Consider the following 1,024,930-nt stretch of genomic DNA (forward strand, 5'->3'; position numbering starts at 1 on the left):
GTAAGAGCACTACTAACAAGAAAAAGAAAAAGTTATGTGTAATTGGAAGAGAAGATGTTCCATTTCCCTTCCAAAATCAAATGCAAACTGCTCATGTGACTGATTTAGTATTGAACAAGAGAGGAAAAATTGCTTCTTGGCATTTAAATGGAAATGTTTCTTGTTCCGAAATTTTGGAAGCTTGCATACTGTATGATTTTTGAAAGGCTTATACAATTACTATTGAATTTGGCTGAGGACTATTCCTAACAATATATATATTTCTCAGTTAAACTTTTTCCTTCCAGAGACGTAAATTACCTTTGTCTAGAGTCTAGATTCCTGATGTGGAATATATTCTAGAGGTAATAAGGCCAATGCAAATATATTTCATTTTTAATATGTATGACTGAAAAAAACAGTGAACAGCAGCAGCTATTTTGCAAAGCAGACCTTTATGTCGAGGACTCTGCTGTTTTAAGACGATGTTCTGATTTGCTGTGTGCCTTTTTACTCTGATTTCTGGGTTTGGAAAAAAACCACATATCTTACCTCTTGCTTTCCACAAAGGCTAGAAATTTTAGGACAGGAGAAAAAGGCAGAACATAGCAGACTTGTACCTGGCTGATTTAAAGGTATGCCATGAAGAGGATGATTCCCATGTAGCTCAAAGCACTACATGAAGTACTGCAGTCCAGTATGTTCAGCACTCCTCTTATAATGCCGTTTTAGGGCTCAGTCCAATGTCCCTCCAAGATTTGTGATGTCAACACAAGCCATGTAGAGGCTGCTGCTGGAAAGTTTTGTAAGAGTAAACTTCGAGGAGGGACTTGAAAGAGAAAAATGTGATTATTTGGTGAATGAGAAAATGATAGGCTGAGTGTAAATGGCAATGGGTGATATATCCTGACAGGAATAATTTATAGAGGACTTGCCCAAGGTCAGGCAGTGAAGCAGTAGCAGGACCTGACACTTAGCAACACCACAACCCTTTCTTTCTTCACGCCATGTTGAACAGTAGCATTAAATAGCCCTAATTTCTTGTCACTACTGTTAAAATAATTAAAGAACAGATAAAACCAAAACTACCCCCCTCCCCCCCAAAATATCTAAAAGGAAGAAACTGGTAGCATTGATCTTCCTCCTCAAGAAGAACTAACCTTAAATCTTGCAGGCCTTCTTTCTTAGAATTTGATTTTAATTATCAAACAGCAAAATTATGTAAAAAGACATATTAAAATAGTAATAGCAATTGATAGTGATGTAATCTCCTGACACCATTGTGGATGATGCCCCCTGACCCCAAAAGCAAGACATTATGCAAGCTGCCTGACTAGAGGCGTAGGAGGAACAGAGGTTTCCTGTTCCTCATGATGTGTTCTGAAACTAGAGCCCACCTGACCCCAAGAAGAGAGAGAGGTTCACCAGGCCAGGACAGGAAGGCACCACCTGAGGCAGATATCCATTCTCTTCTTGCCTCCATCCTGATCCCCATTCCAATCTCATGCTAAAGCCAATGCCATTCCAACTCATCCCCATACCTATTCCATGCCCAAGGCCAGCCCATGCCTACGGTGCCCAAGCACATCCTCTCCTGTCCCTATTACCTTCTAACTCTAATGGCCACACTTGATCCATCTCATCACCATGCCCATATACCTGTCCATGCCCACGTCATGCCCATCCCCTCCTCATAGCCCTGTCCATCCCCTCTCCATGCCACATGCATGCCCAAATGCCCTTCATACCCATGCCATACCTGTGCCCTTCTCCCAATGCCCATGCCATGACTATGTCTGTGTCCTCCCCTGATCCATGCCTATGCCAGGACTGCATCATGCCCACGCCTGTGCCTGTTCCCATCTCATGCCAGTGTCTGTGTTCTCCCCATGCCCATGCCATGCCCGTGTCTGTGTACATCCCTGGCCCATGTCTGTTCTGTGATCATGTCCTGACCATGCCCATGTCTATGTTTTCCTCAGCCCCATGTCCCTGCCGTGCCTGTGTCTGTGTCCTCCCTTGCCGTGCCTGTGCCATGTCCATGCCCATGCCCATGCCACCCCATGCCCGTTCCCACCCCATGCCCCTCTCCGCGCATCCGTAGGCCATGTCCGAGCTGTTCCCACGCCGCTGTGGTGGGCAGCCGCCAGCCGCATGTGCGCCTGTCATTCCAGCCGGGAGCGCCGGCTCCTGCCTCCCATTCATGTAACCTGTGTGTGTCTCTCTTTCTCTCTGTGTGTAACAGCGAGAGGGAGAGAGCGAGCGAGGCACGGAGAGAGGGAGGAGGAGGGGGGAAGCTTTAAATAAAGCCTTTGGATTGCAGCTGCTTATTTTGGGCAGTCCCACCAGGACGATTCCTGTCAGGAAAGAAGCTGGACCAGACGCTGTTCTTTTTTTTTTTTTTTTTTTTTTTTTTTTTTTAATTTATTTTGATTTTGATTTTTGGGGGTGGCAGCGGTGTATCTCTGAGCTGCCTGCGGAGATGAGCTCCGGTGCCTGCCTGTAGTTTCCACTTTGGGATCGCTGGACACAGAAGTGGCATTTCCGTGGGGGGAAGCTGCAGACATGGTAAGCTTCGCTTTTTCCTCTGAAAAGTGTATTTGTGCCATAGACTCTCTTCAATTTTCCCTTCCCCCTTCCCTCTTCCCACCAAACAGCCAGGCACACAGGCTGGGGCTGGGGAGAAGCTCCCTGAATCCCTGGTTTTCCAGCATCCATCCTTCCCTCCTGCCCAGCTCCCTGCCCTCCCCTCGCACAGTTTGCAGCAGAGGGAGGCAAAGATGCTGCAGGAAGCTCCGGGCTGGGGCGGGGGGGGATCAGGCACCCCCAGACTGCCAAAACCTTGCTTCAGGGTATGTTTGGAGTGGATTCTCCCGTCCAACCTTCCCCCTCCCCGACCCTTCCCTCTGCACCCCGAGCGGTGCGGCTGTGCTGGGGGAAGGCAGCAGCGCAGATTGGGAGGCACTGGAGCAAGGATGAAGCTTTAGGATCAATCGGTGTTATTTATGTAATAGTAAAAGCAGGGAGGAGAGGAGAGAGAAAAAAAATAGAATAAGAAAGAAGTGCCTTGGTATTTCTCAGCTCACAAGGCTCCTTTGGCTCTGTCTGAACCCCCCATGCTCATGTCCTGCTGCAGGGTGGTGCGTGGTGGCAGTGTGTGTGTGTGTGTGTGTATGTTTACATTTGGATCTGTGCTAGAATCGGGCGTGAGGATGGGGTCTCCCATTTTCCAGGGAAAGGTGGGTTTGCCTCCACCAAAAAGCAGAAAAAAGAAATGCGCTTGACTGCAAGTTGAGTGACAAGTCTGTTTCTTAGGCATTAAATGTTAAAGCCCTGCTTCCAGCCATGCCCTGCCAGGATTAAAAGCTTGCCCAAATAGTGTGGTGTTGGAGAAAAGATGCTGGAGTGCCTGGAAGAAATGCAGTGGTTCAGACTCCTGCTAGTATTCTCAGCAATTTGCATTCTCAAATACAAATTTGGGTTGTTGAACCTAAAACCAGGCTGCTACCAAAGGGCATTTATTTCCTGGGAGTTGTTTTGATTGGAAATACAGTGTAAAATATATGTGATATTTTACTTCAAAAGAAGTGGTAGTTAAGGAATGACAAATCTTTAGCCCCCCCAAACTCTAAAAGTATTCACAAGGCAGTATTTATTTACTTTCTTATCATGACCATGCTTAGAAATTCACAGTGGTTACAACCATGTAAGCACATGATTTGAAAACAAAAAAACAAAAAAAAAAACCAAAACAAAACAAAAAAACCAACCAAAAAAACCCATATTTATGCCATTGCCTTGTTTTATGGGATACACAGTCCAAAATACATTTTTCATACAGCCAAAACAGAGATGACTAAATGTTCATTGAATAGACAGGCAAGATCTTTCTGCATCTTGAATGCATTTGTTCATGGTTTTTCCTGGAAAGTGCAATTTTTTTTAATCATTTAAAAATAATAAATAAATACAACGAAACACCAAACTCGTGAAGCAAACTAAAATTTAGTCTCTCTGCCTCAACCCTATCTTCCTCCTTAACTTTTTGCAGTGAAGCCTCACCTTGAATTTACAGCTGCATCTTTTTTCTTTTTTTTTTTTTTTTTTCTTTTTCCCTGAGAAAAGTCTCCGGTGAAAGGAGGGCCATAAAATGAGAAAATGAGAGCAAATCTTTGAAGCTGGAAGTTGTCTGTCTGTTTTTTATAGGTAAACTTCTGCTGTAGCCTGGCAAGTTGTTAGTGTGCTGCTCCCTGCTCTGGGGGGCTGGAGTTGGGCAGGGGAACTTGGCAGCTCCCAGCCTATCCCAATCCCATTTCTTTCTGCTTCGCTGACCCTAATAAAATTGCCTACTAGTAGGGTAGCCCCTCCCCTCCTATGGAAAGTGCTCTGCTCACAACATGTGCACCATATGTGCCTGCAACACCCAAGGCTTAACATATATACACCTATATTGTGCCAGCAGTCCGCATATGCCACCCGCACTCCGGCTCTGGCAGGAGCTGGGGATTGGCCATTGGGAACCCCAACCTCTCCCCTGGTAGCTGGGGGAGGCTGGGGCTGAGCCAGTGATTTGTATTTAATTTATTTCATTGGCCTCTTCAGAGCCAGGCGCCTCCCACTTAGTGCCTGTGCCTGTAGCACTTTTATAGGCTTGGGTGGAAAAAACAAGGAGTATGTGTACATATACGTGTATTTATATTTAGTACGGTGTGGGGGGAGCATAAACGGAGGAAGACGCATCTCTTGCACTGTTTTGCAGCGAGGCAAGACTTCACAGCAGCTCGCTCGGCTCTGCCTGCGTTACAAGGCTGTAGGAATTTGCTCGTTTGTGGCCATTGCGAGCTGCCCTTCCTTGTGAAATTCCCAGACTCTGCCACGCTGCTGGATCAGTCCTTGCTGCAATGGGCTAGTTTGTGGCCAGGAGAATTCTTTGCTGCCATGATCCCTTGGGAATGCAATCCCCAAGTCAGTGCATGGCCAAAGAAAATTAGGGTCTGTGCTAGTTTGCAGCAGGTCTGGGGACTGGGAGGGGGCCTTGAGGTCACGGTGTGTGGCCGGGCATCTCCCAGGCACTTGAAAATGTAACCTGGTTTGTTCTTGCCTTGAGAGCAGGACCACTGCTCTGCACCCACCGTCCTGAGAAGGGGGTCTGCACACACAACTGGGGCAGGGGAGAAGGGGAGGTGCCTTTGCAGATAACCTATTTCACTTTTTTCTCCTTTTTCCCCCTCAAAAAAAAAAAAATCACCGAGATTGGGAATTACTGCCACTGCACTGAGATGCACTATATCTTTTCAGGGACTCTGTGTCTCACCCTCCTTTTTCGAATGTGTACACATCTTCACAAGGGGAGATTTGCAATTCATCTGTTATTTATGTGCGTGATCTGGAGAAGAAATGTCATGTTTCGGGGAAGAAAGAGGGTCATTAACATGGAAAAAGGTTCTCAGGTTGTTCTTTGGCAAGAAAAGGGGTAAAAGGCAAAAGAAGATGCAGAAGTTAACTTTGTAGTTTCCTTTTCTTATTACCAAGGGGTCCTGGTTTAGAAAGGCTTTTCTGAGGAGAATTTGCCTTCTGTAATTTTAAAGGACAGGGAAAATTTATGGAGAGATGAGGGTAAAGCTGCTCATCTGGTTTTGGTTGGGGTGGGGAGATAGTTCCCCCTCCCCCTGATTTATTTTACTACATGGATGGAAAAAGAGAGACATCTCTCTAATTTCAGTGGGACTGGGGAAGGAGTGAGATTTGGGCTGAGAAGACTCTGCAACTTTAAGTTCATGTAGCTTAATTATTTTCCTTGACTCATTTAAAATAGATGCTTCCCTTTTGTTTTGGTGAGCAGATAGTATGCTGGCAAGGGAAAATGTTCTTTTTGTTTTACAAAGTGAATTTTTATTTTATTTTATTTTATTGGTTTCCTGGAGTGCATAATAACTAAATGTTATTTCATTCTGTCTACAACATGCACACTATTCCAATTAAGAGCCTACTCTGATTATTTTTAACCTGGTAGTTTGCCATTTCTCTGCTCAGGAGAATAAAACATTGAGTTCTTGCACTTTAAAATAGCTGAGATGCTTAAGCGGAACTACCTTTTCCCTGGGAAAGTCATTTCCAGTTCTGTTGAGTTCCCGCTTCAGTGGTTCATTTTCTGACAGAATCACATCTTTGCAAGAAGCAGAACTATGATCTTATGTAACTTGATGTTTCCAGATCAAAAGTTACAAATATTGCAGTAATACCACGAAGAGAGAGACTTGACAGGAGGAATGTTGCATGGCATATTTATTATTAGGATTTCAAATCAAGGCGGTTTTAAAAATTTATGGAGGGGAAAAGAATTAGAAAAGATGAATAAACAAAAACTTGCTAGTTTGATACCTTTAACATCACTTTTCCCTTTCATCTTAGCTCTGAGATTTTATTTCTTCTTTTTTTAAAGCAAACTCTTCTGTGTTTAAGAAATGTGTAATTTCAAGAGGTGAAGTAGCTTGAAACTCGCTCTCTCTCAGATTTGATTCAGAGAAATGAAACTTTGTAAATCAATGTCAATTCGGATTTAAAGACTGGCTGTTACCTGCCCTGTTACAAGGTCTATCAGCATAGCTTATTGTAACTAAAAGCTAAAATAACTCTGTTTCTGCTTTGAACTGACAGACTGGCGTTGCTGGGTACTTTGACAGAGTAACTCGCACCACTTGCCAGTGAATTGGGTATTCACGGATCCTTGACCGATACGTTTCAGAGAAAAAAGTCTTATAATGTAAGATTTTTTAAAAGCATATGTGTGTATTTCCTCTTTGCTCTAAATTAAAAGGAAGAAGAATCATGGAGAAATTTATATCTTAACTATGTCAGCATAACGTAAGGAGTGGTGCTGTAGTGTGGCTATAGGACTGATAGTAGTCAGGAATAAATGTACCATTTTCATTCTTCTGTGCTGTTTCACCCTTGCTTCACTTCAGATAAATAATTTTGTTAGTTTTTTGTTTTGTTTTGGTTTGGTTTTTTTTGCCAGTTGTTCCACATTGCTCTCCCTGGATCATCTGTAGAGGCAGAGTTGAAACGTGAAAAGGAGGGCACGTTTCCTTGTCTGTGTGCAATGACAAACCTTCCTTACAGAAAGTTCAAATTTTGGAAAGTTTGAACCTTACTCACAAAAATCCTTTGTCTTTTTACCAAATTTCTGGGAATTAAGCTGTTTGTGCTGTAGGGGGATTCAAAATTCATCACATGTTGTCCTGCTGGGTATCAGCAGAGGTGATCTTTTGAATGTGAAGACGTCCATGAAAGTAGGCACAGATTTCTCTGTTCTTCCAGTGTGTTGGCAGCCAGAAGGAGGAAAGAGCATTATGAAATGGAATAGGGCTGACAGATAAGTTTCCTTTTCCAAGTAGGAGTTGCTTTCTAGGATGTGACACAATCCTTGTTCTTTTTTTAAGTGGGGGGAAGAAGGAAAGAGAAGAGAGGAGTTGCTGATGGTCGATTTAGGCGGAGGAGCTCACTGAACTGCATTTATCAGTTCGTTTAAATGGGGATGGCTCAGTGAGATTTCACAGATAGCTCCACATGTTTTAGTGAAGTAGCACTTGCTACGGTCTAGGATAACCACTGCAGTCCAGAATGCTGCTGCACTGCCGTAATCGCTGCTAAGGCAGCGGTGGCAGATGTGCTACTCCAGCAGGAACAGCAAACATGAAAGCAGGAGATGTCTCGCTGCCCACTGATTTAGGTTTTAGGTGACTATTCAGTGCAGTTTTCTCTTTAAACACTGAGCAGAAGCTGTATGACTTGCCTGCACGTGTGTTTGCACACACTGAGTCTTCAAAGTATTCTGGAGATTGATTAGTTATACAGACAAAAATTAAAAAACAGAAGATCAAGTCCTGTTTTACTGTTTTAGTCCAACCCTGCATCATGTATGCAACAAGGGCTCACAGGCTTTGTCGTCTCCTCCTCAAACTCCAATAAGTGTACTGAAAATCTTAAAATTGCTTTACAAAATCCAGTCTAGGCCTGTTCCTCCTGGGAGTATTGGGTCTATTCATAAAAGCAATCTTGGTCTTCTATATCAGGAGTTGGACCCACTGAACCTTATGGATTCCTTCCAACTCAGGATATTCTATGATTCTACGATATCATGCTGTATGGAGGATAAGAGAAGCCAAGATTCATTTCCTGGGCAGGAGAATTTTCAAATACTGTCTGTTCACATAAGAGCAGAGTCCTGGAGGCAAGAAATTCATAAACCATTTCTTCCACTGGGTCACCTGGCCTTAAATGGCCCAATCTTATAAATGAACTGAACTCACATATTTTTTTATTGGAAAGTTTTCAGTATTCTGCTAATTCCTTTTTAACTGCCTGTGTGTCTTTGGATGCTGAAACCCATTTCATCCTTACCTCTGTAACGTAAAGAAGAACAGGAAGGGAGAGTTTGGTTAATCAAAAAACTTGTAGAAATGACTGCCACAAGTGGTTGGAAAAACTGACAGAGCATGAGAGACACTGGAATTTGCTTTCTGCCTGTTGATACAGACAGCATTAGGTGGTTGGGCTGTGGGCAGCATGGATCCTGTCAGTCCAGATCAAGCAAATGCTGCTATTTCTAGAAAATTACCCTTTGTGCAGCTGGGTTTAAGGTGTGATCAGCTTTTAAGTACAGATTCTTGTTCTAGAAAGCAGTGAACAATCTCAAGAGCCAACTGGCTGATGTGTTCCTGCAGACAGAGCTGTGATCGAGGTTTACTTACGATGTTTCCTTACGGTGGTGCTAAAACAATGCAAAGTTCATACAGCCTTTAATTGCTGCTGTGGGTGTTTGACATTTTAGCAGATCAGACTCTGAGCTGTCAAGATGGTCATCCAGAGGCTGCAACACACTCTGACACAATTATGAAATGCTGGGTTGAAGGGACTTGCCCAGCATTGCCCACAGTCTTGGGGCATCATTTGGCTGCCTTAATCTGAAACACGTTTGCCCTCATTCCATAATCCTTTGCTCAGTCACTACAAACCTTCCAGCTCTGCAACAGGTGAGACAGGGATTGTAAACCTCCTCTTCTACTCCTCATTTTCATTGCTTCATCTCCAGACTGGCTTGGGTAAAACACTGTCCTGTGAATAATGACAGTTTTGTTACTCAGACACTTGATTAAGGCAACTTTCATTGTGTTTTTTACTTAAATTATGAGTCTCCAATATATACTTTTAAATCATATTATTGGTCTGTTAGACTCATTTTTGTTGATTTCTTTTGGTTTTATTGAGTCTTCCAAGAGCTAGTAGCTTTGTGACACTGCCTCATTTCGGTCTCTCTCTGTGTGTCAATGGCTTAGTTTAACAGAGCACTCTGCTCCTCTAAACAGATCCTTCAGTCCATCCCTCTCAGCCTGGTCCTCTCCTCATGCCCTGCCTCATCCATCTCCTTTCTGCAATCCCATTTTCATCCCTCTAACCCCTGCTCTCCAAGTCTCTCATCCCAAATTCATTCAGCTCCTACCAGCTTGAGATCATGCCAAGAACCAGAGAGCATCTCTGATGGCAGTTCTGATACTTGGATGCAGACCTGGCACTTCCCATAGCATAAAACATCTTGTTTAGTCATACACAGGTAGAAATGTAAGTAGTGGAAGCTGGCAAATATATACAAATGCACTCAGGAACATGTAGCAACAGTGTTTTTATCAAAGATGTCTAAACCTGGCTTAATTCACACAGATACACACAAAATTCATTAGAAGAAAAACAGTTCTCTCCGAGACAAATTTCAAGTCCTTCCTCTAAAGTCCTAAAAATCCCAGAGGAGGCTTTAGAAAGAAAGCTAAAGGCTTTTTTTTTTTTTTTTTCTAACCTGAGTAAAATAACATATTTTTCTCTAGCCTTGTTCTCAGAATCTGCTGAACTGTTTTGACTGAAATTTTCTAAAAAACTTCAGCCTGAGGCAGACAGCTGGCATGGAAATTTTCAGGCCAAACAATTTGCTTAGTATAGTTATAAGAAACTGTGAATGCTGTTTTATTATTAAAGATGCCTCGCTCTTCCCATAACTGACAGCACTACCAACTTTGCCTTTCCCTAATAACCAGAGAACTGGAGATAGTGTTACAAACTAATTTCATATTTGTGTGTTTTATAGATATTTTTTTATATTGGAAATTTATTATAAAACTGACACATGCATTTCAGCATATGTTAGCAGATGATGAAACTTCAAGCTTCCTGGAAACCAAAGTGAATACAAGTAATGAGAATCCCACAAAGTCACATCAAAGTTATACAGCATTGCAGGATTTGTAGGACGGGATTAAATCCAAAGAAATCTCAGGAGATCTTGCACTGACAGAGCAATCACACAAGTTCCCACGTGTCCCACCCTCAGGTTCAGTGTCCTACTGACAGAGGAATTCTTATTTAGTATAGCAACATTCTAATGTAACAGCAACTGTTATCACAAATCAGAGCCAAAGAAACAAGGGGAAAAAAAACCAAATGGGAACCCAGAAAACCGAAAGAACAGATAATTGCATTTTGATATGACCAGCTTTTTCCTTTTGTTACCATCATCACAGGTGACCTCTCAGGCTTCAGTTTCACATCAGAGCCAATCTCTGGACCCATTGGCATGGAAGGAGGGGTGTCCTGCTCTCCCCTTCTCCCCCCATCCCAATATCCTCTCTCCCTAGCTCCTGTCCTTTGACTCCTTCAGAATATGTCTGATTATTTTATGCCTTTTTGACAAGGGCATGTAGTGGTAGGACTAGGGGTAATGGTTTAAGATAAGAGATGGCAGATTTGGATTAGATATTAGGAAGAAGTTCTTTGCTGTGGGGATGGTGAGGCACTGGCACAGGTTGCCCAGAGAAGCTGTGGATGCCCCATCTCTGGAAGTGTTCAAGGCCAGGCTGGATGGGGCTCTGGGCAACCTGGTCTGGTGGGAGGTGTCTCTGCACATGGCAGAGAGGGCTGGGACTAGATGATCTTTAAGGTGCCTTCCAACACAACCCATTCTGTGATTCTACAATTGTACAATTTAATTGATCAACCCAGGAGAAAACAAGCTCCATCTTTTCCTTGGGGTTTTGTTTTTTTCTGATGACTTAGTGACTTACATTGAGTCAATGTGGTGGAAGCATTTGCCATGGAGAAGAGAGAAAGAAGGGGGTACAAACAGCTTTGTGGAGGTGATGAGGGTTTAGGCTAGTCCCATGACTAGGAGTTTTTTCTACATTGCCAACAATTTACAGCAGTTTTATTGTACTGATATGAAGTCTAATTTTATTCATGTTAAAATACAGAGTGCACTTTTTCATTACAGTCTTCTATCTTCAGGACAATCTTTTGAACCATCCTGATTAGTAGGCCTTGAAGCAGTTGTCTTCTAATAGTTTGCTGGATTCTTTTTGAACCCAGCATATAGTTGTGATTGCCACAAGAAAAAGTTTCATAATTTAAAATCATGCAATGAGTGAATAAGCCTTCCTGTTTTTCTGCTTTACCTCTCAATTTGGTAATTTCATTAGATGACTCCTACTTTGTGGGTTATACAGCAAGATATATTCCTTCTATTCTTTGGTTTTGTTTTTGTATTCCACACTGAAAATCCCCATCCTACTTTATCTATTCTGCAAGTCTTTCCATATTCCTGATAATCTTTGCAGTCTTTTCCTCTGTCTTTGTTAATTCTCTGTAGTTTAGAGATGGGTAGACCCAAAATGCATGCAGCATTAAGAGAAATGCATGTTGCCTTATAAAACATCATCCCATATTATATTTAGTCTGAAGAAAAGGAGGCTCTGGGGGAACCTTATTGCTTCCTACAACTGCCTGAAAGGAGGGTGTAGCCTGGTGGGGGTCAGTCTCCTTGTCCCCAGGCTACAAGTGACAAGACAGAGGAAATAACCTCAAGTGGCACCAGGGAAAGTTTAGATCAGATACTAGGAAAAATTTCTTCACTGAAAGAGGGATCAGGCATTGGAACAGGCTGCCAAGGAAGTAGTGGATTCACCATGCCTGAAAGTGTTCAATAAGTGTGTGGATGGGGTGCTTAGGGACATGGTTTAGTGGTGGGCCTGGCAGTGCTGGGTTAATGGTTAGGCTCAATGATCTCACAGGTCTTTTCCAACATAAATGATTCTATGATTTTTCTACTTTCATTGTCTATTTTTTCCCTAATGTATTTCCAAATTTTCCCTGCGCATTTAACTGGCATGAGCAGAGAGCCAGTATTTGTAGAGGACATCCCATGGAGATTCTTCAGCCAGCTTTCTGTGTGGCACCAGTTAATTTAGAGCCCACATTGTGTATGCATTGTTAGAATTGTTTTTTCCTTTATGCATTACTTTGCTTTTATTGATACTGAATTTCATCTGATGTTTTTATCACCCAGCTTGTTACTCAGTACTGTGAAAGTAGGTTGTAGTGTAATGGTTGGAGGCTTCGTGAGAGAATCAGAAAACCCAGAAATGAAACAGGCTCTCATTTTGACTTTTATTCTTGTCCTGGGGATAATCTGAACAAAAATATAACCAACAAAATACCTTTTTTATAAAGTAAGAACAACCAGCCTGCCTGTCTTGTGACAGGCATATGACTGTGAAGTTTTCTGTTGCTCAAATGTTTTTACTTCTCATCGTCAGCATCTAACAGAGTCTTTTTTCTTATACTTCTTTCTAGCCAGTGTTTGCTCTTCCCCAAAACAGCAAATTGTGCCCTTGTTTCCTCTGTACTGGAGCACCAGAATCCTGATACCAAGGGACAACTTAATGATCATCTTCTCACAGCCTGACATGTTTCCCCTGTACCTCCATCTCCTTTCTATCCTAAAATCCCTCTTGCGTTCATGATGCCCTGAAAAGACACCTGGGATTTGGAAACTTGCTACTCTCTTGGTTTTGCTTTTATCTCACAAAAAAGAGTGAGCAGACAAAGCCACCTGCCTGTCACTTAGAGCCCTGCTTGCTGGCAAGCACTTGGTCTACCTGAACAGGGCTTTCTTTAGGGCTTAGCTTTTATGGCTTATTATAGTTGCTGCTGTTCGCAATCTTATTTGGGATTGGAGGGATGCACAAATGACTCGTATAGGAGCTACAAACCATTGCTTGCAGCCCTGCATACCCCCCATATGCTTTAAAATGTCATCTGTTTGTGGCTTTCTGTGCCAAACGCTGCTGATCACGGGCTCTGGAGAGCAACGTTATTGTACACCTGCATCACTTTGGTTTGTATCCTTTTATACCTTCTGCATAATTAATGTTTTGTTGAATTTTATGTATTTATTTATTTTGGCTGATGTCTTCTCCAGAGATTATTAGACACATCAAGGATCTAGTTGAGAATATGGTAACAGAGAAGAAGGGGATATCAGAAGCTGATATTAGGGAAGAAAAGTGTATCTTTTAGGGGGTGAGAAAATGGGGGAACACCAGGAGGAGAGGGACCTCTACCAACTCTTTCATTAGAGCTGGATTCCTGCAGCCGATGCTCTATTGTGCTCTCTGCACTGAAGACTCTTTTGATTCTTTTTTTCCTTTGGTTTTTTTTTCCCGCCCTCCATTTCAGAGCATGAAAGACTAAAAAGTCTGTAACATCTCTGCTGTGCATGACATACACAAATCAATAAAATCAGGATACCCAGCCCCAGCAAAGCTGCCCAATCGAATGTGAGCATGTGGGGGCATATATTCTTCATATGTCAATACTCCTGTTTGTTTCTTTCTCCTTCCCTCTGCTCAAATGAAAACACCTTGAGTTAATTTAACACAGACTATGCAGTAGCTCACCTTGCCATCATGTTTCCTTATTAAGGAATTTCATTAAGGCATTTTTTTGGAATGTGCACTGCCTTGGCAGACTGAATGTTTGGAAGTGGATACTCCCAGCAACAAAAATTTTTTGGAGATAACAAAAGCCAATCACATTCAATCTTGTTTGAATCCCCAAAGCACCACAATGCTTTAACCTAACCCAGGGCCAGATCCAAGAATCATTACTGTTAATTCAAAGGCTCCTGTTGGTTTTAATGGTCTCTGGATCAGGCTTTTTCACTCCTGCTGTGGAATAGTGCTGGCTCCCCCAGTGCAGAAGCACAAAATGGCCATGAAAATTGAAGGCTGGTTTGGAAATGGATGTCATTTCCACTGCCGGACTAATTGAGAGTGTGAGGCTGGGAGTGGCATAGGTTTGAGGTTTTCTTGATGTTTCCAAGTAAGTCAAAGTTCCTATAATGAAAACATATAGAGTGGTGTTTTGTAACTATTTTTATACCTACATCAGACTTGATATTAGTGGCTTTGAATTATTTAATGTTTTTCTTCCTCAGCTGTCATCTCCAGTGAGTCCCCATTGCAGGGCCGCGGGAGTTGTTGTGTAAGGAACAATGCAGGAGCCTGGCATTGGCTGCTGGGGGGGCTGATGTTGCCTGGTTTTGTTTTGTTTCATGTCTTTAATCCTATTTTATCCTTTTTCTTGCTGGTGAGAGGGACATCAGGCCAAGGTATTAAATCATACTGACCGGCGTGGGCTGAAAATGAAGTACATGCCAGCTAAAGATGCAAACAGGGAGTTTTCTGCTTAAACCACCGAGCGCTAATGTCTGTCACATAGGAAGAGCCAACTATTTAACATTCAGTCTATTCAAAAAACATTATTATGTCCCAATGGTAATTTAAAACCACATCTGTTAGAACCATATGTGGGGAAAGTTTACCTTATTTTTTTTAGCCTTTTTTTTTAAGTCCCAAGTTACCCTGTTTATAGGGTTACCTTCAATGTGGGCCTCTTTCAAAAATTCAGACTGACAGCCATGAAATGCCAGGAAGAAAAGAACTAAATGAATTGAACTATTTATCTTTTTTCCTTTGTAATTAATGTGTGTGCTGTTAGTGGATATCTGCAAGTAAACGTCCAGCTTTGATAGGAAACCTATTTATTGGGATCATGCCTCATACTTCTGTTGTCTATAACCTGATATTTGTTTTTTCATCTGAGTTATTGGATACTTCACAAGTTTTTTCCTCACTGTTATTCAAGCTTTCTATTAACAATGCATGTGACCTTTGAATACAGCTCTTCTGGGCAGTCAGACCCTCTAATTTTTACTTTGTGGAATTGCCATTGGATTATTGTGTCCTTACAAATAGAAGATATAGATTTGTTTTCAAAGCATCCCATCATTGTTATCTGACCAGCACTCACTGGCATAAGCTTGAGATCTTAAACCTAAGCTGCGCTAATAGCATATCTGACATGGTGAAGTTGGCTCCATGCAGCACTCAGGTCAAAATATCTGCTACAGGTCCCTCATTATGGGATGGAGAAAAGGCTCTGTCACCTCTACATCAAGTGCAACTTTGCCACATCTTTGTGTTCCTGTTCATCCCAGCTAAAGGCAAGTGCCTGAGTGAATTGCTTTGACAGATGGTAGCTGGGGGCAAACAGACAGCCACAGAAGTTAAAGGAGCTCTTCATTCCTTCACCCTGTTACCTGCTCCCTCTGCTTGAGAAGAGTCTTCAATAAAACCTGGACAAAACTGAATTCCCAAGTGGTTTGCAAGCACTGACTCTCTCTCTGTGCTTGGTGAGACCACGCATTGTGTTGTGGTAGGGAACATTTCCATTATGCTGTCCCACTTCGCTGAATTCCAGTTTTGGATGGTGTTAGCAGGAAGAGCTGTGCTTTGGTTATGGTGGTCAGGCTGGAACACCAAATACTGGTGCTCAAGCTGTGATCCCCTGTGAGTAACTAAAATTGTGTGTGTTATGTGATGAATTTAGAACACTCCAGGCCTCAAGCTACCATTCCAAATATCCCCTCATAATAAACAACAAATAATTGCTCTTCTGAGGCTTTTATATATGTGTCAAAAGCTTAGCCTTTTGGAGAATCCCACAGAAATCTCAGCCCTTCCTTGAAGTAATGGATTTTCCCATTAAGTGCATCCACATCTGTTAGCAGCATCAAGCTTTCTACAGTTTGTCCTTCACAAACAGGCCTAGTACATCAACGAGAAATAATCAAAAAGTAAATAGATAAGCGTGTAAGTCATAATAAAACCACTGTTCATGAGTTACATCTTTCCAGTGGCATTCACAGCATGGCATATTGTGCATGCCCCTCCAGCTGTGTCTTAAGCACTGAACAATGAATTTCTCAGGTAAACAGGATGTTAGTGATCCTGATGTACAGAGCACCTGACGACCCAAGAGTTAAATATGCAGCTATAAATAGCATGCCTGCTTTGATGGGATGCATTGTATTGTAATTTTAGCACTAATTAAAGTTGGGTTGTGGGCATGAAATATCTCAGTCTTTCAGAAACATGTAAATATCTGAAATTAAGCTGGTTTTTGTTGTCCGAATGTTTTGGCAGAGTTGTGCCATTGCATATGAAGTTTTATGAGTAACAATATAATAAAGATGGGTTTGCATGTCAATGAGCAGCATTTTTGATTCATTTTGGGTTAATCAAGTGCTGGAGTTAAATTAGAATGCGTTAATTTGTTCTTGGTTTAAAATGAGACTCCGCTGTGTCCTGTAGCGAGTTTGATGCTCAAAAGGTTTTGTGGGGTTGATTGCTTCCAGATAAGTGGGAAAGTAGCTATGCTGAAAAAAACCACTTTAATTTGAATGATGTGCATGGAAAATGTGGGGGGGAAAAATGAAGAAAGCTACAAGAGAAACAACACATTTTTATGTTTTTGGCAAAGCTTACTTCATATTCCTACTCCCTGTCCTTGTGTGATCCCTGAGCACTTGATGGATGAGAAAGATAATTGTTGATCATTTCATGAAGCTCTGCCAGTAACACATACCAAATATAATTAAACCTTCAATTTTATGCTTTTAAATACATTTTCTCACCAAATATAGCAATTAACCACTTTCTGTCAGAGCAGGAGGAGGTAGGGTGTTTTGGGTCCTATTTCCTAGCTCCCTTTAGTGTGAAATGTGGGGGTTTCATTTTCAAAACAATTCCACATTTCTGTTAGATTATTTCACCTTTGAGGTTCCATGAGAGTCATTCTGGAACTTCAGGAAAATTGCCACAAATGATGCTTTTTCTTGTTAAGCTGCTTTGCATGGTCGAGTTGGACCGGTTCCAGTAATTCCTTGTCTTACTAGGTAAATCACTGCAAGACTCTTGCAGCTGGGACAACAAAAAAGGGAAGTTTAATGTAATTCATCTCTGTCATTCATCTATTCCTATGGTATAGATTTCAGGCTAATTTCTTGAAGAAAGTATCTTTAAAATTTCTGTTGTCAAGCTGATCCACTTCATCCAAGGTTATTGTTCTTTTGTCTATAATATAGACAAAATATTTGATTATGATCAACTTGGATGCAGCCATGATCCTCTTCAAAAGAAGGATAGATGTTGTCCTTTTCTCTAAGTGAGAATACCCAAGAAAGCATCATTTTGGAATGACAGATCTCAAACAGATGAATCACGTTTAAGGGAAAACAAGGGAAATGGCAGATTGTTAATACCTGGTGGAGACTTAGAGCATAGCCTGTCCATGGCAGTGGGTCTCCGACTGTCCAAAGCCCAATTCCACTGGGACAACGGACAAAATGCAGCACAATGCATTTTGCTCACTCCTTGAGCATGAGGGCATGCTCCATTAGCTGACACTTGTTTTCACAGCATATGTGCCAGACAGCTTGGGCAGGAGCTGAACAAGCCCCAGTCTCGCAGATCGTGTCCCACAGGGCAAGTTAGATGATTCCCTTTTCTGTTACTGTTTCTTGGTCGTTATAGAGACATTATTTAAAGGACATATTCCCCAGGCCACCTTTTCCAGTTCCTGGGGGAACTTTAAATTTGAAACATAAATATTCCAGATGTCCTGATCTAGTTACACTGACTAGTTATTGAGAAGACACCCTGACCATAGTAAGTGGTTTAAAGGAGGGGACATGGGGACTTCTGATCTGTTTGCAGCTCTCTTTTGTGACCCAGAAGAACTCATTTGTATTTTTGTCTCAATTAATCTGTCCATAGAAAAAGTTTTCTAGTAACTTCCTAGTTATTTCCTCGTTGCCATATCATTTTGGAGTCTTGGAAGCTCTGTCTCATTCTCCCTTCCCTTAATATATCATTGCAGTGTCCTGGCAGCATTCATTTTAGGCTACAGAAATTCAGTCCATCATTCTTTTCATGAAATTATTGAATGGGAATCACATTTAAAGTCAAAATGGGAAGTAGAAAGTTAGTTGACCTGTCTTTTGGGACATTTGGTTTTATTAGGTTCCTACATGTGTTTACTTTGATCCCCTCAATGTTATCCTAGAAGATGATTCCAGGCCAGATTGTAAAAATGTCAGTTTCTTCAAACATGTGAACAAAATCCTTTCTAAATTTGTCAGATCTTTTGAATTACAGGTCTAGTGTTCTGTATGAGACAGAATTGTTACTTTCACTTTGGAAAGATTAGCAATTTAGCTGTCAGGAGCCCACAGGATCCAGCACCATCTATAACAGGCTGTGTTCGGAATAGGTACATGCACTCTCAAACCTACATTGTCCCAAATATCGTATCTAGAAATTATCTGAATTCTGAATCATACCAAAAGAGCTGAATCCTGTGTCACTCTTGCAATAAGTATGTATTTCCTTTCTGCAGATCCCATATTCATGAGATTGACAATTTCAGAGCATGCACTTCAGCTAGAGAGTGTCTTGTCCTTACCCCATCTGGAGTCCCACATTCATCTCTGGGCCTTCAGCACAGGAAGGACATGGACTTGTTGGAGCAGGTCCAACAAAATGAGGGCCACAAAAATGCTCAAAGGGCTGGAGCACCTCTTCTCTGAAGACAGGCTAAGAGAAATGGTGTTGCTCAGCCTGGGGAAGACAAGGCTTAGGGTTGCCTTAGCACAACATTTCAATATGTAAAAGGAGCTTGTAAGAAAGATGAGGACAGACTTTTTAATTGGGCCTCTAGCAATAGGACAAGGAGTAATGAATAGTTTTAAGCTAAAAGAGATTTAGATAAGAAGCAAGGAAGAAATTTTTTTACAATGAAGGTGGTGAAACGCTGGCACAGGTTGTCCAGAGGAGTCATAGATGCCCTATCCCTGAAAACATTCAAGGTCAGGCTGGATGGGGCTCTGAACAACCTGTTCTAGTTGAAGATGTCCCTGCTCATTGCAGGGGAGCTGGTCTAGATAAGAGTTAAAGGTCCCCTTTGATCCAAACCATTCTATGATTCTATGACTGTCTTCTAGGAAAGAGGGAAAAAAAGGTTAAGGGGGAAAGAGGGATGAAAAGCAGACCTGGGTACAAAATCACTCCAAGTTACCGCCCTTGGTGATTGAATTTTCTACTTTCTCATCCCAAGCATAGTTTTAAAAGTGGAATAATGTGTCAAAACTATCTCAGATGCAGCATTAGCGGAGTGTTGGATGACAACCCCATTAAATCAGTTTAGATATAGTCCCCTCATATAGGAAGCTGATAGGTGGTAACAATATAGTTAAGTTTCCTGCTTGTTTTATCAGCAATGACTCAGTGTTTTCTACCCTGAAAACTGGGGTGGAGACAGAAAATGCCAAGGGAAGCAGACTAGTTGGCAAGCAAATAGAGAAAAGATCTGCATTCCTGGATGAAAGCAAGCTCCTTTGTTGCCTTAATTTTTCCTCATTAGTTTTACAAAAGAACCATGTAAAGAGCAAAATCAAAACATACAGTTATCTCAACAATTTGGTCAAGTACCACTTATGTCCAGGCTACTTTTTGCCTCTCTGAATGAAGGTGTTGGGAGAAGTATGTGACTGGGAGGTGGAGAAGCCTTCTCTAAGTCTAGAAGATGTCTCTAACTTGTGACTGGTTGGAACAACAGACGTACTTAAGCTACACAAATCAGAAACCTTATAAAAGGGCCATAAAGGATGAGTCAGATTAATACATATAAAAAGATCAGATCTTCAAACTGAAACAGATAGAAACATCAGGAAAGGCAGATCCAAAATAAGCTGATGAAGCCTAAATATTTTCAAACCTTCATAACAATTATGGGAGTTTAGACATTATTTTGAGGGGCCATCCAGAGGAGAGAAAAAGAGTAGGAAAATATTTTTTAGGAAGACTAACACAAGAAACCTCCATCTTCTCTTACAAGCTGCAGTGGGAGATATGATGAAGACAGATAACAAAACTCTGAGGCAAAGATGCCAAATTTTTTTCCAGTATCTGTCCAGTTAAAGCATCTATTTAGTGAGCCTATCCAAAGCAGATGCTGCTTTTCTCTTTGATAAAGGACAGTGCAGGATCTCTGGGTAGTAACTTACCTTGTGGTCTCTAAAGAGCTGCTTGGTAATAGAAATTAAAGTAGCCACCACCACAGCTCAACTGGTCTCAAATCTGTTTTCTCCTCTCCTATTAGCTTACAGTGAACATGGTGAGGAAAGGTTCCTTGCCAAGACCCATTGTGCTAAGAGTCAGAAAATCCTGTGGGTTAGGTCCCTTTCTTCTTCAGATCTCCTTGGCAGGAATCTGCATTGGCCAAGGCCCAGGGAATTCTAGCTAATAAATTATTATGTTGGAGGGACTGCTCACCCTGTAGCCATGCTAATTAGGTTCTTACCAGCAAATCAGGTCAGTTTATATTCTTGATTTTAATGTAGGACAGGCATATGGGACCACGTGTTGTAGGGGGTTTTTATTTGCAAAACTAGGCAGAGTCATAATTTGTAAGAAAGCCCCTCTCAAATTCTAGGTTTTTCTAAGTCTCTTTGAGGTAAAACTGGTATGCCAGTTACTCCCTGTCATTTCTTGTTATTGGCTCTGTATTTTGATGGTCCTAATTAGAAATTCTTTATGACTGATAAGACAGCTAGCACCTAGGTAAGAAGGTATCAGAATGACACAGATGTCCTTGGTATATATTCTTCACACCCCAACTACTCTTTGAAAAAGTTCCATACGATTATTAATAACTCCAACTTGAGAAACAGTGACTTATAGAGATAAAGACAGAGGCATTGTGAAATTATATATTGCAGGAGGATATTGAGTATATTTCAAAAAAGAAAAAAAACTCCACAAAAATGTTTTATGGTAAAGGGTTTAGTTTTTGGAATCACAACAGGATCTAGTATTGCCAAGGACTTATGATGACAGAAGAGCTGCTTTAGTAATCAAACTATGTAAGAAGAAAGCCCAGAGGTTAAAGGCCCCTCTGTGAGGTGAGTAAGTGTATAATGGTTTAAGTATTCCTATTACTTGTCTGTAGTTATCTGCAGGTGTCAGCTGACTCTTAATAACCCCAATACATTAATTCAAAATGGTTTTTATCCTTCATAAAGTATATTGGATACAGCAACACAGATTAACTAATCCCTGTCTGTGTAAGAAGAGCTATTTCTGTCTGAAGTTTTATTCATAAAGGGAATTGTTCAGGTACAGTGTGTGAGTCTCTCTCCATAAGTTATTATTGATATTTTTAGTTTCTTATGTGTCTTTCCAATTAACTTTTTACAAGATTATAGACTCCATTTCCTAGATTTATGTTGCTGCCCATGTTTATCAGTGACTTGGGATAAAAAATATGGTCATTGCCAATGGTTTGCAGGTGATCTAAAAAGTTGGGGGAGTTAGTAATGGAAGAGTAGGAGATCCTGACAGAGATCTGTGTTTCTTGGTGAGCTGTGTACAGACAAGTGATCTCATCTCTAATGTAATGGAACATAAACCCTTATTTATTGCAAAGAAAAGTAAAAGCAATGCTTTTCATAGGGGATCTCTTTATCCAGGCACTCCAAAACTGAGAAACACTTCTCTGGCATTAAAAATAAATAGGCAAAGGAGGAGCTTTTGGTTTAATGTGAAACTTTACTCAAGTACATGAACAGAGAAGTCTCATGTAGTCATAGTGAAACCATCTCACTATGTGGCATGGGTTAACTTCTGTTGAAATACTTCTTTAGTTGGGTACCAGTGGGAAAGACAAGGATGTTTATAAACTAGAGAAAATTTAGAGAAGAGATATGAGAATAATTAAAGGCTTGGTAAGAGATCACACAGTGAACAACAGGGAAAACACCAGTTGTTTAGCTCCTCAAAGTGCGAGTTAAGGACTGATGGGATCATTTTGCCTACTTGCAGAGGCAACAGAAATTCACTGGCAGGGGGCTCTGCTGGACAGATGCAGCAAAGAGGTATCAGTAAAAAATATCAGGAAACTGACTCTAGAAAAAGTCATCTGAAGCAAAATGCATATTATTTACTACGAAGGGCACAGCCTGAGGAGGAATGTAACCATTCTCTATAGAGGAGGAATATTTTTGGGGTTTTGTACTTTTTAGTAAATACTTTTGCTCAAGCTTGAATTACCTACATCCTGCACTATGTGTTGCATGAAGAATCTTCCTAGTGGTCTCTGTCATCTGTATAACTTCTGAATACACAATATACATCTATTTTGATATTCAGGACCTCATTCTTGCAATCTCCCACGTGGATAGTGGTGATCTTTGCCCTGTGCATGTTTAGATATAGTGACAACTACATTTCCTGAGCACAGCTTTGATTTCCAGAACTGTTCAGAGGTTTTTTGTTGAGTATTTTTTGCCTGTCAAGAGCTTGCTCAGAGGTACTCACTTGTCCTAAATCTGAATAAAAGAAAACTGAACATGTAAGAAAGCAGGTTTTCTTTTAATCATCTGGATTGATTGCCATTCTTCATATTTTGCACTAATCTGCATATGTACAAAATGAATGCAAATCACTTATAATTTGATAGCAGTTTACATCCCTGTATACCCCATATGTGACAAGAGATAGAGAATGTGAAGCAGCAGAAATTCAAGTGTCTGCTACTGGGTCTAGATTGAACTGGAATTTATGAATAGATACAGAAGTGAAATAAATCTTCTAAAAATGGTCGACTCTGGAAAGAGAAAATGGTTCTTTTCTGATTTTGAGGGGTTTGAAGTGGAGAAAGCATGGATATGAATATATAGTACTTATATAATCTGAAATTTGTTATCTGTTGCTCATCCAGAGAGATCTCAGTACAAGCAGATGGGTCCCATTATGCACCACATTTGTTTTTTTGCAGTCTCAAGTTCCCTCTTAGTTTTCTGGTTTGGCCCAGCCTGCAACACTACTTTCCCATCACACAGAGTTCTGTTTTCTTTTAAGAAGAACACAACAAGAAATCCATTAATCTTGTTAGCAAGCAAAGAAAAAAGTAAGGAAAAAGGAAAACTATGTTCTCTCCTTTCTTCAGTGTTACTGAAATAGAAGCTGAAACTCTGACCTGCTCCTAGCATCATTCTCTATTGCCTACGTATGTACTTCTTAGTAACTCTGTGACTGCATGGAAGTTGAGATATAAGCACTTGGGAATGGCTGTGAACAAACATGAACAGGTCTGGAGGCAGAGGTGGCTGCTGGCTTCTTAAAACTACTGTGCCTTGCTTGGAGTTGTTCATTTATACATTCCCTCAAACTGAAACCAAATTAAGACAACTTAAATCCACCAACAAATTTCACTAACTTGGGTGTTTTCAAACACCTGTAAACTTGATTATTGTGGCCTCTGGATGGAGAAAACAACAGAGTGGTTTGGGTTAGAAGGGACATTAAAGACTGGCTCATTCCAGCCCGCCTGCCATGGGCAGGGACACCTTCCACTATCCCAGGTTGCTCAGAGGTCCATCCAACCTGGCCTTGAACACTTCCAGGGATGGGACATCCATGGCTTCTCTGGGCAATCTGTGCCAGAGTCATAGTCACCACCCTCATAGTGAATAATTGTTCCCTAACAGCTAAACTAAACCTACTCACTTTTAGGCTGAAGCCATTCCCCTTTGTCCTATCATTCCCTGTCCCTGTCAAAAATCCCTCTCTAACTCTCTTGTAGCCCCTTTGGGTACTGGAAAGTGCTCTAAGGTCTCCCTGGAGTCTTTTCTTCTCCAGAGTGAGCAATCCCAACTCTTATCCTGTCTTCATAGCAGAGGTGTTCCAGTCCTCCAAGCATCTTTTTTGCCTTCCTTGTTCTCAATTGGCCTTGCATTTTGCAGCTAGCTACACCAGTGCAAGATAAATCTCACAAGAGAATACTTGGGCTAAGTCACTTCATAAAATTCTGGACTACATGGACTAAGACACCTTTTAGTACATAAGATTTAATAAAGAGCAAGCTAAATGAGAAGATTGTGGATGGTGGCATCCATTTGTCCCTTGGTGATTTTGGCCCATGGCTGTTCATACTTTACAGTCAAACAAGAAGAAGAGCCAATCCCAAAAGTCTGGACTATAAAGAAAGAAATACTCCTGTCCAGTTTGTATTTCCAGGTATTCTCATTTTAGTCATCCCAATTAGAGCAGAGATCAGCAATATCTCATCTGCTGTCAGAAGTGGGGAGAAAATGGGACAAGGACTTTGGCTTTATGGCAATGGACAGGCTTTTTGGGAATGGGGATGGAAGAGGCAAACTCAGCATTACAAAACCACATTATTTGGCTTCCAGATAACTTGTTGGACTCTACAAAATTTAGCAGACCATAGGTTCATCAGCATGGCTACAGGTAATGGCAGCTTGTAAAGGCAACAGTGTTCAAGGCCTTATTCCTTTTATTTTAATTTAGTGTTTTGTTTGTCAAACAATAGCTTTTATTGCAGCTTAAAACCCCTGACAACTGATTATTGAACCAATAATTGTGACAATGTAAAATACCTACTCCTTGCATGAAGTCTTGCTTATCACAATTCATGCTTTGCTGACATGGGGCCAATTTAATGTACTTACATTCTTTTAGTTTTTCTTCACTGCATTCCTGTTTTAACTGATAATACCCAGAGCACTTAAGGAAGTGAAGAATTAATGAAGAATGATATGAAAGTTTCCACCTTTTCTAAGGGACTTTCTCAAACTGGGACCTGAAATGCTTAATATATTGATTTTAGAAACACCCTATTTTTTATAACAGAGGTCCACTGGCAATTTAAAAAGGGGATGGTTAATCTGAAAAGCAATTGTTTCTCTGTGATTCCTTTAGCCATATTTGTCATTGCTTTTATCTTTGTCATCTTCTGTTGTCCCAAGAATTGATTCTTCTACATGAAATTTAGCCTATCCTCCATGTAAAATTTCCCATGAGTAAAACTAACAGTAAAGGCTACTACACAACATAGTACCCAAGGCTGAGGTAGCTATGCTGACTGTCTATTTTTATTTAATGCTATATATTTATTTATCTTTATCCCTGGGATGGGTTTTCATTCCCATTAATTTAATTATAGGCTGGTATGACTCAACTGGCACCACTGGGATATGTTCACAATCAGTGGTTTTATCGAGTGGTGAATCCCTATACCCTGGAAATTTGGTTTTGATCCATAGACTCATCCATGTTAAACAATGCAATATAGTCTCTCCCATAGTTATTTATGAGTCTGCTGCAGCAAATGAGAAACAGGCTTCAGATTATAGGTGCTCTTTTCATTTCTCCAAGATGATTGAAATGAGAGTTTCATCAAGCACATGTTATCAAGTCACTGACCATCACTGCTCACTGCAGTCTCTGTCCCTTGTTTATAGGCAGATTTGTGAGAAGCAGTTTCTTTGCAGAGTGGCCCTGCCTCATAGAGATAGAAGACCATTTAGTGCACGTGGTATTTATGTTTGGTTAAAGGTAGTCCTTTGATTAGCTCAAAATTTGTACTATAATGACTATAAGGGTTAAGGTAAGCAATGTTCTGCTGTATGTGGTAGGTCTGTAGGGCCTACTTAAACAGGAAAAGTAATTTTATCTATCAAGCTGTTGTGTGTTGACTCCAGACAGCAGCTAACACCCCCCCCCAGCTATTCACTCACTGCCTCACAGTGGGACAGGGAAGAGAATCAGAAGAGTAAAAGTGAGAAAACTCATGGATTGAGATAAAGACAATTCAATAGGTAAAGAAAAAGCTGTGTACACAAGCAAAGCAAGTCAAGGAATTCGTTCACCACTTCCCATGGGCTGGCAGGTGTCCAGCCACATGCAGGAGAGCAGGGCTCCATCACGTTTAATGGTGACTTGGAAAGAAACGTCATCACTCTAAACATCCCTCCTTTCTTCTTCACCCAGCTTTATTTCTAAGCACAACATTATACAGTCTGGGATATCCCTTGGGTCGGTTGGGGTCAGCCGTCCTGACTATGTCCCCTCCCAACTCCTTGTGCACCCCCAGCATCTTCACTGGTGGGGCAAGGTGAGGAACAGAAAAACCTTTGACTCTGTGTAAGCTGACACTGAAATTAACAGGGTTTCACCCAGTTTGTGGCAAGCAGAGTATGTCCAAAAATGTTTGACATATTCAGCTCATTTCCAAAATCTCTCAAATATAATGTTGGATCCTCAGAGAAAAGTGCTGGGGCTTGTACCCTTCTTAAGGACCACTGCACATCAAAGAACTGCAAGCAGGAGCCATTGATGCAGAAGCTTGTGCAATATATGTGTGTTTGTGTCACATCAACAGCAGAAGGTCACATTTAATTTTCTCCCAGAAGATCACCCTCTGAGCTGACACATGGAGATAAAGATACTACTCATTATAGCAGTTGTGATTTTTCTACCCAAATAGCTTGTGTGGGAAGGAGATCAGCCTCCAGTCCCTTGAGTACAAACCAATCTATACAGCAGCCCCTCAGCTTGCTGAGCCAGCAGAGCAGCTCCTGTTTGCTGTCTAATTTCAGATAAGAGTTAAACATAAATAATAATAATACCAAAAAGTCTGATTATCTTGCAAAAAAAGGTTTAAGTGCTGCTTATAATCTTTGGGGGAAAACATAACTGTAAAAAGACAAAGAGAAAAAAACAAAGACAAAACAAAAACTAGATAAAACTCCAAACTGAGTATTTAGCTCCTTGGTACTAAAGTATCCAGAATTCAGTTCTCTTTACATGTAAATTAAAGATGTAAAACGCAAACCAGGGCATTTTGAAAATATGTTGGACAATATCTTTTTAGATATATTCTGCTTTTCTATCTGAAGGACAGATCCTGAAGTGGCAGATCCTTGATTATCTTCTGAAAGAAATTATATATTTTTATACCAGTTGAGGATCTCACCTCATTAGAAATCTCTTGACTTTCCTAAATGAGTCGTGCAGTTGTCTCATGGTTTGTCATTAGGACTTCCCCAATGTCTGCTCATTAAGGGCACTTTCCCTTTGTCTGCAAGCTTGGCAATAAATAATTACCTATCAGATTCCCAGCATGAATTCTGGAAGGGTTTTGAAAAGGGAATATAGGTAGGAAGAAGAGAAGAGGGAGTAATTAAATGGGATTATTGTGGAAAAGAAAGACAGTGGATAGAGAAAAATAGGCAAGAGAACCAAAAAAAAAGAAGTTAGGAGAGATGCTTCCATAATCAGGGAACAAATTAGGAGAACTCCAGGATGGGAATAATATTTCCTTTATAAGCAGCAGAATCTGGGGGAGAAGAGGTAAGAAGATGGGGAGTGAAAGAGGAGGAGAAGAGACAGATTCCTGGAGGCAGTGAGGAAAACACTCACCACGCAGGGAAAGTGACAGAAAGACAGCTGAGTAGAAAGACAGGGATCCAAAACCAGTGGGGATGGACTGAAGATTGCTCTTCTAAGAAAGTTGTTGTATTCTTGCCTCTGTTCCCTTTCAAACTGAACTGTTTTAATTTGTTTGCTTATTTTTTAATGGTTTTTCAAGGTGCAGTTTAATTTGAGTTATATGGATGCTATGCTTGTGATACCAATCACCTGCTTTGAATTTGCACATTTGGTATAAATAGTTCTGTGTCTACTTTCTGTTTGCACATAATAAAAATAGTGCTTAAAATAATAAAGTCAATAGATTTGCACTTAGGAAACTTCAGGAAATGAAAGCACAATAATGCAGAATAATTCTACTTTAATCTGTTCTCTGTAGCCTGATATCCTATGGTCTAGGATTGACTATCATGTTCATATGTGATTATGATTGTGATATGTTCATATGTATGAGTGATTAAACAAGAAGCAGTGAAGCCTGGAAAATAAGGAAAACCAAAGTAAGAAAGATTTAATTTGTGTATGTGTGTGTATCTGTGAAAGTCCACAGCAATGGGGAGAGGAGAATTTTTTCAAGACAAGATGTTTCTCAGAGTTTTTTCAGCTCTTGAAAACACAAGGACTGGGAAGAAGAACATTAGTTCAAGAGATAAGAAGACTGGAAAGTGAGAAGGATCAAATCAAAACCACCTTCAGTTTATCTCTCAAGATCATGGAGAGAAGAGATGCTTGTCTAAAAGACAGAAACAGTATTACTAAGCATGAAGAAAAAAACAGCAGAAAACCATCTTTATGGTTTTTTATTTTCCAAGATAGAGCAAATACATGTTGTCTTCCTATTGCAAAAGAGCAATTGAAAGGTATTATCTCCATTTTAATAAGTAGTAATTCCTTGATTCTGAACACATAATATTTAGGAAAAAGAACAAGTAGAGCGAGTCCAAGAAGGGGGAGAACACACTTTTTCATTGTGATTAATATCCTACTGTTGCTTACATATGGTCCATATTGAGTGAATGGACAAAGTACTCAGCCTTGAAACCAGTATGCAAATGTAGACTTAATTAGGTGGTTGGAAGGTCCAATTTGCCTGGCACCTTTTTTTTTTTTTCCTGGTTGAACCTTCCTATAAAGTCAAGGGATAATACTAGTAGTGTCATGTATTTATGCTACATAAATAAATTTTGTCTCTGGTTTTTAACCAGAAAGCAAATAGAGGAACCCAAAGCATATCAGATGATGTCTCAACTGGTTTACTTTGTAATGGTTATAATGTCTTATTTCTGTGAAACAAAGGAAGGTAGTCCTTATTGGTACATGCTGCCCACAGAATATCTGAAGTCCCTCTCTGTTGCTCCTTATTAGCTCTCTTCACAGAAGGAATTCCATAAGGAATGATTCTAAAAGCCCAGGGGTAGGTACTGGGGCAGGGGGGCAATATTTGACAGTGTCACCAGCCTACTTGAAAGAAAAATGTATCATCTGCATGTCTGCAGGGTACAGATGGGATTTAAGTGTGTCTGGTTTGTGTGCACCTCATGTTTATCATAAATCCTAATGCTTCCCTTCATCAGTGAGCTCTGCTAACCCCAGAGACACTTACCTATGTTTAAGGGTCTCATTGTAGCTCTTTTTCTCATCTTTCTTTCCAAGCTCTGTATCCACACATGTGGGGAGGACACCCATAATTTATTTCTCTTCTCTTCTCTTCTCTCTCTCCTTGTATGTTAAAAAAATGAGGGCTAAGGAAAGAACTTGAAAAGGAGGGGAAAAGGAATATATTCCTTCAATTAAATCCATGGTGAAAATGAAATCAGACATGCATGTGTGATTCATTCAGACATATTTTTGCTCTGTCTGAATCCTCCTGTTTTCCTCATTTATGGGCAGAAGAATTATTCCTTACAGTTCCCAATACTTTTCAAACAGTAAGACTGTAAGTATTGCTTTTCCTTGTTAGCTAGTGTATCTTCTGTAAGGCTTGTTGTTTGACTAATTTTGGTAAAATGAAGAAACAACTCAGAATGTCCTTCTTTTAGGAATGAGGATAGTTTTTTCAAACCTTGTATCATGCTCTTATCTTGTGTTTTTGCACAATAGTGGACAGAATGCACAGAGTTATACCATCCACTCTTTAAAAAACAATAACTAATAATAAGATAAAATAAATAATAAAGCAAAACATTCGTAACAAAATAATAATAATATGGATACATTTTTTTTAAATAGCTTAAAAATTAATAATAAAATAGAAAAGCAAAAGTTAACTCTCACCCATTGACTTCAGACTTTGAGTAACCTACTAGTCTGATTCTGTCTTCTGCAGAGCATCTTCTCTGCAGCGCAGTGATGTAAAATAAATTACTCGCCTAAAGAATTTGAGATCACCAGAGAAAAAGCACCACATGAATGTGTCATATCGTGAGACAGGAGAATAATCACGAACAGTCATAATAGCTCAAATAAATCAGTATGGAAAAATAATCCTTTGAGCAGCTAGTCCAGCAAAAAAATAGCTCCAATGACTTGGTGCCTCTTTCATCTTGAGTGATGGAAATTTATAAAGACACAATGAAACATAAAACATTCACCCCATGGCTTTTTTTCTTTGAAGAACAATGACTTTTTGATGCAATTAAAGTCAGAGGCCTGGAAATTTTGTACGGTGTTTTCATGGAGTTTTGTGTCTCTAGTATATCTCCCTCTGCTTAATGAAGTATTCTTTAAAAATATTGTAAAACTGCCTTTTGCATTTTTAAGTAGTCACTAAAAATTGCTAATATTAGTTCCCTTCTAATCACGAGTATTGCAAGGCAAAGCCTGAAAGAAGGTTGAAACATGATATAAAATGTGCTAATTTGATAATGAACAGCAATGCACAATATGTCTTCAGTGCATTTTTCTCATATAATTCCTCTTGATCCCTTGGCATATCAAATGCCAAATGAAGCAGCTGAGTTAATTTTAATTCCCCTCTCTCCTTTTCTTGTGCTATTTTTCCTTCGGTTTTCTCAAAAATTTTAGCTGTGTCTGGTTTTGATTCTGTAACAGCAAATGTTTCCTAGTGTCAGGTGTGGATCAGAACAGAAAGAGTGTCTGCATGCACTGTCCAGCCCATCACAAGAAATTTTGGGCCCTGGAGCTTTCAGTGGTGTTTGAGCAAATCATGTAGACTATGTACCCCAGGAGGCAACATTTCCACTTTATTCAACTTCACAAGTATAAGATGAAGGTGGCTGTCAAATGGGGTACTGAAATTCAGTGTCTCCGGCAAATCACCCCTGTACGTCTTAGAGGCAGAGAATGCTCTGTCCTGCTTTTTCTGTCACTATCTGGCTTCCGGCAATCTGTCAGCACTACCCACATTTGGGCACAATTTGGAGTCTGTAGAATAGCTAAAACTCTATAGTAACCAGCTGCAATGAAGTGTAAGTGGAGGCAATCACAGGAAACGTTTTTCTCCACTGCATTTAAGGCTTTACGTTCCTTTCCAGGTTACTTGCATCCCTAGAAATGACTAGCATGGAAGAGTCTCCAAAAATGCAGATGGCCTCAAGGCTCTGCCTTGTGGAGGGATCTTGAAATAAAAAGTATCAAAAATATGATGGATATAAGCCTTAATGTGGCAAGTTCTTCTTGGGGCAGCTTCTGTCATAGCATGAGAGCTACTTCATCATTGTGCAAATATCATGTGATACCTCTAGTCTCTGACCACTTGTCCCTGAGTACACAGTGGCAATTACTTCTACCATCACTTGGGAGTATGACCTTAAATTCAGTGGAAAAGCATGTCCCTTAGACCAGACTCTTCATCTCATCACCCTGCAAAGTAGATAAAGTCTTTCAGACTGGTGATAGGAATGTGAATACCACACTGTTTCCCTGTGGTCCCATGTGCTCATAATGCATTATTGGGAGTTTGTCAGTGAATGTGTGGGAAATTTTTTAGCATGTATAACAGGCAACCTTATTTTCTCTGGAAAAATACTTGATTTCACATAAGACTTCACAGAATTTAGAATTACTTGGAAAGGTGATAAGTTCTTCATTGTTAGAATAACAGAAATATGGCACTGTAATTCTTCACCCAAGAATATGCCTCAGAACCATCATCAGGGCATTGTGGATCTTGGAAAGATCAAATCAGCGGCACAGAACTCAGGCGTGTGAACTTATGGATGTTTTATTCAAGCCTGTCAATGGGTTCCTATAAAAGTTCACTAGTTCTCTCTGTGAGGGCAATCTTTCTAGTACACACATTGTAACTGACAAATGGCAAATAAAAGAAGGGCCAACACGGAGAAGGATTTGTGGTGTGGTCTGAGGAGTTGGCAGCAAAAAGTGGGAAGTACCATCCTTTGTTCCCAATTGCACTTCTTAGTTGTGTAGCAAAGCAGCTGTAATGAAAATTCTTGCAAAACAGGCTTGGCAGCAAATTTAATCATTGAGTTTCCGTTCCAAGGAACGAAACTTCAGGACATCCCAAAACCACTAAACATATATAACAGTCAATGCAAAGGAAAGGATCATAGCAATGTTATTTTGTACAGCTGGTACCATTTGGTGATGTATGTAAGCTGTATTTTCTCCCTAAATGTCAAACATATTACAATTTGTTAAAATCTTGGCCTCAGCAGAATCAGACCAAGCTCCCTTTACCCTCAAGAATGCCTACAAATGTTTCCCAAGAAGAAGCAAAACTTGAGGAGTCAAGTGCAAACACTGAAAAAGCAATCAGAATGTGGCCCCAATGCAAAATGAGCAACATTTTTTGTCTGTTATGGAAAAAAGTTGACACCTCTAGTAACCATGGCCTCTGCTAAACAAGTACTGTCCAAACTTCATTACAACCCATCCAAATATTTCAACTTCATATTCTGGTACATCTGGCAGCTTCTCCTATTACCCATTTCACATAAAAAGAAGACTAATGACAGGCCTGAAGACACAAGGGCCAGTGTGCATCAGTGTAGTATATATGCTTTGATGATAAGGATGACAACACAAAGGTTTCATCATTCCCTTTAAAACAGATGTGTAAAGTATGCTAACTTGGTTCAAAACCAACTATAAACCAAAATTATTTGTGTAGGGTAGAAAGGAAAGCACTGAGTGACATTCTGCAGAATCTATCCCTCCGTGGTTATTCAAAAGGTAGAGGCAAAGGGAAAACATGGTCTGACCGAGCCCACTTTTCACCTTACACTTTATTCTTTACACGAGAAAGAATAGATTCACAGAGTGTAATTCTGACTAGTCTGACATCCTTCCCCATAGCTTGTTTCTTTGTTGCATCTTTTCCAAAGTTTCTTTTCCAAAGTTTCATTTTAAATGCGAAATATTTTGTCTTGTGTCTAGATTGCCCTATATTTCAGTAACTACAGATTTTCACTTAGCTTTTTAGCTCTTAGGTCTCCCAGAGTGCTTTACCTAAAATGTTTCTGCTGAAGATTTCCTATAATTAGAGGATCGTGTAGGTTGGAAGGGACCTCAGAAGGTCTCTAGCCCTGCTCACAGCTGGGTCAACATTGAATTGAGAACAGATTATTTAGAGCTTCCTCTAGTTCGGCCTTCAAAATCTCAATGGATGGAGGTCCCACAATTTATTTGGGCTTAAATATCTCATGCTGGATTTTTTTCCCTTTAATCCAGATGGATCATTCCCTGTCATGCATCTCAACTTGGCTCTGTCTTCTTAAACTTGCTCAGAAGTGCTGTAAGGCAGCTATGAAATCCCTGCTGAGTATCTAGGCTGAACAAACCCAGCTCTCTCAGCCTTTCCTCATACACCATGTGCTCCAGCCTCCTCCAACCTCCTGATCACCTTGGTGGCCTATGCTGGACTCCCTGAAGTTTTTCAACAGCTTTCTTTTGTTGGGGGCCCAGCTGGATGCAGTATTCCAGATGTAGATGGATGAGCGCTGAGAAAAGGGAAAAAAGTACATCTCCTGAAATATTCTTTTTCCCCTTATTCCAATAACATTTTTTCCCCTGGCTTCAAATCTGGTTGGGTTTTTGTTTTGTTTTGTTTTGTTTTGTTTTGTTTTGTTTTGTTTTTAAATATCTCCCCAGACAATGCAGTAGACATTTGCCCTACTATGCATGTTTGCTACTATTTACTTTATTTGCTTTTTGCATCAATCCTCTCTGATTTCTCTTGCCATTATTTTTCTTCCCTTTTGAATTTTGCATTTTCTTCCACTCTTTGTCAGAGATTTTCTTCTGGGTTTTGTATTTTTATTATTACTATTATGTTTCCAGGGCTTTTCTGTATCAACCTTTGTATCTCTAAAATAGCAAACTTTGGAGTAGTTACATGAACCATCCTCTGCCTTCCAACAGCAGTATTTATTTCTAAGTATTTACCCTCTAAGTTTAAATATCCTCAGCATTCTCCAACAAGAAGCCTCCAACCCACAGCATTCTCAATATGTTGAGAATATAAACTTGTATTTTCCTCTTCATATCCCTGGATCTCAAATAGTACCTTGTGGAAGGAGTTTCATGTGGAGCTGGCTATGGAAAATGTCAAGTTTCTTGATGAAAGCAGGAGGCTGTCCAGTTAAGGAGGGAGAATTCCAGCTTTCTACTCAGCAGAAGGCTTGGGGACTGCAGTTCCTCAGTAGACATGGGGGTTTGAAGTACTACAATTTCTCCCCACCAAAACACTGCCGAAGCAGGCGGGAAAGTAATTAGGCCTAGCGTGCTTTAATTACTTTTTCCAATTTTTAATTTTTTTAAACTTCAGGGGTGCTGGCAGCCAGTGTAATAAAAGGAAGTGTCTTTTTCAGCAACAGATCTTCTTCCATGTGTGCCCGCATGGTAAACAGATGAGGCGGTAGCCAAATACTTGCTGGGATACTACTCATTATTTTGTTCTTAGCTAAATTAAACACATAATATATTTCCAAAGTTTAGATTAAGGGGTTGTGAATGGCCTCAGGGTCAGAAGAATATCCCAGTAAACAAGAAGATTCTTGTATCTGTTATTGTCTTTATAGATATATTTTTAGAATTGCAGCTTGCTAGTAAATGAGACATCTGCAGATAAGAGATGCTTTTGGTGGCCAAACTGAGTTTTAACCTCTCTATCCCATGATTTGTTTGATCTTAGCTTGACAGGAGTAAGTGGGAACACATTGGGTAGCAAAATGGCAAAACCCAGTGCTGAATTTTATGTTTTCCAAACTTTACTTTTGCACATTAGCTTTGAGAGAAGGAGGCTGAAGACCATTGCACTAGCTACTTTCTGGTCATGAAATCATGGTCAGTATCTATTATTATAGTACTGAATCTACGATTGTTAATTGCCTTTGGGTTCGAAGAAGGACAGAGCCCGGAAGGAGGCTGTTTGCCCATTCATTATTCTATCACCATGTGTTCTCAAATTCCCTGTCTCTTTCTTTCCCATTTGGAAAACAATGATAAAAACCTTGCCAATTCTTGAGATCTGCAGCTGAAAATCTCTGAATATTGGTTTGATTTTGCCTATCACATCCTGCTGCCAAGGGAATGATCTAAGAAGAGAAGCAGCACCTTTGCATATTCTCTGAACATGTTTTGCTTGAAAAGATTCCTGGTTACTAGTAGTTCATCCCTCTGCCATTTTGTCTCATCTTCCACCATCTTGTCTCACAAAAGGCAATATTAGGAAAGAGAGTACTGGAGGACAGAAATGTAGAAAGGGAAAGCAAAAAGGTTAATTAACAAGTTAGAAAAGTGAGTGGATGTTTTTGTTGCCTTTTCTCTTTCAAAGTAGGGCACCTGTTGAGCTGTGAAGCTTAACAAGGAGCAAGCAGGGGAAAAAAAACAACAGCTCTGTTCCTTTGTACTGGTTCTTTCAGTATTCTGCTTGAAATTCGAGTGGCTGCTGGAAAGAAGCACTTCACTCCGTTCTTCCCTATTTCTTTGTGCCTCTGTTTGTCATCATCAGGGGAAGGGAGAATAAAGACTGAAAGAAAGGATGAAGAGCAATTGGAGATCACAGGGATGAAACCCTCAGACTACACCTGCAGGACCAGATTGTGAGCACTGGTTTCATCTTCCTCACCAGTTTGGGATAACAAAACACATACACAGAGATGGAGTACCGTTATGTGCCTGCAAACCCTTTGATTAAGTTTCTAGTATTTCCTAGCTTAAAAACTGGTTCTTCCCCTTTCTTCCTGCAGTTTCAGCACCTCTGGTTCTAGGTAATTAAAACTGCTGCCAACATGCCGGTATTTTACTTTTTCTGAAAAAATTTGCCGGTGAAGAACTTCCTGATATATCCTGAAGAAAGGAGCTTGGCAGGGATTACAAAAAAAATGAGCAAAAGAAATGAAAGCATTGGTAAAGACATGTCCTGGAAAAAATGTTTTGCAAAGCCTTTTATTGATAGCAAGGGCAATAAACACCTTGAGTCTCAGGCACATGTGGGAACAGGGGCTGTGCATTCATTTCTCCCTGGCCTTCTTCCCCTCCACTTGTCCAGCTCCTTACATACACATTATCAATTTTTCCTATGTCTGCAGGAGAATAACACACAGCTGAATTTTCAGGATCTGAACATAGTGCTTTTTCCTTGCAGAAGCCATAGAAATTCTTTTTCACCTCCATTATACCTTATTAGGGAAAGAGACTCAGCCATTACCAATATTAATGCCACACAAAAGCCTCTGGGAACCTGTGAAGTAAAGAAATACAAGATCCCGCCAAAAAGCAGGTCAGTGTCAGCACAAATTACTTTTTTTGCAAAGGCTTCAGGAAGAAAGGATCCTCCTAACAAACAAACTGTATTCATTTCATTCCTCTTCTGTAATTGCGCTCTCTTTTTATAGTCTGTCCCAAGCCTTTCAACCAGACAGGTCAGATAATAGTTCAGATTGTTACAAAATTGCCTGTTTTCTTTGCAAACTGTTTCACCCACCTGTTTTTCCAAAGTTTTAGCTCTACTGAGTTATTGACAAAACATCAAACTCAACCCAAATTCTTCTGTAAACTTGGAGAGTGTGTGTAGTAAATTATTCGGCACACTTCTGTTTTCAAGCTGTTCCACTCATGAAGGAGCTGACCATCCTTTTATTCTCTGATTAACAGATGCCTATTTGGAAGATTGTGTTATGTGCTGCAGTTAAAACCACAGAATCATTAGGGTTGGAAAAGACCTCTAAGATCACCCAGTCCAACAATTAACCTAACACTAAATGTGTCATCCCCCACTAAACCATGTCCCTGAGCACCACATCTACATGTCTTTTAAACCTCTCCAAGGCTGGGGAATCAACCACTTCCCTGGGCAGTCTGTGCCAGTATATTAGTATTTAGCTCTGCTCCGTTAGAAACAAACAAACAAACCCTAATAAAACAGTTTAGCCCCACTCTTTGCAAATACTCTGTGTCAGATTCCTGTTGGAATGCAATCTGTAGTAGAGAAGGGCTGTATATTGAAGGCGCTTGGACTGAGTGTTTTAAAGACAGAACTATGAGAATCAAGGGCCCTCTTGTCTTTCCCCACCAGTTTTACATCACTGAAATGTCACTCATTTTGGTGGAACTCTTCATAATTTATGTCACTTAATTAAGAAAAGGATGAGGCCAGTAATTTCTAGTTCTGCACAAGGGTAGGGGCTTCAATGAAGTGTCCTGAATAGCAAAATAAGGTATAGATAGGTATTTCTAGAAGGATGAAATATAGACAGATGCCATTATGCTTCCTTATAACTAATAAAAGCCTGATACTTCTGGTAAAATATGCAAATAGCCATTTCCCTCTGAGAAAAGCTTAGTTAAGAAAAATGATCCCTCTTAGCCCCTTGGTCAGATCATCTGGTAGCCCCTGAAGTTCTTGTGATAAGGACATGATTCAGAGAGACACACCTGCCTGTTCTTTTCAGCAGTCATTTCAGCAGAATTGCTAAGTAGCTCAACTGCTTTGCTGGCTGGAGCAAGATAAATCAAACCATCAGGTGAGAGATTCTGCTAAATCTAAATGTTCAGGACTGCATAATATTTTCAGGAGATAAAAAAGATATTGCTGCAGCTCAGTTTCAGTTTGAAACTGTCTGTAGCTTTGCATTTAGTGGAGTTAATTTCTAGTTTTCTTTGGTGTAGAGGACCCATGAGGACAGGAAATCTTGCTGACTGTGTCCCATGTAGCCCAGTCTTAAACCACAGACATAAGTGGCAATAAAAGATGTTTAGTGGGAAGGTGTGAGTGAAGCAACTGTAACAGTCTCAGGTTTGCTGATATCTGTATACGGCCTAAAGAGTATGTTATACTGACTCCATAAATATAATTGCACTCCTCAAGCCTTGAAAAAGGCTTAAAACTTCTATGTGATTAAATTATTATTTCTGCTTTAAAGATGATGCATATAGACTAATTGATTTGTCCAGCAGAGAGGAACACAACCCAGGTGGACCACCTCCATATTCCTGTACTTCAACTACAAGGACACTACATACCTTGCAATTAGATTAGACGATATGCAAAATAGACCCCTTCACAATCTTCTTCAGCTATGTTAGCTTCTTTATGCTGCCATGCCAAACTGTTGGGGTTGCTTATTTCCCAGTCACTAAAAGGGAAAAAAAAAACAAAAACAAAAAAACACTGACACAGTTTTAATATTCAAAATAAATCATGAGTTTCTGTCATGTGGAAACAAAAAACTAATGATACAGTGAAAGGCTACATTTCCATAACTCTTACTTGCATCTACATATTTCCCATTTGAAAGTCAATGGGAACCGTGTGGCTAAGTGCTATGCGACTCTGAGAAACACAAAGGCAGCCTGCCTCCTCCTTGGCAGCCACAGCTCTGTCCTCCTGCTGAGGAATCACCTATGTGATTTGCATCTGATTTCCTTGCTAACCTGCAAGAGAACTGGAGCCAAACAGGAGGAGATGCACCAACAGGACCTGAATATTTAGCAGCATGAGAAGGAGGAGTAATTGATTCCCATTTTGGGCATGCTGGTGTAGCTCCTTTTTGCACAGTCAGGAGGGAAATGGAGTTGAGTTAAGCTAATATATTCATCAGCTGTGGGCTTCTCCAGAGGAGACTTTTAACCCTGTAAATATCTTAGAATCATATAATCATAAAATGTTTAGGTTGGAAAAAACCTCTAACACCATCAAGTCCAGACATTAACCTGACACTGCTGAGTCTACCACTAAACCATGTCCTAAAATGCCACATCTGCCAGTCTTAAAAATCTCCAGGGATGGTGACTGCACCACTTCTCTGGGCAGCCTGTTCCAGTGCTTGAAAACCCTTCCGAAAAAGAAATTTTTCCTAATAATTACGATCTAATTCTGACGAGCTTCAGGTAAACCCTTAATATATGGAAATCTACTTTTGCATCTATATTAGGCTGACCAAAAGTACAATTCAACAGTGGGGTGATATTCTCTAATAGTAGATGATTAAATAATAACATGGCTGCTTGGATGCTTTTCTAGTGCGTATAGCTGGCTTGGTGGCACTGGAGTTCCTTCATCTCTGTGAGGCAGAATAAGAAGATGACCAAATACTCAATGTATAGACAAGCAAACTAATGCCAGAATTTGGTTCTACTCTCTGCAATATCATTTCAAGTAATGTCAAGCTGGTTCTTTGGAGGTGCACTCTCAACTTGTTTATTTTTTCATTCATTAAAGTAAAATCAGTTTCTAACTGCGCATGCTTTGTCCTGATTTCTTTAGTACCATTTGATTAAGAAAAAGAGCAAAAGTGTTTAAAGCTTATTTCAGTTCTTTTGAAAGCTCTGAACAGTAAGGGAGAAATACATTAAATCCCTGCTGTTCCAGGGAAGTCTAACCAGTCACAGGCTTTCCCAATCACTAGAGTCCTCTGCCAAGGACCACACTAGTCTTATAGTCTATCTGGTTGCACCAGGAAAAAATAATAAAAAAAAAAATTACTAAGATTTGTGCAATACACTGATAAAAAACCAAAAAAATCTGGGCTTAGGTTTCTTTTTCAAAAATTAGGTTCATGTAATCTCACTGTTCTCACATGAGTAATGTGGCACTCGTGGACATGGTTTACTAGTGGACTTGGCAGTGTGGGGTTAATGGTTCGACTTGATGATCTTAGAAATCTTTTCCAACCTAAATGACTCCATGATTCTCTTTCTCTTTTTGTCAATGCCCCTGCTAGCACTTCTCAGTTAAATAACAGTCTCAAAGGTTGTTTGGGTCCTGCAGTGAAGGTGACCCTCTGGACAATCTAAGCCAGGGGGGCTCAGGAAGAGCTCACCACTTGCAAGAGAGAAGTGTGGAATCTCAGGAGAGGCTGAAAGTGTGACTCCAGCTGGAGTCTGCTCATTTCTACACACACCAATAACTAATTACAGGACACAGCCCCATGGAAAAATATGTGTCTGTCAATTTCTATTAAAATCAGCTTTCCTGGCCTTAATGCTGCAGTGGACCTTGAGGCGGGATACACACAAGCCATTGAGTTTGTTAAGGCTGTGGTTTTAACTTCTGTGAAACACAAACATCTGATTGCTTCCTAGGGTGTTCTGAGTGATGAGAAATTAATTTTTTGTAAATGTTTTGCAATCCCAGGAGTTACACAGATGGGAAACCTTCTCATTCATAATGTAGGGCCCCTTGACACAGAAAACTCTTCTGCCATTCTTAATCCATTTGCTAATTCAGCACCATTACAATTTCAAAATCAACATGCATTTATAAAATAACTTGAGTGACAATCAGGACTGCTATGGACCTTCAGGTTAGCAATTAAGGAACTATTAGCAATGTGGATTTAGTAATTTGTTTGTGGTTAGTGTTGGTTTCATTGGGGGTTTTTCTGTGTTTTAATTCAGCAGATGTAAAACCAACAAGTGTTTAGCCATGAAAAAGAGAATTTGAGGTTCCTGCTTGAAAATGTAACATAGTGGCTTCAGGTCTTACTGACTGATTAAGGTCAGCTGCTGGAGGAGGCTGGATTATCATGTCACAGGGCTGCCTCTTCTAAGGCTCCTTGTAGGGCCACAAAAGATTAAAAGAAAGCTGAGGAGAGGGCAATTTCACTGCATTTAAACCAGTCTGCTTTATTTGTTATTCAAGCGGCTGTGTTGTCTGTGAAATTTTCAAGTAGTGATTTCCTGGGGAAAAAAACATCATTCTGTTTAGCTTTTCTAGCTTATATTTCATTTTAACCTTCTATCCTTATTTCCCTTGATTTTAAAGCATAAATACATGCTTCCTTGCTTCTTTGGGAGTGAAGTGCGCCTTACTCTGAAACACTCCTTTAGTACATTTACAAGTGATCAGTTTTACCCTAATGCTTCTACTGCTGAAAGGGTCCCTGTCCATGGCCGGGAGGTTGCAAATAGATGGTCTTTAAGGTCCCTTCCAATGTGAACCATTCTGTGATTCTGATTTTATTAATTTTATTTCATCATCAAAGCTCGCTGCTGGTGAACAAGGGATGTTAAGGAATCAAGGAAGCTTGCCTTGAGGAGCAGGGGACCTGTCTTCTGAGCCAAGGAGAGAGTCTCCAGAGCAGCAAGGACAATATAAATTGCAGCCTTGGGATCTGGATTGGCATAGGTTGGTGGCCTTTGTGACAAGCAATTCATTATTAATTAAAGTGCTATTGTCTATGAAGGTCCTGTGCTACACTCAGACCCTGCCATGGGACAGAATACCCGGCACCAGTGAGAAAGATGTTTGGGGTTGGTTCCCTTGTACACACATGGGGTTCTGTAAGATTTGTCATTGCAGGAATGCCACTCACATAAGGGTTTGGCAGCAAAGGGAAGGCTTTTGCCTTTTACTGGTGCGTTCAGAGGACCAGAGAATTCATCTTTCTGATTATTGCACCATCAAAATGTCCTCTTGAGGCTCAAGGGAGAAGGTACACCATGAGCTACAGGCATGTCTGCCTCTCACACTCCCTTTGAGCTCTGACAGCTCATTTTACTTCTCTCTGGACTAGCAGCAGGCAGTGAGAAGAGGCTGACTCCCCCTATCACCTTTTTCTTTGATTAATTCCTTTCAGCCTTGAAAGACTTCACCTTTGGGTGAAATGACCAGTGAAAGCATGGAAATATATTTCCATGCTCAGCCTTCATTAGAGTCCAGCAGCTCATCTGTGCATTAAATGAAATTGAATCTGAGCTTAACATTTATAAGCAAAAAGAAATTGTTGGAGGAAAAGCTACAGGAACACCATTTATTCAGAAGTCCATGACATTCTATAGACTTTATATAAAGAAATGGCAAAGGTGGTTCGCTGATGCATGGATTTGAGTTCCATGGAGGTGGAGATGCTTGTGGAAGGTTTCTGAGGGGAGGCTCCCCATGAGCCCTGATGCCTCCACATCCTCTGTATAGAGGGAAAACTGGGAGAGCAGAAATCACTGCAAACTCATAGCATTTCCATACTGGGTGATCTCTCATCCTGCTCAAAGTTAGTACTAACACACACAGATTGCTGCCAAAATCTCAAGAAAAGACGGTGAGATAATGGGAAAGCACAGCCTGAGGTCTGTAAGGACTGTAGACTTTCTGAAAGCTTCAACTGGGCTGTTGGGCCCACTTCAGAAGTAATGCATAGGCACATGTTTAAATGTGGGCTGGAATCCTGTGGATATCTTTAAAACCTTAAAGATGCCCCAATATCGAGAGATTTACTTTGAAATCACCATGACCATTTCTTTCTTGCCAAATCAGGACTCAAGCACTTTCTTGTATGCAAGTCTAAAGCAGCAAGGGCAAACGCCACCATTTGTACTTTCCTATTAGAAGTCAGACATTTAAGGGAGAATACTTACTAAGGAAAACCAAAATATTAAGTTGACTCTAAAGTGCTTCATAGACTTGCCTTGATTTGTGTCACTCATGCATTTTCTGGTTTTGCAAATCTCAGGAAACACATGGCAATGCTTACACCCCTCCCATCCTCGGGCTGCAGGTCTAATGAGGGAGGTTTTATTTATACCCCCCACTTTTCTTGATATATGCAACCTGCCATAGTAGAAAATACAACTTTGGCTATGGCAATGCTTTATTTAGCATTTGATTATGGGAAGCATTTTTTTAAAATTTAGAGTATTCCCTTCTTTGCACTGGCAACCACAGGGTTTTATCACCAATCTCTTTAGACAGTCCAGGAGCTATGTATCTAGAGAGTAACCTTAAGAGTGTACGTCTGCCTTCAACCCATGATCTCCAGAGGTTCTCTCAAGCTCATGAGATGGCTTCCAGACCATGAAATGAAGGGAGAAAATATCACAGAGGGTGATTATTTTATTTCATTTTTAAAAATTTATATTATATATGATGCATATAACATACTATATATGGTATATTACATGTTATATATTATATTCTGAACACAGATGCAGATAGGCCATTATTCCAGCTGTTTTTGAAGGAGCACAGCCAACTAAAATTACACTGAAAGCAAGAATTTTTAAAACCTAACTGTAAAAATGCCAGTTGAAACGTTTACTTTCTTTGGTTTTGAGTGAACTTGGAAAAGAAAGAAGAAATAAGTAAAAAAAGCAATTAGAGAACCCTTTTTTTTGTGCTTCATAGTCAACTTATTTTTCAGATTTCTAGAAGTGAGAAACCTGACTTTCTTATATTCCAGGCAAGGACTGCTTAAATAACATCTGTGTATATATTTCTGGGAGCTTTTGTTCTTTTTCTATTTGAATAATTTATTAATATTACTAAATATGTCAATAAAGCTTTATTGAAACTGAAATTTTCCATTTAGCAGCCCTTCAGAGCAGGGTAGAACTACACAGAACAGACTGTGTCTAACAGCGTCTCCTCTCTTCTCTTTCCCATTTCACAGAGTTCCCTGTTACAGAAAATTGAAATGAAATTTTGTTATATATAATTTCTTTCAGTGTAGGCATGTTGTAAGATACAAGCAGAAATATGTTCCTTGCTATCTTATTCCCCAGATCTTGTTTACAAGATGGAAACAAAATAATTAGGTGATGAGTCTATTGGTAATCTTTGAAGGGAGAAAATAGAAAAGGTATAAAACCTCTCAGCAATTCTGTGGTTTGGAAAAAACCCAACAATAATAACACACAAACAACGCTAAAGTTAAATTCCTTTTAAATCTTCAAAGATATCCTGAGCAGTGTTTCAGACTACAGCCAGAAATGCTGCAGACCAAATCTTCATTGGGCTCGTCTTCATAAAACTTGAGATTGAATACAATTCCCTGAGAAGCTCTGGAGACAACGGCAAAGCAATTCAACAGCAGCACATACATTTTTAGGAGCTTTTTACAGCCCTGGCCATTCTGACCTCTGCAATGGTCTTGCTGTTGTTTAGGAGAGAAGAGGTTTCTTTTTTATTTTCCCTGCCTCACATAGTTGTTTACGCAACATGCTGTTTCCCTCTGCTCTGAATCATCTTGTTCAAAAGGATTTCCTTGGCCCTGCAGAAACTGGGGGGCTGTGAAGGAAAAAAGCTTGGAAAAATCAAGTACAGACACTTTCACAGGTCAGTTAAGTGGGTACCTTCAGCTCACACAGTGCAGAGGACTCCACACAATTCTTTTGAGGACACAGAAATACTCACTGCTATTATTTCTCCTAGAGTTTTTCCAGGTCAGATTCCAGCCAATGCCAGAGTCTCCAAGAAAAACTCCTTTGCGCATGGATAATGGAAGAGTTTCCTGTTCTCAACACTTTGTGATCTAATAGAGAAAAATGGCACAGGGCTGAAATGACCTGGCAGAGGCTCTACTGGACATCAGTGGCAGAGCATGAAATAAATCCTGCACCTCAAGGCACAGGCTGCTCAGCACTTTTCCTGCTACCTCTGGTGATGGTCACTGCAAGGGGGATGATAATGTTCATTAGACTAGCCCAGCTCTTCCTAAAACTTCCAGCTGCACATTGTGACCTGAGACTTGCCATAACCACTCTGCCTTCCTTGACTTATCTTCACCACTTAAGGATAAACATCTAACAGTAGGTGCAAATGCCTGGAGGCAGAAACCTGTTGTTTTGTGTGGTTAGACTTTAAAGTAGCCTGCATACTTTGGGGTATGATAGCTGAGGCTTTGAGAGATGCCTGTGGCAATTAGTCATCCAGATGCCATTGAAAGTCAATGAGAACTGGGTAAAATCCTAAGAATGGGTGAGCAGCCAAATGCTACCATATGGTCATAAGCTTTTCCTCAGTCTAGCACAGTGATCGGTATAAAAAGCAGGGAAGTGAGGCTTCAGACTGTGAATAGCAATTGAGATAAGCATAATAAGTACAAAAGCAAGAGCCTTGCTGCCTTGCTCTAACTGATGTGTAGCAGACACTATGACATTAACAGGCTAATTCACTCCTGAAAGTTGTGAGTTAACCCATACAATGGAGCACAGGAATTTCCTGCATTATTTTTTCCTTGTTTTTGTGGCATTAAAAAAAAAAAAAAAAGACCGAGGTGGCCATATAAGAACACGGATTGTGCTTCATCTTCTTTCTTCTTGGGATCAAGAACCAAATCAAAGCAGAACAATTAATTTCTCTCCTTTTGTGCTTCGGGGCAAAATTTGCCTTCTATTCAGATGATCCTAGCATTAATTTTGTTATACACGTAAAAGCACTGAAAATGAAACCATATGAAATGTTCAAGGCCAGGTTGGATGGCACAGTCTGATCTAATGGGTGGCATTTGTGCCAACAGCAGGGGGGTTGGAACTGGATGATCTTTAAGCTACCTTCCAACCCAAGCCTTTCTATGATTCTATAGGAAAAAAAAAAAGGTAACTTGTGCAATTTCCATGTGTATAAAACATAATTCTTCCTGCCCTGTTTATTCAGAGACCACTTCAGAAAAACCCAGATGGGTATAAGATGAAGAGGGACTAGAGGAGATCTTCTCCTTGCACATATGTCCCACAGCAGGGGAGGGATGCTTCAGTGCTCCATAAACACGTTGGCTTTGTCTTGCACTGCTCCTGTGAGGAGTCACATCATGCCTTGTAAAAGCAATACCACTGGAATTGTGTTGTGCAAGAACAAGAGAAAACAGAAACACAACCCCAAGCTTTAACTGCACGTGTCTGACAGCAGCTTATTAAACCCAGAGCAGTCATCAGAAAAGTGAGAGCAAGCACAGGGATGAAAAAAAAGTTGTTTCTCACAGCATGAAGAAAAAATGTTTTCTACTAAGTGAAAGAAAACAAGGCAGGAAAAACAATTCCTGGGTTGGGGAAGGTTCTTTTTTATGCAGCTCTAGTTTGGGATGTCAGTTGTTAATGTGGTCTCTACAATTTAAATCTCCATCACGATCATCAGCCCAAACATTTGCACATGCTAATTTGTTCAACTGAGGCCCCTTGATCTGTCATATTCCTTGTTTTCTCTTGGCTCATTCTTTGGGACAGCTTGCCTCCTTTTGGATTTGTTATTAAAAGATAATATTGACTTAGTTTCCTTTACGCTGAGCAACAACCTTTTCTCCTAAAGCCTGCCTTGACTTGTGGCTGAGTGCGTGTGTGTATGTCTGTGTGTGAGACAAGCTGCTCTCAAAGACTCATTTCCTGCTGCTCTTAATAACAGGAATAATTAACATCATCTTCCCCGGACTACTCAAAGTCCTGTGTCCCACTGGCACGTCCTGTCTGCCAAGATTTCAGCCTAGACTGGAGCGTCTGCATGAGCTTTAGGGTCTCAATTTCCTTGTATTTCGTCTTCTTCATACCAGGTTCTGCTGAATGCCAGTGAGGGTACCAGGACCTTCAGTGCTAAACCTCATTGCACCACGCACCCTCAGCAGGGCAAACAACATGAATCCCCATGAATCCAGCAAGCCTCTGCCTGCAAGGGTCTGCCTCTGTATCCACCTGTTCCCAGAAACCACAGGTCTGGGGAATGGTACGCCTACCTCTCCTTGACTGCACTCAGCTCTCGTGCTGAAAAATCTCTCCCTGGCTGCCAGAATTGCTGCTGGCTGCTCACTGCCCTTCACAGATCCAATGCTGAGTGCTGCTGCTCTGAACTGTACAAGGCAGCTGTACAAGGGTAGCACCCCAAGAACTGAGCAGCAGGAACTTTCCCTGTCCTTCTCCCATCATCTGCATACCCAGCGCTGGGCAGTCACGGAAGGTCATGCCTTAGCTGAGGAGCAGCAGTCTGCTGCTGCTGCCTGTGCTGAGCTCCCACCCTCCCAGACCTCGAAGGCTGTAAATCTGAAGACTGATGAGTAATGACTACTCTGAGGGTTTTTTTTCCATTTCTACCCTTGTGCTGGTGCACTTAGCACTCTCACTGAGATTTCTTTGCCTTGTGGTGGAAAGCATTGTAGAGGAGTCAGGATTGCCTCCCCCTCTGGAACTGTGATGATGGATGGCAAGCTTTCCCTCTTTATAAAACACAGGCATACACAGCATACTCCTCTCTACTAGTCCCTGTTGTTGCTGCTTCATTCTTGGTAATGGGACCCACAGAACCCAGAGAGGGGCAGATAAGGATGTTGGGAGCTTGAGGTATGATAACAAGATTCCTATTTACCTTTATTTTAAATTTCTTCACTTGCTTTACCAATGACTTTAGATAATGTAATCTTTGTTGTGAATTTTTGTGATCTGTTGTAATGTCTAACACTTTTAAAAATTTCATTTCAGCTACTTGGAGCCAAGTTAATTTCAATTCTATTTCTTACTGCCTGTTGCTTACGTATGGGAAAATGAAGTCAAATTCTCATCTAGACAATACTATGTGGAACTCTTTTTCTTTCATGTAGGTATGAGGAGGTGGGATGTTTTTCTATTTTTTTTTTTCCTGTAATCTTCTTCTGGGACACTGAGGAAAGAACTTAGTTATTTTAGAGAATAGTCTCAGCCTCCATATAACCACACAGAGGACTTCAGTTGTCTGATAGGCTCAACCCTCCCTTCACACTCTCCCTCCTCCTGGGGAAACCAGTTGTGTTGTTCATTGACTTAAAAGACTATTCAAAGGAATTGCACAACTTTATTTATTTATCAAAGCAATGCAATGAAGTTCACGCTCCCTTCTCCTCTAAAGCACAAACCCTGAAATTAAGTTGATTGGTCTATGTAGGAGTGAATTTCATTAAGTAAAACAGTACAGAAATACTTAATAAAAATCAGACCTAGTCACTTTAGCTAAAACCCACAAATTCAGACAGACAGCTCAGAGACGTCATATTTACATCTTTTTCTGGGATACTGAAATGTGTTTCCCAGTTTGTAGAGATCATCCCCATTCTTCAGCTCTTTTTCCCCTACTCCCAGACTCCGACAGAAAACCAGCCCACAAAACAACAGTACAATCGCTGTGCTTCATTGGATGCAGAAAATAAATGTCTCCTGCACCCATTACTTATCCTTGCTGTGTGTTTTTAGCCTACCTCCTATAAAAAGAAGGAGCTAATTTATAATCATGTTGTTTGTCAGAAGTGTTTGTTCACATCTGTCTGTCGGCAAGTTTTATAAATCAATTAGCCCCAGACAGACACACTCTGTAGCTTTCTGTGTTCTCACAGATGTCACTCTCCCATCAGCAGAAATAACAGTAGCCTTCGCTGGCTCCTAATTTGGGTGCACAGGAAAAACAATTAAGTATGTCTTCTGCACATGTGTATCAGAAGTGTTCCAGTTACCTGGCAACCAACCAAAAAACTGTGCTGGAAAACCAAACACCTGAGTACAATACTGTGGCCATTTGCATACATGTGCATATGTAAGCCTGTAAAGATATATGTGGAGTTATTTTAGTATTAAAGAGTAAGGACTTGGGGATTTTATTAAAATAACTGAGTTAGTTTATTACCATTTCTGCAAATGTGAACTTAGGAGTAAGGTGGAGAAAAATAAAGCTGTGTCTGAGATGGGGAGGAATTTTGGGAAGCCACAGTGGTATGCTGCAGTCAAGGGGATTTATGGGAAGCACTGAAGAGCCAGGTAAAGTTTACAAGCACGGCACAGGAGATAATTGCACTCAGCTGGTGCTTTACCAGCCTACTAACTCCTCTAGTTTGCTAGAAGATTCGTAGCAATATATTCTGTTATTGCTCAGTACATATTGTCTCAAATCCACAGAGAAAAAAAACCAGTCATAGAATATCCTGGAAGGGACCCACAAGGATCATTGAGTCCAGCTCTTGGCCCTGCACAGGACAGCCCCAAGAAGCACACCTTGTGCTTGAGAGCATTGTCCAAATGCTTCTTGAACTCTTGAACACCAGGCTTGGTGTTGTGACCACTTCTCTGGGGAGCTTGTTCCAGTGCCCAGCTACTCTCTGGGAGAAGAAGCTTTTCCTAACATCTAACTTAAACTTGCCCCAACACACCTTCACGAGGATTGATCTCTCTTTGGTTGCAAAGCACTTGCTATTAAGAGATTAGGCTGGTCAGTCCTTCAGCTTCATCTTCTGCTGGACACAATAGAACAGCAGTGAACAATGTACTGACAGAGATCTCCATCTCTGCTAAGCATACAGGGAGGATGACTGGATCAAAACAATTTTTCTTGAATGTGAACAAGTGTGTAATTTGAGAGAATGGCAAAGAGTGGGATGTGTGATGAAGAGGAGGATGGGGAGAAGGTGAGATAGAACTGAGAGGAGGTACAAAGAGGTGTGGCAGAGAGAGAGGAAGAGGGACGTGGGGACATGAAGAGAGGAGAGGCTGGACACCAGTAGGTGTGCACCTTCATCTTCTGCAACTCTTGCACTCAGACAGGGTTAAAGAAGAGGAAACAATGTGGGGTGAGTACAGGAAGAGATCTCCAGACCAGGCAATACAACCAGGCTGTGAGCCTTGGGCAACTACAGCACATTGTGTGATCAAACAAAACAGATGTAGTGGACATTGCTATGCACTCTTTTTTCTGGTTCTGTAAACCTTCTATTTCCTCACCTTCACTTTACTTTCTTTCCTATAGAACAGAGGAGGGGTTAATCTCTAATACCTTCCAGTAATAAAACTGTTTTAATTAGCATTAGTTTGGAATGACAAGACTACAAGTAATTAAGTTACACTGGGATCTAGTTGGAATGAAATTGATACCAGGGGATAGCATAAACATAAATCAGCATTTAAATAAACTGAAATCAGATTGCTGTAATTAGAAGAAAAATCCATTGGCGCTAAGACATAAAAGTAACAGATACAGATTTAATAAACATAGCGAAGGAGAGCAAGAGAGCCTGGAAAAACGTAAATTGTTCCTTCCCACATACACACTGTCAAAAAAAAAGGGAAGAAGATAAGAGATCACTGTTTGGTTAGTATTAAGGAAATACAATTACATTGGCATGGGAGAGAAGTTAGAGAAGATTATGAGTGCCTGTACAGAATGCCATTAACCTGATGCATTGCAAGTGAGTTCTAGTTATAAAAGTAATTACTGGCTACCAAACCCATCTGGAATCTGTAATCAAAGGACAAAGACAGAGGAATGAGTCGAGGAGAAAGTGATTACCTCTCCAAAGTTAAGACTGGCATGTGCAGTCAGGAGCCAGCAGCAGGCTGATGCATTTTTTTCACGCTACAGAAAGAGCAAGCCAGCATATGCCTACCAACTTCTCCTGGGTTTTTAGTCTGCTTACCACCATAGGACATGACATTTTTGTATGATTAAAAATGATTCATTAGCCTCTTGAATTAAGGGAATAATGTATCTCCTTTAAATGTTATGGCAATTAAGATATACTAGATGAAATGCCCTATTTTTTTAAATTTTTTTTTTTTTTTTGCAAGACAATAATCTCCTTTCAGGCAAGATAAAGGATTTGGAGGAATTGATGCAGGAAGGAAGATTAAAAGAACTCTGTGTGAAGTGATTCCAGTTCTGTTGGGGCCTCTCAGGTAAGAAAACCCTAAGCTGGGAGCAATTCACCAAGGGCACTCAGGCAGATCACAGGGACAGTCACAACATAGTAAACTTTGCTTTATGCTCTGGGTCTTCAGCTCTTCTACAGACAGGTCTTACCTCTGATGGCAGGGTCACCTAAGATGAAGTTGTAAAGGCCAGTGTGGATCAATGAAGACAGGGAATAGAAGCACAACATTATTTATGCACTATGCTACAGAAAGTGTCAGGCAAGCTTTATAGACAGAGCAAGAGATGTGGCTGTGTTTAGAGCTGTGCTGACTAATGTGAAAGTTTTCTCACGGCTGAACTTTCTCTCTGGGGTACTTTTCATCTGTGCAGGCTTGCTTAGGCCTGCACACATGGAAACTCAACCCAACCCACCCATTTCAGAATTGCTGGTCATACCTGGTGGATATGAAAACAGGTTGAGAGAGTTAGGGTTGTTCAGCCTGAAGAAGAGAAGGCTCCAGGAAGACCTGGATTATCATCCAGTACCTAAAGGGACTGTGAGAGTGCTGGAGAGGGACTTGTGAACAAGGGCATGAAGTGACAGCACAGAGGGGAAAGGCTTCAAACTGACAGAGGGCAGGATGACATTTGATATTAGGAAAAAATTCTTTCCTGTGAGGGTGGTGAGACACTGGCACAGGTTGCCCAAAGAAGTTGTGGCTGCCCCATCCCTGGAAGAGTTCAAGGCCAGGAAGGTGTACCTCCCCATGGGCAAGGAGGCTGGAATTATATAGTCTCTAAGACCCCTTCCAACCAAAATATTCCATGATTCTATGCTATAGGAAATCCATGTGTTATAGGACTGAAGTATTAGGGAGCCTTGAGATCTACCACACCAGTGCTGATGTGTAGATTTGTCAAGTAAGTCTAATATCTACGGTATGCATTAGACTTACTGTTAACATGTGGGTTGTCCAAAGTATATAAGGAATGGTAGGGACATCCCAGCTGAGTTGTGCACCTTGTGCATTCAGCAGTGTCAACCTGCACTTGTGCAGGAGACATTCAGTTGGGATTTCCAAATATTTTATAGTCACAGAACAGCTTGACTAGAAAGGGATCTGTGGAGGTGTTTTTCCCCCAAAATTTTTTCTAATTAGACCTTTTTTTCAGTCAAAAATTTGGCTATTTTGAGTCCCAAATATACATCTTTGAATTACATATCTTAAAAAAAGATTGGTTGGAAAGAAAAGGCATCTGTCTTTAAATTGTTGAGATTAAGATGAAGAGATTTATTTAAATGGATGTAAAAGCATGAGTGCATGCTCTTATTCTGGGTCAGTACTAGCTTTATTTATTTATTGTATTTGAAACAGTATCATGTCAAGGAAGCAGGTGCAATTTCTGACCCAATCTAAGAATCTGAGGCAAAGTTTGTGTTGCTTAAGTAACATGGTACATGTCTGTTGAGCAGCATGGCTCAATGATGGTAAGATGGAGTGACAAAGACAGAAATCTGATTCTTAAAACTGAAGACAGAAAAGACAAAAATTGTAGAAAAGAGTAAATATGGTCTTTGGCAGTGGCACACTGACATTTCTTTTGGCTTACTCACATGTAAAAAATTGTGAAATTAGTGGATTTTTATAAAAAGTGAACACTGCTCATCCCATTGTAGTTACTGGGAGTTCTGCCATTAACTTAATGGGACTGAAGTTCCAGTTCCTGTATTTAATCATTGGAAATATATTTCTATTGAGTAGTAACAGAGCACTATTATACCACGTATTAGATGTTACTTGCACACATCAAAGCTCTTCCTTCCGCAGTGATCCCATTACTTAGCCTAGGATAATTAACATTAATAACAGTGTTGTCATTTGCAGGGAAAGAATCAGGATCAACCAAAATAATTACCAGAATAACTTTTTGACGTAAGTCAAGCAGGCACTATTTGACCTTACTTGACCTCTCATTCACCTCAGACTAAATTAGTACTTTTAATACACACCTGCCAGTTTAATATCAGAGCATTAGGCCTAAATTGCTCTCTGGAGGTCAGTAGATTTTTCTAGATACCCCTGGATAGATGGGCACAAAGGACTAGTTTGATGAGGGTCTTCTACTTGTTTTTAAAATGACAACCCATGGAGCCACCATCTGGCACATTCAAGTAGGATGGGGAACTGACTGATCGTACCCTGGTTATGATGACTGTCATCTCGCAGCTGCACAAGCCTGTCTGGAACCTGTTTTACAGACAGTGCTGGTTGTAAATGTATCCTGTACCCTCTGTAGTGTCTTCATCCTATGGGTGAAACTCAGCACCTGTCTTGACAGCATCCTACCTCGTTACATGAGAAATCCGGGGACAGAGTAAGAAATTCTCCTACCAAGTGACAATACAGGGAGAACTTATTTAGGTCAGCTGTAACTGTCAAGTCTAACAGGACAGCTAAATGAATATTGTACTTTCACCTGGACTACAGCATATGTGTCCCGAGTCCTCAGCACATGAAGGACATGGAACTGTTAGAGCAGGTTCAGAGGAGGCCACAAAGATAATCAGAGGGTTGGAGCAACTCTTCTACAAAGACAGACTGAGAGAATTGGGGCAGTGCAGCCTGTAAAACAGAAGGCTCCAGGGACACCTTAGAGAGTTTTCCAGTGCCTAAAGGTGCTACATGAGAGCTGGAGAGGGACTTTTGACAAGGGCATGTAGGGATAGGAGAAAGGAGAATGGCTTTAACCTGAAAGAGAGCAGGTTTAGATTAGGGATTAGGAAAAAATTATTTACTGTGAGGGTGGTGAGATACCAGTGCAGAGAAGCTGTGGATGCCCCATCCCTGGAAGTGTTCAAGGCCAGGTTGGACGGGCATCTAAGCAACCTGATCTAATAGGTTGTATCCCTGACTCTGGTTGGGGGGGTTGAAACTAGATGATCTTTAATGTTGCTACCAACCCAAACCATTGCTTATTTATGACATGAAAAAATGTCCATCAGAAGGACCAAAAATGACATAGGACAGGTCCTCAATTTCTTGTTTCACCTTCTGTTCCTTACTCATCCCATGTGAACTAAGGCATTAACTCCTGCATATTCCTCATAGACATCCCTGTTCTTATATAAATCCTTTGTTAAACCAACCATTGTTTTCTTGGGGGTTTTCAGAGAATCATGTCTTGCAATGATAAAGTTGCAAAATTAATGGAGTTATCTTTGCTGTGTTTTTCTAGAACTGAAAAAAACACATGAAAGTTTTCTGCTAGGCTACTCCTCCACAAGAGCATCAGACAGATATTTGCTGCAGCACTGTCATCTTGTCTGGACAGAGCTTCTATCTTCCTCCTTGTGTCAGGAGTTAGTAGCACAATTTTATCACTCTTTAGAAGAAGAAGTTGAAGGGAAAAGGCAAGAAGCCAGATTTCATAGCAGAAGCCCCTAGAAAGCTGGAGACCCAGTTACTTGCTGATGCTGCTTTTTTCACAGTTATCAACTCGCCATTCACCATGTGTCTCTTGCTGTTCATTTTTTAAAAAATTCATCTTTAGTCTATCAAAAATATAGAACAAAGCTACCTTCTGAAATCACTTACATTGACAAAGTGTCAGCAATCCTGAAATAGTGTTTTCATCCCCTACTGTGCCAAACAACGGAGTATGTCTAAATACACTGGCAGATCCTGAAGTACACCCTGATGGATAGCAAGGACTTGTTGCATGGAAAAAATAATTTTTTGCTAAAATTGAGACTTACTCATATGAGAGTGCCCTGCCTTACAATAAATCTAGAAGTTATCAGCAAATCATAACTTTTCAGCAATACTAAAATTAGGCAAGTGATCTTGTTTGTCACTGTAGCACAGTCTGTAATTCTAGGCAACATGAAATATGCGTCAAAAATCTGCCTATGGTTTATCTCGACAGATACATAAAATATTGCAAAGGAAGGTGATCATTAGGCTTCAGGTTCAGATGAAGTTTCTGGGCAAATTTTGGGTTTAGGGCTAAAATGAGTACAATGAAGGAATTTAGTCTGAAGGACAGAGAAGATAAAAATCTTCACAGAAGGAATAACACCAACAAGAAACATAGTAGAGTCAGTTGGCAGTTGGGTAAAACTGGAGAAGAGTAGATGGGATTTGCTATGTTAGATAAAAGCAACATGTTTGTGCTTTTTCAGAACGTCCAACTTGCTTTCTTCTTACTCGAGCTTCTTCAGTGAGATGGGCAACCCTTCCTCATTCCCCATTCTCCATTCTCAGCCTGAGGAATGAATACCCCATCCAAGTCTAGTGAAATAAAAAATGGTGTCTCATTGCATTGCATCCCGTGTCTTCAGATAACTCTGTATGTGCTGTGGAATGAGCAAGAGGACCTCCAAGTATCCCTTGTGTCTCACACATATGCTGTGAATAAAAGCATTGCAAAAAATATGCAGTTGTTGTTGCCAACAAGGTGATGTGGTGATTTCTGAGTGGGATGTTTTTCTTCATATGCTGTCTGTTCCACAGGGTTTTGCCACTGCTGCATGATCTTGCTGAAGTCACTTCACTCCAGCATGAACCAGCTGATCAATATTTAATATGGTGCTAACCATACTTAGAAACCTTCTTAAGGTCCCTGACATTCATGGAAGACAAGTGCAATAGGCAGGCTGGGTATTACTCAGCTGTGGTATTATGGTTTCTTATCTCAGGATGATGCATGCATAAACTATGTTATAGCTCCTGGTTGCCTCCATTGCCTCTTGTAAATGTGATTGGCACTGGGGTACAGCCCCTGGAATCTTCCTGGGGGTGGCAGAGTTGGATCTGTTGTCATAGAGTTTTGCTGGAAGATTACCACAGCTTTTGGAGAAATCCATGACAAGGAAACACCATTCTCCCTCCTTCCTTCTGTCTTGCCAAATGCATGAGTTTAACCACAGAGAACAATTTTTTCTTGCATCTTGCAGATGTATGTGTCCCAATCTGCATAAGTGTCTTAAGATGCGAACACAAGGGGGGAGAGTGGGGGAGGATGGCTGTGAACATCCAGAGAGATTAGACACAAACGAGGTCAAATGTTGGCAATAAAAATGATAATTCACTTCTATTGACCATCAAAGAAAAGAGCAAGGAATAACACAGAAAAATAGGAAAAAAGTAAAGAATTACAGAAAGCAAGGAATGTAATCACCACCAAGAATCTGTCCCGCAAAGATCGCTCTCCTTCCCTCTCGCAGAGAGCTGAGCGCTGCCGGGGCCCGCCGCGCGCTCCTGCTTATATAGCGGCTGAGCGGCGCTTTACGGCAGTGACTCGGCAGTTTCACGCCGGCCTAGGTACCATGGCAACCGCAACGGTCGCCACGTGGGCACCGGGGCGTCGGTGTCCGCGCGCGGTCCGTGGCACGCGCAGCTCCGCGCTGAGGGTCGCTCACCTGCGATGGCGGCCGGGCGGGCAGGGCTTCGCCGCCCTCATTACGGGCCGTCATGGCCCATTATCGGTACAGAGCTTATCAAAGGAGCCGGGCAATGGTGAAACAAGCCACTCTCCAACAGTTCTTTACAGTGTGAGAAGTTCCTGCGTCAGTAAGAAAATGGCCAAGCAAGTGCCGATGGCCCGCGCGCAGGAAAACAGGTTCGGTCTCTGTTGTAGAGATAGTACGTGCCAGGGAGAGAGGGAAAAGGGGACTTCGCCCCTTTTGGGTAATCAGCTTAAGATTGGATTGAAATATTGAGCTGTTCAAGGAACAGTCTGATTTGGGGGGTGGGAGAAGAGATTCTGGGAGGGATGGAGGGCAAGAATGAGTGAGAATTAAGAAATGATGTGTCAGAAAAGCCATTTCAGTCAAGTCGCAGAGTTCCTTTGCCGGGTTGGAAAAATATGAAACCTAGCCTTGCTCTGCTCTTGTCAATATCTGGCTGTGGAGGCTCTGGTGGAGGATGAAGTGTTGTGCAATGCCAGCTCAGAGTTGAATCAGTTTCTTCAGTGGACTTTTATGCCCAGTAATGTGAAATTGAAAGATTATTTCTTTCAGATTTTGCTTTTCTGGTCCCTTCTCTCAGAATTACTTACAAAACCTAGCACTGCCTCCATGTCCCTTAGCAAGTCCCACCATCAGGTGGATCTGGCTCTGTGCCCAGCTCTCAAGAAGTAAATCTCCCCAGTCAGACCTGCTGACGAGCTCTTGGTTTCTTTTTTCCATGTTGTTGTTTGCTTGTTGATCCGTTCCGTGGGACAGAGCACAATTAAATGAAGAAAAATGAAAACATGCTGCTATGCCAGACAGTTTTGCTGCTGTCTTGCTGATTATGAAAGATGAGTGTGTTTCTGGGCAATAAGACAAGAATGGATAATGCTGTGTCCTTGATGTACTCTACCTCAGGCAGCATCTTTGGAGCTCTGGTCCTTCCTCAGGACTTGAATGCCAGCACTGATGTAAACAGAAGCTGCCCTTGTCCCTGGGCTTGTTTCTTGTAAAGCTTTCACCACCTAAAGAGCATGATTGTTTGGTATTCCTGGACAAGCATGATTTTGAGGTATATATTTTTGTACAGATAGGATAAGGAATAATGGCTTAAAACAGAAAGAAGGTACGTTCAGATTAGATATTAGAAAGAAATTCTTCTCTATGAAGGTGGTGAGGCACTGGCACAGGTTCCCCATGGAAGTTGTGACTGCCCTGCCCCTGGAAGTGTTCAAGGTCAGCTTGAATGGGAACCTGAGCAACCTGGTCTAGTGGAAAGTGTTCTTGGCAAGAGGGTTGGAATGGAATGATCTTTAAGATCCCTTCCAATACCAACCATTCTGTGGTTCTATGATATCTTTGTATAGGATGTAAATGTAGTCTGTGCTGAAAAGGCCTTCTGTTACTTTGTACACAAACTTTCCCACCTTAAACCTGCCCATTTTCTTCTACTGAGCCTGAAGTTTGTTATTCCCTCAGCAAACACACATGCTCTTACATAACATCTGAGTGCTATTATTATCCGTTACTGTTTGCACGTTTGCTTAAAATTTATTCCCACACCTTTCATTCTTCAAGGTCTCTGTTTTCCCACCATGTAAATTTAGAGGCTCTACTGCCTCTTTATTTCCCAAACGCTACCACTAGTACACCTTGTGAGATCACTTCATTCAGCAGCTGTTTTTCTCTGGAAGTTCATTCTTCTGGCTCCCTGTTCTTTCATAGCTACATTACATCCCTGATTTTCCATTCTGAGCCCATCACCCATGCACCACGTACCCAGGTTCTGACCTCCTGCTTGCCTGGACTTCTGTTCCCTGCTGCCCTGAAACCAATATCACTTACTTTTCATCCTGTCTTTGACCCCCATCTTCTTCTGGATGGTTCATTAAGGATAATGACCACAAGATAATAAATATCTAGTGTAGTTGTTCCTGACTGAATGGTGTCCTCCTGACATCATTCAAGACAGAGGACTCTGTGGTGAAGCAAGGTTCTGGCAGATCTGCCCTTCCAGAAATATTTGATGCAATGCTTAGCACCTTATTATTACAGGGGAGACTTTTTACAGACCAGACTGGAAAGACTCTTTGGACATGATGTTATCTCTTGGGGGTTGAATGTGACCAGTGGACTGTGTGCAACACTCAAAGATCTTGGATGTAGAGTACTATCAGATTTAAAACTAGGTTTGCTGGATACTGTGGTAGGATCTCCAGTTTGTTATTGGGAGATCAAGTCCTTTACATCCTTGAAATACATTAATTCCTTTGCTGCAATGGTTAAAAACCATAAGGTATCTGGATAGGGTTATTGCTTCCGCCAGTTTTCGAATACCTGTACTGTTTTATTAATTTTAAGATAACACTTGGAAGCTGACCTTTCCTTCTAGAAGCCTAAATTCTTTAACTCTGAAAATTATTTAACTCCGAACTCATTTCCTGTGTTCTCAGAGATAGAGAACTGAGAATGCTCATATTATATCAAAGGGAGCCCATGTTATGCTGGTACTAAAATTGGAATAGGACCTTGGATACTTGTCCTAGAATACTGTCTCAATCCAGAATGTCATTCCTGTCCTTGTAACCCAGAAAAGCCCAGCTCCAACAGCAAACTTCATCCTGCATATGATTTTCAGCCCAAGGAGTCATTTCAGCCAGATGTTTCTCATGCTTTTGCTGTTGATCTCTGTGCTGGTTTGAGGTCTCAGCAGATTAAGAGCCCATCCTTGTCATCTTCCCGGAGTGTTCACCTGAAATTTTCATGGAGGCAGATTGTTTACTGAGAATGAGAATAAAGTGCTCATTTTCCTCCTTTCTTGAGATGGTAATTTTTGACTAATTTTGCTTTGCGGTCTTGGTGTTTCATTGTAGCCTATGACCTGAGAGGTTTTTTGTACCAGAAGGCTCTATAGAAATGACTGCATCCTAAATTATGTTAGAGAAGAACTTACAAATTCCATTTCCAGCTACAGATTTAGTCTGAAATAAAGAAAACACTGGTGGAGAACCATGTGTGGAGCAGCTTTCTTGTTCGCACTGATAGCAACACTTGCAAAATGCAGTCAGCCATGAGCAGGATGCCACACACATCCAGCACCTGCTGGGCCTAAGTCTGCTGGAAATACACCCAGAGCAGTCAGTTTTCATTTTTTCACAAGAGAGGAGAGAGATGGATTTCCTTAGTCCTGGGGGGACTAAATGCCCAGTTGAGTTGACTCGATAACAGGGAGGGAACAGGGTCAAAACAACGACTTCAGTTTTCAAGTGATGGGTTTGTCTGCATTGACACAAACAAATTCCCCATTGTATTCACCACAAGCAGACTTTTCTTCCCATATCAGCTTGCAAGAGTTTTTTGTTCCAAGGGGTTTTTTACCTACGATAGAACAAACATATTTGTTGTCAACACTGCACAAAATCCCCCCACTTTCCTTATATCTGAGTTCCCATGTGTCTCTCTTACACTATCCCAGGGCATTAATAGACTGTAGGATCTTGTTCCAGGCCCTTATCTGGTTTTCATTTCAGTAGTCCTTTTTGAGACTACTCCTATACAGCAACTTACCCGTGTATCTGTCTGACCTTCTGCACCAAAAGCCACTCTGTCTTTTAAGCCCTGAAATAGATTTTCCTTCTTTCATCATCCTGGCAGGCGAAGCCCCAGTATTTGCCCCTAGCCCCACTCCTGCAGAGTTTATATCAACATTGCCAGAAATGGATGTTGAGGCAATGGCTTTCCAGGTCTCAGCAGTGATATTATCAGACCATTAACCTGAGGAAGCTGTATCTCTCTACCTGTGTATTTTGACACCTCTGAGGTACTTTGCACTCTCCTGCTGCAGACAGCTGCTTCTTTGTAGCACTAGTTCCACATTTGCCTTTTAGGATGTATAAAGCTTATCTGCTTCTCCTGTGCATGTATTTTATATTTTCCTATTTTTTTCTTTTTTTTTGCCCTCAAAGTCAGTTTTTCACTTGGTGTAAATACAGACAGAGAACTACAGTGAAGTTTACAGTAACCAGCTTTACAGCTCCAGTTTGAAGATCTGTTAACCATTTGCTATTCTTGGGAAACAATTAAGTATTCCAGGTAAAATGCAATAGCATAACACTTAGGGCAAACCATGCATTTAACAGAATGCATTCCTAGTAATGGGTGAATTTTAATAGGATTAAGAAAAAACATTTCTTTACGTGTCTGGGCATTTTAATTGCTGTTTTTAGGTAGGTGAGAATATTGTCCCTATGTCTGAGACACTGCATGCAACTGATTTCCTGTGTGTCTCTAGCTTAACCACTGGAGTCTATTATATGTAGACAGGCTGAGAGAGTTGAGGCTGTTCAGCCTGGAGAAAAGAAGGCTTCACAGAGACCTTATACCACATTCCAGTACATGAAGGGGCTGCAAGGGAGCTAGAGAGGGTCCTTTGACACGGGCATGGAGTGACAGTAAAAGGGATATTGGTTTTAAGCTTAAGGAGGGTAGGTTTAGATTAGATATTAGGAAGAAATTCTTTATTGACAGGGTGGTGAGGCACTGGCAAAGGTTGCGCAGTGAACCTCTGGCAACCGCATCTCTGGATGTGTTCAAGGTCAGGTTGAGTGGGGCTTTGAGCAACCTGGTCTAGTGGAAGTGCCCCTGCCCATGACTGTGGGTTGGAACCAGATGTTCTTTAATGTTCTTTCCACCCCAAACCATTCTATGATTCTATGATATTTGATTCTAATACATAGAGAATTTAATACGTTTTTCCAAATGGGCTGACTTTTTTAAAGATGACCCATATGAAACAGCATTTAAGAGTGGTGTGGCTAGCTGTTGCATTTAGTTCTGGTTTTGGATTTTTTTTTATAGCTTAAACAGGAATATACTAATTCTTGCTCACAAATCAAGAAGTCATTTAAAATAATTTAAACTTTACTCACTGCAATGAGATCAGAGAGCTTACTATCCATGTTGAATTTGTATGTCACTGTTTCTTTTCTTTGTTCAGCGGATAGGATGAGTTGGGATTTAGATACCTTGAGTAGAAATAATCTGAATTGCTCACTGCTGAGACACCATAGCACTCATAAGAGAGTGGTTTAGAGTAGTTGCTGTATGGACTTTGGCCTCAGTTTTACACACTGAGAAGAACATGAAACTGTCCTCTGTACTGGACAATGTAGGCTCATTAATGGGCAGCTTATGTCTTGGTAGGCATTTGTGGAGTGTGGAGCTGGAGGGTTCCCCATGGGCTGCTGGATTGCAGAAATGTTAGCACATAGTGAGGAGGTGTCATCTTTCACCTCCTGCTGGATGAATGCAAATCCCTCATCATTAGAGTCACGAGTCATTTCTGTCATAGCAGCAGTGTCTCTGGATATATGATGTTACATCTGAAAGGTGACTCTGCTGTTTGATCTCAGCAGGTACATGGTCGATCTGAAAAAGCAGGCTCCTTGCTCAGACAGGCGTCACTCATCATCTGATGATCAAAAGAGGAGAGTTGCTCATTCACCAAGTTAAATTGCAGAGAGCTGCAGGATTATTACAGGGGGATATCTTGCTGCAACCTAGCATCTTCATTACTGATGCAATGCTGTGTAGAAAACATTGCAGCACATATCATGATCAGAAAATCATGGAATCTTGAGGCTTGGAAAAGACTTCTAAGATCACCAAGTCCAAGCATTAACCCAGCACTGCCAAGTCTATCACTAAACCATGTCCCTAAACCATGTCCCACATCTTCATGCTTGTGTTTCCATCACTTCCCTGAGCAGCCTGTTCCAATGCTTGACCACCATTTTGGTGAAAAGAGCTTTCCTAATATCCAATCTCTCTTCATTTTTGATCATTGTGTAGTTCCAGTACCCTTGTGTTACAAGGCATCTCTTCTTGCAGCTGCAAGGATGCAGGGTAGGATCATGCCCATCACCACTAGCTGATGAACACAACTAAACCAGCTGCTGAGCTGTTTGGTCTAGCAATTATTCTTTTTCCCTGCCAGTGCTTAAACTTTATGGGGTTGCAATACTTCATATACCCTAAAGCTAGGCACTTTCTTTTTAATGTCACTAAATGTTTAAAAACATGTTGATTGAATTCACAAAGGTTGTGTTTCCTAGCCATGGAACAACCGTATTCTTTTATATCAGGCAGAATTTGCTTATATAAAATCAGTTACAACTGCTACAATTCTGGCATATGACTTCTGTAGCACGAAATAATTCTTTAAAAACAGAAAGGCATATTTTCTCCTGCATCCAATTGCAGGTACAGGTTGGAACAGTCTGTGATTTTTTTAACCATGTGCCCATTCATTGTGACATTCACACTGGACAGATGAAAGCAGCATTTCCAGCCAACCTGTACTCTGAATTTATGAGCTATATCAGCCAGGCTGCTGCTTGAACATCTGGGAGGGTGGCATCACAACTTTCTGTAGCATTTCATTGTGGCCCAAGTGCAGTAGAGAATATCTGAAATAGAATCCAAACCCTTGGATACTGAAAAAGTATCTGTGAAGGTCTCTCTGTATTGATCCCAAATATGAGGTGTGGTCTGGTTCTCAAGTGGCTTTTGAAAGTGATTTGAATATTGTTGATGTGATGCTAATGGTAAAACTCCCTAAAAGAACATCTGTGATAGCCACTTCATAGTACATTTAAAATTTCTTATACAATTATACTGGACAGCTAAAAACCAATTCTATGTAAAAACTGCATTTTTGCCAGTCCACAGGGAATATCCTCAAGCTAAATTTTACTCCTCACTGCATGCTGCAGCAGTCCAGATGTTTTGTCTCAGACAGATGTTGCTTTGCCCAACATCAGTCATCGTCACTCCTGAGCTACTATTTTGTATGTACACAGCATCTGTTCCTGGAGCTGCAAAAGCTGCACGTCAGTGATTTTTTCCTCTCATTTTTTTGTCACTTATACCTCCTGCACTCTTCAAATAAGCAGTTGGTTTCCTATTTCAGAAGCACAGTAGTTAAATAATGAGATTTTAAAAAAAATTTCTGGAGGATGGAAGTCTTAGACAACAAATGCTCCTTATTTCATTTTATCAGCTTCTGAGTTCCACTGCATAACTACACACAGTGCAGCATGGGTGTGTTCTCATGCTTTGACCCCAGGACACGCATGTACACAAATCCCTTCCCTTTGATTCAGCTGGCCACCTGGCTTCATTTGCTGTTAGCCAACTCTGTTACTGAAAGGGACCATGAAAACATCCAGGCTGTCATAGTCTCTCTGATCTGCCTCTGGCAAACTGAAGAACCTCAGTCTATTTAGTTGTTCTTAATGAGCAAGCTTACCTATACTTTTGTGTCCTTAAAATTTTTAGTTTTCACATATTTTTGTAATAAAAAGTTCTGCTGTTTGTTAATCTGCATTTTATATGCAAGAATTAGACATACTGGGACTTTATTCAATGATACAATAATACTTCGATTTCTGTTCTCTGTTTATTCCTTAATTTCCCTGATGTTCTTTGGCTTTTGCCATGTGAATAGCCACAGGGTGATAGAAATAGTCATTAAAACTCTCAGGCATTTTTTACAAGTTCAAGGCCATCCTTGTATACATGAAGAGGAGTTCTTCACAGGACAGCTCATATCCTGGTCCAATTTGCCCTCTTGAGGGGTTATTTTTTTCCATAGATTTTTGTCCACAAAAGATCCAAGATGGATCTTTGTGTTATATAGGAAGAATCTGGACTACACAGTATAGGCAAACTGAATTTTTGAAATTAGTAAGGTGTAATGCTTAAATGTAATGGCTTGTGACATACATGCAGTCACACAAAATGATCTCACATTCTCTTCTGGCTTTAAATGATGAGTATATGTGATTGCCAGGGTAATTTTTAGACTATGTTTTCAGACCCTGCTTCTGAAAGTGTAGGCTGATATCTAAACCAGCTAGCGTCAGTGAAAAGAGCAGTGCCTGAATCGGTGCCAGTCAAAACATGTACTCAGTAGCCACTCTTGGATAACAAAGGCTTTCTCAGAGAATAAAACTAAAGGGACTGAAAATACTATCAAGAATTTGACAGTCTCCCCTGTCAAGTCAGTACATGACTGTGGGTGTCCTTGAGGGGGTATAAAATTTTCATCCAAAAAAGTTACAGGATTGGTTTACAAATCTACTGCACCAGCTGCTAGAAGGAAATAAATTAAAGATACAGGGAACTTACAAACATAAAGTTCCATGCCAGGAAATAGTGTACACACCTGTCTTATACTTCTCAGGTGAAAGATGCAGAGCTGTGTTGAGTTGTTGTCACAAAGGGGATCAATCCTCATGAACAAAACTTTGTCTCTAAGAAATATTTAAAGGAACATTAACATGGTCACATAATAGGAACAGCAGTACTGTTTGGAAAATATAAGGAATATAAATACTTCCTTTTTCTTATTAGACTTATACATATGTAAAATTTTAATGATTGCTTCCAGTTAACAAAGACTCTTTTCAGTAAATAACAACACAAAAAAATCCTTGAGGAACATTTATATAGCAATGGCATGTAACTCTTCAGTTTCTAATTCTGTTAGTCACCAATTTTCCAATCCTTAGAGTGACAAGTTCTTTAATTCTAGGGTGTCTTTAGTCTTCTTTTAAATAGTGTAGTAGAAATATTCCCTACAATATTTATGTAAGTAATAATTGTGAAAATTTTACTCTGTAGAAAAGAAGTATCTATTGATATAAAGAAGCCACAAGAACAGAATGGTAGAATCTTTATTAATAATATCACTCCAGCATTTTTGAGTCCTTTTTCATAATATATTTGTTTTTTTCTGTGGCTCAAAATTTTAAAAATCTTGAGTTAATGAATGGTTCCTTTTCTCAGATCCTCTTTGATCTTCAGGTCTGTTTCCAAGAGCTAGAAGTCTAAGTGGAGGGTTAGCTGTCATATAAAAAGGAAAAAAAAATATGGATTTGGTCTTTCACTGAACACATCCAGTGCTGTTTTGAAATGAAAGATTAACAGCTTAATAAAAAATTTAAATATATTAGAAGAATGAAAATGGTTGTTATGTAGTGATATTAGGCAAGGACTTGACTGACTGTGCAAAAGTCATCAAAACAGAAAATGACAAATAAACTTCAAACATATGTATAATGCATTAAAAAGTGAAAGTTTAAAAAAAAAGTATGAAATGCATAGTTTTTTTGAAGAACCTTAAATTCATAGAAATTACAAAAGAATAAAAGTCCATTAGGAATCCATAATATCCACTCGAGCTCCTGGAAACCTTCTAATAACAAATTACCAGGAGTGGGAAGCTCAAACATTGACTTGTGTAAATCTTCTTAGTAACCTCTGGTGCCGCAAATATTTCAAATCTTCTAACACTCCATTGAGCAGGAAAGACTGCCTGACTCCCTCTTGGAAGCCAGTAGATTATCATTCTCTTAACCATTAGCATTAATTAATCCAGGCAATAAAACACTGCAAACATCTTAGCAGACCAGCTCTCTGCTTGCATGCAGCTACTAATTTACACTGAACCAGTATGGCTTGATTCCAAGCCTGAGCCACAGATTCTTGTCTTTTGTAAACATTAAGTATCATTCATCATGTTGGTGAAGCAGCCTTTTCCTACTATTTATTTATAGCTATACATATAAGTATACATAAAAGTGTATGTGTACATAAACATATACAAAAGCACATAGATTCAAAGAGGGGTTTGGAATTCTGTTTTGAAGATAGCCATTTCAGGCTGTGATTTCCAACAAACTGTTTAACAGTTTATAAAGTGTATTTCTTTGAGCAACTTCTGATCAAATATTTTCACATTAAGGATTGATACAGCACATTTTCGGTTACCTTTTAAATTTTTTCCAGTTTTCTTACAGATCCATAATTCCTTGTACCTTTCCAAGAACTAGAGCTGTGAGATCACAGTTCACAGCCAGAAATGGAATACTGCATCTGCTGCAAATAAAAAGGAGAAATGGCATTCACTTAGGAAAGGTGTGAACATATAGGAGGAGGCTAAGAGGAAGGTCGCAAAAATTATTGGAGGGCTGCAGCACCTCTCCTGTGAGGAAAGGCTGAAAGAGTTGAGGTTATTCAACCTGGAGAACAGAATGCTTCAGGGAGACTTTATTCCAACCTTTCAGTATTTAGAAGGAACTTATAACAAAGATGGGGACAGACTTTTTATAAGGCCTGTAGCAATAGGACGAGGGGTAACAGTTTTTAACTAAAAGAGGGTAGATTCCAACTAGATATAAGGAAGAAGTTTTTTACAATGAGCATGGAGAAACACTGACACAGGTTGCCCACAGAAGTGGTGGATGCCCCATCCCTGGAAACATTCTAGACCAGGTTGAATGGAGCTTTGAGTAACATGGTCTGGTGGAAGGTGTCCCTGCCCATAGCAGGAGGGTTGAACTAGGTAAGGTTTAAAGGTCCCTTCCAACCCAAACCATTCTGTGATTCCTACAGATCTCAGCTTCTGGGACTCTGTTGTCCATACGAACTACTCGATGGAAGTCAAGAGGCAGTAAAGACTGATGGCAAGCATTGTGTCCTTATTTCACACAAGTGACGGCTTAGGCAGGCTTCATTTTCTTAGTGCTGGACATTTAAAAGTTTAGCTTTGCAAGTTATTGTTGGTTAGATTGTGCCATCTTTTACTTTTCTTCTGCTCTTGTCCTACAGGTTATGATGTTGGCCACATTCCAGTGAGTGTCCCTTTCTTTATCCCTCAGGCATTAATAATGACCACGACACTTCCTCTTGGAAGTCTAATTTGTTCTTAATTTTTCTCTCTTGTTGCTTAAATCAAAGGACCTACTCAAAGGTGTTACTTCAGATTACTTGCAAAATTTAAGAATTTATCTCTAAAGTCTCTTTTCCTTCAGACAGAGTTGAACATTTGCACACACCCTCTCAGAATGTTCTCTTGCCCATACAAGCTAAATATTCTCCAAACTAATTTTTAAGTGCTGGATCGAAACTCTGCCAGGGACTATATCACATATTTTACAGTAGGAACAATCACTAATGCTCTTACTTTCGGCACTCTTCAATTTATCCAGAGTTACTCTTTCTGATGACCAAGTTTACAAAGCTACTATCTCAATATAGTTTTGCTGACTTAGATAAAATCCTCTCTGTTAAGTGATCACCTTATGCACCAGAGTTGTGTACAGTGAGATACCAGTATGTGTGCCACCTTCGGCCTTTTGAATCAGAAATAGATCTTCATCTTACAATGACTCTGAGAAATAAACTGATCAGTCATCTAGCTCAGTTGCATCACACAACAGTCAGGTTTTCAGCCTTGTTTGCAAATCCTTTGCCAAAAACCATTCCTGATTTTTGTAGGAATATTGCATCTATTCCCACTTACTCATTTATAATAATGTTTGACGTAAAAGGTCAGATCCCAGACATTACTCTGTTTCTTTTGTTCTCATTCATTTGCTTCTTCAATGGCAGGTATTCCCGAGACTATGCGCTGGAATTATGGAATTGGCCAGGAGAGAATACACCATCCTTTTAATAGCGACTCTCTTCGACTAGTAAAAGAATGCAGTCAGTACATGCATTGTCAGAATAGAAAATTTCCTCAGGAACAATCATAAGCTGTTTTTTTATTCTAGGTACTTACAGCTCATTGTTTAGAAAAAAACTATTACCTTTGTTTATGCATAAAGCAAGACTGTAGAAGCCAATTTTGTGGATACCAAAGGTTAAAAAAATGAGCTTTCATCACCATATGAGCTGCATTTCTCTCTGGAGTTACCTGGACCTCTGCACTTCTCATTCAGATGTTTCATGCCAGTGCTTACAATCCACAGTGAGTCTGTGGCTTGTCTGTCTTGTCCAAGCATGCGGAAAATAAACAGATCAGGGGATCATCACGGAGTTGCTGAAGTGCTTAAAAGAGCAACATTCTGATCCCCGGACCATCTTTGACATGTGATTTCCTCCGTAGAAGTTCATTAGGAGATTGGGGCAGCTCGTCACTCACAGACACAGCTGACCCAGAAAGTACCACAGGTGCACGTTATGTTTTGGTAACTGGGGTAGGGGAATAGTTCTGATTACCAGTCTTTTGTGATTGTAGAATCCTCAAGGTTGAAGAAGACCCATGAGATCACCAAGTCCAACCTTTGACTGAATACTACCATGCCCAAGAAACCAGCTTGCAAAGTGCCACGTCTACTCTTTCTTAACACTTCTAGGGATAGTGACTCCACCACTTCCCTGGAGAGCATCTTCCAATGCTTAGCTACTCTTTCAATGAGGAAATTTTTCCTAATATCCAACAAGAACCTCCTTTGGCTCAACTTGAGGCCTTTCCCCTTGTCCTATTGCTAGTTGCCTGGGAGAGGAGACCGACCCAAACCAGACTACAGCCTCTCTTCAGGGAGTTGCAGAGATTGGTAAAGTCTCTCCTGAGCCTTCTTTTCTCCAGGCTAGACACCCCCAGATCACTCAGCTGCTCCTCAAAAGACCTCCAGACCCTTCACAAGCTTTATTGCCCTTCTCTGGACAGACACTGTTAATATCAGAAAAATGGAACACTTCTGGGTACACAATATACTTCTCCCTGATAATCTGCATTTTTTTTATTTGCCATTCTATTCCTGGTGTTTTGCTATTTCAGCATTTTAAAGTCCACTATGCAGCCTGCTTTTCCTCTTTTATTCTGCCAGTTTGAGCAGTAAAGCACAGTGAGGAAAACCTGCTTTGCAGACATTGTATTCTGTAGGTGATTAAACAACTTTGATGTGCACTGCACCTTTCCTGCTCCTCTTTTTACTTGTCACAAATTGTGAATTTATCACTACTACCTGCAACTAAGGAGAGTCATCAAATGCAAACAAATTACAAGCTTTTTTCTTCACCAGACGGGTTTCAAGTTTCCTGAGGGCTCTGAGTATTTGTTTGTTCCCCAGAAAGAATGAGACGGTTAATTCCCCAGCATTTCTTGCTGGTCTTTTACATCAGCTTCTTTGAAAAATCATCTGGGACATCACATAATCAAGTGTTGCCATAAAACATTTATACAGATCTATAAACTAGATTACATTGTGTGGGAAGTCATTAACCTCCTCTGCTTGAATTGTGCTGTTTGTACTAAAAAGGTGCAGATGAGCGTACATACAGAACACTGGCTTTCACATTTATCCTCTGGTTCAAGAGTTAAACACACTCAACAGCATCATCAGAGACAACAGCTGGAAAGAAACACCTGGTGACTCCAAATTCTCTCTTCATTTTGCTAGTGGTGGTGGGGTTTTAATCTCATTTTTCTCTGCCAAGCCCTTGTCTTTTCTCTGTGACAATGGCAGAGTGGTTCTGAATAATTAAAACATTGTGCATTACGGTTTGGCAACTACTTTAATATTCCCAGGCCTTCCTGCACTGGCATAGTCAGGGCATATACTGAATAATTTTCCCTCTACAGTAGATGTTAGAGCTCATCTCACAGATGAGAATATGAAGACTATATCCAAGAAGTAAATTAAACAGTGTCTGGGAACAGTCCTAGGCACAACAATACAGTAATTTCTGCTCTTGCACTGTCAGAAGCATCTGTGATATGGTGTTTGCCTGTGTCAGCTGGTGCTCTCCCAAGTAATACTTCAGTCTGGATCAGGAACTAGAAAAAAAACCCAGAGCTCATTTCCACCAGTCTCTTTTTATGCATCTGTGTTGTTTTGGAGACTAAGAAAGGTTGCTGGCATAGGCACCCACTGCTCTGTGACAGTTGGCCTCAGTGTTTGTGGATGGTTTTTGTGTATTTAAGTTACCTCTCTAGGTGAAGATGAATTTAGCCTAGCCCTTGTGAGAACATCATCCTTGGGATGAGTCCTCACAAATGTGATAAGCTCAGATGTCACCCTTCTCTATCAGTACAGACGGGGCAAAACCTTGGGCATATCTTCCCAGCCTCATAGCATAGTTAACATCACACAGGGAAACAAACAGGGGTTAGGTTCAACCCTATTTTACACCTGTTTTGCAGCCGTTTCTGGTGGACTGCTTTGCAGTGTGTTCATCTAATTTATTTGATGAATAACGTCTCCATCCTTTGGTTTTACACTGCTATTGATAACTGTAACAATTTCTCCATCATACCAATGCAAAGTCTTGACTGATGGAAAACTACAGTTGCGTGAGTCTTATAAATGTCTAGTGCACACTCTCAAAAAAATCCTTCCAACATAACATGAAGTTTGCTCAGAACACAGGCATGGCCTCTACCCCTCACTTCACTGACTTCAGTAAATCAAATAACAGCAAAATAAAATCAGTTACACAGAAAAATCAATCAACCATCAAAACCACAAATCAAAGCAGGAGCAAAAATGGAAAACTCTCCCTTCTAAAACCTAAGAATTATTACCAAAGAGAAAAGCCATAGCAGCACCAAGAAGTCCCAGAACTTTTCTATTGCTCTCAGTCACTCATGAAATATTATATGGTTTGGTTCTTTTTCAGATGCTGTGGTGATGGAGAATAGCATAATGTTTTAAAAAAAGACAGATTATTGCTATGTTGAATCAAACCATTAATATTTATGTTCTTCATGAATAATTTCATCTAGTTGTTCGAAAACTTTACAAACATTCACCACCCTGTGGAAGAAACAGCTGGTTTCCTCATTTAATAGCAGGGAAATGGGGAGAAAGACTGTGCCTTTCTCTTTGTCTCAAGTTTAGAGTGGAAGGGGCTGTCTCCCAGTTCTGCATGCTGAAAGGCACTGGTTGAGCTTCTTGATATAGATGACAGAATAACAGTGTAGCACAGCACCCCTTTTGATGTCAGATCTGTATGGAAATACTGGCCCATAGAAAGTGAAACATGATTTTGTTTATATAATAAAATATTTCACAGGTGTGACATATGGGTAAGTGCAGAGCAAGGCTGACAATTTATGTCCATGTGTGGAATATAAAGATAGGATTGTACATTCATAACCGCAAACAACTGCTCCTGGAATTGTGTTTCCAAGTAGATTGGTTGTTTATCCCCATTCCTGTGCAACTTGCATTGGGAAAACGTCATTCTTTCTCTTGTAGGTTGTCCTGCAGCCAGTCTCTCTGCAACACCTAACATAGAAAGCTCTCAAATTTTTGAGTATAATTTTTCCATATATATTTTAATAGAGATCTGAAATTTAAATAAAAACCTGTCAGCTATTTATTTGAATTATCATTTCTTAATAAAAAAGGAAAATACAAAAGTCAGTTGTTCCTTCACAAAGAACTCCTGGGCTGCTGTCGACAAAATATCATCAGCACCATTATCTGCTCCCTTAGATCATGTGGCTTTTGTGGAACTGGGAAATTATTAATCTGAACATTCAGTTCATTTTTACTACTGAGTATTTTCACTTTTTAAAAAGTAGGATTTTTTGTGTCTGCTTTTCTGATTTCATGATTATGGCATGAGGTAGATTAGGTGGGGGTACTAAACTTGCATAAGATGTTTTCAGAAGCACAGTGGCTGATATCCTAGAGGAAATCCTGTCTTGCAAGAGAAAGAATCAGATTGCCTTCTGCTTAATTTTTGAGTGGTATCTGTGTCAATTATGTTAAAAGCTGAGTTGTTGTGGATTGTCTTTTTAGCCAGCGAACAGAAGCACCTTTATCTATCAATAAATTATTTCCATTCCACAAAAGCATAATACTTTTACTTTAGCAGGTCAGTTAACTGTTTGAAGTCAGGGTGAGAGGAATCTGTCCCCCTAAATCTTCCAGTGCTAAGCTTTAGCTGGATGTTGAGTTACTCATTTTGGTAAATCACGTGGAACCACCTGGAAGGGTCTTCAAGTGTGCAGAAAGCCTCTGAAGTACGTTAACCTCATCCCTGACATGGAAGAGCTCCACAGCTTGTGAGTTTATTATGATTTTCCTGCTCAGCTGATGTAGACTGTGCAGGCTGGAACATTTTCAGGGGGTGGAACAGAACGTTTGTGTACCAACATATACAGAATCATAGAATCACTTAGGTTGGAAAACACTGCAGAGATCATCAAATCAAACTGGTAATCCAGCACTGTTAAGTCAACCACTAAACCATGCCCCTCCAACATAAGTGAATCTGCTGCAGTGGGTCATAAAGTGTGATGGCATTCCTCACCTGGAAGATGCTTGGTCATTTCCAATGGAATGCGGGCACCGCTGTGTTCCTGGGATTTCTCAATGCAAGTTTGTCCCCTCATGCTTGACTGTAATAGGGCTATTTCTCATTCTACCCAAAGTACAAGTTTTCCCAGTAATGATGCCTTCACTGTTCTTTCCCTTTTACACACAGACATTTGCTGTTCATGGAGTATGGGAAGGAGTGGATGAGAACCCATAATGCCACCATCCATCCAGGCTTTCAAGGGTGATTATATTGTCCACAGGGCATAAGGCTCTTGCCGTTTTCAGTGTCTGAGTTGTCAGCAGGGTAAATAGTCACCTTTCTTCATAAATAAGTAGTGGCTTTGTATCAGACCTCAGTCCTGCCATAGACCAGTAAAGCTCTAAATAACAGTGGAACAGAACAATTGTGCGAATGTAAGAAGCTCGTGCAATTTCTTCTGATTAGGTTTCACTTTGACATTGTTTACCCATCCTTAAACACAAACAGGGAAGATCTATTATTTGATCAGACCTGACTCTCAAACAGAGATCTCATTATAGTGGCTTTCAACAGCAAAATTTTGTTTTCAAGCTTTGAGCGGGTGCAGCAGCTCTTCATTATTACTAAAATGGGGGGGAGAGAAAGAAATGGATGTTCATTTCTCTAACAGCAGAACCCCCTTTTTTCATGAATTTCATGGAATTAATAAAGAGGGAGGGCATCTGGCACTGTAGTGAGCCAAAAATCTAAAGTAACAAACACCACTAATATTTCCCTGGTACTGCCTTAATTTTGTAATCCATCATATATAAATTCTCCCCCCACAGACAAAATCTTTCTTTCTTTTTCACTCTTTTTTCTTTTCCTCCATTCCTAGTTCACCTTTGCAGATGAGATTGGGGTCTTTGGGAATAGAATCTCATTTGAATTCCGAAACTAACTTTTAAGACTAACTCAGTACATCTAGTGAGACAACATCTGATCTGTCCAATCTCTAATCGATTTAACAGGGGTAAGGGCATGGGCAGGCAGGACTTAGGATTTTCCTTCTTATTTCCACAGAGTCCTTCTGGGTATTTCAAAAAGCTGCTAAAGTTCACATTCCAGGACAAGGTAAAATGTCTTTGAGGCATCAAGTAGCACACATTTAATGAAGATAGAAAGCCAATCACTTAACATCAGATGAAGAACAGCAATTTCCTTCAGTCTGGCACTTTGTGTATTGAACAAAATTGCATGAGAGCTTTGAGCACTAGGAGAGCTGTCAAGCGGCCGTTTGTCTGGGAGCTGGAGCAGTCCCCTTGGAAACAGCTTAAACCTTTTAAATGAAAGCATTACAAAATGTACATCTGTGTGTAATATATTGGCCATAGCCTCAACAGTCAGGGGTCAGGCAACACAATGTTGATATATATTTTTGCCTGATAGTAATTGTCATGCTTTCACATGTAAACACAGCCTCCTTTAAGATTGTAGAGTACTTGGCTGCTTGATCAGCAAGCATCATATGAAATGTTTTCCTTAAAACTGGTTCAGCTGGATTATCTGACCACATAACATTTAACTCAAAGTTTTTGATACTGTCTGGACCTCTCTATAGCAAATACATTGAGACTTCTTGTTAGATAAGGCAAAATGAGAAATTTGACAGTTACTACATTGAGACAAGAATTGCAGGTTTGGGTGGAACACATGCTAATAAACATACTTGTTGCCATATGTCATCACCTATATATAATATTAATCCAAATTCTGAACTTAGTTATTATACCATCATAAGAGATCTGTGAATGTGATCTCTGAGGAAATGTTTATTTTATTCCTTTTTTTATTATTATGAAGCAATATATTTGCTCATATTTTTTTTCTGGAAATGAAAAAAAAAGAAAATGGCTAAAACAAAGTGCTAGATAAAAGAATACATGGATGGTATGTATTATAAAATGCATTCCCTGGGAACGCAATTGGCCTTGTGATCATACACTACTGAAAATGTGGGGCAAGTTGTTCTGAAATCAGCTGAGTTTTAACATGTAAAACTGCTTCAAGTGAGAGGAAAATCAAGCCTGCATTTTCCTAGTCCTCTTTCACTCTAAGATTTCCTTGATCCTCTCCCTGCTCATCTTCTGCTCCAAAGCCTGCTTGCAACTTGTACTCCCAGTAGCCACTTTCTTTAATGAAAGGTAATGCTGAGCACTGAGCAGATTCCACTTCAGCTCTGACACTGGGAAGTGGATTTAAGCTGTCTGACAGAACTGGGAACTAGAGCTGATTGGGCATTTTGGCAGTTTAAAACTATTGCTTTTCTTTTTTTTTTTTTTTTTTTTTTGCCTTTGGCATCTGACTTTTTTCCTCCTCACTACTCCCATCTATTACTTTTAGTCTCCACAGTATGCCTTATCCTCTTGATTAGGTCACCAGCTTCCCCCAGGAATATTCAGTAACAGGTATTCTTGGTCTTCAACACTGAGACCCTCTCCATGCCCTACTTAGAGTCCATCCCACCAAGCATGAATTTGGCCAAAGGGATTCTAAGTCAACAACACCACAAGATCAGCTTCAGCCTTCATGATATGGTTTAGTTGGTATAGGGTATTTGTTGAAAGTTGGACACCTTGGAGGTCTTTTCCAACCCTGAGGATCCTATGATTCTATTTACAAATGAGAAAACCAGTTGAGAAGCATCTTATTAAACAGAGTACAACGGAGAGCTCATCTTCTGTTGTAAGCACAAGGACATGTTTTCTATTGATTTGTGTTGAACTCATGTGAAATAATACAGGGAAAAAAGAAGTTCCTTAAAGAAAATTCCATTCTAGCTCTCTTCTCCCAGAATAATAATAGGAAATGCATGTAAGAGATTAAAGTTGTGATCTCCATCATGAAATTTTGAGTACTCTTGTGACTAAAAAACCAACCCTCCTCTCATTATCCAGGAAGGCTTTCCAATTGTTTTTTTCTATGATCAGTGGGAAAGTGATGCTGAATTTGGGGGAAAGTACAATGAGGATTGGTCCAGAAGTTCACAGAAGGACAGAAGAGGTGTACTGCTGTTTTCCAAGAAGTTTTGTGATGATATATGGGATTGTGGTTCCTGTTTCGAAGATATTACTCATGCCGTGACAGTGATCCATTATGATCAAAATAAACCCAAAGCAATAAAATAAACAAGCATAAAACAGTCCTATTGTAAGGGAGCGTGAGAGAAAATAGTAGTTATATGGCAACTGGGTAGATTTTAGAAGTTGAAAATTTGGAAAGACTCCAGCCCATTATTTAAAAGACAGCTACTGCGTAGAATGGGAATTCATAGATAGCAGAACAAGCTATCAATTCTCAATAAAATACTAAGAGTAGTTTAATGTGATCAACCTCCTGGCAGATGTGGTAGGCCAAGTCCAGAGGTGCAGTTGGAACAGAGTCCTGGCTCCAAGCCACACCTGGGAAGTATGGTTATTTGCTGGTAGAAAGGAACCCTTTTCATCCCTCTTATCCCTCAATTCCTCCTCCAGCCTTAAATTTTCATAGAATTATAGGATATTTTGTGTTGGAAGAGACTTTAAGGTCATCTAGTTCCAATCCCCTGCTATGGGAAGGGACTCTTTCCACTAGACCAGGTTGTTCAAAACCCCATCCAGTCTGGTCTTGAACACTTCCAGGGATGGGACATCCACAACATCTCTGGGCCGTGATTCTCAGATATTCTGCTTTCCCTGCAAGTAATCTGACTGCTTGATTCAGTCTCCCCCAGGTAGATACCCCAGCCTCCTTAATAGTGTCCAGGCTGACAGTCATGGCTTTCTTCTCCTACAGCAAAAAAGAAGGGGCAGTACAGTGCCATGAGAAGTAAAAATAAAAATTTCTGCAAAACAGCAGTAAAATCCAGGGTTTACAGACTGATCTGCTTCTTTAGTAACTATAGACACCTGCAGATTACTTACCTAGCTGGTTGTGCATGTTTCAAACAACTTCATGGAGAAACATCCTTTGAAAGCAATTATTCATAGCATTTCTATTTCTGACTGAAGACCTCCTGAGTCACAATGTACTGGGGTCTGGGAGAATATTCAGCAGACATAGCTCTCAATATTCTTATCTGTTCTTGGAGAGTTTCCACAAAAGTCCGTGTTGCTCACTTGAGTTGATGAGTCACTGGTGCAACCCAGTATAGTCATTCCTAGAGGAATTATCTAGACATCTTGGTATCATTATTGGAGAGAAAGAAAAATATTTTCTGGAGGTGGTTCTCAATGCTCAAGTATAGAAGCAGGCCAGTGACTAACAGCACAAGAACATCTATCTCTGAGAAAGTTATGTCTGTCCCTGTCATGAAAAAGAGGTGTTAAGTGGAGAACCTCTTCAGATGTTGGGTGCTGGCAGCTGATGAAGGACTAGAGTAAAAGAGATTAGGAATGAGTTTCTGAGAGCTGTGATCATTTCACTTGTAGATTGTAAAGTCTTTTTAACATAAAGTTTTCCAGAGGTGTAAGTTTGTAAATTTTCAAGCAAGTGATTGGGTTCTTTTAGATCCTGCCACAATAGAATGGGGGAAAAAAAAGCTAATAGAATGTGGCATGAGATTAAGAGTGTGAGCATTTCTTTATTATTTGCATTGTAGCGACAATAACATTGCATTGCAGGGATGAGAAGCCCCAGTTAGAGTTAGACCTCACTTGGAGAGATTTAAGACTCTGCAAGAGACTCAAGAGAAAGTGAAATTGCTGAGGTGATCCAAAAAAGATTACAAAGGAATTCAGTGGCAGAACTGGGAAAACAGCTTCTGACTCCCAGGCCACTGCTTACGGCAAGAGACGTTGTGCTATCAACAAAGACCATGATTTATTCTTTCTGTGCAGGACCATTTATTATTGAACAGCTGTTGTCAGTCCTTTAGTCTATTTGAAAAAATCTGAAGAAAGGAAAGATCTATTCTTCCCTGAGAAATGTTTTACAGTTTTCTGGATATGACTACTTTAACTGCTTATACTTTTTCCTTTTCTAATTTCACTCCATCACATTTAATTCTCTATCTTCAGAAACGTTAAATAATTCCTACATGAACTACTGTTCAGTAATCTAAAAAGACAGTAAAGTGTGCCTTGACATCCTAACCAAGATAGTAAATATTTAATATAATGCACTTTATGACAAGCAAAGTGCAATTAAATGAAAAGTCAGATAAAATGAGCTTAAATGCAATAAATACCAGTTACTATTCAGTGCCGAGAAGTTGCATGTGTATTTGTTTCCTCTCAGTTAGCACTATTGGCAGCCTACTTTTTGTGGTTTTGAAATGGCAACAGACACCCACTTGCAAGCCTGCTTCATCATATCTCCTAAAATAATTATTGATATTATTTGCTTTATTGTTTGGCATCCCATTTTTTTTCAACAGCAAAAATCTGTGTTGCTGGATTAATGTTTTTTTTTTCCACTTTTGGCATTGCCTGAAGAAAAGCCATAGAAAATTTGCAATAAATATTGAAAAAATTGCTCATTTTTATAAAATAGATTTGGGAAAAAAAATGCAGATTTGATCCAATACTACTTTTAGCCTGCAAGGTGGAAGAATTCAAACAGAAGCAAAAACTGTTCTTATGCTTTCATGTCCACTTTGAACTGGTTATAGTATTCTTTCTTTATTGTCCCATACTTTTATGTTCTCACCAAATGCTGTGCTCCCTCCAGAACTACCTATGCTTTTCCACCTCATTTAGGGATAATGGATTCTTTTTTGTCTATTTATCATCTAAAAGCTGAGAAACCATTGCTTGGAAGAATAAATTTTTTTATAGTGTATGGAGAGGCAATGCTAGTTAAGATCCGAATTAATCCAAGTTAAGGATGTCTTCAAAGCTTCCTAAACAACTCATGAAGATTACTGCAAGCTTGTAGTCTTGAGTTTTCTAGAATTTTTGCTGATCTTGACTATGCAAGATCAAATGTATTTAGAATTTGTACTTGAGGGAAAAATATTGTCTACAGATACATGCATTTTTTAACCAGAATTTACAAATCGTGAGTGTGTCTTGCTGTCCAATAAAAGAATGCAAGTAGAATCATAGAACTGTGGAATGGTTTGTGTTAAAAGGGACTTTAAAGATCATCTTGTTCCACCTCCCCTGCCATGGGCAGGGACACCTTTCATTAAAACAGCCCTGTGCAACCTGGCCTTGAACGGGAACGGGAAAGTTCCAGTTTTCCCAGGAACGGGAAAGTACATTAAGTGCGCTAGTTAGTTAGAAGCACTGAAACATTCCCACCTTTTGTTCTGAAACAGTTGCTTGAAAACTGTTAGCTTCTTGTATCAGAAATTTAATCCAAATTGTGTTTTTCTGTGGGATGACGTAGTATCATAGAATCATTAAGGTTGGGAAAGATCTCCAACATGACCAAATCCAACCTTTGACGAAATACTGCTTTCCATGTCTAACTATAGCGCAAAGTGCCATATCTACTCAGTTTTGTGAATGCTTTTGGGGATGGTGATTCTACTACTTCCCTGGGGAGCCTGTTCCTGATATCTCACACATCACGCTTGTGATGTTTGGAGTTTCAATTGCACAAGAGCAGGTTATAAACACACTCCCTGGTGTGTATGCTTTTCATGGATCCAGACTGTTTCTTAGTTCTGGGAGACATGATAGGCCTTATTTCACTCTCCAGTGATGATGGATCCTTGTGAAAAACCCAAAATTTGGAAAAACTTGTCCCTTTAATAAAATTCTCATATGGCTGGCTGACTGATCTCAGCATGAACCAGCAGAGCGACCAAGTGGCCAAGAAGCTCAGTGCCATCCTGGCCTTATCAGCAATAGTGTGGCCAGCAGGACCAGGGCAGTGATTGTCCCCCTGTACTCAGCAGTGGTGAGGCAACACCTCAAATCCTGCGTTCAGTTCTGGGTCCCTCAGTACAAGAAAGACACTGAGGTGATAGAGTGTGTCCAGAGAAGGGCAATGGGTCTGGGAAGGGCTGGAGCACAGGTCTGGTGAGGAGAAGCTGAGGGAGCTGGAGGTGTTTAGCCTGGAGGAAAGGAGGCTCAGGGACAAACTTATCACTATACAACTTCCTGAAAGGAGGATGTAACCAGTGGGGTGTCATTCTCTTCTCCTGGTAACAAGTGATAGGACAAGAGGAGATGGCCTCAGGCTGTGCCAGGGGAGGTTTAGATTGAATATTAGGAAAAAATATTTCACAGAATATCCACTTTCTATGGAGACACCCTCGTCCCTGGAAGTGTTAAAGAAAGACATGGATATATGTCTGTCCATGCATGGGACATGGCTCTATGGTGTACATGGCAGTGGTGCTAGGATGGGGATTGGACTTGATGAGCTTAAAGGTCTTTTCCAACCTTAATGACTCTATGATTCTATTCTATGGCTGCCCATACCATCCAAAATACACCGTTAATGCTGATATTCTGGAATTCGCTCTCACACAGAGTATTTTAAACTCTTACTTTCATACAAAGTGGTCATTTCTAGTAATAAAATCACCATTCCTAAGATGCCATCAGTATTTATACTGTTAATTAATTCGAGGAGATGTGCTGACCTGCAACCAGATGCCATGGTCTGTCATTGAAATTGCTTTGTAGTTACAATTAAATACACAGAATGGACATTGCTGCTTTCACTTAGTTCTGCACCCTTCATTTTGAAAGTCATTCTGTCGTAGTCATACAGTGGCCTGTATCAGGGTTTTATTTTTCAAACCTGACAAGGTGTCTCACAGTCAAACAGGATTCTTCTGACATTTCTGAATGAGATATGCTTTAAAAGAATAATTTTTTCCCCTGATTATCTTCCTCTTGAAATGATGTACTCATCAATAGATATTCAACCCCTGTACTGCAGACTGGTGCATAATAAACTTGGAGTGCAATAAAGAGTTATTTTGAGGAGGTACATAGAGGAATGGAGTTTTCTTTGCATTCATGTTGGAACTGCAGGGACAGCTTTACAATAAAGGTTACAACTGAAATCAATAGGAACATGGTGAAAGAGGAGGGAATAAACATGCTGAATAAGGCATTGTTACTGCATAGTCATCGTTCATTGTAGCACCACATATTAATAAGTTATTTGTTGCTATCACTGCAACAAATAACTGTTTTTGTTTTCTACAAAAACATTTCAGGTATTACAAAGATACACAGCTTATGTCATAAGCATAAATTTTTGAGACTAGTAAGAAAACAGGAGCTCACTGGCTTATAAAGCTACTTCATACATTGAATTTGACTCATTCTAAAAAGTGGGGGAAATAGCAATGAATAGCAGAAGACCCCTTCTAGGAACAGAAAAAAAAAGTGTTTAATATGCTATTCCAATGAATTCCCTGGAGGATTAGGTAGAGGAGTGTAATTAAGGTTTCAGATCTTTATGGAATGTTCCATGTTGTTAAAAAAACAGTAAAATTCATAGTTATTCCTGTAATAAAACTTAAAGAGATTTCCCTTGTTGAAATAAACTTAATGTACAGTATCATATGGGGGGCAAGTATCTTCATATTTGGTAGGTTTAATGGGTTTCAGGGACTATGTCATGGGAGGGCTTGAGAAGCCAGGTTATAATCAGAATTTCACCTTCAACTCTTCAGTTTGTAATAGATCAATGAAGTTAAAAAATTGTGGGACTGTTGGCTGCTGCAGTTACAGTTTGGTAAACTATCTGAACTTTTCCTAGTGAAATGATGCAAGAAACACTTGAAGTTTCTTCTGTGTGCCATCGAGAGAAATACATCCTACGTAAGTTTTTAAGGCAGTAAATGTATGAGAGGGGTGGTTTGTTTTTTGTACTACTTCATTTATTTTTTTATATTACCACTATACACTGAAATAATGAATATCATATTTGTAACAGCACTGAGATACAATTTGATAATGAATAGCAGAAAGTGGAATACTTCAAATTAAATTACAAAGGATGAAAGACATCACTAGGTATTGAGGCCTTGAAATGAAAAAAAATCTTGAGAGCAATTATTCAAAAACTGGATAAAGGATATAGTATTCAAGTACTACTTTAACTGCCTATAAATCTGCTGGGTAAAACTCACTGTTAAACATGGATCATCAAAAATGCTCCTAAGTTACACAGATGAAAAAATTTATGATGTGGAAAAACAAGAACTAAATCTAAAGTTTTTGCACTTTTATATTTTAGTTGATAGAAAAAAATGAAAGAGTAAATCACAAAGCCAATCAAAGATGTCTACAATGATCTGCAGTTTTCTGTTGCTGTTACGTATCTACAGCCAGGTCTACTGGACTCGCCCCATGTCTACTGAAATGAAACAAACATTTCCAGGGTGCAGCTTGTTAAACTTGGTTCTGATGCATATTTAGAAGGGAGACTAGTTGTAACCTGAACATGTCCATTTTTTATTCCTTTGACTGTGGAAGAACTTAGACTTGTTCAGGAGTGAATTGTCTACAATTAGCAAGATGGTAGCATTTTTCTTTCTGAATAGCATGCAAGGATAAGAGAGAGCTCCAGGGCTGCCTTTTGGCACTCTACAGTCAGTCACACTGACAAGCAAGTGTCCCAATAGTGAACATGGGTGTAGCGCCCAAATGAATCAGTGCAAGCATAAAAGGACTGAAATACTCAAATCCTACCCAAATATTAATAAGGATCTTCCAACTTCTGCCTCAAAATAACAAACTATGTTTAATTATTAGGAAACCGTGCAAGGAGAATGAGACATGGCATAAATATGTGCTTCAATTAAGAGAATGAGATCTGACCTAGAAAAATGTAGGCTAATAAATCTGAGAGGGAAATAATCTAAGCACAGTTATTAAGTCAGACAAAGATACCTGGAAATCAGAAATGTCAAAGGAGACCTTGGGGTTTTAGCAGACAGCAAATTATATATCTGCATGCTGCAATGCTAGAGGATTACAAAAGGGATGTTGTGACTTCAGTCTGTACGTGCAACGTCATCATTCCTTTGTCCATAGGGAGGTGATTTTCTTGCTATACGCAGTGATGGGTTTGCACCTTGAATATAGTGATGGATGTTGACAAATTGAAGGGAATTCCAAGAACAGCAGCAAAAATCATTAAGGGGCTGAACAACCTGACTTGGTAGGAAACAGAAAGTCATGCTGTCAGAGGATAAAGGGAAAAGATTGTTTTTCTTATCCCAAGGTGACAAAGACAGGCATGATGGGATTATGTTAAACAAAAGAAAATTTGAGCTGCAAAGCAGGAAGAAATTCTTGCTGCAGTGTGACTTTAAGAATTTTCTCAAGTACATGACGGAAGACATTTACACTAATAGGAAGAGATGTCAGCAGAAAAAGTTAATCAGAACTTAATTTGTTCTGGCATTTGTACAAATGCCTTTTTAAAATTAAAATTAAATTAAATAAAATACAGTAACCTGTGTTTTCAAACTGTGCATTTTGTGCATCTGATGACCTGAGATATCCTGCAAGTGTCATTGGTTTATTGCTGGTTGTATTACACTTATAATTATGACTTTGCATGAAGTTATTTTTCTGAACTTCTCTGGGGAATAAACATTAACATTAACACCTTGTCATTTTCTGCCACCTTCTACTACTGGTGGTTCAACACAGAGGTTTTTGAATTGACTTCAGCCTTTTAGTTGATAGGGTACATGTGTAGACTCTTTTCGGCAGAATAAGTTAATGTTTCCATTGTACAGGCTTTTTCACTGATACCCTGTTATATTGTCGATAACATGGTGGTATTGCAGTCTTCCAAAAAAAATGTCGTTTAATATGCAAAATGCTTTGTGAATACCAGAACTTCTAGTGCAGGCCAGGTTGAATGGGGCTTTGAGGAACCTGGTCTAGTGGATGGTAGTAGAAGGTGGCAGGAGGGTTGGAACTAGCTGATCTTTATGGTCCCTTCCAACCCAAACCAATCTAGGACTTCATGATTTCTTGAGACATCAAGATCAAGGCAGAAATTGCTGATTTAGACTGCTCACCTGTGTGGATCTTTCAGACACCAAAATTCTATAAATACATAATGAGAAAAGTATTCAACATGCCTAAGTTGGATATTGCAAGACGGTGGCATTTATTGAACAAAACAGCATCAATGTTAAAAATTGGAAGGAAGCGGTGAGCTATTTGCATTGAAAAGGAGTTGTCATCTCTGTCACTTGCACTGAGCTCAAATGCATTTCTAATGCATAATGTATTTCTGATTGTGTAGGGATGTATAGCATAAAGTACTTAAAGACTACTTGCTAGGGGTTTCACTAAAAAACAATTTAGTCAATTAACAACAGAAAATTTTAAATCGCTGAATCACTTTTAAACCTTTTGAGTAGGAAACTTCATCAGATGGTCTGTAGAAGAGAGGAAATTGCAGTGGCAAGTGCATGGATTAGTAAGTCTTTCCTAGCCATAATTTCAATTAATCTTGTGATGAGACTTTTTCACCACGTTCCATTCACAATGGACTCCCTTCACAACTAGAGTGTATGGCAAATAATAGAGGAATCTCATTTCTTTTGCTATTTAGCTATGAAAAATTAATGGCAATTAACTGAAAATTAGTTGACAGGAAATAGAACCTTAATGCTATTAGAACCTTAAACTATGGAATATTCATTCCCTTTTTTATCTCATAATCTGTTAATCTGCTTTAATATTTATGGATAATAATAGTTATTATTTTCTCATTATTTTCACTGCCTCCCTCCTTCCTCTTGTCAACTGAATCAGTTTCTTAAAGAATAAATAAACTCATTTCTGTAGGCATTTCTCAAATCCTCCTACACCTTGTAGTAAATCTGCTCCTTTATAGAGAGATCTCATAGTGAAAGGACTGTGATTCACAGAATCACAGTATAAACTGAGTTGGAAGGGGCCCACAGGAATCATCAAGTCCATCTCCTGGCCCTGCACAGCACTATCCCCAAGAGTCACACACTGTGCCTGAGAGCATTATCCAAACACTTCTTGAACTCTGTCAGGCTGGTGCTGTGACCACTTCCCTGGGGAGCCTGTCCCAGTGCCCAACCACCCTCTGGGTGAAGAACCTGTATCTTACATCCAACCTACACCTGCTCTGACACAGCTTCAGGCCATTCTCTTGGGTCTTGTCACTGGTCACCAGAGAGAGGAGATCAGTGTCTGCCCCTCCTCTTTCCCTCACAAGGAAGTTGTAGACTGCAGTGAGTCAAATTCATCAAGTTCTATCAGTCTTCATGTAAATCTCGTCTGTAGTTTCCAGTGTACTGTCATTATTTACTGGATGATTTACTGCAAAAAAAAAGGGGTTTCTGAAATTCATTAGCTTGTATTTTAGCTGAAAAGATTTTACTTGTTCTAAGAGAGGGAACAAGAGGCTGTGCATAGAATGTGCAAAGGGGTTCTGCAGCCAAGCTGACTAGGACAAATTTAGTGGACCTCTTTCATTAGCTGTGAAGGTCATATCCCATTGACTTCTGTGGCACTGCACCAACATAATTCAAAGCACAGTTTGTTCCAGTAAAGTTGGATTTGATCTCCTGTTGCAGTCGTTCTGGCTTTTAAACCACTTAGTAGTGTGAAGGAGTGTCAAACTTTTGCTGGTGTGATTGGTTGTGATTTAAGATTCTTTGTGCATTTACTTTCTGGTTCATAAATGACTATTCAAGGAAGGCAACAGAGGAAAGGTTCTTTGATTTCATTCATTTGATTATGGCTTGATTCCATGCCATGGTAATTTCTGAAGAAATGTTCTCACACATTCTACATGTCTCAAAATATTTAACTTAAAATAATTTCCTCCATTTTGCAGTTTGAAAGGTATTTTTCACTTGATAATCTTGGAGGTCTTTTTCCACCTAAATGATTCTATGAATCTACATCTAGGCTCCCTCTGGGTGCTGGTTAGACTTAACTCCAAAGTTACATTTCGCATGGAAGACAAATATCTTCAGGTGGAATACAGGAGCAATATGGCTTTGCATAGATTTGGCCCAGTTGATTTAATTTTAGATAATTCTATCAAACTACATTTTGCTCTACAAAAAGTGAAGATAGTTCTTTCACCAGAAAAGGCCAGTTTATGCAGTTGGATGGGTTCTTCTGACAAGAAGAGGGTAGTTTGGTGCTCTGGGTTCCTGTCTCCCTGGCCATATCTCAGCCCCATATCTCTTTACTGTAGAATTGTAGAAATTCCAGCACCTTTTATACTCATAGTCAAATACCATATGGGACTTCCTAATATTAATTGAAAAGCTAATTAATAGATTTTTTTTTACGACACATGAATTCATCTGAATTGTCTTTTTCTAGTCACTGCTGAAGAACTGTAAGTCTTGAAGCACACTAAGTAGCCTTAAAAGATCTAGTCACTGTAAGTTCAAAACACTTTGTTTTTATCCAGTGCCAGAAAAGCAGTGCTGCCTGTTATGTTCAGATACAGACAGATTGAACTCTTGTAGCTGAACCAATACCACGTGGTTTGGTTCCCTAGTTGAAGAGGTAGACCAGCTCCTGTTTTTGTTGTCATTGCAACATTAACCTCCAGGAGGTTTTGTTTTATTGCTGGCCTATTCCCCAGATGACTGTTTTCAAGTGGAAGGGGAGGTAAATCTGACAAGAAAGCAATAATTCATAGAGAAAATGACAGCGATAATGAAATGCTGCAGTGGTGGAAAGATTTCCCCAGCAGAAATGTGCAGCCTGGCTCACCTGCTGGAAGTTCATTGTCTTCAGTGTGTCTCCTCCAGACTTGACTTTGGCCCAATGCATTTTCTTAAGCAGAAGAACACTTTGCTGTTTCAAAGCTCTCAATTATTGGTAACATTGACCTGAATCTAAACAATTGTTATGTGAATCAAATCGTAATATCTAATGACCCAAGTGCTGCAATATGAATGTGCTGCCTGAGGAATTGCATTGTATAGTGCTGGTTTGCATGGGCTGGTCTTTTGGCAAAGTCACAGAAGAGTGAGAAGAACATTTCCATAACAAGGACCAAGGACTTAAGAAAACTTGGTTTTCCCTGTCAGGTCATTCACTCTGAGGAAAGAGGTAGAGGGCAATAATTCTTCCATGAAACCAGGTAACAACCTTTTAATAAGCATCATTAAGTCTTTAGGTTGAAATAAGAGGCTATCTACCCTTTTATCCCATATTATATTGCCCAAATTCCTCTTTGCCATCCTCACTGTGGTTAGATGAAAGCCCCCTGTTTTATTATCGATCACTAAAAGCACTTTCCCCTCGTACCAGTTCACTGCATCGCTTCTAAATGCAGTTCATCTGATCTCTTTTACTTTGGCTGCTGCTCATTCAGGGCTACAAAAACTGTAGTTTCAGGCAGGTCTTGGAACCAAATGATCATATTTCTTACCTCATTCCAAGGGACAACATTAGGATCTTTGTTTAGGTGGGATTCAGAGTAAGCTTAAAGCTCACTTTGCTTTCCCATGCATGCCCACACACGTGCACACCCATATATATATATATATACACCACTCTTTCTCCACAAGGGTTATTTGAACCCAGAACAGTAGACATCTGTGTATGTTTGTGCTTATTTCTTTTCAATAACACACTTTCCAAACGCTAGCTGCTGGGGAAGTGTAACTGCACTGAAGTGTTAACCCATGTACAACCTAAGCTCTGCAGGGCTGGAGATTGAATGGTTCTTGGAGTTATTCTTTCTCACTGGCAAAGAAAAAGTTCTCTTTGACAAGGAAGTTATTCAGGCAATGAAGTTTTTGGCTTAGGAGTTACGAAGAATTTACTTGTAAACAGCTCTAAGCTTATGTTGCACTGTTTCCCTTCAGTAACTTGCATGTGGCTGTAGATCTTCTTTCCCTTGCAATTTTTATATGCGTGGAATTTTACAGGCATGAGGCTCTGGAGCATTTCCATGTCTGTTTTATCTTCTTCTCTTTTATCCCTTCCAGACCTGCACAAAAAAATCCATACTCTAGCTTGAAGGAAAACCATCCACAATGATAAGAACTACCCTCACATGCCAGATAGATTGGAAAATCAGGCTAACATTTTAGGGGACTGTTCGTGCACTAAAGTGAAATGACAGGCATAGACCCACACAGCAGGCTGGATTTTATGAACACATATCAGCATGGTATCTGCTGGGTTCAAAGCAGTCTGCAAGCTGCAAGGTAAAAATAAACCAAAACCAAACACACAGAAAAATTGTTTTTTAAATAATATGACCTTTCCATAGTCCAAGTCTTGCCAGTTGTAAGCAGTGATTTTCCCCATCTTGTTTACATTAATATTCCCCACTTTAGTGTTCCCCAACGTCATTTTATGGTGACACAGGCAACACTTTCTCTCCTCTGTTCCTTGGGGGCAAGCGAATTTTTGTGTTTGTCGGATACCTTGGATTGCATTGTCAGTAAATGAGAACACTAACTCCTGGCCAGGCTTCACCCTCCCTTCCCTTCCCTTCCTGCTAGATTTAATTGATCAGTTTCATCATATGCAGCTTAACCTTATGCAAGAACATGAAATAGCATATGGTTTTCATCCCAGAAAGATAATTAACCCCCAGGTGATTTCAGTCAAATGGCAAGAAAAAAAAATATATTGGGGTTGTTTTTGGAAGGGACAAGAGAGGAGGAAGCAGGGAAATGATGTCACCTCTGGTGGCTTTTTGAACTTTGAGCCCTGAAATCTCAGTTTTGATGAATGCACTCAATTCACTCATTATGAGAAAACTGAAGCATGTCTCAGGGTCTCCTGATGATGAAATTGATGCCCTAGGCCATCAGTGTGCACACTGCTTCCTACACCAGCAAGCCCAGTTGCTTATTCAGCAAAAGAACTCTCTTGCTGGTAGATCACAGGAGCACCAACTCTCCCAAACAGTGTTTGCATTTAGAGAGATAGTATTGTTCCTGTCTTCCCTTCATTCCTCTAGGGAGACTAACTCTGTGGTATTCTGTTGGACCTTCACTATAAATTGTTTTAGTTGGTCTCCTCTTCCCCACTGGCAAGTTATAAACTAGTTTATATGTTTGTTCCCTCTACTTTAGGCTTTTCTTTCTGTGACATTGCATCTGTGCTACACTGGCTGATATATGATAGGAGAAGGGCTGTTACATTTGTACATCAAATTGTATATCCGTAGTTTGCTCTGCACAGTCAGAAAATATTTGTAGGCTTTGCATCTGATAAAGGTCATCTTCTGAAATGCAGAGGTGCAGAAGAATCTTCTTGAGTCTGAAGACAGATTAGCTGCAATGATCTTTGCTATGGTTCATTTCTTTTGTAGAAGGAAGAAGCTCCACATATTTGGGACACGTTTACCCTTGCTTAACAAGAACTGTGAATCATGTCAGTACGTTGTAGCTCCAGCATGGGAAATTTTGAGCAGGAGCTGGGGTACTGGAAAATTTTCAAGGAAGACGATTTAAGAAATAAATGAATAGTGTGAAACAAACACCTAAATGCTTCCTCCTTAGTCTACCTCCAACTTCAGGAAGGAAAGATGCAGAAACCCCCCACATTTTTCTTTAGCAAGTTGAAATGGGAGACAGAACTCCAGGTATGTCACTTGCCTGCTAGAGGCAGGATGACATGAAATATGAAGCTGTCAAGCAGAGAGCAGAACTGATCCAAATTTGACAAGTCTAACATATTGAGCTCAACAATTCTGACCTTCTCCTCCCCATCAGCCAGGCTACAACTCAAGTGTTTATGCAGCACTGAACAATCAGCAGCCACCCCTCTCCTGTAAAATGGTCCCTGCCAAATGCTCGGTAGCACATCTTTTTGAGCCATTACTTCATTCAACATCATACATTCTCATTACTCCCACTTAGTCTCACTGGCTGTCCTGCTGGAGGGGACAATTCCTCCTTCTGGAGACCTGGAAGGGACAATTTTGTATAAGTCAGTCCTCCAGCTACCAAAAAGTCACAGAGACAAGGTGGTAGATTCTGTCCTACACCAGGTGATTGCCCTTACATCTCTTTGTAAGAACATTCCACATGCATTTGCCAGATTTATTTCCATCTTGGAGACTAAACACTTTTGAATGAGTGAATCCTGGCAAACATTTCAAGCACCTGCCTTGCTTCTGGCTGAATGCTGAGCAATGCTATGGTTGGGCTGTTGCACGGTGTCTTTCAGGCTCTGAAATCTTGGATCTGTTGAGATGGTTCTTCTACAGCTCCATGGGATGCTCCTTTTGTCACCAACCATCTGCCAGTGCCTTTGGCTACGCAGGTATAGAGTGTGCATGCCAGCCTGACTGGTGTCAGCGCTGAAAATTCCCCAGTACTGTGTGCAAACAAAAGGCTCCGTTCCAAGTGTAGGGAAAATATTGTATCATTCTGGGGAAAAACTCCCCAAGTCCCTTGGGGAGAAAGAAAAAGGCAATTCTCCTTCTTGTCAAGATCAAAAGGTGATAAAAGGATGGGGAAAATGTCATTTATGATAGGGTGAACAAATAGTTAGCTAACAAGCTATATGAAGAGGGGTGTTGATAACATCAAAATCTGTGTATATCAAGTACAGGCAAGGTAGCAATATGTGACCACAAGGTAGAAATTGTGTTGGCAAGTTGGACTTGACCCAGAGGGTCGTTTTTGAGTCCCATGAAATACTACAGTTTTTCTTTTGAGTTCTTCCTTCCATGTAATGGGTCACAGAACCATTTATTGGCAACTCAAGTAGAAGTAGGTAAAAGCCACCCTTGAAAGAAACACTTTGCTTCTACTACTTGTAACATGTGGTCAATATTCCAGTAAAATTATAAATGTTTTACTTTCTCCAGCCTCATGCAGAGCTATTGGACTGTATCACTGTTTCTGTACTATCCATGGTGACAAAGACGACACACAAACAGCGTGCCTGGAATCAGACAAAATGTTTGCATAGCAACTGTGCCAAATAGGGTTAAATAGCTCCTGTTTTGCAGACAAATTCACTTAACTGCAGGGAGTTCTGCAGGTACCATACCAAACAGTGACCACTGGTTACTTTTTCACACGCTCAGCTGCATGCAAGAAAATTGGCATCAGGGGTCCTAGGATTAGATTCCACTTTACATGGTGAAACAGCTGGAAGCAGTAGCCAATTATGAGAATTTTGGCTTTTGTGTGAGTACATGGAAGAGCCAGGAACAGAAACCAGGGAATCCACTTCTGTTGCTTCATGTCATGGTCTCAGAACTATGGAATGTCACAGAGGCTGGAAGGGACCTTGGAGATCATCTAGTCCAACACACACCGCTCAAAGCAGTGTCAGCCACAAGAGCCCAGGGATGTGTCCCGTCAGGTTTTGAATATTGCCAAGGATGGAGTCTCCGCAGCCTTTCTGGGCAAACTGCTCCAATGTTCAAGTACTCTCCGCCAGTCCAGAAGATTTACAGGACTAATGTGTTTTCATTTCTCTGTTGTTGATTCTTTAATACAGAAGACACAAATGTGCAGAATAGTCATGTTTAGTCAGTCGACCAAAAAGCTCTCTCTGCAAGGCTTGGTAACCTGTCAGGTTACCAAGCCTGAGTCAGGGAAGTATTCATAAATAATTGAGCTTTCTCAGATGGAGCAGTGCGACCCTTGGCCTCAGTATTATTTATCTTATTTAATAAAGGATGTTCTGGGGGTGCATTCAGGATCAAGAAGTTTTGTTAATACTGAAGGATGGTACTGGTATCATAGCCAATTAATGTGCCTGTTCCTACTGATGATAAATGGATCTGTCGTCTGTTCATCTGGCATTGAGTCTCCAGCCTTACATAATCATTTGTGGGTATACCCAAGGGTTTTGATAGTTAACATTTCAGCTTTTACAGGTCACCAGAATTTTTCAAGAAAGATAGATTTGGTAAATAGTAGTCTGCAGCAGAAAACTGGAGGTGAAAACAAAATAGTATTCAGAGGATGATAAGGTCTGTAAAATGGACCAAAACTTGTCTGAGGGAGAATCTTTTCAGTTCTATTTCAAAGTTCAGGGAGAGGAGAAAAGAAAGACGTGCGAAAAGAAAAGTGCATCAAAGGAACTCTGGTGAATCCAGGCTGGCTTAGCCTTCATGGGTTAATAGATCATTTGAAACTGCTGTTTTCAGTGGCTCTGAAATTGCAGGAAGTGGTCTGAGGCCAAGAGGGAATAATGACTCCAGGAGACATAATTTCTAGGGAGGAACTGAGGTCCTGCTTTGGAGGAAACACAAGCCACAGAATGAAATTCCTTGCAGTTTCAAGATTAGCAGAGAAGCTGATGGCTGGGAGAGAGAAATCTGTGGAGGGAGGCAGAAAATATGAAATGATCTCTGTGTGTCTATGTGTGTGCAGTGTTGTGCCACATCACCAAGCCTTTTGTCCTTTAGCCAAGAATCTGAGCTGAAAACCACTTTTGCAAAGCCCTTCCAAGATGCACCACAGCTCTCCAATTCTGAGTATTCATGTTAATTCAACATGGAAATGTTGGGATCTGGGTTTTGAAATGTTTTAATGATTGCTGTCCTCAGATAGATAATGGACAGGCAGAAGAGGGAGGGAGGGAGGAAGAGGCTGTGCTCATCTTGACATTTCACCAGATGAAAAGACAGTGATGGCCATGCACAACTTGCACCACTCTTGTTGCTACTTCTGGTGGTTTTCTATCAATAGACTCACATCTGAGAATCATGGACAAAGGGAAAAACACGTCTTTACTGATTGATCCCACCAAAGCGGCAGAGGCACAAGAGTTAGCTCAGTCTAAATTTAATCAGCCAGTCTCCCTGGAGTCAGTGGAGAGAGGCACCTTCACAGGGCAATTCAGGGAAGGAATCTGACTGCAAGGGCAGCATTAACCTTTATGACTATTCTGCTTTTGCCAAGAGTCAATGGGATCAATTCATAGCTGAGTGGGGAAGACTTATACTGGCTAAGAAGCAGTCCCAGTATCAATAAAACTACCACAGTGTGTTCTCTGTATCACAAAACTGCCATATGTCTCCACTTATGGGGATTGGGCATGGGGACTGTGGAGGGAATTGCTTTTCTGGGCAGGTTAATGTAACAAAAAGCGAGCCGCTCTGCAGCCATTAATCTCCTAAAGCCCATAGTTTCAGTCCTCCCGCACTGTACTCTGTGCTATGCTTCATTATGGAGTCTTTAAACACCTCAGCTAAGGACAGAGAAAGTAATTTAAAAAGAAAACAGAGTTTTGGCTCCTTTAGTTGGATTTTTGGAGAAGTAAGGTTCCCCTTGGGTTAAACTTCTCAGACTTTTCTGCTTTTGTTTACATTGTATTTAAAAGGCCAAGTACTATTGAGGACACCCAGAAAGAATGCCCAACATTAGAATATTTATTAAATCAAGATAAATTAACGTATTTAAAATTGTGAGTTTTAAGTATTAGAGCATTTTTGTTCTTTTGTTCTTCCCAAATCCAGAATTCCTATTTCCAATTTAGTAATAAAATCTGATGGTCTTGCTCTTATTTTTAATAATAATCTAACTTACAGTACTTTAGGAACTATAACTTCAAGAAGAAAGTGTAAATGAATGCTTATAGTATAAAAACCACTTTTATTTAATACCTTGGAGGTTTGGGGGAGGGTTGTTTGGGTCTTTTTTAATCATCAAGAGGTATCCAATAACAATTTTCTGTATTTTAATTATGTCTGGAATATACTGCTCATTGTAAACAAAACACGTTGTTATTTAACATGCATATTTTAGCTCAGGGATTTGAAGCAGTTTACTGGGCTAGGACACATGCTCCACATTTGCATTTATTTGCTCATAGAAGTTTGTCAGGAATTCTGAGATACCTTTGAATAATCTCAACTATCTGGTGTCATTTTTCTTTTCCTTATCGAAATAATATTATAAATGCGTTTGTGGAACTCTCGGTGGAGAAAAGATTTACTGTTTCTGATAGTTGCTTCACTGCTGTAAATCAGCATAGTGCTACTTACATCAGCCAGGCTACTATTTACCCCAGCTGAATGTTTCCTCCTTCAGTTCTAATATTAACTCAGTTAAAAATAGTGGGTTTATATTTAAGCCTCTGCTTCCTGAAGTGACAGTAGGTGGGCCAACTTGTAACATGATCAACATTTACAGCATTATTTCTACTGGAATACATTTATGACAGCTCCTAACAATCAAAACATAATGATGGTTTTGGAATTCCCATTGCTTTAATTTTTACAGAAAGGCATTATTAATTAAAGAATCAGAAGTGTGAGCCCTGATATAGCATGCATACATGTGCATAAGTAGCATACAACACAAAATTGTTGGCATCTTGTTTGCAGCCCATTCCCTGAAGCAGTACTTGTGGAAAGGGGTGACGTGCTGGTGCTGTATATGCAGAGTAGCAATAGTGAGGTGGGGATCACAGAGTCCTGTTATCAGTGCATAACTTGTGATTTCGTACAAAGTTTAGTTTTGTAGTAAATTTAGAGACATTTGAAATGCCCAGAGCTATTTTAGATGCCTAAGCCTATTTAAGAGACTGGCAGAGAAGATGCAGGATTTGCAGGAAACCCACGTCTTTCTGGACAGCAGCTGAAGGACAACCAGAGTAACTAGGGCATCTCTAGTTGCACTGGACAGTTCTATGTGGACAGCTGAGCTGGCTGCATCTTGCATCTGCAGACACAACTTTTCAAGCTATTTTTTCATAACACTGAGGGGCATGCTAATTGTGAACTATCAGAAGCTGTTGGCTCTTAGCTACATCATGTACTGGCTCATTTTCTCTGCTGTGCCACACGTTATATTAGTGAGTGTTGTCACTAAACAGAGTGACATTGCCCAGTGTGTCTCATGGTAAATAGAGATTCAAGTACCTCTAAAACTGAGAGTTGTCTTCAAGTGCCCATTAAATATAGAGCCGCTAAAAAAGGTGCCCAGGACGTTACTAAGTTAAGGTGTCTGAACGATACGCAGTATGGAACTGAGGTGGTAATTTTGTTGATGTATGTGGACACAACCAGGTGTCAAACACAGGAGTGTCTCTCCTAGATTTCTTCAAAAAAACCAGTATAAGTCTGTAAAACCTACAATATTTTAGTGATATTTTAAATAAGTAAATATGCTTTATTACCAACATGAAGCATAAAATATAGACAGAAAACAAACAAAAAAATGTAGTTAGAAGGTTTGTCCTAGGTTTAAGCATGTGTGCATATTAATTTAGGTCCAGTTTCATTCCATTCAGCTTGAAGCACCTCACATTCGATGTACTCCTTATCCAGCCTTTGAGACCACATCTGATGCATGAAGCCACCAGTGGGTAGTGGCACACTGTGTATATCCTGGGTAGGAGCAAGCCTGGAACATGCCATAACTCTGTTCCTGGGGAAATCAAAGCGTGCAAAGGCAGCGTGGATGGGGCTGTCCTGTAGATACAGAGGTAGATATCCATTCCTCCATATCAATACAGGCATAAAAGACAGGTACCAAACACTGTCTGATGTGATGATAGCCTGGCTTCTGATGGAGGTACTCTGGTAGATGGAGGGAATCTGGGTCTTAGAATCCTTACAGCTGCCATGCAAACAACCTTTTCAAATCCATGCCCATCCTGTCTGACACTCAACACCTGGCTCCTTTTCTGTAGTGAGAATGGCTGGACCATTGCAGTGGCGCACTGATTTTTGTGGATGGTGAACACAAAAAGGGAATTGAGAAGAGGCCACCCGAGTTATCCTGACACATGACTTCAGTGCTTTCTATTCTTAGACAGATGAGGATCTGAAATATGTAAGTACACTATAATTGTTTTTTAGATTTATTTGTAAAGATGAGTCAAAGAAGTAAAACTCTTAATCTGTCATGGGTCTGGTATTTAGACATCTATAATTTTCTTTGATGTGTGTTTATATTTAAGTGAAGTTGATAAATCAAGATTTTCCTCATGATATTTTAAGCACCGTTATTTATCTCCATCCTTTTTTTTTTTAAAGAAATGAGAAGAGCAAAACCCATGAAATTATATTTGCAATGTCATTTTAAATTTATTGTCTAATAAATAGTGATCACTTGGAAAATCCATTTTTTTTTCTGTGTTGTTAACAAGAGGTTTAACCAAAGTGATTGAATCAAGATGAGAAATGATCCCGGGTTCCTGAAGCTTGAATAAATGCTATTGTCAATGTTAATGCTCTGGTCTGGAAGTTTATTTAAAGTATCAGAAATAACCTAAATATAATTTCATGGCAGCTCGTATGCTACTTAGCATTATTATTCCTTACCACAGAACCTCCATTGCCCGTGTTTTACCAGCATTTCCAACTCACCAAATACCTACCAACACTCAGCTGTTTACTCCTGCACACTCCCAGTAAAAGTAAAGATAACACTTCTTTATTTCCCACCACATAAACTGTATATTGACTTCCAGCTTTATCTTTTCTGCCACCAACACTTTTGCTGAATGAGAGCAACCAAAATATCATGTGAATATACTACTTCTGACTCATCTAATGATGCTGCATAAGATGGCTTTTAGAACTTTGTTATCCCCTATAAAAAATATTTGTGTGCAACAGTTAATAAATAGATCTTGTCAGCTGCAGAATGCTTTACCTCAGTTTTACAAATGAGTGTCCATCCCAAGGTATTGCAAAGAGAACAAAAGAAATTTGAAATGTTCCTACAGTTCTACATACACCAAGACTTTAACTAGCCATAGACAAAGACTTAGAAACACAGGTGAGTTTATTTCTACAACTTGAAGCCAGGAACACTATACTTCAAAGTACAGAAACCAAACAAGATCTGTAATGGACTTGTAAAGATGAGGCTGAGTTGTATGACATTTCTGGTTTTGAAATTTGTCACAGGAGAATGTTTTTACTTAGGGTTCAAAGTATAGCTTTATGTTTCAGGAATGTACTAATTCTCCTTTGGTTTTAAGCAATAAGCATATGCTTGTATATGTTTTCTTCCCCCGGTCCAGGTTATAAAACATATTTCAGACTATTTTGTTTGTATAGTAATGAGACTACCCTGAATTCCTGCAGCTTTGGGCAAGTTCTTGAAAATACACATTGTACCTGTGACAGGCAGATTGTTCATGTTATGTCTGAATTAAAATAAGTGTATCTTAAGGAATATTTAGATTCCTGACTGTAGCTGGCTGATTTGGTAGAGATTGGTGTAACAGCAGTGCCATTATATCAAGGCTCTTGTTCATCTGGAGATTCCCAGAGGTACTGCAATAAAACAAACCATAGCCTAGGCATCTTCACTGTATTAGAGGGAGAAAACCTCTATTTTTCAGGTTTTTCAGGACAAATAAAAAGTGGTGAGGCAATAGTAGAGCTCTGGAATTTCTTTTCAGAAAAGAAAATAAAAGAAAATAAATAAAAGAAAATAAGGAAAAAGCTTCTGAGTGGAAAAGTGAAACTGTTGGACGTTTTTGAAGCTATGCAGATATGTAAAGGGTGCTGATGCTGTCATGAAGTATCTGCATATCTCCAGATAGGAGCTTTTGTATCATAATTTTTTCAGCAACTATCAAAATATCTTATTCCTGAAAGAAAAAGCCCGCATAAGTATCAAGACTTTCTTAAAAGGAAGAATAAAAGACTCAATTGCCACAAATTGTACATTTTGAGACCTATCAACCTAACCTAGACTTTTTGACAGCTATGGAAACAAGCCAAGGTTATATTAAAAAGTGGTATTGTGCAAGGGGTAACCATGCCCTGTCAGATGTATTGCATATACCCTGCTGTGTACGTGGATATTTATGGATATGCCTATACAACATATCAAATCAAGGGGAAAAAAACAACTTACGGGAAGGTGCGCTAATATCTGGTTGTCCATGGCTAAAAGATACAGCATGAATGCATTGTCCTGGCAAATAAAAGTGAAGGACATAAATGAAAGGTTATTCCCATAGTAACTCAGTAGTTCAAGGACATTTATCAGTACTACATATCTGCTGGAAAAGAGTGGGTGGGGGATTCATTCATCTTAGTTCCCTGTGGTTGCTATCTGCTTGGAAATCGCATCCATTGCTACCTGTATAGGGAACCCTGACAGCTGGGGACAATTTGAGTTATTTGAATCATGCATCTCTCCACATGTCACCAGGATGGGGATTTACATTTGAAATTGGAATTGGTTTATAACCTTGCAGAAATGCACAAGAGTAATACATGGATCTTATCAGTGTGTCTGGCCAGCTTTGAGTTCCTGCAGAAATGTTGCCACATAAGGTTCTCTTCTGAGGTACTCAGATATCAGTGTGATTAGCCTGGCAGACAGACCTCTGTATTGGGAAAGCAAGGTCAGTGCTCCTGGGACAATAGGAGACATAAAGATTCGATAACAATACCTTATTATTCTATCAAATGATATCTGCAGAGCACTTTAAAATCATTATGTGAAGGACAAAGGATGCTGTATGTACAGAGGGGTAAAGGCTGACATTTCTACAGTGCATGTAATTAACAGAATTCTGTGCAAGTCTGGCCTTTGGAAGAAAAATAATCTTTGGTTGCATACGGGGCATGTTGAGCTTCCATAATAATCACACAGGGAACCACTGTAAGGCATCTACAGAATCAAGGCTATTGTTTTACTGGTGCCATGTCCTCAAACCTTTGAACCCTGAGGTTCAAAGACCTTTTACTACAAGTTGAGGGGTTCATGGGGACGAGAAACAGCTGCAGTAGTTTATCATTTTTATTTTTGGGGCTTTTCAAGCTCTTGGGCCTCTTGACCTAGCTGAATTTTGGTGAGAAGATAGAATATGTCTAAATAGGAATGTCTTCCCTGAGTTGATGGGAAGTGCTGGGGTTCCTCTTGTTAAGGGGTAGTCAAAGGGACACTAGTTAGCATGGGTTTTATGGGTTTCTGCTAAGAAATTGACATTTTCTTCTGACACTTCTGACAGTCCTTCAAGTTACAAGACTGCAAATTAATACAGTACAAAATAAAGCACTTTTTGCTCCATGTCAGGGTTCATCTCTATTGTTATGCAAAAGAGACTCAGGAGATGATCAGAAATAGTCACCTGACCATGCCCTTATTTCACACATTGTACCCCACATGGTTTGTTCTCTCTATGATCACATTTCGGTTTTGGGTCCTGCTCTGCAGTCAAAAGTTAAGGGCAGTGGTGCGGCCTACTGTGGAGAACACAGGGCTGAGCTATGGTAATCTTACATCTACTCTGGATTTTCAAGGGTTTGATAGATTATACTAGTCTATCCCACTCATTTTTGCAATGAAATTAATGAGATTGCCTGACATTCATAAAGGACATTGAGATAAATAGAACAAAAATACCCCTTAGCAGTTGCATGGTTTTATTATATATTTTTTCCCTTAATGATGCACGCTTTCCAGAAAATGGGCCCAGGATGGGAATAGGTGATATACGCAGACCCTTGCAGCCTCCGCTATGCAAATTAATTTCCAGTACCCTGGAATATAGAAGTACAGTACCTGTTTCATTAGACATGGATCATTTCTATAATGAGTGGTTGGCATTGCTGCACAATAATTTATCAGGATTTGGGAAAGGCATAGAATGCCAGAAAACTGACAATAAAGCTGATTTTATTTTTAGAGGTGGGGCAAGAGAAAGCATATTTGCTGATGTGCACAGTAATTTTTACCACAGACATAAACCTGTTGGGAGAACTGCGGTATGTGAAGTGAGGCACAGAACTCCCCTAGAAACAAAAACATCTTTAGAAATGGAATATTTATAAAGTAATTTAAAGACTGACACTGTGGTAGCTTCAGGTTTGAAGTCACTATCAGTGACTTCAGTCTCTGAGAGAAAAAAATGTATAATAGGTGCAAAGTGGTTAAAAAAGGAAAAAGGACAAACAAATTTTTTGAAGATTTTCTACATGGAGGTAATCAGATGTTTGAACAGGTTGACCAGGAAAGTTGGGTAATGTCTACACATGATGACTCTCAAACAGTGGGACAAGATCTTGAACCACCTAATATATTTGGACCTGCTTTGGAGATGGAGGTTTGACTACAGATCTCCAGAAGTGCTGGTCAAACTTGAATTATTTTGTGATTCTAGGAAGGAAGGCTATCAAAGCCAAGAGTTCAAATTAAAGTCTGGAAAGATCATCTTTTTCATTATCCAAAGGCATCTCTGTGCTTTTGGATGTCTTAGTGGCACAGGGTGTTTTTCTGTTTATCTGCTTCAAAGAGGGAAGGACAAGGCCACCTTCTCTGACAGCCCTTTGAAACAGTGTGAGAAGAGGTCAGCTGAATTTGCTGACACTCATATTTAGCTTCAGCCAAACATTAGCTGACATTCCCATTCTCCAAGTTGTTACTTTTATAGTGGGGATTTAGCACTGTCTTTTCTGCACTAGGGATACTCATGTAAAGTAGTGGGATGAGGTTCCTGGCTGGAGACTTTCCCATCCTTGCAAGATCCCTTCAATGTGTAATGTCATTGCACTTGCTGTACATGAACAGTGAAGGGAGCTGTTATCAGTCACTTCAGAATATCCCTGTTAAGAAGGAGGTTAATCCTTCTGGGTCCTCAACTCAGGCTGTTCATAACAGAAATATGATGGACACAGCAGAGAAATCCAAACTGCCTGAGGAGTCAAGATATGGGCCAATTGGCTTCTCCCATTTTTTTAAATTTTCCTCCCAAAAAACACTTTGATTTGCTTCAACATGAAGCAAGACAGCCAGCCAACAGATAGGTCACACAGAAAACACTTACATACTCTGGAATTCTCCTACCATCTGCTCCCAGCTTTCTCATTTCCACTCAGTTCCATCCTTTTATCCTTGCTTCCTTTTCCTACCTGTGACATGAGGGGGGGGGGAAGCATGTTTTTCTGCTTGTCTCCTTGTTTCTGCACTAAAAGAAGGCAGGATTGTAGGTGGGAGGTCACCAGTGTGTGTGTGTATCAGGACTGAGGTTTGCAAAGAAGGCTCCATAATATCCATTATATCTATCCTGTTCTCACGGATAACTCTGCATTGAGCCAGAATAGCAGCTTCAGGCTCATCAGCCCTCACAAAGTAGGATTTCTAAATTGTGTATTTTTCTCAGGTTTTCCTGAAGTTGGATCTAGGTAGTCAAGCTGTTCTTCTCTTGGCCACTGCTCTGTTGCACACTGATTTTTTCTCCCTCTATCTGAACTGTGCCATTTTTGGTGGCTCCAGCTGCTATTGCTGAGTGAGATGCCCATTGAAAGGTTTTCTCCTGCCTCTCCAAATTCACACCTGCTGTATGCGTCCTAGTTCACCATATTTTAGTAAAACATCCACAAATATGGGGTGAAGGGTGTTTGTGGCAAAGGATTGTCTGAGCCACAATCTTCTGCTGTGTCAACTTCCACTGCACTTTGGTGGCCTTCAGCTGATAGGAAAGATTTGAAGTTTCATGTCATAAGAATAGTTAAGGAGGTTTTCACGGGGAGAAGAATTACTGTGAAGCTTGCAAAATAGATCTTTAAAGCAGTTTCCTGAGTATTTTTTTGCAACACCTGTGTGGCTAGATAGCACAATCCTCAGTATATCAGCAGGTAAAGCAATTTTGTATTTTAAGTTGGTTCTTAAAAATGCACCCAGCCCTGTAAAAATACCTTTATCCTTTGCAGATAATGAGGGTGCAAGACCTTTTCACCTTCTTCTTATCTTCCTATTGCAGATAGGGCAGGTGAGAAGGAGGCCTTCTGCCACAAGAAGGTGAACTCTCAATTTGGTACGTGATCTGCAGGACAAAACCAGTTAATTCCTCTGAATGCATTCTTTTCAGTAGAGATGGCTTTTGAAAACAGAATTTAATGAAATCCAGTGTCCCTTTCATAAAATATTTGAGGGAAATCTTGTATGATAGCACTTGTCAATCAATCCTGTGCTATTGTTGCTTTTTTTTTCCCCCTTTTCACTCTTTTTTTCCGTTTAATTGACATCTGTCTGGAAGGACACAAACAAATCACAAGCTGGTATCTTAACTAGGATATTGTGGAACTCTTCTCTTTCAATCCTTGAATTTATTTGCTGATAAAGATAGATTGCAAAGTCTATATTAATAGGTGCAAGGGGCAAGAACATGAGAAAAGCTTCAAAAAGCATATGCAGAACAGATCCTGGAGTATATTGACAGAGTGCTTTTTTTAGTCATATTTACCCTATTACTAATAAGTTTTAAAAACAGATGCAAGATACTGCAAACTCTAAAATCATCAGACAATTAATTTGCCTTTATGATAAGTGAGACTCAGAATAAGGATATACTTAACCTTTGGACATTTGATGTTCCATTTCTGTTAAACAGTGATGATATTTCTAGCAGTTCCCAATGTTTTAGCTGAAATTTTTAATGCTTTAATTATAAGTCCAGTACTTTTCAAAAATCAAGTTTAGGACATGTATAAAGGTCTGTAGTAATATTTCCTAATGACTTTGCCATTCATTTCCATTTCACTGTGGAGTGAAATATTAAGCTATTTTACATTTGCTGATGTTCATGTAATCAGTTGTACTGCACTTATCTAGTACCTATCATACTTTATTCCCCATCCCTTGAAATGTTCAAGGCCATGTTGAACAGGACTTAGAACAACCTGGTATAGTGGAATGTATCCCTGCCCGTGGCAGGGGTGTTGGAACTAGATGGTCTTTAAGGTCCCTCCCCAACCTATATCATTCTATCATTCTATGGTTTATCATACTCACTTAACCTCACGCTGCTTCACACCTGGCTTTAGTTGCTATTTCAAACCATTGGCACACAAACAGGAATTCATAAAGATCCAGCTTAAGTACTTCACGCAGGTTGTGTAACAATAGGTGAAAGTATGAGTAGGTCAAAGGATTGCTGAGCATCTTTAGCAGAAGAATTATTATGCACAGAGAAACAATTGTCTTTCCAACCTGTGCAATAGTATCTCGATGATGCCATTTTCTATCAATAGTCATATGAGGTAGCAGGATTCATTTTAAATTCAAACATTATAGCCCACCATATTAATAAACAACATTTGTGAAATAATAATAACTCCCTGAATGTGTTTTTTAGCCCAGGAGATTGGACACTGATATTGAACAGGTGTCTTTTTTCAGGATCTGGTGGTGATATATGGTACACTTTTTGCTGGGATATTGATGTACAGGGAGCCGGACTGACGGATGGGTTCAGCACACATAAAACCTGCATATTCCTACTGCAGTGTAGAGTTGTATAACAGAGCATGGACAGATATTTTGCTGGGAGGTTCTTAAGTTCTGAGATTTGTGTTCTCTCTTTTCTTTGCTCATGAGTGGAGATGTGAATAAATGTGAAGGCTTCAGAAGGTCTTTAAAAACATACACAGAAAAATAAAAATAAAAAAAAATCAAGAACACAGAAAGACTTAAAATTTCATCAGGTTTAAGTATCAGCAAGGTTAGTTAACTGGACACTGTCTGCTCTGTTTTGCTCAAGACGCTCTAAAAGGCAGAAATTTCCAAGGGAAGAGGTCTGGCTTGAGTCAAACGTTGCAACAAAATAGCTAGAAACTGCTGTTTGGTTTTAGAGTGAAAACTAGTACACCTTTTTTTGTCCTCCACTTGTCACTCACATGTTCAACTTTTCAGTACCAACATGGAACTGAGTGTGTGTTCATTGTATGTTCAAATGACCCTGCCATTTTCTGCTGATTTTCAGGCTTTACTGTAAAATAAATGGACAATTCTTTCATGGTTTGACTGGGAGAAGTCTAGGCAAGAGTCATGGTTAGTGCATTTTGACTGAGGGCTTCTCTGCCCTCCATAGGTGTGGTGTTTCTATCATACAACTTTAAGTGAAGACAAGCATCTCTTCCCAGTGGGAATAATTGATTACCAGCACAAATATGGTTTATGCCACTGCTACTGTTCTTCCCCTGTTTTAAGGGAAATAAGATACACAGAGTTATGACACTTACAAATTAGTTAATTTGAAAACTGAGTTCCATAAAACTATAGCCATACAGGTAACTAACTGCCCTCAAAATTGACCGAGGCATGTAGGTAAAGAAATATGATCTTGGCTTTTTAAAGCCTGAAATAATGGCTCTGCACAGCTCAGGAAAGAAGACAATGATGGTATGACACAGCCCTGTCATCTCATCAGGCAGCTTTAGCTCCACATCCATTTTATAATTATTTAAAACTGGAGCTGTATAATTGTTTCTCAAAAAAAAAAAAAAATTAAAAAGGTAGTTCTTTCAGGATTCAGGATGAATATTTGAGCCACATTGGAGCACCATGGTCTCTAGAGAGAGACTAAGATGCTTTTAGCAAGGCAACGTATATTTTGCTGTGGAAATACATAGAGCCACATGCCTGTTCTGCTGTTGTTAAGGAGAGCACTAAATAACTATGTAAAGGACAAAGTAGTATTGGGATTTGATTGGTTGCAAACCATCAAAAACTGAATCTGAATAAGTATTTAATTGTATCAAACCACTGCCTGGCCAGGCCTGTCAGCAGGTTTGGTTTTATTTCATTAAGCTTCATACCTTAGTGCTGCTGACAGGCAGGGAACAAAGTGAAAGGCACGAGATCCGTAGCACTGCTGGCCATCAAAAAACGATAAAGGCAGACCTGAGAGAGTTTAATTTGCAAAATAAAAGACGAAAAATGCATCTGAGCAGGAGGGACAGCACAGAAAAGAGGGGTAAGGGTGAAGGCAAACAAAGGAAACAGCAAGTAGAGCAAGACTAGTGCTGAAATGAAGAGATGGTGAGGAGATGGTAGGAACTGTGAGAGCGTGATTGTGGAGGCTGAAGGAAAAGAGCAGCTGAATTTCTACCCATCTTCAGAAGCTGCTTTTCAATAAATGAGTGCATGGATTACACCAAGATTAAGCAATGGAATGCCTGCTTTCACCTTCTCCTTTTGAGAGACAGACTCCTTTTGAATTAAACCTGTGTTTAAGCCTGGCAGCTCATGTCCTCAACCTTTTCTCCTGGTCACTGTCTAATCACCACTCCTTGGAGCCAACACTTTGTTCCTTTAATTGCCCACAGACCTTCCTTTAGGAAGGTGTGAAAGAAGTACAGGCACTGGTGATAGAAACTGATCCCTGAGGAAGTACCATTACAACTGTGGGAAAGGTGTTCAGGCTGATCGCTGAGCTGCAGAGACACATGCATCAGCCTGGGCACTCTTGGTTTATAGTAATGACTCTTTGTTCCAAAGAAAGAGCAATTTTGTTGATCTTCTCTAATCTTCTGTTTTGTATGTGTACTAAAATGAGCAACAGACTAGTGCAAGAAGGGAATATTGACAAATCAGATGCTACTCCGTCATAGAGCAATACCAAGCTGACTCTATACTTGTTATTCTAATCACGCCTTCAATTCAGAGTGACAAGTCAATTCTCAAAGGGGAACTGGCCTGGACAATCATGCAAATTGGGGTGATTAGGACCATGTTTGACTTAAAAGGCTGTTTGATGGGATGGACTAAAACACTGGTCCTGCACAGGAAAACCGTAAGAATCACACAATGGATTTAACATTGTCCAAAAGCTTCTTGAAATCTGGAAGGCTTAGAGATGTGTCCACTTCCCTGGAGAACTCAGTATCTAAGTCTTTATTTCACAGGCTGCTCTTACTTTTATTTAAGAGGACAAGCTTATTTACAACAGGTTTGCTCTAATGTTTCAGTAGATTATTTATGAATATTATCTCATATTCAGTCTCTCTGAGATTCCTTAAAAATTTGGTTTAGCTTATTTTTTTCTTTGTTGTTAAGAAACATCTGTCCTAAAACCTGAATGTTAAAGAAATTTGAATCACTGTATTCACTGGGTTACGGCAGCAGGCATATAGCTGCAGGAGTGTTCCACGTTTCCTTCATCTGCAAAATGCTTGGTTACCAAACAAGCACAAATAATTTTGCTGGATGTATTGCAGAGAAGGAATTTAGCTTTAAAAAGACAAGTAAAATTAAACTTACAGCTCTGGGAAGAATGCCAACCTTTAGTATTAATAATTAATTCCATTGTTTTTAATTCACTTATAATTACATAAGTTGATTTTTCTTTATTGCTAATTAACAAATATTTAATTGCTTTAGCAATTCACTAATGTTCTTGATGACAAAATATTTAAAAGAGGATGCAGTGTAGAGAATGACTTTAAGGGATTTTGAAGGGGCTTTTTCAAACTGTTGTTGCTTAATGCCAACCATCACTTACAATCAGCAAAACTCCATTGTTTATAGAGAAGCTGTGTCTCGAAAAATAACTGAAGGTTAATTATTGTATCTATCCCAAGTACAGTAAGTCATATATTAAATTAAAAGCCTGTATAAAATCCCCACAACTCCAAATGACCCAGACAGTTAGATCAGTAACCTAATTTAATGGTTTCATAATTTCAAAGATTTTTGAGGTCACAGAAACCATTAGCTCTTCCACCTTGACCTCCCATTTAATGGAGGTGATGGAATTTCATTCATTCCCAGCTGGAGCGTAGCAACTTCTGTGGACAACTCTTACCTTCTGAAGATGCCCTGAGCACATTAAGAGACTGAGATCCCACCGCACAACTGTGCTTAAGTGGTTAAGAGCATTCACTGTTAATATCTAATTCACACTTTTACCTAGTGTGAATGTGTTTAGCTTTACCTTTCAATCCTTGATTTCTGCCTTTCAGTATTAAATAGAGTGTACTTCGATGTCTGTCTTCTTCTCTTGGATTTATTTGTGCACCCAAAGTTTTTCTCTTCATGTCTTTTTCAGTACTTTCACTTTTCTTAGCATTTCATTTACTTGGGACAGAGGAAGGTAATTGATCAACTCCTCTATTGATTTCAGGCTGTTTCTGTTTTCTGACAAATGCCTGGCAAATCCTGAGGACTTAATTTTTTTTCAACTTTTTTCTTAATTCTAACACGGGAAAATAATTTCAGTTTCTCCCACCACTCCTCTTTTCTTTACTAAGAGCTGTTACTTAATTTTGAATTCCTGGAAAATATCTATAAATTAAAACAAGACCCTTCATTGTCACAGAGTCCCAAACAAAAGCCTGTCAGTTAAAAAATACATATTTATGGGTCACCTGCTCTGCTCCTATAACTGCTGATAGCAAGCAGACGGGAAGGAGCTTACTTTAGCCAACTTTTACCTTTCAGTCCAAGTGTTTCCCATTATTGTGTAGCTACTGATCCTATGTGAAAAGAATTCTTTTCTGGTATTTCTGTGTTAGAACCATAAGAGCCATGATTTAATAGATGTGCTTATAGCACATTATACATTACAGGCATCTTTTCAAAGTTTTCAAAGCCACATCTTGACAGTTTCATTTTTTTTAAAAGGTGCCTTTAATAACCATTTCTTGCTGACTTAAGAAATGAGGGAAGAAAGTGTAACTTCAAAGTGTTGGCAAAATAATGTGAATTATACAAATGTAGTTGTAAAGTTGTTTCCAGTTACAGTAGTAGTAACTCGAGACTGATAGCTGGTTTCCTCTTTTGCATGTGTTTCCAATTTAAAATGTATCTTTTGGAGTGGTTCCAGGCTATGTTGCTATTCTAGAACAAACCAGTTTATTCATCTGTATTTTCTAAAAATATTGGAAGCAAAACAAGAAACAATACAAAAAATATAAGAAGTATAGTAAGTAGTTAAGATACTTCCAGTTCTTTCAGCTAAAGTGCTGAAAGACATAATTAACACAAGTGGAATTAAAGAGATCTGTAAAAATTAAAATCTGAACATCAGGACTCATGTGTCTCTCAATACAGGGTTGATAAATCTACCAGCAACTTTTACATATATACTATTATAGGCAGAGATTATGGTTTTGCCTGCTATGCAGCATGGCAAAGTAAAAGAAAGCAATGAAAGATATTAATATTTAAGTAGTTAATCATACATTATTAATAGCATTTTAAGTGGCATTAATTAAGACCCTTTCATACCTTTTCCCATCACTTCTCTATGTTGCTGATCAGACTAATCATGTAACCTTACTGTACCATTGTCCTTTGACCAGATGCATAATTATTATTAATTATTATTCTTACTGCTGGCACTGGGACCACTAGACTTCCCCTTCAGCACTGCTTTCACAGTTGCAAAATTTTGAACTATTGCAAATCAACCCATGGCCCCCTATAGGTTTTTTTTCTTTTATTCCCCTTTTTCCCCCTTAAATCTTAATTTTTTTTCCCTGCTTGTACGTTTCCCTGCTGTTGATCTTTCCTTCATATTGTCTTCCAACAGCAAAGGTGGATTTTTAACACTGGGAAGGGAAGATTTTTAGTGATGAGGATGAGGACACTTAAGACCAAGCACAGATTATCTGCAGTGATTGTGGAGTTTCCATCATTCTGAGAGCAAGTTAAACAAACATCTGTCAGACATGACCTCCCTGTAGTTAAGCCTGCCTTGGGGCACGGGGGTGAACTAGATGACCTCTATAGATGTTTTATGGCCCTAGGTTTCTGTGAGGGGAATAAAGGAGGTTAGGCTCACCCCCATTCATGATTATGAGCTAATCTGTCCCATGCTCGTGTACCTTGCAGTGCTGTAGAAGTCCAGGGAGAATCCTGACCTTGGCTGAAATATGGTACATATCTGACTGTAGATATGTGCTGTAACACAGAACACTTGTTGATGTGGTGCTTGGGGACGTGGTTTTCGGGGACTTGGTAGTGCTGGGTTAATGGTTGGACTCAGTCATCTTTCCAAACCTAAATGATTCTATGATTCTACAACTTCTCCCCCTTTAGTCCTGGAAATATATTGACAAAAAGACCTAACAATGATTTTAAGTGATATTACGAGATCACTTTTCAACATGTTTATTTTTCATCTTGGTCATCTGCAGTAGAATTCATAAAGAGAAGTGGTTTGCTGGCAGTCAAAATAGAAGCACACCAATCTCTTTACAGTGTTGTCAAGATTAAAAAGATGAGTTCCTACTAATGATGCAAGATGTGCATAATCCTATGCCCAGAAAAGGATTATATGCTCTGACAAGGCCCATTTCTTAGTATTTTTGGGTTAGCAAATACTTTATGTATTGAAACCAGTCCCCTTCCATTCTCCAACAGCAACACTTGGTCCGGTTGCACAATTTGAGAATTTGTGTCTTCCTCATCTGTACACACTCTGTGATTGGTCATAGCCCTGACAAGTAATGAACATAAAATCACAGTGGATTCACTGTTAAAAAGTGATTTTTCCTTTACTCCCCCCTTTCTCTGCTTTCATCCCCTGCCCTACAGGAAACCTTAATGAAGAGACCGAAAAACAGGTAAAGCTCAACTCCCCATCTCCATCCCCCATCTCACAACAGAGGCAGGTGTTGCATTATGCAGGTGGAGTGTTTTCTTCAGTAATATTATCCTGGGAATTATCTTAGAGAGATTGACCTGTGAATAATAGCCAGGCCTCAGGGTTAGCCTCACAGTAATTATCTGCTAGACATTTTCACTATCCGTATCCTTTCAGGTCAAGAGGCAAGCATGAGGACTCACATCCATACTTCACGGCAAATTATTATTCAATTACAGTGACTTTTGAACCTCACCAAATGTAAATTGAATTGTCCTTCCTTTAAGATGTTTATTTGTAAGAAAAAATCCAGGGAATTGAAAATGCAAGATGCCTAAGCAGCCCAGAGTATTCAGAGTCTGGGACTGTAATGAAATACTTGTGAAGTTTTCCATCCACGCAGTTTTGGAGGGATCTGTACTTCAAGACTGTGTCTTTATAGCAGTTTGAGCTATTCAGTGTCAGGCATTCTTCAGCAAGCCAGTTCATGACAAAGAAGTCACCTCAGTACAAGCAACTTTGTGCACAAAGAGCATGTATTAGAAGAACAAGACAGTCACGATGCAGCGACTCATGAGCTGTATTAGCCTGGCTCTATGCTAAGATGCGCTCCCAGGCTGGGGTTCATCCCAGCTGGAAGGAGCTAGTAGTAGATCAGCAATCAGAGGATTTGTGCATGGCTAGCTCATGTGAAGGTGTACTCAATATCTGAAGTTTAATGAGAGATAAATCTTACCCTACGCATATTCACAGTAAGTGTCTCCTTGTATATCTCTGACCTACCCTCAATTTTTGCCGAATCTTGCTTGGTTAAACCCTAATTGTGAGTCAACTCTTAGAGCCAGAGTTCTGATGTGGTGCAGTACCATAGCTCAGTAAGCTGGAAAAGTGTATACAAAGCTCAGGGGGAAGGGGTTAGATGTTGGAATAAGAGTACAAGCCCCATGGTAGCTCCTTTTCTGTGAGGGAAAACATTTTACCTTTATAATACACAGGCAATAGAGAACTGTACGTGGTTAACAGCTTTTGGATAATGTAAATTCCTTTATTCTATCAAGGTCATCATAATGAAAACCTATTGAAATGAATCCTTAAATGGACGTAATCCACTTCAAATCATAACTTGCAGGGATCTATCTTAATCTGACTTATTGCAGGAATGCCTTAGACCATGGAGAGGGAATTAATTTGAAAATGCACTTGACTTGTTGTTAGTTATTGATATTCTGTGTTTGATTTGGTTTTGCATGGGGCTTAGCTTGCATGGGGAAAAATCAATAAAATCTGTTTCAGTTTTGTTTATAGTCTGTTTCTCCCTCTGGCTGCCCAAACAGTGGTGGTTACATATCAGGGTCTGTTCTAGGACATGAATGTCTGAAAACAGGCTGATTTAATTTTTTTTTTTTTTTACCCTGGGTTTTATAAAGGTTTTGTTTTGAGATAGTATGAAAGAGATTTCTTAACAAAATGCAAGTTTATTTTGGAAAGGAAGTTGACAGAAACACAGCCTGGATTAGGTACATCTGATCAAATGTAAATATTCACAGCTGACACAGTCATCACAGACTGTTTTTTTAGTCAGTGGAGAGAAACAAGCACATTCAGGTTGAAAGACTTTTCATTTCAAAAGACACACCTAAAATATAAACACATAATATATGCCTAAAATTCTCTGCTTCTCTCTGGGGAATAAAAAGCAGCCCAGGGTGACAAGTTTAGACAGAGAGTGGAGATGACAAAAATATGATTTTCCTTCCTATCTGCATGGGATCTCTCTCTATCACTCTTGCTGAAATTGCTCCCCTGTGCAGAAAAGACACCTTTCCTCGAATGAAGAATCAGGGCTAGAGATCAGTCTCCTAACAACTCGGCTACATGGTGATGATCCCATTCTTGCTGGTAGCTTGTCTGCCTGGCGTTCTTGCCTGCAAAGGGGAAAAACTTCAATAAGGGAGGAAAGAGAGCATTGCCTTCCAAACAGCCTTTAAACTGGTTCTGAGATCAGTCAATAGGGAAGGGATAAGGTCCTGTGTTAGCAGAAACCCTTTCTCACCTCTTTTTGCAGAGCAAGTTTTGAACCTAAATCTATTTCTTTTGTGAAAGTTTAGGTCAGTATGTTTCTGAGTAAAAGGGTAAGGAACAGTGCAGGGTACCATTGTCCATGTCTTGGAAGAACAAAGAGAGAGTTATTGAAGGGTTATAGATACTCAAGTTGAGAAGGACTGGCCAGCCTAGGAACCTTAAGTTGAGATGAACCAAATCATTGCAGTTTTTAAGCCATGAATGTGGGCGGAGTCAAAGGGACATACTCTCTTTAGTGACATCCTCTGCTCTCTTGCTGGAGACAACTGTGACTGAATTTTATGCATGGTTTCAACAGGTAGCAAAGAAAAAACAAAAATATATATTTACTAAACTTTTAGACATGACACAGGAGGCCTTGCTGCAGTGGAAAATCCATAAGAGAGGTCGCAGAAAGTAAAGCTTGGCAGTGACTGTATAGAGGAAGTGTCAGAAGACAATTCTTACAGTAAGTTCATCCTTTCTCTGCCAGATAGAACAAATTTGGACTGAGTGTGTGTGAGCCTCAATTCCTTGCTGATGATATGCTCTGATCTTATGGTTAATGGCCATAAAAACATACAGTATTTCAGATTTGTTTGTTTGTTGTATAGTGAGTTGTGACATCCATGTATTTTAGCAGCACTCTTCCCCAGAGAAGAAAAAATGAAAACTAGAAAAACGTTGACGTGAAATATTTCAGTGGCTTGTTAGAAATGGTTGGTTTAAGCCTGTTGGCCTAAAGAAATAAAAATGCAAGGGAACCAAGGAAAAATCCAACCTCCACAAAGGAAAACATGATGTATCTGTCCAAGCAAAATCTTTCAGTTGATCCTGTTCTGTGGTTTGGCTTTTTTTTCTTTCCTGTTCAGCTTTGTGGCTGCTTTTCTAGTGAAAGTGAAAACAGTAAGCAAGCTCACTCAAGTCAGTCCAAGATACAGTTACTCCTTTTTGATTTTTTGGGATTCAGCCTGGGAATCAAAAAGGGAAACAAAGCCAGAGTCTTGCAAAACCCCTTCAGCAGCATAAACCAATGGCTGCAGTATGCATTACTGATAATGATAGTGGGTGATATTTTTATTTTACAGTGAAGTATGGTATTACTTTATTTTAAACTTGAGGTAAAGTTTATCCTCATGACAAACTTGTGCTGGTTGGAGTGACCTCAGGAATGAAGTCCTCTGTATGGGAATGCTGCCCTGAAAATATATAGGAAAAACTGGAAAATCAAAAGATAAGGAAGACAGTAATGACAAAAAGATAGCAGAGCAGCAGTCAATAAGGTGTTGGCTGGGGCATAAAGTTCAGTTATTAAATTTAACTATGTGGTTATTTTATATAATATATAGTACTATATATAATATAATATATGGTATAATATATATATAATATGTTGTACAGATATATAATACTATATCTTCTTACACATGGATAAGGAGAGTGCTTAATGCAGCAGAGTTGAAGTAGTAATAATACTAATTTCCATGAGGAATTTTATATTCTACTATAGTATTAATATTTTCTCTTAATAATAACAGTAAAAAAAAGCAGCCATCACACATATATCCTAACTAGATTAGATTTTAATCGGATGCCCATTGGAGTGATGTGGAATTGAGCTTTTGAATCAAAATTTACCATAATGATGTAAAAGACATTTAAAATTTTTTTTTGCTTTTCAAAGAAAATGAAATATTTATATTTTTTAGCCTTTAGGTAACTTGATTGTTTCTTTTAGTTTCTATGCCTTAATTGGTAAATAATAAAAAAAAATCTATTTTGACTAGTTCAATGAGGAAAAAAGTAAATGAAAGGTTAAACCTTACAAAGTAGTATGTGAAATTTAAAAGGGGGGAAGCAGGCCTGACAGCTCAGAGGCTAAAAAACCCCCTCACTGTAATCTTCACTGGTTAAAAAAAAATGGAATATTTGTAATTCTTTGGCTGTGTTATCAGACAAGGCTTATGTTAATTCTCACAGAAGGTAGATGATATAAAGGTATTTAATGTATTCATGAAAGTTGTGCAGAGTATTGGCAGAATTCAGAGCCCGGATTGGCGAGTTCCATGTGAGGGTTGCTGAGCCAGAGCCCCCGTTGACTTATAAATCCACTGAGCAGAAAGCCAGCACCTGTGCTAGGCAACTGCGCTATGTACATCAACACATGTCAAAACCGGGCCTCTCATTAGTTCCCACCTCAGGCTGTGTTGGATACACAGGAAATGCATGTCCAAAAGTTGGACATGACTCACAAGGAAACAGGTGAAAAACCTGATGCTGTCACTGCCAAGCCAAGGAGCAACTTTATTCTGCTTGACATTTCTTGTGACTGGACTCAGACTCCTTTTGCCCTCTGCAGCAGAGCGAAGGTAACTCCTCCACCCCACCATGTCATTACAGCCAACCTTGCAGCAAAATAAGAAAAGATTGCCTAGATTAGTTAGTGAACAGACTGGCATCTGTTTCTGTTTCTCTGCTGACAAGCTTTTTGCCTTTTGGCCTTTGCTGTGTACAGGAGGAATGGGACTCTGCATCCAGAGGGCAGGACCCTAGGTTGAGCATCAGGAGACAGAAGAACTGGTTTTCTTGATCAGGTCGTTCCAATCCCATGACTTGTTTGACACCCAGCAGTCCCTGATTATTCAAAGGCTCTGAGAAGTTAAATATTTGACCTTACTCTGATGTCTAAATTGCTCTTTAATTGCTTTATTTGTAAGCCAAGAAGCTGTATACCTCTTCCACATTCTCAACGAGTAGCTAATTAGAGAAGATGTGAGGTTTTCCAGGCAGGAGTTTATCGAGATGACTGTGCCAAGATCCATAACTGAGATACAAGTAAACATTCCTTCTTCCATTGATACTGAGAGTGGTGAAGCTGATGCAAACCAGCTGGGCCTGGTCTTACAGTTTATTTAACAGTAAACTATCTAAAAATATTGATTTGCACTGTCTGTGCTTCTGCTCTCTGCCTCTGACCCGTGGCCTCCTCTTGTGTAAACACACATTCTTTGGTTGGTGAGAGACATAATGATGGTCTGGTTCCATAAGCTGAAGTCAGGTTTGTTTAAAAAGCCTCTCTAAGGACACTTCACCCACTGATGGTCCTTATAAATCTGACATTAATAACAGCATTGTGACCTGCATGGCAATGTGGTAGTACTGACCCAAAAAGGCACAGGATCAAACAACATGAAGATAATTTTAACACGTTACCATTCATACACCAAGAGATTTCAAAGTTTAAATTGCAATGTAGAAAAACTTCTTTCATGCCATGGACCTGCAGTGGAAGTTGCTGGCTCAGTATGGCAGACCAACTAGCACTTGGCTTGGCCATGCTCTGTCTCCTGCAGTGATGTTTCTGTGGCAAAGAGGAAAGGATGTTGGTTGAATTTTGAGGGACATGTTCCTCTTCATCTAAAAATTCAGGACCTGAGTGCTCCGGTGGAGTGACTGTCCCTTTAGCACCTGTTATGCAGTCCTGCCAAGAAACACCGATCAGGCCAGGGTAACTGAGGGCCATATGGGGAATATGGGGAATGACATAATGTATGTCCTGGGGTACAGATATTTGGGAATATTTAGGAAGTATTTATTTGCTGCAAAGATGAATTTATGTCTCAATGGGAGTGTGCATGTGCAATGCACTAAGGTTGGAGTTGGGGGCACTCATTGCTGATAGGTGGTAGGAGGGAGGAGGAAGATCCTTAGGCACAGAAGGGCAACTTGTATGCTCAAATGAGCCTTTTCCAGGTAATTCTGTCCAAAACTTCCATTCCTTTTTCTTTCTAGTAAAAAAGTGGTACTTGCTTTTTTGGACAAGGCCAGAGGGCCATTACTGGATGGGTGAGGACCAGACTGTGATATGATGATTATCTCTTACCCTTCACCCTGGTATCTGTGTGGAAAGGATGTAAATCATTTCAGTCCTGCTAGTTGCATTTCAAAGCAGGCTGTACTTGCAGAAATAATCAATCCCTCCAGATGATATTAACAAAGGACTGTATATAAACCTGCTGCTGGAGCTGATTATCACAGGCTGCATGTCTCCTTCTAACTGTGAACCTGAATCTGCAGTGGGTTGTCAGAGGCACTCCGCAGTCTTTGGATCAAGCTACATAGAGCCTAACACATTGGGTAGGAGTCACTGCACAACCCCGGGCACTGGGAGGAGATGCATCTTAAAACAGATGAGATCAGTTTCATACATTCGAATAGGCTGCCCAGGTAAGTGGTGGAATCATCATACCTGGAAGTATTCAAAAGACATGTAGATGTAACACTTGGGGATATGGGTTAGTGGTTGACTTAGCAGTGCTGGCCTAAAGAGTGGACTCGATGACCTTAGAGATCTTTTCCAGCCTTAGCCATTCCGTGATTCTAATTCCCCTCCATGACCTGTTCTACTGAGTTGCCTTCTGGAGATACTTGCTTCTACTGGGTTCAAAGAAAATCTGAGGGAGACTTGCCTATACACAAACGTCCAATGTAAATTGATCACCAGCCTATTCAAAAAACCTGTATGAGTATATACTGTGTTGTATTCATACCTTATTTTTTGAAGTCATGTGTTTGAAGTTTAATGCCCAAATGGGTTGTTATCTTTCTGGAAAGATGAGATGAATTAAAACACAAGTGAAAGCAATATGTATAATTTCTGGCATTGAAGCAAGTCGAAGGGAAATTTCCACTGAGATACATTTTTGGTATTAGGAAAGCAGTGAAATTTTGCAACTCTGGATGCAAGTACACAGGTGGTTTCATATGTGAATTTTAAACTGACCAGTGAAAAGTAGATTTAAAATTCTTGTAGCCTGCTACAGAGACACTGAGATCCTTGTCACTTATTAAAGTTTTATTTCGTTCCCCCACAAACAAGGCAATTAATTATTTAGAAAACCAATCAATCAGGGGTTAGATGTACTAATCAAACACATTTCAGCTGCTAAGTATTGCTCACTTAAGACATTGATCAGCTGTAGGATGCTCTGTAGACCATTTAGATGAGTATTTTCTGACAATGTGCTTTAAACCCCCTTGAGGTCAAATCTTTGACACCGTCTGCTGGACCATGTGGAAGGTTGAATGCCAGACTGTCTGACAGACTGTAATTATTTTCTGTCCTGTTGCCCTTTCTGCAGTCATTAGGGGATCAGATTTCTGAGAAAGCCAGAAAAGTTCCTTGTACGGCAAGCAGCTAATAGCCTGAAAATGAGCCTCTTTTGTTATGTTGATGATTTGCCACTGGATGTTGTTTGAAGCTGAAGATCGATTATTTAAGGCTAACTCCACTGGTATCATGTATTCTTGGTCTTGTGCAGCTCTGTGCTTTCTTGCCATTTCCCTCATGCTGACAGATGTGTGGTCTGTATTGAAGTGCACTTAGTCTGCTGGTGGTACCCTCAGCTGCTCTGATAAGGACAGATGCCAATGGGGACCCCCACAGGAGTGCTGATCCAGGACTCTCCAGCTAGGTGCTGAATGAGCATGAGGAAGTCTAGATTTTCTGCCTTTCAGGACAATGCCCTGACTGTTTGCAGAAGTAGCTAAGCGAAATTAAGATGACATTTCCCAATAAATAATTGAAGAATGAGACACGTTGTTTGCAGTCCTAACATGACTGCAAATTTAGGCTATTGCCTAGCAAGTTACTATATGAATTCCCCTTACACTGACCCCTGTGGTAATTGGAATTTCAATTATTCATTTTCAATTACAAGCATAGCATGATGATCACAAATGTCATTAAGTATTAAATTACATCTAATGATGGATGGATGGAAGGATAGATAGATGCCTCTCCAGATCCTTTCTTTATTTAATGCTGGCAAAACAAGCTCAGCGTTTTTACGGAAGTTTTTTTTTTTTTAAATACTAAAAGGATGGTAAAGTGCCATTTATTTGCAGCAGATAAAACCTTGTCAATGCACATTACCTGAGCTTGGTGTTAAGTTTTCATCGTCTGTGTCATTAAGACGAGTGGTCCTCAGTGTGTGTGTACACAAAGGCGGGTACCTTGGCCTGCGAAGAGTGGCAAGGCAGAGGGAGGCCATTTGCATCCTGCCTTATTAGAAATGATATCTTGGTGCTCATAATTGGGATCTTAGTTTAGTAGCCTGCTCAGTGCCTTTCCATCATGCATTTGCATGTAGAGCAAGCTTAGTCACACACTGTATTTTAGCAGCCTGGAATCACAGAATGGCAGAGTGACTGGGGTTGGAAGGGACATTAGAGATCATCTAGTTTCAATGCCCCTGGCATGGGCAAGGACACCTTCCACTACATCAGATTGCTCCAAGCACCATCCAACCTGACCTTGAACAGTGTCAGGGATGGGATATTAACAACTTCTCTGAGTGACCTGTGACCATGCCTCACCACCCTCATAGTAAAGAATTTCTTCCTAATATCTGATCTTAATCTCTCTTAGTTTAAAGCCATTCCCCCCTGTCCTGTCATTCCATACCCTTGTCAAAAGTCCCTTTCCAATTCTCTTAGGAACCCACTTAGGAACTAGAAGAAGCTCTAAGATCTTCCTGAAGCCCTCTCTAAACTGAGCAACCTCATCTCAGACTGTCTTTGTCACAGGAGTAGGGTTCCATCCCTCCAACCATTTTTGTTGGCTTTCTCTGAACTCTCTCCAACAGGTCTATGGAAGTCTTGGGGAAATTATTAGGATGAGTCAATGGCAGAAATATGCTTAACCTGTGTTAGATGACCTGCCTTCACTTGTGTTAATTTCCATGGGCAATTTTTATTTCCATGAGCAAGAAAGAGGTTGAGGACAGGGTTTTTAGGCCAGGTTTGGCCCTGAAACAGCTCTAAAGCTGCGGGGTGTGGTGGGAGGCAGAAAACCACAGGAGTGTTCTTGCTTTGAAGCACATGCAAAGGGACACTTACCTCCTGCTTTAGCTATAGTTTGCTGTTCTGCCTGTGGTATTCAGTCCACCACAGCAGGAAAAATCTTCAAAAATACTCTGAGCAGATAAGAGAGCTCAAAACTACCCACAGAAGAGCCAGGATCCTGGTTGCAGCAAGGAAGAGTTCGTTTTGGCTCTCAAGTAAATGGGGACACGAAGTGCTGGCTTTTGGGGTCACTGAGCCTAGTGAGCTCTGGGAGCCCTGAGTAGAGGCTTGCTGTGGAAATCCAAGCTAGTTTAGCTTCTGCAGGAGGCAATGGGTGTTGACAGTGCTAAGAAAGAAGCATTGTCAGACTACGATCTATTTAATTAGACCTCCAGAAGTTCCTGTTTTACATTCTTAGCATTTTTTGAAGTAGTGCAGGAATCCCACTTTAGGGAAATCCTGTTTCCACACTATTGCAATGAATTGGTGAACAGTCAGGCACCCACTCTGAAATAAGAGCCTTGAACTATTTATTTTAACATGTGCATGGATGCCAAACTTCTGATCTTACATTTCTTGCGCCTTACTTTCCCTATTTCCAAAACTGATAATGATAAAATTTATTCGAGTGCTGTTGTGATACTTAATTATCCCATAACTGCAAGGTACTTTCAAAATTGTGTCTGGGCATAAATAATATCTATAAACTGGTTGGTATTCCTGTCTCAGTTATCTTTTAAGCAAAACAGACACAAGACTCAGAGTTTTACAATAGCTTGCTCACAGCTTCATATTGGCAGAGGCATTGTCAGAGTCAAAAGAAAACGTAGAGCTTTTTCTTAAGCATCCCTTTTCTACCAAACCTTAGTTTCTCATTGTCCTATGGGAATGAGACTATTCTTACCAAGTCTACATATCTAGAATTTGCATTTACCACTTCTACTGTTAACCTGTGACCTTTGTGCAGGGCTATCTTTTTTCATGAACACCACTCTTTCTACTGTCCAGGTTGGTTTTTTCCCCATTTCTACTGCCATCATAATCTTTTCTGTCTTCCCTCTTTGTCCCTTTCTCTTTTTCACATATATATCTATACATGCCATGACTTGGAAGCATTCTTTTGCCAGTTAGGACGTGTAGCCCCACTTGGTCATCAGTCTTCCAACTGTCTTCCTCAGGTTTTATTTATATATTTATCCACTGTCTCCTTTTTTCATCCTGCCTTTGCAAAACCCTGCTTGCAGTGCTGTAGCAGCAGTTGGAGAATCATCCACCACTGTGACCACAGGTTGCTGCTGCAAGGCACAGCATTTGCAGTTCAGCCACAGTGTCGTGAAGCTGATTAGAGTTGCAGGGCCCCAGTCAGGTTTGTATTGCTGTCAGCATGTCCCAAGAACTGCTACCTTGCAGATTTTGCAGATGTGATCTCATCTGAACTGATGAATAACTCTTCAGGGACAGTTCTTTTTTTCATTCCCCCCTGCTTCTTGTTCTGGTGATAAAACACTAGAAGGGTCCTCCACTTCTTATGCAAAAACCCACCTTCTTCTGACCTTAAAGAACGATAGAATCACAGAGTAGTTTGGGTTGCATGAGACCTTTAAAGGTCACCCAATTCCAAACCCCCTGCCATGGGCAGGGACACCTTCCACTAGACCATGTTGCCAGGGTTCCATCCCACCTAACCTTGAACATTTCCAGGGATGGGGCATCTACCATTTTTCTGGACAACCTGTGTCCATCCCTTACCACCCTTACAGTAAAGAATTTCATCTTGATATCTAATACAAATCTCTCTTCTTCTGATTTAAAACCATTCACCTTTGTCCCATCATTCTGTGCCATGTGTTGTCTCATGGAGCCCACTGGAAGGAGCTCCCCAGAGTCTTTCCCAGATGGAACACCCCCAGCTCTCAGCTTGTCTTTACAGGAGAGGTGCTCTGATCAGCTTTGTTGCCTCCTCTGGACTTGCCCCAACAGGTCCATGTCCTTTCTGTGCTGAGGATCCCAGAGCTGGATGCAGTACTCCTGGTGGGGTCTCACCAAAGTGGAGTAGAGGGGCAACACATACCAAGACTCATGCTAGGATGCATTATTTCTACAGCTCTGCTGCCACTTGGTTTCACAATTTTATTTTCAACCAAGGCTGATCTTCAATGCTCTTTAACAACCTTAATCTGAGAAAGCTGATTACATTTTTTCCAGATTTTCCTGATATATTACCTGATTGTTGAGTGTCTGAAAACCTGCACCCCCAGTAAAGGGAAAAAGAAAAAAAAGGTTGATTGTGCTTAGACAAAATTCACTAGAAGTTTCTCTAGTAATGAATTAATGGTAGTCAAAAAGGCAAGAAAATATTATATTGCATGTTACTATGCTATAAATGTAACGTTTTAAATATTGTGAAATAATGGTATCATTTGGCATGTGTTCAGTATTAACTTCAGAGAGATGCAACACAAGTAGCAGAGAAATTATGAAATTGGCTCTAGTTGAGGAGAGAATCTCTACGTAAGAGGAAGAAGATTGAAACAGTAATTCAGACAGAAAAGATGTACGATTAGTTAAAATTATGTAGAAAAAGTTTTGTACTTTGTACACAGTTTCCATTTAACCTGTCAGGAACCCAGCTTTAAAAACAAGACCAAGAAGTTACCCAATGAGAGTGTGTGGCAGTGAATTTAGGCTGGATAAATACTTTTTAAAAAAACCCCATACAATATAACAATTACTCTGTGGATCTTAGGGAGGGGGTAAAAAAGCATGTACAGTTAAAATCTGACAAAGAGGTAGTTAAAATTCAGAAATTTCTGTGCAGACCATATCATCTGCTCTAAAATAGACAAAATTGTGTGGTTCTACTGGAAAAGAGCTGGCCCTGATGAATATTGGATGGAGACAGAGGGGAGTTGTTAAGACAGCAGGTGAAACCCAACAGCCAAGCTTAGTTCTCATTCTGCATGCTGTAGGTCAAATGCTCCCATAGCCGCATGATCAAGCAGGGCACCAAGCCCGGGGTGCCCTGCAGTCATCCTGTCCTGTCTCTCCTCCACTGAGTTGAAGAGCAACTAAGGAAAGCTTCAGAGAATTGCAGGGGAGTCCAAAAACAAGATCCAGGGAGACAGCCTATGTGATAAGGAGGTTACGGAGTTCACCGTTTGCTGTTCATCAATGTGCAAATTGACAAGGTCTTGGCTCCCGTATGCAGGCACCAATGCCCAGATAAACTTTTAGACAGGGAGGTCTTTTTGGTCTTGCAAACTAAGGCATAACATGATTCATTGGCTGGAAGACAAAGTTAAACAAATTCCACCTTGAAGGAATGTGCAATTCTCTGGCAGTGAGGGGTAATTAAGCATCGCAGCACCTTACCAGGAGAGGTGGTAGACCCATCATCATTCTGGTTCTTTAAAACAAGATTAGCTATCTTTCAAAAGGCTTAATCCACCTCTTGGGAATAGCTGTTTTTTTCTGTGTGTTGTGAAGGGCTGGAGACAGATCCCTCTGGCCCTATAGCCTGTGTATCTCTGAATCATTTTGCAGATGATGAGTTTAGGCACCAAGGATGAAATTCACCCTGCTGCAGAGTGATATGATTACACCTGTGTTCTGCTTAAATCCTTTTCTGTCTTCAGACTGGAAGCACTCATGGGATGTAGGCATCCTGCTCAGTGTAAGTACAAGTGATGTTTAAATCCTAAGTGTCTGCCCTGCCCCTGGAGGCTGCTTGAACGGCAGATCCCAGAGGGGCTATATGTTACTCCTTAGTATGCAAAATTGGTAGCAGGTTGTTTTAATAAGCTAAGCAATAAACAGAAGTCATTCGAACAGTGCTTTATATGGGTTTTTTGTTTTTCCTACTAATGAAGCTGTGGCCACTGAGGGAGAAGTCATAGCCTGGGACAGTTTGGCTCCCAAACTTACTGACTTGGTGCATATGCAGTGCATCTTTCCACACATCTTTCTGGACAGGCCACTCTTACGTGGCTTTCATTCACAAAAAATATGATTCATCTGCTTCAACTTCAAAGTCTCCATCTAAGCTAAGCACCTTGGTCTATATTTAGGCTTGGTGTTAAGGAAGAGGCACTGTTAAAAGAGGCATTGTCCACAACTATTGCAGATGTGATGAATTATGCCCCAGCAGTGCCTCTGTTTCTCCGAAGGTTAAAGAGGGAATCTGAAGTATAAGCTTCAGATTGGTGGTCTTAATTTGGTCATGTGAAGCTATCAATAGTATCTCACCACCTCTGGAAATTTAACCTTTACTTTGTGTTTGGTTAGCTAGTTATTATAGATTAACGATAATAATCAACCGTGACCCACATTATTTATTCATTCTCCTGCTATGCTGCCTGCAAACTAATTCCTGTCTGAAAATGAAGCATTTGGATGCTTTAGATTCTCTGCAAATACTTTGGTTTGGCTTTTTAGAAGGGTCTTAGTGAGAGGTACAACTGTGCCAAAAATAAGTATTAATCTTGTCTGTCTCTATATTTTGTGTCATGTGGCATTGTTTTCATCCAGTTATTTCCAGAACTTTAAAGGGAATCTGTCATTCATTGTTACCAATTAGCTGCTTTACAATATGACCTGGAAACTGTTTTCCCGACAACTTGGTGTTATTAATAACATGCATTACAGCTGGGGTGTGCCAGCAGTTCAGGAGTCACAGAGCAGCATGACAGTTTAATTTGGTACCTTGATGAGATTTCTGCCTGCAAAGTTGCACAGAATATAAAAGACCCTGCCAGTACAACATTGGTGGGAGCATTTTAAGGGATTTCCAGACTGTCTTATTTGAAAGCATTTACATTCAGTGATTTGAAAAAGCATGTATTCTAGCTTAGAAAACTGAAAGGGACAGTTCTGATCACCCTAATAATTAAAAACATGATTAAAGTTTTTCAGTTACCACACAGACTTCTGTTGACCAGTCAAAACAGTTCCATCAAGACAAGTAAGAACCATTATTTCTTCTGGTTAAATGCCATGCATCCCAGCACTGATGGAGTCCTCTCCATGAAGTTGTAGACCTACAGGCATGTCTTCAGCTTATCAAGTCTAGTATGCAGAGCTGAAGAGCTGTAGCCATATCAAAGCACTGGATAAAGTGCATCACTGGAGCAAAAGATGTTTCAAGTACTATTATAAGTCACTATATACAACATGTCCTAAATTTGGCAGATAAATCACAGGTTTGCTCTTGCCACTCCAGACTGTCTGTTGCTCTGGTGCCAGTCTATATTAATCTGACAGCAATCAGTGGCTTTGCTGTGGAGAGCCTTATGGCTGGGATCTTTACTGTGGTTGTACTCTGGGACTGCAGTCCCACTGTGATGAAGATTGAGCAAGGCAGAAAGCAAATCTCTGCTTTATCTTAGTCATTTGGCAGCTTTCTAAATCTACACAAAAAAAAAACCAAAACAGGTACACATATCTCCAAACACTGCCATTGGCATAGTGAAATATCATTCCAATCCAGTTAATGACAAAATGAAACAATGTCTGTCCTGAACCATTTATGAAGAAACTGGGGAAAGCTGGACCTTCTCCAGATTTTTGTTTAACCATTCATTAGAGAATATAATTTAACAGTGTCTCTGTGTCTGTGCAAGTCTGCAAGAAACTCTGGAAGACTGTAAGTGGCTCTCACTTTATTGCAATCTATGCCAAAATGGAAAAACTAATTCAGCACCAGATTTTTTCACAAGCTTAAGGAGATAGAGGTGCCCACTCCATACATCCATCTTATTAACTGTATCACTATTAGGTAGAGTAGCAGGAATACCTTTATGCAAAGACTATCTCTCTGAATGCTACTTAGACTTTTCCTAAACCATAACAAGGTGGCCAAGCAACCTAAGAGCTTACAAAGGTGTCAGGGAAAATACTATTGGTAAAGTGTCATTGTGTATTGGCATAGAAAGTTTTCTGAAAGTTTGCAGCTTACGCTACCTCGGAGTTAACACAGGAAATGAGTGAACAAATGAATCAATGGGCAGATGAGCTCTCCTTTCCCCTCTTTTCTGAATGAAAGTAACTACTGTACTTACTTTCCAGCTGAGAAGTGAAATTAAATTGTCTGGGTACTTGATGGCCTACTGTTTTTAGAAAGCTATTAAGATGCTGCTATCAAGAGGAGGACAGCTTTCTTGACCCTCTTTAGCTGGCTTATCTAGTGGCCACCTGACGACTTCATCACTGCGCAGAAGGCGTATCTCCAGTGGTGACCACGTTTAGCTGTGTCTTCCTCTAAGTGCCAATTTAGCAAGCGAGGCAACACACGGAACCAACTCCTCAGTTGGGCGGGGGCAACCCTAGGGATGAAGGGAACATTCTGTGCCTTTTATCTTGTCTCTAAGGACAGCAGTGGTACGACAGCTTTCCTGTTACTTCAGCTCATAACTTTTTTGCTGGGACTGTGAATTAGAAGCACTTGTGCTAAAGATGAAGAGTCTGTTTGGGATCAGAATAAGCAGAAAGGTCCAACTCTTTCTTTTAGAGGTTCTGTAGCGAAAACATGGGTTTATGTAATATCAGCTCTTCATGAAATGTCCAGCTCCTAGCTCATCGTTCTTAGCTGATCCCTGAAATTTGATGGTGGACAAAACCTGATTTTGCTAGTGAGATCAGTCACTTGGGCAGGTTAACACCAAGTCCTGCTCACTTTGCTTGTCACTTTATTAGCCTTCACTCAAGAGAAACCAAACTGATTTTTTTTTTTGACTGAGAGAGAACCTTAGACATTAATAACAAAGCAGATTTCATGCTCAAAGCCTTTTTGTTTTTTAATCACATATTTGGCAATGGCTTTTTGACCTTAGCTCACTCCAAGATCCCTGTGGTCTGAGCCTCCCACATCCATGTTAACTTTCTGTCACGGGTAGTGTTTTCCATTTAGGTGTTTGAGTAAGGGAGGGTAGACAGGTGGGCAAGGGGCACAGGCAGTACCTTACTTTCTGGGTCAGCAGCCCAGATACTCAGATGTGATATGAGGGCTCTGCTTACACAAAAACCTGGTATACAGAGATAGCTGTTTGCTCACAAATTCATCCCTGCTAAGGCAGCGACTGTTTTGGCACCTTCCTCCACAGGTTGGTCAGGCAGAGGTTAAATGTGATGCTTCAGGGGTGTTTAGGGCAAAGTCTTGTGTTTTCAATAACTAACCAGCGAAGGAGACCCAGGTTTGCTCTCCTGGATTTCTAACACTTCCTGACAGAGGTATTTTCTCTCTTCCTTCTTCTCTTTTAGTCCCTGATCTTTAGTCAATGCTGTTTAAAGGGCATAAAGTTTCACCTAACGGGGAGTGGTGGCAGATAGCAATCATTCATCAAAAAGAAACCATTTCAGAGACAGAGGGAAGCACAAAACACAAATGGCAAAAAGACCCTCTAGGCAAATTTCTGGTTAAATGCTTCTGGGGGCCCAAGTTCAGACACTTGCTCCAGGAGCATGCAGCCTTTCTCTCATCCTGGCTTTCAGTTGTTCACAAGCCACATAGGTGCCTGAATTTTGTGATCGCGAAATGGATGAATGATTGTCTGCTCCATCCAGCTCTGAACCTTTCACTCAGGATTTCTGAACCGCTCTTGGCAAAGAGCAAAGCTGCCCATCAGACAATGTCAGCAAATGAACCAAAAGGAGAACTGGTTTCACTCTGAAGTGAACCTATTGTGTGGGCACTTTAGAGTGTGGTGACAGCAGCTTAAGATGCTCCTTTATTTTTCTTTCTGCAGATTGTTCTTTTTAGAAAGCTAACCCTGAATCCGATTATTTTTTATGATCTAAGAAAAGGGTATGGCAACTGTTTATCTTTCTATGTTTATATAAGTTCTCTAATCTAAATCTAATCACTCATCCATTCAAAAGCAAAAGAGACTTCTATGGTATTCTGAGAGAGATCCTCTACTTGTAAATCAGCATATCACCACTGAATTTCAATTAATTTCACCCTTGGCTAAGTAGACTACAAGGGATCTGCGTAGCTGAGCAATCTGGCCTTTTGGTTTAGTGGATTGTAAAGTACAAACTTGTAGGAAATAAAAGAATGGGTATAATTATAGGGCTTTACTCTGGGATAACAACTGTATATTTTATTTGGGCTCACCAAATTGCTCCACAGTACAAATTCTTTCTTACTTTTCCTCTTTTCTTTTTTGTGATAGAAGTCATTACAGATCCAACTTAAAGAAAGTAATGAAAATGAAGAAGAAGAAAATTCTTTCCCTATAATTTTATAGGAATGCAGCCTTCAGAGCAGAAGTATTCTTCAAACTTAGATGACTGGCATGCATTGACATGAGTTGCTGTCACAGCAGAAATATTCTTCAAATGCTTGGCCACAAAAGAAAACTATCAACTTGTTGAAATCATTCCTCCTTGTTGTTGCACAAAATCTAACCATGTACTCATTTAATTTAATTACCCAGAAGTAAAGTGGTGAGTCTTCTTAATACAGCATTCAAGTTCGGTTTCCCGTCTTGCTTGAATCTCCATCTATGAATTGGTTGTAGGACCAGGTTTGAGAATCTGTGAGCTGTGCAACTGAGTAAAAAAGAAATCATAATAAGAGTGGGAAAAGACTAAGAAAAATGGTTAAAAAAATCTTGGTCCTATTTGTCAAGGATGCATGCAAGGATGTAATGTATTTGCAGGATACACTGACTTTAGATTATTGACATTACATTTGGAGGAACTTCTCTTTCTAGAGGTGAGTGCCCTTTGCCCTCTGTCATGGTCCTTATACCTGCTGTCCTAGTTACCCAATCGAAGCACCTGTGTGAAAGATCATGGCTTATTCACTAAGGTTTCCACTGAAAAGAATCCTGTGGACTCTCTGATGTGATGTGGCACTCACCCCTGTTCAAAACCTACCCTGCAATTCTCTCTTGGGTAGAACCAACTTTTCTCTCATTTCTCCTTTGCAGAAATTAGGGCAAGGTGAAAAATGTAACATTATAACTAAAGCCAAATTGCCATTCCATGCCATACAATATCCACACATCCCTAGGTGCATTAGTCATACTCTACTTCTAAAAATTAATAGCAATAATAGTTAACAACAACAATAATAATATGCAAGTGAGTTGATCACATTGAGCTGAAAACTGAGTAGTTTCCATGGCAGTTAATTGTGTTTTGTGTGGCTCATCATTCAGTCTCAAGTTCAACTTTGAAAGAAGAACAACAAGAAAGAAAACAAAAGGAGACAATGCTTTAAGACAGTGTATACTGAGAGGATCTCAGAACTGGTCTTTCATCACCCCTGACCACAAAAGCATAAGTCCACCTGCAGTTGTCAGTACCAGAATCATTTTCTAATAAATTCACAAATGTGTCAGTAATTCGAAGTAGCTCCTACCACACATTCCCATCTCACTGGGGTCAGCCTACAGCCCAACATTGCAACCCAATTGCAGTATAGCAGAAATTTCACCATGACTTAAGAGAAACCAAGATTTTTCCTTGGTCTTTTGACTCCATCCTGGATGTGACACATTTGTGGCCAGCAGAGACCAGCCTCCTGGCCAAGTCCAGGACTAAACTTGCTGAGGTCAGGATGCCTGTGAGCAGTTCCCAGTTATACTTTCTCCACCTAAATATAATTTTCCAGCAGTCTGGAGTCTGCTATTACTGTATTAGAGAAGTTCTATTTCCTATGTACATCCACCTTGTTATCTTCTGGAAAAAGAGATCGAGTATAGCAAACTATTTAATCAGTTTTAAAACTCTTTTCTAACTCTACGTCCACTCTGTTTTTCCCAGGAAGCCTCCTAGACTATTCCTTGCTAACCCTTCTCCATTACTTTATTTACATTCAGGCCCGCAATTTATAATTTTCTCCTCAGTTGTTTTTTTTTTTTTTGGTCAGATGTCCAAAGACCTTTTCAGTGGTTTTGCTGCCTTGCAAGTGCTGCCAGGGCCAAGAGAAACAAAAGCACAAGCAGAAAAGCTGGGATGGGAACTTGAGATATGGGGATTTCAGATCAATTTTTTGCTCCATACTTTTCCGCTGTAACTTTAAACAGATCCTCGTTTTTCTCAACACCCCTGTTTTACTGATTCAAAGGAAAAAATGCCAGTGACTGCTCTGTACACTGGACTTCAGAAACAGCTAGCTTATCTAGGAGCAGGGAAGAGAGAAAATGAGACATGTTTACATCCTATCACATTTGATAAGGTAAATCATACTTTTGCTGCTACGGTAGGATGAAATGCTATGCATTCCTGTTTTGTAATGAATAATCGAAGCCATTTCACTTGGAATTTCTAACTCTTGCAGCAATGTCACAGTGGATTTTTAATGACCCAGAGAGGAGGACAAGAGCCAGAAGTGCAGGTTGGGAGCACAGCCTTATTGTCTTTTTTGTTTCAGACTCCTTAAATTCACCTCCCCCCCTTTTTTTTTCTTATTTTAAGCCTTTGTTCTCTGCCTTTCAACAGACAGTTCTGTTGTATGGTTTTAAATAACTTTACAGGCTGTTTTTACTAACACACGCACACACTACATTCTGCTTAGTGAATAGCAACACTGAAATCAAGAACCATGCTTCTCCAACCCCAAACAAAGGCACTGCTACTTCTCGGCAGCACCAAGATTTGACCTGGGGGTCCTCTGGAGCAGGGACTACAAAAGATTAACATTTCAGTCTGCTGAGCCCACCAGTGCAGTTTTGCCTTATCTCATAAGCTCTGCCAGAGGAATGAATTACCCTAGTTCATTAAGACTCGTTTTGAATTGTGGTGAGAGGTCACCACATAAGTCACCTCCAGTCTATTTTGCGAATAATATGGATTATGATAAAAGCTGGCTGGGAGGTTGAAGCTGAAGGATTTTGTTTTCTTTATCCTTCAAGGTGGGTAGAATACAGGGTGGGGAAGCCCTGATCTGGACATTTCCTAGCACTGCATAGTAGATTATAGAAAAGTCCTTTTTGTTCTTTTTTTTCTTTTTGTTTTAACCCATGAATGGGTGACCTCTTGATCTCTCTGACCCCTTTATTTTTGCCATGAAAGAACTAAAACTATCTGTGCCCATACAAAACCTTCTTTCACTTCAGTTTTCTCATGATTAAATTCCCTGCTGTGTTTTTGTTTAAGTGCTGTGATGCTGCTCTTTGGAATTGAACAGATGTTTGACTCTTTGCAATGGTGCTTTTTTTTAAATTTAGTAGCGAGCTGCAGTTAAGGCATGTTTGTCCACATCAGGAATAAATGAGAAATGTTTCTACAGTGGCATCCATGTCTCACCCTCTAAAAGTACTTTGCAGGTGATACACTGGGATACAGCAATTGATAATTTGCATCTAAACTTACCTCAATGCACAGAATGCTGTACAAAATAAAACAAAGACTGCCTCCATGTTGAGTGATGACTGGGAATATATTAATTACAGTTGTAATTAACTCTTCAGAACTAACCATATCAAATATAGGTAATGGAGGGTAAGGTTGCAGGCAGATAGCATATGATCTATTTTAATAACTTCGGTGGAATTAAGTGGGAGCCAACCATTGGGGAAAAGATGTGAAAATAATGTTGAATAAAATGGATGTGCTTCAAATATCAGTTAGTGCTGTACACGCATAATCCCACTAGCTTTGTGGGAACTATGTTAATTCATTACTGTTGAAAGCATGGTCTTTAGCAGAGGGAAGGTAAACTTGGATAATGTTTAGACCTGGTGTTGGAAAAAGAGTTTTATCAGGATTCAACTAAATCCAGATCCTCTTTACCTCACCCTTTCTCAGGCCTCTGTAGACTGTGGTTATTAAAGATGAGCGTTCATATAACATTAGCAACTAATTGAGATCAAGGCATCGTTTTGCTACTTGCTATACAAATAAACTAAATTTTGTCCCAAAGGAAAGATAAGCTTGAAATTTACCAGAAGTCAGTAATACACCAGCTGACCTAATGATTCAATATTCAAATTTTGCAATGCTGGACTTAGATTTGCTCTAAAAAGATATATGAAGTGAATTCCACTAGATCTGGGCAAAACTTCCTGTATTCCTCATAGAAGTAAACCAAGCCCCATGGCATCCATCTCTTGGCTGCATTCCAGAGGTGCTCTGCGTCATGCTACTGAACGTGACATCCAGATGCAGCTCCTGGCTGGATTTGGGGGTCCAGGGTGGATACGCCTTTTCCCCATCTTTCTCCCCCCCTGTGAGCAATCCAAGTACATAACTTCAGATAATGCCTATTACCCCATCTACTTTCTATTCTATGCAGTCCAGTATAAACTAAACAAACCTGAAAGAAATAATATACAATATATTAAATAGACTTGTACTGGCAACCAACTTGCACTAAAGGCCACCCCCCCATTGGGGAAGTCCGGTTTAATTGTCCACTTGAAAATGTGTCTAAGGTTTTGAGCACAATTTTTTCAACCTTTATTTAAAAAATAAATTCCACCAGAGGACTGATCTTGTTCTGATTCATCTGGAGGGTGCTTAGGATAGATTTCAAAATACAAATATAGACCAAATATTTTAACCAAGAGAAAGGAGATTTCACATTAAAAAAAATCTCTCTCAAGCTCTAGTCTTGGAATGTCTTGCATTCAGGCTCATCTTTCCATGAGATGCCATTCGTGTAAGCAAAGTGAAGCACACAAGGAGGGTTCAGATTTCAGTGGACAAGGCCCAGACAGCTTCTGTTCACCTTATACCTGGAAAATAGTTTCAGTGGGATGTGGCTGTGGGTGAGTTAAACAGATCTGTAGTCTCCTTCCTTCCCATACTTCTCAAGAAAAAAGATCATTGTCCTTTCCCCAGCCCTGGTTTACAGAAGGATGGATATGAGGAAGGGAGAGTGAGAGAGATTTAAAAATGTGTCAGCTTTATCCTGGGAATTGCTATGCTGAAGTAAATTATTGCCTAGCAGTGAATTATCATTTTTGTGAGATCTTAAAAACCAACAGCTGTGAAATTGACTTCTAACTGATTTTAATTGAGATGGACCAAAACTTAAAATACCAGAAATAAAAATCCTGGATGCTGTATTGGGTCTGGCTGGGATGGAGTTACTTTTCCCCCTAGAAGCCCTTAGAGTGCTGTGCCTTGGTATCTGGGAAGGTATTGATAACCAGTGCCAGTGCTTTGACTAGTGCTGGCTGTACTTGACAGCATCCAGGCTATGTCTCCAATATTCCCCCCTCACCAGTAGGCTGGGGGTGGGCAAGGTCTTGGGAGGGGACACAGCTGGGACGGCTGATCCAAACCAGCCAAAGTGATATTCCATATCACATGAGCTCTGCTCAACAATAAAAGCCAAGATAAAGGAGGAGGACGGGGGGACAAAGTCTCTGTCTTTCTTATAAGGCTCTTTAAGTACTGAAGGGCTGCAATGAGATCTCTCCCAGAGCACACTCTTCTGAAGAGAGTTGGCTGAACAACCCCACCTCTCTCAGCCTGTGTTCATAAGAGATTTGTTCCATCCCTCAGATATTTCTGTGACCCTCCCCTGCACCTGATCTAACAGGTCCATGGCTGTCTTGCACTGGAGGCCCCAGAACTCACAGGGCAAAAAGATCAAAACACAGGCTATTTCCCAAAACCAAACTCTTGAAAGATTACAGAGATGTTATGAAGAAAATCACTGATTGTGAGCTATGTTAGGTAACTGTGGTCTCTCAGAGCCTTGCAGGGGACCACTGATGATGGTGGACATCACTGGGGCTTTGGCAGTTGATGCAATCCCAGCAGGAGATTATTATATCTCTGCTTCCTTGTAGGGAGAATTATTTTCAGACCCAAGAGGGTTAAAGGATGAATTATCTTTATTAACATCCTCAGTAAAGCTCTTTTTTGATCACAGGATTGTGAATATAAAAGCATACTTTTTTTTCTGAAATCTGTAGTATTTTAGAGCACAGAGTTAATCTTAGCAACGTTGTTGCGACACCTCTGTGGTACAAGAAGGATAAAAGCAGGGTAGCAAGTATAACAGGTTAGCGACACAATGTGACTTCTTTAAGAAAATATATTCTAATGACTTTGTTTAATATTGTCTCTTCAGAAGACTTTGTTTTAAAAATCAGTTTTTCCTAAAATTATAAGGTTTTTATTTTCTTTTTAATCTCTTTTTCAACACTGCTGCAAACCCCACACTAACTCAGAAGCACACAAAGCTGATTGTGCACAAAGACACCTTGTTGGATGGCATTGCTTAGGAGTTAGTAAATTGAACCTAAGTTTGGATGGCATCCTCCATGGAGCTGTAGGCTTCTGTGCAGTCACTTTAGGTTTGTCATTGCATTCAGACTGAGTTGGCCATTCTTTCTGCCAAAACAGCTCCCCCAGGGATCCAGATGGCTACTGCCACTCTCTGTGAGACACTTTCTGGTTTGGTCTCATTATCAGAACAAATGATGAGAGCGTAATAGAACACAGACGGCAATTCAGAAATTATGAGCAATCTATTAATCTTTGGGGACTAATATCACAAAGTAAGGAGTGTAACACTACTCCCAGTTTAATTGAAAACTCTCTGCATAAAGGACAATTAATGAGAAATGAACAATTTTGTGTTTCAGGAGAGCTGAAGTGATGGAACCTCAGGGTATATCAAAGATTTAAGCATTGTATTTGACTCTCTCCTGTGACAGGTGTGAAATTACTTAGTCAAAAAGACGTGCAAATGTCTTATACTCTGTGGTGCTATTCTGGCAAAGAGGCCAGACTTTGCCCACTTCTTGCTCTCTTTCTCACACCTCCTCAGCACACACTGATGTCAGTGGAAAAACAACAAGGTTGTTAAAACCATTGGAACTGATGCCATGAAGAAAGTTGTGTTTTGCAAGTTGATTATTTGAGCTGACAGTGTCATTGCTGTTGTGTTACAACCCACCAGGTTTAATAGGCTCCATCTCATGCCAAAAGGGGTATATATGACTTCCTTCATAAAAGTACCTTGGAAGAAATAGAGCACAAAAGTGATTGGCTGGAGAAAGTTTTTTTGTTTTTTAGTGATTTGAATGCAGGTTTGTCTTCAGGAGCTCTCCTTCTCTCAATTACTACATTTGTTCTCAGTCTGTGTAACAATAGTATGGGGCTCATAGGAACTACTTCTACCTGAACAAGGAGGTGTGGGGATTTATTATTTAGCTTTGATTGTTACACAGAGTTTGGCACATCTCAGGAATTTAAGTGTATAAATAAATAATATATAAATAAATAAAATGACCAGTTTGGGGTCAAATTTTGGCCCTTTCTGTCTTCTGTAAAAATGCTGGTTTTGATTCCACATAATCAATAACAAAATGCACTGGCCTGGAGACTTTAGAGAAATAAACAATTTAATTGAGCATAATGTTTCCTTGTTATCACTTTGTTCAAGGACAGAATAAGGTTTTATGAAAAATAAAGACAATTTCCATTCATTTCCTCCTGATGTACTGTTTTAGAGGAGGTCAAGCAATCTGTTTGGACATAATATGCTCTCACTTGAGATTTTTCTGATTCAAGGTGAGGAAAGATGAAAAGCTATGAGTGCAGGTTATTTTGAATAATATCTGTTTTGCAGCAGTTGCTGCTTTTGTTTTTTACAAAGAGATTTCTTTGGAAAAGAAAAAAAGACAACTGAATAAAATAACCCTTAACATACAACAAAAAGGGTTTAGATTGTTGTAAGGTGGGTTTTATTGATTGTGTTACATGTTTGCTACAAATTTTGGAGAGGTACTTGTATTTCAGTGCTCCACTTTCATTGCACTGGCCTTGGTTTACTATCTCAGATCTGTATATCTGTAAGTATGCATGGGAGGAATTTCATTAAAGTATGATAAGCTGGAAGATGAGTATGAAGGAGAGACTGAGCATTATCAGAATGAGGGGAATATAGAAATGTGTGAAATGTTTTTCAGTTTGAGAAAAATGTATTGCTTATTATCTTCCTGAAAATCTGCAGTTGCACAGCAATCAAGGTAGTGTGCAGTTTTGGCTGCCTTGTAATATTGACAGAGGCACTTGTAATATCACAGTGATAATGCTGGTTTAGGTAAACTGTAGAATCCTAGAATGGTTTGTGTTGGAAGAAACCTTAAAGACCATCTTGTTCCAAACCCCCTGCCTTAGGCAGGGACACCTTCACTTGACCAGGCTGCTCAAAGCCCCATCCAACCTGACCTTGAACAACTCCAGGGATGAGGCAGCCACAATTTCTCTGGACAACCTTTTCCAATGCCTCATGAACCTCATAGTGAAGAGGCATTCACTAATATCTAATCTAAACCTACTCTAAACCTGCCCTCAGTAAATTTAAATCCATTAGCTGCTGTTCTGTCCCTCCATGCCTTTGTCAAAAGTCCCTCTCCATCTTCCTTGTAGCCCCTTTAGGTACTGGAAGGTGCTGTTATGGTCTCAGATATGCTGTGCCTGAGCTGTTTCACTGCTTCATCTTAATACACACATACACATGACCTGGTAATTGCCGCATGAAAATAAATAAAGATATAAAAAAATAAGCATTGGGCAGGATTTATCTGCGCATTCAACCTGATGAATTTTAGTGTCTTATGACTCGAATTGTGAGCTAGATGGCAAAGTTCCTTTTAAACTTGATCTATTCAATGCAGACAATGAAGCCTAGAGAGCTATTTATCTGACCCTGAGATAGACACCTGCATTTGACCAGCCAAATGGCTTTCTAGACTCCACTGGCTGTGCTGATTAGGTCTCCTCTGACTGTAATTGAAGTGTAGAAAGACACCTGCCTCTCCTGCAGAGGTCTAATTTCTGGTGTCTGAATCTGGCCCTTCATCCACCCTTCCTCTACCAGAGCTGAAATAAAAGCTACACACTTCAGAAGAAAACAAAATGATTTATATTTCACCATGGCTCCTGCTAGTTTTTTTTTCTGACTTTACCTCGTGGTCAGTGTCCCACTCAAATCATGAAGATTGGTGATTTTTAGCACTATTCTAGTTGCTGACTTATCTGAAAATGTACCTTTGATGCTGTTAACCATTCCTTGCTGCCTTTGCTCACATTCAGGTTACCTGAGATGTACCAGCCTTCTCTACAGCATCAGCAGATTTGGCAATAGGATTAGAGTACAAGCTGGAACTGGTCCAGCTATTAGCAGCTAAAATGTATGATGAGACTTTGATCACTGCCAGTGATTGCCATAGCTCTCCCAGTGGCAGCTTTACAACAGACCCAAACATTTTCATCATTTCTTCCTGTTTGTTTGTGTGCATTTGTGCACGTATATATTTGCTGTCATCATTATCCATGTTTTTACATGATGGGCAGAAGAGAATGTGAACCGTTAGGCTGTTTTTTGAAACCTTACCTCTTTCTCCTATACTTTTTACTTGCAATCTCAAACCCTATCTACAACTTACTATGTTAAGCAAAAATGTTAGTGTATGTTGTTTTTGCAGTGCATCTGTTCTCTTCATCATTAATCCTGGATTTGCACAGGAAGACAATTGACATTTTTCTTTTGGTAGGATAGAGTTACTAAAAGACAAGAAACATGGAAATGATACAGACAACAGGGTTTTAGAAAGCTGTTACTTTTAAGCCAGTGTAGAGTTGTTATTTGCATTTCTCGCTTGACAGCTGCAGTTGGGAGCTTTCTAAAATGTGGCTGCTAATACAGACTGCATATTGTTTTACAAAAAAAAAAAAAAAAAAGTATTTTTTCCATACCCTTCTGCAAGTCGTTTCTCAGATTGGATGATTTCTTATGTTAGAGTGGGAAGGATATGTCAGACTACAAAAAAGTATCTACTGGGCTGACCTAGGCTCCTCCTGATAGCACCTTAGAAAGGTTTGGGTTGGAAAGGACCTTAAAGATCCCAAATTCATTTCACTCATCTTGAGCCACTTTAAAACATAATATTACCATGTTGGACTCATGATTTTTGTATCCACAAATCCCCATGTCAAAACACGGTTAAAAATTAGGTCATCTAATTAACTGAAACTAAGAAGGTGTTGACTAGTGCCTTTCGCCCACCCCAATACACTGCAACAAACTTGGGAAATGACACGTAAGGCTTCATAACAGGTATTGAGTTCCTTTTGCTCTGGCAGGCAGGCAGATGGATGTTCTTGCAGCCAGTCTCCAAACCCTTCCAAATGCAAAATGGGAGTTTGCATCCCAGAAGATACAAGAACACTTTATCTTCTTAGCATGATTACTTGTGTTCAGCTAACTGAGCAGTTGGATGGAGACAGGAAATTTAGAATAGCTGTCTTGGAATGAATCCATTTAAAGAGCTATTCCAGAGAGTAAGCCCCCTTCTTCACACATATACAGGTTTTTCTGAGTGCTGTATTTATTGGATAGTCATCTACTGGATATTGATGTCATCAGATGTGACTTATGTGCTTAAAAAAGGGGGTGGAAGTGCTCACATGAGCTGCATGATGCTGTGGGTTGAAGCTTGTTGTAGTCTGTTGTTGTCTGTACTGGGTGCTACTGAGCTGTCAGCAAAGCTTGCAGCAGGATTCAGGTTATTTGCATGTACTCCTTAACAAAGTTGAGCCTGTTAGCTCCAAGTAAGCTCTCATTACTTCAAATGGATTCTTGGTCATCAAGAGCCTTCCCCTTTTAGGAATCATAACGTATAAAAGTTAACCAAATGCGACGCACTCTTGGCTGTGAATACTAGTGTATAAAGCTTTTAGCTGTAACCTGATTCACATCTGCTCTCAGCACTTAAGCTGATGAAAAGTGACAAGCCTGAACCACTGCCACTGACCCAGGCTCTTTCTGTCTTTTTGTTAGGTAAATGGCATAAAAACCCATACTAATTATTGATAACAATCTGTAATTTCCCAACCCTTTGCAGCATTATGCAGACCATTTTCTGTGTGTTTCTAAGCACAAAGTACTGGCTTCAAGGGTCACAGTCCAGTTAGTCAATAAAAACCACCAGGATTTGTTATGAGGATGCATGCCAGTTCAGAGAAAGTCGTATTTGTTCTCTCCTGGCAGCCTAAAAAAGCCAAAAATGACCCCTAACCTTCTGCTTATGCTTGAGATCGTTATCTGTATAATTTACTAACTGATCTTTGAAGAAGTTTGGATAACTTGAAATGTGCACGCAAACAGCCTTGCAACTGCACGGATAAAAATCTTGCAATGAAATTAGTGCATTCTGCAGCCAACACATGTGCTCAGTGTTCAGGGATGTGCCAGCTGGACGCGCTGCCATGTAGCACCCTTTAAACCCCACAGCAAGGGGATAAACACAAACATATTCCTCTGGACTGTGAAGCTGCAAAATCCTTCTTGCTTTTGCACTTCTCTTAGTGTTTTTTCTCGAATTTCTTTGATTTTAGAAACAGTTCTTATTCTCCTTTCCAAAGGGATGAGTACCCATCATTGTGTGTTATCTTGTGCTTCCTGGTGTTCCCTGTATGCAGAAGAGATAACTCCTTTACTGCCATTTGGGAAGCACAAAGCTTCCAGATACACTTTAGTGACAGTTCCAGTCACAGGTGGAGAAGGCAGTAATTCTCTGCATTATGGAATGCTGTGGTGTGTGCTACTGGGGCCTCCATTTCCAAGCCAAGCAGCAAGCAGCATTACCACGTAGCCTGTGGCCAAACTCATAGTAATAGGCTCAGTATTAGCAGGATATAAGAGCTCAGACTTGTAACCTTGTTAACACAGTCACACTTTTTGACCTGGAGCTGAGCTGAGTCCTGTAGACACAGCAGTGTCATACCTGCTCACAAGATATTGCCCAGACCTATAAACACTGAGTGACTGAAAGGTGAAAAAGAATCTTCTGTTATCTGCATCCTCACTTTCCCACGTATGTGAAAAAATTTTAAAAAACCCAAAACATGCTACTGGAGAATATCAAGGAGCGATTTCAAAAGGTGATCCATTTAACTATCCTGACTCTAAAAGTGAAAAGCACAGGATGCTTCACGGGAAACCCAAATTAACCAGCTGTCATGACTTAAATAGCTACAAATCAGAGGGCAGAATTTAGATTAGGTATTAAGAAATTCTTTACTGCGAGGGTGGAGAGACATTGGTGCAGTGCCCAGAAAAGTGTGGCTACCCCATACCTGGAAGTGTTCAAGGCCAGGCTGACTCTGAGCTGCCTGGTCTAGTGCAAGATGTCTCTGCCCATGGGGGAGTTGGAACTAGATGGTCTTTAAGGTCCCTTCCAACCCAAGCCATTCTATGATTCCATGAAATTCATTGTCACTGTCAGTTCTAATAGAGACTGAATATGCTACTGGGATTGAGTTCAGTTGAAATTCTCGAAAATCCATATTAAAAACAAAGATTTTCAAGCCACTTGGGATATTTCAGGACCTTTTTCATGCTTTTTAGATGATCAGACTTCAGAGGGTGGTGGTATTTTGTTAGCAACCAGTTTCATTTAAGTCAACAAAAGCTGCCAACATTTTTAGCATACTCCGTTTGAAGTCTTTTGGACTTCTGCAGCAGTGAGCTCCACTAGGAATTCAAGGCTCCTGGATACAAATGATATTTGAGATGAAGACTGGAAATTATTCTGATGCTCTTTGCTTTGCTGCTAGGTCTTATCTTTCTAATACCCCTACTAACTAAAGCTAACAGGATGGGAAAAGTAGGAATGTTTTCTTATGGAGTCTGTGACATACCTTAGCATTTGCAAGGGAGTGTTTAACTACTGCCCTATGGGTGTGCATCCAGCTCTCTGTGAGCATAGGCAGCAAATAAATATGAACAAAAGTGGAGGGAAAAACAGAAAATCTTTGTGAACCCACTTGGATGCCATAGCTGAATGACATTCTTCATGTGTTAATGCTAGAAAGGCAAACTGCCCTGACAAAGACAACTTTCTATTCTAATTAAATGTACCCTGAGCAGTTGAATCTACTGACAAGGTACCTTTTTTGGATAAACCATTTTATCATCAGTATTTTGATGTCTTCCCTAATAATCCTAGTATTTCCATTTCTTAAATCTGTCCCCATGCTCCAAGTGTTTTGTACCATTTTAAATGGCTTACTCATCTGCAAGATGCTGACATCTCCCAAAGTTTCTGTGTTCTTTAGACACCTTCTTTGTCATCATATAACTGTATTTTGTATGTTTATAGTCCTCATTAGTGAATCCTTCTACATTCCTGTGAACAAAGTGCTGTGACAGTGACCACATTTAATGAACCCCTGCTGTTTTGACATATCTTAGACTTGATGAGACTTGTGACTGTGAATGCAGCAATAGTCCCAGAAAGCTGTGCTCCTCATGATCTTGTGTGGATCATCAGAGCAGGACTGAAAATGGACAATGAAACTTTTGACAAACATGGTCTTGGGAGAAGAGACTTCCTTCTTGTGGAAAATCTTTGGCGTTTTTCTTCCCTTACTCATTCAGATGTCAAGGATGAATGAATTCCTGCCATAGCTTGAACCAATTATTCACTGATCCAGAAGACAAAGATGCACAACCAGTAAAATATCATACTGATAGTTTAAAAGTTATTGCAATTTAATCTTCAACAAGGAGCATTTTCAGGGTAATTCCGACAGTTTTACCATTCCAATTAAAAAATAAGGGCAACTTTTGTCATGGTTAGGGTTTTCCAAATAATCCTTTTATTATTGTTGTTATTTCTTAAGCTTTTCTCATTAGCAGAGGTTCTAATAGACAGAGATTTCCATTGTGATCTGCCCTGCATCCTGCAGTTCTCAGGTCTCTGTGGCACAGAGTCTTCTGCACAGCCAGCACCAGCGAAGCTGTGAGAGGAACATCTGCAGCAGAAAGGCATGCTGCAGAAATCAAAGTGGGGAGGAGAGGTGTGCAGTGAAAACACATTTCACAAAAAATAATACTGCATCAAACCCAAGAATAGTACAAAGAACTTGTATTTCCCTATCTCTGTGATTGAGTTTTTTGTGTTGTTCCATACATCTCTTACACTCAGACTGTATATAAGTAAAGGGTCTCAAAGTGCTTTTTATATGAATAAGGAATAGTAGTCCATTTTATATGATAGGAAAGAGGTGATGGTAAGGTAAAATAATTAGGTAGGTGAGTGGCAGAGAATGCACAGCCAAGCTCTGCATAAAACCTTTTCCTTCAACACTTGAAATATATTTTTGGATCATGTAAAGGTGGCTTGGGAGGAGGAATAAAACCCTGTCACTTTTCATAAAAGATATGTTTGTATTTTTTTTCTTCATTCTCACTGCAGTTGTGGTAGGAAAAATGTTGACTTTGTAATGGTGAATGCTCACATGAATTTTTGTGATATTTGAGGTTGAATTATTTTCTCTTAGTGGCTACACCAGCCAGGAAATAGAAGTTTTGATTTTCCTCATAAATGCAGGACAGAAAATATCCAATTTTTTACTCTATTTAAAATAAAAGTCCTAAAAAATTTGAATTTCGTGATAACTTGCCCACAGGACCTTCAAGTCAGATATACAGAAAGCATTGCTAAATATATATGGTTAGAAAAGGTGTGTTCTGGTTGTTTCCATCTGCCTTTGGATAAGTCTTTGGACTCAGTTTTTTGGATCAGTCATGGTGGATTATTATACATTTCTTTCTCCAAGCAGCCATGCTGATTGCTCCCAAGCACTGTAGCCTGCCTATTAAATGCTTCCTTTGGCTTCTTGCCTTTATAAATACATGACACTCCCTGGCTGAATGAGGCCCATGACTGTATGGCAAATGTCATTCTCCTGCAAGTGCAGAATAGCTTCAGATTTATTTGACTTTGCAGCATTAGTGCCAGTCTTACAACACTGTAACAAACAAGATCCAAGTCCATAATAAGTCCCAAGGGAAGGTGTTGTCAAGAGCAGCAACACTTTTGCAATGTAATCCAGCTTTTAGATCGGAGTCAGTCATACCTTTCTTTCTCTACAGGCACAATTGTGTGGGCCTGCATCTTCATTTATGTTTGTATTTTAAACATCTATGTGTAGACATAATAATAATTTATTTTTAAAGGGAATATAATAATTGATTTTTAAAGGGAAATAAGGTTTCATGGGAGAGAAAATCAAGGTGCTTGGGGTGTACAGTACAGTGTCACAGGAGATCTCTCCCTATGAGATCTCCTAGAAAACAGAGCTCCAGCTAACCCATCATTAGTTGAAAATAGGAATTAAATGTCTCTAATGTTATTGTTTTTTCCATAGTAAGTGGATAAAACATTTTTACATAGTAAGTGTGATGTAGAACAAAGATTAATTTTGAGACAGGAGCTTCTTTTCAGAGGAATTATTTCAGTGTTGGTAATACTAGCAATATTATTGCTAGTCAAACCATATTTGGGATTCTTCAACTTTTGGAGTCAGATAATTAGACAAAAATCTCACCCTTCATTTAAAAAGGAAAAGATTCTCAGATTTTTCCAGTCAGAAGGAACTAGCTTGGAAGCATGTTCTAATTTTGCAATGAATTGTTAAGATCCAGGAGGAAAACTTTTACCCTTTCTCTTTGCTTTACGCCCCCACGCCTTTTTAATGAAACTACTATTGGTATATAAATATGTATGGACATAGGGAGACTGTGATGTGTAAGAAAAGACAACATTTTTTTGGCCAATAATTGGGGTTAGGGAAATGTGTCAGCTGTATTGGATGGCAACACCACCACAAATGGTCTCTTCATGCACTCCTTGGGTTTTGTCACCCTGTATTCTCAGCTCCCCTGTCCGTTTTTCTAAGAAGATTACAGCAGGTTATCCTTAATGGATAACAACAAAGTATTGCCTGCTGGATTTCAAACTGGCATTGCAGCCTTGCTTCTTTGCTGCCTGTTCGGCAAGTTACTTCCCTTCTCTCCAGTTTTGTTTCTTCACCTGTAAAATGGCTTCCTTCCTAAAACACTTTTGAGTTCCAAAGGTAGCTGAAAAAGCTGAACATGAAGCATGGAGCTGACATGTTAGAAAGGGAGGGCAGCCACTTTGGCAAGTTAAAAAGGGGAAGCAGGGAGTTCTTATCTATAACACAAAAAAAAAAAATAGAGTGAGCAATAAGCTGGGAAAGGAGGGAAGCTGAAAGCAAAGAAAATGGATGAATGTGAGAGATCCACTTAATGTGGGGGCTTTTAGAGGATAGTAGCTAAGTAACAGAGGAACCTGCATTTCTCAGCTCTGAGGCTACAGAGGAATCATAGGATCGTAAGTCTGAAAGGGATTCAAAAAACCCCAGGGCAGGATCAACTGTATCTCTGTCATTTCTAGTGCATGTTTCTGTAATTTGTTTTGAAGACTTCTTTTGATGGAGACTCCACAAACTTCTTAGACCATTTATCGCTGTGTTTACCTTACCCTTAGGAAGTTCCTCTCATGGAAATACTCATGTAGGGAGAAAATGAATGTCATTTAGAACTGAAGGAATTTAAACACTCTGGTGCCCTTCATATTGACATATGATAGGTCAGGGAGCAGAGTCAACACATATCTTTAAAATGGACTTCTAGAAAAAAAAAATCAATCTTTCTTTCTTTCTTTCTTTCTTTCTTTCTTTCTTTCTTTCTTTCTTTCTTTCTTTCTTTCTTTCTTTCTTTCTTTCTTTCTTTCTTTCTTTCTTTCTTTCTTCCTTCCTTCCTTCCTTCCTTCCTTCCTTCCTTCCTTCCTTCCTTCCTTCCTTCCTTCCTTCCTTCCTTCCTTCCTTCCTTCCTTCCTTCCTTCCTTCCTTCCTTCCTTCCTTCCTTCCTTCCTTCCTTCCTTCCTTCCTTCCTTTCTTTCTTCCTTTCTTCCTTTTTCTTTTCTTTCTTTCTTTCTTTCTTTCTTTCTTTCTTTCTTTCTTTCTTTCTTTCTTTCTTTCTTTCTTTCTTTCTTTCTTTCTTTCTTTCTTTCTTTCTTTCTTTCTTTCTTTCTTTCTTTTCTTTTCTTTTCTTTTCTTTTCTTTTCTTTTCTTTTCTTTTCTTTTCTTTTCTTTTCTTTTCTTTTCTTTTCTTTTCTTTTCTCTTTTCTTTTCTTTTCTTTTCTTTTCTTTTCTTTTCTTTTCTTTTCTTTTCTTTTCTTTTCTTTTCTTTTCTTTTCTTTTCTTTTCTTTTCTTTTCTTTTCTTTTCTTTTCTTTTCTTTTCTTTTCTTTTCTTTTCTTTTCTTTTCTTTTCTTTTCTTTTCTTTTCTTTTCTTTTCTTTTCTTTTCTTTTCTTTTTCTCCTCTCTCTTCCTTTCCTTTCCCTTCCTTTTCCTTCCCTTCCCCTCTTTTTGGACTTCATGAGCTCTGTATAAGAAAAAAAGGGCAAGCTATTATGGTACCTTATACTTTTATGATGATTATGCAGGACTGAGCAAAACCCTCAAGAGCAGTCATGTCCAGAGGAGACCAATTCATCTATCCTGCTCATACACCCCTTTGTTTTTCCAGCCACTGAATCGTGATGATTAAAGGCATCAATACAAAACAAATGCCATTCACACCAGCATCTACTGCAGAGCAATCTCACCTGCACTCACTGTGGCTTTAAAGTAAGTACTGCATGCTTCATGCTAGCAGGCTCTAACCACAAAGGACCAGTAAAAAAGCTCTTTCTGTCCAACATGAATTAGGACGCTCAGTTAAAAATTCATAGGAAGATTACATAAAACCATATGCTGCCTTTATTTTTCTCCTTTTGCATTAAAAATGTACAGCTGCTCTGCATTAGACATTCCATTAGCCTGTGAGTCTCACAATCTGGACTTTGTAGTTAATGATGGGGGGAGGACTGACTGAGACGGGAGAAGGGGGAGAATGGAAGTGGTTTAGGCACAATATTCAAGGCTTCCTTAGAAAATATAGCATATTTAAGCTGGATGGAGAGTTTAAGTGTGGAAGTAGAAGGCTTGCTGAAGAGGAACTGCATAAAGGAAGAGACCTGTTTTCGGAATTATTGGCTTGCTCTCAGAACCCCTGAGCAGCATCAGCAATAATTAAAATGATATAACCTGTTTCCTGTGGTCATTTGGGAAGAAAATAAAAAATCTATATTCCAAATGGAGTCAGGAAATGTTTAGACTCCTCTAACAGTGTTAAGTCGCAGAGAGTTTTATGGCCACTCAGTTTCTTCTGCAAGAGACCCTTTAATTTAGTTGGAAGTCTTGAAGGGTCCAGGTTTATTATTAGATAATTGACTGTGTTGGTCAGTTAATTGCCTGGGATTGAATATATGGCCACTTAATGTACTAACAAAGTGAATCATTTAGCAGTAACCTTTCTATACTTTGGAATAAGATGCATTCTAAAGAGTCTTCTTGATGATGTTGAGTCAGTAAGTGTCCTATAAGGCTCTATAGGGAAGCTTGTAGAGATGCTGGTGGGTATAAGTGTACCCAGTGTGATGATGACAGGCTCAGCAGCAAGCAAGCAAGCTGCAGAATAGTCCACTTACACAAACCAGGCCTCAGTCTGTCTTTGCTCATGGAGCAGAAGTGGAGAGAAAAAAGAAGCGATGGGTCTTTATTTACATTTTGGACTCAGCTATGTGTGTTCAGTCATTCCAGCTGGCATGTGCCACTTCCATACAAAAAAAGCCCAAAGCCAAACACATCCTGTAATCCAAACAGTATTTAAAATATCTTCAGCAGACAAAGAAAATAAATACTTTGTTCATCATTTATGAATTGTGAAGGGGTTGTTTCATTTCCAACCTAGGCATATTTCAACTTTATTTATTTATTTGTTTGTTTGTTTATTTTATATTTAAATACAATAATGAGACAGAGCACCAGAGTCTGTTCTCTCCCTATATGGCTGATCCCCAAAGAGTCATCTTGTATATTTGTGCATATGTTTATTTCTTCTTGGTCTTACCCAGTATTAAAAATCATAAACATTGCACCTTCTTAGATTGATTATGGTTCTTCGCACTTACATAATATGACAAAACAGAGCAAATAATTTTTGGGGGGTTGAGTCACAAATAAAATTTTAATACAAACCATTGTGAAATGTATGGTGCAGTCACCATTGTTAAGCTGCATGTTTAATTAACCGTTGCCTGAATGCAGGTACTAAGCAACAAGAACACAGGAGCACATTAAAGTGTCTTAATTAAATTATATGCTGTATGGTCATATTTAATTGTGCACAGAACATGCTTTCTCCCTGCATTTATTCCTCGCTGTCTTTTGTTTCTACATCATCAAATAGATGGAGTACATTCAAGGTACACTTTATTCACAAGAAAGTAAGGAGGTTTTCCACACATTTTTGGAGGGGATGAATAAGATTTCTTGGCAGTTTTTTTCTTTAAGCATGACACAGGATGAGCATCTGATAAGGACCATCACAGCGAGTAGCAGGAATGAATCCTCAGTTCAGACCATACTCTCTTGAAATTTTAAATGTGTATCATGCATCAAACACAGCTCTCTGCATTGTCTTCTTGGTCTAGGAAATAATTTTGTATGCAAATGTATGTAATGCCTATGAATTTGTAGCTGATGACCAGTTCTTTTGGAATATTACACAGACTGATTGGTTCCTAATAGTTTAAGCAAGTATATATTTTTTTTTAATTGGAAGTGCTGGAATCAAGCACTGAAATAAACACTGTGGATAAAACAAATATCAATATAGCACATATTTCAAAGCTTGCCCTAATAAAAGAGCAAAATGAAAGAACCAATTTGGAAAGCTGAGACCTTGGTTACAACCCAGAGCAGATGTCATGGCCAGACATAATCTCTGCTCTCCTAGGGAGCACAGCTGATGTGCTGCAAAACCTACAGCTACAAGAGATGTGAAAATTGACTTGTTTCTGCAGGTTTTAGGGAAGAACCTTGACTGTTGTATCTCAGGAACACAGCTTTATGTGACTGTGAATCTCCTTGAGCAAGTTATTGTGTGCCAGAGAGACGCAGCACAGCCACAGTTCTCCAGGTCACTGCACTGAGTGGGAGAAATGCTGATGTCAATTTTGGATGAATTAAACTGAGGCGTTGCAGTAGTGCCAAGCTTGAACTTGGCCACAGTCTTAAAACTGAGTCTGATGCAGCTGGATTTGGTAATACTATTTTTAGCCAAATTTTCCCTTTATGCTACAGGGAACCCTTTGCTCTTCTGCCAAAGCTGGTTCCTCTCAATGAGGATATCATAGTCTACACCTCAGCCTTGTCTTTGTAATAGCATCTTAGTCCCTTAGTAGTGACAGAAAAGATTTTAAAAAATTAAATTCATTCTCCACTGCAAATACCACTTTGAATGTTGATCAGAGGGCTTCTTAGAAGCCCTTCCAGCAGTGTGATCTCAGAAATAGGATGTTTTAGGCCTTCCCTGTGCTATATCAGATTTAGCTTCTCTCCAGCTAACCTCTCCCATGCTGGTGCTTGGCTTGGCTAATAATGGCTTGACTAGTCTTCAGAGGCAAAACATCCCCAGCAGTTCTGGGCTGGAGGCTTCTCTTCACTGGTGACTTCACATACAACTAGGTTGCAGCTCATGCTCTTGCCAGAAATTTGGGGTATAGGAAGTGGGAAAGAGGACAGCATGGTGAGTCACAGATGCCTGCAGTCAAAATATTGGGACAGCGATGGAAGCCTGTGAGGTGGTATCAGATCAACATCATTCTCAGTGCATGAAATTTCACATGCTGCTGAACTTCTCCTCATACAGACTTTCTCAGGATGGGGTTCTGGGGCAGAATGCTGCCCTTTTAAACTCTGCAAGCAGAGAAGATGCAAAATAGTAATTATTGTAAGGGGAACTTCACCCATAGAGGCCTCTGTCTCTGTCATGGCCTCGAGATGTTAAAATGGGCATGAAACCCTCAATCCTTACAATGTTTAAAGAAATGTAACATTGTACCAATGCTTCAAAAAGAGTGAATGGAACAACCCCGGTAATTACAGTCATGTCAGATTGACATTGATCCCAGGCAAAATAATGGCATGGCTGAAACAGCTCTCAAATAGTAAAGACCTACAGGAGGGTAATGCAATTAATGCCAATCAATGTAGTTTTCTGAAAAAAACTATATTTCTTGTCAAATAATCCTGATGTCTTTTTTATGAGATTACAAGTTTGGCATAGAAAGGTACTAGTTTTGATGTAATAGACTTCTATAACACTTGACTTCGTGCTGCATGGCATGTCAATTAGGAAACCAGGATGATACAAGCTCAAACCAGAACTTATTAAAATGATAAAAGCTGAATGAATATTAGGTGTTAAAATGTGTTCCTGAATGGGAACATCAAGCTGGGCTGTTTGTAGTGGACCAAGCACATATGATTTGCTGAGTTTCAGCTGTTTGATGATTCTAGGAACAACATGGAAGAAGATGTACTCATTACCGATAAAGTTTTGAGATTTCACATTTTGAGGGAGTGATAAACCATGAATAGGACTGATCAGTGATACAGAACAATCTGGATGCTTGATAGCAGGGTATGAGACAAAAGTAAAGTCAAATGTGTGGGAATAAAGGCCAGAGATTGATTCTATTTTTTGAGTCAGTGATTCAGAGATATGCTGGGGTCCTAGTTTATCACTCACTGAACATTGATGCCAAAAATATGTGACATAGGTTTTGGGGACCTTGAGTAAAATTAACTGTATAACCTTTGTGATTTGTGCTGATGAGACTGTTACCAGGATATTGCATGTGGCTTTACAGGGATGTTAAAAAACTGGGGATGATTCAGGCAAAATTCCCAAGAATGATTAAGCAATTGAGAGTCATGCACATAATGGAAGATTTCGGAATACCATAAATACAGTTTGAGTTAAAGAAGCAGAAAGAAGCTTGATTAGGTTCTTACACATACTTTTGCAGAAAATAAACATTGCAAATGGCTCTTCAATCTGTTGAAATGAGCTGAGAGGATCTTGATGCAGCCTGAACCTTGACAACCTTAACCTTGAAATTAGGCACCAGTTTCTCAAGGGTTGTATTTAATCCTGTAAATAACTGGGGATTTTAGAATCAAGATAGGATATCTTCTTAAAAGATAAGATCTAGTTCAAAGTGATTATGCAGGATTGAATAATGGTGATTTTGAAGGTCCTTGAAAATACATGAATCTCTGAGTGTCGGTATAACAACTGTGTGTATTCTTGTCAGAGTCTGTGGCAGAGTTTGGATTAGCTTCATGGGTGAAAGATCCATGCCCTCCTTATGTTAGCTCATCCCACTCCTGACACCGAGATCTCTTCTGTGACCACCTATGCAGTAACACATCATTGCCTCCTTTTCTACTGGGGAAAAATTGACCTATTCAAGAAGGGTAGGTCTTTGAAAAAGCTCATTTTCCAGAAAGACTGGGACATATAAAGCATTAAATAAAAGCACTGTTGGATGCTTTTTGCTCTGGGCAGGAGCCTTGCCTTTGGTTGTTGGCACTTCATTCTAGCCCCTAGTGGCTCTCCCTTTGGACCCTCTCTTGTTCCTTCCTTTATGGCCCAAATTCCATCACATTTAAGCTGAACTCCCAGTTTCTGACTGTACCATATAGAAAACAGTAGAATAAGAAGTGATCAGAGCTAGAGTCTTTTGCCAGTATTTACCAGTGTTTCTTTAACTGTCTACCAAAGACTGCTCTTCAGAGAACACAGAGATAGAAAACCCTAACTGCTCATAGTGATGTCTGCACCTAAATAATTGGTTAAATATATGCATTCCCCTGTGGGCTGTTTTGGAGAAGATTGCAGCTCATGTTGTATCCCTAAACCTTGAGAGATACGGGGGATTTAGAAGGAAGCCTCTTAACCTAGAGGAAAACAATCACTTGGCTACTGGGAAAGAGCTCCAGAATTAATTACACTGAGTGTTTTTCTACAAGAGCGTACTTTGCTTCCCACCCTTGATGTTTCTCTTTCTGGGGAACCTTTGCCCTTATGTATGAATCTGAGTTCAGTAATATTATTTAGCTCTCATGACATCAAGAATTGCACACTTAATCTCCAAAGCACTTTCTGAGCATTAATTAATTAGGTCTCTCCTTCCTGACATGCGATAAGGATTTGTGATCATCACCTTCTCACTCAGAAAGCACAGAAAATTTGTGATTTGCCAAGGATCTCCTCAGTAGCCAGTGTCAGAGACATAATTAATGTTGTGTCTCCCAGTTCACAGTCCTTTGCTCTGATCCTTTAATGTCTCAATAGTGTCATTCAGGAAAAGGAGTTTAGAAAAAATAAGTATCAAGGTAATTTGTTGGTGATAAGAAAGCAAAGCCAAACTCTCTGTAGTCTACTGTGCATTTTGTCATCTCACATTATTACTGGCTCTATTTGCCTGGTTCATATATCCCCCAAAATATGCCTGGGCTTTGTCTAAGAGATTGATTATTATTATTATGGACCAAACCCAAACCAGAGAGAGTGCTGAAATTAAACAATGTGGTCAGTCACACTTGAGTTCTCTAGCCCAAAACCTGTCCCTGTTTAAATTGGTGGAATAGTTGTAGCTTTTATGTCTGAGTTGACCATTTATTAACCTGAGGAATATTTTAGGCCCCATGTGATTTGATACCATAAGAAAACAAGGATCATGATACTAAATGTGCTGGATGGGGAATATAAGAAAGGATGTGTTTTTCTTTCTTTTTTTTTTTTTTTTTTTGCCTGCATCTGATCTTACAAACCGCATTGTCCCTCCTTGGTGCCACAGTGCTTGCCCCTGTTATGACTTTGAGGCTGGATAGCAGCAGTGTGCATGATAATATCAAAGCCCAGGGACAGGTCTGGTAATTTGAGACTCATTTTCCTTCATCTGTGAACAGGAGCAGACAATTATCAGCTTGATCCAGGGCTGTCTGTGTGCACCATGCTGCCCATCAGCAGCAGGAGGGGATTCCATGTGGATATTTCCCTTCATTTCTGGTTTGAATATCACAAGCACTTGTTTTGGGTGCTGGTCATCCTTGAAAAGAGCAAAGCTGCCTTTGCTAACACTGATCCCACAGGGCTTCGCTAAGCAAGAAGGTCATGACTCAGATTTCCTTTTAGGCTATCTTTCTGCAGACAGGGAAGTCTGGAAAAGGGAGAGGAACATTTCTAATTCTGGTCCTTTTGTCTCTTTCCTGTTGCTAGAGATGATACAGCAGATTCAATGACCTTTTTCATGAAAGAGAAGCTGAGGCTGATAGCAAGTGACATGGGCTGATGGAGCCCGTTTGCTTCTTCCCTGCAAAGGTGGATGTGAACAGCTGTCCCACTGACTCTGCCATATCTCTTTATCTTTACCAAAGCTGCACAAAATGAGGTAGTTCAGTACCTCAACGTTTAGCTCTCACTGTTGTTATCACTGCTTTTGTCCCCAAGGTTCAAGCTCCTGCCCCTCCCATATTGCTGCTATATTTCCTTGGTAGCAGAGTGTGGTCTGTAGGGCCAAGGAGAAGTGGCAGCATTATGCAGCCAGTGAAAAGCTCATTGTGTGTCCAGACACTTTCACAAGCTCTTTGTGGCCTTTGAGTTGGGTCGTTGTTCTTAAATCTGCTTGTATCCAGGAGATTGCAAATGGGCTAAAAGTGAAACAAGCAGTCGATAAAGATCTCTTCCATTGTCTGGGAGGTCTAAAGGTCATTATCTCGACTGAAGGCTTGACTTTTGTGCTCAAAGATACAAAATGTGGTTTCTTCTGGACAGCAAGTGATCTTTATGCAAAGAAAAGTGTATATACATCTATACCCATACGAGGGGTGTACGATAGATGTATCTGAGCACCTGAACTTGGACTGAGACCATCAATCCATATCTCAGGCAGCAGAGAGTGGGAAGTAACTAATAAAACCGTGATCCTGGAATGGATTTGACCTTTGCATCATGTTATAAAGCCCAGACTATCATGGTTCCCTCCTGCAGTTATTCTAATGAGCTGAAAAAATGGTTTTGGACATACTTTTAGAGTGTTGTTGAGACATAAATACACTCTAAGTGAAGACTACATAATGTTTTCCTGTTTGTGCATTAAATATAATGGAGCAGTAAGCCAGTGACCCAGAGGTGAAAGCCTGTGCATTCCATATTGCCAATTTTTACACATACAAAATGTAAGCATATAACTTAATTCCAGTGCAATTATAGAGCTTCGTTGTGATTCCTCTAATCTGTTTTCCAGTAATTTAGATTCTAAGCACTCCCTGTTCAGGTTGGTAGTCTGCCATAGAACAGCCACCCCTGCTTCTTACTATTGCTGGGAACTTCTTGCTTTATAGTCACTGTTGAACAGTCATTCCCACCTCTGTGTCCCAGCAGACAGGATGTAATCAACCTGCCCTGTTGGTTGGCCACTCCAGGGATGTTTCTGCAGACCTGGATCACATATATTGTGACTGAAGTCAAATTCCTAGAGTTTGATGTTCTGGGTCCTTGAGCTATTCTTACGGGCATCAGTCATCACTTTTAAGGGCCAGGTGGAAATCCATCAGCGGCTTAGTTTTATTTGCATCAGGGAGTAAAGGAAAGCAGAAATTGAGCTGCAGTATTTTTTTCTGCCTTTGTCCAGGCAGGAATGTCTGTACATGGCTGTAAAGCACACATGCAATAAGACAAGTACTTCCTGAACACCTTGGACTTGCAGTGCACACACTGAATAGCTTCCCATGTGACTCCTGTGTGTTCCCTGGGGTTTGCAGCAAGAATTAGGAATAGGGCTTTTGCAGACAGAAGTTATGGAACATGTGTAAGTCTGGCATTTCCAGAGGGAAATATTTGCTTTCCATTCCTGCACCACAGAGCTGGTATGTTCAAGAAAAATGGAATTGTCTGTAATTTCCAGACCTGAGGCTGGCAACTGGATCCCACATCTGACCAAGGCTACACACATCAGAAATCTAGGAGAAATGTAAAAATCCTTAAACTTTTCTCCAGAAAATAATCCAGCTTACTCTAGACAGACTTTATCTCCAGCAGTGACAGCATTTAGGAGACCATGGCCTTTACTTTTGCTCCCAATCAGCAACATGTTTTTGCTGTGACCCTGGGCATAGGAGGCCATGCAGCTTTCTCTAAGCCACTAGTCATTGCTTTTCATTCTCTGGCAAATTTGTCCCACTGCAGAGTAGGAAACATACACTTGGTGGTACTGTAAGTAAAACTGCTGCAGGCTTTGGACCGAGGCAAATTTGCCTTCAGGGCTTAGGAAAGAGCATCGAAGATGGACTTGGGGGTGGGTTCACTGGACTAACTGAGAACTAGGTCACCTTGCAGGGAGGCAAGATATCAGATTTAACACACCAGTATGTAAACACCAGTCTGTTTGCATATGACAACTAACTTCTGTTCTTGAACTACAGTAGTAGAACCAAGTAAATATCTCTGCTAAGAGTACCAGCTCAAGAAAAAAAAATCCCCAAAAACCTGTGGTTTGGTAGGTAGTTCAAACATGCCGCGTCTCCAGCATAAATGCTGCATTTATTTATATGAATTCCATTGCATTTCCAACTTTTGGAACCCTATCTTCCTTGAAAGATTGAAGCACAATAGAAGAGGCAAGAAAGCAAATCTCTCCTGAATTAGCTGCTAGTTTCTTCTGTGTGGATTTGCAAGCGGTGCTCCTCAATCAAAGAGCCCCCTGGGCAATTTTTTGCTGTGGTTGGTGCAACATTAGCATGTGTACCTCAGTGAAAATGATGGCTCCTTGATTTTGAGATTTTGGTTTTATATGGTCCAAGCACTGTTGCTGTAAACAGCATTACTTAAGTTGCTGTTAATAAAACACTCTAATGTAATCATTACTTACCTGTTCCGTGTCCTCCCAGCAGCCGGTCTGGGTAGACATGTCTATACAATTAGAGTTAATGCAAACCACTTAAAACTTGAATGCCTAGTTTATTTCGAATGGGAAGGTCAGCATCATTATGCTTGGTGGATTCAATTACCAAATCTTGCATAATCACAGACCATGCTTCCTGTCTGCTAATCACGACTTGCTCTGCATATATTATGTGCAAATATAACCAAAACAAGAGATGGCATTTCCATATGTTTTGTGCCTGTAATTACTTCTTACAGGTTGTATTTAATTTTCTTAGTATAATGTAAAATCCTTTTATTGGCTTTGTTTTTTTTTAAAAAAAACACAAAAGAATAATAAAAAACAGTGGCAGGCAGAAATAGGAAAGCATCTGTGTGCAATTAATCCTTCTACTTCATTTAGACCCCACAGAATCTGTGAACATAAGTCACAGCAGTAGAACAAAGTTGTTAGAGACGTTGCATTTGGAAACTCCTCTCATGAAGAGCAGTATGTGTAATTAGTGGCTTTAGAATCACTTTGTTGGGCTTGGGTTAGTTTTGCTTAAGGAACAGAATTCTAATAAACTTGTATTCAGCATTTTTTTATTATTAAAGCATTTACTGCTACTGCAAACATTTATCCTAATGACAAGAACAGGGACGACTAATACATAATAAAAAATACAGTTACTTAATTAAATGTAAACATCCTCTAATGAGAGAAGTTGCATTGTTGGATGGTAAGCTTGATCTATAATCAGTGTGAAATCAACAGGTGTCTTTCCCAGAGCTCAGTCACTTTTGAGTCAGTTGTTAAATAGTTGTCTTCTCTGTGCAATATTTAGTGCTTTGGAGGATTGGAAACTGGTAATTTTTTATATTCTTGAAAATATCATTTTCCTGGTGCCTTTTTTGGATATCGGTGTGTATGTCCATGCCCACACATGCAGAGGTACATTTTGTTCAGCTTGGGACTCTGAAGTATAGAAGTTTGCTTCATTTTCTGCTATAGATTTTGTTCCTCTGACATCTTCAGGGCACATGAACATCCTCCCTTATGTAACGCTGTGGTAATATGCCATCTGGATAGAAAAAAATCATGTATTAATATGAGGGAACAGAAGATCTCTAGTTCCTATCTTACCACAACAAATATTGTGAAGCTGCTATCACACCTGGTTCTAATTCTTCCCATGATGTGTGGAAGACTTATCACCCCACAACTCCTGTGTTTGAGTAGCATGGAGAGGTGCTGCATTTGCACAGTCCAGTGGTTCTCTCTCCCCAAAAAGTCCCTCTCTTCTGAGGACTGCTCCGAAGCCACCCGAGAAATGAGTCTCCATCTGTGGGTGATGCAGCACCACAAGCCTGGTCCCAGCACTGCCACTGCCACCACAGCAGTCCCCACATGCCATCCAGCACAGGAGGGCAAACAGGTTTTTGATCTTCCTGCAAGAAGTACAGCCACTGTCATGAATGCACAGCAGCCACACATTGGGAAGATGGGTGGGCTGAGCAACAGGCTGTGCTCAGAGTTCCTCTTTGGATTGAACACCAGAAAACCCTGGTGCAAGGACTGAATGCACAACCAGAGAGCTTGGAAATGCTCTTATGGAGTTGCATCATGGAAGAGCAAGGAAATGTGGTGGTTCACTCTAGGCAATGCAGCTGTACGTGCAATAACAACTTCAAGAATTCTTATAAATTTATTTAGATTTTTTTACCTTTTAAAATGCTTTGGAAGCTTTTGCTCTGAGGCAAAAGTTCAACCCCACTAAAAGAACAGAAACTCCTCAAACAAAAAAGACATAGGATTTTTAACTAAAAGTATTTTGACACACGTTTAAGTATTTGCATGCGCTTAAGTTTTGTTAAAATCTCTCTCTGCATTTACCTAAATATTTTTCTTTATCTTTTCCTGGGATGAGGTTGTGCGTATAAGCTAACAACAATTGGATCTCTTTTGTCAAGAGAATTTTGCTAGAGGGGAACTGGGTATGTTTTAAATGTACAAGAGGTAGAGGGTAACCAGTCACAATTAGTATAATTAAATGAATATCAGAATGTCATTTTATAGAACTTCACTTCTGCATGTCATCAATATTTGAGCTATTTTGAGAGCTGAATATAGGGAAAAATTAGAAATCAATGTGGAACAGACTATACCTGATTCTGGCTTTGCTTTATCTCGGATTTAGACCAATATAATTGGATATAATTGAATTTTGGTGGTGCCCTTCCTCATTGCATTAGGGTAATTTAGATGAGAATCCAACTCATTAGCTATGGGATTTTGCATATTGGAGAGTGGGACCATGTTTAGCAACAAGCAACAGATCATGTTCCTTTTTCATTTAAACAGCAGTTGTGTGGAACTCCCACCAGGTAGTACCACTACAGTGTGCAAAGACTTTCTGTGAAACTGAGTTTCCAATATGTCAATAACTTTTCAAGCCTACAGTAAAAGACCCCCTAAAGCTTTGCAGTCTAAATAACTCCTTGCCTCAAAGAGTTTCAGTGAAGTGCTTTGACATCTCTTGGGAGAGATATTCTAGGGTGGGATTTACCTCCTCCAGTTTCAGACATTCCAGTGTAATTTTCTGCATGTGAGCTCCTGAACTAAACTCCTGCAGTCAATGGAGGGGCAAAATAGACACTCTTCAGGTGTGATTTCTCTGACTGTTTTAGATGTCTACCTTGGGATGGGATGGAATTCCACCCCAGAAGGACCTTTCTTTGCTCTAAAGTGAGTACCAAAGGACCAGATCAGACATGAAGTTGTGTTTTGTAGATGCCTAAAGATAGGCAAGAATAATCTTGTCAAAACCCAGAAAGCTCGTAGTCTTCAGAACACTGCAATAGAAATGAGATGGATAATGTGCTTTAAAACCTACTCTTTGAAATTGACAGAAACCCCCTTTAGGAGGGTGGTGTGAGTTCCTGTAGCAAATGAAAAAAAAATAAAGCTTTGCTGCTCTGCTGATGCTGAGCTGTGATTTTACAAGCTGGAGTAATACAGAATCATGGAATGCTTTGGGTCGGAAGGGACATTAAAGATCATTCAGTTCCAACCCTCCTGCCATGGGCAGGGACACCTTCCACTAGACCAGGTTGCTCAGAGTCCCACCTGACCTGGCCTTGAACACTTCCAGGGATGAGACATCCACAGCTTCTCTGGGCAACCTGTGCCAGTGCTTCACCACCCTCACAGGAAAGAATTTCATTCTAATGTCTCATCTGCATCTCTCCTCTTTTAGTTTAAAATCCTTCCGCTTGTCCCATCACTACATGCCCTTGTCGAAAGTCCCTGTCCAGCTCTCTTGGAGCCCACTTAGGTGCTGGAAGGTTCTCTAAGGTCTTCCTGGAGCCTTCTCTTGTCCAGGCTGACCACTTGCAGCTTTCTCAGACTGTGTTCATAGCAGAGGTGCTTCAGTCCTCTGAGCATCTTCATGACCTGCTCTGGACTTGCTCCAACAGGTCCATGTCCTAGTTATGTTGGGGACCCCAGAACTGGACACAGCACTCTGAGATGGGTCTCACCAGAGTGGAGTAGAGGGGAACAATCACCTTCCTTGACTGCCAGCTACTCCCTTCGTTACTTTCACACTGGTTCCTGATGGGACCACCTAATTCAGTCATGACCGAGGAGCCGCTGTAATAAATTCAGTGACAAACAGATGTTGGAACAGTGCCTCAAGAAGGTGAAAAATTCCCTGCAGTTACTCCATGGTAAGATCAGCAAAGCCCTCCTTCTTCTGCTCCCTCCAGCCCTCGGTGCTCAATGTGGTGTTGGGAATCCATCTGACCATACTCATCTCTCTTTCACAGTGGGGTCAGCCTATTTCTTCTCAGCAGGACGTTACTCTTGATCCTACACTGTTGTGAAAGGCAGGCAGGATGGGGCTTGCTTACAACACAATGTGTTTTTCTACCAGTAACCAGAAGTCTAAAGAGAATGAGATTGTTGTGGGAAGGTCAGATCACACAACTTCCCACAGTGGGGTAAAAAAAGAGTAATTCAGCTGCTTTTACAAAGTATCTTATGAATTAATTACAAGTCATATTTTGGATTGTAAGTAATACTGCATATAAAGTTTTGTCCTATATAAATCCAAGAATCAGTCTTCCTCTGCAGATTTCAGGTACCTACCTGTTACCCTTGCCTTACTAAGGGCACTTCTAGTTAGTGACTAAGCTTCAACTCCAGGTTTTCTGGTTGTGAATAGTTCAATGATATATGTCCCTTCACTACAGAAATCTCGAGGTACTAACCCTCCATTTCTATATATCTCTTTGCAAGCTGCCTTACATCTGTGACCCATCTCTTTAAATAAAGGTTTGCACATCATTTTCTTTTAAGATGCAAAATTTAGTGAATGCTGAATATTGATATGCAACTACAAAATAGGCCGGTGATCAGATCATACTGAAAATTCAGAGTTAATTTCTGACCCGCTACCAACTTTACATTCCAGCAAGAACATGTATTTAAATATGCTCCACCAATCTAATGTCCTAGAGAACTATGTTGATTGGTTCTTGCCACCTAAATTAGGGAGATTGTTTCTGCATGGATTAATTGGCCTGTGGGTTTTAGTTGTTTCTCTGACTTTAAAATCAGGGGCCCTTATGATTCATTTTAAGCTACACAGAGCACAGAGGAATCATTCTGGCAAAAATGCACCAGTACCAGAGCATCTGTTCAATCTACTCATAACCTCTTTTATGCCAGGCAGGAGCTTAGTCTTAGTGCTGATCATACACATTATCAGAAACATTCAAGAGTTTGGGTTTTGAAGTCTTCTGAGAGACTGTGTATTCATCAGTAGTGTCCACAAAGATTGTGCTTGGATATTTGCTTCTGTTTCACTAAGAAGGAAAGTTGCTACCAGCTAGATAAACCTGCTGTCAAAAACCTGGGGGCAGACTTTTTAGTAGGGCCTGTGATAGGTCAAGGGGTAAGGGTTTTAAACTAAATGATGGTTTATATAGAGATGATATAAGTAAGAATTTTATTGCAATAAGGATAGTGAAGCACTGACACAGGTTGCCCAGAGAGGTGTCCTGTACCTGGAAATGTCCAAGGCCAGGTTGGATGGGGCTTTGAGCAATATTATCTAGTTGAAGACGTCCCTGCTCATTGCAGGGGAGTTGGACTAGATGTGCTTTAAAGGTCCCTTTCAACCCAAACCATTCTATGACTTTATGGAAATGCAGGAGGTTTCCTTTCAAGGCTTTGCTTCTGCCATTTCTTGGGATACCAAGTGTTTTTTTCCTCTTTTTCCTGACAATAAATTCCAGAGTTTAAGTTGTTTTCTTGACATACATTCCTGGGATAAGCAGAACAGAAGCATTGATTAGTTTTGCTTCATTTGGTTTTTGACTTGTATACAACATTCTTATTTTTGTAATTGAGCCATCTTTACTGGTTCTGCTGCTCTCACGACACTACAGGGAAGCTGCTGAGTTCCCTTAACATTAATTTGCTTGTACAAGGCAAAAAAAGCAAAAAGATTCCTTCTTTTTTAATGCAAACTGTGCTGTCTTTCTGGTCTGCACCAATAGGAAAGCATTTGCAAATGTTCCTGTCTCGGTTGCTGAAAACTGCCTCCCCATATGTTTTCCTGATTAAGAAATTCAGTCCACCAAATGGCAGAGTTTGCTCAGCTGGAGTTTACTGTTTGGTTGGGATTAATAAGCAGTTCTCCTCTTCCCATGCATCTTCCTGTTTAGCATAAAAGAAAACAAATTACTTAGGGGCTTTCCTGCTTATTTGTACTTACACAAGAAGTGTATTCTGGGAGCTTTTACAGTGTGTTGGCCTCCTCAAAATGCAGCACGAGGCTGTCTCTGTCAGCCACTGATGCCTAACACGGTCTGTGCCTGGGCAGTGTGAGAGCCAGCTGGTTAAGCCGTGAATGCTGAGGGAGAGAGAAATAACTGACTGATCTGGGTTACACAAACTCTTATGGGGATTTATTGGTAGATTTTCTTTAACAAAGACAAGAAGCGGCAAATTTAGTGCTTGGATTGATTGCTCAGGTAGCTGAAAATCCTCTGAGGAGAGGACAAACACTGCCCAGGCCAAGCAGAACCATCATTTCTCATGCTGTCTTATATGCGTGCCTGTTTCTTTTTTAACTTTCCCCTTATGGCAGCTCCATTGTGGAGTCCAAAATCTGTTGTTCTGCTTCTATTCAACTTTGAAAATGTCACCGAGCTTGTCAAAAGGGTCACACGAGTTTCTAAAAGAGCAGTAAGAGCTAAAGATTCTAAAAGAGCCAGGTGCTGATACCTGCATTTGGTCATTAAAAGATCTTACAGCTCTCCCAAATCCAACCTAAACTCAAGAGGCTTTGGGTGCCTAACACTAATAGGCCTCCTGTCAGGTTATGAACTTCCTAAAATTCTGTCTTTTGGGACCACTGATCTGACCAAGTACACACCAGACAGTGGCACATAATGACTTAGGGTGGTACATTGATAGGTATTTCTGATCTTTTCTTCCACTGCTTTAGAATGAAGTTCCTCCTTTTCAACTTTATACATTGATCATTTAATTTTCTGAGTAACTTTGACATGTTATTACATATATGTATGTATGTACATGGGCAAATATATAAGCCATGTTTTTCTGTTACATTTTGTGTTACAGGTGCTGCTCCTTTGCAATTCCTTACTTTTTCCTGCTGGTAAATTTTCTGAAAAGATCATTGCATCAGATGAAGCTTTCTGATGTTCTGGTCAAATGTGGAGTTTTTCACTGCAAGGTTGGAAAGCAAATTCTTTTCAGGCTTTTTCTCACATGTGGAAGAGCAAGTAAAAGAAATAGTGTTCTGTTGCCTAAATAATGTAGTTTTTTTTCATTTCCTTTCGTTTTCTGAACAGACTACAGGGACTTGGCTAAATGCTTGATTGAATGTGGGCTTTGAGATGGGAGCTGAGCCCTGAATCCTTACAGCAAAATAGATGGGTAACTTGTAAACAGAGGATGACCTGAAAGAGATTTCTCTTCCTGACATCCAAATACCTTTGCACTTTAAAAGATTTATTTTAGGATCTGAGTTTTTCAGTGGAATACAGCCTATGGCTGTCTAACCATGTTTGATGGGGATTTATTGTGGTACAAGAGACAGCAGCCTGTCTGTAAACCCTTGCAAAGGGTAAATTTCACTGCATGTGAAGGTATCTTTTCCTGAAAGCCCCTTTAATTGGCCCAACTCATTCAGGAAAGCATCTTTGGGAATCATGTGTTGAATGAAATGTTACAAAGTGCTCATTTAACAGCAGAGCTTACAAAGGGCTTTACTGGGTGAGGACAGAAGTTGCCGTTCATGGTACTGGATGTCTGTCCTATGGAGATGTGGGTGCGAGATGGACACATGGCACAGTTCCCCCAGAGCACTTCCCAGCAATCTGCTGTCCTGGGATTACTTGAGCCAGAGGTGGTATCTTCAGATTTAACAGCCCTTGATGGATTTCTCAGCAGCTGTCTGCTCTTACCTTTGGCATGTATTTATGTGAAAGAACAGCCACAGAAAGCAGTTGTAGTGTCTCCTTACACACCAGGAGAAACAGAAAATAGGTCTCAACCTCCAAAGTTAGAATGTTTCCAGATTTTCCATTTCCAATTCCCATTATAATTCTAGCATTTAACCAGCCACTTCAGAGCACTCATAGTCTTTGCCAAGCAGCCATGCAAAGTTGCCAGGTTTCATTCTTTTGTCTTGAGAAAAAGGTTTTTTGTGCCTCTTTATTGAAGGTAGTGTTACATGGGTGTTTCCTAATATCAGCTGCGTTCGGGAATCTCTGTTGTACAATCAAAGGATAATTTCCCTCTAAGTGTTACACTGGTCCTTTGAAAGGCTATAGTATTTCCTGTTTCATCTGTCTGTAGCCTGTGGCATTCTACAGGGGGAGGAAAAGCAGCAGCAGCAGAGCCTGGTAAACTCTGATACATGGGCTGTTTGGCAGACAGCATGGGCTTCATGCTGTTACCCATATGCAGAAGTGAGCAGCAAAACCCTGCTGATGTGCTGGTGAATGACCTGGAACTGTCTTGTGAAGGATATTTTGATACAGGACACAACTGAACAGTAGGAATGTTTTCAGTGAAGTGCAATACAATCCTTAAACTAGTGCCTTGGATGACTAAGTGAATGGCTGTTTCTCTTCCATTGAGGCAAACCACCTCTTTTGAACAGAAGCTCCCTCTGCTCCAAAACTACCAGCAGTATTTTTTTTGCCTCAGATTTTCTAACTGAGTAACACAGATTAATTAAACTTACATGTGTAATAACTTTGGCATTAAAGCCACTTAAAAAATTCTTATCCCTATCTTTTTGCTTCTTTTGCAGAGTCTGATCTTACAGTCACTCAAACAATTCACATTTAAAGAAGGGAAACAACACCTTTAAATCAGCATTGTTTAATACAGTTATTTAAATTTCAGTGATGCAGATGGTGGTGTTGCCCCAACTCAGTGAATGGAGAGTAGTGGGGATCCAGCAGGACTGAGTGCCTGGGAGTATGAAGTCTTGCACCAAAGACAAAAGTTTTTCTGCCAAAGTGTTGTAGGATGACAAATTTGGATTAAATATTTTCAGTTTTGATTTAGCTTGGATTTTTCTGCTTCAAGCCTGAGCATGTGCATAAACTCTTATTCATTTTCTTCAAGCTAATCTGTTGGGCTAATAACAGATAAAATCTCTTCTCAAAAATGTTGCCTCTTTCAAAGCAAACTTTCACTTGAGTTCAGTGTTTGTTGTTTTTCTCATAATAAGTAGAAAAACCTGAAGGCAAAATGACTGTGAACTATTCAAGAGTGGAGTCTTAAGAGCCAGTACTGAGCACCATTAGCATTGGATGAAGATTAATTTGTGGAAATCTAAACTGAAGTTGCTTTAGAAGTGTAAGATCTTCATTCCTGATGTCAGAAGTGACTAACTCGAGGCAGACTTGAATCCTGTTTCATGCCAATGAATGCTTTGCATTATCAACCCCCTTTGGAAGCATCTCAGCTGGAGCAGCTAAACCCTGAGGGCCTATAAACAGCCAAACACTTTTGCAAATCTTGGATTTCCTTTGGATCCTTTCTCATGACAGCTTTTTCCTTTCTGCTCGATTCTATACCACAGATGCATCTTCTCCCTATTTCTACTCGCCTTCAGGGTAAACATTGTCTTTTATCTGGGTTTGTATGGTGGGTACCAATAATGCTGTTTAGAGTCTCTAGACACTACTGGAATGTGCATAAATGAAATCAGGAACTACAGACTTACAAAACAAAACCATTTCAAGAATGAAACAAATTGTGGAAAGCGGGAGATTTTAAAAATCACCTGTAAAAGCGTAAGTAAGTGCCTTTCCAAGGTCTTTAGAGCACTGTTTACTTCTGTAGTTAGAATCTCCGCTGCTGTTTCTTCTCAGGACTATTTTTTTCTTGCCCTGGAGTTAGAAATAGAAGTTGAAAGGCCTGTGTAAAAATCCCAGCATTTATATGTTTTGCCTAACTTGTAAATATGCTCATAGCAGTGCAGCAAGCATCTCCATGCTTTTTCTCTCTGCTGACAGGCATGCTTGGAGGAGACTTTGCCCCTTAATACAAGTACAGCTGCACCACAGTCCTACCTGAGATAGCTCTAGAAACCATCCTTCACTGGGTGGCTGAAGAATTGTGCTAGGGTTTCATCATTTTCTTGTGCTCTGCCTTCTCCTCTTTCTGTTCATGATCTACAGGGTGACATCCCTCCCCACGGTGGGTGGGTTGGAAATAGATGACATGTAAGGTCTCTTCCAACATAAACCTTTCTCTGATTCTGTGATTTTTATGATTCCCACCTCTTGAATTACAATTTGTCAGTGGTAGTGGCATTGTCACTGGAAGGGATTCTCATCTTTGCAGATGTACCACGTGGGACACAGGTACGTTAAGGTGCATCTGCTGCCTTCGTAGAAGTCCAGCATTGTCTCAGCTTTCCACCTTAGAACAATAGTTTTGATGTGAAATCTGTGAAACATCCACCACCAGCTGGCAGATGGAAGCTAAGCAGGATGGTATATAAGTAACTAAAATCCACCTGCGTGTCCTACCTGGGACCCTAAGAACATTAGTGATATAAGTAATAGGTAATAATCATGTCAGGGGAATATTGGTAAGGTGCTTTCTTTCTATTTCCATATAGGTTTTTGGCAGATCCATCATATGTATCATTGCACTTGCTTCTTTCTCTACACAAAGTTGTAGTCTCTGGAGCAATATTTTTGTTTATAGCAGTTATTACACTTGGATAGGTGATTCCAGACATTTAGACTTGCCCAAGGGGCATGAAGTCTCAAAGAAAGTGTTCTTGTCTTCTGTTTGACTCAACAGCTATGACTTTCTTCTTAAATTACTTGGCTCTGTGTGACGTCTGACAAGAGAATGGAGCACTGTGTGATGCTCTGTAGGGAGAGGTGACCTGAGCAAAAGTCTCAGAGGCAAATATGTCTAAGCATTGGGAGGAATTCCATGTGGGATCTGTATTTTCCATGGATGCAGGGTAGTCTCTCCAGCAATTCAAATTTGGACAAAGGACTGCCAGTATTACAGCTCTCAGGCTCACAAGGGGAGTTTGTGGAGAAAACAAAACAAAACAAAAGCCAAGTTTTTGGGGTTAGTGTTTGGATGTTTTGTTTTTGTTTGGGTTGTTTTTTTTTGACTGGTTGGGTTTTTTGTTGGTTTTTTTTGTTTGTTTTATGTGTGGGTTTTCTAAAAAAGGCTTGGGAACAGATGGGGAAGGTGAAGGCAATTCAGATGAATGCAAAATGGATCCTACCATCAGAGCAGCTGCATAGCAGAAGATACAGTTTCCAGCTCCGCTCCCAGCTCAGCAGCCACTGGGTACATTGATTCAATTTACAGTGGAAAATGATGCAATTGTTTTACTAGTTCCACAAAGATAAATGTCTGTATTTCATCAGAACAAGCACATAAATGAGAAGCAGCTCTATAATCTATCCTTCTTGATGACACTGGCACTGAGCACATTTGGCTCTGAAATTATCAGCTTAGCTATGCTGGCAAGTCTCTTGCTTGAACAGAAACAACTTTGAGAAGGAAAGTTTAATAAGCCAATGAAAAGTTTCACATTCTTTTTCTGTCTCCCCCTATTATCCTAAATCTTATACATATTCACTCCATTTGGCTTTGTGGAGCATGTTGCATTTCTGTAGGTTAAGGATGAGCATTGCAAGCCTCCTTGGGGCCAAACTCATCTGCATGAGTTGTCTTTCAGATGGTTCTTGGTCATGAGGCAGTTCCAGATGTTGCCATTCCCTCTGTTTACAGTGTGGTGTGCACTCCCTGCAGAAGATGTATCTTTGGTGGCTAGTTTTTTTATGCTACTTTGTCATAGGCTGTAGTGGTTTAGGAAACTGAGGTTGGTTTATAAAAGTGATATGTCTAAGTACATGACATAAAGAGGAGTGGGCATTAATATTATTCATGCAATACTTGTCGAAAGCTTGTCATCAAATAAAAACAATCAGTGTCTTATCTTTGCAAAATGAGGAAACTTTCAGCAGGATGACTACCACGCTTCTTTGTATGGTCCAAAATCCCCACCAAGGTGACGTTGTGGCAGAGAAACAACTCCAAGGAAGTCAGAGCTTGCAGGAAAAATTTTGAGCAAGTACTTCTCTTGTGCTTCTTCAAGAAACGTGGATATTGAAGAGGACAGTTTATCAACAGAAAGTTAGATGATTGCAGAGCAGCAAAGGAAAAAGAAGGGCAAGACAGATCTTCCCTTCTGAGAACCAGGCAAAGCTTTTGGAGGTCTGCAGTCCCTACTGCTCCCCAGATAAGTCTGCCGATTTTGTCTGCTCAGCATGTCTTTGTAATTTGTGTGTATACTGAATGACAACAGATTTTATCAAACTAGGCTTGCAGGAGAAACAGAGGCTGTATTTTACTTTCTTATTGCTGCCACTTTTATTCAAGTCTTCAGACTATGGCTGTGTCTCTGGCTGTGTGGGCAGCTGCCTTGCTTCTCTGACATGCTGTGTCATTTGCAGAAGAGAACTAGTGTTAAAATAAGAGCCAATTATCTCTGTTAGATATGTACATGTAGCAATTAGGGCACCACAAATGAGTTCACTGTGCTTTGAGACAGAACTCCTCAAACTATACTTCTGAAATTGTTGGTAAGCTGATTATTTACAACAGCAGTGGTATATTTAAAGACAGGCAACAATGCACTGAGGCAGAATTTCTCCATTAAACAACATGATTTTCCCAGGAATGAAAGTGGTGGGGATAGCTGAGGCAGTGGGAGCAAGGAGGGATTACTCGCAAAGCTTCCTTAGGGAAAATATACAAGGGCAAGCTCTGAGGAGACAACTTCTCTGGGCAGTGCCATCAGCTCTGCACAATGCAGAAACCCCGGCTCATGCCGGGTGTCTGCTTTGTCACTAATCTTAGCGGAAAAGCCAAGGACTTTGTGAAACATGGTGCTTCCCTGGAGCTATATTTTGAAGCATTCAGCTCCCCTTGAATTCTGAATCAATCCCACATCAGCACCTAAATAGAAACACACTGACCATCATGTTCAAAGTCACTGATTTGCAGTGTGACTTCATCACAAGACTTTCAAAGGAGTTAAAGAGCAGAGGGAATTTTTGGCCTGTATTTGTTGGTGTATAGTAGCATGTAGGTTTAATCTTAAGAGATATCAAGTTTGTTTGAAAATCTTTTTCCAAGTGGGTGCACTGTTTTAGGATGGAATTTTCAAAAATAAAAAAAAAAAAAAGAAAATAAGAAAAAAGACTAAGAACTGATCAGCTGAATTGTGTGAGCACCCACAGAAATGTCTTTAAATGCAGGAGTTTTAAATGCAGGAAGTGCTGGGGAAGCTCCAGCCTGCAGCACCTCCATCCTCATCCATGCTGTAGATAAGCAGAAGCCGTCCTTCCCCAAACCTTTCACACTCCAGTCCTTCACTTAGTTTTTCTTCCATGTGGGATGAAGGGCAGGCTGTCATTTCCAATCCTTTCAGATGCCGTCTCGCATGGCATGGCCTGCAGACAGCGCAGTGGTGTGGGTGCCAGTCACCAAAACACTCCAGGAGAAATGGATGGAGAGAGTAGAGAGGACAGCATAAAGGGTAAACCTCAGTCCAGCAGTTAAGGTTAATTATTGGGGCCATCTTGGTAAATCTGTGTAAGCCCCAGTAGTTACTTATTAAATGAATACGTAATGTTTCCTTCTTTTGTAAGATGGGATGGAGGTCTTTTTACTCTGGAGATCTGGAAGACGCCTGTCTTGACCTTAACTGACAGCATCTGGATCTGTTTTGACTGTATTGATGAATAAGACAAAGCAATGTGATGGTGTGGAGAGCCCTGGGGAATATTTATAAGGCACATTAGTATGGCAATGCAAACTAAAACAGCTATTGACAAGCATGAAGTTCAGAAGCTGTGATTTTGCCTGTAGCCATGATTGCTCCCCCCCGCCTTGAAAACCCTTGTCAAGACCGATCATTACAACGTAAGGAGGCAAGAACAAGGTGCCATTTCCATGAAGCAAACCCAGAGGTATAGAGAAGGACAGAATAGGGCTTTGGTAACCTTAATGCTAATTCATTGGGGATGAAGGCAGCAGGGAAGAGAGGTTTCATGTCTGGATCCCTTCTCATGGAAGAGATTAGGAAAAAGGTCCCCTTGAGTTTTGGCAATCCATCACATCTGGGAGATTTCAGTTGAATAGGATGTTACTTGCTTTCTCTGCTGTGACTTTTGCAGTTTATACTAAAGGTTTTTCTCGAGTAAATAGAGAGCAAGATCTCATGTATAGAATCTTACGTGATGTTTTAAAAAGTACTGTATTATGGATTTCTTCATTAAATAGTGGCCAGCATAATTTCTATAGAAATGAAATCACACTTCAGTCGACTTTCAATATGGGAATATTAGACTTTTAATCAAGACAAAAGTACTACCATTGGTCCTTTCTTTTAGGACTCTTTTGTCCAACATACAACAGTCACACATCCTACTGAAAAATAGTCCAGGGCACAAAGCTAAAGGAAAATAATTAAGTAGGTTTTCTTTCTAGATTTAAAGATCACCATTTTTTTCCTTGAATAGGGGTTAACATTTAATTTTTCTATTCCTCAGTTTCCTCTGTAAAATGAAGATAACACTCAAGCACACCACAAGGATATATTCTCAGTCACATTTAATTACTTGTTCATTGATTAATATGAAATTTTATTTTGTTGAAGCAAAAACCCCTGAGTGAGAACCACCACAGCACATTAGAGTAAATCTTTATTTGTGTCTTACAAAGTGTGCAAGTTAGCAAGTGATCACATAGGCCTAAAAGAGTCCCTCTGCTTTGCAAAATGTAGAGTGTCAATTGTTTTGGCAAGCATGACTGACTTTTAGTTGTTTAGGGTAATTCCCCATTGGCTGTTTGTATATTTTCTCTGGTATTTTTTTAAGAAAGAGGATCTCGTATTATAAAGAAAAAGACTGAGGATAAGGCATTTGAATTCACCACCAAGTTCCCTATGTAACTCTAGCTAAATCACTTAATCTTTGCATTTTCTCCCTGTATTTAAAAAAAAAAAAAAAAAATAGTATTGTTATTTTTAGTCCCCGGGATACAACTTGCATGTTAGAAACTTATTAACTCCAAAGCAACAGAAATTAGGTCTGTCCTTTACCTTCCACTTGTAATTTCACTTCTGGCCTTTCAGATTTAAGGTACCAACTACAGTTTTCAATGTGACAACCATCATAGCACAGAGATTTTCATGCTTGTTAGTAACATCTTTTCACATTAATGAAAGGAAAAGTAAATTGAAGCTCATTGTGCCAGGTAATTTTCTCATTTTGTGTTCTCACTCCCTCATTTTCACCCTTCTTCTTCTGTGTTTATTTAATCTCTTCTCAGATCCAGACAGTACATATTGTTTGCAGAATATTTTCTTGAAATATTTGCCTGTCCAGAATATAGAGTAGAAAACCTTGATTCCCGATTGCTCTTCCTGGCAGCGACTGGAAGATGTGGAATAAGAAATAACAACAAATAAATCTTAGAATCTGAAAAAAATGAGCAAGGATAACTTTTAAAACTTCATACAAGAACCACTATCTAAAAATGGAGGAAAACAGTTTAGAAAAGGAAAGAAATCTTACCAAGCTATAAGTCCTCATAGAATTTTTACTGCTCTCTAACCAAAAAAAATGGTGTATTTGAGGGCCAGCTTTGTCATTCTTACAATATAGTATGAGACCCATTAATCCTCTAGAAGCCAACAAGCATCCCAGCCTGCCCATTTCTCTGGAACTCTGTTTGGCAGGAATCAGATGTATTTTTACTCCATATTCGAATTCTGTCTGTGCATTGTGGCCATAAATTCATGTCTTTTTGAGTCAAATTCCCTTTGGCTTCAGTAGGAACTTATTGGGCCACAAGTGAGGAAGGATTAACAAAGGATTTGTTAGAGATTAGTAATAGATCAGTCCATGTTGACTAGAGGTTTTGAAAGGTTTAAGTTAGCAAGAATGGGGGAGGATGGTGGAGAGTGACACTGAGAACATGGGCAGCATGCTGTCTGAGCATATCCACAGTAGCAGATAGTGTAATCTCATTTGCTGCATTAACTAACACAGGGAAAGTTGCTGAGAGATATATCTGAGAAGAGGAACAGGAAAACAAAACAGTGTTACAAATGGAGTCCACTGGAATTGCAGTGATACTTTCTCCCACACAGGAGCACATCTCTGAGGTGTGGAGTCATACACAGACACAGTGTCCTCAGAAGAGTCCGCAGCCTAAGGCAGGTTAAGAGATGGAAGAGAGCAGACACAAAAAGGTCGTCTCAAGGTCTAACAAACAGTGAGAGTGAACAGGAGCTCTCTGCATTGTAGACTTGAACAAGTTAAAGGACTCATAGTCAAGAAAGCCAGAATAGCCACAACGCTGGCATTTATTTCATCACAAGGACTGCAGCATTCCCCTGAGCAGTGCCCTTTCTGAGTTGCAACCTACTAAGCATTTGTGTGGTTGGGAATTTCTCAATCAATGACAAAATATGGTATATTGGTCACTCTACTGGAGCTTTTGGCAAGTTTATGACTATTCTCACTGTTCTATGAGTTTAAATATTTTTAGTCTGAATTTAATTAGCTTCTGCTTTCAGACAGTAAATTTTGCTGTCACTTCCTTTGATAGTTCCTCTGCTAGCAGTCATATTTCACTTAGTGCCATGGGTATTTCTTTGAGGTGTAGGTTAACCCCGTAATGAAGGAACAGACCTTGTTGAAACTGGAACAGGAGCTCTTTATCAAGGACTCTTCCAGTGCTTATCTTTTTTTCTTTGATACTGAGAGAAATTTGTTGATTTAGGAGTGTCTGAGGACATGACAAAGAATAAGGTCTTCTTCAGCCTGTTGGTTGCAGTTTCTTCAGTAATTCAGACAGCCATACCTGCTGCTTCCTGAGAGAGTCAATGGGTCCAGATTCTTCCAAACTAACGTGAAGTTAATTTTCTGTATCTGATGTTCATTTTGGCTAAGTCTCCCAGTGGACGTAGCTAATAACTGTATATTATGCTGGATGCCAGTTTGGGTCCAAGAATTTACATGTTAAGTCACAAATACAATTCTCAAAATGTGATTATGGAAGATGCAGAAGATGGAGTTTGTTCAGCATGGTCCAAACCTTAATCCTATTTTGTCCTTCCTTGTTCAAGTTCTTTCATCTAAGTTGAATCCTATTAAAGTACCTTCAGTTTAGTAAACTGCATTGGGAACTTTTGGTAAAACATGCCAAACCGTCCGCTCTCTCATCTTGTGGTTCTTTAGCTGGTGAAAGTCTGTGGACTCTGCCCAAATGAAAACAAAGAGATTGATTTAGTGCATTTGGACACCTAGAAGAATTTGCCTTTCCTAGGGGTGATTTACATTTGCATTTGTTTTTCTTCTCAGACCTATGGAACATGTTTGACAGACTTTATGTGAAGCCCCTAAGAAATTTTTTGGTTTGGCTATTATGATGCTTAATCCTTCCCACATTGGGAGTCTGTGAATTCTCTACTAGAGGGTATATGTTCAAGTTTTTTGTATTCTGTCAGGATAATGCAAGCTGACAAGTAAGCAGGGACATGATAAATCTAGACTTGAGGTCTTTTTCATGGTAGGTGAAGAATGAGCTAGAACTGTTTTTGTGGAGAGGAGTAAATCTCAGTGGTAATTTGTTCAAGCAAAGCATCAGACAGAGTTGCAGTCATGTGGTTGCCCTGAAAAACAGTATAAAAGGGTCATGTGCCTAATAACTCCTACACTATAGCTCTTCAAAAATGTACCTGTAGTTCAGTGGTCTAACAATATGGGTTTCTAGAAAATGAAAAGGCTTAGGCCTTGCATTTCCTACAGTTGTGCTAATTTCAATGTTTAAGGGGAATTCAGACGATCCAGAGGCATGCAAGTAAGGTCTTAGGGCAAAATCCCAACAAAAGGGTATTGTCAAAGTTTCATTCAGCCAGATGCTCAGAATTAGTTTCTTGTCAGCTTGATAATCGTACAAAAGTTGCCATGAAGCTTCTCTATCTCTTTTCTTGATTGCAGTAACCTCTTTCCTGCCATATCATTTCCCTGTCTTCTCTGCCTGCTCTAGAAATTTTTCTTTAGTGTTGTTTGGCTGTAAAACATCTCTTTCCCATTCTCCTTCATCCACCTTTCATGTCTTTTGACAGCTCTCTTTCACATCATCTTATGTTCAAACCTCTTGTGGTGTTCAAAGCCTCTGCCCTCCTCCCTCAAATACCTCAAATATCAGTCCTTCTCCAACCTCTCCCTGAAAACCCACTTCTATCACTGTGCCCATAAGAAATGGATTGAGATCAGCTGTGAGATGGCAAATAGGACCTGCTGATATTTCTGAAGCTGAAGTGACTGGCATGCAGAGATTTAGCTTAGATAAACCCCTGCTTTTATGACTCTGACCTTCTCCACAAAGCTCCCTTGTATTATCTGCTTGAAAAAGTTATGATTCTGTTTTTCTGTGCAAAAAAAATGTCTCTGAAACTGAGACACAGTCTGCTTTAAATTTTTCTACTCTGGAAGCAAAAACTTATTTTACCTCACCAGAATGTGTCCCTGTGAATATTTGAAGCTGAAGAATTTCAGTTTGGAGGCTTAACTTCTCCTTCTGGCTGTGACACCAAACAAAGAACTTTGCTATATATGAACTATATATATATATATATATATATATATGTTGTAGTGTGCTGTCATTCATTGTATCAGCCTCAAAAGCCACTGATTTTTTCCTTTTACATTTCCTTTCTGTGTACTGTGACCCCAACCACAGCATGCTTGCAGAGCCACACTCTGGTGACTCCAGCAGCTATTGTGTTTTCACATCACCAAGAGTAGAGCTCCCATTGATACAATGGGAGTTTGGTGTGGCATTCCAGCAGAGGATGCACAGGAGGAGAGATAAGAAGACATTTGATAAGAGTTCACATGCCTGATAAGAGTTCTGCAGCATAGACAGGGGAGCAGCATTTTCACCTTAATTATCAGTCACCTTTTTTTGTGGCTCAATGAAGGATGCTCCATTTAAATAGAACATCAACACAGGCACCTAGGAACTGCCTGAAGTCCCACAGAAAATGGCAGTGATACCATCTTTAAAGTACGCATCTCCCCTCTGCTGTGAATTTTAAATAAAGCACTCAGCAAGCAAGGGAATATTGAAAAACATAATGATCAAACACAGTCCTTGGTGATAATCTTCAGCAAACTAGTTCAGTGCTGAGCAAGAAACCAAGAAGAATCTTTGGAAAGGATTTGCTTTTTTAGTATGTGCCTTAAAAATGAATTGCAGTATTTCAGTTTGTATGACAGAAACGTGGAGGTTTTTTCGAAAGGCAATGGTGATAACAATAGGCTTATTAATACTAAAACCCAAGCTATATAATTATAATAAAACCGTTGAGTCTCACTTCTTTTATATAGATGGCAGTATGCAAATAGGGAGCCATCCGCCTTGATAGCTGCAGAAGCTATGAAATCCTTATTTGAAGAATTTCAATCCATTTTTCCTATAGCATTCAGTGCTCAGAGTCAGAAAAGAAGCTTCCTCCCTCCTCCCCTCTTCTTTCTCAATGTAACAATGCATTTTAAACTGCTCCAAAATTGCAAAGCTATTTCACAGTTTCACAGAGAGAAAATGGCTTGAGGGAACCATTTGCTTTTTTATGCCTGGAACATCAAAATAAAATACCAAATGGGAAAATGAATTCTGTTGTATAAAGGATGGGAGCAAGTCAGAAAGGGCTTTGTGGTAGAGGGTGAGTTGTCTCAGGAGCCTGAGTAGGATTGCAGAGCCTAGCAAGGGACCTCAGAGGTAGGCATAGAGAAAATGAGGCTGCCTGAGCGGGGCAGAAGACCTTACAGAAACCCACAGATCCTTGTTCCCTGTTTGTTTAGGGACATGTCCTTCACGGACCCCGTCACAAGAGAAAGGAAGGCTATGTAGGATAGTAGAGATCTCAGTGATGGAAAAATCAGTAGATTTTTTTGGTATCTCTGCTTGTAAAATAGAGGATCCTAGAGAAATTCATTCTCTTTATGGATTTGTTACCCCTTCAGGCTTTTTGTAAGTGATGATCTCTGGTTAGTTGTCTTAGCAACAAACCATCAAGAAATGCCAAACTTTGTTGAGAGCTTTAAGAGGTTTATTGCTCCAAATTACAGGGTAGCTACTAAGCTTTCCTCTCAGTGTCTTCAGTGGAAATCAGGATATGTTTAAAGGTCTCAAGAATGGGTACATTCTCAGGAAAGTGGAAATGAAATCAAAGCAGAAATTATTTCAGGATTAAGGAAAAGTTTGACAAAGCATTCACTGATGACCTGTTAATCATGCAATAACCAGTGGGGAAGGCTCTGAGCTTGGCTGCATCTTTGAATTCAACTGCTCTACGTTGGCCAGGCTGAGATCTGTTCTTGTAGTCTCTTGCTTAGCCAGAGGCTTCTTCAGTGAAATTTGAATGCAGTTATTCTCCAAGGTACAGCACATGTAGTTCAGCACTCTAATTTTCAGTATCAACCTGTAGAGTGACCTTGGGCGAAGTACTTTGTCTGTCTACTTTTCCTTGCTCTTCTGTGCAGGTTGCAGAAGAACCTGAGGAGTGTAGTTCAAGGGCACTACATAACATTGAGTACCATGGACAACATGTAAATGTCCTCTTCTCTGACAGCTGAAGAGAGTTGTTCAAAGGCTTACAGCATTTTCCTGGTGATCTTCACCTCTTGATAGCCAAAGCCATCCTGGACAAGGGAAAGAAGTGTTCCCACTAAGGCACAGCACCTCTTTACCTGCAGGGTTTTTTGCTACACTTCCAAAAGTCTTGAAATGCCTTTCCCTGGGTGCATGATTTACCCTAAGGGACAAGGCTGATTTACTTTATCATAAATTCATGGTGCTTTGGGAATGCAAGATAGAATTTTAGAACTGAAATCTTAATGATGACCGAAGAGAAAGGGAATTGGTTATGTACAACCTTAAGTAGCTCTGAAAAGCTGTGACTGCATTATTTCTATAGGGAAAGAAATTACACTTGTACCTGAAAAAAATTTAGAGGCATCCATAGGGCTTGTTTTTCTTTTGAGAGCATAAACCTGGTCTACACAGGGACAGATTGTCTGGTGTAGTTTTACCTAGAGGCCTGGTTTATGAAGACTTATGTTTGCACTGGCAAGATTTTGGCCATTCATTTAGCATTAGCTCCCTGAATGCTGGTTTTTTATGCTAGTGACAAAAGTGGTTTGAGGTGTTTTAACCAGATCATGGCAACAGATCTTGGTGGTATAGATGAATAACATCAAATCATGCTCTGTATCTACACATGAATACATATTTCCATTCAAGCATATTTTTGTATATTGACAACTGCTTGCACATGTGGTAGTATATATAAAACTTTTTATGCATTTCATTCTATATGTGTGAATACATATTTATATAAATCTATGCCAACATGCATTAGAGAGTGACATACCCAGTGTTCAGTGCTATCCCTTGCCATTAGAACTCCCTACTCAATATCCATATTTTATAAAAAAGTCCAGTTAGAAATAAAATGGCTTTTTCACTCATGCAACCAGAAATTTCCTTTAGATATGCTTGAATTTAGGCCACCAGATCTTCAAAAGCACCAGACAGGAGCACTGTGTCCCAGAACAAAATGATTGTCACAGTTTGGTTCCCCTAAACAGAACAGACCTTCTCATACCACGTAGCTGTAGAAGGTGAAAGACACATGAAAACAGGCAAATTGTAACTGTTTCCCTGCTGCAAGTGACATCTTGTCGAAAGAAGTGGTTTGTTCCCTTAAGGAGAAAACACATAATTAAAAGAAACCTAAAAAAACCCAAACCAAACTAAAACAAAACAACAACAACAAAAACACAAAACAAATAGAACAACAAAAACCCAAACAACCAATCAAAAAACCCCCAAAAAACCAAACAAACAAAAAATCAAAATAAACCTCCCCCCCCCCCCCCCCCCAAAACCCCAGAAGAAATCAAAACCAAAACTAAATAAAACCCCAACAACCAACCCTACCAAGAAATACATTTCAGTTAAATAGATATTGGTTTAACAAGTTGCATAATGTAATGTCATTTAAGCTTCCTGTGAATTATTTTTTGGACTACAAGTGAACAGGACAAAAAATATCTGAAAGTCTATCAGTTGTCTTATTTTTTCCCAGCGAGCTCTAGCTCTCATAAGAAAGTCCAAATTAGGTTTAGTGACTCCTCTTATTGATTTATTGGGGAACCTATCGTCATAAACCCTGACTTAGTTTGTATTTTTCAATACAAAAACACATCAATGCTTGAAAACACTGAGGTAAGTATATCGAGTAGTTAATACAAACCTTTGGATTCTGCAGGTAAAAGTTTATCTTCCTAATTTTGGACTGCAGAAGTCTGAAGTCTGCAGGAGTCAGAAGTAATCATTCCAACTGTTGGATTGAACCTGAATTCTTGGAAAACTTGAAGAGTTCTGGCAGAAATGCTACTAAACGCTGTGTTTTGAGTGGGGGAATTTCTGAGTTTAAAAGAAAAGGGACTAAGAAGAGAAACAGATAAAGGGAGACAGGTCATTTTCAAGGGGGAAGAGATCAAGGGAGAAAGGGGTTGAGTTTCAGGGCTGTGGTATCTGATTTGATTGGAAAAAAGGAAATCACAAAGATATAGCTCATACATATTTTACTCCAGATACATGAGGAAAAAGAGAAACAAAAGACTAGCACTGCAACATGCATCCTGGCTCCACACTGCCAGTGGGAGACTGACCTTGAAAGCTGCTACTGCATGGTAAAGGGGCTCAATATTGATTATTGCATTCAAGGTGACAGGATACTTTTCAGTTTGGTATCAGGATTTCAAAGAGCTGCAGTTCTTCACAAGCATTTAGGAGTACCTAACACAAAGAAAACATATGATGGAGTCAAATAAAAGATCATATCCCACTTCTAGATACTTTTCAATTTTTTTTTCTCCGTTGCATACAGGTATTCCTGTGCAGTCCTTCTAAACTATACTCTGATGCTCAAGCTGAGCTGTCTCCCAAAAGTGAATTTCTACATTCACAAGTATTTTACAGATACATTTTCACTGTTTTACAGAAGACATGATTGTTATTTATAATTTCATGGTCTAGTTCAGAACTGAGCCTGGTTGAAGACATTTTTAAAGCCAGCAGCTTGCTTTGGTGAAATTCGGCTTAGCAATAGCAAATGAGTATAACAAAATTTACTGCTTGGGGATTCATCACATGTTCAATATCCCAAATGAGTTACCAGGAAAGAGTCAGTCTTAGTTCATTATTTAGTTAAAGCAACCAAAGAGAAATGAGGAAAAAAATGGGTCCATATATCTACTGCAATGTAGCATTTTTTAATGTAGATTTTGTGAAATCTTCCCATTCCTTTTCTTTGCTCTTTCGCTTTCTGCCCTCCAAAAGAAAACACATCTACTTGCCTGAGGAAGAGATTGTGTATCAAATTTACAAAATAAACCAGAGACTAATTTCCTGTGGGGTATGGCTTGGGAAACTCTATTGAAAACCTGATACCATCACAACTTTAAAGTCTGTATCCAAAATATACACACTAAGGCAGGTGAGGATTACAGTGCAAATGAGGAATCACAGGTGGGACATCTTTCATCAAGGCAGCAATGGAGCATAAAGCCAAGGATTTGTCTGTTCTTGCATTTCTTAAACTGAGTAATGCCACTGGCTCATGTTCCTCCACTGGTGGTACCTTTCTCCAGGCTAGAAGGGAACAGTACAGAAATTCCCAGCTGTATTTTGTCTTCTCAGCCTACTACAGTGCTTCTCCTTCCCTGCTTAGAGCTCTGCATGTATAGAGGAGCAGCCAGCAGACTGTGCTGCTATCAGCAGTGCTGCCTTAAAGGCTGTCTCATCCCACCAAGGTGAATATCAAACTCCACAAGTGGGATGCAACAGGAATACATATGTGAACACATCCCTGCTTGCTCTGAGCAGGTACATGCTGTTCACCTCATTATGCCTGCTAAGCAGGCTGGCTTCTGCAGCTAGTCCTGCCTCTCTGAAATGTCAAATGTGGAGGAGCAGCAGTGCCAGCAGCCCAGGCACTGTCTTTGTCACTACTCCTGCCGCAGTCTGGAAGAAATTCCTTCTTAAAGAAAGCACACACAAGTCTTAGGAGACTCTGAGAGTCTGCAGAGGTGGGAGGAGGAGGAGGAGGAAGAGACCTGTCTGGATGAACTGTAGCAGTTCTGGGTTGCAACCCCTGGGTTCTGCTCTGCTTGGCTCTTGACCTGGCTCTGGCTAAATCACTTGAGGCCTTAGTGCATGGATTTTCTCTTGCTGCTCTTAACACTCACATCAGGCACATCAAAGGTCCACCTCATCTCCTGTCTGTCTCTGACAGTAGCCACGTGTCAGCACTTAGGGAGGTGTTTGAGAACAGGGCACAAATGCCATGGTGTTTCCCAAATACTCTTCCAGCCCTTTGCTGGTCAGATTATAAATTCTTTAGGATAGAGATAATCTTACCCTGTGCTTCAACAACAGGATCACAGTCAATTTTGAGGCCAGATAGTGTTTGTATCATATAAAAAAATAATTATTAGTGGCCTGTGACTGGCAATTGGAGCTGAGTTCACGGAAACACGTTTGTTGCTGCTGCTGCTTTCAGACAGGCTGGGAGAGTCATTCCCACGCTCTGAACAGTTTACTGCTCCATCCCCAATGCAGGGATTAACACAGACACTGCTAGCAAGGACCCACTGAGGGTCTAAAAGTGTTACAGATGATAAGTGTATAACAGGAAAGTCAATTATCAGCTAGTAGATCCCAGTGTTACCTTCCAAGGCACTGAATTATAGCCTGCCACTTGCCTTTTGCAGGTCACCTTTCACAGTGTTACAGACCCACATTAAAATGACTTGTGACTAACAACAGAGCAGGGCTTAGTGCCTCTTTATCACTCTGCAGTGAAAGGAAGGTCTACCCTTTAATATTGCAGAAAAACCTTTGTGACTGAGACTTCAGACTGGCTACAGAAGATTTGCATCACTAAAAAGAATTGCTTGGTTTATGTTTTGACACAATTCAGCTCACTGTCTGCATTATTTACAAGCCTGACAAAATCTGTTTTTTATAAAAATCTTTTGTATGGCTTTGTTTTGTTTTTTTTTGTTTTAAACACACTATGGTAAATGCTTGCTCTGGTCTGGTACCTGCTCAGACTACCCTTTGCAGTATAAATGCTGTTATTAAAACATCTGAAGAAGTAGGGATTTCTAAAATGCATTTTAAAAAGTAGGTCAGTGGTGCAGCTTCCAGAGGATATACATTGTAAAAAAGGTAAAGAAAAAAAAAAAAAAATATGGACAAAAAAAAAAAAAAAAAAGACACTGAGAATTGCATGTTTAGGGAAATTTCCCTTGGAAGTAGTTGGGATCTCGACAGCTGTGTTTATGCTGTTTAAAAAAAAGCCCCAAACAAAACAAAACCAAAAACATAGAGAAATAAAGAGTTCTAGGGACTTAATTATCACCTAAAAGACAAGTATCTATAGCCTAAAGGACAGAACCAAGAAGCTCACATCCTCATTCCTACCTTCTCCAAAGCTGATTTGTTTTGGTGAGATCTAGCAGGAGTGGTCAAAACCAAACCTGTGGAACACCAACAGCCAAACAATGTCAGCAACTGGGGAGTCAGCTGGAGCTCAGCCCGTGGTGCTGGTAGTGTAAGAGGGTTGGTGTGTCCTGTGATACCTAGGACAAGACTTGCATTCACCTGGAATAGAGAGTCTGGGACATGCTCCATCTTAGAATCACAGAATTGTTTAGATTGGAAAAAGCCTTTAAGATCATCAAGTCCATCCATTAACATAACACTGCCAGTTCCACCACTAAACCACGTCCCCAAGTGCCACATTTACATGTCTTTAAAATACCTCCAGGGATAGTGACTCCACCACTTCCTTGGGCAGCCTGTTCCAGTGCTTGACAACTCTTTTGGTCAAAATATTTTTCTTAATATTCAATCTAAACTTCCCCTGGCACAACTGGAGGCCATTTCCTCTTGTCCTGTCACTTTTTGTCTGGGAGAAAAGATCTATTCCCACCTGTCTAAAACCTCCTTTCAAGTAGTTGTAGTTAGTACAACAACAGCAGTAGAGTGAGAAGGTGTCCCTGAGCCTCCTTTTCTCCAGGCTAAATACCCCCAGCTCCTTTAGCTTCTTCTTATCAGACTTGTGCTCCAGAATTTTCACCAGCTCCCTTGCCCTTCTCTGGACTCGCTCCAGCACCTCAATGTCTTTCTTGTAGTGAGGGACCCAAAACTCAACACAGGATTCAAGGTGCAGCCTCACCAGTGATGAGTATGGGGGAAAAGTCAGGTGCAAGTCATCATCCCCCACTGACTCTCTGACTCAGTGGAATTGTACAGACATTCACCAAATGTGAAAGCATCACTCAGTTTAGTGCACAGCCTTCAGCAAGGGCTGCACACCATGAGTCAGTTACAGCAGCCCTGAAGAAGCCAAGAAGTACTACAAAGCGTTCCTCTCTGAGTCACAATTTCCTCCATGCCTGGCTCTTTCCTACAGCTAAAGCTGTGTTATTTGGTAATAATCCACATCTCGTGTTCCACATGTACATATCAAGAAATGTTGCAGGAGAGCTCAGGCTCTGCTCAGGCATGCTCCCCTCAGCCTGAAGCAAGTAGGAATGAAGCTGTCCAGCTGTGAAATAAGATTGGGATTCACCTAAGATTCCAAAAAATAGAGGGCAAAAATACTGTGTCAAGCAGAGCTAAAGCAGACATACAAACAGCTGCTCAAGGGAGAAAAAACCAAAACAAATGCATGTACTTCAGGTCAGTTAAAATGCCTCAGTTCTTTTAGAGTTTCTTAATTTTTTTGAAAAATATTAGTATGAATAACCTAGAGCAAATTTATAATCTAAGACTTCCTTTGCAAGGAAAACTTGAAATCATTTTGTCTATAATGAATAACCAACTTATAGACCTGGTGACCATATACCAGCAGATTTGGTTGCTGCTTTTTTATTTACCAATTACAAAGTTAAGGATCACAACCGAAACTGAATTTTTGAAGAAAATTGACCAAGTTGTAAAGATTTGGCAAATCCACAAAAATTTATAAAGAGCAATGATTTTTTATCTGCTGAGGAACTGAAAATTGCCTCATTGGACAAACTGAATATTTCATCTATCATTTATACATTAAAACATTGAATTAATTTTGAGACAGTGGGTGGTTTTGACTCACAGAAATTATTAAATAGGCCTTTTTCATAGGATTCACTGTCCTGCTGCTAAGTGTTCACACAGAGTTGCTCAAGTTACTCAGTATCACACTTCTCCACAAATTTTAATTTGCAAAGATCTTCAGGATTTTCTAAAAGTAAAGGTCCTGCAGTTATGTAAAATGTTAGTATCATTGCATTCACTAGACTGTGTCCTTAAACTGTTTAATGGTGTTCTTTCAATCCATTGGAAGAATTACTCATGTTCCCCAACTACGTATCAATTTAAGAACGTTCTCCTTGTCTTTTTTTTTTTTTTTTCTGGAATGTGGTTATAGTTTTATATCATCTTGGAAGATGGAAAGAAAATAAAACCACAAACAGTGCCAATCCAAATCAATTGCCTGGTGCCCCATTTATAGTCTGGCCTTAACTCTGATCAATATTGGCAATAGATTATTTGGGAAGTACTTTCTGGATTTACCAGCCTGGGGTATTAAATTTGAAAATCTTATCAGTGGCCATGTAGCATGAAGAAAAGTGTATCCATAACAGAACTGAATGCATGCATATAATCTGTCTACAATCTGTAGGTATTTTATTTATGTGCCTGCTCTTAAATGTCTAATTGATGAGTCTCTAGTGATCGAGATTACTGTAACTCATGTCCAGCATGTAATTTATAGAGCAATCCCGTCCTGCTTAATAGTTCCCAACCCACGAAGGTATCTTCCCCTTCTACCAGCTTGGTAGGCAAAACCTTGATCTGGGAAACATAGCTTTCCGTTTCTCATTATAATGCTCTGTTGGCATGAACTGCCTTCTGATTTAGGAAAAAAAAAGTCATCATTAGCAATTAAGCTTACTAGCAATGGATTGGTAATGAATTTAATCAATGTGATGGTCTTCCCTTCCCTTCCCTTCCCTTCCCTTCCCTTCCCTTCCCTTCCCTTCCCTTCCCTTCCCTTCCCTTCCCTTCCCTTCCCTTCCCTTCCCTTCCCTTCCCTTCCCTTCCCTTCCCTTCCCTTCCCTTCCCTTCCCTTCCCTTCCCTTCCCTTCCCTTCCCTTCCCTTCCCTTCCCTTCCCTTCCCTTCCCTTCCCTTCCCTTCCCTTCCCTTCCCTTCCCTTCCCTTCCCTTCCCTTCCCTTCCCTTCCCTCCATTTTACCCAATGAAATGCCAGCATGAAGTGGACCCTCCAGTTACGAGTAAGCAGTGGATGGCGACCTCCCTTCCTTATCCCTGGAAGACACATCCAGCTCTGACCATCCCTGAAGTGAATGGTCAGAATGGTTTATGACTGAATGAGGAAGCATCTTTAAAATTAGTCCAAAGTCACTTGTCTTGTGTGCCATTTTTCTTTGCATCTTGTATCAGACAAATATCTCTCTAGACTTCAGGAAGAACAGATGGATCTATCTGACTGCATCTTCTTTTCCTCAAGGTAGCACATTTGCAACCATTTACATCCTAGCCTAATTGGATTTGATTGATAAGACTAGCTCTGGTTAATGCCCAAGCTCCCCACCTGGAGGACTGCATTGAGTTCTGGGGTCCCCAGCAAAAGACAGAGATGGACCTGTTGGACCAGGGAGGAGGCCATGAAAATGCTCAGAGGCCTGAAGCACCTCTGCTACAGAGACAGGCTGAGAGAGTTGTGGTTGTTCAGTCTGGAGAAGGGAAGGCTCCAGGAAGACCTTAGAGCACTTTCCAGTGCTCCAAGAGAACAGGAGAGGGATTACTGACAAGGACATAGAGTGACAGGACAAGGAGTAATGGCACTTCTAGATTAGATATTGGAAAGCAACTCTTTCCTGTGAGGGTGGTGAGGCACTGGCACAGGTTGCCCAAAGAAATTGTGGCTGCCCCGTCCCTGGGCAGGTTGGATGCAGATCTGAGCAATCTGGTCTAGTGGAAAGTGTCCCTGCCCATGGCACGGGGTTTGGAACTGAATGGATCACAAGGGTGTGGAAGCAAGCAGTTATTTCTGCTTCTGTCTCTCTCACACTCAGGAGAGGGAGGAAGATCGTTTGTCATAGTTTGAAGGAAGGTGAGTGAGACTTCCACTCAGGAATAACAGAAATTTGAAGAGGGTTTTCGGGAATAGAAGTGGGCCCAGTCATCTAGAGTACTGACTTAAGGACCTAAGGAAGCAAAGAGGGCAGAGAACTGCATTCTGGTATGAGCAAATTCTGCCAGGGGCTGCAGTCTGTTCTGCTGTGGAGATGACATGACTAAATGGAAAGAGAAGTTGTTCTGTAATTTCTTGTGAAAGCAGTTGGGCCACCTTTAGGAAAATCCCATGGAAAAAACAGGAGACGTTTACACTGAATGCTTTTCTGTTTTCCTTACTGCTTTCTGAGGCTGTCAGTTTGCACTTGTGCAACATAGCCAAAGTGTCATGTCCATCAGACCTGTCCTTCTGCACTGCAAGTTGGCCAAAGACAGAAAAACAGTGTCAAGTAGCCTTCACTGTTTTTCCAGCCCTATTACAGTCATTCTTTTGTGCAATGTGCAAAATAAACAGTCTATATTACTCTTTACCATCTTTACATGGGTCATATGGCAGCTTCCTTCTCCCTAGAAAGCACTCCTTGGTAAGTGGTAAGCCCTCATAATGATAAAAACCAAACAAGTCTTCTCATATGCATTGAGACTTCCATTGCGGAGAATCAGGAGAGTCAATTTGCCTTCAGTCATTTATTACCATAACTCATTGCAGTGCACAAGGGGGTCATCTAATGTTATCACTGAGCATTGTGATGGGGAGGAAAGTTAGTGCTGCCCTTGTGTCCCAAAGGCTTTTAGGACACAAAAGCAAATCCGCTAAAGAAATAAAATAATATGCTGATGAAATTTTCTTTTTTTAGCTGAGGGTCACTACATCTGGCAGATATTGTGAGGGCTTTGTTTTTTCTTTTTCTTCAGCAGTACAGTGAATTTTGCTTGGAAGAAGCCAAGTGAATCCAGGTCAACTTGATTATAACAAATGAAATAGGCTTTGGGTATGATGGAAAAGAAATTTACCCCAGTCCTTAGTTGCAAAGACCACAAAATCTCACAAGCTTGTGCAGGTTAAAGCCTGAAGAGTAAGGCTACAGCCACTTCCAAGTTATTTAAATACCCCACATTATTTACAGTTATTTTGATTTCTGTTTCCATGGTAGAATTCTGAATCCTTCACTGGAATCCCTCATATTCACAGCAGCATAACAGGGATGCATAGCCTGTCGTGTTTGCAGCATGACAGGATGTAAAACACCATTGCCTGTCCAGATCAAACAAGGTCATATTATTAAAATACAAATCAATCTGTTATTGTTTAATGTGCTGCTCACTGTGACTCACATACGTGACTGACCGAGAGAAGCACATCATGTCGTGTGCAAGTCATTTTAGGTAAAGATGGCTCATCAGGGATCAGATGGTTAAGGGTCTGCACAATTTTGGGAGGATGGCAGAAAGAAAATGCAGTTGACCTTACTGGGAAGAATTGAAGTCAAAAATATAACAAAGTAATGAGGTATTTATTAAAAATACTCCTTCGCACTTTCATAGGTCTGCTCATATGACAGATGACAGCCAGCTAATCCTCCTATGCACTTTGCAAAATGGTTATGTAAGTGCTGTCCCCGTTTTGTAGGTAGGGAAAGAAAGGGAGGAAAAACCCCCCAATCATTCTCATAGCAACAGAGGGAATTCATGCAAGAACTGGAGTCTGCAGGAGTTTCACTTTTCCCTTTGTGTTACTCTTATATGTACACGATGTTCCCTTAGTGGTGACTTCTGAGTTCTGTTTTTGTCTCATTCTTTCTTCTCTCTGTCTTAAGTGACCTGATTTTATCTTTTTTAAACGTGAAGAGAGGCTCAGCAGCATCTCTTGTTTGTGTGCATACAGAGGCTTAGAGAAGCACTTGAAATGTGGGGCATCTGTTGTTGTAACCCTTCCCTGGCCATGATGCCCTCTTCTAAAAAATGCCCAGCTTCGTTTGCCTGGAAAATCATCAAAGGGAGTCTGTAAGAAAGGGAAAACACAAAGCTGAGCAAACTGTTCATGTATAAGCTCATCCTGTACTGGGGGTTTTCTTAAAGGCTTGGAGGTTCTGCAATTTCTCAAAAATTAACCCCATAAGTTCAAGAAAAACCATAGTATCTTTTTCTATCATATCTGCAGTCACCTGCTTGCTCTGTCCCCCTTCATGTGATTATTTCACTCTGAAGAAGATTTTTGTGATCAGACTCCTGCTGCTCACTGCTCCTTATAAAAAGATGTAAACATCATGCTGGCATCTTTAAAGATTTTGGGAGTCTTTATTCTGTACGTGTGAGGAATGAGGCAGAGCAAAGGAGGCTGTTACACACTGCTGTCCTGGTGCAAATGAGGAATTCTCACCCAGCCTACATGCATTTGATTCTCCATCACAACGTACAGAGAGGGCTTGTGCTTTGTGCAGGGATTCACTTACCTCTTTAAATAAGGCTTCACCACCTTTTAAGATCCCAACTTCACATACGGGATCATCCAGTTTGATGAACTGTAAGCTCAAAGGAGTTTTCTAGGCATAACATGCCTTATCAGCCAGTTCATTTTTGCCACATTCCTTCACAAATCCCCTTTTGTTTTACCAAATCCTATCATAGACTGTGGTTTAGCTTAGGAACCTGTTTGGTGAGGCATCATGTATAGGGAAGGTGTCAGATACACATTCCCTGCCAAAGTGTTTTTGAACTTATCTGTCCTGTGTAGCTAATGGGACAGAGCTCTGGGTTGCTTCACTTTTAAAGATAAAGACTGGCTCTGTTTTCTTAGAATAAGCATATGAGGTGCTTGGGAGGTTGCCATGAGTTCCACCAAGCCTGGGAGTCAAGTGGCTCCCAGGTGGCTGCACTTGGAGCTGGATATGTAAAAAAGTTCTGAGCAAAACCTGCCTGCCCACCTTCAAGAAAAGCGCACAAGCCTCATTTTTTTCCCATATGTGTTAGTTTGGTGTTGAAAGAGAAATATGAAACAGATAGCTTGGGGTTGCTCTGTCTTAATCAAGGATTTGGATGAATCTTCAAACATTCCAATTCTTGTGAGTGCGTCTCTGCAGCTTGATCTAATGCTTGCAATGAAATTAGGTTGAGCTGGTGCCCCAGTGCTGCAAATGTGGAAGCTAACACTGTCATGCAGGTGTAGAATTGGTATTAGAGCAGAACTCAGTGAGCTTTATATGAGGCATTAGGCAAATCCCTATTTAACCGGTTACAATTTTGAATTTTCAGCCTACAAATAAGAAAAATGTTTAAGACCTGACATCCAGACCTAAGAGTTTTTCTTCTGACGCTTGCTGTTTAAAGGCTTTATCTGCTCCCCATGCTGCCAGCCAGAGAGGAAATGAGCTCTATGCTGTTCACATGCTTTTGTCCTACCTCTGCAGTGTTTTGTTCTCCGAGGACTAATTGCCAGTATGAGCCAAGCAAGAAAAGAAAACTTTCTGCAAACTCTGCTATCTCATCACAAACTAGCCTTGGGGTGAAACTGTATCCCGGAATAGACTGAAGAGCAGCTCAGGTACCTGACACAGGCATTCACTGCTATATGAGATGCCACAAGGTATTCCAAAAGGTGGACATGAGATGGGCAACAACCTGTGGGATACCCCAGGAGATCTCAAACAGAACTAGAAGCCCCTACTTAGGCAAGTGAGTAACTCCTTTGGAGTTTTGCTGTTGAACTCATAAAAGCTAAGATTTTTTTTTCCCTCTGGATGTGGATTCCGTAAATATATGGCATAAAGTATAAATATAAATACATGGCATAAAATCTGACTTTCAGATAGAAGCAGATTTATTTTAGAGTCTTTATAGTTTTGGAATAATTTCCTCATTATCCTCAGCCACTGTGGGAAAGGCAGGGTGGGGTCTGAGTGCATGGAGAGATGGTTTTGTGAAGCTGATGGAGGGTGTTGAGTTAATACCCCCAGTCCCCCCAGACTGCTGTCTGGCACCTCATTCATCTGAAGACCTCTGAGCATATAAGGTCTGTGATAAACAAAGGGAGTCTGTCTTGTGCCTCTGGGTTTCCAGTGGCTTATTAAAGATTGGATTGTTTAATGTTATCCTTTAACAGAGAGATATTTCTGTGGATAGGGAGACTCCTGTGTCACTGGAAAGGAAAGAACAAGGCTTTCATGTTCCTTGTTTAAACCATTAAGCAGTGGTGTTTTGCTGTTTGACATGCCATTCCTCCTTGCACTTTCTAAGCAGTCCCATTCCTTCATTCCTTGTGGTTAATTATTGCTCTCATTCTCTTTCCGGCACGTTTTCTGCTCTGTTACTGGATCCATAGGGGAAAAGTGACTGAGGGAAATAAGCACAGGACCAAGGAGCAGAGAATTAACTGTCCCCATGGGAAGCTTGAGTTACTAGCTGCCACACATGCACATTTTCATTGCTAACAGTGAAGGAAAAGTTGACAAAGAGCATGTCACCAAGAGCAGAATACAGAGGAGCAGGAAGAATTTCTGCAAGTCATTTGTATTGCCTGCCCATGACAGCCTAGTGCATGCAGTTCACATTCAATTATTACTTTTTATTATTCATTATTTCCATTGCAGTAACAGCCAAAGGTACCAGCCAGGATTGCAGCAGCATTGTGAGAGATTCTACTCCAGCACAGACTGGAAGTTTTTAGCGGTATGTCTTCTGAGAATATAAATATTCTGCTAAAATAACTGTACTGTTACAAACCATGGGACTGCATCACAGCAGACCTGCCTTTCAGTCTTGCAGCTTATTCCCTTTCCCACACAGAAAAGATAGTATGCAGATGTAGACATTTTGCTGTTGTTTTGAGTATTTATATTTGAATACAGCCCCAGCAGTTTGATGCTGCTGTAGTTTCATCCAACATCAGTCCACAGTTAAAGGCATGTAGGACAGACCCTCTCCCAGAAGTCATCCCATCTCAGTAGACAAGTGGAAAAGGAATTGGAGGTGTGGATGAGTCATAATTCTGTTGAATGGTGGCAGTGGACAAGATGCAGGTATCATCCCTGAATCTGGACAGGCATTTGCCTGCTGCAGTAAGAGACAAGCTACTCTTCACACTGATTCCATGTCAGTGTCAATGCATCTCTACTGAAGTTAATGAAAAGCAGGGGTAATTCTAGCTAGCCCCCACCTGTCTAAAGGTCTGGCTTGTTGTTTGCAGCTCTGGGGAGTAAGTGTGCCATGGGCTTCTCAAAGAGGAGCTGGCTGGAATCTTAGTTTGGCAGCCTGAAAGAACACTTCTAGTCTGATCCTTCTTGTAGAGTGTCTTGAGTATCTTCTTCCTAATCACTAAATAAAACAGAAATAAGAAGGAATACAGGTCCTGTTACAGTTTGATACAGTTTCTGACACATTTGGCAAGTTGGCTTCAACTCATGACCAGAGATATTCAAATAATTGTGAGAATAAATGTACCTCCAGAAATTTTTTAAAGGCTAAATGTGACAAATACTAAAGCAGACAACTTCTGATGACTCTCCAGATCATAGTGCAGTGGCTCTCAGATCAGCTGATGGGCAGCTCGGGAGCTTGTTGCTCCTGCAACTGGGAAGGCAACTTTTTTGTAGAGGAAATTATTACTCAAGACTGGTATCATGGTTTGTGCAGCATGTAGGCTTTGTTAATGCTTTATATATCAACAAAGCTCTGTGCTTGAGATAAATTCTGTTACTATCCATGTTCTCAGAATATACTTTTAGGTTGGCACCAGTGGCATAGCGCTTGTTTGTAGGAGGTGTAGAAACAGAAAAAGACTGAACAAAGCAAATAATCCCATCAATTCCCAGCAAATAAGCTAGGTTGGAGCAGCAATCTAAATGTTGTTGAATTTTTAGGGTGTTTTGTTCAAATACAGTCATGAAAGCAGCAAATGCCAATTTATAAACTTTTGGTGACTATATGGAATATTTCTATGCATCTGTATGTTTTAAACACTCTGTCTGTACATAAAAATGCATCAAAGCATATGAATGATATTTTTTTATCACTTCTTGATTGATTGTGATCTCCTCAGTCCTAACCAATACACTCTGTAGATTTAAGAAGCTCTCTGATCCGAATTGTAGCCCTAAGTAGAGATATACATGTCAGAGCTGAAGTGATGTGTTGACTTGGTAGCTGGCAGTGAGTGACAAATATAAGTGAGAAAATTGTTGGTATGGATTCAAAGCTGGGAAAACAATGGGTTAACTACTAGGGCATGGCATGACATGGCATGGCATGGCATTGAGCTAAACTGCTCCTCTGGTGAGATGCTTGCATGTGCTGCTTTAAAATATGTCAGGTATGCATGATGAAGACGTGCTGAGTATAAGCAGTTAAAGGACCAAAGGAAGGCAAATCATCAGCAGGAGAACAATTGTCATCATGTCACAAAAACAAACAAATGATTGCATTTGGGATCACAACCTTCAAGCTGAACTGCTGGAATGCTAGAAACCTCCTGAGATGCCAGTATGCCAGTGCTGCTCAGTATTGTAGCTAGGGAAAGGAAATGTTATTCAAAAACATTTCATAAGCATCAGCTTCATCACAAAACTGTCCCTGCTCATGGGAAAAAGAGAGAAGTGCTGGAACAATTACTTGTGACTAGTAGATGGTCAACAGCATCCTTTATTAGCTGAACTGGAGAGTCAGAAAAGGACTGGAAACCTGTGGGCTAATGTCCCTGGAAATATTAATGTATGGAGCTCATTCCATATCAACAGGAAACAAATCCATGTATCCTGCTTCCCAGTTAGTGCTGTCTCTAGGCAAGACTGACTCATTGCCTCCTTGTTTTGTCAGCAAAGTGGACAATTACTGGGCTATCCATGCCACCTCTTAGTTAAATACTAATTTTAAATGTTACTTTATCAGGAAATTTCTGCACTAGCTAGCAGAGGATTTAGGCTCCTGATTTTAGGTGCTTTATGTTGCTTGTAAATAGGCGCCTAAAATACTCTCAAGTGTTTTACATGAATTCTCACTTACTGTGTTTGTTGCTTCATTTTCTGCATATGGTCCTCTAGCCAGGAAAAAGTTGCCTGAAATCTCCACTTACTAGGCATTAAATGGCCTTGTTATGCTGTGAGTAGCTTCTAGTCTGCTTGCAAAGGTTCTTGGTTGGTGTTTCTTACTGTTCTGATAACCATCTTACTTGGTTACTTACTGATAACCATCTTACTTACTTGGTTGGTGTTTCTTACTGTTCTGATAACCATCAGATATAAAGATAGATAGATTACAAATATATATATATATTGTCTTCATCCTGGCTTCCCATTTACTTCCCTAAGCTCTGTGGCCTGTGGTGGAACCACAAGCAGTTGTCTATCTCTCTTTTTCAGATTATATAATATGACACTGTCAGTAGGAAAGCACAAAACTTGTTACCCAAGTCTAAATCCTTTCAAAGGATGTATATCCTCAGCTCCTATAAAAAGGGAAGAGGGTGAAAAGGACTGGAGATGGGCCCCTGGTGTGTTGAGCAGAAGACAGTAACCAGTCACTTTACAAAGTTTCCCCTGTATTTGGCACCATCTATTGAGTCTGCACTTTACAAAACTGAGTTTTGAACTGTCTACTGACTAGTCTGTCTGTAATCACTGGATGTGAGAGCCCAAGCCTCGTTTCAAGTATCAGGGTGCTAGATGAAAGAACTTCTTACTTCCAATTTAGTTCTAAAGTTAGTAGTAATTATGCTATATTTCTGTTCCATGGATAGTCTGGGCTGTACTACAGGTCAGAGCTTATTTTCCTTGCATGCTGGTTTAACTCAGAAGGTTTCTGCAGGATTAGGTGAGGTACAATGATGCATATGGGAGGAGAGGTCCTGTATCTGTAAGTCCTGTGGTTAAGAAATATTTCTGGATTTCAGACTCATTTGGGGGCTGCTTAATTTCCAAAATAAGCTTCTCTGATTCTCCATACATAATCTGCATATTCTGCAGGCAGACAGGGATCAGCTATTTACTCCACAGCCTGAAATGCCTGAGGCTCTTGTCTCTGCTTATATCCATTAGAGGTAAACCAAGGCTGATTATAGGGAGCACTGTACTTCTGATCATGTCAATGAGCATAGCTAGCAAGTGTTCTGGGGGCAGATTCTCATCTCATTTGCATTGGTGCAAATCAAGAGTAATTGACTTATTCCAGATTCAGAGCAGGCGAACTGCCTTAATAGGATTTTCTGTCTCAATAAAGATATTATTGAATTCAGCCAGTGACTCTGTTTTGACACTGTTTTCCTTTGATTTTATGCTGATATACAGTGATTAGCATCGGTTCAGAGCAAAGTCTACATTGTGTAGACAAGGACACTTGGGAAGAAAGTACATATGAGTCGCAGTTCTTTGACTGGGACCACTTATTTGCTGAACAGGGTGTTCAGCAGTTACTCCTAAAAGAGGCTGTTTTCAGCAAGTCACGTACCTGCCTGCTGGCCCCAATCAAGCCCAAGCTCCGAGGAAACCACTAGCCTCCTGCGCCACGATCACTCACTGCAGAAATGGGTGAAGAGAAAGGCATCCCATGCAGCAGAATGACATTAAGCTGAGAGATAAAAGGCACTCTTAAAAAAAAAAAAAAAGAGTAGCTTGAAAGATGATTTAAAAACAGAAAATTCTTCACATGACCCTTTAAGACAACATAAGCCTCTTTTTGTTTCCTGCCTGTTTCAGCCTGTTCCTGGTCAAGAACGCCACAGCTAATAATTGTGTCAGAAAACCTTCCTGTCTGAAAATGATCTCTTCCTAATGGATAGATGATTCCATATGGTTTCATATGTCATAGATGGAGAGAGAACATATTGGACGACTGGCCACAGCTGGCAATTCATGTTAGTGCCATATGGATAAATGAGCAAGCTCTCCTGCATTGTGTATTTCAAGTAAACCATTTATCTAAACAGGTGCTGACCCACTGGGAATGCATTTTTATGGTCAAGCTTGCAGCATGCAGGGACACGAGCAGCTCTGTTCGCCCGTCCTATGTCTGCAGTGCAAACCCATGACGTTTATGTATCATTTGCCTCCATTCTGTGTAACTCCAATGTCCATAAAAGCACACCTGGGCAGACTCTTTGTAAATGAGACTGAATCTGGCTCACTGAACTGTGTGGATATTATAAGACCAGTCTCCTAAATCCTCTTTGGGAATTTGTCTGTGATACTCACTTCTAATAGATATTGCTATATCATATGCAGGGGATTAAAATCACCCCATTTATGAGGCTATATAAATAAAGAATCAGACTTTCCACCTCCTTGAGCTACTGTGCTCCATCCCTGATTCCAGATGAAATTTTTACACTCCTTTCCTCTCCATGCCATAATTGCCTCTTTGTCTAAACATGCTTCATTTTGGAATTCCTCTTGCTTACATTCCTAATATGTGCAGTTCAAGGTACTCGCTGATTGATTTATACTGGGCTTGTGTGTCTCCCTTGGAAATGGAGCAGAACACATTCCATCCACCTGCGTAATAAAACCAGCTGGTGCAGGGTGGGAGCACTTAAACTGCAGCAGAAGCAAAATTCACCTAAGTTTTGACTCAGTTATCTGTCTCTCTATCAACTCCTCTGATTGTCTGTGGTATTAAAATCATGCCTAGGGAGCAAGCCCTTGTGAAAAAAAGTCTCTAATTATTCTGTTTATTCTGTTATTTCTGTGTCACTGCCAACACCACATACTGGGTGAAGGAAAATGCTTTGTCTGCATATATGAGTAAGTATTTTGATAAGAGCCCTTTTAATATGGTCCTAACATCCAGAAAGTTTTAATATCAGTTAAACTCTCTGGGCTCGTTCTGGAATCATTGAATCACAGAATGGTTTGGGTTGGAAGGGACCTTTAAAGGTCATCTAATTCTATCCCCCTGCCATGGGCAGGGACACCTTCCACTAGACCAGGTTGGTCAGTGTCCTGTCATCCTGACTTTGAATGCTTCCAGGGATGGGGCATCCACCATCTATGTGGCAACCTATGCCAGTGTCTCACCACCCTCATTGTAAAAACTCCTTCTTTCTACCTACTTTAAATCTACCCTCTTTCAATTTAGATCCATTACCCCTTGTTCTATCAATATAGGCCATACTAAAGTCTGTCCCCATCTTTCTTATAAGCCACCCTTAAGTACTGAAAGGCTGCAATAAGGTTTGTTCTTTGCCTCTTTCCATCAGCTTTACAAGTAGTGTAAATCTTGTTTTTATCACAGGAGGTAACATTTTATATGTGAGTAAATTTAGTCAGTTTGGTGATGAATCAATCTACAGTCCAAAGCTCAGATAAGTAATTTCATTAATGAGATCTTATTTGGATTCCCCACTCACAGTTGTACCACCCCTATGGTGGGCAAAGAGGCAAAGAGTTAGTTTGGGTAAGAAAATCAGGAATTCTGCAGTGGTTGGAAGAATAAGCCTGACAGTCACCCCGTGCTTTTCCCTGCTCAGCAGCTTCACATCACTGATAGTTCACTTATGGTTCCTTGAGAAGTGAGAAAACAGAATAAACCTCAACCTGTCACTGGTTCTTATCTCCCATCATCTACTCTGCTGTACCCACATCTGAGGTGCTTGTTCCCTTGCCTTAGTTCATTTGTGCTCATCTATTCCAAACAGGAGTTAAGCTTTCGTAGCGTAACAGTAATAAGGCAGCTTAAATAGCAAGTTTTCAGCTGTGTTTGGTGCACACTGTGCTGTGGGAGATTAAAAAGAAAATCAGAAGGTGTGTGATGGAGATTAAGATGGTTCTGAATTGCTGTGTAGAAGACTGAGTTCCCTTTGTGCCTCTTATCTGCCGTTTGAAGTACCATTACTTAAGCTCGATGTTAGGGGGAATGAAAAAAAGTCTTCCTGAGAGGATGTGAGAAGCCATTTCAAAAGACTGTGCCTCTCCAGTAAATAAAGCACAAATGTTTCAGGTCAGCACTGAAATGGTGGATGAGATGGAGTTTCACCCAAAAGAAAACTTGTTCAACCAGGAGGCTTTCAAATCTCCTGGCTGAGATAAAGAAGATCAAAGTGTTTTAAACACGTTTATCCACTACTGAGGAAAATTTAGTGCTAGCAACAGACAGCAGCTGCAGTGTAGCTGGCGTGTCTAAACTCACAGCAGGGGACTAATTGCTCCTATGGATATAGGTTTGCTTTGCAAAACCTGGTCTGAAGGATGGTCATTCTCATTCAGAGTGGTGGAGATCTGGTGATAAGATGTAAAATGCCAATCTACACTATGAAGCAGCAGGAGGGGTGTAGTCCTGGGAGCTGAGCAAGAGGGATGCATGAGGATCCTCTGCTTTTATTCAGCTTCTATTGTGCAGGGAAAGATCCCATCAATTTACTCAAGATGATAACATTAGCTCGACACCCTCCTTGCTAATTAAATGAGGAAGAGTAGCTCAAGTCAAAACTTAATGTCATTTATACAACATATTGTCCTGAGAGCTAGCCTGGATGGGGGGCTGTTGCCATTAGAGAATTCCAAATTTTCTATAGAGGCAGAAATGTTATTTTTATACCAATTATTAACTAGGCAGGGATGAGAGGGTAGTAAGGCTGATTATAAAAAGTAATTCAGTGAACTACTCCTGAATTCAGTGAATTTTTCCTGATACAAACACCGCTGCAAAGATACTTGTGGAGGGGTGGAGGGGCTGTTATGGCATCTCATTAAACAGGTTCCTTCTTGCAGCCCCAGCACGTGACAGAATATGTATTCCTGTTTTATTAAGGGACTAAACAGAAAGAAGGTCTGAAATGAGGGTTAGTGATGGGGCTTTTCTCATGACATAGAAGTTGTTTCTGACAGAGTTAGGAACTGAGTGGGATTTTTGCATTTGGGTGTGAATATTGTCAGGTTTGACTTCTGAATACCCATTTTTAAATTTATTCTAAGGGAAATTAAGAAAAATGCTGCAATTCTTATCCACAGCATCTTCCTTACAAAGCATCATCCTAGGTGCTCCGTAAAAAACAAAGGCAGCTCAGGCCCCCCAGTCTTTCCAGTTGAGAAGGAGAGACATCTTGGCTCTGAGAGGAAATTAAATACTCTTGTGCTGAGTCAGTACAGTACAGTACAATATACCAATCTAGCTCCAGCTGTTCAGCTCTCATGTGCTATTTGTAGTTCTTTTGATAACCGAAAATTTCTCTACATGCATATATATATATATGTGTGTGTATGTATATATATGTAGGTACATTTTTGTGCATGTGTGTATGCCCAGACACATAAATAAATCTGAATGCTTTGACCTTTTCTAATACCACCTCATTCTTGGAATTTTCCAGAAATATCTAAATTATTCACTCTGGATTTTTAGAGTAAGCAAAGCAGGGAGAGAAGGGCATTCAGAGGCAACAGACCTCTCCTGTCATCACAAATGGAAACCTTTCCATGGCTCTAACCTTGATTGCTTCTTTGCAGTGGGGACCCTCGTTAAAGCCATTCAAATGTCAGTACGTTGCCTAAATGCAGGAGGTAAATTCTTCCATGGTTTCCAGAGAGGACATCACAGTATGCCTACATTTGCCTCAGCATGAGGGCCAACAGAACAGGTTATCAGGCATGCAGCAATGGGGAGACATAACATGTCATGGGCTGCAGAGATAGGATACAGTTATGAATGTATTCTCTGATGAATTAAAGGTTTGATTCACTTGGGATGTCCCAGGACATCCAACCCAGCCTTACTTAGCTGATTTGGAAAGGTGCAGGTCTTTTTTAAGTGTCAGACCCACCAGCCCAGAAGATGCCTGACATAGGTGGTGACGTCTCTCAGGGTCAGAAGCATCCTTGGTTAGACCCAGGTAAACCACAGCTGGTACCTCTTTGGGCCTGTTGAGTCTTGGGGTGTGATCGCATTGAGCTGGAGGCAGAGGTGATGGCAGAGGCACAGGAGAGGGAATAAGAAGTCCCTCCATGATCCACCTTGAGTGTACCCCTTTCTCAGCACCCTCCCCAGCAATGTTACACCACCAGCAAGTGAAGAGCAAATGGTGAGGAGCACATCCTCCCAACACAGAAGCAGACAGATTCAGGAACAGTGTCCTTGCCCCTCTGTTCGTACAGTACTGATCTTATCAATGCAACAACCAGTTTATTTACCCCAGTAACTCAATTACAAATTAAGGAGTGGGTTCAGAAGAACATTCCAGGCCCCCAAGTAGTGCAGAACTATCTAACCCAGTCTACCTGTTGGTCCACTCCAGCAGCTACATAACTTCTTAATTTCTGAGAAAAGAGCTTTTAAAAATATGTTCAAAGATTATTTAATATCCATTTCAGGTACCATTAATATGCTGCAATGGTTATACTGGGCACTTTCGCTTTGTATAACTTGTTAATCGTTGGTGTATTCTACTCTTCAGAATTTTGTAATTTTGTATTCTACTCTTCAGAAATTTGCCAAGACAGATGTTTCAGTGGAGTTTATGTGGAGAAAGTACTATCAGTGGCAAGCGGCATAAAAACTTTGCAAGGAAGTCTCAATTCTCTTCAACATTTCCAAGCCAGAGTATGTCAAAGTTCAGATGTACAAATAACTTGCAAAATGACCAGATTGGATCTGTAAGGTGAGATGCAGGAGTATTCATAGTTTACAAAGAAACGTGGGGTCCATACAGCTTAGTCCTCAATTTCCTGCTGTTATTAGGGTCAAGTTTTCCATCCTTGAGCTCAATAGCTGTGCTCCTCTAAACTTCTCAATGTCAACTTACCTTCCCACTGGCAAAAAAATAGGGGCAGCAATTACCCATCCTTTTAAAGCTTTGGAAGGGTTTTGGATTATAGATCAGCAACAGATAAAAGGAAAGACTATTCCTTCCATTTAACAGCTTTAACGAAAAGTGTATTGATGGTCAGATTACGTTTTATTGCTGGTCAAGGCTGTGCTAAAAGACCTGAAGCCACTACAGAATCAAGCAACAATTACAGAAACATCTGTTGTGAACTGGGGAACATGCTACGATACTTTTCTAGGCAATACAGAAATTCTTTCTTTTACAATGACATTTTAAATATGCAGTACAAATAGGCCAGAAGAAATGGTTTTAGTTACTAAAAGAACTCAACAGAAAAAATATTTTTTCTCAGAGATAATGGAGTAGCTGAAAAAATGATCCAGAAGCCAAAGAAGGCCTTTTTTCCACAGTAGACCAGGAAAAATATTTCATTTGGTTATGCTATTGCACAAAAGGCATATTTTAATGCTTTGAATTTTGCTATATGGATTATGATCATGTCAAAGCAAATTTTGCAGTAAGATCCAGAGAAAGGTTTCACATGTGCAAGAGTGATGGCTTTCTAGAACGTTTTGCCAGCCTTGATCAGATGGGTATTGAATCCCAAAATGTTTTCGGTTGGAAGGAACCATAAAGATTGTCTAGTTCCAACCTCCCTGCCATGGGCAGGGACACCTTCCCCTAGACCAGGCTGCTCAGAGCCCCATCCAACTTGGCTTGGAACACTTCCAGGGAAGAGGAATCCACAACTTCTCTGGACAGCCTATTCCAGTGCCTCACTACCCTAGTAGTAGTGTGGGGTGTTAATTTTAAACTCTGCAAGGAGAGGACTGATTACTCTATGAGAGAGAAGTTGTTGCATTTTGATAAAATTTCTTTGACCGCCTGAAATCTAAGTTCAATGAGTGAAATTTCCACAACAGCAGCAGCTCAATTAAGGTTGCAACTTTTCAGGCAGATGGAAATGCCCTGTTTCTTTGTTTCAGTTGGCCAGAACTGGATATTTTGTCCTTGAGTTCTCCTGGCTTGATAAAGTAAGTTATTTACCAAAATTGTTATTGTGGTCTACTGCAATATTTTGAACAGTGTCATTACTGAAATGCTGCTCAGCCTTTGTCAATGCAACATTAAAATAGTGACTGGTGGAGTCGTTATTCATTTGCACTGAGAAAACATAGCTTGGGGTGAGACTCACTGACTGGTAACTCATGCAACTAAAACTAGACATCTAACTTAGTCTAGGCCAATAGCTCTTTAACTTCTATTATGCAGATGTCTGAAGTTAGCTGAGATAAATCTCTGATGACCAAAGCGTATGCAAGCAAATGGATTTCAATATGGCACAGTTAAAAGTAGAACATGACAGCTAATTTTTCGCACAAAACATATCTGGTGATCTTGCAACAAGTGAGAAAGAAGAGCTTGGTATGCAAAGAGCACAGGACTGCAATTCATTGATGAACATTAAAATGTAATTCTGCTGGGATGCATTCTACATCCTTTACTTGTGCCATCATTCCCTAGAAATCCAGTTTTTCGCTTTAAATTACTACACACTGAGAAAATTATCTTAATTCTGAGAAGCCTCCACTGTGCAACCTCTTTTCAACCTGCTCTATTAAGCCACTTAAAAAACAGCTTCACCCTTCTTAAAGGAAAAAAAACAAAACAAGCAAACAAAACCAAAGCAACAAAAAACCCAACCAAACAAAGCCAGAAAAACAAAAATACAGTGAAGTGGCCCTTACAGAACTGGAACAGACTGGGATGTGCAAAACACTTGCTCCACTGGGCACATTCTGGCTGATGAAGTTAAAAATTGCTCACTTCCCTGGGCAGCTTGTTCTAGTGCCTGACAACTCTTTCAGTGAAGAGATTTTCCCTAATACTCAGTCTAAACATCCCCTGGTGCAATTTGAGGCCATTTCCTCTTGTCCTGTTGCTTGTTACCTGGGAGAAGAGACCAATCCGCACCTTGCTAAAACCTCCTTTCAGGGAGTTGTAGAGAGTGAGAAGGTTATGGTGGTTGGGCTTCAGTACTGCAAAGCAAAATGCCATCTTACAGAAAGGTGTCCTTTGGCTCTGCATAACCCAAAGAGATTCTCTTCTGCTTTCATTTGCTGCCTTTTGGAACATGCCTATGATCTCCAAACACATCAGCCATGCCTTTCTGTTCTCCTTGGGGGAATAAAATAATGAGATGTTGTCCTGTGAGCAGGGCTTCATTTTGGAGGATGATTTTCAGTTCATTTCTGCGTGCGTTGTCTCCGCTTCCTGCCTTGCTCTGCTTAGTCGCCATGTCAGCATCATCACTTATAGCAGAGGATGATAACAGAAAAGGAGCTGGAAAGAAATGTGCAGACACAATCAGAAGCAGCAGTGACTGGTATATGTAGGCATATATGTATTTAATCCTGGTCCTAAGCGTCTCCAGCTCATTAGATTGTCCCCATTCAGCCACAGCCCTCTAAGGGCTTGAGTTGCCTTGACTTCAAGCACATGTTGAAGCTCTGCTGTCCCCAGTGAGACTTAAACTTGTGCTTAATGGCAAATGTCTGCTAAAAGATTATTTGCAGTTAGAACATATTTCCTACATTACAATGTATAACTGCTTTGTGGGGTCCTCCACTCAGGCCCAGAGATGGGGACTAAAGCATTCTTGACCAGAAATGCAAGTTAGTATGAATGTGCTTGGTGAAGGCATGTCCATGGTCTTTCCTCACTCTCCCACTGGCAGCCAGGCAGCCAGGCCATCAGTGACCTTTTCTCGTGTCTTTGAGGGTGACACTAATCACCAACTCAGGAAAGGCGTTTTCTTGCAAGGTGGACACTGTCATTAGGAACTCAGTTGATACCACAATAATTCAGGAACATCTCACCTATTGTGAGTTAATCAAGAACGGACCAAAGCAGGACACTATCTGGGAAAAGTTCTGCTTTTTCCAGCACTGAACACCGCTTAGACTTCTCAGTTGTATTTTGAATATGTGATACATTTGGAAATAACATGTCTGAAAAACCCCCAAGCAAGCAAACTCCAAAGCAAACGAGCAATCAAAAGTCTGGATCAAAGAGCACAGGTGGCAAGAAATTTTTCTTTCCTTGTGTGTGGTCCCTGATGCAGATGCCTTGTTTTCACAACACTTCTAATGAAAGCATTTTTATTTTTGGATGCTCTTTAGGGTACAATGTAATACATCAAAATAAATCATTGCATTGTATGCCTGTTACAGATGAAAGCTGATGCACCAAATGTCAGGGTTGCTTGCTTTGATGAATCAATGAATATTGACGGTTTTGCTAACTGTGGAGAAAAGAAATGGCAGTGAAGGGGAAATGTTGACTTGATACAAATATATAAATATATAAATAAAATTTCAATAAAACTGTGCAGATTTAGTGATTATATTGTTTCAAATAAGGCAAAATCTCTCCTTGTGCTTTAGTAGAGAAACTGTGTACAATTTCCCCTCCCATATTTTAACTTATTAAATTAATTCAGCAATCATCATCTTTGAAAAGGCTTTCATTTCAACTTTTGTGGAGAAAGCTTCTGATCAGACCAAGAACATTGGCTTCAAGGCCACTCTCCTTCCTGTGAGACAGGAAGTATCTGTGTGATAAAATAACGTGGGTGAATGCTAAGTCTTTAATGAGAAAAAACATGCTCTGTTGGATTCAACCTTTCATGTGAAAGCTGTTTGGGACCTTTCTGAAAAGAATGTGTTAATCAAGAGAAAAGCGTGATTACTGTCCTGTCAATAGATACAAGTGAAACAGCATGGTGAAAATAAGGTTGAAGTGAACTAAAAAAACAAAGCAAAAAAAGAGTTCTTCTGTGCTGTTTTCTGAGAGCTTGCTTTACACTGTGCAGTGATTTATGACAATTGGAATCTCACTATTTCTGCAATTAATATTACTGGATGCTTCCTATTCAGAGGAATGTTAATCATAATAATGCAAATGGAAGTATTATTGCAGCTATGCCTCAGAGTTCGTATTTCAAATTGAGCCAAAGGTTTAGTACTCAGCATCCTTCTCAATGGAGCATTCATTTTGTATGGATAGATGGATGTGCACCAAAGGTAAAATAACTGAATTAATATAAAGCAGAATAATATGCCTGGCATATAGTTCCCATTTTCCATTTTGCTGTAAGGATCTGATTTTCAGGCTTTTTAAACCAATAATAAATTATAGCAATGCACTGCTAATTACACCTTACAGAAGTGGTGTAGAGTATAAATTGCACTGGTGATGGACTTAGATTAAGTTTCTTATGCTTATTTTTAGCGAGTCAAAGGCAATTCATTTCCAACTGGGCCCTGTTTAAAAGTTTGGAGTGAAAAAACTGTGTAATTATTTCCTAATATGAGGAGAATATTGGTGACAATATTTTATCCTACATATCTTTTTTCACTAAATATATTAGTGGGAAAGGAAGAAGCAAGAACACATATTAATTTGGACATGTGTTTAAAAGATATAATGAGTATTTATAAATTTTGCTCTTGCAAATATTTTCTAAATTGTCTGCTTCATATTGTTACCTCCCTCTGCGCTCCCTTAGATAATTTCTTAGCTTGTGATTAGTTTCTTTATGATTGCTGATGCTTCTGGAAATAATTGGTCCCTTTCCTTTTTCATTCTTTTTCTTCCCTTCCTCTTTTTTTTTTTTTTTTTTTTTTTAATGGGGTGGTAGGGTGTTGTTTGTTTATTTTCTTCCCACAAGTTTTGATTTATGAAGAGGGTGGGAAGGAAGAAGCCATAATAGCAATGTTTTTAAAAATCCTGCTGGCTTTTATTAAAAACCACATGAACTTGAAGTTTTTGAGAATATTTCAGAGCTCATTCAGAAACATCAATTAATATTTCAGAAAATAAATAACTCACATAAATAAGTCCATGCCATAAATTCCCTTTGCTGTAGCAGAAAGGTGTTTTTAATTTTCATCCAAAAGGAATGTAACTACCACATTAAAACTGTTTGTCAGGAGGTGGCTGTGGAGGATGCTGTGCATGTAGTCAGTGGGACCCTACTTTTCGAGAACACAGAGCAGTGACTGGAGCTGAAATGTCTATCCCATGACATAATTATCCTCTTGATAGGAAAGGAGAGAAGTTCCTAGATGGGGACTACATCTTAGACTTTGCAGATCTGGATTCAAATCCAGTATACACATCCTGTTAAACTTAAGGAGAGCACTTTGGTGCAGGACTTCAGAAATATCTCAAAACCCAGCTGAGTGAGAAGGAGGGGCCCAAATAACTTTCAGGACCAGATCCAACAGATACCGCTCTCAGTCTTATTCTATGTCCCGTGGTCTGGGTTAAGCAGTTACGTGTTCTGCGTACCTGAGTAGTCTCACCTTTTCAAAATCACTTTACATTTTTTGGGCCTGTTCTTTCAAAATGACATTCAGGTCATGATATAAATATGGACGTACTGACATTTAGGGGTTTGGGTTGTTTTGTTTGGGTTGGGTTTGTTTGGTTGGTTGATTGGTTGATTGGGTTTTTTTTAAGAAGAGATGAAATCACTTTGATGGTGAATTTGATGGGTCATCTCAGAGATACACAGGCAGGCATGTCACAGTAACTTCCAGAAGACAGGTGTAAATTCAAGAGCAACCTTAAACCCTCAGTTTTTAGCCATGACTGCTAAAGGAGCAGAGCAGACCACCTCCTTATATTATCTGTGCTGGAGCTTATTCTCCAAAGTGGGAATAATAACACTTCTCTGCCTTGACAAACAGTTTAAAAATATGTATATTGAAAATCAGGAGGAGTATAGGTGTTATGATCACAGGGGATCCAAAGTCTACCAGAGTCCTGAGAGAAGAGAGTGAACAATTTATTCTTACTGCCCCCTCATTTCCAGGTGTCACAGAAGAGCATTCTGGTGAGTGATGGCCTCTCCTGCTTTTGTTTTCCGTCTGTTTGAAGTGAGCATCAGTAAGAGAGGAGACTCACAAAATTAATTCAGATTGGCTTAGATAAGGACCCTGTGATGTTGATTAAAAACCATCCACAGGGCCATTAGCAAAGTGAGATAATAAATGAAAATGTGTTGAATCACATGAGTTTTTCTAGTAGGGGAACATCAAGGAGCAGTCTTGAGTCCAGTCTTCTTTAAATATCTTCATTCATTAGCCAAAAGACAGGAAAAGAGTACATGTTAATTAAAATCACAAATGATCCAAATTGGGAGGCACTACATAAATCAGTGAAGATAGAGAGACTGGAAACCTTAGGCAGGAAATGACAAAATGAGATGCAGCTTTGAAAAATGCATGCGGAGGAGAAATAATCTGTACGAGGATTCTGTACAATCAGCAGCAAGGAGGGTTCTTCAAGAAGCAGAATTAATGGGAGGAAGACAAAGGATGTGGACCATGGAGTAAAGGGCAACACAGCAGAGCAGCCATTTAAAAGTGACCTTTGCTCCTTTTCAGTAGACAGCTTGGATTCAAAATTAATTTGCGGTTGGCAAGATTAAAAGGTCAATGTAGTTTTGGACCATATATGCAGAAACAAGTTGCCAAGGAGGGACATAGAATCCCACTTCTCTACCAGTACGTTACCACATCCTTCAGCCTTCTAATTTTTTTTTTCCAATTCTGCAAGACTTTGTGCACCAGAGTGAATGTAAAAAGGATGCATATCAAACAAAGTAGGCAGCCTGGGAGAGTTGATCAGTCTGGCAAATGCAGCTCTCAGAGAAACTACACACACCCTCTTGCTGTGTTCTCTCCTCCACCTTCCCAGTCTCGATGGGACTTTGTCTCCTTGAGACAAGGAAAGAGTTTGAGACAAGGAAAGAATTTAAGACAAGGAAAGGAGCTAAGAAAAGGGACTTGAGACTAATTAGCTAATGAGAGGCAGAAGATGAGCCCTGGTACTGTTATATACTTTCTTTGAACCTCCTGCTTGTAGTGTGGCACGTTTGTGACAGATGCATCATTGCTTTTAAACTGGGGCTCTTCGATGCCGCATGCAACTCAGATAGGACTGATAATTTACTGATGTGAGTGGAAACAGCAAGAGGCATCCCTGTAAGATCTCAGTCATTCCACTCTAACAAAGAAAGAAGACTAAAGAAAGGAGATATTTGGGATAACTATATAAATTTAAAAAAAAATTCTTTCACCTTCTGAAGCCTGCAAAATCACAGCAGAGGAAAGGAACAACTGCTGTGTTAACTGGAAACCCTTAAACCTACAATAAAGGAACTGATTAATTACTCTTTTGGCAAAGGGATGGATGTTTGCATAGTTGGTCAAGGACAGGCATTTAATTCTGAGTGCTGTATAGAAGCCCTTAGTTCATTTAACAAATGCATTTATTTCTGTGAGATGACTAAGCATACCCAAGTAGTGCTGATGCGATACTACAGCAAGAACCACAAATGTATAGTTGACTGCTTTAGGTACCCCGTATAACAGCAGTTGTTTTTAACTCATTTTGTATAGCAAATAAGTTGAAATCACTGAACAAAATGCTGATTTTTTTTTTGATGTCTGTGTATTTTTCAGGTAGACTGAGAATAACACATGTCTAGGTTAAAACAGTATCTTACAAGAAGCATTTGATGGATTGTTCCTAGATATTTCTAACAAGGCAACTGCAAAAAGTGAGTACCATTTCCAGTACCTGGGATGTTTTAATTATGTTTTATTGTTTAGAATAAAATTATGATAGTTGCAATGTTTCTTGAGCAGATTTCTCTGATTGGAGTCATGAGGAATTTCTCTAATTTCTCTAAAACATGTCTGCTATTGACTTGTGTATTTTTATTAGCTGACAAGGATAATTTGCATCACAATCTCAGTTATGGATTAATTTCTGCTGTGTCAGGCACTGTAGAAACATAGACATCCTCTGTTTCTACTAAGATGAAATGACTTATAACTTAGTAGAAATCAAGAAGCTGCAGATAGTGACAGACAGAGGAGGCACATGGATTTAGTAAGAAAGTGCTGGTCAGTATGACAGGCAATGCTAGTAACACACCTGCAACCTAGTTCTTGTCAGAGATTTTTAGATATTGCTACAGAGAAGGACTCTAGCATGGTAGTTTTATATGCATTTATGGAGAGCAGCATGAAAGAAAATACAGAAGCACTCATCTGAAAATCCAGTACATGGACTATGGAAAATGACTGCGTGGGTTGATTGGATGCAGACAGCCTAGTTTTAAAAGAAATGGATAAGGGAAATCAGTGCTGTATCTGGAAAAATGGCCTTTGTATCTAGGGAGTATAATCAGTGCAAATTTGCATTTGCGCTGAAAGTGACAGAAAGGGATTCTGCAATAATTGATACATTCAATTAAATACGTTCTTATCCTTGCAGATAAGAGATTTACCTAGATGGGTGGAGAGCAAGGGAAGGCATTATCTGAAGTATGGTACACAGAACATACTTTGAATGTGTCTGTAGCTTCGGTGTAACTGGGAAGTGGCATCTGGCAGAGGAGTACAACTTGAGGATGATATAAGGTTACGGGCATGTGACAGGATGGTGGCATTGCCCACCATGATCAAGAGGGAAGGTTGCTTGGAGATCATTGCTGGGAATCTCAAATGGAAGGAAAGCAAAGCTGGGACTGTTCAGTACACAGACAATTACAAGGAAATGGTAGAGAAGCAGAAGCATGAATCAAAGAATCATGGAATATTTGAGGTTGGCAGGGATCACTGGAGATTATCTAGTCACCTTTCTAATCAAAACATGTTTTCTTAGAGAATGTTGCTGAGGGATGATCTTTAAGAGCTTTTCACCTAGAAGTGAAGGGCTGGGGCACTTACGGCTCCTGCCATACAAAGAAGCAGGAAATGATCACCTCAGCCTGGGAAGTCTTGACACGAGTGATGAATGGAGAGAAAGAAATGTCTGTTAATGTTAAAATTACAGTAGGAGGAGTTCTAAAAGTCAAAGCCATGAATATAAAGTGATATTTAAATGAAATTGATGGAGAATAATGTGTACTTGCAAGATAGAATGAAAGTGATTAGCGAACACCAGTGCTTTAATCATCAGCACTACACAGATACTGGCATAAGAAAGAAGAGGCAGTTCCCAAAGCATGAAAATTCTGCCTGCGAGTTATGTCCTGGACTTAGTTCTTTACTTCTTAGGGAGAAACCACTTACTCTTATAAGGAATTAAATTGCTTTTTTTCCATAATTTTAGAATCATAGGAAGGTTTGGGATGGAAAGGACTGTAAATATAATTTAATTCCAACCCCCCTGCCATGGGCAGGGAAGTATTAGGGCTGGTGTGAGCTGAAATGTTGTGTCTGTAGCAAGAGTTCAAAAAGTTAACCTCTGCGAAAGATCTCCCTGCAAGATAAAGACTACTCATAAAAAAACAAAGAAAGAGAAAGAAAAAGAGGAAAAGGAAAAAAGAGAAAGTGTTTTCAAAGTCAAGGTTTCATAGTAAGTGGTAACAGTATAATGAGATGACAGAAAACTGAATGGAGTAAGGAAAAGAAGAGGAAATCTAAAATAAGACTTTTCAAATTGCTGGGAGTCGCTGCACATGGCAAGCTCTCTTTATTAAGAGACAGGAATTTCAGAGGACATGTCTAAATAGCTTTTTACTGAAGGTGAATTCTTATTTGTCAATGTAACCTGAAGACTGCTTTTCATTACAAAATGCTACTCATTGCAAAATTCAGTCAGTTTTTCACAACCATGATGCATTTGATAACCTTTTTGCTACCAGGAGATCTGAGTAGTGACAAAAGGTCAAAGAGTTGATAATAGTCTCCAAGTCGGTTATTTCCTGTGGAATCACAGAATTTTTCCCCAGTTACATTCAACTGGGCAGTGGAGTCAGTCATGCCAGCTATGAGGGAATCACATTTTCTCCTCAAGGGGTTTGTCCAGAGCTGCTTCCCAAGTATGCCATGCTGGCTGGTCCAACACTACCTGCGAAGTCTTAGAATTATAGAATGTTTGTGGCTGGGAAGGACCTCAAAGATCATCTAATTCCAACCCCTCTTCCATGGGCAGGGACACTTCTCCTTAGACCAGATGGCTCAGTGCTCCGTCCAACCTGGCCTTGAATGTTTCCAGCGATGAAGGAGCCATAGCTTCTCTGGGCGACTTGTGGCAGTGCCCCACCACCCTCACAGGAAATAATTTTTTGCTGATACCCAATTTAAACCTGACCTCTGTCAGTCTGAAGCCATTCCCCCTTGTCCTGTCCCTCCATGCCATTGTCAAAAGTCCCTCTTCCAGCTCTCTTGTAGCCCCCTTTAGGTTCTGGAAGGTGCTCTAAGGTCTTCCTGTAGCCTTCTTTTCTCCAGGCTGAACAAACCCATCTCTATCAGCCTGTCTCCATAGCAGAGGTGCTCCAGCCCTCTGATCACCTTTGTGCCCCTCTTCAATGCACACAGAAGATGAATATGAACAGTACAAATAATAGGGCCTGTTATTTTACTGTCTCATTAAAAGTAACAACATGCCCCAGGGTATATAGAGTATTTCTTAGGAGCAGCCAACACTGATGTGGAAACAGGATGATTTTTGGAGCTGCTGTCCTCTTGCTGCTCTCGGTGGAAACTGTGGCTCATTGCTGATCAGACTACTCTTACTCAGGTGAGAGAAGATGGCATTAGGTAGCTGGCATTTGGTACCCAGCTTAAGGACACTGATTGTTGTTGTTGGCTGTTATGCCATTCTGCTGCAACCTGTGCACTCTTTTCCTTTCTATTTTCCTGTTTAACACAATAAGGCAACTCCTATGTATTTGGGGACTTTTGCAAGAACTTTATATGAAAAAAAGTTTTGGGAATAAGTTTTTGTAAAAATCCCCTTTTCCCAACAAATTAGAAACTGCTAGACAACGTGTATGTCTTTTCAAATTTCCTTAAGTCCCCTGTTTCATTAGCCTTGATCAACCTGTCACCAGAACTGCATGGCATATCTTCTTGTTTACACTACAAATCCAAGATAAGCATCTTTAGCAGCTGTATATTTATACAGCATCTAACGCCTTGGGCTCATGATACACTCCAAGCCTCCAGGTGCTATAACTATAGAGATGTTACATAATACTAGGGAGCTTCTCATTCTTCCCACAAGGCATCTTGTTTCAGCCCACAATATAGAGAGACATCCTTCTAAAAGGTTCTATTTATTCAAATCAATGTCATGCAGTGTTAATTAAGCATTAATTGATACTTATGTCATATTCTCTGAGGTGCCAGATCATCACTTTTCTTGAGTAACCCTTGAAGTTTGGCTCAAGATACCGGAGGTATGATAGAATAGCTTTGTCTTGGAGACTACTAGATTCATTATTTAGTTAGTTAGTTAGTTATTCTTTTGCTTATTTATTTTTGCTGTCAAGTGCATCAGTTTCCATAATCCTTTCCCCTCCCATTATTTAACAGAGGAGGAAGTGGAAAACGACAGGAAGGCTGTAATTAGCATCTTGGCTGTGGAGTGTGCAGTGGGTGGGGGGCGGCTGTAGAAACCAGTACGAACTCAGGAGTTTATTACAAGAACTGTTTGTACATTGTCTGTCAATTGTTTTCTCCCTGTTTAGATTTGCAAGTGAATTGCAGATGTATTTCTTGGACACACCAGATTTTGCTTTTCTTTTGCTTTGCTGCAGAAAGCTATTTTCAGCCCAGTTTTATTGCTCCTGTTGTGACATGCAGGAGATGTGATCTCACACCCTCCAAAAAACTGATACACAACAGCAGTGCAGTAACAAAGATCCCATCATTACACTGTTTGGAAAAATAGGTAACTTCAAAGCAGTGGAACCGCCTTTATTTGCAGATATGGTGTATCTCAGAGAAATCTTCCCCATGGGATACTTATTGCTCATCTCCTTGTAGGTTTAACAAATACACCAAAATATCATAGTATCTTCGTTTGAAAACCACGTGTTATGTGGAGAGCATTAATGACATAGGCTTAACCCACAGCCTGCACAGCTGTTTAGCCATACCCCTCCCTCCATGAACAGGCTGAGCCATCCCAAAGCTCTGGCACGGTTTTGCTGGTTTTATGATCTTTCAGAGTTTCACTCAGGATTTCTTTATGTATCTCTGGAAGATCTCATAATGTACTTTATAGACCTATCTATCAGTGCCATGCATGAGGCCAACACAGCTTGTGTGTGCTGCAGTCACAGCCAGCGATGCTCAGTGGGAGCTGTGCATCCTCACTTCTCTCTCCATGCTTGTATATCTTCCCCCTTGCAGCAGGTGTGTAGCTCCTATAAGCCCTGTGGCATTGTCCTAGAGCAGGTCAGAACCCCACTGTGGCATGGCCAAAGCTCCTTGACACCCCTTACTTTGCAGCCCTGACTGAGCAGCACAGCCCGTGGTGCCACGCGCCACCCCTGGGGACTGTGTGCAAGCCCTTGTTGTCAGCCACAGCCATGGTAGAGAGCTGACTTACTGTGGACTCAAGGCAACTATGCATGCAGGGATTTTCATCCCAGTTTTCTTTTCATAAAACTGTAAATCCATAGACTAACAGAATGGTTTGGGTTGGAAGGTACCATGAAGATCACCTAGTCCCAACCCTGTGCCACAGGCAGGGACACCTTCCACTAGACCAAGTGGCTCAAAAGCCCCATCCAGCCTGGCCTTGAACACCTCCAGGGATGGAGGAGCCACATCTTCTCTAGACAGCCTCTGCCACTACTCTCATAGTGAAGAATTTCTCCCTGGTATCTAATCTCACCCTGCCCTCTGTCATAGTTTGAACCATTTCCCCCTGTCCTGTCCTCCACACCCATGTGAAAAGTCCCTCTCCAATTCTCTTGTAGCCCCTTTAGGTACTGAAAGATGATTTTGCTCACTCATGTTAGCTGAGGTAAACTCACTTTGTTCATGGTGAAACTTTCAAATGCTCTGGCTGTCCCAAGTTAAGCTTGTTTTAATTTACAGATTCTAGTTAGACATTGACTTTTAAGGTGAGGTGACAGTGGGGTGAGGGAGCAAAATTTGCTTTGGGGCACATAAGCATACTTTCCCTTTCGCAGGAGAGCATGAAATGTTTCTGTGTGAAAAAAGCAGAGCTTTTTCATCTCATTTCAATGCTAATTTTGCAACTGTGTCTGACTATCCTCAACTCTGCTGCTGCGGAGGTTTGTGTTTTGTGTGCTTTCTCACTGAGGTTGAGAAGCCCCTGCATGTCATCAGGCAAAACAAACAACAGGGTGAGTAGGGGCATTCATTTCTCATGCAACAGGATAACCCAAATAACAGAAGTATGGAAAAATAAATAAAAGTGAGTTATAGGATCTGTCTTCACCTGGTACAAGAAAGCACCCTTGAGTACTGTTGTTGCAAAACTGTTCAGCATGTGTTTAACTCCTGTGAGGAGTCCTGTTAAGCCCTAACTTGAAGGACAGGCTTAAATGCAGAAGACAATTTAAAATACACTTGAACATGTGAGAGTCTTCCCCAGTTCCATTTTGTAATAACAGCATAGTGTTACCAGTGATAATAATGGACAGTCATCAATTTGGTAACCTTTAGGTGCCTTAGAAGTAGAGCAGTCTCTTTTTTTGCTCTATGGCTAAATTTTTAAATAGTTTATTTTCTTGCGCTGGATGCCAAGCAGACACGGCTCTTACCTGGTCTAGGCAAAGAGGTCAGATCTTTATTTTATCACATTTAACCTGTTCACAGGAATAAACTAGTCTGACTAAGATGAAATTACTATCCTGAACACGTATAGTGCTAGTAATATTAGCAATATATATAAATAATACGTGTATAGATGACTCTTATACTGTTAGTATATTGCCAGTATATTCACCTAATGTGTCCTTATTGGTAAAGAGGAGTTTTAATAGAGATATCAGCACCTCTGAATTACAGGCCAGACAGACAAGTTCCATGTGACCATGTTCACAAGGATCTTCCAAATCTACCTGGACCAACAAATACAAGTGCTTATGAGAACAGCAGCCCAAGTACAGAGAATCCAAAGGCTGGAGAAATGTTTTTCTGAGCTGGACATTGGCTGAAGGAGGATTGTTCATTCCTGCATGATGAAAACAATTTGTTTTCTTCATGGATTGCTAAATGCAAGGTACTTATGGGGAGGGGAAGGTGTGTGCATGCCTGAGGCATGCACTTAGACCTACAGAGCATTCAGTCCATTTGGGGAAATAAAAATTAGCTTGGCCAACCTCATGCAGAGTTGCTGTCCTGTTTAAGGCGAACACACAATTCACCTGCAGTCCTCACTTCTTGCTATCTGTGCCAGGGAACTGGCACTTTCACGTGTAATTACCAGGCATTAAGGAATAATTCTTCTGGCTGTCCCATCAAGGACAGAACAGAAGAGGCTCCTCAAGGAGCTTCTCCAAGAGGCAAAGTCAGAGTAAGCTGTTTATATTTACAGGATCTTAATTCACCCATATTAGACTGTGTATAAATGATGCAGCTGTGCTGGGCAGTGCTCAGCTGCAGAATTTTCTCCAAGGGTTGTTCCCAGTTAGACTCAGCCACACCCCGAAAGATGTTGGCAAAATATCCTACTGTCCATAAAACATGTGCTCTGGAGTCACAGGTGATGGACCTGAAAGGACGTTTTAGCACTTCTCCTGCACACTTCCTAACAAAGAAGACTACCCTTGACCCTGAGAGCCTGAGGACTGAGTTTCAAGCTGCCATTTATCAGGACAGTGTTTTTGAATTTCACTTTATTTTCTTAATTCTACTGAGGATGGTTTTTTGCATTTTAATGGTGTGACATTTGCCAGGGAAAACATTTGCTGCAGTAAATCTCATCAAAATCTCCACCGAAATCTCATCTATTGCTTGACATTAATTTCAATCCTTTCCACTGCAGCTGTCTCCCTGCAGGTTTCATCTTTATGCTGGAAGACAGGGATTTGCTCATCCTGCTCCACTGCTCTCAGAGCAGCCTCTGGGTATTACGTGGTGGTAGGGCACAGGGGAAAGTTTTGTATTTTTGTAGCTAAATGCAGTGGCATAATTTTCACTTTGTTGCCTCTTGTTTGATCTTTTGATCTCTTTAACCAATTGCTTACCACTCCTGGTGATCTGTTAGCACACTTACCCAGCTATCAGAAGTTCCATTTAATCTGGGAATAAATCCACTGGCAGAATTGTTTTCCCTGTTTTCAATTGCCCTGCTTATGTGGAGAATCTACAGCAACCACCTCTGTTCCATTGGCTCTTGGAGAGGGACATTGTCTTTCTCCCTCCCACTACACTGGCCAGCCATTGTGAAAGCAAAAACCATGTGTGCCATGACAAAAGCAAACAGCACATGTGCACTGACACAGTTTTCTCTTTGGACAGGAGAGCTGTGTCGCTGCAGCATTGCACTCTCCAGGGAAGAAAGCAGGAGATCTGCTGTAGGAGGTCAAAGAGCTGATGGCAGCCTAAAATCCATACTCCCAGACATTATTCTGTTAATTGTTTGAGAAATTAAATCAATTTGCAAGCCCATGCAAGGAGTGTAAAACTGAAACTCTTAAAAAAATTTTAACATTGAGATTTGCTGGCAAGACCTTGGGGCAGCAACAGGCACCTCTGGGGTACCTCTAAGAGGAGATTTCTGCTTCCTGCCTGAGCATGCTGGATTCTTCTTCAACAAAATATGTGAGCTGGACCTGCTACATGTTCGAAATAGAGCAGAGAAATATTCCAAAGGAAAAAAAAAAACAAAACATAAGTCATCTTGTTTGTTTCTTTGCTCAGTATTTTAAAGCCTATAGTTGTCATCCAGGGGGAAAACTGGGGGAATCAACTGGGACAAGAATTGCTTTGTGATGGCATGACTTGCTGAAGTGATGAAATGCATGATGTTTCCTGACACATGCATATTCTTAGTAGCTGCTGATGAGACAGGATGAGTGGTAGTGCAAATGTTTGCTAACTCGGGGATGGCCTCTGATACAGAAGGTATGCAGAGCTATCTTGGAAGACTGTCACAGCCAGGCACATAAGTAACGGGGAACGGTGGTGGGTGTTCACTCTCCAAGGACGCCTGAAAGACTGTGTCCAAAAACCCATGAATCATGTCACTGGAACCCTTTCCAAGTCATGATCATCTTGGAGTGCTGACCATCCATGCTGGGGTTGCAGGAACTCATGTAGGCTGTAGCTTTGCAATATTAAGAAGCAGGATATGGATTTAAGAGTTGACTCTGGGCTCCAATTTGAAAAATGGTTGTTTGTTTTCCCCTGAGATGTTTTTCCATAGTCATACCAGAGGAATTGTCAATTTCATGACTTTCTGAGACAGCTTGGATTTTCTGGGAAGACACCTGTCTCTATTTTTCCTCTTGTTCTTTGGCCATGTCTTTTATTTTTTCAGGCTTGCCTCCAAACTCTATAAGTGCATTTTGAGTCTTAGGTCAGTCACTCCCTGGTGAAAATAAATGTATTTAGAAAATCATCTGGAAGTCCAGATCAAATATTTTAAAAAAAACACTGCCCTTCAGCTCACCAAAGCCCAGACCACTTGTGTCTCCTTTATTTTCTTTATGACCTTTACAAAAATTTTCATAAGAAAAGGTGGCTGCTCTTGGACTAACAATGCTTCTCCTATCTGTGTCTCTCTGTTGGTGGAGGATGATAATAGCAGAAGAGAGATAATTGTGCTTTAATTGGGTTCTGCTTGTTCAGAGAAGGAGGGGATAAGGGATGTTTTTTGGTTCCCATGGCCTTGTAGATAAGTTTCCATATAATGCCAATTAAGAGCAAAATAAGGAGTATGCAAAACAGATGACAACTGCTCTCACCAGGAATCGTTCTTTTGTGGCTAAACCAATGGGGCCTTCAACCAAGGGTGCGCTTTTGGCTGCTGGAGTTTCCCTTGATTTTTTTTATTGCATTTTGCATAAGCTTTGCTGCTGAATGGATCAAGTCTAGAAAAGTTTTAAGATGACTGTGACGGGGAGACTTGCAATTGTACATATATATATGTGAGCATGTGTGTACACTTGCCAAAAGGAGAAAGGAAAGTCAAATTAAGTTATTTTTTCCCCTATGAGTTATTTTTATTTTGTTTTTATTTCAAAGGGAGCTATTGTATCTGGGGAGAAGTCAAGGGGGAGTTTTCTTCTCTTTTTATGCATTTTTTTTTCTTTCTCCTTGTTTGTTAGTTTTAAGGGTAATTATTCACCGGGGCCTTTTCAACTGTCAAATGCAACAAAAGGTAATCCGGCCTCTTCTCGTCCCTGCCCCCACACTCGCCTTTTCCTCCAAACAAAAGCAGCCTTTGTTGGGAATGGTCATCATTTCACAGGGATTCTTCTTCATCCCACAAGTTAGGAACGCTCTTCTGCTTCATATCCAAGTGACCTCTTACAAACACAGGGAGACTCAGGATGTGGCAGCTGATGCTCTGCCCTGGATGATGTTGCCCATCAACACTTGCCATAGGTGCTCTGAGTACTTTCTTTTCCTTCAAGCAGGATTTCTAACTTACTACAAGAACTGTTTATCCATTTATCTACAATGCATAACCCATCATTAATCAGTCTCCATCTAAAGGGTCGTCCTTAACAACTGATTTGGGTTTGCAGCCGTGTTTGACTGGGGCGAGCCCTCTGACTTGCCAAATAGTGCTTTCTTTTTTCTTCATGACTTTCAGCTCCTTGCTGTTGAGGAAGCACATAGGGAAAAGAGCACTGCTCAATGCCGATGCATTTGCAGAAAGAATTATGGTCCTTATAAACGGATCAATATATGCCAATCTCCAGCTTCATATAAATATTTGCTTAGTTAGTAAATTGATCTTGTCCTTGATTTGCCATAATTTAAGTCTATGAAGCTATAATCAAGACTCCTTGATAATAAAAAGAACCCATCAGCAATTATACTCATTCACTTCCCCATATTCAAGGCTATTTCAGCATTTCACTGATAAACTCCTGTTTTCAATCAAATTTGCAACATAAAAATCAACACTGCGCACCAGTTAATGATGTTGGAGTATTTCGTGTGTGGCATTTTGAAGTTCTATCAGTGTGGAGATAAGAGTGATTTCTGAGGGACTTCTATCTGATACGGAGAAAAGATTTTTCTAAAAGTATACCTAAAACCTTCTGTCAAAACTCAAACTGAGTATCATTCTTGTGGATTTAAATGTCCTTTTATATTTCTGAAAGTTTCCAGTAGCCAAATTTCTTGGAAACAGGAGCATCTAGGGATACCTAGCATCTAGGGAGGCTTCTGTCATATATTTCTTACACCATGATCACTTAGGAAATTTTTATGTAACTATCAGGTAGTTTGAGTTACATCAGAGAGCTTTTGCACTAAATGCTTCCTATCCCCAAATATTTTTGTTCTGTGTAGAGGAAATGGACAGAAAAATGTGTCTGTTAAGAAATGTTATTTCTATTTTGCAAGCGGGGAGTGTGGTCTGAGGGAGATTTGTACTCTCGCAGTGTCACAGAGGAAGCATTTTAAAGAAATAAATTGAAGCATCGCAGGGTTTGTTCTGGTCCGCATTGTAATAGTTTGGACTCCTTCCTCTGAGCAGATATATATGTACATATATATATAATAAGAATCCAAAGGAAGGCATATTTTAGTAACCAATAATGGGAATAGACTTGTAGGCAGATGCTGGTAAGGACACTAGATGGCAAGTGTCATGGGTTATGCTCAGTGGAGGAAAGGGCTAAAATCCCTTCAGTTTGTCAGTGACTGTGTGCCTGGCTATAAGACAAAGTTCTGTGTCCTCATGGCTTTTCAAGGTTGACATTACTGTACTTTGAGTCATGGCATTTTCAAGGTTAACCCATTGTTGTCACCTATCATAGCCCTGGTAGGCAGCTAACCCTTACACAACCACTTGCTCACTTCCACACATGGGATAGAAGGGAGAATTGGAAGATTAGAACTCTAAAAGCTCATGAGTTCAGAGAAAGACAATTTAACAAGCAAGGCAAATGTCATGTACACAAGAAAAGCCAAATATAAAACCCATTCATTACTTTCATCAGATGTTTGGCCATCCCTGAGAAGTCAGGGTTCCATCACATATAATGGTTACTTGGGAAGACAAGCATAGCCCCATACCAGCTGCTGTGGACTAATTTAACCCTACCCTAGCCAAAAAATTTATCCATCTCCAAAACGCTGTCCATCACCAAAATTCTTTCTGGGCTAAACTTGGCTTCACTGTGGCATATCCTAGAATTGGAAACATCTATCCTCATCAATAACCATTAAACCAGCCTGAGAGTGCTATACAAATAGATGTGTTAACTTATCCTCTGAGTCCCTCCCAATACCTTTATCATGTATCGCTGCACTGGTTATTAAAATAGACCTATGCCAGGGGTGCTGGACAATGCATGCTGAAGAAAATCACTCTTTTAAGTGAAGAACTATATGTGCAAATAAAAGTTTGGGGTCAGTCAGAATATTACATAAATAATGAACAAATGTATAATTAAGTCAAGGGATGGCCTTCAGACTCTCATTCCCTTTAAAGACTCCTGGGGATTTTTATAACCAAATAAATTCTGGTTTGATTCCTCATTTGAAATTCTTTCAAACTCCACTATACCCTTATAGTCGTTGCTAATTCAGAAAAATATCTATTCAGGACTTCCTTTTCCTCTCTAAACTGGCATTAGCATCCTATATGGATGAGATGAATATTGTGTAGTGCAGAGTGCAGCTGTGCTCACTGCACTTCCACCACTGCTTGAGTAGTTCATATTTCCGAAGAAGCCCGGAGCATCCGAAAACATTAGCAACCCAAATGCATCATGCTCCCCTAGAGGAAGACAAATAGAATTAGACCTATTTTACAGATAAGAAAACTGAGGTCGTTTTCAAGCTAAGGTCTGAAGGTAAGCGCCTAAGCCGCTGCTTTCAGCTGCAAAATGATCTAAGCACTGATGGCCTATGGTGTTGCCTCTTTACGTCTGCTTTTGATACCCAAACCTTCAGCTCCTACCATCCCTTCCTCTGTTGCCCATGCTGGCTGTCACAATATTTCAGGTTTAATTGTTGGGAGAGCAGAGGACCCTTGTAATCCTCAAAACCTGGTAGATGTGCAGCACCTTCTGAGTCCATTTAATGCCTGGCTTTGCACATAAATTGAAGGTGACTTTTCTGTGGCTTGTCACCCAAATTTGCTGTGGACAAATGAGCTCTGACCAGAAAAATAAGAACTGCAGAGGGGTCTGGAAGCATTGACCTGCTTAGTTTCCAAAAGGCCTTGCAAACTGTTTTGTTGATAAAGTGAACAAATTGCTATATGGGGCCTGGACTCTAAATCAAAGAAAACACATGGGAAAGCACCTAATAAGCAGCACTCATTATCAGATTATCAATGGCTCCATATTCTTATATTCTCTTTCTTTTATCAGTCCCACCAATAGCTGGAGCCAACAATGGTATGTGGAGTTGTCCTTTGGGATTAATTGCCACCTTCTTATGGCTGATCATTAAAAACAAAAATAAAAGACTCTGACCGTGCATTTCCACAGGAAAAGCAAGTGAAATAATTTTGATGTCAGTTTCTATGCCAGCATACTGAATGCAGTCCAGAGCTGCGGACCATGGGGGAAATAACAAATTTTTCGCAGCAATTAACAACTGGGGATATCTTTACTGGTGCTGGAGAGACATGTGTGTGTCACATCACATCAGCACAGCCATCCTGCCCCATGCATGCCTGACCCCACTTCCTCTTGCTTGAGGGTCATCTCCCAGCAGCCGTGCTGGCACCAGAGATTAGAAACTCAGCTGCACAATAGCAGGTGGAAGGCTTTGTTTTCTACTGATGGTAAAAAAAAATTATATGTAATAAAGTCAGTTCCTTTCTGTGTTGCTCCTGACATGGTCAGCAGTTGTCAGGGTGGAAAGGTGGAAGTGATGAAGGATTGTCATCCCTGGCATGAATGGCGGTGTCTTCTTTCTTAGAGCAGCTGCATAGCCCTTGGGAACTAAACAAGAGGAGAGAGATGTGTCCAGAAGTAGGGATGTGAAACAAAGGAGAGCAGTGCAAGAGCAGTCCCTTCCAGCTAAACCATCCTGTTTCTTTTTTCTTTTTTTTTCCCCATAGAAATTTTGTAACCATTTTTCCATAGGATTTCACTAACTCCTCTCTGATTATAAGAAACAGTGAATTTCCATTTCTCACAATATAGTAAAATAATGAATAGATGAGCTACAGCCTGGGATCACCCTGCTTATCCCTATTTCAGGTAGCATTCATCTCACCTTAAAAAACCTTAAGTGTCTCCTTTAAACTTTGTAAAGAAAAGGCATTTTAAATGTCCAGTTCCTCTCACCTTCAGTGAACAAATAAAACAGGACAGCTTAACTGAGTACAAAAGTGTAACTTTTTTTTTTTTTCTGTGCATTAGGGGAGTCTAGAAAACTAGCAAGGGGTAGCTGTCTTGTGAGATTAATCCTATTTCCTACATCACCTGGATAGTCACATCCAGAGAAGATTCATAGATCTTAATGAGGAAACCACCCTCAGGAACTTTCATTCTGTCTGCACCCATTACTGGAAGAAAACCCATATCTTCTTACCTAGACACATCAGCCAGGCTGGGTGAGATGAAGCTGAACCCCATGTTGCCCAAAGGCAATGCAGGTGTGAACACTGCCTTGGTGTCTTCATAGAAGCATTTATGTCAGAAAAGACCCTTTAGATCATTGATTCCAACTGTTCTTTGCTTCCCTGAAGACAAGGTCCACCACCTTACCCTGTGCAGCTGCACAGCCAGAACTGCAGGAGTTCTCTTAGTTACCATATGGAAAAATCATTTTAAATTAACCTCAAGGCTTCTTGATGAGTGTTGTATGCTGACTGATTGAAAAAAAAACTAGAAGCAATGGCTAATGGGTGTATTAATCAAAGCAGGAAACACAACTTGAGAACATTAAGATAAAGGCCCTCTTTCAAATACAGAGAAGGCGAGGTCAAGGTTGACTTGTTCTTTCATGCTCAATGACTTTTAGGGGATATCTTGTGAAGGGTGATGAATTGGTGCAGCTCCTCACAGATTACCCTAAGAAGGAGACTACAATAAAATAAAAAGCACTAAAAATACCAGAATATAGTGATACGAAAACCTATGCTTTTCAAAGTATGCTCTTTAAAAATATGGAGGAATTAAACTTGGTTTTGAAGTCTTGTATTTCATACTTTGTGTGCTCATTCCAGGGAAACACATTATCTGGAGATGTTAAACTGAATATGTTTTTTCAGTTTAATAAACTAATAACTGGCATGTTGATCTTCCCAGATGTTGAATAACTCATGTGGGCTTGTTGGGTACTTAAAAGATCCATCAAAATTTTGGGAACTGAGAAATTAAGCAGATTTCAAAAAAAAAAACCACTTGGCAGTTCACAGAAGTTGAATTTGCCATGCCTTATTTTTTAGATTTCAGCAATGCAGACATCCACCTTTTGGCTAGTCACCCTGGACTTTATCTGCTGTCAATGAAGGGAAATGGCCTTCTGCAGAGCTCCTTAGCTGATATATTTTATATGTGTGCATTAGGATAAGATGAATTGCAGCTGTAAATCCCATGAAGATAGTGATACCACAGACATTTTAATGAGGGTGGAAAATTTGCCCCCTAAGTCTGATGTTATCGTGTCACACATTTGCAGACTCTGTCATCTACTTTTGCCATGTTGGTTACACATCTTCTAAACCAAATAAATACAAATGTCCATCTTTGATGTCCAGTTACACTGAAGAATAAAGTTTGTGCTTTTGTTCTTTATCTCAGCATTGTTCTTTAACCTCACAGGAGGCTCAATAGAAAAAATAATTAATCCTGTTCCCCATAAACTTAAGCCACAGTAACCCCTGCCTAAATGTGTGGGAGTTCAGGTCATTCTTTGCTTCCCATGAATGGGCTGCAGGGAAGGAAAGATCTCAAGGCGTTGGAGAGTTTGAGGGACTAACATTTTGATGGTCTGAATAAGAATTACTGAGAATATTACAGTAAACAACCTATTTCCTGAGGAGGTGGGAGAAAATTTCCCTGAATAGTTGTCACTTACAAACTATTTTCCTCTCCACAAGATTTAAAAAGAGGCATTTTTAAATAACATAGCACACCTCCTCTTCAGCTGGGAAGCTGAGGCGCAGTGTGGGTAAGTGGTGTTGAGAAAGCATTTTCCTGAATCGGTGTTGAAGCTGCAGATAGTACTGAAAAAGGATCTACCTCCCAGTAACAAAGTTGCTCTTTCTTTGGTGACTCTTGTGACCAGTCATAAAACAAACACACATTAAGATTTCAAAAAACTGTGTTAAAAAAAATATGCAACTAGCTAGGCTTCTGTAATTCCTTGTAAGTAGCGAAGATTGGATGTGAATTTAAATACCTAATTCAGGGTGTTAGACAGAAAGATGGATGTCAGAATGGCCGTGATGATCTGAACCGTGTAGTGTTATGGGTTCATGTTTAAAGGTTGGGCTGAATGTTGCATGCTGGGGACTGAATTCCAGCTTAAGGATCCCTCTCACAAGTTCAGTGTGGATGTGGTGGCTAGTCCTTCACACCTTGCTAAGAAGTGATTTAGGAAGAAGATTCCTCCATGGTCTTTACTACTGGACATCATGCATCTCCTCTGTGGCAACAGAGAAGAGAATTTGAGGCTACCCCATCCATGGAAGTATTCAAGGCTAGGTTGGATAGGGCTTGGAGCAAGCTGGTCTAGTAGATGGTATCCATGCTCCTGGCAGCAGCATTGGAACTGGATGATCTTTATGGTTCCTTCCAGTCCAAACCATCCTATGGTTCTATGGCAGCAGAAAACATGGCATACAAGACTTGATCCCAAGGGTCCAAACTCTAACCTATCTTGATCTAATATGCTATATCAATGTCCAGTCATGTTGTTTAACATTTACATATATGTATAAGGAGTAAAGTCTTAAAAATAGACACACATACACCAAAAAACACAAACCTTTTTGGTATTTATACAGATAAGGCCAATTTTATTGGCAAATATTTTGCTTGGCACCGATCCAGCATGTACTAATAGCTTAATTATTTTGGCAGACACACCAATGAAAAATGTTACTGAACCAGACCCAATTATGTGTGCAAAATGTAAACAGTTGTGTCTGCTGGGGATAACTGCAGTATGTTGTCAAGCCATGACTGTGAATTACATATGGTAGATTGGTCTAAATTTGTTTTTGACAAATGACCATCTGATGAAGTTGTTTCAGGGCCACACAACGGATGGAAGGACATTATCAGCAGAGTGCAATACCAGCATGGCTTTTGTTCCACCTCCCAGGCCAGCTTTCCAAAGTTTGGCAGTTCTGGTAGAAGTTTTGGGCTGGTTTTCTGCTGTTTGCTTTCAGTAGACCCTCCACAGTGTCCTCATACTGAAGTTATAATGAGTTAATTCTCGATCATTATTTCTTGTTCTCCATATTATACATCAGTGGAATAGCTATTTAGGTTACTTTTTACCCTTTAAAAATTCCTGTAACACTGGCAGAAGCTGAAGTTTTACACTGAAGCTTTGAAAGCACAACAAAGCCATTTCTTACCTCTTTTATACACCCATTTTGCTAAACTGGATATACATATGTCATCAAAGCTACCATTCAGCCCTCATAAATGAAAAGCAACTCTGGAACTGCATAAAAATTCTTTCAGGAAGAATTTGTGTTAAGCTTGGGCCGCAATTAAAGAATGGCCATGCCGAAGCAGAGGTAGGTGGGCATTGGGAAAAGAGGGGGTAAATAACGAAGCTTTTCAGAATATGGCTGTGAGGAGCCCCCTCCAGCCCAGCACCTGGTGAAGCCATTGAACATGCCCTCCCACCAGCTTAAATTAGACTAACAGTGCCACACAGCAGGCTCCTGCTAAAAGCAGGCAGAGAGGGAGAAGTCTTAAAAAGAGCCCATTCTGATGCATTCAGGTAGAAGAGTGTAAAGTAAATAATGAAGCCGAAGGGCAGCACACAAGAGCATGACTTTGCATTCCTTTCATGCCCGCTGCCACACAGCTCAAGGAGAGCACAGAAAATGAACTGCTGAAGGATGCCGAGTGCTCTGCTCCAGCTTTGCTGAAAGCCAGCATCAATGGGGAAAGGAAGTTTGAGTCATTTGGAGCCTGCCACCAATCTCTGTCCTTATCAGACTTTTCCAGAGAGCCTATAAACATGCACACTTTAGTAAATGGCACGTTGTAAATATGGGTGAGTAACAGCATTGCAGTGGAAGAGCAAACAGGCTGTTATTTATCACCATCTTTCTATGATCAGCATATTCTTGTAGAAGTAGGTAGTTATTAGGAGAGGTTATTGACAGCGCTTTGTCAGGCTTCATGTGAGTAAGCTTAATTTTTAAATAACAGTGCCTTATTTATTCAGGCATTCTGAAAATTACATTTTCACCAAAAATTCCCCAGCTTTGGAAGTCAATTTACTTCCTTAGCTCTGCAGCAACATTGCATTAATTGTTTTTTCAGGTATCCACTGACATAAATAGAGAAAACAAAGGAGAATTATTGGTATGATTAGCTGGAAAATGTGGGTTTGGTATTGATTCAATTAGATTTTTATTTGTGTAAAGTTATGCACATTGTAAAATACATCTATAACAAGGAATGAAAATTGAATGTGTAATAATAATTATGTGGCACAGAATATAAGGAAATGGCTCACTTTCTGCTGAGTTCAATGATTTTGAGCCAGATGATATAAGAAAAAATAAAGTTATGGGTTTGAGTAAGCACACTTTAACTTTTTGAGTGTTACTGATACAGAATGAGTAATTCTGATAGTGTATGATTAAATTTCAGGCAGATTGATTAGGGATGATAGGACCAAGACCAAAATTCTTTAAACATAGGAAGTTGCTTGTTGACTTTGGTGCAATCTTTCTCCTCCTCCATGAATTAATGTATAATGATTTCCAGTGTGTTTTAAATAAACATCTTCATTGCCTTGATGCACTTTCTCTTCTGAATTATGCCAATGGAAGGTGAAAAGTAATCCTACTATGGGACTTTCTTGTGGTCACACTGTCTGTTTGCTCTTTTGTCCCAAATCTTTACTACATTAGGAAAAAAATCAAGCCCAAATTATAAGTGCATTGGTCAGAAATTTTCTGTTTGCCTTCTTGGGAACCAGTGAGAACTCTCTCCTCATCCTCAGTGCTCAGTCAGTGTGTGGAGCAAGAAACTGGGCAGCATTTCCATCTGAAAAATAGGTCTCACAGGAATTCTTTCAAAGAGGGATGGAGAACTGCCTTGAGTCCGTATACAGAGTTAGCGCCCAAAGCAGGAATCTTGGAGAGTCACTCTCAGTGGGATTTCAATGAGGAAGAAAGACCAAGTCCATTTGCATTTGCCATCCTGTCATTTAGAGTTTTGCACCACTTTGCATCTTCCTTGTCCTTCAAAATTTATTACTTTAATTTCTCTTTCCCCAAAAGACAATTCCTGTCTATTTCCATTTGCCCAGACATCCTTGTCAGTACCAACTTACTCCAAATTTAGATCTCCCTTTCCATTGAGCAGACACTTTTCTTCCCTCATACTTGCATATGTTTATGTGGAGTTTTAGGTTCATGAGGGGGCATGAATAATAGATTTCAAAAGGACAAGAAAATGCTCGAAATGGAGATTAGAAACCTTGAGAGAGCTGTTTTAACACCAGAATATAAATCACATATTTCAATTTAACACATGTAAGGAATTTATACTCTGTTTTTGTTTTAAATTGTTGTGTAGGACTAGCAGGCTAGTTGCTTTAATCTGAAAAATAATGTTTATCTATGTATAGGTAGGTATAAAATACACATATTAAAAGGGTGGAAATCCAGTGGAGAAAGATATTGGAAGTAATATGCATTAGTCCTTCCTTGACAGTCAACTTAATCCATTTCTCTGGGCTGCATACACGATGCAGAGATCATTATAGAGCTTGTTATTTTCTGGTCTATGGTGGGAGAAAACTAAAATTGTACAAACTTATAAATTGCATTGCTTTCCCCCTCTACTATCACAGCAAATTCTGGTGGTTATAACCTGCTCACCTGAGCCATTTAAATAGAGAGCAGTGGCAAAGTCCATCAGAGGTTTGCAAACATGCAAGGAGCTTCTGATTGCACTGTGACCTGATAACACAGTGCAGACATCAACAGTCTGATCATCAGTAGGAATGATTTACTATAAGGCTTAATCCTGTCCCTTTGAAGAAGCTGATATGCTTGGCTAGGCCTACAGCCACACTGTTATCCTACACTTACTATACTGCTTTCTATTTCAAAAGATCTGTAAAAATTTTTCATATGAGCTGCTCGCATGTTGTTGACTGACCATCCTTTGGGGGTGAGCAGGTTTACAGATAAAAAATAAATAGTCAGAGGCAGAATTTTTATAAACATAGGAAAAAATATTTTTAACAGAAGAATGCTGATGGCTCTTTAAAGTTCACGAAAAACCCCCAAAACAGACAAATGTAGTGAGACTTTAATGCTCACCTGGGAAAAGGATAAAAACACTTGTCTAAGAAGCTGCATGCAACCAGGTTTGTATCAGAAAGACAGAAAGCACACTCTGGAAACAAAGACCTGAATACCTTCACCCATCATACACAAATTTAATCTCCTCTGATTATTAATTTTTAAAACTTAAGTCAGACTTTAGCTGCCTATTTCATGACAAAATTATTCATCTGCTGGAAGTTCTTGTTCCACTCTAAACAGAATCTGGAGTCTGAGCGTACCTCAAATATAAACACACAACTTCCTGATGTATAAACTTGGGGATCTGAATGCCACCCACTACCTGGAGATGAGGTACACTTAGAAGTTTTAAGTATTTTTATGACTTATATATGTTTGGAATTGCATTTGAGAAATACTCTTACATCAGTATTTGGTGACCTGCAGTAGGATCTGAGGTATTCCCCAACATCCTTTCTGTCTCCTTCAGATTTTACTAGGAACTACGAGGTCTTAAATAGCAATTTTGCAGCACAATTCCCTGCTGAAGTCACTGGGAATATTTACTGGAAAACCTGGCATATATACATTGCAGCGACACCAAAGCCTGGTTGTGCTCAGCACTGTGCAAGCTTATAGGAGGGTACATGTGTGGCCTTGAAGAATAATTTTAAAATGAATGGGAAAAGATTTGGCTTTCCCTGAAGGCTGCAGACAGCAGCACCTCAGGGAGAAAAGCTCTGAGCTCCCTGGTAACATCCTATCCTTAAGTTTGCGGTCATTAACTCAATTAACTATCGCTCATTAACTGGATTAACTGATTGACAGGAGAGTGTGTCTTTGACAGAGCAGGCTGTGCCAGGAACACCAAGAGTCTCCCAGTTCATGAAAGAATTTTCCCTGGGTGATATTAGCAGGAATGACAAAGCTTTTCTCGAAAAAAAATGGTGGGTGGTCCATTGAGGAATTTTCCCAAGATATTTCCCACCCTTGCAGGGGATTTACAACACTGACCATGCCCTTCATTTGCCCTGCTTTTTATTGGTGGCCCAGTGTAGATTTTACCTCTTGTGGTTATAGGTGCTGAAGGTCTTTCCATTGTTGCGCTGTCTAGAGGAGTGATTTACGGCTTGTGCTCGAGGTGTGTGAGTGGATGCTGTGTGGGCAAGGGCTTGGCTTTGTTGCTGAATAACTCAGTGTTTGCATTAGGAGCCTTCCTGCCAAATCAGGCATCTTCAGGGTGGGTTTGCCATGTCTGATGTGGGCTACGCTGATCCCTGGGGGAAAGACGGATCCATCAGAATGTCTTAATTTAGGTAGGTCTTAGAATTTGTTATAATTGCTTGTGACTGTAGGGGCCTGAACATGAAGGCATTCCCTTCTGGTACTCAAGGAGATAATGATGACCTATGAATGGTGCTGTAGCTCTTTTTTACCGATTTCTTTCTCTGTTTGCTAAAGAATAAAACAATAGAGTGTGGAGTTTCAGCTCTCTCTTGAGCTTAACCAATTACTGTTTTCCTTCAAGCTATATAAATTTTGTGCATTTAATATTTAGTTATCTCCAGACTGTTTACACTAATTTTCATTTATACAGTGCATCTAGTAACAGAGGTAGAGTGCAATTCTTTCTCTATTTCTCTTTTGAATGAGAGCCTTGAGGGAAGCCTGCAGTTTTTGATCATGCTCCACTTTGATGTAAGCAAATGTTTAAGTTATGCTCTGGCAGAATGTCTGAGATTCATGTTCATGAATGATGCAGGATTTGTCCTCCTTCCTTAGTGGCTCTATTTATAGCCACAACTGTTTTTATTTTCCATCATGCAGTCATGAGAGAGAAGGTGAGAAGGAAGCCACAACAAGTCCTTTATCTAAGCACAGCTAAGTTTGTTCTCATGCTTGGGTGTGCTTTTATATTCCTCCATGCTGCATTTCATCCGTCTGTCTATAGAATAAATAAAGGTCTTTTCTCAACCCTGGGCTCCAGAGACCCAAATCTCTACTGCTCTGTACTCCACAGGACCATGTAGTCTGCAGTGATGTGGCTGCAAAGAGCCACCAGAGGAAAACAATTTACCTATTTTTGTGTTCACAGCATCACAGAATGGGTCAGGTTGGAAGGGACCACAGTGGGCCATCCAGTCCAAGCCCCTGCTCAAACAGGGCCAGAGCAACTTGCACAGAACTGTGTTTGAATGGTTCTTGAATATCTCCAGTGAGGGAGACTCCACAGCCTCTCTGGGCAGCCTGTTCCAGTGCTTGGTCACCTGCACAGTGAAGAAGTTCTTCCTTATGTTCAAATGGAGCTTCCTGTACATCAGTTTCTGCCTCTTGTCTTATTGCTTGGCACCACTGAGAAGAGCCTGGCTCTATCCTCCTGACACCCTCGTTCAGATACTTATATGTGTTAGTGAGGTCCCCTCCAAGCTGTCTCATCTTGAGGCTGAACAGGACAAATTTCCTCAGCCTTTCCTCCTAACAGAGATGCTCCAGTCCTTTAATCATCTTTGTAGGCCTCCACTGGACCTGCTCCAGGAGCTCCATGTCCCTCGTGTACTGAGGGGCCCAGAACTGCACACAGCACTCCAGATGTGGCCTTACTGGGGCTGAGTGTAGGGGCAGGATCACCTCCCTCGTCTTCCTGGCAGTGCTTTTCCTAAGGCACCCCAGGATACCATTGGCCTTCTTGGCAACAGGGGCACTGCTGGCTCATGGGCAGCCTGTTGTCCACCAGGACCCCCAGGTTCTTCTCTGGAAGGAGCAGAGCTGCTTTCCAGCAGGTCAGCCCCCTGCCTGTGCTGCTGTGTGGGTTTATTCTTTCCCAGGTGCAACACCCTGCCTTTGCCTTTGTTGAATTTCAGGAGGTTCCACTCTGCCCATCTCTCCAACCTGTCAAGGCCCTTCTGAAGGGCTGCACAGCCCTCTGGGGTGTTGGCCACTCCTCCCAGCTTTGTGTCAGCAGTGAACTTGCTGCAGAGGCATCCGCCCCTTCATCCAAGTAATGGATGGATAAGTTACCCAATACTGGGCCCAGTATTGAACCTTGAGTTCCCTTAGAGTGCTTTCCTCTGACCTGAGCACTGCTTCTAGTTTTGCAACTTCAAACCAGCCTCCATCTATACACAGAAGAGACCAAATCACAAATTCTGTTTGGGTTCATTTACCAGCATGTGGGGGTTTTGTGTTTGCTCTTTTCCTTTCAGAGCTGCTCTTTGTCTTGTGAGACAGCAATCCAAGACTGTGCTTGGATCAGAATGGCTGGCTGTGTTAAGGGCTGGGATGTTGTGATAAGGCTGTCCAGGGTGCTAGGATTCGACAGTCATTCTCCAGTGGAGGATGTGCAGCTCTGAGCTGCTGCAGGCTAGAAGGAAAGGAAGCAGGATTTCTTCCAAAGGGCATGTCTTCAGTGCATTGTTTTTCCAGCATTCCATGGAAAGGATTGGGTTGGAATGGACCTTAATCACCCAGTTCCAGCTTCCATTTACCTCACAATGGGAATGAAAACTATCTATGCCTGGCAGAAACAATAAAATACAGTAAGATACCTGTAGGGAATCAGTGCAAATGCACCTGTGTCTTCATCAAATGAAATCCCTGCTTTTCCGTAACTTTTTGTGATTCAGGACTACTGTAGATATCAGAACTGATGGTATATTGAACCCTAGGAGTCTGGGATCTGACCAGGAAGTACCTTCAGAAAGGGTGATAAATAATGACAAGAAGGTTGTGCTCAGTTCACACTCAACAGTCAGTTCCCCTAATCAAGGCAGAAGAAGATGGAATTGGATACATCCACAACATAACGTTTTCTTTAGGACGACAACAGAAAAAAGTAGACTCGGGAGACAGAAGGTGATTTTAGGCACACAATAGCAAGATCCAAGAAAATGTGACAATCAGAGGCTTAATTAAAAACAAATTACTCAGAAATGCAAGTTAGAGGATAACCCAACAATTAATTTCTTTGTAGCAGAACAGAAGCTTAGCAAATGCTACAGTTTGCTTTGATAGGATTTTAGAATCATAGAATTCTAGGATGGTTTGGATTGGAAGGGACCATAAAGACCATCTAGCTCCAACTGCACTGCTAAGGGCAAGGACACCTTCCACTAGACCAGGTTGCTCAAAGCCGCATCCAACCTGGCCCTGAACACTTCCAGGATGTTGTCTTTTTCTCCTGCTTGATTCTGTGAGGGATCTGATCTGTGCCTGGAGGTTGTAAGTGGGTTTGTTTTCCAACTGCTTTGTATTTCATCATTTTCCCTGCTTTTTTGCTTTGGGAATCTGAGTTTCATTAAGGCCAGTGCTCACGTCGTACTCTGTGGCCAAGGAAACAGTATCTCGGATGGAGCAAACCTCAGTGTCTCACAAGGCTTGATGTTTCATGGCCAGTTTTAGAGAACCCTCAGCAGAGATCCAGCTGCTAAAAAGATATTTTGCTGTCTCCCATTTGGAAAGTTTGCTCCACTAAAAAGAGGGACACATTTCCCGAGCACATTGCATTCTAACTCTTCCCTTTGTTGGCTGTGTTTTAGTACTCTGCATGGTAGTTTGACATTTGAAGTCTCACAGTTGTATTTCTAAATAGAAACCTACAGTTTGATTTACTGTTTCCTAAACTTTTAAAAGTTGTCCTTCACCAAGTTGGGTGGAATTGTCAATCTACTGGAGGGCAGGAAGGCTCTGCAGGGGGATCTGGACAGGCTGTATTGATGGGCTGAGACCAGTGATACGGGGTTTAAAAAGAACAAATTCCAGGTCCTGCACTTGGATCACAATAACCTCAGGCAGCACCACAGGCTTGGGGCAGAATGGTTGGAAAGTGGCTCAAAGGAAAAGAGCCTGGGGATGCTGGTCAACACTGTCATGTGCCCAGGTGGCCAAAAGGCCAATACCTGGCCTGTATGAAGAATAGTGTGTAGCAGGACCAGGGAAGAGATCGTCCCCCTGTACTTGGCACCGCTGTGGCCACACCTTGAGTTCTGTGTCCAGTTCTGAGCCCCTCAGTTCAGGAGGGACATTGAGGTGCTGAAGCATGTCCAGAGAAAGGCAGTGAAGCTGCTGAAGGGTCTAGAGGGTAAGTCCTATGAAGAGACGGTGAGGGACTTGCTGTTGTTTAGCCTGGAGAAAAGGAGCCTCAGGAGTGCCCTCATCACTCTCTAAAACCACCTGAAAGGAAGTTGTAGCCAGGTGTCTTTTTTCACAGGCAACTACAGATGTGACAAGAGGACATAGTCTTAAGCTGTGCCAGGGGAGGTTTCGGTTGGACATCAGGAGGCATTTCTTCACAGAAAGGGTGATTAGACATTGGAATGGGCTGCCCAGGGAGTGGAAGTCACCATCCCTGAAAGTGTTTAAGGAAAGACTGGATGTGGCACTTAGTGCCATGGTCTTTTGACACGGTGGTGTCCAGTAATAGGGACTCAATGATCTCAGCGATCTTTTCCAACCTAATGGATTCTGTGATTCTGTGATTCATTAAAATGGAACCTCTGTTACAACTTTTTGAGACTAATTCTTGACTCTAATCTCTCTGGATTGTTTCCATACTTTTTAAAAATTATTATTAATTTAAAAAAATATTTTTACCTTTATTTTTATGCTGTTCCTCAAACTTGGAAAAGTTCTTGTCCACTTCATTATTTCTAGTTGGATATAGTTTACACAGACTATTCCTGTGTCAGTAAGCATAAGTTACAATGTCATTTATATAACATGCACTATTAAATATTGGCAGCTTTATAATGTTACCCATTCGCTTTTGACTTGTCCAAGGTCAAGCATGAGGGCAGTGGCAGAGTGCAATAGGTCACTTACCTGGGTGTCCCTGTCTCTGAAACCCTTTCCCAAAGCTCTAGCTGGACAAGCTAAATCAGATAACAAAAGAATATATAAAACACACAGTGAGTGTAGGGTTAGGGAAAGGATTTAAATAGGGCCTTTTTTAGGAAGAACTGATGACAGACTGTAAGGAAAGAATAGAGGCAAAGGACACAGAGGCAAATCTTAGGTTTCGAAAGGGAGTTGTTACTTTACAAAAGACTGGTGTTGTTGATGATAGTGACTTGCTTCCTTACTTAAAGAAATACCACAAAGAAGTTAGGGGACTTGCTATTTAAGATGCTGTACAGTAAACAAGCCCATTGGACAGCACAAAGATCAGACCTTTGTTTCCCATTCCTTCTTCTTTTCTCTTCCCAAAGGCAATACTGATGAATGCTGATCAAGAAATAATAGAGAGCAGAAGCCAAAAGGCCCAGGCTTCCCAGCAAGCCTTTGAGTCTTGACCACCTCTGAGATTTGTCTTGCCACATTGCAGATCTGTGAGAGTCAACAGCTGTGTTTTCCCTCCCCTCGAACTTGTAAAAAAATAAAATACAATAAGAAAAATGAGCAAAGGGAAGAAACCATGTGGAGAGAGAAAAGGAGAACATTACATGGGCACTAGAGACATCAAGGCTGTGTACATCTGTGAAACATTGTTCTCTAAGCCTCGTGATTGTAGCTGCAGCATCATGAGTGTACTCAACAGGGTTCTACTTGAGTTTCAGTTAATATAATTTTAGAAACACTTTAAAGTGCTGAAACCTATTGGAAATAATTCTGAAGTAACCCAGTGGACTGATTTTTCTTCCACCAGCTTCCACTTAAAAAATAATATACACAAACATCCTATAATAGGAGGCTAGATCCTGTTTCCATTTACACATGTGGAATGAATGGCACATGATTCCATCACTAAATAACATTAAAATATTCAGGAATCTCACTGAAAGAACTAAATAGCAAAATAAGTTTATTGTTTTTATTTTTTCTCATACATATTTGGATTTTTTAGCTTAGTGTTTCATTGCAGTAAAATGCAATGATGAAAGCAACATGAACACCAGATGAAATTATTTATGCTCACAACCTTCCCAAAGAAGCAAAATTTAGCTCCATAAACACAGGTCAAATGCAAAGAGGAATGAGGGTGCTCAATGTACTTTGTTTTCCAAATAGACTTCTGAGATATCACCAATCTTCAATTCTTCTATTAATTTCCATGTCTTGGCAATAACACCTGATTGTAAGACAATACAGAATTGTGATGATATTTTGTTAATGTTTTGAAGAAGGCACAGGGAGTTAGAGTTTATTTTTATATCAAATTTTGCAAGACTCATGTAACATGTGCTTATCTTTCATTTATTTCACATTAGCTGAATAAATTGCCACTCTCTCCAGTTTAATCAACTGCTATGGATCACACTATCAAGCTAGAAATAAATGAAGGTGGATTAATGAAATAGTCAAAGAACATGTCCAAACACTCAGCTGGTGATTTCGTTCTTTACTGTTTTTCTTTCTATATTGTTGAAAGAGTAGTGCTGTACCATTGGACTTCCACTGTAAAATATTATCAAATCTTTTTTGCCACTTTATCTCTCCTGTGTTCATTTATTTCTGTAAAATTAAGTAAAAATCTATCAAATGGGAATTGTGGGCAGTGGCTTCCATTTGCATTTGCTGTCACCAGTTACACGGCTTTGGTCTTCTCCCTGCCCTTCCTCTCCCAGATAGCTCCCTCTCAGTCCTTTCCAATGACCAGAGACATCTCAAATACACAATGAAACTAGTTTCATCATCAGTTTGACCTTTGCTGTCCTCTCTCTTTATCAGTTTAAAGGGAAAACTCTCTTGCATCCTTCAAATACTCTCCAGGCCTTCTCAGTAGCATGCTAGTGAGTTTGTCAAGGACACGGTGTCTTATTGTTCCCCCAAATCAGCTCATGTGAGATTTCCATGCCACATCTAAATTTTGTACACACAGCATGTTTTCCATATGCAGACTCCATGTGTAGCATCATTACTTAACTGGAAAGGGTTGTGAGTCTTTCTTCTAACTCACGTGCATCTAAGAAATTATGTTTTCAATTCATGTGGAAGAGGCATATACATCTGATGTTGAACTGGGCTTGTCTGTGACTGTCTCCAGTCTGCCATGACAGCTTTCATGCAGTTACAGAACCACTTTGAATACTGGATTCTGCATCCTTCTCCAGGAAACACAATATATAGTAATGATAATTTTAAATAATATCTTATTATACAGCAAATCATTACCAGATAAGAGCAATTGATTGCATCCCATTCTGGAAGAGCATATGTAACAAAAGCACAAAACAGAATATGAAGATCTGATTTTCAGCACTGTGTCCATTTCACTCACACCATCAGTGGAAGGATTGTTAGCACAGATGTAGGCCAGAGATGCCTAGAGATTCAACACTTCAAAAGATAGATGATAAAAAAGATAAATTTCAGCAGATTATATCCTGTGGTTATCTGGATAAGTTATAATAGAATCACAGAATTCTCTGAGTTGGAATGGACAATAAAGACCATCTAGTTCCAACCCTCCTGCCATGGGCAGGGACACCTTCCACTAGACCACATTGCTCAGAGCCCCACCTAACCTGGCCTTGAGCACTGCCAGGGATGGGGCGGGCACAGCTTCTCTTGGCAACCAGTGCCAGTGCCTTACCTCCCGCTTGAGAAAGAATTTCTTTCCAATATCTAATCTAAACTTACTGTCTTTCAGTCTGAAGGAATTGCCCCTTGTCCTATCACTACATTCCCTGTCAAAAGTTCCTCTCCAGCTCTCTTGTAGCCCTTTTAGGTACTGGAAGGGGGTCTGAGGTCTCTCTGAAGCCTTGTGTTCTTCAGGGTGAACAACCCCAACTCTTTCAGCTTGTCATTGCAAGAGACGCGCTCCAGCCCTCTGATCATCTTCATGGCCCAGAGTTGTCTCAGAGATGGGTTTATTTTAAAGAAAGCACTTGCAGCTGTGCAACACTGAAATCTACATGAGGGTGGAGTCCGCAGAGTATCAACTGAGGAATAAAACTACCTTAATTTTTCCTAACCAAAGATTGTAAAAAAACCAAATAAAATTACCAATCAAGAATAAATGTCTTCTCTTGCTAGGCTGGGAATAGTGTTGCAATACATTTGCACTCCCATACAAGAGATCAAATTTGGCCCTTCTAATTAATCCTGGGTCATAGTGAGACTTCACAATTCTTTACTCTGGAAAGCTTGAAATAACTTCAAAGAACATATTTTAATTGACAATTGTGTTCACTGACAGAGAGGGGTATAACAAGAAAGGGGGATTAACACCCAGCTGCGCTCTAGAAGAAATTTAAGGCACAGATATACTGTACATCAGATAAAGTCTGTGTTACTGCTCACAAATGTGGTATTTCATTGTCTCCACTAATGCTAAGCAGTTCACATCTGTCAGTTGAATGCCTCTCCATTCTGGTGTCCTCTCTGTAGTGGTAGGTCTGTTTGCCCTGACTCGCTGTTACTATTGAATTAGTGCAGTTAGAGTTGCACATCTTCAGAGCCAGCAGAGTATGCTTCCTCCCTGAGGGTGCTACAAAGCTGGAACAAGCTGACAGTTTCCAGATCTCCACTGTGTGTGCCTCACAAAAGTGAGAACACTGGGGTATTTTGAAGCTTAGTGATGTTACTCGGTGGCCCTGACTCTCCTCTCCATCAAAGCTGTGATGAGAAGCATCTCCTGCCCTCAGTCGAGCTATCAACCCGACCGCCCTCCTGGGCTGCCTTCCAACAGCTGTTGCCATAAGTTAAGGATTACTAAGGGCCTTTTACGAACTACTGGGAATTACTATTGAGTAAGAAATCTGGACCACACTCCATCCAAGTAACAAGCAGATGTTTGGATCAGGGAGAGATTTGTACAGCGGTTCTGCAGTTTTGGAGGTTTTCCTTACAGAGAATAGATGTACCAATTCTAAGGTTATGAATTCAGACTTGGTTTGGGTCAGTGAAGCTTTCTGGTTGTGTGGAGGGTACCTCAGCATTGTGATATGGATATGGATCCCCAGTAATTGGAAACAGCTTGTTTTCTTCTTCCATTAAAGTGGTTAGGAGCCAAAGTGGTTAGGAGCTTTTCTGCATCATTCCTGGTCTGGGCTACTGAGAAACAGAGACAGGCTTTTGCATTGGTACAGATTGATCTGGCTCTACTGTGAATGATACAGTATAGTAAACCTAAGACGTGCAAGAGAATCTACCAGGCTATTCCATCCCCAATCCAACATAAGACTGCTCATTTTTATACAACACTCTGTTTCCATAGTGCTTTGGGGAGTCACAGAATCACAGAATGGGTCAGGTTGGGAGGGAACTCTGGGTGGGTCATCTGGTCCAACCTCCCTGCTCAAGCAGGGTCATCCTGGAGCACATGGCACAGGATTGCATCGGGATGGTTTTTGAATATCTCCAGTGAGGGAGACTCCACAGCCTCTCTGGGCAGCCTGTTCCAGTGTTTGGTCACCTGCACAGTAAAGTTCTTTTTCATGTTCAGGTCACTTCAGGTTCAGATGTTTTATATTATTATTATTATTATTATTATTATTTATTTTATTTGACTTCCCTAAGGGATCTGATCATTAGGAAAATATTTCATTGTGTTAATCAGAAATTTCTTAATCAAATTCTCTTCTGAATTAAACAGTAGCACTGGTACCCATTCTTTTTTTTTGTCTTGAGCTTGAATCCTTCACATTCCTCTGGACTTTTATAACCCCTTTGCTTTTTACTGCTTGCCAATCTGCATACATTTATTGCAGATGTTTAATACAGCAGTTCTTCTTACTTACTCTCTTTAAGCTTTCCACAAGTATATCCACATGGATATACTTCTGGTAACCACCTAGGGATATGTGAAACACTTCAAGCCTGCTCTTAGCAGTCGTGGAGAGAGAGACAAACACTTCCCTGCGGTAGAAGGTAGCAAGCTGTAAAGAGTTAGTGATGACACCAATCTATGATTAAATAAAGGGGTCACTCTATCTTCCCCATCTGTCCTCCTAGGAACACTTTAAATCAAATGTAGAAAGCAACAGCACCACTCCTATGATTTTTCATGTTCTGCAGCTTGACTGTAGGAATAAACCCCATCACAGTTTATTTTTAATATATTGGGGAGTAGCAAAGCAGCTGGGACATCTGCTGAGATCAGCCCAACTTTGGTATTCTCTCCCCTTCAGCTTCAAGGGACTGGAAGGGACTTTAAAGATCATCTAGTTCCAACCCTCCTGCCCAGGGATGGGGCCACAACCTCATATCCATCCACAAGCAATAGCACTAGAATTATAGAGGTGTGATTGTCCTTGGGAGAGAGAAAGATGTGAAATAATTCTTGAAGAAAAAAGAATAACCATGGCCTATGCTCTGCACTGTGGAACACGTACACAGAAATGAACAATCCTTGTTTCTGGTCTGCCGATAAAATTGCCTCCTGTTTTACAGGTATGGAAGGTAAAAGCAGAATTTCAGACAGTCCTTTGCAGGTATTGAGCTATAGAGACATATGGAAGCCATTTTAATTGTATTAGTAATAGAGTCTGGATTTACATGCCCTGCACTGAGATCTTTGGGACTCAATTGAGCTGGACTACGTCCAACATTTACTGATTTGGGACAAGGCAACAAACTTTTCTGGATGGATCAAGCCAACTTCTCCTTACCTCAGAGCACCATGACAAACCCTGACAGTCTCCTTCACATTTTTCTTCTGTTCCCATAACAAATTATGGAATATGTGTATCCTCCCTCTGACCTTAAACTAACAGATAAAAACTAGATTTTGCTGCTGCTGTTACTGTTTTCAGGGAATAAAATGTATCTGTCATATTTCTGGTATAATTAAGAAAGAAATATTACATGAGTACCCTGCTATCACTCTGACATGCATTTCAGTGGTTCAGGTCATAATCTAAGGGAAGCTTGAGGAACATCCCACTGAAGCAGGCATAGCTGATTATCTTCACTGCATGGTTTTTTCCAGGCTTTTCTTCAAGGTACTATTTTTTATGTCCAGCAATGACTCATAGGACAGTGACACAAGCAGCATGGGCTACATGGACCTTCTACTCCACACCAGTCCCCCTCTCTTGTTTCATGGCCAGCATCCCCAGCCAAGCGTGACAGAATGCATCTGATTCATTTATCAGCCAGCTCACAAATGGTTATCAGGGCTTGCCAGCCTCAAGCTGCTAGAGCCTTTAAGAAACAAATGCTCCAGGTACACAGCTCACAGGTCTGCTGTGTGTTTCTTCCACCATGCCAGTCTCTTCCTAATTTGGGCAACCTTTACTGCCTTGTACAGCTCCTACATCAAAATTTTCTCCTGTTTACATTTCAGATCCTGGAGCACTCTTGTTTTTTTTAAGCTCCCATGCATGTTCAAATCCTCTTTTATCCTTTTATAGTACTGGAAGCTGGTTCTCTTGATTTGGGGAGGAGAACTCCGTGGTCGCTATAGGAAGGTGGCACCCATTGAAGGTTTCTTCTTAACTTCCCCTGGTGTGTGTCATCTTCTCCCTCTGTGGCTGCCAAATGAACAGGCTCTGCCAGCCTCTGCATAACCTCCTCTCCTGAGATGATATGAAAGTGTTTCCTTCTTAGACTTGAGCCCTGCAGGCAGGACCTCCAGACATTGTCCTGGGACCACAATGTCCAACCCAAGAGAACCACGAAACAGGATCGCACCTGGAAGATCCCTGTCACTCAGTCACCGTGTGCAGGTGCCTCTCTGAGACAAGCTTTGTCTTTGGATGGTCTCTCAAGCTGATCTGATCTGAAATAGCAAGTTACTTCACTCTGTGAATCAGGCTGCTTCTGACTGCAGAAGTTGCCCAGTCCTCTGCAGTCAAACTGGTATCTTTCTAGAGAAGTAAAACATATGTCTGACAGTTTGTCTTGAGTCTACAAATTAAATGAGGTCTGAAATGCAATACAGATAAAAAAAAGTCTGAAAATCCAGCCCTGTTTTATTTAAAAGACAGTTAAAGAAAATGGCTTACTAGATGTATTTAGGAGCACATGAAGTCACCATTGAAATATCCACTCCTGAGTTCATTGAAGTATCTGCATATTTGAATACACTTAACTAGGAAGGAAAAAAGCCAAGACAAGGCAAGGGAGGAAAAGAGGAGTTTTAGCTGTTAAGCCTGCAAGTTTGGGATGAAAACATGCTCTCCGGTGGATAATGCTTACTCAGCAGTGACAGAAAAGCATAAACATCTCAAAGTTGAAACTGGCCTAACTACAAGACTTAGGCTAGGTCTGGACTGGGAAACAGAAGATCTCTGTTCAGTCCCTGGTTCTGCTGCCAGCTGAGGCATCCAGTGTTTCACCACATGGGCATGTCTCTCACTTTTCTTCCTCTTTACCTCTGCTTCCCCAGCTGCAACTGGAGTTCTGCTCCACAGCACATCTGTGCTCATTTCATAGACTTGTTTAATGACTAAGACCATTTTATTCATCACAAACAGCTCAACAAGTAAATGTCTATTACTAATGAGTGCTTAGTCCTTTAATATTCTACCTTCCTGTTTGCCTTGGTGTGATATCCACATCTGAGAACCACAAAATTATTGAAAACAAATGGAAATAAGTAGAAAGGGCTTAGCCAGAAAACAAGCCAGTCCTTTTTATCGTGATGGATAGGCAGGAGTGTGGGTCATTGCTACAAATAGCACCACTTAGCTGCCTCTGCTTCAGCCAGGGCCAGGGCATTTGACCTACCTTGCCACATTTTCGATCATCTTGTGAGTCATAATTAATTCACGTGATGGATGGAGCTTTGCAGGTGTCAAGCAAAGTCACAGCCCTGGCCTTCAGAGAGACTCCACCTCTCTGTCAACCATCCTGAAGATAAACAGCAAGATAAATGCTGCTGGGGTAGGTAGCCTTGGTCTGGTTAGGGCTCTGATAAGTGTTTTTTCATAGAAAAATGTACAAAGAGCCCAGGCTTTGATACATTTGTTGGTATGCCACTCCAGTACTAGCTTACTCAGTTTCCATTGAAAAAATCATCGAAGCCTAGAATGGTTTAGTTTGGAAAGGATCTTTTAAAGGCCATATAGTCCAACCCCCCTGCCAAGATCAGGGACATCTTCAACTTGATCAGGTTGGTCAGACCCACACCAAACCTGTTTAATGTTTTCAGATATGGGGCGTCTGCCACCTCTCTGGGCAGCCTGTGCCAGTGTCTCACCACCCTCATTTTAAAAGACTTCTTACATATATCTAGTCTGAATTGACCCTCTTTTAAACCTCTTTTTAGTTTAAAATCATTAACCCTTTTCCTAGCTCAGAAAAACCTGCTAAGATGTCTGTCCGTTCTGTAATGTGTAATTCGTAGGTAGTTCAAGATAATGTTGGGAATTCAGCTCAGAGGCAGGCTTTCAGAATCAGGCCACCAAGGTGCTCTGAACAGTCATCACTCTGCATTTCTGTCCTGTGGCTCTGAGAGAAAGCTTTTCTTTCCTTGTGTGGTTTTTTTTCCTGGTGTGTTTTTTCTGAGAAGACTCATGTCTGACCAGTGTTGGCAAAAAGACCAATTCTCCAAATATGGCAGGATTAAAGTGGTCTGTCTCCTGCTGGATTCCACGTGCTCATGTGCTTCAAAATCATTTGTTCATAATGTACCTTATTAAGGTGAACACTTGAAGAGAGAGAGGGGAGAAGGGAGAGAGAGAAAGAGAGAAGACATCTGTTTCAGAGCGAAATGAAATCATAGCTGCAGGCAGGCATGGGAAAGATCAAGGGATGCTTTTAAAATATTAACAAAATTGCAAAGCAATCCCTAGGGGCGCTTTAGGAATATTTGATTTGACGACAATGCAGTTGCAATTCGTTCTTTGCCAAGAGCTGGGAAAGAGACCATTCACGTCCAGTAATCCCCCTGCAAATGGCATCTTTCTTTCTTAACCACACCTTCATTATTGTTCACATTGTTTGGTTATTTGCAGAGCTTCATGTAATAGCTAAAAATGAGAGATTAGAATTGGGAGGGCAAGCTGGCAGCATTTCCTCTCTGGCTGGTGTTGCCTTCACTCCCAGACAACCTGTTCTAAATGATACCTTCTCCATCAATGGTTTCTAATGAAAGATCAGTTTCATTTAATTTGCTTTTTTTCTCTTGAAAGAAAAAAAAAGGAAGAAAGAAAGAAATTATATTCAATGCTGAGAAAAATTACACTTCTCAACAATCTCTGGAGGAAGAGGAAGGAGCAGGGTTTTCCTTAAAAAAACAAACCCAGGGTCCCAATTATTGTTACACTTGAGCCTGCCAGCTGTGAGACTACCAACACACAGCTCTTTCAAGCTCTGAAATGCATGTAAGGCAATGCTAGAGTGGGTTTAAGAACAGGATATCACACTTACTTCAGGGCTTGCATAATTAACTTATAATCGTAAGAGGAAGAACATTTTCTTTTACAAAAGGATCTGAAAACTACTGTAAATACGGAGGTACCTATTTCATTACAGTTTGGCAAGATGCAGTTTTGTCTCTGCTTATGCTAGTAAATGAAACAATACCAAGGGGTTATTATTTATATTATTGAATAGCAGCTAAACAGAAATTAATAGAGGTTCCTAGCAAGGTTTTGACCTGGGCATACAATTTCTGAGCCCAGCTAAGGCATCAGCATAGGCCAGGAACCAGTCCCAAATGGCAGAAGACTACATCACCCTGGTTTGGATCCTAGGAGGGTTTTTTATATAGATGAAGGCTTCTCCATGCCAGTTGGCCTCACTTCCAGGGTATAGTCCCCAGACAGTTATTTACTGTAATAAAATATTTAATTTACTAGTGTAGATACCTCCTTTGTGTCTTGGATTTCAGATGAGCTGAGTTCTCAGAATAGATGGGTCAAAAATCTGGTTGAGGACCAATACATTATGAGCATTCCTGTTTGGCAGTAAATGTAACCATCAAAGACATTTACAGCTTTTGTTGCTGTCTGTTTGTTTGTTTGCTTGGGGGTTTGGGGGGGGGGGGGATTAATTTTAGATACATTTGTTTCCAAACTTACAAATTACTGAGACCATTTCTTATGTCTTAGTGTAATGATTTAATTTCAGCCTTAGCCTATATAAAACCCTGGGCCAACTGGAAATCTGTATACCAGTTTATAATAAACACAGGGCAGAAAAAGGGTGGGAGGTGTCAGCTAAGGAAGGGACAGAGAGAGATCTGTTAATAATATTGACATAATTAATGCACTGCTTAAGCACTCTCCCTGGAGCGCTTCTCTTTCTGCAGTCGCATGGGAGAAACCGTTGGGCTCAAGGTAGGGATCTCAGCCGCTGCCTCTGCCCCTTTCCCACTGCATTTACTTCTTTTCCAAAATTCTGGTGTCAGATACGTGATCTACACCTTCCCTCTTCCTTCCCCCATGGAACAGCTGCCCCCTCTGACACAGATAAGCTAATTTGAGCTGAAAAGCATGAAGTAAGAAAGCCACAGGCATGTTTGCCTTAGGCCAGGATCTTGACAGCGTCTGTCTGTGATCCTATCGCCCCTTCCCTGTACATTTATGCCGAGCCCTCATGTTGAGAGCAGCTCTGCACAGCAGCATAAAATCAGGAGCTTAAAATATGCTCAAGCCCAGCTGCTCTCCTGCCCTTGTCACAGCAGAAACAGTGGAATGGAAGGTGGAAGGAGGCTCATGCTTCCATCCTCATGCTAACCCAGTTTATGCAAAGTTAATAAATAGGTATGTAATGCTGGACTTTACACTAATGAGTCTCCAGGTTAGGTACATTTATTTGTTGCTTCTGCCCTTACAAGACTGTTAACCTCTAGAAGAAAGGGTGATGTGGAAAACTAGTCTGGGAGGGAAATACTCCATGTGACCACAAGTACAGCCAGATCACCTCTTGCCACACCCCTGGGCTCTGTTTTTGGCATCAATCATAGCGTGTGCTTTCAGAGCTGCAGCTGCCTGGTCCTCAGCAGGGCAAGATGAGTGCTTGATGCAACTTCTTGCTCCTGATTTACCATCCGAGGAAGTGCCAAAGCAGGCACTGACTGATATTAGAGTTGGCTGCAGACCACAGCCCCTAGACCACATGCTCCTACTATGAATGGTGCCCTTCCACTGTCACTTCTGCATGTGACTTTGGCATGTTCCTTCCCAGCTCTTCTTCAGAGGCAACTACTTAAGAAACAATCCTCTCCAAATCTAGGCCATAGGACCTATGCTTGTTTCCATTAAGCATATAATTACACAGACAATGTTGTTTGGCTCATTGGCTCTGGTCCAAGCCAATGTACAGGCAATAAACAATGCCAGGGTAGGAGGTAAAACACTTGTGAATAAGATTGCCACTTGCAGCTCCTTGCTTTGATGCTGTACTCATCCCTGCTTACACACATCCTTCCCCAAATTACCATTTGTAGCATAACACAAGCTCAGCTTAGCTGAGAAAGTTCAGCTATGGGCTTCTCCTCCACATTCCAGGAGTAGCTGAGGAGTGAGGGAGGGAAAAAGGCACTTAAGATCCTCCAGTTTGGCAAAAATCTTCATACCGTCTGTCCAGATGTTGCAACATCTGGGTATGCAGGGCAGACAGGAGTTATGGTGCAATCTTGAATAGGACAGCAGGATGACACAGACATGGGACCTGTCTTTACCCTAAACATGGCATTACTGTCTTTCATAAATCCTACCTCAGGCTGTAGCTTTGGCCAGCAGAGGATTTGGGCTGCCCTACACCCAGTCCCACCACGCAGCAGTGGAAACCAGATTGGATCCCTGGATCCCTGGTCTGCAAAAAAACCCCACTTTTGATTTATTTTCATTTCTGCAAGCATTTTATACCAGATGCGAGTCACACAGATGCTAGTATTATCTCAAGGAAGACGTGCATGGGTAAAAATGGCCAGCCAGGGTGAGATAGGGAAGAGGTCTTTGCCGTAATATTTTTGTCTGTGCAAACATTTGTCGGCCTTGGAAGACTGTGAGGTGCACAAGCCTTGTGGTGCTAAGGACTACTTCAAAGCAGTAACAGGAAAAGAAACTAAAATCTAGTTTCCCATTGCAGGGAAACTGGGAAAAACATATTTGAGAGAGGAAGGTCATAGAGATGGGAGAAAAAAATTTCTCTTGATTATATTTATTCCTTGACTAGAGCCCAATCAACTGACCTGCAGATTTGGCTTTTTATAAGATTGTCATCGCCATCACCTTCTAGCGGAAGGTGTCCCTGCCCATGGCAGCAGGGCTGGAACTGGATAATCTTCAAGGTCCCTTCCAGCCCAAACAATTCTATGGGTTTATGATATCTAAGTGTCTTAACATTATCCCTTTGCACAGGAGGTAGTTGAATGTTCTTCAGTTTATATCACAGCACCATTCCCCCAGCACATTTTAGACAGAGCAGCTGACGATACTGAGGCCACCCTCAGGTGGGAGAAGAAGCCAAGGAGCATGGATCATCCTCTGTATTTCCCTAAGAGCAAACCAGATTTTTAAAAGAATCACATATTTCACCTCCTTTCACTTTTAATTACTGTTTGCAGGGTGCAACTCCCAGCAGCGGGCCCTTGTGTCCATGCCAGCATAGAGGGGCAAGGGTCACATTTACAAAGCCAGATGCTCCAAGGAAGCTGCCACTGAAATATTTCCATCGGCACTAATGGCAGTTGAGTGAGCTGCAAAAAGCCTGGTGTGTGTTCCCCACCTTTAGCTTCATTGTGGGTGTTTGCCTCCAGCCTGCTGTGCCTATCAAGGATGGGGAGAGGCATTTTCTCTTTCGTTTCCATTCGCATTAATACAGTTGTATTTTGTGAGGTGTTTGTTTACATGAGCCTTCTCAGTTCTCTCCTCTCAGGGGAGCCATTAATTTATCTGCTTTGCTTTTCATCAACAGGAGTTGACAGAGGGAGTTATGGGTTAACTGCTCTGTTTAGAGCGAGTGGCAGGTGCTGGTATCACTCAAACTAAATGAAAATATAAATATCTCTTTACCTACCCAAGAAATCAGCTTAAAAACCCCAGTGTTTAGGTTCAACCTGTTTGTAAGCCTAATGACCCAACTCGGCACTAAACGTGTTTATTGACAGCTTGAAGGCTGGACTGCTCCAGACCCCAGCTATATATAATTATGGAAAGAAAATTTTTAAAATGACTTAATTATAAAAGTCACTATGCTTATTATGCCAGAAAGGAGCCTAATTTTGGAGAAAAACCTGCTCCATCAAACCCAGGCCCCCTCAAGGGTCCATGGGGGCAAGGTCACAGGTTACATCTGAAAAAATTGCCAATGTGCTTTCTTACATGTTTCTTCATAGTTTCATTTTGGCTCACCCTGAGAAGGAGATTTTCAAAAGACTCCAGTTTCTTAATTTCATTCTTTTTTGTCCTCAGCACTGACACTTTTGGAGACTGAAATATGATGCAGTGCTGCCCATACCATAAAAGTGAACGTTAAAAGGTTTTGTGCAGAGAGCTGAGCTTATAAAGCCCCATTTTACTCCCTGAGTGAAATGAATGGAAAATCCTTCCATGTAATTTAAAGGACTTTGGATCAGATGCACAGTTCACAGAAACCATGGTGGTGTAAAACTCAATGCCAGTCAGGAGATGACACAACATACTCACTCCTCATTGGTCAGAAATATGGGGAGAAAACTAGTGATTTGTGGAATATCTTGAGATATAGCTTATACACAGCATGATTTACAAAGCAAAAGCGACAAAGTAGTAAAAAAGTTTTGTTTTTTTTTTTTAACATTCATTTTTCCTACATGGGATACCAACAGTTGCTACAAATAAAAGGAGAGGAGAAATAAAGGGAAGAAAAGGAAAGAAAAACGAGGCAGTGAAGGGAGGAAAAAGATGCTGGCTGCATTTAAGTGGTTTTCTTACATCAGTTTTCTACTCCTCATGAAAAGTGTGGTAAAGACATGGCAGAGAGAATCAAGTCTCAAAAGAAATTCCAATTAAGGGCAGAGAAACTTTGCTCTGTAAGCAAGGGGGAGGAATGGATGAGGTGGGGGCGTGGAAAGGGGTTTCAGCAAGGCAGCTTCCATGAAGCAGCAGCAGCTCTCTTGTCAAGAAACAGAGCAATACCATGTCTCAGAGTCACAAAATGTACACCTGCCCATGGATGGTTGGGGCTAGAGCTGGAAAAGATGTACTAGAAGGGTTATTAGAAACCCCCAGTTCTGTTGCTTGAAAACTGGTTAGAAATACGGATTTTTTGGTCAGGCCAGTTATAGCATGCATGACCTGGAGTGGAAACAGCTCCATCTGCCAATGTAGATGATAGAAAAGAGTATCCCAATCTGTTTTCCTTTGCACCCCAGTGTATTGTCTCTTGGCTGAGCCCTGCATCTAATTGTGAAATGCCCCTATAAAACCAGATTGATATTAATCTAGCTCAATTAAAGTTGGGGTAGGCTACAAAAATAAAAAGGTAAGTATTTGGCAGATAAGGGCTCTTTTTCTTTTAATTTCCAGACAATTTTCCTGATCTGCTTATGGTGTGGTTTTATGAACAGCTGCATCAGTATCCCCAGGGAGGCAGGAAGCAGCAGGGTGGCTGAGCCCTAGCAGGAGGGAACATCTCAAGCAGGGTTTGTCATCAGAAACATTGAAACGGGGAACCATTCCTCTACTGAGGTTGACATTTTCAAACCCAGGAGCCTGAACTCTGGTGAAAACAAGCTTATGTTTAAAGGATTCTTGGCAATTGGATTTCCTGCAGATTTCTGCATCCAACAGATGCAAGCATTGATCCAGCTTCACTTGGGCAATGATATGTACAATGAGACATTTGGCTTCAGGAGTGTATGACTGAGGATGTTGCTGTCTCCTCTGTCTCCATCTGTACTGCTTCCTTTACAGACATAATTGCTAATAAATTAACATTTGTATACTGCCTTGAAAATCGTGAGCTTAAATATAGGTTTTTATTAGCTCATATCCTGGCAAAATATTTCTTTCATGCAAATTAATTTTTGTAATTGAATTATCCTTTGCAATTTTTAAAACTTACAAAATGGTTGGACCTCTGCTATTTATCATTCTTCTCTGAAAGAGTTTGCCAGGGTAGGAAGGAAATTGGTAGAAAATTTATTGCAAAAAAGTAGATAAGCATTTTACTTTAGGGTTCTTTTATGTCCACGATTCTAATGAGCCTAATAATCTTTGCAAATCATTAGCATGTTATAGCCCAGAATCCATCCTGAAACTGTATGATCTCACCTCATAAGTTTCTTTTTAGACTCTTAGACTCTCTTGAACATCTTCTTAATAGTGATATGTCTCATAAATTATTTATTGAAATGACATGCTTAAAAGCATCAAAAAAAAAGACCTTTTACTCGGCTGTGAAACAGCTGAGAATGGTTATATCTGTTTTTCATAAAATGGGCCCAAAAGGTTAAATGCCTTGTCCAGGATCACACAATAAATTAGTGGTGCAGCAGGGCATAAGAAAAGCTGGTGCTGTTTCCCAGAATCTTGCTTCTCAGCAGTAGACATGTCTCTTCATCTCAGGCACTGTTGCATGGCCCAAAATGAAGATGGTTTACTTGCTGCTGAAACATACGGCCTCCATCTCCTAAATTCTCTATTCTATTGACACTGGTGGAGCTGGAAACACTGGTGCTTTGGGTGGGCTTTTTTTTTTTTTTTTTATCATTTTCCAGAATATAGGCTTTACAGAGATAGGCAGTCATCTATGACTTCAAATGAAACACTCATGATTCAGAGATAGCCACTGAAAAAGACTCCATGTGTTTTCCCAAATGTGATCTGATAGGCCTCAGCCAAATGATGGAGCCTGTTACTGAGTTTGGCTTTATTGTCTTTTACTTCCTAAGGCATGTAAAAGATTGTGGGTTTTGCATCTATTTGAAACAAATAGTAATAATTAACATTTATATAGCACTTTCTGCTTTTTAAGCACTGTGCAAACACTAATTACTCTTGGTTTAGTGTAAACTAATGTAATCCCACTCTGTTTTGCAATCTATTTGCATCTTTTGTTGACTGAGAGCTGGTTCAATTACTTCTAATCTTTGGTCTAGCTAGTCATTAAAGGTATGACTAAGGAGAGCCATTTACATCTTCAATTGCTTTCTCCCCTCCCCATCTCCTTCATTTGCTTTTTCCTTTTCTTCCCACAGTGTCTTTTTGCTGAATATTCGTTAAGCTGGATTCCTAAGCATGGCAGCAAAGCTTTTCTTCAGCAAACAAGTGGGCCTTTCCCCTCATTTTGTTAAATGTTATAAAAACTTGTTCTTATAAGAAAGATTTAATAAGTCATTCTGTTTTGCCACAGAAAGTCAAATACAAGACATTTTCCTGTGGCAAACTAGAAGATTCTTCTCTTAGTCACTAAGCTAGTGATCTTAATACCAACAATGCAGAATTTATTTTTCAGTTTGGACTTGGATAAACGACTTAATCTCTTACCTACCATTTTATCAACTGAAAGATGATTGGATTTCATGAATACTGGCACAGAATCCAGGAACTCCAGTAACCAGACTTCTGAAGTGCAAACAGGAGCTGGGGTTTGTGTAGTCTGTGCCATTGACTTCCTGTATTATTCGGTCAGGTCACCTCCCTTCTGCCAATCTGTTCTGCCTGTAATGTAGGAGAGACAAAAATGTGCTTCCTTGAAGGCTAAATCAGTAAGAAATCTGAGTTTTTGCCATGTGTTAAAGAGAAAAAAGAAAAGTAAAAATAAGCCCTGCTGTTTCTCTGGTATCTTTGGACAAGTAGAAAAGCGGCATTTTGCAAGAATAGAATAAATGTAATGCTTGATATTTTCACCTGAGCAATAGTATCAGTTATCATTACCTTATTAAGATCCCTCCTTAATGCACCTTTCAGTCGAGTGCATTTGTACATCTGGAAGAGTTTATTGATGTCTGTTTTGGAAGGTCATTGAGTCATAGAATCATTGAAGGGTTTGGGTTGGAAGGGACCTTAAATATCATCTAATGACCAGGGACATCTTCCACTGAACCAGGTTCCTCAAAGCCCCAGCCTAGCCTTGAACACTGCCAGGGATGGGGCATGCATGGCTGCTCTGGCAATCCATGCCAGTGCCTCACCACCCTCAGAGGGAAGAATTTATCTCTAATATCTAATCTAATCCTACCCTCCGTCAGTCCGAAGTCATTCCCCCTTGTCCTGTCACTCCATGCCCTTCTCAAATTACCCTCTCCAGCTCTCTTGTAGCCCCTTTGAGCACTGGAAGATGCTGTAAGGTCTCCCTAGAACCTTTTCTCCATAACCCTGTACATGCAGTGCTAAGCTGCAACCCAGCAATCAGGTTTAAATCCTCTTGCATGTGCTTTAAATCTCTTCTTGGAGGTGATACCCCTCCTTGTTATTCCAGTGAAGGGGCCTTTTGTTTCGGAAAAAAACCCAGCACTTTCTCTTTCTAATTTACTATTTTTACCTCTCTATTTTTTTCCCCATAGGCATTTTACCTAAGAAAAATACACTTCCTACTGCATAAGCTTATTGTCATTGAAAGTGAAGCTCTGGACACAGTAGGGGTTACACTGATTAATCAATCCCTAGCATCTCTCAATGCACTCTGATTATCTTACAGAGAAGTCCTAAAATAAATAAATTCATGGGCCCTTGCAGTCTTTTTTTCAGATAATTCATATTTTAATAAACTTTGTTTGAAGTTCAACCCTCCAGGGAATTTTATCAGAACAGGAAAACAGGTTGGTTCCTCCCCCTGCTGAAGGAAGGCAAGGAGAGATTACCCAGTACCACAACATCTGTGACAAGAGCAGGGACATTTTTACACATGATATTGTAGTAAGACAAGGACAGGTTGGCCTTGCTAGTAATCCTTCAGGAGTTTTCTATGTTAGTTACTTGAATTCAAGTAACTGGATAAGGTAGTTGCCTTTGCCTGCAGAAGAGGGATGATAATATTTTTTTCCTGTGCTGGGAGTCCTGCCTGATTAGGTGAGAGCTACCCTCTGCTGCAGGAAGTTTTCCATAATATTTTTTTCTGTGGAGTGTCTATATAATTAGTCTTAATAAACAGACATATACAAAATAAAATCTGTCCCTAGCGATACTTTTTGAGCATAATTCTGAGTATATTCCTCCAAATTCAGTTGAGCCTATGGCATTCCCTGCTATTCAATGGCAGTATTGAAAGCCAGTGCTGGCCAAAACTATTATTCTATTGTTTTCACAGTCAAGCCAATGAGAGAAAGGAGGACAAATTCAGATCTTGCAAGTTTTGCACTACAGGTGTCCTTCAATTCAAGCTGTCACCCTGTGAGCTGCTCAGACCCCAGGCTGTATCTGAAAGGTGTGGAACAGAAGATGCTCTGAACTCTGTTTCAAACAGCAGGTGCACACAGACGTGATCTGTTTACTGAGGAATATGGATACAGGGTGGTGGCTGCAGGCAGAAAAGGCAGACATGCTTTCTTTCCTAAAAGAGTCCCAGCCTCCAGTCAGCTCTTTACAGAAATAATGTGTAATAGCAAAAAGATACATCTGAGAGTGAGTGTGAGTCCAAGGCCTCTTTTCTTATGGAAAAGGCTGAGGGCTCATGAATATTCCCATGGAAGACACAACTGTAGACAGTGACTTTAAATGAGACAAGCACTTCTACAATCACACTGGGGGACTGCATACAGGATGTTGCAAAGGCCCAAAGTATTTAAGAGTCAAATGGGATTAGGCAAGCTGTCAGAGGACAGGTTCATGAGGGACTGTCAAACCCAGTAGTCCTGCAAAGAAATTTGCTGAAGCGGACAGAAAGGAAGGACCAACCTTGATTCTTAAATTACCATTCACAACTACTGTCCACTTCTTCTCTTCCAAACTGACTGCATCCAATCCATACAGGGGTAATACAGATGGATAGTTTCCTTGTTCAATTTATTGACACCGAAGCAGGGATACAGAGCTAGTGTATTTAAGCATGGGACTTCACTTACCTAATTGTGGAATAAAAAGGTTGAGTGGCACAAGGTGTGCATGGAAATTGTCTCGGGATTCTTGCTACATTTTCATATGGGTCACACCATAATTACAAAAGCCTCCTGTAGACCACAACAGAACACTGACAATTAGACACAGAGCTTACCCAGGAGTGGGTACAAGGCTTAACACCCTGAAGTGAGCCCTGTAACAGCCTTTTCTTATTGTCTAAGAGATGAGACACTGGCACAGGGTGCCCAGGGGAACTATAGATGCCCCATCCCTGCAAGTGTTCACGGACAGTTTGGAAAGGGTTTTGAGCAACCTGGTCTAGTGAAAAGTGTCCCTGTCCATGGCAGGGAACAAAAACCAGGTGATCTTTAAGGTACCTTGCAATGCAAAGCCACCTTCTTTGTTGTCATAGAATCCATTCCACAGTTCTATGACTAGAAACCATCAAATAATTTTTTTTTTGTTTAAAAAAAAAAAAAGACAAGAAACGAAACAAGCAAAAACCAAAACCCAGGCTATGTTTTTCTTTTCTGGAAGAAAAAGGAAAAATTCTCTCAAATGGATTGAGAAAGGCTATGCCAAGAGCTTTCACCTAAGATGCTTGAGACACATTCAAAACTTCATCCTGTCTGACTTAGATTAAGGACACAAATTTTAGCCTCCTGTATCCCAGGTAAGAGCCCAAATTAGCAAAAGGCGGGTGATGGAGAAAGAATGGGAATGCTTTCAGTGACTACCTGCATTTTATGTCACCAGTTCTTTGTCACTCTGAGATTTGCTGATAAATGGGCTGGTTTCACATGGGGTTTGGATGTGTGGCACATCATACACCCAAACCTAGAGTCTGACAGAGAGAGTTAGGAAAAATTTGTAGGCTGAACGTAAAACAGTGTACATGGTCAGGCTGTCTCTTTTGGCATTTATTATTTAAATGCCTTTATGCATTGTCTATTAAATTGAGGTTCTGAGGAAAACCCACTTCATCCAAGAATAGCTAATAGACTCATAATGAGAATTTCAATATAAAGCTAAGATTTTTTTCCAAAGTAATTTCCATTTTGGCATAAGCCAGAGTAGTGTTCTGATGGCTGCAACTTCAAGCTACTTGTCAAAAATTATTCAAAAGAATTTTTTACTTCTGTCCCTAAAATCTTCTGCTAGTGCAGGTTAAAGGCTCCAGCCCATGACAGAAGACTTAGGGGGCTGCAAACCAGAAATAATTGAGATAATTGCATTCCAGCCTCCTTCATGTTTTCCTACCACTACTGTTTCAAGCTTTCCTAGGCCTCCAGCTAATGCAGTTTTAGATTTATTCATGAAAAGGTCACAAACCACATCTTTTGGACAAGGCATTACCAACTGCCTAGCAAGTCTCTTACCAATAAAAGAAAGGCTTAGTGGTTGAGACCAGAAAAGGGAGGTTTTGTTACTTTCTTTGAGTACTGGGTTGAAGCCAAGCAGTATTAATTCAACTCTTCATTCTCCTCTCTTGTGCCTGCTTCTTTCCTAAGTCTTTGCCAAAAATGTGAGAGGATGTTATACCTATAGCTTAATTTATTTCCTACAAAGACCACAAGGGATTTGAACCTCTGTTATAAATCTGAAGCTTAAAGTTTAATAAAAAACACAGGAATCCTTTATGTTATAGAAGAATCTCCCAGAAACGGTAAATGGCATCACACTGTTTAAGCCACAGTAGTGTATTTGCTAAGATCAGATCATTGCTGACTCTGATCACCAGGCAGTACAAATTTGATTTGAATAACCCCTGAGTACATGCCTAAGTATTTGCTGAATGCATCAGAACATTCACCACTGCATTTATGCCAGGTTTGTGCTTTAGATGAGATGGAATGGGAGGCAATATCTCAGACAATTCTTGACAAATGAAAATGACCAAATAAGATTTCTCAAGTTCAACATATTTTGTAAAGAAGGCCAGGTCTTTTCAAGGTCGTGCTGGATGGGGCTCTAAACAACCTGAACTAGTGCGTGGCATTCCTGCCTATGGCAGGGGGGTTGGAACTAGATGATCTTTAAAGTTGCCTCCAACCCAAGCCTTTCTGTGAGCCTATGAAAACAGAATAAGTAGCCTTGAACCAGGCATTTGCATCCTCATGGAAGTGTGATGGGACTGTCACAGTGGACTGCATTCTTTCAAATATGATGTAAAATACCAGGTGATGACTTAAATTGGTGTGGGATATTATTAACCACAGACACAAAGTCATTTATTCACCTGAACTCACAGCTTCTTTGTTTGCAGCTTAGGATCCTGAGTAGGAGCTAGTTTCCCAAATAACATTGCTGGTCTGTCCCCAGTATCTGTTAGTGTCTTTGAGAAGATTAATATACAAGGTGAAAATCTGTCTCCCTTTTGACTCTGAGTGGGGTTTTCATCATTCACCATGGGATTTCACTGGTCAGACACAACTGCAATTGTCCATGCTCCACAGTCCTTCTGGCTGAAGGACACTATCAAACATGAAAGAGCATCTTGTTAATAATACCTTAGGTTCTTGTTACTGTTCTCCAGCAAAGACATGCATTGGCCACAATTTTTAAAATTAATTATTCTACTATGCTTATGTGACTTGGTTCTCAAAAAAAGCCAGGACTCAGTATCAGACTCAGCCTTGGAGATCAAGCTGCTGCCCTCAGTTGTGTTGTTTTCTTCTTGTACCGCCTTAAGCAATTCACTTTGACTTCCTGTGGCTCATCTCTTCCTCTATAAAGTGAAGGAAAGGATACTTGCTCACTACTTACCAGCTTTAGGTCTTAGTTAATGATTCGATTTGTGGAGCCCAAAGGAGGGAATATAAAATTAAGCTTGCAGCTCAGCATCCTATGGCTGTGCTCATTCTACAAAGGGCAGCAGCAATAAAAAATAGGGAAAAATATTGCCCTAAGCAGTGAAATGAGGTCGAGTTCAAGAAGACAAAAAGCATGCCCTACCAAGTAAGATGATGCCATTTCTGCATAGGCAGTTTTGCAGAGGAAAACAAATGACCGTGAGTAGTCCTTTTTCTTCCTTCAGCACAAAGCTGGAGGTGGAATCAACCCACCAGAGCTCATGCTCATGTTTTCCTGCAGACAAGATATTTCACTCTTCCAGCTTTCTCATCACCCTGTTGCCATAAGTATATGGGAAGTACATAAAGCTATCTCTACTGTTTAAAACCTCACATTTTGACAGAAAATTGGATGATATGACATGCTGCCTCCCAGAACAGGCACTGTCTATCACCTTGCTGCTAATCTCTGTGATTAGTGACCTGCAACGTAAGTCAGCTATCAAAGACCACCTGTCCTTTTTGCTGTGAGCACCTCCTAGCATATCACTTTGTGGTGTCACACTCCCTTGTCTGGTTTTTGATTGATGCAAGTTTGTCTTTTGAGCAGTGACTCAGAAAATAAATGATCCCCCTTGCCATTCATTGAGTGCGATTCTGCAGCACAAAGCCGGTGTGGTTAATCAAAGCTCCAAAGAGCAACAAAAACCAACAGAACTGAGAATGAGGAGGAGAGGTATAAAGGGTAAAAAATCATAAAAAGGATTATTTGGGAGCCAACCAAAGCAAAAGCAAAATAAAAAGAGCTGCAAATAAGCATTGTGTTTGCTGTACTACTGCACCAGAACCAGAAAGCTGATTTTTTTGTTCTGCTCCCTGACATGTAGGCAAGGATGTGAGAAGAGTCCCACGCCTCTGAAAAATATAACTATATCAAAGAACCTGATTTTATAGGCTTTTATGAGTAATTAACCCTTTCTGGGCTCAGTGGGATTTTTCTGAGCAGAATAAGTAAAGACAGAAGGATGTTTCTGCTGTGAATTGTACTCCAGACCAGTTTGTGGTCCAGCTGGGATTGCATACACAGAGGACTGCCAAAAATAAGAATGGCTATTGCAACTAATTGGCCTCAAAATAAAAAAAAAGGTGAAATTTTATGTTATGCAGACAGCAGTATGATGAAAGAATCAAACAGAACTAGGAACAACGTTGCATTATAGGACAAGAAAGCCCTTTCCAAATATAAATGATTCAGAGCAAGGGGGTTTTGTGCTTTTATGGAGGGAAAAGGAACACAGAGATGGAAAGGTCCATTTTAGAAAGCTTGGTTTTTTACATCCGGTCCAGCAAGTTTATGGAAGCTTTTAAAATTACGAGGAGCAATAATGAGCTAAAGATGGAAAGAAACTGGTGGTTGAGTATGTAACTGAGATGAGTGTAATTCTTTGTATTCGTCATGTGCAAGAGAAGTCGGGAAGAATGTGAGGTGTTGATGGCACTGATGAAATCGTAGCAAAAGTAAAATCTAGACACAAGGAGTAGCAGATAAAAAATAATAATCTATCTCAGAAAAACTATGAGGCAAACTCTCTGACAACACAACTCCACTGAAAGTAAGGTATCTAAACCATCTGGGAATTGGGCCATAAAACTGAGATGACAAGAACTGCATGTCCATGGAGAGGTGCTGGAAACTTACTTAAGTCAGGTAAATGCAACAGTTCGGTCTTTAGAAATAACTCTTAAAAAAATCTTCATTATGTTTTATGGAGGTAACCTTTCTATTTGGAAAGTCAAGCCAAGTTGTGAAGGAGAGAGAAATAAAAAGTTGAGAAGAGTTAAATTTATAAAGACATGAATGAGTTGGGAATAGAAACACTGTTACAGAGGAATGTGCATATGGATACTGAAATTTACAGGGCTATTTTTGATGAACTGTAGGAGAATTTTCAGTTTTTCAGCACCTTTCCTTACAAAAAGAAAACCCTTCATCTGGTGGGAATTCAGTCAATTTCCTCATGTTTTTTTTGTCATTTCCTAAGTTGCAAGGTTACTAATGGTAATTACAGGCCCTGTTTGTACCTTGTGGCTCCAGCAGTACAGAAAGGTTTTCTTGGCACATGTGCCTCTCCCGCTAGAGCGTTTTAAATGACCAGCCCTAGGCAGGAATTGTTACAATGCTCAGGAGCAGATAGAAGCCACCTTTCTTCATTTCCCTCTTAGCGAGTAACCACTTCTCACTCACATTCTGCTATCTCCATCCACTATAACAATAAACCACAATTTCAGTGTTAGTTATAGCAGTTCTCAATACAGGGCTTTTGTGAAGGAGCCTGTTGTAAGGTGTTTTATTCAAAAGTATAACAAACCTGCTCCTTCTAATGTTTTCAAACAGAGACGCTATAAAGGAGGCAAACAGATTCAATAACAAGTGCAAAAAAAGTCACAATTTCTCAAGCCAAAAAAAGCTTTTTTTTAAAAAAAAAAGGGGAGATGACAGTGCACTGAAAGGCAATCAGATGCTCTATTTCTTTTATCTCTTTCCAGTGTGAAAGCACCAATATGTTTGATTCAATGCAAAAAAACCTATCTACCAGTATTTGGTAGATCTCTTACATGCTGCTGTTGTTCCTTAGCACAACACAATCTCCTTCACTATCGCTTCTATGTTCAGGCCTAGTTTTGTACTCTTACTCTGCAATACATTTAACATGTGTCAGTTTTGGCCGATGAGTAATCCCATTTGTATTCACTGTATTGCATTTACATTAATGAATTAAAGTCAGTGAGTTCAGTGGATTTAAAAACACGTTTAAAATCAAAGTGGGGCTCAAATCCCTGTGGATGACTTAGGTAAAACTCGTTATAAGACACTCCTCCTTTCCCCTCTCCCCATCCTCCCTTAGTGTTCAATAGTTTCTATGCATCCTGCTGACAAACAGAAAATATGAACTTTCTGGTCTGCCACCATCTCTGGAATAGACTGGGAGACAATGGATTTTTTTATTATTATTATAGTAGTATCTTAATTTCCAGGAAGAATGCAACAGAAACCATATAAGATGTTGGAACTGGGCTCTGTCATTGGAAGTTGGTTTTGGAAGTTAAAGGGACAAAACCCAGTGAGCAGTTTTAGCACAGTCAGAATTGCAGAAATATGAGTGTGTCATGGTTTAACCCCACAAGAGTCCCAAGAGTGTAATCCTGCTCTTCTTTGCCCAGCTGCCAGTTTATCTCACAGCCCTCCTGCAGTTCTTGCTTCCTCCTGCAGCCTCTCTTCCACTCCAGTACTTTTTAGTTGTGCTTGTGCCTCACAGCTTTTCAAGTAAGGAATTAATAATAAAATGTTGGCTTCCAGCTTCAGTATTAGTATTATGATTTGTAGGTTATCAGAACTTGTGCTGAGAGTCTTCCATCCTTCACACACTGAGTTTTATAACCCACAAATGCTGCGTTACATCACATCCCTTTAAACTGACCTACAAATCTCACGGCACATCCGTCCTCAACTACTGCACCACAGCTGTGTGAGGGCAGGTGTAGATTAGATATCTGGAATAAATTCTTTACTGTGAGGGTGGTGAGGCACTGGCAAAGGCTCCCCAGAGAAGCTGTGGATGCCCCATCCCTGGAAGTGTTCAAGGCCTGATTGGATGGGGCTTGGAGCAATCTGGTCTAGTGGAATGTGTCCCTACCCATGGCAGGGGATTGGAACTAGATGATCTTCAAGGTTCCTTCCAACCCCAACTATTCTAGCATTCTGTTACTCTCTGAAATCCAGGGCACAGCATCTGAAGCAAGGCTAGGGTCTGAGTCATGGAGGAGTAACATTTCATTAGTACATTCAGGGTTTAGCCTTTCAAGAAAGAAATGCCAACAGAATGTGATTCAGTCTCTGCCATACATTTCCATATGTATTTGCTATGAAAAAGACCAAGAACTGATAGGTTCTTTCTGAACCTTTTGCTTTCTGTTTTTTAAATGCTGATGATAAACAACAATATCCTGGGGTGGCATTTAGAGACTCAACTTCTGTTCTTTAGCAGTCAGGAGGACTCAGTTTCTGAGAAGCTCAGCCCACAATTACAGATTTTCCATATTTGGTTTGTGGATTTTATTATCTTTCCTACTAACCCAGTTTAGATATTAAAAAATATATTTTATCATCTCAATGCAGGCCATTGCCTTTATTTTTTCTGTGACTTCTGCCACATTTAATAAACTTGAAGTAAAAATACCATTTATTAATTATTTTGACAAAAATACTTTTAATACGTTTTATTCCTGATATCTGCTTTCTCTGTGTGCAGATGTATATGCTTGCATAGCAGTGCACATATACATTGGTTTTTCCACAGAAATAAATCCCAGGCCATGTTGTTACATGAAGCAGAACACTATCATTTATTTACAATTTCTCAGCTCTGCTTAAGTTCTAATATATTTCCAGCTGACTAAAGATGAGCCCTCTGAAAAGGAAGACATTTTTATTCCATTTCCATCCATATTTCACTCCTTCATTCTTCCTTTCTCCATCTCCCTTCCCACTTGCCTTCTTACACTGTCTCAGTCTTTTTTTCATATGTTCTAACCTCATGATCTATGAAAACACTTTTTAACCGCAGGACAGCATTTTTCCAAAGTCCTCCAGCTGCCCAAGCAGAAGCATTTCAGTGTTACCTGATGTCCCAGAGATTAGGTGAGTGATGAATACATGCCTCCTGGAGGTGTCTGAATCACTTCCCATGGAAAGAAGACCCACAATATCACAATCAGTTTCAAATTCTCAAGTGCATGCCCAGTCCAGACAGATGCAGGTTGCTGCGTGTATGTGTCCTGTTAGCAGTGGCAATTATTAAATGAGTCACATGTAATTGAGACTTGCTTTTTATTGGTAATTGTTCTAAGAGGGTTTTTCTGCAATCCATTAAGTAACATCCCTTTTCTTCAGTGCAGGAATGTACAAAGAAGGCTAATTAGCCGTTGAAGGACCAAAGGCATGAATTTTTTTATTCTCTCTTTCAGGTTATTGCAATCTGACCATCACACGGACGTCATTATTTTAATGTTGAGTACTCAGACAAGGGTGCCATGGATGTAAAAGAAAGGAAACCGTATCGATCTCTGACTCGGCGCCGCGACACTGAGCGCCGCTACACCAGCTCCTCAGCCGAGAGCGAGGACAGCAAGGCACCCCAGAAGTCCTACAGCTCCAGCGAGACCCTGAAGGCTTATGATCAAGACTCCAGGCTGACCTACAGCAATCGGGTCAAAGACATGGTGCACCAGGAGGCTGATGAGTTCTGCCGAGCAGGTGGGTGCTTTTCAGCAGATGTGGCTGTAAAGCAGCGTGAGGGAATCAGCTGAGAGCTGGAGCTGGGTGGGAGGCTACTGTTGAAAGACTCCAAGGCCAAAAGCAAGATTTAAAGAGAGCAGCAGGGATCATTTTCACTGTATTGCACAGACACTGTGTGCAGCCCAGTGTCCTTAAGTGGCATACCCATACCCCATGTTCATTAGCACTTACACATTTTCTATGTCTTAGTCATTCTGTCTCCAGCAGCACTTCGCCTGTTCCCACCATGAGACTAGACACTCTGTGCATGTGCTGTACAGTACTGACATGGCATGGAAAGTTCCTGCCTGCTCAGGAGACCTTTCACCATGCCACGTGTCTGCTCTGTCATGCTGAGGCAGAAGGCAATGAGGGGAGAGTGTCACTGTCCACACTATCCAGCTGGTCTCCAGCAAAACCCAAGAACCCTGGAAGAAAGGAGGCAACTGAGCTCCAGATGGGATGAAACCTCTTGGCATTGCACATGGCCTTTTGGTTTGCCTTGGGGACATGCTCCAATATTAGAGGAGTTAGGAACCACTTCAGGACTTAAAGGAGCACATTTAGTGAATCTGGGTCACAGTATCTGTGAAGATGAGGAATTTCAAGAGTCATCATGGACTCCACAGTTCTAACAGATTCCAGATATTCTCTTTTTTATTGCTACCCTGAAGTCAGCACAGTTATATTTTCACTGCTGTTGTTGCCTACATGAGATAGATTTCTGACCCCTACTAGAAAACTCATCTTCATTTTTTTGTTGAGATGTAGTCCAGATTCCAACTAGGACTTCACATAAATTGTTTTTAGAAGTCCTACAAGGAAAGTATAGAATGGCAAAGTGAGTCAAATAGAGTAGGCTGCATTCCAGAAAATGAACATAAATTAGCCAACCCAGCGTACTCTGAGCACATCCTCTGCAGTGTAGAGAAGCTGATTCCCCAAACCAAAGGCATATAATTGCACTCATTAAACTTGGGGGCTGCTTAATTTCACTCCTCAAAAATCATGCACTTGTGGTTTTGGTGCAAAACTCATCTTCAAGGCACACACAAGCAAAATGATTTGCAGAAGTATTTTTGTCCGTATGGCTTCGGTGTTTGAGTTTCAGGATAGCTGCAACAGGCAATAATCAACAAAAAGGCCAATAGTTGTTTAAGTAATGCTGTGACATCATAAAAGCAGTTTCCCTCTTAGCAGCTCTGAAGTACTTCATCCCCTCTAAGGAATGTATGACATTATAAAGAAAAGGAAACTTTTTAGGTCATTGCATTTGCTTACTTCATACAATATATTCACCATGCAGGATAGATGTGAATTAGTCCAGGTCAGCGGTTTTCAACTTGGAGGTCCATCAGGCCATGAAGGTCCACAGACTTCTAAGAAGCCCACAGAAGATTACTTTTCTTGAAAACCCAGTCTATTGACAGGGAGTGTAAATTTTCTATACACAAGTTCACACTTCCCTAGGAAAATTTTGGAGGGTACTAAGAAATAGTAAAAATGACTGGTCTAAGTTGCTGAAATTAATTGAGAAGTTAGGATTAACCATGTCAGAGCACCAGTCCTGATTCTGATATAACCATCACAGATGGCTTAATTTAAAGCTTTCTCCCACTTTATCCTGAGGGTCCCAAAACTGGCCTGAAGAGTGTTAACAAAAATCCCAGACTTTCTGTGCCACATTTTCCGCTGGCAGCAAGCCATGAATGGACCTCACTTTGTGATGCTGCTTGGCTTCAGGCCAACCGAAACCAAGCCTTATTAGCCTGCTTGACATCAACAAGGCAAAGTGAATTTCTCTCCTGCATTGGTTTGGAAGGCAGAGGAGGGAAACATTTCAAATTGACCAAATAAATTCAGTAAATAAACAAGTCAGCATTTAAATGGTTTTAGCTAGAGTGAGTGTCAGCAAATGTGCAAGTCAGCACAGGAGAAAATAGACCAGATCTGAATTAAAAAGTCTTGGATATTTATTATCTTCCTTTTATTGACTTGAGTTCTTCCAGCTTAAAAGGCAACAGTGAACATAGAATATGAAAATCAATGCATCTGCTGCTGTTTATTGCAAATAAATTTGATTTTCAGTTAATTGTTGCAGTCATTTTTCATAATTTATGAGCTGCTGTTACTGGAGAACATCGGTCATGCTGCACATTGATGTGCCTGATGATGCTGAGTGTGGCATGTTTCAGAGGAAGGTGGAATTCACCATCAGTGACTCAAACACGCAAGGAAAACCAAAAGATGTTTTTAAGTACTCCACAAGGGATGGTTTAAAAACCCATGGCCTTACACATAAGTCAAAACTAGAAGAGAAGAGCAAGGTCTCTGGGGAGATGCTGCTTCCTAGCATTTATAACTTACGACAATTTTATTTGCTTCCTCTTGCCATGAGACTGTAGAGGACAGTCTCTCATACCACTTTGCAGTCATGTTAAATGGATTACTTTGCCACAAGTGCGCATTGTGCTTCCCAAGCAAGGCCCTAGGGTTGGACAGAGGTGTGAGCCCCAAGCAATCTTTTCTGTCCAGTCTGTCTGAAAGCTTTAATCTTGTTTGGTCAATTAAAAAGGTGTGAAGTTCATGAATGCTTTATGTAGTTTGAGTGTTGTCAGCTGCAGATCCGTAAGCAGCTGAACCAGAGTTATTTTCTCCTGCCATCAAACAGTTTCTTCTCTGAGCTATACATGAAAATGTTGTCCGGTCCCATTATTCACCTTGCATTTGATTGTCTCCTCTCTGTTCACTATTGGCTGTAAAGTCAACTGAATGAAAAAAATGTAGTAAAATAGCATCTACTTTTGGCCAGCTGTCATCTGATGCATGTGTGTCTAATATGAGAGACCTTCCTCAAGCAGCAGGGCTCAAGGACAAGCTAGGGTGTTCCCACAGATGTGAAACCATACTCTGGAAAAGTAGAAATCTGACTATTTCTACTGGATATGCATTTTCCACCATGTGATATTCGACATCAACAAATAGAAATGTGAGAAGAACCATACGATTGTGGGGTCTTGAGAAAGGAGAAAATGATAATTCAGCTTTGGATACAACTTTGAGGTCCAGAGTTGATGAACAGATTTCAATAATGAGTAGATATGAATTTCAGTGTTCAAAGGAAGGTTTGTGCCTGGAATTTCCTGGAGATCTTGCGTTCAGATTTATCTTGTTGAAATATGCCTGAGCTGCAAACACTGCTCAGTTCCTTCATCCATTCAAGGCATAGCATAACAGAAGCAGGGGTGCATTGAGCTGTGTAAATGCACTGTGCAGCTAAAGGCACTCATGGGTGGCCAAAATCTTTTCAATTTAAAATATAAATATAAAATATATAAGAAATATATATGTAAGGAAAATAAATGCATACATTAATAAATAAAGGTGCAGTAAAATTGCTCTCCCCAGCCTCTTTGTGGAATTTTCCAAAGTGTGCTAATATTTGGAGCCATATTCACATCAATTCAGTCTGATTTTGAAGCTCTGCAGGCAACTAGACATGAAGTCAAGAGTCGCTTTTCAGGTTGTATTTTTAGTCAGCTAAACAATTGCATCTATTTGCAGCCAAATAACCTCTGCTGTGACTCTATCAGAATGAATAGCTAAACTGAGTCAAGGTGTGAGTGGTCAGCAAGGGGAAAGTGAAATCGCCAAAGGAAATTTAAATCCCCAGCATGTAATTTCCGGAATTTCAATGAGCAGAACTCTCTCAAATTGCCTGTTGTAGGGAAGTTGTCAGGTGTATGGTAGGACTTTTGATCATTGCACGCCTCATTTTGCTTTTCTCACATGAAGATTACTTTTTGCCTCTCCTAAAGAATTGCACCGTTTCTACATCCATTTTTTCTTTCAAATTTAATGATTTCACTGAACATGCCCCAAGTTTTTGTCAGGTTCCAGAAGCAGGATTCCAGCCACTTTTCAGTCTTGGCATATTTGAAAAGAGGCTGTTCTAAGGTGGGGACTAGTCTCTTCTCCCAAGTAGAAAGAAATGGGACAACAGGAAATGGCCTCAAGTGACACCAGGGGGCGTTGAGATTGGATATTAGGAAAAATTTCTTCACTGAAAGAGTGGTCAAAGTTTGGAACAGGCTGCCTACAGAAGTGGAGGAATCACCGTCTCTGGAATTGTTATGAAAAAAAGTGTAGATGAGGTTCTTAGAGACATTGTCTCATGGTGGACTTGGAAGTGCTGAGTAATGGTTGGACTCGAGGATCTTAAAACCTTAATGATTCTATGATTCTGTGGTCTCAGTCTCACACTGAGAAAGATCACAGAAGAGGGGTATCTTTGGTATGATGTTGCTGTGTGTTACAGTGACACTGCTGTGCCCCACATGAAAGGTAGAGGATGAACACTTCTGCTCTTGACTTGTGCTAGATGGCACTGTGCCCTATTAAAGAATAACCAGGCCAATGTGTTTTCTCACAGGAGCCAATTTCTCTTTGCGAGAACTGGGACTTGAAGATGTGACACCCACACACGGGACTTTGTACCGGACCAACATTGGGCTGCCTCACTGTGGCTACTCCATCAGTGCCGGCTCGGATGCCGACACGGAAGCAGACGTGGTCATGTCACCCGAGCACCCAGTGAGGCTCTGGGGACGCAACACCAAGTCCGGACGCAGCTCCTGCTTGTCAAGCCGAGCCAACTCCAACCTCACCCTCACCGACACGGAGCATGAGAATACTGAAACCGGTAAGTGGTGACAGCGCATGCATTGTCGGTCTCGAGCTCTACCAGGAATGACTCTTCTTACTACTCCACCTTAATCTTCCTTAGGTCTTGTGCTGGGGTTTTTTATCAGACTCCGTGAAAACACTCTTCTAACAGCCCCATGTAGTGGCCTTTTGTACTGTCCTACAGAGTGTTTGTTAATGAACTGCTGGAGAAGCTCCTACTTATTTATCACTGCGACAGAGATCATTAAATAGCTGTAATACTCTCCCTGCTTTTTGCAGCAACCTTTCAGAGGGAAGGCATTTAAATCTCCCCTCCCCTGGCCAATGCTGCTCTTATCTTTGCTCAGATTTTCTGGGCAGATAATTTTCTTCTCTTCCTTGCCGGTTCCTTGACAGGGGCCGTTTCATTTATGTAAATTGGCCGACTGCTCTCTGAAGGAAAACGATGGTGAAATATTTTTAGAAGCCTTTTTCTTTGTGCGAAATAAAAGCTGAAGGTCACAGATTTTTTTATCTCTGTAACTTTGTGTCCTCAGCTGCGGGGATTCCTGCATGCCTTTTGTAGGTCTGTGAACCTTTTGGTCAGCAGTTCTGCCAAGCAGTGTAGGAGAAGGAGAGGGGATTTTGATTCAATTGCAGCTTGACCCAGGAGTTCATCCAGTCTTATATGCCTTTGCACCTTTAATTCAATTATAGCACAGCCTGCTTCTTAATATAGCTGCTGTGTACAAGTCATTGGGCACTTGTGCTCAGCACAGAAAGCTCATGTGAAATGACTGCATCACTTGTTCTTTTCATGCTTTTTGCCACAGTATTATAGTGACAAATGATGATAAGTTTTCCTCTGGAAGCCATGACATAGTGACACATACACCACCCACATGATTTTATGTTTAACTCCAACAAAATTACAGTTGAAGCTTATTAAGTTTCTGCTCAGAGATAATGATACATTAAGCAGAGTTCAAAGATAAATGGCCTTCTGTTCAAAGGATATGCAGAAGAATCCTTTTGAGTTATCTTTACTGTACTATTTTTAAGATTCTTAGTGTAGTGTCTGATGAGCAGATACACAGTGTCAGGTTACATTGTTTTCCTTCTGATCCTTGTGTTTTGATGAAAAATCAGAGGGATCATCAGGGTCAACCGAAGTTTTGCGCACTCACAAGAAATCGCTAGAAAACAGCCAAAAGTAAGCACCTTGCACTTCCATACTGTTCTCCTCTCTCCAAAGCTCTCTTTTGTGCTTTCCATGGTGATGGATGAGCAGCTGTGATCCTATCCCATACATTTTTCTTTCCATGACTACTAAGAAAAGCAAAATACAGGATTTTAGTCTTTTTTTTTTCCTTTGTTCTTAAGAGAGAAGAATTGCGTTATCTGCTGTAGTCCTTTTCCCTGCTTTCTGTAATGTTATCTCTACACCTGCGAATGCAACTTTGTACCTACAGATCACTTACAAATGAAATTATTTTAGGAACAACATGTTAGCAACTTCACATGCCTTGAAAGGCTTTGCTGAAAGTAGTAGTACAGTAGTACAGAGGCAGTAGTACTCATGCCAGGGTGGAGACAACCTTCGATTCCTTTTCCCTTAAGGTTAATGACACACTAACCATTCTTTGAAACATCACTTCATAGCAACTAGAAAAAGGGAAATGAGAAGTGGAGAGCATACAGTGCTGTATAAATGTAGGAGTTTCTTTGGGGCCTTGGCATTTGCAGTCTTAGATGTTGGGTGTTTTTAATGAGAATGGCTGTATCATACTAAAAAAAAAAGTATGTAGCAGAAATGAAACCTAGATTATTGTGGTGTCCAGTATGTAATAGTACTGTCCATACTGACAAAAAGGAGGTGGTGGAAATTGAAAGAAAATATTAAGATCAAAGCTGTACTGGTGGTGAGCTTCATCTGATGCTTAGACTTCCCTGGGAAGATGTCATAAACATCAGGCAAGTTCAAGTCAGAAAAACTGGTCCAGAACTGAGAAAAAGGTCACTTTAATGTAGGGACTGCAGTTGAATTGGTGGTATAAATGTATCCAAACAAATGTTGCAAGGTAGAAAGAAAAGAAGGTTAGGGAAAAGTCTTATACGTATGCAGAATTTGAGCATTTTCTTTTTTTAATTGCTTGGCACAGATAAAGGTGTGAGAAACCTTTGTGCACAAACCCCCCACAGCCTGATACCTGCTATAGGAGCAAATGAAGCCTGAGATCCTCTCAGAAGCTTTGTCTGGCAAACACAAAGGCAGTTCCTCCCTCCTCACTCCACATAAGCAGCGTTTCTCTGGGCTGCTAGCTATCACACAGGCTATTTTGAGAAAACCCAGACTTACAGGAGAAACATTTTCAAGAAGACATGAAATTTTGCTAATGGCAACGTAAAGTAACATAATGCTATGACTCAGTTTACAGGATACCTTTATGAGTCAATATTAATTGTTGACAGTATTGATAGAAGTTATAGCCTTTAGCCGAAGTCAATATGGACTTTATGAACCTGCCATCAATAGAAGAGCTTATGGGGCCCATTAAACCAACTTTTCCAATGAAGGTCAAAGTCAGCAATTTTTGTGCTGTTCATTATTTATCCAAAATAAATAATCAGAATTTACTTCTGATGTTTGTAAATCCAAAGCTGTCGAAGCATGATTCTGCCAAGACATTTATTGTGTTCCTAGAAAAGGAGAGGTCTGGCTCCCTTGAAAAGTAGGTTTGTTTTTATTTCAGAAATGCTGATGCCTTGAAGGAACAGATATGCTGCTCAGAAAATGCAGTCACAATCCACCCCTGTCATTAAGGAAACCTGTGAAGTGCCATGGCATATTCCAGTCCATAGATCACTTGCACAGGTAGCTGGCATGGAAAGCCATGTGTAGCTTTATCTAAACTGTTCCCTGGCTTTCATAGAATCCCAGAATGGTTTGGCTTGGAAGGAACCTTAAAGATCATCTAGTTCCAAGCCCCTGCTGTGAGCAGGGACACCTTCCATTAGAAGGTTGAATGCTTCCAGGAGACTGAACACTTTTACTAAGTTAAGAGTTTGTTTTCACCAAAGAGTCGAGTTATAACTCTGGCATTGCCCTGAGCTCAGGTCCTGCACACTCAAAGAGCCACGATGGCTTCCCCCCCAGTGGACAGTGCATTTCATTGACCTGGAGGGTCACTTTGCAGAGGGAGAGGACAGAGGCACAGATCAAGTTGCTGCACCTTGTCTGGGGACAGTGCCATCATTCTGTGCTGCTGATGTAGCAGGCACTTTATATGGTTTAAGGGGTTTCTGCAGCATGATCATGATCTGAACTGGAACTGTGAACTCCCATTAACAGTTCAGAACCAAACACGGGGGGAGTCTGGTTGCTGGAAGTCTAGCAATGATGTTAGGAGAACTTCTTTCCAAAGCAGACTGCATTATTTCTCAGCAAGACTGATTCAAGCAAAAGAAGTTCCTGAAGTGGTCATTTGGACTGAAGCCTGGAGTTTCCTGGCGGTACCTTAGCTAACCTGGGCAGGATTTGTACTGAGCCAGCAATTGTTTACCATAGAGAAGAGCACACTGAAGAAGAACAAGGTAATAGTCTTCCAGAAAACGGCTTATTTTGCAGCAATTTAGTCACATACAAAGAAAAAACCCAACCGAAAAAACTTCTAGTCATAAGAACACCATCATAAAAATACAGTACCACAGGATAATTTATACTGCAAGGCATTGCTGAAAGCCTCTGGTCCCTCTCCTTCTTAAAGCAGGGCTAAGTTGGAGGTCAGACTGGGTCACTCAGGGCTTTTTTCAGTTATACTTTGAGTGTCTTATCAGAATGGAGAGGCCACAGCCTCTGTATCCTGGTTCTGCAGCTGAACACGTTTGCTGTGAACAACTCTTCTCCTAAGAGCTAGTATGGATTTCCACTGCGACTCCAGTGCTCCCACTGAGCATCTCCAAGAACAATCTGATTCCATCTTCTGAGCATCGCCTATAACAAAAACACTCAAAAGACAGCATCTAGAGTCTCCTCTCCTCATAAACAGTTTGAAAGCAGTTTGGCACTGGAGGAGATCAGAGGAGTCTGAGGAACTCCAGTGCTAAAAGCTTTTAAGTGTAAACTAGACAAATAACTGCTGAGAAAGGTCTAGACCAGATGCTGTCTCAGTCAGAGTGGCTTTCCATGCTGGCCTCTCAAGCATCCCTCTTTCTCCAATTTCAGTGCTTGCAGCATTGCTCATGCTTTCCTCCTCTGCGGCTGTGCAGGTTTGTTCAGGCTGGGCTTTTGTACTGCCTAAGGGACTCCTAACATAAGTGGACATGGACAGTGTTTGTGTGTGAGCACCTATGGAAGGGACTGTGACTATTTCCTTTGGGTCTGTATTGGAGATATTAGAGATATTAACCCAGATCCATCCAAAGTGTTATGAATCATGCTGGTAATCCCTGGACAGATTTGAATTTGAGAGATGGGCAGAAACAGTGTAGATATTCCAATACAAAATCCCTTCCCACAAAAAAAAAAACCACCAAAAACACAAACAAAAAAAACCCAAACAAACAAACAAAAAAAAACCAAACAAACAAAACAAACCCAACCAACCAACCAAAAAACCCCCCCACCACCAACAAAACCAAACCACTTTTTCCTCTACCTTTCATGTGATAAATGGGGCTACTGTTTTACTCAGTACAATCATTGCAGGGTTACTGTAGACCTGGGTCTACAACAGCATTTTTTAAATTTGTGTTTGTGAAAGTGGAGTTGCAGCCCTTTAAAAGTTTCTTTAAAAACAATCAAACAAGCAAGCAAACAAAAAACCAGTGCAGCTTAACTTTCAAGTCTTCCAAAGAAGCTAAGACAAACTAAGTATTTACTTTAGTTGTAATCTGGGCTCAGTGTTCATATCCACCAAGGCAAGTAGTTGGTTAAATATGAAAAGGAACAAGAGAGAAAGGTCAGCAGTGATTAATGCTGTGAGGAGTGGAGTGATGTTTCTCTCTGTCATCATCTCTTCCTTGGAAGAATGTGGGCAGTATCAAATGGCCAGAAGGATTTCACAGACAGGATGATCAAGATCAGATGGCTCAACTGAGTTGAAGATGCTCAACTGTGATCTATCATGTAAAGAAATTCTTGCAGCAGAAGTGTTGCTGAAGTGCGACTTTAGCACACTGAGAGATTAGTAGACATGAACTGAAATTCCAGATCTAACCACCCTGGAAGCCAAAATTCAAGCTGCAGGACCTTTTCTGTCAAACTGCACTGTGCAGCTTCTTTCCATCTTCACAATTCAAAACTATGTAGGAAATGTCATCCTGCAAAAACTTTTTCACACCTTCTGTGTTTGCAGAAGTGTTGACTACTGGACTCAGATCACCCATTTAATGATTAATTGGATACAGGTTTGATCACCCCAACACTTCCACCACACATCTGTTGCTCATCTCTCTTTAGGATGAACAGTTTCATCTCATGGTTCATTTATGTTTAGCTTCACCTCTGAAAGGACCAGTCAGTGCCAAAAGTGATATGGTGACTACGGTAATACAGACACTGGTGAAAAGATTAGGAGCACCAATTCATTTTGGACCCACATCCTACAAAGAGGAATAATTTCCTCTTCTGTCCCATCCCTGGAATTGCTCATGGCCAGCCTGGATGCGGATGTGAGCAACCTGGTCTAGTAGAAGGTGTCCCTGCCTTCCCAGGGCAACCCAGGGGTTGGAGCTAGATGGCATTTGAGGTTCCTTCCAACCCAAACCATGCTGTGATTTTTTTCCTTTAGTCACTACTGTTCTGGGATGCATTTAAATGAACTTTAAAACTGCCGAGCAAACAACCAGCTCAATATCCAAACATGCTCTCCGAGCCTTACCAACTTAACTAGAAAGGTAGTGGATATGTTACAGTTAACTTTTGCTTTCTCATCAAATAAATTGCCTTTCTGGAAAATTCTCATAGGCTTTTGTAAAACTAAAGCATAGTGACAATCAGGAGCTTTAAAGCTTACATGAAAGCTCTGCCTGCTCTACTATCACAGGCTCAACTCTTAGCCATTTTAATTGACATAATACATGATTTACACAGCATTTCTTGCAATAACCACCACATTCTGTGTTTCTACTGCTTAAGCCATCACTTTAGCTGGAAAGAGTGCTTAAGAAACTGCATAGGGTATTAGGACTCAATAGAACTGAATGCTTATAGAACATATTAGAAACACAGGGGTGCATTAAAGCGGGAAATAATTAAAGACAAGTATTTCAAACAAGGAACACCAAAGAAATTATATGATTTTATTTCTTCAAGGTAGTTAAAAAATATAACTGATGCTTTCATTTACTCAGTGGTGACTGATACAGAACTCACCAAAGCCTTTGAAGGCTCCTGCTGCCATCAGCAGTGTTACACCAGGTCCTAGGTGCATGGTGGCAACTGTCTTTTTTTTTGAAAACAACACACCCGAGTGGTATAAACCCTGATACTTTTGTTTAACTACGCCACAATATGCTGTTCACTGCTAGTTTTCTGATATCCATTTTGTCTTCTTAATAAATCAGAAAGCTGTCCCAATTATCAAGCCACATTTCATCAGCTTTTTCAAAGTATTTTCTCCTCAGAGCTGTTTTACAACAGCTAAGAGAGCTTTAGACAAACAGTAATTATTTCTGTGTGTTTTCCTTGTTCCCTTCAGTTGGTGAGAGCTCTTCTGCTAATGTTGTCTCTATTTTCTACCAGGTGCCTTGCAAGGTTCTCCTAAATAGCTCTGACTCTCTGCAGAGGAAGGATTTTTACTGTTTTCTTTACATTCACCTTTACATTCACCTTCCTGTTTCCCAAATCATGTTGACCCAAATCACTGGCCCAAAGTACAGTTCAATATATCAGTGCAATTAGCAGTGCCAGAATTACTGTATAATCTCAGCATTACAAATTATTTGTTAATACCCCAGTTGATAATCCGTGGTGACTTTTCTTTTTATTACCGTACTTTGCTGAGTAATTTCCTTTCAGGCTTCATCCACTCTATTGTTAATATTGTTACCGTGGTTGCAGCAACATCATCTCTTTCTTTTCTCCTTTGAATTAAACAGTGCATTATAAAGTACTTCCAGTAAATGAGTGTGTGCTTCAGAAATGCTTCTTCTGCAAACCATGTAGGCAAAAATGTAATACTCAGATTCTAAAGAATTCAGAAGGGAATTTTTTTTAAAAGACAAAACATTTTTCAGAATAAATAATAATTAAAAAGAATTTATTATGAGTTGAACTTTACTAAGTTTCCCTTATGACTTTTTAGTAAGAAAAACAAGAATAAATTAGAATTACCAAGACAAGATCAGACAACTGCTGGCTGTCATCTTTCACTTGTCTTCCATCAGTCGCAACCTTAACATTAACAAGATGTTTCAGCCTGAAATAAAAATTAGCCAGAACCCTTATCACTAAAGATCCATCATCAATTGCAGAAGTTAATGAAGAACTACATAAAGTAGTAGCCCATCTGGAAGGGAATTTTCACTAATACCCTTCCTTAGCTCAGCTTCTCAGAACTCTCACACTGCCCCTTTCCAGGTAGGATGTGCGAAAAAAATCCCCATTTTAATGGTATGTGGATATTGTTGGGATATTGTAATTTATGAATCCACCTTAAAGAGATATTCAGAGATTTGGTGATCCCTTGAAATGTGAAGGTCAGGAGAAGAAATGTGCCTTCAGGCTCTCCAACCGTAAAGATACTAATCTTCCTATGAAGAATATTAGTCCTAAAGAGGAGACTTTTAACTGTGTGACCATCAAATGCTACATTTTCCACTGAAAAATGGCTCCCTTGAAGGCTGTTACATCTTCCTTACTTGTGATCCAACTTTCTAATCACTGGCATTCTTGATGATGGATTCCTCATATTTTCTGTCCTCTTATCTTTTCTGTCCTTTTTAGATATTAGTCCTGAGATACTTCTTGAAAGTGAATAGGTGAGTCACCACCTCACTTCTTCACAAGAGTCTCAGAGAAATTTACCTGGATGGGACAGTAGATTGACTGGTTTAGGACAACAGACCCTTATCTCCCTCCTCATTCAACCAACTCCCTGCCCACTGGGTGTAAAACAGCCTTTGAAAATGAGGATATCACTGCCTCTCAGACAGGCTTCAACCCACTTGAGAGCCAATTGTCCCTTTGGCTACACTGCAAAGGGAACCAGCAGCATCTTTGCTCCCCATTTAAGAGGCAAAGGCACCTGAGATTAATCAGTTTAGTACTTTGAGTGCAGCATTAGTGATCAGTATCTTGATTTTGTTCCACAGTGAAGGAATTCCCACTGATTTCTAGGGCTAATTTATCTCACTGCTGGCCTCTTTGTCCCTAGAGGAAAAGAAGTCTTTCCATTTTCTTTTTTTTATTCCTGTATGGTGTGTCCCATAGAGAATGTACTTTCTGCATTACTGTAATCTGCATCTGAAAGGATGCTGACATTAAAGTCCTTCACAATGTTCTTCTGCTGTAACGAACTGCAGTTCAATATAGGTTTGTGTGTAGGTTTCACGTTGTTATTATTATTGTGATGATGGTGAAGCCATGAGGCAGGCAAAAAAGCTCCAAACTCTAAAAAGTCATTATTAGCCTGGATATTGGGGGAGAGGGCATGTAGAAACAACATTAACAGATAAAAATTTACTGTTCTTTGCAATTACACCATTCATTTTTGTCCTTTCCTTTGCCACTTTAAATTGCCTTGTCATGGAGATTTTTTTTAAGGAAAATAATTGCATTTATTAATATTGCAGGCAAGCTGCCAAGTATTCTGGAAGCAAATCTGTGCATTTTTTACACTGTTTCTGAGTGCTATAAATAATTTCTTTTGGTGTGATACACCCCAAGGGGAATAAACCTATGTTCAGCAGCATGAAACCTATTACTCTTTTGATAGCAGCACTTTGCTTCCAGCCTGGTTTTGGGGTGGGATTTGTGTGTCATTTCCAATTGGGAATGGCTAATGCCACAGACTGAGGATTATGCTGAGGACACTGAGGGCCATCAGAGCTGGCATAGCAGTGGACATCAGTACTGGAGTCAGGGTGGACCTGCAGCTCAGTGATCATGTGGAGCAGGATTTTGTTTTTAGGGCCAGACATTAACTCTGTTCTAGGCAAAGGATTGATCCCTCCTGGGATAGATGAAACAGAAGCAGCATGGAGAAAAGCAGAGAATTAGAGGAGACAATAAGTGTCCAATCAACAAAGATGGGGTGATGGCTGAGAACTCAAAATGGCTGGATATCCACATCTGTGGCCCACAGACTCCTGCCTCCAGACTTAACCAGCTGGTTAAGCACGGAACAGGGAGCCAAAGCTTGTTTCCCCTTTGCCTTTTCTCCATTTTTTTCCTTCATCCTGGATGTCTAGGGGTTACATCCAGCTGCAGTGGGCAGGACATTTCCATTCACCATCCCAGCCTTTCAAAGACATACAGCACTATTCCCTGGAGCTTAGAAGAAATTGGAAAGGAAGCCTGGTGCACCTGGCTTTCTATACCCACTATTCCCTCTTCAGGTTTTCTTCCCAATGGGGCATTTCCACATGCTCATGTCTGTATTTCTGAATTCCTATTTGGGCCACTGGATCTGCTTCTGCATTCAGCACACAGTGTTAGTCCACATCTGGTTCAGTCACCTACAATGCCCCTTGAGGTATCTGGCTTTGTTTCTTTCAGTGGTGTCTCCATCTATAAGCAGAACAAAGTGAGAGGAAAGAGCACGTTATTTTTGGTTTACCCATGCCCAGAGGTACACACTGAGCTCCAAATAAAGAAAAGCATCGCTTCTGCCATGAGAATTTATTCATTAAAATCTCATTGTTTTATTTCTCAGAGGATTTTGATTAACTTTTAGCAACTTTATTCAATCAAGAGCAGTGATTGAAAATGCATTACTGCCCTAATTCTTCAAAGTTTTCAGTGTTTCTTTGGACTGCCCCTAAAAACTCTTAATTATATGCTCTAGGGCAGGTTGTTGTTTAGTTTCCTCCACCACAGCTAAGATCTTCTTGAATCATGATTATAAAAAGAAAACAATAATTCCTAGCTTTTTACACAGGCAGGTGGTGACAGGAGAAGGGGGAATGGTTTTGAACTACCAGCCAAGTGATATAGATTAGATGATATACAGAAATTCTTTACTGTGGGGATGCTGAGGCACTGCCACAGGTTGCCCAGGGAAGTTCTGGATGACCCATCCCAGGAAGTGTTCAAGGCAAGGTTAGATGGGGTTCTGAAAAACTTAGTCCAGTAGGAAGTGTCTCTGCCCATGGCAGGAGCTGGAACTCAATGGTCTTCAAAGTCACTTCAAACTGAAATCATTCTGTGATTCTGTGATTACATCTGAGGGGACAACTTGGTTAAGAGGTTGCCACCCTGGATACTCATTCCCATGCCCTTTCGGGGGTTCTCCATCCCCATGGTCATGATAGCGCAACTGCTCATGGAGTCCAGATCTGACTTATCCCCCAAAACCATGTGTTGTAAAGCCTTTCTTCAAGGGTGCCAGCACACAGAGCTCTGATTTCATCGTTTCCACTCAGCTCCCATGCCACAGAGAGATCAGTTCAACAGAGTAGAGCAGCAGAAATCCCACCCAAGAGAAAATACTCCTGGTTCGGGTGAAATAAGGGCCAGTGACTGAGGGTGGCGTAACAAAAACACCTGGAGCTATTTAAACCTGCTCTGCCAGCAAGGAAGGAGCATTGCCAAGCTCTCTTGGAAATGCACCCCTGCCCCAGCTCTCCAGCAACAATGGTCACCGTCTTTGTTCTCACCAATGCATTTTCTGTGCAAGACTTATTTTCTTCTTGATCTCCTGTTGAAGTACCTTTATTACCCTTAGTTTGGGAAGAGGGGGTGAAATTACGACCATATTCCAGTTTCCATTTAAATGAAGTTTTGATGTGAATTTCAAATAAATGTAAAACAACAAAAAATACTAAAAAAGCCAGTAATCATCTACTGAATAAGAAATCTGTTGTTCACCATTTTCTCTTCGCAAAAAATGTAAAAAAGTCGGGATCTGGATAAATGCATGCTAAACTATATAATTGCTGTAATAAATATGTATAGATATAGGATACTTTTTGATTTAGCATAAAGAAGCAGCAAATTATACCAATCACTGAGAATCAACCAGTTTTAAAAGAAAATAACTGAAAAGCACACATGCAAAACAAGATTAAACCTGATTATTTAAATCAAGATTTTCTGCTTCCTCGTTTAAACCATGATTATAATTTAAATCAAGCCACCCTGCCACAAATAGTTTAGAGACAATGATTTCTCCCATTTTTATAATGTGCAGATTTTATAGCTGAGAGAGAGTCTTGTTGCTTGTATGGAACATTTATGTACAGAGCCTTCATCTCCAGCTACTTTCTTAGTTTGGTTCTAGTTTGGTTTAGGTGCTTGAAGAAGGCAAATGGTAATCCTCATCTGAAGGAGTGGGAACCTGGTATCCCACAAAAAAAATCAAGATGCTTTTTTTTGGGAGTTTTGCTTCTCTCTTAGAATGGAAATTAAAATGAGGCTCCACTCATTAAAATGAGGCTCCTCAGAGTCAGGCTAGGATGCTGACTCCCCAGTAACACAGGGACTGGAAAAGCAGCTGTAACCCCAGATTAGAGAATGAAGGGAAATGTCTCCCTCTCTCTGCTTTGGATAATTACATTCCACTTAACAAAATTCCCTTTGCTCCAGTGGTTGGATGGGATGTTTCTCCTTCATTAATTGCTCTGGCTTGCTGCTGTGCTCTACCAAGCAGCTGTTAATGTTCCACCCCAGAGGTGTCTGCAGTTCAGTGATGGGTGAAATGATTAAGGCTCGCAAAGCACTTGATCATTTGGAATGAAAGGTGCAACATAAACACACCCCATTAGTTTTATTAGTGCTCAACAAAGCAAACTTTACCTGTAGCTGGTTCTACTCCTCCTTAGCATTTAATACAAGGTGTTCCCTCTGGAACATGTGCAAATTGCTGGATGCATTCTTCAGCTGTCCTTAAAGAAGCCTGTTACCCAGACTGGTGATTTGACCCATCATATGTTGGGGGACTGCCATGAAATGAGTGCTGTGTTTGCAAAAGTTTGAAGAAGTGTTAATTCTGGCTCACTTCTCAGGAAAAGAAAGGTAATGACTTTGGATATTACAGAAAGAAAGGTAATGACTTTGGATTTATTCCTGGTGTCAGGAAAGTAGAAATTTTGGCATGGGATCAGTCTACAACCGAGAATAAGGAAAGCACTTAAAGGAATGCCACCTGATGGAGCTGTAGAGAAGCGAGCTAGAAGTTTGATTGATAAAGACAGTTTGGTTGGTAAAGGTTCACCCAAACATTCATGGAAATAGAATATAGATGTATGTTTTTGTAATTTATATGCCTAAACTAGACTTGCTGTGACACACAGCAGCAGGGGGAATATGCTCTCCTTGTCCCCTGTCAAGCCACAGTGTCCCTCAACCCCACCTGAATATCTTTGGCTGTTGACTCCATCAAGTGTGGTTCAGTCTGAGGGGAGTCCTTGCCATTCCATCTGCACAGGACTTCTTCCACTGGTATGCTGGCTGCTCTCAAATCAGGACAAATTAGCTTTCTTTGGTCATTTTCCTTCTGTGGATAGAGAAAGCAGAAAGCAGAGATCAACTCACAAAAACTCCACGGGTCCTAAGGCTGAATGGGATATTTTCATAGCTCCCTTCAATGGGGGTAATGTGTGTGAGCTGTTAGACCTTGTAATTTTTGTGAATTGAAGCAGAAACCTGGAGAAACATCAGTAGCCAGTCTTACCCCTTCAGTGCAAATGGATAAACCCAGTTCTTGTTTGGTTAAAAATTATCAAAGTTTTGACAGGAAAAAAAAAAGATATGTTAGTTGTTGCATTGTTGGATAGAGAGCTTCTGGGGCTAAAAGAGTAAATATTGAGACCATAAGTACTGGAACTCAGTATGATGCTTCTCAGCATTTTAGTGGATATCTAGAGGCAAACTTGAACAGAAGAGTTCAGACAACCTCTCTCTGTAAGCTGCATGACTAAGGAGAAGATCAGTTCCCAAAGAAATATTTTGGAAAGTAATAGTGCTTTTTCCTTGGGAGATATTTTGCCACCTTTGAACAGAAGATTTTATTGAAGACTTTTAGAAAGAGCTGCAGTCTGAACCCTGAAGCAAATGCAGCCCCCAATCATTTTCATTTCAGTCATCAGCATCAGTGTTTTGCATTGTCTGCATCAGATTATGGTTAGTTCCACACAAGCACAAAAAGTAAAAAATATTCAGGAAGGGTTCCCAAAGCCATCCTAGACCCAAACATCTATTATTGCCCATGAACAGTACTCCAGTAGATTCATTTCCCCATAGACAATGATGAACTGAGTCCTTAACCTTCTTTTAGTTCTTCTTCTGGAGTTTCTCACTGTAAGTAATGTTTTCCAAACCTTTAATGCTCTCATGAGCCATGCACTGTTTATCAATGTCCTCCCTGAATTGGATTTGGTTAATTCATTCTTGGCTTTGTCTAAAGTTCTTGCCAATACATTTGAGTCCTTCAAGAGAAGAATGTCCAGACCAGATTAGACATGGGGAGAGGTCAATACCCCTTCTCCCCAGCAGGCACAGAGAGCAGATAGATCCTGCAGAGGAATCACTCGTATGCTTTCCTAGAGAAACAACTAAAAAAATCTCTCCCAGAGCTGCTTCACAGATTGATGTCTTATCGATGGTGGCATGTGGGGGTTGAGAGGATAGGAAGGACAGATGGTCCATAAGGTTCCTTTGAGATACAGCCAGACTCAGAGAAGAAAAAGGAAGATTGGTGAATTTCTGGAAGAGCTTATTTCCTCCTTGGACTTGAACAGGGTGTTGAAATTCATCCAACAGACTCTGTAAAGCCTTTTGGATTCTAAGAAGACAACATAGATCTACAGCCTCATTATTGCCTATTCGGCTGTAAAACAAGGCTGTAAGGAAGGAGGGAGACAATAGGATTTGCTTCCTTCCTGTTTATACCAGCTCCTCTCCAATTGGAAATGTACTGATATGGCTTTTATGAAATAATTATTTCAGCATTGTTTCTTTTGGCACAAGTATCTGATCATTCTGATTCCACATAGAGAGTTACTTTGAAATTAGTAATTCCAAATCATTTTCCAAGAATAATTATATTAATACATTTTCAAGTCTAGATAAGCCTATGAATAGCATTCCAGACTAGGATGAAAAAAAAATTATCAGATTCTTTACTTGCATGTTTTTGGAAATATGCAGACATACCTTCCCTTGCAAAAATACTGTCTGAAAACTGGTTAGTGACTCTGGCTTCTAATATTTTACAGTAAGAGTGTTATAAATTACAGGGAATTCAGAAGGTCACTAGCAGGGAGTATTTTGAAAATATCACTGTGCTAGAAAAGTTGGTATGAGAAGAGCAGGAATTAGGATTTTTTGAGGTTCTGTGTATCCCTGCAGGGAGTTAGGAGGCAGGCAGTAATGCCCTTTATCATGATGTGCCATAAAATCTCTGAGATGCCACTCAAAACCATTTAGATCCCAGCCCATTTGGGCAAGAGGGAGAAGAACAGAAGAGCTGGTTTTGTCCATCTGTTGAAGACATGACCTTGCCCCAGGGTCATTTTTCCTATAACGATTGCATGAAAGGTTTCTGAGGTGGGTTGTTGCAGTGTCTGTTTTACACAGCTCGGGGGAAAAAAAAAATCTGTTGCATGACTCAGACTCATCTAGCTTCTTCTCAGCATTTACTATTTCTTCCACTCAGATTTTGCATTCAGCATCCTCACTCAAACAACTCCATTTCCTCCCTCCCTTTCTTCACCTTTATTTCTTCCTGATGAGCAATTCAAACAGCAAACTGTTCCTCTCCTTCATTCCCATCAGTGACTCCATTCAAAGTCCTGCCCATGTTCTTATTTTCTTGGCAGAGCTATATTCAGTGAACGCATTTGTTTCTTTAGCTAAAGAACAAAAATATCTGCAAGCAAGCTCATTTCCCTCCCAAACTGCTTAGGAAAGTAGTGCTGGGAAGGGGGGCAAAGTGCTTTGTCAAGTGTTAGAGGAACAAGAGAGACATCTTCTCCCCCCTGACATCCCTCTTTTATTATCATTTGGAAGACTCTCTTAGTCTCTCACTTCCTTGGGGACTAGAAACATCTTGAAAAGATCTTTCATGCAGGCAGATAACAAACTCACTGCAGAGCTGCATCAGAAAAGGAAAAATTACTTGCTAGTAATGATGTTTATCACAATCTTTCCTCCTTTCCCAATCCTACAAAGGAAGCTATCTCTCAAATAAAGGCCAAGTCTTGTCCCCCCCTTTTTTTTTTTTTTGGCAAACTACCCATTGTGAAAATTCAGTGCATGTAAGCTTGGCAATGGAAAGTGGAAGGAGATGACAGTGTGGGCTGATATGATTTATTTGAGATAGACCTGATCTGATAATACACAACATGAAAAAAGCCATGTTGCTTCCGCTTAATAAAGAGGCGCGAAGGCTGTTCCTGTGGCTGAACAACATCAGTAAAGCCTGGGCAGATGTTGGGAGACTCACACTCCCACTGGACTGAACTTATCAGCCGAGTCTGCTTGGCTTTTCATCGCACTAGGACAGGAAACACAGCTATGTGGCACTGTGGGTCATTGCTTTGAAAGAGACTTTGATTTCATCTGCTCTGCAGGGATGTTAAAAATCTCAGAGTGCTTTAATGGAAAGGGTGACCCAGGTTTTTGTGCTAAGGTGTCTTTCTCATCAGCATTGTGTAGTTAGCACTGGAACAACTGGCTACTATCCTCAACACTACAGGCATCCACATCCTGGACTAATTACTCCCTGTTGCTAAAAGTTAAAAGAAGTAAACCTCATGAAACTGCTGTAAAATGGCAATGTACAAGTCTGCAAATTGATGATGTGCAAGCCTGCAAAGTGTGTGTGTGCATGGGCAGCTACAAGGCAAGGTAGTTCCTTGGGATGTATTTCCGTCCATGTTAATTATATCTGCTTGATGTTGCATTCTCTGTCATTGGCAAGGCTGGGACTAGACCCCAGGACTCTGACACCCAGTCCCCTGAGTCTACCCAAAATGTTACTGAGATCTTCAGGGAATAAGAATTGTTCTGCCACTACTGACTCCAGCCCTCTGAAACACTCAAGAAATGATGGTATGCACCCCTAGCATGGTCAGTCCACTGAATTTATGGGACTAAAAAAAAAAGGTTTCTGGCCTTAGGAGATGGTATTATTTATTTAATTCAGGGGGAAAATATCCATATATCAATTGTCTTTTTCACAAAGGCAAAAATAAAATGTACTCCAAAGTGGCTATTAATTGCTTAATGCCCAAGTAAGCAACAGTCCACCTAGTAATATTTTACTTAATGTCTCATTATATGATGATTGAAATATCAAGGTCAGTCAAGTTTAAGATGTTGAAGACCATGTCAACATGGTAAGAATGAAATGCAGTTTTCCTGGAGATGTGCTCAAAACCAAATAAAATTATTTCGATATAGAATCATAGAATAGTTTGGGTTGGAAAAGCCCTCTAAGGTCATTGAGTCCAATCATTAATGGAGCACTGCCAAGTCCACCACTAGACCGTGTCACCAAGTGCCACATCTACACATCTTTTAAATCACTCCAGGGATGGTGACTCCACCACTGACTGCCCTGGGCAGCCTGTTCTAATGCCTGACAACCCTGTTGGTCAAGAAGCTTTTCCTAAAATCCAGTCTAAACCCTGCTGGTGCCACTTGAGACTGTTTCCTGTTGTCCTGTCTCTTGCTACCTGGAAGAACAGACTGACTCCAACCTTGCTACAACCTCCTTTCAGGCAGTCGTAGAGAGCAATATGTGAGGTGTATGCATATGAAAACAATCTAACCAGGTGCAGAGAACAAATTTCTGGAGGATCGCAAATCAGTCATTAGTATCCTCCTGTCTCAATTTCTTAATAAACATCTGTAAGAAGCTGTAAAGAAGGAGCAGGTACACAACTGAGGTACCAATTTGAAAAGGTCAACTTTTCTGTTTTTAACAGAGAGCTCTCTTTTTCAAGAGAAAGATGTTTCTGCTAGAAATGTACATAAATATACGACTTTTTAATAAGGGCATGTAGCTCATTACCCTCTGCAAATTAACCATATCTAATCATATATTTCCTAAAAAATAAAATAGCACATTGCATCTGTTAGTCTTCATTCAAATACAAACCAAATATGCATGAGTACTGTAGTATAAACTGTTCCATCTGTTTGCATGAATATATAGTCACGCTGGTCACCCCCCCACACACAACAGAAGGGTCTTTTGCTTTTGGCATCTGTCTTCACTGAAGAACTGTATTTCAACTGGAAGCAGTTGAGCTGGAGTAAGAGTAGTACTACTGTAAAGTACCTCATATCCTGGTGCCCATGCTGCCATGGTTATAATATAAGCATGGCTTCAGGATATACTGGGGGAAAATCTTTTGCATTTTATCACTTCCATGGAAGTGATCTTCACCCTAAATTCTTGAAGAAATGGTAGAAGAAATGTCTGTTCTTTCTGGGGATACAGAGGGAATTGAGGGAAGGTATGGGATGACAGGTGTTACCTGAGAGGCACAAGTGGACAATGTCAGAAGTTGGTCTGTAATGCTGCTCTGAGTTTCATCCCGTATATACTTCTGAGCACATCACTTCAAATTTAATGTATTGCCATGTTGGAATCAAGTGGTTTGGTGTGTGACCAAGAGGAGATTTACAAGCAAATCTGAAGCTGCAGTGCAGGTTAGTGTTGTGACAAGGGCAAGTTGCTGTTTTTAGAAAACATGAATTTGCCATTCAGTGTGTGGCAAGGTCGCCACCATTCTCACTTTCTCTCGCTCTTTCCCTTTGGCCTGCACATCTCAGCCACTTGCACCCCCATCAGTGCAGGATGCTAACAAGTGGCTCTCCAAGCTCAGTTCCTACTAATGGACCAGAAACCAGTCCAATATAGCCAATTCTTCTGCTGGAAGAGGAAATTACAGTCCGTGGAGACCATTGTGTCTATACTGGGGACTGTGCTGGTACAACCTCAGCACTGAAAAAAGCCGACCTTCTTCCTCATGCAGTTGCTCACTGTCATAATTTCACCTGAATTCCCCTTCTTGCTCATCAGGCTTCAGGATCTGTGTCCTAGCACAACAACTTGGGTTTTTGGGTTTGAGAAAATCAAAGATCTGCCTGGGTCTTTGGTCCTAGGCTAGAGAGCTGTTTCACCCAGTGCCCATGAGCTTACTCTGATGTCACCAGAGCCATTCAGTAGAATAGCACACAAGCAGTGCCCAGACCAGTTAGTTTTGCTTTAAAGATCTCAGATAACATCCCAGTAGGACACTGTGCTATATCGTGTGTGTGTGTGTTTTGGCCAAGTTCCCAGAGGTGTCCCAAGTTCAGCTGTGCTAAGCAAAGCAGATACATTCAGAGTGTCTGGCTACTTCTCGGAGTTAATATTTTACCCTCCAAAATCACATCTCTTTTGCTCTGGTTTCCATCTTCTTTTGCACTTCCAGTAAGATGTCTATCACCATATTTGTTGCCACATTTACAACTTATTTCTGGGCAAACAAAATCCTTTCTCTTATGACTTGGGCTTGATTTGCTGATAATACATCAGAGCAGACAGAGAAATGGCAACTTCATAAACACAGCCAAATTCCTAAGTTGTGTCCAGACAGATACCCTCAGTCATCATGAGACTAGAAAAATCATGTTCTGAATCAGCAGTGATGGTGGGTACACTTTGGGGCTCGTGACCAGCCTGGGAAGGTGGGGGGCTGATGAAGAAAGGTGGTTTGGAAAAAGATCTGTCCCAGCTGCTCACTGGTGCCAGTGCTGTCATTTTAATTAGCTGTGTGTATATATACACACTTATATAATGCACACTGTACCTCTTTATCAGCAGGATGGGTTCACTAAATATATGTCAACTGAAATTACTTTAGAAAGAGCCTCAGCACTCAGCTTTCCACCTGTTTCTCTACAACAGCTGCCCAGACTCTGCAAAGCACATCAGATGAAAGGCACTGTAGAGCTACAGCATGATACTATTATTACATCTAACAGATGAGCAATCAGATCTGAACTGACCGGGGACTGAACATATGAGGCAAGAGGAGAATCCTTTGGGGAGAGCGTTACCATGAAAGTAATACAATTCTGTATTTGTACCAGCGACTCTGAAATTCAACAGCAGTCAACCTAGTACTAGCATCCTTTTAAATATCATCTTTCATTTCTTAGCAAACAGCAATATCCTATAACAGCATTAGAGCAGGGAAAGGAGGGGAGCTGCACAGCAACCAAACACACACACAGGAGGCAAAATGGGCAGGCAGAAGCATGAAAAGTAAAGCATTGGTGAATTTGTGGATGTTCTGGAAAACAAAGTACAGGGACATACTTGTGTCCCTGAAGTGAATTTTAAGGGAAGGGCAAGAAACAGAGACCACCAATGAGATGGCTGGGGGAAGCAGCATTCAGACAGAGGTCACAGCCTTGCTGATACCACGAGCCCATGATGCTGTTTTCATTCCTGGGGCCCAGCAAGTTAAAAGACAGTCTAATAATATGCAGGGAACAAATCCAAATGGGTCAACTATCGGAATATATGTGCAGTGTGCATTTGTTTCTTCTTCAGGAGAAATGAAAAAAACAAAAGTAAGAGGAAAGAATGAAACCTGCTTTGACCATTAAGGACAGCTTTAGGGGAAAGACAGTGTAAAAATAAATTAAAACAGCTGCCCAAGGATTTGCAAAGCTTTGAATTGGCAGTGGGAAGGCACTGAAGTTCTCTTTTAAAAATTTATTTTATTCTATAAGGTTATCTTTTTGAAATGCACAAAGAGCAGCAGGCTATCAATGAACCTTATGTTGCATTGCACTGACTTCCTAGACAAGCTCAAAATCAATAACTGAAAATCTGGGAATAAATCAATAAATGTGGACAGCAGCAGACCTTAAGTGTAACCTTCACACTGCCTTTTTGGCAAAAGGGAAAAGCAAGGAAGATGATAATGAAAGCTCTGGTTTTAGCTCATACTAATATGCACAGACAGCAGACCCTTCTGGATAGATTTTCATTTCATGAGCAAATTGGATGAGACTTAGAAGATCACAGGGTGAGATGCTGGGTTTGAGAACCAAGTGTCTCACACCTTAATAGCCCTTTGCTATGATGGAGGTCTGCCATGAATAAAAGTATTTGAAGGTAGTGGGCTTGGCATCAGGAGACTCAAAATCTCCTCTTGCTTTAGTCATTTCTTGTGCCAACGTATTCAAATCTCTTTTTCTCTCTGGACTTTCATTTTCTTCACAGCAATACTGACTATAACATTTTCCCCCCCTCCCTCCTCCCACCCATATTCTGTTGAACATGTTCAAGAAAGAAGATTTTAAACTGCAACCAAAAAAATTGGCAGTTTGTGCGCCTACAGTGCAGGGAGGCTTGGGATTACTGCAAAGCCTATCTGGGTTTCATTTCTCACAGGAAGGGTTGGAGGAGGAGGGCAGGGAAATGATACAACTGCAGACTCTAAATACACCAGCCAGGTAAATACTAGGGAGGGAGCAGAGGTCTTTAAGCTAAAATATGATGTTGGCACAAGAACAGATGACTACAAATATGCCAAAAATAAATTTAGACAGGAAACTAGAAATTTTCTAACTGTTTAAAGAATGGGTTCTGTAATTTCTTCCAGATTAGAAGATTAGACAAGAAAATAACTAATTTTTAGACAGTCCTGAGCAGGCTTGCATGGGACAATGTCTCTTATATTTGAGGGATAGTGTTGGTGACCTTGAACATCCCTCTTAATCCCACATTTGTCTTTCATTCTGTGTCATCCAAAGCCTGCAGTGCTCTGTACAACATGGCAGAGAGAGCTCTGTCAGACAGGTCACTTCTAAATACCAGTAGCCCCTGTTTTAATGCACTGCCAGTTCCCAGGGCTGAGAGCCACGGCAATGGGAACAGATCACAGACAAGCCATATTTGAAGGCTTGCTTCCAATGCAGGAGAAAAGAGGGCTTTTTTAATTGCGAACTATCCCAGACAGAAAAGATACCTCTGCATTTACCACAGGAATACAGGAATTTTGAAAGTACCTTGAAATTAATCTACCCAAGCACTGTTATCCTTTCAGTTTGTGTATTTTTGCCTCACTGCAAATTCAAGCTATTCAACGAAAAGTCAGAGCCCTGCTGGGCAAAGTGCTGCTCATTTCGCATTAAGGAACAATCCTCGTCCTAAAGGAATTGCAACACTTGCCAGAGAAAGAGGTTATTGTCCCCACCTCACACATAGGGAAATGCAACAGGGGCTTCATTAGGGCTTTATATTTCTAAAAATGGCCTCAGCTTGAGCCCCTACAGGCTCAGTCTTACTTTGAACTCCTCTGAAAATAAGAGCAATTGAGGATGAAGCCTGACACCAGAACTGATAATTTTTTTTAATTTTTTTTTTTTTTAGTAAACTGCTGTTCTGCTTCTTACACCTTTTGACTCTTGGACCAAACTACCACCCCTGATGTGGTGTGTTTTTTCTTGTGTTTGATGGCTGTTAAAACCACTTTCAACCTACTCCAGTACTGAAGCAAGTAAAGGATTCTAATGTGCCTCCATGAGGCACAACTACCGAAAAGGAGGCTGTAGTGAGATGCAGGTTGGTCTCTTCTCCCAGATAACAAGTGATAGGACAGGAGGAAATGACATCAATTTGTGCCACGGGAGATTGAGATTAGATATCAGGAAAAATTTCTCCCCAGAAAAAAGGATTGTTAAATATTGGAACAGGCTGTCCAGGGAAGTGGTGGAGTCCCTGTCCCTGGAAGTGTTTAAAAGACATGGAGACACGGCACTTAAAGATGTGGTTTAGCGCTGGGCTTGGCAGTGCTGGGTTAATGGCTCGACTTGATGATCCTAGAGGTCTTTTTAAACCTCAATAATTCTGTGATTTTATGTACTTTAAGAACTGAGGCAAAAACATGGCTTAGTTTTCCTATTTAATAAGCATTTAAACTAAACACTTGCTATTGTGCATTTTTTTCTCTATTACTTCAGGCTATCCAGTCTCTATATTTTTGCCTTATCCCTTCATCCTTGATGCTCCCTGTTTAACAGAATTATCATCACCCCTAACGACCATTTTGTTCAGCAGTGATGGCTTAGTATTTATACCTTGCATTTGCCCTCAAAACTTTTGACATGGGATAAGAGAGCAAAACAATTGAAACATAATATTCTGCTACATGATGATAATTTTCCTTCATTGGTGAAGATTAGGAAATGGCATTATTGTAAAGATCCAATTACCTTTTTTATGAGCATTGTATATTTGGAAAGTAATAAAACAGAGTTATAAAACTCAGATGATTAGGAATCTCAGAGATGCTCTGCATTTTAAGAGGGGGGTGTGGAATATTCTTTTAATTGCATCTAAGCACAGCCCAACCAATGATTAGTTACTTTCAAAGCAATAAACATTACCTGGGAAGCAATAAAAGGAAATGCAGGAACGTTTTTTGATGGATGATTCCCAGAAGACATAAGGCAAGAGAAGGGAATGTGGTTTAGTGGTTAGAATAACAGCCGAGGAGTCAGGACTCCTGCCGTCTTATCCAAGCTGAGAAGCTGACTTATTAGATGTTCTGGAGTTCATTTTATTTTATTCAGTGTTAAATTTGGTCTAATAATACTCAAAGAATCGATGAGAAGCTAAATATGCAAGTGCTTATCAAGGCTTTGAAAAGCAGGATGAAAGACGTCGTTACAGAGTAAGAGTGCCTGAAAAACAACAAAGTATTTTGTTGAAGTCAGACTCTGTAAATGCTAACACAAGTGAAAATGGACTAAAGGAAGTTCCTATCATATATAGAGGCCAGAGGTAAGCTCCTTATTTTTATCAGGGAAAGCACAAATATATTTTATTTCAGTCCTTTGAGAGTTTAGTGGAATTTGATTTTATTTCCACAGTAATTTCCATAGTACCAGCTTTGACCCTACAGCCTAAACCTGTTTAGCACAATCCCATGCCCTCCATACCCCAGAAATACTGATTTCTCTGCTAAAATGTCAGGGTGTAGGCAGAACAAGAGAGCAGAGAGCACAAAAGAGGGATATGCACCACTTCCTAAGACAGAGCAAGCTTCCAGAGCATCCTAGAAATCTAAAATCAGAACAAGAACCACCCATGATTCATGACAGTCCACAAATTGCACTGCAATGATTTTCAGGTTCCAGTTAGAGCAATCAGAAAGAAAAACTTAAGAAAGAAAAGAAAATTCTGATGTTTTTCCACTCCTTTGAAAATTGTTCTGTTACCTTATCCTTCAAGGCTAAGAGACAATGCAACACAGTGGTTGTCACTTTATCAGTCATCTCCATTCCTAGAGCTGTTGGAAGCACTGGTGAGCAAAAATAGGGAAATGAGGATTTAGACACATTAATTGAGTGATAAAGATAAATCTACTGAGAAATTTGAAAGAGAGCAAGAGGTAGAAGCAGCCAGAGACTAGTCCATCCCTTATGCTGGATTCTCATGTTCTTGTCAAACTTCAAGTCTGTTTTTGCCAACAGCACTAGAAAAATGTGGCCTCTGGCTGCCCTTTTTGAGCACATGGAGACTGTTTAAAAGTGCAGAGCTGAGTTTCCGAGTCCCCCCAAGAATACATATCCAAAAAGAGGTATGTCTTATCATTCACTGAACACCAAAAAAAAAAAAAGGGCTTTAGGGGACTGGTTACTTTTTCATCTATACAAGTCCCTATGCAAACCTGGAAAAAACCCTAATTTTAGAGTCTTTGGAACAGATTGTCCCCATTTCCTCTGCCACAGCTAAGTTTTGGGTGCCTATCAGCCTTGGTGAGCATTATTTTTACTTTGCATAACTCATTTCACTGATACCAGAACTCACTTAGTGTATGAAAAACATGAGCTGCTTCAGATAGACTTTTCCCCGCCCAAGTTCCAGGCTGTGGTCTTCAGGGACAAATACTGTCCATAAACTAATTAGATCATTTCCTTCCACTGATACGAACAACCTGCCAGAAAATGAGATTGCATGCATGCTTGGGTTTCTGGTTTTTCTGTTTCTGTGCCAAAATCTTTCTTTTCCTTAATTACAAAGAATTTTGACCATGTTTATGCCAGATTTGTACAATCTCTTTGTATGTAGCTACCTGACACATACAGTGTTTTATTCTGTAATGCTGATGCAACTTTCCGAGTTCTTGATATATTGGTGTCTGTATGTGCTTTGGGATCTAATGCTTGTACAACAGCAGAGGGAGGAAAGTTTTTTTTAAGGACCCTGAGATGTTGTTTGAGATCATCTGGGTTTGTCCTTTTACTGTCATCATTCTTTATAAGTATTCTCACCATGTAAAGCACTTAAACAGTTTTAACCCAAAACAGAGAATATATCCAGGAGCTGCCTGTCCTTCTCCAGTGAGGCTGAGGACCACTGCTCATCTCTTCTCTGCTTCAGTGAGTGCCTCTAGTGAGATGGCATGAATCTGGAACAAAAACCTGTTGATGTCACTGGCTATAAGCAAGAGCTTAAAATTAAGCATAGCTGAAGCCCTCTGCAAGATCAGGACCTCAAAGCATAATGCTAAAAGGAGCCAAAAACCTTTATGGTTCATTTAATCATCAAGAGCATAAGATATTCAGCATTTTGCCAAGCTGGCCTCTCCAGCTGTATTATATTGGATTTGATTGCCTTTAGTTCACTCATGTTCATGCCCCGTTCAGTTTGATTTGAATGGAAACCAAGCCTCCAAAAGGACTCTGCTGAGAGCTCCACAACTTATCCAGTTCTGTCTGTAAAAGTGGCAGAATAATATGTTAGCTTCATTTTTAAAGGACAGAATCACAACTGTTCCTATTGAACCACTGTTTTTGCATGTGGGGCATTGATGGCACAAAACTTGAAGGGAAAGGAAGCACAGAAAATCAGGGAAAAGTCATTTGAATAAAGATAATGAGAAACTTAGGAACCAAGTGGAGGGGAGAGAAGAAAGCATATAGTCTGATGGTTTGCTCATTACAGTCAGTGATAAAAATCCTATTGACTTTAATGGCACATGATCAGGCTTCCCATGTGTAAAGTTAACATTGAATAGGAAGCAGCCTTGTTTCTGAAGGATTCTTCTGGTGCTATCAGCTGGAACCTAAAAAAAAAAAACATATAGGAGCAAACTTTTCATTGCCCTGTATTTTAACAAGCTGCATATTACTAAAAATCAGGTTCAGAATTGGTATTAGAAGTTCAGTTCAATATAAGAGCGTTCTTTTACAATTTTAGCTCACTTTGTACCAATATAAATTATTTCTCATGTTGCAAAAAACCAGAGAATCGAGTCTGAATGTTTTTATTTTTAACTCAACAGCTCTTGGGATACCTCATGTCCTGCCAAATTAGCTGAGGATCTGGCTCAAGTAGCACAGATTATGGGGGGGAAAAAAAGGGAGGATTTGTAAACTCAGACTTGTTTTGCAGACCTGGGGTGGAGTGGAAGGAAAAAGCATGTATCAGATCTGCAGTCACTCAGCTTCCATGAGGTTAAACTACCTTCTGTTGAAATAAGATGAAAACAGCCATTTGAATTGTTTGCCTCCATAGCCATAGACGCTGTGACTTAGTTCAGATTCCATCTGCATTCTTAAACCTCTGAGCAATTGTTGGCAAGCCCCATCCCAGTGGTGAGGTTGCAACTCAATGTTTTCACAAATTATCTGCCTGATAAACACCTTTTCTTGGGTTTTTTGGTGTGCATGAGGTTTTTAGAGTCAGAAATCTATTTTAAAAGCTTCAGAACAATAGGATTCAAGCCATGGCACTGTCCATAGGAGCTGCTATCTCTCATTGCTTAATTGCAAGGAGCATTTGAGTCTTGGACACCATCCCGGTTCATAATGTTGTTAAGTTGATAGGGGAACTGTAAACTAGGCTTATTATATCCACATTCTGCTATCCTCTGCATCTGACATTCTTGGAGACAACTCGTGAACAAACAATGCTGGATATTTCTTGTGTTCTGCAGCGAAGTCCAGATGACAATAGATGAATTAAGCTAAGTGAGAATGGAGATGACATTTCCCTACATCATTTCAGTGTTTCTTTATTTCCTTTCCACCGAACACAGACTGCTCTTGACTTTTGATTCTAATCTTGAGCACGACTTATTCTAGACGCTCTGTCCAACTCCAGAAGTAGTTGCATAGGTAACGATTTGTCTCTGAGACACTCCTATGTCACTTTAAAGAGGCCAGAGCATTCCATCATATGTGAAGAGATTTAATGATCCTGCCTTCAATCTGCACAGACTCCATCATGAGTCAGTAAATGGCAAGGAATGTAAAAAATTTGCTTCTGCAAAAGATGTAAAAGATTGTTAGAGTCAGTCAGTTAATGGAAATAATTTTCCTGTAGCTTCATGTATGTTATTCCAGTGAGCAACCATAAACAGAAGAGAGATTATTGCCAGTATGTGCCATAGGATCTGTCTACTTTCAAGATCATCGAGCAATAATGGTTATTATGAACAAGGTTATGAATTTTTATACACACACATACAGGCAAAGACTCAAAATCCTTCAAAAAGCTTGAATATTTCTAACTCATCAGAGGCTCTTCCCTCATTATTTAGAGTTTTCTGGACTGTTAATTTTAATTTTCTCATTCATTTTGTTTAAATTGTTCATTGTCTCACTGCCAGAGTGTGTTGAAGCTTGATGAAAGCACTCACTGTGAAGTTGTCTAACATCTGAGGCTTTGAAAAGTTTAAGGGACTTCCAAAACTATTAAGAATTACATTTTCTAAGTTATTTGACATGGCCAAGAAACTCACACCCCTCCCCATCCAAATACCATTGTGAAGATGACAAAGAAATACAGAGAAAAAGTACCTTCAGGTCTGTACCGGTTTCACATTGTTAGTAAATGCTGTGCTTCAAATGTCCCAGCATTTGCATAGCTCTATGCAACATGACAGATGAGTGAAGAAGAATTTATTTATGGCCTTTTTACATTATTACAGAGGAAAGTGATTTTCCTATGTCATTGAAAATGGATTTTTTTTTAAATTACAAAACTTGCCTCACCTAGAGCATATTGAAAATTCATCATATAAGCGTATGTAAACTGGTAAGTCTGCCAGGCATTTTTCAGTTGTGCTGGAGCAAGGTCCAGACAAGAACTGAAGATGGTTTCACACCCCAAGACAAGAAAAGAAAAGAAGATTTATTTTAAGTAAAAAAGTGTCACAGTTACAGCAAGATCAGTGTTTTCTGCTGAGCATACTTAGGTTGCCTCTGAAGGAGAGCAGAAACACACCATTCATTCCCAGCTCTCTGTTGATGCTGCAGAGCTGAGTCACCTCTGAAAATCCAGGCTCACACACATCCAAACCTCCCTCCTTGCCTCAGGACACACTTTGCTCCAGTTCCAGTTTCCAGTTTCCCCAGCCTACAGCAAACCTGGCTGCCCCTCAGGTAGGGAAATCCTACCTTGCTGTCCCAGCTCCAAAATCCTCAGTTCCTTTCGGAGGATTGCAAGGTGCCTCTAGTTTTAGTCTTGTTGTTCATTACCACACTGTTCAACAGCCCTTCTTGTGCAGTATCTTTCCTTCTCCCTATGTACAAAGAGGAATTTAGATCCCCTTTGCCCTTTCCCAGGAAGTAAGGGGATTTATACCTGGCTAGGTCATGAAAGACATATCAGGAATTCTCAGTTGTTTCCTTGCTTTGCTCCTGCATCATGGCATGACCCTGTAAAAATCACTTGCATCCAGATCTAGATGCACTAAAGCTGCGCACAGTGTGGATGAGGGGCTGCAGAGCTGCTTCCACCAGACATGACCTGCATGGCAATAGAAAAAGGAGAGGACTAAAGCAAAAGCAACTCTTAAATTTCTCCTTTTGCAGCAGATGCCTTCTGTGCATCTCTCCAGGGTTGGTACAAGAAGCCACATGCGAACAACACCAAAATTCTTTAAAATGGGCTTGCCCATGCAAATTGATCGGCTGTTAGTGGTCCCTGCACAGGGATATTTCCCTGTTCTGGCTCTTTGATCAATAATTTTCAGAGGAAAAAAGAGGGTAAAATGCAGTTCAGAGGAGAGAAAATAAATAACCTAGTTTTCTTTGTGCCCACACACAGTGAGGCAGGCTGGGCGATGGGTGCGCAAGGCAGGTCCTCGTGGCAAACAATCCCTGTGGCAGAGGGATCGCAGAGGGACAGTGGAGGCACTGAACACTGAAGCCTTTTAGCAGCACTGTGCCTCCAGGAAAATGGGGAAGGAGAAAGCAACACAGATCACGTCTCACATTGTTCAGGCCGGTTGGTGTTGGGATGGCTCCAGTATGGAAGGAGAACTGGTACATCAACAGACTTCTAAAATCTCGGGAAAAAATAAAAAGCAACATATTTAGGCATTTTTCTTTTACAAAGACATCAACTAGTTAGTGGCTGTTAATTAAGAAATTATCCCAGCAAAAGCTGCTGTCTAATAAATCATTCATTAACAGGCCATTTCAGTGGGGCTGTTGTTTCTAAGCACTGTATTTTGCTGTTTGAAGCAACCTTCCCATACTTCAGGGGAATAAAGCAGTTACGATTTGGTCATTACCTGATGGTTAATGATGCAGAGCTCTGTGAGCTGGGCTGGGAAGTGATGGTTGTGCTCTTAGTTTTTTTGCAGATCTGGATGGTTCCAAGGGAGTGTAAGGGGATTTGTGGGGTTACTATGATGATTGGTGCCCGATAAAACCACTGATGGATGATGGACGTGTGTTGCAAACACAGACATATAGACCTTGCTTCTCTCCATACTTTGATATCACTGGACTATCAATTAGGGTGAGATTGCCTCTTGTGCTGCTCCCCAGATCAACAGCCCTTGAAACGTAAATAGCTGAACGCTTTTCACTGCACAGTTACCCTGAACTGCTACTGGGTTTTTTTCCACTCTCCTTGTTTATTAGGGGCTTAGAAATGGCAACACACTGATTACAGATTTGTTGGACCTTTCTTATTCTTGCTTTTGCTCTTTCAGTTGCAGTTTTATTTTCTTGTTCAAAAGTCAGAGGCTGGATGCTGAGATTTTGGTTCAATGTTTTCAGCCTGTGGGATAGAGGGATCCTCTCCACTCTCATCGCAGGAAGAAGGAGTATCACTTTCTGCCCTAACAGTGGTGATGCGACTCTAAATGCCAATCCCTAATTTCCTTGTGTTAATTCCATTTCAAATTTAAATTTGAATCCCCATTTCAGCTGACATGGGAAGCTATTCCATGGATGCAGCATTTCCATTCTGTTTCAGAAAGCTATACCAAACGGATTATGAGTGTATGGACGGACGCATATGGATAGCCCACCTGTAGTCTGTAAATAATTCAAATGTTAATTGCTGTGTTTGGCACTTCACTGATGGCTTTTCCTTCAATAACACCTCAAACCCTCAAGCAGTTATCAGGATCCTGCTGTGCTGAGTCTGATACACTCAGTTAGAAAGGGCAGTCCACAGCCCAAAGAGTTTGCTCTCTAGTTACACAATCCAGTCTTCCAAGAAAATATTAAACAACCCAAAAAGTAGCAACATTCTTTTATTCCTGTTCGTCACGTCAACTAACTATGATCCACTTCTAATTAAAAGGTTTGCATTCTGTACATTGCTGGGCTGACAGAGAAGTGCCTAATGTATTGCACCACAGAGATAAAGTTCCAAAAATTCTCATATCATTAAAAATCTTGTGGCAAGTAAGAATTCTGTCTTTCCTGATGCTCCAGCTCACAGTATTTCTGGAAGAGCAAAGATCTGTCCAGGTCATATAGTGTTAAAAACCTATGAAGCTCACCTCAGCCTTGCTGCTGGTTTTAGGGTGGTTTTTTTTGTTTGTCTTTAGCCACTGATGTGATTAAACATCTTATAAAAATGTAGCATCTACAGTTATCTGTGGAAGGGGAAAAAATACAAGGTTTTAAAACGAAAACCCAGTACTACTGAAATGTATTTCTGGTTCTTCCTGAAAGAGATGGGATTGTTCAGCCTGGAGAAGAAAAGGCTCCAGGGAGACCTTAGAACAATTTCCAGTACTTCCAATAATTCCCATCTTTTTACATGGGCAGATATTGATAGGAAAGAGGGAATAGCTTTAAACTAGAGGAGGAGAGATTTAGATTATATATTAGGAAGAAATTCTTTACTCTGTGTGTTGAAGCAGAGCTTTCCCAGAGCAGTTGTGGATACCCCATCCCTGGAGGTGGTCAACACCAGGTTGGATGAGGCTTGGAACAACTTGGTCTAGTGGATGGTGTCCCTGCCCATGGCAGGGGTGTTGGAACTGGTGGATCTTTAAGGTCCCTTCCAACACAGACCATTCTGTGATTCTGCCAGTAGCTCCACGGCTGTCCCTCGCTGAAGCCTGTTAGCAGCACTGCCTTGGTTCCCTATCTGCATTACAAGGTCTGTGTGCAGGCTCTTGCCTACTGCAGGAGATGCTGCACAAGCACAATTATCCTGACAAAACTCATTAGATACCATGGGGATGAGTTCTTAGAGATCCTTCAATGTTAGAGCTTTTTCTTCTCTTTCAGTCAAGTCTAACATGAAGGTGAAAGAGCCACTGCTGTCCTTCACCGTATTTTCTTTGTTTACTCATCAGCCTTTCAAGGTCCTTGAAAAACACTGCTGGAATGTGCTTTCCTTTGTCTGGTGTGTGTGTGTGTGGCTCAGGAGCTCTTCTCATCTAACTTGTCTTTATTCCACGAGGCCAGATTTCCTGGGCTGTATTCTGGCATTTCTAACTAAAACATGTGGGTCTCTGCAGAGCATTTTACACTCTTTTCTAGCCTCACGAAACACATGCAGAGGTGCTTCCTTTTGTTAGCACCACTGTTACTACTGAAAAAATTTTTTCTGTTTATATATTTTTATATATATATATATGTATTTATATGTATCTGTACCACTCTCCCATCAACTTTACTGTGTAATACCACAGCCTTTCTCTACAACAGTGAATTATTTATATCTTGTTGTGGGGTGTGGGGTTTTTTTCATGCTGGACTGCACCGTGCTGTTTTCTTAACTCATGAGTGGTTTGCCACTCAAAAAAAGACTTAAAAGCATAGCACTGTTACAAAGAGAGGATCAAAGCCTTATCCCAGCATCCTGGTTGGTTTGTCCTTTTCAAAACACTTGAAAACAGAGACAAAATGCTGTCTGTGATTTGATCTTACCTACTCTGGGGCTTTGTGTACTTTTCTTGTTCACATATAATATTTCAATGATGCCAGCCCGGCATTTTATTTATAAAGCTATTCAATCACCTTTCTTTAAAAGGTGCATTTTAATAGGTGCCAGCATCAGACCAGCTGAGCCCAGGCAATCCTGTTGATGCCAATAAGTGTAGGAACAAATAAAAAAATAGATCTTGTTTTAAATATATATTAAATATATAAAATTTTATTATCTATTTAATACATTTATATATTCGGGTTTATCTCTATGATATATCAATGTATAACAATATGTATATATTTAATATATAAATATATTAAATCTTGAAAGTTCTGTATTAATATTAAGAGATGCTTTCCATCAACCTCAGAGAACCATTTTAGGGTCTTTGGGTCACAACATTTTCATCCCTGTTTCCACATGGAAGATATGTGGGAGGTTTGGCACAGAGAACTTACTTTCCTTAACAATGTGCAGACTTTTACAAACCATATGTTGCTAACTTTTCTGAGTCAGAAGAATTAATTTATATTCCACTTAGGAATATTTATTGCGCTTCCTAAATTACTTCAGAATCTGTAGATCAATGCCTGTGTGTATATATATATATACACATACATGCATAAGAATATATACATGTGTCTATGTGTGTATATATATTCACACACATACAATTGAGAATGCCTCATGGTTGAAAGGTTGCAGCAAGTTGCAGGGGAGGCCAGAAACATACAACACACAGTGACATAAAATATATTCAGCTTCTCTTTAGACCAGGAAGACCACAACTGGGAAAATTTCCCACTGATTTCCATTCTGTCCTGGTATTTTGAACCACCTTCTTGTGGAGGGCTTCTTATTGTTTTTTCCCTCCTCTTCCTCCCTCACATCCTTGGCCTTTTTATCCTTACCAGCCAAAATTCAGAGTTCGCCACCTGTGCACTGAGCAAGCAATCAAGTACTCAGCAGCACAAAGATGGATACCAGTACTGTGAGCCCATGGCTTTTTCTTTGCTTCTACAGATTCGTGATCAAGAGGGTGCTTCCATTTGGGTTCTCATTTAAATGGAAATCTTCTCTGTCAACATCAAAATCAGGCTTTAAATGGATGTTTGTCATTCAGGCTTGATTGTTGCAACAGCACAAGAGAAAAGTGGGTGAAAAGCTAGAAATCATCACTTAGCTGCTGGTTATTTAATAGCTCTGTGTGACCCAACAACCCATCCTGTGTCTGAAACCCCTGTTAGAGGCAGAACTTCCCAAATTCTGTGAACAATGTACTCTGAGCAGTCATTCTGTAGCAGAGAATTTTACCTCTGTAAGATAAAGAAATCTTAGTGAAATTCCCATTTAAAGATGTAAAGAGGAAAAAGGTGACCTCTAAAATCATCAGGTCCAACCACTAATGCAGCACTGCCAAGCCCACCACTAAACCATATCCCCCAAAGGGCCAGATCTACATGTCTTTTAAATACCTCCAGGGATGGTGACTCCATCACTTTCCTGGGCAGCTGGTTCCAAAACTCGACAACCCGTTCCATGAAGAAATTTCTCCTCATCTCCAATCTAAACTTCCCCTGGTACAAATTGAGGACATTTCCCCTTGTCCTATCAGACGTTACTTGTGAGAAAAGACCACCCTCCACCTGGCTACACCCTCCTTTCAGGCAGTTGTAGAGAGTGATATGGTCCCTCCTAAACCTCCTTTTCTCCAGGCTAAACACCCCCTGCTCCCTCAGCTGCTCCTCACCAGACCTGTGCTCCAGACCCTTCCCCAGCTCTGTTGTCCTTCTCTGGACACACTCCAGCTCCTCAATGTCTTTCCTGTAGTGAGGGGCCCAAAACTGAACACAGGATTTGAGATGCAGCCTCACCAGTGACCTGTACAGGGTGAATACCAAGGACGGAAGAACAGGTGACCACATCCTCATCTGATACTGGTCTCTGTGGCTACAGTAGCTTCTAGTGAGTCAAGAACAGTTTGTGCCACTGGAAAATCTGGTCCTCTGTCTTTGAAGAATAATTTGGCCACTTGAAAGAAAAGGCACATCACATCATTTTTGTTCTGGGCTTTGTTTCCAGGAGTCATTGCCAGCTGACCAGAGGAAGGTGACAAGAGCTGCTGAGGTCATTTGTCTCCCTCCTCCCTAGACAGCACATATGGCATCTTAAGGAGCTCAGCCCTTGGCTCTTGAGGAAAACAAACTGCAGGCTCAGAAGAAAACTACAGAAGAAAACTTCTTGGAGCATTGCAGAAAAATGAATCAAATAGTCCTACTAACCATGCAGGAGAAAACAAGTATACTTCTCTCAGTCTTCACTATATGATGTAACTGCCATACTACAACACACTTTCCTGGCATGCCAGATCACATAATGTACTTGATAGAGCTTTATGTTAAATTATGCACTGCAAAGGAAAAGGATCAGAGCACTGAAGATAGCAGTAGGCATTATTGGATTTACTTTATTGCCTATTGTATAGATTGGAAATAGCTTAGAAGCTCATAACTCCTCAAACAGAGGAAATTTTGCCACCCACAGGTTGAAAATTCTGGTGAGAATGTTGCTTTCACTTCACAAACAAGTGGTTAAAATGTCTGTTGTCTACATTGCCAAAGACCAGCAGGCAGAGATCTTAAGTAACCTGTAAAAAATAATGAAATTTACTTTGTAATAATGAGACTTGAACATAATGAGAATACAGATTTCTTCTTTCTCTTTACCTTTTGTTTTTGAGCTTGCCAAGCATATATTTTATGGCTTTCTTCTGTAAACCAATTAAAAACCCCTACAAAGTCAGGCAACTGAGGGAAGTGCCAAAGTTTTAAGAAATTTGCCTAGACCAAGATTTTCAACACAACTGCTAAGTTTACAGCACTGTCTCATCTCATGCATAGGGAGCTGGCCTGGAGCAGGGGGAGAGTGACAGGGACATAAAGGAGGGATGCATTAGCTGCCAAAAATTACTCCTCTCTGTTACTGCTGGTAAATATCAACATGGTGCTAGTTATAAGGCACTCAGCAGAAGCAGAGAAATTACTCCTTTTAATCCTGGACCACTAGGAAGATTATGGGAGGGGAAGGGGTAAGGTTTTCTCCCTACCCTAAATGTATGAGCTAAAGCCAGTGCAGGATACAAAATACTAAATAATTTTTAAAAGGTTGAATTCCCTCAGTAGGAAAGACATGTTCTTCTGTGTACACATGCAAGCACACTTTTTTTTTTTAAAAAAGTTGGTTGGAAAAGGTATATCTATTGATTTACATCAAGTGGATATTTGGCTCCATGGCTAGGATCACACACGCCCAGCTCTCCTCCATGGCAGATTGTCTGAATCCCAGTTGGACTTTTCAGTGATATTTCATATTTGAAATAATATAATATATATCATAATATTATAAATATCTATAAAATATATAATCTCAGCATTGTGAAGCCAAAATGACCAGTCCAGTATCATTTTCTTATTCTTACATACCAGGGCCTAATTCTACTTCTTACTGATGCCAGGAGGCTCAGAGCAGGACCCTGCTTGGTAGTGCTGTGCTTCTACTGTGCAGCTCACGCTGCCAGGGCATCACACAGTATTTATATTTACAGCTGAAGACAGATATGCAATTGTGCCTTGACATATACATGCAAAGCTTTGTTTCTGTTAGTTTTGAAGCTCACTGTTTGGATCATGTTCTTTTATTACAAGAAGTTTAGTCTCGCAGACAAGGTATTTACTCTATCCTTGACAGGGTGCATTAGCACCGCAGGTAGCTCACAGCTCAAGGAACTGCAAAGCCTTGAAGAGAAGACAACCCCACTGCCAAGCAGAGAGCCAAACTGCTGATGCTTTGTTCCTTATGATCAGATAACTTGCTTATCCATTTTATTTGACTCTGCAGATTTTGTGAAGAATGAAGAGAAGCAAATTGCATGTGTGGGCTTTGGTAAATTCCTGGCTTCACCATTACTACTCTGTCTGTTTGCTGCATGGCATTTTACTCCTTGGCCAATCTCAAACCAAGGCTGCAGAGAGGGGATAGAGGATAATAATATACCTTAATTCTTATAATTTTCAGGAACTTAGCTCTCCTTTACCTGATTGGTTGGTTGGCTTTTGCCTAGGAAAAGACACTGCTTTTTCCATTCTTTCAAGGTGAAATAAACCATAGAATCACAGAATGGTTCGTGTTGGAAAGCACCTTAAAGATCATCTCATTCCAGTGCTGCTGCCAGGAGTGGGGATACTCATAAGACCAGGTTGCTCAAAGTCCCATCCAGCCTGGCTTTAAACACTTCCAGGGATGGAGCATCCACAGCTTCTCTGGGCAGCCTGTACCAGTGCCTCACATCATCTCAAGTAAAGGATTTCTTTCTAATATCTAATCTAAATTTACTCTCTGTCAGTTTAAAGCCATTCCCCTTGTCCTGTCACTACATGCCCTTGTAAAAGTTCCTCCCCAGCTTTCCTGTAGGACCGCTTCAGGTACTGAAATATCAATCACATCCATGTAATTCCTGACCTGGACTGCAATGCACAGGCATAACCCAAGTGTCTGGTAATGACACACTGTGCATTAAGCCAGAACATAAAAACAAAACAACAAAAACCCCACCAGAAACTCTGCTCTACAGCTGAGACTTAGAGGCTCATGCTGGTTTTGCCATTTAATTTGCCACAGGATAATTAGAGTCTCCCTACGACGATTTTCACTTTGTGGAGAGGGAGATGCAGACCCTTCAGCACAGTCTCCCTCCATGCATAAGGCGTTTCTCTCCTGCACCTCTTTCTTTGCCAGCATGGGGTACAGGGGCTGGCAATTGACCACAGCTGATTGAGAGAGCATTTTTACTCATTTTTACTCATGGGTATAACAGTGTTTATGCCTTTTATTTTTTCATGTGAAATAAACTCATTAGTTTTGTTAGTACATTAGAAAAATACATTTGAAGTTGACGGAGAAGGGAGAGTTTATATTGTCTGTGGCCCTATAAGATTTCGTACCCATTGCAGTGAAGGCTTATTTTCTCCCATGGACTTCTGTAGGTCTTAAAATTAGCCCTGTGTGGGGCTAATTTTTCTGTGCGGTTATGACACCTCCCTGGAATGAAAATAAGCATACTTTCCCATTCTGTGACGTGTTTTAAAGATTTCTCTTTTTCCCTTGGGAATTTGTGTCTTTACTCTGGTGAATGGCAGTTTTCAATAAAAAAAAATATTTCTATGCAACGAAGGACATACATAGAGCTGATGGCCTAGACATGAATATAGACACGGACCAGAGCAATGCCACCAGCTTCTATGCCTTTGCACATAGAAGCATCTCTTTACAAGAAGGGTTAATTTTTGTAACCTGCTTTGTGTTGGACACAAGCAAGAGATGGCTAAACTGAAATCTGTGCATGCAGTATGCTGAAGGATCCTCAGCTTGTGGTTATTTTACTCTTTCCAATCCTATTTAATGTATTACATGAAATACTCATAATCACTTCTGGTAATGAACTGACTAACGTTATTATTTTCTAAGAAAGCCCTTAGATTTCATGAGCCCTACAGCTCTCTTCTCCAGTACTATTATACAATTTATATTGGACTTGATTTGCCCATCTCATGCTTGCCCATCTCATGCTTGCACTTACACTCTAAAATCTAAATTGCATTACCCAGCCTTGCAGCCACTACACATCTCACCTTGTGTATTACAACAAGCTAATTCTTCCTGGTGACTCTCAATTTCTCTATGGATGCAAATAAAAATAGTTTCAAAGAAATGCATTTAAATCCCAAAAGATACGTGAAGATGTTGCTTGCATTTTTCTGTCAGATAAACCTCTGCATTTTTCTGTAGCTTCCAATAAGTCTCAAATATTCCACGCTTATAAAGTGGAATAATCTCTGTGTGTGTTTTGGAGGTATGGCAATACAGAAAGTGTTACAGAGTTTTTAAGTCTATGCCACTAATGCATTAAATCCAGGTTTTATACTTTAATCTGAGGATTAGCTTTCCCTGTAAAACTTGGCACAGACATCTTATGACTTCTCAGAGGCGTGTTTTGGTCTAGTCATGGCATTTCCAAATTCTGACTCTGGCCAGATGTAGATAAAAGATTCTACGACCCCAGGTTCCTCACAACAAACTCAGGGGAGAAACCTGCACTATATTAGACACTGAGAAAGGAGCTTTCCTTTCAAATACCTCTTGGAAAGCAACTTCCTGGAAGGAAAAACAATTCCAGGCTACTTAACTTAAAAGGGACAGCCTGTGGATCTGATCTGAATCTGGGAGTGAAGAGAACAGAACGCTCTTAGAATCGTAGAATTATTTAGATTGGAAAAGACCTCTAAAATCATTGAGTCCAACCATTAATCCAGCACTGTCAAGCCCACCACTAAACCATGTCCCTAAGTGCCATATCTACACACCTTTTGAACTTCCAGGGATGGTGGTTCCACAACTTCTCTGATCAGACTGTTCTAGTGCTTGTCAACTCTGTAGTAGTGTACCTTGAGCTATCCCAGGTGTATTGAGCAGGGCGAGATTCATACTCCTGGTCAACCACGTGAGGATTCAAACACAATCCCTGGCAGTGCTGCTCAGACTTTTTAAGCCATTAAAGCAGTAAGAGTGAGACAAAATCATGACAAGACTCAGCTGGTAATGTGGCAGGCATGGCCAGGAGGTGCAAATGTGTGGGGTGGCTCTTCGTGAGCTGTGCATGGCTTCAGGTCTTCTTTAGGGTGGCCAAGCTGACTGTGCCAGATGAGCCCTAGAAGCCAAGGTATGGGCCAGTCAACAGCAGTATGGACTAGGAAATAGGCATCCCTCAGAGTGCAACAGCAAGACAGGCCAGTCACAGTGGAGTGTCAGCTGGAATAGGTCATAGAATCATAGAACGGTTTGGGTTGGAAGGCACCTTAAAGATCATCCAGTTCCAACTGCCCACCATGACCCCTTCCTCCAGAGCAGGTTTTTATAAGCCCCGTTGGACCCAGTCCTGAGCACTTACAACTTCTCTGGGCAACCTCTTCCAGTGCCTCACCACCCTCACAGTGAAGAATTTCTTCCTAATATCCAATATAACTGTACCCTCTGTCAGTTTAAAGCTGTTCCCCTTTGTTCCATCACTACACACCCTTGTTAAAAGTCCCTCTTTGTACCTCTTGTTATAGGTTATATTCTAATATAACCTATAACATTATATTAAATTACATTAAAATATTATATTATATTTTCTCAATATAGTTTTGCTCAGGAGTCCAGACATCCAAAATTCTGGATGCTGCCCCTGCCCCCCCAAAGTAGGAGCTGCAAGCTGTCTACATCTCTGTGAAGCTCATGTAACATGGACACCCATCCAGCCATCCAAAGGCTAGTGGTTAACAACTCTACCTCACCTGCTTGCCCCGTGCTTCCTGTTTAATTTTTATAACTAGAATTTACAGTTTCACCCTGCAGCACCCACAGAAGTGCACAAACACATCAGAAGGAATCACGTTCACCGCAGCAGTACTAACTCCAGTAAATGGAGACAACAACTGCCTTTCCTTCTCCAGTGTGTTCATCTCCTACAAGGGAAAGAAAGGACAACTCATAAAAAGAGACTGAAAAAGAAAGAGAAAGTCACATGAATCAACACAAATAGGAGCCTCTCACACAAAGAACAGACTCAGTCAGCTGGGCAAGGGACCTGGTGGGAGTGACATACCCACCACGCTGCCAATTACAATGGAGCCTGACTGCATTGTGATGGAAAAGACACTTTTTTCTTCTTCCTTATAGCTACTTTGGTAGTAGGCAATTTATCTTAATAACAGTGGAAAAGAAAATACTCTAGTGGAAGTGGTGTATAGCAACTAACTGTGAAGTAGGCAGAAAGAAATGCAGAAAAGAAATTTTTGCTGCAGCCTCCATCACTCTTGTGTACCATACAGTATTTCCTTAAAAATAAAAAGGGGGGGCTTTTTTATCTTCCTTTATGTCTGCTCTCCCCAGGGTCTAATACTACTGCCTGGGGACCTAATGCAGAAATTCAGGCAGCTGAATCTTACCCACAATTTTTATGCCTCCATTTGCAGCACCATGGCAGCACCTCCAAACTCAGCAGCACCCAGTAGGCCACTTCCATCTGCCTTGATCTGCCATTCTTCTGATGATTTCTATGTGCTGTTTTGCTCTGCAGTGGGATCCTCAGGTATACTCTGGCCTTAGAGAGTATTTTCATTATTTGAATTGCCTAATCAGAACCAGTTTTCAAACTCCACTTTTATTAACTTGGAAAAAAAAAGAGAGGTTTCAGACAAAGCTGATGGTAAACAGATGCTATTCAGCTAATAGTGCCTGGTTCTCTAGGTACTCAAACACAGGGATGGGTCTGAAAAGAACAAAACCTTCCCAGCACTTGTTTTAATGAGTAGGCTTTCTTGCATTTGATCATCTGTTTTCTCAGAGGAAAATGTTAAGAAGGCTTGTGATTAGCCAGAGGCAGTTCGCTACCCAATATAACACAGAGGTGGGGGAGTGAACTGCTGATGCTCCATGTCACACACAGTCCACTTCCCCCTCCCTCCCCATCCTCAGCTACCATTGCAGCTGAAGCCAAGCCACTGGATGTGCAGCCTGGAATCATAGGATCAAAAGAATTGTGAAACAATAACTTCTGTAGCTAAGCAAACCAAGGCAGCTTGCAGAGACTGTCAATCTCCACACTTACAAGCCACAATCTATTTTCACCACCATAGGCTGCCAGGTTAATTCAATGGGACTCCTCATGGTGTCAGGAAGGAAGTCAAGCAGCAAGTGTTTGTAGAAGCAGGCTTTAAAGAGAACAGCGCAGGAGAAAGGGAATAAATTTCCTAGGAATACATGCTTTTGTACATTTGCTGGGAAATGTAATATGCCTTGGCTGCAGTGGTGTCCTAGTTAGCCCCGGTGCAGTAATGCCTCTGTTCCTCACTTCTAGGGATGTTGGAACGAAGCCTCAGCTCAAAGTATTTTGTCATCAATGCTACTCCCTGACAAAAAGCCAGGTCCAGAAAGCTACTGAACACCTCCAGCTTCTATGTTTTCCAGGATAAGCCCTGAAAGTCTTCACGTTTTTCTCTTTTTTTCTCTCTTTTTTTTTTTACAGCCAGTGAGATAATGTTCCTGTGTTTCCTTCTCTTTTATGACTCATAAAACTCACTCTCCCTTTAATGTAGAAGCAGCAGTATCCTCCTTCTTTGTGCTGAAAAATGCATGATTACCACAATTAAGACAGTCATATAACATCTGACTGCTTTATTTTCACATTATGGTGTGAATGCTGCAGGAGTTTCCTAGGCTTGATAGCAGGACTATAAAAATGACCATTTTCAGGAGTTCCCATTTCCTTATCCAGTATCTCCTCACCTGGACTCCTTTAGGAATTTAAAGCACTAAAGTCTAAAAGTCACACAAGTAGTTGTCTATCACTATAAATCACATCAATTTTGTTAACTGTTCAGTGCAACTGTTAGCACTTACCAATGTTTTTTCATCCATGATATTCCATTGATGATATTCCCTCCAGATTAAGGTGCATCCGACCTTCCTTGACTGTTTTTTACACCAGGCTCATGCGATGAGAAAAAGGGGATGAATACAAGGTCATCTAGGATATACTTCAATTCACATCACCTGTTTTGTATATTTAACCCACAGAGCTATGTAAAAGGACTGTGGATTACCTGTGGAATCACTAAAGTAGCCCCGTAAGTTCAGAATGGTGATTGGGAAAGGGACCAGTTAGATTGTCAGACCAGAGTTTAAGCAGCGGGAGTGCTGAGGTGGAAGATAAATCTGCTAGCTGAATTGAGCAGATTAAGTGTGAATGAGCCTAAACCACTTCTGTTCTTCCTTAATACACAATAATTCTGGTGGACTTACTGTTGCCTGGAGAGACAGCATTGCATTGCAGAGCTGAACCTAACTTAATAAATCATGATTCCCACAATAACCTTTAATGGTCACTTGTCCATTCAGTAAAAAGTTTCTGAGGGCACATCTTAAAGAGCCATCTTGATTCTTAGCATGTTTTAAGTAGATTCCTTGTATCCTCCTGTAAATTCCATCTCTGACTTCCCTGGAACAATCTCTTTTCTGTATTATTATTTAGACTATTTTTCTGGGTATGAATATCCACTCTTTTCATTTATGTGCAGAAGCAGTTTTTATTACTAAACAGACTGTAAACAAAATCAATCCTTTATTCTCATATGGAAAAATAAAGAATTTAATGGAAAAAAATGGATAAATGGATTATCTATAGGTTTCTGAGAAGTCTTACTCAATTTAGAAGAGAAAAAGGCCTAATTCTCTGTCATGTTTTATGTGAGTTCAGAGTTATTCCTGTGAAACCCTTTGGCATAATTTTTTGTTCACCCATTTTACACTTTCCATAAGAGCTGTAAGACTGTATATGTTGAAGAAAGAAAACCTTGGCTGTTTTTAATGCTTCATTCCTTTCAAAATAAGTATAGAGCTCAACAAAAATTACTATCAGACCCCAAGTATCAATGACCATTCTTTATGCTAATCTTTCCATTTCCTGCTATTACCAGTTCCAGGGTCAACAGCTAAAAAAAATAATACTGAACTATTGTAAAATCATCTGTCATTTTATTTTCTCCCCCCAGTCTCTTAAAGAGTGTCTGCAATGAATTACCTCCATGTCTGAAATGAATTACTACTCCATCCCACACAAACACACCATCATTACCTGCCCCAAGCAAGGTCTGGAACTATATTGCTGTTGTATGTTAAACAATAGTCAGGCAATGGTGAGATGCAATTGATTATGTGAAACGTTAGAAAGCTTTAGTAAATCAGCTTCTCTGAAGTCATCTGGGCTTTAGGTGTAGCTGGTTTTGGTTTAAAAGGTTATTACACTTTCTTTTTTCTTTCCTTTTCTCTTTTCTCTCTTCTCTCTTCTCTCTTTTCTTTTCTTTTCTTTTCTTTTCTTTTCTTTTCTTTTCTTTTCTTTTCTTTTCTTTTCTTTTTTCTTTTCTTTTCTTTTCTTTTCTTTTCTTTTCTTTTCTTTTCTTTTCTTTTCTTTTCTTTTCTTTTCTTTTCTTTTCTTTTCTTTTCTTTTCTTTTCTTTTTTCTTTTCTTTTCTTTTCTTTTCTTTTCTTTTCTTTTCTTTTCTTTTCTTTTCTTTTCTTTTCTTTTCTTTTCTTTTCTTTTCTTTTCTTTTCTTTTCTTTTCTCTTTTCTTTTCTTTTCTTTTCTTTTCTTTTCTTTTCTTTTCTTCTCTGTTCTCTTACATTTTTCTTTCATTTTCTTTTGCTTGTTCCTTAGTTTTCTTTTAATTTCTTGTTTCTTTCTACTCCTTCCTTCCTTCCTTCCTTCCTTCCTTCCTTCCTTCCTTCCTTCCTTCCTTCCTTCCTTCCTTCCTTCCTTCCTTCCTTCCTTCCTTCCTTCCTTAATTCCTTCTTCTCCCCTCCATTATTCCCTTCTTTTTTTCTCTTTGAAAATTACCTTGATGCTGACACTGCAGAAAGCAAATTGTCCAAATCTTTGAGAACCATGCCCTGTCATTCCCAAAACCCTACTCCCTCATCAAATCCCAGCTCACACTATAGAAAGAGACAAACTTTTCATCTTGAAGCCAGATTGGTGCCTCACTCTGATCTCTTTTACTGGAAACAGCTACTTCATTCTTCAGATGTGTAGAAGTCTTCATCTCATTTTCAGTCTCAAATTATTCACACCATTTTATACTTCCTCAGTTTCTTTTCTTTCTTGCCAGTGTTTACCTGCTTGAAATATTGCATGTTGCATATTGCCTGCCTGAATTTGTTTTCATATTTTAGGCAAGACAAGTCAGCTTAACATGTAGTTCTCCTCCTTTGGTTTTCGTTTGTTTGTTTGTTTGTTTGTTTGTTTGTTTAGGAATGCCCTATTGTAATTTAATTTCATTTCTTCAGGGGCAAATTTTTCTAAATCTGAAGAAGCCACCTATTGCTGTTTGTCATTCAGGTAACACCACATTAATGAAACCGTAATCTAGAGGCAGCGCTCCCCCCTACATTACAATTAAAATCCTCCTAAACCACTAATTGCAATTGGAATACCATTTTCCTATAACAACAGGCAGCCTATTAAGTGTTAAGACAGAGTTTGAGAGGAAGACAAACCAACACATCTCTTCAATTTTTAGCACAAAACTGGCTTAAGTTTGTGTTCAGCTTTACATCCCATTTCAAACCAAACTTCAGTCCAACCAGATTGCCAGCACCGTCATATAAGCCGTAAACAACACCCATACATTTCCATTTTTTAATCAAAATCCGTGTATACTGATGTCAGTGCAAAGAGATACCACAGACGTAGTGTCTGTACCCTTTACAAAGATCACAGTGGAAACGGGGTTACTGTGAGATTCAGTTTTAATGCCACAGTGCCCAGACACTTGTTTCTCCCTGTTTCAACTCTTGGTTTCATTCCTCTGCTCAGGTGTTGCTTCTATTTAAAGGCATCGAGTTAGTTTGAGGAGAAAATATGCTGGAGTATATTTATAGTATGCCCAGTAAGAACGAGAACAATCTCTAGTAGAGCTGCTGCGTGATGCACATAAATCATGCCAAGAAGAGGTGCAGGCTGAACTGTGCTGGTGTTACTCCCACTCTGGTATCAGGCAAAAAATGCACGGAAATGAAAGGCAAACACGTGGCAGGGCAGTGGCTCGTGCTGCAGCACCTTTCTGGATGGCACAAATGAGAAAGTCAGTGGAGCTGCTGCACTGTGTCACTGTAATGGGGGTCAGGATCCAGAGCAGCAGCACTGTATCTATTATTGGGAAATAACAGATACACACAAAAGAATAATCAGGCAGTGTTTTGCCCTGCAGATCTCTTACTGGTTTTCATGCATATTGGGATCAAAGGCCAGAACCTCCTTTTCAAGTGGTGCGCTGGGGAATGTATTAGGTTAGAAATTTGGGTCTGATGTGCACTAAGATCTCTAGGATAGATTTTAAAAGCCTGTATGATGAGCACTGCAGGTATGGGGAATAAAAGGATTTGTAGTGTGGTCCCAAACATTCTAGTTGCATGTTTAGTGCAGATCAAAAAATTGCTCGCAGAGCTGTTGTTTGTGTCATCTGTTACTTGACCAGCTGAAATGCCGATAGGTGAAGATTCTGCCTCAAACATAAATCCATAATTATTTTGAATGCTTAAAAATTTTTCATGGGGTTTCTCCTCAGCCCACACTTGTAAGGAAAAGAAGTCATGGAATCACAGAATTGCAAAATGGTTTGGTTGGAAGGGACCTTAAAGATCAACCAATTCCAAACCCCCTGCCATGGGCAGGGACACCTTCCACTAGACCAGGTTGTTCAGAGCCCCATCCAACCTGGTCCTGAACACTTCCAGGGGTGGGGTAGCCACACCTCTAGACAACCTGCGTCAGTGCCTCACCACCTTCACAGTAAAGCATTTCTTCCTAAAATCTAATCTAAACCTCCCCTCTATCAGTTTAAAGTCATTCCCCCATGTCCTATAACTAGCCATCACCTTCTCCATATCTAAAACATACTGCCCAGTGACATGAGGGGGCTTGCCAAGATTTTGAACAGAAAAGGGTGAAAACTTACTGCTTTTGGGGCATTGCTTGAAGAAAAAATACAAAGAATCCCTGAAACATCCTAAGACAGCCAGCTATCCAGCATCCATCCACTCATCTATGCTATGCAGAGGAAATGGCACAGGCAGTGTCGAAAATACAAAATGTTCCTCTTAAAAGGGAGAATCTCATTGCTGAATTTAACTGCTTTACTGTATGCATAACAGAGCTGAGAGTTGGTAGAGGATGTGACAAGACTGGTTGGGCACGGCAGGAATGATGTACAGATCTTTTCCATGGTTAGCCAGGAACAATAATTATGCTTTAAGAACAAAAGCCTGAAACAAAGGCTGAGCAGTGCAGGGGTTTTGCAGTGGTTATCATATTGAGTATCTTCACTGGTGTATTTCTAAGCCAGAGGAAAGCCTTTTATACAGCTGTGGCTGAGCCCTCACTTTATAACTGAACTTTAGATTTCATCAGTGATTTATCAGTGACAAATCGAGTGTCTCACAGAAAGTTCTGTTAAACCACTAAGCACTAGGAATTGCATCAGATCAGCAAACATGAACAAGAAGCAGAGTCTGTCCACAGAGCGGTGAATTACTTGGCAAGGGCTCAATGGCTTGGGGTGATTCCACTGTTTTTAACAGCAGAGGAGCAGTGATGCTCCCGGCTTCCAGTCTGCACACCCCGTGTATGCTCAGCACCTTACCCTTTCTGATCAGCCCCAACACTGCTTCAGTGCCCTTCACCCAGCTACAACCTGCCTTCATTATTTACTGTTGGCAAGAGAAAAACAATTCTCTGTAAAATAGCCAGCGGGGAGTGGGAATTGTTATACCTGACTGCAGAAATTTTTTTAACACTCTTTATCATCCCTATTTATTGTCACCTCTTCACACCACTCTGGAGTCTGTCTGTTTGTCTCTCTGTTTACTTTAGGTATATTAATTGTGCACCAAATAAATGTGCATTTACCAAGGGATGAGTCACAAACCATCTTCCTTGGCTGGCATTTATGGTGGTCTGGCCCCTATCCAAAACATCCGTCCTGGCCCATTTACAGCATTGTGTGGCCAGCATTCAGATGCTCTGCAGGGCCCTTAATGCTGTTGGCCATGGCTCTCAGCAGCTCTCATCTCAATAATGCAGCCGAGCAGTGAGTCAAGAGGCCGCCGACACAGTCTGTGCCGATCCTGAGGTTTTTGGATGATGTGGGCACACAGTCAAACCTCACTGAATTGCTGTACTTCGATGAGTTTTGGTTGTGCAGCTGGGCCAGCATGTTCTGAGCTCCCTCTCTGCAAAACAGAAGAATTTAGCATAAGGAAAGAATAGCAAAGCTGTATTTTCCATCTCACAGTTAGGAACTGTGCCTCAGGACAGGAACATATTTCCAGGGATGTGGAGATCACGAGTGCATTTCTGTGCTTCTCAGCATCAGCCAGTGTAGAATGCACCTCTGCATCACACAACATTGTCCCCTCCAGATGCATGGGACCTGCACCCACCCTGTTGAGGTGATGGCATACTATTAGGCCTCCATAATTCAGCTGCATTTGTCTTTGCATCCTTTTCTAGAGAGAGAGAGAGTCCTACAGTCACTGTGGATTCATTCCCCAAAGCAGTAATTTTTTCTTTATGTCATTAGGGCTGCTGTCTCTCAAAGGGACTCTAGTCCTCATTCCCTCATGCAAACTTCTGACAGATGCTCAGGAGGGGAGCAGGGTGGTTCAGGAAGTCTTTAAGAAGGACAAAGTAGGGTTTGTACTTAGCAAATGCAAATATGGGGAAAAAAGGAGGAGTATCTCAGAAAAGGTGATTGGAAAGCTTCTTTCAAGTTCAGCAAACCACTCTCACTGGAGCAAAGGGCTGCAGTTGCTCCAAAGGCAGTTCCACAGATAATGAGCTTGGGCATCCTCACTAAATCTGCTTAAGAATACCATAAGGTGGTGGTACTTCCAATTGTTTTGTACAACAGCAATACCCTCAGAGATGTCTGCTGGTTCTGACTTAATCAATAGTGGCCATTCGAAGCTCACTTTTCTGCTAATACTACTCTGAGTACATCTTGTTGGGAGGGGTTTTTTTATGGCATTAAATGACACAGTGCATTGATTTCTTGTGAGAGATACAGCTTAGGGTTTTTGTCATCCCATCATATAACACAGTTTCCTTGCTACATTTCTAACTGCTGGAACTTAATATTCACTGCCAATGAAATACCTTACAAAGTTTTCAGTTTGTTTTTTTTTAAAGAGAAGTGAAAGCAAATGTCTTTAAAATATTTATATAGATATAGGTTCAGCTGGTATGAGACTGTCTCGTCACCTTATATATTTATATATATATATGTGTGTGTGTGTGTCTATATATACATATATATTTATATAGCAAATACCACCATGATGCAAGTATTGTTTTTTAAAGGAAGTGGGTCCTAAACATTCTCCTGAAAAGCATCCAACAGAGATTCCTGGAGTGAAGTTCTCTGACTGACTATATATTGCATGGTACTCTTAAAACCTTTGTCCTTCCACAGCAAGTTGGACAGCATTTCTGAGAGGATAAGTGCAGACCTCAGGACTAAAACAAACTATGCCAATGAGGCTTTAGGATCTGAAGCTGAGCTGGAAGGTCCTAAACATCTGTGTTTCTATTGTGGGGTTGACAAACTAGTCCACAAACCAGTGCAACATCCTTAGGCCATCCCAAACTGAGTTTACTTCAAAATCATGGAATGACGAAGTGGTTGATGCTGGAAGGGACCTCTGCAGATCACCTTGTCCAAGCCCCCTGCTCAAGCTGGACCACCTAAAGCCAGTTGCCCGGGACTGTGATCAGATGACTTTCTAATATCTCCAAGGATGGAGACTCCATAAACTGTGTGGGCAACATGTGACAGCACTTGGTCAACCTCCCAGTAAAAAAAAGGTTTATTTCTTAGTAGTTTCCATAGCGTACTGTCAGTCTGCTGAGCCCTGCAGCTCCTCATGCACTTAAAAACAGCAACAGAGTTGAATTTGAATGCCAGAGAAGACCATAAAAAATGCATTATGTTAAAGATTCTCAGGTCACTTAGAAAAGGATTCATCTCAGGCAGTTTTAGTCAGGCAGAACAGAGCCATTAGTTCCAAGCTGGTCCTCTAGGCAGTCGTGGTATTCAGCAGAAAGAGACCAGTATCTCTAGAGGGTGATGAATGCCACAAAACAAGTGCCTCAGGGAACAACTTGCACTCCAGAGGTGCTACAGTATTTCTATTCTCATCATTACAGAAAGTGCCCTGCTGCTGAAACAAGACTGCTGAAATCAAGTGCATTGGATGCCTCTCCTGGTTCAGAGGTGTTCGTTCTCTGGCTGCGCTGGTCACAGCTCTGGTGGTGGTCACAGAAAGGAAGGATACTAACTCAAGCTCAGGCAGTAGAGGGCTGAGCATCTTCTGCTTGCTTCTTTCAAAAGAACCTGTTGATGGGCCCGTGAAGAGTTTGCTAAAATGAAAAATAATGTTATAACACTGTTCAGTTACAAAGAAGCCATGTGTACCATATGTACACAATGGAGCAGACGTAAACATACTTTTTCCCTCTGCTAATCTTGTCCAGGCTACTTTGAGCTTGGTGCAACAGTGACAATTGATTGTATTTAACATGGACTTCAAATAAAGGTCTTTAGCAGAAGAGATTAAGGACAAGATGTACGATTGGAATATATTTAATGCACCCTTTTCTGACTTGAAAAAGCAGTGAAGAGGGAAGGGGCAACACTGGCAGATGACATAAAAGCAGTGGCAGGGCCAGAAGAGTCTAAAGAGGAAATCCAGGGCCACCTTCCAAAGCAAAGGAACAACTGAACCATTGTCTGGGAAAACACAGATGAGAAAAATCAGAGGTGAGAATACACAGATTGGAGGCTCCAGCACATTAATGGATTCTGAAGGGTTTTAGGACAGAATTGGTTGGTCCCTATGAACAACATTTCAGGGAAGTTATGCACTCAGTGCAAACTGTGTTTATGAAAATGTATACATTTGTAGAATATTAAAACTGGGTTTTAAGAATAATACGACAAATAGCCTAATGTCACATGGCTATGGTGGCAGAAGCTTGGTAAGAAAGCAGTAACTGGTTCAGGGAATTTCAAATCAGACCTTCAGAAATCAGATTTCAGTGCCAAAGTCATTGAAGTTTTTAAATTAAATAGAACATAATAATAGAAAAGAAAAGATCTAAATAAACAACTCATTTTATATTTAGAGAAATAGATGGATTTCAGAGTGGAAGATGTCTCGCACAGCACAGAAAATATTAGGAAGAATGCAAAGGTGAGAGAGAGAGGAACAGTTACTTTAAACAAAAGGCAAATAAAAAGGTGTTTCATGGAAGTATATTGCATCCTGAGTACTACAGAGACGGTAAATTGGCAGCCTTATTTACTCCCACTCATAAAATCAAAACAAGAGCCATCCATTACAACAGAAGGGCAGTAAGTTTTGAGGTGATAAAAGGCAGACTTCTAAAGATAATTTAACCTGAAAATTCACTGTGACACAATAATGTTAAGTTAAACTTAACCAAATTTGAAAAAGGAATGGATATTTATATTAATAGCAAATATAACCAGAGTCATGTTGGACAGGAACTAATAGAAATCCTTCAGAGTCTAAGCAAAAAAAGCTTTATTTTTTGCCAGAAGTTAGGATAAGCCTTCTTTCTATGGGAAAGTTGTTCCATAATTGGTCATGAAAGGTTTCTTACATTTTCCTGTTGTTTACCAAAACGTATAGTATTAGTCACTGTTGGAGAAAGACTACTGGATTATATGGACCATTGATCTGACCCAGCATGGCAATTTTTATGGTCCTGTGAGCAAAATCCAATGGATTTGCAAGGAAACTTTAACAGAATAACAGCTTCAGTTTGAATTTTTCTTACTGCTACAAAGGCCACAGAGAGAGCAACTAAATTCCTGGCAATGACATATCTCTGGAGGCAGGCGTGGTAGCAGTACAGGTATCTAATGCTTTTATGCCATTTGCTAAGGATTATACAGCAGTAATCTCTCCCATTAACACTTTGTCTCGTTCTCTGTTGAAGATCCCATAATCTTCTCTTTCCCTCCACCCTCTCAAAATGTATCAAAACAAAAAATAAATACTGTGTGTATGGACTAAAACTCGATAAAGGAGATTAATTATCAAAGCGCAGACCTACTGCTTAATAATCTCTCACAATTTATCAAATCAGCCTGTCCTCACAGAATTGTATCAATTGTGGTTTTCTTTCCTTTTCTTCTTCTCTCTTTCTTTCTTTCTTTCTTTCTTTCTTTCTTTCTTTCTTTCTTTCTTTCTTTCTTTTCTTTCTTTCTTTCTTTCTTTCTTTCTTTCTTTCTTTCTTTCTTTCTTTCTTTCTTTCTTTCTTTCTTTCTTTCTTTCTTTCTTTCTTTCTTTCTTTCTTTCTTTCTTTCTTTCTTTCTTTCTTTCTTTCTTTCTTTCTTCTTTCTTTCTTTCTTTCTTTCTTTCTTTCTTTCTTTCTTTCTTTCTTTCTTTCTTTCTTTCTTTCTTTCTTTCTTTCTTTTCTTTTCTTTTCTTTCTTTCTCTCTTTCTCTCTTTCACTCTCTTTCTCACTCTCTTTCTCGCTCTCTCTCGCTCTCTTTCTCTCTTTCTCTCTCTCTTTCTTTCTCTCTTTCTCTCTTTCTTTCTCTCCTTCTTTCTCTCCTTCTCTCTTTCTCTCTTCCTTCCTCTCTTCCTTCCTCCCTTCCTTCCTTCCTTGTGTTCCAATCGTTATTGATTATCTGCTCCAAGGTAATGCTTGTCTCTGTCACTTCCAAGTCCCCACCTTGCACTGCTGGTCAGTGACCATCTGTAGTGTTCATGGGGTGTGAGATGAGGTACTTATTAATCCATTTTCTTTCCATCTCAAGGAGACAGAGACAATTGTTTAGCAGAACAGCATTTCTGGATGCGTCCTGACAAAAAGCAATAGCCAGCAGCTTTTAATTTTTCCTCAGATTCTGAACTAAGCAAAACTGAGTTCTGTGCTCTATTCTTGGCACAAGGGCAATCAAGCAGTTTGGTGAAAATTCCACCAGGGATGGTGTACGCTTGCCTTTTGTTAACCAAGCAGTGCCTACCAACTTGCAGAACAATGCTGCCTATTAGCAGCTATAATGGGTCAGATCCAACTTAATTAGAAACATATGGGTACACACTGGGCATCAAGAAAGAAGCAAGGAAACCTCCTGGAAAGCTGCATGGATGAAGGAGGATAGATTTGGCCCCAGACATAGAGACGGGCTGACACGGTGGGGTCAAACCATGACCACTGTGAGCCCAGCAACATTAAGCAGGAAATTCACGTGAACTGGAGCTTGAGCCCTCTTTTATTTTCCGTGTGAGCACAGTCACAACGTGTTTATACTGCAACTTGGTAGAGATTCCTTCAAATTATAAGTACTAGAGGTGAAGTTAATCCAACCAATATATTGCTTGCAGCATTTCATTTTTCCTAAGTACCAGCTTTCCTTTTACAGGATCTCATAAAAACAAAACAGTATGTTGCTCTCTTATAGATAACCTACAAGCAGCAGTCAGTGAAGTAGTCCCAGTGTCCAGAGCTACATTATATCTTTGATGTCTGGTTCTGCAGCACAAATATTTCTGCAGAGCAAGACATAATGAAAGTTTATGAGCTTGTTAAGGAACTGACTATTACAAAGAACCATGCTCATTTTGACTCTATTAGAAACACAAGAAAAATAATTTGTCACTTTCCTGTGACTAGAGGGATCTCAGGGCGAATCTCAGATAAGACATCAACACTGTTGATGATTACTCAGCCTTTTTTCATTACAGTTTATAAAGCCCTGAATAAGAAACCCATTTATACTGGCATTCCAATCCTGAAAATGCAACTTTACAAGACCCAGCTGTGGAAAGGACATTTATTTCCACTTTAGAGATGAGGCAAGTGAATCATGGGTGACGGGTGACTTGCACATGTTCACGGTAAAGGGGTTTTGGTGCCCTGTGGATGACAACATAACAATACCAATAATAATTCTAGTAAATAGAAATCCTGGGTTTGCCTTCTGGGCTATAGCTTGGAGATTTCTCCTATTCTTTCTCAGCTGTTTCTATCTGATTTCTATTTTATTTTCCTAAACTGAACATAATGTAGGTAAAAAAAAATCTTCTTTCCTTGGAATCTAAAAGGTTTTCAGAAGTATACAGCTGCTGGATGATGTTCCTGTCTGACTGATACTTAATACATTTTTTCTGCTGTAATTGAGAACACGGTCATGCTGGAGGATAAATTCCAGCGATGACATTGCAACAGTTTGAGTGTTTTCTCCATTATGTGTCTTTACAACAGAGATAACCTTTTGCTTCTTGAAATATAATTGCACAGGGAGATAGTTGTTTTAAAAAAGAATTAACAATACTAGCAAACATTTTGCGGGGATTTTCCATAACCTGGTTTTATGTCAGCTTCTCTAGAGCACAACATCATTTATACTATAAAATTAATTGAAAATAGAAAACTGAACAACAGGAGATCTTTTCTTATAGCACATTCCTGGAATTATCTGCAGTATACAAACTCTATAGAAATGTCAGTGATTTCTTTGTCAGCAATTATCCCACATCAATATTAGGATTCTCTCACATTCCCCCCACTCCATATATTGATAGAGGAAGATATTGATATAGCTGTGATAACTGTGTATCAATAGATGTGGTGGTGTGCATTGACAGATATTCAGAATGATCATAATATAGGCAGGATGTGCCACTGCACATTGTTTTCAACCAATCCTCTCCCCAAGCATATTATTAAATTAAATGAATTATTAATATATTATTATTACACTGAAACAGTGGTGTAAACTTGTTTTACTTTACTACACTGGAGAGCAGATCATGGCCTTCCATGTTTCTCTTTTCCAAGGCAGTTTGCACTCTACTATTGCTAAGTTTCAGCAAAATTATATTCAGAGCTGGACATGAAGCACTTCTGATCCCTGAGGCTGCCCTCAGGAGTAAACCCGCGTGCTACACTGAGAGCAAATCTGCAAGCACAGCCACAGGCACAGTCACAGTATCCTTTTGGGTGTGCAGGATGCTGGCATGTGCGCTGACTTTAGTCTGCCAGCGGGAAAGTCTGGGACAGACACGCATTTGACTTGGGTATGCTGAAGGAGCCTCCCCACAGAGTGTAAGAATGGGGAACGGCATGATCCAAGGGAATGTTGTGGCTTTGTGGGGGAGAGGATGGCTGTCTGCACCCTCTTGCCTAGTGCAGTTCAGCTGTGATTGATAGGCAGATAGGCCAGTGCTGCTGATTGTACCATGGCATGACTGAGTTGTAACAGCACCCACAGGGTCCACTTCTGAGTTCCCCAAAAAGATCTGGTCCTGGTGTCTGACCTTCTAACAACTCATCCTTTCATGGAGAGACCCTCCAATTTCTAGCATGAGCTCTGTCATCATTTTTCTCTGGCCACCCTTTCAGTCAAGCTTCCAGCCACCATCCTCCTCATGAACCACTCCCCGTGCACTGTGTCCGGCCCCCTCTGCTCACTGTGGTGCTGCCAGTCCCAGTCTACCAGGCCAGCAGCAATTCCTCCTCTTCCTCCAGTGAGGAGCTTTAGCAAAGATTTCTTTGCTGACAGCAGCAATGCTGCTTATGAGTTCTGCTTGGTAGAAAAGACCCTAAGGGACAGGTGATAGTTAAATGGGGTTTTTTTGTTGTTTTTTGGGGGTTTTTTTTGTTGTTTCTTTTTTTTTAATGATTTGGAGCTGACCTATTTCAGTAATGCAGGGAATATCCCTATTCCACAGAGAGCATCTCTGCTGCAACCAGCAACCAGTGAACCAGAAACTCTTTACTGTGTGGGAGGTGAGGCACTGGCACAGGTTGCCCACAGAAGCTGTGGGTTTACCATCCCTGGGAGTGTTCAAGGCCACATTGGATGGGGCTTTGAACAACCTGGTCTATGGAAGGGGTCCCTGCCCATGGCAGCAGGGTTTGGAACTCGATGATCTTTAAGGTTCCTTCCAAACCAAGCCATTCTGTGGTTCTCTGATGCAGAAGCAGAACCCAGGGAGAGCTCGGCCATGCCTTGGCAAAGCCTCTTCTGCTGCCAAAACCGTACAGTGCAGCTTCACCTTCAGGCTGTTCACATGAGGCAGCAGTCATCACATGAGTAAGAGGCTTCTTACATGGCCACTGTTCAGTCTGCTCACTGAGGGTATTTGACAGGGATAGTCCCAATGTTTTGCAGTAGTAGTTTACTCTCCTGGTCTAACATTATTCAGGATTGGAGATTAGCTGTCAGGAGGCTGTTCTGGGAGTTTGTTTTCCTTTGAGTCAGGCATCACTAATCAGACATAGCACTTCCTCCCAGGCTTTATTAAACAGAAATCTCTAATCCAGAAAACATTTCGAATTTTAAGACTAATTAAGTGTCATAATGTCAGCTAGGGTAAATAAAGCACAAAAGGAAAGAAATAAACTCTGGGAGTGGAATGCACTTTATTGAATACACATCCGGTACTCCAGCCATTGCTGTCACTCAGGAAGACATCATCCAGTAAACCTGATCAAAAAAATCCCCACTGAACTGATAAGGCAGAGCAACTCTTCAGGCGGCTTAGCTGTCACTTGAAAACCACCTTGCAAGCCTGTGGGCTGACACTAGTGCTGGAAGGCAGTGAGGGTTTGAAGCTCACAGGTACAGTCTTCTCTGGACTTCACAGGGGTCTAGATCAGATCCTGAGAGCTCTCTGCTGCTCCCTTGTTTTCCCATGCAAAGGAAAAGAACTCTCTTCAGGTGTATTTCTTCACTTTTTAAAAGATTTGCAAAAAATTCAGGCATAGTGTGTGATTTCCATCCCAGGTATGGCTGTGTCATTTCAGTCACTGCAGAGCTGTAGTTCTAAAACTCTGCCAATACGAGATTAGAATTGTAGTGTGTGTAAGTATCCTGTTTATTAAATTTCTTTTTCTTTTGGCTACCTGTTTTGTCTTAAAAAGAGAAAAAAAATAACTTGCAAGAAGTAAATAGGTTGAGAAATGTTATTTAGTCATTCTTAGTTACAGAAACTACAGCTATATGTATCTTCAATCTGGCTTTTTCTGCCTTTCCTCATCTTAAAAATATCTTACATGGTACTATAAATAATGAGCAGAAGGGAAAGTGATGCTTCATGCAGGAGGGGAAAAGCAGAAGTTTAATCATGTTCAAACACAACACTGGAGAATGAATGAATGTTCCTCCATGCATTTCCAGGCTTGAACAGGATAGACTGAATCCATGGGGATTTGTGTTTCAGACCTTGGTGTCAGTATGCATTACTGTGGGCTTTGAAAGATGCTCTTAAAATGTTTCTAAATAACCAAATGGAGCAACCCTCTCCAGCGTGATAATCTGTGCTGTTACTACTGCAACTCCAGCAGCAGGGAAAGAGGGAAGGGAGCAGAACTCTCTTCCAGCTGTGCCCCAGAAATCCTTTGCCATAGGAAGCAATTAACATCAGGTTTAATCTTTCACAGTATCAGGAAGGTAGATGACGGTCTGACATCTGCACGTGGTTTAGACATGCAGTGCCTGCACTTCTTGCATCTAAAGAAGAGGGACAACTGCTTTTGGAAGTCAGTGGCCAAAACAAATGGCATTAAGGTATTGTGTAGGATTTCTCTGTGCCTGGATGACACAGTGGAACGAGTCCCTGACACAGCTCAGTAGCTAAAGAATATGCTCAGGCTTTGTTTTAAACAACACAGGAAGATGAGTTCACTTTTTCCTGTAATGAACATGAAGCGTTAGGCATGTGGCACTGGATTCTGCTGCTGTTATGCAAAAGGCACAGCCCTTGGAAGAAAAAATCACAAAGATACCACAAGAGGTACAATGTAAACTTCAATAAACTCTTCAGAAATCTCCATTTTTGCCTGCCTGCCTTCCAGTGACAGCATTTAAACTACTGTTCTAGGACCCTTTTATGCAAAAAAGCCTTATTCCTAGGATGGCTCTTGCAAAATTCATGGCTGGTACGATTCCATGCCCTTATGACATGACAGTAACATCCATTTGTATCTGTTTGGCACCATGTAAGTAGGTCACACGATTACGGTGAAGTTAAAATTAATTTTGCCTTTATTTCAATGGTAATGGAACAGTTACCAACTGATTAAGGAAAACATTAGCGAGTACCATTTTAATTGATTTGAATGCATGTGTGTTTTGTATTGGTTTAGTTTGAGGGCATTTTTAAACAAATAGCACTGTCATTGTGAGCCTTAATTAGATAATAAATTAATAGATAAATGGATTAGAAAGTTCAGTATGGCTTTCACAATTACTGCTAGCGGCATAAAAATGAGGTGCTTGGTATTAGCAATGCTAATAAATGGCCTAAGGAATGCACTTGGGAAGAATGATGATGTGGCAGCTGAGTGACATGTGAGGACCATGGTCTTTCTTTTGCCCACACCTATTTTGAAAACAAAGGTGCTCCTGTGCTTTCTTAGGAAAGATAACAGTGGTTCTGATCTAGAAGGGTAAATATGTCAGTTCCCTTAGTGCACCTCAAAGCCTGCAGATTTAATGTGGGATTCATGAAAAATTCACTAAGCACACAGGACATCTTCCAGGGGGCAGGCTGCACAGCGATCAGTTCAGAGATCTGACGAGGAAAAAGGCTCAGCATGTGCCAAGTATATTCAAGTATATATAAGGGGAAAACTGCTTAAGAGGGAGGGAAAACTGGATCAGTTGGGCTGGATACTAAGTTCATGAGAATCATTAAGATCTTTCTGAAAACTAGTGATTTGGTGGATGTTGTGCTGCTTATTTAATTCCATGAGGCAATAAATCAAGCCATATGGGTATTGGTGCTGTTCAAAGAGGTAGTGACAGTAACTCAGATAACAGACACAGAGTGCTGCAGGTTGGTAAGTGATGTAAATAATCACTGGCATTAATTCAGGCTGAGTGTCAAATACCTGAAATTAGAAATTTGGAAGACCACTTTGGTACGGATTGAATGTTATGCAGCTTGCCTGAAGACATAGGGTAACTTGGATTTGTTATTTTTGGGTTGATTGCCCCTCAGATATAACTGCCTACTTCAGGGGTGGCATTAGCCTGCAGCACTTGGTCACCATAATTAGAGCAAGTTTGCAGAAAGGGTTTGAAGCCTGAATTATATTAAAGTCACTTTTAGATTCTCAACAAAGTATCAAAAGAACAGCAACTTTCTGCAGTAATCTGTACCGGATGGCCAGTATGGCAGAAATGTGAATATTACTGAAATCTCTTCAGCATATAGAAAAAATACTTGGCAAGACTTTATTCCTTTCTTTTAATACTTTCAATGTAATCTCTTCTGCTGGTCACCTGATGCTTGACTTTTTGCACAGATGATTTTCAAGGCAAAGTAAACTTCTTCAGCAATCAGATCAACCTTTGATAGAAATTAACTTTGGTGACAAACATCTTTTGTTGTACATTTCAGGAGCATTCAGATAGATGCTTACTTTAATGGTAATATTAAGTACTTTGTGTAAAACATTCTGTTGCTTTTGTTAATGAGAATTACAGTTCCATCTCACTAAAGGCCATCTTGATAAAAAATGAGTGTTGTTGTAGCCCCTCAGCTACATCACTTTTCTTATCAGTCTACCTAGAATATAAATCTGCATTCAAAAAATACTGCAAAAACTCTACAGCATATTGCATGGTCTATAGACCTTATCATTTGAGTAATTTAAAGTCTATCAGAGTAAAGTACATGATAATATATGAGCACAGTGTCCCACTTGATCTTAGGAAGAGGTAAACAGGATGCAAATGGTCTTTTTCACCTCTAGTTTTCAATGCTGGAGACATTTGTCATCTGTTAGGTTGCTTAGCAAGTTTCTAATTAGTATCTTTTTCCAGTCTCTTTCCTATTCAAAGGGCTCCCATCCAAAGAAAATCTAAAGAGGTTCAGAGATAGTAAATACATTACACTGGGTTGCTGCATAAACTCACATAACCCCAGCTCTTTGCCAGCCCCTTGCACATCTTTTGTAAACCTTGAAGTCCTGCAGCCATGTACAGTAGTGCTGAGGCCAACCATTAAACCACAGGAAAAGGGCCCTTGACAGGACTGCTTCTGATGGGCTTGGTGCACGGGCAGACAAGCCCAGGTCTTACTGCAAAGGCTCCATCACTGTATTTATTGACATATTCATCCTGAGATTGCCAAAACAACAGGGAGAGTTCTCAGTCTTCGGACCCACTAGCAAAGCCAGTCTTTTTAGGAAGCAATGTGGGTTTAAACCAGGCTAAGAAAGAAAGAGAGCAGAGTCAGCAGGAAGAATGCAGTGGCCGTTATACATTCATGATCTGGAGAAATGTGGAAATCACAGAATCATAGAATGGATTGCATTGGAAGGAACCTTTAAAGCTCATGTAGTCCAACTCGATCAGGTTGCTCAGAGCCCCATCCAACCTGATGCTGAATGTTTCCAGGAATGGGGCATCCACCACCTCTCCAGGCAACCTGTACCAGTGTTTTAGCACCCTCAGTGCCAAAACTTTCTGTGTTCTGGTTTTGGATTTTATTTGATTTCTTTCTGTTTCAAGTGTGTAGCTGGGATGGTCATTCATTTAGGCCGACTCTCTTATCGTTGTACTTCTGCTCCTGCCTGGCACCCTTCACTTCTGACAATGTTGAAGTGCTGCCAGGCAAGGAGACTGTGGCTTGCCTTTCTGCAGGCTGCTGCAAACTTTTACATAAAGCAACTGAGCTGGAAGAAAGGGGACTTGTCAAAGAGGAGAAAAGCTGAGGAAAACTTTGATCAGAGGTTAGTTTCCAGAATCAAAATGACAGCAAGCTTCATGGGCTTTTTAAAAGGCAACAGAAACAACACTGGACCTCTTGTGAATAAATTGCTAGCACCGTTTCACATACAGCAATGGCTCTTGTGACTCCTCTTGAAATTTATCATTAGTTGGGCAAGTATGTTGCCTTGAACTGCCATAAGGAATATGTTGGGATAGGCATCGTTCTCTTGCCATGTTTCAGACCTGAGTTCTCTTGCAGGCTGTGTAAATCAGCACGTACAATATAGCCACATATTGAGCTTATGAGTGCCACACATGGCCACAAGCTGAAATTTTTCAGAAATTGTCTTCACATACTTCTGCAGTTCCTTCCTCCCTCCTCTCTATCCCTGATTCCAGAAGGATGACTTGGAGCAATTTCCTGTTCTTGTAAGATCTCACCTTTTTTTCTACATATCTCACTTTCTACCTCTAAAAACCATGTCCTGGGGGAAGGATTTGCACTTTGCATTCAGCTGGTAAAACAGCCAGTTTTGTTTAGCAGATTTTTGTCTGGTGTGAATCCCTACATTGTATGTACCTGTTTCAAACACTGTGGAAAGAAAATGTTTCCCTTTTGGAAAGGAATATTTGTTTGGCCTTGCAGACAGTTTAATGTATGCTGGTGTTCTTCAAAAAGAAAAAATAAAAGAGGGACGAGGAAGAGAAAACAAATAACAAACTAAAACCCCCTTCTGTTATTTAAATCCCTGTTCATGCTTTGCAGTTTAATATTCTTTCTACAAGAGATTGACTCAGGACCCTAAATCAAGTTGATTGTACAATACACATATTAAAATCTACATTTGGGTCAGAGAAGTCTGCATTCAGTTTGAAACACAGGACAGAGCACTGAAGCAGAATAATCATGGTTCACCCTGTAGGTCTTTTCCATTCCTAATGCCTCTGACTCTGTGAACCATCGACTAAGTATTCATGTCTGGGCCGTTCATACAGTTGTTGCTCTTTCAAACCTTCCCTCTTTGCTGCAGGGATCAACAACATTGTCCAATTCACTGATCTTAAAACACTTTTTGTGCTTCAGGACTTGACTTACACTTAAGTTCACATATTCCCCTCTGTGCCAACAGAGCAGCGTCCCCAGCACTGCCATTTCTCTACAAGAACCCACTCCTTCAGTGGGCCACCACTGTGTGTTTTGATAGGTTTTGCTGAAGATTGAAACATCATGCTCTGTGACATAATTTAATTGGAAAACACTGAGTGTCAGGAATAAATTGGTTTGAGATACCTGAATTGGTCCTTTCAGACTTGGAGACTTGATCTAAATTTTGGATGCATTAGGTGTATATATTCACATCCCTGTGAACTGTTTGGTACAAAAGTCAGAAAGAGAAACTTCAGAAGTGAGCATTCTCTTCAAGAAAGTAGAAAACTTTTTTGCTCCACATTTATAATAAGAAACCTAAATAAAAGCTTAAGAAAGTAATTGTTAAATTTGTGCCTAAACCTGGAAAAGCAGTTAAGTTCCCAGTACTCTTTATCCGTCTCTGTTACAATGCTTATTGGGAATCTGCACTCACTGAACCAGAACTATTGAAACATCTTCCTGCAAACATCCCATTCCCTCATTTATCCTTAACAGAAGACCTCACCTGTTTTGCAAATAAACACAGGTCTCCATTCTCTAAGGGAACCTTTACACCCAATATAGTCATTTGCCTCGTGGACATTTGGCTCAGGTTGGAATATGCTGGGTTTTGGAACAGAGGCATGATGGGTATTTTCTGTGCAGCAAACACAGGTCTGGGAACTGGTGCTGAGCTGACAGCTCTGAAAATTGATGATTCACCTAAATACACAAAATAGGACAGGTTTTGTCATGACATAGTGATGGACTAGGAGACACCATCCTAGTCTTTTGAGTCCCATGGAGAGGTGACAATTTCTGGTCATCCTCCCTAGACACAGACTTGCAGATGGGGATCAGGAGGGGTTCCGGTCATACCAGGCTGTTACCTTCCCCATCATGTTTTGCTCACATTCAATTGTCCCAACCAGCCAACCCAACCTCCTGTATGAAGGCCTGTACAAGAGTATGGGCACACAGCCCCCTGACTCCTCAAAAGAGCCCTGGGAATGTGGGTGTCCTGCCTGGCATGTGTCACATTGTGTCCTTCCAGAAGGATTAGTTGCTGTATTATTTTGGTAAATGAGGCAGACCAGGGTGATGGCATGGACTTTTTTGAGTTGAGATGTGGCTAGAAAGGGAAAAGATAAACTTGTAGCTCTTACGGATTAACTTCTGGTTTCTAAGAATAACATAGATAAGGCAGTCTCAATTAGATGGAGCTTAAAATCACATATAACGATTCTGAGACGGAAGAGATTGCTGTATCTGAAAGAGAAGTCGCCACTGTTCTTTAGATAAGCTCACAGATTTTCAGATGAGAAAACATAAATATTGCAAAAAAGGGTTTCCCTACTTAACCTTCCCAGCCAAACTCAAATTGCCTACCATCAAAAAAAAACAAGGCAGCCCAAGTACAGGGATAGTTTCACCACAAATCCTTCTGCTTATTCTCCTAGATGTTTTTTTTTTAAAAACCTGTGTTAAAAGGTTGCCCTTCTCCTTATATTTGGGACAGCTTTGGAATAGTTCCCAAAAAGGCAGAGATGTCTCACCCCAAACAGTCTGCACAAAAAGTATGTCTGCTTTTTATCTGTCATGGAAGCAGTTTATTTCTATAAATGCTAGAATTTACCCACAAAAATAAAGCAGGGCAGCATTTCATCATGGCTCTGTTTCCTCAAAAGTATTTCCTACAAGGTGTTGGATGCACTTTCTATATGATAAGCAGCTATGGCTGTGCAATTACCAGTGAGCAGGTACCAGTTCCAAAGGTCATGCTGACAGACTGCCTGTCCCTTGCACAGCTGCTTCTGTTTAACATCCCTAATAAAGGGAGGGAGACATTTGATTTTCATCAAGGTTTTAAGAAACACCATATCTACAGAGGCCGGACATTTTCTTTCACACTTCATCAGGAAACTGTTCGAGATGGAAATGCAGGACTGAGCAGTTTATCACTGAGATGACCTGATTTTGGCAAGCCTTGGAGAGGTCACAGGCTTCCCACTGCCACTACAGGAAAGTCTTTTATCCTCAAATACAGGAGAAGTCAGCTAGTATACATCTTGTGGGTTATATTTTGAGTCAGCTTTAGGGGTTTTTATTCTTTTCATAGTTGTTACTACAAGTTTAAGACATAAGTGTATATGTTTGTGAAGAAATGGCTTCTGGCTTCTTTCCTTTTATTTTTTTTTTTTTTAATTTAAACTGCTTCTTTATAAAGGTCACTCAAGTCCAGAGTAAAAGAGGATTAATTACTAACAGCCATAATTTAGAGACAAATTACCTTCTTGATATTTTGGCTGTCCAGGATACACCATGTAAAAGCTATCTATCTGATAGAATGACATAGGTGACTGCAACCTACAGCTGTGTTGAGCATTGCTGTGCTTCATCTCCCCTGAAGAATGATGAGGAGTTTAATATATTAATAAGAAAGGGTAAAAAAATAATGCTATACTTCTACGCAACTTCTCTCATTCAAAGAAGCCAGGTTGTTTTTCTCTTAATCCAACTGGTCAAAGATTTATTCTTCAGGGATACACACTGGTTTCAGTGGAGTTGTTCACAGAATAAATTCACCTCTGCATGAACATGTCCAACAGGATCTGAGATACTTTGGTTTCCAACCCCCCTTTCCCCGAGTCTCATTAAATAGTGCCTTACTCTATTAGTAATTCAGTTAAAATCAATAAGAATAATCCATGGGGAAAATGACCTTTGGTAATCAGCTCTGTCAAGGCATGATGCACATTTTGCTCAGATGCCCACACTTGTCAGTGCTAGACTTCAAACTAAGAATTGCAGAAATGTGCCTCCCTCCCAAGCCTTCATCCAGGAAAGTACAGAGGTACCTTGAAAGATCCAAATTTCAGCCCGGTTTGTACTTCTCTAGAGACCTGACAAACCTGAGGGCTTGTATGTGTCATGCAGCAGTGCCTCAGGGTTTTGTGATGGCTCTAGTCTGTACTGGCAAGCCTCTTTAGTCTTTGGCAATCCTAAAGAGGTTTTTTAAGGTCAGGGACACACCACAGAAAGGTGGTTGTGGGGAAGCAGCCCATTTGTATCTATGCAACTTCTTCATTTCCAGAGCTGACCTGTCTGAAGTCAGCTGTGTGTGTCTCCATCTCCTGAGAGTCTCACAGACAATTTCTAAGCCTACTCCATCAATCTGACATTGTAGCTACACATTTTTGTCATGTGGTTTATAAATACACATGGATTTCCTACAGTGGATGTTTCTACCTAGAAGTCTTTTTATAAAGACCATGTTTTTTGTAACACAGTTATCAGATAATATCTCTCTTCAGAGGTCAGTCATAAATATACTCATTCCACTTTATTATTCCTAGGGACTTCTGCTTGATTTCTGGTAAGTTCAGACTTGGGACAATCTCACATGCTCACTGTGCTATGGCTCCACTTTCCTGAGACCCCACCTGCCGTGCTGCATCCAGCTCTGGGCCCCTAAATATAAGAAGTACATGGACCTGTTGGAGCAGGTCCAGAAGAGGCCAGGAAGATGCTCAGAGGGTTGGACCACCTCTGCTATAGAGACAGGATGAGAAAGTTGTGTTTGTTCAGCCAGGAGAAGAGAAAACTCCAGGAGACCTTAGAGCACCTTCCAGTGCCTTAGAGCACCTTCCAGTGCCTAAAGGGGCTTGAAAAGAACTGGAGAGGGACTTTTGACAAGGACATGGAGTGATAGGACAAGGGGTAATGGCTTAAACTGACAGAGGGCAGCTTTAGACAACATATTAGGAAGCAATTCCTCACTGTGACAGTGGTGAGGCACTGGCACAGGTTGCCCAGAGAAGTTGTGGATGCCCCATCACAACTGGGAAGTGTTCAAGGCTAGGCTGGATGGGTCCCTGAGCAACCTGGTCTAGTGGAAGATGTCCCTGCCCATGGCAGGGGGTTTGGAACTTGGTGATCTGTAAGGTCCCTTCCAACCCAAACCATTCTCTGATTTTATGATTCTGTTGCCAAGTTGCAGTCTTTTAAGAAAGAACTAAAATAGCTGTTGGAAGAGTTCATAGGAGTCTTTTATGAAAAGGAAGAATAATGGGAAAAATTTGGATAGGAAAAGTTTGGGTATACAAAACACCTGGCTAGACATTAATCAATGTAGTGTCTTCTTTAAAACTTTCCATGCTTTCATTTGGGAATAATATACGATTCTGCTTGCTATTGCAAGACAGTGAAGTAGCATTCATAGATTTATAAATAGGACTTTACCGAGTAGCTGATAAACTGGTATTAGTGTTCATTTCACTCTATTTCTAGTCCCTTTTGAGATGAAGGCAGGTTTTATTAAAACAGACCTTTCACAAAACACATCTATTCATTGCAGATTTCTATTAAACACCAAGGTGTGAGGGGCAGATTGGATGAATTTTCTTTCTTTTCAGTCTTGATGCCACTTTTCTAAATAATACTAAAGTTTCTTAAGCAAATGGGATGATCAGGTGGATAGAGTCCTATGGTGGGAACCAAGGGAAGTGGTGTGCCCTTATCTGACACACTGGAAGATTTTGGCCTGGTAGCTTTATTGCTCATCTGTTTTTCTCCTCTAAGAAGCAAACTTGCTTCTGTCAATCAGTTTGTCAGATATATTGTGCTGCTGGACAGATTTGGAAATAGAGTTTGGATTTTTAGTTTCTTCCAGTGATTCCTAAGGCCTTGGTGAACAGGTGGCAGAAGAAGATGCTATTATTCAGAAACTGTTCTAATAAGTTCTAGAGATTTGCATAACGCAACAGGGATTTGCAAAAAAACCTCAGGCTCAAGGGCATGTGCTTATCACTTGCCAGGGATCTGAAGGGAGCAATTCCTGCCTACACAGCAATGTGCAATCTGCTGGATGTATCATTGCTATATGAATTTTAACACTAGCTGTGGTAAAAGAGACTGCTGAATTAATGAACAAATGAGATTGGGAAAATGGAATGGTTTGAAAAGCACCATTCCAAAAACTATAATCCCAGTTCCATCAGTCCAGTTTTCCATTACATGGTTTAACAACCACCTTTTACCATTGGGAAAGATAAAATGGGAAGTGTAAAGAAGACATTCATTATTCCATCTCTTGGCTGACTCCACAGCATCCCAGCAACAGCAAGTAAGAAAGAAGAATGGATCATAAAACCTCTGTTCCTCCAGCTGACCTTTGCCCACAACAAAAGCAGACCTTGAATTCTGTTTACTTATAGAAAAAAAGCAAGATTTTTTACAATGGCTGGCCATGGAATTTTGAAATTATTTTAAATATACCTATTTCTTGAGGAAACGCAGAAGTTAATGTCTTAAAGAGCTGTTTTCACAGTTAGGGAAAATCCATGCTTGTTTGGGCTTTAAACTAGTATTTGTGTATAATCAGACACAACTGCTTTCTCTACATAAAATACCCCTTCCATTTTCCACCTGGCATTAACAAAAGCAGCAGATATGCCTGTTGCTGTGGAGATTTTGAGCCACAGACCAATCTCAGTTCTTCTACCTGACTTGACTCACAAGTTACAGCAGCTGAAGGGTTTTTCCCATGAAACATTTTCTGAACATACATATGTTTTATTGAGTAAACCATGATGGAAAATCATTTGTACAGATATGCTTTCTCATCCTGTGGGTCCAATGGTCAAGTTCATCACCATTAGCTCATCAATTCTCTTTCTGTATATCTTATTTTGCAATGTCATACAAAACCCTCATGTCTCTCTCTTTTTTTGTCTCTTCCCCATATCCTGTAAGTGATCTGTTAGTTCCTGGAGGTCTTCCCCACTCTGGTCACAGCAGATTTAACTTCTTGTGACACTGTGCAATTTGTGTTTTCAGACTTCAGTTCCTCATTTATTCCAAGTAGCCCAAACAGCCTTTGCTCCTGTTGCCTATGTTTACATGCTCATGTGGATGGCATCAGTGACAGGGTACAGCAAAGCCCAGAAATTAAATCTACATACAAAGTATAGATCTGGACACATTCAGATTGCTGACCTTTTATTTTTATCTGTGCTGCTTGAGACCTGTGTTAGATTTTCTTACGTTTTAAATACTAGGTTTATTTCATGTAATTCACATCACATTTTCACACCATTGAATTGCTGGATATCAGTGTTCCCCACCAAAACTAGAACACTGTAGAGAAACTTGTTTGGTGCTCTACTACCAGAAGAGCTTTAAATGATTATGTTACCAATACAGTTACAAAACCCATGTTGTAGTAGAAAGCTATTTCTCAAAATAAGCCAGCAAACATCTGTATGCCATTTCAGACCTTGAAATATCAGCCTAGTGGCATATTTTCGTAGGTGTGAGAATCTGACGAATTAGTCAAGAAAGCACAGGCACAGGTAGAATATTTTATTAGAAGTGATATACTTGGAAAAAGTAGACAAGCTTTCTTCAAATCTGAAACAGAAGCAACAGACTTTTCAGCTAAGTGCAAGTTTAACGAAATTGATGAGAATTTAAAACAGATCTTGTATGAGTGTATATATTTTTGCAGGGTAAATGGCACAGAATATGGCTATCTGAACCCTTTTTCCTGTGTGTGTGCATGTGTGTGTGAGAGAGAACTTTTAATATTCACACCAGAATGACCATTTTGATTCTGAAGTAGCCTTACTGCTCCCTGATTCCAGAGACTCTTCTCTCATTGACTGGAATGCAGAAACACTCAAATAGCACCAGGTGCTGGTTAAGCTACCTTTGGGGACACACATAATAAAAGTCACAAGCATCTAACAAAAAGGAAATGTCATGCCTTTTCACATTTATCTTTGCATCAGCTTCAGCATATAAGAAAACATAAAGGAAAAAGAAAAGATAAAAAAGAAAAACCAGTAGACAGCATAGTTATTGTGGATCAGCAGACAGATCCAAGTAGAACTGCCTTTGAAACAGCCTTAGATAAGGAATGCCTTCAGGAACCTTCCGATGCAGAACAGTTTGTCAACAGCACCTTTACCTGTCCGTGGCTAGAATCCCAAACGTAAATGAGTTTTGCTGGAGCTTCTGTATAAATTGAGCTGTGACAGGGAGCAATGAGCTTTTGTTTTTCTTAAAGCATCTCCAAATGTGTGTTGCTTTCCCATGGGCGTGTGGTGGGTTAGTTTATGCCCAAAGGCACAGGGATAGACGGTAGCTTTTTTCAGCCAAGAACACTGAAAATACAACTCATCCTTTCTGTACAAAGTCTGTGTGCAGGTAACTCTTGATAGTTTAAGATATATTTAGAAATAATCTCCGTTTATGATTATGTCTGTTAACAATTTCAAGCACTGCCTCTTAGGCATACCTTTGTTTGATTAGAGAAACAAACACACCAAAATCCACTTACTGTCTTCACCATGATCTCAGGGTTCTCTGCATCTTTGAAAAAACCTCCACTCCAAAATAACAAAAAACCCTGATATGCTCTGTCAGGGCCTCTCACTTGATGACTTCAACATTTCAGTTTAAGAAAGGAAAGGTGAATTTTTGTTCTTTCCTCTATGGACTAAGGTCTGCAAATTGTGGCTTTTACGCATACTTAATCACACACAACTTAGGAGTCCAAGAAACCTAGTGAAATTTGGGAAGTCTGGTCCCAAACAGTTTGGGAGAAATCCAGTCTATACGCTCAAAGCCATACAAATTTTGCTTTTCATGTGTGGAAGTAGAAGTGGAAGAAGGTAGATGGCCTCAAAGATAAGCAGAGGAAGTTGTAATTAACCTGTGATATGGAATCCCTTCCCACCCGGAGAGGGCACAGGAAGTTTGAGTGTCTCCTATATGTTTTCCTACATTAATTTCTTTAAGTCTTCCAGTGCAACTAATAGGAAACACTTGAGTGCCAGTCTTTCAGGCCATCTTCTGATGATGTGTGATGATAACACTGATCTCTTCTAAAATAATTTAGGAATTGGAACCTTTCCCCAAGAAGTGGGAAGCCTTGATTCTAGGCTCCACTCAGTTTGAGAGGTATTAGTTACTTTTTGGCCTTTTGAGAATGTAACGGGGCTCTTTATCTCAGCAAGGTTGTGCAATAGACAGGTTTATGTCTCCAATAACACTCTTTTTAATGTTAAAAGTCAGGGAACCAGCTGGTTAAGTTGCAAGACACTTAGTGAGCACAAAAGCCTATAAACTGGGCAGCCCCTAGAAGTGATCAAGTTTACTGACCATCCAGGACTTCGGGAATCTCCCCAGAATCATTTACACTCATTTTGCTGTCTCCTTTGGTTTTTACACTTTATGAACGCAAGGCAACTGATCGTATATAGAATCAAAAAGTCATACATTTTGAAAAGCTTTTTCTACTTGTAGAATTCTCAAGGTTGGGGTTTTTTTTTTAATGTTTGTTCTTGTGTTGTCTTTTTGTAAATGAAAAGCACCACTTGAAAAATTGTCCAACAGAAAAAAGAGCCTCTTTCCTGTGCATCCAAAATTTAAAAGAATATGGGCAAAACATAACTCATATGAATGCATGCACAGATAGCCAAAAGGTAAAAATTAGGACAAAACTGAGGCCAGAGTGGCTCATAAAGGGTAGTGGAACTGCTGTAATTTCTGCAGAAGTGCCTCAAGCCCTGTTTAGTCAGAGCTTCTCCACTCGTAGGCATTTGGCTGACACACATGTGGACTGATGAAAGGCAGCTGGGTCTGCACGCTGCTTGCAGATCAGGGTCTTTAGTTCAAAAAGAATCATAAGAAAGAAAATAGCTGTATAAACTATTGAATAGTGTACAGAAGGTCAAGCCTGCCAAAGAGGTCAGGCAGGTAATCATCAAAATTAGAGATAAAAGGGACCGTGATGTTACGTAGTCTGCTCACCAGCCTACTGAGGAGTGTTCAGTGCAGTATAATAGAAGCATATCTGAGTGGGCATTGTTGGACCTCCAAAAGTCTAGATCAGGCTGGCCAGACTAATTGATCGGGAATTTAAAGTTAGACTTGTTATAGCAGGGATTCTATTCTATAATGAGTGAAATAACTACCTCAGAGATGGACAAAATAACCAATAAGAGCTGTTTGTCACCCAGAACATAAGGATTTTCTTCTCCCATTAGCATTTTACCATGATTAAAACCATTACACTTGGAAAAGCAGTGAATATTTCATCACTAGCATGCAAAGCTACCTGTTACACATTGGTTTTGGGGCAAATAGACTAAGGAAAATAACTACCATTGACTTGGAATACACATAGCACATACTGTTTCGACAGTCAGGGAAAAATAAGGTGTCTTAGCCATCTTGCTTCCTTGCCTAGCTTTGGTTACTATGCAGTATCAGAAAGAGTTTTCCCCCTATACCATTGGGTGTAATTAACTGTTTTATGGGAGCACTGCATGGCTGCAATTAGCCAGTGATGGGGAAGGGATAAGTAAGCAAGGCAGACCAGAAGTGTGTTCTCCTCTGGCAAAACCAGCAGCACATTTTCATGTGGGTTCAGGTGCCTTATTTTCAAGCTTTGAATTATTTTCTAATACTGCCCTCATCTTTTTAAAAGAGCTTTTTTCTTGAATATGAATTAATTCCTAAACTATCAATTCCTTTAACTATCACTCTGAAAAACAGACAGAGGTTGGGAGAAATGAGAGATAGACCATTCAGTGAATGAGACCAGGTATTCTTTTCTCTGTATTTAGCTTTACTGCTTATAGCCACTCTTCTCCGAAGTACTGGAATTTTTAAATAATTCTGATGTGTCTGCAATGTGTTTTGAATTATCATTACCTTCCCTCTATCCAGAAGACCCGTCATTTAGGTCCAATCTTTTTATAGTCACTTGAAAAATTTCATCTTTTTCACTGAGCAGGGAACTGAACAAAAGTCAAAGTAAAGTTTCTTATAGGGCAAAAGTCAGTAAAGCAATGACTGAGGTATTTAAATTGCAGCTTTAAAGGTATTAATCACTGCTTTGGAGAAAAAATAACAGTAACGTCAATGGTGTCTCAAACTTTCTGAAGTTTTGCTATTGCATTGCAAGTAGTTTTGTTGTCTGCTGAAATACATAAATTATTTTGGAGGAAAAAGGATTGTTTCCATATTTTGGGACTTGAAATGTCACTCAATAATCTGAAAATTTTTCTTGATCCATTTCTTTTCTTCTTGTGGGTGGCTGTTAGTGTTTAGTTTCTAAGTTGTTCTATGACTGAAGCAAATGTAAAGCAAATCACAACTTCTGGTCGAACACCATTTTTTCCTGTCTCAATATTGTCATATTCCTGCACTACCTTCTTGGGCAATACCATAAAATGGCAATCTTTCCCAGGAGAGAAGAGCATCCCCTACAGATGCATAGCCTCAGATACAGATATATTTGCCTCAGCAAAAATTCAGAAAGTTTTCTGGGAAAACAAAGCTGAAGTGCAAGTTTATAAGGTGAAGTTTTGAAATAGAGCAGTGAGGGGTGCACATCTTCCTAGCAGCTTTCTCAGTAAGTGTGTGATCTCCACTTGGACCTCCCTGGAAACGCAGCACTTGTACTATCTGCAGATTGTAGTGAAGGGACACTCTCAGCCTCTCTCTGCCTACAGAACATTGTGAACTGCTCTCTTCTACAGTAATTACAGCTACTTGAGCACAAACTACTCTACTCTTACAGCTTGCATTGCAAGAACACCCAATGGTCAAACACAAGATCAAAGTCCTGCAGTTTTGCATGCTTCACATGCACACAAAGAGAAGGAGTCCAAGTCTTGAAAAGCCTGCAGAATAAATAGACAAAAGTGATTGAAATTGCTGGAAGATGCAGGATAGGTCTGTTTTTTAATGAGCTGTGCTAGACACAGGGTATATGCAATCTTCAAATGCATTCCTGGGGGAGCATGAGATGGATGCCAAATGAGAGTCTGACACATAAGGATCAGATCAGACAGGTCTGAAGAGTTCTTCCCCAGGTTACAGAGTGGGGAGTTACTCTCAGAGTAAGCCAGAAAGGAATTACATCCACTGTCAACCTGGGTACAGACATCCAGCCATGGAGGTGCTGCAGGCTGCCCATGGCAGCACAGCACTGAGCACAAGTGTTAGCAGGGGTGCAACCCCATGAGCACAGCATGCTCCACTGCCGGTGTCTGAAGCACATGGACCAAGTCTCAGCATCATTCTGGAGCAGTCATCCTGCTTCCCCTTCTGCAGTAGCCTCACACTTTCCACTGTCTTCAAGTCCAGAGCCCCAGGGCTAGCTCACAGACAGTGTGATGGAAAATAACCTTTCTTCTTAACCAGATCCCTTTAAAAGTTGATCTAAGAAGAGTCTTTTAGCACAAATTGCCTTGATCTCTTTCTCAGCGGAAGAAAGAAAATGATGTTCTGAATCGTGACTCTTAGATGTTGCAGGGAGCCTGTTTGCTTTCTTTGAAATCATGCACTGCAAAAAAAAAGTCCTCCAAAAATAAGGGAGCTTGGCTAGAATGCAAGAATTAACAATGACTGGAAAACAGCTCCCATACAATTTTAAGGATGCAGGCATCCAATCCTCATGGGTATAAAGATTGGGATTGGGCAGAAATTGCCCCAGTAAGTGTAAGAGGCTGAGCAAGTTAATTCGTTTTCTGCAGTGCAAAAATCCAAAGTCAACAGTAATCTTAACAGTAATCAAAACAGATACAATCTCTTTATTCAGGCAACATTCCTGTCGCCCCAAATGTCCTTCCCAGAACACTTATTCATAGACAGGTAGGGGTCTCACTGCATTTTACCTTTATTACCCCTTTTCCAGACTCCCAAGACCGACAGCTATATGTTTTCTTTGGACTGTACTTACTTGGGCAGACTATGTTTTTTCCCAAGAGAAGCATAAAATATCCTTGCATCAGAGTTCTCCTTCACTGAAACTTTTATCTCCAGCTGCCTGTGTGTTCAATCTCCAATTCCATTGCTACTCTACAGAACCTTTGTCTATGACCTTGGAAGGGAAGTGGCAAGTCTGCACATAAGATGGGTCTATTATGGATTTCTATTATGGAGCAACCCAAACTGTCACTGCCAAAAGCATCTCAGTGAGATTGCCTTACCTTCAGGCATATTCTAGACATTAAGCCCCGGGTTCATGAGACTTTCACTTAAGCACAAGTAAGGATCACCAAAGCTCCCTGTATAGTCAGTGAAATGAGGCATTCCAACTCAAACTGGAGACAGAAAAAGTGGCCTCTGGAAGATAAAGGTTGTATTTAAGGAGACACTATGGTGACTATGGTGCACAATGTCACTTTATCCTTCTGTTTCCCCAAGCAAGTCCTGGATTTCTCTTAACAACTGCAACCTTCCCTTCTTTCAAGAGATCCTTATTTGATTGTCTTGTAAACAGGTGGACATACACAGTTTCTTCCTTAACAGCATAGTTTTCTTCATCATGTACTGTTTTACATATGTGTGTTAGAACCCATCCCCAGTGGCCAGGACAGCCACAGAGTGTATCAGTGATCATGAGCTGAACCTGGGGCTTTTTTGGTGCTTCGGCTGCAGGATGAATTTGTTTTGCTGCCTAGTAGGTGGGCTCTAACATCATGTGATTTTGGTTGGTTTCTAGCCCTTCATAATTTTGTCTCCTCTGGTATTACTTTAAAGTTAATTTTAGAAAATTACTGCCAACCACCCTGCAAGACATTTGTGTAAATTTTATTTGCTGGGGCAGGTGAAAAAGCCTTGCAGTGGCCCATGTATAATAACTCTTTCCTGCTGGGGTAACAGGAGCATGAACAAGTTCTTTGCCTTGACCAAACCTATCAGGAAGAGTTCTGCACGGCTAGTGTAAACCATTTTGTTAGCACTAAGCTTAGAGAAAGCCATTTCTATAAAGCCTACAGTTTGGTGATCAAATACAGGAAAATGGACCTTTTAGGAGATTTGCATGTAATCATTTGCAGAGAACTTCATACTTTATATTGGGTGTTTGGATCAGATAGAGCATTAGTGTCAGACTGAGAGAGGCCACTTCACGGGCAGCTCATCAGACTGCCTACTGATTACATGATTCTTTTACAAGTTGGGTTTGAGTAAAGCTGCAGAAGCTTTTGTAATGCTGAACCATAATTAGGGGCTCGAATTTGCCTTAAAACTTTAGATGATGTGGATTACTTGCATAAATATTTCACAAGGCATGATATAAATATTCTGTGGTGATTAGGATTGTTTATACCGTCTCTATCAGAATAAAGTCTTTCTTTCTTGATCCTTACTTCTTTGATTTTGAAAAAGATACAAGAAATCTCCCACATACTTGGAAATTACATTACCTGTTTGTGCTTTTAAATAGCAGCACAATTTAAGCCTTGGAGACGGATGTTGTAGAAAATCGTGTAGCTAACTTACACAATCTGTTTCTACTGTTGTGCCTACAAATGAGCAAGCTGAGTATCCGGCTCGGGCAATTGCCCGTGTAATTTTCTGAAAATCTGCCGTATTATTTTCTTCTGTTGGCAAAAAATTATAAGTGCTGCTGTGCTGCTCCAGAGCACCCCAAGCCCTGGAGGGACTGCACTTCGGAAGGGAACAATTTTCTCCCTGCTCCTCTCCATCTTGCTCAATGGATAATTGTTTTCTGCTGTTTTGGGTCAGGTTAGTAACCTCAGGAGCTGGGGAAAGGAGACCTGAGGTCTGCATTGTTTCTTGTCCCTTTCTACCTTCTGCTTCATTTGAGGAATAATTGCATAAGACCCAAACACTTGCTCCATGATCTGTGCTGGGACAGAGGCAGGTAACAGGTAACAGCTGTGATGCTTTTATGCATCCCAGTGTTTCATTCCTCACAGAGCTGCTGCCAATCTAGAGGTTTGCCACCCAGAGGAGGGTCTACCCAAGGCCTGCTCTGTACAAACAAGAATGTCTCTAAGCCCCTGCTGACAGTGACTTTTTGACTTCCTCAATAGAAAATGCACTGTCCTGGTAAATGGCTAAAGAAAATCATTGCCTATCTTCACAGCATAGTGGAGGGAAAAAGCACAGTTTGGAAGAGTAGCACAAATCACCCACAAGGCAGGTGAAGTCCATGTAACATGTGTTCTTCATACTCCACTTCAGCCCAGGTGAATTTATTCATTTCTTTTTAACCTCACATGGCCCTTTTTCCCCCAGTATGCCAGTCTTCATACAGAGCATGTGATTATTTCCCATTTTCTAGGCACAGCTACTCATTTCTTAATTTTAGTGACATGGCAGCTGCCCAGGTTTTTCTTGTTAAGATGATATTCATTTGTCCCCTTTGTTTCATTAATTTTCCCCTCTGGCTTTAAATCTATAAATCAAATACACAGAATTAAATTAAGTAAAATAAACATAAGTGCAGGTGGAAATTCAGGAAATATAAATAACTAAGACTGCTTTTCCAAGACTGCTTTTTTAATCAATTCTAAACGCAAGATATATATTGCCTGTTGAACTAAGAATGTTGTGACCACCTATTGTTAAAGAGCAGCAATAAATCTGCACAACAATTCCTTATTCCTATGATTCACTGACACATTTTGCCAGACAGATAGTTCAGCTGGCTTTTTTTCCAGAGGTGTATTATGCTGTCCACTGGAAAGGCGTGATATGCTGCCATGAGAAAAGGCATGAATGCTGTTTGTCCCTTAGGAAAATTCTTTCTTTCTCCATCTCTGAAGGAGTGAGGCTCCTGGATGCTAAACCAGACTTCTAGAATGTGATAATCAGGGCTTCATATACACTCCCCTTCACCTTGAAAAGCAAACTGGCAGATATTCTCCCACTCCCCTCCTCAATCCAGCAGGATTTCTGATGCCCTGAATACCAGTGGAGCAAATCACTGCCTTTTATATTCTGCAGGGGACCGAGCACTGCTGTGCAAGCAGGGCGCCATCCTTTCCACTTCATCCCATGTGTCAGCAATCCAGGGATATCCTGGTGCCCACCCTGCTCGCCACTTTGCATAGGATAGCTCTCACACAGGATCTCAGCCCTGCAGGACTGCTTCATGCTTGTGGGGTTTTAATCAATCAGATATGCTATGAGATGAAACTGCCTGAGTTTTAGACTTAATTATTAATTTATTTCTGCTATCAGACAGAGGTACCTAAGGGTTATTTAGGCAGGTCATGTTTTTCTCCAGCACAAGATTAGCTACAAATTAATATTGATCAATAAGATTTCATGTCAGCGTCTGTACAAGTCACTCAAAACTCCTGTGTAAAGTGAGGGGAAGACATAAAAAGAAGTTAATCTGTTTACACTCTCTTTCCTTTGACAGGATAATAAACCCAGCCAGCACACTACAGAATACACTCTGCTATCATTTACACAGCCTTCCTGTGAACCCACAAAGCAAAGCCTCGTTTTAAAGGCCAGAGCTGTACCATGATGTCTTTTGTTTGCAGTGGTGCTTAACATCATTGGTGCACCAGTTCTAACCTTGGTTAGAGACTTTCCTATTTTAAGGTGGTACAAAGGCATTGTCAGTGATAGGACTTAATGCAAAGAACTACTGCAATTGTTGTACTGAGGTAATTGCAATCACAGTACTTCTGGCCACGCCTGTTGTTCCTTTATGGTGAGAATTCTGCTAGTTTAAACTATTTTGAGTGTGACAAACAGCCCTTTAGACTGTTTCAGTGGCTAGAGATATGATGTGCAGGTACAGGAAATGACAGAATTTTGAATCAAATTATTACACATCTCTATGCCTCAGTTTCCTTATCTGTCAGAAGCATAAGTCTGCTCCCCAGAATGGTTTGGGCTATAAGGGACGTGAGAGATCATCGAGTTCCACACCCCCTGCCCTGGGCAGAGACACCTTCCAGTAGAACAGGTTGCTCAACCCTCTGTCCAGCCTGGCCTCAAACACTTCTGAGGATGGAGCATTCGGAGCTTCTCTGGACAGCCTGTGCCAGTGCCTCACCACTCTCACAGGGAAAAATTTCTTCCTAGCATCTAATCTAAATCTCTCCTCTTTTAGTTTAAGAGTCTTCCCTCTTGTCCTATCACTATGTGATAGGCCTGTGTAAAAAGTCGCTCTCCCTGTTTTTTACAAATTTCCTTTAAGCACTGGAAGGCTGCTGGAAGATCTCCCCAGAGTCTTCTTTTCTCCCTGCTTAACAACTCCAACTCTCTCTGCCTGTCTTCACAGCAGAAGTGTTCCAGCCCTCTGACCATTGTATCTGCCAATCTGATAACAGATCCCAACAGATCTGATAACAGTATTTCAAAGTTTACATACCCAATGCTTGTAAAGCCCTTAAAGGTTCTTGGATGAAGCTTGATAGAAGAAGTTACTAGGTGAAAAAAGCTGATACTACTTATTTATTGATAACAGATAATACCATTCTGGGTATATTGAACACTATTAAATCCTGTTGCCTTGTCATTTCAGCTCTGTGAGAAGTCAGCCTTTGTATATATCCACTCTTTTTCACCTCTTTTGGGACAAATTATAAACATATGAGTATAATCCAGTGAATATAGTCCATGAAACAATTTACTGACCTTCTTTAGAAGTATCTCTGTGAATGTTCTGTATTTCTGGCAGCCCTTCTATTCACACTAGCATGAATACACCCGTTTTAAATCAGCTCTTGATCTCTGAATGCCAAATCCTGTGAGAGATAAAGTAATTCTGAAATATTACAGCCAAATGTGCAGCATAAAATGAAGGCGTGTTTATTGTTTGTCTTACTTTCCCCTAACTATTTAGGGTCTACTCTGCTTGTCTCTTCCCTAAATATAAAGCAGTTGCCTGAATACTGGTTAAGCTGAGAAACAGATTCTTTGAACTAACTTATTTCCAAAGTTTGTGTTTCCTAAGTACTTTCATAAATCTACCAGAGACTGCAACATATCTTCCCCTGATTCTTTTTTTTTAAATTTTAATCTGAAATACTGGCACATAGATAAAATAGAAAGTTCTGTTCTGTTTTCCTCTGAATATGTGCAAGTATCACATCATTCATACAGAGACATTCAACGACTATTATTCCTGCCTCAAGTCCAAAGAACATAATTTTGACTGTTCACTGCAAGTGGATATATAAGATTGTTACAAATTGATGCCAAGGGGCCCATACTTGGAATCAGTTTTGTTTTTCTTTAAGTTCCAAATTGCAAGAGTGTGCATAATGAATGTGTTATCTGGTCCTTCTGTTTTGTATTTTTGAAGGAGAAACAGCACATACTGCAAAGTAAATTGCCTTACTTGCTCAGGTTCCATGGCAACCCAGTATTGCTGCAAATTCATTTTGCTCTAATCAATTAGAAATTTTGCTCTGGCAGCTGGAATGAAAGTTTACAGGCCAAATCCTGCTTGTTTTACTTGGACCTGCAGTTGCAGTAAATTCAATGAGATACTTGTCTGAGAAGGAAACAAACTTGTAGCTTTCGTCTCTCTCTTAGTTTAATTTTTGTGAAAAGGTCAGATTTAATTCTTGGTTTTCTGTCCAAGCAAGAAAAAAAGGAGGCAATTCTCTTAAAGGATGCACAGTTTAACACACAGTTGCCTTACAGCCTTGTTGACTTGTTAAAAAGGAAGGTATTGCTTTGCTTGCCATGCATTTTAATTGGAAGTTGTCAGCAGAGCTGCCTAGTGCACACCTTCAATCCAGCAGCTGGCAAAATCTCCTGTTGAATCCACCCTGTCATTCCTGCCCAAAAGGCAATTTTCCAGGGAGCATGGCGGTATGTGCCGGTGCCCTTCATAGCAGCACAGCCCTCAGTAACATGGTTAATATGCACAATTCCTAGGGAGTCTTCCCTTGTAAAGGTCAGCTCATGCACTGCTGGAAGTGCACATAATGACCATGAAAGCCCACGGGATCTTCTCATGTGCGCCCTGCAATGGTGGAGTTGATTAAAATCCACAGTTGCCATTAAAAAGGTTTTGGTTATATTTTTATTTACACTTTTTTCTTTTATCCTTGCCAAAACTGCAATACTGGGAGACGGGGAAAGCTCCTACCAAAAAAACCCCCAACAACTTGCAACCATGTGGAAATGGCAGAAGCTTTCTGATGTGAACTGACAAAAGCACTGACATTTTGCTTTTGGGGTTACAATTCCAAATTCAGCTCGTTCTGCTCCTGCTCTTTATGTCCAGACTACAGAATTCATGTATAGTTATGCCAAGCGTGCTGTCAGAGCAAAACACAGGAAGAGCTTTGGGGCTCTGCTGTAATTTACCATACATTTTTTGGTTTTCGGCTAGTCACACCATTAAGCTCCTTTTTATGCATTTTCACTGGTGTTTGTGTAAATGAATGAAAGGCTTGAAATAATTTTTTAATCTAGATTGTCTTTCTCAATGGCTGGAAAAATGTGTCTTCTCCTTTCAAAGTACACTGGAAAACTTTAGGGGTCTATAGGAAGACATTGACTTAACACTTCTTTTCCATTTCAGTCATCATCACACTAGAATTCAGCATCTGACTACATGGGATTAGAAATACATGTCACCCTGTTCTGTAATAAAAGCATAGCAAATCAAAGTCCTGATTTAAACTTTGTTACATGTCAGGGCTCATCAAATCTCTATTGCCACAAAGAAGATGATGCAGAGTAGACTTTGCTTCTCCAAAAGCAGATCAGAATTAGAGTTGAATCTGTTTTCATGTCAGGGACTGTGACAAGGAAAGCAATGCTCATCCACTTGCACATGCTCCTTTTTCTTCCTGTCTCTCTCCAGCTCCTACCAGTAGTTAGCACAATGGGAAGGTTACAGCCTTGGCATCATAAAAAGGGTCAGGGTGTGTGAAGTGAGCTGCAGATTCCTTATAAGCTGCATTCCTAAAGGAGGAACTTCTCTGTCTGGACGGTTGTCAGAAAGAAGGAGACCCAGACAACTCCACTGCTGATCATAACAAAACACACAGGGCTCTCCCAGTTTCGGCTCTCGCTCTACGTGCTGCACAGGCTGCTGCTCACACGAGGGAGTGTAGGCTCTCAGCCAACACTGGCTTTTCTCCTTCAGGTGACAAGTGTCTCTGAGCACAGGTACAGTCCTGTATTCTCCTTGGATCCCAGGGTTTGCTTCTGATGCCACAATTTCTTCTCTGATTATAATCAGCAATTTATATGACTGGCATATGCCAAGGAGGTGACATCCAAGAGTTTACGATGAGAAAAACTGATGACCAAGGTGGAAGGAAACATAGCAGAACCAGCTTGGGGGGATTTAAATGTTAAACCCACTTTATTGTTTTGGGTATGTGTCCTTTTCTAAGTGTTCATGTTGTGTTTAGTAAGAAATATTGTACACCTATGTTGTGAGCTATGCTATGTTCAAAATGTGTTTTTTTAGAAACAGATGATTTTTTAAGTTTGCTGGTTTTCTTGTGTTGACTGTTCTTTTATTTTGATGGATTTTGCATGATAAAATTTCAGTTTTTGGGAAAATGTGGGAGATTAATCATTATGACTTTCAGATCAAATGTAGCAAGGGGAAAAGCTCATGTTTAAATGCATTGTCCTGTATTATATGTCTGTGTTCATATTCCCCCTGTTTTTATTGATGTACTGCACATATCTGACCTCCACATTTGCCTGATAGTTTTTTCACCAGTCTGAGGCTTCTGACTTCCCGGTTTTGTTTAAAAATCTGATTGGAATAAGACCCTGATAACCATTAACTGCTTACAGTGTGGTTTTCCAATTGAATCTACTTAACCTACACGTACCTAATTTCAATTTCCTTGCCATTAGTAGAAGCTCTTCCTCAGTCAGGCACAGCTCTATGTAAAATATAATCTTAGAACCCGATTTGACATGTTTTTTATCATTTAATCAACGAAATGACGCTGGTCTGAGCTGTGCTTCTGCCCTATATCAGTGCGGTGGTTTGCTGAGGTGCTTCTGCCCCACATACAGACCTCTACCTCTTGCCTCCATGGTGGAGGTCTTGCGCTGTTTGCTTTATAAACTAGAGGGAAGGGAATTGTTAAACCAGTCCCCAAAAGGACTTTACACTTTTCACATGGAATCTGAAATAATTCGCCTCACAATACGTCGAGCAAAGCTTTCTCTTTAGTAAGACGCAGCGCGGCCGCATCAATAAGTACGATTCATTGACAGTGAGCGCCCATGTGGCACAAAGCGCACCTCCCACCAGGAGCTCTTGCCGATGTCAACATCTTAAAACCAAACCAAAACAAAAAACCCAACCAAAAAAAACTGACGGAGGCGAGTTTTAAAGGATGGATGTGAGGTGGGTAGGAGTTTTAAAGGACAGCAACAGCCCCAGGGGCAGCAGGTGATGGGGTCAGATACGTGCAGTCGGCCGCCCCTCAGGCAGGGCTGCCCCGCAGGGGCAGGCGGTGGGGTCGGGGGGGCGGCCTTCCCTCGTGCCCCGGCTCGACTTTTATTGTCTCTCTGTCCGTGTTTTGCCGTGGGTTTTTTGTTCATTTTATTTCTTTCTGTGTTTTTTCCCCCCTCCCTTCTCTGTGTGTGTGTGTCTGTGGCCCGCAGGTCCCCCCCTGCCCTGTTCGTCCGCCTCCTCCACCCCCCGCTCGCAGTCCCCCTCCCCTCTCCCCTCGCCGCCGGCCAATGAGGGCCCGGGGCGGTCGCTGGGCGACGGCGCGGCCCGGGCGGCCGCGGGCTCGGACTCTGAGGAAGAGTTTGTCCCTCAGTCATTCTTAGTTCAAAGTGGCTCTGGAAACCTCTGTGTCGCCGCCAACGGTGAGTGACTCGCTCGCTCTCTCTTTCTCTCTGTCTCTCTCTCTCTCTGCCCTTCTTGACAGCTGTGCGCGGGGATGTAGGTTGGTTGGGGGAGCGGGTGTGCTCGTTGGGTTGGTTTGGGGGGTTTTATATAAAAAGTTAAAAATCGCCCGGCAAAGGTTGGAAGATGGAGCGTCGGGCAGGTCCGCGCTGGGTGCGGTGCGCGCTGCTGTGCGGGACCCCATGTGGTACCCGGGCGGCGCTCACACACTTGGCGTGAGTTGAAGGCTGGAGCCCGCTCCCTTTTGCGGCGGTGGAATTTCGGGGGGGGTTTGGCTTTTTTTATTTCATTAACTCCCGGCTGAAAGACTGGACAAAGTGCCTTCCCCTTCTATGTGAGGGCGGCAAGGTGCAGCCTGAGGGCTGGCGGGGTCGGAGCCTGTCAGGAACCTGTCACCCAAGGGCAATGACGAAAACGCAGAGTCCCTTTGATAGTTGTGACAATGGCATCAGCACCATCTCAGAGGAGGGTGTCTGTGTCCAGTCTCCCTCCAAGGCTCTGAGAGATGCCCTCAGGGTAAGTATTTGAGGAACAGCAGCACAGCCACATCCTATCATGACTGCTCTGAGATGCTCTGAGACTCCCTGGGATGCTTTGAGATTCCCCAATGGGTTGCTGAGGGTGCTCAGCACCGCCGGATGGTCCGTGATGCTTAAGGAAATTACAAGGAGAGGAATGAAATTCACAGCTCTCTGCTGCAAAGACAGTGAGTCATAAATGGGGAGGTAACGCTCATTGGCAAAGAAATGTGAAATTTCATCAAGGGTAGTGTAACCTGACAAAGTGCAGATTACAGCAGTGGAATAGCAGTGGCCACTCAGGCTGCTGCCATCCGGCTTGAGTGATAATTGCTCACAGGTCTGATGTATGATGAAGGAGAAGGCATTCAAAGATATCTTGAAAGAGAGAAAGAAAGGTGAGAGAGAGGTTTACTGCAGCTGGCAACAGCTTAACTGCATTTATGTTAAGCTTCTAAGAAGGTTTCCTAGTATGCTGTTATCTTCAAGTAAGGAGAGAAAGTTTGACATTTAATTTGTCCGCCCTCCCACTTTCCCAGCTTCCCTCTTCTTTTGTTGCATTTGTTATGGTAAGAACAAACTTTCCCTTCAAGGTTTTTCAAAGGAGAAGGTTATCTCCTCTGAATTGTCATCCTAAGGAGAGTAGGGGGAAATACAGTGTTGTATTCATTTAGGAAACTGATTAAAATTCATATCCTCTGTTCTGCTTCCCCCTTCCCCTCCCACCCTATAACACACACACACACACACACACACACACACACACATCTGGCTGCTTGCAGTCATAAAACATGGAAATCTGAAATAATGTTGATATCCTCTTGTTGGAAATAAAACCAAACTCACACTCCACCTCATGTTTTCCACATCTTAATGTATATGTATGTACTTTCTCTTTGCTCATTTAGGAAATACATATGTACACATACATGCACACCCTCCAGGTAAAAATAGGGAAAAAAGAGTGAGTGAGATTAAAGACCTTAGTCTCTTCTTTTACTAATTAGCTGAAAAACAAAAAAAAGCATTGTTCAGAGTCCACAGTGGGTTGACCACATTATTGTATTATCAATGTGCTGGTGAGTTAGACTTCAGGCTTTTCAGCTGCCTGCTTATTTAGCCTCTTTTTTTTTTTCCTCAGTGCTTTTTGCATTGGTTTGTAGGCATACTCCATTCCCTGAGGCCTTCTTTGTGTGCAGGATTCAGTAGGTTGGTAATAAATATGTCCCACACAAAGGCAGGGCGTCTGGGGTCTCATTTGCCTGCTTATTCTAGTTGTTCAGTAGTCAGAAGTACAGGTAATGCCAGGACACTGGTGACCTGCTAGGATCAGCTCAGCATCACTCTGCTACCAAGAGGAAAACAAAGGTGACTTATTTTGCCACCTATCAACCCATAATCTGAAAGTTCACATGAATAAGAAGCACAGACCATAGAAGCCCATCATGTCTAAAACCCAGAGACTCTTCTGACCTCTGTAAATGGATTTAATTGCTTTAGTTCTTTAACGTTCTGTTTCTATGAGGCTTAGTCAGCTTAAACTTTAAATGACAAAGGCAGGTCTTTATGTTCCTTAAATGGTGAAAATTAGTAAAAGCTTATTTTGGTTAGGACTAAGTTTAATACAGTTAGAGCACTCATTCTCAGAGAATAGTAGCTGTCTCAACAGCAGGACAGCCTGAGAATGCTGTCCAAAGGATTTGTGTTGCACTTTTTAATTGATTGTGGCTAGGTTTTCCTACCACAGCTGTGTAAACTCAGCCTTAGAGAAGCCCATCCAAAGTAAGTAACACCCAGGGAGCAGCACCACTGTTACAAATCCCCATGTAAATTGCAAATATAATGCACATGGAACTTAAGAAACATGCTACTTTTTGAAGATACGGTAGGCTATTCTTTATCTAAGTTCCTTTCATTCCAGAAAGGTAATATTGTCTGTACTATTATTTTTCCAGTTCCAGAAAAATGTCCAACTAAACTCTCAAATGCAGGCTGAAACGAACTAATATGTATACAAATATGTGGGCATCTTTTAGGGCTTTTAGTTTTGTGTTAGATGCATTACAAGCCATTGCTTGATTTTCTTTATTTCTAAGTAATTTAGAACATTGAAAGCCCCAATTTTTATTTTATCTATAATATCAGCAGGTACATAATTGTAAGGAAAAAGAGACTTTTCAGACTTGGACCTTTTAATTTTTCTTTTTATGTATGTCAAGTCCAGAAGGCTTTTTACTTTACCTAAAATTACCCAAAGTAACTAAGGTGTGAATTTCATAGAATCCTGGAATGCTTTGGATTGGAAGGGACCTTAATCATCACCTTGTTCCAACCCCCAGCCATGGGCAGGGATACCTTCCACTAGAAAAGGTTGCTCAGAGCCCCATCCAACCTGGCCTTGAATACTTCCAGGGATGGGGCAGCCACCGCTTCTCCTGGGAACCTGTTTCAGTACTTCATCACTCTCATAAGTAATTCCTTCCTTGTATGAAATTTAAATCTCTCCTCTTTTAGTGAAAAACCATTACCCCTCGTCGTATCAGTACAAGCCCTTGTAAGAAGTCTCTCCATCTTCCTTATAATCCTCCTTTAAGCATCGAAAGGTCACATGCCTTCCCTTTTGCAGACTAAACAGCCCTGTCTCTCTAAAACATCTCAGGATGTTTCTGTTCAGAAACCTTAAGATTTCCTGAATTGAGGATTTCAGCACTATTTGAAAAGTAGGCTGACTTGGGGTATCTTGGTAGACATTAAGAAACACTAATTAGTTTTCCAGGTTTCTTATGTATACTGGTGTGTAGGTATGTATGTATAGGACTCGGGAGCAGCAGAACTGTCTGAAGGCATCCAGTCTTTAATCTGGTTGTTTTAAGAAACTAACAGCTGCTGTGCTGGATCAGAACATGCGGTCCCTGACAAGGGTATGGGAGAAGAAGTGTGAGCAAGTGGGACTGTAGGGAGAATATTGGCCAGCTGGGAAAGGTTGAGCACTAGCCAAGGAGGGCTGTAGATGTGGGTGCTTAGCTTGTCAGTGTCAGCTCTCTTCCATCTGAACCAGTAAATGGCATGAGGAATGCATTAAAAAAAATTGAGCATCTTTAGGGAATGGTGTTCAGGAGGAGCACATCAGGCTGACTATTGCTGCCCACTTCCCTCAACATCCACAGCCGTGGCACTGGGGACATTAGCAGGTACATCTCTGCCCAACACAGGGCTGATGTAGGGAAATGACTGTTGTCAGACTGACAAAGAACAGATTTGGAAAGGTATATGAAATCTGTGGAAAGCTGACATCAAAATTCCTTTGAGAACACTGACTGTGTTGCCTCATAGTCAAAGCCAAAATATGTGACTTCTTCCAGCTCTTCCATCAGTGAGTAGGCATTCCATGTGAAGTGTGCTTTTGTCATTTTGTGAGGTCTGGTGTGTTTCTCAAAGCTGATTGTATCAGGCAGACGGGAAGGCTATATGTAGTCACTTGAAATAGCCTCTGCACATGGGAGCCACAAAATCCCAAATCCCCTCTGGTCTGAATCATTTTAGTATTCTCAAACACGATTTCTGAGACCACGGCATGGATTTCATTTAATTCTAACAGAAGTAAGGCAATACCAGAAAATTGTAAGAATATCTAAAACTGACTCTCTAGTCCTAGAAATTACTTTACTTTGGTGACACTGGAGGTAACATCTACTAAAATCTCTTTAGGAAGGATCTAATACACTTTGGAGTCATATCACCCACTTCTGAATATATGTACCCCAGTTTCTTGTTTTCTCCCTCAGATACATCCCTGTTACAAAAACTTGTTGTTCACCACTGCTCAACCAGTTTGCACCTTTTCTATCAATAAGGGCATTTTTCACAGAAGAAGCGGCAGTGGAGGGTCATATTGCCAGTCACCCAATGTGACATTACTGCTGGAGAGAGAGGGAGAGGGGGAAGGCAGGCATGATTCGCAGTGTTATTACACTTTGAATTCTAAGAGGAGGGTTAAAAGTTGTGTAAAACATGGAGGATGCAGCCCTTACCTTGGCACAGGTTGCACTGGCAGTGGACAAGGAGGAAAATCCATTTACATACATAAATACTCTGAGGTTAGATCCTGGGAGATGAGTATGATTCTTTATGATCCATGATTTCAGTGGAAAATAGACCACATCAGAATCATTTTGCCCCCAGCAGCCACACCATGCTGCTTCCACATAGTGGGATCTGCATGAATGAGCTGCTTGACCAACAAAATCCATGGTCACGGAGTTAATCAAGATTCTTGTACTGCTTGTACCGCTTTTTCTTGTTTGGAGTACTGGACAATTTGAAGCAGTAAGTTCCCCTAAGGTCTTCATTTTCCTTTCTAACTAAATTGGACCGATCTAGACCTCCTGATTTGTGACCTATTTTCTGTTTTCTTTTTTTTTTTAAACCTTTAAAAAGCAGCCTTGAGCTGTTAAAGACAATCACTGTTTGTAATTTACCTCCCCTTCCGATCGTTCAGTAAGAGCTTTCCAGTTTTTTATTCAATGATTTGGCCCAAATTTGTGAAGAAAAATCCTTCATGAAAAGGCTGCTGAGGACTCCTATAACCTTATCTGGTTTTTGTCAAATAGTTTAATTCTATATAAATGGTGCATTTCTGGCAATTTACAGTGAGTAACTGACCAGATTATCTGCCGCTGCTGGTGCTATGGCTGGATCTCCTCAGGATCTAGAAGGAAGTCATCTAGAAACACAGGGCACTTTCTGCTCAAAGTTTTTAATGTCTCTGCGTGCTCAGTGCTTATTTCTTTTGTATCCTTGATGTGGTTGGTGCTGCAGAGTCTGCCACGCAGCAAGTGCTGTTTCAGACTCATTCAGCAGCCTGGTGTGACCAGCTGAAAGGCTGAACGTAGGTAGCATCAGCCCTCTTTGCATCAGGCAGCTCTCCTCCGATCCACAGGTCTAAATTCAGACACAGGAGTTGTCCTGTAGGAGTCCTGCTCAAGCACGGGGTTAGGTGTTTACAGCACCACGATGGAAAGTACAGAGAGATCAAACTGCAGCAGGGAGGACAAAAGGCACTGAATATGAAAGGATTTTGAGGAAGGAATAGTATCATGTAAGGCGTCTTAGAAGTGGAGAATTTTCAGGAATCCAACTGAGGAGAGCAAAGGAACCTTTGATAGTGTAATCTGAGTAACTGATATTTTCTCATCTGAAACTAACAATAAATTCCAATAAATTTCAATTTTCTTTTATGGAAGGCTTTCATTTTTCTTCCCAAAAAAGCTTGTGAACAGAGGGTCTGTTCTCTTGCTGTGTTTTGTCTTTGCCCAGTGCTTTCTATTGCTTCTTTTTTACTACTCAAGCAAGTGTGTTAAGTAAGAATAGCAATTAATCTCTGCATCCTTTATCAGAGATTTGCAGAGTCCATTAGCAGTCAGTGTTACTCATAATGGTAATTCATAATCACAAAAGGGAAACAGGAATTGGAAGATACAGCAAATCAATTTCCAAGTGTCTTTTAAAAAGTTTAAAATATTCTTTCTGTTACTGCATTTCCTATTAAAATTTTTTTAACATCATCCCCCCTCCTCCTCTCTCCCCCACACTACAGAAATTTACTAAAAAACATCCTAAGGAGAGGGAAGGTTTAAAAGATATTTAGTTTAGCAATACTTTTAAAAATATTCCTTAGTAGAAGAATATTTTTTTAGAACAGTAGTGATGATTAGGTGAGGTGCTTTGAAAAAAGCATTTTGAAAACCACTTTCACATAATTTTTCAATGGATTTAGCCTCTAATTTGGGAATGTGCTTAGAATTCAGCCTGAGAAACTGTAACCTAAATTTCTCTCTTAATTTTAGCCAGTGAACTAAACAAGAAATGTATTAACCATAAGCTTTCAATTTAGATAGAGACATTTCAAGCCACCAGGGTTTGAGTCATCCTGAGGAGATTTCTCTTTTTCTGCTCGTTGTGGATAGAGCTGTGTCTGACTGTGGGTCCACAGAAGCCTGAGAAGTTAGGGGGGATATGGCCATTTTGGCTTGATTTTCACAGCTGACATCTACTGGAACTCGCTGAAACTTCCAAAAATTCACTGATGTATTTGCAAATTTGTCCTCACATCATTCGTCTGAATTTATCTCTGATGTAAAGATGACAACAAGGTTCAGGTTTTGGGTTTCCAAGCATCAGCCATTGCCTCTTAGACCCTGAAGATCAAGTAAGAAGCTGTAAACTGGTGGCTGTGAGGAGGATCAGATCATGAATTATTCCTGTTCTTATTCACTGAGCAGTGGAGCCGTCCTGTTGAGGTTTTGTTCCTCCTATTTCACTCTTCCTTCTAGGAGGAAAGATCAGAGAGATTTCAGTGTGTGAGCTGCAGAGCTTTCACAGGACATGAGGCTCTAGAAGTGCCCACTTACCTTGCTGTCCCTTAAGCTCTTGCCTCATGAATTCACTTTGCATCCTGAGAATATTTGTTTAACCTGGCAGTTGTTTGGCTTCAGGATGAGCCAAAGGTGAGAAGCAAATCATTTGCTATAGGACTAGATTCTTATCGCTGGTATCGGTGGGAGGCATTTGGATTAGATTCCTAGCATAGCCAGGGTCAAATCCTGACCCAGCTCAAATCCTTTTGGCTCAAACAGAGGGACATTTGGTCAGGAGAGGATAATATGAATACACAGAGAGGCAGGTCGGGGGCTTTTGCAAGGTTTTTTTGCAAGGAGTAAATATCTTAGAAAGAATGAAGCAAAGTTATGATTGTCACATTCAGTGAAGGGCAGCAATGAAACAAGTCACCTTTCCAGGCCAGGGAACACACTGAATCAGTTAAAGCAGATTTATAGCTTTTTAGCTGTGATAAAACCGTATCAGTGTGTATATGAATTTACATAGGAGTAGGAGGTTTTTTTCTTTCTTTTAATGCAAGCCACATTGGAAAGTGTGCACAAAGGAGCCCCACTCCGAGAAAAGACAACTGGAACAAATTATATGCATTCAGACTTGTTAAACGGAATTGGCAGCAGAAATATTCCTGGTAACCTGAGCATTACAGCGGCGCTGGTATAGTTAAGGTTATGTCAGCATTTCTATTAGAAACCCCTACTTTCAGAGGTTTATATCTGCAGAAAAAATTCACTGTGGGTTGAAACTTGACAAGCTGTGCAAGGTCTCATCTGAGATGGATTTTTTTTTACCTTTTTACAAAATCGGGGAGAAAAAACTGTTTGAAGAGTCAAGCTACAAGAGCACAAACAAAAATAGCAGCATTCTGGCTTTGATCCTTTTGGATGTTAAAAACCCCTGTTTCTTTCTTTATAGTGTAACTATCAAATGTACAACAAAATCTTGCTCTGAAGAAGGAATTAATCATTACACTATTAAAGGAAATGAAACATTAATTTATGGCCCATTAGATGCTTTTTCACTGCAGGACTGCCAGTGTTTTGCTCTACCTCAGGTTATACTGAGAGATTTGTGACTAACATGAAACAAAGCCCCCAAAGCAGTAGATTCTGTTTGGAAAAAATGCTTTCTGGGCAGCTTTAGAAGAACAAAACATTGAAGGCAGAGCTGTCCAGAGATTGGAGTGAGTGCTAGGAATTCAGCCTTCTGGTTTCTGCCACAGGCTTCTCAGATACAAAACTTAAACCTCAGTTTTTTCAGTTCCAAGTGAGCGGTACAGCAAGCCTTAGGATTCGGTATCCCTCTGAACTGTTTCCTTATCTGTATGATATTACTGGAGCTAGCCATGGTTTATGCTATGGTAAACAAGCAGACAAAAAGGGACCTGTGCCCCCAAACTTGCAGACATCAGGTTTCAGAGAGTAAGCTAATCTTTTTTCTAAATCTTTTGAGATTTGTGGGTGCGCAACATTAAACTTTTTGTTTCTGGATATGTATTGTCTCTGAGCTGAGGCTTGTATGGCTGAGGGTCTGTGTATGTTCTCAGTTCTGCAGTGCCTTCTACGCTTTGAAAAGTCATAGCTGATGTTCATCACAACTTTTTCCATTCACCAGATAAAAGCTGCTGTGGAAGTGCAAGGTATTATAAAATACAGGAAGGAAGTCTGAAGCTCATGTACTCATGGCTGTGTTGTGTTATTACTGTGAAATGGATCTCTCAGTTGGGAATGAGCTCAAACTTTGGGAAGGCTTGTTCCATTAGCTGTTTGCAAGCCATATGTCTCCATTTTTAAATGAGGAACTGGGGGCTTTGAACTTTATTTATAAGCTGAAATTTGCTGGTCACTGTGAACAGGTGATTAATTTGTAAGGGAGAAGATGCCAGAAGTCTCACTCTGACCTGTGTGTTCTTTCAAACTAAACATCCAATAACTGCATAGCGTCAGACGATGTATCCCCCCACTTCCTTCTCCATCGTTTCTGTGCTTTGCATTATTCACTGTGTTTATTGTAACACACTATTAATCTCAACCACAGCTTTCAAACCATCATGTGACCCCAACAAGTTCTTCAGCTAAAGCAATGATAGCTTTGGGTAATTTGGGTGGAAGCTTTTGAGGTTCTGAGTAGAAGGGAAAGGATCAGGTAAAAAAAGGTTTGAGGCAGTAATTCGGAGGAAAGTGTTTTCTGTGGATCCAGTGTGATTTTTCTGAAAAACGATATTTGAAATATGACATGAGAGTATCATGCAGCTTCTTGCTCTGTGTGTATGAACCATGGTGTATCCTTTGAAGTTGCTTCCCATGTGCACCTGGGTGCAAAGCAGTAGGGTATTTGTTCAAGGAAAGGCAGTCCTTAACCATGTGTCTTAACAGCAGGACCAAGCCCTTAGTGCCCATGCTTGGCAGTAAAGCTGATGTGACGAGCAGTTATGGCACAGAAGAAACCTTTGATATGAAGAGCTTTATATGAAAGACTGTCACAGTTCTGTAAGAGTCAATTGGGTTAAGCCCTTAAGGACTACAAGCCCCAGTGTGCACACCCCACGTAAAAATACTTTTTGATGGCAGTTTGGAAAACACCAGAATTTGAAAGGTTAAAAGTTTTGTGGATAATCAGTAGAAACATGTTTTTAAGTCCTGCCATGTGAATTGAGAAAAAAGCCCCCAAATGAGATGGACTAGCTGGTATAGTGCTTTAAATGCATGATTAGCATTAGCTCAAAATCTACCACTACAAGTTCAGTATTTTGTAGTAAGTAGTGCCTGAAAATGGGAGTCAATTTGGAGTCAGCACCATTCAATGGGAATCAGCACCAGTCAAAAAGCTGGTGACTGGTGACAGTTGGTGACCTTGGCCAAGTGACCTAAATGATGCTGGTGCTTGACTCTTAAATTAATAAAATGGGGGATAATCATCATTGTTTGCTCCTTAGAAGCTTTGGAGATTTTCAGATTCTTCATTTCAGATTGAAAATGAAAAATGCTGTTGTTCCCTGTCCATTCAGCTGATAAATCCACAGTGTCTCAGGGCCTTACTGCTGGCTTTTAACACATGCTCTGTCTCTGGAGGTAAGGGATGATGATGCTGCAAAGTTTAGGCAGCCTTTTTGTAACACATCTTCACAGTCTGCTCTCACTTTTAACAGGGAGGATTTAATAGATGTTTTTTCTCTTTCCGTGTAATAGTTAGGTCTGTTAGTGGCAGCCTGGTAGTTTGGGCCTTTTCCATATAAAGCAGGGAAAGTGTAGCAAAAAGACAAAATGGTTCAAATCATAATAAGCTGATAAAATTCAGATGTAGTGTATGTTATTTCTGTTTACAAGAGGTCAGCTAATACTGACATGTCAAAGCAGCATGAAAATACGCAGCCACTGAAGATTACAATGGTGGGCCAGAAGACCAGTGACTCCATGTTATGTCATAGTATCAGAGAATCATTAAGGCTGGAAAAGACTCTAAGGTCACTGAGTCCAACCATTAACCCAGAACCATCATGTTCTCCACTAAACCATGTCCCCAGGTACCACATGCAGGTACCTTCTAAACACTTCCAGGGATGGTGATGCCAGAAAATCTCTGCCAAATGGCAGAGACCTCATACCTTAATCTACTGCTTTCTACCACTAAAACACAAGTGCATTTGGAAGACAATTGCTAACTGAATGATGGTTGATGGCATTTCTCCCCAGCTCACATGGCATTTAAAATTCTAAAACAATCAAAGCTACTGAGACCCAAATCTGCCCCTTTTGCTCATCAAGGATCTCAAAACACCAAGTAGCCTTATTAGTAAGAGTGGTCAAAATAAGAAAGCTGGACTGACCCTCACTAATTACCTCCTAATTGTTCCTATTCTTTCACATTTTAGGACATCAGCATTACTCAGAAATTAACCCTATAAAATATAGCAAGTGTGTTTGAGGTGCCTTTCAGGGTAACCTAAAAATTGCTGCTTTAACTTCTTGTCTTTCTTACTTTTTGTAACTGACGATGTCCTGGCAAGGCAGTAAATTTATAGAAATCATAAAATACCTGGAGTTGGAGGGGATTCATACCTGCAGGTCGTGAAATATATTGGTCCTTTCTGGAGGATCTGAGTCTTTTTCTGTTGTGTTCAATTTCTCTAGGTTTTTGGGGTATTTCTAGGTGTCCTGCCAATTTAGTCTCTTAATCATGGTGTCTTTCATTTTCTTTCAGTCTAAATAAGACCCCTATTGTAGAGATAAAAACTGGCTTCTCAGAATTATTGAGGTTAAGCAGGTTATAATTTCAGCATTTTGGACACCTCAGGATATTAGGTGTTTGGTAAGTACCAATGTGCTGCAAATAGGAAAAAGCATTGTGAAACCGTAAGTGTCCATATTTCTTTCAGCATTTGGGAGGGAAGGGGTGTTGTGATGGCCAGGCCAGTAAGATGAGAGCCTGTGTCATCGTATGCACTATCCAAAATCAGCCAGCCATGACGGCTCAGGAATTGGACTCTAGGTTCTCCCACATGAGGGGAGAATTGAGCTTTGTGACCTGCTTCAGAAAAATTAAAGTAGCGACACATGGCTCATTAGCATGACAGCTCTGGGAGTGGGCATGGGGTGTAATAAAGTGCTGCAGGACCTTGGAGTGCTCCGGCAGGAAAGCTGGCAAGTGTAAAATCGATGCTTTTGATACATTAGGTGGTAATGGAAGAAGCACAGCACAGAAGTGGTATGATCGGATGATTTAGTTAGAGCCATAAATCTAGTGGCAGTATCGTGGCAACGTGATAGGACACAGCATTTCATAAGGAGCACAGCATAAAGATTCATGCATTAGTCAAGTCTGGGGTTGAAGCACATGTGGGTGGGAGTTGCATTACTGATGTAAATGACAGAGTGGTTCATCCTTGCAAAGACACTGAGTAAAACAAGGGCACTTTGTAGTAAATGAGCACTTTAGACAGAGGTTCCAATATTTGCATTCTGTATGGATATTTCTGGTGTAAAATTATTCTGGTGAAATAGAAATCAGCATGGATTACTCCAGGTTAAAACTAACACTTTCACACTGGCCCCTTTCTTGCCTTGCCCTGGCCGGCAAGTGTGGAGATTTTGTAAAAATTCTCCAGGGTCACATTTCAGCAGTAAAATTACTGCTACTTGGTGATTGCTTGTGCTATGTTTTAGTGTAAATCATCTGTTTTCCTTGCTACTCAGTTTGCATAAATCCTGCCCAAATCACCTTAAACAGCTTCTCTCACTAAACTGAATGGCTACATGAAACTATCACAAGGATCTACATTTTACCTCAATTTAGGTATCTTGTTTTAAAATCAGTCTTCCTCTTAAATTACCATCATTTTTGCTGCTCCTCTTAGTATTGCAGTCGGGTTTTCTACACCTCCCTAATAGTGAGAGACAGCTGAGCTTGGTCTAGCTTCACATATGCAGTGAGTACCCAAAGACAGATCAGGTAAAACGAGAAAGGAGTGACATTGCTTCCTGCCATTAACATATGCTCGATTAGGAAAAATATCATTAGGACTAGTACAGAGGAGTAGCATGTCGGAGGAGATAAAACAGATTCGAGTGTTTTTGTAGCATGAATTACAGGAACCCTTACTGTTGCTGCCTGTAACTTTTCTGATACACCAATGAAACTTGAAACAAGAGGTCGTCTCAAAGGGTAATAGCTTCCAGCCAAAATGTGCTTCAATCTACCAGACCACCCATCCTTTCTTTATCAATGAGGTCAAAATAATAGCAGTACTTGACACTTTTACACAGATGGGTAAAATCTATTGTGTCACCAGTAGGTATTTCCAGAAACCTAACCCATGTAACTATATATTGTACCTTTCCCATGTATATCTCTAAACAATTAGGAAACAGTAGGTCTCCTGGTACCTCTTGGAATCAGATAAGCGTGATTATCTCCATTTTACAGAGGTCACAACTCACTAACCCAAGATCCCCCAGGCATTCTGCAGTACCACCACGGTGAGATTCACATCCCCTTACGCTCCCATTTTTGTAACAACCAGTACACAATGTTTTCTCCCCAAAGCAACACAGAGACACCTAACACAATTGGAATGAAAACTAAAGGATTTTTAAACATAGTGGTGGAATTTCTAAAGGCACCTTAAAATTAAGACCCAGTGTTCAGTAACATAAATTTCTGAACAGAGAATTTAGGCTCCTGCTGAATATTGTGGTAGCTTAAATTTAAAACAGTTTGCTTTGTCTTCCATTTCTTCTCTGTAAAAACTCTTGAGGGGTTTATATCAGTGTCAGTTCATGCAAGAAGTTCCTCCAGTCCATGCTGGGATAAAACACAAACACTTCTCCTCTGACTGAAGTGTGGGTTGGTTGCTGTCACGTGGAAAGCTGACTAAAGCCCTTTAATTTATGAAATGCTACATAGTCCTCAAGAGATTGCCTAAATATTTGACTGCATGTCACTTTTGTTGGAAACCAGAACCCATATTTGCTGTGCCATCCATTAAGTAGAACTTCTTCAAATTACTTCTGCTTCTAAATGGGAGTTTGTATGTGCTTTTATCTGAGAACTTCAGACATGTCTCAGGACTCCTGCATCTTTTTCACTACTTGTCTCCATCTTGCCTTAGCATAATATTTATGTGCAGAATTTAGAGGTGATCTTGAAGCTTTAATTTATTTCTTTTTCCAAATTGTTCTTTGCAGTGCAAAGAAGTAATATTTAAGATTCTTTCAAAGAATGTGGGTAACTTTTGTCTGCTGAGATGCTGAGAGTGTAGGATGTAGCATGGTAGCATGCTACAATGATTGATAAATTATTGTGTACAAGAGGTAATGATAATGTTTGAAGCTTTAAAAAATAATTTCCTTAGAAGGGTTTCAGCACAGTAGCCATGGAAAACTTACTTCATATAAACCAAGAAACAGAAGGAAAGATAAAGGCTCTTTAGAGATTGGCATAAGTGACTTGCGTGGCAGAAGGATAATCCCTGAACACACCTGTGCAGCACAAACACAACGTGTGGATTAGTTTTGTACTTAATCTGTCACTCTGGCATTCCCCCTGTGAACTGCCCGAGTGGTTTGTGCTCCCTGGCTCAAGTGTCACTGCAGCTTCAACAGCAGCCGTGTGAGCGTGGTGGGTTTGGATAGCGAACAATGCGTGTTTGTTTGTTCACTTTGAGTCTGGTGTCTGAGGTGGAATTTTAATGGTGTGAAAAACGAGAGGAGGAAAGAGAAAATAATAACCTGAGCACTGAAACACAGCACTCAATGTAGTTTCTCAACCTTTGCATTCACATCTTCTGCCCTTCTCATAAGCACCATCCCTTATCCCTGTAAAGTGGAATTCTGCTGTTGGTGTTACTCTGCCAGAGAGCAGAGCATAAGGGGAATCTAAAATGCCTAGTCCTGCACTTATAATCCTTCCAGCTTGCTTTTGCACCTGCTGAACTGAAGTTTCTCTTGTATTACAAGTTTTCTTGTTTTCCATTTTGCACTCTGAGAGTCCAGAGTCTTGCACTGGGCGACTGAATGTCTATAGAAAATGAGTTTTGTAATTTCAGGAAAATTCTTCTTGATTCTCATGGTGCTCCATTCAAAAGGAGGGAAGCAAGAAACAGAGAAAAGATTATAATGATCTGTCTGTGATTTCTGCCACTGCTGTGCATTTTGGAGGAAATGGCACACTTGGATGAAGTTATTTGTTGCAAAGGCCAAACTTCTGGCAGAAAAAAAGATCACTAAATTCCAACCTTTAAAGAGAGAAACATTAAATTCCAAACATTAAAGAGAGAAGGAAGAAGAGTGTAGAAAAAGACCTAAAAGGAAGAAAGCTTTGTTTCAAATATATTTGAGTTTCAGATTGCCTTGATGTACTTCCTGCAGTGTTGGAGTGCTGTAAATTGGAAGCGCTCAGGTTGGAAACAGGTCTGAAGCACTGATTTCTGAGCCCAAACAGAGTTGTGCTTACTGCCAGACTGGTTTATTCAGCTTTCTGGATGGGAGCCAGAGGAACTGACCGCCCTGTGAGCTGAAACCAGTGCCAGCCAGCCAAAGAATAACATTGCTTTGACTGAAATGGCAACTGTTTGTTTGTTCTTCCAGCAAAAGGGGAAAAAAGAAGCAGCTTTTAGTGCTGGTGGTGACAGAAAAGGTTAAAAATCAAAGAGGGGAAAAAAAATTCTTGTGAAAGAGGTTGAAGGGTTAGGGGCAAATTTTTCTCCTTGGTTACACTTCTCTAATTGCTTGGTCTTCACTGATTTGTAATTTAAAAAATGGCTTGCTCTTCATTAGTTTTAACGTACAGATTTTTTTCCTTCTTCTGCTGAACTATGGTTATTTTTATTATCTGATAAATTGCCCTTACTGGTAGTAGTTACAATGTACCAAAGGCACTATGCTGTCACAGTGAAGGCACTGTCTCTATGACTTTAGCAGGAGTTTAAGATGAGCAAAATATGCAAGCTCAGTTATTTTCAGGTCTCTTTGTTAAGTGCCTCATGGAAAGGCTGGCTTCCCTCCTCATGATGCTGTGGGCTGTGAGTTTGGGATGTTTCCCTTCTTGGTCTCAGTCTGTAGTGTACAGCAGCTCCCAAAATGCTGTGTCACAGAACCACTTGAGTGCTGAAAACTGCCTGGGCTGGAGGACTTGCTTGCTGCTGCCATTTCACACACGCTGTTTGAGTTGGTCTTCTGGTTTATGTGTCCTGAGAGCTTTCATACCATTTGGATGCTAAAAGCTGGCCCCATTGCACATGAGAGGCACTGGCAGAGAGCTGGCAGAGTTGTGCAGTGGGAATCGCTGCCTGCTGGATTGTAGCTGGTCTAAGGTCAGGCTGGCACCACCCCGCAAGCTTAGCTGGAGCCAAGTTACTGTCTGCTCCTTGTCTGTGCCACACTCATCCTCAGGGAGCATCCACCTCGTCTTTTTCTTGTTCCCATGGAACTGTCTAAACTGCTTTTTTCCCACCAGGCTGTTACTGTTTCTGGTAAGACAAACAGTACCAGTTAGGAGATATTACTGGTGACATTGGTAGCACTTTTTTCCTCCATGTGTCAGGGCAAATCCTACTTTTTTTTGCTGCCTCTAGAAATCATTGGTGTTTATTTTGGTATGCCAGTCCCATGAATTTTCCAATTACCCATTAACTTCAGTCCAACTAAAAGAAGAGTAAAAGATGGTTTCTATGCTCTTTATTTTATTTTAAAAGGTTTGTATATGGGACAGGTACAGAGAAAAAAAAAAAACAAAAAGAAAAAAATCCCAAGCATGCTATTAAAACAGATTTTAGTAATAATTTTAATAATGAAAACTCTTTAAATATTATCAAAATTAATTACCTTTTTAAACTTCAGGCATTTTTAAGAAGTCATGTCAGTCACATGTGTTTTGGGGGTCTGCCTCTTTTTTGAGAAAGTTTACCCAATGCTTTTGGGTTGGGTAGACAAGGTAGGAGACAAGAGCTGGTGAGGACAGGTCAGTTGTTCCCATTACTTGAATGAAAATGCAAAGAGGGACATGGAAGATGGTGTTTTTCATTTCCATTTTCCAGATACTGTTGGAGAGGAGCATCTTCTAATGCAGATATTCTGAAACTCAGTGGTTTCAGAAATGAGAGGTGCAGTAGAGAATCATGAAAGGAGACTGAGTCATCCTCTGGTTCTTTTTTGTCTTTAATGGTCCTGGAAGATCTCATCTGCCCTTTGTATTCCAGGAGTATCACCTGGGTGCAGTCCAAGTTGTTTGGTCCTTCCAGCTGTCAGCTTTCCGTGTTTCCCAGAGGGAATTTGGACCTACTCCCACTATGTGTGACACTCCAAGGTTAAATTCAGGTCACAGGTTGCCTGCTGGGAGGTGCTGTGGTTTGTCCCACTTCCTCCCTGGCAAGCATGAATGGGCTCCTGCAATGCCATGAACACCACACTCCACTAAGGGTTAAATCATACTTCTGTGCAGTGATGAATTCCAGCACAGTTCAGCTTTACTCCAGGTGAGTGGAAGGACAAAGATTTGGCCCATTGAATTTATACTGCTCCTTTTCAGCAATGTGCCAGAAGGAGAGATTCCTTCTTGCACCAGATGTGCTCTGCTTTGGAATTGCCATTCTGGGTATTTAGCGGGGAGGCAGACTGACAGGCTAAGCACCAGAATTGCTAATACCTCAAATAAATGTTTTTCTGATTAATTAAAATAAATTGGCATAACAAGAAACACAGTGTGCGTCCTCAAAAGTGCAAAGTTGTTTTCTAATGCAGCTTCCTGTTAGAGCAAGTACTTTAATTATCTCTGTTTGCGCTCAAAACCAAATTTGGATTTTGTTTTTTCTTAGAAATCAGCATTGCTTGATTCCCATTTCTGCTTAAAAGGCAGCAGTGTGAAAGGCGCTTGTCTTCAGCTATGAAATGTGTTTTCCCTTATGCACACAGACTGTTCCTTTCAGCCTCCCTTGGGAGTGACCTAAGCACGGCTCTAGGTAAAGAACTTTAATCTGTGTTTGTACAGAATCACTCTCTTGGTTTGCATTATTTTATTATTTAAACATAATAAGCTTTGGTAGTTCATGAACAGCACATTGAAAGACAAAGAGTTGTGATAGTAGAAAAAGCAGCAGATTTTCCTCATTCAATATAGAGCCTTAAAAAAGAATGAAATGGCTCACTGGACATGTCAGTCATAAAATAATCCCATCACTATCAGTAGGAAAGGGAAGAGTTGTGTTCTTGTGGTAGTTACTATAGGTATTGGCCAATTCCTTACACAAAATAAGACATTAATAGACAAATATGTTTCTTTATATTTCTAGATTTCAGATCAGGATGAAAATTAATTTGCTAATTGATTTTTCGTATGCAAAGTGTTAAGCAAATTCCTAAATGCTGCTTCTTCACCGTAAGCAGCAGTGTTTATGTGTTTGAGTTACACCAGGCTGTCCTAATAAACCAGTCATGTATTATCTTATGTGATGCTATCAGGTTTTGGACTGGATCCATCCTTGAATTGGAAACCTCCCAGGAACTCCTGCGGATGTTGCTTGAATTGTTGCTGGTACTTCCTGAATGATCAGTTTTTGTTAGCAGTCAGTGCTGGCAAGTACTGTGGCACCGTATTGAGTATTCTCTTAAACTGAGACACGAACCAAAACCTTGACCACTTCTTTGTGGTCCCCTAAAGGTCTCTTGTCATCTTTGTAGTACATGGATATTGACTTCTTTGTTCTAATTACATCCCAATCTCAGTAATTCTACTCCACCCCTCCAGATTTTCCCTGTCTTTGCAATTGGTTCAAGTAGGTTTGTTTTTTTGGGTTTGTTTTTTTTTTTGGTTTTTTTTTTTGGTTTACTGCTCAGTGGAGTGAAACATAGTGGACTGGGTTACCCAGGAGATGAGACTAGGAAGCCAGGTGGTCCTTTTTATATTGCAGTGCTGTATCTTCGGCATCTGCGATGGATTTCACTGCAGAGGCGCTCGAATTCTGGTGATGTGTCTCCAGTGTCTCTTTACCTTCTGCATAAAAGGGTGGGGAAGAGCAATTAATTCCATTGTCACGAAACACACTATTATCATCATCTCTAACCAAATGCAAAACAGTGTTATCTTAATGGTTGAAAAGCACCTGGCCACTGTGTGACAGTCACTGCCTTTCAGACAGCCTCAAACACCAGTCCCACTGCAGCTAAGCTGCCTTTAAAATCTTTGCCGATGTGCAGTAGAAGTTAGTGGTTATACTGTATATTGAAAGAACAAATGCCAGAATAGGAAAGTTTCATATAAAATAAAATTTTTGTAATGCTCTTGATTATGCATCCCAGCTGTCCTTGTTTTGCAAGTCCAATGATTTGAGTTTTTGTAAAAATGTTTGTTTATTGGTTTTTTCCTTCTCCCTGCCTTATACACACACCAGGAATTCTTTTTGTATGATAGCTCAGCTTTTATTTCCAGCAAAATAAAAGAAAACAAACCACAGCTAATTGGCTCTTTGTTCTCAATTTTTTGACAAGTGACAAACACTGAGATCAGACTGTAGTGCATATCCTGCAGCGGTCATATGGAGCCTGAGTTAAGGAATCACGAATTCTCCATAATAGACTCCCACTTGCCATCACACTGCCTGTGTTTGGCGTATTTGTGTTTATACGTGCTGTGCCCCAAATGCTTTCACTCACAGTTAAAGGGGTAACCTATGGCCTCCCCACATGAGGTGTAAAATAGCATTCAGCATTTAGACTTAGTTCCTATTTTATGACTTTTTTCTTTGCTTTATTTCATAGCTTTTGAGACATGAAGCATTTGAATCTAGTTGCTGGGAAATGGTGAGGGTTGGGGTAGTACTTCTAAGGCTTAACTCAGCCCAGAATACCCACCAATATATGACCTGCTGTTGTCTGAAACCAGTATGGGATTCCATCAGCGTTTTTCCAGTGCTTGCTGTTCTAGAGGGTCTGTTCTACTCAAGTTTATGTCAAAAGTAGTATTGTCTTCATTAAGAATGGACAAGGCCCAGACCTTGGGTAATCAGAGAAGAAAGACATTTCCCCCCATGAATTAGGGCAGTTATTGCTATAAATTGCCTCTGGCCAGCCATACTTTGTAAAAGTCAATGGAACGTTTTGCTGCTGGGGAGAACATTGCATCTGATAGACCATGTAATTAAGAAGTTACACATTACATTCTGTTTTTCTTCTCCTTTGTGCAGGACAACATGCCCCAGCTATGTTGTTAAAGTGGAAGCTCCAGTGGAAGCAGAGGTGAAATTCCACAAGGGTTTAGTTGAAGTCGTGCCCCGCCATGTTACCTACTTGATTATTTGTTTATCTTTACCATAAATAGTCTTCATCAGCAAAATGTATGTGTACTAAGATGACATAATTTTCTTCTTTTAATTTACAAATGACCAGCTTTCTGCCAGTGGGCAGTTTATGTAACCATGTGAATGAACAAGAGTGGATCATGTGAGTTTAATTTAGTGATCCTTCCCCCTCCACCCCAGAACCGGAGCCAGCACTGGCTATTCCATAAAAAACCATGATGATTATTTAAAATAATCATTTGTCTGCCTCTCTAGTTCTCTCTTGCTTGCTTGCTACTGTGTGTCAGTAGGCAGAGGGGAACCTCTGAGGGCTGAATGGCACTTTCTGGGCACAGCCAGCACTGGCTTTGCCAGCACATTCGCTTGCATATCTGTTTGTTTAGGTGGGTACCAGGGAAAGGAAGAGGAGGCTGGCATTTCTTTTGTTAGTTCTGAGCAAACATCATGCTGCAGTTTTAGACTGCAGCTCCTCTCGGGGGAGTTTTCTCGACCTCCACATTTGCTGCTTGAAGCCACAGTCAGAAACCCCACAAAGTGACCCAGGGACCAAGGAGGCCTTAACTGGGTACTTTTTCTTTTAAGGGAGACCTGATGGGGCACAAGAGAAGTTCTACTCCCCCCTGCTACCTACTCTGTTCTCTCTAAACTATGCAGAAACTGTAAATCTTCCTTTCCTGAAGAAATGGTAGGGATGGCCTGCTGATACGTAGTTGGCAAGTAGGAAGCAGAAAGCTTTCCCAGGTTGTTGAATATTAACATTTAATTTTCAGTGTTCACAACTTTATTCCTTTATTTCTAGTTAGATTTAGTGTAGAGACAACAGTCCTGTGTTCAAACAATTATAGTCTGAGATAAAGAGGGACAAGGTTTCTGGTCAGTTTATTGTGGCTGTAGAGGAATGGAAATCTCAGGAAGATTGAGTAACATGGGGAATTTCTGTGGGGGGAATGCCTGTACGAGAAAAATGCTGTCCCTGTAGTGCCTTTACTTCTCCAACTTAGAGCCCAGAAAAGAAAATCTGAAGACCTCCTTGGACACCACGAGTGACAGTTAGTGCTTGTGTCCTTATTTTCTGTCATCCATTGAACATGAAGAGAAATACAGTCACTGAAATTGGGAGAGCTATCAGCTGGCCAGGGTGTCTCCATTAGCAGAGCTATTTTCATCTTTGCAGGTCATCACCCAGCTGATCTGTCTGTGTCCTTTGCTTAAACACTTGTAGGTCAGATTGGGCTGTTGAGGCTGGTGGGCTGCGTTTGAGCTGGCATTGCTCCAGCCTGAGCAGTAATTAATTCCATATCAGTAATCACTGGGAGATTTGATTATCAGCGATTTATTGATACGCACACAGTGGCCTTGTGTGTGAGTTGTCCTGTTGCTTTTAAAGGACACTAGAGGACAAGGTGAGATTTATTTACACACATGAAAATGCAGGAAGATTCCCAAGGGATTTATAAAGAGTGCCTAGCAGGCAAGCAGCCTCACTCTTCTGACACTTAAAGAGAGTTACCTCGCTGCTACAGGCACTTTTATACATTTACTAAAGTTGTGCTCTTCAGAAGTGCCCAAGTGATGTATGAGCCTAAGTCACAGTAACTTTTGGGAACACTTAGACTCTAAAATGCATGGAGTACTTTTGAAAATGAAGCCTCACTTGGGCCTAAGGCTTTCTAGAAAATGCACCTCTGATGCTTTCAAAGGTATTGACCTTATCATTTCTCTTGCACTTTCACACACCTAAATATCCTTATAGACTTGCCCCCATGCCCCATCAAACCTTGTATTTTACCACTGTGACAGTAAGTAGCTTCAACACTTCGTACTCACAAACTACAAGGCACTGCTTTAAAGCAAATGAGGAAGAATGAGGAGCTGTGTCCCTACAAGTGTAGCTTATGTCACAAATCACAGTCCTAGGGGAGCTGATTGTTTTGGGCTGGTTTTGTCCATTCTGTAACACTGACTGTGTGCCTTTGAGAGGGAGGATTGGAGAGGTTTGCTTGAAGCTATCACAATGATGAAGTGAAATTTAAAATTACATTAGATGTTTGCTTAAGAAGCAGCAGATGAGGCCCTGCAGATTCTCAAATCCTCCTTGCTACACTGTAAAATGAAACCATAACCATTTGTTACTCTTTTAGTGGTGACAAGGAAGTCAAGGCAGGAAGGAGTGACCCTTTAATGCTACTTTCTGACTTTTTAAGGTTTTGAATCTGTTGCTTTTTTTCGTTCTGTCCAAGGTTCTGGTTGTAATATGAAGCTGCCTTTTCTTCTCTTGAGAGTTTGAAATATTTTTTTGTATTGCACCAATGAGGTTTTTAAAGGCATTTTAGTCCTCCTTCACAGATTTTGCATGAATGTATTGAGCCATTTGAGGTAATATGGTGAGAGCTTAATTTAAAGTCACTCAATGTAGCAAGGGAATTAGCAAATGAATTTGGAAAGAAGACCTCTGGTCTCTGAAACTCTTAACTGATGTGCTGAGCTAGTGGGCCTTCCTCTTTGAAGGGATATCCCTGTTTACATAGCTTACATTGGTAAGTATGAATTAAGGCTCTAAAGGAATGGTTTAAATACAGGTTTGCATTTACCCCAATGATTGCAGTATAGTTTTTCCCATCACCAGGATAATTTTAATTAGACTTGGAAATGTATACTTCCGAGTAAAATAGGAGGGCCTTTGTTTTCTCAGTGTTGTGACTAAAAATGGCACATTTTGCTTTAAGTTAATGTATAAAAAAGCTAGCATTTTCTAGGTTGTGAACTTCAGACACCAATGAGAATAATTCTGCCAAACAAAAATCTATTGCTGTTCAGATTCCTTGCATGGCTGTATTCATGCAAATGTTCCTCATAGTCCAACATGAAGTGGTGTATTATAAACCATTATAACACAGTCATCCTTTTTTCTCAGTTTCAAATCATTAGCATAGGTCCAACAGTATAGAGGACCAATTTCCATGATAAAGAAAGTCCTCTCCCATTTAATCACTTACCACCAAATGAACCATTTAATGCACATTCAGACATACTGTTTGAGGATTTCCCAAGGCTCCCCTTGATCCACTTACACTCCCTTATCTGTCTTTTGTCTCTTGTTAACCTGGTTGCTTTTTATATTGGGGGGGAGGGGGGTGGAGGAAAAATCAAATCCATTGCAAGAGGTCTGCAGCTGTTAACTTATTTTTTCCCCCTTGAAAAGTTGCTTGAGATTTCTTGGAGCTTCTTCTTAGCAATGCCTAATCACTGTAGTTTAACAGATTCTGTAATTACCTGCCTCACATGAAAATGGCTTGATTGCTGCCTCTTTGTCCAATCTAGTTCAACTTTAAATGACAGCTGAATTTATTCTAGATGAATAGCTTGTGCTGTGGGAGCCCGGCGGGGTGGTCTTGATTTATTTGCAGCCTTAAAAGCTTCTAAAACAAGAGCAAAACATAGTTCTAAATTCACAGAAGAGTGGAGGTGCAAGGCTTCTGTGTTTATATACTGAGAACCAGCCCCTCTAACCTTTGCTTTGAGCAGAGCATGTATGGCACTCGTTTGGGAGTACATGGGTAGGTAAATTCTATTCCACAAGAATAAAAAGCTGTGGAATATGCTTCAGAAGGTGTACAAAAACTACCGACCCTTTGAGTAATGGTTCCACACTCTGACAAATTCAGACAGTGTTGTATAAGCCAGGAAGTCGTGCATTTGCCTCCAGCTGTATTTAACTTAGCTCTGGCTGTGCCTAAATAGTGTTGTCTCTGTGCAAAGAGCCACAGTTGCCACGAGGATGTTCATGCAGCATTCTGCAGTGGTTCCAGTCTGGCTTTTTCTGTACTTGGAACTGAAGCCTTGGAGTCTTGGAACTTGGAGTCGTGGTGTCAGGGAACAACCCGCACCCATGCAGGTAAATCTGCTAGCCTAGAAAACAGTGTGGCTGCATGTGCACAGGCCATTGGGCCTGGCTCCTGGATTCTGGTGTCTCTTGAATCATGCGTGGCCAAAGCCATGGCAGGAAATGCTGGTGGTGTTGTCCAGCCCACTCACAGGAGCACTGTGCCAGTGGGTGTGCAGAGCCAGATCCCAGATTGGTTAAGGCTGGACTGGGTGAGGGGATTGTAATGTGTGCTCCTTTCAGTGAAGCTGAAAGAATAGGAAACGCTTTTGTGAATGCACAAGTGAGTAGAGCATTGTTTTCTCCATTGTATCTTAGGTGCATGTAAGGTAGGAATGGTGCAGCAGAGAATAAACTTTCGGGAAGGAAAGATGAACTGGAACGATCGGTCCCTTCAGCTTCCATTGCATGATTGCTTCCTGCAGTCCAATTTTATATACTTTCTACTCTTCTGTTTTTAATGTTCAAAGCAATGAAGTTTCCTTTAAATATAATGTGGAATTAGGTAACATTAAGAACACATCCAGAGATGCAGAAAAACGACAGTCCGTGCTTATAAACTAATGCATAAAATAATATTTATTTAAACGCTGTGCTCCCTAGGACAGCTTCATTTCCTAAGGGTCTCAAGAGGAGAGCAATCATACAGTGTAATCTCGTTAATTTAATATACGTCAGTGCAATGCAAACAATAAATACAGAACATTCAGACTAGAAATTGCAGTAACTATATTAAGCAACCACAATTTCAGTTTGTTATGCCCTGACAAGCTTCTTAAGATAAAGATATACTATTTTCTTTAATTCAAACAATATGTCAAATTTTTAGTAATAATAATATTTAGCAATCACATAGCATGATTCATCTTCAAAGCACTTAAAAAATAATAATGTTTTAATCCCAAAGACGTGAGTAGGTAAATATTATTAACCTATTGCACAGATGGAAAGATTTATATGGGTTAAATAGCTTGTCTTGGACTTCAAGGATAGTCACAATCAGTGGTGGGATGAGGACTCATGTTGCTCTGTTTTATGTTTAGAACTTTTTTGTTTGGTAAATTTCTTGAGGGGTCTCTGGAGATATTCAGCCCCTTCCACAATGTGTCCCCAAACTCTATACATTTCTGAAGCTGTTCCCAGTCTTCACTATTGTTTTTTGTTTGGGTTTTTTTTTCAGCTGAGTAGGCCTGTGTATCTTCCTTTTTATGCAAACATAAGTCTTCCTGGAAGGCCAATTATTTCTTGACTTTACATTAAAGTAGCTGTTTAGATAAGAGGAGAGATAATTCCCCTGATTAGTATCTTTGGATTTATTTTTCTTATAACCTTGTAAGAAAATCTAGCCAGATCCCTGTCTCTCTTTTTTCTCTCTCTCTCCGCCCTGCATGTCTTGAGATACAAATTCAGGATTAACATTTCTCTTCATCTTTCCTTTACCAAATGTTTATTCAAGCAAGGGAAACAAAGAGGCATGGTTGTAAGCTCCAGGACACCTACTGAACCTTAGACCTACTCCTGCAGGCTTGCAGAAATGATTATGTGGGAGATTATTCTTTATTTGGAGCTCTCACTGAGTGAATTTTACTTTCTTAATAGCCACACATCCAGTTTTCAGACACTGCCGAGAATAAAAACATAGTAAAATTAGCTGCCTCCTGGTATTCCCAGGAATCCTTTTGACAAAAGGATTAGTCCAAATGCTATAATGGATTTACATGGTAAGAAGGTGCTTTGCTCAAGGACCAAAGTTTTCTAAAATTCAAGCAGAGCTGATGCTGGTATTGCAGTTTTGAAATCAGTATGAAAAAGGAAGACTGCATTTAATACATTTACAGGATTGTTGATCTGCATTTACTGTGTAGGTATTGAGTAAGCACTGAATGAGGAGTATGGAAATGACACTTCAGATCAAGAAGCGCTATTAAAAACACCTCATGAGTATGCTTTATATATTTTTTCTGTTTTTACAATCCTGTTCCATCTTGGTTTTGGTTTTGGTTTTGGTTTTGGTTTGTTTTTGTTTTTGACACAGAAGTGCCTGATTTTTGGAACTGATCAGCATTGTTTCTCAAAATTTTCAGCATGAGCTGACTTGTCCTGTACTTAAGAATGGGAGACCCAGCCTGTGGGAGGCTCAGTCATGTAATTAAACTGGGGTTGTATGTGTGTTTGTGGTTTGGTGCCTCTGAATTTATTGAAAATAGTAAATATTTCCTTTGAAAGCAAACTGAATAGGTGGCAGTAATGAAAAAATGTTTAGATGGCACTCCTCTTGTTCTAGTTAGTCATGAAGCATTAAGAGAGTTACCTGAATCCAAAAACATTAAATAAGAATGGTGATTTAGTTTGATGGCTATAGCACTGTGAAAGCCTGCTTGATGCCCCATGCAACAAGGGCATTTCTCTATTCATCCTTGTGTTGGCATTGAGAGCTGCTGGGGACAATTACAGAAATATTACCTCTAGTCTGTGGAACTGGACATTTATAAATGGGTTGAAAGGCAGCAGAATTAGGGGACTGTGAAGTACTGAATTTAGGAGTGGTTGTTAGCAGGTAATAGGATAGAGGAACATTGTCATCTGGCGTATGATAGAAAGATGGTACATAAAGTTGATGAAATACAGCTGAGGAATAAGACTGTGATTTACAGCAATATCTATACTAGTATTTGAAGTGCTCCCTTCAAAACAAGTTATTTATCTTCCAAAAGTGTGGGAATCTGGCAATGCAGATGTCAGAGCTGATGGTTGCCTGCGGTTACATGTGCACAGCTTTCATGAACTCTTCGGTGCCTGTGACCAAATGCACCATCTGGGTTTTCCAGTGTATGCTTCTTTGCTTTACTCATGGTCTCTTCTGTTTTCTTTTAGCCTTCTTTTGTTTGGACTCCTCAACTTACAGAGAATTTCATTTGCCTGCTCAGAGCTCTGTGGCTGATACTATTTAACACTGGCTCTTCATTAACTCCTTCCATTGTATTTTCTTGGCTTACTTTTCAAGCCCCAAAGTATTGCTCAGACCTTTGCCTTTGCCTTGTTCTCTGTAAGCCTTCAGTCTGCCAGTAATGCCACCTGCAATGCCACCTCCCCCTGCAGGCACTCCCATCTTTGTGATGGCTGCAGGGTAACCCCAGGTTTGCCTTGTTTACTAACTCACCTCCTTCACATCCTTGCTGGAAAAACATTTCATCCATCTGTCCCCAGTAAGTGAACTCATCTTCTTGTCCAAGTAAAAACTTCATAAACACCAAGTGTATGGGTTGGAAGTTATTTCTGTAGTCAGAATGCACAAGGTGAGTCACATCATTTTATAACAGCATCTAGTGTTCAGGTGTCTCCTAGCCTGTGTAGAAGGAGGATAGGGAACTGGATGAGACCAGAGGGCTGGCCTGTGAGTAACACAGAGAAATCATTTGGCTGTATTAATGTCACCATGGCTCTTCCCTGGCTTGTTGATTGGTGATTCTAACTTTTATTTCAGATTTAACTAGAAGTCCCATGGGATCTCAGCAGTGATTTTTTTTGTGACTTGCAGTAGCTCGAGAGGAGGTGCAGCCTGAGTATCTTCACAGTGCTTTGCAAGCCAGGGGAAGCAGGAGCTTATGCAGGAGCTCACGCAGGAGCATCCCACTGCCATGGTCTCTGCACCTGAGCAGCTGCTGTAAGCACTGTGTGCCCAAGGCACCGAGCAAGCATAGCCCTGTGTCACCAGTATTGCTGAGCATCTTGCTTTCTACACAGGTGGTTCTGTGAACAAAGTGGTGTCTGAGCATCTCACATGAATAAGCTGATCTTCCTATTAGCTGTCTGAGACAATAGGACTGGCTGGCAATAGGACTGCTACTGGTGTAGGCTCTGCAACGTGTAAAGAATGAGCAGGTGTTATCCCTTCCAGCAGGGAGTGGTTTATGGATACACAGCATGGATCTAACTCACATCTGAATTACACCAGCACGAGTCTGCTGAAGTTAACAGATTTATTCTACACTGACATTAAATGAGCCACAGATCAGATTCTCTCACATGCAGAATTCATTATGCCATCAAGTTCTTCTCTGGTCAGACCCAGTAATAGCTGTACAAGTTGCTATACAGTATGGTGCAGTATGTGAAATAGCTTCACAGTGGAAATTGCTACGGTAACATACAATTAGTCTGTGCATTGACACTGAATAGCAAAAGGATGCTGAAACAAAATCCAAACTCTGTAGGAAGGGAGACATTTACTGTCTCCGAGGATACCTTGCAGCAGCACTTGTGAGATTCCTTTTCAGTTGTAGTTTCCCCTGTGCATGCATGCTGTACTAGTTTTTTAAAGAAAAACTGTTGCACAAAAGCCTACCTTTTAAAGTGTCTTCCAGTGGATGTTAAAAATAATTCTGTCATTGTCATCAGAGACGTGGAGTGCTGAATCAAATATTAAAATATTCAGTGCCATAGAGATTGTTTTCTACAATCTAAAATTGCTGATCTAAGTAGTAGTCCTCATCATTGAAACTTTTTGAACCTTGATACATTCTCAAACACTTGGTCTTAGTTTAAATAGAAAACAGAATTTTCTTCTCAGTTATTCCTGTGCAAACATGTATCTCACAGAGACAGGAGTAGGATTTCAAGGTTCTGAGAGCAGCTTCAGCTGCTATCACCAGCTCCTGGAAGAAAAAGTGAAGAAGAGGGAAGGGCTGGCATCTCAAGGCTTCTGCACCCTCTGTTCTGTCTTGGGATGCTTCAGTAGAATAATCAACCAAATTGCTTTCACATACATTTCTGTAGACCCAGTGAAATCGATAAATTGTCTTTACATCAATTTAGCTTCAGATGTTTTATTAGTGCTAATACCTGAGGTTCAAACAAGTCAGTTTACCTCTCATTGTCTGGGTTATGTCAGCTGGTTTGTGAAGTTAAACTTGCAAACTGGGCATTCTTGATGTGAAACTATAAAACACAGTGTTACTTTCTACCTGAACACTGTTGGAAATACTCCAAAATAGCAGTTTAAAGCACTTCTATGAAAGTGTTTCCAATTCCAAGAGAACAGAAACATGTGGAATAGTGAACAGAGCAATAAATTTTCGTTTTCTTAACTATGTATGTGCACATATGCACTTCTGTTTTCTACACCAAATGTATCCGACTTTGGTGAAAAATAAATACTTGCACTTGTGCTAGTGATACAAAGTCATGGCATATCCATGTTCTCGTTTTGTACAGTTTTCTTGCATTTGCAGGAATCTTCACAGAAAGAGCTGGTAATTACACTTGTCATCCTCTCACTTGGCTACAGCTGCAAAGATATAATACAGTAGCAGGCTCGTGTTTAAAATGGCATTGACTCAACTGTAAGTCCCAAAGGTCACCATCATTAAAATCTAGGGCATGAGTTTTACATGTCACTAAGATCATGAAGATGAAGAAAATAATCTACAGGGAAAGAGATTTCAGGAGCCTATAATTCTCCTAGCTTTTAAAGCATTGGTTATGTAATGCCTGAGCTAGTGGGGCTGCAGAAAATAAAAGGATATGAAAAAAAGCAAAAAATTATGTATGAGGTCGGTCAAGGCAAATAACACTTGTGTTGTAAGGTCAAGACTGCCCCCAGTCTTCAGTGCCTGGACTTCCCCATGTTTTCCTTCATCCAGCAGGACAATATTGAGCATTACTACTTACATGATAATGAATTATGCATAAGAGGGAACTGGCAGATGTAGTTACTCAGCTTCCCTCCATATTTGTAAAGTCAAGGCAGTCAAGCAAAGTCCCCAGTGACTAGAAAAAGGGAAATATCACACCTGATTTTAAAAAAAGGTAAAAATAGGACCCTGGGCACCATCAACCAGTCGTATATTTCTGTGTCTGGTAAAATCATGGATCATATCCTCCTGGAAGCTGTGTCACGGCATAAGGATGACAGGGAGGTGATCAGAGGCAGCCACATAGCTTTACAAAGAGCAAATGGCACCTGACTGATCTGGTGTCCTTCTTTGACACCGCAACTGCGTTGGTGGAGAAGGGAAGAGCAAGTGATATAATGTATCTTGGCTTCTTCAAGTCCTTTGTGTGGTCCCACACAGCATCTTTGTTGCTCAGTTAGCTGTGGATTTGATGTTGCGGTGGGCTGAGCTTGGCTGGCTGTCAGGTGCCCACCAAGCCACTTTGTCACTCCCCTCCTTGAGAAAATACAATGAAAAGTTCACAGGTCGAGATGAGGACAAGGAGATCACTCGGCATTTACAGTCTCAGGCATACAGATTCGGCTTGGGTAAATTAATTTATTTTACTGCCAATTTTGCAGAGTAGGAAAAACAAGAAAAAATACAAAACTGCATTGTCTGATTCTGTGATAGCACGGATGAAAGTAAAAGTCCTCGAACAAGTGTTTATCCAGGCAGTGACATTGGCTCCCACCAGCCTAATGTATGCACTTCTATAAGTGTACAAAGGATTCAGCACACTTCGGCATCTTGGACTTAGAATCATTTGTTTCCTTGGCATATATTGATTCCTGTGCTATGTATTGACTATCAGATCTCTTTCTTGTCATTTTACATGTATTCTGTGCAATATCCAGATAAGCTTTTGTTGTGTCTCCCCACCCCTGTCCCTCCAAACCCTTCAGCATGCTGCCAACACTTAGGATACCACCTATTTTGTGTCAGGTTACAGGATGATGAGCCACTGAATCAGTTGCTTTACATCCATACTGGACTATTCATTTTCATTGTAGTGTCCTTGTTTTTCATGGAATTTTTGATTTTGTATGCATCTGCATAATAACTGAGAAAATAGAAAGTTTTCAAATTTTAATGGATTAATAGCAGCTATTCCATGGGGAAATAGGCACTATAAGTGTCTGTGCAAAGGATAGAGCCAGGAATGGAGAAGTATTTTGTCATTGATTACAAAATGGCAAGGGTGGCACAGAATGATCTGTGCCTACCTAGAGAGAGGGCATGAAGAGGAGGGGAATGGAAAACAAAAGACAGAGTGGTAATTGCTGTTCTGCCATGTAAATGATGAAGCAGATAATCTGACAAATGGTCAGGAAATTTTCTTTAAGATCCATCTCTCAGCTTGACCTCACAACAAGCAGGTGGGACAAAAGTCCCAGACTGGTGGATGAGATAGAATCTTGTATGAGTGGAGGGAAAGGTTGTTCAGAAGAACCTGATAGAAATTTTGGCACTGATTTAATTATGATCAGATTTGGGTGTAATATGTTACCATGGCAGTTGTTTCCTAATTACTGAGTTCTCACTAGGATAGTACAAATGAAAAACAAACAAAAAATCAGCAGAAATGTTTGATCTTTTCTGCCACAATTGCAAATGACTGGGTCTGATATAGAAATGACTGGGAGATTTCTATGACCCATAGAGTATGAGTTTGATTTACGTGATCCTCATGGTCCTGGCAGCAAAACTGCAGGGTCTGTAAGGGGAAGAGGAGGAGACAGATAAGAAGAGTATGCCTAGGAATGGAATAATGTATGATTTAGTGAACTAGATTCTGATCTAACTAATTCCCTGGCTTCAGTGGAATTTAGGTTGGATTTACATTGGTGTAAACAGGATCATATCTGATCCAGATCTGGATCACTGAACCTTATATAGCCACAAGAAATATATCTGGCATTTCCTGTAATGTGTGGTATGTTATACGACTGTACTGTTTGCTAAATCACATCACTTGAAGCTTAACCTGTTTGGAAGGGCAGTTAATAAGGAAAGAGGATTTTTTTTTTTTAAATGTCATGTTTGATGACATTTTAATGTCAAAATGTCTTTCTTTCAAGATAACTTCCAACCTCCATCACATTGCTGTTTCATTCTAATTTAAATCATTAGGTGTAGGGGAGGACAAGGTAATCTATCCTGAAGAAAAAAAATAATCAATGCAAGTAGGTGTAATTAGTGGTACTTTCCTCTGGTAAGTCAGTGGTGTAGAAAGAGCTGAAAAACCACTGCAGACTACATTTGTTCTTCCTAATGTATTGTGACTTCCTCACAGCTTTCATAATGAAGTTGTTTAGATCTCCTCTAGGACGGATATGTCTTTTTTTTCTAGTTAAACAGACTGACAAGCTCTAATATGCCATGAATAATTTTATCTATGGAGAAAGATCCAGACACACAGACTCATGTGGGTAGCAGGAGTTATAATTTTCTTATTTGTTGAAAACCAAAATAAGCTTTTGATGAAGTGCTTACTTCACACGTCATGTTTATACTGAGTTTATTAAATATATTTATAGGTGTAAATCCTTGGGGATAGTCTGTCTAAACCTGAATGTTCTTCCAGTTCCTGGGAGGCTGGATACAAAGATTTATAAGCTATGTATGTTGTTGATTGCTCCTTTGCATTCATTCTGATTTGCCAAGAGAGTCCTCTTTTCTTGACAAGTTTAGTAACATAAATTAGAAAAAGGAAGTAGTATGCCAAAGGATGAGAGCATGACTACTCCATGTGTTTAAATTTCTCCACCAGTCAGGTTGTTTGTTTCATAAACCTGAGCTAGTGGGAATACACATAGCATAAATCAGCATTTGAAATGAAAAATAAAGAAGCAAACCCTACATCTTCTCTGGATGTTAGTGTAGAAGCAGATGCTTGACCAATAATATCTTACACAGTTTGGCACAGATTTTGCCTGATGGTTTTGTGCACTCTTACTGGTTTAGAATACTTCCTGCAGGATGCCCATCAGGTTTTGGGTGCTCCACCCACTTCTTTTTCCTCCCTCTTTACATCTTGCTGGAATCTTCCTTTCAGTTTTATCTTAACTTGTCCAGCCTAGAGTGTCGCTTGTATAAATTGTATCAGAGCAGTATCTGGGCAAGTCTTCAGAAGTACCCAGGGTCATGTGCCTAAGGGAAAGCTAAGAAGCAGTGTGTACGTGTGTAGGGAAGCCTTAACAGCTACAAGAATAAAAAACAGCATAACTGCCCCCCTGGGACTTTTCTGTATAAAGAAGCACAATTCTCCTTCTTGCTGCTGATCAAAGGTGTCTGTGGCTCAAGCTGTGTTTTGTTAGATCTGTGAGGCATCACATTGGCGTAACTCTGACCCTGGCTCAGAACTAAACCACAGTTGCTTCTGGCACTGAGATCTGAGCAGTAGATACCAGTCCAGCACTGTACCCCACACCAGACACCAGCTGTCGTGGCACTGACCCCTCAGAAACAATCTCTCTTTTCCAGGTGAGTGTATTTGGCACCAGACCAGTGAGGCAGCCTGTATACTTGCACACCACCACTTAGAACCCTCTGTGTGTCTGTGTCAGAAACGTACAGCAGATGAAAGCTTATGAAAGGCTGTTCAGATCACTACTGAGCTGGAGTCTTTGCTAATTTTCCAGCAGAAAACCACTCAGTTCTGTTTGCTGTGCCAGGTGCTGAGTTTCTGGACAACCTTCCACAGCTCAAACAGCTGCCTTCCTCTGCAGATCAGTTGTGTGAGCCACAATGCTGTTCCATGCCAACCAGAGCCTTCCTTTTGCCTTCATACCTGTTCATTTGGCATGTTTCATAGGTGCAAACCCTTTTGGAGTCAGCAAAGTATTTATCAGCAACTCCAAGTCAGCTAAGAGGTAGAAATACCGTCGATACTTGTCCATGGATCACTGCTTGATTTGTTAGAGATAGTGGTCTCCAAGGAAGGATGCTCCTGGAGAGGAAGTTATCAAGTTTCTCTTGATCTGTTTGGGTACAAGTGTTATTAATCTGCCGTCCTTCAATTCTGAATAGCTAATTACCAGTGGTGTGATGTGAACTTTTAATAAATGAAAGGTTTCAGAATCCATTGATTCCCACTGGACTGAGAAGTGTAGAGTTACTGAAAACTTGAGTGGCTGCAGTATGCATAGAGAGAATACACCCCTCCAGTATGACTCCTTCTGACACCTTTCATCATTACGAGGAGGCCATTTCACTGAACAAGTCCCTCATCACAATCTGGATGCTGTCTTTCTGCAGATTATCTTAAAAAGATCTTAAGTCTTTTAGAAGGAAAAAAAAAAAAGGTTCTTTCTATACTGAAGGACATTTAGATGATGTCTCACTTCACTGGAGCTTCTTTACTGATTCCTTAAAAACTGGAGCTTCCTTCAAGACAGAAAGATTGTTGTCACTACTTTATTTTTCTCACCATAAATCATAGAATCACAGGGTGGGTTGGATTGGTAGAGACCTTGAAGATCATTGAGCTCCAGCTCCCCTGGTGTGTGGGCGGGCACACCTTCCACTAGACTAGAATGCTCTTGAAATCCACAATATAGTATCTTGAACTCTTCAAGGTGGAGGTAGCATTTTACGTAAGGAAGACCATGTATCATCTGCATATGTGTGACTAAGGAAAAGCAGTAATATTGTCAGACTTGTTAATGATTGTTTTGTAATTCAGGATACAATCTGTATTTGTCCCCCCAGTGCATTCCCCTTCTTTTTTAACTATTTCCTAAGAAAATAAGGTCTAAATAACTGTATTGCCTGTCTGCCTGACTCCCTGTTACCTGTATTTTTAAGCTGTTGACCAGTTTTGGATGCTTAATGGGGAGCAGAGGTCTCAAAGATACCAAATTCCTACAAGTTTTGTAGAAATTGACACCTTTGTGAAAGGAAAGATAAGGAGAATCACACCGATGCCCATTCCTTTTGTCAGCAGCCAGCTGGCCAGCCAAAACATACAAATTCCTAGATGGAAGCATGATTGAGAAATGAAATACATACATGTGTGCTCAATCACAAATCTTTGTGCTCAGCTTTGTTTCTGTTACTTCAGGGTTCACTATTTTAATGTACAAATTGAGCACTGTTCCTTTCATCATTCAATACCTTTAATTACAGCCATAATCATCTAATACAGAGTCCTGGTTCAGATGCTCTTAACTAATTAATGCTGTAAATTACTGTAAAAATCCAGGGTGAAAGTTGCTATGCAATAAAAATTACTATTTGTGTTTCTGGTTCCCAGTGTATACCAGATAGATTATTTTAAAAGCATCATGTCCCAAATAGGGAGACTATCACTTTACTCCTCCAATAAACACAGAAGCTTGGGGGGGTTAACTGTCAACATTACTATTGTGAATTTAAAGAAATGAAGAGTGTAAATCCCTGCTGCCCAGTTTTTCTATGAGGTCAGGCAACCTCTTGGCCCTGAAGATCCCAGCAGAGTTGGTTGGGTCTGTGGGTTCACTTCAGGGAGCAGTCTGATGCATTGCCTCTGCCTCTTCCAGTAGATACAGACTGGACTGGGTAAGAGAGGGATGCGGGGAAATTTGAGCATCTACATCCAACCCTCCTGGTTTATATGGTGTGTGGGAGCTGGTTTTAAGGATAGCTTGGCAGAGATTGTGAATTTCAGATTTGATTGATGGGGGAAGATCAGGGATGGTCCAGATGAAAGTTGATAGTTTAGAAGAAAAGCTGTGGAAGAGATGAAGACAATCTGGTCCATCAGTGATCCTTCTTCAAGGCCAATCTTTGCCTGCCTTACTCTTGCTCTTCTTGGCTGGCTTAATTTGTATTTTTCTGGCTGCAGTTGCATTTCCCTCACTCACTGTATCCACAAACCCTGCTCATTTGTTTTTCTCCAGTGAGGCATCAAATGCTGATTAATCCCAATGCATCCCCAGCATCTAAAACTTTCCTTAGGAGCCAGATATTGCCCACACTGTGCACAAAACTGCTGCTGACATCAAGAGCTACGTTGTGGATCAAGGCGAGTATTGACAATACAGGAATTTTGCTGTAGATCAAGGGCAGTGGATCTCTGTGGGAGTTTCTGCACGTTTCTTTCCACACGGCTATGCTGGCAGGGAAGTAGGCTGCTGGATTCATAACAGCAGACACAGATCTGTCCTTGTCATGGTTTGATGACTGGAACTGAAAAATAAAGGAAGCCCTGCCTGGTTTCCACTATTAAAGTTACACTCAAGTATTAAGGTTTTGGTTGTTTTTGTTTTTTTTTTTTTTCCAGAAAATGAGTTGTAAAATTCCAACCTTACTAAAATCTTTCAGAGTTTTGCAGTTGTTGTCAGTGGAGTCAGGGCTTCTTCCTTCATGCAGCAGCTGTCTTGTTCTTTGGCTGGTGTGGTGGCCATCCAGTGATGAGTTAAATGATTCTTTCCTGTAGTTTTGATGTCAATTTGGTAAATATGTGAAGTGCTTTAGCTTAAAAGTGAGCAATCCAAAGTTCTATGCATAAAAAAATTGAGTGAAATTTAAGCCTGAAAGTTTAAAATATCCAGTCATTACAGATTTAAATTGTATTATTAAGTAATTTTACTTCTGCTTCAGAAATGTATTTTTGGAAGAAGTTCCCTCACAGTAGACTGAATAGGATGTGTTCTGTTAGCATTTGTAAAACCCTGTAGCCAGTTATTCATCCCACTGTTTAATTTACAACTTGTGGTTTGTGATGGGTCCATTCCAAACTCTGCATCATTCATCTAGAGGGTTGAGAAGGCTCTGGGACTATGAAGGGAACCAAAATAAACCCTCTTTATCACACATAGTTCGTGAGTTACAGAATAAAATATATCTTAACCATCATCTGTTTAATTAAACCAAAAAATTTTGTCACCCTCATGGAGTTGTGACAGTTGGTGCCAGTGGCAGACTAAGCTAGCTTTAGCGAGGTGGTGCCTAAAAAACCAAGGCATTATTTTAATACAACTGCATTCTGAACTGCATTTGTTCTGTTTAAAAAGAGATAGAAGGGGTATAAATTTTATAGCGAATGTTTCCAGCACGTAGCCAGTATAAATTGTTTTGTTCAGAGAATAACCAGCAATGTTTGAAACAAAGTTTCATATATAGCTGAAATGTATACTGTCAGGATACTTGAAAGCCGTAAAAAATCCACACTGAACAGTTGTTTTAGTTCTCTGAGGTGCATATATGAAAATATTGTTTATTGTTTTGATCGCACCAAGGCCCTCAATAATACAGAGATGTGTGCATGTGTGCACCATCTTCATAAGCCACCGATCTTCATTTCTTAACCATTCCGTGCTCACATTTGTTGAACAATATTATAAGAAAATTACTACTTTATTTTGACATTTTTCCTAGGAAGCTCTCCTAAACTGCTTCAGAGAATGTCAAGAGCACTTACAGGAAGTAATGAAAAGAACCTTAGAAAACTCATCTTTCGTGATAATCTGCGCTTTAAAGTCGCACGCTTCGCGCCAAAGTGTTATCTGAGTGCACTGTCATTCTCTCAAAGTGCCACATGCCAAGGGAATCTGCAGATAATATTGGACTTCAGACACTGCTAGGACTCTGTATTTCCAAAGTACATTATTAAACATCTTAAGCACCTGGCTTCAGGGATCTGCACCAGTATCGCTAATTTGGGGCTTGATTTTAAAATTTTCATGGTGAATTTTTCAAGGTCACAGATACCACTGAGTGGCAGAAATGGGAGCTCATAACTTACTTCTGTTAGGGCATCTGAAAATCTCTCCTTGGCATGTGTAGAGATACCAGTAATAATCCAGTGACAGTTTCACACATGGGCAGTTTGTAGGCTTGTATCGATGAAGAATGACTTGCAGAAATAGATCTGCCTCTCTCAAACCTTCTCTGCCTTGTGCACGTGACAACAACTGCTGTATAGCCTGGTACCGTGGGGTTTATCTGTTTCTCTTGCACTGAAGAAAACCACAATAAGCACTAGGATTATAAATAATAATTTTGATACTTCTTTTTTTGCAGAAAAGCTAGGGCAGTCTTTTTGTTCTACCAGAAGCCTTTTTATTTATTCATTTTAAATTAGCCTATTTTCCAAGATGAAAGTTGAAGGGCAGCAATCATCACTGCCAGTAAAGGCAATGGCTCCTGGAAGGGAAACAAAAAAGTTAAGAGGAGGAATTAAGAAAAGATCAAAATCTTTTAACTATAACATGTTTTTTATGTCTCTGTAGCACAGTATACATTCATACACATTTGTCTAGCTGAAACAAGGCAGAAAGACATACAAAGATACATTCAGAATAATAGGGTGAAAAATTAACATCAGAATATGTACATATGTCTTTATGATCTATTAATATTTAGATATATTGTAGTTTTGTTGATGTATTTTAAGCACTACAGGTTTATAACATAAACTGTAGAAGTAAAAAAAAAAAGAAAGTGATAAATGAGACTCACCATGAATATTTCCTCTCAGACATGTGTTGCCAAAGGACCTGTATCAATTAGTGCTGAGGTTTTTAGGGATGGAGGCATTATGAACAGTCAGAAAAACATACACACTGGACAAGCTACATTGCCATTCCATCATGGTGCTTTTGTGAACAAAGTGCAGCATTGCTGAGGGGTGTCTTGACAGATTCATAGTTTTGATTTTCTTTTAGTGGCCTCTTCAAGTGTTAATAAAAATATAAAAGTTTTATGTCTGTTTCAGAATTATTTGGAGTGCAGCCGTCTGCCATAGTGCTTCCAAGAATGTCAAATACTACCTGAAGGGAAAGGTCATGGAGCCCAGCCCTCACAAATCAGATTCCTGTGCCAAAAGGAATAAGGTTTTCCACCTGTGCAGAGAGATTTTAACTGAACTGCACCCATGGTTTTCACCAAAGGAAGTCAGTCAGCTTTGTGTATGCTGTGGGTGGGGCGGGGATGTAGTTATTAATCACTGTGACAGACATCATGTCAGTCACAGCTGTCAGATGGAGTTGTCACCAGTTTATGTTGTGCTTTGGAGGTATTTAACATAATTGGCTTTGTTAAAACTTTAAAGGCAGGAAAAAAGATTAAAAGGAGGATTGGGGCAAGGGGTGGGTAACAAAGGAAAAACTAGAGAACTAGTTCTGTACTGTGCAGTGCCTCTGTTTGGTGGCACCTGGGGGGCAGCATGCACAGAAGTTGATCCAAAGTCATGAAAAAAATCTCTATTTGCCAGCAAAGACTTGAATTACTTTATTTCAGTTGCTGCCAACATGAAATCTCCCCATTTCTTTCTCAAGAGTAAATAATTAAAATCATTAGTGCTTGTTGGCATTGTGCTGGACCGCATCATGTCACATTCCATAAGCACTTTGCTGTGAAGTAATGGAATTGTGTGTTTCCAGAGACTTATTCATTCACAAGCCTGGGTCACGTATAAATGAAAAAGAAAGGGACAAAATCTTACCTCACGTTTGTGCCATGCAACTCCCTGGTGGCTCTGGGGTTTACATGCCCTTTGAGGTTGGAATCTAGACCCACAGCTTGCAAGTTAACATTGAATACAGCAAATTTTTAAAATTTTTTTGCAGGATATTAATTTTTCACCCTGACTACTGAGGGCACGTACCTGGTCCTGACACATGGCCGAACTGCACGGAACTTGTGTGCTTCATATTTGCAAAAGGATGGGCTCTGAATTGTTGTGGCTAACAACATTGTAAAAAATATATAAACCAGACTATTTCCTCAGCTGCTATAAATAGTCAGCTTTGCTGATGGAGCTGGGGATCTGTCAGTCCTGTCTGTTTGTGTACAGCTAAGTCACAACACTGCGGCAGTTTAGATAAGATTTTTGAAGGGCGTAAGCAAAATAGAGACTGTTTGTTCATTTTATTTTTAGGGAAAAACAGACAAAGATCAAGTCTATATTTCAAAGCTTTTTCTAATATAGGTATATGAAAAAACAAAAAGCCAGCAATATCTGAGAGCTGTGCTGGCAAAATCCTGAGTTTATTTGCTATTACAGCAGCTGGAGGCACCTTTTGCTGATGTACTTTAGTTCAGGATCTGCTTTACACAAACAATTCAGAAATTTGCCTGTGTAACTATACAGGTAATCATGTCTGGTTTGGACAAGGGTGAACTGTGTGGTTATCTGTTTCATATATATATATATGTGTGTGTGTGTGTGTGTGTTTTTGTCTCCATATGTTACTGTATGAAAGGATCACAAAACAGACACAGGAGACAGTGTATGCAGGGAAATGAGCAAAACTCTCTCTGTATCAAAGAGTTCCTTGGGGCCTCAAGTCAATAAACTGCAGACATCAGAGAAATGCACTACATTTCTTTCAAGAAGACCAATCTTAGGTGTAATAACAGTTGTGTTCCTTAAATGTGCAGCTGAGGGGGCAGCAAATCAGAATTTTTTCCATTTCTCCAGGCCTTCAGGCATGAGGGATGGTACCCATTTCTCCACCCTTTTATGCATGAAGGATACTTTGCCAAGTCTGTGCAAGTTGGACGCTTCAGACAGGAGACTTGTAATTGTCTTAAGTGCATAGGCATTGGCTAAACCACAGCTACTGGGATATCATGGGTGACTACAAATGGATTTTAGGGTTCATATAGCATGCTTTGCAATATAGAAAACATGGTGAATTGAATACACCTTTCTAACACTTCGTAAAAGGCACATAGCTTCAGAAGTACTGACTTCCTACCTGTCTTACTTAGAAAAGAGAAAGCTACAGGCTCCCAGTTCTTCAGGAAGTAGGTTTTGAAGTTTTAAACACACACGTTTAGAAGCATTCGATGAGTGTAATTTGTAGCAACTCGAAATCAAAGCATGAATGCGCCGTCCTTTGCTCCAGGCCAGAGGTTTTCTTGCCTCACATTAAGGTGCTGCACCCTGTTAAGATGCAGCAGAAGTGGTTTATCCTCAGTCATTTCGCTGGAAGGGAGCTTACGGGAGCCATCGGTGCTGTCAGAATAGCACAGCAAACTCATTTGAGCGTCCTCGTGAAAATCAGGAGAGCAGCAATTACAGGTTTCCATACCTGAGACCCAGACCTAGGGGGCTGAGAGCACAGTGTGGTTGGCTGCAGCATCTCACCAGAGTGGTGAGGCTCGTGGTCAGTTTCTACGTTTGGGGCATTTCTGAGAGGAAAGGATCTCTAATGAAGCATTGTTTATTTGTTTGTTTATAGGCTTCAACCAGAAAGGCCAGCAGTTCAGCAGCTTGACACTTCAAAGGCTACTATTGCCTCTAGTAGTAGTGGTATCAGGGTAGTTAAAGATGTTCCTTTTCAGTAAGTCCAGCAGAAAATTCACAGTCTCCAGGGCTGCAGGAAAATGTGCTTAGCTGGGCATTGTAGAAGCTACTTTCCTGTGTTTTCCATTAATTATTTCACAACTTAAATATGTTATTTAAATTTACACTCTGCCAGACACTCTGGGTTTTTTCCACTTTCCTTTGTGCTAAAGACAATGATTCTTCATAAACTGTCAGAGGCTAAACAGTAATACTCAGCCTTGATTTTATTAGACTGTGACTCCCTTTTATTGAGTAATGAACACCATGAGTTAAAAGTCTGCATATCATCCTTTGCTGGTGACCTGGACCTTTTTAAAACCATTACTTGTAGGGCATTCAATTCAATCAGATGCATACTGATGAAAAAACAACCACCCAGAGCTCTTGCTGACTGTGTACAGGCAAAGCTTGAGAGCCCAGCATCAAACGAAAAATTGATTTCAGACCCAGAAGTCAATATCTTGCTTTTTGCAAAGGCACTTGGGCACTTGAGAGGAAAGTTTGCATGTAATGTACGCATTTGATGAACCAAATACAGAGGAGATAGCTGTTTGGACTTGATTGGGTGCTCCCATGGTTTTCTATAAGCAGTAAAGCCAATGAACTGTTTGATCTGTGCAGCTGGAGAGGAGCTTCAACTCATTTTACACTTGCACAGATGGTATCTAAGTGGGCCTGATTTTTGATGTAATTGATCTAAACAAATGAAGTTTCTTAAGTACAGATATGACTTGGTAATGTTTCAGAATGAAGTCTTAGTAAGTTTATACAGTCTAGTCTTGTCAGTCAGTAACAAGATGCCATTTTATCTGCTGCCTGATTTTGAGGTCCCCCATTTCCACTTGCTACTTGTTATGGTCAGTTTGTGAGATGAAGAATGATTGTCTGTTTTACACATTATATACTGTTGGAAGTCAGGTTTAGATTTTGATAGTTACAGAGTCTTTCTGCACTGGTCCTGATAGGTGTAGCTTTACTTGCAATATCTAAAATAGCTATGGACAGTGTCTGGAGACATTCACAGGGACACTGAGTAGTGTTGTCATGAAAATACACTGCAGGTTTTATATTCTGCAGCTTTTTTTTGTGCTCACTCTTTGTAGCACTTGCTATTGCAAATTCAGTGTCTAAGCTGCACATTTAGAGGGATACTCAAAACTATTTACATCTGTAGAGCTGATGTTCCTCTAGTAAGTAGTTTCCAATGCTTGTGGATTTTTCTGAACAAAAGACTGCACCAAATTCGCAGTACAGGTGCATGTAGAAAAACTCTCCTTTAGGCTTTAATCATCCACAGTCAGTTGTGTGTTTATGCACATGGCATTATAAAGTACAGGTGAGATACAAGGCTGTGAAGATTGCAACTCATGGAATTCAGCTTAAAAAAGACTCTGAACCAGAATACTCTACAGAGCCAGTACATAGACACTGATGATTCTAACTGCATGATGAGGACTGTGCTTTTCTCTGGTGAGAGTCCTCAATGGAACAGCTGCTCCCTATTACTCTGTTACTTAAAATAAAATAGAGAAAAAAGCATCAAGGTAGCTGTCCTATTGTTATTTTGTTACTTAACGAAGATTATACATCAGCAGTTTGCTTTCCTTTTATGTTTCAGTGTCATTTTGTGACTTAGCATTTTGAAAACCAGGGGCACAAGATGTTGCTACAAAGATGTATTTCCCAGTATGTTGCAAACGCTCCACTTGATAGTAGGAGAAGCTAGTCTTAAGTGAAATTCAGTGGATGTTCTTCTTAAGGAGAGATTCAGTCACTCGAGTTTTAACACTGATTCTAAAGTGCTAGTGAAGGAAAACAGTCATCTCTGCTCAGAAATCCTCTGACTAGTGAGTGACCTATATCACTCCACCTCTTTTCACCCTCCTGTGTGGTGGATTTCTTGATGTAGTGTCCCATGGAGACAGAGTGTTGTCACACATTCCTTGAAGGAGGAAATTCTCCTCTAGGTTGCAGAATATCAGTGCCAGCCCTAGGATGGACCTGCTTGGTACAAAAGAGGTACCTTTGCACATTGCTTCAGCTCAGTCTAAATGTTGCACATTCATCTGGATTGTCTACAAATAGAAGAAAAATTGGGTCTGCAGTTCATCCAGGCTGTCACCAAAAGCCACTAAAGACCCTCCAAGCGGGCAGCTCCTCCCGTTTTGATTTTCGTCCTAATATTTTTCTATTATCTGCCAAATTGGGGGTTAAATATTCTGCTTGCTTTTCATTTTGCAGACACCATCACTGGCGTGTCATGTGTGAGATAGGGAACCTGTTTCTGGCAAGCAGTCTCACATTTAATAGCAAACTCCCTGTGCCCCCTGCAAAGATGGTGGAAAAGACCCAGTTCAATCTTTCCTAGTCCACCTGACCTTAGGGTCTCATCAGATCAATAAGAGAATCACCCCAGCTCCCCTACACAGTGGCATCCAATAGGACAGGGAGCCCTGTGAAGGTGATTTCAGCTGGTTGGTGCAAGTGCTGTGGGTGTACATCTGCAGCAGATTGAAGTGGGTCCTGTAGCTGAAGCAAGGCTCTTTGCTGCTCTGTCAGTTGAATGCAGAGTTCATTGTTCTAAAGAAGATTGTTTCCTCTGCGAGGGATGGCAGGATGGGGTCTGGGAATGTATTTCTTTGTGAGTGGGTACAAGCACAATTGCCCAAAGTCACACTACCAAGTTCGTCATCACAGCTACTGTGGGGCTGAAGTTCAAGGGAGCACTGAGTGATTCATTCCACCTGGCAATATGTACAGTAAGTAAAGAGAAATATTTCCTGTACCTAATCCAGACACCAGTTAGGCATCAGTCTGTCTGAATGTGAGCAGACGCACAAATGACAAATGCGTGGAGGAGCAGAAGAAGCTGGGAAAAAAATGAGAATGTATTTTTCACTCAGAGGTTAGCACATTTGCCCTGAACGCAATCCCAAAACCTAATGAATCAGAAAGTGTAATTGTTACATAGACTAATTTCAAAACAGTACTAGTCATTAAAGATTAAGGGAGAGAAAAGGAACATGCAGTTCAGACCTTTTACTGAAATTTTGTCATATTAGCTCCTCATTGGTAATGTTTTTATGGTTCAAATTTATTCATCTCTTCATTCACAGCATTCTGTCAAGACTCTCTAATATGTACCAAGTACAAGCTTCATTAACTGTATTATCTTTCATCTCTGCTTTATCTGTGGTTACCAAGCCAGTGTTCGTCAATGACATTTTAATGTTACAAAACAAGTAAAAAATCCCAACACAAAAGCAGCTTGATTTCTATCAGTGATTTTTGCATTCAGATTTCTAAAGTTTCCTTACATTTGAATACATACATAGATACACTTTGGATACCCATTAGGGAAAATGAGGCTTATGGGGTGCTCTTTAAGTTCTGGGCTATTTAGACTTCTGCAATTGCCAGCCTATCTTCTTGAAATACTGAACTTTATCTCTGGGATGCTCTTTCGTTGGCACCTGGTGTCTAAGACTGGGACTGGTGTCTAAGACTCTTTCAGTATTGACTGGTCTCTTCTGTTCTCCCTTCAAAGCAAAAATCAACCCTTAAACTGTTTTGCTTGGCTCTGAGACTATTAGAAATTTGGATGGGTGCAGGCGAGGTGTTTTACAAGGTGTTTGTTTTATTCCTTGGTATTTTGTTAGCTCACCTGATCCTTCTGAGTAGCTTATGTCAGGTTTTTCATTCTAACAACAAGTAGAGAGAGAATGATAAAGTCTGTGTCCTTTTAGAAACCAAAGAGGAAAATTGCAAGAAGGAAAATGTTGAAAATTATCGCTTTTGGAGTAAACAAAGATAACTTACAGATAGTCACATTTAGCCATCTTATACTTGGTTAAGAAAGGTCTTGGGGAATCTTGTACAATCTGTGCACTGGCTACAATGTCCTGCTCCTCTGTAAAGTCTTCTGAATTCCTGTGGTGCTATTGTCCCAGTAAAGGCTTGGTGGTAGATGTAGAGAGCTGTACTAGACTTCCCCTGTATCCCACCTATGTGGTGGGATCTGTAAAAATTCAGTTCTCTATAAGAGACAGCAGATGATCCGAGCATCTTCCCACTATGTAAGATCTATGCACATACCTGATGTAAGAGAGCCATTGCAGCCAGCATTAAGTTCTCCTTCCTCTGGGGAAATACAGCAACACAGTTTATATCACTCAGACATTGTGGGTCTAGTTAATAATCATAGAATCACAAGTTTGGGTTGGAAGGAACCTTAAAGACCTTTCAGTTCCAAACCCCTGCCATGGGCAGGGACACATTTTACTAGACTGGGTTGCTCAAAGCCCCATCCAGCCTAGCCTTGAACATTTCCAGCAGTGGGGCATCTGCAGCTTCCCCAAGCATATTCAGATAAGGGGGCCATTGAAATTTTAGGAAATCAGGAAAGAAATTTTTTTTGGTGGGCTTTCACAATCCATTGCAAATCCCATTGGAGCTTTGGTCACAACAAAGGGTAACTACCTTAACAGGTTTTTCTGCATCAAGAAAATCCTGCACAGCTGCAGTAATTTAAAGTAGAAAGATTTCCTAGCTTGTGCTTTTGTCTACACCTTATTTCTAATGTTCCTTAATTCGAGAAGAAGACAATGGAAAAAAAGTATCATAAGGCAAGGGAAATAATTACTAATGCTAGTCAAGGTATATTAAATTCAGTAGTGCTCAGACATGACATGAGTGTTCAGAATTTGTATATGAATGAAATAAAAAACATTCTGGAAGGAAAAGCTACCTAAATGTCAGAAAAAAAGAAATATAACCTATAAAATGCTGTGAAAAATCACATAGACCATAGTAAGATAGATGTGCTGTCTTTACTTAGCAAAGAAATCATGGAGGATATGAAAATAGAGAATGAAAATAACACATTTTTACTTGATTTGAAGGCATTATCCATAATAGCATCTGCGATGTGTCTGTAATAATATGGTGTAAATTGGAATTTACATAACAGATCTTTGAAAACAGGCTCTGACTCACAATGTGAAAATGGTGCCTCCAGAAGGAAAAGTCAACCAATAGCAGGAGAACTTCGCTGAAGGCCTGTTGCTTATTCCAAGATCTACCCATTTAGCCCCTTTGTAGATTGCACAGAGTACTCATCTCAGGCATGAACTGTACTGAAAACTTGCATAGCTGGTCTTGGAAACCTCTGGTATGTTGCTCCTGAATAGACAAGTCATCTTCTCTGGGCTGAATTAAGTTCTTAGTAATGGTGATAGATTGACAGCCCTAAAAGTTGGAAACCCTCTATTCGTGTTCGTCTCTCTCAGCTTGGATTTAATACACTGTTCCTATCTTGTTTCCTGTCTGTTGAGTAGGAAAAGAGACATTAATTTAACTAAGCCAAGTGTAAAATTCTTCCACTGTTGTTTTTATTGCCTCAATGGTCAGGACTTCAACTAAACAACAATCCCCAGGAATATCCAGTCCAAGAATGGTTGGACTCTTCAATTCACATGGTGCTACAGAGCTGAGGTCAGACCTGGTTTAGTTCTGATATTTCTTGTCTGCACAGTCCATGCTCATTGCTCTTCCCTTCAATCTGCTGGCTGACATGCAAGTCAGAGGCCAGTATTATTGGCCTTACAGGGCATTGTAAAGTTCGGTTGAGCTTTTCCAAGTCAGATTTCTGAGTAGTTCCTTAGATTCCCATGAAAAGTCTGTTTGTCTGAATGTAGATGACCAGTGTAGACCTCTTTGTTGGGGCTTGTTGTTTTCTGTTGTACTGACATAAAATAGAGAGACCAGTAGGTATGTATCTGACCTTTCTGGGGGTTTAGGGTAAAATGGATTGGGACCCTGAAACCACTAGTGGAATATATACCCCTGGTTGCATCTATAATGTGACAAAGCCAGAGGTAAATATATGTTCAATCAGAATAATGGCACCCTGGTAATTAACATGTATTGTTTTGCTAGATCACCTCAAGCACCCTAAGGTTCTGATATAATCAGCCATAGTTAATGATGAAATAGTGTGAGTCAATGCAGGATGAGGAGGGACAGGATGGCTGTGTCTCACACATCTTCATGTTTTATCTAATGTGTTTAACTGTCTGAGAAGTTACAGAGATACTGTGAATGCTTTTTCTGTTCCTCTCCTAAATCCAAATCCTAATCCAAATTACAAAAGTATCATTAAATGTCTGATACCATTCATTGTAATTTACAACTCCATACAGTTCATTCAGTTCTGAGGTCTCTAATTAGAGAATAAATGGGTGTTAATTTCTCATGATACAGAAGTCTGGTAAGATTGATAGGATAGGCATTCTTTTCTGATAAGGCATCACAAAAGTATTGTGTATTACAAAATCACAGAATGGGTGAGGTTGAAGGAACCACAGTCAGTCATCTGGTCCAAACCTCCTGCTCCAGCAGGGTCTTCCTGGAGCACATGGCAAAGGATTGTGTCTAGACAGTTCTCAAATATCTCCAGTGAGGGAGACTCCACAATCTCTCTGGGTAATCTGTTCCAGTGCACAGTACTAATGACTTTTGAGCATGAACCCACTAAAAGCAGAGAGGTACATGTTTCCTGTTTCTCATATGCAGTGTGCTGAACTGTCAATCTCCCTCCACTTCCATCAAATTCAGTTTTCTTCATTTCCAAAAAAACATGAAAAAAATGCATTATGATTAGCTAAAAAAAGTAAAAATACAGCTATAATCAGCCCTAGGTTCATCTTTCCTAGGTGTTTGTCTTCCTCAGTCTACCTTCTTCAGTCTCTTGGCTAAGAAATACTTAAGAGTTTTACTCAAAGTAGCCATATCACTGATCTTTACATCTTTCTTCACTGTATGTTGTTCCATTTTCCTGACACATCAGTTTTTATGTCACATGCATTTTTTACTCAGTTTGACTATGTTTCTAACAGTACAAACTATTGGATTTTGTTAAACTGTATAATCCTGACACGTTTTCATGGCTTTCCCTAAACCAAGTCTCAGTCTTCTTGTTGACTTAACTATTGAAAGTTCTGAGGCAAAAAAGGCAGAACAAACTTCTCTGGGAGCTGTGTATCCATCATAAAATGGCTCTAACGTGTTATCTATCCAGACTGGTTGTATTTTTCATGCTATATCACAAATCAGTGCCACAGATAGATTGCAGTTTGCAACCTGCAGTTGTTTGTCGGAGGTAACTTGGCTGTCAGGACAGCCTTTCTGCAGTGCTTTAAACTTCCATAACTTTTGTGCATTGGACTGAACTATTTTTCTGTCTGGCTCAGGGATCAGTGCTGTGTCATTAGAACATATGGAACAAGGCTGTTTTACCCTTTTGAGTTTCATTTAGGATATGTTGCACCCCAGCCTTCATACTTTTTAGAGCTGTCTGCACATAAATGAACGCTCAAATCATGAGCCTTAGAAGTATTTTACTTATGTTTTAGAGCATCCTCCAAATCTTCAAAATCATTCAAGACTTCGAACTCCACCACCTCCAATATCACATGCTCACACCCCAAATCAGCATCACGCGGCCTCCATCAATTCCCTGAACAGAGGGAACTTCACTCCACGCAGCAACCCCAGCCCAGCTCCTACAGACCACTCTCTTTCTGGAGAACAACCAGCCACTACTCAAGAGCCAGCCCATGCTCAGGACAACTGGTTACTCAACAGTAACATCCCACTGGAGACAAGGTAGGTCACTTTCTTTAGTACTTACAGTGTTCTGACTGTGTGTGCTCAGGATATTATGGAAAATACACACATCTGCATAGCTAACCACCTAGTTTGTGAACTGGTGTTTGACTTATGCATTTTGCATTGTATTTATTATTCCTTGTGTCTTTTTATTTGGACTAGGAGAAGAGGAAATTGCTCTTCTTTCAAGTAAAAATGTTGTCTTTACCAGCTGCTCATAAGGTTATTTTCCTCATTTAAAATTGGAATCAGGATCATAGATTAAAATGTTCTTGGTTTTCTTTCCTGTATTTTCCTTTAATGTCTTTTCTTCCTATGTGGTAGGATAAATCAATATCCTATTTAAAAAACTGAAATCAGTCAGTATATTGAAAAGATTTAGCCTTGTAGCCGTGCCTCATCAAGCAGTACTTTCATAGTACATCATTCAGGAAAGGTTGATCCTGTTTCACCTAATGAGGAGAGGTCAGCTGCTGACTTTTTCAACATTGCTACAGCAAGTATGAAACCCTGGATGGCAGGGCATCAGTCAGTTAATGGTGTTTCCATTTAGCTCTCAAATTATTTTCCACCTGTGCGACATGTGAAGGGTGTGACAAGCGTGTACCAAGTTGTTCTAGTTCATAGCTTTGTTCAGGTTCTGTGTAGGTTCTGGAAAAGAGAGCTCTCATACTCCCTCAGTCTCAGTCCTCCCATCTGATGGTGAGTGCATCTACTTGCAGTCCCAGTTGCTTTCTCCAGAGGTTTTGCTTCACCATTTCCGTTGCTAGTGAGCGGCCACTGGGGATGCTGGAGTCATTAGCCCCCATACATGGTGTCTTTTTCAGTCTGGAGAGAAGTCTTCCAAGCCTAAAACACAGTGCTCTTGCTCAGCTGTCTTTGTTCCTTCATTTGTCTAGCCTTCTCAAACCAACAAGATTTTAGACAGCAAAAAACATACAATCACGGAAAACTGAGACAGGGCCCAAATTTGTCACATCACTGCCTGTGGGAATCTCACTGAGAGCAGCAATAGCTGTACCCTGGGACAAATTGTACCCAGTTTTGCCAACTTCTGCTAAGAGAATGTTTTTTTTTAAAAATGAGCACATCTGTCAATCTTTTGAGAATGAGCTAGTCCTTTGAAATCTCCAAAACAACCTCAATATCACATTTTATGGCATTTAAAGATAATTAATTTCTCTGTGACTGCTTGATTAAAAAGACTCAACTAAGAAGCTGGATCCAAAAGATTAAGACAAAATTATAAGCAACTAATGCAAGTGTGCTTTGGCAACAGTTTCAGTAATTATATTGTGTTACTAATTCTCAAGCACAAATACCCAATCATTTATGTGATATTTCTTACTAAAATTACATTAAAAAAATACTTAGGACCCACTCCTACAGCCCTTTTGTGATAATCCTCTGTACTTCTGAAGGAAGCCCTGTGCCTTTTCCTAGCCAGGTGGTGAATTCTTTGTAGAAGAGATAATATACTGTTTTAGTAGTGCAAAACCTGAAAGGCTGTCCTCATTTCTTCTCTGTGAAATTATTGTGGATGAAAATTTTTCAAGATCTGAATCAGACTGCTCTTGTCGCAGGTTGGATTGGTCACATTATTGCTGTTAATCAGACTGGAAGTTGAGATCTACCTGCATGAAGAGCTCTTTCTGCATGATTTGATAATTTCACTAGCATCACAGATCAGTCACATTTGTACTTGTTCCTCAGTCTGACCATTTTATTAATTTGGTAGAAAACAGCTCATTTCAAGACTGATGTTGGGGCTTTTGAAGCAGTGGTTGAAATGGCGTAATTTTGCCCAGTGTTCCTTTTGACAACAAGCAGGTTGGAACATAATGTGTAATTTTGTGCCAACAGCAAATGAACGCTACTGACTGTTCCTTCACTCTTACAACATTAAGAAAATAAAATGTGTTACAGTGGTGTCATAAAGAGAGGAGGCTGAGCTGCATAGATGATCAGTATATCTGTGACTAATCTCCACTCTGACAGTCAGCTCTTCTGGCACGCAGAGGTCTTCCATTTCCTTCAGTGGGAATTGTGTAGACATAAAAGACAAGGCTTCAGGGCTGTTTAGCAAACTTGGATGCCCAGTTCAGCCTCTTCCATGAAATTGTTCTTCCCCATCTTCTCCACTGCAAAGATTTTTAGAACCCAAAAAAAAAAAAAAAAAAAAAAAAAAGACCATCACCTAAGAGAATAAAATGTCCAATAAGTAGATATATAAATCCTGGCCAAGAGACATTAATCCAAGAATAAAGGCTTTTGAAGTTAGGAGATTATAGTTATCTCATGTCAAAAATGGAATTGTATTGCCATTATTTTTTTTTTAATCAACAGAGAGAGAACACAAGAAGAAAAAAGCTGAATCTTTTAAATGAGGATTGTCACAGGCTGTGAAATATGCCTACAGTTACAGAATTTAACCAGAATTTGAAGTGGCTTGATTTTGACTGCTGTGGACTCCAGGCAATTTTCACAATTGGGAATTTGGAATGGTTTATCACTGCCTGGAAATTTCCAAACCATAGTGCAAAGGCAGGCAGACGTGTGTAGCACAATTATACAACTGACAGGATGAGCATATCTGAGAATTTTGTATGTTGCAAGAGGAAGAGCCCCCCCTCTTCTCTCCCTCCTTTTCATTAGTTTCCCTTTACTCCCTTTTCTCTGTTTCTCCTTTCTCCTCTTTCTTTTCCTGTCTGCTCCCTTTTTTGTTGCTTTAAAAGCCATGTATTATCAAGGTTGTGATGAGAAGATCTTTGCTCAGCAGTCACTCCTGACAGGTAAGTCAGTTCCCCCCATATTTATTCCTCAGTCTTCTTTCTTCTGTGGCCTCCTTTCTGTTCCTTTACACTTGACCTTGTGGGAGCAAATAAGTGCCAACTAGATGGACCTTTAGCTGGCAAACCAACAGTTTTCAGGAGACTTTCATTCCCAGGAAATTTCACATGCTAATCATGTAAGGTCAGATTTCTGCCACCACTACTGTTAATGAGAAGGGAGAGTGTTTTGTAACTAGCCAGTGATTTACAGGTAATCTCCAAGGGAGCACATCTGTGAGCCTTCCATGAGGAGGACAGTCATGCATCAGTTGCTCAGGTGACCCAGCGACCTTTCTGTTGCAAATGCATACATTATGAGATTATATAACCCTCTCCTCTTCTGTTTTATTGACAATCCACAACTGAAACTCATGAAAACAGTTCGACATGGATTTTAACTGCTGATGAACTTTTATTGATTGGTGTGTTGCTAGATGCCTTGCCTCTTACCCATTAAATGCCCAGTGCATGCACATATGTTGCTTCTTTTTGCATTGAACTCAACATCCAATCTTTCTTGCATTCCCAGGGAATGTGAGGAAGCCGCAAACACTTGGGGATGGATTGATGTCTCAAGTGCTATGGCACACAGCTCATGCATGTTGATCCACTTTACCCAAAGCTACGAATAGGAGTCACTTCACTTTCATTCAGATCAAGGAGTAAATCTGTTCTGTCAAAGCAGCCGAAAGGCCTCCAAAAGCAGGGAGTTGAGCTAAACGAGTGCTGGCATTAGCAGCAGGAAGAGGAGGAAGTAGAAATGAAAACTAGGTTTGAGAACATCTTAGAAGAAACAGTATCAAGATTAGTATAATGTGACAGGGCTGGTTTCTCTTGGTTTAGCATGTTACCTGAATCCAGTTTCTTTGACAGGAGTTCTTGTTTGAGTTCATGTCACTTACACCCTCTAAGCTCTTAATCCTGCATAAGTGATAAAGTGTGACAATGCTGTTATGTTTCTTTTACTAGTTTTTGCCAGGGGATTTATTCACATTCAGGCTTAGATTCAGTTTTATTGCTGAAAACAGACATGGGCAAAACCAGGACTTTGTATTTTGTTTTAAAAAACATGGGAAGAATGTTCTTTTGCCAGGTCTTGAAAAACAAGCCCAAAGGTGAGAAAGACACAGTTTGTTCCCAGCTGTGCCTCTGAGTTAGTTCTTTTTGTTCCTGCTATTCTCCTCAAAAAGTACGAAACAGTTTAGCATTTATAGGTCAAAATGTGACTCATACAGGAACGTGCCAGGAGGACAGATACTGCAAAATGCCGCTACTGTGTGCAGGGACAATCCCAGGCATTTGCATGTGCGGGCCCTGAGTATCTTGCTTATTGCCTGTATTATCCAGATCACAGCCAATACTCTGGTGTTGGAATTTGGGTTACAGCTTAACCCGTTTCTAGCTTCTGTCTGCTTGTCACCAAGAGACTTTTATGTGGAATATTCATATTGAGCAAAATCTACATTTTGAAAATTTACATTTTACTCTAAATAGTGCGTTATTATTCCACAAATGAAAACAAATTAATCAAATTGGAAACTAAAAAGTTCTCAAATTCAAAACTGAAACTAAAGCAAAGGTGTGGCAGATTTTTGCTGGAAATCCAAGGTCTGGCCACAGTGGGATATAGATACTGTGCTGTGCCTTTTCAGAGTAACAGTATTAAAGATGCAGGAGTATAGCCAGATTACAGCTGGGCTGGACTGAAATCTAGTCCATTGGATCCAGGAGTTCAGAAGGTTTCACATGTCACTGGCAGTGAATAATGTGCAATGAACAAAGACATCAACTTTTTCTATACATGCACATGGGCGTGTGTGCTTATATGTGTGTATATGCATATATATAGTGTATATATAAAGAAGTGAACATTTTTAAAAGCTATATATGTATATGTGTAGCATCTTATACATATAAATATATGGTCCATCATTCTAATTCCATGCACAACTGCACTATAACCATTGTGGTTTATAAGATCACACTTCATATATGCATGACTCACTGGCTTCATTCATGTTTCCATATGTATGTAGAAACATAGCAAAGCAGACATTCCTAGAGACATTGCAGGACAACCTCATTGAGATGGACATTCTCACCTCCTCCCGACATGACGGTGCTTACAATGATGGGTATGTGACACTTACGTGGTCTTCCTGTTTACTGTACAGTCATTATGATCCTTGCATGAAAGCATTTGGTCATATCAATGATGTTTAAGGGCAACAACATTGCTGACCTCTTCCAATGGCTTTAAAAAACTAATTTCTGGGGCTTGGAGCATTGTGTCCTGTACATATTAATGGCAAACTCATTAATATGCTAGTGAGCCACTGCATGCAATTTGCTTTTTATCCCCTTGTTGTTTTGAAAGTCATTTCATATGTAAGAAGTACCTACAGCAATTTAGAGTCCCATATTAACTAAAATTAATTTAATTTTCGTAAAAGTCTGAAACCATAGTTGTGCTGACAGCCTGACACTTCATCTTTAAACTGATGTCTTCCACATACCTTATCTGACAAGAGTCTGCTAGTGGTGTATGTAAGCCAAGCCTTGGAGTCTGACTTAACCACCCATTCTGGCATCTTTACACAAATTTTGATCACAACTTTTAAGTTACAATCAGCTTTTAACATGATACTCAGTGCCAAAACTGTTGAATCTTGTGTTGGCAGCTCCTAATTTGGTAGCTGTCATTCACACAAGAGCTTATTGATGTACTTGAACACTGCAGGTACCTCTTTGCTCAGAACAGATACGTCTCTGCCTAAATTCTTTTCAAAACATGGGATAGTATCTGACTTGTAAAAATTTTTTTTTTTTATGTAGAGCATAAGTGGAAGTAAAGGATCTTTGTCTAATGCTCAGCAATCATGCTTAGAGTATCAATAGAAGCATGGCTGTAGTACTGCAGACACCTCTTTTGGATAATTATATGTTACATTTAACTGCACGAATTGGTGGCTTTTCTGCACTGTGATGTTTCCACATATGACGTTTCCCCCTGTAACTGCACAAGTAACCACATGGGGAAAATAATCACCTCTTCATCTGGTATTAGCCACTGGCTTGACTGACTCCCATGAATCCATGCTGATTGCATTTACTCTGGCTGCAAATCTGGCCCCATAAGCCATGGCAGGATATGCAAAGGGCACTGGGGGTGTTTCTCACTCCTCACAAGCTGCATTTTTGTTTTGCATCAGCATGGTGGTAGATTAGTCCGCTCCATTTCCCAGGTTTCATTCCCAGAATTTAAATGCCTTGTATGTCATGATGTCCCACCAAAATCAGGCTTTTCATTTAGTACTCCTGTGGACAGAAGTCCCGTTGGGACATTTCATTTCAGGAACTCATGGGCTTCAGTGTGTTCTTTTTGTGCTGACTTCCATGAGTCTCACCCGAGGTGCTCATAGGCTGGCTCTCAGGCTGCGTTTGTCATAATGGGCAAAATACGGTGCCTCCCAATGTGTCACTGGACAGGAAATGCTGTTGCCTTTGACAGTAATTCACACTTTTTTAAAGGTAGGCTTCAATCCAAGGTTCTGTGGACTGCTTTCTGGAAGCAGGTGCCTTTCCCCACTGGCAGTACATAGGACTTTGATGCTTTTAGCCACGCCATTGTCCGACACTTAAATTTGCTGGATGGGGACAGTGTGAATATTCCCCTCTGTGACAATTTGGGTGCTATGGAATGGCTTAAGCTCCTTTTCCCCATCTCCATTCACCAATGCCACACAAAAAACGCTCTCATGCAGTGATCAGTAAATTGATAAACGCCCTCCCTTCTTTAATCCGACCTCCGCGCCTCTTCAGCCTCTGTAGGGCATTTCTGTGGGAGTGCGAGCAGGCTCCTGGTTCTGCCCGTGCCACCAGTCTGTCGTAGCTGTGCTTGGGGTATTCATCTCACTCTTAACGCCATCTCTTCCACAGAGGGGACTCCTACCCTTCAAGAGTTCTCTGTGGCATTGTTGGCACTGTGATATTTTTGTTTGGTTTTGTTTTCTTTTACTCTGTGTGACTTGCCTTTGATTTTTATTCTTCTCTTTTGTGCATGCCATCCATGTCAGTAGCCAGCATTGTGTGGAGCTGCTTTCCTCGTCCTGGCAGCAGTCGCCATTCTCCCACCCCACATCTTCCTCAGTATCAATTTGTGTGAGGAGTCACTTGCTGTTGGTCTTTCTTCCCTCAGGCACTTCCTGTTCAAACCTGGAGGCACTTCTCCCCTTTTTTGTACAACGTCGCCGGGATATCCCCTGACGTCCAGCACTGTGTACTCACCTCCCCCTAGGCCCCTTCCCAGAAGTACCTTTTCTAGGCCTGCCTTTAACCTGAAGAAGCCCTATAAGTACTGTAACTGGAAATGTGCTGCTCTGAGTGCCATTGTCATCTCAGTCACGCTGGTGATCCTGCTGGCCTATTTCATAGGTAAGCTTGTTGCTGTTGTTTTTCTTCTTTTCATTTCATTTCTCTACAAACCCTCCCATAGTGCTAATGTTTGGGAACAGAGAGTCAAGACTGGTACAAAGTGATGGGGAAGTAAGGCATCTGTTGACTTGTTTGTGTTGTAGTGTTGTGGTAGGGAGCTTAACACCTGTCATAAAGCCAGAAGGGCTTAGTAAAACATGAGTCATATGAGGGAGTTGTACTCCCTTCAATGTCATGGACTGTTTACATTCTGCACAGGAAAGTGTACCTGGAGTGAGGCAAAGCCACCAGGTTTTCTCTAAGCATCCCATGAAAACAGGTGGTGAAGTCCATGTCCCAATTCCAATCACATCCAGGTCTGTCGGTTTTGACTTTGATGGAACAGGGTCAGAACCAAGATTCTGATACACAAAAATGTGGTTTAATTCTATTGTTTGGTGACACACTCATTTCAGTGATATTTAACCAATTATATTGAAGTTCACAGTGTCACCAGAAGGATGGAGGAGGACTGGGTTTAGATTGTGGTTCAGCAGAGCCTTTTTAGAGGAAGGGGTGTGGTAAAATTTGCTTCTTCAGTGGAAAAGCAGTGGATTTTTCTTGAACTGTGCATGATCTGAATTTCTTTGGTTTATGAGGCTTGTCAGTGTTCATTGCAAAAAAGTGTTCTTGGTGTATGTTGCAAAAGTAATTGAACTGCTGGAAGTGAAAATTGTATTTTTAAGCCTGTAAAGTTGGAATGTTACCATTACTTTTTCTTCAGTTCTGTTTGATATGTGTGTTATAAATGTCTTAGAAAAGTCCATTCCTAGACTTCTATGTTAAACTGTCCGTGGTGCAAACTCCAGTTGTCAGACACTTTTAGATGTGATCATGGGTAAAAAAGCCCATTTTTCACGGCACAAATGAGTCTTTTTGATTTTGCTGTGATTTCCTGTACGCTAATGGGCTAATGATCTGTAAAAGGTTGTGGTTAGAATTACAAATCTTAGTCTGGATCGAAAGATTTTGCTTTCATTTCACATGAATATAATTAGCACCACCACAAAGGATTGCTTTTACTGTGTTCTTTTTATATACACTTCTTTAATGACTGATACTTTTCCACTTCTGCCTTGCATCATACTCTGGTCACTTTTATGTCTCCTGTAAGAGGAACAGGAATGATTAATTAACCAACATTAAATCAGCAGCAGTTTGATGAAATATGCAGTCAGTTTTCATCATTTGCTATGTACATTTGGACTTGCCTTTCTCATTTGTCTGGTATTCTCCTTATGCCCTGAACACGGTTCCTTTGGACATTATCTCAGTGTGTCAGAGGAGAATCATTTCAGCTCAGCATAGCGGTGCCTGTTCATTCTGGAGGAGGAGGTGTGTGCTGGTTGATAGATGGAGAGGAGTTTGGTTTGCCATTCTCCAACTCAGAACCCCGTCTCAGAGTTCACAAAAGATCACACTCATGCTTAAAACCACAGTTAATGTTGTTACAGGCAAGGTCCATTGAGTGCCCTCCCATCCTTTCTATCCTCTCCATTCAGGTGAAGTTGCTGCCATTTGCCACATGCCACAGATGGCTGGCAAGGTGCCAGAAATGCTGATCAGGTTGAACCACTGTAATTATGGGTCATAATTGTTAATTTCTAAAGGAACTACCAATTATTAAAAATCAAATCTAATGGTTCAGTTCGGCATAAACATATTTAGCAAAGATTGTCTCTACCAGACCCAGTGTTGTAATCAACGAGCAAAAAGGCAGATATTTAATTAGATTTTGATGAAAAATTGTGTTTAATTTCAAGTATAATCAATTATTAATTACTGTAATGAGTGACTCTGGCGGGGTTTACTAATTAACTCATTTAAAAATTATGAATAACCTTTTCATTTGTAATTATTTTTTACATCCTGTCAAGTTGCAGATGAGAATTGTATCACCTAACCCAAAAGAAAAGAAATTAATCAGGGAGTCAAAATGTTTGTACTTTCACTAAGTTAAACTGAGACATTTTGCATTTTGATATAAACTATGCAGTTCTTAAGAGGAACTTGTTTATTATTCTAAGTAACCTGGTCTGTTTGCAAACAAATTACTGTTTTTCCTGCAATTTGTTGGGGTTTTTTCCCCCCTGTAGTTGCATAGTTGCATTTTCTTAGAGATACCTTTTCTCATGTAAGCAGTACCTTGCTATTTTTGGTGCCATGTGGACAAGCTGAGTGGTAAGATATAACTTTGTTATGAGTATAAGGTCTAATCTGTATAATGGTCCGTGAGTGTTGGGAACTTGACTGCTTTCCGCTTGCTCTTGTTAGTTAAAACAACCACAGAAGTTATCTTTTTAATGACAATATCATCCTCCAGAGCAAACTGAGGTCATTGGCTCCCATTTAAGTGAATGGACTTTGGGTTGGGTCCCATGGCAGCAGCTTGACATTTAATCTGTTTTTTGTACACTGATCAGTTAATGGAAACACTTCAGAGTGATATCTAGGCCTTCAGGATGTTCCTCAGAGCATCAGGCATGTCACAGTCCTCTTTTTAAATATTAAAAACTGCCTTCTGCAGGCCTTACCTGTCTGTAGAAGCATGGAGCTACAGACATACAGAAGAGACTCTGCTACGGGTGGTACTTTCTGTGTGATGGACACTCCAACACAGTTGTGGTGTGGTGGGCGCCCATCTGGGGCAGGCAGAGCTGCATGGAAACAACAAGGCATTGGTCATTTCTGAAATTCTTTGCTGGAGCCAGTTCATTTTTGAAATTCACCTGGAGAACTTGCTAAATCATTTGTTTGAGGCTAAAAGGCAGAGTTTCTATTAATTTATGTAAGTCTTTGTGGCATTTAGCAGTCTGAGGTTCATTTATCTCGCTGGGCTGTTTCAAAAAGAGGAGAGAAGACATAAATAGATGTCCATGGCAGCTGAATGGCTGCTCTCATGTGTCAACACTGTGATGAAGCTGAAGGTTTTACAGGGCTGAGTCACTGGTCTGGAGAGATAACAACAAACAAAATATAACAGACTGTTTTTAACACCAGACGCTGATTTCATTTGAATTAACCACATTTTGATTGACTTGTTGCCCCCTTCCAGATTTTTCGGACACCGCACTAAGGCAATGGTGACAGTGTCCATCAGTGTTTTGCATGCACACAGCTTATGCAAATCCCGTGGGCTCCACAGAAGCTTGTCTTGTGGGGTGAGAACACCAAGCAGAAAAGCAGGGGTACATCAGGGCTGCAGCATTTTAGTGGTGGAACCATTGAAATCAAAGACCTCTTTGAGCAGCTCAGAACTGATCTGCAAATTTGCTATTCCAAGAGTTCTTGAAGACACATGACTTTAAAATTCAATTCCCCTTTTTAGAAATGTCCATTCAATAGACAGCTAAACAAGAAAAAATTTATGGCTTTTGCTGGGCTTTGATGGGGTCTGTATATCATTGAGTTCTGCCTTGGAGGGCTAATTTCTAGCAAGATTCTCATGGCAGAGATAATCCCAGGAGGTGTGTTGCTATGCTAATACTTTGCCAGCAGTTCCTGTACCTTGTAGGTGCCAGACCTGCTAGCAGAGCAAGGTAAAGAGTCTCTGACATTGTTGTACTGCTTGGGAGGAAGTTTAGAAACAGAAAAGACCTGTTTGATTGTCCAGATCTGCATGCCTAGCAGCTGTTTGGCTAGATCTGTGGAACAGTTTCTAAGTTAATTAGTGATGGAGAATAGTTTCTGCCTGTTTAAACAGAAGGTATTATCCTCTGCCTGATGTAGATTCCAGACGAGATGGAAGTACAATTTGATGTTGTTAGGCACTAGCAATTTTCCTGTACTTAAGCATGTGCTGCGGTTGCCTTGCATGAACAGCAAGAAAGATGGGCATTTGATTTAGATTAAAGCTAGGGCTGGAAAACATATTATGAAGCCAAAACAGTCATTCCTTTTTACTGGAGTCAGAGCTCTCTACTTTTCAGCTCTGTGTTCATTTGAACTCCATACAGATGCAGCTTCACTTAAAGAGCAGTGTTGCTTGCTGCAGGCAAAATGCTTTGACAGTAAAAGTGTGCTAGGACTATGATGTGTTTATAAAGTGTCTTTCTTCTTATTGTCTAAGAATCACCCTGAAAGCTAACTTAAGCTCAGTTTGTCCATGATTCTTTGATGCTATGGAGCAAATACAATTTAAAGCAGCTCTCCAAAGCTCTTAGAAATCTAATTAGGTAGCAATGGATGTATAGTATACCAATTCCCATTACCATGGTAAGAGATCAATAGGAAAAGTCGCTAATGCTTAATTATTAAACTTGATCCATATCTATTAATCCTACATTTATACCTTGATATTAAGGTTTTTATTCATGTTAAAATATAAAACAATTTATTACCCTGCCAACAGACTTCTTTCACTTTCTGCTTTAATATTTCTTTTCTGATCCCAGATTAAGTTCTATTTTGCTACTGTTGACATTTGTTCTTTTGATTTACAAGGATTGTAAATCAAAATCTTTGAATGTTTTCTATTTCCATCTTGTCTTTGATAAAAGACAGAAAAGGGAGCTAAACAATCTGTTCTAGCAAAGCCTTTGTGTTATGAAGTCAATCTGTTACCTAAAGCAGAGCTTTGAGGTCCTTTCTTGGTTTTTTCACATCTTCACAAAATCACTGTGGTCTATTCACTCAGTAACTGCAAGCTCATTACTTAATTTCACCCCTAATCAATAAAAATGTCAGATCCAGTCTAAAAGGTGCTTTAGTATTACCAGTAATATATTTTGTGTATTATAAATGTTTGTGAAACAACATTCCCGGACACTGGTTGAGAAGGACCATCATCACAACCCAGCACTACCATTTTTTTCATGTATAGTTAAACATGAATATGTGCAGTTTCGTTTTTCCTATTAAAGCTGGCTCTTCTTGTACCAAATGCAGGTAAACAATGATGGGGCAAGAAGGTTGGTGCCAGTCCCTCACTAAGCAGGACATTTTAAAAGACATCTAGCTCTTCCTTTCATACCCCTGACATTTAGGAAATACGGTCCTTGCTCTTCTCGTGCACATGCTCCTCTTAAACTGCAGCAAGTCCATTTGCTCCAGCACTGGTTCAAATACAGTCAGTCAGTGGCATTGGGCCCACTGTCTGCAACAGGAGCTGGACTAACCCTGGAAAAATCTGCATATATTTTAAAAATTCCTCTTTCTAGGGATTGATCTGACTAAAGACAAAATATAAATCATGACAGATGTTAACCTTTCAGTCCTGTTTTGAATGATGTTTTTTGTTGTTGAGCCCTACATTTTTCCCCTGTAAATTTTCTCAGGAAGGCTAAAGCATGAAAATAGTCTCAGCTTCATGGAGAGATGCCATCAACTTGAGCGTCTGTGTGACTACTCAAAAGTGCATGGAGTTGCAGAAATCTTTTTGCATTTTTGTTCTGTAGCAGAGAGATGGGAAGATCACAGGATTCTGTGTTCACCTCAGTCACACATCTCTGTGTTAGAGAACCAATGAGGGCAGCTGCTGTGTGTAATGTTTACAAGAGGCTGGTGAGTAGCAGTGAACTCAGGAAAGCTGCCTTGGGGAATCTGGCAAAAGAAACTTTCCCTGGCCAGATCCACAATGAAATAGTGACTCAAGTGTTTCAGCCTCACCTCTTTACTGGCATTGCCCAACCTCCCTCTTGACGTGCACACACACGGAGAGTAATTATCAGAGAAACGAGAAAGACACAAGATTAAATCAATGGCCTTAAACTGAAAGAGAGTAGGTTTAGATAGATACTGGAAAGAAATTTTTCACTGTGAGAGTGGTGAGTCAATGGCACCATCCTGCCCCATCCCTGGAAGAATTCAAGGCCAGGTTGGATGGGGCTCTGAGCAACCTGGTCTAGTGAAAGGTGTCCCTGCCCATGGCAGGGGGGTTGGAACTAAATGGCTTTTTTTTTTTTTTTTTTTTTGGTCCCTTCCAAACCAAAGCATCCTAGGATTCTATGTAAATAAAAACCACAATGGATTACATTCAGTCTTACATTTCTGCCTTTTTTGTTGTCTTTTGCTGCAGCTTTAAGTGCATGGGGGTATGAATTACAACTTAGATCTTTTCTATCACCTGGAAAGTTAGCAAGAGCACTTTGTATTATTAGGTGATTGTGTGCATCTTTTTTTTTTTTTGCTTTGAATTTTCCAGTGTATGTTTGGATAGCAGCTACTCTTAGCTTTATAATTTAGAGCAAAGGAAGTACAAGTGATTTATCCACAACTTTAAAATAAAGGTGATAAAGGTACAAGATGCCACTTTAAAATTATTCTTGTGAAGATAATTCATTCAGGTGGGTGTTAAGAAACATGCCACAGAAACTCCATGAAGGAACATTCACTGTTTCAACCTAAATAAGATCTGTAACCTGACATTAAAAGCATTGTGATTAGATTAATACACCATAATAGATATGCTTTTGAAAGAATCACAGAATCACTTAGGCTGGAAAAGACCTCTAAGATCATCACGTCCAACCTTTGATGGAAAATGACAGTTCAAATAAACTATAGCATAAAGTGCCACATCAAGTTGTTTCTTGAGTACCTCCAGCCATGGTGACTCCACCACCTCCCTTGGCAGTCCATTTCAATGCTTAACCCTTTCCAAGAAGAAATTTTTCCTGTTGTTTAACCTGAACCTCCTCTGACACAGCTTGAGACTGTGTCCTCTTGTCCTGTCACTTGTTGCCTGGGAGAAGAGGCTGACCCCTACCTGGATACAGCCTCCTTCAGGTGGTTGTAAAGAGCAGTAAGGTCCCCATCTGAGTCTCCTTTTCTCCAGGATAAACACCCCCAGCTCCTTGAGCCACTCTTCATAGGACTTACTCTCTTAGACCCTTCAGCAGCTTCATTTCCCTTTCTGGACTCAAAGAAGAGACACTGCTGCAAGAAAATATTACTGGAAAAGTAGAGCAGAAGATATTGCAGACCTGCTAATTTTGCCAGACTCACCCAATCTGCAGAATCTGGGAAGTACTAAAATGTAGATATTCCATGTGATAACCATATGTTCTGAGCTTGGCAGCAAAATTTCTGCTTTGCAAAGTGGTTAGTACTTCTTCAAAGTCTACACTGATAAATATCCTGGTAAAGTGTTCATCTTTTCTCAGCTAATTCAGTGTTCATTGGAGGCAGGAAGAAGCCTGAGGATTCCCATAATTTTCATTTAAAACTGTTCTTTCAATTTTCACTGTTGAAGTCCATAAACAATATCACATTGTGTAGGCTGGCCTCTTTGCACATTGAAGCCCACCAAACTCCAGCTACTTACTCTACCCATTTTACATAGCTAAATCACATACCTACTTCAGCTGGCTTTTTCCCAACTTACATGTGTAAGGATCTCATTAGGTCTTTCTGGGCATAAAAGTTACATTAGAATATTGTTATACAGCATCTTCTTGTCCTTACTCCTTAAGTCATTTGCAGTCTCTGCTTTCCAGTTGCCAGTGTCCCCTTTCATGGACCCAATTTGCGATCCATTATCCAAAGTGTATAGGCTGGCCATTGACACTTTTTGTTTGAATCATTCAAATTTAGTTACTGCCCTGCTCTTCTGTTTTTCTGTTCTGCCCTCATCATTGTATTTCTCACTTGAAGTGTTTGAGTTATCTACATGTTTAGTGATCCATGATTTTATGTTTACTTGCATAACACTGATGTAAATGTTGAATAATTTCAGGCCAACTATCAGTTGTTGAACTTCACAAGAAATTGTAACTTATGATGGTTATTCACCAGCAATGAAAATTTCATCATCTTTCAGTTGGTTTTTAAATATATGTATACTTGCCTTTTTACCATTGGAAAATGCTTGTTTCTTTAAGCAGATGAAATTAAATCAAATGTCTTACTAAACTGTAATCTTGTCAAAGAATGAGTAACTCTTCCTTAAGATCTGTTCATTCACTTTATTTATTCTTTATCAGTTCAATTCTATGTTTTCCATTATTTTGTCTGTAACAGGTTTCAGACTACATAAACCAAGTGACTTGCATCCTGTCCTTTTCCCTTTTTAAATATTTGTACAGCATTAAGCCTGTTCTAATTTCTTGGTAGCTGGTTCAGTATTAATCAGTGAGTCAGATTCTTCCTTCTTCTTTACTGAATACAAGTTAAATGAACCTGCAGATTAAGAAATGTTTGTCCTTGAATAGGTGTAGTTCAATATAATTCCTGGTTATTAATGGACTGGAAAAAATCTTACTTCCTGTGAAATAATTGCATTATTGTAGTTATTTTCAAAAACTAGAACAAAAATTCTTACTGAACACTTTAGTCTTTACCTACAACATTATTAACAAGTATCCCCATCTCCATCAATATTGCTGCTCATTTTGCTGGGTTTCAGTACACTTAAAAAAAGGTTCTATTGTTCTTTGGGTTTTTTTCCAGCCATGTGTTTTTTCCTTGATGTCCTCAGCTTCTTTTCCCTCTCTCCATGGCTTTAGATTTATATAGATTGCTCTTTCCCTATTGTTCTGAGCTTTTATATATTACCTTTTTTTATTTCTGTCTATTGTTTTATTTTGACACTGATTGAAGAGGTCCTTTTGTCAAAGTCTGATCCTCTTTCATCATTGTGGGATCATTGGAAGAATGACTTCCATTCAGAAGTAGACCACCAATATAACTGATTATTTAACCAGTCGAAAGCAGGTTACGGCTCTGTATCCAGAGGGCTCCATCCGATCTGGGAGTCTGCACCAATGTGTCATGAAACCACGCATCACTTGGCCCTTTAGATGCCTGATCCTCTGTAAAATTAAGAATCTTTAATTCAAAGAGAGATTAATTCCATCTGGTTTTATTAAATGGTAAGATATGAGGTCTCAACCCATAAGCTTTTATCAGTTGCTTTTAGTGAGGTTTTACAGTTGCTATAAGCCCCCAGAAAAGAAAATAACAGCAGGCTGGCTCCAGAAGTGCTGGCCTTGTCTTTGTGACAGTGGCACAGATGTGCTGCTGTAATCTTTATTTCATGACTTAGATTGACCTTTGCACACAGATGCTGAAAAAGAATCAGTTTTATGGATCTTTATGTATCTCATAGAAGGAGTTCTCCTCGAGTCCATGTTTTTATTTCATACTAATTAGTGTGAAATAACGTAATTTAATTGCAATTAAGTGGAGACAGAAAGAATTGTTTCCGGTAATGGGCTTTTTTTCAATGTTTTTAAATACCATACATTTTTGAGGGTAACTAGTCATAGAGTAATCTCAATTAGGGATGTCACTGGCAGTGAAAAATGCTCCTCAGTTTTAGTTTAGTGTTTCTCTCCCGTCCTTTTCTAGCATAAATTAGAAGATGGCTTCAAAGCCTGCTTTGCAGCCAGGTTATACATTTCTATTGAATGTGTGCAGTGGTGCATTCTCTGAGCTTTTTACCTGTAGTTAAAGTTGAGCTATGTAGTAGATAGACATCTTTATAGGGTGAAGTATACTGTCCGGGTAGCATCCTAGATGACCTGTAAAATAGTGAACAGGAAGTCCAATCCACTCTTTTGCTCTTTGTCAAGATTTCAAACCACTGTTAATGCTGAAACTTAAAAGCTCCAAAAGGACCACTTACATACTTCACTTTGAGATAGTAGGATCTGGTGCTCTATAGGTAGAGGATGTTGAATCTTTGTGGTTCAGTGCTAACCTATAAACTCTCCCATCAGCTCCAGCTTTTCCTATCTTCTTCTCTATTTGATTTTATCATACCTTAACTGTCCCTATTGCAGTCAGAAGTTTTTGCCTAGAAAGATGATGAGAACAGGATATGTTGTTGGCTGTTTTCAAATCTGGTAGCACAGCAGCAGCATCTCACCTTGCTTGCCTAGTACAACTGCAGCATCACTTCATTATGCAAAGAGACTCTTCAAAAAGCAAAGCAGAACCAGGCAGTTAGCAGAGATGATGGCTATACTTACCCTAAGTATTTCAAAAGAAAATCTAATTGGACTATCAGTGAAGCAGAATCTCTTTTAATTATGGCAGAAATTATGATGAAATCAAGCATCAGAAGAGTTTCCTGAGGCTTTTGGTAATAAAAAAAAAAAAAAGGAAAAACAAAACAAAAAACAAACCTCTATCTAAGCATAATGGTATTCCAAACAGCATTAATCCTGATGGTTAGCAACAATTCATTTATTTTAGTATACCTTCCCCAGTCAGACTGCATCATGGGCTGCTCTAGGTTGTGGAACATGTACATGGCACCATTCTGGGCACCCAGCTGGGCCAGAATGGATACATTTCTCTACTGTTAAACTCTTACGGGTATTCAGACCCAAACTATCTATTGAGAATGATCTCTGGTCCTTGCTAGCTGAACAGTGCACAGGAATTTAGAAGGTATTGGCTGACCAAAGCCAATATCAGGGTAGAGTTCCTTCTAAAAAAGAAATTTTACAGGCTGTCAAGTTCCACTGCTTCTACTTTTTCATTTACTACTATCAACTTAGTCTTTGGGGATGAAGAGGCAGAGCAGTGTGCTGTGTCCCCGAGCAAGCACTTGGATACATTCATATTTAATGATGAAACAAAATTATCATGGCCTAAGTTATCACAAGGAAACATTTGGGCCTCTCACTACAAAAAGGGACATTGAGATGCTGGAGCATGTCCAGAGAAGGGCAACAGAGGTGGGGAAGGGCTGGAGCACAGGGCTGATGAGGAGCAGCTGAGGGAGTGGGGGTGTTTAGCCTGGAGAAAAGGAGGAGGTTTAGACTGGATATTAGGAAAGGTTTCTTCGTTTAAAGGGTTGTCAAACATTGGAACAAGCTGCCCATGGTGAAATCACCATGCTTGGAAGCGTTCAAAAGGCATGTGGATGTGGCAGATGGAGACACGGTTTAGTGGTAAACATGTCAGTGCTGGGTTAGTGGTTGGACTTGATATCTTAGAGGTCTTTTCCAACTTCAAGGATTCTGTTATTCTATACCTTAAATAGACATGTGAGAGTAGGGGTCTGGATCCTCCTGCTGATGTGGTCACTCATTTAGGCAAAATTCTGCTGTTGGATCTACTGTTGTTTTCTATTTATATTGCAGAAGTACTGAGGTAATGGAGAATTGTGACATCTCTTTCCTTTATTAGGGAGAGCAGTCACTGTGTGTACTTTATCACATCCCTGATCAACCCAGAGTTGGCTACCAAAAACTAGAATATCTGAGTTCACACATGCTCAGTAGGGAACTAGGTAGAGTGCAGTAGCAAAATTGTCTGTGCCGAGTGTATTCCTTCCCTTTCCAACCCCCTCCTACTGCTACCAAGCAGACTGCACATATGGCATCCCTAGAAAGCAATTGAACATGCTACAATGCTGGAGTTGCCAGGGTTGAGTGGCAATTTCTGTGCAATTGTTCTGCTCAGCATTGGGCCAGTGGAAAAAAATAGCCTGTGATGAGGGAATTAAAGGCTATTACAGAGTACATATGCATACAGGGGCTGATGTAAAATCACACAAACAATCTTAATTCTGTTCTTTGCTCAGTTTTGAGTGCTTGACTTGGCAAACTTCAAGGTTTTTTAGCAAATGCTTTTTTTAGGTAAAATTAAAGATGGCTGTGGGTCTTTCTAGAACACTGTGGGTTGCACTTGCTAGCACTTGCCTTAATCTGTGTGCTGGATTTATTCCTAAATTTAAGGGAACAAACCATCAGGTTGTGTTAAGTTTTGTTATTGAGAGAGCTTTTCACACTGACATGAACCATTCACTTAGATTTGTAGCCCCTGAAAGTATTGTGCTGGATTTTGCTTATGGTCTCTGGACAGAAAAAAAATCATTGTGTTGTTAATTGTGCTGTGTCACCTATTTTATCAGCTTTCTCAGACTGCATTTGTATCCATTTGCCAAGCTTTTGTACAGGGAAAAAAAGGGACTTATTTTTCCCTCTCCAAATGGGAACAATGTTTGTTTTTCTAGTATATGTAAAGAAAAATTAGAAAATTAATAAAACATTCTTAGCCTGCTTTAAACATACCTGTGCTTTTGTCATCCAAAGCAGCTAAAACAACATGATGCTCCTGAACACGTGGACAGTTAAATTTTTTTCATATCTCTTCCAACAGTCTCGAGGCCAATAGGATTCTGCTTTAGAGCTCAGTTTTGACAATGCTGATGAGCACTCTGGCCCAGATCTACAAAATGTGTAAATTTGTCCTGAACTTGAAGCACCTCCATCATCCTCTTGAAGTCACTAGATTTACTTAGGCTAAGTAAAGCTCAAGTTAAACCTGTTCTTTGGACATCAGGGGATTCTGAGATTGTCATTTTGTTAATTTTTCTTATATCAACTAGCACAGCCCAACTGGGGCTCGGGTGCTTTTAGAATGTGCATAGTGACTAATAACACTAATGCAGTTTTCAGCTGATTTTAGGATTAAAACACCAGCAGTGCTCTCAAAGACATTTACTTATCTTACTGTAATAAAATCATGTTTGTGTTCAGAAGGACAGATGAGCAGGCAGCCATCTGAGAGATCAGCTCACACATCAAATTCTACAGCAATATTTAGATCTTGATGCTTAAACTGGGATATTTGATTTAAACTCTGATCCTACCTCTTTTGTGCTGCGGTGTTAGAAGAAGAGAGATATATTTTATGACTTCTGCACAGCAAACTGTTTTTTAGATTTTAGGCAAGTTATTGTATTATTTTTGGAAGGCAGCTTTTCTGAAAGTTATCTAGTTTAGATAACAAGGAAGGAAGAATGTGAGAGCTTGTTGATTTACCTGTGTAAATTGCACCATTTTTAATTAGTGCCTCACAGTTTATATGTGTGCAATAAAAGGGCATTTGTAAAATTATACTGTCCACAACAGGCTAGCCCAGAATTTTGTAAATGCAAAGCAGGATAAGAGGTCTTCTGGTAGAGCTGCCTGTCCTCATTTCTCTAATTGAAGTGAGTACCCCAATGGGAAAACCATTATTTCTAATATTATATACACAAATTAAAACTCCATTTAGAGGTAAAGTGGGACCATTTTATAATTGACTTTGATCTTGAAGAAATATCTCAGTAATATTTATAGTAATATGGTCTCTGCCAGAAAGGGTATCTAGAAGGGAAAATATTATTTTACTGAGAAAGGCCTGAGCACGTCTAACACCAAATTTACCAGAGCTGTGGGGCCTGAAGTAAGTTTCTTTGGTGCAGTAGGCTGCCTGATAGCAGACAAGTGCTGCTGAGGTCCCTCTTTCCACATTCTATTCTATTTGAAATTGGTATAGATAGTAAAGTAAGTTACCAAAGATACTTAAGCAGACAGCTCCTCGGATAAGCCATGCCACTTCTATGTCTATTTTTTTCTATAGGTTAAGACTTTAAAAAAATCCTCCTTTAAATATGCATGAAAATATTTAAATATACCCATTTAAAATTGTATTTTCCCTTTCCTGCAAGAAATTACAAGCTACTGTAGCACTGGAGGGGCCAGTGATCATCTGTTAATGGTTTGAATGGACAGGCAATCATTTGAAAGACTTTGATCCTCAGGGGTAATTAGGAAGACATTGAATACGAAGTGCTGACTCTTTGCATTGAACAAACATTGAGTTTAACTGCATCATATTGTAACATGCCTTTCTAGTCACTTCCTTGGAGGTTTCAAAGAAATGTGGTGCTTCAGCTGGAAGCCTTTCTTCTTCCTTATTAAGAACAATTGGGAACTAAATTAAAATATGAACTGTTCTCCTAAGAAGAAGCTAATACTATTTGGTAGACCATCTGCTTCTATCTTGGAAATCATAGATACAATTCTTCCAATCAGGAGGGGTCAGAGAATAACTAGTTAAGTGTCAAATCAAAGCAAGCAAATGGGTTTGTGGCAGGATTTCAGGTGATTAGCACAATGCTTTGTTTTCTCCAGAGGCAGTTCCCACCTTGGTGGCAAAATTTTAAGAGGTAGAAGCTCTCTATCATTTGTATTCCTCCTTTATACATGGTGATTCTGATCGAGGGAAGGAGAAGATGTGAATTATCTCCAAAATAACCACTTCTGGTACTTGCATAGTTTGAATATGAAGCAACAGTCAGGCAGCAGGTAGAGTCCCAGGAATTACTAGATGTATCTCATAGCATGTGTCTGTACTGAGCTAGCTGTGAAAGCACCTACATCATACTTTAGGACATTTGAGGTCCTAAAAAAGTCCCACAGAGAAACACAACACAGATATCTCTCTGTTTTATCAGCAGAATTCTTCCTCCCTTAATCCTGAGATGGGTGGATACAGTTTGTCCAGTTCTTAGATGAAGCAATTGCATCCCAGTCCAGCAAATTGTCTCCAACCCCAGCTTGTGAAGCCTGGAAGACTGTTTTTTCTCATTGAAGATGGATCATTGAGCAGTTAGGAAGGGAGGCAAATGGGGAATTTACAATAGTGAGCATTACCCTTAATGTCTCTCCTGGTGACTTTTTTATTTTTCTTAACTATTGTCTTGTGTCAAATAAATCAACAGGCAGGAAGCAGAGCCATGGGACCTCCAGCTGAGAGTCTTCACTTAAACAACATGTAATCAAGCTGCCTTTTGGGCTCCATTCCTTTGTGACCTGTTAATTTTACATTTCTAACTGCACAGCAGCTCTGATCCATCTGGGTCGTGGAGAGCCTGGTGTGCAGGTTTCTCTGTTCCCACGTGACTGCAGTCCTGTCGTGGTGTGCAAATTCACATTCATTCGGGCAAAAGATGATTTATGAAGTCAGGTTTTCCATTTCCTGAATGAGAGTTTTAAGCCACAGATGGAAAGCATTTATTTATAGGAAATAATTTCAGACACTAGGAATGACACAGAGTGCTCTAAAGAGTTTTTGGTCACAAGGTAACTGCCAAAGTCCACGCAGGAAGTGGCCTTGCAGGAGTCCTTCTCTCCTTGTCTTGTGGTGCCTGGCTGAGTGACCTGGGTATGTATGTGTAAATAAACTAAATTCATGATATTGCAAACCACTGGGAACTTCAGTCAGGATACTAGAGCTCAGTTCCAGACCTGTGAATCTGTTCTTTGGGTATTAAATCACTACAACACTCAAAAGTCTCCACATGCTCTTAGATGAACAACAGCTTGAATCTGTCTGGTCCAGGACTTGAGCATACAAACAAGTAGAGCAGATAATATATGCTGCATCCAGCTTTTTGCCCTCTTCCTACACCAGCAGGGCCATAGAGCCACTTCAGCCCCTCACTCTCGTGTGGTCTGCCATGCTGGGACACAGAAGCCTTGGTCAGCACTGAAATGGAGCAGCAGTGTAAGAGAAAAACAGTTTGATTTATTTTTTTAATGTTTGTTTTACTGTTTCCATTCTTCTTAATCTTCTTTGATTTGTTGAAGATTGACAAACCAGTGATTATTTCATGCTGAAAGGCTCCTTTTCATGACACTGAATGTCACAAAAATATGGTTAATTCTGCATCAGGTAATTCTACCACTTGTACAAAAATAATACGATTTCAGTGTAGAGACAGTTATCTAGATAATTACAGTGAAGTTTCTTCCAGAGACAGGAGTGAAAGCAATACATTTACTTGAGTTAAAATTAACCCTGAATAATTCAGTGGTGGGATTCAGCTTTTTCTCAATTAGGAGGAAAAAGCAAAATTCAGGTATCATTTTAGAGAGTATGTTATTGTAAGTCTAAAGACTAAACATGAAGGTTAAAGAGGAATATCTAACCACCACATATGTTATGCTTGTTTCCACACAAAGAAGGGAAAGCAAAGAAACAAGGTGTAAAAATGTCTTCTCAACCACTGACTGAATTTCAACTGTTTTTTCTATTCCAAATCCCTTTTGCTTTTTTGTTTAGCTTATCTTTGCTCTATCCTAACCTTCTTTTTCTCATTTTCTCTCATTCCGTATTTTTCTCACCTTCCTCCCCTCTCTCATTCTTTTTCTTGTCCATTGTGGCATCAGTTCTTCTCATCTGTTTCTTCTCACACAGTGTTTTTCCATTTTCTTCTTTTCCCCATGCTGCACTGGGAGGCTTCAGAAAACCCTTCTCTCTCCCAGGAGTGGCCTTTAGGCTTGTGTTGGCTCTGGCTTAGCTGTCAGCAGTGCAGTGAGGTGCTTGTAGAAGCCAGTGGAGTAGTGAAGCCAAACTTCTCCAGATGGAGCACAGTGCCAGTACAGCTGAGCTGGGGAGGCTGGAGTGGCTGTGCAGAGAAGCTTGGCTTTTCCAAAGCTTGTGCCCTCCCCAGTTTTATTTAAGAAAATATGCTGGCATCCTTACACAAATATGGATTCAAAATCTGGAGTATTCTTAGTGCAAATAATGATAGGGTTTTCAAATGAGAATCCCAAAAGACTTTCTGTCTTGCCTTCATGCCCTTTACGCCCTGCACTTGCTGTAAGTCCAGGCTCAGGTAGGGATCATTAATGTTTTGTTGAGCTTCAATTCTGAGAAACTCTTTATTCATTGTTCAGGGCAAGATCATTTGTTAGCTGGAAAATAGCTGCTATTTTATTCATTCCTTAGTTTCTGTGGGAGCTTTGCCCCGGGTGAGGAATCACCAGGCCAGCTGTGGTACCTGCAAGACTTAGCCCTGGGAGGGCAGGGGAGAAGGAAGCAGCAGAGCCTGTGAGCTGCTGTGAGAATGCTTTTAACAAACACTATGGAAGCAGCCGGTGGCTTCAGCTGTAGCCTTAATTCCAAACATCGTAATTGATTGGTTTGGTTATTTATTACACTTAGCTTGCTGCTTTGGGCAAAGCAACAAGCTAATAAAGGGCCAGCAGTTAGTTTTTCAATTTTTTGCTGACTGGTGTGGTTTCTGGGGGTCTCATATGCTTCAGTAAGCATGTCTTGTCTTTTCTTCTCCCTGTGATCTATCACAATCATCTGCCTCTCTCTGCTAACTCCTTCGCTCCATCAACCTGTCCTAAGAGATGTCCATTTTGTTGACCATGTGAATTATTATCTTTGTTTGTCCTTTTTCATTCTAAATGCTGTACACTTCCTTTGTTCTCTGCTCCGCTGAGTAAGTTGTTTTGACTTTAGTGTTTTGCTGTCTCATAAGCAAGTGGCAATAATACAAAGATACTCAAAAGCCTGGGTCTGTTCAAAAGAAGCTTGGGAAGAATGTTCCTCTTTATTTGGCTTAACAGCATCTTCTGATGCTGACTATGGCATCCACCAGTAGCCATGGAGTAGGAATAATGCAATATAAGAAGAGATAATACGTTAAAAACAAAAGAATCATGATCCTGCATACCAATATGAACTTAGACTCACTTTAGCAGAGAAAACTTGCAAACAGTTTAGCATCAGCTGAGTTATTTAGTCATGCAAATAAATCAGAGTCCAGCAAAAGAACAGCCATATCACACTGGCATGGTTGAAATGCTGAACTCAGCAAAGTAATCAAACCCTGAAGGGACTGGAGTTTGATGTCCATTTTTTCTCCACCAAGAAGGCAGGCACAGGTGACTTAGGACTGAGGATAAGGTGATTTACTCTGCCGCAGAAAATTCTGTTACCCATTCAGCAAGTTTCAGGGCACCTTTTGCTAGCACTTAGCTACAGGGGAAAGGTTGTGCAAGTCAAAGCTTTAAAGTCAGAACATGAGCATAATGGGCCAGAGCCCCAGATGCCTTTATATCATCTAAGTTGTTGGTGCTGAAACAGCTCAGAGAGCATGCAGGGCTTCCCCTAAATATTGTTTTCATTCCCAGAGAAGGCAGACAAAAGAGTTTTATTCTCCATAGGAAATATAACCAAAGCATCTGCAAAGAGCCTGTCATGGAGCTTCCTAGGCAGTGAAAGCTACATGGTATTTTACAAAAGTGTACACTTCAATGATTTTTAATTGCAGAGTGCTCTTTTAATACATGGGGAGCCTTCAATATCTGAAAATCTGTTGAGCATCACATTTGAGAGGGAGAGGGAGAAGGAGAGGGAGAAGGACATGGGGGCTTTTAGGGCATTTACTCTCTGTCAGTGACTTCTTATATCTAGCTGAGCAGGGGATAAAAAAAAAAGCCAGAGAAAATGTCCCCAGTGGGTTCCATTGACCTGGAGACTAAGAACATTAGGAATCTCAATCTATTTTTACAGCTTTACTTTGCTTTTAGGAACATTAACACTTCTAAATGTGTGGTTGTGCTTCTCATCCATGGTTCCAGGGCTATTCCGTGATTATGGTCCTTTGTTGTTTTTTTCAGTGAGAAAGAACTTTGCATCAATTTAGCACAGAACAAGGTTGATTTGTGCCATTTTTAAAATCTTTAAACACAACTGTGTGCAACAACAGCTTTACACATCCCATTGAGATGTAAAGACCTGAAATATCCACTGCTGTTACTACTCGACTTTTCAGCACCAATGTGGTAGTTAGAGGGAGCAAGAGGAGGAATGAATCTTCCACCAGCTTGCCAATCAGACACTGCTGGTATTTGGAAGATAGTAATGAAATCACTTAATCAGGTGACTTCCTCATAATATACCTGCTACTAGAGCATGTTTCCAAAGTAAATCATACTCTTTGTTCTTCTTTCAGGTTGAATTTTGTGATTATTGCCTACATGTAGCAGAAATTACATGATGTCTGTTTGCCATATGAGTGGGAATATTTATAGGCTTTTATTTTGTGCTTAAAAACTTCAAATCAGAAATCCTGAATAGATCAGTAGATCTGAGCTTTTACACTCTGTTTTCTGGGTTTTTTTAGCCACTTGATAATCAAGAAGCTATTCAAATAATTCTGTTTTTCAGAGTTCTGCATTTTTGTATGCGTGGTGTGCATAGATCTCGTTCTCAAGGCTTATCATTGGAGACCTTCCTACAGCCTTTCAGTACTTCAAAAGGAGGCTTGTAAGAAAGATGTAGAGAGACTTTTTACTAAGGTCTGTAGTGACAGGACAAGGGAGTAATAGTGTTAAATGAAAAGAGAATAGATTTAGATTAGATATAATGATTTTTTTTTATTATCAGGCTGATGAGGCACTGGCACAGGTTGCCCAGAGAAGCTGTGGCTGCCCCAGCCCTGGCAGTGTTCAGGGCCAGGTTGGATGGGGCTTTGAGCAACCTGGTTTAGTGGAAGGTGTCCCTGTCCATGACAGGGGGTTTGAAAGTAGATGGTCTTTAAGGTTCCTTCCAACCCAAACCATTCTGTGATTCTGTGGTCTAGGTGATGATGGGATCAATGTACACAATAAGCTTTTTGCTTTTCACGAAATCTATTAGCAAAGGACAAAAATTAACATTAATACAAGTCTTTTAACTTTGTGTGATAATACAGTATCTACGTTACTATGCTATCTATAATTATGTTACTCTGTTATCTATAATTCTGTTGAATTTTCTGTACTGGAACATGGTAAGACACTTTTCAAACATTGAGAATTGAATGATGACATGGAATGGTTGCTGCACTTGCTCAAGTGGATGGATAATGTGCAGAAAAGCTGTAGCACTTCCAGGCTGCCAGTTCTGTCATTACACTGAACCAAGATGATCACTTGTTAAAGACATTTCCTCTCAGGTATTTTAAATTCATTTGGATGCCTGGAAGAAATGCTCATAGTTTTCCCACTGCACCCAAAACAATGTTGAGTTTTTCATCTTCATTTGCTTGCAGTAAAATATGATCTACAATAACAAATTCCTCCTAAGGAGAGGAGAAGCAGCAATGTCCTTTTGGGGAAACAATGGCCTTGCAATGTGTTCCTAAAAATCTGTGTGGCACTTAGGCTGTGATGTCCAAAGGACAGAACAGTTCAAATGAGGTTATGAAAAAAGCAAACCATTGGCTCAGTTCCTGCCTAAACCGGGGATGCCCGGTATAAGCTCAAGCAGGTCGTGCTAACATAAGACATCTGAGACATGGGGCTGGGCTTAAGCACTTAGGGCCAGCAGAACTTAGGCCTGACAGCTGTCTAGGATTGCCTGAGTTTGGAGGTGTGAAGAGTACAGTTTCCATTCTGCTTGAAACTACAAACGTCCATGTAACTATAAACATCCCATGTTAACGTGGGAACTTGCATGCTGAGAGCATCTAAATCCTTGAGCTCTGTAACAGCTCTGCAGCACCTGGGTAACACTCTGGTCCTTGGAGAGGTCCAGCCTGGATGGGATTATAAGATGGCATCCAGTACTGAGCTTAGAACAAAACTGCTGGCAGAGAGCTGCATGAAATGCCTCTTAAATCTTGTGACCCTGTAAGCATAGAGTGAGATAAGTGAATTAACACACAATTGTATTTTAATGCCCAAACAGGTGAACTGAGTCAGTCCTTTAATCTGCTGTAGTTCTCCTTTCCCTTTCTGTGTAGTGAAAAAAGCAGATTCCTACCTGATAAGGTTTTATGAGGTTAATAGCTATGAAGTGCCCAGGCAGTCTGATGATGAGAGCTGTATAAACACAAAGATATTATGCAAGCATAGCAATGCCAAATGCTTGATGCAAATCCCTTGTTCATGGTCTGATTTGCTCTCTTCCCTTGCACCGTTTCTTTGCAAATATACCCCTTTCAGATGAAAATACTTGTCCCTCTGCCTAAAGTACCCTGGGTAAATTACCACTAGTGTTGGTAACATTCTTTCTTGGTATATATACCTGTATAAAAATGAGTGTTGAACAGGTCCTCAGGAGACCTTCCTTGCTGTGCTTGCTTGCTGTGTGGGAGTTTAAGGAATGTATTTTTTTTCTAAATGGATAAGACTGTTAACGAACACAGTCCCCATTTACAAGGTAAAAAAAAATTTGTGTTCCTGTTTTGTGATGTTGTAGTTGTGCAAAGACAACCTTATTTATGTTGGTAAATGATAGGTGACCTAATTGAGACTGAAGTGGAAAAAATCACGTATTTTGCTAAATTGCCTAAACACACTGTCTTCAGAGAGCTACTCAGATTACTTTTCAATCCTCTTGAAAAGATTGTTTCTGATGCACAGGTTTAAATAAACTAACCACTTGTCCCTGACACTGGTTGCTGATCTCAGGTATATGTTTGTGAATAAAAAGAGAATTATAGGTCATGGAAATGCTCTGTTTCTTTACTGGTTTTGTTTATACTAAATGGCTGTGCTGTTAGTGCCATTGTATAGTTTCTTGGAGAAATTATAGTGTAAAATATCAAGACTTTCCCTTAAAAAAGAAATGTCATTCCAAATGTAGCAAGTATCAGATCATTTAGCTGTGTAGAGCCTGAAGCTAAGCTGGATACTGATTGAGTATGAAATGTTTATGTTGGGGATGGAAGAGCTGATATGGTAAGCCACAAGCCACATTCTTTTGCTTTATATTTGCAAGGGGCAAGTATTAGTTGTATAAGCATATGATTTCCATACTCCTCATACATGTGTTTGCTTTTTAAGTAGTCTGTCTTGTTCCTTAACTTCACTTGTCATTATGTAATGCCTTGAAACAGATTCACGTGTGCACTGGATGACTTTGCATGGCCCAGAAACCTACAGAGAGCTTTGCCCTGATATCACACAAATCTAAATGGTGCTGCTCATTTTCAGTTCTCAAGGATATGTCTTTGATCTGAAGAGAAGAAGCTGAGTTGTACAAAGGAATGCTCAGACATAGTCGCTCACATTTGTGACGCAGAGCATAGAGGCATGTGTACAAGATGGATCTTAAATTGCCTCAGTTTTCACTTGGTCTTAACTAGGAAAAGCTGTCAGAGATGTCTATAAGGGCTTCTGTGTATAATTGGTGGGTAAAAAAAAAAAGAACCTATATAATACACTGTGAATGCGGCAAAACAAACCAGAGTGCAGTTCTCTTGGATTTATTGGTATGTTAGGAAATAATACTCCTTGTATTTCTGTGTTCACCGCGTTGTCACCCCAGCCTTGGGAGCTTTGTGCCTGGTTATCCTGTCATGCAGACCATGAGTCAGGAGTGGCCCTGCTGGAAGAAGCAGGGTGGATTGGTACAGGTGATCTAAATTGAGTTTAAGTGGGTGGAAAGTCCTAGGGAGCTGGTATGGTAGAAGCAGCAGGAGCTGTCTAATTACATTAATTCCATTCCTGTCCTAAAGCAATGACCACTAATAAGGCACTGGAGCGAGGGTTTAGAAAGTGCCCCTGTAGTTCTGAACCTCTCCCAAACAGAAAAAGATGACTTTTCTCATTGCTCACCACAGCCATGCACCTGTTTGGCCTAAACTGGCACCTGCAGCCGATGGAAGGGCAGATGTATGAGATCACGGAAGACACAGCCAGCAGTTGGCCAGTGCCAACGGACGTCTCCTTATATCCTTCGGGGGGCACAGGGTTAGAGTTACCTGACAGGAAAGGCAAAGGAGCCAGTGAAGGTATGGTTGGTATGTGTCCATGTTGTGAGTCTTCTGTCTGCCTCTAAACTCCAGCCGTCCAATCTCATGTTCCATTACCCTCAGTGCTGCCATCAGCAGGTGCTTTTCCAGTCTTTCATGTCTAGAGCTAGTCCTAAGTCCTGTTTCCATATGTTTCTAAGTTTCATACCCCTCTGATGTCCACTAATGCAATAAAACTGTGTGAAACCCTCTCCACATATTCAAGGCATTCTCACAGACTACAGAAGGCCAGCATGAAAACCCTGCCTTGAGTGGCTGTTTTCATGGGAAAACATTGTCTCTTGAAAATTAAATGATTCCTGGAGCACTGCATCAAGCTTCCTCTACAACACTACGAAAATGTTTGAGTTTTACTATTTGTTGCCACTTAGCAAATGTTTTGAGGACCAAAATACTTACTAAGAACTATTACACTATGAGCTTTGGCACTCCAGAGTTGGACATAGCTTTGCAAAAGTAGCCAGATAAAAGGCCTAGTCTCCACAAAGTATCACAGTGTTGACAGAAATTAGAAGCATCTCATGGATCCTCAATTCAGTAGCACCTTATCAGCTTTACATCTTTGTGTGCTTTTTTTAGGGGCACCACTGCTAAAAGTACTTGTAAGCTCTGCAAAGTCTTATCCCTCCTCAGCCATAGCTGGAGACATGAGAAATGCAGATTTTCAGAAAGCTTTTTTTATCTGTGTGTCAAGATTCTCTATATAAAATTAAGAGATTCCAGTAAAACTGCAGTAATTGACTATTTTTGGTAGTTACTTTGGTGGAAGAAGTTTTGTGGACAGGTAAGATGTATGCTACTGTTCTTGCAACTCACTGAACTCAAAAGTTTCCACAGAGTTCCCTAGGCTTTGGCTGACAGCCTGTGTTTCCATGTTTAATTTAAATTAATTGTAGAGGGTTTTTTTCTATAAGAGGTTTTGTCTGTCTTTATTAGTCCAAATAAAGGCCATAATTATGTGTGTTCCTTAAAACAGTGTATTTACTGGTAACTGATGGCTGCCATCAAGTTGCTACAAGGAAAAATCAACTGAGCAGGTTATTCTCAGCAAACCTTAATAGACAGTACAGCAAGCTGCCGACAGCCCTGCTGTTGTACTCAAAAATACTTCACAACAGATCCTTTTTTTTTTCCCCTCTAACTTGCCATATGTTCCATTTTTGAATCATCTAGCTTTGATCTGTCCATTTCCTTTTAAAAGTCAAGATGAAAATAAATGGATGTATTCAAAACTGCCGTCCAAGTGAAAGACCTCCACTTGATTTCATTTTAGCCACATTTACAGTGACATGAGTAGAAGTTTTGATTGCTGCTGTTAAAAATGTTAAAAGAGGAGTCTGGGGAATAGCCTAGTTATGTCATTAGAAGACCCCTCAAGTTAGTGCCTTGTATAGATCTTAGGGAATCTGTAGGCTTTAGAGGAAAATACCATGTCCTGACTAAAAAGCACATCACAACATCTTCGGTGCTCTGTCCAGCCTTCAAATGCAGCTCTCTCGCCATCAGGTAACTGTGTAACTAATTCTGGACTAGCAGTGCTGCAGGGCTTCTGTTCTAAACCAGAATGTATGTGATTGAAATTTATTTTTAAAAGAATGGAAATATATTTGAATGTCTTCCGGATCATAATGAAATCGGCTGGAATGTGTTAGGAACATCCGTAGAGCTGATCTGAATGAATCATTACCAGTGTCTTGCCAACTCTCAGTAACAGTCATTCCTTCTCATCTGTGGCTGTGCTCCAGAACAGCATTTTCCTCTGTTCAAGCCCAACCCTGTTTACCAAAGCACTTAACCACATGCTTACATTTAAGCATGTAATTGACTGTGGTTGAAGTCAGAGCTATATGTGTTCTTAAGTGTTTTGATGGGCCAGGGAACCATCCTGTTGGAAATACGGAGAGATTCAGCAAGGTCTGAAATGAAATAGCTCATTTTGATATCCAAAGAAATTAGGAACAGTTGCTACGGTAACTAAAAAGTTCAAGGTAATGTGCAGAAAGAGCAGAGTAATTGACAGCCCAATTAAGAATTCAGACCTGAAGTTAATTTTAAGGAGTCAGATATTTCTGATTAAAAGCCAATTTCTGATTAGAAGCTGAAATGGCTTTTTCATTGTACTTTCTTTATGAAGTATCCAGTCCATAGGGCCTAATCTTACTGTAGGCTAAAACTGATGAAACAGAGAGAGATTTCGGGGACTAAATTCAGGCTGGTGAAGAGAGCTTCTGCTTGGACATCTGTATCAGGACAAGCTTCGACCACTGGCAACATGATGTAAAAGCTCTTAGGATATCTGCTTCTCAGACATACAAGTGTCCACCAAGAGGAGACATAAACTTTGTAATTGTGTGTACAAAAAATTATTTCTGTGAGACTGTCTTTTGCAATCACAGAAGCATTTTCGTTTGCATGAGCAAGTGCTGCTCTCTCTACGGAATACATCCTGTGCTCATTTTCTCCAGGCTCTATCTTGCATAGCAACATCTGTCATATTAAATTCTCACCTTCCCTGATTCACTCTGATGTACAATCTTTATTAATGAACAATCATGGGGCATATCAAATACTTAAGGTTTTCATCTGAATATCTAAGAATCTATAAAACATGTCAGTAGTAATCAGAAAAAATGTGTCCTTCATTTGAACCAAAACATGTGATGTCTGTAGCTCTTCTTTAATAGAATCCTCAATCTTTTCCTCCTACAATAGTGCAATAAGAAACTTTGCATGAAGACATTGGAACTGTTTCCTATAATCCTGACAGTGTGAAAAGAAAATTTTAGTATACCAAAGAAATACTATCAATCCAGGTGATAACATAATTCCCCTCAGAATCTATCTGGCTGATTTTCGTTGTGCAATTGTACTCTATTAGCACAGGATTCAGAAAGAATGCCCATATACCTGAGATGCTTCTGATTATCTCCTTTAATGTGTATGTGTATTGAAAATGGATAAAAAGTCAGCAGATTTCCCTTCTCTATTTATTTGAGAGTGATGAGCAAAGATAAATGGAGATCTTATAAAATTAAGAGTAGCTTTTTTTGTGTGAACATACAGCCTTTGCATATATACACCTTTTGTGCTGGTATGCATAAAACTTCTACCTCAAGATAGCTCATGCCATCAAGTCCTGCTCCAGCAGTGTCCTTAAGCAGTTGCTGACTTTAAGTCAGGGTTTAGTGTTACTGGAACCAAAAGTTCTGCAAGGAAAGATTCTCCATCCTTAATAGTTAATATGCATATTGTTTCTATATTGATTTTCAGAGACAGCTAACAATTTACATCTGTTTCTCCTGGAGAGTTTGTGTTGGGATGGTATTTGGAGAAATTTAAGGCAATACTGTATTTAACATTATGTAATTTTAAAGGAAAGGTCATTTGAAATAGTAAAATGCAATGTTCTACCAGTCACCTTTTCAATATGGCAAGTAAATTCTGAGACTATTTGATGCGAATTCATGATAGATGGGAAAAGATTTTTTTTACACATTCCTCAAATGTAGGTACTGAAAGAAACAAATTCATAATGTGATTTTTCTACAAAAGAATGTACGTAGCCCGAAGTTCCCTTCTCATTTTGTTAAATTGTTTGCTCTGTGAAACACAGAGTAGTGTGTGCTGTAATGGCACAGAGGTAAGAGAACAAATTTATTTAAATCTCCAAAATAAATAATTAGTCTTTGTTGGTGACATGTTGCTCTCTTTGCTAAAGCCAGAATCTTTCAGGTGACACTACTGCACACTTTTCCACTAGAAGTGTCCTTAATAAAGGCTGTTTGCTAAGCAGTTGCCTTCTTCATCATCCCTGTGCCCTGCACCAAAGCTGTGGCCACTGGTTATAGCACAGGCTGAAGAGGGAACATTCTGGTGTTTGATTTTTTATTCTGCCCCTCATTCCCTGGTCTTCCTTTGGGTCTAGATTTTTTGAACCAGCCACCTGCTTTGAGAGTTGTGACTATGAATTTCTAACCTGGAATTCCTCAGGTGCGTTTTTTTGGGGTGCCAAGCTCCCTGCTGACTCCCTTGGACATTACGACATGTACTGATTCCATTTGAATACCCAGGCTCTCCAGCCTGGTAGTTTTAGAAACAGATGCCTCCATTTGTCTTCTGAAAGAAAATGGATAATAATAGCACACTTTACAGATTATACTGAAACCCAATTAAAACCTCTCATGTTTCTTAATAGATATTACTCAAGTGCAGGGTATGATCTCCTTTGTTTTTCTCAGTTCTTTTTTTTCTTTAGCTTTTTTTTGACAGTTCAGCATATTTCAAATACTGTTGCCACTGTCAAGAATTAATTTAATAGAGAAACATTCTCCTTTTCCTACTTAGGCATCGTTCATGCTGCTGTTCTCCACACCACCATTCCACTCTGTGGCACATCTGTCTCACTCTTGCTACACTTCTCGTTACTAATTTAATGATGACTTCTCCATTCCTAAACTTATATTCATTTAGAATATAATGTCAGATGATTTATTCTTATCTTTGTAATGTAATTACACACTCTCTGATGTTACAATTTAAGCAAAAGGCCATTTTTCTCCAGGTTGCTCTTCCCATGCTCGTGTTTTCAAACAAAACAGTTACTGAAGCCAAAAATTATCCTGCCAGTTTTCCTCCCATAATCTTATGGATTGGCTAGACAAAGTACTGTGAAGACTTCAGGACACTAATAGACTGTTCCTCAAGATCAGTGTCAGAGATACCAGTATGATTAAATTACTTTCAGGATGTAAGACTAATTCAAGAATTTTGTTCCTGTGTTTTGGCAGGAAAGCCCAGTAGTTTCTTTCCAGACGACAGTTTTATAGACTCCGGAGAAATTGATGTAGGCAGACGAGCCACACAGAAGATCCCTCCTGGTATCTTTTGGAGATCTCAGGTGTTCATCGACCACCCAGTGCATCTGAAATTCAATGTTTCTTTAGGAAAGGCTGCTCTGGTTGGCATCTATGGCAGAAAAGGACTCCCACCATCACACACACAGGTAATGGGCCCTTATTTCAATTAAATAATGTTGTCTTAAATTGATGTTTGTATGACGTATTGTTTTCTTTCATCTGTTTCTTTCAAGAATTTGTTGCATGCTTGCAAGATGCCAAAGATCATTTATCCAGAGAAGGAGAATCAAGAGACGATTGCAAAATTTACACAAATTAATCTGGTGGGCTGTAGGCAGGGGCAGAGCCGGCAGTTGCCTAAGGCAGCAAGCTGCCAGAGGAGAATGGGTTTGTGAGGCTGGTGGTCACTGGTGGTGCCAGCAGAAGGTACCACCTTCTCCATCCAGTGCTTTGCACAAAGGCAGCCACATCCAAACTGCATCCAAAGGAATCTTCTCTTAAGCAGATTCGTGTATCTCAGGTCTGTCTCTCTTTCAGCCACTGCCTTTCCCGTCTCGTGGTAAGAGCAACAAGTTGGTCACCCTTAGGGGAGCAAAATTCACTTCTGTCTTCCATGCTGGAATGCCTTGAACCAGCCCTTCCCAGGATGTATGCTGTCAGCTTAGACTGAGGTTTGTCAGGGCCAGGTAATTAGTGTATAAGAAAAGAAAATCAAGATTTTACAGAAAGCCACCAACTTAGGCAGAAATCAAGATCCAGTTATTATTCTGTAGGATTAAAATGAAAGCAGATGCTTTCCTTAACACACCTTGACAAAAACCATATCAAAAAATCGCTTTCTGTGAAAAGCTCTGAAGAACCATCCCCTTAAGTAAGGATTTTATACATTATTTTCTCTCCTTTCCATTTCAGCTTCTAAGCTGCTCTTACCCAGATTGATTAATACATTAGGGCATAGCTTGCTGGCAGTGCAAAGTATCTTACTCCCACTTGCATCAGCATGTTAGCAAAGAATTAGCAGGTTTATGTCAGTGTGTCTTGCCCTTGCCCTCTACTATTAGCTGAAAATATTAGAGATTTATAGAAATAGCCTGCCTTTATTTCGTTTTTAAACAAACAGGTATGTTTATTACTATCTCTCTGGATAATATGGTATTTTGTTCATATTAACACACCTCCAACTTATTTCTGTCAGAGGTGTCATAAATCTGCACTTCTTTGCCTACTTTTCTGCAGAATTAAAATATTTCAATAGGATCAGCACATCATAAATTCAGTGCCACAATAATGCTGTTATTGCCCTTTTTTAATCAGTCTCCTTTCACAGAGAGATTCAAACATTTATGACTTAAAAATCCTGTGTTAGTTGAATAAAAGCTCAAGTCATGATAGCATAATACTTACTGTAGATCAGAACTCTGTATTCACTTTACTTATTATCATTCTTAAACTTTGTTATGGAACAGAAGTTATTATGCAGATAGTTTCAGTTGTTTAAGTAAAAAATTTAAAGTTTAACACATAGACCTCACTTTTTCCATGGAGTGCAGTCATTGAAGAACAGCATGGGTTCCCCACAAGGTCACAAGTCCTGCCAGCAGACCTGCTCTAGTGTGGGCTCCATTGTCCATGGGGCCACAGGTCCTGCCAGGAGCGTGCTCCAGCACAGGCTTCGAACAGGGTCACAGCCTTCTTTCAGGCATCCACTTGCTCCTGCATGGGTCTCGGGCTGCCTGCAGCTGGATCTCTGCTCCTCTTTGGAGCTCCACAGGCTGCAGGGGTACAACTGCTTCACCATAGGCTGCACCACAGGGAGGGGAATCTCAGCTCCAGCACCTGAAGCACCTCCTTCTCCTTCTCCTTCTCCTTCTCCTTCTCCTTCTCCTTCTCCTTCTCCTTCTCCTTCTCCTTCTCCTTCTCCTTCTCCTTCTCCTTCTCCTTCTCCTTCTCCTTCTCCTTCTCCTCTGACCTTGGTGTCTGCATAATTGGTCCACTTGCATATTTTCACTCCCCTCTTCTCTGGCTACAATTACTTCTGTGCAATAATTTTTTTCTTCCTTCTTAAATATGTTATCACAGAGGTGACAATTGCTTCCATCACTGACGGGCTCAGCCTTGGCCGGCGGTGGGTCTGTCTTGGAACTGGCTAGCATTGGCTCTGTCAGACACAGGGAAAGCTTCCAGCAGGTTCTCAAAGAAGCCACCCCTGCAGCCCCTGCTGCTACCAAAACCTGACCACGCAAACAAACTATTCCAAATTCTCTTTGGGAAACTTTCTCTGGCTGTGGTGACTGTTTTCTATTTTAGGTTGCCAACCGCTGTGGTGGTCACTAATAAGTACGAAGAAAATGTAAGCTCCAAATTTCTGTAGTCTTAGAAACAGATCATGCAGAAGCCCAAAGTAGTTTGTTATTAACAAAAGGCATTTCTTCTCATTCTTCTCAACAAATCATAGTAAGTTACACAATTTTGTTATGGTCTATTAGATTTAATCTTCCTAGATCAAATCCTTTTTCAAACTCATTTTAACCTAAGCCAAATTTTAATAAATCATAGATATTACGGATTGGCCATCACAGCTTGCAGGGGGTATTTTTCCATTTGTCCAGTTTGAATTGATTAACATGGTATTTTATCTATGATTTCCTTGCTGGCAGTAACTAATTGCCTATTAAAAATCTTTGAATGTATTAAAATGCAATAAAACACAATCCATTTGTGGCTCAATTAATATTTACAACTTGTAACTAGTAGCTTGGCAAAGTCATCAGCATCTGCAGCAGCATCTTGCAAATATTTGTAAAAAAATACCTTTTACTTTTGGCAGGAAGCCCCAAGTAAGCATAACCCAGACTGGAGTGGAAGAACAGCAGCTCACTGTACGTGAGTGCCTTGAAGTTGCTTTCATCTCACTAAGCTCTAAGTAACTACATCTAACAAAGAGCAGGAAGTGGATGCGTGTAAGCTCCATCCACAGGACAGTTCTTAGATGTCCACTTTACGATGAAGCAGGTTGCATCCCAGAAGTGTCTCTTCACTTGCAAGCCAGTGATTCTAGAAAACTAACTCAAGCTGCCATGGAAATGTCAGCGCTTGGTGAGGTGAACTTTACCTGTGATCAAGCTGTTCCATTGTGCTCCAAAATGAAAATGGAAATACTTAGGTTTTTCTCTTACTGGTTTTACCTTCTTCAGCTCACCTGTTCCTTAATCAAACTCAAGCTCTGTTGGGACATTCCCAGCACCCAGACACCACGATGATGTCCTCTGTCACTGTCCTGCTCAGCTGTGACAGGCATAGTCCCACTGAGACCTGATGAGGCATCAGCCTAGGCAGTAGCTCATGCTCAGAGTGGCTACAGATACCTGGGTCACAAAGTGTCATTCAAACCAACCACTCACCAGTATCCTCTTAAATCATTCTGTTGTTTTATAGAATCATAGATATGCTGAGTTGGAAGTGACTGATGAAGATAATAAAGTCCAACTCTTGGCCTTGCACAGGAGACCCCAAGAATCACACCCTGTGCCTGAGAGCATTGTCCAGACACTTCTGTGGCCGCTTCCCTGGGGAGCCTGTTCCAGTGTTCAACCACCCTCTGAAGTGAAAAACCTTTTCCTGTTATCCAACCTAAACCTCCCCTGACTCAGCTTCATGCTGTTTCCTCAAGTCACTGGTCACCACAGAGAAGAAAGAGATCAGTGCCTGCCCCTCCTCTTCCCCCATGAGGAAGCTGCAGACCACAGTCAGGTCTCCTTTCAGTCTTCTCTTCTCTGGGCTGAACAGAACAAGTGACTTCAGCCACTCCTCATAAGGTTTCCCCTCCAGAGCCTTCGCCATCCTCGTGGCCCTCCTCTGGACACTCTCTAAGAGCTCAATGTTTTCTTATCTTGTGGAGCCCAAGGCTGCCCCCGGCACTCGAGGTGAGGCCACCCCAGTGCAGAGCAGAGCGGGACAATCCCTTCCCTTGCCCAGCTGGCGATGCTGTGCCTGATGCACCCAGGACAAGGTTGAAACAGAAATGTACATTTTTAATTACATGTGTTTAGAATTTCTACTTACATTGTCTTTTTAGATTTTAGATCATATGTTTTTATAATTAATGTTTACATCATATTTTTTCAACACACAAACTCTGTGTCTAGCTAATCGAACTTGGATAGACACCCAAAATGAATGACCTTTGCAGGTGTAGCAGCTTTTACATTTTCAAAAAGACACTTCAGCACCAAATTTGAGATCTGTGTACTGAAATACAGCTGAAAGAAAAAAAATGAAAGCAAGATTCAAAATTAATTTCCTGTAAAGATATAATTTTAAATACATAATAAAAATAACCTCGGGGCAAATTCTGCCATTTCATATGCGAGCTAGGTCATATATAGCTCATTGCTCAAAATGTTGTTGGAAATAAGCACATCTTTTTTTAACTTAGTAGCTTAACTTTTTTTAACTTTTCCTACATAGGAAAGAACATGTCATCAAGTCCTTATTTTGGTTGACTTTGAAGACCAACCCAGACAACTTAATAATAAGCACACAAACTTTGCTACAGTAAAGTGAAAAGGGATATACAACCTAAATATTGGTGACACAGCTAACACTCAGCAACCATTCAGTGCAGCAACATTTACAGGTTCAGAAATAAGTGGTGGTGTTTCTTTCTGCCTGTTTTTCATTTTTCTGCCAGAAAAAAACCACAAGCTTGTCTGACCAGCTGGATGAGAGAGGCAAAACCAAGTGAAGTCAGGGAATAGAACAGCTGAATAGTGCCTCAGTTGCTGGATTCTACTTGCAAGGTGTCCTGGTCATCTAAACACATGACTAAAGTCAGATTTGATAAGTTTCATTTAATATTTGTGATACCTGCTAGGCTTATATCTGCCTCATCCCATTAATATAATACCAGACAAAACACAATTATTGTTGAAAATCAGTGGAAGATTATTTGAATAGGGAACTAAAGGGAGTTGCAATACTGGTATTAAAGCAAAGCAGTTGTTCAGTTGAAGTTACTGTTGCAAAAAGTAAATGCATCCTTTTGAGGAAAATACCTAGAGCCGCTCCTTAAATGGGACTTTTCTATATGTTTATCTCTTTTTCATCTTCATTTTCTGTGATCTTTTAACTATTTTTGTTACTGCTTTAAGATAAAACCTTTGTTGGCTAACCAAAATGCTTCTGCAAAAGCTCTACTGGAGTTCACTTTAAAATATCTCTTACTTTTCCTTTGGTGACCCTTAGCAATTCTGGCACACAACCCAGTCGGGCTAAATATAGTTTTCTGTCATTTTTTCTGTATTAGCCAAGACACAAAGAAGATAACAAATCAGCTGCTTAGTGCCATATTTACAATGCAGTTGAGGCATGGTCTCATGTTTCCCTGCCTATATTTCTGCAGAGTGAGAACACCTCACTACGGCCAATATGCTGCAAGCCACCTTCTAAACAAAGATTATTGGAAACCGCGCGGGACGGGGAGCCCGGATCCCCGGTGGGGGGAGCAAGAAAACAGAAGTCCAACCAATATGGTTGATAAACGAACTCCGTTTATTAGCAGTCTAAAGGCACTTATATAGTATACCAGCTTGTTAGCTCCTAAGTGGCTTAAAGCTTATCAAGACACATTTCTATTTCTACATAAGTGGACTACATTGGCAGTTTTCCACAGTCTTGTTATGATCAAAAGAATTTTGTGCTCACCCCCCTTGGTTCACTCCCGGATATCACACCTGCAAGTTCTTTACTCCCTGAATTTTCTCAGGCCGAAACTGTTTGCTTTCACACAGGGACTTTACCACGGAAAATGTCTCTCACACACACAAGCCCAAAAACCTCCAGCCCAATTGCTTGCACAGTTCTTTTATTGATCCCAATAATTCTATTCCCCAACAAAAGATGATTTCATGATTCATATGATTGCAGGAAAATACATTCATATACTAGCTATTTCCAAAATGGTTACTTGCAGGTAGTCCAGGAAAATACTTGAGCTACCAGAGAAAATCCTGTTTATGATGCTTTTGTAGATGCAGAATAAGAGACTAAGCTTGAGGAAACCTGATATACACACAAAAATTGCTCCCTCTTATGTTTCAGTTTGACTTTGTCGAGCTCCTTGATGGAAGACGTCTGCTGACACAGGAGGCAAGAAGCTTGGAAGGACCTCAGCGGCAGCACAGAGCTTTTGTGCCCTTGGCCAGCCACGAGACAGGATTTATCCAGTATTTAGATTCAGGAATATGGCATTTGGCCTTCTACAATGATGGCAAGGAATCGGAAGTGGTTTCTTTCCTTACTACTGCTATTGGTAAGGATTTCCTCTATTATTCCTAAACTCCTAAATATGCCTTGGGGACAGGTATTAACGCACATACTCGAATTGCACGATGGCTTTGTGTGGTTTTGGAGAGAATGCTTGAAGGGGATTGTATTTAGCAACGTGCTGAATACTATTAGACCCTAAATGTTGAGTAAGTATTTTTTAGGCCTTTTAAGTAACTATAACCGTAATGAGATTCTGCCCAGTGCCAAACATGGATTACAAGCTGGAAAATCCTTGCTGTATTTTCTTACTTTGATTTTCCTTTTATTTAGTTGGCTTTTGTTGGTTTTGTTTGATTTTTTGTTTGTTTGATTGGCTTATTTCTCTTTCTGGAGCAGAGGTGTAGGAATGATTGAAGAACAGACAGCAGTACCATGCCTCAGTTCTGTGTGACAGACATTCCTGCCATTGAACACCATCAAAATCACTCAAGCTGGAGTTCGGGCAGAATACTGGGGTTGAAACTCCAATAAAGAGCACTGTAAGACTTGGTAGTAGCAACCACAGCAACAGGAATCTCTGTTTCTCCTGGCTAACAGAATGAAGCTGAGATTGCTTAAGAAGAGCAAATTAACTTAATAGGTCTTTTGACTTCTCTGGCAGTAAAATGCCTTGTCAGTTCAGCTCACAGGTATGGATTTGTTGCTGTCCAGAGGAAAGAATGCTGCCAGTGGGTGCCTGATAACCCATTGAGTATTCTTCTTCCACCCTGTAAATATCAGAATCTGTTCCCGATTCAATAATACTTAATTTTAAATTTGATTGACCTGCTGAAACTGTTCATATACCTAAATTCATTTGGTTGTAATTTAAAGACTACTCCATAAAACTAGCACTCAGCATTCTTCTAGCCACAGTGTTTAATGGACTTCTTTTTTTTGCAGAAAAAAGCAGACTCATTCCAAAGCTGCCATTAATCCCTCTCCCAACAGAGGCATTGGTGTTGAGTCTCAGCTGTCTGCAATAGTTACCTAAGAGCTATGGGCTGTAATTTGTCTTGGCAGGTTAATTAAAAAGTTTAGGTCTTATTAAAGGAAAGTCATTAACATCCCAATATTCCATTTTAGCACTAAAGTTTATCTGATGCAGAAGTGGAAACTGCTGTAATACTCTGTAATAAATTCAAAACCTGGAAATGTGATGTTCTGTCTTGTTTGCAGCTGAGCAACACTAGAAGTAGTTGTATATTAACTTACGAAATTGAAGTCTTACTCTATAGAATGCAGATTTACTTCCATTTAGTTTACTTTAGTAATTTGATTTTTTGCTTACAATAACAACAGAAGCTTAAGATATTCTTCTGAAGGCAGCTTTTTTTCCTTGGCTAAGAATGTCTTCAGTCCAAAATTTCCCATCACAGGAAAAAAAGTCAGTAAGGCTCTAACAGCAGAAAACACATTTAGAGCACTGTCACTACTTGTTCTTGTTTTCAAAGTGATGCTTAAGTGTTATAGCCAGACTTTTCTCTTGGCCTCATTGCACTAATACAGGGAAAAACAAGAAGAAAGAAAATAAAAAGCATTCTTAATTTGCCTTTGAAATGCAGAGAAATGGTGTGGGTGAGAAGCATGTCAGACTGTCTTGAAGGCAATCTTGGTTTTTTTTGTTTGTGGTCTGCTGTACCTTCATGACTGCATGATAGGCAGAGCAGTCCACGATATGGAGCCCATGGTATGGCCAATATATCCCCTGCTGACCTTGAATCGTTCTGTGTTTCTGTGATTCAGAAACAAGGAAGTTTTCTTTTGCTACACAAGTGGGAATCACTTTATCCACTGGCAGCTGTATATCAACACAAAGCTGTAGTGTAAAAAAAAACCTGTTAAAGGACAAGCTGTGCGTTTTGAAACAGACTTAAGTAAAATGTTTAGGTAGGAAAATGTGGCTTCTTGGCTAGAATTTATCCAGAAAAGTGCAGCATTTGTATAAGTACCATAAAAACATTGTACTAGCCTTAACAAGTTGGTACCTTTCTTCTCAATCTAGATTTCAACAGCTTGTTAAAAAAAAAAAACAAAGTCAGGTGTTTTGTGTAACTCTAATGCTTCAGAACCTTTCTAGTGTATTCATGAAGTCCGGCAAGACATGGTTGCTAGATTGTAAGTATATAAATACTGTGGTGCTGTAGTGTTACTATTTTTTTTCACTGCCCAAGTAAAGAGGATAAAGCAACCTGACAGTGCTTATGAATCAGTGTGTAAAGTTGCAACACCAAAAGAATAAATCAAGTCACATGTGATGGAAGCCTTAGATCTGTCTGTGTGGGGTGAGGAACCTTCAAAGGAGTTGTGTTGACTGTCAGAGGCAAGCTGCCATTTAATTTGATTTCTGTGGCAAGAAATCTCCCTTTATTATTCCACTAACATAGGGCTTACAGTAAGAGTGAGTTTGAAAAGCATAGCTGTGGTGCAGGAAGAAGTAGGATCCAGTGATCTGAGAAGAGGACCAGCAGCCTGGAACTCCTGAATTCTGATTGATGTGCTAATTCTGCCCCAGCCTAGGCTCATTCTTCAGCTGCTCACCGTCTAAAACCGAGGGGAGTGACATTTCCCCAGAGATGCTGTGAGGGTGATAGAACTGCTGGGAAAATGAATGAAGCATTAATTAATAATCACAGATAGTAGTAGAAAGCACAAAATTGATAATGGTGATTGTAATGATAAGTTCATAAAGCCAAACTGTGCAGTCATTGCTTCAGGCAAACATCCCCTGCGAATGAGGACTCACGGAAATAAATGGCCATAGCTTTTACTTCAGCAATAAACATGTTGGATGGAAAGGGTGCTGATTTTCCAAGTCTTATCTGCTGTGTTTCAACAGACCGAGCTGTTCAGAGCCAGCAAATCATTGCCGGCTCTGTATGACAGTATCAACTGCAATTACTGTGCAGGGCTGGCCTGGAATGATTTGGCTTCCATTATTCTAGTGAAAGCTAGAGAAAAATGGAAAAAAGCATCTGTATTCCCAGTTTGATAACACACAGTTAATTTCATAAATTGTGAGGCTGTCCATCATACAGCTTTGGAATGCAATAAGGCTGTAACTAAATCCGCTCAGGAACATTAGCACAGATTTTGAGGGCAGGAGATGGCAACTTGGCCTGTTTTCTAAAACGATGTGGAATCATCATCACTGAAGGGTTAAGGTGGTGTCAAAATGTGTGCCTGTTAGATGGCACGGAATGTAAACCTGGGGAGAATACAGCCTTGTAATGCCTGTCAGAGCTTATACTTCTGAATAATACAGACAATTCAGGTGGAGGGAAGAATATTATTTTGGAAGAGTTTTCAGCTTTTAATAGTATTTTTATATCCTATTATTCTGAATTACAATTCATTACATTATAAAGGAATGGACAGTCAAGGTCTCTCAAAAATAAATTAACCTTATTGTAAATTACCTTGGTGGCACTTTGTGAAATTCCTAATAGAAACACTTCTTTGAGAAGCACCTTGTGGATTTACAATCTGCTACTATCAGCCTGATAGTGGTAATTTATTTAGAGCAATCTTGTCTAAGTGAAGCAAAATAGTAGGCTCAGGGATCAGATGGAATCAGCACATCTCAGACAGATTTTGGCCAAAAGTTTGCTCAGTAGAAGCAAGAAACATCTGAGAACCTGAAAAGGGCATCTATGGAGTCAAAGTGTCTTCCAGCAGCTGTTACTGCTGAGCTCAGGCGGGCTCAGCTGTGCAGGGACACTGAGAAATCAAAAAGAAGAGCAAAATCAGTTGTCTTTGAGAGGAGAGCATCGCTGTTTGCCAGCATGTCGCCCAGCAAGCAACAGGAAACACATGTAGAACACCCAGGATAGGATGCAAGGTTTTATCTTACTCCTATCTTCTGCATGACACAATGCTTAAGTTTAAGAAAAAGATCATTCCTTCTGCCCCCTCTACCATCCATTACCAGTAGGTAAAAATAACCTACTGTAGGTAGTTTCCTCCACTGAAGTGCAAGAGGAGCTCTGGTGTGATTTATAAGGGGCTGCCAGCACACACAGCACTTGGCAATATAAAACAAAAGGCACATGCCCTTCCTGCAATAGCCCAGAATGTAGCCCACCCCATGCAGTCCCTGGGACAGCACTTCACACCCAGGAATGATACCAGCAGAGGAACACTTCACAGTAGGACTGAGGTCACAGAGGAGCAATTGCAGGGCACAAGGACAAGCATCGGACTGGGAATCCTTGCGTGAGAGGTGACAAGAATGACTTCCTTAGCACTGTGTGAAAGTGCCTTCGTGTTTAGCTTGTTCTTAGCAAAGGGAAAAGGAAGAGTCTGAGTAGCTCAGATTTCTTTCCCTTGCTTTTGCTGCTTAAGTGTAAGCTAACCTAAACTCTAGCAATTTCCACTTCAGAAAGAATACAGAAGTGCGATCCACTTGGAGTCTCAAAACCATTCATGTTATTTACTCTTGTTTTGCTAATGGCTGGAAAAATCTAAATTGGTTTCATGTAAATATTGAGGAGTCAGGATACTGTGCAGAGTAACATGGGGTGTGATCTGTTCTGGCTTGCACTTCTCTTTTGGCTCCTTAATGCCTCAGTTAGAAGTCCCCCATGCCCTATTAGATCTTCAGAACTCTGAATGAGGAAAAGTGGTTCTAATGTCCCAGCTACCCTTTTCTGAACTTCTCCTTAGGCTAAAGAGGCTGAAAGTTCAGCAAATACTTTGCTGAATCAGATCTCCTTAGTTGTTAATGAGACTCCAGCTGCTCCATGGAAGTACTCAGTTCTCCCCTATTGAATGAGTGTGGTCATCTTAGCCCTTCTGTGTCAGAGGGGGACTTCCACCTTGTGGTAACCTTCTGCAGATAATTAGTTAGTAACCCATTCCTGCCCACACTCACAACTGTTTTTTTGCTCTGCACAGAAGAAGAAATACAGCAACATATGAGAACTGTGCCAGAAAGAAAAATCACTTAATTTTTGATGGATTTTCGATCTCTCTCCTACAAAATAACAGCAGAGCTTTTCATGCTCTGCAAATCGTTTTTGACTTTGGCTCTGTATACCCCTCTACAAGCAGACATCTGATGCTCTGTCAGATGGGCAATGCTTTTTTTGATTACTCTCTTGTTGCTGCCAACCCTTTTTTTGATGCTTTGTTTCCTGCTTTCAGCTCTTACCTAGCTTCTCTGAGTGTGGCAAAGCTCATAGGTCTCAGGTAGTATTTAGAAAAGATACAGTCACTCAATTCATGTCGAAAGCAAAAAATGCATTTATGAGTCACTGCCAGGCTGTGTTAGGTTTTTCTTTCCTTGTGTATTTGATCTCTTGAATGACATTGTGTTGACAGGTCTGCTTGACTGAAAATGCTTATCCTCAGAGCAGGTTCAGGTTATGCAAAGTACCTTCCACTAAACATCCAGCTGGCCACAGAGTGTGAGGTCCTCTGTGAGAATTGAGCTAGTCCATACAGAAGGATGGCAAGAAGACAGCAGATTGCCCTCTCCATCTCAGCCAAATCCAGCCCAGTCTGATAGGCACAGAGCACAGTATCACAAGGCGAGACAGAAGTGTGGGGTGAACTCCCTCTGCCTGAGCTTTGTGAGCAGCAAGAATTCCCCACTCCAAGCAGCTGTAGTAGTGTGCTTGGTGAGATTCCACTTTCATCCAGCCCATGTGTAAGTGTAGTCTGTTTTCTTTATAGGGCTTAATAAAAAGCAAACATGGGCTGAGCCTGGATCTGGAAATGGAAAGAGGGCTGTGCAGAGGTGAAACTTTCCACATTAGTTTGCACTCCTCATATCCAGAGTTTGTTTGCTATTCTCAGTAAAACAGCGATGATGGTTTTGGATGGATAGTGACACAACCCTTAAAACTAACACCTGGAAGTCAACAGCAGCTTTATCAGTGCTCCCTTAATCTTTCCACGTTCTTCCTCAAAACTGATGAACAGCCTCATTTCCCAGTGAAGTGAGCCAAGAGGGTGAGCATGTTCCAGTGTTGGAGCTGATCTCCATGTCTGCCTTTTCAGACAACTCCTAACAGATCAAACATTCCTCCTGGTTCTTAAATTCCTTTCAGCTTCAGTCAGTAATGTTTGTCCATGATCCTATGGTACACTGCTCCCTAAATGTTAACTGCAGCTTTTTGCCTGCTGCTGCTTAGACCTGCAGCACTTCGAAGAAGCAGGAAGTCAAACCAATTGTTTCAAATCTAGATGTTACTTGTAATGACCTTTTTTCTCTCTGCAAGTGTCTGAAACAATTCTTAGATAATAACCCTGCTTCCCAAGTCATAATGGCAGGCAAAATTATTATTTCAGGATTTTTCTATTGAAGACGTAAGGCATTTCTAATAAAGAGGAAATTAGGGACACATCTCAAAGATAATTAAATAATAAGAGGCCTGTAAAGGTCAAATGCTTTGCTGTGAAAACTTCCATGGCTGCTCTTTCTATACTGAGTGTATCTCTTCCTTGATGATCTATGAATAAAAGCTAGCAATAGAACATTAAAATATGTAAAGCTAGCTTAGTTTTAAAGCAGAGATGCAATAATTTATTTAATGTTAGATTTGAACTTTTTCTTTATTTTTTTATTTTGATTTCTGTATGTACACTCCTCTTTCAATAGGTTTTATGATAACAAGTGATTATTTGGGTGGGAAAAATAGAAAAATGGACAAAGACTTTCATTTATGTTCTATAAAAGAAATTAGGCCATGCTTCTAAAGACTGCTTGAATGCCAGTAAGTATTCATCTCAGTAGAAGTTAGACATCTGAATGTCTTTAATGTTCCAGATTTTGTCTGGTTTTAATCATGCTTTAAAGTGGTAGAAAAACGAAGGTAGATTTGTCTTTTTGAAAAGCTTTGCCTACATCTGTACTTACATGGACTGGTAGCATTGAACTTGCATGTCCGTGTGCCATGTTCGGGCAGGCAAGTTCTCTTGATCTGACAGAGCTTGTACAAAAGGTTTATTGATTGGAATAATTGCTTTAGTTTTAGGGTCATTATTTAATACCAAATTAAAGCCTTTCTCTTTCTTTCTTTTCTTTCTTTCTTTTCTTTCTTTCTTTTCTCTCTTTCTTTTCTTTCTTTTTTCTTTCTTGCTTGTTTTCTCTCCTTCTTTCTTTCCTTCTTTCTTTCATGTCTGCCCCTGTGTTTTTCTGTTCACTTTGTTTCAGAACAGCAGAATTCTGCCTTAATAACATGGCATGTAAGTGCTGTCTGAGGGGTTCTGGAGAAATGTGTAAAACGGTGCATATGGTTTTCGTTTTTACACTTTTGTATATAGCTCTTTCCACGCAGCCCAGACTGCGGGCTAATGTAAGCACAGCTTGTTTTATTCCTGTGTTGTATTACCGAGCTGCTAGAGCAGCTTTGTGCACACTTTTCTTTCCATGAATGCTCCCCTGCTACAGCACAGAAATGAGGTTGTGGGAGTTACTCGTCTGCTTTGGCAAACAAAAGGAGAACTCTTTCTGTACTAGAACAACAGAAGCTTTAAAGCCTCAATTTTCCAAAGGCTGTATTAACATGTACATACTTGCATGCAAGACCACAAAAGAACAGAAGCCAACAACATCAGCACCCCAGGAGTCACTGGACCAATCTTCATTTTGCACAGGGGCTGAGCAGATGAGGACATTGGTCTGTATGGTCACTCCTGGTATATGTTGACTTTTTAAATGATAACAGCTGGTCTGTGTATTAGATGTGTGACTGCTTTCTTTTGTTGAGTGCTACAGCAGTCTCAGAAAAAGTTTCATAGATTATCTTAAACTGATTTCTAGACAGCTTGCCAGAGCCTCTGAGAAGGAACAAGGTTTGACCCCGTTTGTGCAGCGAGTCTGCAAGAGGCAGAAGGAAGGGAGCCATATGTTCTGCTTTTTATTTGGCCCTGACAGAAGACCACCAAGAGTTCAATGGAGCTGCCTGAGCACAGGACTTTGGTGGCACCTGAGATTCTCCAGGGAACTGGGGGCATCTCTACAGGGGTCAAGGCTCACATAGAACCTAGAGGGGACTCGGGCTCTTCTGTAGCAGTGGCTGGGGACCAGGCATCCTGCTTGAGAGCACGTACCTAGCAACAGGCACTTACCTAACTGAACCTCAGATAGCAGTCATTCCAGCCAGTACATCCTTAGGTATCAGGCTGGATATATTATCTAAAGACTTGGTGTAAAATGAAATTTATTTTTTTTTATGTACCCAAAATTATAACCTTGCCAAGGTTTCATGGCACTTGTTTGACCAAATGAGATTACATTTGTAGTTCTCTAGGTGTGTATGCAAGAATGGTTTGCTTTTTCCCCCTGTAATACACCAACTTAAAACATCATTTAAAATGAAACTCAAGGCTAGCTTTAGCCTTGCCCTGAGCTATGGCAGCAGAAATTGTAATGTACTGAACATGAAGTAACTTCCCTCTTGCTAGTGCAGCTCCAGAAGTTGAACCCTGAAGGCTGAATAATTGTTGTTTCCTGTATTAGTTTGTAACAATTTATGAGAGTGGGAAGGAACAAAAAAAAATTCTTTGCAATCCCCTGGGCAAATAGGGGATATGAGAGTTTCATCTACTGGAGTGCAATTCAGGTTTAAAAATATTCCAACTGCAAAAAAAGGGAATCTAGGAAGAAAATAACTGTTCACAATGTATCTTTCTAGATTTCCACAGCCATGTCGTAGTTATGTTACAAGTATGGATTAAAGTCTTACTGTGCTTGGAAGCTGCATTGTAGAAGGAAGAAGAAGAAAGCTTCAGTCCACCAGCTACTCTTTGTTTAAAATCATCCAGTGAATTTTTTTTCCCAGCTAACTTCCAACCTGTGATCACATTTCAAGTGATTTGGAACAGAGGGGTGTTTTCAGATGGTCAGTGTATGATTCCTTAAGAACTGTGTTTCAAGACCCTTTCATGCTTTTAGCATTGCTCACATTGTAAGGAAAGAAAACAGTGTTCCCTGTTTAGCCCTATGAACAGCAGAAATACATTAGCAGGATTTCCTAAAAGTTGGTGAAGTCAAGGGAGATTTTACCATCAAGTTAAATGATCATATGCATAGACCAGTGCCCGAGTGCTTTTGAAATCCCATTACACTTTATGCTTTCAACCATCTGAGAGCTTCAGATTATAAGGCATTCTGCACTGGAAAGATTTCTTCTTAATAAGGAAGTGGTAAGAGAAAGGAATGAATCAGGGAGATAAAGCTCTCTCTCAAAGGGCAACCCAAATTCAGACCAAATGTGGCAAAGGTTTCTGAAATGATCAGGCTTGTTCTCTTCTTTATTTACTCCCCAAACTATTCCCATTTGGTCGCTCTTTAGAACAGAAGTTCAAAAATAGGACAGAAAAAAGCTGATTTTTTAGTATTTCCAGCTGGGCCTAAAGTCAAATGTGCTTGAAACAGTGTGAGAAAGTGATGTGATTGTGGTGAGAGCCATTTGAGTACCTGGATAGATGTCTCAAGCCAGGCCTAAAAGCAGAAGTACAGACAACTCAAGGGAAAATGTGCTCACATGATGTACTGTGAAATTTGGCAAAATCAGTGGCTTTTGACTTCAAGAAGCAACCCAGCTGCCTCTGAGCACCAAACCTTCTGTGTTTCACCATCACCTTGTAAAATGCTCCAGCCTATAGAGTCACTGATGGCAGGGGTGGGTGTTTGTTGTTGGTACCCTGATGGAGATGGGCATGTACCAGGCCTTGCAAATTGCCTTTTTTAAACATTCTTACAAAAAAAGAGGAGGGAGAATAACATGCATTTCAATATTGTGGTTACTGTCCTTCTCTCTCACTTTCCAGAGTCAGGAGCGATTTAAAGAGTTTTTTAAAGGACTGCCTGCCTGTTGCCCTTTTCCTAATTTAGCATCCTTATACCTGCATGTGAAGATTAGAGTTCCACTGGGATGTGAGAGCAAAACAGGGTTATATGCGTGGGTCCTTAATTAAAACAGACCTCCCAGCCTTAGGAAAAAGAAAAAAAAATCAAAATCTGGCACAACATCAAGTGGCATTAGCAGTATCAGCATCACACTAGGTGCCCTACAGAAGAGGAAGCTGTGAAAGAGCACTCAAAAATAATGACTGAGTTTCCATGATGCTGTCAAGACTTTCACATCCCAGGCTGCCAGGTGTGGATTACTTGAGCTAGAAGTATAAAAGCTGTATAAAACACAAATGAAGCAGAAAAATTGAAATCTCAGCAGGTGACGATGTAGTATAAGAAGGAATCAGTCCTTTAAAGCTTCGTCTGGGGAAGGAAGAGGAGGAGCAAGAGAATACTAGACCTAGCATTGCCACATTTCCTTTGTTTCCAGGGCATTTTCTTCCCCCTTACTTTTTTTTCCTTTTTTATTTGGCTCATACTGTCAAATCTGATGCTTGAAGACATCTGAAACCTGTTTTATCCCCTCTCACCTCCACGTCTGCCTTGGCATTGTTATCACAATTACAAGGGCAGGTGACAGTTCTCCAGGCTTACAATCCAACCTCTCCTGCGGTGAAATTCAATTGGGTAGCATCATTCCTTTGAAAAATAAACAAGACTGCAAGCTCTGCAACTGGGAAGTAAATTAAATGTGTTCACAGAGCTTCAGAATCCTCTTTGCCTTTCATGTTATACTGCCTGACTTCCTATTAAAATTATTGCTAACGTAGTCAAGGCAGTGACAAGGAGCATTTTTGAGAAAGAGAGATGTTATTGCAGTGAGCTTGTAGGTGTCAGTTTTATCCTGGACAAGCAGATCCAGGAAAAAGAATATGTGGCCTGTTTAGGTTGGTCTAGTACAGCAGCAAAGAGTTAGGTGAAATAATGTGGTGTCCCTTCACTCTCCCAGGCAATGTAATTCACTGTACTGTACTGGGCACTCGTCATGGCTCTCTGGCACTGATGTAGCTGACAGAGGATTTCAAGGTCAGATATGAGCCATGGAATCTACCTGCTTGCTGCCTTGCTCCCTGTGCCCTTCCTCCCTCCCAGCAAAACATTTTCTTTAGCCAGGAGAACATTACTAGGCAGAAAATAGGTCAGTGGACAGTTAGGAACAGTATATTTCTGTGTGACAATAAATATATGTATTTATTTGATACAGTAAACAATTCTGCTCTGATTATTTGGTTTACCTCCTTTTTTAATTTACTTGCTATTTTTGAATTAATGCATCTTTGTATAGAGAGTCAACATTTATAAGGAAAGGGTAAAACCTTTTATTATACCAATTAGTATGTATGCAGTATCTTTCTGGGGTGGTAGATGAGTAGCTGTGGCAATTTATTTTAGGCTAAGCAGCTACATATATCTTCTCACCAGCACCGAACAGAAGATGTTGAGGCCATTTCTTATGTAGCAGTGGAGTAGACTGCTAGCTGAAGGGGCCAGACAGGATACTTAAAAAAGCCTGCTCTTTTCTTTGCATCTCATTTCTAATACAGGATATTCTCATTGGTACAAATTTTTTATATTCCTTGAACCTTCATTCCAGAACTGAGATTAGCATTGATTCATTAAGGTCTAATTGTCCTACTGCAGTGCTGTTCCTACAGGTTTCTGACACCAAACACTGCTGTCTCCAGAGCAACTTTTTGAGGTTATCAAATGAAACAGTTGCATTTGAATTGATACTGCCACACCGAACTGAATGGCCTTTAATCAGTTCTTAGAAAGCGGTCCTGGTGCTTATTAACTCTCAAAAAGGTTCTGCCTTCAGTTGCCAGCTAGATAACTACTTTTTCTTTGCCAATAGATAGTTGCCTCTAAATGTCTAGGGAATGATGATGCTTGGTGGCAAGTGCAGGCTGTAAAATATTTATCTTTAACACACAATTGTGTTACTGCAGCCTCTAATAGGATTTGGTGTCAGGCAAACATCTGCCTTGGCCTCTGGCCCAAAGATGGGGAAACAAGCTATTAAGTTGAACGTTGCATAGTAAATAAATAAGGCAGACATACTGTTAAAGTAGCTGTACTGCTGACCAGCAAACATGGTGAGTGTATAAAAAAGAAGTCCATCAAGAGTCTAGCAATTTGTCTACCTTCTTAATATGTTTATTGTGTTGCATCTGGATAAAGGTAATTCACGTCGGTAATTGTGAGCCAGGCCGACAGATCATTATAGAGTTCACCACAGTAGAATTGGCTTTCATGGGGCTTTTTGTCAGCAGCAAAGTGGTCCCCTGAGCAGACCATTAGCCTGGGAGCTTTGTCGCTGTCACATGAGTCAGTTTATAATATGAAGCAAAGCTGTGCTGTATTTGTCCATGCCTCAGATTAACAACCTAAAAAAAAAGGGAATGGTAGCAATTAGCAATTCCATATTGAACTCAGTAATGTCCTTAAATGCAAGATAGTGTAGTGTGAAATCTTACTGTGGGTATGGGCTGGATCATGCCAGTTTATGGCTTCTCTCAGAGTAAAGGGTGATTACAGTGGGAAAACTAGCAATGGGATAAAGGTTTCAGCCAACTTTCCCTCAAATTCTACCAGCTGTGAGTTTACTTGTGCTGAAAAACACTCCCTGAAATAAATGGCAAAAGTAGCAAATCAGTGTTGTTTTGTGCAATATGTTGAATTACAGCTGCTGAGGATACTTAGGGAATTTTTTTTGTTTCTTTCTTTGCTTTGATAATTAAAGCTCATGAGCAGGAAGGACCTTAAAGAGTACTTCAGAAAAAGAGTTCTGTTCTTGGAGAAGCCTAGGATTTCGCACTTAATGAAGGTTTTCCATTTCTTATTTTTGTAAATCCAGAAACAGTTTTGTACATCCTCCTTTTCCTGGCTGAGTTAGGGTAGGGAGTACCTGTTCTGTCTGGCAGGGCATTTCTATACCATTCTCCAAAATGAGACAGTGTGGATCTGAAGACCAAGTGTCTCATTATGTCATTTAGACTTTGTCTCAGAGGAGATCTGGAGGTTTACAATATTTATTGAGGAAATAATGGAGAGGTGCAAAGATGCTCAGAGGGCTGGAGCACTTCTCCTATGGAGACAGGCTGAGGGAGTTGGAGTTACTCAGCCTGGAGAAGAGAAGGCTCCAAGGAACCCTTAGAGCACCTTCTAGTACTTAAAGGGACCACGAGACAGCTGGAGAGAGACTTTTTGCAAGGGCATGGGGTGATAGGACAAGGAGGAATGGCTTTAAACTGACAAGTGGGCAGCTTTAGATTAGATATTAGGAAGAAATTCCTCACTGTGTGGGTAATGAGGCACTGGGGCAGGTTGCCCAGAGAAACTGGCTGACCCATCCCTGGAGGTGTTCAAGGCCAGTTTGGATAGGGTGTGGAGAAACTTGGTCTAGTGGAAGGTGTCTTTGCTCATGGCAGGGGGATTGGAACCTAGTGGTCTTTAAGGTGTCTTCCAACCCAAACCATCCAGTGATTCTGCAATTCCGTAAATAGACTTGTTTTTTCAGTTGCTAATTAGATTGTGAAGCTGGCAGGACACTTAATTCTGTAGGCAAACTTGTGCATTCCCTCTTGGAAACTCCACCACCTCAAGTTTTGCCAGTCTGCCCCTGGTGTGAGTTGTTTGCTTTCAGAAGGTTCACTCCTGCTACCATTGTTGGTTGAAAGGTGGCATGGAAACTGTGTTTTCAGTGCTCTCTTTGGACACGATAGCAAAAAACAGATGAAGGCATCATGCATCATCCACTGTCTGGCCCTCCAGTTATTAATCTCTGCCCTTACCAGCTGGTGTCAGTCAGATCTCTTCGGGGATTTGGAAGCCAGAAGAAAACTGTGGGAATCAGACTGGAAACAGAGAACATATATATCTCTTTCTAAAAAAGAATTGTTCATGGTCTCACAGTGAACTTGAACAATTAAATAAAACAAAACAAAAACATTGTCGTGATTCTCTAAAGCAGTTCCCATGGTACTATTCATAAAACACCATATGGAATTTGTATCTATTGGAAAATACTCTTCTAATTATGTGAACAGCTTCCAGAATAAGCTGTATAATGGAGACTAGAAGCCAGCCGTAACTGCAGTGGCCTGTTTTCAGTTATTGGCTGATAGTTTGTCACCTCTGTAGCAAGGCTGACTGTGAGCATACTCAAAAAAGAGACAGCTGCTTTGTGCCACTGAGGGACTTCCTGAATGTTAAAGGTGTGTCTCCTCTATCATCTAAGCCCCATATGATAACAATTTGACTAAGCCCTAGCTTCTGAAAATGTCTGATTCTTCATTCTTTCTAGGGTTCTCCCATCACAACTCCCTAATTTCTGATGCCAAGTCACCCGCCTCCTCCTGTTTAGCGTGTAATGTAGGTGTTAGAGCAGTGTGCGTGGATGTGTGTGCATGTATACATGCCAGAAGGGCCAGAAAACTGACTCAGGTGCCCAACTGGCAGTCTGTAACCACTGAAACAAAATTCAGTGCAAGGATGGAAATAGAGGTTTTTATGAGGAGTATAATGCTAATATAATTGCTAATGCCTGCAATCTTCAAAGTAAAAAGAAATTCCGGTGATTGTGATTCTGCCTAAGAATATAAATAGGAGCATGCACAGTGTTGCACACACAGCTTGCAGACTTGCTGCTCACAAGCCTCAGTCTCAGCCTTGTTTGTGCTCATTAGCTCTGGAGTTCCTGAGGGGAAAAGGTGCATTCATTTAACACTTCCTTTATGGAAATACTTTGGAGTTGTTTGGGAGTAGCTTTGAGACAAAGATGCCCTGCATGAACCTTCATAGCTTTTCAGAATTGATTCTCAGTAGCGAAGAACTTTTGGAAGTGTGTGAAGACCTTAATTGCCCTGAATCACCAGGAAAGTTTGCATCCTTAACTGCTAAAAAACAGCAAGTGGCACAAGTCACAGGGGGAGTAGAGTTCCTTTTCACTTCATCTCATCTCCATCAGGCAGGTTATTCCCGGGCAAATAGAGGTAGTGTGAAATGAGAATACTTTAAAAATGTTACTTTGGGCAATATTAGAACAACAAGGTACATCAGAGAAAGCAATGAAATAGGATTAAAGGATTTTTAAGGGCCTACTCTATTATTAATAGTATAGGGTATTCAGGCCACAAGCAAGAGCTACTGAGGTGTCTCAGTGAGGAAGTCATCCACCTGTTTTTTAATTCCTTTTGAGTTAGCCACTGTATGGTATGAAACAGTTTGGCCACACTTGCAGAGAAGTGTCTGAGAAATCAAAGATTGAAGAGGTAGTGACAGATGAAGTGGTATATGTGCATATCACTGCAGTTTTACAAAGAAAAATGCCAGATCTGTATATGAACCAGAAAATAGATGTAAATTTTTCTTTTTCTTTAATACATCAGTGTCAGTCACTGTCAGCAGGGATCTGACCAGTTATAGGTGTCTGCACTGAACTAGTCAGAGGAAGAAAGGATGCACCACCACAGTAAAGGTTCTTACATGGATTCCCCCAGAGATTCTGGACAGGTTGGTTACCTAAGCACAGGTATGCTCCATTACTGAGGTCACTCTGAACTTCTAAATCCCTTTGTACATACTCATTATTGTGGACAGAGTAATTCAGTTTAACCTGCAGTGGACATTGAATTGGTGTACAGAGTTTTGCCTGTCTTGTCCTAGGATCATAGACACACCAGCTGAACACACTATAACTGCAAAATACTGTTTCCAGTAACAAAGATTACCATTTAGCTGATGTGGTGCATTGACACACTTTGGAACAGTTGCTGTGCTTGATATGTTACTTTTTAGACACTTTCTAGATATTTCTGTGGGCTTTTTTTACTATTTTGCTGAAATACTGTATTTCATAAACATACCAAGAAAGCGATATGGCTGTTTACTCCTTTTCAAGATCTCGGTTTAGTCCATTAAAGCAAAAACCTCGGAAAAAGCTTTTAAAAACAGTTTTTAGTATTATAAAGGTGTTGTCATAACACTGGGGGTCTGTCCTGCATCAAGCCCTGACATAGGTATTCCCCTTGACTTCAAAGGTCACACATGTGTTACATCTATGCAGTGTTGCTCCAGCTGGCAGCCCCTGACCCAGCGTGGCAGCGGGGTTGTGAGGTGTCATGGGACAACTGCACTGATGCTGAGTAGCATGGCCCTTCTCTTCCCAGTTTTCAGGCAGCAGAAAAAAAAAAAATACTCTAGTTTTTATCTGCTGCTTTCATTTTTTTGCCATCTTTTGAGCTTAACCACCTCATTGAAGGATCTGACAAGTGCCAGAACCAGCACAAGAAGAGGGCACTTAAAGTTGTTCTTAGGATGAGAAGATTAGAGGAAAAGGACTGACCCTTTCAGCAACAGGAGCTGTTAAATCTCCTTACCCCTCTCATTATCTTGTTTCACAGTACTCATACTCTGTATGTTCTTCGTGTGTGTAAGTATGTGCATAAATAACTTATTTTTCCTAAATTTCTGCATATATTTCTTGAAGAAAAATGTAAATATTGTAAAAAAAGCGTAGTGAAAAAAAGGCATAAAGTGAATTCATTTTTGTTTCCAGCAGTGACATTAACCCATGACAAAGTTCTGAAGATTGTATGCACATGGCCTACTACTAACTTTTCACTTACAGGATAGATTTGTGTTTATACATGCTATGAAGTGAGAGATGGTATTCCTAAATATCAGTATAAATGCACAAGGCCTGAGTTATTTCTTTATTCAAGGAAGCATGGATGCTCTCTGATTGGAATAAAGATGGCAGCTCAAGCCTAAAGGGTTGACTACATGCTGTGACTGCATTTCCATACACCATCAAGTGAATATCTGCTTAACCATTGAGTGTTAGAAAACTGACAGCACTTCCTTGTTCCTTCCTTGCTGCATGGAGCTGTCTGATTATGAGATGTCCGAAGCCAGGACTTTAAACATAAATGCTTTAAACTGGTTTTGTTATTTAAAATTGCTGTTGTCCTTTATGAATGATTAAATTACACCACATCCTTTAAAATGTCCTTCAGAAACCTCTGCTCTTTGGAGAACACCCATCCAGAAACAGGCTTCCTTTCATTTGTGATTAGTAACAAATCTGCACATCTCTGCTGCTGGTTGTCTTCAGTTGCACTGATTGAGAGTTTACAGATATCTTTGCTACCACAAGGTCTCGTGGAGTACGTCTGTGAAAATGCAGCCATTATTCAGAGGGCTGAGATTTTCACCCCACTCCATGTCTACCACCAGCGCCCCTTCTGTATATCCGAATCTAAATTTCATCTGATAGGCATCTCCCTCAGAGAAAATGTGAAATAGCATTGTAGAATGAACCATGGTGTTTATTACAACATCTTTCAAAGCCCCACTCACATTTACTCAGTCTTCACTCACAGTTTAGTGTAAGAAAATAAGATTATTTTCATTCTCTTTTTGACGTGCTTACCAGCTTGTGTTCTTTTATGAAAGACGTGGTTTTGCCCCAATATTCTGAACTCTTCTCAAAAGAGAAGTGCTAGCTAACATTTTGCTTACCTGTTAACTTTCCCTGAGAAATGAATAGCTGGTGTTTTTGCCAAAGTCAGAGAATTTAAGATGATAACTAGAAACAGAAGAAAATGTGAAATGGACACATTCCTGTTCCACCAAATAGAATATTAGCCCCAGCACTCTGAGCCGTTAAATACATAAATTATATATTATATAATGTAGTAAGTTCAATATAATATTGCAGAGCAAATAAGAAGAAATTTGGTTAGAAGTATTCCTTGAACAGGCAGATGGGATGAACCAAGGGTCGTTGTTCAGTACATTTATAGGGGAACATATATATCATCGCTCAGCTCTGTTTGGCACAAATAAATGCCCCAAGGTCACTTAATCTTAAGTCACAAAACTGGACCAAAAATGCATGTTCTGCCATGAGAATGGGGGCTATTGCATTTCTGCAATAAATTTAAAGAGGAAAAATGGTCGTAAAAATATGCAGGAAGAAAAGACATTTGGAAGTTTTCAGGTACCAAGAGGATGCCCGCCCAACGTGGTGGGTGCTGAGCTGCTCATATTTAATCACAGGATTTACAGTGGGACCATCCATTGGTGTAAATGGATGAGCATGGTTTAGTGGAGCTCACACTAAAGCTTTCACCTTGGGCACAGCAATCACTTTGAAGTTTCATCTGTCCCACCCATCTAGAGCCCTTCTAAACTCAGAGGTGTTTTCTTGCCTAAAGAAGTTTCTGAATTCTCTTTTGTTTTCCAGAATCAGTGGACAACTGTCCCAGTAATTGCTATGGGAATGGAGACTGCGTGTCTGGGACTTGCCATTGCTTCCTTGGCTTTCTGGGCCCTGACTGTGGCAGAGGTAGGAATTTGTGCTTGATTTACTGTTCCCCTCTCCCCTTCAGTTACCATTTTTCTTCTGGAAATTATACTCATGATGGTGCCTTTTGCAAAGTACTCATCACCCAGCGTGGGGTGCTTCAGGAGAATGGAAACAAGTTGATCTGTGAATTTGTTGGCTACAAATTTGCTAAAATTTCGCTCAGCAGCTCAGGGATCCACGGGTGTTTACCATGGAGAAAAGGAGGCTCAGGGGAGATCTTACTGGTCTCTGCAACTACCTGAAAGGAGGGTGTATCTAGGTGGGGATCAGTCTCTTCTCCCAAGTAATAAGCGACAGGACAAGAGGAAACATCCTCCAGTTGTGCCAGGGGAGGTTTAGATTGGATATTGGGAAAAATTTTTTCAGCAAAGGGTTTGCCAAGCTGCTCAAGAAGTGGTGGAGTCACCATCTCTGGGAGTGTAGGTGTGGCATTTAGGGACATGGTTTAGTGGTGGGCTGGCATTGCTGGGCGGAGTTGGACTCGATTATCTTGGAGGGCTTTTCCAACCTTAATGACGCTATGATTCTATCCTAAACATGATTCCTGTGCCCTTAGCAGCAACACAACTCCTTGGGCTGCTTGTGAACAGGCTAAATGTCATGTTGGAAATTTTCTGTCTGGAAGTGGCTTTAGAAAACATCACTTACGAATGTGGCATTATGGTTTGTTTAGCAAAGCACTTTTATCACAGCGTGGCATGACACTATAATGATACTTTCTTTTAAGACACTGATTATACAAAAAGTACCTTACAAGTCTGCCTCAGCCTGGGTGTGGGGAATAGGGCAGGGTTGGAGTAAGGCTAGGAGTGGAGTAATGGCAGGAACAACTGCTTACTCTGGCCAAAAGTAAAAACACTGGGAGGACTGGCAAGGAGACTTACCCCAGTAAACAGTATAATACATTTTTCTTCTCAAGTGATAAGTATTTTTAATAAATGGCTTTGGAAGGGTTTTCTTTGGCCTGAATTTTTTAGGTTATTTAAACATTTAAAAAACAAACTGGAATACTTTTAGTAAGAACACATTTCAAACCAAGATATCAAAACCTTGCATGTGGGAAATGACAGGATACTGTGCATCAACCTTTTCAAGGCCTTTTTTGGCTCGAACAGTCCAACAAACTTAAGTACAGATTTATAAATCTGGGGAGGGAGGTAGCATAAAACGCTAGTGCCCACCCAAGGAGCTTCAGTCAGGCTGCAGGTCAGGCCTTCACCCCAGCTCATCGCTGCTTTGGAAAGCAGGCTGGCGCCTTCCCAAGAGAGAGCTAAACTCTGTCCAACCCCGGCCCTCTCCCCTTGCAGCTGAGCTGGGTCACATCCCAGCAGCAAGCCAGGAGACAGAGATAAGGAGCCGAGCACCCCCGGGGCAGGCGGGAGCTCCCTGCCGAGGCAGCGCGGGCCGGGCTGGACCCGGCGGGGTTTCAGAGTTCACAGCCCAGTAAGATGGATGTGCAAGCTGCATCCCTGAGAGCTGTTATGTCAAACTTCTTGCTGACTCAGGTTACACTTGGTTTGCATTTCCTTACACTTGGTTTGCATTTCCAAGCTCCTTTTCAAATCCCTAGAGCTGGAGACAAAAGGAGTTTTTTCCACGTCCCACAGCATATTCCAACTCACACCTCCTAACTTTCAGTAGGGGCAGAAGTTCAGGGCTTGTTTCCCCCAAGGCTCCCTGGAGAGTCTGTGGAGAAGAACAACTTTCTTCACTGAGTCAGAATACTTAAACTCTTGTTCTGAATCCACTTTCAGAGGAGCTATATGCTGAACTTTCTCAGGCTTTTCAGTATAGCCATGTGAGTCTCTCCCATTTCACCAGAGCACATGCTCTAGCTGCTATGAACACCTTTTATTCAACTCTGTCTTTTTGTTCAGAATCATCTGGGTTCAGATCACAGGCTGCACCCTGCCTTTAGGAAGACAGAATAATACCTGGCATGCCAAAATTATATTTGTGTATGCATTTCCATTCACTGGGTGTGTTAAATAGATCATGTTGCCATGAACATGAGATCCAAGGATCCCAGCATTGACTTCCTGTTGGTTTTCAGGGGCATCCAAGATTGTTCTTTTGACCTACAAATCCCTCAAAGGGCAGCATGTGTAAGGCTGTTACAGTATCCATCTGCAGCCATTCACGGTCCCTGTACGGAGCAGTAATCCTTAAATAAGTAGGTTCCTGCCCACAAGAAGAATTCTAGGTCATGGATTTCCTGAGTGTTCCTTTGTTTCAATTCAGCCTTGTAATTCACCAAATTAATGGGAAACTCTGGAGCAGAAAGCCTTTCTCTTTTTGTAATGGTTAATTATTAATGTATTATTAACCAATTATTTTAAGCAAAATAAATGAGAGCAAGTCGGCAGAGATGTATTTCATAGGCTTTTTGAAGGTTGTCTTGGACACGGGAGGTGGTGTTTTCAAGTTCTGTATAAAGTAAACAAACAAACAAATGATCTTACTCTCTGATGTTCAACTTTGCAAAAAACAGAGTATGCATTTGGGTTGTTGCTGTCATTACCACACTAGGGAACTACTATAATTTTATCATCATAGACATGGTTGGAATCTGAATGATCAAATAATAATTATATATCTTTATATATGGAAAAGAGTTGCACAAGTAACAGGGGAAAAAATTCAGAAACCTCTTTTGTCTTTATGCATTATTGTATGCTACAGAGGAGGTCTCGTTCTTGCCATTGTCTTGACATTTGCAGCAGTGCTTTCCAGGTGATGCTGAAGGTGTTCTCCACAGAAGGCTCTGTAGAGTGTCAGTCTCATTGCAGATGGCCAGTAATTTATCTGATCTATTACTGAGTGATCAGCTGTCTTGTCAGGATACATGTAAGTCTTTCACAGCAACCTCTCCCTGGTTAAAGGCAGTTATTCTTTCTTCTTGTTGAGAAGAACTTCAGACTGTCCCCTCCAGTGCCTTGAAAGAACAGTATCCATTACTGAGCATTGAAATTTGAGATGGGAGGGGCAGAAAATTCCATCAGCTTAGCTGGAAAGTGAAATTACAGAGTGAGTGTGCTGTGAACCATGTACGCAACACAGTGTATCTTAAACAATTTATGTCTCATATTTTATAGGTAGATACCATCTTGCAAATGATGCACTTGCAATGCACCACTGCAGTGTGTTTCCTTTAAAGTGAACAGAGGGCTCCTTAAGAATAACAGTTGCCAAATTCCTTTCTTTTCTAAACCTCTTTTATCTTGGTCAGGCAAGTGTAGTTCACTGCATATCAAACTGGCTTAACAGTCAGAGTTGGCAATGCTTTGTATTTCACTGAGGCTGCTGTAGTTCTGTAACACTCAAACTGACTTGACTATAAGGACGCCTGGAAACAACTCATGATGAGCTTTGTGAGATTACTTTCTGAAAAGATGGGAAGAGAAGGGGAGGAAAGCTTTCCTCAACCATGTTAGTACCCCTTCCCATACATAATCTAAGTCAGGAACAAAGCAAAAGAGGATTCATCACATGCCTAATGTAGTTGAATTAAGCAGCAGAATGGAATATTCGTTTCACATTTGTCCTGCCTAAAATTGTTCATAAATTGCCTTTCCAAGGGGCTGATGAGAGGGCCAGCTGCTCTCACCTAAGGCTGATGTGCAGCAGTGAACAAGAGCAGTCTGTGTTGAATACATGTCCTTGCAGCTGAGTTTCAGCAAAATGAAATGAAAGAGAACAGGACTTAAGCAAAAAGTTTTAAGGTAGAGTGAACAGGGAAAGGCTATTGCTTCTGAGGGATTGAAATCAGCATCTTCCTTGGGAAAATCAGAGCAGAGGACAAAAGGAGCATAATATGGCTGGTGTGGAGAATGGAGTAAAGAGAAGGCATCATCTGAAAGGAGCAGGAGAAAGCTTGGAGAGCAGTGATTGCAAAAGCTGTGGTCATGGAGGCTGAGGTCTGGTCCTTGATGCCCTCTGCTTCCTTGGGGAACGTGTTCTGTATCCTTCAGTTCATCCCATCCCACTCTGCTTGGCAGTTTCCAAATTTAGCTCTAAAAATGCTTAATTCTGGGATCCATCATGCCACAGTTTGAGCTTGTCATCTTCCTCTTCTTCCCTTTATCACAGGGAAGAAATCCTGTATCTGGGTGGCCTTGAGAGTCAGCTGACTTTGCTGGAAACAAGGACAATTAAAAATCCTTTATAAATCCTTTATAACTGATACAAATATCAGAGGACAGATTTACACAGTTTTTATTACAGGGAACTTGGAAACAGTAGAGGCCAATTCTGCATTGTGGCTGGTGATGAATTGAGTGCAGCAGAGGTGATAACCAAAAATGGGGGCTGGACATTCCATTAGAACTGTAGAATTGTTAAGTTTGGAAGAGACCTCTAAAACTCTTTTCATTAAGTTCAGCTCTTAACCCAGCACTACCAAATCCCCCACTAAGCCCTGTCCCCATATGGCACATCCACACATCTTAACTTCCACCAGGAGTGGTGAATGAGTCACTTCCCTGTGCAGCCTGTTCCAGTGCTTGACAGCCCTTTCAGGGAAAAAAGTTGGTAGCTGATGGGATGACATGAACTAAATCAGGGAAGTAGTTTCAATGTGGGATTCTGGGCTCTGAGCAAAGCAACTGAAACCCATAAAACTGGAAGTTAACCCAGCAAAAAGCAGGGTTATTTGTGATTTGTGTGCCAGTGAAGTCCACAGGAGACGCAGTGTCACGGAAAGTCTGGCAGCAGGTCAGGGATAGTGATAAGCAATCTAAGGTCAGTGATGCTGCTGAAAGAAGACATCAGTACATTGAAAAATCAAAATACAAAAAAATTACGAGTTTAGTTAGCGAAAAAGGTATCAGACACACAAAGTAAGAAGAGAACCTAACTTAAGGGCACTGCTTGTTTTAAACACTCATAGGATAATAGAGTTAACAGCTGGGTGTCATCCATATAAAAGATTTGGTTTTAGCAAAACAAACAGCAACATACCCCAGTGAAGACTGTGTATGAAGAATGTAAATTACATGCTGGGCTCTTGTGCTCCTTTTTGAAGTGATTTTCCATTTGTTTTAATGTGATTTTTGTTGTCTCTCCATAGCGTCCTGCCCGGTCCTGTGCAGTGGGAACGGGCAGTACATGAAAGGAAGGTGCTTGTGCCATAGTGGCTGGAAGGGAGCAGAGTGTGATGTCCCAACCAACCAGTGCATTGATGTCTCCTGCAATAACCATGGCACATGCATCATGGGCACCTGTATCTGCAACCCAGGATACAAAGGCGAGAGCTGTGAAGAAGGTATTTGCAAGATGCATTCAATTAGCCTTTTGCTTTGATTGTTGTTCTGTAATTGTGTGGATGGAGGCAATTCAGGATCAGACTGGCACTTAAACAGAACAGTAATAGGCACCTTCGAGATACAATAGATGGATACAACATAAAAATGATATGTTGTCATAACTCATCGTTAGCTATCATATTTGTTCAGTAATTGGATGAAAAGCCATCAAATGCCTCAGATAGAACAATCTAGTTGAAAGACCAGAAGATCTAATCATATGTTCAAATGTTCTTATTAAAGCATCGTTTCCATTTACACATCTAAACATATAATTACTTTTACAGTGCTTTCTTCTCTGCTGTGCTATGCCAAGCAATTTCAGTTGCTTGCATCCACAAAATGGTGGCGTGTGAGAGAAAGTCCCTGATCCTTGTCAGCTTTAAAAGCTTAGAAATGCTCAGGACTTGAATTAAATTCTACTTCAAAATCATATATTATTTTAGTGGCTCTTCCATAGCTTTTTTCTCACACTAGCCCCCAAACATTTTTCATTTACATTTAGATTTACAGCTCCTTTTAATACTTATCTTTAATCTTTTTGTGTAGGAACTCACCTGCCAACATACATCTTTATCTGAGTCTGTGACTGCTTCTTACTGCTAAATGAAAAAGTGGACAGATTTCTAAGTGTATAAATCATTGAGAGAGTGACAAAAGTATATCCAAAAGTGCATTATTGTTCAACACTTTTGAAAACTATCCTTGAAATTCTATGCTGGTGACCTGATAAATAATCATTCTTAAGTTATGCTTCTACAAGTACATATGTAAGACCCCTTCACCAACTGATAAATGAAAGACATCATTTGATACATTTAGGAATGACAATGGCTTGAATTAATTTGTGGTTGTCTTCATGTATGCAGGATAAAGATTTATCTGAAATGGCTATATTTTATAGACAATGAAAATAGCTGAATTGGATTCAGACATTCAAATGGTATCTAATCTAGCAATTCTTTTGACGTGTTAAACATATTGGAGTGGGACATCTCTGATGTAGCATGGCTTCAGTGCCAGTAAATGTTAGAGATGAAGACAGTATCAGCTCTTATAACAATAAGCCATCTCTTGAGAAAGCTTCATTTTGGCTTAAAGCACAATTCAATGAAGCTGTAGGGCGTGCAAAACCCAAAGACTGTGACTACTGAAGTATCTTTCAAGCATCTCTGTAGACCTCCTATTTGCTAGATCATATCTTTACTGGATAAACAGAAATGAAAATATCTTGATTTTGCCTCCAGCAAGAAGTGTTTAATGTGTGTAAATCAGAGTGAGATTTGCCCTTTTTCTAACAGGAACCTTTTTTTCCTGGGTCACATTTAAAGCAGAAAAGCCAGGCACTGCTCAGTTATTTTATGTTATCACTGTAGCAGGGGACAGTGTCAGTCCCACTAGGTCAAACTTGAAAAAGGAGGAAGAACAAAGAGAACACGCTTTTTCATAGGGGCTGTTTAGTATTTTTCCAAGCATGCATGTTTTTGATATTCAAGGCATAATTTGTATTGTGTTGTGAGGGGGTAAGTAACTCAGAAATATGCCATGTGGGAAATCTTGAGGACATACATGTATATTTAGATCTAGTAAAAAAAGTTGATTTATACTATTTTTTAAATTCCTTTTACTCTTTAATTTCTCTTCTAAGAAGGGCCATCTGGTATTGATTACTTTTTATTATTTCTCAGTTCTCGTAGCTTCCCTTCTTGGTCCATGTTTGTAATGGGTTTTCATTCCAGGGTTTCTTCTGTCTTTTCTTTTTCCCCCATAGAAGTTCAGCAATGTTTATAAAACATCAGCCAACAATCCTACGTGGGTTTTTCTTTTCTCCTTCCTTAGTTTATTGGCCCATATTTTATAAGGCATGTGGCCTAAGCCAGCAAGACATTACAGGGAGGGGAGCAAATTTAAGCAGTGAAAAATGAGAAGTTACTCTTTGGGCACCGAATAAGCCTAATAACTTGTGTGACCAATGAAGCATGAAGCATATTGGGGAAAAGTGTAGAAGAGGCACTAACCTTGCTTGCTGCATGATTTATCTCCCTGGCAAAGATTCTGCAGAAGGCTGAACTATAAAGAGGGCATTTTCCAACCAAGAATTTGACCATTTGGGACATTTTCCAACGAACAACACAGACATATGCTTTTTTTTTTTCTTCTTTTCCAGGTATACTAGATTTTGTCAGCTCTGCCCTCTTGCCCAGCTCCCCATCTCTGCTTCTCCCAGAGCTGAGCAGCTAAATTTGTCAAGCAGAACTCCCTAAAAATATACCATTGTACTCCAAATCCACTAAGCAATTGATTAAGAAGAAAGCAGAAGCCTGTAATCCTGTCCCAGGGCCCTTCCGATGGTGCAGAAAGCCTAAAGAGATACAGCTAGTGAGGCTGAGATTAAAGTAGCCATTGTGTGTGACATTTTTTGAAAGGGCTCATTTCAACATGAAAAATGGCCTTGGGATTATGATAAATGGGGGGTTCTGACATGCACATTCCCCTCCTATAATCATCTGTGTTAGAGCTGAGATAGCAGATTGTCCGCCTCCTGTGATGGAGGCCCCTGTAAAACTCACCTTTTTCCCAACTGACCTTCAGAGGGGATGATTAATTGCCTGGAGGTAGCCTCTTGTCAGTTAGCCTGTGATCTTTGTTCTCTGTGTTCAAACCATCTGCTGAGAACGGACGAGGCTGCTACTCCATCCCTTAGTCCTTTTCATACTTATTACTGCTGAGAAAGAACAGGGCCAGGGCTTCAAGGGTCTCATGCTAAAATTGGCACCCTCGCCCCCAGCTCACTAACAGTGAAGGAGATTTATGGACTCATCCTTTCCAGCCTCTTAAAATTTTTGAGGATTGTTCCAGCTGTGAGCAGAGCTCCAGGAATCAAACAAAAAAGAAAATTCTCTCTCATGCCTTGGGATAGTAATAACTGAGCCATTGCTTGTCAGACTGAGAAGGGTTTGAGAATCCAGGGAATTATCAGAGCAGCTGTTGTGTTTCCTTTTAAGGTTTCTGGATCTTAAACAGGTCAGTGGAATTCTTATTAGCTTTTACAGGGCTAAAAACTGAACCACAAACCTGCCGTGTGCGGTGGCCATGTTCTGCTCTGCTGTATCAGAGCCAGGAGCTGGACAGCTTTTCCTGTGCTGCTTAGCCAGACTGACACTTGTCACCAATCCCCGGGGAACTGCCACACACCGTTTCAAAAGATGGGAAGAATTTCTCTAGGCTGTCCTATCAGCTTTTATCTATAAATAGATGATCGACTCCTCCAGTAGGTTTTTCTGGGAGGGTGTCTGGTGCATTTCTTACTTTTCGATTGCTGGGTGAAATTCCCCTGTGGGCAGAGCAGCTGACAGTTACCTACAAAACACATAACTCAGGAATCAGGCAGGGAGTACATTTGGTCTTTTGGTGTATATTGCTACACCCCTAACTGAATGGTCTCTGATCTCATTAGGGAAGTGACTCTTTGGGGGGGAAAGTAAACCTCAGACATTTAAAAAAGAGTATTAATTGACCAAAAATAAAACCAGAACACCATTATAAAAAAATTATTTTGTTTTAATCCTTACTCCAGAAAAACTGTCTCTGGATATATTTCAATGGGAAATTTCTATTAAGTCTCCATGAAACCTGTATAGATTTAAGCACATTCTTCAATTTAAGCATGTATTTTGCTGAATAAGAATGTCAGATTCTGCTGAATCTCTATGCAAAATTCTCTCTCAGAAAACTAGGGCTCGGCTTTGAATTCATTAGTAATAGTAATTTAGGTTATTCTAACAGAATAAATGAAGACACACTATGTGTACGAGAGAATACTATTCTTATTCTATTCTTAATTGATATTAGCCTTTTCTTACCAGAAGGATCACTTATTAGTGGAGACCTGCATAAAAGAAAGGATTTCTTCACTAGATTTTTCTCTGCTTTTCATGTAGGTGTTTTAGGTCTCACTGCCTTTTAGGGACACTGAATTTTTGCACGAAGCATCTGTTTTGTTCACAGCAGGGCTTTTTGGTTGAAACCTTGAGATACTGTATAAATATGTTTGTTTTGATGGCAGTCTGATAGCTTTTTTCCTGAAATTCCCATTTGCTTTCCCTGTCTGCTTCCTCTTCCTTCTCACACGTAGTGGACTGCATGGATCCTACCTGCTCGGGACGAGGCGTGTGCGTACGGGGAGAATGTCACTGTTCGGTTGGCTGGGGAGGAACAAATTGTGAGACCCCAAGAGCCACTTGTCTGGATCAGTGCTCCGGCCATGGGACCTTCCTCCCGGATACTGGACTCTGCAGCTGCGATCCCAACTGGACTGGCCACGACTGTTCAATCGGTAACGTCAGCGCTGACTTACTGTTGGTCTTTCGTTAAACTTTGTGAAATACTCAGATCTGCAGGAAAAGTGCTAGAAATGTGTTCCTGTGAAGCACACCTGGGGCATGACTGGAAGTAGAAATTCCAGAGCTCAGTTACATAAATAATTCTGCTTCCATTGCTGAGCATAGAGTAATATCATAAATAACCCCATTAAAGCCACCTAGGCTTGCTGTTGTTCATTATATGGCTGTAAATGTAATTGATGGTCTACATAGAACTTCTTCTTCTGGTGATAGTTCTTGATGAACCCCAGTAGCCACTAAAGGGTCTGTTTTGATTTTTAGGAGATGACTAAATAATCTTTAGGCGACTGTAAATAAGAAGAAAGATTTGGTAATCTGTCAGATCTCCTTTCCCTTCTGAATTCAAAGCTTGTGCTTTCTAGGCTCAGCTAGAGGATGATGAGTGCCTCAGGAGGTTCATATTAAAAGACTTTCCTCTACCAACTGAAAAATAGGTTTACTGAGTAAAAGTATTTATTAGTATAAGCAGCTACCAAGAAGACACATTTTTACGGGCAGTTTTGTGTAGGGGTTTGGAACAGAGACCTTCCTGCATTCCCCCTCTGAATGAGCAACTTGCTCAAAATCTGCATCGGGTATGTGAATTGAAGGCTAAAGAAAAAGTATTCAGAAACCTTTTCTTCCAAATGCAGTTAGCTCTTAGAGGCCACACTGAAAAATAGTGGAATACCTTAAATAGTCAGAACCTATGGAATATCAGTCCTTGGGCTTTTGTCCTGTATTGTGTGCTCACAAAAAAGAGACCCCAGGAATAACAGTTTCTATACTTTGCACAACTGGAGTGGAACTAGGCCAAAAATCCAGGACAGCTCAGTATAGGCAGTGAAATGAAAGGAATTTTCAGCAAAGCAACCCAAAAAAAAAGCTATTAGGAGAGTGGATATAGTAGAAAAATTATGTAAACGTTTCCCCTGAGGAATTGCTATCATGAGTAAAGAAAATAAGGTTAACTGTTAGCAAGTATTTTAAGAGAATAATTTCCAAGGATGAGGCAAACTGAATAAACTGGTCTAAGAACATAAAAGAACACCTTTTTGACAATCATCGTTTAGCCTGGATGTTAGAAGCTTGTCATGAAGTAAAGTTGACTGGACTGAGGAATAAGCAGAAGAGGAAGTCTACTCTCCTTGCCTGGGGCTGAAACTAGGTTGATCAAAACTTTTGCAGATGTAGTAGGGAAGCTGTCATGCATTGAAGGGAAGGTAAGTTTGGTGCCAGGCTTTTCCTTTCCCCACATTAACATCTTCAGTTCCGTACTCTCTGGGTTTATTTTTAAAACCACCATAAGGGGAAAGGTAGTCATGTATTTGTAGTGGTTCTGTGGCATAGTTCATAATCGAGTCATTATTCTGTGTTTGTATGGAGGTTTGGGGATTGCAGGGATGGATTTGGAAAAATGTTTATTTCTATGTGCAAAGAGAATTCACTTTGCCTTTGTTAACTTGCAGGGTCACATACAGATGATTTATAAGCTTTCCTTATACTGCTTTTATAAATCCATCTAGTACAAACTTTCTTTGGCAGCATGAAGTTATTTGAGACAAACCTGAGCATCATTCCAAGACCTTTTTCCTCACTGAGCTGCTTGTAACATTCGGGTTATTGTGCCTCACAGCTAAAATCGCAGCTAAGGTGATTTGTAAACTTCCATTTCTAACCCAGACCTTTCCACTGAATTGATGACTTGATTTGAAAGACAGATTTACTCACAGGATATGTGGTACTCTTCTTGCATCATTAAAATAGAGTGAGCAGGCATGTTATTGCATGTAATAACACACTGCCCAGCCTGCTGGGGTGGGGGTTCTGTAGAAGGGACTAAAGGGGACGGATTTTATTTTCCTATAAAACAGGACCAAAAAAGAACAGAAGAATTACTAAGGGAAAGAGTTAAGTAGTTGCAGAAATCACCCTCAGCTCAGCAAAGCAGTAAGGGCTGTGAAATCTATAGAACTGTGCCCACGTGGGTTTGTGCCAAGGACAGCCCCTTTCATAAACCACGTGGAGAGGCATACCCTGGAAACAGCATAATTATCTGAAAACCCAGAATATGAGGAGGCACAGTGATTTTCCACCTCTTACCACCTTGAAGTCAAGAACAGTACCTGTCTGCAGTGCTGTATGCTGTATTCGTTTAGAAGGTTATCAGGCAGTATGGAAGCAGTAGGTGAAATCTGTGGATTGTCATATGTAGAAAATAAAACTAGAGCCTCTTTGAACTTTAGACTGCACCTTTCAGCTAAGTAGGTAGATTTTACCTGCCTTTTGTGGTAATCTAGACAACACAGATTACTGGATAAAACCCTTACTTTTCAAAAACAATGATAATTACAGAGATTTCTGTTTCCTGTTCAATTCAATCTCTTTTGAGAGATTCCCATTCTGAACTGCATTGTCGGAAGAAGTAATTACATGTTTTGGGGTTTTTTTGCTTTCTGTGTCTGCCCACTGCAAGTATATGTTGAGATGGGGCTGCTGCTATACTACCTCATAATTGTCACTCAGGGAAAATGCTTCTCAAACATATTTCACCCTTTCGTGCAAGGGACAGTTTTGTAGGATCACTTTTCCCTCAATATACACTGTTTTTTTGGCTGATTCCCAAATAGTAAAAAGAGCACCTTAGAGAAAGGTACAGAAATAATTCCAGAGATTACTTGTACTGAGCAATAAAAGTGGTATTTTGATTTCTCCGTGGAATAATTAAATCATTTCCCTTTTGCATCTTAGTACTGTTGCACAAACAAATACAGAAAAGTCCTTTATAACTCAGTTCAGCTAAAAAGTCCAAGGCAATGCTTGGTACAAGAAAGGTAATTAAGGAACCACTGAACCTACCCCCATTCATCCAGTCTGCTATCACAGCTCCTCTGTATTCCAGGCTTTTGGGGAGCTATCTCCCTTCACCTCTTAATGAGCTCTACCTGTCAACTAACAAAGCCATTATGGGGCAGCTCTCTTAACCTTTTGTTGTGTGAGTGTTGTGGGAAGGAGGAAACGGCCTGTGCTGCAGTGTGAAACAGAGCTTACTACGTGATACAGTCTCACTCCTGACCTATTTAAACTAGACCAAGTATTTCTGGCTAATCAAGAGGCAGCACACCACATACCATAAGACATTTGCTGACTATATGCTGACACTATGAATAGGTGATTCATGTCATCTGCATTGGAGGAGTGCACCATTTACCAGAGGGATCTCACTGATGCATCAGTATAATCCCAGGCCCATCAAAACAGTATTAAGCTTGGATGCAAAATCATTATTAAATTAATTAAGTTATCTGATGTTGTCCTTCACTCTCCTCAAATTTAAATCAGTGATTTTCACACTGTTGTCTTTGGTAGTTGACATCTTCACTTGCACTGTATTCATTTGAATCATTGGAAAGTAGAATATACAAAGCAGCGGTGGAAATTATGTTCTCTGTGTCCTAAGTGTGCTAACTTTTTCTGGGTGGTTGACAGTGGTTGTAGATTGACCTGCATGCAGATAAGGATTCCTTCTCCATCACTCATTCGGAATGACTCGCTTTATGCACGGTTGACATCCAGGCAGTACTTCAAACCCTTAAAAATACACTGGAGAAGAGCAGTAATAGGAATAGCACTTTGTATATGGTAGTCCTAAATTGCCAGTGGAGACATAAAATCATGGGCTGTACATTTAATAGTAAGAGTTAGAAACTGGAAGCTGGGACTCAGTAAAGAAGTAAGAAGTTACAGTATCTTACATCACGTTTTGAAAAGACTGAGAGAATGTGCCTGGGCAGAGACTGAGGCTGAGCTTGCATGAGCATATCTCATGAAATCTAGTACTTTGGTCCTGTTATGGCTTCTCTCCTCACTTCTGCTTCTAACATGGTTTTCTGAGGATATGGAATTTGACTTTATACCTGCCCCCTTTTTCCCCACTCTGGCAGGAATGAAATGCTGCTTCCCAGTGACTTATTGACAAACTTTGTTATGAAGGTCTACGATCACAAAGATATTTAGGCATCTAAAATTCACCTTAAGCAAGGACAGATTATCAAGCTTTGCTACACTGTTGTGGAGAACTATATATGGCAGGTATGCCTAGATAAACCTGGCCTCCAAGCACAGTGGGGAAATAGTGTGGGTAGCCACAGGGCTAGCAGAAAACCGGGTATTTACCCACCTTCCATGACTTTACTTTCAGTAGGTTGAGAAGTTGGATTTAAAATAAGACGAGCATGGTGTGTGTGTCCATGTCTCTGGTTACAGGGAAGCCATATTCTTATAAATTATTGTATGGTAAATTGAAGTCAGTGGAAAAGCTCCTGTTTACTTTGCAGGAGTATGGATGAGTTGAAGGCTATTCACAAACAATGATTAGATTTAAGATCCTGTATCAGTTAATGGTAATGACTGAATTTTGTAGTATCAGTTTAGTTGTATAAATTAACAATGCTGACAGTCTTTCAGGTAGCACCCAACCGAGTTCCTCACCACAAAATTGTACAGTTCATTGGAACAGGCATCTTTTCTCTATTCCAGTTAATAGATAAAGAGACCATGAAGAATGAACTTTTAAAGAGTTAAGCTGACATAAATGCACCTTTACATTGCAATGACTTTTTTCACCAGGAGTTGTGCAGGAGACTATTGCACGCACACACATATGGGCTCACAGAAACAGTTCTCCCATATCTTACCAGACAATGCCATTGGTCAAACAGTGCCAGGGTTAACACAACATGTGTGATAAAATTTTATTTCCTTGGGCTTACTGGTGTCAACTTTTGAAAACAAAATCTCGTGTTAAATTCATGTCATGCCCAAGGCCACCAAGATAAAAATCCATCCTTAGAAAATGTTAATATAATTCTTTCTTTAAACAGTCATTTTCTTCAGGGGTAAAAATGTCTCTATAAAAGATGGATATAACATCAGCTCTCATGTGATACAGGCTTGTACCATATTACAGACCAGGACCTCTTTTAATGCTGAAAAAGTTGCTGATTTGTCTTTTTCTTAGATTTAAAACACGAGGAAGAACAAGAGAACTACACCTCAGGATGCAACACCTAAAATTGATAAACATCTTAGTCACTTAAGAAAAAGTTGTTGGGCACAGCTATGTAGTCAAAGGCTGCCTTGAATGTTCTTCCTTCAGCTTGTAACTTGTTCATCTCACTGCCCTGGCAGAGTTGTGAGAAACATTAGTCTGGGGCAATTGAAATTTTGGTAGCACAATGTCGTCGAAGCTGGTCTTCAGAAGATACCATCAAAATCGGTTCTGGCTCAATACCTACATTGCAGACCCATCCCTGAAGGCCTTAATTTGGTCCTTTAATGGTCATTGAAGGTCAGGAAATGTTTTGTACCAGCAGGAATTTCATCCTCTGCCTTGCAGAAGCATAACATGCTGGTTTCTGAACTTGTAATCTTCTCCATTTTGTGTGGAGAAAAGTAACTTTTCTCTGTGAGGGCAAAGTATGTGCAGCCCAGTGCCATTACACAAGGCTCTCACAGGCTCTGCCTGGCAGATATCTGCTTTGTGGATTGTGAAGAAATTAGTGAATCTAGAGAATCAACAGTGTTAATAAGAACTATCATTGTGAAAAACATGAATTTTTTTATGTAGTTGGGTTCATGAGTACCGATTTTAGCCTACCCATTGCCAAGAAGAACTTAGCTTTTAAAGTCTTCTAAGCTTTTTATTAAAAATGCAATAAAAGACTAAAATCTGCCCAAACCTTTGAAATAGAAGTATCCAGGGAGGCTTTCATTTGAATATCCTTTTACTCCCTTTCCTTTTGTTTATTAAAAATGTGTATAAGGAGACCCTGATGTGGTGGAAAAAAAGATAATAGCTGAAATGGGCTGTAGTTATTTTTGTGGGGAGTCCAATTCTTCTAAAGTCCAAGTATCTTTGTGCTCAGCAGATAAAAAGGACATAATAAAGGGAGGGGATTTTATATCCCACTAAGAAAATACAACTTAGCTTTCAACTGTGGATTCCTACTTTAAATCTGATAGCTGAGAAATTGTTTTAGGACATTTCCCTAGCCAACCAGAGATGCATCAAACTTCTGTCAGCTCTGGGATATGTTTAGGACCTTACTTCTAACCACTTCTCTGCAGCAGTCCATGCAGTCTTGGTCAGACACAATGATGAAGGGAAGATTGAAGGAACTGAAAACTTGTGTTCTAGCTGTCATTTCAGACTTGGCCAAAACCAGTGGAAGCAATGATATCATCAGTCTATCTCTGACCATTAGATCACAAAGCATTTGGTCTGATTAGGTCATGTCTCAGGCTGAGAATAGTGTGTGTCCAGTCGTGTAACAAGCAGTCTCTGGTTCTCACTGACCTTAGGCATTCTGTGATGAGCAAAGCTTCTCTCTCATACCAGCAGTAATCAGTGAAAATTTATGGACCCCTACAAAGGGCAGTGGGAAGACTATTCCATCCTCTATTTGTTTACTACAATGATTAGGGCTAATTCCCAGCATGCCAGTTTTAGTTCAGCGTTTTTCTGTATCTCCAAATGTGACCTGAGCAGTCACACCATGAGCTGAAAAGTTCTTTTTGTTTGGATCAATTACGCTTTGTGTTGTGGACTTTTCTGACTGAAAACAGCAGTGTTGTACTGGAATCAGGGGGGTTCATGTTAATTTGGCTAATTTGAAAAATTTCACACCACCACAAGACATTAAATTCCATGTTTAAAACAGGCTACTGTTAAAATACCATGTTTTGAGGATGACTGAGCAATTAGCATGTTTGCTTGTATCACTGAGAACTTAACATTTGTATCACAAAGTCTCAGATGATCAAATTTTTGCTTTTTCTCTGACTTTGCCTTTGAAAGGAGGAGCCTCTTAATTTTTGAATGTAGACCTCTGCTGCTGACTATTCCTACTTTTAACCAGGATACTGCTGCAATATCAGCAGGGTGGATACTTGTGTGCAGTCAGTCTCTGCCATGACCTACCTTGATTATGCTGGATAAAGAGTCATGTGGTTCAGCATGGTTGTAAGTTCCATGTCACAGCTTCTCCATTGGCGTTCTGGCAATTCCATGCTGTTCAGTCAATTCCGTGCTGCTCTTGGTGGATAGCTCCTGTGACTGTGACCTTACACTCCAACCCGCTTGGAACTCATCACAATCAGAGTTCCTGCAAAGGTTTACTGGATGTTTTCAGCTTCATCAAATCGTATTTGAGACACTAAACTAGGTTGCCCAGAAAAGCTGTGGGTGCCTCATCTCCAAAGGTGTTCTAGGCCAGGTTGGATGGAGCTTTGAGCAACCTGTTCTGTTGGAAGGGTGTCCTTCCCCATGGCAGGGGGGCTGGAATGATGTGGTCTTTAATGCCCCTTCCAACCCAAACCATTCTATTGTAGATACAAAAATGCTGCTAGCGAGGATTTTCTTGTTATTTTCTAAGTCCGTGAGAGACTTTTCTCTCTCACAGAAGAGGTGGCAGGGAATGTAAACAACCCAGGCACCTGCAACCTTGAAAAGTCTTGTTTATGGTATAGTAGAAAAATATTTTGACAATGGATGTTTTAGGATTTTAGCCAATCACCCCCAAGGGGTGGCTGGCCCTTTGTCCAATTAGGCTATGAAGAAAAAAGTCTATAAAAGAGTTTGTAAAATAATTAAATAAATCAATCTTGCTGCACAACTCCTGCCTGCTGGATCTTCTCCTCCTCCTCCTCCCTATGGCTGCGGGACAGGGTGCTATACTGTAGGAACCAGGCCTGCAGTAATATTTCTATGATTCCATGTTTCATTCCAAGTTAGAATGTCCAAGGTTAGATAATAAGGAAAATAGTCTATGAGTCAGTAAAACAGAATAACATCAAAAGTAAGCAAGAAAAAGACAATATAAGATCAATGATTGTCATATAGTGGATTGGTGTCTACTGAAGGTGAGAAATCCATGATTTAATAAGCTGTCTGAAGTGGATGCACTGGAATTAGTAAATTCTCTCTGCCCCCTTCCAAATGACAAGAGGTTCATACTCTAAAAACTATCATCACAAGTTGCACTAATGAGCTCTTTCTAATGATCTTGACAGACAAAAGTTTGAAAGTGCTTTGGAGGGAGCTCTGCTGCTTTTCAGTAAAGGTGATCCTTCCAGATCAGTGTTGAGGCATATGGACAGCACAGCAGAGAAAAACCTTCTGGAACAGCTACTGCTGCATCCCATTTGTGTGCCTAGACAGACATCTAACTTCTGGATATGTCAGCCCTGCATGTTTCATACATGTTCTATGTCTCCTTTTGAAGAAGATCAATAACAACAAAATTTCTTAAGTTCTCTGGCAAAATGTTGTCCGAAGAAAAAGGAAACCATATTGGGACTGAGCTCTGAGTAAGGGTATCCCAAGCAAATCTAGTTTGTGATCACTTCAGCACACACATTTGTAAATGATCTGTTGAATTTATTAAAAAAAAAAAACAAAAACAAAATGTGCAGAACTGGAAAAGAAATCTGTTCTTTTAAAGCATGAACAAAACACTTTTCTGCTGTCAAATTATCTCTTCCTTATGGACACAGAGAGGAAATTAAAATTAGCCCAGAGAAGAATCCTTCTTAGGAGCTTCATTTAATACATTAGGAATTGTTTCTATTCTGGGAAGCTTTAACACACATCCCAGAAAGCATAGAGATTCAATTAAGGATCAAAGAGAAAAATATAATCCTGCACTTTGGGATATTTATTTTTGTTCAACAAATCTCGGCTCCAAGAGTGAAACCTGACAATACCTGGCATTTCATGTCCTGCTATTCAACAACAAGAGACAGTTTAAAATAGAGTTCATAATAATAAATAAATGAAAGATTGACATGAGTACAAAAGTAAATCACAACCATAGAGGAGATGTTTTAGGCACAATGTGATGGTCAGTCCCTAGCATTTAAGGCAAGGGTGAAAACAGAGTATAAATACTTTAGAAACTAGAAGCTGATAAAAAGCACCAGACCAGTTTAATGGAATATCATCTCACAAAGTTAAAGCTTTCCAGACCGGAACTGGAAGATCTTTATGCAAATATGAAGCGAGCTGTAATTGCACTTAGAAGTGAGTTGGTTTTTTTTAAAGACATCCCAGCTGTACCAGTGTACATTATGCAGCTAACTGTGTACATTGTGCTCCTGTTCTGACTGTTACTGTTCCTGGCAAGAATTCCCAAGAACCCCATTGTGCTCAATCCTGTATGCTTATAGAGTCAGAGGTTCAGTCTTGGAGGACAGACATACATCAGTTTAAGTATATCACTATACCAGACTCCTTCATTACTCATTTTGGAGATGGGGGTGGGTTCTGGGGCAGTTATGGACGCATCTCCTGGATCTACTCAGCACCAGGTGAGGAGCTACTCTGTGGACTATGTATTCATCTCCAAATTAGGCATCTCAGAGGCACCCTGCTTCCTGATTTGCATCTCCAGAGAAAAATGAGACCTAGAAGGGGATTTGCAGAAGCCTTTCATTTAGACACAAAGCTGTTTATGCCAGCAAAGAACTAAATACCAGGAGAAAAATGGGGGAAAAAGCTGAAGTTGGGTTAATATTTTGTGTCTAGTTGAGGGCCAGAGATGGGTCCTTTCTTTTATTAGGGATTTCCACCAACCCTACTCCTAGATAGCAGCTCAACCACTTAGGGTGAAAACTTTCTCCTCTTCTGTTCTAATGTATTTTATGCCTCCTTTGTGCATACCCAGTCTTTCCTGCAAGTGCAGAGTTGCAGAGTTACCCCTTCTGCACGTGTATTGAAGATGTGTACTCAGTCCTCCTTCTGCAGAGCTGGCAAGAGTCAGCATTCAGGCCAACTCAGGTGTCCTGGTTAGGGTCACTCTCTAATGCAGGATATGCATTCCCCAGTGTAGGCATTCCAGGATGCTCCTCAGGGCTTTGTGTTCAGGAGGTGAAAATTCAGATGTCCAAGTCACATTTCCAAGCCATTGCTGAAGGTCAGTGTTCTTCCTGATGAGGGATGATAGCAAAGCTGATGGAATCATTTTCGGTCTCTAGAGAGCATCCTTTAATCTTGATTTCCTCATCCATGGAAAGAAAATAAATAGCTGTTACCTTTCAGTTATATTCAGTTTACTGAGCTGTGTGAAACTTGTTGAGGCCCTTGAGTGGAGCAGAGAGTCATCTCAGTACCAAAAGTTTAATTGCACTCATAAAAGCACAGGTTTTATATTTATAGACATAAATAATCAATATTATTTCTACATTAGTAATATTTACATATTTGGTGTATGCTTTAAAAACAGATAAACAGATGATTTGTTTGAAGGCATTAAATCATGCAGACATTGCTTTCAGAACGTGATCTCTGAAGGTAAAAACACATTCCTCAGTTAATGACATGGACAGAACTTGTACAATCATTCCCCGTTCGCTCCTGAACCGGGATGGTTTTCAGAGGACTTCATGCTACAGATCTGCTACTGGCAACGACAGAAAATCCAGACCTCTCCTTTGAGGTTTTTACTTGCTCCCTAGTTTGATCCTTTCCTCATAACATTTGTAAAAAGAATGGTTTTAGAAGCTAATGTGCTTTATGTCTTCTTCAGTAACAGCACAGGAGTTCATGTCACTACAGAGTTACCAGATCACAGGAATGAGAGTTTCATAACACTGTAAAATGTGTTTCATTATGAAGAATGTCTTTAGCACTTCACTGCTATCTAAATCATGCTGATCACACACCTTCTGGTTTATTCATCTATATCTTTATATTTGTTGCTTTTCCCAGATATTCGCCATAAATTACCTTCTAAAGTAGGTTGTGAAAACAAGGCTTAGCTCCTCACCAAACTCAGCCTTTTAGCTCCATGCAGTGCCTCTCTCTTGTGCTTCTTTTCTGGGAAAAAAGTCTGTCTGAGGCTGGAAATGACCTCAAATGAGCCAACTTGAAATGGGAAAATCCCAGTTAAAGCAGATTTTTAATTATTAAATTTTCTATTAATATATTGAAGGCCAGTGGAACTGACCCAGTTTTCAGGAAGCTCTGAGCAGTTTCACCTGATCTTATATTTTAGCACTAAATCCATATTTATTAAAGGATTTAGCAGACAGGTCAGAAGCAGCTAAATCTCTGATTCTGCATCACATGAATGCTAAAGAAAAATTTTCATGTGCATTGCTCTTCTCTAAGCTGGAAAGCTTTAAACTGTTGTCAAACCAGTTTGAGGATTTGTGGGGGGATAGGAGCTAACATGTAAAAATGGATTTGCTAGAAATGAAGCACAAATTAACATCATTATCCCTTTCCCAACTCCAGTCTTTAATTTAATGTGAAAATAATATGAAATTCTGAATTATGCCATTTCCTGTGTTGGAGGCTCCTGTGTCTGTTCCATCAATTAAAAAAGGCCGTGAACAAAGCACTGCACTGGTGGGTTAGTGTTTGATAGGTTTATTTTCCCACTTTTCTTCTGAAATATCAAAGGCAACATAGCAGACTTTTTGTTCTTAAGGGGATAGATTTATGTCAGTTTTTAGCAGGATATGCAACAAAAAAGAAAAAAGAGAAGCAGGTACAAGTTTTTTATTTGTATGAGTAATTGCTTTAGTATTCTAACTTCTGAAGTGCTGTTAATGGACTGTGACCTTATTATACCTGGCAAGTGCAAATGCAGAACAAAAAGGGTAATCTTGGCCTCAGATAGTTGAGATTCTTAAACTTCAAGTGAACAACAGAGGGAGACATGCTGATGGAGACAGAATAAAATTACATTACAGTTTTCGTCAACACACTGTGGAGAAGTTAAGGCATGTTAGCAGCCACTGTCAAGATTTTGGGTAGGATTCAAGATGGATTAGGATTTTAAGAGACCCTTGAGGAATTCTGAGGCAGTTTTAACAGACCAGAGGGAAATCTCTCCCTCAATGATGAGGAGATAATGAGAAAAAAAAAGAAAAACCATTTGTCTAAAAACTAGCCAGCAAGCAGTTGAGTCTGGGCTCATAGAATCACAAAATGGTTTGAGTTGGAAGAGACTTTAAAAGTCATCTATTTCCAACCACCCTGCCATGGACAGGGACACCTTCCACTAGACCAGGTTGCTCTGAGCCCCACTAATGTGGGGTGAGCAGTGATGAAACAGAGCAGGTCCTGGAACTGAAGATGAGTAATTTCTTTTTTGATAATTTGCATGAAAAACAAGTAGAATCCTGTTGTAATGGCATTACCCTTTTCTAAGAATGATGTTTGTGATAACCTAAGACCTTTGGATGAGCCACCCAAAGCTCAACAATGCCTTGAGCACTGTCTGCTCCAGAAGTTCTCCATGAAAGAGGTTTCAAGTGAATCATTCTCTGGAACTCTCTCTTTCCTTCTTGACCCACAGAGGACAATTAGGCTCAATTCAGTTCTTCTAGTGAGACTGACATATCATGAGGTGAGATTCAGGCAATGCAAGACATCACTCCAAGACAGTAACATGACAAAACCCCAGATGGGAATGTTGACATGAACTTGATTCCTTAGAAAAAAGTCTGCATCCATGAATCAATTAACATCTGTCAGTGCCCTCTGGTAAGTACAAGCATCAGGGAGCAAAATACAGGGTATTACTCAAAGCCCAGGTGTTTCTCACAGAGGTGCTTTTTGAGGACATTAAGCCTCATATTTGCTCTTAGAATTGCGCACCAGATTTACTCAGAGGATCCCCTCCCTTCAAGGAACTACAAACAGCTTTGAGAGCTTCACTATGAGATGAGGAAAAACGCAGTGCACCTCTAGGAAAGGATAAGGAGTGGCTAAGCTGTTCATACAAACTCTGGATGAGATTAGAGATGAAAGGAAATATTTAGTCACCTTTTGGGAACAGCTGGTGTGAAAATATTTAACAGGCAGGTCTTTTATGCACAAGCACAGCGTTCTAACTAAGCTTAAATAAGCAGGAGCAATATAGTGCAGCTGGCCAGTCTGTGAATACTGTAATAGGAGAATTAAAAGCTTTCCTTCTCATTTGCTCATGCAGCTCAGATGGTAGCTAATCATGTCCTCTAATTTCAACAACAGAATTGGGGAATGTACCAAAAAATGCAGCTTGTAATAAGAACAGAGGTGACAAATTCTGTCCCTGGGACTGAATGACAGAGAAAATGATTCACCTGCCCTTTTCTATAAAACAGCTTTAGCTGTCTTATTCTGTCCAAAAAGACATGTATTTAAGTAGAAGCTTAATCTGAAATCCATTTTGATCATTTCTTTGAGTGCCACCAGAAAAGTAAAAGCTACCCTGACTATTTAATCACCCATTAGAAACCTGTGAACATGTGAAAGGGCTGTGTTATAAAGGACCATGGCATGTAGCAGGTTGTGTGTTTTAAGGCTATTTAAATTGTAGGGTACCCCTCTATCTTTAAACTGACAGCTAAATGGAAAATTTTGGTTTGAGAGTTCCTGGCTCCTGGTTCCCTGTCAGAAATAATTAAACTACATTTTAGGGAGGCTGTCGTAAGTAGTTTGCTTCACAAGTGTTTTTCAGAGCTGGGAGTCCATGTTACAGCTCTTGGGCCTGGGAATCCAAACCACCTTATATATCCATTGTATATGAATTCTACATTCATAACCTGGAACCTGTACACTTCTGTGTACATGGGTGGTGGTTTGTCTGGGGTCTCAGCTGGCTGGGAGATGAAACCCAAAATGTTCCCAGCATTCCCATTCTGGGTTAGCCTAAGATCTGTTTGTTTTATATCATGCAGTGCATATCCCTGGCCCATGTGTGTTCCTTGACAGCATGTTGTCTGAGAAATATTTCAGTCAAGATGTAAATGTCCCAGGGGGTTTTCCATCCTTTTTCATAGGAATGACTACACAGAGACTCTGCTTTTCAGAACGTGATTTTTTTTTCTCTTCACCATTTTCAAATGCATTCCATTATCCTAGTCTGATGCCTTTAAATAACTCCAGGAAGGCTTCTGACTGTCACTATTCCTATTATCTCTGGGTTTTTTTCCTCCACCACCAGTCTGGACATTTCCATCTTACCTGTAAGACCAAAGACTGCATATTGGGACATCAAGGAGGTCATGTGCCTGTCTCAGAGTTCACATTTACCTGTGCATCCATCACTGTCCTTCTTTATGCCTTAGTTACCTTATCTGAAAGGTGCTGCACCTGAGTCAGGGGAACCCTGGGTATCCATACAGGCTTGGGGATGAGGGATTGAGAGCAGCCCTCAGGAGGAGGACTTGGGGGTGGACAAAAAGCTGGACATGACCTGGCAGTGTATGCTCACAGCCCAGGAAAGTCAGTAGTGCCCTGGGCTGCATCCAAAGCAGTGTGGCCAGCAGGGTGAGGGAGGCGACTCTGCCCCTCCACTCTGGTGAGATCCCACCTGGAATGCTACATCCAGCTTTGGGACCCAGTTGTGGGGATCCCCGACACAGGAAGGATGTGGACCTGTTTGAGCAAGTCTACAGGAGGCCACAAAGATAATCAGAGCACTGAGGTACCTCTGCTGTGGGGACAGACTGAGAGAGTTGGGGTTGTTTAGCCTGGGGTACAGAAGGCTCTGGGGAGACTTTATTGTGGTCTTTTTACTACTTAAAAGGGGCTTATAAGAAAGATGGGGACAGACATTTCCGTAGAGCCTGTAGTGATAAGACAAGGAATAGTTGTTTTAAACTAAAAGAGGGCAGATTTAGACTAGATATAAGGAAGAACTTTTTTACAAAGAGGGAGAACAGGACATAATGAAGGCATGAAGTGACCAAGCTGGCATCCTCTGGATTGCTTGGTAAACTGGGAGCAAGAAAAATTACATCTTATTTGATATTCTGAGATCAAAGTTCAACGCTTATGAATAAGGAATGTAATCCAATAACTGGAGAAGGGATTGCAGTCTAGCACTAGAGTAGCCCTATGGTAAAAGTGTGCTGGAAAACACCAGAGGCTACAACAATAATTTTTGGAGTTTGGGTTTAAACACCAGTGCTCTCAGACTTCGCACGTTCTCAAGGTGTTTCTTCTCAGCTTGCTGAAATTTTAGCAGCATAAATCTAGCTTTTGATTTTTTATCTGCTGTTTCCTTTATCCTCCCCCAGACTGTTCATCAGGTCAGCCAAGGAGAGCCAAATTTACTTACTTTATTTTTTTTTTTTTAGTGCAGCTTTACTGCTATATTAACCAACTTGCAGGTCCTGTGTGTTCATCACCACCCTGACCAGGCCACGCTCCATTGCGGTACTGTCTCGCAGTTGGAGAAAAAAGTAGAAAACGCCCATCTGGGCTCCAGCCCTTCAGCAAGTCAATAACTGCCCATCCCTTCTGCTCCTGTCAGATACTGTAGTATGATACTACCTCCCTCGCAGCTAGGAGCTGTGAAAATCTGTGTTTCGATGCCAGATGCAAAATAAAATCTTCTCACAGCAACTCGAGCCCTTACTCAGCCATGCCTTTATTGTTTGATAGTGTAATTTCTACTTGCTTCCAGTAAATCTTACATTAGATTCTGTTATCTCTCAACAGCAAGTGGTGTGTGCACGTGCTCTGTTTAAGTACCCAAGATACACAAATACTTTTGCAAGTTTGATTCTAAATGATACAGACAAGTTCCTGAGTGTCTTAAGCCCATTTGAACTCCGAAGTTCTTTCACTAGGGGACTTAAGCATATAGGACTAAATGTTTGAGGGGGTTTGGAGACATCCACTATGCTGCAGTAAAAGGAGTTTTACTGTAAACTGTTCCACCACCCTGAGCTTTTTGGAAAGCAGGAACTAGAGACTCTTCTTGTGTCACATTTGAAAAATCAGGTGTTTTTTAGACATGCAAGGCATTACTGTTGTTACTATCATAACTAAATTGTCCAAAGAACTCCCTGATTCTTGGAGACCAGAGTCCATTTCATCATAAGGGGGTGAAGACCTTGCAGCTCTGCTGTGTGCACAGCTTTCCTCCTGGAGCTGAAGTGGATGTTCCAGCCTTATATCAGGAGCATATCAAAAGCTCTTGAACAGCCCAAGTGTCCTGTAAACGGGGTATTAACTAAGAAAAGACTAAAAGCAACTTAACAACAGCTGAATTTCAGTCAGGTGTGATGTTAATGCAGGCTGAGTAGTTTTGAATATTTTATATGCAGCCAGTGACACAGAGAAAAAATGTGCAGGGCAGAGTACCCTGGTACCCCTCTCTGTGCTTCCAGCCCAGCCCTGCTCAGCATTTCTTCTGCTTACATCTCCGTGTCCCCAAAAGGAACTGTGTCCTTACCCTGTAAAATCTATAAAATGGCTCAGTGAAGCAGAAGGCTTGAGGTCGAAACATTTGGGAATTTAGAAGCACCAGGAAGAAGTCAGAGAGAAGACCTCATAGGCTGAAATACTGTGAATTGCCTCTCCTTCAATTGAGTAGGGGAGAATGTAGTTAGGGATTATGAGAGATGAAGAGGAGCAGCCAAGTAATGAGTCTGGAGATGAAGAAATAGATTCATTTAATTTCATCTGCAGTGCAGCTCTGCATCAGTATTTGGGCTTTGTTTTTTCTTTGAAATCAATCCTGTATAGTAATGGTGTTAACAGGCACTTTAACACCTGACTCATGGGTATCTCTTCTCCACCAAGTCTCTGTTTTTCCAGACAAATACAGTGTAGATAAAAACACAAGGTCTCCCAAACTCATGCCACGGCTATGCCAGGTTTTAGACATAAGTCTGGTGCTAGGCAAAAATACTATGCCTATGTCCTCAGGCCTACTGGGGCTCAGGGAGGGTGGGAAGGCAAGCATCCCTGAAAAGGCAAGATCCTTTAACTCTTGTCTTTTTGGAGGTGAGTACCAAAATATCCAGCTGTGACTATGCTTCCATTAACTCTGATAAGACTTGGGAACAAGCACTATCCTATCAGCTCCAGTGCATGTGGCTCACAAAAGGTATGGTTGTACCTCTGAATGCCTGCGAGGGCATTTTTAATGGGGTGGTAGGAGAACAGGGACATAGAAGATGTACAGATTTGGTAGAAATAGAAATATCCTTTCTTAATTTTAAAGAGAGAAGAAGGATTTTGATGAATCCCATCCCCAGAACCATGGTTTAAGAAGTCATAAACAGGCTTTGCCAGCGCTTATCTTTAGCATCAGTAGTTTATCAGCACATTGTTTCCACAGTTAAACAGATTTTAATTAAATGTGACTTTTGTTCTGCTTATTGGAAAAGCCTCCCCCTTTGGATTTGAGCATCACAAAGGCTTGAAGAGTGCAAGAGAATTAGAAAGCAAATAGGAGGATCAATCAGACTCTTGCAATCCATGTCCATCTCTTTTTTGTAATATACTTATTAGATTCTTATTGTCAGGAAGGATTAGTGTTATGATCTCTAGGAATTCCTTTCATTGCCCCGTAAGGCGAGGTAGTGAAGTGTGTCTGCTTTTCTTAACAATAACACTCTGGATTTTCTCCCTCTCCCTTCTCTCCACCCATATCCCCTCCTCTCTGTTGTCTCCTCTCCCACAGAGATCTGTGCAGCGGACTGCGGAGGACATGGCATTTGTGTCGGAGGCACCTGCCGCTGCGAGGAGGGCTGGATGGGCGCAGCCTGTGATCAGCGAGCGTGTCACCCACGCTGCAACGAGCACGGCACCTGCCGGGACGGCAAGTGTGAATGCAGCCCGGGCTGGAACGGAGAGCACTGCACTATTGGTAGGGAGAAAGAAAACCCGACTCCTTTTAAGAGAGTAATTGATGATCAGGGAGGAGAAAAGGCGCATGCTTAATTGAATATGTGTGACTTAGTGTAGCATGAGCACCTTTGTTCTTGGATTTCAAACTCTGACATCATACATTTTCATGTGGGAGCAAGACAAAATGTCCTTTCATTTGTTGGTGACATGGCTATATATATTTTTTATTATCAGACATGAAGTACACCTATGTGGTGTTTGACAAGCCTTTAAATGTCAGCTAGAAGCTTCTTTAAAAAACATCCCACTTCACCTCTCTTGAGAGGTCTTTCTGTGGCCTCCAAGACTCCTCTGCACTGTAGTGACAACATTTTTAGAAACATACATCTAATTTTAAGTTTTCTTTCCTTGTATTTGCCACATTATTTGCACTGTCACTTTGCTTGCCAGTATAAAAGAGGAAACTGCAGTCAGATGATTTCTGGCTGGTATTTAACTCTGTCTTGTGTATGCCTTGTCTGTTCTGCTACCTTTCTAACCATTTCACTTCCCTCTCACTTTGGTTCTGTATTCCTCGTGCACCTGGCACTACTCATGAGCTCTCTCTGTCATGTCGCTTATTATTGTTATTATTAAGAAGAAGCCAGCAATATGCCTAAATCATGCAAAGAGGTTCAGTTCTCACATTAAGCAATTTGCAGCATCCTTAATGAACTGCCTTGGCTTCACCTTTCTCCATCTCACTTAAGTACTTAATGCATTTTCCCTTCTTCCTTTTTTTCTGACTGTTATGCATTCAGCCTCTTCAGTTTCCCTTTCGTAGTCATGCTATAAAATCATAAAACTCCCAAGATACTTTTATTGTATATTAATGGAAAACTAAATTAGTGAATCCAGTTCTGTTCTCAATAATGCCTATGTGGACCCAAAAAAAATCAGTTGACTTTAAAAGAATTGCTCCAGAGTAAAAATTTTCCTCCAGTCATTTTATTTTAATCATCTTCTTTTGAAGACAAGAAAATTTATCTCTATGTTGCTTTCATTATGTCATGATAACTAAAAATCACACTACATCAAGACTAACCACTAGCAATACCTGGGCAAATATCAGCATAGTTATTGTGTGGATTAGCAGCTTAGTTACATGAGACATGACTTCCTTTGCTTGAACACCAGGTGCATTTGCACACACAAAGACAGGAAATGAAGCCTGATCTCAGTATTTTAATTTCAGCATTAGGATAATGGTACAAACCATATCTGTGGCTCAATTTTACTTATCATTTATTTATGCTAATATCACCCTATCACATTATGGTCTCCACATGCATCCTCCTAGTGAAAAATATCTAGCTTTTAAAACTTCTTCTGTCTCATTAGACATTACATTCTGCTTTCTTGTCGATGTCCCTAGCAGCTTTCATTTCTCTTCCAGAGAAAGGGATTGAAAAAAAACACCTTTCTTAAATGACTTTAAATGAAAAGAGAGCAGTCCTGTGTTAATTGAAGACCTCTGTTTCTATAATACTATTTTATAGCCTTTTATTTGAGCAATTTGATTTGGAAAGCAACACAGATTCATGAAAGAGTTAAAAAAAAAAAAAAAAGTTCAGCAAAAGGCCCCAAATTCAGGGGACAGTTTTATATGGAACTTACTTATCCAGGGAAAAAAAAAAGCCCGATTCATACCCTTAGTGCCATTTTATTAGCTCTGCTGTAAAACCAAAATGGCATTAGTTCAGTATATGATAATTCTCCACACAGCTGATACGCCCAGACTGTTTTCGAACAACAAGCTTTTATCTTTCGTGGTAATTAAATTTATTTGTAGTATTTCTCACTCTAAATATAAATGTTTTCATGGGACAGGCCAGCACTGCAATGCAGTCAGCATTGAGATTTTACTGGTGCACACTCTCATTTCGTGTGCCACTGCCTTCCTGTTGCAGCACTGCCTTGGTTTAGGAATCATTCTTTGATACTCAGAGTTCTGGAGCAATTCTGTTTCTATTCACTTTCCCCCCTCCTCATCTTCTTGCATGGTGATTTAGCAACAAATTTGTACATAGTCTCCTGCCTCTGAAGCTGTAAACACTATTTTACAGAATATTTCATTGATGAATGTATAGAATGTAAAGGAGGTTTGGCAAATTTGTAAATATCCAAGAAAACTGGATAGCTTTAGCAGGAGTAATAAGCTAGTTATGTTGGCACAAATGAAAGGACATTGACTTGGAATTACGTTAAGTATGTGGAAAGCATTCCCCTTGTCCTTGTGTAATTTCCCTGCATGGCAAATTGTTCTGTTGATAGTAATTCCATAAATGTCTATGTCATGGTCCGGTTTGCTTTAGCACTGACAAGCATAAAACCCCATTGCTGAAGTGATGCTTTACCAGTATTGCCATGTGTGCAGGTAACATGGTAGAAATGGATGATACCAGTAAGGGACACTTCTTCCATTTCCTGTCAAGTGTGTATGAGAGTAAGACATCCTTTGTTTTGTACGTCATAGGAGGCTCGTTCTCATGGTGTTCAAGGAACTCTGATCCCAGTGGATTAATTTTGTTTGCTCCTACAAAGAGTTGTGTCACTGAATGCACTATCTTGATTGCTCACATTCAGAGATTTTATTAGAGTAACCCCAGTTAATTCCCAACTAGGAAATTGATGCAGAAGCTTGCATTCATCATCCCAATTCAGCAAACTTAGTGCAGGAGAGTAGAGCAGAAAGTTGATTATCTAACTGCAGAAGGGTTCAGTCTATTTCTGAAAGTAACAAAACACACCATGACAACAGTGTCAGTGCCAGACTCCTGTGATGGGTTCTCCAGCATGTTCCAAATTCATCCCTAGTTAGAAACATTGCAGAAATTCAAGTTTCTTCTGTTCTGGGCCAAACTACATCCAGGGAGTATGGTGGGTTTTAGGAGCATTGAGTTTAAAACATGAAATAAACCCTCTTACTGTGGGCTCTGAAAAGCCAAATTACATTTCAGCTCAGCTCTGTAGTTGGCTGCTCTAAGGGTTTGCCTCACAGGAAGCAGCACAGAAAATTTCCTGGGTTTAATAAAGAGTCATAGAATCACGGAATTGTTTGAACCTTAAAGATCATATAGTTCCAACCCACTGACATGGATAGGGAACCTTTCACTAGACCGGATTACTCCAAGCCCCATTCAATGTTGTCTTGAACACTTCCAGGGATGGGACATCCACAGTTTCTCTGGGCAACCTGTGCCAGTGCCTCACCACCCTTACAGTAAAAAATTTCTTCCTAATACCCAATCTGAACCTGTCCTTCAGCTTAAGGCCATTCTCCCTTGTCCTATGATTGCAAGCCCTCATGAAAACTCCCTTTCCAGCCTTCTTGTAACCCCCATTTAGAACCCCAGAAATTTCCCAGAGCAGTAACAGCCTGGCCCCAAATTTGTCAGAGCTGATGATATGGTCTGACTAGTGCCCAAGGTGCTGTGCATCCCAACTCAGAGAGGCAAAGGGAGAGTTCACTCTGCCTACTTGGCCATTGCACTGAGGTGGTCTCCAATATGTGAAGGTCTCTGTATGACATTTTACTACCAACAGCTCTTAATGCTATGATTCATACAAGGTTATTTAGAAAAATAATGGCAGAGAGGGCTTCCCTGCATGGTGGGATTGGGATATTCACTATCCTTGAACACCCTGGACACAAGACCAAAGCCATCTCTGGAAGTTCAGTTACTGCAGCTGAATATTCCAGAGTATCTGGAGCACTGAGGGACCAGCAGTTAGCTCTCCAAACACTCCCCAGCCTACCTAGCAGGATTTCAAAGCACCTCAGTGCCTAATCCCCACTGATCTCCATAAAAGCTACATTTAGCTCCTTTAGGAAGTCTGGTCCTGGCACGCATGGGTGATGTATGCAATAACAATGCCCAGACAGACAGACAGACAGCCTGTCCCCCACCGGCTTCTGCTTACGGCACCATCAGCCTGGGTTTTGTTTTACATAGCAAAACTCTGAATTTTGAGAAATCTGCCCCTTTGAGTTTGCCTTTCATCAGTCTTCTTGCATAAATAATCACACGTGTTCTGAATAGCTGAGGTTGTAACCAGTGCCTCTCTGTTTCTGCGGGAGCAGCTGGAATCCAGGCAAGGCACTTTACAGGTGGATCCTGGTCTCTTTTCCCCAGTTTTCTGACACTTCACTTGTGCCCTTTGAATCAATAAAGCAACTCAGTCCATGCATGGCCCAAGACAAAAATAAGCCTCCCGGTGTCTGGGGAAGGTTGTTGCTATCTTGTAGATGTGGTGCTTAGGGACAGGGTTTAGTGGTAGACCTGGAAGTACTGAGTTAGTGGTTGCACTCGATGATCTTAGAGGTCTTTTCCAATTTTAGTGATTCTGTGATTCTACCCTCTGCCTAATACTCAGTGCTCAAGCGTATCCACAGCAGAAGCTGAGCTGTGTGTGACCCTCTGGCACTCACCCTGCCTGGTTGAGATGGGTACCTTTGGGCAGGAGAAGACCATGGTTATAGCAGTCAGTGGAAAATACACACTTGCTGCTTTGTTCTGACATGATCTTGAATCAACCTGAAGGTACTCTGGCCTTAAATAGTTTGGCAGCATATTTGCCAGTAAATATTAAGCACAGATGAACTTCAGCGACAGTGTTTTCCCTGACCCTGTAGCATAAACTTCTTACACCATCCCTGGTTCAGCAATGGAGGTTTACTTTCTCCCCTCCTTCACATTTGTGTGATCTCAGTTTAACTCCAGTGATTTCACTGAGGCTCTGTCCACTTCACCTCATAAGAAAGATAAAGGGAAAGAGAGTATTTGTAAAATGAAGGAGAGCATGGTGGGAAACAAGTCCTTCTCAAGGACCTGCCTGCAGCATCTCTCACTTCTCTCTTCCTTCCCTCCCTCTCTGTGAGCCAAGAGAACTACTCGTTATCATTCCCATTGTGTTGCAGACAAAGCAAACTAAGTTAGCTCAGGCTGGTGAAACGAGCAGGCTTTCACACTGAAAAGTGGTCAAATGAACTCCTCCCACAGCAGCTGTAAAGTGGCTTCTAGGAGTAGGGTGGTGATGTGGAGCTGAGTGTGGTGGTGCTTTTAGGTGCAGAGGACACCTTAAAAAAGTAGCTTTTCTTCTGAACTCCTGCATAATTTTTCAGCACATCCCACATGCCCACAGGGTTTCTAAAGGAGTGTCTGTAGGGAATAAGATGATATTTTAATGCCAGAGGTATAGCCTATATGGGTTTAGAAAAGAAAGATTCCTGCCACTCCCATAGGAAGCCCCGGTACTTTTCAAATTACAAGAAAACATTAATGCATAACTGACTCATGGTTGGCATTGGCAGCTGCCTCCACTGTCACCAGCTGCATAGTGACTGCCTGAATTAACAGGTTGGGCTGCTGTGGATGTCAAAATCCAAGAGATACATTCCTAGGCTTCAGCCACCATCCAAGCAGATGGTGATGCTGTGCTTCCTGCATTGCTCCCACCAGATCAGCGTGATTAATTCATCTCTTTGCCAAGCCTCATAACTGCCCCACAGTATGTGAGCTCTCCAGCCCTCTCCACTTACTGACAATAGTTCCTAGACAGATCCATTGCATTCACAGGATGGAAAAATAATTCCTTCAAGGGCCGTGACCTCCCAGGTGGGCAGTATGCCTGAACGGACCTGAAACAAAAGCTTCTTCAAAAAGTAGCCGGACACAACTGAGACACAGATTGCAGGGAGCAGGCAAGAGAAATAATGTTTAAGTAGGTACTGAAATAGAGAAATGCAAGACTCAGAGCCTGTTTTTTATTAATAAAGACAAGCTGGTGTTAGGACAGAGAGTGCCGCCTGCTGGCATGCACCAGGGCTCTCTGAGGCAGGACATGTCTTTGCCACCAGGTTTCTGCTTGACACCAGAAAATCAGTAAGAAGGTGATTTTCCAAATTAGTGTTCCATGTGAATTGGGTACCTGATTGCTTCCATGACATCTAATAACTTTCGTTTTTGCTTTTTCTTTTGCCCACCTTGAAATTAATATATTAGTACTTGCCTATCTGGTAGAGTTGCCTTGAGGTTAATTTAATATTTGTGAAGTAATTTGATCTGGGGCTAGAAAATGCTGTATAAATACAGTGTATTACCATTAGAAGGATCCAGGGAAAAGCTTCTACCAGTCTGGTAAGGTCGCAGAACTGTGCCTCTTTATGTGGAAAAATACAAGACTATCAGGTAAGGTGGAGGACTTCCAAATGGCTCTCCTTTCCTGATGAAATGCAAAGCAGTCAGTAAAGTGGAGGGAGACTTGCAAATGAGCAGAGCATTGCAATATCCTGATATATATATATATATATACATATACATATGTACCTATATATATATACACACACATAAATATATATAGAACTGTCCTGGTTTTCTTCCTGATCTTAATGAGTAAAGATGACTGGATGCCTTAACACAGCCCTCTCGAGCCATTTGACTGAGGAGCACTGTGCTCCACCCTTCTTCCTTTTTTCTCTCCTCATAATCAAGGTTTTTCTTTTCATATCACAGCAAACTCTCCTTTGCCTTTCTAGCACCTGCACAGTCTCGTAGTAAGCCGCAATGCACTTATTCAATCCTACCTTAAATGTCCTGTCTTTTATCTCCCAAGCTCACTATCTGGATAAGGTAGTGAAAGGTATGCTCTTCCTTCCTATTTTTCCTATTGTCTTTGTGTTTCTTTTTAAAAAATGCACCGTGAACATGCTGTGTTGAGGTTGCATCTCTTCCTCATTGTCACCACAGTGGTCTCTAATGTCTGGAAGGGTGAACTTTCCAGTCATTTAGGTAGGAAATACCTCTGTAAGTTTTGTGACCCTGTGTTAACATCGTATCAGTGTTCCTACCCATTCCCTTGTCCCTGCCCTCCCCTTCAAATCATCTCTCATCCTCACCCTTCCCACTCAGGTAAGGCAAGTCAGGAGAAAACAAGTATCTGTGAATACAGCAGGAGCCCTGTAAAGTGATGTGTTTTAATTAAATGTCTATGGTCCATTTTGTAACACAGGTGAGTGCACTTTCTGTGTGGAGTCTTCATGTTTTTGATCCACAACTGCCAAGTCTTGCATGGGAACTTTCACTAATGATATATTGGGTTTTTTTTTTTTCCTAATACAAAAATGTTATGATCCAAAAACCTCTGTTTGCATAGATCTGCAAAATCTGTAGAAATTAGTGATGCTGCATTAATGTACACTACAACAAAATCCAAATTTATGCTCCTGTTTGTAAGTGTAAAGCAAGTCTAGGGCCCAGGTCTTTCTTCAGCAAAGAAGAAAAGGAACTGAACTGTTACAGAACAGAGATCATCTGCTGTTTTAAAAAAATCACATTTATTAATCAGAACAATGAGCTAAATTACTTTAGGACTTTTTAATAGAAACAGACAGTTCCACAATGCACTTAGCTTTTGAAGAATATTGAAATAGCATGCATATGGTTAAATACAACAATCTGACAATAAATATGATTGAGTTGGACTTAAATATTTTTCTACATGGCTGATTTGAGACTAACAGCAACACAGTGTTGACACCACACAAGCATCATATGTTTGCTGGTTAAACAAACCAAAAAATCAGGTTGAACAAATCAATTTTTTTCCGTAGTATTATCCTTCTTTTCAGGTTATGAGTAATCAAAAAGAACAGCTGTGAGAGGCTGAGGATGAAGAGCAGATATGCTGAAACACTGACCCTGTGAACAGTTTAAAATGAAGTCTTTGCTATATAGGGCTTGTGTGGTGTGACAAGAAACATGGTTGCCCTACTGACTTCACTTCTCTGGGCGAATTTACAATTAATGTTTTTCTTTTTTTTCCATTGAGGATTAAAGGCAGATTCAGATACAACTGCAAATAGGGAAAATTTTTGAACGGACGAATATTAATGATGAGGAAATGTCCATAGTTTAAAGACTTCCATCTTCAGTGTAATGCAGCAATTGGTAGCTGTCCTTGGACCCCTCTTTGTAGATCAGTTGATTGTACAGTGATAGTTCATTTTCTCTCATTGCTTAGCACCAAACAAAACATGCTTGAATTTATTTAAATTAGGAGGAAAAAGTACATTCTCTTCCTTAGATCAGGAAAAGCGGGTGATTTGTTGTCCCCTTTTGAAGTAATCATGGTGGCATCCTCAGAGGAAGATATGGGCCATCACTAGGAGTTCATCAGAACCTACTGTTAATGTTCCACATCTCAGTGTTTTGCATTTCAAAACCCCAGGACTCCTTTTTATCTCAACATACATTGGAGAAGGTTACATCAAAAAGTAACGGATAAGCATTGAGGGCATAGAAAAGATGAAAAATCAACCTGCAGAGCCTGGCAACGAACCTTCAGTACTGATTTGCCCATTCAGTGGCCCAATTTTTTTGACTAAGTCTTCTGTAGCTGTCATTATTCTTCTAGGTAGCTTTTTGACTCACCTTTATGCCCAATAATGAAGACACATTATATTTAGTGAGTATTTCAGGGGGTAACAGGTTAAGCAACATACTAAGAATAAAAGATTGTCTCTTGCTATGCATAGCCTCTTTTGGAAAGATTAGCAATAGCTGAAACATTAAAAGTACATGGCTTTTTACTTGGCTAACTGCATGGTGTGCATTTTTCAAAACTAAATTACTCATGCCCTTTTGGCTTTCTTAATTATTAACAACTTTCTGGTTGAAAATACTTCCCAGTAATCCTCTGTTGTCAAAGGGTGAGCCTGATTTACTGCTGAATCTTTCCTACAGCTTTACAATAAACCAGTAAGTCAGAGAAGATGTAGAATTGTTTCTAAATGGGAGGGCAAGTTTCAATAGCAAACATCAGCGTAATTAAACCAAGAAACTCTAACTAGACTCAGAGTAGAGTCTTCTAAACTAAGGCCTAATTAACACTGGTAATGCTTAAAATGAGAAGAGGTGCCTATTATTTTAATAATAATTAAAAGAGCTGCTGATTTTAGAGAGAGCTTCCCCATCCAGAATATCATTGGATCATCAGCGTAATTAATTTCTATTACCGAATATCAATTCTTATTCTTCAAAAATAATCATTAACCACATTAACACTGTAGTGATGCATATATAAACAGCTAGTTTGAAATTTAAAGTTGCTGAACAGCATTTGGATTCGGGGTGGCTGCAAGGTGTCTTCTTTGAGCTGCTCCTGAAGCATGAGAGCAAGTGAGAACCCAAGGTCTGACCAAAGCCAGTTCCCTCATGTGCACAGTTAAAAGGGTAGGAACTCTGGTCAGTAACTTCTTAACCTTCCTGTTACAGGCTGCATCTAATTAAGGATTTCTGGATTCCCATCACCACAGAATATCATGGTGGTAGTTTCAGAGTTGAGTTGGTTTTGGGACACTTTACCAAGCTTTCATAATTCACAGGGATCAGCTGATGCATTAGTCTTCACCTTTAGTCCTAGAGAAACTTCTGTAGGTCTCTTAGGGGTTGTTGTTCTCTCAAGCTCCAGGTATTTGCATCTTCACCTGTTGCATTGAGCCATGTCCTACTTGTCCCAGAGCTCAACCACTGTCTGTGGGACTTGCTAAGAACATCTGTCGGTGCTTTCCTACTGCCAGTGAAGGAAAGATAATAAAATAGCCTTTTCTTCTAAGTCCAATTTCAAGTGGCAGTGAGGTTTGCCTTGAAGAAAAATACCAGTAAATGTTCCTTATAATTGGACTAATTAGAGAAGGCTTTAACTGTACAGATCATTAAGAGCAGATTATTTTACCAACAGTCTTAAAAATTGCATGATAACTTCTGGTGACAGTCTCCTTTGACTCTGGTACTCTTTGCTTGTCTGTTTCAAAATTAGCCCACTTTTTATATTGCTTCCCTGGTCTGTTCTCTCACTTACATGGCAGACCTGACATCTTTGTAAATACCCTCCAGAATCTTTCAGCAGCACTTTCATGTGCTTAAGTTTGAAACTCATGTAAAGGGTTTCCTCCCCCTTTTCCAAAAAAGCCCTATTCATGTATTTAATTCTCTTAGTCACCCAAGTACAGTTAACACCACAAACAGGAATAATGGATCATTAGTGACTTCTAGCTATGAGAAATCAGAGCTGCAAGATTATGGTGGTGTAAATCTCTGAGGATTAAGCCATCCTGCTGTGTTGACATTCAGAAGCACTTCGGAAACAAGATGATCTCTTTGCTTTATTCCCCAGCATGGGGGAAAGGAGAGGATAAAGTTTATTTTGTACTGTCTTTTCATCAAGTGCTTTGAAGTGCACTGTTTGTGGAGTGAGGAGTATTGTACCATCCTGTCTCTGTAGTGTAAGTGATGGTCAAGTCTATTTGCAGTGAACCAGTTCAGAAATGGCAGTACTTACAGGTCCATTCTCCTGGATCTGTTGTCTTATGCATCTCTGTTGTCTTCGAACTTTCTGAAGGCTGGAGTCCTCTGACAGCTGCTGTTTAATATTTTTTTTTCCCTATTAATGATTTACTTTCTCTATACTTCTTAAAAATGTCTGCTCTCCCACCAAACCATGACACTGGAGGGGTTCAGTTTAATCCTCACAGCATTGAAACTTTGATGAACCTTGTAATGTAATGGCAAACATCGGAAAACTTCTGTGTTCCTGTACCTGTGAAGAACCATTTATGTCATTAGGAAACAGTTCTTTCTGACTCCTTGGAAGAGCTTTGTCTACTAAGAACTAGAAATTACTTTCTCCTTAGTGGGAAGGGACAAACTTAATTTCTAGACTTAAAAGGTGCCAAGACAGTGGAGCATGAAATTACAGGTAGGAGTTACCCTACTTCAGCTATCTACAGATGCTTATGTCTCATCTGGTCACCCTGGGTTCCCATAGTGCTCAAGAGGAGGAATAGATATTTTGGGAAGGCATAATCTCATGAGATGCTCATTCTCTTCTATCTCTCCTCTCCTGACTGATGCTCTTCCTCTTCGTCCTCTTTCTGAAATCCTTGGCTTACTTTTTCTGTGTCTGGATCAAGAATATTTCAGAGTAAACCCTGAAAGTCCATTCAAATACTCTCAAGCACATTTCATATAGACAATGACTTGCACACAAAATTCAAACACATAGGGTTGAAAGGGGTCTCCTCAGTTAGAGTCTAGTCTTCTGCTGGCAAGGGCAGCCACATTGTGTAAAACTTTATATAAATTTACCAAGCTCTATGGATAAATAACTGAGGAATCTTCTCCTTAATACTCCCAGAGGGAGGCTGCTCCAGAACTTCATTCCTTTGATCCTGGCAAATGATTTTTTTCCTTTCTAATTTCCAGCTAGAATTTATTCATACTTGGTTTATGTCCATTTGTTCTTGTGCCGGCATTATTCTCTTTACCTTAAATAGCTTTTAAGAAGTTTTCCCTTCTCAATGTTTATCTGTTCCATGAACTTGTGGAAAGAAATCATAGTCTTTTCAGCCACTATTGTGCTAGGAGAGACAAATCAAGCTCTTCTCATTTCCTCAGATGCTGAAGGTGCCTCATCCAAACTATATCACCTGTTTCCTGCTGCTCCAAATTCCCTTTTTCCTAAGCCTTGGAGAGTAGAGTGCATGGAGTTCTGTATGAGATCCTCATTTTTATAGCTACATTAGTTTTCCCTTACACTTCCCGGACACTTCTCACATGAGACAAGATCATGGTGTCTTCAGCTTCTCTTCATTCAAGTCTTTCTGGTTCTCACTTCACTTCTGTCCAGGTCAACACTACAGCACCTTTGTTCTGCCGAGTCTCTGCAAGTGTAGGATAGAAGAGAACTTTTCAATAAGGGTTTTAAAAGTGTCCAGGGAGTAAAAACAAGAGGTGTCCTCAGCGGTGGTGCACCAGCCAAGCTCTAATAGAGCCATAGAGTATACACACAAAGCAAGATTTCGTCAGAGGTTTTTCATCTAGACCAATTAAAGCACCCACAGAGAATCTGTGGATGTCCCATCCCTTGAGGTGTTCAAGGCCAGTTTGGATGGGACTCTGAGCAACCTGGTTTAGTGGAAGGTGTCCCTGCCTATAGCAGGGAGATTGGAGCTGGATGACCATTAAGGTCCGTTCCAATTGAAACCATTCTATGATTCTATGATCCTATGATTTATGGAGAGGGGGAAAAAGTCCTATCTCTACTGTCAGGATGGTCCCATCCAGACTGGATTTATCTACTCCAAAATGGGATTACCTACCTAGCCAAGTAATTTTAGGAGGTTATTTAATACACTTCTTCCTCTTTCATTCTCAAAATAGCTGAATGTTTTCAGCTTGTACTGAAAGTAAGTAAAGGGAACAAACATATAAATTAGCTGTAGAATGGAAAAAATCAGATTAAATGGTTAAAAGTTTGGCACTGTTGTAAGTAACTGAAGGCAGGATATTAAAATGGAGAATTTCAAGTAGCCTTGCCTATAAATAACTCTTCTGTAGTATATAAATACTAATATGGTGTATAAGTACCAAAATACACAACAGCATGCTCACACATACACACACACATTTTTTGCCCCATCCCAGAATGCACATTTTAAAAGACTGAAATGCAACAACTATGTTTATAAATGAAAAATGTATTTAAGATCCTTTTAAAGGACTTTTCCTTACCACCTTTGTTCCTTTTTTCCATTTGGTCCCTGTAAATCAGTCACTTGTTAAAAAAACAGTCCTAGAAAATATTTGTTTTTTTCTGTTCACTGGGAAAGGTTCTATGAACTTAAAAATCTCCCTGTGAAACAATTTTTTGTTTTAAAGGCGTTTCTAAGTCCCATTTCCCCAGTGCAGGACACACTATGACATGGGATGCTCACCTCTGCCTTGGGGAGACACTCACATTATATGGTCAAACAGGTGTCAAGACAACACACACTTCTTCACTGTCCTTTAGGACAGGATAGGTCTGTGTCATTCACATGGGTTCACAAACCTGTCTTGCAAAGCTGAGGGCCTGAAAAAACTCAAACTATGTGGCAGAATTGCACAATACACATAGAGAAAGCATTAAAGCAAGGCTCAGGAAGACTGAATTGTGTCCCCGGTGTAATCAGTCCTGCTGAGTGACCTTCACAGTCACTTCAGTCCCTTGCACTTCAGTTTCCTAAGATGTTAAGTGTCTCTTATATTTCTGACAGTTTAGTGGTAGTGGTAGTAGTGGTATTTTTGAGCTCTGGAGGTAAAAAGCCCCCAGAAGGGTATAAACTAAGCAGCCTCCCTCACACCACGCCTTACTGTGGAAATTACTCTATTTTCTTGAAGGAATGGGGTGGGGGGAAGTACAAAAATCTCAGCAGCAAGTCATCAAATGAGAAAATCAAACCCTAGTGAGCAGACTGGGAGGTTGGTGTTCATCCTCCCTAACTAATTTTTATCACCTATAAAATGCCTGCCTCTGTGCTGGGCTTTCTCTAGTCACTGGGGAGAAATGGGTGTTTCCAGAGCACGCTTCAGCTCATCACCATGAGCATCAAGCCTACATGAGGAGACTTCTGCCCTGGGACAGTCTGTCTCTCTGCTTAGTACAGAGAGTTGAAGGTATCTCAGTTATAGATTAATTTGAACCGGATGAGATTAATCCCTCCCAAAATTTCTACAGTAAAGAAACTGTATGTCTTCTAAATATTTTCTGCTTTTCCCTTTCCAGCTGGTTTTTTACCAGTCTGAGATGTCACTATTACTGAAAGCCAGCTGCTTTATCCTGCTGGGTGCTGGGAACTTGAACCCCAAATGCAATTTAGGTAACCCCAAGTACTGGTCTTACATGGCAAATGTTTTGATAGGCTCAGAGGGCAATATGCTGCCTTGTTTTTACAACCAATGAAGCAAGAATATCTCAGTGTCCCCCTGAAACTCACCATTTCCTCAGTGCAGTGAGTGAGGTTGTGCTGTAAGGACCTCCTGGGAGAGCCAGAAGCAGCTGCCCATTGAGTGGTCACCACCATCCTGACACCAAAGCAGGTTCATTCCAGGTGGGAAGACACCAAGTGGGAGTGGAGAAATAGACTGAAGGCAAAGGGGAAAAAGCAGTTTAATGGGGCCCTTTCCAGGCTGTGTTGCTTTGTGCTTCGAGTGTGTTTGAACGTGTGGCTGTTTGCCTTGCAGAGGGATGCCCTGGCTTGTGCAACGGCAATGGCAGATGCACTCTGGACATGAACGGCTGGCACTGCGTCTGCCAGCTGGGCTGGAGAGGAGCAGGCTGTGACACTTCCATGGAGACGGCATGTGGCGATGGGAAAGACAACGATGGAGGTAGGACACGAGCACGTGTGATATGTCAGGCTTCACAGAGCCTATAAACCTCTCACAGTGAACAGTCATCTGGGCTTGATTCTGCAGGGCAGATTGTTTTTTGACAGCTGGTAGAGAACAGACAGCGAAATCTGCCAGGCTGACTCAGCCAGAGTGGATTGGAATTCAAATTAAATGAGTTTGGATCTGGGGTGCCAGGGCTGAAGAGGGACATTTGTTTATCTTCAAATCAAGTCCATATAGCAGAGAGCAGGCAGAGGCTGTGCACCTGTCCAATCCCTCCACCCCAGCCGAGTGGCTCAGCAGTGACACGATGGGACCACCTCAGACAGTGAACATCCCTGACTGTTCAAACTTTGCCCTCACTGCCTGGGGCTTTCATCTAGACTCTCAGTTGGTCACTACTGACTTGGAATGGATATTCTGCAGAAACTTAGAGGCTTGGGTGACTGATCCCCATGCCCACAAGCCATCCAATCCCTCTCGAACCATGTTTTATTGATTACTGTTCCGTATGTAATGATGTCAGGCATGTGAATAATAGCTCTGTGTAATGCAAGCTTAATATTCAGAGTTATCTCATTACAAAGGAAACTGTGGTGCAGTGTGAAGGTTTGAATTAGAGAGCAGGAGATGAGATATTAAATTTAAGGCATAAGGGAGACTGCATAATTTGTTTTGTTGTCACTCAGCAAAAGGCTTTGTAAACCACAAGTCTGGGCCAGGACCCAGACTGTGAAGTAGAGACTGCATTTTGCAAGCCTCTATTTTATCGTATTCACAAGAACAGTACAGTTTAAAAAAAATTATAGCCAAGCCAAGACTGTGATTATCTGCTCCACAGCAACTGGGATTCTGATTGAATATTTAAAATACTTCTGCACATCTGGCATGGCAAATGGACCAAATTATCCCTTTAGAAAAGATGGAAAAATTGGACAACCATACAAAGAGTACACACTATAAAACAAAGATGGCTTTTTGCCTCATATGGAACTGAATATCACTGTACTCATCTTTCCTATTTGCAGCTGACACAGGGCAGCAATGAAGTTCATCACATCAGATGTGTAAAAATACAATAAATAGACACAAGGATAGTCCCAGTTTCCATGGAAGAAAATAACCAGCAAAAACCCTGTGAAGTTTTTAGAAAGAGGAAAAGATTAATCCAGCATAACATACAATGTATATCACAACACTATGATATCACAAAGAGCATGACCAGACTCTGAGCATCTCTTCATATCTTCTGGTTCAAGGGTTAACCTTGTTACCTGGGTTACCCTCACCTTGAAACGAGCTGCCTTGCAAGCCTGCAGGACAGCAGATGGAGACGGGAGACACAAAAGGCATTGACAGGTTTACAAGTTAGTGCACATCAAGTGCTAGCTTGCATTTGGTGAACTTGTGTGGAGCAGTGGTGTGCACAGCAAGAACAGAGCAACTGATAGATTGTAACTTATTGCCTCCTGACAGCTTATTCATGTGTCAGAGCCCACAAATGAGTGTTGACTTTACTCTTGGTACACTCAAAAAAAAATGCACGTACATGGTGTGCATTACAGATTACAGATAATCTGTCATACACTATGCCTTTGATTTGGCTGTGTTCTCTCTGCTAAGGACTCTCCTCAGCTGGGAAGTGAAATAGTGGAATGCATTTACTTTATTAACTTTCTTTTTATATGTTTTAGTGGATCATTTGTATTTGTGAGCTCAAGTCTAAAATTTCAACCCTTGAGATGTAGGAACTTCAGCAGTGGTGAGGCACTCCTGCTTTGAAGCCTTAGTCCTTTTTTTGGCACAAGGATTCAAATATAGGTACAAGGACTCATGAAGAAAGGCTGATGCTCTGCCTGTTTGCTAGATGTTATGCTGATTTCTACAGCAAGTGAAGATGTTTGTAGAATATGATAGCATAATTCAGGTTGGAAGGGACCTCCAGCAGTTTTAAGTTCAACCCCCTACTCAAGGCAATACTGATTACATCAGGTTGCTCAAGGCTGTGTCCAGTCAACTCTTGAACACCTCCAAGGATGGAGATTTCACCTCTGGACAGCCTGCTCCAGTACATGACCGTCCTTATGGTAAATGTTTTTCTCCTTGTATCTAATTATAATTTTCCATGCACCAGCTTAATGTCTGTTGCCTTTTGTCCAGCACCATCTGAGACATCCGAGAGTATCCCAGCCAACTTCTGGCTTCCCCTTCCCAATAACTTGTGTGTCTGGCAGAGCATATGTATATATTTCATGTGTGACAGTTCCCTTTGGATTTCTCAGATATCCAACGGCTGCTCAGATCGCACTGGGCATCTGTTCCACAGAACTGAGCCCATTCACCACAAACATTATACCTTGGGAAGCTGCTGTGCTTTGAAGAGCACTGAAGAAATGCATGCCTGAGGCCTCTCCAAAAAACATATAGTGTGTGGATGAGCACTGTGGTTTCTCCCTCTTTTGGGATTCTTTCACATACACTGGAGTGGTACATGCTCAGGGCTGGAGAAGGGTGGTTTATTTTGGTACTCCGGGAAGGATCCAAGTGTGGAATTTGCGCATGAATGTTGGCAATGGAGGTAGAAGTCGTTTCATGAAGCTTTAGAAGTCAAACAACTGACCTGGTCAAAATGGGTACCATGAGTGGTGAGAAAGAGGTTAATGGGGCTGTTCACAGTACGGGGGGCGGGGGGTTCCCTCTGCCTGAGCTCACTGGAGACCTGGTTCCTGCACTGTGGTGTCAAGTGACTGCTAATCAAAATCTCTGCAGCCGGAAATTCCTCAGGATAATGGGAGCTGAAGTCAGAAACTTTTTCATCAGCTCCCAGCCTAATCATACCCTGAGGGATACGGGTGCTAAATTACAGGGTGTGTTCATCTCTTAAATCTGGAGGCTGTTCAGATAAACAATAACAAGCTGAGCAGGAGTCACTCAGAGAGAGACCTGGTGAAATGTAATCTTTGTTCAGGCTAGTAAAAAGTTGTCTCTGAGTGCAGTCTCTCCACACAAAAGTATCATTTGTCAAAGCTATCACTTAGGTTTCACACCCAGGTCCACTTTGTTTACACTTTTAAACACCAAGCCCATCAACTTGAAAGAAGCTGTAGTGAGTAACAGAGAGCTGGTGATCATCCAGTATCAGTTAAGGAAAAACAGTGCAATGACAGAGCTGTAACAGTCTGGGTAAAAGGCCAAGATTTTGTACATTTGACCTAAGAGGCCACCTGTATTACAACAAACAGGAAGTGTTTCTTTAAAACAAGATGAGAAAAGTGGTTATTGCCTCACTTCAGCAGAAAATAACCTCTCTAATCCATGGCTGCAAAACAGTCACTACTTAAGAGTAGGTGTGACAGGTAGTACCTTCATGTCTCATCCCACACTGAGTGCTCTGTCATGTACTTAAAGAATAAGAAGTTTGAAAGTTAAAAAATCAAGGAAATTATCTTCTGTGGCAAGTCCTAAAAGTGGAGTTAATGGCATTTGACAGTATCTTGAGAAGAGTCTGGTACTCTATAGGCTAAATATGGGCTCTATTGCATTGGTAGACTCCTGTGTTAGGAACAGAGCGTACAGGAAAAGTTGAGGGGAAGAGAGGATATTCTTAACTTAATCTCATGAATATGCTATTGAACAGCAAAGCTGTGTTACCCACCCTTGTTCTGGAGAAATCATCTAACTGTTGAGAGCCAGAGTTGTCCAGTTCTCCATTTCAATGTCTTCACATGAAGTCAAGATCAGACTGAGATGAAATCATGAGAGGACTACAGATGTTAAATTAAATTGCTCATTTGGTCTAAAAGTTCAACAGAGTAACATCACTTGAGGGCCTTTCTTATTGTTTGGGGCTTTTCCAGAGTAGCCAAGTCTTCCAGGTGGGGTAAAGCTTGCTGGTTCTCTGGCAATTGGAACCGACCCATCCTTCATTTCCTGCTTTGAACAATTCCAGCTCCTGAACAGATGCTGAGCTCTGTCGAACGTGAATGTATTTTACTTGTGAAAGGCAAGAGTCTTTCTCATATGAAAAATACATCTGAAATGACAATGTTCACAATATTATCTAAACCTTCATATTAATTAGAGGTTTCTGTTCAGTTGTCTGCTGTTCTCTGCTGCCTATTCCCAATTTGAACACTTCCAAAGGCTTGTGTTAGTGATTATTGCAGGATAACTTAGATAGATAGATAGATAGATAGATAGATAGATAGATAGATAGATAGATAGATAGATAGATAGATAGATACCCTTCCCAGTCAAATAAGGCTGGCCTCTTGTAACATATATTGCACACCATTACATAAAAGTATAAACTTCATTTTTCTTAGCTGTCATCTGGTCAACGATCTTCCTTTGGGACTGAGGAAAATCCTGTTTTCTTTTTCTGCAAGGATTGTGTTAGCGAAGCTCCTGCCCCTCAGTTTGTGTCTCATTTAGCCAAGGACAAACAGAGAGTTCCAATATACCCATGGCCCCATTTTGACCTTGCAAGTTCAGTCTGCTCCACCAGATGCTTCCCAAAAGCTAGCAGGTGGAGCAGTTTGTATGGTTTCCTTCCCTCTATCCTTCTGGACCAGAACAACTAAGGGTTGCCTTAGTCTCCCAGCCCTGGAGCAGTGAGCAGGTCAGAGCCACCAAGCCCCTGCACACAGGATTTTTGCCTTTTCTTGCAGCCCTTATTTCTGCCACGAGAAACCAGCTCTCACTTCAGGGAAGTGTAATTCAGGAATGGCTTCTCTGAAGCAAATCAGTGCTGTTTGTTTAATTGTACCATAGCCCATTGAAAACTCTACAGTGTCTTGCCCCACTCAAGGATCAGGTAGTGCTTGTAGTAAGGTGGAGACTTACATAATGCTTTGGAACAGCAGCATTTCGAATCTTTGGCAAAAGAAATTTTGGCACGGCACACTGGCCTTCTTAACACCCGTCTGTTCACCGTCTGTCCACACATGCCAGAGTGTTAGAGAGCTGGCAGGAGTCTGCACTGATCTTTGCAGTGCATAGGGTTACACCTGAGGGTAGTCTCAGGGTTGTAAAGGGAATGGCAAAGAATCCAGGAGAACCCCAGAATGCAAACCTTTTTCTTTGCAAATGCTTGAACTGCAGACAAGGTGGTGGGGTGCTTTCTGATACTGTCTTTTTTCTTTTTGCCCTCATGCTGCAAGGCTTTAATAGCATGAGAAGATTGTCTCCTGGGCATGGTGTGTGAGCTGTCTGCTTCCTCAAAACCATAAAAAGTTATGCAATAATATGCTGGCTACATTTGTGGAGAGAAGTACTGAAATCTGAATGCACCTGGGAAAACAGCCATCATAAATTAGCATTTACCATCACAGATAGATCCAGTCAAACAGGGTCATCTTGGAGGAACCACAAAGCACTGCTAAAAGGATGAGAAAGTCTGCTGTACCTGAAAGATTGGGTAACTGGTGTGATTTGTTAGAAATCACCCAGCTTCTCCTCCTCTGTTTCATGGTGACCGTTAATTGACTTCTCCTCATATAAAATGACCAGTTCACATTTTCAGGTTTCAGCTCTTTGCTGATTTTTTTTGTTGGATGGTAACACATGGGTGTCACCTGCTGCTGGTTGTTGGCAGCAGGGCTAGCAGGAAGGCAGTGTGAATCCAGGTATTCCAGCATCCAGGGGCAGGTGTTGATTGTGCCGTTGGAGAGGATGATGTGTTTTGAACTGGGGATCTTGCAGTGCCTTGTCTTGACACCTTGGGGGAGAGCTCCTGGTACTTTCAAGTTGTCCTAAATGAAGCGCCTTTGATTAGTAGATTCAGAAAGAAACTATGAAAATTCTCTCTGTGTTGAAGAAAACCTACCACTGTCTGCTGAAATGAGGGAGCTAACTTACAGGAATGAGGCACTGCTGGTGCATAAGATGTAACAGCAGGGGACATGAACCAGCTTCAGGAAAAAACAATTGGACACATTTCACAAAGCATTTCTGCACCTCAAAAGGTGCTTAAACAGAGTTAGAGCAACAATGTTTAAAGCAGAAATTCAGGAAAACTCTACCAGACCTGCTTTAGCATCTGAGGCAAACTGTTGCAACCTCTGTGGAGCAGAAAGTCCCCTTAAAATACTAAGTTTTGCACTGACTGTGCTCAACATGCATAGAGTGCATGGCCACTTTCTTCTTGACCAGGATTTGAGAAACGCACCAATATCTGAATTATCTGAGACCATTTTCCAGGCAATCTCAGATGATTGCTCAAATTGGCTTGGATTCAGTTAGAATATGTTAGGGTGAACTTTTCAGCAGTAGCTTAACACTTGCAGCACTTGCCAGGAAAGTGAGAGACCTTGGTGACAAGGATCTCTCAGCTGCTGAGGGTGTGAAACCACTGTTCCCACAAAAAACTGCTAAGCTTGGAGTCCTTTTTGCCCAGAGGAATCACTTTTGAGAGGTGCTTTGGCTCTTGAAAGAGGCAGTTCAGGTACACTATTGCAGCTTGTACTTACTGCCCTGTCCAAATGCTAGTCATAGAGTCATAGAATGCCCTGAGCTGGAGAGGGCACACAAGGATCATCGAGTCCCAACTCCTGGCCCTGCACTGGGCAGCCCCAACTCTGTCAGGCTTGGTGCTATGACCACTTCCCTGGGGAGCCTGCCCAACCACCCTCTGGGTGAAGAACCTTTTTCTAGTATCCAACCTAAAGCGCCCCCAACCCAACTTCATGCCGTTTCCTCAAGTCCTGTCACTGATCACCACAGAGCAGAGATCAGTGCCTGCTCCTCCTCTTCCCTTTCAGAGGAAGCTTCAGAATATAATGAGGTCTCACATCAGTCTCCTCCAGGCTGAACAAGCCAAGTGACCTCAGCCACATCTCATATGGCTTCCCATCCAGAGCCTTCACATTCCTCATAGCCCTCCTTTGGACACTCTCTAGTGGCTTAATATCTTTCTTATCTTGTGGTGCCCAAAATTTCACACAGCCCTCAAGGTGAGGCCACCCCAGGGCAGAGCAGAGCAGGACAATCCCCTCCCTTGCCTGGCTGGCAATGCTGTGCCTGATGCACCCTAGGACACTGTTAGTCTCTCCTAAGCTAGGAAAGGCCCTCACTTGCCTTGCTCAGCTTCATGATATTCCCCCAAATCCTAGGTTGCCTGGTTTCTGTGCTGCTTTGCTGGCTGTTAAAAATCTGCCTGGAGAAAGGAAGAAGCCCATGAAGCCAGCTGCATCAACTGTATTCTCCAGAGCAATGATGAGCTGGGGGATGCTGAGAACTTGTAGATTCTAAGCACATTATTATAGCTCTGGTTTATGCCAGATAGTGGTGATTATCATGTGTTTTCTGTCATTTCCTCCTTCCACTTCCCTTCTTTTTCTATTCAGATGTTGGGGTTTTTTTAACAATAATGTAGCTCTGGATTAGGAGGAATATTTTGCAGAGTATTTCTGTAGTGACTAGCCCTGCAGAGGCTCTGCACAAGAGTCCAAGGAGTTTTGTAATTCAAATACGTGACTGCTATTACATATGACTGTTTTCAAACTGGCAAACAAGTGCTGAACACTTAGAGAAAGATGTGAGGGCAATTCCTTTCCCAGGCAGCCAGCCATCTAATTTAGACAGGGTACAACCGGTGAGAAGCTTATTCAGGTGAAATCAAAACAGAGCAGGTGAGATAGAAGGAGCAAAGAGGATATGAATATCTAGCATGGTCACAGGGGGCTTACAGTCACATTGCCATTGTTCCTTACGGTTGTGTTTTGTTTCCCTTTGACTCCTTACAGGGAAGCCAAAAGCTACAACTCTTGATGAATAAGTAAAATTTCTCTCTGCAAAGTACTGGAGTAAAACCCATTTATTCCCCAATTTAAGTAAATTGAGTGTTGGTCCTCAACTCAGGCCAGAACATCATTATTCCCCAGTAAACATTTATCAGCACAAACATTCATGTGAACAATAACTGTTTTGTGCAAAAGTACTGAGCCATTCCTTTAGAGCCTTCCTCTAAACCAGAATTTCGACTAGAACTGATAGGGTAAAACCTGATTTGCTCAAGGGCAAGACTAAGACTTTGTTATCTTTACCTTTGAGCACTTGCATTTAAATCCTTTCCCATCCGAACTCTCCCAGTAATTCATCCAAAAGCATCACAGGACAAGACAGTGTCCCCACAAAAAGTGATAATGTTGCCTGATGAATGGCACAGAAAGAGAACTGAAAGATAAGAACTGGATGAGGTGAGGGAAACAGTTATTTGTATAATCAGTGCATTTTATTCTTTTGTTGCCAGTGGAAGTGCTCCCATGGGAGACAATGGGGCTTTATTGTTATTTTTACCTCCTAGTTTTGCTTTGCCTAGTACAGTTTCTCATAGAGGCTCATCCCACTGCAGTCAGTGACAAAAAGCGTCCTGGTCTTTAGCAGGAGCAATCCTGGAGTTTGTCATGTGTGCTCTCCCAGATTCACCCTAATCAGGCTCCTTAAGCTCACCTCCCTCTGCCTGCCTGTCTGGCTGGGGCTCCCAGTGTGCATCACGGTTCACAGAAAGCTCTCTGTGTACAAACAGGTCCATCCCTACCCATGGCCTGCCTGTTCCAGCCTGACACTTGACACGCAGCACCTGTCAGAGTCTGCTTAAACACATAATAACACCTCTGGCTGCAGGTTATTTGCATTCTGTTGGTGATGTTAGCATGACGGATTTTTGTTGCAGCATCCATAACTCTGTAGAAATACTCAATTATTCAGTCTCAACCAGCTAAGACACTGCCCATTAAATCAGCCAACACAATTGTAGGGCCATGAAAAGTCACAGCTAATTTGAAATTTTATTAGCTGTCAGCCGATCTTGTTTGCTGCTGAAACAGTGTCTCAAAATCAGCCCTTTGCTTCTGTACAAAGCTCTAATCCTTGACGCCGCCTTGGTGCTGGGTGGCAGTGAGTGAGGAACCTGATTGCAAAGGAGGAATCAGACTGCTGTGGGATTTGTGAGCTCTTTGCAGTCATCAAGTGCAGCAACAGCTCAAGGAATGCCAGGACAGTAGGTAGCCCCATTGCTGCTGAAGAGTATTTTGCAGGAATTTCAAAATTTCTGGTTGGTTTGGGTAGATGTACTTTTTGCATGCATCACATGGACAAATATCATAAAGGACATTATTTTCTGAAAGTGGTGGGTCACAAGCAGTGTTTTAAAGCCAAGTAATTTTAGCTCCTCTTAAATTTGGCATCCAGGTGACTATTTGTGGAAGGCAGTTATGATACGGAGTATCTCGTGAAATTCCTGAGTGAGGTCAGCATTCCCATCTGTTGTCATTATCTAATGTAGCTGTCTGGGTAGTTATAGTGAGTGTTTAAAGTCAGTCAGTATCAGGTGCTTTCCAACTGGTATTATGCAAATGTTATACTTGTTAGGCCAGGGTCCTGCTCCAAGAAGACACAGATACCTTTGAAATTCAGCCCCTTCCATGAAAAAATGCTCCCATGGAGAAAAAGCTGAGCATACATTGCAGATGCAAAACTTTAATGAGAATTGTGGTTATTTCATTGGGTTGTGCTGACACTTCAGAGCCCTTTGGGACTGGAACAGATGTTTTGTGAACAGAAAATAAAAAGACAGTCTCTACTCCCAGGGAGTTTGCAGTCTAAAGCAGTATTTTGAAGAGCTCACTAATGGGATTGGTGGATTTGCAATCTTTAAGGGAGTCAGAGCATCATTCTAAAAAAAAAATTGCAACTCCACCCACAAAATACAAGTTAGATGAGGCATCCCAAAGTGAAACTTACTCTCTAGTGATATACAGAGTGCAGATTATCTGATAAAAATGTTCTTGGTCCCCTAAAATATATTGTTGGCTGAATAAATTGGAGCTGCTTTATCCTCTGGCAGAAAAGGAAGGGTTTCTGCTGAGCCCCGTTCATTCTCCTTCATGTCCCTCCCTGAAGGGAGTGAGACAGGGCTCACAAGATGACCTGTAGAGGTGCCATCTGATTCATTCTATGATTACATGAGTCTTACTGAAAGATGCAAACCATTGAACACATTATTTACCAGATGTGACAATGATCTTGCCAGTGGCTCCCTTTTCACAACAACAGTGGTTTGATTCACCCCATGGTAATGCTAAGATCAAAGAAGGTATTTATTGCATGGCTTCATGCAAAGGAAGTGGGACAGAAGAGTTTGGGTTTGGTTTTAGCAGGACTGCCAAAAGGACACACACGTGTATATAGGATGCATAAAAGGTCTCAAAGATGTAAAAATTCCTATTGCATGGAAATAAGAAGGAACACAAGAGGTGTCTTAAAATCTGGCTTAGTAACACATCTCTGAATTAATTTGTTAATTGGAAGGCATCCATGTTTGAAGCTGTTTCTCCAGGGATCCCTTAGAACTGATTGTTGTATCCAACCCTACTCAGCATTTTCATAATTGTCTTAGAATGTAGTTTACGTCTCTCCTGGTAAAATTTTCAGGTCACCTAAAGCTCAGTGTGGTGGTAAATAATGTACCCAGATCATTTTGACACAGAGTGATCTGAGTCACATCACTGCAAGGTCACAATCAAACAAAATGTATCTTAATGCAGCAAAATGCAAAATAGCCCTGGGAACAAAGAAAGGATGTTATACTGGAGGGTTAAGAGATTCTTGAGAAGCAATGACTCAGAACAGGATTTTGAGGTCACTGGAGGTAATTGTCTCAACATGAGTTCTCAGTGCAAGGGTCTTGCACCTTCACCTCTGTGAAACTTTGAAGTATAGAAGCCCAGCAGCTCAGATGTGGTCTCTTTTCTGCACCCAAAACTGCTGACACAGTGCTGTGTCCAGTGTTGGTGTCCACACATAACAGATGTGAAATTACTGGAAAGAGATCAAAGAATGTCATACACCAAAAAAAAGTCCAGTGGATGGGAAATAAACCTTACAATGGGAAGTTGGATCTTCCTCAGCTGTTCAGAAAAAAGATTCGGAATGAATTGTTGCTCTGTGTGGAGGTACTTGCACATGGAAAAGACATCAGAGCATGCAGGGCAGAAGGACTATTAGTAACTTTATGGACAAAGGCCAAACAAGACCCAGTCGTGGGATACTGGAGTTAGACAAATCCAACCTTGAAATAAGATGCAGGTCCCTAGCAGTAATTAAGCATTTCAGAAGCTTACTGGAGGAAGTGGTTGACTCACTATAATCAGCTCTCTTTGATATACAAGATATTTTTCTAAAATACAGGCTTTAATCCAGTTCTGGGTGGGAAAAAAAGCAGCCTGTGAGCATAAGAGGTCAGACAAGCTGATCATAGTAGCCTTAAAACATATGAATTGCAGTAATCCCCCTATGCAAGACTTCAAACTTTTCACAGAGATAATTCAGCAACACATGTGTTCTCTGCTCTGAAATGCCATGGTCCTATTACAGTTATTATGAAAGTAAAGGAGCTGTCACTTTTTAAAACCAAGAGCTGTATAAAGGTGTCCATAACTAAGAACTTACTGTGCAGCCTACCTGTGTTCTGGAAGCTACTGGAATTAGGAGTCCACATACAGGTCATGGGTCTCTGTGGCTTTGCTGCTGCAAAACTTGGGGTGGAGAGGGCGCTGATCCCATGTTCACCTCCCTCTGTTACCTATCTCTGAAAAATTCACAGTGATTTCTAACAAAAATTCACCTTTATGCTTTATGAATTTCAAAGGTGCTCTGTATTACAACTTCATATTGTTCTGTGAGATTGTATCTTGCCATATTTTCCTTTGCTGATGGTGCTGGCTTCCCACATTTGTTTTTGTTGGACAGGTAAAGCCAGAGTTCTGTTTTGCTCTGATTTTATTTTTGATTAATCCATGCAGCTCCCTGAACACCTTGCTCTTCATGGGTCAGGAGCTTCTTGTAAATGTCACTTTATCCTCACTCTTCTGACGGATCCAGTGAGAGATATCTGGGTGTGAGAAGTCATAGCTGTGTACAATGTCATTGTATCTCCTGACAATTCACTGTAGGGCACCACTTGGATGACTTCTGGACCATTCAATAAAAAAAACCCAAGAAAACAGTATTCACATGGAGATATCACTACGTATGACCTGGTTTATAGCTTAACTCTTGATGTTCTACATGACTGAGACAAAATTAGCCATTACATTTCCTAAGCTAAAGAAATGCTTTGTCCTGGAAGTCTTCTTGGTATTAGAGGAAGTTGAGTAGCTAAATGCCATTTCAGCCCTTGAGTGCCTTGATGAATTTAGGACATCAGTGACAAGCTTTTCTGGTGTAGTTGTCCTCAATTTATTCCATAAAGGTCCAAAACAAATTAGTTGAAAGGCTTATCTGCAGATGAGTCCTCATCATTCTCACCTGTTTAAAACATTGTCCTCTGCATCTATTCTTCAAACATTTATCTACAGTTTCATGCAAAGACAGCATTTTCTTGCTGTCTTGCAGCTTCAGGCACCAAAACACATTTCTGATTACTAGAAAAAAGGTTAATGAAGAAGTATGGTACAGCTGGTTTGCCATCCTTTCAGCCAAGAGTCTGTAGCCTTAGAAAACATTATTAATCTGTGGGAGAAAAAGACAACATTTTATCTTGCTTGAAACTGTAGTCAATATAGTAACAAGTCTGGTTTGTTGTTTCTTTTTCTTTTTTTTTTTTTTAGTAGGTAGCTGAGGCTAGACCTATTACATCTAAGCAGGTCTGTATTCTGGGAATGGTCTCTCAAACTCCATCTGAGATTTGACTTTCCAGAATCCTACTGATCTAATCTAATCCTACTGATCTAATGTTCTTTAACAGGCAAAGAAACTCTAATTAGTTCTTTTTCATTGTCACTAGTCATCAAGAGAAAAGGCCAATGGGTGGGTTCAGTGTCTGAGACGAACATTTTTTTGGCAATTTTGCAAGGAGTTATAAAGGTGTAGCAATATTGGGATGGTAAGGGTAACACATGGGATTTTCCAAAGCACTTTTTCTGGCCTAACAGTGCTCCCATTATCATTAATGGCAAGTGCAGAGCCCTTGTGGAAATGACCCAGTGTGTGTATGTGTGTGTGTGTGTACATGTGCATGTACATGGAGCAGGTACTTACTGTCTTTGACCTACTTGGACACAGGAAGCTCTGGGAATCCTGACCAGGCTTGCTGTTCAGCTTTCTGCCTATGAGTAACCACATGAAATGATGTTGTCAGTGCTGTTTTAAACACTAAGATATTCCAACGTTGGAACAGGTGTAACAGAATCCAAGTCCATGATGTGTGAGCCATCTTAGGTACCAGAACAATAAAAGATAAGATTCCATCCTATTGATATTGCAGTAAATACAAAGTAATGCCAATAACATTAGTGAAAGGACTTCTAATTCGTACTGGTAAAACTGGGACAAAACTGAAGCTCACAAGCAGTAATAATGACAAACTGTTTTAATTTACTGTTTCTTTGAGATAAAAAATCCGTTATTCTGAAATCTAAAGATGTTATCCCACTTCAGAAGGTAACTAACTCTCAGGACAGCATTGCTCTCCAGGCACGTTTGTTTCTTGCCTCTGTGCTGGAGTCGTTAGTAGGATGCTTGCTGTAAAGGTGGTTTCTCTGATATATGGAGCTCCTAGCAACTACCCAGAGTCCAACCACTCATTTCACATAGCTCTGTGAACAGCCATCACATGGTAGTAATTTTCATTCACTGTCAAACTGTCTTGCTTGAGCTGATGAGTTGGAAGTGAAGGGCTCCATATCCCATTACCCCAGAACAAAAACATCCAGTTCCCTTATCTGATTTAAAGATCTGTCTTTACTACATGCTAACAACTTTTATTGCTAAATGTGATGCTTCATCAAACCTCTTTTGAGCTTTTTTTTTGTATTTCCTTTCCTGTCACTGCTTTTTACTGTGCTGTTTGCAATGAGCAGTGGCATCTCAAAATGAATGGGGGGAAGTTGCTATGGCAGTGGGAGGGGAAGTGGCACTGTCTGTGCATTTGATGGCTTGACAGATATGCAAACCCTCATTTTACTGGAGTATGCTCAGCAAGCCTTTTCCTGTGTGTCCATTGCTATTATTGTTGTTACTATTAATTTAATGGTGCTGAAAGTGCAAGATTTATACCCTGAGAGTTTGAGGTCGTCTGTTACTCTGTGTCAGTATCAAATCAATGTGACAAAGGTCAAAAGAGATCAAACCTTCCCAGCAAAGTCTCCTTTACTTTCTGTTCTATTTTACTGGATTACATGTGTAGACCCCTCTGCAGCCATGGCAGATACCATGGCTTTTTTCACTATTTAGTCCTGCTGCAAGCAAACCTGGTAGCTTTTGTGTGATGCAATGTGTCTGTGATTTGCACAAGGAACAGGATCAAGGTACAGAAGTTGTGTATATTGGTAAAAAAACCCACAACAACCCTTGGGGGCTCTGGAGTTTCCAAGTCACTGAGTTGTGGAAGAGCACATCCTAGGATTAATCTAAAATACGCGTTTTTGAGGGCCCAGTCTAATACATGAGTTTTCATATTTTACATACTACTGCATATTTATGTTGCATATTAATGTGTATTTTAGGTTCCTTATTGTGACTTTAAGTGAACATGCCGTACTCAATGTAGATGAAAATCCGCATTTCTCTATTGTGTGCATTGGAAAGAGTTCTTGCACCCTGAAGTCTGCAGCACTCCATGTTACCATTGCTCTAAAACGTTCCTTACCCTTCTGTAGATGGCCTGGTGGATTGCATGGACCCAGACTGCTGCTTGCAGCCACTGTGCCACGTTAATGCGCTGTGCCTGGGCTCCCCGGACCCCCTGGATATCATCCAGGAGACACAAGCCCCCGTCTCCCAGCAGAGCTTGCACTCCTTTTATGATCGAATCAAGTTCCTGATTGGCAAGGACAGCACTCACGTCATCCCAGGGGACAATCCTTTTGAAGGCGGGTAAGTGAATTTTTGAGTTGATTCGATAAGTGGTAAAGCATAAGCCATGTGGCCATTTTAAGACATGGAAGGGCAGCAAAATGCAGAATATGAAAATTGTTTAAATGAAGTAGATACCTGAAGAATTTTGTGGCTCGTGTAGTTCTGCTGACTGTCTCTTCATCTACAATTTCCTCTCAGCCAGTAAGGCAAGATGCTTCTCTCCCAGCACATACAAGCAGTTGCATGTTTCCTCACTTCCCTTATTTCAACGATTGAAAGGCATCCATTCAGCTCTTCTAGATCAAATGACTGACATTGTCCACAAGTGTCTCCTAAACAGCAGTGACAGATCTTCCTGTGACAGAGACAAAAGAGAAGGAAACTAGAATGCTATTAGCAATCAGTAATGTGAATATTAGAGACGTCAAAAGAACTGAGGAAAATCTTACCATCTAGGGAGGGCTGTTAGAGTGATTTGCAATATAAGCAATCATGTTGAATATAGATTGGTTTTAAAACCAAGACATTCTTTATCACTGCAATCATCATCAAGAAACAGGAACTGGGAAAGAAAACTTAGCAGTTCACTTCTGTGACTGCATCTCAGCAATTTGTATGTAAGTATATTCCTATCTGTCAGGGCTGGTCATCACTTGAAAATCATTGCTTGTAGCAGGGTAACTGGGGTGTCAAATTCTTAGATGATTCAGTGTCTGCCCTGAACGTTTCCTTTCAGAAGTAGTGACCCTGATGCTGGAGGTGGCCCTCAACACTTAGGTTTGAACTCTGTTGAACTTCACCCAGTCATGAACTGCTTACTTTCAGCTTTCCCACACACAGCGGTTAATAGGTTGGCACTGAAAATACCCACCCTCATGGGTGTTTCAGCACTTGCATCTCAGCTGGCCTCTCAGGCCACTCTAGAGCTGACCTAATGCTTTTCATGAAGGGACATTGCCAGCATCTCTTGTGTAGCACCTCCCATATATCTGTCTCCTTTTTTGGTAGTCTACAGGCTGACTTCAGACATGAAGCACAGCGGCTTTAGGGAATTGGCCCGATGTGATATTTTCCCTGATACTTCTTGTTTCCAAGATCTTCAGGGTCCAAGAAAGCTGACAACAGTGATTGAGATTCTAACCAAAGACTTACTATGTTGCAAATTGTTGTCCTTCACTGGCTTTCTGAAGATCACAGGTGCTGGATCCTGAACAGTCTGGACTCTGGGCTAGTTGTTGTGATTTGTTGCTGTAAAATCAGGCTTCAGAATATAAAATAGATTATGCTCACAATTTCATTTTTCTGATGTATTTAGAATAGCAATTCCTCAGCATTTCCACAGAGGACTCTGGTATCAGGTCCATATGTATCCTTTCTGATAGGCAGAGTTTTGGTACACAGACATCTGTGTTTAGTGAACTTTCCGTACAACTAATGAACTATAGGAATCTTCATACCTGTGCAATAAAAAAATAAAATTGCAGCTTCTCTTTAAGGGCTGCTTGCATTCAACAGCACACAAAGCTGGTGGAAAAAAACTAGAATTTCTGATTTGTACAGCGAATTTGTTTCTGAGAGTGCCAGCAGAGGACCAACAGAAAGAACGTGTCATTTAGGTGTCACATAAATTCCTACAGGAGTTACATCTGTTTCATAGGTCTGATGATAGATCTCTATATAGGGAGGAATTACTAACCATCTATAGATGTCCTGCTAAGGAAAGATTTGGAATTCAAAAGGAGCACCCACGAGCAGAAATGTTTGTCTGTTATGTAGGTTACTGGAGTAAGGGAATGCAAAGATTCAGATCAATAGGAAGGGTTTTAATGACTGCTTTTCATTAAACACAGTGGAACTGATAAAACTTGTTCTATTTAAGTTAGCATGAAGAATTATACAGAGGTAGCGATGATTTATGAGGTTGCCATTCTCAAATTATCAGCATAGGGTGTGTGCCACTAAATATGGTCTACAGATATGTCACCTCAAGCTGTGATTGTATTGCATCTCTCAAGTTAAGTATCTTGATTCACAAGAGGGATTGCAAGTAACATTGAAGAACCTTGACAGAAGGTATATTTTCTCCTGAGACAGCACATGGTCCAGGCTTATGAGAACATTGGGTTGTTAAAAATGCCACTACTCTTTTGGGATCTTAAAAGACATCACATGTTCCTGTAAGTTCTTGAAGATCTTACAGGTCTGGGTAAACTCAACCATTGCAAAGGTTTTCTGCTTACTTGGCTTCTCTTTGTAATTTCAATTGCCTGTTTCACCACCTAGAAAGCTGGACCTTTGAACATCTCCTCTGGTCACCCTGGAAATGACGGTGCTTCAGCAGTGGTCAGTGACTGATCTGTGGGGAAGCATGGGCTGGGACCACCTGGGACCCAGTTATTCTGGGCAAATGGGACTGCCTGTATTTGCATGTGTGGATATGCCCTTTGTTCAGTAGCACTGTCACTGAAACTCCACCAGCTGCTTTTCAACAGACAGGTGATAATATCCCAGTTGTCCATGGAGCTGCTCAGTCTCTCCATGAGAATACAGTAGCTTCTGGGAGCAGGATGAATTGTTTTCATCACTCCTTCCAGCTGCTGGCTTAAAAGTTTGTCTGACAAGAGGGAGTTATTCTTATGGAGAGCTCCAGCATTCTGCCTTAGGATAACCGTCTCCCTTTGCTGCTGGGGTGATTAATGAAGCCATCTTCTTCTTGGTGCAGATCAGGACTGTAGACTGCTGATCATGGAACTTCCTACATCTTTCTGTCCCAACGCCGTCATCCTCACAGGGTAGGATTGGAGTTGGATCCATGTCATTTGCTGTGAGCAGTTCCCCATGAGCAGGCAATACAGAGGTGACATGGAACTCTGTGACCTGTGTGTCTGATATCCTGCACGGGCACCAGTGTCACAGGCACACTCATCATTTAGATCAGGAACTACAGCCTGCTCCTCCAGGCTTATCTAGGTCATGGCTGACTGGTTATCACCCTGGGGGAACCCAGGCACATTTGCATCCCTGTGTGGCCTGTGCAGAAGTGGCAGCAGTGTGAAGGAGATGACTGAATATCTCTGCAATATATTTCCTGAGCTTCAAAACCACAGCTTAGCCACTCTTCAGAGAGAGCAGCAGTGCAGATCACCTAATGGATACAAATAAATGAATGTCTCGTGACAGCTAGCCTTTGAGTGAATTTATTATTGAATTACACTCTGGCTTTTTAAGAACAAGCTGAGCTGACAAGCTCTCTCACCAGTGCAGAAGAAAAAGAAAGACAATGATAAATTACCCTGATGGATAAAGGCAAAGACCTCGTCTCTTCCCAAATACCAGCAATTATATATTATTCATGTTTGGGAAGGAAAAATAATCATTGCCCATATTGAAATGAGTGTTTATGATGATAGAGCAAGTAGCTAAATTAAATTCTGAATGCGCAGAATGTCTTTTCACATCATTTTGATGAATAGATAACAAGTACTCATCTACTACTTGGTCATTCTTGTATTGATTTTGAAACCACTTACTCTTGCTGTTTGCTTTGTTGTTTTTAAGCCATTCTTAGTTGTCCATCACCATAAGGAGTAGCACAAGATGCAGTGGTGTCAAGTAGTTGACTATAAAGTAGGACACCTGATATATTTGTTCTCTTTTGAGGGACAGTGTCAGAAAATGGCAAGAGCAGGCTAAAGTACTGATCCACAGAGTCTTTTATGCTAAGTGTTGGCGTAGGTTAAAGTGCCTCAGAAAACCATGTGTAGAATTGGCGCTTTTGTAAAGAAAATTTAAAAAGAAGTCAGTCAGTTTTGAAGTAAGTGTGTTTTATACACCTCCTTTTTTGAGACAGATTGGGTATATCTACTTGCTGCCAGTAGTATCAACCTGTTCTGATTACTTGGGCAGCTAGAAATAACCATCTGAGTTACATGGAACATCAGAGAGCAGCATCTGGTATCAACTGCACGAGTAGTCCGTGATTGCCCTCAGGTCAGCAGTCTACATGCAAAAAGTTAGTTAGTTTTGATGGTTTAAAAATCTGATCAGAATTAACTCTGCACATTTTTTCCCACTACTGAGTGACAAGGTATCTGTAAACATGTCACTCAACCTTCCTGTGTCCCCTTTGTGTGCCAGGCAGTACAATATACCTTACTGATCCAGGTGGAGAGGGTTACATGGCACGGTTAGAAGCTCAGAGAGACAGGTATGCTATAAATGCCTGTGTGCACTGTTTTACTGTGAATAAAGAAATAAAGGGGGTTTATTGTCAGAGAGTTGAACTGCACTGATCCCAAGCCCCATCAAAACCAAAACTGTGAGTACTGATCATGGCCAAAGAAGAGCTAAGAAAATGGAGGGGGGGGGGGGGGGGAGGGATGGTAGGGTGGGGAGAATGAAATGGTTTTTTTCAGAATGTGTTGGTAGTCCATCTGGTCAGTCCTAAGTTATTTCAAAGAATATTACTGTGTTTTCTAATTATCTTTGAGGGAGTTTGCCCAGAGCAGTTGGGGCTGTCCCATCCCTGGAAGTGTTCAAGGCCAGGTTGGATGGGGCTCTGAGCAACCTGGTCTAGTGGAAGGTGTCCCAGCCCATGGCAGGGGAATTGGAACTGGATGGTCTTTCATGTCCCTTCCAACTCAAACCATTCTATGATTCTATGAATATGTTCAAAGAATCTTCTCTTCACACATTTTGTCCCATTCATGGAGGGCTGTGGGTTCACTCAGCAGATCTTTCTGAGGTTCTTCCCAAGGAAACCAAGATGCTCTCTCTTTTCTGTATTTTTCCATCAAGAAAAGTGTACCTTTGATACAGTAACATAAGAAACACTTCTTTCGTTCAAGACAAAGTTAGAGGTCAAAAAACCCAAACTTATCAGGTGTGGCTTTTTCCTGATGATTTCTGCTGAGCTGGCTTAGTCCAGCCCATGGCTGTGGCCCAGCTCCTGTCAGATGCAGTTCCCTTCGGCAGCAGGAAATTCTCTGGGTCGGATGCACCCACTGAACACAGACACCCAGAAGCGATGCAGGAGCTTAGGGAGCACAGCCGTTCCATGGGTTAGGACAGCTTGGAATGCTGCATCTGTTTAAAACTGTGTCATAGAGATTAGACAGCATCCAGTGTTCTGAGGGTGAGCACTCGTGGCACAGCATGGAAACAAAGTCATATTTTTCCATATTTTAAACCAAGCTAACACAGCAAGTCTTCAAACCCTCTTCTTCCCAGTTTTATTGTCTTCCAAAAGCATCATTCTTCTTTTGATGCTTTCTGCTTAAATGAACTCCTTATTAGGTACAAGTCTTAGCTTTTTGAAATACAGAATAACAAGGAATTTTAAAAAACTTACTGGTTTTTATTTTGGTAATTAATCCCTTCAAGAGGGATTAAGAGCAAAGCATACTTCTAAAATTTACTTTTCCTATGTACAGGGTGGGGATTTTTTCCCAATGTTTGCCCTTGCCTTTTGATTTTGAGTTTAGCATAACATCATTCCCATATAGTTAATTAATGCAATATATGCAGCTGCTTATGTCAACTTTGTGGAATTTGTACCTGTGGGACTTCATGAAAGCAAAGCTCCTGTCCATACTTATGTTCTTTTCCATAACACAGATAGTGTAACCATGATGTAATTATATTCCTCTTTCGTAAGTGTCAGTAAAAGGAATTTGGTTGGACTCAATGATCTTTGAGGTCTTTTCCAACCTTAATGATTCTGTAATTCTGTAAATTCTGTGTGCAGTCATTAGAGAAACTGGGGTGTAGCTTTTAAAAAAGTATTTTAAAAACATTAGATGTTTATGACCAAGCACAAAGGAAGGAGTAGGATCTTCCTGGTGTGATTTGGGCATGCTGCCGGGGTCTAGTGAGGCAGCTGATAGAAATGCTGCACCATCCTGGAATTAAAGGGTGATACCTGTGTCCCAAGGAGCTCTTGGAGTGTGCAGAAAACAAATCTCAAGCCTTCAAAACTTGCAAGCATGAAGAAAACTCCTAATGAGCTACGTACTTCCCAGATTACAGAGGTACTGATGTGCACTTTTGGATTTAGGAGTCTAAACTATGGTGTAGGTGTTGATGCATCCTCTCGGATCTGCACTTAGATATTTGATTAATATTTATTCAATACTTACGGTACTTTCCTCTGAAAAAAAGCCACCTTATCAGGAAGAGTCTGTCCTTTGAGTATGACATTTATTTGCTAAATTGGTTGAAACCTCCTACATAAAAAAGCAGTTTTATAATCCCAAACATAAAATCTTATCTATTTTATTGGACATTTTTTTTCCTAGTTCCTCTGGATCATTACAAATCTATCAGACAGCTTATATGTAGTTAAAGAACTTTCCCTGTGATCATCAAAAGAGAGATCATTTTATAATTAACCTGGAAATAATGTATTTTTCCTTCTCTTTTACTCAGTTTTGTTTTCATGGTGCCTCAGATTCAATGAAAGGAAGTGCTTTTATTCCTGTTCTTCTGCAGAGCTGAATATGTGGCCAGAGCTTACAAAATAAATACCAGATGTAAAATACTGTAATAATACAGAACTACTAAGTTCTGCAGACATTTTTAGTGAAGACTTGACATGAGTACATTATTCATCTCTGAATGTTATTGCAGCATAAAGTCTTTACCTCTCACAGAACTAATGGCTATAAAATGACTTCTGGAAAATCATGAAATAAGCGTAATTTAGTATTAGGTGGAAAAATTATCTTGCACATTATGTACTACTGGACACTTGACTTGGATTGTACAGACTTAAAAAAATATGATTATGATTCTGTTTCTTTGATCCCTTATGCAAAGCAAGAGAGTGTTTCTTTGGTTGTACTGGAGAAAGGGAGAAAGTCATCAACTCCTAAAGCATTAGTCAATCACATTGTGAGTAAAAGGATTCTTCACTGAAACTTTGCAGTAAAGCACAGCCCAACTTTATTATGTGTTGCATTTCCTATAAAACTCTGTTCTAAAATACTTTCATTTAAACAGTTGGAGCCAGTTTTACAATTTCACAGTCGTCATCAGCATCTTTTCCTCTGCTGAGTAGCCTTCCCATATCCCTTTACCCTCCCACCTTACCATTATAGCTCAACTGAGAAATCTTGGGATGCTAAAATAGTGAGTCAATGAGGCATAGAGACACAAGGTGCTTTGGATGGCAGGAGTGGCATCTCTTTCCAACAGTGGCCAGATTGCTTGGCAGATCAGAGAGGAAGATTGTGCTGTCATAAAGAGAAAGGACACACATCAAGAAGGTGAATAACGTTCAATTCCTGGGAGAAGTTTTCAAAGCAATAAGGGCCTGAGTCTTTCAGGAATGGAGCCAATAGGGAATTCTTGTGACAGCAATGATCCTGGGTTTTCTAGAAGTGATAGGTGGTCCTCAAATGATACTACATCTTGTTACCAAGCTGTCATGCAATAAAGATACCTCCTTTTCCTTTTGGAGGAGCTACAACCAGCAGTCACTAATAGTGCTGAAAAAAGGTGATGCCCAAGGAGGTGGTCGAGAACCATCAGTTTCTAAGTCTTCACAGAGCAGAATGGTGTCAGGTGCATGCAGTGGGAAGCCTGAGAAACTGAACAGCAGTTGGTCACAAAACGAAGTCCTTGCATGTATACTAAAAATATCAGATGAAGAAGGCCCACTGGTTTGATACTGTCAAGTTAGACCAGATCTAAAGAGGCAGCAAGAATAAAATCTGCATCTAGAGATGTTAATATAAATATTGATTAATAAGCACTTTCTTTTTTGGCTTCAAATACCAACTTCATTAGCCACATTTGTAAAAGTGTCTGAGCATTTATGTGGCTTTTTCCCCTGTCCTTCTTCAGACAATTTAAGTAATGGGTTTTCACTGGAGCTTTTCATTCACTTGTCTTTACTGTGTCTTTCGTGGAATATCTAAATACTGCAGAAGGCTTCTTGCAAAAGGTTAACAGCTAATGACCATGCCCACATAATCATCAGCATCTCCTGATCCTTCAGAGGTGGAAGCTTATAAGTACCTTCACTGAGTAGGTTAAACAAATGGGGCAGGTGCAGTTTCTTGCTGCAGACAACTTAGAATTGACTTTCTTTTACTGATTCTGTTCAGAGCTCTTAAAAACTTTGCTCTTCATGACCCATTCTCTTTCTCCAGGGTCCCTGTTCCATCAGCTGCTCACAAAGCAGAATGGGAGGATCTGTTGCAAGCCATGTCTGTCAGTGCCACTTAGCAGGTCCCCGTTTGGGATATGGACAAACATTAGTGCGTTTAGTCCCTTTGCCACACTGACACTGGCATTGTGGTGCTTCCCTTAGCGCAAACTCCTCAGATGAGCCTAATTGATTATTTAGAATCATAGAATATTTTGGGGTGAAAGGGACCTTTGAAGCCCGTCTAGCCCCTTCTTGAGTAGGGACATCTTCGACTCTGTCAGGTTGCTCAAAGCCCTGTCCAACTTGGCCTGGAATGTTTCCAGGAATGGGGCAGCCATGACCTCTTCACACAGCCTGTGCCAGTGTTTTACCATCCTTATCATAAACTACTGCTTCCTTAAGTCTGGTGTGAATCTCCCCTCTTTCAGTTTAGAACCATTATTCCATGTCCTATTGCATCGGGCCCTGCTAAATCCAGCAGGATTGTATCCCAGCTGCCCAACATATGCCAAACCCTTTCACAAACTCACTTGTGCTATCCATGATAGTGTGGCCGTCTTTCTGGATGGCTGCTCTTCAATTTCCATTTACTATATAAGGCTGCCTTTTTTCTTTTTAACAAGGAGACCTTCAGAAGGATCATTTGTATTCTTTTTCCTAACCTTAATTCCTTAATTCAGATGGCAGCTAAGAACAGTACATAGGTTTTGACTTTAAGCTTTTCTTACAACTAAACTGCACTAAAAAACCCAGATGGATTGACTCAGTTCAAGGAAAGACTGTCAGGAGGTTTTTCTCCAGAGCTAAGAGGCAAATGGGCAGGGCTGTTTTTACAGACCGCTTTTGAGGGAAATACTGCCACAAGCAATGAACCTGAACGTCTCTGTGTCCTGATCTTTCCTCTTCTTCTTTTGTCCTTCATCTGCCAGCTCAGGCATTTTCTCTGTGGCTGTGTGTTTGATCATGATGCCCTTAGCTTTTACCTGGCATTCTACCAAGTGTTCTATATATCCTGGTACTAGACTGCCCTGAGGTTGTTTAACATTAGGCAGGCGCATTCAACCCAAAATGGACGAGGTACATTTTGCTTTATCCTCTTACTCTCCGCAAAAAGACCACAGCCAAAGCTAAAGCCAAGAGATTGTAGCAAATGGCTGCACTTCTAGGCACTTAGCCTGAGCATATCACAGATGAGTGCCATGAGAATGTAAAAATCCCTCTGCAAGGGATTATCAGATTACTACAATTATTCTTCTTATGTCCCTGTAAGGAGGGGATTGTTATTTTGCAGGTAGAGTAAAAAGACATAAACAGACCAGCTGACATGACTGCTGGCATACAGAAAGGCTGTAGCAGAGGAAGAAATAGAACTGAGATCATCTAATTTCATTAATAGCATTCTTTCCAAAGAAATGTAACTTTCTAGATTTTTGTACTATGGAGCTCTGTTGAAGTTTTATCCCGAGCAGAAGCATGAATCATATACATATATATGTGTATTCTTATATATACCAATAAAATGTGAAAGTGGTAATTTCAAAGAGATTTATAATGTCAAATTAAAATATTTATTATTAATAACTTGGCTGAGGATGGCTAAGCAGTCATGATAACCATTTTTGCACATCTGAAACCTTTAGACGAGGATGTCCAATGAGTTATGTTGGAAGTATTTTGAGGAGTAACAGAAATTAATTGGTGTGAGATTTCCCATGACACCTATCCTCAGTCAAGGAAAGAATATACATTTCTTGCAGAAAAAGTGGGATTTAGGATGTATGGAATTTCTTTCTCACAGTGAAAAATGCTTAGGAAAAATAGTATTTCTTTCTTACAGTGAAAAATGCTTAGGAGAAATAGCATTTTTCCCTTATTTCCAAATGCCAAGCATAGTGTCACCAACTATGGTGACAGAAAACATCTGTGAGTGAAGTGTATTGGAAGGACCAATGTCTAAGTTGTGAGACACTGGATCAGAGTTAGTGCTAAAGACATATCTTTAATGTGCTCCTATAAAGTGAAATGGCTTTTGTGGAATTTTCTGGCTTCTGTTCTAAGGATGGTTTTGTCTGCTAGAATTTTGTTGACAGCCTGTCAAACTTTATTTATCTTTGAGCAATAGGAATGTAAAGGCATCAGTGCACCCCTATCTGTTGTGCCACTGTGTCCCAGATCTTACCAGAAAGACTTAATTTAATTTTCTTGAGAACAAAGGATGACTTCACAAAGCAACAGTGTAAAATTGTCTGATGCACCATCTGGCATTGTAGATAGCATTTTGACAATGATTTGATCTTTCAGGCAAGTTTTTATGGACAAGTTGAAAAAAAAAAGAAGTCTAATTAAAGAAGAGGAGAAATGGAGACTGCTTTTCCTTGTAAAAGAAGAATCCATACAGCTTCATGTAATAGTAGTGAAGGAAACAAAACAAACAAACAAAAACAAGCCAAAAACCAGAGGCAATAGGTGGAATCTATTAATAAATTAATGGAAAGATGAGGCTCAGGCTATGAGAAATGGAATTTTGCTCAGCTGCGGAAAACACTCTGAACTAGCAGGCCTGGACTGATGGAATAAATCTCTTCTATTAACATGAGAGATAATTTTATGTAAATGTATTTGGAGACCTTCTAGCAGAGCTGAGCATCTTAGCAGTACCACTTAACATCTTTGTAGGGTAATTGCATTTAGACCAAGGTCAACTGAAGGAAATAGCTGACTAAATTAGCATTAACCAGGTTCCTGGGGGGCTTGGGGCCTTGTAGACACTCGATCTTGACTCCAGAAAGGACGTGTTGACACTAGAGAAGCCAGCTGCTTCCAATGCGCTGTGTGAACTGTTTTACTCACATGGGGAAAATTTTGTCACCCAGGAAAGGAGAAGATTTGAGTCTCATCAGGGACAGTCTGGGCTTGAGTTTTCCTCCAGTTTCCATCCCTACCTCTTTTAAAGGGATTCAGATCCATGCATCTTGCTCCAGGTTCTTTTCGTCGCTGTGGTTTGGGAATAATGTCCCCTTAGTGGTAACATCTTTCCTTATAGCATGGAAATAAAGCAATGGTTATAGTCCTCAGGAGGATGGGGGATGCAGCTGGGCTTGCTGTCAAGCTGCTTCTCTGAGAAGAGACAGCCTCTGAGTCCACGAGCACGTAGGTGTGCTAGCAGAGTTGGATGAGTGCTGGGGAGCATTGGCCAGGATGGGAACTGAGTCTCTTTCCAAAGGTGGGGCATCAAAGCTGCATTTCTACAGCTTCCAAGGTGAGAGGAAGTTCTTTGTTTGCCCACATTGTGCTGGTGCTTGTTGTAGAAATAATTGTCAGTGATGTATAACAGAGCAGATGCCTGTGGGTATAAAGCACATCACCATTTACTGAGCTGAGGGTCTGGGCCAATGTGCTTGCAATGTTACTTAGAACTTTAAAACTGCTTGGACAGGTGTTGTGTGTAGGGCAGCTGGAGAGACACCTGCAACGTGTATTTTTTCCTTTACTTGCTTAGAACTCTTGGAAGAAAAAAAAAGAACAGGTGGAAGCATTCTTCTTGGGTTCACAGAAATGTATGATCTTGTTCCTATTATTTGAAAACATTTGTAGTCGCAGTGTTTACCTGAATATGCGATACAGAACACCGATTTCTTCGTACTCAGGTCTTAGTATTCATGAAACAGTTTGCAGTGATTCCTTGTCTTCCACAAAATGTGCAGCCCATTTTATGAAAAGCTGAGAGAAGGCAGTTTCAAACCCTTTCTCTGGTCTCTCTGAAGGATGGAAACAAAGATGGGGCAGAGTGGAGCAGATCATTAAAAAATCTGGGAAGAGAAGGCGTAGGTTCTGCTCTTGGCTTAGAGATGTGCTCAGACACATTCACTTTACGCAAAAATGGCACTGCAGATGGTGACGTGTTGACTTCATTGAGGTTATTCCAAGCATTGACATTTTTCCAAGCATATTCCATGGCATCATGATCCTTTCAGTTTATGGCCTACCTGTGTTTTAGAGAGTGATGTGCATAATACTGTACTGGATTATTATTTTCCATTTTTTGTATATGGAAAGCTGAGTTAGAGCTCTTAACGGGAGAAGCAGTACAAGTATTAAGGATATTATTCCTCCCATTAGCCCTATCCCTGAAAATGTTCAAGGCCTACTGGATGGGGCTCTGAGTAAACCAGTCTAGTGGAAGGTGTCCCTGCCCATGGCAGGCAGATTGGAACTAGATGATCTTTAATGTCTCTTCCAACCCAAACTATTCGAGGATTGTAGGATTATTAGCCGCAAACTTAGTCCAAGTCTTTTCCGACTTGACTCCTAAGAACTCAGTGATGGTACATCAGAGAAAACTCAGTGACATAAAAATCATTTCCAGCATCTAATTTTCCTGTGACCTATTCCAAAATTATATATGAATCTAGTCACATCTTAGATTGCAGACACATTTTGGCATCACTGTGGTGATTTTTGATAATGGAGCTCTCCATTTAGATCAGCAGGATCTTCCCGGCAAGTGGTCTGTTTACTGTACTGTGGAAGGTAAAAATTGTGCAGCCTCTATTAAATAGAAATTATGCTTTATCTCCTTGCATTATACAATCTCAGATTTTTAGGTGGACTGTAAGAAAATAACTGGCTCTTTCCCTAATGATCTGTGTTTATGAAATCATCTTTACAAATGTTGCAGAAATTATCCTTTGCCTCAGTGAACCAGCAAAGCACCATTGCTCCGTTGAAGTGCAGCTGGGATGATTTACTCTAGCTGAGATCTGGTTCTGCACCTGGAGAAACATTGGCTTTCAATCTCTGCTCTCCAGCAGGACAGCAGTTAGGAAAATTATTCATTGGGTCACGTTAGCACACTGACACCACAATTTGCTGTTGCTGCTCAGAAAAATAGTTACCTTCAGCCAAAAATTGGGTTCAGACACTCTTGCAGACATGTGATGTTTTGTCTTTATGGGAAGCTCCTAAGGTAGCAATGTAGTAATGACTTAGAAGTCTGGAAACAGACTTTGGAATAAGAACCAAGAAAATTTGTCTTTGGCTTTACTGCAGGTTTTCTGACTGACCTTGGACAACTGAAAATCATTCTATGTTTTATTTCCTCTCTCTGTAAAATACTGATCTGGCTGTATTAATCAGTGTTTGTAAAGATCCTTGAAATCCTTAGATAAAAGAGCATATTACAGAGCACAGACTAGTTGAAATAGATGTAGCCTATAAAATGGTGCAATCTACCAAACTTGGGAAGAAAAAGAGGGGAAGAAAAAGCCCATCCTATTAGTGTGCTCAGCTCCCCAGGCAGATTGCAAGGAAGCTTTCTGAACCTGGCAAATTATCTGTCATGGTATTCCCAATGGGGAAAGAAATGAGCTGCCAAGCCTTGGTCAGGGTCTTCTGTGGCTTTTGTGCCTTAAACGTGTCTGTGCACTGCATGGTAATTTTCTGTTCTCTTTGATTTTAAAATGCACCTTGCTTTTAATTGGGGCGATTCTGTTAAGACACTACTGGCTGTTAAGAAAAGGTTCTTCACCCAGAGGGTGATTGTGCACTGGAAGAGGCTTCTGAGGGAGTGTCATGGCACCAAGCCTGCCAGAGTTGCAGAAGTGTTTGGACAACACTTTCAGGAACATGGTGTGATTTTGGAGCTGTTCTGTGCAGGGCCAGGAGCTGGGCTTAATGATCCGTGGGAGTCCCTTCCAACTCAGGAGATTCTATGATTCTGTGAAATTCCAGTGTGATGTTGTGAATTCTACAGAAGTTTATACTTAATGAAGTATATGCTGCAGCAGTTGCTTTTATGTAGTAGGGTAATCATAAATCTCACTTTGAGTATTGAAAGTTTTTACACAACACCTGAGAAAGCCTTCAAGGGCAGCATCCCACCATCAAAACACATGGCATGCTTCCAGCTTTACAGGATATAAAGGTCTTGGCTTTCTAATACATAGGAATTCCCAGCCACATGAACAGAGGAAAAAACTGCATTTGTCAAACAGACTTACTATTTCTTACCATTTTTCTTCTTGCAGACATGCATGTGTGATTCGAGGCCAGGTGATGACAGCAGATGGGACCCCTCTGGTTGGAGTGAACATCAGCTTTGTCAACAATCCTCTGTTTGGATACACAATCAGTAGACAAGATGGCAGGTAGGATGTCTGTATGGGATTTACAGTGTTCAAGCAGCAGTAACAGCATTATTGCCATGACCACTAAAGAGAAACTCCTTCCAAGAGCATGTTTATTATTGATGCCTTTTTGAAGATGTTGATGCATTATTGTTGGTTGTTACAGGGCTACATCTGGCTGGTGACCAGTCACCAGTGCTGTTCCTCACTGTTCCAGGGCCAGTCTTGTTCACTGTATTTATCAGCAGCTTGGATGCAGGAGTTGAATGCACCATTAGCAAGTTAGCTGATGGTACCAAACTGGGAGGTGCTGTTGACTCTCCTAAGGGACAAGAGGGATCTAGATAGATCAGAGCATTGGGCTGTGATGAATGAGATGAAATCTAAAAAGTCAAAATGCTGGATTTTCTGCACCTGAAACAGAGTAATACCAGGCACAAGTATAAACTAGAAGAGGAGTGGCTGGAGAACAGCCCTGCAGACAGGGATCTGGGGGTGCTGGCCAGCAGCAGCTGAACAGAAGCTGTTAGAGCAGCGTGTCTTGGCAGCCAAGAGGGCAAACCCCATCCTGGAGTGTGTCAAACACAGCATGACGAGCCAGTCAAAAAGGTGGTTGTCCTGCTGTATCCAGTGTTGGTGCAGCCTCACCCAGAACACTGTGTGCAGTTCTGGGCCCCACAATTTACAAAAGATCTTCAGGTCCCTTAATGTGTCCAGAGGAAGGCAAGAAAGTGGTGACAGGACTGGAAAGAATATCCTGTGAGGGGTGTCTGAGGACTCTTGAGTTTCTCCAGTTTGGAGAAAAGGAGACTTGAAGAGTGACCTCATTGCTTCCTACAGCTTCCTGAGGAGGGGGTGTGGAGAGAGAAGTGCTGAGTTCATCTCCCTGGTATCCACTGACAGGACTCTTGGGAATGGTTCAAAACTGCACCAGGGGAGGTTTAGACTGGACATGAAGAAACATTTCTTAACTGAGAGGGTGATTAAACACTGCAACAGCCTTGCAGTTAAGGAACCTTTCCTGTCCAACCATCCAGAAGCCACGCTGGCAGTCACACTTAACACCACCTGAGCTGGGACCGAGGCCCTGTCACAGCTACACCCCACACTCACACAGTCACACCAGGGCTCCTTACCCACTCAACCCCAGGTTTCCCATAGCAGAGTCCCAGATGTCCAGATCCCTAAAACAATTTAATCTTGGTGCAATAACTAAATAACAAAATAACAGCCCGAGCTGTTGCTTGCAAGGGGGGACCCTGGACAAAGGAAACCCTGGGCTTTTACCCCCTGACAGTCTACACATGGGAAGGCCTGGAGTTGTCGGCTCCTGTCATGTCTCTGTGTGGTCACTCGGCAGTTCCCTGCCTCTTGCCTCAGGATTTGGCTTGGCCTCCTGCCCCGCTCCAGAGCTCAACCTGCAGCTCACACTGCACATGCACACCAAGCTACCTGCACCAAATGTAACCTCAGCATTCCTAGAGAGGTTTGATGCCCCAAAGTGTTTAAGAGGCATTTGAACAATGCCCTTAATAACGTGGTTTGATTTGATCAGCCCTGAACTGGTGAGGCAGCTGGACTTGATGATCCTTTTACTTCCCTAACAGATGAATAGCCTTTTCTATTCTATTCTATTCTATTCTATTCTATTCTATTCTATTCTATTCTATTCTATTCTTATTATTTATTAACTTTGAGATATCACCTAGAATCTTTAGCCAGCAATTTGGCAATGCATTGTCCATGCATATTAAAAAAAAAAGATGTCTCCTGCTCCCAGCAGCTCTATTCTTGCTAATTCATGTTGAAATGATTAGGAAGAAGTCATTAAGATTGCTGTTGTGTTAGAGGCAAAATCTGAGCAATCATGCTCAACCAAAACAAAAGCATTGCAAATTGGGAATGTCTTTCATCTTATCTTTTGTTTGTCAGTGCTAATTGTCTCCCTTTCTTTTAAGAACAAAAACGTAACATAAGGGGTTCCAGCTGCATATGCTCTATGTATTGACTACTAACCACTAGCACTTGGGAGAGGATTTACACATTTTAACACCTCTCCAATCCACAACTTTCATTTGAGTTGGCCAGAGAAACATATAGAATTGTAATGAAAAAGAGGAACATGTGCTAGCAACGTGTGCTTGATGCTGTCCTGTTCACACTCAAGGGTGTTTGCACCTACTGTAAAACTGATGGGGACTGGGAGGGTTTCCAAGTGATGCTCCACCTCTTCAATGACATGACAATAAAATGAGAGATGATAAAGAGGCATTCCAGGAAAAGGACCCTGCTGGAGCTGGTGTCTTCTTATTGCCAGTAGCTTAGACATTACTGCAAAAAGGAAAATAATTGAACATTTGTGCTTAAGAGTATCTCTGTCAACCTTATTGAACCTACTTTGTGGGAAAGTGGGATCCAAACCACACTCTCATGATCAGCTTGCTGTGTATGGACTAGCACAAAATCTGTGTCCGGTAGAACACGTGAATATGACTAAAAGATTCCTGGACAACAGTGCCTGTCATAACCTTTTTTTCTGTCTGTTTCCTTGTATATATACAACACCCAACTACTGAGTGTAATCTTTCATTTAGATTACAAGTACTTTGAGGAAAGAAACCATCTCTTTGCTTTGCAGTTGTGCTGTACCTAGTAGAGGGGCTTTAGTGTAAACTGGACCTCTAGCCAGCAAACACGTAAGCTAAGGGGACAGAGCATGGAGGTGACTGCTGCTATCCAAGCTCCAAACCTTTGTAATGTTCAAGCAGCTATTTCCTCCTAGTTCTTGGGTGGTGAAAGGCAGACCCCCCCTGCTATAAATCTACTTCTACTGGCAGTTCAAGCTAGGGATGCTCCTTCCATGCTATGTCCTTCCCAAGGTCCAGCTGAGCAGGGGACACAGGGCAGAAAGCAATGCACCCAAAGCATCAGTATGCTCCACCAGGCTTCATTGGACTCCTGGCTCCTTGGAGTGGCTGCCAGCCTCCAGAAGCTGAATTAGTTTCAAGGAGCTGAGGGCTGTAGTTTGCTGACTCAGCCCCCAGCAGGTACCAACTCCAAGTGATAAAAATGACAGAGATCAGCTGTCTCAGAGCAAGGAGTCTGTGTCTGAGTGGGATTCATCCTAAAGCTGTGATTTCTTCCAGCAACTGGTGGGGGTCAGTGTAACCCCAGACCTGTGTGGTGTCAGCTCTTCTGATTTCACTTTCTTCACCTTCCTCTCAAGTCAATCTGCTTCTACAGAAGTCTGATGCACAAACAACATGAAACAAATTGTCCAGTTGCAGTAGTAAGCCTCCAGAATGACTATACCTTCCAACTTGGCTAAGGGATACATGCAGGTATTTTCTCAAATGAAGGGGCAATAGGCCCATCAGTGCATCTGTGTACTCTGTAAGTCCTCTATGGACAAAAACCACTTGTCCATAAATGGACAAGTTACACAACACCAAAATCCATAGAACCAAGGAGTGGTTTGGGTTGGAAGTGACCTTAAATATCTTCTAGTTCCATGAGCAGGGACACCTCCCACTAGACCAGGTTGCTCAAAGTCCCATGAAATCTGTCCTTGAGTCCAGTGACTTCCTCAGTGGTTTGTAAATTATCTTGAACTATTTAAAACCATTCAAGCTAAAATTTGCCAGGGCAGCAAATGTTGTCAGACATCCCTAATTCCTAATCCCAGCCTCACTGCTGATATAGAGGGTACCATTACATGCATCTCTTGACCATCCCAGGCCACCGAACCAAGCCTGTGAAAGGGAGTTAACATTTACTTTCCTTCCTAACTGATTGTTACAGTATTTATTTAATACTATTTGTAGAGCAGTTTCAAAATCATGTAAAGGATTCATGCTATTCCAGTTTCTATTACCTTTTTATGGGTTTGAGTAATTTTCTTTAATAGAGCATGACATCTCATCAGCTTTTGTACAGTACAGTTTTCATGTGATTGAGTCAACTCTGTTTAAAGAAATTGATGCTCTTAGGCAAGAAGCGCATTCTCCTGACCTACAGTAGCAGGTTGCATGCATTCCCAGTCCAGAGCAGTACACAGTCACACAGGGTCATCTCTCCCATCTTCAGTGTCATTCTGGTTTGGAGAATAAATGGGAGCACACATGCAAGCAGTTACCTTGTTCCAGGGGTCATGAGATAACTGCATAAAACTCAGCGGGTTTATTATTTGGCATATTCACCATAGGAATATCTATTCTTCAAAATGTGCACTGAGTTGCCTTAAATTGATTTAGCAAATCAGTTTACTGATAGCACTGAAATAACTGGGGTTTTAAAGTAAGGGAATTTCAAGATAAAATTGCATCAGTTTAGCTACATTGGTTCCTAAGCTGATTTTGTTGCTCCAGGTTTGGGGGTTTGGGGGTTTCTTTTTGGCATGATCAAGTTTCCAAATGAGTAAGTAAAATTTCAGTTTTAGAATTACAGTGAACTAAATTTTTCACTCCTGTAAGGGGGTGCACTTTATTCCAGGTCTCTCCTATTACATTGCTGAAATACAGCCTGAAATAGTGAAACCGAGGTCCTCTTTAAGACACATTACTTAGACTGAGCAAAACTTTCATAACTTCAGGGCTTGCATGTGTTCTTAGCCTAATTACTGCAACAGAGACTTTGTTTATATAACAAGGCATGAATATAAAATGACAGCTCTCAAACTACTCTGTTGTATGCATTTCTCTGTAAAGCAAAGTTAACAGACAGTTCAAAGTATCAGTACTGGATTATAAACCACATTTTTAAATAAAGTTTTAAATTTGATTAAAGTGGTTGCTTAGAAATACTGCAAGCCCTCAGTATCCCTGGGTTGTAGGAACAGTGTTAATAAAACAGCAAAAAAGTCTCCAGACTTTTTCCACGTCACAGTCAGCAGCTTTGGCATGGTTTTCTCAGAAATACCAAATACTTGAACTTCCAGAGAAAAGAGATGAGAAAGGGTTACACTTTCCTTTGGGGTTTTTATTTTTTGAGCCTGCTTTGGATGAATAGATAATTTCATCCTTTGGCTTGTCTCTCCAGAGTCTTTAAAGAAAAACAACAGTATGACTATATAGCAAGTATGATTTTTACAGAGTGATAAAAAATACATCAGAGAGCAGCAGCAAAACCAGAAATAAAATTATCTCATTCCTTCAATCCCAGGACAGTTTTCCTTTTGTTAAATTTAATTTCACTGAGGGAAACTGGGAGGAAGGTGTTTTCAGTTTGGGTTTTTCTGTTTGATTTTGGGTTTACCTGTGGTTCAGTTCATCAAGGTAACTTGAAAGCTGCACCCTGGGCCTCTGGGAAAACCAGCTCGTGAGCAACACTGCTTGCTAAAAAATACTGCATGGTTCTGTTTTCACAGCTGCTGGAGCCTGACATAGAGATGGTGCTATCCCTTCTGCATCCTGTTTTGGGGACGCAGGAGAGGCCGGGATGTTTACCCCCAGCAGATTCCCATCCCTGATACAGGCTCAGTGAAGCCAAAGGGATGAGATGGAGGTTTGCAAATAAAACCTCTTCCAACTTGCCTAAAAACTTGTTGAGCATCATTTGTAATGTTTATTTCTTTCCTCCTGGTGGCCCATTCAGTGCCCAGATCCATGCAGAGCAAGCATCTCCCTCCCAGCGGAAGGACTTGCCAAATGCTAATTGACTGTTAAAAACATTCACATCAGAGTACAAACGTTGTGCAGCTTTGCTGGCAGGGACCAGCAAGTTACTCCTCAGGCTGCTGCAGGCCAAGCTCCATAGGTCTGGGAACATGATGCCCCAACTCGAGTGGTAGAATAAACATGGCTTTGGCTTTTTGAAGTGCTTTCTGCTTCCTGCCATGGACTCAATTCAACATTCTTTAATGAATAACCACCTTTTCATAATTATATTTGCTAAATGGCGCTTCAGTACATCAGCCATGAAATAAAAAAGGTTCCCCCAAAAAATTGCTTGACAAAGACTTTTTTTTTAGGAATAGTTCATACCCATTGCTGCTCCTCTGGGATTTTTCCACTCAATCTGAAAGCCTCACAATTAATTTTAAAAAATACTTTTAAATACCTTTTTTCACCTTTCTTACCACGTATTTACAAAGTGCATCAGGTTTGGCTTCAGGCAATCAGAGTATTTCAGATCCCAGTTCTCTTGCAGAGAAGCACTTAAACTCACAGCTCTTTAAGCACATGAGCAGCTCTGCTGAAGCCAGTGAGCCTGATCATGTGCATAAACTCTGAGTAAGAGTGTCATACAGCAGCACCAGGCATGAAAGTGAGAAGCAGGGATGAGAAAACTTTCTGTGCCTGAAGCACGTTTGGCATTGCAGCCAAAGAGATAGTGAGAAAAACACAAAGGAGCAAAAAGTCTCCAATTTCTGTTGAAATCCCTTCCTTTCTTACCTAACACCTGTTTTTTGGGTCTATACATAGTAGATATATCCCATGGTACTTGATAAAATCTCCATCTGTGACAAGATGTGAAGTTTAAATACAAAAGTAAGAAAAACACCAGAACCTTATCCCAACATCTTTACATCCAGAGGAGGAATATTTTCCTTATCAAGGTAACATTTTTTCACGCAGCTCTGGAAGGCTGTCTGTTATCCAACACTAACACATGCAGAAAAGCCACTTGGCTGGAGATAGCTTAGGGTGAAGTCAGAGACCACAGACAGTGATTCATCTGCCCTGCTCTAAATGCTTAAGAGTCAAAAAAGATGATGTGCTTGTGTGCTGTGGCACGCAGACAGCTTGCACTGTATGTATTTCTAGTAGACTAAGCTCAGTCCCTGACTGGGCTCTCCATGTTCCCTGGGTTGCATTAGGCATTAGTCAGGTTAGCAGAGATGCCAAGACAATTCATATGGGGATGTGTCAGAGAAATCGCTTTCCAAGTAGTTCATTTCATCGTGTGAATTGATCCTATCTGTGCGTTTGTTTGGATAATAAATACTTTTTAAAAAAAAGGAAATTTAGTATGTATGGCCAAAATACGTTGGTGCTAGAAAAGCACCAACAAAGATAAACATGTTTCAAAAAAGGGATGTGTGCAATTTCAATATACATGAGGACATGCAGAGAAGCTGAGCTTGGACTCCTGCCTTCAACACTTGCTGTTACTCAGGTAAAGCCTATTTGGGCTGCAGATTTTAGGTTCATAAAATGAGACTGATGATATTTCTTGCAGTTATTTTTCTGAAGTCCTTGCTAGGGAGTTGTTACCAACAGATGGAGTAATGTGTGCACTAATTTTGTATTCCATCTCTTAAAACAGCTTTGATCTTGTTACCATTGGTGGAATCTCCATTATCCTGCACTTTGAGCGGGCTCCCTTCATCACCCAGGAGCACACGCTGTGGTTGCCGTGGGATCGCTTCTTTGTGATGGAAACCATAGTCATGCGGCACGAAGAGAATGAGATCCCAAGCTGTGACCTCAGTAACTTCGCCCGGCCCAACCCTGTGGTCTCCCCATCTCCTCTGACAGCTTTTGCAACTTCCTGCTCAGAGAAAGGTCCTATTGTTCCTGAGATCCAGGTATGAACCATCATAGCTGAGGGACAATAACTCATAGAATCATATAATGGTTTGAGTTGGAAGGGACCTTAAAGTTCAGTTCCAACCCCCCCTGCCATAGGCAGGGACACCTTCCATTAGACCGGGTTGATCAGAGCCCCATCCAACCTGACACTGAATTGGGATTGGGGCATCCACAATTTCTCTGGGAAACCTCTGCCAGTGCCTGATCACCCCCATCTCCTTGCTGTGCTTCTTTTGACAGCTTTGAGCAACACAAGTGCAACTGTTCCCCTGCTTTCCTAACAGGAAGTATTCCCCATTTGTTACACCATTTTTCAGACATTTGCCAGGAGCACTCACTCCCAGGCACTCACTTTACCAGATTTCTTTTCCCTTATCCCTGAGGGATGGAGGCAAAGCGCTTGTGACTGACAGCACGTGAGCTGGGACCCTTGTGTTACTCACAAGCCCTTGGTCAGCCCTTTGGCATTCAGCATGCCCAGCACCAGGCTGGTGCACTTCCTCTGCTCTAATGCCTCTCTTCTGCTCAGGAGAAAATTCTGCCCACTGGGCACTGCGAACCTCGGCAGTGGAGTGATGGAGTGAACTTTCTCTACACAGCTGCTGAGACATGCAGTCAGCCAGCAGATGGCTGGGAAGGGGCCAGCCTGCAGAACACCTCAGTTTTATTGCATTTCATGACATTTGGAGTAGATGAGCAGAGCAAGAGGATTACCTTTAGTTTCTTATCCCCATTACCCTTTTTTTTTGAGGAAGTTTGAGTCAGATAAAGAAGCTTAACAATCTGCTGTGGCTTCAGAGTATTTTGTCAAATGGAAAGTTGTGTTTTAAACTGAATAATCCAAAGAACCAAATTATCAATTTTCCTTAAAAATACTCATTCTGTTGAAACATAGAGATGTAACAGCATTCAACCTTTGTTGTCTTGGACATGCTGTTCTCTGGATTTTAGATGCCAGCATTCATCATGTCCTGAGTATTGCTTTTAGTGACAATAATCTGCCAAGGTGGAAATAATAACAAGTATAGAGACAAATTGTGTGCTTCCGGCATGACTCCACTGAGGTTGGAGTACCATTAATGAGGAAAGAAGTAACTTTATACCTTCTGATTTTAATAAACCAGGTGCTAAACCCTACAACAAATAAAGCTAGTGGTCTCTTTACCTTTCCCTCTGGACCAAGTCTTATGATCCTTTCTCACACTAATTTCCAATTACAGTCACCATGTTTGTCCCAGCATAATTACTAATTAAGTCCCATATCTTGTAAAGTCCATCATGTTATAAATTCTTGGTTCAGAATCTTGGTTTCCCCATCTTTTTATTAAACCAACAAACACCATGAAAGGTGATGGGCAGTGCTGCCTGTGAAAGAAGCAAATATCGGAATATCTGTGCAAATAGCACAACTATGATCATAACCTCAGTCATTATTTGGTACCACAAGCACCTTTCACTAGACCAGACTGCTCAGAACCCTATCCAGCCTGACTTTGAATGTTTCCAGGGATGGGGCATCTGCCATCTCTCTGCGCAACCTGTGTCAGCGTTTTGCCACCCTAATCACAGATACGTAGTGCCATTTGAAATGTCCTGATGATATCCTGCTTAGCCTCCAACTGCCAATCCAGAATGATCCCCCTATCAGTGTCCTGCATTATATTTTTTGAATCCTTGTGAACAGCAGATCACTTCAACATCCCAAATCACACTAGACATCTGTAGTTACAGAATCTAGTACCTAAGAAGGATTCATTTTGAGATTATGACACCTAAATAAGAGGTTCACATGCTGTTGTCTGGATGTGTGCCAAGTATCCAAGCTCCCATTAAAGCTGACTGAAATCTAATCAGTACCATGAGTGGAGCCTACACATCACTTACAGTGACCCCCATGAAGCTTTCTGGTTCTCACTGATGGTATCAGTTAGATTCCACTGACTAAAATTGATGTTTACATGCCTACCTCACGTGAGCACATTTATAGGTTGACATCTGGATTTAGATCCCTTAAACTGGAGTTGAATCCCACTCTTGAGTTTACAAGGCAACACCAACCTTCTATAAGAGTCTGTCTGTACCTGCTGTTAGCTGTAGGAAGACCTAAAAGAGCAGTTCAGAGGATACACCCAACTTAGGTTTCTAAGTTGAGATAAGATGAATCCCATACACGATGAAGACAGTTCTTTTCCTATGTGCCATATGTTTGAGCTAAAACCTGTAAATCAATATTCCACCTCAAATATTGATAGCTGAAGGTTAACAGAGTTTGTGGTGCAGGAGTTTACAAGAGAATCTGATTTGTGGCAGAGTCCTGACTGAACTTCAGTTCAGAAATGGACTACTTTTCATTTCTGAACTGGATGTACATACAATAAAAAAATAACCTAGCTGTCACTTCCTGCAGCTGCATTTTGTAATACACAGTTCTCAGTAGGGAAATGTTAAATATAAAAGGTGTGAGCACATAGCTGGGAGGAGGTGACAAGCAGATAGCAGGGCTGGGAAAGAGATTTTGACAAGTGGATAGATAAGAACCTCATGAGCTCCAACAAATAAATGCAGTGCTCTCTACCTGGATGCGTTCAAAAAACCCAGTAGTGCATTTTTAGTATTTGATTCAGGTACCTATAGACAGATTTGGGGCCATTCAGAATGCCCTGTAGTGTCCCTTCAGGCCTCCAGCTTCAGAAAGGTCAGCTTCAGATGTCAGAAAGGTCCATGTCAGAGTTGTCATGCCTTTGCAGAAGTTTTGAATACCACAGAACATCTCAAAAGCACTAGATGTCTATGTTAAGGCCCCTGAATCAGACTCTAAATGGTTTTCCTTCTTAAAATTCTCTCTGAGCATCTTAAAAGAAAAAAAAGACATTGACTGTTCCTTGCCTGTCTGCTGGCAGAGTGAAGAGTAGCTGTAAGAGACATGTGTAACCCAGCACACAGAAACAAGATTTCCTACCTTGTCTCATGCAAAAAGTAGAAAAATTGCTACTAGGACAAGAACAGATCAACACCACAGAGCCAAGGGAACATGGCAGTGAAAATTGCTACACTGTGTAAATCCCCAGTAAGCTCTTCTGCCTGCCCAGCCTCATGGCTGGACCTCTTAAGAAGAGCCCATAATATTGGTTAGTCTGGGATAAACTCTAAAGGTCTTTCACAAGGTCTGTGGTCACAGTATATGAATGTGTCTGGGCCAAACAGTAATTATCAAATAAAAATAAGGGCACAATTCAGCTCTTGTTACTTTTAGCACATTTAGATTATTTTAAAGCTTGTCTTCCCCCTTTTCTCCCACTGATATCCTACTGAATTATACACCCCCCTAGCAGTGCTGTGTTTTGTTGCTAGTTTTTCACCACTTACAAACTACAAATATATTTTGAATCATCTGAATTACTATTTGAACCCTCTCTTCAAGCAGACACCTTTAAACACAGCCCCTTGTGCTGCTCAGTGCCTTGGCAGCATTCGGCTGACCTTTTCTTTGGAATGGTAGACAGCAGCGATAGATCATGAGAGAGAGAAATAACTGCTTTTGACAGGGATCTGAGACAGACTTTCCAAATAGTGTCTCCATGACAATTATTTTTGCCTGCATTTATCCTAATGGGACAAAGAGAGATTTGATACAAGGGACCACCTTTACTGCAGTTTGGCTCAGCTCATCTCTGGTTGAGCCTAGTCCCCGTCCAGCTTGTTGCTGATCTCATAAAATATATTTTTTAAATCCTGGGTTTTCCCAGTTCCATCATATTTCAGCCTCCTAAGAACTGAGTTATGTAAATTAAGAAGACTACATTAGAGAAGGTAAATATCTATGAGCACAGTGGAATGGGGCTTTAACTGCTGGATGTGTCCATTTTCAGGTGCTGCAACACTCAGAGCCTTTTAGTTATCACTTGAAAAAGTGTTGGGCCTTGGATAACATCTCACAAGAAGTGGTTTTGGGGGCAGATTAAAGATTTGTCATTTTTGATAACACTAACCAGAAAACCTGGAAGAGTTGAGCAGCTCACTATGTCAGGGAAGTTTGCTGCTCCCACATAGAAGGAGCTGGGTATAGGAGTGACATAACTTGGAATGCACAAGGATCATAAAATCCTAGAATCTCCTGAGTGGCAAGGGACCGACAAGGATCACTTAGTCCTAGTCAGGGCCCTCCACAGGACACCCCAAGAATCCCACCCTTCCTGGTGGGTGGATCTCTTGACCCACTTGCCTTCAAGCTTCCCCGCCCTTAATATTCAGAAAGATGATTATTGCTAGGGAAGTATTTTCTATGCTCATTTAGGGTCCAGCACACTGAAGAACTTCAGAAGTGGCACAGGAGTGAACTGTGCCATCTGTAACCTTTTAACACATCCCATTATCAGACCAAGCTTTCCAGCTCACTGATAAGGTTCTACCTTCATTTTTCAATCTTTGCCAGAGGTTGCTGACTTGTGCTCAAAGTGTCCAAGTTGGGTGCTTACCTACAAGTGAAGTTTTCTTGAAAGTGACGATTTTTTCTGCTAAGATTTTTTTATCAGCGTTTTGCGTGGACAGCTCAGCGTGGTGTCAGGGATATACTTTGTATCACTTTCCAGAAACTTTCCAAGCATTTCTCCAGAAAAAAAAAAAAAAGAAAAAAGAAATAGTAAGATCTGGTTACACTTTAGCAGGTAAATTAGCTGAAAATCCCATATTTATTGAGACTTCTCTGTTCGCAAACCAGAACAAGGGCAGAAAAAGCTTTCCCTGATGTTTTTTCAGTCTTCTCTTAAATTTTGTACCGTAATGGGTACCTGTGAGATAACTGTCCCAGTCAGTCAGAAATACCCACACTCTGGAGAAGAAAATTAAGCAACTCACTTAGAATACAGAGGAGTTTGGAAAAGAAAGAGAAGGAAGAATTCAAGGAAAGGGAAAGGAGTTGCAGATTGTAGGTGAGGCCAAGAGCTTTATCACTTAAGTAAGAAGGAAAGGAATTCTAAGCAAGTACCAGAATAAGTAGGAACAAACATGAGGTCAGAAAGTAAGAGTGAGAACACAGATAGAAAAAAAGGCTAGAGGTAGATGGTAGATCAGGTAGAGAGGGTCAGAAGTGAGGTAGGAGAGGAGCACTTCTAAAGAAGGAGACATGGATAAGTCAGAGGAGAGAGGGTGGAAGCAGGATTCACTAATCTCTTGGAGAGACTTGCATGTTATGATCAGGACCAGGAAACATCCTTAAGGCCAAGCAGGGCATGATATTTTTCTGGGAAAAGGAAGCCAGGAGACAAAAATTAGAGGCTTCTAAAACCTATGATGATAAAAGACAGAAAATGGAAGCTAAATTGATGGGCTGTAATTATCTGAGATCCCAGGCTCTTTTCTCCATGCATCCTGGAACTCCTTTTAGGAGTGAGACCCTTTGTAAGCCCTGACTTAAAGTGATACTTTGTTCTTCTGTTCTCGAATGTAACAGAGGTGGAGAAAGCGGGAGGCATTCCTTGGCTTCCAGAAATAACCCTATAAGTTACATATATCATTTCATACTTGATGCCTACTAGGTGCCTTTTTAGACATGTCTGCCAGAGCTTTTATACAGGTGTGTTTGATAAATTACAGCTTCACTGCCTTCTCCTGTCTGCTCGCTGCTGATTTAACACCTCATGGATTGCTTTTCCACAGGCTCTACAAGAGGAGATTAATGTTTCCGGCAGTAAAATAAAAGTGAGTTACCTGAGCAGTCGCACAGCTGGCTACAAATCAGTGCTGCGGATCAGCATGACCCACCCCACCATCCCCTTCAACCTCATGAAAGTCCACCTCATGGTGGCCGTCGAGGGACGCCTCTTCAGAAAGTGGTTTGCAGCAGCTCCAGACCTCTCCTACTATTTCATCTGGGACAAGACAGATGTCTACAGCCAGAAGGTGTATGGGCTCTCAGAAGCCTTCGGTAAGTGACCTCAGGGTTCGTGTCTTCTTTTAGAAGCAGCTAAGTGGCAGTGACAGCCTTGTCCTAGATCAGTGTGGTCTCACTGCAGACACGTGAAATGGTCCCTGCAGATCCGCTGCAGCACACGTTCCCCAGCAGATGAGTCACAGAATGGTTTGCGTTGAAAGGGACCTTAAAGACCATTTAGTTCCAGTGTCCTGTCATGGGCAGAGATGCCATCCATTAGATTAGGTTGCCCAGAACCCCATCCAACCTGGCCTTGGACACTTTCAAGGACAGAGTACAAATACTTACCTGTTCTCTGGCTCATGGCCCAGCATGTACATCCTGAGCTGCTCCCATCATATTCATACAGAAGGAATTAACTGGGACTAAAAGTGTTTGGCTGCCTTTCACCTATAGCCAAGAACTGTCAAGACTGCTTTGAAAGGAATCCCTGGGACTGAGCCCTGATTGCTGCTGCTCCTTGTGCCTGACATTCAGGATTGGTCTAATCTTAGTTTCCACTTCATTACCCGTTTGAGAATGCCATCCCATGCTGGGTGTTTAGTGAGCAGAGGTAATGCAGTTCTGCAGTGATTGCTTCCCATCTGTCAACACCCAGTGGACATTCAGTTACAGGTCTTCAGCTGAGTTTAGACTAGACTTCTCAGGCTGCCAGGAAATTATATCAGCAAAATAGAGGAGAGATCCCAAATTAGCAAATACAGCTCCTCTTGACAGAAAGATGGTTCACTGATGCCTCACAGCTCACTTGAAGATGAGTCTCTTTAGAGGAGTTGCAGGATGCCTGGTTTTCCAGGAGGAAGAATAGGTGCCTTTGTTTTCTCACTCAGGCTCAGCTGCCTTGAGCAGGCTGGGTGATACACCCTGCTGAACCTTACCCAGCTCGGAGTCCACATGGAGAAACGTGTCCTGGTAGCATATCCTGAAGTACTCTGCTTGCATGCTCTTGAAGATGCTAGATCAGCAGTGGGTCCTGGAGTGCTCCATGAAACAACTCCGCAGCTCCAGAGTACCCACGCAGGTCTGAGCACATCAGCATTCGTGCCTTCAATGATTCCCACCTCCAGAACAGTGAAAAATATTGACCTTTCATATCCTAACTTACATCTTCCTCTGATACAATCTGATTCTGCAAAAGGCTATGTTTGATGGGGTATCCTGAGTTCTCTCGGTGCTCAGCACTCTTCAAAGAGGCTGGGAAACTTGTAATATCAGACTTTTTATCTAGTGAAAAAAAAAAAGATCTATGTAATTGCTTTTCATTTGTGTGGAACTTGCAGTTCTGCTCTACTTCAGCTGTAAAGATTAGAAGAAAAGCAGACCAATGAAAATGGTCCTGCTTCTTCTGAGAAAATCATAAAGCAGTCATTATTCTGTCAAAAACATGATTTTCCTTCTGCTGACATAATTTTAAGCAGCTCCAGTGTGTTCAGTGGAGTTACTCCTGAAAGGTTCTGATTAGACATCACGGCAAGCAAACGTTTGACATTAGCAATGACCACAAGTCAACCTGGCTGAGACTGCTGCCTCTGAGGGACTCGCTGCCCCATGTATGAATTGTGCAAGTCTTTACTTTCCAAGAAAGGTCATGATCAAGATCAAGTTCCTGGCATGCACTCTTTGATCAAAGAAAGTAGGTAGGAGTAAAATTCTCCCATTTGAGAGTCCAGCAATAGTTTACACTCTCAAATCATAGAATATCCTGAGTTGGAAGGGACTCCCAGAGATCAAGTCCCAATCTCAATATCCATTGTTTTAAAATGTGTCATTAAAACAGTGTCTTTTAAATTTTTAGCACATTTGCCCAACACCTACAATGGCATTGACCTTTTTAAGTGCAGAATAGACTTCTAAGAGAAAAAATATTAGGACTGTGCATTATGATGATTTTCAATTAAATTAGCAGTTTTCTGTAGAAATGCTCTTACCCCTGTTCAATTGAGACTCTGTGTGTGCTGGCACTGCATTTCTGAGTTACTAACATAAGGAGTCTTTTGTTTCTCTCTTGTTCACAGTTTCAGTAGGTTATGAGTATGAATCCTGTCCAGACTTAATCCTGTGGGAGAAGAGGACAGCTGTGCTTCAGGGTTACGAAATCGATGCTTCCAAACTTGGAGGATGGTCCCTGGACAAACACCATGCCCTCAACATACAAAGTGGTAAGTTGTCTGTGACACATAACAGGAATAATACAGCATTGCAAGTTGGTCCTTATCACTACGAATTCAAGAAAAGGAAAGGAAAGAAACCTGACCAACACATGTTCTCTCTTGTGTATTTTACTAACAAACTATTTCTAGCAACCTACATTTAGAATCAATTTAGTGTGCAAAATGTAAAAGAAGCTGGCCATCATGAAGTAGTTGAATGTCAGCCTGTCTAACTTTGTAGTGTCGTAAAAGAAGGGCATTAACAAGGAAAATATTCCTAAAATAACGAAGAGGAGCCTATTCAGTTTGGAACTGTCACTAAGCATAAATCCACCCAGAGGCATCCTCCAATGTGCCAAGTGTACTTGCAAAACAAGAGGCTTCATGGGTCCTAAGGGAGAATGGAAAGTTCCAGAGTCCTTGAAGACAGCTGAGGACTGCAGCAGGGAGGCTTAAAAGCTGATCAGAACATGTTCAAAGGTGGAAGCTTTGTGTCCCTCTGGATGACAGTGGTATGGGAGCAAACATCTCATTCAGCCCACATCACTGCCGAGATCACTACACTTAGAGGGAAAATAGGCAGAGCTCCTCTAAAACTTTGCAGATGAAACATTTCTCTAGCGAGTGTCCCATGGTCTTCCTGCCCCTTACTTTTCCATGAGCTATGTAATTTCTTTTTTTTTTACCTGGTAGACTGCAAATTACAGGGCAAGAAGGAACAGACAGGGCAGGTAAAAATTCATGAGATGCTGAGAAGTGTATTTCGTTCAAAGGTAAAGACAGTCTTGTTCTCCCTACATATTTTCCTTCTGCAGGATATGTAATGGGTCTAAAAAAACTTCAGAAAAGAGGCTCCTCATTTGAAACTATCGGAAAACAATACTGTGAAAGATAATAAACCTCCTTGCTGCTTAACAGATTCCCCAGCTGACATTCAGCATTTCCAGTTTGTGCTGCCTTTGGTCTCAGTTTCCCTGTCTCTCTTTAATTTCCTTGATACTGTTTTCTCTCTCTAGGAATCTTGCATAAAGGAAACGGGGAAAACCAGTTCATTTCCCAGCAGCCGCCTGTAATTGGGAGCATTATGGGCAATGGCCGCAGACGTAGCATTTCTTGTCCAAGCTGCAATGGTCTGGCAGATGGGAACAAACTCCTGGCTCCTGTTGCCCTAACATGTGGGTCTGATGGAAGTCTTTATGTTGGAGATTTCAACTACATCCGAAGGATCTTCCCCTCTGGCAATGTCACCAACATACTGGAGCTGAGGTACTCTGTGTGAATGTGGCCGTTAGAATAATGCTCTTAAGTTCTGCAGAAATCCTATGTACCCAAAAAAAAAAAAAAAAAAAGAGCGGAACTCTTTAAAAAAAGCAAACAACACAGCAAAACAGAGAAAAAGCTGTCTGGATCTGCCTCTTCTGCAACTCTGCTGACTTTGATTTACACCAGAGAAACAACAGGCCTCGCAAGTTCTTCCAGAACTGAATCACATGCCAAAAATATTGACACATTTCTGTGCTGCTAAATCAAGCTGTGCTGATGTCTGCCTTTTCCTGTAGTCAGAAACCAGTGGGAATGCTGAAAATTAACAAGCAGCCTCTGAGATAACCAATACTTGGAAAGACACAGCACTGATGATGATACGTAGAGGTTAATCAGGACTGATAATCACTCATAGTTTAGACAGGATGATCACTCTAGGCAGTCATAGACTGGGGTTTTCTAGTTGTTTTTTGGGGGACAACTGTATCAGCCCCCTTCAGTTCCCAACTGAACAGCAGTGTCAGACTGAACATGCAGATGGAGCATCTGGAAGTAAGTGGAGAGTTTCCTTTTAACCCCAAAAAGCAAAGGAAAAAAATATACCAGGAGAAATAACGAGGAAGGGGTAGGAACATCCATTAAAAACAATGAAGCAACAGGAAAAGTATGATTTGTCCAAGTTCTGAGAAAATGGAATAAATTGTGACTGAACCAAATTTCAAATTGACCTCACTGGGAATATTTTTTCTATCTAAAATTTCCGCAGCAAATACAAGTATCCACTTCAAAGCAGTGGGGCCTGGTTCTGGGCTTTGCGTGGCCAGACAAGCCTCATTCCAGGAAGGTCAGATAGAGTTAAGGGAGTATTCCTGAGTGAGTCTTGTGTGCTTGACAGGCCTGAACTCAGGTTCTGAGAAGTCAGTGTGAGGATAACCTGGCATGAAAGGTTCAATATTGCCATTTACCTCTCAAGATCTGGCCTGAAAGTGAGAATCTTCCTGAAAGTAAGACCCTCCCTCCTCAGATTTAATATTCCCTGCTGCTGAGGACAAAAATACTGGATTTCTGTAAGGACTGCAGCCAAATTTGTGCAAGATCCCCTTAGTCCCTTGTGCACAAACATGCCGTAGTCATTAGACCTTGACAAAGGTCTTATTTGGCACTCAGAACCATCATTGTAGATCATGGTGTATGGGAAGAAAAATCCAGCCAGCCACCAGAAGGCCGGCACTTACAGAATAGCTGCCTTGGTATGTGCACCTCAGAGGGCTGGGGCACCTTTTAAGTAACGCAGCAAGAACCTCATGTTTGCTACTCAGTTTCACGATACATGAGAACATAATATCTCTCATGTTTGTAAGGTGGGAAGCTGGGATAAACCTTCAGACCTGGTCCTCGTTAGAGTGTAATATCCTTCCAGTACCAGAAAGTTATTTTAATGACCAAAGGTGAGATTTCCAGAAGAGCCTAGATGAGCCCAAATCCCATTGCAACAGAGTAGAATTAATATCTCATTCCCAGAAGTACAATTTTGAACACTCAATCCCTGTTTCATTGTCAGTGGAAATACCAGACCCATCAGAGTTTTTGCAAAGTATTTTCTCATTGGGGAAGAGAAAATTGGAAGCCTCGACAGAGTAGCCTTGCTGGCTGTTGTGTAGAGCCACAGAGTTAAATTTACTTCAGAGTTAAATCTGCTGCAACGATTGCTGCTTCATCTGTGCAAACACTCAGGTTACTGGATCTAATAAACATTTCTTCACTCTGGTGTGCTATAAAGTAAGTGGGTTCAGATGTCAGCTGGCTAAAAGCTGTGGAGGAAAGCCATTGCTTTTGGACTAAATGGAGTTTGCTTGTGTCTTCTCAAATCAGCATCTCCTTTGAGATTAACACCCTCACTATTTGGCTCCGAGGTTTGTTTGCAGGGGTGGCTTTGGAGTGTAGTGTTCTGGAAAGCAAATGCATTGTGGGTTGCAGAGAGCTGCAGCTGGGTGTGTAACTTAGACCTGTGAAAAATGTCCAGCTCAGCATAATTTCAGTCCTTTGGGCTGGAGTTCACGAGGTTACAGCAATGAACTGCCACCCATAACCGTGCAACTCTTAAGTTACCTTTGTAAATCAAAAGGTGTTGCTTTGACTGAGGGTGAAAAAAACTGTAAAGATATCTGCATCTACATCTATTTAGCTCTGTGCTGCGCTGAGTGATAAAGTCTGATGGTCCTATCTCTTGTGTGAGTGAATAACTCCAAGCAGGTGAGATCGCACTTCCTTTGTGATATGCAGCAGTACATAAGTGAGCTCACTGCCAAGTAATATCCAATATAAAATACATCAGTGTCATTCCAGCTAAGTCTTTATTTATTATTGCATTGTATGATACAGTTACTGTCAAGTTTTCAATCTGCTAATAATGCATCGAACTGAGCTGCTAACACCTCATTCTTTCTTCTATTCCCTGCTTTCCTGTCTTCTGTCAGAAATAAAGATTTCAGACATAGGTAAGCCAACCAGTGGAGAATTCTTATGCTGCTCCCTGTCTTGTTGCATGTTGTTACACAGTGAGCCACAAGTGCCATTTCCAGATGATTCAATAGCAAATGAAGCTGGCGTGATTAAAACTGGCGTAGGCAATCAGTCATCAGAACCGGGAGCCATTAATCACAATGTGAGCCATGCAAGCTTCTGCATGAGCTGTTATAGCTGGAGACAGGGGAAGTACAGGCAGGAGAAGCAGGGTAACAGGAGGAGAAGGGGGGAAGGAAAATGGGTGGGAATTTACCAAGAAAGTAGAATGGGAACAGCAACAGAATACAGATCACTGGAACAACTAGGATGGAAAAATAATTCTCCACAGTGAAAGGCCTTCCTTTTGAGTTTGGGGGATTTAACAGGCTTAATGAAGATCTGTATGTCCCCCAGCATCACCCACCCAGGGAAGTTAGGTTTTGTGACTTTTTTCAGTCTGAGCTTTCATAGAGAGCTTTGACACGTGAAAGTCTGTCAAGCTCGGATAGGAGGTAGTGCAACTCAGAACCTTAGCCAGGAAATGCAATAAAAGAGTAATGACAAGAAAACAAGATGAAAGAGACACTCCTAAATTGGAGCTTTGTCACTAAGAATATTTGTCACTTGGGTTCACTGGAGTTTCAGTGGGTTTGATCCAATCAGTTGTATTCCAGAAGGTGTCAACATCCTGTCACTGCCTGTGTTAGCAAGGACTTCTCTGACTCTGACAAGTTTCCCAGTCTTCTCCCTGGTTGCTTTTCTAAATCAGAAGCTTAGACTGTGTGGAGTTGGGATTTTTGTGTGTGCGTGTTTAGTTTTCTTTTGCATTTGGGATTGGGGATTTTTCTTGCTTCATGCTTTTCATTTACTAGTTCTTTGACTTCGTAGAGGCTATGCTAAACCAGAAATGTTCCTTTTATCTGCATGCCTGGAAATGAAATGGAGTAGAAACTGATTTTTTATCCTATTGCCAGAACAATAATGAAGGGCTGACCTTCACAGTATAATGGACTGGCCCAAAGCATCTATTAGCAGGGCTGAGAGGTTGGTACCCAAGACCTTTTCAGTGATTGTCCTCATCAGGCTGAGTTCCAGCTCCCTAGCTCCTCTTTCACATCATTTGAAGGCTATAGAAAATTTCATTTCTCTTTGGAACAGCCAGGTTGTATCCTTAATGCCCAAGAAATACACAGCCACTAAAGTGCATCTGCTTTGACAGGGAAGGGCAGCAGCTGGATACCTGTTACAAGAAGAGGTTTTGTGTATGAAAGCAGTAACTGAAAGAAGATCTATGGACTGGCCACAAATGCTGCAGATGCCACCAGAGCCTTACAAAGTTGGCAGGACTTCAGCCTTTAGGCAGTTCCTAAAAACTAAGAAATTAACTGAAAGAAATCTGAGACATGCCTGTTTCAATGCAGCCCAAAGGGTATCAGGGAGGGGGGAAGCAAGTGAGGAGCTCCAGATCAAATACTCCTGTCTGTGACTACATTGAGGGAGTCACCCATCCGTTAGTGCCTGTTCTGTGACATTTGCTTTAATGCTTCTGGCTAGGAAGCCTCTTTGCTCCTGACCCTCAGGGAAATGAGTGGGTGTAGTCTCAGGTAAAGCACCAATGCTTTGAAGGTCCTAAGCTTGACACCAGTGACCAGCAGCAGTTCAGAGGGTGAGATCCACAGGACTGAATCGTAGTGGTTTGGAGAAGCTGAAATCCGTATGCTAAAGCTGCCTCAGTTCAGGGGAAAGGATTCCTCCCCAACATGCAGCCTTTGGTGAGCTTGATCTCCAGAGGTTCTGGGGCTACCCACTAAGAGGCTCGGCTTTACAGCTCTGTGTATGTAGCCAGGGTCTCACTCTGCAACAACCTAAATGAGGGATGTTAGCTAAGCCAAAAAGCATCACCAAATCATGATGCCTTCTCCTCAGGGACATGGAGGGCAGTGAGGCATTTCTGTCTTGCAAATATACAAAAAGTGGCCACACTTAAATTTATTCTTCCTTTCTTGTTTTCATTCATACTGTAGAGAAAAGTCTACAATTAGTGGCAAAGAGAGGTATCTCAGCAAACAGCCCTAGGATCAGATAAAAAGTCCTTTGCCATCTCTGGCCTGGCTTATGGCATTGTTATAAAGTTTTATTGTCCAGTGTGTCACACTAGAAGAGCTTTGGGCATGGCACACAAACTGCAAACACTAAAAGGCCAAGTGTAAATTCAGCCCACTGCACTGTGTAGCCTCCATAGGTATTAATCTATTGAGTGTCATCCAGGGAAAAAACCAGTACCTCACACAAGCTACAATTAGATCCTCTGGTTCTGAGCTGCAGGGTGCTTAGAATGAAGCCATGGAAAAACAGCCCCACTGAACAAATTGCAGGAATTTGGTAGTTCTTTAGTCACCACCAAATGTATGTGGCCAGCAAGGCTCAGAGGGGAAGTGGGTAGCTGGCACAGAAGAAGATGTGAATTTGTGTCCTTAAACAGAGACATCAGATCCAAAGAACCCCAGGGGTTTATCCAGGTCAGTGGTTGTGGGTAACTAATTTTTGTGGTGTGACTGCTCCTGTCTGTTGACCACAGTGGGAGCCAGAGCTGTACATTTACCAGTAACAGAAGTTGTCCTTTGAGGAGGTGGTAGATGCCCTTGCACTTGAGAAACTAAGATACAGTTCATCTTGCAAGATAAATGTTAAAAATAGTCCGACCAGTCCTACCCCAAAAGGTGATATTTCTCTCCACTGCCTGTAAGGCAGTCAGCTCTGATGTGAGCATCCACTTTGTAGCCATCTAAAGCTTGGTGATATGAATACCTTGGCATTTTACAGAAGCCAATAAAAAGGTGCAGTCTGCTGTGCTGATGTTTTATAGGGACCCTGCTGAAAACAGGGACCATCTCCCTTTTCTCATCTCTAATCCTTAGAGACTGGCTTCGCACTCTGGAGCAGGAGGTTCCTTCCTAGGACTCCTCCAAAACATGGGCTCTGTGCCCAAAGGGATAATACCAGCCTGTGTTCAAAGTCTGTGCATATATCATAGTACAACTGAAGCAATCCACAACCCAAGCATCATACCTCTGCCAGCTCACCCAACTTTTTATCCCATTTCTCCCTATGCCTGTGTGTAAAGAATCAAGTAAAGCACAAACACTTTAAAATGGAGTTTGAATCCATTAACACAACTGCAGAGCTCCGAAATTGGTACTGGCACTATCCTGCCCAAACAATGAGACTGGTAAAAGGAAGGGGAGAAGGCAGATGTGTGGAAGAGACTATACGCAACCCCAAACAAGCGGGATCGCTGTGGACTTGGAAGATTTCCCTGTGCTTTCCCAGCACATCATTGTGTCACAAGCATACAAGGAAGCAGTATCACCTCCATTTCACTTCGGCTTGCAGAGCCACAAAACTGTTCTCATTCCCCGTAACTACACCATCATGCCCACTAATACCCGTCAAAGTGTCAGTTCTTGGCTAGGGACCAGCCCATCCCATCACTGCAACTTCAGGGTTATTGCTTCAGGAGGTGTAAAATAGCAATGCAATGCTCAGGTTTTCTTCTAAAAAATTGTAAGAGCTCAGGGAGCACTCTGGGAAATCAGCTCTTCCTCCACAGTCATTTTCTAGTGTCAGTGTCAATATGGGGGATAAATATTCTAAGACTTCAAATAATATAGCTGATTAAGTCTTTTGAATAGTAAAAAGTCCTGTCTTTTGTTTTGGACTGTTACTTAACTGAGAAATGAGAGAGGATAAAAGAGGGAAGAAAGTCTTCCCTGCTTCACCCCAGGCAGATTTATTTCAATTGCTGTTCAGCCCAGTCCAATTTACCACTTGGATTTGCCTATTGATTGTGGCTTTAAATAAAAAGTGAAGCCCCAATGTTCCTGGCTCCACTGCTCATGCACTACCACAGATAAAGGGAAGCAGTTTGGGAGATTTTACGTGACCAGCGTAAGTTTATTTAAGCATCTTTCACTCTGAAGGATCTCAAAGTGAGGAAAAAAAGCTCCAGTGTATATAACACTGCAATTTGTGCCGGGGCAGAGCATGATACCATCTCCCTGCAATGTTGAAAACAGTTGGCAGAGGCCAGGGGGGTAAATTCTAGCTTGACCATTTTTAACAGATTGTTTCAGCATCTATTCTATACAAGAGCTGGGAATAGAAAATTGCTTTAAGAGCTCTCTTTTTTACAGAAGATTGTAATCAATAATAAAATCCACCAGAGTGAGGCTGTGAAATCCAAAAATAAATCACAACAGTAGTGCTGGGAGAGGGGAGCAGGAATTTCTCTCTGTCCCCATTTTTCTCCATCTCTGGGTAAGTCATTTGCCTTTGCCCGTCTGCAGATAGCCTGTTCTAAAACTCAGGGAAAGTTACCTGTGCTTGCCAGTCAAAGATGGTAAAGGATTGCAAGTGCCATTAAAACTGTCCTCCTCATGTCCACCTCCCATGCAAAACAGAGATTATGAACAGCTCAAAAGCTGACTGACATTCAGCAGGGCTTTGTTAGGAAACTCAGCAGAAAATGCAGGGCCCTGATCAAAATGGATGATGGATTCCCACAGGGAACTTCTTCCACTAGGGTTGAAGCCACTTGCTTAGTGTGAGTGACATGCAGGTGAATGAAATAATACCCTCCCAGCCTGCTGTCATTGGGAAGGAATACAGATGGAGACTGAACTGTCAGGCTGGAGCTGTCTTGAAGGTCAGAGCATTTATTTAGCAAGAATCAGTGTCATTTTTGGAGATGAAATCTGTTCAGACTTTAATGGGATAAAACACAGGGGATATTCCAGAATAAATCAGAAAGGTGCTTTTCCCCCACCCCCGTATTATTAAATAATTTGAATGAAGAACCAATTTACTGGTCTTTAAAGAAGAGGATAACGCAGTAATTTCTATGTGTCTGAAGAGGGGGTAATTTTCCTAACATAAAGGTTGAGAGGAATTTTCTTGTTATGAGGAATAGAGTCAACTGTGATCGACACTCAAGTTTCTAGCCAGCTTGTCTTGGAACAATTCCATCAAGTGCAAAATTGTGAACTGTGGCCTAGATTTTTATTATGAATTCTTTGGACTTGATGAGCTTGGACAGCTTGAAGGTGTTCTGGGAAAAAGTAGATACTTTCATACTTCTTCTAATTACTACTTAGCCTTTCTTAGAACGAAAAAAACTGTTCAGGACAGGTGTTAAAAGTCTAATCTGTTGGTTTCAGGCTTAGAAGAGATGCAGCTCAATGCACACTAGGAGTAAACAGTTTTAATAGAAGATGTTAATAACTTTAGGATTTATATTAAAATACAGGTAAAGTTTTTGCAAGACAATTGTTTCAATTTTGTCTAAAACTATGGTTGGGTTTTTTTCTGGCCAGTCCTATTGGATGCTTTCCATAAGGTGGATTCTAGTTTATTAATTTCTTCAGTCTTGGGCTCATTTAATGTTGCAGTCATGGAGCTAAAAATATTATCATTCTGTGTGCTCATCCCATTTTCTCAGCCACCCTTTCTTGTGTCCAAGCAAACAGTGAGCAGAGCATGTTTAAAAGGGGACTGTTGTTCACGTTCCTTGGCCTCCTACCAGTTCATGCTTTACTTGGGGCAAATGTGCCACTCAAGGAATTATTTTGTTTTTCTCATCATTGAGGTCCAGCTGAATTCAGTGGCAGGATTCCATTAATCCCCCTGAGGCCAGGACAGGACTTCAGAGTCTGCTGGAGTCAGCAAGAAGGCCAGATGAGCCTTGACGCAGTGATCTTGCAGGGTGTATCTTCAAGTGCTTTATACAGGGAGTCTCCTTTTGGAGTTTGTATTAGTCCTTTGTTGGGAGGGCAGATTTTTTTTCATTATTATTTGTTGTATTTCCCTACTGTCCTGTGTTTTCCCTTCACTTCCTGGCACTGCACGAACACCAGTTTCAGGACTATGTCTATAACAAGTAAATTAGGCAAACACAGGCAGTGGGACTCAACCTGTAGTAGTTCCTGGTTTTGGCTCAGACCAGAGAGCCCTTTCCTTTGGTTGCTTCCCTCCATGCCAGAGAGCACCCCAGGCACAGCGACTGCTAACAGAGACAGCTTGGGATCCTGTGCTGTAACACACCGTGTACTAACCTTGTCCAGTACAGCGCTCCTTCACTTTCCCAGTCTTTCTGCCCTGTGCGTTTTTATTCTCTAAAGTGCTTGCGTTGCCTGTTGACTTAAGGAAACACATAATCCAAAAAATTAATAATGTCATACCTTTGTTTTTCAGCCACAGCCCAGCTCATAAGTATTACTTGACCACAGATCCTATCACCGGCTCCATCTACCTCTCTGACACCAACAGCCGACGTATCTATAAAATCAAGTCAACCACATCAGTGAAAGACATTGTGAAGAACTCAGAGGTCTTGGCTGGAACTGGGGATCAGTGCCTCCCGTTCGATGATACCCGCTGTGGAGATGGAGGCAAAGGCACTGATGCCACCCTTACAAATCCCAGGGGTGAGACTGCTTCTTCTCCACTGGCTTTTTTAAAGGGGGCTTTTTGAAAGCAGCTTGTTTAGTCACACTGGAGATTGCTCTCCTCTCCAGTTCTGAAACACAGCCTAAGGGCTTGCTTCTGGAAATAAGTGAGTATGTCTCACCCTCAGCTAGTCGTGTCATGGTTCTTCCAATTGGCATGGCTGGGAGGAATGCTGAACCAGAGGGGTTCAGTGATGGGCACATGTCCAGAGGGCAATGGAATAAATCCACCCATTACTTTTATACCCATTTAGCCATTACTCCGTCTTACCAACAGTGCTTAGTCCCTCCCAACCTGAGCAGGATTCACTAACATTCAGTTCACTGAGGCTTTCTTGGCATTAAAAAAAAGCCCTATAAGCATTGCTGTATGTATATATAAAAGTGCAGCAAAACTAGCATACAGCTCAAAGATACACAAATGGTGGTTTAGACATTGACATTATATGTCACAGCATCCAGCTTAAATCCTGTAGGGGGGTAGATACTAGCTTTGATATGGGAATGCTAATTCAGCTTAATTTCACCTGGTTCCAACATACTGAAATGTGATAAAAGCACAGTTGAATCAGAAGAAAAGCATCACACAGCCTTCATGGCTGTGAACTAAATTGTTCAAAACAGGTTTAGCCAAACATATGCAGTCCTGTGTATAGCCAAGACTTCAGTCTGGCAGTCTCAAGGTAACAAGCTCTGCAGATGGAGGATGTCGCTCCTCCCAGCTGTCCACAGCTCCACAGAAAACAGAGCACACGGGGCGACAGAGATGAAGTGGAAAGCATTGTTTGTACACACATTTTCAACCATGTTTGTGAAGAGGGCTGAGAAGGACACCCACGCAGGAATGTTTTTTGAGATGTGACATTTTTGCTTGTTATATGTCTTCTTTTGCCCAGTTGTTCAGAGTATGAGGAGTTATTTACAGGTTCTTGGCTTTGACATCAATGTGCTGCATCAGGGAGTGGTAGCTCCCTCCTTTCCTCACCACAACAATGGCCAAGCCTATCCCAGCCTCTTTGTAAAGCAACCCCTCAGCAAAACCTGGGGATCCTTTAACAAGTGTCCATGCCCATGGCAGGGGGTTGGGATTAGATGACTTTCAAAGGCCTCTTCCAACCCAAACCATTCTATGATTTCATGTGAAGTTATTTCACTAAAAACAGATAAGATTCCCCAAGAAGTTGTGGCTGTCCCATCCCTGGAAGTGTTCATGGACAGGTTGGATGGGGCTTTGATCAACCTGGTCTAGTGGGAGGTGTCCCAGCCCATGGCAAGGGTTTGGAAGTAAATGCTCTTTAAGGTCTTCTCCAACCCAAACACGTCAATGATTCTGTGATTCTCAGGAAGTTATTTTTCATGACGTAGAGATGACATTGTTGTTACTGAATCCGAGAAACCCAGACTGATTTAATGACCTTTTGTGTCAGGTCTAGCTGTGATTTTTTTTTTTGTTATATGTCAGCTAGTTGTTTCCTGGCAAGGATGCAGAAAAATGTACTATGGAAGACCTGTGTTTTTTTGCCAAAAAGCATCAAAACCCAGACTTCTATGCTTGTAATATTTAAAGAACCCAGCATGGTTTCCAAGCACTCCAGAATCCCATGAGTTGACCATTATATTGGGCTGAAGTATTGCCAGAAGCACAGGTATAGAAAAGAAACCAGTGGTCAGTTTGCAGTGTAGAATTTGTCTCACTGAAATGAGAAGGCCGACTGAAAATAAAATTAAGTGACTTGGGCAGAGAGATTCAGGCAGTCCAGCAGATGAATCATGAGATCAGGGAATCTAGAAATCTGTAATCCAATTTTCTGCACCTCTTTGAAGTTCAATCAGTGCAAAAAAAATACCCCACCACTTTTGTTGGTCCTCTGTTCTCCCTTGTACAAGATAAGCGGGATATTATTCATTTCCATTGATGGGTGAATGTTACAAGGTTTAGATGACTTATTTTTCTGCTTTGCTATAGCAAACAGCTCTGGAGTTCAAAGTTTTCAGCACTGAAATCCTTCTTGTTGGCAACTGAGGCTCTCAGGAGGCCATTCTTCCACCTCAATCATATAACAGCAAAATTCTTGCATTCATTCCTCAGAGCTCAAAAATTTCACAAAACGGAAGTAAATTGAGGGTGAAAGAGGAAATGACATGAAGCAAAATGACAACAGGAAAATAATAATCTGGAAAGCCCACTCAGCCAATAGAAAGTTCCTGAACAGTGTTCCCTGATCTGATTCTAACACGACTTTCCAAATTCTGCTGAGGCAACAGCTGTGGCAGGTGGGACTCACTCCCCATTCCCCCCAATAAATGATGAACAGTGAAAACTCATGCTGACAATGTAATGTCACCATTGTTTATACCTTTGCAGTGGTTCATCCTAGCAGAAAAATCCAGCAAATGCTCTTCCCTCAAGTACTTCATAATAGTTCAAAATAAAATTGATTTATTGTGTAAGTAACCAGTAGATCTCAAGTGACCCTGTGCTTCCATGTCTTGGCAGGCGAATAAACACTCGTAAGTGAATGGTCAGAGGAAATTATAAAATTATTCTGTAGCTGTAGAGATATCAGCTGGCCAGGGAAGGACCTGGAAAGTCAGTTTTTCAAGAATCATTGCTCCTCACAGGACTCTACTTTTTAAGGCTAAAGCTGTTTTGTTTGTTTTTTCTCTGAGCATAATTGCTTCATGCCAAGTAGGATTTCTGTATTTTAAGGACATCTTTGCACTTTTTCAAAAATCATAAGGAGTAAAAGTCTTGCCTTTCATGATGTTTTAATTAGCTGATATTTGCATCTTGCTGGAAAATACTGAGGGATACCTTCCTGCCAGATGAGAACCAGCAATTCATTAAGACTGGAGAAATAGTCATGAGCTGTCAACATATGCCTTTGCATATACCTTTAGCCTCTTGCACCAGTCAAGCATCTGGTCTGAATAGATATTTTTGGGTCTCTTCTCAGTGGAAAGAAGCTAGTACCTTGAAGGTGGTTCATTCCATGACAATGCACATATTCAAGCTGGGATGAACCACGTTCTGGGGGTGCTGGTCTTCTCCTGGATCTGACAGCCTGAAGAATGAGGTCCCCACTGCTGCAAACACTGTTCAGAATGGTTCTCCACATTCTGAGCAGCAGACTTTTCCCCATTGTTTTGATCACTTCCTCCAGTTGTCACCTCAGCTGCCATGAGTTCATAGGGGATAATTTCATAGAATTGTAGAATGCTTTGGATTGGAAGGGACCTTCAAAGACCATCCAGTTCCAACCCCCCTGCCATGGGCAGGGACACCTTCCACTAGACCAGGTTGCTCAGAGCCCCACCTGACCTGGCCTTGAACACTTCCAGGGATGGGACATCCACAGCCTCTCTGGGAAACCTGTGCCAATGCCTCACCACCCTCTCGAGAAAGAATTTCTTCCTAATATGAAATGTAAATTTTAGTTTTAGTTCAGAACCATTATCCCTTGTCCTGTCAATACATCTCTCTGAAGTACCTTCTGGACAGAGGTTCTTGTCTCACTCCACTGAAGGCAGAAGAACTCCTTTTAGATGATGAGCTTAGAAAGACATTAGGAGGGGTAAAACCTCCAGGAATTTCACACTTTATCTGTCTTTGGCTTGTCTAATAAAGGTAGGCTACACAAACACAGGACAGATAGATCCACAGATGAAGTAGGGGTGACAGTGGTTTCGTCAGAGTATTTATCATAGCTATTAGGAACCAGTCTGATGCGTCCAATTCATTTGCCACAGAGCACAGTAAAGCTTTCAGATGCTAATGAATTTCAATATATCCTTGCAAATTAAAGTGTTACCGCTTTCTAATTATCATCTGCTAATAATGATCCTCTTCTACAAGCAATCTAAAGAAAAATTAAAACTCCAGCTTGTCAGAGCATTTCTTTTCATCTGAGTACTCACCATTGGTTCTTCTCAGGAAAATGTTGTGGCAGAGAAATTACCAAAGAGCCTGCAATTAAGAGAGACTGCAGTGACAAGTCTGACACAATAGGAAGAAGGTTTTAGAAGGCATGTGGGGAGGGAGGGAGCATCTCATTCATTTAGCACCGTAACACCAATGCAAAATGAAGTAATTAATTTGGGGACAGATTGCTTCTTTCACTGTGCCCTGCTGAATGTGTAAACAAAATCTTTGCTAAGTGTTGAAGAGTTCGACAGAATTAATTGAGGAAGCTCAACCCTCCACAATCTGTTAACATTTTTATGGTCAGATAATAATAGGACCATTTTGGGGAGGACCAGAGGCTGACTGAACAAAGTACCTTGTCATTTACTCTGGACAGAAAAGACACTTAGGGACAGGGGCAATGTGGTCTTCCTGTGCCAACACTCCAGATGCTAGTCATCAGCATTTAGGGGACTTTCTGAGGAGGTTGCACCAGACCTGTGCTAATATACCATCATCAATTGACTTAGAAACCGTCCTGAGCACCTAGTTTTGTTCTTCCAGGCACCATGTGCTAATAATTTCCACAATTTCTTTAGCCAGATCGTGAGGAAGAGTGGTCCCTTTTAGGCAAAACCACTGTTTTCTATTCCTTTCTCATGTATTTCCTAGTTCTTTGCTGTCTTGTAGTTCCCTTCTTGACCACTGCATAACACAAAACTGATCTTAGCAGAAAACTTTTCACAGGAATTCCAGAATCTTTTTCCTGTGCGCTCTTTTTCACATTGTCAATGTATATGGGTAGTTAGGCTTTCTCCTTCCCCTCTGAATTCCTCTGTACTTACTGACATTGATTTTCATCTGCCATTTTATCACTTAGTCATTCAACATCCAGTCAGACAAGAAACATCCAAATTTAGATTTCTTTAAGCACCTTTTCTTCAGTTAAAGGGTTTTTTCCCCTTTTTTTTTTCCTAACAGGAGCTACATGCACAACACAACCACTTTTAGTGGTTTGTCTTGCAGAACAAACTCACCATGTCCCAGTAGCTATTTGCAGCATAACTTTGTGCTGTCACCTCTTCATGCTGCAAGGTCCTGACATTTCAAGCAAATGTCATCACGTCACAACTTTCTATCAGCACAGCTCACTGGTGTGATGCACATGGTGCTACAAGCCCTTGTTTTGTAAGAGATCTCTGCTTATGCAAGGGGAGCCAGCATGATTTCATAACGTATGTATTTCATATCTCAGAACTTAAGGTTTGGATCTGCAACACTACCTGGGTAGTGGCAGCAGCTGTTTCCTCTCAGTAACTGTGAGGCTGAACTTGGAGCTATATGCTGAAAGGTTTTAATTCCCTTATGTTCCTATGGAAACATGAGGGGAGCCTTCCTCCAAAGCAAGCCAAGGCCTTGGACTTAACATGCATAACATGTGAATTACCCGTTTCTGTGCCTGTTTGCAGGAGCCAGCTCCCAGCACTGGAACTGTGCCTATATCAGAAAGGAAACAGAAAGGTGCAATCTAACCTCTCCAATCTGCTGCAAAGAATCCATGAGATGCTTCTTTCCCTTTTCACAGAAGTCACCCATCCAAAGACACTTGTCTGTGGGACAGCAGGGCTCTTCTCCATAATTTAGTTGATTCCAAGACAATCAGCTAAAGTCAGGAAAGGATTGGAGCAGTTGCCATGGAAGGAATGTGTGCAAGTGGGAATTTGGAGCTTTGAGAGACTGCAAACTCCGCTGCCCTACAGAACATCTCGGGAAATGTGAGGCAATTGAGATTGCTTAGCCTCCATGAAAGAGGGATAAGCAGAAAAGTGCTCAGTGATAAGAACACATACACATACCATTGCTCTGGAGCAGGGTGATAAGTGGTAACTTTGCTATCCCACTTCAACTTACTCGGGTGTGCAAGCTCTTTGTCTAAGCTGGAATGCAAAATAAAGTTGTGCCCTATCAGCTGATCAGAGCTGGTTCAAGGGCCAAAGTGCATCTGGGTTATTATTACTGTAACTGGGTAATCAGATCAGCCATCAAACCCCAGCACTGCACACAGTGAGCCACTGCCAGCATACGCTGCTGATAAGTCCAATCCAATACATATGGAACTAGCTAAGGGAGAAAATTCTGCCTCATTTAAAATCACATTATCCAGCCTTCCACCCTTCACTGGCATTTGGCTTGTCACACAGACTAATGGACAGGCACCTGGAAAAATACTTGTTGTGAACCAAGGAATGCAAGAGGTTGTAAGAGACTGTTGTGTTTGACAAAAGCCAATTAAGATCAACTAAACCTTCTATCATGTCTCCTCCAAAAAAGTTTGTCTACCATATTGCTTAAAGAGCTCAGTTGTGTTCCTGGTTTTCAAGCAAATGCCACCAAACATAAAAGAACTTGACACTCAGTAGGCAAAATAATCAAGACGAGCAGAGACCTTCAACAGCAGATGCCAGTGACAGGTGACATGTGCCAGTATCCTGGATGACTCATTGAAGAGGGCATAGTGCTGACAAATCTCATGGCAGGTGAAGATAGCTTCCTGATAGCCATGGATGCCAGCGAGATATTGATGCTTGTCCCATCAGATCCTTCTGCAAGCATTTGACAAAATGCTAAAATACAAGTGATGTGCTTATATTGTATAGTGAGAATAAATGGCCACCACTACTGCGGCTTCTCTCATAGCATTCATCAAATCACAGAATGGTTTGGATTGGCAGGCACCATAAAGACCATCTAGTTCCTACCCACGCTGGGGGGGATACCTCCCACTAGACCAGTTTGCTCAAAGCCTATCCAGCCTGTCCTTGAACACTCCAGGCATGGGGCAGCCACAATTTCTTCAGGAAACCTTTGCCAGTGCCTCACCACCCTCAGTAAATTCATATGTGCAACAGTTACCTTGTGCTCCTCTTCGAGACTCGTGTTTCATGGTCCTGCAAAGATGAGTCCTTTCTTGGCATGAATTGAATGCAGGTATTAAAGTGTAGGACTAGAAGCAATCTTTTCGGTCATTCAGTCCTGTCATCCATTATCTCAGCAATCCTGCTATGTAATCCCCTCCAAAATTAATGAACTTCATCTTGAAAGCACCAAGTAATTTTTTTCCTCACTGCCCTAGAGGCTATTCTGAAACCACACTGCTCTGATGGTCAAATATCCAATCCAGGTCAAAGTGATGCCCTTCAGACAGGGTGATGCTGTGAAGAAGCGATGAAAATGCTGGTTTTACCTCCTGGCAATAACACACAGCTCCCATTCAGCTCAGTGATCTGAAACACCAGTTTTCTGACTCCTAATTGACTTTGAATCAACAGGTTGCAACCATGTCAGAATCCCTTCCTTTACCTCAGCTCAGTGGAGAAGTTTGTTCTTTCTCTCAAACAATGGCTTAGTCCTGAGCTTTTTCTGCCAGGCCAGATTATCTTCTGTGGATTTCCTTATAATCAAATCTGGTATGTTTTTCCACATATCACCTACCTCCATGGCTTCCAGCCCATGCAATACTTACAGTGCTGGCTGAAGGCCATGATTTTTGTTGCCAAAGCAATCAGAGGATTAGTCCCTGCTCTATGAAAATCTAGAATTTTTGATCTGTGAACTGCTGCATCTACACTTCACAGCAGAGCTCACAGTGGATGGAGACTGAGGGTAAGTGTTTCAAACAAGGGGATCTGGCTGCAAAACAGCATTTCAGAGGAACACAAGATCTGATCACTCCTCAAACATTCTCAAAGCTTTCTATCTGAAACAGAATTTCCATCATTTCTGTCACCAAGATGACAGCCAAAGAAACAGCCTAGTGAGCATTCAGCTCACTAATTTAATCTGCCTACAATATAAATGTTTTCTTTAGAGATATTTGCTGTAGTCTCCTTTTATAATCAAATGGGAGGAAAAGGTATTTCTAGCAGGATTCATATAATCTCTTGGGGATATGTGCTTTAGGGTGATACATATTGCACTCTCAAAGTAGATTTCTCTCTCCACTGATGGGAATAGGTTCAGATACTTGCTTAGATGCACAGTAAAGATGTCTGCTTTTTGCCAAGTGATTGTTACCCTACGAGCAAAAGAAGCCAAACAGGAAGATCGTAATATTCATATATTTCAAGCAGAATTTTGACTTGCATAGGAAAAGATGTTACATGCCTCTACATTCTTTTTCTGTTTCTTTACAGTCTTTTAGTGTCTTTAAGAGACTCAAATATTATGCTGGGTGACATTCTGCCTCTGTAGGGTAGATGAGATTAATTACTTTATTAGTATCTGTGGAGTTATTTTAATTTATACTAGCACAAACAAGAGGTGAATAGAGCCCCTAACTTCTTATTCCTGCTTCAGTCATGACCTTTCTCTGTGACCTTGTGAGAATTGCATTATCTGTTAATTTTCTGATACGTAAAATTAGAGTGATCACACTCACAGACTGTTATGACGTGTAATTAGAAAGTGTAAAGCACTATGAAATCCTCTGATGGAAGATGCAGAGGATAGCTAGCCTAGGATAAAGAGGATTAGAGGAGGTTGTGCTAACATAACAAATACTTGAGAAATTAAGCTTAGGGGGAGGTGAAACAGCACATATCTGCAGGGCAAGGAACGAGAATCAGCAGCCTGTAACTGCTGTCAGCAGCCCTCAAATCCACTGACAGGAGTATGTCTACAGAGGAGGTTTGGACGATGAAATTAATCACTAGCAGAGTTCAGAATCAGGTGAAACACTGTATATTAGTAGGATTATCCTAGGGAAAACCCTTTCTCATTTATCCATCTGGAATTTGATTGACCTGATGGACCTTTCACAGCCTTTTTCATCACCATTTTTGAAAGACCATTGGTGTAACATTTTTACGTGCATAGCTTACCATTCATACCATGAGCAATAAAATCAAGTTTCTGGACATGCAAGACACGCAGTTATTAGAAAATCTTTTCATTTCAGCAGTTCACTGAATGCCATGCCCTTTTCCAGGAGCGAGCAGGGATTTCTGGATTGCATTGTGTGCCATTTGAAAGTGCCTTCCATGGAATGGTGCCAGTTCAAAGCTCTTGACAGCCAGGACTCCCACATGCCCAACCCTCCTCTCTTCCCTTTTGAATGCCATGAAATATATTGCTCCTCATGTCAGGCTGCCATCACCTTCTGACTGTCTTTCTTTGTTCCTCCCCAGGCATCACCGTGGACAAGTTTGGGCTGATTTACTTTGTGGATGGCACCATGATCAGGCGGATTGATCAGAATGGGATCATCTCAACTGTGTTGGGTTCCAATGACTTGACGTCTGCTCGGCCTCTCAGCTGTGACTCTGTTATGGACATTTCTCAAGTAAGACAGTGGTTTGGTTTTGTTTCTACAGAATGCAAGCCTCCGCCTTCACCCTATCTGCATGTCTGTAAGCTTCCCTAGAAGGTCTGACAAAGAGATAAGGGCTCAAGGAAAGTTGCATTTCTACATAGTTGATGGTATAAAAATGACTGAATCAAAATTAAATACCCTATAAAGACAGAAGGAAACACGTGACTGCCCTAACTCATAGATTCCTGGGGTGTGAGATTTTTACACAAGTCCCAGACACAGAATTGACTTCTTTCAGAGCTCCCAGTCAGTGGAAAGACACAGATTCCTGGGAAGGAAGGCTTTGTTAGGCTCATTTCTCACTATATGCCATGCTCCATTATAACATGTTAGCTAATCACAGGTTTTTTTCTTTTCTTCCCCTCATCCTAATTTGGCCCAGCACAATTTTAGACCTGAATCAAATTAACATAGGAAAGACTGATTGGAGGATGTGGTGCCAAAATTAGCAACAGCAGGAAAACAAGAATCTTGAATTGCATCAGATTGCAAATTGGTTGCAGCTACCATCATGCTGGGCTTTTAAGTCCTGCTGCTTCAAGGTGGAGAGAAAAAAGAAGAGAGAAAAAGAAATCTCATTTTGATGATTGCTTTACTACTGGATGGTGCAGAAGAGAAATCTGTTACAGCCCAGCACTCAGTTTTGTGTGACACTGGCCAACTCATCAAATTGTGCCAGTTTAGGACCTTTGAAAGGACCTTGTGTCCTTTGAAACCTTTGTGCCACTTGTTGTTTGCCTAGCTGCAGGAATGTTGTCCTCTCCTGTGAAAATACAGATCATAGCTGGAGGCCTAAGTACTGTTATTCAGCCACAATAGATGTCAATGGGGTTTCCTTTTTGTAACTACCTAGATAATTTCCATGCTCCCATATGGAATCTGTTCTTGTTTTTTCCCTCTAATTTGAAAAGATTGTTCTTGCTTCCTTGCAACTGGCTCCCACTGTCTGTAATTTATGAACAAGCTGAAATTATGAGTTTAAAAGTTGTTTTTTCTTCTATAGAGGTGAAATTTTGATGGTTAAAGACCACCTTTTAGTATGTTTCTCATTTTACAGACATAGTTTCTTCTTTATGTGATCTTCAGGGGCAGTTAGCACAAGACCATTGTGTAATCAGGCTTTAAAAATTATTTACTTCCAGGTTATGTAGCTCCTGTGTAAACCAATGTCATGTTCAAACACTTCTGAGATGAACATGTATCAGCTGAAGACTCTTTTTTTTTCCTTTCATAAAATGACAGGAACCATTTTTAGAATAACCTGTACTGGGACTGGCAGATTAACCACTCCTGTTCTGGAGAAACACACTGAACACAAGCTTAATTAAAAAATAAAAACCAGCTTGGGAAGAAGCTTTTCATCATTTACAGCAGATAGAATGGTCTTTTCTGCCAGGTCCCTGAGGCTCCCTGGAACATGAGGACATGAAATATTTAGCTGCCACTGTTGACAAGGAGTGGTTTTTAAGAAATTGAAAATTCCCATGTCAATTCAGAATAAACTCAGCTCTTGATGCTAACTGAAGACTGCAGAGCTTAAAGACCACTGGAAGGGATGGAGGCATGAATTATTAAAGAGAAAACCACAGGCTATAATGTTTTACTACAAGAAGGGTTAAAATAGGCCAGAAGCTGAGAAAAGGAAGGAGATTTTGCAAACAGAGAACTAGAGTAGACAGAGCTCAGCATACTGCTTAGCCATGAAAATAAGCTTCACACACCCAGGCATTAGAAGACACAATGAACTAAATACCTTACATCTCATCTCTTTAAAAAAAAAATGCTAAAAAGGCACATAGAAGCATCAAAATAAAGCATGGCTGTAGCAGAGATGTTAAACTACAGGCCTTAAAAATAGGAATACCCCCCCCAGTGTTCCTGTAGATCTTAGCTGGTGTCTTCTTATTCATAGTTTTAAATAAAATCACAGTGAAAGATGGTTTGCTGGACCTGAGCCTGCTGGCATCCACTCATCCTCCTTCCAGTAAGGTTACAAAATACTCCTCCAAACTTAGTCACATCAGACAAATGAGAAGAAGCAGCAACTGAGATGGATGGTAGGAAAGGAAGGTTCAAAACAAAGAAACTATCCTGGAGCTGATTGGTTCCCATCAACACAAGACAGATTTCTTTTTCTAAATAAACCTGAAATAAAGTAAAATAGTCCAAAAAAAGCAGAACTTTGAGTTCTTTACAAAAAAAAAAGTCCTGAATTCTGTCGGTAAATGTTTCTTAGGTTTGGCAACTAAGAGTAGACTCACTTGAAAAGAGTGTATTGCAGAAGCAGAGCTAGAAATAAAGTCCTTTTAGTGCTCACTCACTTGCGGTGTTGTCAGTCACTGTTTTAGTGGATTATCAGTGTAGAACTGGGATGTGTCACTCCTGAACCCATTTTTTCCATTACCCTAAAACAAAATCTGAAAATCCCCGTGAAGACACAAGTATTTTACTCCATGAATTGAAATGGCCTGAATTGCCTATGAATGGCTATTCTGCATTTTTGCAGCGTAAAGTGGAAAACCATAGGTTATAACTTAGATATTCACACATGCTGGGCACAGCTGCCAGTTTTGTGTCTATCCCTCCTTGTCATTTACCCAGAGGAATTCAGCCACTTGTGTGAAAAGTCCTTTAGTGAAAGAATCACTGTTTTGTGTCTGATTTCATAGCACTTCACACAGCAAAATTTGCAGTCCCAGCTCTCTGCTATGAGGTCCAGCTTCCACCAGTTCAAAAAGCACAGGAGGGGGAAAATCACGGAATGGTTTGCCTCTGTCCATCATCCTGTTCCCACCACTGTTCCAGTGCAGAGTTTGGATGTCCCTATGTGTCTACTTCGTATGACCAGGAGCTAAGCCCCCTCGCTCACACGAGGTTATATCCTCTATGGCCACCCTATCAAGTAATAATTAGTTGTGGGGTTTTTAACCCATTCTCCCTTTAATCCATGTGGATTCCATCCTCATTGTGATAGATTTATAGGAATCATGCAGTAGAAAAATGTCTGGCTATAAAAATGCCCTTGTGTTCTTTTACCACGAAGGTTCGTCTGGAATGGCCCACGGATCTAGCGGTGAATCCCATGGATAATTCGCTCTACGTGCTCGACAATAACGTTGTGCTGCAGATCTCTGAGAACCACCAAGTGCGCATTGTGGCAGGGAGGCCCATGCACTGCCAGGTGCCAGGCATGGATCACTTTCTCCTCAGCAAGGTGGCAATCCACGCCACGCTGGAGTCTGCCACCGCCCTGGCCGTGTCCCATAACGGGGTCCTGTACATCGCTGAGACCGACGAGAAGAAGATCAACCGCATCAGGCAGGTCACCACCAACGGGGAGATCTCCCTCGTCGCCGGCGCCCCGAGCAGCTGCGACTGCAAGAACGATGCCAACTGTGACTGCTTCTCGGGGGACGACGGCTACGCCAAGGACGCCAAGCTCAACGCGCCGTCCTCCCTCGCCGTGTGTGCAGATGGGGAGCTGTACGTCGCTGATCTGGGGAATATCCGAATCCGCTTCATTCGGAAAAACAAACCGTTCCTCAACACACAGAACCTGTATGAGTTATCCTCGCCCATAGACCAGGAGCTCTACTTGTTTGACACCAGTGGGAAGCACCTTTATACTCAGAGCCTTACCACTGGAGATTATCTTTACAATTTCACTTATTCTGGAGATGGAGATATAACCCTGATCACTGACAATAATGGCAACTTAGTCAATATCCGAAGAGATTCCACAGGGATGCCCCTCTGGCTGGTGGTGCCTGATGGCCAAGTCTACTGGGTGACAATTGGTACCAACAGTGCTCTCAAGAGTGTAACAACACAGGGGCATGAAGTAGCCATGATGACTTACCATGGCAACTCTGGTCTCCTTGCCACTAAAAGCAATGAAAATGGTTGGACAACATTTTATGAGTAAGTATATTCTGGATATTGGGCTGCTGACTTCATTCTGTGTTCTCTGAACCGTGCAAGGTTGGTAGAATTTAATTCCCTGACCAGAATTATTGTCCAAATAAAATGGCCAGAACAGGGAGTATTATATTTCACACAAACACTAGGTACTGGCAGTAAGTGCATTAGAGCTTGAATAAGCTCCCTCTACCAAGTCAAGAGTCAGACAGAATTTCTGCTGAGTTTTTTTAAGTAATTTGGACACCTGGTTCTCCTTAACTGTAGTCAGGACTGGAGATTTAGGTTGCATGTCAGAGAATTTTTCTTGGCTTTGAGAGCCTTGGAAGTATGAAACTTCCATCAGAGCCTCTTTTTTCACAGCTTTTCACCTACTTCCTATGCTGCAGTGTCTTCTTTGTGCCTGTTTGAAATGTCTGATGTAGAATGACAATTGGCAATGACTAATGAGAGTTAGCTCTGGAAACAATTCTGTAATTAATGGACTGCTCAATTCCTACTGTTGCAATTTACCTCACTAAGCTTTAAAAGTAGTCTTGAAACTGTTCAAGACTATCCTGCCCCAAAGATTTTTTTGAGCAGAGAGAAGACAGGATACATTGAAAAACCCAGAGATGGCAGTATCTTGAATATTTGTACTTCTTTTCTGTATTACTGTTAGCAATTCTCTGCTTATAAATGTCATGAAGAAAACATATTTCTGATATAAAAAGGAAAAAAGATAGGTAACTGAATGAAGAGTATCTAGAAGGATTCATCCTGCTGTTAAGAACCCTTTCCCCTCCTTCTTCCTTAATTTTTATTTACAAGTGTAACCTCTTTGAAATGCTCCGTTAAGTGCATCATTTCCTGTATGGTTTGAATGGTTACATGGAAGTGTTAAGCTGCCATGATAATAGACCCATTGTAAGAATCCAATTTGGCTAGAGTAGACAGTTCCCAAGATGACAAGCAAAAAAGTTGTTAGAAAAAAAGGGATGCAGGGAAAGAAAGCTGGCTAAACCCGCATATCTGTGTGTTGGTATGTGGTTGCTTTGGTTCTCTCTTTAAAAATGTTCCAGGCCCAGTTTCAGATTTCTTTGCTTAATACTCACTGTTCCTGCTCCTGCCTTGAAAAGGACTGATGGAAACTTGTGATTAATCTTTTGAAATGTTATTAGCATTTCATCAATGTTCTGCTTGCAATTACTGTAGAAATACTCCTCAGTGAATCCAAGTTAATACTCTTCCATCTCTTACGTTGAATTTGCTTGAGGAAGGCTTTAGGGAGGAAAAAGAGGGTGTTTCTCTCCACAGGAGTGGAAGCCAGCTATATTGTCAGGACCATTGTGCTAAATCAAGGAGATATTTTCTTTTTGCAAAGAACCCAATAGTTCCTGTGTTTGAAAACAGATGCAGCCACAGACAGTGAAGCAAACTAAACATTGCAGCTAATAATGGTCAGATTTATACCTCAAACATAATCTTTTATTTTAAAGTGCAACTGAAAATATAAAGATGAAACAAGACCAAAGCTCAAACCCAACTTGCTCTGTGGATATATTTATAACAGTGATCCATTATTTCTTGCTGTCCAACAAAATAGAAAGCCATAATTCTGGTCCTTTTATGCACTTCAGAAGAGTCATAAGAAAGCTTTTTAGAGCTGAATGGAAGACAGTATTCTCCAGTGGCTGGACTATGGAAATCTTGACTAGAGCAAGTCAGCACTGTATGATAGCACAGCATCACTGAATATAGAATTGGGAATGTGCCTTCAGAGATACCTCATTCAAACCTGTGATCAGTTATCTCTATTTAATTGTTCCTGACAATTTCTGATGCAACTTTATAAGACTACTGGTTAAAAGTCTACATCTGAATTAGTTACTTCAGCCTCCCTTTACAGGCAGGTGGAGAGTAACAGGTCCTTTCAGGCTGAGTTTCTTATGAGTTATGTCAGGTATTTGCTTTAGGATGAGGTGAGTTGTATTCTGAAAGTTTATCTCTGCAAAGGTAGTACAGAATGATGAGTTCAGTTACAGATGTTTACATTGCTGATGTCTACAATTTGGTCAAATGGATCCTATCAGTCATCTGAGTTATTTATAAATATTGTTAGTGATAACAATGTATTTACCTATATTATTGTTACTGTTAGAAAGCTTTTTTTATATTCATAGCCTAAATCTTCCGTGCTTGGAGACCATCCTTCTTCATGCAATCCTCGCCTTTCCTGTCCTATCCTATCCTATCCTATCCTATCCTATCCTATCCTATCCTATCCTATCCTATCCACTAGGGACTTGGAAAGCAGATCAGTGAATTAGAGAGATTGATTCTGTCCAAGTTTTGCATGTGTAACCAGGGAAAGAATATAAAATCAGACTGATAGAATATTAGAAAATAAGGGTCAGATACTTAGATTGCTCGGTAAAGTAGGTTTCATTTAAACAAAATATATTCTTGTACAGTCTCATGCCGGGGTACACAGGTAGGTGGGCTGAGCCTTGACTGTCAGAGTTGTAGCAAGGCATCAAGTCTTCAGTGTGATCTTCATATAGTTCCATGGCAAATATGTCTAACTTGTTGCTTGGATGGACAAACCAAAGGAATACATTTACTCATCACACTCTACTTGTAGTGGCTAGTAGGAAGCTGATTTTTTCCCTGTACAGCATTGATGTGAACAATACTGTCAGTTTCAATGCTTGCAGTTTATGAAGAACAGTGGAAATTGAAGGCTGGGCAGAAAAACTCTACAAAAATGCATTCATAAGGAGAACTAGAAAGACTTGATCTATTTATCTCAACATGAATGAGACTGGGAAGTGTCTAGATCACAACATGTCAGCCAAAGTTCTCCCCTACAGAGGGCCTCTCAATCTAGCAGAGAAAGTCTTGAGAAGGGTGAGGGGCTGGGGAGCAAAGCCAGAGACATTCAAGTTGACAAGAAGGTGTGATTTTGTAAGGCTGAGGTGACCTGACTGGTAGAGTGACCAACCATGAAAGCAGTATATTCTCCATTTCTTGGTATCTCAGATCAGAACTCTGATCTGAGATACCAATATAATCTCACCAGACAGAGGATTTGCATGACTCAAACACAAGCTGCAGGGGTGAGTGCAGCCTTAGCAGGATGAAGTCTAAATTCCTTGTTATCAAAGAAGCTGAAAAAGATGGTGTAAACCAAATAAAATCAACATTCACTACCTTCATGTTATTGGTTCCTCTATCAGAACATCAGGAAATGTACACTGGGAAAGTTTACATGATTTAGATAATTCCTGTAAACATGAGTAGCTGGAAGGTGCTCTGAGTAGTTTTCAGTCCTGAATGAGGAGGAAGGTGAAGTTACTATTTCTATTTTGCTCCTGGCCAAAGAAATAAAGGCATCAAATCTGACCCTGAGGAAAACCTTCATGTTTCTCACAGCACATAATAGTTGTTTGTGGGCCAGGGCAAGCTGGACACTGCTTCCGAAAACAATAAAGTAAATCCAGCTGGCAAGTTTACACTGCACCAGTGGCCCCATGAAGAACATCCTCAAAAGATTTACCTTCACCTGATTGTCTACAAAGGACCATAGACCAGAAACCCAACATGACAGAGCAATGGTGTTGTGAGAGTGGCATCTAGTGAACGCACTACATGTGTTCATCATGAAATCACAGAGTATGGCTTGAGTTGGAAGGGACCATAAAGAACATCTAGTTCCAGCCAACATAGCCAGGATCTCTGGTTCTCCTGCAGTTGCTGTTCTTACCACGGCATTTCTTAGCCTTTACCAGAAGGCTGCAAAGAGCTCTGACCTGTGGGCACACTGGTGTGCTCTGGAAAAGAGGGAAGGAGTCAGGATACACTGATGCAGTACTGGAGGTCTGCCTCCAGAGCACACCAGGGAATCCAGGTCCTCCAAGGCTTCATGATGGGCTGGCACATGGTCCCTTCATTTCTGTGGGGAAAGAGACCGGTGCTGGCTTCAGGCGGTGGCAGACTCTCTCACAGCACTTACAGCTCTTCCTTTCACACATCCTACACACAAGCCTGCTCTAACAATCCCATTTTATCGGGTTTAGCTCTGAGTAAGACTCAGTGTATAATGGCATGTAGTTTCCCTTTTGTTTGAGAGTGAAACTTAGCTCCCTAGATTAATTAGCCTGTCCCCAAAGGCCTGTCTATGACTACTTTGAGGGTTTTAGCATTATACAGACCTTTCCTGCCTCTGCAGTGGGATTGACATGAGCTGTCAGTTAATGCAGTGCAGCTCAGCTTGTCCAGTAACTGGATTAAAGATTTTTCTTCCCATTGAACTGGTGACGGTGGCAGTGATAATCAGCAGCAAAGGAAGTTGATCTGGAAACTCAATGACTTCTTGTTCAACTCCAGTCAAAGACAAAGGATGCTGTGTGACTACTTGCTGCTTTGTTGTTGCTGCTTTTTAACTTGACCTGAAAAAAATTGCTGCCAGCCTTTACAAAGTTCCTTAGCAGTTGCTGTTTGTCTGCTTCACAATCCGGAAATTCTTATTAATGGATTTGTTTAAATCAGGAATATGGGAATTATCTTGATTAGTTCATTGAGATGTTATCACTCTACATTAATTCAATTTCCCTCTGAGCCAAAGTCAAACCTTCTATGCATTATTTAGCCCAGATGAGGCTCTTTTGCTTAGGTCCTTTGTGTGTCCAATTAGTTTTGAAGGTCACCTCCTCCCATACAGACTCAAACGCTTACACATTGCTCCAGCCAAGCCCAGAAATCCAAACCTTTTCATGGACTCCCCAAGAAGTGGCTCACGGCTGCCTGGAGGACAAAGGGTCTCATGGGGCCAGATCTTCAGATGAGTGCTAAGGGAAGCTTTGACCTGTAATGCTGGAGGCTGTTTTACAGAGAGCCAAACTCTGCCAAACCTCACACACTGTAATGGGTGGAAGGTAGGAGCCAGCTGGACTGAGCATGCAGGAGGACCTTGAATGGCTTCCCAGTGACCCCCAGGGCTCAGCAGAGGTCCCACCCCAGCACCAGGAGCTTTTGATGCCAAAGCCAATGCCCTGGTCTGTGTGATTGTGATTTATCAAGCCATACACAGAGTTTTACAGGATTTGATTTAGTGGTTCAGTAGTTCAAATGAGGGTCTTGTTCTACTCCTGCAGCAGACTGGATTATGAGAAACACCTTTGGCTTTTGTCCTCCCTCCTCTTTTAGCAAGATTTCTTGTCTCCACTTATTCTATAATTTCTACATGATAAAATGATGAGATTCTCATCATTGTTCCTCTGACAAAGTTGCAGTGAAACTCCAGTAAGTGCTGCGATAAAATAGCAGCTCTCCAGTACCCTCACTAAGCTGTGAGGTCACATTTTGTGCCATTGGCCTGCCCTGAAATGAATGCCTGATAGCAAAGTTCAATTGGGAACCAAGGGAATTACAAGTATCATAAAAGCTAGAAAGAGATCTTCCTCTTCTTTTTTGGGCAGTCAGAAAATTCAGCAGACTGTGACCACAACCTGGCCTTTGGTCATTAGGGAGAGGACTTGCCTTCATGCATTTTTGAGTATTATCAGTTTGTCTGTTATAGATTTATTTTTAATGTCGTGTTTAATGTTGTTTGAAAAACTGGGATGAGGCGAGCTTGTTAAGAGGCGCTGGGTGCACGTTGGTATAATCACATGCAAAATATAGTTTGCAAGGTCCATTTAGACTCTTTGGCACTAAATGCAATATTATTATAGTGAATTTTTTCTGATCTATTTGACTTGTAGCTTTAAAAGGCTGATGAAATGTGATGAAGCTGAAATGAGGAAACACGGAGACTCAGGCAAGAAATTGATTTCTGAATAGATGGTACTTAGGATGCTCTTTAATTCCCAAGGTCCAGGTCTCTACACAATGGTAATGTGATAAATGAAAGCTCTGAATGTTTACAAGCCAACAATTAGACCTCATAAGCACCAAATACCATTTTAATTCTGTGCATTGAACCTTAGCTAAATACGTTTCCAATTGGGAATGGATGGCAACGGCTTCCTTTGCTGGCCTCATAATTGCCACTGTAATTGTAAGTGCTGAGGCTTTGCAGCAGGTTTGAATGGGAGGCAGCAGCTGTGTTAGCAGGTGATGGATTCATTGCTCCGAGTGGCTGCTGTGTGCACTCCCATGCTTCAGTATTTCCTTAATGCTGGGGCTTTCAGAGCATTTGGAGAACACAGAAGTCTTAGGCTGTGATGAAAACTGGCCCAGCCCTAAATCCCGATGCTGTGGAAACAGGCTGGGCAGCTTAGCTGCAAAATGAGGTGACTAGGAGAGATTTATATTACTGCAAATACCAGGGCACACCTGCAGCTATGTAAGAGCCAGTCGCTTGGCCTTCCTCTCCAAGCTGAGGTGTGCCCTGTAAGGGCCTTTATAGGGCTGAAAGCAGAGGTGGAAGGAACTGACTCATTTAACTCGTTAAGCGTATTACCTGCTTGGGATGGGCAAGTCTTCACATCCCTGGGAGGCTGTGGGTATGTGACAGATGATATCAGGTATGTGTTGTGTGAGCTAGATTGGGGAAAAGAGGGGAAATGCTCCAGTTCTGAGTAAAAACAGAAAAAAGGAACTGCTTGCCAAGTGTGTTATGCTGTGTGTGTTCATACTAACAGTCTTCCCACACCTCTGTTTGCTTTGCCACCACAGGGCTAAAAGGAGCTTTAGTCTGGTCGTGAGCATTTTACACTTCATCTGCCACCAATTAAAAATAATAATAAAAATGGGAACGGTTTAATTATCCTACCTTCTTGCTTTTCTGCCTTTGTAAGGCAGGACCTCCTTGCAGCTGCAAATCAGTGAGCTGTCACCCCCAAAGCCAGTCTTCGGCAGGTCCCTGTCTGCCTGCTGGGCAGGGAGAGGGGCAGCAGCTCTTGCACATGCAGAAAACACAGATGGTCCTAGTTCCTTCTGAAGGAGGTTAATGGGGTGACTAAGGATGTGCCAAAAGTCTAATATACTTGTGCAGACATCTTAAACCAGTTCCAGCAGACCATTCCAGACTGTTTTGGCCCAAAAGGAGCCTTGCTTCTCAGGATCCAAAGTCCCAAATGGAAGTCCTTGCTCTTAGATTAAGTACTGTAAGTTTTGTGCAGCTGTAAAAATGTAACTGTGTAAATTAAGTGTATTGTACTTAGCCATTTTGACTTTACACGAAAAATGTGTGCACAGAGGTCTAGGCATCATCACGCTCTTTCATACTCTTTTTTTCCTGCCATTTTAACCGAATTTGCACAAGCAGAGGTTACTGGCTGATTTCTCCAATATATTTGCAAATAGGGCTTGTATTTGCCCAGCAGACGTGGAGAACCATTTGTAAGGGTGCTAGAAGCTTGAGGTCCAGGAATATTATAAAATATTATTAAAAAGGCACTACATAAATACTATATAAAATAATATTTATTTTACACTACATGATATTATATAAAAAGGCGCTGCTTGCTTTTTAATAAGGGCATGCAGTGTTAAGACAAGGGGAAATGGCTTTAAACTGAACGAGGATAGGTTTTAGAGTAGATGATAGGAAAAAATTCTTTACTGTGAGGGTGGTGAGGCACTGGCACAGGTTGTCCAGAGGAGATATGGCTGCCCCATCCCTGGATGTGTTCAAGGCCGGGTTAGATGGAGCTCTGAGCAATGTGATCTTGCGGAAGGTGTCCTGGCCCTTCACCCATGGTGAGGTGGGTGAAACAAGATGATCTGTAAGGCCCCTTTCACCCTAAACCATTCTGTTGCTGTGATTTGATGAATATAAGAGGTTGTTTGTCTGCTGCTGCTGGGGGCTGTTAAACTGAGTATCCACAGGGTTTTGAGGCTCTCTTTGGAGCACATAAGTAGGACTTGCCTGGAGTATAGGTTTTGTGCTGACTCTCAGCATTCTTGTGAGTGCCATTCAATTAGGATAAAAAGCTGTGACTCACAGGACATTGACTCAGCATTTATCCCATGAACAAGCCCTCCGCCTGCATCCTGGCTTTTGCACTGCTTATTTCCCTAACCTGCAGACCTGCTTCCTTTCATGCTTCTGTTACACCAAACTCACCCCCTCAAGCTTCAGTGCAACACATCTAGATTTGTGACATTATTTTTAGGAGGTGAATCAGGCTTACTTTTAGGAGCAGCTCATTTTAAAAATCTAAGTGAAGCAATAGAAATAAATCCCTCACAGCTACTAATCCACCAAATCAGAGGTGCCAAATTCAGATTCATCTTACTGAAATTTCAGAACACTTGCAAACTTGATTCTACCCTTACAGTTCAGACTGGTTTTAATATATAGGACTGCTGATGTTGTGGTAGAAGGAATTTGGGATGTTACACAACATACCTTCAGTGATAACAATGTTTTCTCTGCTCAGGGGAGAGACTAAATCATGTCCCTTGTGTCCTGTCTCAGCAGATGGGGTAAAGAGACTGCCTGTGATGTTTTCTGTTTAAGTTTCACATGCTGGTTTAGGAGGAGTAGTGCAGGTGACTGGAGACAGTACAAGCAAAACATATTTGTCTCAGTGCAAACAGGGCAGCCACAAATCTGGAGTAAATTGTTTGGTACTGAGAGCACTTTAGTTCTGGCTCTTGCACGGAGATGCGGCTCAGATCCAGGCTGTGTGCTGCTAGCTGCTTGGAAAAAGCTTTAACTGATCTCTGCCAAACTCCTGCAATGCAGTCCTGTTTTCATCCTTATTTTGTTGTTTTTTTTTTTTTCTCTTCTTTCCATTTTACAAGTGGCTGATTGATTGCCAGGATCTTGGAAGGAAAGGAAAGGGCAAGGCTTGGATAATCCATGACTGATAGGCTGACTGTGGAAGGCACATGCTTTCTTCTATCTCACTATTTCCCATTCTGCCCAGTGGGCAAGAAAAGCCTCACATGATGGTGTCTTCAAACCTGAGGGCTGGGGGAGATTTGCAATGAAGTCACCCATTTAGACACTATAAGCTAAATATTAAACTTGGGCAAAAATCATCTTTTCAACCAGCCCTGCCACCATATTTCAGAGGTCAAGTACCAGCACTGTGTTCAAATCTGGGAAAATGTGAGTAGAAGAGGAGACAATTTTTTTTCTGTATAGTGCAGAGCCAGTCCAGTCACTGCTCATGGGTCTCTCATGGGTTGCAGTTCAAGAGTACTTTGTCAAGTCTCCTCTCCTCTCCTCTCCTCTCCTCTCCTCTCCTCTCCTCTCCTCTCCTCTCCTCTCCTCTCCTCTCCTCTCCTCTCCTCTCCTCTCCTCTCCTCTCCTCTCCTCTCCTCTCCTCTCCTCTCCTCTCCTCTCCTCTCCATGTTTTTGTTTGGTTCCTGGTTTTGTTATTAGATGGGGTGTATTTTCTTATTCCCCAGCTCAGAGTAGTCCCAAAGAGAAGCATCAAGAGCTCCTCAACCATCTGCTTCATCCAAGGTCTGATCATCTGTATCCAGATTCTCTCTAAGACATTTCTCTAACTTATTCTTAGAAGAGTTGGGCAGTGGGGTTTCCAGTACTCCATCTGTTCCTCTGCTTGGAGCAACCATGTGCCTTGAAAATGTTCTACAGCTTATAACCTGAATTTTCATTGTTTCCATTTACTTTCTGTCACATCCTCCGTAGATATGATAAGCAATTTATTATAACCCTCTTCAGAACACCCAGAGTTAGGGTGGCATCTTCCCACTTCCTTGTTTCCCCTTTTCTGAATAAACTCTTTTATTTTGGCTTTGCCTCTTACTTCATGTTTTCTTTTTACATTAGTTTGTCATTCTGAGGAATGGTGCCCTTCACTGGACACTGCATTCCATCAAATGCTCACCACTGGGTAGCACAGGAGAACAAGACCTCTCTGCTCACCCACCATTTACTTTGCATCCCCAAGTGATGCCTTTTCATAATATGATCTACTTAGCTTTCATATAAATCATTCTTTAAAAAGTTGTGGGCAGGACTTGAAAAAAGTCAAACATTTATCACCGATTCATTTGCTGGAATTTTTGTTTCTCCCTAACTATTTAAATGTCCCTTCCCTGAAGGTCCATCTCATCAGAAGGTCCAACAGCCCTGCAGAGATTACCCAGTAGAGCTCCCTATTGCTCCCCATTTCAGCTACAATAACCTCAATGCAAAGGTCCCTTGCCAGCCTTCTGGGTCTTTTTGTAATGCTACAAATGGAAGGCACAGTGGTGTGTTTGCTCTCTTAACTCAGGAGGCCTCTAAACACAAGTGTCTGCTTCTCTTTTTATCAAAAAATAATTTCCCCAGCTTGTTAACTGCTGTGGGACCTGTGTGTATGAAGCTTATTTCACCTGGGCCCTGGTACATAGCTGTCCACATCACAGAAACCTTCCCAGATGGTGCTTATGTTGATTCCTCATTGGAAAAGCCAAGGACACAGCAGGGGTAAAAACTGGTCTGCTTTTTTACACTTTTAAGTTGGTCCTTCCAGATGGTCCCAGGAACAGTAAAAGGTAGACACAGGGGTTCAGCTGTGCTCAGGACTCTACACCATGTTCACAAAGGACAATTCTCTACCTGATATGGCCTGTCTGGTCCTAGCTGCTACCTTAATAATTGGCTTTTTAAAATTAGATAGAGAAAAAAAAATAAATAAATTGCTGAGCTCAGGAAACAACCAGACAAAACAGTTGGTGGCCTCCAGAAACTCCTAGTTCTGCTAGACAGGATGCATAGGCCAGTGGTTTTTTGTAAATCACAGCATAGTAGATGGGAAACAAAGTTACTCTTGTAAACAAGAAGCATAGTGCAGGTGAGAAGTATTGGAAAAATATTGTTAAAATACAAGTTAATACATATTTGGTCATTTTCAATTCTTTGCTTCATTTTCTTCAGCTAAAAGCTGTGATTTTCTTCTCATGAGGACAGAAAAAGTCAAGACTGTCTGACAGAGTGACAGTGCATTTTTCTCTGTGAAAAATCTGGATGATGACTTGAAAAATTGGTCTCTGCTTTATAGGATGATTCCTCCTCTATTGATGCTGTTGACTTCACTCCATCCTCTCTTTCAGATATGACAGCTTTGGCCGCCTGACCAACGTGACCTTCCCTACTGGCCAAGTGAGCAGCTTCCGCAGCGATACCGACAGCTCCGTGCATGTTCAGGTGGAAACCTCCAGCAAGGATGATGTTACAATAACAACCAATTTGTCAGCATCAGGGGCCTTCTACACCCTGCTCCAAGGTGAGTTGGGCCAGCATCCCTCTCCTGACCAAGCTGCACATAATGGATTACCCATCAGGAAACAGGCGTTGTCTTGATAATCCAGCACCAAAAATCACTCAGCTTCTCAGTGCCCTGGAGCTCCCCACATGCTGGTACAGACACACACTCACACCTCCTTAGCCACATTCCCTAGCACAGTGGCTGCTCTGCAGCTGCTTTTCTGCTCCGTTCCCAGCCGGTCCCCTTGCTGTGCAGGCTCATGCAGTACAGTCCTCCATCATCATTACCATTATTGTTGTAACTAAAAGGTTGCATAAATCAAGCCCCACTTCCATCCAACCCCTTTGCTTCAGTCTCTTAATGGCTTCTGACTTAACAGTTGCTCTCCTCCTGGAACAGGCATCCAGCTGGTTGCTGGGGATCTTATTCTTTGTTCGCTGGCTTTTCAAACATTCACAAGGAAGCATCCAGTAAAATGAACATCCCTGTCCCCAAAAGGTCTGCGTTTGAGCTAAGGGGTGGTGTGGAGAGGCACAAAGGAGGAAGGAGAAGTGGACATCTGGGGTAGGACTGGTGGGACTAGTTTGTGGCTGAGGGAAAAGAGCACAGTTGTGCCTGTGTAGGAAGGTGGGAAGCAGAGGACTGACTAAGTGGAGGAAAAGGAGGTGAAATGGGAAATAAGAGGGGTAAATAGCAGGGGAGCACTGTGCTGACATACTGGTAGTGGCAGAACCTGTACTGCATAAACAGTGCCAGCCTGGATCTCCCGGTTCCGCAAGCTGAAGCCTCATTAGGATCAGGATGAGCTATCACACCTGCTCCCTGGGGCTTGGGGAAGGGGAAGGAACTTTCAGACTCTGCTTTCTTTACTCCCTAGATCTCATTCACTCTGTCTGTGCCTGATGACAACGGAATGTCAAACATCTTTTCTCCTTGTGAGGAACAAACTGCTCCAAGTGGGACAAGCATGTTCCAGAGTGACATTTGTTCCCACATCTCTGGGATACACATTTCCCTCCCCCTCCGTATAAGAATATCAACCTTTCCTAAAAGAAAGTGCCTGCTATGCCTGAAACACTGCTTTTCCTCCTTCTGGAGAGGGCAGCTGAGAGAGTTCCAGCCCCCCTCAAGCTGTCCCCATATTCCTGTGGGGAAACACGGTGACTTTCTTATTCTTTACTTGAGCCTGTAAGACGGATGCAACCTACCCCACCCCATCTCATTCACTCACATTAAGATGTGTGGCAACTGCACAGACATGAGGTTGGCTTCACCTCAAGAGCCTAATTAAGCAATAGAGCCCACCGTTGGGGGCCCTTTAGTGACAAAATTGACTGTGGTGTGAGTTATACACTCAGCGCTGAAGGCACAGTTACATAATGGTGCCACAATCAATTCTGTCATTGTCCTGCCCTCCGGCACAGGGACATTCTGGCCATTAGGACATGCAGAATTACAAACAGCTTAACCATCTTCAGAAGTATAAAATCATGAAACTGTTTGGATCTGAAGAAACTCGCTTAAAATGAATATCTGGATAACGTTGCAGAAGAGGTGTCTTGGTGAACCAAATTCTTGGTGAACCTTTCAGGAAGCCTGGGTCACACTGTGAACAGGTGAGATCTGAGAAGGCATTTTCAGAAGATTGCAAATTCCTGTAAGATGGATTTAGGAGCTTCTGCAACAGGCACAACAACACTCCAGTGGGATTTTGTCTTCTGGACTAATGACAAAGTGAGCATTTGTTCAATGCCAAAGTAGGGCAGTAGTGCCCTGGAGCCAAAGCAGCCTTAAATACTGCATCCAACAGCCCATGGACTTCATGTAGCCCTTGAGAAATGCCTTCCAGAGCCAGGGAAGAGTCTTCTCTTGGGAGAATGTTGAAAGTAGAGGATTTACATTCCCCACACTGTACCACAGCACTGGTGACAATAACCCTTCTGTGGTGCTTACGTAACACAAAGGGAACATCACATCTGATTAATTTCATGTAAACCTTCAAGCTTTCCTCTGCTTGCTGGTGAAGGATAAAAGAGGGAGGAATATATTCACTGTTCAGTGATATCTCACTGATTTGATTTAAAGCACATCCCCTAATACTTTAGCATCAAACCAAGCATCTAAGAAAGGTGTGGCAGCCAACTGACTTGCCCCTCTCTCCATTTGCACACTCAAGCATGGAGGGGGTTTGATCTGGCTGTGTCAAAGACCATCAACTTACATACTCAGTGGTAGAGCTAAAATACTCAGATCTGCATTGTGGATCACTGCTGTATGTCTTTGGCAAAATCCCGTGCCCCGGCAGTTTCATTATCACTACTGTGTAAAGTTGTGTGGTGGTTCTGCTGAGGTCTCTGTGGCAGAACTCCAGCTGGCTACCACAGGAGCAGGATGAGACCCACATAAAAAAGGACCAGTTGGTGTCACGTTTCCTTCCCTAACTATACCAAACTATGCTCTTTGCTAATCTATTTCTTGGGGACAAGAAGTGATAATTTCACTGTGATCTTGTTTTCTGCTGAGCTATGGGAGAGCAACTAGTGAGCAAAACCCAGCTTGCCTCAGAAAACACTTAATGGGAATTTTCAATGGGTGTTTTTATTCACAATTAAGAGTTTATGGCAGCCTGGGAGACAGAAATTGTGATATTTTCCAGCTTTTGAGGAGCTTCAGATAAGGCAGTATTCGTATAATATGTTTTTAAAGCCATTCTGCACTGAGTAAGTCTCATGGTTTCTTACCCTTCATGAGCTACTCTTTGCAGAAATAAATGCCAGCTGACGATTCAAAGAATGGGCTTTAAGCCTGCCTGATTCCTGAAGAATGTCGAAGAGAGATTGCTCTTCTGTTCAATTCCTGAATTCCCAAATACTGGCCTCAAAATCTGATCTTTCAAGAGCTAGTGGAGGCCAGATGTATGAAGACATGTGGGAGCTTAATGCCTCTGCTTTCTCTCCAAACATGAGGACTTCGGTTGCCTCCTGAAAGCTTTCTCAAGGGAAAGGATTTGGCTGTTGTTTGGGGAACTGGTTAGCATTAACTTTCTGTGCAATTTCCTGTCACTTGTAAGACAGTGAATGAGCTGAGGAAAGTAGGTGGCCCCACTTTCTCATATACTGTTGTGAAATTAGAATCTTTAGGATATAAAAGTGTGGAAAGTTTTCTGTCAAACTGATTTAATACAAATATCTCACCACACAGTGTTTCAGCCTAGAGGAAGAGGTTTGAACTTGCATCCTTTGGTAAGGTATTACACAGTTTTTTCACTTTTGTAACCTGTGTAAGAATTTCTGCAAGAATTTAAGGTGCAGAACCTCATTGGGATGAAAAAGCAATTGTCTGTATTTACTTTCCCTGATGAAATTGATGGTTTGCTCCCATTGAGTGGGACAGGTGAGTAACAGAGTGCATTTGGTTACAACCATCTGAAATGCTGATGCAGACTAGGTGAGGGGGCAAATGAAGAGCTGGAGCTGTATCAGCAAAGATCTCTTTTCTTTCTTCAGACCAAGTCCGAAACAGCTACTACATCGGTGCTGATGGCTCCCTCAGACTGATGCTTGCCAACGGCATGGAGGTGGCCCTGCAGACTGAGCCACATCTGCTGGCTGGCACTGTCAACCCCACAGTGGGGAAGAGGAATGTCACCCTGCCCATCGACAACGGCCTCAATCTCGTGGAGTGGAGGCAGAGGAAGGAGCAGGCAAGAGGGCAGGTCACCGTCTTTGGACGTCGGCTGAGGGTAAGTGAGAGCCACGAGCACTTTTGGGTTATGCTTCCCATCTCATCAGTCCCCAGTCTCATGGCAGAAAAGGATGGGTATGATTTGTATTGCCTGCAGTAGGGATGGAGCTGCAGGACAGAGCACTGGCTGTTCACCCTCAGTGACACAGCCTTTATGACTGGAGTATATCATTATGTCTCCTTATGTGTTGATGTTCCTGGAGCCATCAAAGGTGGTACTGCTGATCTCCCTACCAGTCCTCTGCATCACTGGGAATGCATGACTTCCCATGAAACACTGCAGGTTTAACCATCATCTCAGGCTGTTTAAGGAAGCAAGGGACAGTCATAACTATAAAATACCACACAAATTAGTGCAGGTGTTTTCTACCTATGCTGCTGGCAGTGATAGAGCAGAGCACTGAAAGCCTTCTAAGGCTCAGGACAGGCTGAGAGAGCTAGAGTTGCTTATCCTGAAGAAAAGAAGGTTCCAGGGAGACCTTAGAGCACCTTCCATTACCTAAAGGGTCTCCGAGAGAGACTTACGACAAGGGCGTGGAGTCATAGGGCAAAGGGGGGTGACTTCAAATTGAAAAAGGGAAGGTTTGGATTAGATATTAGGAAGAAATTCTTTACTGTGAGGGTGGTGAGGGACTGGCACAGGCCACCCAGGCATGATGTGGCTGCCCCATCCCTGGAAGTGTTCAAGGCCAGGTTGGATGGGGCTTTGAGCAACCTGGTCTAGTGGAAGCTGTCCCTTCCCATGGCAGGGGGGTCAGACCTAGGAGATTTTTAAGGTCAAAACATTCAGTGATTCTGTGAATACTGTTCATTGGGAAACCTCAGAAAAAACTCTGGATTCCTGAAATTGCTAGTCTGTTGAACCTGTTGAAGAACTGGGCTTGCAAGGCATTGCACCATAATTGCTATTGTTCCCTGAAGTGTTACAAGCAGCTTCAGCCTGACAGTACTCTCCCTCCAGGAGTGCCCAGACCTTTCTGTGCTTGAGACTGATGTGTTTTGAAAACATTGTTCCGCACAATGCATCTCATACTTGTCAGGGCTGTTTAAAGATCTTGCCCAATAAGCTGCAATTCATCTGCTAACTGCTGGCAAAGCTGGGAACTTGTAATAGCAAGTCCTGTGCACTCACCCTGTACCTTGCTGGTCTCAGAGTCACGGGCTGATGAACGGTTCCAGGGAAGCTGCTCAGCACCTGGCAAATTCAGACCCTCTGAGAAAAATGCTTAGTGCTGTCTAATGCCACCACAGCAAAAGGACTGCAGCTACTTATTCACACTTAAGCTTGGCAGTAAATATCAATGCTCTGGTTTTAGGATATGTGTTTCCCAGTCTTTGCTCTTCACCTCTCCCTATTCCCTGCTGCATGACCTCTGCCATTTCGGTGTGATTTCTCCTGTCTCTCCTCACTCACACTTGTCAAGTATTTCTCTTCAATCTCTCCATCCCAGCCTCTGTTCTTTTCCCCCTGTGTTGACAGCCTCATATTTTGTTACCAGGAGAAAAAATGCAAACAGTAATGAAAGCTGAAACTGCTCTTTCAGTGTGAACTGCTGTATATCCGCAGATCAATTGTCATCACCCTTTTCTGTTGAGTTTGTCTTGGGGGGTTTATTTTATTTTATTTTATTTCATTTCATTTCATTTCATTTCATTTCATTTCATTTTAATAACTGATGAAATGATCAGACAGGTCTTTTTCTGAAAAGAGAGGGCCTTCTGAAATCTGCAGCTGGGTCATAGCTATTTAGTGTTCAAAACAGCTTCCATTCATTTAGCCACAGCTCAGCTGCCCATATCAGTTTTATCTTCCAAACTTTTTGCAGTAGATTCTATAGGAGAAAGTTTCACAATGGATGTCTGGACTTCAGGCAGTTCTCTTGAAAGCTGTTTATTGCATAGGCGAAGTTACAGCATTTCAGGGAGTGGGTATCCAGAGCCAGCCCTACAGCTGCCAGCTCCAGCTTCTAGGCATACCTGAAGCCACTTTCTGTTCAAGTTAAATAGCATTATATACCTTTCTTTGCAGAGTATCTCAACACATAACAACCAATAAGCACCATACACAATACCTTTACATTTGCCTATAGCCTATCATAGCTACTACTATTACCATATTATAGTCATTATTATCCAATCACAAGAGTAAGTAAGTTACAATTTAAGCTTACAGTGGAAAATTCTCAGACATCTCTTCTTCTTGCTGCATCAACATTTCTTGTTTGCCTGCGATAGCTCTTTTTGGTAAAAACATGTTTTCTATTTACTTATGCTCTTCTTGAGACTTATTTACTTGGTGAAAAACATGTCTTTGTTTGTAGTCACATACCTTTGTCCTATTCATAAAAATCTCCTTCCAGCTCATCTCCAACCTTTGCCTTCTCAGTTATTCAGTGGTCAGTGTTTCAGCAAAACATCTTTTACTCTATACCAAAACTTGGTTTTATTTCTATCTCATCCTCAGTTTCTACATTCAGAGATCTTTCTGCCAAGCCTACATATCTGTGAAACTTTCTTACCAGACTTTAATCCTCTCCAACAGATTCAAACACAGAATATGTCTGTGTTTTATATTGTACTGCAGTCGGAAAAACACTTGCAAAAGGAATTCTCAGGCTGGTTGCTGGTATCCCTATAAATCTGCCAGCATTTATTCACATTTTGAGCCTATCAGGGCCCTTCTAGTGAAGCAGAAGTGCATCTTACATGGTCGAAGGACTCAGTTATGGCTCTGTTCAGGAGTTCAAAGTAGTTGAGAGTATACAAGATGTTTAAGCTGTGTGTCTGCGTGCATAGCAGCATCTGCACCCCTTGTACAAAAGCCTGCAAGGTGCTAATTGCCTCCCTGGGGATTGCGCAGCATTTAACATATTCTCTGTGTGATGTTCCCCTCTTCCCTCACTCCAGTAATTGCTGCTTTCCCTGGCAGGAGAGAAACTTAGGAAAGTTAAGTTCAACATGGTTTTGTTCATTTTGGGAAACGTTACCATTTTCTGCTATATGTGACTAAGTTACTACCTTCCCTCTCCCCTCACCCCGCTGCTCACATGAGACAGCAGCAAAAAAGCAGTGCTCCATGGGGAAAGAACATCCCAAAAGAGGCTTCAGCATCATTTCATGAAGCCTTTGAAGTGAGGACAACAGGATGTGGACACCGTAAAAGAGTGATCGTTTCGGATGTCATCACGTGGATCAACTTTTTATGAGCTGTGCCTCTTCCTCCCACGGTGTGCTTGGGGACTGGCAACCTGTTGCCATGAGCTCAGCCAGCTCCCAGCACAACGAGCCAGTTTCACAGCTGCCTCCTTGACCCTCCCTAGGAAATAATACAATACACGGTTCCTTATTGTGTGGATAAGGCACACAGGAGAGACTTCTGCATGGATGAAGGCAAAGGAGGACAGCCCTCATACCTTTCTTCCTGTCCCACCAATGCTGACCTGGCTCTGAACATGGCCAGGCAGCTGTAAAGCAGCACAAATATGTTAAAGCAGCTAGCCCCTTTCCTTTTTGCTATCCCACACACTCCATGAAAAGTTGTGATGCTCTATCTGCCCACCCAGCCACCTCTGCAAATTGGCTGGGTATGAATTCCACCTATCCCTAGCCAACAGCAGCAACAGACTCCGTTTGCAGAGAGAGCATTAGGTAAAACCTGCTCCAAGGAACAAGGCTCTTTCCCTTTTTTTTTTTATTAAACAAACTTGAGTTTTTGAATAAAGAAGGGTGTAAAATGATCTCTGACAGTGGAACAAATAGGACAGCAAAAAGAGACAGCTGCTGCCTCAGTTCCTTTATTTATTTAACCATGGCAACTCCTGTCATAAGTCACTTTGTTTTTCCCAAGACCTTGGCAGCAGGTTAATAGTGGCATCAAGATCTAGTATCCCAGACAATCCCCTGAACCAATGTGACCAAAGAGGGATATGGTGTTAACCATTCCTGGTGTGCTGACTAATAAAGATGGTCCAGGATGATCTTCACAATTTCTTCAAGAAACTGAGGTCTGGATATGGCTGCTCTGGTTTCAGCAATTCACTGGGGAAGCTCCTTTGTAGGCAGCCGTTCATCACATGGATGATGTTGTCTCCTGGAGTTCTCATTGCAGGAGTATTTCTGCTGAACATTGCCAGGGTGTTTTCATGAGAATTCTCCCCTATTTTGTGCTCTTGTGTTCCCAGGGAAATCAGTGCATGTTGTTTAATTATCATTTAAGCTAACGGAGTGCCAAAGAAAGCATTGGAGAAATCAGAGATGGTAGTGTGTTTATGCTCTTTTTTTTTGCAGAGGAAGCTAAGAGACTGAATAAAATACTGTGGAACATGAGTTTGAGGTTAAATTTAGTCTCTCATTTTAAAGGGGATATCAAGTCCACTGCAAACCGTGGATTTAAATTTACCCTGCTTTGCTCCTGTGCTGATCACAAGCCTTGTCAAACACTCTGAGGAGCAAAACCTTTTTGCAGGAGGTTTTCAGACTCCATTCCAGGATAAGGTCTGGGATGGAGGATGGCACCTTATTTAGCTGCTCACCATAAAATACAGTTATTGGACTGCAGCCTGCAGCCCTGTCAGTTCTTCTGCAGAAAATTCTCATCTAAACAAGGCATGCCCTTGAACAAGGATGAAAAAGATTTAGACCCTGTTCAGAGGCTACTGGCAGGGTAGGGTTCACTTTGCTCATCACCTTGAAGGGTGGCTGTTAGCACTGCAGCACTTCTCAGATAAAAGAGACAGTACACCAAGAGAGCAGAAGAAAACAAAACATTAAAAAATAAAATACAGGAAAAAGGAGATTGGTTCCAACTAGTCACACAGACATTGCTTGCCAGAGCATAAGGAGGGTAGAACAATTTATGGCACCAGTCAGGGGATACAGACATTTGGACTGAGCTTAAGAGCTGTCTAGGGACCTGCTGTTTGGTCCTTCCAGCCCAGTGAATGGCACTGCTGCTAGCATACTTCTCAGGAAGACCTCATTCAGCCTGGATTCAGGGCTGTCCCAGCCCTGGAAGAGCTCTTTCCATATTTCTTGGCAAAGACCTGGGGCAGAAGAAGCTGCAGCTACCAGGATGGAGCTGCTCTGTGACTAGATGGGAGGCAGAAATGCTATTACTTCCTTCTTTGCTTTTCTTTTTTTTTGCAAGGAATTGCCATTCCTGTTTCTCTCTATATAGCAGCAAGCACCTAGGAGATACAAATTGCTATTAGTTACACATGTGCATCTGTACTTAGGGTTTTGATGCCTTTTTAATTATTTTCCAGTTTCTCTGTTACAGTGGCTGATTTCTTCTCTCCCATTGCACATTTACACTCTATTTCACACATATTTAATTAGAGCATTGTCTACCTTTCTACAAAGTTTCTTCCCTCAAGTCCTACCTTTTACTATTGTTATTCATAAATTGAAAATCATTGTTGCACTTGCCTCCTCTCTTACATCATCCTCACACTTACACCATGGCAACAATTCCTTCTCTCCCCAGATCCTGAGATACCTTATTTGAATTCTGTCTTTCTGGTGTTCCCATTCTCTAGGTTTCAGCACAGATGTCTGCCCATGCAAGATGAAGGCACTGCAGTGATTCAGCTTTTCCCTCTGTTGTTCTTCCAGGGCTGAGGAATCTCTCCTCTGTTGATTCAGCCCCATCCTTTCTCTTGCTGTTTAGCTCTCAGATATTCCCACATCCCTGAAAATGCGGTAGGAATTGAGTCATGCATCCTTGGCCATGGAGCAGTGGCCCAGCTCAAAGCTGGAAGGGGCTGAGAACAGTGCTCAGGTCACAGAATTATAGAATCAGATATCATTCAAGTTGAAAAAGACCACTTAAGATCATCAAGTCCAACCATGCAAAGTCCTACAAGTCCCAACTAAAATAAGCAGCACCACACATTTACCACTAAACCATGTCCTCAAGTGCCATAGCTGCATGTTTTTGAACACTTGCAGTCAGGAGTGTCAGTGTTACCCAGAGCAGAATAGGGCAGTGTTTTTAACTTGATCTGAAAACCTCATAGCAAGCAGCAAACTCTGGTTTACTGGCTGTAGCTGAAGGGCTGCAAAGGGAATTGAAAACCAAGTCAGCTCTTTGGAGTTTGAGATTCATCCAAGAAGAATCGACACCCTTCCAGAAGAAAGACATTCACCAGCTGAAAGAGGTTTGGAAGTGGTGGGGTAGAGAAAGAGCTATCTTCACTGACAAGGTCATACTGGGAATACTGGTTTTCCTCCTTTCACTTTGCTGCTGTGGTGATGTGGCTTTGTAAGTCTCCTTGTACACGTGACTAAACATGAGCTGTATTATCAGCTCCTTTTCATATTGCTGTGCACTGCAATCCCTGAGTCAAAATGTATTCCTGCTCTTACCTTTGAAGTAGATACCTTTGATCTTTGGAAATGTAGAGGCACTGGAGGTAAGCAGAGTATAATTATGCCACTCTGAATAACCCCAGGACAATGAAGTTAAAGCTCCAGCTCTTACAGTAAAGTTCCTGCTCTGTGTAACATCTACAGTGGTTAAAGCCTCCATATTTCATCTCAGGGGAAAGGCTTAACCTCCAATGCCTGCATTATATTCAATAAGCTCAGAGAAAAACGCTGATTTCCGCTACGTTGGCACAACATCCATCTCTTCTACAAGTGCTTTTTGATATGCATGAAAGCAAAAGACTCTATATTCTAGGTTTGATAGAGTATATTCCTTGCAACAAGTTGTCGTTCTGTGTTCTGTAGGTCACATTTGCTTTAGCAGTCCGAAACCTAGATTTGGGATATGGGCAATATTCCTTCACTGTGGTGATGTTTCAACAGTACCATTCTCTGCCTCTCTCCTCACTGAAGTCAATAAAAGCAATGTTAGGACAACTCTTTGCTTTAAAAATTGTGTCTCGTCCGGAGGCAATGAACAGCTGGATGCTCTCCAGTGCAGTATAAAGAAGTATTTGGTGAAACCGGGCTAGTGTTCCTAACTTAAACTGTTTTCAGCTTCCTAATTCTCCATCTTTTTCCTGTAGGTTCACAACAGAAACCTGCTGTCCCTTGACTTTGATCGTGTGACAAGGACTGAGAAAATCTACGATGACCACCGCAAGTTCACGCTCCGCATCCTCTACGACCAGGCAGGGAGGCCCAGTCTCTGGTCACCCAGCAGCAGACTGAATGGGGTCAATGTCACCTATTCCCCAGGAGGACACATTGCAGGGATTCAGAGGGGCACGATGTCAGAAAGGATGGAGTATGATCAGTCTGGCAGAATTACATCCAGAATCTTTGCTGATGGTAAATCATGGAGCTACACCTACTTGGAGAAGGTAAGAATGCTCTTACCACTCAGAGATGGTGCATTTGAGGTACATGGGCTTTACTCCTTTGACATCAGTACAGCTGCACTCCTTCACATCAGCTGATTGCTGGTCCTTATGGTCCAGTACTCCTCTTCTGTCCTGCTAAGGTGCACATATACCACAGAGCAGTTGAAAATTGTCTGAGACGTTTTTTCCCAGTCATACTGAGAGCATGTGAACTGTGAAGCTTTGGCATGTGATTTTTTAAGCACAGTCTTGCTTTATTGAGTTAACTATTGAGGCCTTAAGAGGTCACCTAAAAATGGAGACTAGACAGGAGTAAGGGAATAAAGGTAGGTATTTATTTGAAACCCTGGGGAGCCACAGGCTATTGCCAAGATGGACCCCAAGATGGATGATTGAGTTCTTCACACTTTTATAGGTTTGGTTCATTTGCATATCAGGGTTAATTCTCCAATTAAAGCTTCAGTTTAATAATGTAATTCCCCTCAGCTTACACCCCTTTCAGAGGCTTTTGGTTTATACTTTCTGGGTCTAGGATAGTCTGAGTGTCCTTGGAGAGCAGGCCTGGAGAGGCTTTGTTATGTCTACCTAGCATGAGAGAGCAGAAATTAACAGGCTACAAGAAACTTCAGACTTACACACTAAGCAGTACAGAATTTGAAAAATATGAAAGTTAAAATATAAGGCATCACTGTAGTATAAAATATACTCAGGTAAAGTCAGCAGAGTGAACAGTAGGAATTTCCAGTAGGATTTTCCATGTGCAAACAAGCCATATAGGCTGACATTCTGCCTTCTCTGAGTGGCCCATTCCTGCTTACAGAAGTACATGTAATTAATAAGTGAGGCATTAATTCAGCCACACTGTTGTAGCACACTTTGCAGTGTTTCCCGGGCCTGCACTCTGCAGATTGGCATGGAACTTACATTTTCTGGATATTACCATTCAGCACTACACTGCCCAGGGACCCATAGATCCTTATGCTATATACCTGGGGCTGGAATTTTTTATTCCTGGTTTTTGAATAGTGCCTATCCCTAGAACAGTTTAAGGAAACTGTAGTTGAGCCATACCTTTTAAGTATTGACTTATTCCTTGTATTATATAATCTATGTAGATTGTTTGTTATAGGCAAAAAAAAAAACAATCCCAGAACAAATAAGCATGCAGGCAGAAGTTTGGAGGAAGAGGATAATAGAAGATGGGGTGACACAATGAATTAATTCAGCATTGGAAGGTGTTGGGGGATGCTTTTTCAAGTGTTGTTAACGTAGCTCTACCAATTTTATTTGGTTCGTTTTCAGAGGCTATTGGCCCAGGGAGTTTGGTAAAACAGCTACACGGTACTGATTTGAAAAACTGAGCATTCTGAACTTGGACCTTCCTCACTGCATTAACTGCTTCTTCCACTGACCCATTCCTGTTTGGGGATACCTGATGTGCCATATGCAGCTCCTTACCTCTCACTGTTGAATTCTATGGGCGTATAGATTTGTCTCACCCTGCTCTTTGGATTGAGGAATCTTACAGGTTTTGTGAGAGTATAATTTTGCTCAAAAAACAGGGATGTAATCTGTACTTTTTTTCTCCCCATCCAGTCCATGGTGCTGCTCCTTCACAGCCAGAGACAGTACATCTTTGAGTTTGACAAGAATGACCGGTTGTCATCAGTGACCATGCCCAACGTTGCCCGTCAGACTTTGGAAACCATTCGTTCCATTGGTTACTACAGGAACATCTACCGGCCACCAGAAGGCAATGCCTCAGTGATTCAGGACTTCACAGAGGATGAGCAGCTCCTCCACACTTTGTACTTGGGCACAGGGAGGCGTGTCATCTACAAGTATGGGAAGTTGTCCAAGTTAGCCGAGATGCTCTACGACACCACAAAGATCAGTTTCACTTATGACGAAACTGCGGGCATGCTGAAGACCATAAACTTGCAGAATGAAGGGTTCACCTGCACAATCAGGTACAGACAGATAGGACCCCTCATTGACCGACAGATTTTCCGCTTCACTGAGGAGGGCATGGTGAATGCACGCTTTGACTATAACTATGACAACAGCTTCCGGGTGACCAGCATGCAGGCGGTCATCAACGAGACACCTTTGCCTATTGATCTCTACAGGTATGATGATGTGTCAGGCAAAACCGAGCAATTTGGTAAATTTGGGGTCATTTACTACGACATCAACCAGATTATCACCACTGCTGTCATGACCCACACTAAACATTTTGATGCCTATGGCAGGATGAAGGAGGTCCAGTATGAGATATTCCGGTCTCTCATGTACTGGATGACGGTGCAGTACGACAACATGGGGAGAGTGGTTAAGAAAGAGCTGAAGGTTGGCCCTTACGCAAACACAACTCGTTACTCATATGAATATGATGCTGATGGCCAGTTGCAGACTGTGTCTATCAATGACAAACCTCTCTGGCGTTACAGCTATGACCTAAATGGAAACCTCCATCTGTTGAGTCCAGGGAATAGTGCCCGCCTTACACCACTCAGGTATGACCTCAGGGATAGGATTACTAGACTGGGGGATGTGCAGTACAAAATGGATGAAGATGGCTTCCTGAAGCAAAGGGGCAATGATATTTTTGAGTACAATTCAGCTGGCCTGCTCATCAAAGCATACAATAAAGCGAGTGGGTGGAGTGTGAAGTACCGCTATGATGGCCTAGGAAGGAGAGTCTCCAGCAAAACCAGCCATGGCCATCACTTGCAGTTCTTCTACGCAGATCTGAGCAACCCAACCAAGGTCACCCATTTGTACAACCACTCGAGCTCCGAGATCACCTCCCTGTATTATGACCTCCAAGGCCACCTCTTTGCGATGGAGCTCAGCAGCGGTGATGAATTCTACATAGCCTGTGACAACATTGGCACTCCTTTGGCTGTCTTCAGTGGGACTGGCTTAATGATCAAGCAGATACTGTACACAGCATATGGGGAGATCTATATGGATACCAATCCCAACTTCCAGATCATCATCGGCTACCACGGAGGATTGTATGACCCACTCACGAAGCTTATCCACATGGGGCGGAGAGACTACGACGTGCTAGCGGGTCGCTGGACAAGTCCAGACCATGATATGTGGAAGCATCTGAGTAGCAATAACATAATGCCTTTCAACCTGTATATGTTCAAAAACAACAACCCCATTAGCAATTCTCAGGATATCAAATGTTACATGACAGGTAAGACATTTAAATTAATTAACATTTTCACAAGCTTGCCATCAGCAAATAGGCGTCATGGTCTAACCCCAGATGGAACTAAGCCCCACACCACAGCTGCACAATCAGTCCTCCCAGTTGGGATGGGGGAGAGAACTGAAAAAGTGAGAAAACCCATGGGTTGAGATAAAGACAGTTTAATAGGAAAAGGAAAAGCTGCTTGTGCAAGGAAAGCAAAACCAGGAATTCATTCACTACTTCCCATCAGCAGGCAGCCACTCCCAGGACAGCAGGGCTTCATCCTACAAAACAGTAGCTTGGGAAGACAAACACCATCACTCCAAACGTCCTCTCCTTCCTTTTTCCTCCCCAGCTTTACATGACACCCTATGGTCTGGGATATCCTTTGGGTCAGTCCTTCATCCTGTCCCAGCTATGTCCCCTCCCAACTCCTTGGGCACCCCCAGCCCCCTCGCTGATGGGGTCAGTGGGGAGCAGAAAGGGCCTTTGCTCTGTGTGAGCACTGCTCAGCAATAACAAACCCATCCTAGTGTTATCAACACTGTTTGCAGCGCGAATCCAACACACAGCCGCATACCAGCTGCTGTAAAGAAATTTATACTTGACAAAACCAAGACAATAGGTAATTCCTCTCTCAGTGTCCTGATCACCATGAGGTTTTCCATTCTTTAATTAATGGACATAAGTTTTAGTTTGCCAGTTGACCCCTATGTACAGGGCATGTTTAATTCATTAGCATAGATGGAGATTGTAATTCCCAAACCTGTTTCCTTTTCTCTTCTTAGGTGTTTGTTCTTTTTATTTTGCTTACAGTTTTTTGTCTCCTCAGATATCTGAAGTTTAGCTACCAATTAATGTCTTGATAACCTTTCTCTTTGTAGAGGGGCAGCTCTGTTTACACAGTTTTGCATAGAGATTTATTTGCAACTAAAAAAAAGGCATACAGATTTGTTTTAGCAGAATGGCATAGCGATTTAAACCTTTCGTTACAGTCAGCTGTTTCAGAGCATCTACATGACTACTACACTACTAGCTGTGTAGTTCAAAGTTAATCTGCCCCACAGAATTAACAGTTTCTACAAAAAGTCAATAAAAGAAGGTGCCTTAAAGGCCAGGTCTTGGGGCACACCTACTCCAAAGCTTGACACAAGCTCTGAACTGCTTCCCCTGAAACTTTGTAAAATCGCTGTAATATGAGCTCTGGGGTATTTTTACAGAAAATCCTTTTTTATGTTAAATGTCCTTCCTGTATTCATTGAATCATAGAACCATTTAGTTTGGAAAAGACCTTTAAGACTATGAAGTCCAACTATTAACCCATCACTACCACATCCACCACTAAACCATGTCCCTAAGTGCCTCAACTACATGTCTTTTACATTCCTTCAGGGATGGTGTCTCCACTGCCCTGGGCAGCCTCTTCCAGTGCTTGACAACCCATTTGGTGAAGAAATTTTTCCTAAAATCTAATCTAAACCTCCGCTGGTGCAACTTGAGGCCATTTCCTCTTCTCGGATTCCTTGTTACCTGGGAGAAGAGAGCAACCCCCACCATACTGCAGCCTTGTTTCAGGGAGTTGTAGAGAGCAATAAGGTCACCCCTGAGCCTCCTTTCCTCCAGTCTAAACACCCCCAGCTCCCTCAGCTGCTCCTCACCAGACCTGTGCTCCAGCCCTTCCCAGACCCATTGCCCTTCTCTGGACACACTCTATCACCTCAGTGTCTTTCTTGTACTGAGGGGCCCAGAACTGGACACAGGATTCGAGGTGTTGCCTCACCACTGCTGAGTACAGGGGGACAATCACTGCCCTGGTCCTGCTGGCCACACTATTGCTGATAAGGCCAGGATGGCACTGAGCTTCTTGGCCACCTGGTCACACTTGCATGTTTGCTGCCATCCCCTGCCTGAGACAACAGCCTGAAGAACCTCACTAGCACACTGTCCCTGTACTGCTGGTGTGCTGCTCCCAGGACTATCTCTAGCCAGCTTTGTTTTATTGCTTTCGCCCTTCAAATCTAGTTTCATACTGTTTTCATACTGTGTGCAACAGTGGTAGCAATGTTTGAGAAGACTTTTTGGTGGGACTCCTTTCCACATACTTCCCATTGAAAAACCAAGTGCCACAATCACAAACCAAATGTACATACTGCTTAAGGAGATACAATTATTTTTTAAATGTTCCTGCTGCATCTATCACAACCTTCCCATATTTAACAATAATTGCATTCCCCTGAGTTACGAGATCTGCTTAATAGCAAATAAATGTTACACAGTAAAAATCCTGGGTTTTCTATTCTGCTTGTTTTTCTAGCTATTAGGATTCGTGCTTTCAGGTTCTTCTGCAATAATCATAAGGATTAGATTCTGGGGCTTTTTAATGAAAATTTGTTTTCTCCAGAGCTGAGAAGATGATGCCATGAGGGAAGTAAAATATGTCGAAAGATGCAGGCTAAGATCCTCTATGTTGCTCTCACTCTGATAATTAAGGCTGGGAGGGAATACCCTGAGACAACTTTTCCTATCAGAAAATGCTTATTTGTCAAAACTGAATTTGTTTAGGGGGGAGGGTTGAGCTTGGGAGATTTCTTAGCAGAAGCATAAACAGCTCTCAAAATTGTCTAAATGATGAAGTCCAAAATGGCCTTAAAGAAAAATTCATTTTGCGTTTTTCAGCCTCTTTAAGTGTAAACTAATGATTGAAAACTGGAAAAGAAAAATAAGGAGTCAAAACCAAAATGGAGTTTATTTCAGAAGTTAATTTGAAACTTTTGGTTTGAACTGATCTAGTTTTTGAACTGTTGCTTTGTGACATGGTAACAGATTTTTGTTTTCCTGCTCAAGACAGGACAAAATATTTTTCCTAGACCTGTGTTAGAACAGGTGTATAGCTTCCCACACAGCTCTGACAATAAAATCAAGGTGTCCAAATCTGATACAGTAATATTTTTTGTCCACCAAATTATTTTTTCCATGGTCTTGTAAGTTCTGTTTTTAGTTTTCCAAGAATACAGAGCCCAAATATATTTTTTTAAGTTTCTCCTCTCCCAGTGCATGGAAGAAGCAGGACATGCTATGGGATGTGTGCTGTGACACAAGGCTGCTGCCCCAGAACTTCTTTCTGCTCAGGCTTTCAGGCACCTCATGGGCAAGACCCATAAGACTGCCCTTATCATCACAACCAAATCTGCCCAGATCTGGACACAGGGAACCACTTTCTGTCCCTCTGTTCCCATGCTGGGACCTGCTTGTCCTTAGGGGAGCTCAGTGCCCAGGACATGGGTGACCAACACGTGCTGTGGTCCACAATGATGAGGTCTCTGAGCTTACGGATATAAATTGAAGGTATGTGGAGGGGAGAGCAGGAGAGAAGCAGGTATTTATGTTTTGAGAGGCCCATTGTTAAACATGAATATTTTAGTGATTGTACACTTCATGGCACAGAGCTTTGCTGCCAGCTTCAGCAATCCTGATGGATTGAACTGACATTTCCATTACATGTGTCTGCATTAAGCACTCTTTTTCTCTGCCCTCAAATGAATTTACTGTGAAATGTGTTGGCAGGGTTACTGTAGCTGAAAAAAACCTCTGTGATGTGAAATGTACTTTTCTGTCAAAAAAGTTGTCACTGCCTCCTGGCAAATTAGTATTTTCCCCTCTGTTTCTCAGCTCCACACCTTCCTCCCATGGTTTTGGGTTGTTTGTTTTGGTTTGGGTTTTTTTTTTTGGTTTTGGGTATTCCAACACACCTCTTCCCAAAAAGAATAAACTCCTGTTTGCAAGTGTTTTGGAAGTCGGTTTTCTGAGAAGTATAAAAAACCCCCCTGTCTTGGATATTTCCAGACACATTACATATTTTTCAGCAGTTCAGCATCCATGCTCTGTATTCTTTTTAGCACTTTTGAAGTGCTTGGGAAATGATTCCTGCACCAATGCTGACCTTCACTGTTTTACTTTGTTCCCCTGACCACCTGGTCCACAATATGTACATCAAAGTTCTTCATTTGAGATAAGAAGGATTTGGAAGCAGGCTGGCTTAGCACTAGGCAACAAAATAATCAAATGAGCCTTTTCATTTCTTTCATACCCCCCCAACCTCTCTGTTTCAAAGACACTCCAAAAACAATCTGTACATTGAGTGAACAGAAGTGTTTTTATTACAGAAATCCTCCCTCTTCCACATGGATTGTCGCAAGGGCTTTTTGGACATCTGCCCAATCGCAACATTTTGGCCTGTAGGAAAACAAGCAACAGATAGTGTGTTTGTTTGGCTCCTGATTCTGCAGTCATCTGGAACGGCGTTATTTGCCACTTGCATCCATAATTTCTTTTCCAACCAGTTTTTCTAAACATTCATTTAGGCTCATGGGAATAGAGAAAAAAATATTCAAATATGCATATTTGATTATTTAAATTTTTTTCCGTCTTCAGATTGTTTCAACAACGTTTATTGAGTTTAGCAAAATGAAGATCAAGCCTTTGCACTTCTAGCTTGAAGCAGAGCAATCACCAACAAAATTTCAGTTACATCCACTTAAGACTCCTGGGAGCTGATATTAGTTAAACTTTACCTTCATACCTTTCTTTTCCTTGCAATTGCTATTTGTGTGCCAAATGCACATCCTATTGCTCAGGGACTGTAGCAGGTGTGTCCTCTGGAGCTGAGTGAATGCAAGCAAGGTGTGCTCATTAAATGCTCTGAAGTTAAGGGGGGAAGTGATGCTAATCCCAAACAGATCTAGGAGTTACACAACCTCATCATTTCCTCCAGCAGATTAACTTTCAGCTGCTATTCCTAATAGCTGTGCAATCAAAAGTCAAGGAAGACTTTGTAATCTACTGGCAAGTAAATACAGACAGGAATGATGTCCCAAATGGCTCATTTTCCATCATGCTGCCTTTAGTTCCAGTGGACTCTCTTTTGCATAAGACAATAATTTATCACTGGTAGCCACCAGTTTTCTCACAATCCACGGATATTTTTAAGGGGTTTGTAAAAAGTACCCAAGCAGAGTATCTGTCTTGTATCTGTTCACTTATTTTCACTTTAATGTACCTTGCAGGTAGTATGAAGGCTGGCTGTAAATGTCACTATAAAAGATGACGTGACTTTACACTGGTTTAATACTCTAACTGCAGCTTCTTATGGAAGATGCCAGGAAACTCTGGACTGAGGTGGAAATGCCATGGAAAAAGCCTCTTCCGTGAGCACCTGCTAAATGCCTGTGCTGTCCATCCTGGATGTCCTGGTATTCTGGCTCATAGCTCTAAATTTAGTCTTCAGCCTGTAGGCCCTTTGAAAGTCCTCAGGGAGAGAAGTATTGTGGCTGAGGTGTTCCAAGCTGACTGTAGGACCAGATAACACTTCCCAGTCTGCTGGAGCATCTCAGCCTCCAAGTGTGTTGCTGTTCTTGCACTTGTGCACACCTTCAAACTGGTTTCTGCTGATGAAGGGCAGACATGAAGTTGGTTTTGATTTGGGCCATTTGTTCACTGCCAGCGTTTGTTTCAGAGCTCGGAAAGTGCAGAATTTGGCTCTGGCTCGAGGTGGAAAGCCCACATTTTGGCCCATGGCTCTTTCAAAGACCATTAAGATTTCTGCTCTTCACGCAACGTGGGCACTCATTTTGTCCAGACTGCTACAGTGACAGCCACCATGGGGTCCTCCTCTGGGCCTTCTCCTGGGCAATCCTGCTTGAGAGATCAGATAATCTTATTTATGTTTCTCTTCCCTTCCAGATGTCAACAGCTGGCTGCTCACCTTCGGGTTCCAGCTGCACAATGTCATCCCAGGCTACCCCAAGCCAGACATGGATGCAATGGAGCCATCCTATGAGCTAATCCACACACAGATGAAAACCCAAGAATGGGACAATAGCAAGGTGATCCATGTAACTCCATACTGTATCTCATGCCCTTATCAACAAACTGTCCATTTGCAGTGTTGATTGAAAAACCTCTACCAGCATGTTGTAAGATTAAGAGTGAATCTGACCCCATTCCAGTATTGAAATCTGAACGAATAATCGCATCTTAAGTTCCCTACTGCCATAGTGCTTTTTCCTGTGACATTTTGTGGTGGTTGCTCAATGAAGTGGCTCGTTACTGTTTCTTTCTCCCACAAGAGGCCCTGTTATCACATATTGCAGGCTAAATTCAAGGCCTTTGCGCTCAGGATTCTTAGAAATTAAAACAAAAAAGAAAATCTTGATACAGAATAAGTTTATAAAGATTTTTTTTTTGTTCTAGAAACTTATTCAATCTGGTTTAAAATTTCTTAAACAGGAAGTCCCTCTCCTTCCATAGGAAACTGTTCTGCATTGCAGAGAGTCTTATCAGAAAGAATTTTTAGATGATACTAAACTTTAATTTTACCTGAGTGGGTTTAATCCCCTGTAACTGTGTCCTGCTTTCAAAAACAGGCGTGCATCCCAAGACATTTTGGTAGATGCTGGTACAAAATTCAGTGATAAAGTTGGCAAGAAAAAAGCTTTTGCAGCCCAATCATTTCCCCATCTTCTTGCTGGGAATTACTCAGCTGAAAGATGGAGGCAGCACTGTTAAAGGTTAGAACACGGGGTCAGGATTTGAGAGCCCTGGGTTAACTCCCATCCCTACTGTTTGTCAGTGTATGACCTTGAAAAAATCACTTACCTCTCAGGATTCTCTTTCATCTCGTAGCCTGATTGTATTCTGGAGTGGCTTTCATCTGTTTAGTCCAAATCCTCTTTAGTCTGAACTCCCACTTGCTATTGCCGTGTGTTCAAACATTGCAAGAGCAGCGAGGCACCGACGTGCTTGGGGAGATCAGGACATGCTCTCAACATTTCTGCTAATAAAATGATAACAGTAGGCAATTGAATTGATTCCATCTGCCCTCCTAACCTCTCTATCTATGACTTCACTGAAATCTTGATGTCCTGAAGCAGGTTCTTGAGGTACACATCTTAAATCAGGAGGTCACATCTCCTGAATGACAAAAGGTACCACTCAGAGGTACAAACAAATTGCTGTAGGTTGATAATAGTCATGTGTCAGTCCATCATTGGTACTCAGCCTCATAGCCTCATGGTGAAGACAAGTTAAAATGTACCAGCTTCAACAGGAAATTTATATGAAGTGTCACTTAATAATACAGGGGGAACTAAAAAAACTCTGCCTTTTGCTACCATGACTGAGTTGATGCTTGAAAATTATTACAGTGCAGTCACTCAGTTGTGTTTTGGAGCTCAGAGACTCCCTTTTTGTTTCTTATTTCCTTGGATTAAACAATAAAATGCTAGTAAAACAACAGCAGAAGTTATTTCTGTAATGAGAGAGAGCCTCAGGATTTTTCTTACTCTCTGATGTGACACGGTCACCCTGGGCAAAGCTGTACAGGAGTAGGCAAACAGGAAAGGCTCATCCAGAAGACCATCTCTGTATTGTTATGTGCAGTAGATAATAACTGTCACAGAACCACCACAGAAATTGTTATTATTATGGGTAGTGTTATTATATTATTATTTTGTCATTAGTTCATGTAGTGGGTTTCATTATGTGTATTATAGTGTGTGTATATATATATATAACTTTTTTATGTGTACTAATAATAGTATCATTATTTGACTTATTGAATAGCCAAGTAACTTGAGTGACAGCTTGAGGTGAAGACTGACCCTTGCTCATACAGGCAGATAAGCTGGAAATAAAATCAAGGAGCGCCCTCCTTTCCATCTACCCATTTTAGGTGAATCTGCCTGAATGAGCAATAAGAAGAAAAAAAAACCTCCATGTCCCTCACAGGTTTTTAAAGCCAGAAGCTGCAGTGAGGGCTGTGCAGGGACCTGCTTGTTAAAGAAGGGCTTTATACAGCTGTCATGCTTCCAGATGAGTCACTTTGCACTCAGATGTTGAAAGTGGAATTTAACCATTGCAGGCTGTTTCATATTTTCCCCCTGTGTTATGACAGCAACAAAACATGAGCATTTTTATTTCAGTCTACAGTTGCAAGATCATGCTGTGATAGCAAGTGGCTCTTAAATGCTCTAGAGCAGGCTTCCCTTGCTTTCTGTCACACCCAGCATATTGTAGGCACATATTTGCTTACACCAAATTCATTCACATATGATACCTGAATACATGATCCATTTTCTCCTATGCCTATCCATGCATCCAACACTGATGTTTCACATAAAGTTCTGTTCACTTCCAACCCTTCCAGGCATCAATACATGCTCCCAGACCCAGTCCAGCCCTCCTTCCCACTGGTTGTCTCTGTATTTATTGATGAAGCAGGTGGAAGAAAATAAAAACTTCAGAAAATTTCACATAGGAAATGACAAAATTAAACCAAGGTAAAATGGAAGCATAGGAAACATTTTCAGGTAATAAGACTGATCAAACTGTAAAATGGTCTTTCAGAGCATACAGAGTAAGCTCTACGTCTTTTGTCATTTAAAAGTAGCCTGGACAAGGCATTCATCACTGAATGATATACCACAACTTTCTCATCTCCATATCTTCTGATCCCTAGTTTCTCTGGGTCACATACCTCCTTGTGATAGACCAAAGTATATTGAGCTACTCCACTGGCTTTGCTGATCAAAGCTATGGCACAGCAGACCGAGTCTGTTCTTTTATCAGAGGAACAACAAACAGGAAGGAGCACAAGGGCAAAGCAGATAATGCCCATAAATGGCTGCTTCGTCTCTCTTCAGAGTGCATAACCAGAGGGCCCTAGCATCTCCTTCCAAAACATTTTTGGTATTTGCCTTGCAGGTCTGGAAGACGGGAGAGATAATTCTGACTTTGAGCATCCACCACCTCAAAAACAGCCAGCATGTCATAAACCTTGCACTAACCCCCTGAAGCTCTGAAGTGACATTTAAAATCCAATACTCCCATTGTGCAGCACTTCTCCCCCTCTCCTCCCCACAACTGCGAGGCTGTCACTAAATTGTTTGTTGAACAAGTTCAGTGTTATTGGCCACTGGGGGACTCTGGGTCACCTCTGGCATATTGTGAAACTGCTGCACCTGAATCCAATTTCTCTTCTGGTTTTTTGTTGGTTTTTTTTTTCTCTTCCTTTTTGTCTTGTTGAGCTGTCAGGTAATTGTTGGAGCCAGAACAACTCTATTTCCAGGGAGGAGTGTTTTGGAGTCAGCACTTGTATCATTATCTACATCCTGTTATAACTACCCTTCTCTCCATCCCATGGGCACTGTCTCCAGGAAGGGTCCTGTAGCAGAGCCTGTTACAGGCTTTGCTGGAGGAGTAGTTTTTGGAATCCCTTCTGGAGCAGCATTTTGGAGGCAAGGGCTGCTCTGGGATGCTCAGCCAGGAAGTGAGCTATAGGGCTATGCTTTCTGGCAGAGCTTCTTCCAAGGACAGTCTGTTTGAGAGACAGGCTCTGCCAGTGTTCATCATTCAGGGAAGGCATCCTGACATTGCAGGTGCTTTGGCCTGGGCTTGGACCATCACGCTGTTGCACATCTGTCCATCAGCCCCCAGTTATGTTTCACAAATGTAGTGGTCAGTTTTCAAAGGATCTAATGCAGGGAAAGGAGTTGAGGTCTCAAAGACATTAAGCTCTTGAGGCTTTATGAAAATAAATGGGCAATATGAAAAGTCATGAGCAAGAGAAGGAGGCAAATCCTCTCACTTCTCCACACTTGAAATCTGCTTCATGAACTCAACCTTGTTATCCCCCTACAGCCGCGTACAGTGGTGGGGTGGAGGAGAGACTTCTCTTCTAAGCCCCTGAGTTAGTGCTCCTGTTTGGCTCATTCCCAGCCAGGCAGCATCCAGAGCACTGGCCTTGCTGGCTCATGGCTCACCTCTGCTGCCCCACACATCACCTCTTGGCCAACCCACCTGCAGTGCGGCTGTGCTGGTGGGCACATCCGAACGGAGACTTGTCTCCAGGTGATGGCCACATGGAATGTAGGGAGGAGGCTGATGGCTGAACAATGGCTTTGTTAGCAAAGAGTGAGAGGGTAAATGAAAAGGGAGCTTATAAAAAAGAGGGAGAACAACTTTTTACACTGGTAAATAGGGATAGGTCAAGGGGAACAGTATTAAATTCAAATGGTAGAGGTACAGATTAGATGTTAGGAAGAAATTGTATACCCAGCGAGTAGTGAGGCACTGGAACAGGTTGCCCAGACAAGATGTGGATACCCCTTTCCTGGGATTGTTCAAGGCCAGGTTGGATGGGGCTTTGGGCAGCCTGGTCTAGTGAGTGGCATCCCTGCCCATGGTGGGTGGGTTAGAAGATCATCTTTTAGGTCTCTTACAGACCAAGCCTTTCTGTGATTCTATGATAAATAGGAAGGAGTTAAAAATGAATCATGTATCAGAGAAAACCGTAACTTCCAAACCTTCTGGAGAAAGTAGCTTTCTGCGTTGTAAGCCATATGGTGTAAGAGAAACACCTATCTGTCTATAATGGCACAAGGATAGAAAGAAACTTGGAAACACATTCACGTATTTCACATCTTGGATCCTTGATGGGAAATTAAAGCTTTCAGTCTCACACTGGAAGGCGGTATTTAAAAACAACAGATGATAGGATCTGGTGATGGTATTTCAAATCCTCAAGAGGTGCTGGCAAAATGCAAGAGGCTATTCAGAGATCCTGGTAATGTGCCGCTCTCCTGAGCTTTGTGCAGCACAGAACAAATGATGAAGGTCGTTCTCTTCTCTCCAAAGGGTTGTTACTAGATAAAGTGAAATGTCACCTAAGGACATCTGATTTAAAAAGACTGTGAGGAAAAATAAACCCAGCATATTTTTCACTCACATCGAGCAACAAATATTGAAATAAAATAGCAATGAATTCCCTTCTTTCTTCTGTAAAACTGGTTTATAGATGCCTTGGTTTACAGTTGCTAAAAGCAGCAGCATTTTTGAGAGAATAGCACATGCTACTGCAGCTTTGGATGGAAATTTTCTGTTTCTTTTCCTTTCCAGTTCGTTGAAATGAGTTCTAAGATTAAACAGAAATGGTAATTTCAAAGTCAGGGATACACTGCCTCTTTGAACTACATATAATCTGTTTGCCTCCACCCTCTTTATATTCACAGCACAGCATACACACTGGCTGTGCTCTGGTTTGCTTGAATTTGTTGGCTGGGGGTTTTTTTCTGTTAGATGTGTTTGCTTTTCCTTTTAAAAGAGTGCTGTTCCCAAGTACACTCTTTTATCAAAGAAGTGCACTCAAAAAGTCATTTCAAAGTCATCCTGGTCTTGTTTTCAAGGTAACAGAGATGCGTTTAGTTATTGAAATAGTTGATAGCTAATACTTTGAGCAACCTGGTGCAGTGGAAGGTGTCCCTGCCTGTGGCAGAAGGTTTGGAACTAAATGATCTTTAAGGTGCCTTCCAGCCCAAACCAGTCTGTGATTCTAAGTGATGGTGAATGTTCAGCATTACAACTTTGCACATCTCATTTCCTACTTCCCTATGTGAAAAAAAGATGGGGAGAGCCCAGAAGTAACCAGTCTTCAATAGAAAACCCTTTGGTTCCACTTTTGTTCTTGATTAAGGCACCTAAAGGTAGGTATTTGCCTGTGAATTTAGTATCTGGTGATGTCCAGATCCACTGGTTTGTTGTGGCAACCTAATTTGGAGGCACTCATAGAGGCTCTTTACCTAATAATGTGCTCATAATTGAAAGCACACTGGAGTTCCTGCAGCTCATCAGGAATAAGGTGATTGAGACAAAATTGAAGGGGAACAGGGGCAATTTCTGATCGGTGTGATTTGCCCGTGCCCAGTACTGCCTGACCTCCCCAAGCTCCCTTCCCCAAAGTGATAATCAGAGAGAGGATGGTGAAACTAATTCCAGGGACTCTTTATCACTCACCTGCTGGTCAACAAGGTGATGTATAGATAGATGGTGATACATAAGTGATCACAGGACATAGCAATATAGCACAGAAGAACGGATTTACATCCTTGAGTGAGCAGTGATTTGGTGTGAGTGCTGAGAGATGCCTTTTCCCATCACTGGTAAATGTTACTGAGGCAAGTTGGAGGGCAATGTGACATACAGAGTGGTAAAGGGACCACCTAACATCAACCCCTACGAGATACATCTGAGAAGAAGAACTCTCCATTTAAACCTCTTTGAAGAGGAAATAGCTAATTACCAAGGCTGTGCAGTGTGCACTTGTTTAGAACAGTAAGTGTTTCATGGAGCCTGGAAGCCTAATTGTTCCATGTCCATCATCGCTGACGTCTACATTAATTACGTCCATTTTTTGCATAATTAGAGCACTTGTGCAATTGGCAGAGAAGCTGGGCTCGGCTCCCTATCAGTCTGTTAATTATCTTGCTCTCTGGGTGGTGTGTGAGATGCCCCACAGGCAGGATGGAGAAAACCAGAAAGAGCTCCTTTTTCATAAGAGACTGGTTCCTGCTCCACCTGCTATGCTGTCAATCAAAAAGGGAAAAGGAGAAGGTACACCAGCGTGCTCAGCACTTTGAATAAAAGTAATTTCTGGAAATTGTAGTGTTTTACAGCCCAAAATGTGCTCTTGAAGTTGGGTTCCTCTATTCCCTTATAGATTTCTCTTTTATCAGTCAAAACTGCTCATAACTTCGGAGTGAGTTGCAATGCTCAATCCTTTATGTTATGTTTTTTAATACCATACGAATCCTTCCTGGAAATGGCCACCATGGAAATGAGGGTTTATTTCACTTCCCTCGCCATGTTACAAGTCTTGTTTGAGAGGGCCACACTGAAATGCCTGCATCATCTGAATTGTCTTCTTGCACCCAGGATGTGAGCCTTTAGGTCATGGACAGTTTAAGGCAATATACTTCATGGGTGTTAAATTTCCTCAAAATAAATGGAATGGAGCTAACTTTGTACCTTATATTTAATCCTAGGTGTCATTACATTATTGAACTGAGCTGTTGGCACTGCCAGGAGAGCTTTGTCATAGAATCCTCTTGCTTTTGTGAAATTTGAGCAAATAATTGTTCACAGACAGGAGTCTGTAAGAAGCCAGTGTTGCCATGAATTGATGAGAGCATTTCCAGGGCATTTTGCAGTAGTGATGAGCTGCTGAGTCGGTGTGTGCTTGCTCCATAATACACTAACAGCAGAAGTGACTTTGTATTGCACCTGACTGCAAATGATCTGGGCTGTTGTCTCTCAGCAGTTTTGCTTCAATACAAACCAAAACTTGAATATCAGGTGTGGTTGGCCTTAACTCAGGGAGCCTACAAATTGTAGAGGATTTGCAGGAAATGGGTTTTGGATTTAATGCCTTCCTTGAGTTTTGAACAACCTGCTTTGGCCAGGCTGAAATGGAATACAGAGGGGTTATGGCCACTTTGAGGGTCATGCAGGTCATGAAGGGTCTTTGAAGGCAGCACAAGGAGTTATAAAGTGGAGTTAAAATAGAAGAAACTTTTACAAATATTTCCACACTTCACAGAAAATCTGAAACATTTGGTAAAGCACCATGGCCCCAGGATGAATTGTTTCTTACATGCAGAACACTGAAATACAACCTAAAAACGTGTCCAAATTCAACTCTCACACCATTGAGGCAAAAAATCATTTTCTTCCTCTACATCATTCAGTCTATGAGATTAAATACAGTTCAGTTTACAGGAACAATCAGCATTAGGGGGACAACACATCTCTTTCATGAAAAATAATTAAAATTCTGAAAAGATGTGATAAAGGGAAAAAAAATAATGATGCTCCTCACTACATGTTTCCAGTATGTTTTCCTGCTCTCCGCCATCCTAATAATGGCTTTGGGTCGTCAGGTTTCTCTTTCTAATACGTCTTTCTCTTTGTTCTCTCCCTGCTCAGTCCATTTTGGGGTTCCAATGTGAAGTGCAGAAGCAGCTGAAGGCCTTTGTCACCCTGGAGCGCTTTGAACAAATCTACAGCTCCAGCATCGCTGGGTGCCAGCACGTCAAGAAGAACAAGAACTTTGCTTCTGGAGGCTCCATCTTTGGCAAGGGCGTCAAGTTCGCCATGAAGGACGGGCGCGTGGCCACTGACATCATCAGCGTGGCTAACGAGGATGGCCGGAGGATCGCAGCCATCCTGAACAATGCCCACTACCTGGAGAACTTGCACTTCACCATTGACGGGGTGGACACACACTATTTCATTAAGCAGGGGCCATCGGAGGGCGACCTGTCCATCCTAGGCCTCAGTGGCGGGCGGAGGACCCTGGAGAACGGCGTGAATGTGACAGTGTCCCAGATCAACACAGTGCTGAGTGGGAGGACTAGACGCTACACGGACATCCAGCTCCAGTACGGTGCACTGTGTCTAAACACACGCTACGGGACCACCTTGGATGAGGAGAAGGCACGCGTTCTGGAGCTGGCCCGGCAGCGCGCTGTCACCCAAGCTTGGTCCCGGGAGCAGCAGAGACTGCGGGATGGGGAGGAGGGTATTCGCTCGTGGACAGAAGGGGAGAAGCAACAAGTGCTAAACACGGGCCGGGTACAGGGCTACGATGGCTATTTTGTGATCTCAGTGGAGCAGTACCCCGAACTCTCAGACAGCGCCAACAACATCCACTTCATGAGACAGAGCGAAATGGGCAGAAGGTGACAGAGAGGGTCAATGCGGTGACTTCTTGCCAAAGACAGCTACTCTTTTGTGGCCACTTACCTGACTGTGTTGTACTCAATCCTTTTTCTAAACTGAACAAGGTGGGGGGGGAGGAAAATAGCAAGAGAAGGAATAATACAGTTGCACTGTAACTCATGCAACATACTTTTTTCCCTCTTTAATTTGGCCTTCACGTGTTTTTTGCAATGAACAGAAGGTATGTTTTGCCGTAGTGTGATCACAGTGAAATTTATTGTCTCCTGTCCTTTCTTCTGGGTTTTGTTTTGTTTTTTTTGTTCTTTTCCCCCCTCTTTGTGAGGAATTTGAAGTGGGGAGTCATCAACGTACATCCTTAGGTGTAAGTGCGAAATGTCTGTGCTAACTTGTGTCATCCTAACCCTTTCTGACTTGGGGCAGGGGCATAGCCTTCCACCTGGAACAGGGGGAGCCCATGGCGTGCCAGAGACCTCTTCCCAGAAAGAAAGGAGATGGAAGACAACGCTGATTCTGATACTCTGAAAGTGACCGTGCAAATCACGTGCCTCAAAAGAGACCTTACCAGTAGTTTTCACATTTCACTTGGGACATAAAGTGTTTCTTTGGGGGCTCCTGCTGAGCAGAAGTAGATTATAAAGGCAAAGGAGCTGATTATATTACCTTGCAAGATGATTCTCTTCCTTCCTGAACTGGAATAAAAAAAGAAAAAAAACCAGTCTTTTTTCATTATGAGAGTAGATACTTCTTGGGGTTTTTTGTGTGTGCGCAAATCCTGGTTTTAGTTAAATAACCTAGCAAAAGCCAAGAAAAGGGACTCCTGCTCTATTGAGAAAAGCTAAAATAAATCCTCTCTCATACATAGAGCTGTTCTATAGGTGGATTTAATGCACCCATGTTGTACATTTGCTAATGGCATAACTTCATTAAATGTATAGTGTTTCAGTACATGAGGCTACGTGTTTAACAGTCCACTGTGCTGTATCTGATAAAACCAGTTAATTTTTAGGAAGCTGATTTGAATTTAAAAGTAGTTATAGTATCCCAGTGACATACCACTGAAAATTAGAGCCAAACCCTGCTTTTCCTGATTCTGGAGCTTGTATTTATTGGCTGGGAAATGCAGTTTGGAGTAGCATGCTGGCAAGTCGTTTATGACTATGGCAGATAAATGTCTCCTGGGGACTTTGGCAGCAGGGATTTTAAAATGTTTAATAAGTAGCAACAGCTTGTGCGTGGTGGGACAAGAAGGAGAATATTGAAATCAACCCTCTCACTGTTTCTTACACGAACTCAAATTTAATGGAGAGCCCAGTTGACTGTTAGCAGTGATGAGGGGGAGGTTGAATGGAAATGCCCACTACAGAGAGGACCAAGTGCTTTAACAAGAAACTGCTGACAAAGTTGCTCGGCATACTAATTTAATTTGTATTCACATAACCTCTGTGCTCTGGTATTTGCAAGAGTCCTTGAAATTCAAGGGAGCAAGGAGATGAGCTCAGCATCCTCTTCCCCGCCTGAAACAGTCCTGTACTGCTCCTGCAGGCAGAAGTGTTACCCCACGTCTCAGTGGAGCTCTGGCTGGAGGTGGCCAACCCTGGTCCCAAATAGGTATCTCTGTCACACTGACACCTGCACGTATCCTGACTCTAAGAGCTCTCTTGTGCCTCTCTGGGAACAGCTCAGTCCTGATTTTTCTTTTTTTTATTCCATCCACTTTGGCTTTTCCCAGTTCTGCAGAGAGATAACCCGAGACGTGCAAGTCCATGCCAAGGCTGTTTCCTTACTCGGAGTCCTACAATGCACCTGTGTATTCAGAGGCAGCTCTTCTGCACTCATGCCACCACCACTGCCATCCTCCAGCACAGAGTGACACTCCTCAGCAGGATCTCGCCCCCAGATACAGCGGGAGCGTGTGTTGGCCGTGCAGTCCTCGAGCAGCGAAACATTGGCAGCCCCGGTGCTCTCACGGTTTCTCCATAGATGCCGGCTGCCAGCTCCGTCTGCCTTGCCTGTCTGTTCCTGGGTGCTTGCCAGGAGGAAGGTGATGGGATGGATATTCCCCTAACAGACTGTTCCTCCTTCAGTTCTGAATCCCCAGTACCTTTGGCTGCATGGCCGTGACCAAGCGGTATGGGTTTGATTTTCTGGTCGTCTCTCCTGCTTGCAGCAAGGGTGATGATGCTGGTGCTGTGTCCTGGCTCTGTACTCTGAACCACCCCTTGCAGCACAGAGCCTTTATTACTTTGGCAGGAGTGAACCACAGGGAGCTGGAAAGGGTATCCAGTTCTGGCAGAGCCAGGTGGGAGAAGACATGTTGGCCAGACCCACTCCAGGCTTTGGCAAGGGCGCAGTTGCTTTGGCAGCTGCCTGCCAGGGATGGTTAAAAGGCCATGGCATTGCCACCTGTATGGCTGGTATGAAGCACTTGGTAAGCCTGGGTTGCCCTGAGGATGCACTCGTGGGGGTTAGGGCACTGTTACCCAAACCAGCAGTAGCCACCTACTCAAAGGAAGCAGCACCTTCTTCCCAGTGCTGTCCAGCTCCCTGCTTCCCCCTCTCCAAGTCCCACTAGGGACAAATCCCACTTAGAACCTCAAACTTAGGATGGCTGTGTCTAAAACAGCATGAATGGAGCAAAAACAGACCTGCAGGAAGCTGGGTCAAAAGGTATGAACCCCTGGTAAAGACCAGCAGGGCAGAGAGAGCTCGATGTGCCTCCCTTTTACACTGCCCCACTCCCAGCAGCTCCAAAGAGAAGTGATGCTTCCGTATCCATCCCCATCCATGTGTTACAATGCTAAGAGGAGCAGTGCAAGAGTAAATGGGTCATGTTTCCACAGAGCCAAGAAAAGGGATTCGAGTGTAAAATATTCCTACTGGAGCCCTGCCAGCCTGAGATGGCACCTCTACAGCCTTACGCAGACTCTTCAGGTTATTACATGAGTTAATGACTTTGAGGAGTTCACCCGTTTTTCAAGAGTCTCCCCGTCCTGCCGTGCACGTCCAGCATGCCCAGAGCCAGGAGCCATCCTGCTCTGTTCCATGGCCAAGGCAAGACCCTCAGGTTGCATTTCTCTGCATCCTCAAGCAGCACTGGGATGTGACTGCACCTCTCTGCCTGCCAGGTCCATGACGGTCTTCTCCTGGGCCTGCACCTGGTGTGGGAACTATGGACATTGTGTCAAAAAGGGAAAAAAATATATATGTAAAAGTATATATATGTATATGTTGCTCCTTTCTATCAAAACAAAAACTTAAAAGGGATGTCTTGTCTAATGTTGGGGACAAACCTGGCCAAAGACAGCTACTACATTCCTGAATCCTCAGCCTCTGTGAAAGCTTTCCACTTCACCTAGATGGCAAAACAAAAACATTTTCAGTCCTGAAGCCCTAAATTTACCCCTTCATTAGTGAAAAATGCTTTTTCCTACATGATTTCAAGTGCATTTCTCTGGAATGGGCTGTGAACACAAAGAGTTGTGCCCTCATCAAGGATCTGCACTTTGCTATCCACAAGCATTTCCATTCTACTGATGGCCCCATAGCCCTTTCCCTTTCTTTTTGTTGTCCCTTCTGCCTCCCCATGGTGTCTTTCTGGCTGCCTGACCCTTCTGCTTTGCTTGTGTGCAGGAGTGTAGTAATTCCTTGCTTCCATAAGACTGGAAGGTCCTGGGTGCAAATCCCACAGCACTAACCCCCTATCACAGGATCAGAGAATGGTTTGGGTTGGAAGGGACCTTAAAGATCATCTCTCTCCAACCCCCTGCCATGGGCAGGGACACCTTCCACTAGACCGGGTTGCTCAAAGCCCCATCCAGCTTGGCCTTGAACACTTCCAGGGATGGGGCCGCCACAACTTCTCTTGGCAACCTGTGCCGGTGCCTCACCATGCTCACAGGAAAGAATTTCTCTCTAATACCTAACCTCCTCTCTCTATTTGAAGCCATTCCCCCTTATCCTGTCACTCCATGCCCTTGTCCAAAGTCCCTCTCCAGTTCTCTTGGAGCCCATTAGGCACTGGAAGGGTCTCTAAGGCCTTCCCGGAGTCTTCTCTAGGCTGAGCACTCCAAGCTCTCCCAGCCTGTCTCCGTAGCAGAGGTGCTTCAGCCCTCTGAGCATCTTAGTGGCCTCCTCTGGACTTGCTCCAACAGATCAACATCTTTCTTGTGTTGGGGGCCCCAGAGCTGGACACAACACTCCAGGTGGGATCTGGTTAGGGCAGAGCAGAGGGGCAGAATCCCCTCCCTTGCCCTGCAGCCCATGCTGCTGGTCATACAGCCAGGACTGGTTGGCTTTCTGAGCTGTGAGTGCACATTGATGGGTCATGTTGATCTTACCCAATAACACCCCCAAGTTTTTCTGCCTAGGGCTGCACTCCATCCATTCTCTGCCCAGCCTATATTTGTGCTTGGGATTGCCCCAGCTGAACTTCATGAGGTTCACAGAGGCCCACCACTTAGGCTTGTCAAGGTCCCTCTGGATGGCATCCCTTCCGTCCAGCATGTCAACCAGATGCCATTTCAAAGCCTCATTCAAAGGCATGGCAGACCATCTCCTGGGGAAAATGTCACTGTGCTTTAAGTCTCAAGTGCTTTAAGGTATGATTTTGAGCAGTCGTTTTTTTCTTGGCTTGCAAAAAGAGGGCTCGGCCCTCACCAAAAGAAGTTCCCCATCAAAATAGAAAGGTGTAACTTCATGTACTTTCAACTCCGGTCTTGTCTCCAGTCCAAAGGGTGGTAAGAAGGATCCTGAGCAAATCTCACAGCTCAGAGGAGAAAATCCAGTGCTCTGGAGGCTGCATCTCTCAGAGCAGTAAGGAGCAACAGCTCAAGTCTTCAGTAGCTGGAGCTGGTACTGAAACATGCTCCATTTTAAGGGACAACAGTGATGGGACCTACGTGGTGTGGCATCCAACATGAGCAGTGCCATGAGGACTCTACAGCTGAAAAACATCCTGTGTGTTCAGCCCAAGGGGAGAGGAGCAAGACTAATTAGGCATCACGAGAAATGCCACGTTTGTTTCCTCTGAGATCTTTATTTTTTTTCCCTTTCATCTGAAGATTGGCACTTGGAAAAATCATTAAGCAGCAGTGACCGGAGGGAATCATGGAGCTCATCATATCTTTGTCATCACAGCTATTGATCAGAGCCACAGTGAAAATGGGCCAACAACGCTAAACAGCACCAGGCGAGGGCCGATGAGATGAAGGTCATTAAGAGCCCGGTGCTTGATTCAGGTTTAGAAGACACAGATGACTGGGAGCAGTCCCTGAGACACCATTTGCCCGTAACTTAGGAACAGTGAGGGATTTCTGTAATATATCTGTAGTTGCTTTATTGAGCGTAGGGACCGGCATGAGATTCTGCTCAGTCTATTACACAGACAGTGTAACCAGAATAAATCAAAATTGTTCAAAAAAAAAAAAAATCTAATAAAGTACTTTTTCAGCTGTGACTTGTAAGTGTCACCGTGATGGATGGCAGTGCAATCCATTATGCAAAGACAAGGTTCTTAACATGAAATTTTAGCATTCAACTTTACGATTTACAGAGAGGGCCCCCCTCATATTTACAGCACAGCAGTCTGTTGTGATTCAATCTCTGCGTAATTGAAACCAGGGCCAGGGATCACGGATCTGTGGCTGCTTTTTAAAAGGGGAGGAGAAATGACTGCCTATAACATTAATAATGGAGCTAGGGAGATCACTTTGCTTGTTAAATCTTACTCACTTTATCTCCTCGCCCTGGTGGCACTGCCAGACTTGGTGAATATGGACACTGTGCCTCCATGCCAGGGATGCATTTGATGGAATAAAATCTGGCTGCCATGTGGCCAGCAGCATCCTCCATCCCAAGGTGAGCATGGCCTGGGGCATTTTTGCTCCTGTTGCTACAGTCCTCCACAGGACAAGCTAGCTTTTCAGTACCTCTTTTTGTTATAATCACTCATTTTATTATGATCATTAAATAGTCCCCTGTTACACCAAAGAATGTTCATGAGTTTTGTAAAAATAAAAAAAACCCCACAGCTTTCTTGTGTTTGCTTCTTTTTGGTTTTTTGTTTGTTTGTTTTGGGGTTGTTTTTTTTCATCTCTTGAATATATTTAAATAAAATTACTTGCGACTGCAGATCAAGCTTCAAACAGACACCACAGGGACACACAGGGCCCTGTCCAGTACCCCCTTCTCACTCCTGGATGAAGGGCTGTTGCATGTCCTGGGGGCCATTTCCTGTCACAGTTTTCCATCCTCTGCCATCCCAACCAAAAACAACCCAGCCCACCCAAGGGAAACCTTTTGTGTTTCTTTCCTGCTCTCCTTTAATTACCATTAAACTTTGTGTTCCTGACCAAGTGTTACATAGCTCTGCTGTTAACTCCCATTCCAGAGGTCAGTGCTTTCTGGGGAGCATAGAAAACCACAAATGAAAATTAACTAAAAATATATATACATACATATATATAATTTTTTTTTTCCTTAGAGGTGGAAACTGTTCAAGCAAACAATAAAACTTTCAAAAAAGAAAATTAAAGTGTTTGGACAGTTTGCAGATGTTATTGAAATAACCAATCAAAGAATCACACTTTTCTATTAAAAAGAAAAATGTTTATTTTGTGAGAGGACTTCTAATGCAGCTCCAGCCGAGAAGAGGACTTTGTATCAAAGCTGCATCTTTAAGCCCAGCACTGAAGACTCTTGTCATTACCCTGTGTAATAATTTTCCTGAAGTCTGGAACTAATTTTTTGAGAAATTTTTTTTCTCGATACTTTGTGTTTCTAATACTGTATTCTTGACTGTGTAAATACAACCAGGCTGTAAATAAGTGCAGATGTAGATACCTTCTAGAAAAAAAAAAAAGCGAACAGACAGAAATGAACCATGTGTAGCCTTCAGTGACAAATAAAAGAATATTTTGTGTTTAAATAGTGCTCTCTTTTTTTTCTCTGAAAACATTTAATTTCTTCACCCCAGCTATTTGGCCTTTACATGGGAGATGGACCTGGCAAAGGAGTTGACCAAAATGTCCCCCCACTCCCCACTCCAAAGGTGCATTCCCCACCTGTACATGGGGTATGGGATGGCAAGTGCCCCCAAGGCTTTCCCAATCCAGGAGGTAATGGTTGGGATTCAGAACCTCTCTGAGACACTGGGGGAGCCCCATTCCAGTAGAAAGGTAAGCAAACTGAGAAACTACACTGTGCACGCCAAAAAATGCTTCACAAATCAAGATATCATTAGATTTAGTGATATGTCCTGCAGAAACTTGCGCATCTGATCCACATTCATGCAGAGGGAGAAGAAAAGCTGCTGCAACACATTCCACAGCGATCCAGGGAAACCCTCATGTGATTCTTGATACTGCCTGGTCCAGCCCCACTGGCAGCTTGTTCTGATGCTTCAGGAATAAATCCAGAATAACTTCAGAAAACAGGGGCCGAAAACATATGTGTTCAGAAAACTGTGTAGGGGGGAAGTATTCTTGTGTGGTCCTTAGGGACAACCTGATGGGAAGATGAAGCATAGGACTGGGTAGCAATCACTGGAGGAGGAGCGGGGAGTTGCTATCCAGGTTTACTGCCTGAGCATTGTTCTGCTCTCTAATACCAGGTGAAATTGGATCTTTTAGAAGAAAGTCCAGTTCTGTGTGGAATCCCTCTCCTCTGGAGGTAGGTGGCTGTGATAGGGGAAATAAATGGCACCTCTCTTTCTCCTTTGACACCAGGCAGGGTCACAGGAACCACTGAGGCCTCTTTGCGTGCATGTCTTGAGTGAGGTGAGTCCAGCTGCTGGTGGATATTGATGCCTGCAAGGTTTCCCTAAGGTTTCTACCCTTTCTTGGCCATTTCTTGTGGGATGTTATCCTCTCTACCAACATGCCTTTTCTTTCAGGGCCCTGTTCCTCAGCCTTCAATTTCCAGCCATCAGATCTGGTGCAGCTCCTCGAGCCATCCTGCAAAGCACATGTCCCCTTGACATCAACCAAGTCCCCTCTTTGCTCTCCCTGTGCTATGCCAAGCAGGATGGACTCCTCCAGCCTCGTGGCACAAAGTTTACTTTCCAGCTACTGCATAGTTTTAGTTTTTCCATCCTCTGGCGTGCTTGGTCATCTTGCCTTCAGCAGGACAGTTTCACTTACCTTGTGCACAATGCAGGGTCTTGCTCCTATGCTCATCAGAGATTTTTGTCTCCAAGTGTCTTGGGGTGACTTTATGATGTGTATCGCCTATCGCTGTTCTATGCCCAGAAATTAATTTTGTGCCTTTCTGTGCCTTTAAACTGAGCCTGAGAGGGGGGAGAGAAAAAAACCCAGCAAAACTTTCAAAGCAGTTTACAGTTTTGTTTCAAGGACACACTCTGCGTCCTGTGGCAGGGAGAGCAGAGGGAAGCACTGCTTGCTTTCCAGCCAGCTTTCTCCGAAGGGAGATGGAGAGTTGAACTTTTGTTTTCCTGGGACTTTGGTTTTTTCCCTTCTTCTCTGCTGGACTGTTTCAACATCAGAACACATCGGGACTTTTTCCACCAAGGTGGAGGCCCTGGAGGAGGGCCCACCCTGTCCCAGCTCTGAGGAGGAGGAGAGAGGCTGCTACAGAAGGACTCTGAAATTTTCCCAGGTTTTCTCTCTACAGCAAGAAGTTTTCTTATTTAGCATTATTATCCTTTTCCTGCGTGTTTGTTAAATAAATAGTTTTTATCTCTTTCACTTTCCTCCAAGGAAAAATTTCCCTTTTTTTCCCAAACCTAGTGGGAGAGGGATGATTGTAACCTGCCTTCTCTCAGAGGATATATTTCCAAATTTGTCCAAACCAGAACACCAAGGAAGGCGCTGGCCTATTCATTCTTGCCCTAGAAAGTGGCTATTGAGATAATTACACAGCAGTCCTGATGTCCTCCCCCCAGCCTCTGGTTTCCCCTGGGTCTGGTCTGCAGCCTTTTCTCCAAGTCAGATGCAATAGTTTGCATCAGGCTGTTACCCACATGCATTTTCCTGAGCTGTGCTTAGCCAGGGAATTCAGATCACTCTGCAATGGTGACCTGCTACCCCCGGTACCCGCCATCCCTCACTTCCTGTGCCACCTACGGTTTATCATCAGAAAAGACCCTGCCTTAAATCATTTATAATTATATTGAAATGCCCTGGACCAAGGACTAATCCCTGAGGGTAGCCAAGGAAACGGCAACATTTTAAGTTGTCGGTGAACCAGGTTTGTCTGTGCCTTATGTGGTTGTGCTAGATAAGACCAATGTTTTAATCAAAATATTATGGGTAGTAAATCAAGTTCTTTTGAGAGAGCCACCCTGCCATGCCAGTCTGATAGGCCAGGGCAGACTTATCACATCATGTCTTTAATAGGGGCCATAGCCAGAGGACTCTGGCTTATCTTTCAGAACACTTACAAGGAGACTCTCTTTGCTTTTAAGGTGCAAGCACAGAAAAAAATTGTCCTGCATTCCCACAGGAAGCAACTAAAGCCTCAGCCATGGACCACATCTCATATATAGTTGAAAAGTACTAAAACCAAAGACTGGTGGTTATATTTGGCTGGAAGAAATGAACACAGGTAGAACAGGAGCGATGTGCCTTCAGGTGGGTCATCCCTCCAGGAGTAAGTGCTCCAGCCTCATGACCCTTCTTAAGGCCAAAATTGTGCCACTGGCTGGCTGGCTGGCACAGCACATCACATCACATCACACAGCTCACCTGAGTATTGGTCCCTCCAGGCCTGTTCAGCTCTGCAGGTGTGTGTGGTGAGATGGTGCATGTGCCCATGCAGGGATGAGACAGCATGGGCAGGTAAATCCCAGCTGCAGTGCCCTCCCTTCCCTGCCCTACACCACAGGGACAGGGCACTGCTGCACCTCCAGCCTGGGCAAAGTTCAGGGCTGCAATCCAATGCTCCCAATGCCTTTGGCTCTCCTCCAAAGATGTGTAGGTTCAAGATACCAAAAAGTTGAGTGGCTGCTGAGAGCAGGGACAGAGACTCTCCTACAAAGAGTGATTTGGTTTAAAAAATTATCTGGTTGTTAATGCATCCCTTTGAAACAACTGAGCTTGGCCTTTGTCAAAACATGGCAGTTCTGGTTTGAAACAGTCAGTTTTAGGTGGTGAGCCTTTGCAGAGAATTTTCCAGGGCAAAGGAGCTCCTTTGAATGCAGCCTGCTGAAACAATGACAGTCCACACAAGGGAACTTCATTAATTATTGTGAGTTGGATGTTTTATAAGCATTTCTTTGGTTCTGTCTAAAAAACTGCTCCAACCACCAACCCACTACATAAACCACAAGCTCCAGCACCTCCTGATCCTCCAGCATAGTGTTTGCAAAACCACAAGCCTTCCTAAGCCCAGCCAGCACATCCTTGTCAGGATTTACTCAGAAAAGGATGGGAAGGAATATAGGAACAGGGTAAGCACCGCATCCTTACCGTTAACAGCACAGCATGCTTGGGCTTAACACCAGCTCATCTCCCACTTCTGAATTAAATGAAATAGAACCACAGGCAAAACATGGCTCTGAGCTTGGACTTCAACTTGCTGCATTACTGAGTCTGCTTGAGCATCTCCAAGTCTCTCTCTCTCTCAAGACACAGTGGAGTTTTTTAACCTAAAGCTCAGAAAACACTTTTTTACCCCAGGGTTTCTCAGGCAGGAGTCAGTGGGCAGATCATTACAGTGAGTTTGTTCAGCAAAGCCACACCCCCAGTGAGATGCTGCAAGGCAGCAGGACCACAAGATAGCTTTGATTTCTGTCTCCAAGAACAGGAGATGAGAGGGATCTGTTAACTCATTGCTGTGCTGTTATTTTCCATCCAGAAGACAATCGTGTCCTTCTGGAGTTTTACACAACCAGACCTCATCACAGAATCACAGAATCTTTTAGCCTGGAAAAGCCCTCTAAGACCATTGAGTCCAACCCTTAACTGCCAAGTCCACCACTAAACCACGTCCCCGAGTGCTACACCTTCACATCTTTTGAATCCTTTCAGTGATGGTGACTCCACCACTTCCCTGGGCAGCTGCTTCCATTGCCTGACAAGGCTTCTGATGAAGAATTTTTTTGTGAACTGCCTTGCAGCAGTGACAGTTTTGGGCCATGGCAGGAGTGCTGTTCATACTCCTCAGGCTCTGGTGGTGGCTCAGGAAAAGGAGCCGTCACCCAGCCAGCAGCAGCAAGGAGGGAAGTTCCAGAAATAAGGTGGATAAGGAGGAGCAAGAAGAAAAATCCAGTGTTGCATTGGAAATGTGTGGAATGTTACCCGGTGCATCTCAGCATGCCTGGGTTTTGGTCCAGGAGCCTGAAATGGCAGCTGTAAGAGGTGAGAGTGTTCTGTCTGTTGTTTTGGACGTGCTGCACTGGATATAGGGCCCTCTCCTGTTCATTCTTGCCTCTTCTGTATGTTCTTGCTGGGGTCAGCTCTGCTTTGGGGCAAATAGTTTGGGCAAGAGGACACTGTGCGTGGCATTGCTCCGCCTCTCCTCCATACCCTCAAACTCCCTCCCCAGTGCTTGTTTCCCTCTGGATGTCACGCCGGAAAAAACCACCTCCAGCATTTGAAAGGGCAGCCCCAAGGGAGGTGTCCTGCATACCCACAGCTTTGGGAAGCTCAGGGTTTCACACCTACACAGCCCACAGGTACACCAAGGTGTGCTGCTCACAGCCCACAGCTGGAAGGGAGCTGTATATTCGCATAGAAATATCTGTGCATATAGAAGTAAGTGTGGCTTTTTCAGAGGAGCAGCCTCAAGATGGATTTTCATGTATTTATAAGCATTTAGGAGACTCTCCATCCCTCCCTGCTCTCCCCTGCATTGTCACAAAGACACACTCCCATGCCTGCGCTCCTCCCTGCAGGTGCACTTTGAGCAAGCAAAGCACCGTGTGATTGCTCTGTGCCCTACATCCCCAGGTCTTGTCATCTGGCAGCTTTTCTAAACACGACTTTCTTCCTCTCAGCAATTCTGTGGGGACCTTGAGAAATGAGTGCAGCAAACATGCCCTGGCACTTCAAAGTTGGAGGGCTGACGACTCTTGAAATGCACTTTCCTACTTGTCTTTTTTATTTTTTTTTCTATATTCCCCTCACATGTCTGACAACGCCATCTGTGCTGGCACAAGCTCTGGCTCTGGCCTTGAACCTGTGCAAGAGAGTGATCTGGGTCCAAGGATGTTTTCAACATTTTCTATGATCAAGCAGGGAAAGGCAGAGACCTCCATGAAAACCCTTGGGAAGACATAAAAAGCAGTCCTGTTTTTACACTTTGCAACATAAAAATACTTAGAGATGGCCAAGTTCTTCCTCCTAAATTTAGTTTTCTAGCTCAAACATGTAGAAGAAGAACCCACTGCCATACACTCCTGTACAACCAACAGAGAAGAAGTGATTGAGGTCTTAGGTGGGCTGGTGACCAGTAGTGTCTTCTGGTCATCTCCCTGTCCACAGGAGCAGCATCCTCAGGAAAGTGGGTGAACTGGCTCTACAGTAAAATAAAGTCAGCTGAACTTGATGGAGAAAACCCACCCCAAGATTTTGGACTCAGGCTTTTCCCCTTCATCTTTTATTTTCCACTCCTGGAATAAGAAATGAAATGCTCCCCAGCATCCTAGCAGGAAACATGCTGTGAGGAACCCAGCTCCTAAACCAGCCAGCAGGATGAAATTGCAAAGCCAAAAATGTCTTTCATAAAGCTCTTCATTCATGGGGAATGGGCTGAAGTACCCATTTCAGCTGGAACTGCAATGAGGATCAGAGCACCACTTGCACTTGCTCAGACACTTGTATCTCACTTCCTCCTTTTTCTTCTCTCCAGCTCTGGCTGCTGCCTACCTCGTTCCCCTCATCCCAGTGTCTGTGACCTTCCAGTGCCCCATTAACCCTCATTTTACACCTGTCTGTGGATTTCTCAAAGACAGGAGCCCACAAAACAGCATGCCAACCCCATATTTAGAACTTTTTTTCCTTTTCTTTCCTTACAAGGACTCCTTCCTTGTGTTTTCAGACGTCTTTCCTGCTTGTTTTCCTTCTTTTTGCAGTCTGCAGTGGATTTGCACCTCTCTAGGCACACAGTGGACTGGAGTCCAGCTGTGACATTAGTGGGCTGCTCAGGCTACACGGCCTTACAGTCACAACCAGCACTTGAATTAACAACAGCAGCTGCACCTAAAACACCCTCAGAAAGGCTGGCTTGCGGCACAGCCCGTGTTGCTTTTAGACAGCTCCTGTGCGAGCTGCCATCCAAATCCCTGAACTGATGAAATGTTAATGGTTGGTAATTTCTAAGGCTTACAGCAGAAGAAAGAGGCTGGACTAGGCAACCTCCTGTGTCTACGCTGATGAGCTGAATTTTAGCCTCCTGTTTTCAGTCCTTCCCTGGTGCAGTTACTGCTCTGCTGAAAAAAGCGGAGGAGAAAGGAGGTCGTGTAGAACTGGGAGGGAGAGTTTGGACTTTTTGGCTGAACAATGATAAAAAGCTCACACAAAACCTTTCTCTCTGTACAGAATGATTTGGGCATGTTTTAAAAATTTTTATTCTTTTACCACAGGTCAATCTGTGCAAGGAAAAGGCGGTTACAGAATGAGGATTTCTTTAAATATCACTTAAATATGTAAATACACTCACTTTCAACAATCCATAAAGGGAAAAGATAATGTTTTGATATTCCCAAAGTTTTCCTGGAAATTCTTACTGAATCTATTCAAACATTACTTAAACTCACAAAGCATTGTGGTTGTCATACATGTCACTTTGACAAACGTGTTCTTGCTCCAAACACCCTGGATGTTACCTGTCAGCTTGTTCATAAGGGGGATGAAATAAGAGGCTTAGAGCAATCATTTCCCCTTTAACATCTTCTTCTCTTAAAAGAAAATCTTGAGGTGTTTGTCAGCCTAGCTTTTGATATTTGCTCTGCCAATGGATCTTACTGCCCTGATAATAAAAAGGAAATAAAATCAAAATATATGAAGGCTATGGATAAACCTCTTTTTTTGAAAATAATTTAAATCCAAAAAATAACATAGCTGAAGCCTGCAGAAAATGTCCAGTACTCCAATTATTGGAGATAAATTCTACATAGCCTGTATATATTTTTGAATATGAGTTTATTTTGACATGATCTATGCATTTTCAGCTGTTGGAAAGGAGAAAAAAATCATTCCCAAGGCTGTTCAAGATAAGCCATAGTTTTCGATCTCTTTTGACTGAAAATACCACTGAAACTTCTTCCAGTTATTCCCCATCTTCCTCTGGTCTCTTCTTATTAGTCTTATCATTTTAGTGCCTCCTTTGATATATAATCCCTTTATGTTGTGCAATGATAAATCAAAATAAAGTGCACCACTGAGTGATTTTATTGTTATTAAAAGGTCAGCAGTAAGAGGGTCTCATCCTATCACATATCCTAGAGAATTAATGGGAGGTGCATTAAAAGAAAGGAGGCACTGTGCCTCTTGAATATGTTTAAAAGCTACAGCATCCCTACGGCTGGGCTTTGGGATGGATCCTGCAACACAGCGTGGTCCAGGCTGCAAAGGCTGCAAGAAACACGTCCCTGGCCTTTGGAGGGGGCTGCAAATGTCATCCCTGGCTAATGGGAACGCTGAATTAGTAACGAGGTCTGCTCATGTAAAAGGTGATGTTTCCCCACGACCTTCCAAGTGATGAGGGCCCATTATGAACAACCAGAGTCTGCATTATCCGCACCACAGCTCCCTGCTGCCCTGTCCTGCTGCCTTGGCAGCCAGGGGATGCTGGGGATAGCTCAGGAAGGGTTGTTTTGGGACATTAGAACCTTCTTCAGAAGGTTTATCCCCCCCTCTCTCACACGGCAATGACGTCTGAAAGATGCATTTATTTAGCATTTATTAAGGACCTGTCAATAAGCTCTTCCCAAAAGTGTAATTTAAATACATCACTGTGCCTTTTCCCATCATGAATGCAGCAGCCTGATCCTGCAAGAGATTAGCGTGATGCCCAGGAGAACATCCCCCAGAGTATCAGATTTTACTCCTCTCTGTATTTCAGGAGCAGCAATCTGAGCGCTGCCAGGTCAGGGCAGAAGGTGTCCAGCAGCAGCTTAAGACAAAACAAGGGAAGGTAAGAAAATGCACAAGAGGCAACACAGAAGGGAATATGGAAAATGTATGGCTCCTACCTAAGAAAAAAAGCTGATGAAATGCTCCCTCATAGTGGGGATTGGTAAAAAAAAAAGGGTTGGATTTTCCCTCCTGCAGTTGGAACTTGCTTGTTTTGGAAAAATTAAAAAAAATAGCAAAGAATTAAGTTGCTCATGATTGTAAAATTTCCACTTTTTACCTAGCTCATTAAAAAAAACAACCAAAACACTGCTCTTGGTTTGGGTGGAAGAAGTCACCAGAAATCAATAACCAGACACAAACACTGACAGAATTAACTGCTGAAGGACAGGCAGCAACAGGCAAGTCAAAACCCCGAAATCCCTGAGTGCACTGGGGAGCGTGGCACAGGCTCAGGCCTCCTGTCCTACCAATTTGGGCAGCAGCAGGTCATCGACCACCCTTGCCTCTCCCCTTGCTCTACCTGATTTCTGGAGCACACCAGCTGCTAGATGTGCACACATCCAGCAGATCCCCTGCCTAGGACCGGCCTCCAGAAACTGCCCAATTTTCAGTGACTTTGCCTCGTTCTCCTGTCCTCTGCCACCAGACGTGGCTCACAGAGCTCTAGGAGTTCAGTTTTGTGCAGAGAGGTCCATGCTGGCCTCCAAAGGGCGGGGATGTCATGTACAAGCAAAGCAAGCAGAGGAAGAAGAAATTATCAGGGAGGTGGCAGATGCCTTGTCCCCACCGGTCGTGTATTAGCAAAGCACACGGGCTGTTTGCACAACACAAACACATCACATGGTGTTTGCTCAAAAATGGCTTGGGTGAGCTATTAACACTTCATTAATACGTGATGAAAGGCAAATTTAGAGAGCTCCCCAAAGTGATGGAGAACTCAGAGGGGCCCATAAATGAAATGATAATGTAATGTAAATAAGGCTGCAGAATACAAAGACTGGGAATTAGCGTGTGATCTAACAAAAGCAGCTGGATATTACCAGAAATGCATTCCCCATCTTCCCCCCCCCCCACCAGTGTCGTGCAGAGGTGATACTGCAGGATTATACGTTGCAAGAACAAAATTTTCCATCTCCAGAAAAGAAAAAAAAAAAAAAGGAGCTGAAATAGAAAAAATACGGGTTTATATAGATGCATCAAATTCTCCCACATTTGCCTTTAGTGGGTTTTTTTCTTTCCCCTCCTCCCCCAGTCCACTCTGCCCTGCACCCTGGCTATTTCTGTAAAAAAAGCAGGGACAGACAATACAGAAGTATTCAGAGGACATAGTCCTGGCATTTCAAAAATTGGATTTGATGTGTTTCTTTGGACTATTTTGAAACAGCATCGGTCCTTATCTCACTAAATATTTTACAGCTGTGCCACCTGAAATCCCTAGAGGAGTGCCCGTGTTGCTCATTAACTCACTCAGACAGAATTAGCTTGGGTGATATTGTCTGACTTTGGCCAATGACACCAAACACATTTTAGGCAGAGAGTGGATAGCGAGGAGAGAAGTCCATTAACATTAATGTCTTTCTAACCATTAAAGAGGCCATTAGTGTTTGTGCTTATTTTTAGTATATTCAAAAAGGACTGAGTGAATCCACTCTCAGCCCCATAAATATGTCTCTGCCCATTTTTAGGTATTTATTTTGCGTCAGGATTTTTTTCCAGCCTTGAGATCACTGTGCCACCAGTCATCCAGGAGAATAGATAGATTTTCATGCACACTTGAAGCCAAAGCTGTCAGTGATCCTTTTCACATCTGTCACATAGTAGAAGCAGCTTCTCCTCCAACACAAGTAATCAAAGGAGGTGTCCATCCTGTCCACCATTAGACTCCAAAGTATTGCCATCCATCCCACTAATTGTGATACTCTCCCATTACAGTCAATCCAGAGCAATAGGGCTGTGATCCATCTCATCCCAAGACAGATGGCTACATTAGGGCAGATGCTTCACACTCCAGAATTCACTGTTTCTCTTCACGGGCTATGAAGGAGGTGAAGCTGAGCTCAGTTGCCTTTGGCTGCCATGAGTCTCTCCTTCACCAACACCTCCTTGGGCATGTGCACTTATCCCACCCAAGGGAACAGACTGGGAACGTGGCCTCGGAAGATGCCTGCATGGAAGGGAAAGCTTGAAATATTCTTCAGCAGTAAATCTATTCCCTAAAAACAGTTTTTTAGCAAGTAGCTGGGAGAGATTTTCTTGGAGGCTCTGTGAAGAGTCAAGGAAGCATGGAAAGTTACGTGTCTTTGGGGGGAAAAGAAATCCCTGGCTTTCCATGGGGATGTTAATGACTACCAGATGGTTAAGAGACTAGAAAAAACAGATAGTTCAAGGATGCCATAAAATAGAAGGAGTCCTACATCGGGCTACCCATTGCATTAAAATATGAGGTATTCCTCCTTTTGTGAATGGAACCCACCAGCACCGATGCGTTCAGGCCAAGACAAGCAGGTTTATATCCCTGCCCCAGCGAAGCCCCTGGCTGCTACTCATGTGAGCCCTCACTGATCAGGTCAGTGGGCCCATTTCTCCCTTCACCATGCTCCTGGAGGTGATTTTTCACAGAAATGCAATGTGAAGTATGTTTTTCATCACTTCTGGCCCTTTACACTCTCATTCCACGTCCCTCTGTGTGTTGGCTAACATGAGATACTGCCTGTTTCTAAACCTGGGATGAAAGTCTGGGGATTTTTTCATCTTTCTATGAGCTAGTTTGGTTAGCATTATTATTGCTATTGGCACATGGATCAACAGCCATCAATAGCCAAATGCATAGCATTTGCCGTGGCTTCTCTGGGTGGCAGGTCCTAACAACAACAGCCTGCTACTTATTAAGTCAAACACATCCAGTTTTATGTCAATTGACAGATGTCTGGTTATTTGGCATGAAAACAGGAATTGAATTCCCACGGATGCACAATTGTTTTGAAATGCATCTTATTAAAAAATATAGTTACCTTCACAAAAATGCAAGCGTCTACTTCTTCCATGATGAACAGCAGCTCTTCCCATCCTCAGCTGAATTGAAGTAATTTATTTCCTTGTCTCTGAGGGAAAGAGAGAAAAAGAAAAGGCCCAGAATCACGTCCAAAGCTTAGCAAGGCCAATTGCTGACTAGCAAACATCTGTCCTGTACCCATGCAAACCCCACCAGGGAAGTGCAGTGTTCCCAAGTTTTGGAAAGGAGGACGGCAGCACTGCTGGATCCCCGGCTGGAAGTGATCCATGCTGTACACATGGCTTGGACACGGAGAGCTGCAGGAATGCCACTGCAGTTTAACGCCAACCAGCGGCTCATGTTTTCATCCATTTTCTCTGCACACACTGCAGGGTTTATAAATCTCCACTTTGCATCCAGAATATTCCTGGGAAACAGATTGCTTATGGCAAGTATTTCTTTTTTATTTTTTATTTTTTAAATGTAGGGGTTTTTTTTTTAATACAACATGCTTCCGTTGTGTTATATATTGCAGAAGACTAACTTCCCAGCTGGTAATTTCCAATCATTTATAACACTGTCGTGAGAGTCCATATTTTTATATCATACCATATATCTGAAATACATTGGAAAATATAAAATTATATGAAACTGATAATAAATACATCTCAACAGACAGGCACGCATGAGAAAAATTTCTGATTTTCTTCTCTGCCGTATTATGTCTTTATCTATTCTCTACGTATCACTCTCCAAGGCTTTTGCTGGGAGTTTACCACTAGGAAACCAGCAAAAGTGAACAGTCTGTGCTGAACAGCATCCATTTAATTGCAGAAGCTCTTCTGTCTTTAGCTCAGGCTTTCTTCATGTAACGAGTCATAAAAAGAAAACCCTCTATGGTCATTACTTGACACTGTCCATGACAGAGCAATAGATCCAACCAACCCTGCTTAGAGGGGCAGCAGGGGAAAGAACTGGAGGACCAGGTGGCACTGGCAGCTGGGGTGAATTAACCATGCCCTCACAGACAGGATTTGTGACCCACTGGTGAGCCTGCAGTCAAAGTCATGCACCTTCTGAAGGCTATCTTGCTCTGGAAAACTGGCATCATTAGATGCCCCTATTTACCAGCTCTTAGAAACCCATTGCAAGCAGAACTGGCTACACAGGAGGTCTCACCACTGAGGAACAGAGAAGAAAGGGAGAGGCACTGTGCTGAGAGCTGTTTATAGCATATGCAGGTGCCAAGTCATGTAGCATCTGTCTCTCCCATGATCCCCTGGCCCCTCACTGACAATAAGGAATACAACCTCAAGATAAGGGAAGTCTTAATTTTCTCACGGGAAACACTGAGAGATCAAATAACTGGCCAAGAACATGTAGGAAATACGCGTCAGAACACGACAACCGAAAAGCAGATTCTTGCAGTTTCACACTGGCTATGAACCCTTCCTCCCCTTAAAATACGAGAGGGTCAGTCAGGTGAGAGATTAAGAGCCCTCCTGATGTCCCTGGGAGAAGCAGCACAGTCCCAGGATCTCACTGCATCTTCAGTTCAAAGGGGCACTTGCCCATAGCAGAGATGGTTTGGATATAGAAGGGGGTGATTCCATCTACCAGACCAGCCAAAGTGATCCTCACCACTGTTTCAGGATGTTCCTCACCACTGTTTCAGGATGTTCCTCACCATTGTTTCAAGATGTTGTCCACTTTGTGAAATGGCCATAGTCAGATGTTGACAACAAAAGAGCATCACAGAAATGGGACCCAGCAATGGGACTCAACAGTAACTATGAACCTGGGGGGTCCCCCCCACTTCCAGTCAGGACACTGCCACTCAGGTGGGAATCAAGGGGTTCCACAGACCAAGCTTTGCTCTTAACCACGTTGTTCCCATTGGAAAATGCACCAGGACAGCTGGAAACAAGCCCTGTGTGACCTATCACAGTCAAGCAGCTGCCCAGGACCAGTGGCACTGCATTCACAGCAGCATACACTGGTGTCACCGTGTGGAACCAGCTGCTGCCCAACATCCAGCCCTTGTTTCTTCCACCTGCTGCCCCTACACCCCTGAAAATGCCCTAGCTAAGTTTTCTTTCACCCACATTTTTCTTTCTTTCTTTCTTTCTTTTTTCCTTTGGATGCTGCAAAGCATTCACAGCAGGCATCGCCAGTCTCTGCTTGGGGTGGGAAATATTTCCAGATGCTCTTGGAAGCACCTTTGATTCACAGCATGCTTTTTGTTACAGTTAAACAGGGAGAAAAGCATCTCCCTTCCACGACTGTTTTTGTGGGATGGAAAAACTATTCAGAATCCAGGGTGGGGAGAAAATCTAGCAGAGTTCACTGTTTTCTTGGATTTTACCCTGTTCCAGATGCTCAAATTCCTCTTCCATCAGTTGTCACTGCCTATTCCTCTCCTGTTACTAGACGGAAAAAAAAAAAAAAAACATTTTAAGTATGAAGTCCCAAAGAGACACTGCTGTGTGTGGCTTGTTTTAATTCCACCCTGAAAGACCCAAAACAGAAGGTGGGAGGTTTTATAATCATGTATTATGCATTTAGTGACAAACTCTTTTACAAAGAGAAAAAGGCAGCAAGATCTTCTAGTCACTGGAAAGTTTTAGATGTCTTCATGTGTCAACATGTGTCAACGGGACCACAGCACAGCCTTTGGATGCCAGAGGACCACAGTAAGTCAGGTGCCTAAAATGAGAAATTTTCCAAACATGTACAGGAAATCATGACTACAGTTCTGGTGCTTTATCTGACTTGACTGTGAAGAGGCCTTCAAACTGTGTGAGTAAGCATTTCATGTCAAGAAGTTGAGATTCTAGGGATGCAGAAGCTATTTGAGGTTGCTTTTCCAAAGCAGGCAAATTTTGCTCCCATTTTATGGAACTGCCTCAGGGCTTAGGGAGGGTTTCCAGCAGACAGAGACTCTGGGCAGGAGCAGGAGCAGGAGCCAGAGGTGCCATTAGACACCACAGTATGCATGGGACACCACACCCTATTAGCAGCATGTGGTCACATTAAGGAACACAGAGCCAGGTGTTTCCTCTAATTCACTTTCTAATTTACAGGTCAAACTCTTCTGCACAGCAATCCAAGCTAATTTAGGAAAGGTCGCGTAGCTGGTTTGCCCTTTTCTTTGGTACAGCAGATACCACACGGGCCAGGACCTGCACTGGAAGGTGCCATTGGCACCTCTAGGATTAGCCACGGTAGCCTGGATTTGCTGAACTCCTTGTAGCCCACAATATTCCAGTGGCACATGCACAGGTGGCATGAACTTGTTTAAGGAGCAGCAGCCTGGGACCAGTGAGGTTCAGATAAGACAGGATGCTTGCAAGATTCTTAATCCCCAGTCTGTGATGTGTCAGGATTTTCCTCCAGCTCCTGCCTCTGCAGTCACACTGTCAGGTGGCCATGATCACTTGATGTTGGACAAAAATAATAGTCTCCTAATCTTGGAGCAGAATTAAACACACCAAAAAGATGTCGGCAAAAAGTTTTCACCCACATCAACATAAAAGCCAATACTGCTTGTGAATGCCAAGCAAGCCTCCAAGGTTGGAGATGGCAGGGACACAGCTGCTTCCATGAAAACCCAGTGCTGTAGCTGCTCATTGGCTGGAAAAGGCCTCCACATACCCTTTCTGCTTCGTGCATTAACCCATGAAGTTCACCCACTCTGTTTCACCGAACAGGCGTATCAGGAGCACCCGCGGGAATTTGGAGGTTGGCTCATCATAATTTCCCATACTGCTTAGATTCCAACCACTTGGGATTTTCCAAAAAATACCATCATGAATCATGTGCTTTTACTGTAATGCAGTTAGGAATGAAAGTATGTTCCTGTAAGACATTATTGTTTGCAACTAAAACACACATTATGGTTGTAATTAGTACACAGAGAAGAAATCTGGTCTGTGACAAGTGCAGGTGATCATGATAATAATACCTGCACAGATGCAGTCCCTGGACCATAGCCCAGTCTCAACTCCATTGGTAATAAACCAAGGCAACTTAACGAGTTTGATTGAATTTGTTCTATGTAATGGAAAAAAAAAATGCCCCACTGGATATTTTTAAACATATGTGCATGTGGATGTGGATTTTAGATTGCTTGATAAATCCACAGCTATCTGGATTTGGAAGTAATCTTGCCCTGTCTGTAGCCAACATGCTGGAAAAATTACTTTATGGGCAGCAAGAATAATTCTTCTTAGCCATAAATCAAAGCTTTTCAGAAGGGAAAGATGCATCATGGAATTTTTTTGATTCCTCTTCCCAGAAAGTCTTACATGTAGGCCACATTAAAAGACATTTTCAAATGAAAACTGAAAATAGTTTCAGAAAATAAGACAGCAGAAAGCACATGGGGCTTGGTTTGATGCTAAGGCAATATAGGCTGAAGGAGAATATTACCAGCCGTGATTCATCTGATGCAAGAGACTTTGCTTTCAAAAATAAAGCTGCACAGCAGAAGGGTCAAAATTGTACCTGGGATTTAGGATTATGTTATCTGCTGTTCTGCAACATGGTGGCAGAGAGAAAAGTCTCCCTGATAGTGCTGATAGCGGGAATTGGAGACTGAGGATTAAGCAGCGGCACAGATAGCAACCAGCTTTCTTCTGTTAGCCTTTCATACTTTACAAAAAAATGGAAAAGGATGCCTGCCCACGTGAGGCAGACATAAGCTCTGTGCCCTGTTGATGAGGCACTGGACAGCAGACAGATAACTACCGAAAAAAGTTGCATTCTTATTTAAACCAGGAGTGAAGGAATGTCTGAGAGCTTCTAAGAGGGCAGTGGTTTGGAGGAAAGTTTCCAAAACCCAGGAAACACAGATGTGAAGAGGAGGATAAAGCCCTGCCCCAACCCTCTCAAACCAAGGATGCTCTTCAGCAGCTCCTGTTGCAAGCTAAGGCTTGCAGTTGTGCTGGAGATGTGGTTGTGGCGAACAGACTTCTGGCTGGTGGTATTCCCTCCTCCAGCTGCTCACTCCTGCCCTCCTTCTGGGACAGCAGAGCTGCTCAACCAAGGGTTGCTGATAGCCCAGTCAGTGGCAAAGCCAAATGGGTGGCACCTGCTCCAGTTTAGGAACAGGCCCTCACATGACTCAAACATTTCTGTGCATGCAGTTCAATCTTCCTTATGCACCAGAGCCCTCAGATATAAACACAGGGTCCCCTCTGAGGATCCACAGGCTTGAAATCTGCTGTGAATCAGACTGTTTTCCAGGCATTTGTCCATGGAGCAGAGGGTGTGCAGAGGAAAGGCTCCACTCCACATTTTGGCACCATTCAGCCCAAATAGCTCTCTCAAACTCAGAAGATATGCAGACCAGACAAGCAATGGAAGGAATTTTGCAAAGAAACAGTATTAAAAAACTCAAAATTCACTTAACCTTGCACAACCAGTAAAGAAAGTGCTGGAAGCCAGCAGTACAAGAAGCATTACTCTGCTTTGAATGTGAGAGGTTGGACAGGTGACCCCCAGAGATCCCTTCTAACCTCACCTACTCTATGAATGAGGGTTAGAACAATGCTTTGAATTTTCTAAGGCTCCTTTCACCAATAAACCAGCCTCACACTTCTTTCCAAATGCTAAGCTGCACCACACCCCATCAAGAGCATTTTTGTGCATTTTAACAACTGCGGAAAGAGCTTAAGGCTCTGCTGGCTTAAAAAACAGATCCAAATCTCACAAGTGAGTGACACAGACCCTGCAGAAGAGTCCAGATCTTGCAACACCCAAACTAATGCCATAACCTTGCTTATTTAAGGCTGCTCCCTCCCCAGCTGCAGTCCCAGGCACAACTGTGCACTGCGGACGCATGTGCTCCTCACTCGCTAAGATTTGCTCTTCCCACAGCCAGACGAAGAATCCCAGCCAGACCCCGTGATGGGAGACAGATGCGGAGCCACTCCCAACATCCTGCTCTGCCTCACGCACTGTCTACCACATCACCACCTAAATTGGTTCCAGCATCATCCTCGCTGCTGATGAGGTGCAAAGCAGACGAAACGCAGCCAGATCTCGCCGTGCCAGCTGGAAGTGGTGAGCTTTGGTGTACGGCAACAGACTCGACTCAAACGGGCGCCATCAGTCAGATCCAGTGCCAGAAGTTCAAAATACCTCTTTACAACACAGGAATCACTTGGGCCTTGAATTTGTCCTTGGTGCTGCATAACATTACCCACTAACGTTACAGAAGTAGATAGGAATGTCCAGGCTGAGCAAGAAATTGCTTGAACAGGTGCCAGAGTAACTGGGTAAGAAAGCTGATGTCCATCCACCCTGTTTGCTGCATTCCAGGACTAAATTCATCCCCCATTTATTTGCTCTGCTGCACCAGGGCCAGCATGAAGGTGTGTTCTGGCCATCAGAGCCAAAAAAATTATTAGATTGGGTCACACGTTCAAAAAGTCAAGGGGAAGAAAGAAGGCTGGGGACTCCTAAGGAATGGCAACAGGAGATACATTGGGACCAGTGTGAGCTGAAGCACAGGGCTGGCACTGGATCCTTGATTAGTGGTGGGATCACACAGAGGCAGCCTGTAAAGCTCTGCTCTGAGGGAAGAACATCACATGGAGAGAGTAGATAGGAAGCAGGGATGGGAGACAGCAGGGAACCTGATAGGCAGATTTTGGCTGCTTGCAACACAACTGCAGTGCAGAAGAGAGGCTCGGCCTGGGCCAGGGCTCTCTGCAACCTTTGGTCCCTGAGGTAAATGTGGTTGACAACCTCCCCAGTTAAACTGTGCAAGAGGGTACTCCTAAATTAATGGTTGGACTCAATGAGCTTAGGGATTTTTTCCAACCTTAATGATGCTGTGATTCTGTCACTGAATTTCCTAATTCTTCTGGCACTGAGCTGCAGCAAGAGGAAGCAGAGCTGCAGGAAAACATCATGGGCCAGGACATGCTCAGCCCCAGCAGGAGCTAGAGGTGGCTCAGAGCAGTGGTGGACTCTGCAGGTCCAGCCCTGGGCACAGGACCTTATGGGAGAGCATCTCTCATGTTGAGATCAGCCAAAAGGAATTTGAAGGCAGAAAGTGTAGCAGCTGCACTGGACTGGACAACTGAATTAATTTGGGTGAGGCTTTCCAAAAGGAGAGAGTAGAGCAGAGTAGAGCTCACAGGACATGATTCCAGTGCTGTTCATAAGGAGTTGGCTGCTTGTGCACAGGCTGGATTTCTGTTCCTGTCCTGCCCTGTGCTGTCATTCAGCACATCATCTGCTCAAACATCAGCTCCTTCAGCTGCTGCCCCTCTGGATCCAGCTGTGCTGCCTGAAAGCGTGCAAGCCTTCCAAAATAGGGCTTGGCTGACCAAGGCTGTGCAGAGGCAGAAAGGGATTTACAATTAGTGAAGTGCACATGTCAGCTCTGGTGTGCTCAGGAACAGGACAACAGTGTGAGTGGCTTTTGAGCACTGCACTGAGAGCCAGAGTGTACCTCTGGACTGTTTCTCCTGTGCCATCCTCATGGCCAGTCACCCAGTGCTGCACCAAAACCCATGAAGTTTTACCTCCGGCTTAGCTGGATGCCAATGCAGAACAAAATAAATACTCACATGCCTACTTATTTATTGTGTTATCTGATCTCCTGAACACCTCCCCTCCCTCTCCCAAGCAATAATGCAAGGCACAAATTATCTACCATCCACTGACAGCTATTGATTCGTGATGCTATCAACAAACCAGAACGACACATATGTCTTATTCAATGAGCATTGGCATGATAGCACTGGCAGCAAGAAGACCCAGATAAATCTTCTGAATAACAAAAATTCATGAGTACTAGAGAATTAATAAGAGTTCTAAAGTACATGGAGTACATAAAGTACTAAATAAGACATCCAGATTCTTTCTATACATCCTTAAACTGAATTACTGAGGAAACAGGTATTTTCTCTGTAAATTACTTGCTGTTCTAACTCATGGATAAAGAAAAAAAGAAATCCACTGTTTGAGAGCAAGAATGGACCAGTCCTTTCTTCTGACATGTCCCCAGATAAAGTCCTCCAGAGCATCAGGAGTGCAGTTCTGCTGCTAAGCAACAGGCAGATGCCCAGACAGCTGATGATTTTACCAAATAGATGAGTGCCAAAGATAAAACATGGGCAAAAGCAGCAGAAGATTTATTCTCCCCACTTTTTTTCCACCCCCAGCAAGTTCATTTAGATTTGACAGTCAGCAGGTGTTATTTCAGATTTTCATCCACATCTCCAGATGAAGGGAAGCAGAAATCCAACGTATTCAGTCTCGTGCCACTAACATCTAGACCTAAAGAGAGCTTCTTCACTTGCCAGGAATGGGATGTGTTGCATGCCAAGATCCAAAATTAGAGGGCAGCCTTGGACAGCTTGCTTGGAGCTGGTATGCTCCAAGGAAGCATCTAAGTCTTCATGTCGGGTTAGATTTCCCTTCCCTTGCCAGGTGATTTTTCCTACACTCAGACAGTCTCGTGTGTGAAGGCAGAATGAACTGTGGTGAGACAGCAACAAACTGAGCTGGCAGTGAGCGTGCATTCCCACATGCCCTGTGCATCCCTGTGCAGCCAGCTCTCAGGCCAAGGAAGAAAGCTTTAATCCAGGAGATAAAACATGGCCATAACCTATACAAGCCCACATACACGAGTTGCATGACTGAATTTTATTACATCAGCTTTAATCCAGGGCTTTTCCTCTCCATAGTGCATAAGTGCAACTTTGCAGAGCATGGTACAAAATCTATATTCACCCAGAGCTGTATCACAGAAAACTCACACTCCATGAATATAAAATGTCTGTGAGGAGTTAAAAACATTCCTAGAGTATAAAATCAGGTATAGGGCTAAGCATCCAGAGCTTCCTTCAGTACTTTTGGAAAACAGGATTTTTCTAGACTCTTTTTGGAAGTGAAGGAGCAAGCTAGGATATATCTTTTTGTGTAATTCAGAGAAAAGCCCACTCTCTGGGAAACCAGTTCCAATAAATGGGTAATCGAGGGGTTTAAACTGAATCTGATTCCTTTGTGACATCTCAAGCCACATCTCCCCACTTCCTCTGATGCTTGGCTTGAAGACTCATTGCAATGCAAAAGAACTCCATTTTTCTGCAAATATTTTCAGCAAATATTTTTAAACAACTTTAGAATCCACCTGAAACACAAAAAGAGGCTTTTCTCTGTTTTCTTCAAGGTAGGCCAATTTCCTTTTGCATGATGGCTTAAACAAGTGCTCAAGTACAGTGTAAAATAAATGCTACACAGGATCCTTCATTATCTTGTTGCCTAAAAAGTTTGGCCCTACCTTAGTAGAGCATTCCTAATCATGGAAATGGTACAGATATGTTACGGTTGGACAGTATGGACGTGAGAGAAAAGGTGGAGACCTTCTAAGGGCCTCAATCAGAATTGCTATTGAAATAGCAAACCAGGAAAGTCATTGCATGCTGTTCTTCAGTGTTGTGCTATACCAAACACAAGGTTGGTTCAGTGACTGTCATCACCTGGGGAGAAGGAAATACATCACAGCCTTTTGGTCATGTGGCCTTAATTTGTATGAGGTGAACGTTCACTGTCATATACAAAAGAAAATATCAAGATGTTGAAATCATTTTGTCCTGATCTCAAAGCTCCTGCACTCAACAAGGAAAGAGAAAAGTGTACATTTACTATCCACCCGTAAACAATTAAGGAGCACGGTGCAACCATCAAACACCTCCTAAACCAGGACAGAAATTGTCCCCTAACCATAGGGCTCATTACACTCCCAAATTTGCATCCTCTTCTTTTGCTAAAGAAAGAAGTGTCAGTTCTTGGGGAGGGACCCCAACAGGAATGAAGGCATTGGGATAATGTTCCCACCTCAGACTGTGATAACTCACATAAAAAGCCTAAAGAAACAGTTAATGAAATTTTAGCATACTTGAAGTCACAGCCGACAGTGAGAAGATTTGAATTTTTTAACTTAAAGATTCTGACAGGAAGGCCATTAGGTCTTCTGAATGACTCAAGTTTCAGATCTCAAACAACTCAAAGCTGTATCGAGCTTCCTGCCTGACAGCACAGGTCCAGAAAAAGTGCCACTTGCTGGTGAAATTTCTCTTTGTTCAAAGTTATTAGCATGAATGAACAGCAATCCTTGGGGCTACTCAGACACACTGTTGATATCCTTGCTTTCAGCAGAAATTTCTTCTTTCTCTGAAAGAAACACTGTACTTGATCCCCTCTGCTCCAGATTTCTAGCTAGGAACAGTTCCTCCACAGTACATGGGATATTTTCTTCCTATTAAGTCTCTGTTTCACCTACCTCAAAATATTACTGAGATTTTCTAACGGGGATTTCCAAAACTTCTTCATGAGCATGCCCTGGATTCTCTCCTCTTGTTTAACTGCTTAGCACCTACAGTCTGTATTTTTTATTTTCCGGGAGGTAAGTTTGATGTAATCTCTGGCAAGCTTTCACAGCTTTTCAGAAAGTGGCACTGAATGCCTTGAAAGGCCCAGAATCTCCCCTGCAAGCTCATACCATTGAAGAGACCATCCCTAAAAGGTGAGACACAGTAAAATCCAGTTATGCAAAAGCTTCCTGTCCTGAGCTGAAATTTTGCCTGAATGAGGGACTCGATGTGATTCAACAAATGGTCAGTCAGCCAGGAAAAAATGCCCCTCCATTTCTGAGTCTGCAGTTTCACCATGACCTTGTCTCAGATACTCTGCAGTTACCCGGAGGAACAAAGCTTTGGAGAAGGACACAAAACATTCGGAAATTCCTGGGTATCGGTATGAGGGAAAGTAAAGGAAATGGGAGTTTATTTTCACTGCAAGAGGCAGAGGGGAGGCAGTGATATAATTGCCAACTTTGGAAATTATGGAAAGGCTTGAAATTCCTCCTAACAAACCGCTGCACGTTGGGAAAACATGGCAATGTAGAGGAGTGCAATGTGAATGCTGGCATTGCTTTCCCTGGAAGGAGAATAAACATATGGACCATATTACTGGGGAGATCTAAGGATGGAAAAGAAAAAAAAAAAAAAAAAAAGAAGAAAAAAAAAGGTGTTAACAAGATCAAGGGGGAATAGGTGAAAAAATCCCAATCATGGTGGGACACCAGCAGTTCTCCCTTTCTCCTTTCTCCAGGGTTAGGTTACACAGCCATACGTAAATGTTTTGCTCAGCCTTTTAAAGGCATTTCAAGGATTTTCTGCCCAGCTTGAATTTTAAGCATGATTTGCAACAGTTCTTCCCCCACATGCATCTAAAGGAAGAAAATCTCTTGCCAGTGGATTTTGTGCCTAGTGCCAGATGAAAAGAGCAGCTCTTTGCAGGCTGAGGCTGGAGCTGTCCAGAAGAAGATCTGAAGACCAGGTTAGACCCTGCTGACTCCGACTTAGCATTGAAAATTTGGCTCAAGAGATGAAAGGGTAGCCAACTCCTTAGATGTTTGCTTCACAGACGAGAGCACCATCCAACAAAACACACAGGGTTACAGACTGCTCTCTGGGGAACTAAGCAATCAAGACACCCAGGAATTTGGAGAGCAAGGAAGAGATGAAAAGTAGCTGGTGAAGAAACATTTTCTGAGGAGCCTGGATCGACAGCAGAGTCTGGCATGGAGGTTCTGGGACCATCTCCTACACAATTCAAGAGGGATCCCCTGGGAGAAGAAGATCTGGGGCCAGTGTCATGGGATGCATGCAAAATGCATCTCTCCAGCAGCAGCAGTGTCTGCTGGGGGGACTGAGCCTATGCTGCTGCAGGTTGGCTCTTCTCCAGAAACCAGCTGGCTAATTCAGAGCCTGCTAACAGCCTGCTGACGTGGGAATAAGAAACTAATGAGGCCTTAACTCCTGTATGACTGCAGGCCAGGGTTTGGCTCAGAGCATAGCTTGGAGCCTGGCCAGGCTATGCGGGAAATCACCGCCCACGTTCAGAGGAGGAGGAGGGTGGCAGTGACCACGTGCCATGGTGATACTGCTCTGTCTAACAGGGCCCCATCACCAGCTCCGGGTATGGGGCACCAGCATCACCCCCTTGAGCACCTTTTTACTGTGCCTGCATCAAAGCTGCAAGCCCAGTAGTGACATTTCCTATGTTAGCTCTTCATTTCCTTCTGGTCTTCTCAATTTACAGCATGGCAATGAAGTATGACAGAGGCAAAGGAAAAGCAGTTACTAGAGAGAGACTAGAAAAGTCCAAGTTTTGCACAGAAAGCAAAGCAATAGGCCTGATTTTGCTCATGAGACAGCTCTTGGGTTTTTCTGCTGAGTGCAAAGAAGGAGCTGGTGCAGTGTGATTGTTATGTGCTGTATCTTCACCATCAATCAGATTTTAATGAGAGTAAATTGAAATTCCAGGCACACATTAATAATGAATGGATGAATTAACTCTGAGAACCATTTGATGATGCTTTCACTAGGCTGTGATGTCTATGGGCTAACATCACATTAGGTTACTTTCTTTACCTTTAAAGGGAAAACTTTGAACTAAAGCATTTGCTCCAAGGCCCAGATCTGCAAAGGGACTTATGTGCCTGCATTTCAGTTAACTGGAATTTTGGAAGTCACAAAATATGGTGACTCACAGAAGCCACACATACTTGCCCAGGCATTTCAGCGTTCACAGGTACCAGAGGCATTGGAGCAGGCTGCCCAGGGCAGTGGTGGAGTCACCATCCCTGGAGATACTCAAAAGGCATGTAAATGTGGCACTTAGGGACATGGTCCTGGCATTGCTGCGTTAATGGTTGGACTTGATCATCACAGAGTCTTTTCCAGCCTAAATGCTTCTATGATTCTATGATTGCCATAAATGTTCCTTAAATGCCTCGATTTTCACCAGCAATTTTCACCAGACACATTGCCCCTTAGGTCACACCACTCAGCTTATAGCTATTGGACTTGCAATAGCATCCCAAAACTTTTGCCTGAAATCTCAGAAAGGCCTGTTATGGCCCAAGTGGGGAAGGAAGTCCCAACCCAAATCCCAGAACAGATGCTCTGTCACCTTTGCGAGACACACAGATGTCTTATGTGTTCACCTGGGTAGCAGAAGAATTTGATTTTCAAAGAAAGCCACTCAGGGGTTCTAATGTCTCCTTTCTGTTGTGAACGATGCCAGGCTCCAGTAAGTCAGAGCAGACATCAGGAGTTTGTTGTCAGGATAAGCATCAGAAATCCCCTAAAATCCAACAGCTGCATTCCCTGGAAGTGCAACCCACTATTAACATCACTTAAAATTCCAGTTTATCAAACCTTGGCTTCTCACTCTGGAGATTCCCAGCTCATTTCCCACAATGGCAGCCAAAAAAGTGGCTACTATAGCTGATAAAATTAGTTTGGCTGGATCTGCAAGTACCACAGCATAGGATGTTCATTCGGTTTGGCCAGGGGATGCTTGCCCATGTGAGGATTTTAGAAATATCTTCCTTTGCAAAGCTCAGGACACATTTTCTTTCTAAGTGCTGGGATTTTCTAGTGCAGAGTTATTAAAGAGGTCTGTTGCACAGAAAAGAAAAGATTCCATAAAATCTTGGAGATGGATGGCTTTGGTGGACTTGGGTCATACTTTAGCTCCTAAAGAGCTGCTTGCCCAAGGCCACCAAAAATCATCTACTACACCTAAGTAGTTTACTTGAATTCACCACCCCTTTCACTCCATGTCTGTTGATGACATTGAGAAATTAATGTTATTGGGGGCTGAGGCAGGAGTAGGTTCTGCTCTTTCTCACAGCAGTGCTGGACCTCCATGTCTCCAACAGCCCCAGGCACCACTGCAGTGCAGCTCCTCCCTCTCCATCACAACTTGACCTCTTCATGCTTCTTTGCTTGGGGGGCTTTACAGAGGGGTCTCTGCACTTTGCCACTGCTCCTTGCCAAGGTACTCTGCAGAACCGAGGTCCTTCCCCCATACCCTCACCCTTTCCCCTCTCAGCAAGATGCTGTCAGGAGACTTCCCCCACCTCCAGATGTATTTCTGATCAATACAAGCCCTCAAACCCACACATCCACCCTTTAGAGCAGCTCCAAAACCAGGGGCACATAATACCCAATTTCTTACACCATACTGCTGACTCTCTTCAACATTCTCTAGTTTTATGGTCAAAACCTTCCTCATGCTGAACAGACCAATCACTGCTGGTTCAGACATATGGGTCAGAAACAGCTCTCTCCTCTGACTCACAGCAGAAAGAAGAAGAGACCTGATTTCTTCTCCATCTTATTGTCCCTTTATCACAAGCTTCCCTTTTGGTTCCCTTCACTCCCATCCTAATATCCTGAATCCCTTTCTGCACACCGTGGTTTCTTCCCCAGCAGCCTGCCAACATGCCTCCTGAACTTATTTATAGCATGGCTGCAGGCATCTCCCATGGTAACCTATTCCATATGTTTATTCTCCTTTGTGTGAAAAGGGGATCTGCCACCTCTCCTTTATCCCTGTGGCCTTTTATTTTCAGGTGGTGGCCCCAGCTGCTCAGCCCCTCACGTGAGACCTGGTTTTTTGCTCCAGTGAACAAAAGAGCAGCTCAGAAAGGGTCCAAGGTGATGACAGACATGCCAACTCTGCACCAGCCCTAACAAAGATGGATACCCAGCAGAAGGCTGGGACATCCTCCACAAGCTGCATAGCCAGCTTTACATTCCAGTGGGATGGAAGTGGACTAGGTCACCTGTATCCAGAGGGATAGAGACTGGGAAGCAGCTCTCACTGAAGATTTATCCTTGAATTTTCCTTCACTGAATCCCCAGCAGAGTTTGCAAACTCTGCATTTAACTTTTCTCATCCTCTGTTGGCTCAGCCCTGTGCCAACCTCCTAAATGCCTTTGAAGCCACTGCTTACTTCTGGTGTCCCACAGCTGCTCAGCACCCCCAGCACACTTTCTCCCACCCCAAATCTCAGGGGCCAGCTTACCAACAGCAGCCACGTTTGGGTGCCACTTCCTGCAGCTGCAGCTCCAAGTGCTTGAACCTTCAGTTTCCAGGTACCACCACCCAAATGACTGGAAGTGAATTATGCAATGAGTTGAGCCACTATTTTAAGGAAGAAATTTTTCATTATGTGGGTGATAAAACATTGGCGCAGGTCACCAAGAGATGTGGCAGATGCCCCATCCCTGGAACTGTTCAACACGAGGTTGGATAGGGCTTTGAACAACCTGATCCAGCAGAAAGTGGCCTTGCTCATTGCAGGCAGTTGGGCTATTTGACCTTTAAAGGCCTTTTCCAACCCAAACCATTCTATGATTCACCCAGCTCCCCTTTTCACTTAACTTGCTAACAGGGATGGTTGCTACACTTCTCACATTTATTCCTCAGAGCTGGGGTGACTGTGTGGCAGGTGTAATTTGCACACGTGGCCCCATAAAAATAGCCACTGTAGTGGCACATCTGCCCTTCCCACCTTGTCTGCAAGCCCAGCTGCAGCCAGTCAGAGCTCTGCACTGCAGAGCAGCCCCCAGTGTGCCATAAATGTGTGGAATAATGGCTTTCCTGGGGAACCATTGGTGATTGCAGCTGGCGGTGAGAGCCCAAGGGGCAACATCAGAGACACAACAGGTCCATGTTCAGCATCAGGGCAGCTTTAGAGCTGCTAAAAGCAGGCTAAAGCAGCAATGGATCTCTTTTTAGTCACTCACTCTCTTTCTTAGCAGCTTTTTCCAGCCCTCTGCATGGGGCACTTTGGTTTTCCTCCTCCTGAATCGCAAGGAATATGTTGGTGGAACTCCTTGGTGTTTGCATTCCTCATGCCCTAAAGCCAGCCTGTTGTACTGCCCACATCTCACAGCCAGATTCTCCTCCCCTGACTGCTCCAGCAGTTGCTCTCTCTTTTTTTACTGTGACAGCTTTTGATCCTTTCAATGGACAGCAGTGAAACACCCTGTGTTTTTTCAGCCTCATAGCATCCCTTCCCCATCGATTGCAGAGACCTTGGGAGCCCACTGTGACCAATACCCTGTTCCTCTCATCTTCCAAAGAGAAATGTTTTCAATAGTGAACTCCCTAACCTTGGTGTTTCTTACATAAAATGAATCAACAAACAACTCCCTCCCACAAAAAAAACCCAACAAAAAAGCAAATGATAAAAGTAATTTTTGACCACCAGAAAGCATCAAAACAGGCTCATGTTCCCCCTGCTTTCTTCTTTGCTCCTTTTTTCAAGTCGGCTTGAGACAGGAAAAAAACTCAGGCTGACAGTGATATCTCCAAGGCAATTCAAGGATCTCCCCTAGGAAGCAGCAGGAGTCTCATTATTTTATATTCTCCCAGACAGAATACTAAATTTGGGGAAAAGCCTGCCCCAGCCATAGCAATAAGAAACGAACCTTCCCAAATTGCTCTCCAGAGCCCTCAGATTCCTGTTTCATTACCTTGGCTTGAGCAGTCCCAGGTGTCTTTTTTAATCCCTGTTGATCAACAGGCGCAAGGCTCAGCACGTCTCTGGCCAAAGACTCATTCAATATTATGAGCAAGCTTTAATATGAGCACGGGGAAGGGAAAAATACACACTCTGCAAATTCACTTCACCTTTTCTGTTGTAAAACATGCTGGATTTTAATGATTTCTATATACCAGAAACCTCAGATTAGCTTTAAAGTCTTTAGTTGTAATTTTGTTTATTTTTTTTTCCACTGTGCAACAAAAAAACCCAAACCAAACCCCTCAAACAAACAAACAAACAACAAAAAAAAAAAACCTCCACAACCCTGCTTAAGTCCAAATGTAGACAAGACTACAAAGACTCATTTTTCTGAAAAACTGCTGTGCCGGCAAGGGTAGAAAGAGATTGTTCAGATACAAAGAGGTGGTGGTGGGGAATCAGATCCAAATATATCTACAGATAAATATTTTATGCCCTTTCCGAATAGCTGGGTGGGATCAGGCGAGCACATGAGAGCCCTGCGCTGTGCGAGGCTGCCACCTCCTGGAGTGGGCAGCCCTGACGCCAGGGCATCCACCAGAGATGGAGCAGGATTTGCTATTTTAACCCAGAAATAATCCCCTCACAGGGAACATGAACTGATGCCACCGTCTGCAGCTTTTAGGGAGAGTGGAGAGGTTTTCTAACAAGTTGGTTTGAAGTTTAAACGTGCAGGTGTGGAGTGGAGAGGGTGGATGTGCCTCTTAGCACTTGACATAGTGATAGAGGGAACTGGGGAACACAGCTTTTTATGGGGAAAGCCACACGTTTCCCCATTTATTGCAGCTTCTGCTCTTTTATTGCAACGTTTCCTCCCGTTCTGGCTCCACCAGCCCACAATCAGTGACATCTGCTCTGTCCCTTCTACTGGAGCCACCCCGTGGCACCACAGAGGTGCATACCGAGAGTCTGACAGATTCTGCTGGGTGAGCAGTGGTCTGTGAGAGGCAAGAGATGAGAGAGCCACCCCACTACCTGCTGTGACTACGCAGCTCATGGCATCTTCCGGGTGTTCTGACTCCGTCTACATAGACCAGAACAGCTCTGTGTGGAAGTAGGGATTGATTGCAGCTGTTGTTCATGGGGATGGGACCAGTCTGGTTGCTCTTGCCATGGTCTTATGCAAAGGACAAGTTTTGGGTCTGGGGATGGTGGTGTTACCCTTGGCAGAGGACAGGCTGGGTGCTGATATGTTAAGGAGCATAAAGGTATTGGTTTAGTGCAGGAAAAAAGTCCCCTGCTCTGCACACGAACAAATATTAAAGGGGAGCAACCCAAGTTCAAGACCAGAAGAGGAAGGTTTAGTCAAGTAGACTCCTCCCTCCCATGTCACAGGCACATTGACTTACCACACATGGGACACGAAGGTGGCAAAAGCCTACATCATAGCAAAAGCAATCAGATCCCTTAACAGAAAGGACAGAAAAACTCACAGACCCCAAGTGTCCTAATAAAGTGGGGAAAAGCCTGAGCTGCTCACTTGTAGGCTGTTGGCTGCTGCCAGAATCTCTTGCTCAGGCAGAACCTGAATGGGATGCTGCAAGGAGCCAACCTGGAAGTGATAGCATGGAATGACCTCCCCACATCCTGCAAAGGAGTTTCTGCCTCCTTCCAAGGAGTTATACTTACCAGGAGCAAACCCCCATAATCACTCTGAAACTGCTAGCAGCTTTCTGGGTTTCAGACAGAGGAATTAAAAACAAATTAGAGGTAATGATCTCTTAAATTGCTTCTGAATCTACTCTGGCTGAGAGTTTTGGTAGATTTGGATAATCAAATCAAGCAGGGCCCAGGCTATGCAGAAGGGTGACATAGAGTTTAGGAATATTTTCAAGCTTCCAGTTAAATATTAGATGTGATGCAACTGCCCCTTCTTACTGAAAACAGTGGTAAGAAACTGAGTGAAAGCCAAAGCCAAGAACCTGACTCATCCTGAAGAAAGGCTGTTTCCTCCATGTGAACTGTGTCAGAGGAGCATTAATTGACTTCTGTTGTTAGTTACATCTTCTGTTCTTCTGGAATAGCTATATATAATTATTACTCTATTTTCAGTTACTCCAGACCTAAATGGCTGCAGAAGGAGAGACAGAGAGATGGGAACTACGGGGCTCTTCAGTACTCTCCATCTTTTTCTGCACTGTAATGCCATGTTGGTTGTCAAGGCTCACAAGATTGAGTTCTAGGACTTAGGACTGATTTTCAGAGGGGGTAAATGTGCTACACACTCTCATAGCATGGATGGGGCTGTGTTTGGCGGTTCAGATGAATGTCAGCATGGACACCCTGCACCAAAATGCCACAAGTTCAGTTCTGAATGTCAAAGACAAGGCGGTGGGGCACATCTTGCTGTTAGCAGATGGCTGAAGCTTATCTGTATAAATTCATTTACTAATCACAATCAATGGTTTATGTGTTTTGGAAGGTGAAAGCAGCAGAAGTCAGTATTTAGAAGCAGGACAGGATGAACCCTAAGCCACTTAGCACAAACTTGTTTGCAATGTCCTACTAATCCCCTCCTATCCTGTCTTCATTACCCTCATGTACACTGCACCTGTGCAACTGATAACACAGCAGTGTTTGGGAAGCAGATTTCAGACAGCTTCCCTTCCCCACCGAGGGACCCCATCCAGCACTGTTTTAAAGCAGGTTTTGCATCTCATTGGAAGCCTTTTTTCCCCTAAACTTTTAGGCAAACAAAGCAAGCAAACCCCCTGGGAAATGTGGTCTTTGCCAACATCTCCAGTGGTCACCTCTGCTCAGAGTCTGGAATATCCTACTCTCAGCTAAGTCCTGTTCTCAGGCACAGACATCTTCAGCTTTTCCAGGTCATCCCTGATGGCAGCTCTTCTGGACACTTCTTTGAGTGGACTTGCCCTCCTGAAAATCATACCACAAGCAGAGAAGTGAGGACAGGGCTGGAAGCAGGGATAGGATGCGTCATGTCTTAAGGTTTCCTCCAGATGTTCCCCTCAGTGTTTAAGAGGCCTTTAAACCATGCCCTTAGTAGCATATTTTAACTTGGTCAGCCTTAAGTGGTCAGACAGATGGATTTAGAGGATTCCTGTAGGTCCCTCCCAACTGAAACATTCTATTTTATTCTGTGTCACCCTGCAGCACCCAGGGATGCCTGGGGGAACACAGCTCCAAGGTGGTGCCCATAAATGCCTTGTGAAGCCCATGCCCACCTTGAACTTAATCTTGCCACACAATTCTGTTAAATTCAGACATATGTTCCTGTGCAGGGCCAGACCTGTGGGCGAGCCCCAGGGCTAGTAAAGAGGAGCAGTGAGCCCACATTGCTCCTTGCTTTGCTGGTCCCATTTGCCCAGCTAAAGTGGGAACAAAGAGTCTTAACAGTTTCTTATATGAAAAGGAGGGCTGCAGCATCCCATTACAATCTCACCAGTCTCCTTTTTTCACTAACAAAAACAACTGTGATTTTAAGGCTTGCTTTTAATGGAGAATCAGCAACAGACATAAAATCATGTTTCTTCCCTTTGCATGGCAAATAACCTGGGAAAAACACCACCTGACTTAAGCCCCTCCAAACTGCTTTGTCAAGCATTCAGACCTGATTTATAATATCCTGTTATAATAAAGAAGAGCAATATGATTTGGTTATCAGACTACTTGTCTCCCAGGCACATCTCCAGGTATTGTTGGGCCAAATGCCATACCAGACCTTGCTCCAGATGTGTGTGACTCAATTCCTACTGCAGCCCATGAAGTTCAGGTTGCCATCTCAAGGAAAATGCATGCAAGACTGCCATGTAAGCAATGCCACAGTAAAGAAAGGCAGATTACCTCCAGGAGTTAATCTTCCTACTTCTATTTACCTCTATGAAAATTAATCTTTCCACTCAATGGAGCTGGGGCACCAGGCCTCCATGCTCCCCACAGTCTGGGCAAAGGTTTTGTACATCCCATCCTCTGGCAGGAGTGTGGCACTGTCCCTGGGCAGGCCAGGATTAATATAAAGCGGTTAACTTAACTAGCAACATATGTCTGCCTCTTTTTTCCCCACTGCCATTTAATCTCTCTTATCCACTGACCATGCAAGCCTCCTGTAATCACTGCAGAGTAATTATGTGATTATTCAAGCCCTCTAAATTACAGCTGCAGCTTGGACCCCAGCAATTGCAGGTGATGCAGCAAGGCTGACTTTCTCAATTGTTAGTTAATTACAATTAGACAAAACAAAAAAAACCAAAAAACAACAACAAAAAAAAAAAAAAACCAAAAATTAATCACACAATAATAAAAAGAAACCACACAATAATAAAAACTAACCTACACAACAACAAAAACAACAACAATAATAATAATAATAATAACAACCTGCCAGAAAATGCAACTTCTGCTGAGACTTTTCACCCCAATTTTTCTCATCACAAGTAAGATTAAAATGGGAGCCATTAATAAGATGGCAATTTATGTTAATTTATCAGCACCTAAGCCCAAGAGCCTTAATAAAACTAGCTAAAAGGAACTTTATGATAAACAAAGCAATTATGTTGTTGCTGTTATTACAGTGGCACTTCAAATCCCATTATGCTGGGTTTTATTGTCAAACTGGCTTGGGCACATTCTCGTCTCGTGGAAGGTGCCCCTGCCTGTGGTAGTGGGGTTGGAATGAGATGCTCTTTAAGGTCCCCTCCAACCCAAAGCATTCTATGACCCTTTGAAATGAGGCTTTTACAAAAGAAGAGATGAACTGTAGAAGATCCCTCTGTTGTTGCAGTCCCTCTCCTTGCCTTTATGACCCCTTCCTGAGTATGACTTTCCTCCAGTATCAAGGTCTTTTCAATGGCATTAAACTGGTGCTGAGATTTTTCTTCAGGGTAGGGATGGGAACACAGATCTAAAGGCAACAGGATGTACAGAAGGAGGAGAACATCCCCCAAAAGTTGCAGGCCTTTTTTTTTTTTTCAATTTTTTCACAGCATTTGAAATTGCTGATGAGAATTCCGAAAGCATAAGTGGCTTTCCAACTGGTTAAAAAATAGTAAAACATAAGGAATCTGAGAGTTTTTAAAATTGTTCCACTGATTGTGGCTTGAGTGAGAAAGGTCTGTGAATGTTTTTTCTGAATCTGGCAAGTTTCAGTCAAATTTAGCTGAAGTGTCCCAAACTTCCCTTCCCCTGCACACTGACATTCCCAGCCTGGGGAAAAGGAGTAGGGCAGAATGCTGGAAAGGGCATGAATGAAAACAGAAGGGGAAGGAAGATACCTTCCCCAAGGAGCACATTAAGAGCCTACAGGTGAGCTCTATCAGAAGTGGAAAAGATGAAGTTTTAAATCCATGATGATCTAAACCCCACTGAAATGAGTGGAGACACCCCCAAGGAGCACAAATGATGTCTTGTCTCTGATGCACAAGCACACACTACTCCACCTGGGTTGGGTTGTGCCCACAGTGGATGTAAATCCTCCGGGGGTGTAAACCCTCTTCACCTGCAGGATTTGATCCAGCATTTCAGTCTGGTTTCTGCTTTCCTCCTTTCCATTCAAGCTCACCCCTCCATGCTGCAGTATAACTTGAATCCAGGTCTTCCATCACACTTAAATTTATCTACCAGGGAACATCACATTGTCCAGCTGCCCCTGGGTTCCTTCAGGGCTCACAAAGGGACAATGAACTGGAAGTCTGACCCAATCTGTAACTGATGCCATTGGCAAATTCAGAGCCATGTTAGGGACTGAATTACTGTAAGAGGCCATTTTAAGAAATAAATTGTGTTGGGTCAAATGCCTCATGGTGGTAACAAGCAGAGCCCTGAAGAATGGCAAAGAAGTTTATATGTACAAATACCCATGGGCCACTGAGATTTTCCCCACAGTGCATCGAAGAGACAATGTTTTTGCACTGTGACATCACAGGGTGATAAAAATAAAAGGAAGAGCAAAAAACCCCAAAACTGGTGACGAATTGCAAAATAAACTGGTTTTCCAGAAAACCAATAAAGGGAGAAGAATATCCTCCATCTCCAGAGGGAAGATGGAGAATGGCAAAGATGCACTTTACAACCCATTCTGCTGGTAGAAACTAGGGATCTGCTGACATTAATTTTACACATTCCCCTCTCTTCCCTCAAAAGAAAATCGAGCAAACCACTATGATTTAAGAAATGATAGCCCAGCAGACTTGCACTGCAGGCAACCTTCATCAAACATTAGCCTCTTGGCTGCACTGCAGAGCAGTCAGTTTTCAGTCTGGTTTAGAAGATCCTTATTTTATCACTTGCTGTTTATGATCAGAATATTTCATCTATTTTCACAAAAACCTTCTGTAAAACTCCCTATTCAACTGAAAATAGCAGGAGTTTCCCAGTCATATCTGGGAAATAGTCATTAAAGTTCCGAAGGACTTTGCTACTGGCATAATTTTTTAAAAGAGATAGGAATTGATTTTGCTAAACCACACTTCAAAAAAATAAGAGAGGAAAAGCTTCAGCTATTCTTCTAACCTGGCTTTGTTTTCTCTAATTTGTGAAGTGTTTATGTCTGAATTCATGTGAAGGAGAAGCAACCACAGCAGTTAATAATTTCATGTATATACCACATTTGGGCTACAGAGTTCAAGGACCTGAGGAAAGAAGATGGAAGAACATCAATGAACCAGCCAGCCAAAGATAACATGAATCACTGGTACAAATGGTAATGAAAAGCAAATCTTCTGGTTTGCCAAGACTCCTGTGAGCCATTGGCAGTGCCTCCACTGGAGGTTACAGTCAAAGGAAAGTCTTATATATTCATGAGATGAGAAAGTGATTCAAAATTGCTCCTGGCCTTGTAACAGGATGAGAAGAGAGTAAAAAACCACCAAACACTTTTAATGCATTACCTACACCAAGGAGTTAAGCATTCTCAGGACCACAGCCAAGCCCTGCTTGCATTTACAGTCTGGGATGCTGCTGTGTCCCTCTCACAGCTGTGACACAGCTGTGGTAGCACTCATCCAAGCTGTGGGTAACCCAGCTTCTGCTCTGCCTCAGTCCAAATCTGGGTGCCCCCATGGCTATTCCAGACACCTGTGTTTTGGATGTTTTGTAGCAGTGGATAATCTTACTTCTCCTGATTTTACCTGGTGAAAAAAATGACTGCAACAGCTGAAACACAGGAAGCCAGGAGTTACAAAGAATACAGAATCGTCTCAAGAGGGATGACCTGGTTGGAGTCTCGGCTGTAAAGACAACCCTACGCAAAAGCGAAATGTTTGCTGAAGCAGAGCCCAGAGCTCTGAGCTCCTTCTCTCACTGGGAGCTCCCTCAGTGCAGGACTACAGAATAATCAACATTTTTGCTCAGGCCGTAGGATATGATGCCCCTCATCAAAAAAGCTCAGAGAGACATGCTGAGACCACTAACCCTGGGACAATGGATGGTGACAACCATGAACCCAAATGCAAAACTTGCTTCAACAGGAATCACATAAGTCTTTCTCCTTCTGGAGAGGTGTCTTAAGTACCACATGGTGGAATCCTCTACCTCTTCAGCCCTGCTCAGTGTGGAGCAAAACCAACACAAGCCAGATAGACAAGGTCCACATCATCACTGAGCCTCAGCCCATGCTCATTACCTGTAATACCAGAGAGCTTTAGGCCAGGGATGGATCTGGGGTGTTAGGGAGGGTTAAGTGGCAAAAAATAAGTTTGTGAAGAACATGGCTGCCTGCAGAAAGAGAAGCAGCTAGCAGGACAGGAGGAGGATCTCCATTTTGCTTCCAGTACCTGCAGGGCAGTTATGTCCCTCAGTGACATAGCCTGTGGTATTTTAAACACCTCCAGAGAATACCATCTCCACCTAAATGACTTTTTAATCAGGCCCAAGCACTGCTACCCTTATCCTAAGGGCAGGACAAAGGATGCTCTTGGGGGCTCCATTATCTTTTTGTGCTCAGCTCACACTGTTCTGTTTAAAAGATTAATGAGACACATATTCTCAATCAAGAAGCTATTTCAGAAGCTCTTACTTCCAATCATCTGTACAGTTCAGCTAGGAGCATCATCTGCCCTTCTTTTGGTTGGGAGTTTCAGCAAAACGTTTTATGGATATCTATTTCCCAGAGTAGGATTTGCACATTGATGGACTGAATATTGATGGTGCTGAAGCCAGGTAACCCATGCAGATCTAACAGTGCACAGAGTGTGCTGAACCGTCCAACAGTAGTTTGGGGTAGGAAGGTGAAGAGATGAGGATACTCAGGCTTTTTCCTTGAAGGATGTGTGTGTATTTCATTTGAACAACACGTTGTCCAGGGGTGAATAGCAAGGAGGTGAGTAACACCTGAGCATCTTGCCACCTACGGCTGTAGGTAAGGGAAGATCCACAGATGGTGGATCTCAGACAGTCTGAGCTCACCCCACTTAACAAGTTATTACCCTATTTCAAGAATTCATAATTTGTGTCTTGTGGGCCTCACCTTGTCCATATCATTCTGCCATGTTATGTCTGGCTCCAACATGAATTCCTGGGAAGTTTTCTAGTCCCCATGTATCTCAGCATCAAGCCGCAGAAGAAGGATGCAGGGGGAGACCACGGGAGAAGCCTATTTCTGTCCTCTGATCATAAAGGTAAAACAACTGGCAACACTTCGACTTGGGACACTCAAAGTCAGGTTACATGACTTGCAAACAGAAGACAGGAAGCCAGAGGCTGTGTCCTGCTCTGTCACCAGCCCAGGATGCTCAAAGGGAAAGGTTTTGGCCATGGTTTTCATGGAGGAAGAATCAAGACACTGGCTCAGGCTCCCATCAGGAAGGCAGCCTGAGCTGAACATACAGTAGAAAAGTCAGGTTATAGTAGTGACATTTAACTGACTCCAGAAGCCTGCCAGTTCCTTTTTGGGCATCTCTGGTCAGTATCACCTTGTTTCTCGTTCTGGAAATCAATATCCTCATAACAGAACTCCCTGATTTTCAGCCGTAAATTAGCTCACATTGCAATTTGTATTACAGCACTTAGAAAAAAAACGACACATTCAGCTCCACTTTAACTGTTTTAACAGCACTCAGTAGGTCTCTCAGGAGCTCCCAGAAGCACTGTGTGTGCTGGCTGCTCTTCTAAGAGGCTCATCCATCTCTGTCCCTCCGCTCATTCTTTTACAGCTCTGCAACATTCTCAGTTTTTCCTTTACTTTTAGGGCTATTTTGACAGGTTTCATAACCCTATTCCTCTTACTCAGAATAGCTTGCAAGTCCACTCTGATTCTTCTACAAATCTTCTCCCGAGTTTGTATCTCTCTGATCCCCTGCAGTAACAATGTGTACACCAGCTGCAGGTCTTGAACTCCTGGGTCCTACTCACCAGATTTTGGGGTCCTCTGTGCAGACATCTACCTTTGCTGATATCCCCCACCACGTTTTTTGTATGGCTTTAGTCAGGGAGAAACTCAAACCCATGAGCAACTACAAATTGTCTGAAGTCTTGTCTATTGAACCAGCAGGTTATTTTTGCTTTTAATTATTGCAGGGATCCTACATCTGGCAAATATCAGACTAACATGACTGATGATGGATTTGGTGCTAGTTTTTCCACTAAAGCAATTAGTGTTAGGATGAGTACACTAAAGCTGAGAAATAATCACTCTTGTGTCATGTATATGTGGTCTATGGCTTCAAGTCCTGATTTATTAGCACTAGTTTTTGTTTTGTTGCAGTTTTCAGCACATTTCACACATTTCAAGATCTTCTCTGTGTCCACTTTGCAGATTTGCCCTGAATAGTTCTTTTATACACTTCTTTAGGCTCTTTGAGCTACATCCACCTACCTTTCCTGTATTTTTCTGAAGCATTACAAATAACACAGCACCTCTGAAGCCAATGTGGTTGCCTTCAGATAACTTGCCATGAATTGCCACAGCACTTCAGCTGGAAGTATTGGTTATGTGTGTGATTCCCTGGCTGGTGCACAATCACAGCCATGGTGGCTTCTGGTGATGTGTCACACTCATCTGCAGCTTCTGTAAATTTATTCCATGTTGGTTTTGAAACTGGGTAATTCTTTTTGGCCAAACATGCATGTATTATCCTGTTTGCTGTATCATTTTCAAGTAGAGCCTCATGAAATACTCTCAGGAGTATATCTGCTATCAGTAGTGGTTTTCTTGGTTTGTTCCCTACTTCAAATGCTACAACTGACATTGCAATTTCAACCTCTATTACAGGAGTGACATCAGTTGGTCCCTTTAGTGCCATGGAGATACGGTAACGAGAGTCAGGTTTTTGCCACAAGCTTTGAATCAATCCATAAAATTTCTCATCAAAAGCCCCAGTACCAGAGACTCTTGCACAGATAAATTCAAGTTCTGTTAGTCCAGTACATAAGAATTTTTCACCAAATTCCAAGTTCACAAAAGAAATGCCTTGTCAGGGCAGACCAAAGGTCTAGCTGGATCACACCCTTTTTAACTCCGAATTTTTGGACGAGAAATATTCTGTGGCAAGCACTTCAGCACTTCACCTCCTTGCTGTGGAAAGAAATAAAGCCTTTTACATCTTGGGAACATGGCTCCTTTTAATTTCATTTTCAGCAGTAAAATACTCCCATCATTCCAATGTAATGATTCTCGCATTGGAAACCACAATTAGCTATTCCCTGTTTAGTTTCTCCTTGTCACTCATGATTTTATAGACTCCTGTCTCCTCAGTTGTTCTTACAGAAACCAATCCATATCTTTCATTATCCGTGCTATTCTCCTTTTTGCCATTCCCACTTCTAGTAAATCAGTTTTGAGCCAAGGGAAGCAGAACTGCACAAGATCTTTTCGAGGGTTTTCTACAACAGCATGATGGTATCTTCTGGTTTGATCTGTACTGTTTTCCTAACAGTTCCTAAGATGCAATTTGGATCAAGATTTTTTGACAGTGCTTGTGCATCGAGGTGCTGCTTTCTGTAGAAACTTTTATTACAATCTCAGCTGTGAGAGGTGACAGTCAGCTCAGAGCCTCTTTGAAGGGGTGCAATTAGGACTGGGTTTTTTTTCTGAGTGCATCACTTTCCAATCCTACACTTCTACAACAATTTTGTACCACACAAGCCAGAGAGACCTTGAGACACACGAGCCACAATACAAGAGGAGCTGCAAAAACCTCTGCTCTCCAGCCATGGGACACACGATGACACACTGCAATATGAAAACCCTTTCCTGGTAACACTGATGTTCAGGTGAATCTGCCACCCGTGGAATCTGGAGGGAGAGGCTGGAATTCCACAGCAGTCCCATGTTTTCCCTTTGAGAAAACCTGTTGTGTGAGATTAGGCCCGGAAAGGTAAAGTCTTGGCAGCTGCAAAGAGAGACCTACCCATGGGCATCACCGAATGTCTCCTGTTGTTTGTGTCTTCTGCAACTCCCATTTGCTTCTTTTGCAGCCCAGTGCAGTTTGTATTTTAGTCCTTTCTCTAATGCCCCTTTTTCTCTCAGCTATAACCTACACTTACCTCCCAGTGATTTACATCACCTTGTGGCAAATCATTGCTCAGTTTTTTAACCTTTGAAAGCAGGAAATTTGAAAAAGATTTTAAATTCCAGATATCTATTAATTTCTTTCTTAAACATTCCACTGAAATTTCAGATAAATAGATCTGTAGCGTTACTTACCTTATTGAAACCAATCTTTTTTAATATCTAATAAACAATATATTCTTTATCATTATATGCTACATAAACATTTTGGTGGTGCTATTCAATTCTTTACTTAGCAATGGTGACAAATGCACTCCACACATACAATAGTGCTGCATACTAAAGTGCCTGCATATGTTTTATCTTTATAAATACTGATAAAATAGGTAGGGAAATTACAGACTTGAAAATAAAAAGCATCAATATTGTTGACTTGCAAAAAAACCCGAAAGGTTACATCCTCTCATATTGTCTTGCAGATGGAGAAGAAAATCTTCATCATTCAGGAGGAAAGATTGGGGGAAAAGGCATTGTTATACATATTCACTATAATTCAGTACAACAAAGCACTGTGAAGTACAAGTAGTAAAGTGTAAAAACTGTGGAAATCATTGCTATTAACATTATACAATTTGATATATATTGATATCATTGGGAATATTTATTAGTAAAAGGTAGAAGTGCAGTAGCAATAATATAATACCTGCTCTAAAAATGTCCAGGTTTTATTCTGAAGGCTGTATTTCATATAAAGTGCATTTTCTGCACTTCCCCAAATTTTAAAGTTTTTCTACACTAGACCCCAGAAGGAAAAAAAAAAAAAAAAAAAAAAAAAAAGAAGCAGGCAGAGAAGAAACTGCAAAACTCAGGGGTTTTTTACAGGTCTTCCCACCTCTACTGGCAACACAGAGCAGAGTTGGGACATCAAGACAGGCTCCTGGGCTTGCTGAGTCCTGGCTTTTCAAGGACAAACTGACTCACAAAGGTATTGCTGTTTTTATGTGTAGCATGCCAGTTTGGCTTTGCCCACCTTGAATTTGCCTTCAGTCAAGCTTGGTCATGAGTATCCTGATGAGGGCATCTCATGCAGCTTCCACCAGCTCAGCAGAGAGATATCCTTTGACCACAGAAGCAAATCCAGAAGAGCCAAGGTGTGCAGCATTTCAAGACAGGCAAGGCAATGCTTTGCAGTAACATCACCTTGCAGTTTGGCACTGGTTTCACAGAGTGCAGCAGTCATCTGCAGAGGGCTGAGGTATGCACTGTGCCTTCACACAGACAGAAAAAACTTGCTAACCCAAAAGGTTGACCAGCAGATGAGGCCTTCCCTGGTACTGTGTAAAAAACCCCACTCGTCTCCATGCAGTAAAAAGATATTTAAAGCAGTTTTACTTTTACAGCGCGGTTAATTTATCATCTTGAGCCAACTGTGCAAAGTTTCATGGCAAGTCAGCAAATTTAACCTTATTTGAAGCAATTCCTCAGAATAATTTACCAAGTTGACTGATTTTTGATTGCGTATCTTTTAGGCCTCCATTATTTTTTTATTAACACATCTCAAGTTAAATAGATAATTAATTACAGATAAAACTATGGCTCTTCGTAACTTATTTTATTTATTGCAAATCAAATTTAAATGTCATACACCCTTAGATCGTTTCAAAAAAAGGACTTCCAAAGCTTTTAATTAACTTTATGCTTTCTTAAGACTCATTTAACAAGTACTCCCTCCACTGTGCCAGGTGTAGCATCATTTCTTGATGTTCTTCTATCAAGTTTAACTGTCTTTCAGGAAAATATGCTATGGTTGACTCAAGGGTTTGGCCTCAAAAGAGGAGCAATGAGGTGGAATTCACCAGTCTGTTATACAGCTGGTCACATCTAATGGTCCTTTTGGCCTTCAGATCTACAAAGGTAAAATTACCCCTTCTCCTTCCCCTCCCTTCTCCAAACCAGTAGTTAAAAGATGGCAATCCACATGAGTTAAGTCTTGTACTTTAATTACTAGTCTTGTGTTTACATAGGAACCAAATAGTTCAAAGTTGAATGTGCAGTAATTAAAGTATTTCCAGATGTGTTCAGTGATCCTACCCTGTTTTTACAGCCTCCAGCTGTCATATATTTTCCTTCAGTGGCCGTATTAGGCACGAAAATGAACAATTTTATTTTAAACTGTGTTTTTGAACAAGAAATATTCCCGGATGTCAGAGATGGTTGTGACCAGTATCTCGATAATGAAATCTCTGATCCAGCAAAACACTTCAAGATGATCCTAACTTTCAATATTTGACTCACTCCCTATTGACGGAAATCTCTGAAAACACAACAAACAGAGCAAAGAATTCCAGAGATAATGTGAACCACATTGTGGCATTACAAATGGGTGGAAAAAACCTTTTCCACTAAAATCTGCTAAAGAAAATGTTCTAATTTCTCTTTTAAGATTGTGCTGCTTTCCCCTTTTTTCCCTAGCAGGCTATATAATATGATTATTAATCATGCTTATGTTTTATATAAGTGAATACTGAGGATCCTTGAGTTCAAAACTTACTTTGCAGACAAAACAGAAATAATGGTATTATCAACACAGAAGGAAAATGTTTTTAGCACCAGGAAGAAAAAATCCCAAAGTGCAAAGTGAAAATCTAATCTCTACCTTGGCAATGCCTGAGTGCTCCTGCCCATCCCAGCAGGAAAATTACCAATGGAGCTAGCGGCAAAGATGATAGAAGAGGTTCCTCATGCAGAGAGATGTGCTGTAAGCAAGGGAGCACAGCTGTAAAATTGTTAGGATGAATAAATTTGTGCACAAGGCAAAAAAATCCCATCTTACAAACTCTAAAAAGCTTAGCGGCTGCTAACAACTTGACAAACCTTCTTCTCTTCTTGATTGGTTTTGATAGGTCCTAATTAAAATGCTATCTGGCAACTTTCCGTGAAATCAGAAAAGCTTAAAAGAGTCATCTCTCATGTTTTCAGGCTCTGAGCTGTTCCCCTCCACACAAACCAACCCCACCCACTCAGAAGATTAAATATAACAGTTCAGACAAGATGAAATGCGGTGCTCCTACAGTTTTATTTGATTTATTAAAAGGAGAGAAGTAACCTAGTGGGAGGATATGCTGGTTTTGGCTGGAGTAGAGTTAATTTTCTTCATAGCAGCTGGTATGGGGCTGTGTTTTGGATTCGTGCTGGAAAAAGTGTTGATAACACAGGGATGGTTTCACTATTGCTGAGCAGGGCTTACACAGAGCCAAGGCCTTTGCTGCTCCTCACCGACCCCACCAGTGAGGGGACTGGGGGTGCACAAGGAGTTGGGAGGGGACACAGCCAGGACAGCTGACCCCAAATGACCCAAGGGATATCCCAGACCATTGGGTGTCATGCTGGGGAAAGAAGGAAGAAGTGGGGGACACTGCGAGTGATGGTGTTTGTCTTCCCAGGTCACCATTACACAGGATGTAGCCCTGCTTTCCTGGGGATGGCTGAAGACTTGCCTGCCCATGGGAAGTGGTGAATGATTCCTTGTTTTGCTCTGTTTGCACGCACAGATTTTGCTTTTCCTATGAAGCTGTCTTTGTCTTAACCCATGAGTTTTCTCATTTTCACCCTTCTGATTCTCTCCCCCATCCCACATGGGGGGAGTGAATCTGAGTTCCTGGCTGGGTTAAACCATAACAGAGGAAAATAGGTCAAACATTCTAAATCCTTATGAAAAGCCAAAAGCATCACTCTTGATTTTCAACATTACTTTCAAATTGCTGCTGTGTGTTTTCACGTACATATTAAGGTACAGGAGGGGCTGGAGTGAGGAAGGAAGCCTGGGTCACCTAAGGATGCTGATGAGTGGAGGAAAAAGCAAAAAGATGACTTTTCAATTGCCAGGTCAGCATCCCACAGCCCAAAGACACAGCAATGGTGCCACATTCTTGGACAAGCGATGGGACGGGACAGTGAGGTATTTCTGCCATCAGCCATGCCCACACCTATGAGCCAAAGCTCTGGCCATCTCAGGCTCCTCCAAGACGTTGTGTAAAATAGTTTTCCATGAGGAACATTTTCTCTCAGGTATTAAAAGGGAACTAGGGAACTACTAAACAAGAAAAAGCCATCTTACCTCTCATCTGCCTCTATGGTTTCTGGGAGTCTCAGCCCCACCTATCTGATTAATCACCATATCCTTTAATTCTACTTTTCTCCATAAAAGTGTCCAGCTGTCTCATAACCTTCTCTTCTGTCTTTGCTTCAGCGCCCTTATTGGTTTTATTGCTCCACCCCTTACGGCACACAGGTCCTCAAAGGAGTACACCCTTTTCATTCCAAATAAAATTGGAATTTTATTGTTGTTATCAGTGCTGGGATGTCCTGCAGGTAATATTGTCTTCCAGCTGACTCCTGGTGGAAAATAGGTGGGGATCATGAACACAGTATCTGTGTAAGCAGATAATCTGTGTAATCTGCGTAAGCAAACTGTTCCTGTTGGACCATGTTCATGCCTTGGAAAAAGGAACAATAATGTATGGCAGTCAAACACTGCAAAAGCCAGGTGTTCATTCATACCAAATCAGCTAATTAGTCACCAGTGACATCACAAGCAGCTGTGCAAGACAGCGGTGGTTCTGCCCTGTCACCTGTGGCCCGGCCATCCAGCCGGTTTTTGACCCAGTGAATAATACACCCATCCAGGCTCTGCACTGTGTCCATCACTGGCCACTTCCTGTTCCAAATAAAGATCTGTGAAGCTTTTTCCCCAGTGCTGCTGTGTGCCAGGTCCAATTATGCACAAAGTGTCTTTGTCTCTCTCCTCAGTAGGCAAAGGACACAGTTTAATACGGTCTGGACAGCCCGTACTCTCCCGAGCCCCCGTGGTTTCATGCCTACAAAGGCCCGAGTCACCACACCACAGCAGGTGAATTCATTCATTCTCATCTGGTCATGAGTACAAAACACGTGTGGATGGCTATGACTAATGACTGCATTGTCTCTCAAGCATTATTGCAATAACTCCCAGAATAAACTTCTCCATGATTTTACCAGGCACAGAAGAGAGACTGTTATCACCAGGCCCTTCCTTCTTGAATATAGGTCACCTTCCAGTGGCCTGGGACCTCCCCAACCTCCCACAACACAGCTCAGGCAGGCACTGTTCATGTCAATGGTCATGTTAATCAAGTAGGTGAAGAGAACATAAAACTTGGGGTCTTTAATGCAGATCTACACTTTACCCCCGGCTCTGTTTGGCCACCAGTCTGTCACCTCTCTCCTCAGCAATGGTCTGCCAGATGCTCTTTGCATGAGTCAGGGAGAGCCATGGCTCCTTGCCTTGAAGGGAGGATGGAGAAGCAACTTGACTGCAGGGAATCCAGGCAACCCCTTCACTGTCAGCACCAAGAGAGAGCACTTGTAGGAGCTCTCGGCTACTGATGATCCTGCTGTGCATGGTGCGTGGGGGACTTCAGGAAGGTCACCAGAAGTAGACACAAAAATTATATCCTGTAAAAAGGTGTTAGAAAGTCCCCTCACATCTTTTTTGGTCTGGATTCAAGCTGGTCCTCCTGGCTCTGGGTCCCTGGTTAGATGCTTTAGCACAGCTCTCTCATCAGAGTCTTCCCTCCAGGCATAACACTCTGCATTCAGGCTCCACACCTTCTCCCTGGCTCCCACCCCACTAAGCCTATCTGCTCTCAGTTTCACTCTTTAGAGGACACAATGATCAGCAGGTGAAAGAAAAAACACAAATATTTGGCATGGGAGTTCTTTAATCGTGTCATGTCACTTTTAGAAAGAACAAGAGATCTACAGCCTTCATTAACTGAAGGCTTTCGAGGATGCTGTGTCCCTGGGCCAAACCTTCTTGGCATTTTGGACGTCAACCAGCACCTGTGTCTTCAGACTGGCTTACTTGCATGTGACAAAGGCTAAACTTATCTTCTCAGCCCTAAATCTTCTCCCAGCTAGTCAGAGGTCCATTTTCTCCATGTATCCCATCAGGAAGCACATCCCTTCCTCCCATGTTGAGTAGGGGAGCAAAATGTCCTCAAATTTATGATGATGATCCCACATTCAACAGCATAAGAAAAATAACTTAGGGTTCATTAGCTCTTGCGAGGCAATGCTTTTGCAAGAGCAAAATCCTGTGATTGGAGACAACAAACTCAGTACTGCCAGTCACATCACCAAACAACAAAACTGAACCTCCTTTGAAATACAGCAGGTTAACCTGATTTCTCAAAATAATTAGGTTTCTCACCAATATGAAAACTATTTTAATTCAAGAGAGTTGAATTCAGCTCTTCCACCAAGTGTATTTTTGTGTTTGTTAAACTGGACTCACAGGTATATGGGCATATCTCTCCTAAAAATTCCATTTTGACCCATCCTTTTATGTGCCTACAAAGAGATCCCAGTCAGTATTATGCTTATTCACAAGGATTTCACGCAGAGATTATCTTCACTTTCTTGGGAACAATGCAAAATAAAACCTTTGTCCTTTGTAATTTGGTACATGAACATAAAGCTAAACACATAGACCCACCCAGCTGCAAAGAGCAATAGTTCCTGCTGCCATTCACAGCCCAAGAAAGATAATTTTCTGCCATATTACTCAGCTGGTGAAAGGACCATACATGGTTTTATCCACAATTTCTCAGTGGTGCTCTCTCAGGGATGTGGCAGACTCTTTCTTTGATCAGGACACTGGCAGGCTGACATTATTGCAGTCTTGCAGGGAATGAGGTGTAAGGATAAAATCAACAGATAGCACAAAACAGAGACTCTACTCCAAAGATTAATTTATAAGTGGGAAATACAATTCTGTGCATAAGTCAGCATAGAAAATGGGGTTTATAACTTGACACACACACATTCAGATTTGTCACACGAATGTCTTTCTAAGAAATGTGCTACAAACAAAATTATGAACTCAACACAGACGTTCATGGCTGATGTGCTTTGAGCTTTGTTATGCAGAAGGCAGGACTACATAATCACAGCGGTGTCTTTAAAATCTATAAATACAGAGCTCACCTTGTGATTAAATCATTGCACACCTCCATGAGGAAAGGGAGTTATTGTCTCCCCTTTATGGAGTGGGAAATTAGGCACAGCTTTACACCAGTCATAATTATCTTCTCCACCTATGGGTTCATAATGGCTCACTGTGTGGGAAAACTCTGCTGTGCAAGTCATTCGTGAAAAAGACCATGACTCATTCTTAACCTATCCCCATGATAAATGAGCCCAAAATGGGTAGTTGCACACATGCCCTTTCCGATGTCAGCAGGAAGGCTCCAGAGATGGGGATAGAAGGACAAATGCAGTCCCAGTGTGTTTCCAGGGGGCTGGAGAAAGCAAGAGGGTGGTTCTGCCTGTGGACCCTCCACTGTGCTCTGAAGGATGTAGGAGATGTGCTCTCCCCTGAGCTGGGACGAGCCTAGAAAGGGCAGGCAGCTCCTGGGCTACAAGCCTCGCAGGCCTTCAGCCCAAGGCATGCTGAGAGGAGCAGTCTGAACATAAGGAGCTGCCTCTCATCACAAGTGTGAATTGCAAAGGGATTTTGTGCTTCACATAGTCACTTATAAAGAGGGGAATGCTAGCTATATAATTTCTATTTCATATGCCAGGCCTCTGCAGAGACTCTGGATTCTCATCTGAAATGCCTCATAGAAAGAAAGCCTGCAGGGAAGGGCTATTTTACTTGCCTTTGAATTTTAATAGCAGACTATTTTGTACTGCTACCAGGTGCCTTGAAAGCATCTGGATTCTCTAGAGAAAAAGCTCCCCAGGAGACATGTTCCATTTGTTTCTTGTGCAATGCTTGGGGGGGGATGGTGCTCTACAAACTTCAACATGTTCTAATCCAGGACTGACCAAAAGTCATTGTAACTGGGTTTCCCTTTACCCATGTTAAATGACATTGGTGACTGTAGTCCTTTTATTGTGGGACAGACACAATGAACAGTGTGCTATGGCAAAAAAAGAGTAAAGAGTTCGTATGGGACCAGAGGTTTGAGATATTTGGTAGAGGCCTCAAGTTTCTGAGTCAGATTTGTGATGGAGAGGACTTCAGGCAGGAAGAGATCTAGGAAATTACAGTACAAAGGGCTCTGGGCAGGAGATATTGGGCATTCCCTAACTCTCCTGAACTGGAAAGTCTCAAATGGAAACCCATCTAGGGGCAAGAACAAAACCCCCAAGAACCTTGCTCTTACCTCCTTTTGCTGTAGGAGGTACGGTCACCCTCCAGAGTGGATCTCTCCTTTCTTCTGTGGAAGACCTCAGCACTGCTGCTGGAGGATCTGATTTAGAGGGAATCCAGAGGCTGGTTTAATCCCTACATGTTAGTGTCTACATGCAGTGTTTACATGAGCCACTTGTGTGAGTTTCTGCTGAAGTGTGTGCAGAGCCAGTCAGGGCACTCATGGAGTTGGGAGAGCAGCTGAGCCATGCAGATGTAGGTGCCTGCTTCCATACAGGCTGAACCATTCCCTGTTATCCATAGGGCATATTGACTTGCAGTTCTATCTGCCTGCCCACACATATCTGGTCAGTGCATTTGAATAGTTCTGGTATTCTGCCCAATCTCCAGGACTGTACAGGTGTCTCATAGATTCTGTGTCAGACGTATCAGCCTTCTTACAGATGTCCCAGGACCCCCATAGCCTCAGTACTGCACTAGGTGCTTCCACCTGGGCAATGCAATGAGCCTTAGACCTCCATTGACTGAATTCAAATCATGTCATAGTGGGCATCCAGTCTAAGCCAGCCCCATCATCGGTGCAGGCAGTGGTGACGTGTTCACCCCATCGCTCAGCCACACCAATTTCTGCACTGCATCTTCTCCACCACAGCCACCACAGCATCCTCTCCCCTACAGGCCATGGTGGCCTCTACCCAGCCTTCAAGCAGTCTGTCCACCCTTGTCACCCATCAGACCCAAATGAACGACCTGTGCCAGGGATTTCTCCCTCAGTGTGTGCCACAGAATGACAGCTCTTGTGTTGGAACATGGCCCCAGAGAGTGAGACAGCTGCTGAGCTTGTGAAGTCACCATTTCAGTTTTCTACCAACACCTGCAAAGCAGCAAAAGGCATCAGTTCTTCTATGATTGGGGTACGAATAAGAAATATTAACAGTAATATTGTAGACAAATTCTGCACTACAATACTGACACCAGGAACTCCAACAAGCTGGCTCAGCAAAGGGTAAACCTGAATCTTTAACAATTGCAAAGCTTTTTCATTTCCACTAAACAGCCTTATCTAATTAATCCTCATCTTCCCCATGGAAGATGGGGGAAAAAATATGGACCTGGAAACAGACACACAAAAAGGTTAAGTAAAGTGTCTCAATCCACCTGGGAAATTATAATCAAATTCAGAACTAGACCTCTGGACCACTTGACTCCAGACCAGTTCCTAATCCAGCCTCAGCTGCAAGCCATTTGCCTGGTGGTGCAGGAAAAACTGCACTGCTGCTGGCCTTATGTGAGTTTTGCTGCTAGCTAGAGGACTGCAGCCTCCAGGGTTGTCTAAGCACCTTTTGCCAAAACTGAATTGTAGAGCGGCTTATGCAGTTTTGCTTGATTTACTTGTTCCTTTGATGTGCAAGGATTTAGTGACATGCTTAGCAATACGGTAGCATGAGACACATTGCATAAAATCAAATCACTGCTGGGGCAGATGCTTCCAGATTTAAAAGCTCGATTGGTACCACAGACACGTAGCTGACTAACTGCCGGCTGTTTCTCCTGAGGCTCAGCCTGTGGGGGCTTTTCAGGACCCCTTTTAGTCCCAAAACTGCAGTAACAAGGCTTAGAAGTCATCCTTTGAACCTCAAGGTGAATGTTTTAGGTCAGTAGTAGCTGATCTATAACATTCAGTCTGTAGCAGTGTCTCTAAAGGGCTGCTTTCAGCTCCGATTCATCAGCAAGTGCCACCCTTCTCCCCTCCCTTCTCCACCCTGCCAGCTGTGGACATGGCCAGGATGACCTAGATACTTGTCACCTCCAGGCTGGATTTTACCTTGATTCACAGTTTTTAAAACAGGACATGAAACAGATGGACAGATCCTAGCTGGTTCACATAAGAACTGATTCATGCTCTGGGACACGTCAAGTGATGTTCAAGGTCCTCTGCTGGTGATGGGCATGCTCCCAAACACAGCTAGACTCTCCCTGTGACCCATCAGCCACCACCTGAGCCTGGGGACAGGGCAGCTCCCATGCAGATGAAGCATGTGACATCAGGGAAAAGATGTAAGCAGTGACTTCAGTGGGAATGAGGTATTTGCATGGTTGTTTATGAATATTCCACCTACAGCTGCAGAAGCTTAAATATCTTTCTCAGATTGCCCATGCCATCCTTCTCCCCTCCCCTCTCCTCTCCTCCACTCCCCTCCCTTAACAATAAGCTGGGAATAATAATTCCCTAAAAAGCTCCATCCACTAGGAACAATTAGAGCATGACACCAAAGAAACAATATCCTCTTTTGTCCTTCGTCCAGCTGTGGGATGGAGTCTGAGTGATCAGAAATGAAAATGCTGGCTGTTTTAGTTTTTCCATCATGATGCACTAAAAACAGCCCCTCAGGGCTGTGATCCTGCATAGCTCAAGTCAATAAGAGCAAAGGGCCCAGGACTCCTTATGAAGGACTACCAGTATTTGCAGGTTATCCCTGCCTTTGAGATTATAAATTACACAGCAGGTAAAACAAAGGCAACAACCACAAGCTCTATAAGAAACAATGTGTAAGCTTCTAGTCACTGACAAGAAGCTTGAGATACATTTTCTAGTTTTGCACTATCTGAAAGATCCAAATGGTCTCGGTATCTCCTCTGCTCTCATTTTGACAAGAACAAAATCCTGGACCATGACCAAGAGCTGCAGGCACTGAAGATTGCTGTTGGGGATGTAGGTTTGAGAATTTTGTAATGAAAATCCTCCTTGTGAAATATTGTCCCAGAATCTCCTATGAAATTATGAATAAATCAAACAGAATGTCTCCTGAAGTGTCCTGGCCTTTCCCAAGAACATAGATCATACCTTTCCCACAGAACACCTTTGTACAGATCAGAGACCTGGTTCAGTTAATCATCAGACAAGGTTCATGTGCTCATGCAGAGCTCTCTGCTACACCACGGTCTGAATCAGCCTCCTTCATAGCACCCCTGGTACAAAAATCACCCATTTGGTTCACTCATGTCAAAAATCCATACCTTTTCTTGTTATCCAGTAAGGGTATTTCTGATAACAGAATCATTTATAATTAAGTAATTTTTTTTTTTAAATCACACATTTCACCCTTTATCTATCTCAGTTATCTGACCCATATTCCACCAAGAAGTAATTACTGCATGTGCTAAAACAAATCCATCCTTCCATGCGTTTATCCATCCTGCCTAAAGTATTTTTGCTCATATTTAGGTGCCAATTTCCAGTTATCACAGAAATCCTCTCTCCAGGAACCACCTATCTCTTGGAAGCTCAGCTCTGTGTCTGACAGTGTTGTAGAAAAGCAAGTTGTTGGACTGTGCCCCACTTGCTTATAACTGTGAGGGATCCTGTTGGATTAAATAAGGTGGATTTGGAGGGTACACGCCAAGTATAAAACAAAAGGTATCAAGTAAATGTGAGAGAAAAAGTCTTAAAAATAGGATGGGGATGATGGAGGTGATGAAGCAGGAAAATGCACTCAAGTAGCTCCACACAAAAAGCTGAAGATTTGACTTAAATATTGTATTTGTACATAATCTGGCAGATAAATAAGTAGGCAAAGGGTTATCAAAAGTCATCAGGATGCTTTGGGGCACCCAGCCGTGAACTGCCTGCTACAGAAGTGGCGCCTGCCCTGGATTCAGAGCAGTCCTTGTTGTTACGAGACCTCTGCTGTCATCTAGCGACAAAAGTGAAGAAGTAGCCAAAAAAGAAGGAAAATTGAGGTGAAAGAAATGCCCGTGCAAGTTGTGTCTTGGAAGAAGAAAACTGGGCATTTTGAACACCTGAAGCTCACTATCGGCAGTGAGGTCTCACCTGTACATGCAGGGCCAGTTGAGATATTTTTGAGATCTCCCCCTCACATTCCAGGGTGGACCTAACTCCTCAAGGATCGCCTGCAGCCAACAAAGCTCTAATGGGTACATCCAACCACGGAGGCTTCACCATCCAAGGGTGCCATCACAAGTGCTCCTGTGGGCATGCACCCAGGCTGCTTTAGCTTCTGTCTAGTTCAGGATGGGGCATCTTGGTCCCTAGAGGAGCTTTTTTGTCTCCAACAGCTGTGAAGGGAGTGGGAACATCTCCAATGCAGACACCTGCATGGCAGCACTCTAGAGTTAAACAAGACGACTGCTGTCCCTTAACTGGAAGGTGACTCTCACCTGGAGAACAGGTCAGAACTCCTCCTGAAACCTTGTTGCTCCTATGCTCACTTTTGTTGATTTTGCAGGGGGAAAATTCCAACTAGCCAGCACACAAAGCAACTGACTTTGAGAAGAGACCATGACCTGATCTCTTCCTTCACACATAGCAAGGAGCTCATCCAGCCCTTTGGAAAAATGTCCTGCATGGGGACACTTTCCCTGTAGGGACATGCTGGAGGCAGCAAAGAGCATCATTGGCAGCTGGGAGAGGTTAAAGGCAGGAGAAACTATCCGGAGTCAAATGAGGCACGAGAGAAACAAGAGCTGAGGGTGCATACACAGAAGGAGACATTAGAAGGTCAGAGTTCAAATCCCATGTGTGACCTTGACCTTTCGTGTGATTTAGGACAAGTTGTTTCACCAGTGCTGCCCAGTAAAACAACAGGATACTGGTTTCCCGTGGGAACACTCCAAAGGCATTAAAGTTTGCTGGTACAGAACACCACAGTGATGCTGGGCACAATAGCCTGCAGACATTCCAATTTGAAAGAAAATTCATGTTTCACCAACAAAGATAAAGATAAATGATTTTTAATTATGAATGTAAAGGGATTAGAAAACCTTAGTTTTTCTCTTGTCAGCAGGGCTGAAGAAAATGAACCTGATTTTTGCCTTTGTTTGCCTTTCCCCAACAGTATTTTCCAGCTGTGTTGCAAAAGTGGGTATGAAACACAACCAACACTGTCCTGCTCTACTGGTAACAAGCCCTCTGTTCCTTCTGTATCTCTGTGAATCACTCCATTAGGTTCACAGACCTGCCAATGGATACTTCAGAGATTTCCTTTCAAATCTTGAAAATAAAATATTAAGCACAATCAATCACTCCTCATGACAGCTTCTTTGTCCATGAACTATTTCCATTTATTAGAAACCATTTCTTTAAAGGCCACAGTGCGTGGGAGAGGATAGGTATTAAGAAAAAAAAAAACAAACAAAAAACCACTTCTTGATCGTAACACAAAAACATGGTGCATTTTTCTTTGTTTTCCTGTTAGAGTCACATATTTGAGCCACAGCCATGCCTTGAACAAGACAGGAGCATTACAGATGCTTGACAAAGTCCCAGCATTTAGGGCACCACACTAAGGGCAAAGACCTGGCTCTCACAGCAGGCAATTTTTCACTCACACGATCAGCAAGCGAAGCTTGACAACAAGCCCTGAAATGATTGAGAGACGCCTTTCTGTGCCAGATGAGGCCCCAATGTGAGCTCTGAAAGGATGAGCTCATGCTGGGAGCTTAAACCTCAGGGAGTCTGAAGAGCATGAAGCTCCTTGAGACCAGGCAACACTGGGCATCAGGAGGGACACAGGTTTATGCATCAAATGAATTCCTCCCACTACCCCATAAAGTAGAAGAAAATCAGCTGCCATTTCTGTCTTTTCAGGCAAAGTGGGATATTTCTGAGCAGGATTAAGGGCTTTTATGATGTCCCACTGGTAGAAGCAAGATGAGGGTGCGGGCAGGGCCAAGGGCTCAGGTTGCACTACTCTTCACCCTCATCCACAGCACAGAGCCACAACATCTCTTCACTGAGAAGGGGTTTTCTTACTGCCAAAGGGATGCTGAAAGAGTTGGCAATGCATATCACCTGGGAAGGTGCTGCAGGGCCCCCCAGCCCCAATTGGTAAGTATCTGCATGAAGAAGACATAGTACACGGCAGCAAAACAAAGGCAACATTTCACAGCAGCATATGGTACAGGCAGCTCACCTCAGGTAAATATGCCATGGATGAATAATAAAAAGCACCCCGTTTGCTTGAAGCAGAGGCTGTCATGGAAACCCTGGCAGTGAGTGGCATCACTGAGGGGATTCAGTGAGAAATGACAGAAGAGAAGTCTAAGTTTCTTGGGAAGCATCAGAATTCAGAGACTAAACACACCTAGCAGGGCTGAGGTCTGGGCTCAGGAACTCTTCAGCAGGTTGTGCCCATCCAGCCAGGATGTACCGCTGTCTTTCAGTGCCGTTCCTGCAAACTGGAGCGGATTTTCCCCATTAGACTTGTTGAAAGGGTGTAAGCCCTGCAGGACAATAAACATCTCTGTGTGTTAGCACTTAGGCTACCAAGGGCAAGAGTCTTTGCAACTGTGAAAAAGCAGTTGTTGCAGACTTCCACCATGAGGTTTGGCAGCAGAACGTGAAGAAAAAGAGGTGGAAGGGCTCTGCGTGCCCTCCCTCCAAAATGTGATCAAGAAGGTCATGGCCAGTGATGTACCCTCTCCAGACCAGCATCCTTCAGTGCTGATGGCTCAGGGAACCTCCATGCTTTCCATTTGATCTGAGTTAACACCAACCACCTTTTTCCAAAGCTGGATTTATCCTTTTCTCATTGAAAGATCACAAATCAGGATGCTCATTTTGCTCTGTCAGCTCATGGACATGTAAGCACCCTCCTCCTGGCACTCACTGATGAGGTTTATGTCTTAATTGGCGTCCCCCAAACTACTCCAGCATGAGGGCAGACAACCTGATAAATTTAAGAAATTGCCCTTCCTCCAGTGCCTTTTCCAGCGTGCTTCCCCTTCCAGGCAGCCCGAGCTGTTTTATCATTTTCTCCAAAGGAAAGCGCTGCCGAGTCCCCAAACCTCACAGCAGCAGGGCTCTGTAGATAAGGCAGGGAAAATATTTCACTCGCAAGGAAACTGTGCTCATCTCGCACTAACGTCCCTGTCCTCTGGAATCCAAGGCAATAATTACAGCAATTTGTAGATAATTATTTGTTAATTAAAAACAGGCTTGCTGGGTACAGTTACCAATTTCCTCCGCTGGCTGCATAGGGCTGCACAAGGAGACACTGGGGGATTGTTGGTCTCATAAAATCATTTAGTTGTTCTGTTCAGAGTAAAAGTCCCCAGTGGGTCATCTCCTCCCTCTCCCCATATCCTAGCAGGTCTGATTCATTCTCCTAAGACATCCCTGATACGGATTTGTGCCTGGATTTCCCTTGGTGATTTCCAAGGAAGGTGACTGCCGCATTCCCCCACTGCAGCCTGTTTCCTCAGCTAATTTAGTGACCCTTTGCTCACACAGACTCATTTCCAGACACTTTAAAACTAGTAGCTCCTAAAGGAATCATGACCCCAAGCTGAAAGAAGCTCACCTCTATCCCACGTTTATGTGAGTAGTAATAAGTAAACAGCGTGGAGATGGAGTTACAGCTGGGAACAAACTGAAGCTGCTGGTTTAAACAGTGCTGTTGGGGAAATTATTCTGCCCTTTATTGGGCAGTCTGGGGCTCATGGTATCTTCCCAGGCAGGCATAGTTTTCAGGCCAGCTGTGAGAAGAAGCAATGACAGGATTTCAGATGTCCCCCACTAAATACTGCATCCACAAGGAGTGTGTTTTGGGATGATTGCCCTCATGTCTTGGGATGATGGCCCTCACAAGAACGAAGATTTTCAGTCTTCTGAGTCCTCTGTCTGTTTCTGCAGTGGAGCACACGCCTCCTGCGTCACCATATCCACCAGCCTGCTCCAGGGTCTCCCATAGCTCCAGAACCAGGAGGGATTATTTAGCCCTGGAAGCAAGAAAGTCACATTGCTCCTGATCTACTTCTGGACTGAACTGGCTCTGGGCACTCATTTCAGATGTCCCTTCTTTTGTGGCACTGAGGAAACAGCTCATGGAGATCTGAGAGTTGGCTCTATGGGTTCTACACAAAAATAGTACCAGTAGCACCAGTGTGGAAAGGCAAGTCCACGGGGAAGTATGATGAGACATGAAAGTGAGCAGTGTCCTCCTCCTGGTTGCAGCAGAGCAGCTTGGAGCCATAGTGACAAAGATGGGACAAAGGAACAACCTGGCCATTTTGTCATCATGTGCCCAGGAGCAGATTGTTTCCATCTCCCTTAGCAAAACAGCGGCATCAATGAGAACAAACCAGTGATAATGGGGAGGGGAAACAAATTAGGCTGTCAATATCCTCTTCATGGAAATAATCTCAAGGTTGTTAGTCACACAGGGCTGCTTCTCCCCTCTAATTTTCTCCTATACGTGGGTTTTTTGTGTTCCTCTCATCACCTTAGCGGCTCAATGCCTGCACCATGTGCAGAGGAATCACAATTAAGCTAAGTGGCTGCACGTCATGATATATGGGACTATGTCTCTGCTTCAGCAGCACAGAAAGCTAACGAAGAGCTGAGATTAAACACTGGGTTAATTAGTACGTTTAATTAGTTCACAGTTATTAAATCCTTTCAGACCCTTAGATAAATCGTTCAAAGTACAAAACATTCCTTAGAAACGCTACTATGTACTCCCCTCTTCTCTCTCTCCAGGTGTGTGCAGGGCTGGGAAGCTGTAGCTTTCCTCTTGCTGCTTAATGCAGGAGTAGAGCCTCCATTCAAGCCTCAGTGACCCAGCATCAGTCCCTGAGACTACCCTTGAACTTGCAAGTCTGCCAATTTGCAAATTCACAGTTCTTCTGAGAGGGGACAAGGCAGCACCCTGCTAACATGGACAACAGTTAGTAGGAAAGGAATAGTGCTGGAAAAAAAGCAGGGAGCAACAGTTTCTCTTAACTCTGAGAGACACACGCAGATTCAGAGGTTTGCTGTGGACATAAGTCACCCAGCAGTGTGTCCCTTTTCCTGTCAACTTCCTCTGTGGCTGCAGTAGACAAGCAGGGCAGCCCTGCAGGAAGAAAGGGCAGGAATGGGTGGAGGAACTTCTCACTCAGGCTTTGGAGCATTGCCAGTCACTGTGCCAGTTAGGCTGAGGGACAGGAAAGGCTCCTCCAGGCTCCTGTTTGCAGTTCTCATATTCACCACACTGAATGATCACCCTGTGATTTCCATGTTCATCCCAACAACCCACGCTACTTCACTGCAGAGAGCTGCTAAGGTCTATGGGGTCAGGTGTCCTTCAGAGAGCCCATGGCAGCACTGCCAGAGGCTGTTCTTGTAAAGGATTTATTTATGGCAGAGGAATCCAGTTTCTGAGATCACCTTGGAGACTTACCCAAAGCATTTATCCCTCGGATAATGTGTGGCTCTGAACAACACAGGTGCAATGAGCTCAGGCTCTGGGCAGGCCGGAAAACTGACACCTATGGAGTGAAATCTGTATGCTGTTTTCATCATAGTTCTCTGGGAAACTGACGTTTGGGTCCAACAAAGGGGGTTTCAGCATTTTTAGCACCAAGCCTTTTTTTCCCTAGTTATTAACAACTGTGGTGGTGGGCAGGGAATTCAGATTCTCCTGATGCTGGAGACCTAAACCCACAGGCTGAGAATTAATAGGAGAAAAGGGCTACATTAGATGTGGCTTGCTTAAGGGAGTTTGCTAAGGAAAAACTAACAGGACAGGATTAAGCTGAGGGATATTCCTCATTGCATCAGGAATGATATCCCTGAACAATGACTTACCCAGTACTTGTTTGTGATTCTAATAATTATAAAGTATTAGAAAGCAGAGAGCAAAGGCTGCAATAAGGTACTGTTACTCAGCAAACCTACATTTTGAGAACAAGAATACAGCTTTTTGGAAGATATTGTCTCTCTTTTTCCTCTGTGCAGTTGCAAAAGAAAGGTATTTAATCCTTCCAAAAATAAGTATGAAAGTATTTGCTTCCAGAGTCTACAAAATATGTCTGCATCAAAGCAATGTGGAGACATTTGGGAATGAAGTAGCTAATTTGATACTCATAAGAAACCACAGCTAAGGACTCTGTCTCAGAGAACTGGGCTGACCTTTTAGCAGCTGATAGTTCTAATATGATTTCTCATCAGTGAAAGCCCAATCTAACAAGAGTTAAAATAAATTAAAAGCTGTCACTGGCTTCTGCAGATATTGGATTAGACCATATAAAACCCACTTGAATGCTGGGAACCCAAGGAAATTATCATGGTAAATCTAAATTCTAGTGAAGCCTTACAGGCTTTAAAATAACTCTCTGCAGCCCCATTAAGAATGGGTTTCTACTTAGCTCATGAATAATTCACTCTTTTTTCTTATGATCGCACCACCACAAACTAAGCCAGCACCAAGCCCAACATTCCAGCCACCTTTTTGCTCACAGTAGATCCAGAGCATGTTTCTATTGAAAGAGGAGTTCAGAGAGTAAAGGCCTGGGCACAGACATTGCTTCCCCTCAGAATATCTCTTCTGCTTTCCTGCTATTCCCATAGAGCTAAGAACAGCTCTTCCCAACACTTTTTCATCTCCCCGTTTCCAGTCACTTACCCTGGGCCATGGTGATGGCGTGATTTCCAAAATGACCAGGATCTGGTCCTCATACACAACTTTGTCCATCTCCTCCTGCTCATTTTTGAAGCACGTGATCTTCATTTCAGAAGGATAAAACCTTGTTGCAGAAGAAACCAGCTAGCTGAGATAGCCCCACAGCTGTTTCCCTGGGAGAAATTTTTGCTGTTTAACTGAAAAAGAGAGAGATGAAGAGTGCTGGCCAGTCCTCCTCAGGAATCACTCCCAGCAACAGGACGAATGGGTATCACACAGATTACTTCTTCAAACCATTTGTCATTGCATCCTTTGTTCCAAATGCACTGCCTTCAACATGACCTCACATTACACATCTCGCAGCCACATCCACCTTCAATCCTCTTTCTTTCTTCCCTCAGTGAAGGACCATGTTAGAAGACAAACTCTGCTTCTACTAGAAATATCTACTGGGAACATTTCATGTCTCCTAAACCCAGATGGAAGTACAGAAGAACCATTATTTCTCACCATCCTTTTAAATCTCCCTCCCTGCAGACACCCTGACAACCAGCATCCTGGTTGCCAGTCCAGACTGACATTACTACTCTGATCCACAAAGAGCACCAGTGCTCTCTGGAGAGCTTTTCGAAGGGCTCTGCTCTGCATGGAAAGAAACAAAACCTAAATTCAGACACAGTCATGTCTTTGCTGACACCTGAAACATCTCCAGAACTGCCAGTTTATGTACCAGAGAGGAACAGTGCTGTGAGTTTGCTTCAGCACTGCATCGACCCATATGGACCTACTCAAAGAACCTGAGATCTGGATGCATCCCTGGGGCTGTGGTTCATGGTTCTGATGTTGCCAAACTGCTGGCCAGTGAGGACAGCATCCAGCAGTGAAAAGAAGATGGGCAGCTATAGGAACTGAGGCCTACAACCCTGAGATTATGCTGTGAGATGTGTGGCTAAGGGATTTCTATGAGCTATGCTATGAGATGCATGGCTAAGAGATTCCTGTGGGCAGGAAGACTGGGAGGGGATAGTTTACCAGGTGAAGGCTGGGTGACCCTCATCACTGCAAGAGGTGGAAGACGGAGTGATGCTAAGGTGTCATAGTTCTGTTCCACCCTTGCACAAGACACACAGCCTTTGTAATCTCTCTCTTTGTTACTCTTGATATCCCTCATTTACAGATAAAGTGGCTGCCCCACCACTTATGACAGTAGGAACAGAAGATTTGACTAAGGTCTCACCTCCACTCCCCCCAAAAGTGTAGTGATATCATTTGGTCTTTATAAAGAAGGATATTCAGCTGGATGGGAAAAGTTCAAGTCCAGTCCAAAAAACACGTGAGGCCGGACTTTCCTGTGTTATGCCCTTGCCTTCAATTACCCACGGGTGGTCCTGGAGCAGATGGGTCTGAGGGGAAGGACCTTACCCCTTTCCTGGTGTGTTTAGTCATTGTCACTGGTGCAACCCTCCAATTCTTCCTTAAATTAATTGTTTATCTGGCCTGGAGAGGGTTTTATGAGTCAAATAACCCTGGAAAAAATATTCTGGGCAGTATGGCAGAACAGGAGAAAAAACCTATAGCTGAGAGCAGTAATAAATGCACCATCTGTGACCAGGCACAGAGAACATGTAACATGTGCTGAGCAGTCATTACATACACGTTTAATTCTCACATTTAGCCAGGAGTTCCCTGAATGACAGAGCCCTAATGTCCCACCAATTTACATCCTGTATCTCTGCCTGACACTGCAGCAGTACCAGCTCCTTTCTGCACTGTGATTCTCTAAGAAACCACACCACAGTAGTGTACCAACATACAGCAAAGCTCAATGCTGGCCCTCACAGGAGGGGATGGTGATTGGCATTAAAATAAAACTAATTTTGCTCACTCAGGAGCACCAAGACATGCGTGCCCCAGTGTTTCCACCCAGCACTGAGGCAGTAACCCGTGCATGTCCAGGAAGTCTGCTCAATTCTGTGCAGTGGCACAGAGGACAGATTCTGGACAAGCTGTCCTCACTGCCTGAGGATGTGCTTCTATCCCTCCCTTTACCCACCCCTGAGGGCTCCTGTCCTACCTCTCAGTGTCTTTCTCATCCACCTGGTTATGTCTGTGCCCCTGCCCTGCAGCTCTAATTCCTCAGGATGGCATTTCAAGGCAGGTCAGAGCTCAGGTCAAGACTGAGCCGGGGGTGGGGATATCGGCTTACTTGGAGCAAAAGCAGAGGTGAAGGAAGGCCCTGGCAAGCACCATTGGACTTTGAGGACAAGAAGCTTTTCATGCACAGATAAAAAGAATCACTTGGGAAAGTCGAAACCAGGCGTCTACAAAGCTTTCCTCTCTCTTTCCCATGAGCCCAGCTTGATTCTTTTACATGTGGTCTCTGGCCAGCAATTCCTTTCTTACCTGGGACTTTACAGCGAGGTAGGGATTTGTCTCCCTACAAGCAGTGTCACCACCAAAGCTGCCTCCGAGCACCTCCTGGCCCTGGGGCATCCCACTGCTGCTGTCTCTTGTGTCACCCACAGTGCTCCAATGATCAAAGCACAGAAATGAGGCAACCTCTGACCACAAGCACAGTAGGCATGTTCAGCTGCTGCCTTCCTGCAGTGATGCTGCAGAAGAGGGACAGGCACGAACCGGGCAAGTAGAGCAGCAAAGACTAGGGTGTATGGGGAAGCAGGACTGACTTTACACACTTCATAGAATCACAGAATGTTCTGGGTTTGGGAAGGGACATTTAAATATCCTCTCATTTCAATGTTCCTGCCATGGGCAGGAGACCCTTTCCATTAGACCAGGTTGCTCCAAGCCCCATCCAACCTGTTCTTGAACACTTCTAAAGTTGAGGCAGCCACAGCTTGTCTGGGCAGCTTCAGCCAGAGCCTCACCACCCTCACAGTAGAGGATTTCTTCCTCATGTACAACCTAAATCTGCACTCTTTCATTTGAAAACCATTGTCCCTTATCTTTGCACTAAAAGTTTCTCTGTGTTTCTTATAAGCCCTCCTAAAGTCTGGAAAGGCTGCAGTAAGGAAGAAGCCTTCTTTTCTCCAGGCTGAGCAGCCCCAACTGTCTCAGCCCGTCTCCACAGCAAAGGTGCTTCAGCTCTCTGATCATCTTTGTGGCCTCTTCTGTACTCACTCCAGTGGGTCCATATATTTCCAGTGCTGAGGACCCCAGAGCTGGGTGCTCCGGGTGGGGTCTCACAAGAACAGAGGGGCAGAATCCCCTCCCTCACCCTGCTGGCCCCACTGCTTTAGATGCAGCCCAGGATAGAATTGGCTTTTTGGGCTGCAAGTGCACATTGCTGGGTCATGTCCAATTTTCAGCCCATCAGTATTGCCATGTCATTCCCTGCAGGGCTGGAGACCCTGACGGCTGCTCCTCACCTGCCACTCAGAGGAGGTGGCAGGACAGAGGGGCGTAAGCCTGAAAAAGAGACAGGAGAAAAGCTTTATTCGTCAGCAAGGCCTGCAGAGCAGACCCGAGTCCTGCACCCCTTATCAGGAAAAGCGGGGAATGTCGAGGGGCTACGGTCCGTGAGAGAAGCCCAGGAGGACGGGACAGTGGCTGAACGTCCCTGAGAACCACCGTATGCCATCCCCAGACTGCGCTACCGCTGAGGTGGTCCCGGAGGGCAGCAGGATCCCTTCCCCCGCCACGGGGATCCCTTGTCTCCCAACACGGGATTCCTCTCGCAGCCATGGAAGATCCTTCTCCCCATTCGTGGGGATCCCATCCCCACGTGTCCCGCTGGGAGCCGATGTCCCCTATGAGGAACTACATTTCCCAGGGGTGCTTGCGCCCGGGCGGCGGAAAAGGCGAGCTGAGTCGCGCACTCCGTTCCGATTGGCTGGCCGGGGACGGTCCGAGCGGCCATTGGCTGGGCGGGTGGCCACGTGGGGCGGCGGGAGGAAGGTCGATTCACGTGGGCCTGTGCGGGAGCGGGCCGGGAGCGGAGCGGAGCGGGAGCTGGGAGCGGCCGGCCGGGCTCGGGCCGGGGGTCTGTGGGAGCGAGCCCACCAGGCCTCGCCATGCTCGGGGCCCGAGGCGGGTGGCGGGCCCTCCGCCGCTGCGCCTCTCTGCCGCGGCCCCTGCGGCTGCGGGTGCGCGAGGCGCTGGGGGCGCGGGAGCCGGCGGACGCGGTCAGAGTGCAGGTGTGTGCCCGGGATGTGCCCGGGATGTGCCCGGGGTGTGCCCGGCCCGGAGCCTGAGCCGAGGGGAGGGCCCGGAGGGGCGCGGCCCACGCTCGTGCTTGGGAGGGAAGTGGGGGAGCCTTGCAGAGTGTTTTGCTCAACTCCCAGATCTGCTCTGCAGTCGTGCAGAGCCTCTCCGTGTGTTCTCTCGCTGTACGTGCTCAGTTCGCTGTTGTCGGAGCCAACGAAGCTTTGGAGTCACTCGGCACGTGGAGAGGAGCGTTGTCACTGTGATGGGTTGTACTGAACGTGCTCTCCTCAGTGTTGGCTTTATTACCTGTTCTATTTCGGAGAGCCAGCCACTGCCTCTGTGGTGTTGTTTTTAAAGCTTTTTCATTGGTCTTGTGCCACGTACATCCAGGTTTAGAGCAGTATCAGTAGAACCACCGATAACACTTCCACTGCCGTTTGTATTCGGCTCCTGTTGTGAACCAAGGTAGCCTGGGATTAATGGGCATTTTCGCTATGGAGCGCTTTCCCTTGGCATAGGATTGTGCGTTCCCCTGTTTTCTGGTGTTTCCAACTGGCAGAGCAGTGGTTGCACACACAGAGTCCCTGCTTCAATGCAGAACTCTGCAGTTGTCAGTATTTCTGGATGAATGTCAAAAGGACTGGGGTACTTGGTAACAGTTTTAAACAAAACTGAAAGAGAATAGATTTAGATTTATAAGAAAGAAGTTTTGTACTATGAGGGGGTGGGGCACTGGCACAGGTTGCCTAGAGAAGATGTAGCTGTCCCATCCCTGCAAGTGTTCAAGGCCAGGATGGGGCTTGAAGCAACCTGGTCTTGTGGATGGTGTCCCTGCCCATGGCAGTAGGGTTAGAACTGTATAACCTTTAAGGTCCCTTCCCATTCAAGCCTTTCTGTGATTCTACTGACCCAAAAACCATTTTGTAGCACACTGGTATTCTTGCTCACACATAGGTGAAGCCTAATAGGGCAGGAAGAAGCATATCCAGTGTAGGATCTTTTCAGATGTAGTGTGATCAATAATGCAAGCTAGAATAAACTGATGCTAAAATTTGCGGTACTGCCATTCTTCCCCCTTCCCTGCCCTCCAGACCCTTGCTGCTTTGCTTTTCACCTGTGGTGGCAAAATGTGGGGGGTTTGTATTAAACTGGGCTAGGAATCTGGTCTGGCTTGAATGCAACCTTATTATGGCCAGGTTGTTGGAATGTGCAGTCTAATCAGAGTCAGAATTGTCACTTTCATTGCACATTCATTCTGGTAAGGTGTGAAGTGGTTAAAACATTGCTGCCGCAGCCTCTGCTGTTCCAGTACAGGCCTATGGGCATGCTCTTACTTCCTATTGCAGGATGCAAGACTCCTCTCCTTATTTAATAGATCCCAGAACAGCTTGAGGAGGTGGCAAAAAAAGGCTCCTGAGAATGTTTCTTTGTTTCTTTTTTTGTGTGTGTTTTGGTAAAGGAGAGTTCCTGGGGAAGGAAACAGAGAAAAACATCTGCCGTTATACGTTAAACGTGCATCCAGTATAACATACATGGTGTGTTCTGGGGGTTTGCTGGAATACAGAGGATAAGCACAACAGCTTCAGGCATGTTACTGTATGAAATAGTTTTTACTTTAACCATACAAATTTGAGGATGCCCAGATAATCTTGTTTCTTGCACCAGTTCGGGTGGAACACTCTGCAGGGGTGGTTCAGCCTGTCTGACTCACTAGGTTCATGTCTTTAAAATCTTCCATGGTTCTTACATCAAACATGGAAAGCATGTTATACAAGCCTGTGTAATGCTTTGCCTGTGTTAGTAGTCATTTTTAAAACTATAACATGCTTTTCTTCTGGTGCTGTTTGATTCTTGGTTTGTTCTGTCTAGGTGACAGAAGTAGATGGATTTGCATTGGTTTGTCTGGTATAAAACCCCTAAACCACGGTTTGAAGTCATTGGGACTATTTGGTCCCTTCCAGTTAAGAAAAAGATGAAACTGGTTGGAAAAGAGGTAGTTCGGTTGTTTAATCAGCAGTGGTTTTGGTTGTTCTCTACAGTATTGTTAGAAGATGAGCTTGAAGGCCCCCAGCAGATAATTTTGCTTTGAAGGCCAGCTTTTTCTCAACTCTGGTGAGCAGAGGAGCAACTATGGGAGTTATATTTTGGATGCTCTTACTATTGCTTACTGCCTTAATATTTCCCTTAAAAAGAAAATAAAATTTATAGGTCATTAAAAAACTCAAATTAAGACATTAGCCTGAGCTGTACACCGTCAGTTCTACTGTTTTGCTGTTACAAAGAATTAGGGTATTACTAGTTTAATTGTTTTCATGAAACTGGACAAAGAATTTCTAAGTTTTTTTCTTAATATCTTTTTTTTTTTTTTTCCCTGAGCGCAGTGAAGCAGTCTTGATTTTAAGATGAAAGGAGAAACATCCAAGGCAATAGTTTTTATTTTTGTTTTGCATGAATATGTAGCTTTTCATGTGAATCTGTTGGCTGCATCGTTGTTTTAGCAGTTCAGCAGTTTAGGGCACATAAACAACTAGTGAACACATTTGAAAGGTTGGAACTGTTCTATAGGGATACAACAAAACTGATACTAAAAACCATCAGAACCATCTTGAGTGTATTGTAATGAAGAAAGGTGCATTACTGGTCTCTCCTTTTTAGTAAGAAGTGTTTGGAAAGGATATCACTGATTAGAATATGTACTTTGCCAAAACACATTACATCTTCAGAGCACTTTGTTGCTCTCTGTATTGTCAGCTCCGCAAAGATGCAGGTACATCTTATTAATCCTTGCTGTTCTCAGGAAGAAACTCTGCCTCAGATGGATGTCTCTGCCTGAGGATTTGTTTCTCTCTGCTTTGAAGTCAGAAGAAAAACTGACGCTGACTTTTTTTCTCTTTTTGTTTTTTATTATCGTTATTTTTTTGCCCCTAAAGAAACAGTTACTTTGATTTCAGTAAGAAGCTGAAATTGGCCTGAAGTGGTATGTCCAGCTCAGCTGGAAGAAGGGCATGAGTTCACATTCCTGCCAAGAAATAACAAAATCTCTTTTCCTTTTTCTCTAGGGCTGGGTCCGCTCTGTCCGGTCCCAGAAGGAAGTTTTGTTCCTGCACATAAATGATGGGAGTTCTCTGGAAAGCCTCCAGGTGGTTGCTGATCCCAGCCTGGAAAATAGGTGGGTCCATTTGAACTAACTGGAGAAATATATGTGTTGAGCAGTGCTTGGAGGGCTCTGCTCAGGCCTCTTTTCTTGTGCCAGGGACTTGCCAGCCTCTGGCACCTGACCACAGGAAAAACTACTGCAGTCTGTGGTCTCTAGATGCACTTTTAGGAGGGAGAATGTCAGATTACTTTGTCTCCACTTTGCTGAGGCCTTGTGGATCAGTTGATTAATCCTATGAGATCAGTTTGGACCCAATTTTCTTAGTAGCTGCAGCAGTGTAGGCGTTCTTGTCTGCTGTTGGAATTGCTTGGAAATCGCATGAGGTAGCCAGGGATAACTGTCCCCCACGTCCTGGAGAGTGCTGTTGCTCTTCTGTAATGACTGGAGGGCTGGCACACCAGGCATAGCCCCTGCATAGGCACATCTGTTCTATTGTAAAATAATGCACTTGTTTTATTGCTTAATTTTTGTTTGTTACTCTCTGTTGTTTACTGGGCTAGGGTTGGGAGTGTTGGGATGATCCAGGAAACTTCTGTGTGTAACTTGATTTTTTAAAGATTTTTAAAATAATTTTTTTGCTGTATACTGTGTTTGTCCCCACCAAGAGCCCCTTCTAATAGAAACCTGTCACTTTTCTCCCCACTTGTCCAACATTCCTGCCTTGTCCTAAATTCTTCTATAGCTTTTTGAATCTCTTCACATTCCCACCTCTGCACTTAATAATTTTTCATTTCATCAGTTAAGTTTTATGGCTACAGCATCTCCTGTGATCTCAAGTGGTCCAGCTAAATTAACAGGAATCTCTCTTCTGAACGTTGTTGTATCAGCACCTAGTTAAGCTGTTTGTTTTCTTGGTTTCTTAGAGACCTGACTTTTGGAAGCGCAGTGGAAGTGCAAGGGAAGCTTGTCAAAAGCCCTCATAGGATGCAAAACATGGAGCTGCAAGCTGAAACCATTCGTGTAGTGGGACCTTGTGATATTTGGGTATGTCACTATAGCAAGAGGGGTGGGACTGCTGGAAATCAGGTTTTAAAGGTCCAAGTATCCAGCAAAGCATGCTTGAAACTGTATTTTCTTTCAGTCTGAGTGGTCCTGCAGACTTTGACTTGTCAGCAGTGTGTCTGTAGGATGCATCAAAGGAGAAACATGGGATCACCATGAAAGCTTGTTTCTGGGACAGAGCCATTTCTCCATGGAAAATTTGCTCAGAGAGTTAAGAGTTTGCCTTTGTCCCACCCTGAAGCACTTACCTGTGCAGGTGGCTTACCTGGTAAGTTTGGCTCGGCTATGAATTGGAGAAACAGTGGAACTGGCAAGACACTCCAGGTTGTGCAGCTGGAAGAACCGTATCTACCACAGGCACATTCAGAACCAGCTTGTTGTTGCAGCAGTGAGCTGAACAGCTAGGTTTTAGGGGGGCTCAGCATCCAGAAGTGCTAATACCTCCTCTTGTGTTCATGGCTCTTGCTCTGCAGTAAGCATTATAAAATACACAAAACAACCAGAAAAGAGAGGCAAAAGCATCTAGTTCTTCTGTGGTCTGTAATTGTGATTGAATTTTAGTAGGGAGAGATGGTGTTCTGTGAACAGCAATAAAACTGCATTGACTCCCGAGTTCTCATCCCCTTATTTTGATTTCCCTGTTGTTTTCAGTCGTTTCCCCTGAAGATGAAGGAGAGGCACCCTCTGGAGTATGTCCGACAGTTCCCTCACCTGCGCTGCAGGAACAGCGCGCTGGGCGCCCTCCTGCGAATCCGCAGCGAAGCCACTGCGGGCATCCACTCCTTCTTCCAGGTACTCCCTTCTGTACTGAGCCTGACGTGTAGAGCGCTCCACCCAGGCTGGCTTTATGGGAGCAGGTTAGGAGGGAAGGAGTGTGACATCTTGCCTGCATGGTATGGATTTTGGACACAGTGGTTTTCTTTCCAGGCCTGGGCCTGGCTGGGCCTTGGCCAGACTGTTGCTTATGATCAGGTTAGCGCATCTGTGGCCTGTCAGTGTCTTTCCACCCATTTCCTGTTATTTATCCCTTTCACAGAGTTGCAATATAATTGCCTGCAAGCGTGTGGTCTGTGGAACACAACATAATGTGGACTTGTTTAACCTATCCTCTGCAGTGACCTTACGGTCCTTGGACAGAAACCTCCTCCCACATGGAAAAATCTGTGATACAGGAACACAGACAAACTGACTCAGAGCTTCTTGTTATTCTCAGTTCTTGCCTTTCTCTTAGTGCAGTACAAATCTGTGTGGATGCTGTTGGCTGACATTAGGAGACTCCTGTTCTGATGCATTTCAAACTGATGGGTGGGAGCCACCTGTGTTTTCTGAATGTGTCACTCAAGCTGTGGGCACAGCACAGGCTTTGGGGAGGCAGGGGGGCAGTGAATTGGCTCTGGTGCCAGATCATATAGAGGCCATGTGATTCTTTGTGTGAGTAGATAAAGGTAACAAGTCTTCTAGCACACCTGAGCCCTTTTTTTAAAGCTATTCCTGGAAATAAACATGTTTTAGTTCAGATAAGCTGGCTTTAGTTTGAATAGAATCATATTCAGAGCACTCTGATGACAAAATTCATATGTAATAATTAGTGTGGCCCAAGGAAGAGGTTAGAAATGTCAAGATGAATTTCTGGTCCCAGGTTTGCTGGTCTTTGTTGCCTGCAGTGGCAAAGAAGGCTTGCTTGCTCTAAGAAGTGTCTGTGGAATTGCATGGTATTTGGATGACTTCTGTGGGTTTTTTTGGGGTGGGAGGTGTTTTGTGGTTTTTTTAAGAGCTTAATAGAAATCCCACGTCAGGTAAAGCTGCTGGTTTCAGGATTGTGCCTGCTCCTAAGACAGAAGCTGGCTCTGTTGGGACTCAGTCTGTGCCGGTGTCAAGCCACTAGATGGCATTGCCTACAACGATTTGTGCTTCCAAACCTGGGCACCGAAGGCAGCCAAGATACGAAAAAAGTCTTATTCAGGCTTTGCTTCTCCAAATCAACTCCAACTCAGGCTCTGACATACCTTCCTGTTTACAATGCTCAAGAGCAGAGCTCTATTATAAAATAGAATGTATCATCAATTTATCAGCAGCAGCTACACTAAAGTTATTTTTAAAGGAATAGGGAAGATTTGGTCCCAGACTTGATATTTACACATGCTTATGTGAGAACTCTCCTAGCACCAGGAATGTCTGTACTATATCTGTTTGCTCCATTTCTAATGGAAGGAAGTGTTCTAAAATTGCTACCTGCATCATCCCAAGAATATTGCAATTTCCAATGTGACAATGTCAGAACATACCATAGCTACAAAGAATAATGTGAGCATTTTCACTCTGCAGAGCTGTAAGGAGCTTAATAGTGGAAGAAAATAAGTGGAGCTGTTTGAATACACACTCAAAATTATTAAGACTCTCTGTAACTTTAAAAGCATCTCTTTTTTAGCCTGTTCATTTCCAGGAATGAATGACTACTGCCAAGTGCCTTTGGTTTGGATGTTGAAAGCTAAAATGTCCTCTTTAAATCTTCTCCTGAGAATTGTGGTCCATGCAGGATAGGAGCATTGTTCCTAGGCACAGTAAGATAGTTTCACTGTGTATGGCAACTTCCACTCTGCACATTAAGTTCCAGGTTTGTGAGGGCCAGTAATGCAATGTGAATTATTTTAGAAGCTTTTATAAGGGGAATTATCCCAGAGGTTTTTAGGGGATTCTCTTATTTCAGATCTGTGCAGTTTGCATTACTTTCCAAAGCATGTAAGGAGTCTTCTGTGTGAAATGTACTTCTTTACAGCATCTGCTAGCACTGTATGAGGAATATAGGCGTTTTTCAAACATCTCCTGTAGAGCTGGGAGGCCGTGTAACCAACAGGGCTCTGAAGATGCAGGGAACTGTGTCAGAGGCCCGCATTTTGTGCTGGTAGACTGAAACTTCCTCCCCCAGGCAAAGCAAGTTGTTCTGGATCCAAAACTTCTTTCTTCGCAGTAACTGGATCCCAGTGAGGAGCTGAGGTCTTTGCACCTGTAACCAAGGTAGCCTAGAGCTGACTGCAGGGACTTTGCTCCCTCTTGGTTGTGTTATTGTACTGCCACAAAAGGCATTGCATGTCCATATGACCTTTTCGTTCCAAATTAATTTTAGTTTGATTCTGAGAGTGGGCACTAAATACTATTCCTGTCTTCCTAGCCCCTTAACTAGCTGGTGATAAGGACCAGGACTTCTCATGTGACTGACTGAATTGTATTATTCTGGTAAAAGCTGTGAAGCTAAGATGTATCCATCCACTGAATATTGGATTGCAGCTGTTTTAAAAGCCTATGGCTGCACTGCAGAGAAATCCAGAGAACAGGGGCTCTTTCTTCATTCAGCCTTCCTTGTTTTGGAGGCCTCTGCTGGATTTATGAACTATTACATGAATGTGTAATTCTGCAGGTACCTAGAACATGACCAAGTCAGGGTATACCCTGTCTCTTAAAATCAGCTTAACTTCATTATCTTAGAAGATGCGAGGTAGGACTGACACTTTATTGGTGTTTGGGTGTTTTTAAGGTGTTTCTTTCATCCTGTCTGTGATTTCTGTCATCTAACACATTTGATCGTTTATTTTAATGCAGCACATGAAGAGTGTCCTTTGCCTAACCACTGCCTTCCAAAAAGCTGAAAGAAACAAAGTGTTGAGGTTATAGGGGTGAATTTGATTGAAACTGCCCAAAAATATAAAAATGCTGGAGGAAGTGAGAAGAGAGGAGAATGGTGTGGAAACAGGCCATTGCAAAAAAACTCATAATAATGACCTAAATCTCTTTGGGTTATGAAGCCTGGAGGAAAACACACAGGTAGTAAATACTGCTTTGTAAATCGTGCTGGCATTTAGTTTGTCATCTGTCCCTATAAGGCAGAAGCTGCCCAAAAGACTACATGTGCTGTCCTGGCTGGGGGCTGATGGCCAAGTTATGTGTGCTGGTTGATGTCATCCTTCTTTACCTCGTTAACTTTGCTGTTCTGTCTGTTCCAGGATAATGGATATGTGCATATTCATACCCCCATAATTACATCCAATGACTGTGAAGGTGCTGGGGAACTCTTTCAAATTGGGGTAAGTTGGGTTGCATAAAGTTTTTTGGGTTGGTTTTTTTTTTTTTTTGCAAAGCAGTTCTTGAGTTGTTGAAGGTTAGAGGAAATGTCTCTCTTTATAAACTCTTTTATGTACTCCTCTGATTATTTTTTCATATAGCAATCCTTTCCTTCAATTTATAATTTAGATAGTTAAACAGATGCATTATCTTTTTTTTTATTTTATTGCTATTTTTTGCATTAATCAGCACCTTTTGTACTGATGAGGTTGTTCTATCCCTGGTGCTGTGGAAAAGTTTGCAAAGAATAACAGAGGGAGGTGGAACATCTTAGTAAACAGAAGGATGTGATCATAAGAGCCCAAGAGATGGGATGGGTCATTCAGGACAGACTACTACACTCAAATATTTCTTAGCTTTGAAGCAAAGAATATAATTCACTGTGAGATAATCCTTAAAAAGAAGTCAGCAATACCTGAAACTCCCTTTCACCAGTGTGTCCCTACAAGCTACACCTGTTGTATGTCAGAATTCTCCCCCAATATTGTCAAGCCTCCCCATAACCACCAAATTACTGCCTCACTCTATCATTATAAGAGTACTTCACGTCATGGGTCAGAACCTCCTGTGAAACTGAAACACAGCCTTAACCACTAAGATCTTCCCCACAGATTTCTCATGATTCCTGACCCCACAGTCATTAATCATATGGAATTCCATCTGAGTTTTTTACTTCTGTATTTGAAATTCACTCTTCTGTCTCAAGCAACGGCGTCCTTTGCCACTTAGGCTTATTGGCTCCAGCTTCACTGGTGATTCATCTGTAAGCAAAAGAAAAACTGCTGAGGTAGCAATTACCTGCTGTGGGATCGTGTCTTCCACTCTGCACAGCCTCATGACAAAAAAGGCTTCTGTCTACTTGTTCTTCAGGATCTCAAGGTCTAACCTGTGCTACCAGTGATTCCCTTCCAGACCAGTACATGTGGCTCAGCTTTTTGCTTGCCGGGACAATAGGGTTGATTAGCTAAACTAAATTGTTCCTGTTTAATTGAGATTCCTTAATGCTACCCAGGGTTCACTCCGGGCTGTTGCATGCAAATTAAGATGTGAAAACAAGTGACACTTAATGATGGAAACATTATGCAGTTTGCAGCTGTAGAGTGTATTGCGTCTTTGGTACAAATTGTATCCACTTGAAAGCTGTAGAGGATGCAGGACTGCAGCGTAGGTGGCTGGTAGTGACAGAAGCCCTGATGCAAATGTTGAATTAGGTGCTAAACTGTGAGCCTGAAACTTGTATAAACTGGATCATGGTTCAAGGCAGATATTTTACTCCTCTCCAGTGGGATTGCTGAGGTGCAAATAACTCTCCAGTGGGATTGCTGAGGTGCAAATAATACCTGTCTTGGAGAAATGTAGCTACAGCTGTGCTTGAAAGGTGTGCTGTAAGTGCCAAGTCAGACCCCATTAAATGGCCTGTGCCACAAAGGAAGGGCTTCACAAACCCACTTGCTGCTGGGAACGTGGAAGTTCTCCCTGATTTCCTGTTTCTTCTTTGAGTGCAGCGTCATTGTCTGGCCTCATTTAGCACTTAGTTTTGTTTCTGCAAAGCCCTGTTCACAACTGGTCCTGGCTAGCAGAGATCTAAGACTGCCTGCTATCCTGCTGGGATCACTTCACTCCACTGGACCAGTGACATTGTTTTTTGACAGTGAAAACGTGGGGAAGATTAAGCCTGCCTTGGGCCGTGCATGTGAGGCTGTCAGACACAAAATAAGAATGGTAGAAGGGTGTCAGACATAATAATGAGGGTGTGGTATTTGCAACAAAGCCCAGAATCTTCCTGTGCTTTTAACCAAACCAACCATCAAGACATTCCTGTCTGCTCTATTCAGTCACTTTTTAAACTAGCCTTTAATTCACTGTTTGAAAAGGCCAAGGGAGAATATAAATTCCTGTTCCTCTTATATTTGAGGAGGAGCTAAGATTTCTGGTGATGGAATTGATGAAAGCAACCCTCAAATTAGATTCTTCAGTTTCAAAAAATATTTAAATCCTATTCCTTAAGTTTTAAGACCTATCTTATAGTTGCAACCAGAATTGGTGTCCTAGTGCTCCTGAGTTTGTAGTAGTTACAATACATCTTCTGTTAATGGGTTGGGGTTTTTCTGCCTTTTGGGGTTTTTTTTTTAGTTCCCTTGGGCAGTGTATAGAACTAACAGTCTCACCAGTTCAGCTGACCTGCTGCAGGTGGAGTAAGTTGAAAACTTCAGTTGTATATAGCCTTAAGAACCCAAGTAGAGGCTGCTTTTGTACCCACTGCGAACTATTGCCTTTAAATAGCTGTTTTCTCTGACTGGCACCATTTTAATCCTTTGACTAATATCTGATGACTGCTCAGGCCTGTGCATTCTTTGGACGTGATGGAAAGTGAAGAGAGTAGGAATATGTTTTTACATGTGAACTTGAAGAGATGGGGGAAAATGTATCTGAAGTTAGAATGAAAAAGCTTTTTGAAATATGGTCTTTGATTCCTAAAACTCTTAATCCTGTAGGATTTGTGTTTGTTTATATGTTCAGCTTCCTCATTATCTTTGTTTGGTTTTGGGTGTACTGATTAGTCTGTACATAGCTTTGGCTGGGATGCTCTCATACAAGGACTTGGGATGGGGGAGAATCCATTCCTTCTCTGCTGGGCAAATCAACTGAATGTTTTTAAAATTAAGTATTGCAGTGGTGAAAAGAGTGCAGTAAGCAGAGGACATTTTAAAAAATAAATAAGTCACAAGACGGTAACAACTCCAGAGGAAACTTCTGCACCTGAAAAGTGTAGGTTTGAGGAGAAACTTCCAGAAGTGTGAAAATGACTAGGCAGACCTTAACCCACATGGAGAACATCAGCAACACCAGCTTGTGGATTTCTGCACTGTTGGCATTGTCTTCCTGTGGTGAGAGCATGCAGGGGAGAAAGCATCTTGTTTGTGCTTCTTTCCTTGAAGTAAATTTTTTGAAAACACTAGACGAGCTTTGACTGTTGAAAGCACTGTTGTAGTGTCATCTAAAGCAGGACAAGGTAATTCTTGAAATAGGGAGAATGCAGATCAGCAGAGGCAGATAGCCCTTATTTTAATCTGAAAATAATTCCCCTATACCAGCAGTTTTACCACCTCCACCTCAGCACAGATTCTTTCCTTGCTTTTTTTTTTTTCTTTTTTTTTTCTTTTTTTCTCTTTTTTTCTTCTGAAGTCTAAAATTCTTAGCAGCGTTGTATGTTGCAAGAAACTTTACCCAGTTGCCTTCTGTGGCTGCGTCCTAGGAAATCTGCCTTGCTTTTGTCCTTGTGACCCAGCTGCATGTCTGTTCCCTGCTATTTTCAGTAGCCTCCCACTCTGTCTGCAGTGTTGAAGGCTCCCTGCATTCTGGGTCTCTTGCTCTGTTTTCCACTTTGCTCCTGGAAAATTTTCTTTGTATGGCTACCCTCAGGTGCTGTGGAGAAGGCGTGGGCTTCTCTGTGCTCTGTAAGAGCCTGTCTGGCCCCAGACACTCCATCTGGTTCAATGTGGGTCTCTACAGCACTTTCCCTGTTGCCCAGCTGCAGCCTTTTGAGAGAACTCAGCATGCAGTGATTTCCAAAGCCCAGCAGCTGTATCATGCATTCACAGCTCCTTTAAGTAGATCTCACATGCAGTTTTTATTGCCTGTGGCCTTATCCCTTCCTGGGACCACTCTCTCTCTCTACGTGTAAGGAGTGCTGCATTCTACCTGTTGGCTCCAGTGGAGGTAAAATGTGCTCTGTATGAGGCTTGTCTCTTCCCACACACACACCTCATGGCACCTGGATGGTGTTTGGCTGAACCCAGAATCTGGATCAGGCCATTTCATTACTTTGAAAGGATATTTAACTGTAAACCTGAAGAACCATCCACGTATAGTTCTTCTCTAAAATGCATCTGGAGATTGTACAGTGTTGGTCTTTTGGGGTTTTTTTGCCCCTCGCTCACAGGAGTGAATGTCAAAGCTTTTAGATTCCTGAAGGTGCAAGTTTATGGCTATGGCACCAGCAATATGTACCTGCTGCTGAACATGCAGAAACTCCTACCATCCCTTTGGTACTACTGAAAAATATCCTTGTCAGCACCAAAGAAAGCTGGGATCTGCTGGGGAGAATCGCAGCTAAACACAACAGTATTAGTGTCTGTCAGGTGTTTTCCCTTCTAGAGATGTGTGACGGTCTGGGAGGCAGCCAGTTCCTGGGAGACTGAGAATGTTCTCTGAGACATTCCTCAGAGATGTGCTCAGCAGGGATCAGGGTAAGCTGGACCTGAGCTGAGGGAGGACTTGCTTTTTCATGTTCTAGCTCTCCCAGTTTCTGTTTGTTTCTACCTGATTCATATCCGCCTGTCCAGTCTGTATTTATGAGATGTTATGTGTTCCAGTACATATTTATGAGATGTTTGTCTTAGCAGAACCAGCTGCTATTGCTTGGTGCAAGTCCAGCTGATCAGAATTAGGACTGGAATTGCAAGGAGGACTTCTTGGAAGTTAGGAATTTTGCAGGGGTTGTCTAAAAAGGAAAATCCAATCATGTTTATAATGGGGTGTCACAGAGGGCAAATCTGGATTAAACGTGTTGCTGGGAAGCTGCAGCAACGCAGTGGAGTGGGCCTGGGGTAGAGCTGCAGCAATGATTTCTATGAGCTTTTCAAGTTTTCTCTGATCCCTTCATGCTTTTGGCTTGCATAGAGTGTAAGACAGAATCAAACAGTTTGTACTTTCCTGAAGCTAATTGCCTCAAGGAGAAGTTAATACAAGACTGACATCAAAGGGAATAATTTTAAATTAAATCATTAGACATTTGAGGAGATGGAGAACAAAACAGGTACTAAATCCAGTTGTTCTTGTATTTAGAATGAGAATAAAAAGCCTTTGAAGTTGATGTCAAATAATAGTATGTTTATAGCACATTTACTCTGAGACACCAAGATGTTTCATACAGATTCCCTCTCCCTCTTCCCCCATTCTAATTTGGGTAGGTTTTCGACTTTGGAACTGAGAGAGCTTAAAAGGACACCCATAATTCCCTACTAATCTTTTATCAAGTCCGTGTTTTGGGGTTGGGAAGTGGGAGAAACATCCATCTAATTGAAGTAAAAGCACCACAGTGTTGTTTCTTCATTTTGCTAGTCATGGTCATGAAAAACAGTCTCACCCAGTGTCAGCCGTGAAGGGACAGTGTCCCCTACCATTTATTTGTCTTGTACCAGTGGCTGTGGTTTCATATAATAAAGAAGCCAGCTTGATCTAAAAGGCTGAGCATGAATCTGGGGCACAGGTGCTTGGGAATATTGCCTGTGCTCAAATGTGTGGAGGAATCACCTCCAGTGGCTTAGCTGATGTTTGTACCTGTGAAATGTGCAGCTGCTAATTATGGAATCTCCCCTTGCTGAAGGTGCCCTTTCTGAACAAAAAGGGAGGCATTTAATTTTTCCTGCATGGAAAAGTTTTCTGCATGAGCTGTGTTGCAGCTCACAATACCCATTGTATTGAGTATTGTGCCTTAGGATGAGGGAGAGCAAGTGGGCAGCTGTGGAGAGGCGAGGTGATCGAATGGTGATGGGGCAGTAAAATTTTATCTAAATATTGCTGTGTTTACCCTTCACCTTCTGTCAGAAGCCATCCAGGAGCTGCTCACAATGCAAACATACATCCTGGGTTCTCTCAGTGTCCTCTCAAATGGGCTGCAGGTTTTCAGAAGCCCAGTTGAGTTGTAGATTGTCTCACTTTCTCCAGTCATTTCCTGTGTTTCTATTTTCCCTATGTCTTTCTGAGATCACATATGATTTGGAGAATGAGAAATGACACAAAGTCATTATAAATGAACCAGGCCCCAGCTCCTGGAGACAGGTGTAACCTGTTTGTGGATTTGAGGGGAAGCATTGAGGTTTCATGGCTGATTCTTGTTCTTTTCTTGCTTCCAGTTTGTCTCTTTCTCATTGTTTAGAAGTTGCATCCTACAGGATTAGGTGGGATTTTTCACTGGTGAAACAGGAAATAGAACTGAACTAAGCTTGCAGGGAAAGAGAAACCAGTGGTACATGGCTCTTCTCTTTAGTGTTCTGGCCATGGTTCTGGGGCTGCGGTATGTGAATGTTTGATGTTTATTAATATCTTTATTGCTTTTGAGCAAATGCTCTGGGTTTATTTGATGAAAACAATAGGGGCCTGCTTCTGCATCCTTGGAGTTTGGTGTTTGGTTTTTTTAGAACCTCAAAACCTCTGAAACAAAGGAAGCAGTCCTGGGGTTACAGCCACAAATTATCATATTTTCATTGATGTCTGTGGAACAAGGCAAGCTTGCTATTTTCTTTAGTGTGATGCTGTGAAGAGATAAAACTGCCTTGTGATCTGAGGTTTTTGGAAGTCACTGTTTCATCTTTGTGATGAGCAGCAGAGCTTTTTGAGAACAAAAGCAACACCTTCAAGCCCATTGAGAAAAACGGCAGGTTGTAGGCTATCAAAGGCTGGCAGACAAGGCTCCCTGTGACAGAGCAAGTTGAGGAGTAGGGTGGCTGGAGGTAGTGGCATACTTAGCTGAGCTAGCAACACTTAGCATAACTCCTAGGAACTACACTTTGAAAAGTGGGTATTTCAAACTTATTTCAGAACAAAGTCTTCGTTTGGAAATGAATGTAGATCTGCCAGACCTCAGGTTGGCTTTGAAGTTTCATTCCGTTTTTCTCCTGAACCTTTGGCTCCTCCAAAGCTTAGGGATGACATTGAAATATACAAAATGGTGATACTCAATATCATTTATCTTCATGTTTCTTTAAAAGTCACAGGGCTGTGACCTCTAGAGATCATCTAAACCATCTCACTGTGCTCAAACAGGGTCAGCTGGAGCAAGTTGCCCAGTACTCTGCTGCTGAGTTTTTTATATCTCCCCAGATGGAGACTTTACAGCCTCTCTGGACAACCTGTTCTAGTGCTTGACAGCCTCAGTAAATATTAAAGGTTATTCTTGTTTTCAGATGAATTTTTGTGTGTCTTTTTTAAAATCTGTGGCTATTGTCTCTTGGGACTTTTTTTTTTTTAAGTTTTTCATAATGGAACACTGAACTTCCTAAATTTTCCATTACTTGTAGACTTTTATGCTAAAAATATCTGATGACCTGAAAAAAGCATGCAAAAGCTGAAATGAAACATAGTTTATTTTTCAGTGCCTATGTAATATGTAAGCTGTGATGTGTCTCTGATTTAATATTGTTTCAGTCGTGATATTTTTGAAAACTCAATAACAGTCTTAAGAGGATATTGCATTCTCTTTCCTTTTGATTACTAGTTGTCTTTTTCCAATGGAAACAAATTCATTTCCCCATGAAAAGAAAATAGCACTTTTTTAAAGTTTTTTCTGAAAGTCAGTGGCACTGACACAGAAAACACTCCTCCATTTTCTCATCAGGCTTGAAATTGAATTTTGAAGGCAGTGTTGTATGAAGCTTCAAACTACAAATGATAGAGATTCTTCTCTTCTTCCTCTCTGTTCATCTTGGTAGGAAAGTGAAAATCAATGCTTTGAAAAGAGGGAAAATAAGCTGGGTGCTGTGCTTTTTATTTAGACACTAGTAGTCTGACTTGTTGCTCATTTTTTTACTTACAGACATCAAATGAGGCAAAGGAATCTTCAGAAAAGACCCATTTCTTCAACGTGCCTGCCTTCCTGACAGTTTCTGGCCAGCTCCATTTGGAAGTAATGGCAGGGTGAGCAAGATTAGAAGTTTTTGTCTATGGGATATTCCCAACTGGTAATTTTGCCCCGTTGGTATCCATTAGATATCTGCCAGAAATGGACTGAGTGGCAGTGACTGGATGAGGGGCAGTGAGAGGCCAGCCTAGACAGAGGGCTGGAGCAGCTCTCGTATGGACACAGGCTGAGAGAGCTGGGGTTGTTCAGCCTGGAGAAGAGAAGGCTCTGGGGAGACCTTAGAGCCCCTTCCAGTACTTAAGAGGCTACAGGAGAACTGAGGAGGGGCTTTGGACAAGGGTATGGAGTGACAGGACAGAGGGGGATGGCTTCAGATTGAAAGAGGAGAGGTTTAAATTAGAAATTAGGAAGAAATTCTTTTCTTGAGGGTGGTGAGGCACTGGCAGAGGTTTACCAGAGAAGCTGTGGATGTCCCATCCCTGGATGTGTTCAAGGCCAGGTTGGATGGAGCTCTGAGCAGCCTGAGATAGTGGAAGTTGGCCCTGCCCACGGCCGGAGGGTTAGAACAACACTGTCTTTGGGGTCACATCCCAAACCATTCAATGATTTTATGCTCTGGAGGGTCTCACAGCATCTAGAGAGTTAATGCTGTGTGATGCATCACTGCAGTGCTTTTGCATCTAGAAGAGCTTCATTTATTTTTGAAGACTGAAGGGATTCAATACCACTTGAGCTGCAGGCCTCAAAAACTCAGTGTACTTAAATAAAATAAAAATAAAAGGAGTGTGTTCCCAGAACAGCTATGCTCCATTATGAATAAACACAGCTTATCTAAATTTAGATGTCCGTGGATTCATTTAAAATGCCTGTAAGAACAACACACTACTGTAAAATAGGAACATGAAGCTGTAATGTACTGCATGCTGAAGAGCATTGATTTTTTTATTTATCCATCCTTAGAGAGCAAGGTGCATCTGAGTGATATCAATGGAAGAAGTATTTACCAGAGAGGTAATTTGCCCACTTTAGCTTTCTGCTCTATCTTAGAGCATGCTGTGTGCTATTTAAGGGGTACAGACTGATGGAATAGAGTGAGATTGTATTTCAGGTTGATCATTAGAATCCATATTCTTTCTTTGGACTTATTTGAATTGTGGAATTATATCTTTCAGTAAAGGTCACAACACATGACAGTCAATTAAGTCTAACACATACAAATGCATGTCATCCCATCTTCCAGGGACCAAAACCTCCCCCCCTTCAGTTAAAGAAACTTCTTCCTCATTAACTTTTCCCAGCTAATATCTGAGATGACGCCAGTCTTTGGCTGCCAAGTGACCTGTGCTTTGGCCACAGCAGATGGGGCACCACATGAGAAACATCCTGTCTCAAGAACATGTAGCTTGAGTATTTCAGCATATTGCAGACATTGAGCCAGTATGAGAAGAGACCATGTCTCTCAGGGAGAACAAACCAGGCAGAAAAGAGATTTCTGAAAACATTTGTATGTATTGATTTATATGCAAAAATTGCCCTTTGAACAACTTCACTGCAGCTATTTATCATCATCCAATTAAACTGTGCAACAGTGATTACATGAAAAAACTCCAGCACTGATTCTCAACATTGCATATGAAGTATGGACAGCAAATACTGTTAGAAGTACAGGTCAGAACTCCCCCATGAAAGGCTGATCTCTACAGTTCACGTTTTCCAAAGCTAGGTTTTATCCCTTCCATTTTCAGGAGGTTTCCACTGGACAGAAACTGATCCCTTTAAAAGTGTTTTTAAAGTCACCACAAGTGCAAGATGAAGCCCCTTGATGCATGGCAAACAGCTGCATTGCTACCTGCCTGAGATCTGGTCTCTGGCAGGCTCCATCAGCTGGCCAGCAGTGATTTGGCTGAAGTACCATGTCTGAGGAGAATCCACATTACAAGTCCTCGGAAAAATGTGCCTTCAAATAAGTCTTATTGTGCTGATTTCACTCCAGCAGCTCCATGTACTAATTTAGTTAATTTATTGGGAAAATTCAGTGTAGATGAAGACCAAACCCGTTATGAAAGAGAACTGTCTCTTTGACAGACTTGACACTTTCACCCTTAATCTTAGAGTAGTAAAAAGTGAGTCTTCCACCTCCAAAATGGAAATATTCTGGTCTTCTCAATAAACAAATCAGGTAAAACAGTTAAGATTTATCTGTTTTGAATTTGATTCTGTGAAATTTACCATTTGTTTTAGCCAGACTAAATTCTTCATGTCCATAAAATGATCCAGGCTTCCAAAATTACCTTTAGCTTAAATACAATGTTGACATGTTGCAGTCTTAAGGCTCTCAAGAACACTTTGTCCCTGAGAATTTGTGGGAGGAGACTGAGATGGAAATGCTAGGAGAACCTTCCCCATCCACTCTTTGCCCATATTCTGTTGTGACTTGCGGGACTTGGGAGGCAGACAGATCCTGCAGAAGTCCATTAGAAACGAGAGGTGGAGCAGGATAGGTATGGGAGGCAGGTAGGAATTTGTCCATGGGGGTGTATGTAGTAGGTAACAGAAGGTCAAATAGGCAGTCATGTATTTTTGGGGTTACCTTTTAGTTTTACAGAGCTCATGAGCAACCTCCAAGCTGTGGCTGGAAAAGGCTGGAAAGGGGAGGTATGGAGAAGACTTACCAGATGAGTCTGGAATCACATCTGTGTCCTTGCAGAGAGTTCATCTGCAGACCACAGAGTATCACCTTCGTGCCCATGCTTGTGTGTTGTGTGTTGTCCAGGGCTCAGGGCTTTGTTTCATGGCAGGGCTGCTTGGGATGCTATTCCTGATCACAGGAGAGAACAGTGAGCCATTTATAGTCGGCGAGTTTTTTCTTTGAGGAACAGTGGGGAGAGAGATGTTCCTGCATTTATTGACTGTCTTCTGTGCTATGTCTGCTTGTTATTGAAGGCAAGGTCAGAGGAGTTCATCTTGTCTCTCAGTGTGACACAAATGGCCTACTTGGCACAACTTCTCATTTCATTGTGCCTCATCTTAGTGGTGACGGCATCGAGCCTGTCTGCTCAGCGTGTCTGAATCATTGTCAGCTGCTGTAAATCTATGGGCTTTTTAAGGTCTCCAGAAAAGTCTTTATTCAGTAATACAGCTCTCCCCTTCAGTCTCCTCAGTCTCAGATGAGTCAGTAACCAGTGTGTGTGGTAAAAGTGTAGGGCTGTCTGTGTCCTGATATCTGTTCTAAATGTCATTGGTTTGCTGTGAAGTCCATGTGGCATTTCTGTGCCCCCTGATCCTCTGGTGAGGGCAAAGGCCCCTTTGGGGACCTGAACTGGGCTGGAGGGTCCATGACAGCTGAAGATGATTCAGAGGCATACTGGAGACAGCCAAAGCCAATTGTTGTCAAGAAGTACAGCTTGCTGGCTGCAGTTTCTTCTCTTCTCTTCTCTTTTCCCACAGGTTGTACCTGCTCCTCTCTTTTCAGCCCCTCTTTTTAATAGTTTAACATCAGTGTTTTTCCCTGGTGCCACATTTCATCCCAGGCACTGTCTGTTCTGCCTTTTGCATCATGAGCTTAAATAAAATTGCTTTTCCTAAAACTTCTAGGAGCTATCCCCTCCCTAAATGGCAGCATAAGTTATCTCCTTATTCCTTGCCTTCCTTAGACCTGTTTCTTTTCTCTCACCAGGCCTTCATTAGGTTTCTCCTCTCTTGTTCATCTCACGTTCTCTTGAAGTTCGCTGCAAATGGGTAAAAGGCTGAGGGGCAACCTGATAGCAGCCTGTTAAGGACCAGCAAGGAGGTTCTCCACAAGACAGCCCCACTCTTTGCAGTGGTGAATGACAGGAGGACAGGAGGCAGTGGGGATAAGTTGAAACAACTGAAGTTCTCAGTGAACATAGGGAGGAAAATCGTGAAGAAATCAGTCAAGCATTGGAAAAGATTGATGAGAGAAACTATGTGCTCTTCATTGGAGACACAGCTAGATGGAGCCTTGAGCTGGTCTGGCCTTCTTTCTGACCCTGCTGTGAACAGAAGACTGGACCAATGAACTCCTGAGGTCCCTTCCAGCCCAAGTAATTTTCTTCTTCTAAGTTTTTTCTTGCCTTTGTTCTCATTGTCCTCTCCACCTATTTCAGGCACAATACCATCTTGGTGAATTATCTCTCTAGCTCAATTTCAGTTCAACATCCCCAGGACTTGTGTTTTCCTGCTGTCTTAAAATCTCAGCCTTTCTTACTGACTTCTGCCTGCTAAGACCTAATTACCAAACTTGGTTTAGTTGCAGCATAATTTATCCCCCTCTCTTCAAGCACATCCTCTTGATTTCTAAACCATCATGTATTAGGCTGCTCTTCTGCCTAATCCAAATTTTCTCTGCAATCCCGCAACTGGTTTAGCAGGTTGCAGAGAGGGTCTAAAAAGCATCTCAGTCATCCAGACTATTTTGGCTGTGTCTGCCTGAGTTTGTAGAGAGCTGAATTCAGTGAATTTCCTGTTGTTTGCAGAAGGTGCTGAAATCACACTGATTTCACTTTTAAAATGCCACTGCTTCAGTGTGTTTCAAAGCATGGAGGATGGAGAATGAGAGAGGGAGCTGTCATTTTGATGTTCAAGAAAACACTGCAGAACTCAAAAGAGATGTGTTTGAGGCTGCCTTCCGTAAAAGAGGCTTCATTCTCAGCAGTCTGGCAACACACACTCTTAAAATTTGGTTCCAAAATGACTTGCTAATGATGAAACAGATTGCATTGTCTTTGAACAAATATTTGCTCTACACTGGACAATTTTAAATACTTCTGAATGCAGCTGCAGGAATGATGTCCAGTTGTATAACATTCCTGTTGCTAAGAAGTAACAAAAATAAGTGTAATTATTTATCTTGGATGTCTGAAAAAAATTTCTGACATTTCTTGCACAACATTTGTTTCAGTCTGAGTCATAATGCAGACTCTTATAATTAGTGCACTAACTTCCATTAATTAGGCTGACACTTAATTGGATCTATAAAAAGCAACCGTGACATGTCTGGTTTTAATCAATTACTGCATGCTTCAGTCTGGTTCATGACTGCTGCAGTGATTGTTAATGACTTAGTATTCCTGGGAAGTCAAATACGTGAACTCTGTAGGTTCAACAGTGAGTCTAGAGTTGCTTGGCTAGCTGGAGCTTTACAGTCCACATGGGTATCCTGTTGGTCCTTTTTTCTTCTCCACCTTTTTGGGAGGAGAAGCAGGTAATCTGCTTGCAAGCATGGTGAGTGTGTGCTGAGGAGAGCTGCAGTTCAGCCATGTTCTGGGGTCCTCACATGGAGGGCTGAATGCAATCCCAGCAGTCCTGGACTATGTGCTCTTTGTATTATGTCCTTGCTGTAAAAATCAAGTGCAGGTAGCAAGAGAAGAACAGATTTCATGCTCATCTAGTGAAAGGTGTCATCAGCTGAAATTCTCAGTCCTCATTTTACAAGTAAGCTAAGCTAAACCAGTATGTTTCTGTCTTGAATCCAGTGCATGGTCCCTTTTCCTTCACTGAATACCTCATCATCCGTATCCAATCAGTGGTAGGTGCTGTAGGATCTGTGTCTTAAGAACCCAGCATCCACATGTGTGTAGGGCCTTGCAGCTCCATCTGTGTGCCCAGACAACGCTGAGAGCTGCAGGGGTTCAAGAAGCTGTGGCTTTGTGAGTGACAGTAGGGCTGTTACAGCTCTCTGCCCACGTGTTCCTGTGCCATAGTAGCCACATTCATGGTGACTTCTGCAAACTTGTTTGGCATTATGAAGCAAGCAAGAAGCCTGCAGGCTGCTCAGCTGACCATCAGTGGCAGACCAATGCCGTGGCAAACTTGATAGCTTATGAGAGCATGAACCTGCCTTGTGTCCAGGCTGCAGCTCCTGCTTCTCAGAGAGTCTCTATGCCTCAGGAAGCAGCTCCAGGATAAGATGTGAAGTCAGGCAGCTTCATCCCTATTTGCTTCCACAGCTTTCCTTAAAATAGATGCACAAATCCATTAGCACATGCCCTGAAATTCTTCAATTTGCTGTCATTGTACTGAAGTAGAATAGAATATAGATACATGTTGTAGTCAGCTGGAACATGTTGCATTTTATGTTGATTTTAGTAATGTTTTATACAGTTGCTTGCTTCGTTTAGTTAGTATAGAATTTGAGGCTTTGGAGGTTTTAAATAGTTACACCCAAACTTTAGAATGTGGCCTGAACCATGACTGCTTTTGTTCAGTAATGCACTCACTGATGCTTTTTCTTGTTGTCATTGATATTTGCAGAGTTTTTAAAACCAATGTTCATCTGAAAAATAAATTAAAATTAAATCTCCTCTTCATGGCTGTTATAATGCAGTTTCTAGAGAACATGGGTTTTTTCTGCTTTGAAAGGAAAAAGATTTAACCCAGTTGTCCCCCCCTCAACATGTTGGTAATGTAATTTTTATGGCAGAGTAGGAGTCAATGTGATGATTAAGTTTGAAAAACATCTTTGCTACCTTTTTTATTGAAATCTTTGAAACATTTTGTATCACTACTATGTAGAATATTTCTGTTAACTAGAGCATGGGACATGGTTATTTAAATAAATGCTCAGCTACTCTGGTGGCTTTCATCAACCCAGCTTGAGTTTTCATTTCTAATCGGTCATTTTATTGACTTTAATTACAAACAATAATATCAAAACTAGGACAAAACAAGACTTCACTGAGAATAAAGTACAACACTGTTGCATAAAAGGGTGGAGGACCCAGGCTGATGAGGTCTTTGAGCCTGGAGCACACGACTTATATGGCTCTGAGTAACTCTTGTGTCCTTTGTCTCAGTTTTCCCCTATTCTCCTGCCATCTGTAGACTTACAATCCACTGTCTAGCTCTGCTGTGAGGTTTAATAAACTTCTGGGTGCTTTGCCAGATAATTAGGGTATATGGGTCACTTTGTTGTTAATTACTCAAGTGTGCCTGGATCATATTCAAGCAGAGGGGGATGACCTGGGAAGGATCCTTGTCCCACCTCCTGTTTTGTGCCGCTGAACCTGGAGCAGAAGCTGTGGCAAGGGGAGAACAGGGCCTGGAGCATGGCAGGAGGGTGCTGTGCACCTGTGACCTCACGGGCATCGTGCATCCCTGCCCTTTGGAGGTTGCAGCGAGAGAAGCTGCTGCATTGCTTCAGTCTGACTTGCTGCAGGGGGAAGCTGGCACTTCCCAGTCCCTGTCTGGGAACTTACACAGCTTTCTTTTTTTTCATTAATGTGTTTAATTTTGGCTGCTTACAAAAGGAAGTACAGTCCCATCTTGTCGCAGCATGAGCTGAAACCTCAGCACTCAGCACCCCAGCTCTGCTGGCCGGGCCTGAGCTTCACATACTGCTACAAAAGTCCTTGTCAAGATGCAGCTTTTCTCATCTGCATTTCCCCAGAAGGCAGGCAGAAATGGCATGTCCTATGAGGAGTCTTTGAAAACTGCTTTTTCTGGATAAAATTCAGTCCCTTCTGCTGCCTTTTCAACAGAAATGTTCATTTTCATTGGGCAGAATCCCAACCACCAGGCAATAGTAATGGGAGTATTATTTTTACACTGAGATTAAAACCCAGATATTTCTGTCCAACTCGGAAAGGTATTTTTTAACACAGTCTACCCAGCTCAAGAATGTAAAATATTCTGCCTGTTCTCCACACTGCTGGGCACCTGTACCTCACTATTGTCATTAGGAGCTCTGGGCTTCCATCTCCTCCAAAAACTAGACCCTGGAGACATTGGGGTGATATTTTGAGTGGTTGTCTGTGTGTGTGTGGTTTTGTGCACAGGGCCAGAATATCTTTCAACATAAAAATGTCAGCATCCCTAAACAATCCCATTTGTGTTCAGGTCAAGCACTGCAGCCAACTGGTGTCTCCTGGCAGCTGAGCAAAGTCACCTGCTTATTTCAGTGGAGCAGGCAGGTCCTCCATGCTCAAAGTGAATATGGTCATAACAGAACAGAGTGGAATTAAATCAGATGGCTCACTTTATTAACTTCTTCCCTTCCTAAGGGAAAGGACAATGGGTAGATAAAGCTAAACTCCTGGGCTTTAGGGTCACCTTGCTGTTCTCTCCTCCTCTGCTGATGTCATGTGTTGTTTTGTATTTGGGTTAGAAGTTATTATTTCTAGATTTTCTAGATTTTAGTGTGTGTATGGCACAGAGGGGTTGATGGTTTATGGTGCAGGAGGACATACTGTGTTGAAGGGTCACATACTGTGTTCATTTGGCATGACCAAAGATGAGATTTAGCACAAGTCACTGTTCAGCTTAACTCGTCCCTGCAGACCTTGCCAGAGTAATCAATATACTTGTATTTACGAAGACGTGTTGTATTTTGGAGTGACAGTGAGGGCACCATGGAAATGAATTGTTCCCTCTCTGCCATGTTGGTAATGTATTTTTATGGCTTACAGTAGGAATCACTGGGGTGATGAAGTTTTGAAAAACATCTTTGCTCCCTGTGTGTACTGGTGTGGTTTAGTGCTCAGCCCTGAGTCACAGGAACCAGCTTCTGCCTCCAGCTGTGTCACTACTGTGTGGTGTGACCTTGGCATTGACTGTAAGCTGACTGTGTAGGGATTGTACCTTCTTGATTAATAGCCTTGTTCAGAGTTATATCCCCTTGGTTCAACAGCACAAATAAGTCTTTATTACCTCGGTAGCAGTGTGGAGTCCTAGCTCAGAAAATGAGCACAATCCATTCCTGGCTTGGGAACCATCTGCACAATTAATTCTATTTGGATTGCACCATAAAAGTTGCCAGTGAGGCAGAGATGCTGAGGCCTACAAACATTGCATGAGTTTAATTAAAAGAATGATTTAAGCAGCTTTGGGTATGGATACTTCTTACTTCTCTATTGGTTTCTATCACTTCCTCTATAATGAAGTGCCAACGAACTCAGACGAAATGAGCTTTCATTCTGCGTGGCAGAAAGCTCCCAAAGGTGGCTGCTTCTGGAGACTGTTTTAGTAGTGTGTAAAATAAAGGTGAAAGGGGGGAAGCTTCTCCCTTTGTGGCTGATCTTAGGGTGGAGAACACAAGTGTGGCCTGTGCAACAGCGAGCCTCCACCATCCATGCAGAGGATGGCTGTGCCCCAGCAACGCTTCCAGGTACTGCTTCGGTGTCCAAGGGGACTCCTGGGAGCCTGTGGCTGGGCCCTTCCCTGGGCTGGGGCGAGCAAGCTCAGTGTTTTGCAGGATGGGGCCCTGCCTTTTCATGCATTTCAGTGTGTCGGAAGGAGTGCTGGGGATATTCTCTTGGCCTCCACATTAAGCTCTCAAATTTTCCCAGAGAACTGGGCAGAGCGAAATACAGTCACAGGAAGGGAGCAATTAATTAAGTGGCTCTGTGCCTTCTTGTGGTGTCGACCCCGACAGTGCCTGTGAACTGCATAAATGCACTCAGGCTTGCTGTCCAGAGCTCTGATCTGGGCAAAGCTGACTGCAAAGGGACCCATTTCAAAGCCTCTCTTGTATTCTGTGGTAGCACGTACAAGGACAGTGTTACAGACATTCCTGCTCTGCCTGTAATGGCTAAGGAAAAAGGCTCAACAGATTAGTGGGCTTTTTTTTCCTCTCCTGTGTGTATGCTTTTGTTGGAGATGAGGAATTAGCACTACTGATTTTTTTTTTTTTTTAAAGACTCTTGAGTGCCCACAACCCGAACTGACCTAGGCACTTTTGGAGACTTAGCCAGAATTTTCAAGTTATTTTTAAATGCTGGAAGTCTTGCAGAGGTCTGGGAATGTTAAATGGCTGATTATTTGCATCATAGAGCATAGGAGTCACAGCCCTGCACTAAGGCTCCATTGTGCTAGGTGCTGAATGCACCCAGAGCAAAATGACTGGGTTTGCTCTCAGTTCCACGAAATCGGAGCAGAGTCAGCTCCCATCCCTCTTTTCTGATGTATCTCTACGTGCTCAGTGTGATACTGTATCAAAAGACAGATACATTTTTTATAGCAGACAAAGTACAAATAAAGGCTGGATTTTTACAGCGCTCATTTGCTTAATATCCTGAGTGGCAGGGCACACTAAACTGTGTATGTTCACACACGGGGCTGATAACAGTGACTGCATTTTTAGCTGTGTTTCTCTGTCGTGTCCAGGCCTCTGGTCAGTGCTACATTGCTGTTACCAGATGACTTGCATTTACTGCGCTCCTTTGATCGCTTTGCCAGCGTGACATCTGGCTAGTTTCCCTTTGCCAGGGTCCCATGATTCTGGTGAAGTTCTCACAGTTACTTGTTTCTGTCTTCCCTTTACAGTTAGCCTGAGAAATGAATGATTCCTCCCCTCCCTGCAGATGGGGGTTTATTTGACGGGAGGGGGGGTGTTTTTTCCCTTCTTTCAAGGGTCAGGCAAATTCAGCCCCACACCAGTGATGGTAGGTTCTACAAGCTGTCTCAAAGCCCTTACACATACTGCTGATGGGCTCCTCGGGATAGTCCGTAGAGTTGCCGTGCTAATGGTTTGTTTTGTAAATGTAGGGGGTTCTCAGTGTACAAGTGCCTAGAGCTGAGGAAAGACAGAAATTGATTCTTGTGGGACTTGTTCTGCATTTGCCCTTCCCAAAAGCTCTGTCTTGGGCACAGAGAGGCTCTATTCTTGCAGTACAAAATTGATCTCTGACTATGAAGTGTTTGACCATCGTTGACACCTTGAAGCAATAAGAGGGTGGTTTTTTTTTTTAAATTTTGATTGCTTTTAGGTATCTTGCAATCGGCAAGCCCCTTGAAAGATGAGTAACTAGTCATCATGCTTGGGCTGCTGATCAGTAGGAAGTAAGTGCAGTTCAAAAGGGTCTTAGTAGCCTGCATTGCTGGAGACTGTCCTTCTGCCACGGTAACCTACAGTAACTGATGTGTCAGTGCCTGTGCCTGGACAGCTGCTGAGAAATGTCTCTCCCTGAAGCCAGACTGTTGCCCTGTGGGACAGGATCTCCTGCTAGCCAGCTGGTGTCACGCTTTAGCTTTCAGTGTTACTTTGAGGCCTTCATGTCAGTGAGACATTAGAGACCTGCACATCAAACTGTGCAGACCTGAGTGAGTACTTCAGCAATTGCAAGCTTTTCAAAATACTTTCATCTTGTGTCTGATCCTGGCTCAGTCACAAACTGAACTTGTGACTATACTCATTTATTTAGGAAAAATTCTTTCTTTAACTGAAGGGCCTCAAATTGAAATATTTTAGCAAAAGCCTGAAACATGGGGACAGGTAGAGCAAGAACCTGCATCTAACTCCTGTTTTCCACTGTAGGCCATCATCTGCAACCTGGAAAACAAAAGCTTTTTGACCAGTTCTGCCTTAAACATAAAATGATTTTGACTGCATGACTCATTGTTTCATACTTGTTGTTTGTCTTGCTATAGCAGTCGAGGCTCTCACGCTTTGGATCCAAGACCTTGTTGTGCCAGGTGCTGTTAGGAACATGGGGAAAAAAAATAAACAAACCAAAAAGCTGTGTGAGGAAGAACATGAATTTCTGTATAACCCAGGACAGCAGGTGGCTACAGATGGGGGATCACAAGGAGCTGATGATATAATAATGAATGACCTGTGCCGTGAGTAATAGTCTTGGTACATCACTTACCTAAACATTGCTGAGGTTTTGTAGATGCTACAGCAAAGGGCAGCTTGAAGGAGGATGACGGAGTGGAAGAAGTTTTCTGTAACATCTCAGCAAGTGAGAAAGGCAGCAGAGGGAAAAGTGGCATGCTGAAAATTATGCTTGAAGAAAGATGTTTGCTGCAAAATCTAGTTAGCTGGTTGTAAATGCTGTGGTCATATATGAGAGAGTGCAGGTACAAGAGCAAAGTGGAGACAGAAAGTGTGTTATTTGGATGAGGGAAAAGAGAGCCACGGGGAAAAGAAACCTAAGGGCAGGCTACGTATTCAGAGTCTTTACCTGAAACTTTCTTCTGGTGTGTTTACTACTAGCAACTCAAGGAAAAAAAGTGCTCTTTCTTTGGATCATAACCTTTAACCAACATGTGACATGAGGGAACAGATGAGTGAAGCAGAATGTGTGTGTTCTTTTATTTGTAGCACAGATGTCTCCATAAGGGGCAAAGGAAAAATGCTGCTTTTTGTAGTGTTTGTTTATTTAAACTTCAGTTTAACAAAATTAGCCTGTTCAGAAACTTCAGTGAACATCCTTTTTAAGTTGAAAGCTTGCAGAGCAAGATGCAAGTCAAATGGCAGCCCCAGCAATTAGCATGCATCCTTTCTTGAGTGTCAGACTGTGTTTAATCTCTACTGATCAGGTTCTTTTTCTCCTACATGCTGGGAGCTAAAAATAACATCAAGTTAAAGATGTACCAAAGATAGCAGCTGCCCAGTTCATGGTTCTTCTGAAGCAGCTTGCTCTCTTCCCCAGTCATGGTTATCTTCCCATGAAGCATGAGAGGAAGCACAGATGTCACAGCATCTATTTGAGAACCTCTCACTGGCTTGAGGGCATCCAGGAGCCCAAGTGTTCATAGGCCACAGTGTAAAAGGTATTGCTTGGAGTGCAGCTTCCCACATAAAAATCAAAACTTTCAAAGGTGTGTTGGTGTTTGATAGGAAGGTTTCTCACGGAGGAAGTGGAAACACAGCATGACATGACTGGAGAACAAGAGAGGATGTATTTAAATAGACTCCTCAAAAGGTGGCTGGAGAAATGGCATCATAATAGGAAATGCATTGGTTGCTTCAGCATCAAACTCTATCCCAGATGTGTTCTGTGCAGTAGGGACCCCTTTCAGCTGAGCCATTTTTAGCTGTGTGGAAGAGGCGAGTTCTTTATCTCGATGGCTCTTTGAGCAGTGAACTTCTGTCTTACCACTAGAGGGGGACTGCACGCCATAGACCTCCCATCCTGCTGGGCTTCACTGGCCACCCCTCAGTGCTCACAAGCCCAGCAACTCCAGCAGCAGGGCCCACTCTGCTCTGTTGAGCACTGGGGTCTCACAGCACCCGTGAAGGTCAGGCACTGCAGCCAAAGAAATGTAAAGGCATGTGGATGAGGAGAGTGTGACTGGTACAATATCTGGGTGCTTCTCTAGTTATGTGGTTCTGCAGAATGTTGGGTTTTATTCCCACTCAGTCACAAAAAGTATCCTGAGCACGACTTGTGTTCAGAGAAAGGTGAATAGTGTGTGTGCAACCTCCCTGAGTCTGGAGCTGTGAATAACCCCTCTCCATGCCTGCATGAAGGAACGGAACAGCAGCTTATTCAGCAGTGCTATTAAACTGGTCGAAGATGAATTGGAAACATGATTGCTTCTAAATGCTGGGAGAAAAGTGAGGACTTTCGGTGTAACAGACTCAGTTGTGTGCTGGACCTGACCTGCCTGTTTCTTGCTGCCTTGCAGGGCTTTTACTCACGTGTTCACCTTTGGCCCAACGTTCCGAGCGGAAAACTCACAGAGTCGCCGGCACCTGGCAGAGTTCTATATGGTGGAGGCTGAGCTGTCCTTCACTGAAAGCCTTCAGGACATCATGCAGGTGGGCACTCCAGTTGTTAATGCAGGAGTGGCACCAGAATTCCTACCTCCTCCCTGAGCTGTGCTCCCTGCCCTCAGCTGAGGTCACAGCTCCTTTCACCTTGTGTGAGCCATGTAGAGGTTGCACAGGTGTTTCCCAAGGAGGAGGGTTTTCTCAGCAGAGATGAGGCCATAGAGTGGATTTGGAAGGGAAGATATAGGTGCACACAGCCCTCATCTGGGTGGGAAGCTCCAAAGTTGCTGTATTGCCAGGGAACGTAAATGTGCTTGAATAGTGCTAATGAAAGTGGCAGTCTCCCTTTCAAAATGTTCAGCACCTTTCCACTGAATGAGCAGTGTTTAAGCAGTGTGTCCCTTGCTGTGCTCTGTAAAGGCCTCCTTGAAATCTGCATTGAAATCTCAAGTAGGAAGAACAGTTTCTGGCATACACTGTTCACTGTGGCTTTAGTGGAAGACTGGAGGAAATCTTTGCTGGCTTTTGATTTTTCAGGATTGATATCTCAGTTGCAGTTTAACCACATGAGGGATGCTAATGCACCTTACTAGTCTCAGCATAAGCCAGCTTATACCCAGTAGGACTTGTGAGTAAACATCCACACACACTCTCATTTATCAGATAAGCTCTGTGGAAAGCGATTGGAGAAATAGCCTTATAAAGAAAAATACCTGGGGCACTGGCTGCAGATTTATAAAATAACATCCAGGTGGTGGTTTCTTCAGCATGGGTCATATACAGTGCTGAATCAGCATGGCCTGAGAGCAGAGCTGACATGCTTTGTGTGCTGCTTCTGAATCTGGGATGTCTGGATGGCACTGGGCTGTGTGGACTGACCCGTTGGGAGTCTGTGCTCCATTATGAATAGCATCCTGCTCTTCCTCTTCTCTCTCCTTTTCTCCACAACAGCATTCGTAAAGCACAGCCTATGTATATGTACACACCTTAATTCCTGAGCCCCCTGTTTCTCTAGGTAATCAGGAGCCAGTTGAAATATTCACTGCTTTTATCTAGTATAATAAGCAGGGTCTTCTGTTAAGTGGTGTTTGAGCCCTTCAACACAGAGTCAACATATCTTGTGTGAAGAACCCTGATTTCCTGGCTTTTGAAGTACAAACAGCCAGTTCAGACAATTCAGAGAATTAGATTTGAGAACTGCTCTGGAATATGTAGGGCTTTTATTTGTAGGGAAAGGAGGAACTTTCCCCCTCAATTTTGCCTTTGTTGTTGCTAAGTATCTTGTGAAGTCTCAGCTTGTGCTCTCTTTTAAATCTTCCCTCTGTCCCAAAGTCTTTTACAAGCACCTTTGCCTATAACAGGAAGTCTCCTAGTAGCCATTATTTTGCATTTCTTGTAGTGAGTTTGTATTGCAACAGGCTTAATTTTGTGGTGTTCTTACTTGCAGAAGTGGAGTTCCCATTTTGTTTATTTTTAAATCATTGGGCAATCTCTCTTAAAACGAAACAAACAAGAAAACCCAACCAACAGAAACCCTGCCAGTTGCTCTAAAGCCTTAAGTTTCTTTCCTGGTGTAACTGACCTAAATTCAGTGTTCCCTTACGTATCTGCCGTCGGGTATTTTGTCTGTTTATTGTCATCTGCAAGTTCTTTATTCAGTGCAAAACGCCCAGTTGAAAGCCTTGGGGGCTCTTGGCCAGGGTTAGCATCCAAACTCTGTCCTCACATAAGGAGCTGGATTGTTTAAAATTTACTTTTTAAATTGCTATTCAACATTTGGACTAAGTATCTCTCACTTGAGTAAGTTAGCATGCTGGGAATGCTCAGCTTCTTCATGGACATCTTGAAGTATTTGGTTATACACACCTTTAAAGAGCCTTGCTACAAAGATGTACATGTTTGCCATTCACTTCTGAGGCTTGAGATCTTTTCAGCCAAAGCTCCAAAAGAAACATAGCTTTCCTTACAAAATAAAAGGAAAAAAGATGATTTAATAACCAAGTTACATGTATTTGGGAACAAAGAGCCTGAAATCTTAGAGCAGCAGCCTTTTTTCCCCACTGTAATTGCACAGAGTAGTGCTCAGCTATTCCTAAATTAGTAGCACAGTTCTTGTGAAGTCTCACGTGTCTTAATCATGCAATCTAAATTTCTGTTCTGTGCCAAAACATGTTTTAGTGCTACAAAGAAGCTTCAATTCTCACAATACTGGTTTCACAATGCTTTCTGTGGAAAGTCCCATGTGCTCAGTGCAGCACTTTACACTGCATGGCTGGGTGATAGTATTTGTGCTTTAATGTACAGGGTGCATGTAAGGGTATCTAAGGAGGGACTTCTGTAGCCTCTTTCCTTAAGTCCAGTTAAGAAATTGGGCCAGGTTGCCCCAAGGTACTTCTCCTCCAAAATGGATGAGAAAGAGAAGGATTTAGAAGAAGGTCAGGTAGGCAGTGGAAGAGGTCCAATTGTGGAAGCGTCTGGACTCACTAGAGATGTCAGCCTTCCAGTACCTGAATTGGAGGTCCAAGGTCTCCAGTTTCATTTGTTCCCTGAGATGCCTGTTATCACTCTCTCCCTCTCTCTTCAATGCTGTGTCATGTAGTTGTATTTGTAGGCCATTGTCTTCTATTTTTCATTCCACTGTCTCAGCACTGCAGTAGATTTAAAGGATCCCCCTTCATTCATGACACTAATGGAGTCTCAGAGAGGCTATATGATACAGTCATTATTGAATTTCATCAAAAGCACATACAAAGCCATGCTACTAAAAAAGACATTATTTAGGCTGTAAAGTTAGGAAATGCCAGAAAGAAGTTTTCCTGAGGGCATTTTCAGGAGTTTATGCATAATGTCAGTCTTCCTTAACAAGATCACGTCCTAGCACCACTGTCTCTTTAAGGGATGGAGAATATGTCTCTTTAAGGTGAAGAATACAATTTAACACTCAGTATTTGAGCTCTGTCCTGAGGGCAGAAGTATTGTCTTCCACTGGTTATGTACTTCATCAAAATTAATTTGCTGTCATTACAGCCTAGTGACATGGAGCATTGTTACCTCCATTTTACAGAGGGGAGGTCAGGTGTGAAATGAAATCAGTAGCACCGATTTTGGGTGTCAGCTTTAGAGAGCTTGCATCTAAAAGATGTATGTGATTTGATTTCCAGACTAGCTTGCACTCAGCATTCTGTCTTCAGTACCAAGGCTGAGGCACTTGGGCAAGTCTGGCTGCAGTTTTGAGGGAGCAAACACTGGTAATCACATGGAGAGGTTTGTTCTAAGTATCTTGCACAACATTCTTTAGGGACATTGGGGTATCTACAGGACTGTAGGTGCCTTGTCTGAGGTGGCATCCAGCTGCCATAGCTGAGGCTTTTTCTCTTCCCTAACTTTTATCAGCATTCAGCTTCAATGGCCAGTGGAGCCGTGGTCTGGCAGACAAGTCTCCTTCCTTGCACAGCAACAGCATCTCTCCAGAGTAGGGCCTGACCTGTTGGTTGTGTTGCTGAGAGAAAAGATTTTATGACCAAGACCAGATGTGAATCCTCCCCTCTTTGTGTGTGTGTGTGCACACATGTACAGTGTGTGTGAGCAAGCATGGAGGCAACAAATAGTGGGCCATTGGTGATTGTTTCATACATAAGTAGCCTGTGATCTACATTGCATCCATATGCATGCCCGAGGTAAATACATAAATAAAAATCCTACTGGCAGGTCATGCGATTTTTCTTATGTAATAAAAATGATGATTTGAACTTCCTTGGAGTACACAGCATCTTCAGTTGCTGCTGCTGACTTTTACTGCTGCTTTATTAATGATTTGCTCTGTTTCAACTCTGGTCATAATTTTATTTGGGAAGAGGGGAAGTTGCAGTATCAAAAGATCCAGGGTAAAATTAAGCAATACCCTTGGGAGCTGCTCCTAATCAAAACTGAACTGTTAACCATTAAATAACAGAGCAACATTGGGGAAGGCCAAGGTTGATACTGCTGAAGTTTCAAAAGTGAAAATCAAAAGAGATGGGCTAAAAGGATTGAAGGAAGGGAGAAAGATTTAACCTCTGTCCTCCTTACCTGCCCTTCTACCAGCACAGTTTCCACATTGCCATTGTGAAGCAACCACATTGTTGGGCTTTTGGGACATCTGGAGTCCCACCTCTGAGATGAGCTACTTGATGTGATTCCAGTGCCTTTTTCCCTGTGTAGGTCTCCTGTCAAACATGTTTCTTACAGAGTGTCTTCAAACCAGTCACCTGTATCTCAAACTCATGTGTTGCCTTAAAGCAGCAAGCCAGTGGTTACACTTCTGCACTCATTTTTCCTACAGCCTACTTTGCAGTCCTTCATTATACTCTCTGCTTAAAGACATAAATTCTCAGTTTGAGTGATTTTTTTCCTCCTTTTCTTTTTTTCCATCTACTGTTTGTGCCTAGTACCCATTTGGCATAAATAAGAGCAGTGAGGAGGCCAGTGTATGACCCACGTGTCTGTCTTTTTTGCCAGGATAAAACCTCAGTCTCAAACCTGGAAATATTTCTCAGATTGTTTTTCCCATACCACCCACATCTTTTTTCCACAAGAGGAAGCTGCTTATGTTGAGTGCTGTGGGAACCTAATTGTTACTTTATCGCACAGTGAGGAAAAAAAGTGCTAATTAAACAACATGCTTTTCTGAAACCAGATGATACTTTCATTTTCTAGAAAGAGGAAGCTTAATGTAAAATCCCTTCGTCTCTGCCTGGTGAAACCAGATGAATTGCCAAGAAGTTTTCTAATTTCATTTGCATACGCCTTTTTCTAGCTACTTTGAAGAAAGTTCAAAGCTGACTGTTTGGTTATTTGCCACTCAGCAGCAGGAATGCTGGCTTTTCATTTCCTCTGTGTTTGAGTACTAGGAGGGGTAAAACTGTTCATCTGCATATGATAATGCTGTTCCCTTATTTGCATCTTCCCCTTTTTAAAAGGAGGGCCCAGGTTGATGCAGGAGTCTTGAGTCTGAGTTTGGCTCCAGAGGAGTCCGAATGGACTGCTTTGCTTCACTAGGCTGGTGGGATGCAGAGGTTGTTCACCAGCACAGAGCAGGGTTTCAGCAGCTTGGCACAAGTGTGAAGGATGTTCTTCTAAACATAAGTTTGTACAACATGCCTGAAATCTCATCTTGGCTATGTCAGTAGCCTAGCTGCTTTGTTTCTGTGCCTTGTGTTCCTCTTACATTGTAAGATCTGGTTCCTTTTAAGGCATAGACCTACTGCTTCTTCTTCTTGAGATTTGCTGACTGAACAACAAGTTCATCTTTTTGTAGTCACAGGCTTTGTGGTGTCTAGGGGCTGCTGCTCACCTGGGTATCATTAGGGGAAACTTCACTTCTGTCAACTCTGTGATGCCTTTTCCTGGTCTTAAAATCAAGAATCATACATGGTTAGAAGGGAAAAAGGGATTTTACCTCTGTATTTATTTTAAGGATCCTTAGGTGCACTATGTTTAGGTCAAATGCACCTCCATGCACACTGCAATGCACACCCACCCACAGTAGATCTGGTATAACATTATAGGTCTTACTAATTACTAATCTATCAAAGATTGCCCAGTGAGAGGCTCAAATGAGCCCCCCTCCCCAAGGAACCTTCCCCTGGATGGATCTATCTCAGTTTACAAATGTGTTCTGGAGAGGACCTTGGGGTCTGGGGCACACTGATCCCTGACTATGAAGCTTCTAAGATGTTTAGTCTCCTAGCTTGACAAACAAGTTCAGGAATGAAGTCAAAAAGCACTAAGAATACAGAAGTTGTAAAAAGGTGTAAAAGAAAAGGCAAAAAATCATCATGGCATCATCTGCAATTAATAAAGCATTATTATGCTCACCAAAAAAAACCAACCAGGAATGTGCCAGAACTTTGAGATGCTTTTTGTTCAGAAAAATCTTGTCCCATCCCAGGCAGAGGTGACATGCAGCCCCAGCTGCATTGCTCTGTTCTTACAAAGGAGATGAGAATAGGAGGGTGATTTTGAAGAAGAGGTTTGACGATCATCAGTTGATACCACAAGTGTCAACTACCTGCTTTGTGCTGGTGTAAGACTACAGGGAGCCATGGGAACTCTTAGTCTGCACAACAGCAAGTGGCTTGGATGCTTTGCTTAACCAAAAGACAAAATGGGTTGATGAAAATGCAGTAGCATCCCATATGGGGGTTTTTAATGGCATTTTAATTTCTTAATGAGTGAAGCCCGTTTTACTGGATAAGTACATCCAAATTGGATGATAATGTCATTTAGTTAATCCACATTAGTTTAGGGAAATGGAACCACATCTTTTTAGTTTCTCAAACATCCCTGCATTGATGTGTCCTCTGCTTTAGCTCTCTACTCATCTCTGTAGATGTTCACTTTGCCCTTACTGCACGGAGTCTCCCTAGCTGAGATCTGTTTGATGGGTTTGCTCTACACACTACATGTTTATTCTCTTTCCTTCGGTTTTGCCTTTTCTAACAACAAAGCATAAATCTGGAATTGTTCATCACAGGACAGATTCCTCACTAAGAATTAGTCAAGACCAGAGCCACAAATGGTTGTAACATGTGTCTGTGGCTGGCCAGGATTGCTGCTTGAATATTTTAGCTGTGATTTTCTTTGCTGGAGATACCTGACTGAAGATACTGAGGCCATCAGCTGACATCGAAGCCCTAAACCCATAGCAAAAATAAAGATTCCAGTCATCTTCAGCTACTAAGCAAGCCTGCTTTAGGAGCATTAGCAAGATGGTTCCCTCCTATGCAGTCTGGCCATGCAGAAGGACAGAAGCTCCTTCTGTACCCTTTGGCTGATGTGTACTGTGTTTCATTTATAGTCTGGGACACCTAAGCAATGTTCATTTTTCATGCATTCCTTTTTTCTCTGTTAGGTTATGGAAGATCTCTTCAAGACAGTGACAAGCACTGTGCTCTCCAAATGTCCTCATGATGTTGAGCTTTTTCATAAATACATAGCTCCTGCACAGAAGGTAATGCATGTGACAGGAAAGAAATGCAATCCTGTCCTGTGTTTTCTGGGTTCTTGGCTATAGGAAGGCTTATTTTTTTTCAATTTTTTTCTTTTTTTACTGTGTTGTCCTGTGTTAAGAAAGTGTAAAAAGCTAAATATCAGCTTGAGCTTAAGTGATTGTTCAGGCCAACAGAGAGAGGACACACAACTTTGTGTAGCTGGTAGCAAGTGTGGTAGAACTGTAGTTCTCACTTCATCTGGCAGCCTCTGAATCAGCAGTTTCAATAATTGGGTACCCTTTTAGCACCGAATGGCCAGGAATGGGTTTTGACCTATATCTAGATCAGAAAGCAGTCCCACATATTACACTGTAGAGGGAGATCACTTTCCTGAGTTTTCCCCTGAACCCTTAAGGGTAGCTTTACATGTTTATGTTTTTCTTGTTTTGACCAAGGGCAGGTTGGAACAAATACTGAAGCACAAATTTATGATGTAAGTACTATTTCAAAATGATCTTGCAGAGGGCTTTTGGGGAAAGAGTTCCTATTTTGTATATGTTCTTTTTCTTTCACAACTCAGTGTCTTCTGGGTTAGCATAATGTCTCTAAAAGAGCATGAATTGCAGTTCCCTTTTACTGTTTGTCAGGTATACCCTTTCACCTCTGCATGAGACTGACACCTGAATCTGCTGGCCTTTGGCTTTTGCTCCCCTGAACAAGATCCTCAAGAGTATTCTCCTTCCAGCCTGTACCTGCACAATGATTGCTCACAGTCTTGCTTGGTTTTGGCTTTGATGCTCTGCTTTCATTCACACTTTCACTCCAGTGGCTCTCTTTTTATGAAAGTATTTTATGCTATTTAAAAATCCCAATTGGTTTTCTATTCCCAATTGATTGTGTAACTCCTAATCCCAGTTCTGTTCATGCTAAAGAACTTAAGGGTTTGGGTTTCCCTCACTGGCCCCCAGGAGTGCCACATCCTCCCTACTCCTGCTTGTCTCTTCAAATGGTGGAGCTCTCCATTTATCCCACAGGACATTGTAGGGGTGCTCATCCCAGCCTTGGTTATCTTGTTAAGCAGCTACAGCCACACTTGGGCAACAGAATCATGGATCCCCCCTGTGCCTCTGCCTGCATGAGCACCATGGGACACCTCAGTGAAGTTACCATCTCCCCATTTCAGTCCTGTCTTTGGACCTAAGTGATGTTCCTGAAAGGACAAAGTTGCACCCAGCTTCTCCCATGCTCCAAGGAAAAGGAGGGAGAGTCAGACCATCCCTTTCTCCCTCTCTGTCTCTCCCTTCATCAGCTGCTGGCAGGTCTGGGGCATTCCTGGCTTACACACATTGGTTACATGTGTTGAACGTGTGCCAGTGATAGACCTCATTTGGTCTGTGGCCTCACATAACCCACACGTGGAGCAATATATTTCTTCTTGAGGTATTTCCTCCAGAAGCCTTCCGTGGTTTAGTGAAACCTTGTAACTGGGTGTAAAGAGTGCTCCTTAGGGAATTTGGTTTTTAATTGGATTTAGCTGGTGATACAAAGATGAAATTATTGTGATCATTTATTATTCTTTCTTCTCTCTGTCCACAACATTTTGCTTGGTATGTGGAAAACTTGGCTGCCACATTATCTTCCAGTGAGTCTTGATTTCCAGCTACCAAACCTGGAGCATTTTTCACTGCACTTTTTCTGTTTGCTTTGCCATGATGCTGTTGTTTTGTGCTGGTGGGAATTGGTGGAGAATCTGCTCTCAAATCTGCCAGAGAAGTAGAGAAACAGTGGTGCACATAAATCGCATGGTTTTTACAAAGTAAAGTGGAAACATTTGAGCTACAAGCCCTTTGCACCCTGGGCTGTTATTTTTGCCTAACACACCCTGAACTATGTTGTTCTAGCTATGCTGATGAGGACATACTGTTTTCTTTTAAAAAATCCACAGATTTCTATGAAGCAATTCTCTGCAGAGCTCACTTCTAACTGAAATGCAACATTGCAATAATGCAGAAGTGTTGAGAGCTTAGCACTCCTGCCCTGCATGTAGCCAAAGCACAGGAAAGCATAGGATTCTTGCCATATAAAATGCTTTTTGGTTTCTGTCCAAAGAAGCATTGCTGGGAAGTCTGACATTACACACAAGTTGGCATGGTAGTGGGGAAATGCCTCCTTAATTTTCCAGCGTGGCACTTAGCCAGAAAACTTTGTTATTTCTTTCATAGTTATCTTAAAGACTTTCTTCTTCCTCTGGCAGAATTTCCTACAGTGAAGCAGTGGAAATTTTGAAGCAAGCTCCTCAAACTTTCACTTTCAAGCCAGAGGTAGGTCGTTACCAGCTGGTGTGTCCTTATGTAGAGCCTGAACTTTCTTGTGGAGGGCTGGGAGCCCTTGGCACAAGAGCCCTCTGCACTCCCTTGGAGGAGAGAGGCCTGAGGGCAAGATGACCTTCCCCAGAGATGAGCAGCCTTCCTCTGGGTCATGGTGAGAAAGTGAACCACCCCCAGCATGCCTTGTTTCTATATGGTAATAGCCTGTACCCAGCTGGCTCGTTGGTTTCTACCCCACTCCCTGCCTTCCCCATATGACCTCTGTCCCCAAGCCTTGATGGAGGGAGTTCTCATCCCTGGCCTCCCCTTCACAGGGGCTGCTGGACAATAAAGGCTACCTCTGTGGAACTGCCATACAAGGCTCCTGTCTCTCTGTCCCCGAGTTTGCCTTGGGAGATTTCACAAAGGGCTGAATCACAAGAGCTGGAATCACTTGTAGCTGAGAAATCACTACACTTGCTGAAATCCCCTGCTGCCCAGGGAAGCTGACCACGGCTCTTGGAAGGGTTGTTCCTTGCAGGACACTCTTTCTGGGAAGGCCGTGGCACACCGGGTTGTCCACCCTCAGCTCTCCAGAAAAGCAACACTTTCTCTCATATCACAAAATTGTTACTTTGCACAGATTATCTGCCTCCTGGGGTGTTTTGTTTGCTGTTTTGTAAATCAGGTGTAACTTTTTGTCCTTTGGGGTTGAAACAGGAGCAATACAAGCAGTGAGATGTGTAGCAGAAGAACATGTAACACTTGCAGGGAAGGAAGTGATGAGATTGCAGTTGAAGGGCCAAGGCTTTAGCAAAGGCACTTCTCTTTCCTGTATGTGAGTAGTGCTGAGAGTGTTGCAGATTCAGTAGCAATCCTCTAAGAAGAGTTGCTGTAATAGTTCTCAAAAAAAGGAAAGATAAGAGGATAGCACTGAAAGTTTGACAAGGATTAATAAACCAATACCATGTCAAAATACCATGTATTCTAAATGTAGGTAAACGGAATCCCTTGTCTTCCCAAAGCATAGACGTGGACTGGGAAAAAGAGTAACGTGCTAGTCTTTCTAAAACTGTTAGATTATGGTTTTCTAAAAATCATATTTTGGCCAGTTTCAAACACACACACACACTCCAGTATGGGACAGCATTTGTGGTGGTGCTCATCTTATGTATATATTGTTTAATCATTATCTAATTATGATACTTTGAGGAAAATAACCCTCTGGCTGAAGCCACCCTCATAGCCAGTTGTGCAACTGTCTCATCTCTGTGCACAAGTGGGTGTAGAACCTCAAATCTTGCATCTGTACTACCTGGATCTGAGACAGAAAACTTGGGATATTTTAGTGTGAAGAGGGTCTGGGGGAGGTCTGTTCCACTCTTCCCCTTCCATTCCCCCAATATTCTTTGCACATCCTATAAACGGACTGGGAGTCTCAAGTCAAAAGCCACAGGATTTATAGCATCCCTGGAAAAAAGGATAAGTGAGGGGCATTGCAAATGACAAGGTTTCTGATGACAAAGAAGTGGTTAATAGGATGCTAGGTTTTCTTAAGTGAGAATTAATGTAGCATGTAACAGGACACAGCAGGGAAGAGAGCAATCAGCCTAGGAGAGCTGCTTTCTATACACCAAAGGTAATGCTGAAAGAAGGCTGGTTTGCTGGGTCAAGTAAGCTGGCCTTGGATAGGTGCCTGTTTCCCTTTAGGTATGCAGAGTGTGGTTTGTGGGTTTTGGTTGTTTATTTGGGTTTTTTCCTGATTTGATACCAGATGCTTGGGCTTGATGCAGGGACGATCTAGCCCTGTTCTGTGAAGTTAAATCATATTATATTCCATGCTTTGCTCTGCCTGAAAACTTGTGAAACTGTTTACTTCCCAGTGACCTGTATGAGAAGTTGCTTTGCTTGGTTTCATGTTACTCAAAGCAGCACATCTCTCTATGTACAGGGATTTTGCTGGGTCTCTTGCCATGGTCAAGAGGCACCAAAGCAGATTCCCAGGCCCCTTTTGCTGTCTTTACAGTGGGGCTGTGACCTCCAAACGGAACATGAGAAGTACCTGGTGAAGCACTGTGGTGAGGTTCCTGTGTTTGTGGTTAACTACCCGTATGACCTCAAACCTTTCTACATGCGGGACAATGAAGATGGACCTCAGCACACAGTGAGTCCATGGGTCACACCTCCACCACTTCTTGTCTAGGCACATGTCTTGGCCTACTGATAGACATCATCTGCTGGGCCTGCCCTCAAGAAGTTGAAGATAAGATGTGACCATCAGGTGATCCTGTCCATTTTTTTTTCCAGTTGTTGAAAAAATACCCAAAGCGGGAACAACAGGAGGAGGAAGATTCTGGAGTTGGGATAGTGTTAACTTTTTGTTTAATTTCCTGCAGACAAGTTTGTCATCGTTTATTTCTTTTCCTGGTAAACTTCTGTACTGTTAGGTGAAATGCCTAGAACTGAATGGTTCCAAGCAGTCTGTGATTCTCTTGTCATCCAAATGTAGCATCCATGTAATACTCAAATAGCAGATAGGCACAAGAAGTAAGCTCTTTATCAAGTCTCATGCTTTGAAATTGTGATTTCTCAACTGAACTGAGACAACCTGAAGCACTGCTTGTGCTAAACAGAGCAACTACTCCACCATGTACCACTGTGGCTTCAGTGGCTTTAATTCTAGCAACATTTCAGCTGTGGGATAAGAAAAGTAACCCTAGAATACAAACCAGAGAAGACAGACAGCCCAAACCTAACAGCCTAAGTGGTAACACTTGGATCCTAACACTTGGATCCAGCACATGAGTGCCATTGCTTCCATATCCATTCAAGGAATGGGGGTAGAAAGGGCTGAACACAAGCTACAGCATCAGAGTAGGGAACCAGGGCTTCAGAAAACTTGCCCGTGTGTCTTGCTGTCTTTGAGCTGCTGTTGGGTTCTTTATAACCTCACACAGGTTGTCACCAGAGTAACTTGGTGAGATTCAGTTCAAACCACTTGCAGTAGATGCCCTCAATCTGGGACATCACTGCTATCATTTAGGTTTTCTGTAGATTAGTGATGTTTATCCTTGCAAAATTTCCTCCCAGCCTTCTCCTGTCAACAGGAGACTTCTCAGGTATGTGCAAATCCCTATGTAAGTGTCCTGGACACTGGAACAATTACAGTAGGGTTTTATGAAAAACCATCAGTGTCAACTGTTCTGCTAATCACTGTGTGGCATGACTTGAATTAGTTTTCTTTCTTTGAAGGTTGCAGCTGTTGATCTCCTTGTACCAGGAGTAGGGGAGTTGTGTGGAGGCAGCTTGAGAGAGGAGCGACTGCCCTTCCTCAAATCACGCTTACAGAGGTATGGAAAATCTGCAGATGGCAGGAGACTAGCCTGACCAAGAGAGTGTTTCAGCAGCTCTCAGTGGTTGGCAAGACAGAGGAGTGCAAGGGCAGCTAATAGTATTTAAAAGAAGCCTATATTTGTCTTTGTGATATCAATTTATCTGAGTAGGTTCTTGTGCTTCTGTTGTAGGTGTGCAAAGGGCCTCTCTGTTTTAGCTCATCAGAGAAGAAAAGTTTTCTTTATGCTAAGAGGCCAGGGCAGGAGAATGCCTCAGCTCTGCTGTGATTGTCTGGAGCAGGGTCTGCTGTGGGACACTTCATCCTTGAGCCTTTTCTTCACAGTTTTTGTGGCTGAAAGTGGATTGTGAAGGTGGAAGTTGTCACATATACAGAACTTAGATATCTGTCATCACGTTGTGTAACTGAGGAATTGCAGTTTTGGTCAGAAGCTTTGCCAGTTGTGATGCCGCTGGCCTCAGTGATGGGCCTGATTTCAGAGAATATGGTTCTTTGCTAATAGTTTCATGGGAAGCTTCACTGAAACTGCCCAAGACCTATACTGTGTCATGTGGGCCCTTCCTTCCCTGCTGCCTTAGGTCAGTATCTTGTTACTTTTGGTAATTGTAGGCTAACTTCAATGTCGGAATATCAAAGCTGCTGTTTAATTAACAATTATTGATGTTATACATGGGGTAATTCTCCATAGACAGTTATTCTCTGGATCCTATCTGATTGTTCAAAAATGTTGTAGAATCAGAGAATGGTTTGGGTTGGAAGGTACCTTAAAGACCACCTACTTCCAACCCCACTGCCATGGGCAGGGACACCTTCCATGAGATGAGGTTGTGCAAAGTCCCATCCAGCACCTGAACACTTCTGTTTGGGCCAGTCATACACTTGTGCAATGCAATTCTGGAGGAAGGTTAATCCCAGAGTAACAACACTTGCCCACTGGGAATTAATTTGTTGTTTAAATCAGCCACATGCTCATACAGATAGGTCTAGTCAGTGGAGAAGAGCAAAATCTATTTCAGCATAATGAATCCAAAAGACACAGGGCAGTTAAATCACCAGAACATTATTTCTCTGTTGTTAGTATAGGATGATGATATTCCCTGTGCTTCCTGCTACTCTCCTGTAGGTTTTCTGAGGTAGGGATGCTTCAATTGATGTAAAGTACAGTGTTGCCTGCTGCACTTTTTCAATCAAAACTTTTTGCCAGTATCTGAGTCCACAGTTCTCAGGAGGAAGAGAATGGTCCATGTGGAGTTTCAAGCCAGACTTTCTTGTTTGTCAGGAAAGTCATAGAAAGCATTTCAAGGTACAAATGGGGTGTGTCTTCAGTAAATCACACCTCCTTTCACATGTTTTTGTCAATTTTGAGTCCTCAGGATCTGATTTTGTTGAGCCCCAATACTTTAGACCTTTAAATTCTATTTCCTGCAGAACCAGCATAACCTTAGAGAGAAGAAAAGGATTCTTGTCTCCTTATGCATTAATTCACCAGACTTTCCCTTTTCTTGTAGCATCCTCTTCCAGGCAAGTGCTGCTTGTGCAGAATAACTCTGTTCCTTTACTTACAGGGGATTTTCTTTTTGTTTCACAGATTAGGACTCACAGATGCCTATCAATGGTAAGATGCAAGCTCTCTTTCTTCTTTTGAGACTATTTAAGCAGCTGGGGTTTTCTGTTTTTTTTAAATTTTGGTTCTGTTCTTGAGGGAACATTTTTTGGCCCTGTTGCCCTGCCATCACTGCCAGTCTAAATGAAAGAGCCAGTTCATTTAAACAAAGTTTAATCTAATGCTTCTTAGTTTATGCTTCCAGTTTGTCCAGTCATGGCACAGGTCATTCCTCTAAGGATTGCATGAGGTGGATTAATTTACAACCCATAATGATTTTTGATATTAAATCATTAGGCTGTGTTTGAAGTTGGGTAGATTCTGACCACCATGCACGAGATAAACAGGTTACAGAACCACAAGCAATTTGTGACCTTTAACAGGTCTATGAAAAACTCCCTTAGCAATTGACAGGGCAATTGGGTCGAAAAATCTTCCCTAGCAAGGCAGTTAAAGCAATTAAAACTGTCCTTCTAAGGAGACAGATCAACCTTTGAATTAAAAGTTTAACCTATTAAAATGACAGAAGGTTCTTAGTGTCCTCTTGACAAGTGTTCCTTGGTATATACTTCGTCATAGCTACTGAGAGAGTGCTAGTGCAGAGAATTTTAAATTTAGAAGAGTATGTTCAAATATTCTGCAGTATTTGGATTGATCATTAGGAAGGCCACCTTGAAAAAATGCAAGGTGTAGGTTCTTCACTCTCCCCTTTCCACCATATGAAATGACTGAGGAACAGCCCAGTGTATGGCAGATCTTCATATCATCCACGTGCAAACACGGTGAATTTAATTTCTTCCTTTGTTGTTGTATTTGTGGGCCAGAATACACCATATCCCTTTATCTGAGGGAAGGGTTATCCTGAACAAGGGTGATAAGTTGTGGGGTTAGATACTGAGATACAGCCCAAGCAAGTCTGGTGTTCAATGGCAGAGCCTTCCAGCACTACTAAGATCACACAGCCGTGCCTTATGCTTCCCTCAGAAAAAGATTAGGACATTGCATGTCACCCATTTGCATTCTCATGGGATGTGTAGTGATCACATTCTGGAAACTCTTCCTGCTGTAATCTTGTTTTGGAGACTCTTTCCTCCTTTACTCCCTCTGCTCCATCACAGACACTGTAACTTCCTGGAGAAGATGAAAGCTGTTGTTAACTCTCTGCCATAGCAGGGTCTGGTGTCCTAGGAAGGTGCAGGACAGTAGTAATTCTGGATGCTTCTGAATTGCAGTCCAAAATCTGCCAGGTAGGTGGTTTGCCAGCATCCATCTTTTCAGTGGAGGTGGCAGGAGAGACTAAAATTAATCTCCTCCAATTTAGTGATTGAATTGAGTCTCCAAAGCTGGCTCAAAAACTCCTGGAAGAACAGTTGAGTCATTCCTTTTTAAATATAATATTTGCTGACTTTTGAATGTGATCTCTTTGAAGTTCTTTAACCATTGCTGTATCTCTGATTCTACCTGTCTTCTTTTCCCAACTAAGCAAGAGGATATTGTGGGGTCTGACTGTTTCTAGGACAGTTTTGGGATTGCCTTATTTGTAGGAGAATTGTAGGGCAGAGGCAACTGATGATCTGAAATACTGCTCTGCTTCTTGCCATTCCTATGTTTTAGCAAGCTTTTCAGAAAATAGATAGAGTGACATGGTCAAACTCTGTGAGTCTTCTTCAGTATACTACATCTTTGCTGTTGTGCAGGTTTCTTTCCATATAGAATATGACTTGGAGGAGTATTTGGCATGACTTTGTAGCTATTTTATCTTATTTTCACACTTTTTGCTTTTAATTATAGATAGAAAATAGCTCAGAGATATAGATGATGATCTTGGCTAAACTGAGAGGTCTGTGGAAATGAGGTGGGAAAGTCGAGTGATGTGAGTACTCTGGGAGTTCACTTGATTTCTCTGTGACCAGGGAGTATTAAGTATATTGCCTTGTAAACAGGGGACTTGATCCTGTTTGCAGCCTCCACGTGCCATCTTAAAAGTAACAAAGCAGGTACTTTGTAATCACCAATGTGTTCCCACAGCCATCAGCATGAGCAGGGTTTCAGACAGTCTTCCTACATGTTAGGCACCGCTTTCCTTACTCTGATTATCACCTTGGGCTTCAGTGGAGACAGTTGTCTCATACAGAACCCTTTACAGCTGGTACCTTTTTGATCTTCTGGTGTAACCCTGGTGAAAGTACACAGTAGCAGAGCAGGTGTTGTCTGCTCTCTTCAAGTGGATGTTACTGTGTTGTTTTGGCCCTGCTCCTGCTCTCAATGAAGAAGGTTGAGCTGTCTTGAGCTCTTTAACTTCTGATTTTCTTTGAAGCTTGAATGTCAGAGTGTTGTTCTGTTGGGTCCTTGTGTTGCAGGGTGAAAAGGAGGAGTTGGGCTTAGGGAAAAGTAGCACTGGTGAGCCACTTGCAGCCCATGGCCAGTGACTACATTCACATCATCCTTTAACCTTCTTCAGAGCCCAGTGAAAACAGGTATCCCATCCCTGTCCTTGGCAGCCACCTGGTCCTATTACTCCTCTTTTGAGAAGAAACCAGAGCACAGTGCTGGGCCAGACAGAGGCAGGCAGAAAGTCAGGGATTTTTTCCTTACACACACACACGCACACACACACACACACACACACACACACACACCCCCAGCAGAATATTCAGTTTCATGGACTACGGTATCTTTGTTCTTTCAGCCTTACTTTTTTCAAACTGGCCACAGAAGCTTCAGTATAGCAAGGGGATTGCATAAAAGGTTGAGATTTTATTTGTTTTGAAAAGAGACTGGAAAGAACACATTCTGTTTATGAATGGTCACTAGGAGAGCACTGCTCTTCATAGTGTTGCTGTGCAACACAGCTTATGATGATGATAAAAGAATATGAATCTTTAAAAGGATCAATGGAAATGCTCTTCTACCATGGCACATAATGAGCTCCTGGAATTCATTGCTGGGGGATGTTGTTACAGCACACACTTTGGTAAGATTCAAATCTCTGAAGACCTACCAGTCCTGAGGTCCAGAACAGGAACACCAGGGCTAGCTGGGGTCACAGAAACTTATTTCCCCTATGGAATAATGCTGTACAGTCCACCAGTTGCCAGTGGAGTGCTCAGCTCTCTTCTTAAGTATGAGCTACTAGCAAAAACAGCTAGACTAGTTCACAACTCTTTTTGAGGTGAGAAACATCCAATGTCTGTAGACTATTGAATGGAGGAAAACCTCAGGGAGCATTTTCCAGCCTAAAGGGATTTTTCTCTTCATCTGCAGGCAGTTACTTTTTCTTTCATCTGTGAAGAATGGAAAATTTCTCAATTCTTCTGCTTCTTCTATGCACAGTCATCAGAAAGGATTCACAGTCTTGATCCTCAGCACATTTTAATTCAATGGACTTTTTCCATTAACTTTGATGGGTTTTGTTTCACTCCTTTTGCCAAAATGGCTTCTCAAAGTGCTTTGAGATCTACAGATCAAAGTCCTGGATAAGCAAGGGTAGAATTTATTATTATTATTGTTCTTCTGGAAGAAGCTGAGTTTTTTCATCTTCTTACAATGACTTTATAAACTCTGTTGCCAGCAAAAAGGGAGAGAAGATGCTGGGCTTAGTCTCAACTGCCTTTGCACAGGCTGATGCACTTACAGACATCATCACAAAAGTTTATGCTGTTACTTGTATTCCTAGTTACAGCTAAAGTAGTTACCAGCTGGCTTGCCAGTTCTGCTCAGAACTCCTGAGCTGGGTTAGATTGATCTGCCATGGCCAGCACCCATATCCCTCACATTTATGAAGTCTTTCCTGTTTCCTGAGTCACCACCCTCAGCATCAGGTCTGCCCATCACCTTCCTTGCAAACCCTTGTACAGCTACGCAGCGGAGCTCCCACAGGAGCAGTTCCAGGGTATTTGCAGAGACACAAATTCTTCTTAAAGCAGTCTGTGTAAAGTGGATAGAGATGAAGACCACCACCATACTGTTGCACAGCCTATGTGTGCAACATATCCTAAGCATAATCCTCATCACAAGGTGTGGGGTGCATACACCGACCCTTAGTGAGCCAAGCTAGCACCCAGCAGCACAGAGAGAAAAGCACACGGGTCCCAGTCATCAGAAAACATGTCCCACTCTTGGGCCTGCTGTTCAACCTGCAAACTGTACTTTGTGTGTCAGTGCTACTAGGAAGAAGTAAGCTCTGCTTCTCTTTTTGCTATTTGGGCAGTGGAGGGGAGGGGAAAAACACCGGGGAAGAAAAAACCTGAATATTGGATTGAGTGTAATAAATGGTTTCCCAAATTTTACCTGCTGTTAATGAGCTGTAAGGAAAAACAGTATTTCATGGTATGAAAGGCATACTATCAAACTGAGTGACAGGGCAACCTTGCAGCTGTAGAATTTGTGTGAGACTACTTTTATTTTGCAAGTAAGGGTGATCATTGGCTTTACTTTGTCTTCACTCTGTTAAAATACAGAAAGTTCTGATGTCCAAGCAAGTACACTCAAATATACATAATGTATATTTTACATATTTATACATGTATAAGTATATATACATATGTAAGTATATATACACACAAATACAATATTTCCTTGCAGTTTATTAACAGTATATAAAATCTGGGAAGCCATTTATTGCAATCAATCCAATCTTAATTTCTTTCACAGTGTTTCCCCCCCTCTACTCCACTGCATAAGTAGTAAAACATATGCATCTATATTTTAGTGCACTTGATTTTTTTTTTAACTGGGATGATGAAATATTCATACACCGAGATTGGAAGCAAGTAATACATCTGGAGTCACTCAATCCCCTCCTACTAGTGCATTCATATAAAGCAGAATAACTTTGTGCCCTCAGCAATCCCAGAAGTGGCCCCACAAATCAATAGACCCACTGAGATGTTCTTCACTTCTATTAAAATAAAACCATTGGTGACAATTTATAGCTGCAAATACAGTATCACATCAGCCACAGTCCAGCTGGGAAATGGGTAACTATAGAAGAACCATCATAATCTTGTTGACACCCACATACTCGGAGTATCTGCTTCCAAGCGTTCTCTGAGTTTTCTGTGCACAGCCGGTGCTGTTCTGCAAAACAAAATGTCTTGTTCCAGATCTCACTTTTAGAGAAGATTTGTTCAAGGGTTTTTTTTCTGGCTTACTATGGAAATAAATGAATCAGTCTATAAGAGTGATTGGGGAAATAGTAGCAAAAAGCCATCATAATTATCTTAAAAGAAAAAAAAATAAGAAGGAATGTTGAGCAGACAGACAGCAAGACCCATTTAAGCTTCTGAAGAAATTACTGGAAATGAAATTACTTAGGCTACTGAAAAGAAAACAGAAAATGAAAGAACTTGCAGGGCAGATTTCAACACCAGCCCGGCAAGGGCTAGACAAGCCCAAGCAGAGAGCTTCATCTCCAGTAGTGGAAGTGCTTTGTGATTCCGTAGGAACCTGGGTTTGTGCCTCTGCTAGGAATATTTTAGGTACTGAAACTACAAAGGTGTTTTTAATATGAGGAGAGCTATGGTGCTCAAGCTGTTCTTCATACCCAAATAAGTTCTTGTTCCTAAACAAAATATGCTGTAGGGTATTGGCAAAGCATAGCTATGCTGGTTTAAATGGGTTCAAGCCTGGGGTTTCTGCTAACACAATTCTGCTTCTTCACACCACTGACCAACACAGAAATCACAGTGATTAGGATCAAAGGGAAGTAATTAAGATGGAAAGCAAAACCTTAGATAAAAAGCTCACTTTAATGGCATGAGCATAACTGTGCTGCAAGTGTAACTGTCTGTTTGAATTACAGGTATCTAGACCTCCGAAAATTTGGATCAGTTCCTCATGGAGGCTTCGGAATGGGGTTTGAACGCTACCTGCAGTACATCTTGGGAGTTGACAATATCAAAGATGTTATTCCTTTCCCCAGGTTTTCTCACTCCTGTCTCCTGTAGCTCAGCAGCTGACTCACATGGAGAAAACTGCTGGCATAACTATGTGTATATAACATACCAGGATATGACTGAGTGTGTTTTAGTGGGAAATCAAGATAATTTTTATATCAATGAAACTCTTGGTCAATTTAATGTGGGATATTGAAAATAACATATGTTCTGGTGAGATTATAGAAGGACACTGGCAGTTAATTTGATAGCAGCTTGTGTCTTCAGTGCACTTCGGGACTATTAATAAATCCCACTAAACTAAAGGGTTACGATTCTCATGAGACTAGTACAAGCCATGGAAGTACTGAGCAAGCATCGTTGGAAGGTAGCAGGAGGTTTTATGTGAAATATTAATAAGGAAGTGTGGCCTAAAATATTGTCATGGCTGTGATGCACTTGCTGTCACAAAATGGCTGCTGCAAAGCATGATTCTCCCCACTCCAAGTTAAAAGCAAATATTGTTTACCTTGAAAAAATCAGCCAAACCTAGCAAGGAACAATGTCATATTGGAACTGCCGGAGGGAGTTTGGTGAATTGATGTTTGATTTTGTGAATCATCAATAAAGATGTACACTGGGTTGTTTTATAACTCTGTATGGTTTCTTCTTCTGTTATAAAACTGTAGGTCTCAGCATCAGAGAGTTTCCTTCAGTGTTTTTGGTAGAGGTTTCGTTTTCTGTATAACCAAATTAGTTGCACAACTTCTGCAGAAAGTATCTGTCTCCAAGAAAGCACACATTCATAGCAGACAGAAATGTTCAGTTAGATGAGAGTTCATTCATCCATTCATCTCTCCAGAGCCAACTTGGAGTTCATGGTGGAGTTTTGTTGTTGCTTTGCTTTTCTGTTGTTGTTATTAAGAAAATCTCTCATGTGCTCATCGGACCAAGCAGTTTGGTCTTTATTGCAAAACAACTGACAGATGCTCCCAAGCATTGCTATGTATGAAGTAATTGCTTATCACTCTAGGATCTGAACTCCTTGGCAGTCTCTAATGGGTTTATGTTCTCAGCTTCTTGCCAGGTAAAGAAATACTCATTTCTATTTTGAAGACTATTGTCAAAGACCAAGTGACTTGCCTAAGGCAACTGGAAACCAGTGATTTATTTGGGACTTGAATTGAGGGTTTCCAGCATCCTTCTTCCCTTCCAAATTATTGCAATCCAGCAAATGGTCATTTGCATAGTGCTTGCTACTCTGGAGCCCACTACTGCTGGAGTATAAACAATGTATATGAAGAGAAAAAGCAAGGTAGTGGCCTTACTGCTGATGAACCCCGTGTAAATTGGCACACACTACATGAAGCGGTTGCAGGACAGCCCTGAAGACTTCTTTTCCAAGTAGATGGAAAAGATTGAAAAATAGTAATCAACTAGCATTGCACTGGTAATAGTGCAGTCACAGTTCTCTCTGGTAAGGCTGTGTAGTACTGCACCTGCAGTATCTAAAAATACCTGTTTATGTCATGTGGCACCTGCCATGTCTCGGTGTGCTCCGTGGCTGGGGTTTTTACCTGTTATGATCATGCAGGCATCCACCATGAGGTCATTACTTCGGGGGGTTTCTTGTGTGCACTGAGACATCTCCTGCATATCAAGACTTTTTCATGTCTCCTTCATCGACTTGATTAGGCAGCTGTTAATTGTGCGTTTGCTGGTTTGCATTTCCCAGTACAGCCCTGAGTTGACAAGTCTGGTTCCACAAAACAGTTCAAGCACCTGCCTTCCTTTTGAAACCACTGTGAAGTTCCTACATCAGACACCCAAGTATCTTCCTGCATTTGGACCATCTCTCCTTTAGTATGTTGTCTTAAGTGTTATTGCTGGCCTTTATGTTTTGGAATTACTTCTCTCTGCAGAAATATGTGGAAAGAGTACAGCTGCCAAACAGCCCCATCCATAGCATGTTCCCTAAATAACTTGCAGTGAGCAGGTGTCCTTATTGAGGTCCTTAGTCACTGATTCTGTCACGGTCGCTGTAAATGAGAGTGCCTGAACTGGAAGCCCATCTTCCGAGAACAGAGAGGGGGGATAGCAAAACATCTCCTGTCCACTCTGCTGTCAATCCCCAACAGCAGCTCTGGGCTGCCTGTGTTGGTTTTGGCATCAACAGAAGGTTGTTGATCCTTCTGTGAGATGCCAGATCTGATGGGCAAGGTGGGGCCAAACAGCGACAGGTGAAAAACAAGATGTAAAAAAGAAGACAATGGAAGGTGCCAAAAAGTTCTAGGTTAACTAGGCATGAGTCACAAGTACAGGGAAGGACACAACTGCTTCAAACAGGTTTGCAGGGTGGCTGTCAGGGTGACACTGCAAGAACAAAGAGCTGGTCTAATCCGCCTTTCGTTCTTTGCCCTTTTCAGAGGTTGTTGCAGGACTGAAGGTAAAGGTTGAGCCTTTGATTTGTAGATAGGTAGATGTAGGTAAGAAAAAAAGAACAAGGATGCATCGTGAGTGGTTTTTTGTGTGTTTCCAACTAGCTGTCCATGAGGAAGCAGTCTCCCCAGTCTTCTACATGTCCTGGTTCATTTCAAGGTGCTTGATGAGCTGGGTATCCAGTGAGCTAAGGGGGGCTTTGCCCTTGGGTCTGAAAGCACAAGAAAACTACCCCCAGTAGTTTGGCAGATGAAGCAGGAGCTGAGCAGGGTTGTCCCAAGAGAGGTAACCAGATGGCTCAGAAGGGGAAGGAAAGGTTGTCTAGTCTTGGTAACAGCCTTCAACACATGCTGTTTTCACTGGTGGTGAGAGAGAGTGAAGAGGCTGAGGCCCTGTGCACTATGATACTGCTCAGGGTTAATACCGAGATTGGCGTTCTGTGAGAAACTTGATTTATGGGTAGCCAGCAAGGGTGGGAGCCATTGTTTCCCTCCAGGCTGGCATTGTTCACCTCGTGCTGTGTATATATAACATGGACTGGTATTGCCAAGGAATGCGACATGTTTTTTCTGGGATTTCCATGTGGAATGTCATGTATTTCCTTTGAATCTCCCTCCCTAGAATGAAACGGAAGTTAATCTGGAGGACAGGGAGTTCATTTCTCTTGGACATGTAGGCAGGGAAATGCACCAAGATTTTCTTAATTTAAGCAGCTTTCCTTGCTACATCTTCTCTTAGAGTCTGCACCCTGACAGTGACTGAAGCCAGATAAAGACGGTGACACTTCTTCAAGTAAAAAGCTGTTATTTTTGCACACAGGAATCATCTCTTAGGCTGACCATGCAGTGCAGTAGCTGACACTGGGGTGGTTTTAGTGCCATAAGCAGTCAGCTTTCAAGCCCAGGTGACGAGGACTGTCATCATTTTGTTAAGTATGTCTTGAAATTTAAGTTCCTCGGCAGCCCGTGCTTGCCTCTTTTCAAGTTTGTCCTCACTCTGAGCTTCAGAGGAAGGAATGAGTGTCATTGATTACTGTGTCAGTAGCTTTGCAACATTAGAGCAGAGTGATGGGAGATAAAAGAGCTACACCATAAACTTTGCATAACTAAATGCCAGCCTCTCAGAAGTGTTTAGAGGAAAACGTCTGGTTTTTTCGCTTCAAGAATATCAGATAATCCCTTCACTTAATTTTTTAAGGCATAAGATCAAAGTATCCCAAAGTACCCTGTTTTTAATTGAAAAAATAATACCTGCAGAACTAATGCCACATTTCAGTCTTCTCATTTTTAAATCCATAGGAGAGCAAATGCACACTTGGAAGCTAGAAGTAGAGATGGCTGTTCTCTCCCTTCTGTTGTGATACTGTGGCAGTGGTCAGATCCTGGACTGTTGTACTACCTTCTGTACAAGCAGAGACAAAAAGATACATCGCTGGGCCCAGCAGACCAGCACACAGATTTTAGCTGAGTTACCTGCATTCAGGCCCCCAGACCTGAGGGAAAAGCAGCGAGGTGCCCAGCTCAGCAGTTCTCTCTCCGGTTTATTTGGTAGTAGTAGTAATTTATAAAGCATCACATTGTTTGAGGGAATGCCAAGACTTTGATGGGAACCATAACGTACAGTTTTGCTTGCTGGACTAATATTGATTGTTTTGGGAATAGCTTATAGATGTGTTTTTCTTCAGGGGGTGAAGGGGACTAATTTGCCAAGAAACACTTTTGTCATTGTTTCCATTAAATGTGTGTATTGAGATAAATGTGGCTTTGCTGTTGCTGAAAGCAGTAACAGCCATTATGACTGTTGTTTTAGCCTTTACCTTACACTCAGGGAGAAATGAGAGATGGGTCCAAAGGAGAAATAAGAAAGACTTTGTATAAAGATTGACAGAGTTCTAATTTCCTCAGATCTAACCAAAGCTGCCAAAGCCACAAAAATGGTGGTCTCAGGGGTGAATTTATTGTTTTGTCTTACTGTTTGTTGCAGAGCCATGACCTTCAGAGGGGTTGTAAAGTTTTATTTTATGATCCTGCTGATAAAGAGACATATGTAATTTACTGTACGAGTTCTTACAGACTTGGCTAACAACAAGTTTGACCCAGAGTTCAAAGAAATTATGGCTCCCGTTGTTTTATGGCTGCTGTGCCGCAGTGTCTGCTGCACGAGGTGTACAGAAAAGATGCTGTATTAGGAAGGGCTTTCTCATAAAGGGCAAGAGAGGCACAAGACACTGTGGCCATTTAAAAGTCATGTACTGGCTACATCAGAAATTGTAGACTCTGTTGTGTGTGAAATACGGATGAAATTACTTTAGAATCCATGTTGCTCTTATTGCTGACACTATTTTACTGTGGGAAATTGAAGCATGGAGCAATTAATCTGCTTGCCCAAGGTTATGGAAGATGTGTGGCAGAAGCATGGATCTGGCCCAAATCAACCAAATCCCTGCTTGGCACCTGCCCACAAGACTTGCTGTTTGCCTGTGGGTGCACTGCCACACCAGAAGTAAAGCAGGATGTTTGCAACTGATCTGGTTTCAAATGCATTTTTGGCATTTCTAAGATCCTAGACTGTGCTTCAGTGATTTTTATCTATCCCTGTATGTCCTGGGGCCTTTCAGAGATAGAAGTCCTGCTGTTTATTTTTATTACTCCTACAACTGATTTTTTTTCTGAATAATTTGAGGCAGCCAACAGAGTAGATTTTTAATTTTCTTTGCAAGGCTTGATCTTGCTCTTTGCTCTTCATTGATAATCTGTGTGTCTTACTGTCTTCAGCAGGTTAATGTACTGATACTTGTGCTGAAAGAATGGAGTTCAGAGTTTTTAGAAGTCACTGATCATCCAGTTTGCTGGCAAAAAAGTATGCAAACTGCTCAGAAAAAAATCAGTGTGGTCTGGGAGGAGGCCTGCGTAAATCATGTAAACATTTAAATTTCAGTATGGGACTCTTCCCTACTATCTGCCATGGCTTCAAAAAGAGGCTACGTTTCCAGTCACAGTGGAAAATAATTATACTTCATTAACAAAATGGTTTTTAGTAATACTTCTATGGTATTTATTTATAAGGTACTTTACCTTCAAAGTGATTTTTGAGCAATAATTCCAATATCTTTGATGGCCCTTTGAAGATCCTGGGCTCTCTGTGCTCAGTACTGTGGTTAAGCTGTGTGAAGCAGGCATATGATCCCTATTTTTCTGAGACACAGGTCTCCTGCTTTCTGCTTGTCCCTCAGCTTTGCTGCTGTTCCATTGAAGAATGCATGGCCATGGGCTGCACATTCAAGCAGGAGACAGCTGAACTCCCACCACAGACAGCTCAAAGGCTGACTGACCTCCCAGTGTCAGTGCTGCCAGGGCTGTTCACACAGCTGGGATGCTCCAGGTCAGTGACAGATGAAGGGGCTTGCCAGAGGTTGTGGAGGGAAGCAAGAGTCAGGATGAGGGTTCAATTTCCAGGGTGTCCTATCAGAGTTGAGAACAGGTTTCTGCCATTTCTGCACAAAGTTACAGAAACTCAGTAGCTCAACCAGTAGCCAGTTTGCAGCTCCAGGAAATCCAGATGTGAGCACTTACCTACTGCAGAGATTCTGTCATCACTGTAACTGAGGAGATCTCCTTTTGGCAGGTTGGACTCACATGATGGCATCTCTGTGAAGCACTTGAAATGACCTCTGGAGTTGTTTAGTATAAATAAATCACCGTGTGCTTTCAGGCTGGCTCAGCAGCGTGTCCGTGGCGTCATAGCTGCCAAGATGGGGCTCTGCACAGCAGCTGGAGTGCTGGGAAAGGCATGCTTTAGGTGCCTTTCTGTAAGCAGGCATGGGTGGTGCTTTTCCAGATCACGCTCCACGGCTGAACTTTGCCACCTGCAAAACTCAAATAGCCATACAAATCAAATCCGAGGGCCTGGATTATGCAGTGGCTACAAACAGTCTTTCAAATTCCAGTATTACTAATGGCAGTAATAAATTATTAGCGTTCGTGGTGATTTAGGAAGTATGAGGCTCAAGTATTTAACAAATTTCATGAGCCTATTTGTTAATGAACTTGATGGATGACTTGCCAGGCAGGATTATATAGCCATGTCCTTGGGGTACATGCTAAAACATGATGTTTTTAGCACTGTGTTACTCCAGACCCTGATTGAGATCCAGTACTATTTGTAACGGTGCTGCCATGGATAAAAGGAAGAAAGTTTGTGCTAAACCCTCTGAGATAGAACATTATGAATGTTAATTTCCCAGATCATTAGAAACTTGAAATAGCCATCTGGCCAAAACCAGAGGTGCATATGCTTGCAACCACAGCTTAACAGCATTCCGCTGGGAGGGTGGCTACTGCATAGTATTTGGGACTGGCAGCTGCAGAGCAGCTTTTGCTCTGATCTCAGCAAAGTCTCTTCACACTTAAGACTTCTAGGAGATGTCTGTTTAAAATGAAATCAACATCTCAGCCAGGAATATAATACACTCTAGAGGGGCTAAAATGCTTTGAAACCACAAGGGCATATCCCCTCCACGTGCTGCTCCAGTGATTATTTTTACTGTTAAAAAAGTGCCATATTTCAGTCTCTGTTTGCCTGGCCTCAGCATCTGTCAGGAGGGTATCAGCATGTCTTAACTCTCAGCATTTGAGGGGCATTACAAAAGACAACAGGCTCTTGGATTTGCAAAATTTGACCTAAAGCATGATGGCTTTCACATGCTTCTTCCATGGCTTAACACTGGTAGTAGCTGGAGGTCTTTACTCTGCTGGCTTTGTTACATTTCCCAGATGCCCCTCTCTCACCTGTAGATTACCTGCAGTAGAGCTATAGGTCTGCTATAAACACAGCATTTTGTATATTCCTTGTTCTCAGATGGTGGTGTACAGTGGAACATAGGACCTGAGGGAGTCCATCCTCATCAGCCAACAACTCCTTCTCATGGTCTCAGCTTCCCTACTTGTATAGTTAGAGTAATAAGATTTATAATTCTAAAAGCTCACGTGCACAGTAGGTCTGTGTTCCAGTAGTTTTAGCTCTAAGCTGTGCACGGTCAATAATTGTAAACAAATGTAGAGATACATATTCTAAGTAATTTACACTTTGTAGAAGAGGCCTGGACATAATACAACAGCAATGACTTCCTTCTTCTAATAGAATTTTTAGTTCATTACATTGGCTGTACAGGGCAAGATCATATCCTGCAGGGGTGTCACTGGAAGGAGGAGTAGGGGAAAAGCATCTGTTTTTATTCTGGCTTCTGTTTTGGCCAGCAGATATAATGGCACATGACTGTTGAGCCAACAGTAATCCAGTTACAAAAGTCTTCAGTTACTGCACCAACCAAATTAAACTTGATTACATCCAATTATGCTGAAAAGCCAGACAACAGCTCTTAGCTTAGGGTAAAGTAACTTCTTGCAATCGCATGTGGGGAGGCCTTGCAGGGTGTCAGGAGGATAATTGCTCGTTTGCTCTACCACAGAGCACCATCTGCTCTTGAAGTAATGCATAGGGATGTGAGAGTACACCGGGGTCGGGTACACAGGCAGAGGAGCCCAGTGAAGATTTCTCCCTGCCTGTTTTATTATCATTTGTTTTATGGTTGCTTGCCCTGGGTCCAGCTGCAGTCAAAGCCTCATTGTGCCAAATAGTGTCCGTAGAGGGAGTCCTTCCCATACCGAGCTGCTGGTCTCATCGGGGAAAAACAAGGATGAAGTGGCCTTTATGCTTATGTCAGAATAGTGTCTGTGTCTGGAGCATTGCCTGGTGCACTTTCCATCATGCAGTTGTATAATGGTTTTCTGTTTTGAGGAGGTGAGAAAAAAATGGGAAAACTCCCAGTTTCCTTCTCTTCTGTGGTAAAAATAGCATGGAGGGGGGAGGGAGGTAAAGGTAGCTGCCAAAAATGTGTCTGGATCCAGTCAGCCGAGTTTGCATGAGGATCTAGAAGGAATCACCAGACACAAAGAAACTCTACCTGGGTCCAGAACTGAGAAATGCATCAGTAGCATTCTGTCCCAGCTCAGCTCCAAGCAGTTATTTCTGTGTCTAGTTTGGTGAGAGAAATAGGACTGGGCTTCAGTGTGGACTGATTAGGAATAGGAAAACATATTTATTAATCTTTAAGTGTGAGGACTGGAAGTGTCCTCCATCTGTATCCACAGACACTGTCCAGCTCAGCACCCCAGGCCCTCGCTGTATCCATTCTGGATGAGATGTGCTGGTTTTAGCCAGGATCTCCAACAGAAAGAGGACAAAGTAGGACCATCAAGTCCAAAGGAGCCTGTGTGCCTTGAACACTGCTGACCTACAAGTCATCTCCCTTTTCTCTGTTTCAAGCCTGTATTAAGACATCAGAGCTCTGATGCCCGTCTTTGCCACAACACTGGACTGAAGACACTTCAAACTGTCTCATTATCTGATCAAAGCACCTTGTGCTACTGTTCCCTCTGCTCATGGAAAGCAGCCAGTGCTGCTGGAGCTGCTGTCTGTCACAAGAAGGAAAGGACTGTCTTGTAGTTTGGCTTCAATTGCAGTTGTTCTGGAGGGCTTGTTGTGCTCTTTTACGGAGGGTGGAAAGCTTGAAAAGACTCGGGTTCTTGAAAGAGGTGATTTATGTTTTCTTTAACCTTGAAAATTCTTCATGAAATCAAAATGCTGCTCCCATGCTGCTCTGCTGCAGGAACTGTTGCATGAAGATAAAGTCAGGTCCTCTTGTTGTGGAGCTGGATCTCAGGAGACTGAGCATTTGCTCAGAATTAAAAGCAGGCAAGGAGCACCAAGCCTCACAGCAGATTTTTTCAAGCCTTTTCCCCCAGCCTGTTTCGGTTTATATTAACCTCCGTATAGGGCATTTCCAAGGGATTTGTGCCTGGCTGGGGTAAGTAGCCCGAAGCGTTTCAGCCAGCTGGTCCCTAATCCACAGGAAATGCCCAGTGTCTCCATGCATCCCGACTGCTTGCACCGGCGACGGGGAGCGAGGAGGGGAATTGCTCCGCGTGCAGCTTTCCCGTCTGCCAGCAGATGGCACAGCTCATTTGAATAAATTTGGAGCAGGAAGAAGTAGCGGTGGACATTGTGGTTTCTTTCTTAGAAGTTCTGATTTTTCATAGATTTCAGTTTCAGATATGAACAAGAAATCACACTGAAGGTTGTGATTAAAAACTCCAGGGGTTTCTGCAGAAGAAAGTGTCACTTGTCCTGCACCCCAGCGCGCGAAAGACAGTACAAGGGCTTCTTAGAACAATGTTTCTCTCTCACCCTTACGCTTGTTCAAGTAACATTATTTCTTACATGGCATCTCTTAATTTCTCCCTTGCTATGCCTGCTAATTCTGCTGCTCCTCCTTCAGTTACTCCTGCTGGCAGAGATGGATTCTCGATGGCTTCACATAACTCCCTTGCTGGGTTTTTCCAACACAGGGATGTGGTTTTCACACAGTTTTCCGCCAAGGCTGCTGGCTGTTAGCTCACACTCCAGAGATTTACGCAGTCAGCTGGGGCCAGCCTGAGTTCATTCTCCACTGCCGGTTGGAGGAACAGCTTGAAGTTGGTAAAACTGTTACGAACGTGCAAGCGCTGCCAAATCAGAGCCGTGCTCATGACAGACATCGTCTTTAACTCCCAGGGGCACTGAGGGTAGTATTTGTGTATCTTCCTGGCCAAAAGCTTTAAGGAGGGCCAGCATTATAAGGTGCTGTAATGTTACATGCATTGGATCATATGTAATCTGGCAGCCTGATGCCAGAATTAACTCACTGTTCCCACTCTGCGTACAGCCACAATGGAATTGGGAAGGCACGTTCACGTGCAGCATCTTTGTTTGAAGCATTTTTCTGCACAGAGCTTATATTACGGTTGGACTCGATGATCTTGGAGGCATTTACCAACTTTAATGATTCTATGTCACATCTGAGACAGCTGCATGTTTAAATGTACAGAAAATGTAACCATTTCCCATCCAAAAGGCCCAGCAATCTGAGATACATGTGTCAGGCATCACCAAAAGCATGGAAAAAAGAATTCACAGGGGTTCTTCATGTTTTGGACACTGCTCAGATATATCTTGTGATATAACCAAGTCAGTAAATGTGATCCAGAACAGGGGATGAGCAGAGAGAAGGAATAGTAGAGCAAGGGAGCAGAGTAATAAACCAAGGGCTGTCACAGAACACATAGAATAATTCATTAAAATTCACACAATGATAATTATGGAGCATTTCTTTAAACATCCATCACCCAAATGAAGTGTTCCAACCCCGTGTGGTGGAAGTTGTTAACATAAAAATGCAGCCAGGGTTCTCTGCAACTGCAACTGATCTTCAAACTGATACCACTTTGCAATGGTGGAAGTATGAGTGAATTCCTAACCTGTGAATCATTAGCATACACCGTGGAATAGTTTTGCACAATACCTGTGTATTAATCATGATCATCTGTTCTTGATTGAGTCTTTCTAAATCCCCAATAGTTCAGTGGCCTCCCTGAAACTTCTGTGTGTTTTGGGAAGATGTCTCAAGTGCAGGTCACCAGGACACAGTTTTCTCTACGAATGTACAAAGTGCCTCTAACCCAGGAGAGTTTGCGGGTGAGACTCTTGCTCTCATGCAGTGTAAATTGATATAGCTCCAGTGCACTGAATAAGGTGATGCTGGCTGAGGCCAGCACAAAACTGGTCTCTCCATCCTCCCCTGCTCTCAGCCCCATCACACATGCCACGTTGGCAGAGATGGGCAAGCTGATCTGAGCATAGCCTCTCTGTGCACAGATTGCCCAGCACTGGGATAGGATCAAGCCCTTCCTTTGGGTAGTGAGAAGGTAGAAAAACCTTCTTATGTAGCCTTTGCATTTCACTGGCAGAAAAACAAAGCTGTTGAGAAAATACATTCCTCACAAATGACTGACTTGTTCTGTAAGGGGTTATTTCCCTACTTTATGCATTCACAAAGATGATAAACAACATATGGCTTAACCGTGCTGTCCCCATCTTGAAAAGAGGTGTTGTTCCTACCTCCCAGAGGCACTGCAAGTTGCAATTACTGCTCTAAAGTGATGCAAGATCCCTGCTCGAGCAGCATTATATAAAGGTTGTTGTTTGACATACAGTAGCACATCCAGCCAGCATGGAGTTATTGCAGCAGCTACGGTACAAACACATAAGGAGGGACCATCCCTGCCCACAGAGGTTGGACAGGCAGGGAAGCTGAGGCAGGGATGACTGAATGTGCCCGGGCAGGTTTGGGGCAGAGCTGTTGTATAGAGACAGGTCTTAGAAATCCATCCCTAGCAAATGGGTTGTGTTTTCCATGTGAGCGTGGGCTAAGAGGAGTCAGCTTTTATGGGTGCCATGCCCAAGTTTTGCTTTAAAGGGTGCAGTGAAAGGAGGGTTAGAGCATAACCCAACTTGCAGGGCTGTGGAGGGACGTTTTATTAGTTACTGAGCTGGGGAGGAGAGGATCAGGCTTTGAAATGTACAATGTTTCGAGATCTGAAAGTTGATAGTGAATCTCAGCCAGGGTATAATACACTGAAATACAAAACCTGGCTTGTCTGCCTGAGACTCCAATGGCAGTCAAATCCCCTTTCAGTGGCCACTGCTCCATTACTTAAAAATCAATAATAAAATACGAAGCTTTTATTGATTTCCCTCGTGGTTTTTTTTTTTATTGCTATTTTTATTCTCCAGGAGGGTTTTTGGCATCACTGGTGTTTGGCTGTTTCTTGCTCAACCTCTTTGTTTTCCTATGGCACCTTCATCTCAGGCACAAGCCCCTGAGCACAGTGGGGCTAAAGCCAGCCTCTCCTTTCCGAGGTGAGAAGGACCTTTTCCATCAAGAGAGGGGAAGGGTCCTGGGATAATGAAACCTTACAGGGGAGAGGTTTGGGGGGAGCTGCACTTTTTAATTAAGGAAACGTTGCGCTGTTAGAGATCACCTGCTGCAGTATGGATAAAGTTTCTCTATGGGCACTGTATGAATGCGGGGGACGAGCGGCAGCCCCTCGGGGGCGGCGTGGGGCCAGGAGCCCCTCTCCCCGCGGGGTTTGTGTCTTTAACACGGCTGGCGGGGCGCCGGGCGGGCGGAGGCGTGGTGAGCGGGAAGGAGCCAGTTTCCTGCTTCCCCGCTCGCAGCCGAGCGGCCGCGGCGGCAGGGGGAGGCGCTCGCCGCCCCCCCATCCATCCTTCCATCCCTCCCTCCCTATTTCCCTCCCTCCCTCCCTCCACCCACCCACCCACCCACCCATCCATCCATCCATCCGCTCACCCACCCACCCCCGCCCGCCCTCCATGGGCCGGCGCGGCCGGCGCTGAGCGCCGGGAGGCAGCGCCCGGCGGCGCCCGGCTGCCGCGATGAGCGGCGGGGAGGTGGTGTGCTCGGGCTGGCTCCGAAAGTCACCGCCGGAGAAGAAGTTGCGGAGATACGTAAGTCTCAGCCCAACCCCATCTCATCCTTACCGCGGCCCCGGGAAAGCCGGGATCCATCCCCCGCGCCTCCATCCCCGCTCCCCCGCCGCCAGCCCGGGTGCACCTGCCGCCGCCTCTCCCGGCGCCGCGGAGGCTCGGCAGGGCGGGGGTGCCCCCTTGCCCGGGCGGGGAACGAGCGCTCGTGGCTCCCCGCCCCAGGGAAAGGCGGGTGGGAGCCTCTGCGAGCCCCCCGGCTTGTCCCCTGCCCCGGGGTGGTGGGGTGGGCGGTGACGGCCACGGCTGGAGCGGACACTCGGCGCTGGGGCCGTTCTGGCTGCGCCCTGCGGTGGCCGGGCTCACCCGGGACCTGCGACACCCCCGCCTTTGAAGTCGTCTGTTTTAGGGGAGGCTGGGAATACCTTGGTGTCAAAGAGTAAAGGTACCTAACGCATCTTGGATCCCCCCAGCATTCCCGTAACAGTCCCTGTCCCCCATCCCGTGCACGGTTCCTATTAATCATTGAACGTCCGAACCCTTTGAAGATAGCACCAGTAGCGCTTCGATAGCCTTTGTATCGTTAGCGGCTGAGATCAAACACTTCAAAGAAGTTGTAAAAACAGGGTCCAAATGCCAGCTCTGTCACATTCCCCACTCATTGAAAGAAATAACTGTTCTTTGCGTCTCCGCCTGACAGTCCTGCCATGTGCCACGAGCATTAGCGCTCAGAAACGCGCTGCCATCCTATGACTCGGCACATCGCTTCCCAGGATGTCAGGGGTCCCACTCCCTGACACCAATGACCAGCCTCAGCCAGCCTTCAGTTGACTGGAATGCAGCCTCTGGGAGGGAGCTGGATGCTTTCCCTTCCTGGGGGAGCACCAGCCAGATCATCCTTTGGTCCTGTTTCTTTTGCCTGCGTGCATTTCGGCAATGGCAGGCAGAACAAGTGCAGCTGGTGTCTCCCCAGTGCCTGTTATTGATTGATGGAAGCATCACTGCCTACCCTTGAGGGGGAGATGGATGTCTGTAGTCCTGTATTGCAGGCTAGAGCAGGACTGGGGGTGTGTCTGATTTGTGATAGAATGTTATTAGCCTTACCCAAAATGGGTTCAGCCCCATAGACATCAGTGGTACCACATCCCTTTGCATTAGACTGTGTGTCCAGTTGCTCTTGGCAATCCTTTCCTTGTGTGCCTCGTGCTCTTTGAGAGAATATCAGGTTGGCACAGGGCTGTGGGATGGAACTACTAGGGAATCCAGTAAGGTAAACCTGAGTGTTTATGTGGGAAATATCAACCCCCTAATGAATGTAGGCAGGCTTTGTGGGAGGTGGACAGAATGACTTTGTGCATGCTGAACTGTGGAGGATGCTTTTAGCTTAATGGAGCAAAGCACCTTCCTCCCGCAGAAATCAACTAATTGCTGATCCTGAGTCACCAATGGCCTTAACTCATCAAACATCATTAGCTCCCCAGCATCTGCCCCATGAAAGGGTTCTCACATCACTGTCTGAATATCCAGCTTGTGCTCTGGCATTCCAGCAAGAGCTGAATAAATCTGCTAAATGCTCTACGTGGAGGGTGTGACACGCCAGCAGTTAGTGCTAATTATCAATGTGCATAAGAGTGCTTTTCATCCACATACATCCCAAAGTGCTTTGCAAGCCACCTATGTTTTCAAAACATCCTCATTCCCCCAAGAGGAAATGCGGCCATGCTGAGATGTGCCCGGCCAGCCCACGCAGCCTCCGCGGGGCAGGAAGCGATGCTTGGCAGATGTCACTCGAGGGGAATCTCTGTGCTGGAGCGGTCCCAGCGCTGTGGTCAGTGGGACTTCCCTTCCAGTCACACCAGTTGCACCAGCTTCCTGCATCAGTGGCTGGATTTGAAAGCGTTGGCCTTTAGCTTGGACTGTGTCTCACTTGGTGGTGCCCCATCCCTTTGCTTTTTAATGCATTATTATTGATACTGTATTTATATCGCTGTGTGTGGTGTGCATTCAGGGCGTTGGTGTGTTGTTCAAGTTCTCCTCGAGAGTAGTTCAGAGCAGCTTGCTGGTACAGAGCCCGCGGGTGATGTCTTTCCTCCCATAAAACCTGCCTTCATCTACAACAAACCCACATGGTTGGACTTTGGTTCTCGTGCACAAAAGGCGGTTTACGCCGGCTTTTGTACGGCCTCAAAGAGAAGGTGCTGAATCGCTGGCTTTGCTGCTTTCCTTCTAGCTTCGGTTTATATTCTGCTTTGAGACCTCAAAGGAGAAATCTCAGGCTGCAGGATGCTGCTAATGGGGTTTGAAGTTCCTGCTCTGGCTGTATTGACACAGGGTAGATGATAGATTTATTTTTTCTTTGACTAGTGCGTTTCAAATGTATGTGTCTGCACATGGGTGTGTTGCTAATGCTGTCCTTGAAGTGCTGTGCTTTTATAAGCCTGGGTTTGTTTTGCTTTTATTTTTCAAGGAGATCTATGGCAAGAGAGGAAAGCTCTAAATTTTCTCTCTAACTTTCACCCAGGGAGGTTGGGAAAGGGAACTTTTCTCCACACCTGATGTGTGCAGCATTAATCTGCATTTACAGAAATACCTGCTTTGTTTCACTTTAGAGGATTGTGTTTCTGTGAGATTGTGGGACCTATTTGTACAATGCTCTGGGATATATCGGTATTGTGAGTTTCTCTTCTATTGTGGGACACTTAAATGATCAAACAATGACTACTTAAGGTTGAGACAAAGTGTGCCTTTTTTCAGGCTCATAACTGCAAATAGGGGTTCATGTAGACTCTGGGCAGTTTGGCTGTAAATGCTACTGTAATATTGATAATAAAAGCTAAGCAAATAATTGAAGGTCACAAATAATTGAGGCACCAAAATAACTCTTTTCACCTCTGTTCTGCTTCGGACACCAAGCTCCCTCGTCCTCTTGCTTAATTGCTTTTTTTCAGACAAACACTTTTTGTACCTTCATAGAATGGTTTGGGTTGGAAGAGACATTTAAACTCATCTAGCCCAACCCCCTGGCAATGAGCAGGGACATCTTCAACTAGACCAGGATCCTCAGAGTCCCATTCAGCCTGGCCTTGTATGTTTCCAGGGATGGAGCATCCACCGCCTCTTTGGGCAACCTGTGCCAGTGTTTCACCACCCCCATTTTAAAAAATTTTCTTCCTCATATCTGGTCTGAATGTACCCTCTTTCAGTTTAAAACCATTATCCCATGTCCTGTTGCTACAGGCCCTACAAAAAAGCTTGTCCCTTTTGCCTTTCTGACTTTCATGCATGAAAGGGTCTCCTTGTATGCAGCCACAAAGCACAGAACCATCTTTTAATTCTCCTCCTGGCTCCTCCTTAAAACACACATGAAAATAATTTTTAAAAAAACCCCAGTCCCTAAACAAAACCCTGGGCTTTAGTTGTGTGACCAATGAGCCGAGACCAGCGCATGTTGTGCGGTGCTGTACTGACTCACTGTCTCCTGGTCCTCTCCCGCTGGACGTGCCTGTCTGTTGTCTCCTGTGTTAGATGTGGGTTTAGAGCAGTGTTTTGTGTCTGTCCACTGCCCGGCACGATGGGCTCGGGGGTGGACTGTCTGGCAGGGAAGCACTGTGAAAAATAAGTGCTGTCGTAGAGCAGCTCAGCTCCCTATCGTTAGATCAGTGCACTCTGCCTGCTCATTTATGTACCATGAAGTCAGAGTATTTTCTGTCTGGCTGAGATGTATGTCTGCAGTTCCGACTAAAACAAAAGCTTCTCATCGTGTACTGGTTTTACAGTCCTTTAGTGCTTTGGGGTTTTTATTTTTTCTCCCAGCTGGTTTATCTGGGTTTGGCTTTGTGCATCAATGGTCGTTCCTACATCAAGCAAAAGCAGTTTAATCAAGGTCATTGGAAGAGCTACTCCTCTCCGATGGGACAAGCAAGAAGAGGTTAAAGGGCTGATTTACTGATAGCAGCCTTATTCCTAGGGGCAACTCCTTGATGAAGGGCTTCTTTTGGTGCCTAAAGTAGATGTTTCATATCCCACCTCAAAATGCATTGTAAGGATGTCCTCCTTAAATGAGAATGTGAGATGTGGACTGAAGTAGGACCATTTGTGCAGAGATATCATAGGCTGTCAAATGGTGGAGATGCCAGGTGGAGTTTGGCACAGTGCTGATTGGGATGAAATTTTATACGAGTGAGAAGAAAGAACATCCTTTTATTCTGCAGCAAAGTACAAAAGATGGGTATTGTGCAAAATTATCTCCTTTTTTTTCTTCTTTTCTCTAAGGAGTTTTAATCGGTCACTCCCATGCTCAGCTGTGCCATGCCTCATTCAGGATGCTCTACCCTCTACCAAAAATAGGAAATAGTTGCAGACACACCAGAGAAAAGCACCAAAAAATGAGCAAAAATATAGAAAACAGAAAGACTGAAGGAAATGGGCTTGTTTAAGGATGAGAGGGCTGAGAGCAGAAATAACAGTCCTCAATTATGTCAAAGGTAGCTGTGAAGGGGAGAGGGGTAAACTGTTCTCCATGGCCAGTGGTTGGAGGCCAAGAAGTGCTGAGCTTGAACTGCAGCAAGGGAAACAAGTGTAGGAAAAACTTCCTAACCTCTGATTGCTGGAGGAATGGAGCAGTGGAACAGATGGTTTGGGATGGGCTTGGAGTCTCCATCGTGGCAGTTCTGAAGTGCAGGTTGGCCAAACTCCACTTCAGAGAGCTGAATCTGTTTTGAGGCAGTGGAATAAATTTGACAAATTCTCCAGAAGTTCCTTCCAGCGCTGGTTTAGGTTAACTTACGGATTTTGAGCCTGGATGCAGGGAGGTATAGTTAAGAGGCTTAAGGGCACCAATTATGTCACCTGGATCTCCTGATGGGACTCAGGGAAGTGTCCTCTGACAAGTTTTTTGTAGAAAGTTTTGACAGCACTGAACTCCATGACTTTGCACTTATTCCATCTGTCAGACTGCCTTGCTGCACCCTGCTCCTCCCTTGTAACCTCCCAGCTTGATTCCAAAAGACCATAATGTATTTTAGCTGTTATCTTCTGCCCCGTGATTCAGAGGAGGGATGAACACTTGTTCCACCAGAGAAGGTTTTGCAGGTCAGGGGGTGCATTTTGCTTGCAAAGGCAGTGCCTACCAGCACTCCTGCTATACCAGCTCTCTTGCACAATGCTGCACAAAGGTCCCGCTCTCTAACTTGTTTCTCTGCTGCATCATTGCTGATGAGTCAAAACATGACCTCTTCCCTACAACCTTCTTTTAGGGTCATTTTGTTTGAGTGTGGGGCTGCATTCCTTTGCCCACTGTAGCATTTTCTGGAAACAGTCAGGTGGTGATGTATTGTCATCACGATAATTGTGATCTAGGAACATGCAGATACTTGGAGGGTGGTTGTGGGAGCAATGGAGTCAAACTCTTCTTGATTGTAGAACGTGACAAAATAAGGCACAACAACCACAACCCAGCTTTGGAGGATCAGGTTGGGTCTTAGGAAAGCCCCTCCAGTAAGAGGGTCATGGTGTAGAGGACCCGGTTCCCATGGAGGCTGCAGGCTCTCAGTCTTTAGACGTTTTCAAGGCTTGGCTAGAGGAAATTCCAACTGACCTGATCTAGTGATTGCACCTCAAATGCAAGGCTGGACTGGAGCCTGCCTGAGCTGCCTCCAACCCAACATTTCTTACACCTCTGTGACACAGTGCCACCAATCTCAGGAGCAATAGAACTGTTGTATCCCAGCTCGCTGTGAAGGTGGACAGTCTTTGTTTTGTTTGCTGCCAACACACATGCTGGGGCAGCTTGTCAGCTGCTGAAACCCAAACTGGTTTGGTCAGGACTGCCCCGTGTGTGTTCCGAGGCATTGCATCAATTGAGGTGGACATGCCCACAGAAGTTAAGGAGTCCGTGTGTTGTGTGGAGGGTGAAACTGGTGTATTTTCCTGGTACTTTGGCTATGCTAGGATAGCTTGAGAGAATCCTCAGCTATCTGTCATAACTTCAGAGCTGGCCAATAGTCCTGGCAGTTCACAGTGGATGTGAAAGATTGATGGTGGCAAAGCACAGGTTGAACTTAAGAAAGACAAACAATACTTAGGGAAAGCGTGTGAAGAAGCTGGGTTTGTTTCTCTTTGAAAGAGAGCAGAAGTGATACTGAAACCATTTTTTTTCCTTTTTCTTTTAGCCAGTATCAGATGAAAGATATGATGCAATAGTGTTTACCAGACCGAAGCACATAATTTATAGTCGTGACTCAAAGGCAGAACAAAAATTATTTATCTGTATTACAGTAGCAGCTGAGGCAACTGGGGCTCAATGCGCTGAGTGTTTGGGGAGACCACATCTGCCCTGAAAGGTCTGGTCTGATGGGGAAACCAAGGCACGGAGCAAGTCAGTGATTTGGCTGCACTTGTGTTCAGGGTCATTCCCACAGCTGGAAACTCAACTTGGCTTTATGGTTGCTACCTGAGCCAGGGGCTTCTGAGCTGCTCGCAAGCTGCTGAGGATGTGTGAAGCTATGGAAACAATTGCAGCTGGTCCAGAGAAATACATAATATTTCTGTCAGGGATTTGGATGATGAGGGTTGCCAAGGTCATCAGGGGTCTCTCTGAGATTAGTTGATCCAAAAGGTTTGGAAATAACTGCTTTTAATATAAATGGCCGTTCCTTTCAGTACTCCTTTAAAGTCTTTAAAGTCTCACTTTCTTATCATAATGGTTAGGTGGATCTTCCAGCACCTTACAGTGATGATAAAATGTATCTCGAGAGGTGGAAGAAATAAGAGAGGCTTTGATTTACTTCAGGGCACCCAGAGAGCAGCAGTAGAGCTGAAAGACATTTTGCTGCCGTTTTGTGCAGCTTCTCCACCTTGCTGCCAAGTGAAACCAGCTTTGTGGTTATCATGTGGTTATCATGGGTTAAACCACAGCAAATTGGCAGTGAACGTGGGAGGCTGTATAGATGGAGCCAGTGTAGAGCATGGTTGGTGACTGATCATTAGTGGGGTTCTCAGTCTTAGGGCCAGTGCTCTTCAACATCTTAAAAAATTACTTGGTTGCAGGACTCGAAGTGATACTAAGTAAGTTTGTTGATGATAATAAGTTGGGATGAGCTGTTGGCTCCCTCCAAGGCAGAGAGGCCCTACAGAGAGATCTGGACAAATTAGAAGTCTGGGCAATCACTGACCATATGAAGTTTAACAAGGGAAAGTACCAGATCCTGCACCTGTGATGAGGCAGCCCTGGATGTACAGACAGACTGGGGAATGAGATTCTGGAGAGCAGTGACACAGAAAGGGACCTGGGGGACCTGGTGGACAGAAAGCTGAGCATGAGTCAGCAGTGCCCTGGCAGCCAGAAGGGCCACCTGTGTCCTGGAGTGCATCAGGCACAGCATCGCCAGCCAGGCAAGGGAGGGGATTGTCCTGCCCTGCTCTGCACTGGGGCAGCCTCACCTTGAGTGCTGGGGGCAGCCTTGGACACCACAAGATACGAAAGATACAAAGCCATTTGAGAGTGTCCAGAGGAGGGCCACGAGGATGGCGAAGGCTCTGGAGGGGAAACCTTATGAGGGGTGGCTGAGGTCACTTGGTCTGTTCAGCCTGGAGAAGAGGAGACAGAGGGGAGACCTCATTGTGGTCTGCAACTGCCATGGAAGCAGAGGGGCAGGCACTGATCTCTTCTCTCTGGTGACCAGTGACAGGACCCGAGGGGATGGCCTGAAGCTATGTCAGGGGAGGTTTAGGCTGGATATTAGGAAAAGGTTCTTCACCCAGAGGGTGGCTGGGCACTGGAACAGGCTCCTCAGGGAAGTGGTCACAGCACCAAGCTTGGCAGAGTTCAAGAAGCATTTGGACAATGTTCTCGGTCATGTGGCGTGACTCTTGGGGTGTCCTGTGCAGGGCCAGGAGTTGGATTTCAGTAATCCCTGAGGGTCCCTTTCAACTTAGGATCTTCTGTAATTCTATGATCACTTTTCTTTCTTATTTGTGCTTAGTGACAGAAAAAGCAAATGTTCAGTGTGTGGATTAACAAAAACAGACCTGAGACCTTAAGAAGAGATCCAGACCATTTTCATGCTACCAGGCAAACACACTTGCACCAAGGTGTGCCTGCCATGACCTTGCAATGCACAAAGAGGATTTCCTCAAGGTCAGTGTGCAAGCCTGCACAGTGCCATTTTACATATGTCATCAATCATATCTAGTCATACAGCAATTTAAATACGTGCTGTGTTTACATAGAAAATTTTAAAAAATAATAGTAAATAAGTAAAAGGCAGATTTTGTCAAAAAAATTGCTCTTAGCTGTCTTTAGCCTGCAAGCTGTGCCTTTAAAGGACAGGAGGAAAAACTGAGTGCTGGGAGCATATGTTTCTTGCTGTGTAAGATAGCCAGTGGTGCCTGTTTCTCCAATGAATCTGGACTAAATCCAGCAACCTGGGGGGGGAAGGGGAGGCTGATTTCATCTCTGGATTTGTGTTTTTGTATTTGGTTCCTATTTTTTTCTGAGTTCTTGTGCAGTTTTCCTGGAGAAGGTTCTGATCTGGGAAATCTTGCATCAGTCTGGTTGTCTGCATTACACTAATACCTAGAAATGAACTTCTCCATCCAAATGTGCATATTCTCACCCTAAAATGATGTGTGTTCAGGGTAGGAAGTTCACTCTTGGGCCAGAAATGGGACATTTTTATTTATAGTTTAAATCTGGTTTTGAGGCAGAACCAGTTGAGAACAGCTCTTAGACATTTCTGTATTAAGTGTTCCGATTGTTTTCTGTCTGTGCCTACTCCAGACTCCTTTTCATATTGGCTCTGAATTTTTACATGCTGTATGTTTGTTCTCTCTGTTGACAGAAATAATAATCTATTGACAGAAATGAAAATCTATTGCCTGAAATATCTTCTGGTTGGATTTTTTTACATTATTATTTATTCTTTCTTTTGCTTCCCCACGCCTTTTGGACACATCCACACTATTTCCATCATGTTTTCTGGATCGAAGATACTGTCCTAATAGCATTTCAGTACTTGTTATGCATCTTATTCCATTTAAACCTGGTATTTTCCAAAGGCGTTTGCTTTGGAAGGCATTTAGACATTTCTTTGGTGGAGTTCCAGGTCCCGCATCCATATGGTAAGATGGAAATAACATTTGGAGTCAAAGATTTGCGGTCTCCTGAATCTCATAGATTCTCACTGATTAAGTTTTGCTGATGATCCCAGCTGCTGCTGCCTCGCCCATTTGGATTCCTTGCTGACCTTCAGAACAAGCCCATGACTTTCATGTGGCTGCCAAAGGTTGCAAGTTGACTTGCTAAATCCACTTTCTAGCCACTTAACATAACATCCAACCAGGGATTATGTCTTGTTTCCAAAAGTGACTAGTAAGCCTTCATTTCTCTCTTCTCTACTGGTGACACTGAGGTGTCTTTTAAGCTTTCAGCTTCAAAGAGCTGTGTTGCACATGGTAGGTTTCATACAGTGTGTTGCTGTTGAGCTGGGCAATGCTTTTGTTCATTTGCAATTTTTAATCTCATAATAATGTCAGTAACGATGTTTAATGGGGTTATTAGTCATTGCTACCGATCTGTTCTTCAAATCTTCATCCACACAGTTGTTTAAGGACCTTTTGGCTTTTTTTTTTTCTTTATTTGTAGGGGGAAATATGTGGTTTTACTTCTCCCTTGCTGCTCTTGGCTTGAAACAGTGCCCTGTGGAAAAAGGAAGGTTGGCTATGCAATTCAGCTCGGGGTTTCGGTAGTTGCCTCTCCATTTAAAAGTCTCCCTTACCACTCCTATAGCGGCCACGTCAGCAACTCCAGATCTCCTTCCTTCTCACACTGCTTGCCTGCTGGTGCTGTGTTTGAGAGCCATCCAGCACAGGAAGGGGCAAACACAATAAACCATAGAATCATAGAATCACAGTGGTTTGGGTTGGAAGCAACCTGAAAGATCACCTAGTCCCAACACTGTGCCATGGACTGGGACACCTTCTGCTAGACCAGGTTGCTCAGAGCTTCATCCAACCTGGCCTTGGACACTTCCAGGGATGGGGCATCCATAACTTCTCTGAGCAACCTGTTCCAGTGCCTCACCACCCTCACAGTAAAGAATTTCTTCCTAACATCTAATCTAAATCTCTTCTCTTTTAGTTTAAAACTCTTCCTCCTTTTCCTATCACTATTGGCCTATGTAAAAACTCACTGTTCCTCTTTTTAATAAGCTCCCTTTAAGTACTGGAAGGCCACAATGAGGTCTCCCCAGAGCCTTTTCTTTTCCATGCTCCTTCCATAAATGCCCCTCTGTAAATGCCCCTTCTGGCTGATTGACAGCATAAAACAGCCACTATACTTCCGTGCCATCAACACTGCACACAGCTCCTTTGGTTCTGGGTCACTGTGTTGTTCCTAAGTAGCTTCCTCCAGGTAGGAATCTCCCAGGAAAACCTCGTTTGCTTTGACCCAAGAAGAATCGATGACCTGAGGCTTGTGTTCTCCCCCTGTCTTGCCTTCCCTGCCTGCCTCACCCACTGTCCACCACATGTAATGTCAGACTGGAGTTTCCAGCAGGCTGTGGGGAATAGAAGGGCTCATTGTTTCAGGGGTCAGGGCCCAGGGCCAGGGTGGCAGGAGAGAGGGGCACGGAGCTGGCGGCTGAGCCCTGCTGCTACCTCCAGCGTGGCGTTATGTTATCCATAGGGGCAGCCATGCAGACAGTGAGCACTCTGTGATCATGGCTCCTTAAAGCCTTTGAGGGAGGGAAAAAAATAATATAAATGAAAGGAAAAAAAAGAGATGCAGAAGATATGGGGTGTAGGGAGTGACAGGGAGTGTATGGGGTCCTTTTAGCTGTCCTGAGCAAGAGATGCTGAGAAATGATGTAGGCCAGTCCCTGCTCAAGGCTTCAAAATTGGCAGTTGAGGTTTTAATTGAGCCTTATCTGTTCAGGTCCTTCTCTGAGCCCTCTGTGTGCATGGAGCGAGGCAGGACAGGGAGCAGGAAGTTTTCCTGCCAGCAATCAGGACTTTATCCTGCAGCAATGTGTGTGTGGGTGGACCCCTGACACCAGCGTCTTTGGAGAAGGGTGATGAGAGTGATTAGGAGCCTGGGAAAGCTTTACACAACAGGCTTCCGAAGCAGCAAAGGACAGCCACCTTCCAAGGAAAGTGAATGAGAAAGTGCCCTGATAAAAGTCCTCAGGGCTGCTGTCCATGCAGAGGGGAGAGAGCATTTCAGCTTGGCTTGTGGGACTTCTTATGTGAGCACCCCAGGGTCCTTCTTCGGGAAGGGGCCCAAAGCGTTTGGCACATCACCAAAGAGAGTGATGTCCCATCCCATCTTGGAACCCACTCCTGGAGAGGCGAGATTTGTGCTCAGGAGAGGTGACCAGATGTGTCCAACCCCTCGGCATCAAACACAGAAGGGGAGCAGATCACAGATGTTAAAGCTTGTAAGATCTTTTTGTTTCTTCATCCTTCAGAAAATTCTGCCTTCGCTGTTGATGCGTGATGGGGGAGAAACTGCCTCCTCCTACCAGCTCTGAATTTGCACCTTATAAAGTAGATGAGATATGAATAATGTGAATATCTGCAATTTTAGAAGTTGATACCATGAAGAAAACACTGGAAAGGAACAAAATTGGTATTTTGAGGTTTAAACCAGTCAAACAGTTGAGGATGGGTCTTTCCAAGAGATAGGGCTCTCTCCTCTTTTCTTTTCAGAGTTTCCACCTGTAACGGGGTGTGAATTGGTCCAAGACTAGCTAGATCCTGCACCATACCCATAGAGTTGCTCCCAAAGCCATTTTCAGCTGCTGCCTTACACTCCCTTCAAAGTCAACCCGAGGGAGGGAGGGTCTGAAGGGATCAGGCCGTTGTCTCAAACCCTTGCAAAACATGTTGGCTGAGGCTTCGACTGGGAATCAATCAATACCCTCTTTTTAGCATTAAATCAGTACAGCCAGCTGGCATGCAGATGGGCTGATGTATCATGTGCTGTCACAGGGAGGTGCATCGAGGAGCAAGAATTCATGACAGAATCATGTGTAGAGAAGAAGGTTGCCTGCAAGGTTTATTTGTTTGGGTTTTTTTAATACTGAAGGTGCTTCATGTGCAGCAGAAGGCAGAGCATCTTACAGGTTGGTGTCATGGATGGTGCTTCACAAAATACTCTGTGCTCAGGAGTGTGTGTTAGATGTTCACAGTGGAGTTGACAATGAGTGTTTGTCTTGGGCCTCATGCATTTCTCTGGGCTGGGACTGAAAAGGGGACGTAAAGCAAATCCTATCCTGTGCAATGTGTAGGATGTTCATGAGGCTTTTTTATGAGTTCTTGGTTAAGTAGGGTGTTTGATGACAGTGTTCTGTTGGTGATTTTTCTCTGTCTATTCTGCTTCTTGGAAGAGTCTGCCATGACCAACTCAGTGCTGTTAAATGTTGTCATTAAGGCTCCTTGGGGTGAAGTGTGGACCTGCTATACTAACACTCTTGGAATTTCAGATAGAATTGAGTTGTTGAATACCACTTGGGAAGGACAAGCTTCAAGATTTGCATTTGTAATTAAGAAGAGCTTTTTAAAGCCTGTTCTTTGCATTTCTTTGTACCTGGAGCCTCCCACGAACCAACCGTAGCTCAGGTTGTGGAGGAAGGTGAGAAGCCAGAATGACGTGTTTGGGGTTTACATGTTCCCCTCTGCTGTGCACATTGCTGCTGAGTCAGCTGTAATTTAGGCGTGGTTCAACCCTCCTTTGTCAGTGTGGAAGGGCCTGGTCAAAACCTTGGATTTCTTTCCTTCAAATTGTGGGAGACTTTTGTTATATATATTTAAAAACAAAAAAAAACCCAAACCAAACAAGAAAAAAACCCCAACAAAATACTGGTTTGATGGAAAACGAGACACCAAAGCACAATCAGAAGTGTGGCTGTGGGGCTCTTCAAGTTGTAACTCAGATTTTCATTCCTGGTTAGTATATATTCCTGGATATTATCACATCTTCTTCTTCCATTTTCCCACCTTTATCCTTTTTGTCCCCAAAGCCCAGTGGTGTGGCCTGGGCTTAGGTTTGTTTTCTTTCTCCCGAGCTTTGGTCCTTGCACTTTGAATTGTCACTAGTACTCATACACCTACCCTGAATATTCCAGGAGGGTTTGGCATTATGACACTGAGATGGGTTGTAAACACAAATTATTTTAGCTTTGCACATCCCAACAGAGCAAAGAGTTGGCACAAGGGGTTGGACACTCAATGGGTTTCCAACCTTTCCACCCTTGTGCTGCCAGGTTGCTTACCAGGCTATTGGATCATTACTGGCCCTGTTTTATAAATAGGAAATTACAGTGAACAGGGACTAAGTGAATATTTCAGGGCTTGCAACAAGTCTGTCACAGAGCTGGGAACCAGACTCCAACATCCTTCAGTGTCATCTTTGTCTTCCCATTTTTAAGCTGCATCCCAGCATGCTCAGTCTCTGCAGTCTTATGCTGAGAAATTCCAAGTTTCCTGAGCCAAGTTTGCTTGCACGTGCCTTGCCTTGAAGTTCATTGGATAAGGTTAGGAGTGAATTCAGCCTGTTTAAAAACTCAGTCCAGCTACCAGACAGAAAAACCTGATGAGCAGAAGGTCAGTCAGACATGGGAAAGGAGGGGGAAAGGTGAGTGGTTGTTGTGTGCTGGGCGGGGCTTTTGTACCAAAATCGGTGGATTTACTCTGTTTGGGGAGTACACACATGGCAGGGCACATGTGTGTGCTGGTGGGAGAGCTCAGTTGGGTAATAAGAATAAATCTGCTCTGCTTTTGAGAGGCTAGGGCTGAAACATGGTGTAATAGCGATGTGTATAATTTTGTACGGTGAGACAGTAATTTACTGTGCTGTTTCAGCCATCAGCGCAACAGCTAGAGGCTGTTAAGATAATTTAGTGGAGGTTTGTGGTTATAAATACATTTCCATCATGACTAAGGATTCTAATAGAAATTAAATTCAGCCAAGGGGGTTTTAGTATTTTATTTTTTTATTGCATACTCCCCAGTGTTTCTGTTTTGACTTATTAATCTTAAGGAGTAAGCTGAGGGGTGGCTATTAAATGTTTTTTAACGTATAAAATAGGAGTTGTAAAAGGAAAAAAAACCCCAACACTGGATGTTGCAATTAATTTAGTGTAATCTAGTTGTTCAGCAGGGGGACTCTGGGCTGTCCTGCTCTTGGCTGCTGATTTTGCAGGCATGTTGGGTAATGTGCAAAGCTATTGTAATGCAGTTCTTTGTCATATACATGTTTTTCACTTGGAGGTATTTGGGTAAAAGGGAAAACAGTCTTCTCCATCCATCTTGGCTTCACACAGGATAAGTTGTTCAGAACTAAGGACTGGTTTTTGAAATTTAAACACAACTGCATCCAAGTGTCCAGGTACCCACGTATCAGCTCAGGACCTCAAGAATCCCCAGGACCTTAGCCCTGGGTTTCCAGCCATGTCCTGCATCCATACAAAACCCCTCTTCCACCACTGAGAGCAAGAAGTGTGAGTGATGTGATCTGCTGTGGGAATGCCTCAGCTCTCCCACTCTGCTGTCTTAATCCAAATAATAACAACAAAAAGTTTGGAGGCTTAGTTAGGAATTGGATAGCTCTCCAAAAATAGGCTCTCCCTGAAGATATCTCCTACTTCCTGCTGGGCTGGAAAAGCTGTGCTGACAGCCCATGCACTTGGATATTTAGGCATCTTCTGGAGCCTAAAGCATAAAGGAATGCAAAATAATAGAGGAAATCAGTCAAACTTGTTAAATTTCAGAATAGCATTTGGTTTGTGCTTCAGAAAGTGTTCTCCCCCACGCTCTTCCTGCGTAAAAAGGCACTTGAGCCAAACCCCAATATTTACAAATACTTTTGAGATCTTCCAGGTGCTGGAGCTCAAAAGTATTTGAGTTCTTCCAGGCTAGACCTTCTTTCTCTGAGTAACAGATCTTGGCTTGAATGCTTCTGAAAATTGTGGACCCCTAACAGGTCCCTGTGCATGCAGAGCTGTGTTGGCTCCAGCTCTGTCTTCATGTGCTCAGGAGTGGGGGAAGGCATTACATTTTTAAAAAACCTCTAGAACAATAAACTTTTGTTATTTGGTTGTATTGAAAGGCCTCTGAATGTCTCAGGGAATAGGTGGTACCTTCTGGTATATCTTAGGAGTTTGTCATCAGGAGCTTCATCTCCAGTCGCCTTTGGGATGATGGGCTGAGCATGGAGGTGGCAGGCGCAGAGGTTTCCTCTCCACAGCTCTCTGCAGGCTGCATGTTTTGGTACCCTCATCTGTCCATTTTATTTTAGTCTTCCTTTCTCCTTTTCATGTAAGGTGCAACCTTTAGGGGGTTGTCAGCAGGAACCACTTTTCCCAGCATGTGACTTTTCTTTTGGTTGCTGAGCACCTGGTTTTATGGCACTGAGTGGAGCTGCCTCTGTAAGTCCATCTTAAGATGAGCAGGAATGAGCACAGAAAGGCTGACATGGCCATCCCCGTGCTGCAGAGAATCCCAGAAACCCAGCCTCAACCTCTGACTGGGCACAGCCATGCTGCGAGGAGCAAATCCCATTCCAAGCAGGACTCCACAAAACCAAGGATAAAATTTTTAAAAGCAGTATTATTAACCTGACTCAACACGTGGTGAGCCTGTGCTTAGGAAGCTGGAAAAGTCTGCATTTCCAAAGTTGTTGATTAGGAATTTTAGTGTGAAACTCTTTCCTCCTGCTTAAAAGGTTTCCACAGGGATTTGGGATGATGCAGACAGCTGGTATTTCACCCCGCTGTCTCCCCAGCCACACCAGCACCAGCTCTAAAAGCCATGTCGGGAACAGAAGTTTAGAAACACAGTCTCAACCTTTCCCAGCTTGTTTTTCTCATCTGTTTTTAACAGCATGTTCTTGCCACTTGGACCTTTCTGGGCTCGATCTTGTGATCCCTGATGTAGTATGACATTTCCAGTTTATTAGGAATGCTTTTGTTTATTTGCTGGGTGGGTTTTTTTTCTTTATTTCTTTCTTTCATTTTTTCCTTTTCCCTAGGTTGTGTGGAGGCTTTCTGCCTCAGCTGCCAATGCAAACGTCCCCTCCCGTGCCGGGAGGTGCCACCCACACCGTCCTCTCTGAAATCAGGACAGTTATCTCATCAGTTTCAAGTACTTTGAGTGGTTTGGGGGCTGTTATTCAACAAAAAACGAAGGCTGATTATGTTTTTATATTTTTCTGTCCTTTTCTACCATTTCATAATAAAAAGCCAGGTCCTAGAGCACCGAAGCAAATGAGGTTTTAAAATTCAGTCGTTGTTTTTAAACTTGCTTAGGACCAGCAAGAAGAGCCTCAGGGCTGGAGTTTGCTGGTGGCATTTTCAGTTTACACAGCCTGTCTTTGCTTTTCTTAGCAGATTGAGTTTATTGCCTGTTGCATGCAAGTGTGAGTTTGCTTCTAAGCTGAAAATGGCTCAACCAGACTTCATGTTGCTCCATCTTCCCATTTTGCATAAAATTCACCACACTTCCCTCCAGTGCTGGACAGATAGCATCAACAGATGAGTATCAGTGCCAGGGCAATATTGGGATTGTGGTCCAGCTCTGCCCATAGTGTGCTGCTCTCCATAACCTATGTGTCCTCTATAATTTCCTTTGTTCTATTTGAAATAAATCAAGTGATAACTTTTGGAGACCAGCTCTCAGTTCCTGGCTGACATAAATCCCACCACCAAACTTCAGAAATGCTTAATTGCTGTTTTCAAATACTTTCAGCTCTTCTGTAGCATCCGGTGGAGCACATGGTAGTGTGAGAAGCTGCAGTCTGCGTGGTGTTGCATGGGGGTCTCAATCTAAAAAGTATATTTTAAATGGGCAGGTGAGTCCTGTGAGCATCCATGGATGGGGCTCATGGACAGGGTTGATGGTGGCATGGACTCTCAGGGAGCTCGTTGGAGCTTCCAGCTGCATCACAAGCAGCAGGTGCTCCAAGTCATTTTCTTGGCCTGGGGATAACAGGGACATGGAGTTCAGATTGCGCATCTCCATCAGGCTTATATTTACTAAACTGAACCAAATCTCAGCTGTCAGGAGAGTAAATCTAGCAAATGCCACATGGCTGCAACATGCTAGGAGAAGAGATGAGGCTGATTTCTTTTGGATAAGTTCAGCCTGCGCCTCAGCAAAGCTTCAGGTCCAAATCTTTAATTGCTGTGACCTATGAATGATCCTTTGATCAAGTGAAGTTGGTGGTCTTGTGGTCCTTTACAAACACAGCCTAGAGTTGCAATCATGTGTGGTAAATCTTGTTCTTTGCCATGAGGATCAGAATTTGGGCCTGTAACCATAAAGGTTTGCAGCCAGAAATCATTTATGTAGTGAAAAATACCCAAAAAAGTTCAGGAAGTCCTATTTGCATAGTGAAGACTATCCAAAAAAGCTCAGAAAGTCCTGGGGAGCTCAGAACTGCTGTGTCTGCTTTTTAATTTTTTAAACATTGGGCTTCCCAGGAAAGCAGAGATGCCTCCAGAGACCCCACAACTCTGATTGCTTCCAGCCAAGCAGCAGGGGCATGTTTCTGTCTGGTGAATCTGGTTTCTGCATCAGCTTTCCCAGAGACTAGCCTTCATGTTATGTCATGTCATATCTGTCTTTTCACTCTGTGTAGAAATCACCGCACTTACCTCCAGTGCTGGAATATCATCAACAGATGAGTATCAATGTCAGAGCAATGCTTCATGGTGTCAAAGAGTCACAGAATGGTTTGGGTCGGAAGGAACCTTAAACATCATCTAGTTCCAACTCCCTGCTGTGGCCAGGGACACCTTCCACTGCCCCAGGTTGCTCAGAGCCCCATCCAACCTTGCCTTGAATGCTTGTTCTAAGGCAAAATGAGCTTCTTAATATCTTCCCCGAATGGAGACTCTGCCTGCTCTCAGGGATTCCTTGGGACATGATTTGGGCGGCATCGGCCCAAGGATACTCCCAAAGACCTCACCTCCTCCCGTGCAATCTAAGATTTGCTGGTTCACAGCATTAAACAAAATTGAGGTGAACCTCATCTTCCTGTTGCATTAATGAGGCTTAATGTTTAATGACAGACACCATAAAAATAAAAGGAACCAGCTGTAAAAAGGACTGACTGAAAGTGCAGATGCTTTGGAGCAAGGTCAGGGTGACAATCTGCATGTGGCAGCTGGTCTTCAACTATATGCCTCTTCCAGCTTCAGGACTGAGGGATAGAGAGGATGAAACACCAGGCAGTACCAGTCTGCTTGGGTGGATTCATCCGACTTGTTGCGGCACGCTGAATTAGCCTTTATGGGTTTATTTTTAACAGTGGGGGAGGCCTTGTCTGCTGGAAGTAAAACTGTTTGATACGTGCTTGGGGTCTCATCTGGCTTGAAATGGCTCCATGGTGCATATGTGTTGCAGAGTCTTTGACCATCACTGTTCCCAGGCACTTGGGGAGGGAGCCATAGGCATAAGAGGATGGGACAGATGCTGCTGAGCCTCAGTAGAATTTGGCCTCTGGGGATGCAGGGGTTTCATACCTGCTCAGGACCCTTTTTTATCCTGCAGCAGGATATTGAAAATAATAAGTTTTTTCTAATCCTTGTGGCCAATTTATGAACCAGCTTCTACCAATGTCCCTGTTTTCCTAGGGGAAGTGGCTGCTAATTTTTTCTGCGCTTGTTAGACTTGCTGTGTGTTTCACTGCTGGAGGATTCTGAAGAAGGTTTTCAATATTCATACACTTAACTAGGTTGTGAAAAAGGGGCCATTAGTTCCTCCAGTTTGATCTCAGATCATTAACTCCATGCTACTGCTTTCCTTTGCCGTCTTTTACTCTCCTTGTTCTTCCTAAGTGTTGTTTGTTTTTTATTGCTCTGTGTATCCTTTCAGCAATACTGCTAGCATATTTATTATTAATTGACATATATGCAAAAAATGTCATGCAAGGATCACAGAAGCCGTTGCGTTGGAGAAATTGGTGTATTTATCCCACATGGGGAATCAGAGGGACGAAAGAAACCAGATGGGCATCAGCTGCAGGCATGCCCCAACAGAGCTGCTCATGATTTCTTCCTAAGAGGCAGTTTGGACCTTGCAATCATTGACACATACTTGCTTTGAACTACTTCAGCTGTGCCCTGGAAACCAGGTACTACCCAGGTCTTTATTCCAGCAAACCTGCCACCTTTCCTGCCACCTTCAATCTTGCAACCCTCCCCATTGTGCTACCCAAAACCCCCCAGCCTGCTGTGGGTTGTAGCAGTGCTGGAAGGCAAAGAAGGGGAAAAAAATAGTAATAATAGGAGAGACCTGTTCTGGAAATGATAATGATAATAATTTTCTCAAGGTGTCATTTCAAAGCTGCCTATCTATGTTTAAAAGCAAGGCAGGCAAAAGGACCAATGCTGGGGCTTTATCCAGACTTGAGAGTAAAAGTAGACCCAAGGGGACAAAAAGGAAGGCTGAAATCCTGCTTTATTATATTTTTATCCCACCAAGCTGCCTCTCAGTCTTGATGGGAGACAATAGGCACTTGTTCCCAGTAAATGTCTCCCAGCTGACTGCCTGTGCTGCAGAGAGGACTAGGAAGGGGCTCCCAGGGGTTCACCCGTGGCCGTGAACCCCTGGGACTCGGCTCAGCCTGGCCACCCGCCCGCGTCCCACCACGCATGGGGAGTTTATTTTTCCAGTGCTCCCACTCAGAAACATTTGGCGAAAGGAAAAATTGTGGAGGAGGTTTAGTTCAAGTGAGCACAAAAACATGTGTCCATGTATATTGCTTGCTGAGAGGTGGTTCAGGACTTTTTTTCCTTCCTTTTTTTTTAAACATTACTGAGAGCTTGGGAATCATGTGAGGAGGGTGGGAGTGATACCTTTCAGATGGACACAGGGCTGAGTAAATACAAGAAAGGGAAATCTTTTCTGCCTGATGCAAGTTCTCATCCTACTTTGGATAAATGAGTGTAAAGGTGGCAAAGTCTTAAGGAGCCTTCCAGATCCTCGTGTAAAACCCCTATCTTAAGCTACCATTTTTACCAGCATGACCGTCCATCCTCTCTTCTCATGGCCCCCCAAAGTCCCTAAACGAGGAAATGGGCTACAGTATCACACTGTATCCTCTTTTTTTGCCACATGACTTGGTTACTGTAGGAGAAAAAGGGACAAGGTGCAAGAAAAGTTGGCTCCTGGGCTTTAAAACTGGGGAGCGAAGATCTGTCCCCCTCCTTCCCCCCATCCACAATTTATTCTTGCACACAGGCTCCTCTCTCCTGCCCTCCACAAACGAAACATTGCTTCATCTACAGATGAAATGCTGAGCAAACAAATTGTGGGTCAAAGTCTCCCACTCCTTCCCCTGCCACGTTCCCATCTGCACATTTTTGTGCGCCATCCCCGCTGCCTTTTCCCATGCCCTTTGGGGGGAGCAGGGTGGGTATGCTGGCTGTCAGCACAGCGAATGCAGCTCTGCAGATGTGAGCTGCCTTTGGCAGGCAAAAGGGAAGGGATTTGTTTGGGGAACAGTTTAGAAGAGTGGGCAGATGGTTTCCACCCTTCATCATGAACTGAGATAGGCAGAATTGTTCTTGAAGAGAAAACAGTGGTACAGCACGTTCTGGTGAAGCTGGTTGCAGGCGCTGAAGTCTGAATCAAATCTGTGCTAAGCCCTTTCTTGGGTTTGTGCAAGGGCAGCAGAGTGAGAAATAAATCCCCTCTCACCCCATGGGGATATGTACAAGGAGTAATGTGTGTGGATTTGTCTACACTGGGATGGTGCATCCCAAGAAGGACCTGTGAAGCTTGGCTGGTAGCAAGGTGGGGGATGTAAAAATACATTAGATGAAACTTCTGAGCATGCTGAGACAGCTGCTAGGAAGGAGGACTGTAGGGCAAAAGAGGGAACCACAGGATTTAGCAATTTTGGAGAAAAACAGAGTGTTATGAGTGCCCTGGTGTGGGGCAGAGGGTTTGCAAAGTGGAAGGTGGTTGCCTTCTGGCTTTATTTTTTTTGCTATAATATGGAGACCATTCACTGATCAAACCACCTTGTGAAGTTAAACCCATACCACCCAGGAGTCTGGAGGGTTCCTACTTATGCCTCCAGAAGGTGTGGTGGACCTGAGTGAAGTGAGCCTGAAGGTACTGCTCCAGAAGGTAGTAATGCAGAACCACTGTTCCATCTGCTAGTCGCTGACATCTGTCCTGCCTTGGCCAAAAAATCCATGGCCCAGATAAAGATGGAGACAAGGGTTTGCAAGCTGGCATATTGCACTGAGTTTCAAGTACCTGCTGTAGCCAGCTGAATTCTCCTTGGGCTCTTTCTCTAGACAGTTGTTTTGTTTTCTGGCTGGGAGCTGATACAAAGACAGTAAAAGAGAATTTAATAGTGAACTGACTCATCTGAACTTGATCATGCTACAGGCATGCAGCTCCCATCTCCGTCTGGGCAGCTCTGTCCATGAGACTGCTGTGATACCTACATGTGGGAGAGGAGAGCTAGGGCCTTTACATGCACAAGCCATGCCCAGAACAGGACATCCCATGAGCTGGTTTATAGCTACTCCAGCTGGTTGTGTCCTGGGAACATTGCAATTTCTCTTGTTCCTTCTGTGGAACTGACCTGAGGTGGTTGGACTACCCTGGGGTGAAAAACGATGGTCTCATGTGAATCCATGGTCCACAGGAGTTCAGGAGGGAGGCAATGGGAGTACTGGAGAGAGGACCAGTTTACCTCTTTCTCATTCAGCTTGGTAAGCTGCAGTTTTGTCCATCAGGGAATAATTTTGCTTCAGTATATGCTTCTCCCCAAATCTGTGGTCTACAGGATGGGAGAGGATGCTTGCAGGACATATGTTTAATCTCAAACTCTACTAGATCCGGAACTCAGCCATGATATTCCATAAAATAGCACAGAAACTGACATATGAAAAGATCTGGTTGGATGTCCTGACCTTCTTGTGACAGAGTTTTCATGTAGAGTGTCAGTGTGGTTCCTGCAATGGAGATTTGTCCCCTCCAGGTGATAGACATCTGTGCTGGTCTACTGGGCTCAGGGATACAGGGGCAAGACTGCCAAGTCTTTTGAAAACTAATTATTTGGTTTTGTAGTGTGATTATCTTGTTGTGTTCATCCTCTCCATCATTTTTGATGGTGCTGAGAAGAACCATCTGTGAAGGACCTTCCCAGAAAGCATTGTTCGATGTCTAACTTGGTCCTTGGGGTTTTTTGTTTAAGTGTTAGGGAAACTCCATCTCCTGGAGTACAAAGCCCATCTGGGGTAAAAGGGACTAACTTGAACATTAGCATGAAGATCTGATAGGACATGGTCCAGTTCAGTCACAGTGGCTGCAAGATGTCATCTCAGAGTATAACGGGTTTAGACTGATTTTCAAATGGATCTCTGGGGATGGATGGGAAATCTGGCAGAAGATGGGCATCCAACTCCGTCATGCTCATCTTGAAAATCATGCAGGAACAACAATTTATCTCTGGCAGCTCCCTGCCAGTGAGGTTCTTATCAGCTACTCATCCATTGGCTCAGCCTCACCTCCTTTTCTGGGTATCCAGAGACTGTATCCCAGAGAATTGCTGGGATTTTCTATCTTACAAAGTCTGGAAGCTGGGTATGTTTTACATCAAGTGCTAATGGTGTAAAATCTTGAATAGAGCTGTCAACACAAGCTGATGGACTATCTCAGCAGAGCAGGAGGAAGGGATATGACTTTTCATATCCCTACCTTGCCACTTCTGAGTTTTCCTGCATGGCTCAGTCAAACCAGTCCTTTCCCCAAGAGCACACATAGTGGAAATCCAACAATTTGGCTTCTTCCTGCAGTTTTTGTTGCTTCATTGGGTCCGAACTGTTGACTCAGAAGTCTTTCTTCACGTGATTCCCTTGAAATAGCTTCCCCCAGGCAGATGGTGTGAGGATGGGACGGCCTCATTGACAACTTCTCTTTGAGAAGCTGCTGTGGTGGCTGCTTCCTCTGGGGTGATTCTGCTCTCTACAAGGTTTTTAACTTCTCCTAAAAGCATCTAGGGGGAAAATCTTTTTCAGCAGTGTTTTTACCTAAAAGAGGGCAGCTCTTGTGAGTGACTTGGAGGCACAGCTGACAGCCCTGTGTGCTGCATGTCATCTGGGTCTTGAAAGCGTTTTTGAAACCTTGGATGAAAAGTTGCCCATCCTGAAGCATCCTTCCTTCTTCCCATCGGACACAGTGCCAGCAGAAACCCTGACACTGAATATGAGCTCATGCACCACCTCTTATAATAATGTTAAACCTTTCTAATTTAGACTTCTCTTGCCTTTTAGGTTTCCTTTTTTGGAAAAAACCCAAGGTTTTCCTGTCAGAGCCCAGGGTGGTTGTCTAGAGGAGCAGAGAGAAGTGATTGCTGCTGATGTTGGTCTTTGGGATGACCCTGCAGCCCTTTGCTTGCAGCTTTCTCTGTGCTCCGGCCCCTCTCTGAATGCTCCACACACCCCGGGTGCCAGCCAGCATCACTGTCTAAGAATGAGAAGTAATTTAGTTCCTAAGCAACCTCTCGCCTGGCCTCTTGCTAAAGAGTGACTTAGCATTTTCCGATGGAAAAAAGAGATTGTGGATAGGGATGTGTTGAGGCAGGTTCTTCTAAAGTGCTTAACCCTCCAAATGCTGGATTAATGAGCATTGCCTGAGTGTTGGCTAGATGGGTCACTGCCAGTGGGGTCAGGGTGCTGTGGGAAGCCAAGTTGAACCTTTCCGGGTGAGCTTGAATAAGGATTAAAATCTGTAGCTGTTAGGAGTGTTTCTAGGATTGTGAGGACTGGCTTTTTCCTTGTTTGTTCTCACTGCTTTTGTTTTCCTCCTGACCTTAAGATATCTTGCTGTCTGTCAGTTTATTTCATTGTCCCTCCCACTCCTTCAAAAACCCAGTAAAGAAAATGTCATTCTATGGAGTGTTTCTGCTGTGGTGACTTACAGGTTTTTTCAAGTCCAGCAGTGCTTGAAAAATGAATGAGCAGGTCACATTCCCATCCTAACCATCTCTGTCTCTCTGAGATATATTTCTACCACCTCCTTTAGAGTTGTACCTCTGTAAATCAAGATCTTTACTGTTTTTATCCTTCTCCATCCCCATAAGGCAAAGCTTCAGGTAAACCATGATTATCCCATGTTATTATTATGGAGAAGCCAGAGCCAAAGCATCAATCTCGATTTGCACCTTCATGATACCTGGCTTTCACAAGGGACATGCTGACTCCTGACCTGCTGTTTTCATTAGGTTCCTCCCAAACCTGACCCATGGAGGGTCTCAACTCCTCTGTTGAGCTGGAGGGTTGGAGGGAGACAGGGTGTTGAGCTTTGGGACGCAGCTGCACAGAAGGGACCAGCAGCTTGGAAGGAAGATGAGGAAGATGTAGGATAAGACAGAGAGGGAATCATCCACTGGAGCCCAGAATCAATGAGGCTGAAAGGGACCTGTGGAAATCGCTTCATTCAACACCCTTTCCCAAAGCAGGGTCACCAAGTGCAGATTGCTTAGGATCTCCACAACCTCTTTGAGCAGCCTGCACCAGTGTTTGGCCATCCTCACAGTTAAAAACAAAGATGATCCTCATGTTTAAATAGTGTTTCCTGGTGGTATTTTAAATTTTTGTCTTGCCCCAGCGAGACCCACCTCCCCATACAGTTGCCTAGCACATACTTCACCAGTTTGCATACGAGGACCTTATGGGAGATGCTTTGAAAGAAAGCATTATTAACATCCCAGTAAGAAGAACACCCTGCTCTGACCGAGCCAGTCATCTGCCCATAGATGTCTGTTGTGTTGGTCAAGGGTGATTTAGGGGTCTTACTGCAGAATCATGTGGGGCCAGAGGGGATTGTAGAAGGTCGAGACATGATTTAGTGATAACTAAATAATAACAGATACTTCAGTTTTCTTGGAGCATTTCAGCCATGATAATGTAATTAAATTAAATGCTGTAGTAACATCTAGCAGCAGGGGAGGTGTTGCTGGGCAGGCAACAGGGCTTCTTTGTGGAGCTCAGCAGCACACAGGGGTTTGTCATTCAGGATTTGCCCCCATGGCTGCCCCTGTAATGGGTGTACTGACGCCAGCCTGTCTCTCCTGATCCACTCACATCCCTGTCTGTGCCAGGGGAATGGGTCTCCTCTCTCCATGCTGCTCTATGTAAAGCCACACCTCCCCTCTGTCCTCTCTGAAATACAACATGCAACTCAGTTAATACGCAGTGAGGAGCAATTAATTTTTTTTCTTTGTTTTCCATTACATGCATCAGTTTTGCAGAGCTCAGAGAAATAGGAGTGACAGCTCACTACACTGGTGAAGCCAGCAGCCAAGTGGGGGCTTTGCCTGAGGAGCAATTCTGCCAAGGAAAGTAACACTTTCTAGCACAGCTGATTGAAGCCAAAGTAGACACAAATGTGTCCTTAACACTCCGCAACAGCCTTGACAGCTCTCAAGGATCAGGTTGAGGCCAGAAAGAGCCAATGGCAGATTTGGGAGTAGGAGCCAAGCATGACCCAATGATTGTGGATGACCCACTTTGCTGCCTGTATACACTAGGAAAGAAACACTATTAATTTTTATTCCCCTTTATTTTAAAAAAATAAAATGGTCTAGCAGAGTCAGTATGCAAGGAATGGGCAGACACACTGCCTTGTTTGTTGGAATGGCTGACAGATTAAATTAAGGTTTAAAAAAAATTTAAATTAGAGAGGGAGAGAGAGAACAAGTGTTTTCTACTGGCAGAGTTCATTCGCAAGTCACTCATTTCTCTTGCTCTTCAGGGAGTGATAGGAGACAATTAGCTAATTGGTTTGGGGAGGTGACCTGTCAGTGACTCAAGGAGGAAATGTCTCCTGGGCTATCTGACATAAAGAATATATTTTCAGCCCGTTGTGACAGCTGCAAGCACCCCCCATTAAAATCAAGGATGTAATGGCTGTAATAACGGTAAGCTTGGAATCCATCACAGCGAGGGAAAAGCAATGAAAAACCTGATAACACGCACTAAATTGCAGCCAGAGCTGATATGTTATGTTGTCAGGTTGAAATATTTCTAAATTATCTTATCATTAGCACTGCATAAGCGCCCAAAGCCTTTCTGAGGTTGAAATGTGTCCCCAATTACCTTTGTAATTACTTTAGTTCTGCAGCTCCTCTGCCTTCAGAGCCGGGCACCTGCGTGTCTTTGTGATGGAGCCAATGACTGTGTGTGAAGTTGGGAGGACTTGAAATCTAGGATTTTAGCCCAAGCCTTTGGAAAAAGGGTTGCTGAATTTGCTAAGAGGTTGTGGATTTCTCAGATTTTTCTTCAAGTTCTCAAGACCTGTTCTCAGCATTGAAGGAATGGCTTCTTGTGTTGGGAGGCATTTGGGGTAGGACTTGAGCTGAGATCTTTGAAAGACCCCCTTCAACCTTCTGCCCCTAATTTTGTGTGTTTTGGCAAAAGCAGTAGGCTGGGGGGAAGCAATGAGAAGGAAAAAGTTTAGCCAAGAAGGCAGCATTGCCCTCATGCCCTCAGACTTGTGCCTGCACATCCCCTTGACCGATCTCACTGATGTAGCAAAACCCAAAATACTTTGAATGTGAGCATGTTACAAAGAGACAGCAGTCATGAGATAATAGGATGAAGAAAAGCAGGAAGTCTCCTTCAGCCCGAGTGATTTAATTTTTCCACAAACAAAACTTCACTTATGTGAATGTTTCAAAGAATAAAAGAATAAGAAAAGCAGAAACGCAAGTAGGGCAACTGCAGCTTTTGGCCACCAGTGGTTGGAAGGAGTAGCAGATCCCAGGCTGGTGCAAGGAGATACCTGGTTTTCCTTATAGGGAGGTGATTGGTCCTTTCTGAATATCAGATGCCTGAAAATTATTATTACTGTTATTATTATTATCATCGTTATTAAGGTTTTGGGAATTTTGGCTAGCAAAGCAAGTTTCCATCCCTTCCCAAAGTGCAGTCATTCACTCTTATTTCCTTGTGCTGTGCTCCATGCTCGTATGAGACTGGTACAACATTTGTGCAGGAGGAATGGCTTTGCTCATGTTGGTGGGTCTGAGTTTCCCTGCTGACAATGACAAGGATCAGCCCTGGGGACACGTTCAGCGGAAAATAGCAATACAGTGAATAAGCACACCCTGTCTGGGAGGCTTCTGGCACAACTGCAGACATCCTCCCCAACCCTGCTCTGCAAATCCCTATAGGAAAATGTGCTGCTGGGTCTCCTGCACAAATGGGCAGGACTCAGTGGGGGATCCGGAAGCACTGGGTCAGTCCAACACCTTTTTGGCTTGATGAGTTTAGGCCAACAGTGTTTATGTGATGAATTAGGAAGGGTGATGTTTTCCATCTTGGTGGTGTGTCTGTGTTGATGTCAGATGGTTTCACTGCAGCACAAACAGGAGACGGTTGCTATTTTAATCATTGCTACACAAGACTTTCTCGTAAAGGTCATAAAATCAAAATAAACCTTGATGGACTGACCTATCATTAGTGGTAAAACCAGCTATGCACCACTCAGGCATGTCCCACAGTAGGGCAACAGGACATAGGCATGGTTTACTCACACAAAAAACCCTGACATTTTTCAAATCCATTTATTTTTATTTGTGTTGCAGAGAATTTCTAAAATACCTAGTTTACTTCCTTTTTCCTGAAGTATCAAACCTTGTTGAAGTATATAGCCAGCTCATGTTTACCCCTTTGACTCCCTAAAGATTGTGAGAGAGAAAGAGTGGCAGAGCTGCACCGTGCTGGATCTCAAAGGGACTGGATTCGTGTTGAGAGGGAAATAGGGGCAAATTAAATAATTACAATCACATCAAGCAATTAAAAGGGGGAGTTTATCAGCATCCAAAAGAGCTTATTGCTCAGCCATCACCTTATCTCTTCATGCAAGCAGTATTGGAGGCTGTGATTTGAATGCCAAAAGGGTGAAGCTCTGACTTAGCTAACAACCTCATGCGATGTTTGGGGTTGAAATTCCCAAATCCCTAAATTTTCTTAACGGCTGATTTTCTTAAAAGTTTTGTCTTCCAACCCTGAAGCCAGGTACCTTGCCTAGTACCTGAGCCTGGAAGAGAGGCTTGTCTTGAGGAGCTGTGCATCAGGACTTATGCATTAACCCAGATGAAGGGGCTGAGATCTCGATTATATTAGCAGACTGAGGTGGGAAATTCTGGATAAATCATTTTTGGGGGTCAGAAAAATTTCAAATTATTTTTTAAAAATTTAAAAACTTTGCTTTTTCTTACTCAAGAGGAAAATTCAGTGGAAGCAGAGAATAAAATCTCCTTTCTGACCAGACCTGGGTACCATCTCCCTGGATTCAGGGCACCCAAGGTATGGAGAGCTCCCCATAGGGATCCCTCCCAGCTTTATTGATCACTGTGGTTAGTAGGGGACCCTCTGCCTGATTTTGGCAAGGGTAGGATGGAGGTTTTACGTTTGTCTTCAGGTGTTTCCCTGGGGCTGGCTCTCGTTTGCTCCAAGAGATCTAACATTGGTCCAGGCTGTTTGCTGGGAGGGGTTTACTGAAATCTCTGCATCAGGAGGTTGCTATACATACCTCACTCTGGGCTCACTGCAAACATCCTGCCGGGAAGAGGAAACATTTCCTCTGCCCCAGGATAACCTGCCTTCCTATAGAAAGAGAATTGATGTTTCCGGATGGAGCATATGGATGTGGAAGAGGAGCCTGCACGTGCTCCTGCTGCACCCCAAGGGTCAGTTCTAACACTGGCCAGAGTCAGTGGGATAGCTTCATGTGTTGAATGGCATTTGGAGTAGGACTTGCAGGAGGATGCTCCCTGGAGCAGTTTTCCAGGTGCCAGAAGTAGCTTGGGGCATTTGATCCCTCCCATGCAGCAGCTGTGAGTGCAATGGAGGTCTGTGCTGGCATCCAAGAATTGGAGCTAGATTTAGAGGGAAAGGTGCTGAGTGTCATGCCCTAGAAACAAATACTAAAAACCAGGGAAAACGGAAAGAAAGAAGTGAGGCAGAGAGGAAGACTCCAGGAAATGAGGTGATTTTTTGTTGTTTTGTGCTCTTTTTTTTTAATAAAACATCCAAGAAAAGGTTTCCTGCTGCATGAAATTGACAACACAGGAGGGGAAGCTCTTCCTAAATATAACCAGAGCTGTCTGGCCTCACTAGACAGCTCCTCCACTGGGACCCTCGGATTTGATAGGAGGATGGATCAGCCGGTTCCCAAGGGCACATCCACTGCAGCCCTCTCCTTCTCATTCAATGGCAATAGATTGAAACAAAGCAGAAGTGGCTCTTTCTCTCCCCTCCTTTCCCTCAGTGCCAAAAATACCTGAAGTCTATCATGGGAGGCAATGGGAATGGAGGAAGGGAGGCATTGGCAAAAGGGGAGGGCTGGGAGAAGCCCTGGGTATCTCACACGTGCCTGGCAAGAGATGAGAAATAAAGAGGATACGATGGGATGTCTCACAGAGTCTGAGGGTGTTGTGTATCTGAGAGCAGCATTTGGCTCCACAGGCACCAGTGCTGTGAAGCTGGGTCAGCTATAGCGCAGCACCTCGGGGAAGGCATCCAGCAGGTGAAATAGTGTCATAATTGGGATTTTGACAGTGTTGATGCTCTAGCATGGGCAAGTGGGAGTATGCGGCAGCACCTGGCTGTCTTACTGCTGCTGCAATCCATCAGTAGAAAGGGGAGCAAGGTGAGATCTGGGGGCAGAAGTCAAGAATTGAGTTTTTCTTCTTGTCTCTCCCTGCCATGCCTGATGCTCATCCAAAAGGGCACTTCTTATAACCAGCCTCTTCATGTCCTCAGAGAGCTGGCAGATAAGAAACACAAAAGGCAAAATAACAGTGGGCAAAGAGCTGAGGATGGTTACCAGCTTCATCTGCTGCAGTAGGCAGGAAAGAAAAAAATTAATAATGATATAAATTTCGCTGTTAAGTTTCTAAAATACTTATAACAAAGAAGAAAAACAGGAGGAGAAGAAAATTACTTGTTCATCCTTCCTGCTGGGATTGCATGGTACCAGCACCAGAGAGGTCATCGCATTTTAATGAGTCACTGACAGCTTTCTAGGGGCACAGCTCCATTGCTGCAGCTCAGTCCCATCTCTGAAGACCCCAGGTTGAATTTCCCAAATGTCACTTTTTGTGACAACTTTTGTTGCCCTCTCCTGGTTCGGTACAGAGCCAGCCTTTGGATTGCTCTGGCTCAACACAGCAGCCAAAAGGCTCCCAGAGGAAGCCCATGCTTTTACAGAGGAGGAGATTATCCACTTTTTGATGACGTTAAAGTAGAGACAAAAAGCTTTGGGGGCATTGTTATCCGATCTGTTTCTCTGCGTCGGCCACAGCTGCAGTTAGGGGCTTGCTCAGCCTGCGTGCTGTACGTGTCTGTGCTGCCTGGATCGGGGGAGGCTGTTCCCACAATCAAGCGATTTCAAAGTTTTAAGGATTTCTACACCTTTCCCTGGGACATGCGATACCAGCCACACTCTGGGGATAAAGAAGAGGCTGGAGGGCCTTTGGCCATGACCCTGGCTAGTAGATCCCAGGTGGTCCTTGGGGAGACACATCAAGCGTTGGATGTTCAGCATCCTCAAGCCAAAACCTCCCATATCTGAGCAGGTTTTCAGATCTTCCTCAGGAAAACCAAGTGAATTGACCCAGTTGGCAGATGGGAGATTGCTGCTGTCAAGCCACAGCTTTCTTGTATTCAGCACTTATGGCTGAGCCAAGTTGCAGGGAAGCTGTGGCACCTGGAGGAATGCCAAGGGGCTGCAGCTTTCGATGACTGTTGTAGTTCTTGCTGCCTCTCTGGGATGTAAATCCAGGAGAGCTTAAAACCAGTGGAGGTTTGTTTTTATGTTAACCTGAGTGTCTGAGATGAGGATCCAGCCCTAAATCTGTATTTCTGCTGCAGTGGTGTCTTGGGCCAGGCTGAAGCATGTTTGACTGTTGAAATCACACCTTATTCTGTATAAAACCTACATCTTCTTCCTGCTGTTTCAATCCCTTCATGAGGGCATTGCTATTCTGTTGCCCCTCCCCTCCCCCATCCCAGGATCCAGAGCTCTCCCAGAGCAGTCACATCCTCCTAGCTTCACTTTAAACTTCTTTAGTTACATGATTCCTTTCTTGAAAAAGGCAAAAAAAAGGAAAATCAACTTCCTTGAATTTCTTCAAATTGCATAAAATATTTGAACATATGAGAGACTGGGACACTCAGGGCATGGTTGCTGGACCTGACCTGAGCTAAGCCCAGAAGAATCTTATTCTGAAAGAAGCCCATCAGTTCTTGCTCATGTGTGGCATCCTAGAAAAGCTTTTCACCCAGCCTTGATCAGCAAAGCCACAAGCATTTTATTCATCCTGTGAGTCTGTGCATAGGGAACACAAACAGATCCTTCCTGGGATCCAGTTCCTGTGTGCTCATCTTGTATAACCTTGGATGGTTCCCGGATGCTTTGCACGGTACCATGTGATGAAGTAATGATTGTAAGCATTGGTATTTTCACCTTCTTGCCCAAATAACTCCAGGACTCCCTGGAGGAGCTTCCCAGCTGCTGTAGGAACCTGCCTGGGGAGCACACAGGGGTGCTGAGACATGCGGAGTGGGAAAAGACAGCTTTGTACAATCAGGGTGATGCTGTGAGACGTTAACAGGAGGTTAACAGGGCAATTTTTGCAAGAAATGAGTTTGAAATGGGGTTTGTTGCATGTCACAAACACTGGCCATATGTCTTGCTTTGTAGTCCCAAATGGGATTAGTGTCCCATCTTAGAACCACTCTGCATTTCTGTGAACCTACAGATGGCAAAATCTCTTCCACTACAACCTAAGAATTGCCTCCAGAGCCAGGAACATGGATTCCTGGAGCCACTTGTGTCCACTGGGCCAAGCATAAAGCAATCTCATGCCCCCCAGCACCCCAAAACACATCAGGTTTTACAGCTAATGCAAGTTGGGGTTTTCTCAGCCAGAGATGGGGTTCAGGGTTTGGTTCTGAATCAGCCATGCTGGGTTGATGCAGTGATGTTTATCTTTCCCACCACTGCTTGGAAATGCATTGGGAGTCCAAAGGGGTAGTTAAATCACAGAAGCAATTTACTGGAGGCCTTTTCCACACAGCTCTGAGATGGCTGATGGTAAATACAAGAATATCAATATTGCACAGTGGCCACAGGTTTGGAAATTAGTGACACAGCAAGCATGAGGCATTTTAATGCTGTGGAGGAGAGGAGGGAGGGATGAGGAGCCAAAGACGTGCTGTTTGCAGGTAGCAACATGCTAACGAGCGTGTGTTGGAGCCTCATCAGCTCCTGAGGCAAATCACAGTGTTCAGGGGGTTTCAAAGCTCTGTGCCATCATGGAGGGGGTGGCATCTGTGCAGAGACTCCAGGAGCACAAGTGGCCCAGGCTGCACAACAGCACCCTGGTGAACCTGGTGCTACCTCTCCCTTTTAGGAAAGCATCTCTGTGGCACCTTAATTTTGGTAAGTTTATGCAGAAACAACTGCTGAGAGTTTAAAGCCTGGCTCTAGGCATCCAACAGCTCCATGCACTGCTGTCATAGCTCCTTTGGAGATGTCCCACTGTGGCCAGCAGACAGCCTGCCCGCAGCAGGGCAATGAGGTTCTTCCAGCAGTGCTGCCTTTAAGCAAGAGCTGAGAGCCAGGTCTGGGAGGATGCAGGGTGGTGAGGATGTCTGAACTCCCTCTGTTGAGGTAAAAAATGTTGGTTGAATTCTTTCCAGAGCACTGTGTGAGTAACAAAAAGCTGGGGAAAGGGTTTTAATCTCACATGGAACATCCATATTAATTCCTGATGAATTTAAGGGAGGGAGCAGTGGCTCCTTGTCTGCCACGAACGAATGTGCTTGGCTGTCTTCAGCCCCTTGCCACAAGCTGGGTCTTGTACTAGCTGTTTACCCCCATTGTTATCCATTCTTCACATCCAGCTCTGTACAGACAGCCATGGCCTGGGAGAATTGAACATTCTCTTTCCCTAATAAGGCAAGAGGTCAAGACCGGATGAGTAATGCAGAAACTTGCCCCTTTGGGGCAATTTGAAAGATTCTCCCTCTTCTAGTAAGTCCCTGTAATTCCAGATTCTTTTCCTCCCCATGCAGTTTACCCTATAGCTGGGTAGGAGAGTTGAAATAGGGAATTGTCCCAGGTGGATGCAGCTTCACACAACTGTCTGACACATTGACATCCTCAGTGCATCAGAAACAGGAGTGTGCCAGGCAGACCTCAGCAAGTGTGAAGTCACTTCTCGTGATGGAAGACAATATAGGATGAGGAATTAAGGTAGCCCTCATTCCTGAGCATGAGCAGGGGAAACAGGTCCCTGGCTGGCCAGTGTGAGCCCAGCCCTGCTAAAACTGAGACTGGGCTTATTCGCCTTTCACCCTCACTGCCTCATCATCCTCTTGGCATGTCCAGCACGATAGTAAATTCAGATGCGTTAAGTGAAACAGCTGTGAATTTCCAAAGAAGCTGAATTCAGGTGTTTTCCAGGGAAAGCACTGTCCATGGACAAGGCTGGGTTTGAAGGCTCACTGCTTGGAGGGATAGAGGCATTGGGTTTGGACCATCATCTCCAGGCATCCTTGGGAAGCCAAATATCCCACCCTGAGATTATTTCTGAGGTGGGACATGAAAAAAAGTGAAACCTGTTTAGTTCTTACAGGCAGGATTTAATCACCTTAAATTATTCTAAGTGGATGAGGAAGCATCCTGTGATCTCCAGGCCAAGCAGGTCACGTTTAATTTCCTTTTCCTTCCATCAATAGTGCTGGTGGATGGTTGTTTGATTTATTAAGCGCTGAATAACAGGGCTTTCGTGTGTATTGCTGTCAGAGAGATAAATAGGCCCCTTTGAAGACAAGTTTCAGGGAGGTGGCTGTGACTTCTTGAATATAAATATCCATAAAGCAATGCAGACCACCCCCTCCTCGGACACCCGTGATCTTTCAGACTGTACGTGGCTCTCCCCCATCTGCCCTGGGCCCCGTAACGTGCTCGGAGTGATGATCCCACCGTGCCCTGCTGGGAGGATGATTAATGCCTGCAAAGTGCTTTGAGAACATCAGATTAGTAGGACAGAGCCTCATTATTATATTAGCAATCACTGGATCCTTGGCCTTTTTCACTCTCAGCGCACTTAGAGCCGCATCTAAAAGCCAAATGCTGTTTACTAGCAAACCTCTCTGCGTTTGGATACTTTGGGGAGGGCTTTTTGTGTTGTTCACAGGTTTATTTTTAATGATGCACCTGTGGTCCAGACTCCTGCGGGGTCCCCACAAACCACTGCCCGGCTTTTCATGCAAACACTGTGCAGATTAAAAATAAAGACCACTGGGTATTCACTGTTATAACTATAGAAACCAAATATTTGCTTCAACTATAAAAGGCAGGAGTGTTTATGAGTACAAGGCAAAAAGGCTTTTCCAGCCGAAGTGGAATGTATTTTAGTTCTGCAGGCTATTTATAGATAGGCAGCCACTCTAAATTTGAATCTTCCCTTCTGTAAGCAATTTTTTTGTGCCTACTGGGATATATCCTCGTCTGGGGTTTAGCAACGTCACTCCAGGGAGTCAAAACAGTTTGGAGTCACCCTATGAGACATAAGACATGGTGACTTGTTTTGGGGGGGTTTCTCTGGCAGTTCTGTGAAGCCACAGAAGTTAGCTTGAAAGATGAATAAGTATTTCCTTTGACTGAAAATTAAATACTTTGATTTGGAGCTATTGTTTTAACCCTTCCAATTTAAAAGTAAGTGTGACTTTGAACTGAAAAATCCATAGTTATGAAATGCTAAAATTAATTGTTTCAGGAGCTTGGAAGGGAAATTAAAGGATGTTTTTCTCCAACCAAAGAGAAAAAAAATTTTGCGGAATTATTATGAATTAACAAAACATTTCTTGCCATATCTGTCCTAAGGTATCAGCTAAAAATCAGCCCCCATCCCTGTGCTTTAGATTTGAAACTGGTGGTGATAGAAGACAAAAACAGGGTGTAGGTGGGGAAGTGTGCTCATCAAGCAACCTGAAGACCTGCCCCAGCAGGGCTGTGTGGTGTTAGATGCCACTTGCCCTTACCTTGGTGAGCACCAGCATCTAAGAACCTTCTCCTTGTTGGCACCCACAGATATGAAACCTGATGTAAGGTTTGTGTGTGCTTCTCTGAGTCCCATCGTGACACCACAGGTGCTACAGAGACCTAGAGAGCAGTTGTAAGGTGAGGGAGCTTCAGTAAATCTACATGGAGATACCCAAGCCCCAGTTAGTAAAGGTGGCGAGTGAGTGCCTACATTCCTGCTCATCCTAGTCTGTAAAACTCCCTGAGTGATTTCCCTCTTGTCCTTGGTGTTTACACCCTTCAAATATTTGCAGACAGCAGAGTTGCCAAGCCCCTGCTAAGCTGCTGTTAAGCCAAGCTAAACACATGAGCTCAGAAAGTCAGTCTCTCTGACTCCATGATAATAGTTTGCTTTGTTCTTTGCTGAATTTCATGCAGTTTATTGATATTTTCCTGGGATCCTGGCACCTGAACCTGATGGTGATACAGGAGGTGCCATCCTAGAAGAAAACCAAATGATGAATTGGGAATCCAGGTGCCTGTGGCATATGAAGCCAGAAGGAGTGCTGGGTTTCATAGGGTCTAGGTGCTTCCTGGTCCTTTGACCAAGTGCGACAGGTGGCCCCAAGGCCCCTTGACTGAACCCAGGGACCAGCTAATCGTGGCCAGCTGCTAACCCAGCTCCACCCTGTTCACTATTAATACAGGACCGACCATTGTGGAGGTCAGTGGGTGCCTGTCTCATGGTCCTTTCTTGGACTCATCCCTCCTGTCTTATCCTTAGTGAAGCTATCTGAAACTGAGCTTTGCCAGACTCAAACCCCTCTGAAGACCTGCAGCATTCAAGAGGATCTTCAGAGCTTCTCTCCCAACTCACCTGTGTGTGTATGGGCTGCTTTCTCCCATAGAAAATAATCTTACTAAGCCTTATCTCTAGACATAATCATACAATTTTTGAAGGCCAGACTGGGCTTGCTGGCAGATCTTCCCAGTCTTCATTCTTCCATGCTCCTGCTGTTGTAATCTCTCACTTGATTTTGCTGGCTGTAACAAGGAGACATCCTTGGCTTGGCGTTGGACTTTCTTCTATGTCCTGGGATGCTACGGTTATCAGGAGTGCCTGGGCTACACATGGAGCCCACCCTTGCTGTGAAGGACAGCTGGTCTCCAGTGTTTGCTCAGGGTGGAGAACCCAGCAGGGTCTTCATTGCTCATCCTTGCTGGTGGGAGGGTGAGGAGGCCACGTGTAGACAGGTCAGGGATCCACAATGGGCTTCACTCCTATTTACACAGCTGCAGAAGCCACTTGAGCTCGCAAAGGGCATCCATAGAGTCAACATAAACCATGTGCAGCAGGGCTGCTGCAGCTTGGTGGGGCGGCATTAGGCTGGACTGGGAGCACAGGGATGCACGGGATGTTCAGGAAGTTCACAGCAAGAGCAAGCATGAGATCCCCTGCACATCAGGAGATGATGTAATAAGGAGTGCCTTCCCTTAGACTCTTGAAGAGCACAGGGAATATCCTTGGAAAAACATATCCTTGGAAACACCCAGCCAAGGAATCTGAGGTGTCAGATACCAGTGTAGACTCCCCATCTTTCTTTCCCAAACCCAACAGCCTATGCAAGCTGGGGCAGAAAAGCCATGTACTCCATGCATTCTCCAGCACAGCCAGAGAAGTCCCATATTTTATTAATGTTGATTTCTAAAGATGAAATGCCTCCAAAGGAGTTTGTAAATAGGGACCTGTGCAGGAACACAGTGACTTTTATCCCCTGTAGGTGCAATCCCTGATCATGGCATGCCTGCGTGCCCATGCCCACACCTTGGTCCCCTGCTCGCTTCTGCGAGCCAGAGATAACTGCACTGAAATATGGAGGGTTATACTGGTGGGAGAGACACACCAGTGTGTCAGATAAGCAGCAAAATTTAAATTAAGCAGTGCTGGGATGGAGGTGCAGCACCCTAAAGCAGAGGTGAAAACATCTTTCAACTTCACTGTGCACGGACTTGAGCCACCAGATCACCAAGCTCGGCCTGCCCTGCCAAAGAATTTGGGGATAAGGGCTCACAGCGAGAGCCGGACCTGTTTTTCCCTGGCAGTCCATGCAAGGCAGTCCTTACAGCTTCTGAGCAAATCACTTGGAGAAACTCCATGCTCCCTTCGGAAAGTGTCTGTAGTAGTCCACGACCCCACATTGCTTGAGGGACACCTCTGAAGTCCACACTTTGCTCAGCAGGTCAGATCCTTCATGAAGGTTGGCCACAAAGAACATTTTCTTCTGGCCTGCCTGGTCCAGACACGGTGTTTCTGTTCCAAGATAGATCCCAGATGTGTGTTAACATTACAAATACATCTCAAATCCCAGCTGCCAAGGCCTCCACCCCCATCCCAGTCCATCGTCTGGGATGATTAACACATCCTGCAATAAAACTCATCAGTTACTGCTCTTTCCACCCTTCTTTGCTGCAGGTTCAAGTTCCCACGCGCTGTTTTCTACCTCTCTGTTTGCAGAACTGGTGCAGGCAGAAAAATTATTCCTCAGCCGTCATATAACTGCACTTTCCACCTCCAAAGTATTTTTGCAGATGGCAGTTCAGTCATTTTTTTGTAACATCCTTCTGAGATTGAGTCTTTATTTGACGCTTGGAAAAAGGTGGCACAACAGGGTAAAACTCCTTTCTCCAGGGGTTTTTGACAGATTAATGGCAGCTGCAGCATCAGATCTCACAAACTCCTACCTCCCAACCTTGCATTCAGCCTTCTGCTGCAGTTTATTCTGTTCAAGCCCATTCTGGGTATTTCAGCTCATCTAACACCCAGGATATGTGAGCTTTATGAAACTAAGAATAAGCAGGGGTTAATGTGTTGCACTGTCTATCTCCAAGGTCCTTCCTCCAGGTCATTTCTTTAGGGGTAAAATTTGCAATAGTTTTTAGGTGTCCTCATGAACCTTTCTTTGCTTACTCCCTTAGTATCAAAGTTATTTGGCAGTCCCTTTGCTTGAGATAAAGAGCATCACATAAGAATGAGCCACAGAAAAGCATTTGAGCTTTAGTACACTCCCTAGCAGGAACCTGGTGTGACAGTCAGGGCAATGAGTAGGGCACAGGATGGAGCTCCAAACCACCCCCCCCCAGGTTTGAAGGCACCTTGTGGCGTCTTTGTCATCGCTGCACTTTCCAGGTGCTTTCTCTGTGATGAAAGCAAATGGAGCTTTTGTGTCCTCTCTAAAAACCTGAGAGTCCTGTAGAGTCTGAGCACTTTGCAGGCTGCCTTTCTGGGAGGAGAGCAGCTTTATCTTTATGACACTAATGGAAAAACAAGACCTAATGACGGCTAACCCTGCTCATTTCACTTACAGGGCTCCTTTCGGTGCCGAGTGGTGTTTGTGCTGTCAGTTTGGCTCTTGCTCAGCAGTGCCCTGCTCCTCTACATCCCATACAAGTTTGAATCAGGGATTTTTGTGGAGCAAATCTTGTGATTGTCTTGCTAGAGAAACACAGGAGCAGGTAAGAGGAGAGTCTGAGTGTAGGTCTGGACACCTTTGCCTGGAGGATGGTCTTTGCTGCCACATGAGCAAATCCCACCACTCATGGATGGGTTCATCCACTACCCTTCATCATGTTTCCCATTTAGGTTGTTAGAGAAGACAACATGGGGAGAAATCAAGGTTTCTTTCCCAAACCCACAGGTTCAGGGAGGGATGAGCACTGTGTAGGAAGAGGTCCCGGGAAGTCTTGTTTCTCTGGCTGTGTCCATGTGGCGTATGGGCTGAATGTTTCCTTTGTGGTTTGGTCTGTGAAGGCTTGTGTCTAGCCCTTTGCTCTCGTGCCAGGGAGTCCCGGCACTTCCATCCTGGAGCTGTCTCACTGAGACAAAGGACATCAGTCTGTGCACAACTTCCCCAGCTCTCCCTTTTGCCCTTCTGATGGTTTTGTGTTGGAGTGGAGCATGTTTAAGTGGGTCAACAAAGAGGTCATTTTTCCCAGTGCAAAGTACCCTAATAAATTAACCAGTGAGAATTTTAATAATACATGAAAGGAGAGAGGTTTGCTGCTTTTGGAAAGGCTTTTCAGCTATTGATGGGGTCAACAGCTGGGTCAGTGGCTGTTGGGATTCCGGTGGAGGGAGAGGTGGTGGGCATCATCCTCCAGCGATGACCATATCCGTGCCGTCAGGACAAAACAGAGCTACCCCTGTATCAGCCCACTGATACAAGTGTTGTTATTGGTTTTTGAACACACATTAATGGGCAGATGGAGGAACTGCTGTGGAGTGCTGGTAATGTGGAATTAGTACCCACCCTGCTGTCCGCTCCTTTGAAGCCTGAGGCACATGGGCTTCAAGCTGGGCTTCCAGCTGGGTTTTCAAAATGAAGAGACTTGTGTGATCAGTCAGGGAAAACAGTAGATTACCTCAGTTGTATCTGGCTGCAGCCACTTTTAAAGGAATCATTTAAACTTAAGGAGAAAAAGCTAATCCACAGAAGCCACACAAAACAGTCCTGTTGATCTGGTAGATCCTTGGCTGTTCTAAAGTGGTTTTCAGTACCTCAGCTGATTTACTTCCCTTTGGCTTCCTTGGTTTTAAAGAAGTCTTTAAACAAGGCAATATTACCATGATCCCAGGCTATTTTTCTGCTCCATCCAGCCAGACTTGTGGGCATTCCTCGGGTCAGAGTCAGAATATTTAATGTTCTCACTGTGCTGTTGGTCGGACAGGAAATAGGAATGACCAGAAACCCTGTAGCATCCCAAATATACAATTGCAAGGGCTTCTATAGACTAATTTTTAAAAGACAATAGTGATGTGACTATTCATTAGAAGAAGGTTATCTTTGAATGGCCAACTTCTCATCCGTTTGATCTTCTCATCCATGCTGACTAAACCGTACTACTTTTTATCATGTGACCTATTATGCACTTGAGTTCCCAGAACCAAATAGACTATTTGAGCTCAGGAATATCTTCCCCAGGCTTTGTTTGCTGGCAGAAGGCAAAGGCTGGGGCAGACACGTGGTTAATCAAGTGCCTCAGCACTATGTTGACTGCTGTTCCTGAAGGCCATGATAGACTCTGCCAGTGCCCAGTTGTCTGCTATTGCTGCACCCATTTAACCCTGGTCATCTGCCTTTGAGGTGCTACCTTCTGGGGAAGGTTGTTCCTCCTTCAAGGAAGCCAAGGGCTTTCCTTGCTCTCTTCCAGGTTCTTTGTGGGTGGTCTCTGGAGACTGCATCTCCTAAAGCCTTCTGCTGCAACCAAAACTCTCAATGACCATCTTCCCTTGATTTTTGTAAGGGTTCCCATCACTGAAGGACCATGGAGAAGTTTGAAAATCTGGTATTTTAGGAAAAGATGAGCAGAGCAATATGAAAAGCTCATGGAGGTCCAGGAAGCAGTGGTCTTCTCGCCTTTTCACTAAAGCATGGAAAAAGAAGACAACAGCTTTCCAGATATGGGAGAAACAGATTAGGTTAATCCTGATTAAGGGAGTTACTTCCAATCCAGAAGGTAGAAGAAATGTTCAGAAGGGACTCCCTAGGCAGCAATAGGGCGATGCCCAGCATCAATCCTGGGCCAAATGGTGGAGCCCACAGGTCTGCGGATGGCAGGCGAGCTGTCGGGTAGTGAGCGCAGTCCATACAGCCCCAAGCACCTGGCAAGTGAAATAAAACCTGGCAGATCCCAGGAAGATGTCACCCACAAATGGGGCTCTTCTTCGTGCCATTTTTTCAGGGATTAATACTAAGTCTCAGCATTTCCCTAAGTGAAGCAGATCTAATGGCTCCCGTGGGGAGAAGCTGCCAGTGGCACAAAGGGTAATGAAACGGTAAATGTTGAAGACAAATTCATCAGACAGGGCAGTCTGGATCACTTGGCAAGCCGAGCACATTTGAAAAAAATATGTTAGAAGACAGCCCAATGCAAAATTGAACATCAAAGGAGAAAGAAAGAAGATTGTTCCTACAGAAAGGGGCAGTGAATCACCAAATGCAGGGTTTTCTGGGCTTGGTAGAAAGAAACTGCGTGAGCAGCTCCTGATGTGAGTTGAGGCTGCTGCAGAAACAGCTACAGTGACCTTTGATGTCTAAATGAAGGGGTAGGAGGTGCCTTTATTTTTCCTTATGTACAACAACAGCAAAATGTGTTAGAGTAGCTGGCTACTAATGTTGATGCCGAAGAGGAATAAAGGAAAAATGACAGTATTGTGGAAATAGAGTTTAGCACAGAAATTCTTAGACTGGCAGCTGGTTAGTTTTCTGTAAGAGATGAGAGGTTGGAATAGCCAAGTGATTGTGATATTTTCTCTCTGTGAACATGCTAAGGGATCTCCAGTGTAGTGGAAAAGGGCATCACGAGAGCCCTTTGCAAGATGTCAAACCCACAAAGTGACAGATTGGAAGCAACCCCCTCCTTGTTTTTTTCTTTCAGGAGGTGGTGGCTAAATATGAGGACAAATGAATGGTTAATGGGGTCCATATGGGCATAAATGTGTATTTAATTAAAATTCTGTGATATAAAAGAAATCAGTTTACAATCATAATAATTCAGGTTGGGAGGGACCTTAGGAGTCCTGAACTGCCTGAATCTGTGATTCTCATAGGTATGGGGGAACTTGGAGAAAATTTCCTTTTGTAGGCACAGGGTTGTGGAACTGGAAGTGTTGTGAGGACTCAACACAGAACCCAACCTAGTGCTGTCACTGACAGATGTTTTGGCTATTGGGCACATCTGGAAAGATGTACCTCACTGTAGCAGGCTTGAAACCAGCAGTCTGCATATTTTAGCTGGCCACCCTCAACCAGCTGTGCAACAGGTAAGATCTGGACCCTTGTATGGTGCAGATCTAGGATTGTCCCCACATGTACCCTGAATTATCCCCCACTTCCCTCCAACCTGTGAGCCTGTCTGCCTGAGCATGGTGCCTGTCAGGAGAGCAGTGGGCAGGGCTGTGAGCTGGCAGGGCTGAAGGAGAGCCTCAGGGAGTGTCTATGTGTGCGTGTGCTTTCTGTGAGTGTCTCCTGGAAACCAGTAAACCCCCCAGTGGGTTCCAGAGGGGCCTGACAGAAGGATGAGATAATTAAGTCTCCATGAGTTTCATCCAAAAGGGTGAGCTGAAAGAGGAGAGAAATCATTTTTAGCTAAGGAAAGGCTTTCACACAAGCTTACCTGTTACAAAGCACCAGGGAATCCACTCATTAGGGTGCCCTTTCAAGCTCCAGGAATGAACCTGAGGCCCTAAAATCAACTAAACCATGAGAATCCAGCTGATGGGTGAGTGCCATTGGTGCTGATCTCCACGGAGCTGTCTTTCTCATAGCAGCTTTTGGCTCCATTTCTCCCTTTTGCCCACATTTAATGTGTTTGGCCTCACAGCCTCCTGCCTCTCTGTCTTGCCAGAATGGAAATACCCACATTTCCTGGAGCAAAGCAAGGGCATCATGTGAAGCCATGAAGGTTGAGCTCTGCCATGAGGGTTAGTGTGAACAGTGCTGCCTCCCTTGCCCCTTCCGAGCCTGGCACATTTGAACATCTGTAGAGGGCCACTTCCAAGTCCTTTTAGTGTGGAATGTTGCACAGTGGTCAGTGAGCCAGCATCTAGGCTGGCAAGATTCCCTCCTCTTCCTCCTCCTCATAGTATTTTCCCTGTTGTTAACAGTTTTCATTGCAGACATCCATCATCATACACAGTGGCACCCAGTGACCTTGGTGGGGTTTTGTTTCTGTGACCTTGTTCAGGCTCCAGTTGGGGCCAGCTGAACTTGGATCCTCCTGAGCATCCTTCAGCGTAGTCATTCCTGTGTGACCCAAAGGAAAGTCTCCTTTTGTGTGTCCCGAGCCTGGCTCCTGTTACTTTCCTGTGATGTCCTGTCATTCTTGTCTTAGGCAGCAGTAAGTCATCTCCACCCCCTTCTCCCTGCCACTGATGGTTTCCTCAGCATCTCTCCTATCCTGACCCTTTTCCAGACCTGTGTCACTAGTTCCTTGCAGAGAAGCTCTTTGATCTTCCCTGTTGCCCACTTTGTGCCAGCAGCTGTGATGCTGGCCCTGCCACCCAGACAGCTACCATGAGGAGGTGCAAAGGGTTGTCTAGCAGACTGTGAGTTCAGTGTGAGCCGAATCAGGCTAATTTCTCCCATTGCAGAGGTTAGTTGAGCTGGAAATGGTTACAGACCATTAAAGAGACAGCTCATTAAAGTGGCTGAAAATTAACAAGCCTCAGAGCTTTTCTAAAATTAGAAACCATTCCTGGAAAGGCAAGCCTATCCCAAATATCCTGCTACAAGGCAGACTCCTTTAGATTACAGGAGAAACATCCTCACATTTTACTATCAGCTTCAGCCCCATATCTCCAGTTCATCATATCAAACCAAATTGGGTGGTGTTTTTTGCTGTGCATAGAGCCTGTTAAGCTCAGAAGAGTCTCAGTATCACCCTGTAAGGCACTTTTTCTGCAGCCTTTAAGCAAAGGAAGTGGCATGCCAAGGGACGGGGAAAGCATCCTGACATACCTCTCATTCCTGACATCCAATTCTAAGTTCGGCTGTATTTCCATCTGCCTTCACCTGAGAGATTGAGGGCAGAGCAGTTTAATTACGGGACTCACTGCTAGAGCTGACATGGGTGTGTATCTCCAATTTATTAAAACTAAATCTCAATTTGGCTTTTTCAGATTCTTTTCTTTGTTCAAAAGTGCTGCTTTAAATCAGCCTTGCTTTGAAACACAAGCAGTGTTCAGGGCTTGGAAAGGATAGCAAATAGATGGCAGCCCCTTTCCTGTCTCCCTCTGGGTCTCATGGATGCTCGTGGATGAGGGACAAAAGAAACCCCAAAGTGCAATGCCCTTCCTGGAAATCTCTTAGCCACACCCAAGTCTGGTGAAAGTAAACCTTGTCCTCTCCTGAGCATCTTCCTGGATGTCACAGAGGGCTGGCAAGAGGTGACACAGGGTGGGAGAACAGCCACAACCTCCAGGAGGAGGCAGAGGGGACATGTGCAGTGCTGTTTTGTCTCATGAAGCCCATCCCTGGGCACTCATGGGGTGAGGCATCTGTGCAATGAGCTGTTTGTGAGCGGAGACTGGTGTACATTTGCCAAAGAAGCCTGGGGCAGGAACTGTGGCTCCTGCCAGCACAGAGTGGGTGCTTTTGGAGCAGATCCCTGTTCATAGAATCATAGAATGGTTTTGGGTTGGAAGGGACCTTAAAGATCATCTAGCTCCAACCTCTCTGCCACAGGCAGGGACACCTTCCAGTAGACCAGGTTGCTCAAAGCCCCATCCAACCTGGCCTGGAACACTTCCAGGGATGGGGCATCCACAGCTTCTCTGGGCAATGAGGGTAGGAATTCGAGGTAGCCCAAAGCTAGGGGTGAGGGAAGGGAAATTGCTGACAGTGCTGTGGAATTTATTTTGCTCTTGCGGAGGCCAGAAAGCTAGAAAAACTCAGTTATCAAAATGCTTTGCTCCAAGTCATTTATTCATGCTGTGTTCCCATGTCCAGCCCTGCTTGTGTAATGGCCAGGAAAACTCTTATCAGAGACTGATACCAGAGTCTCAGGGGAGAGAAAAAATCTCTGAGCAGTTTGCTTTTGCTTCCAGAAACCCAAAGTTGAAAAAGCAAACTAAACTCTGCTCTTGGTGTGTTCACATGGCATGGGCTGACTTGCTCTGGTGGGCTGGTCGGCTCTAGAGTGCGGGATTGAGTGTGGTCAGTGGTGGCAGCTGAGTTTTGCAAACAGACTTGGAGAGCACCAGCCTTGATGTGCATCATGTAAAATATGTGTGGCTGTAGTATCACAATATATGTGGTAAGTGAAATATCATATCACAGGCTGCTGGGACATCCTGTCTGGTGTTTGCAGCCCCGTGTCCTGTCAGCATTCAAAGTGGCCAAAGGTACAAGCCTGGGTATCCTCTATCCCAGTCAGGTACACCCATCCACCTGCCTGCACCTCCTCTGGGTGCTGCTCCAGTGCCCCACAAAGGATGTGCCACGGCAGGGCGGTGGGAGGGATTTCAGCTAGGAATAACAGAGTGGAATACAGAACAGGGCTGAATAGCAGGAAATAATTCCAGATAACAAAATCCATGCACAGCGGCAGGAATGCACTGGAGGCTCGGCACATGGACCATTCAGAGCCAGCCCCAAGGCAAGAGCTAGGCTCCAGGTTCTTCCTGTGAACTCCTTGCTTTCCTAGCACCTTCCCACTTGCAAAAGTGCCGTGCGGCTTTCGGCAGAAGGAATTACCCTGAAAAGGTTGCTTTAGTCAATGGGAGTTGAAAAATGCCCGTGCTGCCCATTCCCATGCTAAATGCTGCGGGTGGATGTGCGATGGGTCACTGCACTGGTCCCACGTCAGAACTCAAGGTCTGAGTGGTCTCATCAGGTCTCCATATGACAAGTTCAGCACTCCTCGCTGGGAGTGGACCTAATTATGGAAGAGTAATTTAGATTTGGAGATAACTGAGGTCAGAAGAGGTCTCTGAACCAACCTCCCACTCAAGGTGAGGCCAGCTTGAAGCTAGGGCCAACTCGGGAGGTAAATCTTGTTACTCCTGGTCTTGTCCTGGCAGGTTCTGATTATCTCCAAAATGGACATCACCCCATCTGGGGATTTTTTGTTCTACCCCTCATTGTGAAGCCTTTTCCATGCATTTAATGAGACTTTTCTGTTGCTTCTCATGCTATCCCCATGCTTCTCCCGGTAGAGTTTGGGTCCATCCTTTCTACACCCTCCAGACAGGAGCACTACTGGACCTCCCAGGGTTTCCCATGTCCATCTTTCTCAGACAGTCACAGCTTGTCTGGTGGTGTAAGTGCAGCCTCACTATTTTGTATTTATTTTTTCCATTCCATCCTTAATCAGGCGCATCCTTAATCATCCTTAATCCAGCATCCCATCAGAAATGCTGTCAGTGCCCTCACATCCCAGAGAGAAATCTTTATTTTCCTAAGATTGACCATGCAGCACAAGGCTACTGAAATCTTTCCAACTGGAGAACTCCCGTAAAATAAATACGAAGGGAAATGTTTTCCACATTGTGTCACTTCTATGTTGCTTGTCCCATTCACAGAGGGCAGAGGTGGGGAGTGGGTCCTCCAGCTCACACCAGTGTACCTGTAGCTCCGAGCCATCCCAGACCCTTCCTTCCCTGGTAGCAAACATCTCTGATGGCAGGAGCTGTTTTTGAAGCTTATGGTTTTTTAAATGATCTTACAAATAAAGAGGCTTTAGCCTGTGTTTGTGCCTCACCTCCTTGAAACCCCCTCTCCCCCTAACTGTGAGTGATGCTTGGTGCAGGACATCTCCTGCTGGCTCTGCTGCCCTTGGGTGGATGTCACATGTAGTGATTCCATTTGTGCTCTGAAGCCTAATTACACCTCCGAGAGTGGCAAAAAAAATCCCAGGAGGGAAGGTCAGTTTGACAGCCTGAGATATACACTGGGTTGGGGTTTTTTTTACATCACCTTCCCTCAGTTCCTCAGCAAGGAAGAGCCTCTTTGTACCCCAGCAAGGTTTCCTGTGCCCCGCAGGGTGTTGCAGCTGCAGCGTGGTGTTATTAGCGCTGCCAATCACGGCTCCCCCAAAGCAGTGCAGATAATGAACCCACCGTGAACTCGGCCATGGCTGGGGCACGATTAGCAGGGAACAGCCTCCATCCCTTTGAAGGGTGTGAGGAGTGGGATTGGGACCTGTCTGTTCCCAGTATCATGTGGAAAGGTGCTGTGAGCATGCAGCGGGCAAGGAGAACCACGGGGGGATCTGGAAGGGCAGGAGTGGGGCTCAGGGAGCTCCTGTTTGCTCTGGGAACTGGGGATATTGGGGCTGTGTGAAGGGAATCAGCCAGCAGAAACATTATCTGCACAGACAGAGGGGACTTCTTTGCTGCTTACAAATCTACTTCCAAGCCACATTTCCTTTGAGTTAGCACTAGCACAGGGAGGGAAGAGGTGTTCTTGCATGAATAATAAAACCAGCATCCTCCTGTCCATCAGATGAGATAAAAAGCCCCTGGGGACACAGAGGAAGACAACATTATTATACAGGTCACCAGTAGGTTATTCTGCAATTCTCCTGTATGGGGCTTCACTCGCTGATGCTGGTAGCACCAGCCACTATAGGGGACCATGTTCCTCCTACAGGGCTGTGGGGAGGGGTGGGCAGGACAGGATCCACCCCAGTGCCGCGTAACACAGTCCGACAGCTGTAATTGTTGCAGATGGCAAAAACAGTAGCACCACTGAAGGACCCAAGCCACTCTATCCCCCTTTCCCAGGGCTGATCTTGCCAGGATGGCTAAAGTGGTGGCAGCCTGGAGGGGACATCAAGGTGACACAGTGACTGGGAAAAACAGTGAGACCTTTCCAGGTGTTGTGGTCCTTCTCACGTGCTCCTGAAGTGTGAACTCCTCTCTGCCATGGCAGATGCGCCAGGAGCCAGAGGGAAAATGTGCTCACTGGGGTGCAAGACTAATCTTCACTACAGAGTGAAAACTGGGGGCATGTGTGGCTGGGACAGACTCATGGCTTTCTGTGGATATGGTGGCACCCCCACTGGCAGCTGGTGGCCACAGGAGCAATTACAGGAGACATCCTGCACCCAGGGCTCCTCTAGTTCTGGGCAAATCTGGGACACAAGCACCTGCTTGCCCTGCTGTGGGGTTTCCTGCTTGAATCACTCAGTCCCTGGCTTCATCTTGGTGTGAGAAATTTGCCTGATGTCATGGCTAGGTCACTCATCCTGCCTGCCACCTTGGATTAGATCCTGTGATTTGTGTCAGATCACATTTTGGAAGGTTTATTTCACACTGCTGGTGTGCAGTGCTGGTGGGTATGACATTGGTCTCAGGGGGAGAAGGTACAGGACAGGGAGATTTCCTGGGAAATATACGTGTACTTCTCTTCTCTTCTCTTCTCTTCTCTTCTCTTCTCTTCTCTTCTCTTCTCTTCTCTTCTCTTCTCTTCTCTTCTCTTCTCTTCTCTTCTCTTCTCTTCTCTTCTCTTCTCTTCTCTTCTCTTCTCTTCTCTTCTCTTCTCTTCTCTTCTCTCCTCTCCTCTCCTCTCCTCTCCTCTCCTCTCCTCTCCTCTCCTCTCCTCTCCTCTCCTCTCCTCTCCTCTCCTCTCCTCTCCTCTCCTCTCCTCTCCTCTCCTCTCCTCTCCTCTCCTCTCCTCTCCTCTCCTCTCCTCTCCTCTCCTCTCCTCTCCTCTCCTCTCCTCTCCTCTCCTCTCCTCTCCTCTCCTCTCCTCTCCTCTCCTCTCCTCTCCTCTCCTCTCCTCTCCTCTCCTCTCCTCTCCTCTCCTCTCTTCTCCCTATATATGCTATACAGATGTGGTGGTAAAAATATTAGTATTTCAGATTAGAGAGATGTGGCTCAGAAGTTGATCCTAATTGAAAGAACATCCCTTTCAACTCAAAGTTAACAGTCTCTGTTTCAAACTCCTCACTTAGGAGCTAAGATAATACTGGGTGGGCCACTCCCACTGGCCTCACCAGGAGCCATCTCTCCATGTTGTCACTGTTTGATTCCTTCTCAGGATTGGGGCACTTGACAAGTTCTCCAGGGATGGATACCTGGCTTTACTGACATTTAAATTATTATTTTCCTCACCTCTTTTCTTTTTTTCTGAAAGAGCAGTTAGGCTGGATCTCTGTGTTCACTTTGCAGAGAACAGGGGAGCAGGGAGGAGAATGCTGTCTGAATGTCCCTTGCTATAACCATGATTAATAAAGCGTCTCTCTGGGCTGTCAGTTAAAGCATTTGGATTTTTAGGCACTTGGCAGCCCCAGATTCTCTGAGCTCTCTGCCCTGATGCCACCAGCTCTGTCACAGCATTGTTCCATCAGGACAGCCACAGGGGACATGAGGGACCTCACTCCTGGGAGTGGTGGGGTGGTATCTCAGTTGCTCAAGAGCAGCCACCTCTTTGGTTCAGCTCTTCTCACCCAGCAGAAGGAACAGGAAGGGTCCCAACCACTGCCTGAACCCCCCCGAGCATCCCTGCTAAGTACACTCAGCCAGTGAACCCAGCAGCACCACCTCACCTCTGCCAGCCCAGCTCTCCATAAAACACCCAGCTCCTGGCAGCATCCAGCTGGAAAGAGCTCCATTTTGTAAACTTTAACTTTGCCATGGCTCTATTGAGGTGGAAAGCAGCTGAGCAGCAGCAGCCTCAGTTCTCAGCACCCAGGGAGGATCCGTATCCCAATAGGAGCACGATGAGCACTTTTTTTTAACAAACAATTCTTTAAAAGAAGTACTTGCCAAGTGTCAGAATATTTCTCAATGATATTAAGGGCCTTTGGCAGCCGTAATTTAACCGTGAAGGAACCTGATGCCGGCAAAGGACCGCACAGCTGGAAATTTGTGCTGCAGAGCACCATTTTATGGCTGTTAAGCTGTTGGCCTCTCAATGTTGTAAAGCTGTTAAACAAACACAGCCCTTGGCTCACAACACGTGTCAGGGAGGCACAGTGTTTTGGCAGGAGCGGACTCATGGCAACAGGGGCTTCAACAGAGCTGTGAAGAAATAAAAATAAGCAGAGAAGGAAAATTCAGGTGTAGGATGAGATGCCCATTGGCCAGCACAGCCTCATGCTGGGAGAAGGTGGTCTTGGAAAGCGTGTGTAGGTTCACATGGAGTTGCATACTCCCCTGGTTTGGCACGAGCTGAGATTGCCATGTACATATGGATCCCATACATCTCACCTCTGTCATAGCTGGTGATCAGTAGACCCTTAAATCACTCTCTTGCAGGAAGGTGATATTCTAGGGAAGCCTAAACATGGAAGATTTGGATGGTATTGATAGTTTTGAATGGGGAAATAGGTGTCCCAGGAGGGTGGGCCACATGCTGCAAACTACATATCCTTTGCTGCATATGGTGACATGTTGAAGCAAGCTGAGTTAGTGCCAAGAGATGCTCCAAGAGCAGAAACAGCCTGGCAAACACAAGCTGAGCCCTGGTCCCAATAAAGGCACAGCAAATCCACAGGGAAAAAATAAAATACACTTGCTGAACCCAGTACTCAAAAATCCAGAGAAAATGTCCACCAAAATAGGGAGGCTCCTGTCTATTTCTTTAGCGTTTACTTCCATTCTCTTCTAGTTATCATTGCTTATTCCTCTGGCTTGGAAGCTGATCTTAGGAGGTGGCAACAGCTGGTCCTGCTGTGGGGAAGTGTGGTGGGAGATGCCTCCAGCTGTGCTGCCTGCAGCCATCTGTCCAGAACAGGCACTCCAGAGATTGCTGCCATAGCTCTTCTTCTGGGTCAGAAGCTGTATTAGAAGAACACCAGTGACTCTTTATCATCAGGAGGGCACCATGCAGAGATGGACAGGATGGTCTTCCTAGGCTTGTGGGGCTCCTGCCCTGTCCAGTGGTCCCACCTTCCAATGATACTCCATCTCCTGAAGCATTCCAAGAAATTTTGTGCTGGCAAGACCCATTCTTTCACAACCAGCCTATGTTAAAACTTATCCAAAACAACCAGACCTGTGTGTTATACTGTTTTCTCTGCCAGATCTTGACTGTGTGGTACTTTCCATTGCTACCAGACAGACTAAAGAGAACTGGAGGAGTTGTGGCTCTCACACTGGTGATAAAAAGAGAAGTTGAGGTAGCATCATTTGTCTTGCTTTGCAGCAGTTCCCCTGTTTTTTCCACGAAAACTCTAAATTCTGGAGTCTAGTTTCTGTACTTTGTGGGTTTTGTAATTCAGTGTCTCAGTCATGAAAGGAGGCTGGAAGACTGGACTCCAGATGATTGGAAAGCAGCAAGCTAAGCAGCAAGAAGTGGCTCTGGATGTCTGCATTCAGGTGCTGGTTCATGTGGTTGCACAACTCCATCTTCTTGCAGACCCCTCACTGACTTGCCCCCCTCCCATGCATTCCCTTGTCTTAGTCCTGCCAGGTGTCTGCAAAGAAATGACTCAGTGTTAACAGGAAGAAGCTGATGGGACATTTACCACCTAGAACTAGAAAAAAAAAGTTCGTGAATTTGTTTCCCGATGCTTTGGGTGATCTGTTTTGAGGAGATGGACTAGTGAATTATTGCTGCTGCCTGGTGAAATTGGTTTTTTCCCTCACTGATGGACACAGCTCCACTGTGTCTATTTTGTCACTCAAAAGCAGCCATTTTGATGAGAAGTGGGTGAGATTAAGCCAAAATCTGCCAGCCTTGCACATCCTCTTGCTAAGCAATTTGCTGCTTCGCTGCCTTTGGAAGATTGCACTGAAGTTGCTTTCCCGGCACCAGGAGCCGTTTTGAGAATTAGTGCAAAACGAATTCGATTACAAAGCTCAAAGACACTGACAAAAGCTATTTTTAAGCTTTTGAGAAGTGTGGTCTGAATCAGACTGTTCAGGGGAAACATCACAGGAGCTTCTTACCCTTACTTCAGCCACAAAAGTCTTGAAAATTGTGGGATCCCAGTGCAGTTGGCTGGCTGAGATCTAGCACATGCCCATCACCAATATGCAAAGCCTGTGGTCAGTACCTGGGGAGCATCATGGGGGACCCACAACACTGCTCGCCTTGATGCCTCTCTTGGGTTACTAAAGGTGTTTGTGGCTGTTGGTTCTTCCTTCTTAGAAATATCGTGTGCTTCCTCATAACCCAACCCCTTGTAACCATGAGAACTCCAAAACTGGTTATATATAAAAATATGAATAAGGTAAATCTCATTCAAAATGCACCACTGTCCAGAGCCAGGGCAGGATGGTGGGGATCGCATCCCCTCCCTTGGCATCCTCTAGTACAAACTGAGGTCTGTGTCAGGCAACACAGGAGCACTGGTCATAATTTCCATCATGCTTGTCCACCTCTCAAACCTTTGCTGCCTTCAAAGACAGCCTGAACAAGCTGTTTTAAGGACTGCACTTAGGTGTAATCCTTCCCTTCCTTAGGCCATAGGAGCTGAGGCCTCTGCAAGGGAGCATAGCTCTGCAAAAGGGAACAGCTCAAGGTGGTCCCTCAGCCCTGTGCATCCCTCATGCAGGTGCAATGATCCTCATGCAGAGCACACCCCAAAAAAACACACTGCCCACCTCATGGGATGGGGGGTTACACCTGCACAGTTTCCCCTGTAATTTCAGTTTCAGCATTTAGCACATTTTCCTTGTGTCTATTCCCCCTCCTGTGGGCTCCCAACTGTGTCTGGCATGGGGAGGGCAGCAGGGCCGCAGCTCTCAGGGCCAGGGCTGATGGCTGACATTTATTTTGCTGGTTTGCTTCAAACTCCACAGCCCTCCAAGTCCATGCCACGGGTAGTTTGGCCGGGGGAAGCCGCCAGCAGTGTTTGGAAGGATCAATGATAACCTTTTCCTTTGCTAAGGAGTTACCTATGTGCCAGGGAGCAGAGGATGCTGAAAAACAAATGAAGCTGGGATTCTCCGTGGGTCTCCCTGGCATTATTCCTGATATTTAAAAAAACAAACCAGTTCTCCTTTGGTTTTATTAGTCTTTCTATCCTGGCATTTAAACAGAGATGGGATTGGCATGGTCAGTATCTGCAGACACATCCTACGATGCTCTTGGGGGTTTCTCTGAAGGTTAGGACACTTGGGGTGCTGCATCCAAAGTGCCTCAGCTCCTCCGAGCTGCTGGAAGGCATTTTGGCATTGCGATGCCTGGTACTGCCACTGCACAGATTATCCCACATCACGGGGAGAAGGGCACTTGGGTCCTGGGAGCATGGCTGGGCTGTAGGGTAGGAGCAAGGTTCCTCTGAGCCCCAAGACTGGCACCTTTTGGGGTCATCTTATGCTACAATGCTATTTCAGTATTTAATTCTCCTGGATTTTAGTATCAAACTGAAGAACTGAGCTGAGTCTGTGCACCTCTTGCAGGTATGCCTGAGCAGCATCCCAGAGCACCCCATGATGGAGAAGTGTCACGTGCCTCTGTGTCACCCTGTGTCTAGCAGTGGTTTTTCACTCTCACAGATTCAGTGATGAGGTTCATGCTTGCTCTTGTCTTGGTTTCAGGCATGGAAGAAACGCTGGTTCGTCCTGCGCAGCGGTCGGATGAGTGGTGACCCCGACGTCCTGGAGTACTACAAAAATGACCACTCCAAGAAACCTTTGCGTGTCATCAACCTCAATTTCTGTGAGCAAGTGGATGCGGGCCTGACCTTCAACAAGAAGGAGCTGCAAGACAGCTACATCTTCGACATCAAAACGAGTGACAGGACCTTCTACCTGGTGGCTGAGACTGAGGACGACATGAACAAATGGGTTCGCAGCATCTGCCAGATCTGTGGCTTCAACCAGTCCGAGGAGAACGCAGGTACCATGAGAGACAGGTCCATGGCTAAGAACGTCTTCTCTCCTGTCCTCCCAGTGGGCCTGGCTCCTCTTTCAGATCATACCTGTAGGAGGGGGGTGAGCCTGCCACGTGGGGGGGCTGGGGAGGGCTGAAGTGGGAAATGGATGGACATATGGGAAACTTTCATGAAGTCTTTTCTGTCTTTGGCATCTGAAGAGTTCTCTTGGCTACCATGAGAGCCAATCACCTAATTCATTTTTATCCTCCATAACTGTAGATCTTTCAGTCTCTTACAAGAAGTTGGTGGTGTTTGGGGACGTTTTTAGCTGCAGCCTTTGTCCCTATCCATCACCAAAACCCTTTGAGAGTGGTGGGAACCAGCAGTGAAAATCCCCTTTGTTCAGAGGTTTCAGTCCCTTGGTGGAGTAGGGGGAGAACTTTACTTGGAACCATTTTCCTCTCCACTGCTGACAGGCTCTCATGTGAAGGACAGACATGCTCCCTGCACCTGCATCCCCATCTCTTCCTCAGACCCTCAGGGAAAGCACTGGGAGGGGGAAAGAGAACTCCAGGTAGTGTATGTGCAGTGGTGGGACCTATTGTCCGAGTTGTGCTCCACCATCCAAACTCAGTTGCACTTAGGCAAGCCTCTGCATTAAGCACTGGTGAGCTTCCTTTGCTTTCCCAGCACCACAAGGGCACACCTAAATCCTGAGTGAGATGGGATGGGGCAGCGAGCCTGGGGTGCAGCTCTGCAGTCAGCTGCCCATCCCATTACATGTGGTAGCACCTCTGGCTATCTCTGCTTCATCTCATCCATGGTCCAGTTTAATCCAAGGGATTCCAGGCCTGTGCTCTGTCTACACAAAACTCCCTATAATAACGTCCAGCTTGAATCTGTTTTGGTCCCTCGTGGAGCAGCTGCCATCCGCAGGAGCTGAAACCCTGCCAAGAGCTTGTCAGGCAGGACAGCAAACAAAGCATCGCAGCAGCACGGATGCGATCTTCAGTGACTGACGCATGAAACAGGATGTCACCTTGGCAATGGGTGCACAAGTGGTAGAAAGGATCCTTGATAACGTCGCCAGCCAGCTCTTTCAGGGAAAGGTCAGGCTAAATAAATTACATACCGTTCCAATGTCAGCAGCGCAGCCCTCGAGGTTCAGCAAAATTGTTCAGGCCCCTTTTTTAAGAGCTGTTTCATTGCAGGGTTTTCCATTTTGCGTGCATTCAGCTGGGGGAACTGTTTTTCTTCTCATTTAGTAAAATGAGCTTTCAGCCCAGTGGCAGCAGGATCGATACGGGACTTCGGTGAAATATAAATCTGGGCAGCAAAAGGAAAAACAATCTCCCGCTTCCAAGTACATCTGTCCCAAAGGGCACACAGGGATCATCAGGCTGCAGAGATCCAAGCACTATTCCCTGCAGGATCATGGAGTGACATCAGCAAAAGAGGAACAAAAATCCCTATTTGTAACAGAATCACAGCTCGTTAATGCTGTAGGGAAAGTACCCACTTGAAACAGTACCCAGCTGCCAAAGCGTGATTTTCTGAGTAAGCCAAGAAAAAGCCTGCAACGGCGAATGCAGCAGATGTGTCCAGATGCTGCAGCAAAGAGGGAGCATTAATTATTCAGGGCTGCTGCTTCGCTTTGGTCCTTGCCAAAGCAGTGACTCCATGCTCACCTTTCCTTCACCATCCCTGCTAAATAATGGCAAATAAATCATCAATTTCCCAAAGTGGGTAATGTTCATTTGAAGAACCCGTGGCCTGAGGCTGGGCAGAGAAGTTGAAGGATCATTGGAGCATGATGGGTGTGGGGAGTCCTGTCCATCTTGGCATATATAAGCTCGTCACGCATCCTTCGTGAGGTGTCAGCTGGAGGGAGTAATGAAACAGTCATAGCCATGTTTGTAACTGTGCTGTGCTGTGCTCCCTCTTCGTCACCTCCTTGAAGTCAAGGGTGGATGGATGGGAGAGGATCAAAAGTTTGTGCAAGATTAAGGCAGTTCCTGGGTAGAAACAGAGCTTGGGACACTTGGCATTTCATTCTTGGACCTTCCTCCCCTTGTCCTCAAGCTTCTCTGTGCCTTGTGGCCTCTGCCTTGGAGAATGAATGAGTCGGTAATTGGATGAACCAAAAAGGGGAGGAAAAGGTAACCATCATGGGCAGGAATAGCTCCATGCTAATTGTAGCAATTAATTAACTAAACCTCCTTCTCCCAGCAGACAGGCAGCGTGGTGGAACAAGATCAGAAACTGCCAGGAAAGCCACTGTGCACATTTTTCTGGTTGTACTTGTTCCTGGGTGTGTGACTGCTTTATACTGGCCCAAAAGCCTTGCTGGGTCTGGCCCCTCAGCCAGGCTGTTCCCAGCTGGGCTGTACTCACATCCCAGCTGGGGAAACGCTCCATCACTGGCGAATGCATCTACTACATCTGCCATCATATGCTGAATTACCTCCTCCTCAAAGGGACACCCCACATCAGCTCAGCCTCAGCCACCCATCACCAGTTTGCTTATAACCCACCTGGTGATGGAGGACAAACTCATTTTAGCTTTTGGGGCAGTTTGGGCAAAAGGCAGGGTAAAAAGGCTTTTTAGCATGATTTAGTAAGCAAATGGGCAGCCTGGAAGCAGTGGTATAAACTGGCTGCAAACCCTCTGCACCAGTGTGGGACCATGCTTAGGTGCTGCCCATGCTCCCGAAAGGTGAAACAATTAAAAGGCAAACAGATTTACACCCTTTGATGCTTCTTTCCATTTGCAGCTCGATGGGAGCAAATTTTCTGTCACTTGGTTTTCACATTAGTCCTTCATGTCCTGTCTAGACAGGGGGACTCTTAGGATTAAGAAGGAGGCTGGACTTTAGGGCAGTTTAATGTCATGCTGTGGCTCACTGCTGGTTTTGCTGATCTCCAGCTGCATTATACATCTGGTTCAGCGGAAGGAAGCTCATTTCAGCCTCAGGGGCCTGAATGTCAGTGAGGTGGTGGGTCCTGCCTGCTGTCCCAAGGAGCAGCCGCTCAGCAAAGCTGCCCCAGTGGCTTTGTTCCCCGCCCCGACCTGAAAATAATTGCAGAGCAGCATGATTACATCTGCCAGGAGAAGGGAAATTAAATTGATTCTAAAGTGTTTACCCAGACTGTGGCAAAGCTCTTTGTTTCTGTTAACACCTATATACTTTGAGAGATAATTACTATTTTTGAGCAAGCAGAGCCTCACAGGATCCCGGCTCCCCTGCATGTCTGAGGAAGCCAACCATGCTCAAGGAAAATAGGTTTGTTCCTGTATCAGTGCTGCCTTTACACTGCAGTTTGCACTGCTGCCACCTTGAGTGATTCAAATACACCGGGGGGGAGACCAGCTGGGGACCCAGGGCCACAGGCTACATGAGAAAGGCCAGCGTGTGGGTATTTCAAACCATCTGCATTTTCCCTGCCCTAGTGGGCAGGCAGCCAGGGCTCAGCTGTGAACTGGATTTTCTCATATGCTTTGTTTGTTGAAGTTAAAAAAAATACCAAATCCCACTAAACATATCTCATGTGCCATTAACCCTTTCAGAAGCTGATGCTCCAGCCAAAACCCCTCCTTGTCTGATTCCCAGTATGACAGAGGTGCAGCTACAGCAGCCTGTAGTTTAATTTCTCACGAACCAGCCTGTCCCCATGCAGTGAGCAAGCATGTCCTTGCAGGGGCCTTGTGCAAGGATTAGTTATTTTAAGGAGTCAATAACTTTATTAACTTTATGTCAATTTACTCTGCCACCCCCAGCACCTCCCTGGAGCTCCTCTTCTAACTCCTCCATGGAAAAGGGGCTCTTTCAGGGGCTTGGATTCACGGGTGCTGAGCAAACACGAGTGGGAGTTTAAAAGCTTATTCATACACATCATTAATGCCCCTGTGCTAGAGGTTTAACCCAGACATGGAACCAGGGAAGGGAATATTTGCGGGTAAGTGGATGTCTTTGCTCTGAGCTGAAAGCTCCCTCCACTTGGAGAGGGTGAGGAAGGCGTGGGAAAAGGATGGCACTGGGCTCCTGCCCTGATGGGTTGTGTCTGGCAGCAGTGGCCTCTCCCACCCAGTCCAGGCATGTTGTCTTTTTTTTTTTTTTTTCCATCTGGGACTTAATTTCTTTTATTTATTTCTCTGCTTTCTGTCGGGGAGTTGCTCCAGGGCAGTTCTGGGTTCTGGCTAACTCCCCGCTCCATCTCCAAGGCTGGGCATTGGTATTTTACATCATGACAGGGATCAACCCCCAGCAATCCCAAGGCTTTTACTGTCTCGCTGAACATAGGTTGGGGCTGAGCATTAAAGTTTGATGGAGATGTGTCTCTCCTTCCTCCTTCAACTCAGACGTGCTCATTCTAGCAGTTTAATGGATCAGCCTCTGGATACCAGTCACTTTCTGCTCACACTGGTGAGATCTGCACCTCACATGCATGAGTCTCTTTGGCTTGGTGCTGCCCCAGATCCTCCACCAGTTGCCCCCTGCCAGCCCATGAGAACAAATTTATTGCTCTCACTTGCCTTGCTTTGGCTCGGGGTCCTGTGTGGGCCGCTGGCTGGTTGCTCCCAGCCTGCTGCCTGCAAGTCTGTGTTATGAGCCCATCTGGCTACTCTTGCACCCTCCCCACTTCTCTCCCAAAAACGTGTTTGTCCCAGCATCGGCCCATCGATTCCTTGCAGCCAGGTTTGCCTGGGTGTTTGCCCAACAAAGGGAGCTCAAGATGGACCAGAGAAGAAAACAACACAGATACAGCCCTGAAGACTTGCTGGGAGGACAGGAGCTGCCCAAAATTCAGTGAAGAGGCTGGGGGCTGCAAGACTAGAGTAAAACCAGGTTTGAAAATTGTATACCACCCACCTCTCCCAAACACTCCCAAGTCACCAGTGTTCCCCATCCCTGCATGCAGGAGCAGGGCACCAGGGAGCCCCTGCAAGATGACAGTTCCTGCATTCCTGCCACCACTGCTTCTGCCATGGCCAGGAAGAACCAAAGCAGAGGGGAAATACTATTGACTGCCACAAGATCAGGTACTTCCTTTCCATTGTGCCTAGCATATGCCTTCTTCCTTCCCTACTTGTGCCCTGGAGGAGTTACAAGCCGAGTGCCTGGCCAGGGAGTGCGCCAAGTCTGAGGAATGTGGGATGAGAAGTGGGGGCAAGGAGGGATATGTGGGGCTGTCCTTGTGTCCCTGACAGCACCCAGGCCCTGCTGTGCATTGTTTTGGGATCTGCAGGCAGCACTGCCACCTAAGAGCACTGGAGTAGGCAACCCCTTGTGGAGGCTTGTGCCCTCAAGTGGGCCACGACTTCATAGAGTCATAGAATGCTTTGGGTTGGAGGGGACTTTAAAGATCATCCAGTTCCAACCCCTTGCCATGGACAGGGACACCTTTTAATAGACCAGATTGGTCAAAACCCTGTCCAACCTGGCCTTGAACACTTCCAGGGATGGGGCAGCTGCAGCTTCTCTGGGCAACCTGTGCCAGTGCCTCACCTCCCTCACAGGAAACAATTCTTTCCTAATATATAATTTAAACGTTCCCCCTGTTAGTTTAAATTCTTTCCCCCTAGTCCCACTCGATTCTTTAGCTTCTCTTGACACAAGTCAATTGGTCTTGACTCCATCTTTAAGCTCTGGTATGAGTTGTACTTGGATATCAGTTGACATGGAGGCCAGTCTGTCCCCTGGCAGACAGTACAACAAGCAATGAACAAGAGCATGGGTGAGTTGAGCTTGACCCATGGGATGGAGGGGGCATATCTGGTTGGATTCTCTCCAGATATCCCACCTTCCCATGTTTGTTCACTTACCTAAAGATCGAATGTCCCCTGCTCCATTTGGGACTTGGAGGCAGCCTGTGCTGGGACAGGAATGCGGAGCCTTGAGCCCTGTACTCTGACCTGATGTCCCACCATACACACAGATGCAGCCTTTTCCTCAGTGCTCCCATCCGTGCTTTCAGCACTCGGTGTCAAGGAGCTCCCTCTTTTCAAACACCTATGTCACATCTAGATCCACTGGTTGCACACCTCAAAGGCATTTGGATCAGACCCCCCCTCATCCTTTTCTACCGTGTTCTGAGTGTTCCTAACAAGAGAAACAGCTGTAGCTGCAGATTCACTCTGGAGGACAAATGCAGATGTCGTATCTCAGCCCCAGGTTTGGCCCAGCCTTGCTGGAATGGGTGTGGGAGACCTGGTGGCCCCAACTCACTTTGCACCGGGCGTGTGGTTAAACTTCAGGTGCATGCAAGCACCTTCTTGCCTGAGTCACAGTTCATTCCTTAGCCTTCCTGCCACTTTAAATTTGTTCCACGCTTCCCTGACCCTGGTTTTCCTGCTCTACAAACAGCAAGTTATTTTAAGATCTGACACTGTTCAGCTTTTATTTCTGTGTAAACAATACCGGAGATGGAGTGGTATTGGCACAAAGGAGCAGCTTGAGAGCAGTTAACTGCCTGCTGTCTTTCTCCCCTTTTTTCCCCCTCTTTCCCTCTGGAGATGAGCTAGTTGAGGTACTGATGAGTCTGCTGGAGAGCAGAGCGCCACTGGAATTTGCTTCCTAGAAGACAGAAACAGGAAGAGGTTCTTGCTGATCTCTATCAGCTGGTGAGGGTGACCTTGCTGTGATTCCCCTGGCAGTTTGGAGAGGGAAGTGATGCTGCTAAGAGTGAGACGTGTGGGTGGTTATAGTCTGCCCACTTTTAGGGTGAAAATGGAAAAACATATCTAAAATGAAGAACTAGAACTGATGAGCTTAGGTGTCCACTTTCTCCTGAAACTCTGCTGAGATGAATGCCACTTGTCTCAGGATTGCTATCAAGGCCTCTGAGGTAGCTAGATCTTCAATGATTTCATTTGCATAATTTCATTTACACCAGAGGAGGATCAACCCCTACTATTCTCCCATACCTTATTCCTCTTGCTGTACTCTGCTCTTCAGCATGCTGGGTTCCCAGAAACATTGCAGGACCAAAGTCAACACTGCACTGCTGTGGTGTTCACTGTCCTTGATACCAGCTGCAGGTTTTCTGCCCATATAGGTGCCAAGAAAAGGATTGAGGAAAGGATGCAGAAGCTTTTAGCAAGGGAAAAGGTCTTAAGGTATCTACATGATTAGAAAACCAAGCTTCTCGCTTCAGGGCATCTGATGTAATCAAACCTCTGACGTTTGCAATGCTTGGATCAAGACTTTCTTCACAGTTTGGGTTTTGGAAATTCAGAAATTTTTAGGATTTTCTTATTTAGATGTTTTTATTGTGACTGCAGATATTTTGAAGAGGTAGAACTGAAAATAATCCAGAAGATACGTGAGCCTTGTGTTTGCAAACCCATAACTCTGCCATCCCAGAGAGTCCACTGGAAGATAAGTGCTAGTTGAGCCTCCTTTGACCATACTCAGCACTGATGGGAACTGGCAGAGGATGCAGCTGTTTGTGGGAGCACAAGGTTTATAGGCAAAAAATGCTCTTATCTCGCTGCAAATAATAAAACCATCAACCAGCAAAAAAGAAAATTTATGCTCAGCTTTCAAAAAGGACCAACAGCCAAATACTCCAGCTCTTCTTGACTGTTTCCCAGCTGGCGCCCAGCTCAGGGGTATCCAACTGGCCTCTTCTGAAGATAAATACAGAGCTGGAGGACTGGGGCCTTTAGGGAAAATCCTGCCCTTTCCTGGCCGAAATCCCACTGGGTTAGCTGAGCTGAGGCTGGGATTTGAGCTGGGAGAGAAGGAAGAAATGTGAAGTTCAAGAGGTTTGAGGTTTTTTTTAGAACTAAAAGCATTGCCCAGCCTTTCCAGCACAGGTTTCCTAGCAGAGATTGACAAGCTGAGTTCACGTCTCAGCCCTGGCCAGGGCTGTCTCCTGGCCTGGCACTCAGAATCAGAAACCCATTTAACATAGTTCTTTGTTTTGTAATTGGCTTTTATGGCTATGAGCCCTGTCAGATGAGCTCTGTTAGTTTAATGGGCACAGAGGAATTTTTAGGGTGACTTACTGACCGTGGAAAAATGAGCGTGGCAGACGGTATCAGTAGTGCATCAAAAAACAAAACCATGCAAAGCCCTTGGAAACAAAAACAGCTGATGGACTTGAAGTGACTCTGTCTGAGCAGAACTGAGGGAGGGAGGGAGGCATTTTTGGGTGTCAGCCAACTGGGAGGAAACTCACAGTCAGATTTGCCTGCATTTGTATTTCCCAGAGGGGTCTTGGGACTGTTGTAGCCCATGTGCCCCAGTCATGTGCTTTGGGATTCATGGAGCTGCCATGAATCTGTGTCTGCAGAGTTTCTCAGGCATTAGGGCAGGACATGGACCTACAGGTGATGCCCAACACACAGGAACCAGGCTGGGAAATGCAATGGACAGAGAACCCCAAAATGCAGGTGCGAGCAGGTTGGACAAGGGAAAAAAATCATCTTTGCAGAGGATAAATTTCTGGCAGTTTTTCACAGCGTGACACTTTTTTCCTCCCAAGTAAATGTATTTCCCTATTTCTTTCCTCTGTACATTTCACGTTGTTCCTTCCAAAGCTTTGAGAGGGACCATTATTTTATATGCCCTGCACACTGCTTTGTAAAACCTGATAAAAGCCAGGACAGATTTAGACTCTCATTTCCCGGGCCTCAATGCCTGTTTGTTTGCTGGTTTGTATTCCTTTATATTTCCAATTAAAACCAAGTCTGAGCAAAGGGAAAGCTTTCTAAAGCCTTTAAAGCCTCCAAGTGAAGGCATATGGAGCAGGGAGGAGACATGAAGCTGTCGATTCCTGTGAACTTTCCATGACACCAGTCAGGGTTTGTTTCCAGACTGATTCTTATTTATGAATGCAGTAACATTTATTACTGATTTTATCTGTAAAGATAGCATTTCTTCCCTAGATGATTTCTATGCCTCAGTTATAATTACTCCCTGCTACTCAAACATACTTTTGATTTATTTATTGTGGTACAATACCAGAGCTGTAATATTGTCAATTACTTTGGGCTGTCGGGTTACACCTGATCCAAGGATGCCCCATTAATGCCCTTTCCACGTCCCAGCTCCCTCCAGGAAGGCTGAGAACATCTCTAATGGTCCATCACAGTGTAGATGTAGCCAAGAAACCTGTGTTTTGCTATGCCAGGTGCTGCACAAGCACTGAGCAGAAAGGCAGCCTCTGCTGGAAAGGATTAATCACTAAGGCACAGTATAGATGTGTTGGTGCATCTTTTCTCCTGTCTGCAGCCATTTGTTGCCAGAGGCAGATCAGCAGTGGTACCTGTTCCCTCCAAGCTGGGAATGGTCTTTAAAGGGACATTTGGCTACAGGTCGTGAAAAACTTGTTTAGAAATGAGACTGTCGAGGAAAATTAGATGTTATTTATTTATTCTGTTCCCCGCTTGCTCACAGTCTGCTGCTTCTCTGTGGGATTCAGACATAGAAGGGAGTTATGGTTTCCACCAGGCATCCAAGGACCATCTTTGCTATTTTTCCATGCTTATAATCACTTTAAGCCACAGAGGATGGAGCATATACTTACAGCTGTGTGGAAAAGAAAGTCCAGCCCCCCAAAAAACCCAACAAAAAATCCAACATTTGACTAACGTGAGTCTTCATCCTTGGAAATACTCAAAACCTGGCTGGACACTGTTCTGACCTGCTGTAGCTGCCCCTGCACCCCTCTGGTAAAGAACCTTTTCCTAATATCCAACCAAAACCTCCCCTGACAAAACTTCAGGCCATTCCCTCAAGTCCTGCCACTGATCACCACAGAGAAGAGATCAGTCGATCAGTGTCTTCCCCTCACAAGGGAGTTGTAACTGCACTGAGGTCTCCTCTCACTCTCCTCCAGGCTGAACAGACCAAGTGACTTCAGCTGCTCCTCATATGGCTGCCCCTAAAGGTCCTCCAGCTGCTCTATAGTGGGTGGTGAAGCTCTGGGTCATCTCAGCCCTTACTGGAGATGTAGCTTCCTTTCATACTTACTTGGTTGTTGTCACATGCCAAGGAATGTGACTCGTTTGCACCTTTGATTGATTTCCACCCTTTATATCTGTTTATTAAAATGGAAAATAACATTTCACCTCAAAAATTTCATCATGTGCTTTCTCAGTTCCACGTGGCCTAATCCCATCCCAGCCAGCACAGCTGCTTGTGCCAAGTTTTGGTATGATTACCTTCCATCGTTTCACTGCCAAACTGCCCCTGCGCTTGTACGCTGTTGCTTTTGAGAGTAAGATGGAGTGGAGTGAGTCATTGCAATTGCTGGTTTATGATTTTTGCTTCATAACTGACAGTGAATCCTCTTTTTGAAGTGATGGGCAGGTGTCTGTGCACTGGCAAATACTTCATCCCCTGTAAAAGTGTAGTGAACGACTGTTGCGCTGCCTGTGGCTCCATCCTCACCTTCATCTCATGGCCGATCACCTGCCCTGCCAAGCACCACCTTGTTTGACATTGCTGTCTGTGTAAACCCTCCCCTCAAGCCTGCCTGTGCTCTGAACAGGCTAAACATTGATATAAAGCCTTTACGAGGATAATTATTTTTGCTGGCTTGCCATGATGGTTCATATTGCTCTCCAGTGAGTCATGATGAAGTCTTTCAAATACCCACTTGAAATCCATAAATTCTGTGATGAATCTTTCTGCTGCTTGATGGTTGCTTTGATGATTAGTGTTAGGGTCAAAACCTGGTCAACACATGGTCTTCCAAGAGAAAATAAAAAAGGGAGCTTATAAAAAAAAAGGGAGAGTGGCTTTTTACATGGGCAGATAGGGACAGAACAAGGGGGAACAGTTTTAAACTAAAAGAGGAGAGAATTAGATTAGATGTTATGGGGAAATTCTTTACTGTGAGGGTGGTGAGGCACTGGCACAGGTTCCCCAGAGAAGCTTTGGATGCCCAGATGGGGCAGTGTTTAAGGCCAGGTTGGAGGAGGCCTTGAGCAACCTGGTCTAGTGGAAGGTGTCCCTGCCCATGGCAGGGTGTTGGAATTAGGTGGTCTTTAAGATTCCTTCAAACCCAAACCATTCTGTGATCCTATGAAAATACTGCCTTCCTCTCTTGACATTTGTCTGAAAAAACCTCCTGATAGAGCAGAAGACTTTCCCAGAAAACACTGTGGTATCTCTTAAGTATTTACTTTTTTCTTTCCTTTTTTTTTTTTTTTTTTTTTTTTTTAGTATCTCAATCCCAGTTTATTGACTGTGGCTTTTCCTCATCCCCATGATTCTAAGAAAGGGGGTGGATTTTGATTTTCATTTGAAGCTCGTTCATGCTTTTACAGCTTTATTACAGTTTTTAAATACTGTTATATCCCCTCTTTGGCATCAACATAACTCCTCCTGAGCATCTGAGGTCCTGTTGGTTTTTCTGTGATGCTCCAGAAACTCACTTCCACCATTTCTTCTACCTCTAAGAAGAACTCAAGGGTACAGACTTGGAAATGCCTTGAGCTTTTTTGGCACAGTGCTGGAAGGATCGCCCTGTCCTCTGCCTGCCAGTAACATTTTTATGGCGATAAATCCAGTTTGTCCAAGTCCTAGGCAAACAGAGCTTTGTGTACTAAAAAATCCACTCATATCTCAGTGATGAGAACACATGCTACTGGTCTGGTGTCTCGTGGTGCCATCTGAAAGGAGGACCAGCCCTGTGTTCACAGAGCAGTAGTTTGTTTTACAGATAAAGTGGCTCAAAGAATTAGTACTGCCACGACTGCAAGAATGCCCTCAGTCATATTAGATAAAATAAAATACTTGCTTTAATAAGGTTTATAAGGGATGAGGTGGCACAAATTTTTCCCTGCGGGTGCATTGCTGCATGAGTGATCCCTGTGAAGTTCTCAGCTGTCTCCAGAGCAGTTGGAGTTGGGAGGTTGGAGCAGACTGGCTTCTAGTCTGGTCTGGTCCCAATAGTGCCTGCATTCCCATGCTTGTAGCCAAAATCCATTATATCCTGGCTTATTCCTCCCATCATCTCTAGAGAGAAATGGATCTAATATACTGTGTATTTGTCACCATACCACTTTTCATCCCGTAGATGAAGGATGAAGATGGATCTCACCCAGATCTGTCTCAGCAGCCAAATACACTAAGTTCAGACATGTGTCATGTCAGTAATTAAAATCAAAAATAAAATAAATCCCATTCCTGTGAGGAAGGAGGAGTGCTCAGCAGTTGCTTGTATGGAGTCAGAGCAATCTGGGGAAATGCTGTCCTTGCAGCAAGTGGAGCAGGTGACAAGCCCAAAACAAACTCCCTTTCAAAAGGCAGTGAAAATTCAGCATCTTCGTTTTCACTCCCTCTGGTATTCATTTTCATACTCTTTCAGTGTCAATTTTGATTCGCACCTTTTCATTCTGAATTTGAATGAATTTCAGGAAGAAACAAGAATTGCGCTTTCATATCTAAAAAGCACATGATTATGATTTTCAGTCGAAGAGGGGCAATCTGCCCCAAAAAAATTATCTGATGAGAATGAATTGAAATACCTCAACCTTCTCCCCTCGTACTTAAAATTCACTTTTATCCTCTGAAGGTTTCTTGTAATTTCTGGCTTCAAGCAATCCCTTGGCAAGCTCCTGTTTTGATTAAATGGCATTTTCCAGCTGGAGGATGTCAGAAGATTTTCAGCTGGCCCTAAGCCAAGTGCAAAGCACCGGGCGAGGCACCAGGCAAGAAGATGTGGATTTTGCTCTGGGTGCTGGTTCCAACTGTGGTGGGTGCAAGGATGGGTGAGCTGCAAGGAGGGTAATGTCATCCGGTGCTTCTGGGTTTTCAGAATGAACTCACCATGCTTTGTGAGCTGGTTTGAGCAAGGAAGAGGAGGGTGAGGAAATGCTGAGTAAGCCCATGGGATGGTTCCCAACCCATGAGCAAGCATCAGAGCAGGGATGGTTTGCTCTGGTCTTTGGATGGCAGTGGATGTTTTGTTCCTGAGTCAGGCAATGAATGCCAAAATCCAAAACTATAACTGTGAAGGAGATTGTGATAAATCTGCCTTACCTGAGTCTCCTGAGGACCAAGCTCTACGTTACGCTCCATTGCTCCACCAAACCCAGCTCTACTGCTGCTGTGTGTTAAAAATAACCACAAAATGAGCCCATGCTTTAGTGCACAAGGTTCAAACAGCAACATCCATGCTGGGAGTTTGCTCTGCTTCTCGGTATATCCAGCGGGGAGAGACTTGCTTGTGCATGACCAGATGTGATGGGGACATGGAGGGTTTCCAGGTGGAAACACTCATGCACAGGGAAAAGAAAAACAAGAACATGAGATGGAGCTGAACTGATGGTGACCAAACTCCATCAGGATGTTAAACCCAGTGGGATTCAGGACTCCAGCCCACTCTGCATCTCCTTTAGCCACCCTCAGCTCTTTCTTGGGATGGTCCCAGAGGGGCACAAGCCATGGTGGATGGGGAATGTGGGGACAGGGGTGCTACTGGAACAGACACTAACACAAAATCGCTTGTGGGAGGAGCTGCCAGCCTCGTGTTTCTGAGTGCAAATACCGCTCCAAAGTACTGCACTGCTTTCAGCCCACGCCAGTTCTTGCCTTTGGCACAAGTCGTGCTCCCCACTCCCTGCCAAACCAGTACAGATGTTCTAACACCCACCAGAACCCAGATAATTACAAACAGAATCGAAAGACTGGTCAGAGTTGTTTTCTTTTCATTGCCTGAACTCTGAGCCATTCTCAAGCGAGATGCTTCGCACTTTCTGACATTGCTTTCAAAGACATTTTTGTGGGACACATTGCTAGTATTCATTTTATGATTAGGGGAATGCCTAGAAGCCCCAGCCCAGATGAGGATCACACCATGCCTGCTGATGTAATGGTTACCACAGAGTGAAACAAGTGCAGGGAAGATGAGTACAGCAGCTGGGAAAACACTTTCATGGGAAATTAGAGCTAGTTTCTAACCAGCAGCTTTTCAGCCATGGCATTGCAAAGCTCAGCTCATTTTCAAATGGGTTTGGAGCGTGTTTTCAATGGGACAGAACCACGTGATCAGCTGGTGGGCACAGGTCAGAAAACGCTGCAGGTCGTTCGCATCCAAGATCCTCATGGGAGACAGTGCTTACCATGGAGAGATTGTGAGCAGCTGAGATAAAGGAAGCAGCAGCATTTCCTGTTGTAGCAGAGGGAAGCCAGAAGCAAACACTTTCTTCCTGGCCTATGCTTGTACCCTAAGATACAGGAGTGTGGCCAGTGATGAGAGTCTTGGTTCTCTCAGGCCAGTTGCAAACAGCCAGGTTTGATTTTAACAGATGAGAACTGATTCAGCATCAATGAAACCAGTTATCATGTGTCTGCCCTGAGGCCACTTAGCATCTGTGGGGAGGAGGACCAAGAAAGCCTTCTCAGGCTTCACTCTACATGAACCACATCATGTCTTCTCATCTCTTTTCCATCAGGATGTTTTGAGTTCCTCCTGGACGTGCAGGTGAATTTTGTCCTTGCGTTTGTTATCACAGGTGCTGACTATTTGGGAAGGAGCTGACCAGCACAAGCCCACCAACGCTGGTGGGGTCAGGCTGTCTTCATGGCTCTCCCCTCAATCCCTGATGCAAATTTCCTTGTCCGCCATGCCCAGACATGAAAATTTCCATCTGACATTATTCCAGTTCATTTCTGGTTGCTGTGGAGACCAATTTAAATGAAACTCAGTATTTTGAAAGAGAATATGAGTCTAAGTCATTTGCCATGCAAGGTCCCATGCTAATAGCATTACCATATTATTTGATTATGGCGATGTGTCGGGAATAAATTCCAAGTCCTTTTGCCATCATTGCATCTTAAAAGAAGAGGAAGAGAAAAACCTCTGGGCTTTAACAGATATTGAAGACCTTTACTGCATGTGAACTGATTTCTGAATGCATAAAGCTTTGGGGGTCACAGGCATTTTTAACCTTATGCAATGTGAATAGTGTGCTGGAAAGGACCTTTTCTTTCTCTGCTTCCACTGAGCACTGTTAATAGACTGTCTAATGGGCTGGAGTCAGATTTTTAATGATGGGCAGAGAGATCCAGGATGGCTTTTTGAGCTGTTTGCATTTTTCCTGGAGTGCTGGTGTGGCAGAGCCTATCAAGAGAGTGGCTGGGCAAGGTGCAATCCTCCCATTGTGTATAAATGTTTTTGCTTCTTGCATTTTGCCCTCTAACATCTTAAGAATGGCATTGCCTTCAGGATTTCTTCAGATGATCCCAGTATGTGGACAGGGTACACTCATGCCTAAATGAAAAAAACTCCAAGAACAAGAAAACAAACAAACAAACAAAAAAACACATGGAAAACCCTTGCAGATAGGCTTGTTTTCAGAGAAAAGGCTGCAGAGATCAAAAAGGGAAGCTTAACTTCCAGGAAGAAAAAAAAAACAAGTCAGTCTCCACCCCTAAGAACATGTTCTCTGGAGCTGGACTGGCTCTTGCTTACACTGACTCCTGGGCTGCTTTGTGGCTGGTTCAGGGACACAGTATTGCATCCATGAGAGTTAATGACTTCTTTTGTCTCATCTGGACTTTTGCAGGGCTGATGTTAACCCTGTCTGAGCATGACAGGCTCACCTGAAGCTGTGTGAGAAATATGCAGCTGTACTGCAGCCACCTGTCCCCATCTTCACCCCTACCCCTGCACAGCTCCCACCTCCCTTTCCTTGTAACTCATCAGCTAAAATACCACCCTTAGAGTGGTAAAAAATAACATTAATCCTGTATAGAGGAGAGAAAAACAGAGTCAAACTCCTGCAGTTAAGTCCCATTCATGAGCACAAAGGCACCCATGAAGAAGGGGACTCTGAGAGGAGATATTTGGGGAAGCCCTTTTTTTCCCAAGTGCTGCCTTGATGAGCAATGGTAAAGCAGACCCATAGCAACACTGCTGTTTTATTGACTCCCCGGCAAACTGGGAGTTATAATGTTTCTTCCCCCAAGGTAAGGTGAGATCGAAATAAATTACTTCTGTAAAGAGCCAGGAATGGCAGTTCTTCTATAATACAAAGTGCAAATATTTGGGCTTCTTGTGTGCTCCCTTGAATAGAAATGGTCCTAAATCATGCATAAGTAAAATGGGTTCACATTTTCTCCTAGTGGAAGTTTTTCTCCGCTCTCCTGGAACATTAAAGACCTCCGCTCCCCCCTGTCTATAAAAAGGGCTATAAAATTTAAAGCAAGCTGTTAAGAAGCCCTGTCAGGGATTAGACTGGGATTCAATCTTTCTTCTTCTCCATCCCTGCTAACTGAGGCGTGCACTCATGTTTGCTCAGGCAAGGAGAGGTGCCCACATACTGCTTGCAGTGAATGATAAGAGGACGAGGAAAAATTTGTTCAGGACCTAAAAGCAAGTTTTTCCTGGGCTAGGGGAAGTCAAGCTTCTGGACTTTTTGATGACATGTTGGAGTGCAGTGCTTGGGTGAGACTGCTCTAGTGTGATTTCCAGGGGAATCTGGGTTAAGAGGTGCCAAAATCATTAGTCATCATCATCATCATAAATAGTAATAACCAGTTATAATAACCAATGATAATATCCAATGCAATCCTCCAAAACAGGATGCCAGAGCTTCATGTCACACAGTAAGACAGCTGGTTTGATCCTGGGCCATCATGAGTCTGCCTCTGGGAAATAAAAACCCTTTTCTCATATAAATGTGTCACCTCTTTCTACAGCTTTTAGTTTTCAACAGCTTCAACCCTGTCCTGCAACACTGGGCTCCACAGACTGCTTGTACCTCCCTTAGTAGGTATTTGTACCTCCAGACAGACTTGCTAAGGATGCCCCCAGCATCTGCCAGAATCACGTGAGCCACCCACAGACAGAAAGTGGCTACTTCTGCACATCCCCAGTGCTTGGTTTTTGCCACCTAATACTTAGCCTGACAAAGGCAAGAATACCCACCTTGAGTCCACTCTGTGTTTTGTACAGTTACACCACATCATCTTTGTCCTTCCCCTCTGTTCCAGCCTTTTCTTTATCGCATTTAATCAGATGGGTTTTGCATCCCCTCAATAGATTGGTTTTGCAATACCAGAAATGATGATCCATGAAGCAAAGAGAGATGAGGTTAGTTCTGTGCAGCAAACGAGGCTCAGCCCAGCCCATGCTGCCACCCTGGGACTGTCCTTCATCCCCAGCTGTAGGTCACTGTCCCATTCCAGGACTCTCAGATAAGGGTGTCCCAGGTAGGATGCTCAAGAGCACACATAAGCCAGGTCTGTGAGGATCCAAGTTTCATCTGCTTTTCTCTCCAAGCACTGAAGCCCTTAAAACAAAAATAAATAGGTGCACACCAGGCATCCCAGTCTGGCCAAATGTGAGACTTCCAAGCACTGACACAAGTGCTGAGCTCCATGATCAAGTGGCAGATTTGCTCTTCAAATGGTAACTGCCATGTCCAGGACATGCTGATATGAAACAGACATGGGTCACTGTCACCAAGGAGTATTTCCCAGAGCAGGAATGGGATTTGAGGCACAGCCTCATCTTGCAGAAGCAAACCAGGTAGAAGCATTGCATTGTTTCTGTTTCAGTCTCTCTCCCTTCTGCCCCTTCGTCCTTCAAAGAATTGATTACTGTTAAAATAAGTGAGATATATAATGCTTTGAGGTCAGGACTTGATTCCTTTCCTTCTCTTCTCACTCACTCACTCACTCACTCACTCACTCACTCTCCAGTACTGATTTTTTCCCCTATTTCCCATGTTTCTCTGTAGCAAGTGCTCTTACTTTGCCACTATTTTTCAGTTGTTTCATACACATGCAAGCACAGCACTGACACTAATGGAGAAAGACGATGCTATTTATTGTCATCTTTTTCTCACTGTCTCTCCCATAACACTTTTTTGGGTAATTCTCCCCATCCTGTGTCAAATGCTTAAATAATTGGGATATTTCACTGTTCTCCATAGAGAAAACCTAAGGGAACTAGCATAGGCTAAGTATCATTTAGATGACTGAAATTGTATAACAGAAACCATGCCTTCAGCCCTCTGTGCAGCAGATCCTTGTCTGTAAAGGGGTGATGCGCCTCCTTTCCCTTGGCCAGTCTGTCCTTACCAGTTTCCCAAAGCAAATGGAAATGAGCATCAGAAACTGGAGAGGAAAAGCTCAAAAGTCCTATGGCACTGTTGTCTCTGCTCTTCAGCTCCTCTGCAGTGGGGGATAAAGCTGTGCCTTGTCCTCAGTTTTGGGAAGCTCAGCTGCCCCTGCTTGGCACCCAGAATTCGGGCAGTGATAAGAATTGGGGTGCCTGTGTCCATGCACACAGCTCTCCATTTTGAAGGATCAGGGAAATTATCCAGATCAGATGCTGTGTCCTACTAACCTGCTGGAGAAAACCTTCAGTGATCTGCCAAGGCATCCTCAGACTGACAATAGCTTTTCCAAATGCCATCCAACTTGGAGGCGATAGGGAAAGGTCAGTAAATAAACCTTCCTCGGGTGCCATGCTCATCCTCATGGCATTCCAGGGCCTCTTGGCAGCACTGTGGTGTGTTGACTCATCCACTGGACATGTTGTTTGTTCTCTCCCTGCCAGGAGAAGCATGTGGATGGCTTGTTTTGGTAGGATTGTTTGTCTTGTTTTGATTTTTTCTTGGTATTTGTGCTTGAGGAGAGAGCTGGCAGCAAAAGCGGGGGTGCAGGGAGATTCCCATGGAGAAGGTTCCCTCTCTTTTCGCTAACAAATGATGGAATTGCTCCAAGGAGTGAGGAAGATGATGGTGCATGAGCATGTTCTACTCCTATATATAATCCTAGGGATTATTTCTAGTAGATTTCTACTATTCCCTCACTAAAGAAAGTTTCATTTGCCACAAGTTTTAGCTGGCACAAAGTCAGCAGTGTGGTCCAAGGCATTTTGTGGCCAGAGCAGATCTGAGGAGCCCTTATCTGTGGAGCTCTTGGACCAATCTTTGCCAGTTTGGTGTTGGGGATCATGGGAATTTTGTGCCAAGCAAGCCTGGCACCTTTGCTGCCATCATCGACAGGAGCACAGGAATTTATCCACAGCATCATTTGAAGATACAGGGAGTTGCAGTCCCAGCCTCTGCCTTCAGGAGGGGAAAGCTGACGTTGCGGCTCCGGTGGAAAAGGACATTCAGAGCAACAATTTCCAAAGGAGGCTGAGTTGTTATTTTGCTCAGATAAACCCAGGAACACTGTGTGAAGCGATATGCACACAGCAATAGTCGAGTGCTCTGAGTAAGGGAATTCAGAACTGTCAACAAGGAGGGAATTACCGCTTTGGGGGATTGAAAACATTCATAAAAAATTCCTGGCTCCCAGCCTAGTCCATCCCATTGCTGGCTGTGCTCACACAGTTGTGGATTTTTGCTTTGAGGATGCATTTCCAAGGTTTTTTTCCCACTTTACTGCAACACATGAAGGAAAAGATATATCTTAACCTGGACTAGTGAATTCCAAGTCTCCAGCCAGAGGCGACTGACACCATGGGATTTCGCAGGGCTGTGCTGTTTTGTCCCCACAGAGCTGCTGGCTTCTTGCAGGGACCAGTGCAACAGCTGTAGCCTGAGCCCAGCAAGATGTATGCATGTAAATCATGCTGCTGACATTGGATTTTAGCTTGTGGGCGTCCAACACTGCCTTTTCCAGACCGTGAGAGTCCAATTCCCCAAACTCGGAGAACTGGCCAGGAAATGTGGGGTTAAGATGACACTTCCCACATGGCCCCACTACATAACTTCAACTCTGTCCCTCCTGGGAATGGCAGTAGGAACTGCACAGAATCTTATCCCTCCTTGGCTGTATTCAATACATTCCCTCAACATAAACTCAAGATACCATCAAGCCAAAGGATTAGAGGATTATGTCTACTCTGTTAAATGAAGGAGGGCCCTGGGTTTATCCATGGCCCCAAGGTGAATGGTCATGAGGGATTGAGAATCATCATTCTTTTTGTCTTGTGGAGAGATTGAGTTGAGTATCTTTGGTCATTATGTGGGTGGGACAGATGCCTGGAGACATCCAGATGGGATCTCATGGAGATTGTTCACTAAGAGTCCTGCATGGATGTGGGAAAGGAGTGTTTGTCCTCATTGTCTGAGAGCTGGGTGCTGCAGCATGGCAAGTTGAAATGGCTTTGGGATCTCTAGCTCGTATTCATCCTCTATGCCTTACCCTCATGGGGACTTGTCTCCGTTTCCAGTTGATGTGGTGTCCTGATTTTTCCCTTAGCATGTACTAGTCTTCAAATACTATTTTCCTGCCTTGATTTCCTTTCTTGCCTCCTTTTCTGCCCTCCAGCAGGACCTTCTGTCAGCGTGTGACCTGGACACATGAGCTGTCCTTTATTCTAGTGCCAAAAACCCCCACAACATAAAAAATCCAGACCAATCTTGGCAGTCTCCTTCCACAGGATTTATCTTCCCAGCCCTCACAATACCATCCCAGCCCTGCAAAGCAATCCATCTCTCACCTACTATTACTGAGTTCATCTCACAGACCTAATGGAGTACGTGAGTCCTGAATTGGCTCCCACTAATGCTCTCGGTGGCCGGATCGCTGTGGGAAGCGAGCTGGGAATTCATTTTGAAAATCAATGAGGATGCCAATAGACCGGCTTTCCCCAGGGAAGTGACATGCTTTTACCAGGCATTGCCTCCTGCCCCCCTTCCTCCCCCATTTTCATTTATGTGGTTAGAGTAACCGTGGAGTAATTCATCCTGATTTCAATGAGTGCATCTTTTGCACTGCATTCCCCAAATCAGACTGATTTTTGGGGAAAGATTAAGGTCTCTTGGCAGTGCAGGATTCACAGGGCTCCCTGAAATGTTACAAAGTTGCTGTGCCCTGTTGCTGGGGTCTGTCTCCTCTGTGCAGCCCCATCTCTCCCCTCTGGCTGTGTTAGCACAAATAAAGCAGTGTTATTTCTAACTCCTGGGTGTATTTTGCCCTGCCATAACATTTTGATGCAATGGCAAGTGCAGAGCCTGCAGGGATAGTGTGAGAGGACAGCTCAGGGCTATTGGAGGGACACCAATGCAGTGCAGTTCATAGTTGTCCCCAGAGGTGACCTTCATGCTGGGATGGGGAGCACAACACCAACCTGTCATCCTCACCATCCCCAGAGAGTCTTGGCCAAAGCACAGTGCCATGGGCAATTCTTGCTGGTGATTCCAGAGGTAGCAAGATGGGGTTCCTGAGAGGCATTTTGGGTGCAGCCCCCCTGTATTTGATGGCACTGTGGGTTTGGGATCTCTCATCCTGGTTGATCTCAAACCACTTGATTTGGAATTTTCATAGCTCTCAAGACTCCTTTTCCAGTGGGGATCATTCTGCATTGCTATGGAATAAATATTTAATAAGAATGAGGGTCAAGACACTGTTTTGTCTGAGGACACCGAGACAGCCATTTACTCCCATGAAGAGCCCCAAGGGATCTTAAATGCCCATGCAAAAAAGACAGGAATCAGAGTTTTAAGCTGTCATCCCCCACCATTACTGTCAATGTTAAATATCGATCCTTTCTGTGTTTAGCACAAACCAAACAACAGAGTCAAGCCAGGCTCTTTGGCTTTTATTAATGTACTTTTTCTGCACTGGGTGAAGTTTGCAGAAACACCAGGGAAAAAATGTAGCAGCAGTGAATGAGCAGCAGACAGATTGATTTTGTATCTTGACATGATTCAGAAGTTGGTGAAAAATCGCCCTATGTGGAGCTTCTCCCTGTCCAAACCACGACAGCGGCTTTGTAGAGAACTCATTTCTCTGTAGCATAAGGGAGTCAGGCGCAAAATTTCTGGTAGGATCTGGAATTTGAGGGAAGGAATAGAAAAAAAGAGGTTGGTAATCTATAAAAACTCCCTCATCTTGTGTTGGAGCATGGGTGCCTGAAGTCAAATTTGAAGTGCTGGTGAACATCCTCTCGGGGAAACCTGAGAGCAATCCCAAAATTATTGGTGGCTAGAAAATGCATGGATTTCCCCTTTTTGTTAGGGTTTGGGGTTTTTTTGTGTTTTGTATCAGCACCAAATAAATGTAAATCACACTTATTATATAAAGTGTGACTTCAGTGAACCACGGTGAGTGGTTTTCATATGTCGGGAGTGCATGGATGGTTTTCCACATTGTCTTCTGCAACCAGAGATGGGTCAGCTTTCCCAAAATATTCTGCAGCTTGTGGGTTTTCTGGGTGTTTTGGTTTTGTTTTGGCTTTTTTGTTTGGTTTTTTTTTAATGGGGATTTACAGCTTGGCTGTAAAAATTCATCTGTGGTTCAAATTCATGAAGCACACTTATGAGAGGGCTGGAATAGCTGGGTGATTATTCCTGGCCTCTGGGATATTCTCCATTGAAATTAATATTTTAAAGTCTTTTTTTCTTTGAGCAGGGGGAGTGGGCACTAGGAGTCACGCCTTGGGTCTGCATCCCATTTTATTCACAGAAAACAGCAGCAGCTCTCTTGAGGTCACAAAATCAATACAGAATTTGGAAACATGAGAATATTTTTCATCTCTGCTGTCATGATGTCCATTCAGATTCCCACCCTGTTCCTCAGGTAACCCCAACTGTAAGGGGGATAGCAGTGATGCCCTTACACAGAAGGATGGAGGTGACTGAAATCACATCTCACTGCGGTGTGAAAGCTCCTCTCTTTTAAATCAGGTTTTAACAACCCGCTGAGCTCCCCATGAAATAGGCTGACATCCTGCAGACATCCCAGCAAGCCACTAAGCATGTGATAAAATATTATAAAATGATGAAATATGATTTATGATAGAATATGATAAACACTTATTTCCATACATGGTACCTATAGTTCCACGTGCTCTGAGTAGAGAAGCTGAGAGCATCACGTGGAGTCATGAGCAAACCCCACCGACCTCCATAAACGCCAGAGCATTTACGTAGGGAAAACCCTGGCAACACAGGATGTGGAGTAGCTACATCTGACACTCACAGGTGTGTTTCTTCCCTGCACAGACACCCTGAGGAGCATTGCCTCCATGAACCATGCCCCACGCTCCTCCCCGGCAGAGCTCAGCAGTGCCAGCCACCACCTGCTGCGAGAGCGCAAGTCCTCAGCGCCGTCCCACTCCAGCCAGCCCACCCTGTTCACCTTCGACTCACCTGCCAGCCACCTCCAGAGCACCCTGTCTGCCAGTGCCCCCCAGGACTACCTTTTCCTCCACCAGTGTATGAGCAGAAAGTCAGAAAATGCAAGGTATTGTATCCCACGCACTTGGGGACAGCTGAGGGAGGGCTGGGTGTGAGTGGCTCAACCCACCTCCATCCTTGGAGGTCTGCAAGACCCATCTGGAGAAAGTCCTGAGTTGTGGTCTCATCTCATCGTGGTTGGGAGGAGAAGGTCACAGGGGTGACCTCACAAGCTCCCAGCTCTCCTGGCTTTCTGGGTGGTGTTAAAAACTGGCTGAATGGCCAGACCCAAAGGATGATGGTCAGTGGCACAAAGTCTGGTTGGAGGCCAGTCACTAGTAGTACCCCAGGGGTCAATACTGGGTCCACTTCAAAGGGACATGAAGTTGCTGAGGGGACTGGAGCATCTCTCTTAAATGGGAAGGCTGAGAGAGCTGAAACTCTTCAGCTGGCACATGAGAAGGCTCAGGGGGATCTCCCCTGCAGGGAGGGTTCAAAGGGGATGGAGCCAGTCAGTGATGCCCAGTGCCAGGGACCAGAGGACATGGGCACAAACTTAAACACAGGAGAGCCCATCTGAACATCAGGAAACACTTTTTCACTGTGAGTGTGACTGAACACTAGGACAGGTTCCCCAGAGAAGTTTAGGAGTCTCCATCCTTGAAGATGGTCAGAAGCTGTCTGGGCACAGTCCTGAGCAACCAGCTCTAGGTTGCCCTGCTTGAGCAGGGTTTTAGACTAGATGACTTCTACAGGTCCCTTCCAACCTCAACCACTTTGTGGTCCTGCAGGCAGGGCCCTAATTCCTGCCTTTAACCAGGAAAAGGACAAAGGGATGGGCAGGGTTTGCACCACTCTGCTGTTCACCCCTTCCAGAGCTCACTGGGCTTTGTGGCGGCTGGTGGTACACTGTGTGGGATTTCTGAGCCAGCCACAGCTCCCCGCCTCCAGACCCAGCCAGTTGCCTTAAATAGCGAGGAGTTTTTTGACGTGAAGAGTTTTGGCTCGCAGGAGCGGGCGAGGAGGGAGGGAGGGAGAGACAGTCGGAACCCAGCTGGCGTGGAGTGAGAGCAGAGCGCAGGCTGCAGCCTCCACTGGGCTTTCCTGCTGCAGCTGACTTTCCCTACTTGGAAAACAACAACAGAAAAAGGCTCAGAAAAATTAACTTCAGATGAAGTTAATGGAACAGTGTTTAAAAAAAGCCAGCCCTCTCACACTCCAGCTGTGAGAATACCTAAAAGACACCCTCCAAGACCCCAAACTGGGCTGGGACCTGGAGAAGAGAGCAAGCACCAATGCTTTGGTGAGCAGAAACAAACTGGCCAGTGGTAGCTTCTGCAACTGGGCCAGAAATAATCATCTGATCAATGCCCAGTGCATGGGGCCAGGCTGCAGGACTGCTGGGAATCCCTCCCCTTTCTGCTCTGGAGCTCTTACTTTACTCATCCATAAAATGAGGGTAATAGTAGCTAATTGGCAGGCAATGCGGAATAATTAACCCTTGAGATGTTTCAAGTCCTCAACCAAAAATACCCTGACAGAATCCAAACCACTTCTGGGTGGACTGAACTTACTCCAAAGGTGGCAGGGATTCATTTGTCTTATCACAGCATCACTTGTTTTTTCCCCTAAATAAGCCCTATTCCTGAGCGCCATCTCGTGCTGGCTCCATGAAACAGAGTCCCTGTTGTCCCTGCAGAGCATCAGCCACACCGGAGCAGTGTAAACCAGCATCTCCCAGCTTTTCCCATAGAACTCGCACTTTCCCTGTGATTTGCCACAACTGGAAACTCCCCCATAACCATTTCACTTTTTCTCACCACAATGATTGATACAGGACAGAACTTTCTTCTATGGGGGGATGTTTATATGGGGCTGGCTGAGCCCTTTCTGACTGGGAGAGTGTGGTCCCCAAAAACCTGACCCATGTAAGGGATAAAACAGGGATAAAGCAGGGATAAAACAGGAGATGAAGTACCTTGAAGGGAATCAGCAGAGGAGCAGTGGCTAACCAGCAGTTGTTAGAGGCCCGAGATCTCTGTGCTCAGCCCCTGTTGTGGCTAGTGTCCCCAGCCATGACCGCATATAAATCAAGGAATCATTAGCAAGGCATGGATCTAGTGATTACACTGCCCTGCTCACCCTGGAGGACTCAAGGGCTTTTACAAATCTGAAATTAGCCCTGAGGTTCATTCCTCTTTCCCATGCATGTCAGGCTGCAAACTCCAAATCCCAGCTGGGGACTTCTATTACCTCCCCAGTGCTTGTCCTGCAAGAGTGCAGGGTGGTGACATGGCTGGAGACTTTGAAATAATCCCCATCAGGAACTTTTCCAGGCCCTCTCAAACACATTTGCGAGGCAGAGGTGAGATGAAGTCTCCCTCCTGTGGCAATGCTGACAGATTGGCACTTCGCAGCTGTGCCTTGGGTGTGAACTGGTGTGAAAACTGCCCTTTTGGAGCAATGGATGTCTGGACAAAAGGGAATTCTTGCCTATGGCCCCATCATGGAGCTGGGTGCATGTAACCTCTCACCTGTGACAGAGGCATTTCGAAGGTGTTTCAGGATTAAGTGGCTTGTGGGCATGTTTGGAGGGGTCTGAGGTGTTCTCATTGCTCTGGGGTTGGGCAGTGTGGGTCAGTAAGGTGACAAACAGGGGGAGCAGAGCTCTCTGCACCCCACAACCGGCTCTCTCCCCCATTTCAGGCCCTTTCTCCCCTCCCTCTGCAGGAGTGCCAGCTTCTCCCAAGCCACAAGGTCTGCCTTCTTCATGCGGAGCGACACGGCGGTGCAGAAGCTCTCGCAGGGCAACGGGCACTGCATGAACGGCGTTGGTGGGCAGCTGCACGGCTTTTACAGCCTGCCAAAACCCAGCCGGCACAACTCGGAGTTCAGGGACAGTGCCTACGACCTCCCACGCTCCTTTGGTTCCTACACCCACCCCAAGTCGAGCCTCACCAGCTCCGAAACTGATAATGAGGAGGTCTACACCTACAAGACTCCCAACAACACCCTATGCAAGGAGTTTGGGGAGCTCTCCACGGACTCCTATGACATCCCTGCCACCCCACTCTCCATCTACCAGATCCCCAGGACATTTACACTGGACAAGAACCACAATGCTCTGGCTGTGGCCGCCAGCGACTCACCCGCTGCACCACCCCCACGGCCCCCGAAACCTGGGCAGACAGAGCCACGGTGGGGCAGCCCACCCCAGCGGCCCCAGCCTGGTGAAAATTTAGGTCTCATCCCCATGGCAGCCACCATTCCCCGGAGAAACACGCTGCCAGCAGTGGAGAACAGCAGACTGCACCGAGGTGAATTTCGGGGTGGGGAGCTGGGGGTGGCTTTGTGCTATCCAGCAGCCTTGGGCAGATCAGTCCCACTGGGTTGTGGTAGGGCTGGGGTGCTGGTGGCATCAGCCAGGGGGTTGAACACAGAGAAGCTCTCCCCAGCCAGGATCTGGCCCCGTATTTTGTATTCAGCAGGCATGGAGAGACACCCACAGAGTTCTGCCCCCCAGAGCTGCTCAGCTGGCTCTTGGCTGTGTTGTACCTTGAACCAAAACCCTACACCTGCTTGCCTATGCAGCCCTTCACCAGATTTTGGTGATTTCAGCCGTTTTTAGCTTGCCTTTACTTCAATTTGTAACCAGGTTTATCAGAATGTACTTCAGCCTGGAGCTGCCTTGGTTTTCCTCACCAAGGTGGGTGAGCAAAACCTTGGTTCTGCACACCACCTTGGTTTTACACATCTCCAAAACCCAACCCATCCCTAGTGCAGCAGAGCCACCACTGCCATTAGCCATGGGTTGGCTGTAGGTGAACATGCCCTTTCCAAACCTGGTGCCTAGGATGAGATAGTTGCAAAGTAACTTAGAAAAGGTGGCTGGAGAGAAAATACTCTGTAAATTATACACACAGCTCTCTGAAATGCTTCTTCCATCTCCTCCTACCTAAATGCCCACACTTAGGCTGAGATCAAACCTATGCCCAGCAGTAGATAGACTAGGCTACAATCTTAGCACCCATTCTCCCATTACTGGAGGCTGCCAGCCTTTACATTTTCAGAGCAAGCTCTAACAGAGCTCCCCCTTAACCCAGTTTTGTCACCATGATCTGCCTTATGTGACACCTTTACCCCTGGGATTTTGCAGCACTTTGACAGAACAGAGTTAGGTCTGCACAGCACGTGCAGTTGTGCTGATGCATCAGAGAGATGCTAATTGGGAAGGAGCATAGCAGAGGGCCTGTGACAAGCTAAAGACCATGTCTTCTCATCAGCATCTCAATCAGCAAGAACAGATACCGCCCTCCCAGTGCCTGGATTTTGTTTTCAGGGAGCCCTTTTTATTAGCAGCTGTGGTGGGACACGTGCATTTGTGGTTGTGTTGCAGCTTCTTCATGCGAGACGTACGAGTACCCCCAGCACGGGGGCGGCAGTGCTGTGCAGTCAGTCGAGTCCATGAACGATGGCTACAACTCCTACCTGGTGAGTTGGCCTTGGTGTGGGCCACCACACTACAGGCACCACTTGCACCTTACAGATTCAGAGAGAGGTTGGTTGCAGGCTGGACCTCACAGCCCAGTCCTGCTGAGCTAAGTCAAGAAGGGGCCTATTAATGGTTTCAGTTAAAACCATGGTGGCCTGCAGAGAACAGATGGAGTGACAGAGCCACCTAACACAGAACTATGTGCAGAGCTTTGCTTCCACACAGTGTATTTGCCTGCAGCTTTGGCCCAAAAAAAACCTGCCCAGGAGTTTGACTTCATCCTGAAAGCCTGGGATGCTGCTGAGTGTAATTTTGACATGTTGCCAGAACAGCCTCTTTTGTGCACTTTCTAAGATTTCCTGAGCTGGAAATCACATTAAAGCAGCCTTTCATATTGCATTTTAGTCATGGACAGAGCCCAGGGAAGAAAGACTTTCCAGGTTAAGCATACTTCTTCAGCTCACTCTGATCATGAGAAGATGCTCAGGTCTGGGTGATAAAGACCTTTCTGAAAACTCAGGATGTTGCAATGTCTTGGAAACAAAGGAGGTAGACCCTCTCAGTGCAAACTGATGGCCAAGGAGGGGACAGATCATCCCTTCTCTCTGTGCTTAGATTTTAGAGTGAGTCTCCCCTCAGATGTTGTTTGGCTGTGACGAGATGAAGGGTTTGTAGTGGGATGGGGTTGAGCAGTGCCTGATGTTCACAACGCATCCTCCCACTTGTCCCCCATCAGGCCAAGGCGGCCGTGGCCCGCTCCCACAGTACCGACTCCGAGGACAACTACGTCCCCATGAACCCTGGTTCTTCGCCCCTAATCCACGCTGAGAAAGCCAACGACAATGCCCAAAATCTCTACATCCCCATGAGCCCTGGGCCGCATCACTTTGACCTGGTGGGGTTGTCCCCAGCCACCCTTCCTGTGCACAAAGGAGGAGCCGTGGCTCAGTGCCACAGACGGCTGAGTGAAATCCAGCCCCCACCAGTCAACCGCAACCTCAAACCCGACCGGAAAGGTAAGAATGGTTGGTTTTGCACAAATCTTTCCAGGAATCCTTCTAGTCTCTTAACACTTCAGACTACATCTGTGAAGTTGTGTCCAGTCCTAGGTGGGATGCGCTTTGCTACGTCCAGTACAGTAAGACCTTCAGATGTCCCCCATCCCCTTCCTGTTTCAGGACCTCTGTAGTGCAAATGTAGCTTTCATGGTGCTTGAACAGCCCATCTCACACCCTTCCAGGCCTTTACAGGAGATGCATGTCACAGGCAGGATTTCACCCCCTTGGCCTGCATCCCTCCCTGTTCTCCACCCCAAAATCTCAATGTTGTATTCTGATGACACAAATTTTTCCTACTGTTTTCTACTGGCTGGATCCAGGCAGGTCTTCCTTTGAGGCTTTGCTGATATCCTCCAAATCTCTCCCCAGTCCATTGTCTGACAGGTGGCCAAGGAGATCTTGAGGAGGAGAGCTCCCATCTGAAAGGTGTCAACACCTAACCCCATGAACACTGTTCAAAGGCTGGGGTTGGAGCGTAGCACTCTTCCATCTAATGAACCATCCAGGATGAGAAGAGCTTTCACATTACCTTGCAGATATCCTTTCCCATTCCCTATGGGAAAACACTCCAGACGGTGGCAGCTCAGGCCTTGCAGAGCCTGGTCTTGTTCCCACCTAGTGTGGTATGACAGATCTCTAAGGAATGGTTTTGGGATTTGGGCATTTTTAGCAGATCTCCATTCCCTTGGAGGCACATTCCCCTTTTGGGACCACCCATCCAGTTTGGGGCTGTGGGGCAGAGGGAGAAATTCACTGTTTTCTCCCAGTTCTGGCATAAATGATTTTGGTTTGGAGTATTTGTCATCAGTAGGGAGGGCTGGGGGGCTGATTAGTAGAATGGGAAGTAACCAACCATAGGTTGGAGACACTCTCATACCAGTCATGGAGGCTGGATTATAGGAACATGCTGCCTCTGAATAAAGTCTTTTCCCCTCCCCAGCAAAGCCATCACCGCTGGACCTGAGGAACAACACTGTCATCGATGAGCTTCCCTTCAAATCGCCAGTCACAAAATCCTGGTCCAGGCCAACGTGAGTAATGGCTGGGGGATGAATTCTTGCTTTGCTCCAACAGCAGCTCTCTGGTCTCATTCTCACTGGTGTCCACATGTAGCCATGCTGTCAGCTCTGCCATGGATTAAATATTCCCCACATCACAGCTGGTGGCAGGAAAATAAATTCATTTAGGTTGGGATTTCACATGAAAGCCCAGCATGTGGCTAACAAGCTAATTAAGATCCCTTGAAGACATTTCCTGTTTCTGGGATCTGACAACTCCTGGAGAGCCGTGGCTCTGACCTGGGACCTGTGGTCCACCATGATTCATGATGCATCTGTGCCAGACCAACTCAGCCACACTGTGTGGGGGGCATGATTTCACATCCAAGCTATCCCCCCCAAAACCCCACTGTAGTCTCAATGCACAGGGTGACTCTCGGGGTCTGAGCAAGCCGTGTTTTGATTGCCTTGAAAGCAAAGCCTAGCCTGAAGGAAGTCTGCAAAATTAAACCAAAGCACTTCAGAGCTATGTCTGCCAGCCAAAAATAACAGGATTCGCACAGTTCCAGCTCTGCTACTAATTCATGGTCTGTTGTCCACTAAAAGGCAGAAGCAAAGCTTGGCTGCTATGACTCCTCTAATAAATTGGATTGTGTGGAGACTGACTGCAGGGCATGAGTGCTGTGTGCTGAAATCACTGCGCTGGGAAGCAGCGAGCAGGGTTTGACTGACAAGAGGTCCGACCCTGGAGAAGCTAATGGATTTTTCCCCTATCAGCTAATCATATGACCCTGCTTTACTGAAAGGCAACGAATAGCTTTTTAAGACACGCGATTTAATGCCAGAAGCTTATCTCATTATTTTGTTCAGTATAATTAGATTTGGCCAATTGAAAGCAAGACAATTCTTCAGAGGATTTGTTTTCCAGCAAAAAATTTGGATAGAGCCCTGTACAGTAAACAAATCCTGTAGCTGTGGTGAGGCTGGAGGTGAGAGGCTTCACCAAGGCTGCCCTTGCATCCTCCACAATTAAATGTTTCCTGTGAGATGAAAGAGTTCATAGAATCTGATTTGTGTAGATGAGAGCAGGAGAGTTAACAGGTACATGGCAAGCAAGGTGTTACTAAAAGATTCTAGAAAGAAAAAACTGAGGAGACCAAACCCAGTGATTTCCAACCCATGGAAAGGACAGGTTGGAGAACCTCAATGCCACCAGGTCTTCTTCCTGCCCAGATTGGAGCATGGTGATGGTTGCAGGCATCAGGAGCTGCCCTCTCCCATCCTGTCTTGGCAAAGGACAAGCTGGACCTGCAGCCATCAGTAACACATCACCCTTTGTTCTTGCAGGCAGACCTTCAACGCTGGCTCTCTGCAGTACTGTCGCCCTGTCTCCTCCCAGAGCATCACCAGCACTGACTCGGGAGACAGTGAGGAGAACTACGTGGCGATGGTAAGGGCCCCACAGCTCAGACAGATGGTCCTGGCAGGACAGATACTCTCCCCAGCTCTGCAGACACATTCCTAGCTCATGACATGGAAGTGCTTAGATAGCACTGTGTGGAGTACATCCTTATGTGCATCCCTACATGCACAAAACAGGGTGTTTCCTTCTGAAAACATGTCTCATTAGAGTTTTAAATGTGTATGAGACCAGAAACATGTATCGCCTACTTTGCCAGGAATTAAGAGGGGATAAAAATTTATGCAGACTGTCAGGGTGTATTTTCCTAATTAAAGTTGATTTTTTTCAGATTTTTTTTCCCCCTAATAGCTGCTGACATCACGTTTCTGTGGGAGCAGGGGATATCAGAGCAGCAGCAGGGAGCAGCACTGCTTACAGGGAGGGGATTTTGTCTCTTTTGGTGAAGCTACTGACTTGAAGCATATTTTTGAGGCTGTGTAACTAATGGGGTAGAGGAAATCTGTGCTCTGTTTAGCATGGTTGTGATTAGTGAAGATCCCAGAGCTGGCCTAGCCTCACTGAGGTGTGGTCCCTGGGACATGCTAAAACCCACATCTGTTGTTAGGCATGTGAATAAAATCAGCACAAAGGCAGCAGAGCTGCTCTGATACATGAAATCAAGAGCATGAGCTTGAAATATTTGTTAGTACAATATACCACATTTATAGTATCCCAGCAGTTCTGCACATCCTTGTCCCAGAGGCAGGTGAGCCAATACCCAGGCTCTTTTAAAGGTGCCTCCAATGTGTTTCATTTCTGGATTTGTGTTAATTTCCTTTTTTCTCTCTTCCTTCCCATTTTAATCCTCATTATCTCTCCTGTCTCTTCCCTGCATTAGCAAAACCCCATTTCTGCTTCTCCTGTTCCTAGTGGTACCAACAGCCCAGCGCCTAAAAAGAGTTCGGGGAGTGTGGATTACCTGGCCCTGGACTTCCAGCCAAGCTCACCAGGGCCACACAGGAAGGTACAGGGGATTTTATAAACTTTTGATTGAAAATGATGCATTTTTAAGGGGTTTATGCACATTGGCAACAGCATGGTCCAAAGCCCCAGACTGTGGTCCCATGAGTCTCTGATGCTCAGAGGGCTGGAGCACCTCTGCTATGGAGACGAGCTGAGACAGGTGGGATTGTTCAGCCTGGAGAAGAGAAGGTTCCAAGGAGACCTTACAGCACCTTCTAGTGCCTAAAGGGGCTACTAGAGAGCTGGAGAGGGACATTTTACACAGGCATGGAGTGACACTACAAGGGGTAGTGGCTTCAAACTGACAGAGGGCAGGTTTAGATTGGATATTAGGAAGAAATTTACTATGAGGGGAGTGAGGCACTTGAACAGACTGCGCAAAGAAGCTTTGGCTGCCACATCCCTGCAAGTCTTCAAGGCCAGGGTGGATGGGTCTTAGAGCAACCTGTGGAAGTGGAAGGTGTCCCTGCCCATGCTGTGGTTGAAATGAGACAATCTTTAAGGTCCCTTCCAACCCAAACCATTCTATGACCTGCTGCTCTACTTACTGTAGGTCCGACTCAGTCTCTCTTGCATGTCTGCAGCTTTGCTGGAAGTATCACCAGAAGCATGGATGTGCAGGGTTTGGGGATGCTGATGAGACCACAGATTCAGCTGGGGACTATATACTGAAAAGTTATCAGGAAGCATCCCAAGAAGTATCAGAATTGGCTTTTCCTCCTTCAGGTCAACAACAGGTCCTCCAAAACCAGACTTGGATTTTGCACCTGAAAGGTGGAGGACAAGGGTTGTATAAACCTTTGTGGCAAACACTTGTGAGTTGGCCTCACTTTCTCAAACACCGCCTTGTTTCCTAGGCAAAGCATCCCACTGGTTAGGTCCTTTAATTATTTAACAGTTATCCCTTGATGGTTTCTTTCTGCCCAGCAATATTTCTGCAAGCATCACACATTTAAAGTATATCCCATTCTTGAAAAGTGCTTTTAGACCATTAAAGAGCATTATCTGGCTCCAATTAGAAGCAGATGGAGGTCCTCTGAAATGCTTGTAGAAGCAGAAAAAACTCCAGGACTCCAGAAGCTATGGTAGAAAGTATCTCCTTGTTCCTCAACACATCTCTTGGGTGACTCTGCAAATATATCTATCGTTTTGGGGATGAAAATGAGCTAGTGTCATAGGTGGGTGGAGTCAGCACAGCTAGAAGGGATGGAGCTGGGATTTTTATGCATATCTCTCAGAGTTCTGGAGTTCTTTACAGGAAAATGAGCAAGATGCAAGGCTGAACTCACAATATCACAATTAAAGAACACAATTACAACCAAACATCTGTGTCCCAAAGTTTTTGAGAAGGTAGAGACCCACATGCTGTTTCTATGCTCTCAGCAAGAGGCAGAGCAGATTGAAATCCTTCATCCAAGTCTCTTTGGGAGGCTAGAAGGGAGGGTGATGAGCTGTGGAGTCTGCAAGAAAGTGGGAATGGTGCTGGTGGACTTGTGGCAGCCGCGGTGCTGCTGCAGAAAGGAGTGAGAGGGAAGAGCAGGGAGCTGCTGAGTGACCAGATGGTGCCCTGTTCTCCTCCCCACAGCCCTCCACCTCGTCGGTCGCCTCAGATGAGAAGGTTGATTACGTGCAAGTGGACAAGGAGAAGACGCAGGCGCTGCAGAGCACCATGCAGGAGTGGACTGATGTGCGGCAGTCCTCGGAGCCTGCCAAGAGCACGAAGCAGTAGTGCCTGGGGCAGGCAGCGAGACAGGCAAATGTCCTGTTGGTATTCCCCAGCTGCAGCCCCGCTGGGCTGCCAGATCCACTTGGGCTGGATTTCTAAGACTTGTCTGTGGAGGGGAGGGGGTGTCATTGTTTTTTTTCTCTTAAAACGAAACAAAACTTAATTTCAGGGGAAGACTTGGCAGATACTGTTTGCCAGTGATAAAGACCAACTATGTTCGGTGGCTAGGTTTGTGCTTTAGCTGCTGGATGCACTTATCCAGGAACTTTGACTTAGCAATACCAGGTTTCCTACACATCTTTTGCTTACAGCTATTAAAGCCACCTTGTATGTGCTAACACTGCATCATCTCTCCCCATCTTCTTCCATACTGTACCCCAAACCACGCCGTGCAGGTTTGCAGCATCTTCCATAGGATATCATTCCCCAGCTCTGACTCTCAACTCCTTATGGTTGTCCTCTCCTCCCAGTCCCAAAACTGAGCAAGGACCATTCCTTTTGAAATCACTTTTGTTGTCCCATCTCTTGTAAATAATATACTCAAAACCTCTGAGGGCTGTTCTTCTCCTGGCTGGACAGCCCCCGTGGTTTTGGTTGGGGTTGTTACCCTTCAGGAGCTTGACAAGCATCCATACCATCCTGAGCTGAGTGAGGAGCCCAGGAGTTGCCCCACTGTACACACACATAAATGCCAGCACATGCTCACATGAGTTTATTGGGGTGTCTTCTGTTTATATTCTCCATCATCTCTCAAAGTCAGTGGGCAGGAGAGATGGGCTTTGGAAGGGGCTGGAGGGATTGGCTTTGGAAGGTAGAATATATGCACTGACTCACTGCCTTTCTGAAACCAATTCCTGTGAATCTGACCCTAAAAACCAAAATTTGCCTTTTGTGGCACCAAAAGAAGCCCATAGAGTGAGAATCCTACATCGTGGCCATCATGAGCAGCTCTGTGGTTGGGTATGAGGTGGGCAGGGAGGCTCTGGAGACCCTGTGTATGTGGACTGGCATAAGGATGAGTGACAAGAAAGGAGTGGAAGGCTGCTGCGAGGACTGGGGGAAGGCAGGTGCTGTACTGCAGAGGTTGGTCTTGGATGAGGAAGTTTGGTGGAATGTCTCTTGGAAGAAAGAAGAAGAGTAATTGAAATGTTGGTTGATGGTGAGGTCATAGGCTTGGGAAGAGACTGGTCAGGAGAGTCAGGGCAAGGAGTTTCAGTATGAGCTTTAATGTAGCATTGTGGTTGGTTTGTGGAGGGTGCAAAAGGATGCTGAACTGTTCTCCCCTCATCTTCAGCAATGTTTCTTCAACACAGAAGTGGGGCTTGCTGACATTAATGACCCTAGGCTCTAATTATGGGTGGGAGTCTGCTGTTGTCCCTTGCCAGCATCCTTAATACATCCAGGCCTTGGGATCACTTCCCAGACAGCTGCTGAGCACAGAGAGAAGGACGAGAGAGTTTAATGCAGAGATAATAATTCATGATCTCATGAAAACAGGAAGAACTAATGATTGCCATGGAGCAGCTTGATTGCCAGACAGCAAGCGCTGACACGAATAAACAGGCTGACCACAAACCAAGAGCCAAATGAAGGAGACATTAGAAAGATGAGGTAATAATATTTATTAAAGAGCTGGAGCTATTCTTTCTGCAAGCTGAACCCCTCCCAATGCCATGGGCTCTGTGTTCCACCAACACCACCAAGTTGTATTGATTATTAATGCTTAAGCATTAACACATTTGTTTAATCTTGGTCTGAGTTTGGAAAGGGCCAGATGTGACCCACATGGGGATGGGATACCAGTCCCTTAAGGGCTGCGTGCTGCTGTGTGCTGGTAAAATAATCTTGGACTTCCAACACCATTTTGTATTTTCTTCTCGCATGCCATGAAAGGGAAGGATGTTAATGGAAAAGCTCTGACAACCCTGTTAAGACATTGAAGTCTTGGACTTTTACAGAACCAGTGAAGAAAATATCCTAATGTTTATGCTAGAAATAGTAATTACTAGAAGGGAAAAAACCCAAAGCCCCAGAGGGGAAGATTTAGCACAGTCAGATTCTTTCTGAAGATCAGGGGGTGTGTTACAGCCTGCAAGGGCCATTGCCCCCTGCTGGGGGCTTGCACACTTGCCTGGTGAGATGACGAAATGAAGACTAGAATGCAGTACTTCATACTTCTATTGCCCGTTTCATCTCTTCATCTCAGAGGAGACTAAACATTGGGCCTGATCCAGAGCCCACTGAAGTGTGCATTCACCCAGCTGGGAGAGAGCTCCCCATCCCCACCAAAAAGAATGTCACTCAACTGGGAAGCTGATTTTTTCCTATTTCTTCTTAAGCTGTTAGCTTTAGTGGCTTGAGAAAGAACACAGTGGGTTTGAATGCAATTTGCTGAGTGGGTGCCCTGTGCTTCTGCACTGGGACTAGGTGCATCCAGTGCCCGCTCCCACCCAAGGTGTTAATTAAGACTGGAAAAGCCTTTTGTGGTACTGGAGAAACTAGTCCCTTTTTTTCCACTTTTCACAAATGTCTTTGTTCATGGGGCAAGCATTGGCATGGGATAGCTCTTTTCCCAGGCTCAGACACTGTGTTTTGATAATTTTCTCTCATGAGCAACCCCAGTAACTGGTCCATTGCAATTAGCAGACCAAGGACCAAAGCAGCCCAAAAGTAGCTACTTACCAACTGCTGGTTGCTGCTCCCTCTCTGCTTTGCAGTGGAGTCTGTGTTTTCACCGAAACAGATACATTCCTCTATCTTTTCCCCTGCAAAGCACCAAGCAAACAGCACCAAACTAAGGAGAAGCTCACAGACTCTGTGCCATATAGACATGACTGTATCAACCCCTCCTGAAAGCATTAAGTAATCAATGGCTTCAGTGGAAATAGTCACCCATGACGATTGCCGAGCTGATTACAGCAGTCCCTGGTGATTAATGTTTGTGCAGTATTTAGTCTTAAACCATATTGAAAAGCAGCTGCTTTAATTACACAGACTGCCAAGAACTTTGTCCTGAAGGCATTGAGTTTATCACATCCACTTTATACTTGAATTCTCAAGTATGACAGACTCCTTTGTTAGAAATAGTTATTTAAGTAAACTGAGAACATTGCAAATTATTCATTTTAATTGCAATTAAACTGGCTTGAGCCTTCACATCAGAGCCTGCTCTACAGCTCTATGGTTTGATTTAGAAAAGGGATGTGCTTGCAAGCGTGTGTGCGCATGGAGAAGGGTTGTCTGTGGGACAAGAATCATGATCTCAATATTTAGTTTTATGAAGCACCAGGTCCATAGCTCAAAGCTTTCCCCAAGATTGAAAATGACTAAGCAGCTGGTTTTAAAGACAAAAGTCTTCAAAAGAGTGTATCCCTTGCTGTGAGTGTGCAAATGCTGCTCACTGTTTCTCTGTCTGGTGAGATGTGGGAGCTGCCTTGGAGCTGACTGGCTCTGAACTGGCATTTGAGTGTTCAATGGGAAATACATTTCCAGCTCTAAATGGGTGCCAGGCTTAGGCTTAGTCTCAAGTTGGCAAAAGAAAATAATGTGTGAGCACAGACTGTGCCAGGGCAAAGCTGAGGGTCTGGCATACAGGGCCAAATGCAGAATTGGAACCAAAAGGTAGGGAAGGCTTGGCTTGTCTGGGGGCTGACTGGGATGGATTTGAACTCTGGGCCACCAGCCACTGGCAAGGGTGAGATAGGACCCACGAGGTTGGGACGAGAGAAGGCAGAGGAGTTTGCCAGTAAGGTTTGGGTCTTGGTCCTCACCATGTGCTCCTTTGGCCTGAGTCTCGAGTCAGATATGCAGAATTTGTGGGCTGTGGAATGCTCAGTAAAGTCAGGCACTGGTGGGAGGGGAGCTTCCACCACTCTCGGGCATTTCACCTTCAAGGGGGTCATCCTGCCTGACAATGTGAAGCCTGTGCTCTGGCATTGGGGGATCCTTGGTCCATTCACCAAACTCTGAGCTGGGCAGGAGAAACCCTACAAGAAATGTGTGGGGACAAGGACGTGCTGGAAGACACCTTGCTGAGGGGCTCCTGTGAGCTGTTCATGGGACAGCAGTGCCATGGTTTCACAGGGTTGTCCCATGAGGTTCATCCTTGAAGCTTTTCAAGACCAGTCTAGGTCAACCCCATAGCTGACCCTGCTTGGAGCATCTCTTCCACACTGAGACCCTATGCTGCCGGGGTTGAGTGGAGACTCCTCTATGTGAGGGGAGGGGCCCAAGGGGTTGCTTACAGCCCTGTAACATCCAAAACAGGGACAGGTCCACTTCTCTGGCCATGAAGCCAAGTGGCAAGGCACAAAGCTCAATTCTTAATACTCCCCAATGAGAGGACCTAATCCATACTGGGCCATCCCTTGCACCTGGGAGAGGGCTGGCTGGCCCAGCACAAGTCATCCAGGACATGGACACACAGTTACAGCAACTGGGAGACAGCTTGAACCTGTACATTTGTTTAGGCTAGATCCAGAGCTCTCAGCAGCCCCATGCCACCTGCACACCCTGGCATACCAGGAAGAGTTGGCTTGTTTTGGCTATCCAGTGATCATGGCTCCTTAGGGGGGCAGGGTACAGCCATGTCCAGGTCTTATGGAAGATGTTAAAATAGTTCCCAGATCCTGTCTGATCTTTCTGGCATAGGAGGCAAGTAAAAGGATGGTTTTCTCAAGTCATGCTTGCATTGTGTTAGTGTTTTCCCACCTGGTGATGTAAAAGTTCCGTTCCATGTAAAAGCTGACACCCACACTGTGTGTCCCATTGGAGGGATGCTGTCTAGATGAGATGGAGGCAGTGGGGCTGTGATTATGGAGAAGCCCTAGTTGTAACAGGAGGGGGAAGAGCAAAGCCTAACCCTGGCACCAGCCAGAGAACACACATGGCCATCAAAGAGCCATCAAGAAAATCAGTCCAGCATCAAATCACGAGGGCCAATTGGCTAATGTAGGGCCTCTGATGAGTCTGAGTGCCTCCTTTTGCCCAACCTTCCCACGTGTACACAATGATCTTGCAGCTGTTAATGAGGCTCTTGCAGGTCGAGGCGTGCACCTTTTGATCATGATTCCTCCTTGGCCTGGAGCAGTTCATCCCTCCATCAGCCTGTCCTTAATGTCTCATCATTGTAGCCACAATTTCATCTCTTTGTTCACAACTCCTAGTGTTGTACTGTTGATCAGGTTGCTGATTTAGGGTCTACTCTGGGGAAGAGTTGATATGTAGCAAGGTGTCACAATACTGCTGTCCCCTGCCAGCCCACGGCCAGCTGGCCCTGGCACGTGGTGTTCAAGTTTTAACACCAGCCAGTAACATCTGAAACAGAAGCTGGGCCACATGGCTCTATCTCTTTAGCTAAAAAAGCTTCTCAACAGACTTGCTCTCAATCAGCAGGCTCTTCATTTTTGATATAGCCCATTGCTAACATATAATGGGTTCATTTCTAGGCCAGTGGGTTCACTGTATGGGAGAGGTTTGCCCCAAGACCAGGAGATAAGAAACCATCATTTTTATTGTCAGTCTCTGGGTGACACCACACTGTATCTTCATGTGGGATGAGAGGGTTCACATGAACTCTGTATCCTGCTTTTTCTCCGGCTTGTAAAATGAAGGTTTTTAGTACTTATTTCCCCACCTCACAGATGTGTCATGAGGTGTAATTAATTGCCACCTAATAGTGCAAAGAGCTGTTTTGAGTCTGCAGGCAATGGCTGGGCAGCATGTGGTGCTACCCTGTTGTCACGCCCAGCATCATACATGGCACTGCACATCCCACTCGGCAAAACTCATTAAAAACCCCTTCATCCTTAATTACCAAGGTGGAAAAAAACTTGGCAGGATTTTCTCCTTAGTGGGGGGGTGGGGGAAATGCCATTTGCACAGTTTTCAGCGTTCTGCTGCCACACTGACCCTGAAAATACCACGGTTTTTTTGAGAGCAGTTTGGACATGGTGGTTGAACCACGTTGCAGAGAGGGGAAGGGAGCAGGACCCTGGCTCCACGGGGAGCCTGTCGATGAATCCCGTAGGGTTAGGACCAAACCTTTAGAGTAGTTATGTCCCACTCAACCCAGCCCTTGGCAAAGTCAACATGTCCCCACTGACTTTGGGCATCATTGTGTGGGATCAGACCCAGATTAGGGTAGTTTTCTGCATTTGTTTCTTAACCTGCTGCGAGGAGGGGTCAGAGCCCCGGCTGTGAAGCTGTTGCACCAGCAGCCGATGCGCAGGGATGTTTTGTGTGTTTCAAAGCCTATGACTGTTCTTAAAGAGGAGTATTTTTAATTTTTTGATTTCCATTTGTAGAAGGAAGGACAAGAGTAATCTGTGGCAAACTGTACAGTATGTGTCTTCTTGTGGTGTCACTGTTTGAATGGTTATTAAGTTTTCAAATCACTGTGGACAGCTAATCACTTAAGTTATTAATTTATTCTTTGGGGGGGTTGTTGTTTGGTTTTTTTAAAGTAATTTGAAACAATTATTTATCCTGTAAATCGGTCTTGAGTGAAGCCTAGATAATACTTTTTTTGCTGTTAATAAACATGGTACATGCCTGACATGAAGGTGATCTCATTTTTAAGTACTGTATATGCAACGGAAAAGCAACAGGAAAATAAAACAATGATAATAAAAAGACATCTCTCCCTGGTGATTCCCAGCATGGATGCAGAGCAAGGGAAAAAGGGGGAAATTAATGAGCAGATCAAGTTTGATTATGTAGCACCTTTAAAGCTTTCAGAGCATCTTCTCAGCATGTTACCAAGTGTCTCCTACAGCTTCAAATGTCCTGCATGGGTAACAAGGGCCTTTAGGACGTAGCTAGGCTTTTTCCTGATACCAGAACCCAAGCCACGTATTTTTCAATGCTAAACAACTTCATACCCTGTATCTGCTCTGCTGTGTGCAGGGTGAGGACAAATGTTGTCTTCCTCACCCACCAGCAGCTCAGCACCTGTGAGCCTCAGTTCAGGACACTAAATCACCCAGAGAGCCTCAGCACAAGGACAAATCTTTTTCTCCAGAGCTGAAGTTCAACCCTCCCTTTAAGACTTTTTTTTTTAAACAAAAAAAACACAACTGGGAAAATACACCTCCCTAGGCACAGGTCCTGTTTTAGACAAGAGTAGCATCATCTCACATCTGCAGCACATGTGGAAACCCAAACCAAGAGCTGAGGACTCCCCCATGGGCTCTCCTTGACCCGAGGCATGTGTGACAGACAAAATGAGCCACACTATCACATATAATATAGCATATACTTTATCAATATGCCATATGCAAAGATCACTGGCATTACTAACACTAGTATCAATATAGTATATACTACAACTGGTGTAGCACAGATAGCAATACACCAAACTCATACTATACTAGACTTCTGTAAGGCCTTTAATATGGTCCCTTATGACATTCTTACCTCTGAATTGGAGAGATACTGGTTTGATGGATGGACCATTAGATGGATAAGGAATTGGCTGTATGGCCACACTGGAAGAGCTACAGTCAACAACTCAGTGTCCAAACCAGCAATGAGTAGTGTTCCTCAAAGATCTGTACTGGGACCAATACCATTTAATATCTTCATCAAGGACTTAGTAGGATTGTCTGAGTCCAAAAGGGAAGTCCAATTCTAATAATTACAGGAAATTAATGGGGACTAAACCAGTCAACCTCATTACACCGCTGACACTCTCCAGACTGCCATTCATGCTGAGAACTGCGTGCTGCTTGCCTCTGCTCATCTCAGAAAATCTTGGGGAAAAAAACAAGGTCTGTTCAGGAAAAAGCATGATACAGCCTCTCCATTTTCCATGTTGGTTTGATTATCTGCCTTCATTATTTAGATTAGGATCTCATCAAGTAAAAGGTAGTCTCCTACAAAAGCACCTTACAGCAAATGGCACAGAAAATGCCTTCAGGTGATACTCCAGAATAAAGAAAGGAGCTAGCATGACAGCAACAGGAAAACTTTTGGCAACTGCTTTGAATGGGAAATAAATAGAAGTCTATTAATAAAACCAGGAAACACTGTACTTTCTGTGACACTTCAGCTTTGGGTCCTCATTTATTTCCTCATAGCACTTGACTTAAAAACAACAAACACACTCCACTGCTCATCTACAAGGCTCCACTATTAATATTGTGATCTTCTTCTGGAGGACACATAGCTCTGCGCTGGGGTTCCCATTCCACCTCTGCCTGATCCCCTCTTCCAAGCCACCACTCTGCAGGACTGTCACATCCTTGAGACTGGATGCATCAGCTCCCCCATCTCTTTTTTGAGCCAGCAGCCCAATATCTATGAGTCCTGCAATAAGACACTAAGTCTCTATGTTGAATTTATTAATTTCCTTTATTTATATATAGGAAAGGCAATAAAAGAATATGATAGTATACACCAGATACTTGACCCCAAGTGTCCTCTCTAGCAGACTTTCTGCTCACATTATCTGTAGCAATGTCTGTGCTTTGCCTTTTCCTCCAGAGCAACTCAATATTCCTACCCCACTACCCCATGGTCAGGATTAGGCCCTGCACTTAGGACCTAAGGCACAAGTCTCTGTCACTTGAGCTAGAGAAATCTCTACTACAGGTGCAAAGGAGGAGCAGGCAGGGGACAACAGCTGAGGGGGGACATGGAAGGAAGCTGTGGTCCTGTAGATGTGCTGCCCGGGGCTTGAGTTGGCCATCTGCCATCAAAATCAGCCCCTGTCCCATTACTGATTTATATAATACATTGGTTTACACAGTATATATTGATATTGGGTTGATATATCTGGTTGGGCTACTCACCTTGCAAATCAGCATTAAAAAAAAATAGATCTTGAGTTAATGAGAGGTCTGTCATCTGCTGCTCAGTTCAGGGTATCCCAATGCAAAGCCCAAATTTTAAAGGGCAGATCCAGCCCAGAAAGCCATCAAATGACAGCAGCAGCAGGAGACTAATTGAGTCCTAAAGACAATCTGGAAAAACAGCTGTGTGTGTAGGCCTGCCGTGCACACTAACAGCATCCAGAGGTCATCAGTAATGCAGTGGGTCTTCACTGGAGCCCAGAAACCCAAACTGGATCAGGTCAGTCTCTCTTGGCTGGAGGGGTTTATGCCCTTCAGTCTCTTTTGGCTATCTTGCAATGCAGCATAAACCCCCTCTGGCTGACCTGCCACTGCTCGCTGTTACCAAGCAGGCTTACAAGCTCACTGCCCCACAGACCAGCATTGCTACATTTTGGCATTTTCAGACTTTTTTCTACCTTCAGAATTTGTCATGGTGGGTTCCCAAACCACATTAAAAAGAAATACAACTGACCAGAGGTCCTCCCAGAACCAACTTAGCGCCGTGGGAAGGGCTGCAGACGGGACATGCATGGGATATCTTCATCCTTAGGGCCTCGCTGGGTCTGTCTTCCTCCCCATGCCTGTCCCCATTGCCTCCCCAGGCTGGTGGCATGGCTCACAGCAGGCAAGACATGGCTATGCTGAAGCAAAAGGACACTTCTCCGAGCTGTCGGCAGCTGCTCATCTCTGCATTAGCTTAGGTACATTAAGGCATGAAGACCAAGTGCATAGGAAGCAGCGAGACCCTCCAGGCGCCTCCAAATCAGCCCCTGAGACCTTTTCCATTGAAATGTTTCTCAAATCCTCCTCTGAGATGCTCACCGTCATTGGGGTGAGGAAGACGAGCCTCTGGCTTCAGGTTGGCCCCGTGGACACTGCCCATCTGGTTTAAGCCATTGGCTAAAAGACGAGTCCATGGAAGGAGCCGGATCCGCCCCCACCCGCTGCTGGGCTGCAGCCCCCAGACGAGCTGTCATCATCCTTGTCCCTGTCCAAGTCTCTCCACCAGAGTGGGGATTTCGGCAAGGCAGAAATATAGGCAGCTCTGTTCCTCGCTTCTTTTTCCTGCTCCTGGGAAAAGGAAGGGGGAAAAATAGCACAAGGATATCAGCAGATAAAGAACTCAGGTGGGGGGATGCTCCCACCATCCCTGAGGAGCCAGGAGCCTGTAAGGTTCCCCCTGGGAGTTTCCTTCAAATTAAACTAGGGTGTGAAGACCATGTGCTCTAGAGCTCAGCAGGAGGGATGCAGCAAAGCATTGCAGCTCTCCAGGATCAAACCCAGCCTTCCCATGTCACCTATGGGAGAGGAGGGACCCCTCAAATCCCCCCACATGCAGCTCATATCATATGAGACACTGCTGTTTGGAAAGGGTTGAACCATATCAGTTGAATGCAATCTGTTCTAGTTTGTATTCCCAGCTCACCCATCTGACCAGGGAAGCTGTGGATGTCCCACTCCTGGAAGTGTTCAAGGCCAGGTTGGATGGGGCTTGGAGCAACCAGGTCTAGTGGAAAGGGTCCCTGCCCATGGCAGAGGGGCCATAACTGGATGGTCTGTAAGTCCCTTCCAACCCAAACCATTCTATGATTCTATGATGAGAAGAAGGAAAAAAAAAAGACCTGGCTTGCAATGGCTCAGGTAAATGTCAGAGGTGGTAGGAAGGAGCAGCTAGTTACCAGTGAGTGAAGGTGGGAAGGAGAGGAAAGGGTAGAATGTAAGGAACAAGTTTTTTACAACGAAGGTGGTGAGGCACTGGCACAGATTTCCCAGAGAGGTAGTAGATGCTTCATCCCTGGAACACTCAAGGTCAGGCTGGATGGGGCTCTGAGCATCTGATCTAGTTGAAGATGTCCCTTCTCATCCTTCAGGGGAGGTGGACTAGATAGCCTTTAAAGGTCCCTTCCAATCCAAACTATTCCATTATCCTATCTTTCCCAGGCACTTCAAAGAAAATTTCAGGCTGAGCTTCCAGGAGCAGACAATAGCAAGTCAACCCCAAGCACAGCCACAAGGTGTCTTGTACCAATCTCAGCACCCAGTTTCATCAGGAAACTATAACCTGTTTATATCTGGGTGCTAAAAAGGAAAAGGGATTTGGCTTCAGAGAGTGGGTGGGTATCTGCAGGATTTTAACCACAGGACAGGATCCTACTACTGCCTGGATGGGTGGGAACGTGGCCCGTGAGTCAGACAGTCACAGGATTGCACCCTGCTGTGCACAGCAGCAGGAGTTACCTGCAAGAAGAGGATGTTGTCTTTGGAGATGGCTTCCATCAAGTCCTTGTGGAGAGAGGGTTCGCCATGCAGGCGGCCGGCCTCAGCCAGAGCCTCGTGCAGCAGGCAGCTCTGCCGGCCCGGCCGCTGCCGGTAGAAGAGGACGTAAGCTGTGTCTTTGGGGAAGAACGAGGTGACGTTGCTGACCGATTCGAAGGACGAGAAGGAAACTCTGGTGTCATTGAAGAGGTACCACTGGATTTCAAAGTCCAACTGTTTGTCAGAGGCTGGTTTTGGCACCCCATCGCGGGGCTGCCCGTCAGGGACAGTGTCGGTGCACTCCCTGGAGTAGCAGTAGTAGTGGCCACTCTCAGAGGAGATGCCTGAATGCACCACCACACTGCAGAGGTCATACACAACAGTCATGAAGCCACTCCCTGGGACAGCACCATCCTTCCCATGCTGGCAAACCTCCTCAGTTTCCTCTGGAGCAACAAGGATGGGTAGCTTGAGTACCACAGGGATGGAGACATTGTCCAAGATCTTCTTCCTCTTCATAGTCCGCGGGTCAAAGGAAAACCGCAGCAGTGTGAGGATGAGGTAGTGTGGACCCTCTGTCAGCTCTGCCACCTTCTCAGCATCCTGCAAGGATGCACATTTCTCACAGTGGTATTTATTCTCTGCTGTCAGTCTCTCTGGGGATAGAAAATAGTTGATTAAATCTGGCACGGATCTGGAGTCCTTGGGAGCACATGTCTGCTCCCCAAAAGTTGAGAGAGGGTCTTTGGCTGCATCCACCCCAACATCATTGCCACATACAGGATTTGCTGCTTCTCCTGGTTCCTGGAAACGTAATGTTTCCACCGACATCGGTGGGGCTGCATGGTCACTGGCCTTGGGGGCCTTCCTCCGGATCCAGGGGGAGCCCGTAAGCTGGCCTGCATTTTCAGGAGGCTCAATGAACTGTGGGCCAATTTCTTCCACTGGTAGAACAGTTGTGCTCCCACGCACATTTCTGTCCGATGGAGGAAAAGCCAGGGACAGGTCTGTGAAGGCTTCTTCTCGGGAGGAAACATTCAGACACTTCAAGCAGCGGATCTTTGTCATCATTTTACCCCCAAACATCTTCTCAATCAATGTCTTGTTTAAGTAATGATGCTCCACCGCCTGAGACATCAAGCTGGATTCCTTGAGTTTCTGGTAGATCCTTTTTCCAGTTTTTTCTTCTTCATGCAATCTTTGGCAGGGGAGAAAAAGGCTGCGTTATGCACCAATACAACATGAAGAGGTAGTTTCTAAAGTAGGGCTCTGTTCTTCACTGCAAGGGGTTAATCCCAGTTAACCTGCCTGTACCCAGGGGTCTGATGCTGTAGGAGAAAGGTGGGAAGGAGTCAGACAGGATTTGGGAACCTGAGTCTTCATGTGCCACTGACCCCACACTTCCAGAGGGATCACGGGGACACCAGAGATTTGATATTTCTAGGTAAAAGGCAAAAATCAACATTTTACAGAGGAGGCTGAGTGGCTTGTCAGGCAAATCTCTAAGGTTGGTACAATTTTAGATTAGCTATCAGGAAAAATTTCTTCACTGAAATGGTGAAGGGTAGTCAGGCATTGGAACAGACTGACCAAGGAAGTAGTAAAATCACCATTCCTAGAAGTGTTAAAAAACGTGTTAATGTGTCATTTAGGGTCATGATTTAGTGGTGGACTTGGCAGTGATGCCTTTTCCTGGTCTTAAAATCAGGAGTCATACATGGTTAGAAGGGGAAAAGGGATTTTACCTTGGTATTTATTTTAAGGATCCTTAGGTGCACACGTCCAGGTCATATGATCGAAATGCACCCCGCAACCTGCCCACCCCAAAAGATCTGGTATAACATTATAGGTTTTACTAATTAGCATATCTATCAAAGATTCCCCAGTGAGAGGCTCGAGTGAGCCCCTCTCCCCAAGGAGCCTTCCCCTGGATGGTTCTATCTCAGTTTACAGAATGTGTTCTGGAGGGGACCTTGGGGTCTGGGGAACACTGATCCCTAACTATGAAGCTTCTAAGATGTTTAGTCTCCTAGCTTGACAAACAAGTCCAAGAATGTAGGCAAAAAGCACTAGGAATACAGAAGTTGCAAAAAAGGTGTTACAGGGGTATAAAAGAAAAGGCAAAAAATCTTCATGGCATCAGCAGTGCTGGGTTAATGGTTGGACTCAATTATCCTAAGAGTCTTTTCCAACCTTAATGGCTATGTAATTCTATGAATTCCCTCTGTCTTCAGAGCAAAGGCAGAAATTTTCAAGTTGAAGTTCTGACCTTACCCCTAAAATTGTCCAAACAGGGTTTTATTAAGGAGCCCCAGACCAGTCTCACCATCTGTCACCCCAGCCCTCCACTCTCCCAACTCCTCTGAGCCTCAGCCACTTGCCCTGTCTGCATGTGGGTCAACATTAAACATTACACTGGGGTTTAGGGATGCCATTGTCACCAGGCTCCGAAATCACGGCATTCGTCACGTACCGGTCCAGCAAGTACTTGAGGTACTCTGAGCAGTCCTGCTGAGCTCCAGGGGTGAACCAGGGTGGCCAGGAGGCAGAGAGGAAGCTCTCAGGGGAGATGGCAGGTCGCTGGCAGCAACACAGAAGAAGTGCATTTAGTCCTAGGGATTTTTCCTCAATTCACACAGGGGGATGGAGAGGGGACAGGAGTGGTCTTTTGGCTGCTTCACTGGGAGCACAGTGTTCTGTGCCTGCTAAGCTCCCTTTTTTCCCCCTACAAAGGCTAACCCCAGTGCACAGGAAGACTTTCTTAGTTTGCTGCAAGCCAGGATGCTAAGGATGAATTTCAGACACTATTTTACGTATACTTCTATAAAATATCCACATGTTTATCGTTCAATTTTGCAATGGTTTATTGGCCTGATCCAGATAATTCTACTTAATTCAGTCTGAATTTAATTTGCCTCTCCATTTAATTTGATCAGGATCTCTCTCACCAAATCCTTTCATTTAAAAAAAAAAAAAAAAATCCACTAAACTCCCACCCAACATTCTGATCACTACAGGCAGGTAATCTGTGTTACCAGAAAATGTAATTGTCGTCATTAGGGAGCAGATGTCTAATTAACATGGAAAAAGACCCATCTTAAGCAAAAAAGTAACTTCAAGAACAACCCAAAAAAGAAAAACAACCAAAAGGAAATTAGCAGGAAACCATTAACCATCAGCTACACAACAAGCAAATATGCTTCTGTACTTGCTCATCAGGGAACACAGACACCCTAACCTGCCATCAAAACCTAGACTCTTCTATGACCAAATATTAAATTTAACAGGATGTATATATTTTCCCCCCAGGTCATCTGTAGTAACACAATACCACAATGCTACAAGCCAGTTCTGCCAATCAAGGCATGGGAAATGGAGAAGCCTGGATGACTTGCTACCCAGCAAGGGAAAATTCACTGGCTTTCCAAAATCTTGTCTTTCTAAGGACAGAAGGACACATTTTCAAGCGAGGAATTAGATATGACCTAGCTGTATCTCCAGGAGTCACTCCATTAAATTTCATGTTTGTCATGGAAATATTTACAATTAGTTAAAGGGTGTTATTTTTATTTTACTTTCCCTCACATACAGAGGATTCAAAGCATCTGGAATCTAAGGAGGTTTTATTATTATTCTTTTAACAAACTCACTTTTAAGGCAATTTTCATTGATTGCTAGTGTTTTTCTGGGGAGTAGTGGGACAAGAGAGCTGCTCCAGTCTTCTCCCTTGCTGCACAGCAAGAAACAAAACCTCTACTTCACACCAACAGGCTTCTCAGCTGACCACAGATGTAAACTATTACCTAATGGACTTCGTTGTCAAAACTATTAGTTATTACATCAGCCCAACCCAAGAAGACCACAAGTTAAAGACAGGCAGCCTGGCATGAACATAGCCCACTTTCATGGGTGATAGGAGTTTCCCTCCTCCTCTCCCAAAATTAGCCTCCTTCACATAAACAAAATTCGTCCCATTACAAAAACCCACCAAGATCCACAGCTCCTTATCAGCACGTTGGAGCCAGCAGGAAGCAACTTGGAGACGAGCCTTTCCGCAGCCGACAGTCCAAACAAATACCTAGAACATGAAATAATTACCTGACTGTGCTCCAAAAATGCAAAGAGCCACTGGAGCTTTGTCATCAGGGGCTGGGAGTTGCCCTCAGTTAAATTCAACACTGAATGCCGAAAGCTGTGAAAGAAAAGCAGAGATGCAATCTGGGAGATGAAAAATCAGAGTGGGACACGCAAGTGGGAGCAACCCCTGGAACAGTCTTGAATGGGAGCAAGGGAGCAAAAACTCACTCTGAAGCCATGAAAAGAGACTGTATGATGCTGTTCATGTAGCAGGTGTTTCCCAAGTTAATTAACCCAATCTTTCCCGTCTCTGATTTAGATGCCAGTCGTGGGTAGAAGCAGGCCAGCTCATTCTTCTGGGAGGTCCAAGCATTTTGTCCCAAGAGATGTTTAATCCGGTCCTCATTTGGAATTGGGAGAGCCTTGGAAAGAGAGATCTGTGTTACAAATCATTACCTGTCCTTGCAAAGGGAAGCTGAGGGGCAGGCACCGATCTCTTCTCTCTGGTGACCAGTGACAGGGCACAAGAAAACAGCACAAAGCTGTGTCAGAGGACGTGTAGGTTGGATATTAGGAAAAGTGTCCAGCACAGGGTGGCTGGACACTGGAACAGGTTTCCCAGGGAAGTTGTCATGGCACCAAGCCAAGAAGCATTTGGACAATGCTCTCAGGCACATGGTGTGATTCTTGGGGTTGTCCTGTGCAGGGTCAGGAGTTGAACTCGATGATCATTGTGGGTCCCTTCCAACTCAGAATATTCAATGAACTAATGACTGATCTTCTCCTATGAAGAATTAGTAATGGGCAACTGCAAAATTCCTCTGCTAGAAGCATTCACACAACTCATTTTACCTGCTCTTCACATGAACCTGCCTCCATTCATGGAAGAGTTTACCTGTTTGTTTTAGTCTTTAGAGGCATTTGAGAATAATGTTATAGCTAAAACCTACAGGCACCATCAGGACTTCTGCAGGCCCACCACTAGAGAAATATCTTCCCTCAACCTGCCTACACAGGGCTCAAACTCAGAATTTTAATCCCCTTTCTTCTACCACCATTTGAGATGCTGAGGCTAGGACATCCCTACCAGTGGGACAGTCCCTCTATTCCAGGCTACCAACAAAGATGCCATTTCCACATGGGAAGCAGTAAAATGACTGAGCAGGGCATGGCTTACTTTAACTGCTTCTAGGACTGGTTCATAGAGGTCTGGGAATCCTGAGAAGCGGAAGAACATGCAGTGGATGAGCTCAGCCAGCTGCTCCAGGGAGCTGGTTGCAGAATTGGAATCCTCCTTCTTCAAAGAGGCCACCAGCCTGGGGATGTGGGGGAGTAGCTGGAAAAGAAAAATTCACTGCAAAAATTACTCCAAATGATTCACAGAATTTTAATACATTTAAGGGAATGAAATTCACCTGCAGAGAGAAAAGAGTGAACAGGAGTTGACTTCAGTGCCATTCTAGACTTCATCCTTCACCCTTTGAACTCAACAGCAACTCTTCTGTTAATTTTGGCAACCTTAGAGGGTTTCACATTGCATGACACCTGCAGGTTTGTGCTGCTGCTTTGCTGAGCTGCAACTGCCATTCTTTAGTCTCCCCTAAATCCCACACCCACAGTGGGAAGAACATGTTGACTGCCAAGTGCAGGGATTCAAACCTGCAAGGTAGATGGGATTACCCTAAAAGAAATGCCTGCTGTGCTCTATGTTATTTTATACTGAATACACTGAATTGGAATTGGTATGGTCAGATGGGTGACAACATGCATATAAGCAGCACAGTCTTTATTGTGCTTTCATCTCAAAAACGTAAAAATGCAAAAGCAGATGCAAAGGCAAGCAATCCATTGCTCACGGGCACCCTCTGCTGACCCTGCAGCTGCACAGAGAATTAATAACTTACTTCCAACCCTGCAGATGTGCTAGAGTGACCCAGGCACTTACACAACCTTTTTCATATTTATATTTTAAGTTATTTTTAGCCCAGAATAATCCTGGTGTAAAGTATCAGGACTCCAGTCCAGCCATTTCCTGGTCCCCTCTTCCTCACTGGGTCTTCCTCTTCTCTTTTTCTTTCCCTTCAAAATGTTGGGGATTTTAACTATTTACTTTCCAACAGGGGAAGCAAATCAATTGCAGCACGTTTTTATACATCAGAATTTTGCCAAGCTGTGATGGGAACAATTCTCGAAACCCTTCCAAAGTGCAAGGGCAAATACAAAAAGACACGGTTTTGCCCTGTTGGTTTTTGGGTTTTCTAAATAAAGGAGGAAATTTATTCTTATGGGCTACAGATGGATACTTCAAGCCAAGAGCAACTAACAGCTTTTGGAGTGTTTCAATATTTGATGCCCAACTGAAGACAACACATTGGAATGACTATTTTTAGAAACCAAAGAGTTTCTCAAGAAATTCAGGTTCCTTTAAAGTATCTCAAGCTGAGGAATGAAAAGGCATCAGATGAAAATGTTGGCTAGCTTTGATTTTTCCAGCCTTATCTGTTTATTCTGTGAACTTTAGGTGAAAAGTCAAATGTAAGGGCTTTAATGAGAAAGTATAAAACCAAACATTAATAGGAGTAATTTTTCATCACTGCTTTTATCAGTTCAATGACTACAAGCATGCTTTTGCCTTCAGCCTCACTTTTTAAATTCAGCATTCCAGAGGCAGCACCAGCAGGAAGCAGAGCTGTGCCTTAGTGCCAACAGCAAAACAAATTACAAAATACCACTGTGGAAATGAAAAGTGGGTATTGAAATGCTGCCAAAAGCTGGTTTTGCTTTTAACAGAGAATTTGTGTAGTGAAGTATTTTGATCCAGTCTTCTGGTCTTGCTGCATTGATTCTGTACAAACCTTCCAAAGATGGCCCACCACTGAAAGAAATGGGTGCCACATGTTGGTTGCAATTTAAAGTCACATGTGGGATGGGGACCACTAAGTCCAACAGAGAGTGAGGCACCTGCTTAGGAAAAGCAAGGGCTGTTTAATAATGTATTCCCTGCCCTCCACAGTGAGGGCCCTCTGAGATGTTCTCAACACAAAGGCTCCACCTAACACACTCCAAAACCAGAGTGGCAACATCTGCCATGCCTTAGGTTCCCTCCTAACCCTGCTGCCCCACAGCAGGGTTACACTCAGGAAAATGCCCTCATCCAAGTGCCAGAGACAGCCTTACCAAGTGAAATGCCTCGTGGGAGTGCTGGAAGCTCAGCAGCATGTACTGCAGGACAGACAAAGCTCCCTCCCTCACGATGGGGTACAGCAACTTGGAGAAAACCTGGTGGAGGAGGAAAAAAAAATCAAATTAGAAGGCAGGATGGCACTGCAACCAGCAGGAGAAGCAAACAGCAGGAAACAGAGGCACTGAGCATCTACCATGGCTGCTGGTCTCTTCCTACTCCATGCTGGATGTTGAAGCAAGCAGCCTGTAACTAGGTCTGCAATCTGTCCAGAGCACTGGCTCGGGGCATCCTAAAAATATTGTGGGGGTTATACTCACACTTTCAGGCTTGTGTAATGCCTCTATGACAGTGCTGCATCTCCATATCTCCTCATGAAAAAGCCATGCAAGCACAGTAGAATGCTAGGTTTTCTAAAATGTGCCTCTTCTATTTTATTCAGGTATTTGGAACTTTATCACTAACCTTGCAGACAAACAGATAAAAAGGCTACGTAATGATATTTATTCTACTTTACAAAAAATACCTGTATACCCTCTAGTGCTCTCAGATTGTACTTCTGAGAGTTCCCAAAAATCACGTTATTTTATGGGCCGTGTTCCTTTCCTATGCATTAACAATGAAAGGAAAGATAAAGAAAAGCCAGAGATGCTTGGCTACTGTCCCACTGCTCAATGCACTTGAGGGATCACAAGGACAAATACAGTTATTGATAATGTTCCAATACTCATAATTATAGAATCACAGTATTGTTTACATTGGAAAATATCTCTAAAATCATTAAGCCCAACTGTTAACCCAGCACTGCCAAGCCCACCACTAAACCATGTCCGTAAGAACACAGTCTTAGTAACATCTGTGGTGACTTCTTCTGGCAGCTCAGCCAGGTGTTATCCCCATTATTCAAAGGAGGGAAGAGCAGGACCACAGCATGGAAAAAGTTTTTGAAAGAGTGACCAGTTTCAGTGCTTGATCACAGTTTTCAGAGAGAGCTACTACTCACTGCTGAAACAGGTGATGGCAACAGCAGCAGGGGGTTTATCTACACTAATAAAAGAACTAAGCCAGGGCACAGGCTTTAAAACTGACCTGTGACTGTGCAGACTGATAATATGCTCACTGATATGTATTTTCCCTCTGCCAGCCAGCAATGACCCAGGCACAGGCAAAGGAGAGCATCTCACATTCCCAAAAGCAAGTTTCACAACAGCTTCATAGTTTGGGAAGGAGAGTGTTAATTGGCTTGAAAATCCTTGGCTACTTTATTTCATAATCTTTAAGATATCAGTACCTCTGCAGACCACAACCTGAAGAATCCCAGGTTGTTCTAAGGAATATCATTCCTAGCTGCAAAACCAGTATCCCTTGGGACACCAAACTCTTTCTTCTCCATACATCTCAAGTCATATCTCATCCTTTGAAAGGCAAGGTGGTATTTCAGGAGCGAGATGGTATTTCTGTGGTTCACATTCACATTTAAAAGAGCCAACTGACCTTTTCTATTTTTGAAAGAGTGACTTCGATCAAGATGCTGAACTTTTTCACTGCAGCCAAACCCTTCAGCAGAGCAATGATCCACTTGTCTATGTTCTTTCCCAGGGGCCAGGACACCCAGTCAATCATCCTGAAATGAAACACACTCTTAAATAAATTTAATGCACATATTGTAAAAGCCAAGCTCTACTCTGTCTCAAACCTCCTCCAAACTGGTGTCCAGTCACTGGGATGAGACAGTCTCTTCATAAGGCATTTCACATGTTATTCAAAGCACAACAGAGCCTGAAGTGGAAATACCCCAATGTCATCATCATGCTGGGGTTCATCAGAGGATCAGACCCACATCCAAAGAGTAACGTGGGAATTTTTCCCACAAACTTCGGTCGAGTTCAAGTTTTTAACACTGGTGCAGTGCTCTATATACACTCACATGAGGGTGGGAGTGTGGTCTCTGCATTGTCACCATTAGAAAACAAATGACACTGGTTTGATCTCTGCATTGTCAGTGATAAGGAAAAAACCACTCAGACTCATATCTTTTAGTTCTCAGTGGGAAACATTGATTTCCAAAAACATATTAAAAAACTCAACCTGGAAACCCTAACAGAAACCAATTACTCCTGAATGTCACAGGTAAAAAATTTCATCTCCAGCCACTCAACCAGTGTGTTGTCAAGTTTCTGCAAGAAATAAGTGCTTTACAGAGTCTCTCATAAAACAATAACCTCAGACTAAGTGATGACACATTGCTTCTGTTTAAAATTAATGTTAAACAACTGGGAAGTAATTAAGACTTGGGATCTCCAGGTATCAAATTTTGCTGACCGTTTCAGTACCTTTGATTTGAAGACATCCCAGGCCTTCAGGCTATAACCTCAGCCCAGTTACCTTACCCAGTTAGTTCCTTTTGCTTATCCATTTGTATCTCATGCAAAATATAAGAAGGGAAGACAGATAACTAACCACCACAAGGCAAAGAGCAGGAATTAATGAACTGGAAAAATGAAAGTCTAGCCAGTAAAAAAACCTTGACAAGCAGAATATGTTGGGATGCTGAAAAATAATAAGTCAAGCCAAGCTGGATGATAAAGCAAATGCCAGAGAAGCTTCCACAGACATTTGCACCAGAGGAGAACAAGGAGAACTGTGCAATCACTATATGTGGTGAATCTGATGGAGATTAAAGATATGATAGGGTTTCTAGATGTTACTTCCAAACTAAACACATGCATTGACTCCATATTCAGCAAGAGGAAGGAATTGATCAAAGGGTGACAAAAGGACGTAGGAAAAAGATTTGAGAACAAAAACTAGAGCAATGACAGCTGATACAAAAACAAAACACAAAGTGCTCATGGACTCCAAACAAGAGGAGTTGGTGATCTCCATCATGTAAAATTCAACTCTGGTTGGTTTCAATGACTAACTTTTCCATGGTGCTTTATGTGGGAAGGTGGTTCCTACAATGAAAACAGGCAGTGAGTGGGAAGAACGGATAGAGTGCCACAGAGGGTCATCACAGGTGCCAAATTCAGGTTTGTCAGGACATTGGAATTTCTAGTTAAAGGATCAGGAAGTAGATCTTATCTGATTGGCTCCCTGAAAGGAGGCTACAAACAACGTTCTTCAGGATCTAGTGATGTTAGCACAAATATCCTGAACAGGGCTGGGAAGTTTGTGAAGATGTACAGCTGTCAAGCATCATCAACACAAGAGGAAGATTGAGGAGTCACAAGGAAGACCCTGAGGATTAGAAATGTAGAACTGGAAGGAAATGTATTGTTTCAAAATGCATTCAAGGCACTAGAAATGGAGGCTACATTACAATAACTTATCTGCTTGAAGACAACCAGGCAGACACCAGATGACTGCAAGTTCCCAGTGACAGAGCAGCCATGGAAAAGACCAGCACCATGCTGTGGTGCAGAGGGAAAGGTGTTCTCTATAGCAAAACAATGACACCTCAGGCTGTGGTCAGGCTGCCATGATGAACATGGTGCATAAATACCACCATCTGTGCCCAAGACCAATGAACTGTGTTGAAGAAACCTGCTCAGGTGGTGAGAGGAATGAAGAACACTTTCTGCAAGAACAGCTTAAAATAACCTGGCTTGTTTAGCACAGCCATGAGAAAGCAAAGATGGGAAGGGACTGCTCTTCCTGCACATATTGAAGGAATAAACACCAGGGAGGCAAAAGATATTTCAGCTATTTCTGTTGGCATAAGATCAAATGAACTGTAAGATGGCCAGAAATACACACAGACTGGATGTTAGAAGAGAGATTCGACCCACTAAAGCAACCCAGTCAGTGGTGGAAGAGCTGTGAAAGAACAGCAGTGGGAGCACTGTCCTGCTTTGAGCAGCGGAGTTGAACATTCATGAAAGGGGTCTGTAATGTCAATGCTATAAAGCAGGGAGATGGATCCAAAGATTCAAAGGTCCTTTTTCTCCCTGTCTTCTTTAAACAGGCTTAAAATAACCTTATTTGCTTGAAGCTATATTTTGCCAGCACTGGTGGCTAAGTTACAGTGCTGCCCGTGTTGCTAGAGCAGGAAGAAATTACATTTTAAATTCATATTGCACTTTCCACATTGTAAGATCCACAAATATTTTAGTCGTGATGACCCTAATTTGACAATGGAGTCACTGATTTGGTATGCTAAACCTTTAGAAGCCCAGATCTCCAGAGGTAGCGAGTGCCTGCATAGCTGTGTGACATCAGATGCCTTCTGCATCTGGACCTGGGCTCTTTGGAACAGATACACCCTCAGGGAAAAAAAAAAAGTAAAACCCAAATCTGTGAGTACCTCTGATGTCACGGATGCATCATAATAGAGTTTATCTAAAAACAGACAGACTCTGTAAAAGAGATTGTGGTGTACACTTATGCCAGCAGGTGACAGCCTTGCTTTTTTTCTACCACTATTTGTCTTTACATGCTTGACCAGAAGCTCCATCCTAAGTCCAGTTTATTCCCCTGCTACTCCCAAACCCAAATTTCGGAAGAAGACACTTCTGCATGCAACCAGTTTGTCAGGGATACTAAGCTGAAAGATTCTTCAGTATGTCCATTTTCCTTTGATTTTCTAGGCATGGAGCACACACACCAAACGGCCAGTGGTCATGCTGGTTTTGGGGCACCCATCTGCCATAAACATGCTGCCAAAACTTCAACATTTCTCCTAAGTGATCTTAATTACGTTTTGCAGGCTCTGACTAATTATTTACTCATCCTCCTACGTGACAAAGAACGTTTTAAGGAATGATGCAATTGATTTGGCAACCTCTATATTTAGATACTGGCACTCTTAGAAGATTCATCATCTGGAGCTTGCAGCAGCACGTGTCCAGAAGGAGAAAAAGATGGAGAAGAGGGTTAGGAACTGAACTGATTACTTAATATTTTGTCTTGGGTTGCTCTGGACTCTGGGAAAATCATGACCTTCCCCAGCAAGCCAAAGAGAAGTAGCCCCTTTCTGCATACATAAAATTCCCATCAGGAATAACATGTTTCTGTCATGTAACCTTATTGGGAGGGACATGCAAATCCTGTAACAAGAAAAGGAAAAAAGATGCTTCCAGTAAGATCAAGTCACAGCAGCTCCCTTGTGTTAAGTGCACACACCACTGCATGTGAATATCATCTATTTAAATGGAGACCTCTAAGGAAAGCATGGGTTAAAGATAGAATCATGGAATGATTTAGGCTGGAAAATACCCTTAAGATCATTGAAGATACCCCTAAGTAAGTGCAGAACAAGGCACAGTAGCACCGAAAAGCTGTAGGACTTGGACATAAGGGTGCAAAGAAGATCTGGTGATGCCAAAGAAGACACTGGTGCTGCAAAGACCAGGTCTGGCATGCCCAACCCACTACTCTTCATCATGCTTTGACAAGGTCTCCACTGACTCTGTCTGTCCAGCTGCAGCACACCCACTGGACAAAGGCCAAGGTGGGACCTAGAAACAGTTGGGCATACCTCCCCCACATAAGTCTTTAGCTGTGACTGGTGGCTTAAGATGATGTCCTTCTGAAGGGAGACAGAGATCATAATGAAATAGTGAAAAGGAGATTTTTGGGAAGAAAAAGTCCTCAACAGCTTCAGGGAAAAAAAAAATCAAACCTCTTCAAGACAGCCTGCATTGGACATCCCATAATACTATTTATTTCTAAGAAAATAAACTAAATTAAACCAAACAAATATAATAAGTCACAATCATAGCAACAACCACTCTTTATTCTAGTTCTCTAGGACCTCAGGGCTAGAAGAAATGATACAGAAGTTTTCTTTTCCCCTACCCTCTCCTCACCAGGCAGCACCAGCCAAGCTGCTTGGGACAAAACCACACAGAGCATTTCTCCAAACTGAGTTATGACACTCACTAATGCAGCCTCTCCTACCTGCCAATGGCCATCATCATTTGCACATCAGTGATGCTGTCATCATTGGTTAGGTTTCTTATGACACCATCCATGAGCTCCAGAGGGACAAACTGAACCACGCTGGCCAAGGCATTGGATGGCGCTTCCTGCTCCTCTGCAAGACATGGATGAGCCCCAGCAATGAAGATGTTAGTCAACAAGAAAACCAGGCACACAAGGTCATTTCTTGTCCTAAAAACCAAATAATTTCTGCCCACAGGATTAGAATCATAAAATTGTTTCGATTCCAGCCCTTAACCCAGCACTGCCACTAAACCACATCCCCCAAGTGCTGCATCCACACATCATGGAGTGGATACTGAGCTGCTGCCAATGAGCAGTGTAGAGTCCACCACTGGCTGTGTTAGGAGGATAATTCCCCAAATCCCAGTGCTGCACATAATGAAGCTGGATCTTAGCAGATGGCTGTTCCCTGAAGCCATACATAGCCCCAAGAGAGGAAGAGATCACAGGCATGGCAACATGTTTGGCCCAACTCAGGTACCGAATTTCCTCTGCTTGCTCTCTTTTTACTCAGTACTGCATATAATTGCAAAAGGATGCCACTGCAATTTTGCTTGCCTCCAAATGGGCCTCCTTCCAAAGGATGAGGCTGTCATACTGAAAAACCCATCTCCTGTGGGCTTAAGAATAGCTAAAGCAGGAGCTCACTAGCCTTTCATGGCACTGGTGCCTCCAAAAACTGTCTGAAACCCTCCACAATAACCTAAAGGCTGCAGATGTTGGATAAATATAGTCTGTCTCACTTTAAGATGCAACTACCCTCCAGACAGTCAGTAGGGCTCCATACCTCTAGGTCAGTGAGAAATAACTGCTTAGCTTTATCCCTAGTCTCTGGTAGGGAGCAGGCTGTGGGGCACCACCAAGTCAGCTGTAAGAGAGTGGCATTTCTAAAAGCTCTCAACTTCCACTCTAAGCTGCAGGTAAGATGCTTTCCCTTAAGCCTAGCTGATGCTGGAAAGTGCTGAACACACAAACTTGTGCTGCAAATGTTTCAATCCTGTTAACAGCTCCTGCCTGCAGACTCTCTGTGGTTTCAGGGGCATATTGTTTTCCCAGCTCAGAGCCCTGGTAACTTTTAGAGATGCTTGTCTATTATATTTCATCTGTGGCTACATTTCTGTAGTGGATTAAAACCCTGCAAGATAACAAACTAATTGAGTTTGACTTCATCAGAGCCAACATTTACATACCCAGCCTTTTTTTATTATTATTTTTAAATTACCTGTTGAAGAAATGATAGTGAACAGTTCTTTCAACGAGGGCAGGATGGCTGAGGTCTGAGTCCTCCAGATCCTCTGCAGGAGACCACTCACTTTGTTCACCTGCTCCAAAAACTCCATGATCTCCTCTTCCCCCTCGGAGACGCACTGGAACTGCCCGATGCAGCGGATCAGCTGCTGACAGAACAAGAGCTGGTGTTTTCCCGTGGGAATGCACTGAGGATGCTGGGTTAAGAGTTTGCTGATCTTCGCACACTGCTTGGGGCTGGGTCTCTCACAGACTTTCCGGAGCACCTCGATCCTCAGTAAGCTGAAGATGCTGTTTGCTGAGGGGCTTTCCAGGACAAACTGCAGTCCTAACTGGATATAATCAAGTACATAATGGCTTCTCTTCCCCAGAGGTCCATAGCCTTCTTGGAGGAGACTCAGCAGGAAGCGGACGTTGAAGAACTCCTCAAATTCCTCTGGGTGATAGTGGCCATAGACCTCCAAAACCTCTTTCCCAATCTCTCTTTTATACTTGGTGTCCCCAGTGAGATAAAGCTTGGTGGACAGCTCCAGCATGGACCAGCACTGCTCACTGTCCATGGGCTGCTTCGCCGCCTCGATGACACGCCTCACAAGCCCTTGCTTCACATTGTTGGGGTAAGAGGACATCACCACAGCTTCTAGTATCTTATCCATCTCTGCTCACTGCTCCTAAAAGAGAGGGACAGAGCAGCACGTTAGTTCAAGGTGGGTCTGCTGAGCCTTCAAGCCCAGGTTGGGGCAAGGGAGGTCAAAAAAGCAGAGCTATCTGGAACCACTCTGAAGAAGATAATTCTTGTGGCCTTTTCATGTAGCATTCAGAAAAGTTTCCACTCTGGTGATGTTTGACTGAGACTAAAGCCCCCAAACTGAATGAACACACAAAGATACAGAACTTCTTCCAATTAATCACACATTTGAGCATTTTTGTCCTGCAAACAACCAACTCCAGACCCACAGATGGGACAAGTGGGGAATTAAGGGAGCCAAGGTCTTACACTGGTGTCTGCTGGATCAGGTGTCCTCAAGAGGAAAAGATGGTCCTGATGATTGTCTTCACATTCAGGGAAGGAGAGAAAAACCCTGGGAAGCAGAGCTGGATTGCAGCCTCTCTGTGCAATGGCAGGGGTGTTTGTTCAACATTTACACTGTGCTGTCAGCCACTCCATCTGAGTGGTGCAGTCTTGGCTGCTCCCCAGGGTCCTGCCGCATTTGTATGCGGGACCAGAGTGAGCAGGGAGAGAAACTGCAGAGTCAGGCAAAGTTTCCCATTTGTCACAGCCTGAATTCACCAGCAATAAAGCATTAGAGAAGAGTTTTTTAAAAAAACAAGGAATTCCCCCAAAAAAAAGCTCAGAATAACATTTATAACCAGGTGTTGGATGCACTACTGCACAAAAAAAACCCCAACAGAACCCAAACCATTATAGAGTGATAAAATTAGACAGTCAGGATTTCTTATAATATATTACAGGGACTGTAAAGGCTCATCCACAGCAGGTCCCCCCAGAGCAATGTGCTGCACAAATACACACTTGGAGAAGGTCTCTTCCTGCCTATAGCCTGAAATGAGCCACGCTCGTGTATCTGACCAGAATAATAATCACCACCTTTCTGTTCCTGAGCTCCCTAATCTGTGAAAGGAGAACAACACGTACCAGTTCCTAGCGGGGTTGGTTGAAAGATCCTTCATTAGCACTTGGGAAGCATTTGAAGCTTTTCAAGTGGACAGGGTTATATAAATGAAGAATATACATGCAGGTGACATGTACTCCAAGTATGGTTTTCACAGATGACATCCAGAAGAGACCTCAGCAGATGCCATCCAAGGACCATACTATCCCTGGAGTAAGCCTGTATCTGAGCCAGAGAGTATCTTTTCTCCTGGTAGACAGCTGCTTGAGGGTGGAGAAGTAAAACCCATGCCAGACACAAACATCAAGCTCTGACTCACAGCTGCTTGGTTGGGAACCCTTCCCACTTCACCAAACATCACCTCTTCCCATCATTGCTTCCCCACAATCTCACAGGATGAAAAAAACCATTATTGACAAGTATATAAATACATATATAGCCACCTCCAATCCAGCGACGGCTGCAGGCTACATTGCAATGGCTCTCTAGGAACCCCCTTGCCCTTTCTGGCCCCTGCCTGCTGACTCACACATTCCTCTGCTCATGTGCTGGATTTATTTTTCCCCATCAAGCATTACTGCTGCCTTCCCTGCAACAAGCTATGGCAGAGCTAATGCTCTCCATCACACTGTTTTCCCAGGATAGAATACATAAGCAGGACTCTTGAGGGGCCAGTCTGCATTGCACCAGTGGCAAATGAGGACAAGATAAGAGGAGAAGACAAAATCCCACAGATAATGTCTTTTCACCTCAAACAGAAAGTACCATGGTGTCAGCAAAGGCTAAAAGTCAACCTGGAGAGCAGATGGGGCTGGCAGACAGTCCAAAATCAGAAGCATTTGTCCTTGCTGTAGCTCAGTGGTCACCTTGGCCATACACAAACTGGCACACACCTGCAATCAGGCTGGTACCCCTTTCCCCTCCTCTCTGCAGCTTCCCAGCCTGGGCCCAGACACCCTGTTCATCCAGCAGATAGATAAGGGATGAGGAGGAGATAGGAGGATCTACAGTGCTCACTGGTTATGTCTCACCATTATTTCCCTGGAGCAATCCATGCTGAGCCTGGCACAGTGTTTTGGAAACACCACACAGGCAGGACAGTCAAAAAATGACTAGAGTTCTTTTAGACCTAACCCCTGGTGTATTTGGTGTCGGGTGCTCTCACTGTCCCTCTCAGGGGTGATGGCTGCCCACTACTGTACCACTATGACTGTGCTTTTAGCTACTTTAGCCTTGTCAAACTTCACCCAAATTTTTGATGCAAAGAGTCTAATTTCATCTGAATTTTGAGATAAACTTGCAGCTCCTTCAAGGGTGTGGTTCTTCCTCAGGCTGATCACAGAAAGGGACATGAGGATGGGCTTCCCCAGTGTTGCTGCCTGGAGTGCAACTAGGTCTCCTCTGACACAGCGTAGTAAGACAAGGCTGAAACAAACTCCCTCCACAGTCAATAGGCAACAAGCCCCAAAGGACCATCTTCCTCAGCAGGAAACATCATAATGACTTATATTGACATTAGGACCTTGAAGACGCACAGGGGGAACCACCTGAGTTGACCTTGTGGTGAAGGGTCCATGCTCTCCTCACCAAAGAAGGGCTTTACAGGATAAGGCTGAGCTTTAGGTAATACAGTCCCACCTGCACTCCTCCAACCACCCTGGTGACATCAAGAAGGGACAAACAAGCCCATGGTCTCAGGGTAGACCAAACTGCTCCCGGGGTGTGGGCCAGACAAGGCCAGGATGGAGGATGCTAGCCAGGGTATATATTACAATCTTAGAACAACATTAAAGCAACATTCAAGCGGCTTTGTAATATGCAATAACAAATATTATAGTCTTAAAACTACACTAAAAAGCATTCTACACTAAAAGATCATTCACATGTCAAAGACTAAGAATTAAGATGGTTAATTCAAGACAAGCACAGCTCCAGATGCTTTCAGAGCAATATTAGTTAAAGTATCTAATATTAACTTTTTTCCCCCCAGGACCTCCCCGGAGAGTGAACCAGGGTTTTCAGTGGAGGAGTAAAGTGATTTGGAGTGTTGTCTGTAAGATCACTGTCTCATTTGTTGTAGAAATTGGAAGTGTGTCATAAATAACCCAGGGAACTGCATGAGAGGGAAGGACAGTTCATTGTCGGGCAGCTGAATGCTGCCTTGGAGATCTGGTCCCTGGTTCTCCTCTGTTTAATACTAAAATAAAGAGACTAACTATCAGACAATCAGGCTTCTATAATGAGTGTCCCTGAAGTAGTCCCTTTCTGCACTTCTTCCTTACCAGCATTAACAACACACTGAAGAGCTGGGAGGATTGGCTCATTCCTGCTTGTGAACAGAACCGAGTTCCTGGAGCACACAAGGATGAAGTAGAAGGTCAAAGAGTTAATTATTAAACTGAAGAGTCACATTGAGGTTCCCATCTGTTTTGTAGCTCACATAAAACAGAGAGTACACAACATGAGCTTTGCAGGGACAAAGAAAAAATCCCATGAAATGGCAAAACTGTTCTGCTACCCCAGTGAATGACTGGCAGGAACAAACCAGGCAAAATCACAGAAATGAGGAGAAAAAGAACCTTGGGAGGTCTCTAGCCCAAACCCTGCACACAGCTGAAATCAATCCCAGCTGCTCAGGGCTTTATCCATTAAGTTCTAGAAAATATCCCAGGGTGGAAATCATACAGCACCCCTGGGCAACCTGCTCCTGTTCTAATTAGCTCATAATGGGAAGTTTTTCCCTATTTCCAATTGGAAGCCTTTGTTTCAATTTATGTCTGGTTTTCTTCTTCATTCTCCTGCCTTGTACTCCTGTAAAAAGCCTGGATTCATCTCCTGAAGAACCTCCTTGTAGGCACTGGGGGTCTGCTATCAGTCAGTCCCCAGCCTTCAGCAGTTCAAGGGGTTAGTCCATCCCAGCTGAGTCCATCCCAAGTGTCCATCCCAAAATACTTCACATTTGTCCTTGCTGAATTCCATGAGGTTCATGTCAGCCACAGCATGTCCTGGCCATCCTATATGGCAGCCCTGTCCCCAAGCATATTGACTATTCCTCAACTCTGGCATTATTCATAAACTTGATGAAGTGAATTTCATCTCCTCCTCCAGATCATTCATAAAAAAATTAAAAAGGAAATGTCCTAGGATAGTTCCAGCCTGTTTCCTACCCAATTAACAGTCCACACATCTGTCTTTGATACAAGGATGGTGTGGGGCATCATCTCAAAAGCCTTACTGACGTCAAAGATGCCTGCTGACCACAAAATGGGTCCTTGCAAGGACAGACACCCAACCATGTTCTAGAAACCAGAGAGGGAAAAGGAATTTAAGCAAAGAGCAGCATTGGTCAGCTTAGTGTCACTCTCTAAACTGAGTAAACTGAAAAAAAAGCCCCAAAACCCAACATTGGGATGAAAAATCACCTTTGGCTTTGCTTGGGTCTAGTCTTCATACTCTGTACTGTTCAGAGCTGTACTTATAGTTCTCTTCTGCCTATTCTTTCTCTTTAATTAGGATTCATTTCAATTGAAATCTATCCAATTATTTCTAAATCAATTCATTCCTTTATCCTTGCCAGCAGCAGATTTCCAGTAAAGGTTCCCTAGTACTTTTTGCAGAATGCAGTACCAGTTCCCACAGCCCAGGTCTTAACAAATCTCTGAAAACATAGATGCAAAATCTACCTTACCTTTAGGAAATCTTAGTAATAAATTCAGCACATTTCCTACAATGGCATCATAGAGACTTTGATAAATACCACTAAAGAGGGAAAAATAATTCCCACCATCCAAACATCAAGTGATACATAAAGTGATTTGCTTCTTACTTACAAAGAAGAAAAATATCTACTTCCCTGAACTCCCTGGAGGTCTGGAAGTACAGAAATGAGACTCACCTTTTATTGTCCTTAACTCCTGCTGAAATGGTTTCTTTTATGTCAGCCAAGATATTACTGCTATTCCTGCTGCATCCTCCAGGCAGCCAGGCAATTAGGGCTCAATCCTGCAGCATGCTGAGCTGCTGCAGGATAAAAGGGAGCTCACATAATGCCTTGCTAGAGCACAAAAAATACTCTGTTCTCTAATATTTCTACAAAATTTGCCATGACTTGGTATACAGCTTCTTACAAGGACCAGCCCTGTTGTCACCTCTCTAGGTCTGTTTTCCAGAAACTTCAATGTAATTGTGTCCTAATGACTTTTTTTGCAGGGAGCAAATATCCAATGAATTCATAGGCAAAGAGGATTTGTTTTGGTTCAAAGTACATCACTGTTCATCCAGCTAAGAAGGGCAAACCACAGCCTGAACATCATTACCACATCTAAGAAACACCCACGTTGTTGTAGCAATGTGAAAACTGAGGCACATCGAGACCACAGAATCATAGAATGGTTGGAAGGGACCTTAAAAACTATCTAAATCAAAGCATTTGCTCAAGGAGATGGAATAGGTTATGACAGAGCCAGCAGCCAAACCTCTCCAGACCTGCAAATATATTAACGGTGATGCTCCACCGTACTTCGCTTTCAGCTGCTGTCTGAGTTGAACCCCATAAAGTGCAGTGCACCAGGTTAATTTTTCTGAGATCTGAGCAGCAATTCAGAGCTTATAACTGCAGAAAATTCCCGTTAAATAGCCCTTTAGAAAGAGAAATGAGACTCTAGCCATTTGCAGTGATAACAGGGAAAAATTGCCAGCACAGAAGCCTGGCTGAATTTTTTGCATATGATTATAAACTGTCTTTCTAAATTCACCTCTTTTCAAGGAGATCATATATTCCTTGCTTCCTGTCCCAGACTGCTTTCCAGTGGCAGATTGCACTCGTGTTGTGTGTCTCCTACTCACTAGAGTTAATTACTTTTGGATGACGAGGCTCTTCATGCTTTTCTTTCCTTGGAATCAGAGCCGCCCTTTAGTACAGCAGCAATGGAGACTGCCCTTTGCCACAGGCAGTAGCAGATTTGGGGCAGGAGCTTGTCCCTATGCTCTGCAGGACCTTCCACCCTGCTCAGTAGCTTTCTGTTCTCTCCAGAGAGTAAAGGTTTATGTAAGGCATTGTCACCCAACTGGACTGCGGGCATTTTGCATGCCTTTGCTGTACATCAGGAACTCTACCTTGGGAACAATGATTTCTCTCCTGTGGCCACACTCTTTTAGAGGTCTCAAAAAAGTAACCAACCAGAAGATATCTACTTGTAAACAGCTTAAATTTATCGTATAGGAGCCCCTAACTTGTTTAAAATTTGTTGATGGTTTAGATCCACAGACCACTGTGGACCCTTTTCCTTTTTTCTGCAGTACCACATATTTCATTGCTCTTTTTTCCTCTAAAACATCATAAATATGTTTGACCACGTCATACAATTCTATCAGCCCTCTGCAAGTGACAACAGTGCTGGCCAGGCTGCCCTACCTCAACCTATCTATCTTACCTACCCTACCCTGCTCTCTTATTCCTCCAGTGCTTCTTCTTTGACCCTTTTGGTGCACACAGACCCCCCCAGTTTCTCCTCTTGCTCTGTTTTTTGCTCTGTTTTGTTAGGCACTCAGTCATCAAATGAAAAAAAGGCTTTGGCTGGATGTCAAAATGATCAGTGCACTACCAAATAAAGCCTAAGGCTCTAGCATTTTATCCTCTCTTTCTCCAGTCTCCTCCTCCTAGCTTCCATTCCTCTCCTCCAGTCAACAGCCACATACACACATCTCTACTACCTACCGGTATCCTTGTCTAATAAAGCATCTCAAAACCATCACTAGCGTGTTATCAGCCATCCTGGTACAGATACAGAAGGTAAGACACAAGGAATTAAGTTCCTCTCTCCCATTGCCTTGAAAACCAGTAGCAGAGAAAAGCACACGAGACAAGGTTTGCTCTAACCACCAGACTAGCAGTGACAAACCACTGGCTCTGTGGCTAAGCCCAACACCAACCCCAGACAAAAATAACCCACCCCAGCTGCTTTTGATTTCTCTGAATTTATTCGGCATTGGATGCCCAAAAGCTCTGTCCTGCTTGCAATAGGTAAGTTTTTCCTCCTCACATCCTCCAGTTGAAGATATCTTCCTTTTCTTTCCCCAAAAGACCTCTGCTTTCCTGCTTAGCTAGAGCTCTCAGCCTGGGCTGTGACACACTACTTCCATGAGGCTTTATAGTGAGAGTGCCCAGCTCCTGCACTGACCTTCAGGCCAACGTCCTTTCTATCATTGTCCCGGGAGACTGTAAATACATCTACTCCGGAAAGCTGGTTGTTTTCCTGAAGGTATTTATAGCATTAAAATCACTCTTCTTTCTTCAGGTTTCTGTCTGCTTTTGTCTCTGTATAGAAATTAAAACCCTGGATATAAACCAAGGAAAAACCACGTCCTGTTCACCAAAGCATACCAGACTGAGGGCGGATACTGCCAACACTGCCTGGGATTCATCAGACACTGCTTCACTGTTTGGAGACACAGAGATCTCCAATCTTTGGTGGTGCCTTCAGGAAAGGAAAAATGGGGTATGATGCCCATTTGAGACCTCAGTTTCCCTCCAGCCCCCAATATATTTGGCTTTGCATCAGCCAATTCAGAAAGCAGGAAGGCAAAGTGAAACCGTGGCAAGCTTTATGGACTCCATCACAAAGGTGCCCAAGGCATTTTGAGACCCCTCCTCAGGTGAAAGCTCAGCTGCATCCTTTCAGACTAGGTAGGGCATGCAGTTGAAATTTCCCTGCCACCAGATGCAGCACGGCATAGTTGAGCTCCCAAAGTGCTGTGAAAACCTCATAGCAGTGCAAATATTCCAACATCTGCTCTTATTCTTCAGTAACACCTGCAAAGTCCAAGCCAGGGCAGATCTAAACTGAAAGTGGATTGGATCTCAGCTAATCTGAATTTGACCCTCACTTCTGGACTCTTTTGGCTCCCTAAGGGATGGGAACATCCCTTGGTGTCTCTCCCTAGGTCAGCTTCCCTGGGGAAAACCTGAATCTGTCTTGGCCTGTTTCTTATAACAAGATGCTGCCTTGTAAGCAGGTTTGCAAAGCCCTGCAGGCACTGGGGGAATGCACACACCCCCACTTTCCAATGTTGCTCCTGTATTTCTCCCTCCAAGCATTCACCTATAGCCTGATTCCCAAAAAGCCAAATGCTTGAGCACCCCTCCTCCACCATTCCATTCTGCATCTTGACCACAGAGCATCCCTCTCACCAAGCATCTCTCTGGGAATCCCAAAACCTGGGCCTTTCTCCCAAACTCCTCCCTACAAGCATCCCTTTCTTGAGCATCCTTCCTGCATCTCGACCTTTTGAGCAGTTCTTACTCCAACCATCTCTCCTGCATACCTCCCTCCAAGCCCTCTGCTACATTCCAACCCCAAAGCATCCCTCCCTCCCAAGCATTCCTACCCTTACCCTGAGTAGGGTAGTACTCTATCCTGACCCTCAAGCAGCCCTTACTTTCAGCTCCTTCCTGCATCCCGACCCCTGAACAACCTCCTGTATCCTGACTGCCAAGCATTCTTGCCTTTGAGCATCCCTCCTGCACCACTTTCCACAAGCATCCTTCCTGCAGCACTCCCCTTGAGCAGCCTATCTGCATCCCTCATTCCATGCATCCCTTTCCCTGACTACCCTTCCTGCATCTCTTCCCCTGAGCACCCTTCCTATACCCTTCTTGCTGAGTATCCCTCCTGAGTCCTTCACCCCGAGCATTCAACACCCCAAGCACCCCTCCTGTTCCTCTTACCCTGAGCACTTCTCCTGCATCACTCACCCTGAGTATCCCTCCAGGACTCCTTTTCCCGACTACTCCTCCTGCACCCGTTCCCCTGAGCACCCCTCCTACACCCTTCATCCCGAGTATACCTCCTGAATCTCACACCCCAAGCACACCTCCCGTAACTCTCACCGGAGTATCCCTCCTGCATCCCTCACCCCGAGAGTTCCTCCCGCATTGCTCACGCCGAGCATCCCTCACGCACCTCTTTCCCCGACTACTCCTCCTGCATCCCTTCCCCTGAGCATCCCTCCTACATCCCGAGCCCAGACATCGGCTCCTGCACCACTTCCCCAGCATTCCACCCCCCCCTCCTTCCGATCACTCCAACCCCTGGCCGCTCCGCTCCTGCACCCCTTTCCTTTACCCCCGCCCCGCGTTACCTCCGGCCGGGGCCGGGATGCGGCGTGGCCGGCTGCGAGCCGCAGCCCCGGGGCAGCGCTGGGCAGGGCCGAGGGCGGCGGCGAAACTACATCTCCCAGCGGGCCGGGCCGAGCCGTGCCGGGAGCGCCGCGCCCCCCGCTTCCTCCGCCTCCCTCCGCCTCTCGGCCAGCGGCGGAGCTCGGCGGCTGGAGGGGGCGCAGGTGGGTCCCCGGCGGGGCTGGGGGGGATCCGCCTGGCTGGGGGGCGTGGGGAGGGCCGGAGGCACCCCCAGCGGAAGTTCCCCGGCGGGGAAACTGAGGCACGGGGAGGAAGCGGGCACCGGCGGCCGGGAGCCGCGGAGCTGGTCTGCTGTGGGATGCGGGAAGGACGGGTGAGCCCCCTTTGCGGGGGAATTTGGGGTTATTTTTTTAGCATTTGAAGCTAATTTAGTAGTGTGAGCGCCTGGCTGTATAGGGAGGAGCCGTACCTACGATTGTCCGTAACAGGGTCGGGCTCAGTGCCACTTTGCAAACTTTGCACATTCCACTGCCGCCTTCAAATAAAACATCTCCAAAATTTAGGTATTCACAGCGAATCCAAGCCCTGTATGCCCGGGACATGCAGCCAGCTGGGTCCGGCTGGGCAATGGGCGTGATATATGCCCTCCAGAGGGTCTAATTCTGGGTCGTGCCTACCTTGTTAGCGTGATTTCTGAGTGGGTTTTGCTGTGGTGCAGCAGAATCCGTGCTGGGAATTAGCCGCCCTATAATTGCAGGGATGCTCTGGAAGCGATGGTGTCAGTGGGACATGAGGTGGAAACTGGATTGTTGAACTACCCCGTGTGTCCATCAAGCAGGTGGTGGGCTACCACGTGTGCGTGAAGTTGTTCAGGGACAAAATAAAGTGATCCATGAAGGAAATAAAGAGTATCTGGAAGATAACTCCAGGGATGCCAAGTAATACTTAAATGAGTGTTTGGACAGGACATTGAAAATCAGTGAAAACTTCTGCCCAGACTGGTATTAAATGGGTATATTGGACTGTACAAAGGGTTACAGTGGCTGTATTGGGCTGTACAAAGGGTTACATCAGCTTGGAAGGAAAAGTGATGCTCCCACTGCCCTGAGACCCCAAGCAGGCTCCTTTCTGGCAGCCGGTGGCAGTGGCCTCCTGACCATCTGTACTGCCCACCCAGCAGCCCCTGAGCCCACGGGTGCTGAAGGTCACACCAGGAGAGCGCTGAGCACTGCAGCACTTTGGCTTTTATTCTCCAGACCTGGCTGCAGCTGTATCCCTGTGGCTCTGCACTCCCTCTCCCCTCCATCTTGTTGTCAGCCGTTCTCCTTCAGCAGCTCTTACTTAGCCTTCTTTTCGTTCTCCTGCTCCCTGCTGTGCCCTGCTGCTTTTGTTCTTCTGCTCTCAGGAGGAACCTGACCTTTGCTTTATATCGCTCCTTGCATTTTATTAACTGGGCACCAGCTCTGTTTTCCTACCTCTGCCTCCCTACCCCTTCTCTTTATGCGTAAATGCAGCATCGGCAGAGAGCCTATGCGAAGCCTCCTGCATTCAGCTGCATCCCTAAGTAAGCAGCCCAGGAGATGCTCAAGGGCATGGAGGTGCAGGTTTGGAAAGGGATGAACACACACCATCGTACCCACGACAAACCAGGGGTGTTACGAAATTCCCGTTCACGCTTTCCCACCCCTCTTGCGAGCCACCGGCAGAACGGTGTTTCTGTGCATAACAAAGCAGGGTCAGAAATTATATATAAATTAAATACAAGTAACTGGCAGATGAGCAGCTGTGCTCCGAAGGTGAATAGTCAGTATGTGTGTCTCCCAGTATTGCAGCCACCGGCAGATCGATAGCAATCCTGTCGCAAGAAGAAGAGAAAGGAAGGGTGACCCGTCGTTTCCTGCCTCACGCCTGCTGGGAATTTGAGTCCCTTCCCAGAGCTTGTCACCATGTCACCCGTGCCAGCCTCGGGGTGAGCGGCCTTTCCCCAAACGCCTGCTAGAAATTTCCAGAGGCACCACAGCAGTCCCGGAAACAAATACCTGCTGTGCCTCCCTGCAGGCGCTTCTTTTTGGGATCTGTTTCTCGTGGCAGGCACGCCACGCTCTGCTTCACCGACTGAATTTAAGCCTCTTACATGCTGCTCAGTTGGAGGGGTTCATATTAAGTAAGTGTCCAAAATCAGGTGGGTCCGTCCTGCAGCAGTGGGAAAACATGGGATTTCCTCTCTAAGATTGCCATAAATAAGCATATAGGGTGCAGAGACTGTATTGCAAATGTTTAACCTTCTGTAGTAGAGGATGAGCTGAGCTAAGTAAATGTGCATCAGGGATATATGAAGGGAGGGGAGAGTCCATCCTTGCAAAGGATTTTGTCCAAAATTCTTCCTAAAACTCAGCTCTCATTGATGCCCATTGTCTGCTGAAAGCTGGGTAAGTGGTCAGTTAAGGTGTGGTTTGTTGGGTTTTTTTAATCCCCTAAATACTATTTTTTTGTTTCTACCCTCCCCCTTTAGTTATTTTATTATTATCTTTAACCTGTCTTTCATGGGGTGACTTCTAGGCTTCAAACTGCCTTGTTTGCAGCCCCCATAACACAGAAAGGCATGAGCTCGTAGGGTTTGGATTTCCTGCACAAAGTTGTCCCCTTGAGAAGGGACAAGGCACAGAACTGTTCTGCAGGTAGAGTTACAGCAGGTGCCATGGGCTTGGCTGTGTCCAGATCTGGAGTTCTCAGCTTCATGAGGGTTTGTTTGTTTGGGTTTTTTTCTCAAGGCTCAGGTGTTTTGTAGAAACTGGAGTTTTTACCTCAAACCAAAACATGCATTTCAGTGAGACACAGTGGAGCAAAGTGATAACATGCCAAGTGTGGGGAAACTGGGGCAAAACCCAGTTTTGCAGAACGAGCTTCGCACAGGAAGGAGCATCTTTGCCTGATTATATGTTCACAATTAATATGCTCTAATGAAGCAGACTGGAGACCCATCCTGCAACAACTGCTGAATCCCATTTGAAGTCTCCAGCAGCCATACAGGTGCCCAGATATTTCTTTTTTCATACTTCCTTTTGAGCTGAAATCAATCCTGCCCCTCCCAAGGCAGAATTACTTCCTATAAAGCACTACCTGATCTGTGTCTTGTAACATTTTTCTCCTGGATGTGGTTTTCACCAGCTCTCTTGGGCAATACGCAAAAAGCCAGAGAGGTTTTTAGTCTGGCTGCACTTCCTGATGCTTAGCAGAAATGATCCCCAGCTTGCTTTAATTCTTTTGCCATTTAGGCATCTTTCATTGCACTAGCCTAAATAATTAATTTCTTCTCTTTTTTTCTTTTTTTTTTTTTCTTTTGCCTGTGTGCATGTTTTGCAGTTCATTATTAATCCTCAACTATTTCTTACAGCAGCTGCATGTATTTCACTGTCTTTAATACAGATTTTCCAAGTTTTGGTTGTGGAGGGATATTTTACAGGTGACCTATTGAAGGCTACACAGTAAAGTTAACCAGCAATGCAAATACTTTATACATAAGGTTAGGAGGCACTGGTACAGGCTACACAGAGAATCTGTGGCTGCCCCATCCCTGGAAGTGTTCAAGGCCAGGCTGGATGGGACTTTGATCAGCCTTGTCTAGTGAAAAGTGTCCCTGCCCATGGCGGGCGGGTTAGAGCAAGATAATCTTTAGGGTCCCTTCCAACCCAAGCCATTTTATAAATGTGTGACTCCATGAAATTAAAACCATTAAAAACAATGACTTTGTAAATGGCCATGTAATGCTATATCTTGCAGCAAAAACCCTATTGCTGTAGCAGCATATGTTAACTCTCATTTCAGGGGATACTACAATTTTAATGCTTTTAATACCATGTGTAAGGGCTTCAGAGGCCCTAAGCAGCCTGTGGGATGGACTTTGGAAACCTTAACAACTCAACATGATCCTCTTCTACCAAATTACAGATTGCTCTTGCTTTGCTGCTCTGTGTTTAATTAATCTCATTAATTAAATCCCCTGAATGACACTAGGATCAGCCTGCTATCCACATCTTGGGCATTGCCTCTGAAATCCAGAAGGATTGTTTCATTTTCCTTCCCTGACATATTTAAAGTGAAATCTGTGTTGGCAATTTCTTTTCCCAATAAAAATCCTGTTAAAAATTGTCTCCTTATATATATACATATATATATAGCTATAGCTGTCTTCTTTCAGCAACCATGTAAACATATCTATAACTTTAGGCTTTCTGTTAAACTGCATTCTTTTTGCTGATAAGGTTAGATTACAGCTGTATGCATTTTTCAGTGGTTAAAAACATAGTAATATTTGTGCCATTTGTTTACATTTCACTTATGTTGGCAAATCATGACTGATGGGTTTTTTTTTTGTTTTGATGATTACTGTACACTTGTGGGTTTTTGCCAAGTTGGGTGAAACAGGCACTCAGTTAAATTATGTATACAGAATTTTATTTATTAGCTAAATTAAAGTGCTCTTAAATGTGATGAATACAGGAGAGGGGAAATAAGCTTATCCAAAGCTGTCCTAGATTCAAAATGATTATGAAACAAAGTGGTATGATAATGATGGTTCTAAATATGTGAAGGCATTGATAACTGAAAACAGTTAGCTTTTGTCATTTTGCATACTTGCATACCTTCCTGCTGTGTCAACCCCCATCACTCTCCCAGCTTCAAACCAGTGATTTGCTGAACTAAACTCATGGGGTAGAGGGTTATTACAGAAATGTTCTCTATGCAGCTGTTGAGGATGCTCCTGTGAGTAAAACCCAAGTTCAAATTTACAAGCTGTGGTCAGTTGAAATACTCAGATGCTCAGACAACAGCTTCTGTTCAGGAGTTTGACATTATCATAAAGCTAACCATTGCCCTGCTAGTTTCTCTCAATCTACATCACATCATAAGGTCATGACTTTAAATCAAATGTAGACATTTCCATCCCCCATGATATTAAAAAAGGTATTTAAATACTGGTTGCTCTTAGAAGCATAAAATAGATCTTGTGTTCTTCAGCCAAATTTCCATCTTCTGCTGTCAAATTAGATCTCTAGCTGACCTAATGTGAATGAATTTTAAGTGCTACTTGGGAAGGAGCTACACAAAAAAACTTTACTGTAATTCTCTGCTTCCAAGAACTGTAACCCAATTTGTACCTCTCCTTGGTGCCTGCAGGTTACAGAATCATACAATCATAGAATGGTTTGGGTTGGAAGGGACCTTAAAGATCACCTAGTTCCAACCCACCGCCCCATGGACAGGGACACCTTCCACTAGAGCAGTAGCCTCCCATGTCCAAGATCAGATGCTCTTGGTACCTCCTCTTTGTGGAAATGTCACCAAGAAGAAGTGATTTTCATGCTGCACTCTTGGACAACCTTTATATTGCATTAGCAAAGCACCCAGGCTTGATAAACCAGGGTGGGGGCTGCAAATGGTGGTTGAATGAGCAAAGAGAGAAAACTTACAACCCATTTCATTTCAATTTTTACAGAGTTATGAAAAACATTTTTTCATAAACAAGTTTATAGGAAAAAAAGCAGCAAAGACTGACTTTCCCCAGCTACTATCAAGTATATTGGTTGGTCAACGCATTAAGTCCAGGTTGATGATAAATCCAGCAGACATTCACGCTCATTTGTGCTGATGTTTTTGGGTCTTTTGAGGTTCCCAGACTATCAGATTCATCTTCACACTATGAGGATATAAATCTCTAAGAAATGGGATTAATTAGGCAGAAGACAATTAGGAATGACAGCTGAGGAATAGTTATCCTGCAGCCTCACCCATGGGCAAGATGTTTGCATTGTTAAATGTTTGAAATTTAATCTAGTGCAGGCATAGTGGGCAGGTTCAAAATCAGAGCAGGCTGGTGTCCTGGGAGAGTGAAATCCAGCCTGTATGGGTCTGTAGACTGCGAAATAGCCATAAGCAGAATGGGCTGTCCAGGGAATGTGTCTGAGCAATGCCCAGAGGTGGGAGAGGAGCAGAGCCCATATGCTGAGAGGATGCCAATCTCTGTGCTACTCTTCCAACTCCAGAGCTAAGGCTTGGTTAGATTTCTGATGTTGTTGCTGCCAGCATAGATATGGTCTTCAGCTTCAGAGAGCTCATGTTACTGCCGTATTTTGTTGGCAACCTCCCTTTTGGACTTCTGGTAAGAAAACAGTTACAGGAGACTTAAATGTTACCTGTTCAGGTAACATTTGGACTGAGCCATCTGCCTCTCATTCAGGCTATCAGTGAGGTGTTGGATCAGAGTAAACCTAGGATGGATGCTGAGTTTGAAATGAAGATACGTATCTTTGGGCCATACGGTGGTCTTTGGGTTGTGACTCTTGACCATGGGCTCTGCCAAGTGAAGCCTTGTCACAGACACATCAAGGGAAACATCTTTCTCTGCTTCTGGCTAAGGCTGGCAGAGAGCATGAGAAAACAGCTCTCATGGTGTAGATAAGCAGGCTTGAGCTCAAAAATCTGAAAGCTTCACCTATGAAGAAAGAACAGGTTGTTTAGTCTACAGCAGCTGCTTAGAGCAGAAGAGGTGGGAAGCAATGAACATGGCTTTTGGAGTCACTGTCAGTCCTGCTTCTACAGGCTGTGTTATTTGTAGGGAGGTATGTTTGATGAAATGTGAAAAAAAGAGTAAAATCCATTTTAGGCTGCTTTTGTGAATGCCTGATTGTGCTTGTAGCAATGCTTTTGCAGACATACTGCAAGCCCTTAGGGGAAAAAACACATGGCAGCCACTCGTGCTACAGAATTAGATCAGTTGAAGCCTCCACATGATCAAGTTTAAACAGCTCTTGACTCTAAATTGGGTTGAAGTCTTCAAGAGTGGGAAGTATGCTGAGACTACAGTTCCAAGGGGAGTTTAGCACGGGAACAGATAGTTTTTTCTGGAGTATATTTGGCTGAGGTTAGTCACAAGGATGGTCTGTGGTCATCAATACACGTGTTACTGTGTTGGCCTACACATGCATCTTTATTTGCCAATTCTGCTGGATGCATGGGACTAAGGGATATACAGGGAAAGCACTCTAGATTTAGAGATCTGCATCTTTCCATTACTGCACAGTGGGATATAGGCTGTGTGCCAAGGGTTAAAGAACAAAGTGGAATGTTAGTCTCAAACAATTTAAAGGCAGGCTCTCCTTTGAACTGTTAATTATCTGCCCTAGGTTGGGCCAGTTTTTCGTAGCAAAATGTGCTGCTGTCTAGAGATGTATTTGTTTTAGGATGCCATTAGCACTATTATCTGGGTTTTAGCAGCCATACAAGAATTGATATTCCAGCACAAGATGACCTTCTCCCTACCTGCATTTTGCTGTGACTCCAGAGCTGATAATAGTGGGTAGTGTCTATGATTATTCCATTACTAGTTAGGAAAATGCCTGCACTTAAGTTTAATTTTAAGGGAGCTTTTTGGCAGCTTTCTGTTGAATGGCTGTATGTACTACAGCAAGAGCTACCTCCTGCCTCTGTAAGCAAACACTGGTGGATTTCCTGCTGAACTGTTGATTGATTTAGATTCAGCAAACAAGGAAAAACAGGTTTGCAGGTCCTCAGGTAGCAGGAATGATGGCCCACCTGCACAAGACAGCTGAGCTGAGCTCAATGGAGACAGCTGCATAGCTCCTTTCTTTTCCCTTGCCCCAGCCCTGGCACTGGTCCAGTTCCAAGATATAGCAGAAACATGCTGAATAGAAAATGTTGGGTTTTCTCCCTAAACTGGCTCACTGTTGGATCAGATGAGTGCCAGAGGTGGCATAAGGGAGGAGGATGGTATGGTGGAGGGCAAAGGGAGGTCATGCCCCTTCCTAAGGCTTAACTGCACCTTAAAATCACATCCTCAGTTCATGTCAGCTGATTGCAGAGGCTCTGCATGGAAACTATGTCAACTGGAATATGGCCCCAAATAATTAGAAAATGTTTTCTAGGATAAAGCACATTGAAAGGAGAAAGCCTGGTGGGTTTTTTACTGAAAGGAACTACAGACTGTTGTGTGCTTACAGCAGCAACTTCTGTCTGGCTCCCTGCTAGGCTGACTGCACTCAGACATGTGTCAGGGGATTCTGCTGAATGGCTTTGTTGCTTTAATCATATCTGCAAACACTATGGAAGATGTTGGGATGTGTCCAGTTCTTGTCCTGTCCTTCTTTGTTCCCTCTAAATTCTCTGTTCATGAGGGAAATTAGATCATACAAGCCCAGATCACTACTTCAAAGTCAGCCCTCATTGTAGGTATTGGTGGGAGAGATTCACTTTTAGCATAATTGTAAAGTTTTGGAAGACTCATGGTTTCTGGCACTTAAATGAATTATACAAAGTCCTGTTCAAATCTGTTAGGAGAAAAAACATCCTTATGCTTGTTCTCAAGATACAACCTCAGAAAGTAATTCCTCACTCCTAATTTCTATGATGAATTCTTGCCATGTGCTTACCCTTATATATTTAGGAGTATTTATGTCTGTAGTTTAACCTTCAAAAAGGTCAATGCAACTAAATGTGTGGTGTTGGATTTTTTTTTTATTTTTATTTTTTTTTAGAATTAGTCCCAGCACCGTGACTTTTCCATCATGTCAGAACCTATCACGCTCAATGTTGGCGGAAAACTCTATACCACCTCTCTGTCCACTCTGACTAGCTTTCCAGACTCCATGCTGGGGGCCATGTTTAGTGGGAAGATCCCAACCAAGAAGGACAGCCAAGGCAACTGCTTTATTGACAGAGATGGCAAAATCTTCCGCTATATCCTGAACTTTTTACGAACTTCTCACTTGGACCTCCCCGAAGACTTTCAGGAAATGGGCTTACTGCGGCGGGAAGTAGATTTTTATCAAATTCAGCCCCTGATTGAGGCCTTGCAGGAGAAGGAGGTAGAGCTTTCTAAAGCAGAGAAAAATGCCATGCTCAACATCACCCTCGATCAGAAGACCCAGACTGTTCACTTCACCGTCCGAGAAGCACCCCAGATTTACAGCCTGTCTTCCTCCAACATGGAAGTGTTCAGTGCTCATATCTTCTCCACGTCATGCCTGTTCCTGAAGCTTCTTGGTTCCAAACTTTACTATTGTTTCAATGGAAACCTTTCCTCAATATCCAGTTACCTGCAGGACCCCAACCACTTGACCTTAGATTGGGTTGCAAGTGTGGAAGGCCTTCCCGAAGAGGAGTACACCAGGCAGAACTTGAAGAGACTCTGGGTGGTGCCAGATAATAAGCAAATCAATAGTTTCCAGGTGTTTGTGGAAGAAGTGCTGAAAATAGCCATGAGTGATGGTTTCTGCATAGATTCTGCTCATCCACATACTTCAGATTTCATGAATAATAAGATTATTCGCCTAATTCGGTACAAATAGGAATGGCTGTTTGTTGTGCTACCAGCATGGAGATAACACAGGTTAAGTGTTTCCCTTTAAAACACTCTTACACCTAATTCAGAATCATGCTTATCTGGATTAAGAGTCACTAACAAGGAGATGATTTTCCTTTAATGTACTTACCAATACGACCTTTCAGAATATGTTCATATTCCAGACAGAAGCAATATTGTCTAGCACCTGAATTAAGGACTGGCTTTGTCTCTGTCTCTGCCTCTGACCTGCTGTACAATTCTGGGGAAAATCACTTCTGTCCTCTCTACGTTTTCCAGCTGGAAAATGGGAGTGATCCTTAACCTGCATTGCCAGGGGATGTGAGGGTTCGGTAACCATGGTTTGGAATGTATCTGGAGAACAGATGCAATGAAAGATACCATGGACAGCACGCAGCCCTGGGAGCACATTTGCCGTGTCTTGCTGTATCACCTGTGCGGAGCATCCAAGAAGCTTGTTTAGATCCGCGGAGAAGAAGCCTTCCCACGTGCACTCAATACAGCTGTAAAGGATGGTGCAAATTGCAAATGAGTAAGGGATCCTGTCTCTTTGGGTTCCACAAAGGATTTCTGTCACCCTGTGAAGCTGGCTTGGGTTTTTTTCTGAACCCTGTGAGGAAGCCCCTGCTTTATTCTGCTTTCAGGGAAGCCGTGTTGGGATAATGTGACTGGCAAGGAAGCCATAGAAGAGAGAATGGTGTTCCTACAAACCAAGAAGATTAAACCTTTACTTTTACATTCCAAAAGCATCCAAGATAACTAGTCCTTTTCTTTCTCTTACAATGTTATTATTTGTCTGGAGGATGCTGCTGAAACTTTCTAAGGTGAAGACAGATTTTGGGGCAGAGGCTCCCAAATGTCTTTTAAACATTTGAGCCTCTTTTGGGCACACATCCCTTCAGCAGTGCCTGGAATGCATGGGGTGCTCTCTGGGTAGGATGGATTTAATTTGAAAAGACAACATTCTCACCAGGTTACACCTAATATTTTTCATTGCAAAAACGGGGTCATTTTTCCTATCCTGGTACATTGAGCCTTTTTTTGTTTAATATCTTTGTGAAATGGTCAGGTCACTAAAAGAATTTTACCTGCTTGCATGGCTTCAGTGTCGGCTTGCCAGAGGGAAGGCAGTGGGAAACCAGAGGTCAAGCTCTTCCCTACACACTGGGTCTGTGCTGTAATGGAGATCATAACTCACTAGCTGCACGTTGTGTCTAAACATAATTTGTGCCACATTCAAGATGGTTCTTTCTCAGCTAATTATGTTTAGAAGTATCTTAACTGTATTTCCCTAGCCAGATTGCTATGAGTGCATGAAAGGCCCTCTGGAACATTTTCAGGTATCTTTAGTGAGACAGAAGGGAAAATGCAATAACTAAGTTTTGCATTTAGAGTTTTAGTGCTTCCAAAGGTTTCTAGCACAGGGCTACAAAGCTCTGTACTATGCATGTTCTTGCTTCCCAAAGTAACTACTCTGTCGTTACAATAACCTGACCTGTGAACAAGCATAAAGAAGCTTTTTTTCTTGTAAAAAAACAGTGTGATCAATATATTTCTACTGTCCCATTTCTATATGTCCCAAACTGTGATTGCATGAACAACACAAATCAGCATGCTGATGGGTAAAATGCACATTCTGCAGCTGTTGGCAGCCTGTTATGAATCACTGCCCTTTGTCTGACTTGGTGCTAAACCAGTATGATATACGTGGGACCATGTTGTCAGAAAGCACTGATTGGGCTTGAAGCCCTCTGAACCGCTAAACATGGCACATTTTGTTAATTTTGAGGATTGTAATTTTTGTTGATTTTGAGGATTTTGTGGCCAATTCCATTTTGAGTCACCATGTTCTTCTAGTTTTCGTTGCATTAGGAAGAACTTTTTTTTTTCTATCCCTGTCCTGAATTATAAAGCACGAGTTTGCCAGTCAGCTGGACATTCACAGGGATGATCTGTGCTGGTAATATGATTATGATATGTAAAATGAACCCTCTTTCATCACATCTATGACTTGAAACAGATATGCCTTTGCTGAATTTATGATAACAGAGCTTTTGGGAACTGTTGACAGTATTTCTTTTTAACCTACACCCTTGAGAGTAGATTTTAAATTATCTGTAACCAGAGCTCTTGTATGTCATGACTAAAATAATACTCACCAGTAGGAGTTTGTTTCCTGTCAGCTTGAGTTTATCCAAAGGTAAGAGCAGTGGGCTTAGACATCATTTGGAAAAGGTAGGGGGGTACAAGTCTGACCCACACCTTTTAGAGCTCTGGATCAGTACTGCTCCATTCTGTTTCAGCAAAATAAAATATTCCGTGGGAGAGTTGAATCATTACTGCATTTTTTTGGTGAAAGGCAAGTAAGAGGAGTCTGTAAAAGGAAAGAACCGGACAGAGATCTTCACCTGGAGTGCTTTAACCCATCAGTCTGTTATGCAAAAGATGAACAAATTGAATACACATTTATTTGTGCGCATGCAACTAAGTCAGGAGAAGGTACAGCCGGCCCCAGATCTCTGTCATTTATTAAGAGACAGTGAGATGCAAAATATCTCTCATTTATATATGTAGATAGATGCAGAATTTCCAACCAGTATATAGACATGAGTGAAGCCATGCTTTGGGAGGAACAGAAAAACTTGAGGTACCTCTAACTTGCTAAGCACAATAAACATCCTTAAGTATGAGGTACTATTTATACTGGAAATGGGCGGTAAGTGGATCGCTTGTGATTGCAGTCAAACACACGTTCTACAAATGCAGCTGCTATTTCAAACTCACACTAAGCTCAATTTGTAACTGCTCCCAATTCTGCAGTCTGAGTTACGTTTTAATGACTGTTCGTAGGAAGGTTCTCTCTCCAGAGCATTTGTTAGCATTTTATCTGAATAGCTGGTGTTTGTTTAACTTCCTTTTCTGAGCCCTGGAGGTGTAACTTGCTCTTGTTTACCAGTCAACAGCACTGGTAATGATTCTTCTCAAGAGTTTTCCTGAATTAAAGAGAAGCAAACATGCACAAAGCCATACTAAGTATAGCACAACCCCATCACTAGTCATGAAAAGCACTTGGCATTTATTAGCAGTAACAGCTAAAAATTATTTCACTGTGGAGTGGAATATTCACTCTCAGAACAAACAGGTTTTTTTCCTGGAAAGGATCTAGTGACATTTTCTTCCCTTAATGTTTCATGGCTGTTTTCTTCTACATCTTGGTGCATAACTCCTGATTCTGCCTCAAAACCTTAGTGTACAAAATGAGGCCAAGCCCTGCAATTTTTTTTTAATGGCCTGAATTTATTTTTTTTTTCCTAAGTGACCACTGAATAGAGTGTTCAGTAGTGTTAGAGCAGGAGAATACCAGAGTTAGGGCAGACAATAAACTAGATTTTAGCTGTAGTCTAATGGCATTCTCAGATCTGGACATGTGCATAGCACAGTGGCATTTCTTACATGACAGAAACACTATTATGAAACATCTTAATGGACTCCAGAAAGAATCACTCGTGGGTTTCTTTATGTATTTTTAGGCTTGATATCTCTTCAGTATCTAACAATGTACAGTTACAAAGACAAGACTGAAACTGTACATAAATATTAAGAGATACTTGGTTTATACAGCTGTTAAGCGTTGGGAGGAGTTGATGGGAGGAGTGTTTGTTTTGCAGGCAATGGTAAAGAAATAAAAGAAGTAGTTGTAAAAAGTTAGATCTGAAAGAATTCACATTCACAAGAAATCCAGGATTTAGAAGGGAGAGAATAAAAATATCTTGATGTGTTTGGGGAAAAAAAACCCAGCAAGATAACAATGGAGACAAAGATTTTGCTACAAGAGGCTGTGATTAGAATGATTCACTAGTCCATTCCAGTTTTAATCTCCTATTATGCACTTTAAATATGGGTCATGCCAAGAGTTATGCTAGTAGCTTCTCGGGAGCAGGCAGCTTTCCTTCAATTTGCATGTGCTTCAAGTCACCAAACATTTGCACTGCTGTACTTAGCACATTATAACTGGGTTGTTGAGTATAAATTGCTGCTCGAGTTCACTGGCAGCAAATATCTGCAGTCAATCAGATCTATTCCCAGGAATAAAAGGCAAGGTGGAAGGGCTGATGGAGTCCATATATAAGGCTGATAGAAGTGATAAATACTGCCTTCGGCCACAGACTCTGGAAAATAAATCTAGGATCTTCTGACACTTCACAGATAAACAAAGAAGTTATGAAGAAGACTCCTTTGGGGAGTTTCATTTTCACCCCATCCCATTGAATTTGGTGCCACTGCTCAGAATTTCAATGTATTTTGAAATTTCTGACCTCCATTCTGCATCCACACGCTGATGGACACAAACATGCAGGGTACAAGCAGTGCTAATTTGTGGCCCTCCCTGTAACAGTCTCATATGTGAATTAGTACCGGCAGTCACAGGTATTCCGTGCAGGAAGGGCTGATGGAGTATAAATATCCAGATCAAGCTCACAGGTTCACTTGGGAATAACACAAGAAATGTTTTCCCTATGAATTCAGAAAAAAAAGGAGCTATAGGGGAGGGCTATATCTAATAATTTCTTTTCTCCTCATCCTCTTGGCATTCCCCTCAGTATTTTCATACTCCAACTCCTAGTTACAGGATTTTCCCATTAATAGAAATTTGGACCCCAATTCACTAAAAGCCATGCTTTTGAATCAATAGTGTTTGAAAAGTGTGAAAAGATGGTCTTTATTGCTTACCACCTTCACAGAGAGCCTGTAGAGCTATCACATTTAAAAATCTGGTTGCATTTCTCTGCTTGTAACTCTTTCTGTGAACTGTTACTAATATGTATTTTAGAAAGCAGTAAATAAAATGTGAACAAAGCAGGAGGTGCTCTGCCTGACATATATTTCTTGAGCAAAAAGCATGAGTGACACTTGCTGCACCTGTAGCTTTTCCTTTCTCTAATGATTTGACACAGTGCCTTATTGCAATGCTTACCTTGCCCTCTCCGTGGCTGGGAATTGTAGGAAGCTCCCCAGGAATTAGTGCAGTTGTAGAAAACTTGGACGATCAAGCCTTGACAAATAATCAAAGCCATTTAAAATGCATTAGCTCATGTATGTTTCAAACATTTATAAACAGAGGATTCATTTTTCCAGTGAGAACCCTTCTTAAACCCTGATGCTTTACTGCTGTTGGACCTGTCTCTAGTTCCTGAGCTTGAGCAAACCACAATACAGTGCTGCTGTACAGGAAAATAAAAATTGAACATATTATCTGTATGATTTCATGCAGCTCCTACAAGGTACTATTCCTAAATAGATGAAGATTTGCTGTAAGGAAGCTGAAGAGGCATCAGCCTTGTATGCACCCACCCTCCAGGCTGGCAGGAAGGTATTAAAAGAACTGAGCCTTGTCCTCTGAGAGAGCACTTTGTACTTGGAAGCTGACTTGGAACACCAGGAAGACTGGTTGGAGAAGGCACCTCCCTGGAGCAGAGGTGTCATTTAAAGCAGCTTCTGCCAGGGGAGGCTGGGTGGCCTCACACCACCAACCAACTCCTCGCTCACACTCACTCACTCACTCCCAGGCACGCTTCCTCCTCCTTCAGGCTCAACACGGGGCTCCCTGTGGCAGTTTCAGGTGCTGGATTTATAAAAGTAAATAGTAATAGACTGGTGCAGCAGCAGGTCAGCTCAAGCTGGGTGTCTGCACAGAGGGACCCTAAACAAAGTCCCTGAGCTTTTATACTCTCAGTCTATGCACGCATTCTTCTCTCGCCTCTTGATCCAGCGGTGATTTTCTTTCTCTGTGTTCGTGCAGGCTAATCATTAACTGTTTCCTGTGCCAGAGCCTCACCACCCTCAGGAAAGAATTTCTGACACCCAACCTCGATTTCCTCTCTTTTGACTTGTGCCCGTTCCAGCGCCTCACACAGCCCCGCCCTTCCCGCGCATGCGCGGCCCCGCTCCCGACTCCGCCAGCGAGCGAGCGGGCGGGGCGGGCGCGCGCGCTTCAAACCGGCGCGGCGGGCGCGGCGCATGCGTGGGGCGGCGCCGGCGCGGGGCAGGGGGTGCGCGCCATGGCGGCGGGCGGCCGCGGCTGGTTCCGCGCGCTGGCGCTCGGCGTGTCCTTCCTTAAGTGCCTCCTCATCCCCGCCTAGTAAGGAGCTTCCCTGCGCACCCGACGAGACGGGATGGGATGGGGTGGAATGGAACGGAACGGAATGGAACGGAACGGAACGGAATGGGAGGGGGGCGGGTGGCGTAGGGCTGCCGCGAACCCCTGAGGGGGGCCAGCCGCGGGCAGCGTGGGGCCGCGGTCCTGAGGAGGCCCCGAAGGCCCATGTGACTCCCGGGTTCGTGAGGGAAGCGAGGCCGCGCTGCCTCCGCCGCGTGGCACAGCTTTGCTTTTCTCTTTGGAAGCCCTCCTGGCCCGTTCCGACTGGCTGCTGTTCGGGAAGGCCTTTAAGTGTGCTGAAACATTAATGCTTTGTAATTATAAGTTTTTATACTGAAAAAAACCCCAAACAAATTGCTGTTAAATTTCAGTTAGAACCTGGAATTTCGCACTAATTATCTGAAAAGGCCTAGCTGTAAATAATTTTTGCTCTATAACCGCCTGTATGAGTGACATTTTACATAGTCAGATAGTCATAGGACAAGGAGGAATGGCTTTAAACTAAATAAAATGGGAGATTTAGATTAGACGTTAGGAGAAAAATCTTTACTGTGAGGGTGGTGAGACACTGGCACCGGCTGCCCAGAGAAGCTGTGGATGTCCCATCACTGGAAGTGTTCAAGGCCAAGTTGGATGGGGCTTTGAGCAACCTGGTTTAGTGGAAGGTGTCCGTGCCCGTGGCAGGGGGGTTGGAATGAGATGGTCTTTAAGGTTGCTTCCAACCCAGATCATTCTATGATACATCTTTCACACAAAGTTCTTGAGCAGCATCTTTGTTACTGTTTCAGTTACTTGATCACAGTGGTGTCCTACAGTTGATAAATAGAGACTTCCTTCTTACCTGCCTGTGGTGATATGCTCTGAAGTATTTCTCCTTTAAGTGCATGTATGTGACTCTTAACATACACATTCTGTAGTTACTCCACAGATTTCGAAGTCCATAGGAACTGGCTTGCCATCACCCACAGCTTGCCCCTCTCTCAGTGGTACTACGAGGTAAGTACGTGTTTGGGGGTTTTTTTAGCTGTGTGTAAATTACAGGCACATTGCATATGTCAGACCTTGTGAATGTTGGAAGAGATGGTTGGTGACTGTCATGCAGTGGGACAAAAAGATGCCAGTCACAATTTGCTGGCCCTGTGTAGCATTTAGCTAAAAAATGAAAGTTGTTTGGGGCAGCCGCAAGTACTTAAAAATGCAAAATGGGAGATGCAATTAAGGCATGTGGGTTATTGGAAAGGCTGTGTAGCACAGGAACAAGTTGCATCATACTCTTAAATTGCCGGTCTCTTTGCACTTCTTATCGTTGATACAGTTACCAGAATAAAGATTGAGTCATGCTAATGGGTATATACATCTATACACTATGAAATCAATCAATGTATTAAAGTTTTGAGCCTTTGCTGGTGTGCTAGTAGGATGCATTGATTTTTGTCTAGATGAATCACCTTTAGGTTTGTCATAGGCTCAGCCCACCTAATTGGGTTTTAATCTGTCTTCTGGTATCTGCTGGAGTACAGGGATAGATACGGTAGAGTCTGGTACTCCACATAAGCATCCAGGAATAAATGATTTGTGCAGGTCAGAACTTTGTAAGACTGATCCAAGGGCTGTTTTACAAACAGATTTGTATAATGCCAGCATTAACCTCATGCCAGGGCATAGGATGCCTTCATCAATATGACATAAGCATTTGGGAACATGCTCATTAAAAAATACACCCCATCCCAACCTGCTCTGCTCATCCCTCCTCCTCTCCTGTTTCCACAGCCAAGGAGTTAAAGGAGTTGCTGGTCAAGGGATAACAACTCTCCTTAGGGGAAGAGATCACATAATGACATTTGATGTTGAAAAGGTTGTATGAGAGTTAAGACTTGTTAACTGATGAGTAAAAGTAATTTTGAGCCTGGAGCAAGGCTGATTGTGTTGGTGATCACTCTAATATAGACCAGTATTGGCTGTGAGCTATCTTACTGAGGTTTTGTAATATTGGCCCTATTACTGTAAATTGATTTATAGTTACCAAACAGTAATATACTGGTTAGGTGCTGGTACACAAAATGCTCTTTAATCTTTTCCTGCTAATCAGGAGACGTCCCATCTCTACCAGTACTGCAGGGGAACAGCTTAAATCATGGTCAGCACCACAGAGCTGGCTACTAATTGTGGAGTGGTTTCAGTAACATAGAGGTTACTGAGAGAAAATGCATCAGCTGGTTTGCTGCAGTGAGCTGTACCTGAAGGACTGCAAACAGCATGGTTTGTTACAAACTGTTTAATCTTATTTTGTCTTTAGGCAACCTCGGAATGGACCCTGGATTATCCACCATTTTTTGCTTGGTTTGAATACGTACTTTCTCACATTGCCAAGTACTTTGACCCCCAGATGCTGGTTGTTGAAAACTTGAATTATGCCAGTCGTGCAACCATCTTCTTCCAAAGGCTTTCTGTCATCTTTACAGATACCCTCTTCATATATGCAGTTCATGAGTAAGTCTTAGAGTTCTAATTTTAGGGATAGTGGATAGCCCTTCATATGTGGGCTTGTTCTGTAGCCACAACAAATAACTATTTGTACAAATAAACTTGTAAATGTGGGGAAATGCCAGAGTTGCTGGAACCTGTTCTAGGAGAAACTTGGAATATGGTGCTAAACACAAGATAACGTGTTCTTCTTGGACATACAATTGCTGTGCATGTGTTGGATTTGCATGCACTCAGACACCAGCTGCAGTTTCACACGTTATGCTTGGGTTTGCTTCTGTCACTGGGCTCATTTTGTAGGAGTTGCAGAACAGCTTATGTGCTCAGAACAGGTTTTTTCCTGTTATTTTTCTTACTACTCTGTTCTAGAGTAGAAGTATAGAGGAAATCTGTCACAAAATGCATCAAATCAATCATCAAATATGCAAAGTTGCTCCAGTGTTTTTGATGATAAACTGATTATTCCAAGCCTAATGTTATTAGGATCAGATGCTTTCGGCATGGCCTGACTTTGTGAAGAACTATTTACCTTATACCTAAAGAATAGACTGGGGGGATGTTCTGAGAAATACATTGCCTACGTTAATGGTTTGGCTGTAAGAGTCTTCTGTTACTTTATTCCGTCTGCTCAGAACCTGGGTAGGAAATTCTCTGATTGGAGCACTGCCTAAGCTCCTTTATTTACTTACTTTATTTGAAATGGGCTAGCTTTGCATTGTGACTTATTTTCCTTTTATAGTTTTGAGTCACCTATGTATGAATGTGATGCTGAAGGCTCAGGGCTGGTGTCTGCACAGTTATTTGCCAAGAGAGGTGGTAGATGCCCCATGCCTGGAAAATTTCAAGGCCAGGTTGGATAGGGATTTGAGCAACCCAGTCTAGTGGAAGGTGTTCTGCTCATGGCAGGGAGGTTGCACTAACAGTATTTCAACACAGATCATCTGTAACTTTTTTATGTGATTTAAGATTGCTTTCAAAAGTCATATGAACCATATTGCTTCACACTGAGAAGTAATAAGATGTTTTTAACCAACAGAAATAACTCATAATGGGGCAGGGGTAGCCAGGGAGAGGTTAATGTCCATCTGAGGACCTTAAATACAACTCTCCGAGTTGCCTCCAAATGTAGCAACACGCTGCTCATGATAGCAAGCAGGCGATGACAGCTTTATGCTTGCTGAATGGGAGACTCAAACCTGAGGCTGTTATGTAATGTAAACTTTAGCACGTGGAATGCACCACAGCTATTGAAATTGAAAGTCTTTTTTTTTTACTAAACTTTGTTCCTGACGCTGCCTGCCCTTGATGAATTTAGCAAGAATTGTATCTTTGCCTTGCATCCTGGTAAAATGGCTAACTTCAGAGTAAATGTAGTTCTTAACTCTTAAAACCAAAAATGTTCCTGCCTGTATGTTTGAATTAAAGCTTCTGTTTCTTCTGCTCTTGTTCAGGTGCTGCAGATGTGTAAATGGAAAACGAGCTGCAAAGGATATCCTGGAAAAACCAACATTTATTCTTGCCGTTCTGCTCTTGTGGAATTTTGGGTTGTTAATTGTGGATCGTATCCTTTCAAACCATTGTGGGTTGTTTGTGGTTTGTTTGGTTTTTTAACAACCTGTTACAGTGTGTGGCACAATTCTGTATTATTATTGCTGTCATAGCAAGTAACACCGCTGGTTTCGTTTCTAGGGTTAGTTTAATAACTTTATGTTTTCATTAGAATTGCTATTTGGCAAAATGGAAGTTAGTCAGTTCTTGATCTGATTTGCCAGAAGTGGGAGAGAACCAGCCAGTCTGGCAGCAACGTGGCTGTTCCTCCTCCACCTGCCTACAGGAGTATTAGCAGAGAGGCTCTGTGTTCTGGGTGTGGTTCCAAGTTTGTCCTGTGGTAAGGAAAATCTTTAAAGTGCTTTAAGATTTGGAATGTATTCAATTGCTTAACATTATATGGGAATTAGGAAGTCTTTCTAAAGAAGTTATAGAATCATAGAGTGGTTTGGTTTGGAAGGGACCTTAAAGATCATTTAGTTCCAGCTCCCTGTCCTCCACTAGACAGGTTGCTCAAAGCCTCATTCAGCCTGACCTTGAACACTTCAAGGGATAAGGCATCCACAACTTCTCTGGGCAACCTATGCTGGTCCCTTATCACTCTCACAATAAAGAATTTATTGCTAATATCCAATCTAAATCTCCCCTCTTTTAGTTTAAAACCATTCCTCCTTGCCCTATCACTGCATGCCCTTATCAAAAGTCCCTGTCCAGTTCTCTTAAGAGCACCTAATAGTACCTGAAGGGGCTCCAAGTTCTCCCCAGTGTCTTCCCTTTTTCAGGCTGAAATAACCCCAGTTATCTCAGCCTGTCTCCATAGCAGAGGTGCTCCAGCCCTTGGAGCATCTTCATGGCTTTCTCTGAATGCCCTCCAACAGGTCCATATCCTATATAAAAATAACTCTGGAAATTGCAATTACTGCAAGTCAGTCCTGACACAGTGTGCATTTAAAGGAAGGGTTTCATTTTCTCTGTCACAGTTCTTGTGTATGTTGCCTGCTTACAAGTGGTAGAAATATGAGGGCAACTGTCACTATCCATTAACCAATGTGTGGCAGAAACTAATAACTTAAAAATTAAAGTGGAGATTTAACCTTTTTTGGTTTATGTTGCAAAAATTGCACAATACATGTGTAGATTGTTGTGTCTCATTTCATCAAGGTAATAGCCAGCATTAGTGTATTTTGTGTCTAGGAGTACTTACAGGTAAGGTTAAATAATTACTTGTGTCTATGTGGTGTGAATTTAAGGTTGCTTTCTTAATTTAAATTCCGTTTTAATTTGAGTTTATTCCTCATAACTTTGAGTCTTCTCCAGAAACCATAGTAGTAAAGAAAGCTTGCATAAATTTATTCCTTGACTCAAGTTCAGATATTCACTTCCAGTACAATGGCTTCCTGTTTGGGCTGATGCTTCTTTCTGTTGCTCGGCTGTGTCAGGTAAACCCAAGTGACTCTTGTCTGTTTGTTGCCATGTGTATTTTGGGTGCATTAGTTCACTTCATAGGTCTGCTCGTGTTGTGGGCAATGGTAGTGGCTTTATGTTGAGCTGCTTGAAGCTGGATGTCTAATTATTTATTGAGTTTGTGGGGAAGAGAAAAACTTGAAACTCACCATAAATGCTTGCTGATGCTGCAGCACTGCAGTTCCCCATTAGAAAGCTAAATTCTGTGTTACCCCTGAGCAATGTGACATCATTTCTTGCCATCTTCTTCCAAATCACCAGTCCTTAGAAAACGTAACTTCTGAAGCTGTGGAGAGGTGACTGTGTGACAGGATACTTTCCTTCTCCATAACTGTTGTATATAACACCACTGAATTTGTAATTTGAAGTAAATACTCTTTTTAATGCTTATAATGTCCTGTCATCTTAGGAGTACAACAGAGGACTGTTCAAAGTGAGTACAAAGAGAAGAGCTTAGGTTTTGTTTTCTTTCAGAAAAGGTATTTGGAGGGCGCTCTTCTTTTTGCTGTTCTTCTGCATTTCAAACACATCTACATGTATGTGGCCCCAGCATATGGCATTTATTTGTTACGATCCTACTGTTTTACTGCAAATAATGCAGGTAAGATGGGGTTTTCCTCACTGGCTTTTGGGGGGAGTTGTGTTCATCAGTGGAACTAGGGGAACAGTGAAGACATGCAGATACAGTTGGAACAAAATGGCTGTATGTCAAACAAAAATCCTGCTTGAGAGCAGAATTGGTAGGATCTTGAAAGATCTTTGAAATATATTTGTTTTGTACAATTCCTGTTTCTTTAAGAGTTCTTTGTTAAGAAAAACCAACATTAACAAACTGCACTTGGAAGCCATAGGAATTATCCTGAATATGGAACAATTAGACAGTATCAGAATCTATTTCAAAGACCTACTTTGAGTTTCTCCCCACTTTTGAGCACTGAAACATGACTGATACTCCTCATGCGAACAGGGAAGGTAAATTTGGAAAATATTGAAAGCTTGTATAATGCAGGAGCTGCGATGTGGGCAAAAGAAATGCTAGCTGTTGAAGGAAGCAACTGAAATATATTGACATAGAAGTCAGTGTGCCCCTTTTAGATAGGTGCTAGCAATTCCTTGTCAGTATGGAATGGGTTGTCTCCCTTTCCACTTCCCACAGCAACTGTTGATTTAATCTGTTTCTTTCTTGTAGATGGATCTCTGAAGTGGAGAAGTTTCAGCTTTCTTCATGTAACTCTTCTGGGACTGATTGTCTGTCTTGTTTCTGCTCTTTCATTGGGACCCTTCCTAGTATTGGTAATAACCCCTTTTTCACGTGTTATTCCCCTGAACAGTTAGAAAATTTTGTTATAAAAGTATAAATAATATTTTATCTAAACAGGCCATTTCTTTGTTATTCTTCTTGTTTTTCTTTGTAGGGTCAGCTGCCTCAAGTCATTTCACGGCTCTTCCCTTTCAAGCGAGGTCTCTGCCATGCCTATTGGGCCCCCAACTTCTGGGCTTTGTACAATGCCATGGATAAAGCATTGACAATTCTTGGTCAGTATGTTAATCTTGCTGTTGGGTGCCTGTTTGCAGATAGAGCTCTCTGGATTTTAGTCTTCCCCATTTGAAATAAATCTGAATTATGTTTTCAGATTGCCATAAATCATATGGTTGTCCACATAATCCGGTGCATGAGTTACCAGCAGTAGGTCAGACATCAACCACTTCCCTCTGCCATCCTTTAAAAAAAGAAAAAACTTGGCCACGTACTTAGTTCAGCTACTTCATTTTCTTTATTAGCATTTATCAATTTGTGCTTTTTTATGTTTTGTTTTTAGGGTTAAAGTGCAATTTTCTTGATGGTACAAAAATCCCTAAAGCCTCCATGACAGGAGGGCTGGTTCAAGAGTTTCAGCACACTGTCCTCCCTTCAGTGACTCCACTGGCAACATTAATCTGTACTTTCATAGCTATATTGGTAAGAACAGCTAATTTTTTTTTGAAATTTGATGTGTTTTGTCCCTAGTAGGTTTTAATTGATTAGTATGCACTTCACATGAATTTTAATTCAAGGGCAACAAATATGCTGTTACTAATATGACTGATAAAATGCTGTTTAGTGGGTTAGATTGGAAGACAATTCTTGAACACAAATAGCACGAAGTTGGCTGTGGTCTTTCAGTCTGTTTTTCCCTCCTGATATTTCAACAGAAATCCTCCAGGCTCTACTCCTACATCCAAATAAATTGATTTCCTCCAGTGCTATATAATGCTTGTGCCACCCAAGCAGAACCTGGGTGCAGTGGTGTTTAGTAACAATGACAAATCTCTTTGGACAATGGCTTGTCTTCAGGATTGCCAAACATTTCACTGAAGTCCTGTTTTTGCCTGTTGTTTCTAGCCCTCTGTTTTCTGTCTTTGGTTTAAACCTCAAGGGCCCAGAGGCTTTCTGCAGTGCCTTGTTCTTTGTGCGTTGAGCTCCTTCATGTTTGGCTGGCACGTGCATGAGAAAGCAATACTCCTTGCTATTCTGCCTTTAAGGTAAGTGAATTTTGTACAAAGTAGTTGGCCAAACTGAACCTGCAGCCACTTGTTGAGGAATCCTCGAAGGCAATCACTTTGTTTTCAGTGTATTTCAGAAGAGGCACTTTTTTATAGAATGCCTTAATCTGTAACAGTGTAGTGCACTTAATTAATTTCAGACACAGTTCAAACCTTGATGAGTGCTGTGGTTTGTATTTTAAAATGCTGGATAGATTGTTCAGGAGCCAACTGAGGAAAGGGATCCTCTGCACTGTGCTTGACCATACCAATACATAGTTTCTACTATAAGAACTTCATGCCTGCCTCAGGTAGAAGTGAAGCTGTAGTTCATAAGCTGCCTGATCAGTATTGCTACAAACTGTATTTTCCTTCCTGAGAGATTTAGTGATGTTTAAGTTCCTATTTTGTGCTGGGCCTTGCTGATTGTTTCATTCAGTGGGTGTGTGGTTTTCTGAGGGAGGGTTTCCTGGCTGATTTTTCTGCTGTGTTTTTATCTCTGAGGCCATGTGGTTTGGAAGCAGGAGACTTCATCAGAGGTCCAGTGTTAGGAGGGATTGGGGTACTGTGAAACTGTTTGACTTGTTCTTCAGTGAATTGCATAGTGTTTTGCTGAAATTAAGTTTCTTTGCTAAAAGACAAAAGCATAACAAATTGTTGTCATTTTTAGCTTATTATCTATTCAGAGAGCCAAGGATGCTGGCATCTACTTGATTCTGGCAACAACAGGGCATTTCTCACTTTTTCCATTGTTGTTCACACCACCAGGTAAAATGTTCTTCTATTAGTTAATTTTTATCTAGTTTGCAACATTGAGCTCAGTAGCCTTGAGCTGGTTGTCATTTTTGCTTTAGTCACTTCCCAGTTGTTTGTTTGTAATGCTATCTCAAATTGTAATTGGTGTGTTCAGTATGTTTATAGATAATTGAAGTAAGTGTATTGCAAATGCCTGGCATTTGCTTTAGCAAATGTTTATGCTTATTTTTAGGTATCCTAAGCAGTAAAGCATGTAGGTCTGGAGAAAACAAAGCCAGATAATGCAACTCTGACTAGTAGGATTTAAAGATGCTACAATATATATGGCAAAAGGTTGTTATAATTAATTTTAAAAGTACATGTTCTTTGTTTTTCAGAACTTCCAATTAAAATACTGCTTATGCTGCTGTTTACTGTTTATAGCTTCTCTTCATTGAAATCTCTATTCAGGTAATTAAGGAAATTTGATCTCAATGCCAGGAACAACAACATTTCTTCTGGTGTTGGGAACAGTCGTTGTCACAAGGGACAAACAGCACAGAAAACTGATGCTGAAGTGTCAAATTAAAGTGTTACTAGTTAAAAGATGCTGCTGCCTCTGTTCTCAGGAGGCAATGCTTAAATTAGGATTACTGCAGGACAGCTGGTTATCGTGACAACTGCCCAGTTAGTCCCAGGAGGCTGTAGATTCCCACCTGCCTCATGCTCTGTTAAAGCATGGAGTTGTGATGCTGTAACCTCTGAGGATTTAATTCAGTATTCTAGCACTTACTAAAGTGATTTGTCTGCAAATTGTTTATTGTTTGTCTTACTGTACTGTGGATTTTTGCAGTCGTTGTTAGTATTTTAATGCATGGAAGGGACAGGTTGTAAATAACACTTATTTGCAAGCTGTAATTTGTCAACAAAAGTAGGTTGGCAGAATATACAATTGCTCAAGTCATCCTGTGTAGTTTCACAGCCGATGGATCTCTTACCCACTTGGCCAAAGATAGTGCTCATCCTTATAACCCCTGCAGTCCCCACTTCCCTGTTTCTCAAACTTTTCTGGGCAAACCCATGCTGTAATGAAGGGTTTGTAATGAAGTACTGTAAACACGTATTCAGTACTTCAGGCACCTGTTCTTTGTAGGTGAGTTTCTCTATTTAATAATTCAATCATTTTGTCTCAAGAGCTCTAGCTGAAAAACTCCACAGGAGTTTAGTTTTTGTTTAGAGATGGAGCTTTGGCAAGTTTCCTGTTCCTAATGTGCCAAAACATGAAATTCTTTTTAAACTACCTGCAGTAAACCCCTGCCACCAGTGTCCTTTGCAAGAGAGATCAGCTCACAGTACATCCTACAGAAAGCTTGGGGGAAGAGGTTAAAATAAATCTGACATTTGCAGTCTCTGGTTGTAGAACAACTTTGGTGGAACAAGTCTTTGCTGTTCAGTTGTTCACTGAAATGGTGTGAGGTGAAACAGAGCAATTGATGAGATTTCTCTTTAGGATTCCAAGGCATCCTAGAACTCAATAAGGACATTGAGCTGTACTCTTGGTTATCACACTGGGGTTTTTGCCTACTGAAACTCGTTAAATTGTTATTTAAGCTATTATCGTGATCTAATGGGAGATTCTCTTTGCACTGGTGATAGCTGAAAAACAGAATATTTTTAGTTAACATGTATTTTAACACCACCTCTTTTTTAATTTCTCTGACAGGAGAGAGAAACCTCTACTTAACTGGCTTGAAACAATCTACCTCATCCAACTAGTGCCTTTGGAAATCTTCTGTGAAATCATATTTCCCCTGACCCCCTGGAAATGGCACTTCCCTTTTGTCCCCCTGTTGCTGACCTCTGTGTACTGTGCTCTGGGAATCACGTATGCTTGGCTGAAACTCTACATCTCTGTCTTGACTGAGAGAATTTCTGTCAGACAAAAGGCTGAGTGAAGCCACAGTGCTGGGACCAGTCCCAGGATACCCCTTGGAGGGGATTCCTGGCACGGTGAGGGGTTGTCACAAGGCCATCCAGCTCTTGGTGAGACACGGTTGTACATGTGCCATCGCCATGCGGGAAGCTCTTCTTCCAACACTCCTGTACTGCCCAACGAGGATACCTCTGACCAGAAGCACTGTCACAGTAACAGGGAGGGCTGCGGGTAAACTGTGAAGCTTAACAAGGTCCAGACTTCTGTCCTGAGGAAAACCTGCGTGATTTTCCAATTATGGTTTGTATTTGAATAGAAGGTGTTGTGGCAAATTACGAGGGATGATTGCTGTGTAGGAGAGCGTTGTAACAGTGTTCTATGGAATTTGTAAATTAAAAACTTGGTATTTTTTGTTTGAGCATTTCTTGCATTATTTCAGCTCATGTCTAAGCTCTTTTGAGAGACACCTACACAATTAAGGATGTAGTGTGTAGCCGGAAACTTGTCCTGAGGTGCTTGCACACTCAAATATCAAGTTTTAGTATGTCCCATGTCCTGTCGATCTCCTTGTTTCATAGATACTTTGCAAATAGGTTTTAATATTCTTCTAGTAGCTCTTTTTTTGTAGAGCAGATGACCAAATTGAGGCATGCTACTCAAATGAAGAAGTATTTTAATGCCGTTAAACATACCAGATAATGTGGCTGCATAGTTGTATTTGTAATTCATGTAAAATTCTACAACTCTAACAAAAGACTAAGTATCCACAGTTCCTGTAATGACTTAAGGAAAAAGTAGATTGTTTTCTTCCTCTGTGGAATCATGTTCCCTGAAGGATAGCAGTTATTTCTGCAGTAAATAATTACACCTTTTAAACCCTACATAACTCCCTAGAAAGATGTTGCTCTGAGGTTGGGGTCTGGTTTTGATTCCAGTGCTGACATAAAACTGGGAGGAGAGAGGGATGGATTTTTTTAAATTATTACTATTTCTGACAGTAGTTGTTGAACTTTGTTCCATGTTAGCTGAAGAATGGGCCCTTTTCATCAAGGATAGCCAAGGGGATAGTTATGCTTTTTGAGTTCTTTGAATATTTTGCGTGTTTAAAATAGAGTGGCTCTTTTTAGGGCAACAGGTGAGTGGTAGAGTAATCGCTGTGGGTGTTTCTGTAACCAAATACCTTGTACATTTAAAGTTTTCACTGCCAGTGAGTTTATATTCAAGACATTCTCACTCTAGTTTTCATTACTTTCTCATAGTTTCTGCCTTTTTTACACCATCAAGGGCTTTGCCACATTGTTTTTAGCTGCTGTGGCTGCCAGTAGTGCCACGATGCTTCTTGCACCTGTATTGCACCTCAGGTCCAAGCCTCAAAGCTCTGCCCAGGCTAAGGCATCCACAATGCTTGTGTTTATCTGTCCACTGTGCTGTCCTGTGTAGGGAAATGCTCATATACAAAAAATCCCTACAACCACCCCTCTGGGCTCTTCTCCAGCAGTGCCTTTGCACACTGTGAAATCCTCTGAGAAGAGGCTGCACAGCAAAGATGTGGGTGTGCCATCCCTGGAAGTGTTCAAAGCTGGGTTGGATAGAGCAACCCGGTCTAGTGGAAGTTCTCTCTGCCTGTGGCAGGGTGTTGGAAGCAGATGACCATTTAGGTCCCTTCCAACCCAAACCATTCTGTAATTCTGTGAAGTTAAACCTAGGGCCTGGTTGTGTAAGTGGCCATGTGTCGCTATTGTTTGATTCCAGGTTCAACTGAAGCATCTCCCACTGTCGAGCAGTGACTGCCCAACCTCCTTTTCTGTGGGTGTCAGGAAAATCCACAAACGCCAGAGGTTTATGTCCAAAAAGGAGACAGAGCAGTCCTGCAACTTTATTCGAATAAAGGGAGAGAGCCCACAGGGGCACACGCCCGCGGGGTTTTCTCTCTCGGGGTTTTGGGGGGCGCAGCCTCCTTTTATCCCAAACTCCCGGCGCATGTTGCTCTCTTCCTTTCCCCACTGGCTCAGGTACAGGGAAGGTACAGCCTTCCCGAACCGCCTCCCACATCTTCCCCCCTCGAACCTACTGTTTTACCCCAAAGTTCAGAAGTTCAGGCTTGTGCAGACCCTTGTGGGTTTTAGGAGCCAAGCTGTGTGGGCTCTGCAGCAAACCTGCTGCCCAAAGTTAGTAGAGACATTAAGACCCATTTCAACGACGTTTACACCCACACCTTCACCCATCGAATTGTTTGTAAATTAGCTTTCCTCTCATGGACAAAGGCGAAATAATACATTTTTAGGAAAGAGGCTGAGAAGCCTTTAGGCCCTGTGCTGTGTTTTGTTAATGCAGGCTTCTTTAACGGTTATGTCAGTCCTGCTACAGTGGCAGATGATTTAATGTGATTTTGTATTAATTAAAAAAGGAAAAACTAACAGTGTGGGGTAGGTCTCAGTCTTTAATCTGTCGCAGGAAGAGCTCTGAAAATTAATTCGATTTTAGTGCTTAATTAACCTTCTAATTTACTTCCCGACCGGCCTCGCTGGCCCTGCAGAGGCAGCGGGGCCGCCTCACCCAGTGGACTCAGGGCTGCAGGAACTACTCCCCGCGACCCGGCTAAGGACGCTCAGCCTGGGAGTTTGGCGCGGGGGGTGGGTTTGTGGGGTGGGGGGGTTGGATTTTGGGGTGATTTTTGGGGTGGGTTTTTTGTCAAATAACCGTAAGCGGGGAAGGCAGCGGAACGCGGGAGCGCGGCGCGGGCCGGCGGGGGAAGGCGCAGCCGCCGCACCGCTCCGCCCGGTCACCTTCGGCGGGCGGCAGCCATGGTGTTCCTGCCCGACGAGTCGCGGTCGCTGCCGCCGCCGCCGCTGCTCAACAAGGGCTCGGTCTGGCTCGGGTTCGCGGGGTGGATGTCGGCGCTGCTGAACAACGCCTTCAACCAGCGCCCCGTCTTGCGAGCCGGTGCGGGGGGACGGGGGGAACCTGAGGGGAGGGGGAACGGAGTGGGGTGCGAGGGGAGGGTTAAGGGAGAGTCTGGGGAAGGGGCTGGGAGGGGTTTGAGGTCCCTGAGGGATAAATGAAGGGGGGGAAGGGAAACATCGAGGAATGAGGGGCTGGAGGGGACTTGGGAGCTGCGGGCGGGGGAATTTGGGTGACCTTGAGGGTTACAGGGGCTGGGGATGCGGAGGGAGTCCTGAAATCCGATGCTAGGAGTGGTAAAGGGAATATGTGGGCCTGGGAAAAGGGAGTGTGGGATCTGGGGTCACTCTGAAGGATAAATGAAGGAGGGGGGAAGGGGAAACAGCCGGGAGTGAGGGGCTGGAGGGGGTTTGGGGGCTGCAGGTATGTGGGATTTGGGGTGACCGTGAGGGATGTCGGGGCTGGGGAAAGGGAGGGAGCGCTGAGGTAAGGGAATGGGGAGATAGCGGGAGTGTGTGGGCCTGGGCTTGGGGTCACTGAGGGATAAATGAAGTGGCGAGGGGAAGAGAGGGAGCCCTGAGTTCGGAGAGGCTGTTGGAGGGGAAGGGAGTTCTCTGTGTGATTGTGGGGATGGACGTCAAGGGCTGGGAGCCCTGAAGTGAGGGGTCTGTTGGCACGGGGGGTTTGGGGGTAATTGGAAAAGGCTGGGAAAGGGACATCGTATGGAGGTGGAGGGGATTTGAGGTGACTCCCTTAGGGATATAGGTGCCGGGAAGGGAAAGGAGCCCTGAGGAAAGGTGGGCCTGGCAGGGGCTGTGGGAGGTGTGGGTGCTGTAGGGGCGAAGCGGGGAGAGGGGAGCTGGGGTGTGGGAGAGCAGAGTGTCTGGGGGGCCTGGGGAAAGCGGGGCCCTGCGTGAGGCCTTCGGGGAGCTGGGAGAGGTGGGGGCATTCCTCTCTCCTCCTGCTGCAGGTGTTCATCGGCAGATCCTGTTCACTACCCTGGGCTGGTTTGTTGGCTACCAGCTTGTGAAACGCGCGGAGTACATGCACGCCAAGGTGGACCGAGAGCTGTTTGAGTACATCAGGCACCACCCAGTGGACTTCCAGGCAGCACCAGGTACACTCAGCCGCTGTTTTAAGAGACTTCAGCCTGCCATAGTCTGCCAGTTAACAAGTGCTAATGTGTGTAAAGGTGTTGCTGGGCTATGTCTTCCCTGCTTCTTCACAATCTAAATTGCAGCAGTCTGAAGGATTTTATGATGTGAAAATAGATATTGTTATTGAGCTGTTGCTATGCATGGATGACTGCCTCTTCCTCCTAAAAGCTCATTTTAGTATAAAAGTAGCAGAGCCAAAAAAGAAGGATAGACCAAACTTGTACCACTGAAGAAGAAATAACAGAAGTTAGAGATTTTACTCTTGTAACTTCACAGTTGTACTGTCTGTTCCTGTAAAATGCCTGTGCATGTAGATTCAGAAATCACATTATGAATTTTCAGAAAACAAGCAGAACAGGTGAAAAAAGAATTAATAGAAATGGCAGGAAACCTGAAATGGTGCTGGCTTAGAGCAATAGAGAATTGCTCTAAGGGTTTTTGTTACTAAATGTAGTCACTGAGCCCAATGATGCAATGGCAAATTTGGGTGAAAATTGTCCATTTTCTGATACAATACAGTTGGGTGACTCAGGCTGTTGGGTTGTGATCTGCATCATGTTGGAAGGAGTATGTAGATAATAAAATGTAGAAATAAAAAAGTGTTACTACTGAGATCCCTCCACAGGGATCTGTGGAGAGCCCTACAGAAAAAAAGTTGTGCATTTATTTACAACAGCAAGCTAATGGTTTGCTGTGGGTAACAAAACTCAGATTTTTGGTGGCTTTGTTAGAATTAAAGATTTAATATGAAACATCTTCCGAATCAATCTCAAATGCTGATTAGGTTTTCCCACCTCTTGCAGAAAAGAAAAGAATAGGGCAGCTCTTGGAGGATTTCCACCCAATTCGCTGATGATTTCTCCAGTGGTGATACGCCACAGGATGAATTCCTGCCATCCTGAGAACTTCGGCAAGGTGGCTGCAACTGTTGAACCGTCCATGGCTTGAAAAATGACACTTTACTTACTTTCATGTAATAAAAGTTCGATTAAATACTTAGTGTTTAATTATTTGCTCTTCTCTCCCATTATGGTTTGTCAATACGTGGATGACTGATATTTGTAACAGAACAATAATTTTGATTAATGCTTTTTACAGTTGTTTTATTTGCAAGAGTGGGAAGTTGTGGGAAGCATGTATTTTATAAAACCCAGAGAACAATTCTGTTAGTTCCTCCTTTTTATTTCTCACTGGCATTTCTCCTGACCCTTGAACATGTTCTTGACCAGCCCCTGTAGATGCTGTACCCTTCGTCTTGCTGTAAAATTAATTCTGAAGAGCTAACAAAAATATATGCTCTCCCTAATTAATGCCATGGCTACGTATTTTATTATTATGTAGTTTTTTCTTTGCTAATAGTGAGGATCCAACCTTTCTGCTTTCTCACTTTGTTGTCGGCTTCTGAATCCAAATGCTGAGCACACTTAGGGGTGGAGAGGTTTTGTTAATTTGGGATTTGGGGATTCTTATTCATTTAGCATTTTGGGTGAAAACTGTGGTTTATCTCTTGTCTGCCTAACACTGAGCCCCTGTCCAGGTCACTGCTCTCTGATGGATATGAAGTCCCTAAGCAGATTTAAAAGAAGTGCTGCCACCCTGATTTGCTTCAACAGTGTGAAAGGAGATGCCCGTTCCCCATGGTGGCAGGCAACAGCGCGGGTGCCCTGGGAGCCTGTCCAGGGCAGTGCAGAGCCAGCACCCCCTGCCACACCGGAGATGCCCGATCTGATCTGCTCTGTCTGCCAGCATCCCACTGGGACCAGCGCTGAGTTATCCCAGGACAAAGAAATCTTCTGTGACCATCTTAACCTCTTAGCAGCTTTGGCCAGCCGCGGTGGCCAGCAGCAGGGCACCGCCAGGCCTTGACACAGCCCTGGGGCAGCGTGATGCAATGCCCTGCAATGGGAGCAGGCAGAAGGTTCCTGTGACACACCGGGCTCGGAGCCAGCTGGAGGGACAGCGGCTCTCAGAGAGACCCACGGCTCCTGGGGGGATGCAAGTGGCCCACAACACGTCAGCAAGCCCTTCCAGCTGTCCCAGGTCACAGACCTTTGGGGGCATCCTGCATCTCCCACTGGCCACGTTCAACAGCCGTGGTCAGCGCTCACCCCGTGTCCTGCTGTGACGCTTCCCTGGGGCACCACGAGCCTCTCCAGCCGCTGAGCACGCTGCCCAAGCCCAAAGCCATCGCTGCAGGTGACTGCAGGCCCTCCCCGCTGTGACACTGGTGGGGCTCAACCCCCGCCAGCCCCCAAGGCCCACACAGCCACTCGCTCACTGCCCCACCAGCGGGATCCGAGACAGAATCAAGGGTAAGAACGAGAAAACACGTGGGCTGAAATAAAACCAATTTAATAGGGAAAGCAAAAGCCGTGTATGCCAACAGAGCAAAACAAGGGATTCATTCACCACTTCCCATGGGCAGGTGGGTGTTCAGCAGTCCCCAGGATTGCAGGGCTCCATCACAGGTAACGGTGACCTGGGGAGACAAAAGCCACCACTCCAAGTGTGGCTCGCTTCTTCCTTCTTCCCCCCACCTTATATACTGAGCATGATGTCATACGGTCTGGAATATCCCCTGGGTCAGTTGGGATCAATTATCCCACCCGTGACTCCTCCCAGGTTCCCATGCACCCCAGTCCCCTCACCAGCATGGCAGTGCAGAAAGCAGCAATGGCCTTGGCTCTGTGCAAGCCCTGCTCAGCAATAACCAAAACATCTCTGCATTATCAGCCCTGTGTTCAGCACAAATCCAACACACAGCCCCATGCCAGCCACGGGGAAGAAAATCATCGCTACCCCAGTCAAAACCAGCACGGCCAGCCGTGTTCTCCAGGGGACACAGGTCCCATCCTTGAGCTCCAACCAGGAAAACCACCAGAGGGACATCACCACCTCCGCGGTCCTCACCTCACTGGGAACCAGTGTCCACCCATTCCTTATGGTTCAACACCTGGCTCTGCAATCGGCATGGAGGCAGAAGAGCTCCAAAGGCAGAGCTCCATCAAGGCCCAGCCAGAGGTGGCATTGCCGTGGGGATGGCCCAGGTCTCTCCCAACATGCCCCTCATGCTCCATTTTCTCTGGATAAGACAAGGCTGCGACTTTGCCGAAGCTGAGGACGGACACAGAGAGCAGATCAGCTCCGAAATCCTCTCTCTGGCTGCAGGGAACTGTGTTTGCCCTCATGTGGGGAACTTGCTGATTGGCAGCTTCTTTCCTAGAAAAGCAGCACTTCTGGGTGCTGGTGCAACGAGCTCCTTGGGTCTCCGTGGCCACGGGGCGGGTGTCTGGGCAAGCCTGCCCCGCGAGCCACCATCCTCCTGGGGAGCCCATCCCAAGCCATGGCTCAGGAGGGGGGAAACGTCACCTCATGTGTCTCCAAATGACCCCCTGTTGTCCCCAGTAGCTCCTGCTGACACATCTCCCATGGCTCTGACTGCCCCAAACCCCTCAGAACCATCCTTGTCCTCCGTTGAACCTGAGCAGGACCCTTTCAGATGTGGGGCACCTCTGGGTCTGGCTCAGCTGCCCCCTCCAGAGTCCCCAGTCCCCTCAGCTGCTCACTCAGCCACAGCTGGCTGGAGACCCTGTCCCTGCTGCCCACACTCGGGCGGGACAAGCCAAAGCCAGAGTGGTCTCAGCAGCTGGGAGAAATAGCCCGATCAGGTGAGAGGAGATGGGAATCTCCAGTGTGGTTGGACACAGCTCTGAGCTACCTGGTCTGGTGCGAGATGTCCCAGCACACAGCAGGGCACTGCACTAGGTGGTCTCTGAAGATCCCTTCCAGCCAAAACCATCCCATGACTTTGGGATTCTTTGTCCCTTTCTAATTCCCCGTTACTGCCCTGGGAAGTTCCTTCCCCACAGAGCCAGTGTCCCCCTGCCCCGCTCTGGGGCACTCCATGAGTGAAAGCACCACACTGACAACGGCTTCACGGGGCTTCTTTTATTAGCAGAAGCAGGGGGAAGCGCCCTTGGAGTCCAGGTACCAGCTGGAAAAGGGCTTGGCAGTCTCAAGGGACTGTTGGAGGTCGGGGCCACCTCAAAACACCCCCAGCTTCGTGCCACTCTTTGAAAATAAAGAGGAGGGCACAAGTCTGCAGCTCTTCCAATGGCCTTCCCGGCACAGCCAGATGCTTCTTCCTATGAGGCTACGGCACCATCTGCATCTCCGGTGGTCACAGCCATGGCCGGTGTCAGGGCCAGGGCCGGTGCCGGGAGGTCAGATCAGCTGCCACGGAGTGGGGAGGGCGAGCGTGACTGGGAAGAGCCTGCGCTGTTCAGCGACGGGGACGTCTTCTGCTTCCTGACACCAGCACCTGTCCTGCAACAGCAGCATTCCTTAACTCCAAGGATCATCCCGGGGGGACACACGGTCCACCAACCCTGAGTCCATAGACCCTGAGCCCCCGCAGTCTCTGCACAGAGCAATGGCCTGCGTTCCCTCCTCCAGCATGGAGAGGGCTATCTGCCCCCAGCTGAGGGGCCAGCCCCCATTCCAAGGCCCTTCCCAGCAGGTTCCCACCCCTGCACTGTTGGGGACCTCTCCAGGGAGGCCATCCCTTGTCTTGCTGCCCCTGCACTCTGCATCCCCCCAGCTCTTACCTGGTGGCCAGCACAGGGTCACCAGCTGGGCTGCCCCTCGCTGAGGCTGATCTGCTCCAGGATCTGGCTGTACCTCCGGGTCAGGGCGTTGGTGTCCCTGGTGAGGTGGGTGAGGACCTGCTGCAAGCCACTCAGGTGGTGGGACAGGCGCTCCTCCAGCTGGGCGTCCCCGGCCTCGTTGCTGTCCAAGGATGTGTCCACGTCGGTGTCGGCACCGGTCGGGCTCTGGTCACTGACAGAGGCCAGGCCTTTCTCCACCATGGGCTTGATGGCCTTGAGGAGCTGGTAGCGCTCGTAGAGGTCCCTGTGGCTCTCGGCGTCTGGGGCTGCCCCCTCCTGCTGCGGGAAGACCCCTCGGAGCAGGCTGGGGAACATCACCTCCTGCTCCATCTTCTGGGTGGCTGAGAAGTACTGCTCCATGGCCCCTCTCCTACAGCTCTGGCAGTGCTGCTCTGGGCTCTTCTCGGAGTGCCACCTGCTCCCTGTCCCTGCTGGGGCCTTTTTATGCAGTGCTGGGACCTGTCCCTCCTCTGCTGTGCCCTGCTCTCCTCCCCTGCCAGCCCTGCTTGGCCTGGATGGCCTTGGGGTCGGGCTTGGCTCCAGCCCAGCTGGGGCCCGGCCATGCTGTGTCCCTGGCTCTGCAATCTGTCCTGGCCCAGCCTCCCTGTGGCCTCTGCCCGAGCTGGCCTGGGGTCCCGCTGCCTCCCCACGCCAGGAACTACGGGGGGGTAGCCAGGAGGAGAGGTGCCCAGGGTCTCTCCCATCCTATACTATCTCAATCCTCCAACACATTCAGTTCTGGGCCCTGTGGGAGTGGGTCCAGCTCCTGCCCCACGGTGTGGGCAGGCTGCAGGGGACCATCACCTCCCCTCATCCTGGCTGCTATGCGCTCAGGACGTGAACACTCCAGGGACATTGAGTAACCCCTTTTGCAGACATACGGAAATCTCGCTGGAAATACACTGGGACATGGGTGTCTGGGCAAAGAGGAGCTTGCTGGCATCCAGAGATTGGGGTCCCCAGAAACATCCCCTTCCCCCGGCCCCTCCCCGTGAGCTCGGCTGGGATGTGGACAGGGACAGGTGTAGGAACCCAGAGTGCCGAGAATGTTTCTCTGCCTGTTTTTAAGAGTTTTTACCCCCCTGGATGCCACTGGTATAGCTTTAAACCCTGGAAAAAATTACCAACAGTCAGACAACAACTAGAAAATACAGTGGTGTGAATTAGGTGACAGACTACTATGTAAGATTGTCACAGGGTGAAAATTTTAGAGGTTTTAGGCTTCTTTTTATAGTATATAGGTAAGAGTAAAAAATACCAAAATGGAGGATTGTTGTTGTCCTTTAAAGAGTAAAAAATACCAAAATGGAGGATTGTTGTTGTCCTTTAAACCTTCTTCTCCTTCTTCTACCACCCCATATTTTGCAGTAAAATTAGTTTGGATTGATTGGATAGAAAATTCCGCAGTTCCTGCCCGTGTTACTGAATAATTGGTAAGAAAGTGAAAATAATGTACGTTTTTAGTAACTATTGGTTAAAATGTCTTTAAAAGGCTGTGTAAATCTTGATAATTGCTCTCACTCCTACTTTTCCTCCTTCCATGCTGTACCTGGGTCACGCTAGTGGCTCAGTTTCTCTGATAAGACTTAATAAACAACTATCTAGAAGCATTGAAACTACAGAAGACATCTCGTTTTATCTTTTAAGCGCCTTGCAAGGACTTTCAGCAAATTCTCTCCCATCAGGAGAGACTCGATTTATGGCACGCTAAAGTGTCAACAGGGACCTGGCTCTCTGAGTGTAACTCCTGTGGCAGCAGCAGCAGCACAGAGCCATTGCTGCCCCCAGGGGATTGTGGACATGGGTACCCTGCCTCTGTCCCCATCTTGGGAGGGCAAAAGCCACAGCCAGGGCACCAGCCAGCACTGCCTGCCCCTGCATGTCCCTGTGGCATGTGGCAATCAGGGTAGATGGTTGTGTTTGGGGAAAGCCTGTGGGGCACCTCGGGCCGAGCTGAACTGGGGTGCCCAGCCCTGGTTTGGGCCCCAGGGAGGCTGCTCCAGACCACCAGGGCCCCCGGGAGCTGCACTGAGATCCTCAGGTCTCTGCTGCCAAAGACCCCCAGATCCGGGCAAGCCTACCCCTGACCTGCCCACCCCAGCCTCAGCTCAGAGGGCAGACCGTGCCACCACATGTGTCCCCAAGTGTCCCTGTGTCATCCCTGGCACATCCTCCTGTCTTATCCCTCTGCAGCACCAGGGGAAAAGAGTGTGGCACCATGCTCAGCACGTGGAGCTGGGGAAAGAAGGAAGAGAGGCACAGTCGGAGTGCTAGCAGCTGCCTTGCCAGGTCCCCATGACATGCAATGGAGCCCTGCTCTCCCGCAGGTGGCTGAACACCTGAGTGCCTGTGGGAAGTGCTGAATTAATTCCTTCTTCTGCTTTGCTTACTTGTGCAGCTTTTGCTTTGCCTATTAAACTGTCTTTATCTCTACCCACGAGTTTACTTTTCTTACCCTCCCGATTCTCTACCCCATCCCACCTGGGGGGAGTGACAGAGCAGCTGAGTGGGGCTGAGTTGCCAGTGGGGGTCAAACCATGATACCCACAGTGAAGCTCCAGCCCCTGGGCAGGTGTGTCCCGCCCCCAGCCCACCCGGGGGGGACACTGTGATGTCCCTGCACCTCCAGCAAGCTCCATGGTGGCCCAGAAGTCCTGAGAATGTGGGGCTGGCAGTGTGTGCACACACCTCAGTGCAGCCCCACTGGACCCCACTGCAGGACACCCAGGGATGCCACGGGCACCCAGAAGGGGAGAAGAGGAGACGTGGGTTCACATCTGAGGGGGAGAGAGCAGGTGGCAGAATGGGCACCTGGCTGGGGTATGAGGGGACAGCGGGAGAGCTGCCAACACTGAGGGTTGCAAAAGGGATGAAGGACCCTGTGGTCTTTCCCAAAATAGAACCATTTCCTCCAGTTGCCAACACACTGCAAGATAAGAGGGGACAGGAATTGTGGCCATCGACCAGTCCCTCCCTCTGCTCCAGAATGGCAGTACTGGGGTGATGTGGGCAATGATAGCTTGCATGCAGCCAAGCACTCCCAGTGAGATGTTCCACACCAGTGTCTGCTGCCCTGTTTGGCTGGCAGTCATGGACAGAGATTGCTCAATGTCCCTGGAGTGTTCACATCCTCATCACATGGCAGCAAGGAGTGGGGGAGGTGATGGTCCCCAGCAGAACTGCTGCCTGCAGCATGGCCACACATGGGAGCAGGAGGTGGAACCACTCCCACAGGACCCGAAAACTGAACATGTTTGAAGGTTGAGATAGTATAGGAAAGGATAGGAGAGAACCCAGGGACCTCTCCTCCCTGCCACCCCCCTGGCTCCTGGCCCAGCCTCTCTGTGGCCTTGGCCTGAACCCACCATCACCCCCAGTACTGCCATTCTGGAGCAGAGGGAGGGGCTGGTCGATGGCCACAATTCCTGTCCCCTCTTATCTTGCAGTGTGTGGCAACTGGAGGAAATGGTTCTATTTTGGGAAAGACCACAGGGTCCTTCATCCCTTTTGCAACCCTCAGTGTTGGCAGCTCTCCCGCTGTCCCCTCATACCCCAGCCAGGTGCCCATTCTGCCACCTGCTCTCTCCCCCTCAGATGTGAACCCACGTCTCCTCTTCTCCCCTTCTGGGTGCCCGTGGCATCCCTGGGTGTCCTGCAGTGGGGTCCAGTGGGGCTGCACTGAGGTGTGTGCACACACTGCCAGCCCCACATTCTCAGGACTTCTGGGCCACCATGGAGCTTGCTGGAGGTGCAGGGACATCACAGTGTCCCCCCCGGGTGGGCTGGGGGCGGGACACACCTGCCCAGGGGCTGGAGCTTCACTGTGGGTATCATGGTTTGACCCCCACTGGCAACTCAGCCCCACTCAGCTGCTCTGTCACTCCCCCCAGGTGGGATGGGGTAGAGAATCGGGAGGGTAAGAAAAGTAAACTCGTGGGTAGAGATAAAGACAGTTTAATAGGCAAAGCAAAAGCTGCACAAGTAAGCAAAGCAGAAGAAGGAATTAATTCAGCACTTCCCACAGGCACTCAGGTGTTCAGCCACCTGCGGGAGAGCAGGGCTCCATTGCATGTCATGGGGACCTGGCAAGGCAGCTGCTAGCACTCCGACTGTGCCTCTCTTCCTTCTTTCCCCAGCTCCACGTGCTGAGCATGGTGCCACACTCTTTTCCCCTGGTGCTGCAGAGGGATAAGACAGGAGGATGTGCCAGGGATGACACAGGGACACTTGGGGACACATGTGGTGGCACGGTCTGCCCTCTGAGCTGAGGCTGGGGTGGGCAGGTCAGGGGTAGGCTTGCCCGGATCTGGGGGTCTTTGGCAGCAGAGACCTGAGGATCTCAGTGCAGCTCCCGGGGGCCCTGGTGGTCTGGAGCAGCCTCCCTGGGGCCCAAACCAGGGCTGGGCACCCCAGTTCAGCTCGGCCCGAGGTGCCCCACAGGCTTTCCCCAAACACAACCATCTACCCTGATTGCCACATGCCACAGGGACATGCAGGGGCAGGCAGTGCTGGCTGGTGCCCTGGCTGTGGCTTTTGCCCTCCCAAGATGGGGACAGAGGCAGGGTACCCATGTCCACAATCCCCTGGGGGCAGCAATGGCTCTGTGCTGCTGCTGCTGCCACAGGAGTTACACTCAGAGAGCCAGGTCCCTGTTGACACTTTAGCGTGCCATAAATCGAGTCTCTCCTGATGGGAGAGAATTTGCTGAAAGTCCTTGCAAGGCGCTTAAAAGATAAAACGAGACGTCTTCTGTAGTTTCAATGCTTCTAGATAGTTGTTTATTAAGTCTTATCAGAGAAACTGAGCCACTAGCATGACCCAGGTACAGCATGGAAGGAGGAAAAGTAGGAGTGAGAGCAATTATCAAGATTTACACAGCCTTTTAAAGACATTTTAACCAATAGTTACTAAAAACGTACATTATTTTCACTTTCTTACCAATTATTCAGTAACACGGGCAGGAACTGCGGAATTTTCTATCCAATCAATCCAAACTAATTTTACTGCAAAATATGGGGTGGTAGAAGAAGGAGAAGAAGGTTTAAAGGACAACAACAATCCTCCATTTTGGTATTTTTTACTCTTTAAAGGACAACAACAATCCTCCATTTTGGTATTTTTTACTCTTACCTATATACTATAAAAAGAAGCCTAAAACCTCTAAAATTTTCACCCTGTGACAATCTTACATAGTAGTCTGTCACCTAATTCACACCACTGTATTTTCTAGTTGTTGTCTGACTGTTGGTAATTTTTTCCAGGGTTTAAAGCTATACCAGTGGCATCCAGGGGGGTAAAAACTCTTAAAAACAGGCAGAGAAACATTCTCGGCACTCTGGGTTCCTACACCTGTCCCTGTCCACATCCCAGCCGAGCTCACGGGGAGGGGCCGGGGGAAGGGGATGTTTCTGGGGACCCCAATCTCTGGATGCCAGCAAGCTCCTCTTTGCCCAGACACCCATGTCCCAGTGTATTTCCAGCGAGATTTCCGTATGTCTGCAAAAGGGGTTACTCAATGTCCCTGGAGTGTTCACGTCCTGAGCGCATGGCAGCCAGGATGAGGGGAGGTGATGGTCCCCTGCAGCCTGCCCACACCGTGGGGCAGGAGCTGGACCCACTCCCACAGGGCCCAGAACTGAATGTGTTGGAGGATTGAGATAGTATAGGATGGGAGAGACCCTGGGCACCTCTCCTCCTGGCTACCCCCCCGTAGTTCCTGGCGTGGGGAGGCAGCGGGACCCCAGGCCAGCTCGGGCAGAGGCCACAGGGAGGCTGGGCCAGGACAGATTGCAGAGCCAGGGACACAGCATGGCAGGGCTCCAGCTGGGCTGGAGCCAAGCCCGACCCCAAGGCCATCCAGGCCAAGCAGGGCTGGCAGGGGAGGAGAGCAGGGCACAGCAGAGGAGGGACAGGTCCCAGCACTGCATAAAAAGGCCCCAGCAGGGACAGGGAGCAGGTGGCACTCCGAGAAGAGCCCAGAGCAGCACTGCCAGAGCTGTAGGAGAGGGGCCATGGAGCAGTACTTCTCAGCCACCCAGAAGATGGAGCAGGAGGTGATGTTCCCCAGCCTGCTCCGAGGGGTCTTCCCGCAGCAGGAGGGGGCAGCCCCAGACGCCGAGAGCCACAGGGACCTCTACGAGCGCTACCAGCTCCTCAAGGCCATCAAGCCCATGGTGGAGAAAGGCCTGGCCTCTGTCAGTGACCAGAGCCCGACCGGTGCCGACACCGACGTGGACACATCCTTGGACAGCAACGAGGCCGGGGACGCCCAGCTGGAGGAGCGCCTGTCCCACCACCTGAGTGGCTTGCAGCAGGTCCTCACCCACCTCACCAGGGACACCAACGCCCTGACCCGGAGGTACAGCCAGATCCTGGAGCAGATCAGCCTCAGCGAGGGGCAGCCCAGCTGGTGACCCTGTGCTGGCCACCAGGTAAGAGCTGGGGGGATGCAGAGTGCAGGGGCAGCAAGACAAGGGATGGCCTCCCTGGAGAGGTCCCCAACAGTGCAGGGGTGGGAACCTGCTGGGAAGGGCCTTGGAATGGGGGCTGGCCCCTCAGCTGGGGGCAGATAGCCCTCTCCATGCTGGAGGAGGGAACGCAGGCCATTGCTCTGTGCAGAGACTGCGGGGGCTCAGGGTCTATGGACTCAGGGTTGGTGGACCGTGTGTCCCCCCGGGATGATCCTTGGAGTTAAGGAATGCTGCTGTTGCAGGACAGGTGCTGGTGTCAGGAAGCAGAAGACGTCCCCGTCGCTGAGCAGCGCAGGCTCTTCCCAGTCACGCTCGCCCTCCCCACTCCGTGGCAGCTGATCTGACCTCCCGGCACCGGCCCTGGCCCTGACACCGGCCATGGCTGCGACCACCGGAGATGCAGATGGTGCCGTAGCCTCATAGGAAGAAGCATCTGGCTGTGCCGGGAAGGCCATTGGAAGAGCTGCAGACTTGTGCCCTCCTCTTTATTTTCAAAGAGTGGCACGAAGCTGGGGGTGTTTTGAGGTGGCCCCGACCTCCAACAGTCCCTTGAGACTGCCAAGCCCTTTTCCAGCTGGTACCTGGACTCCAAGGGCGCTTCCCCCTGCTTCTGCTAATAAAAGAAGCCCCGTGAAGCCGTTGTCAGTGTGGTGCTTTCACTCATGGAGTGCCCCAGAGCGGGGCAGGGGGACACTGGCTCTGTGGGGAAGGAACTTCCCAGGGCAGTAACGGGGAATTAGAAAGGGACAAAGAATCCCAAAGTCATGGGATGGTTTTGGCTGGAAGGGATCTTCAGAGACCACCTAGTGCAGTGCCCTGCTGTGTGCTGGGACATCTCGCACCAGACCAGGTAGCTCAGAGCTGTGTCCAACCACACTGGAGATTCCCATCTCCTCTCACCTGATCGGGCTATTTCTCCCAGCTGCTGAGACCACTCTGGCTTTGGCTTGTCCCGCCCGAGTGTGGGCAGCAGGGACAGGGTCTCCAGCCAGCTGTGGCTGAGTGAGCAGCTGAGGGGACTGGGGACTCTGGAGGGGGCAGCTGAGCCAGACCCAGAGGTGCCCCACATCTGAAAGGGTCCTGCTCAGGTTCAACGGAGGACAAGGATGGTTCTGAGGGGTTTGGGGCAGTCAGAGCCATGGGAGATGTGTCAGCAGGAGCTACTGGGGACAACAGGGGGTCATTTGGAGACACATGAGGTGACGTTTCCCCCCTCCTGAGCCATGGCTTGGGATGGGCTCCCCAGGAGGATGGTGGCTCGCGGGGCAGGCTTGCCCAGACACCCGCCCCGTGGCCACGGAGACCCAAGGAGCTCGTTGCACCAGCACCCAGAAGTGCTGCTTTTCTAGGAAAGCAGCTGCCAATCAGCAAGTTCCCCACATGAGGGCAAACACAGTTCCCTGCAGCCAGAGAGAGGATTTCGGAGCTGATCTGCTCTCTGTGTCCGTCCTCAGCTTCGGCAAAGTCGCAGCCTTGTCTTATCCAGAGAAAATGGAGCATGAGGGGCATGTTGGGAGAGACCTGGGCCATCCCCACGGCAATGCCACCTCTGGCTGGGCCTTGATGGAGCTCTGCCTTTGGAGCTCTTCTGCCTCCATGCCGATTGCAGAGCCAGGTGTTGAACCATAAGGAATGGGTGGACACTGGTTCCCAGTGAGGTGAGGACCGCGGAGGTGGTGATGTCCCTCTGGTGGTTTTCCTGGTTGGAGCTCAAGGATGGGACCTGTGTCCCCTGGAGAACACGGCTGGCCGTGCTGGTTTTGACTGGGGTAGCGATGATTTTCTTCCCCGTGGCTGGCATGGGGCTGTGTGTTGGATTTGTGCTGAACACAGGGCTGATAATGCAGAGATGTTTTGGTTATTGCTGAGCAGGGCTTGCACAGAGCCAAGGCCATTGCTGCTTTCTGCACTGCCATGCTGGTGAGGGGACTGGGGTGCATGGGAACCTGGGAGGAGTCACGGGTGGGATAATTGATCCCAACTGACCCAGGGGATATTCCAGACCGTATGACATCATGCTCAGTATATAAGGTGGGGGGAAGAAGGAAGAAGCGAGCCACACTTGGAGTGGTGGCCTTTGTCTCCCCAGGTCACCGTTACCTGTGATGGAGCCCTGCAATCCTGGGGACTGCTGAACACCCACCTGCCCATGGGAAGTGGTGAATGAATCCCTTGTTTTGCTCTGTTGGCATACACGGCTTTTGCTTTCCCTATTAAATTGGTTTTATTTCAGCCCACGTGTTTTCTCGTTCTTACCCTTGATTCTGTCTCGGATCCCGCTGGTGGGGCAGTGAGCGAGTGGCTGTGTGGGCCTTGGGGGCTGGCAGGGGTTGAGCCCCACCAGTGTCACAGCGGGGAGGGCCTGCAGTCACCTGCAGCGATGGCTTTGGGCTTGGGCAGCGTGCTCAGCGGCTGGAGAGGCTCGTGGTGCCCCAGGGAAGCGTCACAGCAGGACACGGGATGAGCGCTGACCACGGCTGTTGAACGTGGCCAGTGGGAGATGCAGGATGCCCCCAAAGGTCTGTGACCTGGGACAGCTGGAAGGGCTTGCTGACGTGTTGTGGGCCGCTTGCATCCCCCCAGGAGCCGTGGGTCTCTCTGAGAGCCGCTGTCCCTCCAGCTGGCTCCGAGCCCGGTGTGTCACAGGAACCTTCTGCCTGCTCCCATTGCAGGGCATTGCATCACGCTGCCCCAGGGCTGTGTCAAGGCCTGGCGGTGCCCTGCTGCTGGCCACCGCGGCTGGCCAAAGCTGCTAAGAGGTTAAGATGGTCACAGAAGATTTCTTTGTCCTGGGATAACTCAGCGCTGGTCCCAGTGGGATGCTGGCAGACAGAGCAGATCAGATCAGGCGTCTCCGGTGTGGCAGGGGGTGCTAGCTCTGCACTGCCCTGGACGGGCTCCCAGGGCACCCGCGCTGTTGCCTGCCACCATGGGGAACGGGCATCTCCTTTCACACTGTTGAAGCAAATCAGGGTGGCAGCACTTCTTTTAAATCTGCTTAGGGACTTCATATCCATCAGAGAGGAGTGACCTGGCACAGGGGCTCAGTGTTAGGCAGACAAGAGATAAAGCACAGTTTTCACCCAAAATGTTGGATGAGTATGAAACCCCAAATTCCCTTCTCTAACCAGTCCCAAGATGCCGTAATCACACAACCTCCCCACCCCCAACAATGGGGGGCTGCCAGTACCCCTCCCCTCCCAACGGGCAGGATCCCTGCCTGTATGCCTTTCAATTTGTGGGGTGCTCTGGCCTTATCTCTGCCCCCACTGCTGCTACTGCCTTCCTGGGCAGATGCTGGGGGAAAGCACCCCACACATTCACACCTGCTCACCCCTGGTCTGGCTCTGTGGTCAGACAACTTGGCTGTGAGCCAGAAAGGTGTCCTCAGGGTAAAGGCAGTGGAGGGAGGGGATTCTTCCCTTCTGCTCAGCCCTGGTGAGGCCTCACCTGGAGTTCTGTGTCCAGTTCTGGGCTTTCTGGTACAAGAGAGACATGGACATACTGGAGAGAGTCCAGTGAAGGGCCATAAAGGTGACAGAGGAGCAGGAGTATCTCCCATAGGAGGAAAGGCTGGGAGAGCTGGTGGTGTTCAGACTGGGGAAGAGAAGGCTGAGAAGGATCTGATCAGTGTTTGTAAAGATGTGAGGGAGGTCAAGAGCTGAATTCAGAATCTTCCCACTGGTATTCAGTGACAGGACAGGAAGCGAGTGATGGGCACAAACTGAAACACAAAAAAAATCCCATCTAAACATGAGAAAACCTTTATTTTTTCCTAAAACTGAAGGTGGTCAAACATTGTCACAGGCTATCCAGAAAGGTGGTGGAGTCTCCATCCTCAGAGATATCCAATATCCATGGTTCCATTGTTGACCTTGCTTGAGCAGTTGTTGAAGCAGATAATCTCCAGAGGGGCCTTCCAGCCTCTCCAGCACTGACTCTGGCTCTGTCCCTGCCTCGTGCCCCCTGTGCTGTCAGCCCAGGAGCTGGCTGCAGGCTGCTCACAGCACCTGACCAGGAGGATGCCCTCCCAAGCCTGGATGAAGGCTGGAATACTGGGAGGGCTGCTTTGGGCTGGGTCCCACAGTCTCTGACTCCTGTCACTGCCCCTCCAAAGACCCTCCTTCAGACTTGGAATTTTCATGTTTCTCCTCAGGCTGAGGAGAACTTCTGAATTTTAAAAGTACCTTCTCTAACTCCCTAGTCACTTTTAAATCCTACTGTGGGTCATATTACTCCTTTAATAAGCAGTTTGAGGCAAGCACCCTTCAGACAAGTATCACCTGTTCATTGTCACCTTATTTTAGCAGGGCTCTCTAGGCCAGTTGCCATGGTTGGGCTGGGTGACACCCCCAGCACAGAAGAAGGTGGGTTTTCAGGCAGAGCACATGGGAGATTCCCCTCTCTGGATAAACCCATCACTTGTTCTCCATCCCCGCTCCTCAAAACTGCCCAGATCAAAGCAGCTTTCCCGTGGTGCTGCCTGCAACCTGTCTGCCCTGGGGGAAAGGGCTGGACTCACCATCGTGGGCCTCCAGGAGTGGTAGGGATGGTGGTGACAAGGCAGGATGGAAAAGTACCTGACAGACCCCAGGCACCTCCTCGCCAGCCCACTCAGAGCACGGGGAGGCGGTGGGACCTTTGGCCAGCTCGGGCGAAGGCCACAGGAAGGCTCAGAAGAGACTGCACAGAGCCAGGGACATGGTGTAGCCAAGCCCCAGCTGGGCTGGAGCCAAGCCCGACCCCAAGGCCATCCAGGCCAAGCAGGGCTGGCAGGGGAGGAGAGCAGGGCACAGCAGAGGAGGGACAGGTCCCAGCACTGCATAAAAAGGCCCCAGCAGGGACAGGGAGCAGGTGGCACTCCGAGAAGAGCCCAGAGCAGCACTGCCAGAGCTGTAGGAGAGGGGCCATGGAGCAGTACTTCTCAGCCACCCAGAAGATGGAGCAGGAGGTGATGTTCCCCAGCCTGCTCCGAGGGGTCTTCCCGCAGCAGGAGGGGGCAGCCCCAGACGCCGAGAGCCACAGGGACCTCTACGAGCGCTACCAGCTCCTCAAGGCCATCAAGCCCATGGTGGAGAAAGGCCTGGCCTCTGTCAGTGACCAGAGCCCAACCGGTGCCGACACCAACACAGCCTTAGATGAGGGTGCAGACAGCAATCTGGAAGAGCGCCTCTCCCATCATGTCAATGGATTGCAGCAAGTTCTGACAGACCTCACCAAAAACACCAACGCCCTGACCCGGAGGTACAGCCAGATCCTGGAGCAGATCAACCTCAGTGAAGATCAGTCCAGCTCTTGAGCCTGCACTTCCCATCTCTGAGGTAAGAGCTTGGGGACATGCAGTGCCAAGGAAAAGCTGGCTGAGGCATGACATACTTTGTCCTCATGCCCTATCAGCTGTGTGGTGTTATAATGTTTGCATTACACCCCCAAATCCCAGGAGTTCTGAGTTTGCATTTCACTGCTCAACAGAAGCATCCTCCTGGATTTGTTTTTCTCAGTTGCCACTGGTGCAAGCTGTGTCAGTAACAAAGGCAACTCTGTGAGCTCCACACTGCCCCAAGACTCCCCAGTTTGCAGCATAGGAAATGTCTTGCTGCTGCTGGCCAGACACAAAAGATCCCAGGGACAAAAGGGATAAGTGGTTGAAGGACCCTGAACTTTGGACTCCAGGAGCTGCCAGACACTGGTGCTCCGGCTATTTCTCTTTTTTCTCTGATGGAAAATGCAACAGTCATTTTTAGAGAGGAGTTTGGCACTTTCAGGTCTCCAAATATCTAACTGACACACCACCTGCAAAGAGCTCAGACACTTCAATCCCACAGCCTGAAAAGCAAACCCATTCTCTATGCGGGTGGGACTTTAATCCCTGAGGCCCCCTGGGAAGACATCCTCATGATCCATCAGAGATGGGGCTCATGGCCAAGGTCCTTGTAGTGAAATGGAGAGCGTAGAAAAATGACAGCAACAACAGAGGGCATTAACAGGACTTTACACTTATTTAAGAAGACACCCAGACAGGAATGAGGACATCCTGACCAAACCCTCTCCATTATCCCCACAGGGTTCTGCTGTCCAAGCCCAGCGGCACTTCTTCTCCTGCGCCAGGTCCCACAGAGGAGCGTCCTTCATGAGCAGTGCAGAGCGTGGCCGTCTGCCTGCCGGGTGCTGCCTGCACCATCTCACTCGTCCCGCGGCCGATCCTGCCGCCAAGCTTCCTGCTTCGTTTCACCCCTGTCCCAGGGGGATTTCGGCAGGACAGAAATGAGTGGTTTGTGTAGTTGCTTTGCAGAAGGCGTCTGTAACTTTGAAGCGATGCTTTTTTGTGTGTGCCTAAACCCCTCCATACCGTTCTCTTTGTAATGTAAATGAAATGCAAAGCCTTGTGCAGAGGTGTCCTGTGTTTCCTACCAGCTGTCACTTCTGTAGAACTACCCTTCCCCAGCACATGAGGGTGAAGGACCTCGGCCACCAAGGCCAGGCTTCAGTGCAGGGAGACGAGCTGGGTTTCTTTGGCAGGGCTTTGAGATGAATGTTCCCCCAGCTCTCTGTCTCTCCCACCTTGCAAAACCTTGGTGTAATCCTGCCACCATCCTGTGCTTGGGCCTGGATCCCAGCCTGCTCCCCAGCGTTCTTCCTTCCCTCCCACAACATCTCCTTCTCTCCTGGATTCTCAGCTTCTCAGTGCCCCAACCCTATCAGTACCTGCACATCCTATCCCTTGTCCTACACTCATCCAGCCCTTCATATCCAGCACCATGTCCTGTCCTGTGGACAACCTGTTGGAATCCTCATAAGCCCCAGCAAAACCAAGGTGGCAATTCTGCCTCCTCCCTGCTTAGCCATGACACACTCCAGAGCTGGGAGCAGAGGAGGAGGTGGGGATGCTCAGCTGGGGTAGGAAGGCAGGACTTTGCTCACCTCTGATCCCTGTGAGCTGTGGGGAGACCAGGGGCAAAGTCCTCACTGGATGAATAGGCAGGAGCTGCAAACTCTTCACAGGCAGCTTGGAGCCTTCAGGACAGGACAGGCTGGGTCCCACCTCCAAGTGACTCCTTCCCTCCCAGACACACCACCCTTGGGAAGTCCTACTGAGCTGGGCACTAGAGGGAGGTGTCCCATTGCCTGTTCAGAACATTTTAAAAAAACCTCAGCTGTTGAAATAGTGCTCCTTTGGCTGAACAAACACTGGTTCTCCATCAGCTTTCCACTTCTGATTATAAAACTGGAGATCTCTGAGCATCTGTGGTGAGAGGAGGATTGTCACCATGCCCTGTGTTGCAGGTCTGGTTGTGTTGTTTGTGTTGCTACATGTGCTCTTTGAATCTGCTGTATCACAAAAGTGAAATAATATCCTTCAGACTGAAGTCAGAGACTCATCAGCCCTAAAAGTCTCCATCTAAAATGAACAGATGTTCTGCAGATGGTATCCCTGTTTCTTCCATTCACCTGGAGGCAGCTCCATGCCTTGCTCATGTGTTCATGTTAACCCCTTTGGTGGGGTCCTGATTGCTCAGCAGCAATTGAAGATCCACAGCACTGTAAAAGGAAGAAAAGAGCAGGAATTTCCTGCCTTGCTTTTATTTTAGTGAAACTCTAATTGCACAGAAAATAAAAGCGAAAAAATTGTTTTGCTGTTTAACTGTGGAATGTACTGAGGCCAGCTCAGATCTCAGACACAATCCTTCAGCCATGCATCCCGAGAAGGTGGGTGGAGCTGAAAAATGGCTGGAAGGCACCAGTTAGGAATGCTGACAATGTTTGCACAGCACATGGTATTTGATTTAGGAGTGGTTCTTGAACAGCTGAGTCTCTTAAAAAGAGGCTGCCAATTCAATATATTAAGGAAATAAATAATTTATAAATACTTTTATGGATAGTACTATTTTCCAAACTGATGCATAGTCACAGAATCATAGAGTGGTTTAGGTTGGAAGGGACTTTAAAGATCTTCTAGTTCCAAACCCCTGTGCCATGGGCAGGGATGCCACCCACTGGATCAGTTTCATCAGGTCCCCATCCAACCTGACCTTGAACAATTCCAGGGGTGGGGCAGCCATAACTTTTCTGGGCAACCTGTGCTGGTGCCTCATCACCCTCTGAGTAAATGTGTGTACCAGCACAGAGACATTCCAGCTCACTGTTAAATACATATTTATACAATTTTCAAAAAACGACATATTTATTCCCCACAAAGCCACTGTCAAATTATTCTTCTTTGGTAACCCCAAATTTCTAAGCACTAATATTATTATTATGATTCATATTGGGGTTGCTCACCAGGCACAGGCTAATTCTTTCATGCAAAAACAGGGAAAGGATGGTCTCTGCCTGAAAGAGCTTATGGTCTTGGAAATATCCTTTTTACATCAAATAAAAACTGTGGGCAGAGGAGCCAGACCAGTGTGTTTATCACACTGAAGGACCAGCCATGGTTGGTGCAGCAGTAGAAGAGAGTTGTGGACACGAGCTGGCAACTATTCCTTTTGCTAAAGTGGTAAGGATTTCTGTTGTGGCATTGAAGGTTTGGCCTCAAATGCCATTAGTCACCCTTGATTATGATTTGGGGAAATCTCTCAGATGAACAAGGTAAACTCATCTACTGCCCTTCACCCTGCCCTGGTGAAAAGCTTGTGTGAGCAGAGAGGTGATGGCCTACCCGTCTATCCAGTTCTGCAGCTGCAGAAGGAAAGAGAAGCACCTCCAGCATCGAAGACATGGTGGATGTGAACTCTGTCAGCTATATCCAGGATATTTTCTGAAACACCTCCATAAGCCAGCCCAAAGAATGGGATTTGCAGCACTTAGAAGTCCAGAACATGAAGACCTTCCAGGCCTCCCTGTTTTCCAGTATGCATTAATCTTTTAAAATTTACTGTAAGTCACAAAACTTGGTGTCCCAAGCAGACCCCACTGGTGCATCCAGCACTACCAATTCTGCTGGCCTGGTATAGGGAAAATTCATGCATTTGTATTCAAAGCAGCAGAGATAACTCAGAGGTTATCACTGAGGATCCCTCAGGACGCTTCAGAGAACCAGAAGCAAAATGCAAGGTGGGTTCAATGACAGGTTTACCCAAATGCACAAAGCATTCAAAAGACTCTGAGCCCAGCTTTGACGGAGCCTTTCCTGAGGCCAGGCTTTATTCTCAAGGGAAGTGAATGAGGCTCAATCGTAATTGTTTTTCCCTCAGTGCCTCAAGCTCCTGCTCAGATCAGTGCTGCCTTCTGTGAGGATACAGATCCAGCAAAAACCCAGAGTATTCAAAAGCGACAAAGCTGCTGTCCATGAGCACAATGCAGATTTTGTGCAAAGCATTTCCTTACACACCATGCTGTCAATTTTCATCATTAATATCTCTCCTCCAGGAAAATTTTTAGGAAGCATTGTATTTGTCTGAGATTTTTCCTTTGGCTGCTGGTACAGGGAAGCAGCTTGGAACAAAAGAGAGTGTAGCAAGGTTGGTAGAGAAGGTAACACCTTTCATTACGCCAACAGAAACTGGAAAAAATGGGAAAAAAAATCCAAAACAAGCAAGTTGAAGCAGAATCTGACAGACATGGGAATGCCTCATGTGCCCTAAAGCATGGATAGTTTTATCCATCTGTATCAGATGATCTAATAAAAGATATTGTCTCTCATTCCAAATGTTAAGTTACATCTCTGGACAATCATGCCCATGGCAATTTTGCCACCATAATGAAACAAAGACACAGAAGTGATGAGTGGCCTGAAGACAAATTTGAAAGCAACAGCGCACTTAGAATCACCTAGAATGAAGTAAAGGAGACCCTGCAGGGGTGTGGTCTGGTTCTGGAGAGGTTATTTAGGCTAGCTCTGATGTGATACTCTGCATTTAATAAATGAAAATACAGAATCATCATAGAATCACAGCATGGTTTGGATTGGGAAGAAACCTCAAAGATGATCTAGTTCCAATCCCCCCTCCATCATGAGTAGGGACACCTTCCACCAGACCAGGTTGCTCAAAGCCCCATCCAACCCAACCTTGAACATTTCCAGGAATAGGGTATCCACAGCTTCTCAACTTGTGCCACTGTCTCATCACTCTCACAGTAAAGAGTTTCTCCCTTCTATCTCATCTAAATGGCTCCTCTTTTACCTTCAAGTTGTTCCCCCTTGTGCTGTCACTATGCACTCAGGCAAAAATTCGCTCTCCTTTTTTTATAAGCCCCCCCTTTAAGTACTTTCAAGTTCACCTTCACTACATCCCTGTGAGTGTTTTGCTTTTGTGATAGTCTTACAACCACTAAACCTGTGGTGCTGTCCACATTCTGTATTTGGTGGATACAGGGTATTAGAAAACAATGTCATGCAAAGATAATAATCAAGTATTTACGGCCAATTGAAAAGAATGGTTTATGCTCAAGCAGAGATTCAGGTTTGATTTTATTCACCTTGCACAAATTACTCAGTGTCCAGAGATTGTATGGGTGAGGAAGAAAATGCCACCACCTCAGACAGGTTGCAGACAGCCTGATCTGTCACCAATGGTAGTGACAAATCGGATCAGTGAAATTGTTTGGGATAAACTGTGCTTTAAAGCAGCAGAGCATGGAGGCCAAAAAGCTGTGAAAATGTTTACTGGTTTTGATACAACCAGTTGTCAAGGCAGAGGTGGACACGCAGGCACACCTCATGGGGCTCCTCGGAGGTGCCCTGGGCACTGGGCCTCCCTTGGAAGGGGTTCTTTGGCCCTGAGTCACTACTCAGATAGCAGTGCCCGAGGTGTGTGCTGGCAGCCAGCCCGAGTCCACCCTGAGCCCTGCTGGCTGCCAGAAAACTAATGAGCAAATACTTGTGCTTTCAGGCTGTCCCCTCCCCTCTCCCTACACCTGCAGCTGGAACCGAGACTGTGCCTGGGACAAACCGGAGCCTCCGTGGCTACAGCTGGGCTGGGAGCAAGGGAGTGGTGACCCAACAAAGAAAGAGCAAGTGAAAGAAGATTGGAGCACAGTTGGGAGCCATCCTGCGTGTGTGGTAGGACACCAGCACTGAGCAGCAGCTTTTCCCAAGCAGCTGAGCCCTCAGCTCCTGGGCAAGATGAGTATTCCATCAGAGCACAAGCCCCTCGGGAAGCAGCTCACCGGCAGCCTGCACACGGTAAGTTCTGCGCTCAAGAGCACAATTCCCTCATGTGGGATCAAAGCACCCCTTCTGGGCTACATTTGAGTGGGTTTTTCCCCCATATGTTAATCTGAAGACACCAGGGCTTGCCAAATATATCCCTTAGAAGAAGATTCTAGTTAAAAAGCTGTGTCTGACTCTGGCCTGTTTGCACCTGCTGTGTCACAGAAGGGCCAGCTCTCTCCCAGGCATCCAAGATCTGACAACAGCAAATAACCAGAATGGTTCTTCTCCTTTGGCAAGAGATGGAATTCAATTAATATGAACTTTAATTGATCATATCCCTAAACAAAAGCCTGTTGTAGGTTTGGGGGGGGTTCAGCAGTTCTTGTGAATCTCTAATGATGCAAAAGCTGCCCCGTGTTGTTGACATGCAGGATCATCAGCTGGAAGCAGTAGTTTTTCTAGCTATAGGGAAAATTAATGTCAGGCTCAGACAAGCAGCATGTTACTAGGCAGAAATCAATGATGAGATTATTTCCTTTTACTCTCCTCTGCCCTCAGTCTATTGCTAACCAGTTTGTCTTCCTGGCTGAAGCTGAACAATCTCTTCTCCAGACCTCTCTGTATTAAAAAAACCCAACCTTCCTGTGTTGCACTTTTCACATGTAGGTTGCAAAATGCTTCCCCATGGAAGTAACTGTTTTACAGATTAATAATCTGGGGCACAAATAGATGGAATGACTTTCCTGAGTGTCACCTTGCTGGCTAATTACAGAACTGGGAATCAGATGGTTCCAGTACTTCCAGTCCACTGGGAACCACTTTGGTGCCAGGCTAAAACCATTAATCAAGATTTAAGGACATGAAGTTAGTTGGGCTACTGCATTAAAGAACAACATGTTATCCATTTGTATTAGTGACAAACAGCATGAAACATCTGAGCTGCCATCTGAAAAAGGAGCAAAGGCTCAAAAACCCGAGACCCTCCTGTCAAGTGATCCCTGGTGGGGAGAGTTGTTGGTATCACTTGGACTAATGGCAAATCTCCTAAGGAGAGACTTTACTATAGAAACAGCTTTGGGCTGTGTTTTTCAGTGGGTGGAAATCACAAGATAGTCTCAGACAGAATAGTACTTCTCTCCTTGATCCAAGTGTAAATGATTGCTCTTGAGATGAAACTACCCACACTAGTGCAAAGCAACATTCCAGCAGGGTCTTTGGCCTGAATCTGTTGTTGTTTCCCTGGCTTGCTTAGGCTGTGAGCAAATTTCTGCTAAATCTGATAGTTTGCTCCTGTTTAAAAGGAAGGTCTCACACTGCACCAGGCTTTCCATTCCTAGTCCCATCCTTTTGTCAGCTCTGTGCTTGTTAAATCCTCTGCCAGCCAATCCAGCTAAGATGAAAGAGCAGCAGAGCTGGCATGAGGTGAGCAACAGAGCACGTAGGTAGGTGCAAGAACAGGACGGGGAGAAGGCATGGGGCCCCCCCTTCTCTTGGTGTGGCTGCGAGATCAGCTCACGTCATGGGCGGCTCTGTACCCATGTGATCCAGCTAAGCACTTAGGTACACACTTCACCTGAGGCATGTGACCAGCAGCACTGAGGCAGATCCTTGTGTGATGGGATCCAAGGAAGTGCAGGTGAGCTGGAAAACAGGGCTGTTTATTGACTCATGCCTGCCCAATGGCAGGTGTGGCCCTGGCCTGGCTTGTAACTTGCATTGCAGTAGTGCTGGCAGGAGGGAAAACAACTGTCTTCTTTCTTCCCTCTTCTTTTCACCTGCTGAGTACTACATAAAATGACCAAGTACAAAGGGAAGCTAGTAACATTTTTCAGAACTGAACTTACAGGAAGGTCACAGTGAACACCAAGTCCAGCTTTCCAGGTATTCAGGCCTCCTCCAATTCAGACAATGTTGTTAAGACAGAGGGTAAAAAAAAATGCAAACAAACCCACAAACTTTCCATTCTTCCCTCTTAAATCCATGTCAGTTGCATGAAATGTTTCCTTTACTTCCTAGCTAAAGCCATCATACATTTTTCAGTGCTTTGCTGAGCAGCTTCTGTCCTGTACCTGTGACACGATGGATTTTTGTGTCTTACTTCAGTGTTTGTAGCTGAAGCCCCAGATGAGTGGAAGCCAATTCCACCTATTTGTAAAGTTTTAAAGAGCTTTATTTCCCCCTTTGAAGAGAAAAGAACAGTTCAGGTGATAAGAATGAAGTGGCACAGCTTTGGGCTCTATCCTTGTCCATGGGGTGGGTGAGAGCTCACATAGTGCTCTTGCTGTAAGGACAGTGGCCCACAGGGACAGCACTTATGAGTGACTTAGGAGATCAGTGTTGAATCCTGCAGTCATTCAGAGTTTCCCTGGGCACGGTACTTCTTTTCCCTCCTTCCCACTGGGAAAATGACACTTTCCTACATCCCAAGGATGAAGTGAGGACTTGGCCATTTAGAAATGTCCACGTCTCTGCTGCTCTGGTTGCGAGGGCTGTATAAGCATCCTGCATCTCCTTTTTGCAGTAAATCAGGTGGAGGTTCCCACCTGATGCCCAAGAAATGGGAGCTCATACTGCTCTTCACACCTTCATTCTGTCCTCCAACCACAATCTTTTCCTTTCCTTTTACTTCCATGTTGATGACCTCAGACTGGTAACACACGTGGCTTTTTGTCTCCTTGTGATACTTGCAGTTGTCACCAATTGTGGAGTTAAATGTGGGCGGGGAGATGTACACGACAACGCTCAGCACCTTGAAGAAGCACCCTGGCTCCAAGCTGGCAGAGATGTTCACTGGCCAGCCCAAACTCAGGACTGACTCCGAAGGGAGGTTCTTCATCGACAGGCCAGGCACCTACTTCAAATACATCTTGGAGTACCTGCGCAGTAACCAAGTGCCCACCCAGTGCATCCAGGACGTCTACAAGGAGGCGTTGTTCTACGACATCGAGCCTTTGATCAAGCAGCTTGAGGACTCCCCCCAGATCTTTGGGGAGCTCGTGGCGAGGAGGCAGTTTCTGGCTCGTGTGCCCAACTACAGTGAGAACATTGAGCTGATGATCCGCATCGCGAGGGCAGAGGCGGCTGCATCCCGACAGTCCAGCGTCATCGTGTGTGTGGTCAGAACTGAGGAGGATGCAGCGAGGTGTCAGGATGCCTTGAACAGTTTGGACATGGATAAAAAACCTGTGGTGAAGTTTGGCCCCTGGAAGGCTGTGCCAAGTATTTCTGATCTGCTGGACTGCATTCAAATGGATGTTGAAGCCAAAGGGTATAAAATATCCTTTCAGCCCCACGTTGCTGACAAAGGTTTTCGCTTCAAGTCGCACGACTTCTTCTACAAGTTCCTGTTCACCTGGTGGTAGCAAAGTGCCACCATGGATAGGGAACGTTAGAAAGCAATTATTGGAACAAATGAACCTGGGCTGTGGAGACTAAACCATGGGCTACCAGAGGGACAGGAAGAAACACTCAGGCTAACGAAAGGATCTCCTTTGGCTGTTTGCCATATCAAAGAGCACTTAAAAGCCACTTTACTTGGGTTTTAGGGGATAACTTTCTAGGGGGTTTAAAAGGCTTCAGGAAAAGGAGGGATTTTACTCTTCACTGTTGCTTACTATTCATTCAGTTCAGAGAGATGGCTCTGTGAATTGAGCCAACCTCACTCAACCTAAGGGAAATGAACAATGCCAAATATGTCTCATGGACCTGTAGAGTTACTCTCTCTGTGGAAATGGGAACAGACCACAACTGTGCAAATCCTGACTGAAACAGTGACATTACTCTGACATGACTCAAGTGACATGCTCAAATTACATTTGGTTTCTTAATGAGAAGGCAAAAGCTATTCTTCTCCCTCCTTTCTACACTAGAATCTCAGCTAAAAGGAAGGATTCCGTGTCCTATGATCTTTTCTTGTTCCTCCAGTAGACAGCCTACTCTCTAGTTAATGTATTTATTACTAATATTCATTATTTGTTCTAGAGGAAAGACAGAGAGCCTCAGCTATGGTCCAGGACCAGCAAAAGGCAAAAATACCATTTATAATCTAAGGACATGCACTCCTCTTTCAGACCACACAATCTTAATCTCTTTCTTATGACACTCATTATTACAATGATGCTATTTCTAACTATATAAGCTTCTGGAAGAACTGGGAAAACCCACCATTATTTGGTGGGAAGGAAGTGGTACTGAAACAACAGCCTGCAAATTCTCTTTTACAGAACACAAGTTGCATTCTACATGGTGTTTTAAAAAGTCTTAGAATTTGAAAGTTTATTTTTATACTGGAGATAGATTGGGTTTAATCACTCTGAAAATAATAATGGCTGATTTGATAAAGATCATATTTCCTTCTCAGAAGATGGATTTCTTCCAGTTAAGGACAATAACCACAGAATCACAGAATGGTCCCTGGGATTTCAAATAAATAACTTTCAGATTTTTTTTGAATGATGCAGAAGTGCTTTATTTACTGACGTTTTCCCCTCAAGATCCCCAGATTCTAAAGACCTGAAGTTTTGTCTATAGGGTAACAGATTTCAATCATTCCTAATTAAGCCGTGTTATCCTAGCATGGACCTCCCCCCAGTGAGTCATGAGTCGCTCCATCGACTGCAGGGCGGTTGTGCAGAAGGTGTGAAGGGACTCTGAGATCTCCCACATTCATAAGCTTGGTGAGAATGGACACAGTCAGTGTCTGAGAGGACAAAAAGGTTTAGGAAATAGGCTCTTTTGATCATAACCAAGTGGTTGGTGGTGCTCAGCCTGGAAGAAGAGAGATTGAGGGGGCCTCCCAATAGACAAAAGGCTGCTTTAAAGAGACCTGTTACACTTTTGTCTTGGGGTGACCTTATGATGTGTATCCCATATCGCTGCCTACGCCCAGAAATTAATTCCTGTGCCTTTCTGTGCCTCTAAACTGAGCCTGAGAGGGGGAAGGAAAAACGGAGCAAAACTTTTTCAAAGCAGTTTGCAGCTTGTTCAAGGTCACACACAGATAGCAATTGGTTTTCCCCACTGTGGCAGGGGAGGGAGGAAGCACCCGGCTTGCTGCTCCTGGGACAGTTTTTTGGCCAGTGGTTCAGCTGCTTTTTCTCCAGAGAGAGACTGAGAGTTGAATTTTTCCTTCCCTGGAACTTCGGATTTTTCCCCTTTTCTACTGGACTGCTTGATTGCTGTAACCTCAGAGCACATCTGGAGGACTTTCCACCGGGCACAGAGGGCCTGGCCCTGGGCCAAGCCCCAGCTCTGAGGAGACCAAAGGGAGGACTCTGACACTTTCCCAGGTTTTTTCCTCCACAGTGACAGATTTTATTATTTAGCATTATTTTCCTTTCCCGTGTTTGTTAAATAAATAGTTTTATCTCCTTCACTTTCCTTCGAGGAAAATTTATATTTTCCTGAACCTGGTGGGGGAGGGGTGGTTGTGCCTTCTCTCAGAGGATATATTTCTAAATTTGGGCAAACCGGAACAACTTTGTACATACTAAGGGTGGGGAGGCTGGCTTAAGGCACAAAAAGGGAGATGAAAATTAGGGATCAGGAGAAAACAATCTCAGTATAGAGTAATTAAAGCCTTACACCAACCAACCTCCTAAGTCTATAGGACTGCTGCCAGGAGAAGCTTTAATTGGCACGCACTCCAATCCTGTGCTCAGTTTGGGGCCCCTCACTCCAAGAAGGATATGGAGAGCCTGGAGAAGGGCAAGAGAGCTGGGGGAGGGCTGGAGCACAGGTCTGATGAGGAGCGGCTGAGGCTGTTTAGCCTGGAGAAAAGGAGGCTCCGGGGGACCTTATCACTCTCTACAGCTGCCTGAAAGGGGGGCATAGCCAGGTGAGGGACAGGACAAGAGGAAATGGCCTCAATTTGTGCCAGGAAAATAATCAGGAAAACCTTATTCATCGAAAGGCTGGTCAGGCATTGGAACAGGCTGTTGAGTCACCATCCCTGGAAGTGCTCAGAAAACGTGTAGATGTGGCACTTGGGGACAGAGTTTAGTGGTGGGCTTGGAAGTGCTGGCTTAATGGTTGGACTTGGTGATCTTGGAGATTTTTTCTGATTTTAGTGATTCTATGATAGTGATAGAAATTATAACACTTTTCTAACTTTTAAAATTCATTGTTTTAGTTAACTTTTAAATTGTTTTAATTAATCACAAGCAGAGTATTATTCATCAGCATTTTATTAGTCTTAAGTCACTTTTAGCCAGCACATAGCTACGTTTCTTTACACAGGCTGTTCTTGTTAGAGTTTGATTGGGAAAGTCAGCGGAACTTGAAGTTTTGCTAAACTAACCCTGATATGCTTCGATGAACAAAACCTGGGAGAGAAAGAGGTATTTCTAAAATCCGACACAAGAAATGCAGAATTTATAGACTACAAAGGCATTTTGCAAAAACCGAAAGATAACAAAGAGACTAACAAAGAATCTTCAGTTTGTGCTGCACAACTCCCTACCTGGGACAAAGAGAACAAAAAGACGGAGAAATGCGGACTGATTAACATGAGAAGCAAGAATATAAAGCCAATAGAGCACGGAATACTCATTAATGAAGAGAATTGTGAAAATCGAGGTTCACTCTTTGTAACATTTTAAGGAAACAATTATGTAACATGCGAAAAGCCAACATCACAGTACATTTAAAGCAGAGGGATCCGCCGGAGGGACCGGCGGTGATGCGGCCCCAGCCGCGGAGGGATCCGCCAGAGGGACTATTTGTGATGCGGTCCTGCCCGCGGAGGGATCAGCGGTGATGCGTCCCGCGCGGAGTGATCCGCCAAAGGGACTATTTGTGATGCGGTCCTGCCCGCGGAGGGATCAGCGGTGATGCGTCCCGCGCGGAGTGATCCGCCAAAGGGACTATTTGTGATGCGGTCCTGCCCGCGGAGGGATCCTTCGGAGGGATCAGGGGTGATGCGGTCCCGCTCGCGGAGTTGGGAAAAACAAGGCTCGCTCTTTGCAACGTTTTAAGGAAAGTTTAAGGAAAGGGACGATTAGGAGACAACAGCGAACAGGGTGGTGCGGCCGGGTGCTTCGGCAGAGATCCAAAGGCACACCTTTACATCCAAAAGATCGTCTTTAAAAGTACATCGCTTATTTCGTATTCATCACCATCGTGCAGAATTCGTTAATTCTGTGGAGTTGCTGGGTATCATCTTATCAGTCTTATCTTTTTCCTTGGCTCCATCCCGTCTGGTCTCGGGTTTTTTTTTTCTTCTGATAAGATTTTCCAGGAATGTGAAGAGCCCCCCCATCCTTCCCAAACTGACCACCCAAACCACAGACATTCTACAGCATTACATTACAGAACCCAGGCAAAGCTTTTCTGACATTGAGGAACACGAAAAAACCGCCATCCCGATCCATCCCTAACAATTGTGGAACAGGCGGAAGGGCAGCACCGCAGTACGTTTATGGCAGTGACGCCATTTAGAACCGGTGAGCGTTGCTTTCTCTCTCTGCTCACAGAGCACGAGGCCCTGCGGAAGTTGCCCCAAGGCCGCGTTCCGGTGAGGCCGCCGCGCGCTCCGGCAGCGCAGCCAGGGCCGGACGCCCCGGGCCGCCATCTTGGGGCCGCGTCCCCGTGGCAACGGGAGGCCGCCGGAGCATCGAGTGCGGCCTCCGGGCGGAAAGAGAGGACGCGCCTTGGCCCCTCCCTGCGGCTGCTCTGTGCCTTCTGTTCCGGGTTGCGGTGCGGCGTCATGGCGGCGCACTTGAAGAAGCGGGTGTATGAGGAGTTCAGCAAGGTGGTCCAGGTAACACGTCCTCCCCCGGGCCGGGATGGATGGCTCCGAGCTCTGCCATGCGGCGGGAGGTGCCGGCGGGTGAGGCGGAGCTGTGGGGAAAGCCGCCGGCGCAGGCCGGGGCCGAGGCTGGGAGCGCCGCCCGCCGGGAGTCGGCGTTGGGGCGTCCCGTGAGGGGTTGAGGAGGAGCGGGACGGGTCGGATTCGAGTTTAGGGAGGCTGGAGCTTCCGGAGGGGAGAGGTCTGAGAGAGGGTTTTCCCCTCCGTGTGGGGAAGGAGAGAGATTGTGGAGTCTTCCTCCCTGGAGATACTCAAGAACCGTCTGTAGGCAGCCCTGTGCAATGTGCTCTGGGACTGTGCTTGAGAGGGAGGTTGGAGCAGATGATGCACTGTGGTCCCTTCCAATGAGCCCCATTCTGTGAATCCGTGACCCGGGTTGGGCTGCGACTGCTGCGGGGAAGACGCAGCATCCTCCAGCCCGGGAGTGGGGAAGGAGCTACGGCAAGTTTATGGGCTGCTCTCGGCCGGTGGGAGTGGGAGAAGTCGTGTTTGCCGTGGGTTGGTTGTTTGGTGTTGGAAGCAGCATTTGACCCAGCCTAGGGTGGGGAAAGGCCTTGTTTCCTGGGGATTGGGACTGTCTGGGCAGGTCAGTAAGGGCCGCAGCGGTCTGAGGATGTATTTCTTGCTGAGGCAGATGAAGGAGAGGCTAGTGCTTGCCGTGGGCCATGGGAGCTTCCTTAGGCCTCCCCATGCTGAGTGTGGGAAGGAGTGGGTCTGGATTTGCTGTGTTTCTGAGCCGTGTCCCTCTGCCCACAGCAGCAGCATGAGGACCTGTCCACTAAGAAGCTGCGGCTGAGCAAGCCCAGTAAGTCAGCAGCGCTCCACGTGGACCTGTGCAAAGCCACCTCACCTGCAGACGCCTTGCAGTACCTGCTCCAGTTTGCCAGGAAGCCCGTGGAAGTGGAGAGTGTGGAAGGGGTTGTCAGGATCCTGCTGGAGCATTATTACAAGGTGGTGAAGCTGGGAGCCAAGCATGCTTGCTCCTTCTGCTCTTGTTTTCTTGGTGTGGGATGTTGAAGAGGGGCTCCCAGGCTCTTGTGTTGCTGACTCAGTTGCCAAAAGCCTGGGCTGAGAGTGAGCGACTGCAGCCCTTTACCCAGGTGTTTCTGATTGTGTTACTTGGTCCCTGTGCTGATGGTTTCAGGAGCCTGTGACAACGGTGTGGAAGTGTTATCCCTGCACATGGGCTGTGTGGAAGTTAACTTGGCAAGGGACAGAAGACATGTCAAGTTTTCCTGGGAGCCCATTTGTCCATTTGTTTCAACTTGATCTAACTTTTTCCTGACTGCTGTTTCCTTACCTTGTTCTTCATTTCCTCTAGCAGTGGAGAAACCTTTTAGCTATTGCTTATGTTGTGAAAAACAGCACTTTTTAAGTGATAGAATCATGGAATGGTTTGGGTTGGAGGAGACATTAAAGATGATGCACTTCTGAGCCCCCTGCCATGGGCAGGGACACCTTCCACTAGACCAGGTTGCTCAGAGCCCCATCCAGCCTGGCCTTGAACACTTGCAGGGATGAGGCAGCCACAGCTTCCCTGGGTGGCCTTCTCTGGGACAGTACCTCACCACCCTGTCAATAAAGAATTTCTTCCTACTATCAAATCTATGAAAAAAGTGTCAGGGATCAGTCTCTTCTCCAATTAACAAGCAATAGAACAAGCAAATGGCCTCAAGCTGTACCAAGGAGGTTTAGAGTGGGTATTTGGAAAAATTTCCACACTGCAAAGATTATTAAGCTCTGGAACAGGCTGCCCAGGCCAGTGGTTGAGTCAGCATCCCTGAAGGGGATTCAAAGATGTGTAGATGTAGCACTTGGGGACATGGTTTAGTGGTGGACTTGGCAGTGCTGGGTTAAGGGTTAGACTTGATGATGTCAGATGGCTTTTCCAACATAAATTCTTCTGTGATTCTATGAAATACAGAGTTCCTGGACAAATAACACATACTGTTTGTGCTTGAGGTTTGTTTTGTAGCCTGTGTTAGAAGAGAGACTTGTGAACCAGCAGACGAGGTCACACTGGCAAGAGCACAGTCTGTTACAGAATGCAACTCTTAAAAATACTGCTTTTAAACTGCTGTAGCTGACTTTATTTTACTTAAAGACAAAATCTTCAGAAGAACTTGCTTCTTAGTATCTCTGTAAAACTTGCACTACTTCTGATGCAGGAACCTGACCCTGAAGGCTGTAACTGCAGTGGAAGTTGTGTGGTGATTTAGTTGTTTGTACTGTCATTGTTTTGTTTAAGATGGTGCTGCAGCCTCCTGCTCCTTCATCCCTATATATTTTGGTAGGGCAGTCCCCATACAGTGCTGATGACAGTATCCATTGTTCAAACACATAACTTCAACCCTAAAAAACCGCTTCTCTGTTCAGTTGAGAAAGGGACTACTCCCTTTGGTGTCACATTTGTCACTTGGAGGCTGTGTGTGGCACTAAAGTCTTTTTAAACACTTGAAAGATACAACAGTTGGAACGGTGAAATTTCTTGTTGAAAGATGGAGTATTTGTTACTTTACTATTTCTGCACCTCTGTGTTCAGTGTTGCACAAATGCTTGGCAAGATCCAAGTATGACATCCAGATGACTTTTTGTCTTTCTCCTCTGTCTTGGATATCCTTGGCAATACAATGAAAGAGGAGCTTCCAGTTATGACCAGAAGCCTTGTGTACAAGAGTCTGTAGAAGCCTCAAAATGAATCTTTAAAATGCATGAACTTTGGAAAATAATTTTAAAACAATATTAATTGATGAGGCTTACTTATGTAATTATCACCTGTAGCAGCATTTGCTGTTTCTTAAATAAGTAGATGCATGCAGGTAATATATGCTGCTATTTTTTTTTTTCCTTTAACCAGGCTGTTTTGGGGATTTTTTTGGGGTGTTGTTTCCTTCCAGGAGAATGATGCCTCTGTAAGACTGAAGATTGCATCCTTGCTGGGATTGTTGTCAAAGACTGCAGGATTTTCCCCAGACTGCATTATGGATGATGCCATTAACACACTTCAGAATGAGAGTAAGGCTCACTTTTGATGTGGTGCTTGAGATCAAGGTGGAATCGTGCTGTCAAAGCATTTGGGACAGTGGCAAGGCCTTACATCTCAGGTGTATGATTGGAAATTGCTGGTTAGAGTATTTATTTTCTGGTTTTGTGAATGGTGACAGATAACACCATGTTCTGAGGAGGAGAAAAATGTTCCTCTGATCTGCCTGCTGTATCTCTATGTTGTAAAGGAGTGCAAAGTTTGTTTTTGCATCTCCATGTGAGAGCTGTTGCTTCTGAAGTTCTCTGTTGTACAGGACAGTTTTGCTTGAAATGGAAATGTGTTTGAAGAGGAGGTTTTTTTTATACCATGCTAGAGGCCAGCTCATCAAGCTGTACCAACAGGAGTGTAGCCAGCAGGTCAAGGGAGGGTATCATGGCCTTTTACTCAGCACTGGTGAGGCCACATCTGGAATAGCTTATCCAGCTTTGGGTTTCCCAGTGCCAGATTAGTGCTGGTAAGGTTGGGTGAGTTCAGCAGAACCACTGAGGTGGTGGTAGAGGACTGGAGTGTGTGATGTGCAAGGCACAGCTGAGGGAGCTGGGCTAGTTCAGGACTTGAGAAGGTTTCAGGATGGTCTTCCACCGTGGATCAGTCTGTGATCCTGTAGCTGGTAAGAGTTCAGCAAAGTGATCCATAGCCTTTCGCTGTCTTGTTTTGCAGAGTCTCACCAAGTCCTTGCTCAGCTGCTGGACACCCTGTTAGTGATTGGCACAAAACTCCCAGAGAATCCATCTGTCAGGATGAGGCTGGTGGAGGTAGCCTGCAAGGTGAGGTGGCCTCCCTGGGGCTGGGAACTTTTGTTGTTGCCACAAGAAAAAAAGAAAGGTAGTCAGTATTTAAATTATTTTCCCTTTTCTCAATAAACTGTTACAATACCAACGTGAATAACTGCTAGGAAACATAAGATGATGCTTCAAAAGGCTGAAAGAAGGGTAAGAATCCTGTTCCATCTGCTCGTCTCTTGTTCCACAGCATCTGACAGATTCTTCTCACGGTGTAAGGAATAAGTGTCTTCAATTAATTGGCTGTCTTGGCCCAGTGGAAAAAGGTGTTGCAAAAGAGGCTGAAAGCCAGGCGGCCAAAGATGTCCAGAAGATCATAGGAGATCATTTTAATGATCAGGACCCTCGTGTTAGGACTGCAGCTATAAAAGCCATGGTAAGTGTTGCTAGTATAGTGGAAGAAATGGTTTGGGGTTGTATAAGGAAGCTGAGAGAGGGCTGGAAACTAATGCAAAGAGGTTTGGTTTAGAGATTATTTTAATTAACTTAGTAAAAGTCTATTTAGTGTATCAAAATTAGCTGGAAAAGTAAGATAGGTCTTGAAATATGACAGTAACATGAGATCTCAAAGGGCATTTGAGTGATTCATAACTTCTGTTTCAGCTATAGCTGAAAAAGCTTTTTAATTTGTTGACTCCTTTGAGTGTATATAGGCTCTTTAATCTTTTAGTGACAGATTTATTTCTTGATTTATTATTGGTTACCAGAACTACAATAAGCCTCTATTCTCCAAAGTGCAGTAGGTAGCTGCTTATGACAGGAAACCTGCATGATAAGTCCAGAAAGAATTTCGTTTGTTTTAAAGCATTTATATTTTGCTTCATGTTTGCATTCATTAGCATTCTCTAACTGTTCATGAGATATACTATATACTGTTTTTTTGTGTGGGAACCCTTCAGAAACTTTTAGCTTTGAAAAAATGCAAGCAAAGACTATGCATTTCAAAATATTGCTTAATGTGAGTTGTCTGTGAGTGTATGGGGATGCAGAAGTTTCTCTATTACCCTTAAAGTTGGTAACAATGTTCCATCTAATGTGACGGTCAACAAGGATCTTTGAATTAATGTTACCAACCTCCAAACAAAGAAGGAAGATGCATTTGAGGAGATCAGATTACACTTGAATCTCTCTGAAATCTCCCTCTGCTGGACGTTGTACTTACTCATCCTTCACAGAATCATTTAGGTTGGAAAAGACCCTTAAGATCACTGAGTCCAACCTTTAACCCAGCACTAAACCCTGTCCCTAAAAGCCACATCTGTATGTCTTTGAAATCCCTCTGGAGATGGTGACACTGTCCTGGGGAGCCTGTTCAGTGCTTCACAGCCCTTTCCGTGCAGAATTTTTTCCCAATACCCAATCTAGACCTCATCTCGGTCCAATTTTTGTTGGTACAATTTTTTGAAAGTAATTTGCATGACTTTTGTAATGGTGTTCAGCCAAGTCCATAGCAAGATTTATGACCTTGAGTTTATAATTATAGCACAAAAAAAGCTGTCTTTCTGTTGTTTGAAGTATGGGAACATCTTGTATGAATTCAGGGTCACTAACCACTTTTCAGCATTGGTGATCATAGTTTTTCTTGCTATGTGTTTGTGGGTTTTTTTTCCTTTAAATCTGTGTTGTACTTTGAAGGATATAGAAAAGAAAATATTTCTTGTTGACTTTATTCAGCCACATACTATTCCTCTGTTTATAAGCCAGATTCATGACACTGTTACTCTAAAACAAAACAATGTAGGACAGTTTGCTGTCCCTGTCGTTCAGTAATGGAAAGATTTCCAGGGCAGGAATACTCATTGTCAATACTACTTTTGACTCCATGTTTCAGGAACGGTAGTAATTATTTTGAGGATTCCTACATCTGTTTTAATTGTGGTTGAATATGGCTAACACTAAAAAATTGTTTGAAGGTTGGGAGAATGGACAGACAGTGTATTTGTATAAATTGCTTTTCCCTAATCAAAGTATGAATGACTCTGAAGCTAAAAAAAACTATACTGAAGTCAAGGATATTATTTAAAATACTTAATGGTCAAGGTAGTGCAATATTTTAATTATAGAAAGCAATCGAGAAATGCAAGCAGCTGAGTTTACTCAAACAGAAAAACAGTGGTGAAAAGTTAGTCTGTGTCCCTTGAACCTTTACTTACACTTCGTTGCATTGTTGTTTTTTTTTTCCTGTAGCTACAGCTTCATGAAAGAGGATTAAAGTTACAGCAAGCTATTTACAGTCAGGTAAAACCTTGCATTTGTTTTGTACTTGTTTGCATATGTTTTTTTTAATTCTCTGGCAGTGTATTTTGTGAGGAGGAGGGCACTGAGCAGAGGTGGAGTATTTTGCACTTAGGTTGCCAATATTCCTTGTTGTCATATGGCAGTGGAAATAAAAGGGTATTTTGCATGCATGGTGCTTAAATGCACTAAGGCATATGCTTTGTTATATATTGTTTGCTGAGGAGGTGCTCATGGGGAGGGCAAAGCGTAATGAAGTCATTCCTGTCATCTGGCAGTCATAGTGGTAAAGTCTTAAATAGTCCTGAAGTCTTAAACCCTTGTTCATTGGAGAGTTCCCACAAAGCCTGTATTTGTTATGTCAGTAAAGCTGTGCAGCTGCAGCCTGTGTCAGATCAGGTCTATTGCAGACTCACATTTCATCCTTCCTCCATAGTACAGGCAGTTCTGGAGTTTCACCACATGTGCCTTGGTTGACTTGATTAGGACTAGTCTGCCTGATCAAACTTGGAAGGAAATACTAGGGAGTGGAAGGGAAGATTGGATTCATCTTGAGTTTTAATCTGTCCTGACTGTTTTGTGGTAAGAATGCTGATTACACTGTGGGAAGTGAATGACAGCTCAGCTGGAGATGTTTCAGGAATATTGGACTGTGAATCTTCTTTCAGGCCTGCAAACTCTTGGCAGATGATTATGAGCAAGTGCGCAGTGCTGCAGTTCAGCTGATTTGGGTCCTCAGTCAACTTTACCCTGAAAGGTATGTCCTGCATGCACTCTCCTCAAAGTACTGGCCAAGTAATCATCCTCCTCCTGAGAGTTTTGTGCTAGTAGGTGTGAGGAGTAGCTGTTAGGAAACTGATGTGTACAAATAGCTGATGCCTGATGGGAATGCGCTGCTGCAGGGAAGTTTGGTTCCTGGTGTTTGTTGCACATTCACAGGAATTCAGCATAGTTGTTTCTTACTGATGCCATCCAGTATGGAATGCAATCAACAAACTGATTTCTCTATGTCAGCATCGTCCCTATTCCTTCTTCTAATGAAGAAATTCGCTTGGTCGATGATGCCTTTGGAAAAATTTGCCATATGGTTAGTGATGGTTCCTGGGTTGTAAGAGTACAAGCTGCTAAGTTATTGGTAAGTTGCATTCTTTTCTTCTCTAGCAGAGAATAGTCCCTCTTAAGTTACTTTACTTTTCATATACATTTGAAAAAAAAAGCGGGAGGATGTTTAAAACTGTATAGGTAAATTTCTCCCAAAATTGTGAGGTGAAAGAAATGAGGGAGGTTGAAGAAAGCCAACACTTTTTCAGCTCAACTGTGCAGTGATTCTTTCCTTGAGAGTAGATGGCTGAGAATTGAAGAAAAAACCAAATCCTTGTCATAATTCCCTGCCCCTATTTCTCTGCCACAGGACATGTGAACCAACTGAACTCAAGAAAAGCCATATTAACCTCAGTGGGAAAATCAGATGTTCTGACTTTTAAGTTCACTTTTTTTAGACTCTGATGTACAGTAGTGTCAGGCATTACACAAAGCTGTTAGAATGAGTGGGTAAGATTGGATACCCTGTTGGGATAAGTCAGGAAATGATATATATGGTGCAGTTCAGAATAATCCTGTTTCTTCCTTTTGATTTTTTTTTCTTTAGGGTTCTATGCAACAAGTTAGCTCCCATTTCTTGGAGCAGACCCTTGACAAGAAGCTCATGTCAGATCTGAGGGTATGTAAACGTTTGGGTTTGTTTTCCTGTGTGTAGGTACTAAAATGACACAAGAGGTATGTTAATTTTGAGTGTGCTTGTTCACCTTGTCCTTGCCTGAGGGCTGTTGAGAGTTAATTGGTGATGACAGGTTTTGTTTTAGATTAAAGTCAATGAAGCAATTACTAGTTTTAGATTTCATTAACCAAGCATGTAAGAAACAGCTCTAAGCTATTCAGGTTTTGCAGCAGCTGAAAGGTAAATGTGGTGTTCTGATGGGTTTTTTGGCTAAAAGCTTCGTTTATTGTGTATGGAAAGATTGCATCCTAGTTCTAGGAGCAAGCTCATGGAAAGATACTGCAAGATCTGATCAAAAAACATCACCATTTCAAGAGACATGAGTAGCTAGAGGCTACTTGGCCCTGTAGGCAAGATTTTTTCAGTAGCATTCCTTCCTTAAGCAACATGCTCAAGGTTATGTTAATTTCTTTCTGTCTACAAAAGAATGGTGAAGAGCTGCTGTTTTTTGTGGACTGCTTTGTAAAGGCTGTTAAAGTGCTGCCCAGCTTTATTTAGAGTGTGGGGGGAAAGGAGACAGCCTAGCAAGAACAATGAATGAATATGGCATTTTACACATTGCTGACCTCTGGATAGTATTGATAGCATTGAAGTATTTAATTGCAAAGTGATAGCCTTTTTGCAGATCACTTACTGGCTTCTTAACTAGATGGGCCTTTGTTCTGACCCGGTTTAGCTGTTTTTATAATGGATGTCTAAGAATCTGTTAATTGAAATGCATTTGTTATTATCCTTTCCCTGCATCAAAACTACAAAGAGTGACTGGCAGTCAGAAATAGCTGTAGAAGGGCAGGTACTGTTTGCTTTTCTTAGCACTTGCCTGTGTGTCGATGTCTAAGCCTCCAGCTACATCTATTTTCAGATCCAGTTTAATATTTTGTTCAATCACCTTTTGAAGTTGACATGGTTGTAACTGAAACCTTTGTTTGGCCAGAGGAAGCGCACTGCACATGAACGAGCCAAAGAGCTCTACAGCTCTGGGGAGTTTTCCAGTGGCAGAAAGTGGGGAGACGATGCTCCCAAAGAGGAAATCGATACTGGTGCTGTGAACTTGATTGAATCAGGAGCTTGTGGGGCTTTTGTTCATGGCCTGGAAGATGAGATGTATGGTAAGTGTTAACTGGCCATGGAACAGCTAAAGGGAGAGATGTGTGTTAGCTGATAAGCATCATTGTGATCTCTGCTATGGCAGTTGTTTCAAAGGTACTGTAGTGTTGCCTGGAATTTTGGATAGAAATGTTCAGTTGAGTAGCCAAAAGCAAGTAGCTTCCTATAAATGGTAAAGTTTTAGTAACATATACGGTAATAAGTGGTTTGCTTCTGTTCTGCAGAAACACACTGGGATTATTTGTTGGTTTTGTTGGCTTAAATTTTAATAGTTGCGTGTGGCTCTAAATTGGCAGGTAGTTGCTGCTGTTTGAAATTGGTATTTTGCCAGCAGGAAAAAATTTCATAGAATCATTTAGGTTGGAAAAGACCTCTAAGACCATAGAGTCCGAATGTTAACCCGGCACTGCCAAATCCCACTAAACCATGTCCCTAAGTGCCACATCCAGATGGTTTCTGAACAAGGATGGTGATTCCACCACTTCCCTGCACAGTCTGTTCCAGTGATTGACAACCATAATATTTTCCCTACTATCCAATCTAAACTTCCTCTGGCACAGCTTGAGGCTGGTATTTGCATAAACCATGAAAATTCCAAGCTCTGAATGTTCTTTCTGAATTTGCCTTTAATGTTACTGGAAGGACGAGGTTGAGTTAAAACCTACAAAACCACCATAACAAAAATATTGCTGTAGATTGTGTTGTAAAAGTTGGGTTATTGTTCCATGACTCCTGCAAATAAATGCATGTTTTCCCAATAGCTAAACTCTCCCTGAAGCTTGAAAGTGCACTTTTTTTTTTTCCCTGGTAACAGTAAAAAATGTTTCACTGGTTCAGCCCCTTGACCTGTGAAATAGTTCTCTAGTTTCTTGTGCCACAGGTCTTGTGTCAGTATGATGCTGTTGAGGAACGTGGATAAAATGATCCAATGTGGAATATACACAGATCTCTCTCTCTCTCCACTGCAGCATTTTTAAATACTGCTGAGCTCCCCCTGCCTGGCAGCAATGCTTCATGTCTTGAATTCCATGTTGTATCTTAAATCTGAATTAGTGTGTCAGCTTAGGAGAGCAGTATTGGCAGAATGTTTCTCTTCTTTTAATACCTGGGTCTTAATGACCATGGAGACTCAGAGTTGTGACAAAAAGCTTCATTACTGAGCAAGCAGGGGTCTTGCTGTCTGTGCATTTTCGTTCTTAATCAGAATCTTGAGGAGTCAGAGGTCTTCTTTAAGAGCAATAGGCCTAAAAGCTCCACACAAGTTCAAGTGAATGTTTTCAAGGTAGCTAATTTGAGTGAAAAATGTAAGTATGTTTAAAACATCATTGCAAGACATCAGATGAATTACCATTTTTATGATTCTAGCACATAAATGTTATGGAAGCTAATGAGGATGATTTTAGGGAAGAGAATCTCACCTCTGCCTAACCTTGTTATAGCTGGGTATTCTTCAAATTCCTGCAATGTTTTACAGCATAAGTACACTCAGGATACTTTCTGATGCTTTTTTTTACTTTCATTCAAATAATTTTAATATTTAGGTGGCACCTTTTGCCTTTGTGTTGAGGAATCTGAAGTCAGAAAGCAGAGAAATTTCATTCTGTTAACTGCCAAAATGTTGATTCTCTGGGGCTTTTCAGCAATTTGTAAAGTGCTACGTAGCAAGTTAAAAATGCAGTGAAAGCTCCAAGCAATTAAAATGTCAGGAAGAATAAAACAACCCCAGTTTAATTAACCAAATGAGTTTGCTTAAAATGCCAGTGTTAATGCTATGCTTGCAAAGCACGCTGTGAAATACACAGTGTTTATTGGTGGGTTGGAGACCTGTTTGTCACCCGCAGGTCCCTTTTGCAGATGTTTATGGCAGCAGCAGGGGCTCTATCCGAGGTGAGACTTCTGATTTGAAGACTTGCCTGTGAAAAGATCCCCAGTGGGTCCCTGCTTAGGCTCTGTTGCCTTCAGCATTTCCTTAGCATCTCCTGTCCTTAGGCCAGCCCTTGAGTAGTACAAGGCCTCGCTGTTGGGTGCATGTCCTTTAAAACCAGACAGTTTTAATTAATTTACAGTTAATTCCCTGCTCCTCTTTTAACAGAGGTTCGAATCGCTGCAGTCGAAGCCCTGTGTATGTTGGCTCAGTCCTCGCCTTCTTTTGCGGAGAAATGCCTGGATTTTTTGGTTGACATGTTTAATGATGAAATTGAGGAGGTGAGGTTGCAGTCCATACACACAATGAGAAAAATTTCCAACAATATCACGCTGCGGGAAGACCAGCTGGATACTGTGTTAGCTGTCTTGGAGGTAAGAAATTCTTGAGGAGGGCAAGAATTGCTCTCCTGCTTGCTTTGGGGTGCTTAATTATGTACTGCTGATCAGTCCCTTCCTCTGAGAGCAAACCCACCTTTTTGTTGGGTTTTTTGGCTCTTTAAACACTGCCAAAGGTGTCTAAAATCTGGTACCTTGTAAGCCCCAGGACAGTAGAATAGTTCTGAAATAGTCAAATTTTAGATAGAAACTCTTCCTTTGATCACTGTGCTGTTGCCTCCATGTGTTTCCTTCTGTCTTGTGTTGTGCTCCAGCACTCTGCACCACTTCATGTTGAATGCAGCTTCAATTTCTTTCTGCTCCCTTGACTCAGCTGCTTTGGCTACAGCTTTGCTCAGCAAGCAGAGCTGGGCCATGGGCCTGAGATCTCTCTTCTGGCTGCTCAGAGAGTTTGTCAGTGCGCTGCCATACGATTTTGAGTTTTCCCAACCAGCATCCTCCCAGTCAGTGCTCAGCCAGGATTCAGGGAACAGCATGAGTCAGCTGCTCTTCGTGGTTGATGAGGTTGATCCAGGAAGAGGAAGATTTTGGCTGTGTGAACAGAATTATGTCAAACTGCTTCCCCTCAGACCTGATTTATTTGCTGAGCTATAGCCCTTGAGGCGCTTTGTTTTAATCTGCTGCTTGTAGTAGGCAAGTTTCTGCTGCTTCTGGGAAGTGTCCCAGCCTTGGGAGGTGCTGCAAATCCTCTGTTTCTGTCTCTTCACCTTCTATTTCCTTGACCCAGGGCAGCAATTGCCACTCCCAGTTGTGCCTTAGGAAGAAGCAAACTAAGAAACCTATTTTATCAGTCTCTAACAAATGCTGTGGAATGTGATCTGGATTTGCAAATGCAGCAATGAGCTTTAGGTGCCTCACATTTTTGTCATTATTTGCATTTGTTTAATCTGGGGATGTGTGCATTGAGGTATGAAAATGTCCTGGTTAGGCTGGGCTCTTCTGTCCTGACTTACCATGTGTGATAAACCCTAGATGTATTGTGGTTTACATTATCATAATTATCATCAGGCATTAGGATAGTGTAAGTGTGAGAATTATTAACGTTATTTTGGTGCCTAAATTGGATCCAGCAGTGAAAATATGGATCTCTTGGGTGTTGGGGGTAACTTCTGTTTTCAGAAGTTACTGCTTTCATTTCAGCAGAATAACTGTACCAGCTACTCCTTGCTTTTCTGACCAGTCTTTGGAATTTGCTTTCCCTGTTGTCCTTGATCTCAGTTTCTGTTGAGTTGTGCTCATCTCTGTCTCTTCATGGTCTTCTGGCTCATTTGTCTCAGTTCCACCTTTCTAGTGGGCTGTCTTAGTGGTCTGGTGTGTTTTATGTCTGTGGTCATTTCATTCCAGTCCTTAGAGTTTGTCTTCTCTGTGGTCATAGTTTGTCTTAGACCACTAAAACCCCTTTGATCATTTGTGTGTGTTGGCTGTCATTTAAGAGCCTTTACAAGAGGATTGCCCTTTCTTAGTTTGTGTAAGACAGTGATGGATGAGCTGCTGATAATTAGTTTAAATTATAATTTAAAAAAGGTAAAATCCACCATTGAAAAGCATCCAGCTCTTGTATCCTATCAAATTTTCGTGTTGTGTCCAGCAGCACCAGGCAAATACTGATAGCAAGGAATGTGGTGATACATGGGTATGGAATGTCATGATGGTTTTTGGCAGAAGGAATGTCATTAATTCAGCTGAATGTTCTAGTCTGTCCAGCCACTGACATGTCCTCAGTGTTTACTCAGACCCTCTGGAGGCCGGTGACTGGGCTGAAAGCCTGTGCAGTTGAGCTCCCTGTGTCGAAAATGATAAAAGGCTGCTGTGAAAATGCCAAAACAATCTTTGGTGATTGTCTTACTGAGTTGCCCAACACCTTTCTTTTCTGTGACTGCAAAGATACAACATCAGCCAAACCAAGTAGTGATTTTTGCTCTGCTTGAGCAGGTTAGCAGTGAAGCAGTTCCTGTTCATTCCAGTAAAGGAAGCACATAAGGGGATGAGACCAGGAGAGCCTGCAGCACTTGCCTGGTCACTCCATCTGTGCTTAGCTCTGGTAACTACAAACAGACACTGCTTATCACAGACCTCTTCTATTAACTCAGTCAAGGAACAGAAGCTGCCACCTTTAAAGTGAATGTGTGTGCAGGCACATTTCTCCCAGCACTCAGCAGTGTCTGGGTTGGGTTTTTATTTCAGGATTCTTCGAGGGACATTCGGGAAGCACTGCATGAACTGTTGTGTTGCACCAATGTTTCAACTAAAGAAGGCATCCATCTTGCACTGGTGGAGCTGCTGAAAAACCTGACCAAGTATCCCACAGACAGAGAATCCATATGGAAGTGAGTGTGTTCAGTGTCCTTGTGTGTCTGCTTACTTTCCTCTTCTTTTTAGTAAGTGAGGTGCTAGGAAATACTGAGCTTGCTAAGGAGGTATTGCAGGTGTACAATCCTGTTACTCTGTAAATATGTACTTATTCATGACTGGTGTAGAAACTCTGTGTTGTTCTTGCTTGTCAGTACTTGCCCTGGGAATCCAGAACTGATGACCACTCGTGGAAATACCACCCTATTCCAGGCACTCAAAGCATTGACAGAAAAGATTAATTCAGTTTTCAGTTTAAAACTGGATCTCTTCTACACAAGTGTTTTTGCTTACTTGACTCTGTGTTAAATAGTAATATTTACCAGCAGTTGACTGTATCAGATGTGATAAGTGGATTGGCTGTGTGACATTGTGCTGTCTGAGGGAATTTTTTCTGTCTAAGCAAAAAGAAGGAACTTCTGTGTCAGAGTTTTTGGTTGTTTAATGGAAGCAACAGAAGAAGTGGTGCTCCACACACATGGTTTGAGATGGAATTCTTAGGTATTATTGGAAACACGTATGTTAGCCTTAGCTTCCTTTGACTTCCAGTGTACTTTTACATTGTTCTTGGAGTTTGGTGGAGTTCAGGGGCTTTGGGTTTTTACCTCCTAACTTCCTCACTTCTGAAGAAAAAAAAACGGCACTAATTCGTTAGCCTTTAGTATAACAGCTTTTCCTGGATTGCGTAACTCCAAGTGTTAAATATTTTTTGGACAGTTTAAATAAAAAAAATTTTATTACTGCTTGTCCTTTTAGTTTTCTTGGATCCTATAAAATATTAATGCAAAAGGTCAGTTGTAAAGAAACAGCTTGGACAGCAGGATTTTCTTGCTGACCCTCTCAAAGTGGTGCTGCAACATAAAGTAATAATGCTTTAGAAGGTTGTATTTTGAAATGTGCCTGTTCACGAACATGTATTTCAATCTGTGTATTTGCAGGTGCTTGAAGTTCTTGGGAAGTAGGCATCCTACTTTGGTGCTTCCATTGGTCCCAGAGCTGCTGAGCACACATCCCTTCTTTGACACTCCAGAACCAGACATGGATGACCCAGCCTGTATCTTTATTCATGAAGCCAGTTGATAATTTTGACTGTAGTAGTTTTTATTAAGGATTTCTCAACACTCACATTTCTTAAACCATTTCTCACTGTAGCAGACAAACAATCCTGTGCCTATTTCTGAATCCTTTTGCACTTAGTTTGTTACTCAGCAAGTGATGGAATAACTGTTAGCTGGAACCATCTTCTTAAGTACCAGTGGACTATAATTGGCCTTCTTTTTATGCTGTGATGAATAATCAAGCAATTTGTCAAGGTTTAGGCTTTGCAGATGAGCCCTTTGATATCAAAACATTTTTCTAGTTTGCATTAATTTTGAAGATGCTTTAGCTTTTAAATAAGAAGGACGTTTTTTCATGTCTGTTTCCTTTTTAGGTAAAACTTTTGCTATTCTCAGTGTTGTGGAGTTTATAAAACAGAACCATCTCTTAGGACAGCAGTGCCTGAATCCCCGTAATGCTTTGAATTTTTCATCTTTTTGAGATAATTCTATGTCAGAAATCCTTATATTAATGTTGGCTCTTCCAGTGCTTTAGAATACAAACGACTATTGATACACCATTATCCTCAACAATAGGAGACACCTTGGAAATCCATTTTTCCATTTTTATTCCCCTTGCTTCCCTTGTGTGCAATTGCAGAATATAATGTTATTTCTGATGCATGCTGAGACACACTGGACTGGAACCTTCCTCTAGAAGCTGCTCCTTATTTTTCTCACCAGTCACAGGCCATCGAGCAGAAATTCTGTCAAGATTAAATGAGTGCCTTGTGAGGGTTGAAACGGGTTAGAATCAGGTGGAGAGAGATGAATGTGTAATTACATGGTTTAGTAATAATTTGAGTAAAGTTGTCCTGTGAGTTGAGAATTAAGGGAACATTGCAGGGGGAAGAAAGCTGTTGTTTAACTCAGTGCACCTTCCTTCCGGGAACCAGAATTATGTTGGAGAATGTTTTGGAGGTAACTTGCCACCAAACCTTACAGAGGCATATTATGTGAAGACAGGCCTGTGAGCCAGAAACTATGAAGTAAACCTGGATAGTATGTTTCCAGTGTAAACTGATATTTAAAAACATGGTTTTGTTTACTTCAAAGCACTTGGGAAATTTGAATCAGAGCTTATGCTTGGAATCAGCCCTGTTGCAGGTGTCAGCCTTTGGGCTAACCGTGAAAGCCTTTGGCTGCTCTCTATTTCTGCAGATCTCAGACTGTGAAAATGTGTTTTCTACTTCAGAATTCTCTTTCCATGTTTGATTCTTTGAGTTGCTTAAAGTCTGCATAGAGTGATGTTTTTCAGGGCATCTTAGGTAATGCAGCAATTTTCAAAGACTTGGCAGTAAATGTATAGTATTAGATGTTGTGAGGGCACCAAAAAACCTGAGCTATCTGGTCTAGTGGGAGGTGTCCCTGCCTATGGCAGGGGGGGTTGGAACTAGTAGTCTTTAAGGTCCCTTCCAACCCAAACCACCCTATGATTCTGTGGTGCAAACTGGTGAGCACAGTGTAAGCTGTGAGGAAGAGTGAAACTCCACCTAATGCTTGTGTTCTGCATTTGGGATCCGTGGCTCCTTTCCTCTGTGTTGCCTCTGAGCCATCCCCTGTTGGCAGTGACATCCTCTCTCCAGTATGGCTCACTGTGTAATGTTTGCACTTCGTACTTGGTTTTCATCTGCTCAGACAGCTGTTTCTTTGGGTTTTGCTCAGTATTTTCCAACTATAAAGAACTTCTAGACAAATCCTGACCAAAGAAAGAGTTGTTGAGTTGTTGTTTTAACTTCCCATCCCTAAGGAGCTCTTCTTGCTGTTGTTTATTTTTCTTTAACAATCCATTTGTAATAGACATTGCTGTTCTGGTTCTGATTTTTAATGCTGCTAAAAGTTGCCCAACAATGCCTGCCCTGTTCTCTGACCATACGTTCAGACATTACGCGTATCTTCGGGACAGTCTCTCTCACCTGGTCCCTCCGTTAAGAGTGAGTTGAACCACTTGGTTTGCACTTTGATACTTGGTTAGGAATATTGCTGGTCTCCTCCATGTCTGTCTGTGTGTAACACTTAAATTCTAAAAGGTTTTTCTCCTATGCACCACGAGAATTAATATTGAAATACGCATTAAGGCAGGAGAGACAAATGTTAAATTGTTACAGTATGGATTTTGTAATATTTTGGGGAGAAGAATAGCATTGTTGCTCTCAAGTGAGAATAGTACATGGTTTGCTGGTTAGGTAAGAATACTGGGAGGGCAGTATTGCTGGGAGTTTTCTGTAGCTCTGGCTGTGTGTCTGTGGGAAAGGCCTTTGTAGAACTTCCAACATTTCACTTGTGTCCTACCTGAACAGTTTATTCGTGGGTGAAATATGTTCCATTCTGCTTTGCAGCATGTTTTTCCTGCAGGGAGGTATGGGTGGGTTAAAGTTGGCTGTAAATCTTATCACAGCTCATAAAATGAGTGGTGGTTTGTGTGGTCTTGGACTTCCCTTGACTTCACAGTGTCAAAGTTAATAGATGAGGAAGATGTTTCCCTCAAAGGGCTGTTGATGTTTAACCTGAGGATCTCTAGTGCAAGTGAATTGTAAGGTGGGGAGAGTAGCTAACAAAGGTGCAGACTTTAAAGCCTTGGTATAAATTTTGAATTTGAGAAATGAATTAGAGCTCTCAGTTGGTCGTTGTTAAATAATATGGCAACATTTGAAATGTTATTACCTGTGTTAGACTTTTCTCTTATTTTTTTTGGTGTGTGTGTTCTTTCTTGTTTAGTTACCAGGTAGAAAGCTGGTGTCCTCTGCTGTCTCTCCCAGTATTAGCCCACATGAAGATCCTTCCCAGCAGTTCCTGCATCAGAGCCTGGAGAGGGTTTACAACTTTCAGCACCTCGACCCACAGGGCATACAGGAGCTGCTGGAATTTACCATCCGGTAAGGCCCCAAGCTGACCTCTTTATGGAAAGATGTGTTAAGATTCCAAGTTTCTCTGATGCAGGTGCTTTGCTTTTGAATATCAGTGTTGTAATTTGCTGTCCAGCACTTAACTTGAGCCTTCCTCTAGCTTTTGTTGTGATAAAAGAGTGTTCATGACCTGTTTAAAATCAAATTGATGGTCTCAGCTCTGGCGCTGCCCCACAAAATAATCAGTGTGCATTTGTGAGGGGGGGCAACTTTTCAGAGCATGGTAAGAGTTAGGTAAAGGTGTTCTTTTTGGACTGATCACTTATGCTAAAATACACTCTCCGTTTTTATGGTTTATGGGTGACAGCCTTGTGTGTCATTCTCAGTTTTGTGTCCTTGTAATTTTGATCATATTATTTGTAATGTACATGCACAAGGTTTTCTTGTTTTGCTTTTCTGGGGGGAAAGGTGGTGTCCCCTTTGCTCTTGCATTTTCTGGGGCCTGTGGCCTTTCATTCAGCAGGAAAGGACCTGCTTCTGGTGCTTTGGGTTCTCGCTGCCAGTCCCACTGACAAAGGACTTGGGCATTCCTCATCAGTTTTCAAATCAGAGAGCTTTTCCAGGAATAGACAACACTCTTGCATGCTGCTGTCTGCTGCTGTGTAGATAAGGAGGGTGTGTGGTGTTGCTTCTCAGTGTGGGTTTTATGCTGCTTCTTCCATTTCATCTCTAGACTGATTTACACAAACAAAACCCTTGAAAAGGGTCCTTTCAGTGTGATTCCTCTGCTTGGAAAGACCAAAAGAGCCTGATTGTGAGAATTAGAAAAACAATCCAAAATGCTTTGTTTGGAATATGAAATTCAAAAAAAAAGCTAATTCTTTTTATTCCTTCAAAATAGCTGCCTTCTGTTGTGTGTATGTTGCTGTGAATCACTGTCACACCCATCTGCAGCAGAGAATAAACAGTGTGCTCCTCACTGTAAACCCAGCTGTGGAAATGGTGAGGTTTGTCCTCAGCTGTTTTGCAGCTGCTATGTGCCAGCCTAAAATAGTCTCAAAGCATTTAATGCACTGAACATTTGAAACAGGTAATCTCTTGGCCAAGCATCCAGAGCCTTTCAGGCATGAGGGTCTGGGAACCTCTCAGGCCATGACTGTTTTCAGTTTTTGAGTTGGTGGAAATGATTGGCTTGGCTTTTTTCCTGATGGGATTGCCCCCCAGGAAACCATACTAAACCAGCTGCTCTTTTCCATTATTAAGAGAAGGGAGAATTTGGACAAAGCCAGAAGAAGTGTTAAAGGTTACTTTGCAGAGAGCAAGATTTCCCTGCACCAACAATTTGGTTGCTGAGAGCAAAGGAATGGAAGCAGCTCACAGCAGTGCATTCTGCCATGGAACATAACTCCCTCCTCCTTTATCATGATTGCCATCCAAGGAAATAACAGACCTTGTGGAGTTTGTGTCTACTTGGGACTTAGAGTTTTGGCTGCAGAGCCTGAGGGGAGCATCAGTCTGCAGTGTGGTTAGAAGTGTAAGACAGGCTGTTTAGCAAATCTGTCTGTGGTTTAGTTTCTCCATCTATACAAGAGCAACTTTTTTTTTCTTACAGAGATGTTGAAATCTGTTTAAGATTTGTAAGGAAATAGAATTAGTGGAATTGGGAGCTGTGTAAGACTAGGAAATGGAATATTTGCCTAGCTGTTGGTTGAGAGATGACATCCTCTTCCTCATTAGTATGTTGTGATGGATTGTGACATGGGAATTAAGCACCCAGGAGCCTCCTCTTCACTGGTGTCTGGTAAAAGATGAAATGGAGTATCTGTGTAAGGTTGAGGTTGGCTTGAAGGAAAAGCACAACCCCTTACTATGAGAGACATTGAGGTGCCTGGAGTGTGTCCAGAGAAGGGCAACGGAGCTGGGAAGGGCTGGAGCACAGGTCTGAGAAGAAGCAGCTAAGGGAGCTGGGAGTGCTTATCCTGGAGAAAAGGAGGCTCAGGAGTGACCTTATCACTCTCTACAACTCCCTGAAGGAGGCTGTAGCCAGGTGGGGGTCAGTCTCTTCTCAGTAACAAGCAAGAGGATAAGAGGAAATGGCCTCAAGTTGTGCCAGTGGAGGTTTAGTTTGGATATTGGGAAAATGTCTTCATGGAAAGGGTTGTCAAGCACTGGAAAGGGCTGCCCAAGGAAGTGGTGGATTCACCATTCCGGGAGCGATTTGAAAGACCTGTGGCTGTGGCACTTGTGGTGGGCTTGGCAGTGCCGGCTTAATGGTGGGACTGGATGGTCTTAGAGGTCTTTTCCAATAAAAATGATTCTGTGATTCTCTGCTTAGGAAAGATTTTCTTTGGCTGCATATTATACAGATAATCTCATGGATTTTTGTTAATGTCTCAGGGCTCAGCAACTCTCTGGTTTGGCTGAGCCAAAGTTTCAGAATTGCATCCTAAATGCAAAAATAAATCTAAAATAAACAAAAGGAAATGATCATCTGAAAAAAAATATTTTAATGATGCAGAAGGAAATGTGGAATTAAAGTGACAATTTTAGTAGACTTTGGATCTAAGCAATCAGAGATGAACAGACACATGTTGAAACCACGTCAGCCAACCTATTTTCAGTTCCGTAACAAAAATTAATTTTGTTTTCTTAATGCACACTTTGGATCTAAAACATGGCTAGCAGTAGAGAACTAAAGCCTTTTTGGGTTCCATTAACTGACAAGTTTTTTCGGTCATATTAAAAGCTGCTTATATTGCTGTGTGATTTACAAGAAATACTAGACAACACACACCATCTAGTTGGGCAAATACCAGTACATCAGATTCCAGCTTGGCTTAAAAGGGCAGCTCTATTTGAGATACACTTGGTTGCATGAGCCTGACACGTTCCAACCAACCTTTCTTAGCCAACATGAATAGTGTGATTTCCCAGCAGTGTAACACAAATGGGTTGTTAGCTGCTGTCGAAGGCTGGAGTGTTTTAAGTTAAATCTGGAGCTGCCACTCTGCATGGTTCCCATGGGGCTGCAGAGTAATGTGGGTTGACAGACTTACTGCTTCCACTGCTGTGCTGGTGCCAGCTTCCCAGAAGAAGGGACATGCTGAGTCCCAAGGTGCTAACTGGTTTGTAGTGTGTGCTTTGCTGCTGTTTCTGGTGCTTGCTCTAATAAAAGCAGGCAGCAGGAGTAGCTGGATTTATTGTGATTGCCTTCTGAGTGTGTTTAGATTAAACTGTTCTGTCTCATTGTTATTTTTTTCTTTTTTTTTTTTTTTTCACATGCTTCAGTGATCTTCAGAGACTTGGGGAACTGCAGTCAGAACTGGCAGGGATGGCAGATTTCACTGCAACTTACCTTCAGTGTCAGCTGCTCCTCATCAAGGTTTGACTTCATCTGGGTTTTTTTGTACTGTTCTTCAAAAATGCCCCCAGTCCATCGCAGTGGCGTGCTTTCTTGTTTTGATGTTCATGCTGAAAAGTGATGTGTGATGAAAGAACAGGTTCTGTGGATTTCTGATAATCCTGTTTCTCTCCTGTGGCAAATAATTTATGCAGTAACTTTGCCAGTGCAGACCTCTGCTGCTGTACCTAGGGCTTATGTTGGTTCACGTGCATTTTGTCAGTGCAGAGTTTATTATCTGACAGGCTGAGGGCAACTGTGTTAGGAGAGTAACTTTTCCCTGCTGGTGGCCACTGGAATGTTTTTTGTTAGACTGCTGCCATGAGTGCAATTTTTATCGACACTGATTTGCAGACAGCTTTATTGGCACCAGTGCCAAAGGAGCTCTTAAGACTTGATTGAGCTAAATATCAGTCATGCTTTCCTTTATGGTGCTGAAATGATCTGTTTAGTATTAGCAGGTGCAGTGGCTACTTAGACACCATGACAGCAACCCTCTGCAAAAGCCCCTTTTCAAAGTTAGCTTCGTGCTGTAAACAGGAGCTAATTTTTTGCTTCATAGAGCCATTGAAAATCTTGGATTGGAAAGGACCCTCTAGTTCCAATGCCCCTGCTGTGGTCAGGGATTCCACTGGATCAGGTTGCTCAGGGCTGTGAGCTGGCAGTAGTGTTTAAGTCTCCTGGCATTCTTTGGTGTTTGAGTGTAACTTACATACATGTAAAGCAAGAACTAAAGCAAGCAGCAAACAGGTTTCCAGAAGGGTCTCCATGAAAGCTTTGTTATGTAAAACCAAGGAGGGATTTCAGGTGCTTTGCTAATGGATAGCTGCCAGTTGGCATATCTCATGGCAGGTCTCAAATCCTTGGAATATGTTTATCACCCAAAGAAGGTATTTCAGATGAGCAGTGTTACAGTTCAGTACAATCCAGCTGAATCCCAAGTGAAATGTGCTGTGCAGGCAGAGGACTAGCATTTGGAGATAGCTTTGTTGCCCTTCTCCAGAGTCTGACTGGAGTGAACCAGATGGTTTTTGCATCTGGCAGAGGAGTGCTCTGTTTGGAAGAAGGGTAAAAGCTGTATCAGCCGTTCTTGGCTTGAGCTGTAGAACAGTCAATAGATCAGTGATGCAGAGGAGTTGGTAACATGCATGGAATGAAAAGTAACTGATAACACCAGGAATCACAGAATATCTTGGGTGGGAAGGGATTTTGAGAATCATCTAATTCCAGACCCCCTGCCACAGGCAGGGACACCTTCCACTCATACAATACAATTAGAAATTCTGATTTCTCTCTGCAGAGAGAACCTGAACGCCTGAGTAGCCCTTTTCAGTAGATTTCTGTCCAGTCACTTCTTTCCCCAACAGAAAAAAAGCTGCTGGGGGAAAAAGTATCTTCATTTCCCAGCCTCTCAAGGATCAAAAGGTTCCAGACCTTTAAAGGCTCTACATACCCTGTGATTTTAGAGGTAGTTAACTGGGATTCTTGGGCCAGCCTGAGTAAAGGATACAGTCTGTACGTTCTTGAGCTTTGGCTGCAGCCAGCCTTGTGCATAGCTGTATCTAGGGACAGGCAGCTTCAAAAAGGAGGCAGTGATACCAATCATCCTATCAGGCTTTCTACATTTTTATAAAACGTAAATCAAAAAGCAAATAGAGCCTGGTAGGTGGTTGGGGTTTTGTTTGGTGTTTTGTGTTGGTTTGGTTTGTTTTTTTAATACCAATATCAGTGGTTGAATTAGACACAATATTTGTAGCAACTCCAGGATCTTTGGTGGGGCAGAGACTGTCAGCAGAAAAGTTCAGAAATGTGGCTGTGGAAGGAATTGTGTTTCTGGGGAAAGTTATTATTGTTTCCACTTTTTGCCTGCACTCCGAGATTGCCCTGATCTTGGTCTCAGGGGTGTGATAATGCAGTGGGCTGTTGTTTTTCTTCATGAAGTACCAGGAGTTTGGCTTGATGAGTCTCTCATTCACAGCTTTGTTAATATTACTCTCAACTTCTTTTATATTTTCTAGTTGTATAGGTATCTCTGTGTCTTTATAGAACAATGTATATTTGGGGAGCTTTGGTTCCCTGTGTTGTATTTAAAAGCACAAAAGCTTTGGCATATTTTTTCAACCAACTGTTTAGACTGAATTAGATATTTACCATCATTTCATGGTTTTTTCATGTAGGCCTTGCAGGAGAAGTTGTGGAATGTGGCAGCTCCCCTGTACCTGAAACAGAATGCGTTGGCATCTGCTGCGGCAAAGCAGGTGAGGTTGGAAGCAGCTGAGCCTGCATGGAGGCCAGTCCTTGGGTAGGAGTCCTTCCTTGGCCATAGAACAATAGTACACTTCTGGCCTTCCACTGCCATAGTCTGTCCAAGTAAATCTTAGTCCCCCAAACTGGGGTAAGTTTCCTTATCTTCCAAAGGTGAGTGGTGAGGGAGGGAAGTTCGTGACAGCTGTAAAAAGGCAAATATCGCACTCATCTTCCAGAAGAGTAAGAAAGAAGATCCAGAAAACCATGGGCTGTTTGTCTTCCTCGCCTCTTTCCTGGGGGAAGGTTATGGACCAACTACTTTTAAAAGCTGTTTCTAAATAAGATCAACAAAGCTACTTGGAACAGCCAAAATGCATTTCTCAATAACAAGTTATGGCTGACCACCAGCACTGCTCTCTCTGGTGAGGGGACTGGTGCTCTGAACAATGGGAGGGCAGTGGACATTGTATCCCTTGACTTTAGCAAAGCTTGGATACAGTCTCCCATCATTTCTTTTTCACCAAACTTGCAGGATTGTGGCTGAATAAGTAGGTGATAAGGGTCCTGCAAGTTGAGGAACCAGTTGATGTGCTGGAGGGTATGGCTGCTGGTGTGGACAGACTGGGGAACTGGGATGACAGGAGCCTCATCATGTTCAGTACATTGAATATGAGGCACTAGAGGAGGCCAATGGCAGCTGAGATGTCTTGGTTTGGGAAATGATCCAGCTCTGGGAAGATGACATCTGGAAGCCTGTGTTGTGTGCTGGGCCTCCCCAGTAGAAGGAGGATGCTGACAAACTGGGGCAAGTTCAGCAGGGGGCCACCGGTGTGGTCAGGGGCTGGAGCACATTACCTGCAAAGAAAGGCTGAGGGAGCTGGAATTGTCCAGGCTGGAGAAGAGCAGGCTTCAGGATGAATTTACTTCTGTCTACCATTGTATCATAGGATATAAATGAGTCAGAGCCAGACTACTCTGGACAAGAGGCAGTCAGCAAACGATGAGAAATTGTGATCAGCTATAAAGGGAAAATTTACTGTAAGGATGGTTAAATACTGTTGCCCAGAGAGGTGGGGGGAATGTCTGTCCTTGGAAGTGTTTGCAATTTGATGTGGCCCCGAGTAAGTGGATCTGAGACCTGCTCTGGGCAGGGGACCAGGCTAGATGACTTCTGGAAGTCCCACCCAATCTGGGATATTCTGGTTCTGTGATATATAAATGATCAGATCCTGGGAAAACTGAAGCTAAGCCCTAAGAAAAGGTAAAGAAGCAAGCAAGCTATTAAATAATCTGATAATAAATCAAGGGTAGAAGCAAGTTCATGGATCTGTTGGGAAACTCTGCTGACATTTTGAGTCTTCAGGCAATTAAGATGTAATAGACAGGTACTGCTCTGCATCAAAGCTTTATCTGCTGTTGATGAGCAGAAACAAAAGCCATCCAGCTTTTGAAATCTTCCCTGATTGAACTGTTTTTCTTGGGTGCCCTCTTGAGTAGTGTGTGAACCTCTGGAAAGTGTCATCTGTTGTGATGGTGAATGTAGGTCACTTGCTGTCGATGCAAGGTGAGAGAGTATTTCCTGTTAAAGAACTTGCAAGTTCTTGGCCTCTACACAGTCATACTGAACTCAACTGTGTTAATTTGAGCACTTCCTCTTGTCTGCTTAACATGTTCCTCGGTATGAGATAAAAATACCAGAATCTGGTGATCATAGTTGTGCTGGAGTTTAAGAGTCTGATGGTTTTTTATCCCTGTTCTGTCTGTCTGGCAGATCCTGGAAGAAACTTACAAAATGGAGTTCATGTACAGCGGAGTGGAAAGTAGACAAGTGGTCATTATTCACCACATGAGACTGCAAGCAAAGGCCTTGCAGCTGATAGTGACTGCCCGCACCACAAGAGGGTAAGGATGACCTGGTCTAAGGATCTTCTTAGGGTTAGCTCTAAGATTACTGTCCTTAAGTTTTGTTTAAAAAAACCAGCAAGGATAAATTAGACACATGACAGGGCAGCATGCCAATAACCATTTGCTAAAGTAATTCATAACGAAGAACCTTCTTCTGCCTTTGATACAGCTGTATAGCTACACAATCCTGAATTAGATGACAAAACTATTGGGAAGATGAGTTTTGGGGGTTGAGTTCTCTCATTTATGAACATATAAATAGGTTAAAACATAGTAGAGTTGATATTTGGGACCTGTTTAAATGAGGAAAAGTCATGTATCAAAAGAATGCACCAATCATGTTTGCTTCATTAAGTATTCATTGCTGAATTTTTAGCATCAGGAAAGTATTGTCCTCTTGACTGATCTGCAGCTACTGTGTGTGGGACTCAGAAACTGCTCCTGTGCAGGCTTAGGTACACGAGAGGCTCCGAGTGGTTTGTTTTGGCTGCTGAAGGTAAAGAAGTGACACATGGTTGTAGAATGAGAACTCCAGCTGGTGGAATTAGAGAAAATTAGTTACTGTCCTAATTTACTTCTGTTTCAGGTTTGTTGCCATCAATTTACTGTGTTACCATGGAGGTCCATAATATATTTGCCTTTTAACCTCTGTTTTATAGGTAGAAAATGAATATTTTCTAACAGTGGCTTTGGGAACTTAATTAGTGCCTTATGCAAATGGAGTTTTTTTGTGGGAGGGGGATATAGACAAGTGAGGAACACTTTTTTGGTTCAAAAACTGTTAAGATCCTTCCATTTTTAGGAGGTTTAATGGGATTCCAAACCACCTAAATGTGTATAACCATAGAGCCACTTTTCTTCCTTTAAAAGTAAACCAAGGAATATTATTTTCATTGCAGAGTGGAACCCCTTTTTGGGATGTGTGAAAAATTCCTACAAGAAGTGGATTCCTTTCAGAGGTGACAAACTCCATTGCTTCTTCACTTTATGTTAGAAAGTCCCACCACCATTGTCATCAGGGGATATTCACTTTGTTTTTCATCTCTTCACATCTCCCTTCCCTGCTGTCCTTCATTGGGAACTGTCATGGGATAATAATAAAGCAAGAAGAACCTTCGTAGTTGAAGTCCTTAACATAGAGATGTTATGCTGGTGCTTCAGAAACATGTACTCTGAATTAATTTTTTATAGAATAGCTGATTTTTTTTCTTGAATTTTTAAGGATTTATCTACTTTGAGTGGATTCTGTTTTGATAAATACTTAATTTTTTGTTGTTGTTATTCTGTCTCCTGGAGTCCTGATAGCAATTTGACCTTTCAAAGATTAATAAAAAAACAGATTACCTTTGATGTCCTCAACATGGAGCAATAAGTCAGACAAGAATTCTGCAATATCTTTCCTGGCCCTGTCTACTGTTTTTGCCACCTCTGAGTAGTCACCTTTACTTCCAGGGAGAACAGATGTGTTGTGTCAATTTGCATGAACAGATTGACTCTAGTGGAAGGTGTCCCTGCCCGTGGCAGAGGTTTGAAACCAGGTGATCTTTAAGGTCCCTTCCAACCCAAACCGTTCTATGGTTCTGATTCTATGAAACAGTGATGAGTTCTGCTGATCCTGAGGCTCAGTGTGAGGGAAAGATGTACAGGAAATGAACAGTTCTATTCTCCAGCTCCAGCTGGGCATTGGGGTAGGGCAGATTTGGTCCCTTTTTCTTACCAGTTAACCAGCCACAACTGCCAAGCCTGTGGAATACAAATAAATGTGAATTTAATCAGAACTAGGAATAAAATTCTGCTCAGCCAGCCAAGGATGCCTGTATCTCTGGACTAGCTATCTAATTCCCTGCTGAGTCATAAAATCATAGAAACACAGAGTCATTGAATGGTGTAGGTTGGAAGGGACATTAAAGAACATCTAGTTCCAACTCCCCTGCCATTGGCAGGGACACCTTCCACTAGACCAGAGCTCCATTGAGCCTGGCCTTGGACACTTCAGGGATGAGGCATCCACAGCTTCTCTGGGCAACCTGTGCCAGTGCCTCACCTCCCTCACAGTGAAGAATCTCCTCCTAACATCGAATCTAAATCTTTCCCCTTTTAGTTTAAAACCATTCCCATTTGTCCTATCATGATCTGCCTGTGTAAAAAGTTACTTTCCCTCTTCTTTATAAGCCCCCTCTAAGTACTGAAAATTTGCAGTGAGGTCTCCCTGGAGCCTTTTCTTCTCCAGGCTGAGCAACCCCAACTCTCCCAGCCTGTCATCATAACAGAGGTGCTCCAGCCCTCTGAGTATCTTCATGGCCTCCTATGTCCATCTTGCACTGGGAACTCCAGAACTGGACACAGTACTCCAGGTGGGGTCTCAGGAGGGCAAGGAAGAGGGGGAGGATCCCCTTCCTTGACCTGCTGCCCACACCACATAGCCCTTGAAGGTGTCAGTTTGAGCACAAGGCATGGTCCCAACATGTAGCCAAAGTCATCTCTTACGTATGAGACACATCAGAAGAGGAATGTAGGTATCTGATTCTGTCATTATAACTAAATATAAGGATTAACTAGCTTGACTGAAAATAACAATACTGTGGGAAAAGTTGAAAAAAGTATTTGATTTTTAATCTATTCTTGACACAGATGTTTCATCTCTGAGCTCCCACATATGCAAGGCAGTTTTGTAGATAAATTGCTGGACTTAATGCCCAGACTTGTGACATCCAAGCCTTCAGAAGTGGTAAAGATTCTTCAGACAACACTGCGGCAAAGTACCTTCCTCCACCTTCCTCTTCCAGAGCAGGTTGGTGTAACAGAAAATTAAAATGCAATATCCTTGTGGACTGTCTTGGCATCTGACTAGTTTCTAATATACCATGAAGCTTTTAGAATTCAGGGTCTTGGTCAGACTCAAGTGTTACTTATTTCTTCTTTGTCTTCTTATCTAGCATCCTCAGGAGTACTGCTAAAAACCTGGAAAACTTAGTAATTCCTGGCAGTATAAAAAAAACAAATCCAAAGTTCATGCACATCTGTTAAGAACAGTACTAATTACAATTTTTTTTTTCTTTCCTCTTTCACCCACCTCCTTATTTTTGCCAATCACTTTGCCCCTAACAGCTCCATAAAGCCACTGCAAATATCATTGAGCCTACTGGTGAATCTGATAATCCCCTGAGGTTTACATCAGGGTTGGTTGTGGCGCTGGATGTTGATGCAACTGTGGAACACGTGCAGGATCCCCAAGGAACTGTTAAAGTTCAGGTAAGAAGTCACTTGACATAAATGCAAACAAGATTGTGTCTTGGGGGGAGTTTCTTTAAGGATGTCAATACTTTTAGATTGCAAATAATGATACACTTTATTAGTAACAATGCTGGATTTCTTTGTTTTGACCACATTCAGAACCTGGTTTGTCTGTAGTGCACTGAGAGTTGACTTGGGTGCAGTTCTGAGAGTTTGCTTTGAGTGCTTGGATGTCATTCAGTTCTTCCTCATGCACTGTGTGCATTATGGACACAAACACCAATTAATGCTGGTGAACTTCCAGCTGGTCTCGTGGGAGGAGGAGGAGCAAAAAAAGTTGTCCTGAACGGCACAAAAATACACAGGCTCTTGGCTCTCCAGCTTTTCTTCCTGCTGCTGAATCACCAGTTTTAGATGCAGCTGAGGAGGTAGGAGTGGTATGATCCAAGTAAAATATGCAAAGTCACAGCTTAACAAAGAAACAAAAAACTCAGTTACAATGCAGAGGAAGAAGCTGATGTCAGTGTGGCCTTTTTTCCACCTGTGCTGTGGGTTTGAATTGCAGCATGTGGCTGTTACATCTGGGGCAGCTGAACTCCTGGCTCCAAGCTAAAGCCCACTTTTCTTGCCTTCCCAACTCAAACAGAAAGTACCCAAGTAACACACTGTGCAGACAGATCCCCAGTCCAGTTGTCATTCCTTTGTTGTTTTCTTTTCTTTTTTTTTTTTTTTTTTCTCCTCTAGGTGTTGTATCCAGATGGACAAGCACAGCTAATCCATCCTAAACCAGCTGACTTCCGAAATCCTGGCCCTGGAAGGCACAGGCTGATAACTCAGGTTTACCTCTCACACACAGCCTGGACAGGTAACGCTAATGATACAAGTTAATGTAGTTGTGTGGCTGTGCTTTTATTAGACACAAGTTAGGTACCCACAGTCTGGGGGGGGCTCTGAGGATCCTGGAGTTTCCAGCTGTGGTTGCTGCTGCCCTTAAGTGTCAGTCAGGCCTTTGAGCAGTTACAGCTCCCTATTTACCAGGCACTGCTGCTCCATAGGGAATTAGAGGGGCTGCTGTCTTGGGAGAGCCCTGGGAGCCTTCACATGAGAGCTGTGTTCAAGGTGAGGTCACCCACTCATGTGCAGAGCAGTCAGCTGTAGGAGCCAGGTCTGCATCCTCAGGTAAAGGCAAGGGGTCACAGTAAGGTCACTGACTCCTTGTAAGTCATTGTTTTGGGTCTGACAGGTGTTTGAGCATGGCAGAGAACAGTACAGCAGTACAATTGCACTGCTGATTAAACTTCCATCCTTTTAATGCCCTAAAATCCCACCCTTTAGCTCTGATAATGATGTGACTCCAACATTCACCTTCAGTCTCAGCTGCTGTTCACACTTCCCCATGGAAGCACTTCAGTAACCGGCTTGTGGACTTCAAACAACAAAAGCAGAGTGTATTTCATTCACAGCTCCCTTTGTCCTGTTTTCTTTTAATCCCTACATTTTTACTCAAATGTGGGGGTTTCCTCTGAGAGGTTTTTTTTTGAGCAATTCTTCATTAGATTGGGTGATTTTTTTTTTTTTAACCAACAGAATTTTGTTTATTGCTGTGTTCCTTCAGATACTTATTTTTGTATAGTGCTTCCATGGTGTACTCACTCATCCTGCTGTCTTTGTTTTGTTTTGGAGAAGAAAACATGGTACTGTTTCTAGGACTGGAAGTATCTGGGCTTAAGGGTTGATCCTGTACTTCACCAGATGGAGCTGAAATCCTTATTTCTACTTCTGCAGCATTCACTGGAAGGGCATTTTAAGCATGGCCCTGAGGGATTCTCTTCTGGTGTCTCCTCTAGGCGTTATTTTAATCATTAACTTTGACATTGGCACTTGGGCATATAAAACAAGGGGAAGACACTGAGCTGGGGGGGCTCAGGAAATGGTCAGAATTCAAAGTGGAGAAATTGCCTTAATGCAAGACCATGAAACTTGTTAAAGGCCAGTAGAAAGAGTGTGCTTGGGAAGGAGAATGCAAAGCACGGATTAAGTGCCAGGTGTGGAGCAGAAGTGAAAGAGGTGACTCCAAACTTCAACTAAGAGTGGAGTCATGAAAAGGTGAGCTCAGGGAGGTGTTGGCTAAAGTGTGGAGTAACTGTGCAAAAGGGTTATTTCTTGTGTTTTGTCTGGTGCTGATGATGTCTCAGCTGGAGACCCACTGCAGTTCTGGATAGGGCATCTTAAAATCCTGTGGGTTTCAGCAGGTTTCATTTAGGTTTCATTAATGTAGTCCTGTTGTGGGTTATCCCTGGTATCCAGTTAAGCCCCGCACACCACCTGGTGCTCACCCCCCAGTGGGACAGGTAGAGAATCAGAAGGGCAATGTGAGAAAACTCCTGGGTATTACACTGTGCAGGAATAGCTACAACATCCCTGTGTTATTGACACTATTTTGGTCACAAATCCAAAACAAGGCATCAAGCAAGCTACTATGAAGGAAAATTAACTTTATCCCAGCCCAAACCGGTACAGTCCATAAAGAAAACTTAAACAGACCTGGTTTTCAGTCTAGAAAGGAGAATTTTTGTTGGGGATGTAAGTCTAGCACTAAGTCCAGAGTAATACTATGTATACTGAAACCCCACTTTTGTTATGACCACAGTGAGAAGAGTAAAGTGAAATCATCCTATGGACAGTATTAGTAACCTTGCTCTGCCCAGCTGCAGAGTTGGTGGAAGAGAGGAAGAGCCTGTCTGGCGTGCAAAAACTTCCAACAAAAGAGAATCTTCAAGTAATCTCCTGTGCCACAAGTCTTAGCAGATGTCATCTGGGCTGATCCTGACATAAATACAGTGAGCAGGGCCTGCTAGTTCTGTGGGGGTTTTAATGATTGTTAATATTTCATTGGAGTTACTTTCGAACAGTTATTTTTGAAAGTTGCAAGTTAGTGGTAAAATTTTTTAAGTGATGACAGAGGGGGATAAGCCTAGAACAGTCCTTAGTTCTGCTGTGCTGAATGTAATGCCAGAGGTTTGTTTTCAGACACTAGACTCGATTCTGGTCAGCCCAGAACAGCTCTGTACTTACCCAGCATACATGAAATTAAAGTTCATTTGATGTTGACTGTTCACTGTGCAATGACAATCACGTTTGGATTGTTCTATTTTTTTCTCTGCAGAGCCATGTCAGATTGAAGTGCGATTACTGCTGGCTTACAATTCCAACAAGAGCAAAGCATCTACCAGAATTCCTAAATCTACCTGGAGTGACAGCTCGGAGGCTCTCCCACCCTCTGAAAATGGCATAGAGGGGACCATCCCCTTCAGCAAACCTGTCAAGGTGTATATAATGCCCAAACCTGCCAGGCGGTGAAGGCGGGTGCTGAAAGAAACCTATTTATGGGGTTTGTTGGGTTACATGAAAACAAGATGCTGTGTCCAAGATAGCAGCAAACCAAGGCAAAACAGCCTTTTATGTGCATAAAAGGAGTCAGATGTCAAAGCTGCTGGTGGTATCCTAAGCAGCAGGCAAATACAGGAGTTACTCAGCTAGTTAGGAGTGGTTTCAAGGAAACACAGGCTTTTCTGTATTGACTCAACAGAAACAGGACAGTTCTCAGTCAGCATTCCAGTAGTAATTTCGCTGGGCCATACCTTTAGTTTTTACCTATCAAAAGTCTGTCTCCAAGGCCTCTAGGTTTTCTGCTATGTACTTACTATGTAAATACTTGGGCACATAAATCAATGTTATTTTTACAGTACTCTGAAGGGAAGCTGAGGAGTTCAGCATTTTGTGGAGGGTTGTTGGTTTGTTTCTGGGGTTTTTTGGGTTTGTTTTTTGGTTTTGGGTTTTTTTTTTTTTTAATGTCTAAAACTTGCATTTGTGCACTGGTACCTATTTCTTAACACAAAAATAATATTCTAAAAAGTACTATTGTTCTTGTGTGGGAACAGCACCTCGGAATGAAATTGTCAATTGCTGTTCTACATCCTCTACAGCTGTGCTGAAGCTGGTCCAGCTCTGGGGAGGGCACAGGTTGTTCATGGTGCAGGGGGAGGAGGAACCTGTTTGTGCAGGTGGCAGAACTTCAGTCAGCAGGACGTGGAGTTTAACTGAGCTACAGCACCAAAACAGTTTGTCTCCTGTTGCACCTTTGTACAGCTTGAGGAACAATGGGATTAAGTACCAGTTGGAAAATTCCTAACCACTTCCCTCTAAGTTTTACAGGATCTATTTCTGTGTGATAATCCTGGCCTGAACCAGTCTTAGTGGGATGTGAAAATCAATGTTTTTCAATTCAGCAGCACTTCTGGTACTCAAAGTCTTTCTTGTCAGTTGAAGTAGCCAAACAGACTCTGTTCAGCAGCAGTTGGGCAGCTTGTCAGTGTTCCCATCTGCAGGTGAGCTGGGAGTACAGAGGGGCAAGAATTTAGTTAAAACATGATCCCATCTGGCATTCCTGTCAGGAAGTGTGTCTGTATCACTTCTGTGTGCAGGCTCAGCCGACTGAGGAACCTCCTATGATGTGTAGCAATCTTTTGGTAGGATTTTTTAGGAGGACCTAATGTGTGAAGCATTCTAGTGCAGCAGCCAAATGTTACCTGTGTTCATTAATCAGTTGGGGTTTTTTTCTTTTTACAAAAAAAGTGTATTTTTAGCAAGTAAACAAAACAGTGAAGAAATACTTTCCAGTTGTATTTAGTGTAAATAACCCCTTACATGCTTTCCTATAATAAAATTGGCAAACTCATGCTATTCCGTTTCTTTTTTATAATATGAGGGAACATGGATGCCTGCATGGTCCTTGGCTAATAAGATTACTGCATGGTTTTTGTGATTTTAATTTTTTAGCACTGGTAAGTTGTAGCCCAAAGGCTCATAACCATAAAACTTTGCTGCTGCTTTAGGTATTCTTGAATTAAATACACTTTCTTAGTGCTTCTGCTCTTACAGACTGGTTTGTGGTGTTTCACCTTTAGGGCACTGCTTTGAAAATCTCCTGCCCATCTGACCGCTGAGTTGTTATCGTCTGACTTGTCTTCGGCATCCTCAGTTCAGTTCCCAGCAGACAGGGTTGATGGATCTCTCAGTTAGGAAGCTGTGTCTGGCCAGATGCTTGACAAGTTGAGTGAGCTCATTACAGACTTTTTTCTTCCTCTCATTTTTGCACTTCACCAGTATTTTGTGCAGTTTGTCATCTCAGTACTGTTTCTAATTTAAATGGTGTCCATAGACTCCAGACCACAATGGATAGTGTGGTAGGCACAGTTGATACTTTCAATATCAAAATTTTGGCATCCTTCTCTCTTTTTCTAAGTACTGGATCAAATTTCTGCTATTCTGTTCCCCTCATGCTGTCCTTGACCTCCTTCCATATAACATACCAGGCAAAGAGTGAGTGCCTTCTGTATTGCCGCCGAGAATCAAATACTGCAGGGCTGTGGAGAAGTTATTCCATCTGTAATTTCAAGATGCCTAAAACAAGCTGAAAATGTAAGGCTGCTATAACATTTCCAGTCTCTTAATGAGAGCATTCTGCAGTTGGCTTCTCTTCTGTAGATTTTTCTCTGATTCCTGGTTTGGATCATGGAAGAAATCACAGCTTTTCCTTTCCTTCTTCAGTTTTACCTGTGCAAGCAGATGACAATTCATCATCTAATCTAAATCTTCCCTCTTTCAGGTTAAAGCCATCCCCCCCCTTGTCTTGTCCATGCCCTTGTCAAAAGTCCTCCTCCAGCTCTCTTGTAGCCCCTTCAGGTACTGGAAGGAGCTCTCAGGTTTCCCCAGAGCCTTCTCCAGACTAAACAATCCCAACTCTCTCAGCCCATTTCCACAGCAGAGGTGCTCCAGCCCTTTCAGCATTTCCGTGGCCTCCTCTGGACTTACTCCACATGTCCACATGCTCACGCTGGGGGCCCCAGAGCTGGATGCAGTGCTACACGTGGGGTCTCACCAGAGCAGAGGAGGAGAATGCAGAATTTCCGCAGCCCAGAAAAGCAGCCGTGTCCTTTCTGGACAAGTCAAGTTGAGCTGCTCACCCACCAACACCCCCAAGGTGCTGCCCCCTCAGGGCTGCTCTCAATCCATTCTCCACCCAGCCTGTATGTGTGCTTGGGACTGCCTATTTCACACCATGTTTCAACATATGGGGAATTGGAAAAGAAATCTGTATAAAAAGCAAGGGTTATTTCAGTTGTTGAAATCCAGATGTTGACTTTTTCTTCCCATCCCCAGGTTTGAGACATTTAGGTTTTTCTGCTCTCAAAAATACCAGAGTTCATGCTCTTTGTGTCATCTCAGAGGCATTCATGCCATTCACCCGCTGTCCTTTAATTCTGGATAATTGTTGGGCTTCTGCACTGCAATAGCGTATAAGATGATTGATCTCAGAATGAAAAGAAAAACAAAGGACTCTAGTCATGCACAAAGATAATTTGCATCTTTCATCTCTGTTGAAGGGGGAACAGAGGACTTCAGATGACAGTCGCCCAAGTACGGGGAGTTTCTGTTCTCTCAGATGGTTCCAAGTGTAGGAACGGTGTGCCAGTACAGCTGCAGCCACAGGGAGATATGGAAATCTACAAAGGAAGGGCAAATAATCTGCTAAAAACCAACTATGTTCAAACACCACCGATGTTCAAAAACCCCTCATCCTAGTTAGATGGAAGGAAGAGGGAAAAGAATCTAGCAGAGCAAGGAAAATGCTGACCTCACATGAAAGAGGGGTAGCTTAGTGGTTTGAAAATGTGTTGTCCTATTTACCATTAACTTTCTGGATTTAATTTACATAAGGCATCTGTGTATGTGGGAAACCCAGCTTTGAATGCTTTTAGTGGAAAATTCATAAATCAGGACTGCATGACATCACTGAGTCATTTAGGTTGGAAAAGACCTCTAAGATCATGGCGTCCAACCATAAACCCAGCACTGCCACACCCACCACTAAGCCATGGTCCCAGGTGCCACATCCACACACCTTTTGAACACTTCACGGATGCTGACTCCACTTCCCTGGGCAGCCTGTTCCATGCTTGACAACACTTTTGGGGAAGAGATTTTTTTCTCAATATCCAGTCTAAACCTCCTCTGGTGCAACTTGAGGCTATTTCCTCTTGTCCTGTCACTTGTTACTGATCCCCCACTGGCTATGCCCTTCTTTCAGGGAGTTACAGAGAGCGATATAGTCCCTCCTGAGCCTCCTTTTCTTCAGGCTAAACACCCCCAGCTCCCTCAGGCCGCTCCTCATCAGACTTGTACTCTCCACCATGCTGTGCAGGTCATCATCTTGGGTTCAAGCTCACAGAAATGGATTTCCTCTGGAATCCTGTCTTGCTTGTCTAAGTTACAATTACTTTTTTCATCTTATTTCACTGCCATCTTCCATTTTATTCTTAGTAACAGACACTGGGAAGGCAGAAAAGGCTGTCTTTTTACTTTACAGTTCGCTAATGCGGTATCAGTGGGACTTCAAAATACAAAGTTTGAGGGCTTGTGGATGCCAGGCTTTGCACAAATGCTGCCCAATGTCCCTTAAAAATGCTGGTCGTGTTGCATTTGGTGTCTGTGAGCCTTTTATGGCCTGTTTCTCCTGGCTGCCAGCTTGCACATGCTGCTTCACAAAGATAAGGGCTGGGGACTGACCCACTCGGCAGCAGAGCAGCTGGGGTGGAATCTTCCTGGCTCCCAGCCCAGCTGCAGCTCGGCTTTAATTTCAGCGTCAGGGTGGGAGTTCACTGCCTACTGGGAGATCGTTTTCCTGGTGGGAGGCAGAGCAGTGGTGTATGTGAGAAATCCTGCCCTATAAAAGTGCATTCCCATGATTTGGGCTATGAGCCCATAATTTTCACAAATTATTTATGGCTCTAGCTGGAAGCAGCAATTTAACAAAGATACCAGTTTGCGCTCTGCTGCAATTTTTTGATGAATCAATCCCAGCTGCTTCCACCATCTAGCAAAGCAATTTCAGGCACCAAGAAGGAAATCGGGCTTTCAGTGACTGGAGCAGCCCAAGTGGAACAGATGCTGTTGTGGGAACTGACAGTGCTGACTCAGGAAGCTGTGACGAGAGCAGCAAGAGAAGACATGGATGGAAAAGACTTGCAGCAGATAATCTCTTTGTTGACACCAAAATTTTGTACTGGTGGTAAAACTTAGCAGTTTGCCTTAAAAAAAAGAAATTCATTTCTTTGCACACTGCAGCTCCCTGTTTTGGAAGTGGAATCTTCTGAATCCTACCAGTTGCCAAATGAAGGGAAGAATTAAGAGGCTGCAGCACAGAGCTGGGTACGGTACACCTCTAAAAGTCACCTGGCAAAATGGGCTCTGCTCCCCGCATGCCTTTTGGGAGGACAAATCGTGTGGCAGCAGCACTGTGAGAAGCCCACAGTATTTGTCTCCAACGCAGGACCTGGGCTAGGCAGTTTTGGTGAATGTGGCATCACCATTAATGTGCCACATTAACATGAAAATATGTAAAAAAAAAAACCAGTAAAAAACAGAGCTGGAGGAGAAAGAGAAGATGTTTGCTCCACTTCTCCTAACAGTATAATGCGCATGTTTCCATTTTTTTTAGTACTGCAGTGTCCTCTCAGCCAAAGCATTACAAAGCATTTTCCCATTTGAGGCTGCCTTAATGTCCAGAAGCTCATAAAATAATGCAAATACATGACCACGATCAAGAGAGTCAGACCACTGTCACTATCAGATAACATTTAGTGCAAAAGTCTCCACACTCTGCAGGCTGGTAGGAACTCTTTCTGCTGGCATTCCCTTGGGATGACCACAGTCTTCTGGGTCAGCAGTTCACCTTCTCCTTCACACCAGGCAAGTTATGCAGCAAAATGTCACAGCAGCTACAATGAGCATTATACCAGTTGCTGCCTCAGACAACACAGATGCAGCTGGAAAGGCAGTTCCTGCTGGGTTAGGTAAGATTTTTCTTCAAAAGTAGCTACACTAACAGAAAACATTGCTGTATTTAGGAGATTGCAAGATAAAACTTTGAAGTGTTTACTTTCCCTTTGCTTTTACACCACTTTGTATTTTATCAGATAAAAGGTTCTAAATGATTACTAGAGAAAATAAACAGAAAAAGAACATAGTATTTTGTGCATCTTGGGAAAGTCATTGTGCTCTTCTATCAATCTAAGCCTCTACTACTGCTTGGATAGCTCCAAGTGCCTCAGGGCTTTTACAGCTTCATCTTGGTACTTTTATTAATACACACAGAATTAATATGCACAGAACAAGAAATGGTGAGCCTGGTGGGGAAAAAAAAAACTACAGTAGGTAACTTGTAACTGGCAATATTGATAGAAGCCCACCAAGAACAGCAACCAAGAGAACTCTTTAAATCCTCAGTGTAATAATTTGTTTGTTGGCACAACATTTAAATCATCAGATAATGATGACCAGTAGCAATTCTCACAAGCATCCCCAGCTTGCCAGCAGGCACCTTGCTAGCAGCAATTTAGACTGATTTCCTAAAGATCAATGTTTTATGCTGCAAACTCTAGTTTTGTAGTGCACCTTTCTGATGATTTTAAGCATGTAGGAACTTCTGACTAGATATGTATTGGACAACTCAATCCTCCCAACTGGAAATTAATAAGAACATCCTTTAAGGCCCAGGTTTTATGTTTATACCCTGTTGACATTTTTTTCCTTTTTCCAGGTTCAATGAAAAATTTAAAAGTGCTACATTACATTATGTTCATAAACTGGCAAAATACCCTGACTGAGGTCACCTGCAGGAGGCAAAGCTGCATGTTCTGGGTTTGCTTTTTAATTTACTTTATTTTTAACTTACTTATCCAGTGGTGGTAAAGTGCTTCTTTACTACTACTTCATATCTACAATTTGATTGTCTCATCAGATATTTTATGGCTGCATTCCAATAGCCAGTAATGTAATTTTGGGCCATTTTCTAATAAAAGTATTCAAAACATAATCTCCTGATTTAGTCAACAGGTGAAAAGTTAAGTACAGCCTTCAGAGGAAAATTAGGTCAATCTCAACAATACATGGAAATGATTCTGTAATTAAACAATTTAATTATATTAACAGCCCCACCTTTTGTGAGCCCTCGATTTGTTTAAATCCTGAACTAATAAACTGTCCTTGCATTTTGGATTGTCAGTGCACAAATGCCTTGGCACGTAAGTTCACGCTCTGCTGAGTGTAATTTGATTCAGCAGAGGTGTGCCCGTGATTTGGCTGCGGGCCGGGAACGCGGAATGAGCCGCGCTTCAGCAGGTGGAATGGAAAACCCCGCCCACTTTGACACCCTGAGCAGCCAGGGCATTGTACTCGGCCACCGCCTTCTCCGTCTGCAGCACCAGCACGTCAATCCCCTTCTTCTTCAGATAGTCCACAGTGGATGCTGGAACCTCGGAAGAGAAAAGAAATCAGAAAAGCAAGTATCAGATTCTATTCCCCTTAAACTTTAAGACTTGTAGTACACCAGGTACTGATGCCATTTGTTGAGCATGACTTAAGAAACTGCCAGTAGCCAAAATGATAATGCTCAGATAGTTCTAAGATTGATCTCATTTTTTTCTCTTCAGTAAAGCTACTTTTCTACACAAACCTCCCATATCTCCTTAGCACACTTTAAAATGCAGTCCTCTCTCACAAAAATAAACAGAACTGGAGCTAAAGGAATTTAATCTAAAGAAGGTGTTGTTCATCCCACCAGAAAGCTAAAAACTTGCTTCTCACCAAGTAAAGCTCAGCACTTCTGAGCTTTCTGTAGCTAGTTTATCTGCTGAAATCACACCCTGGCAACATTAGTGACAAAAATGCCTAATTACCATAGTATTTAGAGGAGCCTAGAGAGCCAGTTATAACCTCTTGCAAGAGGAAGGGACTAATGACATTCTGAAAAATTCTCCTTGTTTCAGTTGCTCCTGTAGCAGAACATAAACCTGTTTACTGCTTGACATTGACACTAATACAGAGGAGCTCAAACGATGTTTCTTTCAGGACCTGAGGGACCCCTGACAGGAGCTCATTCACACTGATCCTCATTTTTTTCCCTCTCAATGAAGCAACATCGATTTAAATTTTTCCCCCAATCAGAGGGAGAGGGAAAACAAGCAGTTCTCTTTATGCTTGTCACAGAACAAAAACCTACCTGCAAAGCCTCACTCATGCCACGACCAATCACCACAGTTTTAACACCCTTCTTGACGACTTCTTCAAGGTCAGCTGGCTGCACTCCTGGAGAATGCTAAGTGTCAGGGAAGGAAAATAATAGTCTGTGTACTGACAGCATCAACTAGGAAAGCTGTGTCTGTATGTCCTGAACACAGAGCAGCAGGGTAAATTAGCAGTACCAAAATGTAATACAACACTCTTCTGTACATACACACAGTAGACAACATTAGAAACTGAGAAAGGTGTTTAATATGCAGATGAAGGATGACGATTGATGGCAAGATTATTCTGTATTAAACAGTCAAAATCAAAAAGATGCATTACACATTTCTAAAACATTTATGTCTAACTTTCCAGCATTTTATAAATACTAACAGTTAAAGTGAAATTAAAAAGTTGCAAGAATACTGCTATTTGATTTCAAATTAACAAAATCTCCTTTGTTGCAAGCCAAAGTTTACTCACTTTAATAGGTCCTCAGATAACTGAAATGATTAAATAATTTTCTTGTTTACTTTGCAAATCTCACCGAAGAGGACTGAAATGTATTGGGTAGCTTCATTTCAGTTAACAGTTTCCATTTCTGCACTATTCTTTATTTTGAAAAAAGAATATTTGCAACCAAACTCCTCGAAGAAAGAAGGAACTTTTACAGTACAGTAACAGAGGTTTTAAAGAAGTCCACCCATTTACTGCTATTATGCTTTAAACACATGAAAGCATAAATACACCTGTAATGTTAATGTAAAACATTATTACATAACACTAATTCTCTTCCTGGATTCAGTTTCTGTGTATCTCCACATGGTCAAGAGTATGATACTGGACAACCTGTGGCTAGAATTTGGCCCCTCTTTGGTGTGCATTTTTATTTTTAAACCATAAATACTGTTTGTGCCCCCTTTTTTTTTTTAGTAGAATTCTGAAGTTCTGAAGTTTTTTAGGGGTCTGAGATGAGTTTCTCACTTGAAGTAGGTAATGCCATGGTGGACTCATAGAGAATGGAGCAAGTAAGACTTTTCACACTGAAACAAACACATGAGCTCCTAAGGATGCAGGTGAAAAAAGCCTTTCATGGTAGAGTGCCACTTCCAATAAGTGAATTATACTTATTCCACAAGCAAGTCTTTAGCACGGCTACTGTCTGAAATTTCAGTAACAGAGATGATTTACCTTTATGGTTCTCCCAAGTTCACAGAATCATAGAATACCTCAAGTTGGAAGAGATCCATAAGAATCATTCACAGGACTACCTTAAACTAAACCACAACTTAAGAGCATCATCCAGATGCTCCCTGAACTCTGACAAGCTTGCTCTCTGACCACTTCCCTGGGGATCCTGTTCCAGAGCCCAATCACCTTTTCCTAACACCCCATCTGAACATCTCCTGATGCAGCTTGACTGCATTTCTGTGGGTCCTACTGCTGGCCACCAGAGAGGAGACCAGCACCTTCCCTGCACTGCCCTGCCTCTGGAAAGCATAGACTGCAATGAGGTCACCCCTCAGCCTCCTCTTTTCCAAGAGGAAAAAGCCAAGTGACCTCAGCTGCTCCTCATAAGCCTTGCCCTCAAGGCCTTTCACCATCTTCATCACCCTCCTTGGAACACAGTCTAACAGTCTGATGTCCTCCTTATGCTGAGGTGCCCAAAACTGCACACAGAGCCTGAGGTGGGGCTGCTCCAGTGCAGAGCAGAGTGGGATGAGCACCTCCCTCAGCTGTGCTGTGCTCGACGCACTCCAGGACATGTGTGGCCCTTTGGGCTGCCTGGACCAGAGGCTGTGTTCCCCTTACTCCATTTACATTCCATATCCACACCTGGAATGCAGAAGTCACTTGAATAGGCAGAGTTTTCTCAGACCAAATCACTCTAAGCACTTGTTTATGACAGAATAGGAAACGCTTTTCCTTTGGGGCTTTTTAAGTAGACTCAAAACTTAGACTCTAACAAGAATTGATATGTTTTACTGCAATTACAATAATTAGAATTCTGGGGAAGGTTTGCTGTCACGTGAGAAGCGCTCCTGAGACATTAAAGCCATGGAACAAAAGGATTTTCTTTGGTTACCAAAGACACTTTGATGCTAGTAAGAAACTAGTATTACTAAAGGAAACATGTAACATAATGAAATAACTATCATTGTTGATTTGACAGCAGATTTTCTTGCCTGTTCTGTTCTCTGGCCTGCATTTCAGCAATGCTACTTCTTTTCTTCTGCCATCAGCAGACGGCACTGAAATGCAGCCAGCCAGGGAGAGAGGCTGCCATTCATCCCCAAGGGTTAAGGCCACCATAACTGTTAGTGCTTAGTTACAGAACCTTGCAGGGCCAGTTATACAATATTCCTGATGAAAGAATGCTGCACTAGACAGCAGTGTAACAGCAGAGAACGAAAGGAACCAATTTATTTCCAACTAGAGTGTAGGACATGACCAGCACTGCTTGTTTTCCACACTTCAGTTCCAGCTACCTGCAGGAAAAACATGCTCAAAGAAAGCAGGCTAACTGTAAAGTAGTCCATTGTTAAAAAAAAGTGGGCAGAAAATGCACCTGTTGAATCCTACTGTTTCCAGTGCTGGCAAAAATAACTTTTTTACAGTTCTTCTCAACATTGGAGATGCAGTCTAGAAAAACCTTGGTTCTATTCTTAATATTTGTTGTTTGCAATTTATTTTAAAAGCAAATCACCTCACTCCTCAGCTGCAAGGACAGAACTGACCTAAAGCAGGAGCTTTACAAACGACTTACATAAGGCTGTACTTTAGATACGTATTTTTCACTTCCCAATTAAATAAAAAGGATCCCAGAAAACCTACCTCTCCAAAGAACCCAACTATTCTTTTACTCCTCCAATTTTAATTTTACATAGACTTATTTTTCAAGTCCTCTAAAGACTTACGGATTTAAACATTTACTTGTGACAAAAAGTTATTCCTTGTTAGAAACTTTCAAAAGAAAGCACAGCCTCCTAAATGTTAGTAAGTGCCTATAATTTGAAGCCAAAGTTTTCCAATGGTTGGAATAAATATAAAAACGTGACTGAGCTGGGAACTAGTTGGGAACTTTTCAGCTACCATTACCTGTTCTGTTTCTCCAGTCATGTGCATGTAAACCATGAAAACAGCATTGCCAAACAAGCATACAGCAACTCTCACCACAAAACCCAGCCCTTTGAACAGCCAATGAAAAGTTATTTTTTTATAATCAGGCCATAAATGAAATACATTTTAAAAGGTTACATACACAGCTACCTTTCTCTCTGCAAGGTGCAGGTATCTTTGCATGACAGTACCACCTTTCTCTTGGTATTATGTATTCTGCATAAACCAAACTCTGACAGGTTAAAAAATTCTGTTCCCCCAAAGATTACAGATGAAGTTGCAAACCCAAATGCTCTGCATTTCAGTTGCGTCAAAATGAATCCAAGAGAGCTGCATCCTCTGCGTGGATACAGCTGCAGGTGCTGGGCCTGGTCAGTACATTGTTATTTTGTGCTTTAACTTTTGCTTTGAAAGTGTGGAACTTTTTTTTTCTAGCCACTTACCTATCCCAGTGCAAGTCCTAATACGGGGAGAATTATCAAGTTCCTAATGCAATATATGCTATACTGGTTCTAAATCTGAAGCATCAATACTTCTCCATGTACTTTCACCTGATTCTGATTGCATTTACAGATAAACTTTAAAAATTACAAGGGCAAGCACTTAGTATATGGCTACCAAGAGAAGTCACTGTGTCATTAGCCAGACTGTGAGCTTTTCACAGAGAAAATAGTGCATGAGACACTGTATCTGCATATTTTTCCTCTGAAATCTGTACAAGGGACCCCAAGGAAAAGGATATAAACTGCATGCAATGCTGCATTCCAAACATGCAAGGTCAGTCACTGTCTGTCTTTTTTATTTTACTTTTCATAATTTCTTTTCCTACCTCACTCAAGATAACTTTTGTTTAGACAGTCTGAAGAGAGGTTGTTACTGGCATCTTACAACAACTGCACTCTTAAGCAGATGAAGAACATTGTTTGAGAGCTCTAAGGTGTGTGAGAGTTGTCTGGTCAGGGTGGCTATCAGAACTTATGGCAACAGTTGCTACGTCCTGTTGCGTGTAGGATGTTGTGTGACTGCAGCCTTCTGACCCTTCCACACAGTCACCTCCAAAACATACACTCAGTTCTTCCCAGGAAAATCTAATGGCTAGATGAAAGAAAAAGGCAGCCCACTGAATTTTAAAGTTCCACTGGCTGGAATTTTAACTCTGTTCTCTGGACCATTCTGAGAGTCCTGTTTTAAATGCAGGGTAGTAAACAGCAAACTTACATTAGTCCCAGTTTCTCGCCAATCCCACGTCCGGCTTCCTCCTGGCCATACTTTGCAGTCCTTATATGTTATAGAGCAGCCTTTCACCTTCATCTGACCCCAAGAAAGGGAAGCAATTTCAGGGGAAGACATCACAAAGTTGAACTGAAGTCTGGAAAAAGGATATTTAATACTTAACATCAGGCCAACATATGCAGCACATTAATAAAAATGGAAAATTCTGTCCTCGCCCCAAGGAGCTAGGAAGGAAATGCTATTACAGATTTTATCCACGTGATTTTGTGACAACAGAATTGAACTGAGGATCAGCAGATTTGTTGAATTACCAGTCCTCTTGGGGATTTTATGCAGAATTTTGGGCAAATCATTTTACGTGCTAAATCTGTTCAAGTATTGGATGTTCAACTTTTAAAACTATCAGCAAGGATCAGGTCCCAGAATGTCGTCTCACATATGGGTTTTAATCTTCTCCCTAAAATGAACAATAAGGATGGCAATAATTTTCTAAAACATCAGAAATCTGCACTATTTCTTTGGCCACTCCATTAAAGTGGTAAATGAGGTAAAAAGAAATGCCAAACAAACCAAACAGTAAAGCCATGAACCAAACAGTGTCACTGTCAGATTGCTATAGAAAACAAGACTTTCAGGGATGTAAAGGGGTTGAGCCTTTGCCCAGACACTTCTGACAGAGACCAAGTCTCCTGGGATAGTTATACATCCAAACAATGTGTCTAATTGTTTGACCTCCATTTTCATTGTTTCAACTTAAATCCATTATTTCTAATCCTTTCTGCTGGGGACAAGTAGAACAGCTTAATCTTTGTCTTTTTCTCCATTTTTTTTTTGTTTTCTTGAGGACTTGACTCAGTATTTTTCTCATTTTTCATTTAGATTAAACAAACGTCCCTTCAGTCGCGTTTTCTAAGTCTCTGCTTATTTTCTCTGTTTTTCCTTTGGCAGCCAACCACTGCTACACATGTTCCTTTGAAGTCTGTTGCCTAGAACTTGACAGAGCCTTATCAGTGCCACTGTAGTCCAACCGTTTTTTGGTGTGTGTCACAGTGATGTTGGGATCTGCTGCCACAATCACTGCTGGGTACCAGCAGGGCAGGGACTCTGCCTCTGTCAGCTCCCCACGGAAGCTTTCGCCTCCTCACAGTCCCTCACGGTACTGCAGTCTGATTGCTGGGGCGATTCTGGCAGTAGATAAAAAGAGAGGAATCACAGGGTGATAATACCCTGGAAATGCTTTGGACTAGCATGGCAGTCCACTGAGATGTCTCCAGGGTAGAGTCACCTTTCTGCCCTTCCAAGTCACATGCTCTGAAATCCACATTTTGAAGAAGACTTCTTGTTTCTCTAGTAAAAAGAGGTCCACCTCTGCCTAATCCAGAAAGTCTCTGTGGCAGATCCTTCCAGATACACAGATTCTCATCCTTTATTTTTTAATTGTTTACATTCACCAAGAATCAAATAGTTTAAATTCATCATGTGAACCTGGTGGCACAGATTAAAGGCACTGCCCTTGCAAAAGAGAAATCTTTGGATGACCAGGCTTCCAGTCATCCTGGAAGCCTTCCTTCCTGTCTTGAATGTGCTACAAAAGATGCAGCACCGCCAGACAGGACGTGCTCTCCTTGGATTGCTCTCAGTATCCCGCCTAAAACACTGCATGAAGGAAAAAATGCATTATTTTGGATTCAGCACAGGACTGAGTTTGCCAGAGGTGCTTCTCACACAGGATAGTGGGGAAATTATTTTCCTTCTTGCTCCTGTGAGAAGTTAGTGGCACATGTGTCCTGTCAAACAGGAAGCCAGGCAAGCAGCTAGAGGGACTGAAACTTGCTTGGATTCATATATTCTAGATCCTCCCATCGCACATCCACAATGCAAAGGATTCAAACAAAGATTTGTAAGATTATTTTTCCAAAAGTCTGCCTGGAGGGAGATTATAGCTGAAGAAATGACCAGCAGTAGTCCCAACAGAATGAACTCAAAGAGTAAAGGCCGAATAAAGTACCCAGAACCTGGCTCTGAAGAATGAAAGTAATTTTTGCCTGTGCTACTTTTTAGATGAAATGGTAGAATTAGACCTGGAGGTTAGACAGAGATGAACGAACCATAAAATGATCAGGAATATCACCTTCCCCAATCCAAATAGTATCACAAGGCTGGAACTGTGCAATCAAACAGGCATAAACTGCAAATGGGAGAGCAAGGATTCCATGCTATCTTTTCCAAACAGCACAAAAGTAAATAAATAGCAGAAATGATGCAACAAAACTTACAAGGTACAAATAAAATTTTGTCATCTACAACTATTTCCCATAATACTGCCAGAGAATATCAGTAAGGTCAGGCCACTTGAATAAATAAGAATATCTTAGAGTAAGAATGAACTCATTGACAGAAATTTTGGGCATCCTTTGATGTAGGGTGTGGTCCAATCACTGAGGAGTAGGAAAATAGTTCTCGAACAAATTCTTCTTTTAATTATTCACTGTGAGAAATGTAAAGTGTCAAAATACACAGTAACACTTAAGATCAAAAGAGACCTTTAATTAAATGACTTGCAACTACGACCTAAAATAGCAATTTCTGTAAACTGCAGTAGTCTGAACACAAAGAGACAGGAGCAGAAATGGCTCAGGACTCTAAAAGCAAAGTCACGAGGGTTTAAAAACATCAGAAATAAAGGAAGCAGAACTTAAAAGGAGACAAAATGCAAGTTTATGCCAGGAGACTATACTAAAAGAGAGAAATGAAGTGGTGGCTAAGGATGGCAGAAGACAAAAGTAGCTGAGAAGGAAGCGGAAGAAAGTTGAGATTGAATTGCAGTTGGGCAAGCTGGTGGATTTTAAGATTGCCAGCACACCTTTCTTCTGTGGAGGTAACAAGCAACAAGTGGAATAAGAGAGGTGAACAAGAGCAGTGCACCAGATAATATTTTATTATCTGCAGAAGAAAAGGACGTTTCGTAAAAGCTAAGGGGTAACCTGAGACTGAAGAGGATAAAAGTGAAAGAGTAAATCGGTGTACGCGAAGTTTTGGGCAGAACAAACTCCTGTAAGGTGTCAGAAGATAACGTGGTTCTCCAGCGCTGCCTGGGAGCAGGGTCAGGAGGCGGGCGACTTCCCATTCCAGGGGATACAGCAGCCAGAGGAAGGTCAGGATTAAGAACTGACATCAGCAAGGCAAATAGAAAGGACGGGAGTTTAGATCAACTGTGTAGGGAGGGGGAAGGTGTCAAGTTCACGAAGGAGGAAAACATTCTTCGGGAACTTGGCAATTCCATTTCGCTGGGGAGCCTTGTGAGGGCAGTTAACCGGGAGGTCACGGGCGTGTGGTAGTAAGAGAAGAGGGGAAACAGCACTTTGTGAATACAGCGGAGAGAAGCAAAGAGACAAGGACAGAAAACCCTGAGAAGCACTGCGGGGGGAGGGAGTAGGGAAGGGAAGGTGCTGTTCAGGACCCCCGAAACATGGCCTGGCGTGACGGGGCACAAAGACGGGGACTGCCACGGGGACTGCCACGGGGACTGCCACCGGGCCCGGCCGCGCCCTCCCGCCCGCTCCCCTCACGCCGAGGGTCCGTCACGCACTCGCACTCACCGCCCCGCGCGCGCGACCCCACTGCCCCGCCAGGCTCCGCCTCCGCCTGGCCCCGCGGGGAGGGGGCGGGGTCCCCCGTTGCCACACTCTCATTGGCCAGCGCTCCCTGCCGGCCCCGCCCTCCTCCCGTTTCGATTGGTCGGTCGGCGAGTCTATCCCCGCCCCTGCCCCGCCTTGTTTTCATTCCCCCTCGCCGCGCGCGGCGGAGGGGAGCCGGCTCGCGCCGCTCTGGCCGCCGCCCCCTGCCCTCCCCTGCCTTCCTCGTCCCCCCGGTGCATTGTGGGATAGTGGCGGCCCGGCCCGGCAGCGCCCCCTCCTCCCTCCCCCTCCCCAGCTCCTTCTCCATCCCCAGGTCCAAGATGGCGGCGGCGGCGGCTCCTCCGGCCCCATCCCCGCCGCCCCCTGCCCCGGCGGGCCTGCGTTGCCCGGGCTCCTGGCCCAACTTCGCGGTTGTCTGCTCCTTCCTCGAGCGCTACGGGGCCCTGCTGGACCTGCCTGAGCTGCCCTTCCCCGAGCTGGAGCGCGTCCTGCAACCGCCGCAGGAGCCCGGAGACCAGGGTGAGCGACTCCGATACCTCTCCCTCCCGCCCGCTCCGGGGCGGCCGGCTGAGGGGGGCGCGGGGGACGGAGGGGGGGCCGGGGCTGTCCCCCCCCCGCCTCCTCCCGGCCCCGGGGGTGGAGCGCGTCGAGGGAGAGGAGGGGCCTGGGATTCCCGGGGGGGGGGGGGAGCCCTCGCTCCCTGCTTTTTTTGGGGGGGAGCAGCTATTTGTGTGTGTATGTTGGGGGGAGAGCTTCCTTCCCCCGCGGCGGGCACGGGAAGGAGGTGGGGTACTTCCCCCTCCCCTATCCTCCCTCTCAGTGCCGCCTGTGACCCCCCTCCGTCCCTTCCCCCCCCCCCCCCCCCCCTTTCCCTGGGTTCGTTCCCGAGCTCTGTGCGGGTGGGACTCCTTGCAGAAAAGAGGGATAAGCCGAAATAACTATTTTTGTTCAGCTTGGCGCTGGTAGCCGGTCTCTCTTCCACCTCATCCCTTCCCCACAGCCTGGGGGGCGCTTCACAGCCTCTTTCCCCTCCCCCCCCATCTCTGTCCGTTTACACCTCTTCCCCGAAACAAGAAGGGGACACAAACACACATAATATATACAAACACACGGAATGTCCTGATCCCCAGTGCCCTCCCTCCCTTCCTTTCCTCTCTGTGTATGTGGGATGAGGAATGGGGGTCACGGAGAAGCCCTGAGCCCCCCCACGGCTGCTGTTGTGGGCCGTCTCCTCCCCACAAACACAGCCAGCCATTGTGTGCCACCTCCATCCCTCTCTTCTCCCCCTCCTCCCCCATCCCCTCTTCCAGTTGCGGGGGGGACAAGCTGTGGCTGCTCGCTGCTGCTCCCCCGCCGCCACCTGAGACGTGCGAGGTGGAGGGATAGGTTATGCACTCCGCTGTTTGCTTTCGAGCTGCTCGCCCTCTCCTCTCCTCCCTCTCCAGTAGCAGGTTTGATTGCCAGACTCTCTAATCCCAGCCGCCCGCGATGGATGCGGGAGGGCCCGGGCCAAGAGAGCAGCCTGGGGAAGGAGGGCTGTGTGGAGGCGGCCGCAGGAATACAGAGGGGAGGGAGCTTGTTGCTCTTGATCTCTTGTCTCTGTTATTCGTTTGGTTGTTGCCTCTGCACTCTTGCCACATAGGGAGCCCGTGCAGCTCATGGCGCATGCTCGGCAAGGCCCCTTGGAAACTTCCTGCTGCTGGAGAAGCCCGGCTCAGGGCTGCTTCTGGTCCGACAGCTCCTGCTTTCTCCCCAAAACGCGCTCGCTCTCGCCTCCTTCCCCACCAAACCCACCCTGTTTGGGGTAGGGAAGGTGGGTGTGTGATTAAATCGGCATGTAGGTGTTTCCTCATATAAAGGAAGTTGCATTTTGCTAAGCGCAGGTGTCCTTGTCTGAATTCACAACAGCCGCTGCTGAAATTGAATGAAATAAGATTAATGTGTTTTCTTCTCACGTTGTCAATATGAAAGAGACAGCTTTCTTAAAACAGGGTTAGCTTTGTGGAAAATACATATTTAGATTAAATTCCCCACCACTCCTGTACCTCTTATGTTATATAAAGGACTCATTAGAAGAAACGTCGTTTTGTTAAGCTGTTGCAAAACTTATTTATAAAAACCACCAACACATTTAAAAGTTTGAATTTTTAGTGCAAACAGTCATTTTAAAGTGATGTCTGCAAAGAAAACTAATGCTCTTACTGTGTGGCACAAAGTGAGGGGATATGTAAGAGTAATTTAGTTGTGTGGACTGCAGAATAAATTAAACTGAAAGGGCGAGATAGTGGCCTGTGTTTTAAAAGTATACATTTTATTAAAAAAACCCTAACACCCTAATTCCTGATGACTTTTAATTGCATGATGGGGGTTGTCAACAGGTCAGTGTTTACTGCATGACTCTTTTCTAAAAATATTTGAAATTACTTGTCTTATGGAGTTTGCATTTTGGGCTGATTTGATCCTTGTCAAATTTTTAAACTTTTCTTTGTATTGCCCTTCCCGTTTGGCAGGGGACAGGTTATTCTTCCTGCTTTAGAACAGGCCCCCCAAATGGAAGCAGATGCAGCTTCTGAAAATGTAATGTCTGAAGTACAGGGGTTCTTTGCTTGTGGCTGGTGTAGCTGATGTAATGGCAGAGATAATTCTCATCTCTAAGAGAGAAAGTGTGGAGGTGTGGAAGACAAACTTGGATAATTCTTGATGCTTTGTGTGATAATTGATGGATATCCTGGATACATTTTCCTTTGATAAAACCAACTCGCTGGGCTTGGTCTGTGGTCTTGGTCTGTGGTACACACTATTACCTGGTGTATTTTACACTTTTGGGAAAATGGCTGCAGTGACTAGATTTCTCTAAATGATTTTTACTTCAAGTAGTCCTCAAGGTGGTGTTTTTAAGGGTAAAAGTCATAAAGCTGCTAAAAACTGATGGAAAACTGAAGGGGGTCTTTTATTTCTGAACATCTGTTATTTACAACTGTATGTAGTTTTCCTTGGAATGCAAAAGGGATTTTGATTTCAGTTTGTAATGTACAGTTAGTTTCACTTTTGATACCAGTATTGCTTGACAGTGGATTTGCAGTGACATAACAATATCTAAGGAAATAGCTACAGAACCTCAAAGTGTTTGGGTTTTTCTCCTGAATTTTTTAGAAACTGGAGCAAGTTTCAAATCTCAACTGCACATAACACCCATTTGTAACTCCTCTTCATATTAATGGGAGGCAATCAGTAGTTTGAGGGTTTTCTGATTTATCTTTAAAACTGTTTTGTTGCTCAGCATTTTAAAAACATTTTTAGTGGATTTTTTGTTTGTATTTTTACATGGTCTATTGTGTCTTGTCTGAAGAGTTACTCTTGGGAAATGCCAGCAGAAGTTACTTCCTTTATATTAGGAGCCCCAAGGAGAACAAGGAGCTTAAGTTTGGATATTGTTCTATAGTTGTATAACAGTCATATTTTCTCTCCTGTTAATAATTAGAACAAAGTACTTGCTCATTATTAAGGAAGCAAGGTATAACCTTTCCATACTGGAAGGGATGCTGAGCAGATGCTGACAGCTAGGAAGCTATCAGTTATTTCATAGAGGATTTTTAGATTTTTGTTATTGCATAGACTGCACTTGACCTTTGCTGTATTACCTCTCCTTAACTGAGAATTTCAAGACAAATAGTAAGGACAGCAGTGCTCAGGTATGAATAGTTTTCAATAGTAGTTTGACTAATTGAGAGGTCAAATTAGCCTGTATTAGTAGTATGTTATATGCTTTAACTGACTGTACACAGGTTGGGATTTAGTGGGTAATGTAAAACATACTTGATTTGGAAAATAAGAACGTGGTGTTGATTTCACCCTATTTCACCTATTTCAGCTATTGAATAGTGGGATAAACTGATAGATCTGGAAATAGTCTGCTACTTAAAAAAGCTCTTTGATAAAATTTTTCTGGCTGATGGCTCATTTAAAACTTGCAACCATTCAAAAAAAAATAATGAGAACTGTAGTTATCTGGTGACTATTTCATTTTATGAAGAATAATTATCTTGCCTTTATGGGTGCTTATTCTTACTTTAAGTACAATGTTGTGACTTGGGTTGCAATTTTGACAATCTCGAATGTCTTAGGAAGGAGTAAAGTTGAGTGTCTGTCAAGATGGTGACAGTGTTAACTCACAAAATTTGCTAGTTGATATGCCTCAGAAAGTAAATTGTTTCTTACAGGGTTTATTAAAAAGCAGCTGCTGTGGTTTAACCCCAGTTGGCAACTCAGCCATTCACTCACTCTCCCCTGGTGGGGTGGGGGAGAGAATCGGAAGGATAAAAGTGAGCAAACGAGTGGGCTGAGACAGAGACAGTTTATTAGGGAAAGCAAAATGAGGAAATCATTCACCACTTCCCCATGGGCAGGCAGGTGTTCAGCCATCTCCAGGTCAGCAGGGCTCCATCCCATGTAACGGTGACTTGGGAAGGCAAAGGCCATCATTCCCAGTGTTCTAGTCTTCCTTCTCATTAGCCCCAGCTTTACATGCTGAGCATGACACTGTATGATCTGGATATCCCTTGGGTCATTTGGGGTCAGCTGTCCTGGCTGTGTCCCCTCCCAACTCCTTGTGCACCCCCAGTCCCCTTGCTGGTGGAGTCGGTGAGGAGCAGCAAAGGCCTTGGCTCTGTGTAAGCCCTGCTCAGCAATAACAAAAGCAACCTGGTATTCACAGGCACAGGTTGCCCAGAGAAGCTGTGACTGCTTCATTCCCTGGAAGTGTTTGATGCCAGGATGGATGGGACTTTGAGCAAGCTGGTCTAGTGGGAGGTGTCCCTGCTGATGACAGGGGGTTGGAATGAGATAATCCTTAAGGTCCCTTCCAACCCAAACCATTCTAGGATGATCAACACTGTTTTGAGTACAAATCCAAAACAAAGCCCCATACCAGCTACTATGAAGAGTATTAACTTGATGCTCTCCAGGTCCACCACAGAAATGCAGTATATGATTTTAACTGGAACTTCTGGTGGCTGAGAGCTGTCATTACAACCATATTACTGTACTTTTAGATGCAAAACTAAGGTAATGATACAGATCATCCTGCAGTCTGCCATGGTACTGCATCTCCTTTGCCTCTGGTTGCCTCCAAAAGCAAAACTGCAAACTGGAACAAATTACCACAGGAAAGCAGTACTTGTTCTTCTTGTTCTTACAGACATATGCTGTGGTGGCTTTTTTGTTTGCCTGTGATTTTTTTTGTTTGATTGGGTTTTTTCCTTTGGGTTTTTTTTTTTTTTGAGAGAGTTATTACTTGCAGTAGAAGAGAAGTTGCAAATTTAAATACTAAAAAATGTGGCAGAGGGGAGCAAGAACTATATTTGTGTTTAGGGCTGTGTTTAAGGAACCATGCTATCAAGTCACCACCTCCTTTGTGTCGGTAAATAGCTGGAGAATTGGTATAAATGTTAATTAAGCACTTGGTCTCTTGTGAATGAAAATATTAGTAGAATGTTAGCTTGCACAACAGAGATCTAATTTTACACATGACTACGCAAAACACTCGCTGGTTTGCCAGGTTCCCTGGTGTGTGAATGGGAGAATCTCTCCCGGAGGTGAATGGCATCTTCCAAAGTGTGCTAGGCTGCGTTAGCTCATCGATTTTTGCAGGCTTTTCTTAGCAATGTGGCGTTTGATTTGTTCTTCGTTGAAATGCTCACAAGTACACATGCTTTGTGTGTTCCTTCAGCAAAATTGCATCAAAATCTCGTTGGTGGAGATCATGCTAAAGGTGGTCTTGAAAACAGCAAGTGTGTTTTGTGTGGATTTTCAATCTGAAGCACTCTTTTGTACTCTAACTGCAGCTCAAACTTCTTTATCGCCTTTGACTCTTGACAGTCACCCTGACAGACTGACCTAGCCTGGAAGATTGATGCTTAATTATAGCATGAATGTGTTACATTTGTTTGGAGTGTGGTAGTAAAAACACTCTGCATGTATTGACTGGGGTTTAAATAATTTAAAGACATGGTGAGGTGCAAATGCCTGGTAGGAGGTTCATTTGTCTGAATATTTTCTCCCCTTTTCTGTCTTTATAATGAGTGCTTAGGTTAATGGCAGACAGCTCATGGAAAATCTGTGCAAACTATTTATTTTTTTTTTTAATTTTATTTTTGGTAGCTAATACTTGTGACTACATTGCAGACCTAAAAAAAAAAAGTCTTTGGAGCTACCATGCTTCAGAGCAGTAAGTTATATTTTGTAAGAGGCTGTATTTTTCCTGAATCTTCTACACACCTAACACATTTTTTCAAATTAATTTGGATATTGAAATAATTTGTTTTCAGTTGGTTATGTTTGTGGTTTTTTATTATCATTCCAATACCTCTGGAAAGCAATACATTAATCTCAAGGGTTCTTACCATTCTCTGAAGAAGTTAACAATTAACATTGACTTAAACTGCTGTTGAATATATGTATGGCTGAAAGGTGCCTGAAGCTTTGTAGCTGTTTAATGTAACAAGAAAAGGCAACTGTATCTAATGACAAGGCACTTGACAAACTTTCAAGCTCAAGATTAGCTGTGTTCCCAATGAAAAGAAGAGTGAAATGGTGTTCTGTTAATGTGATTGATTTTTCTTGTATTTAATATTTGATATCAAGCATGTTTGTGTACTGTTGATCAGAAGTTACAGGATTTGATGTGACTCTTAGGTAAAGTTGTGATACATTGCAGTAACTTGTAATATCTACAGTAGATTGGTTAGTACTAAAAGTAGGTAATAAATGTGATGTAGAAGTACTGTCAAACATTGCTTCACTTTAAATTTAATAATTGATATTGTGCATGAGATTTGTTATCTGATTTCAATGAGGAAAGATTAATTCATGTGGTGTCCTCTTATGTAAATGGCCAGGTTCTGACTTATAAGGTTGGTAGTGTCTGTAATGCTGGGTGTGTGTAGTTTATTTGCACATTATATATTGCTGCATCTTCTTCATTAACATAGTAAGTGTGTGGCATTATCGATATTAGAAGCTTTCTTCTGCCCTAAAGCTGTATCAGCTTGTCAGAGGTAATGCTTTTCATCTGTCTGCAGGCCTGAGTGTTCCTGTCTTTTCACACCCTTTCCTTTGTGAATAAGAAATTTTAACTGCTGTTCTGAATCAGTCAAGTAGTTATCACCTTAATGCAGGCTGACCTGACTGTGTATTTGTGGGATGTAAGTATGTAATAGTGCCTTCCTGCTGCATCTAGGGACTGAACAAAAATATTTGTCAAAGCCATTAATCCACAACCTGCTAGTAAAATACTGCATTTTTAACGTAGCAACTAACTACTGGAGAATAAAAGCATAGCTAGGAAGCTTTAGAGCTTGGTGTATTTCTTCTGTGCTTGTTTCATTTTTTACTATGATGGAGGCTTTACACTCATGTTTCTAGACATCAAATTAACTCATTTGTTGAAGGTAGGCTCCAGTGGCTTGCAGTGATATCCTCAAACAGCATAACAGGGTTAAATCTGGAGAAAGTAAGTAACAGGGGATCATTCCAGTCCTGACTTCATGGCGAATAAGTCTCTAATGCAGAATAAACTCATCTGGTCTACACTTCAGTCACTGTAGATTAATCTGATGTTAAGGTCAACATGCCACATCTGCATGTGCTTTTCAGTTATTCATTTGAGAAGCGAGGTTTACCTTGGAAATAATTATCTCATAACTATTCCTATTTTGTTGGTTTTGCCATGGGGAGACTTCACACCTTTATGTGCATTGAGCTGGTGTGTCAGCTCATCCCAGTCTGCTTTCATATTTATGCTGTTAATGCCAGTTTTAGGTAGATTCCGCATCTCATTATCTAGTAGAGAGGAGAGGAAAACACTGTACTTGTGGTGAGAGAAGCAGTTCTGTCTCTTTCCAGTAACACTGCCCATCTGAAAGAGATGCCAGAATGCCATATGGAGTGGAAAAAAGGAACTTGGGACACTGCTCTCCAAGCACAGATGAGCTACAGAACATCTGAGGCCCCCTTGCAAAGCTCAGCCTTCTTAGGGATTATGCGCGTTCTGTTGGACCACATGGCTCCACCAAGGAAGAGCAGTATGCTTTCAGTAGGTGGCTTTATTGAATTCCAACAGTTTGGATGGTACAGAACTGGAGGAAAAGCTTCTGATATTACTTCCAAGTCAAGAGTCTTAAGGCTTATTTCAGGACAAGTGTGTAAGAACCAGGAATGTTGGTGGAAATTCTTGTGGCCGATGTGAGGTGGTGTTCAGTGAAAGAAGCTCCATGGCAGTGCTGTACTGTGGTACATTTGTACTGGAGAACTTTATAATCATCAAAGTGAGTTGTGTGTGACACTGTTATTGCATACAAGATTCAAGTTATGTTTTATCCAGCAATCCCTTAGCACTTTGCCTTGGCCAACTTCAGAAGTCTGCAGATGCTGTAAGAGTTTCTCAGAATATTCTCCCTGCATCCATATTTGTAGCTCAAGATCTTAGTGAATTTTCAACACTTACCATGAACTTCTTTTCTCTTGTTTGGAATTACTTCATTACTTCTTGTCTAGTGTAAGAGCAGTTAGCTGATAGACATGTACAATTATTAGTGCCCACTGCTTGGTACATACATTTCTGAGCTCATCCCAAAGCTGACATTTAGATTACAGAATCACAGAATAGGTCAGATTGGAAGGGAAAACAGTGGGTCATCTGGTCCAGACTGTGTGCTCAATCAGAGTCATCCTAGAGCACATTGCACAGGATTGCATCCAGACAGTTCTTGAATATCTCCAGTGTGAGACTCCACAACCTCTCTGGGCAGCCTGTTCTAGTGCACAGTCATCCACGCAGTAAAGAAGTTCTTCCTCATATTCAGGTGGAACTTCCTGTGCATCAGTTTCATTCTTCCTGTGTATATGCCCATTGCCTCTTGTCCTGGTGCTTGGCACCACTGAGAAGAGCCTGGATCCATCTTCTTGGTACCCTCTTTTTAGGTACTTATATACATGGATGAGATCCCTTCTCAGTCCTCTCTTCTCAAGGCTAAACAGGCCTCAGCCTTTCCTCCTAACAGAGATGCTCCAGTCCTTTAATCATCTTTGTAGGCCTCCACTGGACCTGCTCCAGGAGCTCCATGTCCCTCGTGTACTGAGGGGCCCAGAACTGCACACAGCACTCCAGATGTGGCCTTACTGGGGCTGAGTGTAGGGGCAGGATCACCTCCCTCGTCTTCCTGGCAGTGCTTTTCCTAAGGCACCCCAGGATACCATTGGCCTTCTTGGCAACAGGGGCACTGCTGGCTCATGGGCAGCCTGTTGTCCACCAGGACCCCCAGGTTCTTCTCTGGAAGGAGCAGAGCTGCTTTCCAGCAGGTCAGCCCCCGGCCTGTGCTGCTGTGTGGGTTTATTCTTTCCCAGGTGCAACACCCTGCCTTTGCCTTTGTTGAATTTCAGGAGGTTCCACTCTGCCCATCTCTCCAACCTGTCAAGGCCCTTCTGAAGGGCTGCACAGCCCTCTGGGGTATTGGCCACTCCTCCCAGCTTTGTGTCAGCAGTGAACTTGCTGCAGAGGCATCTGCCCCTTCATCCAAGTAATGGATGGATAAGTTACCCAATACTGGGCCCAGTATTGAACCTTGGGGGACCCTGCTAGTGACAGGCCTCCAAGTAGACCCTGTGCTGCTGATTATGACCCTTTGGGATCTGCTGTTCCACTTCGCTGTCTGCTCATCCAGCCCACACTTCCTGAGATTGTCTGTGAGAATGTTGTGAGAGACAGTGTCAAAATCCTTGCTAAAGTCAATGTTCACAGTATCCACTGCTCTTCCCTCATCCATCCAGGTAGTTGTTTGGTTGTAGAAGCCAATTGGGTTGGTCAAGCATGATTTAGTGAGTCTGTGCTGACTATTCCTGATCACAATAACAGAAAGAATTCCTTTGTGTGGGGTGAAGCAGAGGACAGGAGCTACTGAACTGTCAAGAAGGGGAAGATGATGAATAGATAACTTGATGAAGAATGCTGTGGCTATGTGCTCACTGCTGCCTCAAAGCCAGTTGTCTTGCAGTCCTTTGGAAGTGCCCATTTTAATGTTAAGGTCTGTCTCTGGGCAATAAAATACTTCTTGGTACAGCTGTGTTCCTCCATGTTTCTGACAGCTGGGAGTAGATGGAGGTATTCAGGACTTAGTGTTACCTGCCATAGTTAGAACAAGTGTCCTCTGGAATCCTCCCAGGACAATCCTCCTCTGTTGTGCTCCTCTGGGAGGAAAACCAGGTGTATGGTTGGCGAGAGAGCTGAACTTGCATTCCAGGAGTACCTCCTGATGCAGGCAGTGTGCACTGGGAATGCAGTGTGCACTGCAGGGATCACCCATCCCATGGTGGGGGAACTGCCAGGCTGTCTGTGTGGGCTGTAGCACCCTCCCAGTGTGCTGCAGGCTCTTCATTACTGTACTTGAGCGCTAATGATGGGGCAGAGCAGTGCAGCAGTGTTTGATGGTTGGCTGTTGATGTTTCTTGAGTTCAGTAAAATGTTTAAACTGTTGAGGAAATAATAAAACTTGTAAAAGGTGTGTATATTTTTTTATTTCCTTCAGCCTTGCAGTAAGAGCATAGTGTTCCAGTTGTGCAATAGCAAGGTCTGTGGCTGGTCATAACATTAAGCTGATCTTTTCACCCTATTTCATTACCCTTTCTCTTCTCCCATTTTTTCTCCAAATCAATGAACTTTCCTTTGCTTCAACTCATCTGTAAACCTCAACAAACATTTTAGCATTAATAGGTATTTCCTAGTAGCCTCTAGCATTTGTCAGTCTCTCATATATTCCCCAAGAGCTAAAGAAAGCTCTTAAAGCTCAAGCAGAGAATTTCTCAGAACTACTGTAGAAATTTTGACCATGGTGATATCTAGAGGTCTGGGGAAAAAAACCAATTTCTTTAAGTGAGAGGAGGCTTATTTTTCAAGATTCCTGTGTTTCAGCAGCTCTGTTTTAGCATTCAGTTTCTTTCCATTATGATCATTTAGGTCTTTTAGTACTTCAGAGAAAATGCATCTTATACCCTTGAACTCACAGGCTTGATTGATATTTGAAGAATGGGTAGCAAGCAAGTTGTACTTTACCTACCCTAACCTTGAAAATCCTCTTTTCCAGGAAAATGGTTCTTATCAATACGAAGCTCTACCAGTTTTTTTTGTTGTCTAGGGCTATACCATTTTTCTATTCTAACAGTTTCCTGAACTAGTAGTATGCTGAATAAAGCTGGTTAAGTTTGTGTGTGAGTAAACACTTTATTTCCTACTCTACTCAGTGTCCCTCTGGTACTACCCTGGCTATTTTCCAACTCATCTACAGCTATCTAGGAGCACCAGTGCCAGGGCACGTTTATTGCCTTTTAGTATTAATGACTACCAGGATTATAAAGGTTTCCTCTTGAGAACAAACTGTGATGGTTCACAAAAGCTGTATTAATTAGTGAATGATAAATTGTAGAAATTTTAGTTTGATCCCAGAGCCTGCAGCGTGGTGTTCTTGTAGTTATCAACAATGTATTGCAATAAAGCATCCAAGGTGGAGAGCTGTGTGGTGGGGTGCCACAACAACAAAAAGGAACACTTAACCCCTCTCCCAGTATATCCTGGAGGTGGTAGTTGAAAGGGAGCCAGTTTAAGCTGGCATAAAGTGGCCATGTGAATGCCCTGCTTTGCAAAAGACACTTCCATTAAGTGGCAAGATTATCCCTTGAAATGTATATTTAAGCTTAAAAAAAAATCTGTAACAGACAGCTTTAGCTGACCTCCTAAATAACATATTAACAGTGTGTATGAAGGTTAGGAAAGTTTAGCAGCAGGTAAGAAAAACTGATATGGCAACAAAGGAGCTTTTGGAAGACCTAACCTTTATGAAGGGAGACCAGAAGGAGTAGTCATAAGTCAAGGAATAAAAGCACTATGTCCTAGATGATGGAGCATCTTCACAAAGCTAGTAGATGTCTCTAAATGCAGGCTGGACAAATGGGAGCAGGATGGTGAGGATAGGCCTAAGGGCTAAATGTTAGTTTGTATGCCAAGTAGAAATTGTTTGAAAGGTGGAAATCTAACCCTGCTGAAATCCAGGCAGAGAACGTATTCATAGCTAGCAGTAAAAAGTCCAAGGTGAACTTGCAGAGCATCTGGAGAGAGAAGTGTCTTGTGTAAAAAGAAGAAAAATCTAGGAAACATGAATAGCTAAAATCATCAGCCATAATGCAATGATTAAAACAACTATGTTGCTGAGAACTTAAATAACCTCTTAGCATAAGGTGTCATTATTAGGCTAATTTGTGATATCTTGCTTCTATTGCCGTTCTGGCAATAAAGATGAAATATGGTAAAACTGGCGTATTAGGAAATGATGTGGAATGTGGTTCATAATGTGGAAGCATGCTGAGTTGCCTGGATTAGGTATTAGCTCGGCTTTCTAAAGTTTAGAAGTACAACTGGTAAAAAAAAAAAATACAGGCGTGTATTTGAGTAAAGAAATGGAAACCAGAGTGATTAGCATATTTTGAAGATTGTAGCAAAGATTTAGGGAATCAAAAGCAAGGAGCTTTTACATCTAGTTTTGATAAACTCTATGAAATTGTAATTTCATAGTTCTGATAGTTGTAGTAGTTATTCTCCAGAGAGAAATATTCTGCTGTCTTCTTTTGAAAGCATGGCTAGTTCTTGTGAAGCAAAGGTAGATGGCTCATGTTTGACATATGCTTACATATAGATGCGGTCTTTTTAAGGAGGTCACTGATAAAAGTGGTTGACTTGGTGTTCCGGAACAACCTTATGTGGCATGACCCAGATAGTAACTCTCATGCCCAACCCTTTCTTTGATGTTATTCTTTGTGGCAGGAGGAATCAGGTGAGGCATGGAGAACATTTTTAGCCTTTGCAGTCTACAGCCCAGCATGTTAATGCAAACTGATGTTGCCAGTGGTCTGTGTTCTTGCTGTTGATTTTAAGTTAAGACTTGCTGAGGAGGGGCTTTGCTTTCTGTTCAGCCCTGACAGCTCTACCTGGCAGAGGGCTGGAGGAACATGAGGGGGTGCATCACTCAAGCCGAGTCAACCACTGAATGTGACTCAGCGTCCAGAGTGCTCGTCAGTTCAGACGGAAAGCACCATCATAAACCTTAAACTGATTAAATAACAGGAAGTTGGTTAGAAAAAGATTATTTTATATTAGTCACTGTAGTATAAATAAAGTAGAATTCCTTATTTCTTAATTTTTTTTTTTTTTTTTTTTTTTTATATCATGGGCTATTAATCTCATTTGCCAAGAAACCAGAAGGACATAAGTTGTTTTTTAAAAAGATCAAGGTGTAAGATGGCTAATTCAGCCTAAGGGGAAACACTGCTGTGGATAAAATAATATTGCCAATGGGCAACAAAACTGCAAATGAAGGAGAGTTGTGTGTGTTATAAAGGAAAATGTTTATAACAAATACATCCCAGAATACTTAAAATTAGCTGTTAACAAAATACTCGAGGTAGTATTGTGATAAGTCAGGAAAGCATGGCTATTAACATGGACATGGAGTTTTAAAATTAACAAAATACCAGATAGCATGAGGAATGGGCTGAGAATCATACTAAAACTTGGGGGATATATTATTTTGAGTATGTGTATCTACCTCCTGTTTTGTCGTTTGCTTGTTTGCCTCTGTCGTGATTTTAGTGCTCAGCAGTGGCAGCTCCACCTTGAAAGATAACACAGAAAGTAGAGGAAGGAGGACTGTATGACAGCTTATACTATTAACTTCAGAGCACATTTTTAAAAGTATTCAAAGCAAGGCTCCTAGAGTTTTGCGTTTCTTTTATATGGTAAAACCAGAAAAATGGTGCGTTGAATGAAACTCAAAAGTAGTTGAGATTTAGATGCCTGTCACGTTTCATAATTGCAATGATTGCTGCAAATTATTACTGAGGCCAGAGCCCAGAAATATTTAGAAACTGATCAGTGTTGAGTTGTAGTGAAAGCATTTAAAAATAAAACTAAGAACACAAGGTTTCTTGCTTTTATGTTAAGCCAGGCTCTATGTAAAGAGGTGATTTAAAGCTAACCTATGGGCAGGTAATTTTGTTCCATGTGCTGTGAGTTTTCTTTACCCACGTTCTGAAACAGTAGCTGGTGGTCACTGTCACATCGAGTGATATGCACTGTGGCTCACAGTTTTCTTTTCCAAGTGCTGTGCATAAACACTTTTTCTACTGCCTGGGTGTGTTCACCTTCCTTTCTGTCTGTTTTGTCTTACAGGGGAAGGGAAGGATTTGATGGCAGAAGTTTTATGTTTTCAGACAATGTTGTGTGTTTGGGTTACTTTGCGGCGCTTTCCGTCTGTCTGCAGCCCAAGCCACCAGGTTCTTCCCAGATGTGGTTGTGTAGTTTGGAGGGTTCATATCTCAGATATGGGGAGTGAGTGGTGGCAGGCAGTATGGAAATGGTAGCTAGAAACTCAAGTGTCCCTTCATGCTGTTACCCTTGTCTTACTTTCTAGCTCAGATTAAAAGTTGTGTAAGAGATGGCTGACAGCAGCTGAGCCTGAGTTACTGAGAGGCAACAAGAGAGGCAGCAATGCTGCCAGTCTGGCAAAGGGGTCTGGGGCTTTTGGGCTGCTAGGATAGACAGGAGATAATGTTGACCCAAAAGGTAACAGTCTTGGCTCCCCTGGGGAGCTGCAATAGCCCCACAGTTACAACCGTTTCTTGCAATTAAAAGAATTACGTTAACGGCAGTAGATATTTAATAGTGTTGACAGGTCAAAACATGAGTTTGCTCATAGAAATTCATACTTAAAGAGTTGGGCGTTTCAAGGAATGAAACTTCTGTGAATCTTCACTTTGTGCATGATTCGGTTACCAGCTCTCAGGAGAACATGCGTGGTTTGCTTTAAGTCTAAAGCAGTCTTCATTTTAGATCTAGACTTAAGGAATTTGGTGAAAAACCCACACTGTTTTTATGTACTACTAGCACTTTGTCAGACAACTGTCTTGGACAATTCTGCTTCTTAAATTTCTATTCTCAGATACTTCCTGGGTTTCTTAAGACATAATGGACAAAAAGTTGCTGCTAGCTCTGAAATGATTTAAAAGAACCCTCAAATTCTGTGCTAATTGGGTTAAAGATGTAGAATTCTTTGTTTGGGATCATGAATTCATCTGTAGAATGACTTTCATCCAGCCATGTGACTGCTACCTTTCACAGAATCCTTGTCAGCTCCTAGAAATGTTGCTCTGTTATGATTGTTCTGCCCAAGTCTCTGAGATATGATGTGCCTCATCCTGGATATCTGATATTTTTATAAACTGTTCTAAAATCTCACTTGCACTGCTGATAGATTAATGAACTGATATTACCTTAGATCAGAACAAACATGCAGTTACTTATTTCCAGCTGACAGAGAAGCGTGTTCTGCATTGCAGAATGACTTGTGTTGGCTTCACCTTCAAAGTTTGCATATCCTGATCCTTAAAAAAACCTCATGTTCACGTAATGCTGCTGCTAGTCAAATACCAAATGCTTACTGAGTAGTACTCAAATGTTTCTGCACAAGTTTGTCACTGCCGGATGTTTTGAAAAGTAGAAAATGTGTGTCTTTGCACTGTAGTTTTATTCTTATACTTCTTCGGGGTCCAGTAAATAAAAAATATTATGAAAAAGATTATGGTTTGCAAGCCTAGGTTTTCAAAAAAAGGGGTCTGCAATATTTGACAGTTACAGAGAAACTACAAAGAAATATTTACCTCTTCCTATGGTTCAGTAAAATTGTTGGTAAATGAAAGATAAAATGGTGAATCCCAGAGTGTAAATGAATTTTATTTGAATGCAGGTTGGATCACCAGTGACTAGAGAAAAAACATACTATTTTAAAAATTAAATCTGAAAACGGGCAGAAATGTCTTTGTAGTATCTCTCATGTGATGCATGGAACAGGATAAATATTTGGGGTTCTTTGGTGTTGTGGGGTTTGGTTTTGTGTTTTTGTCTTTTTTTTTTTTTGGTTGGTTTTTTCCGTCTGAAGAGAAGACTGAGGAATTATAACCTTGGTAGTGAAACTTGCTTTAAAAAAGTGGTTTTTATTCAACATGAGTTTTTTAATATTGCCTTTTTATTTAAGTGAGAGATGTGGGAGAAAGTGATTTTGTAATGTAATCAACGTTCTCTCTCTGTAATGCTGTTAATATTAACGCTTGGATGGTACCTGAGAAATATGGGAAAATTGACATCAGAGGGGTGTTTCTAGTAACAGAACAAAGTAAGGGATTAAAATGCATTTACTTCTTTTCATATAATGGAGTGAAAAAGGACTTTCATTCAACTTGTCCTAACAGAAAGTGTTAAAAGAAGCTTGTTATGTTCATTATGTGAATAAAGCTAAATAAAGCTGGCAGCTTCTTAACTCCTGATGTATACAACTCTATGCTCATGTGTATTAAACACTTCACTTACTTTACTGCATTGATGATGCTTTACTTTAACATAGCAGGCTAGAAGCTTTCATCTGAAGTTAAATGCTGCCATGCTTAGACATTTAATTTTGTCTGCTGGAAGTGTTTGTGTACAGATAAACTGTAGGAGCTAAAGTCACATCTGCAGTGGTAATTTGGTGTCTAGTGGGGAGCCTAAGAGCTTAAGGAGGAGTTTAAGAATGAGATGTACCCACCCCCAGTAACTGATAACACTCTTTTATCTTTAAGACCTTCTCCCACTGAAAGAGGTGGTTTTCACTGGAAAAAAGTTGCCAGACACTCTATAACAGAATTAATCTCTCCAAATTTATTTAACAGAGCCCAGATGTTTTACTTCAGGATGAGCTGACTATTCCTTAAAGTGTGTTTCTCTCTGTGGGCTGTAAATGGATTATATGGAATTAGCTCAGGTGTCAATATCTACATTTGCTCAGATGAATCCTACTGCTATGCTGCTGCTCTTTCCTATTTTTTAATGGCAAAATATCTAAAAAATTCTGGGAGTTTGGTGTAGGAATGAAAGCTCGGGCTCCTTTTCACAGGAAGTAGGCTCATAACTTCCTTTTCTCCTTTCTTTGGTCCCTTGAATTTTGCGTTTCTTTTCTGGCTGCTTGCCTTCTGTCTGGGCCTCCCTCCTTGGAGAGGGAGTTGTAATTTTGATCCTTCTGAGAGTGAACAAGAACACTGAATTAAATTTTACGGCTTGAATAGCTGTGCAGCTACTTAGTGTTAGATCAAAAGGTGAGGACAGTGAACACTGCCATCTCAACTTTTGCTTACATCCTTTCTGCAAGTGTGAGCCTCCCTGATTGTAGTGGCCAGCAAGTGTCTCAGGCCAGACTGATATCTGGATGTAAATCCTCCTTTTGCTACCGATATTTCTGGAGAGGGGTTGTGCTTCTGGATGTGTGCCTTTTTAGCATTTCTTATGGTAGAGTTGGATCAACCCATCTGATCAACCTGCTTGTTCTTTTTGTTACAGCCCTTAACCACTTGTGCTCTCTGTAGGACACCTTTGTGCCTGACACAAGCAAAATGGGCAAGTGTATTCTGCAACATGCTCCAAAGGCTGGCTCCCAGTGCCTGAACTGGACATGTTGATGCCACCCACTGCGGCTCATCTCTTGCCTGCTTCTTCCAGTGGGAAAAAAACAAACTACTGAAATTTCTCTGAAGTGAACTTATCCCAGTGTATCCAGAAGCCATGGAGATGCATATTTGCACTGAGGAGCTGTGAAGCACTCCAGAGTCCACTACTGAAGTGTAATGTTTACAATTGCTTTTCACCTTTGTCCTACTTACACTTTAAGAATTGTAATTACACAGTTCAGGGCTAAGGAAGGAAACGAGGAGGATTTTCTGTTCATGTTCTAAAAGTCTTGGTTGTATTGGAGACTGAGATGCATGAGCAGGCAAGAGAATGCTGGAATAATTCTAGTTTCCTGTTTGTACCAGCTAGAATGAAAGATACCTGTGCTGCTGTGTCTTTGCTTTTATGGGGTGTGGTCCCAGCAGTTTCAGTCAGGGTTTGCATATGCCCAAATGAAGGATCAGCACGTCAAGTGATTGTAGACAGTAGAAATGTACGGTGTTGTCACTGCATGTGAGGATCACTCACCTGAGTTAACTGCCAACAATGGCAGTCAGTGACAATTTCAAATGTTTTCAGTACCTGTTTTTAAGTGCAATCTGCTTGTTTGCGTATTGCTCCAAGGCTTGATTTTTTCTTACTTGCTCTTCACATGTCCTAAGTTTGTGGACTGGAGCCCATTTTTTATTCAATACATTTTTTTGAGTCAGTAAATTGGGCTTTCATTTGCTGTCTTTCCTGGGCTATTTCCAGTTTCTAAAATAGATTCTGTGCTATTTTTCCTGCATTGTTTTCAAAGTAATTTTCTTTTTTTTTCCCTACCTCCTATTCTTTTTCATTGCACAGTACAGCATGGTTTTCTTGCTAAATTTTATGCTTTATTCTAACATCAGTGTTGCTTTTGTTAACCTTTCTGCTGTTGCTTATATTAGCTTAAAAAGTCCCCAACATTCCTAGGCACTTAAGAACCAGAGAATGAAATAGGGGTCTTATGAAAGATTAAGCCATCTTCTATCTGCTAAAGGGCTGCTGAAGAACAGCTCTCCAGGGATTTTATTTACTTTGGTCTTTAATTCCAGCTTCAAGAGTTATGCTGGTGACAATGAAAGTGATTTTTTAAGTCTCTTTCATATACAGTGAGAAGGTGACTGATGGTAAGGTGAGCATTAGAAGGCAAAGCATAATTAGATTGAACTGTAGACAAGGGAAGATTGTAGAATAAAAGATAAGGGAAGAAAGGGTGCTCAAGGTGATGCTATGGGTTTAGGAAAGAGTGTTTGGGAAGCTGCTCGTGGGGAAGGAACCCAGGGGTGTTGCTTGACAGCCTCTGAACATGAGCCAGCTATCTGCCCAGGTGGCCAAGAAGCTCCTGGCCTGTATCAGCAATAGTGTGGCCAGCAGGACCAGGGCAGTGATTGTCCCCCTGTACTCAGCAGTGGTGAGGCAACACCTCAAATCCTGTGTTCAGTTTTGGGCCTCTCAGTACAAGAAAGACACTGAGGGGCCTGAGCATGTCCAGAGAAGGGCAATGGAGGTGGTGAAGGGTCTGGGGCACAGGTCTGGTGAGGAGCAGCTGAGTGAGCTGGGATTGTTTATTCTGGGGAAAAAGAGGCTCAGGGGGACTTTAGCACTCTACAACCACCTGAAAGGAGGTGGTAGCCAGGTTGAGGTTGGTCTCTTCTGCCAAGTAACAAACAATAGGGCAAGAATTAATGACCTCAAGTTGTGCTGGGGAGGTTTAGTTTGGGTATTAGGAAAATGTCTTCATGGAAGAGTTGTCAAGCACTGGAACAAAGCTGCCCAGGGGAGTGGTGGAGTCACCATTCATGGACTTACTTAAAAGACGTGTAGATGTAGCCCTTGGGGACGTGGTTTAGTGGTGGACTTGACAGTGCTGGGACTTGGTAGTGCTGGGTTGGACTAATGCAGTGAAGTCAGGATGCAACTCTGCTAGCAAGGTCTGTTATGCTGGTGATGCAACTTACTAAAAGAGCTGGGGGTAGAAAATGCATTTTGGTCCCAGTTCAAAGCACTTTCCATGTTGGTCATGATTCATTTGCAAGCGGCAGTAAAAGAGGTGGTGTGCTGGGTTCCTCACATGGGAATGTGTAGGAGGGAGTTGACCAGCAGGATAAAAATGTTATCTTTGCTGGATAATGTTAGAGTGACCTGTGCTCTGAATAGTCCAGGTAAGATGAGAGTGTTCTAATAGGTATTTGTACAAATAAGAGATAAGTATACTCAGATATTTGTGTGAAAATGATCTAGCTGGTGAGCATCCAGATTTCAAAGTGCTTTCCTAGGATAACAATGTCATTTAAATGTGAGCGTGGTTTGTTTGTTTGTAATGCCTGCCAACAATCTTTCTAGGAACAGGATATAAAACTGCTACTTGGTGACTTGTTCGTTCTGTTTTGATCTGCGGTTTAATTACAGCATGTTTAATTGCTCTTTTCATTCACTCAGGAGGCAGAGCAGTTTTATTTTTATTTTTTCCCCTTTCTGTGTGTCTTTTTTTTTTTTTTTTTTTTTTGTAGGCACACAATTTGGTAGGATAATACTCAAGTGACTCAGAAAATAAGATATTTAGATTGTCCTTTCAAACAGGAATGACTGCTCTTTTTCTCATGAGGTCACATGATTCCAATTTATTATTTTTATGCCAAGCTTGCTGCATGAAGATGGGGCTCCTTATTGCCACAATTTTTTGTCAGAGGTTTACTGAAATTTCTTGCCTGGTTCAAACTAGGGGGTTTTGTCTTTCTGTTTATTTATCATGCCGAGTTCATACCAAGGCTGCTGTTTTTCTCTGTGATCTATAAACTTCTATGAATAACTAAAAGGACCTCACATTTTCCTTATACTGAGTTGAGATAGAAACAAGTTATATAGTTCTTCAAGAAGAATATTTATGTTATCATAAACCAGTGCTGGTGCCAAAGGGGAGATACTATTCCCTTTCTTTTACTCAGTGTTTGCTAGTTGTTTAATGAAATAGATGAGGGACTTCTCTTTGGTTGAAGCTAGTCTGGAAGACAAGATGTTTGCTGACTCAGACTGCTCATGGGACTTCAGACTTGACACAGAAACCAAGGATAATATTAAAGGTGCTGGAAATGTGGTCACGTCTAATGGGGACTCTTGTGCCTTTCGTAAGGGATGCAGCTGACTGGATTTAAGCAAATTTATGCCTAAGGACCTGTGAGTAAAGGGAACAAAATGCATGGCCAGTGTGGGATGGGCTAAGTGGTAAATCATAGAATGGTTTGGGTTGGAAGGGACCCTAAAGATCATTCCAACCACCCTGCTGTGGACCAGGACACCTTCCACTAGACCAGACTGCTCCAAGCCCCATCCAGTCTGGCCTTGAACACTTGCAGGGATGGGGCATCCACAGCTGCTCTGTGCAGCCTGTTCCACAGTGGCCATGTACAGACTCTTTACTGATGTCTGAGGAGATGCTCCTGCCTTTGCCTGTGCCTCCAGGACAGCTCCCTCTGGCACTCACAGCAGAGCTATTTGAGCAGAGTGGAAACCATCTCGTACTTGACATTAAACTCTGTGCAGGGTGCCAGTAGCTAATCCACATCAGCTATGTACAGGTTGCTGAGAGCTTCCTTCCCTTAGCAAAAGGAAGGGGAGGTGGGAGATCATTAATGATCTCATCAATCTCGGCCATCCTCTTGCTCAGTGTGGTGTTATTTGATGGTGCAGTCATAGTGTGCAGAGGTAATTTTGGACAAGGCAGAAAGATGAAAAAGGTTAATGGAAATACTTGCCATGTATGTCTTATGAGTCATTTTATTTCCTCCACTTGCCAAAACAGGTTAGCATGGAAAATGGTTTACTAGTATAACTGGGAAGACCTGTTTGTGTTCATGAAGCATAACAACTGCCAGCAGCCTTTGCATCCCATAGTTTTAGTTTTGTTCCCTTCACCCCAGGTCCCCCCAGCACTAAGAGTTCAGTGTTTTCTTCCCGGGTCCCTGAAGAGGACATAGACTTTGCAATCCACATCAGTAACAGGTGCTGTGTGTACATCATGGTTCTGATCCTCCTCTCTGTGTCCAGCGCTCCAGATCTGCTCTGATACCAAGGTTTTTCATTTATAATAATTTTCAAAATAAGATTCCGTTATCCTCCCTCTGGACTCAGGACCATGTCATGTACGTTTTCTGTTTTCATCTGCTATTTCAGGGTTTTTTTAGGTGACTTGTGAGCATTTTCATTTTGGCAGGGAAAATAAATAGGGATGAAATGGGCTTATAGTTACATGAGAAGTTGTCTTTTATTTGTGGTTGTGTAGGTGTTTGAAGGTTACAGCTTTTCTAGCCAGATGATGGGGTTTTCACGTTTGTATGTTTTCTCTTCATTTCAATGATTTTGTTGTTCCCGAATTTATTAGACGTGTGACTGATGTATAGGATGCTCCCTGAAATGCTGGAGTAGACAGAAAAGTGTTCAAAGGATATTGTGTGAGGCCCAGATGACAGCCTGCCCTCTAGGGAAGTGTAGGACTTAAAAAATGGGCTGAACTCCACCAGAAGCCTTATAATTGTTTATAGTGACTCATTCTTCCTGGCTTATGACTTCTTCCTATGAAAAGTATGTATTTTTGAATATCTCGCAGAATGCACTGTGCTTTAATTATAGCCAATCTTTGAAGTAGTTCTTCTTTTACAGTAGTGCTGTACAAATTCTATTAGCCCTGTGCACAGTCCTGGTGTTTTCTCCACTGCTTAAGTATTTTCTGTGAAGGTTTTAGAGAACTCCTGTATTGCTTTCCAGAGAGCTCAAAGTTTCATAAAAGTTTGAGAATATAATTCAGATTTAGAAGGGTTTTTTTATATGCTCCATCGCGCTTTTTTGACCAGAACCTTACACACAATGGCGATTATGCAAGAAGGAAGCTATGTATTGTTCCTTCCCTTATGTGAAATTTTTACAAATGCAGAACATTCTTACACATGTTCCTGAAATGAGTGATGCCGGTCCCATGTGAATGCAGATGAAATTTTGCAAAGGAGATGGTAGTCTACTGTTGTTACTTGCTGAAACCAGCCAGCAACACAACCCAAAATAATTATGTTCATTCTCTTTGGTATGTTACACGTAGGATAAAACAGCATTCTAAAAATGATCCTTATTGATGTCTCAATTCAGTGAACTCTTGTCAGGAATTCTCTCTATAGTCTGAACAAAAGTAAGTTAAAGTTATATAGGCTCAATGCATTTCTGAGAGGATTGAAACGTTAGTTGTGTTTACTAGTGCACTTCTTGCCTGGTAAGTGGTTTGGGAAAGAAGAGATTTGCCACCACTCTTTATCCTTTGTAGGCCATCTCCCTTAGCTGATGTTTTTGGACAAGTCAGGTGTACATCCTGATCCCTGTATTATTTACAGTTACTTTGCATTTAATAAAGAGTTTGTTTCTCGGTCCTGTAGGCTTCTGCTTCTGTGGTTGTTCAGGCACCTGGCTGGTCAGGCTGCACTTCACACACTCTCTAGGGAGCAAACTAGACATCAGTTTTCTTCTCCAAACCTCCTGCCTCCTTCATTACACCACGAGGATACTGTGTAATTCCTCTAGGCAAAAAACCAGCCTAGAAGTCCGGTCATTAATATTAAGTGATACATGAAAAGCATCTTGAAAGGGCAGTAAACAGAGAATGGATGTGAAGTGTTTTGTGAAGTTTGTAAAAGTAATCACATTGGTACATCATGAAGGTCCTAGAAATACAAGAGCTGAAATGCTTAAACTGAGAAAAGTGAGGTTTCTGTAGGTACTAACACAACTCACAGGAAGTGCTGACCCAAGGGTATGTATATTACTCCAATTCTTAAAATTTTTCATGTTCTCCATTTTTTTCTACACTAAGGCTCTAGCAGAGATTTTTGTGGTGACTGGGAATTTGATTATTTGAAACAAATCACCGGTGCTTCTTTAAACTAGGATTCTTATCAGTAGGTGCCCATAAAAAGAGGTCTGATTAAAAACAAACAAACAAAAAAAGATGCTGAACAAAAGCTTTGATTCAGCAAGATTTTGAATACTCTGGCTCAGTTCCATGTCACACAAACACAAGGAGAGGTTTAACTGTATGACTTAACATAGATAGAATTGCTCATGTGTGTAAAGTGCTTTGTGCTTAATTTTGTTAGTGCCAGGTGCTTGGCACTTACTGGGCTTAAGACCTTTGATCTTGTTCCTTTTAAAATAGGTGTTAGTTCAAAATCATCAGAAAAGCATCAATTTTCAGGAAAAGCAAGGAGATGCACTAGGTGTCTTCAATATGTAATGGTAATGGAAATATTATATGCAAATGGAATGAAAGAGAACAAATCAGGACTTTTGCTTATGAATTATCTACATTGAAAAGAGGTCTCTTTGAGGGTACCAGGTTGGTACTTCCTCTATTTATTTTGAAGGAGTTTGTGTATGAAATATCTTTATTTCTGAACCAACACAAGCATTTTCATCAAACTGATTTTTTAGCAACTCAGTATGTTCACCTGAAAACAGAGGCATTTGATTGAAAGACAAAGAAAGGTTGGGTGAATTCAAGTTAAATATTGAAAAGATTCATGCAGGTGAGTTTTATAAATGAGTAAAAGAAAGAACATCTTGGTGATATCTAGTTTAGAATAAACACATTTGTGTGTCAAATAATGCTACTGGACCAGCAGAAAAATCATAAATTATGAGAATAAAAATTCTTGAGTTTAAAGCTTTCAATGTGTCTGTGCATAGAGTACTGAAAATGCTTTTAGAACATAAAATTGTATGCAAAGAGGTGAGAAATAAAAATACTTGAAAAGTTAATTTTTGAAGTTTTTCTCAACACATTACAGATGAGAAAGATGATGTTACTGGGCATGTAGAATTGCATTAATAATTATGAATTACATATTTTTTAGAAGTTATGCTACTCATTAACTTATAAAATCAATGTTCTGCAAATTTGCCACTTGGTGGTGCCAAATTGATTTATAAATGACAGATGTGAGCTGAGACAAGCTGTTGAAGTTGTTTCTGAGGAGTGTACACAGAGAGATACATAAATTTGGTTGGAAAACTTTGATTTTTGTGACAGTACTGGTGCAGCTGTGCTCAGCATCACTTCTGGCCTGCATTCCTCAAGCCCCATATCTTGAGTACCTCTCTGTCTTTCCAGTGCGAGAGAGTAAGTGTATAGCAAAGCTACATCTGTGAGAACAGAGTTTCAGGAACATTTCTTCCATACCATGCACCTGGCAAAAAATCGTTTGGATCCAGTGATATTCCAGGCATGGTGCAGAATATGGCTTTGGGGTTTCTGGAGGCAGCTGCAGGTGTGCTACTTGCAGTGTTATTTTTGTAGGTGTTTGACTGGAGTAGTTTCTGTCCAGTTGTGGTTTTAACACTGCCAGAATTTTCACATGTTTATCACTGAGGTCTATATCCTTGAACTGAAGGGTGAGGATTATCCTAAATGTAAATCTAAACGAAAAGACTCATGATTAAATTAACCTTCCTCCATCTCTCGGATTCAGGGTGGCTCTTCAGCAGGCTTGAAGTTTCTGTTTTGTTAAAATGTCTTGGTTTGTCATAGTGTTTCAGTGTAATCAGTGTTTAGCATTGAAGAATATTTGCACCAGACTTAACGACTTCTCTTTTTTTTTTTTTCTTTTTCTGTCTCTCAATACTGCAGTCCCAAAAGAATTGGTGGAGCTTCACTTGAAACTGATGAGAAAAATTGGGAAGTCTGTCACAGCAGACAGATGGGAAAAATACTTGATCAAGGTACAATATGCATGTTGTATTATTCTGCAGTGCTGGAATATGGCTGTGAGGAGCAGTTGTGTGAGCAATCCCTGGTATGAGTTATAGGAGCCTTGGGCTGTGCCAGCATTGACATGTGTGCATCAGATCCCAGACTTGCACTCTGCCTAAGCTTGTGGAAAAAAGCTGAAAATAGGCACCACCTTCTGCATGTGAAAGTGTCCACCTTCATAATTGGTAGGAAAATACTTTCTTGAGTATTAAGACTCTAAATAAAGAAGATTTAGTAGCCTGCAAATGGGTTCAATTGAACAGAGATTTATACAGTAACAATTCATTTGTATCACTTGTCCAGATATGATATAATTACTGTGATTTGGCTAATATTCCTATAGGAACCATAGAGAGGTCTTGTAGCATGTGTTAATAATGTAAGAAAGTATTGCAGTGATTTGTCTGCATGCTCAGAATGGCACAGCTAAGATGAAAAGGTAGTTATGCATCAGTAAAAATAGAGCATCCCATTGTTTTACATAATTCTGTTTTGGTATTTTAATTGCAGCTGTGTCTTTGTTGACACTTCACATACAAATAGTTTCCAGTTTAAGGAATTTACACTGCTTCAACAAATAAAAATATATGGATAGTCTAAATTAATAGGTTACCATTTCCCCTCTGGATATGTTCCATGTGTCTTTTGATCCACAGAATTGTAATCGTGTTATTGTCTGTACAGCCATGATCACATCTTGCTTAGAAACACAGCATCATGGTAATAGCAACCATACAAATAATGGCACTTGGCAAATCCAGCTGCTGTTCTCCCCCTTAAGTGCTATCTATAAGCTTTACAGAGATATAAATTTGTCTTGAGGTTTGTGTACCCTTTAAGATGATGTTTTTAGGGCTGGGAGTGTGTTGGGGAAGGACCTGCTGAAGGGCCTTTGTTAATCCTAACCCCTTAACCAATTTTAAAGTATTGATGATAATTTTTAAAAATAGCAATGTAATAATTTATGCAACTTGTGTGTACTTTGTGTATTACCAAGTACTGTGGTTACTGAATTGTGTTAAATTCCTTAATAAACCCAAAAACCATTGCAGCAAACTGAGAAAACCCAACTCTGACTCGAGAACTTATGTACCCCACTGGAACCACTTACCAGTTGTGTGGTAAGCAGAAAGCAGGGCGATAAAACAAGTTTGAGGGAGTAGTTTGGAAAATCTTCAAAGCAGTTTGGAAATTCTTCTTCAGGGAAGCAGTAAGGAAACCCTCCCTCACACCCCTGTTAAGACCAAGTAAGTGTTAATAAATTCTACTTCATTTAACAGTCTCCAGAGCTAACTTGAAGCTTATTCTGGCCAGTGGTTCAAAGGAACCTTGAAGAACAAAGGAATTTGAATATAACTAATTAGAAAGGTATGCTAATATTGTCCCCATTTCAAAGGAGTATGATTAATTTAGAAAAGCAAGGAAGAGTATTGGGAAATGCTACAAAAGCCAGGAAAAACTGAAAAGGTGTGGAAGCACTGTGAGAGCATTCTTCCTTGATGCCTGCAGTATTGTTCCACATATCATGGATGACATTCTAAGAGGCAAAGTTGACCTGTTTTTCCTTTGTTAGAAACTACTGATGTGTTGCTTTGATATATTCTAGATGTTCTTACATAGGTGGAAACTTTGGTGGAGGACATTCAGACTTACATGCTCTTAATATTTATGCGTGCATGTATTATTGTGTTTTGTTTATATACCAACTAATTGTAAAATGCACTTCACTTGACTGTTGTGTTTATAAAGAGTATCTTAAAAATTGTCTCTAAGCTGTGGCTGGTATTTTGGCAGATGGATATATTTTGGGATAGGAAGCGAACGTGGTAGTTGAGAGTGCCTTCCCTTCCCTCTTCTGATGGTGAACCACCCAAGTTGGATCACCAGCATGTGTGCTGGTGAAGATGCACTGCCGCATCTTTTATGGAAGAAAATGGTTGTAGGAACTGTGAGTCTGACTTTCCTCCTCTGCACAAGGAATGTTGTGCAGTCACATATGGCTGACATAATCAGCCATAAATGCCTGGTCCTAAACATTCCAACAACTAAGAGGAACTGTCCAGCTTAGCTGATTTTGAGAAACATGCAGTTAAGTCACATTGCACTGTCTCCTGACAAAGTGTTTTACTTGAACTATTGTCAAGCATAACTTAAATTTTTATACAGAGGACATTTCTCTGTACTGGTCCATCTGAAACCTTCAACCCCAAATCAGCACATTCTGAACGCATTTGTCTTTTCTGATTGTTACAATTCGGGTGTCTGTAGTCCCACCCAAGGAGACTCCTCTGCTGTGTCTTTCACCCTCCTGTTTTTGTTGTTTAAAGTGAGTATTTAGAACGTGGTAATAGTGTTGGATGCCATCATAGCTGCTTTGGAATTATTTGAGAGATATTTCAGCATTTCTTGCAGGGTGGGAAGGTGCTGACCACTCTTAGCATGCAGAAGCCAGCAGTTGCTGCAAGCAGCAGCTTTTTGAAGCATCCTCTCTGTGAAGGCAGAGACTTAAGATTTCAGCGGAGCTTGGATCAATGAGATCTTTAGTTCAGGGTTGTGACAGTACTTGTCAGGAGAAAGCACAATTATCTAGTTTTTAATTGTCAAAATGTAGTCTTTTCAGTTTGAACAGATGCTTCATCAGCTCTCATGTCTCAAAGCTTTTGCTTTGACAGTCACACACTTCCATAGCACATGAAGCTTCCCATTATTGCTTTCATACTTAATGAGTAAATAATGAACAGCAACTAGCATATGCCGTGAGCCAGGGTTTTGATATACAGTTGCCCAGTGCTCTTCCCATTACATAGTTGAAACGGAGAGAGAAAGTGGAGTAGCCTCATTTTGTGAGCGAGCAGCAATTGTCTCCTGCTGTGAGCTTTGGCTTGGCATCAGAGAAGTCCCAGTGTAATATTCCTTGACCTCAGAGCAGGAAAAACTGCTCTTCAGCAGGATCCCTTGTGACCAAAGTGCTCTTCACAGTTCTCTGTAGGTCACAGCTTAAAGTCAGAGTATGATTTATGGTGTGGCTGAGCTGACCTAACTGCAGGCTTACCTTTGTGCTGCCTGAGAAATGGTGTCAGTACTAGGGATAGTGGAGGGTTGGTAGTGTGGCTGTGGGGACAGTGGAGGGGTAGCTGCCCCTTTGCTTGGTTGAAGCCCAGATGGAGTTTTAAGTTATGAATCAGTTGATCTTTACTTCTGGTGGGTGAAATTTAGAACTATTTTTGCTGCTGTTTCCAAAGAAAGTTGCTTTCAGATGCGATTGATAGGTTTTAAGTAGCTTGGTAACTGTATCTTATGTTTCATAATAATCTGTTGATGAGGAGACTACACTGTTTTAATTGAGTCCAGCCTTGCAGACTGAAGGGCACTTACTTGACAGTTGTGATTCAGCAGTGGCACTTCAAAATAATCCCAAATGGAGTTGTAGCTGTGATCAGCTTTTGCCGCCTCATGGATATTTCCACTGGAATAGCCTCACTGACTGGAGATCCCACCCTGTGTCCTCAATTGATGAGCAGCTTGTCTCTGTTCATGAGAGTTGTCTTAAGCACATCTGAGTTGTTTAGAAGGGAGAGGGAATTTCTTCTTCAGCTTTGTTATTGGAGCTCATGCTGATTCAATCTATTTCTCCTCTATACTGCTGCTTTTTCTGGTGTTAGATTTTTTTTTCCCCCCCGTATTGGGGTGGTGGAATTTATTTGATTTAATAAATTGAAAATTGCTATACTTACAATATTTTAAAATATTTATCAAGCAGCTTGAAGTCCAAGATATTTTGTAAGGAATAATAGTTCCACAGTGTGGAGTGAGTAGCAGTTGCATTTGTTATCTGCAGTACAGTTGAAGGGCTTCAGGGGCCCCAAGAGACCCTGGCAACTTATGTGCTAAGTGTTGTAAGGAGATACAGTAGGAAAACATGTCTGCTTGAGGGAATTTATGTTCTAAATATACGTGCACAACAAAGATAATAATACCTTCCCATTCCAGAGCTGTGCTACCTAATTTAGGATGTTTAGAGAATGTGGTGGTCTTCAGGGCCTCGATGATCTGCTCTTCCATGAAAATTCAACAGTGCTTGCTAACATACCTCAGTTTTGCTTTTTATTTTTGTGCAAGACTTTCTGACTGCAATCCTAAAGAGATCATGTATGATTAATTATTGTAGTAAGGTACTACTAATAAAACAATTTAAAGTTGCTTCTTTCTCCTAACCTTAGAAATCTGCTTATTCTGTTTGTAACAGATATGTCAAGAATTCAACAGCACTTGGGCTTGGGAGATGGAAAAAAAAGGATACCTAGAAATGAGTGTTGAATGCAAACTGGGGATTCTGAAGGTAAACATTCATCATCCTAAGGTTCTAAATTACTGCTTCCTCACTCACTTTAAGGTCTTTCAAATTTAACTTGACTGAACCATAAGTACATGTGTTAAATACAGAGCTGATCTTGGAACAGACAGTCCAAACTGCATGTAACTCTTTGTTTGCATATTTTTCACACTTTGTATGACAATAGTCTTGTGCTTACTGTTTTGTCAAGAGCTCTTTGTCAGCGGAATACACACTTTTAAATGTGTTTATCTTGCTGAATTCCAAAGGCAAAATGGGACTTGATCTTTTTTGATCTTGACAAAATTGTCAGGATTGGTTTCAAGTTATGTATGGGTTCTACTGTAGACTGAGATCAATTTTACTACGTAATAAAAATTTAGAATAAGCTTTCTAAGCTAGCCAGGTTAAAAAAACCCAAACCAAAACCTTGTATATCACTTAAAAAGAACGTGGTCTGGAAAAAACTGATAGCTACAGCTGACACACAGATCCAACAGAGAGAGGCCCAAAAAGAAGCTCCAAATTACACTGAAAGAAAATGAGGTGGGTTTCTTCTTTCTGTTTATATTTTTGATATCTTAACAGTCTTTCTACTTTTTCAGTATCTCTGTGAATGTCAGTTTGATGACAATCTAAAGTTCAAGAATATCATTAATGAAGAGGATGCTGACGCCATGCGTCTGCAGCCCATTGGTCGGGACAAGGATGGCCTCATGTACTGGTATCAGCTGGATCAAGAGCATAACGTCAGGATGTACATAGAAGAACAGGATGACCAGGATGGATCCACATGGAAGTGCATTGTTAGGTATTCCTTCTTTTTATTTTGTAGGATGTTTAGCTATTTGTGACTGGGGCTCAGAAATGTATTTCAGTAAATCTTCATTTCTTGCACAGTAGGATTCAGGACAGTGGGATTTCCTGCACTGACATCTATGTTCTAGTGAAAAATCATGTACAGAAATAACTCACAGATTTTTTGGTAACAGCTGCCATGTAATTTGTTTCCTGCTTGTTCGAGCTACAATGAATATACAGAAAGGGTAGCAAGAAGAGACTGTCTTGACAACCACGGCTCCATATTGCTTACTGGCCAGCTAAATGCCTTAGAAAATAGAACACTAATGCTTCTTTAACTTCCTTTTGTTAGGAAAGTTACAAGTGGACAGATTTGTTCTTGGGGAAATTATATTGCAATTACTCCTGTTGGAAGGAATCCAGAGGAGGCCAAGGAGGCTCAGAGGGCTGGAGCACCTCTCTCATGAAGACAGGCTGAGAGACTTGGGATTGTCCAGCCAGGAGAAGAAAAGGATCCAGGGAGAGCTCAGAGCCCTTTCTAGTATCTAAAGGGGCTCAGGAAAAAGGGAGAGGGATTTGTTACAGAAGCGTGTAATGACAGGACAAGGGGGAATGGTTTCAAACTGACAGAGGGCAGGTTTAGATTTGACATTAGGGTAAAATTCTTCTCTGTGAGAGTGGTGAGGCAGTAGCACAGGTTGCTCAGAGAAGCTGTGGCTGCCCCATTCCAGGAAGTGTTCAAGGCCAGATTTGATAGGGCTTTGAGCAACTTGGTCTTGTAGAAGATGTCCCTGCCCATGGCAGGGAAGTTGGAAGTAGATGGTCTTTGAAGGTCCCTTCCAACCCAAACCATCTGCAGGTTATTTACGCTGCCATAACTTCAGTAACCGAGGGAGGCGTACAGAATTGTTTAAACCACTTAAATGATGAGCATTACTACGAGTTACATGTACTACGAGCTGTTGTGGGGGAATAAAGTAAATTTATCCAAACAGATCAAGAGCTGATCCATGCATCATGCATCTCTTCCATGCGTTATAGACTCCAAAATTCATTGCCAAAAGAAGAAGAAATCGGGGTTCTGCTGGGAAGGTTCTAACAGTCCACACTCACAGCAGAAAACCACAGTAATGCATTAAGAAATCCAAAATGGTTTTGAAACCTGTGGGATTGTTGCAGGCTTCCTTCCTTTCTCTAAAACTGGGGGAAAACAAATTGCTGAACATCAACTTTGAAAAACAGGTGTGAGAGCCTTATTATTCTAGTCCATTAAGAAAACAGTGACTCTGTGCAATCATGGCTCAAATTCTTTATAAATTAAGGTGTTTTTTTTATAGTTGGATGTGCAGTTTAAATAAGGAGTTACAGTGCAATGAGCTTCATGCTCATACAGATGTGCACCAGCATTTTTTGCTGTCATAACTTGAGTTGGAGTTTTCTAGACAACTTGGTGTTGTTTGTTGCATGTGTTTAGGATGGGGACTTGCAAAAAGTATTTAAATTATTGTGCTGGTTGCTTTTGCAAATTTCACCTAAATGATATGGTTGCTTCTTTGGTGCATGAGCAGAGAGCTGTAGCTTGTTCTCTGCTGAGAGAAAAAAAGAAATAGCAAAGAATAATCAGTGATGGTTAACGAGAGGATAATAAATAACAGACTAATAGTAGCAGCTTGGATCAAGACCCAACAGGAAATGAGCTAGATAACTTCCAAAAGCACAATTTTATTTTGGTATGGATAAATTGGAAGGTTTCTAACTGCAAAGTTGAAGCCACTGGTGGGACAAGCATTTTGCTGTGCTTGTTTTCACTATCTAACTCTGTAAGGTTTTCAGGGTAATTTATTTAAGCAGTTAATGTTTGTTTATTTTTTATTAATCCCTTTGGGGTAAGAAAGTGGCTTATCAGACGGTGTGTTTTTCTCTTCTAGAAACCGCAATGAGCTTGCTGAGACCCTTGAGCTTTTGAAAGCACAAATTGATCCTGCTCTGTTGAAAAACAACAATTCTCAGCAGGAGAATTCATCGCGTGAAAGTCCAAGCATAGAAGATGAAGAGAGCAAAAAGGGTGAAGAAGCAGCCACACAAGGTTTTCTGCCTTCTTTTCTCAAACTTTTAAGTGTTTTGCTGTGGCAATGTTAGAATTTTCAGCTTCACAAAAAGTTATTGTGTTAGATTAGGACTTAAAAAAAGTAAATCAAGTAAATATTGAATGCTTTGAAATTATAAATATATTTTGGGGTTTTTCAGTACATATTTGCTCTCAAACATTTATTTATAGGAAGATAGCTGTGTAAAAATGTTTTCTCAGTAACTTTTTTTTTTGCTGTACATTTTGTATAATAATGTGAATGCTCGTTATTGTATGTTTTTGTGGGGCATTGAACTGCTGCCAAACTTCTTCTGTTCTAGCGACATTAAAATTTGGAAAAAAAAAATCTCCTTGTGCAATGCCATGATTGAAATCAAGACAGTATTGGGTGTGGTGTTTATTCTTGCTTTTGAGTTAGAAAAATATAGGTTATTTTCTCAAATGTTTTGCAGTTGACATGATGTTTCAGGAATACATGAGCTTAAGTTAAAACAATTTAAAATGCTAAAACATTGTAGAAGTGAGGCTGTCCTTATCTGCCTCCACTATATTGTTGTTATTAAAATCACAGAATTATTTAGGTTGGAAAAGATCTCCAAGATCAAAGCCAAGAACCTTTTTCCTTCCTTATTATCATGTCATTGCACATATTTAGTAACTTGCCTGACCTGTTGGTTTTTGCATTGGTTTTGCTAAGTATCAGTCAGCCTGAAGTATTTGACTTTTTAAGAATCTGATCTTCTTTCAGGTCATGAATAACTAGAAGCTTGTTATCCCAAGTAATTTTACCCCAGTTTTACTACTTGGTCTTATTATTTTGTTAAAGTACAGGAAAATATTTTCACAATCAGAAACAAGATTTCAGTATGTTAATAGATGCTTCTGCAAACGTGTAGAAGTTAATTGGATTTATGGAATTAGCCAAGGCCTGTCTTGGTTTTGAGTATCAGAGAGAAGGACTTACTATTCTATTCTCTTTCTTTGCAACAAGCAGTGTAGAACAGAAGAAATAAATAAACATTTAGATAAAATTGGAGTTGTGGAAGTACTAAGAGATGATTGTAGTAATGGCAGTAAATTGTGACAAACACCAGCAGAATTCTCTTTCACTCTAAGGCATTTCCAGTATCTAACTCTGCATGTAAGTGCCAACACAACCTGCACAGTTACCAACACTGCAGAATTAATTCCATGTACTGATCATGCTTTTATCTCGGTCAGGTCAACTTAAATCGTGATTTTGAGACCTCTTCTTCATATACGATTTTGCTTTACGTTGAATTCAGGAGCAGCCATTTGAAAACATTTTAATTAATATCCCTACTGTAGATAATTCCCCAAATCCTGTGGCACACTCACCTGGCTCAGTACTTGCATTAGGCTGTGTATTGGTGTAGAATCATCTCTAAGGCACTAGTTGCAGAACCATAGACTAGTTTGGGTTGGAAGGGACCTTTAAAGGCCATCTAGTCCAACCTCCCTGCAAGGGGCAGAGACATATTCGACTAAATGTCTTGGGGTGACGTTATGATGTGTATCCCATATCGCTGCCTATGCCCAGGAATTAATTTTTGTGCCTTTCTGTGCCTCTAAACTGAGCCTGAGAGGGAGAAGAAAAAAACTGAGCAACTCAGGTTGCTCAGAGCCCCATCCAGCCTGACCTTGAGCACTTCCAGGGATGGGGCAGCCACAGCTTTGCTGAGCAATCTGTGCCAGTGCCTCACTACCCTCGCAGTGAAGAATTTCTTCCTAATATCTAATCCAAATCTCCCTTCTCTTAGTTTAAAGTCCTTCCCCCTTGTCCTGTCGCTCCATGCCCTTGTCAAAAGTCTTGTAAGACCCCTTTAAGTACTGGGAGATGCTTTAAGGTCTTTCCAGAGTCTTCTCCAGGCTGAACAACCTGTCTCTCAGCCTGTCTCCATAACACAGGTACTCCAGCCCTCTGAACATCTTCATGGCCTCAGTCCTACAAGTTCATGTCCCATGTATGTAATAAATAATAAAATCATTGACATTTACAGTGATTTGAGTGCTGTCATTGTGTTCACAGAACATTCCTTAGAGCCTTTCAGTTGAAAATCTGTAGTATCTCTTCTTTGTAGTCCAGGATTGCACTGAAAGCCCTACTGAGATGCAGGGAAAACATACTGGAAGACCTGATACCTGTTTGCTTTGGCCATTTTCCACGTATATTAAATTAGTTCATACAAATACATGGCAAACTGACCCAATGCTTACATGTTTTCTGCTGGCCTGATTGATTGACTTGAGTAGCATTAGGAGAGCTTGTGCATTGACTAAGTCATTTTGTGTATACGTGAAACGTTTTGTGGTAAGTTCAAGGAGTTAAGCTGTAGAACATCTGCTGATTTTTGGTATGGAGAGGTTTTGGATTCTGGTGATCCTTAATGAAATTTGGGAGAAAGCAGTAGGCGAAGGGAAGAAGTGGTTGAACAAAGTTTAGACAGACGGAAAAGAAGGGAAAGTGGAAGAATTTGGACACAGAGAAAATACTTCATTCTCACTGTTAGAGACGTATCTTTGCAGAGGCAGTTTCAAGGGCTCTGAGTGGAGATCATTCTGTGAAGGGGAAAAACCAGCCCTGAGCCTTCAAAATGTACATCTCTAAGGCACCTTACCACTTCTGGAGCCTTAGAGATACATCTTTACTGTACTGATACTGGGATTTAATGGATACATACCTTGTATTTGAAAATACAAGATCTGTGAATTCCTCCTCACTGTTCTTTTCTCAAACACCTAATTTCTTAGATGTAATAGTTATGTCCTTTCCCCTGTATATTTCTAACCACTTTTGGAAGCTCTCATCATGCAAAAAAACTACACTAGCTCTGATGGAGAGGGGTGAGATAGAAGGAAAAGAAAACATTTTGTTTGCAGTTTTGGCATGCTTGCAAAAGCACCTTCCAGGTGGCAGGAGCTGCTGTTCTGGTATATACAGTGCTATTGTATTTGCTTTTTCTAATTAGTTCTGTTTCTGGCTGATACAAAATGGTTGGTAAAATACAAACACCTGAGATATTAAGAGGCTATGGTAAAAATAAATAATGAGTTTAAGTGCATAGTGACAAAATAGCTGTATGGTTTATTCTGAATGCTGGAACTGTATACTTCAAGCCCTAATGATCTAAAACTGAGTTAGCAAAGTGGAATAACCTGATTCTTTAAGATCTGCAGGTTTTTCTGCGATATGCTGCTATTCATTGCTTGTTTTAAAAACAGCAGATGAAGTGAGTGTCGAGTATTGTCTGCATGTAGGAAATGCCTAGAGAACCCAGATGAATTTTGCTGTAGGCCATAATGCTGAGTGTTTTTTCTCTGAACTGTTGATATACAATAGTTAAGTATATCTTTAAATAAAATCATGTACAAACAGGGGACTCATTTCTCTGAGGAATTTCCCTTGAAGGCCATGGAATCTTACACGATGTTCTGTTTTCTGAAATAGTCCAGAGACTCTCGAGCGAGATTTCATGCCTCTGCCTAGGTTTTGGGTATCCTCTGGAAGTATTGTGGTAATACTGAAGAAGGGACTGAGATGTCTGTTGAAAGAAGCATAAATCTAGAGTGCTGCTGCTGGCTTCTGAAATTTAGATTTATCTTGGTATAGAATTAAACTGAACAGTGGTTCTATAGCTAAAAATTCTTAGCCCACTTATTTAATGACAGTTTTAGACAAGCCAGATTTCTACTAACTCAGTGAGAGAAGAGTCCTTTGTGTGAGACTTAGGCTGTTGGGTTTTTTAGGTATGCCTCTGTTTTAATGAAGGTGTTTGTAATCCTGTAGGTCCCATGGTTGTTTCATAGCTGTTTTTCTCTGTCAACAGAAAATCAATTGAAAATCAAAGAAGAAAAAGAGGAGGTGGAGGAACAAGTGGAATCGGAAAGCCTTCCTCCTCCTGTGGTCAAAGAAGATGAAAATACACTTAAAAGTGAGAAAGTGGAAGAAAAAGAAATTATAAAATTACCAGTAATAGTGAAATTAGAGAAACCTTCAGAACACAATGAAGAAAAGCAAACTGTCAAGGAAGAAAGTGACTCCTTTAAGGAAAACGTCAAGCCTGTTAAAGTAGATGTGAAGGAAAACAAAACAGAACCCAAAGACCTAAAAGAAGTAAAAAGCTGTATGGACAAAATAGCAGTTCACGAGCCAGAGAGGTTAGAATTTTGTGTTAATGTCAAAACTCCCCAAGACATTGTGGAGAAATCTGTGGAAGAAAGTGAAAAACTTAAAAATGACCAACAGGCAAAAATACCACTTAAAAAGCGAGAGATCAAACTGACAGATGACTATGACAGTCCAATAAAAGGGCCCCTGTGTAAATGTGTTACTCCAACAAAGGATGTCTTGAAGGAAGAAGGGAAACCAGAAGAAGAAGCTTTTAAGAGAGTCCCTACAATTACTGCTTTATGTCCTGATGGGAAAGTGCTAGTAAATGGAGAGGTTAGCTGTGAAAAAATAACCCCGAGTGTCATACAAAATAGTAAGTCAGAACACTCTGCTAGTGCAATGGAAGGCAGCACCTCATTAAAGGAGAAAAATGGAAAAAGTGGGGAAAAAGTATTAGACTCCCTAAATTCTGTTAGTAAAATTGTAAAAACATGTGAGATTGAGAAAAATGCAGTAATGGTGCTGAAAGAGATCGGGGCTGTGGTCTCTGAGGTTTCTAATCAGAAAGTGCCTTCAAAGGAGGAATCTAGTCCTGTGGAAAAAGAGTCCCTTGACAGCACAGCTACTGAGACAGTAGCAGAAGAGTCTTCAAACTCTGAAGACTGTGCCAAAACAACTGAAGAGAAGCAAGCCACCGATCTCAAAAACGACAGCCTGCCACCACCCAAAGAATGCTCAGAGAAGCTAGAGATGTCCCCAAATGCATCTGCTCCTGCAGAACTGCCTAAGCTTGCACTGGCTGATGAAGAGACTTCGAAAAGTAAAGATGAGCCTGAGGAGAAAAACAACTCTCCAAAAGCTGCTGAGATACCTCCTGCATCCACTTCTCCTGTTACAGTAGAGAAACCTGTTTCAGAAAAGGAGGACTCCGATAGTAAAACAGCTTTACCTGAGGAGAGCAAAGCAGAAGAAAAATCCAGCCCTGAAAAACAAGAGGAAGAGCCAGAAGCTGCCAAAACAGAGCCAGATAGATTAGGTGATGCCCATGCATCTAATCTAGAGGAGTCCTCAGAGAGTAAAAAGGAATCTCCAGTACCTAAAAGCAAATTTAAATATAAGCTAGTTTCTGAAGAAGAAACCTGTGCAACAGAGAATAAAGAAATAACTTCTGAAAGACAGAAAGAAGGAATTAAATTAACAATCAGGATCTCTAGTCGGAAGAGAAAGACAGAAACACCACCAGAAGAGGTCACCATTGGCCGCACATTAAGGAGGTCACCAAGAATATCCAAGCCTACTCCGAAAGTTGTGGAGACTCGGGATCAGAAGCCTGAGAAGAAGCGACCTGAAGAGGAAGAGGAGAAACCTGCAGCAGCACAAAAACCAGAACGAAAAGAAGATGCAAAAAAACAAGAGAAGGAGACAAATTCTAAAGTTAACAAGGTAAATAGAGTTTTACTACCTGGGAGTAAAGAAAACCCGCAGTCTTATCCAGAAGGAGAATATACTCTTTCATAGGAATACTGAGGATTATGTTCCTTTGGTCAGCTTTTGGAAGAAACTAGCTTTGCAATCGAGTTAGTGGACTCAACCAATTTAAAAACACCCCCTAGGAGAGTGCTAATATCTGTTGACTTTTTATAAACTTTGACAGTTTATAAAATCTGTCACTTAAACCAGCCTAAGTAGACCAAATCAACCTGAGTGAATTCTTCTAAAAAAATGACGTGATCAGATATGAGTCTGTGTGGCTGAATGGAGACTTGTAACCCCTCTGGATTTACTAGATGGATACTTGCTGGTGTATGGTTGGTCATGAACATAAGCTAAAAAGGAACCAACAAATGGTAAAGAATAAAAATATTATGACATCTATTTCTAGCTGAAGCTAAAGGTATTGTGGTGAATTCATGATGTAATTTAGCTTTTCTCACAAATGGGATACATATTTTAATGTGGGTGATGGTATTTTTTTCATTATTAATTTCTGTTTATTCAGGATAGATCTCTAAAATTACATGAGGTAAATATATCACAGGAAGTTAAACATACATTTGTATGATGTGCTTCTGAGACGGTGTATTTATAAATAACCCTTTTTTAATTTATCTTCTGTTTTTTTCTGGATATGCAGTACAAAACAAAAGAGGAACAATGAGTTTGTATTTTTAAATGCACTTTTTTTATGTCAACTTGTAAAATCCTATTAATTTTCCACTGCAACACATTTTTGACTGATGTTGTAGTTTTCCCAAAGCATTCACTCATTTAGCAAGTTTCTTTCACATACTGCTATGTTGGATAACCTTAGTAAAATGAACAGACAGTTGAGTTTTCAGTGAATTGTAACATCTATACTGCATGAAGAAATGAAAAACAAATTTTTCATTTAAAGATTTTAATTAAAAAAGAAAACATATGAAAGTAAGAGTGATTGTAAGTCCTAAAAGTCCTTAGAATTTTGAAGTACTGTTGCAACAGGTGTTTTAACTTGATCTCTATTTGTGAAAGATTAAGAGATCTAAAGATGTTTACTTTTTAGAGATATTTTAAAATAATTATGATAGAGGAAGAAGTTTGAAGCTGTTAAGTTTCTGTCATTTAAACAGGATGAATACCAGAATCTTTATTAGCTTACTTTGTATCTTGGGGTTCCTTTTCTTTATTTAAAGATGGGTCTTATAAAAACCCGATTTGAAATTATGATTCCGTATGATGAATCCTAAACCTAAACTTACACTATCGTGGATTTGGAGTACCTTTGCTGCTAAAGCTTAGAGGACAGTAAAATCTCTAAACAGGTAGAAACTGATGTTAAGAACCTGAAATGACTTTTATCAATGTGACGAATATTGCTTTGGTATGAGTCCATCCTCCAAGAGAAATAGAATACTTTGTGGATTTTAGTTTATTCATCTTACTCAGTTCTGTGAGTAGTTTAGTCAAAATTCAAAAAATGTTTTGAGTTGAAAAAGCTGGAAAAGTTATTTTCCTTTTTCAGTGTCTGTGGGGAGTGAGGGTAATGAATTGTGAGAGAATGACGGGTGTGAGAAATAAATCAGTCAATGGGAACAAAAGTTTCTTCTGTTTGACATGTTGCTTTAAATCTAAACTATCTTAGTTGCATGAAGTAGTTTAAATAATTCAGAATAGTCTTCTGAATTTTAATTGAAACCTGTTTTTCATTCAAAATGTGGTAATATATATTCAAAATATGATATTTCATTCATAATATGGTATATGATTGAAAGGGGTAGATGCCCCTTTGATTAGCAAAAAAGAAGCACCAACTGAATCATGTTTCACTTAAGAAAAATAATGAAAAAGTATAAATGTGAAAGAAGACCTGGACAGAAGTTATGCACTTAAAAGGTGCAATGATCTTTTTTCAGAAACAAACACATTTTCTAAAGTAAAATAAAATGCATAAACTCTTTGCGGGGGTAGGTGGGAGAAAAAAAAAAATCTCTTTGGGTTGAGGCAAATTATCATGAAAAAGTCAGAAAATTTAAATGTGGAATTACCATGTTCACTATGAAGTTTGCCTTGCCAAAATAGAAAAAAAGGGGCTGAGTGAAAAAATTTGTCTTCCTACTTTTAAATCTTATTTGAAAGTTTCTTTCTGCACATAGATGCAATGTTTTCTCCCTTTATCTTGCTGCATTTGAAGGATCTTAAGACAATATATTCATTGAAATGCTCTGCTGCAAATTTACTGCAGCTGTTCTGACTGAAATGAATCACTTTACTCTGGAGACAAATATTTTTTTTTAAGATCTAGGAAGAAACTGTGAGCTTCCTTTGTGTTTTTTCTTTAAATGGTGTCTCATAGAGAAGCAAAGTTCGGTGGACGGGTACACGGACACGTGGCAGGTGGAAATACTCAAGTAATGAAGAGACTGAGGACTCTGAGAGTGAAAAAAACTCTGAGGAGGAGGAAGAAGAGGAGGAAGAGGAGGAAGAAGAAGCTCCACCTGCTGATGATGATGAGCCATGCAAGAAGTGTGGCCTTCCCAATCATCCTGAGCTGGTAGGTTTTTGGGGAAAGCCTCTGTGGATTGTTGTGTCAGATTTGGTGGATTGACTTAGATGGTGCTGAAGGCACATCATCCTTCAGGGTGGCCATACGTAGGAGGGCATCTCCTAGGTTTTAGGTGGTAAACTCACGAGAGTAGATGAGTTGCCTTTGATAAGGAGGGGAGGAAGTTATTTCTCCTGTTTGCCAAAACAAAAATACCATGTTTTAGGAGGTATAACTCACCTTAGCCCATTGAGAACCAGTCTGTGTGAGGCTTTGAGATTGTGCCTGCAGTTGCAATGAATACAGAGGAAACAACATTAAAAAGATTCCCAGCAGTGTGATATCTACTTTCCAATATCTTATGACATAGCCACAGCTGCATAGTCATCTTCATTGGATGTAGCTGCATCTCACCCTGAGGACTGAGTACAGTGAAATCCCAGACACAGCACAACATGATTTTGCTGTTTCTCATGGTTCTCATTTATTTGTGGTAGATACCATCATGAATTCCTCTGTTTATCTGGGAAATCATCGTGTGCAGTCCTGATATGAATCCACAAAATAAGCCCGCTCTTGGCTGTTTGACAGATATCCTGGCACAGCTGAGAAAAAGTTTGACCTTTAGGATGTTAGAGATAAACATGACAGTAGATATACACACAGCTTATGCCAGCTTTGTTCCTCAAGTTTTATGGCAAGGGATAGCTCAAATTTTACCCAACTAAGGATGAACTTTTAGTAGTTGCCTAATTCCGGATGTCCTGCAAGCCTGCCAGACTTTGTCCCTACTGCCCAGGTCATAAAATTATCCTGACTAAGGAAATAGGCCAGGTTTCCTGCATAAGAGTGTACAGGGAAAACAGGTCATACCACATCTTGGTCAGATGGAGTTTTCCACTTAGTCTAGGGTCTGGAAAGCATTACCAGATTCTACACTAAGGGCACATAGTCTACATAGTCCAGGTAGCACTAAGTACTGAGAAGATACAGTAAGAGGAAATGTGGAGTTAGCATGGAAAACTGTGATAAATAAACTTCCCCATAAAAACCCTGCTACAGGATAAGTGGTACAGGATTTTTGGGGTTTTTTTGGCACAGTCCAAATGCTTCTGTGTTGGCTGGGGAAATAGTTCTGGAGCTTGTTACACGTTGTGAGTGCCAAAAGATATTGATGACATGTTTTGTTTGCACAGATTTTGTTGTGTGACTCTTGTGACAGCGGCTACCACACAGCCTGCCTTCGCCCTCCACTGATGATCATCCCTGATGGAGAGTGGTTCTGCCCGCCTTGCCAGCATGTATGGTTCCTATGTGACTTCACTCTTCTCCTTTGCAGCTTTCCTTGTGGTTGTGGAGATTGGCTGGGACTTTAACAAGTTCTTTCTGTAATCTTTTTCATCTGTTAACAAATAGACTGGGATGAATGGTAGGACTGCTGATCTTCTCTCCTTTCTGTTAGTAAAACTGAGTTTGTGACGTGGTTTTCTCTTTCTTTCTTCTGCTAGTGATGAGTGACTGTGTGTTGCTGACTTGTAGATGGGAATCTCCAGTCACACTGAGCATCTCCCATCCCTGATTAAATCACCTCAACACTAGTATAGTATTAAAGATATGTCTTAATTTTTCCCCAAAGAAACATGTAAGTTATCATCCTGGAGGCAGAAGCAGTAGGCAACAAGGGATGGATCAGTGGCCAGAGCAAGCAGCTGTTTCTGAAGTGCTATTCCTTCTTCAGAGATGTTTGCTCAGAAGCTGGTTAGAGAAGGCTGCTGTACTGATGAATCTCAGGGTATAGTTTGTCTCTGCTGGGAAAGCCAGGGTTGCTCTGTTCAAGTAATGGACAAGTATGAACCCTTTTTTCAAGGTTAGAAGCAGAGTTGGTACTTGGGAGGATAAGCAGGAAGTGTGTGATGCTGCTCTTGTTAAATTAATGGGAAATAATTTATACACATTTTCAGAATAATCTGCTTGATCCCAAACCCCTTCCTTGGTTTTAGAGAAATTCTGTGCCAAAAGGGCTGTTGCCCTACAATAAGCTAGTGACATTGGGCATGATGTGAGATGAGTCTATTTGGTGTTGATTTTCAGTTGTATTCTGAGGAGTGTTTTTAAGTAGTGATGATTTTGAATATGTTAGAATGTTTTCTTTACACTTGTAGTTAGAGCATATCCTTGTTCTGTTGCTGTTAAAGTACTCATCAATGTGAAAAATGACAGATGTTAAAAGGGTGAAGATCATCCTTGGAAACAGTATAATGAGAGCATTAACATGGAATAAGGCAGAATTTGTCCATTGGAAGTCATTTTTACGTACAGCTCCTTGAGTATTTGGTAAGAAAATGATCCTAAAGTGTATCTTTGTTTTTTGCTGTACTGTCCACTGAAGTCACTGAGTTCCAGCCTCATTTGCCATGGGCAGGGACACTTTCCATTAGACCAGGTTGCTCAAAGCCTCATCCAACCTTGACTTGGTGGTGGAGCTCATGTTTTAAAAAGACAGGTTTTATTGTAAAGCCTTGTTCATTGAAGAGGAGCCTCCAGTGTAGCAGGGCTTCTTCCAGGCAAATACAGACAGAGTGAATGAAGAGTCTGAATGTAGTTCAATGTGAAAATAGCTAGTTATGAAATAGACTAATACTGTGTTTCCTTCCTTTAGAAATTACTCTGTGAGAAATTAGAGGAACAATTACAAGATCTGGATGTTGTCTTAAAAAAGAAGGAGCGTGCAGAACGCAGGTACTGTTGTTTGGATGCACTCACAGCAGTGCTGTGCAGGGGGTGGTAATAACTGAGCAAGCATTAAAATAACTGGGGGCTGGGGAGAAAAGCAGTGATGAGACTAGGAATTGCTAAGACCAGTTTTGACTTCCCACCGATTATTGCTGGCTCAGTGCTGGGACAGCTTGCAAGAAGGGAGAAAAAGTCCAATAATTGGAAAAGATAAGCAAATACATTTGTACTGAACTTTAGTTAAAGTGCCTGAACACAAATTTGACTTTCTTATACCAGTAGTTAAAGGGTTTCCAGCAGTGGTTCAGCTTCTTGTGTTCAGGAATACTTCAGTAATACTGTCAGTCATGTGTAGACTTCCTGCTGTAAGCAAGGTTAAGTCTTGACTTTGCTCCAAAAGTCATCCAGATTATTGTGGGATTTGAGTGTTGTTGCTTTAGAGTCTATTAAACTCTGTCAAATGTACAAGATTATGCAGCAATTGGTGTAGGGCAGTGGGTCAGTGAAGTTTCACAGAATCACAGAATATTCTGAATTGGAAGGGACCCACGAAGATTGAGTTCAATCAACTCTTCAGTGAATGGCCCAGGCAGGGATTGAATCCACAACCTTGGCATTATTATCACCCTGCTCTGACCAGCTGTCCACCCCTGCCATTACCAAAGGCTAAATGCAAATAGATTTACTGCATTTAGGAACAACAGTCTTAATAGTTCGAACATTCTATTGGCAGTTTTCAGACCTGAGAATGAGGGACATGAAACACAGTCTGCATAATTTATATCTTTTAGGACATATATTGATTACTTTGCAGAATTTAATAACATCTGTATGCATTATTAAACAAAACTTTGCATGAATTTTATCTTAAAAGGCAAATTTCACCAGAAGGTGAGACCCTTTTAAAGAAAGTAATTGTGCAGGCTTATATTTGTGGCTGTAGTATTGAGATGTAGCGAGTCAGTGCTGGGAAGATCAGAGAACAATCTGTGTGTGCTTTCAGCTTTCTTCAAATCTGTTTGTTATTGCTGTTGCAGCAGCAACAATGATAGTGACAGATCAAGTACCAACTGTTCCTGATGTCACTACTTCTGCTCAGAGTGTATCTACATCATACTGTGGTGAAATTACCCGTTGCCAATTCTGCTGAATTTGTAGCTTTGGGAGTGAAACTATCAGCTATTTTTATGAGTGAGCTCAGCATATACACAGCCTCCATCTGTGCAGGAGTACAGGACACACAGGAACTCTGCTGCTTTGCTTTGTGGTGGGAGTGCTCATTACTAGTGAACAGTATTTTCGGATCTACTTTGGTAATTATTCTGCTGGCAAACATTACATGGCATGCAAGCTTTTGCCAGTCTGTCTTGCTTTCTTGAAATCACCAGTGTTGCATAAAAACACAATCTTCTGAGAGCAACAGGAGAGGATACAGTTGATACCATAGCAGTTTTCAGTGTCTGAAACAGATGTTTAATAACTGTTTTGCAATTTGATCCTCATACCAAATGAACCTAATGCTTTATATTGTATGTCATAAAATGGAAGTTTTTATTTAGTTATTTTTAATGTTTTTTCTTAGAAATAAGCTTGAGTTACAGTAGACTTGAAAATACAGTAGTTGAATATTGAAGTCTTCCAACTTAATGGTGTATTGTAGCAAACAGTAAGGTAAAAAGGCTGAAGGATCATAATGCCAGAGAAAATGATAGTCCTTATTACAGCTCAGTGTATAAGTTAAAGCAGGTTGGTTGTTTGGGGCACAGACATACTTGAATGTAGTGTTTCTGAAAACTCAGTATATGGCTGGTGTCTGTCGTTTTTGCAAAGAGAAGAGATCGAACTCTGTCATTATGGATCTGTCTACCTAACAAGTTCTTTGAACCAGTGTTGCTATCATGCTTTTTGAAGTAGTGATATTGTTGTGCTCTTTCCAGCTCTCAGGAGTATGACTGAGGCTGATTCAGCTGCTCAGCCGTGTGCTTGCGCATCCCCAAACTGTTACGTCACTGGTTTTTTAAATGAAACCTTCAGGTTTCATGGTGACTTACAAATACATGGATGAAGTCATACCTTTTTTCCTCCCCTTTTTCTCTTCATGAATCCAAGGCGCTACCACAACAACCTGGCTGAATTTCAGGTTTCTCATGTACAGACTAACTTCTATAATCGTGTCCTACCACCAGCTGGAGGGACTAAAGCTTTTTAGGATCCCCCTTTTAATCCATGTTAGATACTCTCAGACTTCTCAATTGAAAATCTCTCTAGGAACTACTTGTCTAATTCTCCCAGGCCAAACCAGGTGGAGTACTTGCTTTCATGCACACTTTCATGACTTCCCTGTAGAAACTCTTGCAGCTGCTTAATTGATAGAAAATATTTGCTTGAATTTGCCTAGGAAGACTTTATAACCAGTCAGTGCTTATCTGCTGCTGCCCTCTGAGATGGCTTGGTTCAAATGTTCAAACTCTTGGCTAAAGTCTTGAGCTCCTGTCTGCCACAAAAGGAATAAGGAATTCATTTGATATAATTTTGCATTTCTATTCAAGACCTTTACCCTCAGCCTTGTTCCATTTGCTGCATTCTTAAGCAGTGTATACTCAAGCCAGGGAGAAGAACAGCACAACTGGAAAACCTTGCTGATCATGTTTAAAAAAAGATGAATTTTTCTCCTGTCTCTTGATGTTTTGCATTACAAGAAATGAGAAGTTGAGTGAACCATCAAAGACACTTGCTGAATACTAAAATGTTTGCACTTCTAGTTCCTTTCTCATTTCAGCAGTTGTATTCCTTGCCTTAAAATGTTATTTTAATTCATTTTCAAGAGCGAAGTGATTTTGCACAGCCTTCTTTCTCCTCATCCAACCAATCTCATGGTGCCCAGGTGGATGAGGATTTCTTTTTATCTATCACTTAGGAGCATTTACATTAGGATACAAAACCAGTTCCTTTTATAGACAGCCAGTCATTTCAGTAGGCATAATGATACCAAGTTGTCAAAGTCCACCGTCTTTTTTGCTGTAAAACAACCTAAAATCCATTTTTACTCTTTGTAAGTATTACTTTAGGAACTGTGCTTGTTCATTTTTTTTAAGAAAATATTATTATGCTAGAATGTAATAGTGCAGAAGGCTACTCAGAAGACTTTCCAAATTTCCTTAGATTCTTTAGAACTTAATGAGAGTACTGGAAACAAAATTTTTACACACAGATGCTTCTATTTGCAAAACATAACACAATGAAGTAAACATATCTAAAATTAATATGTGTCTTGGGCATTTGTGCAGTTATGTGCATAATACATCCTGTTGCAACTCAAGTGTAGTGTGACATACGAGCACTCCCTGTAACTTCAGTAAACTGATTCTGATTGATGGAGACACTTCAGTTCAAAAATCCTGAGTCCTTCCAGACACTAGTAAATGCCACAAACTTTCATTGTGCTCTTAATTTGTTTCAATTACCCCTTTTTTTTCTTAGAAAAAGGCTAGTAGGGAGTTACAGTGATGGGAATTTGGTTACCCACACTGGTCTGCATTAGTACTTGGCTATTCTTCCTGAGACACTGCTTTTTTGAAAGCTCAGTTCAGCACCATGGAGATCAGCATCCTGTTTCTGAAGTGTTAGGAAATCCATCTCTAGTTGAGACTGACAGATACAACAGGGCTTAGAGGAGACTCGTGTCCTTCAGGAGCCAGAGTTGTCCCTGAGGCAATTCATGTGATGCAGGATGTCTGTGTTGAGGGAAGCCAAGTCTAAACTGAATTTTTCTTACGAAGATTTAATCCTGTAACATGCTGTGCACAAGGGGGACAGTCTGCTTCTCCTTACAAGAGTCTTTGCTGTATTTGAGTACTTCTCTCTCTCCCATCTTTGGTCAAGTGTTCTCTATACCAATCCATCCTATTTTTTTAGTCCTTCTCTGCAGAGCACGTCTGCTGCCCTCCAGTAACTCCCACTGGCTAGCTCTGAACTCTTCAGCTGGATCACATCTTTCTTGGAGAATGTGTGGTGCCCAGATGGCTTTAAGTACTCCAGCCAGGTGTGAACAGGGCTGACTGCCATGGCAGGTGTCCTTCAGGTGTCCTGTCAGCTGTTTTCGTATTTGCACATCCATCTGTCATCATAGTTCTTTGTGCAGCAGTTTGGCTCTGCTGATCTTTGCTCAGGCTGTTCTTCTTTGGCAAAGAATTGCTCTGTAGGCAGTTATTTTTCCCCTGGTGTTTCTAGAGTTGGTTGTTCCTGCTTGGGTCTAAGATCTGGCGTTTATCCATTTTGGATTGCATCCTATCTTTACATATTTTTTCCAGTTCAGTGTGATTTTGAATTCCCATTTTATCTTTCATCACCTTCACGATTGGTGGTAGTTGTGGATCTGACAACACAATCTTTATCACAGCATTAATATTTCTCAGTCGGTTTTTACTTTTTACACCCAAATTCAGTAATTTCTGTGGTGCCCACAGTCTTCGAGTACTGTTAATTATCAGAACTCTTTGGCTATATCTTACATTATACATGCAGGAAAATGTAATCACACGAGAATTAGCACATAATCCCAACTTCACTATCTGTTTTCACTTGGAACATCCTCTTGGGATGTTTCTGCCTAATGATAGTAAGAGCTTCAAATGGTGCTAATTACAGCATTATTTTAGATACCTGCAGACTTTCTGTAAGCTTATTTTAATTTTCTTTCTCTCTTCAAGAAAAGAGCGATTGGTGTATGTGGGCATCAGTATTGAGAACATCATTCCACCTCAGGTAAGCTACTGTTTCTATGTGGTATTATTGTTTTATTTTCCAAACCTCTCAGGGAGGAAGTTCCTCAGTGCTCTGTCAGAGGTGGTAGTAGTATCTTGGAAAGAAAAATGCATCTATATGCAGATCAGAAATAATTCTTGACCCTTCATTTTAGACAGAATATAGCAGAGAAACCAAGGGAGCTTTATGGTGTTTACTAGAGTCACCTGATGCCACACAGAGTCCTCTCCCAGTGAGAGATTGCAGAACCACCTCCCTGCCCATTACAGTTGGGTTTGCATTGAGTGCTCCAATATTCAGTAGTTTATAAAGGTGGGATTCAGTTACTTAACTCTGGTGGTTGCTGGTGCTGTTATCTAGGTCTGAGCTAATTGTCAAGGCTTTCCTTTGGAACTGATGGAAACAAACGTTTCTGGCTTATGATTCAGAGGGGAATATCTAGTATCTTTTAGCAGCATAGCATTTGCCTTCAATGAGGGGATGTTAAGGTCATGTGATTAAAAACTGTAAACATGTAGTGTTTCATTAACAGATGCTGTTTTATGGTTTCCCTTGGGAAAAGAGGAAAAATGCTTTGATTCACATGAAGAACAGCCTCTTCTCACTTAAATACATTCTAAAGCAAGTCTCTTGAAGTCTTAGGCAAATGCTTTCATCTGGAATTATATAATCTGTTCTTTGCAGCTTAAAATTGGAACTTTTGCTCATTTTAAACATAGACTTTCCACTCTGCCTGGCTGTAACAAGGCCAGCTTTTCCTCCCTGTCTCTGAATAACAGAAGAACGATAACAGATTTTACAAACTTGCAAAAGAGTCGATGGCTGAGAGCAAATATTTGAAAAATGCAGCCTGGGGGCAGATTATGTTGCTTTTAAATTAATAACTTGCAAACAATATAATAAAACTAACCTGCATTAAACTTTATTAAAACTGCACTGTGTAAAGCTATCCCTGTGCTCAGTATGTAGAAGTGGTGGCCACAGTTTGTTCATTTACTAGTCCTGGGAGTATCATCCGAGGCGTGATCTCAGCGTTGCAGTATAAACACAATGATCCAATAGCCTGAACCCTTAAACTCTGTGTTTGGAAAGTTATGTAGCCAGTAAGAGAAAAATGTGCAAATTCACCTGAACTGCTGTAATAAGTCACTATATTACAAGTTCAAATGTGCTGTGTTGGGCACATGAGCTTTCTAGACAGAATGAATAATCTGTATCACATGAGTTCAGTCATAATGACTGCGAAGGGAGGGAGAAGATAAAGCTTTTTGACACTTCTGTCTTATCTGAACAGGAGCCAGAAATACCTGAAGGCCAGGAAGAAAAGAAGAAAGATTCCAAAAAGCCCAAATCGAAACTCGAAAGGAGATCTACCAGAACACGAAAGTGCATAAGCTACAGGTAAGCAGCTTGTTTAAATAGCTTGTACAGCAAAAGTCATACTGTTGTTTTCTTTCTGAATCATTCCACCAATTCTCATGTGAACTCCTACATTTAAAAGAGAAGCCCAGCGAAAGTGTCTTTGTTCTTTCCTCTGAATATTGGTTATGCTTGGTGGTTGTGAGAGCATGAGGTGGTACAGTAAAGGGGTGATGCATTGAAAAAATGAAAAGGTATCTGGTGTTTTGTTCAGGAATAGTTGAGAAGGTTTTGGTACTACTGCAGTTTCTGAGGTGAGTTAAAGCAGGTGAATCAAACCTCTCCTTTTTGCAAGGGAAACTTCTGCTTGTGTCTAAAGGCCTTCAATTCCTTGCTCTCTTCCCCTTCCCTGATTTAGACCTTCCATACATTAAAGGGGCATGAAACTTAAAATGTAATTATCACACAGTACCTCTAAAAATGTACCTTTTTAGAGAAATCTGTAACTCTTTAGAGAAATTGTGACAAAAATGCAGTTAGTAAATGAAAGTGCCAAGATATTTGATATTTTGATATTGCGCATTCTGAAAGTAGAATAGGTCACTAAGGTTTCCAAAATTCAGCATGATCTTAATAATAACTTTTGTTCTCAGTGTATTACCAAGTTGTTTCTATAAACTGCTTTCTAAATAATACCTTGTGACACTGTATCGTCTTCAGTCCACTAGGCAAGTAGAATGCCTTTGGGATTAGAAAAGAATGTGGTTGCCTGAGAGATTGTGGGGGTTTGTCCCAGATGCATTAGGAATGGTAAAATAACCCTCTACCTTTCCAGTAGTTGCTCTATGTAGACCTTTATAATCAAAAATCAGAACACTCCAGTATTAGAACAGCAAACCTTGCAGTAATAACCATCATTGAGTTTAAAGTCAGCCTGGTTTGGTGCTGAGGAGAGGCATGGTGTTTGTATAGACTGGGTTTTCCAGCCTGGTCAGAACACTCAGTCTGACCTTGCTTAGCTGTTGGACTTTGATGACTTTTTGAATGAACGGCAGAAATCACACTAAGGAAAATGCCATTGCTGCTTTGGGAAATTTAAGTATTCCTGTAAGGAGTGTTATGCTACAGGCAAGATTACATAGATCTGCTATTGTGTTAATGGCAGGTCAGGCAGCATCTGACCATGGGGAAAAAACCCTTGCCTGTAGGGTGTGTGGCACAACTTCAGCAGGACCCATGTTGTGCAAAAACAGTACATTTTTTATTGAAAGTAATGTTCCAGAAAAATCAGTCTTCTGATCAAAAGTGATAATCTTTCTTACAGACTACATCATGCACATAAGTTTGAGCTTATAAAAATATTACATGTATCTATGTGTTAGATTTACATGTCTGCAGTGAAATTCCACTGATATCACTGAGAGTTGTGACAGCAGGGGAAAATAAATGCTAAAAGTCTTATTCCAGTTAGAAACAGATCTGTATTGTAGAGCATCCTGGTTCTCTAAAACATCTGTAATCCCTTTGTATCACCTGAGTCATCTGTTGAGTCCTCTCTTGAGCAAGTTAGCAAAAACCTGTATCGTGAATAAAGCAGCAGCAGAAGAAATTATGTTCCATTACACCTAATGGACAAGCGGCTGTCAGCTCGTGGCTGAGCTCAGGTTATTTGGTAGCAGTGGTTTTGAAAGCATTAGGTGATTTCTCACATTTTAAAGAGGGGTGGGTTTTTTAGCTATGTGGAGTGAAAACAGTGTTTGAGTAATGTGGAACTAATCTTACTAATGGACTAACTTCCAAGTTATTTCCTCGCTGGGTAAAGCTGCCTTGAGCATAGTATGCAGTTGTTCTTAAAGAATATAAAGATATCAGAAGTCCTTCACCTTACTTTTAAAGGAGAAAGTGTTTTATGCTTACTATTGGAATACAGAGTAAACTATTAGATTTATTATTTTCTTGTACTGCTGGAGGTTCCTATGGTGGGCCAGGGTAAGTATAACTGTAATCCCTCTTTCATGACTGAGAAATGGAATCTTTAATGAATGTATTGTCCAATTGTTAGTTGTGTGTATCTGAAAAAAATGCAAAAAATTAACCTTTTGGAAAACGAGAAGAAAAATTTACATCTAAATAAAATATCTTTTTTATATAGTTAATAAAATTTGTACCTTTGCATGTTGGAGCTCAAGGCCTCTATTTGTTGGAACCGGAGTTGGAATTCATAACTGAAGAAACAAACTGAGGTCATCAGTGTTGAAAGGATTGGATCTCTTCAGTTTGCTGTTCTCTTTAAATGAGTTATTCAGGGTGCAGAGGTTTATGCAGTTTTAGAAAAGCTGTTGCAGAACAAACACACTCAAATACTTTGCTTTTGTTTGTCCTGTTCAGTTATCCTATTCAGTAACATTGCATTACAACTTACTTATGTAGATTTACAAGGAACTTTGTACTTTGTGTTTTATTTTATCTGTTCAGCTTAGTATGTTGCAGATCCATAAAGTATCATGAGCTTTAAGAGTAGAAAGCAGCTATGTGAAATCAGTTCTGAAGGAAAATGTAGACAAAATAAAGAATTTTACATTGAGTTTAATAGATGATTCTCAGGCTGTTTTGAAGGTTGGCAGAGCTAATGTCATCTAATAAAAGTTGTGGAAAAAATTATGAATACTTTGTGTGAAAATGCCACTGACCATTTTAAAGAAGTCTCAGATTATATATTGTTAAATTCAGAGGCGTGTTGTGTAAAATGGAAGGGGATTTCTGTTCATATAACTCAATAGTAAGAGTGGCAGTGATAAATAATCTGCAAGCAAATAGAAATAAGAAACACAACTTTGACAATAAAATAGCCATTTTTTTTTAATCTGGCCCATTCTTTTAGTTAATTATGTATCCAGCCCACTGTCTGTGCAGTGTAACATTTTCAGATTTTGAGGTGTGTTTTCATAACGATTTAATTAAGGTTCACTTCAAAGTGGTAAATGAAAGCTGTTATTTTTAGGTTTGATGAATTTGATGAGGCAATTGATGAGGCAATTGAAGATGATATCAAGGAGGCTGATGGAGGAGGTATGTTTCTGATGTTACTTGTTTTCCATTGCAATGGTGATAAGAAGATGGAGACCAAATTTATTTTGATGCGAGAAGCAACAAATATAATCCTCTCCCTTTAAACTTTGAAGTTTGCCAGGGTTTTTTTACTGCTGTATTTTTGGACATGAAGTAAATTTCCCTTAGGAATGGCCATCCCAAGCTGGCAAAAGGTGTCAGAAAATTAGTAAAAAGTTGATAGTTAAATTCAGCCTGTACAGGTTTTTATATATCTAATGAGTAAATTCTGGATTTGAGATTGGAGTGGCAGCAGTGCTCTTGACATTTGTCCCCTGTAAAAAGAGGGCTCACAAACTGCTCTGCAATTGGATCCCCTGAAGACTACCAACACCAAATTTTCTTAATATTCATCCAGCTCTATAAGCACTTCTGAGCTGAATGTGAGTAAAGTGAAATTCTGTTCTTTGTTGCCTGTTAAGGCAAAAGAGATCTTCTGCACTGAGGGATGGAGGTGGATTTGTGCTTCTGCATCACCTTAACTTGTCTGGAGAAAACAGTCGTGAAGTGTTGTCCTTCAGTTGTTTGGCCTGTGGCATTTCCATGCACTCACCAGATTCAGAAATTCATGGATGTAGGTAGACAGTCTGAAAATCGTGTGTCTGTGGGTGTGTAACACAAGGTCCACTACAGTAAACATAACCAAGTCTCGACACGGAAGCAACTTTTTAAAAACTACTTCCTGGCCAAACAGCTACTCAAACACTTAATCTCCCAAGAAGGGTATTCAGCATTACAAAAAAAGTATATTTTTTGATAATTGCCCTCTCAAAAGGCACTGGCAGGGTAATAATGTGGGTTGGGGTTGAGCATCAGAGTGCTGACACTTAAACATGACCTTCTGCATGGACCACAATATTTCCAAGCGACCACAGCTGGGCTGTGTGTGTCAGGAGCAAGACTCTGGACAGAGTCTTGCTTGACAAAAAATATTCTGCTTTACAGAAAATAAACTGAAGTTAAGCACATGCAAGATCTGTGGAAAGCTAAGCAAGAAAATAAACTTGCTATTGATTCCCCTTTCTGTCTCTGAATTCAGGCATTGGCAGAGGCAAAGACATGTCAAATATCACAGGTCACCGTGGAAAAGACATTTCCACAATCCTAGAGGAAGAAAGGAAGGAAAACAAGCGACCACAAAGGGCTGCTGCAGCACGACGCAAGAAACGACGGCGACTAAATGACTTGGATAGTGACAGTAACATGGATGAAGAGGAGAGTGAGGATGAATTCAAGATCAGTGATGGGTAGGTCTGCAATTTAACTTCCACCACAAATCACTGACCTCTACAGGCTTCTGTGACTCTGCAGTGCCTCTGAAATGATCATCAGGAGCATGTTCCCAGTGCTGGGAACTACACAGTGCCAGTAAAAGTCACAGAGTGATAGAATGATTTGGGTTGAAAGGGACCTTAAAGATATATCCATGCAGTTCCAAACACCCTACTATGAGGTCCTCCTTACCTAGGGGAGCATCATTGTACTGGAAAAACTACACTCTGGATCCATGTGCTGACATCATCCAATCTGAATTTCAAGCATAACACAGTCTGGAAATGTTACTGGGATGTTTGAGGCCTCACTACAGGCTTCTGTTGGTGAAGGAGCCAGATGGGCTCAGTTCTCTGGCTGATGTGACTGTCCAGCAGAAATCCTTAACAAAAAAATGTAGCTAAAATGAGGCTGCTTGTTTCCTTTTAAAAATAAGAGCTGAAATTCCTATTTTGTGGGATTTTTTTTTGGCCTGATTGTCATTTAGAAATTGGAAGAGGAAAATTTTCATTATTTAGAGCATGCAGAACTTGACAGGCAGATTCTGAAATTAGTTCTTGATTGCTGCTCTGTAGGAGGTAGAGTTTGAAAACAGCGAAAGAAGTGGCTTATGCTGTAGAAAACAAATACATGTCATGTGAAGCTTTAAACTACGTGAGTATTGCTCTGGCTGACTGAAACTCACTTTCCACAGAATTTCTCATCATTCAGTCTGGGCAATTACTGATGTTAAAAAAATTGATAATTTTAGATTAATTTTGTGTCTCAATGAAGCAACATAATAAAGCAAGCATGAGGCTGTAGGCTCTTCACCAGCAACATTTAAAGCTTTACACCAATCACTTGAGTCAATTTACTAAGTGTATGGAAAATCTATACAAGATAGATGCAAATTTTGAGCTTTGTTTTTCACCTGTGACCGTGCCGAGGACATTTCAGTGGCACCCTGAATAATTGAGCTACGTGTGCTGGAAATTTCCAATCAATGAGTGTAGCTTGTGGAAATGTCATAGAATTAATAGTGCATTGATCTATTAAAGTGTACTCATGCATTTTCAGCTCCATCCTCTGCTTAGGGCATTCTGGATCTTACACTGGAATTTAGATTTGCCTAGCAGCCACATGCAAGTGCCTGTGTACCTTCAGTGCTCAGTGGTTTTTAAAAAAGCCTTGGCTCCTTGGAAATCGTGGGAATGTTACAAGTTTATGAGGTTGTGAGGTGCATGTTTTGCATTAGAGCCACAGTTTTGTGTCAAGACACGATATTCTAATTCTCAGAAATTGTATGGGGACAGTTCTTGGTTTTTGAAGGAGAGGTCAGCTTTGCTAGAACATGCTTGGTGTTTTTTCCCCTCCACAGGTACTGCTATGCAGACATTACATTGCAGTGAACCATATGAATGCTCCAGAATCTGTCCTATGTTAATGCCTCCTGCAGTGTTGGTTTGACAGAGTGTTTATATCCACCTGCTGTTCTGGTCTGCTGTGTAATGTCATGCACTATGGAGCCATATCCCAAATACACAGCTGAAACCTTCTGTCAGTGATGGCAGCTTGCTCTCTCTGGGTCTTTGCCCCTCGTTACAAGATTTGTGCTTTTTTTGTTTTGTATAAAACGACACTTATCACTTGCTTGTAAAATACAAGTACCATTTCAGTCCTTTCGTTTTGATACCTGTCTCTGTTGTCTGGGGTTTTCCTTTGTACAGATCTCAGGATGAGTTTGTTATATCAGAGGAAAATCTAGATGAAAGTGAAGATGACCCACCATCAAACGAGGACAGTGACTCCGAGTTCTGTGCCCGCATCTCCAGGCGACACCTCTCTAGGCCCATGAGGCAAAGCAGGCGGTTACGAAGGAAAACAGTCAAGAAAAAATACTCTGAAGATGATGAAGATGAAGATTCTGAGGACAATTCAAGCAGAGAGTCTGGTGAGTACAAGCAATCTTAGATATTTTAAGTACTCTGTTCTGGAGAGAGGAAGACTGGGAGTCTGAGTTCCTGTCAGGACTAAAACTAACTTTTTTTGCTTGCTTTGGTCAAATCAGATATCATCTTTGCTGTGAAGCAGTTTGCTGCTTGTTCTGCTGTTGGTGTTTTTCAGGAAACTGGTATTAAACACTAGGTTCTTGGCATTTCTAGGTAGATATGTATTTAAATAAATGCTTGTCTTATGATTCTACAGGCCACCTTTGTGGATAGTTGCAGCTACCTCTGCACCTCTCCTGTTTGGCACATGATTACAGGAAAGAGGAGGGAGACAAAAGTGTGCTTCTTTATAGCTACTAGAAGACCTTCTGAACACATCTATGAAAAAGATTCTGAAAGAAACATTTTCTGTCACTTTTATGGAAGAAAACTTCAGTTGTATGGCATTCTGTGTTTTCTGGCAGGCTTGAAGGCAAAGAATAACACTGTGAATCTCTCTCTCCTAAAATTATCCTTAAAATCTTTAGTAAATGAAGACTCTTGCATCACAGGAGAACCTAATAATTCACTTTATTCTACTTGTTCTTCAACTATTTCATTTTCTGTTGGCACGGTTTGAAGTATGAGAATAGTACCTGCAATACTTAAACCTTTTCATGATCAGCATCTTTCTCTGAAGACTGTCCTCCTTGTTTCTGCCTCATTTGAGACACAGACTAGAAAGTGCCATATACATGAGCACTCATGTTTTCTCACTCTTATTGTGAATTTAAGGTTCTAGCTATACTGGAGTGTTAACTTGCTGCAGTGTGTGTTATCTTTCCAGTGTTTTGTCTGTCTGTGTAGAATATAGATGATGAACATGTTGGAGTAAGTTGCTTTGGAGTACTGATTTCCAAAAGGAGGGTTCATGCATGGACAGATGAAGACAGCTATATGAGTGGTTAGAGTGAATGTTGTCTCCCTGTCCTCAATGCATCACTGCACTGATCATAAGCTCTTATCAATGACAATACTGGCAGAAATCTAAAGAGGTTGCTTATCTGTTCTATAATGCCCAGGAGCAAGTGTTTGTTTCCTGGTGGACACATATCTGTGATAAAATCAACTGATTTCAGTATAATTCCATATATATCTAAAAGTATAATCTTAACTGTGTGTTTCTATTTCTCTCTCACCTTTATTATTGTCCATCAGGATCCTGCTTTAAGCCTGTTTTGAGTTAAGGAAATCAGGTGCCCTGCAAGTGGCTTTGTTTTCAGTCTCCAGAGATGGAATTTCTTTCTGAAGCTGGTTGTTCTTGCTGACTTGCTCTGTTTCTTTGTCTAATGTTTTAGGAAGTAAAGAGGATGCCACTTTGATCTGTGACTCATGTCAATCACTAACTTAGGAACAGTGTGTGACTTTTATAGAAATGTATCTTGGGATAATTGTTCTGGCATAGCTCAGTGAAAAGCAACTGAAGTTGATTTGAGGCTATTTTCAACTGATGTAAATAAATTTAATTTTTGAAGACATTAGCTGCAGTAGACTGGTGCAGGAAGAATTGTGATTACTGGTAAGTTTCTTCTGTATGGTTTCTGTTTTAAGCAAATTCATGATTGAGGGAAACTGATTTTTGTTGTTAACCGATATAGCTCAGGTCTTGGAGTTTCATCTTGTCAGTCGTTTTTCATCTACCTGTTCTTAAAGTCTTCTAGTAAGAGTCCAATTTGTTTAAATTTTAAATGCAGAACAGACTCTCCTGAGTCACTGGTAACATGCACCATCAACTCCAGTTCAGTAAGTGAAGTGGTTGTTTCCACTGTCAGGAGTTCTAGAGATGTCTTTGACACCAACAGAGATGAGGCAACAAAAACACTGTAAGGAAAAATACCTGAATTAGGAAACTTAACTAAATTTTTTTTGTGAGGCAGTTTTGCTTTGATGGAATAATGCATGTCACTGTTTTGTTCTGTACAGAGAGTGGTGATTACACAGATTACAGTGATGATGATTACCTGGAAACCAGGAGGAGAAGATCAAGACGGAATCAGAAGAGACAAGTTAATTATAAGGAAGATTCAGAAAGTGATGGCTCACAGAAAAGTGTCCGATATGGGAAGGAGTTGAGAAGAGTTCATAAACGCAGGCTCTCCACTTCAGATAGTGAAGGTAAAATAAACAGTCTGGCATTTCCAGGAGCTGGTGTATGTCAGCATTAGCACGAGGGAAAAGCTATATAATTCTGAGATTTCAGAGAATTGTCTTTCTGGAGTTTCTTGATGTTTCTCAGAGACTCTTTCCTTCTGAAACAGCCCACTGGTACTTCATGATGCACTGAGTCACTTCTCAAATTCATAATTGCCCCTAATCCTGACTTACAGGTCTGAATGTACTGTGCCTGGCACAGAGTGTTGGGATTCCAAAATTGGCACTAATGCAACTGTTTCACCATGTTTCTCTTAAGAGGTCACAAAACTGCATCCCACGAGCCTCTAAAGATTCTCTTATGTAAGGGGAAGGGCATTGCCTCTGGTGACTTGACTGTGTTTGTGCTGGTGGTTCAGATTCATGCCATCTCCTGTTTAAGGAGCTGTGCAAAGTGCAGAGGAAGCCTCTCTCAGTAATGTCAGTCACACTGTGAGTGATTGGTGTGCTTTGTGATGTATAACTAATTAGCTTTTACGAAACCCAACCACTGACTTGGGCTGTTTTGGACTGTGGGTGCCCAGCTTATGAGACCTTAGGTCCGGCTTTCCAAATGCTGAGCGGTGCAGGTTGTGATGGATACCAGGCTTCATCAGAAAATGAGCCATCCTTGACAGCCCAAGTGCCTCAGTTTTGGAAGGGCTGTCCTGAGACTACAGAGTGGTAGAGTATCCTCTAGGTGAAGAGAAACAAGTATGTGATGCAAGTGTGTAGTATCTCAAAAGCATGATCTTCAATACAGCCTGTTCTCAGGAAACCGCTCTCTGGTGGGTTTTGTTTTTCCCAGCACTAGTGGCTTTAAACATTCCTTGATTGACATTGTCTTTTCTTCATGAAATCCCATCTGCTCAGATATTTTTGGTACTGGCTTTCCATGCATTAAAATCAGCACCATTTAGCACCTTTCCAGCACTCTCCCACAGTTCCCACAGTATATCATAAAATGCATAAGAGCATTACTGGAATTGTAATTACTTTGAAAATAGAGGAACACTGACAGTCTCTATCAACTTGAACCTCCATTAAATAATACCCTTTAAAATGAAAATTCATGATTTGTAATGGAAATCACAAAGACACAACAAATTGTGTTTGCCATTTGATTTTTCAGTTTCCATCCCTTCTCACCACAGCCATCAAAGATCAGTGTAAAGGCTGTCAGTGCGTAGGCAATAAAACCAAGCTTCCCCTTAAAGAGCAGCAAACTTGAGGTGACAGGCAGCGTTCCTTTACTTTAGAAGTTGTATATAATTTGGGGGTGGCAGGGGTATAGTACAGCTTTGTGTGTGTGTGTGTAGATATATGAATTTTATGACAGAGCAGCCATTATTTGGGTTCTCAGTTTCTGTCAGGGTGCAAATAAAGCGCATACTGTGAGATGAGGAATGCAGTTCTGCATTATTCACAGCATGGAGTTACCAATTTTAGGGGAGAATACACCTACTTCCAAAGCCTCTGGTACGCCTCATCTTGGAAACAGAATATCCATAAGTTGTTGATACTTGCTACATTAGAAGTTTATTTAAAAAGTAAAAAGAATGCAAGCGTTTTGGCTGGGTTGGGGAACCTGGGGAAGGAGACAGAAATGTGTGTGCTGAGAGAGAGAGAGCTGTCTTGTTAATGAGTGTGAAAGGTGAAAAATAAAGTGTAGATGTTGCACTGAGATTTGCTAATGGCTCTAAGTCTACTGCTTCTTCCAGAGAGCTACACATCTAAGAACTCTGAAGATGATGAATCCACAAAGGAGTCAAAGCGATTGATTCGAAAACGTCGGCGAAGTACGGATGACTATTCTGAGGAAGAGGGAGAGGATGAGGAGGAAGAAGGGAAGCCTGTCCGCAAACGCCTGAATCGAATCGAGACTGACGAGGAAGATACCTGTGAAAACGCGAATGATGACACAGAAACCCCCGCTCCTGCAGATAAGCTGCCAGCAGCACAAGCCCCCCAAGACAACCCCAAGAAGCACTGCTACCGGATAGAGAGCGATGACGAAGATGACTTTGATAACGTAGGGAAAGTAGAGAGCCCTTTGGACTACAGCCTGGTGGACTTGCCTTCCACCAATGGACAGAGCCCAGGGAAAACCATTGAGAACTTGATTGGCAAGCCAAGCGAGAAGACCCAGGCTCCCAAGGACAGCACAGCCAGCGCCAGCCTGGCGCCCAACGGGACAGGGAGTGGGCAGGAAGCAGTAGGGCCGGAGGAAGATGAAGATGAACTTTTGAGAGTGACTGACCTTGTTGATTACGTCTGTAACAGTGAACAGTTATAAGACTTCCATTTTTGTGCTAATTTATTCCACGGTAGCTCATACCAGCGGGCCAGTTATTAAAAGCTGTTTTATTTTTCCTAGAAAATTCTCCACTACAGTATCACTTTCTAGAAGCAAGAATTTCACCAGTCCTGCAGTCTTTCTGTGAAGTGACCAGTTTTGAACTTTGAATTGCTGTAAATTCCCTCTCTTACCCCCCCTCCTCCTTCCAAGTCCATGGTCCTGGGTAATTTCACTCACAAAAACCTTATAACAACAAGAGATTTGTATATTTTTGACTTTATATTTCCTGAGTGCATACAAATTTGTGGAAATGGGTGGCCTAAGAAAGCATTCCAAATCAGTCAGGGCCCAAACCGGAACTGGGGTGGGTTTGACTCAAGGGGTGGGGGGATGGGAGGGGGGTGGTGCAGAAGCACTTGTGCTTTAGCTTTTTCATATGAGATATATATTATATTTAAATGTTCACAACTTAGATTACAACTTAACAGACAGTTAAAAGCAAAATTAATGTCTGTACTGTCGCATTTTGTGAGTTGTAGGTTAACATACCATAGCTCATTTTAGTAATCACCTTCATGGAAGCAGTTTGATTTTAATACTGGAGGCAAACAGAATTATTAGAGGCCAAGAAGGTACCATAAACAAGAACTCTGCTATCCATTATGACTTGCAGACTTTCCTAATAAACATCCTTTAAAGTGTTTGTACAGTGAAGTGTACTGTAATGAAGTTTTTGACAGTCGAAACACTCTAGCCATGAATTTCTGAAGCGATCTCATGCACAGTTCATCAGATGGCCTTCAATGCACAGTGTCTAGTGGGAGGACGTATTGACGTCAAGTTAGTCTGTAAGCTGGATGCCAAGTAAGTGTGTAACACTGCAGACTTTTACAGACAAAAGAACACTGCAGTCGCTGCCCGGCCACGTGAGTTTCACCACCAGTTGGAGTATTCTGAACAAAATGTGTTTGTACAAACAGCATTGACCACAGAATGACAGTGCATCAGAGGATGGAGGGATTTTCAAATAAACCATGACTGGTCCATTCATGCCCTTAATATCTACTTCAAATTGAAGTAAACAAATGGAACAGTTTTCCTTTTGGAGGTTTCCTGTTTGGGGGGTGTGTGTGTTTTTGTTTTGGTTTTACTTATCTGCCTGGATGTATTAGCAGGTTTTGAATGTAGTTGTTGGCCTTTGGCCATTAGAATTTTCTTAAAATACATTTTAATAACTGTCATGTGACCAACTGATTTCAAGAAGGCAGAGTTTGAGAGAAACGCTTGACTCCTAAGACATCTCATCAACTTTTGAGCAGGCATGAAGTGATATGTGCTTTTTTTCAAGGGAAAAAAAAGACAATGGAAGAATAAAAACCCCACCAAATCAACATGGGGGCACATCAAGAGCATTCAGTATTCTCTTTACTCTGATTAAGATGCAGGCTGTATCATTTGTACATGTTATAGGACACAGACAGCTCAAACAGATCTGCCAAACGTTGAAATCCAAAAAGGTCACATCTATTAATCCTTTTGCTCTGAGATTTGGATTTTTGACTGGTGTTTGTCCATTGCCGGCAATGGATGCACCAAAACTGCTGCTGCCACTGTGGAGTGAGTTCTCCTTTCCTGCCCCACCTGATTCCCTTCCATTATATTGTATTTACTAGTCAGTCATTAAGCACTTCTGTTTTCTTGTAATAAAACCAGCATTAGGCCTTTACTAAATACCTCTCTAGAAAACCTAGATCCAAAATTTACCTACCTTCTGGCCTTGAAAGTCTTGGTTTTGTTTCCCCACCTCTTTCTCCACAAGGTCTGTCAGAACCCCTCCATAACTCTTACTTGTTTGGGTTCTAGTAGTGCACATATCATGCTATAAAACTAGGATCAGAAAGATGCAAAAAGATGGAACTTGCTCATTATCTGCTGTGCTAAGCAAGCTTGTGATTAAAAACAAAGAGAAGTCACTCTCTACATGACAATTTAATTTCCTCAAAGATTACATGTTTTCCTACCTTACTAGTGTTAACAGTTAAATGATTAAAATGGGGTAGTGACCAGCCACAGAAACTTAGAATGAGTTCTTAAAAGCATTATGTAGCGTTTTAAGCTACTCTAGTGCTTTCTTTGCTTAGGTGATACATAAATGTAGTGCTTCTAAATTCTAATATACTTGTGGTTTAGAACAAGTAAGAGCATAAGGCTTCCACTTGTCCATGGCAGTAGCTGCTGAGCATTTTTAATACTTGCAGTGCAAACTGATTCACATGCAGCAACACTGTGCAATTGATAGTTCTTCATTTGTTTTGGCAGTGCCATATTTTTCTTTGCTGCCTGATGGAGCCTTTTAGTATCTGATCAAACATTCTTGCTTGTAGAGTCAACTGCAAATGCTAAACACTTAGTGGGCAGGTAATTGTCCGTGTAAGAAAATACAAGAGATTTAGAATTCTGAATATACTAATCAGGAAAAAAAAATGAGTACTGAGTTAGAGTTATGTAAAAGCAGGAAAGACCAGGAAGCAAATTAGGAGCATTGAAGCTTGCATCAGGAGTGTCATGTTTTAAAAATGGCCAGTTGTTACCAAATTTTACTTTCTCTAGGTCACTTCTCAAAAGCAACTTTTCTGTCTTGTAAGAAGTCACCTTTGGTACCTGAGATGGCTTCATTGCACAGGATCTAGAGTTCCTCCTTAGACCAGTGGGAATGGTGTGCAAGGAAAAACTGCAAAAAGTGTTCTGGAAAGTATTACCATTTTAAAACTTGGTATTTTTCTCATTTTTAAGGCTTCCTGCTTGGTGGAAAATGTATAGTCTGTTTGGGAAGATGACATTTTCTCAGAGGCCAGCTATCACACAGGGTTCATGCTGTTACAGTACGTATATGTGATTCCAGAGTGAAAATGTCTTTACCTGGTGTCCTTACAGTCTTGTGCCCTTCTGTGCTCAGTGTGAGATCAGAAGTTAGTTGTCTTTGAATAGTGACCTTCAGGTATAGCTTTGGGCTTAAAGCTCAAACTGAATGGGAAACAGGGGGAACAGGCCAGGGATTGTTTTTAATGAGAACAAGCAGCTACTGGCAGAACATGCAGAGCATTTATTCAGCTTGTTTACTCCACACAGATTGTCACTAAAAGCTTTGTCTTTTTTTACCTCTAAGCTCTTCTGTGTATAACTGACTGGGAGGAGAACTATGCATAGTCTAAGTAGGTGGGAGGAAGAACATATAAATCATGTGCAGTGGATTTTTTTTGTGCCACCAAGATAAATGCTGGCTGTTTGCTTCCCTGTGTGGGGCTTCTGTGACTCAGCAACAAAAAGCACACAAGCAGGGCCACTCTGCAGTAATGAATGGGGTGTATCAATCTGAGCAGAAGGGGGATAGAATTAACAACTGGGTTGGTTTCACCACAGTTGCTGTCTTTTGGTTGCTGAGTCTGATAAACCTGAGCATATTCTTGATATAAAATGGAAAATGACATCACATTTAACAACCCTTAGTTAGCAAGGCCAGTGCTGAACAATCAACTCTTTGATACTTTGATTTTGTACATGTTGAATTACGTTATGAAATCACTGCATCTTCCTGATTATTTTTTGAATGAAAAGATTGCTCTGGTCTAGCAGCACTTAAGAGAAACAAGAGATGCTTTTTTTTAAAAGGTCATTTTTGAAGTGTCACCTTCAAGATTTTGTTGTATTAAGTGTCTCCGTTACTCTCCATATTATAGGAGCTAATGATTTAGTTGGACTTGTTTTCTGTTCACTTCTGTTTTCTAATTGCTGTGTCTGAACTCTTGGTGAGAGACTTTACATTAAGAAGCTCAAGGGGCAAAAAAAGTATGTTCACAAAAGAAAAATTGTGTGGTAGTGGTATACTTGTTCTGATTTCTCTTCACATCTATTATTTGAACTACACTGGTATCCAGATGCTGCAACTGTTAAATAATTTTAATCCTTCATTTTCAGGGGGTCCATTTTATACCTCTGTTTTCAGGTGCTTATAACATGGTTTTCAGTTTTCTTCAGTAGGAAGCTCTAGTCTAAACATCCAATGATGATTTCAGATCACATATTTTTACAAACTTCTTTTATGAATAGCAAGGAATTTTTACAGCACCTGCTTTTTAAAATTCATTTCGTACACAGTGATTTAAATAAATTATGGCAGTAATGCTCACCCCCAGAACTGGTCTGAAAGATTTGTATCACCTAATTCAAAAAGGCTTTATATAGGCCTTGAAAATTTGGTTTGATACATGTGCAGTGACTGCTATTCACAGACTTGTAATATGGTTCTGATGTGCAGTGTGCACCCTAGGTATGTATTTGCATTTGATGTATGCTTCTGATTTGGTGGGTATATAAAATCCTTAAATATATATGAATATATGTAGAAGATCAAGTATCTTCAAATGAAACAGTAACTTTGGGAAAAAAATCCATGTTGAATATGGTGTGGGAATCTCTAGAAATAAGGGAGCAGAATTTTGCAATTCCTTAAGTGTTTAAACCTTCCATAGAAGCGTTTAGGATGTTGTCTGAAGTAAGGATTTGCAGGATCAAGACCACATTTCCTGGTCATTTCATCTTCTTCCCCTTCCCTAACAGTTAGCATAGGGGCTATATCTCACTTAAAATGTTGGAAGGCAGAAAGTAAAAAAATCCAGCAGAAATTATCCACTTGGGGTTTTTTTTTCTGGTATATCTGATGTAAGAAAAATTCTGTGACTAATTTTTGATGCTTTACCCAATCTGAGACCTAACGGAGAGCTCTGGCTTCAGAAATATTTATCAGTTGGAAATTATTTCTGGACACCCAGCAGCTGGGGTATTGAGGATTACTAATCACTTTGGAAAGTCACATCACTTACCAAGCTCTTCTTTTCGATTAGGTGTAACTAACTGAGATAGTTCCAAACAACAAAAATGTGGGAATAATTGTCCCAACACCACTTCAGAGTAATTTAACTTACTTTGTATATGCAAAAGATGTATATTGCTTAGTATAACACGTAAAAAAAAGATTGTGTAGAGCTTCTGGCGGAAAGAATAAAAGTCTCTAAAGTAGATAAGTTTTTATAGTTGAATCTGTGTTGTAAAGCCCCCCGATTCAACTGCAATTAAAAGTAAGTCTTACAACTTGGGTTTTTGACTATCATCTTGTAAATGCTGGTGCCCACACCTGAGCTGAGGAGCAGGCGAGGGGGTGGCACTGCAGTTAGAGGGGCACACGTGGCTGCCAGTAGATCTGCTGTTGCCCCCTACAACCCCAAAGGTTGCTGAGGAGAGCTGAGCGACGGCGCGGCTCCGTTTGTTGGGCTGGTTTACTTCGTGCACTTTGCAGCACTTTGTGTATAGTCAGTCTCACTGGTTCCCCAGGTGCAGACCAAGTCACTCGCTCCTGCAGTTTGGATGCTTGTTCCAATAACTGGGGGGAGGTGGGGAATAGATGGAGGGAAGCAGAATGGAATAGTGTGTATGCAAACCCAGGCCATTTGCAAGACAGGTCTTGGACAGGCCTAGAAACTACTCGTGACGTGCCCTTTAAAGGCTGGATTTCCAAAGGAAGGTCTCCATTTAGGAGAATCATCCGATACCCTCCTTTTCTCATCCTGATTTTCAAAGTAACTGGAAAATGTACTTTATGTCTCCTTCCTTGAGGGAATAAATAATGTTCCTCCATCAGTGCAATGTGGATGTGGAAAAAATTAGGATCAGTCCGTAGAATATTATGACAATGTTTGTCTCTAGGGATGACAGTCAGAGTTCGCACAGTTTGCTTTCTTGTTTGTTCCTCTTACTGTGTCCCACACAACTGAATTTGGAGCAGTCTGTCAGAACTTAAATGATTCTACAGGGATAAAGTCCTTCTGCAAAAACACATTATAGACCTCGTTACCAGTTTGTTTAGTTAGAGTTTACCATCGTTTGTTAGTTAGAACAGATAAAAGTCCTTAATAGATACTAATCTGCTACTCGAGGTAGTTGTAGAAAAGGACATCAAGTCATAAAGCTGTAAGCCTTGTTTAGTTTTCCATTTTGTACTCGTTATATGGACTCTAAAATCTTGTACAGTACCTTATTCCTATCCTATATTCATTCAGAGGATGCTCCTCCCCCTAACTGGCATTAAACCGCCGTGTTGCCAATGCAGTTGCTGGTTCCTGCCCGTGTTTCACAGCCATCCTGCTGCACCCAGGGCATGGATGTGACTGATCCAAACGCGTCACGTTACCATTCCTGGGTGCAGGGCAGTTCCCACACAGGCACAGATCCTGTCCATGAGACAAACATCGGGGATTCTCAGCGTCCCAGGTGGATGCTTACCCTCCAGTATTCTTTTGAGAACTGGATCAAATCTGCCAGATAGGTCTTTTAAAATTTAAGATATGCCTACATGAAATACAGTTTTGTCTTGCTGCCGTGTGCTGTTTGTATGTTTGTAAAGATGCCTTGAGTTCCTTAAAAATGGTCTCCACAGCTGGCCTCATCTTTTGTTTTCTTTTTCTAAAGAATTAACACAGTAAAGTTCCACAAGCTGAGCTCTTTATGTAGAGTTTAATCCTTGCATTTCCTGAACCTTGGATTTTTCAGTCTCTCTTCAATCATGACTTGCTACAATATCAAAGGGAAAGGACCAAGGGGACACACACTGTGTGTGTGGGAAGGGGGGGAGATACCTTGAAAAAACTGGAAGTGTTATTCTTGTTGCACATAAA

The 1,024,930-nt window shown here is 42.5% G+C and overlaps 14 protein-coding genes and 3 long non-coding RNA genes across 39 annotated transcripts; 11 read left to right on the forward strand and 6 right to left on the reverse strand.

Annotated features, from left to right (window-relative positions):
• Positions 1 to 2,375: 2,375 nt before the first annotated feature.
• On the forward strand, positions 2,376 to 602,692 carry TENM4 (teneurin transmembrane protein 4). 6 transcript variants are annotated; one of them, XM_069016277.1, is made up of 32 exons: positions 2,376 to 2,547; positions 50,199 to 50,306; positions 94,357 to 94,499; positions 201,644 to 201,741; positions 254,176 to 254,464; positions 258,918 to 259,187; positions 387,651 to 387,903; positions 392,774 to 392,872; positions 394,936 to 395,171; positions 417,286 to 417,456; positions 422,265 to 422,479; positions 428,433 to 428,643; positions 446,756 to 446,857; positions 451,947 to 452,141; positions 456,317 to 456,517; positions 474,038 to 474,223; positions 488,307 to 488,453; positions 503,117 to 503,333; positions 517,494 to 517,613; positions 524,859 to 525,120; positions 530,780 to 531,047; positions 533,069 to 533,212; positions 534,220 to 534,469; positions 543,221 to 543,453; positions 552,565 to 552,719; positions 555,793 to 556,670; positions 567,672 to 567,844; positions 571,333 to 571,568; positions 578,584 to 578,880; positions 580,477 to 582,091; positions 587,828 to 587,970; positions 595,904 to 602,692. In XM_069016277.1, exons 5-32 carry the CDS (start codon positions 254,242 to 254,244, stop codon positions 596,660 to 596,662), a joined length of 8,259 nt encoding a protein of 2,752 aa, XP_068872378.1. In that variant the 5' UTR covers positions 2,376 to 2,547; positions 50,199 to 50,306; positions 94,357 to 94,499; positions 201,644 to 201,741; positions 254,176 to 254,241; the 3' UTR covers positions 596,663 to 602,692. The 6 variants fall into 6 exon arrangements, with proteins under 6 accessions (XP_068872378.1, XP_068872370.1, XP_068872405.1 ...); XM_069016269.1 differs by lacking the exon at positions 50,199 to 50,306; XM_069016286.1 differs by lacking the exons at positions 2,376 to 2,547; positions 50,199 to 50,306 and adding an exon at positions 80,535 to 80,571.
• A 30,410-nt stretch (positions 602,693 to 633,102) lies between these two features.
• LOC138119313 (uncharacterized) lies at positions 633,103 to 635,097 on the reverse strand. The gene is made up of 3 exons (XR_011155464.1): positions 634,934 to 635,097; positions 634,780 to 634,860; positions 633,103 to 633,974 (listed from the first exon to the last, which is right to left on the reverse strand). It is a non-coding gene; the product is annotated as an uncharacterized lncRNA (long non-coding RNA).
• A 29,967-nt stretch (positions 635,098 to 665,064) lies between these two features.
• NARS2 (asparaginyl-tRNA synthetase 2, mitochondrial) lies at positions 665,065 to 715,402 on the forward strand. Of its 2 annotated transcripts, XR_011151248.1 has the most exons (15): positions 665,065 to 665,258; positions 668,328 to 668,437; positions 669,289 to 669,409; positions 670,079 to 670,219; positions 673,426 to 673,506; positions 681,141 to 681,241; positions 694,557 to 694,689; positions 701,534 to 701,632; positions 702,068 to 702,105; positions 703,867 to 703,933; positions 705,945 to 706,082; positions 707,171 to 707,268; positions 707,443 to 707,848; positions 708,859 to 708,885; positions 714,677 to 714,708. XR_011151248.1 is itself a non-coding variant. In XM_069016330.1 (14 exons), the coding sequence occupies exons 1-14, from the start codon at positions 665,136 to 665,138 to the stop codon at positions 714,819 to 714,821; spliced, it is 1,422 nt and encodes a 473-aa protein (XP_068872431.1). In that variant the 5' UTR covers positions 665,065 to 665,135; the 3' UTR covers positions 714,822 to 715,402. The 2 variants fall into 2 exon arrangements, 1 of the variants encoding a protein (XP_068872431.1); XM_069016330.1 differs by lacking the exon at positions 707,443 to 707,848 and having other exon boundaries at positions 714,677 to 715,402.
• A 12,050-nt stretch (positions 715,403 to 727,452) lies between these two features.
• On the forward strand, positions 727,453 to 817,152 carry GAB2 (GRB2 associated binding protein 2). The gene is made up of 10 exons (XM_069016338.1): positions 727,453 to 727,592; positions 780,625 to 780,925; positions 803,836 to 804,076; positions 806,740 to 807,326; positions 808,406 to 808,500; positions 809,238 to 809,517; positions 810,500 to 810,590; positions 811,905 to 812,007; positions 812,858 to 812,983; positions 814,568 to 817,152. Exons 1-10 carry the CDS (start codon positions 727,521 to 727,523, stop codon positions 814,709 to 814,711), a joined length of 2,040 nt encoding a protein of 679 aa, XP_068872439.1. The 5' UTR covers positions 727,453 to 727,520; the 3' UTR covers positions 814,712 to 817,152.
• Positions 817,153 to 823,083: 5,931 nt separating this feature from the next.
• On the reverse strand, positions 823,084 to 850,092 carry USP35 (ubiquitin specific peptidase 35). Its single transcript, XM_069031060.1, has 11 exons — positions 850,024 to 850,092; positions 840,225 to 840,921; positions 838,958 to 839,093; positions 834,551 to 834,680; positions 833,053 to 833,154; positions 831,053 to 831,211; positions 830,104 to 830,297; positions 829,897 to 829,990; positions 828,272 to 828,378; positions 825,781 to 826,996; positions 823,084 to 824,613 (listed from the first exon to the last, which is right to left on the reverse strand). Exons 2-11 carry the CDS (start codon positions 840,904 to 840,906, stop codon positions 824,443 to 824,445), a joined length of 2,991 nt encoding a protein of 996 aa, XP_068887161.1. The 5' UTR covers positions 840,907 to 840,921; positions 850,024 to 850,092; the 3' UTR covers positions 823,084 to 824,442.
• Positions 850,093 to 850,176: 84 nt separating this feature from the next.
• KCTD21 (potassium channel tetramerization domain containing 21) lies at positions 850,177 to 864,263 on the forward strand. 5 transcript variants are annotated; one of them, XM_069016357.1, is made up of 4 exons: positions 850,185 to 850,224; positions 851,846 to 852,185; positions 852,793 to 853,051; positions 858,574 to 864,263. In XM_069016357.1, the coding sequence occupies exon 4, from the start codon at positions 858,604 to 858,606 to the stop codon at positions 859,384 to 859,386; it is 783 nt and encodes a 260-aa protein (XP_068872458.1). In that variant the 5' UTR covers positions 850,185 to 850,224; positions 851,846 to 852,185; positions 852,793 to 853,051; positions 858,574 to 858,603; the 3' UTR covers positions 859,387 to 864,263. The 5 variants fall into 5 exon arrangements, with proteins under 5 accessions (XP_068872450.1, XP_068872458.1, XP_068872468.1 ...); XM_069016367.1 differs by lacking the exon at positions 852,793 to 853,051; XM_069016349.1 differs by lacking the exons at positions 851,846 to 852,185; positions 852,793 to 853,051 and having other exon boundaries at positions 850,177 to 850,224.
• On the reverse strand, positions 861,688 to 865,297 carry LOC138111145 (uncharacterized). The gene is made up of 3 exons (XR_011151259.1): positions 864,962 to 865,297; positions 864,376 to 864,453; positions 861,688 to 861,774 (listed from the first exon to the last, which is right to left on the reverse strand). It is a non-coding gene; the product is annotated as an uncharacterized lncRNA (long non-coding RNA).
• A 135-nt stretch (positions 865,298 to 865,432) lies between these two features.
• Positions 865,433 to 876,662, forward strand: ALG8 (ALG8 alpha-1,3-glucosyltransferase). Of its 2 annotated transcripts, none has more exons than XM_069016414.1 (13): positions 865,433 to 865,539; positions 866,475 to 866,553; positions 867,854 to 868,047; positions 869,493 to 869,602; positions 870,961 to 871,028; positions 871,528 to 871,654; positions 872,243 to 872,346; positions 872,469 to 872,593; positions 872,916 to 873,013; positions 873,471 to 873,576; positions 874,247 to 874,344; positions 874,710 to 874,782; positions 876,035 to 876,662. In XM_069016414.1, exons 1-13 carry the CDS (start codon positions 865,460 to 865,462, stop codon positions 876,264 to 876,266), a joined length of 1,494 nt encoding a protein of 497 aa, XP_068872515.1. In that variant the 5' UTR covers positions 865,433 to 865,459; the 3' UTR covers positions 876,267 to 876,662. The 2 variants fall into 2 exon arrangements, with proteins under 2 accessions (XP_068872515.1, XP_068872505.1); XM_069016404.1 differs by having other exon boundaries at positions 872,469 to 872,589; positions 872,874 to 873,013; positions 873,437 to 873,576.
• Positions 876,663 to 878,987: 2,325 nt separating this feature from the next.
• Positions 878,988 to 881,297, forward strand: NDUFC2 (NADH:ubiquinone oxidoreductase subunit C2). The gene is made up of 3 exons (XM_069031071.1): positions 878,988 to 879,187; positions 880,116 to 880,262; positions 881,106 to 881,297. The coding sequence occupies exons 1-3, from the start codon at positions 879,049 to 879,051 to the stop codon at positions 881,153 to 881,155; spliced, it is 336 nt and encodes a 111-aa protein (XP_068887172.1). The 5' UTR covers positions 878,988 to 879,048; the 3' UTR covers positions 881,156 to 881,297.
• A 2,938-nt stretch (positions 881,298 to 884,235) lies between these two features.
• Positions 884,236 to 885,399, reverse strand: LOC138111155 (mid1-interacting protein 1A-like). 2 transcript variants are annotated; one of them, XM_069016437.1, is made up of 2 exons: positions 884,910 to 885,399; positions 884,236 to 884,623 (listed from the first exon to the last, which is right to left on the reverse strand). In XM_069016437.1, the coding sequence occupies exon 1, from the start codon at positions 885,327 to 885,329 to the stop codon at positions 884,928 to 884,930; it is 402 nt and encodes a 133-aa protein (XP_068872538.1). In that variant the 5' UTR covers positions 885,330 to 885,399; the 3' UTR covers positions 884,236 to 884,623; positions 884,910 to 884,927. The 2 variants fall into 2 exon arrangements, with proteins under 2 accessions (XP_068872538.1, XP_068872529.1); XM_069016428.1 differs by having other exon boundaries at positions 884,236 to 884,628.
• A 5,509-nt stretch (positions 885,400 to 890,908) lies between these two features.
• LOC138111163 (mid1-interacting protein 1A-like) lies at positions 890,909 to 892,074 on the forward strand. 2 transcript variants are annotated; one of them, XM_069016453.1, is made up of 2 exons: positions 890,909 to 891,400; positions 891,682 to 892,074. In XM_069016453.1, exon 1 carries the CDS (start codon positions 890,981 to 890,983, stop codon positions 891,380 to 891,382), a length of 402 nt encoding a protein of 133 aa, XP_068872554.1. In that variant the 5' UTR covers positions 890,909 to 890,980; the 3' UTR covers positions 891,383 to 891,400; positions 891,682 to 892,074. The 2 variants fall into 2 exon arrangements, with proteins under 2 accessions (XP_068872554.1, XP_068872563.1); XM_069016462.1 differs by having other exon boundaries at positions 891,687 to 892,074.
• Positions 892,075 to 893,532: 1,458 nt separating this feature from the next.
• Positions 893,533 to 896,098, reverse strand: LOC138111170 (uncharacterized). Its single transcript, XR_011151262.1, has 3 exons — positions 895,962 to 896,098; positions 894,890 to 895,163; positions 893,533 to 894,470 (listed from the first exon to the last, which is right to left on the reverse strand). It is a non-coding gene; the product is annotated as an uncharacterized lncRNA (long non-coding RNA).
• Positions 896,099 to 896,271: 173 nt separating this feature from the next.
• On the forward strand, positions 896,272 to 897,827 carry LOC138111173 (mid1-interacting protein 1A-like). Its single transcript, XM_069016485.1, has 2 exons — positions 896,272 to 896,760; positions 897,504 to 897,827. Exon 1 carries the CDS (start codon positions 896,349 to 896,351, stop codon positions 896,736 to 896,738), a length of 390 nt encoding a protein of 129 aa, XP_068872586.1. The 5' UTR covers positions 896,272 to 896,348; the 3' UTR covers positions 896,739 to 896,760; positions 897,504 to 897,827.
• Positions 897,828 to 900,094: 2,267 nt separating this feature from the next.
• Positions 900,095 to 906,989, forward strand: KCTD14 (potassium channel tetramerization domain containing 14). Of its 2 annotated transcripts, XM_069031092.1 has the most exons (3): positions 900,095 to 900,289; positions 902,272 to 902,564; positions 905,225 to 906,989. In XM_069031092.1, the coding sequence occupies exons 2-3, from the start codon at positions 902,505 to 902,507 to the stop codon at positions 905,894 to 905,896; spliced, it is 732 nt and encodes a 243-aa protein (XP_068887193.1). In that variant the 5' UTR covers positions 900,095 to 900,289; positions 902,272 to 902,504; the 3' UTR covers positions 905,897 to 906,989. The 2 variants fall into 2 exon arrangements, with proteins under 2 accessions (XP_068887193.1, XP_068887183.1); XM_069031082.1 differs by lacking the exon at positions 900,095 to 900,289 and having other exon boundaries at positions 901,997 to 902,564.
• A 2,405-nt stretch (positions 906,990 to 909,394) lies between these two features.
• INTS4 (integrator complex subunit 4) lies at positions 909,395 to 943,628 on the forward strand. Of its 4 annotated transcripts, none has more exons than XM_069016524.1 (23): positions 909,395 to 910,293; positions 911,098 to 911,292; positions 913,239 to 913,356; positions 914,048 to 914,154; positions 914,360 to 914,545; positions 916,357 to 916,407; positions 917,073 to 917,161; positions 917,419 to 917,539; positions 918,053 to 918,124; positions 919,116 to 919,290; positions 921,381 to 921,586; positions 923,795 to 923,937; positions 924,898 to 925,013; positions 926,857 to 926,990; positions 927,775 to 927,932; positions 931,191 to 931,284; positions 933,480 to 933,560; positions 935,321 to 935,451; positions 936,354 to 936,413; positions 938,086 to 938,245; positions 938,563 to 938,706; positions 939,433 to 939,553; positions 941,855 to 943,628. In XM_069016524.1, the coding sequence occupies exons 1-23, from the start codon at positions 909,952 to 909,954 to the stop codon at positions 942,046 to 942,048; spliced, it is 3,198 nt and encodes a 1,065-aa protein (XP_068872625.1). In that variant the 5' UTR covers positions 909,395 to 909,951; the 3' UTR covers positions 942,049 to 943,628. The 4 variants fall into 4 exon arrangements, with proteins under 4 accessions (XP_068872625.1, XP_068872636.1, XP_068872642.1 ...); XM_069016535.1 differs by having other exon boundaries at positions 911,101 to 911,292; XM_069016541.1 differs by lacking the exons at positions 916,357 to 916,407; positions 917,073 to 917,161; positions 917,419 to 917,539 and having other exon boundaries at positions 909,396 to 910,293.
• Positions 943,629 to 948,705: 5,077 nt separating this feature from the next.
• AAMDC (adipogenesis associated Mth938 domain containing) lies at positions 948,706 to 958,287 on the reverse strand. 3 transcript variants are annotated; one of them, XM_069016573.1, is made up of 4 exons: positions 958,263 to 958,287; positions 954,154 to 954,304; positions 949,811 to 949,906; positions 948,706 to 949,064 (listed from the first exon to the last, which is right to left on the reverse strand). In XM_069016573.1, the coding sequence occupies exons 2-4, from the start codon at positions 954,283 to 954,285 to the stop codon at positions 948,924 to 948,926; spliced, it is 369 nt and encodes a 122-aa protein (XP_068872674.1). In that variant the 5' UTR covers positions 954,286 to 954,304; positions 958,263 to 958,287; the 3' UTR covers positions 948,706 to 948,923. The 3 variants fall into 3 exon arrangements, with proteins under 3 accessions (XP_068872674.1, XP_068872665.1, XP_068872684.1); XM_069016564.1 differs by lacking the exon at positions 958,263 to 958,287 and adding an exon at positions 957,768 to 957,852; XM_069016583.1 differs by lacking the exon at positions 958,263 to 958,287 and adding an exon at positions 957,768 to 957,853 and having other exon boundaries at positions 948,949 to 949,057.
• RSF1 (remodeling and spacing factor 1) lies at positions 958,060 to 1,018,916 on the forward strand. 4 transcript variants are annotated; one of them, XM_069016498.1, is made up of 16 exons: positions 958,060 to 958,325; positions 983,069 to 983,160; positions 987,438 to 987,530; positions 988,130 to 988,335; positions 990,254 to 990,411; positions 994,263 to 995,989; positions 998,379 to 998,576; positions 999,764 to 999,868; positions 1,001,227 to 1,001,306; positions 1,006,010 to 1,006,064; positions 1,007,359 to 1,007,465; positions 1,010,425 to 1,010,492; positions 1,011,571 to 1,011,778; positions 1,013,513 to 1,013,736; positions 1,015,697 to 1,015,888; positions 1,017,625 to 1,018,916. In XM_069016498.1, the coding sequence occupies exons 1-16, from the start codon at positions 958,127 to 958,129 to the stop codon at positions 1,018,197 to 1,018,199; spliced, it is 4,287 nt and encodes a 1,428-aa protein (XP_068872599.1). In that variant the 5' UTR covers positions 958,060 to 958,126; the 3' UTR covers positions 1,018,200 to 1,018,916. The 4 variants fall into 4 exon arrangements, with proteins under 4 accessions (XP_068872599.1, XP_068872615.1, XP_068872608.1 ...); XM_069016514.1 differs by lacking the exon at positions 958,060 to 958,325 and adding an exon at positions 984,472 to 984,559 and having other exon boundaries at positions 983,082 to 983,160; XM_069016507.1 differs by lacking the exon at positions 958,060 to 958,325 and adding an exon at positions 984,244 to 984,312 and having other exon boundaries at positions 983,098 to 983,160.
• The last annotated feature ends 6,014 nt before the right edge of the window (positions 1,018,917 to 1,024,930 follow it).

Source organism: Aphelocoma coerulescens, chromosome 1, assembly GCF_041296385.1.
Source record: "Aphelocoma coerulescens isolate FSJ_1873_10779 chromosome 1, UR_Acoe_1.0, whole genome shotgun sequence".
NCBI classification, from domain to species: Eukaryota; Metazoa; Chordata; class Aves; order Passeriformes; family Corvidae; genus Aphelocoma; species Aphelocoma coerulescens.

What these genes read in the sequence shown, in the direction of transcription:
- TENM4 (XM_069016277.1), top strand. Translation starts at nt 254,242, where the DNA reads ATGGATGTAAAAGAAAGGAAACCGTATCGATCTCTGACTCGGCGCCGC. An exon ending in GACAATCCTTTTGAAGGCGG is followed by an intron (nt 503,334 to 517,493) that starts GTAAGTGAATTT and finishes TTCTTCTTGCAG; the next exon opens with ACATGCATGTGTGATTCGAG. An exon ending in GCTACACCTACTTGGAGAAG is followed by an intron (nt 578,881 to 580,476) that starts GTAAGAATGCTC and finishes CTCCCCATCCAG; the next exon opens with TCCATGGTGCTGCTCCTTCA.
- NARS2 (XM_069016330.1), top strand. Translation starts at nt 665,136, where the DNA reads ATGCTCGGGGCCCGAGGCGGGTGGCGGGCCCTCCGCCGCTGCGCCTCT. An exon ending in CATTTGGAAGTAATGGCAGG is followed by an intron (nt 681,242 to 694,556) that starts GTGAGCAAGATT and finishes GCTGCCTTGCAG; the next exon opens with GGCTTTTACTCACGTGTTCA. An exon ending in AAGATGGACCTCAGCACACA is followed by an intron (nt 706,083 to 707,170) that starts GTGAGTCCATGG and finishes CTTTCTTTGAAG; the next exon opens with GTTGCAGCTGTTGATCTCCT.
- GAB2 (XM_069016338.1), top strand. Translation starts at nt 727,521, where the DNA reads ATGAGCGGCGGGGAGGTGGTGTGCTCGGGCTGGCTCCGAAAGTCACCG. An exon ending in GAACAGCAGACTGCACCGAG is followed by an intron (nt 807,327 to 808,405) that starts GTGAATTTCGGG and finishes GTTGTGTTGCAG; the next exon opens with CTTCTTCATGCGAGACGTAC. An exon ending in CACCAGGGCCACACAGGAAG is followed by an intron (nt 812,984 to 814,567) that starts GTACAGGGGATT and finishes TCCTCCCCACAG; the next exon opens with CCCTCCACCTCGTCGGTCGC.
- USP35 (XM_069031060.1), bottom strand. Translation starts at nt 840,906, where the DNA reads ATGGATAAGATACTAGAAGCTGTGGTGATGTCCTCTTACCCCAACAAT. An exon ending in CACTATCATTTCTTCAACAG is followed by an intron (nt 839,094 to 840,224) that starts GTAATTTAAAAA and finishes CATGTCTTGCAG; the next exon opens with AGGAGCAGGAAGCGCCATCC. An exon ending in ATGATGATGGCCATTGGCAG is followed by an intron (nt 834,681 to 838,957) that starts GTAGGAGAGGCT and finishes GTTTCATTTCAG; the next exon opens with GATGATTGACTGGGTGTCCT.
- KCTD21 (XM_069016349.1), top strand. Translation starts at nt 858,604, where the DNA reads ATGTCAGAACCTATCACGCTCAATGTTGGCGGAAAACTCTATACCACC.
- ALG8 (XM_069016404.1), top strand. Translation starts at nt 865,460, where the DNA reads ATGGCGGCGGGCGGCCGCGGCTGGTTCCGCGCGCTGGCGCTCGGCGTG. An exon ending in CTGTTGCTCGGCTGTGTCAG is followed by an intron (nt 871,029 to 871,527) that starts GTAAACCCAAGT and finishes GTTTTCTTTCAG; the next exon opens with AAAAGGTATTTGGAGGGCGC. An exon ending in TTTTACTGCAAATAATGCAG is followed by an intron (nt 871,655 to 872,242) that starts GTAAGATGGGGT and finishes TCTTTCTTGTAG; the next exon opens with ATGGATCTCTGAAGTGGAGA.
- NDUFC2 (XM_069031071.1), top strand. Translation starts at nt 879,049, where the DNA reads ATGGTGTTCCTGCCCGACGAGTCGCGGTCGCTGCCGCCGCCGCCGCTG. An exon ending in GCGCCCCGTCTTGCGAGCCG is followed by an intron (nt 879,188 to 880,115) that starts GTGCGGGGGGAC and finishes CTCCTGCTGCAG; the next exon opens with GTGTTCATCGGCAGATCCTG. An exon ending in GGACTTCCAGGCAGCACCAG is followed by an intron (nt 880,263 to 881,105) that starts GTACACTCAGCC and finishes CACCTCTTGCAG; the next exon opens with AAAAGAAAAGAATAGGGCAG.
- LOC138111155 (XM_069016437.1), bottom strand. Translation starts at nt 885,329, where the DNA reads ATGGAGCAGTACTTCTCAGCCACCCAGAAGATGGAGCAGGAGGTGATG.
- LOC138111163 (XM_069016453.1), top strand. Translation starts at nt 890,981, where the DNA reads ATGGAGCAGTACTTCTCAGCCACCCAGAAGATGGAGCAGGAGGTGATG.
- LOC138111173 (XM_069016485.1), top strand. Translation starts at nt 896,349, where the DNA reads ATGGAGCAGTACTTCTCAGCCACCCAGAAGATGGAGCAGGAGGTGATG.
- KCTD14 (XM_069031092.1), top strand. Translation starts at nt 902,505, where the DNA reads ATGAGTATTCCATCAGAGCACAAGCCCCTCGGGAAGCAGCTCACCGGC. An exon ending in TCACCGGCAGCCTGCACACG is followed by an intron (nt 902,565 to 905,224) that starts GTAAGTTCTGCG and finishes TGATACTTGCAG; the next exon opens with TTGTCACCAATTGTGGAGTT.
- INTS4 (XM_069016524.1), top strand. Translation starts at nt 909,952, where the DNA reads ATGGCAGTGACGCCATTTAGAACCGGTGAGCGTTGCTTTCTCTCTCTG. An exon ending in TGCTGGAGCATTATTACAAG is followed by an intron (nt 911,293 to 913,238) that starts GTGGTGAAGCTG and finishes GTTTCCTTCCAG; the next exon opens with GAGAATGATGCCTCTGTAAG. An exon ending in CTCACACACAGCCTGGACAG is followed by an intron (nt 939,554 to 941,854) that starts GTAACGCTAATG and finishes TTTTCTCTGCAG; the next exon opens with AGCCATGTCAGATTGAAGTG.
- AAMDC (XM_069016573.1), bottom strand. Translation starts at nt 954,285, where the DNA reads ATGTCTTCCCCTGAAATTGCTTCCCTTTCTTGGGGTCAGATGAAGGTG. An exon ending in GGCGAGAAACTGGGACTAAT is followed by an intron (nt 949,907 to 954,153) that starts GTAAGTTTGCTG and finishes CCTGACACTTAG; the next exon opens with CATTCTCCAGGAGTGCAGCC. An exon ending in GCATGAGTGAGGCTTTGCAG is followed by an intron (nt 949,065 to 949,810) that starts GTAGGTTTTTGT and finishes TTCTCTTCCGAG; the next exon opens with GTTCCAGCATCCACTGTGGA.
- RSF1 (XM_069016498.1), top strand. Translation starts at nt 958,127, where the DNA reads ATGGCGGCGGCGGCGGCTCCTCCGGCCCCATCCCCGCCGCCCCCTGCC. An exon ending in CAAATTCTAAAGTTAACAAG is followed by an intron (nt 995,990 to 998,378) that starts GTAAATAGAGTT and finishes GGTGTCTCATAG; the next exon opens with AGAAGCAAAGTTCGGTGGAC. An exon ending in CGAAAGTGCATAAGCTACAG is followed by an intron (nt 1,007,466 to 1,010,424) that starts GTAAGCAGCTTG and finishes TGTTATTTTTAG; the next exon opens with GTTTGATGAATTTGATGAGG.